Raw genomic sequence first — 1,153,433 nt, 5'->3', positions numbered from 1 at the left:
CTTTTCACAGATCCTAAAAATTAGCACTGAACAAAAAGGCCCATAGCAAAGAGACTTACAAATAAAATTGTAAAGTTTTCATTTTGTGATTCAAGTTCATTATTAAAAATGCACAAAAATATGAATAATATATCAAAATGTAATAATATACAAAAAAAGCAGAGGTAGTGAATTCCTTTTGAGAGAGTTAATTTGGTGTATGAGCTTGTTAAATGGTGCAAGCCTTTTTCATTTTGCCTTCTTTCCTCAGGAGACGGCCATATTGACCCCTAGAAACACATTCATATTGTGATTTTAGCTTTCAACCTAATCAGCAACTTGAAGAATCCAATAGGCAGATCTCAAAATGTAGCAGTAGATTAGTACAAGTTGCACCCCTGCTGTGCCTCATACTAGGATTCAGCATAGTGGAGCGCACCACGACGCTCCCCACAATGCCATATATCTCTGAGAGTTAAAATAATAAGATGCAATAAATTGTTGTTGCCCCTTTACTGCCTTGCACATAAGATAATTGCTTTACGAGTAAGCTGAATTAGTAAATGGCACTCATAGGCATTTTTCTCCTAAAACATTCCATGTGTTTAATGCTCATTAAGAGAATATTTGGGACTTCTGGCAAATTAAGCCAAACAGTTCAAGCTACTGAAATAGATTTTTATCAAAGCTTTTGACATTTGATGTTACAAATCTTTTTTGTGATGAGAATAAGTTGTGTTCATGTAGGAGTTAAATTACTGAGTCCATATTGTATTATTTTATTGCGTTTATGTTTATTGCATTTATTACTTTTATCAATACAAATATCAAAAAAAACTATGGAAAGAGAAGGAGAATTAGGAAACAAGATGAAGAAGAAGAAGAGGGAGAAGAAAGAGAATTTTGAAAGAAGATGAAGACATAGAATTATGAAAAAGAAGAAGAATTATAAGAAAAATAATTCCGAAAGAAAATGAACAAGAACAATGAGAATTAGGAAAGAAGATGAAGAAGAATTGTCAAAGAATAAGAAGATGATTAAAATTAAGAAGAATTGTGAAAGAAAATGATGAAGAAGAAGAAGAGAGAGGAGAATTATGAAACAAGAAGAATAATAATTACGAAAGAAGGAGATGAAGAGGATGAAAGAGAATTATAAAAGAAGGAGAAGAGTAAGTATGAAAGAATGAGAATTATGAAAGAAGATGAAAAATAATTATGAAAGAAAATGAAGAACAAGGAGAATTAGGAAATAATATGAAGAAGAATTGCGAAAGAAGATGATTAAATTAAAGAAGGAGAGTTATGAAAGAAAATGAATTATGAAAGAATGGGATGAAAAAGAAGAAAGAGAATTATGAAAGAAAATGAAGAAGAACAAGGAGAATTATGAAAGAAGGCTTATTTTGGCTATTTTTATGTTTTTGTTATTTCATTGTTGCAATCAATTTATCATTTTTGGGTGAAGATAATATAAGTGGCTTGTTTCTTTTTTTTTTGCAAGACGAGTTGCATTTGTCAGTGCACCATCATGATGTATTTTTAACTTAACTAAACTAACTTTCATAAACTTGCTATCGGGAAAAATTGACAAAAAAATTACAGAAATTCTGACATTATTTTTAATGTTTTTAATTTTTACTCATTCACGTGCTGCACTAAAAAAGTGTTACTCATAGTTTGTGGCTCAGTATGATTACTGTACTGTCATATGTACATAGTTTTATATATGCTTTATTGCATTTACGCAATAAATAAGCATATAAGGTGTGCAGGAACTGGTGTAAGAGGTGAAGAAAACCCTATTAGAAATAGCTGGCGGCATTGGCAGTACATGTGCCGTGTCAGGGATGGAACTCGGCCCTGGCCACCACAATGTTCATCTAGTGAAGTGTTTTCAAAACTCCAGTCCTCACGGACCCCATTGGTAGTATTTTCAGGATTTCCTTAGTATTGCGCAAGTAGTGGAAGTATCATCAAGGCATCAGGAATTGTCTCACCTGTGCAACACTATGGAAATCCAGAAAACATGACCCGTGGGGTCAGTGAGGACTGGAGTTTGGGAAATACTGATCTAGTGTGTGTTTGGGAAATGTAGTCCTTGGCCACAAGTGATTGTCTAAGTATCGGTCGTTAAGTGGACAATCTCAGTTAGGGTGATGTTCCTGGATATACGCTGGTACAAGGACGTGACGCCAGACAAGGAGAAATATTGGCGGCTCGAGACTGACTCTCAAGGAAACAAATTTATACCCCTGTAGCAGGCCAATTTTTGTTTTAATTTCAAACCAATGAAATTTCACACAAACCAAGTTCCACTGTATATATGACAATTATACATTTTTTGAGCAAACAAATATTTACACCTGCAGCAGGCAAATTTAGTTATTTATTTCAAACTAATGAAATTGCACACAAAACACAATCTATAGTATGTATAACAATAGTCAATTTTTGAACAACCAAATTTGTACACCTGTAGCAGAAAAATGTTGTTTTTTATTTCAAACCAATGAAGCTTCACACAAACCAAGATCTATAGTATATATGACAATAGTCAATTTTTGAACAACCAAATATGTACACCTGTAGCAGACAAATTTTTCTTTTTTATTTCAAACCAACAAAATTTCACACAAAGCAGGTTATAAAGCATGTATGACAATAGTGCATTTTTGGAAAAAAAATATTTTGAAAACTGTTCCAGGCCAAGCAGTTTTAAAAAAAAGTTAAACCACCATAATTTTACACAAAGCACATTAAGCTGCAATTGTTTTTCTTTATACCACCATAATGAAACAATAACAGCGTTAAACTGCATGGATGACTAATTGAATCCAACATTTTTTGAACGTTTTCTAACAGTTTTAGATAACACCTTAGTGTAACACAAAGTACATAGCACTTTATGGATGACAAATTCAAATCAGAAAAATTTTTGAGCATAAAATATTTTGAAAATGTATTTGATGTAATAAAACACTCATAAAGGCTTTGCAAAAAGTACAAAGCCAGGAAAAAATTATAAGGATGATCATTCAGTCAGCATAGACCCCTGAAAGGCAACCACTCGCGGGCTTCATTCAAATATTTTGAAAGCGTTGTTGATGTACTTCTACACTCAAAAAGGAAAAAAAAAGTGTTCAGGAATGTAATACAGTAATCCTCTTCAGGTTTTCACTTCTCTTTTCTTGGGAATTTGGGGGGACTGCTGCCACCTGCTTCCTGGAGCTCAATTCCCAGGTGCCTATAAGTGACCCCCAACATATAGTAATGTGAGAAAACGCTAGTAGGGGGCATTGTCAAGAGTTGTATTTAACTGTTAACAGCAAGAGGAGGCAGCGACTGATTGAAGTATTCATCAGCCACCCCCCCAAAAAAGTGATGTGTTTTGCCTGGCTGTATTTTTTATAACCAGCGAGGAATACTGACAGCTGTGGGCTGCAACCCTCAGCTGTCAGCAAGGCTGATTATCAAGAATAGAGGGATCCCCACACATTTTTTAATTATATAAGTAATAATGACAACCAGAAAAGCACACAGCTGGCAGCTGGTATTCCCAGGCTGGTTAGGGGCCATGGATATTGGTCCTCCAGCCTAAAAATAGCTGCCTGCAGCCGCCCCAGAAAAGGCACATTTATTATATGTGCCAAATCTGGCACTCTGCCCATCTCTTCCCACTTGCCCTGTGGTGGTGGCAAGTGGGGTTTATATTTATGGGGTTGATGTCACCTTTGTATTGTCTGGTGACATCAAGCTCACGGTTTGATAATGGAGAGGTGTCTGTAAGACAGCTCACCATTACTAATTCTATAGTTATATTGTAAATAAATACACAGCAAGTATAAAGTCTTGTAATTGAAAGAATAACACAGTCTCCTTTAATGAATCTAAATTAACCCATACTTAGGTCATTGCCCTGGCCACATAAGCCATGCTTTCCAATAACAGAATTAAAATAATAAACCACAATATCCCTCACCTGTCCGCTGAGAAAATAATAATAATAATAATCTTTATTTTTATATAGCGCTAACATATTCTGCAGCGCTTTACAGTTTGCACACATTATCATCACTGTCCCCAATGGGGCTCACAATCTAAATTCCTTATCAGTATGTCTTTGGAATGTGGGAGGAAACCGGAGTACCCAGAAGAAACCCACGCAAACACAGAGAGAACATACAAACTCTTTGCAGATGTTGTCCTTGGTGGGGTTTGAACCCCATTCCATTCTAGGAATTTAGGACCTGAGGGATGACGTCACGGCTTGTGATTGGTCGCGTGGCGGTCACATGAGCGGCACGCGACCAATCAGAAGCCATGACATCATGGAAGGTGCTGAACGTGCTCATTTTAAGCAAAGAAGGCTGCCGGTTACCAGCGGTGATGTCCAGGGGCCTCCGGAGAGGTGAGTATATCAATATTTTTTATTTTAATTCTTTATTTTACACATTAATATGGATCCCAGGGCCTGAAGGAGAGTTTCCTCTCCTTCAGACCCTGGGAACCATCAGGGATACCTTCCGATACTTGAGTCCCATTGACTTGTATTGGTATCGGGTATCGGATCAGATCCGATACTTTGCCGGTATCGGCCGATACTTTCCGATACCGATACTTTCAAGTATCGGACGGTATCGCTCAACACTAATTATAATAAATAGTCTAATTTTCAATTTTTATATCATCTATATATTATATTCTAAAGAAACATCTATTATAATACTATTCAGAAATGCTCTACATTTACTTGATTATACCATAAAAAGACTTTTTGGTAAAACTCACTGATTTTTAGAGTTGGCGGTTTGCGCTAAATAAAATAAATAATAAAGAGCAACTGCCGCCCCGGGGTCCACCGTGCAGAGATGGAAAACTACTGCTAGTGAATAATGGCGGAATACACGGTGAGTGATTACACAGTGGGTTGAACGTGACTCCATGTGAACAGCATGTGAACTGAACTCGCACACAGAAGCGAAACAGATGCTCTGCAACTGAGCTGTGTCACACTCACACAGAAACTAAAGAGATGCTCTACAACTGAGCTGTATCACTCACACAGAGAAACGGAAGAGATGCTCTGCAACTGAGCTGTGTCACTTGCACACAGAAATGGAAGAGATGCTCAGCAACTGAGCTGTGTCACTTGCACACAGAAACTAAAGAGATGCTCTGCAGCTGAGCTGTGTCACTCGCACACAGAAACGGAACAGATGCTCTGAGCTTAATACCCTGACTAGAGTTGTACTTGCTCTGGAACTCTACTGTGCTAACCGCACACATGTAGGAAACAGAGGCTAAGTCAACGGCTAGTTGCCTCCACTGATGCTAGCTGCCTGCCTAAGTGTACAGTCTCAAGCTAGACAGACACTCAACACTTGCAGACAGAGTGGTAGAGACTCCACTCACATATATACTTATATAAAATAATACTAGCACACCGGTGTGCACCTCTGAGAACCTTCTATACATTAGGCTCATGTCCAGTCAGACAGGACCTTGCCTTTGGACCAATCCGGCACTGCCACATCACCAGAGCAGCTGACGTCTGACCACGAATGATAAGATGCCATATCACGGACATGCTCAGTATGATGATCTCCAAACTTAGACTCCAGAGTGCTGGACTGCACCTGAATACTACTAGTTGCTAAGGGCACGGCTTGAGAGCCAGTAGTAACCAAGCATACACCACGAGAGTGAGCAAGATGCTGGGAAAACATCTATGCTCAGCAGCACCCGCAGTGGCTGAACCTGAACGGGGGACTGCCGAGGCAGACAAGGCTTGGGATCTACCCTATGTAGAGGGAGAATCCCAGCACCTAACACTGATCATTTATCTTTCACATAGTCCATTAATATCAAATATGTGGTGATCCGACCCGCTAAATTCACTATTTTTGTATACTAAAGGGACTATGGTTATTCAATAAGTGTCTATCTACATATATATTTATGGATTCTTTTCATTTGGGCAGGTGCAGATGACCGTTTTCTCCTCTTCCAAGAAAATCAGTCCGATTTAGCTAATCACACTTTGACCAGACTGCAATCAGAGTGGGATCCGATTTTCTTGGATATGGGAAAAAAAGACATTTCTTCATCTTCTCTATGTCAGTCCATGAAAATCGGACCACACTTGGATGTCATCCAAGTATGGTCAGATTTTTTTTCCATGGACCCATAGACATGAATGGTTGGGTTCCAAACAATTCTCGAGGCAAATCCTGCATACTACATGAAAAAATTAGACGTATGAGGAGTCCCATAGAATAACATGATTATGAATGTGATCCATCAAAACCACAGATATCAACCGAGATATACTATCATTTGAAGGGGCCCTTTGCCAAAATATGGTACCTTCTTCATAATGTTCTGTAAGGGGTAACTCATGCATTAGATCCCCACAATCACATACCATATTGATGTGTTTTTCTAAAAAATACACATTCCCTTTATGTAAGTTCATTTTTCAAATAAAACTATTGAGCAACATACCTGGCAAACCAATAGACAATGAATGGTGGCATTCCCCCTTCGTTCTAATGAGATATGTCAAAGCCCCAACTTCCTGATCAGTGTCGATCTCAGCGAACATTTAGATAGATGATAACTTGCCGAGTTGCTACAACTGCTTTAAACATTTTCGAATAAAACATCATAAAAAAATAAAGAGAATAAAATGTAATGATCTGGCTTAAATTCCATGTAATAATGAGATAGCAGTGAAGCATTTTTTTTCATTCCTTAAAAAAATAATAAAAAAAGATAATTTGGGCTCTTAGTTGTTTTATGATATCAGCATGTTGTTGATGTACATTTTTTCACATTTTTCTAGAGGTGTGATTCGTAAAACCTAATGAGAATCAATTCATTAAATTAATCCAGGTAATTAACAAATGAAGTGCCTGCTCCACGGATGTCTATCTTGTGACACAATCTTGGCGTCTATTCTGAGATGTGAAACCAGGGACTGTGTCCAAAATCTTCGGTGGAGGAGAAGCAGATTCATCTTCATTAGTATTTCATTTTCTGAATATCTTAGCAAACTGGCAACAGCTACAGTAGTCTTTTAGTTTTCGTTTTGTCTGTTTTTTCCTCTCTTTCTTCTACTGCTTTACCAACACATTTACCAAAATATTAAAAAACAGTATTTGTCAATTAGAGATGAGAGGACCAGGCAATTTTTTTTTAAGGAGTAGTTATTTTCCACAAATTTAATGTCCTTTAATATGCTCTTGAGTCCAAACCCTAAGTTATAATGAACCCTCCGCATACCTCTCCGGTCACACCACCACTCATCCGGTCCAAAAATCCGGCCAAAAGTCTGACACAGTATGGGAGGACCGACGATTCCAACATGAGCAATGGGGGATCAGAAGAGGTGGCGTAGACCAGACCGGTGGAGTTGAGTAAAGGAGGGTCCAGAAAGGCGAGTGGTGAGGAGAGTGTAAGGATTTTTTTTAACCTTTTGATGGGCTATTATAGTTGAGTGACTGTCACTTTGCTGAATCCAGGTGGAAGCGAATTACAAAAAATTTACATTTTTGAAAATTCAAGCAGAATTCACTCTCAATCTAATTTAATTGCTCATTTGTAGTTTGAATACATTGCCCTGTAAACTTTTCAATAATTTCTTAAAAACCACTTCACTGTATTCAGCTGACTTTAGTTTAATGAGTTTTGGGGGGCTTTAGATACACTGCCTTAAAGTTTTTTTCTATGTAATCAGAGAGCCGCTGCCAATCAGTGCTGGAGGGCGGAGTTACACAACTTAACTGGACTGTCTGGCACATGACACCTAGTCCTGCAGTGATAATTTTCTCTGATAAAACACTGATGTGAAATGTGAAAGCCATACCACCTCGTCACGGTGACCCTAATTGGGACAGTCCTAACTCTGAAATTAAAAACCTTACCATTTGTCAAGTGACATGCATGTAGATAAGGACTGAGATGGACTGTGCAGAACTAGTGGACATACAGGCATGGGAGACCACATCAACTAAATGCCCAGCTCAAATGAAAGGAAGGCCCCACCTTTATATGCACATGATGCAAATAGTCAGAAAAAAACCCAAATGTATGAATTTGAACGTAAACTGGTGTGCATGCAGCGTCTAAGCGCACATTCACACTTTGCCACTGAACAGAAAAATGCGCTCGCCATTTTCTTCCAAGAAGAAGACGCCGATGGCCGGGGAACAAGACCAGGGGATGAAGGAGGGTCTAGGGACACTGGAGGTACCGGGGAGGGCTCGGGGAACCCCATTTCCCTCTTCTCTGATGTGCTAGATCATATCAGAAGAGAGAAATTAAATGGGAATTCGGACTTTCTTTTTTTTAGCGGTTGCCGTTATTCCATGAAAAAAGGCGATCGCAACTCCGACGTCGGTAAAAACCAACCCGAATCATGTTTTCTAGGGTCTCAGCTACCCCTGTAGCCGAGACCCCGGAGAATTTCCTATGCTGTGGGGGGCCTTGTAACTTTATTTCTCAGCGCTGTTAAAAATCGGCAACAACAAAAAAACAAGGGCCAACAGGCAACAAAGTGGCATCTTGTAGCAACGTAATAGTAAAAGGCTCACCAGACATTGATGACATGCACCAGTGTTTCAGCCAGAACAACCCCTTTCAACTTTTTTCAGTTGTTATATTTTTTTAAGACTTCTTAGATCTTCTTAAAGTGAAAAAACTTTGATGAGCTGACAGGCAAAGATAGAATGTGTAGCCTTTAAAGAACTTTCGCCCGCTTATGGGCGCTTGTAATATCTCAAGTGGTAATTGAGTCATTATTCTGACATCTTGTTATTTTTTTTGTCTCATTATACATAGCCCACGTGTAGTGTTTTGTTTTCTTTAATCACAGAATTAATGTAATTTAACAACTGCCATTCAACAGCAAAAATGACCTTTTTAGCATTCCCTAAAGAGTTTGTGAGTTGTTTTGAAGGTTGGGTTAAAGAACTTGTATATGTAACTGTCAGATGGGATAATTAGTAAGAGCAATTAGCTTAGAGCATTGCACACACAGTTCACGTATGTGTGCAACGTAATACTTTGTCTTTGTTGATCTGATAAAAAACTAAGTGAAAATTTTAGTACCGTAAGGTGATAACAAGCAACTGTAGGACTAATTACGGCAATGCAAACATAAGAATATTTTTCTCTCAGTTTTTCATCGCCGTGTGTGTGTGTAGGGCAGACCTGTCACTCATGGGCAGCAGTTAGGCTCACTGGGCAAGGTAGTTTCTCGAAGCCCAAGGCCCAAGTGGGCACACTGGTGTCAATGCAGCAGTCAGGTGAGGCACATGATAGACAAGTAGCAGAGGTCCTGGAAACTGCAACTAGGTAGCAGAGGTACTAGAAGATGCAAATAGGAAGCAGAGGTACTGGATGCTGCAGGCAGACCAGAGATGGCCAGGAGACAGCAGACAGAAATCAGGTGTCCTGGAAGTCACAAGCAGAGAGGAGACTTCCTGGAAGCCACTGATGCTCTGTTATTTTTTTTATATATATTTTTTTAACTTATTTTTAAATTTGGGAGGGCTTTGTGAAAAATATTGGAGATATAATTCCATGCAGTTCATTTGTATTTTATTTGGCATGGGATCATAAAACCCCTTCCTTTGTCCAGCACTTACAGGACACTGGGCTCAGAAGGAATCCCAGCCTCAAAGGCTTTGAGTGACAGATCTCACACCTTGAGCAGCTAAGCTCAGGACAAAGACTTGCTTGATATATAGCGATGCTGAACACTGCAAAAACCTTCTAGAACATTCCAGAAACATAAACGCATAAGAAGTTATGGTGATGCTATACCTCCTAGCCGTACATCGTGTATATTTAGAAGATTCCAAGAACATGGCAAATGACCATCTGGGTCTCAACACGTTCTAGCACCCAGGAATATGGCATTACATAGAGCATAGAAACCAGATAGCAAAGCTGTGTTTGGTCTTAATGCGTAGCAGGGGCCCGGCCGGATCAAATGACCACGTCCATAGGACCATCTATTAAGGAATTGTTACCTATCTTATATTTTGGAATTTTTAGATGCAAATTCAAGGGGAGAGGATTTAGGTTCAGGAGAGGAGTGACCCTAAAAGGATAAGGGACATGTGGTGCTTCTCTGTTATACATGCAGTCCTTTTCAACACTGTGGGCCGTGTCAAGTGACATGCTTTGAAGGACCTAGGAGCCAGTAGGTAGCAATTGACCCCTGTGAGAGGAGGAATTTTAGCCCGCTCATCTTTGCAGAATTGTTGTAATTCAGTCACATTGGAGGGTTTCTGAGCATGAACCACCTTTCTAAGGTCATGTCACAGCATCACAATCAGATTAAGGTAAGAACTTTGATTAGGCTATTCCAAAGTCTTAATTTTGTTTTTATTAAGCCATTCAGAGGTGGTCTTGCTTGTGTGTTTTGGATTAATATCCTGCTGCATAACGCAAGTGCGCTTCAGCTTGAGGTCACTAACAGTTGGCTGGACATTCTCCTTCATGATTTTTTGGTAGATAGCAGAATTCATGGTTCCATTTACCACAACAAGTCTTCCAGGTCCTGAAGCAGCAAACCAGTCCCAGACCATTACACTACCACCACCATATTTTATTGTTGGTATGATGTTCCCTTTCTGAAATTCTGTGTTACTTCTATGCCATATGTAATGGATGGGTTTAACTTTCCATAAAAATCAGCTTTTGTTTAGCCAGTCCACAGAGAAGTCTTTCAAAAGTCTTGGGGATCATAAAGATGTTTTCTGTAAAAACTGAGATGAGACTTTTAGGTTTTTATAGCTCAGCATTGGTTTTCATCTTGGAACTCTGCTATTCAGTCCACTTTTTCCCAGTCTATTCCTTATTGTGAAGTCATGAACACTGACCTTATCTGAGGCAAGTGAGGCCTGCATTTCTTTGGATGTTGTTGTTGTGTCTTTTCTGATCTCTTGGATGTGTCATCACTGCGCTCTTGGGGTAATTATGGTAAGCCAGCCATTCCTGGAAAGGTTCACCACTGTTCCATGCTTTTGCCATTTTTGGATAATCTCACTCACTGTGGTTTGCTGGAGTCCCAAAGCATTAGAAATGTCTTTATAACTTTTTTCCAGACTGATAGATCTCAATTTCTTTGTTTCTCATTTGTTCCAGAATTTTTGGGGATCTCGACACGATCTCTAGCTTTTGAGGATCTTTTGGTCTACTTTACTTTGTCAGTCAGGTCATTTTTAAGTGATTTTTTGATTGAGAAAATGTTTGGCAGTAATCAGGCCTGGATATGGCTGGGAAATTTGATGCAATAAACCACAGTTAATTTATGTTTTTAAGGCGGGGAACAATCACTTTTTTCACACAGGATCCTGTAGGTTTGGATTTCTTTTTCCCGTAATAATAAAAACCTCATTTAAAAACTGCATTTTGTATTTACTTGTGTTATCTTTGTCTGTTATTTAAATTTGTGATATGAAGCATTTAAATGTGCCTGACAGGCAAAAGAATAGGAAATCAGGACGGGCAAATACTTTTTCACACCACTGTGTATATACAGTGTATGTATATATATATATATATATATATATATATATATATATATTTCTACATACAGTACACCCACATATATATTTTATTCTCTTACAAACTTTATTGTTTAACATTCAGTTTTATTTTAGTCTCCTTAGGAAACCTGAATCTGTAATCATTATTGCAGAATTTTGCAATAGAAAGATGATCTAATTTGAAGCTCAATGACATGTTTGGCTTCATAAGAGTGAAAAAATGGCTTTCACCACCCCATGATCTCACCATGTTGCATTGTGCAGTGGGGGGAAAGGTAATGGAAACAAAGACAGATGTATGAGCTGATGGCAACAATTTATACAGTATGTTGCTATCACAGATCATCAATGGCACCTAAATGGTTAAAAGGTAGTTAAAGTAAGAGCCGGCTGTAGCATACAGCCCCCACCTGCCATAAGTGGCTCTTTATTAACCCTTACTTAACATAGGACATAACATTTAGTTCTATGCTGTGAAGGGGTTAAAACAGAAAAAAAATATTTAATCCATTGTAAATCTATTCTTGCTTCATAGGCAGACTTTTTCATCACATGCCTTAAAGGGATTGTCTACTACTTTAAAACACATTCCAAATGGGCCCAAGATGGTAGGGAACTTTTTTTTTAATACAAATCAGACTCATTCTGCTCCTACATACTCTACTTTGTGTCCCTCGCTGGTCTCTAAAAGCTTTTCCTACAAGAGGGGACATCATTTAATCACTGACTCTAATAGATTGTAGCCTTCATATTCTTTCTGAGTGGGAAAAAAACAGTCTTTCATCTTGAATGTGAAGACTAGTGTTGAGCGATACCATCCGATACTTGAAAGTATCAGTATCGGTTAGTATCGGCCGATACCCGAAAAGTATCGGATATCGCCGATACCGATACCCGATACCAATACAAGTCAATGGGACACCAAGTATCGGAAGGTATCCTGATGGTTCCCAGGGTGTGAAGGAGAGGAAACTCTCCTTCAGGCCCTGGGATCCATATTACTGTGTAAAATAAAGAATTAAAATAAAAAATATTGCTATACTCACCTCTCCGACGCAGCCTGGACCTTACCGAGGGAACCGGGAGCCTTCTTTGCTTAAAATGCGCGCGTTTACTGCCTTCCGTGACGTCACGGCTTCTGATTGGTCGCGTGCCGCCCATGTGACGGCGACGCGACCAATCACAACAAGCCGTGACGTAATTTCAGGTCCTGAATGCCTAATTCTAGGCATTCAGGATTTGAAAATTACGTCACGGCTTGTGATTGGTCGCGTGCCGCCCATGTGACGGCAACGCGACCAATCACAACAAGCCGTGACGTAATTTCAGGTCCTGAATGCCTAATTCTAGGCATTCAGGATTTGAAAATTACGTCACGGCTTGTGATTGGTCGCGTCGCGGTCACATGGGCGGCACGCGACCAATCACAAGCCGTGACGTAATTTTAAAATCCTGAATGCCTAGAATTAGGCATTCAGGACCTGAAATTACGTCACGGCTTGTTGTGATTGGTCGCGTCGCCGTCACATGGGCGGCACGCGACCAATCACAAGCCGTGACGTAATTTTCAAATCCTGAATGCCTAGAATTAGGCATTCAGGACCTGAAATTACGTCACGGCTTGTTGTGATTGGTCGCGTCGCCGTCACATGGGCGGCACGCAACCAATCAGAAGCCATGACATCACGGAAGGCAGTAAACGCGCGCATTTTAAGCAAAGAAGGCTCCCGGTTCCCTCGGTAAGGTCCAGGCTGCGTCGGAGAGGTGAGTATAGCAATATTTTTTATTTTAATTCTTTATTTTACACATTGATATTAATCCCGATACCGATTCCCGATATCACAAAAGTATCGGATCTCGGTATCGGAATTCCAATACCCGCAAGTATCGGCCGATACCCGATACTTGCGGTATCGGAATGCTCAACACTAGTGAAGACTCTATCAGCTCAGTGGCAGTGGTCACTTGATAGCTTGATCAACTAGCAGTCGAATAGCATTCACTTGATCCACCTCCGGGAGGAGAAGTCATGATATCAGCAAATAACACAATGTGACGTTATTCTAAAGAAAATCACCATGTTTCTCCAGACCATTCTGATTTATATAGGGACACTTGTAGGTTTTAGATGTGATGCTGAGTCACTTCTTATGGACAAACTGAAAGTCAAGGTAGTCTAGGGGTCTGAGGTCAAAAGCCAGGAGTGTACTTAATAAAAAGAGGGAAGAGACAAAAGCATAGTCAAGTAACGGTGCGAGGTCAAAATACCAGGAGGCAAGGAATCAGAGTAAAGGGAGCAGGCAAAATGGATGGTCAGAACGAGATCCATGGTCAGGCAGCAAAAGATCTACAAGCAGAACACAAAGCACAGATAGACAAACCACACAAAGCTGCATGTTCATCTGACAGATATCTTGGACTGACAGCCCAGCTAAGTGGCTGGGCAATCACCTGGGACATGGAACACCTGAAGGCAGCCCAGATCCTCTCGGTCTCAGACTGGTCATCTGAGCTATCAGTTAAAGTGCTGACAGCTTCAGTATGCCCCTGCACCAGATGGGACGGCTGAGCTCTCAGAAGACACATTGAGGGTTGGAATCATGACGGCAAAGTCAAGTTTGTATATATAAACCAATTTAAGTCTGTTTGGTAATCCTTTTTAGACATTTTAATGATATATAAAATTAATCTTGTAGAGGAAAAGTCTTGGTATACCTAACTGTGACGTCCCAACAAGATAAACTCATAGTCCAATAACATAAAAGGTGAAAGTAAAGTAAATACGTTTATGTTGATAGCATGAATATAAGGAGATGCATAAATGACACTGATATATAATTTTCCATTTCCAATATATTTATTGAGCAAAAAAACTCCCTTGTCCCCTTGGGCTCACTAAGCCACCTGCTCCAAAGAAGAGGAATCTAATGGTATAATGAAATTCTGAGAGTATTACAGAGCCGAGACATTTGCTTTATTTGATTTTCGGAGTATTCTGACTTTCAATCTATTATAAAAGCCACATATCTACTAAAAAGCGTATTTACCTGACTTCCTTTATGAATGCCTACATAAGAATAGCTACATGGCAAGCCGTTCATCATGTAATAAGTAACATTGAATGTTTTATAAAGAGAAAAATATTAATGTAGATGAAAGGAGTAATGCACTTGACCTTTAGAATGAGTTAAAATAATAAATGCAAAGGGCAAGGGCGAAAATGTGTGCTATACCTAGGGTTCATATCCATGCAGGTAATATAAAAGTACAAATATGTACATCTACATTTTGTATTCAGGTGGTGAATCCACTAGATAAAGATCCATGATACATAAATGAACAATACTCCACTAATGCATTCTTGTTTTATAATAATTCCAGAAGCAATTTAGAACATAGATGAAAGAAAGATAGATAGATAGATAGATAGATAGATAGATAGATAGATAGATAGATAGATAGATAGATAGATAGATAGATAGATAGATAGATAGATAACACTGGTCAACAGCATTTTTGGTGCCAAAGATATTTCATCGAATTTAGGGTATTTTTGGGGTGCTGATTCTGAATATGTCATCAGTTTTGCCAGATTGGCTCAAGTTTTTGAGATTTTTGGTATCTTATTTATAGCACTTGTTGGTAAATGCGACGCATCATCTCATTAATTTCTTTGGATTAGTACTTGAACTAAGCAGTTCTCAATATAGTTTTGTGTTAATTAGTGTTCTAAAAGTTTGTTCATAGCTTGATTTTTGCACTAACTTTATGTTGTTGTCTGTTTTCCAGTGAAAAGCAAGAACTCATCAAGAAGAAGTTGTCTTAACGATCCAGACTCATTCTGTTACATTTGTGGTGAATACACACTGCCAAAACATAGAAGAAACATAACAGACTTCGTAAAAAAAGTGTATTTTGCCTATTTTGGGGTTATGCTTGGGGACCAAGACAAGTTTTGGGCACCACACATAGTGTGCAAAGCATGTATCGAATTATTACGAAAATGGAGCAAAGGACAAAGAAAAAGCTTCAAATTTGGTGTTCCAATGGTGTGGAGAGAGCCAAAAAATCATCATGATGACTTTTATTTATGGTAAACACAGGTACAGGCACATCTTCACAATGAGGGACAGGCCTTCTTGCAGATTCCATGTTACTCCCATTTTCGTTTCTTATGCTTATTGAATCCTTGCACTTGCACTGCACAGAAATAACAGTCATCAGTTTTTTTCACTGGAAAACAGACAACAACATAAAGTTAGTGCAAAAATCAAGCTATGAACAAACTTTTAGAACACTAATTAACACAAACCTATATTGAGAACTGCTCAGTTCAAGTACTAATCCAAAGAAATTAATGAGATGATGCGTCGCATTTACCAACAAGTGCTATAAATAAGATACCAAAAATCTCAAAAACTTGAGCCAATCTGGCAAAACTGATAGCATATTCAGAATCAGCACCCCAAAAATACCCCAAATTCATTAAAATATTTTGGACACCAGAAAAAAATTTTTTTTTCGTTGACCTGTGTAATAGATGGATAGATAAACTGAGCAATTCTATAGAGGGTGCTGTAATTCCAGGCTTACCAACATATTAGCAGTCCGAGCTCGCACACGAATCAGATCCCCCGAAACAGCTCACCCAAACCAAAACAGACCAAAACTCTAATCACAGCAGCTTGACAAAAGCTGGATCATTGACTGGGGGATTGATATCATGACTTCACAGAAGCTGACCATGTATTGGAGTCTACTGAGAGACGACAGACTAGCTCCATATCTGGAGAAACTTTTGGACCCCAGAGACGGCCAGATCCTGAGACGTTATAGACTCAGTGCCCACAATCTGCCCATCGAGGTCGATCGGCACAGACAGAACTACAAATCTAGGGAGGACAAACTGTGCCCACACTGAGACCTGCGGGCCCCTGACAATGAGACCCCCTTCCTCCTACACTGAACCAAATACTCAGCAGTGAGGGAGTATCTCCAAACTCTTTGCAGATTTAAGCTCCACTAAGGATGAAGAGAAAACATTTATCCTACTCGTGGAAGAAATGAGTTCGGTGGAAATAGCAGCACAGTATGTGAGCACAGGTCATAGGTTGTGAGAAAGAGAACTATGTTATGCCATGGACTTCCATAGGCCCCACCCTGGATGTGCTCCCATCCATCCTTCCTACAGTCCCCATTCCTATTTCCTATTGTACACTTGCTTTGGTAAAACTAATGTTTGTTTGGTCAAGACAATAAAGCTTCTTAGAATTTGATAGAGATAGATAGATAGATAGATAGATAGATAGATAGATAGATAGATAGATAGATGAGTAACAAATTCAATTTGCCTTAAGTTTTCCAAAATATTTGGATTCTCATGATTTAAAAAAACAATAAAATATAATACTGACTATTGCTGGGCAAACCAACATATGTTAACCACATATTGCAGACATAGATTATGGCGTGAGACATCTTCACTTCAAACAGGTGAGGGATATGGTTGTTTATTATTTTTCTTTTTTACAGGAGACAAGGGCTTCAATGAATTGGGCGTAAGATGAATAAAATTGTGTTTATTTTTAAATAAATTTGTAAAACAGTGTGGATTTTGATTTCAAATAATGGACTTTATTGTGTTCTTATTCTTTTTTTTTATTTACAATATGACTATGGAGTCAGTAATAGATAGGCGTCTTACAGACGCCTCTTATAGTAAACTTTTTTACAGCTGGTCACAGCTGCTGGCTCACGCTGCCATCTGACAGCATGGGTACCGCAGCTCTCTGACTGGCAGGAATGATCTTACTGCCGATGAGAGGCAGTATTTGCCACACTGTCATGCAGATGACAACATGGCAAACAATGGATGTTCGGGTCCCCCATCCATCTGAATGGGTTCCGAGCTCGGGTACCCAAACCAAACTTGTTTTTTAAATGTTCGGCCGAAGCCACTGGTTCTGAACATTCAGGGGTTCGCCCATCACTAATTATTACTTGTACAGGGGTGCAGCTCCTCACCCTGGCATATATTGCACACTGCAGCAGTAAGGCTGGTTTCACACTTGCGTTTTGATCTGCAGCGTTTTAGCGCTAAAAAACGCATGCACTTTTTTTCTATACTTAACATTAAAAACGCATGCGTTTTTTAGCATGCGTTTTGACGCGTTTTTGGCAACGCATGCATTTTTTGACGCATGCGTTTAGTTGCAGAAATGCAACCTGTAGTAATTTCTAGCAGCGTTTTTTTGCCCCCAAAAAACGCATGCGTTTATTCGCGGCAAAAAAATGTATTGCTGTCTATGTAAACGCATAGGGTTAGGGGTAGGGTTAGGGTTATGGTTAGGGTTAGGGGTAGGGTTAGGGTTAGGCTTTGGATCCCTAGGGTTAGGGTTAGGGTTAGGGTTTGTATCCCTAGGGTTAGGGTTAGGGTTAGGGGTACGGTTAGGGTTAGGGTTTGGATTTATCACCTTGATGGTGGGGGGTGGCTTATCAGTGACCTGGTGACCAGGACATTCTTCTAATAAAAAGCTACCCCTAACCCTATCCCTAGGGATCCTAACCCTAACCCTAACCCTATGTAATTCTATTAATAGTGGGTTTTCTAGTTGATTTTGATGATTGGCAGCTGTCACACACTTCTCAGCATGCGTTTCAAAAACGCAAACACAGGAAAAAACGCATGTAAATGCGTCAAAACGCCGTGTTTTTTTTCTGCATGCAAAAACGCATGCGTCTAAAAAACGCAGCGTTTGCATGCGTTTACATGCATTTTTTCACCACCTGCGTTTTTTTTAAAAACGCTGCAGATCAAAACGCAAGTGTGAAACCAGCCTAATACAGGTAAGTTGTTAGTCTAGGACAGGTGGGCATAATCTTCCTTGCCCTCAAAACAACCCAGCAAAATTGCGTCTGGTTGACGTCAATTTCCTGGATTCCTGCAAATAAAGTCAAGAATAGTGTTGAGCATTCCGATACCGCAAGTATCGGGTATCGGCCGATATTCGCGGTATCGGAATTCCGATACCGAGTTCCGATTTATCTGCGATATCGGAAATCGGAATCGGAAGTCCCCACAGTGCAAAAATCACTATAATGGAAAGTGGGCGGTGTGTGGGCGGAGACTGCGTGTCTCTGTGCGGGCGGGGTCTGTGCGAGTGTGCGTGCCTGCCTGGGGATCTGTGCAGCCTCTCCGGGGTCTGTACGACCTGCTGGGGGGTCTGTACAACCTGCCGGGGGGTCTGTGCGGCCTCTCCGGGGTCTGTATGACCTGCCGGGGGTCTGTGCATCCTCTCCGGGGTCTGTACGACCTGCCGGGGGGGGTCTGTGTGGCCTCTCCGGGATCTGTACGACTTGCCGGGGGGGCTGTGCGGACTGCCGGGGGTCTTTGTGTCTGTGCAGGCATCGTCCGATGGGACTACAAGTCCCATCGGACGATGCCTGCTACACTGACAGTGATTGAGACATTAGCCAATGATGGGACAGTAGTAGTCCCATCATCCGGCTAATGTGTTGAATGTAAAAAAAAAAAAAAATACTCCATACATGCTACATACATACATACATGCTACATACATACTCCATGCATACATACATGCTACATACATACATACTCCATACATGCTACATACATACATACATACATACATGCTACATACATACATACATGCTACATACATACATACATACATGCTACATACATACTCCATACATACATGCTCCATACATACATACATGCTACATACATACTCCATACATACATACATGCTACATACATACTCCATACATGCTACATACTGTACATACATACATGCTACATACATACATACATGCTAAACACATACTGCATACATACATGCTACATACTACATACATACATGCTACATACATACTACATACACGCTACATACATACAGTCATATGAAAAAGTTTGGGCACCCCTATTAATCTTAAGCTTAATGTTTTATAAAAATTGGTTTTTTTGCAACAGCTATTTCAGTTTCATATATCTAATAACTGTTGGACACAGTAATGTTTCTGCCTTGAAATGAGGTTTATTGTACTAACAGAAAATGTGCAATCTGCATTCAAACAAAAGTTGACAGGTGCATAAGTATGGGCACCCTTATCATTTTCTTGTTTTAAATACTCCTACCTACTTTTTACTGACTTACTAAAGCACTTTTTTTGGTTTTGTAACCTCATTGAGCTTTGAACTTCATAGCTAGGTGTATGCAATCATGAGAAAAGCTACTTAAAGTGGCCACTTGCAAGTTGTTCTCCTGGTTGAATCTCCTCCGAAGAGTGGCATCATGGGCTCCTCAAAACAACTGTCAAATGATCTGAAAACAAAGATTATTCAACATAGTTGTTCAGGGGAAGAATACAAAAAGCTGTCTCGGAGGTTTAACCTGTCAATTTCCACTGTGAGGAACATAGTAAGGAAATGGAAGAACACAGGTACAGTTCTTGTTAAGGCCAGAAGTGGCAGGCCAAGAAAAACATCAGAAAGGCAGAGAAGAAGAATGGTGAGATCAGTCAAGGACAATCCTCAGACCACCTCCAGAGAGCTGCAGCATCAACTTGCTGCAGATGGTGTCACTGTGCATCGGTCAACTATACAACGCACTTTGCACAAGGAGAAGCTGTATGGGAGAGTGATGCGAAAGAAGCCGTTTCTGCAAGCACGCCACAAACAGAGTCGGCTGAGGTATGCAAATATACAAAAAGTAGCCGCACTCAAGTCTTGATTTCAAATGTGAAGAATTTTCTTAGTTTTTATTCTTTTAATTCAAGTGCACAGGCACCACCACATAATTTTACAGAGAAAGCAAGTGATTGCGGACAATACGGTGACGTTTCGACCTGATACGGTCTTTTTCAAAATCTCACTTAAGTAAGAAGTGTAGTTTAGGAAGAAGGGAAATAGGAAGAGAGTCCCCAAGGACAGCTCAAGGTAGAATTCAGGAGTAAGGTGTCCGTCTCATTGGTGGTGCAGTGCAGAGGTATGCAAAAGCACATTTGGAGAAGCCAATTTCTTTTTGGAAGAAGGTCTTGTGGACTCATGAAACCAAGATTGAGTTGTTTGGTAATACAAAAAGGCGTTATGCATGGCGGCAAAAAAACAGTGCGTTGTATAGTTGACCGATGCACAGTGACACCATCTGCAGCAAGTTGATGCTGCAGCTCTCTGGAGATGGTCTGAGGATTGTCCTTGACTGATCTCACCATTCTTCTTCTCTGCCTTTCTGATGTTTTTCTTGGCCTGCCACTTCTGGCCTTAACAAGAACTGTACCTGTGTTCTTCCATTTCCTTACTATGTTCCTCACAGTGGAAATTGACAGATTAAATCTCTGAGACAGCTTTTTGTATCCTTCCCCTGAACAACTATGTTGAATAATCTTTGTTTTCAGATCATTTGACAGTTGTTTTGAGGAGCCCATGATGCCACTCTTCAGAGGAGATTCAAATAGGAGAACAACTTGCAAGTGGCCACTTTAAGTAGCTTTTCTCATGATTGCATACACCTAGCTATGAAGTTCAAAGCTCAATGAGGTTACGAAACCAAAAAAAGTGCTTTAGTAAGTCAGTAAAAAGTAGGTAGGAGTATTTAAAACAAGAAAATGATAAGGGTGCCCATACTTATGCACCTGTCAAATTTTGTTTGAATGCAGATTGCACATTTTCTGTTAGTACAATAAACCTCATTTCAAGGCAGAAACATTACTGTGTCCAACAGTTATTAAATATATGAAACTGAAATAGCTGTTGCAAAAAAAACTATTTTTATAAAACATTAAGCTTAAGATTAATAGGGGTGCCCAAACTTTTTCATATGACTGTACATATATGCTACATATATGCTACATACATACTCCATACATACATACATGCTACATACATACTCCATACATGCTACATACATACATACTGTACATACATGCTACATACATGCTACATACATACATACATACATGCTGCATACATACATGTTGCATACATACATGCTGCATACATTCTACATACATACATACATGCTACATACTACATACATTCTACATACATACATGCTACATACATACTACATACGTGCTACATACATACTATATACATACATAGATGCTACATACATGCTACATACATGCTACATACATACATACCACATACATACTACATACGTACATACTACATACATACATGCTACATACATACATACTACATACATGCTACATACTACATATATACATGCTACATACTACATACATACATGCTATATACATGCTACATACTACATACATACATGCTACATACATACTGCATACATACATCCATACATACATGCTACATACATACTACATACTACATACATGCTACATGCATGCTACATACATACTACATGCATACATACTACATACATACATACATACAATACATACATATAGACATACAGTACATTAAACATAGATTACATACTCATCATTACTTGTCACTTTGTTCCCCGAAGCCACTGTCATCTGTAAAAAATGTGAAAAAAACAAACAACCAATATACTCCCTGTCCGCAGAAATCCACGAGTGTCCCACGACGATCTCCCGTGGAGAGCAGCAGCATCAGATAATGCGACTGCTCTCCAGGGGCTCCAGGAACACAATGACGGGAGGAAGGTATCCTTCCGCCACTGTATTCCTCCGCCGCTGTAAAAAAAAAGTCCCTAGTCTCACTTTATGGCATTGCTGTATGAGACATTTTCCCATGCAGCAATTGCCATAAAGTGACACTTTGAACTCAGGTAACCTCAGTGATGCACTGCAGGAGCCATTGTCTCCTGTCAGTGTGTCACTGAGGGTCCTATAGAGCAGTGACATCACCCGATGTCACTGTTCTATAGGGGAGATTGTCATGGGACACTCGTTATTAATTGGACTACGGCAGACAGGTAATATGCGGGTTATTATTTTACGTTTTTTGCACGCTCTGAAGTATGGTAAGTATGGTGAAATGAAGAAAATTAAAATACTTTTTCCTAATGTGTGTGTGTTTTATTAACCCTTTTCTTACTATTGGATTAATAACGGATAGGCGTCTTATTGACGCCTCTCCGTTATTAACCCGGCTTAATGTCACCTTACGATAGCAAGGTGACATTAACCCCTTATTACCCCATATCCCACCGCTACACGGGAGTGGGAAAAGAGGGTGGCTAAGTGCCGGAATTGGCGCATCTTACAGATGCGCCATTTCTGGGGCGGCTGCGGACTGGTATTTGTACCCGGGGGGTGGCAATATCCATGGCCCCTTTCTAGGCTATGAATATCAGCCCGCAGCTGTCTGCGTAGCCTTTCTGGCTATAAAATATAGGGGGACTCCACGTCATTTTTTGGGGGGGGTCCCCCTATTTTAATAGCCAGTAAAGGCTACGCAGACAGCTGCGGGCTGATATTCATAGCAGGCTACAAATATTGGCCCCCGGCCGTCGGCTTTCCCCCTCTGGCGCAGAAAATTGCGCGGGACCCCACGCCGTTTTTTTTTTTTTTTAAATTCAATGCTCATAAAGGTCTCTTTCACCCTTGCGTCGGTACGGGTCCGTCGCTATGCATCGGGCCGACGTACCGACGCACATTGTGAAATTTGTGCACGACGTGGGCAGCGGATGCAGTTATTCAACGCATCCGCTGCCCATTCTGAAGTGCGGGGAGGAGGGGGCAGAGTTTCTGCTGCGCATGCGCGGTAGAAAATGGCGGATGCGACGGACAAAAAAACATTCACTTGAATGTTTTTTTGTGCCGACGGTCCGCCAAAGCACGACGGATCCGTTGCAGGACGGACGAGACGTGTGGCCATTCGTCGCGATACGTCGCTAATACAAGTCTATGGGAAAAAAACGCATCCTGCGAGCACATTTGCAGGATCAGTTTTTTCCGCCAGATCTGTTTTTTCAGTCGGATCCGTTTTTTTCCGCCAGATCTGTTTTTTTTCCACCGGATCCGTTTTTTTCCACCAGATCTGTTTTTTTCCGCCGGATCCGTTTTTTCCTGCCAGATCCGTTTTTTTCAGCCAGATCCGTTTTTTTCTCATAGAGTTGCATTAGCGCCGGATTGCGCCTGATGGCCACACGTTTCATCCGTTTTTTGCAGGATCCGTCAAAAAAGCTGTTTCCGCCGGACGGAAAACACATAGGAACGGTTTTTGTCTGGTTTTTTCATGCATGTTTCCATTCAAATCATGCACATTTTCCGTTTATTTATTTTCCAAAAACCTCATCAAAACCTGCATCAAAACTGCCCCAAAAACTGCATGAAAAACCGCACCAAAAACCTGCAGCAAAAAAAGCACCAAAAACTGCATCAAGAACAGCATCAAAAAGCTACATCAAAAACAGCACCAAAAACTGCATCAAAAATCGCACCAAAAACTGCACCAAAAACGGCATCAAAAACCTGCACCAATAACTGCACCAAAAACCTGCACCAAAAACTGCATCAAAAACAGCATCAAAAACCGCATCAAAAACCGCATCAAAACTGCACCAGTTTTTATGCAGGTTTTGATGCAGTTTTTGGTGCGGTTTTTGATGCTGTTTTCGATGCAGTTTTTGGTGCAGTTTTTGGTGCAGGTTTTTGGTGTGGTTTTTGAGTCAATTTTTGCTGCAGGTTTGTGGTGCGATTTTTGATGCAGTTTTTGGTGCTGTTTTTGGTGCAGGTTTTTGGTGTGGTTTTTGAGTCAGTTTTTGCTGCAGGTTTTTGATCCTGTTTTTGATGCAGTTTTTGGTGCAGGTTTTTGGTGCAGTTTTTGATGCAGTTTTTGGTGCAGTTTTTGGTGCAGGTTTTTGGTGCGGTTTTTGATGCAGTTTTTGGTGCTGTTTTTGGTGCAGGTTTTTGGTGCGGTTTTTGATGCAGTTTTTGGTACTTTTTTTGCTGCAGGTTTTTGGTGTGGTTTTTGATGCAGTTTTTGGTGCTGTTTTTGATGTAGCTTTTTGATGCGGTTTTTGATGCTGTTTTTGATGCAGTTTTTGGTGCTTTTTTTGCTGCAGGTTTTTGGTGCGGTTTTTGATGCAGTTTTTGGTGGTTTTTGATGTAGCTTTTTGATGCGGTTTTTGATGCTGTTTTTGATGCAGTTTTTGGTGCTTTTTTTTCTGCAGGTTTTTGGTTCGATTTTTGATGCAGTTTTTGGTGCTGTTTTTGGTGCAGGTTTTTGGTGTGGTTTTTGAGTCAGTTTTTGCTGCAGGTTTTTGATCCTGTTTTTGATGCAGTTTTTGGTGCAGGTTTTTGGTGCAGTTTTTGATGCAGTTTTTGGTGCAGTTTTTGGTGCAGGTTTTTGGTGCGGTTTTTGATGCAGTTTTTGGTGCTGTTTTTGGTGCAGGTTTTTGGTGCGGTTTTTGGTGCCGTTTTTGATGCAGTTTTTGGTGCTGTTTTTGGTGCAGGTTTTTGGTGCGGTTTTTGATGCAGTTTTTGGTACTTTTTTTGCTGCAGGTTTTTGGTGTGGTTTTTGATGCAGTTTTTGGTGCTGTTTTTGATGTAGCTTTTTGATGCGGTTTTTGATGCTGTTTTTGATGCAGTTTTTGGTGCTTTTTTTGCTGCAGGTTTTTGGTGCAGTTTTTGGTGGTTTTTGATGTAGCTTTTTGATGCGGTTTTTGATGCTGTTTTTGATGCAGTTTTTGGTGCTTTTTTTTCTGCAGGTTTTTGGTTCGGTTTTTGATGCAGTTTTTGGTGCTGCTTTTGATGTAGCTTTTTGATGAGTTTTTTTATGCTGTTTTTGATGCAGTTTTTGGTGCTTTGTTTGCTGCAGGTTTTTGGTGTGGTTTTTGATGCAGTTTTTGGTGCTGTTTTTGATGTAGCTTTTTGATGCGGTTTTTGATGCAGTTTTTGGTGCTTATTTTGCTGCAGGTTTTTGGTGCGGTTTTTCATGCAGTTTTTGGTGCAGTTTTGATGCAGGTTTTGATGAGGTTTTTGGAAAATAAATAAACGGAAAATGTGCATGATTTGAATGGAAACATGCATGAAAAGAACAGACAAAAACCGTTCCTATGTGTTTTCCGTCCGGCGGAAACAGCTTTTTTGATGGATCCTGCAAAAAATGGACGAAACGTGTGGCCTTCAGGCGCAATCCGGTGCTAATACAACTCTATGAGAAAAAAACGGATCTGGCGGAAAAAAAATGGATCCGGCAGGAAAAAACGGATCCGGCGGAAAAAAACCGGATCTGGTGGAAAAAAAACGGATCCGGTGGAAAAAAACAGATCTGGCGGAAAAAAAACGGATCCAACGGAAAAAAAACGGATCTGGCAGAAAAAAACGGATCCTGCAAATGTGCTCGCAGGATGCGTTTTTTTTCCCATAGACTTGTATTAGCGACAGATCGCGACGAATGGCCACACGTCGCGTCCATCCTGCAACGGATCCGTCGTGCTTTGGCGGACCGTCGGCACAAAAAAACATTCAAGTGAACGTTTTTTTGTCCATCGCATCCGCCATTTTCTACCGCGCATGCGCAGCAGAAACTCTGCCCCCTCCTCCCCGCATTTCAGAATGGGCAGTGGGTGCGTTGAAAAACTGCATCCGCTGCCCACGTCGTGCACAAATTTCACAACGTGCGTCGGTACGTCGGCCCGACGCATAGCGACGGACCCATACCGATGCAAGGGTGAAAGAGGCCTTTATGAGCGTTGAATTAAAAAAAAAACGGAAAAAAATGGCGTGGGCTCCCGCGCAATTTTCTGCACCAGATGGGGAAAGCCGATGGCCGGGGGCCAATATTTGTAGCCTGCTATGAATATCAGCCCGCAGCTGTCTGCGTAGCCTTTACTGGCTATTAAAATAGGTGGGCCCCCCAAAAAAATTACGTGGGGTATGATGTGGGGTCCCCCTATATTTTATAGCCAGAAAGGCTATGCAGACAGCTGCAGGCTGATATTCATAGCCTAGAGAGGGGCCATGGATATTAGCCCCCCCCCCCCGGCTACAAATACTAGTCCGCAGCCACCCCGGAAATGGCGCATCTGTAAGATGCGCCAATTCCGGCACTTAGCCTCTCCCTTCCCACTCCCGTGTAGCGGTGGGATATGGGGTAATAAGGGGTTAATGTCACCTTGCTTTTGTAAGGTGACATTAAGCCGGGTTAATAACGGAGAGGCGTCAATAAGACGCCTATCCGTTATTAATCCAATAGTAAGAAAAGGGTTAATAAAACACGCACACATTAGGAAAAAGTATTTTAATATTCTTCATTTCACCATACTTACCATACTTCAGCACCTGCAAAAAACGTAAAATAATAAACCGCATACTACCTGTCCACTGCAGTCCAAGTAATAACGAGTGTCCCACGACGATCTCCCCTATAGAACAGTGACATCGGGTGATGTCACTGCTCTATAGGACCCTCAATGACACACTGACAGGAGACAATGGCTCCTGCAGTGCATCACTGAGGTTACCTGAGTTCAAAGTGTCACTTTATGCCAATTGCTGCATGGGAAAATGTCTCATACAGCAATGCCATAAAGTGAGACTAGGGACTTTTTTTTACAGCGGCGGAGGAATACAGTGGCGGAAGGATACCTACCACCCGTCATTGTGTTCCTGGAGCCTCTGGAGAGCAGTCACATTATCTGATGCTGCTGCTCTCCACGGGAGATCGTCGTGGGACACTCGTGGATTTCTGCGGACAGGGAGTATATTGGTTGTTTGTTTTTTTCACATTTTTTACAGATGACAGTGGCTTCGGGGAACAAAGTGACAAGTAATGGTGAGTATGAACTCTATGTTATATGTACTGTATGTCTATATGTATGTATGCAGTATGTATGCATGTAGTATGTATGTAGCATGTACTGTATGTATGGATGTATGCATGTATGTAGTATGTATGTATGTATGCATGTAGTATGTATGTAGCATGTATGTAGTATGTATGGATGTAGCATGTATGTAGTATGTATGTAGCCTGTATGTAGTATGTATGTAGCATGTATGTAGTATGTATGTAGCCTGTATGTAGTATGTATGTAGCATGTATGTATGTAGCAGGTAGCATGTATGTATGTATGCATGTATGTAGCATGTGTGTAGCATGTATGTATGTAGTATATAGCATGTACACTCACCGGCCACTTTATTAGGTACACCATGCTAGTAACGGGTTGGACCCCCTTTTGCCTTCAGAACTGCCTCAATTCTTCGTGGCATAGATTCAACAAGGTGCTGGAAGCATTCCTCAGAGATTTTGGTCCATATTGACATGATAGCATCACACAGTTGCCGCAGATTTGTCGGCTGCACATCCCAAAGATGCTCCATACAAGGCAGGATGGATCCATGCTTTCATGTTGTTTACGCCAAATTCTGACCCTACCATCCGAATGTCGCAGCAGAAATCGAGACTCATCAGACCAAGCAACGTTTTTCCAATCTTCTACTGTCCAATTTCGATGAGCTTGTACAAATTGTAGCCTCAGTTTCCTGTTCTTAGCTGAAAGGAGTGGTACCCGGTGTGGTCTTCTGCTGCTGTAGCCCATCTGCCTCAAAGTTCGACGCACTGTGCGTTCAGAGATGCTCTTAGGCCTACCTTGGTTGTAACGGGTGGCGATTTGAGTCACTGTTGCCTTTCTATCAGCTCGAACCAGTCTGCCCATTCTCCTCTGACCTCTGGCATCAACAAGGCATTTCCGCCCACAGAACTGCCGCTCACTGGATTTTTTTTCTTTTTCGGACCATTCTCTGTAAACCCTAGAGATGGTTGTGCGTGAAAATCCCAGTAGATCAGCAGTTTCTGAAATACTCAGACCAGCCCTTCTGGCACCAACAACCATGCCACGTTCAAAGGCACTCAAATCACCTTTCTTCCCCATACTGATGCTCGGTTTGAACTGCAGGAGATTGTCTTGACCATGTCTACATGCCTAAATGCACTGAGTTGCCGCCATGTGATTGGCTGATTAGAAATTAAGTGTTAACAAGAAGTTGGACAGGTGTACCTAATAAAGTGGCCGGTGAGTGTATGTATGTATGTATGTAGAATGTATGTATGTAGCATGTATGTATGTAGCATGTATGTATGTAGTATATAGCATGTATGTATGTAGAATGTATGTATGTAGCATGTATGTAGCATGTATGTATGTAGTATGTAGCATGTATGTATGTAGAATGTATGTATGTAGCAGGTAGCATGTATGTATGTATGTAGCATGTATGTATGTATGTATGTAGCATGTATGTATGTAGTATATAGCATGTATGTAGAATGCATGTATGTAGCATGTATGTAGCATGTATGTATGTAGAATGTATGTATGTATGTAGCATGTATGTATGTAGCATGTATGTATGTATGTAGCATGTATGTATGTATGTATGTATGTAGAATGTATGTATGTAGCATGTATGGAGTATGTATGGAGTATTTTTTTTTCATTCAACACATTAGCCGGATGATGGGACTACTACTGTCCCATCATTGGCTAATGTGTCAATCACTGTCAGTGTAGCAGGCATAGCCCGATGGGACTTGTAGTCCCATCGGACGATGCCCGCACTGAGACCCCCCCGCACGCCGCAGAGACCCCCCCATGCCGCAGAGACCCCCCAGCAAACCGGAGAGACCCCCCCAGCACGCCGGAGAGACCCCCCCAGCACGCCGCAGAGACCCCCCCAGCAAGCCGCAGAGACCCCCCCCAGCATCCCCCCCAGCATCCCCCCCAGCACGCCTCAGAGACCCCCCCAGCATGCCACAGAGACCCCCCAGCACGCCACAGAGACCCACCAGCACGCCGCTGAGACACCCCAGCACGCCGCTGAGACACCCCAGCACGCCGCATCAAGCCCCGGCACGCTGCATAGAGCCTGGGCAGCCCGGATACAGCGCCGGCCGCATAGAATGAGATCCCTGGCAGGCCCGCACAGACCCCGCCCGCACACACAGACACTCACCGCCCACACTCTTCCCCCCTCCAAAACCCCATATAGAAGGACAGAAAGGGCTGATTTACATTCTGATACTTGTGTCCCATTGACTTGTATTGGTATCGGGTATCGGTATCGGCGATATCCGATATTTTTCGGGTATCGGCCGATACTCTCCGATACCGATACTTTCAAGTATCTGAAGGTATCGCTCAACACTAGTCAAGAAGGATTAAAAAACCCAGGACCAAGTTGAGAGTGCATTAAACTTTTTGAGACCCATTTTCTTCCAATAGGTAAAGGTCCCAGTGAGAAGACACAAACCCACCAGACCTTTATGGCATCATATTTTATATCCTGCCCTTTTCTAAATGAGATGAGTTCATCAACTCCTCATATCATGATGCTAAATAGAAATGACAGACTGTAATAAAAAGAATTCATTGCTTTACTAGGAAGAAGCTTGAGCGAAGTGCGTGTCAGGGTGGGGGAGAGACAGCGTGCCACTCGGTATCTGTGTGTTCAGCAGGACAACAGGTAATATGTATGAGGCATAGCCTGATTCAACTGTGCAAAAGATGTTATGATTATGGTCTACTGCATGGGATCTGTGTTGTAGCATAGGGGTATTTATTTTCCCTGGTGGAATCTATCCATATATGTACCGCACTGAACTTTACTTTTACATCTGACTAGTCAAACCCATGTTTGCAGGCACTAAGGATTTTGTGACAAAGATCTACCTATAGATCGAAACACGTCACTAGACCTTCAGCGCTTTAAGTGTACATCCACATAGTTTGAGGACTTTTGCCAAACACTATGTTTTTAATGGTCTAATAAAGATTTTGATTTTAAGGAGCTGGAACGCAATTTTCTCCTCTTTTGAATAAGGATTTTTGCAGCCTTTTTCTGTGTGATTTAATTTAACTCTTTCGAAAGGGATTCCCATCTTGGTGTGATTGCAAATTGGCACCCCCATGCACCAACATGGGTACATGTGTATTCATTATTATTATTATTATTATTATTATTATTATTATTTATTTATATAGCACCATTAATTCCATGGTGCTGTACATGAGAAAGGGGTTACATACAGGGTTATAGCTATCATTTACAGTAAACAGGTTTACAGTGACACACTGGTACAGAGGGGAGAGAACCCTGTCCTTGCGGACTAACATTCTATGGATTCATTCATTAGATATGGAGATGCAATTAGATGTATAATATAGCAAACTAAATCCCCAATTCTACCATTTCTGGCATTATATGGTCATATGGTTTCCAAAAAAGAGACTTGCTTTATGTAAGGTCATATTTTTTCTGCAAAACATACATCTACCAACACTTTGGCTATAACTGCTGTAGCTGTCCTTCCCACTTTGTGTGACATGGTTTTGAGGCATCATTTTATAATATTTATGTTTTTTGTGAAATTTTTAGCTCTTGTTGAAGAAAGTATTTTTATTTTATTACTATTGTGCAAACACTTTCTCATCTTTAATTGCCGCATGATCAATATGGTTCTAATTACTTTAGAGTGTTGCCCATTCCTTGTGTTAGGAAAATGAGTTTGGGTAATATACTTATCGTTTATCATGGAAATATATGTTAGTGCCAACGTTATAGAAAGAGTTAACGCTACCTGCACAGGGTTAAATGCTTCTTTACAAAATGCAGAAGTGAGAATATTTTCACCACAGCAATATTTATCAAAAGAAAACTGGGGCATATGTGAGAAAAAGAGCTTGCTAAGAAAGAATGTCATATTACATACATAGCGTCCCACTGACATATGTGGAGCAGTCACTAGACAGCAGAACTGTTCCAATTTTACCATTAAATATGATTGCATGCTGGCTCAGTTTATAAAATGCATATGCTGGAAATGTGGATTGTATCGTACTGTCATGGCGTATTATATCAATAATACAAATGTTGCAAATGTTCACTTTGCACCATGCTGCTTGTGTATTGAGTGGCTTAACAAACATCCAAAGTGCGATATGTTGGCCCAAAATAACCATGGCACTTGCTATGCATGTATGTATTGTGATACATTGTGACCACAATGTATAATACCATATTTCCAATACTTTCAATAATCCAACTTCAAAGTGTAACATCTGTGTCGGTATCTAATTCGGCTGCTAGGCTAATTGTTATGATCCCAATGGCAGAGGATCTCAGATATTCCGGCAAGATAGCAAAAATATAAATACTGCTCTAGGGAGGTGGAAACTGGGCTAACCGCATACCTGATCCTGACACAAACAACTAAAAGTAGCCGGTGAACGTGCCTACGTTGGTTCTAAACGTCTCGAGCCAGCCGGAGAACTGACTACCCCTAGAGGGAAAAAATAAGACCTCGCTTGCCTCCAGAGAAATTGAACCCCAAAGATATAGAAAGCCCCCAACAAATAATAACGGTGAGGCAAGAGGAAAACACAAACGTAGAGATGAACTAGATTCAGCAAAGTGAGGCCCAATAGTCTAGATAGCAGAAAATAGATAGTGGACTATGCGGTTAGCAGAAAACCCTACAAAACATCCACGCTGAACATTCAAGAACCCCCACACCGACTGACGGTGTGGAGGGAGAATATCAGCCCCCTAGAGCTTCCAGCGAGTCAAAAATCAAATGTAAAGCAAGCTGGACAAAAACACTGAATAATGCAAACGATCCAAATTGTACAAAACAGACTTAGCTTTTCTTGCATGAGGCAGACTGAAAGGAATCCGGAGGAGACCAAATAGGTCTGGATACAACGATGCCAGGCAAGAGACTGAGTCCAGAGGAGACTCAAATAGGAAACACCCGCTGCTTAACGACACAGCTGGAGCTCAGGCCTGCAACAAGACATACCTAACACAATACCGTTAGTGACCACCAGAGGGAGCCCAGAAACACAGTTCACAACAGTACCCCCCCCTTGAGGAGGGGTCACCGAACCCTCACCAAGACCCCCAGGGCGATCAGGATGAGCAGCGTGAAAGGCATGAACCAAATCAGCCGCATGAACATCAGAGGCGACAACCCAGGAATTATCCTCCTGACCATAGCCTTTCCACTTAACTAAATACTGGAGTTTCCGTCTAGAGATACGAGAATCCAGAATCTTCTCCACCACATACTCCAACTCGCCCTCAACCAAAACCGGGGCAGGAGGCTCAACAGCAGGAACCATAGGCACCACGTACCGCCACAACAAGGACCTATGGAACCCATTATGAATAGCAAAAGACGCTGGAAGGTCCAAGCGAAAAGACACCGGGTTAAGGATTTCCAAAATCTTATAAGGACCGATAAAGCGAGGCTTGAACTTAGGAGAGGAGACTTTCAAAGGAACATGCCGAGAAGACAACCAAACCAAATCCCCAACACGAAGTCGGGGACCCACACCGCGGCGGCGGTTGGCAAACCGCTGGGCCTTGTCTTGTGACAATTTCAAATTGTCCACCACATGGTTCCAAATCTGCTGCAACCTATCCACCACAGAATCAACCCCAGGACAGTCAGAAGGTTCAACCTGACCCGAGGAGAAACGAGGATGAAAACCAGAGTTGCAGAAAAAGGGTGAAACCAAGGTGGCAGAACTAGCCCGATTATTAAGGGCAAACTCGGCCAGTGGCAAAAAGGTAACCCAGTCGTCCTGATCAGCAGAAACAAAACATCTCAAATAAGTCTCTAACGTCTGATTAGTTCGCTCGGTCTGGCCATTAGTCTGAGGATGAAAAGCCGACGAAAAAGACAAATCAATACCCATCTTAGCACAAAAGGATCGCCAGAATCTGGACACAAACTGGGATCCTCTGTCAGATACAATATTCTCAGGGATGCCATGCAAACGAACCACATTCTGAAAGAACAAAGGAACCAAATCAGAGAAGGAAGGCAACTTAGGCAAGGGCACCAAATGGACCATTTTAGAAAAACGATCGCACACCACCCAGATGACAGACATCTTCCGAGACACCGGAAGATCCGAAATGAAATCCATGGAAATGTGCGTCCAAGGCCTCTTTGGGATAGGCAAGGGCAAAAGCAACCCGCTGGCACGAGAACAGCAAGGCTTAGCCCGAGCACAAATCCCACAGGACTGCACAAAAGAACGCACATCCCGCAACAAGGAAGGCCACCAAAAGGACCTGGCAACCAAATCTCTGGTACCGAAAATCCCAGGATGTCCCGCCAACACCGAAGAATGAACCTCAGAAATAACTCTGTTGGTCCATCCATCAGGGACAAGCAATCTCTCTGATGGACAACGATCAGGCCTATCAGCCTGAAATTTTTGCAGCCCTCGTCGCAAATCTGGGGAAATGGCAGACAAAATTACTCCCTCTCTGAGAATACCAGCTGGCTCAGAGACTCCCGGAGAATCAGGCACAAAACTCCTAGAAAGTGCATCAGCCTTCACGTTCTTCGAACCAGGCAGGTACGAGACTACAAAGTCAAAACGGAAGAAAAACAATGACCAACGGGCCTGTCTAGGACTCAGGCGCTTGGCAGACTCGAGGTAAATCAGATTTTTATGATCAGTCAGGACCACCACACGATGTCTAGCTCCCTCGAGCCAATGTCGCCACTCCTCAAATGCCCACTTCATGGCCAACAACTCCCGATTACCAACATCGTAGTTCCGCTCAGCAGGCGAAAATTTCCTTGAAAAGAAGGCGCATGGCTTCATCACAGAGCCATCAGAACTTTTTTGCGACAAAACAGCCCCTGCACCAATTTCAGAAGCATCAACTTCAACCTGGAAGGGAAGAGAGAAATCCGGCTGGCACAAGACTGGAACTGAAGTAAACCGACGCTTCAGCTCCCGAAAGGCCTCCACGGCCGCAGGAGACCAATTCGCAACATCAGAACCCTTCTTGGTCATATCCGTCAAAGGTTTAACCACGCTGGAGAAATTAGCGATAAAACGACGGTAAAAATTAGCAAAGCCCAAGAACTTCTGCAGGCTCTTAACAGACGTGGGCTGAGTCCAGTCATGAATGGCACGGTCCTTAACTGGGTCCATCTCCACAGTAGAAGGGGAAAAAATAAAACCCAAAAAAGAAACCTTCTGTACCCCAAAGATACATTTTGAGCCCTTCACAAATAGAGCATTCTCCCGCAAAACCTGAAACACCATCCTGACCTGGTTCACATGGGACTCCCAATCATCAGAAAAAAACAAAATATCATCCAGATAAATAATCATAAATTTATCCAGATATTTCCGGAAGATGTCATGCATGAAGGACTGAAACACAGAAGGAGCATTAGATAATCCGAAAGGCATCACCAGGTACTCAAAATTATCCTCAGGCGTATTAAATGCCGTTTTCCATTCATCTCCCTGCTTTATGCGCACAAGGTTATACGCACCACGAAGATCTATCTTGGTGAACCAACTGGATCCCTTAATCCGAGCAAACAAATCAGACAACAATGGCAAAGGATACTGAAATTTAACAGTGATCTTATTCAGAAGACGATAATCAATACAAGGTCTCAGAGACCCGTCTTTCTTGCCCATAAAAAAGAATCCTGCACCAAGAGGGGACGAGGATGGGCGAATATGTCCTTTCTCCAAAGACTCCTTTATATAACTCCGCATCGCGGCATGCTCTGGCACAGATAAATTAAAGAGTCGTCCCTTAGGAAACTTACTACCAGGAATCAAATCTATAGCACAATCACAGTCCCTATGAGGAGGAAGGGCACTGGACCTGGCCTCATTAAATACATCCTGAAAGTCTGACAAAAACTCAGGGATCTCAGAAGGAGTAGAAGAAGCAATAGACACCAATGGAGAATCGCCATGAATCCCCTGACACCCCCATCTAGACACAGTCATAGCTTTCCAATCTAAAACTGGATTATGGGCCTGTAACCATGGCAGACCCAAAACGACAACATCATGCATTTTATGCAGTACCAAAAAACGAATCACCTCCTGATGTACAGGAGTCATGCACATGGTCACCTGCGTCCAATACTGAGGTTTATTCTCTGCCAATGGCGTAGAATCAATTCCTCTAAGAGGAATAGGATTTTCCAAAGGCTCCAGGACAAAACCGCAGCGCTTGGCAAACGACAAATCCATTAGACTTAAAGCAGCACCAGAATCCACAAAAGCCATAACTGAGTAAGAAGATAATGAACAAATTAAAGTCACAGACAAAATAAACTTAGGCTGAAAAGTACCAATGGCGACAGGATTAACTTTTTTCTTTAAACGTTTAGAGCATGCTGAGTAGTGTTGAGCATTCCGATGCTGCAAGTATCGGGTATCGGCCGATACTTGCTGTATCGGAATTCCGATACCGGGATTCCGATACTCTTGTGGTATCGGGTATCGGGTATCGGAACAACATTAATGTTAAAATGTGTAAAATAGAGAATTAAAATAAAAAATATCGCTATACTCACCTGTCCGACGCAGCCGGGACCTCAGCGCAGGAACCGGCAGCGTTGTTTGTTTAAAATTCCCGCTTTTACATGGTTACGCGAAGTCCCGGCTTGTGATTGGTCAGGGCGGCCATGTTGCCGGGCCGCGGACCAATCACAGCAAGCCGTGACGAAAATACGTCACGGCTTGCTGTGATTGGTCCGCGTCCCGGCAACATGGCCGCCATTAACCAATCACAAGCCGTGACGTCACGGGAGGCTGGAAACGCGCTCATTTTAAAAAGGGCGCGTGTCCAGCCTCCCGTGACGTCACGGCTTGTGATTGGTTGCGTCGCGGTCAACCAATCACAAGCCGGGAGGCTGGACACGCGCCCATTTCAAAATGAGCGCGTCCAGCCTCCCGGCTTGTGATTGGTTGATCGCGGCGCAACCAATCACAAGCCGTGACGTCACGGGAGGCTGGACACGCGCCCATTTCAAAATGAGCGCGTCCAGCCTCCCGTGACGTCACGGCTTGTGATTGGTTGCGCCGCGATCAACCAATCACAAGCCGGGAGGCTGGACGCGCTCATTTTGAAATGGGCGCGTGTCCAGCCTCCCGTGACGTCCCGGCTTGTGATTGGTCAGGGCGGCCATATTGCCGGGACGCGGACCAATCACAGCAAGCCGTGACGTAATTTCGTCACGGCTTGCTGTGATTGGTCCGCGTCCCGGCAACATGGCCGACCTGACCAATCACAAGCCGGGAATTCACGTAACCAAGTAATAGCGCGATTTTTAAACAAACAACGCTGCCGGTTCCCTCGCTGAAGTCCCGGCTGCGTCGGACAGGTGAGTATAGCGATATTTTTTATTTTAATTCTTTCTTTTACACATTTATATGGTTCCCAGGGCCTGAAGGAGAGTTTCCTCTCCTTCAGACCCTGGGAACCATCAGGGATACCGTCCGATACATGAGTCCCATTGACTTGTATTGGTATCGGGTATCGGTATCGGATTGGATTCCGATACTGTGACGGTATCGGCCGATACTTTCCGATACCGATACTTTCAAGTATCGGACGGTATCGCTCAACACTAATGCTGAGATAACATGTGTTGAATCACCACAGTAGAAACACAACCCATTTTGACGTCTATGATTTTGTCGCTTGGCTCTGGTCAGAATTCTGTCACATTGCATAGAATCAGGTGACCGTTCAGACAGCTCCGCCAAAGGATTATCAGATTTGCGCTCCCGCAAACGTCGATCAATTTGAATGGCTAGAGCCATTGAATCATTTAGACCTGTAGGGATAGGAAACCCCACCATCACATCCTTAATGGCTTCAGAAAGATCATTTCTGAAATTTGTGGCCAGTGCACACTCATTCCATTGAGTAAGCACGGACCATTTCCGAAATTTTTGGCAATATACCTCAGCTTCGTCCTGACCCTGAGAGATAACCAGCAACATTTTTTCAGCCTGATTTTCAAGATTAGGCTCCTCATAAAGCAAACCAAGTGCCAGAAAAAACGCATCAACATTCACCAATGCAGGATCTCCTGGCGCCAGAGAGAAGGCCCAATCCTGAGGGTCGCCGCGCAAGAAGGAAATAACAATCTTAACTTGCTGAGCGGAATCACCAGAGGAACGAGGTTCCAAAAAACGGCTCAGGAATAGGTATTTTTGGTTCAGACATAGGGCTATGTATAACAAAATCCTGAATGCTTTGCACCCTAGCAGCAAGCTGATCCACACTAGAAGTCAAAGTCTGGACATTCATATCTGCAGCAGAGTTTCAGCCACTCAGAGAAAAAGGGGATGGAAGAAGCTAGGCAAACTGCAGCAAAAAAAAAAAACTCAGAACTTCTTTTTAATCCCGCTTCTGCGATGCATTAAACATTTTCTTTAGGCCTGGCATTCTGTTATGATCCCAATGGCAGAGGATCTCAGATATTCCAGCAAGATAGCAAAAATATAAATACTGCTCTAGGGAGGTGGAAACTGGGCTAACCGCATACCTGATCCTGACACAAACAACTAAAAGTAGCCGGTGAACGTGCCTACGTTGGTTCTAAATGTCTCGAGCCAGCCGGAGAACTGACTACCCCTAGAGGGAAAAAATAAGACCTCGCTTGCCTCCAGAGAAATTGAACCCCAAAGATATAGAAAGCCCCCAACAAATAATAACGGTGAGGCAAGAGGAAAACACAAACGTAGAGATGAACTAGATTCAGCAAAGTGAGGCCCAATAGTCTAGATAGCAGAAAATAGATAGTGGACTATGCGGTTAGCAGAAAACCCTACAAAACATCCACGCTGAACATTCAAGAACCCCCACACCGACTGACGGTGTGGAGGGAAAATATCAGCCCCCTAGAGCTTCCAGCGAGTCAAAAATCAAATGTAAAGCAAGCTGGACAAAAACACTGAATAATGCAAACGATCCAAATTGTACAAAACAGACTTAGCTTTTCTTGCATGAGGCAGACTGAAAGGAATCCGGAGGAGACCAAATATGTCTGGATACAACGATGCCAGGCAAGAGACTGAGTCCAGAGGAGACTCAAATAGGAAACACCCGCTGCTTAACGACACAGCTGGAGCTCAGGCCTGCAACAAGACATACCTAACACAATACCGTTAGTGACCACCAGAGGGAGCCCAGAAACACAGTTCACAACAGCTAATTTATTCATCGGTCTTGTGGTCACGGCCAGTTCATGAGCTATGGGGTTTATCCTGTTAGTTTGAGTTTCTTCCTACTGTTAGCACTGGATGGGTCTGTTCACTACATAAACCCCTGAGAGTTAGTTCTCTCTGCCAGTCAATGTTTCTGCAACCTGGTTTTACCTATGTTTTGTGCATATGTTGTTTAATCCTGATGTATTCTGTAACTTGACCTTCAGTTTATTGATGTTTCTCCTGATTTTCTACCTCTCGTACCTCCTGGTTCTGACACAGCTACCTGACTATATTTCTTGCCAACTTGTGCCGCTAAACAGCAGATGACTCTGTGCTCCTTGCCCATGGACCCCTGAGCAAGTCAAGATTTTTGTACAGGGGTTAATGGGGAAAGCCAGGGTAACCACAGGGTACTGGGAAACCAAGTACCTAGCACCAAGCCTGTTCGTTGTAGCCTTCTAAGAGCTTTCAGGTGACCATGAACAGTGACCTCATGACACAAGACACAATGGATGCAGAGGTGCATGACCTAGTAGTAGCGGTGGATGTACAAGTAGTGGCCACTGCAACTACTTCACTGTGGAATTTGGCTCCATCAAACATTTATAATCAAGGCCCTATTAACCCAAGGCTGTACCTTTAGATTTTCAGATGTTTTAGTATCCATCAGGTACTACTGGTTCTCCTCTCACAGCAAAATCATTCTTACTTTTCATTTCTTTTTTAAATCCTGATTTGCGCTTGTATATGTTGCCTCATATTTTTTTCTTTTTAAGAATTTATCATTAATAACTGCTTTGTCCAATGGCTCATGGGGACATTCAAGCACAGGTGTTCACAATCACAATTAGACTGTGTTAGGGTTGGCGGAACGCACCGAATATATATTTATTAGAAATAGTAGGTGCGTTCACAACCCGGGATCCACCGTGCAGGAAAGAACCTGCTGCTAGATATGGCAAGACAAAATAGTAGTCTGAACATACTCTGTTACTTCACAGAGTCTGTTAGCAAAGAGAACGCTGTGCCCTGTTTAGCTCACATCGGAACACAGCTACTTAGTAGAGCAGGTAGTGGTCATGTAGTCAAATGCAAACACGCAGCTCCTCTCCGGTAGAGCCAGAATTCTGAAGCTATATGCCAGCCCTGAATCCATTCACATGAAACTCCTCGCCGGAGGTGCCAGCATTCTAGGGGCTTATTTCAGCCTGGTCCCTGACTGCATACAAACACGACCACACTGACGCTGAGCTCATACATAAATTGACCTTGAAAGGACCCAAGTAGCGAGGCGCAAACTTAGTGGACTCAACTCGCAGCCTGATGTTACGGGTGGAGAGCCACACTAAGTCGCCAGGAGCAAAGGTCAGAGCGGGGCACCGGTGTGTATCAGCAGAAACCCTTATTCTATCCTTGGAGGCCCAGATGGCATCCTGTGTGCGGTCCCAAATGTCACGTGCCTCCACCGCCCAGTCTGCCACCCTAGAATCGGTGGATGATACGGACATGGGCACAGGGACACGCGGATGCTGGCCTTAATTAAGGAGAAAAGGAGTCTGCCCAGTGGAATCGGCTACGATGTTGTTTAAGGCAAATTCCGCCCAAGGTAGCAAAGATGCCCAGTCATCCTGCCTAGCAGAGACAAAATGTCGCAAGTATGTCACCAGAGTCTGGTTGGTCCTCTCTACCAATCCATTCATCTCGGGATGATATGCAATGAAGAGATTCAACTCTATGCTGAGTAAACGGCAGAGCTCTCTCCAAAACCGAGACGCGAACTGGGGAACCCCGGTCGCTGACAATTTTATCAGGCATTCCATGTAAACGGAAAATATGCTTTATGAATAACGCCGCCAAGGCCCGTGCAGAAGGTAACCGTGGAAGCGGCACCAAGTGCACCATCTTAGAGAAATGATCGGTGACAACCCAGATAACGGTACAGCTACGAGACTTGGGTAAGCCCGCCACGAAGTCCATCCCGACCATCTCTCAGGGCCTGTCTCTGCCACCAGCAGGGGGTAAAGCAACCCAGCAGGCAGTTGCCGAGGAGACCGATTCTGGGCGCAGGAACCGCAGGCCCGTATATAGTCCCCGACGTCACAGGCCATATGCAGCCACCAGTACGTTCTCGCCAAAAGCTCAGATTTCCTTTTGGTCCCAAAATGCCCACCCACTCTGGACGAATGAGCCCAAGAGAGAACCTCCAGTCGCAAATTTGCTGGCACGAAAGTCTTACCTGGGGGCACAGACTCTAGCGAAACAGGAGCCACAGTTCTCAAGCTCTCAGAAGGGACAATAAGCCAAGGCTCCTCCTCCTCCTCCTAAGATGACACTACTGTGAGAGAGAGCGTCGGCACGAATGTTCCTCTCCCCGGAGAGAAAATTGAGAGTAAAATGAAACCGGGAGAAGAACAGGGACCATCTAGCCTGACGAGAATTCAGCCGCTGGACCTTCTGTAGATATACCAAGTTCTTGTGGTCAGTGAATACCTGGAAGGGAAAGCGAGCTCCCTCCAAGAGGTGTCTCCACTCTGAGAAAGCCATCTTCATGGCTAGCAACTCCCTGTCCCCAATAGAATAATTCCTCTCTGCCGGTGTGAAGGTCTTGGAGAAGAAGCAGCAACGATGCTTCCGACCTTGAGCATCCTTTTGGAAAAGGACTGCTCCATCACCATCGGATGAGGCATCCACCTCCATGATAAATGGCTTATCTACATCAGGGCGATGTAGAATGGGAGCGCTAGCGAAGTGTGATTTGATTGAGAGAAAGGCCTTGGAGACATCCTCCGACCACAACTTGGCATTTGCTCCCTTCTTGGTGAGGGCAACCAAGGGAGCTACCAAAGTTGAGAAGTGTGGAATGAACTGGCGATAGTAATTAATGAACCCCATAAAGCTCTGCACCGCTTTAAGTGAATGGGGTTCCTGCCAGTCCATCACAGCCTGTAGCTTGCAGGATCCATAGCCAAACCCTGGGCAGAGATGATATAACCAAGGAAAGGCAAGGACTCCTGCTCAAACACACACTTCTCCAACTTGGCGTAGAGGGAGTTTGCCCGTAAGAGGTCGATTACTTTGCGAACATCTCTCCGATGGGAGTCAATATCTGGAGAGTAGATGAGAATATCATCCAGATAGACTACGACCGAGGTGGTGAGCATATCCCGGAAGATGTCGTTCACAAAGTCTTGGAAAATGGCTGGGGCATTACAGAGCCCGAAGGGCATCACCAGATATTAATAGTGCCCATCCCTGGTGGTAAAAGCCGTCTTCCATTCGTCCCCCTCACGGATGCGAATCAGGTTGTAAGCACCCTGCAGATCTAATTTAGTAAATGCCCTTGCTCCCCGTAGCCTATCAAAGAACTCAGATATCAGGGGTAGTGGGTACTTGTTCTTAACAGTGATGGCGTTAAGACCTCTGTAGTCTATGCATGGACGTAATTCTCCAATCTTCTTCTGCACGAAGAAGAACCCCGCCCCTGCAGGTGACACTGACTTCCTAATGAATCCTCTTGCCAGATTATCTTGGATGTACTGAGACATTGCCTCCGTCTCCGGGAGAGATAACGGATAGACTCAGCACCAGGCAAGAGGTCGATAGGACAGTCACAGGGGCGGTGAGGCGAAAGGGTCTCCGCAGCCGTTTTGGAGAACACGTCCGCATAGGGCCAATAGTGCTTGGGGAGAGAGGAAAGATCTGCGGGTACCTCTGTTGTAGCAACCTGAACGCACTTCCTCTGACATCTACCCTCACAGGATTTACTCCATCCCAAAATTCTCCCTGAGGACCACTCTATATGAGGAGAATGATAGCGTAGCCATGGTATCCCCAACAGGACCTCATCAACTCCCTCAGGAAGGACTAATAGAGAGATAATCTCCTGATGTGATGGAGACACAGAAAGAGTGAAAGGAATGGTTTGGTGTGTAATCTGTGAGGGTAGTGTCGACCCATTTACCACTCGAACGGTTACTGGTTTGGCGAGCATCACCAGGGGTATTGCGTGTTGCTGGGCAAAAGCAGATGACATAAAATTACCCTCTGCCCCAGAGTCCACGCATAGCTCTATCATAAGAGTGGATGGGCCTATGGTAATTGTCCCCTTGAAGGACAACTTAGAGGCAAACGTCACCATGTGTATTGTACCTCCTCCTACTGCCACTAGATGCTGACGTTTCCCCGACCGCTGAGGACACTTGGAGGCAAGATGTCCTGACTGCCGGCAAACATGACAGACCTTAAGTGCACGAGCAGACCGGGACTTGGACCCCGCTCGTGACCCCTCTATGGCCTCATGTGACTCGGGCACCTGGACTGGAGATTCCAAAGGTCTGGTGAAGGTGGGAGGCAGCCGAAACCTCTGCCTACACTGGGTATGCTCCAACCTTCGCTCGTGAAAACGAATGTCTATGCGATTTGATACAGCTATGTGTTCCAGTGTGGCAGGAATCTCCCTAGTGACCAAAGCATCCTTCACATGGTCAGCCAGCCCCCTCCAAAATACAGGGATGAGGGTTTTATCTGGTTACTCCAACTCAGACGCTAATGTCCGGAAGTGGACGGCAAAATGGCTGACCATGGTTGAACCCTGAGTCAAAGCCAGCAGTTGGAGCGCCGTATCATGGGTGACTTGAGGTCCTACAAAGACCTGTTTCAGAGTGTCCAGAAACCGAGGAACACTCCGCACCACATGATCGTTGCGCTCCCACAGCGGCGTAGCTCACACCAAAGCTCTGTCCGACAGGAGAGAGATTATGAATCCCACCTTTGCCCGCTCTGTGGGAAAACGTGCAGCCAGGAGCTCGAGATCTTTACCACACTGGCTCACAAAACCCCTACAGGACTTTCTGTCCCCAGAGTATTTTTCAGGCAACGGGAGGTGAGATAAGGTCGGAACAGAGGTGGCAGTGAGTAAAGCTGCTGCAGCCGCGCTAGCAGCCTAAACAGCTATTGCGGTAACATCCACCGCCGAGGTTGCAAGCTCTAGAGACCCCAACCGGCCCTCCAGCAGCTGGATGTACCCCTGCAATTGCTGTTCATTTGTCATTACTTAGCCAGATCCTTGTACTAGTATACTGTTAGGTTTGGGGGAACTCACCTAGTATATATTTATTAGAAATAGTAGGTGCGCTCGCAACCCAGGATCCACCGTGCAGGGAAGAACCTGCTGCTAGATATGGTGGTACAAAATAGTAGTCTGAACATAATCTGTTACTTGACAGAGTCTGTTAGCAAATAGAACGCTGTGCTCTGTTTAGCTCACAGAGGAATACAGCTACTTAGTAGAGCAGGTAGTGGTCATGCAGTCAAATGCAAACACGCGGCTCCTTTCCGGTGGAGCCAGAATTCTATGGCTATATGCCAGCCCTGAATCTATTCACACGAAACTCCTCGCCGGAGGTGCCAGCATTCTAGGGGATTATTTCAGCCTGGTACCTGACTGCATACAAACACGACCACACTGGTGCTGAGCTTATACATAAATTGATACTAGAGCATGGCCGTGCGGTCATGAGAACCTTTTATAGCTGCAGCAACTTCAGGACCTTCCCAGAAGGACTAATGGAAGACTGCCACAGAACTTGTTCAGGTACAGGACCTTCCTGGAGGACCAATGGAAGTTGCTGCAGTACCTGAGCATGTGACCCTTGATCTCCATTGAGAGATCTTACCTTGGGCATGCTCAGTGTGTGCAAAGCAGGACTTAGTCCCAGAAAAGCCTGCTCACAGCAGACCAGTGCAGGGTACAATAGCAGAGCCTGGAGAGGCAGCAGTAAGCCTTTGCACAGTATCAGATTTAGTGAGACGCTGGGACCGATGTTTCCGCTGAGCAGGCTCCACTGCAGCTGATGCAGAATGGGAGACTGCAGCAGACATGGTTCGAGATTCCCCCTGTGCAGCGGTGGGAACTTAACTAACAGACTGTTGTTGGAAAAGGTTGGGGCGGCATGAAGTCACAACTCTTAAGTTAATACATTATCGATCTGCTGTGGACCTATAATTTACTAGCATCAGACTTGTAATGCTCACCCACTATATATATAGCTGCAGTGCAGGGTAAAAAGTCCCATCTTCAGGAGTCCATCGTTTTCTTGTCTTCCTGCTTGGTGGGAAGATTGACAGTTCATACCAGTGGCATGTTCATGCTGCTGGCCCAGTCTGTATGTTCTCCAATGCTGCTTTGCTTTTGGAGCATTGGAGGACCACAGGGGTACTAGATCCATCCAGCTACAGAACAGTGCTTGCAGGCCATAAATCAAAGAGTTTATAAAAGCTGTGCTCTTTGCCATGGCAACCAGTCACTGCTGAATGACTGCAGTGGTGGCCTCAAACGTAGGCAATAAGCAGTAAACTATTCTACAGAAAATCTCTATGTTTAGAGATGAGCAGTTCAGGCATAATATGAATTGACGTGTTTTCAAGGAGTTTCCCAGAAAAATCGATTTGAATAAAAGTTATTCACCTGGAATCTTTTGTCACTTTTGATGCTCTGAGGTCTCTCCGGAACCCTAACTATAATAAATGCAATACGTAAAAAAAAAATTCTTATATTAACTTCACCTCTCCGATCCCTCTACTCCTCAATGTCACCAGTTTAGTCCTTGATGCATCTTCTGATGCTCCACTGCTGGCGCTGAAATTCCCAAAACTCTTTTCAAGGCTCACTATGAGAGGTGGATCCTACAAGCCCCAGGGACGGAGCCTCGGAAGTTGATGCAGCAATCTAGAAGGCACGTAGGCAGCAAGGACTTGGCACACTTGGGAATCTCAGGAGCAAATGGAGTGTAACCCAGCAGGGATGAAAGCATGTAAACACAGTATGGACAGAAGGTGGAGCACAGCAAACATAGAGGTCTAGAAACTCAATCCCAAGAAACAGATTTGTGTGTCAATTGGCCTTAAATATGTCTAGAGAGATTACGTCATTGATTTACACTGATCATACTGAACTTGTACTTCCAGCTCTCAAGAGGTCTGAAAGGGTGCTGTGCAAGCATGTGAAAGGTGACATCATAGTGATGTCACAACGTGTGCTGTCAACTTGCTTGCACACGTGCAGAAACTAGATGTCCTGGCTCAATGGGAAATGCCTGAGGATTTCAGTGTTCTTGACAGGAATCAGAAGCTGCACTGGACGAGTGATAATGGGGAGTGGAGGGACCAAAGAGGTGAGTGGTAAGGCGAGTATCAGAATTTTTTTAATCTTTTGATGGTCCTTTATAGATCAAAAAAATGGCAGCCAGTGGTCGCCATTTTGGTGAAACCACGTGGAAGAAATTTCCACAAATAGCCACATTTTGCCGAATGCAGATTTTTGTAAAACTCGAGGAGAATTCATTTCCACTTGAATTTATTTGCTCACCTCTACATCTGTTCTTAAGAGTGAGGAAGATTTTTAATAAGAAGTAGATTGCAAAGTTGCTTGCTATTGCAACCCCTGGCAAAAATTATGGAGTCACCGGCCTTGGAGGATGTTCATTCAGTTATTTAATTTTGTAGAAAAAAAGCAGATCACAGACATGGCACAAAGCTAAAGTCATTTCAAATGGCAACTTTCTGGCTTTAAGAAGCACTAAAAGAAATCAAGAACAAAAAATGTGGTAGTCAGTAAGGGTTGCTTTTTTTTAACCAAGCATAGGGAAAAAATTATGGAATCACTCAATTCTGAGGAAATAATTATGGAATCACCCTGTATATTTTTATACCCAAAAATAACACCTGCATCAAATTAGATCTGCTCATTAGTCTGCATCTAAAAATGAGTGATCACACCTTGGAGAGCTGTTGCACCATGAGGACTGACATGAATCATGGCTCCAACAAGAGAGATGTCAATTGAAACAAAGGAGAGGATTATCAAACTCTTAAAAGAGAGTAAATCATCACACAATGTTGCAAAAGATGTTGGTTGTTCACAGTCAGCTGTGTCTAAAATCTGGACCAAATACAAACAACATGGGAAAGTTGTAAAATGCAAACATGCTGGTAGACCAAGGAAGACAGCAAAGCATCAAGACCGGAAACTTAAAGCAATATGTCTCCAAAACAGGAAATGCACAATAAAACAAATGAGGAACGAATGGGTGGAAACTAGAGTCAACGTCTGTGACCGAACTGTAAGAAACTGCCTAAAGGAAATGGGATTTACATACAGAAAAGCTAAACAAAAGCCATCATTAACACCTAAACAGAAAAAAACAAGGTTACAATGGGCTAAGTAAAAGCAATCATGGACTGTGGATGACTGGATGAAAGTCATATTCAGTGATGAATCGCGAATCTGCATTGGGCAAGGTGATGATGCTGGAACTTTTGTTTGGTGCCATTTCAATGAGATTTATAAAGATGACTGCCTGAAGAGAACGTGCAAATTTCCACAGTCATTGATGATATGGGGCTGCATGTCAGGTAAAGACACTGGGGAGATGGCTGTCATTACATCTTCAATAAATGCACAAGTTTATGTTGATATTTTGAACACTTTTCTTATCCTATCAATTGAAAGGATGTTTGAGGATGATTAAATTACTTTTCAAGTTGATAATGCATCCTGCCATAGAGCAAAAACTGTGAAAACATTCATTGAAAAAAAACACATATGGTCAATGTCATGGCCTGCAAATAGTCCGGATCTCAATCCAATTGAAAATCTTTGGTGGAAGTTGAAGAAAATGGTCCATGACAAGGCGCCAACCTGCAAAGCTGATCTGGGGACAGCAATCAGAGAAAGTTGGAGCCAGATTGATGAAAAGTCCTGTGTGACACTGTTAGGGCTAGCGGAACTCACCGAGTAAATATAGAGGTTATATTATAATTGATGCGTTCGCAGCCCGGGGTCCACCGTGCAGGAGAACCTGCTGCTAGCAAACGGCGAACTATATGGCGGTATGAGCTAACCCTGTTACTTCATAGAGTAGCCGAAACTCAAAGCACTGCGCCCTGTTTGACTTCACAGTGGCACAGGCTAAGTACCCAACTGAGAGCAATCAGTGGTCATGCATGCACACAAACTCCTCGCCGGAGGTGCCAGCATTCTAGGGGCTTATTTCAGCCGGGTCCCTGAACACAAACTCACATGACCACACTGGCGCAAAGCACATAACTTAGAACAATACTAGCGCATGGTCGTGCGGCCATGCGAGCCTTAAATAGTTGCAGCACGTACAGGACCTTCCTAGAAGGACCAATGAGAGGCTGCCACAGCGCGTGAGCTCCTACAGGACCTTCCGGAAGGACCAATGGCCTTAGCTGCAGTATCTGATCATGTGACCCTCGATCTCCACTGAGAGATCTTACTCTGGGCATGCTCAGAACGAGAAAAGCAGGACTTAGTCCCAGAAGCGTCTGCTCGCCGCTGCCCTGCACTGACTTCAATGGCAGAAGCAGGAAAAGCAGCAGTAACTCTTTGTACAGAGTCAGACTGAGCGAGACGCTGGGACCGACGTCTCCGCTGAGCAGGCTCCACTGCGGCAGGAGAAGAATGGGAGACCACAGTGGAGATGGCCCAAGATTACCCCTGTGCAGAGGCGGTAACTCGACCCCTAACAGACACTCATTCAAGTCCATGCCTTAGAGACTGCAAGTTGTTTGTTTTTCATGATTCCATAATTTTTTCCTCAGAATTGAGTGATTCCATAATTTTTCCCCTATGCTTGGTTAAAAAACTAACCATTACTGACTACCACATTTTTTATTCTTGATTTATTTTAGTGTTTCTTAAAGCCAGAAAGTTGCCATTTGAAATGACTTTAGTTTTGTGCCATGTCTGTGATCTGCTTTTTTTTCTACAAAATTAAACAACTGAATGAACATCTTCCAAGGCCGGTGATTTCATAATTTTTGCCAGGGGTTGTATTAGCTTGTTGCAATTTGGCCAATTTAAGGAGATGAGAAAATTCCTTTAAGTAAACACTTGGTCCTTTAGGCTCCTGAACCATTTTTCTAAAATATCTCAAGCAAGGTCTTCTCAGGACAATGATGTGATTTAATATCTCCTCCGGCCAAGTTATCTGATGTGTCTTTGATCCTACCCAATAAAGCCTGGCAACTCTTCTTGAATTTAGCCTCCAATTCCAATGACACCGTAGCCCGCTGGCTCACAGCACTTGCCTATTGACTATAAAATATGCTTATTTAGAAAGAGACAGCTTACTCCACAGTTCCTTGCGTACAACCGGGCAGAAAATAAGCAATCATCCTAATTAACGTGTCATTTATTCATATTCTTCTTCTTGTCTGCCGTTAAAAAGGCTGAAGTTTTATGCAATACTAATGTCAAATGATTGTTTCCCATAGCTGGAGATCGACTGTGAAAACAGGAGCTAATGGTTCCAGTGGATAATTTCCACAGTTTCTTTTTATATAGCTCTATAAAATATCTTCACAGCGGAAAAGGAAAAAAAAGAAAACTGATAGAAAATAGGATCTTCTCGGTGCATCAATCTTGCTTTACCATTTCCCTTATCCTCTCTCGAGTCTCCAATCAACCCACTTGAATTCATCATATTTTGGGCAGATTATGCATTTTGGCTCTAAGTATAAAATGACCCAAATAAAGTGATTTTTTTTCCTCTTTTTTTTTGCTTTTTTTTTTTGTATATTCTCAAGCTTCGATGTTAGAAAAGTAGCTCTCAGGCTGTTTAAAATTCAAGTACTATGCAACTAAGAATCTCAAAATAGAGGTAATGAACCATAGATTATTGCCGTTAGATATTTAATACTCAATCAGTATGTACTCTCTCATGCATATCCCATAGGCACTGCATTTATTCTGACAGTGCAGTACTGGTTCAATTACTTTGCTCATTTACTATAAAAGATTAATGAAAAGAGGTATATTTTAGTTCACAGAGATTAATTGCCTCCCGTACTTTCCCTACATGAGAAATATTCAACACATAATCCTGATAGCTTTTTTTTTTCTTTTCCCCTTCGTCAACAAGTACGTGGAGAATTAATAGACTTTCTTGTACTAGAATTCCCCAAAGGATGGCTGATCCAAATATCCGGGGAATTGCCCACTGAAAGTTGCCTCTCTGATGGAAAGAAATTAATTCACCTTCCTTCCTAATTCGTTGGTTGACACTCGAAATTATGCAGCGTAGGTTAAAAAAAAGAAATAAAGAAGAAAAATGGTCAATGAATGTTCTAGAGGTTGTGAATGCCCAATACTCTAATAATACAGTGAACAGTCATGGTATTATTCACTGATTAATGTATATAATTTTTCATGATTAGAAAATAATAAAGTATTCAGCATTCATTTATTTTAAAAAACAGTGCCACTCTGTGACTACAGTCTGTGCACTGGACTGCAGCTCAGTTTAACCTTTTACCGACATATTAAGTATAGACACATCATATGCCAGCTCCCTGACTTTGAAGCAGACTTGAAAGCGGCAGATGATGGCTGTGTTATTTAGCCATCATCTGTCTCTAACAGCCGTGGGTGGAGCTGAGCTGTTAACTATTAAAAGTCAATGTCATTCTCTGGCATTTACAGAGCACCTGCAGAAGGGTGTATCATTCAGATAATGGCAGATTCAAGTTCCCTAAGGGGACTTACAAATGCAATTAAAAAAAAAATAAATATGAAGAAAACATAAAAGTTCAAATCATCCCCATTTTTTCCCCAATAAATATAATAAAAATAGAAAAAAAATACACATATGTGGTATCACAGGGTTCAGAAAATGACCTATCTAAATAGTAAAATAATTAACCTAATCGATAAACACAGTCAGTAAGCGGAAAAAAATTCAAGAACGCCAAAATTATGTTTTTTGGTCCCTGCAATACCACAAAAAATGCTACAATAAGCAATAAAAATGTCATGTGTATCCCAAAATGGTATCAAGAGAAACAATCTTTCAGTCTGCAAAAAATAAGCCCTCACACTGCTCCATCCACTAAAAAATAAAAACGTTACAGGTCTCTGTAAATGGCGACGCAACCTCAAACATTTTTTTCAAACTTTTGATTTTTTTTACTGCTAAAATGTTTTTTTTAAATGGACATTAGGTTTCACTGTAATCATATAGATGAGCAAAATCATATTGTGAAGTCATTTTTAGAGATGGGCGGACACCTGGATGTTTGGGTTAGGCAGAACAGTTAAAAAAAAGTTTGGGTTTGGGTACCAGAACAGTACCCGGACCAGAACCCGAACCCCATTCACTTGAATGGGGTGCCCGAACATCCAGTGTTTGCCATGCTGTCATGTGCATGACAGCGCAGCAAACACCGCTTCTGATCGGTGCTAGCGGGGATCTCACCGAGGTCACAGCAGTTCAGCCCAGCACGGAATGCAGCCTCAGTGACCTGCAGTAACCTCAATAACATCACTGGCCATCACTGAGGCTGCGCTCGCAGGAGCTCATTTACCAGTGGTTCTCAGCCTGGACGGTTGCATCTTGGCACCATCTAGGTTGAAAACTAATTATCCCCCAGACATGGATTATGGCATGGGACAGAACGACAGATATGTGAGGGATATTGTTGCTTTTTTATTTTAGTTTTATTAAAGGAGAGCAAGAGCTTCAGTGGAATAGGCGTTTGGTGAGTATAACCATGTTGGTTATTTTTAAATAAAAAAGTAAAACTGTGTTAGTACTATTTCTAATAAAGGACTTTATTGTGGTTGTGTCTTTATCTACCATATAACTATATGATTAGTAATGGATAGGTGTCTCATAGACGCCTCTCCATTAGTAATCTGTGGGCTTGATGCCACTTGACAATACAAAGGTGACATCAACCCCACAAATATGAACCCCACTTGCCACCGCTACAGGGCAAATAGGAAGAGCAAGGCAAAGTGCCAGAATTGGCGCATCTAAAAGATGTGCCTTTTCTGGGCAGCTGCAGGCTGATATTTTTAGGCTGCAGGGCCAATATCCATGGCCCCTTACCAGTCTGAGAATACCAGCCCCAGCTGTCTTCTTTAGCAAGGGTAAGTTGTCAAAAATGGGGGGCCCCCACACTTTAAAAAATAAATAAATATTTAAATGATATAAAAAAACAGCTTGGGGACTGTTAGGGTTGGCGGATTGCACTAAATAAATTTAATAGTAAAGTGCAATTGCAACCCGGGATCCAGTGTACAGAGATGATAATCTGCTGCTAGTGTGTACAATGACGGAACACATAGTGAGCGATTACTTGCACACACTGAGTTAAACGCCACTCAGTGTGAACAGTGTTGTGAATTTGGATTCTGGGCTCCCCCGGTGGCTACTGGTGGAATTGAACTTGTGACATCATCTTCCCTGTTCACCTGTTCTGATTAGATCTGGGTGTCGCTATATAACCTGGCTTCTCTGTTAGATGCTTGCCGGTCAACAATGTTATCAGAAGCCTCTCTGTGCTTGTTCCTGCTCCCAGACATCTACTAGATAAGTTGGACATTCGTCCATGTTTTGTTTTTGTATTTTGGTTCCAGTTCACAGCTGCAGTTTCGTTACTGTGTCTGGAAAGCTCTTGTTGATCAGGAATTGCCACTCTGGTATTATGAGTTAATGCCAGAGTCCTAAAGTAATTTCTGGATGTGTTTTGTTAGGGTTTTCTACTGACCATGAAAGTATGCTTTCTGTCTTCTGCTATCTAGAAAGCGGACCTCAAATTTGCTAAAACTATTTTCCTGCTGCGTTTGTTGTTTCATCTCATATCACCGCCAATATATGTGGGGGGCCTCTGTCTCCTTTTTGGGCATTTCTCTAGAGGTGAGTCAGGTCTTATATTTCCCTCTGCTAGCATTATTTAGTTCTCCGGCCGGCGCTGGGCATATAGGGATAAAAAGTAGGACATGCTACCTGGCTACTTCTAGATGATGCGGTAGGTTTAGTTCATGGTCAGTATAGTTACATCTTCCAAGAGCTTGTTCCTATTGAGGCTTATGCTAGTTCTCTGGCCATGGAGATCATGACAGTTTGACCGGCCCACTAAAGGGTTAAAATCCTTGGCTGAGAAAGGAGAGAAATAAGAAGTCTGCTGAAATTTTTTTTTTTTTTTTTTTTTTTTTTTTTCTCTAGTAGTTAGTGTGCTCTTAATTGGATCACTTGCCAGTCTGTCTATGCTGCAGTCTTTCTTTTTTTTCTCTCTCCTTCTAATCTTTGAATGGCTCTATGTTCACCTGTCTATAATGGATCTACAGAGTGTAACTGCAGGTTTGAATAATCTCGCCACGAAAGTACAAAGTTTGCAAGATTTTGTTGTTCATGCTCCGGTATCAGAGCCGAGAATTCCTTTGCCGGAATTCTTCTCAGGGAATAGATCTAGCTTTCAGAATTTTAGAAATAATTGTAAGTTATTTTTGTCCCTGAAATCTCGTTCTGCTGGAGACCCTGCACAGCAGGTTGGGATTGTGATTTCCTTGCTCCGCGGCGACCCTCAAGATTGGGCTTTTGCATTGGCACCAGGGGATCCTGCGTTGCGCAATGTGGATGCGTTTTTTCTGGCCTTGGGCTTGCTGTATGAGGAACCTCATTTGGAACTTCAGGCAGAAAAAACTTTGATGTCCCTATCGCAGGGGCAAGATGAAGCTGAAATTTACTGCCAAAAATTCCGTAAATGGTCTGTGCTTACTCAGTGGAATGAGTGTGCCTTGGCGGCTACTTTCAGAGAGGGTCTTTCTGATGCCATTAAGGATGTTATGGTGGGGTTCCCTGTGCCTGCAAGTCTGAATGAGTCCATGACAATGGCCATTCAGATCGATAGGCGTCTGCGGGAGCGCAAACCAGTGCACCATCTGGCGGTGTCCACTGAGAAGACGCCAGAAAACATGCAGTGTGATAGAATTCTGTCCAGAAGCGAGCGGCAGAATTTTAGACGGAAAAATGGGTTGTGTTTCTATTGTGGGGATTCTACTCATGTTATATCAGCATGCTTTAAGCGTACTAAAAAGCTTGATAAATCCGTTCCCATTGGCACTTTACAGTCTAAATTTATTTTGTCTGTGACCCTGATTTGCTCTTTGTCATCTATTACTACGGACGCCTATATCGACTCTGGCGCCGCTTTGAGTCTTATGGATTGGTCCTTTGCCAATCGTTGTGGGTATGATTTAGAGCCTTTGGAGACTCTTATTCCTCTGAAGGGGATTGACTCCACCCCATTGGCTAATAATAAACCACAATACTGGACACAAGTGACTATGTGTATTAATCCGGATCACCAGGAGACTATTCGTTTTCTGGTGCTGTATAATCTACATGATGATTTGGTGCTGGGATTGCCATGGCTGCAGTCTCACAACCCAGTCCTTGACTGGAGAGCTATGTCTGTGTTGAGCTGGGGATGTAAGGGGACTCATGGGGACGTACCTTTGGTGTCCATTTTATCATCTATTCCCTCTGAAATCCCTGAGTTCCTGTCTGATTATCGTGACGTCTTTGAAGAACCCAAGCTGGGTTCACTACCTCCGCACCGTGAGTGCGATTGTGCTATAGATTTAATTCCGGGTAGTAAATACCCAAAGGGTCGTTTATTTAATTTGTCTGTGCCTGAACATACTGCTATGCGAGAATATATAAAGGAGTCCTTGGAAAAGGGACATATTCGTCCATCGTCATCTCCCTTAGGAGCCGGTTTTTTCTTTGTGTCAAAAAAAGACGGCTCTTTGAGACCATGTATTGATTATCGGCTTTTGAATAAAATCACGGTTAAATATCAATACCCATTGCCGTTGCTGACTGATTTGTTTGCTCGCATAAAGGGGGCTAAGTGGTTCTCTAAGATTGATCTCCGTGGGGCGTATAATTTGGTGCGGATCAGGCAGGGGGATGAGTGGAAAACCGCATTTAATACGCCCGAGGGCCACTTTGAGTATTTGGTGATGCCTTTTGGTCTTTCTAATGCCCCTTCAGTCTTCCAGTCCTTTATGCATGATATTTTCCGCGATTTTTTGGATAAATTTATGATAGTGTATCTGGATGATATTCTGATTTTTTCGGATGATTGGGACTCTCATGTCCGGCAAGTTAAGAGGGTTTTTCAGGTTTTGCGGTCTAATTCTCTGTGTGTCAAGGGTTCTAAGTGCGTTTTTGGGGTTCAGAGAATTTCCTTTTTGGGATATATTTTTTCTCCCTCTTCCATTGAGATGGATCCTGTCAAGGTTCAAGCTATTTGTGATTGGACGCAGCCCTCTTCTCTTAAAAGTCTTCAGAAATTTTTGGGCTTTGCCAACTTTTATCGTCGATTTATTTCTGGTTTTTCGGATGTCGTTAAGCCATTGACCGATTTGACTAGACAGGGTGCTGATGTTGCTAATTGGTCCCCTGATGCTGTGGAGGCCTTTCAGGAGCTTAAGCGCCGTTTTTCTTCTGCCCCTGTGTTGCGTCAGCCTGATGTGACTCTTCCTTTTCAGGTTGAGGTCGACGCTTCTGAGATCGGGGCTGGGGCAGTGTTGTCGCAGAAAAGTTCTGACTACGCCGTGATGAGGCCTTGTGCCTTCTTTTCCCGTAAATTTTCGCCCGCTGAGCGGAATTAGGATGTTGGGAATCGGGAGCTTTTGGCCATGAAGTGGGCGTTTGAGGAGTGGCGCCATTGGCTCGAGGGGGCCAGACATCAGGTGGTGGTATTGACTGACCACAAAAATTTGATCTATCTTGAGACCGCCAGGCGCCTGAATCCTAGACAGGCGCGCTGGTCATTATTTTTCTCTCGGTTTAATTTTGTGGTATCGTACCTACCGGGTTCTAAGAATGTTAAGGCGGATGCCCTTTCTAGGAGTTTTGAGCCTGATTCACCCGGCAACTCTGACCCCACAGGTATTCTTAAGGAGGGAGTTATCTTGTCAGCCGTTTCTCCAGACCTGCGGCGGGCCTTGCAGGAGTTTCAGGCGGATAGACCGGATCGTTGTCCGCCTGATAGGTTGTTTGTTCCTGATGATTGGACCAGTAGAGTCATCTCTGAGGTACATTCTTCTGCATTGGCAGGTCATCCTGGAATTTTTGGTACCAGGGATTTGGTGGCAAGATCCTTCTGGTGGCCTTCCCTGTCACGAGATGTGCGAGGCTTTGTGCAGTCTTGTGACGTTTGTGCTCGGGCCAAGCCTTGTTGTTCTCGGGCTAGTGGATTATTGTTGCCCTTGCCTATTCCTAAGAGGCCTTGGACACACATCTCGATGGATTTTATTTCAGATCTGCCTGTTTCTCAGAAGATGTCTGTCATCTGGGTGGTGTGTGACCGTTTTTCTAAGATGGTCCATTTGGTTCCCCTGCCCAAATTGCCTTCTTCTTCCGAGTTGGTGCCCCTGTTTTTTCAAAATGTTGTTCGTTTGCATGGTATTCCTGAGAATATCGTTTCTGACAGAGGAACCCAATTTGTGTCTAGATTTTGGCGGGCATTCTGTGCTAGGATGGGCATAGATTTGTCTTTTTCGTCTGCTTTTCACCCTCAGACTAATGGCCAGACCGAGCGGACTAATCAGACCCTGGAGACATATCTGAGGTGTTTTGTGTCTGCTGACCAGGATGATTGGGTTGCTTTTTTGCCATTGGCGGAGTTCGCCCTCAATAATCGGGCCAGCTCTGCCACTTTGGTGTCCCCGTTTTTCTGTAATTCGGGGTTCCACCCTCGATTTTCCTCCGGTCAGATGGAATCCTCGGATTGTCCTGGAGTGGATGCGGTGGTGGAGAGATTGCATCATATCTGGGGGCAGGTGATGGACAATTTAAAGTTGTCCCAGGAGAAGACTCAGCTTTTTGCCAACCGTCACCGTCGTGTTGGTCCTCGGCTTTGTGTTGGAGATTTGGTGTGGTTGTCTTCTCGTTTTGTCCCTATGAGGGTCTCATCTCCTAAGTTTAAGCCTCGGTTCATCGGTCCGTATAAAATATTGGAGATTCTTAACCCTGTTTCCTTCCGTTTGGACCTCCCTGCATCCTTTTCTATTCATAACGTTTTTCATCGGTCGTTATTGCGCAGGTATGAGGCACCGGTTGTGCCTTCCGTTGAGCCTCCTGCTCCGGTGTTGGTTGAGGGTGAGTTGGAGTACGTTGTGGAAAAAATCCTAGACTCCCGTGTTTCCAGACGGAGACTCCAGTATCTGGTCAAGTGGAAGGGATACGGCCAGGAGGATAATTCTTGGGTCACTGCATCTGATGTTCATGCCTCTGATCTGGTTCGTGCCTTTCATAGGGCCCATCCTGATCGCCCTGGTGGTTCTGGTGAGGGTTCGGTGCCCCCTCCTTGAGGGGGGGGTACTGTTGTGAATTTGGATTCTGGGCTCCCCCGGTGGCTACTGGTGGAATTGAACTTGTGACATCATCTTCCCTGTTCACCTGTTCTGATTAGATCTGGGTGTCGCTATATAACCTGGCTTCTCTGTTAGATGCTTGCCGGTCAACAATGTTATCAGAAGCCTCTCTGTGCTTGTTCCTGCTCCCAGACATCTACTAGATAAGTTGGACATTCGTCCATGTTTTGTTTTTGTATTTTGGTTCCAGTTCACAGCTGCAGTTTCGTTACTGTGTCTGGAAAGCTCTTGTTGATCAGGAATTGCCACTCTGGTATTATGAGTTAATGCCAGAGTCCTAAAGTAATTTCTGGATGTGTTTTGTTAGGGTTTTCTACTGACCATGAAAGTATGCTTTCTGTCTTCTGCTATCTAGAAAGCGGACCTCAAATTTGCTAAAACTATTTTCCTGCTGCGTTTGTTGTTTCATCTCATATCACCGCCAATATATGTGGGGGGCCTCTGTCTCCTTTTTGGGCATTTCTCTAGAGGTGAGTCAGGTCTTATATTTCCCTCTGCTAGCATTATTTAGTTCTCCGGCCGGCGCTGGGCATATAGGGATAAAAAGTAGGACATGCTACCTGGCTACTTCTAGATGATGCGGTAGGTTTAGTTCATGGTCAGTATAGTTACATCTTCCAAGAGCTTGTTCCTATTGAGGCTTATGCTAGTTCTCTGGCCATGGAGATCATGACAGAACAGCACATGAAATGAACACGCACGCAGAAACAAAACAGATGCTCTGCTACTGAGCTGTGTCACTCGCACACAGAAATGGAGTAGGTATGATGCTAAATACGAGCCCTATTAGCCTCACAGGGGAACGAAGCCCGCTCACGGGGTAAAAAGCAAACAGTGGTCACACAGTCAGCAAAAGCACTCAACCAACTCCTCTCCAGAGGCGCCGGAATTCTAATGACTAAACGCCAGCCCTGAATTCACATAGACAATCTCCTCTCTGGAGAACCAGAATTCTAATGGCTTACCGTCGACCCTGAGCACATGCTGGTAAAGACCACACTGATGCAATGTCCCATATACACACGTAATGAGAATGATACTAGCACACTCGCGTGCACCTCTGAGACCCTTTTATATGTTCAGCTCATGTCCAATCAGACAGGACCTTGCTCGCTGACCAATCCAGAGCTGCCATATCACCAGAGCAGCTGAAGACTGACCACCAATGAGACACCGCCACATCACGAGCATGCTCAGTAGGGTGATTTCTGGACTTAGCCTCCAGAGCATCTGTTCGTTGCTGCCTACCGCTGGTTACCATAGACTTATCTGAAGAGCCAGCAGTAACCAGATGAATAGCACGAGCCTGAGCAAGATGCTGGGACCGACGTCTATACTCCACAGCAGCCAAAGTCTAATGGGAGACCGCAGATGCAGACAAGGCCTGGGATCTAGCCTGTGCAGCGGGAGAATCCCGGCGCCTAACAGGGACCCCTCTTTTCTTGATAGCCAGCCTTGCCAAAGATGACAGATGAGGATTGCAGCCCCCAGCTGTGAGTTTTGCCTGGCTGGTTATAAAGAAAACAGGGGAACCCACGCAATTTTTTTAAAATTACCGTATATACTCGAGTATAAGCCGACCCGAGTATAAGCCGACCCCCCTAATTTTGCCACAAAAAACTGGGAAAACCTATTGACTCGAGTATAAGCCTAGGGTGGAAAATGCAGCAGCTACCGGTGAATTTCAAAAATAAAAAGATGCTCCATACCGTTCATTATGGCCCCATAGCTGTGCCATATAGTGCTCTGCACCGATCATAATTGCCCCATAGCTGTGCCATATAGTGCTCTGCACCATTATTGTCCCATAGCTGTGCCATACAGCGCTCTGCACCATTCATTATTGCCCCATAGCTGTGCCATATAGTGCTCTGCACCATTATTGCCCCATAGCTGTGCCATATAGTGCTCTGCACCATTATTGCCCCATAGCTGTGCCATATAGTGCTCTGCACCATTATTGTCCCATAGCTGTGCCATATAGTGCTCTGCACCGTTCATAATTGCCCCATAGCTGTGCCATATAGTGCTCTGCACCATTATTGCCCCATAGCTATGCCATATAGTGCTCTGCACCATTATTGCCCCATAGCTGTGCCATATAGTGCTCTGCACCGTTGCCATATAGTGCTCTGCACCGTTGCCCCATAGCTGTGCCATACAGTGCTCTGCACCGTTCATAATTGCCCCATAGCTGTGCCATATAGTGCTCTGCACCATTATTGCCCCATAGCTGTGCCATATAGTGCTCTGCACCATTATTGCCCCATAGCTGTGCCATATAGTGCTCTGCACCGTTGCCCCATAGCTGTGCCATATAGTGCTCTGCACCGTTGCCCCATAGCTGTGCCATATAGTGCTCTGCACCGTCCATTATTGCCCCATAGCTGTGCCATATAGTGCTCTGCACCGTCCATTATTGCCCCATAGCTGTGTTGCTGCTGCTGCAATAAAATAATAAAACACATACTCACCTGTCTTGCTTGCAGCTCCTCGGCGCCATCTTCCCGGCGTCTCTCCGCACTGACTGATCAGGCAGAGGGCGGCGCGCACACTATATGCGTCATCGCGCCCTCTGACCTGCACAGTCAGTGTGGAGAGAGAGAGAGACGCCGGGAAGATGGAGACAGCGCCCGGCGTGTGGAACGAGGACAGGTGAATATGCGATACTTACCTGCTCCAGGCGTCCCGCTCCTTCTCCCGGCCTGTCTTCGGTGCCGCAGCCTCTTCCTCTATCAGCGGTCACCGGCACCGCTTCATTAGAGAAATGAATAGGCGGCTCCGCCCCTATGGGAGGTGGAGCTGCCTATTCATTTCTCTAATGAGCGGTCCCACGTGACCGCTCAGGGGAAGAGGCTGCGGCACCCGGAGACCGTGGGACGGGCAGGGGGAGCGACAGGAACGCCGGGACTAGGTAAGTATGCCTCAGCGCCCTCTCCCCCTCACCCGCCGACCCCACCGCCGACCGTGACTCGAGTATAAGCCGAGGGGGCACTTTCAGCCCCAAAATTTGGGCTGAAATTCTCGGCTTATACTCGAGTATATACGGTATTTACAGCACAGGAGATGGCTAATGAATAAACCAGCCGCACCTGCTCTTGCAGTTATTAGCAGCAGCCGGTGTTGGATGATGGGAGATGTGGTCCCATCTGCTGACACCAGTGACCGGAGGTAAACTTTATACCTCTGATCACAACTGAGTGCTGACACTTTCTTTTGACTATGTAGGAAACGTGGGTCTTTCATCTGCAGCGATGATTTCACTGCCGATCAGAAGCATGACAAACACCCAGTGTTTGGGCAGCCGAACCTGAAAAGTAACACGGACATCCTGGTGAAGTCCATGTTCGGTGTCCATTGCCGAACTTTACTGTTTGGGTTCACCCATCTCTAGTCATTTTTACCACAAAATATACGCCATAAAAACAATTCCCCAAAGGCAATGTCAGAATTGCAGGGATTTTGTTTTACATTATGTGGTAAAATGAATGATGTCATTCAAAACAAAGAAAAAAAATATCCCAGAAAGAATAAAATGGTTATGGCTCTGGGAAGAAGGGGAGGAAAAAATGAAAGCGTAAAAACAAATATTGGCAGCGTTGTGAAGAGTTTAACATAGATGATCTACAATTCCCTATCCATCCTTTGGATAAGAGTGGCAGTGTTTTTCTGATTAAATCAATCTATCTGGATATTTCAATTCAAGGAAAACCCCAAATAGTTGTTAGCTTGTGGATAGGTCCCCAACTTTTGCCAAAAACAGAAATGATGCATAAGAATAAAATTCACAAGCATGCAAGACACCGTTTCTACCTATTATCTATGAGACTGTGAGAGATACTATGTCATAAGTGACCTTTATATGAGTAACATCCTGCAAACCAGGCACATGATGAAGGATCCTGATCGGCTCCGAGACACGTAGTGCAATAAAGTGTTAAACGTACCTCAGATCATGGTCTCATTGGCAGCAATCACCCAGTCCGTATTGTTTTCCTCTACATTACATGCCCACAATATCGGTACCAGTGGGACCAGGATTTGGCAGATGCAGCTGCAGCCGACCGACAGAGACTATACACTTGAGCAACAGCGCCATGCCTGGCTTACACAACACAAGCAGGTGAGTGTAACATCTCACAGTTCATCAGCCAATCTCATGGACTATCTGCACTAGGAGCGCTCTTTCTGCCTGTCTTATCTTACCTGGTAGAATTTCCTGGTAAAATCTGCTTGATTTGGCTAATTCTTAAACAAATTCATGATTCATTATAAAATTCTCATCCAATCCGCTCATCTCTAGTCAGCGCCAATAAATCAATATTTCTGAAAGTTCCATCATCTTCACAAGATAGCAAGAATAGGAACATTAATTTTAGTAGAAAATAAAGGAGGAAAGAAGGCTGGGACAAAACTGTGTCATGTCACATTGTGATATTGAATCTAATGATTTCCTTTAGTGATGCATTGCGTCCTGTAACCTACTTCATTTGTGATATAGAGTCGCAAATGTTTGTATTTTTTGTGGCAAGGCTCACGCGATTCACATGCCATTGACTTCAATGCAAGTTCCAAGCGACTGCGACTTGCTTGCAACTTCTCTGTGATTTGGTCACTTTTTAGCAGCAAACTGTAATCTTTAAAATAGCTGTGTGACCTCAAGTTGTACAAATGTTTTTGGTTGCAAAACTTGTCCGAGAATTAATTTAATGAGAAAAAAATAATTAGCTCAATAGTGCACTATATTAAAATCCTAGACCTCCTGTGTGGAAGAACAGTTAAAACGCTGCAACCTGCAGCTTGATCACGCAGCCTAGAAGAAAGTCAGTACCTTAGAAGTAGAGCTGCATCGTTTGTCCATCACTGTGATTCTTCGGAGTTCCTGGATAGTGTAGATGAAATCTTTGCCAGAATATCTGTATCGGAGAGCTGCCCCGGCCGGTAGCAGCTACTCCGTGCACCGAGTTTTAGCCAGGGGCGGGAACACTCCGTCTGAGGCCGGCAGCGCCGCACAGTGCGAGTAGTGTGAGCGGCGCGTCTAGGACCTGTGTGACGCAGTGAAACAGGTGACCGCCCCACGTGACTGCAACGTTCGGTACGGATCGCGGTAAGGACCAACACAGCCTACGCGTTTCGAAAACAACTGTTTTCTTCCTCAGGGCCCTGGCAAAGATTTCATCTACACTATCCAGGAACTCCGAAGAATCACAGTGATGGACAAACGATGCAGCTCTACTTCTAAGGTACTGACTTTCTTCTAGGCTGCGTGATCAAGCTGCATGTTGCAGCGTTTTAACTGTTCTTCCACACAGGAGGTCTAGGATTTTAATATAGTGCACTATTGAGCTAATTGACTATACACTCATCTGAGTGCATGATTACAGGGTATACCAGCGCGAAATATTTATATATTTGGTGTTACTTCTTTGTTTTTGACAGTTTTTTGTGGTGACTGCCTTTATTTCGCTGCAGGTACTGCATACCCCGCACTTATAACCGGCGCCACTTTCACTTTCTATTTTTAGAAAAAAATAATCACATGGAATTTATGGGCTATGAAAACCTTTTTTCACTTGCATGGAATGAAGTTATTGCCCACTTTCACAAACAGTAGTTTTAAGAAAAAAAAATTAGTACCAAAATCAGTATGAAATCTAGTATGTGTGAACGTTATGCTTTCATTTTTGTCCTGGTATATCAGAATGTTTCATTTTTGTTATTTCAAATCTGTTGTCATTTCTGGTGCCAGAAAAGCAAAAAATGAAGACGTGAAATGGAAAAAAATGACTATAAAATTAGATTAAAAAAATATAGATTTTGAATGAGAGGTTTCACGTACATTTTTAAGTCACATCAACAAGGAGGCTTCTGGATCCTGGGTTGATGATGACCAAGGCTGCTTGATAGTGGGAAGAAGATCTTGGGTGGCTTGTTGTCAGGGGAAGAGGCTGCTTGAGAGTAGTGGAAAGGGGACACTGAAGGTGGGACTGTAGCTGGGAGGAATACGGCACACAGTAAAAGAGGATGCTGATGGTGGAGCTGTGGCTGTGTGGAAGAAGGGGAAGGGGTATAGAAGCTGTTTAGGAGGGGAAACAGCAGTCTCATACAGTGGGTTGCAAGAGTAAGGTGAGGAAGCTGAAAGGTAGAAAATAGGTCATAGCTGCCACCAGGGATTTTAGAGCCCCATACTGGCAATATTTTTGAACCTACTTGAGACTTTGCCCAGGCTCCACCCCAGCTCCTCCTCCACCTCTTGAACCTTCCATAGTTCCACCACCCACTCTTGATAGAACTCTACTTCTGCCCCACGTCCTCGCCAATCACACATTAACAGTTCCCTTCGAACACCAGATCACATATATAGCCATTAGCTTTTGCTTTGGTCAAAAGATTTTTTAAGCCTGCCACTACGACAAAATAGACTGTTTTGACAGGGCCCTACTCTACTCTGACCTATTAAAAATTTCTTAAAATATCCAATACCCTTTTCAGGTATATTTATTTTTCTTTAAGGAAAAGTGTCACATACATTTCTAAAAATAACAGATAATACCACATACAAGGTAGAAATACCATTGCACCATGGCCGGATGATATATTGCCACCACATAGTGACTGAATAATACCATATACAAGGAACAAATGCCACCACGCCATGACCATACCACATTACCATTACACAGTGATGAATAATACCACATACAAGGAACAAATATAACTACACCATATATGGACTTTCTATTTTAATTTGTGCCAGAAAGGCTGTTCTGTGTTATTACTTTGCTTTGTAATTTATGAAGAAATAAACCACCCAGAGACTTTAATAGTGTTCCCGTGTCTACCTTGGGGAGCAGCTGAGTGATCTGATGTGCCACTATATATATATATACACTCACCGGCCACTTTATTAGGTACACCTGTCCAACTTCTTGTTAACACTTAATTTCTAATCAGCCAATCACATGGCAGCAACTCAGTGCATTTAGGCATGTAGACATGGTCAAGACAATCTCCTGCAGTTCAAACCGAGCATCAGTATGGGGAAGAAAGGTGATTTGAGTGCCTTTGAACGTGGCATGGTTGTTGGTGCCAGAAGGGCTGGTCTGAGTATTTCAGAAACTGCTGATCTACTGGGATTTTCACGCACAACCATCTCTAGGGTTTACAGAGAATGGTCCGAAAAAGAAAAAAAATCCAGTGAGCGGCAGTTCTGTGGGCGGAAATGCCTTGTTGATGCCAGAGGTCAGAGGAGAATGGGCAGACTGGTTCGAGCTGATAGAAAGGCAACAGTGACTCAAATCGCCACCCGTTACAACCAAGGTAGGCCTAAGAGCATCTCTGAACGCACAGTGCGTCGAACTTTGAGGCAGATGGGCTACAGCAGCAGAAGACCACACCGGGTACCACTCCTTTCAGCTAAGAACAGGAAACTGAGGCTACAATTTGTACAAGCTCATCGAAATTGGACAGTAGAAGATTGGAAAAACGTTGCTTGGTCTGATGAGTCTCGATTTCTGCTGCGACATTCGGATGGTAGGGTCAGAATTTGGCGTAAACAACATGAAAGAATGGATCCATCCTGCCTTGTATGGAGCATCTTTGGGATGTGCAGCTGACAAATCTGCGGCAACTGTGTGATGCCATCATGTCAATATGGACCAAAATCTCTGAGGAATGCTTCCAGCACCTTGTTGAATCTATGCCACGAAGAATTGAGGCAGTTCTGAAGGCAAAAGGGTGTCCAACCCGTTACTAGCATGGTGTACCTAATAAAGTGGCCGGTGACTGCACCATTGATGTAAATATTGAAACTGTCACCAGATTTCTCACAACGAACTGCATATGTTATTGAAGTAGATCTCTTACACCTGAGGAGGGTGATGTACTTCCTTTGAAACTCCATGTTACAGTGGCTGTGCAATCCTTTTTTGAAAGCTTTCCTTACTGATTTTAAAACAAGCTGGCCAATTTTAATCAGAGTTTTATATAGCAATTAAAGTGTGATTTTTCCAAAGTAAGTACACCAGTATCATCAGGTCTAAAATATCTATTTAATAATGCATGTAGCCTGTACTGTGAAATCTGATGCACTTTAGAAAAATGAGCAGCCGTGTGACAAACATTTACAGAACAAATTCACCAGGGCAGCTGACACTTTTCTATGATGTCCATGTGTTCTAATGGAGGTTGTCACAATGGAAAGACCCTATAAACAAATGATACTAACCAGCAGGCTTATGACTGATTTTTCCTGTTAAATTAGTGCACAGTCATGGAGCCCAATTATTTCCAGATTTTTTGTCATGTTGCTTATTTAGATTTGTGTGAAACTGACAGATTTGTTTTACAATACAATTATACTGTTTGGTCTCGGAGAAATGTGCAGACTTTTCACCACTGCTCCTGCCTTCACTTGCAATGAAAATTGATGCCCCGAACAACCTGACGTAAAGCAATAATTCCAAAGTTAAAAAATGACATTTAATAAACATCAGATTAACTTGCAGAAGGTTTTTCTTGCTGGAGGTATACTGAGCATTTTCTGTGATGTCATAATTGATATTTTCTGATGCTGAATGTTTAGCGCTCGACAGAATATGACATAAAAATAGAAAAGGTCTGAAATTCAAATAAAAACAAAGCATTTATAGGATTTTCTAAGGCAGCATAATAGATCATAGCTAGTAGTTTACAGCATTTTATAATTCATTTATGGCATATATTTTCCTTATTTACTTTTGCAATACCCTCTGGATGCCCCAATCAGTCAATGACCCAATATCAAGGGTCCAAGGTGCAAAAATAACACATGAGGGTCCATTATGGGTGATCTTTACTAGAGTTGAGCAAATATGTTCGGAACCAATCACCGAATCTGAAGTTGACATATTTATGCTATATTGGTACCCTATTTATGCAGAATTTATGTTTGACGATCGATTCTGAACATTTTCGTTCATTTCTACTCCCGTTGACTCCAATGATGTTCGGCTGTGTTAGGCGAATATTGCGAACATAACATTTGCCACCGATCGGAATTGGAACCAAATTCATTCAAATCTAATCTTTATTTTAAGGGCTCGTGTAGTTGACAGTATTATCGGCAAAACATCGAATCGCTCTCGGACCAAAGTCATTCTATGGAACCATACACATGTCCTATTTTTCCTCCAGGGATTCCTTGATCCAGTATATGAATGCAGTCGGCCATGCAAGTCATTCAATTAGTGGAAACCATCAGACTACACTCGGAAGTCATCAAAGTGTGATCTGGTTTCCACAGATCGACAGAATGCAGAAGATGGAAAAACATTTTTTCCATCTTCTCCTCATTCAAGAGGACTGGATCACACTATGATCAAACTGAGTGTGGCTTCAATAATTGATCTGATTCTCTCAAATGAGAGAATAGCTGGTCATCTGCACCTAGCCTTACATGTATGCATGTATCTGCTTTTATCTCAAACTTAGCAAATTTTGTTAAGGAATCTGACTTCTCAGAAAAAAATGCGAGACCAAAAATTTTGGACAATGAAATGTTCCACCCACAGGAGCTTTTATGACCTCCCATCCTAAATTCATAAATGTTTTGATGCACAATTTTTAGAAGCAATTGTTCACAAATTGGTGACCTCTGACCATCTTTGCTTTTGAGAGGCTCTGCCTCTTTAACATGCTTTTTCTGCATGCAGTCGTGTAACTTAGTTAGAAAATTGATCCTCCAGCTGTATTTTATTGGTACAGCTTAATGTCCCAGCCCAGTATTAACCCAATCCCAGCTGTTTGGAGATGTGCTGCTTTCATAAATCTCTAAATGAGTTATTTGTTTTCAGACGAAATGGAAAAGTGTCCAACGTTCAACGTTTGATTGTTGTTCTATTGTGATTAGTGTTGAGCATTCCGATACCGCAAGTATCGGGTATCGGCCGATACTTAGCGGTATCGGAATTCCGATACCGAGATCCGATACTTGCCGCGTATCGGATACCAGAATCGGAAGTTCCCAGGATTCAAACTGCACAACTTTGTACGAAATCAGCCAATGAGACTGATTCCAAGTGTGGGCTCATCCTGTTCAGCATGGAGGGCCTGAAACTACTGGCAAGGCTGTGATTGGCTGCTGAAATGATGTCATGATGCAGTTTAAAAGTCGCTGGCGCCATTTTGCGCTCACTCTGCTGTGAATTCAGTTAGTGACAGGAAGCTGTTTGCTGACTGAGGGACAGTTTAGAGATAGCGATTTGCTTCTTTGTGCTTTTCCAAGGCTAATTTAGCAACCGCTGTGTTCACCTACTAATCACCTTGCTGTTGCCTTGTAGCGCTGTTTTCACAGCGATCTGCAAGGTCTGTGTGTGTGTGTGTGTGTGTGAGTGCAGCCCACTCTCTAGTCTGAGTGCAGACACATAGGCCATCCATAGCTGGTTGTATTCAGTTCAGGGAGGGTGGTTCATTGCCTCATACTGTTCTTTTTTTTTTTTTTTCCAAGTAGTGTAGTCTGCTGCTAATTTTTTCAAAAAAATCCTATTAGTGTCTTTCCACCCGTCTCCAGCTAATTTGTGGAAAAACACTACATAGGATAACGTAGAGGAGGGTTTTTGGCCTTGCAGTGCCGTTTCTTAGAAAATTAGTGTTTCTTATACCTGTTAGGAGTTGTTCAGGAATAAGCACACAAAGCCGTTAGTACTTTTCTGCTTATCTTTATCAGTCAACCAAGATGAAGAAGGCAGTGAGTAAGGCACGTGGGCGTGGGCGCGGAGCAGGGAGGGGACGTGGGGATTCTGTGCCTGCTGCGGGCACCGGTGACTCATCAGCACCCACTTTCACCAGGGAACAGTCATTCATGCGCAGCTTTGTCGCAGAGCGCCGTACACCGCTGCTGCGTGAAGACCAAATTGAAGCCGTTGTCGGATGGATGGCATCTAATGCATCAACTTCAATTAGTGCCACATCCTCTCAGACACAGAGCACTGGAGAACAGCCATCTGTCTCTTCACCACCTGTCAAATTGGCCAGGCAGACAGAGAGCCCATGACAGGAGCCGTCTCTACTTCTGTTCTCTGAATCTCTTGGCTTGGAAACAGGGGGCCAGCCAAGCAGCATTGGAGAAATGGAAGAAGAGGCAGGGTGCAGTGATGCCCAACAGCTTTTTCTCTCTTCCTCTGAAGAGGCGGGTGGGCCAGTGCCTCCGGTCACCACATCGCAGGCCGCATCAGCTGATGATGATGACACTCAGGTGCCACTTACTGGTGCGTGCTCTGCTGCTGAGACTACCCAGGAGGAGCAGTTGGGGGCAGAGGGTAGTGTAGATGATGAGGTCCTTGACCCATCTTGGCGTGAGGGACAGGAAGGTGGTGGGAGCAGCTCTGAGGAAGAGATTCCCCGTACGGCCCAAAGAGGGAGAGGGAGGGGGAAGACTGCGGATCCTGCAGCCTCCGCTTTGGCACCCATTAGGAGCATGTCTCTTTCAAAAGCCAAAAAGGGCGCTCCCAAGACTTGCAATGCCTGGTCCTTTTTTGACACAGTTGCAGATGACATTTGCTATGTCAAATGCAAGGTGTGTCATCACAAAGTCAAAAGAGGTCGAAATGTCAGCAACCTCAATACCTCCAACATGTGGAAACATGTGCGCACCAGGCACGCGGCGGAGTTAGAAAAACACACTGAAGAGCTTGGCCAACCAACAGCGGCAGCTACCACTTCTTCAGCTCGTGTTGCCTCTTCCTCCAGCTCACACGCAGCTGGTTCGGCTTCCTCCCAGGATCGCTGTGGAAGAACCTCTGGCCTTGTTGTCCAGAGACCCGCTGTAATTCCACCCGCAGCACCACTTTCCCAGTCATCCACACACTCCCAGCCCAGTCTACAGCCATCGGTAGTACAGGCATGGGAGAAAAGGCGGCCTTTCTCGTCAAACCACCCACGAGCACAGGCTCTGACTGCAGGCATTGCCAAACTTCTGTCACTGGAAATGCTGTCATTCAGGCTGGTGGAGACTGACAGCTTCCGTGACTTGATGTCATTGGCAGTCCCACAGTACAATGTGCCCAGCCGCTTTTACTTCAGCAAGCAAGCCGTCCCTGCCCTGCACAAGCATGTGGAGGGACACATAAAACACGCGCTACTGAATGCCGTCAGTAGCAAGGTCCACCTCACCACTGATGCGTGGACCAGTCAACATGGACAGGGGCGATACCTTTCCCTCACTGCCCATTGGGTTAATGTCGTTGAGCCGGGTACAGACCGTGCGAGTGGCGCAGGACGTGTCCTGCCCACTCCAAGGATTGCAGGAATCCATTCTGTACGCATTGACTCCACCTCTTACACCAGTTGCTCAGAATCATCGCTGCAGGAGCCGTCACAGTCCACCTCCACATGGACCCGTGATGAACGTTTACCTGTTACGACCGACATGAGCACAGCCGTGGCCAAACGTCAACAGGCCGTCTTGAAATTAATTTCTTTGGGGAATTGAAGCCACACAGCGCAGGAGCTCTGGAATGCCATCAAGCAGGAGAGCGATGTGTGGTTTGTGCCAGCGAATCTCCAGCCAGGCATGGTAGTGTGTGATAATGGCCGAAATCTGGTGGCAGCTCTGGGCCTCGGCAACCTCACTCACATCCCATGTCTGGCACATGTGCTCAATTTGGTCGTGCAGAGTTTTTTGAGGGACTATCCGGATCTTGATGCACTGCTGCACAAGGTCCGCCTAGAGTGTGCTCACTTGCGGCGTTCCAGCACAGCAAAAGCGCGCATTGCGGCTCTGCAGCGCCGACACCACCTGCCGGAACATCGCATCATATGTGACCTACCTACCAGGTGGAATTCCACGTTACATATGTTGGAGCAGTTGTGTGAGCAGCAGCAAGCTGTAATGGAGTACCAGCTGCATCAGGCGCAAAGAAGTCGCACTCCGCGCCGTTCAGACTTCACAACCACAGAGTGGGCCACTATGAAGGACGTCTGCCAGGTTTTGCGTCCCTTCGATTATTCCACGCGGATGGCGAGTGCAGATGATGCACTAGTCAGCATGACTGTCCCCCTTATCTGCCTGCTTGAAAAATCACTGCAAGCGCTAAGGGATGATGTTGTGGAAGAGGTGGAGGATGAGGATTCACCATTTCCATCATCTTCTGGACAGTCAGCGCCACGTGGTCCCTCACAAACGCGTAGGCAGGGGACAGTTTGTGAGGAGGATGAGGAGGAGTCAATGGAGGAGGAAGACATCCGTCCAGAGGAGGGAGTTACACAATTGTCCAGTACTCAGTGTGTACAGCGAGGGTGGGGTGATGACGAGCGGGCAGAGATCACGCCTCCAGCAGGGGACAGCGTTTCTTGGGCAGTTGGCAGTCTGCAGCACATGGTGGATTACATGCTGCAGTGCCTGAGAAACGACCGCCGCATCGCCCACATTCTCAACATGTCTGATTATTGGGTGTTCACCCTCCTCGATCCTCGCTACCGGGACAACGTAGAAAGCCTCATCACACCGTTGAACCGGGAGAGAAAAATGCGGGAGTACCAAGACACACTGGTGAATTCCATCATCTTCTCCATTCCAACTGAGAGAAGTGCTGCTAGTGCATTACAAAGCAGCTCAGTGCATCCAGGCAGTGGTGGAGGCTCTGCACAAAGAGGGAGCAGAAGCAGTGCCTCTGCCCAAGGCAAGACCAGTATGGCCGAACTGTGGCACAGTTTTCTGTGCCCGCCACAAAAGTCTACACCATCACAGACGGCTCCAGTCAGCAGGAGGCAACGGTTCCGTCAGATGGTGACAGACTACATGTCTTGCCCTCTTGCTGTACTCCCAGACGGCTCTTCCCCTTTCAAGTTTTGGGTCTCAAAGCTGGATACATGGCCAGAGCTAAGCCAGTATGCATTGGAGGTGCTGGCTTGCCCTGCGGCTAGTGTATTATTGGAACGTGTCTTTAGTGCTGCAGGTGGTGTACTAACTGACCGTCGCATGCGACTATCCTCCGATAACGTTGACCGGCTTACTTTCCTGAAAATGAACAAGGCCTGGATCTCGCAGGAATTTGCCACTCCTCTTCCTGATTAAATAGATAGGTCACTGTCTACGTTATCCAGGTCTCCTGTTGTGCTCATCTTTCTACCACCTGAACTTAAATTCCTGGGCTCCAACACCGCCAGTTGAGGCTCAGAAGTGCCGTCTGCACAGTCAAAACATACGACCCAGTGTTATTGGGTTTCAGTAACGTCAGCTGATCCCCAGCTGTGTAGCCGGCAATGTGTCCTGCGACCGCCACGCTGACACAACAACTGAAATGTAAGGGAACCTGTCCCCCCCCCCAAGGCGTTTGTTACTGAAAGAGCCACCTTGTGCAGCAGTAATTCTGCACAAGGAAAAGGTAGCTATTTTTGTTTAGCTCCTTGCACACGCAGAACTTAACACTTATAAAATGTGTCCACTGATACCGTAAAACCGTCCCGGAGGTGGGACTTTCCTTCGTAATATGACGCAGCACAGCCGTCATTCCTACCCCCTTGTGTTGTGAAATTGGATTCTGGGCTCCCCCGGTGGCCACTTGTGGAATTGAACTTGTGTGCATCATCCCCTCTGTTCACCTGCTCCTATCAGGATGTGGGAGTCGCTATATAACCTTGCTCCTCTGTCAGTTTCTTGCCGGTCAACAATGTAATCAGAAGCCTTCTGTGCTTGTTCCTGCTACTAGACAACTCCCAGCTAAGTTGGACTTTTGTCCTTGTGTGTTTTTGCATTTTGTTCCTGTTCACAGCTGCTGTTTCTTTACTGTGTCTGGAAAGCTCTTGTGATCGGAAATTGCCACTCTGGTGTTATGAGTTAATGCTAGAGTCTTAAAGGAATTTCTGGATGGTGTTTTGATAGGGTTTTCTGCTGACCATGAAAGTGTCCTTTCTGTCTTCCTGCTATCTAGAAAGCGGACCTCGATTTTGCTAAACCTATTTTCATACTACGTTTGTCATTTCATCTAAAATCACCGCCAATATATGTGGGGGCCTCTGTCTGCCTTTTGGGAAAATTTCTCTAGAGGTGAGCCAGGACTGTCTTTTCCTCTGCTAGGATTAGGTAGTTCTCCGGCTGGCGCTGGGCATCTAGGGTTAAAAAACGTAGGCATGCTACCCGGCCACTTCTAGTTGTGCGGCAGGTTTAGTTCATGGTCAGTATAGTTTCCATCTTCCAAGAGCTAGTTCTCATATATGCTGGGCTATGTTCTCTCGCCATTGAGAATCATGACAGTTTGACCGGCCCAAAAAAGTGTTAAATTACTGGCTGAGAAAGGAGAGAAAAAAGAAGTCTGCTACAATTTTTTTTTTTTTTTTTTTCCTCTAGTTCTGAGTGTGCTCTTAATTGAATCACTTGCTAGTCTGCCTATACTGCAGCCTTCCTCTCTTTCTCTCCTTCTAATCCTTGAATGGCTCTGTGTTCACCTGTTTCAAATGGATCTTCAGAGTGTAGCTACAGGTTTGAATAATCTCGCCACAAAGGTACAAAATTTGCAAGATTTTGTTGTTCATGCACCTATGTCTGAGCCTAGAATTCCTTTGCCTGAATTCTTCTCGGGGAATAGATCTCACTTTCAAAATTTTAAAAATAATTGCAAATTGTTTTTGTCCCTGAAGTCTCGCTCTGCCGGAGACCCTGCACAGCAGGTCAGGATTGTAATTTCCTTGCTCCGGGGCGACCCTCAAGACTGGGCTTTTGCATTGGCACCAGGGGATCCTGCGTTGCTCAATGTGGATGCGTTTTTTCTGGCCTTGGGGTTGCTTTATGAGGAACCTCATTTAGAGCTTCAGGCGGAAAAGGCCTTGATGTCCTTGTCTCAGGGGCAAGATGAAGCTGAAATATACTGCCAAAAATTCCGCAAATGGTCTGTGCTTACTCAGTGGAATGAGTGCGCCCTGGCGGCGATTTTCAGAGAAGGTCTCTCTGATGCCATTAAGGATGTTATGGTGGGGTTCCCTGTGCCTGCGAGTCTGAATGAGTCCATGACGATGGCTATTCAGATCGATAGGCGTCTGCGGGAGCGCAAACCTGTGCACCATTTGGCGGTGTCTACTGAGAAAACGCCAGAAAATATGCAATGTGATAGAATTCTGTCCAGAAGCGAGCGGCAGAATTTTAGACGAAAAAATGGGTTGTGCTTCTATTGTGGTGATTCAACTCATGTTATATCAGCATGCTTTAAGCGTACTAAGAAGCCTGACAAGTCTGTTTCAATTAGCACTTTACAGTCTAAGTTTATTCTATCTGTGACCCTGATTTGTTCTTTGTCATCTATTACCGCGGACGCCTATGTCGACTCTGGCGCTGCTTTGAGTCTTATGGATTGGTCCTTTGCCAAACGCTGTGGGTATGATTTGGAGCCACTGGAGGCTCCGATACCTCTGAAAGGGATTGACTCCACCCCATTGGCTAGTAATAAACCACAATACTGGACACAAGTGACTATGCGTGTTAATCCGGATCACCAGGAGGTTATTCGCTTTCTGGTGCTGTATAATCTACATGATGTTTTGGTGCTGGGATTGCCATGGCTGCAATCTCATAACCCAGTCCTCGACTGGAGAGCTATGTCTGTGTTAAGCTGGGGATGTAAAGGAACTCATGGGGACGTACCTTTGGTTTCCATTTCATCATCTATTCCCTCTGAGATTCCTGAATTCTTGTCTGACTTTCGTGACGTTTTTGAAGAACCCAAGGTTGGTTCACTACCTCCGCACCGGGAGTGCGATTGTGCCATAGACTTGATTCCGGGTAGTAAATACCCTAAGGGTCGTTTATTTAATCTGTCTGTGCCTGAACACGCTGCTATGCGAGAATATATAAAGGAGTCCTTGGAAAAGGGACATATTCGTCCTTCGTCATCTCCCTTAGGAGCCGGTTTTTTCTTTGTGTCTAAGAAAGACGGCTCTTTGAGGCCGTGTATTGATTATCGACTTTTGAATAAAATCACGGTTAAATATCAATATCCGTTACCACTGCTTACTGATTTGTTTGCTCGTATAAAGGGGGCCAAGTGGTTCTCTAAGATTGATCTCCGTGGGGCGTATAATTTGGTGCGAATCAAGCAGGGGGATGAGTGGAAAACCGCATTTAATACGCCCGAGGGCCATTTTGAGTATTTGGTGATGCCTTTTGGTCTTTCAAATGCCCCTTCAGTCTTCCAGTCCTTTATGCATGACATTTTCCGCGATTATTTGGATAAATTTATGATTGTTTATCTGGATGATATTCTGATTTTTTCGGATGACTGGGACTCTCATGTCCAGCAGGTCAGGAGGGTTTTTCAGGTTTTGCGGTCTAATTCCTTGTGTGTGAAGGGTTCTAAGTGTGTTTTTGGGGTTCAAAAGATTTCTTTCTTGGGATACATTTTTTCCCCCTCTTCCATCGAGATGGATCCTGTCAAGGTTCAGGCTATTGGTGATTGGACGCAACCCTCTTCTCTTAAGAGTCTTCAGAAATTTTTGGGCTTTGCTAACTTTTATCGTCGATTTATTGCTGGTTTTTCTGATGTTGTAAAACCATTGACTGATTTGACTAAGAAGGGTGCTGATGTTGCTGATTGGTCCCCTGATGCTGTGGAGGCCTTTCGGGAGCTCAAGCGCCGCTTTTCTTCCGCCCCAGTGTTGCGTCAGCCTGATGTTGCTCTTCCTTTTCAGGTTGAGGTCGACGCTTCTGAAATCGGAGCTGGGGCGGTGTTGTCGCAGAGAAGTTCCGACTGCTCCGTGATGAGACCTTGTGCTTTTTTTTCCCGTAAATTTTCGCCCGCCGAGCGGAATTATGATATTGGGAATCGGGAGCTTTTGGCCATGAAGTGGGCTTTTGAGGAGTGGCGTCACTGGCTTGAGGGGGCCAGACATCAGGTGGTGGTATTGACTGACCACAAAAATGTAATTTACCTTGAGTCTGCCAGGCGCCTGAATCCTAGACAGGCGCGCTGGTCGTTGTTTTTCTCTCGGTTTAATTTTGTGGTGTCGTACCTACCGGGTTCTAAGAATGTTAAGGCGGATGCCCTTTCTAGGAGTTTTGAGCCTGACTCCCCTGGTAATTCTGAGCCCACAGGTATCCTTAAAGATGGAGTGATATTGTCTGCCGTTTCTCCAGACCTGCGGCGGGCCTTGCAGGAGTTTCAGGCGGATAGACCTGATCGTTGCCCACCTGGTAGACTGTTTGTTCCTGATGATTGGACCAGTAGAGTCATCTCTGAGGTTCATTCTTCTGCGTTGGCAGGTCATCCTGGAATCTTTGGTACCAGGGATTTGGTGGCAAGGTCCTTCTGGTGGCCTTCCCTGTCACGAGATGTGCGAGGCTTTGTGCAGTCTTGTGACGTTTGTGCTCGGGCCAAGCCTTGTTGTTCTCGGGCTAGTGGATTGTTGTTGCCCTTGCCTATCCCGAAGAGGCCTTGGACGCACATCTCGATGGATTTTATTTCGGATCTGCCTGTTTCTCAGAAGATGTCTGTCATCTGGGTGGTGTGTGACCGTTTCTCTAAGATGGTCCATCTGGTTCCCTTGCCTAAGTTGCCTTCTTCTTCCGAGTTGGTTCCTCTGTTTTTTCAAAATGTTGTTCGTTTGCATGGTATTCCTGAGAATATCGTTTCTGACAGAGGGACCCAATTCGTGTCTAGATTTTGGCGGGCATTCTGTGCTAGGATGGGCATAGATTTGTCTTTTTCGTCTGCTTTCCATCCTCAGACTAATGGCCAGACCGAGCGGACTAATCAGACCTTGGAGACATATTTGAGGTGTTTTGTGTCTGCGGATCAGGATGATTGGGTTGCTTTTTTGCCTTTGGCGGAGTTCGCCCTCAATAATCGGGCCAGCTCTGCCACCTTGGTGTCCCCGTTTTTCTGTAATTTGGGGTTTCATCCTCGATTTTCCTCCGGTCAAGTGGAATCTTCGGATTGTCCTGGAGTGGATGCTGTGGTGGAGAGGTTGCATCAGATTTGGGGGCAGGTGGTGGACAATTTGAAGTTGTCCCAGGAGAAGACTCAGCTTTTTGCCAACCGCCGTTGTCGTGTTGGTCCTCGGCTTTGTGTTGGGGACTTGGTGTGGTTGTCTTCTCGTTTTGTCCCTATGAGGGTTTCTTCTCCTAACTTTAAGCCTCGGTTCATCGGCCCGTACAAGATATTGGAGATTCTTAACCCTGTGTCCTTCCGTTTGGACCTCCCTGCATCCTTTTCGATTCATAATGTTTTTCATCGGTCATTGTTGCGCAGGTATGAGGTACCGGTTGTGCCTTCCGTTGAGCCTCCTGCTCCGGTGTTGGTTGAGGGTGAGTTGGAGTACGTTGTGGAAAAGATCTTAGACTCTCGTGTTTCCAGACGGAGACTCCAGTATCTGGTCAAATGGAAGGGATACGGTCAGGAGGATAATTCTTGGGTCACTGCCTCTGATGTTCATGCCTCCGATCTTGTCCGTGCCTTTCATAGGGCTCATCCTGATCGCCCTGGTGGTTCTGGTGAGGGTTCGGTGCCCCCTCCTTGAGGGGGGGGTACTGTTGTGAAATTGGATTCTGGGCTCCCCCGGTGGCCACTTGTGGAATTGAACTTGTGTGCATCATCCCCTCTGTTCACCTGCTCCTATCAGGATGTGGGAGTCGCTATATAACCTTGCTCCTCTGTCAGTTTCTTGCCGGTCAACAATGTAATCAGAAGCCTTCTGTGCTTGTTCCTGCTACTAGACAACTCCCAGCTAAGTTGGACTTTTGTCCTTGTGTGTTTTTGCATTTTGTTCCTGTTCACAGCTGCTGTTTCGTTACTGTGTCTGGAAAGCTCTTGTGATCGGAAATTGCCACTCTGGTGTTATGAGTTAATGCTAGAGTCTTAAAGGAATTTCTGGATGGTGTTTTGATAGGGTTTTCTGCTGACCATGAAAGTGTCCTTTCTGTCTTCCTGCTATCTAGAAAGCGGACCTCGATTTTGCTAAACCTATTTTCATACTACGTTTGTCATTTCATCTAAAATCACCGCCAATATATGTGGGGGCCTCTGTCTGCCTTTTGGGAAAATTTCTCTAGAGGTGAGCCAGGACTGTCTTTTCCTCTGCTAGGATTAGGTAGTTCTCCGGCTGGCGCTGGGCATCTAGGGTTAAAAAACGTAGGCATGCTACCCGGCCACTTCTAGTTGTGCGGCAGGTTTAGTTCATGGTCAGTATAGTTTCCATCTTCCAAGAGTAGTTCTCATATATGCTGGGCTATGTTCTCTCGCCATTGAGAATCATGACACCCTTGGCACCGTGCCCCGGCTCCTCAGCGTTGTTTAATTCCGTCCCGGAGCCTGCGCTGTTATGTTATCCCTTGGCCAGGCACACTTAGCTCTGCCCGTCTTCTGACATCATTTGGTGTCAGGATGGCTGCGCCTGTGCGGCCGCGCTGGCCGAGAGCCCGCCTCGCAGTGTCTTCTGATTTAATCCCACTGGGGGCCTGAGATCCATGGACATGCGCAGTGCATATCTGAACCTCCACCTCTCACTCATCTCCCTACGGCTTCTTCAGACTGTGCGGTGTCAGCTGGTCCCTAATAGCATGCCACGGCCATGACACCGCACAGTCTTAAGAAGCCGTAGGGAGGGGAGTGAGAGGCGAGGATATGCACTGCGCATGGCCATGGATCCCAGGCCCGCGGTGGGATTACATTAGACGACACTGCGAGGCGGGCTCTCGGCCAGCGCGTCCGCACAGGCGCAGCCAGCCTGACACCAAATGATGTCAGAAGATGGGCAGCGCTAAGTGTGCCTGGCCAAGGGATAACATAACAGCGCAGGCTCCGGGACTGAATCAAACAACGCTGAGGAGCCGTGGCACGGCGCCGGGGAGGTAAGAATGACGGCTGTGCTGAGTCATATTACGAAGGAAAGTCCCACCTCCGGGACGGTCTCACGGTTTCAGGGGACACATTTTATAAGTGTTTAGTTCTGTGTTTGCAAGGAGCATAATGAAAAGAGCCACCTTTTCCTTTTGCATCTTTTGTGCTGCACAAGCTGGCTCTTTCAGCTACAAACGCCTTGGGGGGGGGGGTTAAAGGTTCCCTTTCGACTTTCTCCAATCAGGCTTCGGCCTACATTGTGTTCCTCTGCTTTTCCTGCTGTCCCTGGGCTCCAACACCGCTAGTTGCCGTCCAGAAGTGCTGTCCGCACAGTCCCAACAGTCGCTCCTCTGTTATTGGGGTTCAGTAACGTCAGCTGTTCCCCAGCTGTGTGTGTGGCAATCCCTCCTATCTCCTCCACCTCCTCCTCCTCCTGTCCCTGGGCTCCAAAACTGCTAGTTGCCGTCCAGAAGTGCTGTCCGCACAGTCCCAACAGTCACTCCTCTGTTATTGGGGTTCAGTAACGTCAGCTGTTCCCCAGCTGTGTGTGTGGCAATCCCTCCTATCTCCTCCACCTCCTCCTCCTCCTCCTGTCCCTGGGCTCCAACACCGCTAGTTGCCGTCCAGAAGTGGTGTCCGCACAGTCCCAACAGTCCCTCCTCTGTTATTGGGGTTCAGTAACGTCAGCTGTTCCCCAGCTGTGTGTGTGGCAATCCCTCCTATCTCCTCCACCTCCTCCTCCTACTCCTGTCCCTGGGCTCCAACACCGCTAGTTGCCATCCAGAAGTGCTGTCCGCACAGTCTCAACAGTCCCTCCTCTGTTATTGGGGTTCAGTAACGTCAGCTGTTCCCCAGCTGTGTGTGTGGCAATCCCTCCTATCTCCTCCACCTACTCCTCCTCCTCCTGTCCCTGGGCTCCAACACCGCTAGTTGCCGTCCAGAAGTGCTGTCCGCACAGTCCCAACAGTCCCTCCTCTGTTATTGGGGTTCAGTAACGTCAGCTGTTCCCCAGCTGTGTGTGTGGGAATCCCTCCTATCTCCTCCACCTCCTCCTCCTCCTCCTGTCCCTGGGCTCCAACACCGCTAGTTGCCGTCCAGAAGTGCTGTCCGCACAGTCCCAACAGTCCCTCCTCTGTTATTGGGGTTCAGTAACGTCAGCTGTTCCCCAGCTGTGTGTGTGGCAATCCCTCCTATCTCCTCCACCTCCTCCTCCTCCTCCTGTCCCTGGGCTCCAACACTGCTAGTTGCCGTCCAGAAGTGCTGTCTGCACAGTCCCAACAGTCGCTCATCTGATATTGGGGTTCAGTAACGTCAGCTGTTCCCCAGCTGTGTGTGTGGCAATCCCTCCTATCTCCTCCACCTCCTCCTCCTCCTGTCCCTGGGCTCCAACACCGCTAGTTGCCGTCCAGAAGTGCTGTCCGCACAGTCCCAACAGTCGCTCCTCTGTTATTGGGGTTCAGTAACGTCAGCTGTTCCCCAGCTGTGTGTGTGGCAATCCCTCCTATCTCCTCCACCTCCTCCTCCTCCTCCTCCTGTCCCTGGGCTCCAACACTGCTAGTTGCCATCCAGAAGTGCTGTCCACACAGTCCCAACAGTCCCTCCTCTGTTATTGGGGTTCAGTAACGTCAGCTGTTCCCCAGCTGTGTGTGTGGCAATCCCTCCTATCTTCTCCACCTCCTCCTCCTCCTTTCCCTGGGCACCAACACTGCTAGTTGCCGTCCAGAAGTGCTGTCCGCACAGTCCCAACAGTCCCTCCTCTGTTTTGGGGTTCAGTAACGTCAGCTGTTCCCCAGCTCTGTGTGTGGCAATCCCTCCTATCTCCTCCACCTCCTCCTCCTCCTCCTGTCCCTGGGCTCCAACACTGCTAGTTGCCGTCCAGAAGAGCTGTCCGCACAGTCCCAACAGTCGCTCCTCTGTTACTGGGGTTCAGTAACATCAGCTGTTCCCCAGCTGTGTGTGTGGCAATCCCTCCTATCTCCTCCACCTCCTCCTCCTCCTGTCCCTGGGCTCCAACACCGCTAGTTGCCGTCCAGAAGTGCTGTCCGCACAGTCCCAACAGTCCCTCCTCTGTTATTGGGGTTCAGTAACGTCAGCTGTTCCCCAGCTGTGTGTGTGGCAATCCCTCCTATCTCCTCCACCTCCTCCTCCTCCTCCTGTCCCTGGGCTCCAACACCGCTAGTTGCCGTCCAGAAGTGCTGTCCACACAGTCCCAAAAGTCCCTCCTCTGTTATTGGGGTTCAGTAACGTCAGCTGTTCCCCAGCTGTGTGTGTGGCAATCCCTCCTATCTCCTCCACCTCCTCCTCCTCCTCCTGTCCCTGGGCTCCAACACCGCTAGTTGCTGTCCAGAAGTGCTGTCCGCACAGAGCCAAACACCTCGCCAATGTGTTAGTGGGGTTCAGTAATGCCTGCTGTTCCCCTGCTGTGTATATGGCAACGTGTCCTGCGACCGCCACGCAGGCACAACAAGTTAAATTTAAGGGAACCTGCCCCCCCCCCCAGGCGTTTGTTACTGAAGAAGACACCTTGTGCAGCAGTAATGATGCAAAGGGAAAAAGTGCCTCTTTTCGTCGTGCTCCTTGCACATGTGTCCCCTCACACGGTTAAACCGTCCGGTCGGTGGAACTTTCCTTTGTCATGTGACGCAGCACAGCCGTCATTCTTACCCCCTTGGCGCCGTGCGCCTCCTCCTCAGGATTGTTTGAATCTGTCCCGGAGTCTGCGCTGTTATGTTATCCCTTGGCCAGGCACACTTAGCGCTGCCCGTCTTCTGACATCATTTGGTGTCAGGCTGGCTGCGCCTGTGCAGCCACGCTAGACGAGATCCCGCCTCGTAGTGTCTTCTGATTTAATCCCACTGCGGACCTGTGATCCATGGACATTAGCAGTGCATATCTGAACCTCCGCCTCTCACTCATCTCCCTACGCCTTCTTCAGACTGTGCGCTGTCAGCTGATCCCTAATAGCATGCCACGGCCGTGACACCGCACAGTCTGAAGAAGCCGTAGGGAGTGGAGTGAGAGGCGAGGATATGCACTGCTCATGCCCATGGATCACATGGAGCTGTTCCCCTGCTGTGTAGCCAGCAACGTGTCCTGCAACTGCCACGCAGACACAACAGACCCAAAGCTGCCGCCAGTGCAGGCTTCGGCCTACACTCTGCTCCCTCTCCTCCTCCTGCTGACCCTGGGCTCTAACACCGCCAGTTGGGGCCCAGATGTGCTAGCTGCACAGAGAAAAACACCAGCCAATGTGTCAGTGGGGTTCAGCACCGCCAGCTGTTCCCCTGCTGTGCAGCCGGCAACATGTCCTGCAACAGCCACGCAGACACAAGAACTGAAATTGAAGGGAACCTGTCCCCCCTCCCCCAGGCGTTTGTATGTTTTCCAGCCACCTTGTACAGCAGTAATGCTGCATGTGTGCAAGGTGGCTCATAAACGTATTCTCCTCGCACATGTGGAACTGAAAACACGTCTAAAATGTGTCCTCTGTGTGACCATTTAACCGTCCCGGAGGTGTGTCTTTCCTTTGTAATGACATGCTGCAACCCCCTTGGTAGCGCTGCCCGTCTTCTGGCATCATTGTTTGGCTGCCTGCGCCTCTGCGGCCGCCCTGACCCACGCAACGCCCCTCGGTGTCTTATTTATTTGGACTGCGAGGGTGTGATTGATGGGCATGAGCAGTGCATAAGTTCGCCTGTCCCTCATCTCCTTCCGCCTTCTTCAGACTGTGCGGCTTCATGGCCGTGGCATGCGATAAGGGATCAGCTGACGCCGCACAGTCTGAAGCGGGTGTAAGGACCCGAGTGTGAGAGGCGAACATATGTACTGCGCCAGGCCATGAATCCCAGCCCCGCAGTGTTTTAACAATGTTAAGACACTGCGGGGCTGGGATTCATAGTCATCGCGAACCGCACCGGCCGACATTAAATGATGTCAGAAGATGGGCAGCGCTAACAGCGCTAGGCCAAGGGATAACACGACAGCGCAGACTCCTGTACAGCAAATAACAACGCTCAGGAGGCTGCACCCAGCACCAAGGTGGGATTCTTGACATCTGTGCTGCGTCTCATTACGAAGGGAACTCGCGCCTCCAACACAGTTTGACTGTATAAAGGGCTAAATGTTATACGTGTTTCATTCAGCGTGTGCAAGGAGAAAAATTAAAAGAGCAACCTTTGACTTGTGCAGCACTACTGCTGCATAAGCTGTGGCTCTTCTAGTTTGGAACACCTGAGGGGGGTTTAAGGTTACCTTTGAAATTGGTTCAATTAGGCTTCGGCCTACACTCCGCTCCCTCTCCTCCTCCTGCTGACCCTGGGCTCTAACACCGCCAGTTGGGGCCCAGATGTGCTGGCTGCACAGAGCCAAACACCTCGCCAATGTGTCAGTGGGGTTCAGCACCGCCAGCTGTTCCCCTGCTGTGTAGCCGGCAACGTGTCCTGCAACTGCCACGCAGACACAACAGACCCAAAGCTGCCGCCAGTGCAGGCTTCGGCCTACACTCTGCTCCCTCTCCTCCTCCTGCTGACCCTGGGCTCTAACACCGCCAGTTGGGGCCCAGATGTGCTAGCTGCACAGAGAAAAACACCAGCCAATGTGTCAGTGGGGTTCAGCACCGCCAGCTGTTCCCCTGCTGTGCAGCCGGCAACGTGTCCTGCAACAGCCACGCAGACACAAGAACTGAAATTGAAGGGAACCTGTCCCCCCTCCCCCAGGCGTTTGTATGTTTTCCAGCCACCTTGTACAGCAGTAATGCTGCATGTGTGCAAGGTGGCTCATAAACGTATTCTCCTCGCACATGTGGAAATGAAAACATGTCTAAAATGTGTCCTCTGTGTGACCATTTAACCGTCCCGGAGGTGTGACTTTCCTTTGTAATGACACGCTGCAACCCCCTTGGTAGCGCTGCCCGTCTTCTGGCATCATTGTTTGGCTGCCTGCGCCTCTGCGGCCGCCCTGACCCACACAATGCCCCTCGGTGTCTTATTTATTTGGACTGCGAGGGTGTGATTGATGGGCATGAGCAGTGCATAAGTTCGCCTGTCCCTCATCTCCTTCCGCCTTCTTCAGACTGTGCGGCTTCATGGCCGTGGCATGCGATAAGGGATCAGCTGACGCCGCACAGTCTGAAGCGGGTGTAAGGACCCGAGTGTGAGAGGCGAACATATGTACTGCGCCAGGCCATGAATCCCAGCCCCGCAGTGTTTTAACAATGTTAAGACACTGCGGGGCTGGGATTCATGGTCATCGCGAACCGCACCGGCCGACATTAAATGATGTCAGAAGATGGGCAGCGCTAACAGCGCTAGGCCAAGGGATAACACGACAGCGCAGACTCCTGTACAGCAAATAACAACGCTCAGGAGGCTGCACCCAGCACCAAGGTGGGATTCTTGACATCTGTGCTGCGTCTCATTACGAAGGGAACTCGCGCCTCCAACACAGTTTGACTGTATAAAGGGCTAAATGTTATACGTGTTTCATTCAGCGTGTGCAAGGAGAAAAATTAAAAGAGCAACCTTTGACTTGTGCAGCACTACTGCTGCATAAGCTGTGGCTCTTCTAGTTTGGAACACCTGAGGGGGGTTTAAGGTTACCTTTGAAATTGGTTCAATTAGGCTTCGGCCTACACTCCGCTCCCTCTCCTCCTCCTGCTGACCCTGGGCTCTAACACCGCCAGTTGGGGCCCAGATGTGCTGGCTGCACAGAGCCAAACACCTCGCCAATGTGTCAGTGGGGTTCAGCACCGCCAGCTGTTCCCCTGCTGTGTAGCCGGCAACGTGTCCTGCAACTGCCACGCAGACACAACAGACCCAAAGCTGCCGCCAGTGCAGGCTTCGGCCTACACTCTGCTCCCTCTCCTCCTCCTGCTGACCCTGGGCTCTAACACCACCAGTTGGGGCCCAGATGTGCTAGCTGCACAGAGAAAAACACCAGCCAATGTGTCAGTGGGGTTCAGCACCGCCAGCTGTTCCCCTGCTGTGCAGCCGGCAACGTGTCCTGCAACAGCCACGCAGACACAAGAACTGAAATTGAAGGGAACCTGTCCCCCCTCCCCCAGGCGTTTGTATGTTTTCCAGCCACCTTGTACAGCAGTAATGCTGCATGTGTGCAAGGTGGCTCATAAACGTATTCTCCTCGCACATGTGGAACTGAAAACATGTCTAAAATGTGTCCTCTGTGTGACCATTTAACCGTCCCGGAGGTGTGACTTTCCTTTGTAATGACACGCTGCAACCCCCTTGGTAGCGCTGCCCGTCTTCTGGCATCATTGTTTGGCTGCCTGCGCCTCTGCGGCCGCCCTGACCCACACAATGCCCCTCGGTGTCTTATTTATTTGGACTGCGAGGGTGTGATTGATGGGCATGAGCAGTGCATAAGTTCGCCTGTCCCTCATCTCCTTCCGCCTTCTTCAGACTGTGCGGCTTCATGGCCGTGGCATGCGATAAGGGATCAGCTGATGCCGCACAGTCTGAAGCGGGTGTAAGGACCCGAGTGTGAGAGGCGAACATATGTACTGCGCCAGGCCATGAATCCCAGCCCCGCAGTGTTTTAACAATGTTAAGACACTGCGGGGCTGGGATTCATGGTCATCGCGAACCGCACCGGCCGACATTAAATGATGTCAGAAGATGGGCAGCGCTAACAGCGCTAGGCCAAGGGATAACACGACAGCGCAGACTCCTGTACAGCAAATAACAATGCTCAGGAGGCTGCACCCAGCACCAAGGTGGGATTCTTGACATCTGTGCTGCGTCTCATTACGAAGGGAACTCGCGCCTCCAACACAGTTTGACTGTATAAAGGGCTAAATGTTATACGTGTTTCATTCAGCATGTGCAAGGAGAAAAATTAAAAGAGCAACCTTTGACTTGTGCAGCACTACTGCTGCATAAGCTGTGGCTCTTCTAGTTTGGAACACCTGAGGGGGGTTTAAGGTTACCTTTGAAATTGGTTCAATTAGGCTTCGGCCTACACTCCGCTCCCTCTCCTCCTCCTGCTGACCCTGGGCTCTAACACCGCCAGTTGGGGCCCAGATGTGCTGGCTGCACAGAGCCAAACACCTCGCCAATGTGTCAGTGGGGTTCATCACCGCCAGCTGTTCCCCTGCTGTGTAGCCAGCAACGTGTCCTGCAACTGCCACGCAGACACAACAGACCCAAAGCTGCCGCCAGTGCAGGCTTCGGCCTACACTCTGCTCCCTCTCCTCCTCCTGCTGACCCTGGGCTCTATCACCGCCAGTTGGGGCCCATATGTGCTAGCTGCACATTGAAAAACACCAGCCAATGTGTCAGTGGGGTTCAGCACCGCCAGCTGTTCCCCTGCTGTGCAGCCGGCAACGTGTCCTGCAACAGCCACGCAGACACAAGAACTGAAATTGAAGGGAACCTGTCCCCTCTCCCCCAGGCGTTTGTATGTTTTCCAGCCACCTTGTACAGCAGTAATGCTGCATGTGTGCAAGGTGGCTCATAAACGTATTCTCCTCGCACATGTGGAACTGAAAACACGTCTAAAATGTGTCCTCTGTGTGACCATTTAACCGTCCCGGAGGTGTGACTTTCCTTTGTAATGACACGCTGCAACCCCCTTGGTAGCGCTGCCCGTCTTCTGGCATCATTGTTTGGCTGCCTGCGCCTCTGCGGCCGCCCTGACCCACACAACGCCCCTCGGTGTCTTATTTATTTGGACTGCGAGGGTGTGATTGATGGGCATGAGCAGTGCATAATTTCGCCTGTCCCTCATCTCCTTCCGCCTTCTTCAGACTGTGCGGCTTCATGGCCGTGGCATGCGATAAGGGATCAGCTGACGCCGCACAGTCTGAAGCGGGTGTAAGGACCCGAGTGTGAGAGGCGAACATATGTACTGCGCCAGGCCATGAATCCCAGCCCCGCAGTGTTTTAACAATGTTAAGACACTGCGGGGCTGGGATTCATGGTCATCGCGAACCGCACCGGCCGACATTAAATGATGGCAGAAGATGGGCAGCGCTAACAGCACTAGGCCAAGGGATAACACGACAGCGCAGACTCCTGTACAGCAAATAACAACGCTCAGGAGGCTGCACCCAGCACCAAGGTGGGATTCTTGACATCTGTGCTGCGTCTCATTACGAAGGGAACTCGCGCCTCCAACACAGTTTGACTGTATAAAGGGCTAAATGTTATACGTGTTTCATTCAGCGTGTGCAAGGAGAAAAATTAAAAGAGCAACCTTTGACTTGTGCAGCACTACTGCTGCATAAGCTGTGGCTCTTCTAGTTTGGAACACCTGAGGGGGGGTTTAAGGTTACCTTTGAAATTGGTTCAATTAGGCTTCGGCCTACACTCCGCTCCCTCTCCTCCTCCTGCTGACCCTGGGCTCTAACACCGCCAGTTGGGGCCCAGATGTGCTGGCTGCACAGAGCCAAACACCTCGCCAATGTGTCAGTGGGGTTCAGCACCGCCAGCTGTTCCCCTGCTGTGTAGCCGGCAACGTGTCCTGCAACTGCCACGCAGACACAACAGACCCAAAGCTGCTGCCAGTGCAGGCTTCGGCCTACACTCTGCTCCCTCTCCTCCTCCTGCTGACCCTTTGCTCCAACACTGCTAGTTGGGGCTCTAGGAAGACAAGCTTGAATAGGTCCCCATCCTGGTTCCAGCACCGTCAGCTGGTTCCGGGCAGAGCCTTTGGCTTAGGTGCCTCCCTCTGGGTATCCGAGTTCCACCAACGTCAGGTGGTCCTTGGTAGTGCTTTCAGGCACGGGTACCTCCTGCTTAGTAACCGGGTTCCAGTAACATCAGCTGGTCCTCGGTAGTTCCATTGGCTCTTGGACCTTCGGGTACCCATCCGGGTTCCAGCACCGTCAGCTGGTTCTCGGCAGTGTCTTTTGCTCTTGTACCTTCTGCTCCCCATCCTGGTTCCAGTACCGTCAGCTGGTTCTGGGCAGAGCCTTTGGCTTAGGTGCCTCCCTCTGGGTATCCGAGTTCCACCAACGTCAGGTGGTCCTTGGTAGTGCTTTCAGGCACGGGTACCTCCTGCTTAGTAACTGGGTTCCAGTAACGTCAGCTGGTCCTCGGTAGTTCCATTGGCTCTTGGACCTTCGGGTAGCCATCCGAGTTCCAGTTCCATCAGCTGTTTCTCGGCATTTTCTCAGCCTTCTTGTACCTTCTGCTACATTTCCAAGTTCAAGAGACTAAACACGATGACCCGGAAGACCACCCCTAAGATGACGACGACACCAGAGACGACAACCACCGTGATGACGACGACCCTGGAGACGATGACCCTGAAGACCACCCCGATGACGACGACCCCGGAGACGACGACCCTGGAGACGACGACGACCTGGAAGACCGAGAAGCAGAAGAACAAGAGGCTGCAGAACAAAGAGCAGAAGAACATTAAGCATAACACTAAATATCAGAGCAAAAGATATTATCTAAATTATAAGCAGAAGAAGACTAAGCAGTGTATGGGGGTGAGTCCGTTCCTCCTCGTGGTGCCCCTGGATAAAGCCTGATGCTGCAGGCCAAACTGAACGCGGACAAATGTAACTCTTTTGTGACAGGCAGAACGGAAGGTGTAATCTTCAAACTTTTATAGATAACAACTACGGGAATGCCTGTCACAAATAAGAATATGATGAAGAAGTAGAATATGAAGAAGATAATAGTTAAATAAAAAGAATATGAACAATGTAACAAAAAAAATAATAGGTAGAAGATGAAGAAGAAGATGAATAAGGTTAGTTGATGTCAAAGAAGCTGATGATGAGGATAATGAAGAAGAAAGTGTGGGAGAAGTAAAAAAGAAGGTGAAGGGCGTGGAAGTAGTGAAACATCAATATCTGACAAAATAAATAAAAAATTAGCATAGTCAAAATCTTTCTAACGCCGAACGTCATAAAAAAAAATAAAAATCCTGCTATTCTATTTGATTGGGCTAAACCTCTGTGCCTTTAATGTCTCCGCCACCTCCCCCAATACATCCTACATTATTCTTAGTTGTTTTCCTTCATGTAGAATTAACCTACAAGGAAAGAAAGGGTTTATTTTAATTCCGATATTTTCATCCCATTGACTTGCATTGGGATCGGGTATCGGTATCGGATTAGATCCGATACTTTGACAGTATCGGCCGATACTTTCCGATACCGATACTTTCCGATATCGGAATGTATCGCTCAACACTAATTGTGATAAAAATATGGCTATAATATTTCCAAATCATTAGTGACTTGTTATATTTACATTTTGTCTGATTTTTTTGGAATTGGGGTTGGAATACATAGACATCATTATTCTGACTCCATAACTGAGCTGTGAATGTCGGGCGCTTGTGTCTCTGTTTCTGTGGATGTCTCTATGTACTAGTACTCTCATGAGGAGATTTCATCAGATAGCTAAACTCGACTGTAGAGGTACATATCAACATTCCAGAACAGAGTATGTTTTCAAGCTGAATTCTTGTAGTTATGCACAATTACAGTAGGTAAGAAAGAATATTTTTAACTAGAGATGCAAAATGTAGGCTTCTAAAGAAGGCTAACATACTCAGACTGAGGAAGAAGAAGCGAGGAGGAACTGACATCAGAGCTAGGGAGGCAGATGGAGAGAGGGAAGACATGCTTTTAAAGGGAAAACTTTACTGTATAACAACACAACAACAACAACAACACACCACAGCAATACAATACAGTATGATTCCCAATCTTGGTGTCAACTAAGTGAAAAATAAGGAAAAATAAGTTGAGCTGCAAAAGCTATGAAAAGCCAGTTTGAACACTACAGAGCTGAGATGTTTCTGTTCTTTACACTGTGTACTTCTGTAAGAATAGGTCATCAATATACTGTTATGACCCCAATGGCGAGGGTCTCAGAGGAACGTGGAAGTCTGCAGAATACAAAAATCCAGCTCATAGGGCAGTGGTAACTGGGTTGACCATATATCTACTCCTAACGCCAACACTAGAAGTAGCCGGGGATCATTCCTACGTTGATTCTAGATGACACGCGCCAGCCGGAGAATCTAGCTACCCCTAGTAGAGGAAAACAAAGACCTTTCTTGCCTCCAGAGAAGGGGACCCCAAAGCTGGATAGAAGCCCCCCACAAATAATGACGGTTAGGTAAGAGGAAATGACAAACACAGAAATGAACCAGGTTTAGCACAGAGAGGCCCGCTTACTGATAGCAGAATAAAGAAAGGTAACTTATATGGTCCACAAAAACCCTATCAAAATCCACACTAGAAATTCAAGAACCCCCGAACCGTCTAACGGTCCGGGGGGAGAACACCAGCCCCCCTAGAGCTTCCAGCAAAGGTCAGGATATAGATTTGGAACAAGCTGGACAAAAATACAAAAACAAAACAAATAGCAAAAAGCAAAAGGCAGACTTAGCTGATATAACTGGAACCAGGATCAGTAGACAAGAGCACAGCAGACTAGCTCTGATAACTACGTTGCCAGGCATTGAACTGAAGGTCCAGGGAGCTTATATAGCAACACCTGTAACTAACGACCCAGGTGCGGATAAAAGGAATGACAGAAAAACCAGAGTCAAAAAACTAGTAACCACTAGAGGGAGCAAAAAGCAAATTCACAACAGTACCCCCCCCTTAGTGAGGGGTCACCGAACCCTCACCACGACCACCAGGGCGATCAGGACGAGCGGCATGAAAGGCACGAACTAAATCGGCCGCATGAACATCAGAGGCGACCACCCAGGAATTATCCTCCTGACCATAGCCCTTCCACTTGACCAGGTACTGAAGCCTCCGCCTGGAGAGGCGAGAATCCAAGATCTTCTCCACCACGTACTCCAACTCGCCCTCAACCAACACCGGAGCAGGAGGCTCAGCAGAAGGAACTACAGGCACAATGTACCGCCGCAACAAGGACCTATGAAATACATTGTGAATAGCAAACGACACAGGAAGATCCAGACGAAAAGATACAGGATTAAGGATTTCCAATATCTTGTAAGGCCCAATAAAACGAGGTTTAAATTTGGGAGAGGAGACCTTCATAGGAACAAAGCGGGAAGAAAGCCATACCAAATCCCCAACGCGTAGTCGGGGACCCACACCGCGGCGGCGGTTGGCAAAGCGCTGAGCCTTCTCCTGTGACAACTTCAAGTTGTCCACCACATGATTCCAGATCTGCTGCAACCTATCCACCACAGAATCCACCCCAGGACAGTCAGAAGGCTCCACATGACCCGAAGAAAAGCGAGGATGGAAACCAGAGTTGCAGAAAAAAGGCGAAACCAAGGTGGCGGAACTAGCCCGATTATTAAGGGCAAACTCAGCCAACGGCAAGAATGTCACCCAATCGTCCTGATCAGCAGAGACAAAACACCTCAAATAAGCCTCCAAAGTCTGATTGGTTCGCTCCGTCTGTCCATTAGTCTGAGGATGGAAAGCAGACGAAAACGACAAATCAATGCCCATCCTACTACAAAAGGATCGCCAGAACCTGGAAACGAACTGGGATCCTCTGTCTGACACAATATTCTCAGGGATGCCGTGCAAACGAACCACGTTCTGGAAAAACACAGGAACCAGATCGGAAGAGGAAGGCAGCTTAGGCAAAGGAACCAAATGGACCATCTTGGAGAAGCGATCACATATCACCCAGATAACGGACATGCCCTGAGATAGCGGAAGATCAGAAATGAAATCCATGGAGATATGTGTCCAAGGTCTCTTCGGGACAGGCAAGGGCAAGAGCAAACCGCTGGCACGAGAACAGCAAGGCTTAGCTTGAGCACAAGTCCCACAGGACTGCACAAATGACCGCACATCCCTTGACAAGGAAGGCCACCAAAAGGACCTGGCCACCAGATCTCTGGTGCCAAAAATTCCCGGGTGACCTGCCAACACCGAGGAATGAACCTCGGAAATGACTCTGCTGGTCCACTTATCCGGGACAAACAGTCTGTCAGGTGGACAAGACTCAGGCCTATCAGCCTGAAATCTCTGCAACACACGTCGCAGATCCGGAGAAATAGCTGACAAGATAACTCCATCTTTAAGAATACCAACAGGATCAGCGACTCCAGGAGCATCAGGCACAAAGCTCCTAGAAAGAGCATCGGCCTTCACATTCTTTGAACCTGGTAAATACGAGACAACAAAATCAAAGCGGGAGAAAAACAATGACCAGCGGGCCTGTCTCGGATTAAGGCGTTTAGCAGACTCGAGATACATCAGATTTTTGTGATCAGTCAAGACCACCACACGATGCTTAGCACCCTCGAGCCAATGACGCCACTCCTCAAATGCCCATTTCATGGCCAACAACTCCCGATTGCCCACATCATAATTTCGCTCGGCAGGCGAAAACTTCCTAGAGAAAAAGGCACAAGGTTTCATAACAGAGCAACCAGGGCCTCTCTGCGACAAAACGGCCCCTGCCCCAATCTCCGAAGCATCCACCTCAACCTGAAAGGGAAGTGAGACGTCAGGCTGGCACAAAACCGGCGCCGAAGTAAACCGGCGTTTCAACTCCTGGAAAGCCTCCACAGCAGCAGGAGCCCAGTTAGCTACATCGGAGCCCTTCTTGGTCATATCCGTCAAAGGTTTCACAATGCTAGAAAAATTAGCGATAAAACGACGGTAGAAGTTAGCGAAGCCCAAGAACTTCTGAAGACTCTTAACTGACGAGGGCTGAGTCCAATCAAGAATAGCTCGGACCTTGACTGGGTCCATCTCCACAGCAGAAGGGGAAAAAATGAACCCCAAAAAGGGAACCTTCTGTACACCAAAGAGACACTTTGAGCCCTTGACAAACAAAGAATTTTCACGCAAAATTTTAAAGACCAACCTGACCTGCTCCACATGCGAATCCCAATTATCAGAAAAAACCAAAATATCATCCAGATAAACAATCAAAAATTTATCCAGATACTTCCGGAAAATGTCATGCATAAAGGACTGAAAAACTGAAGGCGCATTGGAGAGCCCAAAAGGCATCACCAAGTACTCAAAATGACCTTCGGGCGTATTGAATGCGGTTTTCCATTCATCACCTTGCTTAATGCGCACAAGGTTGTACGCACCACGAAGGTCTATCTTGGTGAACCACTTGGCACCCTTAATCCGGGCAAACAAGTCAGACAACAGCGGTAAAGGATACTGAAATTTGACAGTGATCTTATTTAAAAGCCGATAATCAATACAAGGTCTCAAAGATCCGCCTTTTTTTGCCACAAAAAAGAATCCCGCACCAAGAGGGGAAGAAGACGGACGAATATGTCCTTTCTCCAGAGACTCCTTGATATATGAACGCATAGCGGTATGTTCAGGTACCGACAGATTAAACAGTCTTCCCTTAGGAAATTTACTGCCTGGGATAAAATCTATAGCACAGTCACAGTCCCTATGAGGAGGCAGTGCACTGGACTCAGACTCACTGAAGACATCCTGATAATCAGACAAATACTCCGGAACTTCCGAAGGCGTAGAAGAAGCAATAGACACAGGCAGGGAATCCCCATGAATACCACGACAGCCCCAACTTGAGACTGACATAGCCTTCCAGTCCAGGACTGGATTATGGGTCTGTAACCATGGCAGCCCTAAAACAACCAAATCATGCATTTTATGTAAAACCAGGAAACGTATCACCTCGCGGTGTTCAGGAGTCATGCACATGGTAACCTGTGTCCAATACTGCGGTTTATTTGCTGCCAATGGTGTAGCATCAATACCCCTAAGAGGAATAGGATTTTCTAATGGTTCAAGAGTAAAACCACAGCGCTTAGCAAATGAGAGATCCATGAGACTCAGGGCAGCACCTGAATCTACAAACGCCATGACAGGATAAGATGACAGTGAGCAAATCAAAGTTACAGACAGAATAAATTTAGGTTGCAAATTACCAACGGTGACAGGACTAACAACCTTAGCTATACGTTTAGAGCATGCTGAGATAACATGTGTAGAATCACCACAGTAGTAGCACAAGCCATTCCGGCGTCTATGAATTTTCCGCTCATTTCTAGTCAGGATTCTATCACATTGCATTAAATCAGGTGTCTGTTCAGACAACACCATGAGGGAATTTGCGGTTTTTCTATCACATTGCACCGAATTAGGTGTCTGTTCAGACAACACCATGAGGGAATTTGCGGTTTTGCGCTCCCGCAACCGCCGGTCAATTTGAATAGCCAGTGCCATAGTATCATTCAGACCTGTGGGAATGGGAAAACCCACCATAACATTCTTAATGGCTTCAGAAAGGCCATTTCTAAAATTAGCGGCCAGTGCACACTCGTTCCAATGTGTCAGCACGGACCATTTCCGAAATTTTTGGCAATACACTTCAGCCTCGTCCTGCCCCTGAGACATAGCCAGCAAGGCCTTTTCTGCCTGAATCTCAAGATTGGGTTCCTCATAAAGTAAACCGAGCGCCAGAAAAAACGCATCAAGATCAGCCAATGCCGGATCTCCTGGCGCCAGCGAAAAAGCCCAATCCTGAGGGTCGCCCCGTAAGAACGAAATAACAATCTTTACTTGCTGAGCAGAATCTCCAGATGAACAGGGTCTCAGGGACAAAAACAATTTACAATTATTCACGAAATTCCTAAACTTAAACCTGTCTCCGGAAAACAGTTCAGGAATCGGTATTTTAGGTTCTGACCTAGGATTTCTGATAACATAGTCTTGTATGCCCTGCACACGAGTAGCCAGCTGGTCCACACTTGTAATCAAGGTCTGGACATTCATGTCTGCAGCAAGCATAGCCACTCTGAGGTAAAGGGGAAGAAGAAAAAAAAAACTCAGAATCTTCTTTCTTATAATCCCTCTTCTGCAATGCATTAAACATTTAATACGGGCCTGGCAAACTGTTATGACCCCAATGGCGAGGGTCTCAGAGGAACGTGGAAGTCTGCAGAATACAAAAATCCAGCTCATAGGGCAGTGGTAACTGGGTTGACCATATATCTACTCCTAACGCCAACACTAGAAGTAGCCGGGGATCATTCCTACGTTGATTCTAGATGACACGCGCCAGCCGGAGAATCTAGCTACCCCTAGTAGAGGAAAACAAAGACCTTTCTTGCCTCCAGAGAAGGGGACCCCAAAGCTGGATAGAAGCCCCCCACAAATAATGACGGTTAGGTAAGAGGAAATGACAAACACAGAAATGAACCAGGTTTAGCACAGAGAGGCCCGCTTACTGATAGCAGAATAAAGAAAGGTAACTTATATGGTCCACAAAAACCCTATCAAAATCCACACTGGAAATTCAAGAACCCCCGAACCGTCTAACGGTCCGGGGGGAGAACACCAGCCCCCCTAGAGCTTCCAGCAAAGGTCAGGATATAGATTTGGAACAAGCTGGACAAAAATACAAAAACAAAACAAATAGCAAAAAGCAAAAGGCAGACTTAGCTGATATAACTGGAACCAGGATCAGTAGACAAGAGCACAGCAGACTAGCTCTGATAACTACGTTGCCAGGCATTGAACTGAAGGTCCAGGGAGCTTATATAGCAACACCCCTAACTAACGACCCAGGTGCGGATAAAAGGAATGACAGAAAAACCAGAGTCAAAAAACTAGTAACCACTAGAGGGAGCAAAAAGCAAATTCACAACATATACTTATTGAGATAATAGATAGATAATAGATAGACGATAGATAGATAGATAGATAGATAGATAGATAGATAGATAGATAGATATGCATGTAGCACGGACAACTCTCTCCAATTCTCGAAGACCAGCTGGTCTCTATGTCTTTGTCATTTCACCCTTACAATCTTTTGTCATGAAGAGTAGGTTAAAGGAGAAAAATTTGCCCATATCGTTGTTCATTTCAAGTTTCCATTTTACAGCACCAAGACAATTATTTTATTGTTTGGGTATAATTGTTTTAAATTATACACTTTTAAAGAAATTGCTTAAATGAGACCTTCAAAAACAGAAGGTTTAAATATAACAGATTGAGGTAGGTGTTTAATTGTACAGGACAGCTTGAGTGCTGCCTCATGGAGACTTCTGTGATAGTGTTTTCTTTACAATACCTTTCCAGTCACTCTTTCCGAAATTAGATGCTCTGCATGTACCGCAAAGGGACTAATGTTAGAAAATGAAAGCCTGGATCCTTAAACTCTTTTATGCCATCCGTTATTATGTTGTTTAGCTCATATGAATTTTTTCTTTATTCTATTTTTCCCCCCTAAATGACTACTTTTCAAACAGCCTAAGTGTATCTGTCAAAAGTTTAATGAAAACCGATTATATAATTACAGACATGTTAATGGTGGTGAATTGTAATATGCAGCTGATTTTTACTGTTCCAAAATTCAGACAGTAGCTAAGTAGATGCGTTACTAAAATTATGTGTTACTGAAACAGTGTCCAACTAGAGTAAAGAGGTATAGCGCTCTCTTGTATTCAGAGAAGAAATATTAGGATAACAGAGTAAATATTTAGACTTTTATTTTCTGTTCAACCCTTCCTGACTTCTGTTATACATCAACAGGGCAAGTTGAAAGTGGGTGTATGGCACAGGCTCATGAGGTGAGCCTGCCCCATAACCAGTAAGTAATGGCTGTGTTTTACCGCAAGGACCTGCCTCTAACAATCGAGGAAGTGCAAATTCCCGACAATGATTGTTAAATTGTGAAATTTCACTGTCAAACTCAACAGCGGGATTAACAACTCACCAGTTGGCGGGTGTATCATTCCATTTGGCATGATTGTGGGTCGCCGATGAGTTGCTATGACAGCCAGGGGTTTGTTGAAGACCTTCATGCTTGTCATTATGAAGCTCCCTTGAAATCAAACCTGTGGCCAGGTTTCAAAGAAGACCGTAATTTTCACTGTATTCAACAATACTGGTATTGATGTACAAACGATCACACGATTGCAGCTTCAAGTCCCCTAAGAGGACTAACAAAAACAGTGAAAAATGATAACAAAAAATGTTTTGAAAAAAATCCAAATCATCCCACTTTTTACCCTTTAAATATAAATTTTAAAAAATACACCTATGTGGTATGGATAGTTCCAGAAAAGTCTGCTATTTCAAAAATATAAAAATAATTTACTCAATCAGTCAACACCATAAATGAAAAAAAAAATTCAAGAACGCCAAAATTACATCTACAATATCTCAAAGTGATATCAATAAAAATGTAATCTCACCTTCCAAACAGCTGCATTGATAGAAAAATGAAAATGTTACAGGTCTCAGAAAGCAGCGACACAACCCCAATTTTTTTTCAAACTTTGGATTTTTTTTCTCCACTAAAACAATTTTTTAAAAATAGAGATGTTGGATATAACTGCAATCGTACTGATGAGAAAAGACAATTTATGAGGTCAATTTTTCCAAACAATGTACACAGTAAAAAGAATTCCCAATAAAACAATGTCAGAATTCCTTTTTTTTTACAATTTCTCCCCACCTGGAATTTTTTTTTTCCTTTTTTCCAGTACATTATGTGGTAAAATGAATAGCATCATTCAAAAGTACAACTTGTCCTGAAAAATCAAGTCTATGTGGTCAGAAAAATGCAAACATTTATGGCTGTGGGATGAACGAGGAGGAAAAAATGAAAATTCAAAAATGGAAATTGGTCAATAAATACACCACTGTTCTGTCGGGCAATTTCTATCTTAGCAAAAAATAGCGTGATTGGTTTCAGGAGAATCTAAATGTTTTGTAAAAGTTGATAAGAATTCCATTCATCTAAAATTAATTTTGCTCTTCTATAGCTAATTTTCATTTTCTTCAATTTTCTAAAGAATAAAAAGTAAAAACACAATTTCTTTCATTAAGCTCTCTTACAGAACAATTTTCTGCATATTTTATATTTTTCAATTCTTTTTTAGTAATTAAGTTTTGATGGGTAAACGATAATAGGTGATCATTTTCTTTTTTGCAGATAGTAGCATAACAAATCCATTACATTTTTAAGGTTCCCCAGATAGAGATGTTTGTGGAAATCCAACTGTTTTTCTCTGAGCTTTCATTTAAATATTGAAATGTTAATGAATCTTTGAAGAAAAAGTACAAAAACACATTTTACACCTGAGTTTTCCAGAAAATAAAGCCCAACACATTTATTACCAAAAACAGCTGTCAAGAAAAGTGTAGTATTGAAAAAAAGTTTCAAAATCCTAAATTTATTCTTTGTCTTCGCGAAAGAGTTATGGTTTATAGCAAATCTTTTATATCAATCAACTAAATAATGGGCACAAATAAAGAATGTCTTGAAGACTAGAGAAAAATCCAACCCAACTGTTATGCTGTCCAAACTAATGAGAAACCACTTGCATAAAATTCTGTTTTCAGATATGTCCTCCATTAACTTTCTACTTAGTTCATTAAGGATTCCAATTTTGTATGATGCAATTCTAACACCATGCACAAGATGGTGGCACAACCAAAAAAAGGCCGTAAGTCCCATCAAGGCCACTTAGCATAAGCATCACCTGACAGAGTATCATGAAATCAAGTATTTTTATTCTAAGTTGGTCATACTGCAGGATACATTTTCAAGAGGAAGAGTCAGAATTTATATACCTATATGTCAACAGTGAGAGATTGTGGTATAGTAACAAGTCTATCCATTCAGCTTTTGGTCACCAAATATATATGGTCATGACCTTGAAGTTATAGGGGTGTCCAAGGTTGAAGCAGGCTCCGGCCCTGAGCCTGCATCTTTCTCGCCACATGACAGCTTATCTGGTATTATTACTATTATTATTATTAGACATTTTTATAGTGCAATTTTTTCCATAGCGCTTCACATGTGAAAAGGGGCAAATATAGACAAGTACAATAAACATGAGCAAAAACAAGGCACACACAAGTACAGAAGGAGAGAGGACCCTGCCCCCGAGGGCTCACAGTCTGCAGGGGATGTGAGGATGCACTAGGAGAGGGTAGAGCTGGTCGTGCGGCAGTTCAGCAGACTGAGGATCACTGCAGGCTGTAGGCTTGTTGGAAGAGGTGGGTCTTCAGGTTCTTTTTGAAGGTTTCCTTGGTATGTGAGAGTCTGATGTGTTGGTGTAGAGAGTTCCAGAGTATGTGGGAAGGACGAGAGAAGAAGTCTTGTATGTAGTTGTGGGAAGAAGAGATGAGAGGGGGGAGGAGGAGATCTTGAGAGGATCAAAGGTTGCGTGTAGGTAAGTACCGGGAGGCCATGTCGCAGATATATGGAGGACACAGTTGTGGGTGGCTTTGTACGTCATAGTTAGGGATTTGAACTGGAGCCTCTGGACAATAGTAAGCCAGTGAAGGGCTTGGCATAGAGGAGAGGCTGAGGAATAATGGGGAGACAGGTAGGCTGCCAACAGATCTATCCACAGCTGTCAACAAGTTAAATGCTGTGTCATTCTCTGACAGAGTCATTTAACAAGTGCGGGGTGGAAGTGCATCATAAGACCCACCCGTAGGCGCCTGTCACCTATTTGCGGGGCGCCAATGGGTCATCATGACAGTGGTAGGGGCGAAGAAGCCCCTTTGGCCTTTCACTGTAAATCTACTATGAATGCCGGCCCGGGACCGGCATTCATAGGAAATCATGATTTCTGCTAAGGGGACTATTGAAACTAGTAAAATGTAAAAAAAATAGTTCTATAAAATATTTAAAAAAAATAAAAAACGTAAAATCTCAAATCATCCCCCTTTTGCCCCGTTCAAAACAAAACAATTTAAAAAAAATGAAAAATACACATATCAAAATATAAACTAAATTATTATGATCGGTAAATGGTGTAAAAAAACTTGAAATGCCAAAATTATTGCAAAAAAAAAAAGGAAGTAACAGGTGATCAAAACATTATATCTGCAGCAAAATGGTATCAATAAAAACATCAACTCAGGGCAAAAAAAATTAAGCCCTCACCCAGACACAGATCCCAAAAAAGGAAGACGCTACGGATATCAGAAAATTACAACTTTTTTTTTCTTACAAATTTTATTTTTATTGCCTAAATAAAAAAAAACTACACATGTTTGGTATTTGCATACTCGTACTGTCATCAAGAATCATAATAGCAGGTCAGTTCAAGCATTTAGTTAATGTGGTAAAAAAAAAAACAATTTTGGAATTGAACTTTTTTTTGCAATTTCACTGCACTTAGAATTTTTTTCCCATTTTCCAGAACACTATATGGTAAAATCAATGATGTCAAAAGTATAACTCATGTTGCAAAAACAAAGCCTTCATATGGCTATATTGACAAAAAAAATAAAAAAGATATGGCACGGGGAAGAAGGGGAGCAAAAAACGAAAGTGCAAGAAATCACGAAGTAGTGGAATGGTTATTGATTGTAGTCCATGTCTGCTTCTACTATACAAAAAAAACAACATACACTGCTCAAAAAAATAAAGGGAACACTTAAAGAACAGAATAAAACTCCAAGTAAATCAAACTTCTATGAAATCAAACTGTCCACTTAGGAAGCAACACTGATTGACAATCAATTTCATATGCTGTTGTGCAAATTGAATAGACAACAGATGGAAATTATTGGCAATTATCAAGACACACTCTTCAAAGGAGTGGTTCTGCAGGTGGGGACCACAGACCACATCTCAGTACCAATGCTTTCTGGCTGATGTTTGGTCACTTTTGAATGTTGGTTGTGCTTTCACACTCGTGGTAGTATGAGACGGACTCTAAAACCCACACAAGTGGCTCAGGTAGTGCAGCTCATCCAGGATGGCACGTCAATGCGAGCTGTGGCAAGAAGGTTTGCTGTGTCTGTCAGCATAGTGTCCAGAGGCTAGAGGCGCTACCAGGAGACAAGCCAGTACACCAAGAGACATGGAGGGGGCCGTAGGAGGGCAAAAACCCAGCAGCAGGACCGCTACCTACGCCTTTGTGCAAGGAGGAAAAGGAGGAGCACTGCCAGAGCCCTGCAAAATGACCTCCAGTAGGCCACAAATGTGCATGTGTCTGCCCAAATGGTTAGAAACCGACTCCATGAGGATGGTCTGAGTATCTGACATCCACAGATGAGGGCTGTGCTCACAGCCCAACACTGTGCAGGACGCTTGGCATTTGCCACAGAACATCAGGATTGGCAAATTCACCACTGGCGCCCTGTGCTCTTCACAGATGAAAGCAGGTTCACACTGAGCACATGTGACAGACGTCACAGAGTCTGGAGATGCTGTGAAGAGCGATCTGCTGCCTGCAACATACTTCAGCATGACCGGTTTGGCAGTGGGTCAGAAAGACCCCTTGTGAGACCATATGCTGTGCGGTTGGCCCTGGGTTCCTCCTAATGCAGGACAATGCCAGACCTCATGTGGCTGAAGAGTGTCAGCAGTTCCTGCAAGATGGAGGCATTGAAGATGTGGACTGGCCCGTCCATTCCCCAGACTTGAATCCAATTGAGTACATCTGGGACATCATGTCTCGTTCCATCCACCAACGTCACGTTGCACCACAGACTGTCCAGGAGTTGGCAGATGCTTTAGTCCAGGTCTGGGAGGAGATCCCTCAGGAGACCATCAACCGCCTCATCAGGAGCATGCCCAAGCGTTGTACAGTAGGGAGGTCATCCAGGCACGTGGAGGCCACATGCAATTCTGAGCATCTTTCCTTGTCATGAAGCATTTCCACTGAAGTTGGATCAGCCTGTAATTTGATTTTCCACTTTGATTTTGAGTATCATTCCAAATCCAGGCCTCCATGGGATATTCATTTTGATTTACATTGATAATTGTTATGTTTTATTGTTCTGAACACATTCCTCTATGCAATGAATAAAAATATTCAACTGGAATATTTCATTCAGAGATATTTAGGATGTGATATTTCAGTGTCCCCTTATTTTTTTTGAGCAGTGTATATATGTTTTAGAATAGCATTCTTAAAGGGAATCTGTCAGCAGGTTTTTGCTATGTAATCTGAGAGCAGCATGAAGTAGAGACACAGGTCCTAATTACTGTGATGTGTCACTTATTGGATGCTTGCTGCAGTTTCAATACAATTTCTGTTTTATAAGCAAGAAATTTTCACTAGAGGACTAGTTGTCTTGTACCATGCAGTCCTTCTGCTCTGTGTAACACCACCCCCACCGCTGACAGTGTATCTAAAAATCTGCCAATCAGTAGTGGGGGTGGGGTTATACAGAAATCAGCAGAGAACAGGTATATGGACAGTAGAGAAAAGAAGGATCTTACCTAAATGACAGCATATAGACCAGTAAGTGACACATCATTGGAATGAGGGTCTGTCAATACATAATGATGTTCTCATATTAAATAGCAAAAACCTGGAGACAGATTCCTTTTAATCTAACCAATTTAGAAAATAATACCCGCTATAGGCCATGGGGCTGTTAACATCTCTGTGTTTTTTTTAGATAATTGGGAATCCAACAACCAGTGTGATGTTGCATAACTAATCATATGGTGTAGATAAGGATGGAACAATGAAGAATGCAACAATCGGTGAGTTAAAGGGGTTGTCCATTACTCAAACAACCCCTTCTCAATTAGCATGCTTGCCCCCAGTAAATTAACACTTTTACTCACTTCTGTTGATGGTGCCTTTCCATTGGTGTCATCACTGGTTCTCCCTGAGATTGCATCACATTATTATGTTATGTGGTCCCTGTGGCTAATCAGCACTGGTTTCACTGTCCTCGCCTCCAGACGAATTTGAGATCAAGAGGAAGTCAGAGCTTCAGCTGGGCACTCACTTTCTCTTTATGTCTAATATATCCAAAGGTGTTGAGATTGAAGCTGGCACTAATTGGCCACAGTGATTGCGTAACATAATATTCTGACACATTCCCTTGGTGATGTAGTACCGACACCACTGAAACGTCGCAGGGACTGAAAGTGAGTATGTGTCAATATTTTATTCGGGGCAAACATGTTGGTTGAGAAGGTTTCTCTCGAGTAGCGGACAACCCCTTTAATGAACATCAGCATTGTGCTTACATTAAATGAGAATAAAAAATTAAACTTTTCTAGTACTGCTCCTTTAAAAATGCAGCAGTACAAGAGGTCCATTCTAATAATATATTTTTTTGCCAGTACAAGCTAACTTTATACTTCAATTTCATAAAAAAAGAAACAATTACTTGCTGTAGACATTTGCGACCTAGAACATAATTTTCTTAACTTAATTTACACCTTCAAATTATTGTTGTGTTCTCTATTTTCTCAAATACAGTGAATTTGCTGTATAAAGCTCAGCAGATTTCAAGGATTTTTCTTCCTTTTCATGCTGATGCCGGAATTAAATAAATATTTTTTGCCACGTTTTACCTATTTAGAGATAATATAAATTTGCAAATTGCAGCTGATAATGCTTTTAGGATAATATGTTTAATGTAATAATGTAAGGTAATGATCAGTTCTCGCAAGTTTGCACCACGGGAAAGGAGATATTATTGAGGGGGAAAGGTGGTAAGTTTCGAAATTCTTTCTCTCTTAAAATCCAAAAAATACAGGTTTTCGAAGTGACTTAATGGGATTTGTTTCCATCCAAACATTTGAAGGGCAGATCTGTTTTTCATGCTTATTAATAGGCAAGAATGCTGTTTGCTGTGCTTTGTGTTACATTTTTATTTATTGTATCCTTTCATTTATTATTAAAGAGCACATAAAAAGAAAGGAAAAATATTTTCTGCTGAGGAAAAGTGATACGTTATTACAGTGGTTGACGAGAGATTTTATGAGGAGTCACAAATTTGGAAAAAGAAACTTTTAGCGTACATCAAAACATAGATATGTTTAAGTCACTTTTCTTTTCTATCGTCTGACGTTTTTTGCTCCAAATTAACCAAAACGCCGCACGTGGCTCATAAATTTTTCAGAATGTAAAGAAAAGTGGTCTTCTGTCCTTTTTAACTGTTTTTGTGACTTTTTAACTCAACAAAAGTCATACGTTTTGCAAAATGTTGCCAAAGCTGCACAAAAATTTTCTGCCGTTCACTGAACACTCCGAGGAGGGACAGGAGTACATTTCATAGAATCATAGAATGTTGTATTGGAAGGGACCTTCAGGGTCATTGTGTCCAACCCCCTGCTCAATGCAGGATTCACTAAACCATCTCAGACATATGTCTGTCCAGCCTCGGTTTAAAGTCTTACATTGAAGGAGAACTCACCACCTCTCTTGGCAGCCTTTTCCACTCAATGATCACCCTCACTGACAAAAAGTTTTTTCTAATATTTAATCTGTCTCTCCTCCCATTCAGTTTCATCCCATAGACAGCTAATAAGTCTCCTCTTTTTTGCAAGCTAAACATTCCCAGATCCTTTAACCGTTCTTCGCAGGACATACTTTGCAGTCCGATCACCATCCTGCTAGCTCTTCTCTGAACTTGCTCCAGTTTTTCAATGTATTTTTTAAAATGTGTTGCCCAGAACTGGATGCAGTATTCCAGATGAGTCCTGACCAAGGAGTAGTAGAGGAGGATAATTACTTCACGTGATCTAGACTCTGTGCTTCTCTTAATACATCCTAGAACTGTGTTTGCCATTTTTGCTGCTGCATCACACTGTTGACTCCTGTGCAGTCTGTGATCTATTAGTATACCCAAGTCTTTTTAACACATGCTGTTGCTGGGTTCTATTCCTTCCATTCTGTAGATGTAATTTTAGTTTTTCTTTCCCAGATGTAGAACCTTGCATTTCTAACTATCTAATATCAGGTTGGCGGTGGTCTGACTCCCAATACTCTTACAGGTCAGCTGTTTGCCAATGCAAACAGCTGACAGGTAAGAGTATTGGGTGTTAGACCGCCACCAACCTGATATTGATGACCTTCAGGAAAGTCAATCATTTCAATGCGGCAGAAAACGACTTTAATTATGATAAGTATGAGACGACATATTAAGTTTAAAGGGGTATCCCACTATTAGAGTTTTTTTTTTCTAACAGCATAGAACCCAATAATATATGTGATAGGGGATCTCCATCACTAGCCTAGATAGTAGCCAAGCATTCTCAATGCAGTCTTCATATAAGTCCATAGGAAGTGCAGAAGTAGCAGAGAGCTGACTTTCTCGCAGATCATATTTGCATTCTCTTGACTCACAGAACATAATGCAGAAAGGTAATTATGTTCTATGAATAGACCCAACATAGAAACATAACTCGTCAAACCAGACGCCTCTTTTTCCAAGAAACTCTAAATAGTTTAAGTCAGGTTAAATTGCACTTTGTATTTCTGTCTGAGACATTATATACATTGTTGAAGTTTGTATACGCCTTAATTTCTCAAGGAACGAGTGTAGGATTTTTCCTTTCTGCCATTCTCTGTAGGACAATGCCGACATTACTATAGCTGGCTTCAATTCAATACCTGCCCAAAATAAGTTCTAAGTGGGAGGAAAGGATAAAGAAATTTTATGGAAAGAGGAAAAATGCAATGAGCACTTCACACAAAGAATAACTGTGCAATAATCACTGGAAACATAATTCCTCACCAGTGTATTCATTAATTACAAGGAAGGGTTTACTAACGAAGTCACACACCTCTAATATTGTACACACCTCTTGAAATCACTGAGCATTCTGCAAAGTCAAGGAGAAAATACCGAAAAGTAATCATTAATTACCTATGTAGGCAAAACTTGTGTGGTGCCAGAAATAGTGATGGTCATATCGGCTGTCACCCAATTTTCCGGTGATAAAGTAAAACTTAGCAGAAGGGTAGAGGAAGAAGAGATGAAACAGAATATTTGCAGCCCATCATCCTCAGTCACTTTACCATATACTTTATATATACATCTTTGTCAGTATCTGTCTTCCCATAACAGATGGCATGCCAGTACATGACGGCTTTGTTTCCCCGCGCCTTCTAGTAAACAAACTAGACCAGATGCACAATTACTCCTTGCAATAGATTCATTATGAACAGATAAGTGTAATCAAATCGTTCACTGTGACGTTTGTGTCATGTACAAAGCACCTAAGGAATCGAGGAAGCGCTCACTCCGCCAATAGCCTCTGTCTACTGGACCTTCCAACTTTTTAATCTACGAGTATTCTGTTACAAGATTCTATACAAAAAATAGTGTTAGAGCTTATAGTGTTTATAGCTGCAGCAGGTACATGACCTTCCAAGAAGGACCAATGAGAGGCTACCACAGAGCCTGAACACCTTCAGGACCTTCCTGGAGGACCAATGGGTTTTGCTGCAGTATCAAAGCATGTGACCCTCGACCTCCAATAAGAGATCTCACCCTGGGCATGCTCAGAAGGTGAAAAGCAGGACTTAGTCCCAAAAGCATCTGCTCACTGCTGCCCAGCACTGGTCTTAATGGCAGAACCTGGAAGAACAGCAGTAACCAGGCGCAGAGTATCTGCCTGAGTCAGATGCTGGGACCGACGTCTCCGCTGAGCAGGCTCCACTGCGGCTGGAGAAGGACACTAGACCGCAGTGGAGATGGCTCGAGATTCCCCCTGTGCAGAGGCGGGAACTCGACACCTAACAAATAGCAGTGGGATTTCTGGCTTTCAAAGAGTGAACATCACTACTATATCCGATCAAGAAGACCTCACAGACATCACCAATATACAGTCTTAATCAGTCAACGGACCTTCCAAAGACTCATGAGTGATTGGGGCCTGGACACACGATGAGCCATCAATAGGCTACTCAATAAATAAAGGGGTTTGACATAATATTTAAGAAAACTGTAGAGCATTAGATAACTTGTCCTTTATGTAGGAGCCATTGTTAGTACATATGCAGAGGAATTTTGTTTATTTTAAAAGCAATGCAAAAAAAGCTATTCTACAGTTTATTTATTGGCGCATCTATCTTGTATGGATGATATTTTATTACTTAAGTTTCTCTAGTTTTCTCAAATCCATAATTGAGCAGGTTTGTGTAGTAGAGTTGCTCAAAAAGATTTTCATTACGCTGGTTTGCTGTCCAGTTCGGTATCACAGGGCATGTGCATCGGGGCAGTGTGAACCTGCTGGACCGATGCTCGAATTCTGCACCCTGAGCTTCGCTTGTGGTTACTAGACCAACCAATGTCGTAGCATTACAGGATCATATTAGTGACAATATGCAACCAAAATGCAGGCATTTGACTGCGCTTTGACCTGGTCTAGCTACCATGGAGTTTCTATTTATTTTTACTTTAATCACTTATATAATGCCTTTAATTGCACAGCGCTTTACAGACATTATCAATGTCCCCATTGGCGCTCACAATCTAAATTCCCTATCAATATGACTTTGGAAAGTAGGAGACAACCGGAGCACACTCACGCAAAAAAGGGAGAACATACAAACTCTTGCAGATGTTGTCCTTGGTGAGATTTGAACTCACAACCCCAGTGATGCAAAGCATCAGTGGTAACCACAGAGCCTCAATGCTGGAGTACCAGGGAGGACATGTCCGGAAAATATTTTTGCTTAAAGGGAACCTGTCACCTGAATTTGGCGGGACCAGTTTTGGGTCATATGGGCGGGGTTTTCGGGTGTTTGATTCACCCTTTCCTTGCCCGCTAGCTGCATGCTGGCCGCAATATTGGATTGAAGTTCATTCTCTGTCCTCCGGAGTACACGCCTGCGCAAGGCAATTGCCTTTTAATAATATTTTTTATAATTTGTTTGTTTATTTTTAGATACTATTTTTTAAACATTTTTAACCATAATGTAATAGTATATATATCAATACAATCACACAAGCAACAAGTAGTATGGTCAGGCAAGCTGTACATTGTACAACTGAAGCAGTGCCGACCTTAGGCTGAATGGCACACTGTCCAAGACTGCCCTTTAATGCCCCCTCAGGATGCTCCGGTGGGCCCCTATGTAAGAGTGGGCCACCATCCTCTTATATGAGCTGAACTTGGCACAATATGCTTTAATCACTATGTACAGACAAAGGGAAAATCTTATTCATATAACAATCTACCCAGTTCATTGTTATATAATTTTGTGATTGAGGATAATGTAACATTTGCATGTAATTGAAAAATGGGGCCCTGAAGTTAGTTACTGGTGGGTAGTGATGGGAGAACCCCTGAATGTTTGGGTCCTGCGGGTTTAGCCAACAATTAAAAAAAGTTTGGTTCAGGTACCAGAACAATACCGGAACCCAGACCTCATTCACATGAATGAGAGGACCCGAACATCCAGCGTATGCAATGCTGTCATGAGCAAAAGATTAGATCTTTACCACTGGTCAAAGAGCCATGGCTCCCACGCTATCAGATGACAGCATGAGTCCATAGCTGTGACCGGAATTAAAAAGTTTACCCCCCAGTCACAGGTGTCAGATGATGGGCATATTACATCCATTAACCTATGCCTGCTGCCGCTAATAACAGCTAGAGCAGGTGGCGAGTGATAGGATTAGTCAACAGCCAGTACCTGAGCTAGATATATATATATTTTTAAAATGGTTTCCCCTTTAGTTTTGATAACCGGCCAGGCAAAACTGACTGCTGTGGTCTGAAACACTCAGTCATCAGCTTTAGCAAGGCTGGTTATCAGAAATGGATTATTTAAACAAACAATTAAAAAACACCCTGAGGTCCCCCAGATTTTTGACAACCAGCCAAGCTAAAGCAGACAGCTGGAGGCAGGTATTCTCAGGTTGGTAAGATACCATGAATATTTGCCCCCCAGCCTTAAAATACCAGCCCGCGGCCACCCCAGAAAAGGTGCATCTATTAGATAACCTCATTTCTGCAGATGAATAGAATTTTCTGTAGGTCCACACACTGGATTCCTATGCATACAAACACCAGGGATTTCAATGAATAAAATATAAGCTATGTGGAATAGTTTCCAAAAAATCCACAGGTCAGACTGCATGTAGAACGTGACAGCTCCCTTTATATACTCCAGACATATTTAGTTGTTCTTAGGTGGTTCTTCCCAGATCACTACCACTTAAAGAACTGTACCTGCTCAGCGTCTTTGGGAGAATAGATAGAGTAATATATTCACATTCTTTTAATGTATTTATATCTATGCAATACGTATATTTTCTCACTTTAAATAATAATAATAGAAAAAAACAGGTTAAAAGTTTAGTTAACCGAATGAGTGAATCAAATAAAAGTGAAATTTCCCAGTCTGGTGGAGAGCAATTTTCATTGCTATTAAATGTCTGATATTCATGAATGTATTACAAATTGGCTAAAGATTCTACATTTCGTTTTTCTGAAAGTGACATCTTTTCCATTTAGAGGGAAAAAAATCTTGCCTAAAAGTTTCTCGAAGATTCAATTTAATTCAATATAGCCCATTAAGCAATATACACAGAGGGAAGAATTTCTATAAAAAAGGTAAACCCACAACTTTATTTCATCCTTGAACTCTCATTCACATGTTGGAAAGATTTTTTTTGTTGTCAAAAGACGCTCAGTAAGGTAATTTTAAAATACACCAAAAATCCTAATGCTTTAACAGAATTTATTAAGTAGTAATGAAATTGTCAGAATGTCTCAGCAAGGTTATAATTATACGACTACTGCCCTAGGAAATTATCCAGAAGTTCTGTTCAAAGAAAGAAAAGCCTTGGGTTGGAGTAAAGAAATAAACTCGTACTGATAAAAAAAGACTGATTAGCTTCATACACTGAACACAATTTTTTCTTAATGATGTGATACGTTGTGGATCTACAAAATAACTATTTTATTTCTGAATGAAAAGGTTAATGATCCCTGTCTCTTATGAAAACTTTATTTTACTTGAGAGCTGCAACTATCTTTATTCACAAATTATGTTGCTTTGCCCGAAAAAAAATTACTCCAAAGATACGACCACCAGAGTCGAGGCCAAAAGTTTCTGAGACAGAGAGCAATTTTGGTTTTCACTAAGTTTGCCAATTTAGTGTTTAAGTTTGAAGTTTTAATGGTTACTGACATACAATTATCAGGTTTTCATAAGTTTTTAAACTTCTTTTGACAAATAAATCAAGTTTATGCAAACACTCAACATTAACAGAGTTGACCCTTATTTTTCAAGACTTTTGCCCTTCTCCCTGGCAGCTGGTTATCAGCTTCTGGGTCAAATCCTGACTGACGGCCATTCATCCTGTCTAATCAGTGCTTGGAGTTTATCAAAACTTCAGTATTTTTGTTTGTCTACCCGCTTTTTGAGGAATGATCACAGGCTCTCAATGGGATTGAGATTGGCAGTCTCCTGGCCATGAGTTTAAAATGTTAAAATTTCTTCACTGAGCCATTTAGTTATCACATTTGCCTTGTGACATGGTTCTCTATCATCATGGAAATAGCATGTTTCATCAACAAATTGTACCTGGTTTGTTAGAAGAAGTTGCTTTGGAGGATGTTTAGATAAAATTTTCCATTCATGGCAGTGTTTTTAGGCAAAAATGTGATTGAACCCCCTCCCTTGGATGAAAATACTCAAACTTGATTGATCTCAGAATGCTTTACTGTGGCCATGACCCTGCTCTGTAGTTTTCACCTTTTCTCATCCAGTCAATCATTTTTCCAGAAATCATAAACGGTCTAAAGGGGGTTTCATCAGAAAAAATAACTTTACTGCAGTGATTTTTAGTCTATTCCATGTACTTCCTACACAGTGTCAGTGTCACGGCTCTGTTGCCATGTTCCCCAGGACCAAGGGCTCCTTCTCTGTCCCTAACTCTAGTGGCACCAAATTTCTTCTGATGGTGAAGATGCCGAGGCCAAGTATCTTGCCTTAGCTCCTGAATCTGCTCTCAGTCTGTACCCTTTCTCCATCCATAGAAGAGGGAAGTAGTAGTATACTGGAAATACACCAACCAGATTAACAATTTAAAACAAACAGGGGTAGCAAAAAATACCAAACATACAAATATACTCACACATGTAAGAGAGGAATGCACCAGGGAGTGGAAGATGGGGTTAAACCAAAGTAGAAGATGAAAAGGAATTATCACTCACTCAAAACCTAGCAACAGTCACAGATAAACCCACCAAAAATATTCTCCTATAATAACCAACAACAACCTCCAGTCTTGTAGCATAAGCTAACTCTGCCAATGAGTGTTAGCCAGGGATTTGTTTACATAGGAGATTGAAGTGGCTAACAGTGCACAGCTGAGAACTTAAACTCTCCAGGAGCTCTCAACACTGTTTAAGAAAAAGGTGAAGTGCTGGAGTAGGAGAAATCAGACGCTGCAGTCTTCTGGCTCCTCTCTGTCATTGTTAACCTGTGACAGTCAGTATTTCCTTGATGTTTTTCTTGGAGAAAAGTTGCTTCTTTGCTGCTCTCCTTGACAGCAGATTACTGTATATAACAAGGATTTTTTTCAACCCTGACAAAAAAGGCTACCCATTCTCTTGAATTCTGCATGGAAAACTGGTGAATTAGGCCAATACAAATTAACCCCAAAGACTGGGGATAACAGTCATGCTGATTTATTCCAAACATCTTATATACAAATCCAAACACGTGTTCACATATGGTTATAAAGAATTGTCTCATGTTAGCTTTCTGGGAGTGTGCCACTTCCCAGCTTCCTATTTGACGAGGAGGGGTGAACTCCTGTTTGATTGAGGCTACGTTCACACAATGAATTTTTGATGCTGCCTATTTTTGATAAAATATAAGTAACCTACAGTTAAGTCCATATATATTTGGACAGAGAGAACATTTTTCTAATTTTGGTTATAGACATTACCACAATGAATTTTAAATAAAACAATTCAGATGCAGTTGAAGTTCAGACTTTCAGCTTTCATTTGAGGGTACTCACATTAAAATTGGATGAAGGGTTTAGGAGTTTCAGCTCCTTAACATGTGCCACCCAGTTTTTAAAGGGACCAAAAGTATTTGGACAATTGACTCCAAGGCTATTTCATGGACAGGTGTGGGCAATCATTATGTCATTCTCAATTAAGCAGATAAAAGGCCTGGAGTTGATTTGAGATGTGGTGCTTGCATTTGGAAGGATTTGCTGTGAAGTAAACATGCGGTCAAAGGAGCTCTCCATGCACTTGAAACAAGCCATCCTTAAGCTGAGAAAACAGAAAAAACCCATCCGATAAATTGCTACAATATTAAGAGTGGCAAAATCTACAGTTTGTTATATGGACTTAACTGTATCTCACTTATTGGGTGCAGAAATAGTGCAGAAAGTCTGGAACATCTAAAACTCACCCAACAGCTCATTGTAGGAACGTAGCCTTACATTGTGGACCATTGCTATTGTAGCTCCTCTGGCCCCAACCATGCACATTCTTTGACCTTCAGGGCACAGAAACTTGCTGGATCCAATGATCTGGCTGGATTCAGAGCAGTTATTACAAGTGTTCTTTGCCTAGTACACCAGCCATCGCTCAAAGACTAGTGGCCAGTAAACTAGGCTGCGATCAATACATAAAAGAATTAAGAATTCCTCCATTCTTGAGAAGACAGAAGATTTTTAATAAGAAGTAAATTACATAGTTACTTTTTTTTACAAGCGCTTTGCAATTTTATCCATCTTAGATGTTGAGAATAACCCTTTAGGGATTTAAGTCACTTCAATAGAGGTGTCCGAAACGCACAGTTATATCAAAACTCACTTTGTTTAGCTGTTATTTTATTTATTGATTTTTTTATTTCATTTTTAGAGTTATATCTTAGCAAAAAATTTGGAACAAATAATTGGAATTGCACTTAAAAATTTGAGATCAGTCTAACTTTCAGCTCCTTGACTTTTGGCTCGTCCTGTGTATCAGGTTGAGTGCTTTGCTGCATTTGTGTGAAAAGAAAAGCTCTGCACTTTTCCAGCTTTGCACTTTCAGAAATGACTTCTTGTAATGTCCAAATTAATTCTGTAATGATTGCCTTACAGAGGTTCAGACTCACATAGTGCGCTCTGTACAATACAGTCGTAAGGTAAAATTCTACTATTTATGACCAGTACTGAAAGTTATACCCTCTGTAAAGTCTTTGAATGTCACCATGGAAATAACTGGAAGATAATTCTAATTTATGGTGCTGAACATATAACCACACTTTCATCAAGCTGAAAGTAAAAAAGCAGAAATTCTCTGGAAAAATGAACACAGCTCCAAATATCACAGCATTGCTTGGAGAAAATGTAGAAGTTGGATAAATAAAGATCTTAAACCATTTCTACTGTGATGTAAGAAATATACAAATAATACATTCCCATATTTATCTACAGGTTCAATACCTTGCCTTGCCCTCCTAACACCATAAATTCCTATGTCAAAGGCATAAAGGTCAGTACTTGATGAATGGACACAACCCAACAAATGTTGCCCTTTATGGGTTTTTCCATAACATATTCCAAAATGTATCCCCAAACAAGACGACACACCTCATCAATGACCCCCATTGATCCTTAAAAAAAATGCACTCAGCAGAAAAGTTTGTCCCTTTGGCTGTGACCAGCTGTTCCTGGTTTAACTAGTATATAGTCTACTAGATGTCCATACTTAGCCTGCCCAAAGAGAGCAGAACCAATTATTGCAAAGGAGACAAAATGGCCTGCTGATCTCTTCTTACTCTTTGTTTAAATAGGAACTATACTTTCAACAAATGTTGTATACATCAATCGCACAGACAAAAATATAGTAACCTTGTAATATATCATATCAGATAAATCTGCTTAGTTTTCCACTTATGAGACACTTCTCAACCCCACACCTGCCTCATAAACTCATAATCACCTTTTAAAAAACAGCTAAAATCCATTTTATTTAGAATGCCAGACTGCCATCTCACTATGGTGTCATGTGGCACAGCCCTTTATACTCTATGGAAAAGGAAGGAAAGAAGAGCAGGGTAAGGAAACAAGCAGTGGGACAAAAAATTCACGCTGAGCTTTCTAACAAGTCTTTTACCTCTATCAGTGCTGGATTCATATATCCAATGATCATTGCTGCTGTGTAATTTCCTCCGTGCTTCTACTGCTTGTCTCTGTACTAAAAAAATGAAGAACAGGAATCCTTCTTTGTGTGGTGTGCTGGCTATGGGAGACATCATAGCAGCTAGTTTCTTTCCACTAGCTTAGAGATAGAGCTTACTGAGGGGAAACTGCGTGAAAATACAGGATACAATTCATACAATGTAATATGTTGTGGATTCTGTTTGTGGGCTCCCTCTGGTGGTTACTGCTGGTACTGGGTGACTTTGGTGGGTTGCGGCCTTTGGTTTCCACCTGTCCATCAGAGGCTGGGTGTTTCCTATTTTACCTGGCCTTTCTGTCATTCCCTTGCCGGCTATCAATGTATTCAGATGTGCTCTGTTTTGTTCCTGCCTACCTGCTCCCAGATCTTTCAGGATAAGCTAAGTGCTGATTTTCAGTTGTTTGGTTTTTTTTGTCCAGCTTGCTTATTATGTCTCTATGCTAGCTGGTAGCTCTAGTGGACTGAGGTTCTCCCCATGTGCCATGAGTTGGCACATGGGTTCTTGTAATCTCAGGATGGTTTTTTTGATTAGGGTTTTTTGCTGACCGCTCAGACCCCTTTTGTATCGTTCTGCTTTCTAGTTTACAGCGGGCCTCTATTTGCTAAACCTATATATATCATCTCTATGTGTGTGCCTTCCCCTCATTTCACCGTCAATACATGTGGGGGGCAACTATACCTTTTGGGGTTCATTCCTCTGGAGGCAAGTGAGGTCTTTATTTTCTCTGCAGTACTAGTTAGCTCTTAGGCTGGTGCGTGGCGTCTAGAACCAACGTAGGCACGCTCCCTGGCTATCTCTAGTTGCGTTTGTCAGGCGTAGGGCAGCGGTCAGCCCAGGTTCCATCACCCTAGAGCTCGTCCGTTATATATTGGTACCTTGCTTGTCTGTGCTATCCCTAGCCATTGGGATTCATGACAGTATAGCCGGCCCACAAAGTGTTAATTGTTTGGGCTGAAGCAGGAGAAAAAGAAATGTTTAAGGGAAATTTTTTTTTTTTTTTGAAATCTCGCTCCTCTGGAGACCCTGCTCAACAGGTCAGGATTGTAATATCTTTCCTGCGGGGTGACCTTCAGAATTGGGCATTTGCATTGGCACCAGGGGATCCTGCATTGCTCAGTGTGGATGCGTTTTTTTCTGGCATTGGGATTGCTCTATGAGGAACCCAACCTGGAGATTCAGGCTGAAAAGGCTTTGTTAGCCCTCTCTCAGGGGCATGATGAAGCGGAAATATATTGTCAAAAATTTCGGAAATGGTCGGTGCTTACTCAGTGGAATGAGTGCGCCCTGGCTGCAAACTTCAGAAATGGTCTTTCTGAGGCCATTAAGGATATTATGGTGGGGTTCCCTACGCCTACAGGTCTGAATGAGTCTATGGCTCATTGATCGGCGTTAACGGGAGCGCAAACCCGTGCACCAGTTGGCGGTGTCTTCTGAACAGGCACCTGAGACTATGCAATGTGATAGAATTCAGTCCAGAAGTGAACGGCAAAATTATAGGCGGAAAAATGGATTGTGTTTTTATTGTGGTGATTCAGCTCATGTTATATCAGCATGCTCTAAACGCACAAAAAAGCTTGATAAATCTTTTGCCATTGGTACTCTGCAGCCTAAGTTCATTTTGTCTGTGACTCTGATTTTTTCACTGTCTTCCATTTCCGTTGATGCCTATGTGGATTCGGGCGCTGCCCTGAGTCTTATGGATTGGTCATTTGCTAAACGCTGCGGTTTTAGTCTGGAGCCTCTGGAAGTTCCTATTCCTCTGAAGGGAATTGACTCTACACCATTGGCTATGAATAAACCGCAGTATTGGACACAAGTGACCATGCGCATGACTCCCGTTCATCAGGAGGTGATTCGCTTCCTTGTACTGTATAATTTACATGATGTACTAGTGCTGGGTCTGCCATGGTTACAAACTCATAATCCTGTCCTGGACTGGAAAACAATGTCTGTGTTAAGCTGGGGATGTCAGGGGGTTCATGATGATGCACCTCCGATTTCAATCGCTTCATCTACTCCTTCTGAGATCCCTGAGTTTTTGTCTGACTATAGGGATGTTTTTGAGGAGCCTAAGCTCAATTCGCTCCCTCCTCATAGAGATTGTGACTGTGCTATAGAATTGATTCCTGGCAGTAAGTTCCCTAAGGGTCGTTTATTTAATCTGTCACTGCCAGAGCATACTGCTATGCGGAATTATATTAAGGAGTCCTTGGAAAAGGGACTTATTCATCCATCTTCGTCCCCTCTGGGAGCAGGTTTTTTTTTCGTGGCAAAAAAAGATGGTTCCCTGAGGCCTTGTATAGATTATCGCCTTCTGAATAAGATTACAGTCAAATATCAGTATCCATTGCCATTATTGACTGACTTGTTTGCTCGCATTAAGGGGGCTAGGTGGTTCACTAAGATAGATCTTCGCGGTGCGTATAATCTGGTGCGGATAAAACAGGGTGATGAGTGGAAAACCGCATTTAATACGCCTGAGGGCCATTTTGAGTATTTGGTAATGCCTTTTGGACTCTCCAATGCTCCGTCAGTCTTTCAGTCCTTTATGCACAATATTTTCCGTGAATATCTGGATAAGTTTATGATTGTGTATTTGGATGATATTTTGGTGTTTTCTGATGACTGGGAGTCTCATGTTCTACAGGTCAGGAAGGTGTTTCAGGTTCTGCGGGCCAATTCTCTGTTTGTGAAGGGCTCAAAGTGTCTCTTCGGAGTCCAGAAGATTTCTTTTTTGGGGTACATTTTTTCTCCTTCTACTATTGAGATGGATCCCATCAAGGTTCAGGCAATTTGTGACTGGACACAACCTACATCTGTTAAGAGCCTACAGAAGTTCTTGGGGTTTGCTAATTTTTATCGTCGGTTCATTGCTAATTTTTCCAGTATTGTTAAACCTTTGACTGATTTGACTAAAAAGGGTGCTGATGTTGCTGATTGGTCTCCTGCGGCCGTGGGGGCCTTTCAGGAACTTAAGCGCCGGTTTTCTTCTGCTCCTGTGTTGTGTCAACCAGATGTTTCACTTCCTTTTCAGGTTGAGGTTGATGCTTCCGAGATTGGAGCGGGGGCGGTTTTGTCACAGAGAAGTTCTAATGGCTCGGTGATGAAGCCATGTGCATTCTTCTCTAGAAAATTCTCGCCCGCCGAGCGCAATTATGATGTGGGTAATCGGGATCTTTTGGCCATGAAGTGGGCATTTGAGGAGTGGCGTCATTGGCTTGAGGGTGCTAAACATCGTGTGGTGGTCTTGACTGATCACAAGAATCTCATTTACCTTGAGTCTGCCAGGCGTTTGAATTCTAGACAGGCTCGTTGGTCGTTGTTTTTTTCTCGTTTCAATTTCGTGGTTTCATACCTGCCAGGTTCAAAGAATGTGAAGGCAGATGCTCTTTCCAGGAGTTTTGTGCCTGACTCTCCTGGAGACTCTGGGCCTACTGGTATCCTTAGGGATGGGGTAATATTGTCCGCCGTATCCCCAGACTTGCGACGGGCATTGCAGGAGTTTCAGGTGGATAAACCGGATCGTTGTCCACCAGAAAGACTGTTTGTTCCGGATGATTGGACCAGTAGAGTCATCTCCGAGGTCCATTCTTCTGTGTTGGCTGGTCATCCTGGAATATTTGGTACTAGAGACTTGGTGGCCAGGTCTTTTTGGTGGCCTTCCTTGTCTAGGGATGTGCGTACCTTTGTGCAGTCTTGTGAAGTGTGTGCTCGAGCTAAGCCTTGCTGTTCTCGGGCCAGTGGGTTGTTGTTGTCCTTGCCCATCCCGAAGAGGCCTTGGACGCACATTTCCATGGATTTTATTTCTGATCTCCCGGTTTCACAGAAAATGTCCATTATCTGGGTTGTGTGTGACCGCTTTTCTAAGATGGTTCATTTGGTGCCCTTGCCTAAGTTGCCTTCCTCCTCTGAGTTGGTCCCTTTATTTTTTCAGAACGTGGTTCGTTTGCATGGGATTCCGGAGAATATCGTTTCTGACAGGGGATCCCAGTTTGTGTCTAGATTTTGGCGGACGTTTTGTGCCAAGATGGGCATTGATTTGTCTTTCTCGTCTGCATTCCATCCTCAGACGAATGGCCAGACGGAGCGAACTAATCAGACCTTGGAAACTTATTTGAGGTGTTTTGTTTCTGCTGATCAGGATGACTGGGTTGCTTTTTTGCCACTGGCCGAGTTTGCTCTTAATAATCGGGCTAGTTCTGCCACGTTGGTCTCTCCTTTTTTTTGTAATTCGGGGTTTCATCCTCGTTTTTCCTCTGGTCAGGTGGAGTCTTCGGATTGTCCTGGAGTGGACATGGTGGTGGACAGGCTACATCAGATTTGGAATCAGGTGGTGGACAATTTGAAGTTATCTCAGGAGAAGACTCAGCAGTTTGCTAATTGCCGTCGCCGCGTGGGTCCCCGACTTCTTGTTGGGGATTTGGTGTGGTTGTCTTCTCGTTTTGTCCCTATGAAGGTCTCTTCTCCTAAGTTCAAGCCTCGGTTCATCGGTCCATCGGTCCTTATAGGATCTCGGAGATTCTTAACCCTGTATCTTTTCGTTTGGATCTCCCAGCATCGTTTGCTATTCATAATGTGTTCCATCGGTCGTTGTTGCGGAGGTATGAGGTGCCCGTTGTTCCTTCGGTTGAGCCTCCTGCTCCGGTGCTGGTGGAGGGAGAATTGGAGTATGTTGTTGAGAAGATCTTGGATTCTCGTGTTTCCAGACGCAAACTCCAGTATTTGGTTAAGTGGAAGGGTTATGGTCAGGAGGATAATTCCTGGGTGGTCGCCTCCGATGTTCATGCGACTGATTTGGTCCGCGCCTTCCATAGAGCTCACCCTGATCGCCCTGGGGGTTCTCGTGAGGGTTCGGTGACCCCTCCTCAAGGGGGGGGTACTGTTGTGGATTCTGTTTGTGGGCTCCCTCTGGTGGTTACTGCTGGTACTGGGTGACTTTGGTGGGTTGCGGCCTTTGGTTTCCACCTGTCCATCAGAGGCTGGGTGTTTCCTATTTTACCTGGCCTTTCTGTCATTCCCTTGCCGGCTATCAATGTATTCAGATGTGCTCTGTTTTGTTCCTGCCTACCTGCTCCCAGATCTTTCAGGATAAGCTAAGTGCTGATTTTCAGTTGTTTGGTTTTTTTTGTCCAGCTTGCTTATTATGTCTCTATGCTAGCTGGTAGCTCTAGTGGACTGAGGTTCTCCCCATGTGCCATGAGTTGGCACATGGGTTCTTGTAATCTCAGGATGGTTTTTTTGATTAGGGTTTTTTGCTGACCGCTCAGACCCCTTTTGTATCGTTCTGCTTTCTAGTTTACAGCGGGCCTCTATTTGCTAAACCTATATATATCATCTCTATGTGTGTGCCTTCCCCTCATTTCACCGTCAATACATGTGGGGGGCAACTATACCTTTTGGGGTTCATTCCTCTGGAGGCAAGTGAGGTCTTTATTTTCTCTGCAGTACTAGTTAGCTCTTAGGCTGGTGCGTGGCGTCTAGAACCAACGTAGGCACGCTCCCTGGCTATCTCTAGTTGCGTTTGTCAGGCGTAGGGCAGCGGTCAGCCCAGGTTCCATCACCCTAGAGCTCGTCCGTTATATATTGGTACCTTGCTTGTCCTGTGGTATCCCTAGCCATTGGGATTCATGACAGTAATAGCCAGAAATACTGTTGTTCATCATGTAAACACATAGAAAAATGTATTCTATAAAATTACTTGAAAGGACGGTACTCAGACCCCAGTCAATATTGTACCGCACAATGTTAAAACTTATATAAAAGATAGGCAGATTTTCTTAAGATAAATTAGGTGGGTTTTACAAAAGCTGACATATGCTAATAGTTAGATAAAGGCATCTTTAGGCTTTAGCAGATGAGGATCTGGTAGAAAAGCTGTAATGTAACCTATAAGAGAAGTCTGCCTCTTTCTTCATATATCAACCCATCCCAACATCTGATGAATATATTAAATACTATGAAAAATAGCCAACATATATCTTGTTCAAGATAAGAAAGACTGCAAGTACCTCCTATTATTTTTTGTAAAAAGAGGGGAAAGAAAGAGGAAGAATGAGGAAAGAGGAGCAGAGAGCGAAAAAATGGAGATCTAGACACAGACGGATTATGCTGAGCTTTGTAACAAGTCTTTTACCTCACCCCAGAGTTTGATTCACATGCAAAGATCAGGATTGTTGTATTATTTCCTTCATGTTGCTGCTGCTTCTCTCTGTGAGTTAACAAAAGAATGAAGAATGGGAATCCCACTCTGTGTGCTGTGTCGTGTATGGAAATATTATAGCAGCTTGTTTCCTCCCACTAGCTCAGAGTGGATTGCAAATTAGAGATAAAGCCTACAGATGGGAAAAATAGATGAAAATGCAAGATTCATGTCATCTAATGGCCAGAAATAGTGTTGTTTCTCATGTGTGCATATAAATGACTGTTAATTGTGAAAAATTACTTGAAAATATTTAAATTGAAATCTAGTTTTGAGGTTGAAGTCATTTCCACTTTAAAATCAAACCAGGATCCATTTATAAGGAGCATACAAATGTGTTCTCCATCCATTATCTTCAAAGTATTCCCAGATGAGAGGCTGAGGATGTTCATCTTTAACAAAAAAACAGGTTTTCATGAAAACTCTGTTGGGAAATGTTTGTGTTTATGTATTTATGTGAATCCACCCAGGGGTTATTGTTGTGAATTCTGTTCTTGGGCTCCCTCCGGTGGTTGTTGGTAGTAGTGCAGTTGACTCTGGGTTGTAATCCAGGGCAGGTGTTTCTGCTGATTGCAGCTCTACTAGGTATTTAGGTGTGCAGGATCCATTAGTCCTTGCCAGTTGTCCATTGTTCTTGGAGGGATTGCATCTCTGTCTTGCTCCTCATGCCCTGCAGTCAGTTCAGCTAAGATAAGTGTCTGTTTTTTTGTCTCTGCAGCACACATGCAGTGTGCTTTACAATTCAGTGCAATTCATTGTGTGTTGTCCAGCTTAGACTTTGTTTGGATTTTTCAGTCATGCTGGATTCTCTGGAGATGCAGATATACATTCTATGTCTTTAGTTAGATGTAGAATATTTGTATTATCTGCTGTGGATATTTTTAGGGTTTTAATACTGACCGCTTAGAATTCTGTCCTATCCTTTTCTATTTAGCTAGAAGTGCCTCTTTTGCTAAATCCTGTTTTCTGCCTGCGTGTGTCTTTCCTCTTATACTCACAGTCAATATTTGTGGGGGGCTGCCTATCCTTTGGGGTTCTGCTCTGAGTCAAGATAGAATTCCCATTTCCATCTATAGGGGTATTTAGTCCTCCGGCTGTGTCGAGGTGTCTAGGACGTGTTAGGTACACCCCACGGCTACTTCTAGTTGCGGTGTCAGTTTAGGGTTTGCGGTCAGTACAGGTACCACCTACTCCAGAGAACGTGTCATGCGGCTCCAAGGTCACCGGATCATAACAGGTTATGATGTGAGTTACCGGCTTTTGAGTGTTTTGCTACTATGTTGTGATTCAGGAGAGAGCACAGACAGAAGAAGGTCCCTGTGAAAAAAAAAATGTATGGTTTATTTGCAGTCCAATAACTCATCATAATGCACAATTTTACCTGCTTTCGGGATGGTATGGACCCTCTTAACTTTTGTTTTCCCAATTTACACCAATGATATATACGTATATGTATAAAACGTAAATCCTTCATGAAATAAGTGGAAAAGTAAAGTTGGACATATCTGAAGGTAATACTTTGAAGTAGCACTTTAAGGTAGCACTTTACTTTTACCGTTCCTAATTTGCTATATGACTAAAGCGCAGTATATTTTTGCCTTAAATTATAATTTCTGAACAGGACAAAGATGAAAAAAAACTTAATTTGCGGTTTAATTTTTCTTTTTTAAAGCCAAGGGGTGCAATAATAATAATTACCTCGACATCTCAATCCTTTTCTTTATCCAACAGTTATAAAAGCAGAGTTATATTCATAACATCCCCAGCCTTTAATAACACTATAATGTAATTGAAACCTAATTCCTTTGTAAATGTCTCACATTTGGGGCTTTACTAATTGTCGCTGTGAGGGAGAATCTTTTCAGCATGAGGTTTCTAATGATTTCTGTAAAATCAATATGCAATTCAAATTAATTGTGATTAGTTAAAGGCACAAAATGTGACACCTGACAAACTGCTAAAGAGTATATTTCAAGCCATCGTGACCGTAATTACTTAGTGTGCAAAAATCTAGAACTGAGACCCACGAGGGAGATACAAAAGAATTAAGCATTCAACTGCATAAACAAACTTGCCTGTTAGGACTGGCGGAACGCACCAAATAATAATATTAAAGAATATGAGGTGCGTTCGCAGTCCAGGGTCCACCGTGCAGAGATGGCACCTGCAGCAGAGTAATGGCGGATGGACACTTGCTCACACGTGGGTTAGACCTCACCCAGTGTGAATGGAAGTGAACTCTGTTGCTTCACAGAGTTGCCGTAATTACGCTGCGCCCTGTTAGTAGTCACAGGGTGCAGCTGAAAGATACTAGTGGGACCCCTATGAATCACAACCACTAAACTGGTGATTGGACTCGCTCTGACCCTCAGTGGCTTGTGAACCTGCGCCTGAGGATGCCCTGAGTCAGATGCTGAGTCCAAGCGGGAATTCCCACCCTACTCTGACCGGCTGTCAGGAAAGCGCACTGATTGCGCACGGTGCCGTAAAGACGGGCACTGCAAAAAGATACTGAAAAGTGTGCTTAGTGTGCAGGTAGCACTGTCGGACGCTAGGTAGCTTCCACAATTCATGAGCAGTCATCAACACAAGGAATGGGAATGATTAAGGAGCTTTCATCCATCAACAGACATTCATCTACCCATACACATATCAAGTCTATACTACAGCGTGGCCGTGTGGCCATGTGAACCTTTTATAGCTGTAGCACTCAAGGACCTTCCTAGTGGTCCAATAGGAGCTACTACAGGACCTGAGCGTGTGACCCCTGACCTCCAATGGGAGGTCGTCCCGTGTGCATGCTCAGTATGGGAAAAGCAGGACTTAGTCCCTGAAACACCTGCTCACTGCTGATCAGTACAGGCTACAAAGACAGAGCCTGGAAGGGCAGCAGTAACCAAGCGCACAGTATCAGCTTGAGCCAGACGCTGGGACCGATGTCTCTGCTGAGCAGGCTCCACTGCAGCTGGAGGAGAAAGGGAGACTGCAGTGGACATGGTTTGAGATTCCCCCTGTGCAGCGGTGGGAACTCGACTCCTAATACTTGCCGACATAAAAATAGTGATGAGACGTCCATTCGGCAAAATCATAGAATGATCATCATTGGAATTTATTCTAGATGGAGAGTAAAACTATCTTACCATTCTCAATAGCTCACAGATTTTCCTTAAATGCCCTTTCCGCAACATCCTATTCTATACAAAGTGATTCATGTGCGTTATTAAAGCAGCGTGAGTGATAATAAAAACATAAAAACAAAGTTTTTAATGAAATCTTACCAAAACAAGCACAAATAAATTTCTGAAAAGTTGTTTCTTTTTTCTTTGAGAGTGTACTAAGTGTATTTGCTAGAGATGATCAAATCTACTTCGATTTGAATTTCATGAAATTCATAAATCCCGTTGAATTTTAACAACTCGAGTTCGATTTGTGTGAATGTTAAAAAAAGTGTGCTTTGACATTATACATATTTAAGAAAACTGCATCACTCACAGAAGGCTTGTATGACCTCAGATGCAACTGCACGGGCTTCCCACTAATGCCTTAGAGTTATTACATCACATGGTATAGCACAGGAAATTAAGAGAGACTATCATAGCCTGTATAAAAGCCGAGTCAGGGAATGCAGCAGCTAACTGTAGTGAGAGAATATTAGAGCTCAAGAACAGAGTCAGGATGACAATCCCTAAAACATTGGACAAGCAAACCATTCAGGAATACGTAGAATAATTGCAAGAAAATCAGAGTAGAAGTCTGAAAAACATTGTTGCAATCAATAGGGAGAGAGAGATATAAGTCAAGTGATAGCAGCAGTGCCAGTGTAATTAATTATGTGTAATTGTGTTTCTGGTATTTATTTGGCTGTGTTTTTGTTAAATGTACACACATTTTCCAATCTTCTTGCATTAAAAAGCAACAATTGTAAAATTAAAAAATAGTAAGTCAGACGATATACTGGTGGGCTTTCTCGTTCGCTCATTCTCTCACTTATTCTCTATCTCTTACTCACTCTCTTTCTATCTCTTAATCTTTCTTATACACAGAAAGGAATAGTACAAAGGAGTACTAAGTGTTATGTCCTGTTGAACATCACAGAACAAACACGTGAACTGAATTTACACACAGAAGGGAAACAGATGCTCTGCACCTGAGCTGTGTCACTCACACACAGAAATGAAAGAGATGTTCTGCAACTGAGCTGTGTCATTCACACACAGAAATGGAACAGATGCTCTGCATAATACCCTGACTAGGGTTGTGCTTGCTCTGGAACTCCACTGTGCTAACCACACATGTAGGAACCAGATGCTAAGCCAACGGCTAATTGCCCCCACTGATGCTAGCTGCCTGCCACGTGTGCAGTCCAAGGCTAGACAGACACACAACACATGCAGACAGAGTGGTAGAGTATCCACTGGCAACAGCCACACACAAATGATACCAGTGCACCGGCGTGCACCTCTAAGAGCCTTTTATACACTAAGTTCATGTCCAGTTGGACAGGACCTTGCCCGTGGACCAATGCAGAGCTGCCATCTCACCAGAGCAGCTGACGTCCAACCACCAATAAGAAGATGCCACATAACGGACATGCTCAGTAAGCTGATTTCTGCCTCCAGAGCATAAGGCTGCACCTGTATTCCACTAGTTACCAAAGGCTTAGCTTGAGAGTCAGCAGGAACCAAACACATGGCATGAACCTGAGCAAGACACCGGTACCGGTGCCTATGCTGAGGAGCAGTCCCAGCAGCTGGACCTGAATGGGAGACAGAAAGGCCAAACAAGGCTTGGGATCTCTTCTGTACAGTGGGAAAATCCAAAGGCCTAACACAGTGAAAGTAAACTTTGTTTTTTAACGCATGCTGCCTGGCACACAAACTCCAAAGATGTTTCACTTTGATGAGTGAGAAAGTCACACATCATATGTCAGAATGAAAATCAAAATTATTTTTACACTCACTGAGAGTTTGCAAAGCAGATTTCATAACCAAAGAAAATCATCATTAGGTATCACTTGAGCTTGTAGTATAACTGTAATGCTGCCGTCTCTAGAGTGGAGCTTTTTCTGGGTTCAAATTGTTAGGGTTTGCGGAACGCACCGAATATATTTATTGATGAGTTTTGTGCGTTCGCAACCCGGGATCCACATTGCAGGAAAGATCCTGCTGCTAAGTGAATGGCGGCACAATATGGCGGTATGAACCAGCTCTGTTAACTTCACAGAGTGGCCGAGAAAGCAAAGCTCTGTGCCCTGTTAACTCTCACAGAGGCACAGGCTAATTACCCAGATGAGAGCAGTCAGTGATCATGCATGCACACAACACTCCTCGCCGGAGGTGCCAGCATTCTAGGGGCTTATTTCAGGCAGGTCCCTGAACACATTCAAGCACATGACCACAGTGGCGCAAAGCACGTAACTTTGGAAGATACTAGCGCATGGCCGTGCGGCCATGCGAGCCTTAAATAGCTGCAGCATGTACAGGACCTTCCTAAAAAGGACCAATGAGAGACTGCTACAGAGCCTGCATACCTACAGGACCTTCCTAGAAGGACCAATAGATTTGGCTGCAGTACCTGAGCATGTGACCCTTGATCTCCACTGAGAGATCTTACCCTGGGCACGCTCAGTGTGAGCAAAGCAGGACTTAGTCCCAGAAAAGCCTGCTCACTGCAGATCAGTGCAGGGTACAATAGCAGATCCTGGAGAGGCAGCAGTAACCCTTTGCACAGAATCAGGCTCAGTGAGACGCTGGGACTGACGTCTCCGCTGAGCAGGCTCCACTGCGGCCGATGGAGAGTGGGAGACCGCAACAGACACGGATCGAGATTCCCCCTGTGCAGCAGAGGAAACTCGACTCCTAATATTACCCCCCCTCCTAGGGCCCCCCTCCTTGAGCCTCGCTACGCTCAAAAGCTGCAATGAGCAGCGGAGCCTGAATGAGCTCCACAGGCTCCCAGGTTCTATCCTCTGGACCGTGACCCTTCCAATCCACCAGATAAAATTTCTTGCCACATACCACCTTGCACCCCACGATAGCATTCACCTCAAACTCATCCGTGGATGAACCCGATGTCCCGGCAGATGACTCAGAAAACCGGGACAAATGAACGGGCTTTAAGAGGGAAACGTGAAAGGTATCGGTGATACCAAGGCGTGGAGGAATAGCCAAACGGTAGACCACAGGGTTGACCTGTTCCAGAACCTTGAATGGGCCAATGTAGTGAGGCGCAAACTTAGTGGACTTAACTCGCAGCCTGATGTTATGGGCGGAGAGCCACACTAAGTTGCCAGGAGCAAAGGTTGGAGCGGGGAGCCGGTGTGTATCGGCCGAAACCCTCATTCTCTCATTGGAGGCCCGGATGGCATCCTGTGTGCTATGCCAGATGTCACGTGCCTCCACCGCCCAGTCTGCCACCCTAGAATCGGTGGATGACACAGGCATGGGCACAGGGACACGCGGATGCTGGCCGTAATTGAGGAGAAAAGGAGTCTGACCAGTGGAATCGGCTACGGCATTGTTCAAGGCAAATTCCGCCCAAGGTAGCAAAGATGCCCAGTCATCCTGCCTAGAAGAGACAAAATTTTGCAAGTATGTCACCAGAGTCTGGTTGATTCTCTCTACCAACCCATTCATCTCGGGATGATATGCAGAGGAGCGATTTAGCTCTATGCTGAGTAAACGGCAGAGCTCTCTCCAAAACCGAGACGCAAACTGGGGACCCCGGTCGCTGACAATTTTATCAGGCATTCCATGTAGGCAGAAAATATGTTTAATGAACAACGCCGCCAAGGCCCGTGCAGAAGGTAACCGTGGAAGCGGCACCAAATGCACCATCTTGGAAAAATGATCGGTGACTACCCAGATAATGGTGCAGCTACGAGACTTGGGTAAGCCCACCACGAAGTCCATCCTGACCATTTCCCAGGGCCTGTCTGCCACCGGCATGGGGTAAAGTAAACCAGCAGGCCGTTGCCAAGGAGACCGATTCTGGGCGCAGGAGACACACGCCAGAATATAGTCCCCGACGTCACGAGCCATATGAGGCCACCAGTAAGTCCTCGCCAAAAGCTCAGATGTCCTCTTGGTCCCAAAATGTCCACCGACTCTGGACGAGTGAGCCCAAGAGAGAACCTCCGGTCGCAAATTCGCTGGTACGAAAGTCTTGCCTGGGGGCACGGACTCAAGCGAAACCGGAGCACAGATATCAGGCTCTCAGAAGGAACAATAAGCCGAGGCTCCTCCTCAGATGACACTACGGAGGGGAAGAGAGCATCAGCACGAGTGTTCTTCTCCCCGGAGAGAAAATGGAGAGTAAAATGGAACCAGGAGAAGAACAGGGACCATCTAGCCTGGCGAGAATTCAGCCGCTGGGCCGTCTGTATATACACCAAGTTCTTGTGGTCAGTGAAAACTTGGAAGGGAAAGCGAGCTCCCTCCAAGAGGTGTCTCCACTCTGAAAAAGCCAACTTCATGGCTGGCAACTCCCTGTCCCCGATGGAATAATTCCTCTCTGCTGGTGAGAAGGTCTTGGAGAAAAAGAAGCAAGGATGCTTCTGACCTTGAGCATCCTTTTGGAAAAGGACTGCTCCAGCACCAATGGATGAGGCATCCACCTCCATGATAAATGGCTTATCTACATCGGGGCGATGTAGGATGGGAGCGCTAGCGAAATGTGACTTAATCGAAAGGCCTTGGAGACCTCCTCTGACCACAACTTGGGATTTGCTACCTTCTTGGTGAGGGCAACCAAGGGAGCTACCAAAGTTGAGAAGTGTGGAATGAACTGGCGATAGTAATTAATGAACCCCATAAAGCGCTGCACCACTTTAAGAGAATGGGGTTCCTGCCAGTCCATCACAGCCTGTAGCTTGGCAGGATCCATAGCCAAACCCTGGGCAGAGATGATATAACCAAGGAAAGGCAAGGACTCCTGCTCAAACACACACTTCTCCAACTTGGCATAGAGGGAGTTTGCCCATAAGAGGTCGAAGACTTTGCGAACATCTCTCCGATGGGAGTCAATATCTGGAGAGTAGATGAGAATATCATCCAGATAGACTACGACCGAGGTGGTGAGCATATCCCGGAAAATGTCATTCACAAAGTCTTGGAAAATGGCTGGCGCATTACAGAGCCCGAAGGGCATCACCATCACTATTCATAATGCCCATCCCTGGTGTTAAAAGCCGTCTTCCATTCGTCCCCCTCATGGATGCGAAACAGGTTATAGGCACCCCGCAGATCTTATTTTGTAAATACCCTTGCTCCCCGTAGCCTATCAAAAAGCTCAGAAATCAGGGGTAATGGGTACTTGTTCTTAAAGGTGATAGCATTAAGACCCCTGTAGTCTATGCATGGACGTAAGTCTCCTGTCTTCTTCTGTACGAAGAAGAACCCTGCCCCTGCTGGTGACACTGACTTCCTAATGAATCCTCTTGCCAGATTCTCTTGGATATACTGAGACATTACCTCTATCTCCGGGAGAGATAACGGATAAACTCGACCCCGGGGAGGCCCAGCACCTGGCAAGAGGTCAATAGGACAGTCATAGGGGTGGTGAGGCGGAAGGGTCTCTGCAGCCCTTTCGGAGAACACGTCTGCATTGGGCCAATAGTGTTTGGGGAGAGAGGAAAGATCTGCGGGTACCTGAGTTGTAGCAACCTGAACGCATTCCCTCTGACATCTACCCTTGAAGGATTTACTCCATCCCAAAATTCTCCCTGAGGACCTCTCTATGTGAGGAGAATGGTAGCGTAGACATGGTATCCCCAACAGGACTTCATCAATTCCCTCAGGAATGACTAATAGGGAGATAATCTCCTGATGTGATGGAGACACAGAAAGCATGGTAGGAATGGTTTGGTGGGTAATCTGAGAGGGTAGTGTCGACCCATTTACCACTCGAACGGTTACTGGTTTGGCGAGCATAACCAGGGGTATTGCGTGACGCTGGGCGAAAGCAGATGACATAAAATTACCCTCCGCCCCAGAGTCCACGCATAGCTCTACCATAAGAGTGGATGGGCCAAAGGTAATTGTCCCCTTGAAGGACAACTTTGAGGCAAACGTCGCCGTGTCTAGTGTACCTCTACCTACTGCCACTAGACGCTGACATTTCCCCGACCGCTGAGGACACTTGGAGGCAAAATGTCCTGAATGCCGGCAAACATGACAGACCTTATGTGCACGAGCGGACTGGAACTTGGGTCCCGTTCGTGTCACCTCTATGGTCTCATGTGACTCGGACGCCTGGACTGGAGATTCCAGAGGTCTGGCGAAGGTGGGAGCCAGCCGAAACCTTTGCCTACACTGGGCTCGCTCCAACCCTCGCTCATGAAAACGAAGGTCTATGCGAGTTGATACAGCTATGAGCTTCTCCAGTGTGGCAGGAATCTCCCTAGTAGCCAAAGCGTCCTTCACATGGTCAGCCAGCCCCCTCCAAAATACGGGAATGAGGGTTTTATCTGGCCATTCCAACTCAGACGCTAATGTCCGGAAGGTAACAGCAAAATGGCTGACCATGTCTGAACCCTGAGTCAAAGCCAGCAGCTGGAGCGCTGTATCATGGGTGACTTGAGGTCCTACAAAGACCTGTTTCAGAGTGTCCAGAAACCGAGGAACACTCCGCACCACATGATCGTTGCGCTCCCACAGCAGCATAGCCCACTCCAACGCCCTGTCCGACAAGAGAGAGATTATGAATCCCACCTTTGCCCGCTCTGTGGGAAAACGTGCAGCCAGGAGCTCGAGGTGTATACCACACTGGCTCACGAAACCCCTACAGAACTTACTGTCCCCAGAGTATCTCTCAGGCAATGGGAGGTGAGATATGGTCGGAACAGAGGTGGCAGTGGGTAAAGCTGCTGCAGCTACGCTAGCAGCCTGAACAGCTATTGCGGTAACATCCACCGCCAAGGTTGCACGCTCAAGAGACGTCAACCGACCCTCCAGCAGCTGGATGTACCCCTGCAACCACTGTTCATCCGCCATTACTTAGCCAGATCCTGGCGCTAGTATACTGTTAGGGTTTGCGGAACGTATATTTATTGATGGGATTGGTGCATTCGCAACCCAGGATCCACCGTGCAGGAAAGATCCTGCTGCTAAGTGAATGGTGGCACAATATGGCGGTATGAGCCAGCTCTGTTAACTTCACAGAGCGGCCGAGAAAGCAAAGCTCTGTGCCCTGTTAGACTCTCACAGAGGCACAGGCTAACTGCCCAGATGAGAGCAGTCAGTGGTCATGCATGCACACAACACTCCTCGCCGGAGGTGTCAGCATTCTAGGGGCTTATTTCAGCCAGGTCCCTGAATACACTCATGCACAATCTCCTTGCCGGAGGTGCCAGCATTTTAGGGGCTTATTTCAGCCGGGTCCCTGAACACATTCAAGTACATGACCACAGTGGCGCAAAGCACGTAACTTTGGAAGATACTAGCGCATGGCCGTGCGGCCATGTGAGCCTTAAATAGCTGCAGCACGTACAAGACCCTCCTAAAAAGGACCAATGAGAGACTGCTACAGAGTCTGGGTACCTACAGGACCTTCCTAGAAAGACTAATAGATTTGGCTGCAGTACCTGAGCATGTGACCCTTGATCTCCACTGAGAGATCTTACCCTGGGCATGCTCAGTGTGAGCAAAGCAGGACTTAGTCCCAGAAAGGCCTGCTCGCCGCAGATCAGTGCAGGGTACAACAGCAGAGCCTGGAGAGGCAGCAGTAACCCTTTGCACAGAATCAGGCTCAGTGAGACGATGGGACCGACGTCTCCGCTGAGCAGGCTCCACTGCGGCCGATGGAGAGTGGGAAACCGCAGCAGACACGGATCGAGATTCCCCCTGTGCAGCAGAGGAAACTCGACTCCTAACACAAATGCCATATTTTTTTTATTATTATGAAGGTTACCACAAAAACTCCAATCATGTTCCACTTTTAATATCTGACATTCTTTTTATCCTCCTGGCCTGTTAGCAAAGAGTTTCAGACATGATGTGTATTTACATCTATAAAGTAATTTGATCATTAAACCCTTTCCTATGACATTAAGTAAATGTACAGTCACTTGGAAATAGATATATAATAAATTAGTGCCTGCCACCCAATTTATTTGGTCATGTGATTTACCATGTAAATACACAGCATGTCTGAAATTCTTTGCAAACATGTCAGGAGTATAATAAGAGTGTGAGATATTAAAAGTGTAACATGATTGGAGTTTGTGTGGTAACCTGCATAATTTAAAAAATTTCAAATATGGGGTTTGAATCTCAATGCTAGGGACGGCAGTCATACCATTGTACTACAAGCTCAAGTGATACCTAGTACTAATTTTCTTTGGCTATGAAATCTGCTTTGCCAACTCTTAGTGAGTGGAAAAATAATTTTGATTTTCATTCTGACATATGATATGTGATTTTCTTCACTCATCAAACTAAGTCAGGTATCGGAATCATGTATCAGAATCAGGCATCAGAGTCAAGTATCAGAGTCAGCTATCAGAGTCACTTATAAGAGTCAGGTGTTATGATCCGGTGACCTTGGAGCCGCATGAGACTTTCTCAGAAGTAGGTGGAACCTGTACTGACCGCAAACCCTAAACTGTCACCTCAACTAGAAGTAGCCGTGGGGTGTACCTAACACATCCTAGACACCTCGACACAGCCAGAGGACTAAATACCCCTATAGATGGAAATGGGAATTCTATCTTGCCTCAGAGCAGAACCCCAAAGGATAGGCAGCCCCCCACAAATATTGACTGTGAGTATTAGAGGAAAGACACACGAAGGTAGAAATCAGGATTTAGCAAAAGAGGCCACGCTAGCTATATAGGAAAGGATAGGACAGAATACTAGGCGGTCAGTATTAAAACCCTAAAAATATCCACAGCAGATAATACAAAAATTCCACCATCTAACTAAAGACATGGAATGTATATCTGCATCTCCTGAGAATCCAACTTGACTGAAATATCCAAACACAGTCTAAGCTGGACAAGAAAAACCATTGAATAGTACTGAATTGTAAAGCACACAGCATGTGTGCTGCAGAAACAAAACCAGACACTTATCTTAGCTGATTTGGCAGCAGGGCAGGAGGAACCAGACAGAGATGCAAAGACACACGCAGGCAGAAATCAGGATTTAGCAAAAGGGGCCCACTGGCAATGTAAGCTAGTTATAATGATCTCTGCCTAATTATACTATATTATTGTATTTCACCAATGTATTGCTGTTTGGGTTTCTTCCGGTTGCGGCGATTTGTTTGTCACCTTGGCAACGATGATATCTGGTCTTTACCGGAAGTCTCTTTTCCTTGCATTCATCAGTAACATATTTGGCATGTTTATTATACGAACTCTCACATCTGGGGATATACCAGCGATATTCGCTTACTGATAAATGTTGTTATCGTCGCCGATCCCTATATTAAGTATGCTTTTTCGTCAGCGCACTGTGGTCATGGTAACAGTCACTTCCGGTGACTGCAGGAAATGACCCTCTGAGTGCAATCATGGAGTTTTATGGCGCTTTCTGGTAAGAAAAAGGGCATCAGTTGGGCAATATATGTCTATGGTGGGATATATCCGCCAATTGCTCACTTTATGAAATGATTTCTAGCGCTCTTTTAGCAGCACTGCATATTACATCTGACCCATTAGACCGGCTATATCGGTCACATGACTCCTATCTAATAGGAGATTGGTTATTTTCAGCCCTATAGCACACTATATAAATGCAAAGCAATGGTTCCCTCCACTCTCTGCAGTCCAGCATAGAGGGTGGCAGCTCTATCTTTAGCACTGAAGCACTTTATCTCCCAGCAAGCTAGTCCCCTGATGATCCTGCTTGCAAAGAAACGCGTTGGGACCTTCTAACAGGGAGAGTGCAGGGCTTGTTATATTGTAGGGGTAGCTGTGGACTGTCCTTGTAAGGGCAGGAGTTCGGGGATTGAGATCAATAATAGCCCCACAGGGATTGACAGGGAATTGTCTCCTGAAGTCGTGCGACAGAACGGACCTGTTCATAGAAGCACCACTGGGGTTCCGGTTCTCTTATCCTCGACAAAAATTGGTGAGATTGTTCCATAATTATTTATTCTCCCAATTATTTGTACCCCTCTTTATCATTTATTTTTTCAGTATATGATTGACTGCTAATATTAATGCAACCTGTTTATTTGTTTGGGTACTTTACAAGTGCCATTGGTTTATGCTTTTTTGTCACTAAACCAGGTTCCTTGGTCTAAACATTGGAACACTGGACTACTGCCAGTGTCTTGACGTTAATCCAATAGTGCTTATCTATGTATGGTACACAATTTTGAATATACCTAGTGGTACTTTTATTGACACGTTTTTGGTGACATTTGTTTCATACATTTCTTATTTATATTTATTAAAAGTTATGTTTTAATTCCTGCTTTAGCTATGTTCCCCAAATTTTGGTAGGATCATGTGATTTATCACATAATATTATTTATTGCTGTTTTCGCAAAAGAGGCCACACTAGCTAGATAGGAAAGGATAGGACAGAATGCTAAGCGGTCAGTATTAAAACCCTAAAAATATCCACAGCAGATAATACAAAAATTCCACCATCTAACTAAAGACATGGAATGTATATCTGCATCTCCTGAGAATCCAACTTGACTGAAATATCCAAACACAGTCTTAGCTGGACAAGAAAAAACATTGAATAGTACTGAATTGTAAAGCACACAGCATGTGTGCTGCAGAAACAAAACCAGACACTTATCTTAGCTGATTTGGCAGCAGGGCAGGAGGAACCAGACAGAGATGCAAAACCTCCAAGAACAATGGGCAACTGGCAAGGGCTAATGAATCCTGCACACCTAAATATCCCAGTCAGAGCTGCAATCAGCAGGGACACCTGCCCAGGATTGCAACCCAGGGACAACTGCATTACTACCAACAACCACCGGAGGGAACCCAAGAGCAGAATTCACAACAGTACCCCCCCCCCCCTGAGGAGGGGTCACCGAACCCACACCAGAGCCCCCAGGCCGATCAGGACGAGCCAGATGAAAGGCATGGACCAAATCAGCAGCTTGGACATCAGAGGCAAAAACCCAAGAATTATCCTCCTGGCCATAACCCTTCCATTTGACAAGGTACTGAAGCCTCCACCTCGAAAAGCGAGAATCCAAAATCTTCTCAACCACATACTCCAACTCCCCATCAACCAACACAGGGGCCGGAGGATCAACAGAGGGAACAACGGGCACCACATATTTCCGCAATAAAGATCTATGGAAGACATTATGGATAGCAAAAGAAGCCGGAAGGGCCAATCGAAAAGACACCGGATTAATAATCTCAGAAATCCTATAAGGACCAATAAAGCAAGGCTTAAATTTAGGGGAAGAAACCTTCATAGGAACATGATGGGAAGACAACCAGACCAGATCCCCAACCTGAAGCCGGGAACCAACACACCGACGACGGTTAGCAAAATGTTGAGCCTCCTCCTGAGACAATACCAAATTGTCCACCACATGAGCCCAAATCTGCTGCAACCTGTCAACCACAGAATCCACACCAGGACAGTCAGAAGGCTCAACCTGCCCCGAATAAAAACGAGGATGAAAACCAAAATTACAAAAGAAGGGCGAAACCAAAGTAGCCGAACTAGCCCGATTATTAAGGACAAACTCGGCCAATGGCAAGAAAGCCACCCAATCATCCTGATCAGCAGACACAAAGCATCTCAGATAAGTTTCTAAAGTCTGATTAGTTCCCTCGGTCTGGCCATTTGTCTGAGGATGAAATGCGGAAGAAAAAGACAAATCAATGCCCAGCTTAGCACAAAAGGCCCGCCAAAACCGAGAAACAAACTGGGAACCTCTGTCGGATACAATATTCTCCGGAATACCATGCAAACGAACCACATGCTGAAAAAACAACGGAACCAAATCAGAAGAGGAAGGCAATTTAGGCAAAGGCACCAAATGGACCATCTTAGAGAACCGGTCACAAACAATCCAGATGACAGACATCTTCTGGGAAACCGGAAGATCAGAAATAAAATCCGTAGAAATATGCGTCCAGGGCCTCTCAGGGACCGGCAAAGGCAAAAGCAACCCACTAGCACGGGAACACCAAAGCTTGGCCTGCACACAAGTCCCACAGGACTGCACAAAAGAATGCACATCACATGACAAAGAAGGCCACCAAAAGGACCTACCAACCAAATCTCTGGTACCAAAAATACCAGGATGGCCAGCCAACACAGAACAATGAACCTCAGAAATCACTCTACTAGTCCATCTATCAGGAACAAACAGTTTCCCCACTGGAACCCGTCGTAAATCAGGGGATATGGCAGAAAGGACCACCCCTTCTTTCAGAATGCCGACCGGTTCAAGGACCTCAGGAGAATCAGGCAAAAAACTCCTAGAGAGCGCATCAGCCTTAATATTCTTAGAACCCGGAAGATACGAGACCACGAAATCAAAACGGGAAAAAAACAAGGACCGTCGAGCCTGTCTAGGATTCAGCTGCCTGGCAGACTCGATGTAAATCAGATTTATATGATTGGTCAAGACCACAATACGGTGCTTAGCTCCCTCGAGCCAATGTCGCCACTCCTCAACTGCCCACTTCATAGCCAACAACTCCCGATTGCCGACATCATAATTGCGTTCAGCGGGCGAAAACTCACGGGAAAAAAAGGCACACAGTTTCATCAAGGAACCAACAGGATTCCTCTGAGACAAAACGGCCCCTGCCCCAATCTCAGAAGCGTCAACCTCAACCTGAAACGGAAGAGAAACATCCAGTTGACGCAACATCGGGGCAGAAGTAAATCGGCTTTAAGCTCCTGAAAGGCAGAGACAGCCGCAGAGGACCAATTCGTCACATCAGCACCTTTCTTCGTCAAATCGGTCAGGGGTTTAACCACACTGGAGAAGTTAGCAATGAAACGGCAATAAAAATTAGCAAAGCCCAAAAATTTCTGAAGGCTCTTCACAGATGTGGGTTGAATCCAATCATGAATGGCCTGAACCTTAACCGGATCCATTTCTATAGATGAGGGAGAAAAAATGAAGCCCAAAAAAGAAACCTTCTGCACTCCAAAGAGACACTTAGACCCCTTCACAAACAAAGCATTATCACGAAGGATCTGAAATACCATCCTGACCTGTTTCACATGAGACTCCCAATCATCGGAAAAAATTAAAATGTCATCCAAATATACAATCATGAATTTATCAAGATAAGTCCGGAAGATATCGTGCATGAAGGACTGAAAAACAGATGGAGCATTAGAGAACCCGAATGGCATCACAAGGTATTCAAAATGGCCTTCGGGTGTATTAAACACAGTTTTCCATTCATCACCCTGCTTAATACGAACAAGATTATATGCCCCCCGAAGGTCAATCTTCGTAAACCAACTAGCCCCCTTAATCCTAGCAAACAAATCGGAAAGCAGAGGTAAAGGGTATTGAAACTTGACCGTGATCTTATTCAAGAGGCGATAATCAATACAGAGTCTCAAGGAGCCATCCTTCTTAGCAACAAAAAAAAATTCCGCTCCCAACGGTGAAGAAGATGGCCGAATATGTCCTTTCTCCAAAGACTCCTTAACATAACTCCGCACAGCGGTATGTTCAGGCACAGACAGGTTGAAAAGTCGGCCCTTAGGAAACTTACAGCCTGGAATCAAGTCAATCGCACAATCACAGTCCCTATGCGGTGGAAGGGAACTGGACTTGGGCTCATCGAATACATCCTGAAAATCAGACAAAAACTCTGGAATTTCAGAAGTGGAAGCAGAGGAGATTGACATCAAAGGAACGTCATTATGAACCCCCTGACATCCCCAACTAGTCACAGACATAGACTTCCAATCCAACACAGGATTATGTGCCTGCAACCACGGAAAACCCAGCACGATAGCATCATGTAAATTATGCAACACCAGAAATCGACAATCTTCCTGATGGGCTGGCGCCATGCCCATGGTCACCTGTGTCCAGAACTGGGGCTTATTTTTAGCCAAAGGTGTAGCATCAATGCCCCTTAAAGGAATAGCGTTCTGCAAAGACTGCAAGGGAAAACCACAACGCCTGGCAAATTCAAAGTCCATTAAGTTCAAGGCGGCGCCTGAATCCACAAACGCCATGACAAAAAATGATGACAATGAGCAGATCAAGGACACAGATAATAAAAATTTAGGTTGTACAGTACTGATGGTAAATGAACTAGCGATCCTCTTTATACGCTTAGGGCAGACTGAAATGACATGAGAAGCATCATAACAATAAAAACACAACCTATTCTGACATCTGAATCCCTGTTGTTCCGTTCTAGACAGAATCCTATCACACTGCATTGACTCAGGAATCTGCTCTGAGGACAACGCCACAGCACGCACAGTTCTGCGCTCCCGCAAACGCCGATCAATCTGAATGGCCAGAGACATAGAATCACTCAGACCGAAAGGCGTGGGAAACCCCACCATAAAATCTTTAACAGATTCAGAAAGACCCTTTCTGAAAATTGCCGCCAAAGCATCATCATTCCATTTAGTCAACACAGACCATTTTCTAAATTTCTGACAATACAATTCTGCTGCTTCTTGACCCTGAGACAGGACCAACAAGGTCTTCTCCGCTTGATCCACAGAATTTGGTTCATCATATAATAATCCTAAAGCCTGAAAAAAGGCATCTACATTAAGCAAGGCTGGATTCCCAGATTCAAGGGAAAATGCCCAATCCTGAGGATCACCATGCAGCAGGGAGATGACAATTTTAACCTGCTGAATGGAATCACCAGAGGATCGAGGTCTCAGAGCAAAAAACAGTTTACAGTTGTTTTTAAAACTCAAAAATTTGGACCTGTCCCCAAAAACCAAATCAGGAGTAGGAATCTTAGGCTTTAAAACTGGAGTCTGAACAATATAATCAGAAATACCCTGTACCCTAGCAGCAAGCTGGTCTACACGAGAAGCTAATCCCTGAACATCCATGCTAGCTCAAGACTCCTCAGCCACCCAGAGAAAAAGAGGGAAGAAAAGACAAAGCAGGCTACAGAAAAAAAAATGGCTCTTTCTTCCCTTCTTCTGAGATGCATTTAACTCACTGTTGGCCAGTTGTACTGTTATGATCCGATGACCTTGGAGCTGCATGAGACTTTCTCAGGAGTAGGTGGAACAATGGGCAACTGGCAAGTGCTAATGAATCCTGCACACCTAAATATCCCAGTCAGAGCTGCAATCAGCTGGGACACCTGCCCAGGATTGCAACCCAGGGACAACTGCATTACTACCAACAACCACCAGAGGGAACCCAATAGCAGAATTCACAACAGTCAGGTATCAGAGTCAGGTATCAGAATCATGCATCAGACTCAGGCATCAGAGCAAGGTATCAGAGTTATGTATCAGAGTAAGGTATCAAAGTCAGGTACCAGAGTCAGGTATCAGAATCAGGTAGCAGAGTCAGGTTTCAGAGTTAGGTATTAGAATCATGTATCAGACTCAGGTATCAGAGTCAGGTATCAGAATCAGGTATCAGAGTCAGGTATCAGAATCATGCTTCAGACTCGGGTATCAGAGTCAGGTATCAAGAGTCAGTTATCAAAATCAGGTATCAAAGTAGGGTATCAGAGTCACATATCAGAATCAGGTATCATACTCAGGTATCAGAATCAGGTATCAAAGTCAGGTATCAGACTCAAGTATCAGACAGAGTATTTCTGATGTTTGACTTTGATATATTATCATGTCCTAAAATTGACACTGTAGGAGGAGCTATAAGTCAATAGCTCAATATAGGGTGTTACCTGGTAGATAATGGATAAACAGTAGATACAGGGATGGGCTCACCTGGCAGGGTTGTGAATCCACAACACCAGAAACGCTAGAAACAATAACTGCTGTAGATCCACAAAATGAATTCAAGGAAGAGGATAAAACAGATGATGGACCTTTTTTCCTCTGCCAAGGAAAACAATTGTGGTTTCTACAGATATGATAGATTAATCTAAGAGGTGAAATACAGAGATTTGCAGTTTTTATTAAATATGCGTTTCAAAGTTCCCTCATGTGGTTGGTCCTGATGAAGAAATCTGTTAACTTTGAAATGTGTAGCCAATAAAAACTGCAAATCTCTGTATTTCGACTCCTGGATTCTTCCATCACACTTGTGTAAACCACAATTGGTCTCCTCAGGAGTGCAAAAAAAGTCCATTCTCCATGTGGCTGGTCCTGAAGACAGTGAACTTTGAATGCATAGACAATCAAAACTGCAAATCTCTGTATTTCGACTCCTGGATTCTTCCATCACATCTGTGAATATCACGATTGGTCTCTTCAGCAGTGCAAAAAAGGTTCATTCTCCATGTGGCAGCCCTGATGAAGATGTCTGTGAACTTTGAAATGCGTAGACAATAAAAACAGCAAATCTCTGTATTTTGTCTACTGGATTCTTCCATCACATTTGTTTAAACCATCATTGATGACCTCGGCAGCGCAAAAAAAGTTTCCATCCTCCATGTGGTTGGTCCTGATGAAGAAGTCTGTGAACTTTGAAATGTATAGACAATACAAAACTTTGCATTTCCCCTCATAGATTCTTCCATCACATGGAAGCGTCCTCAGCAATGCAAAAAAGGTCCATCTACCTTTTTATCTTTTTCCATAAATAATACATAACAAACATATATCAATGTATGCTAGGGGAAATAAAATACATAGTGGTAGTAATTGTCATGGGAATAAATGGGAAAACAGGAGATGAGGAACCTGGACCCCTGAACTGCCCCTCAGACTGGGGTGAGCCCTGTCTTTCCTTAACTCGGGGGTACCCATGATGGTAGGGAGGCTCGAGTCACCGACCTGTCCCTATCTCCTGTCCAGCTCTGAGCTAAACCCCCAACCCCCAATCCAGGAGGTGAACAGTAATGGAAACCACAGATAAAGAATGGCAGAGGATAAAGTAAACTGCACCACAAAGCAAACTATAAGGACGACACAATATGTGTGTGAGGGGAACACAATACCAATAGCAAAATGAACAAACAACAAAGTATACTTCACCAAACTCCTAAATAAAGACTTGAGTATCAAGAGCTTCACCAAAACTGGAACAGTATGCAAGAGGCACGCAAATGCTATAGTCGGCATCCAGGAATGTTCTGAGCCATACTAAAAGGGAGAAGGTGTTTCCAGCAGCCTCAGCCACTAATCAAAAAATTAACTCCTGTCAAGCTGAACATCAGTGAACAAACCACCGCCGATGCCCAAACTCAAGCTGAGCAACAGCAAGGTCAAAGACTGCACAACAGACTCCCCAGTGTGAACAGAGTCCGAAGCCAGCATGACAGTAATAAATGCAAGTGAGAAAAAGTGCAACAGAAATATAAAACAAAAATAATACTGAGACCAGACAATCAAATGAACAGTTTAAATACAATATTAAAGTCCTATATTCACCACCACGCTTGAAACGCGTTTCGCCAATGGTTTAGCATTTTTTTATATTTCTTTCTGGCCTTTATATTATTTTTTTTGCGGTCTTTCACTGATCTAAGACTAGTTTGTGAGTTTGTGCCATCAGACAAATGATACAATATCTTTCATCCCCTTCACGGGGAAAAGATCTTGAGCTCTCTTGCCTGGTAATAAACTTCAGAGACAATGACATTAGAAAGTTGATCAACATTTCGTTCGGTAACCTCATTTGCACAGAGATTGTTTTCAAGAAATGAGCATTCCTTCCACTTAGAAATTGAAGGACATTTCATATCTCGAGCTCTCGGCTTTAGAATATTCCATCATCCTTAATATGTTTACTGTATCTTCTCCGCATCTTGCATCAATATCCCAGTTCAAAACAACTTGTGTAGTGTTCGGTTCCTCATAATTTGATATGAAAGAGCCTGTTCACTTCTTTTATGCTATTGTACAGGATATTGTTTGCCACTGATAAAAGGTTGCAAAGTGGCTCTAAATATAAGCGATAAGCATCTTCTTCATTTTTTCCATAAGCAGGGTACGATAATTTGTTTTAAAGTTGTCACTTACCAAGAAGTGTGAAAATTGAAGCATTCGTATTGTACCCGATAAGATGTTCACTTATGTTTTTCTTCCTTTTTTTAATGAAGAATCAAAAATAATAAAAACGCAAAAATAAAAACTGAAAATTAATACAGAGAATTATGCATCTTTAACATTGTCGAGGTTCTGAGTTGTTCGAAATTCTGGATTAGCAGGAGTATACTTGCAGTTAACAGTCATTTAACAGTTTTCATTCTCTCTGCTTCTGGCGCCAGTTCTTGATTCTTCCTGTCATTGTGTTTTGACTGCAGTGGTGATGTCACATCAAAAACATACATCCTCTCTGCAGGCAGTCACTGAGCTTAGAGGTTCATATCTTCTACATGGGCAGAGCAGATCAGTGATTGGCTGCAGCAGAGATGTACACGTCTGCAGCCAAAGCATAGAGATGGGCATAGCAGTGATGAGCAGTGATGTCAACTTGGCATTGGACCCGGGAAGAGTGAATACTATTTTTTTACTAATATTTTTCATGATCACTTTTCCAAAAGTGGAAAATTTATTTAAGCCCATTCCATTTGCACCTGAACCAGTCTGGGAGTGCCATGACACATCCCTTCAGTTTGCCGTTATCATGTCAGGGGCGTAACGACTGTTGTCGCACAGGACCTGTCTGGGTGAGAGCCCACCAATGTCAGCAGAAGCTTCAATTGGATGTGCATCACCGGACATCCAGTTGAATTGTAACACACACTGCCAGCCAATCAGAGTCCAGCAGCTGACGTTGGCAGGCAATTCACAGAGGACCTATGGCAGTAATGTCATGCGCTTCCGTCGCCTGTACGCTGAACTTTGCTGCCAGCTTCAGAAAAGGACCCCTCACGGTAGGGCAGTGGAGGGAAAGTGAGTATAATTGTTTTTTTTCTATGCATTAAAAAACAGCAGAAGAATGGGGGACATATACCGGGATGAGATATATATATATAACAGGATGGGGCTCAGGATAAGGGACATATTACCAGGATGGGGCCCAGGACATGGGACATATTACAAAGATGGAGGATATATATAATATCAGTGTGGGGTCCAGGATAAAGGTCATAAAGTGATGGCGATCCCAGACTGGTCCATTGTTTTTACACACACTACAGCAACACTGAGTTCTAATAGAGGCATCAGTGAAAATTTAATTTGGGGGGCTGGTACAGCACTTCTAGCCCTTAATAGGTGTAATTTATTTCAACATGTTTATTTTAACTCTTTCAATGCTTATCTTTCTGCAATTGACAGAGCCCACATGTACAGTACCTCTATGTAGATATTGACCTGTTCAGTTTATTTTAATTAGATGCTGTTTTTATTCTTTAATTTAATTTTTTTATGTATTTTCATACAGGTGTAATCATACAATCTGTTTTAGATGTCTGTATGTTTCCTATACCTTAGATGTGTGTGCAAACTTATTACACAACTCCCAATGGCTTTCTCTCAACAAACTCAAAATCCTGACAAGCTGCTAATTAAAACCCATAGCTAACACCTTGAGAATACAGGTGTCAGGCTGCTTTTATTTCTTGTTCTTGGATATGAGCAGTTTGCTTTTATTTTGGTTGGTAGTTTTTATAGCATACTTATAAAAAAAATAAATGCATGTTATCCTCTACTTTTGTATTCTAATTATCTTCTGTTACCTAAAAGAAGCTCCTCTTCACTGACGTTGTCATCTCAGAATTGACAGATCATACCACATCAATAGATCTTCTCCAAACTTAATGTATCAATTATTTTGTTTTTTTCCTAATGGAAACCAAACACTAAACTGATAAATATTTTTATTTTTTTAATCTGTTTTTACATTTCGAATTGTTAATTTTTTATTTCAATTTTGTATATGATTACGAGGGCATCATGTTGCCCTACTTGTTGACAGCATTATTTGGAGACTTGCTTCACAGAAGCAATATGGGCTATGGGAACTAGTAGTCCGGGAATTTTGATGGCACATGGCAGTTGTGGGAGACAAGGTTTAACCCCTTCACCACCAAGGGTGGTTTGCACGTTAATGACCGGGCCAATTTTTACAATTCTGACCACTGTCCCTTTATGAGGTTATAACTCTGGAACGCTTCAACGGATCTTGGCGATTCTGACACTGTTTTCTCGTGACATATAGTACTTCATGATAGTGGTAAAATTTCTTCGATATAACTTGCGTTTATTTGTGAAAAAAACGAATATTTGGCGAAAATTTTGAAAATTTTGCAATTTTCCAACTTTTAATTTTTATGCCCTTAAATCACAGACATATGTCATGCAAAATACTTAATAAGTAACATTTCCCACATGTCTACTTTACATCAGCACAATTTTGGAACCAAAATTTTTTTTTGTGACGGAGTTATAAGGGTTAAAAGTTGACCAGCAATTTCTCATTTTTACAACACCATTTTTTTTTAGGGACCACATCTCATTTGAAGTCATTTTGAGGGGTCTATATGATAGAAAATACCCAAGTGTGACACCATTCTAAAAACTGCACCCCTCAAGGTACTCAAAACCACTTTCAAGAAGTTCATTAACCCTTCAGGTGTTTCACAGGAATTTTTGGAATGTTTAAATAAAAATGAACATTTAACTTTTTTTCACACAAAATTTATTTCAGATCCAATTTGTTTTATTTTACCAAGGGTATCAGGAGAAAATAGACCCCAAAATTTGTTGTACAATTTGTCCTGAGTACGCTGATACCCCATATGTGGGGGTAATCCACTGTTTGGGCGCATGGCAGAGCTCGGAAGGAAAGGAGCGCCATTTGACTTTTCAATGCAAAATTGACTGGAATTGAGATGGGACGCCAAGTTGCATTTGGAGAGCCCCTGATGTGCCTAAACATTGAAACCCCCCACAAGTGACACCATTTTGGAAAGTAGACCCCCTAAGGAACTTATCTAGATGTGTGGTGAGCACTTTGACCCAACAAGTGCTTCACAGAAGTTTATAATGCAGAGCGGTAAAAATAAAAAATTATATTTTTTCACAAAAATGATCTTTTCGCCCCCAATTTTTTATTTTCCCAAGGGTAAGAGAAGAAATTGGACCTCAAAAATTGTTGTGCAATTTGTCCTGAGTACGCTGATACCCCATATGTGGGTGTAAACCATTGTTTGGGCACAGGGCAGAGCTCGGAAGGGAAGGAGCGCTATTTTACTTTTCAATGCAAAATTGACTGGAATTAAGATGGGATGCCATGTTGCGTTTGCAGAGCCCCTGATGTGCCTAAACATTGAAACCCCCCACAAGTGACACCATTTTGGAAAGTAGACCCCCTAAGGAACTTATCTAGATGTGTGGTGAGCACTTTGACCCAACAAGTGCTTCACAGAAGTTTATAATGCAGAGCCGTAAAAATAAAAATTCCTTTTTTTTTCACAAAAATGATTTTTTAGCCCCCAGTTTTGTATTTTTACAAGGGTATCAGGATAAATTGGACCCCAAAAGTTGTTGTCCAATTTGTCCTGAGTATGCTGATACCCCATATGTGGGGGGGAACCACTGTTTGGGCGCATGACACAGCTCGGAAGGGAAGGAGCGCCATTTGGAATGCAGACTTAAATGGATTGGTCTGCAGGCGTCACGTTGCATTTGCAGAGCCCCTGATGTACCCAAACAGTACAAACCCCCCACAAGTGACCCCATATCGGAAACTAGACCCCCCAAGGAACTTATCTAGATGTGTTGTGAGAACTTTGAACCCCCAAGTGTCTCACTACAGTTTACAACGCAGAGCCGTGAAAATAAAAAATCTTTTTTTTCCCACAAAACTTATTTTTTGGCCCCCAGTTTTGTATTTTTCCAAGGGTAGCAGGAGAAATTGGACCCCAAAAGTTGTTGTACAATTTGTCCTGAGTACGCTGATACCCCATATGTGGGGGTAAACCACTGTTTGGGCGCATGGGAGAGCTCGGAAAGGAAGTAGCACCGTTTGACTTTTCAATGCAAAATTGACAGGAATTGAGATGGGACGCCATGTTGCGTTTTGAGAGCCACTGATGTGCCTAAACATTGAAACCCCCCACAAGTGACACCATTTTGGAAAGTAGACCCCCTAAGGAACTTATCTAGATGTGTTTTGAGCGCTTTGACCCACCAAGGGCTTCACAGAAGTTAATAATGCAGAGCCGTAAAAATAAAACAAAAATTTTTTCCCACAAAAATTATTTTTTTAGCCCCCAGTTTTGTATTTTCCCGAGGGTAGCAGGAGAAATTGGACCCCAAAATTTGTTGTCCAAGTTGTCCTGAGTGCGATGATACACCATATGTGGGGAGAACCACTGTTTGGGCGCATGGGAGGGCTCGGAAAGGAAGGAGCGCCATTTGGAATGCAGACTTAGATGGAATGGTCTGCAGGCGTCACATTGCGTTTGCAGAACCCCTAATGTACCTAAACAGTAGAAACCCCCCACAAGTGACACCATGTTGGAAAGTAGACCCCCTAAGGAACTTATCTAGATGTGTGGTGAGCACTTTGACCCACCAAGGGCTTCACAGAAGTTTATAATGCAGAGCCATAAAAATAAAACAAAAATTTTTTCCCACAAAAATTATTTTTTAGCCCCCAGTTTTGTATTTTCCCGAGGGTAACAGGAGAAATTGGACCCCAAATGTTGTTGTCCAATTTGTCCTGAGTGCGCTGATACCCCATATGTGGGGGGGAACCACCGTTTGGACGCATGGAAGGGCTCGGAAGTGAAGGAGCGCCATTTGGAATGCAGACTTAGATGGAATGGTCTGCAGGCGTCACATTGCGTTTGCAGAGCCCCTAATGTATCTAAACAGTAGAAACCCCCCACAAGTGACACCATGTTGGAAAGTAGACCGCCTAAGGAACTTATCTAGATGTGTGGTGAGCGCTTTGACCCACCAAGGGCTTCACAGAAGTTTATAATGCAGAGCCGTAAAAATAAAACTAAAAATTTTTCCCACATAAAATATTTTTCAGCCCCTGGTTTTGTATTTTCCCGAGGGTAACAGGAGAAATTGGACCCCAAAAGTTGTTGTCCAATTTGTCCTGAGTGCGCTGATACCCCATATGTGGGGGGAACCACCGTTTGGATGCATGGGAGGGCTCGGAAGGGAAACAGTGCCGAAACAGTGGAAACCCCCCAATTATAACTGAAACCCTAATCCAAACACACCCCTAACCCTAATCCCAACAGTAACCCTAACCACACCTCTAACCCTGACACACCCCTAACCCTAATCCCAACCCTATTCCCAACCGTAAATGTAATCCAAACCCTAACCCTAACTTTAGCCCCAACCCTAACTGTAGCCTTAACCCTAGCCCCAACCCTAGCCCTAATGGGAAAATGGAAATAAATACTTTTTTTTTATTTTTCCCTAACTAAGGGGGTGATGAAGGGGTGTTTGATTTACTTTTATAGCGGGTTTTTTAGCGGATTTTTATGATTGGCAGCCGTCACACACTGAAAGACGCTTTTTATTGCAAAAAATATTTTTTGCGTTACCACTAGTGTTGAGCGATACCGTCCGATACTTGAAAGTATCGGTATCGGAAAGTATCGGCCGATACCGGCAAAGTATCGGATCCAATCCGATACCGATACCCGATACCAATACAAGTCAATGGGACTCATGTATCGGACGGTATCCCTGATGATTCCCAGGGTCTGAAGGAGAGGAAACTCTCCTTCAGGCCCTGGGAACCATATTAATGTGTAAAAGAAAGAATTAAAATAAAAAATATTGCTATACTCACCTCTCCGACGCAGCCTGCACCTTACCGAGGGAAGCGGCAGCGTTCTTTGTTTAAAATTTGCGCTTTTCTTTCCTTTACGTGAAGTCCCGGCTTGTGATTGGTCGCGTGCCGCCCATGTGGTCGGGACACAACCAATCACAGCAAGCCGTGACGTAATTTCAGGTCCTTCAGGATTTTAAAATTACGTTCCGGCGTTGTGATTGGTTGCGTCGCAGTCACATGGGCGACGCAACCAATCACAGCAAGCCGTGACGTAATTTCAGGTCCTTCAGGATTTTAAAATTACGTCCCGGCTTTGTGATTGGTTGCGTTGCGGTCAACCAATCACAAGCCGGGAGGCTGCACACGCGCGCATTTTAAAATGCGCGCTTGTCCAACCTCCCGTGACGTCCCGGCTTGTGATTGGTTGCGTCGCGATCAACCAATCACAAGCCGGGAGGCTGGACACGCGCGCATTTTAAAATGCGCGCGTGTCCAGCCTCCCGTGACGTCACGGCTTGTGATTGGTTGCGTCGCCCATGTGACTGCGACGCAACCAATCACAAAGCCGGGACGTAATTTTAAAATCCTTAAGGACCTGAAATTACGTCACGGCTTGCTGTGATTGGTTGCGTCGCCCATGTGACTGCGACGCAACCAATCACAAAGCCGGGACTTCACGTAAGGAAAGAAAAGCGCGAATTTTAAACAAAGAACGCTGCCGCTTCCCTCGGTAAGGTGCAGGCTGCGTCGGAGAGGTGAGTATAGCAATATTTTTTATTTTAATTCTCTCTTTTACACATTTTTACATTAATGTTATTTTGATACCGATACCCGATACCACAAAAGTATCGGATCTCGGTATCGGAATTCCGATACAGCAAATATCGGCCGATACCCGATACTTGCGGTATCGGAATGCTCAACACTAGTTACCACATTTTGAGAGCTATAAATTTTCCATATTTTGGTCCACAGTCATGTGAGGTCTTGTTTTTTGCGGGACGAGTTGACGTTTTTATTGGTAACATTTTTGGCCACGTCACATTTTTTGATCGCTTTTTATTCCGATTTTTGTGAGGCAGAATGACCAAAAACCAGCTATTCATGAATTTCTTTTGGGGGAGGCGTTTATACCGTTCCGCGTTTGGTAAAATTGATAAAGCAGTTTTATTCTTCGGGTCAGTACGATTACAGCGATACCTCATTTATCTCATTTTTTTATGTTTTGGCGCTTTTATACGATAAAAACTATTTTATTGAAAAGATAATTATTTTTGCATCGCTTTATTCTCAGGACTATAACTTTTTTATTTTTTTGCTGATCATGCTGTGTGGTGGCTCGTTATTTGCGGGACAAGATGTCGCTTTCAGCGGTACCATGGTTATTTATATCAGTCTTTTTGAGCGCGTGTTATTCCACTTTTTGTTCGGCAGTATGATAATAAAGCGTTGTTTTTTGCCTCGTTTTTTTTTTTTTTTTTCTTACGGTGTTTACTGAAGGGGTTAACTAGTGGGCCAGTTTTATAGGTCGGGTCGTTATGGACGCGGCGATACTAAATATGTGTACTTTTATTGTTTTTTTTATATATATTTAGATAAAGAAATGTATTTATGGGAATAATATTTTTTTTTTTTTTCATTATTTTGGAATATTTTTTTTTATTTTTTTTACACATTTGGAAATTTTTTTTTTTACTTTTTTACTTTGCCCCAGGGGGGGACAATACAGATCGGTGATCTGTCAGTTTGCATAGCACTCTGACAGATCACCGATCTGCGAGAAGTGCAGGCTGCTTCACAGTGCCTGCTCTGAGCAGGCTTCTGTGAAGCCACCTCCCTCCCTGCAGGACCCGGATCCGCGGCCATCTTGGATCCGGGTTTGGAGCAGGCAGGGAGGGTAGTAAGACCCTCGCAGCAACGCGATCACATCGCGTTGCTCCGGGGGTCTCAGGGAAGCCCGCAGGGAGCCCCCTCCCTGAACGATGCTTCCCTGCACCGCCGGCACATCGCGATCATGTTTGATCGCGGTGTGCCGGGGGTTAATGTGCCGGGGGCGGTCCGTGACCGCTCCTGGCACATAGTGCCGGATGTCAGCTGCGATATGCAGCTGACACCCGGCCGCGATCGGCCGCGCTCCCCCCGTGAGCGCGGCCGATCGCGTATGACGTACTATCCCGTCGGCGGTCATACGGGCCCACCCCACCTCGACGGGATAGTACGTCAAATGTCGGGAAGGGGTTAAGAAGACTGGTAACCAATGAAAAAAATGTAAAAAAATTACTTTTACTGTGCAATTAAAAACATGGTGAGAAAAAAACAAAAAACATAAAAAAGATTAAGGATCCATACACTTACCCGTTTCGGGTTAGCAACCCTTATTCACAGCTGTGTTATGTTTTAACATTTTATCATTGACGCTGGAGCCCAGTCCTCTTGGATCTTCTCTCCTATTTCTGACCTGGATACCAGCCTGGTATGTTCCTACACTCCCTGCTCTACATCCTGACTAAACAAGGTCTACCAGGGTTCCTCTGTGAATTCAAGTGGTTTTCACACTGAATTGTCCTCACTGGAAGGTGAGTTGCTTGCAGTTTTTTTTCCTTCCCTATGTCATGACAGTAAGCTGCAGACCTACTCACCGTGGTCACTGCACTGCTTCTCCTCTTGGCAGGCCATCTTACTGAGTTTACCTCTTGCAGAACTCCTCTGTATGGCTGCATATTCCTGCTGTTCCACCTGGCTATAGGGAAGCACAGCCAGTTTCTGAAGCAATATACCCTTGCTGTGTACTGCAGAGATTGGCTACCCTGGCCTATACCGTGTGCGCAGGGTATATTTTATTCAGCTCCTCCCACCACTCCTTGCCTGAACGTTGGCTCCTGGTTTCTAGATAGCTTGCCTGCTAGTGTGATGCGCTTGTTTGTATTGTTACTCTAGTAATCAACTCGGCTTGCCTGTCCATCATGTCTGACACTCCTGACCTTGGCTATGTGTATCGAACCAGTGCTGCCTGCCCTGATCTCGAATTGTCCAACTTTGTCTTTGCCTTTGCCCTCCTGTACCTCATACCCATGTCTCTGACCCTCCGGTCAGTTGCTACAAGCACGGGAACTGCCCTAGAATGGTACCTGATGTCTAATGGCGGCCAAACCTATTTTCACCATCAGAGGCTCTAGTGAATACCCAGCAGTCACTTAGTCATGCCCCTCCAGGGTAAGCCGGGCCCATGAACACCAGCGTTACACATATATGGCAGTTCTACAGGGCACATCACCTGCCAATAGTAAAGGGGTCATCACTGACCCTGATGCTCCAAGCACCAAGAGCTTGCACTTCTGAATGTTGCTTGGCCCTATGGGAATAAGCTTAATTTCTGATCTTAGGAGTCAAGAAGGGTGTCATCTGAATCTGCTACATAGTCCTTCTTCAAGCCCAAGGGTTACCCATGCAATATACAACAAAAACATAGTTTTCACAGACATGCAGACAATGGGAAGCCCCTTAACAAGTCTTTTATGAAGGTTATTTTCTGATTATAAATGTGCATCAATGACACTATAATAAATTTCTACTACATTATCCTCCCCAGCAACTTATATAGTATAAATAAGAAATAGCGATCTTTCCCTTTTCTCTCTTCTCCGTTCTTGTCTGTCATTATATAGTACAGCACATTAGGAAAATTATTAATTCAGAGCGAAGTGGCCAAGATTCAACAGATTTTGGAACCTTACCAGTAAATTATCCACTGAAGTAGTGAAGCAATGTATTTCAGACACATTCGCGGCTGCCAGGAAGTTGTAGGTGGTGGCTCTCGCCAGACTTACTTGTAATGAAGAGTTTCAGCCTTAAATACTACTCACAGAAATGATAGGTTATAAGTCCAAAGCGACACAAGATAATATACAATATCTACTATGATGCAAAGTGAAATCATCAGAAGAAAAGTAACTCAAATATAGAAAGAAAGCAAAAGAGGGTGAATGAATTGAAATCAACAAAAATGCCAAATATTACAACTAAAGGTTGATAATGTTTGCTAAATCACAATTACAAATTTTTTTAACTTTTAAAGATAGGAAAACCTAGAGGTCATTTTTCACCTTGTTCTTTTTTAACAGAGGGGACGTGTCACCAGGTTTAAATTGGGCAGTCTTTACTTATATTTTATACTCCCTTTTTCACTGAGTATTCTGACTTTTGTTTTTTTGTAATTCCATCATACAGTTCCAGAGATATGAGACTTAATATTTTGTGCTAATTTTTATAGTCTTCTTAAAAATAGGCATGTCTCACAGTATTCTATAGGGGCGTGTCTTTAGCAGATTTGCATAATTACACAGTGCGTCACTCTCTCTTGGTAAAGAAATAAATATTAGCACAAATAAAAAGGCTCATATCTCTGGAATCGTATGATGGATTTTAAAAGCAGAGAAGTTAAATGCTTAGGGGAGCAGGAATAAATTGGGATCAAAACAGGCTACTTTTCACCTGGTGATAAATCCTCTATAAAGGAATTGGCCAGGCTTGGGGTAAAAGTCTACAGTCACTTTATGTGACTGTAGACTTGTGAATCCTCACAGCATGCACAGTACGTGTTGTCAGGATTCTCCAGTGTCGGTACCGGGATCAGGCAGTCATGTGACCGCAAGTATGGAATTTGCACACTTCTGGCCAGATTCTAACTACAGTAGATGTGTCCACTCTCACTCAATTCTCAGGCCACTCATGTCTAGTCAGCATGTAGCCGCTCCTGGTGTCAGCACCAGATTATACTGACTGTATGCACACTGCACACCATAAAGATTGACAAGTAAATAACAATGTGGTAATTACATGGTAATTATACATAATGCTTTCAGTTCTAAGTTCTAATTATTAGTTCTAAGTTTTTCCCAACATCCTCTTCTCATGGTTGTGCATGGTTTTATGATGCTCTTGTTCCTCTCAAAACCACTTCATATGCCAAGCACATAATCATGTATTGCACCACCATCAGACTATGATGCCAAGTGTTCTTGACTGGTGATTGCTTATTTCTGTTGTGATTTTATCATTAAAATAAACTCAAATCTCCCACCCACCTTCCAATGAAACCCAATAATAAAATGATAGTGTAAGCCAATGTTAAAGTTTTACCTGGAACAAATGTGCTTCTGATGAGGAAACTAGAACTAATATATGAGAATTGGGAAGAGGATGGTTTTGGTTTTAGTACCTTAGTTCCCTTACTGCCAAGAAAATTGTAACTTAAGCTCAGTTCCAAAATTTGCGATGCACATTCTGATTCCTGATCTGTTGTATCCTTTTTTGCGTTCCTAAAATGCCAATGTCGAATCTCCCAATCGTGGAGTTTTCTTGCCAAAGCCAATCGACTTGCATGGTGCTGGGCTGTAAACACAACACCTACTTTTGGACAATGAGGGCCCTCATTCCACCCTCATGGAGTCTGTCTCTGACAGTTTGAGCAGAGACATAGCTTTTAATGGCCTGCTGGAGGTCATTTTGCAGGGCTCTGGCACTGTTCCTCCTGTTCCTCCTTGCACAAATGAGGAGGTAGTGGTCCTACTGCTGGGTTGTTGCCCTCCTACGACCCCCTCCACATCTCCTGGTGTACTGGCCTGTCTCCTGGTATCTGCCCCATACTCTGAACACTGTGCTGACAGACACAGCTACTCTTCTTTCCACAGCACACATTGATGTGCCATCCTGGATGATCTGCACTACCTGAGCAACTTCTATGGGTTATATACACCACCTCATGCTACTGTACAGTGCCTCTAAGGGTGAGAGCAATGACAAAATGCAAAATGACCAAAACAACAGCCAAAAAGGATGAGAACAGAGAAATGGTCCATGGTCACCCCTTGCAGAACCACTCATTTCTACCTGTTGTCTATTCCATTTGCACAACAGCAGGAGAAATTTATTCACAATCAGTGTTGCGTCATAACTGGACAGGTTGGTTTCAAAGAAGTGTGATTGACTTGGAGTTACCTTGTGTTGTTTAAGTGTTTCCTTTATTTTTGAGCAGTTTATATAATTATAGACAAGGCAGAGCAAAAAGTTGCAAAGTTTTCCTTCCATTCTAACTTTCTATTTTGTTGCTGACTAGGGGTTCTTTCAACATAATTATCTAAGTCAGAAGTTCTCGTAGTGTAGATCACATGTGATATTCTTTTAGACTTAGCATAAAGGTGTATATCCTGCAGGGTAGAAGTGAAATAATGAAATTCTCTAAGGGGATTTACCATTCCATACCTGAAGGAATGTAAATTTAGCACTAGAAAGAATACTAAGCATGACAAATTATTCAACAAACTTCAAGAATTTATAGTAAATATGGAGGGTTGTGGGCTTCAGGCACATGGGAAAAGGGATTGTGGGTTACCAGATTTCACAGCACCCCAATTAGTTATTTAAATAGACAAAAGAAATAATTAGCCAATTAATCTAAATAATTGAAACAGAAAGATTAAGGCATTTCTTAAAGGCCATGTGTCATTAGAAAATCAAAAATTGTTTTAATTGTCTTTAGATTTTTTTCAATATTTCATGTCATTATATCATTTTTTACAGTTGAAAAAAGTTTAGAAATCTTGAAATTTTCACAATGACCACTAAGACTAATAATTAGTGTTGAGCGATACCTTCCGATATTTGAAAGTATCGGTATCGGATTGTATCTGCCGATATCCGAAAAATATCGGATATCGCCGATACCGATACCCGATACCAATACAAGTCAATGGGACACAAATATCGGAAGTGATCCTGGATGGTTCCCAGGGTCTGAAGGAGAGGAAACTCTCCTTCAGGCCCTGGAATCCATATTCATGTGTAAAATAAAGAATAAAAATAAAAAATAGGGATATACTCACCCTCGGACGGGCCCTGGTTGCAACCGCTGCAACCGGCAGCCTCCGTTCCTAAGAATGAGCGAGAAGGACCTTCGATGACGTCGCGGTCACGTGAGCGGTCACGTGAGCGGTTACGCGACCAATCACAAGACCGCGACGTCATCGCAGGTCCTTCACTCGCTCATTCTTAGGAACGGAGGCTGCCGGTTGCAGCGGTTACAACCAGGGCACGTCCGAGGGAGAGTATATCCCTATTTTTTATTTTTATTCTTTATTTTACACATGAATATGCATCCCGATCCCGATTCCCGATATCGCAAAAATATCGGAACTCGGTATCGGAATACCGATACCGCAAATATCGGCCGATACCCGATACTTGCGGTATCAGAATGCTCAACACTACTAATAATAGATTCACACAACCTGTTTTGTACAGAAGACCTTCCAGAAGTCTCATCAGAGACAGGATTACATTAACTAGTAATAACTATATATTCAGTAGATAACATAGGATCCTGGTGCTAATGTCACAATATTCACAATAGATGATGTCACAGCTCTCCTCCTCCTCCTGTACAATGACTGATAACACCTCTATATACAGTAGATAACACAGGATCCACCATTCACAATAGGTGATGTCACTGTTCACCTCTTCCTCTTGTACAATGACTGATAACACCTCTATATACAGTAGATAACACAGGATCCACCATTCACAATAGGTTATATCACAGCTCACCTCCTCCTCTTCCTGTACAAGGACTAATAACACCTCTATATACAGTAGATAACACAGGATCCACCATTCACAATAGGTGATGTCACAGCTCACCTCCTCCTCCTGTACAATGTCTGATAACACCTCCATATACAATAGATAATACAGGATCCACCATTCACAATAGGTGATATCACAGTTTGCATCCTCCTCCTGTACAATGACTGATAACACCTCTATATACAGTAGATAACACAGGATCCACCATCCAAAATAGGTGATGTCACAGCTCACCTCCTCCTCCTGTACAATGACTGATAACACCTCTATATACAGTAGATAACACAGGATCCACCATTCACAATAGGTGTTATCACAGCTCACCTCCTCCTCCTGTACAATGACTGATAACACCACTATATACAGTAGATTACACAGGATCCAACAGTCACAATAGGTGATATCACAGCTCTCCTCCTCATCCTGTACAATGACTGATAACACCTCTATATACAGTAGATAACACAGGATCCACTATTCACAATGGGTGATGTCACAGCTCACCTCCTCCTCCTGTACAATGACTGATAACACCTCTATATACAGTAGATAACACAGGATCCACCATCCACAATAGGTGATGTCACAGCTCACCTCCTCCTCCTGTACAATGACTGATAACACCTCTATATACAGTAGATAACACAGGATCCACCATTCACAATAGGTGTTATCACAGTTCACCTCCTCTTCCTGTACAATGACTGATAACACCTCTATATACAGTAGATAACACAGGATCCACCATCCACAAAAGGTGATGTCACAGCTCACCTCCTCTTCCTGTACAATGACTGATAACACCTCTATATACAGTAGATAAATCAGGATCCACCATTCACAATAGGTGATATCACAGCTCACCTCCTCCTCCTGTACAATGACTGATAACACCTCCCTATACAGTAGATAACACAGGATCCACCATTCACAATAGGTGATGTCACTGCTTACCACCTCCTCTTGTACAGTGACTGATAGCACCTCTATATACAGTAGATAACACAGGATCCACCATTCACAATAAGTTATATCACAGCTCACCTCCTCCTCTTCCTGTACAATGACTGATAACAGCTCTATATACAGTAGATAAACACAGGATCCACTATTCACAATGGGTGATGTCACAGCTCACCTCCTCCTCCTCCTGTACAATGACTGATAACGCCTCTATATACAGTAGATAACACAGGATCCACCATTCACAATATTTTATATCACAGCTCACCTCCTCCTCTTCCTGTACAATGACTGATAACACCTCTATATACAGTAGATAACACAGGATCCACTATTCACAATGGGTGATGTCACAGCTCACCTGCTCCTCCTGTACAATGACTGATAACGCCTCTATATACAGTAGATAACACAGGATCCACCATTCACAATATTTTATATCACAGCTCACCTCCTCCTCTTCCTGTACAATGACTGATAACACCTCTATATACAGTAGATAACACAGGATCCACTATTCACAATGGGTGATGTCACAGCTCACCTCCTCCTCCTGTACAATGACTGATAACACCTCTATATACAGTAGATAACACAGGATCCACCATCCACAATAGGTGATGTCACAGCTCACCTCCTCCTCCTGTACAATGACTGATTACACCTCTATATACAGTAGATAACACAGGATCCACCATTCACAATAGGTGATATCAGAGTTCACATCCTCCTCCTGTACAATGACTGATAACACATCTATATACAGTAGATAACACAGGATCCACCATCCACAATAGGGGATGTCACAGCTCACCTCCTCCTCCTGTACAATGACTGATAACACCTCTATATACAGTAGATAACACAGGATCCACCATTCACAATAGGTGATGTCACAGCTCACATCCTCCTGTACAATGACTGATAACACCGCTATATACAGTAGATAACACAGGATCCACCATCCACAATAGGAGATGTCACAGCTCACCTCCTCCTCCTGTACAATGACTGATAACACCTCTATATACAGTAGATAACACAAGATCCACCATTCACAATAGGTGATGTCACAGCTCACCTCCTCCTCCTGTACAATGACTGATAACACCTCTATATACAGTAGATAACACAGGATCCACCATTCACAATTTTTGATATCACAGCTCTCCTCCTCCTCCTGTACAATGACTGATAACACCTCTATATACAGTAGATAACACAGGATCCACCATCCACAATAGGAGATGTCACAGCTTACCTCCTCCTCCTGTACAATGACTGATAACACCTCTATATACACCACAGAAAAACAGGCAAAGGTGCTTACATGTCTAGGCCTCAAATCAAATGCACTCTCATGGTGCAGTGGGCCCCAAGTAAAGATGGCGACTACACAGGTGTGATAATACCAAATGAGACAGCCAGCCTACAATCAGGGATTGGCCGCTGGGCACACCAGTGCAAATAATAATCTGCAGCAATGTTCACACAGAGTATGCACAGCAACTGGATCCTAGCCTATTAGTAACGCCATGTGGCGGGCTGACCAGTGCTAACTGTAATGCGTCCTGTGTGAACAGAGGCCACAACTTACAAAGCCATCAGGGCCCAACTGCACCTCAAAAAGTAAAAGTAAAAAAAGTGCACAAGAACATATCGAAAAATGTAAGGTATTAGTTAATATTATGGCCACAATACATAAGCTGGCAACCCACGTCACGGGTCCTCACGCTTGCCAGTCCTAGTCTAACAGCAAAAACCACAACAGGAGGATATATATACAGTAGATAACACAGGATCCATCGTTCACAATAGGTGATGTCACAGCTCACATCCTCCTGTACAATGACTGATAACACCTATATATACAGTAGATAACACAGGATCCACCATCCACAATAGGTGATGTCACAGCTCACCTCCTCCTCCTCCTGTACAATGACTGATAACACCTGTATATAAAGTAGATAACACAGGATCCACCATTCACAATAGGTGATGTCACAGCTCACCTCCTCCTGCTGTACAATGACTGATAACTAGTGTTGAGCATTCCGATACCGCAAGTATCGGGTATCGGCCGATACTAGCGGTATCGGAATTCCGATACCGGGATTCCGATACTTGCCGCGTATCGGATACCGGAATCGGAAGTTCCCAGATTCAAAATGCAGAAATTCAGCCAATGAGAATGATTTCAAGTGTGGGCACATCCTGTTCAGCATGGAGGGCATGAAACTACTGGCATGGCTGTGATTGGCTGCTGAAATGATGTCATGATGCAGTTTAAAAGTCGCTGGCGCCATTTTGCGATCACTCTGCTGTGAATTCAGTTAGTGACAGGACGCTGTTTGCTGACTGAGGGACAGTTTAGAGATAGCGATTTGCTTCTTTGTGCTTTCCAAAGGCTAATTTAGCAACCGCTGTGTTCACCTACTATTCACCTTCCTTTTGCCTTGTAGCGCTGTTTTCACAGCGATCTGCAAGGTCTCTCTGTGTGTGTGTGTGTGAGTGCAGCCCACTCTCTAGTCTGAGTGCAGCCACATAGGCCATCCATAGCTGGTTGTATTCAGTTCAGGGAGGGTGGTTCATTGCCTCATACTGTCCTTTTTTTTTTTTTTTTTGAAGTAGTGCAGGCTGCTGCACATTTTTTCCAAAAATTCCTATTAGTGTCTTTCCACCCGTCTCCAGCTAATTTGTGGAAAAACACTACATAGGATAAAGTAGAGGAGGGTTTTTGGGCCTTGCAGCGCCGTTTACGGCTGTCTGCACGGTCTCCGTGTGACTGCAGCTCGCCCTGTAATCTGTGAGCAGCTATAGCCTGGTTGTCTCCAGCTCAGGGTTTTTCACTGCGTCATACCGCCAAATCAATTTTCTTTTTTTTCAAAGTAGTGTAGTCTGCTGCTAATTTATTTTAAAAAATCCTATTAGTGTCTTTCCACCCGTCTCCAGCTAATTTGTGGAAAAACACTACATAGGATAAAGTAGAGGAGGGTTTTTGGGCCTTGCAGCGCCGTTTACGGCTGTCTGCACGGTCTCCGTGTGACTGCAGCTCGCCCTGTAGTCTGTGAGCAGCCGTAGCCTGGTTGTCTGCAGCTCAGGGTTTTTCACTGCGTCATACCGCCAAATCAATTTTCTTTTTTTTCAAAGTAGTGTAGTCTGCTGCTAATTTATTTTAAAAAATCCTATTAGTGTCTTTCCACCCGTCTCCAGCTAATTTGTGGAAAAACACTACATAGGATAAAGTAGAGGAGGGTTTTTGGGCCTTGCAGCGCCGTTTACGGCTGTCTGCACGGTCTCCGTGTGATTGCAGCTCTATCCGTTGTCAGTTCAGCCCCAAAAAAATAAATAAATAATAAAGTTCACCAAACACACCAGTTACACACCACTTTACATTTGTGTAGGCCACATTAGCTCATATTCAAGTCTAGTCCACACTTTAGAAAATTAGTGTGTCTTATACCTGTTAGGAGGAGTTGCTCAGGAATAAGCACACAAAGCCGTTAGTACTTTTCTGCTTATCTTTATCAGTCAACCAAGATGAAGAAGGCAGTGAGTAAGGCACGTGGGCGTGGGCGTGGGCGCGGAGCAGGGAGGGGACGTGGGGATTCTGTGCCTGCTGCGGGCACCGGTGAGTCATCAGCACCCACTTTCACAAGGGAACAGTCGTTCATGCGCAGCTTTGTCGCCGAGCGCCGTACACCGCTGCTGCGTGAAGACCAAATTGAAGCCGTTGTGGGATGGATGGCAGCTAATGCATCAACTTCCATTAGTGCCACATCCTCTCAGACACAGAGCACTGGAGAGCAGCCATCTGTCTCTTCACCACCTGCAAAATTGCCCAGGCAGACAGAGATCCCAGGACAGGAGCAGTCTCTACTTCTGTTCTCTGAATCATCTCTTGGCTTGGAAACAGGGGGCCAGCCAAGCAGCATTGGAGAAATGGAAGAAGAGGCAGGGTGCAGTGATGCCCAACCGCTTTTTCTGTCTTCCTCTGAAGAGGCGGGTGGGCCAGTGGCTCCGGTCACCACCTCGCAGGCCGCATCAGCTGATGATGACACTCAGGTGCCACTTACTGGTGCGTGCTCTGCTGCTGAGACTACCCAGGAGGAGCAGTTGGGGGCAGAGGGTAGTGTAGATGATGAGGTCCTTGACCCATCTTGGCGTCAGGGACAGGAAGGTGGTGGGAGCAGCTCTGAGGAAGAGATTCCCCGTACGGCCCAAAGAGGGAGAGGGAGGGGGAAGACTGCGGATCCTGCAGCCTCCGCTTTGGCACCCGTAAGGAGCATGTCTCTTCCAAAAGTCAAAAGGGGGGCTCCCAAGACTTGCAGTGCCTGGTCCTTTTTTGACACAGTTGCAGATGACATTTGCTATGTCAGATGCAAGGTGTGTCATCAAAAAATCAAAAGAGGTCAAAAAGTCGCCAACCTCAATACCTCCAACATGTGGAAACATGTGCGCAACAGGCACCCGGCGGAGTTAGACAAACACACTGAAGAGCTAGGCCAACCAACAGCGGCAGCTACCACCTCTTCAGCTCGTGTTGCCTCTTCCTCTAGCTCACACGCAGCTGGTTCGGCTTCCTCCCAGGATCGCCGTGGAAGAACCTCTGGCCCTGTTGTCCAGAGACCCGCTGTCATTCCACCCGCAGCACCACTTTCCCAGTCATCCACACACTCCCAGCCCAGTCTACAGCCATCGGTAGTACAGGCATGGGAGAAAAGGCGGCCTTTCTCGTCAAACCACCCACGAGCACAGGCTCTGACTGCAGGCATTGCCAAACTTCTGTCACTGGAAATGCTGTCATTCAGGCTGGTGGAGACTGACAGCTTCCGTGACTTGATGTCATTGGCAGTCCCACAGTACAATGTGCCCAGCCGCTTTTACTTCAGCAGGCAAGCCGTCCCTGCCCTGCACAAGCATGTGGAGGGACACATAAAACACGCGCTACTGAACGCCGTCAGTAGCAAGGTCCACCTCACCACCGATGCGTGGACCAGTCAACATGGACAGGGGCGATACCTTTCCCTCACTGCCCATTGGGTTAATGTAGTTGAGCCGGGTACAGACCGTGCGAGTGGCGCAGGACGTGTCCTGCCCACTCCAAGGATTGCAGGAATCCATTCTGTACGCATTGACTCCTCCTCTTACACCAGTTCCTCAGAATCATCGCTGCAGGAGCCGTCACAGTCCACCTCCACATGGACCCGTGATGAACGTGTACCTGTTACGACCGACATGAGCACAGCCGTGGCCAAACGTCAACAGGCCGTCTTGAAATTAATTTTTTTTGGGAATCGTAGCCACACAGCGCAGGAGCTCTGGAATGCCATCAAGCAGGAGAGCGATGTGTGGTTTGAGCCAGCGAATCTCCAGCCAGGCATGGTAGTGTGTGATAATGGCCGAAATCTGGTGGCAGCCCTGGGCCTCGGCAACCTCACTCACATCCCATGTCTGGCACATGTGCTCAATTTGGTCGTGCAGAGTTTTTTGAGGGACTATCCGGATCTTGATGCACTGCTGCACAAGGTCCGCCTAGAGTGTGCTCACTTGCGGCGTTCCAGCACGGCAAAAGCGCGCATTGCGGCTCTGCAGCGCCGACACCGCCTGCCGGAACATCGCATCATATGTGACCTACCTACCAGGTGGAATTCCACGTTACATATGTTGGAGCGGTTGTGTGAGCAGCAGCAAGCTGTAATGGAGTACCAGCTGTATCAGGCGCAAAAAAGTCGCAGTCAGCGCCGTACAGACTTCACAACCACAGAGTGGGCCACTATGAAGGATGTCTGCCAGGTTTTGCGTCCCTTTGATTATTCCACGCGGATGGCGAGTGCAGATGATGCACTAGTCAGCATGACTGTCCCCCTTATCTGCCTGCTTGAAAAATCACTGCAAGCGCTAAGGGATGATGTTGTGGAAGAGGTGGAGGATGAGGATTCACCACTTCCATCATCTTCTGGACAGTCAGCGCCACGTGGTTCCTCACAAACGCGTAGGCAGGGGACAGTTTGTGAGGAGGATGAGGAGGAGTCAATGGAGGAGGAAGACATCCGTCCAGAGGAGGGAGTTACACAATTGTCCAGTACTCAGTGTGTACAGCGAGGGTGGGGTGATGACAAGCGGGCAGAGATCACGCCTCCAGCTGGGGACAGCGTTTCTTGGGCAGTTGGCAGTCTGCAGCACATGGTGGATTACATGCTGCAGTGCCTGAGAAACGACCGCCGCATCGACCACATTCTCAACATGTCTGATTATTGGGTGTTCACCCTCCTCGATCCTCGCTACCGGGACAACGTAGAAAGCCTCATCACACCGTTGAACCGGGAGCGAAAAATGCGGGAGTACCAAGACACACTGGTCAGTTCAATCATCTTCTCCATTCCAACTGAGAGAAGTGCTGCTACTGCATTCCAAAGCAGCTCAGTGCGTCCAGGCAGTGGTGGAGGCTCTGCACAAAGAGGGAGCAGAAGCAGTGCCTCTGCCCAAGGCAAGACCAGTATGGCCCAACTGTGGCACAGTTTTGTGTGCCCCCCACAAAAGTCTACACCATCACAGACGGCTCCAGTCAGCAGGAGGCAACGGTTCCGTCAGATGGTGACAGACTACATGTCTTGCCCTCTTGCTGTACTCCCAGACGGCTCTTCCCCTTTCAAGTTTTGGGTCTCAAAGCTGGATACATGGCCAGAGCTAAGCCAGTATGCATTGGAGGTGCTGTCTTGCCCTGCGGCCAGTGTATTATCGGAACGTGTCTTTAGTGCTGCAGGTGGTGTACTAACTCACCATCGCATGCGACTATCCTCCGATAACGTTGACCGGCTTACTTTTCTGAAAATGAACAAGGCCTGGATCTCGCAGGAATTTGCCACTCCTCCTCCTGATTAAATAATTAGGTCACTGTATACGTTATCCAGGTCTCCTGTTGTGTTCATCTTTCTACCACCTGAACTTAAATTCCTGGGCTCCAACACCGCCAGTTGAGGCTCAGACGTGCCGTCTGCACAGTCAAAACATACGACCCAGTGTTATTGGGTTTCAGTAACGTCAGCTGATCCCCAGCTGTGTAGCCGGCAATGTGTCATGCGACCGTCACGCTGACACAACAACTGAAATGTAAGGGAATCTGTCCCCCCCCCCCCAAGGCGTTTGTTACTGAAAGAGCCACCTTGTGCAGCAGTAATGCTGCACAAGGAAAAAGGTAGCTATTTTGGTTTTGCTCCTTGCACACGCAAAACTTAACACTTATAAAATGTGTCCACTGATACCGTAAAACCGTCCCGGAGGTGGGACTTTCCTTCGTAATATGACGCAGCACAGCCGTCATTCCTACCCCCCCGGCGCCGCGCCCCGGCTCCTCAGCGTTGTTTGATTCCGTCCCGGAGCCTGCGCTGTTATGTTATCCCGTGGCCAGGCACACTTAGCGCTGCCCGTCTTCTGGCATCATTTGGTGTCAGGCTGGCTGCGCCTGTGCGGCCACGCTGGCCGAGAGCCCGCCTCGCAGTGTCTTCTGATTTAATCCCACTGGGGGCCTGGGATCTATGGACATGCGCAGTGCATATCTGAACCTCCACCTCTCACTCATCTCCCTATGGCTTCTTCAGACTGTTCGGTGTCAGCTGGTCCCTAATAGCATGCCACGGCCGTGACACCGCACAGTCTGAAAAAGAAGCCGTAGGGAGGGGAGTGAGAGGCGAGGATATGCACTGCGCATGGCCATGGATCCCAGGCCCCCAGTGGGATTACATCAGAAGACACTGCGAGGCGGGCTCTCGGCCAGCGCGGCCGCACAGGCGCAGCCAGCCTGACACCAAATGATGTCAGAAGATGGGCAGCGCTAAGTGTGCCTGGCCACGGGATAACATAACAGCGCAGGCTCCGGGACGGAATCAAACAACGCTGAGGAGCCGGGGCACGGCGGCGGGGGGGTAGTAATGATGGCTGTGCTGCGTCATATTACGAAGGAAAGTCCCACCTCCGGGACGGTTTCACGGCTTCAGGGGACACATTTTATAAGTGTTTAGTTCTGTGTTTGCAAGGAGCATGATGAAAAGAGCCACCTTTTCCTTTTGCATCTTTTGTGCTGCACAAGCTGGCTCTTTCAGCTACAAACGCCTTGGGGGGGGGGTTAAAGGTTCCCTTTCGACTTTCTCAGGCTTCGGCCTACATTGTGTTCCTCTGCTTTTCCACCTGCCCCTGGGCTCCAACACCGCTAGTTGCCATCCAGAAGTGCTGTACGCACAGTCAACAGTCGCTCCTCTGTTATTGGGGTTCAGTAACGTCAGCTGTTCCCCTGCTGTGTGTGTGGCAATCCCTCCTACCTCCTCCAACCTCCTCCTCCTCCACCTGTCCCTGGGCTCCAACACCGCCAGTTGCCGTCCAGAAGTGCTGTACGCACAGTCAACAGTCCCTCCTCTGTTATTGGGGTTCAGTAACGTCAGCTGTTCCCCTGCTGTGTGTGTGGCAATCCCTCCTACCTCCTCCAACCTCCTCCAACCTCCTCCTCCTCCACCTGTCCCTGGGCTCCAACACCGCCAGTTGCCGTCCAGAAGTGCTGTACGCACAGTCAACAGTCCCTCCTCTGTTATTGGGGTTCAGTAACGTCAGCTGTTCCCCTGCTGTGTGTGTGGCAATCCCTCCTACCTCCTCCAACCTCCTCCAACCTCCTCCTCCTCCACCTGTCCCTGGGCTCCAACACCGCCAGTTGCCGTCCAGAAGTGCTGTACGCACAGTCAACAGTCCCTCCTCTGTTATTGGGGTTCAGTAACGTCAGCTGTTCCCCTGCTGTGTGTGTGGCAATCCCTCCTACCTCCTCCAACCTCCTCCTCCTCCACCTGTCCCTGGGCTCCAACACCGCCAGTTGCCGTCCAGAAGTGCTGTACGCACAGTCAACAGTCCCTCCTCTGTTATTGGGGTTCAGTAACGTCAGCTGTTCCCCTGCTGTGTGTGTGGCAATCCCTCCTACCTCCTCCAACCTCCTCCTCCTCCACCTGTCCCTGGGCTCCAACACCGCCAGTTGCCGTCCAGAAGTGCTGTACGCACAGTCAACAGTCCCTCCTCTGTTATTGGGGTTCAGTAACGTCAGCTGTTCCCCTGCTGTGTGTGTGGCAATCCCTCCTACCTCCTCCAACCTCCTCCTCCTCCACCTGTCCCTGGGCTCCAACACCGCCAGTTGCCGTCCAGAAGTGCTGTACGCACAGTCAACAGTCCCTCCTCTGTTATTGGGGTTCAGTAACGTCAGCTGTTCCCCTGCTGTGTGTGTGGCAATCCCTCCTACCTCCTCCAACCTCCTCCTCCTCCACCTGTCCCTGGGCTCCAACACCGCCAGTTGCCGTCCAGAAGTGCTGTACGCACAGTCAACAGTCCCTCCTCTGTTATTGGGGTTCAGTAACGTCAGCTGTTCCCCTGCTGTGTGTGTGGCAATCCCTCCTACCTCCTCCAACCTCCTCCTCCTCCACCTGTCCCTGGGCTCCAACACCGCCAGTTGCCGTCCAGAAGTGCTGTACGCACAGTCAACAGTCCCTCCTCTGTTATTGGGGTTCAGTAACGTCAGCTGTTCCCCTGCTGTGTGTGTGGCAATCCCTCCTACCTCCTCCAACCTCCTCCTCCTCCACCTGTCCCTGGGCTCCAACACCGCCAGTTGCCGTCCAGAAGTGCTGTACGCACAGTCAACAGTCCCTCCTCTGTTATTGGGGTTCAGTAACGTCAGCTGTTCCCCTGCTGTGTGTGTGGCAATCCCTCCTACCTCCTCCAACCTCCTCCTCCTCCTCCACCTGTCCCTGGGCTCCAACACCGCCAGTTGCCGTCCAGAAGTGCTGTACGCACAGAGCCAAACACCTCGCCTATGTGTTAGTGGGGTTCAGCACCGCCAGCTGTTCCCCTGCTGTGTATACGGCAACGTGTACTGCGACCACCACGCAGGCACAACAAGTTAAATTTAAGGGAACCTGTCCCCCCCCCCCCATGCGTTTGTTACTGAAGGAGCCACCTTGTGCAGCAGTAATGATGCAAAGGGAAAAAGTGCCTCTTTTCGTGGTGCTCCTTGCATATGCTGAACCTAACACTTATGAAATGTGTCCCCTCACACCTCACAGCGTTCAACCGTCCGGTAGGTGGAACTTTCCTTTGTCATGTGACGCAGCACAGCCGTCATTTTTACCCCCTTGTCGCCGTGCGCCGCCTCCTCAGCGTTGTTTGAATCTGTCCCGGAGCCTGCGCTGTTAGGTTACCCCTTGGCCATGCACACATTTTGCGCTGCCCGTCTTCTGACATCATTTGCTGTCAGGCTGGCTGCGCCTGTGCGGGTGCGCTGTCCGAGATTCAGCCTCGCGGTGTCGTCTAATGTAATCCCACCGCGGGCCTGGGATCCGTGTCCATGCGCAGTGCATATCCTCGCCTCTCACTCCCCTCCCTACGGCTTCTAAAGACTGTTCGGTGTCAGCTGGTCCCTAATAGCATGCCACGGCCGTGACACCGCACAGTCTTAAGAAGCCGTAGGGAGGGGAGTGAGAGGCGAGGATATGCACTGCGCATGGACACGGATCCCAGGCCCGCGGTGGGATTACATTAGACGACACCGCGAGGCTGAATCTCGGACAGCGCACCCGCACAGGCGCAGCCAGCCTGACAGCAAATGATGTCAGAAGACGGGCAGCGCAAAATGTGTGCATGGCCAAGGGGTAACCTAACAGCGCAGGCTCCGGGACAGATTCAAACAACGCTGAGGAGGCGGCGCACGGCGACAAGGGGGTAAAAATGACGGCTGTGCTGCGTCACATGACAAAGGAAAGTTCCACCGACCGGACGGTTGAACGCTGTGAGGGGACACATTTCATAAGTGTTAGGTTCAGCATCTGCAAGGACCATAATTAAAAGAGCTAAGTTTACCTTTTCCAGCATTAGTGCTGTACACGATGGCTCTTCCAGCTACAAACGCCTGGGGGGGGGGTTAAAGGTTTCCTTTCAACTTGCTCCAGTGCAGGCTTCGGCCTACACTCCGCTCCCCCTGCTCCTCCTGCTGACCCTGGGCTCTAACACCGCCAGTTGGGGCCCAGATGTGCTAGCTGCACAGAGAAAAACACCTCGCCAATGTGTCAGTGGGGTCCAGCACCGCCAGCTGTTCCCCTGCTGTGTAGCCGGCAACGTGTCCTGCAAAAGCCACGCAGACACAACAGACCCAAAGCTGCCGCCAGTGCAGGCTTCGGCCTACACTCCCCTCCCCCTGCTCCTCCTCCTCCTGCTCCTCCTCCTGCTGTCCCTGGGCTCTAACACACCGCCAGTTGGGGCCCAGATGTGCTAGCTGCACAGAGAAAAACACCAGCCAATGTGTCAGTGGGGTCCAGCACCGCCAGCTGTTCCCCTGCTGTGCAGCCGGCAACGTGTCCTGCAAAAGCCACGCAGACACAAGAACTGAAATTGAAGGGAACCTGTCCCCCCTCCCCCAGGCGTTTTTACGTTATCCAGCCACCTTGTACAGCGGTAATGCTGCATGTGTGCAAGGTGGCTCAGAAACGTATTCTCCTCGCACATGTGGAACTGAAAACACGTCTGAAATGTGTCCTCTGTGTGACCATTTAACCGTCCCGGTGGTGTGACTTTCCTTTGTAATGACACGCTGCAACCCCCTTGGTAGCGCTGCCCGTCTTCTGGCATCATTGTTTGGCTGGCTGCGCCTCTGCGGCCGCCCTGACCCACACAACGCCCCTCGGTGTCTTATTTATTGGGACTGCGAGGGTGTGATTCATGGGCAGGATCAGTGCATCAGTTCGCCTGTCCCTCCTCTCCTTCCGCCTTCTTCGGACTGTGCGGCTTCATGGCCGTGGCATGCGATAAGGGATCAGATGACGCCGCACAGTCTGAAGCGGGTGTAAGGACCCGAGTGTGAGAGGCCAACATATGTGCTGCGCCAGGCCCTGAATCCCAGCCCCGCAGTGTTTTAACAATGTTAAGACACTGCGGGGCTGGGATTCATGGTCATCGCGAACCGCACCGGCCGACATTACATGATGCCAGAAGATGGGCAGCGCTAACGGCGCTAGGCCAGGGGATAACACGACAGCGCAGACTCCTGTACAGCAAATAACAACGCTCGGGAGGCTGCACCCAGCACCAAGGTGGGATTCTTGACACCTGTGCTGCGTCTCATTACAAAGGGAACTCGCGCCTCCATTACACAGTTTGACTGTATAAAGGGCTGAATGTTATACGTGTTCCATTCAGCGTGTGCAAGGAGAAAAATTACAAGAGCAACCTTTGACTTGCGCAGCACTGCTGCTGCATAAGCTGTGGCTCTTCTACTTTGTAACCCCTGAGGGGGGGTTAAAGGTGACTTTTGAAATCGGTTCAATTAGGCTTCGGCCTACACTCTGCTCCACCTGCAGAGCCCGGGCTCCAACAACGCTAGTTGCTGTCCGGAAGTGCTGGCTGCACAGAGCCAAACACCTCGCCAATGTGTCAGTGGGGTCCAGCACCGCCAGCTGTTCCCCTGCTGTGTAGCCGGCAACGTGTCCTGCAAAAGCCACGCAGACACAACAGACCCAAAGCTGCCGCCAGTGCAGGCTTCGGCCTACACTCCCCTCCCCCTGCTCCTCCTCCTCCTGCTCCTCCTCCTGCTGTCCCTGGGCTCTAACACACCGCCAGTTGGGGCCCAGATGTGCTAGCTGCACAGAGAAAAACACCAGCCAATGTGTCAGTGGGGTCCAGCACCGCCAGCTGTTCCCCTGCTGTGCAGCCGGCAACGTGTCCTGCAAAAGCCACGCAGACACAAGAACTGAAATTGAAGGGAACCTGTCCCCCCTCCCCCAGGCGTTTTTACGTTATCCAGCCACCTTGTACAGCGGTAATGCTGCATGTGTGCAAGGTGGCTCAGAAACGTATTCTCCTCGCACATGTGGAACTGAAAACACGTCTGAAATGTGTCCTCTGTGTGACCATTTAACCGTCCCGGTGGTGTGACTTTCCTTTGTAATGACACGCTGCAACCCCCTTGGTAGCGCTGCCCGTCTTCTGGCATCATTGTTTGGCTGGCTGCGCCTCTGCGGCCGCCCTGACCCACACAACGCCCCTCGGTGTCTTATTTATTGGGACTGCGAGGGTGTGATTCATGGGCAGGATCAGTGCATCAGTTCGCCTGTCCCTCCTCTCCTTCCGCCTTCTTCGGACTGTGCGGCTTCATGGCCGTGGCATGCGATAAGGGATCAGATGACGCCGCACAGTCTGAAGCGGGTGTAAGGACCCGAGTGTGAGAGGCCAACATATGTGCTGCGCCAGGCCCTGAATCCCAGCCCCGCAGTGTTTTAACAATGTTAAGACACTGCGGGGCTGGGATTCATGGTCATCGCGAACCGCACCGGCCGACATTACATGATGCCAGAAGATGGGCAGCGCTAACGGCGCTAGGCCAGGGGATAACACGACAGCGCAGACTCCTGTACAGCAAATAACAACGCTCGGGAGGCTGCACCCAGCACCAAGGTGGGATTCTTGACACCTGTGCTGCGTCTCATTACAAAGGGAACTCGCGCCTCCATTACACAGTTTGACTGTATAAAGGGCTGAATGTTATACGTGTTCCATTCAGCGTGTGCAAGGAGAAAAATTACAAGCGCAACCTTTGACTTGCGCAGCACTGCTGCTGCATAAGCTGTGGCTCTTCTACTTTGTAACCCCTGAGGGGGGGTTAAAGGTGACTTTTGAAATCGGTTCAATTAGGCTTCGGCCTACACTCTGCTCCACCTGCAGAGCCCGGGCTCCAACAACGCTAGTTGCTGTCCGGAAGTGCTGGCTGCACAGAGCCAAACACCTCGCCAATGTGTCAGTGGGGTCCAGCACCGCCAGCTGTTCCCCTGCTGTGTAGCCGGCAACGTGTCCTGCAAAAGCCACGCAGACACAACAGACCCAAAGCTGCCGCCAGTGCAGGCTTCGGCCTACACTCCCCTCCCCCTGCTCCTCCTCCTCCTGCTCCTCCTCCTGCTGTCCCTGGGCTCTAACACACCGCCAGTTGGGGCCCAGATGTGCTAGCTGCACAGAGAAAAACACCAGCCAATGTGTCAGTGGGGTCCAGCACCGCCAGCTGTTCCCCTGCTGTGCAGCCGGCAACGTGTCCTGCAAAAGCCACGCAGACACAAGAACTGAAATTGAAGGGAACCTGTCCCCCCTCCCCCAGGCGTTTTTACGTTATCCAGCCACCTTGTACAGCGGTAATGCTGCATGTGTGCAAGGTGGCTCAGAAACGTATTCTCCTCGCACATGTGGAACTGAAAACACGTCTGAAATGTGTCCTCTGTGTGACCATTTAACCGTCCCGGTGGTGTGACTTTCCTTTGTAATGACACGCTGCAACCCCCTTGGTAGCGCTGCCCGTCTTCTGGCATCATTGTTTGGCTGGCTGCGCCTCTGCGGCCGCCCTGACCCACACAACGCCCCTCGGTGTCTTATTTATTGGGACTGCGAGGGTGTGATTCATGGGCAGGATCAGTGCATCAGTTCGCCTGTCCCTCCTCTCCTTCCGCCTTCTTCGGACTGTGCGGCTTCATGGCCGTGGCATGCGATAAGGGATCAGATGACGCCGCACAGTCTGAAGCGGGTGTAAGGACCCGAGTGTGAGAGGCCAACATATGTGCTGCGCCAGGCCCTGAATCCCAGCCCCGCAGTGTTTTAACAATGTTAAGACACTGCGGGGCTGGGATTCATGGTCATCGCGAACCGCACCGGCTGACATTACATGATGCCAGAAGATGGGCAGCGCTAACGGCGCTAGGCCAGGGGATAACACGACAGCGCAGACTCCTGTACAGCAAATAACAACGCTCGGGAGGCTGCACCCAGCACCAAGGTGGGATTCTTGACATCTGTGCTGCGTCTCATTACAAAGGGAACTCGCGCCTCCAACACAGTTTGACTGTATAAAGGGCTAAATGTTATACGTGTTTCATTCAGCGTGTGCAAGGAGAAAAATTAAAAGAGCAACCTTTGACTTGTGCAGCACTACTGCTGCATAAGCTGTGGCTCTTCTACTTTCTAACCCCTGAGGGGGGGTTAAAGGTGACCTTTGAAATCGGTTCAAGTAGGCTTCGGCCTACACTCTGCTCCCCCTGCAGAGCCCGGGCTCCAACACCGATCGTTGCTGTCCGGAAGTGCTGGCTGCACAGAGCCAAACACCACGCCAATGTGTCAGTGGGGTCCAGCACCGCCAGCTGTTCCCCTGCTGTGTAGCCGGCAACGTGTCCTGCAAAAGCCACGCAGACACAACAGACCCAAAGCTGCCGCCAGTGCAGGCTTCGGCCTACACTCCCCTCCGCCTGCTCCTCCTCCTCCTGCTCCTCCTCCTGCTGACCCTGGGCTCTAACAAACCGCCAGTTGGGGCCCAGATGTGCTAGCTGCACAGAGAAAAACACCTCGCCAATGTGTCAGTGGGGTCCAGCACCGCCAGCTGTTCCCCTGCTGTGCAGCCGGCATCGTGTCCTGCAAAAGCCACGCAGACACTTGCTCTTGTACCTTCTGCTCCCCATCCTGGTTCCAGTACCGTCAGCTGGTTCCGGGCAGAGCCTTTGGCTTAGGTGCCTCCCTTTGGTATCCGAGTTCCACCAACGTCAGGTGGTCCTTGGTAGTGCTTTCAGGCACGGGTACCTCCTGCTTAGTAACCGGGTTCCAGTAACGTCAGCTGGTCCTCGGTAGTTCCATTGGCTCTTGGACCTTCGGCTACCCATCCGGGTTCCAGCACCGTCAGCTGGTTCTCGGCAGTGTCTTTTGCTCTTGTACCTTCTGCTCCCCATCCTGGTTCCAGTACCGTCAGCTGGTTCCGGGCAGAGCCTTTGGCTTAGGTGCCTCCCTCTGGGTATCCGAGTTCCACCAACGTCAGGTGGTCCTTGGTAGTGCTTTCAGCACAGGTACCTCCTGCTTAGTAACCGGGTTCCAGTAACGTCAGCTGGTCCTCGGTAGTTCCATTGGCTCTTGGACCTTCGGGTAGCCATCCGAGTTCCAGTTCCATCAGCTGGTTCTCGGCATTTTCTCAGCCTTCTTGTACCTTCTGCTACATTTCCAAGTTCAAGAGACTAAACACAATGACCCAGAAGACCACCCCTAAGATGACGACGACACCAGAGACGACAACCACCGTGATGACGACGACCCTGGAGACGATGACCCCGAAGACCACCCCGATGACGACGACCCCGGAGACGACGACCCTGAAGACCACCCCGATGACGACGACCCCGGAGACGACGTCCCTGGAGACGACGACGACCTGGAAGACCGAGAAGCAGAAGAACAAGAGGCTGCAGAACAAAGAGCAGAAGAACATTAAGCATAACACTAAATATCAGAGCAAAAAATATTATCTAAATTATAAGCAGAAGAAGACTAAGCAGTGTATGGGGGTGAGTCCGTTCCTCCTCGTGGTGCCCCTGGATAAAGCCTGATGCTGCAGGCCAAACTGAACGCGGACAAATGTAACTGTTTTGTGACAGGCAGAACGGAAGGTGTAATCTTCAAACTTTTATAGATAACAACTACGGGAATGCCTGTCACAAATAAGAATATGATGAAGAAGTTGAATATGATGAAGATAATAGTAAAATAAAAAGAATATGAACAATGTAACCCAAAAAATAATAGGTAGAAGATGAAGAAGAAGATGAATAAGGTGAAGAAGTTGATGTCAAAGAAGCTGATGATGAGGATAATTAAGAAGAAAGCGTGGGAGAAGTAAAAAAGAAGGTGAAGGGCGTGGAAGTAGTGAAACATCAATATCTGACATAAAAAAAAAAAAAAAAACATAGTCAAATTCTTTCTAACGCCGAACTTCATAAAAAAAAATAAAAAATCCTGCTATTCTATTACATTGGGCTAAACCTCTGTCCCTTTAATATCTCCGCCACGTCCCCCAATACATCCTACAATATTCTTAGTTGTTTTCCTTCATGTAGAATGAACCTACAAGTGTATAAAGGGTTTATTTTAATTCCGATATTTTCGTCCCATTGACTTGCATTGGGATCGGGTATCGGTATCGGATTGGATTCCGATACTGTGACGGTATCGGCCGATACTTTCCGATACCGATACTTTCCGATATCGGAAAGTATCGCTCAACACTACTGATAACACCTCTATATACAGTAGATAACACAGGATCCACCATTCACAATAGGTGATATCACTGCTCTCCTCCTCCTCCTGTACAATGACTGATAACACCTCTATATACAGTAGATAACACAGGATCCCACCTCCACAATAGGTGATGTCAAAGCTCACCTCCTCCTGTACAATAACTGATAACACCTCTATATACAGTAGATAACACAGGATCCACCATTCACAATAGGGGATGTCACAGCTCACCTCCTCCTCATGTACAATGACTGATAATACCTCTATGTACAGTAGATAACACAGGATCCATCGTTCACAATAGGTGATGTCACAGCTCACATCCTCCTGTACAATGACTGATAACACCTACATATACAGTAGATAACACAGGATCCACCATCCACAATAGGAGATGTCACAGCTCACATCCTCCTCCTGTACAATGACTGATAACACCTGTATATAAAGTAGATAACACAGGATCCACCATTCACAATAGGCGATGTCACAGCTTACCTCCTCCTCCTGTACAATGACTGATAACACCTCTATATACAGTAGATAACACAGGATCCACCATTCACAATAGGTGATATCACTGCTCTCCTCCTCCTCCTGTACAATGACTGATAACACCTCTATATACAGTAGATAACACAGGATCCCCCATCCACAATAGGTGATGTCACAGCTCACCTCCTCCTCCTGTACAATGACTGATAACACCTCTATATACAGTAGATAACACAGGATCCACCATTCACAATAGGTGATGTCACAGCTCACCTCCTCCTCCTGTACAATGACTGATAACACCTCTATATACAGTAGATAACACAGGATCCACCATTCACAATAGGTGATGTCACAGCTCACCTCCTCCTGTACAATGACTGCTAACACATCTATATACAGTAGATAACACAGGATCCACCATTCACAATAGGTGGTGTCACAGCTCTCCTCCTCCTCCTGTACAATGACTGCTAACACCTCTATATACAGTAGATAACACAGGATCCACCATTCACAATAGGTTATATCACAGCTCACCTCCTCCTCGTCCTGTACAATGACTGATAACACCTTTATATACAGTAGATAACACAGGATCCACTATTCACAATGGGTGATGTCACAGCTCACCTCCTCCTCCACCTGTACAATGACTGATAACACCTCTATATACAGTAGATAACACAGGATCCACTATTCACAATAGGTGATGTCACAGCTCACCTCCTCCTCCTATAAAATGACTGATAACACTTCTGTATACAGTAGATAACACAGGATCCACCATTCACAATAGGTGATGTCACAGATCACCTCCTCCTCTTGTACAATGACTGATAACACTTGTATATACAGTAGATAACATAGGATCCAACATTTACAATAGATTGTTTCACAGCTCACCTCCTCTTCCTATAAAATGACTGATAATACTTCTGTATACAGTAATCTTCAAAAGGAAATGAGGCATTGTTCATTCTAAAAAAATGCAACTTTTATTCCATTTTTAACCCATAGCAACAGACATAAATGCATGAAGCCGGCCCTTTTCAAGCCAATAATTCAGAGATAGAATGCAGCCAACCCCTATGTACAGTAACTAACACAGGATCCACCATTCACTTTGGGTGATACTACTGCCCCTTTCTTTGCCAAGAGCATGTAACCAATTAGGGTCTAAGTTAGTCTACAGCTGTTGAAGTCCATTTGCTGCTGGAAAGAATAAGAAGCAGGGGAGTATTAGTAGGCCTAGTGGTCAGTATGAAAATTGCAAGAAAATATTAATATTTTACAAAATAAATAATGATGAAAAATAAAGAGACACAAAAATAAAAAAATAATAATTTAACATAAAAACTTGATTTAAACAATAACTGATGATACATTTCCTGTAGTTTTGTGGTTATAGCTCTTAGGAAACTAAGATGTCATTGGAGATGTGGTCTTTGCAAGGTAAAGTTAAAGTTAGGATTTGAAAATGAATTGTTTTGTAAGGTACTTTTAAGACCTTTATTTTAATAAATGTTATGGCCACAAAGTAGCAACATTAAAAGTGGACTATTTCCATGTAATACAGACTATTTTTAAATAGTTAACCACTTATACTTTCTAGGATCTCCAACAGGAAACTAGCAAGTGTTCCATTTCTCTACAGCATCTCCACAGGGGAAGTTGAGTATTACATGGCTTGGTCCTCCAGAGGAGAAAAGCTCTAGGGTCTGTCACATTGTCAGAGATACCATCCATAACTGACGATCATTGCTCTATTGTAATTGCTGATGTTATCTCTTTTGAAAAATAGTCCCATTGAGTTTGCAACCTACAAATATTTTCTTATTAGGATCCCAAATTCATACTGTTATAAATCCTTTGAAAACATCGAGCCATCACAATGCCATAAACATTGTCATTATCAAAGGAAACTGTGCAGAATGTGACTATGAAAGGTCAACCAGATTTTATTTATTAGCGATCCATGTAAGACATACCTTTGCCATAAAATTACTTGAATAAATCTTTTCTCTATCCATAAAGTTTCATTTTTTATTGCCATTTTATTGGGTCAGATTTTGTTAACACTAAGAATGTGGCCTAATAATTTTTTGGTGGAAAAATATAGAATTTTAACCCTGAATTTATTGAAAGGGGCACTCTCATGTGTATATTATACTATATTATACTATATATTATACTATAATATACTATTATACTATAATATTATAGTTGTATTCTGAAGTTGAACGTCATCCCTTATCTATGTGATAAGAGATAACTTCCCAATCGCTTGGGTACAACCACTTCTACCCCTACCTATCCTGAGAACCCTGTGTGAATGGAGCTGAGGTTAATCATGCGCACTGCTGTGCCATCCAATCTCAACGGGACCGCCATAGGTAGTCAAATACTATGCTCGACAGGACTTTGATATGACCATAAGAATGAATGGAGCGGCAGTGCCCATGATGAACCTTTGCTTCCTTCCCGCTTGGCTCTTCAGCTCCCTGGTTCTTAAGATTTCTGGTTGGACCCCTAGCAATTGGGAAGCCATGTCCTATGTGGGTAGAAGGTAACATCCAAATTTGAGCGTACTTAGGTAGGCATGTCCTTGCCTAATTTTATCTTTATCACAAAAACATTTTGAAAAGTTTATTTCAATCCAAATATCCATAAGGATACACGTATTCTAATTTTGAGTCAATTAACGTCAGCCTTGTTTGACTCTACGCTCTACTTTGAACCATGCTGTGTTGCCATGTTCCATTCGGACTCTTGTTCCTTGGTCAATGTAAAGGTTCCTAATGAGACTGATTAGATGTTTTGGCACACCCATGTCCTTCATGGTATTCCAAAGTTTTTGGTGATCAACAGATCAACACAGTCGAAGGCTTTGCTCTAGTCGACTAAGCAAAAATAGATCTCCTTGTTGTATTCTTTGACCTTTTCCATTATTCCTCTAATGTTCGCAATTTCATCTCTTGTTTTTCTGCCTTTTCTGAATGTTACTTGTTCCTTTGGCAGCTCTCTGTCATAGTAAGACTGAAGCCATCTTTGCAGGATCTTCAGTAATATTTTGCTGGCATGAGTCCAATATGCCGATGGTTTCCACAGTTGGTAGCATCTCCCTACTTTGGAATAGGAATAAACATGGATCTTGTTCATCCTTTCGGCCATTTACCAGTTGTCCATGTCCATCAACTGCTGCTTCAGAAGTCTTTATTAGCTCGATTGGAATATTGTCACATCCAAGTGCTTTGTATTTTGACAGAAAAGTTTTTTACAGCAACAACTTCTTCTTTCAAGATGTTCGGTTCGCTATCATTTCCAGTCTCAGATTGTTCCTGTATCACTGCCTCGTTCTTGTAGAGGTTCTCAGTGTAATCTTTACATCATTCCTTGATCTGTTCTGGCTCATTTTTCCCTTCAACAGAGGCATCTGACTGGGATACAAGAATTAAAATTTCTTCTTGCGGAAATCCAAGAAGTATCGTTTCTCCTTGCGGTGATTGACATGCAAAGCATGATGAGATGAGGGGACTTAAAGCCACAATGCTCAGCAATTGTTACTTCCAATAGGTGGCACTAGAGTTCTAGTTCTCTTCCTGTATGAAGAGACAATTTGCATATTTTCTTGCAGAGAGTGACATGTCAAGTCTGACATGCCAAGGTGAGGAGACTTTTAAGCCTCAATGCAGAGGTACATCTATTCAAGCATAAAAAAGCATACGGAGGTAGAGTGTCTCCTTTCACTTCTTTAGGAAGCATATAACAACTCGGACATTGAGCTGACCCATAAAAAATGAATGTGCATGAGTTTTGCAGGAGTTATTTACTGGTATGAGCTTTTAGAGGATAAGTATATAGTAGCAGATTTGCTACATTTGATATAATTATTTGGGGGAATTGTCTTTACTTTTTAGTTAGAATGTATCCAGTTCACTAAATAGTTAAAAAATACGGCTTCTCGTCACTCTGTCAGCTATCTACAGCAATATTTGTTTATAGCTTAGTGCTTGTTTTATATTTGCGCATCATACATTTTAATTAGGAGATTTTACAGCCATTGTGCCTTCTCGTACTGCCAAGTGAAAATTAATGTTACTGTGCAATATGCAAGAGAGTAAACCTATCTCAGCAAAAGAGGCAATATCCCAAAAAGTTATCAAAAGAAAGCAAGATTGGGCCAGAGCTACTGATTTGCATGATTCTTTTATATTCCGTTCTGCTCTATATATGCAGAAAGGCTTATTTTTTTTCCCCATGTAGGACACTTGATGTCATTATTATTCAAGAGCACCAAGATGCCTTATGTAGCATCAATACAAAAAAAATGTAAACAAAAGGAACAATGTTACATTAGAGACAGCATAACAAAGTAAAATAAGTAAATAAAAGGAATAAAAAAAAGTTTTGCAAAACACCAAGAGATACAAAAGAAATGTTGGATATCCGGCTGCTGAGTCACCGATGTAAATTATTATTCTAATTATGTTTTATTTGTAAGGTTATATATATTTTAAATCCAAAAATATACGAAGAAAAGAACGTGGCACTCACCCTGTTGTTGCTGTGAATTAGTGTCTTTTATTCAGCATATGTAGACATAAACACGATGTGGAGAGGCGGCTGGTGAGAATAGCGGTGCGAGAGGAGGATGAAGGACGACGGCCGTTTCGCGCTTGTGCGCTTCAACGGGTCCAGGTGCATTAATTAAAAACGTCACATCCTATATAGGGAGCTGGACGATTTGATATAAACAGGTGAAGTGATTAAAAACAACATTTGGCTAGCAGCACCAAATTACATTGATAAGCCTGCTGAAATATTCATATAACAATAAATATATACTCTCTATGGCATTTTACTTATTATTTCTTATAGAAAAATTGACATATCGAGTTTGTCATTAAGTCCGATAGCCCCCTGTGCGTTGGTTTCTATAATCCACCTAGCTTCTCGTCTGAGAAGTAATTTGTTACGATCGCCTCCATTTGGTGGATTTTTAACAATTTCTAAACCGGCGAAGCGCAACACATTTGGATTCGCGTTGTGTATATCGCGTATGTGTTTTATAAAACGCTGACTTCCTTTGCCCGAAGTAATAGAATTATAATGTTCTCTAAACCTATGGAACATCGGGCGAATAGTCTTGCCGATATAAAAGAATTGACAGGGGCAAAAGATGATATATACCACATATTGCGTTCTGCATGTGATTAATTGTCGGACTGTATGAACAATTGGGCCAATACGAATTGGATTATTTAACAATCTAAAGTGGCAAAAACTACAATTTCCACACTTATGGTTACCAATGGGTTGCAGTTTTTTTAGCCAATTAGTTTTTTCCTTTGTCTCCAAACGATTTTTTACTAAAATATCACCTATGTTCTTAGTGCGCTTATAAGCAAAAATGGGATGATGTTTTGTTAGGACTGCTAATTCTCGATCAGATTGTAATATGTGCCAATTCTTACTGATAGCCGCATAAATTTCTTTGTCCATAGGGCTATGTGTAAAGGAAAATATAAATTTTTTATTAGCCTCCTTTCTAGGGGATCCTGCGCCTTTTCTGCGGTTTTTTAGTAGTAGATCGTCTTGTGTTAGTTTCCTAACCCTCTTTTCAGCTGTTGATAAGATTTTTTGGGGATAATCTCTATTTAAGAACTTGGTTTTTAATTCAGTTAATTGCTGCGTGAATATTTCCTCGTTGTTATTAATCTTCCTATATCTGACCATTTGACTATACGGTATGCTGTTTTTTGTATGGAGGGGGTGAGCACTATTATAATGTAATAGGCTATTTGATGCGGTAGGTTTTTTATGTACGCTAGTGTTGATTTTATTCTCCGCTATCTCTATTTTAACATCTAAAAATTCTAGCGTTTTCCCCCCAAAAGAAGCAGTGAATTGCATATTATCCTTATTACCATCATTAAGATAAAGTATAAAGTTATTGAAATCCTCTTCCGAGCCGTCCCACACTATAAAGATGTCGTCAGCAAACCTGTGATAAGTCCGTATAAACCGTAAAAACGGATTTGACATGGAAGTGATGTATTTCTCTTCGAATACTGCCAGAAATAAGTTAGCGAACACACATGCGACGGGCGTACCCATCGCAGTTCCTGAACATTGAAGGAACCACTTATTATTAAATTTGAATGCATTGTGGGATAAGACAAAGTCCAGGCTTTCAGTGATGAAATCAATGAAGTCCTGGTCTCTGTCACAATTCAATAAAATGGTACGGATAGCTTCAATGCCCTTTTCTTGAGGGATACGTGTATACAGGTTTACTATATCGATCGAAACAAGAGAGAATGTGGGTTGCCAATCGAAAGTTCTTAGGGCTAACAAAAAATCTCCAGAGTCTTTCACAAAAGATGGAATTTTTTGAAGCAGCGGTTTAAGGAGCCAGTCAAGGAATTTGGATAAGGGTTCCGTTAATGATCCAATGCCGGATATGATAGGACGTCCAGGCGGTTTCGTTGCATGTTTATGAATTTTGGGTAGGCTATACCAATTAGGTATACAAGGATGTTCTGGAAATAATTTCTCAGCTTTATTTTTTAACAATACACCTTTCGTGACATATTTATTTAAATGTGTCCTCAGTTTTTCTTTAAATTTTAGGATAGGATCATGATCTAAAGAAGTGTATACAGATCTATCATTTAATTGGGACATAGCCTCCTCAATGTAATAATTTTTATCCAAAATAACGATATTGCCACCCTTATCCGCTTTCCTTATGACTGTGTCATTCCACTGTTGTATTTCCCGTATTGCTTTCTCCTCATCTTTCAACAAATTTTTCTGAGGTGATCGATATAATATGGCTTCCACGTCTTTGATTACCAAGTCCTGGAACAAATCTATAACATTCCCTGGAGAAATAGGGGGAATGAATGTTGATTGAATGCCGCCTGTAAACGGTTCGGCATGTGAAACAGGATCTGGATGCGCAACGGAGTCAGAGTCGATGTTTAAATCGCTTGTGGTAGTGGCAGGTTCACTTAAATTGGCCAAAAGCCATGCGTCTTCAATATCCTTTAGATCTGCAGGCGGAAAAGCCATAAAACCCAGATTTCCAATGGTCACTGGGTTTTCGGTAGAAACTTCAGTAGATGGTTTTTTGTCTTTAACATTTGAAAAAAATTTTTTTAAATGCAATTTCCTTGTAGCTTTAAATAAATCGATCTTAAAATCAATTAAATCGAATTTTTCCGGGATGCAAAAATTTAAACCAAGTGATAAAACTTGTCTTTGTTCATTAGTGAGTATTCTTTTTGATAGATTTACTATCTGAAGTTTATTGTCATTAATTATCGTCTCCACGACACTTGTTTGCGTTTTTTCGGTTGATTTCTTTTTCCGTCCACCTCTTCTGATCTTCTTTCTAAAGGGCTGTCATTTTGTGCAGCCATACCTACAATTTCAGTATTATCCGACGGTTCTTCCATACCACTTGAGTCTGAATCTGTTACCCATCCATCTCTATATGTCTTCCGTTTATTGAATTTTTTATAAGACTGGTTTCTTTGAAAATTTCTTTTTTTATTGTTTTTATTCCAGGAAAAAATGTGTCCTGCCACAAAATCATTTTTGTCTCTCAAGAATTTATCTTTTTTCTTCTGTTTTGTTTCAATCTGTATTAAAACCAGTTTTTTATTTAATTTTTTTAAAAACGTGCTATTGTAATTATCCGTTACCCGTACCTTAAGTTCCTGCTTAGCATTTTCCAATTGCTCGCATAATACAGCATATTCTTTCTCATTTTGACTAATAACCAATGTTAATAAATTCCGAGAACATTGTAGATGAATATCTTCCCAAGCTTTTTGGAATGATGGGTCTCCGCTAAATTGGGAAATTTCTTTGTAGACTCGCAAACCTCTAGGAACCCGTCCACATTCTGTGTAAGATTTTAATGATTGTATGGTCCAATATAGTCTAATTTCTCTTTCAGCCAAGGAGTGTATTTTAGTTTCCAAAGTTTTTGTGCTTATCAATGATAATTCATCTTTATGGTTGCAATCCATAAAGAACTCCCCCGCACCTTCTCTTCCAGCCAATAAACCATCCTCCACTGCATTGCCTGGATCTGAATCCATAATCTCTTCACGACTAGCATTCATTATGTGTGGCTTAAAAACCACACTTGTCTTAGTCTGTGCTCAATTCACAAAAGAAAAACAGTTCAGAGCAACAAAGTCCAATGGTAGAGATAGAATGGCACCAGACCAATATTAAGTGGTCATAATATAGTCCAAGTAGAGGATTGTTTCAAGATCCCTTGCGGCATGCAATAGTCAGCAGTTTAGGGAGGTGCTCACAACAGTAATAATCCAAATCCAAAAATATACGAAGAAAAGAACGTGGCACTCACCCTGTTGTTGCTGTGAATTAGTGTCTTTTATTCAACATATGTAGACATAAACACGATGTGGAGAGGCGGCTGGTGAGAATAGCGGTGCGAGAGGAGGATGAAGGACGACGGCCGTTTCGCGCTTGTGCGCTTCAACGGGTCCAGGTGCATTAATTAAAAACGTCACATCCTATATAGGGAGCTAGACGATTTGATATAAACAGGTGAAGTGATTAAAAACAACATTTGGCTAGCAGCACCAAATTACATTGCATGCCGCAAGGGATCTTGAAACAATCCTCTACTTGGACTATATTATGACCACTTAATATTGGTCTGGTGCCATTCTATCTCTACCATTGGACTTTGTTGCTCTGAATTATATATATTTTACTTGTATCATCATAAATGTCAACTATTAAACTAGTTCAAGGCAGAAGGTAAGTGAGTCCAAATCTCCTGCCAAAGAAACGGAGCATTATTAGCGCGAAGGTGAGAGCAGCCAGGTTTACAAGCTTGTAAAACATCATGTATCACCAAAAGGGAAGGAAATCCTAAAAAATGTTGGAAGTGTAAAACCAATAGAAATTAAATGTGTTTGATAAACACTTTAAAGAGAACCTGACGCTTGATTCATGCTGCCAGAACCATGGGCAACATGAATCAAAGCCTGGCCATATGATTGCAGCCATTCCTCTGAAATGCTTAATATGTTTTAACTCCAAACTGACATATGAAGAATTGATACACCGCAAGCTGAGACAGCATTTTTGCTGGCAGATGATGGCTGTGTTATTAAGCCATCATCTGCCTCTAACAGCAAAGCTCCACCCGCCGCTGTAAACCTGTTAAATGTGGCTGTCGGTTTCTCACAGTGGCATTCACAGCGCACCATCATTCTATGCTTCCATTGGCTCACCTGTGATCGTGAGGCTTGCCATGATGGTAAGGTGTCCGCTGAGGGACCTTGGGCCTGTCATGATGGTAGTCCTGTAAAAACCAGCTTGTGGTTGAAGTTCATAGGAGACCATGATTTTTGCTATATACAGCCATGCTGTGGCATTGTGCCAGTGCTGTTTAGGCTGCTAAATGGTAGTCTCTGACAAAGGTATTTACAATGCATCAGTGGGGGGTGCATCATTCTATGTGCACATTGGCCCATCTGTGATATGATCGCTGGGCATCAATGGTTATCAAAAATAGGGGGGTCCCCACACCATTTTAAATTATTTATTTAAATAATTAAAAAAACAGAGTGGGGACCCCTCTATTCTTGATAACCAGCCTTGCTGAAGCTGACAGCTGAGGGATGCAGCTTCCAGCTGTGATCTTTGTCTGGCTGGTTAGCAAAAATACAGGGGAACCCACACCGTTTTTTTTTTAATTATTTATTTACAGCACAGTAGCGGCTGATGAATACTCCCATCTGCCGCTCCTGCTCTCACTGTAATTAGCGGTAGCAGGTGTCGGATGATAGGATCAGTTGTCCCACTGACACCAGTGACCGAAGGTAAATTTTATACCGCCGATCACAGCTGAGCGCTCACGCTGTCTTTTGACAGCATGGGAACCCCGGTTCTTTGACCAACGGGGATGATTTCACTGCCGATCAGAAGCATGTTTGAAGCGCTGACATGCACATGACAGCGTGACAAATACCCGGTGTTCGGGCAGCGAAACCCGAACAGTAATACAGACTTCCTGGTGAAGTCTGTGTTCAGTGTCTGTGCCTGAACAGTAGGTGTTCGGTACGGACGCCGAACTTTACTGTTTGGGTTCACCCATATCCCATAGGCCCATAGGCAGGATTTCCGGGATGCTTACCGGAAGCACGAGTTAAATGCCGCCGCCAGAGATTGACATTTAACAGGTTAACAGCCGTGGAAGGCTCGCTATTCCACCCGCGGCTGTTAGAGGCACATTTGCTGGGAAAGATGTGTGCTCAGTCCCGGAGCCCACATCAAAGGGAGGGATTCCGACATGGGCGCACTATTATGCCCAATGTCGGAAAGGGGTTAAGGTCATTCTTCTGTGACTTCTGTACAAGTGGCTAGAGTCTGGATATTGCTACATACAGATTACCACATGGAAAAGGTGATATATTATAAAGTGGAGAAATTGCACTTTGTACCACTGTAGTTTTATCAATGCTGCTAGGAAAATTAACCACAAAATATGTATTGATGGTTTCCTAAAAAAGGTCATAAATGGTGGTTTCCCCTTTAGACACCAGCACTTATCAAAAAAAAAAAAATATCTTTTAGCCCTTGAAATAAAAGGCAACCACATTTAGAGAGGAATAGATTTAAGAGTTTGTCGTGCGGTTATTGAAATTAAATGGGGCCATGGATACAGTCTTTAGGTACTTCTTATAATTGAGGCTCCTAGAGTTGGTTCAAACATTTATATCCCCAAAATATTGGTCAGTCATGAACTTGTTGTGTGTAGATGAGGAATAACACTATTTTTGGACATTTCTTGACTTATCATGTGTTTTTCTCCAATTTTCCCCTCCACAGACCCTATTTTTTAAAAGGTTTGTCCAGTCTAAAATGACAAGTCTGCAGTCACATGCTGTGGGAGGATTCACAAGTCTCCAGTCAAACAGAGTGACAGACTTGTCATTTTGGAATGGACAACCCTTTTAATTATAATGTCTCTCTGAACTAGTAGGTGGAGACCAGTTCCTATTATGTCATGGAAAAGAGGAACGTTTGCATTTTTCTCTGTGTATAGTTTATTTAGAAACAGGAATAGCAGCATTGAAGATATTGTAAGCCAATACTGAGCCATGTGGCTGTGAATACAGCTACAGGAAAAGCTAAATCATTCACTAACTGTAACATAATCTTTCTGTGTTTCTCTTTGCTTGTTTCCTCCCCCTGCTCCTTTCTCCTTCTCCACTATATAGTGTTTAACAGACTTTGTAATCTGAAAACTTGCTGTGCTGGCAGTCTTACTTTGACCAAGACATAGTTGAACTGTTCAGTCCGAGTGGAAAACACCTTTATAAAAACCAAGCATTGCAATTAACCACTTTCATAACTAAGAATTGTGCTGTTCATCCTAATCCTCCTGTGTAATAAATATAATATCAGAAATATCATTTTAATTGTTGTTCGAGCCCTGAAATGCTCAACTGCTTGGTACTCACATCGAGCACTTTGGACGCGTGGACTTGTGTTGTGAATTCTGTTTGTGGGCTCCCTCTGGTGGCTACTGGTGGTACTGGTTGACTTCTGTCTTCTATATCCAGTGCACCTGTTCCCATCAGGAAATGGGAGTTTCCTATATAGTCTGGCTTCTCACTCATTTAGTTGCCGGCTAACAATGTTACCAGAGCTCCTCTGTTACTTGCTACCTGCTCCAAGTCTGCTGAGTCAGATAAGTTTGATCATTTGTACCTTTTGTCCAGCGTGCATTTATATGAATCTTGCTGCTGGAAGCTCTAGTGAACTGAAATGACCACTCCGGTGTCATGAGTTGATACCGGAGTTTAAAGTCACTTCAGGATGGTATTTTGTAGGGTTTTGAGTTGACCGCGAAGTCCACTTTTGTATTTTCTGCTATCTAGCTAGTGGGCCTCTCTTTGCTGAACCTGTATTCATACTACGTATGTGTTTTCTTCTTAACTAACCGTCATTATATGTTGGGGGCTACTATCACTTTGGGGTTTTCTCTGGAGGCAAGCCAGGTCTGTGTTTCCTCTATTAGGGGTAGCTAGATCTCCGGCTGGTGCGAGATGTCTAGGGATAAAACGCAGGTACATTCCCCGGCCACTGGTAGTTGTGCGTGAGGTTCAGCATCGCGGTCAGCTTAGATTCCATCTTCCTAGAGCTAGTCCTGTTTTTGCCCTTGTCCCTGCCATTGGGAATCATGACAGTATAGCCGGCCCTACTGTGTTAAGTATTGGCTGAAGAAGGAGAGAAAAGAAGTCTCTGACACCTTTTTTTTTTTTTACTCTGAAGTCTGTCTAGCCATAATTTCAGTCTGCTTCTTTCCCCTCCTCTTCATCCCTGAATGGCTCAGATCTCAGCTGCTGAGAAATGGATATCCAGAGTTTAGCTTCAAATCTGAATATTCTTGCTTCTAAGGTGCAAAATATACAAGATTTCGTTATACATGCTCCTATGTCTGAACCTAAAATTCCTATACCAGAGTTTTTTTCTGGAGATAGATCTCGTTTTTTGAATTTTAAGCACAATTGTAAATTGTATCTTTCTCTGAGACCTCACTCCGCTGGAAACCCTGCTCAGCAGGTTAAGATTGTTATTTCCTTGCTGCGGGGTGACCCCCAGAATTGGGCATTTGCATTGGCGCCAGGGGATCCTGCTCTGCTCAATGTGGATGCGTTTTTTCTGGCGCTGGGGTTGCTCTATGAGGAGCCAAATTTGGAGATTCAGGCTGAAAAGGCCTTGATAGCCCTCTCTCAAGGGCATGATGAAGCTGAAATATATTGTCAAAAGTTACGTAAATGGTCTGTGCTTACTCAGTGGAATGAGTGCGCCCTGGCGGCGAATTTCAGAGAGGGTCTCTCTGACGCCGTTAAAGATGTCATGGTGGGGTTTCCTACGCCCACAGGTCTGAATGAGTCCATGACAATGGCTATTCAGATTGACCGGCGTTTACGGGAGCGCAAACCTGTGCACCATTTGGCGGTGTCTTCTGAGCAGGCACCGGAGAATATGCAATGTGATAGAATTCTGTCCAGAAGTGAACGGCAGAATTATAGGCATAAAAATGGGTCGTGTTTCTATTGTGGCGATTCTGCTCATGTTATATCAGCATGCTCTAAACGCACTAAAAGGGTTGATAAGTCTTTTGCGGTTAGCAACTTGCAGTCTAAGTTTCTTTTGTCTGTGACTTTGATTTGTTCGTTATCATCTATTACCGTGAATGCTTATGTGGACTCTGGCGCCGCCCTGAGTCTTATGGATTGGTCCTTTGCCAGGCGCTGTGGGTTTAGTCTAGAGTCCCTGGAAGTCCCTATTCCTTTGAAGGGTATTGACTCCACACCATTGGCTAGGAATAAACCTCAATACTGGACACAAGTGACTATGTGTATGACTCCAAACCATCAGGAGGTGATTCGATTCCTTGTGTTACATAATTTGCATGATGTCTTAGTGCTTGGATTGCCATGGTTACAAACTCACAACCCAGTGCTTGACTGGAAAACAATGTCCGTATTAAGCTGGGGATGTCAGGGGGTTCATGGGGGAGTACCTTTGGTTTCCATTGCTTCATCTACTCACTCTGAGGTTCCGGCATTTTTGTCTGACTATTGTGATGTTTTTGAGGAGCCTAAACTTAGTTCGCTCCCTCCTCACAGGGATTGCGATTGTGCTATAGATTTGATTCCTGGCAGCAAGTTTCCTAAAGGTCGTTTGTTCAATATGTCTGTGCCAGAGCATGCGAGAGTATATTAAGGAGTCCTTGAAAAAGGGACATATTCGTCCATCCTCATCCACTTTAGGAGCAGGTTTTTTTTTCGTGGGTAAAAAAGATGGTTCCCTGAGGCCTTGTATTGATTATCGGCTGTTGAATAAGATTACAGTCAAATATCAGTATCCTTTGCCACTGTTGACTGATTTGTTTGCTCGTATTAAGGGGGCAAGGTGGTTCTCTAAGATTGACCTTCGGGGTGTGTATAATTTGGTGCGGATTAAGCAGGGAGATGAGTGGAAAACTGCATTTAATACGCCCGAGGGCCATTTTGAGTATCTGGTAATGCCTTTTGGTCTTTCTAATGCCCCTTCAGTCTTTCAGTCCTTTATGCACAATATTTTCCGTGAATATCTGGATAAATTTATGATTGTGTATCTGGATGATATTTTGATTTTTTCCGATGACTGGGAGTCGCATGTTCAACAGGTCAGGAAGGTTTTTCAGGTTTTGCGGGCCAATTCTTTGTTCGTAAAGGGTTCAAAGTGTATTTTTGGGGTTCAGAAGATCTCTTTTTTGGGGTACATTTTTTCCCCTTCTTCTATTGAGATGGATCCTGTCAAGGTTCGGGCTATTTGTGATTGGACGCAGCCGACTTCCCTTAGGAGCCTTCAGAAATTCTTGGGCTTTGCTAATTTCTATCGTCGATTTATAACTGGTTTTTCAAGTGTTGTTAAGCCTCTAACGGATTTGACTAAGAAGGGTGCTGATGTTTCCAATTGGTCCTCTGCGGCTGTGGAGGCCTTTCGGGAGCTTAAGCACCGCTTTTCTTCTGCTCCTGTGTTGCGTCAACCTGATGTTTCACTTCCTTTTCAGGTCGAAGTTGATGCTTCAGAGATCGGAGCGGGGGCGGTTTTGTCGCAGAGAAGTTCCGATTGCTCGGTGATGAGACCATGTGCGTTCTTTTCTCGGAAGTTTTCGCCCGCCGAGCGAAATTATGATGTTGGTAATCGGGAACTCTTGGCTATGAAGTGGGCCTTTGAGGAGTGGCGTCATTGGCTTGAGGGTGCTAGGCATCAGGTGGTGGTCTTGACTGATCACAAGAATCTGATTTACCTTGAGTCAGCCAGGCGTCTGAATCCTAGACAGGCGCGCTGGTCGTTGTTTTTCTCCCGGTTTAATTTTGTGGTCTCATATCTACCAGGTTCAAAAAATGTGAAGGCAGATGCCCTTTCTAGGAGTTTTGAGCCTGACTCCCCTGGTGATTCTGAGCCTACGGGTATCCTTAAGGATGGGGTGATATTGTCTGCTGTCTCTCCAGACTTGCGACGTGCTTTGCAGGAGTTTCAAGTGGATAGGCCTGATCGTTGTCCGCCTGGGAGACTGTTTGTTCCAGATGAGTGGACCAGTAGAGTCATCTTGGAGGTTCATTCTTCTGTGTTGGCAGGCCACCCTGGAATCTTTGTTACCAGAGATTTGGTGGCCAGGTCCTTTTGGTGGCCTTCCCTGTCTCGGGATGTGCGTACTTTTGTACAGTCTTGTGATGTTTGTGCTTGGGCCAAGCCTTGTTGTTCTCGGGCTAGTGGATTGTTGTTGCCCTTGCCTATTCCGAAGAGGCCTTGGACACACATCTCTATGGACTTTATTTTGGATCTCCCGGTTTCTCAGAAAATGACCGTCATCTGGGTGGTGTGTGACCGTTTTTCTAAAATGGTTCATTTGGTACCCTTGCCCAAGTTGCCTTCTTCATCGGAGTTGGTTCCTCTATTTTTTCAGAATGTGGTTCGTCTACATGGTATCCCGGAAAACATCGTTTCTGACAGGGGATCCCAATTTGTGTCTAGATTTTGGCGGGCGTTCTGTGCCAGGATGGGCATTGATTTGTCTTTTTCGTCTGCTTTCCATCCTCAGACGAATGGCCAGACAGAGCGAACTAATCAGACCTTGGAGACTTATTTGAGGTGTTTTGTGTCTGCTGATCAAGATGACTGGGTCGCCTTTTTTCCGTTGGCGGAGTTTGCCCTTAATAATCGGGCTAGTTCTGCCACTCTGGTTTCTCCTTTCTTCTGCAATTCGGGGTTTCACCCTCGTTTTTCATCTGGTCAGGTGGAATCTTCGGATTGTCCTGGAGTGGACACTATGGTGGATAGATTGCACCAGATTTGGAGTCATGTGGTGGACAACTTGAAGTTGTCCCAGGAGAAGACTCAGCAGTTTGCTAATCGTCATCGTCGTGCTGGTAATCGTCTTCGCATTGGGGACTTGGTGTGGTTATCTTCTCGTTTTGTCCCTATGAAGGTCTCTTCTCCTAAGTTTAAACCTCGGTTCATAGGTCCTTATAAGATTTTGGAGATTCTTAATCCTGTATTGTTTCGTTTGGACCTACCAGCATCTTTCACTATTCATAATGTCTTCCATCGGTCTTTGTTGCGGAGGTACGAGATACCGGTTGTTCCTTCTGTTGAGCCTCCTGCTCCTGTGCTAGTGCAGGGTGAATTGGAGTATGTTGTGGAGAAGATTTTGGACTCTCGCATTTCCAGACGGAGACTTCAATATTTGGTCAAATGGAAGGGATACGGTCAGGAGGATAATTCTTGGGTCACTGCCTCTGATGTTCATGCCTCTGATTTGGTTCACGCCTTTCATAGGGCTCGTCCAGATCGCCCTGGTGGTTCTCATGAGGGTTCGGTGCCCCCTCCTCAAGGGGGGGGTACTGTTGTGAATTCTGTTTGTGGGCTCCCTCTGGTGGCTACTGGTGGTACTGGTTGACTTCTGTCTTCTATCTCCAGTGTACCTGTTCCCATCAGGAAATGGGAGTTTCCTATATAGTCTGGCTTCTCACTCATTTACTTGCCGGCTAACAATGTTACCAGAGCTCCTCTGTTACTTGCTACCTGCTCCAAGTCTGCTGAGTCAGATAAGTTTGATCAGTTGTACCTTTTGTCCAGCGTGCATTTATATGAATCTTGCTGCTGGAAGCTCTAGTGAACTGAAATGACCACTCCGGTGTCATGAGTTGATACCGGAGTTTAAAGTCACTTCAGGATGGTATTTTGTAGGGTTTTGAGTTGACCGCGAAGTCCACTTTTGTATTTTCTGTTATCTAGCTAGTGGGCCTCTCTTTGCTGAACCTGTATTCATACTACGTATGTGTTTTCTTCTTAACTAACCGTCATTATATGTTGGGGGCTACTATCACTTTGGGGTTTTCTCTGGAGGCAAGCCAGGTCTGTGTTTCCTCTATTAGGGGTAGCTAGATCTCCGGCTGGTGCGAGACGTCTAGGGATAAAACGCAGGTATGTTCCCCGGCCACTGGTAGTTGTGCGTGAGGTTCAGCATCGCGGTCAGCTTAGATTCCATCTTCCTAGAGCTAGTCCTGTTTTTGCCCTTGTCCCTGCCATTGGGAATCATGACAGACTTGCTCAAGTCGAGTAGCGAACATAATGGAAGTGAATGGCAAATGCAAGCATTTTTCTGAAGGATTTTTCTCCTCTGCACATGGCTCAGCTAATTCACTAATGGGGATCTGAACACTTGAGCACCATACGATATCTGACACTGCCCGCTACTCGATTGATCACCCCAATGCTCGATGGATTATCAAGCAATGCCGAGCACGCTCATCCATCACTAATCATTTTCATCACTGTGGAATTATGGTGAAGAAAGTTGCTAATTACCTTGGTATAAAAAATTGATAATTAAGGGACCTTTATCAATCTTTAGCTTTGACTTAATCATCACCATCATCATCTTCATCATCATTTGGGTGAAAATGTAGCTTCTATACACTGATCTCCCATTGCAGGACAGTCGTGATCATATGCAGCATTTTTACAGTGCCAACGAGTCTTGGATGGCTCATTATATTCCAAAACCTGCTATGCAAAATCTTTTTTTCTCCTCCCTATTTTCTATTCATGAGACCTATATAGAATCTTATCAGCCACAGTTTTTCATTGGGCACAGCCCAGTACGCTATAACAATATGTTATCACTTCAGTGGTGCAGTATAAGGAAATCTGCTTTATCGTAAAAAATATATATATTAAATGATAAATATGGCTCTGTTACATCTGCATGTGAATCAATGTGTCCTAGCTGTGACTTAATAGGGCAGGATTACAGTATCGGGAGAGGAATGAGATACTGAGAGGTGCACCGCAAAGCGTGCCATGTAATGTCGGAGCTGATCCAAGTGCGCGCTGCACGCTAGAGGGCGGCTGAGCCAGCAGAGAAGTCATTGTGCTGTAGCTCTCTGTATGCAGCATCATAATCAGTTACTTGCACAAGAACATGTAACAGGCTTTTGACTTGCAAGTAATTACCCAGCTTTATCCTAGGATGATTACAGACAAGCACTGCTTGAACGCCAAAGTGCCGCTTGTGCTGTCGTCTTGTGTCTAACTGTATGGAGCATGCATGTGTACACTTACCAGGGGAACGATCATGATAATGTATTATATCACCATAATGATGCGGAATATATTACAATGCTTCCCCCATCCATGATTACAATTGCAGATTTCCATACATTCCATACTTGGAACCAGGTGTCTTATCATCATTAAGTCAGACTTTAGTGTTATATGCATTTACAAAAAAAAGTGAATTTTTCCTTTTTTCGTATCACAATCTTTACTAAAAAAATACATAACATTTTTGCAATTTTCACAGGACTTTTTTTTATAGATCTCTACTTCTTGTCCATTACAAATGGAAAGATGGATCTGATGCCGCACTGCCAATGTTCCACCAGACGATGAAAGGACAGGGACAACAAAGTATATCAAAAGCGTGTTTCGAAACTTTAAACATTTCTTCAACAGAACAAACCAGTGTTATATGCTTCAAAAGGAATTAACAAAATAAAAAAAAAAGCTTTTAGTATACTTTGTTGTCCTTTAATCATCTGGTGGAACATTGGCAGCGTGGCATCAGATCACAGAATCATAGGATGTTAGAGTTGGAAGGGACCTCCAGGGTCATCGTGTCCAACCCTCTGCTCAGTGCAGCGCAGGATTGAGCAGGGGATTGGGCGTGATGACCCTGTAGATCCATCTTCCCATTTGTCTACATGTTATCTGCTTCAACAGATCTACAGCAGCCTTTTTCCCCCACAAGCTAACAAAAGGAGTTGTGACTGTCACAACCCTACATGTTGAGCACATACTGTATTCTTCTTCTCCCCTTTATACCAGATAAGAACCTATTGCGCTTTATTGTTTCCCCAGCTTACAATGACAGATAACACCTCTAAACATTGCTGATTACACAGGATCTACCAATCGCAATAGGCAATCCAACAGCTGAACCTGTTCCTGTTATGACTTGCCGGGTGTCCCAGGACCAGGGGCTCCTTACCTATCCCTAATGCTAGAGATTCCTTAGCTCACCCTGTTCCCTGGATTACTTCTGAGGGTGAAGACACCGGGGCCAAGTACCTAGCCTTGGCTCCTGAATCTGCCCTCAGTCTGTACCCTTCCCTCACCCAGGAAGAGGGGAGTAGTAGCGTACTGTATTACACCAACCAGACTAGCAAGGTAATACGAACAGGGGTAAGGAAAAATATGAAACATACAAATATACTCTCACATATAACAGAGAAAAACACCGAGAGTGAAGGATGGGGTTAAACCAAAATAGGAAAAGAAAGGGAATTATCACACACTCAAAACTTAGTAAGAGTCACAGATAAACCTTCCAAGAGTCACAGATAAACCCACCAAACATCTTCTCTTATAATAACCAACAACAACCACCAGCCATGTAGCATAGGCTAACTCTGACAATGAGTACTAGCCAGGGCCTAGTTTATATAGAAGATGGGAGTGGCTAACAGTGCACAGCTGTGAGCCCAAAAGCTACAGGAGCTCTCAACAGAGCAGATTAACCCATGTACTGCCTAAATAAATTTACACCATTTAATAAGAAGGTAAAGTGCTTCTAATCAGTGAAGGAGTAGGAGAAATCATACTCTGTGGTCTACTGGCTCTTCTCTGTCACAGTAAACCCATGACAGTTCCCTCTACATTCAAAATGATCTTTGCACAAATTCACTAGATGTTTAGATACAAAAGATAGGGTTTGGAGTCTAGCCATTTTGGCAATGTACATGTGTTGTTTCCTGAAACAAAATCTTTATCTAAAATAAAGGTTAGCACATGAATAGCCACAGTGGCCAGAGTGAATATTAACAAAAAAGAGTGAAAAAAGTGATTTCGTCAGTTGGTCATTCTTCTGATAATGGCAGGAATATATATATATATATATATATATATATATATATATATATATATATATATATATATATATATATATATATATATATATATATATATATATTAAAGCCAAAGCTCAAGATTGGACATACAGTCAAGGCATGGCAGTCAGGCTATTTGATCTTGGCAGCGGCGAACACAGGCAGTCGAAGACCTTTGAGCAGGAACAGTGTATAAGATACTAGCACTTTAATAGATCAGAATAAAACACTCTCCTTTAGGCCTCATGCAGATGTCCATTTTTTAAGATTTCTTTGCGAATGAGAAAAAACTGGCCAGTTTTCTTCAGTGTTCTGGATCCAATTTAGATTCATTTTTGGTCCTTATCTCTGCTTTTAACATCAGTGTAGCATCTGTTTTTCTTGTATGCAGAAAATAAATACATGTGTACATTTCTCAAGCTTCTTCAATCGATTAAATGGTTAAAAATGTATGTTACTCGGATAACAAACATATTGCATTCAAGTGCTACCCATGTTTTTAAGGGACTCATTAAGTTGAATGAATGAGTTTGATCCACCAAAAGACTAAAAAATTGATATGTTTCTGCATTTTTTCTTTTTTTCTGAGGACAAAATCAACATGTCCATAGAGCATAATGGGTTCTTTTTCTACCACTATTAATGCTAGTATAATGGGTATTTGTACTACATGTCCATGAAATACTTACATCTGAATGGGGCTATTATCTATCTTTCTGGTCAATATTTCATCAGTATGCAAAAGATAGGGTTACAAGTCTGAGCATTTTGGCTATGTACATGTGTTGTTTCCTGAAACAGATGGTTTCTAAGTCATGATATCCATTATGTGCAATCAAAGATAGTAAAAAAACTGATTTACAGACTTTGCATTGGAAACTAGGAACTTCAAGTTACAACCGTAGATCGAAAGATGTCATATTTTATATGTGCCCCACTGATGAGCAAATACCTAAAGCTTTCCACAGATGATTACTCACCATAGCCCAATCATCACTTCTGGTATCAAAAGGCAAGTTCATGTCAAGGTGAAGAGTGCACCGAGACATGATCATCTGAGAAGAGACTTGATAAAGACATGCTGTTATTTCTTTGTACTTCATTTGTAGAAGCCGGCTTCATTTAAAAGTAGAAAGTTGTATATTATACAGCAGAGGAAGAGCTTCTCCAGGCTAAATCTTCAAGTTATGCTAAATCTCTAATCTTATTATATTTGAAGATACTATCGGAGGTTTACTGAAGTGTCTTAAATCTAATCTCTATTCTAAAACTTGTTCTGCTTAATTAAAAACTTATTAAAACTTCTGATGCCTTCTATGATCTGATTAGATATCGGAAGCCATTTTATTTTTTTTTTACCTTTCGCTTTTTGTTCATAGAGCGGATATCAAGAACTCACCACAAGGAATCCTATTAACAGGCTCAGTCAACTTCAGAAGACTTGTGTCACAAGGAGACAAGTGAAAGCAGCGCCGGAAGGAGTATGAGGTCAAGTTCTGCTTTACAGAATGAGATTGAATGAAGTAGTGTGAAGCAGGAGAATAACTGAAATGTATATCATTGTAAGGGTATACAGAGAACACTAGGCTTTCAATGGTTAATCATAATATTCACTCACTTGATGTTTCCACAATGAATCATATTTCTCAAGGAAATTGTTGAAACATTTTACTTGCAATCCTACTCCTGACCTCTTGATTTGCTGTTTTGAAGAAACATGTCCATATGCAAGCTGGAAAACAAAACCCTTTTTCTTAAAGTGAAGAGACTGAAGAAAAAAGCAGTGCATACCTGGTGCTGCCAAAAAGAGTAGGAGACCGGATGTGCTTCAATGTGTAGAATTTATTCATACAATGTATTTGACTTCTTCCTCAGGTACCTGATGTGTGTCAAGGTAGAGAACTGGCCGTGTGTAAAAGTGGAGAAAGGTACAAGAGGAAGGAGTCGAATTGGATCTGAAACGTGTTGTATGAATAAGTTCTTCACATTGAAGAACATCCAGTTCTACACATTGAAAAACATCAGGTTCCATTAGGAAAGAGTTGAACCTACTCCAAAATGTGTTGTATGAATAAGTTCTCCACATTGAAGCACATCCATTTCTCCACATTGACAAACATCAGGTTCCATGACAAAGGAGTTGAACCGACTCCAAAACGCGTTGCATGAATGAGTTCTCCACATTGAAGCACATCCATTTCTCCACATTAACAAACATCAGGTTCCATAATTAAGGAGTTGAAAACGCTTTGCGTGAATAAGTTCTGCACATTGACACATGTCAGGATCCATGAGGAAGGATCCTATGAATATTTTCGCTGTACATAGCAGTGCCGAAGTCCTGCTATGTATAGCACAGGCGATCAGGCTATCACAGCTTCACGTCTACTAAGGCGATTATTGAAGTCAGTAAAGACCATGAAAAACAAGTATTTAAAAATCTGAAAAAAAAACTAAAGTTCAAATCACCCCCTTTTGCCGCATTGAAAATAAACAATTAAAACAAATATAAGTACAAATATTTGGTATAGCTGTGGTTAGAGATTTCCAATGTTTAAAAATATAAAGTATCAGTAAACAGCGTAACAAGAGAAAAAATAATAATGGCAACATTTTTAATTTTTTTTTTTTTTGTAGTCACAACATTGCAATAAAATGCAATAACAGGCAATCAAAGTAACGTATCTACTCCAAAATGGTATCAATAAAAACATCAGCTCAGCCCTCACCCAGCCCCCCAAAAATAATTGTGGAATTGCACATTTTGCACATTTTTTCATTTTCTTCACACTTTAAATTTTATTCCCGTTTTCCAGTACACTAAATGGTAAAATAATTGGTATCATTCAATTTGTCCTCTTTTGCATTGAGTGTATGACATCACATGATTAACCCCTTCATGACCTTGGGATTTTCCGCTTTTCCGTGTTCGTTTTTCTCTCCCCTCCTTCCCAGAGCCATAACTTTTTTATTTTTCCGTCAATATGGCCATGTGAGGGCTTATTTTTTGTGAAACAAGTTGTACTTTTGAACAACATCATTGGTTTTAGCATGTTGTGCACTAGAAAATGGAAAAAAAATTCCAAGTGCGGTGAAATTGCAAAAAAAGTGCAGTCCCACACTTGTTTTTTGTTTGGCTTTTTTGCTAGGTTCACTAAATGCTAAAACTGACCTGCCATTATGATTCTCCAGGTCACTACGAGTTCATAGACACCTAACATGACTAGGTTATTTTTTATCTAAGTGGTGAAAAAAAATCCAAACTTTGCTAAAAAAAAAAAAATTGTGCCATTTTCCGATACCCGTAGCGTCTCCATTTTTCATGATCTGGGGTCAGTTGAGGGCTTATTTTTTGCATGCTGAGCTGGCGTTTTTAATGATACCATTTTGGTGCAGATACGTTTTTTTTATCGCCCGTTATTGCATTTTAATCCAATGTCACGGCAACCAAAAAAAGTAATTCTGGAGTTTTGAATTTTTTTCTCGCTACTCTGTTTAGCGATCAGGTTAATGCTTTTTTTTATAGATAGATCAGGTGATCCTGAACATGGCAATACCAAATATGTGTAGGTTTGATTTTTTTTATTGATTTATTTTGAATGGGGCAAAAGGGGGGTGATTTAAACTGTTATATTTTTTTTGTTTTTTTCACATTTTTTTTACTTTTTTTTTATTTTGCCATGCTTTAATAACCTCCATGGGAGGCTAAAAGCTGGCACAACACGATCAGCTCTGCTACATAGCAGCGATCATCAGATCGCTGCTATGCAGCAGAAATGCAGGTGTGCTATGAGTGCCGACCACAGGGTGGCGCTCACAGCTACCGGGGATCAGTAACCATAGAGGTATCAAGGACCTCTTTGGTTACTCTGCAGAAGCATCGCTGACGGGGGTCAGCGATGCGCTCATTTCCGGCCGCCCTGCCGGAAGCGCCAGTTAAATGCCGCTGTCTGTGTTTGACAGCGGCATTTAACTAGTTAATAGCAGCGGGTGAATCGCGATTTCACCCGCCGCTATTGCGGGCACATGTCATCTGTTCAAAACAGCTGACATGTCCCGGCTTTGATGCGGGCTCACCGCCGGAGCCCTGCATCAAAGAGGGGGATCTGACCTCGGACGTAGATCCCGTCCGAGGTCAGAAAGAGGTTAAAAAGAAACTAGCTGTATCTTTCTATGCTCTATGTAGAAACAGTCTATTTTTCATGCATGAGTTAACATTAGAACTACAATTTTACAACAGTGCAAAGTCCCTGGTAGCAGAATGAGTGGATCAGCTGGGTCAGGAGTTGAAAAGGGGATGGATCTGGGCTACCATGATCTTTGCAGTGAGTAGAATTGTTGTTCTAATGATGACTCATCATTCCTAAATAGAGCTTATAAGGAGTCACCTTTATTGTTTTTAATCACATGATGTAGGAGGACTAATGGAAAAGAGAAGCATTAACTAGGTAGAACGGTAAAATTACCAATTGTACATACACAGTACTATATAATATGACTGCAATATATTAAGAGGATAAAAACTTTGAGGGGAGGAGGGCTTCTTTAAATTTATGGAAAGGATAGAGAGGGTCATCATCATCACCAGATACAGCAATCATCCATTAATGGATTTCTTTGGGCTTCCTTTCTTCCCTTGTAAGGAATTTAATCACAGAGCAAAGCTCTAAATCCGTTATTTTCTTTGTAGAGCCGCACTGTACTGTACTTGCCTTCCTGTCACCTCCACTGCTTTTATCAGACTGAACTTCGACGGAGTCTTTTGCATGTCACAACTGAAAATCTCAGCTCTTTAAGACTGGCAGAACACGTTGGGGTAGAAAATGTATTGCGAACCCCTATAATTTGGGGGATACTTTGATAACATTGATTAGATTATTGGGCACTTGATTTTAAAGCTACTGCTGTGTAAGAGATTTTCAGATCGTTTTATGAAGAAGTCAACAGGAAAGTTATGTTACACATTAAATTTTTTACCGTGAAATAATTTATTGGGCGTTCCACCAATTTCCTACTGATATACAGAAGACCATTGTTATGTACATTTTAGATGCCCAAGGAATAGTATGCACATAATACACTTCATAATGCCAAATAATATACATACACCACATTACAAAATGATAAATAATTCACTCAGTATTTATTTACATGGTCAAACAAGACATACAATACATAAAATATGGATTTTATAATCGCCTTTGAAAAATCCTTCAAATATCTACGCAGGATGATGACATTATCAGAGCTCTATGCAATAAAAGGAATTACAACCCTTCATAAATTAGAAGGTAAAATAAGAGAAATGTTAATGTAGACCCACATTTCTTTTTCCCATTCGTTGCTACTGACATAATTAGGTTTCAGGTATTATTTTGCTTAGGTCAGTTATTTGTGTCATAGCAAACATTTGCTGGCTGATCAGATTACAAGGAATTCTGGATACATATACATTTTGTATTCATTACTCAGAGGTAAAAAATGCTGTAGTATAGGAAATATAAAGTGTGATAGGAAGCCCAGGGTGAGTAAGATATGGACTAAATAAAAATAAATAAATAAATAAAATTTACAAAAATATTTATTTTCCTAGTATGGAGCTGTTTGCAGTGCTTCATTGTGAGAAGGGTGTTTTTCGGTCCTCTGAGAGGTTTCCGCGTCCTTATATTGAAGGACCAAGAAAAGAGAAAGCCCATGCATAAAAAATGTGCACACCTGTTCCAAGAATACTGAAAATATACAAATTTATTTGTATGAACACCAAAAAGACACAAGAATATAAAACCAATTAAAACCACAACACTACACCCATCCCCATGTGAAGATGTACAATATAATGCTCTCTAAGTACATGCATGTTAGAGTTGCAATGTGCAGGGAGATAATCCAAATTATACTTTAATATCAATCATGTACACAAAATTCCCCTGGAAAAATATACCAAAACAATCATACCAAAATACATAAATGACCAAATCCCTAATATTTATATAAGAGAGCAAAATAAGGGCGTCCCCAAATTTGCTAAAGGACAATGGTCACAACACATGTATGTATAGGGGGAGGTAGATATAAGTAAAGTCCCTACTGGAGTCGTAGCAAAAGCACAATGCAGAGTTATGTCTAGCAATTACAAGACCTATGGAATACACCAGTGTTAAAATTCAATGGTATCTGCATAATCTTACTGGATTAGATACACAATACTAACCAGCCTGTCCTGAGTACAAAAGCCCTCATAGAGCCCAGAGCTCGCAATAAGATGAGATCTGTTGATATGCAGAGAAAGGCTCTGGATTAGGCATGCAATACTAACCAGCCTGTGCTGAATGCAAGGTCCTCGTAAAGCCTAGAGCCCGCAGTAAGATAAGATCTGCTAATGTGCAGAGTAGGGCTCTGGATAATCCGACCCCAGTATAAGGACTGAAAGGGAGAGAGGGAAGAAAGGGAGGGTGTGGGTGAATCCCACGCGTATCGCCGCTCCTGGGCGGCTTCGTCAGGGAAGGTGAGTACCTGCAAGCAGTGTCTGTCTTATATAGCAAGATAATAGTGGAAATGAAAGCTCACCGGTGTCTGCAATTGCTGACGTCTGACCGGAAGTGAGGGGAAAAAAAAAAAAAGAGTTAGAGACACAGGAGCAGCAGTGTCTATTAGGTAAGGAGAATGGCGCCTGCGTAAAAGGTCCATGATAAGAGAGAACGCTCAGAATGAGCGCTTTAGGCGGCCGCACAGAAGATAGAGGGCAAGGCGCATGCGCCCTCAAGACAAGGGGAACTGCATATATTGAGAGGATAAAGAGAGGCAAAAGAATCCAAAGAGATCCCAAAAGTATATAAGGGAGATCGATATGGGTCCTATATTAAACATATGACATCATAAATGACATATTATATTGAAGGGGTGCATGCTTCAGAAGTCCTATTTTAAATATTGGAATATTCTCAGCTATTAAATGGGGATCCCTGGTTGGACCTTCCTCGATCAACAAAATCAAAGTGCAAATGCTAAAGATATCACTCGCTTTCCGGGACTTACAGGGATTGTCATATGCTTCTCCATCTTAAAACAGGATTTATACAAAGTGTGTGATTTTATTGCATTTTTGTGATTGTTTCGATATGTTAAACTGTACTCGGTGTTAGGACTGGCGGAACTCACCAAATAATAACTAGAAGTGATACAAGGTGCGTTCGCAGTCCCGAATCCACCGTGCAGCTAAGACACCTGCTGCTTGGTAATGACGGACTATATAGCGGTATAATGTAAGTACACACACGGGTTAGCTTCACCTGGTATGAAGGAAACGAACACTGTTGCGTCACAGAGTCGTGGTACCAAGCAAAGAGTCACAGAACTGTGTCACAAGACTCAGGGAAAGAGTTCTTTTAGCGCCGCTACTGGGGTGTCAGAGACTAATCAGAACTTAAGAATTAACAGCACAGGAGTGCGTGTAGTGCCGCTCTGGCGGACGCCACTAACCACCCAAACTTGGGCCAGGAAAGCGCACTATATGCGCACGGCGCCGCACTGGCGGTCGCTGCTAATTAGATACAGTAACTTGTGCTAAATGTGCAGGGTAGCACTGTCAGGGGCTCGGTAGTTCCACCATTCGTGAACAGTCAACAACAATAGGGACAGGAATGATTACGAGCTTTCATCCATCGACAGGCATACATCCATACACCACACACACTAGTTAGCAAGTTTATAGTAGCGCATGGCCGTGCAGCCATGCAAACCTTTTATAGCTGTAGCTCTCCATGACCTTCCTAGTGATCCAATAGGAGCCACTACAGGACCAGAGCATGTGACCCCTGACCTCCAATGAGAGGTCGACCTGTGGGCATGACCAGTAGAGGAAAAGCAGGACATAGTCCCTGGAAAGTCTGCTCGCCACTGATCAGTGCTGGCTACAAGGGCTGAGCCTGGAAAGGCAGCAGTAACCAAGCGCACAGTATCAGCTTGAGCCAGAAGCTGGGATCAACGTCTATGCTGAGCAGGGTCCACTGTGGCTGAAGGAGAATCGGAGACCACAGCAGACATGGTTTGAGATTCCCCCTGTGCAGCGGTGAGAACTCGACACCTAACATTACCCCCCATAGGGCCCCCCTCCTTGGGCCTCGCTATGCTCAAAGGCAGCAATGAGCTGCGGAGCCCGAATGTGCTCAAGAGGCTCCCATGAACTGTTCTCTGGGCAATGACCCTTCCAGTCCACCAAATAGAATTTTTTGCCATGTACCACCTTACACCCCATGATAGCGTGCACCTCATACTTGTCCGTTGATGAACCCGATGTCCCGGCCGATGACTCAGAAATCCGGGACATGTGAACGGGCTTCAGGAGGGAGACATGAAAGGTGTCGTGATACCCAGGCATTGAGGAAGGGCCTGATGATAGACCACAGGGTTAACCTGTTCCAGAACCTTGAAGGGGCCTAAGTAGAGAGGCGCAAACTTAGTGGACTCAACTCGCAGCCTGATGATACGGGCGGAGAGCCTCACTAAATTGTCAGGAGCAAAGGTCGGAGCGGGGTGCCGATGTGCATCAGCAGAGACCCTCATTCTCTCCTTGGAGGCCAGGATGGCATCCTGTGTGCGGTCCCAAATGTCACGTGCCTCCACACCACAGTCTGCCAACCTGGAGTCGGCAGAAGACACTGGCAAGGGCAGCGGAATCCGTGGGTGTTGGCTGTAGTTAAGGAGAAATGGGGTCTGCCCAGTGGAGCCGGCTATGGCATTGTTCAGCGCGAAGTCTGCCCACAGTAGCAAGGATGCCCAGTCATCCTGCTTGGCTGAAACAAAATGTCGCAGGTATGTGACCAGGGTCTGGTTAGTCCTCTCTACAAACCCATTCGTCTCGGGATGGTATGCTGAAGAGAGATTCAGCTCGATGCTGAGTAGACGACAAAGCTCTCTCCAGAACCGAGTCGCAAACTGGGGACCCCGGTCACTGACAATTTTGTCTGGCAAACCGCATAGGTGGAAAATGTGTTTAATAAACTACGCCACCAAGGCCCGTGCAGAAGGTAGCCATCGAAGAGGCACCAAGTGCACCATTTTGGAAAAATGTCGGTGATCACCTAAATAATGGTACAGCTATGAGACTTGGGTAATCCCACCACAAAATCCATCCTGACCATCTCCCAGGGCCTGTCTGCCACCGGCAGGGGGTGAAGCAAACCAGCGACGAGGAGACTTGTTCTTGGCGCAGGAGACACATGCCCGAACATAGTCTGCGATGTCATGGGCCATATGCGGCCACCAATATGTCCTCACCAGTAGCTTAGATGTCCTTTTGGTCCCAAAATGTCCACCCACCCTAGACGAGTGAGCCCAAGAGAGAACCTCCGGATGCAAACTGGATGGTACAAAAGTCTTGCTCGGAGGCACAGACTAGCGAAACCGGGGCCACAGTTCTCAGGCTCTCGGAAGGTACAATAAGCCGAGGCTCCTCTTCCTCCTCCTCAGATGATACAACAGAGTGGGAGAGAGCATCGGCACGAATGTTCTTCTCCCCGGATAGAAAATGGAGGGTGAAATGAAACCGAGAGACAAGGACCATCTGGCCTGGCGAGAATTTAGCCGCTAAGAAGTCTGTAAATAAACCAAATTCTTGTGGTCTGTGAATACTTGGAAGGGAAAGCGAACACCCTCCAAGAGATGTCTCCACTTTCATTGCTAGCAACTCCCTGTCCCCGATGGAATAATTCCTCTCCGCTGGTGTGAAGGTTTTGGAAAGGAAGAAGCAAGGATGCTTCCGACCTTGAGCCTCCTTTTGGAAGAGGACTGCTCCAGCACCAACGAATGAGGCATCCACCTCCATTATAAATGGCTTATCTACATAGGGACGATGTAGGATGGGAGCACTAGCAAAATGAGATTTAATAGAAGTGAAGGCCTTGGAGACCTCCTCAGACCACAATTTGGGATTAGCTCCCTTCTTGGTGAGGGCTACCAAGGGAGCTACCAAAGTTGAGAAATAAGGGATGAACTGGTGATAATAGTTAATAAACCCCATAAATCGCTGCACCGCTTTAAGAGAATGAAATTCTAGCCAGTCCATCACAGTCTGTAGTTTGGCAGGATCCATAGCCAATCCCTGGGCGGAGATGATATAGCCCAGGAAAGGTATGGAATCCTGCTCAAACACACATTTCTCCGACTTGGCGTAGAAGGAGTTAGTTTGTAAGAGGTTGAAGACTCTGCAAACATCTCTCCTGTGGGAGTCAATATCTGGAGAGTAAATGAGAATATCATCCAGATAGACTACGACCAAGGTGGAGAGCATATCCCGAAATATATTGTTTACAAAGTCTTGGAAAATGGCTGGGGCACTACAGAGCCCAAAGGGCATTACTAGATATTCATAGTGCCCAGCCCTGGTGTTAAAAGCTGTCTTCCATTCGTCCCCCTCACGGAGGCGAATCAGGTTGTAAGCACCCCGCAGATCTAGTTTAGTAAACACCCTTGCTCCCCGAAGCCTATCAAAAAGCTCAGATATCAGGGGCAGAGGATATTTATTCTTAATGGTGATGGCGTTAAGACCACTGTAGTCTATGCATGGATGTAGTTCCCTGTTTTTCTTCTGCACGAAGAAGAACCCCGCCCCTGCAGGTGACACTGACTTTCTAATGATTCCTTTTGCCAGATTTTCCTGGATGTACTGAGACATTGCCTCCGTCTCCGGGAGAGATAACGGATAGACTCAACCCCGGGGAGGCTCAGCACCAGGCAAGAGGTCAATAGGACAGTCATAGGGGCGGTGAGACGGAAGAATCTCCGCAGCCCTTTAGGAGAACACGTCCTCATAGGGCCAATATTGCTTGGGCAGAGAGGATAGATCTGCGGGTACCTCAGATGTAGCAACCTGAATGCTGTCCCTCTGAAATCTACCCCCACAAGATTCACTATATCTCAAAATTCTGCCTGTGGACCACTCGATTTGAGGAGAGTGATACCGTAGCCACGGCATCCCTAACAGGACCTCATCAATTCCCTCAGGAATGTGTTATGACCCCAATGGCGAGGGTCTCAGAGGAACGTGGAAGTCTGCAGAATACAAAAATCCAGCTCATAGGGCAGTGGTAACTGGGTTGACCATATATCTACTCCTAACGCCAACACTAGAAGTAGCCGGGGATCATTCCTACGTTGATTCTAGATGACACGCGCCAGCCGGAGAATCTAGCTACCCCTAGTAGAGGAAAACAAAGACCTTTCTTGCCTCCAGAGAAGGGGACCCCAAAGCTGGATAGAAGCCCCCCACAAATAATGACGGTGAGGTAAGAGGAAATGACAAACACAGAAATGAACCAGGTTTAGCACAGAGAGGCCCGCTTACTGATAGCAGAATAAAGAAAGGTAACTTATATGGTCAACAAAAACCCTATCAAAATCCACACTGGAAATTCAAGAACCCCCGAACCGTCTAACGGTCCGGGGGGAGAACACCAGCCCCCTAGAGCTTCCAGCAAAGGTCAGGATACAGATTTGGAACAAGCTGGACAAAAATACAAAACCCAAACAAATAGCAAAAAGCAAAAGGCAGACTTAGCTGATATAACTGGAACCAGGATCAGTAGACAAGAGCACAGCAGACTAGCTCTGATAACTACGTTGCCAGGCATTGAACTGAAGGTCCAGGGAGCTTATATAGCAACACCCCTAACTAACGACCCAGGTGCGGATAAAAGGAATGACAGAAAAACCAGAGTCAAAAAACTAGTAACCACTAGAGGGAGCAAAAAGCAAATTCACAACAGTACCCCCCCCTTAGTGAGGGGTCACCGAACCCTCACCACGACCACCAGGGCGATCAGGATGAGCGGCATGAAAGGCACGAACCAAATCGGCCGCATGAACATCAGAGGCGACCACCCAGGAATTATCCTCCTGACCATAGCCCTTCCACTTGACCAGGTACTGAAGCCTCCGCCTGGAGAGGCGAGAATCCAAGATCTTCTCCACCACGTACTCCAACTCGCCCTCAACCAACACCGGAGCAGGAGGCTCAGCAGAAGGAACTACAGGCACAATGTACCGCTGCAACAAGGACCTATGAAATACATTGTGAATAGCAAACGACACAGGAAGATCCAGACGGAAAGATACAGGATTAAGGATTTCCAATATCTTGTAAGGCCCAATAAAACGAGGTTTAAATTTGGGAGAGGAGACCTTCATAGGAACAAAGCGGGAAGAAAGCCATACCAAATCCCCAACGCGTAGTCGGGGACCCACACCGCGGCGGCGGTTGGCAAAGCGCTGAGCCTTCTCCTGTGACAACTTCAAGTTGTCCACCACATGATTCCAGATCTGCTGCAACCTATCCACCACAGAATCCACCCCAGGACAGTCAGAAGGCTCCACATGACCCGAAGAAAGGCGAGGATGGAAACCAGAGTTGCAGAAAAAAGGCGAAACCAAGGTGGCGGAACTAGCCCGATTATTAAGGGCAAACTCAGCCAACGGCAAGAATGTCACCCAATCGTCCTGATCAGCAGAGACAAAATACCTCAAATAAGCCTCCAAAGTCTGATTGGTTCGCTCCGTCTGTCCATTAGTCTGAGGATGGAAAGCAGACGAAAACGACAAATCAATGCCCATCCTACTACAAAAGGATCGCCAGAACCTGGAAACGAACTGGGATCCTCTGTCTGACACAATATTCTCAGGGATGCCGTGCAAGCGAACCACGTTCTGGAAAAACACAGGAACCAGATCGGAAGAGGAAGGCAGCTTAGGCAAAGGAACCAAATGGACCATCTTGGAGAAGCGATCACATATCACCCAGATAACGGACATGCCCCGAGATAGCGGAAGATCAGAAATGAAATCCATGGAGATATGTGTCCAAGGTCTCTTCGGGACAGGCAAGGGCAAGAGCAAACCGCTGGCACGAGAACAGCAAGGCTTAGCTCGAGCACAAGTCCCACAGGACTGCACAAATGACCGCACATCCCTTGACAAGGAAGGCCACCAAAAGGACCTGGCCACCAGATCTCTGGTGCCAAAAATTCCCGGGTGCCCTGCCAACACTGAGGAATGAACCTCGGAAATGACTCTGCTGGTCCACTTATCCGGGACAAACAGTCTGTCAGGTGGACAAGACTCAGGCCTATCAGCCTGAAATCTCTGCAACACACGTCGCAGATCCGGAGAAATAGCTGACAAGATAACTCCATCTTTAAGAATACCAACAGGATCAGCGACTCCAGGAGCATCAGGCACAAAGCTCCTAGAAAGAGCATCGGCCTTCACATTCTTTGAACCTGGTAAATACGAGACAACAAAATCAAAGCGGGAGAAAAACAATGACCAGCGGGCCTGTCTCGGATTAAGGCGTTTAGCAGACTCGAGATACATCAGATTTTTGTGATCAGTCAAGACCACCACACGATGCTTAGCACCCTCGAGCCAATGACGCCACTCCTCAAATGCCCATTTCATGGCCAACAACTCCCGATTGCCCACATCATAATTTCGCTCGGCAGGCGAAAACTTCCTAGAGAAAAAGGCACAAGGTTTCATAACAGAGCAACCAGGGCCTCTCTGCGACAAAACGGCCCCTGCCCCAATCTCCGAAGCATCCACCTCAACCTGAAAGGGAAGTGAGACGTCAGGCTGGCACAAAACAGGCGCCGAAGTAAACCGGCGTTTCAACTCCTGGAAAGCCTCCACGGCAGCAGGAGCCCAGTTAGCTACATCGGAGCCCTTCTTGGTCATATCCGTCAAAGGTTTCACAATGCTAGAAAAATTAGCGATAAAACGACGGTAGAAGTTAGCGAAGCCCAAGAACTTCTGAAGACTCTTAACTGACGAGGGCTGAGTCCAATCAAGAATAGCTCGGACCTTGACTGGGTCCATCTCCACAGCAGAAGGGGAAAAAATGAACCCCAGAAAGGGAACCTTCTGTACACCAAATAGACACTTTGAGCCCTTGACAAACAAAGAATTTTCACGCAAAATTTTAAAGACCAACCTGACCTGCTCCACATGCGAATCCCAATTATCAGAAAAAACCAAAATATCATCCAGATAAACAATCAAAAATTTATCCAGATACTTCCGGAAAATGTCATGCATAAAGGACTGAAAAACTGAAGGCGCATTGGAGAGCCCAAAAGGCATCACCAAGTACTCAAAATGACCTTCGGGCGTATTGAATGCGGTTTTCCATTCATCACCTTGCTTAATGCGCACAAGGTTGTACGCACCACGAAGGTCTATCTTGGTGAACCACTTGGCACCCTTAATCCGGGCAAACAAGTCAGACAACAGCGGTAAAGGATACTGAAATTTGACAGTGATCTTATTTAAAAGCCGATAATCAATACAAGGTCTCAAAGATCCGTCCTTTTTTGCCACAAAAAAGAATCCCGCACCAAGAGGGGAAGAAGACGGACGAATATGTCCTTTCTCCAGAGACTCCTTGATATATGAACGCATAGCGGTATGTTCAGGTACCGACAGATTAAACAGTCTTCCCTTAGGAAACTTACTGCCCGGGATCAAATCTATAGCACAGTCACAGTCCCTATGAGGAGGCAGTGCACTGGACTCAGACTCACTGAAGACATCCTGATAATCAGACAAATACTCCGGAACTTCCGAAGGCGTATAAGAAGCAATAGACACAGGCAGGGAATCCCCATGAATACCACGACAGCCCCAACTTGAGACTGACATAGCCTTCCAGTCCAGGACTGGATTATGGGTCTGTAACCATGGCAGCCCTAAAACAACCAAATCATGCATTTTATGTAAAACCAGGAAACGTATCACCTCGCGGTGTTCAGGAGTCATGCACATGGTAACCTGTGTCCAATACTGCGGTTTATTTGCTGCCAATGGTGTAGCATCAATACCCCTAAGAGGAATAGGATTTTCTAATGGTTCAAGAGTAAAACCACAGCGCTTAGCAAATGAGAGATCCATGAGACTCAGGGCAGCACCTGAATCTACAAACGCCATGACAGGATAAGATGACAGTGAGCAAATCAAAGTTACAGACAGAATAAATTTAGGTTGCAAATTACCAACGGTGACAGGACTAACAACCTTAGCTATACGTTTAGAGCATGCTGAGATAACATGTGTAGAATCACCACAGTAGTAGCACAAGCCATTCCGGCGTCTATGAATTTTCCGCTCATTTCTAGTCAGGATTCTATCACATTGCATTAAATCAGGTGTCTGTTCAGACAACACCATGAGGGAATTTGCGGTTTTTCTATCACATTGCACCGAATTAGGTGTCTGTTCAGACAACACCATGAGGGAATTTGCGGTTTTGCGCTCCCGCAACCGCCGGTCAATTTGAATAGCCAGTGCCATAGTATCATTCAGACCTGTGGGAATGGGAAAACCCACCATAACATTCTTAATGGCTTCAGAAAGGCCATTTCTAAAATTAGCGGCCAGTGCACACTCGTTCCAATGTGTCAGCACGGACCATTTCCGAAATTTTTGGCAATACACTTCAGCCTCGTCCTGCCCCTGAGACATAGCCAGCAAGGCCTTTTCTGCCTGAATCTCAAGATTGGGTTCCTCATAAAGTAAACCGAGCGCCAGAAAAAACGCATCAAGATCAGCCAATGCCGGATCTCCTGGCGCCAGCGAAAAAGCCCAATCCTGAGGGTCGCCCCGTAAGAACGAAATCACAATTTTTACTTGCTGAGCAGAATCTCCAGATGAACAGGGTCTCAGGGACAAAAACAATTTACAATTATTCACGAAATTCCTAAACTTAAACCTGTCTCCGGAAAACAGTTCAGGAATCGGTATTTTAGGTTCTGACCTAGGATTTCTGATAACATAGTCTTGTATGCCCTGCACACGAGTAGCCAGCTGGTCCACACTTGTAATCAAGGTCTGGACATTCATGTCTGCAGCAAGCATAGCCACTCTGAGGTAAAGGGGAAGAAGAAAAAAAAAAACTCAGAATCTTCTTTCTTATAATCCCTCTTCTGCAATGCATTAAACATTTAATATCGGCCTGGCAAACTGTTATGACCCCAATGGCGAGGGTCTCAGAGGAACGTGGAAGTCTGCAGAATACAAAAATCCAGCTCATAGGGCAGTGGTAACTGGGTTGACCATATATCTACTCCTAACGCCAACACTAGAAGTAGCCGGGGATCATTCCTACGTTGATTCTAGATGACACGCGCCAGCCGGAGAATCTAGCTACCCCTAGTAGAGGAAAACAAAGACCTTTCTTGCCTCCAGAGAAGGGGACCCCAAAGCTGGATAGAAGCCCCCCACAAATAATGACGGTGAGGTAAGAGGAAATGACACACAGAAATGAACCAGGTTTAGCACAGAGAGGCCCGCTTACTGATAGCAGAATAAAGAAAGGTAACTTATATGGTCAACAAAAACCCTATCAAAATCCACACTGGAAATTCAAGAACCCCCGAACCGTCTAACGGTCCGGGGGGAGAACACCAGCCCCCTAGAGCTTCCAGCAAAGGTCAGGATACAGATTTGGAACAAGCTGGACAAAAATACAAAACCCAAACAAATAGCAAAAAGCAAAAGGCAGACTTAGCTGATATAACTGGAACCAGGATCAGTAGACAAGAGCACAGCAGACTAGCTCTGATAACTACGTTGCCAGGCATTGAACTGAAGGTCCAGGGAGCTTATATAGCAACACCCCTAACTAACGACCCAGGTGCGGATAAAAGGAATGACAGAAAAACCAGAGTCAAAAAACTAGTAACCACTAGAGGGAGCAAAAAGCAAATTCACAACAGGAATGACGAGCAGAGATATAATCTCCTGATGAGATGGCGACAAGGACAGAGTGAAAGGGATGGTCTGGTGTGTAATCTGTGAGGGCAGTGTCGACCCATTCACCACTCGTACAGTTACTGGTTGAGGTAGCATTACCAGGGGTCTTGTGTGACCTTGAGCGAAGGCAGAAGACATAAAATTGCCCTCCGCCCCAGAATCCACGCAGAGCTCTACCGAGTGAGTGAATGAGCCTATTGTAATTGTCCCTTTAAAGGACAATTTGGAGGCAAACGTTGCCGTGTTTAGTGTACCTCCACCTACTACCACTAGACGCTGACGTTTTCCTCGACCACTGTGAACATCTGGTGGCAAGATGTCCTGACTGCTGGCAAACATGGCAGACCTTGAGTGCATGAGCGGTCCGGGACTTAGATCCCGCTCGCGACACTTCCATGGCCTCATGTGACTCAGGGACCAGGACCGGAGATTCCAAAGGTTTGGCGAAGGTGGGAGCCAGCCGAAACCTCTGCCTACACTAGGCACGCTCTAACCTCCGCTCGTGAAAACGGAGGTCAATACAGGTAGACACAATTATTACCTCCTCCAGTGTGGCGGGAATCTCCCTTGTGGCCAGAGCGTTCTTCACGTGGTCAGCCAGCCCCCTCCAAAATATAGGGATAAGGGCTTTATCCGACCACTCCAGCTCAGATGCTAGGGTGCGGAAGTGGACGGCAAAATGGCTGACCAAGGACGAGCCCTGAGTCAATGCCAACAATTGGAGTGCCGTATCATGGGTGACTCGAGTCCCTAAAAAGACCTGTTTCAGAGTGCTTAAGAACAGTGGAGCACTCTGCACCACATGATCACCATGCTCCCACAGCGGCGTAGCCCACTCCAACTCCCTGCCCGACAGGAGAGACACAATAAATCCCACCTTTGCCTGCTCTGTGGGGAAACGTGCCACCAGGAGCTCGAGATGTATAGAGCACTGGTTCAGGAAACCCCTACAAGATTTACTATCACCAGAAAAATTTTATGGCAGCAGGAGGCGAGATAGAGTCGGAACAGGGGTGGCCGTGGACAAGGTTGCTGCAGCCACGCTAACAGCCTGAACCGCAACTGCAGTAACATCCACAGCTGAGGTTGTGCACTCGAGAGCCGCCAACCTACCCTCCAGCTGCTGGATGTACCACAAGGATTGCTGTTTATCCGCCATTTACTAGCCAGACCCTGGCGCTAGTATTATGTTAGGGTTGGCGGAACGCACCGAGTATATATATATATGTATTATTAGGTGCGTTCGCAACCCGGGGTCCACCGTGCAGGAGAGGAACCTGCTGCTGGCAAATGGCATGCTATATGGTGGTATAAGCAAACTCTGTTAACTCCAGAGAGTCACTAGGAACAAGATTCTGTGCCCTGTTAACCTCACAGAAGTACACAACTACCAACCAGAGCAAATTGTGGTCATGCAGTCAGAGAAAACAGACAAACAACTCTTCACCGGATGTGACGGTATTCTAGCGGCTTATTTCAGTCAACCCCTAACTGCATCCAGACATGACCACACTGGCGCTGAGCTCATAGACATTGGTTTGATACTAGCGCATGGCCGTGCGGCCATGCAAACCTTTTATAGCTGCAGCAACTTCAGGACCTTCCTAGAGGACCAATGGGAGCTGCTACGGTACCTGAGCAACTTCAGGACCTTCCTAGAGGACCAATGGGAGCTGCTGCAGTATCTGAGCATGTGACCCCCGACCTCCAATGAGAGTTCTTACCCTGGGTATGCTCAGAAGGGGAAAATCAGGACTTAGTCACAGAGACGTCTGCTCGCCGCTGACCAGTACTGGCTACAAAGGCAGAGCCTGGAAGAACAGTAGTAACCAGTCACCCAGTATCAGCCTGAGCCAGATGCTGGGACGGACGTCTCTGCTGAGCAGGCTCCACTGCGGCTGGAGAAGAATAGGAGACCGCAGCGGAGGTGGTTCGAGATTCTCCCTGTGCAGAGGCGGGAACTCGACACCTAACACACTCAAGCATGCTCGGATAAGACGTTATCTGAGCACACCCGCTCATCACTAGTGGGAATAAGGATTTTTGGGGCCTCTTTTGTTCATTGTGCTCTCTATAGACTCCAGAGCATAAGAAAGGACATTCAATTTGCAGAGAATAACTTATCAGCAAATTGAAGAAAAAAACTAGAGAAAACGCAAATTCGAGTTTTGTCCGATCCAATCATCTCTAGCTAAATCCATCAGTGCTACTTAGAGATTTCTGTGACTTCAGCTATTGTATAAAGTAGCATTCGCTTAGATATTGTACCAGACATCAAGCGGTGTAGATCTCTGATTGTGGTCAACAGGGTTTAACCACCCAAAAGTCCTTTCATACTGGTTACACAAGGTCACAGATTTCCCCAAAATGATCAGATCACATGCAGTGCCAAAAGGGGAATGAAAACTGTATCAGCACCTCCATGCAACTGCCTATTGTACGGTACTGTCGCATGACTGGAGTGTTAGTTGTATGTTGGTTCTTGTTTTGTAAATAGAACTCAATAAAAAATATAATGATGGTTTGATGACGGCAATTAAAACGTAATTATCGTCACCCTGTTTCTTGGGACCACTCAGTATTACTCTTGTTTAGGCATGATTTACACAAGATAAGCAGATGAAAATCCATGTACATTCATTAGTGTATGAGATTAGGGTAAATGCAATATTATAATATTATAATATACAGTCTATGAGATCCTTCAAGGACCTCAAGATTTAAATAGTTTTTGCCTATTTCATAGGTTAAAGGGATAGTCCAGCCATAATAGTCCAGAATAGTTACCATCAATAAATATAGTATACTAAAGTATCTATGTGCATAGTGCTACTCTATTTTGCAAAATTATAAGGTGCATGGAGTCACACACTAATACCTGTGTAAAGTGTCAATGCAGCTGTGTCTCACCCCGACGCGCATTTCACCTATTCTTCTTCCAGGTGGTAACTATTATGGATTGATTGTTATTAGGGGTAGACAAGATTTGAACAATGGTTTTTGTGGTTACCATTATTGTTGAGCGATACCGTCCGATACTTGAAAGTATCAGTATCGGATAGTATCGGCCGATACCGATACCCGATACGAATACAAGTCAATGGGACACCAAGTATCGGAAGGTATCCTGATGGTTCCCAGGGTCTGAAGGAGAGGAAACTCCCCTTCAGGCCCTGGGATCCATATTAATGTGTAAAATAAAGAATAAAAATAAAAAATATTGATATACTCACCCTCTGACGCGCCCTGGTTGTAACCGCCAGCCTTCGTTCCTAAGAATGAGCACTTGAAAGACCTTAGATGACGTCACGGCTTGTGATTGGTCACGGAGCGGTCACGTGACCGCTCCGCGACCAATCACAGGCCGCGACGTCATCTAAGGACTTTCAAGCGCTCATTCTTATGAACGGAGGCTGGCGGTTACAACCAGGGCGCGTCAGAGGGTGAGTATATCAATATTTTTTATTTTTATTCTTTATTTTACACATTAATATCGATCCCGGTACCGATTCCCGATACCACAAAAGTATCGGATCTCGGTATCGGAATTCCGATACAGCAAGTATCGGCCGATACCCGATACTTGCGGTATCGGAATGCTCAACACTAGTTACCATATGATTATAATACCAATTATAATACCTATTATGGTATATACCTGTATGTGAATTAGTGTGTCATTCTGCTGTTGGTTGTTAGTCGTTTTGTTGAGGCATCCATTATATACTGTTTACATGATTTTATGGATATGTATTTGAAATAAATTTTATCAATTATTTTATATACACTTCATGGGCCTTTTTTTTGGTTCTAAGGAAGAGTTGTTATGTATGGAGTGTGACCTATGGTGTTTAGGTTATTTGTTTGGACTAATATGTATATGCATTTTAAATGTGTCTATCAATCTATTATCTATCTACTATCTATCTATCTATCTATCTATCTATCTATCTATCTATCTATCTATCATCTGTCTATTATCTATCTATCCATTATCTATCTATTATCTATCTATCTATTTATCTATTTATTATCTATCTATCTATCTATCTATCTATCTATCTATCTATCTATCTATCTATCCATTATCTATCTATTATCTATCATCTCTGATCAGTCTTTTCCTTGTTTGAGATAAACGTTTAGAGGGACGGCCGGGTCTTGGTAGATTTGCAGTGGTATGATACTCCTTCCATTTCAATATGATCGCTTGCACAGTGCTCCTTGGGATGTTTAAAGTTTTGGAAATCATTTTGCATCCAAATCCGGCTTTAAACTTCTCCACAACAGTATCACGGACATGCCTGTTGTGTTCCTTGGTCTTCATGATGATCTCTGTGCTTCAAACAGAACCTGAGACTATCACAGAGCATGTACATTTATACGGAGACTTGATTACACACAGGTGGATTATATTTATCATCATTAGGCATTTAGGACAACATTGGATCATTCAGAGATCCACAATGAACTTCTGGAGTGAGTTTGCTGCACTGAAAGTAAAGGGGCCAAATAATATTGCACGCCCCACTTTTCAGTTTTTGAATTTCCACAAAAATTTAAAATAACCAATAAATTTCGTTCAACTTCACAATTGTGTTCCACTTGTTGTTGACTCTTCACCAAAAATTTACATTTGGTATCTTTATGTTTGAAGCATGATATGTGGGAAAAGGTTGAAAAGTTCCAGGGAGAAGAATACTTTCGCAAGGCACTGTATATCATCTATCTATCTATCTATCTATCTATCTATCTATCTATCTATCTATCTATTATCTATCTATCATCTATCTATCCATCTGTTATCTATCTATTATCTATTGTCTATCATCTATCTATCTATTCATTATCTATCATCTATAATAATTATTATTATTATTATTATTATTATTATTTATTTATATAGCACCATTGATTCCATGGTGCTGTACATGAGAAGGGGTTACATACAGATTGCAGATATCACTTACAGTAGACAGACTAACAATGACAAACTGATACAGAGGGGCGAGGACCCTGCCCTTGCGGGCTTACATTCTACTGGATTATGGGGAAGGAGACAGTAGGTTGGGGGTTGCGGGAGCTCCGGTGTTGGTGAGGCGGTAGCTTCGGTAGTGATGAGGAGGCAGCAAGGTCAGTGCATGCTGTAGGCTTTCCTGAAGAGATGAGTTTTCAGGTTCCGTCTGAAGGATCCGACTGTGGTTGATAGTCGGACGTGTTGGGGCAGAGAGTTCCAGAGGATGGGGGATATTCAGGAGAAGTCTTGGAGGCGATTGGATGAGGAGCGAATAAGTGTGGAGGAGAGAGGGAGGTCTTGGGAGGACCGGAGATTACGTGAGGGAAGATATCGGGAGATTAGTTCAGAGATATATGGAGGAGACAGGTTATGGATGGCTTTGTAGGTCAGTATTAGTAATTTGAACTGGATACGCTGATTGAATGGGAGCCAGTGAAGAGATTTGCAGAGGGGAGTAGCGAGGAGAGAGATGGATTAGTCGGGCAGCAGAGTTAAGGATGGACTGGAGAGGTGCAAGGGTGTTAGCAGGGAGGCCACAGAAAAGGATGTTGCAGTAGTCAAGGCGGGAGATGATGAGGGCATGCACAAGCATTTTAGTAGATTGAGGGTTGAGGAAAGGACGGATTCTGGATATATTTTTGAGTTGGAGGTGACAGGAGGTGGAAAGAGCTTGGATGTGCGGTTTGAAGGACAGGGCAGAGTCGAAGGTTACTCCGAGGCAGCGGACTTCGGGTACAGGGGAAAGCATGATGTCATTGATTGCGATAGATAGGTCAGGTAAGGAAGATTTGTGGGATGGAGGAAAGATGATGAGTTCAGATTTGTCCACATTGAGTTTGAGGAAGCGAGAGGAGAAGAAGGAGGATATGGCTGATAGGCACTCTGGGATTCTGGACAGCAGAGCGGTGACGTCTGGGCCAGAGAAGTAGATTTGAGTGTCATCAGCATAGAGGTGGTACTGGAATCCATGGGACTTTATGAGTTGTCCCAAGCCAAGTGTATAGATTGAGAAGAGTAGGGGTCCTAGAACAGAGCCTTGGGGGACTCCAACAGAGAGAGGGTGGGATGAGGAGGTAGTGTGGGAGTGGAGACACTGAATGTGCGGTTGGAAAGGTACGAGGCGATCCAGGATAGGGCGAGGTCTTTGATGCCAAAGGAGGAGAGGATCTGTAGTAGGAGGCAGTGGTCAACTGTGTCAAAAGCAGAGGACAGGTCTAAAAGGAGGAGTACAGAGTATTGTCCAGTAGCTTTGGTGGTAAGTAGGTCGTTAGTGATTTTGGTCAGGGCAGTCTCAGTTGAGTGATGGGGGCGGAAACCAGATTGTAGATTGTCAAACAACAAGTTAGATGAGAAGTGGGAGGAGAGTTCAGCATGGACGTGCTGCTCCAGGAGTTTGGAAGCGAATGGGAGCAGCGATATTGGGCGATAGCTGGACATAGCAGTTGGATCGAGGGTTGGCTTTTTAAGGATGGGCGTGATTGTGGCATGTTTGAACGCAGAGGGGAAGGTGCCAGAAGTTAGTGATAGGTTGAAGAGGTGGGTTAAGGATGGGATAAGTGTGGTGGTGAGGTTGGGGAGGAGGTGGGATGGGGTCGAGCGCACAGGTGGTGAGGTGTGATTTGGAGAGAAGACAATTAAGCCCCCCTTCAGTGATGTTGGATAGGGAGGTTATGGGGTTTGGGCATTGGTCTGGTATACAAAGGGGTTGTGTGTTATGACCCCAATGGCGAGGGTCTCAGAGATATCAGCAAGTCTGCGAAGTACAAAAATCCAGCTCATAGGGCAGTGGTAACTGGGTTGACCATATATCTACTCCTAACGCCAACACTAGAAGTGGCCGGGGAACATGCCTACGTTGGTCGCTAGATGTCTCGCGCCAGCCGGAGGACTAACTACCCCTAGAAGAGGAAAACAAAGACCTCTCTTGCCTCCAGAGAATAGACCCCAAAAGTTGGATACAAGCCCCCCACAAATAATAACGGTGAGGTAAGAGGAAATGACAAACACAGAGATGAACTAGGTTTAGCAAAGAGAGGCCCACTCACTAATAGCAGAATGTAGTAAGATAACTTATATGGTCAACAAAAACCCTAACAAAAATCCACACTGGAGATTCAAGAACCCCCGAACCGTCTAACGGCCCGGGGGGAGAACTCCAGCCTCCCTAGAGCTTCCAGCAAGGATAGGATACAGATTATGTACAAGCTGGACAAAAATGCAAACAAAAACAAAAGCAAAAAGCAAGAAAGCAGACTTAGCTTAATCAAGCAGGAACCAGGATCAGTAGACAAGAGCACTACAGATTAGCTCTGATATCAACGTTGCCAGGCATTGAACTGAAGGTCCAGGGAGCTAATATAGCAACACCCCTGACCTAACGACCCAGGTGAGGATACAAGGGATGATAGACATACCCAGAGTAAAAACACTAGTAGCCACTAGAGGGAGCCAAAAGGTAAATTCACAACAGTACCCCCCCCCTTAGTGAGGGGTCACCGAACCCTCACCAAGACCACCAGGGCGATCAGGATGAGCGGCGTGAAAGGCGCGAACTAAATCGGCCGCATGCACATCAGAGGCGACCACCCAGGAATTATCCTCCTGACCATAGCCCTTCCACTTGACCAGGTACTGAAGCCTCCGCCTGGAGAGACGAGAATCTAAGATCTTCTCCACCACGTACTCCAACTCGCCCTCAACCAACACCGGAGCAGGAGGCTCAGCAGAAGGAACCACAGGCACAACGTACCGCCGCAACAAGGACCTATGAAATACGTTGTGAATGGCAAACGACACCGGAAGATCCAGGCGAAAGGATACAGGATTAAGGATCTCCAATATCTTGTAAGGACCAATGAATCAAGGCTTAAATTTGGGAGAGGAGACCTTCATAGGAACAAATCGAGAAGACAGCCATACCAAATCCCCAACACGAAGTCGGGGACCCACACCGCGGCGGCGATTGGCAAAACGCTGAGCCTTCTCCTGTGACAACTTCAAGTTGTCCACCACATGATTCCAGATCCGCTGCAACCTATCCACCACAGAATCCACTCCAGGACAGTCAGAAGGCTCCACATGTCCCGAGGAAAAACGAGGATGGAAACCGGAGTTGCAGAAAAATGGCGAAACCAAGGTGGCAGAACTAGCCCGATTATTAAGGGCAAATTCAGCCAACGGCAAGAAGGTCACCCAATCATCCTGATCAGAAGAGACAAAACACCTCAAATACGCCTCCAGAGTCTGATTAGTTCGTTCCGTTTGTCCGTTAGTCTGTGGATGAAAAGCGGACGAAAACGACAAATCAATGCCCATCCTACCACAAAAGGATCGCCAGAACCTGGAAACAAACTGGGATCCTCTGTCCGACACAATATTCTCAGGAATGCCGTGCAAACGAACCACGTTCTGGAAGAACACAGGAACCAGATCAGCAGAGGAAGGCAGCTTAGGCAAAGGAACCAGATGGACCATCTTGGAGAAACGATCACATATCACCCAGATGACAGACATGCCTTTAGACACCGGGAGATCCGAAATGAAATCCATAGAGATGTGTGTCCAAGGTCTCTTCGGGACAGGCAAGGGCAAGAGCAACCCGCTGGCACGAGAACAGCAAGGCTTAGCTCGAGCACAAGTACCGCAGGACTGCACAAATGACCGCACATCCCTTGACAAGGAAGGCCACCAAAAGGACCTGGCCACCAGATCTCTGGTGCCAAAAATTCCCGGGTGCCCTGCCAACACTGAGGAATGAACCTCGGAAATGACTCTGCTGGTCCATTTAGCAGGCACAAACAATCTGTCAGGTGGACAAGAGTCAGGCCTACCAGCCTGAAATCTCTGCAACACACGTCGCAGATCTGGAGAAATCGCTGACAAGATAACTCCTTCCTTAAGAATACCCTCAGGTTCAGCGACTCCAGGAGCATCAGGCACAAAGCTCCTAGACAGAGCATCGGCCTTAACATTCTTAGAACCTGGTAAATACGAGACCACAAAGTCAAAACAGGAGAAAAACAATGACCAGCGGGCCTGTCTAGGATTCAGGCGTTTAGCAGACTCGAGATACATCAAATTTTTGTGATCAGTCAAGACCACCACCCGATGCTTAGCACCCTCGAGCCAATGACGCCACTCCTCAAATGCCCACTTCATGGCCAATAACTCCCGATTGCCCACATCATAATTTCGCTCTGCCGGCGAAAACTTCCTAGAGAAAAAGGCACAAGGTCTCATAGTAGAGCAACCAGGGCCTCTCTGCGACAAAACGGCCCCTGCCCCAATCTCCGAAGCATCCACCTCAACCTGAAAGGGAAGTGAGACGTCAGGCTGGCACAAAACAGGCGCCGAAGTAAACCGGTGTTTCAACTCCTGGAAAGCCTCCATGGCAGCAGGAGCCCAGTTAGCTACATCAGAGCCTTTCTTGGTCATATCCGTCAGCGGTTTAACAACGCTAGAGAAATTTGCGATAAAACGACGGTAGAAGTTAGCAAAACCCAAGAACTTCTGAAGACTCTTAACTGACGAGGGTTGAGTCCAATCATGAATAGCTCGGACCTTGACTGGATCCATCTCCACAGCAGAAGGGGAAAAAATGAACCCCAAAAAGGGAACCTTCTGTACACCAAAGAGACACTTTGAGCCTTTTACAAACAAAGAATTTTCACGCAAAATCTCAAAAACCATCCTGACCTGCTCCACATGCGAGTCCCAATCATCAGAAAAAAACAGAATATCATCCAGATAAACAATCAAAAATTTATCCAGATACTTCCGGAAAATGTCATGCATGAAGGACTGAAAAACTGAAGGTGCATTAGAGAGCCCAAATGGCATCACCAAGTACTCAAAATGACCTTCGGGCGTATTGAATGCGGTTTTCCATTCATCGCCCTGCCTAATGCGCACAAGGTTGTACGCACCACGAAGGTCTATCTTGGTGAACCACTTGGCACCTTTAATCCGGGCAAACAAATCTGACAACAATGGCAAAGGATACTGAAATTTGACAGTGATCTTATTTAAAAGCCGATAGTCAATACAAGGCCTCAAAGATCCGTCCTTTTTGGCCACAAAAAAGAATCCCGCACCAAGAGGGGAAGAAGAAGGACGGATATGCCCCTTCTCAAGAGACTCCTTGATATATGAACGCATCGCGGTATGTTCAGGTACCGACAGATTAAACAGTCTCCCCTTAGGAAACTTACTGCCAGGGATCAAATCTATAGCACAGTCACATTCCCTATGAGGAGGCAGTGCACTGGACTTAGACTCGCTGAAGACATCCTGATAATCAGACAAATACGCCGGAACTTCCGAAGGCGTAGAAGAAGCAATAGACAAGGGCAGGGAATCTCCATGAATTCCATGGCAGCCCCAACTTGACACTGACATAGCCTTCCAGTCCAAGACTGGATTATGGGTCTGTAACCATGGCAAACCCAAAACAACCAAATCATGCATTTTATGCAGAACAAGAAAACGTATTACCTCCCGATGTTCGGGAGTCATGCACATGGTAACCTGTGTCCAAAACTGCGGTTTATTTTTTGCCAATGGCGTAGAATCAATACCCCTAAGAGGGATAGGATTTTCCAATGGCTCAAGAACAAATCCGCAGCGCTTGGCAAATGACAGATCCATAAGGCTCAGGGCCGCACCTGAGTCCACAAACGCCATGACAGGATACGATGACAGTGAGCAAATCAAAGTTACAGATAGAATAAATTTAGGTTGCAAATTACCAATGACGACCGGACTAACAACCTTAGTAAGACGTTTAGAGCATGCTGAGATAACATGTGTAGAATCACCACAGTAGTAACACAAGCCATTCTGGTGTCTATGAATTTTCCGCTCATTTCTAGTCAGGATTCTATCACATTGCATTAATTCAGGTGCCTGTTCAGACAACACCATGAGGGAATTTGCGGTTTTGCGCTCCCGCAACCGCCGGTCGATTTGAATAGCCAGGGCCATAGAATCATTCAGACCTGTGGGAATGGGAAAACCCACCATCACATTCTTAATGGCTTCAGAAAGACCATTTCTAAAATTTGCAGCCAATGCACACTCATTCCACTGGGTCAGCACGGACCATTTCCGAAATTTTTGGCAATACACTTCAGCCTCGTCCTGGCCCTGAGACATAGCCAGCAAGGCTTTTTCTGCCTGAATCTCAAGATTGGGTTCCTCATAAAGCAAACCGAGCGCCAGAAAAAACGCATCAATATCAGCCAATGCCGGATCTCCTGGCGCCAGCGAGAAAGCCCAATCCTGAGGGTCGCCCCGTAAAAAAGAAATAACAATTTTCACTTGCTGAGCGGAGTCTCCAGAGGAACAGGGTCTCAGGGACAAAAACAATTTACAATTATTCCTGAAATTTCTAAACTTAAATCGGTCTCCGGAAAACAGTTCAGGAATCGGTATCTTAGGTTCTGACATAGGATTTCTGGTAACATAATCTTGTATGCCCTGCACACGAGCAGCAAGCTGGTCCACACTTGTAATCAAGGTCTGGACATTCATGTCTGCAGCAATCACAAGCCACTCAGAGGTAAAGGGGAAAAGAAAAAAAAATGAGAGAGAGAAAAAAAAACTCAGAACTTTCTTTCTTATAATCCCGCTTCTGCAATGCATTTAACATTTAATACTGGCCTGGCAAACTGTTATGACCCCAATGGCGAGGGTCTCAGAGATATCAGCAAGTCTGCGAAGTACAAAAATCCAGCTCATAGGGCAGTGGTAACTGGGTTGACCATATATCTACTCCTAACGCCAACACTAGAAGTAGCCGGGGAACATGCCTACGTTGGTCGCTAGATGTCTCGCGCCAGCCGGAGGACTAACTACCCCTAGAAGAGGAAAACAAAGACCTCTCTTGCCTCCAGAGAATAGACCCCAAAAGTTGGATACAAGCCCCCCACAAATAATAACGGTGAGGTAAGAGGAAATGACAAACACAGAGATGAACTAGGTTTAGCAAAGAGAGGCCCACTCACTAATAGCAGAATGTAGTAAGATAACTTATATGGTCAACAAAAACCCTAACAAAAATCCACACTGGAGATTCAAGAACCCCCGAACCGTCTAACGGCCCGGGGGGAGAACTCCAGCCTCCCTAGAGCTTCCAGCAAGGATAGGATACAGATTATGTACAAGCTGGACAAAAATGCAAACAAAAACAAAAGCAAAAAGCAAGAAAGCAGACTTAGCTTAATCAAGCAGGAACCAGGATCAGTAGACAAGAGCACTACAGATTAGCTCTGATATCAACGTTGCCAGGCATTGAACTGAAGGTCCAGGGAGCTAATATAGCAACACCCCTGACCTAACGACCCAGGTGAGGATACAAGGGATGATAGACATACCCAGAGTAAAAACACTAGTTGCCACTAGAGGGAGCCAAAAGGTAAATTCACAACAGTTGTGGTGGTTGAACAATAAAGACTTGCCTTGTCTGGTCGATCTTATATTTAAAGTGTGTGGCAAAGTCCTCAGCAGAGATGAGGGAGGTTGGAGGGGGCAGTGGGGGGGCGGAGGAGGGAGTTAAAGGTTTTGAATAACTGTTTGGGGTTGTAGGATAGGGAAGATACGAGGGTTGTGAAGTAGGCCTGTTTAGCAGAGGTGAGTGCAGATTTAAAAACGAGCGTTGCTTGTTTGAATACAGTGAAGTCATGTTGCGAGTGTGTTTTCTTCCAACGCAGCTCCGTAACCCTCGACACTTGCCAGAGCTTTTTGGTGGTGTTATTGTGCCAAGGTTGTCTATTGATACGTCGCACTCTGCCATGGACGAGAGGGGCAACCGTGTCAATAGCCGATGCGAGAGTGGCATTGTAGAAAGCAGTGGCAGTGTCTGTGTCGTGGAGTGAGGATATGGATGCCAGTGGTAGGATGGAGTCAGAGAGTGTGTGGGTGTCTAGGTGTGCAAGGTTTCTGCATGGGTGCGCATGTTGCTGGACATGGATGACCGGTGAGGAGGACAGGGATGAGAAGGTGAGCAGATGGTGGTCGGATAGAGGGAGAGGGGAGGTGGTGAAGTTACAGTAGATAGAGAGCAGAGACGGGTGAATACCAGGTCTAGTGTATGCCCGTCTGTGTGGGTGGCTGCGGAGGACCATTGAGTAAGTCCAAAGGATGAGGTAAGGGACAGAAGTTTGGAGGCTGTTGACTGAAGGATATCAATGGGGATGTCGAAGTCACCCATGATGATGGTGGGAATGTCAGCAGAGAGAAAGTGAAGAAGCCAGGTGGAGAATTGGTCAATAAAGGCAGTGGCTGGGCCTGGAGGTCGGTATATGACAGCCACTTGGAGGTTGGAGGGAGAGTAGATGCGGACAGAATGGACTTCAAAAGAGGGGAGGATAAGGGAGGGAAGAGGCGGGATTGGGTTAAAGGTGCAGTTAGGAGAAAGGAGAAGACCCACTCCTCCACCATGTTTGTTGCCGGGTCGAGGAGTGCGGGTGAAGTGGAGGCCTCCGTAACACAATGCAGCAGGGGAGGCGGTGTCAGAGGGTGTTAGCCATGTTTCTGTGAGGCCAAGGAAGGCAACATTGTGGGAGAGAAAAAGGTCGTGAATCACATGAAGCTTATTGCAGATTGAACGGGCATTCCAGAGTGCTACAGAGAGAGGGAGCAGGGGGGTGGGCATCAGGGGCACGGGTTTTATGTTGGAAAGATTGCAGTAGTTCATGTTGGATAGGGAGCGGTAGGAGGGAGTAGTAATGGGAGGTATGAGCTGTGTGGGTCCAGGGATGGGAGATATGTATCCAGCAGTGAGGAGAAGCAGATAGAGAGTGAGAGAGAGCAGGTGGGAGAAAGAGAGTGGCCAACTTGTTTTATGTGTTCTTAGGACAGATTTGAGGTTGAGGAGCAGGTTAGCAGAGGAGGACAGGTGGGGAGGTAAGAGGGAAGGGGAGATGATTACTAGGTTAGAGAGTGCTGGGAATTGTGATAGCGAAGGAGAGAGAGGACTAGTGGAGCAAACACTGTAGGGGCATATGTAAACATGGTGAAAGAGTAAGATGGGTTAATAGAAAAGCTAGATCCAAGTAATAAGAAGTAACTGCATGATCAAAGGCACTGAGCCTGGCTGCAAACATATGCTCTAAAGATACCGTCACATTAAGCGACGCTGCAGCGATATCGACAACGATGCCGATAGCTGCAGCATCGCTGTGTGGTCGCTGGAGAGCTGTCACACAGACAGCTCTCTAGCGACCAACGATGCCGAAGTCCCCGGGTAACCAGGGTAAACATCGGGTTACTAAGCGCAGGGCCGCGCTTAGTAACCCGATGTTTACCCTGGTTACCATTGTAAATTTAAAAAAAAAAACCAGTACATACTCACCTTCTGATGTCCATCAGGTCCCTGGCCGTCTGCTTCCCGCACTGACTGTGAGCGCCGGCCGGCCGTAAAGTAAAAGCAGAGCACAGCGGTGACGTCACCGCTGTGCTGTGCTTTACGGCCGGCCGGCGCTCACAGTCAGTGCGGGAAGCAGACGGCCAGGGACCTGACGGACATCAGAAGGTGAGTATGTACTGTTTTTTTTTACATTTACAATGGTAACCAGAGTAAATATCGGGTTACTAAGCGCGGCCCTGCGCTTAGTAACCCGATATTTACCCTGGTTACCATTGTAAAACATCGCTGGCATCGTTGCTTTTGCTGTCAAACACGACGATACACGCCGATCTGACGACCAAATAAAGTTCTGGACTTTCAGCAACGACCAGTGATATCACAGCAGGATCCAGATCGCTGCTGTGTGTCAAACACAACGATATCGCTATCCAGGACGCTGCAACGTCACGGATCGCTATCGTTATCGCTGTAAAGTCGTTTAGTGTGAAGGTACCTTAACACCTTGACCAAGATTATATCTCCTGTGAGCCCAGCATGGATGGACAGCAGTAAGTAATACAATGCAACAAATGAATTTAGCAAACATTCAACAGGCACATTAAAGGGGAAGGTGCAGGATGATAGGCGGCAGATAACAGCGAGTAGTAGAGATGTTTGTACCATTAAAGGGGAAGGTGCAGGATGATAGGCGGCAGATAACAGCGAGTAGTAGAGATGTTTGTACCATTAAAGGGGAAGGTGCAGGATGATAGGCGGCAGATAACAGCGAGTAGTAGAGATGTTTGTACCATTAAAGGGGAAGGTGAAGGATGATAGGCGGCAGATAACAGCGAGTAGTAGAGATGTTTGTACCATTAAAGGGGAAGGTGCAGGATGATAGGCGGCAGATAACAGCGAGTAGTAGAGATGTTTGTACCATTAAAGGGGAAGGTGAAGGATGATAGGTGGCAGATAACAGCGAGTAGTAGAGATGTTTGTACCTGTAAGAAGAGAGGAGATGGATGTTAATTCCTGGCCGTTGAAATAACTGCGGCGTCTGTATGCTTAGCTGCCGTGATGCTTTGCTGCAGGGATGCGTGTGCCTGACCCCACACGCGTGTCCCCCTTAAGATGCTACATCTATAATGTATCTATCTAACTATTATCTATCTATCTATCTATCTATCTATCTATCTATCTATCTATCTATTTATCTATCTATTATCTATTTAACTATCTATCTATCTCTCTATCTATCTATTATACTTATCTGTTGACATTTTATCTACTGGTCTCCATGATGTTATCAATGCTATAGTTGCCAGATGGTGGATGCAATTTTTGGAATTTTTCAAGTTCTTGTACAGAATAGCAGACATGGCGCTGAACTAGGTGAGTTTGTGGATGTCGTTTGCAGCCCACTTGTGTATATCCCATGTCATAGGAAGCAGCAATATCGTTGATGACTGTGATTATCGGTCCAATGTCACAGGTGCCTATACTTGTTACAGTATATTTAAGTGCTTCTGAGAACTTTTCAACCTTCATTCTTTAGATTATTCCCAGAAAATAATTGGCTCATGGTCCTATTGTCATGAAATCATGTGCTTGCTTCTTTAATATGGGCTTGAACAGCTGCACTAATAAAGTGCAAGTAAGAGTATTTCTAAGTGCTTATGTGAAGCACTTTCCTTGTTAGGTATATGAATACCTTGCATTAGGCACATTATGCACAGATTACTCCCATGCTGCACAAAGAATGGTCTGGAGGAGAAGTAATATTCGGGCTCATGTACCGTTCAGTCTAGGAGCTGCGGTAGGGGCTTAACCCTTTAATTCCTGTCCTAAGGAAAATTAAAAAGTAGTGATTGAGTATTGCAGTTTTCTAATGAAAACCTTTCTTACTTCTTCTCTGGTCCTTGAAGCAAAGTTTGTGTTGCTCATGAGTAGTGTTGAGCGATACCGTCCGATACTTGAAAGTATCGGTATCGGAAAGTATCGGCCGATACCGGCAAAGTATCGGATCCAATCCGATACCGATACCCGATACCAATACAAGTCAATGGGACTCAAGTATCGGACGGTATTCCTGATGGTTCCCAGGGTCTGAAGGAGAGGAAACTCTCCTTCAGGCCCTGGGATCCATATAAATGTGTAAAAGAAAGAATTAAAATAAAAAATATCGCTATACTCACCTGTCCGACGCAGCCTGGACCTCAGCGAGGGAACCGGCAGCGTTGTTTGTTTAAAATTCGCGCTTTTACTTGGTTACGTGAAGTCCCGGCTTGTGATTGGTCAGGGCGGCCATGTTGCCGGGACGCGGACCAATCACAGCAAGCCGTGATGAAATTACGTCACGGCTTGCTGTGATTGGTCCGCGTCCCGGCAACATGGCCGCCATTAACCAATCACAAGCCGTGACGTCACGGGAGGCTGGACACGCACGCTTTTTAAAATGGGCGCGTGTCCAGCCTCCCGTGACGTCCCGGCTTGTGATTGGTTGCGCCGCGGTCAACCAATCACAAGCCGGGAGGCTGGACACGCGCGCATTTTAAAAAGCGTGCGTGTCCAGCCTCCCGGCTTGTGATTGGTTGATCGCGGCGCAACCAATCACAAGCCGGGACGTCACGGGAGGCTGGACACACGCCCATTTTAAAATGCGCGCGTGTCCAGCCTCCCGTGACGTCACGGCTTGTGATTGGTTGCGTCTCCCATGTGACTGCGACGCAACCAATCACAAAGCCGGGACGTAATTTTAAAATCCTTAAGGACCTGAAATTACGTCACGGCTTGCTGTGATTGGTTGCGTCGCCCATGTGACTGCGACGCAACCAATCACAACGCCGGAACGTAATTTTAAAATCCTGAAGGACCTGAAATTACGTCACGGCTTGCTGTGATTGGTTGCGTCCCGGTCACATGGGCGGCACGCAACCAATCACAAGCCGGGACTCACGTAAAGGAAAGAAAAGCGCGAATTTTAAACAAAGAACGCTGCCGCTTCCCTCGGTAAGGTGCAGGCTGCGTCGGAGAGGTGAGTATAGCAATATTTTTTATTTTAATTCTCTCTTTTACACATTTTTACATTAATGTTGTTTCGATACCGATACCCGATATCACAAAAATATCGGATCTCGGTATCGGAATTCCGATACAGCAAGTATCGGCCGATACCCGATACTTGCAGTATCGGAATGCTCAACACTACTCATGAGACCTCTTGCCCTGTTCCATTATGGAACGAGAGATACACTTGGCAACACCAAAAAAAGAAAAGTGGCAGAATTATGGAAATCACAGGATGGATAGACTTGTTAATGATATGCAAATGATGAAAAAATGGAAAAAGAAAATTAAAAACATCTCAATTTATGGTCTCCAGTATGGTGTCCACATCTGTGACATCATCGGTAGGCAGGGCCGGACTGGCCATCGGGCAGTTCTGGCAAATACCAGAAGGGCCGGTGCCAGTAGTTGGCCACTGCACACTGTGCCGTTGTCAGCGGCGCCAGCTCCGACTCGCCCCCCTGCCAGCGCTGCCGCATTCAACTATACCGGCGTCTATGACGCCGGTACAGTTCAATGCAATGATGGAGGAGAGTGCGTCTGACGACGCTCCCTCTCCCATCATTCCCCACTCTGCCTCTGACACTGCGGGTGCATGATGACGTCATTGCGCACTCACTGCGTGCCAGGCAGTACAGCAGCAGCCACCGACACAGGAGCAGGGAGCAGCGCGAGACTGAAGAGAGGTGAGGAGTGTTTTTTTTTATTAACTGGACTGTAAGGCCATTCTGGGGGGGGGCGTGCAGTATACTACTACGTGGGCTGTGCTGTACACTATTGTGTGGGCAGTGTGTGTGCTGTATACTAATATGTGGGCTTTGCTGTATATTACTATGTGGGCTGTGCTGTATACTACTCTGTGGGCTGTGCTATATACTACTGTGTGGGCGGCGTGTGCTGTATACTACTCTGTGGGCTGTGCTATATACTACTCTGTGGGCTGTGCTGTATACTACTCTGTGGGCTGTGCTGTATACTACTACGTGGGCTATGCTGTATACTACTACGTGGGCTGTGCTGTATACTACTATGTGAGCTGTGTTATACTCTACGTGTGCTGTGTTATATACTAAGTGGGCTGTGTTATCTACTACATGGGCTGTGCTATATTATGCAGGCTGTGCTATATACTATGCGGGTTGTGCTATATACTATGCAGGTTGTGCTATATATTATGCGGGCTTTGCTATATACTATGGGGGGTAAATTATATACTATGGGGGAGGCCATGTTATATACTATGTGGCTGTGTTATATACTATTGTGGGGGTATATTATATTCTATGGGGGAGGCTGTGTTATATACTATGAGAGGCTACATTATATTCTATGGGGGCTACATTATATATTATGGGGAGGTGGGCTGTATTATATTCTATGGGGGGCTGTATTAGATTTTATGAGGGATGATTGCATCATACTCTTTGATGGGGCTGCATTATGTTCTATGGGGAGGTGGGCTGTATTATATTCTATTCGGGGCTACATTATATTCTATGGGGGGATGTATTATATTTATATTCTATGAGGTGTGATTGCATCATACACTATGAGGGGGCTGCATTAAACTATGAGGGGGGCTGCATTATATTCTATGGGGGTTACATTATACTCTGTGGGGTAGTTGCATTATACTCTGTGGGGTGACTGCATTATACTCGGTAGGGTGGTGGCTGCATTATACTATATGTGGGCTGCATTATACTGTATCAAGGACTGTGGGGAATATGCTGTACTATATGAAGAACTATGGGGTGCATTATAGTATGTGAAGTGAATTGTACTACATGGATGACTATGGCTGTGCATTATACTATATGGAGCACTATGAGGAGTGTATTATGCTATATGGAGGACTATGAGGAGTGTATTATACTATGTGGAGGACTGAGCAGTGTATAGTAATATATGGAGCACTACAGGGAGTGTATTATACTATATTGAGGACTGTGGTGCACATTATAATATATGGAGGACTATGGGGTGTATTATACTAAACAAGTAAAATGCTGCATATTCAGATTGTTTTTGCCGGAACAAAAATCATTGTTCTCAGCAGCACATCACCGGCGTAAACTGTAGATGTGCTGATGATAACATGATACTGTATGGTGATCTGTTAGTGATCTATTAGTAATCGTTCTGTCCCATCATTATTCCTCAGCTGTGGAAACAAGTGTTGAACAACTTCAGTATTGTCGATCAAACTCATTTAGCGGCCTGAACTCAGAGCATGTAAATACAACCAAAATGCTTTTGTGTGATGTGCAATATGTTAGCATTTGGGGCCCCATTATAAACTTTGCCTAGGGCCCCACTTTGCCTAAAACCGGCCCTGCCTACAAGTGTATAAAGATATTATACAGTCACCATGTGACAAGTGGGCCTGTGTAACTTCAAATGCCAGGGCTGAATTTTAGTCCCAGTCCGGCCCTGTCGGTAGGTAATTATATAGGAGCTGCCAGCAGTGGATCTTGATGGTTTTTACAATTGCATTCAGCATGGCAGAATCTTAATGATAAAGGTGGGGGCAGCACGGGTACTAAATACTGATGCAAACAGCCACTCACAAAACTACCACTTTATGGAGGGAGTGATTGCATGGTATTAGAAATGCACTCAGATGAAGATTTAATAGGATGCCAGTCACACAGATACGTGTCTGGCTTACAACCTATTGATGACTCTCATGCTATAAGATCAGGTGGGCTGCCCAGCACTAAATAAGTGCACCCCACAAGACAAACGCCCCAACTCACCCAAACAACCAATTCAATGCTGTATCCTGCCAGTGCATTTGTAATCTGACTTGGTGTTGGCAAAGCTGTTTCTATTCTGTGACAGAGGGCGCCAATGTTGAATCTACCAATCTTAGTGTTCTCTGGCAAATGCCAGTCACTCTGCACAGTGTTGGACTGTAAGCACAACACTCACTTGTGGATGTCGGGCACTCATACCACCCTCATGGAGTCGGTTTATGACAGTTTGAGCAGACACATGGATGTTAGTTGACCGCTGGAGGTCATTTTTCAGAGCTGCGGCTGTTGCGGCTAGCGGAACGCACCGAGTAAATATAGATGTTTATTATAAATGGTGCGTTCGCAGTCCAGGGTCCACCGTGCAGGAGGAACCTGCTGCTAGTGAATGGTGGCACTGTTTGGCAGTATAGACTAGCTCTGTTACTTCACAGAGTAGCCATGAGAGGAAAGCACTGCACCCTGTTAGCCTCACAAAAGCACAAGCTTGCTGTGAACTGATAGCAGTCAGTGGTTATGCACACACACAATCTCCTCACCGGAGGTGCTGGTATTCTAGGGGCTTATTTCAGCCGGGTCCCTGAATACTTTCATACAATCTCCTCACCGGAGGTGCCGGCATTCTAGGGGCTTATTTCAGCCGGGTCCCTGAATACATTCATACATAACCACACTGGTGCAAAGCACATATTTGGATTGATGCGAGCCTTTTATAGCTGCATCAAGTACAAGACCTTCCTAGAAGGACCAATGTGAGGCTGCCACAAGGCCTGAGCACCTCCAGGACCTTCCTGGAGAACCAATGGGCTTTGCTGCAGTATCCAAGCATGTGACCCTTGATCTCCAATGAGAGATCTTACCCTGGGGCATGCTCAGAAGGAGAAAAGCAGGACTTAGTACCAAAAGTGTCTGCTGCTACAGCCCAGCACTGGCTTCAATGGCAGAAGCTGGAAAAGCAGCAGTAACCCTTTGCACAGAGTCAGACTGAGCGAGATGCTGGGACCGACGTCTCCGCTGAGCAGACTCCACTGTAGCAGGAGAAGAATGGGAGACCACAGCGGAGATGGCCCGAAATTCCCCCTGTGCAGAGGCAGGAACTCGACCCCTAACATTACCCCCTCCTAGGTCCCCCCTCCTTGGACCTCGCTACGCTCGAAGGCAGTGAGCTGCGGAGCCTGAATGTGATCAGCAGGCTCCAAGGACCTGTCCTCAGGACCATAACCCTTCCAGTCCACCAAATAAAATTTTTTGCCATGTACCACCTTGCACCCCAAAATAGCGTTCACCTCGTAATCGTCCGTAGACGAACCCGATGTCTCGGCAGATGACTCGGAAAACCGGGACATGTATACGGGTTTCAAGAGGGACACATGAAAGGTGTCGGTGATACCCAGGCGTGGCGGAAGGGCTAAACGGTAGACCACAGGGTTAACCTGTTCGAGGACCTTGAAAGGGCCCAAGTAGCGAGGTGAAAACTTAGTGGACTCAACTCGCAGCCTGATGTTACGGGCGGAGAACCACACCAAGTCGCCAGGAGCAAAGGTCAGAGCGGGACGCCAATGTGCATCGGCGGAGGACCTCATTCTCTCCTTGGAGGCCCGAATGGCATCCTGAGTGTGGTCCCAAATATCCCGTGCCTCCACAGCCCAGTCTGCCACCCTAGAGTCAGCGGAAGACATGGGCATAGGCACAGGTACCAGCGGATACTGACCATAGTTAAGGAGGAATGGGGTTTGTCCAGTGGAATCGGCTACGGTGTTGTTCAGCGCAAACTCCGCCGACGGTAGCAAGGATGACCAGTAGTGTTGAGCGATACCGTCCGATACTTGAAAGTATCGGTATCGGAAAGTATCGGCCGATACCGGCAAAGTATCGGATCTAATCCGATACCGATACCCGATACCAATACAAGTCAATGGGACTCAAGTATCGGACGGTATCCCTGATGGTTCCCAGGGTCTGAAGGAGAGGAAACTCTCCTTCAGGCCCTGGGATCCATATTAATGTGTAAAATAAAGAATTAAAATAAAAAATATTGATATACTCACCCTCGGACGCAGCCTGCACCTTACCGAGGGAACCGGCAGCCTTCTTTGCTTAAAATGCGCGCGTTTACTGCCTTCCGTGACGTCACGGCTTCTGATTGGTCGCGTGCCGCCAATGTGACCGCGATGCGACCAATCACACAAGCCGTGACGTAATTTTCAGGTCCTGAATGCCTAGAATTAGGCATTCAGGACCTGAAAATTACGTCATGGCTTGTGTGATTGGTCGCGTCGCGGTCACATGGGCGGCACGCGACCAATCAGAAGCCGTGACGTAATTTTGAGGTCCTGAATGCCTAGAATTAGGCATTCAGGACCTGAAAATTACGTCACAGCTTGTGTGATTGGTCGCGTCGTGGTCACATGGGCGGCACGCGACCAATCAGAAGCCGTGACGTCACGGAAGGCAGTAAACGCGCGCATTTTAAGCAAACAAGGCTGCCGGTTCCCTCGGTAAAGTGCAGGCTGCGTCGGAGAGGTGAGTATATCAATATTTTTTATTTTAATTCTTTATTTTACACATTATATCGATCCCGATACCGATTCCCGATACAACAAAAGTATTGGATCTCGGTATCGGAATTCCGATACCGCAAATATCGGCCGATACCCGATACTTGCGGTATCGGAATGCTCAACACTAATGACCAGTCATCCTGCCTGGCTGAGACAAAATGTCGCAGATATGTGACCAAGGTCTGGTTGGCCCTCTCTACCAACCCATTCATCTCGGGATGATATGCAGAAGAGAGATTCAACTCAATGCTGAGAAGACGACAAAGCTCTCTCCAGGACCGAGAAGCAAACTGGGGACCCCGGTCACTGACAATTTTGTCCGGCATACCGTGTAGGCGAAAAATGTGTTTTATAAACAACGCTTCCAAGGCCCGTGCAGTAGGTAGAGGTGGAAGCAGCACCAAATGCACCATTTTAGAAAAATGATCGGTGATAACCCAAATGATGGTACAGCCACGAGACTTGGGCAAACCCACCACAAAGTCTATCCCGACCATCTCGCAGGGCCTGTTTGCCACCGGCAAGGGATAGAGTAACCCAGCTGGCTGTTGTCGAGGAGACTTATTTTTGGCGCAGGAGACACGCCCGAACATAATCTCCGACGTCACGGACCATATGTGCCCACCAGTACATCCTCCCCAGCAGTTCAGATGTCCTCTTTGTCCCAAAGTGTCCACCCACCCTGGACGAATGAGCCCAAGAGAGAACTTCTGGTCGCAAATTAATGGGTACAAAAGTCTTGCCCGGAGGCACAGACTAGCGAAACCGGAGCTACGGTTCTCAGGCTCTCAGAAGGGACAATAAGTCGAGGCTCCCCTTCCTCCTCCTCAGATGACACAACAGAGAGAGAGAGGGCATCAGCACGAATGTTCTTCTCCCCAGCGAGATAATGGAGGGTGAAGTGGAACCGGGAGAAGAACAAGGACCATCTGGCCTGATGAGAATTTAGCTGCTGGGCTGTTTGCAAATATACCAGATTTTTGTGGTCTGTGAAGACTTGAAAGGGAAAGCGAGCCCCTTCCAAAAGATTTCTCCACTCCGAGAAAGCCAACTTCATTGCTAGCAACTCCCTGTCCCCGATGGAATAATTCCTCTCTGCTGGTGTGAAGGTCTTGGAGAAGAAGAAGCAAGGATGCTTCCGACCTTGAGCATCCCTTTGGAAGAGGACTGCTCCTGCACCAACGGATGAGGCATCCACCTCCATTATAAACGGCTTATCAACATCGGGATGATGTAGGATGGGAGCGCTAGAAAAATGAGACTTAATAGAAGAGAAGGCCCTGGGGACCTCTTCAGACCACAATTTGGGATTTGCTCCCTTCTTAGTGAGGGCTACCAAGGGAGCTACCAAAGTTGAGAAGTGGGGAATGAACTGGCGATAGTAATTAATAAACCCCATAAAGCGCTGCACCGCTTTAAGAGAATGGGGTTCTTGCCAGTCCATCACAGCCTGTAGTTTGACAGGATCCATAGCCAATCCCTGGGCAGAGATGATATAGCCCAGGAAAGGTAAAGACTCCTGCTCAAACATACACTTCTCCAACTTTTCATAGAGGGAATTTGCCCGTAAGAGGTCGAAGACTCTGTCAACATCTCTCCGGTGGGAGTCAATATCTGGAGAGAAGATGAGAATATCATCCAGATAGACTACGACCGAGGTGGAGAGCATATCCCGGAAGATATTGTTGACAAAGTCTTGGAAAATGGCTGGGGCATTACTGAGCCTGAAGGGCATCACTAGATACTCATAGTGCCCATCTCTGGTGTTAAACGCCGTCTTCCATTCGTCCCCTCACGGATGCAAATCAGGTTATAAGCACCCCGCAGATTGAATTTGGTAAATACCCTTGCTCCCCGTAGCCTATCAAAGAGCTCAGAAATCAGGGGCAGCGGGTACTTATTCTTAACGGTGATGGCGTTAAGACCCCCCTGTAATCTATGCAAGGACGTAATTCTCCGTTCTTCTTCTGCACGAAGAAGAACCCCACCCCTGCAGGTGACACTGACTTCCTAATGAATCCTCTTGCCAAATTCTCCTGGATATATTGAGACATAGCCTCCGTTTCTGGGAGAGAGAGGGGATAGGCGCGTCCCCGAGGAGGTTCTGCTCCAGGCAAGAGATCAATAGGACAGTCATAGGGACGATGAGGCGGAAGGGTCTCCGCAGCCTTTTCGGAGAAGATGTCTGCATAGGACCCATAGCATTTGGGAAGAGAAGAGAGATCTGCGCACATCTGCCCTTACATGATTCACTCCAACCCAATATCCTCCCAGAGGTCCACTCAATATGTGGGGAGTGGAAACGGAGCCAGGGTATTCCCAGCAGAATTTCGTCCATTCCCTCGGGAAGGACAAGAAGGGAAATAATCTCCTGGTGGGAAGGGGACATGGATAACGTGAAGGGGACAGTCTGGTGTGTGATTTGGGTGGGAAGTGTCGACCCATTCACTACTCTAATAGTCACCGGTTTGGCGAGCATCACCTGAGGTATTGCATGGCCCAGAGCAAAAGCAGAGGACATGAAATTCCTCTCCGCTCCAGAGTCCACACAAAGATTGTCCCTTTAAAGGACAACATGGAGGAAAATGCCGCTGTGTCTAGTGAACCTCCCCCAATGGTTACTAGACACAATTGTTCTCCTGACCGCCGTGGACATTTATTGGCATAATGTCCCAGTTGTTGGCAATTTTTACAAACCACAGGTACCCGAGCGGCCTGAGACTTAGGTCCCGCTCGAGAAACCTCCATGGCCTCATGGGAGTCGGACAACTGAACGGAAGATTCTAGAGGTCTGGCGAAGGTGGGAGCCAGCCGAAACCTCTGCCTACACTGGGTCCGCTTTAACCTCCGCTCGTTAAAACGGAGGTCGATGCAGGTAGATATAGAAATGAGCTCCTCCAGTGTGGCGGAATCTCCCTAGTGGCCAAGGCGTCCTTCACATGGTCTGCCAGTCCTTTCCAGAACACCGGAATAAGGACTTTATCCAGCCACTCCAGCTCTGAGACCAGAGTCCGGAATTGGACGGCGAACTGACTGACCATGGACGAACCCTGTGTTATTGCCAACAATTGGAGCGCGGTATCGTGGGTGACACGAGGTCCCAAAAAGACCTGTTTCAGAGCGTCCAGGAAGAGAGGAGCACTCTGCACCACACGATCATTACGCTCCCATAGCGGTGTTGCCCATTCCAACGCCCTGCCCGACAAAAGGGATAAAATAAATCCCACTTTCGCCTGTTCCGTAGGAAAACGTGCAGCCAGGAACTCTAGATGTATGGAGCACTGACTCACGAATCCCCGACATAGCTTACTGTCACCAGCAAACTTGTCTGGAAGTAGGAGATGGGATAAAGTCGGAGCAGGGGTGGCCGAGGACAAATTGGCTGCAGCTACACTTGCAGCCTGAACAGTGACTGTGGTAACATCCACAGCTGAGGTTGTGCACTCAAGAGCTGCCAACCTGCCCTCCAGCTGCTGGATGTACCGCTGTAAACGCTGATCGTCCACCATTTACTAGCCAGACCCTGGCGCTAGTATTCTGTTACGGTTAGCGGAATGCACTGAGTAAATATAGATGTTTATTATAAATGATGCGTTCGCAGCCCGGGGTCCACCGTGCAGGAGGAACCTGCTGCTAGTGAATGGTGGCACTGTTTGGCGGTATAGACTAGCTCTGTTACTTCACAGAGTAGCTGTGAGAGGAAAGCACTGTGCCTTATTAGCCTCACAGGAGCACAAGCTTGCTGCCGAACTGATAGCAGTCAGTGGTTATGCACACACGCAATCTCCTCACCGGACGTGCCGGTATTCTAGGGGCTTATTTCAGCCGGGTCCCTGAATACGTTCATACAATCTCCTCACCGGAGGTGCCGGTATTCTAGGGGCTTATTTCTGCCGGGTCCCTGAATACATTCATACACAACCACACTGGCGCAAAGCACATATTTGGATTGATACTAGCGCATGGCCGTGCGGCCATGCAAGCCTTTTATAGCTGCAGCAAGAATAAGACATTCCTAGAAAGACCAATGAAAGGCAGCCACAATGCCTGAGCACCTTCAGGACCTTCCTGGAGAACCAATGGGCTTTGCTGCAGTATCCAAGCTTGTGACCCTCGATCTCCAATGAGAGATCTTACCCTGGGCATGCTTAGAAGGAGAAAAGCAGGACTTAGTCCCAAAAGCGTCTGCTCGCCGCTGCCCAGCACTGGCTTCAATGGCAGAAGCTGGAAAAGCAGCAGTAATTCTTTGCACAGAGTCAGACTGAGCGAGATGCTGGGACCAATGTCTCCGCTGAGCAGTCTCCACTGTGGCAGGAGAAGAATGGGAGACTGCAGCGGAGATGGCCCGAGATTCCCCCTGTGCAGAGGCGGGAACTCGACCCCTAACAGTGGCACTGCTCTTCCTGTTCCTCCTTGCACAAAGGAGGAGGTAGCGGTCCTGTTGCTGGGTTGTTTCCTTCCTTTGGACTCCTCCTCATCTGCCCCATGCTCTGGACACTGTGCTGACACAGCTACCTTTCTTGCCACAGCTCACATTTTGTATGATGTTTGCCCTCAATCCACCCTCATGGAGTCTGTCTCTGACAGTTTGAGCAGAGACATAGATTTTAATGGCCTGCTGGAGGTCATTTTGCAGGGTTCTGCCACTGTTCCTCCTAGCACAAATGAAGAGGCAGTGGTCCTACTGCTGGGTTGTTGCCCTCCTACGGCCCCCTCCACATCTCCTGGTGTACTGGCCTGTCTCCTGGTATCTTCCCAATGCTCTGAACACTGTGCTGACAAACACAGCTACCCTTCTTTCCACAGCACACATTGATGTGCCATCCTGGATGAGCTGCACTACCTGAGCTACTTCTGTGGGTTGTAGACACCGCCTCCTGCTACTGTACATCTAGGGGTGAGAGCAATGACAAAATACAAAAGTGACCAAAGCAACAGCCAAAAAGGATGAGAACAGAGAAATGGTCTGTGGCCAACTCTGCAGAATGACTCCTGTACAGGGGTAATCTTGCTACTTGCCGATCATTTCTACCTGTTGTCTGTTCCATTTGCTCAACAGCAGGAGAAATTGATTCACAATCAGTGTTGCTTCATAACCGGACAGGTTGATTTCACAGAAGTGTGATTGACTTGGAGTCCAGCACAGGCCCGGTCGTGGTCGTACCCTCTGCGACCATGATCATTACACCTTTGCATCTGAGTAGACTTTAAATCTTTCCCGGAGCTAACAGCTAATTGATAAAGGTTCTAGGAGCCAAACCAAGTCACTGTTATTAAGGCAGGGGTTGAACTATTGAAACAAAGTTTATAGGGACAGACAAGAGTTATTGTCGATTTTTTTTTCTTAAAGGGAACCTGTCACCTGAATTTGTCGGGACCGGTTTTGGGTCATATGTGTCATGAATCCCAATGGCTAGGGATAGCACAGTACAAGCAAAGTACAAATATATTACGGACGAGCTCTAGGGTGATGGAACCTGGGCTGACCGCTGCCCTACGCCTGACAAACGCAACTAGAGATAGCCAGGGAGCGTGCCTACGTTGGTTCTAGACGCCACGCACCAGCCTAAGAGCTAACTAGCACTGCAGAGAAAATAAAGACCTCACTTGCCTCCAGCGGAATGAACCCCAAAAGATAGAGTTGCCCCCCACATGTATTGACGGTGAAATGAGAGGAAGGCACACACATAGAGATGATATATATAGTTTTAGCAAATTGAGGCCCGCTGTAAACTAGAAAGCAGAACGATACAAAAGGGGACTGAGCGGTCAGCAAAAAACCCTAATCAAAAAAAACCATCCTGAGATTACAAGAACCCATGTGCCAACTCATGGCACATGGGGAGAACCTCAGTCCACTAGAGCTACCAGCTAGCATAGAGACATAATAAGCAAGCTGGACAAAAAACCAAACAACTGAAAATCAGCACTTAGCTTATCCTGAAAGATCTGGGAGCAGGTAGGCAGGAACCAAACAGAGCACATCTGAATACATTGATAGCCGGCAAGGGAAATGACAGAAAGGCCAGGTAAAATAGGAAACACCCAGCCACTGATGGACAGGTGGAAACCAAAGGCCGCAACCCACCAAAGTCACCCAGTACCAGCAGTAACCACCAGAGGGAGCCCACAAACAGAATCCACAACAGCACCCCCCCCTTGAGGAGGGGTCACCGAACCCTCACGAGAACCCCCAGGGCGATCAGGGTGAGCTCTATGGAAGGAGCGGACCAAATCAGTCGCATGAACATCGGAGGCGACCACCCAGGAATTATCCTCCTGACCATAACCCTTCCACTTAACCAAATACTGGAGTTTGCGTCTGGAAACACGAGAATCCAAGATCTTCTCAACAACATACTCCAATTCTCCCTCCACCAGCACCGGAGCAGGAGGCTCAACCGAAGGAACAACGGGCACCTCATACCTCCGCAACAACGACCGATGGAACACATTATGAATAGCAAACGATGCTGGGAGATCCAAACAAAAAGATACAGGGTTAAGAATCTCCGAGATCCTATAAGGACCGATGAACCGAGGCTTGAACTTAGGAGAAGAGACCTTCATAGGGACAAAACGAGAAGACAACCACACCAAATCCCCAACAAGAAGTCGGGGACCCACGCGGCGACGGCGACGGCGATTAGCAAACTGCTGAGTCTTCTCCTGAGATAACTTCAAATTGTCCACAACCTGATTCCAAATCTGATGTAGCCTGTCCACCACCACGTCCACTCCAGGACAATCCGAAGGCTCCACCTGACCAGAGGAAAAACGAGGATGAAACCCCGAATTACAATAAAAAGGAGAGACCAACGTGGCCGAAGTAGCCCGATTATTAAGAGCAAATTCGGCCAGTGGCAAAAAAGCAACCCAGTCATCTTGATCAGCAGAAACAAAACACCTCAAATAAGTTTCCAAGGTCTGATTAGTTCGCTCCGTCTGGCCATTCGTCTGAGGATGGAATGCAGACGAGAAAGACAAATCAATGCCCATCTTGGCACAAAACGTCCGCCAAAATCTAGACACAAACTGGGATCCCCTGTCAGAAACGATATTCTCCGGAATCCCATGCAAACGAACCACGTTCTGAAAAAATAAAGGGACCAACTCAGAGGAGGAAGGCAACTTAGGCAAGGGCACCAAATGAACCATCTTAGAAAAGCGGTCACACACAACCCAGATAACGGACATTTTCTGTGAAACCAGGAGATCAGAAATAAAATCCATGGAAATGTGCGTCCAAGGCCTCTTCGGGATGGGCAAGGATAACAACAACCCACTGGCCCGAGAACAGCAAGGCTTAGCTCGAGCACACACTTCACAAGACTGCACAAAGGTACGCACATCCCTAGACAAGGAAGGCCACCAAAAAGACCTGGCCACCAAGTCTCTAGTACCAAATATTCCAGGATGACCAGCCAACACAGAAGAATGGACCTCGGAGATGACTCTACTGGTCCAATCATCCGGAACAAACAGTCTTTCTGGTGGACAACGATCCGGTTTATCCACCTGAAACTCCTGCAATGCACGTCGCAAGTCTGGGGATACGTCGGACAATATTACCCCATCCCTAAGGATACCAGTAGGCCCAGAGTCTCCAGGAGAGTCAGGCACAAAACTCCTGGAAAGAGCATCTGCCTTCACATTCTTTGAACCTGGCAGGTATGAAACCACGAAATTGAAACGAGAAAAAAACAACGACCAACGAGCCTGTCTAGGATTCAAACGCCTGGCAGACTCAAGGTAAATGAGATTCTTGTGATCAGTCAAGACCACCACACGATGTTTAGCACCCTCAAGCCAATGACGCCACTCCTCAAATGCCCACTTCATGGCCAAAAGCTCCCGATTACCCACATCATAATTGCGCTCGGCGGGCGAGAATTTTCTAGAGAAGAATGCACATGGCTTCATCACCGAGCCATTAGAACTTCTCTGTGACAAAACCGCCCCCGCTCCAATCTCAGAAGCATCAACCTCAACCTGAAAAGGAAGTGAAACATCTGGTTGACACAACACAGGAGCAGAAGAAAACCGGCGCTTAAGTTCCTGAAAGGCCTCCACGGCCGCAGGAGACCAATCAGCAACATCAGCACCCTTTTTAGTCAAATCAGTCAAAGGTTTAACAATACTGGAAAAATTAGCAATGAACCGACGATAAAAATTAGCAAACCCCAAGAACTTCTGAAGGCTCTTAACAGATGTAGGTTGTGTCCAGTCACAAATCGCCTGAACCTTGACGGGATCCATCTCAATAGTAGAAGGAGAAAAAATGTACCCCAAAAAAGAAATCTTCTGGACTCCGCAGAGACACTTTGAGCCCTTCACAAACAGAGAATTGGCCCGCAGAACCTGAAACACCTTCCTGACCTGTAGAACATGAGACTCCCAGTCATCAGAAAACACCAAAATATCATCCAAATACACAATCATAAACTTATCCAGATATTCACGGAAAATATTGTGCATAAAGGACTGAAAGACTGACGGAGCATTGGAGAGTCCAAAAGGCATTACCATTACTCAAAATGGCCCTCAGGCGTATTAAATGCGGTTTTCCACTCATCACCCTGTTTTATCCGCACCAGATTATACGCACCGCGAAGATCTATCTTAGTGAACCACCTAGCCCCCTTAATGCGAGCAAACAAATCAGTCAATAATGGCAATGGATACTGATACTTGACTGTAATCTTATTCAGAAGGCGATAATCTATACAAGGCCTCAGGGAACCATCTTTTTTTGCCACAAAAAAAAAACCTGCTCCCAGAGGGGACGAAGATGGACGAATATGTCCCTTTTCCAAGGACTCCTTAATATAATTCCGCATAGCAGTATGCTCTGGCAGTGACAGATTAAATAAACGACCCTTAGGGAACTTACTGCCAGGAATCAATTCTATAGCACAGTCACAATCTCTATGCGGAGGGAGCGAATTGAGCTTAGGCTCCTCAAAAACATCCCTATAGTCAGACAAAAACGCAGGGATCTCAGAAGGAGTAGATGAAGCGATTGAAATCGGAGGTGCATCATCATGAACCCCCTGACATCCCCAGCTTAACACAGACATTGTTTTCCAGTCCAGGACAGGATTATGAGTTTGTAACCATGGCAGACCAAGCACTAGTACATCATGTAAATTATTAAGTACAAGGAAGCGAATCACCTCCTGATGAACGGGAGTCATGCGCATGGTCACTTGTGTCCAATACTGCGGTTTATTCATAGCCAATGGTGTAGAGTCAATTCCCTTCAGAGGAATAGGAACTTCCAGAGGTTCCAGACTAAAACCGCAGCGTTTAGCAAATGACCAATCCATAAGACTCAGGGCAGCGCCCGAATCCACATAGGCATCGACGGAAATGGAAGACAGTGAAAAAATCAGAGTCACAGACAAAATGAACTTAGGCTGCAGAGTACCAATGGCAAAAGATTTATCAACCCTTTTTGTGCGTTTAGAGCATGCTGATATAACATGAGCTGAATCACCACAATAGAAACACAATCCATTTTTCCGCCTATAATTTTGCCGTTCACTTCTGGACTGAATTCTATCACATTGCATAGTCTCAGGTGCCTGTTCAGAAGACACCGCCAACTGGTGCACGGGTTTGCGCTCCCGTAAACGCCGATCAATCTGAATGGCTATAGCCATAGACTCATTCAGACCTGTAGGCGTAGGGAACCCCACCATAATATCCTTAATGGCCTCAGAAAGACCATTTCTGAAGTTTGCAGCCAGGGCGCACTCATTCCACTGAGTAAGCACCGACCATTTCCGAAACTTCTGACAATATATCTCTGCTTCATCATGCCCCTGAGAGAGGGCTAATAAAGCCTTTTCAGCCTGAATCTCCAGGTTAGGTTCTTCATAGAGCAATCCCAATGCCAGAAAAAACGCATCCACACTGAGCAATGCAGGATCCCCTGGTGCCAATGCAAATGCCCAATTCTGAGGGTCGCCCCGCAGGAAAGATATTACAATCTTGACCTGTTGAGCAGGGTCTCCAGAGGAGCGAGATTTTAAAGAAAGAAACAATTTACAATTGTTCCTGAAATTCAGGAAGGTAGATCTATCTCCAGAAAAGAACTCTGGAATAGGAATTCTAGGTTCAGACATGGGAGTGTGAACAACAAAATCCTGTATGTTTTGAACTTTTGCCGCGAGATTACTCAGGCTGGAAGGAAGCCAAACTCTGGACATCCATGTTAAACAGCTAAGATCAGAGCCATTCAAGGGTTAAGAGGAGGTAAGAAGCAGCTAGACAGCAATTAAGGGCTAGGCAGCAAAACTCTGAAGGGAAAAAAAAAAAAAAAATTCCCTTAAACACTTCTCTTTCTCCTGCTTCAGCCCAAACAATTAACACTTTGTGGGCCGGCTATACTGTCATGAATCCCAATGGCTAGGGATAGCACAGGACAAGCAAAGTACAAATATATTACGGACGAGCTCTAGGGTGATGGAACCTGGGCTGACCGCTGCCCTACGCCTGACAAATAGGGTTGAGCGAAACGGGTCGATCATTTTCAAAAGTCGCCGACTTTTGGCTAAGTCAGCGTCTCATGAAACCCGATCCGACCCCTGTGCTTGTCGGCCATGCGGTACGCGACTTTCGCGCCAAAGTCGCGTTTCAATGACGCGAAAAGCGCCATTTCTCAGCCAATGAAGGTGAACGCAGAGTGTGGGCAGCGTGATGACATAGATCCTGGTCCCCACCATCTTAGAGAAGGGCATTGCAGTGATTGGCTTGCTGTCTGCGGCGTCACAGGGGCTATAAAGGGGCGTTCCCGCCGACCGCCATCTTACTGCTGCTGATCTGAGCTTAGGGACAGGTTGCTGCCGCTTCGTCAGAAGCAGGGAGAGCGTTAGGCAGGGTCCACTAACCACCAAACCGCTTGTGCTGCAGCGATTTCCACTGTCCAACACCACCTTCGGTGTGCAGGGACTGTGGAAGCTATTTTTTTTTTTTTTTCCCCTCAGCGCTGTAGCTCATTGGGCTGCCCTAGAAGGCTCCGTGATAGCTGTATTGCTGTGTGTACGCCACTGTGGAAACCAACTGCTTTTTTCAAAGCACATATCCTCTTGTTCCTTCCTTTCTGCACAGCTATCTTTTTTGTTTGTCCACACTTTTTATTTAATTTGTGCATCAGTCCACTCCTATTGCTGCCTGCCATACCTGGCTTACATTACTGCAGGGAGATAGTAATTGTAGGACAGTTTTTTTTTTTTTTTTGTTTTTTTTTGTGGGAGATTAAGATTGGCATTTCTGCTACAGTGCCATCCCTGTGTGTGCCATCTCTCACTGAGTGGGCCATAGAAAGCCTATTTATTTTTTCCGTGATTTGTGTTCTAAAATCTACCTCAACACAAAAACACTACATCAATCAGTGGGAGAAAAATATTGGCCTCAGTCAGGGCTTGTGTGCCACTGCTGTGTGTGCTATCTCTCATTCAGTGGGCTATAGCAAGCCTATTTTTTTTTTTTTTTTTTTAATATTATTTGGTTTCTAAAGTCTCCCTGAAAAAAAAAAAAAAACCTAAAAAAACAGTGGGAGAGTAATATTGCCCTTTCAGCTTGTGTGCCAGTCTTGACTCCTGGGTGTGCCACCTCTCTCCCTCTCATTCAGTGGGCCATAGAAAGCCTATTTATTTTTTTTTTTAAATATTATTGGGTTTCTAAAGTCTCCCTTAAAAAACAAAAAATACATAAAAAAACAGTGGGAGAGTAATATTGCCCTTTCAGCTTGTGTGCCAGTCTTGACTCCTGGGTGTGCCACCTCTCTCCCTTTCATTCAGTGGGCCATAGAAAGCCTATTTATTTTTTCCGTGATTTGTGTTCTAAATTCTACCTCAACACAAAAACACTACATCAATCAGTGGGAGAAAAATATTGGCCTCAGTCAGGGCTTGTGTGCCACTGCTGTGTGTGCTATCTCTCATTCAGTGGGCTATAGCAAGCCTATTTTTTTTTTTTTTTTTTTAATATTATTTGGTTTCTAAAGTCTCCCGGAAAAAACAAAAAAAACCTAAAAAAACAGTGGGAGAGTAATATTGCCCTTTCAGCTTGTGTGCCAGTCTTGACTCCTGGGTGTGCCACCTCTCTCCCTCTCATTCAGTGGGCCATAGAAAGCCTATTTATTTTTTTTTTAAATATTATTGGGTTTCTAAAGTCTCCCTTAAAAAACAAAAAATACATAAAAAAACAGTGGGAGAGTAATATTGCCCTTTCAGCTTGTGTGCCAGTCTTGACTCCTGGGTGTGCCACCTCTCTCTCTCATTCAGTGGGCCATAGAAAGGCTATTTTTTTTTTGGTTTTTTTAATATTATTTGGTTTCTAAAGTCTCCCTGAAAAAAAAAAAAAAACATACAAAAAACAGTGGGAGAGTAATATTGCCCTTTCAGCTTGTGTGCCAGTCTTGACTCCTGGGTGTGCCACCTCTCTCCCTTTCATTCAGTGGGCCATAGAAAGCCTATTTTTTTTTTTTTTAAATATTATTGGGTTTCTAAAGTCTCCCTTAAAAAACAAAAAATACATAAAAAAACAGTGGGAGAGTAATATTGCCCTTTCAGCTTGTGTGCCAGTCTTGACTCCTGGGTGTGCCACCTCTCTCTCTCATTCAGTGGGCCATAGAAAGGCTATTTTTTTTTTTGGTTTTTTTAATATTATTTGGTTTCTAAAGTCTCCCTGAAAAAAAAAAAAAAAACATACAAAAAACAGTGGGAGAGTAATATTGCCCTTTCAGCTTGTGTGCCAGTCTTGACTCCTGGGTGTGCCACCTCTCTCCCTTTCATTCAGTGGGCCATAGAAAGCCTATTTATTTTTTTTTTTTAAATATTATTGGGTTTCTAAAGTCTCCCTTAAAAAACAAAAAATACATAAAAAAACAGTGGGAGAGTAATATTGCCCTTTCAGCTTGTGTGCCAGTCTTGACTCCTGGGTGTGCCACCTCTCTCTCTCATTCAGTGGGCCATAGAAAGGCTATTTTTTTTTTGGTTTTTTTAATATTATTTGGTTTCTAAAGTCTCCCTGAAAAAAAAAAAAAAACATACAAAAAACAGTGGGAGAGTAATATTGCCCTTTCAGCTTGTGTGCCAGTCTTGACTCCTGGGTGTGCCACCTCTCTCCCTTTCATTCAGTGGGCCATAGAAAGCCTATTTATTTTTTTTAAAAAATATTATTGGGTTTCTAAAGTCTCCCTTAAAAAACAAAAAATACATAAAAAAACAGTGGGAGAGTAATATTGCCCTTTCAGCTTGTGTGCCAGTCTTGACTCCTGGGTGTGCCACCTCTCTCCCTTTCATTCAGTGGGCCATAGAAAGCCTATTTATTTATTTTTTTTAAATATTATTGGGTTTCTAAAGTCTCCCTTAAAAAACAAAAAATACATAAAAAAACAGTGGGAGAGTAATATTGCCCTTTCAGCTTGTGTGCCAGTCTTGACTCCTGGGTGTGCCACCTCTCTCTCTCATTCAGTGGGCCATAGAAAGGCTATTTTTTTTTTGGTTTTTTTAATATTATTTGGTTTCTAAAGTCTCCCTGAAAAAAAAAAAAAACATACAAAAAACAGTGGGAGAGTAATATTGCCCTTTCAGCTTGTGTGCCAGTCTTGACTCCTGGGTGTGCCACCTCTCTCCCTTTCATTCAGTGGGCCATAGAAAGCCTATTTATTTTTTTTTTTAAATATTATTGGGTTTCTAAAGTCTCCCTTAAAAAACAAAAAATACATAAAAAAACAGTGGGAGAGTAATATTGCCCTTTCAGCTTGTGTGCCAGTCTTGACTCCTGGGTGTGCCACCTCTCTCTCTCATTCAGTGGGCCATAGAAAGGCTATTTTTTTTTTGGTTTTTTTAATATTATTTGGTTTCTAAAGTCTCCCTGAAAAAAAAAAAAAAACATACAAAAAACAGTGGGAGAGTAATATTGCCCTTTCAGCTTGTGTGCCAGTCTTGACTCCTTGGTGTGCCACCTCTCTCTCTCATTCAGTGGGCCATAGAAAGGCTATTTTTTTTTTGGTTTTTTTAATATTATTTGGTTTCTAAAGTCTCCCTGAAAAAAAAAAAAAAACATACAAAAAACAGTGGGAGAGTAATATTGCCCTTTCAGCTTGTGTGCCAGTCTTGACTCCTGGGTGTGCCACCTCTCTCATTCAGTGGGCCATATAAAGCTTTTTTTTTTTCCTTGATTTGTGTTCTAAAATCTACCTCAACACAAAAACACTACATCAATCAGTGGGAGAAAAATATTGGCCTCAGTCAGGGCTTGTGTGCCACTGCTGTGTGTGCTATCTCTCATTCAGTGGGCTATAGAAAGCCTATTTATTTATTTATTTTTTTTCTTATTATTTGGTTTCTAAAGTCTCCCTGAAAAAAAAAAATACATAAATTAGGTGGGAGATTAATATTGACATTAGTGCTTGAGTGACAGTCCTGCGTGTGTGTCATCTCTGTGATTTTGTGCCACAGAAAACAGAGTGTGTAACATTGTGCCTGATTTTCCTTGTGGTCTCACCAACCTGTTAAGGGATATTGAAATCATACTGAAGTTATAGCTCACCGTGTAAGTTGTTTGACAGCAACAAATAAAGTTACTTTGGTTAAGATTTTAAAACAATGAGGAAGTCTGGTGCAAGAGGTCGTCGTGGGCGTTCATTGTCAGCTGGTAATGATGGTAGTGGTAGTGGAGCATCAGGTGGTCGTGGGGATAAAAATATTCCACCTAAGTCTGGAGCTGTGGAGCCAGTTTCGTCGTCAGGCTACACAAGGCCTCGAACGCTCTCTTTTCTGGGAGTAGGAAAACCGCTTTTAAAGGCGGAGCAGCAACAGCAAGTTTTGGCTTACATTGCAGACTCAGCCTCTAGCTCTTTTGCCTCCTCTTCCGAAACTGGTAAATGTAAAAGCAGCGCGTCGCTTGTGGATGTTCACGGTCAGGGACAAGTCGCTTCCTTGTCCTCCTCAGCAAAAACTACAACAAGAGAGAAGGATGCAGCAGGCGACACAACGGGTCACTCCATGGAGCTCTTTACACATACCGTCCCTGGCTTAGAAAGTGAAACATTTAACAGGCCATGCCCATTACAAGTATATTCTGACATGGAGTGCACTGATGCACAGCCACAGCCAGAGTACTATGCTGCTCCTTTGACTCAGACCACCACATTGCCCTCTCAGGGTACAGATCCACAATCAGACCCTGATGAGACTATGTTGCCCCGCCACGAACGCTATACCACCGACCGACACAGTGACACAGACGAAGTTGCACACGAGCTCGAAGAGGAGGTAATAGATGACCCAGTTATTGACCCCGATTGGCAGCCATTGGGGGAACAGGGTGCAGGCGGCAGTAGTTCAGAAGCGGAGGTGGAGGAGGGGCCGCAGCAGGCATCAACATCGCAACAGGTTCCATCTGCCGGGCCCGTATCTGGCCCAAAACGCGTGTCAAAGCCAAAACCTGTTGGAGCACAGCGTTGCCATCCGGTTAAAGCTCAGTCTGCAATCCCTGAAAAGGGATCCGAGTCTAGGAAGAGTGCAGTCTGGCATTTTTTTAAACAACATCCAACTGATCAGCGCAAAGTCATCTGTCAAAAATGTTCAACTAGCTTAAGCAGAGGTCAGAATCTGAAAAGTCTAAATACTAGTTGCATGCATAGACACTTAACCACCATGCATTTTCAAGCCTGGACTAACTACCAAACGTCCCTCAAGGTTGTAGCACCCTCGGCCAATGAAGCTAGTCAGCAACGCAACATCCCTTCCGTCACTGTAAGGCCACCATTTTCCGCACCACCGGCAGTATCTGTGCAGGTTTCTTTGCCAGCCAAAAGCAGTCAGGGTCAGGGAATCACCAGTTTTGTAGGAGGAAATATTGCATCTAGGGCACCGGCGGAAACAATACCGTCTCCAACCGTCTCTCAGTCTGCCATGTACACCGGCACACCCGAAAGTTCCACGATCTCCAGCTCTCCAGTCCAGCTCACCCTACATGAGACTCTGGTTAGAAAAAGGAAGTACTTATCCTCGCATCCGCGTACACAGGGTTTTAACGCCCACATAGCTAGACTAATCTCGTTAGAGATGATGCCCTACCGGTTAGTTGAAAGCGAAGCTTTCAAAGCCCTGATGGAGTACGCTGAACCACGATACGAGCTACCCAGTCGACACTTTTTTTCCAGAAAAGCCATCCCAGCCCTGCACCAGCATGTTAAACAGCGCATCGTCCATGCACTCAGGCAATCTGTGAGTACAAAGGTGCACCTGACTACAGATGCATGGACCAGTAGGCATGGCCAGGGACGTTATGTGTCCATCACGGCACACTGGGTGAATGTGGTGGATGCAGGGTCCACAGGCGACATCAATTTAGGGACAGTTGTGCCTAGCCCACGGTCTAGGAAACAGTTGGCTGTAGGCGTTCGCACCCCCTCCTCCTCCTCCTCCTCGTCCTCCTGCAGAAGCTACAGCTCTTCCACAGAACGCAGTCTGCCAACCACTCCATCGGCAGATGACACTGTTGCACACCAGTTGTCCCATTATGGGCCAGCTACTGCCAAGCGTCAGCAGGCTGTATTGGCTATGAAGTGCTTGGGCGACAACAGACACACCGCGGAAGTTCTGTCCGAGTTCTTGCAACAAGAAACGCAGTCGTGGCTGGGCACAGTAGATCTTGAGGCAGGCAAGGTAGTGAGTGATAACGGAAGGAATTTCATGGCTGCCATCTCCCTTTCCCAACTGAAACACATTCCTTGCCTGGCTCACACCTTAAACCTGGTGGTGCAGTGCTTATTGAAAACTTATCCTGGGTTCTCCGACCTGCTCCTCAAAGTGCGTGCACTTTGCTCACATATCCGACGTTCGCCTGTACACGCCAGCCGTATGCAGACCTATCAGCGGTCTTTGAACCTTCCCCAGCATCGCCTAATCATAGACGTTGCAACAAGGTGGAACTCAACACTGCACATGCTTCAGAGACTGTGCGAACAGAGGCGTGCTGTTATTTATTTGTGGGAGGATACACGGGCAGGCAGTAGGATGGCAGACATGGAGTTGTCAGGTGTGCAGTGGTCTAAGATACAAGACATGTGTCAAGTCCTTCAGTGTTTTGAGGAATGCACACGGCTGGTTAGTGCAGACAACGCCGTAATAAGCATGAGCATCCCCCTAATGCGTCTGCTGATGCAAAGTTTGACGCACATAAAGGAGCAGGCGTCTGCACCAGAGGAAGAGGAAAGCCTTGATGACAGTCAGCCATTGTCTGGTCAGGGCAGTGTACAGGACGAGGTAGCGGGCGAAGAGGAGGTGGAGGACGAGGAGGATGATGGGGATGAGTATATTTTTAATGCCGAACCTTTCCCGGGGGCACAGGAAATTGGTTGCGTGTCACGGCCGGGTTCTGGTTTTTTGAGGGACACAAGTGACGTAGATTTGCCTGCAACTGCCCCTCGACCAATCACAACCGGAGATTTGACAACTGGAACTTTGGCCCACATGGCGGATTATGCCTTACGTATCCTAAAAAGGGACACACGCATTACGAAAATGATGAACGATGACGATTACTGGTTGGCCTGCCTCCTTGATCCACGCTATAAAGGCAAATTGCAAAATATTATGCCACATGAGAACTTGGAACTAATATTAGCAACCAAACAATCAACTCTTGTTGACCGTTTGCTTCAGGCATTCCCAGCACACAGCGCACGTGATCGTTCTCACACGAGCTCCAGGGGGCAGCAGACTAGGAGTGTTAGGGGTGCACACATCAGAAGTGGCGTTGGACAGAGGGGTTTTCTGACCAGGTTGTGGAGTGATTTTGCTATGACCGCAGACAGGACAGGTACTGCTGCATCAATTGAAAGTGACAGGAGACAACATTTGTCCAGTATGGTTACTAACTATTTTTCATCCCTTATCGATGTTCTCCCTCAACCGTCATTCCCATTTGATTACTGGGCCTCCAAATTAGACACCTGGCCAGAATTGGCAGAATATGCATTGCAGGAGCTTGCTTGCCCGGCAGCAAGTGTCCTATCAGAAAGAGTATTCAGTGCTGCAGGTTCAATATTAACCGAAAAAAGGACTCGTCTGGCTACCCAAAATGTTGACGATCTAACATTCATTAAAATGAACCACAACTGGATTTCGAAATCTTTTGCCCCACCTTGCCCGGCCGACACCTAGCTTTCCTATGAAAAGCTCTTGCCTGTGAATTACTTTTCTAATGTCTAATTTGCTGCAGCTGATTGTACAGCATACGACATGTTTACACCTCCCTAAATGGCAAAACTCCCCACACGGGGCCGTGGTATCGCGACTTGGCGCAAGCACCCGTGAGACTGCTGTTTGTCTGAAGAGGTGGGTGTGCTCGCTTTTGGTTGACGGCATTGCTACTGGGTCCCTCATAGTACAATGTAGTGTCTCTGGCGGTGGTGGTGCGCACCCAACGTCAGACACACCGTTGTAACATGAGGGGCCCTGGGGCGGTCCCGCCGGCCTCAAGAGAGTTCCCCCCTACCCCAGCTCAAAATGTGCTCTACCACGTCCAAAATTATGTCGCACAGCTCCACCAATCTTTAGTCTATTCGCTGACATCATTCAATGTCTGGCACTGACAATACAAATTTGTAGACATCTATGATGCAACTTAAAGTAGTCTGTGTCTGTGTCCTATATTGGCACCATTAAATAGTTACTGCCAAATTACTATGTCAGAAACTCAGTAGATGAGCCCACCCCTGTACCTAAGTATGCCACCTTTTTTTTTGTTGTGGTTGTTTTGCGAGACATTAACATCTATTTATATTTTGGGAGTACTGGGACAGACACTCCTTGCACTACTCCTCCACTCACCACCAAGCTGCCTGTGTATCCATGTAACCGCTGTAAAGCTGCCATGAGCCTATTGTTTGTTATTTTAGGCCTTTGATAGCCTGTCTGCGGTCCCTACTTTAAATACTCCTCCACTCACCACCACCAAGCTGCCTGCCCGTGTATCCATGTAACCGCTGTAAAACTGCCATGAGCCTATTGTTTGTTATTTTAGGCCTTTGATAGCCTGTCTGCGGTCCCTACTTTAAATACTCCTCCACTCACCACCACCAAGTTGCCTGCCCGTGTATCCATGTAACCGCTGTAAAACTGCCATGAGCCTATTGTTTGTTATTTTAGGCCTTTGAAGCCTGTCTGCGGTCCCTCCTTCCACTAGTCCTCCACTGACCAGACCACTGCTGCCCGTGTACCCCTGGAACCAATTATAAAGTGCCTACAGCCAGCCCATTTTCTTATGTTAGGCCTTTGAAGCCTGTCTGCGGTCCCTACTTTAAATACTCCTCCACTGACCACCAAGCTGCCTGCCCGTGTATCCATGTAACCGCTGTAAAACTGCCATGAGCCTATTGTTTGTTATGTTAGGCCTTTGATAGCCTGTCTGCGGTCCCTACTTTAAATACTCCTCCACTCACCACCAAGCTGCCTGCCCGTCTATCCATGTAACCGCTGTAAAACTGCAATGAGCCTATTGTTTGTTATTTTAGGCCTTTGATAGCCTGTCTGCGGCCCCTACTTGCAATACTCCTCCACTGACCACAATGCTGCCTGGAGTGCCTGCCTGTGTATCCATGTAACCGCTGTAAAACTGCCATGAGCCTATTGTTTGTTATTTTAGGCCTTTGAAGCCTGTCTGCGGTCCCTCCTTCCACTAGTCCTCCACTGACCAGACCACTGCTGCCCGTGTACCCCTGGAACCAATTATAAAGTGCCTACAGCCAGCCCATTTTCTTATGTTAGGCCTTTGAAACCTGTCTGCGGTCCCTACTTTAAATACTCCTCCACTGACCACCAAGCTGCCTGCCCGTGTATCCATGTAACCGCTGTAAAACGGCCATGAGCCTATTGTTTGTTATTTTAGGCCTTTGATAGCCTGTCTGCGGTCCCTACTTTAAATACTCCTCCACTCACCACCAAGCTGCCTGCCCGTGTATCCATGTAACCGCTGTAAAACTGCCATGAGCCTATTGTTTGTTATGTTAGGCCTTTGATAGCCTGTCTGCGGTCCCTACTTTAAATACTCCTCCACTGACCACCAAGCTGCCTGCCCGTGTATCCATGTAACCGCTGTAAAACTGCCATGAGCCTATTGTTTGTTATTTTAGGCCTTTGATAGCCTGTCTGCGGTCCCTACTTTAAATACTCCTCCACTCACCACCAAGCTGCCTGCCCGTGTATCCATGTAACCGCTGTAAAACTGCCATGAGCCTATTGTTTGGTATGTTAGGCCTTTGATAGCCTGTCTGCGGTCCCTACTTTAAATACTCCTCCACTCACCACCACCAAGTTGCCTGCCCGTGTATCCATGTAACCGCTGTAAAACTGCCATGAGCCTATTGTTTGTTATTTTAGGCCTTTGAAGCCTGTCTGCGGTCCCTCCTTCCACTAGTCCTCCACTGACCAGACCACTGCTGCCCGTGTACCCCTGGAACCAATTATAAAGTGCCTACAGCCAGCCCATTTTCTTATGTTAGGCCTTTGAAGCCTGTCTGCGGTCCCTACTTTAAATACTCCTCCACTGACCACCAAGCTGCCTGCCCGTGTATCCATGTAACCTGTCATGATCTCAATGGCAAGAGATCATAGCATCAGCATATATAGGAACTAGCTCTTGGAAGATGGAAACTGAGCTGACCATGAACTAAACCTAACGCACAACTAGCAGTGGCCGGGTAGCATGCCTACGTTGATTCTAGATGCCCAGCACCAGCCGGGGGACTAAATAAAGCTAGCAGAGGAAAATATTAGTCCTAGCTCACCTCTAGAGAAATACCCCGAAAGGAGACAGAGGCCCCCCACATGTATTGGCGGTGAATCAAGATGAAATAACAAACGTAGTATGAAAATAGGTTTAGCAAATTTGAGGTCCACTTACTACATAGCAGAAGACAGAAAGGACACTTTCATGGCCAGCTGAAAACCCTATCAAAACACCATCCAGAAATTACTTTAAAACTCTGGCATTAACTCATAACACCAGAGTGGCAATTCCTGTTCACAAGAGCTTTCCAGACACAGTAACGAAACTACAGCTGTGAACTGGAACAAAAATGCAAAAACAAACATGGACAAGAGTCCAACTTATCTAGTAGTTGTCTAGGAGCAGGAACAAGCACAGAGAGGCTTCTGATAACATTGTTGACCGGCAAGCAACTAACAGAGCAGCAAGGTTATATAGCGACTCCCACATCTTGATGGGAACAGGTGAACAGAGAAGATGAAGACACCAGTTCAATTCCACCAGTAGCCACCGGGGGAGCCCAGAATCCAAATTCACAACAGTAACCGCTGTAAAACTGCCATGAGCCTATTGTTTGTTATGTTAGGCCTTTGATAGCCTGTCTGCGGTCCCTACTTTAAATACTCCTCCACTCACCACCAAGCTGCCTGCCCGTCTATCCATGTAACCGCTGTAAAACTGCAATGAGCCTATTGTTTGTTATTTTAGGCCTTTGATAGCCTGTCTGCGGCCCCTACTTGCAATACTCCTCCACTGACCACAATGCTGCCTGGAGTGCCTGCCTGTGTATCCATGTAACCGCTGTAAAACTGCCATGAGCCTATTGTTTGTTATTTTAGGCCTTTGAAGCCTGTCTGCGGTCCCTCCTTCCACTAGTCCTCCACTGACCAGACCACTGCTGCCCGTGTACCCCTGGAACCAATTATAAAGTGCCTACAGCCAGCCCATTTTCTTATGTTAGGCCTTTGAAGCCTGTCTGCGGTCCCTACTTTAAATACTCCTCCACTGACCACCAAGCTGCCTGCCCGTGTATCCATGTAACCGCTGTAAAACTGCCATGAGCCTATTGTTTGTTATTTTAGGCCTTTGATAGCCTGTCTGCGGTCCCTACTTTAAATACTCCTCCACTCACCACCAAGCTGCCTGCCCGTGTATCCATGTAACCGCTGTAAAACTGCCATGAGCCTATTGTTTGTTATGTTAGGCCTTTGATAGCCTGTCTGCGGTCCCTACTTTAAATACTCCTCCACTCACCACCAAGCTGCCTGCCCGTGTATCCATGTAACCGCTGTAAAACTGCCATGAGCCTATTGTTTGTTATTTTAGGCCTTTGATAGCCTGTCTGCGGTCCCTACTTTAAATACTCCTCCACTCACCACCAAGCTGCCTGCCCGTGTATCCATGTAACCGCTGTAAAACTGCCATGAGCCTATTGTTTGGTATGTTAGGCCTTTGATAGCCTGTCTGCGGTCCCTACTTTAAATACTCCTCCACTCACCACCACCAAGTTGCCTGCCCGTGTATCCATGTAACCGCTGTAAAACTGCCATGAGCCTATTGTTTGTTATTTTAGGCCTTTGAAGCCTGTCTGCGGTCCCTCCTTCCACTAGTCCTCCACTGACCAGACCACTGCTGCCCGTGTACCCCTGGAACCAATTATAAAGTGCCTACAGCCAGCCCATTTTCTTATGTTAGGCCTTTGAAGCCTGTCTGCGGTCCCTACTTTAAATACTCCTCCACTGACCACCAAGCTGCCTGCCCGTGTATCCATGTAACCGCTGTAAAACTGCCATGAGCCTATTGTTTGTTATGTTAGGCCTTTGATAGCCTGTCTGCGGTCCCTACTTTAAATACTCCTCCACTCACCACCAAGCTGCCTGCCCGTCTATCCATGTAACCGCTGTAAAACTGCAATGAGCCTATTGTTTGTTATTTTAGGCCTTTGATAGCCTGTCTGCGGCCCCTACTTGCAATACTCCTCCACTGACCACAATGCTGCCTGGAGTGCCTGCCTGTGTATCCATGTAACCGATGTAAAACTGCCATGACTGCCTACTGTTTGTTATTTTAGGCCTTTGATAGCCTGTCTGCAGCCCCTACTTGCAATACTCCTCCACTGACCACACCAATGCTGCCCGTGTACCCCTGGAACCTATTTAAAAGTTCATAGAGCCTAGTTATATATTTTATTTACTATTAATAAGGCCATGATGGACTACGCTGTACCACGCTACAAGCTAACCAGTCGACACTTCTTTTGCGAGAAAAGCCATCCCAACCCTCCACCAGCATGTAGAAGACCGCATTGTCCATGCACTCTGGCAATCTGTGAGTACAAAGGTGCACCTGACAACAGACGCATGGACCTGTAGGCATGGCCACGGAAGATTACGTGTCCATTACGGCGCAATGGGTTAATGTGGTGGATGCATGGTCCACAGGGGACAGCCTACTAAGTCTGTCTGCAGTCCCTAATTCAAATTGTCCTCCACTGTCTAAATCGGAGCTTCCACCTTCTGGCTTTCGGCCTATAGTATCAGAAATTAAACTGCATTTGGCCTTCAACTTTGGTTAGGGCCTACTAACGGCTTCTGCCCCTCCCTGGTGTTGCCCTCAACTAAATAAAGCTGAGCTTCAACCTTCTGCTCCAAATTACCATTTTGAAAAATGCAATAGGCTTTTCCGGCCTACTAAAGGTGTCTGTCTGTGTGCCCCTGCCTGGTGTTGTCCTCAACTAAATAAAGCTGAGCTTCAACCTTCCGGCTCTCATTAAGTGGTTTTAAAAAAAAAAATGGTGGTTAGGGCCTACTAACGGCTTCTGCCCCTCCCTGGTGTTGCCCTCAACTAAATAAAGCTGAGCTTCAACCTTCTGCTCCAAATTACCATTTTGAAAAATGCAATAGGCTTTTCCGGCCTACTAAAGGTGTCTGTCTGTGTGCCCCTGCCTGGTGTTGTCCTCAACTAAATAAAGCTGAGCTTCAACCTTCTGCTCCAAATTACCATTTTAAAAAATGCAATAGGCTTTTCCGGCCTACTAAAGGTGTCTGTCTGTGTGCCCCTGCCTGGTGTTGCCCTCAACTAAATAAAGCTGAGCTTCAACCTTCTGCTCCAAATTACCATTTTGAAAAATGCAATAGGCTTTTCCGGCCTACTAAAGGTGTCTGTCTGTGTGCCCCTGCCTGGTGTTGTCCTCAACTAAATAAAGCTGAGCTTCAACCTTCCGGCTCTCATTAAGTGGTTTTAAAAAAAAAAATGGTGGTTAGGGCCTACTAACGGCTTCTGCCCCTCCCTGGTGTTGCCCTCAACTAAATAAAGCTGAGCTTCAACCTTCTGCTCCAAATTACCATTTTAAAAAATGCAATAGGCTTTTCCGGCCTACTAAAGGTGTCTGCCCCTCCCTGGTGTTGTCCTCAACTGAACAAAGCTGAGCTTCCACATTCTGGCTTTCGCCCTATACTATCAGATATTAAACTGCATTTGGCCTACTAGTGTGGTTAGGCCCTTGAAACAGTGTCTGCTGCTCTTGGGTTTGCTACTCCACTGAACAAAGCAATGCCGCCTGTTTAGTCCTGTTACCAATTTTGAACTGCATGTAGCCTACTTTATTCTTTGGCCCTATATCTGTTTCCTCCTCATCCTGCCCATTGCCCAGCCACTGCTAAATGAGTCTGCTGGTACATTGACCTAGACCACTACATTCCCCTTGTACTCTACACAGCCAGAATCTGTCCCTGCTGAAAGTAAGGTTCCCCTTCCCGCATGTTATACCACCTTACACAGGGACAAAGAGGAAGGTGCAGATGAAAGTGCAGGTTCCTTCATCAGGTGGGGGGGCATACTCGTTGGCGACGTCACTGGCACAGGGCCCCTCAGAGTACGCAAAAGTGTCGCTGCTGGTGGGAGGCGCCCCCGCCATGCAAACACACCGCCGTACTTTGAGGGGCCCTGTGCCAGTGGCAATGCGAACGAGTGGGCCCCCCCCTGCTTGCTCAGGATCACAGCACTTGCAACTTTTAAATACTTACCTTTCCCTGCAACACCGCCGTGACGTAGTCCGCATTTCCTGGGCCCACGAAAAACTTGAGCCAGCCCTACTCCCCCCACAACTTTCCCCCAATTCCCTATGCCCAACTATTATTATACAGTTAATTAAGATTGGCAAGCTTCAGAAACAAGAATGGATGTTTTTGGCATTAAAATGGGCACTGTAGGTGTTTTCCTGGCCTCCACTCACTGCCGACTATGCTTCCCCATTGACTTGCATTGGGTTTCGTGTTTCGGTCGATCCCCGACTTTTAGCGATAATCGGCCGACTGCACTCGACTCGACTCTGGACAAAATCGGGTTTCCCAAAACCCTACTCGATCTTAAAAAAATGAAAGTCGCTCAACCCTACTGACAAACGCAACTAGAGATAGCCAGGGAGCGTGCCTACGTTGGTTCTAGACGCCACGCACCAGCCTAAGAGCTAACTAGCACTGCAGAGAAAATAAAGACCTCACTTGCCTCCAGCGGAATGAACCCCAAAAGATAGAGTTGCCCCCCACATGTATTGACGGTGAAATGAGAGGAAGGCACACACATAGAGATGATATATATAGTTTTAGCAAATTGAGGCCCGCTGTAAACTAGAAAGCAGAACGATACAAAAGGGGACTGAGCGGTCAGCAAAAAACCCTAATCAAATAAAACCATCCTGAGATTACAAGAACCCATGTGCCAACTCATGGCACATGGGGAGAACCTCAGTCCACTAGAGCTTCCAGCTAGCATAGAGACATAATAAGCAAGCTGGACAAAAAACCAAACAACTGAAAATCAGCACTTAGCTTATCCTGAAAGATCTGGGAGCAGGTAGGCAGGAACCAAACAGAGCACATCTGAATACATTGATAGCCGGCAAGGGAAATGACAGAAAGGCCAGGTAAAATAGGAAACACCCAGCCACTGATGGACAGGTGGAAACCAAAGGCCGCAACCCACCAAAGTCACCCAGTACCAGCAGTAACCACCAGAGGGAGCCCACAAACAGAATCCACAACACATATGGGCGGGGTTTTCGGATGTTTGATTCACCCTTTCCTTACCCGCTGGCTGCATGCTGGCCGCAATATTGGATTGAAGTTCATTCTCTGTCCTCTGGAGTACACGCCAGCGCAAGGTAATATTGCCTTGCGCAGGCGTGTACTCCGGAGGACAGAGAATGAACTTCAATCCAATATTGCGGCCAGCATGCAGCCAGCGGGTAAGGAAAGGGTGAATCAAACACCCGAAAACCCCGCCCATATGACCCAAAACCGGTCCCGTCCACTTCAGGTGACAGGTTCCCTTTAAATTTCCAGCCACATTACTATGCACGGAGACACCCTGCTATGTTCATCCTGTTCTACCTGATTCCAAAATAGACTGGAAGGTGAATGACAAATTAACTGATAAATTGCCGAGTAGAATAATACATGGCGGAACAGAATAAGTAGCAAAATTAACCAATAATGATGATTCCTTCCCCCCCCCCCCCCGTGTCTAAAAGTAGCAGAGCAAGAAGACATCACTTATGCAAGTGGCGTATCTGCCAATACATAATGTATTCATGAATGTATTATTATCACCATTACAGCTATACAGAGATCTCCTCTGTATGACAATAATGCCACTTTACACAAGCAAGATTTCTTTAATGGTAGCAGATGTACGCACCGGACAAGTTCATCCTCTGTGTGAGATGATTAATGCCGTCCATATGCAGCAGATTACTTATTTATGCCTTATTTTTAGCGTTTGATGTTCCCTTACCACTGTCTTTGGCATGTTTGCGAGGACTAGCAGTCACCAGAATACTGTACTTCTGCATGGAGACAGATGGCATTGTATCTGCTGCTATGAAGAGAGTGCGTGTCTTGTAGCGCCCCCTAGTGGCTACAGAGCCGCTCATCGCTGGCACAATCCGACTAAGGTCATTTAAGTGGATAACATATTCAGTCATGTGCCAGATTCTTACATTGGCTGCTCTCTTTCTCATGTTTCAGAGCTCAACAGGATATTTCCCCTGTGTCTGTTAATACCTAGAGAAGAGAGGAGGCATAAAATCAATAGATTAACCATATTTCGGCCATATTTTTTTTTTTTTGCAGAGGAGCTTCTTCGAGTAACCGGATAACTATCCTGGCTTTTCATTTCTAATTTTAGTGGGACGTAGATAAATGCATTAAAATAAACAGGTGTCGGGTTTACGGCTTATCCTACGAAATCGTCTTACGGCATGAATTGTATTAGAAATGTTTCGCCGTCGTTATTATGAAGTTTGGGGTTTTAGAGAGGGTTAAATGAGATAATTTGGAAAAGATGGGAGGCAAGGAGAATCATAGACCTAGATGACAGTGGAATGTAGAACATGTAAATATTTATACAAAGTAGATAACCATTGTACAGAAATAATAAAATAATAGTAATAATAATAGTAGTATTAGTAATAATAATAATAAATCTAAATAATAACACAAAATAAAAAAACAACAATATATTATTATTATTTATATTATATATATATATATATATATATATATATATATATATATATATATATATATATATATATATATATATAGTAATATTAATTAGCTACATGAATAATAATAATAATAATAATAATAATGATAATAGCTATACAATAATAATGAATAATACTAAAAATATATTTCTAATAAATACTATAAACAATAATTATATTATTTTAAAAAATAGCAAAACAGTAATAATAATCATAATAATAATATCATATAATATTGATAGTAATTGTTGATACAAACTAGCTGCATGAATAATAATAATAATAATAATAATAATAATAATAATAATAATAATAATGATATCCACACAAATCTCAACACAATAATAATAATAACATAACATAGAAGAATAAATAATAATAATAATAATAATAATAATAATAATAATAATAAATAAGAATTACAGTAGGTACATGAATACCTGCAAAATAAATGAAAAAAATATTTAAAAAATAAGACAAGATGTGTAATATATTAGGTTTAGAGATTTATGACTATTATTGAATGGTCCAAGCAGCCAAACACATGGTGACAGTATAAGTCTCTTGGCAGGCGGGGGTGGGAGGAGATGGTTATGAAGGAAGGCTTGATCTTGATTACAGGTATCAACCCTATGTTGCTCGTGACTTAGTCCAATAAAGGGTTAACAGATAATCGCAGTGAGAATTGACTTTGTATTCTATAGGGAGGTCAATACATTTATAGCTGGATGGATTGATAATGCTATTAATATCTAGATGCTCCGCTCCCTGGTGACACGCATTGATTTATGCCTTTAACTCCTTCTGTGCCAGAGACTGACTACATTCCCTCCCCCTCTGCTCCTGGCACACAGTATAGGGGAGGGGGGTCCTCTGGCCTTTGCGTTCTGCTTGTAGAGTCCTGATTTCTGCCAGCCATGAGAGATTGACTGAGGTTCAGTGGGTTCAGTTGCCCCCCAGGTTGATGGGTTTTTGATGATTCCACTTTTTGCAAGAGGTCAATTCATTCAACCAGAGCTCTGTAAAACTGCTGGCTGCTGCACAACCTCTTGGGAAATCCAGAGTGGTTAATCACATTTCAGTTCCTGTTAACAAATAGACTGTGATGTGAGACTTTAATTCTGATATCCCAAAGAGGTTCTGCAGCAGCTGAGCAGTAAACATTATCACCATTGCATTGTCCAGATAACCTGACAACACAGAGCTGGGTTTGTCATTAATCTATCTTGATATTATATAGTAAATGTAGCAGAGCTTGATTTGTCGTAACAATTTTAATGCTGCATATTGAATGTAGCAGAGCTGTAATTGATATTGTCTAGATAATGTAGCAGAGTTGAGTTTGCCATTCAGATATTTTAATATAGTCTAGCCAATGCAGCAGAGCTGGTTTGGTCGTGAGACTATTTTGATACAATACAGTCAATGTAGCAGAGCTAGGTTTGTCATGCAATTACTTTGATACTGTATAGTCCATGTAGCAGAGCTGAGTTTGTCATTAACCTATTTTGATACCGTATAGTCAATGTAGCAGTGCTGGATATGTCATTGACTACACAGGATCAAAACAGTTTAATGTAGCAGAGCTGAGTTTGTCATTAAACCATTTTGATATTATACAGTCAATGTAGCAGAGCCGGATTTGTCTTGTAACTACTTTGATGCCACAACCCCTATGCAATATAATAAGACTTGAGGGTGCAATGAACGCAGAAGCTTTACCTGCAGTCCAACACTACATAACCAAGTCGACTCTGCTATATCTGCAAACCAGGACTATTAAAATATTGTTTTTTTAGAAAAATTATTCAGACCCCCAAAAAATCAAAACAACATCACTTGGGTTGCAAATGTGTTAATTTAAAGGGCTAGTAGCGTTATTTAAAAAAAAACAAAAAACATGCAAATATCGTATTCATGACGGACGGATAGAAAAAGAGAGAGACGCAACGTGGAAATTCAGGATTGCACTGGATTGGCGGCGAAAGGGTTATAGTGATTGAATCAACAATGGGAAGAAAAGTTGGACACTTCACTTGAAATAATAATAATAATAATAATAATAAAAATAAATAAATAAAACATGCCTCCATGAATTTCCAAGCAGCAGACCAGCCTCCAAGACTCGCAGCCCAATAAGAGCCGTCAGGGGAGGCTCTCTGAGATCACTTTCTCACAACCCTTCACTGTTTTTTGCTCAGCAGCCAGGCACATTGAAACAGCTCACTGATAAAATTCAAGGATTTACTAGGAATATCCCTGCCTCTCTTTCTTTCTCTCTCTTTCTTTTTTTTTTCCCCACTCTCTCGCTTTCTCTTTCTCGCTCTCTGTCTGTCTGGAGATACACTGCTGATGTGTAGTGAAAAAAAAGAGGAGAAGCGAGCTGTAAGAGGAAACTGCATCCTTCTTCCATCAGGACACACTGAGCTTTGAGAGTGTCAATCTCTCCATCAGCATGAAAAGGCACAGGAGCCCCCAGTAAGTAAGGGGGCTGCTCCTCCACCAGGAGGGGGGAGAATCCATCCGGCTTGGTACCACATCCTAATCTTGGAGCTTGCAGATGAAGATGTTGCCTGATGACTGGCACAGTAAGTAGCCACCTTTTTCCATTTCTTAATGCCACCACGGTGTCTACTTTGTAAGGGTCTCGCACCATCTACCCCCCCCCACCCCTTACACCAAGAGAGTTCTTCTTGATAAATGGCCACTGCCTGGGAATAGTCTACCTCCCTGCAGCAAGTGGTGATGAACACATCATTCCCTGCTTGCAGTTGAGTTAGTTGGGTTTATTCTAGCAGAAGGTGTCCCTCTATCGTCTCCTTATCATCTGCATCCATGAAAAAGTCCATCAGCCTTCGTATTTCTTGACCACATACCCGTAAGGCGTCCTTGCCCTGAAAATCCTTTGCACTTGCCGTGATGAGAATAAATATCATTCACCATCCTCTTATGTAAATTGATGTGCATTGGAAGAGCAGGGGTTGAGAATAACATTTTTTTGGGAGGATGGTTCAGGGCAACGACTTGGGTGGGAGACTAGTTGCAGCAAGAGACCTGTAAGATTTACACCTACTGAATGACACCTGGGGATGAGAAAAAGAGACTGAGATGATTTAGATGATCCTATAACATTTTTTAAGAGTACTTTATTTTAGTCCCCCCCCCCCTTTAGACACCAGTTCGAAACTTACTCCTAGAATCCTCCAGCAGGTTAGCAGCATAATTAAATAGTAGAGCGCTTTGCTGGCTAGACGTGGCATTTAAATGCTTTGAGATCTCCATCCCTTGGAGGTGTTCTCACTTGGCTCAAGATCTCCGTCCCTTGGAGGTGTTCTTGCTGTACAGTATCTCACATCTTGGAAAATGGTGCAATAAATCAGAACCATCTGTCCTCCGGTCGGACCTGCGAAGGCAGGTAGGAGATCGGAGGGCGAAGGTGCATCCACACCCTTTGTTGTATCAGAACACAGTGGCGGCTAAGGGATTACACGCGAGCTCCTGCGGCAGCACGCGAAGACGGGAATGCACAAACTGTCTCCGAACCCATGATTTAATTATTGGAACCCAGACAAAAAAGGGCAACAGCCAAAACATTAATAATAAAACACTGTATCATAAGAGCCAAATAAAATGTCAGGTTAACACATGAATGGGGTCTCGGTGCTTCAGTTTCAACAGGTCTTTTTTTTTGTAAATTGTGTTTATGGATCTAGAATGATTATAGATGAGGCAAAAAAAGAGAAAGAAATCATTGCAAATTCATTTTGGTGTAAAGCTTTTGGGGCTGGGTGATGCTGAGAGATGCTTCTGTAATGTGTCTGTGTGCAGTCTTTAGCAGGAGTTACAGACATATTATTGTCAAGGAAATCGATATCCTCATGCACAAGTTGATCTTCGTGGAAGAGGATATGAATCAAAGTTGACTTTGTACAATAGATGGAATTTTATTAGGGGCTAATCGGTTTGTAGAACATTTTCAACGTCCTGTGTAATCCGTTCTCAAAAGCCAGTAACAAGTTAATCATTCTCGAAAGCCAGTAACGAGTCATTTCCAATAATCCAACCTTTAACCCAAAAATGTACTTTTTGGTTTTGATCTTAAAATCCCTTAAAAAAAAATAACCTTTCAAAATCACTTCCTCGAAGAAAAATGTAGATCACACTTCGAAGATGTCTAATCTAATGATACTACAGGAAGTCTATATCCTTAATTATTTTTGACTTGGTACCACACGTAGTGAATCTCAAATATGGGACCTTTGTGGGACTTCTTCATAAGTAGACTTCTCCAATCAATTTTCATTTTGGATGTGCTGCTGCGTTTCGAATACATGCTCAAAATGAGCAGGCTCAAGATGAAGGACTGGGCAAATAGGAAAGAAATGCTGATTTGCTTTTAAAAGTGTAAATATTTTATGATCCCACGTGTGCTGAATGATTTCACCGTGCCGATATGTATTTTTTTTTAACAGTAGATGAAATAAAATTTCATGCAGCAAGGGGACTTATCAGGCAGCAAGGGGACTCATCAGGCACCTATCATGGAGTATGGCTTTTTTTGCCTTGACTTCACTTTTGGCCAAGGTCCGAGCAAAACCTAATCTGGGCTGTCATATGTTAGCAGTAGGGATTCAATAAGGATTAATGAGTGTAAACACAGTAGAAAACAGACACATAGAGATGTACGCACGGTATTACAGGTCAGGTTAGAAGGCGATCAATCCAATGCATTCTCTTTGCAATGCTGTAAATTACATAACCAGCATTTGCCAGTGTCGGTGAGAATAAAGAAATAAAGAAATACAAGCTTTACTTTCCATTACCTTCAATTTTCAAAGTATGATTCGAGTGGCAGCACAGAGAACTTGCTTTGAGTCATGCCTGCGGAAAAAAAAAAACAGAAAAGCATTTACTGTCTGTCATCTGCTACGTAATTATCGATTCTCCGCCGCTGTTCTGCAAAGAAATAAGTACCTTTAAGGACTCCAAAGAAGTTTTTGCATGTTTTAATGAAAACACAAGAAAGTTCCTGGATGAAATTGGTGGAGGCTTGATACTTCTTGGTCTTGTAGATTAGGTCTTTTTCTGGACGCAAACTCATTTCTCCAGCTTGAACATTGAACCTGATGGTCATCCTCATAAACTATTTTTGAATCTCGAATGTCAAAATGTAATTTTTTTTTAATATTTTTATTTTGTGTCATTTTCATTAGAGTCATCATTATCATGCCCATTCATTCCCAAACCCCCAAAAATGATTAATTATATAACATCATAATATCATGAGGATAGAAATTAAAAATAATAGAAAAATGTAAGAACAGAAAAAGAAACAATGGCAAAAAGTAATAATGGAAAATAAATACGTAAACAAAGTTGATGAAGTTCATAAACTGTTCATTCCTACTTACAAATAATTTTAAAAGTGTCTTTGTATGTTTTAATGAAAACACAAAATAAGCTTCCTGAATGTAAATGGAGGAAGTTTGAAGCTTCTTGGTCTTGTAGAAGCTTTTTTTGTGTTGAAGAAGCTTCTTGGTCATGTAGAAGCTTCTTGGTCTTGTAGAAGCTTCTTGGTCTCGAAAAAGCTTCTTGACCTTTAGAAGCTTCTTGGTTTTGTAGAAGCTTGTTGGTTTTTAGAAGCTTCTTGGTCTTGTAGAAGCTTCTTGATGTCGAAGAAGCTTCTTGATCATGTAGAAGCTTCTAGGTCTTGTAGAAGCTTCTTGGTCTCGAAGAAGCTTCTTGGTCTTTAGAAGCTTCTTGGTTTTGCAGAAGCTTCTTGGTCTTTAGAAGCTTCTTGGCCTTGAAGAAGCTTCCTGGTCTTGTAGAAGCTTCTTGGTCTCAAAGAAGCGTCTTGGTTTTTAGAAACGTCTTAGCTTTTTACAAGCTTCTTGGTCTTCAGAAGCTTCTTGGTCTTGTAGAAGCTTCTTGGCCTCAATGAAGCTTCTTGGTCTTGTAGAAGCTTCCCGGTCTTGCAGAAGCTTCTTGGTCTTGTAGAGTAGGTTTTTTCAGGACACTTACTATACATAAAAAACGTATTTTTCTAGCTTGAACCAGATGTTCCTCCTCATGCTAGTTTTGAAGCTTGAAAGTCTTAAAATGTTTTTTTTTTTTATTTATGATGTATCATTTTAATTAGGGTCATCATAAACTATACTCATTCATCACCCCACTTCCAAAAATGATTAATAATATAAATAAAATCATAAGACTAGAAATTAAAAATAATCGAAAAATTTAAGAAGAGAAAAATAAACAGTGGCCAGAAATAATAAAGGAAAATAAATGAATAAACTAAGTTCATGAAGTTCATAAACTATGTTCATTCCTGGTTCTAAAGAAGTTTAATGCAGTCTTTGGCCTTATTATACTTAATAATGGCTTTCTTTGAGTCCCAGATATGTTATATATTCCAAACACGAAAAAAATAGCATTAAAATTCACATGTAAGCTAATGTCCAGGCGGTAAGCCCCACAGCTAAAACAAAACCCCAACTGCATGGCTCCATTTTTGTCCCCACACCTTGTAATGCCATAATTATATCTTCATCCAAACTTTTTCAAAGTTTTGGAAAAAAAATAAAACCCTGTAGAGAGAAAGGCTGAAGTATAATTCTTTTGGAATTAAATGCCTACAGAAAATAGTAAGCTCAATGGGTTTCTGAGTACTATTCTGACAAAGAGCCTCCGATCTGAAGTTTGTAAAGGCAGGCAGGGGGCTACGACTTTGAATGTGTATGTTCAATTTTTGTAACAGCTGGCTCTGAGTATGACAAAGATTATTATTAAGCGGCGTGGTGAAAAATGTAAAAATCTGTTCATTATATTTACTACACTGCTGATGTGATTGAACTTTTAAGCCTGGTTATAGTGGATGAAATTACTTATAGTTTTTCTGTATTCCGGGAGAAAATATTATATATAAATCATGGATGACAATACAGATTAAATGCTTATCTAGAACAAATACATTTCCTGTGCTAAAAGAAAAGCAATAAAATGAAAACTATCTATAATGCTAAATCCCTAATTCGACTGTCAGATAGGTCTTCACCCACTTAGAGTTCATTATTATGGTTGGGCTTGGATGGACCAGAGGTCGAAATGCTGTGGTCTGACCAACAGATGTAGGCTCAAGATAAAATGGTTAATTTTGCAGACATAACAAAAGCAGCGTGTAATAGATGGTGGTTGTGAGACAGTGCTGTGCCCTTCAGCAGGTTTTCCAAATTGTTGCGAAGTCCAACATGGACTAAGTTCAACATGCCATAAGGGCTTTCAATGATAAATAAGAGATTCAATATTTTTCAGAGTAGCAGTTGGCTTGTTCTATCTGTTACTGTCTACAAAGATGGACGTAGATAACTAATCATTGAACCATTGAAGCAGTCGGTAATAATAAACCCCATTGAGTTTGGTCTTCTCATTCTCAAGAGCTGAGAGTCTATTAATACTTATTAGACAGGGTTTCTGGACAACGATGTGTTTTCTGTAGAGTACATTCACCAGAAAATTAAAAATTAGATAGTAAACCATGTGCCTTGTGTATAATTTGATGAATGATTCTGATATGTTGATACAAGGCACAAGTGTACAGTACATAGAAAACTTGTATAATTTTTTATTTTTTTTTATATACATATTCTTCAATTAGCATGATATTTTAAAGTCTCCTTTAAGACATCATAAGGATTATTTTTAAATACTAACTATAAACTGGTTTGCCTATGAATTGTGTTCTCTGACTAATGAACCAACCTACGTATAGTATCTATCATTGTATCATCAGATTTATGACTATTCTTCTAAATACTGTAGATGTAGACCCCTACCATTTGAGGCTTAGAGAGTCATTAAATGTTCATTATAGACTTCACTAGCTCAGTAGATTTCACTTAGGATGCTATTTTTGATACTTTTTTGAAAAATCAGATTCATTATAAATTTAAGCTGTGGAAAATTCTATCAAGAAGATCCTAATATGACCCTATATTGGAAGTGTAGCATCACGTTCATAAGAACTTGGGTCAAGTCCAAACTATTCTCTATTTTTTTCTTTGGCTTTGACTAACATTACTCTTTGGAGCACTTTCATTTACTAAAGTAGAAGGTATTTGTGGTTGATTTGCAACACAAATGATAAGTAATCCTGAAGGCTATATTATTGTGATTGCCCATAGATCAGTTCCAGATAGATTGTATGTTACAGTCATAAACTACAGGCTATGGCAGAAGAATGGATAATTTTTGGACAGTCACCTTTTATCAGTACTCTAAGAAAATATCCTTTTATGTGATTCTGTATGATTTTACCATTATTTTTTGGGCTTAAAGCATTGGGAAGACTTGTTTAGAGAAATCATCAAACACAGTTTACTATAATATGAAAAACATGCAGCAGATTCTGGATAGTATTGTGTCCAAGTAAGTTCTTCAGGTGAAAACTATACACGGGACAACTTGAAAACCATTTTTGTATCTCTCATTGTAGCAGGAAAGAGACATAAATATAATATTTTGCTTTGTTAATACTTGATCCTTTGCATTGAAATGCATCTTAAAGGGCCCTAAATACATTTATGGTCATCTCATAGGAATGTGAAATGTACTTGAGTCATAAGAACTGAATTTTAGCTTTAGAAATAACTGGGGTTTGTCCAAGTTTTCCATTACTGTTTGCACCGTTGTTATTGAAGCAAGGAATGGGGCTGCTTGTTGTCTTCCGAGTCTATGTAATCATGATGGACTATGCTCAGGCTAGTAAAGAGAAGACGGTCATGCTTATCCGAAATTGCCCCCAGAATTTTTTAATTATGATATCAAACCAATAAAAATGATAAATAAACATTTGAATATTTCTTATAGAGTAATAGGATTAGCATTAATGAACGAGGACTACATATCCTGTCTGACTTGATAATTACAAGCAATGTACCATCATGGCAACGTTATTTACGAATGTAAATCGAAAATTGAGATTTTCTGTCAAAAAGCTTTTTTTTGCCTATTAATTAAATCCATGTATTTATGCTACAAGAACGAGACTAGATGAGTTCTGCCACCTCGTAAAGCACAATAATTAAAGAAAACCTTTGCACTAGGTTTACATGTATCGTGTAATGATTATCCAGTTTCATTAGGGCTCGGGGACTTGCAGCAAGCTATTGTGAGTCATATTTGTTGATATACATAATGATTAAAATCATTTGTTGAATTGATTGTTTTCCAGTTGAATATGATACCGCTCTGTTTCCAGAAAGAACAAAGGACAATGAAAAAAATGTCTTTTTCTAAATAATGTAGAGTAGATTTGTAAAAGGATTAAATGAAGTGAGGAAATTGCTCATAATCCGTGTTTTATGGTTCCGCTCTATTGCAGAAAAGAGAGGGGAAATTCTTGAAGTAGACAAAAAAAGTTTATGGATGGGTTTTGCAATGGTGTACGACATTCCTAATAAGTTCTCTTCTTGTGTCTTTCTTGGTACTAAGCTCCATGAAGACTGAATCACGAGAGGTTCTCATGTCAAGTATGGTTTCAATATCTGTTTTGGAGGAACATGGTTAGAATAAGCTAAAATTTGACCAAGAGATTGCTCTATTTTTGATTGTAACAGATTTTGTAAAAAATTTGGGCAGAGAGCGTCATTGGTTGGCTTATAAATTCCAATGATGGCTGCTAAACTGCTTCCCAAAGATACCTCCAAAAATGATAGCTGTAGCACTTTCCCTATAAATAAAATATCCTATTTATGAGGATCTCCTTGGAAACCTTATTTTTACTTTACTGGAGCTGCTATTTGTATACTATGTGGTATGGTTAAAATTTTCGATGGTGATTGTACTCTTCATATACATATGCATTTCGGGATTTATATTGATTTCATATAAGGCATGTAAGACGTAACCTCAAAACCCATCTCTGCTTCATGTGGTCACCTATAAAAAGTATTATTGACACATGTGATACTTCAAAGAGGACTTGTCACTAGGACAAAAGTGATCAGGTTTTGCTTTTATTTTATTTCCACTGATCTCCTGAGAGTGCTGTTCTTTTTTTTTTTTTAATCCGCCAAACGGTTGCAGAGATATAGTCCTTTTTGTGTAGCGCTAGATTGTGGCTCATATGATTCCTCGGGGGCGTGTATGTAGTCTGCTTTGCATAATTATCTTGTGAGTCCCGCTCTCTTGTCAAAGAACATAACAGCACAAAATAAAAAAGCTCTTATCTCTGGGACCAAATTATGGATTCAGAAAAAAAGCCAAAACTGAATGCTCAGGGGAGCAGCGGCAATAAGATAAGAGCAAAAGCTGACTACTTTTGACCCGGTGACACGTTTGATTTTTTAACAGCATTTTACTTACAGGAAAATGTATATGGAATCGATTTTTCTAAAACTTTAAATATCATGACTAGACATTGAAGGACTTCAGAAAAACATGACTGTCGACAGGTCATGTGTGGTATTGTAGCTTTGCATGATGCATGTTAATGGAGTTAATTTTAAATACTAGCCACAGGTTATGAACAGGAATGACCCTATTTTTGGAAGACAACAGCCATGTTTTTCTAATCCTAGACAACAACTTTAAATATAGGGTAGGGGTTTTCATTTGGAATTAGGAAAATTAGTCTCATATTTGTTAAAAGAATTTAAAACCTCCAACAAAGATCTTCAATTTCTAGATAAATCTTGACATTTTCCATATCAAAGGGTTGGGTTATTGGCACTTGTAGAACAAGAATGAAAGATTAGACGAATGTAGTTCTTAAAATGTGGTGCTCACTGTAGTATACAGTATAATTCTTAAATAGAGTATCACATGCTGGAAAATGTTACAAATCCGGATTTGGTGCCATCATAACGCTTAGAATGCTTTTGCGTTTTTTCCCATGTTCATTGGTCCAATCGGGGGTTGCGTTTGGACCCCTTCACAAAACGGAATTCAGCCTTATGTGCCAACGGGGCTATAGACTATATTGATGCTGATAGAGTCAACGTGTGGTCAGAGGTTCATCATTTTTGGACTTATATGCCTACTGGAGACAGACACCCAGACAGAGTCTACTACGACTAGGTGTCCGCCTCCAGTTAGCATATACACCCGAAAATGATTTAAGACAGAGCTTCTGTTGATTTTATCCACATCATTATAGTCTATGGCCCCATTGGCAAATATCTCCGAATCCCATTTTGCAGAGGGGTCCTGACGCTAGCCCCGATTGGACCGCGAGCATGGGAAAAATCTCAGCACCCTTAATGAAAGTTTTCAAAGTATCATGTATCTATTTCTGCACCTTGAAATGAAATGTATCTCAGCTTGAGAAACTTTCTGGCCTTCGTAATAAGATGTTGACCAAATGGAAGTTTCTATGTCATCAAAATAAACTTTTTTCCAAATGAACTGAAATGAATTATTCTTAGAACAAGGGTTGTATTTACTCTTTGTGGGAGTCTGTGCTCAGCCCCAAAAAACTGCTTCACTTGCAGGTTTGTTACTTATTTTTGGCAAATTAATACTTCATAGATCTTAAGATCTGCTTATTTTTGGCTTGGTTATGGGCTCCTTGTGTCATCACAGGCAGACCAATACAATCACGTTCCTTTGTGTGTATCAAAGAGTGATTTTGCTTGAATCTATTTTATTCTTAAGTAACATAGTTTATTCTATCTAGTGGGGTTTATCATCACCTAAGCTTCCTGGCTTATTCTTCAAAGTTAGTCTTCAACAATAATATGAATATAGTGCATTGCAGGCTTGCGAAAACACAAACCCAGATTGCCTAAGCAGAAATGAAGGAACATTTTGACCTCTCCAATGAAAAATAAGTGCACAATTCCAATATTATTGCGTATATTTATATATTATAATCTATTAAGATTTCAATGTCCATGCACCACAGCTCCACTACAGGGACAATTAAACATTGCAGAACTGGGTTTTTTAATTAATGCAGGATGGGTCAAACCATCGAGTGCAAGGAACAGTATTTGTAGCCAATCTCCATTGTGGATATGAAATACAGGGTCTACCTTGCACACCCTGTCTATTAATACAGGATAAATGACAATGAGGTTTTTTTTAACTGAACAGTCCCTTTAATCTATTTTGGGATGAATCTGAATAATGAGATGATGTCACAGCTTAGCCATAGAGATCAGAAGAAAAAGCTATAAAACATTAAACAAAATATGCATATGGTGTATGACTATAGAGCCATGAAAAAGGTTATTATTCGAGGAAAAGAAAATAATCTAGATTTATTTGATGTGAAGAGAGATAGTCATGTAACTGTGTCTATGAGGCAGGAGAGTTACTGTGTATGATGCAGGAGAGTCACTGTGTCTGTGAGGTTGGAGAGTCACTGTGTCTGTCAGGCAGGAAAGTGACTGTGACTGTGAGGCAGGAGAGTCACTGTGTCTGTGAGGCAGGAAAGTCACTGTGTCTGTGAGGCAGGAGAGTCACTGTATCTGTGAGGCAGGAGAGTCACTGCATTTGTGAGGCAGAAGAGTCAGTGTGCTTGTAAGGCAGAAGAGTCACTGTGTCTGTGAAGAAGGAGAGTCACTGTGTCTGTGAGGCAGGAAAGTAACTCTGTCTGTGAGGCAGGATAGTCACTGTATCTGTGAGACAAGAAAGATAGTGTATCTTGTGTATCTGTGATGCAGGAGAGTCACTGCATCTGTGAGGCAGTAGAATAGTGTCTGTGAGCCAGGAGAAACAGTGTGTCTGTGAAGCAGGAGAGTAAGAGTGTATTTGAGGTAGGAGAGTCACTACGTCTGTGAGGCAGGAGAGTTGCTGTGTTTGTGATGCATGAGAGTCATTGTGTCAGATTTATTAGATGTGGTGAGAGATAGTCTTGCATCTTTGTCTGTGAGGCAGGAGAGTCACTCTGTCTCTGAGGCAGAAAATTTGCTGCACTTGTGAGGCAGGAGAGTCACTTTATCTGTAATTCCGGAGAGTCACAGCGTCTTTGAGGCAGGAGAGTTATTTTACACGTAAGGCAGGGGAGTCACTGTGTCTGAGAGGCAGGAGAGTTGCTGTATCTGTGAGGTAGGAGAGTCATTTTGTCTGTGAGCCAGGAGAGACAGTGTGTCTGTGAGGCAGGAGAGTAACTGTGTCTGTGAGGCAGGAGAGTCACTGCATTTGTGAAGCAGAAGAGTCACTGTGTTTGTAAGGCAGAAGAGTCACTGTGCCTATGAGGCAATAGAGTCACTATGTCTGTGAGAAAGGAGAGTCATTTTATCTGTGAGGCAGGGGAGACAATGTGTCTGTGATGCAGGAGAGTTACTGTGTCTGTGAGGCAGAAGAGTCACTGAGTCTGTGAGGCGGAAGAGTTACTATTTCTGTGAGGCAGGAGAGTCACTGTCTGTGAGACAGGAGAGTTACTGCATCTGTAAAACAGGAGAGTCACTAAATCTTTGAGGCAGGAGAGTCACATCTATGAGGCAGGAGAGTCACTGCATCTGTGAGGCTGAAGAGTCACTGTGTCTATCAGGCAGGAGAGTCACTGTATCTGTGAGGCTGAAGAGTCACTGTGTCCATCAGGCAGGGGAGTCACTGTATCTGTGAGGCTGAAGAGTCACTGTGTCTATAAGGCAGGATCAGGGAGGACATATAGCTGGAAGCTGCTGCTAGTCTTATCAGTGTGCTTATAATGCTGCTGCAATTCAATCACATATACACAACATTTCACAGCAATTCGTTTCGCAGCAATTGGAGGCTTCTTCAGTCACTGTGAATCTATTTTCTTGCCAAAAGTAATCGAAGCTGGAGAATTTGAATGCCAAAAGATTTGCCCATCTTTACGCTAGACTTTAATGCGGCTTGCCTATTAATTGCTCCAGACTCGGGATGCCGTCAGGTACCAGTAGGTTTGCTGGGCTTCTATCCAGAAGTCACCAAATTTTGACTCAGCCACTAGACCGCATCCTAGCAACCAGTTCGCACAATCTCTAAGTTTGACCAATAAATTTTAAACCACATACCACTTTATAAAGTTCTTTAACATTATTTCTGCTTTTACCCTAAAGTTACGCTCATACCCATAGTCTGCAGTGTGCATCCCTTTCAATGTGAAATCTTTATCTCTCAGTGTAGAAGCAATAGGTGGAAGGTCTCCTTAAAATCTCAATTTTGTCTCAAAAACTTTTAAAGCTTAATTTTGATCAGTAAAGCAAATGGATGAACCAATGAGTTTTGGGTTAGAAGAGAAAACAGATTAAGGAATTTTCTACCTCATGTCACAATCATTCAAGGAAATTCCCAGTAGATGTATAAGCACAAATATAGAGACACGTCTCTGTCATCCTAAATCTCTGTCACCCACACAGGATGCCGGGACTCTAAAAATAAATATATTCAATGCCTAAAGATATCCTAGCAGACAATGGATCATCTAAATTGTGGGCACCAGTTATAAAATGACAGCACTCAAGACGTAGATGTGGATCTAAAATCATGTTCAGGAGGACATGGAGATATGAATAAAAGTAATGGCAGATTATGACCAGTTGGGTTATGATATCCACAATCCCTACTAATCTAAACACTTTCACACACCATTTTCCATCTGTTTTGGAAGAACTTGCTTCTACCATTCAACAGGAGTCCTCCAATCATAGAGTGATGACATCGTGTTGGGAATACGTCTGTAATGTTCTACTACTCCATTAGAGGTCTCCAGAATATAGGACACGTGGACTTGGGATGTTCCACCTAGCAAAAACATTTAAATGGGTTGTACACTTTTTCTTTTTTTTATATAAATGCATGTATTTCGTGGCTAAAAATTCTTTTTGCAATTGGGTTTCATTAAAAAATGTTGACTGTTTGATTTTTACAGGCTCTTTGTCTCTTTGCTCGGACAACTTTGATGTGGTCTGTAGTCATAAATCAGATGAGTAAAGCGCAGGAAGAGAGATGAATGCATTACCAACGCTCTCGTCAGACTGGCAGAACGAGCTTATTGACAGATTCTCAGTGAACTCATTTTGCAGCCAGCATTATTTAGTGTAAAAGGAAAATTGTGCTACATTTTTAAGGAGACCCAATGGGAAAAATAATTTTTAACCCAAAAAATATGCATTTAAATGAAAAAATAAAATAAAATTAGATCCCAGAGATAGACAAACCCTATAATTTGGCGGAAGTGACAAAAGGGGGATAATTTTTTTTTAAATAGGTTCACCTTATTTGGTAGCAGAGCCTTTGATCAAAGTGTTATCTTTGGGTGTGTGTTAAATTTCACTGCAGCGCCACCACAGGAGAAACAAGGAATTACACATTGTCCATTCAAATCAAGCTTTCAATGTAATACAGGACAGGTCCCCCAAAAGTGAGAGGCATTCTATCTAACTGATCTCCTCTTGAGCTAAGATAGGAAGAGCCTGAATAAAGGACCCCCTCCTTTATTAACCCACAATTTCTTAATGGATTAAATGGGGTAGAAAAATCAGAGGAAAGGCCCTCCAGTGTACCATAAGGAGGGTAAATTGAACAGTTAAAAATGAAAAATAAAATAAAAAATATATATAAAAATATAGACCTTTTAATTAAAAAGACACAACACGTTTCGCGGCATGCAGCCTTCCTCAGGTGTCATATCGGTGTAAATAAAAAAGTCCTCTTTTACCTGTTAGATGGCTCCTTTGACAAGAAACTGATTCCAAATTGTTCCTAATCTGGACCCCTATTAAATTTTTCTACAGTGCCACTACAGGGGAAGTAAAGAACTGCACATCACCCACTTAAGTCAATGAATATTTTGTGTTATGCAAGACAGGACCAGAGATATTCATAAAATTACCATGTAACTATTAGTTTTTCACAGCCTACTGTGCTCCTTAGGACTACAGGCATATTTGCTGTGTTGTACTGACATCATGGGCCACAAAGAGTTACATGAAAAATTCATCTCTGCTGCATTTATCTTATGGAAGCTAAGTAAAAACACAACTTTCCCATTATTTCATGGAATTCTAGTGTCTCTCAGTACGATACATCAGCGTTAGTATTTGGTCTATAAATACTGTTTAGCTGTGAAACACATGGTACGTTCTGCATTGCAAATTTTATTCACTCATTTCAATATTTGTTCTTCCCTCATTTTAAGGAAAACATCAATGAACAATATTCCAGACACATCATGTCCTTCGAATATGAACTATTCGCGCTCACTGAGCAATAAACACACGGATCAGCTGCAAGTAAATATTCCTCTCTGTATGATGAATTGGATGCCTGCAATCTGGATGTGAGCAGAACAATTGCTTAATGTTGCCCGTATTCTCCACCACTTGTGTGATCATGCCAGAAAGACTTGGGGAAACGTTTATGGATGCTTGGACTCCATTCTTCATATTATGGATTGCTGTTCTTCCTCATGTGTACATGGCTCCCAGGAATGAATCCTATGTACTCTCAACTGAGGCCACCATGGAACTTAATGGGATCAGTGATGAACAGAAAGTATTAAACAGATCCAAGAGAGGATGGGTATGGAATCAAATGTTCGTGTTGGAAGAGTTTTCAGGACCTGAACCAATACTAGTAGGAAGGGTAAGTTACAAAGTTTATTCACTTGAATACTGATTTTTTTTCTATCAGTTTATATTTGAGACAAGTTGATAAGTTACCAAAATATGCATTATTATTATAAATATTATTATTATTGCTATATATTTATTATTAATGCTATCATAATGATTAGTATAATGGTAGCAAACACACAAGTAGTAGTAATAGTAGCAGCAATACTAAAAAAATAAATAATAATTATTATTTATTGTTTTAGTATTGCTACTATTACTACTAGTTGTTTGTTGCTACCATTATACTATTATTGTTATACTATTATTATATATTTAATGTAAAATAAAATAATATTTATTATTTTATTATTTTTGTAATTATTTTTTTTAGTATTGCTGCTGCTATTACTACTACTTCTGCGACTGCTACTAGTATACTAATCAGAATGATAATATTACTGATATTTCTGTATATAATAATAATAATAATAATAATAATAATAATAAATGTATTTGCTAAACTATTGTTGAATATGACCTGTCACCTTTACTGGCTGTTTTAGTAAACAATTATAGTCGGCATAAAATAACAATTCTTGAGTAATTCTTGGGAATACAAGCGTTAATACTGGTCATTTTCTTGCTTAAACAGAGTACCACTAAAAAATGGTCATTTTCTGCAAGGTTTTATATAATATGATTTGTATGATTGGCATTGTGATATCTTCATAGTCATAACAAAAAAAAAATAATAAACATATTCTCTAAACTGTTGATAAAGAAGACCTGTCATCCATCCTGACTGTTTCAGTAAAAATTTACAGTCTGCATAAAATAACTAATAAGTAATTAATGGGGAATAGAAGTTTTCTTTCTTTAACATATGTCAGAAGATTCTGGTCCTGAGCGTTTAGTAAATACTTGTAGTCTACATAAAATCACAATTCTTAAGCTCATTTTCAAAGAACTTCAAACTTAGCTGTTCCTCTATTATTCTTCTTGGAAATGAATGAAAAAAATGAGTTCTGCCTTCCTCTTTGTCAGTAGCCGGTGACTCCCAACAGTCTGATGTTGTCAACATTGATTACGAACGATCGTACTGTGTAGCAATCTGATTTTTAAAAAAAAGTAGTGGGAAAACTCAGTTGGCAATTATTCACATATTTCCAGGAGGAACAACATAATAATGGTAGACTGGAGAGTTTAAGGAGAGATGTCCTGGTCTGAAATGGTAATTAATGGGGAATAAAAGTGTTTTGTAAGACACATCAGGAGGTATTGACCCTATATTTGCAGACATATTTTGTAACATCTATATCACATGTTTTGTATATATATATATATATATATATATATATATATATATATATATATATATATATATATATATATATGTATTAGTATATGTGTAAGGGTTGGCGGATTGCACTAAATAAAATTAATAATAAAGTTCAATCTCAAACCCGGGGTCCACCATGCAGAAATGATAAACTGCTGCTAGAGGACAATGACGGAACACACAGCCAGCAATCGCTTGTACACACAGAGTTAACGCCACTCAGTGTGAACAGGAGGCTGAGTTCCAAGCTCTATTACTCCTCAGAGGGGAACAGCACAAATGAGTACTAAGTGCTTTGTCCAGTTAAACGTCACTGAACAAGCACTGACCTCACACTGCAACAGAACCATGTCACTCACGCACAGAAACCAAAGAGAAGCTCTGCAACAGAGCTGTGTCACTTGCACACAAAGAAAGAGCTGCTCCAATTGAGCTGGGTCACTTGCACACAGAAGCCAAAGAGAAGCTCTGCAACTGAGCTGTGTCACTCACACACAGAAATGAAAGATATGCTCTGCAACTGAGCTGTGTCACTCACACACAGAAATGAAAGAGCTGCTCTGCAACTGAGCTGTGTCACTTGCACACAGAAATGAAAGAGAAGCTCTGCAACAGAGCTGCGTCACTTGCACACAGAAACAAAGAGCTGCTCCAATTGAGCTGTGTCACTTGCACGCAGAAGCCAAAGAGAAGCTCTGCAACTGAGCTTTGTCACTCACACACAGAAACGAAAGAGCTGCTCTGCAACTGAGCTGTGTCAATTGCACACAGAAATGAAAGAGAAGCTCTGCAACAGAGCTGTGTCACTCGCACACAGAAATGAAAGAGATGCTCAGTATAATACCCTGACTAGGGTTGAGATTGCTCTGGAACTCTACTGTGCTAACCGCACACATGTAGGTAGCAGATGCTAAGCCAACAGCTAATTTCCCCCACTGATTCTAGCTGCCTGCGTGTACAGTCCCAAGGCTAGACAGACACGCAACGCGTGCATACAGAGTGGTAGAGTATCCACTGGCAACTGTCACACATAAATGATACTTGGGCACTGATGTGCACCTCTGAAAGCCTTTTATACACTAGGCTCATGTCCAGTAGGACAGGACCTTGCCCGTGGACCAATCCAGAGCTTCCACATCACCAGAGCAGCTGACGTCTGTCCACCAATAGGAAGATGCCACATCACAGACATGCTCAGTAAGATGATTTCTGGACATAGACTCCAGAGCGTCAGGTTGTCACTGCCTATCGCTGATTACTATAGACTTGGCTAGAGAGCCAGCAGTAACCAAGCAAACACCATGAGCCTGTGCAAAATGCTTAGACCGATGTCTATGCTAAGCAGCACCCACAGTGGCTGAAACTGAATGGGAGACTGCAGAGGCAGATAAGGCTTGGGATCTATCCTGGTGCCTAACATAAAGCCCGGTGGCGAGCACTTTTAGTGTTACATTTATACAGTGTTTTCAATAAAAATAGCACCAAAGATTGTGGTATGCGCACACGCTGACTTCAGCACCATTTTATTGAAGTAATGTACCTACAAAGTCAAGATAGCAGCAATGCACTGGCCATTGGGATATTGGTGATGGCCAATACGTGTGCACTGCTATGTTGACGTTAGGGTACAATTATTCAATAAAATGGTGCTGAAGTCAGCGCATGCAATATCCGGTGCCATTTTATTGAAGACACTGTGTCTGCAAATTCACTCACGCAGTGTCTTCACTAAAATTGCACCTTAGTGAGGTATGCGCTGACTCTGACGCCACACTGTGCTGGCATGAGATATGCAGCTGCGGCGCTGAACAGCTGATTATTGGAAGTGCTCCAGGTAACCAGGTTCCCGATGCAGCTATTCGGTAAGCACTATAGCTAGTGTTGAGCATTCCGATACTGCAAATATCGGGTATCGGCCGATATTTGCTGTATCGGAATTCCGATACCGAGTTCCGAGATTTTTGTGATATCGGAAAACGGAATCGGAAGTGTGCGGTGCGTATGGTTCCCAGGGTCTGGAGGAGAGGAGACTCTCCTTCAGGCCCTGGGATCCATATTCATGTAAAAAATAAATAATAAAAATAAAAAATATTGATATACTCTCCCCACCGGCAGACCCTGGCGCTTAGCGGTGCCTCCGTTCCTAAGAATGCAGGGAGTGAATGACCTTCGATGACGTCGCGGCTTGTGATTGGTCGCGTGACCGGTCACATGAGTGGTCACGCGACCAATCACAAGCCGCGACGTCATGGAAGGTCCTTCACTCTGCATTCTTAGGAACGGAGGCAGACGCTTGGACCGGTGAGAGCCGGGGCCGTCAGAGGAGTGAGTATATCAATATTTTTTATTCTTTATTTTATACATTTATATGGATCCCAGGGCCTGAAGGAGAGTTTCCTCTCCTTCAGACCCTGGGAACCATTCCGATATTTTGTGTCCCATTGATATGCATTGGTATCGGGTATTGGTATCGGCGATATCCGATATTTTTTGGATATCGGCCAATCCTATCCGATACCGATACCTTTGCATATTGGAAGGTATCGCTCAACACTAACTATAGCTATTCTGGTAAATGCTTAGCTGAAGCTGTTCGATCAATACTAATGCTCATAGTTAGAAGTAATCTTCCATTCATATTCTGATGCGGTATATTATTGATCCAAAATTCATACCCTGACCATGTGTATTGCTATGTACTAAGCGAAAAGGTAAACTCTCCATAGTTATATCTACTCCTGATAGATAAAAGTGTCCAAAAGAGCCAACACTTCATGTCTGTTTCATCACATCTTACGTGCTAGTCATATAACATCTTCTTCTCCAACACTAGAGTCAACATCTATTGTATATAATCAGGGCTGTATAAGAATAGCTTTCAATGATGAGTGAGACAATGTGAGATGTGAGAGGTAGAATGGGAAATTCAGCACCATGGACAGCGACACTTCATGTTACTATTCATATGCCCATATTGTACTGTGTTCAGATAATTACTACTCTCGGTATTTGCAGAAACTATAATTCCCCTTTCATTTATCCCTGAAATACTATAGAAGTAGATACTATTTAGAATGTTTGCAATCAGATTTATTGCTAATTGCGCTTATACATTGAAGGATAATACCCCAGAGCTATACGATTGTCTAACAAAATATCATCTAAAATGAAGTTGCTACTATTCTGTTAATTTTTTTTCTTTTCAAATAGAAGATAATAAAATGAGCTTCTTAGGCTAGGTTCACATTGCATTCTGGCAGTCCGTTACATGGACTGCGTAACACCGCGGCATAATGCGGTGTAACGCAGTCTGTTAACGCTGCCATTGAGCTCTATTTCGGGCGCATCGCTAGCGCACGGCCATAATGGGCGTGCGCTAGCTATGTGCCGTCATTGAGTGGCAGATCCTCGGACGCGGGCTTTGGTGTTTCCGAGTCTGTCACCGCTAGCACAGATAGAGCATCTGCTAGCTTTATCTGTGCTAGCGCGATGGCAAGTCGGCACTTGCGTTAACGCAGTCCGTTTAATGCATGTGTTGAACGGGCTGCATTAACGCAATGTGAACCTAGCCTTATATTGCACCGTTTTGAGGGTTAATGCCTATAAAATAATCAATGTGTCTTCTATTTCTTGACACTACATCTGTTCTGAAAATTCAATGCAAATAATAGTGGATATTCTTTATCGTTGAACTAGAGAGTTGGGCAAGTTGTAAGAGTTGAGCAAATCTCTCAAAATTTTACTTGGAAGGAAGGGGAATCTGCCAAGAAGTGGTTAAAAAATAATAAACTCTTAAATTCACCTCTCCTCAGTCCTCCTCATAACAATTGTGCCATCACTTTCTACTCCTCGTCTTGTCTTATGATTGGCTCCTCTTCCTTCTTCTTCTGGTATGCGCTGCCGTGCCACTGACTAAGCCCCAATATGTCATGTGGGGGTGAAGCACATCAATGATGATCACCAAACTACAGGTTGTCATGATTGATGGAAATCACAAAATTGGCCTGCATTATGCACCCACGTAACAGCATAAACCTAGTCAACTGCATCACCCGCCAGAAGAAGAAGGAAGAGGAAACAATTGGAGGAGCGGGCAGGTAGTGGCGGTGGCAGGCCTGTTATAGGAAGGGCAAAGGAGACATGATTGTAACAATATATTCTATTATTTTTCCCCCACAGAATTCAGAAAAAATGGCCCCCATTTTGATGGTTTCGCACAAAAGGGGACTGCCCAAACTTTGTGCCGGCTTAAAATGACCAATTTTGGGAAATTCTAAACAATTTTAATTAATTTGTAATAAATTCTCTTAGCCCACCCAGTTGTAAATCTTCACACTGCTACACTGCTATATGAGACAAAATCCCTTTACTTCTCATCGATAGCAGTGTTTTGCATTTCCCTAAAAAATTCTTAATGGGATTTTTTGGGATTTTGAAATGTTAGTATTTGAGTTTTAATTGAAACAAACAAAAAAAAGGCTTAAATGTCCATCATTACTCCTGTTAAGGTGACAGCAGTAGCTAACCACTGTCTGTTATGGTGACTTTATGACCTTGGTTGATCAACATTCGCGTCATGTCAAATAAACCAGAGAAATTATGTACATAGGATTAGTAAGTGAAGAGGATCAATCGTCTGTCAGATCAAGGTCACAGAAACTCACCTTATGAGGTTATGCTATGATGTGCACAACTCCAATGAAGGCATCAAACCAAAAAAAAAATGATGCCAATGTCATTGTTCCTCATCTATTAGGCTCTGACAGCAGCTCTAAAAATGCCTACAGTGGATAGGCTTCGTGCTAGCATCAACGTTTTCCAGTACCCAGTAATTGCCCTAGCCATCTCAATTTAACCCCTATACGAGGATCTGGACTTGCACAGGGGAACCTAGGTTTTAGCCATGGACAAGCTACTGACCGGTGGTGCAGGCTGGCAGGAGTGGTAAGGTAGCCAGATCAGAATCAAGAGCGCAGTCAAGACACAAAATATAAACAGCGTAGTTCAGAACAATAAACCTGTAGTCAATACAGGAGCTGAGAAGAGACAAAAAAACAGAGGAAGCGATAACTATATCTGACAGCTACCAGCAGTAAGCTAGGAGTATTAGTAGGGCATGGTGCTGTCCCATTATTCAAAGCAGGGAGCTGCTTACTCCAGCAGTACAGAATACAGACCCATACTTTAAGATTGGACAACACTACAGGTCCCAACCACACTAATCTCAGTGGATAGACAGACACTGAGCTACCTAGAGCTTCTAGTCCCAATGTCTGTACCGTCATTAGTGTTGCCTACTGAATAAATACAGCGGCGTCTCATGACAGAAGCAGACATTGCAAGAGCAGCTCCCATGGGAGAAGTGACACTATTTCTGCCAAGTTAATCCTGGAAATGGTCATTTGTGATTGAAGACACACATTTTAGTTAAATCCCATGGAAACTATAGTGCCTCTGATGAAAATTATCATTTTTCAATAAGTCTCTCGTTAAAATGCGTTTCGGCATTAGAAGCCCCTTTATCATGGAAATGGGACAAATCCATTTACTCCAAGCCCAGGAGTGATTCAACACCCCAAACTGTGTGGTCATAAATATGAGCACAGATGAAGTAAAATGCAGTGGAAATCATAGTGTCATAGCGTTTTTCGATAAGTCTCTAGTTGCAACGCGTTCAGGGTTTGAAAGTCCCTTTATCAAGTAAAGAGGACAGATCTATTAACTGCAAGCCCAAACTAATGTTCTCACATTTTTGGGTGTTCAATCACTCCTTCCCATACTTCCCATCTTAGTGATAACATTGTGGAAGCCAGCTGTTGCCCGTCACTATCACTTGACCTGCCGTCACAATGTAAACTGTGATGTTCGATGAAAGAACCACAATACTGGTGTGGTCGCATACGACTGTAGGCAGCAGCCAAGAGGAGTACCCTCTGTGATATTTGTGCACTGGTTGCTTATCTTTGAAACCTTTTACTGTATATTTCTGTTCTGTTCGATATCTTAATGCGAGTAATGGTTCCATTCCGTTTTTATCTTTAGAATGAACCTATGTTGTCAATGAAACGCATTACCATCACTTTTATAAATGGCGAATAGAGTGTTTGCACTGGATATAATGCATTAGGACAGTGTAATTGCATATTGGCCATATCTGAGGTTATGTGACGTACAAGTATACTATAATGTAACTCAATGACTATTACAAAGAATGCTGTATTTCTCCTTATTCTCTTCCGCTTCCCTCTTCATCTTCTGCTTGTAATGAATGATGCTATTTGTGTAGTATGTTCATTGCTAGGATAGTCATGGTTTCAGTATATACAAAGTACCAGGCTGCAAACCTGTAATTTGCTCCAAAGTACAAGGCATAAGCAGCTGTAATATCCAATGCTGCCACTAGAGGTGTCAGCTACAAAACTATCAGTAAGCCCCAAGCATTCAGGCTACATGTGCCGTCTAAAAGGAATCTATGAAATGTGTTGCGGATTTTACAGCCAATTTCTATGCTGCATTTAGGAATGTAAAGGATGCATATTAACTCTTTTATGATTGATGATATATTTTTTTTTTTACCGGAATAGTTTTCAGTAAAACATGATCAATATATTCCCTAAAGGGTTAATTTAATGCAGAGGGTCCCATTTAGTACCCTTATCCAGAGCAATTAAGAGAGCAGGAGAACCAACATGGATATGAATTACTCAAACAGCACTTGAATGATTTCACTATCTCAATGTCACAAAGTGATTAAATACTTGAAAATTAAATTTTTCCTCAAATTTAAGTCCATTTTTGAGTAAACATATCTACAAGTTGAAAGCTTATACCTTATTGTGGGTATCTTGTTGTCCTTTTAGTATCAATTCAAGTTGATAAAAGAGACACAGAGCACTGAATATACGAGAAAAATGCACAAAATGTATTCCAATGCATTTGTATATTTTCATGATTTGTTTCTATTGAGTGATTACAATCCTCCAAAAGCCCAGACCACCTAATCATGATAGCACTTAGCCATCTCAAGTAAGAGCAGCTCTGGAGACCAGACTGTTACTCCAACACATAAACTATTTGGTAGACAAAGAGACAGTGACTAGTCACAGGCATACTATTACTGATGATGAACTTTAAAGAGCATGAAAAGTCTTAGTGTCCAGTTTTTTCTCTTATTGTACTCCCTTTGCTCTCCTGAGTATTCCACTTTTTGTTTTTTAGAAATCCAGCATACGGTTCCAGAGATATGAACCTTTTTACTTAGTGTAAGTTTATTGTCTATTTTCAAGAGGGTGTGGCATACAGTTTCCTCTGGGGGCGTGTCTTTAGACTACTTTGCAAGCCACTCCCCCTTAGTAAGGACCATAAAAAGAGGTGCTAAATAAAAAAGCTCATATCTCTGCAACCATTTGTTGGAATTAACAAAACAATCAAAAAAGAATACTCAGTGGACCAGTGGGGAAAACATAAGAGCAAAAACAAGCCACTTTTGACACAGGGATAAATTCTCTTTAAAGGAATTTTTCTGAGGATAGAAAAAAAGGGTTTAGATTAAAAATGGCTCCACCCTTGTCTATAAAATTTTTTTGCTAGTGCAACTCAAGTTTATGCAAGTTTATAATGATTGAAATCAGACCTTTCTTTAGTTTTGGCTGCCATTTTAATTGTATTTTTCACACAAAACCGAAAACTGAGCTGAACTATAAGCTGGTATACGTGTAAAGTGTAAGAGCACGTTCACACGGTGGCTATTTAAAAAACGAAACCCAACAAAAAATGAAAATAAAAAATGGGCATATACCCTACTGCAAGTGAATCAGTAAATGGTAATAGTGCATGTACTGTACATGACATAGGGTACTACGTTAATGCTATTTTGATTTTTTTTTAAAAAGCATAAAATCCATCCCACCACGACAAGGTGACCCATCGGAACGGTCCTAACCTGTCTCCAGTATTAAAACCTTACCATTTTTAGAAACTTATATTTTGTTGGAGAATTTATTTTTTAAAGTAAGCCAAATTTATATTGTAATGAATTATCTCATTTACCATATAGTAACATTGAATGGAAATCACATATGAATACAGCAGTCATTTAGTCCATGTAGAAACCTCCAGCTTCCACCCTAATAGGCACATGAATATAATTTGAGCCGGTATTACTATTCAGTTATTTTGGCTTCTGCACTGTAAGGAGGCAAAAAAGCCATAAGAAAAATATTATCATAAATATGAAACACTATGAAAATAAGGATACCGGAAATTAGACTTTCAGTGTGAGTTTTGCCTTATTAAAGACTGGCTCAGCTATCTATAACTGAGAGCTCGTGCTGTAATGTACTGAAGGAGGCCTTAATTCAGAGAAATGTTAATGAAGCCATAGGCTGAATAGAAAAATGAAGACTCCTGGATAAAATGAAATCACTCAATGAATTTATACACGGAACAAGACATAATGATATCCTGTAATAAAACCAGATGTTCAGAAGACATCACAAGAAGATTTTGGTCTTCGGGAAAAAAATACAAAGGCGGTCATCCAACGTGGTGCTCGTTAAACTTGACAATTTTATGAGAGCTGTATTTTGTTCTAGCGAAAGGGATAGCATTTATTAATTACAGCGACCTAGAAGAGCAGGCGGTTTTATACACCTATAACATTATTTTGAGCTTGCGCTGCTGTCGGAAGAAGAACCCAGCAGGTTCCTTGGATATTGTAAATATTTAAAGTGTTTTGATTTTTTTGGTTTGGCAAAATTTCGACAAAGGCTTGTTCCCTCGATGCTGATGCAGGAATATCTTTTTATATCACCAGGCAGGGAAAGAACATGCAGGCAATCTGTTCTGAGAAAAGAAAACACTTGAAATTACATCTCATTGATATCTATAAAAGGTTAAGGTACATAGAACACAACATTGTTCTTTGCTAGCTGCCATCAGCTGATATATTTGATTTATTTTCTCAATGATTCTCCATCTATAGTCAGACTAGATGCAATTTTTGAGTATTAGTAAAAGTAGAATATTTGATAGAATCATATAATGTTAGAGTTGGAAAAAACCTCCAGGCTCATCGTGTTTAACCCCCTGCTCAATGCAGGAGTCACTAAACCACCTCAGACAGATGTCTGTCCAGCATCTGTTTGAAGACTTCCATTGAAGGAGAACTCATCACCTCTCGTGTCCGCCTGTTCCACTCATTGATCACCCTCACTGTCAAAAATTTGTACTCCATATCCATGAACCCAATAAATATATGGAATGGGTCCCAAAGGCTGCACAAAGACCAAAAGTTGGCAAAACCGAAATTAACAATTTTGGCAAAACAATTTGGCCATCTAATTCTTATTTTGTGTTTTGTCAACTTGTGGAGGAAAAAGAAAAATCAGATCAGGCACAGACATTTTAACATGGCCAATACAATCTTCTCAAAAGAGATGAGATGTCCATCAGCAACATAATAACCCATCTCCCCACTGAGAATATGCATTGAGTGCATGTCTATGGGAAGGTTGGAAGGAATAGCTGCTGAATGACAGTTATTGGAAATGTACGCCCACCAACAGTAGATTTATGCTACCTGAAACATTCATCTTGAATTAATTCATCTTACATAGTTACATAGTTACATAGTTATTAAGGTTGAAGGAAGACTTTAAGTCCATCTAGTTCAACCCATAGCCTAACCAAACATGCCCTAACATGTTGATCCAGAGGAAGGCAAAAAAACCCATGTGGCAAAGAGTAAGCTTCACCTTGGGGAAAACAATTCCTTCCCAACTCCACATACGGCAGTCAGACTAGTTCCCTGGATCAACGCCCTATCAAGGAATCTAGTGTATATACCCTTTAACATTATACTTTTCCAGAAAGGTATCCAGTCCTCTCTTAAATTTAAGTAATGAATCACTCATTACAACATCATACGGCAGAGAGTTCCATAGTCTCACTGCTCTTACAGTAAAGAATCCGAGTCTGTTATTATGCTTAAACCTTCTTTCCTCCAGATGTAGAGGATGCCCCCTTGTCACTGTCACCGGTCTATGATTAAAAAGATCATCAGAAAGGTCTTTGTACTGTCCCCTCATATATTTATACATTAACATAAGATCACCCCTTAGCCTTCGTTTTTCCAAACTAAACAGCCCCAAGTGTAATAACCTATCTTGGTATTGCAGACCCCCCAGTCCTCTAATAACCTTGGTCGCTCTTCTCTGCACCCGCTCTAGTTCAGCTATGTCTTTCTTATACACCGGAGACCAGAACTGTGCACAGTATTCTAAGTGTGGCCGAACTAGTGACTTGTATAGAGGTAAAATTATGTTCTCCTCATGAGCATCTATGCCTCTTTTAATGCATCCCGTTATTTTATTTGTCTTTGTAGCAGCTGCCTGACATTGGCCACTGAATATGAGTTTGTCATCCACCCATACACCCAGGTCTTTTTCATTGACGGTTTTGCCCAGAGTTTTAGAATTAAGCACATAGTTATACATCTTATCACTTCTACCCAAGTGCATGACCTTACATTTATCCCCATTAAAGCTCATTTGCCATTTATCAGCCCAAGCTTCTAGTTTACATAAATCATCCTGTAATATAAAATTGTCCTCCCCTGTATTGATTACCCTGCAGAGTTTAGTGTCATCTGCAAATATTGAAATTCTACTCTGAATGCCCCCTACAAGGTCATTAATAAATATGTTAAAAAGAAGAGGGCCCAATACTGACCCCTGTGGTACCCCACTGCTAACCGCGACTCAGTCCGAGTGTGCTCCATTAATAACCAACCTTTGTTTCCTATCCCTGAGCCAGCTCTCAATCCACTTACACATATTTTCCCCTATCCCCATTATTATCATTTTATGTAACAACCTTTTGTGTGACACCGTATCAAAAGCTTTTGAAAATTCCATACACACTGTGTCCACTAGGCTCCCTTGGTCCAGTCCGGAACTTACCTCTTCATAGAAGCTGATCAAATTAGTCTGACATGAACGGTCCCTAGTAAACCCGCGCTGATACTGGGTCATGAGGTTATTCCTCTTCAGCTACTCCAGTATAGCATCCCTTAGAAAGCCCTCCTGGATTTTACCCACAGTAGAGGTTAAGCTTACTGGCCTATAATTACCGAGTTCAGTTTTTGTCCCCTTTTTGAATATTGGCACCACATTTGCTATACGCCAGTCCTGTGGTACAGACCCTGTTATTATGGAGTCTTTAAAGATTAAAAATAATGGTCTATCAATGACTGTACTTAGATCCTGCAGTACTCGGGGTGTATCCCATCCGGGCCTGGAAATTTGTCAATTTTAGTGATTTTTAGACGCTGACGTACTTCCTGCTGGGTTAAGCAGGTGACATTTAATTGGGAATTTATATCACTAGTCATTTTGTCTGCCATGGGATTTTCTTTTGTAAATACTGATGAAAAAAAGTCATTTAGCATATTGGCTTTTTCCTCATCCTCATCCACCATTTCACCCAGACTATTTTTAAGGGGGCCAACACTGTCATTTTTTTATCATCTTGAATTACTAGTCTGAAGTAGGTCCTAAGAATCTTCTTTCCGCCCCACTATTTGAGACTAACAGGTCTATATGTGTGTTTAGACAGAGAAAGTTTAAGAAAGTAGGGTGAGGAGAAACTGACGGGTTGACCTGCCTTGAGATACGCAGTCATCGGCCAACTTACAAGGCTGTATAGATGGCTTAGGAGGCTTGATCCAACTTAAAGTTTAAATTGAATCTGACATGAGATTCATGCTATCCGAGCCACGATTCGCATGAATCATACATTGGCTGTTTTACTGCATCCTTTTAAGTCTTGGAAAGTTGAATAAAATAATACCTTGATATCTGTGATCTGATAGCTTATTTCAGAGAAATCCACGCTTTTCTTAATATGAAAATGAGCTGTTAAGATCTATGGACTGGACATAGATCTCTCTGAGTATCTGCCTTGAGAGCTTATAATAAATAAAATAGGGAGTTATCAGTGTGAGACATGTAAAGATTGACAGTGCTTTCTGGCAACTCCCACTTTCACTTAAAATAAGTTCTGGAAGCTGATTTTCAGGTAGATCCATGTCCAGCCCATAGATCTTAGCAGTTCATTTACGTGTTAAAAAAAGTGGATTCCTCTGGAATAAGACATTGCAAATATCAAGGTATTATTTTATTTAACTTTCTATGATCGGTATGCCTATTTAGACAGTTTCCAAATCCACAAAAGTTGGAAATCCAATACAAGAGTGAGAGTTCTGAGGGCCCAATTATTTCCCCCAAAGTATATAAGGTCTGTCTTTTTAATAGTAGATATAGACTGGGCTTTGGAATCCTCAGGAAGCAACCCGTTTTGGTGTAGAAAGTTGCAATTGGTCATTTAGTTTTGTTGAGTGACAACTAGTGTTGAGCATTCCGATACTGCAAGTATCGGGTATCGGCCGATACTTGCTGTATCGGAATTTCCGATACCGAGATCCGATACTTTTGTGGTATCGGGTATCGGGTATCGCAACAACATTAATGTAATAATGTGTAAAAAAGAGAATTAAAATAAAAAATATCGCTATACTCACCTGTCCGACGCAGCCGGGATCTCAGCGAGGGAACCGGCAGCGTTGTTTGTTTAAATTTCGCGCTTTTACTTGGTTACGTGAAGTCCCGGCTTGTGATTGGTCAGGGCGGCCATGTTGCCGGGACGCGGACCAATCACAGCAAGCCGTGACGAAATTACGTCACGGCTTGCTATGATTGGTCCGCGTCCCGGCAACATGGCCGCCATTAACCAATCACAAGCCGTGACGTCACGGGAGGCTGGACATGCGCGTATTTTGAAAAGCGCGCGTATCCAGCCTCCAGTGACGTCCCGGCAACATGGCCGCCATTAACCAATCACAAGCCGTGACGTCACGGGAGGCTGGACATGCGCGTATTTTGAAAAGCGCGCGTATCCAGCCTCCAGTGACGTCCCGGCAACATGGCCGCCATTAACCAATCACAAGCCGGGACGTCACGGGAGGCTGGACATGCGCGTATTTTGAAAAGCGCGCGTATCCAGCCTCCAGTGACGTCCCGGCAACATGGCCGCCATTAACCAATCACAAGCCGTGACGTCACGGGAGGCTGGACATGCGCGTATTTTGAAAAGCGCGCGTATCCAGCCTCCAGTAACGTCCCGGCAACATGGCCGCCATTAACCAATCACAAGCCGGGACGTCACGGGAGGCTGGACATGCGCGTATTTTGAAAAGCGCGCGTGTCCAGCCTCCCGTGACGTCATGGCTTGTGATTGGTTAATGGCGGCCATGTTGCCGGGACGCGGACCAATCACAGCAAGCCGTGACGTAATTTCGTCACGGCTTGCTGTGATTGGTCCGCGTCCCGGCAACATGGCGCCGTGACCAATCATAAGCCGGGACGTCACTGGAGGCTGGACACGCGCGCTTTTCAAAATACGCGCATGTCCAGCCTCCCGTGACGTCACGGCTTGTGATTGGTTAATGGCGGTCATGTTGCCGGGACGCGGACCAATCACAGCAAGCCGTGACGTAATTTCGTCACGGCTTGCTGTGATTGGTCCGCGTCCCGGCAACATGGCCGCCCTGACCAATCACAAGCCGGGACCTCACGTAACCAAGTAAAAGCGCGAATTTTAAACAAACAACGCTGCCGGTTCCCTCGCTGAGGTCCCGGCTGCGTCGGACAGGTGAGTATAGCGATATTTTTTATTTTAATTCTTTCTTTTACACATAAATATGGTTCCCAGGGCCTGAAGGAGAGTTTCCTCTCCTTCAGACCCTGGGAACCATCAGGAATACCGTCCGATACTTGAGTCCCATTGACTTGTATTGGTATCGGGTATCGGTATCGGATTGGATCCGATACTTTGCCGGTATCGGCCGATACTTTCCGATACCGATACTTTCAAGTATCGGACGGTATCGCTCAACACTAGTGACAACTGAAGGATATGTTTAGCATTATTGTCTTGGGTCCTGTCTATGACATCTATATTCCCTACTAGGTCTTTTGGAAAGGAGAAAAAAAGTGCTGTCCTTTTACTTACAATCTAAATAAATAAATAATCTTTATTTTTATATAGCGCTAACAAATTCCGCAGCGCTTTACAGGTTGCACACATTATCATTGCTGTCCCTGATGGGGCTCACAATCTAAATTCCCTATCAGTATGTCTTTGGAATGTGGGAGGAAACCGGAGAACCCGGAGGAAACCCACGCAAACATGGAGAGAACATACAAAACTCTTTGCAGATGTTGTCCTTGGTATGGTTTGAACCCAGGACTCCAGCGCTGCAAGGCTGCTGTGCTAACCACTGCGCCACCGTGCTGCCCAATCTAAGAATTTAGGGAAAATTGGTGTCAAGAGAATCCTACATATTAAGAGCAATACATAATCCGTCCATTACACTATGATTCCCTATGGTAATAGGTGACAGATTGAACAGAATAAGCACCAATTGAAACAATTTATTGAGTTACAGTCAAAAAACTTTATTTTCACATACAATACCCAAGTGATAATTTAAAATATCTAGTGACCTCCGATGTGAGAGAAACACATGGCTAGGAACTCCATTAAACACCTTTAGCCAGATATATGTATTATTTATGTATTAGTAGATAATACTATATTCTAGGGATGATAAACATCTCATCATGTCAAATAATACTGTGTACAGATCCATGCTATATTAAAGTGCATATGCCAATTGAAAAAGGGATATATCACCACAACTATCATAGACCACTATCAAACCCAAATGGCCAGTGTTAGTCCTGAATTTGAGAGCAATAAACCCTATGCAAACCAATAACTGCTGATAGTGCCTTAAAGATTTCAAGCATGAAGTCTCTGGATAATACTTATAAACTGTGTGGAGTCGATGCCGTGTCCCTCCACACTGACGCACGTTTCATCCACACTTCTTCAGGGGGCGTCAATTGGCATATGCACTTTAATATAGCATGGAGCTGTGCACAGTATTATTTGACATGATGAGATGTTTATCATCCTTGGAATAAAGTATTATATACTAATACATTAATAATACATATCTCTGGCTAAAGGTGTTTAATGGTGTTCCTAGCCATGTGTGTTTCTCACATCGGAGGTCACTAGATATTTTAAATTATTACTTGGGTATTGTATGTGAAAATAAATAAGGTTCTATGACTGTAACTCAATAAATTGTTTCAATAGTGCTTATTCTGTTCACTCTGTCACTTATTACCATAGGTGATCATAGTGTAACGGACGGATTATGTATTGCTTGTATAGCACATAAATAATTATTGGATCATTGATTGAATAAAATAAAAGCAAGAGAAGAATCCCATGTCATTCCATTTTTAACGTGGAATGGGTACTTGTTTATTTTTTTGGTGGGTTGGTGTTTGGGCATTTCAAGCCCTAGCATACAAAAACGATAGATGGGAATGAAAGTTTCGGAAATAGTCAGCCTTATCTAACATGGACCATTATTGTACAAGGATGGAATTTCCCTTCCTTGTGTTCTATACTACTGAAAAGATGTTTTCTTTCCTGTAAACGTGAAGCTTTTAAACTTCAAGTCCTGAAGCTGTGAGCTCACCGTGTTCCAAATTTACCATCTGCCTTATAACTATTATTGGGTTTTTCATATATAAATATATACAGCTACAGGATGTTTGACCTAGTTTTACTTGTTCAGAAATAGCATGTGATTGACCCTAAGGCTGGTCAAAATGTCTGGAGATATTTTTTTTGCTACATCTGTTTGGCCATAAAAAAATAAAAACATTTCATTGTTTCTGAGGATTTCTGTCACTTGCCTGTCGTAGCACTGTGTAGTGTTGGGGGATGTATACATTTTGGAAATGTTTTTATACTTATTAAGACTGTCTTATCTTTATGCCTTTGGATGTTTTTGCTGGTATTTCTGAATGTTGGCAGCACGGCGGTTCAGTTTTTGGCAATGTTTCATTCAAGCACTTGGGTCTTTAGTTGTAATTCCGCCAAGAAAGACATCTGCAAGGAGTTTTCATGTTCTACCTATATTAAGACTTTAGATTGGTTGCCTCAATGGGGACAATAATGGCACTTTTGGTAAAGTGCTGCAGAACATTTAATAAAACAAAATAATAAACACAATGCTACAATGAAGACAAATATAATGGTGGAAAGTTATTTATTCCCGCGTAGTTCTCTTCTGATTACGATGTTGAGTGTCGTTGTGACCTATTGGCTGCGGTGTGCTTTTTGGATGATGTTTTTGCTGCCCGACACACACGAACAGTAACTTCCTTGGTGTTGAAGCCATGCATATTGATAAGGTTGTAGGTAGCCCATGTAAAGATTCTGCCTACTGGCCAATATACTGACTGGTAGGATGGTTAAATCCATTATTTCTCATACCTCTGCTGTTTAACCTCTTGGATACCCGTCTTGATTTGACTATACAATGTTAGTTTATTCTTCTGTCTCCCTTCTTTTCCTGATCATCTACACTTGACCTCCTGAATACATCTCTGGTGTATGGTTTTGTCTCTGTCTCTAACTTCTTGGTTCTGACCCCACTTGTTGAGCGCATTTTCTCAATTTGCTCCAATGTTTAGAACCTACTCTATTGACACAGCCATGGGGCCTCTGCAATGGAATGATATAGGGATTGAAAAGTGAATACTGGATTGTCATTGGGTGCTGAGTGGCTTGGGCCAAGTCTGTACATGGAAGCCCTTTTATGTTGATGGATATCCTACACATATCCTATGACAGTGTTTCCCAACTCCAATCCTTAGGAGCCACCAACAGATCATATTTTCAGAGTTCCATTAGTATTATACTGGTGATATGTCTTCAGGATTTCCTTAGTTTTACAAAAATGATGGAATTATCTTCTGGCCAATACTAGGGAAATCCTGAAAATATGATCTTCTGGTGGCTCTTGCATACTCAAGTTGGGGTACCCAGCTCTAAGATACAGATTGTGAAGAAAGTTGTTCTTGACTGTGGAGGAAACATCTCCAAGAAGATTGGTATATTAAATCAACGACTTCCTAACATGAGTTCCTTAATTTCTTGCTTTCTCCGTAAATAGGTTTTACCATTTTCAATAGTGATATAGATGATAAATCTAACTTTTAATTGTTGGTCCTTGCTAAGACATTAATTGGAAACAGCTGATGTATTCCAGAGCTCGGACTGTAGGTAAATGAGTTAATTTACAATGCTTTTAAAGAACCCATTTTTCCACCTTGTCTTTAAAAGGCTGCATAATTGTAATGAGCCTTCGTGTACATAAAACTAATTGCACACAAATTCGCCCAGCATTTAAAAAATATGATGATCCCTTCAAGGTCATACTAATGGGAATATTGTATTCCAAACTTTGAGAAATAAATGATCAAACAACTTATCTTAATAAATGTTTCTTCTTAAACACTCCAGCTTCTTCTAATGACCTTGTGTAATCATACATTACTTCCGGCTCCGTCTGTTCTTACCTTACTTAATTACTTCATTTGTTTATCTTGTTTTGATTACTCTTATGTTCTATGCACCCTGATATTGATAATGTTGCTATTAAATCTAGCCTTGAAATATTTGGCTGATTATATGATGTTCTAGTACATTATTTTCATCTTTGTAAGCAAAAGAAATGATTATCATGCTGGTTGGAAAGGGTAGACATAGACAATCAAGAGTCATTTATCTCCAGGGTAACTTTCCATTTCAATGAAAGACATCATTGAATGAATGACTTTGATTCTGGTAGCTCATACAGACACATGTTACAGCTTCTTTTTAGGTACCATTACTTAATACTATAAAGGGATAATTACTGTATCTAGTAACAAGAACTCCAGTGCCACCCATTGGAAGTAGCAATCCTAACAGTCAATGTCGACCCTTTAACGAGCCTTGTCACATGACTTAAGATAAATGCCTAACCAGAATCTCAATTTGCAGACACTGTGTTTTGGGGTACTGCCCCTCATCAGTGCAAAGTGGAGATCTGGTTTGGCTGATTGAGAGGTGTCTGACCGGGATCCAAAAGGTATGAATTCTCCTTGCGGAAAGTGACATGCCAAGCATGTTGAGGTGAGGAGACTTAAAGCCACAATGCTTCTATGGGAAATATGCAAATGGTCTCTTCAGAGGTGAAGAGGACTAGAACTCTAGTGCCACCCATTGGAAGTAGCAATCCTAACAGTCAATGTCGACCTTTTAACGAGCCTTGTCACATGACTTAGGATAAACGCCAAACCAGAATCTCAATTTGCAGACACTGTGTTTCGGGGTACTGCCCCTCGTCAGTACAAAGTGCAAAAATTTCCCCCAACAAATAATTTTTTATCCCAAGAAACTGCTGAAAGCCACATAAATATCAAACCATCACCATATAATTCTTGGAAAGACTGGACCTACCAGAATGGGTTCTCATTATATTTTTCCAGCCAGGCTTAATAGAGCATGGTACCACCCTGTATGGCATTTATGTTCCAAATACTTAAGGTAGGGCTTGTCTTTCCATTAAATGGATAGTTCAATTTCAACCTTTCACATGCTGGATACAGGTGGGTGGTACTCTGGAAAACGTAACAGGTTTGCCTCGCGGTTTCTGTAACTTCCATCCACTCCACCGCTGATCCCAGTGTATGGTAGTGTCATGTCAATAGCACTGCAGCCAATTTGTGAGCTCAGCAGCTCTGCCTCAGTTGATGGCACTATTCGCTGAGCTCACAGATTGGCGGCTGCATTGTTGATGCTACATTAGTGCTGTAGACAGTAAAAGACACTTGGAGTAGCAGCTGAGACTCATCATTGAATTCAAGGAAGATGAGTAAAATGTTCCATTTATTAAAAAAAAATTCAGCAAGGCAGGTGTTTTCGCCGGTTTCTGACTGGGGACCTGAGGGTATGTATGAGTTATACATACTCGCGGCCAAGACCCATCTAGTGGGCGTGACGGTGCTCCATACACTAGTATTGAGCAAGGCCACACCCAGGGGTGGATTAAGGGTAGCCAGGGCCCCGGGCTGTTCTGACACTATGGGCCCTCCGGTCATGTGATGGTGTCATGTGACGGGGTCATGCGATGGGGTCAACATATACCTGAACCAGATTATTCCAGAAAAACAGTTAATGTGTGAAGCTATAACCTGTCAAACATCCATTGATCTAGTCAATTTACCCTTCAGTTAGGAAGAAAAAAAACAAAAAACAAAACACAATACTATCACCATAAGTGCCAATATTCACAGGAGATCTGTACTTAGTAAGCAGTGTCTGTGTAGAGGTAATACAGTGTATAGTGTCAATGTATAGGTAACACTTACTCACCAGTGACGTCTCTAGGTGAAGTCCTTCATCTTTCATCCAGCACAGACCACCATCATTTCATCCAGCCAGGACTCATCTCTACAGGAAATAACACAGTTATCTCGAGCTCCACTTGCAGAACACATTACTTAATTTTTCCCATCTTCTACATTACACCACATGAAGAAAAAGAGGCAACATAGTGTCACTCTACACAGTAACAGGACCGCCCCCCATTTAAAACAGTGTCCTCAAAAAATAAAATAAATACATCACTGCAGTAATAATATCCCTTAATTTGCCCCTATGGTAATACTAATATTCCCCATCCTGGCCCAGTGTATCTCATTCCTGGCTCCAGCCATATGTTTTCCATCCTGCCCTCATGAGTATCCATTCTGCCCCATATGATCTCCCCATCCTGCCCCATTAGTCTCCATTCCATCCATCCTGCCCCATGATCCTGCACGATCTGTCTCCAATCCTGCCCCATGTCTTTCATTCTGCCCCGTGTCTCCAATCATGCCCCATATCTACATTCTGCCCATGTCTCCAGTCCTGCCCCTAGTGTGTCCAGCATCTCTGCCCCCAATGTGTCCAGCATCTCTGCCCCCAATGTGTCCAGCATCTCTGCCCCCAGTGTCCAGCATCTCTGCCCCAGTGTCCATCATCTCTGCCCACAGTGTCCAACATCTGTGCCCCCAGTGTCCAGCATCTCTGCCCCAGTGTCTACAGCATCCTGCCCCCAGTGTGTCCAGCATCCTGCCCCCAGTGTGTCCAGCATGCTGCCCACAGTGTGTCCAGCATCCTGCCCCCAGTGTGTCCAGCATCCTGCCCCCAGTGTGTCCAGCATCCTGCCCCAGTGTGTCCAGCATACTGCCCCCAGTGTGTCCAGCATTCAGCCCCCAGTGTGTCAAGCATTCTGCCCCAGTGTGTCCAGCATATTACCACCAGTGTGTCCAGCATATTGCCCCAGTGTGTCCAGCATCCCGCCCCCAGTGTGTCCAGCATCCTGCCCCCAGTGAGTCCAGCATCCTGCCTCCAGTGTGTCCAGCATTCAGCCCCCAGTGTGTCAAGCATTCTGCCCCAGTGTGTCTAGCATATTACCACCAGTGTGTCCAGCATATTGCCCCAGTGTGTCTAGAATCCTGCCCCAGTGTGTCCAGCATCCTGCCCCCAGTGTGTCCAGCATATTACCCTCAGTGTGTCCAGCATATTGCCCCCAGTGTGTCCAGCATATTGCTCCCAGTGTGTCCAGCATATTGCCCCCAGTGTGTCCAGCATTCTGCCCCAGTGTCTCCAGCATATTGCCCCAGTGTGTCCAGCAATCTGCCCCAGTGTCTCCAGGATATTGCCCCCAGTGTGTCCAGCATTCTGCCCCAAGTGTGTCCAGCATCCTGCCCCCAGTGTGTCCAGCATCCTGCCCCCAGTGTGTCCAGCATCTTGCCCCCCAGTGTCTCCAGCATTCTGCCCCCAGTGTGTCCAGCATCCTGCCCACAGTGTGTCCAGCATCCTTCCCCCGTGTGTCCAGCATCCTGCCCCAGTGTGTCCAGCATATTGCCCCCAGTGTGTCCAGCATATTGCCCCCAATGTGTCAAGCAATCTGCCCCAGTGTCTCCAGTATATTGCCCCAAGTGTGTCCAGAAATCTGCCCCAGTGTCTCCAGCATAAAGCCCCCAGTGTGTCCAGCATTCTGCCTCAGTGTGTCCAGCATATTGCCCGCAGTTTGTCCAGCATCCTGCCCCCAGTGTGTCCAGCATCCTGCCCCCAGTGTATCCATCATCCTGCCTGCAGTGTATCCAGCATCCTGCCCCCAGTGTGTCCAGCATTCTGCCCCAGTGTGTCCAGCATATTACCACCAGTGTGTCCAGCATATTGCCCCCAGTGTGTCCAGAATCCTGCCCCAGTGTGTCCAGCATCCTGACCCCAGTGTGTCCTGCATATTGCCCTCAGTGTGTCCAGCATATTGATCTCAGTGTGTCCAGCATATTGCCCCCAGTGTGTCCAGCATTCTGCCCCAGTGTCTCCAGGATATTGCCCCCAGTGTGTCCAGCATTCTGCCCCCAGTGTGTCCAGCATCCTGCCCCAGTGTGTCCAGCATCCTGACCCCAGTGTGTCCAGCATATTGCTCCCAGTGTGTCCAGCATATTGCCCCAGTGTGTCCAGCAATCTGCCCCAGTGTCTCCAGGATATTGCCCCCAGTGTGTCCAGCATCCTGCCCCCAGTGTGTCCAGCATCCCGCCCCCAGTGTGTCCAGCATCCTGCCCTCCAGTGTATCCAGCATCCTGCCCCCAGTGTGTCCAGCATCCTGCCCCCAGTGTGTCCAGCATATTGCCACCAGTGTCTCCAGCATTCTGCCCCCAGTGTGTCCAGCATCCTGTCCACAGTGTGTCCAGCATCCTGCCCCCAGTGTGTTCAGCATCCTGCCCCCAGTGTGTCCAGCATCCTGCCCCCAGTGTGTCCAGCATCCTGCCCCCAGTGTGTCCAGCATATTGGCCCCAGTGTGTCCAGCATATTGCCCCCAATGCATCCAGCAATCTGCCCCAGTGTCTCCAGTATATTGCCCCCAGTGTGTCCAGCAATCTGCCCCAGTGTCTCCAGCATAAAGCCCCCAGTGTGTCTAGCATTCTGCCTCAGTGTGTCCAGCATATTGCCCCCAGTTTGTCCAGCATCCTGCCCCCAGTGTGTCCAGCATCCTGCCCCCAGTGTATCCAGCATCCTGCCCGCAGTGTATCCAGCATCCTGCCCCCAGTGTGTCCAGCATCCTGACCCCAGTGTGTCCAGCATTTTGCCCCAGTGTGTCCAGCATCCTGCTCCCAGTGTGTCCAGCATTCTGCTCCCAGTGTCCAGCATTCTGGCCCGGGCTCCCGGATTGCCGTTCGCAATAAAAAAAAACAAAAACGAGTTCTCCTCACCTATCTGTGCACCTTCGGCGAAGCTCCCTCCAGCAGCGCGCACTCGCCGGCGACGTGCGCGCTGCGGCTGAGGTCAGCTGTAAGCCTCCAATTGGCTGTCGGCTGTTAACTATTGACGTGCGGGTCCATACGCCAGTCAGGGCAGTAATGCCCTGATGGCTGCGGTCAATCTGAGCGGTTGCTCAGGGCCCCCCCACTCCACTGGGCCCTGGGCTACCGCTCAAATTGACCTCATTATATCCGCCACTAGCCACACCCATCTAGTGACATGGCTGTCCAGTGGGTGTGGCCAACTAGAGGGCATGGCTTCTCTCTAAACAACTGGCTGGGAGTATGTATAACGCATAGATACCCTCTGGTACAGGGTCATAAACTGGTAAATCCTTGCAACACACAGTGTGTGTTCTGGGGGGATTCATAAGTCTGCAGTCACACTTTGTGTGACTGCAGACTTATCGATTTGAACCGGACAATACCTTTAATTTGTGGCTTGTTTCTTCATCCAGTTACTACTGTCTCAGCCATAAATAGTTAAATTGGGAATTATCAATAAGACTTTTAATTTAGGGTTTTTGGATAATTCGAAAATAGGAGTGTTTTCATTTCTACTTAGTAGTATTAGAGCAACATATATAATTTAATCATAAATAAAATATGTAGTATTCTGAAAATAACCTAATTTTCCTTTTGCAATGTTGCAATAGAAATATATATATATATATATATATAAATATATATATATATATATATATATACATATATATATATATATACATATATATATATATATATACATATATATATATATATATATATATATATATATATATATATATATATATATATATATATATATATATATATATATATATATATATATTAAAAAATATTTAGAAAAAAAACTCTAAAAAGGACAGTTGACTTGGTGGTCCCCAGACAGATATTGAGTCCCAGAAGAATCTGCTCCAGAGCTTACTGTATTACTGTTGTTGTAAGGCAAAATAAGATAATATGGTAGTAAAGGATGTGATGAGCAATTTGGAACTGGCCCAAGAAATTATCAGCAGGAACTCTAGGTAATTAGATTAAGGGGGTCAAATAAAGGTTTCCTTATTAGCAAATGGACATCTAAGGGTCACTAATGCAGAAAAATATCACAAGCTAAATTAAAAAAGACATCATATAGCAAATAGTGATATATTTTATATCATATATTTTACACAATATGAGCAGCCAGATATATCAGTCATAGCAAAAAGACACTTACCTAATATTTTATAGGTCCCTCTCATGCTACTAAAATAACTCTGACCCTTTGAGGGATGAAGTCTACAATATCTCTGAGAATGCTCAGTGGTATCTCGACCCAAACATTAGCAGCATATCCTTTAAAGGGGACTAGTCACCACGTCAAAAGTGGTCAGTCCTCACTATTATTTTATTTCCACAGTTTCCTTGAGTATTTCACTTTTTTCTTTTTAAAATACACTATATGGGTTCAAAGATATGGGTCTTTTTAGTTAGTGCTAATTTTTGCGGTCTTTACAGAAGGGGTGTAGCTTATAGGGGTTTCAATGGGCGTGTTATTAAGAGCTAAAACTGGACACTTTTGACCTGGTGACATATTCCCTTTAAGTTAGTAAAATGTTAAGAAAAGGGACTGGAGAAGTTGGTGATCAAGTAGACACCTTGAACTCCAACTATTCTTGAACTTCAACCATTTTTGAAATCCAAACATTCGTGAGTTGCAGGAGAACAATCCTGCTGAAAGAGACAATTGGGTAACACTGTAGTCCTAAAGATTTTTCTTGATCTGTACAATGTTTAGAAAGCCTGGTAAGTCTCAAAGTAACAACCTCATGAATTGCAGGAACCAAGGTTTACCAATAGATTATTGCCTGGATCATCATAATGGCTCTTCCTACTCACCTGCTCATATTGCATCCTTGTGCCATATCTTCCCTATTTAATTGACACTTATGACTGTTACCATGATTTTAAAGAAAACATCATTAATCAGGTCAGGGTGCCATACTTTGTTGCTCCATGCTCCAGTTCTGATAGTCACATGCCCATTGTAGAAGCTTTCAGTGGGGTCAGCAAGACCACTAGAACCGGTATGTGGCTATCCAGTACGATTGTAAGCTGCACTGCTATGTGTGGTCTGACAATTTTCTTTTATAGCCTTCGTTATTTTTTCTGCAAATTATGCTGCTGCCAGTCAGACCAGATTGAGTAGTCTTCTTCACTCCCTATGACCACCACCAAGTTTTTTTGCCCCCTTGTCTTAGTGGCAGTTTATTGGCTTTCCTTCCTTGAATCAATTTTGGTTCTCCAGGTAAACACCACACAAGGTGAACCATTTTTAGACATATCCCGATTGAGTCATCTGGTCATCACATTTTTGCCCTTATCAGTGTTGTTCTGGTCTGTACACTTGGCCATTTTTCCAGCTTCCAACACATCAACTTTAAGAACAGATTGTTTACTTGCTGTACACAATTATGAAAGTGTATGATGGCCGGGTCTAAAATATAGTTCCAAAAGATTCTCTTAAACTTATAACATATCTCTTTGTGGTTGTGGTTAAACAATTTGGAATCACTGTGTAGCTAAAAAAGTCAACTGAAATGTGTGAAATCAAGAACTCTACTTTTCGCAGAGATGTCTGTATTTTTGCCTGTGGGGTGTAAAGATTTTTAATTGGCTGATTACATTTATTATAGGTTAGCATTTATCTTTAATGAATGACAGATAAGCCAGGTAAAATTAAGCAGCTATGAAATCTTTAAGCGAGCAACACAATTATGATTTCATCCCACGCCACTCATCTCAGAATGTGTGCAGCCAGTTATGAAGGACACATGGAAGACATATCAATGATTTAACTGGCTGTGGTTTTACAAAAATGTTATATATCTCTCCTTGGACCTTCCGATACCTGTACTGCCATCATCGCTCCTCCAAAAGGCTCTTAAATTATCTGCATTCTATCTTCTTCCATCTGTCTTCCTGTTGGGTTTTCAATTTACAAGATCCAGTGTCATGATGGAGAACAAGGCATGTCATTGACTTGTGCAAATAAAGGCGTCAATGAGGGCACCGCCCCATAAAGCAGTATCAACCTAAAGCATACTAAAAAATCAAGAAGTAATGAGAAAAGAAAAAAATAAAATAGTGGTACACTGGGTATCGGTCAACAAATGAATAGAATACACATCAAATGATGGCTATGCTAGACATGAAAGTCACATGGTCACAAGCAAATATATGCTATAGATAAATGAAAGAAATGAAAATAAAAACATGGTATACTACCACCACATCACAATCATTAATGCACATCACCAAATAGATGTGGTGGAAAGCATAGTGTGATATACAGACCAGAACCTATGTACAAAAGGGGGCAATGGACTGAGGAACGAGACCCAATGTTCATTGCCAATAACCGTGTGACTTCTCCCCTGAGGTAGCCATATGGTCAGCAATGACATGTATGAGGTTTCTTCCCTCATTTAATCGAAATGTGTCATACCCTACAAGATGAGATTTGGCCTAGTGAATGGAATAAGATAGAAGGAACCCAAAAGATGCAAGAATGAAAATGGAAAAACTAATCAGGGGACTAGAAGAAGGATAGAAGGACCAGAAGCAGGAAAGATGTAAGAATGTCGGGACAGAAGCAGATTCCTAACAAGATGTGAGAATAAGATTTATTATTTTAATCCTTTCCCACCCTGTATAATCTAGCAAAATAACCGGCCACCACTTTATTGGTTTTGACTGAAGTGAAACTCAAAAAAATACAGAATCGAGTCAATTACATTTTTTTTGTAAAATTCAAGGCAAACTCGATTAACTTCAAATAATTTAGCTCATCTCTAATAGTGTTGAGCGATACCGTCCGATACTTGAAAGTATCGGTATCGGAAAGTATCGGCCGATACCGGCAAAGTATCGGATCTAATCCGATACCGATACCCGATACCAATACAAGTCAATGGGACTCATGTATCGGACGGTATTCCTGATGGTTCCCAGGGTCTGAAGGAGAGGAAACTCTCCTTCAGGCCCTGGGAACCATATTAATGTGTAAAATAAAGAATTAAAATAAAAAATATTGCTATACTCACCTCTCCGACGCAGCCTGGACTTCAGCGAGGGAACCGGCAGCGTTGTTTGCTTAAAATTCGCGCTTTAACTTCCTTACTTGAAGTCCCGGCTTGTGATTGGTCGCGCGCCGCCCATGTGACCGCGACGCGACCAATCACAGCAAGCCGTGACGTAATTTTAGGTCCTTCAGGATTTTAAAATTACGTTCCGGCGTTGTGATTGGTTGCGTCGCGGTCACATGGGCGACGCGACCAATCACAAGCCGTGACGTCACGGGAGGCAGGAGATGCGCGCATTTTAAAATGCGCGTGTGTCCTGCCTCCCGTGACGTCACGGCTTGTGATTGGTCGCGTCGCCCATGTGACCGCGACGCGACCAATCACAGCAAGCCGTGACGTAATTTTAGGTCCTTCAGGATTTTAAAATTACGTTCCGGCGTTGTGATTGGTTGCGTCGCGGTCACATGGGCGACGCGACCAATCACAAGCCGTGACGTCACGGGAGGCAGGAGACGCGCGCATTTTAAAATGCGCGCATCTCCTGCCTCCCGTGACGTCACGGCTTGTGATTGGTCGCGTCGCCCATGTGACCGCGACGCAACCAATCACAACGCCAGAACGTAATTTTAAAATCCTGAAGGACCTAAAATTACGTCACGGCTTGCTGTGATTGGTCGCGTCGCGGTCATATGGGCGGCGCGCGACCAATCACAAGCCGGGACTTCAAGTAAGGAAGTTAAAGCGCAAATTTTAAGCAAACAACGCTGCCGGTTCCCTCGGTAAGGTGCAGGCTGCGTCGGAGAGGTGAGTATAGCAATATTTTTTATTTTAATTCTTTATTTTACACATTAATGTTGTTTCGATACCGATACCCGATACCACAAAAGTATCGGATCTCGGTATCGGAATTCCGATACAGCAAATATCGGCCGATACCCGATACTTGCGGTATCGGAATGCTCAACACTAATCTCTAATCATAATGAATAGGAAATTTACAGTTTGCCAAAAATTTTCGGGAAATCATATGTATAATAACCTTTCTTAAGTTAATGATGAATTTATGCTGTATGTTTTTGTTCTAGAATTTTTCAAGCAAGATCATGACAAGTATGTTGAATCATTGTTATATAACGCCTGTAGAATTTCATAACAACCTAACTCCAACATGTCAAATTCTAACATGTTCTTTGTGATAACAGATGGGAAATTATCTAGCCTAGTAAATTATAACAATTCAATTGTATATGATTAAGAAAAAAAATCCTCCAAACACGGCCTGCTGGGAAACTCAAGAAAAGTTAACTATTTCTTTGAAGATAGATTGTTATTAAAAGTTTACAGGACAGGTTGTGATACTGACAAGATATAATGTCATTAAAAATAATGGTACGTTCTTTGAATTAAACTATTACATTTTTTTCTAAAGACATAAACTATTAGTGATCATGATGCTAAGATAATAAAGATATCATGAGTGTGTCATGTCACCCTTGGAGATCGGGGGCTAGGAGATCTCTGCGTATTGTAAATTGCAGGTCTTCCATTTAACCTGTGTGTTTGGGTCCCATTTTAAATTAATTTGGTTTCTGTTGGTGCTGAAGAGGTTAACAACCCTTTCTATGCAGGTCAGACTCAGGCCTATCTACCATGAAGAGTACCCCCGGGACAGGGATAGTTAGGCTCCCAGTTCCAGGGACAGTTTGAGACCCCCCTCCTCTACCTATGACCGTCAAACACTGTGTCAATATAACATTTTAGTGTAGGCACAAATTATGTTATTTGTATTTTTGGTATTTTGATAATGTATCAAACTAGCAGGAAATAGTTATATCTAGACTAAGCAATTGTCTCTCAGTATGCTCAATATTTAGAGATGAGCGTATTGATTCATAGAGGGTCAAGTTTGAGTTGAATTTGGATGAAATTCAGTTTCATGCAAATTCAAACATTTTGAGATTCCATATGTGGTACAAAAAAAGTAACTTCCTCTGCATTATTTAATACACTGCTGAAGCATCAGAGAGCAGGCATATGCCATTTTACATTGCCGCATGGGCATCTCCATATTACCTTGCAGCTATGACATCTATCGGATCGTCATACCTTGTACAGAGGTGTCCAGAAGCGGGGGCCATTACAAATCAGCAGTTTCCAGAGGTGCATAGTTTGTAGGGCAGAGTGATTGCCTATCTCCAGAGTCACTGGGTAAGTCTCTCTCTTGTAGAGCATAAGCTTTTATGGTCAGCAGAATCCTTTTTTTCTCTTTTGCCTGTAACCTATAAGCTCTTATAGTGAGCAGCGTTGTCTCTCTGTCTTGTATAAACTAAGCTTTTATGGTCAGTGGGGTCCTCTTTCTCTTTCATCTGTAGATGATCAGCTCTCATGGTCAGAGGAGTCCTTTCTCTCCGGTAGAGTGTAAGCTCTTATGGTCAGCAGCGTCCTTTCTCTCTCTCTCTCCTGTAGAGTTTAAGCTCTTATGGTCAGCAGGGTCCTGTGTCTCTCTTGTAGAGTGTAAGCTCATTTGGTCAGAAAGGTGCTTTCTCTGTCTCACCTGTAAAGTGTAAGCTCTTATGGTCAGTGGTGTCCTCTCTCTCCTGTAGACTATCAGCTCGTATGGTCAGCGTGGTTCTCTTCCTCTCTCCTCTCCCTGTGTTTATTTTATGAGCTATTACAAGCTTTCAGGTATTGAAATAAGTGCAAATTTATTCTCCACAAATCAAATTTTGGTGAAAAATTTGGCAAAGTCGGGGAATATGAATTTTGAAAGATTCTCTCTTCTCTACTATTCATAGTGTGATCCCATTTTCTTGAATGTGGGAGAAAAAGTTTCCCCTTCTTCTACATGCTGCGTGTCCTTGAAAATCGGATATCAAAGTGTAGTCCGACGTATTTCATGGACCAATAGACGTGGTTGGCCGAGCACCAATTAATTTTCGGGAGGAACTCATGCATGCTGTTTATTTGTCTGAGGAAAAAATCGGACATGTGCATGGCTTTATTGAATAACATGGGGACGAGTGCTGCCTGACAAAACGATTGATAGGACTTGTCCAATTATTAGGGTATGTGCAAACGTCAGGATTTCTTGCAGAAATTTTCCCGACAAAAACCGGACAGTTCTGCCAGAAATCCACCTGCATTTTTTTTGTGTTTTTCATGTGTTTTTAGTGCGTTTTTTGTGCGTTTTTTCCAAATGCATAGAATAGCGGGAAAAATGCAGAAAATCCGCAAAATTAATGAACATGCTGCTTTTTTTACCGCGATGCGTTTTTTTCGTGGAAAAAAACGCATCATGTGCACAAAACATGCAGAATGCATTCTAAATGATAGGATGCATAATGTATGCATTTTTAATGAGTTTTTATAGCGTTTTTATCGTGAAAAAACGCTGAAAAAACCTCAACGTGTGCACATACCCTTACAGTCATGTGCATAAGCCCTTATGTACAATAGTATGTATTTGGTGTGGTAGGAAACCACAGTACCTGGAGGAAACGCATGCAAACATGGGGAGAACATAAAAATCCCTTGCAGCTGTTGGCCTTGGTGGGTTTTGAACCCATGAACCAAGCATTGGAAAGCCACCGTGCTGCCAATCTTTTGGCTAAAAGACAGCTCTAAAATAAGTTTAACTACTTCCTATTTCTGCCACATCAAAACACATAGGAATCAAGCTTTAAATTTTCTCTGCAGCTCAGCCACAGCCCTTTGAAAGCAGTAATGGGTCCCCCAGAGAGAGAGAGATGGTGTTAGGGTTGTCGGAACGCACCGAGAATAAATATATGTAATAATAGGTGTGTTCGCAACCCGGGGTCCACCGTGCAGGTGAGGAACCTGCTGCTAGCAATTTGCGGCGCTATATGGCGGTATTAGCAAACTCTGTTACTTCACAGAATCGCTAGGATAGGGAAATGCTGTGCCCTGTTAACCTCACAGAGGAAAACAGCTACCAAACAGAGCAAAACTGTGGTCATGCAGTCAGCAGAGCACACAAACAACTCCTCACCAGAGGTGCCGATATTCTAGGGGCTTATTTCAGCCAAGACCTGAATCCAAACACACAAAACTCCTCACTGGAGGTGCCAGTATTCTAGGGGCTTATTTTAGCCAACCCTGACCTCATTCAAACATGACCACACAGTAGCAAGGCTCAAAACATAGGTTGATACTAGTGCATGGCCATGCGGCCATGCGAACCTTTTATAGCTGTAGCAGACAAGGACCTTCCTGGTGGTCCAATAGGAGCTGCTACAGGACCTGAGCATATGACCCCAGACCTCCAATGGGAGGTCGTCCCGTGGGTATGCTCAGTATGGGAAAAGTGGGAGACCTGCTCGCTGCTGAACATTGCTGGATACAATGACAGAGCCTGGAAGGGCAGTAGTAACCAGTCATCCAGTATCAGCCTGAGCCAGATGCTGGGATGGATGTCTCCGCTGAGCAGGCTCCACTGCGGCTGGAGGAGAATGGGAGACCACAGCAGACATGGTTCAAAATTCCCCCTGTGCAGCGGCGGGAACTCGACACCTAACCGAGGGGTTCTATGCTCCTCAGTAATTTTTCTAGAAGGATGTTGAGATTTGTAATAAAGATGTTCAAATAACCTACTACTGTACTGTATTTTGAGCCATTTATGAGGATAGAGGGACAGTTTAAAATGGGCATGTAACTAGAATCATATTGTTTTTCTCTAAAAAAAAAACAAATCTTAACACATCATATTTATATCTGTGCCACCTCCACCATACTTCAATAAGGTCCGCCTACATCCAACAGTCATTGATGTAGTTTCTTTTATTCTGTGAAGTACAATGTTTTTGTACAACTACATTTTTATTGATGGCCTATCCTCAAGATAGGTGATCAATGTCAGCTCAATTAAGGTCTGATACATGGCACCCCCAGCCAATGAATTCAGAGTTCCTAGCCACTGTTGCTAAACAGTTGATGAAGCCATGCTGTTCTGCACTGCAATAGCCAACACTGAGAACATCTGATCAGTTGGGTTCCTGTGTGCAAGGCTGATCCTATATTGATGACCTATTCCAAGGATTGCTCATCGATATCAATGTATTGGAAAATCTCTCAAACTGCCCTTAAGTCATCTTCTCTTTGCTTGTGGTTCCTTTTGAGTTGCATGGAGATCATTGAACTCCATCAATTGATAAAATTCTCAAAAGTGGAGTTGATGCTAGGGAGCAGCTTTTGGTAATTAATCTCATAGGAGTCATGTTTATGACATATACAGTTGACTAACAGCAGCTTATACATTGGAAAAGTACCATCTGATTTTTGTTATCAGAGAGCACCCATCCCAATGTTGTTCAAGGGGCACTGCTGATAAATCTTTTTTTTTTCAGTTTGAAATCAAATTCCACTGTCACGATCCATTTTTGGATCTGTAGCAGCTATGGTTCCACTTTGTTTAAATGTAGCTTTTTTCCTTTCAGTCCATCGGGGTTAATGTCTGTTTTTCTCCCCACTGGCAATCTGGTGTAACTGCAGTGTTGCTGAGGCAGTTGATATGGAGGTGACCACTCGTACCATCCTTTAAATGGTCACCTGATGAGTCAGCTGACGGTTGGTGATAGAGAAATCTTCAGTGACCAAGCCTGAGTGAGGAGCTCTCTGGTTGTAGTGGTGCTTCTGCTGGGTTCATTATCCTGGTGCCTTTATTCTGCTGTGCGGTGCTTTGCAGCAGAGAAAGCTAAGTGTTTATTTCCTCATCCCTTTCATGTTTGTCACTATCCCCTGTGTGTTAATATCTGCAGTGGTGGGGCTAGCGCTCCTTGCTGGCCAGTGCATTAGGCAGGGCAGTGTGAAGTGACAACTAGGGATGAGGTGGGGGAAGGACCCACTTAGGGCGTTAGGGGAGTGCAGGGACAGGCTCAGGCTTGTGCTCAGGGGTGTCCCTTCCATCATTTCCTTATTGGTTGGGCCTTCCTCCCCCCTTTTCCATCCTGTTGTTGGTGTGTTGTGCTGTCCACTTACTGACCCTCCCTAGGGGGTCACTTTATATACTGTGACAACCACTCACCCATTTGAGTCTATGGGTGCATGGAAAACATTGGACTGCATGTGAATGACATGTGAGTGCAGTCCAATTTTCGCTCACAGGATGGAGAAGATGAGGCAATTTTGTTCTCCATCTCCTCATCGTGTTCTCATCTGAGAGAATCGGAGCACAGTATGATCATGCTCACGGATCAAACACGTATCAGAGTATCATTTTCATAATCTGACCTATTGTCCCGGGTGAGAAAATCTACATTTGTGTGACCCTAGTCTTATTTTGAAGTCTATGACTACCCTACCACTTTTATCTACTAGTATCCATGATACCTGTCTGCGTTGTAGCCAATATACATCTATTTGCACTGGAAAAAGTCAGAATGGACAATCAAGTTAATTTCCCATCCAGTTATCTGTTTTTCATTTGTTTCCACATGTTGATGACTCTGTTACATCTGTTTTTAGTTCCTAACATAGGTTACAAGCCGGTATTCTTGATTTGTTATTCCCGATTCCCCGCACTCTTTGTTTATGTGAGTAGTCATAGCCAGGTCTTAGGAACAGAATGGTTCCCTTTTATCACCATCAAAGATGGAAAAAAAATCTTTAAAAAAACTCACTGTAAGCAAATTATCCAAACTGTTAAGCTTCTGGGTATTCCTTAACTGTCCAGAATTATACTATAAAAACTCCTTATGTTCCTTTAAGCTATCAACAATCTGTTCCTCTCCCGATTTGCGAATTAAAATGTGATAGGGAGAGCATTCTCCGTGCAAAATGGGCACATGCAAGGCCGAGCTGAGCTGGTTTTTTAAATATGCCCCTATCTCCATTTATACACTTCCATCCTGCTGACTGGTGACAATAGCTGTGCCGCAGCCTGGCTCGCTGTGACTGACAATCTCATTCAACTGTGGAATGATATGTCTTATGACACAGCAGAGAGTCCCTATGGACTTGATTAGTTAGACGGAACTCTTACTTGATATATGCTACTGTATGTTCTTTGCCTCCTCTGCATGCATTACAACTTCATGGCAGATGTGCTTAGAAATCTGTGGTGAATAAAATGTCACTGTTCTTCTGCAAGAGACAATAACAGAATTCGAAATGAAATTGACAAAAAAGTCGGGAAATGGTAGACTGCTTTTTTTTGCGATTTAATGAAAAATATGCCTGTCTGACTTTCTTCCTTCCCGCATTGCCTTAAAGTTTATATTGAAGGCTGTAAACAGTAAACATTACCCAGCAGCAAGCGGCCGAGGCGCACTGGGTACCGGAGAGTCATCTCGTCTTGAGGCTTAACTTCTGTGGCACATCAGAAGGGAGTATGAGCTTTCAGAATGGCATGAATTTGGCAAGGATGACCTCCGCACTGTTGGAAATGTATAGAACTATTTCATTCCTCTTCAAATCCATGTGAAATAAATATTTACTGCTGCTTGTCATATCAAAGACTCCTAAAAGCACAAGAACTGTTTATAAAGCAGAGAAGGCTGCATTTCCTTTATCGTAAGCAGGATTCAGTCTTCTTTTTGCATTCCATTGTATGCAGTGGTGTCATAATATGATATGAATCAGTGATAAGGGAGAAAGGATTGGTCACTTATTTATTACGTTTTGTTATAGGGCGCCACCATATTCTGCATCGCTTTAAAGACATCATCAGCAAAGATAATACTATCAGAGACAACCTTCAAACCATAGTCAGATACATAAGTGAATGCAAATGCTCAGTATAAATCACAGTTGCTTATTCATAAGGTGCCAGGACCGCAAACAATCTTCTTGTAGCTCCCGACGCGTGTTTCATATGGCTGCTTTCTCAAAGGCATCTGTATTGGTTTTGCAGTTCACTTACTCCTTTAATAATCATAGTGTCAGGATCATGTTGTCCTTCTGCAGATTGACCACTAGTGGCTGCTATTATTCACATTGATAAATTGTATTGCATTTCCACTCCTTACCACTGGAGGTTGCTGTTGTGTTCTGCAATAGCTGTTTACTAAGATGGTAGTTTCTGAGCATGTGTAGGCCATATTTTTCCTGTTTGGGCCTTCTTAAAGCTACATGGAACAGTCACTCATGGAACAGTCACTCATTGCTTGAGTTTTGTGCCTAGACTTGAGTCTAGTTCCAGTCTCCTGATCCTAAAATCTGTCTTACGCAGACTGTTCCCACTCCTCTCCAGACTGTTTCCTATGCTTCTTTTTGCTACATTCTTTTCCATTAGATCGAAAATTGTACATGTATTCTAAGTATTCACCAAAATGACTTGAATAGTGAAAAAGCTATGTTCTTGTTGTGAGCGTCTCTGCCTCTTTTGATGCATCCCATGTTTTTTTTTGCCTTAGCAGCAGCTGGCTGACACTGGTTGCTGAAGTTTAGTCCACCCATGTGCCCAAGTCTTTATCAGTGACAGTTTTACCCAGTGTTTTACCTTTTAGTACATAATTATACATTTCATTTCCTCTGACCAAGTACTTGACATTATATTTATCTACATTAATCTTCAATTTCCCTTTCTCAGCCAAATCCTTCATATTACACAAATCCCTCAGTCATATTAAATGTTCTCCCTCTGTGTTGATCCCCTTGCACAATTGTGTATTGTTTGCAAATCTAGGAAATCTATTCTGTATATCCTCAACAAGATCAATAATAAATATGTAAAAAAGAAGAGGGCCTAATACTGACCCTCTGCTACCTCACTTTTAACACTGACCAAATCTGAGCATTTTCCATTAATAACCACCCTTTGCTGCCTATCATTGAGCCAGTTGTTACAGATATTTTCTCCTAATTCCATTCCTCTCATTTTATGCACCAACTAGTGTTAAGCGATACCTTCCGATATTTGAAAGTATCAGTATCGGATTGGATCGGCCGATATCCAAAAAATATCGGATATCGCCGATACCGATACCCGATACCAATACAAGTCAATGGGACACAAATATTGGAACATAATAGGGAGCGATCCTGGATGGTTCCCAGGGTCTGAAGGAGAGGAAACTCTCCTTCAGGCCCTGGGATCCATATTCATGTAAAAAATAAAGAATAAAAATAAAAAATATGGATATACTCACCCCTCCGACGAACCCTGGCTGTCACCGCTGCAAGCGTCTACCTCCGTTCCTAAGAATGCAGAGAGTGAAGGACCTTCGATGATGTCGCGGTCACGTGAGCGGTCACATGAGCGGTCAGGCGACCAATCACAAGACCGCGACGTCATCGCAGGTCCTACACGCACTGCATTCTTAGGAACGGAGGCTGCCGGTTGCACCGCTGAGAGCCAGGGGCTGTCGGTGGGTGAATATATCCATATTTTTTTTTTTTTATTCTTTATTTTTTACACGAATATGGATCCCAATTCCGATTTCCGATATCCCAAAAATATCGGAACTCGGTATCGGAATTCCGATACAGCGAATATCGGCCGATACCCGATTTTTGCAGTATCGGAATGCTCAACACTAGCACCAACCTTTTATGCTGCACTATATTAAATGTCTTTGAAAAGTCAAGATAGACAGCATTCACGTGTGTTAGGCTGTTTTACAGCATTCATCATAGTAACATTGGCAAAATTTCACTCTGGACTGAAACAGTTACTTATTTTCTCAGCTACGACTATTCTTACTTTATTATTGCTAATGACAAAATTATTTTATATCCTAAATTACATTGTGAGGTTATTTAACATTAAAGTCTCACCCATACCATGGAAATTATCGTATTATCATATTCAGAATAGACATTGGGATTGGCATGTCTTGGCACAAAATCCAGAGCAGATGTAGTTGAGCCTATAAAGACAGCGGACATATGTATGAGACATCGCTAAGTTGAAAGACACCTTATGCTGCTGATTGGTTTAACATTGCGTAGCATTTTCAGAAAAAAGGACTCATCCAGACATTTGATAAATGTAACTGTCCCAGCTGTTACCATCCATTTCTAAGCTTCTATATTTTAATGATGATTAATGTCGGATTAAAGGTTTATTTAATACGTTGCATGGATGTTTATCTAGATTAGGAATATATATACTGTAAAATATGAAGTTACACATGATATTGTAATTATTTCGTGAAATCTTGAAACCATATTAAAAATTTTGACATTTTTAAAGCAAACTAATTAGAAAGTTTGAACTGGTGTCTTAATTTCAGTGACAGTCTTATAGTCCATGAAGTTTGACTTCCAAATTCATTAAAAGACAAGCAGAACACTTTCTCCTTTCTGAGTCTCTAATATGTATGTCTCTAGATGGATGGCTGGCTTAGATCGTGAGTTAATCCATCACCTCTTCTCCTTCATGGTCGATATGGAGAGGAAGATGGTGGCTGTCTCAGTTAAGGATGGTTATCCTTCTTTGTATACATCACTAACACTTGGAATGAATGTGGAAGTATAGATTCCTGAATAAAAAGTCCGGACAACCATTTTAAGGGCCACTATTGGCTGATTAGAAAGCCAGACAAAGGTGGTGGGGTAAACCATCACTACTGCCATTGGAGTGGGATCTGTGTAAGTCTGACCAGTAAGACCCTGTTAATCATGATAATGGGAGTGGGGTGAGTAGCATTTCTCAAATGTGCATAAATCTATAATTGGATGGCTAAGGAATGCTTTACTTTTGTGGAATAGGAGACAACTAACTTAATGATTGTCCATCCAGTGGCTACTTCCTCAACAAATTTAAAGGGTTCATCCACTACTTGGACAACTTCTAAATCCCTGTTTCCTCCCAGTAAAATACAACACCTATACTCACTGTCAGTGCTGGCACCGTTCCAGCGATGTCAGCACTGGCTCTCCTAGGGATCATGTAACATTGTTATGTCACATAATCCCTGCAGCCAATCAGTGCTGGCTTTGCTCTCCTCCTCTATGAACGTAATTTACATCTGGAGGAAAGGAGAGCCGTGGCTACCCTCTCATTAATTTTGTGTTGTTTTGTTCAAATGAGGGTGAGTGAAGTCAACACTAACTGATCACAGGGATAACAAGATGTAGCAATATCTTATGAACTCTAGTAGAGCCTGTGCCAACACCACTGGAATGGTGCTGGCGCAGGAGGAGAGTTTAAGTTTTATTATTTTATGAGAGGAAAGATAGAGGAGGAAGAAGAGGTTGACCATGTAATGGGCAACACCTTTAAGGACAACTCTTACTTGGGCACCAAAAATTATTCTGGATCTACATTCACCTGAGAACCAGGACCTAAATTCTTCTGCCACCACTCCACCTCTATTAAAGCCTGGATAAAAGCCAAGATAGGGAACGCAGCAGCAATACTGTGGTGAAACTGGAAAGTAAGAGGACATTACAGTTATCAGCTTAGCCATAGGAATGTTGAGAGAAAGCTATAAAGCACCAAATAAACTGTACAGATAGTGTGTGTGTGAGGACAGCAGTGAAGTTGATTAATATCAGAGGAAAAAAGAATAGTGTGGCTCATTGATTAGCACTGTAGCCCTGTAGCACTGGGTTCTGGGTTTCAAATCCCACTGTGGGCAACATCTGCAAGGAGTTTGTATGTTCTCCTCATGTTTGCATGGGTGTCCTTCAACACTCCAAAGACAAACTGATATGGAATTTAGATTGCGAACCCCAATGGGGACAGTGATGAAGATGGTCATAAAACATTGTGGAATTAATGGTGCTACATAAGAGTGTTTTTTTCAGGACAGGTAGAGGCTTTGGATTACATATGATTAGCCACAAATCAAATAAACTGAGAAAATTCAGAGAAGCTAGTGAATTTGAATTCAAAAGATTGGGTCAACTCTTCTTAGTATGCGTGAATCATTGCATGCTTAATATAGTTGTTGATGCTAGACAATTTTTTCTACAAATGGGCTATGTGAACTTGTACAAAGCTACTTCTATCCTTAGTCAAAGAAATCGTAGCGAAGGTGAAACAGCAAGGAGGGCATGGTGTCCTTCTTTCATACAAGTAAGCAGCAATCATCTGTCTTTCCATCTTGAGACAATAAGGAATGGTAGCCATAACAAAACAAGCTAAGAGAACTTAGATCTATCTTGTTATTATCCATTGGGCCTCTTTTTCATCTCTTGTACCAACTTATCCATTCCTTTTGAAAAAAACATTTGCCAAAATAAAAAACATAATTTCATGTTATTCGGTCAGGAGATGTTTAAGCTATACGTCTTTACGTGTGGCCAACTAGTGGTCGCTAATCTATACCCTGATAATTTGGAGCTCTTGAAATTTGCAGAACTGTACATTTATGTATATCCTCTCTTTTCAAAATTCTAAGACATAAAAACATACTATAAAGTATAAAATGGTTCCCTCTCGTAATTCGTTTTTAGAAAATGTTCTTGTTCTTGGTCATACTGACCTGCTATCGTCAACAACAACTTGGCCTTTTTCTCACTTTAATTCTGCTGACAACTGACACTTGTAGTTTGCTTTGCATTTTGCTTCTGAGTTATAAAACTCTGTATGAAGTTATTTTCCTAAGTACCTCACATCTTTCAGATGCTTATGAAGCCTTTTGTATTAGTGGAGAGACCTGTCCACTTTGTATTATTATGTAATCCTCGATTGATGCGCTTGTCAGTTATGCGGAGAATACAATGTCAAAATCTCAAACTTAGCCAAGATATGGAAATATAATTGGATAAAATTGAACATAGTGTACTGTAAGACACGAGGATGTTTCATAAAGTCACAATGGAGCAGAACTGTATTAAAACACAAGGCCATTGTTCCAATTTTTATTCTAGATTCTTCCGACATGTGATTGTTTATAGGGGATAAGTTGACACTAGTCTATAAATCTATTGAAATAAAATGAACTAAGTTCATGGGAGTAAAAAAATAACACCTTAAAGGGAAGCTATCAGCAGGTTTTTGCTACCACATCTGAGACCAGTCTTATGTAGGAAAAAATATACCAATTCCAACGATGTATCACTTAGTTAACTGGATGTAGCAGTTTGGACACCGTTTTTAGATCTAGAATACAGCAGAACTAAGAAAACTAAGCCAGGTCCCTCCAGGCTCTGTATGTACATAGTCTATTGACAGCTGCTTATCACAGAATAGGGAGGAGTCAGACTAGCAAGCACATGCCATGTAGTCCAGTCAATGATAATTACCTTCATTGTAAGTAAACAAAAGCACACAGCTTGATAAGTGGCACATCGTTAAATTCAGTATTTAACCCCTTCCTCATGCAGTCCTCAGAATGCATAGCAAAAACCTGCTGACAGATTCCCTTTAAGGCTCTCAGAGAGATGAGAATGAAATCAGCCAGAGCTGCCAATATCAGTGGGACCGGACAACTGTCTAATGAGTATTGGAGCTTCGCAATGTTCCAATGACAGTTAATGTCGGAGGAGAGAATAATCAGGCTTGTTGAATTTCAATGGCTGATCCCTTTGATCTCCCTGGACATAAATATTTGCCAGAGGAGAACACCGGGACGCTAAGCCAAGCCTCGTATTCCTGTGTTGGCTGAAAAATCATTCAACTGATGACTACCTAATGTGCATGGGGGCTATTACTCCGAAAATAGCATAGTGTACCATGACTAGGGGCATACATACAGTATAGAAGAAATAAAGACGAAAACATCACTCATCCCCAGAGCAAAAAGTCTTGTTTTTCTTCCCTTTCCGCTTTTCCTCTTAATTTTCAAGCCATTTTTTCACTCGTGCTTGCTATAAAGCCCATGAAGATGGAATCCTTCCACAGGTCTATGCTACCAACTCATGTAAGTGATTCAGCCAACCTAGGCCTGGACACTTTCTTACAGGGTCATATTAGCAGACTTACTACACATAAGTTCCCTTCCTTACCTTTCCTCTTGGCACAAGACATAATCTGGCTTGAGATGACTAGCTTTGAAAAAAATAGATTTTTAATTTATATTCGGTCAATAGATGTTTATGCTATATGTGTCTATATGTTGCTACACAATACTTGTGATGGAGTCTAGTCTCTTGTTCCAAATGTAATACTCGTTGAGCCAAGATGAAAGATAAGTAAGGACACATCTGTACAAGAATGCATCAAGTCTTCTAGAGCAGTTGCTATTTGGGAATTCTGAGTAAAAGAAAAATACAAAATTACTTGTCCCAAAAAAGTTCAGATTTTTTTTGTACCCATAAAATCTGGAAAGAAATATCAGTTTGGTATTTCCAAACGCCATAACGCCATAATTTACCGATTGGTTAATGTCGTAAAAAAAATAAATAAAAAATAATGTGAAAAATTGCAATTTTTTTTCAATTTCATCGTATTTAAATATTTTTTTCCCATTATATTGTAAAGAGAATGGTTTTATGCCAAGCCAGAACCAGTCTTGACAAAAATTATCTAATTGAATGGCTCTAGTAAAAAGTTGAGGAAACTTAAAATATTGTAAAAATATATACCGTATATACTCGAGTATAAGCCGACCCGAGTATAAGCCGACCCCCCTAATTTTGCCACAAAAAACTGGGAAAACTTAATGACTTGAGTATAAGCCTAGGGTGGGAAATGCAGCAGCTACCGGTAAATGGCAAAAGTAAAAATAGATACCAATAAAAGTAAAATTAATTGAGACATCAGTAGGTTAAATGTTTTTGAATATCCATATTGAATCAGGAGCCCCATATAATGCTCCATAAAGTTTATGATGGCCCCATAGGATGCTCCATATTAAAATATGCTCCATATAATCCTGCATAAAGGTTAATAATGGCCCCATAAGATGCTCCATGGACACATTTACCCAATATAATGCTGCACAAACCTTGATTATGGCCCCATAAGATGCTCCATACAGACACTTGCCCTTTATAATGCTCCACAAATGTTAATTATGGCCCCATAAGATGCTCCATAAAGATATTTGCCCCATATAGTGCTGCACAAACGTTATGGCCCATAAAATACTCCATACAGACATTTGCCCCATATAATGCTGCACAAATGTTGAATATGGCCCCATAAGATACTCCATACAGACATTTGCCCCATATAATGCTGCACAAACGTTGAGTATGGCCCCATAAGTTCCTCCATAATGATATTTGCCCCATATAGTGCTGCACAAACATTGATTATGGCCCCATAAGATGCTCCATAAAGGTATTTGCCCCATATAGTACTGCACAAACGTTGATTATGGCCCCATACAGACACTTGCCCCATATAGTACTGCACAAACGTTATGGCCCCATAAGATGCCCCATACAGACACTTGCCCCATACAGTGCTGCACAAACGTTAATTATGGCCCCATAAGATGCTCCATGTAGCCACTTGCCCCATATAATGCTGCACAAACGTTATGGCCCCATAAGATGCTCCATACAGACACTTGCCCCATTTGCTGTTGCTGCGATAAAAAAAAATCACATACTCACCTCTCGTCGCTCAGGCCCCCGGCACTTTCAATATTCACCTGACTTCGTTCCGGCACCGCTCCATCTTTAGCATCTTCTGCACTGACATTCAGGCAGAGAGCGCGCACTAACCACATCACCGTGCCCTCTGACCTGAGCGTCACTGCAGAAGACGCTGAAGATAGAGCGGCGCCGGAATGAGGAGCAGGTGAATATTGCGCAGTGCTGCGCTCCCCTCCCTGTTATATTCACCTGCTCCTGGCGCGGTCCAGTCCCAGCTTCCCCGGCGCTGCAGTTTCTTCCTGTACTGAGCGGTCACCGTTACCGCTCATTGCAGTAATGAATATGCGGCTCCACCCCTATGGGAGGTGGAGCCACATATTCTTTACTGTAATGAGCGGTACCATGTGACCACTCAGTACAGGAAGAAGCTGGGGCACCAGGGAGCCAGGGACTGCAGGGACCGCGCCAGGAGCAGGTGAGTATAATTAGACAGCCCCTGCTCCCCCTCCCCTGACGACCCCTGGGTATGACCCGAGTATAAGCAGAGAGGGGCACTTTCAGCCTAAAAAAATGGGCGAAAATCTCGGCTTATACTTGAGTATATACTGTCTTTTAATATTACACTGAATTAACAAAGTATATACTTTTACTTAGTAATAAGGAAAAAAATGGCAAACCCTTATTGCATGTCCATTCCATTACGCTAACTTTTTGTGTGCAAACAACCACGTATAATATAAATGATAACATAAAGTTTTATTTCCAGTGTAAGTAGAAGCAGCAACATCCATCATATGGCAAATTGCCATTAGCTTTCAGTATGAAAACTTTAATACATTAGTTCTAGTCTTCTGCTAAATAGGCTACCAACTATTGTTCAGAACAAAACCAGGGTCACTGATGTATTTTATGGGTAGAAATGAGCCTAGCCATTTTTATTTATTTATTTCTATCTCTACATAGCTTTTTTTCCAATAATTTTAGATACAAAAGGCCTGTCCCTGGAAAAGGCAAGTCCAATATTTATTTCTGCAATCAGTGGCACATAGTCATCATCTATATTCACAGTCTTTTGGTGCACTACATCCAAGGTATTATCTCGTTTATAATACTTTATGGCCAGTACTGTTTTCAAAGTCTTGGAAAGTGCACAATTCTTTGTTCTTCTTTCATTTTTTTTACCTTTACCCAAAAGTACCTACGTGAAAATAAACATCGAAATTGAGATTTTATTAAAACAATGAAATGTGTCTAACATCCAAATGTAGTTTTTTTTTTCTCCGTACTCTCAGATGTTTGGTGTGGAGACATGAGGGTCAGTGGGTGCTCTCGTCCGCTGGCCCGGCTGTCTTTAGAATGACTGCATGGATAAGGGCCCAAAACACTGAATGTCTGTGGCAATAATTTATTGAGCCACCAACACACAATAGCATACAAAACAGTGCCAGCAAATACTCAAGATGATGCAAATTAGAGTCTCACCCTTCCACTGACTCGCTTTCAGTGCCGAATACCCCCACCAGTGGCTCCCCACTTTTGGCAGGCTTATACAGCAAGGAGGTAGTGACAAGCTTAGGAAGCTAACTGAGAGCAGTGAGGTATGTGACCAGGTGACCCAATTGTCCCAACTTGGATTCTGTAAGACATCTATGTGGTTTCAGTGATGGTTAATGAAGCAGTCCTGTGTTCTTCTGACCGGGGCCATAGTCCGCTAAGCTGACATCTTGTTGAGTCATACGGACCAGAAGAAAAAGTCTCTTTATATAGTTCACAACAGGTCTTCAACCAGCATCCAAATTCAGAGAGAGATGTGAAAGAGGCCAACCTGCATTGTTTGATTATGTAATCTTTTTCAATAGTTTTTCCTTCTCTGTTTGGGAATGCCAACAAACTGTCTAGCATGGACAATGTATATAATCAACATATCAGTAAACATCATTGTTCAGTGGTTATACATTACTGTTTTTCAAAGATAACAGAAAATAAACTGTAAGAGTTAATATTAGAGCTAAATATTTGTGCTACAAGAAGAGTCAATACTTCAGACAACAGTTTATGATTCTGGGTCTAAACAATTTACATCTTGCATAATTAAGAAGAAATGCTGTGTTGTCACATTTGCCTTAAAAACTATGCCCATGACCTTTAAAATTGGAAGAATAGGATTCTTGCAACCCTGTTATATCTTCAGACATGCTACTACCTACCTTAGATAAAGTATTTTATGTTGGTCTCATGCTGCATATAAATTGCTCGTTGCGATCTGATGGGTATCTCCACATGGCGATTAATGCTACCCTGGTCCTTTCAAATGCAACCTCAGTTCCTTCAAACATGGACTCTTCTAACTACATGTAAGTGGATGACATCTCTCCATCATCCACATAGTGCCTGAAGTCTTGCACCTGCGCAGTGGAATCGGAGAGCTGCTCAAGAGCGCCTAACTTTGCCCTATTTAACAGCCATTGATTCCACTGGCCAGTTGTGAGACTTCAGGCACTACATGGATGACAGAGAGGCTGGCTGTTTAATAGGACACAGGCGCACTTGCGCAGGGTTCCGATTCCACTGCACAGGCGCGAGACTTTGAGCAATATATAGATAATGGAGAAATGTCATCCACTTACATGTAGCTAGAAGAGGTGATGTTTGAAGGAACCAGGGCAGCATTTGAAGGGGCCGGGGCAGCGCTAATCACAATTTGGAGACACCCATGGGCCCAGACAAAGTAATTTACATCCCTCATTCACAAAAGGGTGCCCCAAATAACTAAACCCATTAACCAAAAGGGCAAATGTACCACTTAGCTAAATAATATATCAATGTAATGGTGACCAAACACGAATAAAGAATGATCTCAGGGGTGGTACTTATAGATAAAATATTACTTTATTGAAAACAATAAAAATAAAACATACAGGATAAGAAAGGTGCTAGATCCAATGAAGGAGGGACTTGAGTGCCATGGGGTATTCCAATGCATTGGCCACAGTGAAGGTAGTTGAAAATCGATATGTAGTAGGAATAGGGTACAAAATCTGATAATAAGTTTTTCTGGAATGTTAGTTTGCTCCCGGCAGTGTGAGAGTCAGTAATCCATCCTCACTAGCGCGTTATATATTTGTTAGCAGAAAAACAGCTAATGGCAATTAATCTAGTTTTTCGGCAGATCTATAGCTGTCCCTATGTATCTATATTAGCTGAATAGTATGGTAATGTTGGTCACAAGTGATTAATGTCAAGAAGGCTTTATGTACCTGATGTCGTGGAAATCCCTCAGTGTCCTTCTGCCCCATTCTGACCCTCTGTCCAAGTAATTTACATTCAGCGTGGGACAAATATAAAACACTGCTTCTGAGGTATGCAGAGGGTATATCTGAGAATATAAAGGAGTTGCAGGAACCCCATTCTTATGATATTAAAGGTCATGGGCATATTTTATAAGTAAAAAAAACTGGTGACAGGTTAAACTCTATGTGTCAAAAGTCTTTAAACGGAACAAAAAGCTAAATTAACGTAACATAAAATACAATTAAAATGCCAGTAATGGATGTAAGCAGAAACGTTGATTCAGGGGAAATTTCTATCCCCATTTGAACTAGACAGTCTGATTTAATGTACATTGTGATTTATTTTATTCTAGAATTATTATTACCCTTTTTTTAATAATTTATTTTGTTTATGTTTGATAAGTTCTCTGTGTCTTTTTTTTTTCTTTTCTACATATTTTTGGGCAGCTCATTTAGGAAAGTGTAAAACTCTTGGTTGCCAAAATTTAATTTATTGTTTATTTTATTTGCAGGGTTGTAAGGGTAAATAAAACACAATGAATGACTATAATAATTCTTGGACTATCTTGAAAGTGTTTAGCATTCCCTCAGCTCCACTGCTGAGCTGAGAAGTCAATTTGTTTAATCCTTTTTAAGAATCCTGGGGACATATTTTACAGCCTCACAAAAGAGGTATGGCAAATATCCAACTCAAAGGCTAATATTAGTTGAAATGTTGTTGATTTGTTATTTGAATCTTTGGGAGGTCGAGATTTTGCAGATTTTTATCACAAAGTCAAATTTACAATTCAATTCTTGTCTGCTTGACTCTTGCTTACCACTATAGTCAAACTGGAATAAATTTTGAACATTTTTTCCCCTTTTTTTATTTGTTTTCATTCATTTCGAGAAGTCATGACAATCTTTTTTCTAATGTGCATAATAATTATTTGCATAAGTTTAAGTCGAAAAGCAGTAGGTGCCTCCTAAAGTACTGCATTATGTTCTCTATTAGGATTGTGAAGAACTTTTTAAAGTTCTTTTTAACAAGCTGGAAAGCAATTTGTCCTTTTATGCATTTTATTGACTTTTTTGAGTTGAGTAACTGTTTTTTATCAAAAAGAATTCTTGGACATTGTACTTTTAGTTTGTGACTTGTACAAAATGGATATTAGTACTTGAACCAGGCTAATTGAGTAATTAATCTTTCGTTGCTACCATGAGAATGAAAATTTTGGCAAATATTTAAACCAGGCCAATTGATTAATTAAACTTTTGTTGCTATCGTGAGAATGAAAATTTTGGCAAATGTTATATTTGACTAAAAGCTATTGGTCAATTAATTTTTTAACTTTTTTTATTCCACAGTAAATAGTTGTATCAATTTTACTATTTGCATGAACAACTTTTAGGTTGTCCAGTGGTATAAATTGTAACAAATTCACAAATCACAGGTATACGGACATTTGCTAAAACCAGAAATAAATTGTCAATATATTAAATGTCAAATTGGCTCTCCGCCTAACTTCAATGCATGTACCAACACAAAAACAACATGTAAGGTCGAAAAGATATTGAAGAACATGCAAGACATTATTAAAATACATATTAGTATGTGACTAGTTAGTTTTTATCCTGTGTTTCTTTTTATACTTTTAACTAAAACTACTTTTATGCGATTTAATAAAGTCTTGTATTTTATTAAATTTTGCATAATGCTTGAATATTATTTTGTTTTGGTATGTCTTTCTGGTTGCATAATGTGATGAGACTTTGATTTGAGGGGTGATGTTTATAGCCAGTTTGTACATCAAGAATAAATGTTAAAAAACATCTGGTTCAAAAATGTTTCATGCACTTAATAAATGTTGCATTTGCAATAAATGAGATGACAATACAAACAATTGTCTATGAGAACTTAAGTCTATGCACTATTCATATTGTCTCGTAATGATTCTCTGCTCCATTTTTTTGCCTACCAATGAGGGTATATATTGAATTTATAAAGTGAGTTTATTTACCTTCTAAGAGCTTGTTTATACAATTGTCAATTAATAGCATGTTTTTATAAAAATGATGTCACAAATTAGTGTACCTTAGAGGTCCAGAAATAGGCAATCCTATTTGGACTTCATAGGAATCAATAAATTACAGTTGTGCCTTCTTTTACTTTTGCTCTTGCTAACCAAATCATATCCAATATGTTGATCTTAAAATTAGAAGATTATTAGTGTTAAAAGATAAATTATATATACATGTATATTCATAGTTAGGCTCACCAGGTGAGGTGGATCTTCAAAGCCCCAGGTCCAGGTGGGCACATGAGCCATGGGTGAGGCATGCAGGAAACAGGTAGCAAAGTTCCTTGAGATTGCAGACAGATAGAAGATTTATTGGAGACCACAGACACTTTGCAGAGGTCCTGGAGACTGCAGGAAGATAGCAGAGGTACTAGAGACCGTAGACATGTAGCAGACGTCCTGGAGACCGCAGACAGGTAGCAGACATGCTGTAGACCACAGACAGGTAGCAGAGGTACTGGAGACCACAGGAAGATAGCAGAGATCCTGTGGACCTCAAACAGGTAGCAGAGGTCCTGGAGACCACATACTGGTAGCAGAGGTCATAGAGGTCACAGACAGATAACAAAGGTCCTGGAACAGGTACTAAGCAGGTCATGGTGCACAGAAAAACTAAGAGTCTTAATACCAAGACACAGGAGTGGCTTGGTGGGCCGTCTATAGGCCTAGATAGATCATCACATGGGAGCACACTGTACTACTTGCAAAGCCCGGTGTGGAGGAAAAGAGTATTAAACAGGGTGGGGTGTAGAAAGTAAAGTCGAGACCCAGGACAGGTGTGTAACAAATATAGCTCTGTAATATGTGTCTATTACAGATGGGCAGATTGATTTGCAGGCAAGAGGTTTGTGAGCATCCTACCTAGTTGCCTGAGACTGTTGTCCTGACCGATGGACTGGAGTCCCATGAATCGTTTTGCCCATCTCTAGTATCTATATGTGAACATTCATTGGTTTTCATATGAGAATTGAATTTTTGGAGTGAAATTGAAGTCCTTAATAAATGTCACCAATATCAAGAAAATGCCATGATAGAAATAACTGTATCAGTAGGGTCTAATGACTCTAAGAAGCATGTCCAAGAAAGACCGTTTTGATACTAGTCAACAATAATTCTTATAGTTTCTAATAGTAAAAAAAGAGCTCAATAAATGGACTGTAAGTTTAAGTTCATTTAATTACTGTAACTAATGAGCAGATACATCACTTTCAGTTTGAGTTATGAACATCTCACATGAAAGATCTCAATCTCGTATCCTGGAGTATAACGATGGCTATATTTGGAATCTACAGTCATCTGCAAGAAAGCCAGGAAACCTTGTGTTTTTGTACCGAAAATTGAATTGGTCACTTGTTTGCTTGCTTTTTATATGGGTTTGAATCAATTGAATAGTAGTCAATTATTTGCTTTTATTCTAATTAACATTTTGTACTTTGGCTTCTTTACTGAATTAATTTTCTCAAACGGATATTAATAACTATCTCCACCCATTAACCCTCCGTCACATACAATATTCGGACTAACGAGTTCACATACAATGTGCCTGTCAGGCGCCTGCTGGAAAAATACCTATAATATCTAATGTTTGCAATTTCAGTGCTCTAAAAGTGATCAGTGACCTTCATAGGGATGTAATAAAAGAGACTACACATAATCAGTTGCAAAAAAAAACATTTACTTAACATAAAACTAATAACTATGAAATACAAACTTTTCAAAACTCCCGCCAAATAGTCCCCAGTTCGACTCTCTCAAAAAAATGTACAAAGAAAATTTTTGAACACAAACTTAATTTTAAGGTACCTTAAGTACTATTAAAAACATATTCAATCAGAAGTAGATGCTGACGTTTCCCCAGAAAAGTCACACTTGCAGAGCAAATAGCAAGAATTACACACCATTTTTGCATGTGTCAGGCAAATTGCTTTATGACATTTGAGACATTCATAATTTGAAAGCCTTCTGGTTCCGCTTTCCGTTTGGCAGGTGGTGCATCTCCTTCTTTTGTGAGGTGGTGCAGATGGTGACTTTTCACCATCATCTTCTGGGCGGAACCTTTTGAGCTGAACTTGAAGGCGAGAGGGGATACCGATTGTTTTCACGCTTCTCCTGCGTAGCTCTCCAAGTACTAGTTCATGGGCCAATTTTTTCAGATACAATCATCTACGGAGTGGTTCAAGCTTGTTTTCAAGATAAATCACTTGTGAATTTATACCACCCAAATTCAACATAGTAAAAAATATGACCATTGGCCAGCGTTTGATGTTTCTGCTGACGTTGAAAGTGGAGCACATCTGATCTGCTGTATCCACACCCCCTTTGGTGGCATTGTAAAATGTAATTATCTCCGGGTTTTTTTCTGCCCCAGTCCCAGGATCGATGGCAGCATCATCATGAAGTATTGATAGAAGAAGTACGATTTTTTTGGCATGTGGTACATAGGAAACTAAAGCCTTTCCATTATGGAATGCAAACATACCGCTGTACTGTTGTCTCTCTTTCACACTTACAAACTGTGGTGGCAATTCCCTTTTGTTTTTTCTTACAGTTCCCACATATGACAGCTTCTGAATTTTCAGATAATCAATCAGATCACAACTTGTAAACCAATTGTCAGCTGTAATATTGCGACCCGATCCAAATAAGGGTTCAGCCAGTCTTTTTACAACATCAATGGGTTTGTTGCTCACACAGTAAGGACCTTCTGGTTGTTTTCCTGCATAAACTTCCAGGTTGTAAGTGTAGGTCTTACTGGCATCAACAAGGGCATACATTTTTATTCCATATTTGTTTGGCTTTGATGGAATATATTGACGAAAGGCACATCTACCACGAAAACCAGGGAGCATTTCGTCAATAGTGAGATTCTCTCCAGGGTAATAACTTTGTTTACAATTTACAACAAATCTTTGAAATATATCACGAATTGGAGCAAGTCGGTCATGTGTTTTGCGTTCGGTTCGGGTAGTTCTGTCGTCAAACCGAAGGCAACGAATTAGAATCTTGAATCTGTTTATGGACATAACAAGGCTAAATTTTTCAACTCCATCCCCATCTTTACCCCAAAGTTCCTCCAAACTTTGTCTATTTGCTCTATAAGCTCCTGCAAGGTACAGTAATCCAAAAAAAGCACGCAGTTCTATTTCATCTGTGGGCTTGATGGTTCTGTTGCAGATGTACTTGTCCTTTATAATGTCTATATATTGGTTGGTATATGTGACAATAGAGTCCAGAATGTCATCTGTAAATATACTGTTCCAGCATTCAACTGCAGTTTTTGCATTACGTGCAGTTCCTATTACTGCAGGAAGGTGAGTAATAATGTTTAAAGGTTCCCTACGTTTTTTCTGGAATGGCTTCTTGTTCCATTTAGTATTTTTATCTTTTCCAATATAATATGATCCAACTTCTTCATCCTCACCACTGTCACCATCTTGCTCTGTTTCAGAATCCAGGACACATTCTTCCACCTCATCATGAGAATCAATCACACTTTCCTCTCCTAAATCCTCATTCAGTGTGAGGTCTCTATCATCTAACAGCATGTTTGTTACTTCCTCAACATCAAGTTGATTGGATAAATTGTACATTTTCCTCTCCATTTCAGCAGATAATCTGAAGCAAGAGAAGGAATATGTTAGGGAACTACTGTATATGCCTGAGCAGCACACTTTCTTTTATAAAATCTCCCTTATTTCTATGAAATATCCTCACATTTTGTGCTATACATTCATAAAACAAGCTAAATAAACTATTGTGATGAATAAAAACATAAAATACCAACCTTACTGAATGTGACGTATTCACATACAATGAGCCTGAGAGATCTGTGCAGCTATATCCTCTCCCCTGAAGCTCTGAAATCTAACTGTGATATCAGGTTTCACAGACCTTCAAGAGACAGGAGACTACCTGGAGGGAGGGGCTTTCCTCACAATCTGGTGAGGAAGGAGAAATGAAAGTAAAAGAGAAGCGCCTGTCAGGTCAGTTGTATGTGACGGAGGGTTAAATTTAATTTGGGCTTACTTTAGAGAAAAGTTAGCAAATTGTTGAGTATGGGCAGGATGGGATTCTGAGATATTGCTATCTCGTCATTGAAAAAATACAGAAGTCCTGTGGGAAACTGTACAATTGTAAGGGGTTTGATTTAACTAAACTTGGCTAGATGTCCCACTAATCAGTAGCATTGGTCAGAGACTAATGGTATGAAAAATCTAGCTTTGTGTTCATATGTTTCTTTTTCTCTGTTTTATAAAGAAAATGTTGATTACATTGGTACAAGATTTGCAACAATCCTTTTCAGCCAAGGATAAGCTCTTCTGACCACCAACACTTGTTAACCCCGTAACTGCTCCCTACATAGCCCAATTATAAGTCCCGTTGATAGATTGAGCAACCTATATTTGGTCAGTTAATCAGCATGCAATTATTTGTCCTAGTAAGAACAATATAGAGGTAATTTACCCTCAACTAGCTTACAAAAAGGGGCTTACAAAATGGCACAACTTCATCTTATTGCTAGAGGCCACGAGTTTAGCTTCCATTTGATATTTGTGGGCTTTCCCATTAATTTGAAGAGCCAAAGTCAAAGTTTGGAAATATTGAGGATTCATAGTCAAAAACTTAAAGAATTTGTCCTCTTTTAGAAAATACCAATATGTGGGTTCAGTACGTACCTCACGCTAAGCCCCATTTTCATGCCCACCGTTGAGTATCCACCACTACTCACTGTATCTGGTATTGAGACTTCAGTGCTGGCATGACGCAAACATTGAATCACTGAGCTCAGAGCACTGACTACACAGAGGCGACTCCCCATTTGGAGCAACTGAGCTCACTGATTGGCAGCCACTGAGCTGTCATTGTGACACCAGTACTGCCATCAATTTCAGATACATCACGCAATGGGGAAGACTCAGTGCTATACCCAGGGAGATAAGTAAAGTGATTTTCTTTTTTTACCAGAAACTGAGCCTGAAGACCAAGATGTTTTGAAAGGGGAAGGCCCCTTTAACTTCTTCTTGAGACATAAATTTAACCTGTTAACCTGTTAAATCCCACTGTCAATCCCTGACTGCGGCATATAACATGAGCTGGCAGGGGCACTTGTCATTCCACGATCCCATTGGTCTGCCTGTGACATGATCACTGGCCTCCATTGGCATATCTTGATAGAAAGGGATCAGCTAAAGAACGGTAAAGTCAGGGGCTGTCATTATTATCCTGTGAAATTCAGCGTTTAGTTGACGTTCATTGGAGATCGCAATTTTCACTATACATAGCAGTGCTGATGCATTACTATGTATAGCAAAAGCAATCAGATGATCGGAGCTTCAAGTCCCCTAAAGTGACTAATTAATATAGTGAAAAGTGAAAAAAGTTTTTAAAAATGTAAAAGAAAACCCCACAAAAGTACCAATCACCCCACTTTTGGCCAATTTAAAATAAAAGAATAAAAAAATGCACATAGTTGGAAAATCGAAACTCCATTATAAAGTTTTTTTGGCTGCCACAACATTGCAATGAAATGAAATGAGAAGCTATCAAAACATTTTATCTACCCCAAAATGGTATCAGAAAAAACATCAGCACAAAAAATAATCCGTCACCGAACCCCAGATCCCAAATATGAAAACATTACGAGTCTCGGAAAACCGCAACTAAAGCAACATTTATTTCTTACAAATTTTTTATTTTTTTTTACCACTTATATAAAAAAAACCTATACATGTTTGGTATCTTCGTACTCATACCGACCTGAAGAATCATTTTGCCAGGTCTGTTTTATCATATATAATATAAAATCACTAAGACAAAACCATAATATATGGAACAGTCCCCAGCCTATGTGTCAGGAGGACCGCGAAAGGCAATAGCCATGGATTACTCCCAACAGAGATGCATGCATGAAAGAATGGAGTATAAGCTCCAAAGTAAAGTGAAAAGATAACAAATTTAAGTCAGTGCATATAAGGCAGTACAGAATAAAGGATTACATCATTGAGAGAACCATTTTAAGTCAGGTGCAAAGAGAGTAGTATGGTATGACACCACCTATTTATGAGTATACATAAAGTGACAGTGCACCGGATTCTTTCAAAGTACTCTGAGAGACTAATGTGGCCACATCAATGAGAGTGAGTTGTAAATACATAAATTACCGTAGCAAACATAATGACAATGAATGCAGCAGTATAAGTTTAACATTGAGTGGATCTTACCCATATCTGACTCTGTGGTATCGCACACGCTGCCCCAACGCACGTTTCGCTTGGGTTTCTTCTGGGGGGCAGGTTTTTTATCATATAGTGCACATGGTAAATAGAAAACCCAAAAAACTATTGCGGAATTGCTCTTTTTTTACAATTTCATTTCACATAGAAATTTGTCCCCGTTTTCCAGTACACTATGGGGTAGAATGAATGATGTCATTCAAAAGTACAACTCGTCCCACAAAAAACAAACCCTCATTATGTATGTTTACATTGATGGAAAAATAAAATAGTTATGGCTCTTGGGAAAACAGGAGGGAAAAACAAAAATGAAAAATGGCCATGGCATGAAGGGGTTAACTTTCCAACTCCACAGTCCTGTGAAGCATTTGGGGACCACCTGCATTAAGTGTCAGAGGCAATTACAGACAAGCAATGTTCAAACATCTGGTATAGGAAACAGACTGCACTTTACATCACAACCCCTGGTTGGCCACGTGTAGACACTTATGGCATAAATTACATATTTTTTTATCTGTTTTTCTATAAATTTTATATGTTGCCATTTATAAAGGTATTCAGATGCCATTCAATGATTTATAATCACAATTTCGTAGCTGATGGTAGGAATTTACGGGATTTTACCATCTCGAAGTCTTTTTATAATCTGTGATTTTCCACCGAGACCCTACAGAGGTTAAACCGGTTTCAACATATTAAAGGAAAAAAAAGATGTAATAGCCATAAAGCATAAAATGATACTTGGGTCATAAATAAAATAATATTCATTGGAGATTTATGAATCAAGGTATTACTGAGTCTTTTATGATACATCAGGGAAAGACAGTTTTACAGTTGCCAAGACTCAAGACCTCTCTTCCCAAGCATATGCACCAATTGTAGGTATTCTCTCTGTTCAAGGACAATTTTGATGACCTTGTACTTGCCTTATCTCTTAACCCAAGAAAAGTATGACCCCCAGAGTGTTTTTTTACCTTGAACTATCTGAGATGATTGACCTATTTTTTCAGAATGACGCTTTTATTTCTCATTACTGTAGTTAGAAGGGAACATTTCTTGAAGTCTCGAAGTTATCGGAATAACTGCCAAGTGCGGTAGACACCATAAATGTTCCTTATTGTGTTAAGGTCAGAGTTTACGATGCTAGCTCTTCGAGAAAATTACAGTTGCATTGTTTTTCCAGTCTAATATTAAGCTGGAGAGGTGAGAAAGGTGCAAATCAATGACATACAATTATAAGGACTGTTCTACTTTTCCTAAATATCTATTCTCTTTACCACTAGCTGTGATTGGCATTCTCTAGTTTAGAATGAAAATGAATTGATTACGCCTGGGAAACGAGTCAATGTTATTGTAATCAAACGCTGGGTATTCATGTAATACATATAAACAGTGTCATCGGCGCTGCAGGAAATAATAGATCCATCTTTAAAATGAATGCAAAGAATGATGCAGATTGGGGAATATTTACTAAGCTAAATATGCCAGTGTTTTATTACATATTTAGCTGAAAAAAAGAGTTGCAAAATATGCTACACTGAGCAAAATCATGTACGATAGTGTGCCAAAATGTCGATGTTCATGTAAACCAATTTTAATTTTGTGTAACCAAAACCAAGAAAATGAGCCAGAGCATAAGTGGGTATACATCTTCACACTGACCATTTAATAGAAAAATAGAAAAATCTAAGATAAAAGCAAAATAAGCATAAACCCTGCTGTAAGTAAGTAAAAATTAACAGTACATATAAATAGCAGACTGTACTTAGTAAACACAGTTTTTAAATTAAAAAAAAGTGTAAAAGCCATCCCACTGCAACAAGGTTTACCCCAATCAGGATGATCCTATCATCTAGTATTAGTACCTCACCTTGTGTCAGATGACCTCCGTGTAGATGGAGACAGAGCATGACCAAGGCATGACTGTTCAGACACCCAGTCATGGGAAACTATATAAATGAAATGCCTATCTTAAGCAAGGGGGCCACACCCCTGTTTGTACAAAATAAAATAAACTACAGCAAAACCAAAAAAATGAGCCGGAGCATAAGTTGATATACATGCAATGTATAGGAGCATACATTGACACCTCTCCTTTATGTATTTGTTATAAAAACTGGAGATTTTTACCATGGGAAATACATTTTATTCAGTGTTATTCAATGTTCTGATTTCCTGACAAAATTCCAGATTCCTTTTTTTTTAATTTAAGCATGGATACTGATCTGTTGCCCACATGAATAGTTAGAAGGAAAAAAAATTAAAATGTAAAATGCAGTGTTTAGGGGCGCTACTGGGTCCAGATGAAACAGGATATCTAGGAGATTAGAAAAAGGGGAATTTAATTGACAACACATTTCAGAGTTGTCCAAATTCCTTCATCAGCTACCTTTCCTTACCAACCTTACCAGGTGAGCATCTCCCTTGCGTCTCTGTATTTCTCAGTTTTATTCCACTGATTTCAAACATGGAGCACCCCTGCTTCTTATTCTTTCATATGAATGGTCATACACTTGTAATCTTCTAAAACTGTCTTGATTTTATCTTTATTTTTTGACAAAACAGTTTCATTTTTTTTTTTGCTCGTTTAGATCGAAAATGAACATCTACCTAATAGTTGATCACAGAAAAAGAGCATTCGCAACATGATAGTAAAAATATGCTGAAGTAAAAAATCTTCATCACCCCTTCCCCAATGCAATGGTCTAGTTCCGCATTGCTAATCTTCTTTATCCTTGCAACTTAATGATGGTTTTCAAAAACATGGGTGACACGGGCCACCACAATTAGATGAAATTTATGGTGACATTACTATGAAGCCTTGCGTTTTGCTTCTGACATCTGATGACTTATCAATATTAAAGAGGTTGTCCACTACAATAAATAATGCCCCCATCGATTTACACTAGGGAAAGAAGTATTTTTTGTAAATATCTCTTGTTGCCATTCTTGCTACGAGTGGCGCTATTGCTGACCGCTCACTGGGAATCACATGAAACCAGATACAGCCTGCTCTGACATCCGCTGATGTCACGTCAAGTTCCAGGAACCCAGAGGTGTGACCCAGTGGCACGCATCCCTCATGATTGACTGGGCTGTGGGTGATGTTTCACCGGATGTCACAGCCCAGCATCCAGTGAGTGCTTGCCGCCAATGAATAACCAACGAAAAAACCTGTAAGGATATACATGTGGTTATGTCCTGAGGAAGCAGTCTCATAATGATAAGAAAAATTGAAATTGAGCATTTCCCTGAAAAATGACCAGGACATTTGATGCACATACATTTTTTTGCTGCATATGATTTTTTTGGTTGCCAAAAGTAGGAGTCAATTTTTTTTTAATATACCGACCTCACCGCACACCTCTTACTGGTCCTTTGGCATTTTTTCCCCCTAACTTCTTTTTCATCTGCCTTTTTGGCAGGAGATATCCTCTTAGCCATCTTCCTTCAAGCAGCACTAGCGCTTCATGGGCTTAGTATGCCTTAGGCACCTCACATCGTGACCCCGTGATGTCTCAATGTCATGATTTGTGTCACTAAAGATGCTGACTAGGCCTTGGGTGATTCACATAGTTATACACTGACAATGTGTGCCACCCAAAGCATAATAAAGTCACTAAACACCAGCATAGAATGAAGTAAGATAAAGAAGAGGACATTGCCTGCCGTGAAGACCAGTAGAGACTGGAGCTAGAAATATACACTCACCGGCCACTTTATTAGGTACACCATGATAGTAATGGGTTGGACCCCCTTTTGCCTTCAGAACTGCAATTCTTCGTGGCATAGATTCAACAAGGTGCTGGAAGCATTCCTCAGAGATTTTGGTCCATATTGACATGATGGCATCACACAGTTGCCGCAGATTTGTCGGCTGCACATCCCAAAGATGCTCCATACAAGGCAGGATGGATCCATGCTTTCATGTTGTTTACGCCAAATTCTGACCCTACCATCCGAATGTCGCAGCAGAAATCGAGACTCATCAGACCAAGCAACGTTTTTCCAATCTTCTACTGTCCAATTTCGATGAGCTTGTACAAATTGTAGCCTCAGTTTCCTGTTCTTAGCTGAAAGGAGTGGTACCCGGTGTGGTCTTCTGCTGCTGTAGCCCATCTGCCTCAAAGTTCGATGCACTGTGCGTTCAGAGATGCTCTTAGGCCTACCTTGGTTGTAACGGGTGGCGATTTGAGTCACTGTTGCCTTTCTATCAGCTCGAACCAGTCTGCCCATTCTCCTCTGACCTCTGGCATCAACAAGGCATTTCCGCCCACAGAACTGCCGCTCACTGGATTTTTTTTCTTTTTCGGACCATTCTCTGTAAACCCTAGAGATGGTTGTGCGTGAAAATCCCAGTAGATCAGCAGTTTCTGAAATACTCAGACCAGCCCTTCTGGCACCAACAACCATGCCACGTTCAAAGGCACTCAAATCACCTTTCTTCCCCATACTGATGCTCGGTTTGAACTGCAGGAGATTGTCTTGACCATGTCTACATGCCTAAATGCACTGAGTTGCCGCCATGTGATTGGCTGATTAGAAATTAAGTGTTAACAAGAAGTTGGACAGGTGTACCTAATAAAGTGGCCGGTGAGTGTATATCAGAGGACTGCCCAGGGAGCTCCGGTGGAAGGATAGGTGAGCAGTGATGTGATTATATAATATATTTGCTCATCTCTAATTGACTTCCAATGCTGCCTTCTTCAAAATAATAAAAAAGCAATCTACTTTAAGAAATAGATATTATATACAGGGTGGGCCATGTATATGGATACACCTGGGTGGGCCATGTATATGGATACACCTAAATAAAATGGGAATGGTTGGTGATATCAACTTCCTGTTTGTGGCACATTAGTATATGGGAGGGGGAAAACTTTTCAAGGTTGTGACCATTTTGGCCATTTTGTAGTTGGCCATTTTGGATCCAACTTTATAAATGGCCCACCCAGGTGTATCCATATAAATGGCCCACCCTGTAGATTTACATTGCACAGTCGTTGAAATATTGTCACAAAATAACATTATCTTAGTATTCTGCTCCATTGTGTCCTAATTGTCACAATTGGCCCATTTTGGCAAATGTTGTAAATACCTAAATTTTCAATTTTCCTTCCCTTCTCTCACTCTCGGGAAGGGGTTTTTGGTGGTACAGTTTCTAAGAGAACCTCGCATCAGTCAAAACTCTTCTGCACAGCTCCAATTGGTTGGATTGTGCAAGCTTTGAGAAATGTATGCTGACTTTTGCAACTGTACCACCCAATGTTTTGGGCATGCCTTCATCATATGTTCAATCCTCAGCAGAGAAACAAAAGTTATTCAAAATATTTTATGCTAGAAATTAGTGATGAGCGAGTATACTCGTTGCTCGGGTTTTCTCGGGTGGTCTCCGAGAATTTGTTAGTGTTCGGAGATTTTGTTTTCATCATCTCAGCTGAATGATTTACAGCTACTAGCCAGCCTAAGTACATGTGGGGGTTGCCTGGTTGCTAGGAAATCCTCACATGTATTCAAGCTGTCTAACAGCCGTAAATCATTCAGCTGAGGTGATGAAAACTAAATCTCTGAACACTAACAAATACTCGGAGGTCACCCGAGCATGCTCGGGCAAACCCGAGCAACGAGTATACTCACTCATCACTACTAGAGATGAACTAATCTTTTGGAATTGAAATTCACCAATTTTTCTGAATTTTGTTTGGAAATTCTATTTGCAGTGAAACTATTCACCTTCAATCAAAAACACTTCAAAGACTGAAATTGCCCTAAAAAGGCATGTAACAATACGAGGTCTCATGGGACTATATAGAACCACTTTCAAGCTTAGTAATGTCCAATTCTACATTAACTCAATGATTGGTAACTAGTGCTAATCGATAGACTCTTCTTCACACACTGATGTTCCGCACTGCTCTGTACAGTTTCTACAGTGTTCTTTGGTTTTATCTCCTTTTCTATTTGGTTTAGCTATGAGCAGTGAAATCCTCTCACTATCCAGATTTACCAGAAAATGGCGGCTGCATTTCCTGTTTGTGCTTTTATGCAGGCTATGATAGTTTCTCCTGATTGACTGTGCTATGTCAAATGCTATGTGAAATTCACCAGACCATGGACAATGGTCACACGGCTCTCTGCTGGCTGAAGCAATCTAACGCAATATATGAAATGGCGGTGGTCATTATAGTTCTGCAGATTGAAATGCAAAGTATTTTGGTTTCTAAAAATTAAACACAAATTCAATTCACATTGAGTTGATTCCCTTATTTTTAATTGAGTCAGTTAATGTTAGGGTTGGCGGAACGCACCGAGTATATATATGTATTATTAGGTGCGTTCACAACCCGGGGTCCACCATGCAGGAGCGGAACCTGCTGCTGGCAAATGGTGGCTCTATATGGTGGTATAAGCAAACTCTGTTAACTCCACAGAGTCACTAGGAACAAGATGCTGTGCCCTGTTAACTAACCTCACAGAGGTACACAGCTACCAACCAGAGCAAACTGTGGTCATGCAGCCAGAGAAAACAGACAAACAACTCCTCATCAGAGGTGCCAGTATTCTAGCGGCTTATTTCAGCCAAGGCCCTGAATACACTCATACAAACTCCCCACCGGAGGTGCCGGTATTCTATGGGCTTATTTCAGCCAAACCCTAACCACATCCAGACATGACCACACTGGCGCTGAGCTCACAGACATTGGTTTGATACTAGTGCATGGCCATGCGGCCATGTGAACCTTTTATAGCTGCAGCAACTTCAGGACCTTCCTAGAGGACCAATGGGAGCTGCTACAGTAACTGAGCAACTTCAGGACCTTCCTAGAGGACCAATGGGAGCTGCTGCAGTATCTGAGCATGTGACCCCGACCTCCAGTGAGAGGTCTTACCCTGGGCATGCTCAGAAGGGGAAAAGCAGGACTTAGTCCCAGAGACATCTGTTCGCCACTGACCAGTACTGGCTACAAAGGCAGAGCCTGGAAGAACAGTAGTAACCAGTATCAGCCTGAGCCAGGTGCTGGAACCGACGTCTACACTGAGCAGGCTCCACTGTGGCTGGAGAAAAATGGGAGACCGCAGCGGAGGTGGTTCGAGATTCCCCCTGTGCAGTGGCGAGAACTTGACACCTAACAGTTAACAGAGGCATATTCGGCCTTGGACTGTCCCACAGGTGAGCGGGGGAATCCACTGGTGGGCCTCACACTCCATCTATATAAGTAATAGTTTCCACAATACACTCATTTCTCTATGTACAGACAAGAGCAACATCTCATCATTCTTTTAATAAGCTACAAGTTTATTATCTTACAAACGAATACATTTGTGAATGAGGGTAATGTACTCTAATATATGCATGTAACTGATTAAGTGAGCTATCAGAGTTGATGTTACCGATGGGCTCTTGGCACCCCAGTCTTAAACTGTATGTGCTCATTGAATTTGGGCCATATATTCAAATAATAATTAAGGTATAATTAAGGTTCCCCCAATTAAGCTTTAAATTGGTCAACTAATTTGTGAACTTTGAATCATAAATTATAGATATTGTCTGCCTATGCTATTTATTTAGTCATTATTTTTTCACATTTTTGATACCCTGCCATGGATAAATTACTTTTTTCAAGATCTATGGAAATGCACCCTAGTTAATTTGTACACTTTTGTGCCAGCCACAAAACAGTTTTGCATTTGACATAAGAGGGATTAATTTTTTGTTACTTCAAACACTGTAATTCTGTAAAAATAATTAAGTCAGATGTATTCAATGAGTGGGAACACTCAGCTTCTTCACAAAGCAAAACATCATAGATTTCATATATTAAATTTTAACTTGAGCTTCAGTGATTTATGCTAAGTTTTATGGCATTTTAATATACGGCTCTTTGTAGATTTCCCGGTTAGACCGCCATTCTAAGAGTTGTGAATTTTTTCGTTCAGTGTGATCCGCTTAATATAGATAGCAGCCATTAGGGTACAGGCATATAATTTAGGGGTGTAGTGGATAAAATTAGTCAGGGTGCCGAACACTTGGAGCGACAGTTCCATGAGTAACACCGCAACTTTAATGATATTAGTTTGAATAAAATCAAGATTTGCCATTTATTTACACATACTAATTAAATAGTAATGCGGTTATAAATTAAATTAATGCCGCTTTCTGTGTCAGGATTAATGGAATATTCTGTTGCTTTATGAATATGTATGTTGATAATGTTCCAAGCGTACTTTTGGTATACATTGTAGATTTTGGAGGGTAATAAATTTCTTTTGTTAGTTTACTTCAAGTGTTTTATGAAATATGTCACATGCAAGAAGATTAGAAGTCAGGCAGGAAAATTCATTGCAAAAGGAATTAAGCTGCACTGGAGAAAAATCATTCTATGCTAGTAGATGATATAAATCTGCTGGAGAACATTGTAGAATTCAGGTGGCATGTATCCTATTGTGTTTTCCACTGAAAAACTAGATTTTTTTGATGTTGTCATTTTCCATTAAAGGGGTTTCACCTTGAGATTTATTTATTACTTGTTATTAACATATTCCAAATCATAATGCATTTACATGAACTTCTCTTGCTATGGGTTTTCAAAGTCATTTTTTAGCACATGCATGTATTCTATAAGGATGGAAAGCAAATTAATATGAACTAGAAATAAGAATCAATGCCTTCAAAATGTGGTGCTGGAGAAGGATGTTCTCAATACTATGGATGGGAAGAAGAGCAAACAGATCAATTTTGAAACAAATAAAGCCAGACATGTCACTCGAAGCCAGGACCACCAAGCTACGACTTGGACTTTGGACACATTATGGGAAGAGAGCAATCACTGCAGAAGGACATCATGGTCAGAAGAATAGAAGCAACAAGGCAAATATGAAGATGAGTTTGATACTATCAAGATAATGGTGGAGAAGACCATGGTGGACCTATCTAGGCTTGAACAAGATCGGTCTTCCTACAGATCGTTCATTTATCAAGTTACCATGGCTTGAGATCATGCTGAAGACTGGTAAAAAAAAATAGAGATGAGTGAATCAATTTTAAATGGATCAAATATGCTTGGAATTTTTCAAAATTCTTGGGTTCAGGACACTCTGAACTTTTGCTTCTCGTGAATCCAACAAAATTGAGTGCGGAGATTATTTTTCTTAGATTATGAGGGATGGGAAGGGGTAAAAAAAACCTAAAACAGTTAGAATTAACAGTCCGTCCAAGGGACATGACCCTTGCTTTTCATGAGCCAAAGTATACCTAGCTCGAGGGCTTGACCCTTGCTCTATACAAGTTAAAATGTACCTAATCCATTTTTTTTCCTGTTCCTGTTTCCTGCTTACGTTATACATTATATTTTATATAACGAACAGTTATTAGACAGTTTGTTCCAAGGGCTGGGTCCCTTGCTTCATTAAGGCTTACTGTAGCCTCTCCGCACTTTATTGTGATTTGTTTGTTTCACTTCCCTTTTTTTTTCCTGTCCACCCTTACCCCCCCTCCCCCCTCCCCTCTTTTTCCTCCCCTGTTCCTTATACTTGTTAAAAATAATAAAGCCTTGGAAAACAAAAATACACACACACATTAAGAATAAAGTACCGTATATACTCGAGTATAAGCCGACCCGAGTATAAGCCGACCCCCCTAATTTTGCCACAAAAACCTGGGAAAACTTATTGACTCGAGTATAAGCCTAGGGTGGAAAATGCAGCAGGTACCGGTGAATATCAAAATTAAAAATAGATACTCCATACCATTCATGATGGCCCCATAGATGCTCCACATAAAGCTGTGCCACATATAATGCTCTGCACCGTTCATTATGGCCCCATAGATGCTCCACATAAAGCTGTGCCATATATACAATGCTCTGCACCGTTGCCCCATAGATACTCCACATAAAGCTGTGCCATATATACAAATAGATCAATGGCCAAACTTATCTGTGCTAAAAAACAAGGAAATGTGAAATATGTGAAATGTGAATAGCATACTGGCTTATGAACTTTATGAACAAACACATGAGATTTTTAGCACAAGATTTGCAAACGTTGTGAGCCCATTCACCAAAACGTCAAGGTAATCTCAGATCGAATGGGTAACTACTAGTGTTGAGCGATACCGTCCGATACTTGAAAGTATCGGTATCGGAAAGTATCGGCCGATACCGGCAAAGTATCGGATCCAATCCGATACCGATACCAATACAAGTCAATGGGACTCAAGTATCGGACGGTATTCCTGATGGTTCCCAGGGTCTGAAGGAGAGGAAACTCTCCTTCAGGCCCTGGGATCCATATAAATGTGTAAAAGAAAGAATTAAAATAAAAAATATCGCTATACTCACCTTTCCGACGCAGCCTGGACCTCAGCGAGGGAACCGGCAGCGTTGTTTGTTTAAAATTCGCGCTTTTACTTGGTTACGTGAAGTCCCGGCTTGTGATTGGTCAGGGCGGCCATGTTGCCGGGACGCGGACCAATCACAGCAAGCCGTGACGAAATTACGTCACGGCTTGCTGTGATTGGTCCGCGTCCCGGCAACATGGCCGCCATTAACCAATCACAAGCCGGGACGTCACGGGAGGCTGGACACGCGCCCATTTTAAAAAGCGCGCATGTCCAGCCTCCAGTGACGTCCCGGCTTATGATTGGTCACGGCGCCATGTTGCCGGGACGCGGACCAATCACAGCAAGCCGTGACGAAATTACGTCACGGCTTGCTGTGATTGGTCCGCGTCCCGGCAACATGGCCGCCATTAACCAATCACAAGCCGTGACGTCACGGGAGGCTGGACACGCGCGCTTTTTAAAATGGGCGCGTGTCCAGCCTCCCGTGACGTCCCGGCTTGTGATTGGTTGCGCCGCGGTCAACCAATCACAAGCCGGGAGGCTGGACACGCGCGCATTTTAAAATTTTAAAATGGGCGCGTGTCCAGCCTCCCGGCTTGTGATTGGTTGATCGCGGCGCAACCAATCACAAGCCGGGACGTCACGGGAGGCTGGACACGCGCCCATTTTAAAATGCGCACGTGTCCAGCCTCCCGTGACGTCACGGCTTGTGATTGGTTGCGTCTCCCATGTGACTGCGACGCAACCAATCACAAAGCCGGGACGTAATTTTAAAATCCTTAAGGACCTGAAATTACGTCACGGCTTGCTGTGATTGGTTGCGTCTCCCATGTGACTGCGACGCAACCAATCACAACGCCGGAACGTAATTTTAAAATCCTGAAGGACCTGAAATTACGTCACGGCTTGCTGTGATTGGTTGCGTCCCGGTCACATGGGCGGCACGCAACCAATCACAAGCCGGGACTCACGTAAAGGAAAGAAAAGCGCGAATTTTAAACAAAGAACGCTGCCGCTTCCCTCGGTAAGGTGCAGGCTGCGTCGGAGAGGTGAGTATAGCAATATTTTTTATTTTAATTCTCTCTTTTACACATTTTTACATTAATGTTGTTTCGATACCGATACCCGATATCACAAAAATATCGGATCTCGGTATCGGAATTCCGATACAGCAAGTATCGGCCGATACCCGATACTTGCAGTATCGGAATGCTCAACACTAGTAACTACACTGACTGTCTGGTGTGAACACTTATCTATGGTATCTGAGCTGAATGCCTAATGTGAACACCAGACAGTCAGTGTAGTTACCCATTCGATCTGAGATTACCTTGACGTTTGTTCATAAAGTTCATAAGCCAGTATGCTATTCACATTTCACATATTTCACATTTCCTTGTTTTTTAGCACAGATAAGTTTGGCCATTGATCTATTTGTATTTGACTTTTTTTGGCTACAAACTATTTATATATATATATACACTCACCGGCCACTTTATTAGGTACACCATGCTAGTAACGGGTTGGACCCCCTTTTGCCTTCAGAACTGCCTCAATTCTTCGTGGCATAGATTCAACAAGGTGCTGGAAGCATTCCTCAGAGATTTTGGTCCATATTGACATGATGGCATAACACAGTTGCCGCAGATTTGTCGGCTGCACATCCCAAAGATGCTCCATACAAGGCAGGATGGATCCATGCTTTCATGTTGTTTACGCCAAATTCTGACCCTACCATCCGAATGTCGCAGCAGAAATCGAGACTCATCAGACCAAGCAACGTTTTTCCAATCTTCTACTGTCCAATTTCGATGAGCTTGTACAAATTGTAGCCTCAGTTTCCTGTTCTTAGCTGAAAGGAGTGGTACCCGGTGTGGTCTTCTGCTGCTGTAGCCCTTCTGCCTCAAAGTTCGACGCACTGTGCGTTCAGAGATGCTCTTAGGCCTACCTTGATTGTAACGGGTGGCGATTTGAGTCACTGTTGCCTTTCTATCAGCTCGAACCAGTCTGCCCATTCTCCTCTGACCTCTGGCATCAACAAGGCATTTCCGCCCACAGAACTGCCACTCACTGGATTTTTTTTCTTTTTCGGACCATTCTCTGTAAACCCTAGAGATGGTTGTGCGTGAAAATCCCAGTAGATCAGCAGTTTCTGAAATACTCAGACCAGCCCTTCTGGCACCAACAACCATGCCACGTTCAAAGGCACTCAAATCACCTTTCTTCCCCATACTGATGCTCGGTTTGAACTGCAGGAGATTGTCTTGACCATGTCTACATGCCTAAATGCACTGAGTTGCCGCCATGTGATTGGCTGATTAGAAATTAAGTGTTAACAAGAAGTTGGACAGGTGTACCTAATAAAGTGGCCAGTGAGTGTATATATATTGTTCGGTCAGTTGATCTATTTTATTATATCCTATTTTCTGACTTGAACGCCATGCCCTTCTCCATGTTTTAATTACATCTCAACACAATTGGTTCTGAGCCTCCTATATAAGTAGGCTTTATCCTGTCATTAGCCATAAGTAAGTGTTCACATTAGGCATTCAGCTCAGATACCATAGGTAAGTGTTCACACCAGACAGTCAGTGTAGTTACCCATTCGATCTGAGATTACCTTGACGTTTTGGTGAATGGGCTCACAACGTTTGCAAATCTTGTGCTAAAAATCTCATGTGTTTGTTCATAAAGTTCATAAGCCAGTATGCTATTCACATTTCACATATTTCACATTTCCTTGTTTTTTAGCACAGATAAGTTTGGCCATTGATCTATTTGTATTTGACTTTTTTTGGCTACAAACTATTTATATATATATATATATATATATTGTTCGGTCAGTTGATCTATTTTATTGTGCCATATATACAATGCTCTGCACCGTTGCCCCATAGCTGTGCCATATATATAGTGCTCTGCACCGTTGCCCCATAGCTGTGCCATATATATAGTGCTCTGCACCGTTGCCCCATAGCTGTGCCATATATATAATGCTCTGCACCGTTGCCCCATAGCTGTGCCATATATACAATGCTCTGCACCGTTGCCCCATAGCTGTGCCATATATATAGTGCTCTGCACCGTTGCCCCATAGCTGTGCCATATATATAGTGCTCTGCACCGTTGCCCCATAGCTGTGCCATATATATAGTGCTCTGCACCGTTGCCCCATAGCTGTGCCATATAGTGCTCTGCACCGTTGCCCCATAGCTGTGCCATATAGTGCTCTGCACCGTTGCCCCATAGCTGTGCCATATAGTGCTCTGCACCGTTATTGCCCCATAGCTGTGCCATATAGTGCTCTGCACCGTTGCCCCATAGCTGTGCCATATAGTGCTCTGCACCGTTGCCCCATAGCTGTGCCATATAGTGCTCTGCACCGTTGCCCCATAGCTGTGCCATATAGTGCTCTGCACCGTTGCCCCATAGCTGTGCCATATAGTGCTCTGCACCGTTGCCCCATAGCTGTGCCATATAGTGCTCTGCACCGTTATTGCCCCATAGCTGTGCCATATAGTGCTCTGCACCGTTGCCCCATAGCTGTGCCATATAGTGCTCTGCACCATTGCCCCATAGCTGTGCCATATAGTGCTCTGCACCATTGCCCCATAGCTGTGCCATATAGTGCGCTGCACCGTTGCCCCATAGCTGTGCCATATAGTGCTCTGCACCATTATTGCCCCATAGCTGTGCCATATAGTGCTCTGCACCGTTGCCCCATAGCTGTGCCATATAGTGCTCTGCACCGTTATTGCCCCATAGCTGTGCCATACAGCGCTCTGCACCGTTGCCCCATAGCTGTGCCATATAGTGCTCTGCACCATTATTGCCCCATAGCTGTGCCATATAGTGCTCTGCACCATTATTGCCCCATAGCTGTACCATATAGTGCTCTGCACCGTCCATTATTGCCCCATAGCTGTGCTGCTGCAATAAAATAATAAAACACATACTCACCTGTCTTGCTTGCAGCTCCTCGGCGCCATCTTCCCGGCGTCTCTCCGCACTGACTGATCAGGCAGAGGGCGGCGCGCACACTATATGCGTCATCGCGCCCTCTGACCTGCACAGTCAGTGAGGAGAGACGCCGGGAAGATGGCGCGACGCCCGGCGTGTGGAACGAGGACAGGTGAATATGCGATACTTACCTGCTCCCGGCGTCCCGCTCCTTCCCCCGGACAGCTGGTCTTCGGTGCCGCAGCCTCCTCCTCTATCAGCGGTCACCGGCACCGCTGATTAGAGAAATGAATTATGCGGCTCCGCCCCTATGGGAGGTGGAGCAGCCTATTCATTTCTCTAATGAGCGGTCCCACGTGACCGCTCAGGGGAAGAGGCTGCGGCACCCGGAGACCGTGGGACGGGCAGGGGGAGCGACAGGATCGCCGGGACTAGGTAAGTATGCCTCAGCGCCCTCTCCCCCTCACCCGCCGACCGTGACTCGAGTATAAGCCGAGGGGGGCACTTTCAGCCCAAAAATTTGGGCTGAAAATCTCGGCTTATACTCGAGTATATACGGTATTTTAATTAAATAATGAAAAAAAAAAAACTAAAACAAACTCTTATACTTTCCTATCTTGGCCCTTTCCATACCTGTCTCATTGTCAATATCTGCTCTCGATTGGCTCATCTTCCTTCTAAATTGACATGACAGCAGCAGCTTCTGCCGGAAGGCCCAAAGTAAAAAAAAAAAAAGTAAAAGTAACCAGTTGAAAGACCATGGAGGGGTGGTAGAAAAGGAATGGAGAGGGCTGAGGAGAGTTGATTTTAACCCCTTTCTGAGCTCGGACAGGATAGTATGTCCAAGGTCAGAAGCCCATCTTTGATGCGTGCTCCGGCGGTGAGCCCGCATCAAAGCCGGGACATGTCAGCTGTTTTGAACAGCTGACATGTGCCTGCAACAAGTAGTAAATAGTTAAATGCCGCTGTCAAACGCAGACAGCGGCATTTAACTACCGCATCCGGCCGGGCGGCCGGAAATGACGGCATCGCCGACCCCATAGAGATCCCCGACAGCTGTGAGCGCCACCCTGTGGTCGGCACTCACAGCACACCTGATTTTCTGCTACATAGCAGCGAACAGCAGATCGCTGCTTTGTAGCAGAGCTGATCATGCTGTGCCTGCTTTTAGCCTCCCATGGAGGCTATTTGAAGCATGGCAAAAGTAAAAAAAAAGTTTAAAAAAACTGTGAAAAAAATAAAAAAAAGTAAAAGTTTAAATCACCCCCCTTTCGCCCCAATCAAAATAAATCAATAAAAAAAAAGCAAACCTACACATATTTGGTATCGCCGCATTCAGAATCGCCCGATCTATCAATAAAAAAATCATTAACCTGATTGCTAAACAGCGTAGCGAGAAAAAAATTCAAAACTCCAGAATTATGTTTTTTTGGTCGCCGCGACATTGCATTAAAATGCAATAACGGGCGATCAAAAGAACGTATCTGCACCAAAAGGCAATCAATAAAAATGCCAGCTCGGCACGCAAAAAATAAGCCCTCAACCGACCCCAGATCATGACAAATGGAGACGCTACGAGTATCGGAAAATAGTGCAATTTTTATTTTTTTTTAGCAAAGTTTAGAATTTTTTTTCACCACTTAAGTAAAAAAGAACCTAGTCATGTTAGGTGTCTATGAACTCGTAGTGACCTGGAGAATCATAATGGCAGGTCAGTTTTAGCATTTAGTGAACCTAGCAAAAAAGCCAACCAAAAAACAAGTGTGGGACTGCACTTTTTTTGCAATTTCACTGCACTTGGAATTTTTTTCCCGTTTTCTAGTACATGACATGCTAAAACCAATGATGTTGTTCAAAAGTACAACTCGTCCTGCAAAAAATAAGCCCTCATATGGCCAAATTTTATTTAAAAATAAAAAAGTTATAGCTCTGGGAAGGAGGGGAGTGAAAAACGAACATGGAAAAACGAAAAATCCCAAGGTCATGAAGGGGTTAATAGTTAATTATTTTTTAACCCTTTTCCAACTGATTCAATTTACACCAAACTAAACTGATGCAACTGTGAAATGAATCTCACAAGTGAAATGAGCAAATCTGCCAAAATCAAATTTCTAGATATATGCTCAATGCTAGAATTATCATGCCTTTGTAGTGTGGAAAAAATGAAAATCCACCAATAATCCAGGTAAACTATATACAGCTGCTTATCTGGGTTAATTTACACTAATGCTCATAATGCTCCAATACTATGCAGAAGGAATCTAAGGGCCACTCCGCTTGCCTTGACACCACTGTGCACACAACTGTTGTGAATTTGCTTTTTGCTCCCTCTAGTGGTTACTAGTTTTTTGACTCTGGTTTTTCTGTCATTCCTTTTATCCGCACCTGGGTCGTTAGTTAGGGGTGTTGCTATATAAGCTCCCTGGACCTTCAGTTCAATGCCTGGCAACGTAGTTATCAGAGCTAGTCTGCTGTGCTCTTGTCTACTGATCCTGGTTCCAGTTATATCAGCTAAGTCTGCCTTTTGCTTTTTGCTATTTGTTTTGGTTTTGTATTTTTGTCCAGCTTGTTCCAAATCTATATCCTGACCTTTGCTGGAAGCTCTAGGGGGCTGGTGTTCTCCCCCCGGACCGTTAGACGGTTCGGGGGTTCTTGAATTTCCAGTGTGGATTTTGATAGGGTTTTTGTTGACCATATAAGTTACCTTTCTTTATTCTGCTATCAGTAAGCGGGCCTCTCTGTGCTAAACCTGGTTCATTTCTGTGTTTGTCATTTCCTCTTACCTCACCGTCATTATTTGTGGGGGGCTTCTATCCAGCTTTGGGGTCCCCTTCTCTGGAGGCAAGAAAGGTCTTTGTTTTCCTCTACTAGGGGTAGCTAGATTCTCCGGCTGGCGCGTGTCATCTAGAATCAACGTAGGAATGATCCCCGGCTACTTCTAGTGTTGGCGTTAGGAGTAGATATATGGTCAACCCAGTTACCACTGCCCTATGAGCTGGATTTTTGTATTCTGCAGACTTCCACGTTCCTCTGAGACCCTCGCCATTGGGGTCATAACAGTTTGCCAGGCCCTTATTAAATGTTTAATGCATTGCAGAAGAGGGATTATAAGAAAGAAGATTCTGAGTTTTTTTTTTTTTTTTCTTCTTCCCCTTTACCTCAGAGTGGCTATGCTTGCTGCAGACATGAATGTCCAGACCTTGATTACAAGTGTGGACCAGCTGGCTACTCGTGTGCAGGGCATACAAGACTATGTTATCAGAAATCCTAGGTCAGAACCTAAAATACCGATTCCTGAACTGTTTTCCGGAGTATTTGTCTGATTATCAGGATGTCTTCAGTGAGTCTGAGTCCAGTGCACTGCCTCCTCATAGGGACTGTGACTGTGCTATAGATTTGATCCCGGGCAGTAAATTTCCTAAGGGAAGACTGTTTAATCTGTCGGTACCTGAACATACCGCTATGCGTTCATATATCAAGGAGTCTCTGGAGAAAGGACATATTCGTCCGTCTTCTTCCCCTCTTGGTGCGGGATTCTTTTTTGTGGCAAAAAAGGACGGATCTTTGAGACCTTGTATTGATTATCGGCTTTTGAATAAGATCACTGTCAAATTTCAGTATCCTTTACCGCTGTTGTCTGACTTGTTTGCCCGGATTAAGGGTGCCAAGTGGTTCACCAAGATAGACCTTCGTGGTGCGTACAACCTTGTGCGCATTAAGCAAGGTGATGAATGGAAAACCGCATTCAATACGCCCGAAGGTCATTTTGAGTACTTAGTGATGCCTTTTGGGCTCTCCAATGCGCCTTCAGTTTTTCAGTCCTTTATGCATGACATTTTCCGGAAGTATCTGGATAAATTTTTGATTGTTTATCTGGATGATATTTTGGTTTTTTCTGATAATTGGGATTCGCATGTGGAGCAGGTCAGGTTGGTCTTTAAAATTTTGCGTGAAAATTCTTTGTTTGTCAAGGGCTCAAAGTGTCTCTTTGGTGTACAGAAGGTTCCCTTTTTGGGGTTCATTTTTTCCCCTTCTGCTGTGGAGATGGACCCAGTCAAGGTCCGAGCTATTCTTGATTGGACTCAGCCCTCGTCAGTTAAGAGTCTTCAGAAGTTCTTGGGCTTCGCTAACTTCTACCGTCGTTTTATCGCTAATTTTTCTAGCATTGTGAAACCTTTGACGGATATGACCAAGAAGGGCTCCGATGTAGCTAACTGGGCTCCTGCTGCCGTGGAGGCTTTCCAGGAGTTGAAACGCCGGTTTACTTCGGCGCCTGTTTTGTGCCAGCCTGACGTCTCACTTCCCTTTCAGGTTGAGGTGGATGCTTCGGAGATTGGGGCAGGGGCCGTTTTGTCGCAGAGAGGCCCTGGTTGCTCTGTTATGAAACCTTGTGCCTTTTTCTCTAGGAAGTTTTCGCCTGCCGAGCGAAATTATGATGTGGGCAATCGGGAGTTGTTGGCCATGAAATGGGCATTTGAGGAGTGGCGTCATTGGCTCGAGGGTGCTAAGCATCGTGTGGTGGTCTTGACTGATCACAAAAATCTGATGTATCTCGAGTCTGCTAAACGCCTTAATCCGAGACAGGCCCGCTGGTCATTGTTTTTCTCCCGCTTTGATTTTGTTGTCTCGTATTTACCAGGTTCAAAGAATGTGAAGGCCGATGCTCTTTCTAGGAGCTTTGTGCCTGATGCTCCTGGAGTCACTGATCCTGTTGGTATTCTTAAAGATGGAGTTATCTTGTCAGCTATTTCTCCGGATCTGCGACGTGTGTTGCAGAGATTTCAGGCTGATAGGCCTGAGTCTTGTCCACCTGACAGACTGTTTGTCCCGGATAAGTGGACCAGCAGAGTCATTTCCGAGGTTCATTCCTCGGTGTTGGCAGGTCACCCGGGAATTTTTGGCACCAGAGATCTGGTGGCCAGGTCCTTTTGGTGGCCTTCCTTGTCAAGGGATGTGCGGTCATTTGTGCAGTCCTGTGGGACTTGTGCTCGAGCTAAGCCTTGCTGTTCTCGTGCCAGCGGTTTGCTCTTGCCCTTGCCTGTCCCGAAGAGACCTTGGACACATATCTCCATGGATTTCATTTCTGATCTTCCGCTATCTCAGGGCATGTCCGTTATCTGGGTGATATGTGATCGCTTCTCCAAGATGGTCCATTTGTTTCCTTTGCCTAAGCTGCCTTCCTCTTCCGATCTGGTTCCTGTGTTTTTCCAGAACGTGGTTCGTTTGCACGGCATCCCTGAGAATATTGTGTCAGACAGAGGATCCCAGTTCGTTTCCAGGTTCTGGCGATCCTTTTGTAGTAGGATGGGCATTGATTTGTCGTTTTCGTCTGCTTTCCATCCTCAGACTAATGGACAGACGGAGCGAACCAATCAGACTTTGGAGGCTTATTTGAGGTGTTTTGTCTCTGCTGATCAGGACGATTGGGTGACATTCTTGCCGTTGGCTGAGTTTGCCCTTAATAATCGGGCTAGTTCCGCCACCTTGGTTTCGCCTTTTTTCTGCAACTCTGGTTTCCATCCTCGCTTTTCTTCGGGTCATGTGGAGCCTTCTGACTGTCCTGGGGTGGATTCTGTGGTGGATAGGTTGCAGCAGATCTGGAATCATGTGGTGGACAACTTGAAGTTGTCACAGGAGAAGGCTCAGCGCTTTGCCAACCGCCGTCGCGGTGTGGGTCCCCGACTACGCGTTGGGGATTTGGTATGGCTTTCTTCCCGCTTTGTTCCTATGAAGGTCTCCTCTCCCAAATTTAAACCTCGTTTTATTGGGCCTTACAAGATATTGGAAATCCTTAATCCTGTATCTTTTCGTCTGGATCTTCCTGTGTCGTTTGCTATTCACAATGTATTTCATAGGTCCTTGTTGCGGCGGTACATTGTGCCTGTAGTTCCTTCTGCTGAGCCTCCTGCTCCGGTGTTGGTTGAGGGCGAGTTGGAGTACGTGGTGGAGAAGATCTTGGATTCTCGCCTCTCCAGGCGGAGGCTTCAGTACCTGGTCAAGTGGAAGGGCTATGGTCAGGAGGATAATTCCTGGGTGGTCGCCTCTGATGTTCATGCGGCCGATTTAGTTCGTGCCTTTCATGCCGCTCATCCTGATCGCCCTGGTGGTCGTGGTGAGGGTTCGGTGACCCCTCACTAAGGGGGGGGTACTGTTGTGAATTTGCTTTTTGCTCCCTCTAGTGGTTACTAGTTTTTTGACTCTGGTTTTTCTGTCATTCCTTTTATCCGCACCTGGGTCGTTAGTTAGGGGTGTTGCTATATAAGCTCCCTGGACCTTCAGTTCAATGCCTGGCAACGTAGTTATCAGAGCTAGTCTGCTGTGCTCTTGTCTACTGATCCTGGTTCCAGTTATATCAGCTAAGTCTGCCTTTTGCTTTTTGCTATTTGTTTTGGTTTTGTATTTTTGTCCAGCTTGTTCCAAATCTATATCCTGACCTTTGCTGGAAGCTCTAGGGGGCTGGTGTTCTCCCCCCGGACCGTTAGACGGTTCGGGGGTTCTTGAATTTCCAGTGTGGATTTTGATAGGGTTTTTGTTGACCATATAAGTTACCTTTCTTTATTCTGCTATCAGTAAGCGGGCCTCTCTGTGCTAAACCTGGTTCATTTCTGTGTTTGTCATTTCCTCTTACCTCACCGTCATTATTTGTGGGGGGCTTCTATCCAGCTTTGGGGTCCCCTTCTCTGGAGGCAAGAAAGGTCTTTGTTTTCCTCTACTAGGGGTAGCTAGATTCTCCGGCTGGCGCGTGTCATCTAGAATCAACGTAGGAATGATCCCCGGCTACTTCTAGTGTTGGCGTTAGGAGTAGATATATGGTCAACCCAGTTACCACTGCCCTATGAGCTGGATTTTTGTATTCTGCAGACTTCCACGTTCCTCTGAGACCCTCGCCATTGGGGTCATAACACACAACCCTGTGAATCACGTAAAGGAGATTCAATGTTATTTTTTTTTTTTGCATATTACAATCTGAAAAGAAACTGAAAAATGAAAAGTTTCCAATATTCACACTGGCCACTAGGGCTTTTCTAGACTTTAACTTCCCGTTGTTTCAGGAAATGCACATGTACATTAACCACAATGAAAAGATCCTAGCTCTATGTTTTGTAATGAAGCTTCCAATGCGCGGGCACAAATGACTTTCGAAGAGAGGGGGAGCATGGAGAGCTATAACATTACCTATTGTGATAAACAAGAACTCTAGCAATATCTATTTGACCACTGTGCCTTTTTTAGACTTTATCTTTTATTTTAGGAAAGCCTTTTGTTTCAGGAAACAACAGATGTACATAGCCAAAATGGTCAAGCTCCAAACCCTATCTTTTGTATGAAAGCATCTTATAGGCTTATGCAAGGATCATTGTGAATGAAAGAGAAGCAAGGTCAGCTGTGGCATTGCTCATTGTGATTGGTTGCTGATGTGTTAACAGCTGTGTAGAAAGGTATTATCTATAGTTGGAGTCCTGCTTGTGATGACTAGGTGACTGATGAAAATTCTTCCTGAAAGAAAAGGAAGTATAAGAAATAAAATACACCATTTAAAAAAAAATTGTATAAAAATCAGATTTAAACAGTACGTCATCTTCTGATGATAGCTTCTCTTTAACGGTGTTTGTGTTTTGACCTCCAGGGATGAATTTTCAACAGATGAATCCTGAAACCCAAAATTGGGTGTAGGCATAGATACAATATGTGATTCATGGGATAATTTTGAAAGAGTATTTTCACCTACAAAATTTTGTTGCAAATTCTTGGGCAATCCACTGTAAAGTCCGCGATGATAACATTTTATTCGATAGATTGATTTTTGGCAAAATTTGCGTGAAATCCATGTTTTGTTTTTCAACAGAAATTATCATGTTGAAGATTTAAAACCCTGCAAGGAAAGCAATCTACACTATGTGTATATATTTCTAAAATTATATATACACTATGTTCCAAATTATTATGCAAATGACATTTTTCTCGGATTTTCCTAAATGGTCAATGGAAATGACAATCAGTCTAATAAAAGTCATCACCCGATAGAGTATACATCAAATTGTATTGAAGAAACCTCCCAATGATAACCGTATAATCTCTAAAATGAATAAAAACTCAAAATGCATTGTTCCAAATTATTAGGCACAGTAGAATTTCTAAACATTTGATATGTTTTAAAGAACTGAAAATGCTCATTTGAAGAATTTGCAGCATTAGGAGGTCACATTCACTGAACAAAAAAGCTATTTAACTCCAAAACCTCCTAACAGGCCAAGTTACATGTTAACATAGGACCCCTTCTTTGATATCATCCTCACAATTCTGGCATCCATTAAACTTGTGAGTTTTTGGAGAGCTTCTGCTTGTATTTCTTTGCATGAAGTCAGAATAGCCTCCCAGAGCTGCTGTTTTGATCTTACCTGCCTCCCACCCTCATAGATCTTTTGCTTGATGATACTCCAAAGGTTCTCTATAGGGTTGAGGTCAGGGGAAGATGGTGGCCCCACCATGAGTTTATCTCCTTTTATGCCCATAGCAGCCAATCACTCATAGGGATTCTTTGCAGCATGAGATGGTGCATTGTCATGCGTGAAGATGCTTCTGCTCCTAAAGGCATGTTTCTGCTTTTTATACCATGGAAGAAAGTTGTCAGTCAGAAACTCTATACACTTTGCAGAGGTCATTTTCACACCTTCAGGAACCTTAAAGGGCCCTACCAGCTGTTCTGGACCAAAACATGACTCCTCAACCTCCTTGCTGACGTCGCAGCCTTGTTGGGACATGGTGGCCATCCACCAACCATCCACTACTCCATCCATCTGGACCATCCAGGGTTGCTCGACACTCATCAGTAAACAAGACTGCTTGAAAAATAGTCTTCATGTATGTCTGGGCCCACTGCAACCATTTCTGCTTGTGATCACTGTTTAGGGGTGGCCGAATAGTAGGTTTATGCACCAAAGCAAGCCTTTGAAGGATCCTACACCTTGAGGTTTGAGGGACTCCAGAGGCACCAGCAACTTCAAATAACTTTTTGCTGCTTTGTAATGGTATTTTGGCAGCTGCTCTCTTAATTCAATGAATTTGTCTGGCAGAAACCTTCCTCAATATGCCTTTATCTGCATGAACTCTGTTTCATTCATAAATCTCTTCATAGTATGATGATCACTCTTAAGTTTTCGTGAAATATCTAATGTTTTCAAACCTTGTCCAAGGTATTGCACTATTTAACACTTTTCAGCAGCAGAGAGATCCTTTTTATTTTCCATATTGCTTGAAACCTGTGGCCTGCTTAATAATGTGGAACATCATTTTTAAGTAGTTTTCCTTTAATTAGAATCACCTGGAAAACTAATTATCACATGTGTTTAAGATTGATTTCAGTGATCCATTGAGCCCTGAGACACAATACCATCCACGAGTTTATTTGAAAAACAAAACTATTAAATCTTTATGACACTTAAATCCAATTTGCATAATAATTTGGAACACAGTGTATATATATACAGTGCGGCAAAAAAGTATTTAGTCAGTCAGCAATAGTGCAAGTTCCACCACTTAAAAAGATGAGAGGCGTCTGTAATTTACATCATAGGTAGACCTCAACTATGGGAGACAAACTGAGAAAAAAAAATCCAGAAAATCACATTGTCTGTTTTTTTATCATTTTATTTGCATTTTATGGTGGAAAATAAGTATTTGGTCAGAAACAAAATTTCATCTCAATACTTTGTAATCTATCCTTTGTTGGCAATGACAGAGGTCAAACGTTTTCTGTAAGTCTTCACAAGGTTGCCACACACTGTTGTTGGTATGTTGGCCCATTCCTCCATGCAGATCTCCTCTAGAGCAGTGATGTTTTTGGCTTTTCGCTTGGCAACACGGACTTTCAACTCCCTCCAAAGGTTTTCTATAGGGTTGAGATCTGGAGACTGGCTAGGCCACTCCAGGACCTTGAAATGCTTCTTACGAAGCCACTCCTTCGCTGCCCTGGCGGTTTGCTTTGGATCATTGTCATGTTGAAAGACCCATCCACGTTTCATCTTCAATGCCCTTGCTGATGGAAGGAGGTTTGCACTCAAAATCTCACGAAACATGGCCCCATTCATTCTTTCATGTACCCGGATCAGTCGTCCTGGCCCCTTTGCAGAGAAACAGCCCCAAAGCATGATGTTTCCACCACCATGCTTTACAGTAGGTATGGTGTTTGATGGATGCAACTCAGTATTCTTTTTCCTCCAAACACGACAAGTTGTGTTTCTACCAAACAGTTCCAGTTTGGTTTCATCAGACCATAGGACATTCTCCCAAAACTCATCTGGATCATCCAAATGCTCTCTAGCAAACTTCAGACGGGCCCGGACATGTACTGGCTTAAGCAGTGGGACACGTCTGGCACTGCAGGATCTGAGTCCATGGTGGCGTAGTGTGTTACTTATGGTAGGCCTTGTTACATTGGTCCCAGCTCTCTGCAGTTCATTCACTAGGTCCCCCCGCGTGGTTCTGGGATTTTTGCTCACCGTTCTTGTGATCATTCTGACCCCACGGGGTGGGATTTTGCGTGGAGCCCCAGATCGAGGGAGATTATCAGTGGTCTTGTATGTCTTCCATTTTCTAATTATTGCTCCCACTGTTGATTTCTTCACTCCAAGCTGGTTGGCTATTGCAGATTCAGTCTTCCCAGCCTGGTGCAGGGCTACAATTTTGTTTCTGGTGTCCTTTGACAGCTCTTTGGTCTTCACCATAGTGGAGTTTGGAGTCAGACTGTTTGAGGGTGTGCACAGGTGTCTTTTTATACTGATAACAAGTTTAAACAGGTGCCATTACTACAGGTAATGAGTGGAGGAAAGAGGAGACTCTTAAAGAAGAAGTTACAGGTCTGTGAGAGCCAGAAATCTTGATTGTTTGTTTCTGACCAAATACTTATTTTCCACCATAAAATGCAAATAAAATGATAAAAAAACAGACAATGTGATTTTCTGGATTTTTTTTTCTCAGTTTGTCTCCCATAGTTGAGGTCTACCTATGATGTAAATTACAGATGCCTCTCATCTTTTTAAGTGGTGGAACTTGCACTATTGCTGACTGACTAAATACTTTTTTGCCCCACTGTATATATATATATATATATATATATATATATATATATATATATATATATGTATATATACTAGCTATTCAACCCCGTTCTACGCCCGGGTGGCAAGCATTTATATTGGTATATGGTCTCCATCCTGGTATGTGCTGCTCCCATCTTGCTCCCTCATCCTGTCATGTGGTACTCCATCCTGTGCCCCCATCCTGTCATGTGGTACTCCATCCTGCATCCCCATCCTGTCATGTGGTACTCCATCCTGCGTCCCCATCCTGTCATGTGGTACTCCATCCTGCGTCCCCATCCTGTCATGTGGTACTCCATCCTGCATCCCGATCCTGTCATGTGCTGCTCCATCCTGCGCCCCCATCCTGTCATGTGCTGCTCCAACCTGCGTCCCCATCCTGTCATGTGCTGCTCCATCCTGTGTCCCCATCCTGTCATGTGCTCCCATCCTGCGCCCCCGTCTTGTCATGTGCTGCTCCCATCCTGCACCCGCATCCTGTCATGTGCTGCTCCCATCCTGCACCCCCATTCTGTCATGTGTGCGCCCCCATTCTGTCATGTGCTGCTCCCATCCTGTGCCCCATCCTGTCATGTGCTGCTCCCATCCTGCACCCCCATTCTGTCATGTGCTGCTCCCATCCTGTGCCCCATCCTGTCATGTGCTGCTCCCATCCTGCACCCCCATTCTGTCATGTGCTGCTCCCATCCAGCCACCATCCTGTCATGTGGTGCTCCCATCGTGAGCAATCATTCTGTCATGTGCTGTTCCCATCAGTGCAGCTATACTGAGCGAGGCTGTACTGCCTGAGTGCGGAAATACTGAGTGCAGTTGAACTGCCTGAGTGCGGCTTTAATGCTTGAGTGCGGCTATACTGAGCGCGCCTTTACTGCCTGAGTGCGGCTATACAGAGCGTGGTTGTACTGCCTGAGTGCAGCTATACTGAACGTGGCTGTACTGCATGAGTGCGGCTATATGGAGGGCGGCTGTACTGCCTGAGTGTGGCTATACTGAGAGTGGTTGCACTGCCTAAATACGGCTATACTGAGTGCAGCTGTACTGCCTGAGTGCAGCTGAGTGTGGCTGTACTGCCTGAGTGCGGCTATACTGAGTGTGGCTGTAATGTGTGAGTGCGGGCGAGTGTGGCTGTACTGTGTGAGTGCGGCTGAGTGTGGCTGTACTGTGTGAGTACGGCTGTACTGTGTGAGTGCGGCTGTACTGTGTGAGTGCGGCTGTACTGCTTGAGTGCGGCTGTACTTACTGCCTGAGTGCGGCGCTGGCTATAATGGATTCCGGAACCCTGCAGCCAGCACAGCGAGGGTTGACTCCGCCCAGTCGCGTCACTGGTCACATGCTGGTGACATCATCGAAGGTCCTGGAGCTCAGCTGGGCACTACATCTACCCTGACCGGAGCTGCAGAGCACGGAGCCCCCATGGCCGCTATATTATGGGGGATACACGGGTGTGTGGAGCCCCCATGGCCGGTATATTGGGGGGATAAGTAAGTTCAGCTGCGTCACTCTGGTCCAGACTGCGCAGGCGCGGTGCTTCGCGCTTGCGCAGTCTATAGAGGCTTCGGACAGAGTGAAGCTCCCACCGTTATATTATAGATATGAGTTGTATTGCGTAGATTGTAATACACAATGTTAGGACTGGCAGAACGCACCAAATAATAATTGGAGATGATATAAGGTGTGTTTGCAGTCTGGGGTCCACCGTGCAGCTAAGACACCTGCTGGTTGGTAATGACGGACTATATGGCAGTATAATGTGAGGACACACACGGGTTAGCTTCACCCTGTATGAAGGAAGCGAACCCTGTTGCGTCACAGGGCCGCGATACTGCACAGAAAGCGCAAGCAAGGAGTCACAGAACTCTGTCGCAAGACTCAGGGAAGAGTCCCTCTTGATCTCTTGCACTCGACACCGCTACTGCAGTGCCAGGGAAACTAAAGTAAATATTTTCCGCACAAGAGTGCGTGCAGCGCCACTCTGGTGGACGCCACTAACCACCCCAACTAGGGCTAGGAAAGGGCTCTATCTGTGCACAGCGCCACTCTGGCGGACACTGCTAACTGGATTCACCAACTTGTGAAATTGTGCAGGATAGCACTGTCGGGCACTAGGTAGCTATACCATTTGCGAGCAAGCAACAACACTAGGGATGGGAATGATTCGGAGCTTTCATCCATCGACAGGCATTCATCCACACACACACACAAGTTAATAAGTTTACACTAACACATGGCCGAGCGGCCATCTGAACCTTTTATAGCAGTAGTGCTCAGGTCCTTCCTGATGGTCCAATAGGAGACGCAACAGGACCTGAGCATGTGACCCCGGACCTCCAATGGGAGGTCGTTCCATGGGCATGCTCAGTGTGGGAAAAACACGACTTAGTCCCTGAAATGCCTGCTTGCTGCTGAGCAGTGCTGGCTTCAAAAGCAGAGCCTGGAAAAGCAGCAGTACCCAAGCACAGAGTATCAGCTTGAGCTAGACGCTGGGATCGACGTCTCTGCTGAGCAGGCTCCACTGTGGCTGGAAGAGAACGGGAGATGGCAGTGGACATGGTTCGAGATTCCTCCTGTGCAGTGGCAGGAACTCAACACCTATCACACATATTGCATAAACATCTCCTGATAATGTTACAAAATTGTGGATTTTATTTTTTGCCAAGTTTGGCTTTCTCGCGCATTTCGTCTTATGAAAACTAGATCCAGTAGGAAAGGACATATCTTCATGTATACTTTACATTTTTAGGAATTATGTCCATATGTCCAAATTGTTTTCTCCACTACTTTGGAGTTTTTTTTTATGAATCTGTAATTTTTTTTAAAAGAACTTCCAAGGTGAAGAACGAAGAGCTTAGGCAATTAAAAAGCTGCTTGCTGCATCAAAGAGTCTATGAAATAGGATTCCTAAGTGTATTTCCACACTTATAAAGGATTTTATCCTGTGCCAAAATATCATGCACTGTTATTGCATATTAACCTACTAAAAAATTTGCATACAGAAAATACGCAGCTGGAATCCATAAAATGACCCTTTCATGGCGCCGATATACCTACTTGTATAAGATACCCTTTTTGTGATCTATTCATGTACGGTAACAATGCAATTAAAGAAACTATTTCTTGATTAGAAAATGAGTAGTTGGCCACTTAATGTGATCTTTTATAGTATGTAAAACAGAATTATTCAAGATTTCTATCTCAGGGCAAATTCAGATGAAATGGAAAAAAAATTCTAATTCTTTTTCTTAGATTATTCATCTAATCTTTACTAACAATGATTGCACTTTCGCATCCCATTAGTATAAATGAATGCAAATATAATAGAAACTCAATGTTGTAGAAAATGACTTTTGTAATGGTTTTGACTATACAGTTATAGAATGGAAGCCAGTAATATTTTGTCAGTCGTAGATATTCCTTTTCATGACTTTTTTAAGATATTAACAATAAGAAAAAAACAAATTAGAGATGCAAATCACTTTTAAAACAATGGTGGATAAAAAAAAGTAGTGAGAAAAATGCTATCTACAAACTAAGCAAAACAAAATCTGAATAGTTAATATTTAGAAATGTATCTGTACAGATGTGACCAATCTTTACACTTTCACAAATGTTATTAAATACGTTGTCTCAAGTTGAATCTTTAGGAGCGCACTGCTCCCAGACTCTGGCTTCCTGTTTGGTCAAGGAAGGTGAGTGACAGTGCACTCTAAAACTATTGACAATTCAGACCATGGTTTCACAGCTGGTCCATTCTGTGCTCTTTCTCAGGTTGCTAATAAAGGGTGCCTTTCCTTTGTAACATGGGAAAAGTGCAGGTGACTAAAGCTGGTCTGCTTCAGAGAAGAGTGAGCAGGCTGTCAGGCATAGAGTTTTCTCAGGCTTCACGCTTCTTTCCTAAACAATAGAATAGGCTAGGGCTTAGGCAACTAGCTTTAAATGAAACAAAAAAACCTCTGTTCTTGAGAATGGAAATATTGAGAATAGAAAGGATTTTTTATAAGGGTTACACAAGCACTTTGCAATTTTAGCAATTTATGAACTTGAGAACACCCCTTCTAGGATTTTTCACAATACAAATTTAATACATTTTACAGCAATTTCTTTTGCAAGCTATTCATCTTGATCTATTTTTCTCCGGATATCTTGAGTCAAAATGAAATGTAATAGTAAGGGGGCGAAAAAGGATCGAAAGTCCAAACAGCAAGAAAAAACATATTGCTTTGCAAGTTTTCAACATGTCAAGTCTTGTTTACTTACCAAAGCATATAAAAATGCTACATAGAATCTAGTTTTGAATAAACTGATGAGCCCTATGGTCCTGGAGAAGACAACCCTATTCAATACTATCTAGAGATGAGCTGAACAATTAACAGAGGTTCAAGTTTGAGCCCAATTTCCTGAAATTTGTGGTTTCAATGTCATTTTAAATTGCCACTTGGGCTTCCTGATAATGCCCTGTAACTATGACATCTTATAGATTATTATGTCTTGTGCAGCAGTGGTCAGTACAGTGGTGACCAGTACCGGGGCTAGCTCAGATTAGTGGTTTCCAGTGAAGCACAAATTGTATGGAAAAGTTGTTTTCCATATTAAGAGTCACTGGGTAAGTCTCTATATTGTAGAGTGTAAGCTTTTAATGTCAGGGGGTTTCTCTCTTCTGTAAAGTGTAAGCTCTTATGGTCAACAAAATTCTATCTCTTTCCTTTTCCCCAAGTGTATTTTGTGAGCAAGGGCCAACTTTCTAATGTTAGATTTTTCAACGCAAATCCAATTTTGAGGAAAAAACAGTCAGCAAATTTGAATTTCAAAAGATTTGCTCATTTTTAAGGCTAATATTAAAGCAAAGTTACTTACTCTTTGAAGCTACATCTTATTAGTTGATTTATCACAAGTATCTTCTTTGATATCATAGAATCATAGAACGTTAGCATTGGAAATAACCTCCGGGGTCATCCTGTCCAACCCCCTTCTCAATGAAGGATTCACTAAACCATCTCAGACAGATGTCTGTCCAGTTTCTGTTTGAAGACTTCCATTGAAGGAGGACTCATCACCTTTCATCGCAGCCTGTTCTACTCATTGTTCACCTTCACTGTCACAATTTGTTTTCTAATATCTAATCTGTATCTTCTCCCATTCAGTTTTATCCTATTGCTTCTAGTCTTTCTTTGTGAAAATGAGAATAAAGCTGATCCCTTTACACAGTGACATCCCATCAGATATTTGTAGACAGCTATTAAATCTCCTCTTAGCCTTTTTTTGCAAGCTTAATACTCCCAGATCATTTAACCGTTCCTCGCAGGACATATTTTGCAGTCCGCTCACCATCCTGGTAGCTCTTCTCTGAATTTGCTCCAGTTTTCCGATGTCTTTTTTAAAATGTGGTGCCAAGAACTGGATACAGTATTGTAGATTACTTCACGTGATTTTGACTTTATGCTTCTCTTAATACATCCTAGAACTGTGTTTGCCTTTTTTGCTGCTGCATTACACTGTGTTGACTCATGTGCAGTCTGTGATCTATTATTATACCCAAGTCTTTTTCACACGTGCTGTTACTTAGTTCTATTCATCCCATTCTGTAGATGTAATTTTCGTTTTTCTTGCCCAGATGTAAAATCTTTCATTTCTCTGTTAAATACCATTCTATTAGTTGCTACCCATTGTTCAAGCTAATTTAAATCCCTCTGAATCCTTTCACTGTCTTCACTAGCATTACCTATCCATCCTACCTTAGCGTCAGCTCTAAATTTGATTAGATTACCTTCAGTTCCCTAATCTAGATCATTTATAATAATGTTGAACAACACTGGGGCCAAGATATCTTAACTACAGTATGTGCTATGGTAATGTCACATATGGAATGGTTCTTTGGCCAACAGCTATCTCTCTTTAGACTCCACCATTCACTGGATCACATGGCTAAGAACTCCTGTGTTCTCTTTGAAAGGGCAGCTACCAGACACCTCTAGCAACAGATTATCTTGGGGTAGAAGAAAAGGATCGGCTGCTGGAAATCCAATATGCTTGATTCTTATTTCTAACATTTTTTGTAGAGAACAAGGAGGCCCCACATTCTCATTAGACTATTGTTGGCCACACAAAATAATATCAGCAGGTTTGCTTAACCTTTGTCTAATGTGTATAGGGCCTGTGCCAACAAAGTTTACTGTATTATGCATATAAATTGGATATGCATACGCTCTACAAAGATAAAGGGTGGCTCTTCAGAATTATTTCCTCTGATGGGTCTTAGAAGCCTCATTCCAATACTAGCTCCTCAATGATTTTATCCAGTTATGGACACCTACATTGACTTAATGTAGTAAGATCATCAAAATTTTTCACTTGTTTTTCATTATGCACATTAACGAGGTTAATCAATGTTTCTAAAGCCAAATAACCCCTACACAAAAAATTACAGTAAAGTTGGCACAAGCAGTGTTCCATAATCATGGCAGAGAAGCAGGGCAGTGCAGGTACACCAAAATACTCTCTAGTGTACATATACAACAGGTTTAGGTTGCTTATATATCTTTACCTTAGGTAGCCATCCACTGACAGCTATTTCTTCTTGACTCTTCTATACACATGCTTAGTTCAGCAGAGCATGTATTGTCAATGAAAGGTGGGAACAAACTCCAGTCAGCCACCTTTCCTGGAAGAATAAAGAATTAGGCATGTTGACATCCAACCTACCATTACTTTTCCCACCTTTTATCTACAATCTGGAGAAGCTTCCACATTCGTTAGGTCAATGACCCGTCCCACCAGTGAAAATTTGAGATGTGTTGATTCATAATTCTTTTTTACAGCTTTAAAAAGTGAATTAGGGTAACACATCTCTTTAGGGCTGTACTAATGTCTTCTTCAGGTACAAACACCAAAATCTTTGTTTTACCAGTCTAAGGGTTTAGTAAAACCTTTAAATATGTTGTCTCTTAAAACTTAAAATTGGAGATGTTACATAAAGCCCGATTTATGAATGATTCATCACTGACAAAGTCATGGCAAATTTTTGACCATTGATACACATTGACAGTTCATTATGACAAGAGAGTAATCTGAAAGTATCATACTAAGCAGGGATTATACAAGAAGCAGAGCTCCTGAATTGTGGACCCATTGAGTCATTAACTTTACAAATTTTTTTAGAGTGCAATTGTTGGGTCACATAATTAAACACCTTAGGGTTTTTTTTGTTCCTTCCTCTATTTTTGACCACCTAATAATAACCTTCAATATTGTGATGCGAAGAACTGGACGTAATGACTCAACAGAGATATGACTAAGGATATCATGTATACAGAAGAATGAAAGAAATGAGTTGAACATTATGTTGTCTTTGGGAAATAAACTCTTAAAAGTAAAGCTTTTCTTTACTTTTAATGACTATGGTTATGTGAAGTGGTCATATTATAAAAATGAGTGCATCTTTTACGTATATGGAAGAGACAGACAGTGGAAAAACTTCTTGGATTGTCAATATAGTTAATCTTATTCGTAGACAACATCACTTTACGAGAGATTACAAATGTTCCGCAAAAATAACGAACAATAAGTGAGAGGAGAACACAGTGACACTGTCTATAGTTCACCTTGAATGACCTCATGCAATCAGTTTTCTTTTCTATATCTACTAAAAAATTGAATTTTTATACTCATTTCCCTTGTGGCAACATCTTCCTCCATTTTTAGAATTGACTGCCACCTGCCCAGCCATGCTCTGCTGCCAGAAGATACACAAGAGAGCTAGCCATGAGAGGCATAAATGCTATGCTTTGAGTTGCTTCTGTTTATCTCTCTCTGGATACATTCAACTTGAAAGGTATCAGAAATGAAAAGAAACCTTTCAAAGAGAATGCTTTTTTTGTCAAGTCTGTGCTCCAATTTCCTTTAGTTTTTCAGAAATGTATTTAATGACGTGTGAACAATAGTCTTTGTACTTGTTTCTAAATGAGAATTGACCCCAAAAGCCATGTATTCAATAAATGGGACACCAACATTTTCCCCTGGCAGTATGAAGAACAGATTTGTTCCATGGACGATCACAAGGTAATATTCTTACCATCCGCACTAACATGAATTAGTGTCAAGTCATAAAAAGGAGACTAAATCAACAATATCTTTGTACTATGGTTCAGAGAAGAACACAATCCAATCTAAAGAGTTGTTGAAAATTGATTTGCAAGACTCAGATCTATTGACCACGTCAGCAATCTGTGGCCACTGGACGGGAGTCGGAGAATTGCCTCTTACTTCTGGGCATCAGCTATTTTTCTCTTAATTAGCCAGCCTGGCGCAATATCATAGTTGTGGTGTGATGCACATGTGACGTCACACCTGCCAACTAGTCAAAAGAAGAGTCACAGTTACGGGTAGGTAGGAAGTAGTTTTTAAGGCATCATCCAGTGATCACAAACCACTGACGTGGCCACTGGACTGGGTCCTATGAATGTTTTTGCAACCTCTCCAAAAATTCTACTGCAAAATATCTACCTTTTAAACCACTAAGTCATCTGTGTTGAAAATGTTTTTTAAACAATGCCCAGTGCAAAGCAGCAAAATGGCACTGGTTACATAATTTTTTTATGTAAATTTTATAGGTTGTCTATCTTTTTCCCAACTTTTTCCTTAATCCACTCCTAAGTGATTCTTGGTGTGAAGAAAAACTTGGCCATTTAATAAGAAGGTGGTACATAGATTTTATCTCCAGGACCTGATTCGCCATTTGCTCTTAGCATGCTCAACTTTCAAGGAATACCAAAATAAGCCTGCCCAATCAGAAACTCGGGGACTGGTCTACTATTATCATTGGAGCATTACACTATCTTGAGCGTCATGTAAGTTGCTGTGGATGTAAAGTGTCATATCATAGATTTGGATGAGATGGATGAAGCATAACTAGAAAGTTTGAGGTCCTCTAACAAACTTTAAAATAACTCACCACTAATAATCCCTTTAAATAAACCAATAATTGACAAATAACATTAATTTTCCATGTAAAAAGGTGAAGTACTATCAATTGCAGGTGGGGACAGAATGACAGTATTGAAGACTATTCTGTACTAGTTTTTGCTGGTTGCCCTGTTCATACAGGCTTATAATCAAGCAGCACCAAATGACTTGAATACAGTTGATTGGAGCTTGTTTCTGGCGTAACATCGACTCATTGTAAATGCTCCATTTACATATTCACTACAGTCTAACAGCGCAGACTTTTTAGCCTAACAAATCCTCAAAATCATCCTTGTTCCCTTTTCTCAGCATGTCCATGGGGCTAGTTGACCTTTATTAAGTTGATCAATCTCCCAATGACAGCTAACCGGGGAGTGTAAGGTCTCCTCTTCATTCAGAGAGGTATGTAATTAATTGGATCCTACTTCCCCTCCAGTTCCCTTGCACCCACCTGGCACCTACAGTAACAACACAGTGACCTCACGGTCTTTGCTCTGCTCGAAGAATCCACGGTAACTGCACAGTTACCTCATGGTCTTTGCTCTGCTTGAAGATTCCACAGTAACCGCACAGTCACCACAAGGTCTTTGCTCGAAGAAGCTTGATGCACCTTCAATATCTGTGCCAGGTTCCTCCAAATCAAAATATAGCCTCGGTAAGCACACCTAGAACCATGTTTTCAAAAGGGAAGATGGTCAAGTGGTGAGTCTCAATGAAATAAGGCTGAGATCACCTTCCCAATCACCATTTGGCTTCCTAGCTGTAATTACAAGGATTGCTTTTTTCAATTTATTTTATGTTTACATATAAATTGCATGTAGTGGGAGAAATGAGGGCCCAATGCCGACCACTGTGGCCTCTAAAGTTTCTCAAATAATGACAGCTTGTACAGGTGAGATTCTTAACAACTAAGGAATGGGATCAAAGGCTTTTTTATATACTAAATCATATGATGATATTCTTCAGCTTGCATAATTATTCATGACGAGACATACCGGTGTTTCTTCTAAAACCAACAGTGACAATAAGGTTAATTTCAGCATTGAGATTTCTATATTGTTTGCCCAGAAGCTTGAGTTTGATCTCTTTCTGTCTCTATTAATACACTTGTTATGGATATTTGTATTGCTACTATTCCTTATCCTTCAGGATATACTCATTGTTCATTTACATCTAATTACATATTAAAACCCCACATATGACATGAACTGATTTTTTTTTTCTTGAGAATAATCTGTAGGGATGTTTCTGAGTTGGAACGTGTGAGATGAAGAAGAACCAGAGTACAACTCTAGAAAATTATTTGTTCTGTATTACATCTTCTCGATGTTGATACTTATCTTAAAATGCGTAGATTGATGTGCGGAATTGCAATTCGAACAATACTCCTCTCCCTTCAAATGCTTTGTATGCTCCACATGTTGCCTATCTTTAGAAGAGAATAAGGTTCCATACTTGCTATTATGTCTCAGCTTGTATTCACTCTGTATTAAACATGTACCATACAAGTAAGGTAGATGACGGGTTTTTTAAGGCTAGTCTCCGCATGAGGCCAGGCAAACACTTTTGTTCTCGTTATTAAATTTTATTTATAAAGCAATGGTCTATTTCTCAGCTCGTTATTACGGTATAACATTTAGAAAATAAGAAAAGAAACTTGTGAATGATATATAAAACACAAAGACTCAGGCTTTTTTTCATATTTTTCATGTCTGATTCCAAAATATTCAATGTTTATGACAGATGGTATAAATTGCATGTTACTCACACAACTGTCATCCAACAGCAGGGTATGACCATCAGGATACAAATCCGTATTAAGCAAGATGTTTTCAGTATTTTTCAGCTATGTACTAACTTAAAGTGATGCACAGCCTTATATTCATGTTTTTTTTTTTAAATATAGACACATCATTGGATTTTAGTTTGTAAGAACAGTGCCCCCTGCAGTTACTATATTAAATTACACAGCTACAGGTATATTGTTGGTCGAAAGTAGTACAGTGCATGTAGTACAAGCATAAGGATGAGCGGACTCATGGAAGTTCGGCTTCATTGGGTTCAACTGAACTTGAGTCCATATTTCAGTTCAGGTACCAGAACTCTACCCAAACTATAACCCGAATCCCATAAAAGTCAAGGGGGACACAAACGTTGTTGGTGTAAAATAGTTATAGCAAGTGCCAGGGGGCTGCCAAAGGATCTCTCTATCTATAGGAGGGAGGGATGGAGGGAAGGAGGGAAGAAGGCAGGGATGGAGGGAAGAAAGGTTGGAGGTAAGGAGGGAGAGACAGGGAGTAAGGGATGCAGGGAGGGAAGGAGGGAGAGATGGAAAGAAAGAGGAAGGGATGGAAGGAGGAAAGGAGGGAGGGATGGAGGAAAGGATGGCTAGAGAGAGGAAGGGATAGAGGGAGGGATGGAGGAAAGGAGGGAGGGATGGAGAGAGGGAGAAAGGGATGGAAGGAGGGAAGGAGGGAGGGAAGGACGGGGGGAGGCATGGAAGAAGGGATGGAGGGAGGGATGGAGGGAAGGACGGATGGAGGGATGGAGGGAGGGATGGAGGAAGGGATGGAGAGCGGGAGGAAAGGATTGAAGGAGGGAGGGAAGGAGAGAGGGAGGAGGGGAGGGATGGAGGGAGGGGAGGGATGGAGGGAGGGAGTGAAGGAGGGATGGAGTGAAGGAGTGAGGGATGGAGTGAGGGAGTGAAGGAGGGAGGGATGAAGGGAAGGAGGGAGAGATAGAGGGAGGAAAAGATGGAGGGAGATTTTTTCCAGCTCAAAAGGTTGGGCCCTCATTGTTTTCAATGGGATTGGGCTCTAGTTCAAGTTCATGTACAATGCTGGTATCCGAACTGAACTTAGGAATAACGTTTTCATCGTGTACCAGAACCCGAACTTCAACTGGTCCACTCATCTCTACTCATCTTTATACAGGTAGAGATAAGTGCAGATAAGTAACAATATAAAATATGGAGAAAAGGTAGAGTATATTTTAATGGGAATTTGTCACCAGATTTTTGCTATGTAATCTGACAGCAGCATAATGTACAGACCGAGACCCTGATTCCAGCGATGTATCACTTGGTTTACTGAGTGCAGCCGTTGTGATGCAATCACAGGTTTCTCTGCTACAGCTCTAGCAGAGCTCAGAATACGAGCTTTGTATAACCCCACCCACACCACTGATTGGCTGCCTTCTATGTGCATTGTATAGTAACAATAATCTGCCAATCAATGATGGAGACGTGGTTGGACAAGGAGGCACGAGACACATAGTCCTGTAGTGATAATCTCCTGCTGATTTTATTAAAATGGCAAAACACAGTCCAATAAGTGACACATCACTAGAATCTGTGCCTATGTCCTCACATCATGCTTCTCTCAGACTACAGAGCTAAATATGCTGACACATTCCCCTTAAGATATGCATGTGTAAATTTAGAACAGTCAAGAGCGGTACAGAATATATAGTACATGAACAGTATATGCAGTAAAGGGAGGGTACAGATTAGTATATGTACATGTATTACACGAAGTATTGACACTAGTGTTGAGCATTCCGATACCGCAAGTATCGGGTATCGGACGATCCTTGCGGTATCGGAATTCCGATACCGAGATCCGATATTTTTGTGGTATCGGGTATCGGAATCGGAAGTCCCCACAGTGCTAAAATCACTACAATGTAAAGTGGGCGGTGCGTGGGCGGAGACTGCGTGTCTCTGTGCGGGCGGGGTCTGTGCGGGCCTGCCAGGGATCTCATTCTATGCGGCCGGCGCTGTATGCCCAGGCTTGATGCGGCGTGCCGGGGCTTGATGCGGCGTGGGAGGGCTCTGCGGCGTGCTGGGGGGGTCTATGCGGCGTGAGGGGGGGTCTATGCGGCGTGAGGGGCTCTCTGCGGCGTTCTGGGGCGTCTATGCGGCGTGCTGGGGGGTCTATGCGGCGTGAGGGGCTCTCTGCGGCGTTCTGGGGCGTCTATGCGGCGTGCGGGGGGGTCTATGCGGCGTGCGGGGGTCTCAGCGGCGTGCGGAGGTCTCTGCGGCGTGCTGGGGGGTCTCTGCGGCGTGGGGGGGGTCTCTGCGGCGTGGGGGGGGTCTCTGCGGTGTGGGGGGGGTCTCTGCGGCGTGCGGGGGTCTCAGTGCGGGCATCGTCCGATGGGACTACAAGTCCCATCGGGCTATGCCTGCTACACTGACAGTGATTGACACATTAGCCAATGATGGGACAGTAGTAGTCCCATCATCCGGCTAATGTGTTGAATGAAAAAAAAAAAAAATACTCCATACATACATTCTACATACATACATACATATAGACATACAGTACATTCATACATTACATACATGACATACATTACATTAAACATAGATTACATACTCACCATTACTTGTCATTTTGATCCCCGAAGCCAGTGTCATCTATAAAAAATGTGAAAAAAACAAACAACCAATATACTCCCTGTCCGCAGAAATCCACGAGTGTCCCACGACGATCTCCCGTGGAGAGCAGCAGCATCAAATAATGCGACCGCTCTCTAGGGGCTCAGAAACACAATGACGGGAGGAAGGTATCCTTCCGCCACTGTATTCCTCCGCCGCTGTAAAAAAAAAAGTCCCTAGTCTCACTTTATGGCATTGCTGTATGAGACATTTTCCCATGCAGCAATTATATAAAGTGACACTTTGAACTCAGGTAACCTCAGTGATGCACTGCAGGAGCCATTGTCTCCTGTCAGTGTGTCACTGAGGGTCCTATAGAGCAGTGACGTCACCCGATGTCACTGTTCTATAGGGGAGATCGTCGTGGGACACTCGTTATTAATTGGACTACGGCGGACAGGTAGTATGCGGTTTATTATTTTACGTTTTTTGCAGGCGCTGAAGTATGGTAAGTATGGTGAAATGAAGAATATTAAAATACTTTTTCCTAATGTGTGCATGTTTTATTAACCCTTTTCTTACTATTGGATTAATAACGGATAGGCGTCTTATTGACGCCTCTCCGTTATTAACCCGGCTTAATGTCACCTTACGATAGCAAGGTGACATTAACCCCTTATTACCCCATATCCCACCGCTACACGGGAGTGGGAAGAGAGGGGCTAAGTGCCGGAATTGGCGCATCTTACGGATGCGCCATTTTCGGGGCGGCTGCGGACTGGTATTTGTAGCCGGGGGGGGGCCAATATCCATGGCCCCTCTCTAGGCTATGAATATCAGCCCGCAGCTGTCTGCGTAGCCTTTCTGGCTATAAAATATAGGGGGACCCCACGTCATTTTTTTGGGGGGTCCCCCTATTTTAATAGCCAGTAAAGGCTACGCAGACAGCTGCGAGCTGATATTCATAGCAGGCTACAAATATTGGCCCCCGGCCGTCGGCTTTCCCCCTCTGGCGCAGAAAATTGCGCGGGAGCCCACGCCGTTTTTTTCCATTTTTTTTTTTTTTTAAATTCAACGCTCATAAAGGCCTCTTTCACCCTTGCGGTCGCATTATTTGATGCTGCTGCTCTCCACGGGAGATCGTCGTGGGACACTCGTGGATTTCTGCGGACAGGGAGTATATTGGTTGTTTTTTTTTTCACATTTTTTATAGATGACACTGGCTTCGGGGATCAAAATGACAAGTAATGGTGAGTATGTAATCTATGTTTAATGTAATGTATGTCATGTATGTAATGTATGAATGTACTGTATGTCTATATGTATTTATGTATGTAGAATGTATGTATGGAGTATTTTTTTTTTTTCATTCAACACATTAGCCGGATGATGGGACTACTACTGTCCCATCATTGGCTAATGTGTCAATCACTGTCAGTGTAGCAGGCATAGCCCGATGGGACTTGACGATGCCCGCACTGAGACCCCCGCACGCCACAGAGACCCCCCCACGCCGCAGAGAACCCCCCCCCCCACGCCGCAGAGACCCCCCCACGCCGCAGAGACCCCCCAGCACGCCGCAGAGACCCCCGCACGCCGCTGAGACCCCCGCACGCCGCATAGACCCCCCAGCACGCCGCATAGACCCCCCAGCACGCCGCATAGACCCCCCAGCACGCCGCATAGACGCCCCAGAACGCCGCAGAAAGCCCCTCACGCCGCATAGATCCCCCAGCACGCCGCATAGACGCCCCAGAACGCCGCAGAGAGCCCCTCACGCCGCATAGACCCCCCAGCACGCCGCTTAGACCCCCTCACGCCGCATAGACCCCCCCAGCATGCCGCAGAGCCCTCCCACGCCGCATCAAGCCCCGGCACGCCGCATCAAGCCTGGGCATACAGCGCCGGCCGCATAGAATGAGATCCCTGGCAGGCCCGCACAGACCCCGCCCGCACAGAGACACGCAGTCTCCGCCCACGCACCGCCCACACTCTCCCCCCCTCCAGAACCCCATATAGAAGGACAGAAAGGGCTGATTTACCGTCCGATACTTGAGTCCCATTCACTTGTATTGGTATCGGGTATCGGTATCGGATTAGATCCGATACTTTGCCGGTATCGGCCGATACTTTCCGATACCGATACTTTCAAGTATCGGACGGTATCGCTCAACCCTAATTGACACCCCTGCAATTCTGTCAGATAATACTCAGTTTCTTCTTGAAAATGAATGCAAACACAAATTCTTTGTATTATTATCTTCATTTAATTTGTCTTAAATGAAAAAACACAAAAGAGAATGAAGCAAAAAGCAAAACATTGATCATTTCACACAAAACTCCAAAAATGGGCCAGACAAAAGTATTGGCACCCTCAGTCTAATACTTGGTTGCACAACCTTTAGCCAAAATAACTGCGACCAACCGCTTCTGGTAACCATCAATGAGTTTCTTACAATGCCCTGCTGGAATTTTAGACCATTCTTCTTTGGCAAACTGCTCCTGGTCCCTGATATTTGAAGGGTGCCTTCTCCAAACTGCCATTTTTAGATCTCTCCACAGGTGTTCTATGGGATTCAGGTCTGGACTCATTGCTGGCCACCTTAGAAGTCTCCAGTGCTTTCTCTCAAACCATTTTCTAGTGCTTTTTGAAGTGTGTTTTGGGTCATTGTCCTGCTGGAAGACCCATGACCTCTGAGGGAGACCCAGCTTTCTCACACTGGGCCCTACATTATGCTGCAAAATTTGTTGGTAGTCTTCAGACTTCATAATGCCATGCACATGGTCAAGCAGTCCAGTGCCAGAGGCAGCAAAGCAACCCCAAAACATCAGGAAACCTCCACCATGTTTGACTGTAGGGACCGTGTTCTTTTCTTTGAATGCCTCTTTTTTTTTCTCCTGTAAACTCTATGTTGATGCCTTGATGCTCTACTTTTGTCTCATCTGACCAGAGAACATTGTTCCAAAACGTTTTAGGCTTTTTCAGGTAAGTTTTGGCAAACTCCAGCCTGGCCTTTTTATGTCTCGGGGTAAGAAGTGGGGTCTTCCCGGGTCTCCTACCATACAGTCCCTTTTCATTCAGATGCCGACGGATAGTACGGGTTGACACTGTTGTAACCTCGGACTGCAGGGCAGCTTGAACTTGTTTGGATGTAAGTCGAGGTTCTTTATCCAACATCCACACAATCTTGCGTTGAAATCTCTTGTCAATTTTTCTTTTCCATCCACATCTAGGGAGGTTAGCCACAGTGCCATGGGCTTTAAACTTCTTGATGACACTGCGCACGGCAGACACAGGAACATTCAGGTCTTTGGAGATGGACTTGTAGCCTTGAGATTGCTCCTGTTTCCTCACAATTTGGTTTCTTAAGTCCTCAGACAGTTCTTTGGTCTTCTTTCTTTTCTCCATGCTCAATGTGGTACACACAAGGACACAGGACAGAGGTTGAGTCAACTTTAATCCATGTCAACTGGCTGCAAGTGTGATTTAGTTATTGCCAACACCTGTTAGGTGCCACAGGTAAGTTACAGGTGCTGTGAATTACACAAATTAGAGAAGCATCACATGATTTTTCGAACAGTGCCAATATTTTTGTCCTTCCCCTTTTTATGTTTGGTGTGGAATTATATCCAATTTGGCTTTAGGACAATTCTTTTTTTGTTTTTTCATTTAAGACAAATTAAATGAAGATAATAATACCAATGAATTTGTGTTTGCAATCATTTTCAGGAATAAACTGAGTATTATCTGACAGAATTGCAGGGGTGTCAATACTTTTGGCCACAACTGTACATGTAACATAGGTATAGAACAGTTTAACATATGCACATGTAGTACAGGTAGAGATTAATACAGTACAGTACATGTAGTTGTGGTAGAGAGCGCTATGTAGTAGAGGTAGAGAGCTGTACCATATGTGTAGTACAGGTAAATATTTGGATAGTGTATGTACTAGAGGTAGAGAACATTTTAATATATGTATATTTAGTAAAGGTAATGAGTAATAAAGCATATGTATTACAGGTAGAGATTAGTGCAGTACAGTACATTTAGTACCGGTAGGGTGCAGAGAGGTCGAAAGCTGCACAGTATTTGCAGCAGAGGTACAGTGTCACATATATATGCATCAATTACAGGTAGTGTAGATAGCACTTCAGAGGGCTATGCCATGCATGTAGCATAGATCGCGGCATAGAATTTACGGTAGATTTAGAAAAAGTGAAAACAGGGGAAAGTCGTTCCCTAGTGTATTATTGCAAGCGATACTGTATGTACATAATAAATGTAGAGGATGTCCTCTCACCTGGTTGTGTGGCACCATGGGCACAATACCAATATAGATTTGTCGCATCTATACACCTTCACGTCCACTCATCGCTCAGGCAGAGGGAATCCCAAACTCTCATCAGGAGGTGATTCTACATCACTGCAAAGTCCTTGCCAGGGTATGTAGCAGAGCAGCTGGTTCAGAAGTTGAAAAAGTAAGTGGAACTGGGCAGCCAGGGACTTTGCGTCAATGTAGAATTGTAGTTCCGATGATGACTCATGCAGAGAAAAATTACTTCCTGTGTCTACATTGAGCTTAAAAGGATTCAGAGAGTCAGTTTTTAATCACGTGATGTTGTAGCATTAATGGAAACTAGAGAATTAACTGGGTAGAAAGGTAAAATGAGCAATTGTAAGTACACGGTGCTATAAAATATGATGACTGCAATATATTAAGGGAATAGAAACTTTGATTGGAGTGCTTCTTTAACTATTTGCTACCTCTATACAAATACAGAAGTGAACTGAAGAGTTAAAAAAATATTTGTACAACTCCCTAGACTGAGCTCCTATAACATTTACAGTGCGAATTGACTATTTGACTTTATTTTAGCTAAAAAAAACATCACGTGTACATGCCAAATTCTCATCAAGGGTGATGTTCAATTTATGGCATCAAGCTCATACATTATGAAATATTATGCACTTAAATTATAAATTCTTTATTCTGTGCCAAGGATTAAAGCACCACACACCTTCTCCTTAGTGAACCAGGGAAAATATATTCACTGCATTAATGAAATGTACTGGAAAAAAAAAGAAAACTTAAAAAAACCCTAAATTAAAATTGTCCAACTCTGTCCCTTCGCTCCTGCTACTTATTGCTAAAATCTTCCTGGAAACCACAAGATTTATGGATTTTAGCAGCAGTAGTTTAGAAACAAATATTTGAAGATGAGTCTTCTAGAAATAAACAAATAAATATCTATTTAGTAGTAAAGAATAAAAGTCTTTAAGTGTAAATGTTATTAGTTTGTGTTGAAATCTAGCCTGGTTGATCGAAGGGAATTTTTTTTGGACTCATGTACAGAATGTTTTAACATTTACTAGCTGGATAGGAAACTAGAAGCGAAATGTGGCTTGTGGGAAATCAGCATGTATTAACAGCAGTGGTTTGCAAAATCTGTTCTTTGCCAGCCTCTACTCATCCAAACGGCAGTGTTTTAAGGATATCCTTGTATGTGCACAGGTGGATATATCACGAGCACAGAAGGCCCCATCAACTGATTGATCCTACTGTGCCTATGTGAGGAGACTGTTAATTAAATCCAGCTCTGTTGGAGGGAGGGGATAAGGAAGAGACTTGGAAAAGACTACATAGGGGATTAGAACAATTTTAATTAGGTAGAAGAAGCAATGGATTGTGGTTCTAGTACCCGGTATCTCCATCTGCTGACAGATCTTACATTCCAAAAATGATCAGTAAACTTCTGCCAAGAACATAACCTTATAAGATAGTGTCATTTTTTTTTAGTTATACTCACTTTTACAGATAAAGAAAAAAATATCTTAAATTAGTTATCCAGGACTAAATTATTTTTTTAACTAACAGACAGGTAGTTGCTTACTAGTTAGCAACTATCCTTCTGTTCTATCTCATAACAGTCACTGACCACTCCTGCCGGCAATTCAGCTGCTCTACATCAACTGAGCAGCTCTTATTTTTCAGAGCTGCTCTGTCGATAGGGAGTGACTGCTGGCATCACGCTGTGAAACATTTGGCTTCCCGCAGTTAGGAGGCGGGGAGCTCTTTGTAAATCAGTATGATGTCAGCAGTGTAGAGTGGAAGAGAAGCTGATGATCTGTTGATGTGATGTCAGCAGAAGTTGCTGGATAGCTGGCAGGAGGGGTCGGTGACCATTCTGTCGGCAGTGATCTACGATGGCCAGAACAGGCCAGTACGTGTCTGTTAGTTCTTAAGCCTACAGTAAAAAATTAGCATAATCCTGGATAACCCCTTTGAATATGCTTATGTAAAACTAATATAGTTTAATTATCAAATCAGAAGATATCCAAAAAATGTCTTGGGTTTCAGAAGGATCACTTTTTGCTTGTGCTTGACACACACACAATGATTCCTGTATTACCAGCTTATAGACGCTGTGTGAGAAGGGGGCTCATCTGAAATAATTAAGTTGATCTATAGAGTAGAGGGCTAGCTTAGCTATGAAAATATCCACTCAGCTAGCCCTCTTCTCAGACTGTATGGGTTGCAATGACACAATTTGTGACACAAATTACACACTCTTGCACTAATCCAATGAAAGTGCAGACATACAGTATGTGCAATCAGTAACACTCGAGCTTAGTAGGTAAAAGAACATTATCCCATGTAATGTAGTTTGCTACCGATGAGTTCATAGAATAAATGGGATGTGTTATGATACTGTAACATCCGTGCCACCACCTGCTTTGGCATTTGGCGCGCCGTTGTTGGCAACCTCATTTCTGTTTCATTCCTACGACTTTTGGTGCAATGAGATCAGGGAACTAATCAATTTATTGTCTTGTCTTGATTGCTCCTCTCTGAGAGCCTTCGGTGAGGCTGCCTACTATTTAAACTCCTGGGTCTCTGACTTCTACTGTCAGTCAATTAGTTTTGCTACCTGTCTTGTGTTCCTGTTCATGCTTGTGGTGGTTTCTTGATTTATCTCATTATGAATTTTGACTATTGTCTTGTTTTAATATACTGTTCTTTATTTGACCTCTTGGCTTTGACTCTACTTGGTGATCCTTCCTGCCTCCAGATCGCTCTTCTAGACAGCTGACTTCCTATGGAAGCAGTCCACTGGACATCGTTATAAGCAGGGCTGTGGATTCGGAAAGCCAAACCTCTGACTCGGATGCCTCAATTTCTATGACACCGACTCTGACTCCAACTCTGACTCCACCAAAATGGGCTCTGACTCTGACTCCACGACTTCGACTCCGACTCCACAGCCCTGTTTATAAGCACAAATCCCTGTATAGGGGTTAAAGGGTGACAGTTGGGGTTTCTCTCTAATCTGTCAGGAGTAGTTGCTTGTACCATGACTGTTTGAGGCAGCCTTTTTGGGCCTCTGGCCTCTGACAGACGTGTCATTTACAGTATTTAGGACTATTTTCCTTAAGGAACCCCAGTATAGTTTTTGTATAGGGTCTTTCTGCTTTCGGTGATTTCCCATGAATCATCCCACTATAAAAATACATATAAATAGGGTATTAGTGATTTTTGCATGGCCACTCACTGTGTGGTGTAGCATTTACCAATCAGTTTTATTGAAGGGACAACATCATACCTACAAATTTGTCTACAATAACATTGATTCCTCCATCACTAAGGACTCCAAGCTCCCAGGATACAAGGTCAATTCAAAATGGAGTCATGTTAACAAAGCCATCAACAGACTGTCACCACTGTGTGGCCATACATAGACACATTTAGAATAAACCTCTTCCAACACAACATACCAAAATGATGTTTTATTAAAGCTGGACATTTTTTAATCCACACATCTCTGAATATGTTGAGCTGAAAGAAAAGGTAAGTAAGGACAAATCTGTAGTAATGCTCAAAAATTGTGATTAAAAATCCTGTACTGTTATATCGGGAAGCGGATTTTAGAGCAATAATTGAACTTCTGTTTTACTGAAAAATAATGATTCTGTCAGGTCACCTGCCCTCATGGACAGAACAATTCTCAGCTCGCCTAATGAAGGTTCTGCTTCAGCAGATCATAAATCAGATTAAAAAATAAGTAAATAATAATGAATGTCGACTTCCAATCCACTTCCCATGAGGTTATACAAGGCTTGATGGATATCTACAGGTTTGGTGGGATTTTCAGGTCTGCAAAGCACGATAAGGATGCAAAGACAAGGGGAAAGTTGGATTTCGTAAAAGTAGCAGGCTTTCAAAAAAAACAACAACTGTTCTCTTCTATCCTTTTGGAAACGATTCTCTAAACAATAATCTCATTTATCGGAAGAGCTGAGAGACATGCAACACTGCATTTTATAATGACTGATAATATCCCACAGACATTTCAACTGCACTGTACATAATGGAGGGCAGTAATTCAGCCTAAAAATAGATCCCCCTATTGACTCGTCTGCCATTAAATAAGAGCGCGCCGTCGCACCTGCAGAGATAATTATTTATTAGATGTATTTGCTTTCTTTTGTTCGTAAAATCTATTTCACACTTAATTCAAATTGACTTTCTTATATTTGATTGATGATTTTTTTTTAGCTATTTCATTTTTTTTTTAGAAATTGCTATGGAAAAGTCTACAAATGTACAACATGACTTCCAAAAAAGCTCTTTATCTAAACTCCAAAAGTATTTGAAAAGTCTACAAACGTACAACATGACTTCCAAAAAAAACGCTTTATCTAAACCCCAAAAGTATTGGAAAAGCCTACAAATGTACAACATGACTTCCAATAAAAGCTATTTATCTAAACCCCAAAATTATTGAAAAAGTCTACAAATGTACAACATGACTTCTGAAAAAAAGCTCTTTATCTAAACCCCAAAAGTATTGGAAAAATCTACAAATGTACAACATGACTTCCAAAAAAAGCTCTTTATCCAAACCTCAAAAGTATTGGAAAAGTTTACAAATGTACAACATAACTTCCCAAAAAGCTCTTTATCTAAACCCCAAAAGTATTGGAAAAGTCTACAAAAGTACAAGACATAAAAAAAGCTCTTTATCTAAACCTCAAAAGTATTGGAAAGTCAACAAATGTACAACATGACTTCCAAAAAAGCTCATTATCTAAACCCCAAAAGTATTGGAAATGTCTACAAATGTACAACATTACTTTCAAACAATCTCTTTATCTAAACCCCAAAAGTATTGGAAAAGTCTACAAATATACTACATGACTTCCAAAAACAGCTCTTTATCTAAACCCCAAAAGTATTGGAAAAGTCTACAAATATACTACATGACTTCCAAAAACAGCTCTTTATCTAAACCCCAAAAGTATTGGTAAATACAACAGAGTTTAAATGGTCTTGAATATTTTTTCAAGAGCCTGAAAAACCACTTCTTCCCAATTTTCAGGTTGCAGACTTGTCTTTTCTTACTTGTAGGTTCAACATATCTTAAGCGTTGCAAAATGAAAAGGTTTAAAATACTAACAAATTGCTTAATGAGTGGGGTCATTTATAGTACATAGAGTCCCTTATGGACACGTTAAATCAAGCCTCTAGGGAACAGTACACAAGAGTCTGATTTTCATGGTCTTACATTTGAACATTAATGACCTATTTTTAGGATAAGTTATCAATGTCTGATTGGTGGAAGTGCACCCCTCTGCCGATCAGTTGTTTCCAGTATCAGCGGGAGCTGAAACTGCTCAGATATGGAGCTGCAAAGCTCTGTCAATGGAATAGTGGCCACTGCACAAACAAAGCCACTATATAGTAGATGGAGCTGAGCAGCTCCGTAACTTATCATTTACGGCTACTGCTGACATCAGTAATAGCTGATTGTCAGGAATGCCAAGTGTCTCACCCTCCCTAATCAGACATCGATGATGTATCGTAAGGATAGGCCATCAATGTTAAAGTCCAAAACAACCTTTCTTAACCCCTTCCCGACCTTAGACGCCACGTAGGCGTCATGAAAGTCGGTGCCAATCCAACCTGTGACGCCTATGTGGCGTCATGGAATGATCGAGTCCCTGCAGATCGGGTGAAAGGGTTAACTCCAATTTCACCTGATCTGCAGGGACAGGGGGAGTGGTACTTCATCCCAGGGGGGGTGGCTTCAACCCCCCATGGCTACGATCGCTCTGATTGGCTGTTGAAAGTGAAACAGCCAATCAGAGCGATTTGTAATATTTCACTATGAAAACTGGTGAAATATTACAATCCAGCCATGGCCGATGCTGCAATATCATCGGCCATGGCTGGAAACAGTGGTCTGCACCCCCCCACCACTGATCTCCTCCCAAGTCCTCCATCCTGTGCTCCGCTCCCCTCCATCGTCCTGTCCGCTCCCCCGTCCTCCTGTCCGCTCCCCCCATGCTCCGATCCCACCCCCCCTGCTCCAATCACCCCCCGTGCTCCGATCCCCCCTCATACTTACCGAGCTTCCCAGTGTCCGTCTGTCTTCTCCACGGGCTCTGCCATCTTCCAAAATGGCGGGCGCATGCGCAGTGCGCCCGCCGAATCTGCCGGCCGGCAGATTCGTTCCAGCTACATTTTGATCACAGTGATCAAAATAAAAAAATAGTAAATGACCCCCCCCTTTATCACCCCCATACGTAGGGACAATAATAAAATAAAGAAAATATATATTTTTTTTACACTAGGGTCAGAACTAGGGTTAGAACTAGGGGTAGGGTTAGGGGTAGGGTTAGGGGCATGGTTAGGGTTAGGATTAGGGGTAGGGTTAGGGTTAAAGTTAGGGGTAGGGTTAGGGTTAGAACTAGGGTTAGCGTTAGAATTAGGCTATGTGCACATGGTGCGGATTTGGGTGTGGATCCCCAGTGGATTGGCCGCTGCGGATTCGTAGCAGTGTTCCATCAGGTTTACAGTACCATCCGCTGTGCCCATGGTGCGGAAAATACCACGCAGAAATGCTGCATTGTATTTTCCGCAGGATGTTAATTCTTTGTGCAGATTCCGTAGCGTTTTGCACCTGTTCCTCAATAGGAATCCGCAGGTGAAATCCGCATAAAAAACACTGAAAATCAGCGGTAAATCCGCAGGTAAAATGCAGTGCCTTTTACCTGCGGATTTTTCAAAAATGGTGTGGAAAAATCTCACACAAATCCGCAACATGGGCACATAGCCTTAGGGTTGGAATTAGAGTTAGGGTTGGAATTAGGGCTAGGGTTGGAAATAGGGTTAAGAATAGGCTTGTTGTTAGGGTTATGGTTAGGGGTGTGTTGGGGTTAGAGTTGTGGTTAGGGTTGGGGTTAGGGTTGGGATTAGGGTTGGGATTAGGGTTAGGATTAGGGTTAGGGTTGGGATTAGGGTTAGGGTTGTGGTTAGGAGTGTGTTGGGGTTAGGGTTGTGATTAGGGTTACGGCTAGAGTTGGGATTAGGGTTAGGGGTGTGTTGGGGTTAGTGTTGGAGTTAGAATTGAGGGGTTTCCTCTGTTTAGGCACAACAGGGGTCTCCAAACGCAACATGGCGCCACCATTGATTCCAGCCAATCTCGCGTTCAAAAAGTCAAATGGTGCTCCCTCCCTTCCGAGCCCTGATGTGCGCCCAAACAGTGGTTTACCCCCACATATGGGGTACCAGCATACTGAGGACAAACTGGGCAACAACTATTGGGGTCCAATTTCTCCTGTTACCCTTGCGAAAATAAAAAATTGCTTGCTAATACATAATTTTTGAGGAAAGAAAAATGTTTTTTTATTTTCACGGCTCTGCATTATAAACTTCTGTGAAGCACTTGGGGGTTCAAAGTGCTCACCACACATCTAGATAAGTTCCTTCGGGGGTCTAGTTTCCAAAATGGGGTCACTTGTTGGGGGTTTCTACTGTTTAGGCACATCAGGGGCTCCGCAAACGCAACGTGACACCCGCAGACCATTCCATCAAAGTCTGCATTTCAAAACGTCACTACTTCCTTTCCGAGCCCCGACGTTTGCCCAAGCAGTGGTTTACCCCCATATATGGGGTATCAGTGTACTCAGGACAAACTGGGAAACAACTATTGGGGTCCAATTTCTCCTGTTACCCTTGTGAAAATAAAAAATTGCTTGCTAAAACATCATTTTTGAGGAAAGAAAAATGATTTTTTATTTTCACGGCTCTGCGTTGTAAACTTCTGTGAAGCACTTGGGTGTTCAAAGTGCTCATTACACATCTAGATAAGTTCCTTGGGGGGTCTAGTTTCCAAAATTGGGTCACTTGTGGGGGAGCTCCAATGTTTAGGCACACAGGGGCTCTCCAAATGTGACATGGTGTCCGCTAACGATTGGAGCTAATTTTCCATTCAAAAAGCCAAATGGCGTGCCTTCCCTTCCGAGCCCTGCCAAGTGCCCAAACAGTGGTTTACCCACACACATGGGGTATCAGCGTACTCAGGACAAACTGGACAACAACACTTGGAGTCCAATTTCTCCTGTTACCCTTGGGAAAATAAAAAATTCTGGGCTAAAAATCATTTTTGAGGAAAGAAAAATTATTTTTTATTTTCACAGCTCTGCGTTATAAACTTCTGTGAAGCACCTGGGGGTTTAAAGTGCTCACTATGCATCTAGATAAGTTCCTTGGGGAGTCTAGTTTCCAAAATGGGGTCACTTGTAGGGGAGCTCCAATGTTTAGGCACACAGGGGCTCTCCAAACGCGACATGGTGTCCGCTAACGATTGGAGCTAATTTTCCATTCAAAAAGCCAAATGGCGTGCCTTCCATTCTGAGCCCTGCCAAGTGCCCAAACAGTGGTTTACCCCCACATATGAGGTATCAGCGTACTCAGGAGAAATTGCCCAACAAATTTTATGATCCATTTGATCCTGTTGCCCATGTGAAAATGAAAAAATTGAGGCTAAAATAATTTTTGTGTGAAAAAAAGTACTTTTTCATTTTTACGGATCAATTTGTGAAGCAACTGAGGGCTTAAAGTGCTCACTATGCTTCTAGATAAGTTCCTTGGGGGGTCTAGTTTCCAAAATGGGGTCACTTGTGGGGGAGCTCCAATGTTTAGGTACACAGGGGCTTTCCAAACGTGACATGGTGTCCGCTAAAGATTGGAGCCAATTTTTCATTCAAAAAGTCAAATGGCGCTCCTTCCCTTCCGAGCCCTGCCGTGCGCCAAAACAGTGGTTTACCCCCACATATGAGATATCAGCGTACTCAGGACAAATTGTACAACAAAGTTCGTGGTCCAGTTTCTACTTTTACCCTTGGGAAAATAAAAAAATTGCTGCTAAAATATTATTTTTGCGACTAAAAAGTTAAATGTTCATTTTTTCCTTCCATGTTGCTTCTGCTGCTGTGAAACACCTGAAGGGTTAATAAACTTCTTGAATGTGGTTTTGAGCACCTTGAGGGGTGCAGTTTTTAGAATGGTGTCACTTTTGGGTATTTTTAGCCATATAGAACCCTCAAACTGACTTCAAATGTGAGGTGGTCCCTAAAAAAAATGGTTTTGTAAATTTTGTTGTAAAAATGAGAAATCACTGGTCAAATTTTAACCCTTGTAACTTCCTAGCAAAAAAAAAAATTGTTTCCAAAATTGTGCAGATGTAAAGTAGACATGTGGGAAATGTTATTTATTAACTATTTTGTGTCACATAACTCTCTGGTTTAACATTAAAAATTCAAAATGTGAAAATTGCAAAATTTTCAAAATTTTTGCCAAATTTCCATTTTTTTCACAAATAAACTCAGAAATTATCGACCTAAATTTACCACTAACATGAAGCCCAATATGTCACGAAAAAACAGTCTCAGAACCACTAGGATCCATTGAAGCCTTCCTGAGTTATTACCTCATAAAGGGACACTGGTCAGAATTGCAAAAAACGGCCAGGTCATTAAGGTCAAAATAGGCTGGGTCATGAAGGGGTTAAGGCAGCTATACACATTAAATGGCTATCGACACATGCAAGTTTAGCCATGTGTGACAGATTTTGAATTGGTGCCAAGGAGCTCAAATTTAACTTAGCCATACACATGAGATAACGGTCATACGAAATTTCATTTCACAGGAAACTATCTTTCCTGAGAACCTCATACACATGGGCAGAGAAGAGAAAGACAGGAAAGCTCAGTCAGCAAACCAGAAGGTCTCAACAAAGTTTAAGATCTTCTGGCTGAAAGATGTTGGGTTTTGCCGACTGGTCTGTACAGTCTATATTTATGTTCCTGAAATAAATTTGAAGATTTTAGTCCAGAGGGTCAAATATCTTTTCAATGTTAAGGTCTGAAAAACTGATGTGCCCGTGCTCTTGCTGGAGGATTATACTGCATGACTGGTGATCTGGAATCCCCATTCACTGCAGAGAAAAGAAAGCAGCTGCCAGACACCTCTCTGCCAGTGCCTTATCCCTCTTGAAATTAAGAGGTTCTGGTATTGAAATTAAAACTTCCAAATTTTTCTCTCCCCAACATGATCTGTCTGAGGAGAGTCAAGACGACCTATAGAAATGAGATGGTCGACTAGTCCTGCAAAAATTGGTGCATTTGGCAAATTTAATCTAATTTATATGAGGCTTCTATGCCTCAAGAATTACACTCAAAATTGAAAGGAAATAGTTATCTACTCCATTGGGTATTGGTTTGGCTATTCTGTACTTCTTTATTTTTCCTTCCTGGAAAATCCAATAGATCTACACAAGACTATAAAACAAAATGGCAGAATAGCAATAAAGATTGGATTTGCATTATATCTGTCTATATTGAATGATTTTACCAAATTTCTTTTGCCCAGTTAATCTATTTTCCGCTTATAAGTTATTTTAATTGCAATTTTTGGGCCATAACCCAATGTAATCTTTGATCATTGGCAGTATTGACTAGAATATGAGAGGAGCCAAGGAACTGGAAGACTAGAAATATCAGATTTCTGCTGTTGTCTTTTATTGTTCTGTGTTTTCAGGATGTATTGTATGGTAATTTTTTATTTTTTCCAATTTCTAAGCTTGACCAATAACTTGACCATTTTCATTAACTTTTGAGCTTTCCTCTAAATTATTCCAACGAGCAGTATGGCCATTTTCAATCCTATTTACAAATGTGTCAGTTAATCTATAAAATCACACGACCCAATTTCCCTTTACATTCTGAAAATGTAACGAGACCCTCAGTACAATTGGCTATTAATGTTAGCACATGCAATTCAATATTTGCTCTTCCTCAAAATATGTCCCTTTATTACAGTTTTGCTGTATTCGGGAATACAATCTGGGCAAACGATGCAAAAATGTGATTAGAAGCACAGACATCCTTATTACATCACATATGGTCTCGCTCCCCTGTTTCCAATAACTTCTCCTTTTAGGATAAAACACAAGGCCATTAATAAAACAATGTAACAGGTTGTGACCTTCAAAGTCTGAAATTCAGAAACTAATTATATTCATATCAGCAGCTGCTATATAGATGATGGCATCAATCCTCAATTAAATGTTTTCGTATTCCAAAGAATTAAATTACTTTAAAAATGAGCAATATTGATGATGATCTTCTGACCCCCCAAAGTGGAACTTTTTTTTAATTATTTCCCATGATACCGATGTGTAAAGCGTTCCCATGGCTTCCTGCTATTGGAAATGGAGGTGATTAAATATAAGAAATTAAATTACCAGAAAGTAAAGACGAATTAGTAAATTCGAGTGGAACTGAATTCCACATAAATTTTATAAAAATCCGCATTCGCCAAAATGTTGATTTTTTTATAATTTGTTTCTGTATATATTCATCAAATTAGAAGCCACTGACTGCCATTTTTCTGAAAAGTAAAAGGCCATCCTAATTTAGAAAATAAAAAAAGTCCTCACCTTTCCTGCCTTTCTGCTTTTTCTGCTGGTCACTGCAACTCACTCAGAAATCTTTGGGTCTATCAAGCCTGGCTGGGGCATTCTGTTGTGATGGGGGTCCAGGAGGGATCCACACAAGCACACGAAAGATCATGGGGTCATGACATTATGACATGCGCCGTGATCATGCATGTAGAGAATCCTCCCAAAACCCCTCAAAGCCGGAACTCTAAGCACAGCATGGGAGGTCCCGGGATTTCGGTGTGTGAAGATGTCGCGAGGACTGGAAGGCTGATGGTGAGGAGTGGAGGGGACAGAGTGGTGAGCGGTGAGGTCAGTATTTTTATTTTATTTTTTTACATCTCTTACGTTTATTATGCTCTGGGGTCTGTAAGACACTAGATCATAATATAGGATATTAAATTTCTGGAGAACAACTTCACCATGAATCTATTTTCCTGGGAAATAAAACACAAAAAGGCAAATTATACAACATTTGTTTGGAGTCTGTGATCATAGATACACATACTATAGCTGTGCACAGGAACTGTATACACAAAATTGTTTTACTCTTTGATGCAATTGAGCAATAAAATAAGTTATAGGAACACTAAACTTAGAAATATATGGCAAAACTCAACAGGAGATACTCTTGCTCCCCATGAGTATCAGTTTACAAGATTTTTTGCATGCTGCCGAACAGGGTACTGTTCTTTGCAGAAGGGTGGGGTCTATTTATCTTTATGTCCTACTACAGACTGTGTCAAGAAGGGGGGAGGCTACTGCTGCAGTTAGTTGTCTTATAGCCAGAAGCTAAAGAGTGAAGAGAAGGGAAAGTGGCTGAACAACTGATATACATATCTATTGTAAGGGGTTCACTCTCTCTGGCAGCGGTTTGAGGTAGGCTTCAACCAAAGCAAAAGGAATAGCCTTTCTCAAACAAAATGGTATAACATAAAATAAACAGTCCCAGAGATGTACCAGCTCACCCATTTACAATCTGCACAGTATCACGAGTCTTTCCACATTCACTCACAGACCCCCTCAGAGACAGCTCAGACACTTTTTAATTGGACTGTCCAGCCTAGATTAGAGATATGGTAGCAGCCAATCCCACACAATTCTTCAAGCTGTTCCTAAAACCTGGACCCACAAATTCAGGTCCATTTAAAAAAAAAAAAAAACTCTTGACAGTATCCATGCTGGACTTTGCTTCTCCATGTCATACATCACCAAGGCTAGACACCTCCCATCCAGGATTTGTACTAATGCAACCTTACAATATACATTATAGACATAATTTTCTCAGATTTAGATGTAGTACAAAATAATTGAAAATAAAATGAGAAGACTAAGAAAAGCATTACTTGCATATTTATTTTATTTTTCATTTTTATGCACATTTTCTATCATTAATACTCCAATATTTTCCTTTGCAATATAATTTTTTTTATCACCGTATTGCGTCTGTTCTCTAAAATTTCCCTTTCACAATAATCATTTCCAACATAATAATCCATTTAAAGCAGCTACTTGTTAAACTGTAAAAGTCAATGACAAATTAAAAGTAAATGAACTAACAGCTTCCCAGACACCAGTCTGAGCTGAGAATATATTTCAACTCTGAAGTGCAAACTTATCCTCCGCCTTAAATACTTCAATTTATTTAGCCAGATTTATAGCTACGTTCATTAACCTTGTTACGTTTAAAGTGTTTTAATGCTTCTTTTAGGCTGTGAACTCATGTCTTACAGATTAGCAAAACTGTGTTTGTTCATCCTGAAAATTAGGAGCCTGAAAGGAAATGAGGTATCTATGGTTTAACAATCTATTCCGGGAGGAGCTAATGATTTACAATGACGCTGGTGATGTCCAGAGTCACAGTTAGTCTTGTTGTTCCATGAGCCCTAAAATATCTTGGCACTATTAGCTCTTTAAGTGGTCAATTTGTTTAATGTTCTGTTAATGCCGATAGGCAGTGTTGTCAAACAGACTTAGATTGGTGGCTTTGTTTGTGCAAAGTACATTTTACGATGCGCGACCTTCACCTAAAGGTATTTTGTATTTGGATATACTTGTATTAAGACATTGAGGTTGCATTTGTACATGCAGCGGCAGTAGTAATTTATTTGTTAACTTGATATGACAAGCGGGATTTATCTAAGAATATGGCTTGTAGTGGCAAGGACCTCTGAACGTTGGTCAAGTAGTTATGCTAAGAGACTATTTAAATGTATGGCTCAGATATATTGAGGATGTAGCTTCTATAATGGGGTCATGGGCTTGAAAATAGCTTAGTATCAAGGCCGGATAGGAGTACTTTCATTTTCCAAGATGGCTGGCAACTAGATATGGATTTTGGAAATCATACTGCTAGAGATAAATAGAAATTTTGAAATTTGAATTTCCCTTTTTTTCAGAATTTTCCCCAAAAGTTAGATTTGCGGTGAATAAATTTGCACATTTCTCAATACTGGAAAAGCTTGAAATTGATTGGCAAAATGCAAATGGAGAAAAGAAAAACAGAAAGTCCTGCTGATTATAAGACCTTATTTTCTATAAGAGAGACAGAGAGATAAAACTATGCTGCTCCTAAGAGCTTACATTCCAAAAGGAGAAACAGAGAGAAAGGACCCTGCTGACCATAAGAGTTTACACTCTACAGGAGAGAGAGAGGACCCCACTGACCATAAGAGCTTACACTCTACAGGAGAGAGAAGACCCCACTGACCATAAGAGCTTACACGCTACAGGAGAGAGAGGACCACCTGACCATAAGAGCCTACACTCTACAGGAGAGAAAAGACCCCACTGACCATAAGAGCTTACACTCTACAGGAGAGAGAGGACCCTACTGAACATAAGAGCTTACACTCTACAGGAGAGAGAGAGGACCCCACTGACCATAAGAGCTTACACTCTACAGGAGAGAGAGGATCCCGCTGACCATAAGAGCTTACACTCTACAGGAGAGAGAGAGGATCCCGCTGACCATAAGAGCTTACACTCTACAGGAGAGAGAGAGGACCCCTCTGACCATAAGAGCTTACACTCTACAGGAGAGAGAAGACCCCACTGACCGTAAGAGCTTACACTCTACAGGAGAGAGAGAGGACCCCGCTGACCATAAGAGCTTACACTCTACAGGAGAGAGAAGACCCCACTGACCATAAGAGCTTACACTCTACAGGAGAGAGAGAGGATCCCGCTGACCATAAGAGCTTACACTCTACAGGAGAGAGAGAGGACCCCTCTGACCATAAGAGCTTACAGTCTACAGGAGAGAGAAGACCCCACTGACCATAAGAGCTTACACTCTACAGGAGAGAGAGAGGACCCCTCTGATCATAAGAGCTTACACTCTACAGGAGAGAGAAGTCTCCGCTGACCATAAGGGTAAGTTCACACAGGGCGTTTTTGCTGTTTTTTTTTCTGCAGCAAAACCTGATCTTGGCAGAAAAGAAGCTGCTGCAAAAATGCAGGTTTAGGTGCATTTTTGGTGCATATTTGTTGCGTTTTTAGTGCGTTCTTTTGTGTCTCTTTGTCCATGCTAATGTCCATTGACTTTCTGCAGTAAAATCGCTGCAAATAATTGTACCTGCATTTTTGCTGCATTTTTTCAACACCCATTCAAGTCAATGGGTGAAAAACGCTGTAAAAAAGCTGAAAGAAGTGACATACTCTATGTCCAAAAAAGGCAGCAAAGCTCCAAATCCTGATGACACAAAAACAATATGTGTGCATGACATTTCTGAAATATCATATTCTTTGCTGTTACTGTAAAAAGCAGCAGAAAATTAGCATAAAAAATGCAGCAAAAACGCCCTGTGTGAACTTACACTCTACAGGAGAGTGAAGACCCTGCTGACCAGAAGAGCTTACACTCTACAGGAGAAAGAGAGAGGACCCCGCTGACCATAAGAGCTTACACTCTAGAGGAGAGAGAAGACCCTACTGACCATAAGAGCTTACCCTCTACAGGAGAGAGAGAGAGGACCCCGCTGACCATAAGAGCTTACACTCTACAGGAGAGAGAGAAACAGGACCCCGCTGACCATAAGAGCTTACACTCTACAGGAGAGAGAAGACCCTACTGACCATAAGAGCTTACACTCTACAGGAGAGAGAGAGGACTCCACTGACCAGAAGAGCTAACACTCTACAGGAGAGAGAGGACTCTGCTGACCATAAGAGCTTACACTCTACAGGAGAGAGATGACCATACTGGCTATAAAAGCTTATACTATACAGGAGAGAGAGAAAGTGCGAGGACCCTGCTGACCATTAGAGCTTATACTCTACAGAAGAGCGATGGGATGCCAATGACTATAAGAGCTTACACTCTACAGTAGAGAGATGGGACCCCGCTCTATTACACTCTATTGGAAAGAGAGAGCGAGACCTCTAATGACCAAAAGAGCTTAAAGTCTACAGGACAGAGGATCCACTTGACCATAAGAGCTTACACTCTACAGAAGAGAGTGTGAGGACCCTGCTGACCATAACAGCTTATACTCTACAGAAGAGAAATGGGACATTGCTGACTATAAGAGCTTACACTCTAGTGGAAAGAGAGAGCGAAAACTCCGCTTACCATAGGATCTTAAAGTCTACAGGACAGGGGACCAACTTGACCATAAGAGCTAGTGCAGCGCCCCAGAGTCCTGGTCGTTGCAGTACTGTTGCTCTGCTACTAAGGGGGGCTATGGTACGTCTGATGGCACTGAAGGAGTTCATCTGACCAGGTATCACATACACCAATACATTTCACAGTCGGGCCTCCAGGGGGAGCTAAGGGTGCTATTTATTAGGCCACTCCTCACCACAGTGGGTAAACTGGGGGTCAGGCAGGAAGTTAGTGAGAAAGCTGACTGGGTAGGAACCAGGCAACACTGTTGTGGATTCTGTTTGTGGGCTCCCTCTGGTGGTTACTGCTGGTACTGGGTGACTTTGGTGGGTTGCGGCCTTTGGTTTCCACCTGTCCATCAGAGGCTGGGTGTTTCCTATTTTACCTGGCCTTTCTGTCATTCCCTTGCCGGCTATCAATGTATTCAGATGTGCTCTGTTTGGTTCCTGCCTACCTGCTCCCAGATCTTTCAGGATAAGCTAAGTGCTGATTTTCAGTTGTTGGTTTTTTTGTCCAGCTTGCTTATTATGTCTCTATGCTAGCTGGTAGCTCTAGTGGACTGAGGTTCTCTCCATGTGCCATGAGTTGGCACATGGGTTCTTGTAATCTCAGGATGGTTTTTTGATTAGGGTTTTTTGCTGACCGCTCAGACCCCTTTTGTATCGTTCTGCTTTCTAGTTTACAGCGGGCCTCAATTTGCTGAACCTATATATATCATCTCTATGTGTGTGCCTTCCTCTCATTTCACCGTCAATACATGTGGGGGGCAACTATACCTTTTGGGGTTCATTCCTCTGGAGGCAAGTGAGGTCTTTATTTTCTCTGCAGTACTAGTTAGCTCTTAGGCTGGTGCGTGGCGTCTAGAACCAACGTAGGCACGCTCCCTGGCTATCTCTAGTTGCGTTTGTCAGGCGTAGGGCAGCGGTCAGCCCAGGTTCCATCACCCTAGAGCTCGTCCGATATTTTGTATTACTTTGCTTGTCCCTTGCTATCCCTAGCCATTGGGATTCATGACAGTATAGCCGGCCCACAAAGTGTTAATTGTTTGGGCTGAAGCAGGAGAAAAAGAAGTGTTTAAGGGAAATTTATTTATTTATTTTTTTCCTTCAGAGTTTTGCTGCCTAGCCCTTAATTGCTGTCTAGCTGCTTCTTACCTCCTCTTAACCCTTGAATGGCTCTGATATTAGCTGTTTAACATGAATGTCCAGAGTTTGGCTTCCAGCCTGAGTAATCTCGCGGCAAAAGTTCAAAACATACAGGATTTTGTTGTTCACACTCCCATGTCTGAACCTAGAATTCCTATTCCAGAGTTCTTTTCTGGAGATAGATCTACCTTCCTGAATTTCAGGAACAATTGTAAATTGTTTCTTTCTTTAAAATCTCGCTCCTCTGGAGACCCTGCTCAACAGGTCAAGATTGTAATATCTTTCCTGCGAGGCGACCCTCAGAATTGGGCATTTGCATTGGCACCAGGGGATCCTGCATTGCTCAATGTGGATGCGTTTTTTCTGGCATTGGGATTGCTCTATGAGGAACCCAACCTGGAGATTCAGGCTGAAAAGGCTTTATTAGCCCTCTCTCAGGGGTATGATGAAGCGGAAATATATTGTCAAAAATTTCGGAAATGGTCGGTGCTTACTCAGTGGAATGAGTGCGCCCTGGCTGCAAACTTCAGAAATGGTCTTTCCGAGGCCATTAAGGATATTATGGTGGGGTTCCCTACGCCTACAGGTCTGAATGAGTCGATGGCTATGGCCATTCAGATTGATCGGCGTTTACGGGAGCGCAAACCCGTGCACCAGTTGGCGGTGTCTTTTGAACAGGCACCTGAGACTATGCAATGTGATAGAATTCAGTCCAGAAGTGAACGGCAAAATTATAGGCGGAAAAATGGATTGTGTTTTTATTGTGGTGATTCAGCTCATGTTATATCAGCATGCTCTAAACGCACAAAAAGGGTTGATAAATCTTTTGCCATTGGTACTCTGCAGCCTAAGTTCATTTTGTCTGTGACTCTGATTTTTTCACTGTCTTCCATTTCCGTCGATGCCTATGTGGATTCGGGCGCTGCTCTGAGTCTTATGGATTGGTCATTTGCTAAACGCTGCGGTTTTAGTCTGGAACCTCTGGAAGTTCCTATTCCTCTGAAGGGAATTGACTCTATACCATTGGCTATGAATAAACCGCAGTATTGGACACAAGTGACCATGCGCATGACTCCCGTTCATCAGGAGGTGATTCGCTTCCTTGTACTGTATAATTTACATGATGTACTAGTGCTTGGTCTGCCATGGTTACAAACTCATAATCCTGTCCTGGACTGGAAAACAATGTCTGTGTTAAGCTGGGGATGTCAGGGGGTTCATGATTATGCACCTCCGATTTCAATCGCTTCATCTACTCCTTCTGAGATCCCTGCGTTTTTGTCTGACTATAGGGATGTTTTTGAGGAGCCTAAGCTCAATTCGCTCCCTCCGCATAGAGATTGTGACTGTGCTATAGAATTGATTCCTGGCAGTAAGTTCCCTAAGGGTCGTTTATTTAATCTGTCACTGCCAGAGCATACTGCTATGCGGAATTATATTAAGGAGTCCTTGGAAAAGGGACATATTCGTCCATCTTCGTCCCCTCTGGGAGCAGGTTTTTTTTTCGTGGCAAAAAAAGATGGTTCCCTGAGGCCTTGTATAGATTATCGCCTTCTGAATAAGATTACAGTCAAGTATCAGTATCCATTGCCATTATTGACTTGATTTGTTTGCTCGTATTAAGGGGGCTAGGTGGTTCACTAAGATAGATCTTCGCGGTGCGTATAATCTGGTGCGGATAAAACAGGGTGATGAGTGGAAAACCGCATTTAATACGCCTGAGGGCCATTTTAAGTATTTGGTAATGCCTTTTGGACTCTCCAATGCTCCGTCAGTCTTTCAGTCCTTTATGCACAATATTTTCCGTGAATATCTGGATAAGTTTATGATTGTGTATTTGGATGATATTTTGGTGTTTTCTGATGACTGGGAGTCTCATGTTCTACAGGTCAGGAAGGTGTTTCAGGTTCTGCGGGCCAATTCTCTGTTTGTGAAGGGCTCAAAGTGTCTCTTCGGAGTCCAGAAGATTTCTTTTTTGGGGTACATTTTTTCTCCTTCTACTATTGAGATGGATCCCGTCAAGGTTCAGGCGATTTGTGACTGGACACAACCTACATCTGTTAAGAGCCTTCAGAAGTTCTTGGGGTTTGCTAATTTTTATCGTCGGTTCATTGCTAATTTTTCCAGTATTGTTAAACCTTTGACTGATTTGACTAAAAAGGGTGCTGATGTTGCTGATTGGTCTCCTGCGGCCGTGGAGGCCTTTCAGGAACTTAAGCGCCGGTTTTCTTCTGCTCCTGTGTTGTGTCAACCAGATGTTTCACTTCCTTTTCAGGTTGAGGTTGATGCTTCCGAGATTGGAGTGGGGGCGGTTTTGTCACAGAGAAGTTCTAATGGCTCGGTGATGAAGCCATGTGCATTCTTCTCTAGAAAATTCTCGCCCGCCGAGCGCAATTATGATGTGGGTAATCGGGAGCTTTTGGCCATGAAGTGGGCATTTGAGGAGTGGCGTCATTGGCTTGAGGGTGCTAAACATCGTGTGGTGGTCTTGACTGATCACAAGAATCTCATTTACCTTGAGTCTGCCAGGCGTTTGAATCCTAGACAGGCTCGTTGGTTGTTGTTTTTTTCTCGTTTCAATTTTGTGGTTTCATACCTGCCAGGTTCAAAGAATGTGAAGGCAGATGCTCTTTCCAGGAGTTTTGTGCCTGACTCTCCTGGAGACTCTGGGCCTACTGGTATCCTTAGGAATGGGGTAATATTGTCCGCCGTATCCCCAGACTTGCGACGTGCATTGCAGGAGTTTCAGGTGGATAAACCGGATCGTTGTCTGTCATGATTCTCAATGGCGAGAGAACATAGCCCAGCATATATGAGAACTAGCTCTTGGAAGATGGAAACTATACTGACCATGAACTAAACCTGCCGCACAACTAGAAGTGGCCGGGTAGCATGCCTACGTTTTTTTATCCCTAGATGCCCAGCGCCAGCCGGAGAACTACCTAATCCTAGCAGAGGAAAAGACAGTCCTGGCTCACCTCTAGAGAAATTTTCCCAAAAGGCAGACAGAGGCCCCCACATATATTGGCGGTGATTTTAGATGAAATGACAAACGTAGTATGAAAATAGGTTTAGCAAAAATCGAGGTCCGCTTACTAGATAGCAAGAAGACAGAAAGGGCACTTTCATGGTCAGCAGAAAACCCTATCAAAACACCATCCAGAAATTACTTTAAGACTCTAGCATTAACTCATAACACCAGAGTGGCAATTTCCGCTCACAAGAGCTTTCCAGACACAGTAACGAAACAGCAGCTGTGAACAGGAACAAAATGCAAAAACACACAAGGACAAAAGTCCAACTTAGCTGGGAGTTGTCTAGTAGCAGGAACATGCACAGAAAGGCTTCTGATTACATTGTTGACCGGCATGAAACTGACAGAGGAGCAAGGTTATATAGCGACTCCCACATCCTGATAGGAGCAGGTGAACAGAGGGGATGATGCACACAAGTACAATTCCACAAGTGGCCACCGGGGGAGCCCAGAATCCAATTTCACAACAGTACCCCCCCCTCAAGGAGGGGGCACCGAACCCTCACCAGAACCACCAGGGCGATCAGGATGAGCCCTATGAAAGGCACGGACAAGATCGGAGGCATGAACATCAGAGGCAGTGACCCAAGAACTATCCTCCTGACCGTATCCCTTCCATTTGACCAGATACTGGAGTTTCCGTCTGGAAACACGAGAGTCCAAGATCTTTTCCACAACGTACTCCAACTCACCCTCAACCAACACCGGAGCAGGAGGCTCAACGGAAGGCACAGCCGGTACCTCATACCTGCGCAACAATGACCGATGAAAAACATTATGAATCGAAAAGGATGCAGGGAGGTCCAAACGGAAGGACACAGGGTTAAGAATCTCCAATATCTTGTACGGGCCGATGAACCGAGGCTTAAACTTAGGAGAAGAAACCCTCATAGGGACAAAACGAGAAGACAACCACACCAAGTCCCCAACACAAAGCCGAGGACCAACACGACGACGGCGGTTGGCAAAAAGCTGAGTCTTCTCCTGGGACAACTTCAAATTGTCCACCACCTGCCCCCAAATCTGATGCAACCTCTCCACCACAGCATCCACTCCAGGACAATCCGAAGATTCCACTTGACCGGAGGAAAATCGAGGATGAAACCCCGAATTACAGAAAAACGGGGACACCAAGGTGGCAGAGCTGGCCCGATTATTGAGGGCGAACTCCGCCAAAGGCAAAAAAGCAACCCAATCATCCTGATCCGCAGACACAAAACACCTCAAATATGTCTCCAAGGTCTGATTAGTCCGCTCGGTCTGGCCATTAGTCTGAGGATGGAAAGCAGACGAAAAAGACAAATCTATGCCCATCCTAGCACAGAATGCCCGCCAAAATCTAGACACGAATTGGGTCCCTCTGTCAGAAACGATATTCTCCGGAATACCATGCAAACGAACAACATTTTGAAAAAACAGAGGAACCAACTCGGAAGAAGAAGGCAACTTAGGCAAGGGAACCAGATGGACCATCTTAGAGAAACGGTCACACACCACCCAGATGACAGACATCTTATGAGAAACAGGCAGATCCGAAATAAAATCCATCGAGATGTGCGTCCAAGGCCTCTTCGGGATAGGCAAGGGTAACAACAATCCACTAGCCCGAGAACAACAAGGCTTGGCCCGAGCACAAACGTCACAAGACTGCACAAAGCCTCGCACATCTCGTGACAGGGAAGGCCACCAGAAGGACCTTGCCACCAAATCCCTGGTACCAAAGATTCCAGGATGACCTGCCAACGCAGAAGAATGAACCTCAGAGATGACTCTACTGGTCCAATCATCAGGAACAAACAGTCTACCAGGTGGGCAACGATCAGGTCTATCCGCCTGAAACTCCTGCAAGGCCCGCCGCAGGTCTGGAGAAACGGCAGACAATATCACTCCATCTTTAAGGATACCTGTGGGCTCAGAATTACCAGGGGAGTCAGGCTCAAAACTCCTAGAAAGGGCATCCGCCTTAACATTCTTAGAACCCGGTAGGTAAGACACCACAAAATTAAACCGAGAGAAAAACAACGACCAGCGCGCCTGTCTAGGATTCAGGCGCCTGGCAGACTCAAGGTAAATTAAATTTTTGTGGTCAGTCAATACCACCACCTGATGTCTGGCCCCCTCAAGCCAGTGACGCCACTCCTCAAAAGCCCACTTCATGGCCAAAAGCTCCCGATTCCCAATATCATAATTCCGCTCGGCGGGCGAAAATTTACGGGAAAAAAAAAGCACAAGGTCTCATCACGGAGCAGTCGGAACTTCTCTGCGACAACACCGCCCCAGCTCCGATTTCAGAAGCGTCGACCTCAACCTGAAAAGGAAGAGCAACATCAGGCTGACGCAACACTGGGGCGGAAGAAAAGCGGCGCTTGAGCTCCCGAAAGGCCTCCACAGCATCAGGGGACCAATCAGCAACATCAGCACCCTTCTTAGTCAAATCAGTCAATGGTTTTACAACATCAGAAAAACCAGCAATAAATCGACGATAAAAGTTAGCAAAGCCCAAAAATTTCTGAAGACTCTTAAGAGAAGAGGGTTGCGTCCAATCACCAATAGCCTGAACCTTGACAGGATCCATCTCGATGGAAGAGGGGGAAAAAATGTATCCCAAGAAGGAAATCTTTTGAACCCCAAAAACGCACTTAGAACCCTTCACACACAAGGAATTAGACCGCAAAACCTGAAAAACCCTCCTGACCTGCTGGACATGAGAGTCCCAGTCATCCGAAAAAATCAGAATATCATCCAGATACACAATCATAAATTTGTCCAAATAATCGCGGAAAATGTCATGCATAAAGGACTGGAAGACTGAAGGGGCATTTGAAAGACCAAAAGGCATCACCAAATACTCAAAATGGCCCTCGGGCGTATTAAATGCGGTTTTCCACTCATCCCCCTGCTTGATTCGCACCAAATTATACGCCCCACGGAGATCAATCTTAGAGAACCACTTGGCCCCCTTTATACGAGCAAACAAATCAGTAAGCAGTGGTAACGGATATTGATATTTAACCGTGATTTTATTCAAAAGTCGATAATCAATACACGGCCTCAAAGAGCCGTCTTTCTTAGACACAAAGAAAAAACCGGCTCCTAAGGGAGATGACGAAGGACGAATATGTCCCTTTTCCAAGGACTCCTTTATATATTCTCGCATAGCCGCGTGTTCAGGCACAGACAGATTAAATAAACGACCCTTAGGGTATTTACTACCCGGGATCAAGTCTATGGCACAATCGCACTCCCGGTGCGGAGGTAGTGAACCAACCTTGGGTTCTTCAAAAACGTCACGAAAGTCAGACAAGAATTCAGAAATCTCAGAGGGAATAGATGATGAAATGGAAACCAAAGGTACGTCCCCATGAGTTCCTTTACATCCCCAGCTTAACACAGACATAGCTCTCCAGTCGAGGACTGGGTTATGAGATTGCAGCCATGGCAATCCCAGCACCAAAACATCATGTAGATTATACAGCACCAGAAAGCGAATAACCTCCTGGTGATCCGGATTAACACGCATAGTCACTTGTGTCCAGTATTGTGGTTTATTACTAGCCAATGGGGTGGAGTCAATCCCTTTCAGAGGTATCGGAGCCTCCAATGGCTCCAAATCATACCCACAGCGTTTGGCAAAGGACCAATCCATAAGACTCAAAGCAGCTCCAGAGTCGACATAGGCGTCCGCGGTAATAGATGACAAAGAACAAATCAGGGTCACAGATAGAATAAACTTAGACTGTAAAGTGCTAATTGAAACAGACTTGTCAGGCTTCTTAGTACGCTTAAAGCATGCTGATATAACATGAGTTGAATCACCACAATAGAAGCACAACCCATTTTTTCGTCTAAAATTCTGCCGCTCGCTTCTGGACAGAATTCTATCACATTGCATATTTTCTGGCGTTTTCTCAGTAGACACCGCCAAATGGTGCACAGGTTTGCGCTCCCGCAGACGCCTATCGATCTGAATAGCCATCGTCATGGACTCATTCAGACTCGCAGGCACAGGGAACCCCACCATAACATCCTTAATGGCATCAGAGAGACCTTCTCTGAAAATCGCCGCCAGGGCGCACTCATTCCACTGAGTAAGCACAGACCATTTGCGGAATTTTTGGCAGTATATTTCAGCTTCATCTTGCCCCTGAGACAAGGACATCAAGGCCTTTTCCGCCTGAAGCTCTAAATGAGGTTCCTCATAAAGCAACCCCAAGGCCAGAAAAAACGCATCCACATTGAGCAACGCAGGATCCCCTGGTGCCAATGCAAAAGCCCAGTCTTGAGGGTCGCCCCGGAGCAAGGAAATTACAATCCTGACCTGCTGTGCAGGGTCTCCGGCAGAGCGAGACTTCAGGGACAAAAACAATTTGCAATTATTTTTAAAATTTTGAAAGTGAGATCTATTCCCCGAGAAGAATTCAGGCAAAGGAATTCTAGGCTCAGACATAGGTGCATGAACAACAAAATCTTGCAAATTTTGTACCTTTGTGGCGAGATTATTCAAACCTGTAGCTACACTCTGAAGATCCATTTGAAACAGGTGAACACAGAGCCATTCAAGGATAAGAAGGAGAGAAAGAGAGGAAGGCTGCAGTATAGGCAGACTAGCAAGTGATTCAATTAAGAGCACACTCAGAACTAGAGGGAAAAAAAAAAAAAAAAAAAAAAATTGTAGCAGACTTCTTTTTTCTCTCCTTTCTCAGCCAGTAATTTAACCCTTTTTTTGGGGCCGGTCAAACTGTCATGATTCTCAATGGCGAGAGAACATAGCCCAGCATATATGAGAACTAGCTCTTGGAAGATGGAAACTATACTGACCATGAACTAAACCTGCCGCACAACTAGAAGTGGCCGGGTAGCATGCCTACGTTTTTTTATCCCTAGATGCCCAGCGCCAGCCGGAGAACTACCTAATCCTAGCAGAGGAAAAGACAGTCCTGGCTCACCTCTAGAGAAATTTTCCCAAAAGGCAGACAGAGGCCCCCACATATATTGGCGGTGATTTTAGATGAAATGACAAACGTAGTATGAAAATAGGTTTAGCAAAAATCGAGGTCCGCTTACTAGATAGCAAGAAGACAGAAAGGGCACTTTCATGGTCAGCAGAAAACCCTATCAAAACACCATCCAGAAATTACTTTAAGACTCTAGCATTAACTCATAACACCAGAGTGGCAATTTCCGCTCACAAGAGCTTTCCAGACACAGTAACGAAACAGCAGCTGTGAACAGGAACAAAATGCAAAAACACACAAGGACAAAAGTCCAACTTAGCTGGGAGTTGTCTAGTAGCAGGAACATGCACAGAAAGGCTTCTGATTACATTGTTGACCGGCATGAAACTGACAGAGGAGCAAGGTTATATAGCGACTCCCACATCCTGATAGGAGCAGGTGAACAGAGGGGATGATGCACACAAGTACAATTCCACAAGTGGCCACCGGGGGAGCCCAGAATCCAATTTCACAACAGTTGTCCACCAGAAAGACTGTTTGTTCCGGATGATTTGACCAGTAGAGTCATCTCCGAGGTCCATTCTTCTGTGTTGGCTGGTCATCCTGGAATATTTGGTACTAGAGACTTGGTGGCCATGTCTTTTTTTTGGCCTTCCTTGTCTAGGGATGTGCGTACCTTTGTGCAGTCTTGTGAAGTGTGTGCTCGAGCTAAGCCTTGCTGTTCTCGGGCCAGTGGGTTGTTGTTATCCTTGCCCATCCCGACGAGGCCTTGGACGCACATTTCCATGGATTTTATTTCTGATCTCCCGGTTTCACAGAAAATGTCCGTTATCTGGGTTGTGTGTGACCGCTTTTCTAAGATGGTTCATTTGGTGCCCTTGCCTAAGTTGCCTTCCTCCTCTGAGTTGGTCCCTTTATTTTTTCAGAACGTGGTTCGTTTGCATGGGATTCCGGAGAATATCGTTTCTGACAGGGGATCCCAGTTTGTGTCTAGATTTTGGCGGACGTTTTGTGCCAAGATGGGCATTGATTTGTCTTTCTCGTTTGCATTCCATCCTCAGACGAATGGCCAGACGGAGCGAACTAATCAGACCTTGGAAACTTATTTGAGGTGTTTTGTTTCTGCTGATCAAGATGACTGGGTTGCTTTTTTGCCACTGGCCGAATTTGCTCTTAATAATCGGGCTAGTTCTGCCACGTTGGTCTCTCCTTTTTTTTGTAATTCGGGGTTTCATCCTCGTTTTTCCTCTGGTCAGGTGGAGTCTTCGGATTGTCCTGGAGTGGACGTGGTGGTGGACAGGCTGCATCAGATTTGGAACCAGGTGGTGGACAATTTGAAGTTATCTCAGGAGAAGACTCAGCAGTTTGCTAATCGCCGTCGCCGCGTGGGTCCCCGACTTCTTGTTGGGGATTTGGTGTGGTTGTCTTCTCGTTTTGTCCCTATGAAGGTCTCTTCTCCTAAGTTCAAGCCTCGGTTCATCGGTCCTTATAGGATCTCGGAGATTCTTAACCCTGTATCTTTTCGTTTGGATCTCCCAGCATCGTTTGCTATTCATAATGTGTTCCATCGGTCGTTGTTGCGGAGGTATGAGGTGCCCGTTGTTCCTTCGGTTGAGCCTCCTGCTCCGGTGCTGGTGGAGGGAGAATTGGAGTATGTTGTTGAGAAGATCTTGGATTCTCGTGTTTCCAGACGCAAACTCCAGTATTTGGTTAAGTGGAAGGGTTATGGTCAGGAGGATAATTCCTGGGTGGTCGCCTCCGATGTTCATGCGACTGATTTGGTCCGCGCCTTCCATAGAGCTCACCCTGATCGCCCTGGGGGTTCTCGTGAGGGTTCGGTGACCCCTCCTCAAGGGGGGGTACTGTTGTGGATTCTGTTTGTGGGCTCCCTCTGGTGGTTACTGCTGGTACTGGGTGACTTTGGTGGGTTGCGGCCTTTGGTTTCCACCTGTCCATCAGAGGCTGGGTGTTTCCTATTTTACCTGGCCTTTCTGTCATTCCCTTGCCGGCTATCAATGTATTCAGATGTGCTCTGTTTGGTTCCTGCCTACCTGCTCCCAGATCTTTCAGGATAAGCTAAGTGCTGATTTTCAGTTGTTGGTTTTTTTGTCCAGCTTGCTTATTATGTCTCTATGCTAGCTGGTAGCTCTAGTGGACTGAGGTTCTCCCCATGTGCCATGAGTTGGCACATGGGTTCTTGTAATCTCAGGATGGTTTTTTGATTAGGGTTTTTTGCTGACCGCTCAGACCCCTTTTGTATCGTTCTGCTTTCTAGTTTACAGCGGGCCTCAATTTGCTGAACCTATATATATCATCTCTATGTGTGTGCCTTCCTCTCATTTCACCGTCAATACATGTGGGGGGCAACTATACCTTTTGGGGTTCATTCCTCTGGAGGCAAGTGAGGTCTTTATTTTCTCTGCAGTACTAGTTAGCTCTTAGGCTGGTGCGTGGCGTCTAGAACCAACGTAGGCACGCTCCCTGGCTATCTCTAGTTGCGTTTGTCAGGCGTAGGGCAGCGGTCAGCCCAGGTTCCATCACCCTAGAGCTCGTCCGATATTTTGTATTACTTTGCTTGTCCCTTGCTATCCCTAGCCATTGGGATTCATGACACAACACCTTGTGGCAGAGGGTGTTGTGGGGGAAGATTTGGTAGGGTCCCTGTCAGGTTTGGGACCCTGACAGAGGCCTGGCAAATAGAGAGAAAGCTACGGGACCGCGCCTGCACTTCATAGCGGCGGTGCCCTAAGAAAGGACAAGAAGCGAGATTTATTGTGCTGAGTGAGAAACGAGATCAAAGCAAGAAGGAGAATACCAGTAGGAGTCGTGCTGTAAGACCGAGGCAACATCCTACTGAGGCGCACAGCCGGCGGCCGGAACGCCGAGGAAGTATTTCTATATATATATAGCTTCAGGCAATACTTCAAACCAATGGCAGGACAGTCAGTCATAGGCGGGCTGTCTCACCTAAATCACCTAAGAAGACATAGGGGGCAACCTGTGGAGAGGGGCGACTCTAGGGTCCCGGAAGAGCTCTGGGCCTACCCATCATACGGGTGCGTCCCAACCGTAACATCAGGGAGGGACAGAGGATTAGCAGAACATCATCTAATCGAGTTGTGAGGGAACATCAGAAACTGACACAACAGTTGTGGGGACTATCCCGTAAGCACAGCAGGGGAGGACCACAACACATAGCGCTAGCAGGAAGGCACAGATTTCCACCTGCAAAGAGAACTCTGGAGGTGCCATTGGACCGGCCGGACTTGCGCAGCCTGGTGAACCGTATTCCGGACTGAGGACCCAGAGACCTTCAGTAAAGAGGTAAAGAGACTGCAACCTGGTGTCCTCGTTATTTACTGCACCGCACCATCACCACTATCCACGTCTACTACTGTACGCCCCCCAAGCAGGGTCACGGGCCGGGTCTAGCCACCGTGACAACCCCAGAGCAGAGACTCAGAGGCCCGGTACCGGGTACCCCTCAGCCCTGCGGCAGTGGGGGCGCTACACTTACACTCTACAGGACAGAGAGAGAGATGACCCCACTAACTATAAAAGCTTATACTCTACATAAGGGAGATACTTACCCAGTAACTAGAGATTAAAAATGACTCTGCCATACAAACTGTGCTCCGCTGGGAACTGCTGATCTGTGATGACCTAGGTACTGACGACCACTGTTCAAGGTATGATAACCCACTAGATGTCATAGCTGCAGGGCATTATGGGGAGACTCACGCTGCAGTGCAAAATTGCATTTGCCCAATCTCTGATGATTCAGCAGTGTGGGAAATGATGTCGGACAAGTTTTCTTTTTAACCACTAAATGAATTGCCAAATGTTTGAATTCGTATAAAACCATAGATTTCAGGAATTTCGAACCAAACTTCATCCTAGTTGATTGATCCGCTCATATGTATTTACAACCTTTCTGAAGTACACTTCTAGGCAATTATGAGTTAAATAACTGCTTTTCAAAAAGATGTTGGCTAAGAGTGTGGTTTCTCGAGTGAGTGGCACAAGCCATTCAAAGAAGAAAAAACTTGCTTGGTTCATCAGAGGCACCTTACAATCTCATAATGAAGGACATCTACAGTATATGTCCTACTAGAGAATATGTACAATATCAATTACATTAATATAATTTACAAGTTTGTTAATTTGGTCTTCGTATTACTTATTGAAATTAACTGTGCATTCTTTAGTCAAAGCTGTTAGAAACAATGGCTGTTGTTTATTTAAACTCATAAACAGCGCCACTTTTATCCATAGGCTGTGCCTGGTATTGCAGCTCAGTTCCAAACAAGTGAATTGAGGTATAATGCAATACCAGACAAAGCCTATGGACAAGAATAGTGCTGTTTCTGAAAATAAAAAAATCTCATAAATGCTTTAGTAGTTTGTATCTTGGCAAATTATGAGCTGTGAAGAAGATGGATGATACTGCCAGAAGAATTCCATGGGGAAAAGTATGCAAACAGATTGTACATCAGAGTTGAATTGAGGAATACATTAATAAAAGACATGGCACATTAGGATAATATAAGGTTTAGTATTATCTAGATTTAGATAAATGCAGATAACTGTAATGTGCATTGAACCTCAACATCCAGTTGCAAAACTTGAATATCCCGTTACCTGAAGCAAAACATACATAGTGCATCTGGCTCAATGAATGCCATCCATACTATCATGGGGGAACCTTCATCTATTATTCATGCTTCAAATAAACTTGGTGACACATTCTTTACATTTTGGACACAATTTGTTGACTGCTTTTCAGAGAATAGCAAGTATTTTGAAAATTGAATTCACCAGCTCCATCAAATTTTCCCCAAAAATTAAATTCAGAGCAAATAGATTTTCTGAAAATTGCAGGTATGTCAAAGTCTCCAATTGCCCTGAAAACAGATTTGTAACATTCTAAGGTCTCCTAGGTCTGTGTAGAACATGTTTAAAGCACTTTAGCTCATTCACAGCTTTAGTAATGTCAAGGTGATCTCAATATTTTTGGCTACAAATAAATGGATTGCAATAAATGGATTGCAGCTTATTTTCACCCTAATTTGTAATGTTTATTCAGTGTTCCCATCCTTTCTATATTTATCACGATTGCTAAGCTGTGAGCTCCAAGATCTCACTATAAAGATTCACTATAAAATAGCTTCTGCAATCTCTGCCTCTGCTTTCACTCAGGCTGTCATGAAGAAAATTAAAATCCTTGCAGAGATGAGAGAAAGAGTTGCACACTACAAGTTATCTGCATATGACACTCTGTGAAGCTGTCCCCCTCCTTTGTAATCAGGTGATTAAGGAAACTCCTAATGGCTAACAGATGTGAGGCTATTGCACCAGGAATGTGGAAAAGCATATTTACGACCGAGGTAAGAACTAGGAGAAACTTAAAGATTAGTTATGGGTGAACCTGTGGATGTTCGGATCCAGCGGATTTGTCCAAAATATTTTTAAAAGGTTTGTTCAAATGTTCAGTACCCAAACGCGAACTCGATCCCTGACCCAATTCAAATGAAAGAGGGCCCTAACATCCAGTTTTTCCCATGCTGTCATCTGTTTGACAGAGCGAGAAACACCAGCTCTGATTTGTGAACGGAGTTCATAGTCGATGAACTCCGGTGACCTCACAGACGTCAGTGTTTGGAAGAAAGTTCTCATGCAGCAGGCGCTGATGTCAGTGAGGTCACAGGAGTTCATTGACTATGAACTCCACTCACCTTATTGACATCACCGCTTGGAGCTGCAGCTGATTTGTCAGGCTCAGCTCAGAGTTCTCCTGAATTTACGCCTGGTCAGTTACATCATGCAACTGTTTAGCCCATTCTAGTAAAGAATGATCTCTGTGGTCTTTTTCTGCCTATTAGAAATTAAGAAGGAAGATTTGTATGAAATTCTTCAAGCTAATTGATAGAAAAGTCATATTTTCAGAAATGTGATGAAGAGGTGAACACAAAGCATGGTTTCATGTCTCTATGCAATGGCCAGAATCCCTCCAATTGAATAACATCCTGATAGATGGGGCTACACATTTGGTCTCTAAGTAAACATAAAATCACAATAGGAAAGATGACGGTAGTAGCCCTCACCTTTGACCCCCAGTGACCTAGATATCCTTGAAATTGTGAATCTCATAATTTTCTGAAACTGAAGCAACATCCCCTGACCTCTCTGTTATGAGTCATCAAGGGGAAATATAAAGAGGTTTAACTCAGGAGCTAACAAAACACAAGGCAAATTCTGATCTGTGTTCAATGCTGCAAAGGTATATCACTACATAGTCTTGATCCACGTTTTCGAATGTTTTTCCTAGGAGTGCTTCCCTCCATAAATCTACACAATTCCACATCCCAGATTTAGTAAGTTTCTTTTGTGAATCCTTCTTAATTTATATAATAGTATATTCTGTATTGGTTTGTTCCCTGTGTAAACTATTTTGTATATTTTTTGTAAACACTGCCAATCTTTCTGGATTAAATATAAAATGTAATAGTTTAGTGCCTTTTGCTCTGTAGACCGCACCCAAAAGCCATACACTATCTGAAACCGGTGTCCAATAGGCCTTTGTAAATGATTGGTGGTGGCAGCTAATAATCTTTCTTAGGTTGTTGTGGAGTTGGCAGTCACCATACTGAGGTATATGAAATATTTGTGGACTATAAGATGCACTTTTTTCTTCAAAAATTTTGGAAGAAAATGGTGGGTGAATCTTATAGTCCAGATTTACCTGTTGTGGCTGTGGAGGGGTAGGTCACAGGAGGCAGAAGCCGGCAGCTGCGGCTAACCCCTGTGCCCACTGTTAAACAGAACATGAGCATCAAGCTAGACCACTGATTGGAATCTCAGTGATAGGGAAGTTATCCCCTATAGTATGGATATGGTTTTTCTTGTAAACTTGGCAGAACCACTTTAATACATCTTCCATTATGTTATTCAGTCTCTATAAATTTGGCTGCCTCTATTCAGTGTCTACAACACTCCCCTGTCATCGTGACTCAGTAGAGAAAATTAGAGAGTCACTTTCTCTGATCATCAACATGACATTTATATATTGTAGAATTTACTACTTACTAAACTAGGAGTCAAGAAGTGTGAAGTGAATACAATTCTTAAAAACACTTTTTATTGATATTAATAAGTAAAATAAGATTAAAACAAAATAAACTCCCCTGGAAGAAAATAGGCGAAACGCACGTCGGGGTGGGTGACGCACCCTGCATCTCGTCTTATGTGCCTTCATTTTGGTTAAGTTTTTTTGCTGTGTATATGGCTATTTAATTGAATTGTATGCACTTTATCATTTATGGCTTACCAATCTTTATCCGTACTCTGAATTAGCACTTTATATGTATATTACAGTGGTCAGTGACTATTATCACGTTACCCACACACCTGAACAACATTTGTCTTTTATAGTAGTGTTGCTTTTGCTTCAGTTATCATATCAATTATCTATGTACTGTGAGATCCATTGATCATTATTGCATATAATTCTTGATTGTGTGTATTAAGACTGTGTCTTATCTCTTGAGGTATCTTATTTCAATCTTTTTTTACATATTAATATCAGTAAAAAGTGTTTTTAAGCGTTGTATTCTTTTCACGCTTCTTGACTCTGAATTTCATTCCATTGTCAGTGTCTAGTCATGTATTATGAAGTGTTACCATGAAGAGTCAAAGGTTTTGGACTAATATGTACACCTACTTACTAATAAGACATAATGTTTTAATTTTTAACCTATGCATTGCACCCTTTCATTTTGTGACTTGACAGATTACAGGCTCTGGTGTGTAATGTATAAGTCTATAACCCCCTCTAATAATCAGTTATACTCTATATGTTCAATCCAATAATACAATGTATAGATGTACAACGCTTCAATGTTATTACTGTATTAATATATTACTATAGATTGCCTACCTAAGAGTCTTGTAATTATGCGAAAAATAGATGAATATACCTAAATAAATGTGTACAATGGCTATAATTAATGACGGCATATTGGACAAAGAGTTTGCTAAAATAAATATAAGATGTGGCATGAAAAAAAAGAAAAAAAAACAATAGGAACATAAAAGACAAGCTTCAAACACGGCTTTCCATGAGGCATTATATACCTGTAGGTAATTACGAGTTCTTAACATCTCCTGCTGTCTCAGATTCTTGAGACATTATATCCCGCTGTTGTGTCTGTGCACTGATAATACAGATATAATGCTGTATTGTGAAATAAAGAATATAAGCAAGACATCAAAATATAGATTTATCATTTTGTAGAATTCTCCAAGTGCACACTTGAAATGCCTTTGAAAGCTAATTGAGGAAGAAGATGAATAAAAAGGGGCATACTTAATCCAAAGAGGCCACCGTATACTTTGGCTATGCTTGTAGTTGTAAAGATGTGGCTTGCCAATTGTCATATAACTATAGCTTCAAGTACTGTATGTAGCAAGTTAAAGTGTTACAACTGGTATTGTTACAAAAGTAATGGAGAATTCACAAGCCAATCAGAATATTCGATTGTGAACTATCAAAGCAGAACGTTGATCTGTACAAAGCTCAGCTACTCAGCTATTGCACCTCCAACAATTTCATAGGTAATCAACGTAGCATGTTGGTACAACCCCCTTAAAAAGTTGTCAGGTGAAAACAGGTCATGGACAATGCACAGGGTAGGTGCTAACTTACTGATTGGTAGGGATTGAACCAATGGGACCCTTGATGGAGAATTTTTTATACCCAATGGGTCACTTTGATTTTGTTAGAAAAAAGAACAGCAGAATGAATGCCCAACTGCCGCTCCATCCTTTTTTATCAGCTTCGGGAAAAAGTCAAGGACTGCATTCAGAAGTCCCATAGGAAAAAAAATAGAGTGGCGGTCAAGCTTACATTTCCAACGGGAATATAAGTGCTCTCATTTTGTCAAATGGTGAAGGTTCTCCTTCGATCAACAAGTTATTATCACCTAACCAACAGAAAATGAGTTAAAGGTGAAGTCCGGTAAAAACTATTTAGTACTTCGTTGAAAGATAGGTGATAACTTGGTGACCAGGGGGTTGTCCTCTCTGATCAGTAGATTGAAAAATGTTTATCCCTGAAGGGAAATTTGTAACTTCTTTGTTAAATGGCAAGTCAGGTGCCCAACTGCCATACCATTACCATACCATACTTACTTTTTGCACACGAGCTGACAATTTTATTTATACCATGGTGTATATACAATCTTTTGATCACTCGTTAATATATTTTACTGCAATATAGCAGCGCCCAAAAAACAAATTCTGGCATTTTGAATTTTTTTCTCCTTACACCATTTACCGATCAGGTTAATTCATTTTTTATATTGATAGATCGGGCGATTCTAATATGGTATCTTAGAAAAAACAAAAGTTATTTTTCGAAACTAAACATCCTTTTTAAAAGCTTTGTTCAAACTTTCCTGGCTTTCTCTGTTCAGCATCCAGCTTAGGACCGTCTGCTGTTTGAGTCACTTTGGCAATTTTACAAGCTAAAACTGAAATTATCTTTACCATTTGTGTATTTTTCTCCGCAGCCCCATTTTTGGGGCAGTGTTCACGTGTTCCCTTTTTCTAAATAAGTGTAGTACTTGCTTTTAGTTATTGTATGTTTTATAACAGTGTTTCACCTTTGTTCCCAGTGTTGTTGTCTATCTGTTATCCATCCTAGGACTGAATGAGTGAGCCGGGACTGATACACTGTTATTAAGGTAGCAAGGTTTTCGTTTGTTTCAACGTCTTGAGTTATTTATTTTTATGTCTTCTTCATATCTTTTTGCTGCAGCTGTATGTTCTCGTTCCCTCCTGCTGGAAAAGGGTAACCGTCAGGTCTTCACTTATATTGAGGCTCTTTCTTTTATTTACACACCAGTTAGGATGTCGGCTTCATCACTCTGCCTGGTGAATAACTGCAGCTCTGATCTATAGGGGATCGAAGTCATTCAGTATTCATGCGAGCGACTAGGTCTTGACTGTGCGGGGACTGACCATATTGTCAAACTGTGTATGGAGGTTTAGAAATGTAGACTGAACAGAGACCATCAAAACTGAATTATAGACCCAGCTGTGAAAGGGCAGAGATGGCTGTCTAATCAGAGAAAGCCAAAGGAATGTTTGATATCGGCTCTAAACTACCAGCACAATGCTGCAAATGTCTTCTCTGCACGAGCATATGTGTGCAATTATATGTGTGTGGTGATATAAAGCTAACTGTCCATCTATCTATTATCTATCTATTGTCTATTTATTATCTATCTGCCTATCTATTATCTATCTATTATCTATCTACATCAATTACTCTACCAACCCATCCATCTACCCATCTATCTATCTAGATAAAAAGTCAGTGCAGCACCAGCAAAAGAGAGAGTTGCAGAGCCTCCCAGCCATAAGCCAATCCTCCAATATGCACAAAAATGTAAGCAGCACACCAAAAATGGAAAATTGTGAACTTTTTAATGGAGCAGAATGATGACAACATTTCGGTCTAATTGAGGACCTTTCTGCTTTCTTATGCAATGACAGAGAGGGGTCAGAAGATCTCGGTATCTTACTGCATGTGCACCTGCATTGGTTGGATTTGCTTTGCCATCCAGCTAGCTGTGCAGATTTCTTGTGTTCTGTTGTTGCAAGGGTTAAACAGCTCTGTTTGTCTCCTACAGCTCTCTGTCCTGAGTTAATTCAGCTGTTCTGATTTATCCACTCTCATGGTATACATACTCACCTCTTAGCTTGACTAGTTGGCAGTGATAGCTTGCTATAACCTGGTTTGGAGCTGGAGGTGTGAGCTGTGTGAAGAGAGGTAGTCTAGGAGTCGTCTCTGGAGATATCTGTTTTAAAGTTTGTTTGAGTGTCTTTATCTTATTTCCTATATAGATTGTATGACCTTTTCCTTTCCTGTTTCCCTTTCTGTAGTCTGGGAGCATGTTGAGTAATTGTTGTTTCTTTTATTATTTTCTGTTTCTTTGTGTTAGAGCAGGACTAGTGTTCCTGCTTCCCTATGCAGAATTAGGGTCCTCTCAGGGTAAGACAGGAATGTGATTGCCACATGGGGTGAAACAACTTATCTAGGGATGCTAGGGAGATTAGGATTGCACAGGGCAAGTGTTAATTTTTCCTTAGTGGCACCATCTTGCTTCTGGCAGAAGCGTGATAACATGTCACATGACGTCAGGATATGCATCGTGATGTCAAAATGCATTTTTGGTCTATTCGCCACAGAGTCTTCTGGCCAGTTGGCTATCATTTTTCTGCATTTGCTTGAAACAAATTCCACCCAAAATTTGGATTCTCTACTGACAGATTCTCTTTGACGTTCTCTTGCTGTATTTGCATGGAAAAGACTTTGTGTTTTCTACCATTTCTAGATTGTTTAGCTTGCAAATGGACCTGTCTGACAAGCAATTCATTTTGGTCAGAAAAGTAATCCTTTTACTTATTCTACGTCAGCAACTTCTGTCAGTGTTGGGATAAAGTGGGAGGATGAAGGGAAGACAGATCACTGCTAAGTATGCAATTAGCATAGTAAATGAATTTTCAATTTGTATATGTGTCAATAAATGGAAAACAAGTAGGAAAAGCTTACGCCACGTGAAAATATTATAGTATATAAGTTATATTGCACTTTCTTGTTGCTTCCTACTGAACAGGGACATAAGATTATGCTTATCGGTTCCATCTGTATAATAAATATGAAAAGAGCATCTATCCTTGGAGTAAAAGGAGGAAACACAAGCAACAGAGTTGTCTACCGGAATCCCAATATTGGAGATAGCTCTGAGTCAAAAACAGTATTCAGCTTTTTAAAGTTGAAGGCTTTTTTCTAGGCTATGTCATTGTTATGCCCAAAGGTGGAACACATGGTGCTTGGACACACTATGCCACAGGGGCTGGGCCTGCCTAGGAAGGTGCTTAACTACACGGCTATCAGGTGTTCACTGGAGCTCCAGATGGTGGAGACAGACTGGGCTGCAGGTAGTCACCAGGTTCCAATCCTAGGCAGAACCTGATACAGCAGCTGATGACCACAGGGTTCAGGTTCACTTACACTGTTTAAGGACTTAGGCTCCATTCAAACTAATACAGTAAGTTCTGGCTCTTCTGCAGAAGGGTTACTGACATGAATTTGGGCAACAGTCACACTGGGTTGATTCAGAGACTGGTTTTAGTAGGCTGGATAGAAATGGACCGGGGGATGAGGTTGGGGTAGCACATGCGCACACACATACGCACAAAGTGTGTTGCCAGGAAGTGCAGCATGCACAATCAGGAGACATGCCAGCAGAAGGAGACCATGCCATGATGCCAAAACAGTGAGTATGCCAGTGTTCCTGCACGGCGGGGAAGAAGAACCATGTAGGGCCCCTGGCAATAGCATTACAGGACCGCCCCTTTATGTCCCTCTTCTTCAAGTCAATGAGGACTCTGCAGAGGCCGAGTCCTTTTCACAGTCTTCCAATACTCCTCTTCAGGATTACAATTTCTTTTGTCCACTAGAAGAAAAGTGACATTTCTCATCATCTTTACGACTTGAATGCTTCTCTCCATCAAGTCATCTTCAGCATAGGATGAAGCGGGCATAGTACCAGAAACTGAGCATTGGGAAGTCTCTCTCTGTTTTTTTTTTTTATCTGTTCCACTCTTACAGAGATATGGGACTCAAGGATATGGTCTTTACAAGTGGCTGTGGCTCACAGGATCCTCGGGGGCATGTCTTTAGGCTACTCTGCATTATTACCCTGTAAGCCACACGCAATTGCTTAAATATCAGGGGAACAACAGAAATAAAATAAGAACAAAAGCTAGACACTTTTGACCTGGTTACTGGTCCTCTTTAAGTCATCTTATGCTGATTTCTCGCTGTTAGGTCTGGCGGAACGCACCGAGTAAATAGAGATGTTATTTGGTGCGTTCGCAGCCCGGGGTTCACCGTGCAGGACAGAACCTGCTGCTGGCAAATGGCGGCCCTATATGGCGGTAGAAGCAAACTCTGTTACTTCACAGAGTCACTTAAAGAAAGCACTGTGTCCTGTTAACCTCACAGGAGTACACAGCGACTGCTGAGCAGATAGCAGTTTGTGGTTACACAATCATACAATCTCCTCACCGGAGGAGCCGGTATTCTAGGGGCTTATTTCAGCCGGGTCCCTGAAAGCATACAACATAACCACACTGGCGCAAAGTACATAACTTAGATTTGATACTAGCGCATGGCCGTGCAGTCATGCGAACCTTTTATAGCTGCAGCAAGTACAAGACCTTCCTAGAAGGACCAATGAGAGGCTGCCACAGAGCCTGAGCACCTTCAGGACCTTCCTGGAGAACCAATTGGCTTTGCTGCAGTATCCAAGCATGTGACCCTCGACCTCCAGTGAGAGATCATACCCTGGGCATGCTCAGAAGGGAAAAAGCAGGACTTAGTCCCAAAAGCGTCTGCTTGCCGCTGCCCAGCACTGGCTTCAATGGCAGAAGCTGGAGAAGCAGCAGTAACTCTTTGCACAGAGTCAGACTGAGTGATACGCTGGGACCGACGTCTCCCCTGAGCAGGCTCCACTGCGGGAGGAGAAGAATGGGAGACCGCAGCGGAGATGGCCCGAGATTCCCCCTGTGCAGAGGTGGGAACTTGACCCCTAACACACGCACCCTCTCATCTTGTTTCTCATTGTATCTTAGGTTAAATATTTGATGACTGTATTCCTACTAGGAGACTAATTAGAGCAAAAGACCAAATGAAGCTGCAGATTTCTGTACAGTATCACAGTGGAATGAAATTTGCTGAGAGACCAGAATGAGTGAAATTATTTTAAGAAATGCCAAATGTCTTAGATTAGTCCAAGGAAGTAGTTAAATAGAAAACTAAAATAAAGCCCATTGTATAAAATGGCACACGCATTTCTCCAATTCATCAATCCACACTAAGGGAACAATTATTAGAAAATCGACATAAAAGGTTACACTAATTGTCAGCATTCATCACTGTGGGCATTAGCAGCTCGGCGGCTTGGCACATTCCTGATGCCGTCTCTTTTGCATTCGTCTATACCTTGTATTAGAGGTTTTGTATTTTTAGCTTTCCACGTAATGGTCAGAGTATGCAAACATTGCCTTTGCATACCACCTCGTGTACTTCTGCAGAGCACATTTTTGCATACATCATTTTAATACTCTCATTATGCAGTAACATCTAAAGCCATTCCATTTCAGGGATAATGAATATACACATGGACATCACTAAATACCTTGGCTTTTATTGGGAGGCTTCAACTGAAATTTCATGTAAGTGATGAAAACTAGGCATTCATATAGAACAAGATATCCTAATTCACCCTGCTAAGTGATTGGCACAAGGAAAGGCGCAAATACAACACTGGTACTAAAAATATATTAAGAAAATAAATGTATGGATGGTATAAATGAATAATGATGAAGAAGAGCTGTGGATACCAATACTGCAGGACCGAGAGGGGACAGGATGTCATAGGAGTCGGGACTTCTGAGTGGGAATAGATAGATAGATAGATAGATAGATGATAGATCTATAATAAAAAGAGATAGATAGATGATAGATAGATAGATAGATAGATGGATAGATAATCTATATATACAATTGTCTAAGGGTTTTTCTGTCTGTCCTGGAAATCCCGCGTCTCTGATCGGTCGAGGCCGCCTGGGCCTCGACCAATCAGCGACGGGCACAGTATCGACGTAGATGTCATAATGGTTGCCATGGCGACGATGATGTCATAAAGGTTGCCTCGACCAATCAGCGACGGGCATAGTCTGCCGCGAATTCTGGAATCATCATTGTCCATATACTATGAGGACATGCATATTCTAGAATACCCGATGCGTTAGAATCGGGCCACAATCTAGTAAATAATATATAGAAACATAGATAATAGATAGATAATAGATATAGATAATAGATAGATAGATAGATAGATAGATAGATAGATAGATAGATAGATAGATAGATAGATAGATAATATAGAAACAGAAAATAGATAGATAGATAGATAGATAGATAGATAGATAGATAGAAAGATAGATAGATAGATAGATAGATAGATAGAAAGATAGATAATAGATACATAGATGAATAGATAATAGATAGATGATGGGTAATATATAGAAAGATAGATAATAGATAGATAATAGATATATATAGATAATAGATAGATGGATGGATAATAGAATGATAGATAATAGATACATCGATAATAGATACATAGATATATAATAGATTGATGGAAAGATAATAGATAGATGGATAGATAATAGATAGATGATAGATAGATAATAGATAAAAAATAGATAATAGATAGTAATAGCTAGATGATAGATAGATAGATAGATAGATAGATAGATAGATAGATAGATAGATAGATGACAGATAGATAGATAGATAATAGAATTCCAATAGCTTAAATGATGCAAAATGTTGGCTTGTCTGCTATCTTTCTACATGATTCTTTTTATGATTTTGAAGGTGTCAAAAACCCATTATACTCATCTTGTCCTCCACGTGTCCCGATACCGCAGTTTCTTACCCCGATCCTCTGCTGGAAGTTTTTCTTCCTCCCACCCTGTTCTTCTCTTCTGTCCTTGCTCTTTGGCACATCTGGTGCTCACCTGAATGCACATAATGACGTCACGTGATATTCAGTGAGGCGCCATGACATTGCCACCACCGTGTTTCACTGTAGGAGTTTGGTTCCTTACATCATTACGTTTTCCAATTGGGCAGTATATATAGTGCTTGCCATCACTACCAAACAGACTAAAGCTATATTCATCCAACCATTACACCTTAGACCAATCTATCTCTTTCTATTGGCTGTGTTCTTTGGCAAACTCAAGTCAAACCTTCCAGTTCTTTGCAGAGATGAAAGCCTTCTTGACTGGAGCTCATGCATTAAACCCTACTGCTCTTAGCCATCACCCCACAGTTTGGCAACTCACTTTGACCCCATATTCTTTGTTCATTTTGTGCAAAATCTTTACAGCACTTTTATGGACATCAGATACTGACTTTTTCTTAGTAATGTGATCAATTTTGGAGACAGTTTTCTGTAGTCACCCACTTTTAAGTTTGCCAGCTGTTCCATAACCTTTTTTTCTCATTTTTATTAATTTGTCATACATGACACTTGACTCTGAGAGCAGAAGAATTCCATAGCTCCTCATTTTGGCTTTTGCTTCACTCTAAGAATAATAAGCTTCCTGACATCTGGTGATAAATTTGTCTTTGTATTTGCCATGTTGTAACCTAAAAACACACACAAAAAAATTGACTATCCAAAAATTCAACTACCCATGAAAAAATATGCAAAAATTTGACCCAACAAATGTTGAAAACTAACATTCCAGTTTACTAAAATCACCAGGAAAATGGCATCACAACAACCAGACAGACGTAATCACACTTTTAAAAAACATGCAAAACTTTTTCTCGCTGCTGTATATACACATATACATATAGACATAAAAATGCACACATATACATACAGTATATATATATATATATATATATATATATATATATATATATATGCACACATATAAGAAGTGTATACAGTATATAGATATGATTTTTCATCTACGCAAAGAGGCAAAGATTTAGCTTATCCGGTTGCCATAAATTCTGTTTAGAAGCCAACATTCTATGAGCCACCTCACCCCATTACCTTATCGCAAATTTCTTTAAGAAGTCAACTTTTCAGAATTCAGAATGAATTAGTTATAACTAGTGTTGAGCGATACCGTCCGATACTTGAAAGTATCGGTATCGGATAGTATCGGCCGATACCCGAAAAGTATCGTATATCGCCGATACCTATACCCGATACCAATACAAGTCAATGGGACACCAAGTATCAGAAGGTATCCTGATGGTTCCCAGGGTATGAAGGAGAGGAAACTCTCCTTCAGGCCCTGGGATCCATATTACTGTGTAAAATAAAGAATTAAAATAAAAAATATTGATATACTCACCTCTCCGGAGGCCCCTGGACATCACCGCTGGTAACCAGCAGCCTTCTTTGCTTAAAATGAGCGCGTTTAGAGCCTTCCATGACGTCACGGCTTCTGATTGGTTGCGTGCGCTCATGTGACCGCCACGCGACCAATCACAAACCATGACGTCATTCTCAGGTCCTAAATTCCGAATTCTAGGAATTTAGGACCTGAGAATTACGTCACGGCTTGTGATTGGTCGCGTGGCGGTCACATGAGCGGCACGCGACCAATCAGAAGCCGTGACATCATGGAAGGTGCTTAACGCGCTCATTTTAAGCAAAGCAGGCTGCCGGTTACCAGCGGTGATGTCCGGGGGCCTCCGGAGAGGTGAGTATATCAATATTTTTTATTTTAATTCTTTATTTTTTACATGGATATGGATCCCAGGGCCTGAAGGAGAGTTTCCTCTCCTTCAGACCCTGGGAACCATACACTGGGAAACTTCTGATTCCGATTCCCGATACCATTAAAGTATCGGATCTCGGTATCGGAATTCTGATACCGCAAGTATCGGCCGATACCCGATACTTGCGGTATCGGAATGCTCAACACTAGTTATAACAGAATGCTGGCAAAATCCTCAACAGGCTAGGATTCACATCACAACCACTTGATGGCCACGAACACTCATATAGCATAGACGTCAAAAGGCAGAATATCACAAAATAATCTAATTCTTTATGAAAGCCAATCATTTCTAATATGTTAAAAGATTGATCCACTACTTTATATTGATGTCCTATCCTAAGGATATCTTATCATGATCAGACCGATGGAGAAGCTCAGTCAACTGGGTATTGCAGATTTACCCCTATGAATAAATTATTTTTTATCTGAATATGTAATTTAAATGATCTCTTCCAGGGAATGGGCAGGACGTTGCTCGGAAGATAATGTTGCCTCCACACTACTGCTGCATACATCTCTTCTCCCATAAACATCACTCTGTCCCTGTGACGTCGGCCCCTTCAGAGTAAATCTTGAGCATGAGCAAAACTGTTTTCTTCTTTACTCCGCAGTCTTTCTATGGGAATAGGCAACAAGTGCCTTTTGTAAAAGTGCCGATCCCAGTGCTTTCCAACATGCGCATCTAAACAGCTTTTTGAACATTGGAAAAGGAACCTGCGTAAAAGGCACTTGAAGTTTAGATTTTGACCAGTTCCATGGAGTTTTGCCAAGGATTTACATGAATGGGATAATTCTAGAGAATTTACCTTGTCTATCTGTATTCCATGCCAGGGCTGACAATGGCTACATAAAAACTATTAATCACTTGCATGAGTCATTTTGTAGGCAGTGTAGGCAACACTACTACTGACATGGTTAAAAGTAAGGAAAGGCTTTTGATATATGATCAGTAGAGGTGCTACACATAATACCCCCCGGCAATCAGCTGTTACCGGCACTGGCGATGGCCAGAAGTTCTTGGATGGTGCCATAAAACATCATCTATATAGTGGCCATAGCTGGATACTGCAGATCCAATCTCAAATAGAAACTGGATCTGTCCGGCTTTAGCAACTAAAATTTTGACAGAGCTGATGCGTTCCGACAGCATCCAAGAGCGTTTGGCCGCGGATAACAATCATAACCGCTCATCGGCAGGGATGCCAGGTATTTCACCCCATATATCAAATATTGATGTGTTATCCATCAATAAAAACGTAGTGGTCATAATCTTTAACAAAAAAAATGTTGCTCTCTGTGGTTCAGGCTTAAATTGAATAGTTTGGCATAAAGAGGCCATGCAATGCTCCTCCTAGGAAATTAACAATGCTAATAGTCCAATGACAGAGAAAGAGAGAATAGACTATTGTGCCATCTGTTGGAAGTAGCAATTCGAAAAGTTAATATTGACTCTTTTGATGCCTTAGAAAAGTTAGGGTATTGACTTTTAGGATTGCTATTTCCAAAAGGTGGCACTACTGTGCTTGTCCTCCTAGAACTAATTTCAATAACTCCTGATAATATTTTAATGAGCACGATTTAATGACCCATTCACAGTTTCACTATACAGTCTGTATGTACACTCCCTGACAGAAGTTATGTCGCTTATCCATGTTATGTAAATAAAAGCTTATAACCTGACGTTAAATTCATCCATTGGTTGTATAAATTATTCTTTTGAAAGCTGAAACCCTCCGAAATGTGGTTTAGGTTAAGAAAATAAATTGGCATCAATGCAGAAATATTGATCAGTTAATGGACACAGAATGGTCAGATTTTGGCAAGACAAAAGTTTTGTCGCCTGGTCATATAATGCACCCAATCCTAGTTTACATCCTCTCCTGTGCTCAGTAAGTGATCGGTTAATTAGTGTGTGTGTATAAAAAGAAACCCAGCACCCCAGACCTTCACTTGAACTGCAACTTGAGCTCTGACAACATGCCAAAGATCCACCCTGCGACCAAAGCCTTGATTATCAAGAGGCTGAAGACCAGATCCACTGCAGAGGTGGCTGGCACCTTTAATGTGTCTCAGAGTCAAGTACAAAGAATTAAAAAAAAGATTTAAAAAGACTGGAGATCTGTTTCACAAGCCCAGGTCCGGCAAACCCAGCAAGACAACTGCTCAGGAGGAATGTTTGTTGGTTAGAAAATCCAAAGCAAACCCCTCTTCCACTGCAGCAGAGCTCCAACAGGCCTGGTCACCTCAAGTCCCTGTGTCAACTAGAACAGTTTGTAGGATTCTGTCTCAAAATGGCCTCCATGGTCAGTGCCCAAAAGCCAGCACTAAACAAAAGGCAAATAAAAAAACGTGTGGTATTTGCAAAGTCCCACAGCCTGCTAAACAGATGGACACTGGAAAAGTGGCAGAAGGTGGATTTCTCTGATGAATCTTAGAATTACACCACAGCAGCTGAAAATACTGCAGGAGACCTCCTGGAGCCCGTATGGATCCAAAATACACCCAGAAAACAGTTAAATTTGGTGGTGGAAAAATCATGGTCTGGGGTTACATTCAGTATGGGGGTGTGCAAAACATTTGCAAGGTGGAAGGCAATATCAATAGCCTAAAATATCAAGAAGTATTAGCTACCTCTTATATTCCAAATCATAATGGGGGTCAAATTTTGCAGCAGGATGGTGCTCCATCTCATACATCCATCTCTACAACAAAGTTCCTCCAGGCATAAAAGATCAAGGTGCTCAAGGACTAGCCAGGCCAGTCACCAGGCATGAACACCATTGACCATGTTTGGGGTAGGATGAAGGAGGAAGCTTGGAAGACAAAATCAAAGAATCTAGATGAACTCTGGGATGCATGTAAGACTGCATTCTGTGCTATTCCTGATGACTTCATTAATAAATTGTATGAATCATTGTTGAACCGCATGGATGCAGTCCTTCAAGCTCATGGAAGTCACACAAAATATTAAATATGACTCTAATAGCACCACAACTTCATTCACCAATGTTATACAACATATATTTGTATTTTAAGTTAATTATTTGTTTGAATATCACATTACTTTCTGTGGGCTACAAAACTTTTTTCTTGCCAAAATCTGACCAATTCTGTGTCTATTAACTGATCAATATTTCGCCAATGATGACAATTTATCTTAACCTAAACCACATTTCGGAGGGTTTCAGCTTTCAAAAGAATAATTTATACAACCAATGGATGAATTTAACATCAGGTTATAAGCTTATATTTACATAACATGGATAAGCGACATAACTTCTATCAGGGAGTGTACTTACCTTACTTAATCTTTGAGATCCATCAGGTAGCACCTAACACAATGGCATGCTCTCTCAGAGATAATTACAATATCTCCTTATAATATTACCTTGAAATACTCTTAGCTGGTTTTGCAATCTACATGTGTGTTACTACCACATTAAATCACAGCTTATCTTCCATCTAGTCCCCCATCAATTATTATGAATGCCAATGGGCTATTCTACCCATTTTAGGGGCTTCACCAATTTATGCCTTGTTCTGAAAGGTTTTTTTAATGACACACAATTCACACCTAAACAATGTACCCCGAGACACCAAACTCATTTTTCATTTGTTAAATAGAATAATTAGCCAATAATGCGTGTAGCTATGTGGTTTTACTATCAATCCAGAAGCTTGGGGTTATTTCATAGGTCATACGAGAGTGAAATTTTAATAAAGCATGCCCTATTTAATAGACTTGTAATTGCAGTCCAGGACAAACACACTGTCTCCTACCCAGGAGCCATGTTTAATCTTACACAAGATACGGTCAACACCCAAAGGTTATTATGTTCATTACTTATCGTAGCCTTCCCGGTAATGCTATGCTCCCATTTTCATGATCTTCACCCACACAATCAGCTAGTGTATAAAGTTAAGATAATCTAAGCACTAAGTCATGATCATGATCCAACAAGAGAAGTCAGCATAGCATTATTGATTGCTGCATGGATACAAATACGAGTAGAGTAGTATGTTCATGAGACATGTATATTTAATTTGCTTTTAAATAATAAGTATGAGTAGGTTCATGCATTATGAAGTATACTCTAGTGGGAGCCTAAGGAAATTTCTCTACTTGTTCTACTTAAATTGAAGATGGATATGATAACACAGTGTGCAGTGAAATAAGGATTTCCTCTGTGTTTTATGAAATGGTACATATGTAGGAGCCATTATTGCAGTGTCCTACATCCCCCCGTTGAATTCGACTTCACTTGCTGCAAAAGATTTCCACTCAAGCAACCACATCCTTTAGTATGGAGCATTCTTTTATAATAGCTATTTTTCTTTTTGCACAAAGCTTGTTTATAAGAAGCCTTCTTGATATCTGAACCAGACCTCTTGAATACCCAGCCTCTCAGCTTGTCCATGAGTATTGACTAGCTTTACACAAAGGTTGCTCCATTGGTGTAAGTAGGGTTGGCTATGTAAAAAAAATGCAATCCCCATTCGGGTGCTGATGCACAAAAATACAGCTATTTATCTCTTTACCAATCTGGCATGTGTTTGCACTCCACTCCCTTACCAAATGTTGTTTGAGGAACACAATTTTGATATATCTAATCAGAATATACACTAAGTGAATTTGACAGGTAGGAGGAGATTCCCATGGCTGTTATCTGGGGCAACCATGGAATCTCAATGTAGTTTGTTGCACCTTTTTGATCAACTCTACTGTTTTCACTGCCAAGAGATAAAACAGTCACAATATCTGCAGTCATCTTACCAGTGTTGGGGCAAGCAGTGGGACCGCTACTGATCTGGTATTGACCTATTGTAATAAATGTCACGGATGTGTCAGAGGCTGCAGACCGTTGCATTGCATTTTGCTGCAGAAGGTCTAGCAGTTTGCTTTACAGACTAGTGGCCACCAAACCCAGCTAATGGTGTCACCTGGATCTGGGTATTTATAACTCGCTAATACCTGTTGGGAGGTGCGGGTGGTATTTCCATTCCTCCCTTGTGAAAGCTTGGAGCTACAGCAGCCATCTGACTTGTGTTGGAAGGATGTCTGGTGTTTCCTCTCTGAATCTTTTCAAAGATAAGTGTTTCCCCATTTGTCTATCCCAGTTGTCTGTAGTGTAGTGGCGATTGACTAGTGCTCATCCTGTCCTTCCCTATGCAGGGCTTACCGCTAGGGTCTGGCAGGGCTTAGGTATCCTGCTCGGTGATAGGTGCGGAACCTATTTAGGGTCTTAGAGTAGACAGGGTGATGTTAGTTCTTCATAGGGGTCTCCACTCCCTTCTTCCCTAACGTTGGGCTCCACTTTCCCTTAACCCTTTGTGTTGCACTTTGTCTGTCTTACACCTTGCTTGACTGTAAGTCCTGGACAACCCCTTTAAATTAATAGATTTAGTAGAACTGTAAAATATTCTCCTTTGTGGATATAAAATGAAATCAACAACTTACTGTTTAATATTAGCAATGGGATTTTAAATCTAGCATAGTACGAAGAAGTAAACTGTTCAGTGGGGAATCGGGGAAAGAATTGTATGTCAATATTAATGTTGTGGCCTTTTTGTTTTGTCTCCTTAAGCTGTTTTGTAAATGTTTTTTTGGGCAAGAACAAATTGACTGTCTTATTAGATATCATCTAATGAAATCAACGACTACAATAACAAATGTTCTCAAGTTCCCATTCTAGCTTTCTTCTACCAATCCAAGCAGACTGTAGAATTCCAGGAAGAAAGACGTGATAACAATATAATACACAATGAAAATTTTACAAACGATGCAAAGAATAAAATGTGACAACAAATTATGTGAAGCTTCCATGAAAGGCTGAAAGGGATCTATTTTTCATTCCCCATATTCCAAAGAAAGACAAATAACAACTGGTATTTTGACTAATCCAATTCTGGTGCACAGTGATGCATTACGGTTTGTTTTCTTGTGATCGTCTCTTATTTGGTTGATATATGACATTCTCTTGCACGTCACTGGTTGTTACACACAATGACTTGACTTTATTCAGCTATCCTTAAACACTAGTGGAATATTCAGCATGTTCTCAACTGGAAATGTCTTTCTTCGTGACTCGGAACAATGGCTTAACTTTTACCTTTGGGATTCAAGACTACATTTTTTTTCTTAAATGGAGTCCTTTTAAAGAGAACATTGAAACTTCCATCCTTAGAAATAGAGTTTTTTTTAATCTTACTAAAGTAGTAAAAAATGGACAACTTCTATTTTTACATGTAGAGATGAGCGAACATATTCTGGCGGAACTGAAGTCAAATTGTATAATCAAATTGTACAAAAATCCACATTCGGCAAAATGTGGATTTTTTAAGAATTCACTCCCGTGTGAATGATTTGATTGGGCCATTTTAGGTATAATTGATGCCATAATCCCCCCCCCCAAAAAAAAACAAAAAAAAAAAAACAATGGCGGAATTGCATTTTTATTTCACCATTTCACCCCACTTGGATTTTTTTTTTACCATTTCCACTTACTCTGTTCGACTAAATAAATAGTGTCTTTCAAAATATAAATTGTCCTGCAAAAAAAACAAAAATTAAAAACAAGCTAAAAACAAGCCCTCCTATGTCTTAATGTTGTGGCTATTTGAGATGGGGAGGAAGAAATGAAAATGAAAAAATGCAATTTGGCAGCATCCTTGATGGGTTAAGGAAGGATCTAATGATGAGCACAAGTTCTTGTTACTCATTACTTGAGTTACCTAGGGTGCTCGGTATACTGTGAGTATCGTGGGTTCTCGAGTGACATGTTCGAGTATACCCTCCTGCATTTTTAGCCGGCTGTTAAAAAGCCACAAGACATGCAGGGATTGGCTGTGTATGGCACACATGTATGGCCGCTAAAAATGCGGGAGAGAAGACTTGAACATGTCACTCGAGCACCAGCGATAATCGATGCATATCTGAGCACCCTAGAACCTTGAGTAACGAGCATCTAGATGGATCTGTTCAAAAATACTCTGGTTTCCATTTTGCATCAGTTTGTTCTCTGTTTGTAACAGATATAGTGTTTTTGTTTTTTTTTTTAATACTTGATCTATTACAAATGGAAAACTGTTGAACATGTAAATAGAGCCTTAAATAAATGAAATGAATAAAAATCTGATGAGACGTTCTAACTTGATCTGTCAATGCCTAAATAAAAAGATGAAACCAGCTACTAGATGTGATGTAGAGATCCCCACTGTCTAAGTGGTCCCGTCTCTTCAATATATATAATTTTACTAATCTGCAGAGAAAAAAATATGTTTTTCCCTGTAAAGAGCATTGTCTAATGGAAGAACGTGATTTATATCAAGCAAACGATGCTCATAGCCTAATGCCACACGTCGTCCATTTGCCCAGTAAGTGGACACTGCTGAAACCTCTCCTTGGAACAAACAATCTCATCTTCTATTAAATGGGGACTGAATTGAAGGCTTGATCGTAGCTGTAAATAACAGCTGGTTATATCAGCAAAGATGGAATAATAAGACCTTAATGAAAGACAGAATGCAAATATCCATCAAAACAGCTTGAGATACATTCACATTTTGATTTATGAATTTCTAGTAAAAAATAGAAATGTGCTATTCAGGAATATACAGTATGTAGGCCATCTTTTCTACAGTATCTGTTCACACATATTGGAATAGAATAATGTAATAATAATAGTTATTATTATTGTTATTTATTAATAATAATATTTGTATTTGTAGTTTTGTTCTTATATTTTCATTAGTTCGTATTATTATTATTAGTAATAGTATTATTATTTGTTGATATTTGCTATTTTTATTAGTAATATTATTATTAGTAGTAGTTGTAGTCTTTTTCTTCTTCTTTTTTTTCTTCTCCTGATCCGTCTTCTACTCCTTCTTCTAAGGCCGGAGACACACTGGTGCGAGATGCGTCCGAATCTCGCTGGTTAAAAGCAAGCTGTGGCACCTGCACTCTGGAGCGGAGCGTGCGGCTCCATGTATTGCTATGCAGCTGCACGCTCCGCTCCGGAGTACAGGTGCCACAGCTTGCTTTTAACCAGCGAGACTCGGCCGTATCTCGCACCAGTGTGTCTCCGGCCTAATTCTTTTTCTCCTGCACCTACTCCTCCTCTTCCTTGCCCTCCTCCTTCTCATTGTCCTATTCCTCCTCTTCCTCTTCTTTTTCTTCATCCCCCTCATCATCCTCATCTTCATCTTCATCCTCCTCCTCGTCCTGCTCCATACATGAAAAGGCCTTAAAGACAAGTCAGTTTTATTTTTTAACTCATTTATTTAACTGTCATAAATGTCTTTTTTCGGCCTTGCTAACTATGTTACTGTTTACAGTTATTAGGTTCTTTACAAGGATGTAGATCTGGGGATTTATTGTGAAGGAATATAGGCTGAACTGGATGGACAAATGTCTTTTTTAAGCCTTGCTTTGCTTTCTATGTGTTATGGTTGGCGGAATGCGCTAAATAAAATAAATATTATAGCGCAATCGCCAACCGGGGTCCACCGTGCAGAGATGGAAAACTGCTGCTAGTGAGTAATGACAGAATACACAGCGAGCGATTACCCGGACACACTGGATTGAATGCCACTCGGTGTGAACAGCACGTGAACTGAACTCGCACACAGAAATGAAACAGATGCTCTGCAACTGATCTGTGTCACTCGCACAAAGAAATGAAACAAAGGCTCTGCAACTGAGCTGTGTCACTCACACACAGAAGCGAAAGAGAGCTCTGCAACAGAGCTGTGTCACTCGCACACAGAAATGAAAGAGATGCTTTGTAACTGAGCTATGTCACTCGCACATAGAAATGGACAAATGCTCTGCAACTGAGCTGTGTCACTTGCACACAGAAACAAAAGAGATGCTCTGCAACTGAGCTGGTCACTAACACACAGAAATGATAGAGATGCTCTGAAACTAAGCTCTGTCACTCGCACACAGAAACGAAAGATGCTCTGTAACTAGGCTGTGTCACTCGCACACAGAAATGAAAAAGATGCTCTGCAACTGAGCTGTGTCACTCGCTCACAGAAACAAAAGAGATGCTCTGCAACTCAACTGTGTCACTTGCACACAGAAACGGAACAGATGTAGTGCAACTGAGCTGGTTACACATACAGAAATGAAACAGATGCTCTGCAACTGAGCTGTGTCACTCACACACAAAAACGAAAGAGATGCTATGCAACAGAGCTGTGTCATTCCCACACAGAAACAAAAGAGATGCTCTGCAACAGAGCTGTATCACTCGCACACAGAAGCAAAAGAGATGCTCTGCAACTGAGCTGTGTCACTCAAACACTGAAATGGACAGATGCTCTGCAACTGAGCTGTGTTACTCATACACAGAAATGAAAGAGATGCTCTGCAACTGAGCTGTGTCACTCGCACACAGAAATGAAAGAGATGCTCCTCAACTGAGCTGTGTCACTCACACACAGAAATGAAAAAGATGTTCTGCAACTGAGCTGTGTCACTCACACTCAGAAATGAAAGAGATGCTCTGCAACTGAGCTATGTCACTTGCACACAGGAACAGAACAGATGCACTGCAACTGAGCTGTGTCATTTCCACACAGAAACAAAAGAGATGCTCTGCAACTGAGCTGTGTCACTCGCAGACAGAAACGAAACAGATGCTCTGCAACAGAGCTGTGTCACTCGCACACAAAAATGAAAGAGATGCTCTGCAACTGAGCTGTGTCACTTGCACACAGAAATGAAAGAGATACTCTGCAACAGAGCTGTGTCACACACACACAGAAATAAAAGAGATGCTCTGCAACTGAGCTATGTCACTTACACACAGGAACAGAACAGATGTACTGCAACTGAGCTGTGTCATTTCCACACAGAAACAAAAGAGATGCTCTGCAACTGAGCTGTGTCACTCACAGACAGAAACGAAACAGATGCTCTGCAACAGAGCTGTGTCACTCACACAGAAACAAAAGAGATGCTCTGCAACAGAGCTGTGTCATTCCCACACAGAAACAAAAGAGATGCTCTGCAACTGAGCTGTGTCACTCGCAGACAGAAACAAAACAGATGCTCTGCAACAGTGCTGTGTCACTCACACACAGAAACAAAAGAGATGCTCTGCAACTGAGCTTTGTCACTCGCACACATAAATGAAAGAGATGCTCTGCAACTGAGCTGTGTCACTCGCGCACAGAAACAGAACAGATGTTTTGTAACTGAGCTGTGTCACTCGCACACAGAAATGAAAGAGATGCTCTGCAACTGAGCTGGTCACTCACACACAGAAATGAAAGAGAAGCTCTGCAACTGAGCTGTCTCACTCATACACAGAAATGAAAAAGATGCTCTGCAACTGAACTGTGTCACTTGCACATGGAAATGGAACAGATGTTTTAAAACTGAGCGGGTCAATCACACACAGAAATGAAGCAGATGCTCAGCAACTGAGCTGTGTCACTCGCACACAGAAACAGAACAGCTGCCTGCCTACTTGTACAGTCCCAAGGCTAGACAGACACACAACATGTGCATACAGAGTGGTAGAGTATCCACTGGCAACAACAACCACACATAAATGATACTAGCACACCGCCATGCACTACTGAGAGCCTTTTATGCACAAAGTTAATGTCCAGTTGAACAGGACCTTGCCTGTGGACCAATCCGGCACAGCCACATCACCAGAGCAGTTGACATCTGACCACCAATGAGAAGATGCCACCTCACGCACATGCTCAGTAAGGTGATCTCTGGGCTTAGTAGCCAGTAATATTCAGGTGCAGTCCACCACTCTGGAGTCTAAGGACTTGGCTGGAGAGCCAGCAGTAACCAAACAAACACCAAGAGCCTGAGCAAGACGCTGGGACCGATGTCTATGCTGAGCAGCATCCACTGCAGCCGAACCTGAATGGGAGAATCCCGACGCCTAACGCTATGTTACTATAACTTTTTTTTTACTAACCTGGTTTTATGGGACTTTGTTTTAAGCCAGATCAATTGTACTACTTTTTACACTGTTTTGTAGCCCATGTCACACATTACTGTGCAATTCATGTTCTTTTTAGATGCAAATATATATGAAAAAAGTTTTTTATATTTTTCATCTGTTCACAATCAAGATCTTAAGGTTAAAACAGTCATGTGTATTTTTTTGTTATAAACTGTATAATATGTAGTAAAATGTGTTTTCTATGAAAAAAAATCACTTTTTTTGCTTCTTCAGGTATTCTTTTATGATCTATAGTTATATATTTTTCATGGTATATATATATATATATATATATATATATATATATATATATATATATATACATACATATACACATATGTATATATATAGCCGAATCACTGATTATTTATAGAAGTCTCTGTAAGGACTTGTTTACGTGACCGATTTTCTCATACGAGCATTGTCTGTGGTTTTCACGTATAGCACTTGTACCTATGATATTCTATGGGGCTGTGCACATAGGATACATGTAGACATATTTCCAGTGAAGATGGTTTAGAGAATTTTATACTTTCCAGCTTATGACATACATACTGGGATATGATATCACTGACCTCTTACACCCTATCATTATGAAGAGGAAAACAAATGGGCCAAGGTTGTTTTGCCATGACTCTCAGAGACAGAGAATGGCAGAGCCGACAATTGTTACTTATCTTATAGGTCTGCTGCACTAGTTGTACTATTGTCAGACAGATACATATGTGTGTGAATGTATATATATATATATATATATATATAGAGAGAGAGAGAGAGAGAGAGAGAGAGAGAGAGAGAGAGAGAGAGAGAGAGAGAGTCCCACGGTAGTGATTATTGCTTAGTTTATATGTGCTGCTTATTAAAAGCATGGATGGGCATTTGCACAAAAGATGTATAAGCCTGTCAATGCTGAAGGGAATACATATGAGTTAATGACATTCATGGAATGAATATTTAACGGAAGCATGACATTTATGTCAATGACATGAAATTTCTTCTAAATGAAAATTTATTGGGGCCTATGGTTTAAATTGCTTCTAATGGAACGATAGATAGATAGATAGATAGATAGATAGATAGATAGATAGATAGATAGATAGATAGATAGATAGGATGGATAATAGATGAATAATAGATAATAGATTGATAATAGATAGATAATAGATAGATAATAGATAGATGCTAGATAATAAATAGATAGATAATAGCTAGATACATGATAGATTATAAATAATAGATAGATAATAGATAGATATATAGATAGATAGATGATATATAGATAATAGATAGATAGTTAAATAGATAATAGATAGATAGATATATAGATAATAAACAGATTGATAGACAGATAGATAATAGATAGATGATAGACAAAAGATAGATAGATAAATTATAAATAGATAATAGATAGATAGATAATAGATAGATATATAATGGATAGATAGATGATACATAATAGATAGATAGTTAAATAGATAATAGATAGATAAATAGATAGATAGATAGATAGATAGATAGATAGATAGATAGATAGATAGATAGATAGATAGATAGATAGATAGATAATACAGGGTGGGACATTTATATGGATACTCCTAAATAAAATGGGAATGGTTGGTGATATCAACTTCTTGTTTGTGGCACATTAGTATATGGGAGGGGGAAACTTTTCAAGATGGGTGGTGACCATGGCGGCCATTTTGAAGTCAGCCATTTGGATCCAACTTTATTTTTTCCAGTGGGAAGAGGGTCATTTGACACATCAAACTTATTGAGAATTTCACAAGAAAAACAATGGTGTGCTTGGTTTTAATGTAAGTTTATTATTTCATGAGTTATTTACAAGTTTATGACCAGTTATAAAATGTGTTCAAAGTGCTGCCCATTGTGTTGGATTGTCAATGCAACCCTCTTCTCCCACTCTTGACACACTGATAGCAGCACCGCAGAAGAAATGCTAGCACAGGCTTCCAGTATCCGTTGTTTCTTGAACCATTGTTGCTTGAAAAAGGTTCGCTACACTGAACTGAAACGTCGCCATCATGGCTAAATAAAATAGCTCCTTTTTCACAGACAGAGGTGTGGTACTTCCTTTTTTGGACTACTAGATAAATGAATAAATATATAGATATTAAATATATAGATAAAAGATATGGAACAGATATTGTAGAAAGACATATGCTTTTATTTTAACATAAAATTTGTAGATTTATATATTTGGCACATAGAGCAGAAAGGGTTAATGCATTAATATGTAAATATAAACATCACATCTCGGATCTGTAATTGTGATGCCGACAAAAGAAAGTATAACGAGCTCAGGAACAAGAGAGGAACAAATAAAAGAGCCCTCCAGCTAGAAACCTCCCCTCACACTTCTTGTTAATGAACGGAATAGAAGACATGGGAAAGTGCTAGAAGATGTGGGAGCCATGTTCTATATATGAGCGTGTCATCCTCCCATGTAAGCATAATTATACCCATACTCCCAGCAGATGCAGCAGGGCTGAGTTTGTAGATCACCAGAGTTAATTTGAGGGTATAATATCTTGGAATTACAAGTGTGACCCTAAGAATGACCTTGATTATTATCGACGCAAGCAAACCCAGATAGTTGACAAATTCAGATCTACTCCATCACTTAGGTGCAATGTCAAGTCTATACCATTTTTTCGCAATAGTAATATCCCACTACTAAGCTAGGTTATATCGAAGTGTCCCTAAAGAAATACAACACCATTGAAAGCATAGCCTGAGCAATGTGAGTACTCCATGGAGACTTGATGCATTAAGAAAACCCAAAGACCAGTAGAGATCACTTGATTGAGGTGGAGTTGCAGTACCAGTTTTGGCCACATGGGTGTCACTATCCTTGTAAAAGAAAACATTCAATGAACTTCTATCCACTGCCAATCATTGAGGTTACTAAAATTAGAACTAACAATTGAAGTGGTCCTCTTACCTCGATAAATGGTTAAAGGGAACCTGTCAGCTCATACATGCTGCCCGATCCACGGCTGTATGTATCAGACACTGCCTGGATGACTTCAAACATATATGTTTATCTCTGAAATGTTGCAGCCTCACGAAGGACAAATTAGACATGTGGGTCCCTGGTGGCTACTCCCCATCTCCTACTCAGTAATGACAGTTCTGTCCCTGCAAGCTTGTATAGGGAGCGAACTGTTACTCACAGAGGATGGGAAGGGAGAAGTCACAACAGATCCGCCAGTATGACTAGATTCCTGTGCGGCTTGGCCCCCGGCGACTATTAAACTATGTTTTTCTCTGAAATGCTGCAGCATTTCAGAGTTAAACTTGTACGGTGGAAATCATGCAGCTAGCATCTGACATATTCTGCCTGCGGATCAGGCAGCATTTATCATCTGTCAGATTCCCTTTAAAAGTGATCGTAAAATCAAGCAATTTTGCTATTTACCTTTCACTACAAAATATCATCCTTTATCAAGAAAGGAGGTATTTTTAATTTGTGAACACCTCCTTGCCTAGATTTACGGCCAACTCAGCAATCTATCAGAGGTGGACGGTTTCCTTGACAAGGAATGCACATATGCATGCTTTATGCTTTAGATCTTGTTAGCACTGCTCTGTGGATGGTCAGTAATGTTGAGCAATACCTTCCGATATTTGAAAGTATTGGAATGGATCGGCCGCTATCCAAAAAATATCGGATATCGCCGATACCGATACCCGATACCAATACAAGTCAATGGGACACAAATATCGGAAGTGATCCTGGATGGTTCCCAGGGTCTGAAGGAGAGGAAACTCTCCTTCAGACCCTGGGATCCATATTCATGTAAAAAATAAAGAATAAAAATAAAAAATATGGATATACTCACCCTCGGACGAGCCCTGGCTGTCACCGCTGCAAGCGTCTGCCTCCGTTCCTAAGAATGCAGAGTGAAGGACCTTCGATGACGTCGCGGCTTGTGATTGGTCGCGTGACCGCTCATGTGACTGCTCAGGCGACCAATCACAAGCCGCGAAGTCATCGCAGGTCCTACACTCACTGCATTCTTAGGAACGGAGGCTGCCGGTTGCACCACTGAGGTCCAGGGTCTGTCGGAGGGGTGAGTATATCCATATTTTTTATTTTTATTCTTTATTTTTTTACATGAATATGGATCCCAGGGCCTGAAGGAGAGTCTCCTCTCCTCCAGACCCTGGGAACCATACGCACCGCACACGCCTGGGAACTTATAGGAACTTCCGATTCCGATTTCCGATATTACAAAAATATCGGAACTCGGTATCAGAATTCCGATACAGTGAATATCGGCCAATACCCGATATTTGCATTATCGGAATGCTCAACACTAATGGTCAGATGTTGCATAGGTAAAGCTGTCTCTGCTTGTGACATGATAGAGCACCTAGTTTGGACCAGGGATTAAACCAAACTGTGAATCTTTGGGAGTGCACCGCCACTCCTAGGCAAACAGGAAGAGGGAAAGGCAGGGTAGCTGTGTGCTCCTGAAGATAGAAGATGATGTAAGCCCATTAATATTTTAATCCTAAAGCATAGAGGAGGGATTTTTAATTTGTGTCCACCTCCTTGCCTAGATTTACTGCCAACTCTGCAATCTATCAGAGGTGGCCGGTTTCCTTGACAAGGAATGCACATATGCATGCTTTATGCTTTAGATCTTCTTAGCACTGCTCTGGGGATGGTTGGATGTTGCATAGGCAAAGCTGTCTCTGTTTGTGACATGATAGAGCACCTAGTTTGGACCAGCGATTAAACAAAACTGTGAATCTTTGGGAGTGCACCGCCACTCCTGGGCAAACAGGAAGAGGGAAAGGCAAGGTAGCTGTGTGCTCCTGAAGATAGAAGATGATGTAAGCTCATTAATATCTTAATCCTAAAGCATAGATCACAGATGTGTGTCATGTAAAAACTCTCTTTAAGTTACTCATGTCACATTTTATGAAAAAAAATAATTCCATGTATCATAACAGGAAAACTGCAGACAGGAAAGAACACAAAGAATCCCGTTACCCAATGACTCTTCTCCTTTCTTTAGAAGAAGAAACAGAACTTTGTCTTCATTAGCGCCTCGTAGCATGGCAGTTCCTTTGCATTTAACAGATGAACTAATGAGAGCACAAGTAAAAATTGCCAAAAAATGTCATCACCAGACAACAGAATAAAGACATCCCGAGAGTTAATAATACACAATGATTCCGTGCTTGAATTTTAAACCGGCTCCGACTTGATGAGAGCTACCAATTCTGCGAAGTAACAATAGAAAAAAAAGGAAAAAGGAACAATAAGATATTAATAGCAAACGTTAAAGAGGCACTATTCTGAGAGCAGGGATGTGAGTACAATTATACTAGCATGTACATCAAAAAACATTGTGTAACTGTAACACCGAGCTGCCAGATGAACAATGCCCCTTGATGTTGGCACCACTTAAAGGAGACACTTAGAGAAACTTAAAGAAACTTTAAAAAAAAAAAAAACTTAAAGAGGCATTCATATCTTAGGAAAGTGTGTAACCCTAGGAAATACCAATATTTTATAATTACAGGGTTTTGATCTTTGTAATTTTTAGAGGTTACATTTTTTTAGATTTCAAGAAAAAAATCTTGTAATGTTATCATAGTTATCTGATACTTCCATTTCTGAACAGATCACCTTTAAGCTCATTGTCACATTATTATCACACATAAGAGTTACTTTAAAAAATACAGCTAAATCAAGCACCAAAAAGTACAGGCACACTCTGCTATTGAAGGGAATCTGTCATCAGGTTTTATCTGTGTAATCTGAGCACAGCATGATGTAGACCCTGATTCCAGATATTTGTCACTTAAATAGGCTGTGCTTTGCTGTTTCAATAAAATTGGTGTTCTATTAGCAGGAGATTATCACAAAAGGACTAGATGCCTTGCGCCTCCTAGTCCCCAACCACACCCCCAACACTGATTGGCAGCTTTCTCTCAATATACTGTGTGCACAGAAAGCAGCCAATCAATGGTGTGGGCGGGGTTTTACAGGGCTCAGCATTCTGAGATCTGCTAGATCTGCAGCATAGAAAACGGTGATTACTGCACCCAGTAAACTAACTGATATGTCACTGAAATCAGGGTTTTGGTCCATAAATTATGTTTCTATCAGATTACATGGCAAGAATCTGCTGAAAAATTCACCTTAACACATACAGTATGAATAATTATATGCATAATACTAGAACAGCATCCTCTGCTTAAAGCATAGTGTGAGGTCTGTGTATCTGACACTAACAATGGATCTGCCATTGGCAAGATGTGAAGTTCACAGCTCACCTCCTCCCTTCTTCACAATGACCTCTGCACACATCATGCCCACAACTCTCCCATTGAAATCAACCTGTGCTGAAGGCAAAGTCACTGTATAGCCCCAAACCTTTATCAAATTAAACACAACTATCATAATTCTAACGAGGGTCAAAACCAATAGGCAACCAGTCAACAAGTTCAACATGGAGACTCATGAAGAGTAGATCCTAAAGGGGTTTTCCAATAAAATTATCTTAACACCTATCCACTGGTTAAGACATACCTATCAGAATTCTAACGAGGGTCAAAACCAATAGGCAACCAGTCAACAAGTCACTGCATTCACATGGAGACACATGGAGAGTATATTCTAAGGTGGTGTTCTAATAAAATAACTTTTACACCTATCCACTGGTTAGGAGATAGTAGATCTGTAGAGGTTTGACTGCTGAGATCCTACCTGATCACTAGAACAAGGAACCTTTGTTCCCTAGGTAAATGTAGCTGTAGTTGAGCATTTGTACTGCTCCTCCAATGCTTCGACACTCTGCTATCTCCAGCAGTTCTAGTGAAAATGCGTAGAGAAGTAGTGTCCATGCTAAATTACTGTCCCATTCAAATAGTGATCAGAAGTCCTACATTTTGGAAATCAATGGGGGTCTAACACCTTTGTCGTTATTTTTTGGGTAGATGAAAAATTAATTCTACTAGCATACCCTTTCTAGGGTGGCTCCAGCCCTGTGATCGAAGAAGATATCAGCCAGTCCATCCTGTAATGGTCTGATGAAAGTATGCTGATATGTCTATCTACTAATTGTCTTAGATCAGAATAAAAGTGTGAATAGAGACAGTCCTCTTTCATATATCTCTGTTAGAACAGTGAAAAATCAGACATTTCTCTTCATTATTTTTGCAGTTGGTATAAACTAGATGTTAGCGGTTTAAGCGTTTGACTCTCCTTGAAAATGAAGAGCGCATTGCAAGGTAGTAATGGATCAAAGACTCAGTAGGAGCAATCTCTTTCCTTTTCCATTTGTATTTTTTGTGCACACTGATCAAAGTCCTTCAACGGGTCCAAATGTATTCACATGTGGGAATGAGGTGTCTGTGGGCATTCCGTACACTTAATTTTTTTCTTATTTTCTCATCACCGAGAGCTCCGCAGCCTGCATGTGCCTGTCATATACCATCAAGTCAGCCACCTCGAGGACTGGAGCTGACATATCACTTGCCATACAGTATTTCTCTAACACTGTATTGATTTATATTGCATCTGGTGGCAAATCTGTAGCTGTTTTCTTCTTACTGTTTCTAGCATTTTATGCAAATCATTTTTAATATACGGAACGTCAAAGACCTGCTTTCATTTACTATCATTGGGAAGGACAAAAACACTGAAATAAATGTTTTTAAGTGTAATCTTTTACATTTCGATTAAACTGGTAATTTCAAGTGTGATCACTTGTCGAAGATCCTGTGCCCCCTCTGTAATAAGATATACAACTAGAGTATTATTTATCACTGATATTACTAGCCACCTGATTTGGCAAATTTGGTGCTTTCAGGCTTCAATGCCTACGTAAAGATGCTATCTTCACAGATGGTGCTATACGGTGTTACAATATTGCGCAGCAGTGCTTGTGCTACATGTTTACTCTTTAGCAAAGTGCATCTGCCTAAACAAATGTCAGTTTACCTAATCTTGCTTACTCTTTTCAGCTTTACTGCATCGGTTCAACCCCAATGTCTGAATCAATTATAGTTGTATAAGATGCTGCTGCCCATGTATTATGTCAACGCAATATTGATCCAGCTAGTCTGATTTAGAGATGAGCAGATCTTTTCAAAGTTGAATTTGCAGACTTTGCAGAATTTTGTTAAAACCAAATCATTTTTCGGACCATGAATTTGCGCTAATATCAATAATGGAAAACTTGAAATTGCTCCAAAAATACGCGAGGGAAAGTGAGGAGATAAATGACTCTGTTAACATAAGAGCTTATACTCTACAGGAGAGAGAGAGAGAGGACCCCTCTGACTATAAGAGCTCATACTCTACAGGAGAGCGAGAGGACCCCGCTGACTTTAAGAGCTTACAGTCTACAGGAGAGAGAGTGGGAGGACCCTGCTGACCATAAGAGCTTATATTCTACAGGAGAGAGATGGGACATCGCTGACTATAAGAGCTTACACTCTAGTGAAAAGAGAGAGGACTCCACTGACCATAAGAGCTAACACTCTACAGGAGCGAGAGAGAGAGGACCTCGCTGACCATAAGAGGTTAGGGCTGGCGGAATGCCCCAAATAATATTAAAGAGGATGTAAGGTGCATTCACAGCCTGGGGTTCACCTTGCAGAGATGACACCTGCTGCTTAGTAATGACGGACAGTATATGGTGGTATAAAATAAACACACGTGGGTTAACTTCACCCAGTATGTAGGAGGCGAACCCTGTTGTGTCACAGGACCACAATACCGCAGAGTAAACACTAGTGTTTTGGTCACAGGACCCTGCCTAAGGACACGGGGTTAGAGTCCCTCTAGACCCACTAGCGCTCAGCACCACAACTGCGGTGCCAGGGAAAAACTAACTTAAGATTTACCACACTATGTGTGTACAGCGCTACTCTGGCGGATGCCACTAACCACCCTAGGCTTAGGTCATGAAAGCACACTATTTGCGCACAGTGCCGCTCTGACGAATGCTGCTGTAGTACTGTCATGCCTTGTGCTGGATGGCACAATATGGAGCTCCAATCACCCACACAGTCAACAACACTAGGGAAGTGGATCAATTAGGAACTTTTATCAGATTGCATACACATCCACACATAAACGATTTTGGATTTATACTAGCGCATGGCCGAGCAGCCATGCAAACCTTTTATAGCAGCGTCCTTCTGGGTCCTTGCCAGTGGTCCAATCAGAGCTGCTTCAGGACCTGAGCATGTGACCTCCATCCTCCAATGAGAGGTCATCCCACGGCATGCTCAGTTGACAAAAAGCAGGACTTAGTCCCTGGAGCGTCTGCTCGCCGCTGATTAATGCTGGTTATAACAGCTGGACCTGGGATGGCAGCAGTAACCAGACGCTCAGCATCAGCTTGAACAAGATGCTGGCACTGATGTCTATAATGAGCAGGCTCATCTGTGACTGGGGAAGAATGGGAGACTGCAAAGGACATGGTTCGAGATTCCCCCTGTGCAGCGGTGGGAACTCGACACCTAACAGACTCTACAAGAGAGAGAGGACCACACTGATTATAAAAGCTTGCACTTTACATGAGGGAGAGAGAGAGGACCCCTCTGACCATTAGAGCTTGAACTTTATAGATAAGAGAAATAGGACCGTGTTGACCATAAGAGCTTATAATTCTGCAAGAGAGAGAGAACCCCTCTGACCCGTAAGAGCTTACACTCTACAGAAGATAGAGACTTACTCAGTGACTCTGGATATGGAAGATGACTCTTCCATACAAACTGTGCTTAGTTGGGACCCACTGATCTGTGTCAACTTCTGTGCATGTTATCAGGCCAAAATCACCAGGGTATGTGAACTTTTGGATGTTTTGGGTTGTCATTATGAGTTAAAAAGAGAAAACACAGTAGTTAGACAATAAATGGCTTCACCCAACCACTAACCAAGAGTGGAGAAAAAGTTTTGGTGTTAACATTCGCCTTCTGCGAAAAAAGGCCAAGAAAGCAAAAAGGGGTATGTAAAGTTTTAAGCACCACTGTATACCCAAAATTAGTGACAAAGAGCAAGATCACTATAGCTGGATTGCGATTTTATAGATTTTTTTTATGAGTAGGTATCTTTTAGTAGATGTTTCTTTTAGGGAGAAAGTTTTGACTTCATCTTTCAATATTATTTTAATAGGAAAATAAATATGAACATCACAGGTCAAAATTAACATGGAAATTCTAATTTGCCTGGACTGAGTACAGTGGCATCCACTTAGTAATATGGAAGAAACGGATGGCTCCTGGGGAAATACTGCATGAGTTTAAGTCAATTACAACCCAAGTTCTTTATCATGGATAAACTGTAAACTTTATTATTTATTTATTCCATTAACTGTATCCATGTATGAGATATGTCATGTTATGATTCATACCTAGATCGTGAAGATTATTCCAGAAACATAGGATGAAATATAAAATATTTAGCTCATTGTGATATATAGTGTCTGTTTGTTTCATTGTTATCGGTTGTAGCCGACCATTAAATTATGTGGCCACATTGTAGAGCTGTTTCCTTTAGCTTCTGTGTTCCGTGCTCTCCTGTTTATAAGGTGTACTAGAAAGAGTCACATTAAAATTGTAATATCTCTTAAATATAAAAAATATATTCTTATAATAATAAGTAAAAACCAAGTCCAAGATGTTCTAGTACAGAAACGTAAAAATAACTTCAAAGAGCTCCAAGTTCCTCTGCACTGAATATATGGGTGGTTGTTACCTAATAATTGTACTTTTCTAACTTGTATCTTGGTTGCTTGATTTTTATAGTTAGCACTTGGTAATATTTTTGGTATATTAGTTGAGGGCACCAGCTTATAAACATAAGCCAATCAGAATAGGAAGATCTACAGATATATCATTAACTCTAATAATGCATTTTAACCCCTTTCTGACCTCGGACGGGATAGTACGTCCGAGGTCAGAAGCCCCACTTTGATGCGGGCTCCGGCGGTGAGCCCGCATCAAAGCCGGGACATGTCAGCTGTTTTGAACAGCTGACATGTGTTATGATCCTTAGTGGCTGAGGATCACGAATAGACCAGCAAGTGAATAAACTAAGGACAAGCTCTAGGGAGATGGTAACTGGACTGATCGCAAATCTGAACCTATCCAAAACAACTAGAGGTAGCCGGTGAACGTGCCTAAAAAATTCCTAGACGTCTCGAGCCAGCCTGAGGAACTAGCTACCTCTAAAGAGAAAAAAAGACCTCGCTTGCCTCCAGAGAAATAATCCCCAAAGATATAGAAGCCCCCAACAAATATTAACGGTGAAGTAAGAAGAAGGCACATACGTAGGGATGAAATCAGATTCAGCAAAAGAGGCCCACTTGTACTAGAAAGCAGAAAATAGAGCAGGGGTCTATGCGATCAATAAAAAACCCTTACATCCATCCTGAGATTTCAAGAACTCACGCACCAACTAATGGTGTGTGGGGAGAAACTCAGTCCACTAGAGCATCCAGCAAGCGAGGGAATCACATTTTAGCAAGCTGGACAAGAAAACATGATAAACACTGCTGATCAAAAAATGAGCAAACAAAACTTAGCTTGTCCTGGATGGACTGGGAGCAAGGTAGTCAGAAGGAATCTGAGTAGCACTGATTACATCGACAGCCGGCAACAAGTGGAAGTAAAATAGAGCTATATAGGAACCTCCCAGAGGATAACGAACCAGCTGATAGCCAGAGACCACCAGGATAACAAACAAAGCCACCAGGGGGAGCCTAAAGCAAAAGTCACACCATACCACCAGTGACCACAAGAGGGAGCCCGAAAACAGAGTTCACAACAGACATGTGCCCGTAATAGGCGTGGGCAGAATCGCGATCTGCCCGCACCTATTAACTAGTTAAATGCCGCTGTCAAACGCAGACAGCGGCATTTAACTACTGCATCCGGCCGGGCGGCCAGAAATGATGGCATCGCCGACCCCCATCACATGATAGGAGGTCGGCGATGCTGCTGATTAGTAACCATAGAGGTCCTTGAGACCTCTATGGTTACTGATCCCCGACAGCTGTGAGCGCCACCCTGTGGTCGGCGCTCACACCACACCTGATGTTCTGCTACATAGAAGCAAACAGCAGATCGCTGCTATGTAGCAGAGGCGATCGTGCTGTGCCTGCTTCTAGCCTCCCATGGAGGCTATTGAAGCATGGCAAAAGTAAAAAAAAAGTAAAAAAAATGTGAAAAAAATAAAAAAATATAAAAGTTTAAATCACCCCCCTTTCGCCCCATTCAAAATAAATCAATTAAAAAAAAATCAAACCTACACATATTTGGTATCGCCGCATTCAGAAGCATCCGATCTATCAATTAAAAAAAACATTAACCTGATCGCTAAACGGTGTAGCGAGAAAAAAATTCGAAACGCCAGAATTACGTTTTTTTGGTCACCGCGACATTGCATTAAAATGCAATAACGGGTGATCAAAATAACTTATGTGCACCAAAATTCTACCATTAAAAATGTCAGCTCGGCGTGCAAAAAATAAGCCCTCAACCGACCCCAGATCATGAAAAATTGAGACGCTACGAGTATCGGAAAATGGCACAATTTTTTTTTTTTTTTGGCAAACTTTGGAATTTTTTTTCACCACTTAAGTAAAAAATAACCTAGTCATGTTAGGTGTCTTTGAACTCGTACTGACCTGGAGAATCATAACGGCAGTCAGTTTTAGCATTTAGTGAACCTAGCAAAAAAGCCAACCAAAAAACAAGTATGGGACTGCACTTTTTTTTCAATTTCACTGCACTTGGAATTTTTTTCCCGTTTTGTAGTAAATGACATGCTAAAACCAATGATGTCCTTCAAAAGTACAACTCGTCCTGCAAAAAATAAGCCCTCACATGGCCAAATTGATGGAAAAATAAAAAAGTTATGGCTCTAAGAACGAGGGGAGTGAAAAACGAACACGGAAAAACGGAAAATCCCAAGGTCATGAAGGGGTTAATAATAGAAAGTGGCAAAAAAAATTTAGATGTTCGAATGCAAAAACATAAAAATAACTTACATTTAGAAGACCTGTCACTTACTAAAAAAAAAAAGAGTTAAATGCCTTGTAAAAAATACCAAAGCTCCCCTGATTCAGTAGTTCTGTCACAGGGGTATTCACATTTGTTAGTTTGGGAGCACATTATGTGAAATCTCTGCTTGTAGATTCTTCAGAGTGTTCTCTTGAGGTGTGTGCTTTCACTCCTCCCTTCCAGACTCTGCCATCACAGCTCGGCAGAATATGAAACTATTAGGCTGGTAGGTCAGCTGCTGGGCTGTGATTGGCAGAATTTGGGAAGGTGGGGTGAAAGTACACCCCCCCAGAGAAGACTCTAAAGAAACACTCTTAAGAACTGGAATCAGGATCTCTGCCCCTTGTGATGCAGCGTTAGCACCGTATGCAGTGAAGAGGCAGTGACCCACAAAGTTCAAACACAAAATGTTCCTTTAATGTGTTACTTCACACAGTCCATTAGAATACATAGTACAAGGCTTTAGATTGCATTCCCTAAACAGGCTGGACTTCCCTTTGTCCAGTTTCCCTCGGTGACCACACGCAGGGACCAAGTCTCTTTACTCACACAGTGCACAGCACGCTGTATCCTCCGGACCACAGCCTGGAAAACAAAGACAAAACAAAAGAAAGTCAAAACCGCACCCTTTTATATATAGATTGAAGGTCTCAGCGGACACAAGGGTGCACATCCAAAACCAGGGAGCCCATCCCAGACAGTACCAAGACCTCAAAAAACAAAGACAGCGCCACAATGGATGGTGAAAAAATAGGAGCTTACATTTATTCTGCCTCCTGTAGCGACGTTTCGGTCAACAGACCTTTATCAAGCTTGATAAGGTCTGTTGACCGAAACGTCGCTACAGGAGGCAGAATAAATGTAAGCTCCTATTTTTTCACCATCCATTGTGGCGCTGTCTTTTTATTTTTTGTGGTCTTGGAAAACAAAGACAGTCCAAGACGTAGGGTGTTATTCCCTTTGGTTCCTCTTGCCCCTTTATTGCCTCACACGGGGAGTGCTCTGCAGACAACTGCTCTGTCTGCTTCCCAGACCAACACTGACACACCTCCCCCTATACTACAGGGCTTTTAATCAGTCACTGCTTCACCGTTCTAATCACAGCTACACCTGTGACCGCAATACGCCCTCATAGCCTCACTACACCTGCTTACGCATTCTGGAGAGCACAAAAAGCACCCCCTAGCTGTAACAGGGGTCACTGTCTCACACCCTATATCATGCAGATCTTAGATTGCATATGCTGACCTATTTCATATTTTTAACAGTGTATTTCCAATCTAATAATAATTAAATGTAACATCTATAAAGACTGTATAATAATGTCTTGACTGTGCAAATGTAGATGACTTTTTATTTGATGGAATGTAATTTGACGGTTAATTGTGCCGGCAATTTTTCTGTCCGACTTGACTTTTCATCCATTTTAGCCTCAGCTTGCCTTCGCCTGGCTGCATTACTGAACATCAGCAACCTTTTAAATCCATTTAATCTTCAATTTTGCCTTTGAAATAATTTTAAGTGCGTCTTTGTTTCCAGTTGGATATTAACACGCAGGGAATAGTTTCATGTGCCCAAGAATTGGCATGAAAACAGAACATCCCACCGAACAGATGTCACATGCGGGATTATGAAATCTATCCAATTACACTCTCATTCCTGTACCGGTCGTAACGAGAGACTCAACAAGCAGCATATTTATTGAGTTTGATGCTATCTGAATTGACAGACACGCACATAGTCCTGTGGTAAACTACTTTCAATTGATTTCCGGCGTTAAAGACAATGCATGGCAGTGTGGGAGCTTTCTTATCAAATTTGAAAAAAAAAACATTTTTGGAGACTGCAGCAATTGCCTTTCAGTGAACCAATGCTAACATAATATATGATATATAGCGATGGCCATCAGTTTTGGCATCCATGGCATCTTCTGTTGGTATCCTCTTTCCAGTAGTTGACGTCTTGGGTCCATCATGGTGCAAGGAAGACGGCCAGTAGAACGTAGTTTGCAGGACTCCTGAACTTCTGATGTGGCTGCTGGACCAAGGTACTGCAAAGTTATTTAATGAAGTTGCCAAGGACTTTAACAGTGATGGCTTGTCCTTAGGATGGGTCATCAATGATATCAATGATGAAGAAGTAGAGGAAAGGGTGGCACTCTGACTATCTGTAAAATTTCTTCTTTAGTGTCACAGTTACAACATGGATGCAGGGGAGCGGGTCACCATCGGAACAATGGTCGTTTCACGTCTAGTTGATGCTTCAACAGATCCAGGTCATCAATGTTTAACTGGTAGGGGTACAACACCCATCACCCCTTCTGATCAGCTGTTCCCGATCAGAGTGAAATCTGATTTTCTCAGAGTTGTAGAGAAAAAAAAAGAAGTTTTCATGTTCTCCATTTTTCACGACCATGAAAATCAAATCACACTCGAATGTCATCCAAGCACAGCCATTAACTCTGATGAGTGGAACAGGCTGCCACGAGAGGTGGTGAGGTCTCCTTCAATGGAAGCCTTCCTCTACTTCCTCAACATTGATGACCTATCCTAAGGATTAGCCATTACTGTTAAAGTCCTGGACATCCCCTTTAAATAAATTTGCACTACCTTATTCCAGCAGCCACATCAGGAGTCCTGCAAACTGCTCCCTTCTGTCCGGCATCCAATGGCTTCCTTGCACCATGATGCACACAGAAAGTCAACTACTGTAAAGGGGATGCCAAAAGAGGATGCATTGGATGCCAAAACTGATGTGGCATCTAGGTCAAGGTCAATTACGGAGCTGCATAGTACAGCTCCATCAACGCAATAGTGGCATCAGCTGGGTACTACACATCCACCTCATACTGATTTGAATAGGAGGTGTCTGTGTGGTACTAAACAGTTGATGGAACTGTGCTGTGAAACTTCATAGCGGAGTAGTTTCGGCCTCTGCCGATGACACCGGGAACATCAAAGCAGTGGGTATGTCGGGTGTCACACCCCCCATCAATCAGACATTGATGACCTATCCTAAGGATATGCAATCATTGTTAAAGGGAACCTGTGACCAGAAAAAAAGCATTTACCTGCAGATATCATGGAATCATAAAATGTTAGAGTTGAAAGGGTCCTCAAGGGTCATAGTGTCCAACCCCCTGCTCAATGCAGGAGTCACTAAACCATCTCAGAAAGATGTCTGTCCAGACTCTGTTTGAAGACTTCCATTGAAGAAGAACTCATTACCATTCATGGCAGCCTGTTCCACTTATTGGGATTAATGTCTGTGCTTGAATGGCATCCGAGTGTGGTTCGATTTTCATGGACTTGAAAAATGGAGAACATGGAAAAACATTTTTTTTCTCTCCACCTCCGAGAAAATCAGATTCCACTCTGTTCAGACTGTGATTAGTATAGTTAAATTATTCAAAAAAAAAAAAATTTAAAAGGTTGTCTGCGCCTGCCCTAACAGTGACTGATAGATCAAGTGGACGTTGAAACAGGATAGAAGGAGGATAATGCTATTCTTACTGTTCATGCTAAGTTTTCGAAATTGCGAATTGAGGATAGAAAATATAGCAAACTCTTCGGGTCACAAAGGTAAATCCGCGTGTCTTCAGTATAAAAACCATACCTACAGCCATAGGATTCCATGACTGGTATATATAGATGAAGAAGAGTATCTTGAATGTTGATCTTTAAAGGGAAGAGTATCAAGAGTATTGATCCTTAAAGGGAACCTCTTTTATTGAAAAATGGTATCTTATCTGCAGTCAGGATGTTATAGAGCAGCAGGAGCTGAGCAGATTGATGATGTACATTTGTGTGCAAAAATATTTAGTATCATTTTTATTTTAGTCATTGAAATTCCTGGTATTTGTTGGCATTTGAGTCCAGTGGGCATTGCTACTCAATGATTGACAGTTTTCCCTGTATGAATGAGCATGTAGAGATAACTGTCAATGACTAGACAGCTCCACCCACTGAACTCATATGGTTACGAAAACCCAGGGACGTGAATGAAGAAAATGTTCTAAATCTTTTCCACCACGCGTATATATCATTCTGCTCAGCTTCTCCTTCTCTTTACCGAGCTGTCCACAAATGGGATTGTATGTGAAATTCTCAGGTTCCCTTTAGGAAGCACCAAAGAAAAATTAAGATGAGGAGGTGCTGTGTCAATGGGAAAGACTAAGGTCTTACTTCATCATTTGCAACTTTTTAAAGACACTTTTTTTGTACTATGGCATTATTTTTCTGTTTTCTTCAAGTTGACGTAATTTTGTGCAAAGTAAAAAATGGTCTTATTTTGTCTTTGTTGCTTCTCAGAACAAACAAGTCACGCATTTCATAAAAGGGCTCAAAAAACTCCCCCAAAATATTTAGTGTACATAAAATCTTTCCAGACAATTGCGTTAAATTTTCCAGTTTTTAAAAAAGTTGCACCTAATTAATCAGGTGGAAACATCTGGAAAATCCCAAACCTCAACCACAACGGTTTAGGGAAAAAAAACAAGAGAATACACAGGCTTTAAAAAAGCACAAACTAGAAGAATTATTCTCTTATGTCATAGCTTTGATCTGATGATGTCAAAATAAGGTGCCGAAACGTTATTTCAATTTGCTTATCGAGAAAAATGCCAAGTTCTTTCACATATAAGATGTATGAGATGTATGAAGAGCAGATAAAAAACAAGCAAAAAAAAGCAAAAACAAGATAAAATACAATAAATCCTAATTATTCAGTAGATCTGGCTATTTTTAGTATCTATCCCTCTCATTATGAGAAAAAAAGAAAGTATTATAGTTTTTCTCAAGATGGGATCTTCTTTGAAAACACTGATGGAGATTCACAAAATTCCAAAATTTGGCAAATGTGAAACACAGCGAGGCAATTTGGGTGCTTGGATAAGGAGTAGGTTTTTGAACCAAAAAAAATTTTAAAAATCCCCATTTTCCCCTTCCACGTAGTTTCAGATTTTGATTCAGAATGTGCAACATTTTTTTAATCTTCATCTTTTCTCCTGACCTATATAATATTATCCACCTTCTCACTTTGACTAGATCAGTAATTGACTTTGCCCAGATATGTTACTAAATTATCAGCGTATTACTACTATAGTCCATAAAAACTGACAAAGACACAAAGGAACACCACTGATTGATGTACACTGAAGTCTAGAGTAGTAATATGTGGCATGAAGCTCTACTAATTAGCTTCTCAGGAAATGTTGATCTTTGGTGTAGATGCTGAACAGAAGGGATACAAGAAGCCACAATATTGTGTTTCAAGGTGTGAATGGAGACCAGCTTAGGTTTCTTGTAGATCATTTGAGTCAACAGATACATAGAAATTCACGTGTAAAGATAAAGTCAACTAAAGATCTCGAAATTTGATGAATAAAAAAATGTCTAACGTATTGATTAATTAATTGCTTAAAGTTTTATTCAGAGACGTTTGTAAAGGATAATTTGTGGAATAAATCCACGGTGCCACAATGATACAAATTCAGATATATTGAAGAATTCTGGTAGCACGGATTTAATCCACAAATTATCCTTTACAAACGTCTCTGAGAAGGTTGCGTGGGCAGCCCGTGGATCTGCAGCAGCCGATACACACATGTTTTTGCTTTATGCCATCAGGTGAGCAGCTCCTTGTTAAAAACTACAATTAATCCGAAGGATAAGACACTATTTGTGCTTTTTTTATCTTCTTAATTTATTAAAGCTTTTTTCGACATTCAAAAAAAATTATTTCCTAGATATGGATCTTAGCAAAGTAACAAATGGACTTATACTCACCTTACGTCACTCCTGTAAATCCAGTATATGCCTCGCTGGAGATCTGCACCGGTTCCGGAAGCAATGTCTGCATCATTTGGATTGCTGAAACTGTCAACTAGAAGAGAAACTAGACATTGGCAAGACATCCAATGACATGATGTTCTAATCACCTGACCACTGCAGACAATAACAGTTTTAGTAGTCTTATGACACCAAAATGATGTAGATGTTGCTTCCATAGTAGCATGTTGCAGACATCCATAGTAATCCTCCTTCTATCACCACCATGGATCCAGCAATGCTCACTCTGGAGATCTGCACCATCTTTGGTACCGATATCAGCATTGTTTGGATGTCACAGGACCACTGAAGCCTACGATTGTCTGCAGGAGTCAACTGCAAGAGGAAATCATTGGTAAAACATCCAAGTATTTGTTCTAATCATCGGACCACTGCAGACAATAACTGATTCAGTGGTCCTGTGATATGCAAATAATGTAAACATTGTTTCAGGAGTTGGCAGAGACCTCCATAGTAATCCACCTTCTATCACCCCAAAGGATCCAGCATCAATCACTCTGTAGTGACGCATTGTCTGCCTTATTTGGATGCCACAGAACTGCCGAAGCTTATGATTGTCGGCAGCAGTGAACTAGAAGAAAACATCATTGGCAAAACATCCAATTACGTGCTGTTCTTGTCAACTGATCACTAGTGATGAGCGAGTGTACTCGTTGCTCGGGTTTTCACGAGCATACTCGGGTGACCTCCGAGTATTTGTTAGTGTTCGGAGATTTAGTTTTCATCACGGCAGCTGAATGATTTACTGCTATTACCCAGGCTGAGTACATGTGGGGGTTGCCTGGTTGCTAGGTAATCCCCACATGTAATCAAGCTGGCTAAGGCTACTTTCACACTGGCGTTTACTGCAATACGTCGCAATGCGTTGTTTTGCCGAAAAAACGCATCCTGCAAAAGTGCTTGCAGGATGTGGTTTTTTTTGCATTGACTTACATTAGCGACGCGTTTGCGACGCATTGCCACACGTCGCAACCGTCGTGCGACGGTTGCGCCGTGTTGTGGCGGACCGTCAGGACCAAAAAACGTTACATGTAACGTTTTTTGCTCCCGATGGTCCGCTTTTTCCGACCGCGCATGCGTGGCCGGAACTCCGCCCCCACCTCCACGCACTTCCCCGCACCTCACAATGGGGCAGCAGATGCGCTGGAAAAATGCATCCGCTGCCCCCGTTGTGCGGCGGAGACAACGCTAGCGTCGGGGACCTCGGCCCGACGCACTGCGACGGACCGAGCCTGACGCTAGTGTGAAGGAAGCTTAATAGCTGTAAATCATGCTGCTGAGGCGATGAAAACTTAATCTCCGAGCAGTCATAAATACTAGGAGACCACCTGAGCGTGCTTGGGAAAACCCGAGCAGCGAGTACACTTACTCATCACTACTGACCATTGAAGACAATGGCACTGACATTCAAATGATGTAGACATTACCTCCAGAGATGGCGTAGACCTCCATAGTAATCCACCTTCTATCACCGCCGGTCACTCTGAGGGTCTACACCAGTTCCGGAAGTGATAACTGCATCATTTAGATATCATAGGACCATGAAGGCTTTTTGGCCAACCTACCAATTGATGTTATCAAGGAGTAAGAGACAGAAAACACAAGATATGACTTTGGTCGTAATTAGAGTTGAGCGACTTTCATTTTTTTAAGATCGAGTCGGGTTTTGTGAAACCCGATTTTGTCCAGAGTCGAGTCGAGTGCAGTCGGCCGATTATCGCTAAAAGTCGGGGATCGACCGAAACACGAAACCCAATGCAAGTCAATGGGGAAGCATAGTCGGCAGTGAGTGGAGGCCAGGAAAACACCTACAGTGCCCATTTTAATGCCAAAAACATCCATTCTTGTTTCTGAAGCTTGTCAATCTTAATTAACTTTATAATAATAGTTGGGCATAGGGAATTGGGGGTCATTTGGCAAAAGTTGTGGGGGGAGTAGGGCCGGCTCAAGTTTTTCGTGGGCCCAGGAAATGCGGACTACGTCACGGCGGTGTTGCAGGGAAAGGTAAGTATTTCAACGTTGCAAGTGCTGTGATCCTGAGCAAGCAGGGGGGGCCCACTCGTTCGCATTGGCACTGGCACAGGGCCCCTCAAAGTACAGCGATGTGTGTTTGCATGGCGGGGGCGCCTCCCACCAGCAGCGACACTTTTGCGTACTCTGAGGGGCCCTGTGCCAGTGACGTCGCCAACGAGTATGCCCCCCCACCTGATGAAGGAACCTGCACTTTCATCTGCACCTTCCTCTCTGTCCCTGTGTAAGGTGGTATAACATGCGGGAAGGGGAACCTTACTTTCAGCAGGGTCAGATTCTGGCTGTGTAGAGTATAAGGGAAATGTAGTGGTCTAGGTCAATGTACCAGCAGACTCATCTAGCAGTGGCTGGGCAATGGGCAGGATGAGGAGGAAACAGATATAGGGCCAAAGAATAAAGTAGGCTAAATGCAGTTCAAAATTGGTAACAGGACTAAACAGGCGGCATTGCTTTGTTCAGTGGAGTAGCAAACCCAAGAGCAGCAGACACTGTTTCAAGGGCATAACCACACTAGTAGGCCAAATGCAGTTTAATATCTGATAGTATAGGGCGAAAGCCAGAATGTGGAAGCTCAGCTTTGTTCAGTTGAGGACAACACCAGGCAGGGGCAGACAGACACCTTTAGTAGGCCGGAACAGCCAATTGCATTTTTAAAAATGGTAATTTGGAACTGAAGGTTGAAGCTCAGCTTTATTCAGTTGAGGACAACACCAGGCAGGGGCAGACAGACACCTTTAGTAGGCCGGAACAGCCAATTGAATTTTTAAAAATGGTAATTTGGAACTGAAGGTTGAAGCTCAGCTTTATTCAGTTGAGGACAACACCAGGCAGGGGCAGACAGACACCTTTAGTAGGCCGGAACAGCCAATTGCATTTTTAAAAATGGTAATTTGGAACAGAAGGTAGAAGCTCAGCTTTATTCAGTTGAGGACAACACCAGGCAGGGGCAGACAGACACCTTTAGTAGGCCGGAACAGCCAATTTTTTAAAAAAACAGCAGTTAGTAAGAGGCAGAAGGTAGAAGCTCAGCTTTATTCAGTTGAGGACAACACCAGGCAGGGGCAGACAGACACCTTTAGTAGGCCGGAACAGCCAATTGCATTTTTAAAAATGGTAATTTGGAACAGAAGGTTGAAGCTCAGCTTTATTCAGTTGAGGACAACACCAGGCAGGGGCAGACAGACACCTTTAGTAGGCCGGAACAGCCAATTGCATTTTTAAAAATGGTAATTTGGAACAGAAGGTAGAAGCTCAGCTTTATTCAGTTGAGGACAACACCAGGCAGGGGCAGACAGACACCTTTAGTAGGCCGGAACAGCCAATTTTTAAAAAAAACAGCAGTTAGTAAGAGGCAGAAGGTAGAAGCTCAGCTTTATTCAGTTGAGGACAACACCAGGCAGGGGCAGACATTCACCTTTAGTAGGCCGGAACAGCCAATTGCATTTTTAAAAATGGTAATTTGGAACAGAAGGTTGAATCTCAGCTTTATTCAGTTGAGGACAACACCAGGCAGGGGCAGACAGACACCTTTAGTAGGCCGGAACAGCCAATTTTATAAAAAAAACAGCAGTTAGTAAGAGGCAGAAGGTAGAAGCTCAGCTTTATTCAGTTGAGGACAACACCAGGCAGGGGCAGACAGACACCTTTAGTAGGCCGGAACAGCCAATTTTTTAAAAAAACAGCAGTTAGTAAGAGGCAGAAGGTAGAAGCTCAGCTTTATTCAGTTGAGGACAACACCAGGCAGGGGCAGACAGACACCTTTAGTAGGCCGGAACAGCCAATTGCATTTTTAAAAATGGTAATTTGGAACAGAAGGTTGAAGCTCAGCTTTATTCAGTTGAGGACAACACCAGGCAGGGGCAGACAGACACCTTTAGTAGGCCGGAACAGCCAATTTTTAAAAAAAACAGCAGTTAGTAAGAGGCAGAAGGTAGAAGCTCAGCTTTATTCAGTTGAGGACAACACCAGGCAGGGGCAGACAGACACCTTTAGTAGGCCGGAACAGCCAATGGCATTTTTAAAAATGGTAATTTGGAACAGAAGGTAGAAGCTCAGCTTTATTCAGTTGAGGACAACACCAGGCAGGGGCAGACATTCACCTTTAGTAGGCCGGAACAGCCAATTGCATTTTTAAAAATGGTAATTTGGAACTGAAGGTTGAAGCTCAGCTTTATTCAGTTGAGGACAACACCAGGCAGGGGCAGACAGACACCTTTAGTAGGCCGGAACAGCCAATGGCATTTTTAGAAATGGTAATTTGGAACAGAAGGTAGAAGCTCAGCTTTATTCAGTTGAGGACAACACCAGGCAGGGGCAGACATTCACCTTTAGTAGGCCGGAACAGCCAATGGCATTTTTAGAAATGGTAATTTGGAACAGAAGGTAGAAGCTCAGCTTTATTCAGTTGAGGACAACACCAGGCAGGGGCAGACATTCACCTTTAGTAGGCCGGAACAGCCAATTGCATTTTTAAAAATGGTAATTTGGAACAGAAGGTTGAAGCTCAGCTTTATTCAGTTGAGGACAACACCAGGCAGGGGCAGACAGACACCTTTAGTAGGCCGGAACAGCCAATTGCATTTTTAAAAATGGTAATTTGGAACTGAAGGTTGAAGCTCAGCTTTATTCAGTTGAGGACAACACCAGGCAGGGGCAGACAGACACCTTTAGTAGGCCGGAACAGCCAATTGCATTTTTAAAAATGGTAATTTGGAACTGAAGGTTGAAGCTCAGCTTTATTCAGTTGAGGACAACACCAGGCAGGGGCAGACAGACACCTTTAGTAGGCCGGAACAGCCAATGGCATTTTTAAAAATGGTAATTTGGAACAGAAGGTAGAAGCTCAGCTTTATTCAGTTGAGGACAACACCAGGCAGGGGCAGACATTCACCTTTAGTAGGCCGGAACAGCCAATTGCATTTTTAAAAATGGTAATTTGGAACAGAAGGTTGAAGCTCAGCTTTATTCAGTTGAGGACAACACCAGGCAGGGGCAGACAGACACCTTTAGTAGGCCGGAACAGCCAATTTTATAAAAAAAACAGCAGTTAGTAAGAGGCAGAAGGTAGAAGCTCAGCTTTATTCAGTTGAGGACAACACCAGGCAGGGGCAGACAGACACCTTTAGTAGGCCGGAACAGCCAATTGCATTATTAAAAATGGTAATTTGGAACTGAAGGTTGAAGCTCAGCTTTATTCAGTTGAGGACAACACCAGGCAGGGGCAGACAGACACCTTTAGTAGGCCGGAACAGCCAATGGCATTTTTAAAAATGGTAATGTGGAACAGAAGGTAGAAGCTCAGCTTTATTCAGTTGAGGACAACACCAGGCAGGGGCAGACATTCACCTTTAGTAGGCCGGAACAGCCAATTGCATTTTTAAAAATGGTAATTTGGAACAGAAGGTTGAAGCTCAGCTTTATTCAGTTGAGGACAACACCAGGCAGGGGCAGACAGACACCTTTAGTAGGCCGGAACAGCCAATTATATAAAAAAACAGCAGTTAGTAAGAGGCAGAAGGTAGAAGCTCAGCTTTATTCAGTTGAGGACAACACCAGGCAGGGGCAGACAGACACCTTTAGTAGGCCGGAACAGCCAATTGCATTTTTAAAAATGGTAATTTGGAACTGAAGGTTGAAGCTCAGCTTTATTCAGTTGAGGACAACACCAGGCAGGGGCAGACAGACACCTTTAGTAGGCCGGAACAGCCAATGGCATTTTTAAAAATGGTAATTTGGAACAGAAGGTAGAAGCTCAGCTTTATTCAGTTGAGGACAACACCAGGCAGGGGCAGACAGACACCTTTAGTAGGCCGGAACAGCCAATGGCATTTTTAAAAATGGTAATTTGGAACAGAAGGTAGAAGCTCAGCTTTATTCAGTTGAGGACAACACCAGGCAGGGGCAGACATTCACCTTTAGTAGGCCGGAACAGCCAATTGCATTTTTAAAAATGGTAATTTGGAACAGAAGGTTGAAGCTCAGCTTTATTCAGTTGAGGACAACACCAGGCAGGGGCAGACAGACACCTTTAGTAGGCCGGAACAGCCAATTGCATTTTTAAAAATGGTAATTTGGAACAGAAGGTAGAAGCTCAGCTTTATTCAGTTGAGGAGAACACCAGGCAGGGGCAGACATTCACCTTTAGTAGGCCGGAACAGCCAATTGCATTTTTAAAAATGGTAATTTGGAACAGAAGGTTGAAGCTCAGCTTTATTCAGTTGAGGACAACACCAGGCAGGGGCAGACAGACACCTTTAGTAGGCCGGAACAGCCAATTTTTTAAAAAAACAGCAGTTAGTAAGAGGCAGAAGGTAGAAGCTCAGCTTTATTCAGTTGAGGACAACACCAGGCAGGGGCAGACATTCACCTTTAGTAGGCCGGAACAGCCAATTGCATTTTTAAAAAAGGTAATTTGGAACAGAAGGTTGAAGCTCAGCTTTATTCAGTTGAGGACAACACCAGGCAGGGGCAGACAGACACCTTTAGTAGGCCGGAACAGCCAATTGCATTTTTAAAAATGGTAATTTGGAACAGAAGGTAGAAGCTCAGCTTTATTCAGTTGAGGACAACACCAGGCAGGGGCAGACAGACACCTTTAGTAGGCCGGAACAGCCAATTTTTTAAAAAAACAGCAGTTAGTAAGAGGCAGAAGGTAGAAGCTCAGCTTTATTCAGTTGAGGACAACACCAGGCAGGGGCAGACATTCACCTTTAGTAGGCCGGAACAGCCAATTGCATTTTTAAAAATGGTAATTTGGAACTGAAGGTTGAAGCTCAGCTTTATTCAGTTGAGGACAACACCAGGCAGGGGCAGACAGACACCTTTAGTAGGCCGGAACAGCCAATGGCATTTTTAGAAATGGTAATTTGGAACAGAAAGTAGAAGCTCAGCTTTATTCAGTTGAGGACAACACCAGGCAGGGGCAGACATTCACCTTTAGTAGGCCGGAACAGCCAATTGCATTTTTAAAAATGGTAATTTGGAACAGAAGGTTGAAGCTCAGCTTTATTCAGTTGAGGACAACACCAGGCAGGGGCAGACAGACACCTTTAGTAGGCCGGAACAGCCAATTGCATTTTTAAAAATGGTAATTTGGAACAGAAGGTAGAAGCTCAGCTTTATTCAGTTGAGGACAACACCAGGCAGGGGCAGACAGACACCTTTAGTAGGCCGGAACAGCCAATTTTTTAAAAAAACAGCAGTTAGTAAGAGGCAGAAGGTAGAAGCTCAGCTTTATTCAGTTGAGGACAACACCAGGCAGGGGCAGACATTCACCTTTAGTAGGCCGGAACAGCCAATTGCATTTTTAAAAATGGTAATTTGGAACTGAAGGTTGAAGCTCAGCTTTATTCAGTTGAGGACAACACCAGGCAGGGGCAGACAGACACCTTTAGTAGGCCGGAACAGCCAATGGCATTTTTAGAAATGGTAATTTGGAATAGAAGGTAGAAGCTCAGCTTTATTCAGTTGAGGACAACACCAGGCAGGGGCAGACATTCACCTTTAGTAGGCCGGAACAGCCAATGGCATTTTTAAAAATGGTAATTTGGAACAGAAGGTAGAAGCTCAGCTTTATTCAGTTGAGGACAACACCAGGCAGGGGCAGACAGACACCTTTAGTAGGCCGGAACAGCCAATTTTATAAAAAAAAAATCAGTTAATAAGAGGCAGAAGGTAGAAGCTCAGCTTTATTCAGTTGCAGCTTCTTGGCAATAATATAAAGAAGACGCGACAGGACAACACTCGGTGGATGCCATATCTGTGTTTTCAATGGAAAAAAACCTTTCAGTTAACTACTTGCAGGAGCAATTTTTTGTAGCTGGTGGCCAATTTTTGTACTGTACCAGTTATTTGTTGTATGTGTTTTTGTTTTTAATGTTAAAATGTCTGCATTTGATATCTCTCCAGTATTTTCTTTTTTATAAGCAAAATACTACAGTTTTACATCGGTTACATGTATACACAGGCAGCTTGGTGGTGAGTGGAGGAGTATTTAAAGTAGGGACCGCAGACAGGCTATCAAAGGCCTAAAATAACAAACAATAGGCTCATGGCAGCTTTACAGCGGTTACATGGATACACAGGCAGCTTGGTGGTGAGTGGAGGAGTATTTAAAGTAGGGACCGCAGACAGGCTATCAAAGGCCTAAAATAACAAACAATAGGCTCATGGCAGCTTTACAGCGGTTACATGGATACACAGGCAGCTTGGTGGTGAGTGGAGGAGTATTTAAAGTAGGGACCGCAGACAGGCTATCAAAGGCCTAAAATAACAAACAATAGGCTTATGGCAGTTTTACAGCGGTTACATGGATACACGGGCAGGCAGCTTGGTGGTCAGTGGAGGAGTATTTAAAGTAGGGACCGCAGACAGGCTATCAAAGGCCTAAAATAACAAACAATAGGCTCATGGCAGCTTTACAGCGGTTACATGGATACACAGGCAGCTTGGTGGTGAGTGGAGGAGTATTTAAAGTAGGGACCGCAGACAGGCTATCAAAGGCCTAAAATAACAAACAATAGGCTTATGGCAGTTTTACAGCGGTTACATGGATACACGGGCAGGCAGCTTGGTGGTCAGTGGAGGAGTATTTAAAGTAGGGACCGCAGACAGGCTATCAAAGGCCTAAAATAACAAACAATAGGCTCATGGCAGCTTTACAGCGGTTACATGGATACACAGGCAGCTTGGTGGTGAGTGGAGGAGTATTTAAAGTAGGGACCGCAGACAGGCTATCAAAGGCCTAAAATAACAAACAATAGGCTTATGGCAGTTTTACAGCGGTTACATGGATACACGGGCAGGCAGCTTGGTGGTCAGTGGAGGAGTATTTAAAGTAGGGACCGCAGACAGGCTATCAAAGGCCTAAAATAACAAACAATATGCTCATGGCAGCTTTACAGCGGTTACATGGATACACAGGCAGCTTGGTGGTGAGTGGAGGAGTATTTAAAGTAGGGACCGCAGACAGGCTATCAAAGGCCTAAAATAACAAACAATAGGCTCATGGCAGCTTTACAGCGGTTACATGGATACACAGGCAGCTTGGTGGTGAGTGGAGGAGTATTTAAAGTAGGGACCGCAGACAGGCTATCAAAGGCCTAAAATAACAAACAATAGGCTTATGGCAGTTTTACAGCGGTTACATGGATACACGGGCAGGCAGCTTGGTGGTCAGTGGAGGAGTATTTAAAGTAGGGACCGCAGACAGGCTATCAAAGGCCTAAAATAACAAACAATAGGCTCATGGCAGCTTTACAGCGGTTACATGGATACACGGGCAGGCAGCTTGGTGGTCAGTGGAGGAGTATTTAAAGTAGGGACCGCAGACAGGCTATCAAAGGCCTAAAATAACAAACAATAGGCTCATGGCAGCTTTACAGCAGTTACATGGATACACAGGCAGCTTGGTGGTGAGTGGAGGAGTATTTAAAGTAGGGACCGCAGACAGGCTATCAAAGGCCTAAAATAACAAACAATAGGCTTATGGCAGTTTTACAGCGGTTACATGGATACACGGGCAGGCAGCTTGGTGGTCAGTGGAGGAGTATTTAAAGTAGGGACCGCAGACAGGCTATCAAAGGCCTAAAATAACAAACAATAGGCTCATGGCAGCTTTACAGCGGTTACATGGATACACAGGCAGCTTGGTCGTGAGTGGAGGAGTATTTAAAGTAGGGACCGCAGACAGGCTATCAAAGGCCTAAAATAACAAACAATAGGCTCATGGCAGCTTTACAGCGGTTACATGGATACACAGGCAGCTTGGTGGTGAGTGGAGGAGTATTTAAAGTAGGGACCGCAGACAGGCTATCAAAGGCCTAAAATAACAAACAATAGGCTTATGGCAGTTTTACAGCGGTTACATGGATACACGGGCAGGCAGCTTGGTGGTCAGTGGAGGAGTATTTAAAGTAGGGACCGCAGACAGGCTATCAAAGGCCTAAAATAACAAACAATAGGCTCATGGCAGCTTTACAGCGGTTACATGGATACACAGGCAGCTTGGTGGTGAGTGGAGGAGTATTTAAAGTAGGGACCGCAGACAGGCTATCAAAGGCCTAAAATAACAAACAATAGGCTTATGGCAGTTTTACAGCGGTTACATGGATACACGGGCAGGCAGCTTGGTGGTCAGTGGAGGAGTATTTAAAGTAGGGACCGCAGACAGGCTATCAAAGGCCTAAAATAACAAACAATAGGCTCATGGCAGCTTTACAGCGGTTACATGGATACACAGGCAGCTTGGTGGTGAGTGGAGGAGTATTTAAAGTAGGGACCGCAGACAGGCTATCAAAGGCCTAAAATAACAAACAATAGGCTCATGGCAGCTTTACAGCGGTTACATGGATACACGGGCAGGCAGCTTGGTGGTGAGTGGAGGAGTATTTAAAGTAGGGACCGCAGACAGGCTATCAAAGGCCTAAAATAACAAACAATAGGCTCATGGCAGCTTTACAGCGGTTACATGGATACACAGGCAGCTTGGTGGTCAGTGGAGGAGTATTTAAAGTAGGGACCGCAGACAGGCTATCAAAGGCCTAAAATAACAAACAATAGGCTCATGGCAGCTTTACAGCGGTTACATGGATACACAGGCAGCTTGGTGGTGAGTGGAGGAGTATTTAAAGTAGGGACCGCAGACAGGCTATCAAAGGCCTAAAATAACAAACAATAGGCTCATGGCAGCTTTACAGCGGTTACATGGATACACAGGCAGCTTGGTGGTCAGTGGAGGAGTATTTAAAGTAGGGACCGCAGACAGGCTATCAAAGGCCTAAAATAACAAACAATAGGCTCATGGCAGCTTTACAGCGGTTACATGGATACACAGGCAGCTTGGTGGTGAGTGGAGGAGTATTTAAAGTAGGGACCGCAGACAGGCTATCAAAGGCCTAAAATAACAAACAATAGGCTCATGGCAGCTTTACAGCGGTTACATGGATACACAGGCAGCTTGGTGGTGAGTGGAGGAGTATTTAAAGTAGGGACCGCAGACAGGCTATCAAAGGCCTAAAATAACAAACAATAGGCTCATGGCAGCTTTACAGCGGTTACATGGATACACAGGCAGCTTGGTGGTGAGTGGAGGAGTATTTAAAGTAGGGACCGCAGACAGGCTATCAAAGGCCTAAAATAACAAACAATAGGCTCATGGCAGCTTTACAGCGGTTACATGGATACACAGGCAGCTTGGTGGTGAGTGGAGGAGTATTTAAAGTAGGGACCGCAGACAGGCTATCAAAGGCCTAAAATAACAAACAATAGGCTTATGGCAGTTTTACAGCGGTTACATGGATACACGGGCAGGCAGCTTGGTGGTCAGTGGAGGAGTATTTAAAGTAGGGACCGCAGACAGGCTATCAAAGGCCTAAAATAACAAACAATAGGCTCATGGCAGCTTTACAGCGGTTACATGGATACACAGGCAGCTTGGTGGTGAGTGGAGGAGTATTTAAAGTAGGGACCGCAGACAGGCTATCAAAGGCCTAAAATAACAAACAATAGGCTTATGGCAGTTTTACAGCGGTTACATGGATACACGGGCAGGCAGCTTGGTGGTCAGTGGAGGAGTATTTAAAGTAGGGACCGCAGACAGGCTATCAAAGGCCTAAAATAACAAACAATAGGCTCATGGCAGCTTTACAGCGGTTACATGGATACACAGGCAGCTTGGTGGTGAGTGGAGGAGTATTTAAAGTAGGGACCGCAGACAGGCTATCAAAGGCCTAAAATAACAAACAATAGGCTCATGGCAGCTTTACAGCGGTTACATGGATACACGGGCAGGCAGCTTGGTGGTGAGTGGAGGAGTATTTAAAGTAGGGACCGCAGACAGGCTATCAAAGGCCTAAAATAACAAACAATAGGCTCATGGCAGCTTTACAGCGGTTACATGGATACACAGGCAGCTTGGTGGTCAGTGGAGGAGTATTTAAAGTAGGGACCGCAGACAGGCTATCAAAGGCCTAAAATAACAAACAATAGGCTCATGGCAGCTTTACAGCGGTTACATGGATACACAGGCAGCTTGGTGGTGAGTGGAGGAGTATTTAAAGTAGGGACCGCAGACAGGCTATCAAAGGCCTAAAATAACAAACAATAGGCTCATGGCAGCTTTACAGCGGTTACATGGATACACAGGCAGCTTGGTGGTGAGTGGAGGAGTATTTAAAGTAGGGACCGCAGACAGGCTATCAAAGGCCTAAAATAACAAACAATAGGCTCATGGCAGCTTTACAGCGGTTACATGGATACACAGGCAGCTTGGTGGTGAGTGGAGGAGTATTTAAAGTAGGGACCGCAGACAGGCTATCAAAGGCCTAAAATAACAAACAATAGGCTCATGGCAGCTTTACAGCGGTTACATGGATACACAGGCAGCTTGGTGGTGAGTGGAGGAGTAGTGCAAGGAGTGTCTGTCCCAGTACTCCCAAAATATAAATAGATGTTAATGTCTCGCAAAACAACCAAAACAAAAAAAAAGGTGGCATACTTAGGTACAGGGGTGGGCTCATCTACTGAGTTTCTGACATAGTAATTTGGCAGTAACTATTTAATGGTGCCAATATAGGACACAGACACAGACTACTTTAAGTTGCATCATAGATGTCTACAAATTTGTATTGTCAGTGCCAGACATTGAATGATGTCAGCGAATAGACTAAAGATTGGTGGAGCTGTGCGACATAATTTTGCACGTGGTAGAGCACATTTTGAGCTGGGGTAGGGGGGAACTCTCTTGAGGCCGGCGGGACCGCCCCAGGGCCCCTCATGTTACAACGGTGTGTCTGACGTTGGGTGCGCACCACCACCGCCAGAGACACTACATTGTACTATGAGGGACCCAGTAGCAATGCCGTCAACCAAAAGCGAGCACACCCACCTCTCCAGACAAACAGCAGTCTCACGGGTGCTTGCGCCAAGTCGCGATACCACGGCCCCGTGTGGGGAGTTTTGCCATTTAGGAAGGTGTAAACATGTCGTATGCTGTACAATCAGCTGCAGCAAATTAGACATTAGAAAAGTAATTCACAGGCAAGAGCTTTTCATAGGAAAGCTAGGTGTCGGCCGGGCAAGGTGGGGCAAAAGATTTCGAAATCCAGTTGTGGTTCATTTTAATGAATGTTAGATCGTCAACATTTTGGGTAGCCAGACGAGTCCTTTTTTCGGTTAATATTGAACCTGCAGCACTGAATACTCTTTCTGATAGGACACTTGCTGCCGGGCAAGCAAGCTCCTGCAATGCATATTCTGCCAATTCTGGCCAGGTGTCTAATTTGGAGGCCCAGTAATCAAATGGGAATGACGGTTGAGGGAGAACATCGATAAGGGATGAAAAATAGTTAGTAACCATACTGGACAAATGTTGTCTCCTGTCACTTTCAATTGATGCAGCAGTACCTGTCCTGTCTGCGGTCATAGCAAAATCACTCCACAACCTGGTCAGAAAACCCCTCTGTCCAACGCCACTTCTGATGTGTGCACCCCTAACACTCCTAGTCTGCTGCCCCCTGGAGCTCGTGTGAGAACGATCACGTGCGCTGTGTGCTGGGAATGCCTGAAGCAAACGGTCAACAAGAGTTGATTGTTTGGTTGCTAATATTAGTTCCAAGTTCTCATGTGGCATAATATTTTGCAATTTGCCTTTATAGCGTGGATCAAGGAGGCAGGCCAACCAGTAATCGTCATCGTTCATCATTTTCGTAATGCGTGTGTCCCTTTTTAGGATACGTAAGGCATAATCCGCCATGTGGGCCAAAGTTCCAGTTGTCAAATCTCCGGTTGTGATTGGTTGAGGGGCAGTTGCAGGCAAATCTACGTCACTTGTGTCCCTCAAAAAAACAGAACCCGGCCGTGACACGCAACCAATTTCCTGTGCCCCCGGGAAAGGTTCGGCATTAAAAATATACTCATCCCCATCATCCTCCTTGTCCTCCACCTCCTCTTCGCCCGCTACCTCGTCCTGTACACTGCCCTGACCAGACAATGGCTGACTGTCATCAAGGCTTTCCTCTTCCTCTGGTGCAGATGCCTGCTCCTTTATGTGCGTCAAACTTTGCATCAGCAGACGCATTAGGGGGATGCTCATGCTTATTACGGCGTTGTCTGCACTAACCAGCCGTGTGCATTCCTCAAAACACTGAAGGACTTGACACATGTCTTGTATCTTAGACCACTGCACACCTGACAACTCCATGTCTGCCATCCTACTGCCTGCCCGTGTATCCTCCCACAAATAAATAACAGCACGCCTCTGTTCGCACAGTCTCTGAAGCATGTGCAGTGTTGAGTTCCACCTTGTTGCAACGTCTATGATTAGGCGATGCTGGGGAAGGTTCAAAGACCGCTGATAGGTCTGCATACGGCTGGCGTGTACAGGCGAACGTCGGATATGTGAGCAAAGTGCACGCACTTTGAGGAGCAGGTCGGAGAACCCAGGATAAGTTTTCAATAAGCACTGCACCACCAGGTTTAAGGTGTGAGCCAGGCAAGGAATGTGTTTCAGTTGGGAAAGGGAGATGGCAGCCATGAAATTCCTTCCGTTATCACTCACTACCTTGCCTGCCTCAAGATCTACTGTGCCCAGCCACGACTGCGTTTCTTGTTGCAAGAACTCGGATAGAACTTCCGCGGTGTGTCTGTTGTCGCCCAAACACTTCATAGCCAATACAGCCTGCTGACGCTTGGCAGTAGCTGGCCCATAATGGGACAACTGGTGTGCAACAGTGTCATCTGCCGATGGAGTGGTTGGCAGACTGCGTTCTGTGGAAGAGCTGTAGCTTCTGCAGGAGGACGAGGAGGAGGAGGAGGAGGGGGTGCGAACGCCTACAGCCAACTGTTTCCTAGACCGTGGGCTAGGCACAACTGTCCCTAAATTGATGTCGCCTGTGGACCCTGCATCCACCACATTCACCCAGTGTGCCGTGATGGACACATAACGTCCCTGGCCATGCCTACTGGTCCACGCATCTGTAGTCAGGTGCACCTTTGTACTCACAGATTGCCTGAGTGCATGGACGATGCGCTGTTTAACATGCTGGTGCAGGGCTGGGATGGCTTTTCTGGAAAAAAAGTGTCGACTGGGTAGCTCGTATCGTGGTTCAGCGTACTCCATCAGGGCTTTGAAAGCTTCGCTTTCAACTAACCGGTAGGGCATCATCTCTAACGAGATTAGTCTAGCTATGTGGGCGTTAAAACCCTGTGTACGCGGATGCGAGGATAAGTACTTCCTTTTTCTAACCAGAGTCTCATGTAGGGTGAGCTGGACTGGAGAGCTGGAGATCGTGGAACTTTCGGGTGTGCCGGTGTACATGGCAGACTGAGAGACGGTTGGAGACGGTATTGTTTCCGCCGGTGCCCTAGATGCAATATTTCCTCCTACAAAACTGGTGGTTCCCTGACCCTGACTGCTTTTGGCTGGCAAAGAAACCTGCACAGATACTGCCGGTGGTGCGGAAAATGGTGGCCTTACAGTGACGGAAGGGATGTTGCGTTGCTGACTAGCTTCATTGGCCGAGGGTGCTACAACCTTAAGGGACGTTTGGTAGTTAGTCCAGGCTTGAAAATGCATGGTGGTTAAGTGTCTATGCATGCAACTAGTATTTAGACTTTTCAGATTCTGACCTCTGCTTAAGCTAGTTGAACATTTTTGACAGATGACTTTGCGCTGATCAGTTGGATGTTGTTTAAAAAAATGCCAGACTGCACTCTTCCTAGACTCGGATCCCTTTTCAGGGATTGCAGACTGAGCTTTAACCGGATGGCCACGCTGTCCTCCAACAGGTTTTGGCTTTGACACGCGTTTTGGGCCAGATACGGGCCCGGCAGATGGAACCTGTTGCGATGTTGATGCCTGCTGCGGCCCCTCCTCCACCTCCGCTTCTGAACTACTGCCGCCTGCACCCTGTTCCCCCAATGGCTGCCAATCGGGGTCAATAACTGGGTCATCTATTACCTCCTCTTCGAGCTCGTGTGCAACTTCGTCTGTGTCACTGTGTCGGTCGGTGGTATAGCGTTCGTGGCGGGGCAACATAGTCTCATCAGGGTCTGATTGTGGATCTGTACCCTGAGAGGGCAATGTGGTGGTCTGAGTCAAAGGAGCAGCATAGTACTCTGGCTGTGGCTGTGCATCAGTGCACTCCATGTCAGAATATACTTGTAATGGGCATGGCCTGTTAAATGTTTCACTTTCTAAGCCAGGGACGGTATGTGTAAAGAGCTCCATGGAGTGACCCGTTGTGTCGCCTGCTGCATCCTTCTCTCTTGTTGTAGTTTTTGCTGAGGAGGACAAGGCAGCGACTTGTCCCTGACCGTGAACATCCACAAGCGACGCGCTGCTTTTACATTTACCAGTTTCGGAAGAGGAGGCAAAAGAGCTAGAGGCTGAGTCTGCAATGTAAGCCAAAACTTGCTGTTGCTGCTCCGCCTTTAAAAGCGGTTTTCCTACTCCCAGAAAAGAGAGCGTTCGAGGCCTTGTGTAGCCTGACGACGAAACTGGCTCCACAGCTCCAGACTTAGGTGGAATATTTTTATCCCCACGACCACCTGATGCTCCACTACCACTACCATCATTACCAGCTGACAATGAACGCCCACGACGACCTCTTGCACCAGACTTCCTCATTGTTTTAAAATCTTAACCAAAGTAACTTTATTTGTTGCTGTCAAACAACTTACACGGTGAGCTATAACTTCAGTATGATTTCAATATCCCTTAACAGGTTGGTGAGACCACAAGGAAAATCAGGCACAATGTTACACACTCTGTTTTCTGTGGCACAAAATCACAGAGATGACACACACGCAGGACTGTCACTCAAGCACTAATGTCAATATTAATCTCCCACCTAATTTATTTATTTTTTTTTTCAGGGAGACTTTAGAAACCAAATAATATTAAAAAAACCAAAAAAATAAATAGCCTTTCTATGGCCCACTGAATGAGAGAGAGAGGTGGCACACCCAGGAGTCAAGACTGGCACACAAGCTGAAAGGGCAATATTACTCTCCCACTGTTTTTTTAAGTTTTTTTTTTTTTATTTTCAGGGAGACTTTAGAAACCAAATAATATTAAAAAAACCAAAAAAATAAATAGGCTTTCTATGGCCCACTGAATGAGAGAGAGGTGGCACACCCAGGAGTCAAGACTGGCACACAAGCTGAAAGGGCAATATTACTCTCCCACTGTTTTTTTTTTTTTTTTTTTTTTTTCAGGGAGACTTTAGAAACCAAATAATAAGAAAAAAAATAAATAAATAAATAGGCTTTCTATAGCCCACTGAATGAGAGATAGCACACACAGCAGTGGCACACAAGCCCTGACTGAGGCCAATATTTTTCTACCACTGATTGATGTAGTGTTTTTGTGTTGAGGTAGATTTTAGAACACAAATCAAGGAAAAAAAAAAATGCTTTCTATGGCCCACTGAATGAGAGAGGTGGCACACCCAGGAGTCAAGACTGGCACACAAGCTGAAAGGGCAATATTACTCTCCCACTGTTTTTTTATGTATTTTTTGTTTTTTAAGGGAGACTTTAGAAACCCAATAATATTTTAAAAAAAAATAAATAGGCTTTCTATGGCCCACTGAATGAGAGAGGTGGCACACCCAGGAGTCAAGACTGGCACACAAGCTGAAAGGGCAATATTACTCTCCCACTGTTTTTTTATGTTTTTTTTTTTTTTCAGGGAGACTTTAGAAACCAAATAATATTAAAAAAACCAAAAAAATAAATAGGCTTTCTATGGCCCACTGAATGAGAGAGAGGTGGCACACCCAGGAGTCAAGACTGGCACACAAGCTGAAAGGGCAATATTACTCTCCCACTGTTTTTTTTTTTTTTTTTTTTTTTTCAGGGAGACTTTAGAAACCAAATAATAAGAAAAATAATAAATAAATAAATAGGCTTTCTATAGCCCACTGAATGAGAGATAGCACACACAGCAGTGGCACACAAGCCCTGACTGAGGCCAATATTTTTCTACCACTGATTGATGTAGTGTTTTTGTGTTGAGGTAGATTTTAGAACACAAATCAAGGAAAAAAAAAATGCTTTCTATGGCCCACTGAATGAGAGAGGTGGCACACCCAGGAGTCAAGACTGGCACACAAGCTGAAAGGGCAATATTACTCTCCCACTGTTTTTTTATGTATTTTTTGTTTTTTAAGGGAGACTTTAGAAACCCAATAATATTTTAAAAAAAAAATAAATAGGCTTTCTATGGCCCACTGAATGAGAGAGGTGGCACACCCAGGAGTCAAGACTGGCACACAAGCTGAAAGGGCAATATTACTCTCCCACTGTTTTTTTATGTTTTTTTTTTTTTCAGGGAGACTTTAGAAACCAAATAATATTAAAAAAACCAAAAAAATAAATAGGCTTTCTATGGCCCACTGAATGAGAGAGAGGTGGCACACCCAGGAGTCAAGACTGGCACACAAGCTGAAAGGGCAATATTACTCTCCCACTGTTTTTTTTTTTTTTTTTTTCAGGGAGACTTTAGAAACCAAATAATAAGAAAAAAAATAAATAAATAAATAGGCTTTCTATAGCCCACTGAATGAGAGATAGCACACACAGCAGTGGCACACAAGCCCTGACTGAGGCCAATATTTTTCTACCACTGATTGATGTAGTGTTTTTGTGTTGAGGTAGATTTTAGAACACAAATCAAGGAAAAAAAAATGCTTTCTATGGCCCACTGAATGAGAGAGGTGGCACACCCAGGAGTCAAGACTGGCACACAAGCTGAAAGGGCAATATTACTCTCCCACTGTTTTTTTATGTTTTTTTTTTTTCAGGGAGACTTTAGAAACCAAATAATATTAAAAAAAACCAAAAAAATAAATAGGCTTTCTATGGCCCACTGAATGAGAGAGAGGTGGCACACCCAGGAGTCAAGACTGGCACACAAGCTGAAAGGGCAATATTACTCTCCCACTGTTTTTTTATTTTTTATTTTTTTTCAGGGAGACTTTAGAAACCAAATAATAAGAAAAAAAATAAATAAATAAATAGGCTTTCTATAGCCCACTGAATGAGAGATAGCACACACAGCAGTGGCACACAAGCCTTGACTGAGGCCAATATTTTTCTACCACTGATTGATGTAGTGTTTTTGTGTTGAGGTAGAATTTAGAACACAAATCACGGAAAAAATAAATAGGCTTTCTATGGCCCACTCAGTGAGAGATGGCACACACAGGGATGGCACTGTAGCAGAAATGCCAATCTTAATCTCCCACAAAAAAAAAACAAAAAAAAACAGGGACTGTCCTACAATTACTATCTCCCTGCAGTAATCTAAGCCAGGTATGGCAGGCAGCAATAGGAGTGGACTGATGCACAAATTAAATAAAAAGTGTGGACAAACAGAAAAGATAGCTGTGCAGAAAGGAACAAGAGGATATGTGCTTTGAAAAAAGCAGTTGGTTTCCACAGTGGCGTACACACAGCAATACAGCTATCACGGAGCCTTCTAGGGCAGCCCAATGAGCTACAGCGCTGAGGAAAAAAAAATAAAAATAGCTTCCACAGTCCCTGCACACCGAAGGTGGTGTTGGACAGTGGAAATCGCTACAGCACAAGCGGTTTGGTGGTTAGTGGACCCTGCCTAACGCTCTCCCTGCTTCTGACGAAGCGGCAGCAACCTCTCCCTAAGCTCAGATCAGCAGCAGTAAGATGGCGGTCGGCGGGAACGCCCCTTTATAGCCCCTGTGACGCCGCAGACAGCAAGCCAATCACTGCAATGCCCTTCTCTAAGATGGTGGGGACCAGGATCTATGTCATCACGCTGCCCACACTCTGCGTTCACCTTCATTGGCTGAGAAATGGCGCTTTTCGCGTCATTGAAACGCGACTTTGGCGCGAAAGTCGCGTACCGCATGGCCGACAAGCACAGGGGTCGGATCGGGTTTCATGAGACGCCGACTTAGCCAAAAGTCGGCGACTTTTGAAAATGATCGACCCGTTTCGCTCAACCCTAGTCGTAATCTATTATCATGAACATGGAGACACATAGATAAGAGAAGGAACTTTATTTTTTACATTTGTTACTTAAGCGTTGCGTCAAAATAGAGAATTGGTTAAAAACATGGACATACTATATACAACGAGGCACTAACAGTTGTCATTTCAAGCTACCAAGCTGACCATATCTGAGAGCAAGGTGTCATTTACACTTGGCAGGCAATGAGTCATTTTAACTTGTCTCATGCAGACCTACATAAATCATTTTAATCCTATACAAAAATCGACACAGACATCACCTAAGTCTGTCCAGGTTAGTTAAATGAAGGGTTCGTCCCAGAAAAGTCAACATTTTATTAATTCATTATTTTGCTCCGTTTATATGGACTGTCAGGTGTTCAGCAGTTAAATGTCAAATATACGCTATTAAAGGAATAGGCTGAGACAATGTTAAGTATCCTTACATAGAACCAGGAAAATGAAAGAAGTAAAAGAAAACTGTAAAAATAGACTGTAGAAGCAGACATAGAGAGAAAATATCTTAAGACATGAAACATTAAAGTACACTCACACCTGACACGTAGCTTCTGCCATGGCTGGAGACAGATGAAGATGCCTTTGGCCATATTCGACCTTGTATACTGGTCAGAGTCACTATCTAGGAAGGGAATTAACAGCAGCCTCTGTAACCCACATCACTGTGAACCACAACAACAAAGGTGACAAAATTCTCATTAATCCAAGATATTGAGTTCTCAGCTTTAACATCAGATCACAGTGAAAGAATTATTGTTCAGATCAAAAGATTAAAATCACTACAAGTTTTAATGACATGATGCAAAAAGTTCACAAAGACTTATAAACGCAGTGCAATATAATATATAGCATATGTAAAAGAGTTGGATCTTCCTAGATAAGCTCCTTGGGGGCATAGCTTTGAATCTCTTCCAGTCAAATTGACATGTTACTTCTTTCTCTGAAAACATCTATTACTTTATGTATTACCACATCACTATATATACATATATGTTAGTCATTAGTGCATTATAAGTGCAAAGACTTATAAATGCAGTGCAATATAATATATAGCATATGTAAAAGTGTTGGATTTTCCTAGATAAGCTCCTCGGGGGCGTAGCTTAAAGCTCTTCCAGGCAGATTTAAATGTTACTTCTATCTCTTAAAACATCCATTACTATATGTATTATTATATCACTATATATACATATATATATATATATATATTAGTCATTTGTGCAATATCGCGATTATATCACTGCAGTGTATTTTAGTCCACAGAGAGTGTTTGTTCTTTAATGTTTCATTATTGGCAGTTTTGAACCCACCCATGATTAAGAGCTGGCTGCTAACCCTGCATTATGCCCAACTTTCTAGCCTAAGGATGATACCATTTTCTATTTTAACCATGAAAATATCATTTAAAAGGCTGGACAACACCCGTTATTCTATACTCCACTTCCCCCACTAATGATAAACTGATCACTTTGGACGCCTTGCCATTAGATGGTTGAAGATGATGGTCAGTTTTTATTTCTACTGCAGAAATGCTATGATAAAAATGAACCCCTAATACAACTGTTTTGTAAAAAACAAATTCCTAAATGGCAACAAATAGTGAAAAAAACATATTTGACAATAAATGCAAATTTAGCAGTTTGCCCGAATTTAGCCCGGAATTTAATTTCACGTTGAATCTACCATAATGCTCTAGGGTCTCTCAAGACTTTGGACTATAATAAATGTAAGGTGAAAAACAAAAAACGAGCAAAAAAAATATTAAAAACTTGACACTCACCTGTTCCGCCTATGTGACGGTTCCGGCATTGTGCAGCTCCTTCCGACCTCCGCTTTTCTTCTTCACCATGCATGACATGCTCCCCTGCATCGACACTTTGGATTGGAGATTCTGACATGGTCAGCCACTAATTTGCCCAATTCACTCAAAGCAAATCATTTGAATTCAGGAGAATCCAATTTTTTTAAAGTTAACTGCAAAATCAATTAATCTTGAACCGATTTGGTCACTTCTAGAAGCCAAAATTTTATGTCATCTGCCTTTGCCCAACGACACGCAATACCTCTGGTGATGCTCGCCCAACCAGTGACCGTACAAGTGGTGAATGGGTCGACAATGCCCCCACAGATTACACACCAGACCATCCCTTTTACTCTATCCATGTTGCCATCTCATCAGGAGATTATATCTCTGCTCGTCATTCCTGAGGGAATTGATAAGGTCCTGTTAGGGATACCTTGGTTACGGTATCACTCTCCTCATATAGAGTGGTCGTCAGGGAGAATTCTGGGATGGAGTAAATCCTGTGAGGGTAAATGTCAGAGGGAGTGCGTTCAGGTTGCTATATCTCAGGTACCCGCAGACCTTTCCTCTCTCCCCAAGCACTATTGGCCCTATGGGGACATGTTTTCCAAAAGGGCTGTGGAGACCCTTCCTCCTCACGGTCAATATGACTGACCTATTGACCATTTGCCTGGTGCAGAGCCTCCCCGGGGTCGAGTCTATCCGTTATCTCTTCCAGAGATGGAGGCAATCTCCCAGTATATCCGAGAGAATCTGGAAAGAGGATTCATTAGGAAGTCAGTGTCAGCCGCAGGGGCTGGGTTCTTCTTCGTACAGAAGAAGAGTGGAGAACTGCGTCCATGCATAGATTACAGGGGTCTTAACGCCATCACCATTAAGAATAAGAACCCACTTCCCCTGATATCTAAGATTTTGATAGGCTATGGGGAGCAAGGGTATTTACTAAATTAGATCTGCAGGGTGCTGACAACCTGATTTGCATCCGTAAGGGGGGCGAATGGAAGACGACTTTCAACACCAGGGATGGGCACTATGAATATCTGGTGATGCCCTTTGGGTTCTGTAATGCCCCAATTGTTTTCCAAGATTTTGTAAATGACATCTTATGGGATATGCTCTCCACCTCGGTCGTAGTTTATCTGGATGATATTCTTATCTACTCTCCAGATATTGATTCCCACCGGAGAGATGTTTGCAAGGTCTTCGACCTCCTACAGGCTAGCTCCCTCTATGCCAAGTTGGAGAAGTGTGTGTTTGAGCAGGAGTCCTTACCTTTCCTTGGCTATAACATATCTGCACAGGGATTAGCTATGGATCCTGCCAACTACAGGCTGTGATGGACTGGCAGGAACCCCATTCTCTCAAAGAGGTGCAGTGCTTTATGGGGTTCACAAATTACTATCGCCAGTTCATTCCCCACTTCTCTAATTTGGTAGCTCCCTTGGTTGCCCTCACCAAGAAGGGAGCAAATCCCAAGTCATGATCTGAGAAGGTCTCCAAGGCCTTTCTCTCGATTAAGTCACACTTCGCTAGTGCTCCCATCCTACATTGCCCAATGTAGATAAGCCATTTATTATAGAGGTGGATGCCTCATCTGTTGGTGCTGGAGCAGTCCTCTTCCAAAAGGATGCTCAAGGTCGGAAGCATCCTTGCTTCTTCTTCTCCAAGACCTTTTCACCAGTGGAGAGGAATTATTCCATCGGGGACAGGAAGTTGCTAGCCATGAAGATGGCTTTCTCAGAGTGAAGACACCTTCTGGACTGAGCTCGCTTTCCCCTCCAAGTGTTGACAGACCACAAGAAATTGGTGTATTTACAGACAGCCCAGCGGCTAAATTCTCGCCAGGCTAGATGGTCCCTGTTATTCTCCTAGTTCCATTTCACTCTCCATTTTCTTTCCGGGGAGAAGAACATTCGTGCCGATACTCTCTCTCGCTCTTTAGTATCATCATCATCAGAGGAGGAGTCTTGCATATTGTCCCTTCAGAGAGCCTGAGAACTGTGGCTCCAGTTTCGCTAGAGTCTGTGCCCGCAGACAAGACTTTTGTTCCATCTAATTTGTGACCGGAGGTTCTCTTTTGGGCTTACTCGTCCAGGGTGGGTGGACATTTTGGTATCAAGAGGACATCTGAGCTTTTGGCGAGGACGTACTGGTGGCCACATATGACCCGTGATGTCGGGTACTATATTCGGGCATGTGTCTCCTGCGCCAAGAATCGGTCTCCTCGGCAATAGCCTGCTGGACTACTTTACCCCCTGCCGGTGGCAGACAGGCCCTGGGAGATGGTCGGGATGAACTTCGTGGTAGGCTTACCCAAGTCTCGTAGCTGTACAGTTATCTGGGTAGTCACCGACCATTTTTCTAAGATGGTGCACTTGGTTCCGCTTCCACGGTTACCTTCTGCACGGGCTTTAGCTGCGTTGCTCGTCAAACATGTTTTCCGTCTACATGGCATGCCTGACAAAATTGTCAGTGACCGGGGTCCCCAGTTTGCATCTCAGTTCTGGAGAGAGCTCTGTCGTTTACTCAGCATTGAGCTGAATCTCTCTTCTGCATACCATCCCAAGACGAATGGGTTGGTAGAGAGGGCCAACCAGACTCTGGTCATATACTTGCGACATTTTGTTCCTGCCAGGCAGGATGACTTTGCTACCTTGGGCGGAATTTGCTTTGAACAATGCCATAGCCGACTCTACCGGGCAGACTCCATTTCTCCTTAATTACGGCCAGCATCCGCATGTTCCTGTGCCCATGCTCGTGTCATCCACCGATTCTAGGGTGGCAGACTGGGCGGTGGAGGCACGTGAAATTTGGTACCGCACACAGGATGCCATCCGGGCCTCCAAGGAGAGAATGAGGGTTTCTTCTGATGCACACCGGCGCCCCCTCTGACCATTGCTCCTGGCATCTTAGTGTGGCTCTCTGCTCGTAACATCAGGCGCGAGTTGAGTCCACTAAGTTTGTGCCACACTACATAGGTCCTTTCAAGGTTCTGGAACAGGTCAACCATGTGGTCTACCGTTTGGCTATTCCTCCGCGTCTTGGTATCACCGACACTTTCCATGTATTCCTCTTAAAGCCCGTCTATATGTCTCGGTTTTCCGAGTCATCTGCCGGGACATCGGGTTCATCCACGGATGAGTACGAGGTGAATCCTGTCTTGGGGTGCAAGATGGTACGTGGCAAAAAATACTATCTGGTGGACTGGAAGGGCCACGGCCCAGAGGACAGAACCTGGGAACCTGTGGAGCACATTTGGGCTCCGCTGCTCATTGCAGCCTTTGAGCACAGCGAGGCCCAAGGAGGGGGGCCCTAGGGGGGGTAATGTTAGGTGTCGAGTTCCCGCCGCTGCACAGGGGGAATCTTGAACCATGTCTGCTGTGGTCTCCCATTCTACATTAGCCGCAGTGGAGCCTGCTCAGCGGAGATGCCGGTCCCAGCATCTCGCTCAGCCTGATACTGTGCAAAGGGTTACTGCTGCCTTTCCAGGCTCTGCTTTTGTAGCCAGCCCTGGTCAGCAGCGAGCAGGCTTTTCTGGGACTAAGTCCTGCTTTGCACACACTGAGCATGCTCATGGGAGGCCTTCTCATTGGAGGTCGGGGGTCACACACTCAGGTCCTGTAGCAGCTTCTATTGGACCACTAGGTAGGTCCTTGTCTGCTGCAGCTATAAAACATTTGCATGGCCGCACAGCCATGTGCTAGTATCAACCTATGTTATGAGCTTTGCTATCTTGTGGTCATGTATGCATGTGGTCAGGGTTGGCTGAAATAAGCCCCTAGAATACCGGCACCTCCGGTGAGGAGTTTTGTGTGTATGGATTCAGGGCGGGCGTATAGCCACTAGAATTCCAGCTCCACCAGAGAGGAGTTGTTCGTGTGCTAGGCTGACTGCATGCCCACTCTTTGCTTTTGCTCAGTTAGGTAGCTGTGATACTCTGTGAGCTTAACAGGGCACAGCGTTTTCATATCTTTGTGATTCTGTGAAGTAACAGAGTTTGCTTATTCCGCCATAGAGCGCCGCCATTTGCTAGCAGTAGGTTTCTCTCCTGCGCGGTGGACCCCGGGTTGTGAACGCACCTATTTAACATATATATATATATACTCGGTGCATTCCGCCAACCTTAACACAAGGTTAGAGGAGGCTGGGTTTTTATAAAGCTGTGAAATTTGCATCACCTGGCCTTTCCAAGCTGCGGTAGTGAACAAGCCATAACCCTAACAGGCTAATTTAGGTCTGAAACCTGGGTCAAAGTAATCTGAGCACACAAATCTCCAAGGGTGCCCAAACTTTTGCATTGGTCCACTTTCCTTTTTGTAATTTAAAAAAATGTAAAAAATGACTATATATATATATATATATATATATATATATATATATATATATATATAATTTGCCTAAAATAATAAGTAAATGTGTCATTTTTAACCGTAGACCTTTTATAGATCATTTCATCTTGAACTTCCTTAACTGTTCACAATAAGAGTAATTTTGACCAGGGGTGCCACTGTAGATAGATAGATAGATAGATAGTGAACAGACTATAGAAATTAGGGTAAAATTCAGTTATTTTTAAATTCTACTACTTACAATAATTCATAATTTGAATTCAGCCTCTTCATCTTTCACGTAAATTAACCAAACAACGCTTATGTGTTAATCTTTGATCTGACTCCCGCCGGACAACGTAATGTAGTTGCAATTGCCACTTATTGATGGTTTCTACACTAACTGAATTCTAATTGTTCTTTCAGCTACACACAGATTTGGATCCTGGGACAAGCAGAATCAAGTATATTCTCTCTGGAGAGGGAGCCGGCACAATCTTTGTCATCAATGACAAAACAGGAGATATTCATGCGATGAAAAGGCTGGATCGGGAGGAAAAAGCTGAATACACACTAACAGCCCAGGCTGTCGATAGGGATACAAATAAACCTTTGGAACCCCCTTCAGAATTCATTATCAAAGTACAGGACATTAATGACAATGCACCGGAATTCTTAAACGGACCATATCACGCCACCGTCCCCGAGATGTCTCTTGTGGGTAGGTATTAATTGCTATATTTTTTATCTTGGTTTTTGGATAAAGTTTTGTAAAACTTTTTTTGCAAAAATATCTAAAATTGAAAAGCCAGGATGATTTATTTTGTAAAATAATCAACTGAACTATATTTTGTCCTTAATGGGTGTCTTCCAAGAGTGAGATATAGATAGCCTATCCTATAGAATAGTTCATCCATAAAGCACACCCATTGTTCTGGGCCTTTCGGATAGGTCACTATTATATTGGGAGGTGTGGGAGCAATACGAAGCACCACTACCAAACAGCCATAATAAGATCCCATGAACTCCAGAAGTTTTGATTGTATGTGTCTGTATCGCCACAGCTCCATACTGTCATGGGTGTGTCAGAGGCTGCAGACAGTCGCACAGCACCTGGCTGCAGAATGTCTGTGGTTGGATTTGCAGATGCCTTCCTAGTCCTTCTTACTTTTGGACCCAGTGGCAATCTTTCTTCGGCTTTAACCCCTTCCTGACGTCGGACGGGATAGTACGTCCGACGTCAGGTCCTCTGCTTTGATGCAGGGCTCCGCGGTGAGCCCGCATCAAAGCCGGGACATGTCAGCTGTTTTGAACAGCTGACATGTGCCCGCAATAGCGGCGGGTGAAATCGCGATTCACCCGCCGCTATTAACTAGTTAAATGCCGCTGTCAAACGCAGACAGCGGCATTTAACTACCGCATCTGGCCAGGCGGCCGGAAATGACGTCATCGCCGACCCCCGTCACATGATCGGGGGTCGGCGATGCTTCAGTATTGTAACCATAGAGGTCCTTGAGACCTCTATGGTTACTGATGCCGGCCTGCTGTGAGCGCCCCCCTGTGGTCGGCGCTCACAGCACACCTGATTTTCTGCTGCATAGCAGCGATCTGATGATCGCTGTTATGTAGCAGAGGCGATCAAGTTGTGCCTGCTTCTAGCCTCCCATGGAGGCTATTGAAGCATGGCAAAAGTAAAAAAAAAAAAGTTAAAAAAAATGTGAAAAAAATTTAAAAAAACATAAAAGTTTAAATCACCCCCCTTTCGCCCCAATCAAAATAAATCAATAAAAAAATCAAACCTACACATATTTGGTATTGCCGTGTTCAGAATAGCCCGATCTATCAATAAAAAAAAGCACTAACCTGATCGCTAAACGGCGTAATGAGAAAAAAATCCGAAACGCCAGAATTAAGTTTTTTTGGTCGCCCTGACATTGCATTAAAATCCAATAACGGGCGATCAAAAGAACATATCTGCACCAAAATGGTATCATTAAAAACGCCAGCTCGGCACGCAAAAAATAAGCCCTCAACTGACCCCAGATCATGAAAAATGGAGACACTACGACTATCGGAAAATGGCACAATTTTTTTTTTTTTTTTTTTAGCAAAGTTTGGAATTTTTTTCACCACTTAGGTAAAAAATAACCTAGTCATGTTAGGTGTCTATGAACTCGTAATGACCTGGAGAATCATAATGGCAGGTCAGTTTTAGCATGTAGTGAACCTAGCAAAAAAGCCAAGCAAAAAACAAGTGTGGGATTGCACTTTTTTTGCAATTTCACCGCACTTGGAATTTTTTTCCCGTTTTCTAGTACATGACATGGTAAAACCAATGATGTCATTCAAAAGTACAACTCGTCCCGCAAAAAATAAGCCTTCACATGGCCAAATTGACGGAAAAATAAAAAAGTTATGGCTCTGGGAAGGAGGGGAGTGAAAAACGAATACGGAAAAATGGAAAATCCCACGGTCATGAAGGGGTTAATTGACACATCTGGAACCCTGTTGATGCTTGGAGCTATAGCAGTCAGTTATCTTCCTCTTTGGTGCTGCTGAAGGACATTTGTGTTTTCTCGCTAAGTCAATTCAAGATAAGTGTTCCCCTCGTTTGTCTATTTCTTCTGTCTTTAGCTGTAGTGGGGATTGACTAGTGGCACCCCGTCCTTCCCTAAGTAGGGCTTGTTGCCAGGGTCAGGCAAGGATTAGGTTCCTACTCGCTGATAGGTGCAGAACCTATATAATGACATTTAGGGCAGACAGGGTAACTTTAGATCTGCCTAGGCATCTCCACTCCCCTTTTCCCTAGTGTTGGGCTCCCTACCTGTCATCTCTTTGTGTTGTAAGGTCTGTGTTCCTGTGTGTATTTGCAAACAATCTGGCTTTCTATGTTTCTTTTGCAGTAATGGCTTCTTCCCAGCAGAGTGGCCTTTCAGCCCATGTTGATACAGTACTTGTTTCACTGTGAATATTGACACAATCTTACCCGCTTCCACCATCATCTTCACAAAGTCTTTTGCTTTTGTCCTTGGGCTGATATGCACATGTCGGACCAAAGCAAGTTCATCTCTGGGACACAGAACCTGTCTCTTTCCTGAGCGGTATGATGGCTGGACATTCCCATCTTGTTTGTACTTGCATGTAATTGTTTGTACAGATGAACGAGGCACCTTCGGGTATCTTGAAATTGTACCCAAGGATGAGCCAGTCTTGTGCAAGTCCACAATTCTCTCCCTGATATCTTGGCTGATTTCTTTAGACTTTCAAATGATGATAACAAAGAAGCAGAGTCTTTCAGGTGTGCATTAAAATCCATCCACAGGTGTGTCTCTAATTAACTCATATGTTGCCAAAAAAACCTTATCAGAAGATTGCAAACCCCTGACATCATCATATGGGCAGTCTAGAATTATATAAAGGCATAGTAATCTTAGCGTATGTAAATTTTGACTTTGCAGTAAGTAATAAAAATGACTTAAAACATTCTCTCTCTCATTATTCTGGCATTTAGCAAATATTAACCCCTTCATGACCCAGCCTATTTTGACCTTAATGACCTGGCCATTTTTTGCAATTCTGACCAGTGTCCCTTTATGAGGTAATAACTCAGGAACGCTTCAACAGATCCTAGCGATTCTGAGATTGTTTTTTTCATGACATATTGGGCTTCATGATAGTGGTAAATTTAGGTAGATAATTTCTGAGTTTATTTGTGAAAAAAACGGAAATTTGACGAAAATTTTGAAAATTTCGCAATTTTCACAATTTGAATTTTTATTCTGTTAAACCAGAGAGTTATGTGACAAAAAATAGTTAATAAATAACATTTCCCACATGTCTACTTTACATCAGCACAATTTTGGAAACAATTTTTTTTTTTTGCTAGGAAGTTATAAGGGTTAAAATTTGACCAGTGATTTCTCATTTTTACAACAAAATTTACAAAACCATTTTTTTTAGGGACCACCTCACATTTGAAGTCAGTTTGAGGGTTCTATATGGCTGAAAATACCCAAAAGTGACACCATTCTAAAAACTGCACCCCTCACGGTGCTCAAAACCACATTCAAGAAATTGATTAACCCTTCAGGTGTTTCACAGCAGCAGAAGCAACATGGAAGGAAAAAATGAACATTTAACTTTTTAGTCACAAAAAAGATCTTTTAGCAACAATTTTTTTATTTTCCCAAGGGTAAAAGGAGAAACTGGACCACGAACGTTGTTGTACAATTTGTCCTGAGTACACTGATACCTCATATGTGGGGGTAAACCACTGTTTGGGTGCACGGCAAGGCTCGGAATGGAAGGCGCGCCATTTGACTTTTTGAATGGAAAATTAGCTCCAATCGTTAGCGGACACCATGTCGCGTTTGGAGAGCCCCTGTGTGCCTAAACATTGGAGCTCCCCTACAAGTGACCCCATTTTGGAAACTAGACCCCCACAAGGAACTTATCTAGATGCATAGTGAGCACTTTAAACCCCCAGGTGCATCTCCACTCCCCTTTTCCCTAGTGTTGGGCTCCCTACCTGTCATCTCTTTGTGTTGCACTTAGTCTTTCCCACATTGTGCATGACACATAAACAGTGAAGTCTACATTGTACTATTGGAATGAATGGGAGCCAAGCTGCAGTACATAAGAATGGCCACTAGTTTATGAAGCTGTGGTTTTCTGGTTCTATGCATTGTGCACGTCTGATTGCCTCATGGGACCTGGTAACAGTTGTTTGGTGGAAGTGTTGAGTGTTGGACCCCACACATGATGATCTATCCCAGATGTCCCTATCTTCTTCAACTCACCCCATATAGAGAAACATTCTGCCATATACCGTACTTTACTAGATGGTGGCCCGATTCTAATGCATTGGGTATTCTAGAATATGTATGTATGTATGTATGTATATAGCAGCCACATAGTATATAGCACAGGCCATGTTGTATATAGGAGCCATGTAGTATATAGCAGACAAATACTATGTGGCTGCTATATACAAACATACATATTGTAGAGGCCACGCAGTATATAACAGTGGCCATGCAATAAATAACACAACCCAAACAGTATATAACACAGCCCACGTACTATATAACACGGCCCACACAGTATATAGCAGCCATGCAGTATATAACAGAAGCACACAGCCCACGTAGTATATAACACAGGCCATGCAGTATATAACGCAGGGCACGTAGTATATAGCACAGCCCACGCAGTATATAACACTACCGCCACGCGACCAATCACAAGCCGCGAGGTCTTCTAAGGTCTTTCAAGCGCTCATTCTTAGGAACGGAAGCTGCCGGTTACAGCGGTAAGGTCCAGGCTGCGTCGGAGAGGTGAGTATAGCAATATTTTTTTTTTATTCTTTATTTTACACATTAATATCGATCCCAGGGCCTGAAGGAGAGTTTCCTCTCCTTCAGACCCTGGGAACCATACAGGATACCTTCCGATACTTGGTGTCCCATTGACTTGTATTGGTATCGGGTATCGGTATCGGCGATATCCGATACTTTTCGGGTATCGGCCGATACTATCCGATACCAATACTTTCAAGTATCGGACGGTATCGCTCAACACTAGTTTCCATACACAATATAAAGAACCATATGCATGTTTTTCTCAATATCTAACATGAAATCAGAATAAACCTTTCCCTTTTTTGGTCAATTAGGATTACCATAATTATTATTATTTGCCAAATGCCTGAATAATGAGAGAGAGAGAATGTTTTAAGGCATTTTTACTACTTACTACAAAGTCAAAAGTGTGCATACATTTCATTAGTATTTGGTACCATTGGCTTTAAACTGAATGTTTTGTGTGAAATATTTGGGATCTCCTTCCACAAGCTTCTCACAATAGTTGGTCAGAATTTGGGCCCATTCCTCCTGACAACTGGTGTAACTGATCCAGGTTTGTAGATTGCCTTGCTCGCATTGATCTTTTCAGCTTTGCCCATACATTTTCAACAGGATTAAGATCAGGGCTTTGTGATGGCCACTTCAAAACATTGACTTTGTTATCCTTAAGCGACTTTGTTACCATTTTGGCAGTGTGCTTCGGGTCATTGTCCATTTGGAAGACCCATTTCAGCCCAAGCTTTAACTTCCTAGCTGATGTCTTGAGATGTTGCTTAAGTATTGCCACATAACCTTCTTTTCTCAAGATGTCATATATTTTTCAAGTGCACCAGACCCTCCTGCAGCAAAACAACCCCACAACATGATGCTGTCTCCACCGTGTTTCACAGTTGGGATGGTGTTCTTAGGCTTCCAAGCTTCTACCTTTTTCCTCCAAACATAACGATGGTCATTATACCCAAAAAATGTAGTTTCATCAGACCTCAGCACATCTCCAAAAATTAAGGTCTGTGTTCCTGTGTGTATTTGCAAACAATCTGGCTTTCTATGTTTCTTTTGCAGTAATGGCTTCTTCCCAGCAGAGTGGCCTTTCAGCCCATGTTGATACAGTACTTGTTTCACTGTGAATATTGACACAATCTTACCCGCTTCCACCATCATCTTCACAAAGTCTTTTGCTTTTGTCCTTGGGCTGATATGCACATGTCGGACCAAAGCAAGTTCATCTCTGGGACACAGAACCTGTCTCTTTCCTGAGCGGTATGATGGCTGGACATTCCCATCTTGTTTGTACTTGCATGTAATTGTTTGTACAGATGAACGAGGCACCTTCGGGTATCTTGAAATTGTACCCAAGGATGAGCCAGTCTTGTGCAAGTCCACAATTCTCTCCCTGATATCTTGGCTGATTTCTTTAGACTTTCAAATGATGATAACAAAGAAGCAGAGTCTTTCAGGTGTGCATTAAAATCCATCCACAGGTGTGTCTCTAATTAACTCATATGTTGCCAAAAAAACCTTATCAGAAGATTGCAAACCCCTGACATCATCATATGGGCAGTCTAGAATTATATAAAGGCATAGTAATCTTAGCGTATGTAAATTTTGACTTTGCAGTAAGTAATAAAAATGACTTAAAACATTCTCTCTCTCATTATTCTGGCATTTAGCAAATATTAACCCCTTCATGACCCAGCCTATTTTGACCTTAATGACCTGGCCATTTTTTGCAATTCTGACCAGTGTCCCTTTATGAGGTAATAACTCAGGAACGCTTCAACAGATCCTAGCGATTCTGAGATTGTTTTTTTCATGACATATTGGGCTTCATGATAGTGGTAAATTTAGGTAGATAATTTCTGAGTTTATTTGTGAAAAAAATGGAAATTTGACGAAAATTTTGAAAATTTCGCAATTTTCACAATTTGAATTTTTATTCTGTTAAACCAGAGAGTTATGTGACAAAAAATAGTTAATAAATAACATTTCCCACATGTCTACTTTACATCAGCACAATTTTGGAAACAATTTTTTTTTTTTGCTAGGAAGTTATAAGGGTTAAAATTTGACCAGTGATTTCTCATTTTTACAACAAAATTTACAAAACCATTTTTTTTAGGGACCACCTCACATTTGAAGTCAGTTTGAGGGTTCTATATGGCTGAAAATACCCAAAAGTGACACCATTCTAAAAACTGCACCCCTCACGGTGCTCAAAACCACATTCAAGAAATTGATTAACCCTTCAGGTGTTTCACAGCAGCAGAAGCAACATGGAAGGAAAAAATGAACATTTAACTTTTTAGTCACAAAAAAGATCTTTTAGCAACAATTTTTTTATTTTCCCAAGGGTAAAAGGAGAAACTGGACCACGAACGTTGTTGTACAATTTGTCCTGAGTACACTGATACCTCATATGTGGGGGTAAACCACTGTTTGGGTGCACGGCAAGGCTCGGAATGGAAGGCGCGCCATTTGACTTTTTGAATGGAAAATTAGCTCCAATCGTTAGCGGACACCATGTCGCGTTTGGAGAGCCCCTGTGTGCCTAAACATTGGAGCTCCCCTACAAGTGACCCCATTTTGGAAACTAGACCCCCACAAGGAACTTATCTAGATGCATAGTGAGCACTTTAAACCCCCAGGTGCTCCACAAATTGATCCGTAAAAATGAAAAAGTACTTTTTTTTCACAAAAAAATTACAAAAAAATTATTTTAGCCTCAATTTTTTCATTTTGACATGGGCAACAGGATAAAATGGATCCTAAAATTTGTTGGGCAATTTCTCCTGAGTACGCCGATACCTCATATGTGGGGGTAAACCACTGTTTGGGTGCACGGCAAGGCTCGGAATGGAAGGCGCGCCATTTGACTTTTTGAATGGGAAAATTAGCTCCAATCGTTAGCGGACACCATGTCGCATTTGGAGAGCCCCTGTGTGCCTAAACATTGGAGCTCCCCTACAAGTGACCCCATTTTGGAAACTAGACCCCCACAAGGAACTTATCTAGATGCATAGTGAGCACTTTAAACCCCCAGGTGCTTCACAGAAGTTTATAACGCAGAGCCGTGAAAATAAAAAAATAATTTTTCTTTCCTCATAAATGATTTTTAGCCCGGAATTTTTTATTTTATCAAGGGTAACAGGAGAAATTGGACCCCAATAGTTGTTGCCCAGTTTGTCCTGAGTACACCGTTACCCCATATGTTGGGGTAAACCACTGTTTGGGCACAAGTCGGGGCTCGGAAGGGAAGTAGTGACGTTTTGAAATGCAGACTTTGATGGAGTGGTCTGCGGGCGTCACATTCCATTTGCAGAGCCCCTGATGTGCCTAAACAGTAGAACCCCCCCACAAGTAACCCCATTTTGGAAACTAGACCCCCCAAGGAACTTATCTAGATGTGTAGTGAGCACTTAGAACCCCAAAGTGCTTCATAGATGTTTACAACGCAGAGCCATGAAAATAAAAATAATTTTTAATTCCTCAAAAATTATGTATTAGCAAGCAATTTTTTATTTTCGCAAGGATAACAGGAGAAATTGGACCCCAATATTTGTTGCCCAGTTTGTCCTCAGTATGCTGGTACCCCATATGTGGGGGTAAACCACTGTTTGGGCGCACGTCAGGGCTCGGAAGGGAGGTAGCACCATTTGACTTTTTGAACGCAAGATTGGCTGGAATCAATGGTGGCGCCATGTTGCGTTTGGAGACCCCTGTTGTGCCTAAACAGTGGAAACCCCTCAATTCTAACTCCAACACTAACCCCAACACACCCCTAACCCTAATCCCAACTCTAGCCATAAACCTAATCACAACCCAGCCGGCAGATTCGGCGGGCGCACTGCGCATGCGCCCGCCATTTTGGAAGATGGTGGCGCCCATGAAGAAGACGGACGGACACCGTGAGGCTCGGTAAGTATGAGGGGGGGGAGATCGGAGCACGGGGGGGGGGATCGGAGCACAGGGGGGTGGATCGAAGTACGGGGGGAGCGGACAGGAGGACGTGGGAGCGGAGCTGCTATTGCAGCATCGGCCATGGCTGGATTGTAATATTTCACCATTTTTATAGGTGAAATATTACAAATCGCTCTGATTGGCTGTTTCACTTTCAACAGCCAATTAGAGTGATCGTAGCCAAGGGGGTGTGAAGCCACCTCCACTGGGCTGAAGTACCACTCCCCCTGTCCCTGCAGATCGGGTGAAATTGGAGTTAACCCTTTCACCCGATCTGCAGGGACGCGATCATTCCATGACGCCACATAGGCGTCACAGGTCGGATTGGCACCGACGTGGCGTCATGGGTTGGGAAGGGGTTAATAATTATAGTAATCCTAGTTGACGTAAAACGGGAAAGGTTTATTCTGATTTCATGTCAGATATTGAGAAAAACATGCAGATGTGTCTTTTTATATAGTGGATGGAAACTGCTGGTTTGAACTGTATCTATCTATCAAAAGTTAAATTTTAATGGCTGCACCATCAAAACATGCTTCTTCAGACTCCCTTTAAATCCTTCACCCCCCACCAATAGTTATTTGTTGAGGATAGTTATTTCAATTATTTACCTCATTTGCATTCTCCATTTTAATTGAACAGTAAGTGAGGAACTGTTGTGATTGAAACATAAGTGCTCGCACTATTTAAATGTTTCAGAGATGCTTCATTAGGCGAGGGTTAGTTCTCAACCATTTCATCTGTAAGTAAGGTGTTGTTGTTCACATTCAGATGGGGCTGAAGTGTTCTGTTTTATAACATTTAATTGACTCCCAGTGTATTCCTGTGCAAACATCTGCTGCAATTTTTGCTTGTTGATTAATGACACATATAATAAGAGGCAGACATGGAAAAACATAAATATCCACCTATATATTTTAATCAGAAAGTTCCACTGTGTGAAAGAAAATTGAAGTGGAAAATATGTGTTTCATGTTGTAAAATGTATTAGAAAAATGAAAGATAGAGAGATAATAGATATATAAAGAGATAGATGATAGATAGATAATAGATATATAGATAATTGATACTTAGATGGATAATAGATAGATAATAGATAGATAGACCGCTGATAGTAAAAACTGTCCCTGAAAGTAAAAATCTATCTATCTATCTATCTATCTATCTATCTATCTATCTATCTATCTATCTATCTATCATACATCTATTATCTATCAATCTAACTAAAAAATCAGTAAAAAACAGACAGCACTCAAAAAATTTATGTGAAAACCGTGACTTTACTGATCCATTAGCAGCAATGTTTCGGCAGATTTCTCTGCCTTTCTCAAGCTTGAGAAAAGCAGAGAAATCTGCTGAAACGTTGGCACTAATGGATCAGTAAAGCCACGATTTTTCACTTTAATTTTTGGAGTGCTACCTGTTTTTTTCTGATTTTCTCTTTTGGAGGTTTGGACATCACCTTTACAGGTTTTATTGCACCCTTTTTTTTAGGTAGTGCTGCCAATTTTTCTTATCTATCTATCTATCTATCTATCTATCTATCTATCTATCTATCTATCATCTATCATACATTGTTCCACAATTCTTGACTACAGAGATTGTTCCACATATATCAACTATCTGCAGAATGGATGACTGTGAGGAACAAGGGAGACTTCATTTTGGATTTATGAATTCAGGCCCCATAGATTCAGGAGATCTCCCACCACTCCAGAAATGTGGCCCCCACCCATGGGAAAAGCACAAAGATTCCCACCAGAGCAGGACATTTACCATTTGGCCAGAGAATTAGAGGCCATGTGTTAATGAAGGCCAGGGAGGAGCAGTGCTAGGACCCCCTGCTGTCTTTTGTGCAAAGCAGCCAACATCAAAGCAGACTCTAGACCGAACATCACTGACACCTAGAGATGAATCATGTACTATGAAAGCCAGACCCAGCGTCTCCAACATCTAGAGATGAATTATGAGCGTACCGTGCATCTCAGGGTTATGTCTGCTATACCGCCAGAATCCTGGGAGCCCCCTGCATGTACCCCTGCATTCCATATCTCTCTAGCAGTCCCGGATTACAAGCTATCAAGACTGGCTCTCCAGAGCCACTTGGCCGACCCAAGTTTGGAGTATCTGTGTTGGTCCAGCCCCAATGAATCCATTGAGACATCAGTCTTCCCGTTTGGACCTCCCCCTGGGAAGTTATAACCCATCCTAGATATTGGCAATTATTTCAGCAAGGAGGTCAAGGGAGTAGAATTCAGTACAACCCAAAGTGGCGATGGCAAATATAGGATGGGGCGCGCTAAGGGTTAAAAGCTGGCTACACACTTTCAGCAGTCTTTGTTCTGCATTGTAAGCCACGTCACGTTACCTGTGGTGATGTACCAGGAACCAAGGAGGTACCTTTGGACACGATAACTCCAACACCTACAGCTAACTGCTATTCCCAATCCATACCCTAATTTTTATCTGTACCTCTGGCTGTATTATCTGTATAATACTCTGTATATATTTGTAGTTTCTAGTGCGCCTTTCGGCAATTAAAATATCAATTCATTTTGGACTGCTCTTTTATCTTGAAACCCGATTTCCCACATCCGTGAGTTCGGCTAGTACTTACTGTATACACTACCTGGGGTTGGTTTCTAACCCAAAATAAGCTTGTAAACGGATCGGGCTTATATATTATATAACGAGGAACTGGTGGCAGCATACCATTCTGGTGTTATAGGGGGATCCTGGCAGTGACAGATCAGACATTTATATATAAATTCCTGGCCTGGGACTGGTGATATATATAATGCCCTCACTTCAGAGTCCCCTGATAACCAGTACATAATAGGGCAGTCTCTCTGGCGACTACTTACCCTAGCTACAGTTCCCTGACTGACCTGAGGGTAAGGGGGGCACCAGAGAGCTGTGACTGTGTAAGCTCCATCACAGATTGATAACGGTGGGGTGATATCCGTATCCCCCCAGTCCACTCGTGTGTGTGTTTTCATTACAATGACTAATGTATGAAGGCTAGGGGAGGGGTCCAGCTGTTAAATCCTTGGCAAACTCGGGTCCTAAAATGTGAAAGGATTGGCAATAAGTATGTGCAACCACCAATCAAATAAACAGCAAATGGAGCTGTGTTTGCACATGCTCACAAGTGTTTCACTAGCACTTTGGATGTATGCTCTCTGGGGTCTTATGAGCGGGACCCCCATCTTTCACAGATTTGACTCAGGAATCCCTTTTATGTGATCAGTGTAAGTATAAGTAGTGGTGGAATCTCATACATTAATGAGCCTGGGAAGATGGATAGTGTTTTTTCCCCCTCTCATTACGTCTTGAATAGTGTTGAGCATTCCGATACTGCAAGTATCGGGTATCGGCCGATACTTGCTGTATCGGAATTCCGATACCAAGATCCGATACTTTTGTGGTATCGGGTATCGGGTATCGAAACAACATTAATGTAATAATGTGTAAAAGAGAGAATTAAAATAAAAAATATTGCTATACTCACCTCTCCGACGCAGCCCGGACCTCAGCGAGGGAACCGGCAGCGTTGTTTGTTTAAAATTCGCGCGTTTACTTGGTTACGTGAAGTCCCGGCTTGTGATTGGTCGCGGCGGCCATGTTGCCGGGACGCGGACCAATCACAGCAAGCCGTGACGTAATTTCAGGTCCTTGCAGGATTTTAAAATTACGTTCCGGCGTTGTGATTGGGCGCGTCGTGGTCACATGGGCGACGTAACCAATCACAAGCCGGGACGTCACGGGAGGCTGGACACGCGCACATTTTAAAATGCGCGCGTGTCCAGCCTCCCGTGACGTCCCGGCTTGTGATTGGTCGCGGCGGCCATGTTGCCGGGACACGGACCAATCACAACGCCGGAACGTAATTTTAAAATCCTGCAGGACCTGAAATTACGTCACGGCTTGCTGTGATTGGTCCGCGTCCCGGCAACATGGCCGCCGCGACCAATCACAAGCCGTGACGTCACGGGAGGCTGGACACGCGCACATTTTAAAATGCGCGCGTCCAGCCTCCCGGCTTGTGATTGGTTGACCGCGATGCAACCAATCACAAGCCGGGACGTCACGGGAGGCTGGACAAGCGCGCATTTTAAAATACGCGCGTGTCCAGCCTCCCGTGACGTCACGGCTTGTGATTAGTTGCGTCGCCCATGTGACTGCGGCGCAACCAATCACAAGGCCGGGACGTAATTTTAAAATCCTGCAGGACCTGAAATTACATCACGGCTTGCTGTGATTGGTCCGCGTCCCGGCAACATGGCCGCCGCGACCAATCACAAGCCGGGACTTCACGTAACCAAGTAAACGCGCAAATTTTAAACAAAGAACGCTGCCGGTTCCCTCGGTAAGGTGCCGGTTCCCTTGGAGAGGTGAGTATAGCAATATTTTTTATTTTAATTCTTTCTTTTACACATTAATATGGTTCCCAGGGCCTGAAGGAGAGTTTCCTCTCCTTCAGACCCTGGGAACCATCAGGAATACCGTCCGATACTTGAGTCCCATTGACTTGTATTGGTATCGGGTATCGGTATCGGATTGGATCCGATACTTTGCCGGTATCGGCCGATACTTTCCGATACCGATACTTTCAAGTATCGGACGGTATCTCTCAACACTAGTCTTGAATAGACATGACCAAGTTTGGAGAAAGGCCACATTGATGATTTGCTTTGACACAATGTAATCACAAGTAACAATCCTTTTAGGAATACTTCCATATTTAAGTATTGCATAGCTACAATGCATTTTCTTAAGTTGATTTCCCTTTTACACAAATGCAAAGTCAAAATGACTTAATTAACGGGCCATATTTCTGAGGTCAGCAGAAAATTAGTCCAGAGGGTAAACTTGTATCAAGAAGAGGATGGGAAGAAAATGGCAGATGTTAGGAAATATGTTTGCAGTGAAGCAGATGTTGCCAATCCACGTTGTGATTTTGCATTGTTTTGTAGATTATTTTATGGCTTAAAAAATCCCTGGTCTGTTAGACATCAAGGATACAGGGATCACCGAGAATTTATTTGCACACAGTGTAATGGACAAGTATTGAATAAGATATTATAAGGCTGAAGCGCAATGTTCTTTAAGAAATGGGTGAATCATCAGTGTATCAAAAATTCATAACGACTCGAACAATAAATCATGGACACATTTAATATTAATGAAGCTTTTAAAATTCTCTGTTAGTTTTTCCTGTATAGAATGTGTATGTACGGCTTTTGGTGTCTTTCGGCTTTATGTAACCAGCAGAGTCAAGGTTAAGTATTTAGGTACGTTATCTGACTTTTCAAATAATAAAATGATCTCAATGGCTTATGGCAAAAACTAATTGATATTCTAATGTTGAAAAGACCCTTTCGCTCCTGGGGTTGAAAAGGGCGTGGGCATAGATGTACATTTGATCATAAGGATATCCAAAAAACATGTATTCATAAATATAGTGGCTAGAGACATGTTAATGTTAGTTTCTCCATCACACATTTCCCTTCAGAAAACAAAACTGTGAACGCGCGTTTGGGGCAGTTGTGGCATTGTGCATGTTCCACTGACTTTACCATGGGTAAGCATTACATTGCATTTGTTTTTGCATGGACTGAGTTACTTCATTAACAGTTGTTTGCTTCACATGTAATTTTTAACTTTATCGGTCACCTTTGATTTAACAAATATATAATTTTTTTTATTGTTATCGCAGTCTGACCTCACTTACCACCTCCTTTTTTCTACACTTGATTTATTTTCTCTCTTTGAATCCTCTGACATGTATCAGTCACTGTATGATCCATGTTTTTTAATATAATTCCTTTTGCAATAAATTTGTAATTAATTTTACATTTCTGTGAGTGGCATTTTTTGATACTTTGTATCCTTATATAGGTTGTATAGATGTACATTCGGCGGTAAAACACCTTCAATAGATATGTGGAGTTATCTATTGATTAGTTTATCAGCCTTAACAATTCTCAAGAGAAGTCTGTCAGATTAATAGAGTAAAAGTGGCTTTCTTTGGTTATTTTTTTAAAAACATCTGCATTTTGGATATTTTTGGCAACTATTTTACTTTGAAGCCTTAAAGTTGTTTCCTTGCTTGGACAAACCCCCATCTGTGTCCTATTAGGACATTTGTAGATGATAGAGGAGGTTCACCAATGAGAGTTCCCCATCTAAGAGCCAGAATGGGAGGTCCACTCTACAGAAGTTGCTCATGATCTGGTGAACTTAAATTGTCCTTGTATTGCAAGACTGGTCATCAATCTAATCTTTATCTAATACTACCTGTTTATTTCTCCTGCTGTGGCTGTTGCAGGGAAGCTGCCGGGTCAGCCTTTGAGCTTCTCCCAAAAAGATCAGCTGCTTGTAGGATTTCTAGATTGTGGAACTAAGACATGATGTTCAAATCTGAATCAATGACTATAATGGGAGTTTCAAGACCAACGTCCCTCCACACTGTGGGCTAACCAAAAAAGTACACCTATTATACCTCCATTTAAACTTCTTGGGTCTCTAATATTTCTAGGGTTGTCACTTATCCTCAAATTTAGGATATCTGAGTATTCTAGATTACTTAATCGTTACTTAATTTTCTGAAGGTCAATTTTGCCTACATATACGTTATAAAATGTATATATTTGGAAACACCCTTTAAAACCTTCCCATTATAAGTCCTTTATAGAGGTACCTGAGTCATTTATATCCATCCTCTACACTTTTACCTAAAGATTATTGCAGTTTTAATTTCATTTGAGGTGACTTTGTCTTTCAGTGCATTGCCAATTTATTCAACGAGAGCACTTATTCAAAAATCTAATCACCAAGTAGTTGGCATTCTTACTCTGAATCAAGATAAATGATTAGTGGTGTTTGACGAATCAACCCTGCATCAAATTTCTTTCATCTCAATCATTCTCTATCCTTAAATGTTTAACAAGGAAGTTACCTTAGAAAAGTTAATGGGTGAAACTTTGAGTCAACTTTAACATATTCATAGGTAGTCTTTTGAATACTTTCCCATATCGATCTCCAATTTGGAATCTTCCACGCTCAATTCTGCCCCATATGTCCACAAAATTGGCAGTATCACCAGGACTTGTAAAATAAATGGCCTATTTTACCAATAAAGGGGTTGTTTGAGACTTTACCAGTGATGGCCTATCCTTAGGATTGGTCATGAATATCTGATCGGTGGGCGATACCTGGCACCCCCACCATTCAGTTGTAGGTCAGAACTCTTTAGTTATTTAGCTGAACAACTCTATCGACTGTATGGTGGCCATGGATGAGTACTGAACATCCGCCCCATTTTCAAATCAATAGGGGATGGATGTACAGTACCAGGTCATGGAAAGTATTTAGTCAATAAAGATATCCTATGCAGCTCAATAACTGAGCGGTACAGGTAGCGCCACCTACACCGGGATGCATAAAGGCCCAGGATGGGGACATTATTACTGGAAGGGGCCCAGGATGTTGACATTATTACTGGAAGAGGCCAAGGATGGGAACATTATTAAAAAAGGGGCCCAGGATGGGGATTTTATTACAGCTGACATAGGAGTCCAGGATGGGGACATAAAATGAAAGGACTCAGGATCTGGGACCTTATTAAAGGGAACCTGTCAGAAGGATTGTGAACAGTAGCCTATAGACAGTGTCAGATCAGTGCCATTATACTGATTACAATTATACCTTGGTTGATGAAATCCATCTTGTGGTTGTTAAATCTTTGCAGTTTTAAGTTAATGAGATTCTTTATGCCTCCCATCCTGGGCACATATGTCATCTTTAATAATGCTCTGTGAATGTCAGGTCCTTGATGTCACAAATTCTGGCAAATTCTAACTTTTTAGTGAAATTGATTTTGTGAATTTCATTTGACACAAAGCGATTAACTAATCTCTAATTCCAAGATGGTATACCTAGAAAAAATCAGTATCTCCAGATGCATCTACTAAGGAGCCACCTTCGTTCTGGAGAAGAACTAATTTGCATAACCCCATCCCGAGAAGTAGCACATTGGCTTCAAGATGTTGGTCTCCACAAAGAGAAACATTATTCCTCCAAACCTCCGTCAAAGACCTCTCATACATCCAACCAGTATCCATCTCTGCACTGATGAAGGGCAAAACCCCTGAAACAGTTGTCTGAAGATGGGTGTAGTTCTCCTCTGGTGTACCTAAACATCTTTAGTGGTTTTCTAAGACTTGTCAAATGGTCGGAGGTTGACTTATAATATAGTGATTAACATAAAGTGTCACTAGAGAGCTCGCTTTCTGCCTCCTTTAGGCAAGCTAATTTACATAATTATTTCCCAGGAAGCTCGCAAGTCTCTGCAGTCATAAAAAATACCACCCCTTGACATGTATATTTTGGGCATTCAGAAACTCTTATAAAAACAAACTGTGCTGAAATAATACAAATTGCAAACGCCTGAACAAAATTACAACCTATTTGTTCATTTTTTTCCATTTCCTATTGTTTTTATTACAGCTTTTTGACATCTATTGAGAAATCCAACTGATAAGTCGAAGTGGACCTTGACCAAGTCTCCTCCAAGTTACTATACAAACATATTATTTTTTCCTTTGTTTACCTGAGTCGGTAGATAACAAAAAAAAATTAAAATTAAAAATGAAAAAAAAAATAATAATTAGAGCTCTTTGTATTTATGTCAGCTCAATCGAGTTCCAGCACTGTGATTATTACATGGACTAAATTCTAATTGACCTGCTGTGATATAGTTCTTGCATATGGAGGATAATAGGAAAAATCATATTTTTCTTAAAATAATAGGTAGACAAAACTTGGTCTTAATATTCATATAAAAAGGCTTCCCGCTGTTGTTGAAGGTAAGAGTATAAAAGCTTTTGCAGGCTGATTTTTGAGAGCTCTTCTAGAGTTTTTTTCTTTTTTTTTTTTTTGCAAAGGATGTAATGTACTGGCACTGAGAAAGAAAAATAGCTCAGAAAATAATTGCCCAGGACTCTCTGTGAGCAGAGAAACTAATATAACAGAATTCATAGTACGAACACTATGGATTCTTGTAATGTTATGATGTCATTGTGACTTTAATGGGCTCATCAGTTCTCCAGAAACTATCAGAGATGATACTCATCTTCTGATACTAGTACTAGATCAATTAGGATGAACCGGACCATGCAAAAGTCATTTTAAATCCAAATACATGATATAGAAGATCCTCAACATGTAACGGAGCTTCAGAATTAGATGTTAAAGAAACATTACTTCTGATCCAAGCTGGACGACAGACCTGTCCTTGGAAAACTGTATATATGGAGTTCCAGTTCATTAAAGGGAATCTTTCAGCCGGTTTTAGCTATGTAATCTGAAAGCAGCATGATGTAGAGGAAGAAACCCTGAATTCGGTGATGCATCACTTTCTAGGCTGTGTCAATAAAATCAACGTTTTATCAGCAGAAGATTATCACTACAGGACTAGTTGTCTTGTGTCTCCTAGTCCTCCTGCTCTGTATGTAGCCACACCCCCACCACTGATTAGCAGCTGTTTGTAAATAAACAGTCTACACAGATATCTGCCAATCAGTGGTGTGGGTGGGGCTTTGCTAGATCTGCAACAGAGAAAACTGTGATTGTATTAAAATGGTAGCAAGCAGCGCAGCAAGTGACACATCGCTGTAATCAGGGTCTTAGCCCCTACATCATACTGCTGTCAGGTTACATAGAAAAACCTGCACATAGATTCCCTTTAACTTATAGCAGTTGTCACCATGTTAATTCCAAGGTTCTACTATTAGAGGTCTGACCATGTTGCTCTCCACCGATCGCAAGAATAATTGTCTCTAAATGTTGTTGAGTGTGTTCAACCTTATGGGCAGTGAGTGGAGATATGGTTGCACATGCTCAGTAAGGCTAAGTTCCCTTGGTGTGAAAGCACAGTAGATTTCACGCTACATAGTGGCTTGTGGAAAATTTGTTGAATTTACAGTGTCAGAAGATAACACTTCAGGCGCTCCCTTGCCGTAGGTCCACAGTGCATAGTTTCCATGGGAAAGTATCTAACACTCATAACATCATTCACATAGGGGACTTTGGGCCCCTTATTCTTGGGATAAGTAAAGATCTCAGCTGCCAAACCTTCAGCCATCATGCATTTATCACCGATCTTTTGGATCGGGGATATGTATAGTCTATAGTACAACCCTTTCAAATAATCATGACCTGCAATACCAGATACAGCCAGGGGTTGCGCTATTTTTGTAAAATAAAATGCTCTTAGAACAGTTTCCTATCCTTCTTAATAAAGGGCAATTTTACTCCTATTTGTGAAAATAACAAATTGCAATGTACTTAACCTTAAATGTTTCATGCAGAATTTGTCTCTTTGCCTCTTGTTATCTCATCATCAGGATGTTATATTGTATAAATATTTATTATAATGCCAGACAATTGCGGAGAGTACCATGCTTTTTAAAGGGAATGTGTCACTAGGTCTGCACCAGTGCATGTATGTGATCTCAGTGGGGAGAGGATAATTAACTAATGAAAGACTTGACTGCAGCCTATCGTGAAATAATGCCAGATCCTTCTATACAATGGATATCAGGGATAGTAAGGATATACATCTAAAATCATCAAGTTCGGAAATAAAATTTTTAATATGTAGGCTATTGACAATAGGTGTAATATAAAATAGTTCTGTTCGTTATGTTTGTTAGAGTCTGGCAAATTTCAATAAGGTTTCCATGAACAGGCTTTGCACAAGCCTCTCTGTCGCTGCAAACCCCCTTTTCAAGATTTCCTTAGCATTGCACAAGGTGCTGTAATCATTATGTGTAGGTGATTAAATTATCACCTGTGCAGTACAAGGAAATCCTGAAAACATGACCTGTTTGCAGCCCTTGAGAAATGCAGTTTGAGACTTCTGGTCTAGTTGGTCATTGAATAGATAACAGCAGGAGGACAAAAAGAGCAAACTGATTATATCTAAAATATATCATATCATTGTATTATATCATAGAAAAGGTAAAATGTCACAACAATATATAGAACAGCAAAAAACAATGCAGACTGTTATGAACCCCACCCACACCTATCCCCACCTCACATATACACTTCAGTCCCTGGAAAAATAAATAAATAAAGGTCCAAAGACCGTAACTCAGGGAAAAGATAGTGTGTCCAAACATGGACGTCAGGGAAGCAGCATGCATGAACCAGATGATCGGGAATAAAGTTACACCCGTCTATCTAACATCTAAGGTGCAATAGTGCATGGCAAGAAATGCAGCGCTTACTAACAGATGAGTGGAAAAAGGAGGGGGTGGATGGAGGGTCACGACGCGCATTTCGCGGCAGCTAGAGGCCACTTTCTCAAGGGAGTGTCTCAGGTCCCTGCAGGACCTTCTAATAACCCCATGAACTTAGTCACATGTCCAGAAACGGCCAATCAGGACAGCTAGAGTCGGCACATGTGCACTGCGGCCGTCAGGTCCTGAACTGCAGATAGGGCGTCACGGGAAGTGCACGCACACCAGGGGAGAGCCCACCAAGCGGTGCACACACCGTAAAGATGCCCACCCGCAGACAGGAAACAATAGGTCGCAGTGCGATGCGCACAGCCATGAGAGCATGTATGAGGACAATTAACTGCATACCTCCCAACCATCCCGGATCCAGCGGGACTGTCCCGATTTTGACAGTCAGCCCCATGATCCCGGGTGGGACATTACTGTCACGCACTGGTTGGGAGGTGTGTATATCACCCGGTCAGCTCCCTGAGCCCCTGCACCCGTCCCGCAGAGAACTGCAGCATATTGGCTGCTCTGTGTGCACAGGCTCAGGACCTGTGATGAAGTCACAGGATGGGAGGAGTCAGGGGGTCACATGATCAGGAGGACCTCCATGTACAGGACTCTGCTGGTTGTCATGACGCTGGAAGGTAAGAATGTGTGTGAGGTCAGGAGGTGTTAACAGTGTGGATGTAGCAGAGCCGTGTGTGTACAAGGTGTATGGATCGGAGTAGTGTGTGAAAGGTGTATGGAGCAGAGTCGTGTGTGTAAGACGTGTACGGAGCCATGTGTACGAGGTGTACGGAGCGTAGCAGCATGTGTACGAGGTGTGCGGAACAGAGCCATGTGTGTACAAGGTATACGGAGTGGAGCAGCATGTGCAATGTGTATGGAGCGGAGCCGTGTGTGTATGAGGTGTATGGAGCAGAACCGTGTGTGTACGAGGTGTACGGAGCGGAGCCATGTGTATAAGGTGTATGGAGCTGAGCCGTGTGTGTACGGAGTGGAGCCGTGTGTGTACGAGATGAATGGAGAGCAGTCGTGTGTGTATGAGGTGTACGGAGCAGAGCCGTGTGTGTATAAGGTGTATGGAGCTGAGCCGTGTGTGTACGGAGTGGAGCCATGTGTGTACGAGATGAATGGAGAGCAGCCGTGTGTGTATGAGGTGTACGGAGCAGAGCCGTGTGTGTATAAGGTGAATGGAGCTGAGCCGTGTGTGTACGAGATGTATGGAGAGCAGCCGTGTGTGTATGAGGTGTACGGAGCAGAGCCGTGTGTGTATAAGGTGTATGGAGCAGAGCCGTGTGTGTACGAAGTGTACGGAGTGGAGCCGTATGTTACGAGGTTTATGGGGAGGAGCCGTGTGTGTATGAGGTGTACGGAGCGGAGCCTTGTGTGTACGAGGTGTACAGAGCGGAGCCGCATGTGCAAGGTGTATGGAGCGGAGTCGTGTGTGTACGAGGTGTACGGAGTGGAGCCGTGTGTGTACGAGGTGTATGGAGTGGTGCCGTGTGTGTACGAGATGTATGGAGAGGAGCCGTATGTGTATGAGGTGTACGGAGCGGAGCCATGTGTGTGCAAGGTATATGGAGTGGAGCAGCGTGTACAATGTGTACGGAGCAGAGCCGTGTGTGTACGAGGTGTACGGAGTGGAGCCGTGTGTGTGCGAGGTGTACGGAGTGGAGCCGTGTGTGTATGACGTGTACGGAGTGGAGTCGTGTGTGTATGAGGTGTTCGGAAAGGAGCCGCATGTGCTAGGTGTATGGAGCGCAGTCGTGTGTTTACGAGGTGTATGGAGCGGAGCCTCATGTGCAAGGTGTATGGAGCGCAGTCGTGTGTGTATGAGGTGTACGGAGTGGAGCCGCATGTGCAAGGTGTATGGAGCGCAGTCGTGTGTGTACGAGGTGTACGGAGTGGAGCCGCATGTGCAAGGTGTATGGAGCGCCGTCGTGTGTGTATGAGGTGTACGGAGCGGAGCTGTGTGTGTACGAGGTGTACGGAGCGGAGCCGCATGTGCAAGGTGTATGGAGCGCAGCCGTGTGTGTACGACGTGTATGGAGCGGAGCCATGTGTGTACGAGGTGTACGGAGTGGAGCCGTGTGTGTACGAGATGTATGGAGAGGAGCCATGTGTGTATGAGGTGTACGGAGCGGAGCCGTGTGTGTATAAGGTGTATGGAGCGGAGCCGTGTGTGTACGAAGTGTATGGAGTGGAGCCGTGTGTGTACAAGGTGTATGGGGAGGAGCCGTGTGTGTATGAGGTGTACGGAGCGGAGCCGCATGTGCAAGGTGTATGGAGCGGAGTCGTGTGTGTACGAGGTGTATGGAGTGGAGCCGTGTGTGTACGAGGTGTACGGAGTGGTGCCGTGTGTGTACGAGATGTATGGAGAGGAGCCGTATGTGTATGAGGTGTACGGAGCGGAGCTGTGTGTGTGCAAGGTATATGGAGTGGAGCAGTGTGTGCAATGTGTACGGAGCGGAGCCGTGTGTTTACGAGGTGTACGGAGTGGAGCTGTGTGTGTGTGAGGTGTACTGAGTGGAGCCGTGTGTGTATGAGGTGTACGGAGTGGAGCCATGTGTGTATGAGGTGTTCGGAAAGGAGCCGCATGTGCTAGGTGTATGGAGCGCAGTCGTGTGTTTACGAGGTGTATGGAGCGGAGCCACATGTGCAAGGTTTATGGAGCGGAGTCATGTGTGTACGAGGTGTACGGAGTGGTGCCGTGTGTGTACGAGGTGTACGGAGTGGTGCCGTGTGTGTACGAGATGTATGGAGAGGAGCCGTATGTGTATGAGGTGTACGGAGCGGAGCTGTGTGTGTGCAAGGTATATGGAGTGGAGCAGTGTGTGCAATGTGTACGGAGCGGAGCCGTGTGTTTACGAGGTGTACGGAGTGGAGCTGTGTGTGTGTGAGGTGTACTGAGTGGAGCCGTGTGTGTATGAGGTGTACGGAGTGGAGCCGTGTGTGTATGAGGTGTTCGGAAAGGAGCCGCATGTGCTAGGTGTATGGAGCGCAGTCGTGTGTTTACGAGGTGTATGGAGCGGAGCCACATGTGCAAGGTTTATGGAGCGGAGTCATGTGTGTACGAGGTGTACGGAGTGGAGCCGTGTGTGTACGAGGTGTACGGAGTGGTGCCGTGTGTGTACGAGATGTATGGAGAGGAGCCGTATGTGTATGAGGTGTACGGAGCGGAGCCGTGTGTGTGCAAGGTATATGGAGTGGAGCAGCGTGTGCAATGTGTACGGAGCGGAGCCGTGTGTGTACGAGGAGTACGGAGTGGAGCCGTGTGTGTGCGAGGTGTACGGAGTGGAGCCGTGTGTGTATGATGTGTACGGAGTGGAGCCGTATGTGTATGAGGTGTTCGGAAAGGAGCCGCATGTGCTAGGTGTATGGAGCGCAGTCGTGTGTTTACGAGGTGTATGGAGCGGAGCCACATGTGCAAGGTGCATGGAGCGCAGTCGTGTGTGTATGAGGTGTACGGAGCGGAGCCGCATGTGCAAGGTGTATGGAGCGCAGTCGTGTGTGTACGAGGTGTACGGAGCGGAGCCACATGTGCAAGGTGTATGGAATGCAGTCGTGTGTGTATGAGGTGTACGGAGCGGAGCTGTGTGTGTACGAGGTGTACGGAGCAGAGCCGCATGTGCAAGGTGTATGGAGCGCAGTCGTGTGTGTACGACGTGTATGGAGCGGAGCCATGTGTGTACGAGGTGTACGGAGTGGAGCCGTGTGTGTACGAGATGTATGGAGAGGAGCCGTATGTGTATGAGGTGTACGGAGCGGAGCCATGTGTGTGCAAGGTATATGGAGTGGAGCAGCGTGTACAATGTGTACGGAGCAGAGCCGTGTGTTATGACCCCAATGGCGAGGGTCTCAGAGGAACGTGGAAGTCTGCAGAATACAAAAATCCAGCTCATAGGGCAGTGGTAACTGGGTTGACCATATATCTACTCCTAACGCCAACACTAGAAGTAGCCGGGGATCATTCCTACGTTGATTCTAGATGACACGCGCCAGCCGGAGAATCTAGCTACCCCTAGTAGAGGAAAACAAAGACCTTTCTTGCCTCCAGAGAAGGGGACCCCAAAGCTGGATAGAAGCCCCCCACAAATAATGACGGTGAGGTAAGAGGAAATGACAAACACAGAAATGAACCAGGTTTAGCACAGAGAGGCCCGCTTACTGATAGCAGAATAAAGAAAGGTAACTTATATGGTCAACAAAAACCCTATCAAAATCCACACTGGAAATTCAAGAACCCCCGAACCGTCTAACGGTCCGGGGGGAGAACACCAGCCCCCTAGAGCTACCAGCAAAGGTCAGGATACAGATTTGGAACAAGCTGGACAAAAATACAAAACCCAAACAAATAGCAAAAAGCAAAAGGCAGACTTAGCTGATATAACTGGAACCAGGATCAGTAGACAAGAGCACAGCAGACTAGCTCTGATAACTACGATGCCAGGCATTGAACTGAAGGTCCAGGGAGCTTATATAGCAACACCCCTAACTAACGACCCAGGTGCGGATAAAAGGAATGACAGAAAAACCAGAGTCAAAAAACTAGTAACCACTAGAGGGAGCAAAAAGCAAATTCACAACAGTACCCCCCCTTAGTGAGGGGTCACCGAACCCTCACCACGACCACCAGGGCGATCAGGATGAGCGGCATGAAAGGCACGAACCAAATCGGCCGCATGAACATCAGAGGCGACCACCCAGGAATTATCCTCCTGACCATAGCCCTTCCACTTGACCAGGTACTGAAGCCTCCGCCTGGAGAGGCGAGAATCCAAGATCTTCTCCACCACGTACTCCAACTCGCCCTCAACCAACACCGGAGCAGGAGGCTCAGCAGAAGGAACTACAGGCACAATGTACCGCCGCAACAAGGGCCTATGAAATACATTGTGAAAAGCAAACGACACAGGAAGATCCAGACGGAAAGATACAGGATTAAGGATTTCCAATATCTTGTAAGGCCCAATAAAACGAGGTTTAAATTTGGGAGAGGAGACCTTCATAGGAACAAAGCGGGAAGAAAGCCATACCAAATCCCCAACGCGTAGTCGGGAACCCACACCGCGGCGGCGGTTGGCAAAGCGCTGAGCCTTCTCCTGTGACAACTTCAAGTTGTCCACCACATGATTCCAGATCTGCTGCAACCTATCCACCACAGAATCCACCCCAGGACAGTCAGAAGGCTCCACATGACCCGAAGAAAAGCGAGGATGGAAACCAGAGTTGCAGAAAAAAGGCGAAACCAAGGTGGCGGAACTAGCCCGATTATTAAGGGCAAACTCAGCCAACGGCAAGAATGTCACCCAATCGTCCTGATCAGCAGAGACAAAACACCTCAAATAAGCCTCCAAAGTCTGATTGGTTCGCTCCGTCTGTCCATTAGTCTGAGGATGGAAAGCAGACGAAAACGACAAATCAATGCCCATCCTACTACAAAAGGATCGCCAGAACCTGGAAACGAACTGGGATCCTCTGTCTGACACAATATTCTCAGGGATGCCGTGCAAGCGAACCACGTTCTGGAAAAACACAGGAACCAGATCGGAAGAGGCAGGCAGCTTAGGCAAAGGAACCAAATGGACCATCTTGGAGAAGCGATCACATATCACCCAGATAACGGACATGCCCCGAGATAGCGGAAGATCAGAAATGAAATCCATGGAGATATGTGTCCAAGGTCTCTTCGGGACAGGCAAGGGCAAGAGCAAACCGCTGGCACGAGAACAGCAAGGCTTAGCTCGAGCACAAGTCCCACAGGACTGCACAAATGACCGCACATCCCTTGACAAGGAAGGCCACCAAAAGGACCTGGCCACCAGATCTCTGGTGCCAAAAATTCCCGGGTGACCTGCCAACACCGAGGAATGAACCTCGGAAATGACTCTGCTGGTCCACTTATCCGGGACAAACAGTCTGTCAGGTGGACAAGACTCAGGCCTATCAGCCTGAAATCTCTGCAACACACGTCGCAGATCCGGAGAAATAGCTGACAAGATAACTCCATCTTTAAGAATACCAACAGGATCAGCGACTCCAGGAGCATCAGGCACAAAGCTCCTAGAAAGAGCATCGGCCTTCACATTCTTTGAACCTGGTAAATACGAGACAACAAAATCAAAGCGGGAGAAAAACAATGACCAGCGGGCCTGTCTCGGATTAAGGCGTTTAGCAGACTCGAGATACATCAGATTTTTGTGATCAGTCAAGACCACCACACGATGCTTAGCACCCTCGACCCAATGACGCCACTCCTCAAATGCCCATTTCATGGCCAACAACTCCCGATTGCCCACATCATAATTTCGCTCGGCAGGCGAAAACTTCCTAGAGAAAAAGGCACAAGGTTTCATAACAGAGCAACCAGGGCCTCTCTGCGACAAAACGGCCCCTGCCCCAATCTCCGAAGCATCCACCTCAACCTGAAAGGGAAGTGAGACGTCAGGCTGGCACAAAACAGGCGCCGAAGTAAACCGGCGTTTCAACTCCTGGAAAGCCTCCACGGCAGCAGGAGCCCAGTTAGCTACATCGGAGCCCTTCTTGGTCATATCCGTCAAAGGTTTCACAATGCTAGAAAAATTAGCGATAAAACGACGGTAGAAGTTAGCGAAGCCCAAGAACTTCTGAAGACTCTTAACTGACGAGGGCTGAGTCCAATCAAGAATAGCTCGGACCTTGACTGGGTCCATCTCCACAGCAGAAGGGGAAAAAATGAACCCCAGAAAGGGAACCTTCTGTACACCAAAGAGACACTTTGAGCCCTTGACAAACAAAGAATTTTCACGCAAAATTTTAAAGACCAACCTGACCTGCTCCACATGCGAATCCCAATTATCAGAAAAAACCAAAATATCATCCAGATAAACAATCAAAAATTTATCCAGATACTTCCGGAAAATGTCATGCATAAAGGACTGAAAAACTGAAGGTGCATTGGAGAGCCCAAAAGGCATCACCAAGTACTCAAAATGACCTTCGGGCGTATTGAATGCGGTTTTCCATTCATCACCTTGCTTAATGCGCACAAGGTTGTACGCACCACGAAGGTCTATCTTGGTGAACCACTTGGCACCCTTAATCCGGGCAAACAAGTCAGACAACAGCGGTAAAGGATACTGAAATTTGACAGTGATCTTATTTAAAAGCCGATAATCAATACAAGGTCTCAAAGATCCGTCCTTTTTTGCCACAAAAAAGAATCCCGCACCAAGAGGGGAAGAAGACGGACGAATATGTCCTTTCTCCAGAGACTCCTTGATATATGAACGCATAGCGGTATGTTCAGGTACCGACAGATTAAACAGTCTTCCCTTAGGAAACTTACTGCCCGGGATCAAATCTATAGCACAGTCACAGTCCCTATGAGGAGGCAGTGCACTGGACTCAGACTCACTGAAGACATCCTGATAATCAGACAAATACTCCGGAACTTCCGAAGGCGTAGAAGAAGCAATAGACACAGGCAGGGAATCCCCATGAATACCACGACAGCCCCAACTTGAGACTGACATAGCCTTCCAGTCCAGGACTGGATTATGGGTCTGTAACCATGGCAGCCCTAAAACAACCAAATCATGCATTTTATGTAAAACCAGGAAACGTATCACCTCGCGGTGTTCAGGAGTCATGCACATGGTAACCTGTGTCCAATACTGCGGTTTATTTGCTGCCAATGGTGTAGCATCAATACCCCTAAGAGGAATAGGATTTTCTAATAGTTCAAGAGTAAAACCACAGCGCTTAGCAAATGAGAGATCCATGAGACTCAGGGCAGCACCTGAATCTACAAACGCCATGACAGGATAAGATGACAGTGAGCAAATCAAAGTTACAGACAGAATAAATTTAGGTTGCAAATTACCAACGGTGACAGGACTAACAACCTTAGCTATACGTTTAGAGCATGCTGAGATAACATGTGTAGAATCACCACAGTAGTAGCACAAGCCATTCCGGCGTCTATGAATTTTCCGCTCATTTCTAGTCAGGATTCTATCACATTGCATTAAATCAGGTGTCTGTTCAGACAACACCATGAGGGAATTTGCGGTTTTTCTATCACATTGCACCGAATTAGGTGTCTGTTCAGACAAAACCATGAGGGAATTTGCGGTTTTGCGCTCCTGCAACCGCCGGTCAATTTGAATAGCCAGTGCCATAGTATCATTCAGACCTGTGGGAATGGGAAAACCCACCATAACATTCTTAATGGCTTCAGAAAGGCCATTTCTAAAATTAGCGGCCAGTGCACACTCGTTCCAATGTGTCAGCACGGACCATTTCCGAAATTTTTGGCAATACACTTCAGCCTCGTCCTGCCCCTGAGACATAGCCAGCAAGGCCTTTTCTGCCTGAATCTCAAGATTGGGTTCCTCATAAAGTAAACCGAGCGCCAGAAAAAACGCATCAAGATCAGCCAATGCCGGATCTCCTGGCGCCAGCGAAAAAGCCCAATCCTGAGGGTCGCCCCGTAAGAACGAAATCACAATTTTTACTTGCTGAGCAGAATCTCCAGATGAACAGGGTCTCAGAGACAAAAACAATTTACAATTATTCACGAAATTCCTAAACTTAAACCTGTCTCCGGAAAACAGTTCAGGAATCGGTATTTTAGGTTCTGACCTAGGATTTCTGATAACATAGTCTTGTATGCCCTGCACACGAGTAGCCAGCTGGTCCACACTTGTAATCAAGGTCTGGACATTCATGTCTGCAGCAAGCATAGCCACTCTGAGGTAAAGGGGAAGAAGAAAAAAAAAACTCAGAATCTTCTGTCTTATAATCCCTCTTCTGCAATGCATTAAACATTTAATATCGGCCTGGCAAACTGTTATGACCCCAATGGCGAGGGTCTCAGAGGAACGTGGAAGTCTGCAGAATACAAAAATCCAGCTCATAGGGCAGTGGTAACTGGGTTGACCATATATCTACTCCTAACGCCAACACTAGAAGTAGCCGGGGATCATTCCTACGTTGATTCTAGATGACACGCGCCAGCCGGGGAATCTAGCTACCCCTAGTAGAGGAAAACAAAGACCTTTCTTGCCTCCAGAGAAGGGGACCCCAAAGCTGGATAGAAGCCCCCCACAAATAATGACGGTGAGGTAAGAGGAAATGACAAACACAGAAATGAACCAGGTTTAGCACAGAGAGGCCCGCTTACTGATAGCAGAATAAAGAAAGGTAACTTATATGGTCAACAAAAACCCTATCAAAATCCACACTGGAAATTCAAGAACCCCCGAACCGTCTAACGGTCCGGGGGGAGAACACCAGCCCCCTAGAGCTACCAGCAAAGGTCAGGATACAGATTTGGAACAAGCTGGACAAAAATACAAAACCCAAACAAATAGCAAAAAGCAAAAGGCAGACTTAGCTGATATAACTGGAACCAGGATCAGTAGACAAGAGCACAGCAGACTAGCTCTGATAACTACGTTGCCAGGCATTGAACTGAAGGTCCAGGGAGCTTATATAGCAACACCCCTAACTAACGACCCAGGTGCGGATAAAAGGAATGACAGAAAAACCAGAGTCAAAAAACTAGTAACCACTAGAGGGAGCAAAAAGCAAATTCACAACAGCCGTGTGTGTACGAGGTGTACGGAGTGGAGCCATGTGTGTACGAGATGTATGGAGAGGAGCCGTATGTGTATGAGGTGTACGGAGCGGAGCCATGTGTGTGCAAGGTATATGGAGTGGAGCAGCGTGTACAATGTGTACGGAGCAGAGCCGTGTGTGTACGAGGTGTACGGAGTGGAGCCGTGTGTGTGCGAGGTGTACGGAGTGGAGCCGTGTGTGTATGAGGTGTACGGAGTGGAGTCGTGTGTGTATGAGGTGTTCGGAAAGGAGCCGCATGTGCTAGGTGTATGGAGCGCAGTCGTGTGTTTACGAGGTGTATGGAGCGGAGCCGCATGTGCAAGGTGTATGGAGCGCAGTCGTGTGTGTATGAGGTGTACGGAGTGGAGCCGCATGTGCAAGGTGCATGGAGCGCAGTCGTGTGTGTATGAGGTGTACGGAGCGGAGCCGCATGTGCAAGGTGTATGGAGCGCAGTCGTGTGTGTACGAGGTGTACGGAGCGGAGCCACATGTGCAAGGTGTATGGAATGCAGTCGTGTGTGTATGAGGTGTACGGAGCGGAGCTGTGTGTGTACGAGGTGTACGGAGCAGAGCCGCATGTGCAAGGTGTATGGAGCGCAGTCGTGTGTGTACGACGTGTATGGAGCGGAGCCATGTGTGTACGAGGTGTACGGAGTGGAGCCGTGTGTGTACGAGATGTATGGAGAGGAGCCGTGTGTGTGCGAGGTGTACGGAGTGGAGCCGTGTGTGTATGATGTGTACGGAGTGGAGCCGTATGTGTATGAGGTGTTCGGAAAGGAGCCGCATGTGCAAGGTGTATGGAGCGCAGTCGTGTGTGTACGAGGTGTACGGAGCAGAGCCACATGTGCAAGGTGTATGGAAAGCAGTCGTGTGTGTATGAGGTGTACGGAGCGGAGCTGTGTGTGTACGAGGTGTACGGAGCAGAGCCGCATGTGCAAGGTGTATGGAGCGCAGTCGTGTGTGTACGACGTGTATGGAGCGGAGCCATGTGTGTACGAGGTGTGCAGAGTGGAGCCGTGTGTGTACGAGATGTATGGAGAGGAGCCATGTGTGTATGAGGTGTACGGAGCAGAGCTGTGTGTGTATAAGGTGTATGGAGCGGAGCCGTGTGTGTACGAAGTGTATGGAGTGGAGCCATGTGTGTACAAGGTGTATGGGGAGGAGCCATGTGTGTATGAGGTGTACGGAGTGGAGCCGTGTGTGTACGGAGCGGAGCCGCATGTGCAAAGTGTTTGGAGCAGAGTCGTGTGTGTACGAGGTGTATGGAGCGGAGTCGCATGTGTACGGAGCGGACGCTGGCTGTGTCGGATCGGAGCAGATATTGCTCCTTCCTCGGACACTGACTGGGACAGGAGACACGGAGGTCTTTATCAGTGGCGTATCACAGCTGCAGCGACGTGAGCAGTCAGCGGCGCAGCTGGATGACACCGTTCAGTGCCATGGGAGTGGAAGCTGCCGGCTGCTGCGAGGGAGCGCGGTGAAAGGTGTCTGTGTGTAGTGATGGAGAAGGCAATGATGGGGGTGGGTGTTGTGAATTTGCTTTTTGCTCCCTCTAGTGGTTACTAGTTTTTTGACTCTGGTTTTTCTGTCATTCCTTTTATCCGCACCTGGGTCGTTAGTTAGGGGTGTTGCTATATAAGCTCCCTGGACCTTCAGTTCAATGCCTGGCAACGTAGTTATCAGAGCTAGTCTGCTGTGCTCTTGTCTACTGATCCTGGTTCCAGTTATATCAGCTAAGTCTGCCTTTTGCTTTTTGCTATTTGTTTTGGTTTTGTATTTTTGTCCAGCTTGTTCCAAATCTATATCCTGACCTTTGCTGGAAGCTCTAGGGGGCTGGTGTTCTCCCCCCGGACCGTTAGACGGTTCGGGGGTTCTTGAATTTCCAGTGTGGATTTTGATAGGGTTTTTGTTGACCATATAAGTTACCTTTCTTTATTCTGCTATCAGTAAGCGGGCCTCTCTGTGCTAAACCTGGTTCATTCATTTCTGTGTTTGTCATTTCCTCTTACCTCACCGTCATTATTTGTGGGGGGCTTCTATCCAGCTTTGGGGTCCCCTTCTCTGGAGGCAAGAAAGGTCTTTGTTTTCCTCTACTAGGGGTAGCTAGATTCTCCGGCTGGCGCGTGTCATCTAGAATCAACGTAGGAATGATCCCCGGCTACTTCTAGTGTTGGCGTTAGGAGTAGATATATGGTCAACCCAGTTACCACTGCCCTATGAGCTGGATTTTTGTATTCTGCAGACTTCCACGTTCCTCTGAGACCCTCGCCATTGGGGTCATAACAGTTTGCCAGGCCAGTATTAAATGTTTAATGCATTGCAGAAGAGGGATTATAAGAAAGAAGATTCTGAGTTTTTTTTTTTCTTCTTCCCCTTTACCTCAGAGTGGCTATGCTTGCTGCAGACATGAATGTCCAGACCTTGATTACAAGTGTGGACCAGCTGGCTACTCGTGTGCAGGGCATACAAGACTATGTTATCAGAAATCCTAGGTCAGAACCTAAAATACCGATTCCTGAACTGTTTTCCGGAGACAGGTTTAAGTTTAGGAATTTCGTGAATAATTGTAAATTGTTTTTGTCCCTGAGACCCTGTTCATCTGGAGATTCTGCTCAGCAAGTAAAAATTGTTATTTCGTTCTTACGGGGCGACCCTCAGGATTGGGCTTTTTCGCTGGCGCCAGGAGATCCGGCATTGGCTGATCTTGATGCGTTTTTTCTGGCGCTCGGTTTACTTTATGAGGAACCCAATCTTGAGATTCAGGCAGAAAAGGCCTTGATGGCTATGTCTCAGGGGCAGGACGAGGCTGAAGTGTATTGCCAAAAATTTCGGAAATGGTCCGTGCTGACACATTGGAACGAGTGTGCACTGGCCGCTAATTTTAGAAATGGCCTTTCTGAAGCCATTAAGAATGTTATGGTGGGTTTTCCCATTCCCACAGGTCTGAATGATACTATGGCACTGGCTATTCAAATTGACCGGCGGTTGCGGGAGCGCAAAACCGCAAGTTCCCTCATGGTGTTGTCTGAACAGACACCTGATTTAATGCAATGTGATAGAATCCTGACTAGAAATGAGCGGAAAATTCATAGACGCCGGAATGGCTTGTGCTACTACTGTGGTGATTCTACACATGTTATCTCAGCATGCTCTAAACGTATAGCTAAGGTTGTTAGTCCTGTCACCGTTGGTAATTTGCAACCTAAATTTATTCTGTCTGTAACTTTGATTTGCTCACTGTCATCTTATCCTGTCATGGCGTTTGTAGATTCAGGTGCTGCCCTGAGTCTCATGGATCTCTCATTTGCTAAGCGCTGTGGTTTTACTCTTGAACCATTAGAAAATCCTATTCCTCTTAGGGGTATTGATGCTACACCATTGGCAGCAAATAAACCGCAGTATTGGACACAGGTTACCATGTGCATGACTCCTGAACACCGCGAGGTGATACGTTTCCTGGTTTTACATAAAATGCATGATTTGGTTGTTTTAGGGCTGCCATGGTTACAGACCCATAATCCAGTCCTGGACTGGAAGGCTATGTCAGTCTCAAGTTGGGGCTGTCGTGGTATTCATGGGGATTCCCTGCCTGTGTCTATTGCTTCTTCTACGCCTTCGGAAGTTCCGGAGTATTTGTCTGATTATCAGGATGTCTTCAGTGAGTCTGAGTCCAGTGCACTGCCTCCTCATAGGGACTGTGACTGTGCTATAGATTTGATCCCAGGCAGTAAATTTCCTAAGGGAAGACTGTTTAATCTGTCGGTACCTGAACATACCGCTATGCGTTCATACATCAAGGAGTCTCTGGAGAAGGGACATATTCGTCCGTCTTCTTCCCCTCTTGGTGCGGGATTCTTTTTTGTGGCAAAAAAAGGACGGATCTTTGAGACCTTGTATTGATTATCGGCTTTTAAATAAGATCACTGTCAAATTTCAGTATCCTTTACCGCTGTTGTCTGACTTGTTTGCCCGGATTAAGGGTGCCAAGTGGTTCACCAAGATAGACCTTCGTGGTGCGTACAACCTTGTGCGCATTAAGCAAGGTGATGAATGGAAAACCGCATTCAATACGCCCGAAGGTCATTTTGAGTACTTGGTGATGCCTTTTGGGCTCTCCAATGCACCTTCAGTTTTTCAGTCCTTTATGCATGACATTTTCCGGAAGTATCTGGATAAATTTTTGATTGTTTATCTGGATGATATTTTGGTTTTTTCTGATAATTGGGATTCGCATGTGGAGCAGGTCAGGTTGGTCTTTAAAATTTTGCGTGAAAATTCTTTGTTTGTCAAGGGCTCAAAGTGTCTCTTTGGTGTGCAGAAGGTTCCCTTTTTGGGGTTCATTTTTTCCCCTTCTGCTGTGGAGATGGACCCAGTCAAGGTCCGAGCTATTCTTGATTGGACTCAGCCCTCGTCAGTTAAGAGTCTTCAGAAGTTCTTGGGCTTCGCTAACTTCTACCGTCGTTTTATCGCTAATTTTTCTAGCATTGTGAAACCTTTGACGGATATGACCAAGAAGGGCTCCGATGTAGCTAACTGGGCTCCTGCTGCCGTGGAGGCTTTCCAGGAGTTGAAACGCCGGTTTACTTCGGCGCCTGTTTTGTGCCAGCCTGACGTCTCACTTCCCTTTCAGGTTGAGGTGGATGCTTCGGAGATTGGGGCAGGGGCCGTTTTGTCGCAGAGAGGCCCTGGTTGCTCTGTTATGAAACCTTGTGCCTTTTTCTCTAGGAAGTTTTCGCCTGCCGAGCGAAATTATGATGTGGGCAATCGGGAGTTGTTGGCCATGAAATGGGCATTTGAGGAGTGGCGTCATTGGCTCGAGGGTGCTAAGCATCATGTGGTGGTCTTGACTGATCACAAAAATCTGATGTATCTCGAGTCTGCTAAACGCCTTAATCCGAGACAGGCCCGCTGGTCATTGTTTTTCTCCCGCTTTGATTTTGTTGTCTCGTATTTACCAGGTTCAAAGAATGTGAAGGCCGATGCTCTTTCTAGGAGCTTTGTGCCTGATGCTCCTGGAGTCGCTGATCCTGTTGGTATTCTTAAAGATGGAGTTATCTTGTCAGCTATTTCTCCGGATCTGCGACGTGTGTTGCAGAGATTTCAGGCTGATAGGCCTGAGTCTTGTCCACCTGACAGACTGTTTGTTCCGGATAAGTGGACCAGCAGAGTCATTTCCGAGGTTCATTCCTCGGTGTTGGCAGGTCACCCGGGAATTTTTGGCACCAGAGATCTGGTGGCCAGGTCCTTTTGGTGGCCTTCCTTGTCAAGGGATGTGCGGTCATTTGTGCAGTCCTGTGGGACTTGTGCTCGAGCTAAGCCTTGCTGTTCTCGTGCCAGCGGTTTGCTCTTGCCCTTGCCTGTCCCGAAGAGACCTTGGACACATATCTCCATGGATTTCATTTCTGATCTTCCGCTATCTCAGGGCATGTCCGTTATCTGGGTGATATGTGATCGCTTCTCCAAGATGGTCCATTTGGTTCCCTTGCCTAAGCTGCCTTCCTCTTCCGATCTGGTTCCTGTGTTTTTCCAGAACGTGGTTCGTTTGCACGGCATCCCTGAGAATATTGTGTCGGACAGAGGATCCCAGTTCGTTTCCAGGTTCTGGCGATCCTTTTGTAGTAGGATGGGCATTGATTTGTCGTTTTCGTCTGCTTTCCATCCTCAGACTAATGGACAGACGGAGCGAACCAATCAGACTTTGGAGGCTTATTTGAGGTGTTTTGTCTCTGCTGATCAGGACGATTGGGTGACATTCTTGCCGTTGGCTGAGTTTGCCCTTAATAATCGGGCTAGTTCCGCCACCTTGGTTTCGCCTTTTTTCTGCAACTCTGGTTTCCATCCTCGCTTTTCTTCGGGTCATGTGGAGCCTTCTGACTGTCCTGGGGTGGATTCTGTGGTGGATAGGTTGCAGCAGATCTGGAATCATGTGGTGGACAACTTGAAGTTGTCACAGGAGAAGGCTCAGCGCTTTGCCAACCGCCGCCGCGGTGTGGGTCCCCGACTACGCGTTGGGGATTTGGTATGGCTTTCTTCCCGCTTTGTTCCTATGAAGGTCTCCTCTCCCAAATTTAAACCTCGTTTTATTGGGCCTTACAAGATATTGGAAATCCTTAATCCTGTATCTTTTCGTCTGGATCTTCCTGTGTCGTTTGCTATTCACAATGTATTTCATAGGTCCTTGTTGCGGCGGTACATTGTGCCTGTAGTTCCTTCTGCTGAGCCTCCTGCTCCGGTGTTGGTTGAGGGCGAGTTGGAGTACGTGGTGGAGAAGATCTTGGATTCTCACCTCTCCAGGCGGAGGCTTCAGTACCTGGTCAAGTGGAAGGGCTATGGTCAGGAGGATAATTCCTGGGTGGTCGCCTCTGATGTTCATGCGGCCGATTTAGTTCGTGCCTTTCATGCCGCTCATCCTGATCGCCCTGGTGGTCGTGGTGAGGGTTCGGTGACCCCTCACTAAGGGGGGGGTACTGTTGTGAATTTGCTTTTTGCTCCCTCTAGTGGTTACTAGTTTTTTGACTCTGGTTTTTCTGTCATTCCTTTTATCCGCACCTGGGTCGTTAGTTAGGGGTGTTGCTATATAAGCTCCCTGGACCTTCAGTTCAATGCCTGGCAACGTAGTTATCAGAGCTAGTCTGCTGTGCTCTTGTCTACTGATCCTGGTTCCAGTTATATCAGCTAAGTCTGCCTTTTGCTTTTTGCTATTTGTTTTGGTTTTGTATTTTTGTCCAGCTTGTTCCAAATCTATATCCTGACCTTTGCTGGAAGCTCTAGGGGGCTGGTGTTCTCCCCCCGGACCGTTAGACGGTTCGGGGGTTCTTGAATTTCCAGTGTGGATTTTGATAGGGTTTTTGTTGACCATATAAGTTACCTTTCTTTATTCTGCTATCAGTAAGCGGGCCTCTCTGTGCTAAACCTGGTTCATTTCTGTGTTTGTCATTTCCTCTTACCTCACCGTCATTATTTGTGGGGGGCTTCTATCCAGCTTTGGGGTCCCCTTCTCTGGAGGCAAGGGCAAGAAAGGTCTTTGTTTTCCTCTACTAGGGGTAGCTAGATTCTCCGGCTGGCGCGTGTCATCTAGAATCAACGTAGGAATGATCCCCGGCTACTTCTAGTGTTGGCGTTAGGAGTAGATATATGGTCAACCCAGTTACCACTGCCCTATGAGCTGGATTTTTGTATTCTGCAGACTTCCACGTTCCTCTGAGACCCTCGCCATTGGGGTCATAACAGGTGGGGTAACCATGTGTGGCCATTATACTGCACCCAGCATGGTGTGGGGCCATTATAATGTATGGAGCATCGTGAGGGGCCATTATACTGTACCCAGCATTGTGTGGGGCCATTATACTGTACAAAGCATCATGTGGTGCCATTATACTGTATGGACCATCACGTGGGGCAAGTATACTGTACGCAGCATCATGTGGGGCCATTATACAGTATGGAGCATAATGTGGCCAATGGCCATTGTACAGTATGGAGCGTCATGTGTGGCCATTATTCAGTATGGAGCGTCATGTGTGGCCATTATACAGTATGGAGCGTCATGTGTGGCCATTATACAGTATGGAGCATCATGTGTGGCCATTATACAGTATGGAGCGCCATATGTGGCCATTATACAGTATGGAGCATCATGTGTGGCCATTGTACAGTATGGAGCATCATGTGTGGCCATTGTACAGTATGGAGCATCATGTGTGGCCATTGTACAGTATGGAGCATCATGTATGGCCATTATACAGTATGGAGCATCATCTGTGGCCATTGTACAGTATGGAGCATCGTGTGTGGCCATTGTACACTATCGAGCGTCTTGTGTGGCCATTGTACAGTATGGAGCGTCGTGTGTGGCCATTGTACAGTATGGAGCGTCGTGTGTGGCCATTGTACAGTGTGGAGCGTCGTGTGTGGCCATTGTACAGTATGGAGCGTCGTGTGTGGCCATTGTACAGTATGGAGCGTCGTGTGTGGCCATTGTACAGTATGGAGCGTTGTGTGTGGCCATTGTACACTATGGAGCGTCGTGTGTGGCCATTGTACAGTATGGAGCATCGTGTGTGGCCATTGTACAGTATGGAGCATCGCGTGTGGCCATATTTTTTTGTTCATAATTATTGTTTACGAAACATTGTGATCAGAAGTGCTAAATGGGTGTGGTTGGGGCGTGGCTAGTTGTGAAATGGGTGTGGTCAGAGGTGTGGCCTAAAATTTGCCGCAGCGTGCTACGCACCCCGCTGACTTTGTCCCTCTTTTCCTTCCTCGAAAGTTGGGAGGTATGTTAACTGGATGAAAAAAAAAAAACAATAACGCTGTGTAACAACATAGCTGCATATAACTATAACATCACAAAATGTATACAAATTACAAATTACAAAAGTTGAAATCATCCAAAGTCACTGAGATGGCTGTAATTTTCCCATATAATGAGATGAAGTCTGGGGTCATTTTCAGTCAGAAAGGGGGGCCAGTAGGAGAAAATATGGAGGCGCAATAAATCAGCAGAGTCACAAATTAAATTAATTTAAAAAATAAAATTAAAAAAGTTAAAAACACATCCACGGGGTTGATAAACATGGGGGCATGTGGGAACAGGAGTCTAGGAAACCAAATATCAGGAGGACTACAAAAAAGGGGCAAAGCTTAAATATTCATTGAGGCCTTTCGGTATCATGGTATCTAATTGGACGATCAACCTTGTCTCGATTTGTGCAAGAAGTTTTTTATTGTCGCCCCCTCTTATACCAAGATGGAGGGCATCAATCCCCCTCACTTTCAAAATACTGGCGTCACAATTGTGATGTAACTTGAAATGACAAGGAATAGTATCCAATTCCAAAGTATCGGACACTGTCTTGGCCGCGCCAATGCCCCACACATGTTCACGTACCCGTATTCTTAATTCTCTTGTGGTAAGGCCCACATATATTTTGGGGCACGAACATATAACATTAGAAGTACCACAAGAGATACGTTGTCTGATTTTAAATTCCCTTAACCCATCTGATGAGGCAAAGGTAGAACAGCATAGGACATTGGCACAGGCAAGACAGTTCCCGCATGAGAAGGATCCAAACTGAGGACCACTAGTGCCAAAGGTATTGCTGGGAGACAGAACATAGTGGCTCCTAACCAGCAAGTCATGAAGATTTTTTGATTTTTTAGGGGTCATCAAAGGAAAGCTGCCAGGGAGGCCCTCAGGGCGGGATCAACTCCCAAAACGGGCCAATGTTTGTTTAGAATGGCACGCATGTTGTGGCATTCGTGATTGTAGGTAGAGATGAACCGAATAGGTCCATCCCTACCTACACTTTTGCATCTCCTCACTGGATGTAGCAAACTAGTACGTGAGGTTTTCCTTGCACGATCATACCCAGTTTTGATATATCTACGGCTAGGTGTGTGTGCACTTCCCGTGACACCCTATCTGCACTTCAGGACCTGACAGCCGCAGTGCGCATGTGCCGACTCTAGCCATCCTGATTGGCCATTTCAGGCCATGTGACTAAGTTCATGGGGTTATTAGAAGGTCCTGCAGGGACCTTAGACACACTCCCTTGAGAAAGTGGCTTCTAGCTGCTGCAAAACGCACGTCGGGACCCTCCATCCACCCCCCTCCTTGTTTCCACTTATCTGTTGGTAAGCGCTGCATTTCTTGCCATGCACTATTGCACCTTAGATGTTAGATAGACGGGTGTAACTTTATTACCGATTATCTGGTTCATGCATGCTGCTTCCCTGATGTTCATGTTTGGACGCACTATCTTTTCCCTGAGTTACGGTCTTTGGACCTTAACTTATTTATTTTTCCAGGGACTGAAGTGTATATGTGGGGTGGGGATAGGTGTGGGTGGGGTTCATAACAGTCTGCATTGTTTTTTGGTGTTCTATATATTGTTGTGACATTTTACCTTTTCTGTGATATGATAAAATGATATGATATCTTTTAGATATAATCAGTTTGCTCTTTTTGTCCTCCTGCTGTTATCTGATACTGTTTGGAGCTGATTTTTGATTTGGGTTTGCAGACAGATATTCTCTGCCACCCTGGTCTCTAAGTATGTACATGGGATTTTGGTTGCTTACACAAGGGCCCCTTGGTTGGGTCCATGGAGTGGCTGCCGACTTGGTGGCAGAGAAGAGTCATGTAAGCCTGGTCAAAATAAGAAAAGTCAGAAAGCAAAGTAAGAATAGTCAGGCAAGGCAAAGGTCAACACAAGCTGAAGTCAACAACTAAATAACACACAGGATTAGGGCATAAAACATATTTGGATAGAACCAGAGTCAAGTATAACCTATAAAAGGCCAAGAAAGCAAAAATTTTGCCGGGGTATGTACACTTTTTAGAACTATTTTTTTTATCACTGAAGCCTAACCTAGCATAACTTATGAACAGTAACATAGCCTTCACACTTAGTGCTTATGAAGGCTCAAAGGCCCTCTGCAACATAAGATGACACCAATGCTTAGTTGGGTTTGTAACTAATAAGACATGTCAGACTAACTTAATTTCCTTCTATGATGGAATCACTGACTGGGCAGATTAGGGAAATGTAGTAGATATAGTATATCTTGAGTTCAGCAAAATATTTGACCAAACATCTTATACCATCCTTACAAACAAAATGACCAACTATGGAATGGACAAGGCAACTGTTAGGTGGAATCATGACTGGCTTAGTGATCGGACCCAAAGAGTTGTCAGAAATGGCTGTACATCCAATGGAAAGAATGTCTCAAGTGGGGTACCACAAGACTTTGTCCTGGTCCCTGTGTTGTTCAACATCTTTATCAATAATTTAGATGAAGGAATTCAGCATTAACAGATTAAATTTGCTTATGACAGAAAGCTAGTAGGGATAGCTAATACTAGATAAGAGTGAGGATTAAAAAAGTTCTAAACAAACTTGAACTCCACTCAGTAAAAAGCAGAACAGTTTTTAACAGGGAGAAATTTAAAGTCCTACATCTGGGCAACCAAAAATGAACAAAGCATATACAGAATGGGAGGAATAGGGCTATGCAACAACACATGTGAAAAAGCCTTAGGTTTACTAATAGATCATGGACTGCACATGAGTCAACAGTGTGATGCAGAAGCAAAAAAGGCAAACACAGTTCTAGGATGTATTAACAGAAGCATAGTGTTTAGATCACGTGAAGTAATTATCCCCCTCTACTCCTCCTTGGTCAGGCCTCATCTGGAATACTGTGTTCAGTTCCCAGCACCACATTTAAAAAAAGACATTGAAAAACTGAACATTGAAATTTTAACTTACCGTTAAAATTATAGACTGTTCATGTCTTTGTCAGTGGGCAAACTTACAAAATCAGCAATGGATGAAATACCGTATTTTTCGGACTATAGGACGCACCGGACTATAAGGCGCACCCAGGTTTTAGAGGTGGAAAATAGGGAAAAAAATATTTGAAGCAAAAAAAATGTGGTAAAATATTTAATAACATAAATAACATACTATTCTATGTGGTGTTATTATATATATTCGTATGTTATTATGTTGGAAGCTGCGGGACCAGTGTGGTGTCTGTGAAGTACGATATGAAGACTCTGGAGGGTGAGTATAAGGGCTCATTTCCACATGCGAGGCACACGTCCGTATCTCGCATGTGGAAACCAAGCTCTGGCACCGGCACTTTGGAGCGGAGCTGTGCAGCTCCATGTGTTCCTATGCGGCCGCACGCTCCGCTCTGGAGTGCCGGCTCCACAGCTTGGTTTCCACATGCGAGATACGGACGTGTGCCTCGCATGTGGAAATGAGCCCTAAGAATGGGGGCACAGGGCTTATAGTGAAAGCACCACTCCAGCACTGCATAATAACACTGGAGTGCTGCTTTAAAATCCCATGGGAGAACTATAACTCCCAGCATGTCCTGCAGATCCTATGACATGCTGGGAGTTATAGTTCACCACAGGAGTGGCAGAGTGCTTTATTGTGTTTTGTAAAGACCTCTTAATTGTGGCAGCCAGCCACACTGTGGTGAGGTAAAAGCTGGAGCATCCCATGGCTGCACACACACAGAGCCCTCTCTTGTTGCCTTTCCACAGCGCAGGACATAAGAGGAAGCTGCAGATTCTAGGTGGGAGTCTGAAGGACCTATGATGATGTCAGAAGAGGGAGGGCTCTGAGCTGCCATGTGATGCTCCAGCCCGCCCACTTCTGACATCACACAGGTCCTCCCTGTGCACCACAGACAGCTCAGCGTCCAGCACAGGCAGGTATGCAGCAATCTCCTGGCCCCTGCTGCTGCTGCCTCCTCCCCCGGACACACAGATTCTCCCCGGAATCAGTGCTGGGGAAACTGTGTGTCGCTGCTTAAGTGCAGTATTCATTTGCTGCTCCCAGCTCACCGCTCAGCTGATTGGTGGGCGGGGAGCCGCTAATGAATATTCACTGCACTTAATCAGCGGGGCCATGTGGTTTCCCCAGCAGCTGATTCCGGGCAGCGGGGACATCCTGAAGTGGGATAACAGTGCGATCCCACTCGCTGCTGCCCCCTCCCCACATGCTATATCCGTACTATAAGACGCACCCACACTTTCCTCCCAAATTTGGAGGAAAAAAAGTGCGTCTTATAGTCGGAAAAATACGGTACTTATTTCCCCCACTGTACATGTGAAAGACTTTTACATGTGGTTTTCCTGAGGAAGGAGTTGGATGTGACTCTGAAACACATTGACAAATATACCTCCTTCAACCAAATTGTTTATGATTCATTCCTAAATCGGCAGCACATTTGATGTCCACTTAGTTTGGCTCTCTATTAAAAATTCAACATGAATTCAATTTGCTTTGAATCCATTCATTCATCTATATTCTAAAATCCTTTCTCCAACTCCTACCTCCCGCTAACATTTCTTTTCCTTTTTACGTGACTACACTTTCAAAAAGTTTTATTAAAAAAAACTAAAACATAAAATATAAAAAATGACAATCTTATAGTTTTCTACATGCATACTTGACAGTCGATAAGCTCACCAACCTTCTTCACAGTTATTTGTTTTGATGTGCTTTCGTATTAATGAAAAGGAACAATGTTAAAAAATGTTCCTTCCGTATAAAAACATCTGCAAAGCCTCAATTTCTCGCTGCGTTCGGTCATCATCAACCAAATCTGTTGTTCTAATTACAAAGGAATAAATGTGGCTTAGCTAATAGGAAGGAGCCAAGACTGTGGACACCCTGCTAGGAAGGCTCTTTGTGCTCAAGAATTTATTCTTTGCTATGTAAAGGAAAAGAGGAAAAAGAAAAGAACCAAGAAGAAACTTAAATTAAACATCTACTTTATTTTAAGAGCGTAAAGTAACCATATGTGACAGCTGCCTCACAGTCGGGATATAATTCAGAAAGAAACTTTTATCGATGATTACAGATATTTGGTATGATGGGCTTTTTGCAGTTCATGGCAATCATTATTTTATAAAGAATCTGTAAGCAAAATATCTATAGATAGAAAGACTGGGCTTCTTTACGTCATACCTATACTTTACTAATATAGGGATGATAGAAAAATAACCTTGTGTTAATGAAAGCCAATCTATGCTTGTTTTTTAAGGCCACCTCTAAATACACAGCAGGTACATAGAACAATACTTACCATTTTCCATAGTTCTTCACATTCTTGAATCTTACACTTTGATGCAAATAGATTTCCTAAGGTGATCTCTCCTGCAGCCATATTTTTCTTAAAAGCATGTAAACACTAAATTGTCTGCAATAAATGCAAACAAAAGATGAGTCGCTCTACAGATTCATAGAATATTAGAGTTGGAAAGGACCTCCAGGGTAATCGTGTCCAACCACCTGCTCAATGCAGAATTCACTAAACCATCTCAGACAGATGTCTGTCCACCCTCTATTTGAAGTTTTCATTAAATAAAAAATTCACCATTAGTGATGGGCAAACCTGAACAGTAAAGTTTGCTGTCTGTACCGAGCACCTACTGTTCGGGCATGGACCACAAGCACAGACTTCTCCAGGAAGTCTGTGTTACTGTTTGGGTTTGGCACTCCAAACAATGGGTGTTTCCCATGCTGTCATCTGCGTGATAGCACGAGAAAACCAGCGACTCTGATGGGCTGTTAGATTATTACGGCCAGTGAGAGAGCTCCCACAGCAGCTGTGACCAACGTTTACCGGCTGTCACAGAAGCATCGGCTGATGTGTTTACTACTCTCATCTGCCTACACCTGCTGTCGCTGACTACAGCAAGAGCATGCACCGCTTAGGAGAGTATTTATCAGCCAGCACCTATGCTATAAATAAAAAGATATGTGGGATCTGTTCTATTTTTGATAACCAGCATGGCAAAACTTACAGCTGTGAGCTGCAAACCTCGTCTGTCAGCTTTATCATTATTATTATTGTTTATTATTATAGCGCCATTTATTCCATGGTGCTTTACATGTGAGGAGTGGTAAACATAATAAAAACAGGTACAATAATCTTAAACAATACTGGTCACAATTGGTACCGGAGGAGAGAGGACCCTGCCCGTGAGGGCTCACAATCTACAAGGGATGGGTGAGGATACAGTAGGTGAGGGTAGAGCTGGTCATGCACGGTTTGGTCAATCGGTGGTTACTGCAGGCTGTAGGCTTGTCGGAAGAGGTGGGTCTTCAGGTTCTTGGCTGGTTATCAAGAATAGAGGAGTCCCCATGCTGCTTTTTTAAATTACTTAAATAAATAATTAAAAAATGGCACGAGATTCCCCCATTTTTGATAACCAGCCAAGCTAAAGCAAAGAGCTGGGTTTGGTATTCTCTGACTAGTAAAGAGCCATGGATATTGCCCCCCCAGCCTAAGCATAGCAGCCCGCAGCTGCCATCTATTAGATTAACAATTTCTGGCACTTTGCCCGGCTATTCCCACTTGTAATGTGGCTGTAGCAAGTATAGTAATATTTTTGGGGTTGATGTAATTTTTGTATTTTCCGCTGACATCAAGTTCACAGGTTAGTAATGGAGAGGCGTCTACAAAACACCTATCCATTACTAAACCCATAGTCATATGGTAAATAAAAACATCAAGAATAATGTATTTTATTTTAAATCAATATCCACACCCTGTTTTACAAATTTATTTAAAAATAACAAAGTTATACTCACCTCACGCCCATTTCATTGAATCCCTTGTCCCCTGTAATAAGCAGGAAATAATAAACAACAAAAATACTCACCTAATGCCCATTCAATTGTAACCCTTTTCCCTTGTAAAAAAAGAAAAATAATAAACAACCATATCCCTCACCTATCCGAAATGACAATTTCCCATGCCACAATTCATCTCTGCGATACATGGTTTACAATCTGGATGGCGCCATGGTGTTATTATTCAGGCTGAAAAACACGGGAGACTGAGGTGCTGCAAGTACTATTGTCACATTGACACCATGGCAGCAAGTGACCCTGAGTGGGACAAGGTGTCTGAGCTCACTGACTGGCTGCTGGGCTGTCAATGTAACATCAGTGCTGCAACCAACAAAAGATACCAGGTGAAGCAACACAGACTTACCCACAGAAGTTGTGAAAATTGTGGTTTGTCTTTTAGAAGGCTTTTCGAAAGCTTGAGGCTTTTCGAAAATTTACAATTCTTTTAATTTCCACTGTCAATCATCTTTACATTCTTTTGTATCTAAGTTTATGCAATTTTTAAAGACAAATGTCAAAAAAGGGCAAATGACAAAACAATAGCAATGTTAGCAATACTGAACATAATAATACTATAAAATAACTGTGAAAACTCTGGCAAATAGACTTAGCCGACAATATACTGGTCAATAAATGTAAAATTTACTTTGCGGAAAAAATGACTGCTAAGTAGAGAGAGCTTATATTTTAATTATGGGTGTCTAATGCATAGGGAAATAAAATTACTTTTCTAAGGTCACAGGGATATGACATAGGAATGTAATTAATCTTCCGAGCTTCAAGCTCAGTGGCCTACATTAATCAAAGGTGAAATTTGAAAATAGGTGTTATATGCGATTTTCAGCAATGCCATTCATCAAGACAAATAGTACAGAAACATTGGCAGAGAGATTCACCCTCTAAAATTCTTCTTTTTCCTCTTAAAAAAGTTGAAAGAGTTGGATTTTAACCCCACCAAAATACAGGTTTATTTGTTGTAAGAATATACATGTAAAACAGGATGGTATTTTTGTGTTTAATTTATGTAAAGTACATTTTTAAGCATAATAGTACTGATATTCTTTCTTTTTAAGTTAGAACCAGCATATATTCCACAGTACTAAATTCATAAAGTGATTGACAGAGATTGCCCAGAGAACATCAAGGTCACCTTGTATAAAAAAAAATTAAAGTGAAAATACCACTCTTACAGATCCCCTTTAAGGGTGTACTATTCTGAATCTCATCTGGACCTACATGTCTGCACTTTCTGGACCTGATCCAAACATAGAACTATTCTAGTTTGGAATTTACTGGAATTATCTGCTCAGCCAATCACAGTTGGAGGTGGGTCTCAACTGCAGCCAATTTCCAAAACGCGTTGTATGACTAAAGATCTAGAAAACATACACGCGTGACAGCACCCAGAAATCACTGCATTTTTCCAGTTTGGCTTGAATATGTTACTTCCCAGCAGCATGTGGGTCGGTGGTCTGAGCAGCAGCCCTTCATTTTTACAAGTACGCAATAGTGCTAGGTTACAACCTTAGACAATCCTTTCTTCACTGTGTCTTATATTGGGGGTAACACACTTGAAGCACGTTTTCTCTTTTTCTGTTTACTACATGTACATTAACCACAATGAACAGACTCCGCCCTATTTTTTTAGTGAAGCATCTAATGAGCAGGTGCAAAAGGCATTAAGAGAAGGGAGGAGGAACAGGAGGAGCTATAGTATCACCTATCATAATTGGTGGATCCTGTTTTATGAACTTTGCATGGAGGCGTTACCTACTTCTCATTGGAACCTTTCCTCTGATGATAAGGAAACAACTGAAAACTCTTCTTGAAAAAAGTCTAAGTGGGCAGTGAAAAATTGCAAGATCGCTAACTTTTTTATTTTTAAATTGGGATATGAAAAAAACCTTGTCAAATAAAAAATTACATGTAACACAAAAAACGGACTTAACACTAGGTTGGCTATAGATGTTTTTCTCTTCTTCTGTAAAGAGGCTATTTGCACATTACAAATTACTACAATGGAAAAATCTTTTTAACTACTGTCTGTATTTAGCATAAGAAACCTTTTATTTTTTTACTAATTTAATTTTTAGCAAATTTAAATTGTCAATCACAATTCCATAAATAGAGATACATGTAGCACATTAATTTTCTACAGAAAGCAAAACGATACCTAATTTTACAACTATAGTTCTCGATCCTATAAGCTCCATTAATTTGCATATTCTGGGTTATTTGAGGTTGTTATTATGATTTTTTTTGTCTTGTTTCCATAACAACTAGAATGTATCCTGCCATGTCTGTCATGATTGTTGAGTGAGCAAGAAATAAATGGCTATTGCATTGTATTTAGAAAAGAAAAATCTTATCGGGTTAGAGATGAAAATTAATCTCATGCTTCACCTAATGCAAAAAAAAAAAATTATTATAAAAGAAGCAATGTGTGATGATAAAGTATGTACTAATTAAGACTGCAAATATTCCCAAAATTGACTTACAATTTGGTCAACAGTTCTTCTTTGTCTTCCTCTTGGACCGACTTATCGAAAAATGAGTTGCAAAAAAATCAAGATAAAAAAAATAAAATTATCAAAACATATGATTTCAACACTTTGTTGGGAGAGATTTATGTTATACTGTATGTGTCTATATGTAGGCATCCAGTGGTTATGATTTGGTTTGCATCTTGTTAATGGTATTTCTACCATGTCTAGAGGTCAGTAAATTGATTCAAGATAATCGAATTTTACAGAAAAATTCTCATTCACCCTAACCCCAATATTTTGAGATTTGATTAGCCTGAGTCAATCAATAATATGACCTGATGGCTACCATTTTGCTTGATTCTTTTTTTTAATCAGAAAGGAGTTTAAAGATAAATAAATAATAATAATAACATATATATATACATACACTCGCTTAGCACTTCATCTGTCCTGGTGCCTCAACTCCTTGTCCGATCCACCATTGGATCACTTCTACCATGACTCCAGTCCTCTTTTCAGTCTTCACTTTTCAGTGCCTCTGGCATTGACTAGGTTTTATATGATGTTACAATTCGTGATGAGCGAATGTGTTTTGATAAGGCGATATCCGAGCATTCTTGGGTGCTAACCGAGTGTCTTTGGTGTGATCGCAAAATGTGTTAGAGTCCCCACCGCTTCTTTACTGGCGGCTGATAGACAGCAGCAACACATACAAGGATTGACTAACAAACAGGCAATCCCTCCATATGTTGCGGCTGTTTAACAGCCATGAGACATGCAGCTGCGGGGACTCAAACATATTTTTTGAGCACTCCAAAGACACGCGGTTAGCACCGGAGCATGCTCGGATAATGCCTTATCTGAGTATGTTAGCTCATCACTAGTTACAATGTTGTGGGATGACACATACTGTGACATTGCATGAGGCTTAATCAGTGCGGCAACACCGTAGTGTCAAGAAGACTGAAGACAGAAGAAAAGACTGGAGCCAGAAGAAAAGGCAAATTATCGAAGGGCCAGATGAAGAGCTAAGGTGCCAGGTCGACAAGTATAATATTTTTTATTAATTGTTTAATATCTCCATTTATTTTCATGTGAACTTTGGAGTGACCTCAGAGTAGAATAAACTGGTGTTTTCAATTCACCACAAATAGATTTGATACAAATTAAATTTCCTGGACAATTTATAGTAGCAAATATTCGCAAATTTGCTGATCTCTAACCATGTCATGATACTTTTCATTTAAAACTACGTTAAATGGATTTTTCTATGGCTTTAATTCTGGATAGGTCAGGAATATAAGTATTTTGGTGGGGTTCCTTCTCCCGTCAACCCCACCGATTGAAAGAGACCTAACACTCCAGTGAAAGTCATGTCTCCTTTATTATTTTAAAGCCACATCTTCTTCAAGCCATAAATGATACTGTATTTCTTTGCCACTCTGTGACATTGAAGGGAATCTGTCAGTAGGATCAATCCTCGAAGCCGTCTATTTAGGCATGCAGGTCATAGAAGGTTGAATAAAATGATACCCTGATATCTGCAATCTGATGTCCTATTACAGAGAAATCCATGTTTTTCTTTATATATAAAGAGCTGTTAAGATCTATAGGCTGGACATAGATCTCCCTGAGTATTTGCCTCCAAAACTTATGTTAAATGAAGCAGAGCATTATTAGTTTCACACATGTAATGACTGACAGTTACTCTCCTGATCTACATGTCTCACACTAGTAATGCTCCCTTTGCTCTGGAGGCAGAGTCTCATGGACAAATATGCCCATTTGGTTGTTTCCTGAAGAAGAAGTGTTTGAAACTTTGAAATGCATAGATTAAACTATGAATATCTTTCATCCATCCATCACTGGACCAACGTCTTTATTCATTCAGCAGCACGAAGTACATCCGCAATTATCCCTTTTCATCCAAATAAGCCCTGGAGGCAGATTCTCATGGATAAATATGCCCAGCTCAGTGATCTTAACAGCTTATTTACATATTAAAATATTATTATTTCTCTGGGATAAGAAATTGCATTGCGGATATCAAGGTATCATTTTACTCAACTTTCTACGGCCTACATTCCCATATACATGGCTTAGGAGAGTTGATCCTACTGACAGATCCCATTTAAAGTAAATAGCAATACCAGAATCTGCCACTACTAAATCGTTTAGTAAACCATGACGAGGACAAAAAACTTGCCGGAGACACTTTAACCCCTTCATGACCCAGCCTATTTTGGCCTTAATGACCTGGCCGTTTTTTGCAATTCTGACCAGTGTCCCTTTATGAGGTAGTAACTCAGGAACGCTTCAACGGATCCTAGCGATTCTGAGACTGTTTTTTCGTGACATATTGGGCTTCATGTTAGAGGTAAATTTAGGTTGATAATTTCTGAGTTTATTTGTGAAAAAAACTGAAATTTGGCGAAAATTTTGAAAATTTCGCAATTTTCACATTTTGAATTTTTATTCTGTTAAACCAGAGAGTTATGTGACACAAAATAGTTAATAAATAACATTTCCCACATGTCTACTTTACATCAGCACAATTTTGGAAACAATTTTTTTTTTTCCTAGGAAGTTATAAGGGTTAAAATTTGACCAGTGATTTCTCATTTTTACAACAAAATTTACAAAACCATTTTTTTAGGGACCACCTCACATTTGAAGTAATTTTGAGGGTTCTATATGGCTGAAAATACCCAAAAGTGACACCATTCTAAAACCTGCACCCCTCAATGTGCTCAAAACCACATTCAAGAAGTTTATTAACCCTTCAGGTGTTTCACAGCAGCAGAAGCAACATGGAAGGAAAAAATGAACATTTAACTTTTTAGTCACAAAAATGATCTTTTAGCAACAATTTTTTTATTTTCCCAAGGGTAAAAGGAGAAACTGGACCACGAACGTTGTTGTCCAATTTGTCCTGAGTATGCTGATACCTCATATGTGGAGGTAAACCACTGTTTGGGTGCACGGCAGGGCTCGGAAGGGAAGGAGCGCCATTTGACTTTTTGAATGAAAAATTGGCTCCAATCTTTAGCGGACACCATGTCGCATTTGGAGAGCCCCCGTGTGCCTAAACATTGAAGCTCCCCCACAAGTGACCCCATTTTGGAAACTAGACCCCCCAAGGAACTTATCTAGATGCATAATGAGCACTTTAAACCCCCAGCTGCTTCACAAATTGATCCGTAAAAATGAAAAAGTACTTTTTTTTCCCCAAAAAATTATTTTAGCCTCAATTTTTTCATTTTCACATGGGCAACAGGATAAAATGGATCCTAAAATTTGTTGGACAATTTCTCCTGAGTATATCGATACCTCACATGTGGGGGTAAACCACTGTTTGGGCACATGGTAAGGCTCGGAAGGGAAGGATCACCATTTGACTTTTTGAATGAAAAATTATCTCCATCGCTAGCGGACACCATGTCACGTTTGGAGAGCCCCTGTGTGCCTAAACATTGGAGCTCCACCACAAGTGACCCCATTTTTGAAACTAGACCCCCCAAGGAACTTATCTAGAGGCATAGTGAGCACTTTAAACCCTCAGGTGCTTCACAAATTTATCCGTAAAAATGAAAAAGTCCTTTTTTTTCACACAAAATTTCCTTTAGCCTCAATTTTTTCATTTTCACATGGGCAACAGGATAAAATGGATCCTGAAATTTGTTGGGCAATTTATCCTGAGTACGCCGATACCTCATATGTGGGGGTAAACCACTGTTTGGGTGCACGGCAAGGCTCGGAAGGGGAGGCGCGCCATTTGGCTTTTTGAATGGAAAATTAGCTCCAATCATTAGCGGACACCATGTCGCGTTTGGAGAGCCCCTGTGTGCCTAAACATTGGAGCTCCCCCACAAGTGACCCCATTTTGGAAACTAGACCTCCCAAGGAACTAATCTAGATGTGTGGTGAGCACTTTGAACCCCCAAGTGCTTCACAGAAGTTTATACTGCAGAGCCATGAAAATAAAAAATAATTTTTCTTTTCTCAAAAATGATTTTTTAGCCCACAATTTTTTATTTTCCCAAGGGTTACAGGAGAAATTAGACCCCAAAAGTTGTTGTCCAGTTACTCCTGAGTACGCTGATACCCCATATGTGGGGGTAAACCACTGTTTTGGCACACGTCGGGGTTCGGAAGTGAAGTAGTGACGTTTTGAAATGCAGACTTTGATGGAATGCTCTGCGGGTGTCAAGTTGCATTTGCAGAGCCCCTGATATGCCTAAACAGTAGGAACTCCCCACAAGTGACCCCATTTTGGAAACTAGACCCCCAAGGGAACTTATCTAGATGTGTCGTGAGCACTCTGAACCCCCAAGTGCTTCACAGAAGTTTATAATGCAGAGCCGTGAAAATAATAAATGTGTTTCCTTTCCTCAAAAATATTTTTTTAGCCCAGAATTTTTTAATTTTCCCAAGGGTAACAGGAGAAATTTGACCCCAAAAGTTGTTGACCAGTTTCTCCTGAGTATGCTGATACCCCATTTGTGGGGGTAAACCACTGTTTGGGCAGATGCCGGGGCTCGGAAGGGAAGTAGGGAATGCAGACTTTGATGGATTGGTCTGCAGGCATCATGTTACGTTTGCAGAGCCCCTGATGTGCCTAAACAGTAGAAACCCCCCACAAGTGACCCAATTTTGGAAACTAGACCCCCCACGGAACTTATCTAGATGTGTGGTAAGCACGTTCAACCCCCAAGTGCTTCACAGAAGTTTACAACGCAGAGCCGTGAAAATAAAAAATAATTTTTCTTTCCTCAAAAAAGATGTTTTTGCAAGCAATTTTTTTATTTTCACAAGAATAACAGGAGAAATTGGACCCCGATGTTTGTTGCTCAGTTTTTTGTGAGTATGCTGGTACCCCATATGTGGGGGTAAACCACTGTTTGGGCGCACGTCAGGGCTCAGAAGAGAAGTAGTGACATTTGAAATGCAGACTTTGATGGAATGGTCTGCGGGCATCACGTTGCATTTGCAGAGCCCCTGATGTGCCTAAACAGTAGAAACACCCCACAAGTGGCCCCATTTTGGAAACTAGACCCCCCAGGGAACTTATCCAGATGTGTGGTGAGCACGTTCAACCCCCAAGTGCTTCACAGAAGTTTACAACGCAGAGCCGTGAAAATAAAAAATCATTTTTCTTTCCTCAAAAAAGATGTTTTAGCAAGCAATTTTTTATTTTCACAAGAATAACAGGAGAAATTGGACCCCAATATTTGTTGCCCAGTTTGTTGTGAGTATGCTGGTACCCCATATGTGGGGGTAAACCACTGTTTGGGCGCACGTCAGGGCTCAGAAGGGAAGTAGTGACATTTGAAATGCAGACTTTGATGGAATGGTCTGCGGGCATCACGTTGCATTTGCAAAGCCCCTGATGTGCCTAAACAGTAGAAACACCCCACAAGTGACCCCATTTTGGAAACTAGACCCCCCAAGGAACTTATCTAGATGTGTGGTGAGCACTTTGAACCCCCAAGTGCTTCACAGAAGTTTATAACGCAGAGCCGTGAAAATAAAAAATAATTGTTCTTTCCTCAAAAATTATGTTTTAGCAAGTATTTTTTTATTTTTGCAAGGGTAACAGGGGAAATTGGACCCCAACAGTTGTTGCCCAGTTTGTCCTGAGTACGCTGGTACCCGATATGTGGGGGTAAACCACTGTTTGGGCGCACATTGGGGCTTGGAAAGGAGGTAGCACCATTTGACTTTTTGAACGCAAGATTGGCTGGAATCAATGGTGGTGCCATGTTGCGTTTGGAGACCCCTGATGTGCCCAAACAGTGGAAACCCCTCAATTCTAACTTCAACACTAACCCCAACACACCCCTAACCCTAATCCCAACTGTAGCCCTAACCCTAATCACAACCTTAACCCCAACACACCCCTAACCACAACCCTAACCCCAACACACCCGTAACCCTAATCCCAACCCTAACCCTAATCCTAACCCTAATCCCAACCCTCACCCTAATCCCAACCGTAACCACAACTGTAACCCCAACACACTCCTAACCCTATCCGTAACCGTAACCACAAGCCTAATCTTAACCCCATTTCCAACCCTAGCCCTAATTCCAACCCTAACTCTAATTCCAACCCTAACCCTAAGGCTATGTGCCCACGTTGCGGATTCGTGTGAGATTTTTCCGCACGATTTTTGAAAAATCTGCAGGTAAAAGGCACTGCGTTTTACCTGCAGATTTACAGCGGATTTCCAGTGTTTTTTTGTGCGGATTTCACCTGCGGATTCCTATTGAGAAACAGGTGTAAAACGCTGCGGAATCCGCACAAAGAATTGACATGCTGCGGAAAATACAACGCAGCATTTCCGCACGGAATTTTCCGCACCATGGGCACAGCGGATTTGGTTTTCCATAGGTGTACATGGTACTGTAAACCTGATGGAAAACTGCTACGAATTCGCAGCGGACAATCCGCTGCGGATCCGCAGCCAAATCCGCACTGTGTGCACATGCCCTAACCCTACCCCTAACCCTACCCTAACCCTAACCCTACCCCTAGTTCTAACCCTTGTTCTAACCCTAACCCTAGTGGAAAAAGAAAAAAAAATATTTTCTTTTTTTTATTATTGTCCCTACCTATGGGGGTGATAAAGGGGGGGTCATTTACAATTTTTTTTATTTTGATCACTGTGATAGGTTTTATCACAGTGACCAAATTATATCTGGAACGAATCTGCCGGCCGTCAGATTCGGCGGGTGCACTGCGCATGCGCCCGCCATTTTGGGAGATGGCGGCACCCATGGAGAAGACGGATGGACACCGGGAGCCTCGGTAAGTATAAGCGGGTGGAGATCGGGGTATGGGGGGGCGTCGGAGCACGGGGGGTGGCATAGGAGCACGGGGGGAGCGGACAGGAGGACGGGGGAGCGGAGCACAAGACGGAGGGGAGCGGACCACAGATCGGTGGCTTGGGGGGGAGATTGGTGGGGTGGGGGGGTCACATCAGTGTTTCCAGCCATGGCCGATGATATTGCAGCATCGGCCATGGCTGGATTGTAATATTTCACCAGTTTTTTAGGTGAAATATTACAAATCGCTCTGATTGGCAGTTTCACTTTCAACAGCCAATCAGAGCGATCGTAGCCACGGGGGGTGAAGCCACCCCCCCTGGGCTGAAGTACCACTCCCCCTGTCCCTGCAGATCGGGTGAAATTGGAGTTAACCCTTTCACCCGATCTGCAGGGACGCGATCATTCCATGACGCCACATAGGCGTCATGGGTCGGATTGGCACGGGTTTTCATGACGCCTACGTGGCGTCAAAGGTCGGGAAGGGGTTAATTAGTTGAGGAGCTATGTATCAGATCCTAAATATTTTGGCCATCATTTAGCACCAGAATACCTATATGGCAAAATTGTAAAAACTTTATGTACTACCCGACCTTACAAATGTTAATTTTGGGAAAATTTTTCATTCTGATTCCTCACGTGTACATTTTTCTATTCTATTTGAGGACCATTTTTTACAAACATTTTCTTTAAATCTGTGCTGAGAAAGCAAATTGACATTATGGATTTAGGGATGGACCACTGAGCTTGACATTTAATTAAGAAAGCTAAATGTTTACTTAACTTCATCGCTGCTAACTTCTAGGGAAATTACAGTGGTAACCTCCGTTCCTTCTTGCTGTAACAGCCAATTGTGATATATTAAAATGCACAAAAATCCCAGTGGTGTAGTATGAAATCATGTGCGCATCTAACGTTGCTCATGGGACCAAATTAATTCAGAACTGTGGTTTGCGAAAAGAAGGGAATATGCATCATTGTGGTGGCAACTTCCAAGTAAAACCCAGCTTAAATATTATATCCTTGCTATCAAAATGATTCTCGAATTTTTAAAGATATTTATTACAGTGGAGAAGATGTTTTTTTACATATGTTGTGAATATTTTTTTTATTGTTTATGTTAAGTGTGAAAATTCAGTTATTACTCCAAATGTCACCTTACCCCCAAAGGAATTTATAATGTACATAGTCTATAGTGAAGATTGTGATGAAGGTCCTGGGAAGAATTAAGCATATCTATATTTTTTTTTAATGTTATTATTTTGATTGATTTTTTAGGCTTTTGTTTTTTATTTTTTTTATACACCCTTTTAAATAGAACAACATGAGCGCTGTGTATTCAGCCTACAGTTTATGGAATTAATGTGAAAGAAAAGTTGATAATTTTAGTGAAAGCCCAATTGGCACAAATCCCTTAATTATTTTCTACCTCTTTTGCCAAAAAGAGAATAGGGCTTAATAAAAGGGATAATATCCAGATGAATATATTATGACATATTCCATAAATTGGTGTAAAATATAGTTCAAATTTGCAACAAGTCACAGCTGTTGTAGATTTGACTTTTAGACGAATGACCATGGTGTGCACCTCCTAGGTGCTAGGTGCAATGTACTCCAGCACTCGTTAAGGCTGACATAGGAAATGCCAATCTTAATAAATTCCCACATAGTTTCTGCAGTTTCCCATTTGGAATCCATTCTCACTCCATATACAACCTCAATACATCATTGTATTAGAAATATTTTTCCTTAAATCAATAGTTCTAGAAGTGACTATCTATAGAACATGGAGTCTGATTGTTTCATCTATGCCATTTTTGTCCATCTTGTTCCTGTGGTACTGCCCCTTTGATGCTAGTGATGTGTGACAGCATTGGTCCCATTTATCACCTTGGACTTTTGGTGCCGCTAGATATAAGAGATATGGGGTTAATTGTCTGGTTTCTGATTACTCCTGAGAGCCCTGGGTAAGTCTGCTTGCTATTTGAACCCCTGAGTCTCTGACTTCCACTGCCAGTCAATAAGTTTTGCTCTGTAACTTGTTCTCTTGCTTTTGATTTAGATGTTTTCCTGATTCCTCCTGTTTTCTGACCTTAGCGTGAATTTTGATTATCCCCTTGTCTTTACGATTCTGTTCCTGAGATGATCTCTTGGCTTTGACCCTTTTTGCCTTTGCTGTCCTCTTCCAGACAGCAGCCATTCTGTGGAAGCAATCCACTGGACTCCATTGTAAGACCAAATTCTTGTACCGTGATTAAAGGGTAAATTATGTGGAACCACTGGAATCTGCCAGGTAGAATGGCTTATCCAAGTCTGTCTAAGACAGCCATTTTGAACCCGCAGTCTCTTACAATTCTTACAGTTGTGACACCGATACATCATGGATTAGTTATACAATTTCTCTTTTATATTCATTATATATCTGACAAAGAAAAATAAAGAAAGATAAACTCCTTTTAGAAAAAGATATCTTCATGGGTTACAACTTCATGGCACAGACTTAAAGGGATCCTGTCACCAGCAAAAATATATTGGAGCTATCTGTCAGTCAGGGCTGGGTGCGCAGTTACAGCCATCGCTCTGTATACTTAGAGCAGTGACTGAACTGGTGCCGCCCCCGTAACTGAAACCAAATGCCGCTGAGGATAATAAAGTTCATTTTCTCCCAGCTGTGCTTGGCTGCGTGCAGGCGCCCGGCAGGTTTTTAATGCAATTTTCCTGCAGATTGACCACATATCAGCAGGTTAATAGTGTTTTTCGCTGGTGACAGTTTCCCTTTAAAGGGGATTTCTGCTTCTTTTTAAGCATTACATAAGGCTCAAGTGTGACAAAAAAACTAAAAGAAATAGCACATAATCACCTTATTAACTCTCACCACTTTTCTATCCCTCTGGTCACATTTATGCTGTTTTTTTTCCTTTTCTCATTTAGCTTGGTCAGCAAGTGACCACTGCAGCCAGTCAGTGCCTTCTGTGATTGGCTGCAGCTATCAAGCAGGAGGGCAGAAGATGGGTATATGCTATTTCGTCTTATTATTTTTTTTTAACCACAGAGGCATATGTTAAGTTAAAGAGAGGGCCGGAAAACCCCTTTAGATTGGTGCAACTGATTTATCCATATATGAACCTAATTTGGCTACACACATGATGACTTGTAATGCTCTCTATTAAAAATGTGCAAAACAATTCTCAACAAATGAAATTTAGATTGAAAAAATTCCCAAAATTTTCAATTTCTAGCTAATCTAACATTTTCAAGATTCAATTTGTACGAATCCATCAAAATGCAGGACAGCTAGCCAAAATGTATTTTGCTGGAATATATTGATGGCTGGGAAGAGTTTAAAATAATAATAAATCATTATTCTCTAATGCCCTGTGCTCTCAACGTAACTCTACGCTAGGGCTGGCGGAATGCACCAAATAATATTAAGGAAGATATAAGAGGTACATTCGCAGCCCAGGGTCCACCATGCAGTAATGACCCCTGCCGCTCGGTAATGGCGGATTGTATATGGCAGTATAATGTGAACACATGGGTTAACTTCACCCGGTATGTAAGAAGGAGAACCCTGTTGCATCACAGGGCCGCAATACCGCAGAGTGAACGCTAGTGTTTGGTCACAGGACTCTGCCCCAAGACACAGGGTTAAAGTCCCTCTAGACCCACTAGCGCTCGCCGCTCGGTGCCGCAACTGCGGTGCCAGGGAAAAACTAAACGCTAAAGATTTAGCGCACTGAGTGCGTGCAGCGCCGCTCTGGTGGACGCCACTAACTGCCCTAGCTAGAGACCGGAAAGCGCACTAGCTGCGCATGACGCTGTAGTATATTGCCTCATGCTGGATGGCACTAACTGGCGCTAGTCAGCTCCAAACATCCAAACCACATACAATAACACTAGGAAAAGGGGTTGATTAGGAGATAACGTACACACATCCATACACACACGATTTTTGTTTATACAAGCGCATAGCCGAATGGCCATGAGAACCATTTATAGCTGTGTCCTTCTGGGACCTTCCCAGTGGTCCAATCAGGGCCGCTTCAGGACCTGAGCATGTGATCCCTGACCTCCAATGAGAGATTGTCCCACGGGCATGCTCAGTTGACAAAAAGCAAGACTTAGTCCCTGGAGTGTCTGCTCGCCGCTGATTAATGCTGGTTATAATAGCTGAACCTGAGACAGTCAGCAGTAACCAGACACTCAACATCAGCTTGAGCCAGACACTGGGGCTGACGTCTTTGCTGAGCAGGCTCCTCTGCAGCTGGGGAAGAATGGGAGACCACAGAGGACATGGTTCGAGATTCCCCCTGTGCAGTGGCGGGAAATCGACACCTAACACTTTAATTCTCTAAATAAAACTCTAAATGCTTCTGCATAATAACTTACACTTTTGATTTGGATCAAATTTATTAAGACCGATTGAAGTCTTCCTGACAATTTGCGTAAATGTGCCCAAAACTATTTTCAGTAAATTTGCTCATATTTACTCCTCCCAAAAAGGTTCTCCACTAAGATTTAAATCAATAGGGGATGTACGTGCAGTATCTCACCGCAGTCACTATCACTAGATGGCGCAACTCCGTAACTGAACACTTCCAGCAGCTGCCAACAAAAAGAACAGCTGGTCGGCGGGGGTTCCAGGTTAACAACCCCACCGATCAAACATTGATGACCTATCCTAAGAATATGTCATCAATGTTAAAGTAGTGGACAACCTCTTTAATAGTTATTACTCTTTTGGAATACAATAATACCAAAGCTCTGATATGCTATGGACACCAACATATTCATAAATGTCTAAGTAAGTTGATTGTAACAATGTTATAAAAAATAGTAAAAATATTAAAATATTTTACAAATATTTAAACTAATGTATATATCTAATTACAGATTATTTAATATTCTAGAGAAATTAACAGTTACAGTATTCCAAACTCAGTGTCAGTCATTCATGATGGGTATTAAAACCACAGCCCTAAAATATTTTTATGGAAAAAATAAATAAGGATACAATTTCTATAAATTGGCACATTTTCATAAATTAGTAAATTTTGTAAATTTTAAAAAATTCAGCATTGTTTAAAAGGGATATAATTGAAATCTCTAGTTTAAAGCTGTTCATTCACACAAGATACTCTATCTAGATGCATTGCACCAATTTCGGCAGGATTGAAATATGAAATGATGAAATATGTATGTGAGACTGTGATGTATCCATGGGTATCCATGCTTGGGGGGCAATTAAAGTGGTCATATGTGATTTTTACGAACAATCTGATTTTTCTCCCCAAAATAATTGGCCACATAGGAAGTTTGCCATCACCATAAAATGAACATATACAGTCATATGAAAAAGTTTGGGCACCCCTATTAATCTTAAGCTTAATGTTTTATAAAAATGGTTTATTTTGCAACAGCTATTTCAGTTTCATATATCTAATAACTGTTGGACACAGTAATGTTTCTGCCTTGAAATGAGGTTTATTGTACTAACAGAAAATGTGCAATCTGCATTCAAACAAAATTTGACAGGTGCATAAGTATGGGCACCCTTATCATTTTCTTGTTTTAAATACTCCTACCTACTTTTTACTGACTTACTAAAGCACTTTTTTTGGTTTTGTAACCTCATTGAGTTTTGAACTTCATAGCTAGGTGTATGCAATCATGATAAAAGCTATTTAAAGTGGCCACTTGCAAGTTGTTCTCCTGTTTGAATCTCCTCTGAAGAGTGGCATCATGGGCTCCTCAAAACAACTGTCAAATGATCTGAAAACAAAGATTATTCAACATAGTTGTTCAGGGGAAGGATACAAAAAGCTGTCTCAGAGATTTAACCTGTCAATTTCCACTGTGAGGAACATAGTAAGGAAATGGAAGAACACAGGTACAGTTCTTGTTAAGGCCAGAAGTGGCAGGCCAAGAAAAACATCAGAAAGGCAGAGAAGAAGAATGGTGAGATCAGTCAAGGACAATCCTCAGGCCACCTCCAGAGAGCTGCAGCATCAACTTGCTGCAATGGTGTCACTGTGCATCAGTCAACTATGCAACACACTGTGTTTTTTTGCCGCCATGCATAACGCCTTTTTGTATTACCAAACAACTCAATCTTGGTTTCATGAGTCCACAGGACCTTCTTCCAAAAAGAAATTGGCTTCTCCAAATGTGCTTTTGCATACCTCAGCCGACTCTGTTTGTGGCGTGCTTGAAGAAACGGCTTCTTTCGCATCACTCTCCCATACAGCTTCTCCTTGTTCAAAGTGCGTTGTATAGTTGACCGATGCACAGTGACACCATCTGCAGCAAGTTGATGCTGCAGATCTCTGGAGGTGTCCTGAGGATTGTCCTTGACTGATCTCACCATTCTTCTTCTCTGCCTTTCTGATGTTTTTCTTGGCCTGCCACTTCTGGCCTTAACAAGAACTGTACCTGTGTTCTTCCATTTCCTTACTATGTTCCTCACAGTGGAAATTGACAGGTTAAATCTCTGAGACAGCTTTTTGTATCCTTCCCCTGAACAACTATGTTGAATAATCTTTGTTTTCAGATCATTTGACAGTTGTTTTAAGGAGCCTATGATGCCACTCTTCGGAGGAGATTCAAACAGGAGAACAACTTGCAAGTGGCCACTTTAAGTAGCTTTTCTCATGATTGCATACACCTAGCTATGAAGTTCAAAGCTCAATGAGGTTACAAAACCAAAAAAAGTGCTTTAGTAAGTCAGTAAAAAGTAGGTAGGAGTATTTAAAACAAGAAAATGATAAGGGTGCCCATACTTATGCACCTGTCAAATTTAGTTTGAATGCAGATTGCACATTTTCTGTTAGTACAATAAACCTCATTTCAAGGCAGAAACATTACTGTGTCCAACAGTTATTAGATATATGAAACTGAAATAGCTGTTGCAAAAAAAACCATTTTTATAAAACACTAAGATTAAGATTAACAGGGGTGCCCAAACTTTTTCATATGACTGTACCATGCAGAAATGTGATCAGAGTTAATATCAACCAATTAAGAATACAATATATGATATATATATATATATATATATATATATATATATATATATATACAGTACAGACCAAAAGTTTGGACACACCTTCTCATTTAAAGATTTTTTCTGTATTTTCAGGACTATGAAAATTGAACATTCACACTGAAGGCATCAAAACTATGAATTAACACATGTGGCCTCTCTGACCTTTCCCGGTGACTACCTCTTAAAGCTCATCAAGAGAATGCCAAGAGTGTGCAAAGCAGTCATCAAAGCAAAAGGTGGCTACTTTGAAGATCCTAATATATAAGACATATTTTCAGTTGTTTCACACTTTTTTGTTAAGTATATAATTCCACATGTGTTAATTCATAGTTTTGATGCCTTCAGTGTGAATGTACAATTTTCATAGAAAAGTGTTTAAATGAGAAGGTGTGTCCAAACTTTTGGTCTGTACTGTATATATATATATATATATATATATATATATAACCATCAGAGCTCTCTTTTTCTGATACTTTGCTGCCGGTCTCTTGAAAAGACAGATAATTAAACATTATGATTCTTGTTGCCTGGAGGCATTACCTAGAGTTAGAAGAGACTTTATGCATACAATTTATATACTGAAATCATAAATATTAACAAAGGTATGTGGAAAACTTTTTAGATCTCCCTAATGGCAGCTGCAGGCAGGGAGAATTATATTATTTAATTCAATAACTATTTGTGGGATTTGGAGCTGTGTATTAGAAAAAATAAAACTCCACCTGCTCAAATTATAATTTAAGAAACTTATACACAACCACGTTACTTAAATTAGAAAAAAATCCAACAGCAGATTTCTGTTTTGCTGATTTTTACACAGTTCAAATGGAAAATGTTGTGGCTTTTTCACAAGGAGTGGTGAATTAACTATCCTTGTTAGCAATTTCACAAGTTGTCCAAAACTTATCCCATTATTTAGGGAGCTGGAACAGGTTAGCTGTTTTGAAAGTGAAAAAGTAATAACTTCTTTATTTTAAGTGAAAAAATTACCTTGTCTTTGGGCTTCTCAACTGATTTGCTATTCTGAAGATGATTAAACAATTGCAATGTCTTTTTTTCAAGCCGTCCAAAAATTATCCCTTTATTTAAAGAGCAGGAACAGGTCAGTTGTTTTGAAAAAGAAGAAGCAATAGCTGCAAGCCATTATGGGGAAGCCCACGCTGCCTTGCCTAATGTCATGTGAGGCCACTCTCTCTTAATCAAGAGTGAAATGGTGGCGGGCATCTTTTCTTGCGTTTTACACAAATAGAATCACAAACTGTTCAAATTCACTTGTTTCTGTGATTTTCAGGAAATTTGATTCTAAGTCAAATTGCAGTAAATGTATTAGATCATATTTACTCGTCATCACTATACATAGTCTTGGACTAGGGTACATTGAAATATATTCTGAGGGCCCAACTTTATTTTATACAAAATCAATTCATTATCATTAAAGGGGTTTTACAGACTTGGTCTAATTTTTGTTAGGCACTGTATCTTCTAATATTGCCATGAGATACACAATGTTAGGATTCAGCTCTGTTTACCTATTTGATCTGTTTTCATATGTTCACTCGTACCTTATTTGCATACTGTACATGTGGTCAGGTGTTCACTAAATAATCTTACTGCTTATTTGATTGGTAATATTAAAGCATTGAGAGAAGAAGAAAGAAAAGTTATTTGGAAAATGACCACTTGTATGCAAATCACATATGAGCGATCACGTGATGACTGTTCAAACCGGCAAGCAGAGTCATATCCTAACATTGTGTATACTACATACATTAGGATTCAGAATGATACAGTGCCTGAAGAAGAATAGCCCTGGCCTTCAAAACTCCTTTAATGATAATGCAAAATAACACACTGGAGAGAGCTAGGCAGTATAATTCCATGAATGTTTTCAGACAGCCGGTGCCGTATACTATTACAGATGATTGTCAGCAGGGCTGGGTGTTGGAACCCCACCAATCTGATATCAATTTCCTATCTGAGTGTTCTGTCATCAATGAAATTTGCCCAGAGAAGCCTCTTAATATTTTCACCTACTACAGTACCTTTTTATGGCTTCCTTTGAGAATTATACAACCCAAAATGCCCCCCACATACAGTATGATACCCCCACAGTGAATTCCCTATACAAGCACAGCATGATTACTCTAGAGTGACCCCAGCAAAGTTTGATGCCCCAAAAACACATTATGATATCCCCACAGTCCCACCATACACAGCATAGAGACCCAAAGCCTCCTATACACAATATGATTTCTCCACAGCTTCTCTATATGCAGTATAATGGTTCTGTATACACAGTATGATGGTTCCCACAGCTAACTATACATGGTATGATGGTCCTCACAGCCATGCTATACACTGTAAGATGGTACTCACAGCCCCCATCTACAGTATCATATTTCCCACAGCTCCTCTATACACAGTATGATGGCGCCGACAGCTCCCTGTGCACGGTATAATGCCCCACAGCTCCCCATACACAGTACGATGGCCTTCACATATCTAAGAACACCGTATGAGTGTTCCCACACCTCCCTATAGTCATTGTAATGATCCGATAGCTCCGTAAAAATAGTAGCATAGCTCTTAAAGCTCACTATATACAGTGTGATGTACCCCACAGCTTTTTAAACACAGTATGATATCGTCACTGTTCTTTTATATATGGCCTTCACAACTACTGCATATTCAGTAAAAGGCCCCTACAGCTTTAATACATAGAATATGGGGCCCTCAAAGCTGCCCTATATATAGAATTGGGATACCACATCTGTACTGCAAGAAACAACTGTAATTTAAAAAAATTACTTACCTAGCCTCCCTGTTGTGCTTCTACAGTCTCGTCAGTGTGTGGTCTGAAGACCAGTGCTGCAGGGACAATCTATTGACATCGGCATCATCCAATCTCAGATGCATAGGCCTAGAGGTCTACTGCTATGTATGCCCTGGAAAAAGAGGAAGGGTCCCACCAGAGAATTCTCTGGTCCTCCGTTAGTCCAGACTATTGCTGTTTCTCTAAGCTGTTTAATGTTTCTGAACAGTTTGTGTAATTTTCACTTCATAGTTAGACATATTTCAAAGGTTTAGTCATTCCCATACACACTTTTTGCTTGGAAAAAATAAAAATAAAGAAACCTGTTGTAAATAAAATCCATAACCTTATTCACCTCGAATTGAATAGATAGCATTGCATCTCAGTTATGAAAAGTCAATCACATTGTGCCTGAATTACCATTCCTGCTGTACATACACTTCCTCTTGCAACCTTGTTTATCAAATTTTATGCAAAAAGAGCATAGTATGACATTTAGTCCAAACATTTACAGAAAAAAATTATTCAGACACAGAGTCGAATTGCAGAGCTCTGACTGAGGATAATCCTATTCAGCACTCATAGCAAAATATTCTATTTTAGAAACACTTAAGACATTTAAATAGAATCCTAGAATGTTAGAGTTTGAAGGGACCTCCAGGGTCATCATGTCCAACCCCCTGCTCAATGAAGGAATTCCCTAAACCATCTCAGATATCTGTCCAGCCTCTGTTTGAAGACTTCCATTGAAGGAGAACTCACCACCTATCGTGCAGCCTGTTCTACTCATTGAACGCCACTCCATCGGATCACGGTCATGGAGACTTTTCCTTATTGACTTTGAGGCTTTTCGTTTGACATGAGATATTATTTTACAGTGCATGGTTTTTCATTAATGCATAGCAAAAATCAAGAAACTCTATACTATGTTACATATTCTAGGCATATCTGGTGAATATTACTTATACAAGCAACAACACTTAGCAAATATATTTTACATATTTAAATAGATAAATGTAGAGAGAATTAGAAAGACTCGAAGGAATCTGGTCTAGATACCATGGCCGCCACACTACCTCCTACGTACCGGAATCCCTGATGCCTCTTCTGATTTGTAGGTGCAGCGCAACGTCATAGTTTAAGAGGCCTTGTGGATTCCAGAAGATCGGAGATGATTGAAGAGGTTCTGATCTGACAGCCACAAACTACCAACGTGTTCCTTGGACCAGGGTCCCGCAAATCTCTTTGATCATCTTTTTGTCTATCACCCCAGTTCCATTATTTTACAGTACATTCTTGAAATGCCTCTTGAAAAAAAATGACAAATTTAATATCAAGATGCTACTCCATAACTGATTGCGTAAAGTGCCTTATTACTTTATTATGGATGTGTCCAACTCCACCTTTTAAGGATGATATTGATACATGAATTAGAGTCGTTCATTTCATGAAATATCTGAGAATCTTATCTGCAGCTGGAAATGTAGGGTCTTCTTCATCCTTAGCACTTTTGAGGCTTCTGAACCTGCTGCTATAGACCATCTACAGCAAATACTTTCATTGAGAACATTGTATGAGACGACCTGCTAACTGTTCCATCCTTTCCTTGGCCTCCTTTTTTACATTTGAGGATACTTTACTGTTATATATTTAAAGGGATATTTCCATGACCAAATGTAATTTTAATCAAGATTTAAAAAAAAATATCTTTGAATAATAATAATTTCCACAATTGGATGTATTTAAAAAAATGTTCCTGTGCTGAGATAATCTTATAAATGTTGCCCCTGCTGTGTACTGTGTAATAGCTGTGTATGACCATGCAGGAACATGGTTTGATCATACCACACTTCCTGGGCAGGGGAAAAAGGCAACTACTATTGCCTTTGGTGGTCTGGTTGCATAGGCCTTGGGTCACCTTTTATAGAATGTGTTCTGTCTTAAAGATTTTGTATTATATTTAACAACTACCAGCCTGTAACTTATTTGTCCCATACGAAGAAAAGTATCCAAAATCACAGATAGCTCCTTTAAGTTCATTGTGTTTGTAGGCATTTGTTTCTTTAGAACATACTTAAGGTTTACCCACAGCATTTATTTGGAATGGGGTGGGAACCATGACTTGGCATTTGCAACAGTTTTATTTTTTTCAACCATTCTCATGTAGATTTGCTGTGGTGCTTGGTATCATTGTCTTGCATGACCGAGGTTTGCCAAGCTTTTGAATAAATTGCCTGATATTTTGCTTGAATATTGTTGGTATACAGAGTAGATTCTGGTTGACTCAGTAACTGCAAGGTGCCTTGTTCCTGTGGCTTCAAAATCATCTTGAATCATCACCCCTCCACCATCATGCGTGACAATTGGCTTGAGATGTTTTTTCTGTCATGTTGTGTTTGGTTACACAGGATATTATGGTCAAAAATGTCAACATTGGTCTCATTCATCGAAAGGAAATTATATCAGAAGTATTGTGGTATCTTGAAATGCAATTTTGGAAACTTTAGCCATGCTGTCATGTATTTTTAGCAAATGCGTGAAGGACAGAAAAGCAGGTAGAGAGCAGTGGATGCAGCCTCAGAAGAAAGGTCATTATAAACTATGCTTTTGTCTTTTAAAAGTTTTGTTGATCCCTATAATTGTTAAGCAAGATGCTGGCCACCATTTTGCCACATTAAGGCGTAGCAAATTACAAAAAAAATCTATATTTTCCATAATGCAGATTTTTGGAAAACTCAAGTCGAATTCAATTCAATTAGAATAAATTTGCCCGAACTCTAGTCCTGAGACATACCCTACAATTCAAAGAGGGTGTTCTTAATTTTTCAGATAATGAAAGACAATACAGATCATTATTCAGCTTCTGTTGCCTTTTAATTAAAAATAGGTCTGTGAAAGGAAATGTATTCATTGGTGAAAAATTGGATGAAACAAATTTTTCTTTTGAAAGTATTTCTTTGCATGAAGAGTAAAATAAATATAAGGACAAAAAATATACCCTGCTGCTTACCCCACCAATGACTTAATGTAAGTGGTCTTGAATCTTTTTTTTTGGTATGGTATCTCGCTAAAGCATTTTTACTTTAGAGATTCCAAGGCTGGAATGTTTCATATTGGATTAATGGTCTATAATTGTCTTTCTCGACACATATCTAACAAATTGGTCTCATGAATTGTGAGCAGTCCATTATGTTGATTTTATAGTCTAAACCTTGAAAGATAATTTTTCAGCGCACGTTTTATGTCAGCTCAAAAGTCTTTGTTTGTCCGTAGTCCCCATGACAGCCTTTGCATTATTCTTTTTGAATAATGTTCAGACACAGAGTCAGTGCTTTCAATGCACATAAAATATACCAAAGCAACACCACCAAGCACCAAAGCCACATTTTTATGGAAGTCCTTAATCTTGTTTTGTCAGCAAGCAGAAACATTACCCTATAGTATACAATATGTGCAATGTGTTCATAATTATTAGCGGCACAATAAGGATTGGGAAATTGCCTTCTGACTAGCCTGCCAATAATAAATTCTTACCTTATTGACTTTGATTGCGACTTTATGAAACTGTTTATTTCCTGTTTATAATCCTGGTCCCGTTGGTTTTACCTGAAGCAACCAATCAGGTTCGTATATTTTAATTTTTCCTCTTCTCTTCGACTGTAAAGTGACATTGAGCTATGACCACGACTATGTGGCTCAAAACGCTTCATCCAAGTATCTGTGGTTTTTAACTCCCTTGGATTTTATTTTCTTATGAATGCTTCTCATTATCTATAGATCTTTGTTCTAGCAGCCAACAGCATGCATTTCCAAATATCAAGATATAGCTACATGGATTTAGTTAGTTTTAGGATTGAGCTACAGTAATTCTTATTTTCCAAAAATTACTTTTTTATCTTGTATGTCTGTTATTTTTTGAGATTTTTAACATTGGAGGCCTGATACAGTAAGGGGTTTATGCCACAATAATAGGTTGTTCACTACTATAACATTGATAGCCTATCCTTAGGATGGGTCATCAAGGTCTGATTAGTCTGGATCCTACACCCAGCACCCCCGCCAATCAGCTGTTCTCAATATCGGCTGCAGATTTGAATAAGAGACTGATGTACTGTACACTGCCACGGCCACTATCAGAAGAAGGAGCAGTTATGCAATTGAGTGGTTCTGGCCAGTCAACAACACTGCCGACACAGAGAGCAGCTGATCGGTGGGGGTGGCGGGTGTCGAACCCTGACCGATCAGACATTGATGAACTATCCTACGGATATGTCATTAATGACAAAGTAGTGGACAACCTCTTTAAACACCTTAATATGTTGCAATGAGTGATGAGTAAAAGTCCTCGGATAACATATTATCCAAGCATGCTCAGGTATTATCTGAGTATATTGGGCTTGCTCATATATTATGTTTGAGTCCCCATGGCTGCATGATTTACGGATGTTAGACAGTATGAACACATGTGGATTCCCTAAAACACAGGCAATCCCCTCATGTTTTCAGGCTGTCTAACAGCCTCAAATCATGCAGCCACGGGGACTCGAATATAATATACGAGCATGCCCAAGATACTTGGATAACACCTGAGCATGCTAGGACAAGACATTCTCCGAACATGTTTGCTCATAACTAGTTGAACAATCTATGCACAATGCCTCCTGATGAATTTGGACAAAACGTGCGTTGGGGCCGCAGGGACGCTACAACTAACCATCCATTTACACATGTAAGTGCCACACTATATTGACAATCTTATAGTTAGACACCCTATCTAATTCATGGGGAAGGACTTTATCCCCACATACCATTAGACATTTAATGTCCTTCTTATTATTATAGTACTGCTTGACTCAGATAGTTCATTCACCTTACATGTCCCCATACTTTATAGCAGCACCTTTTTTTAATTAATCCAGCATTGATTTATTTGTTTGTTATTTTTAAAGAATACAATTATTTTTGGACTGTAATTTACTATCTTTGTGCTTTTTTCTTCATGCTATGTTCTGAGTAGTTATCCATTATGAAGCTAATGCCAGAATTCTGGCATTAAACAGCTTAATAAGTTGCAATATTTTTGCACTACTCTGAAGTCGAGCAAAAATATCACAACATTTGATATTTACATGCCAGTTTTAGCCAGCTATGTCAGTATGGGCATGGTATGGGCATGGAATGGACAGGATTGGATGTGCGTACACCCGACGTCATATTTATGAAAAGTTACAGCCAATGAGAAATAAGTTTATGAGAACTTCATAGTTTTCATAGTAATCGTTCTAAAATATCCACATTTGTGAAATTATGTATTGCACCAAATTAAGGTGGGTGAAAAACATCAGCATAAGGCAGGTCCAGATGACCGTGTTTGAGCAGAGCGTGATTATAGTGTGATCCGATTCTCTTGATTGAGGAGAAGATGGAGATAAAAATTTATTTGTCTTGTACATTCTGTCAGTCCATAGAAATCGGACTACACTTAGATTTCATCGGAGCATAGTCCACTGATTTCCAGGGACTCATTGACTTGCATGGCTTAATGCGATCCGAATATCGGATCAAGCTCGGACATGCAGAGATTTTTTGTTCCAATCGGTTTTGTCAGAGGAAAAAAATCAAGCATGTGCACTGCCCATTGAATAAAATTGGTCACTCTCGGACTGAAAATAAGGCCATGTGAACAAACCCTTAGGACACATTCAGACGTCTGTACAAATTGGTCTGAGATTAAAAGACAATGCACGGAGTGGCCACGGGTCTCCTGACCCAAGGGAGACAGATTCATTTACAGTATTTCTATGAAGTTGTCACTCCTGGGTTTGTAAACCCGTTGCCAGTCCTTGCACTGTGGTCCAATGTTTGACCAGTTTGCATTGACGTCTGAATGCGCCCTTATCGTCAGTGCATACAGGACTAATTAGAAGTGATTCAACAAGGAGGACATACCTGGGAAATGATTGGGTGAAACACACAAGAGCATATCTTATATCAAACTAAAAAAAGAGACCCTTATTCAAAGGGTAAAAGGGATTTTCCCTATGATTTCTCAATAAGGTGATCCACATTGGATCTAGAACTATGGTTGTCTGTAATTTTTATAGCAACCAAGCATTTCATTTTGTGTTTTTAATGTACATCTCGTAATTTCCTAAAATTTGGAGATTAAACTTAAAATTATTCTTCATCACAGCATTTTTTGTGTTGCTCAGTTCTCAGCCACTAGTCCTTCCTTGCATCTATCATTGTCAATTACCGTAACAATTTGTTGGAATTCTGTGAACGGTTTTACTGGCATTGTTTCAAAAACATATCCTCATTCGAGCTTTTCATGCCATTCGCTGTAATTAACCTTTAACTTCATTGCGATGCAGGGGATAAATCAAAATTACGTTTCATAAATGACAACCTCAATCAGGTGAATTTGTAAAGTCCAGAATGGTTTCTAAATATATTTACGCAATATTCTAAAGGCAGACTTTGATGTAAATGCCATTACTCTACATAACATGTAGTTCATTTGCATCTGTATTTAAGTGGTTTTCCAATCTTTAACATTAATGGAATATCAATTGGATTTGCCATAAATGCCTAAAGGTGCATATTTTACGTTAGAGAAATACACCCAAGACCAGATGATCCTTAGTTTCTGTAGACTTTATTAAAGAGGACCATGTGTAAATGTGGCTAGCAGTCCATTAAAGATATGAAGACTGTGCTGCTTGTACGTCTTAACATAGACCCCTTTTTTCACGATGTAGCATTCACCATGATAGGGTTTGCAACTATTATGCTTTCTGAGGTCCTTCCATTTCTGAGGCTCTAATGGCTTCTTCCTACTCAAGATCATTCTTAAAGATGGGATCTACAGTATAAGACCAGGGTCACACTTGCGAGCTCAATGTGAAAAACTCTTGCAAGTCTCTTGCATCAAGTCCCGGCACTGCCGCCAGCACTCAGGATCGGAGCATGCGGCTGCAGAGAAATACATGCAGCAGCTAACTCCAGTCCTGAGTGCTGGCCGCAGTGCCGGGACTTGATGCGAGAGACTTGTGTGAGTTTCTTGCATTGAACTCACAAGTGTGACCCCGGCCTATCAGGCTGTCTGAGATACTTCCATCTTTGCAGCTTTAATTATGACTTCTGTCCCCTCAAGATCCCTTTTTTTAAAGAACCTGGTCTTTAAAAAGGAAAACTGAAAGAAAATTCCATTATGTGAGCCCTCTTAGCCATTAGGGATCACCAAAATGATTATGAGTTTGAACAGAGAGTGATCATAGTGTGATACAATTTTCTCAGATGAGGAGAAGATGGAAAAAACAACTCCTCCATTTTTAGTCATTCTGTCAGTATGTGAATATCAGACTGTACTGAGATGTTCGATTTTTTCCATGGACTCAATGACTTGCATGGCCAAGTGTGATCTGAAAAATGGATGCAAATTGAGCATGCTACAATTTTTTCCTTGGACTAGCTTGGTCCAAGGAAACAATTTGTATGGCTCCATAGATTAACATTGGTCCAAGTGTCATCTCATGTTTTGCCTGATTGCACTCGGTCTGAAAATACAGTCGTCTGCATGAGCCCTCACACAATATTGAGGGACTGTAAAGCAAAAAGAAGCGTAAATAGGGCTTCAACTGGTTAAAAACAGGTAATGAATAGTAGATGCTCCCTCACCTAGAAAAGTTGCAATTACAACAATCTTTAGGCAGATACTAGCTGCTGTAAACCACGGATCAATAGACCGGAGAAATGACTGCGGATTCAAAGCTTTTTTTTTTTTTGCACTGGTGGCAAATTCATGAGGATGAATGAGTTCACGAGATGATGAAATGCAGAAAAGATTTTTATTGAAAGGTTGACGCGTTTCAAAGTTATCAAGCTTCTTCCTCAGGACAGAATCAATATGTCCTTATGTGCTCCTGAGGAAGAAGCTCGATAACTTCGAAACGCGTCGACTGTACATTTAATGAAAATCCTTCCCTGCATTTCTTTATCTCATGAATTCATCCATCCCCATCAGTTTGCCAGTAGAGCAAAAGAAAGCCACTTTGAATCCACACAGCAATTTTTAGCACAAAGTTAGAATATCATCAACACTAAACATCTCTTCACGGGATTTTTACAAAAACAATGGTATTTACCAGTATGAAAAAAATGGATGTGTTTGCAAGATAAAAGGTCTTAGTTAAAGTTACAGATGCAACCGACCCTGAATAAACAAGCTGCCATACAGAATAGACAAGATATTCCATAACATTCAATAATAACGTTTCATTATCTCTCAATCTATCACAATGCGGGAACAGGCGGACTCTTAGGTCACCTCGCAAATTGATGAAATATGCAGTGGACTAACAATTAAAACCCTGTTTACCTCATCCTGTGTAAACTAACTCCTATGTAAGAGGCTCACTTAATATTTCATAAGGAAAATATTTTCTCCACGTGTGCAGCACTTTTCGAAAGGAAAGAGGTGTTAAATGATGTCACTCAAGAACACGGAATATTTCCCATTGCAGCACACTATGTAAACAGACTGCATTTCTTCCATAAAATATTAATAGGCTTTTTTCTAGTCTGGCCATTTCAGAGACTAATAAGCGTTACCTATCTTATTTTTTATTTTTTTTCAAATGTATTTAATCAGAGGGAAAGCATTGTTATTACAGGAACTATACACCGAAGTCTTCAGCTTTGCACTACCCATGGGACCATTTGGCAGTAATGTAGCGTTGGCAAGCCTGCCTGGAGTAGAGGAAGGGATTGTTCTAGTCATTCCCATCAGGTCAAAAAGGAATACAGAATGGAGAGTATAAAGAAGTTATGATTTTTTTGCAATTAATTTTTTTGCGAAGTTTTAATACACAATGTCAATTTTGTCTCGCGAACAATTAAAACCTAAACTCGCGCAACCTTGATGTCCTTTGTTCATTCCGTACATGATGTAGTAAAAGCCTGTTTTCTTCTTCCTCCAATCAGCTCAATGAAAACTGCAAAGTACAGAGTCTTTTATCAATTCAGTGCTGTAAATTGCTAGAGTGGCCTATGTCTGCACAAAGTGTTCTGCTCATAATACATATAAATTGACACTTCTAACAGCAAAGTGTCCCTGAAATGGGAAGCAGGCCAGGACTGTAAAAAAGCTTTGCATGAAGTTATCATACGCATGCTGGAAAGTTGCAAGATTGCAGTGCAGCATTCAGTGTCAAGGGAATTTATTGAGTAAGACAAAGCAAGCTATAATATTCAATACAGCCAATCAAGGATGGCTGCCGATAGATATGATTAATTGAAAATGTAGATAAGTTGGGTTATCAAAAATTAAAACTCATCTATTGTCAATATATGTGTTTACTGCATCAGGTTTAGGAACTCATTAACTTCTGCTCTTTATAAGGGATCTCCAAGAAGATTATGTAAGAGGGTCACTGGTAATGTGCTAGAGTTGTGATATGTTTCACTGAGGTTATTAGCTTCAGTGATATAAACCTGGATGTTTTGCTCAAGTATGTTATGTGCTGAGAGGGGTTAGGCTAAGTTCACATTTGCGTATATGTCTGCAGCGTATCGTGTGCATGTGGAAACGCATGCCAAAATGCATGCAAAAGCATGCTTACACCTGCTCATCATCTTGCACATGACGCAAACCAAAATGCTGCGTGTGCATGTGTTTAAATGCATTTTGGCATGCGTTTACATTTTTTATGCACATGGTGGGGGCGGTGACATCATTTTCTGGAAATGCGCAGTCTAAAGTACGCATGCGTATTGAATGCATGCGTACGCATGTCCTTGCATACCAACGCGTTCCCATAGACAAACCTCAAAGAGTATATACCATGCCTAGATCCATGGCACTTCCAAATATTACATAAATCAAAAAATAAACAGGAAGCTATATGCCATAAAATTACACAAAGATTTTTATTGATACAATATTAAAATATTTAAAGGTAAAATCAGTCAATATGGGGATAACAATATGCAAAAAAAAAGCCAAAAAAAGGTACACAAATTACAGGTGAATCATCACCTTTAAGAATGGAGCTGTTATATAGTTATGTATTTGTAAATTTGTGGAGCAATGAAGCTTCCAAAAAAATTGTTTTTTATATATCATACATAGTAAGGCAGTCAAAAAATGACAAGCCCCATAACAATGCTTGTAACATCTTTATACGTATCCCGTAATTAATCAATATATCAGTAATTGCCTCTACATGATTCAGCCACAAAAAATGAAAAAGTTTTCAATTAATGACTAATAGTGACATACGCAGCAAAAAAGTTCATGAGAAGGGGACATGATGGTGAGGAACAGGGATAAGGAACCATAAAGATGGAAGTGGAGATAAACAAGTACTGTAACTTTAAGTGACCGTGGCACCCCAACGCGCTTTTTGCGTTTAAGCTTTTTCCAAGAGAGTGTTCCTTTCATTGGCTGTTTTTTTGCAAATTGTTGTCCCCGTATGGACTGATTTTGCCTTTAATCTTTTAATATTGTATCAATAAAAATGTTTGTGCAATTTTATGGCATACAGCTTCCCGTTTATTTTTTGATTTGCGTTCCAATAGACAGTACTGCGCAAGAAAAAACCTGTCATTGCATACATAATGTTAAAGATATGTAAGCATGACACATGCTGATCATACGCTGTGCACACAGACTCAAATGTGAACCCAGCCTTAATTGGCCATGACAGGCCCAGGTCTATTATGAACAGCTCAAGAGTTGGGTGGGACAGCTGTTCATCATATCTCCACCCAAGGAAGGGATCCAAGTAAAGGTACCGTCACACTAAGCGACGCTGCAGCGATACAGACAACGATGCCGATCGCTGCAGCGTCGCTGTTTGGTCGCTGGAGAGCTGTCACACAGACCGCTCTCCAGCGACCAACGATGCCGAGGTCCCTGGGTAACCAGGGTAAACATCGGGTTGCTAAGCGCAGGGCCGTGCTTAGTAACCCAATGTTTACCCTGGTTACCAGTGTAAAATGTAAAAAAACAAACACTACATACTCACCTTCACGTCCCCCGGCGTCCGCTTCCTGCACTGACTGAGTGCCGGCCCTAACAGCAGAGCGGTGACATCACCGCTGTGCTGTGCTTTCACTTTACGGCCGGCGCTCAGTCAGTGCAGGAAGCATACGCCGGAGGACGCGAAGGTGAGTATGTACTGTTTGTTTTTTTACATTTTACACTGGTAACCAGGGTAAACATCGGGTTACTAAGCGCGGCCCTGCGCTTAGTAACCCGATATTTACCCTGGTTACCATTGTAAAACATCGCTGGTATCGTTGCTTTTGCTGTCAAACACAACGATACACGGCGATCTGACGACCAAATAAAGTTCTGAACTTTAATCAACGACCAGCGATATCACAGCAGGATCCTGATCGCTGCTGCGTGTCAAACACAACGATATCGCTATCCAGGACGCTGCAACATCACAGATCGCTATCGTTATCGTTTAGTGTGACGGTACCTTAAGTAAAAAGTGAAGCCTTTAGACAAAATGATTGTTCTGTGTACTCTGAAGGAAAGGTGACCTCCAGAGGTGGGCTCTTGATAAACAAAGCTGAATCCTGTTTCCTGTGTGGGTGAATCCCACAATTATAAGGACTATAGTGAGTGATGTTTGTGTTTGTGTTACTGCTGCTGTTAGTGACCTTAATATCAAGAAGACTGAATATGTCAATTTCTTTTGTTTGGATTGGTTTATGAAGCCTTTTTTTAATAAAAGAGTTCAAAATTTAAATGAGATACATTCCTGTGACTATCTCGTTAAGCAGCGGAGTGAGCCGATCTAACCACAGTTATAAAATTGGCGCCTGTGACATACTTCAAACAGCATCCATCCTGGTCGTGTGTCATGGTTGGTTACTTATTATTGTGACAAACTTTTTAGAGTTGAGTGAATCTATTTGAGGCACATTATTTTCTATTGAAGTATTAGGACTTTGACATAGTACAGCACAGGCAATCAGTAGGGAAACTCATTGCCTGTATAAAAGCTGAAGCAGGGAATGCAGCAGTCATTTTGGGGTGAATCTGGATATTGAGAGGACATCAAAATTGCCTAAAATTGTATAAATTTGCACATGATAAAAAAGCATGCATCATCCAAAGCTAGATCAAATGACTTTGACTAGATTTCTTCATAATGCCTGGCAGCTATCACACCACAAATTATATCACAATCAATCAGGAGAGCCTATGATACCTTGTGTAAAAGCAAGGGCAGGGAACAGAGAAGCTGTTTTGAGGTGAATACGAGTAGTAAGAGGACATCAAAATTGTCAAAAATCTCCTAAAATTGCACCATTTTACACACTGAAGAAGATAGCATCAGACAGAGAATGATCAAGTAATTTTGGCTGAACTTCCCCATCACATGATTTATCATAGTCAATCAGGATAGACTATGATAGCCTGTATAAAAGCATAGGCAGGGAATGCAGCAGCAGATTTGTGGAGAATCTGGATAGTTGGAGGACGTGACAGCTCTCAGCTTAACAACAGAGATGGAGAGAAAGTCATAAAAGACTCAATAAACATTACATATAGCTTTTAACAGTAAAGAAATAAAGAATAGTTATCATCCTGTTACCCCTTGATATATTTGTTGAGGTCACTTTGCTATTACTAAAGCTGCATTTGTGTTAAAAAAAATGAAAAGAGTTGAATGCAGTCATAGGAGACCTGTGAGTCTTTCAGACCATTTGAAGTCCATGAAATATCATATAGCTGGCAATATTTTTTTTATAATTATATCAATAGAGTAGGGGTACAACCATGGGACCTCCACCAATCCCCTGTATAAAGCTCTGTAGCATCTTGGCTGAATGAAATTGAGATCAAGCATGCATGATTTCACTCCATTCATTCTCCCTGGGACTTACAAATATAGCCATGTGCAGTGAATTCTCCGGATCTCTGGAGGTCATAGCGGTCAGACCACGAGCAAGGAATAAATGATCTACTATCCTTAAGTAGGTATGGACCCTTTAAGAGGTCACTCAACTTGTTTGAACTAGTGCCCATACAAATGTGCCCAAAATTACTTTTTTCTGCGAATTTCATTAACACTTTAAGGGCCAGGGATTTTTTGTTGTTGTTTTTTTCGCTTTTGCTTTTTCTTTACTTTCTTCCAAAATCCCTAAATTTTATTTATTTTTCAATCAACTTAGATGTAGGAAGGTTTGTTCTTTGTGGGTCAAGCTGTAGTTTTGAAACTACTCATTTTGCCTTGCAATATATTGATAAACAGGAAAAATAAATCCAAGCGGAATGAAAATGTAAAAAAAACCTGCAGTTTCATATTTTTTGGTGTTTTGTTTTTACGGTGTTCATTGCATGGTAAAAATTACCAGGAAACTTAATTGTACATGTAATTACGGTGATTACAGTCTTGCATCATTTTTTTTTTTTAAGTGGTGAAAAAAAAGAAAAAAATTTTGTTAAAAACATTTTTTTCTTGGCGCTGACATTTTCTAAAATATTTTTATTTTTCTGCTTTCTCCTTATGCATGGTGACCTGACATTTTTTATTTATTCCAGTTTGGGGTTACAAACAATATTTTGTTTGTTTTTAACTGTTTTTTATATAGGTGAGGTGGGCAAAATAAAAAAATCTGCCATTTTGATATTTTTCTCTCTTGGGAAGTCTGAAAATGTCAATATTTCAGGAAGTTTATTAAATAAAGACAGTGACGTGGAAACATAAGAAAAATCATTATTATGTGTGCTAGACTTCTTCAAGATTCCTTTTTATGTTCTTTCAAACATAGGATATAAGGTCCCCATGTATGAAGTGGGTGGGCTCAACTCCTGAACCGCACCATTCTCTTCAGTTGCTGGCTTTGTTTCCTCATTGGTACCTGCCTGTAACAGCAGCAACTGGAGTTTTTTGGATGCAAATGGTAGCTGGGGGTCTGATAAATCCCCTTCTTGCCATAATTTTAGTTCTGAAGCCAAGCCACAGATGACATTTTTTAATCTACTGCTGTAAAGGAGAGAATGGCTAATGAAATCAATTATTAACCTTCCATAAGCTAGTAATATATGTGGTGTGGCAAGATGGCGTCTACATCCTGGAACTACGCCCTGGAATCTTTGGAATGTGAGGTGGATACACTGAAGACCATACATGGAACAGGCCTAGCATGGACCTATCACAGACTGACATGATGGCTGCTGAGAAGACATTAATAACGTTCAGTTCTGTGCCAGCTCTTGCCGTGAGAGGAGTGCACATCCTACCCTGCTTCCGATGTCTTTCTTTTATGCATGAACTTGGCTCATATTTATCAGATCAGGGGCAGGCAATCACTAAGATCTCACCTTAAGAGATCACCCCAATACTGCTATACTGTGGTATTTTAGTATACAGAATTGGCGATCAGATGATCCCAGGTTCAAGTGCCCTATGGGAGCCAAGCAATAAAGTATAAAAAGGAAAAAAGGAAAAAAAAACAGAACCACAAAAAATAACTTTTTATAAATTAAAAAAAAATATACAAAACTAAGAAACCATGGCTGATTTGAAATTTTTGCACAATTTAGTTTTCCATTATTTATTACATTCTATAGTAAAATTAATGGTATCACTTAAACCGCAACTCGTTCTGCAGAAGAACATATAGTCTTGTTGACTCAACTAATATAAAAGTTATGGCAAGTTGAAGAAGGGGAGATAAAAACAATAGTGCAAAAATGAAAAATCAGCCTCAGCAGGTATAGGTTTAAGTACCGTAGTTTATATCATCTACAAAAAAAATAGTTAAGCATTTAGGTTTTATTTTTCCAGCATGCATACATGTTCCTTTCAAGCGTCTGTGAAATGCATACATAACCCTTGAGAGCATCTGTACAGTCATTTTCCTATATATTCTAGACCTGCGGAGAAAAAAAAAAGAAAATGCCTATAAATCTAAGTAGCCTTGTCTGAAATCACACGTTCAGCATTTTTTGAAGATGTACATTGAAAATCCATGCATTATAAGTACAGTGTTCATACAAATGTTTTTCCTGGCCTCTACTGATGGATAATTAATACATTCACTGGTTTTCTACGACATGATAGCACCGATATAATTATGCAATAGTCCCTGTGGTTGACACTTCTTCTACCAGATAATTGCTCGTGACATTCTGCTGAAAAGCAATAACAGAGGCCAAGGTTGAAGAAAAGAGTTGAATTCAGATTCCGATGGGGACAGTTCCTATTAAAGTACAATATATTAAACAACTGCGTGGGAAAGCTAAAGCTTGACAATTGAAAAAGAAGAAAAAAGAGACATACCCAACCGGGGAACACCCAAACAATCTGTATCAAATATCACTTAATTTTTAGAATATTAATTTATTTATTAAAGCTAAAAAACACACATAAAACAATAAAAACATTTAAAAGCAATGAAAAACAGACCCCATACAGAGGTAGACCCCCCCTGGACCCAAAGCTACAATATTATTGGTGTTACCATATCAAGAATAACAAGGGCAATATATAATAGAAAACAGACCTCGTATTATGAGCAAGTGCAGGCTACATTTACAGACATGCAATAAATATATATAAATCAGTCTCTAGTAATAATGATCATGCTGAACAAAAGAATATGTATACCTTTATCATGCCAATCAGGATATATATATACCAATACAGAGTCCCCTGATGGTTCAAAGGACAAAAAATGGCAGATATAGCCAAATAAATTAATATTGTCAAGCCAAGACCAAACCTAGTGCAATACTGGATAAAAGAATGACCAGACGGACTCCCCTATGTAGCGTATCCATTGCAACTGCACACCCAAAAGTAGAACTTGATGCTCAAAAAAAATCCTATTCACATGGAAAAATACCCATGATGAAAGGAATGGCCTTTTGGGCCTGCCCCCCAAAATATATATATGAACCAGAATGAGGGACCGGAGAGGGTCAAGGACCCAACGCGTGTCACCACAGCGGTGGCTTCATCAGGGGTGAAGGACCGTTCCTTTCATCATGGGTATTTTTCCATGTGAATAGGATTTTTTTGGAACATCGGGTTCTACTTTTGGGTGTGCAGTTGCAATGGATACGCTACATAGGGGAGTCCGTCTGGTCATTGTTTTATCCAGTATTGCACTAGGTTTGGTCTTGGCTTGACAATATTAATTTATTTGGCTATATCTGCCATTTTTTGTCCTTTGAACCATCAGGGGACTCTGTATTGGTATATATATATCCGGATTGGCATGATAAAGGTATACATATTATTTTGTTAAGCATGATCATTATTACTAGAGACTGATTTATATATATATTTATTGCATGTCTGTAAATGTAGCCTGCACTTGCTCATAATATGAGGTCTGTTTTCTATTATATATTGCCCTTGTTATTCTTGATATGGTAACACCAATAATATTGTAGCTTTGGGTCCAGGGTGGGTCTACCTATGTATAGGGTCTGTTTTTCATTGCTTTTAAATGTTTTTATTGTTTTCTGTGTGTTTTGGACTTTAATAAATACATTAATATTCTAAAAATTAAGTGATATTTGATACGGATTGTTTGGGTGCTCCCCAGTTGGGTATGTCTCTTTTTTCTTCTTGTTCAATTTTCTACATTTTTTGTCATACCCTGGGTTGATCCCCTCTAATATTTAAGATATTGTGCTTGGTGCCCTCCACCTTCTGTTGTTGGAAAGCTAAAGCTTCTTACAGTTTTCTAAAAAAAAATTGCAGATCCTATCGATTTTGCTCATTATATACTTTGTCCCCATTTTAAAAACAACCAAACTACAAATATTCTGTTGAAGGGATTTTGTGTGTGGAAAGACAAGGTTTCATTATGTAATATTTTTCTAAATTGATTTTCTTATAAATTAAGTCCAAACAATAGAGTTAAGCAACATTTAACCCCTTCAAGTTGCGGCCCTTTTTCGTTTTTGCGTTTTCGTTTTTCACTTCCCTCCTTCCCAGAGCCATAACTGTTTTATTTTTCCATCAATATGGTCATGTGAGGGCTTATTTTTTGCGGGACGAGTTGTACTTTTGAACGACACCATTGGTTTTACCATGACTTTTACTAGAAAACAGGAAAAAAATTCCAAGTGTGGTGAAATTGCAAAAAAAGTGCAATCCCACACTTGTTTTTTGTTTGGCTTTTTTGCTAGGTTCACTAAATGCTAAAACTAACCTGCCATTGTTATTCTCTAGGTCATTACGAGTTCATAGACACCTAACATGACTAGGTTATTTTTTATCCAAGTGGAGAAAAAAAATTCAAAACTTTGCTTAAAAAAAAAAAAAAAAAAAAAGTGCCATTTTCCGATACCCGAAGCGTCTCCATTTTTCGTGATCTGGGGTCGGGTGAGGGCTTATTTTTTGCAAGCCGAGCTGGCATTTTTAATAATATCACTTTTGTGCAGATACGTTCTTTTGATCGCCCGTTATTGCATTTTAATGCAATGTCGCGGCGACCAAAAAAACGTAATTCTGGCGTTTCAATTTTTTTTTTCGCTACGCTGTTTAGCGATCAGGTTAATGCTATTTTTTATTGATAGATCGGGTGATTCTGAACGCGGTGATACCAAATACGTGTAGGTTTGATTTTTTTATTGTTTTATTTAGGATGGAGCGAAAGGGGGGTGATTTAAACTTTTATATTTTTATATTTTTTTCATATTTTTAAAAACATTTTTTTTTACTTGTGCCATGCTTCAATAGCCTCCATGGGAGGCTAGAAGATGGCACCACTCGATTGGCTCTGCTACATAGCAGCGATCATGAGATCGCTGCTATGTAGCTGAATTGCAGGTGTGCTGTGAGCGCCGACCACAGGGGGCGCTCACAGCAGGCCGGCATTAGTAACCATAGAGGTCTCAAGGACCTCTATGGTTACCATCCTGATGCATCGCCGACCCCCGATCATGTGACAGGGGTCGGCGATGATGTCAGTTCTGGCCGCCCGGCCGGAAGCGCCGGTTAAATGCCGCTGTCTGCATTTGACAGCGGCATTTAACAGGTTAATAGCGGCGGGTGAATAGCGATTTCACCCGCCCCTATTGCGCGCACATGTCAGCTGTACAAAACAGCTGACATGTCGCGACTTTGATGTGGGCTCACCGCCGGAGCCCACATCAAAGGGGGAGACACGACATGCGCAGTACATGTACGGCGCATGTCGTGAAAGGGTTAAATTAACACATTTTCTCTCTGGAAAATTGATTTGAGGAGATTTTGTTCTCTGTTTATTTAATGTCCTTTATTATGCCCTGAACGTTGGTGTGAGAGGAGACTTCTACCGATTCTATGGACAGTGAGGATCACTAACAGACCAACAGAGACGTCTTGGACTAAGTCAAGCCAAAACTTTCCCTGGAAGCTAAGATGCTCAAACCAAAATTAGCTTATTTTGGCCATATTATGCAGTCAGTCATTGAAGAAAAATGTCATACTTGGATTGGTAAGTGTTAGAAGAAGAAGGTGACGTCCAAGAATATGCAGGATTGACATAATCAAGAGTGATATGGAAATAACCATTGGTGAACTGAAAGAAGCAACACAGGATAGAACTGCCTGGTGAGCAATGATCCTAACAATGACCTAGAGTCATAATTAACTGAGTAGATCAAAGAGATTATCTCTCAAGACCTCACAGTATAATAAACATAGGATGGAAAATAAAAAAACTCTTCTACTCACCTCACCGCTCACCTCTCTGGCCCCTCAACTCCTGACTGTAACCTCTCTGATACTCGCCGCATCTTCACATCGCTGCCTGGGCTTCTCATGCTGATCCAGGACTTTCGGCTTTAATGGGGCACAGGTGGGTTCTGTATATGCATTTAACTACCTAAAGTGTTTAGGGGGCTTTAGAAAAGTGGGCACAGTGTATCATACCACTGCTGCCTCCTCCTCACTCGCTCCCGGCCTCTGCTTCTCGTGCGTGCGCACATACCAGGTTCAGTGCTGCATGTGTGCACTTCTGATCTTCTGTCGGCACTCCTCTTTGTCTCCTCTATGGTTCTGGAGGACTAGTACCCGGGAGTCAGTCCTCCTTATTGTCCTCTCTATGGTTCTGGAGGTCTGTTACCCAGAAGTGCTACCCTGCCTTTAGGTATTTAAACTGCTTCCTGCTGTTTCTCTGTGCCTGGTTATCATTTGTTCCTTCAGGTGTTCCTGGCCGCTCTTAGTCTCTGTGTAGTTCGTTTTCCCTCTGACTTTGGGTTTATCCTGTCTTTCCTGTATCCTGCTAGCCTCTGCGTTCCCTCAGTTCCTCCGCCAGTCCCTGCACTGCTGCAGTTTACCCATCAGTCCTATGTCTCTGCAGTACTCACCTATCCTGTGGTCCTACTATCTCCACCTCTTCTTTGTCTTCTCCCATCCTGGTCCTCCAGCTTCCATGGCGATAGTCCCTCACGGGCCTGCCCCTAACTCTCCCTGTATAGGGGGTGGTTTATCTGGTCAGCTCGTCCGTGAGGGGTTCGTCGTCGCGGTCTAGAGGGTCCACTTCCCGTTTTCCCTCTTTGAATCATCACTCACAATAGGACTGCACTCGGATGACATCTGAGTGCAGCCTGATTCTTAGAGCATAAGACAGTGGAGTTCGAAGTTGAGCAATTGAACTGAATAATAAGACTGTCCTCCAAGGTTCTTTCTACATCTCATTTGCAGAAAAACTGCACAAGCCACTCAACGAATCTCCAATTGTGGTCTCGACGGTTCTGTTTCTTAACAGATAATAGCACAAATTCATAAAAGGATATCAAATTTATATAAAACACATAAAAAATGAAATGTAAATCAAAATGCTTCTATTCAGAATAAGGACCATTCATATGTATATAAAAAAAAGTGTATTTTGTAACAGGAAGAATTGATTAAAGATGTTGTCTGAAACGCGTTTGCTCCCTTTTCGCTGTAACTTATTTTAATGTTTTCTATAATAATTTATATTTTAATGGATGATCTTGGAAGCTGGATGTTTTTCTCTTGTACGAATAAAATGTATATTATTGTATTCCACTCTTTAAGAGATAAGATGTTCAAGTTCATCCAAACAAATATAGATTCAGCCTCAATAAACCACTTACTAGAATAATGAGACCAATCTTGAATATTTGAATGGTCTCTTATCTAAAATGCATTTTATACAAAATTGTAAAAAGAGCATTATTATAAATCCAACCACCTTTATATCAATTGCTGCCAATAAATCTCCAATAATGATTAGGCTCAAGCCATGAATATATTTAGCAAACTTTGTCCCAACACTTAGATAAACCGCATAAAACCTATTTAAATAAAGTTTTGAAAGTTGTCCATCTGGCCGTCTATGTCCGTCAGCAGCACAACAAGTTGACACTTTACCCGGATTATTTCCACCTTAACATCACACACAGTACATTACTCAGAGCTGTCACCCCAATTATCCTTGTTTCCATCAGCGTCACAATTTTCCAACAGCCTAACTGACTGTGGGGAAACACAGATGGACGAGTCTGCAGAGCTGTTCACACATTCTATTCCATGGCATCAGAGGTCTGCTTCAAAGAGGAGGGTGACTCTCAGGGTGAGCAGTGGGAGAACAGAAAGGATGACGATGAGACACACAGCTTAGTAACTCAGTAGAGGAGGAGAAGATGAGGAACATCCTTTGTGTGGTGGCTTCCCACACAGACACGGAGTGAGGCAACCACAACAAGCACTGCATCCTCAGCCACAACTCTGGCTGTGGCCAGCAGCATTCACCAGTCTGCAGTTTGCAGGGGTGACAAGGGTTACCTAGCCTGGGCCTTTTCTGAGACCGAAAAGGATGACCCAACTGATGTTATCTGCCAACTTTGCAAAAAAATGACTCAGCAGAGGCAAAACATTGCAATAATTTGATGACTAAATGCATGAACCGGCACATGCGCGATCAACATGCCTTAGTCTGGGAATCTCACTGCACTAAAATGCGGGCCTCGCCAACCACCGGCCTTCTTATCAACCATATCTGCTGCTTTTTCCTCCTCTGTCACGATTGCAAGTGTTCACACACAGGTCTATGGATGTAGAACCTCAATTTCTTTACCTCCTACAGTTAGGATGAGTGAGAGCACGTCAGCTGTTACAGAAGTGGAAATCCCTGCTGTTTTTGTTTAACTGAGCACACCACATCTTTCTCAAATCATCATACCAAATCCACCTGCACCTCACTCACAGTCCAGCAGTTTGTTGTGTTCACCCTACTCCACCCTCTTTCAGCAAAGCAGCCAGCCCTCGGTCTCACAGTTATAGTCACATTAATGAATATTTTCTCCTACACATGACAAAGCTAAGATGTTGAACGCCACCATCTCCAATCTATTGGCCACGGAAATGCTGACTTTCCTCCTGGTTGATGCAGATGGTTTCTGAAAGCTGATAGTCATTGCAGTCCCTCAGTACCAGGTTCCCAGTTGCCATTACTTCTCTAAGAAAACTGGGTGTGTCTGTGCAAAGATCCAGTTTCAGCTGTTGCATGAGGCATCAGGGCTCAAAGCAAAGCAGACTTACACTGCTTCCTCACCTACCTCAAATTCAATGAAATTTCATATTCATTGAAATTTCAATTCAAAACTCTAAATGCTGCCCCAGACCCTGATACCACTTCCATGGCCCATGCTGACTGCTGCTGTGCCATGATCAAATTTCTACTCCGGGTAAATTGATAATTCAACTACTTGTGTTACTATCCTTACATTTTTCTACCGATAGTAGTCTACAAAACTGATGTTTGTGTTCCTTGAGTGTGACTGAGAAGAAAAGCGATTTGAGCTGTTGCATGAGGTATCAGGGCTCCCAGCACAGCAGTTTGGGACACTGGGATGTTCGCCGAACTGATCCGAACCTTGAAAGATTCGTTCATCTTTAGCTGTATTTTCTACTATTTAGTAGAAAGTTTAAGCCAATATATTATTGGTTTATTCATGCTTTTATATTATTTCTAGAGATGAGTTGATCGTTTGAAGTTTGAAAGTTTCGACACATTTTCCCCAAAAAATTTGACTTGCATCAAATCAATTTGCTGTGAATTGCATACCATAATTTATTTACTTGCTCTAAAAATACATAAATAACACTTTTAGTTTTTGTAGCTCACTCCATGATGTGAATGATGGTGCTGAGAATGTTTTGGTTTTTTTTACTGATTGTCGTGAATCACATCTCAAAGTGATGGAATTTACTGTACATGGAACTGCAAATTTCAGGAAATTGGATTCAAAGTCGATCCTCCAAGAATGGATTAGCCCATTTTTAATTACAATGCAAGTCCCAGCCTGATTGTAAGACAGCCTGTTAGGGATCTAGTTGATGTCTTTTATGGTAATACCCTTTTAATTATGTTGAATGACATTAAGAAAAGCAAATTCCTTTTTGAATCTTATGTAGCAACTTTACGTAAAACATAGATTTTACTGGTGTTGGTTGAAAAAAACAAAGTGATGGATTCTGTAAAATCAGATGTTTCTTAGAAATCACTTTTAATTTAGGCTTTCACATTGACTCCTGGGTATAGGATGAAGCTCTTCAAAATATTTCATCTCCATCTGACATCTGTTGATCTAATCAATGTCAATAATCATTACGAAAGCATGCACCTTTAACTAATCAATAAAGCCTTAATAAAACAACGTCTTTATGTCTAATGGGAAGGTTTATTCATGATCAATATTTCTAATAAAATACTACTTACATCTTGCAAGAAATTGATAGATCTTTACCGATAGTGATTGCTAAGATATTTCTTCCAAGGGCCAATATTGCTAAATTAATATGTATTCTTAAAATAAATCAATACACTTTAAAAGTCATAACGTTATACCTGCACTGTTAAACTCCCAATGTAATACACTACAAAAAGTTTATTATTATCAGTATTATTATTTCCATTGAATTTTTTTTAATGTTATGCTTAAAGATAGAAAAGATTGTAGAAGTAATGAAATACTGGTCCTGGTGGCCAATGTCACTTCTGCTCTACTACTGAGTTTCGATTCTGCTACTTAAGTCATGTGCATACAATTACCTTTGGTTATCTCAAAGAGATAAAACAGACTTTTTCTTTAGCCAGTACTCTGTCTTTCTTGGTTTCTGAAGGGTCACTTCTGCTTCACAAGATGAGCAAAAAAATTCAAGAGGATTTGAATTCTACTCTAATTTAACAAAAAAATGCATCCGCATGGATTCAACAAGATGTTGGTCATTGGTCATCCTTTTTTCCAAGGCTGTAAAAGGCTATGAAAATGTAAAAAAAAAAAAAAAGAAATACATTTCATATTCACCTTACTGGTCACTGCATCTGCAAATCTCCACAGTTCGCGTTGAATTCCCTTGGTGTCTCAATCTGGATCAGAGCTATCATTACACCTGGAAGGGTTCTTCACATGTGCACACAAGGTCTTGGTGTATGCCATGACCTTTGATGAGAGCTTGCGAAGAACCCTCTCTGGCCTCATTGGACCTGGAAGATTGGGCCCAGTGTTAGAGACCCAGAGAATTCAAAGTGAGCCATGGCAAAATGAAGATGTGAGGGGGACCGTACAGTTGATAGTGAGAAGTGGAGAGATCGAAGAGGTGAGAGGAGTATAAGTATTGTTTTTATTTTTTACATGTTATTTTTATTTTGCATTGGGGTCTGGAGAGAGTCTAGCATCTGCACAAATCGAATTACCCTGGAACATCCACATAAATAGGCGAGCATGAATTTTGCTTGATCCATTCATCTGTAGCAGTAAGGTCTCCTTGGTTCACTTACAATCCAAAGATGTTGTTGTCTAACTTATTTGGTTTTAACCAAGCCAGTTGACTATATCACTTTTTTTGCTGCCAATCTTGAGCTTGGATCAATCTCATCAGTTGCCTTGATCTGCCCCCTTCTGATTTAGATTTAGTTCACTTCCTTGGTAGCATAAATTTACGTTTTTGATTTTTCCATCCTAGTGGCTACTAATGTAGATAATTCCAGTGGTGATGACCTTTATAGAGGTAAAAATATTTTTATCTCACTCTCTTATACGGCATTGCACAATCATATTACACAGCATTTTACGAACAATATCATCACTGTCCCCGATGGTGCTCACGATCTAGAATCCCTATCAGTATGTCTTTGGACGTTGGGAGGCAACTGGAGAACCTGGAGGAAACCCACACAAACATGGAGGAAAACATAGAAAGGTTAAGGAGGGATAACTTACAATTTCTTAGATTTAGTTATATGCCTATGTCAAATGTCTCTGTAATTTTGTAGGTTTACTTCAACTCCAGCATCCTTAAGACAGTAGATAGAAAACAGAAAGATAGATACCAAGATCAATTATTATTTTTAGATTAAGGATGCAAATATTTAACATTTGTTTTTCTGTTAAGTTCTAAAAGTATTGCTACATAACTTCAAATAGAACATTAAGCACATATTAATTATAATTTATGTTTTTTGTATTTTTCACAGGTACTTCAGTCACCAAGGTAATAGCAACAGATGCTGATGATCCAGTGTATGGAAACAGTGCAAAACTGGTTTACAGTATATTGGAAGGACAGCCGTATTTTTCTATTGAACCTCATACAGGTATGTCTGAAATCCAAAATAGAAAGAGCACATTGACCAAAAGCAAAATATAGAGAAGTTTATGACGTGTTAGCCTATTATGTAAACTACAAAAACATAATAACACTGTCACTCTGCTGCAATGCAGGTAGGTGCAAGCTCCACTAATGGCTAAGGAGTGTAAGGAGGGCTGCACCTAGACAAAGCAGGCCTGTCATGCAACAGCAAGGCTACCACTAGGTGGCAGCAGGAAAGTCAAATAAGCCAGGTAGATATAGCAAGTAGCACAGTACTAACGATATAGACAAAACACAGAGTCACGGACAAGCCAATAGGTCAGTAACAGTCAGGAGCGGACTAGCCAAAGACAGAAGGCAGAAGCAGGCCAGGATACAAGCCAAGTCAAAACCAAGGAGTCAAGATGGGGATTGGAGAAAAACAGAGACACGGGTTCAGGCAGCTAACGTAGCAGGACAAGTCAGGATATACCGGAGTCAGCTACACACGCCATAGGCAGAACTATAACTGACACTGCCTGCAGGATGCAACAGAGATAAATAGCAAAACCTGAAACCAGACTGAGGCTGAGAAAAGTTAACCCCTGACATGATCAGACCTAGAAAAGGGGAAGACAGGACTCAAAACCCATTTTTATCATGACAAACACAATGTAAACTGTGAAATGTAGAAAAGTCGTAAAAGGTGATAAAAGCTCCAATATCATTCGCCATTCATTTCAGATCTAAATGATACAGTACAATTTGAAGCAAGCACTTGAGGACTGTTATATATACAGTGGATTGAAAAAGTTTGGGCATGTCTGGTCAAAATTACTGTTATTGTGAACAGTTAAGCAAGTTAAAGATGAAATGATCTCTAAAAGCCCTAAAGTTAAAGTTGACACATTTACTTTGTATAATAGGCAAAAATAATATAGACTGTATTGTCATTAGTGTTGAGCATTCCGATGCTGCAAGTATCGGGTATCGGCCGATACTTGCTGTATCGGAATTCCGATACCGGGATTCCGATACTCTTGTGGTATCGGGTATCGGGTATCGCAACAACATTAATGTTAAAATGTGTAAAAGAGAGAATTAAAATAAAAAATATCGCTATACTCACCTCTCCGACGCAGCCGGGACTTCAGCGAGGGAACCGGCAGTGTTGTTTGTTTAAAATTCGCGCTATTACTTGGTTACGTGAATTCCCGGCTTGTGATTGGTCAGGTCGGCCACGTTGCCGGGACGCGGACCAATCACAGCAAGCCGTGACGAAATTACGTCACGGCTTGCTGTGATTGGTCCGCGTCCCGGCAATATGGCCGCCCTGACCAATCACAAGCCGTGACGTCACGGGAGGCTGGACACGCGCCCATTTTAAAATGAGCGCGTCCAGCCTCCCGGCTTGTGATTGGTTGACCGCGGCGCAACCAATCACAAGCCGTGACGTCACGGGAGGCTGGACACGCGCCCATTTGAAAATGAGCGCGTCCAGCCTCCCGGCTTGTGATTGGTTGACCGCGGCGCAACCAATCACAAGCCGTGACGTCACGGGAGGCTGGACACGCGCCCATTTTAAAATGAGCGCGTGTCCAGCCTCCCGTGACGTCACGGCTTGTGATTGGTCAGGGCGGCCATATTGCCGGGACGCGGACCAATCACAGCAAGCCGTGACGTAATTTCGTCACGGCTTGCTGTGATTGGTCCGCGTCCCGGCAACATGGCCGACCTGACCAATCACAAGCCGGGAATTCACGTAACCAAGTAATAGCGAGAATTTTAAACAAACAACGCTGCCGGTTCCCTCGCTGAAGTCCCGGCTGCGTCGGACAGGTGAGTATAGCGATATTTTTTATTTTAATTCTTTCTTTTACACATTTATATGGTTCCCAGGGCCTGAAGGAGAGTTTCCTCTCCTTCAGACCCTGAGAACCATCAGGAATACCGTCCGATACATGAGTCCCATTGACTTGTATTGGTATCGGGTATCGGTATCGGATTGGATCCGATACTTTGCCGGTATCGGCCGATACTTTCCGATACCGATACTTTCAAGTATCGGACGGTATCGCTCAACACTAATTGTCATTTTTTACATTTTAGCAATTACAAAAAGGAAAATGAACAGATGCAAAAGTTTGTTCACCCCAGATATTTGTGTGCTCAGATAACTTTGACCAAGGTTTCAGACCTTAATTAGCATGTTAGGGTTATGGCTTGTTCACTTTCATTGTTAGAAAAGGTGATGCAAATTTCCCAGCTTTATGAAAACCAAGCCTCCTCTAACCTTGTGTAAGAAAACGGCAGCCATCGATTCTTCTAAGCAGCTACCTAGCACTCTGAAAATGGTGGAGGTCCACAAAGCAGGAGAAGGCTATAAGAAGATAGCAAAGCATTTTCAAGTTGCCCTTTCCACAGTTTGAAATGTAATTAAGAAATGGCAGTTAACAGGTTCAGTTTAAGATAAGGCCTGGAAGACCAAGCAAAATTTCACCGAGAGCTGCTCGTCGGATTGCTAGAGAGGCAAATCAGGACACCCGTTTGACTGAAAACGACCTTCAGATAGATTTAGCTGACTCTTTAGTTGTGGTACATTGTTATACTGTTCAGAGACACCGGCACAAATATGGCCTTCATGGAAGAGTCATCAGAAGAAAACCTCTCCTGAATCCTCACGATAAAATTCAGCAACAAGTATGTAAGTGAAGTGTGCAAAAAAATCTAAACAAGCCTGATGCATTTTAGAAGCAAGTCCTATGGACCAATAAGGTTAAAATAGAACTATTTAGAAACAATGATCAAAGGTGTGTATGCAGAAAAAGGGCACAGAATTTCAAGAAAATGACACCTTGCCAACGATTAAGCATGGGGGTGGATTAATCATGCTTTGGGGTTGTGTTGCAGCCTTTGGCACGGGAACATTTCATGTGTAGAGGGAAGAATGGATTCAATGAAGTTTCAACTAATTCTTAATGCAAACATAAGACCATATGTTAAAAAGCTGAAGTTGAAAAGAGGATGGCTTCCAGATATGGACAATGATCCTAAACACACTTTAAATTCACAATAGACTACGTCAAAATATTATTATTATTATTATTATTATTATTGTTATTATTATTATTATTATTATTTATTGTTATAGCGCCATTTATTCCATGGCGCTTTACATGTGAGGAGGGGTATACATAATAAAAACAAGTACAATAATCTTAAACAATACAAGTCATAACTGGTACAGGAGGAAAGAGGACCCTGCTCGCGAAGGCTCACAATCTACAAGGGATGGGTGAGAATACAGTAGGTGAGGATAGAGCTGGTCATGCAGCGGTTTGGTCAATCGGTGGTTATTGCAGGTTGTAGGCTTGTCGGAAGAGGTGGGTCTTCAGGCTCTTTTTGAAGGTTTCAATGGTAGGCGAGAGTCTGATGTGTGGTGGTAGAGGGTTCCAGAGTAGAGGTGATACGCGAGAGAAATCTTGTATACGATTGTGGGAAGAGGAGATAAGAGGGGAGTAGAGAAGGAGATCTTGTGAGGATCGGAGAGTGTGTGTAGGTAAGTACCGGGAGACGAGGTCACAGATGTATGGAGGAGACAGGTTGTGGATGGCTTTGTACATCATGGTTAGGGTTTTGTAGTGGAGTCTCTGGGCAATGGGGAGCCAGTGAAGGGATTGACAGAGGGGAGAGGCCGGGGAATAGCGGGGGGACAGGTGGATTAGTCAGGCAGCAGAGTTTAGAATAGATTGGAGGGGTGCGAGAGTGTTAGAGGGGAGGCCACAGAGCAGGAGGTTGCAGTAGTCAAGGCAAGAGATGATGAGGGCATGGACTAGGGTTTTTGCAGATTCTTGGTTGAGGAATGTACGGATTTGTGAAATATTTTTTAGTTGAAGTCGGCAGGAAGGAGAGATCAGCATCAAGGATTACCCTGAGGCAGCGAGCTTGTTGGACTGGGGAGAGTGGGCAGCCATGTACTGTAATGGATACGTTCGTTGGGGGGGTCGCGTGAGATGGGGGAAAGATGATGAATTCTGTTTTGTCCATGTTAAGTTTCAGAAATCTAACGGAGAAGAAGGATGAAATAGTGGACAGACATTGAGGGATTCTGGTTAGTAGGGAGGTGATATCTGGTCCAGAGATGTAGATCTGTGTGTCATCAGCATAGAGGTGATACTGAAAGCCATTAGATTCTATGAGCTGTTTCAGGCCAAAGGTGTAAATGGAGAAGAGCAGGGGCCCAAGGACTGAACCTTGTGGGACTCCGACAGATAGGGGGCGAGGTGAGGAGGTGGTGTATGAGTGGGAGATGCTGAAGGTCCGGTCTGTTAGGTATGATGAGATCCAGGATAGAGCCAAGTCTGCGATGCCAAGGGATGAGAGGGTCTGTAATAATAGGGAATGGTCCACTGTGTCAAAGGCAGCCGACAGGTCAAGGAGGAGGAGGACAGAGTAGTGTCGCTTGCTCTTGGCAGTTAAGAGGTCATTGGTGACCTTAGTTAGGGCAGTTTCAGTGGAATGATGTGACCGGAAGCCAGATTGTAAGTGGTCAAAGAGGGAGCAAGAAGAGAGATGGGAGGACAGTTCAAGGTAGACGTGTTGTTCCAGTAGTTTGGAGGCATAAGGGAGAAATGATATAGGGTGATAGCTAGATACAGAGGATGGGTCAAGAGAGAGCTTTTTGAGGACAGGTGTGATGGAGGCATGTGTAAAGCTTGAGGGGAAAACACCAGTTGCTAGTGATAGGTTGAAGAGATGGGTTAGGGTTGGGATGAAGACTTTGGTGAGGTTTGGGATGAAGTGGGATGGGAGCGGGTCAAGTGCACAGGTGGTGAGATGCAATCTTGAGAGTAGAGTGGATAGTTGATCTTCTGTAATGGTGGAGAAGTTGGATTTGAAGGTGGAGGGCTGGGAAGTCGGGAGGAAGGGCTCTGGGGGTTGTTGACCAAAACTGTCTCTGATGTTCTCAATCTTCTGCTTGAAAAATGAGGCAAAGTCTTCAGCTGAGATAAGTGGGGAGGGAGGAGGTGCTGGGGGACGGAGGAGAGAATTGAAGGTGTTGAATAACTGTTTAGGGTTGTGAGAGAGGGAAGATATGAGAGATGAAAAGTAGGTTTGTTTAGCTGTGGCGAGTGTGGTCTTGAAAGTAGTGAGGGACTGTTTGAATATGATGAAGTGCTCGTTGGAGTGGGATCTTTTCCATCTGCGCTCAGCAGCCCTGGAAGCTCGCCTCAGTTCTTTGGTCAGGCTGGTGTGCCAGGGCTGTCTGTTGATTTTGCGAGCTTTGGTATGTGTAAGTGGGGCAGCAGATTCCAAAGCTACAGCTATTGTGGTGTTATATAGAGTGGCAGCGTCATCCGCATTGTGTAAGGAACTTATGTCTGTGAGAGGGAGGAGGGATTCAGAGAATGAATGTAGGTCAAGATGTTTAAGATTTCTGCGAGGGTGTGAAAGTTTGTGGGGTGGGGATTGTAGACTTGGAGTGGAGAGGGAGGAGAATGTGAGAAGGTTGTGGTCAGAGAGAGGAAGAGATGAGTTAGAGAGGTTAGATAAGGAGCAGAGGCGGGTGAAGATGAGGTCCAGTGTGTGACCATCTTTGTGAGTGGCTGCAGAAGACCATTGAGTGAGGCCAAAGGAGGAAGTGAGAGATAGAAGTTTAGTGGCAGCTGAGAGGGAGGTGTCAATGGGGATGTTGAAGTCGCCCATGATGATAGTGGGGATATCCGCGGAAAGGAAATGAAGTAGCCAGGTGTTGAAGTGGTCAAAGAAGGTGGTGGCTGACCCTGGGGAGCAGGAAATGACAGCCAGTTGGAGGTTGGAGGGGGAGTAGATGCGCATAGAGTGCATCTCAAAGGAAGGGAGGGTAACAGAGGGTGGCAGTGGGATTGGGGTGAAGGAGCAGTTATCTGACAGGAGAAAACCAACTCATCCAAAATGTTTGCTGCTGGGGCGGGGTGTGTGAGAAAGGTGGAAGCCACCATAAGAGATTGCAGCAGGGGAGGCTGTGTCAGAAGGGGTGAGCCAGGTTTCAGTGATGGCGAGGAAGAAAAGTTTGGTAGTAACAAAAAGATCATGGATGTAGGAAAGCTTGTTGCAGACAGAGCGAGCATTCCACAGAGCTCCTGTTAGTGGGACTGGGGAAGCGGGGGCTGGGTGAATGGGTATAAGGTTAGAGAGGTTACGGAAGTTTGTGATAGAGCATGGATGGGAGGTAGAAATGACTGTGGGAATGAGGTGAGGAGGACCAGGATTTGGAGAGATATCACCAGCAGTGAGAAGGAGCAGAGAAAGTGTTAGCAGGTGGGAGCAGGAGAGGGTGTGAGGGGGCTGTCTTTGTTTGGAGGCAGAGGATTGTAGGTTAAGGAACAGTTCTGAGGAGGTGAGATGGATGGGGAGGACTGAAGCAGAGATAAACAGTTCCTTACTTGGTGTGGGGATTAGGGGAGGTAGCATGAAGTGAAGGATTATAGGGGTGAGAGTGAAAATAAACAGAGACATTGTTTATAGTGACTGGCCAGTTACCTTCAGTTCCCTTCAGGTTCAATTCAGGTCTTAATTCTACTGTAAACTGCACACTTTTATGACACACTTCTAGGAATCACACTGCAGACAATATAAAAATATATATACACATTGTAAAAAAGCAGGAATTAGGGTCGTGAATGATTTTGACTGGATTTTGGTTCCAAGATTTAGAGATTTATGAGAGACCAGAAGATCCTGAGTGCTCCAATACTCCAGTCTGGCTCTTTCCGGCCTAATAAAATGTACTTGGTCTATCTCAGGTAGGAGTATTATGCTGAAACTGGAGAAAAGTTGGGCTGATAATTATTCTGTTTATAGCCTGAGAAGTTCCTGGTCAGTGCCATGGATAGAAGTGCTCAAATTTCCTTACCCACCAGGATCCCAGGCTTGGCTTATGACTAGCCAGGCTGGCAATATGTCACATGTGCTGCAGGCCAGTAAATTAAATTCCATGTTAGGGAACCTGGAAGCTCAAGAAAATTTGTGTAGCTCTTGTCCATGCCTCCAGAGCATTGACAAGGATTATGGGCCTTGGTTTGCTGAAAGCTTTCTGATTATCCCTAATGTATGCGTAGATACAGTAATTTAAATATATATATATCTATTATATAATTGTCTAAGGGTCACTTCCGTCTGTCCTTCTGTCTGTCTGTCTGTCACGGATATTCATTGGTCGTGGCCTCTGTCTGTCATGGAAATCCAAGTCGCTGATTGGTCGCGGCAAAACAGCCACGACCAATCAGCGACGGGCAAAGTCCGGCGGAAAAATGGCTGCTCCTTCCTCCCCGCAGTCAGTGCCCCCTCCATACTCCCCTCCAGTCAGCGCTCACACAGGGTTAATGGCTGTGTTACACCGCATTATGCCGCGGTGTAACGCAGTCCCTTAACGCTGCTATTAACCCTGTGTGACCAACTTTTTACTATTGATGCTGCCTATGCAGCATCAATAGTAAAAAGATCTAATGTTAAAAATAATTTAAAAAAATAAAAAATCATTATATGTTCACGGCTGTCAGCCCCCGCATCCAGAACTGGCCTTTACCGCTCCTCGCGACGCTCCGGTGACCGCTCCATGCATTGCGGTCTCGCGAGACCACTACATCATCATCTCGCAAGACCGCAATACACCGCGCGACCAATCAGCAACATTGCTGCGGGATTTAAATCCTGCTTCCCTGATTGGTTGTGCCCAGCCAACACGACCAATCAGTGACATTGCCGCGGGATTTAAATCCCGCTTCACTGATTGCTCGCGCCCAGCCGGTGAAACCAATCAGCTACATTTGCGTGGGATTTAAATCCCGCTTCACTGATTGGCCGCACCCAGCTAACATTGGCTCGGGATTTAAATCCCGCTTTGATGATTGGTAGCGCCCAGCTGGCGCGACCAATCAGCGACATTGGTGCGGGATTTAAATCCCGCTTTGCAGATTGGTCGCTGTTAGGATTTGAGTTCCCGCTGCTGCACAGGGGGAATCTCGAACCATGTCTCCTGCGGTCTCTCATTCTGCATCAGCCGCAGTGGAGCCTGCTCAGCAGAGACGTTGGTCCCAGCGTCTTGCTCAGTCTCACTCTGTGCAAAGGGTTACTGCTGCTTTTCCAGCTTCTGCCATTGAAGCCAGTGCTGGGCAGCGGCTAGCAGACGCTTTTGGGACTAAGTCCTGCTTTTCCCCTTCTGAGCATGCCCAGGCCAAGATCTCCCATTGGAGATCGAGGGTCACATGCTCAGATACTGCAGCAGATCCCATTGGTCCTTCTGGGAAGGTCCTGTACATGCTGCAGCTATAAAAGGTTTGCATGGCCGCAAGGCCATGCGCTAGTATACTCTTGTTTATGTGTGTGTGTTGTGAGTGAAAGTTGCTCATTAATCATCCCCTCCCTTGTGTTTGAATGCTCGCGTAAGGAGGATGATTGTAATCTAGCGCCCGACTTGTAACCAACACTGGTACACAAACAGCGTCTATCGCTGTGACCGCCAGTGCGGCGCCGTGCGCTATCACCACGCTTTCCAAATCCAAGTCTGGGTGGTTAGTGGCGTCCGCCAGTGCGGCATGGCATGCACTCTCGTGCTATTAAATTATTAGCTTTGTTACGTGCGGTGCTGCGGCCCTGTGACGCAACAGGGTTCGCCTATTTCACACAGGGTGAAGCTAACTCGTGTGTATCCTCATTGTACTGCCATATAGTCCATCATTGCTTAGCAGCAGGTTCCATCTCTGCACGGTGGATCCCGGGCTGCGAACGCACCTTATTCCTTTTCTCTAATTATTTGGAGCGTCCCGCTAGCCCTAACATTATACTAGCGCCAGGGTCTGGCTAAGTAATGACGGACTAACAGCGATTGCAGGGGTACATCCAGCTGCTGGAGGGCAGGTTGGCGGCTCTCGAGCGTGCAACCTCAGCAGTGGATGTTATCGCAATAGCTGTTCAGGCTGCTAGCGTGGCTGCGGCAGCTTTACCCACTGCCATCTCTGTTCCGACCTTATCTCACCTTCCGCTGCCAGAGAAATACTCTGGTGACAGTAAATCCTGTAGGGGTTTCGTGAGCCAGTGTGGTCAAAGTGCGGGCAAAGGTGGGATTCATAATTTATCTGCTGTCGGATAGGGCATTGGAGTGGGCTACACCGCTGTGGGAGCGTGACGATCATGTGGTGCATAGTGCTCCTCGGTTTCTGAGCACTCTGAAACAGGTCTTTTTAAAACCCCAAGTCACCCATGATACGGCGCTCCAGCTGCTGGCATTGACTCAGGGTTCGTCCATGGTCAGCCATTTTGCCGTCCACTTCTGTACATTAGCGTCTGAGCTGGAATGGTCTGATAAGGCCCTTATCCTGGTATTTTGGAGAGGGCTGGCTGACCATGTGAAGGACGCTTTGGCCACTAGGGAGATTCCCACCACACTGGAGGAGCTCATAGAAATATCAACCCGCATCGATCTTCGTTTTCACGAGCGAAGGTTGGAGCAAGCCCAGTGTAGGCAGAGGTTTCGGCTGGCTCCCACCTTCGCCAAACCTCAGGAATCTCCGGTCCAGGCGTCCAAGTCACATGAGGCCATAGAGGCGTTGCGTGCGGGATCTAAGTCCCGGTCCGCTCGTGCACCTATGGTCTGTCATGTTGGCTGGCAGTCAGGACATCTTGCCTCCAAGTGTTCTCAGCGGTCGGGGGAACGTCGGCGTCTAGTGGTAGTTGGAGGAGGTACACTAGACACGGAGACGTTTTCCTCTAAATTGTCCTTCAAGGGGACAATAACCATAGGCCCATCCACTCTTACAGTAGAGCTTTGCCTGGACTCCGGGGTGGAAGGCAATTTCATGTCATCTGCTTTCGCCCAGCGTCATGCAATACCCCTGGTGATGCTCGCCAAACCTTTGACCGTTCTAGTGGTAAATGGGTCGACACTACCTTCACAGATTACACATCAGACTATTCCATTCACTCTTTCTATGTCTCCATCACATCAGGAGATTATCTCCCTATTAGTCATTCCTGAGGGAATTGATAAGGTCCTGTTGGGGATACCATGGCTTCGCTATCATTCTCCTCATATAGAGTGGTCCTCAGGGAAAATTTTGAGATGGAGTAAATCATGTGAGGGTAGATGTCAGAGGGAGTGCGTTCAGATAACTTCTACAGAGGTACACGCAGATCTTTCCTCTCTCCCCAAGCACTATTGGTCCTATGCGGACGTGTTCTCCAAAAGGGCTGCGGAGACCCTTCCTCCTCACCGCCCCTATGACTGTCCTATTGACCTCTTGCCTGGTGCAGAGCCTCCCCGGGGTTGAGTCTATCCGTTATCTCTCCGGGAGATCGAGGCAATGTCCCAGTACATTCAAGAGAATCTGGCAAGAGGATTCATTAGGAAGTCAGTGTCAAATGCAGGGGCTGGGTTCTTCTTTGTGCAGAAGAAGAATGGAGAACTACGTCCATGCATAGACTACAAGGGTCTTAACGCCTTCACCATTAAGAATAAATACCCACTTCCCCTGATATCTGAGCTTTTTGATAGGCTACAGGGAGCAAGGGTATTTACTAAGTTAGATCTGCGGGGTGCTTACAACCTGATTCGCATCCGTGAGGGGGACGAATGGAAGACGGCTTTTAACACCAGGGATGGGCACTATGAATATCTGGTGATGCCCTTCGGGCTCTCATTCTGCATCAGCCACAGTGGAGCCTGCTTAGTGGAGACGTCGGTCCCAGCATCTTGCTCAGTCTCACTCTGTGCAAAGGGTTACTGCTGCTTTTCCAGCTTCTGCCATTGAAGCCAGTGCTGGGCAGTGGCGAGCAGACACTTTTGGGACTAAGTCCTGCTTTTCCCCTTCTGAGCATGCCCAGGCCAAGATCTCCCGTTGGAGATCGAGGGTCACATGCTCAGATACTGCAGCAGATCCCATTGGTCCTCCAAGAAGGTCCTGAAGGTGCTCAACTTCTGTGGCAGCCTCCCATTGGTCCTTCTGGGAAGGTCCTGTACATGCTGCAGCTATAAAAGGTTTGCATGGCCGCACGGCCATGCGCTAGTATACTCTTGTTTATGTGTGTGTGTTGTGAGTGAAAGTTGCTCATTAATCATCCCCTCCCTTGTGTTTGAATGCTCGCGTAAGGAGGATGATTGTAATCTAGCGCCCGACTTGTAACCAACACTGGTACACAAACAGCGTCTATCGCTGTGACCGCCAGTGCGGCGCCGTGCGCTATCACCACGCTCTCCAAACCCAAGTCAGGGTGGTTAGTGGTGTCTGCCAGTGCGGCATCACATGCACTCTCGTGCTATTAAATTATTAGTTTTGTTACGTGCGGTACTGCGGCCCTGTGACGCAACAGGGTTCGCCTATTTCACACAGGGTGAAGCTAACTCGTGTGTATCCTCATTGTACCGCCATATATTCCGTCATTGCTTAGCAGCAGGTTCCATCTCTGCACGGTGGACTCCGGGCTGCGAACGCACCTTATTCTTTTTCTCTCATTATTTGGTGCGTTCCGCTAGCCCTAACACTCGCGCCCAGCCGGCGCACGCGACCAATCAGCGACATTGGCGTGGGATTTAAATCCCGCTTCGCTGATTGGATGCGCCCAGCCAACATTGGCATGGGATTTAAATCCCGCTTTGTTGATTGGTCACGCCCAATCAGTGACATTGCCGTGGGATTTAAATCCCGCTTCCCTGATTGGTCGCGCCCAGCCGGCGCGACCAATCAGCGTCATTGCTGCGGGACTTTATTCTATTGAGGCTGCATCAATAGTAAACAGATGTAATGTTAAAAATAATTAAAAAACAAAAAACCTGCTATTCTCACCTTCGGTAGTCCGACGATGCGCTCGCGCCGGCCGCCATCTGCCGTTCCCAGAGATGCATTGCGAAATTACCGCTAATTACCGCTAAGTCATCTGGGTAATTTCATAATGCATCCTGGGAACGGAAGATGGCAGCAGCCGCGCTTCTCGGCACAGCTTCGCTGGATCTCAGGGGGTGAGTATATAACTATTTGTTATTTTAATTATTTTTTTTAACAGGGATATGGTGCCGACACTGCTAAATACTGCGTGGGCTGTGTTATACACCGTGTGGCTGCTATATACTACATGGGCAGTGTTATATACTCCGTGGGCTGTGTGATATACTGCATGGGCTGTGTTATATACTACGTGCCCTGTGTTTTATACTGCGTGGCCTGTTGTATATACTACGTCGCCTGTGTTATATATTGTGTGGCTGCTATATACTGCGTGGGCTGTGTTATATACTGCATGAGCAGTGCTATATACTGCGTGGGCAGTGTTATATACTGCGTGGGCTGTGTTATATACTGCGTGGCCTGTGCTATATACTATGTGGGCTGTGTTATATACTGCGTGCGCTGTGTTATATACTACGTCGCCTGTGTTATATACTGCGTGGCTGCTATATACTGTGTGGGCTGTGTTATATAGTACGTGGGCTGTGTTATATACTCCATGGGCTGTGTGATATACTGCGTGGCCTGTGTTTTATACTGCGTGGCCTGTGTTATATATTGCGTGGCTGCTATATACTGCGTGGGCTGTGTTATATACTCTGTGGGCTGTGTGATATACTGCGTGGCCTGTGTTATATACTACGTGACCTGTGTTATATACTGTGTGGCTGCTATATACCGCTTGGGCTGTGTTATATACTGTTTGGGCTGTGTTATATACTGCGTGGCCACTGTTATATACTGTGTGGCCTGTATTAACGCATCGGGTATTCTACAATATGTATGTATGTATATAGCAGCCACATAGTATATAGCACAGGCCACGTAATATTTGCTATATACTATGTGGCCTGTGCTTTATACTATGTGGCTGCTATATACATACATACATACATACATACATGTTCTAGAATACCCGATGTGTTAGAATCGGGCCACCATCTAATATATATATATATATATATATATATATATATATATATATATATATATAGTGGGGAAATAAGTATTTGATGCACTGCCAATTTTGCAAGCTTTCCCACCTACAAAGAATGAAGAAGTCTGTAATTTTTATTGTAGGTTCACTTCAACTGTGAGAGGCAGAATATTAAAAAAAATCACATTGTTTGATTTTTTCATAATTAATTTGCATTTTATTGCATGAAATAAGTATTTGATACAATAGAAAAACAGAACTTAATATTTAGTACAGAAACCTTTGTTTGCAATTACAGAGATCAGACGTTTCTGGTAGTTCTTAACCAAGTATGCACACACTGCAGCAGGGATTTTGGCCCCCTCCTCCATACAGATCTTCTCCAGTTGTTTCAGATTTCAGGGCTGTCATTGGTGAACTTCAAATGAGCCTGGACATGTGCTGACGTGAGCAGAGAGACCTTGCGTGCCCTGCAGGATTTTAATCCATGACGTCGTAGTGTGCTGCTAATGGTAATGTTTAAGACTGTGGTCCCAGCTGTCTTCAGGTCATTGACCAGGTCCTCCCTTGTAGTTCTGGGCTGACTCCTGACCATTCTCAGAATCATCCTTACCCCACAAAGCGAGACCTTCTATGGAGCCTTAGACCTAGGAAGATTGACAGTCATCTTTTGTTTCTTCCATTTTCTAATAATTGTGCCAACAGTTTTTGCCTTCTCACCAAGCTGCTTGCCTGTTGTCCTGTAGCCCATCCCAGCCTTGTACAGGTCTACAATTTTGTCCCAGGTGTCCCTAGACAGCTCTTTAGTCTTGGCCATGGTGGAGAGGTTGGAGTGTGATTGAGTGTGTAGACAGGGTTCTTATTTACAGGTAACAAGTTCAAACAGGTAATTAATACAGATAATGAGTGCAGAGTAGGAGGCTTATTAAAAGAAAAACTAAAAGGACTGTGAAAGCTAGAATTCTTGCTGGGTGGTCGGTGATCAAATACTTATTTCATGCAATTTAATTATTTAAAAATCATACAATGTAATTTTCAGTTTTTTAATTTCTAGATTCTGTCTCTCATTGTTGAAATGTACTTACAATAAAAATTACAGACCTCTCCATTCTTTGTAGGTGGGAAAACTTGAAAAAGGGCAGTGTACCAAATTCTTATTTTACCCACTGTATTGTATTCTGACCTCTGTGTTAAAAAATGGAGGTCAGCCAATATACTTAGCTACATGATTCAATGACTTTGTATGACAGTGTTTCGTTAGGGCTTGACACCCTTGGATGAGATCTTCAAAATCTAAATAATTTGTAAGCTAAATTTGAAATATATGATGACATTGGACTATAAACCACACATACTGAAGATAGAGTTTACGTAGAGATTTTCAATTTTGTCCATATTTACATTATAAGTTTTCTTCCTCAAAACTTTCCCAGACATATGAAAAAGTTGAAAAGAGCTATTTTTTTGTCCAAACTAATCAAGCAGATAAACACTTAGGCATGAGAAATCTATTTTAATGGTAATTAGCATTCTGGGTAGAAGACAGATACAATCAGAGAATTAGAAGCAGCAGACAATTATTGAAAGGTCAATGATCTTAAACTGGATAGTGTAATACATTGCTGCATGATTCTTTGCAATGCTTGTTAAAATCTAATAAATGCCTTGTCTAATAGAACAAACTAGATAAGCATCTGATGACATGGAGTAGATGGAATGTGCAGTACACTACGCATTTTTTATAAATTTGACTAAACACAATAGCAAATGGCAAATGTCAACCAAATACTAGTAAAAAATAAGTAGCAAATTATTAACTTTTTCTGGAATATTCTGCCCAGAAATGTTAACGAAAAAATTCAAAAACTCCATTATATAGTGATAGAAACCACTAAGACCCCCACAAATCCCATGATGGTGGTTCTAAATGCCCTGAAAGAATGGAGCTGTGGCTGCATCTGTGCGACACTGCTCTATTTATTGCCTTTGGGACTGCTGGTGAGAGCCTGGTAGAACACGTATGGCCATCACTCCAGGTCCATTCTGAGGACTTGTAAGGATCCCTATGGTCGGACTCCAGTGGTCAGCAAGTTATCCTGTCCTGTTCTAAGCTTTGGAGAAAGGAAAAACAAAAGGCGCTCCCTGTGTAGCATCATGGTCAACAGGCGGAGGTGAGTTGAAGGATTGGTTGCTCAACTCATCGGTTGTGCACGACAACTACGTAATGGGAGATGTGTGATCCAGTTGTGGCAGAAGCTACTGTGGCTGTATGTCATGTGGGACGCTGTTCAGACCAGGTCGTCCGACAGACAGCGGTAATTCCGCTTTTGTCCTCTATGCGCTCATTGATGTCGGCTAGATTTTATCTAGCTGGTCCGAGGTTAATTTACCTGGTGCTCGGATTGGAAGCTGGGCCATGCCCACTGCCTTTAAATAGTTCTCCTGAACATTGGGCGTCGCCGATTATAGCTTCTGTCTTGTGCATGGTTATCTCGGTCTGGAGTGGTGAGCTAAGTAGTTGGAGTATCGTTGCTGGTGGTGTATTTCCCTTTGTCTTATTTTCTCCTTCCCATATTTGTATTTGTTTTGCCCTTTGTATTTATAGTGTATTCCTGAGTGTGGTGAGCGGCGTGGTGCTTATTTTTCCGTTATCCTTGTCTGTGCTAACTGTGGGAATTGGACTGTGGTCTCTTCACTGGTGGGGGTGGTGGTTTCAGCCTAGGGTTGAAACAGGAGATAGGGCGAGGGTGGAGGCCCAGACTTGCACACCATCAGTGTAAACTCTGGGAGAGGGTCAGTCAGGGTTTCCCTAGTCTGAGGGAAATCACAGGGGCCCGGGTTATTAACTCTTTCCTACCTAGGTCTCCCGTGACATTATAATCGGCCAACATTATTTCCATGGATCCCATGATTTCCATAACCCACCAGCTGGAGGCGCTGTCCCTACAGGTCACTGAGTTGAGGGGGGCAGTGCAGCAACAGGGACTAGCAGTATCTAATGTGCAAGCCGGAGTTACAGGTAATATTGCTGAGCCTAAGTTCCCTTTGCCTGAAAAGTTTGCTGGGGAACGCAGTAAATTTGTTTCTTTTCGTGAAGCTTGCAAACTGTATTTCTGTATGCACCTGATCTCCTCCGGTAATGAGGCTCAGCGTGTGGGCCTGGTGTTGTCATTATTAAGCGGGGATCCCCAAGCATTGGGTGTTTTCTTTGCCATCTGATTCTGCTACACTTAACTCAGTGGAGAGTTTTTTTTCTGCTCTAGAACACATTTACGACGATCCGGACAGAAAGGCTCTAGCAGAATCTAAGATACGCATTATTCGCCAGGGGGAGCGTGTTGCAGAGGATTACTGTTCTGAATTTCGCCACTGGGCGGTCGACAAACAGTGGAATGATCCCGCGCTGCGGAGTCACTTTATTCATGAAGTTTCTGATAGGGTTAAAAAAGCCCTCCTGATGTACGAGACTACTGCTTCACTAGATTCCGCTATGAGTCTTGTTGTCCACATTGATCGCCGTTTGCGCCAAGGGGATCATGAGACGCCGCCTGTGGGAGAAGGTTTAGGTTCACGTGAGGTTGCTGCAGATGAGCCCACGGAACCTATGCAAATCGCAGGGGTATCACATGTTAAGCATCGAGCCCCTGTACTCAGGAAGCAGGGAGCCTGTTTTTACTGCGGTAAAACTGGTCATTTTAATAATATCTGTCCTCTGCTGTCAAAGAAAAACGCAACGGCGGAAAACTTCTAAGCTCAGAGGGTGTGGAGGAGTCCAATCTGAGCTTATGTATATCCTCCATGATGGTTTCCCAGTGCATGCTCCCTGCCAAAGTTGTTGTTGCTGGCAGAGAGCTGCCAATCACTGTTTTTGTGGATAGTGGTTCTGCCACAAATCTCATTGATGAGGAGTTTGCGCGCACTGCTGGTTTTAGGATCGAAAAACTGCCTCATCCTATCCGCGTGGTCACCATCAATTCTGCTCCTCTCCCACAGGGGGAGATTACTGAGTTTGTGGTTGAGGTTAAACTCCACATTGGGGTTCTTCATTTCGAGCAGGTTACATGTAAGGTGCTCAAGAGTCTTCCGGCACAATTGGTTCTGGGTTTTCCATGGTTGTCTACACACAACCCGGTTATTGACTGGAAAACTCAGGACTAGTGTTGAGCATTCCGATACCGCAAGTATCGGGTATCGGCCGATATTAGCGGTATCGGAATTCCGATACCGAGATCCGATACTTTTGTTGTATCGGGAATCGGGATCGGGATCGATATAATGTGTAAAATAAAGAATTAAAATAAAAAATATTGCTATACTCACCTCTCCGACGCAGCCTACACCTTACTGAGGAAACCGGCAGTCTTGTTTGCTTAAAATGCGCGCGTTTACTGTCTTCCGTGACGTCACGGCTTCTGATTGGTCGCGTGCCGCCCATGTGACCGCGACGCGACCAATCACAACATGCCGTGACGTAATTTTCAGGTCCTGAATGCCTAATTCTAGGCATTCAGGACCTGAAAATTACGTCACGGCTTGTGATTGGCCGCGTGCCGCCCATGTGACGCGACGCGACCAATCACAAGCCGTGACGTAATTTTCAGGTCCTGAATGCCTAATTCTAGGCATTCAGGACCTGAAAATTACGTCACGGCTTGTTGTGATTGGTCGTGTCGCGGTCACATGGGTGGCACGCGACCAATCAGAAGCCGTGACGTCACGGAAGGCAGTAAACGCGCGCATTTTAAGCAAACAAGGCTGCCGGTTTCCTCGGTAAGGTTCAGGCTGCGTCGGAGAGGTGAGTATAGCAATATTTTTTATTTTAATTCTTTATTTTACACATTAATATGGATCCCAGGGCCTCCACTCCTTCAGACCCTGGGAACCATCAGGGATACCGTCCGATACTTGAGTCCCATTGACTTGTATTGGTATCGGGTATCGGTATCGGATTAGATCCGATACTTTGCCGGTATCGGCCGATACTTTCCGATACCGATACTTTCAAGTATCGGATGGTATCGCTCAACACTACTCAGGACATAATTCAGTGGAGTGATTTCTGTCAGGAGAATTGCTTGGCCACATGTGTTTCTGCTGTGACTTCAAGCGTTCCTGAGTCACTTCTGGATTTTGTGGATGTGTTCTCTGAGAAGGGTTGTTCAGAGTTGCCACCACATCGCTCCTATGACTGTACTATCAGGTTTAAACCAGGGGCCAAATTTCCTAAAGCAAGAATGTTTAACATCTCCGGTCCGGAGAGACAAGCGCTAAAGGATTACATTGCTGAAAGTTTGAGCAAAGGGCACATCAGGCCTTCATCCTCACCAGTGGCAGCAGGGTTCTTCTTTGTTAAGAAGAAAGATGGTGGACTACGGCCATGTCTGGATTTCAGGGAGTTAAACCAGATTACGGTTCGTGATCCATATCCTATGCCATTGATACCGGATTTGTTCAACCAGGTGGCAGGTGCTAAGTGGTTTACCAAGCTTGACCTCAGGGGGGCGTACAACCTTATAAGAGTCCATCAAGGTGATGAGTGGAAGACAGCTTTTAATACCCCTGAGGGTCATTTTGAAAATTTGGTGATGCCATTTGGGTTGACAAACGCACCTGCAGTGTTTCAACATTTCATAAATGATGTGTTCTTGCATGTTTTGGGGAAATTCGTTATTGTGTACCTAGATGACATCCTCATATATTCTTGCGACCGTGATACTCATTTAGATCATGTCAGGCAGGTGTTACAGCTTCTCAGAGAGAATAAGCTATATGCAAAACTGGAGAAATGTGTATTTTCGGTACAGGAGTTGCCTTTCTTGGGCTATATTGTGTCTGCTTCTGGTTTTAAAATGGACGCCGCTAAGGTGCAAGCGGTGTTGCATTGGGAATGGCCTGATAACCTAAAAGCACTTCAGCGGTTCCTTGGGTTTTCTAACTACTATAGGAAGTTTATCAAGGATTTTTCTATCATTGCTAAACCGCTTACTGACATGACTAAAAAGGATACCAATTTCTCCTTTTGGCCTGAGGCTGCTGTGTGCGCATTTGAATCTCTTAAGAACAGGTTTGTTTCGGCTCCTATTCTTGTGCAGCCAGATGTATCGAAACCTTTTGTTGTAGAAGTCGATGCGTCTGAGGTTGGTGTGGGGGCGGTGCTGTCACAAGGCTCATCCTTGAGTGGTTTGCGTCCATGCGCCTATTTTTCCAAGAAACTGTCGCCCGCAGAACGTAACTACGATATCGGCAACAGAAAGTTGTTGGCAATCAAATGGGCCTTTGAGGAATGGCGACACTTATTGGAGGGGTCGGTTCATCAGGTTACTGTTATTACCGACCATAAGAATTTGCTTTATTTGGATTCTGCCAAGCATCTGTCTCCCAGGCAGGCTCGCTGGGCATTGTTTTTTCACGCGGTTCAACTTTGTTGTCACTTACAGACCTGGTTCTAAAAACACTAAGGCGGATGCTTTGTCCAGGTGTTTTCTGGGGGGAGAGCCTCGGGAAGATCCAGTACCCATCCTCCAAAAAGGTGTTGTGGTTTCGGCTCTCACTACCGAGGTTGAGGCTGAGATTGCCGAGGCCCAGGAGGAGGTACCATCTGAGCTTCCCATCAACAAGACGTTTGTACCGCTTCATCTCCGCTTAAAGGTTTTGGCGGAGCATCATGATGCTGTCCTGGCTGGCCATCCAGGGGTTAGGGGTACCTTGGAGTTGGTGTCACGTCGGTTTTGGTGGCCCAAGATCTGACTGGATGTGGTCTCATACGTGTCAGCTTGCACCACGTGCGCTAGGACTAAGATGCCCCGCTCCTGTCCTGTTGGCACTCTACTTCCTCTCGAGGTACCTAGTAAGCCATGGACGGAAATCTCCATGGATTTTATCACTGACTTGCCCTCCTCAGCTAGGAACACGGTCATTTTGGTGATTGTTGATCGGTTCTCAAAAATGTCACACTTTGTGTCTTTGCCTTCGTTGCCTAATGCTAAGACTCTGGCTCAGGTATTTGAGCAGCAGGTGGTCAGACTTCATGGGGTTCCGTCTGACATCGTTTCTGATAGGGGGTCTCAGTTTGTGGCAAAATTTTGGAATGCCTTTTGTTCACGGCTGGGGATCAAGTTGTCTCATTCTTCGGCGTTTCATCCTCAGTCAAATGGTCAGACCGAGCGTATGAACCAAAATTTGGAACAGTACTTACGCTGCTTTGTTTCGGATAACCAGGAGGAGTGGTCGAAGTTCCTTCCTTTGGCTGAGTTTGCCATCAATAATCACTGCCAGGATTCGTCTTCTTTTTTTGTGTTTACGGGCTTCATCCTCAATTTTGTACTTTGAGTCAGGGGGGCTCTTCTGGCGTCCCGGAGGAAGACCAGTTAGGAGCACAATTATCATCAGTCTGGAGGAGAGTTAAACAGCGCCTGTTGAGTGTGGGTGCTAGGTACAAACGTGTGGCTGACAGTAGGTGTGTGCCAGGTCCGGACCTGAGTGTGGATGACTGGGTGTGGTTATCCACAAAAAACTTAAGACTCAAAATACCATCCCTTAAATTGGGTCCACGGTTTATTGGTCCATTTAGGGTCACCGCTGTCATTAAACCCAGTAGCGTACCGGTTGGAGCTTCCTACGGTGTATAAAATACACAACGTGTTCCACAGATCGTTGTTAAAGAAGGTTGTGGGTCTTGTGGACGCGACATTAATGCCTTCTCCAGTCTTGGTGGATGGTAATTTGGAATTTGAAGTCTCCAAGGTGGTTGACTCTTGTGGCATGGTTATGGGCCTGAGGAGAGGTCCTGGGTACCAGCCTCTGATGTTCATGCGGATCGGCTGGTCAGGTTGTTTCACCGCCGCCATCCGGACAAGCCTGGTCCTATAAGCCGTGAGGGCCCTGGGGTCCCTCGTAGAAGGCGGGGTACTGTCATGTCGGACGCTGTTCAGACCAGGTCATCCGACAGACAGCGGTAATTCCGCTTTTGTCCACTATGTGCTCATTGGCGTCGGCTAGATTTTATCTAGCTGGTCCGGGGTTAATTTACCTGGTGCTCGGATTGGAAGCTGGGCCATGCCCACTGCCTTTAAATAGTTCTCCTGAACATTGGACATCGCCGATTATAGCTTCTGTCTTGTGCGTGGTTATCTCGGTCTGGAGTGGTGAGCTAAGTAGTTGGAGTATCGTTGCTGGTGGTGTATTTCCCTTTGTCTTATTTTCTCCTTCCCATATTTGTATTTGTTTTGCCCTTTGTATTTATAGTGTATTCCTGAGTGACTGCGGCGTGGTGCTTATTTTTCCGTTATCCTTGTCTGTGCTAACTGTGGAAATTGGAGTGTGGTCTCTTCACTGGAGGGGGGGTGGTGGTTTCAGCCTAGGGTTGAAACAAGAGATAGGGCGAGGGTGGAGGCCCAGACATGCACACCATCAGTGTAAACTCTGGGAGAGGGTCAGTCAGGGTTTCCCTAGTCTGAGGGAAATCGCAGGGGCCCAGGTTATTAGCTCTTTCCTACCTAGGTCTCCCGTGACACTGTACTCACACCAAATGGAGAGAGGACATAACAAGTAAAGGAGAGAGGAGCGCAGTGGATCCCAGGTGCTTCCAATAGGAAAGGTTAATCAAGGCAGTAAGTATAAAAAAAGTCCAACTTATTGCATTGCTCTGTGGACCAGAACCTACTCCTTCATGAAGCCTGAGGAAGAAGTTGTAACGCTCACGCTGAGACTGATTGGCGCGGGCGCCTGGGGGTGTGGCCCCACTGGACCACAGACCAAACTTCCCTGGAAGGGTCATAACTAAGTAGCTTCCTAGGTGTTCGCTGGAGCCTCTGATGGTGAGGTCACACTTGTGCAATAGGAAGCTACCAGGTACCACTCCAGGGTGGAGTCAGACTGTGGATGCTGATCCCACCGGGGACAAGACACAGGCAGACACGGTTGTGACACTGGCTGACGGGTATGGCAGAGGCCCTGACGGGCAGACTGGCTTCATGGAGATACAGCAGGCAGACGGGCACGGCTGGCACTCAGGCAGACAGGTGGGCACGGCTGGCACTGGCAGACAGGGCTGATACTCTGGTAGGAACTGGTATACAGGCAGATGTATGGAAACAGGTAAGAACCTGTTCAGACTGGTGAACATAAAGAAACAGGTAGTGACCCGTATGGCAAGTTGCTGAATAAAGGTAGAGCAAGAGTGGATGCAAAGCAGAATCACAGGAGGCGGAGTAAGAGCAGGAGGTGGAGCTAAGAGAAGAGAAGAAGGCAGAGCTAAGAGCAGAGAAGGAGAAGGCAGAGCCAAGAGCGGAGCCACAGAGGGTGGAGATTCTGGAGGCGGAGCCAAGAGCGGAGACGCTAGAGGTAGAGCCAAGAGTGGAGAAGCTGGAGGCGGAGCCAAGAGTGGAGATGCTGGAGGCGGAGCCAAGAGCGGAGACGCTGGAGGCAGAGCCAAGAGCCAGAACCACAGAAGGTAACGCCAAGAGCCAGAGAGTGCAGAACCACAGGTTGTGGCGAGGAAAGCTGAGAGGCACAGAACCACAGGTTGTGGCAGAACTGAGCAGAGTAGCGCAGAACCACGGGTAGTGGCGAACAGAGCAGAGAGATGCAGAGCCGCTGATAGTGGCAAGCAGAGCAGAAAGATAAGGCGGAGGTACACACAGCAGAGTGGGAAATGACAAATGACAAAGAAGGAACAGGAACGGACATAGACCAGAGTACAGACAGGAACAGACACGGATACACAAACAGAACACAGATGAATGCCTCCTAATTGCAGCCCTCTGAGACAGGAAACAGACACGACATGGCAGCTCAGTAGCAAGTGCTAACTGAGGGAAATAGTTTGCTCAGGCATCCTCCAATCGGTGAGGATGCCTTAAGTATCAGAGGCCTCTAGGCCATTGGCCAGGGACACAGCCAGGAAGTATACACAGAGCAAGCAGCCATGAAACACATGGCATGGAGCCGGCAGCAGACAGATCTCACAGCATGGCACTGGGTGAGTGAGTTGATGTAACAGGCAGGTGGGGAATGGAAGGCCATGCAGTGATGCCAGCAAGATTGTTACAGAAGTACATTCTGCTCTGAAATGCGTTGCAACAAATTGCACTTTTTTTTTTACTTACCGGCCCGATTAACTTTTGTTAGTGTCAGCGCCTGGGATCCATGGCACTCCTCTCTTCTTTACCTGTTCTAGCCTTTGGAAAAGTTTTACGTGTCCAAGTGGGCAAGATTTTTAATTAGATCTTTAGATTGTGAGCTTCAATAGCGGAGGGATCAATGTAAATGATGTGCTGGTCTGTGGAATATGTTGGTGCTAGAGATGAGAGAATAAATTTGAGTGGAATTGAATTTTACTTTTTAAAAATTTTCATTGGCCCAATTGTTGATTTGTATCTTTGTAGTTCGCTTCTCCACAGATTCAGCAAAACTGCGGCATCTGGCTGTCATTTTTCTGAACTATAAAGGGACATCAAAAGGTTACAAACCCAAAACATTGTACTAACCACACCGCTTAACTATCCCCATCCACTTCTCACCATCACCCATCCGATCTCATTCACAACTTCTGATCTCCACCACTCGAGTTGAAGTCTCCAGGCTTCTCCCACTGAGCTGTGAACTTCAGGCTCTGATAAGACATGGGACAGTTCTGTGCATGCACGAGCAAGGTCACACCACACATTATGATGTCATGCCATAATGACCCTTTGCTTGCTTGCATAGTTCCATAGTTCAAGCAACGGTGATCTCAAGATGTGATGGGAACTTGATGGACTACGATGAAAAATGGTGGGACTGGAGATGTGAGGTGTGAGTATAAGTATTTTTTTATTTTTCACTTCTTACGTTTATTATGTTGTGGGGGTATGCAGAGACCCCAGAGCATAGTAAGGGACATTTAATTTGCAATTAATTACTTCTCTGCTAATTGAAATTTCCTAGAATAAACATGCAAACAGCTGAATTTGAATCTTACTTGATCAGCTCATCTCTAAATTGTGCTATATAAGTAATTAAAATAAGTGTAAGAAGGTATGAATGTTTGTATATGTGTGTATACAGCTAACAATGCAAGTCCTATATCTAATATATAAAGCTGAATGTGTGTGTGTGTGTGTGTGTGTGTGTGTGTGTGTGTGTGTGTGTGTGTATGTATGTGTGTATGTCCGGGATTGGCATCTGCACCGTCGCAGCTACAGCCACAAAATTTTGCACAGTCACACGTCTGGACCCCGAGAGCGTCATAGGCTATGTTGTGAGGTGAAATTTTAACCCTGCGCGTTCCAATTCACCAAACAATTTTGCCCCTATCTACATAATGGGGAAAAAGTGAAAGGAAAAATGTTGGAGGCGAATTAACAGCTGCCAGATGTGAACAAGGGGGACTTAAAGAGAGAGAGCGATGGCGCCAAAGAGTATATACCATACAGTTGCTAAGGTGGGGCCCCGTCATGGGATACTCACCACACACGGGGATATGAACACACACACAAAATGCGCCACACACTACCATGTGCTTGAACACATATACCACCCTCAGCACACATTTCACAACACATACACCAACCTCGCCACATAAAAGTCAAAACAGAAAAGTCACCGCTCAAAACTCACCACGAGCAAAATTTGCCACATGCAAAACTAGGCTCACGCAAAACTCGCCACACGTGCAAAACTCACCTCATGGAAAACTCGCCACACGCAAAACTTGCACACATGGAAACATTGCCACATGCACAAAAGTTGCAACACATGCAAAAGTTGCCTCACACAAACTTGCACATACTCAAAATGCACCACACATAAAACTCGCCACGTGCAAAACTCGCCATGTGCAAAATTTGCCATGTGCAAAACTTGCTGCACACAACTTGCTACACTAACCTGTCACATGCAACTCGACGCACAAAAAGTTGCAACACGCATGTCGCCACACAAAACTCATCTCACAAAAGTCACTACATACATGTCGCCACACGCAACTCAACACACACAACTTGACACATGAAACTTGCCCTAAAACACACACAAGTCTGGTATTATCCTTCAAAAATAAAAATCTGATTAATAAGCAGACAAACTACAAGAGCAACAAATGTACCATATAGGAAGCACGGCAGCTGTCAGTCATATGACCTGTCTATTATGTGTATGTGTGAGCTAATATATACTGCCAGGGGGGAAGGCTTCCTGTTGGCTGGGGATTTATCAGGCTGCCAATTTAGCTTGCAAGTACTGAGGTAAAAATACTGACCAAATAATGTGTGAACGAGGTCTAATACAGGAGGAGATGGCATACAGGTACATACTATATACAGGGGAGATAACACACAGGTATATACTATATACAGGGGAGATGACATACAGGTATATACTATATACAGGAGGAGATGACATACAGGTGTATACTATATACAGGAGGAGATGATATACAGGTATATACTATATAAAAGAGGAGATGACACATAGGTATATACAGGAGGAGATGACATGCAGCAGGTATATACTATATACAGGGGAGATGACATACAGGTATATACTATATACAGGAGGAGATGACATACAGGTGTATACTATATACAGGAGGAGATGATATACAGGTATATACTATATAAAAGAGGAGATGACACATAGGTATATACAGGAGGAGATGACATGCAGCAGGTATATACTATATACAGGGGAGATGACATACAGGTATATACTATATACAGGAGATGACATACAGGTATATACTATAAATAGGAGGATATTATATGCAGGTATATACTATATACTGAAGAGATTACATACAGGTATATACTATGTACAGGAGGAGATGACACATAGGTATATACAGGAGGAGATGACATGCAGCAGGTATATACTATATACAGGGGAGATGACATACAGGTATATACTATATACAGGAGGAGATGACATACAGGTGTATACTATATACAGGAGGAGATGATATACAGGTATATACTATATAAAAGAGGAGATGACACATAGGTATATACAGGAGGAGATGACATGCAGCAGGTATATACTATATACAGGGGAGATGACATACAGGTATATACTATATACAGGAGATGACATACAGGTATATACTATAAATAGGAGGATATTATATGCAGGTATATACTATATACTGAAGAGATTACATACAGGTATATACTATGTACAGGAGGAGATGACACATAGGTATATACAATATACAGGAGGAAAATGAAAGTTTTGAGGGGGAAAATGAGAGGCGTGAAGGGAAAATAAGAGAAGTGAGGTGCTATACCTAACCACAGATATTTACTATGCCCAGGCAACGCTGGGCTCTTCAGCTAGTATAAAACATAGAAGTAATGTACCACTTCAATAGATTTATAACACTATAACTGTCCAGAAATTGAAAAAAACAGGACTTAAATAAAGTGAACAAGTCAACTACTAAAATCATTAAATCTTTATTAAATATGATAAGCATAAAAAAGTTAAAAAAATGCCTCTTGTGAGGGACACCGAAATAGCCAGAATGTAACGTGCTAATTGATAGATGATCTAAGAGGTGACAAGGTAACAGTAGCATGTGCCGAAGAAAAATAACCAAAGGAATCCACCTTAGCACATTTCCAACTTAATACAGCAGTGAAATAGTGCAGTTAGGAAGAATACATCATTAAAACAACACTATGCAAGCACAATATATGGCTCTCTATCCCTCCACCCTGACGCACGTTTACCCCAGATTCTTTTGGGGACATATGAATACAGCTGTAGCAATTCACATGCTATAGTAAAAGCAGAATTCATTGTTCATGAAGTTAATATATATATATATATATATATATATATATATATATATATATATATATATATGTGTGTGTGTGTGTGTGTGTGTGTGTGTACTTTTCTTTCATGCATTTTAATTTTTCAATTTCCCATTGTTAATATTTTGCCGTCAACATTCTTACCTCTATCTAGATATCCAACAAGGAAAACAGCAATAACACTCCAATAATACAAGTAAAATCTTTGCTTCTTTTGATTCACTGACTTTTTAGGCAGCCTGTTACCAATAATGATTATTACAATTTTCAGACAGTTGCTCCATCACTCTGTCTACTATCCTTCAGGCTTAGTCACCTCTTCAATTAAGTTACGAGAGCTGTTATACAACACTTGAAATGTGCATAAATCTAATTCAAGTCAGCTTCAAAATTAATAACTAAGTAAGAAAAAATATATATAGTTGTGACTCGGGTGGTGTGAACAGGATCTACGGTGTTTTCATACATTGACAAATGGCTGGTATAATGAGACAACACATGCATTCGGCATGATTAGAATAAGTCCCTCTTGCTTTTACTCTGACTTACTTGCAATTTATAAAAAATGCATTTTTCTTTTTTTTTTTCTTTCACAGTCAGGCTTTTGAGTGAACAAAAAAAGATACCATTATGGCTGTGTAAGATATGTTATCTTGTGGTATTACTTGTTCTACTTTCCGAGATGCAGTCTTACTTAGATGACATCTGAACTATGATTGCTGATCTCCTTTAGTAATATTTGAAAGAATTTAAGATTATGATATGCTTGGAACAGTCTTGCTCGAGGGCTCGCTTTACTTAATATTTAGGTGAAATAGATTTAACCGTAGTAATGAAAAATGTGTCCTACTATATTATTGGCAGTTACTTGTAAGAAAAGCTCAGTGCAGTGTTTTCTGCTCTGTTTTCTTTCTATGAAAAAGAGAATATATCTAGGTAGGAATGAATGGGAATAGATGATATATAGATGATAGATAGATAGATAGATAGATAGATAGATAGATAGATAGATAGATAGATAGATAGATAGATGATTGATAGATAAATAATAGATAGACAGATAGATAATAGATAGATAGATAGATAGATAGATAGATAGATAGATAGATAGATAGATAGATAGATAGGCAGCACCAGCAAATAAAGGAGGAGGCAGGAGTTCAGAGCCTCCCAGGCATAAACCAATCATCCATCCATTTAATAGCGGAGAGTGACGGCAATATTTTCGGTCCAATTCAGAAAGGTCCTCAGTTGGACCAAAACGTTGCCATCACTATGGGCTATAAAATTTTTCTAATGTACTATTTTGGCAGTACTGCCTTCACTTTTGTATGTAGATAGATAGATGAAAGAAAGAAAAAAAGAAAGAAAGAAAGAAAGAAAGAACGAAAAACTCTGTTGAGTTTTTACCCGTCCCTTACATTTTTGGGTCATGTTGACCGCTCTGTTTAGAAAAGGCTCCTGCCAATCTAAGGAAGGGTCCTTTAGGTTTAGAGACAATTTACATATACCTTCTTAATGTTGGTCCAGCCCATTGTATTCACCCAGGAGGCCATTTATAACTGAAATCGGGCTCTTTTTGCACTACATGTTTTTATACCAATGAACAGGTAATGGCAAGGAGGCATTAAAGCGCACAAGGAAAAGCTGACATGTTGTGCCCCACCCTGTCCACATACACTTTTTGCTATTTGAACTTTAGCCCCGTTTTTAGTTTATGGCCCATAACAACTAAAACATGTTTGCATTCATATTATGCTCTACCAGGAGACATCACATCACAAGCACAGGGTGGCCACATATAGACACATATGGCATAAGAATCTCCTGACTGAGTATCCCAAATGTATGGTTTTTTTTAAAGTTTATCATCTCATGCCAGACATATCTGGATATTTTAGGCCAAAAGAAAATCCAAGGAATTACACCAACTTAGGGCACAAATTTATGAGAACCCACCACCTGAGACAAGGTGACCTTTCTTTGATGGGACCTTAAGCCTAATAATTATCAGACATGCTTCTCCTCAGATAAACACCTACAAATTTGAAGGGCAGGTAGGATCCAGAATTGAGTAAAAACAGCCTTAGGTTGATGGGAAGAAGAGTTGAGTGAAATATGGAGGTAGTCACCATCCCCATAAAAAATAAAACAAACCAGTACTTCTGAACAGAATAATGCAAGTGTGAACAGGGGCAAGCTGCTATAACTTTGCTCTGTTCAGAGGTGCCGGTCAGTTTTTGTTTGTTTGTTTTTTTATTTTTTCGAAATATGTACCTTCAATGTTAAGATGTACATAACTCATATGCTAGTCAGATAAATGCTCTTTATACATATATAAAATGAGTATTTTTCCTGTATATATTACAGGGTTGTCATCTGAAAAATAGTTTTGCAATACAAAGTAGCAAATTATCTCAGTGTGGAGCAGCGCCGCGCGTCAAGATAGGAACAAAGCAAGTTCTATGTTTATCAACACATTTATAATGATGTGTCTAGGTGTCATATTAATGGCGCTCTGTATAGGAGAGGAAATGCAGCCTATATATTATACTTAATAAGCTCATCAGCTTATGGTTAAGTAGGATTTACCTTAAATCATAAATAAAAATCCTGCCCTTATCAAGAGCGTCTGATAAATGAGCGTGAGCGACATCAGGAGCAAATCAAGAGGGATCGATCCCTTTCTGCATAATGAAGTATTTAATGTCAACATACTATGTAACTGTACATAGATTAGGAATAAAAGGTCAGAAGTAATCCAATTCACCATTTCCTTTCCAATATGAAAGTTCACGTTCATTAAAGTCATGCAAAAAGATTCTCAGGACTCTCGTTCAACGGCCAAGCCCGAGGTCCTTGGCTGCAGCACTTACCTCCTACCTGTCGGCGGTGTGATGATGAGCTGCCCACAAACAATATACAGTGCAATGTTTAACGAATATTTGTACCTTTATTGAAGTCTACAAATTGACAGATCACAAACCGGTTTTCGGTTCAGGACAAGACACTTCATCGGGTGATCACCTGATGAAATCTCCTGTCCAGGTGTTATCCTGAAGTCTCTTGTCCTGAGCCAAAAACCGGTTTGTGATCTGTCAGTTTGTGGACTTCAATAAAGGTAATAATATCCGCTGAATATTGTACTGCATATTTTTCCTAGGTAGCGCACTGCCACCTCCCCGATTCCTCTATCTAACAATAACCCCCTCAATCCCTGAGCATGTTCTCTCATGGTGACAGCTCCAACCTTCAAAGTGAATTTGATCCAATAACTACCACATTCCACCATGACACATGACACTCGAGCATCACCTAAATAGTTTTTTTCTATTCTACCTGTTGGCATCACCAGCACCTTTCCTGTTTAGTAGACTTGGCATGACGTCATGCATGCCATGATTACTAGCGCCACAACTAATTATCAGAAGAGGCCCTGAAGATACTTACACGTAAGAGGAGGTTTGCCAGATTTTGGTCGGCAGCCATGGACTCCCAATGTAGCTTTAGGACTTGTGTCCTTTGAATTTTTTTTGCTAAACCTTAATGATAACTTTGTGTTTCCATTAAAAACTTTAAAATAATAGTTTTACCTAAAGGATTGTCTCATCAAAGACACCTACTTTACTATGAAATTTTGGAATGTGAAATTATCAATGCTTAGAACCCTGTCGATATTGACAGAGGAAGTTGTCATCATTTGCCTATTTCCCCGGGAGCCACTGCTATTGTGAAAGTCAAATTGTGGTATTACATGAACAAACATGTCCCCCATAATGAGGGCCCCATATGTTAAGGGCTGACCTCTTTGGCTTAAAGAAATGATGTCTCTCTCTGTCTTAAAAGGCCTAATGGAAAGAGCTTTTGAGATGTCCCATCTACAGATGTCCAGGTTACTCCTAATGTTAATAATCATTAGACAAAATTACTGCTTCCCACAAAACAACAGCCAATGTGAACTGTGAGCATCAGGTGGACGATACCAATGGTGACCTGCTCGAAAAGCCAATGTACTTATACTTTGCCCTTACTGTATGCAGCTGCAATTTTACAGTACTCTAAATACAGACCCTATTCCTATGTCACAGTATTAGGTCTATTGCAATATGCATAGTAAGATTATTTCAAAATAGGTCAAAGAAAATTGGATGGAACCATGCAATGGTTGTCTGTTTTCAGTGATTTGATTGGCACACTCATCAATCTTCCCAGGACAGCTGAGCATTACATAATCCAGAACTTTTCTCTTCTTCCTTGCTAATCAGATTTTCCCCTTTTCTGCTTTCTTCCAGCAAATGAAATATAACAAGCAAGAATTTAATTCACTCTGATTGTTTGTCTGTTTTTTTTCTCGATCTGTTTAATTTATTATAAGTGTTTTGCCAGTACATTGTGATTGCTCAACAAGGGCAAAAGTTGCAAGTTGTGAACAATTTAATGGCTTCAGTGTTACAAAACAATGCGCACATGGCAAAACATGACAAAAGCTGAGATGTGACCTTGCACTTTTCAGAAGAAATCAATGCTTGGCTTTTGAAATGTAAATGGAATAAACATTCAGTAACAGGATGTTTACATTAAAAAATCACAGTGATTAGAAGTAATTAAAGATAATGGCTATGTTTAAAAGGGAGAAGAAAGCAAATGTTATGTGATTTACAGGGTGAAGAGTAGGGGTGTACGTAAAGCAAAGTAAGCAATGACAAGAGCAAAATTACCCCTTCACCCAAGGCTTATGTCAATGTGTCATCCCACATCAATCTGATGCTTGGAGAACATCTTACTTCTCTTTGTAGAGCAAATACACTTGTGGCCAAGGTTCATCTTCCATCTTCCCATATTTGATGATGTACCTGTAAGGCGGTACTTTAGCTAAGGAACATGGGACAAGTTTACTGTATTTGATAGAAACATTGACTACGATTGACTACGATTCACACCGTGACTGTCAAGATCCCTTAGCCGCGGCCAACAGTTTGTCACGAAATCCACAGGGATTCCTGACCACTGCCACCAATATGTCACGGATTGGGGTGACTTTAGACCAACAGATGGCTATCACATGTGCAGGGGGGGCTTATCTTAGTTATCCCTCCACTGCCACAATGTGATGAACAAAATACACACCAGGCTATTGACCTCTTAGTTTACAGCAGGGGCTTATTTTAGGTATCCCACTGCTCTTCAATATACCATGAACTGCAGGGATTTGTGTATATCCCGCTTACAGTTCCACTTAAACCTTGCAGCTCTCTGGCGCCCCCCTTTCTGTCAGGTCAGATTAGGTACTGCACCTAGGGTGATTAGTCGCCAGAAACGCTGCCTGCTATGTACTGGCTATTGGGCGCACTGCAGCAACGCGATATTTACTCCCACTCAGGCAGGAACAATAATTATCAAGCCGCAGTCGCTGAAACAACACCCAAAAGCCTGCACACGGTCGCTACCACCAGCCTCGATTAACGGGTCCGTAGCTAACCCCAAAACAGTAGCGTAATTTCCCTTCAAGAGACTTAGGGTACGTTTTTAGAGCAGGGAGAAAGAACTGGCATGAAATGATATACCCCACAAAATGTAGACAGTGCTTTATCAAAATATTTTACAAAGATGTTACAAATGAGACAATTGCAAATATGTACAAGGTAATTATAAAAATAAAAGGATTAAATGAAGAAAAGGTAACACTCACATTCTCAGATCATTGCATTGCAGGCAACAGGCTAGGAGAACTTTCCATCTATCCCAGTGCATTTGCACTCGCAGTCTGGTCGCTTCAGGTAAAAACTCACAACTCCCCCCTGGAAGCCTGCCAGCAACTTTATAACCTACAGCCTGTGACCTCACAGAAAGGGCTGGCTTTTCCAACCCCTCCTACCTACCGTTACTGTTGTGTATCCGCTTTTTGGGCTCCCCTGGTGGTTGCTGGTGGTACTGGTGACTTGTTTGCACTTTGCTGCTTCTGTTCACCTGCTTCCATCAGTGTTTGGGAGTTTCCTATTTAGCCTTGCTCTCCAGTCATTTCCTTGCCGGTCATCATTGTAACCAGAGCCTTCGGTTGCATGTTCCTGCTACTAGTCTGCTGATCAGCTAAGTGGACTTTGTCCTTTTGTTTTGTACCTTTTGTCCAGTTTGCAGTTTTTGTAATTCTCTGTAGCTGGAAGCTCTTGCGGGCTTTAATTGCCACTCCTGTGTCATGAGTTGACACAGGAGTCTTAAAGTAATTTCAGGATGGTTTTTGAAAGGGTTTTCAGTTGACCGTGAAGTCCTCTTTTGTATCCTTCTGCTATCTAGTAAGTGGACCTCTCTTTGCTAAATCTACTTTCATACTGTGTATGTCTTTTCCTCTTAATTCACCGTTATTACATGTGGGGGGCTGCTATCATCTTTTGGGGTATTTCCCTAGAGGTAAGCCAGGTCTGTTTCTTCCTCTACCAGGCGTAGTTAGTCCTCCGGCTGGCGCGTGGCATATAGGAAGCCGTAGGTATGCTCCCTGGCTACTGTTAGTTGTGTGGTAGATTTAGCTCACGGTCAACTCGAGTTTCCATCACCCGAGAGCTCGTTCGTTACTTATATGTTTCTTACGTTCCCTTGCCATTGGGAACCATGACACGTTACGCCTTTGACCTTGATGAAGAAAGACCTACAGAAAGTAATTTAGGTTCTTCTTATATGTTGTAGCTTGGATAATCTTAGCCATATAGATATTTCAAATCATGAGCATCTTGTTACTATAGATGAGCGAGTTTGATCGGGTAAGGGATTATTCGGCGAGTGATAGCACTTGACGAATAAGCCCTTACCCAATCAAATGTGCTCATCTCTGCTTCTTACTCCCCTTCCTATACTCAAGAACTGGTTGTGGCTGCATTGATCTCTCTATCACCACGGGAGGTCAACAGGTGGTGCTCCATTCTATCCAATCTATCCTCATAGCTACTCTACTAAGGATGTGTTTCAGTATGTGAGTTGACTCATAACTTATCTGTCATACCTGCACTGTAGTGTTCCAGCTTATTTTAAACTTTTTATGCTCTTTATGTTATCTAATTGAAACTCATGATGGCTACTCAAAAAAATCATAAACAATAAATCAGAGATCCGGGTTAATTCCTTAATTTGGCATTGATATGTTTCTGGGATATATAGTAGCAGGAATAGCTTGTTTGTGCTAGCAGGGAAGATAAGAAAGAGGAGAAGAAACGAAGGGAATGTGAAGGAGAAAAAAACAGGAAAGAAAAGGATAGGAAAGGAAAGGAGAAAAAAGTAAAGAAATTGAATGAAAAAAGGGAAGGGAAAGAAAAGATTGAATAAAAGAGGAAAGGAAAGGAAACAAGAAAGGAAAAGAAAGAAGACAAGAGAGAGGAAAGGGAATGGAAAGTAAAGAAAAGAAAAGAGGAAAAGAAAGGAAAAGGTAAAAGAAAGAATCATTAGTGGCTGTTATCCCAACATGCAAAAATAAGCAAATCTTTCAAAATTTGATTTGCGCAGATTTGATTAAATTTGACTGGCGGATTCAATTTGGGTCAAATTAATATAGCAAAAATTGCTATGAGGAAATGGCTAAAATAAAATTAAACATTCAAACTCACCCTTCCTCACCTGCTTTTGTGCTTCCTTGACCACTGCCTTGGTAGCTCAGACTGTCACTCCACATCTTTAAAAAAATTCTAAAACATATATATTGCTAGAATCCTTCTAAAAATAATGTATCCCACACAAAAAAATGATTTTAATATGTTTTAACATAATTTTGAGAAATTAAGAAAACAACACTGACGACTGTAAATGTTAAACTCTCCCACTTTCTGCATTTTTTTCATAGCCATGTTTTACATGCAATTAGAACTTCAATTGCTCAAGGTGTGAATCACAGTTTCTCAACTATACATGCTAAGATGAAGAAAATGTTAGGAGAAAAAGGCATAAGGGACGATATCAGTGCATCTCATAAGGGATGGTACAATACAAAATGATGTATTAATTTAACACCTTTCTTATTTGAGTATGTCACATTTTTGTGTGTGAGTAGTTTTAGTTTTTAGTTCATCACTTTACAATTAACATCAACTGTATAATATTAGTTAGTACGTTTTTGGAAATAGGAGCTTTCAATAATTCTCTTAATTTTATGATTCATTGATCAGACATTTCATAAAATTACAGTATGCTTTAGGCAATTCTAAAAAGCCACAATACAAGTCTACACAAAAGAATACACTGGTATATTCTTTTTATTTTTATAATTGAAGTTAATGGCAGACATATTAAAATGTACAGAAAAAAATTGTATTTTGTCCACGGGCAGCGACTAATAGGATGGAATTTAACAGAGAGAAATGCAAGATTCTACATGTGGGCAGGAAAAATGAAAATTACATCTATAGAATGGGAGGAATAGAACTACTTGGGTACACTAATAGATCGCAGATTGTACATGAGTTAACAGTGTGATGCAGAAGCAAAAAAGGCAAACACAGTTCTACGATGTATTAAGAGAAGCATAGAGTCTAGATCACGTGAAGTAATTATCGCCCTTCAGTTTTCCTTGGTCAAACTTCAACTGGAATACTGTGTCCAGTTCTGGGCACCACATTTTAAAAAAGACATTGAAAAACTGGAGTAAGTTCAGAGAAATGCTACCAGGATGGTGAGCAGACAGCAAAATATGTTCTATGAAAAATAGTTAAAGGATCTGGGAATGTTTAGACTGCAGAAAAGATGGCTACAAGTGTTAGGGGTTGAGTTCCCGCCTCTGCACAGGGGGAATCTCGGGCCATCTCCGCTGCGGTCTCCCATTCTTCTCCTGCTGCAGTGGAGCCTGCTCAGCGGAGACGTCGGTCCCAGCGTCTCGCTCAGTCTGACTCTGTGCAAAGGGTTACTGCTGTCTTTACAGCTTCTGTCATTGTAGCCAGTACTGGGCAGCGGCGAGCAGACATTTTTGGGACTAAGTCCTGCTTTTCCCCTTCTGAGCATGCCCAGGGTAAGATCTCTCGTTGAAGATCAAGGGTCACATGCTTAGATACTGCAGCAAATCCCATTGGTCCTCCAGGAAGGTCCTGAAGGTGCTCAACTTCTGTGGCAGCCTCCCATTGGTCCTTCTGATAAGGTCCTGTACTTGCTGCAGCTATAAAAGGTTTGCATGACCGCACGGCCATGCACTAGTATCAATCTAAGTTATTTGCTTTGCACCAGTGTGGTTATGTGTGTATGTATTCAGGGACCCAGCTGAGATAAGCCCCTAGAATACCGGCACCTCCGGTGAGGAGATTGTGTGTTTGCATGTCCCCAGACTGCTATCAGCTCGGCAGTTGGCTTGTGCGCCTGTGAGTCTAACAGGGCGCAGTGCTTTTCTTTCATGGCTGCTCTGTGAAGTAACAGAGCTAGCTTATACTGCCAACTAGTGCCACCATTCACTAGCAGCAGGTTCCTCCTGCACGGTGGACCCCGGGCTGCAAACGCACCAATAATAATCATCTATATTTACTTGGTACGCTCTGCTAGCCCTAACAACGAGTAGACTTAATAGCTGTCTACAAATATCTGAAGGGATGTCACAGTGTAGAGGGATCATCCATATTCTCATTTGCACATGAAAACACGAGAGGCAATGGAATGAAAGTGAAAGGGAGAAGATACAGATTAGATATTAGAAAAAACTATTTGACAGAGAGGGTGACCAATGAGTGGAACAGGTTGCCACGAGAGTTGGTGAGTTCTCTTTCAATGGAAGTCTTCAACCTGAGGTAGGACAGACATCTGTCTGAGATGGTTTATTGAATCCTGTATTGAGCAGGGGGTTGAACATGATGACACCTGAGGTCCCTTCCAACTCTAACATTCTATGATTCTATTCTATGATTCTAGTTGGCATTTTTACAGCAGTTTCACCCAGCTCCTCAAAAATGAGCAAAGCTGAAGCAGGATGGGGTGGGACAGTGGTGGAACAGTGGCATGATGCAATATCTGAAGTAAATTATGACGAGATACAACATACCTTATGCAAGAAATCATTTTCCAGTCACATATTGGAGTAAGAGTTTTTGGCTTTGAACTCTTAATGAATCACACACCTTTCACTCTATCCCAGCCTTTTATCAAGCCTGCTGGTTTTGATGCTTTGGAGCCTTAAGGTACCTTCACACTAAACGACTTTGCAACGATAACGATAGCGATCCGTGACGTTGCAGCGTCCTGGATAGCGATATCGTTGTGTTTGACACACAGCAGTGATCTGGATCCTGCTGTGATATCGCTGGTCGTTGCTGAAAGTCCAGAACTTTATTTGGTCGTCAGATCAGCGTGTATCGTCGTGTTTGACAGCAAAAGCAACGATGCCAGCAATGTTTTACAATGGTAACCAGGGTAAATATCGGGTTACTAAGCGCAGGGCCGCACTTAGTAACCCGATGTTTACCCTGGTTACCATTGTAAATGTAAAAAAAAACCACTACATACTCACCTTCTGATGTCCGTCAGGTCCCTGGCCGTCTGCTTCCCGCACTGACTGTGAGCGCCGGCCGGCCGTAAAGCACAGCACAGCGGTGACGTCACCGCTGTGCTCTGCTTTTACTTTATGGCCGGCCGGCTGTGTGACAGCTCTCCAGCGACCACACAGCGACGCTGCAGCGATCGGCATTGTTGTCGATATCGCTGCAGCGTCGCTTAGTGTGAAGGTACCTTTAGTTTTAGGTTGAAAGATGAGTAAAAAGGTTGCTAAGATTTATCAAAACAAAGACAAATAAGACACAAAATCAATTCATACATTGTTTCCTGCTTTGGAATTACATTTTTCCAATGTAAAGTTTAAATCTAATAATTGTTAATAAAATACTGTCATGTCTGATTTAGCATTCATGGCCATAACAAGTCACAGGAACAATTTTTTTTCAGTCACGCCAAACAAAATTTTTACGTCTAAGTACTATAGATAAGCAAATCCGATTGATGTAAATCAAATTTTTAGGAGGTCACCGAATCTGGTAATTTAAAACAATTTGACAATCTGCAATTAGCTTTGTGCAAAAAAAACCCATAAAAGCCAACATAATTTTACATAGTTTAGACATTTTCAACAGACAAAAAAGCAGCACTTGACCTTGGGGTATAAAGTTGGCCTTCCCCATAATGACTAGTAGCTATCCCAACATATAATACAGCACAACCAATCAGGAGTGACAAGCATAGCCTGTATAAAAGCAGAAGCAGGGAATGCATCAGCCAATTTGTGATTAATCTGGATATTGAGGGCACATTATATATACAATATATATATATATATATATATATATATATATATATATATATATATATATATATATATATGTGTGTGTGTGTGTTTATTATCACATTTAGTATTCTTCTATATTTCACTGCAGTACATTTTATAGATTGTTGATGCAAAAAAACAAGGAATCTAGGAATGTATCACAAATCTCAGTACAGAATCTGATACAGAAATGCATGAAAAGCGTATTCTCTATCTTAAACTGAACATATTAAGGAATATATGTAATCAAAATGTGTCAAAAATCAGTCTCAAAGTAAGCCAAGACTGACATACATGATGTGCACCATATTTATTAAATGTTTTAAGCACTTTTTATAAGTTATTACATAATTTTGTAAAGTGTCTAAACAAAAGTCATGACTAAGTCAAGTCTTCATATGCAATAGACTTAATAATGGCATATACCATTATTTAGGTGCAAAAAATTTGTGTCAATTAAGCCAGCCAAGCAGTCCCATAGCATATCTAATAAGATGTACCAGATTTATCACACAGTTTGTTCCACTGTAGTTTTTGCTGTCTGAATTTAGACCCGTATTCATAAATCTGCCGTATTCGGTTTTACTTCCTTGCTCGTTGGAAATTTTCATACACGGGAAACTAGGACGAAAGACAAGAAATTGCTATAATATTGCTAAAACTTCCACTTCTTTTCTCCTTCTAGCAATCATAAAGACAGCTCTTTCAAACATGGACAGAGAAGCCAGAGAAGAATACCTTGTTGTCATTCAAGCCAAGGACATGGGTGGTCACATGGGTGGACTTTCTGGAACTACCACTGTAACAGTCACCCTGACTGACGTCAATGATAATCCCCCAAAGTTTGCAATGAGTAAGTGTAACTTATTTTCTAGTGCTGTTTAATTGATGACATTTTTTTGTTTCCTGGTTTATTAAAGTTCTTCAAGGGGTTGTCCATTTTAGACAATCTGGTCAAAGGAGTTACCAATTACAGACATTTTATATTTTCTAATACAGACTGTAATATGAAAAACAAACATTCACAATTTAAAAAAAACCTAATTAAAGCAGGAGGTGTTCTGTCCCCACTTAAGGCAATTGAAGGTGTGTAGTATGGTGATGGTGTGAGAAGTCCTACCTTCGTGTCCTTAAAGCGGGGCAGAAAGGACCAGGTATCCATCCTGGGTGGATGGACTCAAACATAGGCGCAAAGAGATGAATCAGCAGTGGTTTATTTGAACCATATCCCAAAGACATGAGGTGGTATGATGCAGATGGTACAAGTAGCCGTCAATGTGGTTGACTTGTGGGTGTTCACCCCTGGAGCCACTACCGAGGTCAAAAGACTTTGCTTTCTGCAGCCCAAAAAAGATGCGTGCTTCTCACATGGTGACTGGAAGAAAAAGAAAGAAAATGGATGCCAGGAAGTGAGCTCATAAACAAGGCTGCAGGACACTCCCACGTACTAGAAAAAATGTAAAAGGAGGAGCGAGGGAGTGACACAAAGCTTCTGGTGGCAGTAGCAGACAAGCATGAAAACAAGCCAATAATACCACAGTAAATTGAAAGATATGAAAGGGATATGAAGGGGACAGCACAACAGGTTCTGATGATACATTCTCTTTCAAGGAAACCTGTCATGATGAAAATGGTATTTGATCTGCAAGAAGGGTGTTATAGAGCATGAAGAGCCGATTAGATTGATATATATTTTTTTATAAAAGTTTTTATTAAAATTTGCATTTTATTCATTGTAATGTTTGGTGTTTGTATTCATGTGAGTCCAATGGGCGGTCCTACTCAGTGATTCGCAGTTTGCTCTGTATGACTGTGACCGTCCACTGGACTTATATGTATGTAAACATCAATTCATCAACTGCAAGACAGATTTTCAAGATTCCAAAACTGTTGGAGTTTCATTGTAGATTGTAAAGAATCCCCCATGAATGTTTTTATCCTTTTAATATATTGTGGCCATATTATACAGCACTGTGTACTTACAATTGTTCATTTTGCGTTTCTACTCAGCTAATTCTTCTGTTTTCTGTGCTCTGTGTAGAAACAGGAAGTCTCTTTTTCCTACATGAATCATTCCCCTCTTCAACTCTTGACCCAGCTGTTTTCTCCTCCCCTCTGCCAGGGACTTTCTCAGTGATGACTCATGCAGGGGAAAGAGACCACCTGTTTCTACATAGAGCTTAGAAGGACTCATCTAGCCAGATTTTAATCGCATAATGTGATAGACCCAATGAAAAAGAGAAGAAATCTGGGTAGAAAGGCAAAATGAGCAATTGTAAGTACAATGTGCAATATAATATGATGACCGCAATATATTAAGAAGATAAAAACTTTGAAGGGAGCACTTCTTTAAAAAATTTGTTTTTTAGCAGCAGAATCTTACATTTTATTTTTACACTTTTCATATTTGATCTAATTGCATTCTCAGAATATTTGCATTAAAACACACTTAGTTCTGAAAAGCACACGACTTAGCCATCCAATCTTATAGACAAGCAAAGCCAGAATTTCTTGGTCGTATTATTACTTTGATATTTTCACTTCGGTTCCATTATAAATATGCAATATCTTGGAAGACAAAGGATGCAGTCATTTTAAATATTACTTTGGGGTAAGATAAATGCTGCAGGGTCTGTGCAAATAGTCCTTTGTACAACAAATATTAACATTTTCAAGATGGAAAGCATTTCCATATCTAAAGTGTTCAGGCCCTTTACCATGTAATTCAAAGAGGCTGGTTTTATATTGAATGACAAAAACACTGGATATCAAAAATTGCTTTCGAATGATCAGTTCAAGGTGAATTGGCTATGTATTCACTCATGTTAGAAGACTCTCAGTTGAATGAATTTCTTTTTCGTTGGAAACACCAAAAATACAGATACTGTGACATTTCAGTAAGCAACTATAATTTTAGGATAGCATTAAAAAAAGGAAAAAAACACACTAAACTTTAGAGAAGTTTAAAAAGAAAATGTAACTTTCCAATTTATAAAAATTTTTAAAGATTTTTTTGTTCATATATCAAGTTATAACCTTATTGAGGTGATAGCTTGATGATCACTCTAGATTTGTCCATTTGGTCACCAACCGTACTGTCGAAAAAAGCTAAAAATTGCCATAAACATGAGTACACGCCATTGTCTTTGGGGTCTGTTGGAGATTGATGCATAATGTTCTCCGACATGTCATAGACGCTGGAATCAAGCTCCTTTAGACCATGGCAATTCAGAAGCCTATTACCAGCATCAATAGGGATCTCAGCGGTTGGACGGCCAACGATCAGCAGCTTCTCACTTATCCTTTCCACATGTGAATAACTGTAACAAAAAGTATGCTAAATTATACATTTGTTTTGTATCAGTATTTTTTTCCGTAGAATAAAAAGATTACACAGGGTGAGACAAAAATTAGGAGTCAAGTTGAGATTGTATACATATGTTGATAGACCCAAAATACTTTTGGACTCAAATGAGGATTTTTAGAATTTATTCAGCAACACTTCACAATCCTCGGATTGGCCATTGGCACTCCTGACCCAAGCAGGGCATCTGCATAGAAATACACGCTGCCATGCTCTGGTCAGAAAAGCCGACGGACAGTCCAAGCATTGCTATGTGACCATCGTCAGTGATATATGGCCATCTGACTGCGCCCTTACGGTTTGTTCGCATTGACTGATGGCAAATGTTTGCTGATAGATGGTTATTTAATACCTTGCTAAGACCGGCCAACTGCATTTTCAATACACACAGAAAGATTGGTAATAGACCATTATGTGCACATACACTGTCATTGCTTTCTGCAGCACATGTCCTGTGGATGGTGATCTGCCGAGAGTAATTATTTTTCTTTGAGAATTTTCACCCAATGAATAAGCATTTTTTTCATTGGAAGAACGACTGGAAGCTTGTTTTTACTGGCGTTCCTACAAATGCTGGCTTAAAAATAATCAACCAGCGTAAATGCAACATTATACTCATTGATGATTAATCACTAGTGAAAAGTGAGCGAGCTCGAATAAGGTGTCATACGAGCATGCTCGTGTGCTAATAAAGTATCTTCAGTGTGTTCAAATACTATGTTCAAGTCACCATGGCCAGATGTCTCTCGGCTATTCAACAGCTGCAACACATGCCGGGATTAACTAACAAATAGGCAATCCATGCATTTGTTGCGGCTGTTGAACAGCCGTGAGACATGCCGAGGTAGGGACTCTAATATAGTATTCGAGCACTTTGAAGATACTCTATTAGCACAGAAGCATGCTCGGATAACACCTTATCTGAGCATGCTCGCTCATCACTATTTACAAAAACCTATATGTTCAAGCCACCATGGCGGCATGTCTCGTCGCTATTCAACAGCCGCAACACATGCTGGGATTAACTAACAAATAGGCAATCCATGAATGTGTTGCAGCTGTCAAACAGCCGCAAGACACGCCGGCATGGGGACTTGAATATAGTATTCGAGCACACCGAAGATACTCTATTAGCACACAAGCATGCTCGGATAACATCTTATCGCTCATCACTATTTACAAAAGCCTATATCGTTTTTATAGCAGTTCCCATTCTTGGGGTGTAGAGAAACAGTATTGTAATAGTAATCTACTAAAAAAAAATCTTAATTTACTATTTGCCTATTTACCAACCAAAATCATTTTCGAAAAACAAAGAATAGAAAATGTACAATACAAGTAACAAAAACATGTCATTTATAATAATAAACTAATGATCTCTAGCTCAAATTCTTTTCTTCCCACCAGGACTCCAATCTGTATCTTGCTGGGTCGGGTTAAAATGGTTCTGTTTCCAGCATAGATTGTCTTCAATATTTTGTTCACAAAGAAAATAACGAGGATTGATTTTTGGAAGAAGGACATATATTCTACCCTCGCTACATAAATCCATTGCACATAAATATTTCTTCTTGCATTTTGCATCAAAATTTGTGCCCTACAGTGATAGTCTGAAAACAACAGGACACAAGGAAAATACATTACAGTCTGTGGAATTCCACTGAGAAAAACACAAATGCTGGTAAATGTACTTTAATAGTGGTGCATTTATTTTCCTCTAGCATCTGTGGCATCCCTGACAGCCAGTTAGGGTATAATGACAATAGGTATAAAGCTGAGAAGTCTAAAGTGAGTCACTGTATATCCAAAACAACAATTTGTTTCAATATGTAGTGAATAGGATATACTATAGGAAATAGTCTTACTTGAGATAAACTGATCAAGTAAAATCTGAATTTGCTTGTTTGCGTGCTTTTTCCTGGAAAATTCAATTTGCTTTCTCCGCAAATTTAATGCCTCTTATTATGCACAATAAACGTAGATTTAAAAAATTAAAAAACAGATCCTTAAGCTCATCTTATCTTATACCTTTTCGGACCCTCCATTTCTCACCATCACCCCTCCTCTCTTTGCAACATCTTCAGAACGCCAATGCTTGCTCTGAAATCTCAATTTTCTTGTGCGGGTTCCGGACTTCTGGCTTTGATGAGGCCTGGCAGGGATCTGCCCATGTGTTCTCATAAGTCTCGGCACACGCCTTGATGTCATAGTACCATGACTTTTCGCTCACTTGTGTAGAATCCTCCCAGGTATTCAACAAAGCTTGAAGATCCTCTTCTACATGAGAGGCCAGGGATTTTAGCGCAAAAAGAGGAGATCTATAGATGCAGCAAAAACCAGACTTGTAACACAGAGAGGATGGAGAGGTGAGTTTAAGAATTTTTTTAACATTTTCATGGCCTTTTAAACTATCGAAAAATGGTAGCCATTTGCCACAATTTGGCTGAATTATTATTAGACATTGATTACAAAAATTCAGCAGTTTGGCAAAATCAAATTTTTGCAAAATTAAGTAGAATTCAATTCCACTCAAATTTATTCGCTCATCTTTAGGGCGCAGTCAGACGGCCATATAAAATAAAAAAAATAGAAAAAATAGCAGCATCCAATCCAGGTGAAGAAAAAATGAAGAAATACTTTATTCTGCCATCATCCAACGTTTCGACCAAAATTGGTCTTTATCAAGTTTTGATCGAAACGTTGTATGATGGCAGAATAAATTGTTTCTTCATTTTTTCTTCACGTGGATTGGATGCTGCTCTTTTTTTTGTGAGTATTTGTCAGATTAGGTCAGTGGACTTTGAGCTTGCATCCCGAAACCGTCTGATGTGCTGTCGGCAGTTGCTTCTTTTATATTGGCCATATAAAATCAGTCATATATTGGAATGCAGTGAACTGATTGGCCAGCAGCTCTCTTGACCTTAGCCTGACAGCTTCATGTATTTCTATGCTGCTGTCACAGGTCAGGAGAGCCGCCTGCCAATCTGTGCACTGCGTTCCGATCTCAGATCAATTTATACAGTCGTCTGACTGCACCCTTGGTTTTTGCCCTCTCTTATACTTAAAAGTGCATCTAATAAACTAAGGACTCAAAGAAAAGCGTTACACCTTCAAGAGTGACCAGGTGTTACGTTATGATCGTCTGCATTAAGGAATGGGGGCCTCAAGGTGTCCCTGGATCTGGGACCCTAATTATCCCTGTCCCGGGGTATTCTTAAAGGTAGAGAGGTTTGAGTCTCCCACCTTACCATACTCCTGTTAATTTTGTAAGCTGTCCCCTCCCCCAGGAGGCCTAGGACAGATATGTTAGCGTTTATACACGTAAGACAAGCAGGGTATTAGCAACATACATACAAAAACACTCTCGATGGATAGGAAGGTACAAACTGAATGGGAATTGGATAATGGAGAATGTATACACCCCAAAACAGCAGACAACAATCTCCAGCAGCAACTACAAACTCCAACTTCAGCACACCAACTCCAGCAAGCCAGGAAGCAAAACTTTCACAGGCAGGGATGAGAATATCTGGCCAAGATTTATAGAGTGAGATAACGAACAGGTCAGGAGCAGCTGCGAAATGAAGCTGCATGTCTCTAATGAGCATGCAAAAAGTTGTTAATCTTTTCAGCGCCAAAAGAAACAAAGTCCATTTGGTATGATGAACAAATACACAGGCTAAATGGAAGATCTGAGATTCACAGTACGTATAGATCACCTAACCCCAGATCTCCCAGGAGGATGTCATATACTTGTGACATTAGGAGTGTACAGACTGATCAGTAAAATACTGCTGTTAAGATTACATCTATTGCATGTATAATAACAGGCTCACATTGTGTTTTTCTACTATTCCAGACTCTATCAAAAGTTTCTGCCTGAATCCCCCCAAAATTGGGATTCCGACATGCCACCAATGTATCCATGCACTTCACTTAGATAATCAGAGTTCAAAACATGAAACTTTGCACTACAAATGACCTTCTTTTTTACATTGGCCATTTTTTTAGCAGAGCACAATAGCAAAATGCTCCCGGGTCTCCATTAGGGGCGTAGCTATAAGCGTACATTCACTCCCAGGCTACAAAGCCTAAAGATGTCCAAAGGACACTTTGTAGTTTGAGGTCTTGTTATAGGTTTTGAACTAGGATCCTATGTCTCCATTATCTAGGAACCTTCTTAACCCTCCTCAGAATGATTAACTGCATTGTCTCACTATTAATTTCTAAAACATAGTTTGACTGCAGTTCACAGGATTGCCATTGGGTGACTATGCAAAGGAACATATAGCATAAATATCCCCCAACAGAGTGTCACAAAAATCATGTTGGGTTGTTTCATTACTGGTCACTTCATGTTTCTTATATTGGGAACATCAAGCCAAAAGGAAATGGTAAGGAAGGGTAGATCTATAGTGACTAGATTTCTGTTTGTCAATAAAATGATAATATTTATTCCGAATTCTTCAGATTCTGAACAGTTAAGCGATATGTCTAAGAATATAGAACACCAAATGAAATCTGTTTTCTCCCAATTTTCATCTGCTATTTCTAAAAATAAAGATATAATAAAGAAAAAAATTTAATATATTTAATTAAATGAAATAGATCAGGGAAGCAGAGATGGGATTGCTCACACCCCTACAAACATTTCTCCGATTACATGCCATAGAATAGAATTCATCAGCTTGTTGATTCTGCCAGCAATGTGAATTTATGATTAAATTGTGAGTCTACGCTCCCCTCTCGGGTTTTAAAAATCAAAAAAAGATGAACTTGTTCTCTTCTTACAAGCTCTCAAGAAAATCGTTTTATAGCCATTTCACAAGAAATTGTAGTGTTTACCTAAAAACGCATTGAACATTCCTATTAAGTAGCCCTGATCCGCTGGGGCTATTTTAATCCATTAGTTTGCAAGATACATTACCCAGATATTTCTATGGAGTAAATTGCGCACTATCTTCAGAAACTGTGTAAAATCCTTGTATGATTTCAAATTAGTTTATCCCAAAAGAGAATAAACAAAATGTATACAAAGCGAGATGCAGTGAAGTGTAAATTAGTCTCAGAGCTCTGCATGATGTCGTTTCGATTATAGGAGGATAAAACTGGCATTACTGATATCTAGAAGTAATAATAAACAACAATATAAAAATATATATAATATGCATAACAATAATTGTGAAAAAAACAATATAAAAATATGTATAAAATGTAGAATAATAATTGTGAAAAAAAACAACAATATAAAAAATATATAAAATGTATAATAATAATTGTGAAAAAAACAATATAAAAATGATATATACAATGTATAATAATTGTGCAAAAAACAACAATATAAAAAATTATAATAATAGTTGTGAATAAAACAACATGCCCTTGGGCATGCTCAGAAGAAGAAAAGCAGGATTTAGTCCCAGGGATGCCTGCTCGTCGCTGATCAGTGCTGGTTACAATGGCTGAGCCTGGAAGGACAGCAGTAACACTGGGACCGACGTCTCTGCTGAGCAGGCTCCACTGCGGCTGGAGGAGAATAGGAGACCGCAGCAGCGGCAGGAACTCGACACCTAACACTATCAGTGTGTAATATACTCACTTTGAGGATTTGGCTTATTTGAGAGGTTGCATGAACGCAAGTATACAATTAAAGAGAAGCTACTTGGCACGAGACTGCAAATTAGAATTGCCTTGAGATGAGTGTTACAACTGGCAAGAAGAGTCAAATCCTGACAGTGTGAATATTACACACTGTAAAACTGAGTTCACACAACAGTGCGTTCTCTCATCCAAGAAAATTAGTCCGATTATGCTAATCACACTCTGATCAGACTCCATCTAGTCTGAAAAAAATTGGTCCAAACCCATAGTGCCCTGATTTACTTATTTTTGTCTGCCTTTTCCAAACCCAAAAGTGTAATTAATAGAGGGGAGGGGAGGGAAGGAGTGAAAAACAAAATCACATTATTCTTCCCTACCATAGACCCTCACCTGACTCTTTATACTGCTGGCCACTAGGGTTGAGCGACTTTTATTTTTATAGGATCGGGTCGGGTTTCACGAAACCCAACTTTCTCAAAAGTCGGGTCGAGTGAAATCGGCCGATCCTATAAAAAAGTCGGGGTCGGCTGAAACACGAAACCCAATGCAGTGCAATGGGATACTATGGTTCCCAGGGTCTGAAGGAGAGGAAACTCTCCTTCAGGCCCTGGGATCCATATTAATGTGTAAAATAAAGAATCAAAATAAAAAATATTGATATACTCACCCTCGGACGCGCCCTGGTACTAATCGGCAGGCTTCCTTCCTAAGAATGAGCGCGTGAATGACCTGCGGTGACGTCGCGGCTTGTGATTGGTCGCGAGCGGTCACATGGACAAGCCGCGACGTCATCTAAGGTCCTTCACGTGCTCATTCCTAGGAAGGAAGGCTGCCGGAAAGAAGCAGGGCGCGTCCGAGGGTGAGTATATTCCTATTAGGTATATACTCACCCTCGGACGCGCCCTGCTTCTTTCCGGCAGCCTTCCTTCCTAAGAATGAGCGCGTGAAGGACCTTAGATGACGTCGCGGCTTGTCCATGTAACCGCTCGCGACCAATCACAAGCTGCGACGTCACCGCAGGTCATTCACGTGCTCATTCTTAGGAAGGAAGCCTGCCGATTAGTACCAGGGCACGTCCACGGGTGAGTATATCAATATTTTTTATTTTGATTCTTTATTTTACACTTAAATATGGATTCCGATACCGATTCCCGATATCGCAAACATATCGGAACTCGGTATCGGAATTCCGATACCAGATTCAGAAGATCGCCAACCTCATGGCCGACCCCACACAGGGGTCGGGTCGGGTTTCATGAAACCCGACTTTGCCAAAAGTCGGCGACTTCTGAAAATGGCCAACCCATTTCGCTCAACCCTACTGGCCACCACTTTTTCTCAAAAATCTCAAAATTCTTGGTTTCACCATAATCCAAAATTTGGGAGACATTCATAAGGAATTTGATTTGTGCTAAACAGATTTGGTCATTTCTAGCCCCAACCCTGGTGGCTAACCTACAGGCGGTGGGAAAGGGGGCAGAAAAGTGCCAAACTGCACAACCAGACTGCATAGATTTGTGCAAGAGCAAATCGGAACAGGATTAACGGAACAACCAGAAACCTTTTATTTAGCTGAAACAATCAAAATATTTATGAATTTGCATCCAAGATTTCAGCAAGTTTCTTTTATGTTAATCCAAGAATAATAAGATTGGATATGCATAAGTAGCTATTATCTAAGCAAAGGTGAAATAGGTGAAGGCATCTGGCAGCTGCATTCTATATTGATTATCCTTGCCAAGGAAATGAAGAAAAAACAGCAAGCCTGGTGCAGTAAATCTACATCTGGACTGAATAATGGAAGCGTGGAAAACAGATATTTACATTTAGTCTTTCACTTATGATTAGTATATTCCAAGCAAGTGTAAGAACTGTCTTGAAAGCCCTTATAGTGGAAGAGATTGTTTTCAAATTTTTAAATATTTTCTATTGCTAATGAATTTTTACTAGTATGAAATATTATTTTGGAGAACATGAACATTTTTAAGTAAAGAAAACACAAGACAAGTCTTTAAAATGATTACTATTTTATGAAATTAAACAGTTTTTTCTCATCTTCATAAATGGGTAGTGCTTGGAAATAAAATCAATTTTGCAATTTACAGCTTATTAAAATCTTCAACAGTTCTTGAGATAGTAACACTTTTGTTTACAGCTCATTGCCTTGGAGACCGACCATCGATGGTAGCAGTGGCATATCCAGGGGGGGCAGCCGGGGCATGTGCCCCGGGTGCAGCCGACAGGGTGGCGCCAGCGGGCCACCTGATGATGTGGCGGGTCAAGGTGGCTCCTCGTCGAGTCATACCCAGGGGTCGGCAAGGGAGGGGGAGCGGGGGCTGTATAATTATACTCACCTGCTCCTGGCGCGGTCACTGCAGGTCACTGGCTCCCTGGCGCCCCAGTACCAAGGTACCGCTCATTACAGTAATGAATGTGCGGCTCCACCTTCCATAGGGGTGGAGACGCATATTCATTACTGTAATGAGCAGTAACGGTGACCGCTCAGTACAGGAAGAAGCTTCCGGCGCCGGGGAAGCAGGGACTGCCCCCGCGCTTGGAGCAGGTGAGTATACGGGGAGGGGAGCACTGCACGATATTCAACTGCTCCTTGTTCCAGCCGCCGCTCCATCTTCAGCATCTTCTGCAGTGATGCTGAGGTCATAGGGCGCGGTGACATGGTAAGTGCGTGCCCTCTGCCTGAACGTCAGTGCAGAAGACGCTGAAGATGGAGTGGCGCTGGAACGAAGTCAGGTGAATATTGAAAGTGCCGGGGGCCTGAGCGACGGAGAGGTGAGTATGTAATTTTTTTTTTATCGCAGCAACAGCAAATGGGGCAAGTGTCTGTATGGAGCATCTTATGGGGCCATAACATTTGTGCAGCACTATATGGGGCAAGTGTCTGAATGGAGCATCTTATGGGGCCATAATGTTTGTGCAGTGCTATATGGGGCAAGTGTCTGTATAGAGCATCTTATGGGGCCATAACGTTTGTGCAGCACTATATGGGGCAAGTGTCTGTATGGAGTATCTTATGAGGCCATAACGTTTGTGCAGCACTATATGGGGCAAGTGTCTGTATAGAGCATCTTATGGGGTCATAATCAACGTTTCTGAAGCACTATATTGGGCAAATGTGTCTCTGGAGCATCTTATGGGGCCATTATTAACATTTGTGCAGGTTTATATGGGGCTCCTGATTCAATATGGATATTCAAAAACACTTAACCTACTGATGTCTCAATTAATTTTACTTTTATTGGTATCTATTTTAACATTATGGGGATTCAGGAATGTACCTTGGCTTGGTCATACAGTTTCAATAGAGTTAAGGTTCAAATGGGGGAGGTTTGGGGGGGCGCCAAACTGGTCCTTTGCCCCGGGTGCAGGAAAGGCTAGATACACCTCTGGATGGTAGACAACTGAACATGCGTAGTGCTTACAAGCTGTTTTCTATAAAACTTGTAAACACTTTTTTAAGCTAGCCCATATCACTGAATCATGCTGTTGCTTCCTAAACCTGGCCAGTTTTATCACAGTACTTCACTGAAGTGGTGATTGGTCTTGTAGACAACAAGTTGAAAACAAAAGAAATGTGTTAATATCTCAAAAACGGCTGTAAATTTTAACAAGCAGTAAATTACGAAAGTGATTGTTTTTACAAGCACTATCTAAAAATAACCAGCTACAAAGAAGGAAATAATCCTTTAATGGCATATTGTTACTCAAGGATAATTTAGCACTTTTTGGTCTTTCGAAGCCCAATGAATATCAATCCTACTGATTGACAGAATGAATTAGAAGGGCTAATAAAATATTAGTATGGCTGTATGCCTTCTATTGATTTTGCCATGCTTTTTAAGGAAGCAAAACTGTAAAGTGAACAGAGCACACAAGACGAGAGGGTGATGGAGGAGAAAATAAAGGCAAGAGTATGTGCTCACCTCAGTGAGTTGTGTAAGGCAAAACTCCTGAACAAAATATCTGCTGGGGAATACAATACTCCAGAACCTTTGACCAGAATGAACAATGAACAATATTTTGGGCTGCCAAAATAAAGATCTTTTTGCCAAATATTGATTAAGCATTTTTAATTACACAACGCATTTCGACGCCAAACTGGTGCTTTTTTCAAGTGTAAGACCAATTGTACTTGGTTTTTACGCGTGAAAAAGATGCCAATCCGGTGTCGAAATGTGTTGCGGATTAAAAAACACTTAATCAATATTTGGCAAAAGGATCCTCCTTATGGTGGCACACCCCAAAATATTGTGCATTGTCCATTCTGGTCAAGTTTTTGGGAGGCATTGTTAATTATGGATTATAATATGAGAGCACCCCTTGAAAGCATGGCATGCTCAGATACCGCAAGCTTCATCCTAACAGCTAGAAGAGAATAGTCATCCATGCTCTTTTTTTTTAGAATTAGTATTCTGCCCATATATTGCAAACCTGGATTACCTATATCATTTATGGTGGATCTCTTTACACAGCTCAGTGATTTATTTTACTAAATTAATTGATTGTATTGTCCTGTAGCCTACAATCTTGTCTCTGATTACACCAAAAACAGAAACGCATGAGCAGCGTCAAAGGGGGCCAATACTTTCTGTTGAATTCTTTAATTTTAAGAACTAGTGGTGACTACAGATCACAGATTTCTCTACTGTGATCCATTGTGATCAGTAGACCAGTTGTACCAGTAGCTATGATAAGGCTCTGTATATTTAAATCTCCTGGGATACACATACTGCTGCTTAAGATCCTAGTTTGAAAAGCCATTAGACCCACTTAAAACATCTCAAACATTAATGCTACTAAGTTTATTGATTTTAATTGCCCTTATCTTAGATTAAACTCACAGATTAAAAAAAAAAAACAGGAATGTATGACCAGAGGTCCTTTATGATCATTTTAACCATTAGCTATGATATTGTTGAATATAGAACCCTTAGGTAGACATACCACTGGCTGAGGACCTAGGTTTCATAAAGTTTAGACTCATTTATATTATCTCAGGGATTCATGTGATTAAGTTTATTGATTTTAATGTTCCTTATCTTAGAATGAGGTCACAGATTTCCAAATACTGAAACGTATGATCATTGACAAAGGGGGCTAACACTTTCTATAGAAGTCTTTCATTCTAATCTTTAGCAGTGACCAGTGGTCATTTTGTGATCAGTAGACAATTTTGACCAGTAGCTATGATATTGGGTTGACATACCACTGGTTGAGGAACAAGGTTTCGTAGGGTTGAGACCCACTCACAATGTCTCAGAGATTTCTGTGACTAAGTTTAATGATTTTCATGACCCTTATCTTAGATAGAGGTTTGAGATTTCCAAAAATAGAAACATAAGAGCAGTGTCAAAGGGGTTAACACTTTTTATAGAAATCCTTCGTTCTAAGCATTAGTGGTGACCAAAGGTCCTTTTGTGATCAGTAGATCATTTTGACCAGTAGCTAAAAACTTTGTAGAAAAAATCCAGCTCACCACAGTAGAATCCAGTGGCCGTTTTAGCAGCAAACAAGCAGTACCAAAGAGTGAAAGGTATCCAGCATCATTAATATATAACATGGTTAAAATTATAGTGTATAAAACCATTAGTTTAGAAAAAAGGTACCGTATATACTCGAGTATAAGCCGAGATTTTCAGCCCAAATTTTTGGGCTGAAAGTGCCCCTCTCGGCTTATACTCGAGTCACGGTCGGCAGTGGGGTCGGCGGGTGAGGGGGTGAGGGCGCTGAGGCATACTTACCTAGTCCCGGCGATCCTGACGCTCCCCCTGCCTGTCACACTGTCTTCGGGTGCCGCAGCTCTTTCCCTGTTCAGCGGTCACGTGGGACCGCTCATTAGAGAAATGATTATGGACTCCACTCCCATAGGGGTGGAGCCGCATATTCATTTCTCTAATCAGTGGTGCCGGTGACCGCTGACAGAGGAAGAGCTGCGGCATCCGAAGACAGTGTGACAGGCAGGGGGAGCGTCAGGAGCGCCGGGACTAGGTGAGTATTTTATATTCACCTGTCCACGTTCCACCCGCCGGGCGCCGCTCTGTCTTCGCGTCCTCTTGTTCTGACTGTGCAGGTCAGAGGGCGCGATGACGCATATAGTGTGCGTGCTGCCCTCTGCCTGATCAGTCAGTGCGGAGAGACGCCGGGACGGGACGCTGAGGAGCTGCAAGCAAGAGAGGTGAGTATGTGTTGTTTTTTTTTTATTGCAGCAGCAGCGTTATATATGGCACAGATTTATGTGGAGTATGTATGGGGCAACGGTGCAGAGCACTATATATGGCACAGATTTATATGGCACATCTATGGGGCCACGGTGCAGAGCACTATATATGGCACAGATTTATATGGCACATCTATGGGGCAACGGTGCAGAGCATTATATATGGCACAGATTTATATGGCACATTTATGGGGCAACGGTGCAGAGCACTATATATGGCACAGATTTATATGGCACATCTATGGGGCAACAATTAACAGTGCAGAGCATATATGGCACAGCTTTATAAGGAGCATCTATGGGGCCATAATGAACGGTGCAGAGCATTCTATATGGCACAGCTATATATGGAGCATCTATGGGGCAATAATCAACGGTATGGAGCATTATATATGGCACAGCTTTATATGGAACCTCCTTTGGGGCAATAATGAACGGTATGGAGCATCTATTTTTATTTTTGAAATTCACCGGTAGCTGCTGTATTTTCCACCCTAGGCTTATACTCGAGTCAATAAGTTTTCCCAGTTTTTTGTGGCAAAATTAGGGGGGTCGGCTTATACTCGGGTCGGCTTATACTCGAGTATATACGGTAAGTAACCTGGAAAACTCATGGCCTAACGCATTTCAAACCGACTGGTTCTTAATCATAGTTTAGAAGTTTTGACCAGTAGCTATGATATTGCAAGCAATAAAAATATATATATTCCTTGGATAGGCATACCACTGGTTGAAGACCTAGTTTTCATAGAGTTGAGACCCACTTACCACTTACATTATCTCCAGAAATTTCTGTAACTAATTTTCATGATTTTCATGGCCCTTATCGTAGATTGAAGTCTCAGATTTCCAAAAACAGAAACATATGAGCAGGGTCAACGGGGGCTAACACATTCAATTAAACACTTTCATTTTAGAAATGATGACCTCATACTTCATCTGTGTGTTTTTACTAGCAATCAATTATTTTGACTAGTTTTTCTCTTTAAAGACTTGAATTCATTGCAGAATTTTTACATCTTAGTTGCACCAGCAGAAGAATGAATGAATCGGCAAACGTGAAATTATTCTTTACTTTGCGTTGTAACACATCATTGTAAAAACAGAATAGCACATGCAAATAAGCAGCTATACTGTTCATTGTCCAATTTATTAATAGTGTCTAATGGCTCTAAATTAAAGTTCCCACATCTCTAATTATCTCAGAGGTTTTTTAATATTAGGCATCAATGATCTTCACGCTGGGTTTAGTCTTGTAGATACTTTTACCCATAGAATTGAGTTGCTCACAGTTGGGGGTAGCTGCGCATCTCGTCTTGTGTTCTTAGCGGTCTTAAGAAGCTTGTTGTTTGCACTTTATATCCAGATGTTCTATTATTAGATGGCAAAGTCAAGCCGACTCCTAGTCAACTCTGAAATACAAGTTTTAGGAGAACACTTAATCTTTCTTAATTGGACAAGGCAAAATTTCACGTGGAATATACACCCAATCTTTAATTAGGTTCTGCAGAGAGATTTAGGAGAATTGAGGAGGGGGAGTTGATTGTTCATCAGTGCATTAAAGGTTTTAGGAACATAGGCCATTATTCAGTCATGTGAGGAGCGTGCCAGAGGGCATCGGTGCATGTTTGGTAATTGGATTTTGTCAGAAGAGATCGCATGATTGTAAATACAAAGAAAACACAACTCATGAATGCAACATATTGAACAAACAGGAAAATAACCAAAGAAAAAGAAGAGAAGCCTACATAATCAGCGTAAAGAAGACATAGTGCAACAATTATACATAAGGGTTGATAAAAACTGCAATGGTTAAGAATATACTTAACGGCAATTGTGATTTTATGATAAAGAATTCCCGTAAATGTATAGATCTTGTATTTACCAGCTGCGTAATTAACATACTGATGATAAATCTCACATCGGGCTCCTAGGATGACGAGCTGGGTCATAGTACATCTATATCATAGAACGTACTGATGAGATAGAGGTACTAGAAAGGGCAAAAAAGTGCAATAGGTTCTTATCTGAGTGTAAGACAGTATAGACGTGCATAATCATGCTCACTTGGTCAAGTTGTGTGCTAACAACCATTGAAAAAAGCTTAGGCTGTGTTAGGACTGGCGGAACGCACCAAGTAAAAGGTGAGATAATATAGGTGCGTTCGCAGTCTGGGGTCCACCGTGCAGGTGAGAACCTGCTGCTAGTAAATGGCAGCGTTATATGGCGGTGGATGCGAACCCAGTTACGTCACAGGGCCACGGTACCGCACAAAAAGGGTAAGCAAGGAGTCACCGAACTCAGTCCCAAGACATGGGACTAGAGTCCGTACAGACTACTTGCGCTTGACACCGCTACAGGGTGTAAGAGGTAACAAATAATAATAGCTTGAAGCACAAGAGTGCGAGCTGTGCCATATTGGCAGACACCACTAAATACCCAGACGTGGGTTAGGAAGCGCTCTACTGGTGCGTGGCGCCGCACTGGCGGTCACAGCAATGGACGCTGTTTCGTGTGTAACACGTTGTGAGTCTAGTCGGGCGCTAGATAGCAGCCATACACCTTACGCGAGCAGTCATACAATAGGGATGGGATATTTAAAGGACGACTTGCACTCATCAACAAACACATGTATACATTTGTACACTAGCGCATGGCCGTGCGGTCATGCGAAAATTTTATAGCTGCAGCATGTACAGGACCTTCCTAAAAGGACCAATAGGAAGCTGCCACAGAAGTTCAGCACCCACAGGACCTTCCTGGAGGACCAATGGAATCCGCTGCAGTATCTGAGCATGTGACCCTAGATCTCCAACGGGAGATCTCACCCTGGGCATGCGCAGAAGGGTAAAAGCAGGACTTAGTCCCAAAAGCGTCAGCTCGTCGCTGCCCAGCACTGGCTTTAATGGCAGAAGCTGGGAAAGCCGCAGCAACCCTCAGCACAGAGTGAGACCGAGCAAGACGCTGGGACCGACGTCTCCGCTGAGCAGGCTCCACTGCGGCAGAAGAAGAATGGGAGACCGCAGCAGAAACGGCCCGAGATTCCCCCTGTGCACAAGCGGGAACTCGACCCCTAACAGGCTGCTGCAGGAATTATAAAAAATGGAAATAAATGGGTTAACCTGCAATGTCATCAAAGGATGATGAGAAGACTGGAATCCAAGGTATAAACACCTAAACAAAGGTGCCCTCTCGACCAACAGAGGGCATACCTCTAGGTCAAAGCACAAAAAACCTATAGAGAGTCGTGCTGAGTTGTGGAACAGTGACAGATGTCAATGGGTCTAATAATCCATAATTAATAATGAAGTTGGTTATTGACCAAAACCCCACACCAGAGCAGTAGAGGTATCAGAGACAATCAGTACAAATTTATTAAAGTATCAAATATACATAAGCAAAATACATATATGGACAAACAATGGTGAATGGAAAACTACAGCCGAAGAGGCCAGTATTAAAAGATGGAAAAAATAATACTGGTAAGGAACACATGAAAATCCAAACGTCCCTATTACAGCATCAATACGGCATATGCTCTATGGTCATGGTGGGTAAATGTCAAAAAAAGGTCATATTGTATCTGTATATATTAAAGTATGATAAGCCCACAGATGTAATTAATCAAAAGTTACAGGACTCCCTAAGACGAGGTCCTAATGAATATAAGGACCAAGAGCATAGATGAACATAATCAACAATCCAGGTATCTAGAGGATACATGTTAAAGCACTGATAGTGCTGCATAATTACCTTGGGACATGTTGGTAGTGGGATGCCGGAATGCTGCAAAGAGGGAAAGAGAGCCTTTTTTTTTTTTCTTTTTTTGGGGGGGGAATCCAAGGTATGTGGTTTATTAGTCAACGCGTTTCAAAGTTTCAAACTTCTTCATCAAGACACCATGGTTTGCCCTGATGAAGAAGTTTGAAACTGCGAAACGCGTTGACTAATAAACAGTATACTTTGTATTTCTGTCTTGCCATATTCAGGTGAAAAAATAATAATTTTACACCTAAATCGTTTAATAATTTTACTTGAAGGCACAGGTCTTGGCGATTACAATATAGGTACAGACTCTTAGAAGGTTTAGTATAGGTGCAGAATCTTGGTGGTTGTAATTTATTATAGGCGTAAACTCTTAGTGGTTGCAATATAGGTCCAGAATCTTAGATATAGATTCTTGATGGTTGAAATATAGGAGCAGACACTTAATGGTTACAATATAGATAAATACTCCTAGTGGGTGCCATATAGGTACAGCCTCTGATTGTTTGTAATATGGGTGGCGGTTTGTGGTGATTGCAATATAGGTTGATATTAAGTAGGCACTTCCTTTCGCTAAGTGGTTACAATATTAGTACAGACTCTTTGTGGCTACAATATGCATAAAAATAATACAATCTCTAGGTGAAAACAATATAGATACGGACTTTTGATAGTTACAATATAGGTAAAAACTCTTTGTGATTGCAATATACTGATACAATTTAAGTACAGACTTTCGTGGTTTTAACATAGGCAATGAGCCCCATAGCTGCCACATGGTGTGCTGCTCTTAACGGGAAGTGAGGCCCTTGGCAAATGCCTAGTTTGCCTTCCCCTAATCCCGTCCTTGAGGCTCTTGATAGTTATGATGCTCAAACTTTAAACATAAGCAAGCAGTGCAATAGTGGGTCAGCAATATGTACTTGTCAGTCATTTCTTGCTTGCTATGTTCCTCCTGTGGTTATTCTCCATCATGAATAAACTGAAATGATTTCCTACTCAGCAAAACAATCAGCAGTCTTTTCTGGTAATTATGTTTAGTCTCTAAACTTGGCCGCTTGCACTATACATGGCACTGACAATTAGCAGCTCCAGCCCAGCTCGCTTGATCTCAGTACTTTTCGCCCAGCCTGGAATTCCAGCAATATTTAATCTCATCGACTGTCTGCGCTTTCTTCTCCTACTAATACTGTACTGCTATTTTTTCACACTTTCGCCTGGTCCCAGCTCTCCATCTGATTCCATCAGCAGCCTTTTTTCATAGAAAATGTTCCTCTTCTTATCAGAAGTGGTGGAGGGCCATTTAAAGCATTCAATAATTTCACCTCTTATCCAATTTATCTCAATAAGTTAAAACTTATGTTTGAGAAGCTGCATTAATTATAGACAAACCTATTGTGAGGAACTGATTGCATTAACTTTAATTGTAAAGTTTTCTCTCCCTTTTTTGTAAGGTCAGTATCAGTTTGTAATCCCAGAAGACATTGCTATTGGTGATCCAGTTGGAAGAGTGAGGGCAAACGACCGAGACATTGGAGACAATGCTAAATCGTCATTTGACATAATTGATGGTGATGGGAGGGACATGTTTGAAATCACGACAGACTCCCAGACACAGGATGGTGTCCTCCGACTACGAAAGGTAGCGTGTATATTAACATTATTATACGCAGATAAAACATTTATGGTGAATCTCACGAATATATATATATTTTTTTTAATTACTAGTTAAATGTAATAAACTTAATTTACTGTTCAAGGTTTCATGATTTTGGATAATAAAACCCAAAGTTCTAATACATTTAACCTACGTGGGCCAAAATCAGCAACAGGTTCTTTAGGCAGGACAAAAGCAATGGCTCATTAAGCTTGAGGAGTTCATGACGATGTGGATAAGCATGATAGTGATGTGTCCTTTCTTATCGTTCCACTTGGTTTAACATATCCCAAGATCAGTGGTGTAACTAGAGTCTGATGGGCCCTGGTGCAAAACTTGGACTGGGTTCCCCCCCGTGTATTTTGGTAAGATGTATGGGCCCTTGTAGCATTCTAAACGTATGTGTTGATCTCCCCCATCATGTAGTAAAGTCCCTCATCCTAGGTCCCTTCCAGGTACATATGTCCTCCATCCTGGGAACATCACAGTATAAATCCCTCATCTTGGCATAAATGTCCTCCATTCTGAGCCCATTCATGTAAAAATGTCCTCCATCCTGATATATATGTCCCCAATCCTAGGCCCCTTCCTTATATTTAATTCCCCATCTTGGTATATTTGACTTTCATCCTGGGCTCATCCAGTTATATATGTCCCCCACCACAGGCCCCTTTCTGGTATATAAGTTCCCGGTGATGGGCCCATTCTGGTATATATGACCCATATCCTGGTGTATATGTTCCCAATCCTGGGCCCATCCTTCTATATATGTCCCCAGTCCTGGTATATATATCATCCATCCTGTGCCCATTCTGATATATATGTCCCCCATTCTGTTATATATTCCACTCACATTGCTCCATCCCCACAAGAGTGGTGTCCTCTTCTGAAGTTGGCATAGAAGCTGGTAGCTGACTTCAGAGTGCAAGCGACGGGCAGCACATGTCATTACTTCTTATTGCATGCGGATGTCAGCTTCTAGCCTCTGATTGGCTGGCAGCATGTATTGTTATGCAGGACCCAGGAGGTCTCTGCGCCACAGTGCAATTCAGCTGAATATGCGTCCTCCGACACACATCCAGCTGAAATGTGCACTGGCTGCCTTTGGTGGGCCACCTCCGCCTTTGGGCCCAGTGTGCGACTCCCCAAGATGTGAGACACAAAATGAACAGGTTTTCAAAAAACATGATTTTAAGATTTCTCTCTCAATAGATATGTAAACTAGAGGTGGTGCAAGTTGATTTGCAGGATCTGGGCCAGCAACCACGTTGGTAATCTGTGGCCATTGGAAGAGAGCCCTTGAGCTACTTCCTAACTCCATGTCATACGCGACTCTTCTTTTGATGTTGCGCCTGGCTAGCTAATCAAAAGAGTTGTCAGGGATGTTGTCAAGTAAGAATCAGATCCCTTTTGGCAGCAGCAGACTACTAATGTGGCCTCAGGACCAAGTCCTGTGAATCAATTTTCATCATTTCTAATATATAATATATAAATAATAATATTATAATGTATACTGTACTGTATGAAGCCACATAATGGTTGTCGTGTGAGTTGCAGCTTGATATGGGTTTTGCTAGCATATTGTGATAACATAGCGTATTGAATTGAATTGGTATTATTAAAATTTGAGTCTATAAAGATATTTTTGGAAAGGTAAGGGTGAGCACATCTCAACATGTTGTAAAGTCAACAGCAGTGCCATTATGACTTTGTGAACCAGAAACCCACATACATCTAGAGCTGACCCTGATTCTTCTCTTTGTAAAACTCAGTTTTCCTTAGCCGTACTCTATTATGATGGATTCACGTTGCTCCATTTACTGGACTGTTAATGGTGTGAAACAATGGACTTCCGATAATCGTGTACACGGACACTACAGTACTTATGTTGGTACCAGCATAAGACTTAAAGGGTTTCCTACTACATTTATTACACTTATAAATAAAAGACCCCCATGACTTTGTAAAATAAAGGGGTTATGGTGGTTTTCTATGACTCGTGCCTCTCAAGTTTTTCCTGCTTACTGTGATCAATTTCAATCAGGTAACAACTGTCTCTTAAATAATAACAATTAACAAATGCGATGGTAGTGAAAACTTTTTAAAGATATATTCTCATCTTACACATTTATGGCAAATCTACTAGATATGTTTGATAGATGTGGACCTAACTCTAAATGTCTGATTGATGCGGACTTACCTGTAAATGTCTGATAGATGCCGATCTATCTCTAAATGTTTGATACATGCGGACCTACCTCTAAATGTCTAATAAATACAGACCTACCTAAATGTCTGATAGATGTTGACCCACTTCTAAATGTTTGATTGAGAGAGCTACCTCTACATATCTGATAACTGTGGGCCCACCTCTAAATATCTGTACCTACTGTACCTCTTAATGTTTGATACATACGGACCTACTTCTAAATGTCTGACAGATACGGGCGAACGAACCTCTAAGCGTTTGATAGATGTGGACCTACATTTAAATGTCTGATAGATATGGGCCCACCTCTAAATGTCTGGTAGATGCAGACCTACCTCTAAACGTTGGATAGATGAAGGCCCACCTCTAAGTGTCTGATAGATGTGGGCCCAGACACAAATGTCTGATAACTGTGGGTCCACCTCTAAATGTCTGATAGATGCAGGCCTACCTCTAAATGTCTGATAGATGCAGACCTACCTCTAAATGTTTGATACATACAGACCTACCTCTAAATGTCTGACAGATGTGGGCCCACCTCTTAATGTCTGATAGATGTGGACCTACCTCTAAACATCAGATAGATGAAGGTCCACCTCTAAGTGACTGATAGATGTGGATCCAGCCCCAAATTTCTGATAAATGTGGGCCCACCTCTAAATATCTAATACATGCGGGCCCACCTCTAAATGTCTGATTGATACCTCTAGGACCTACATCTGTATCTAGAATGGGGTTCTGTCTGATGAATCATTTGCTGTGAACAGAGAGGTGATTTTTTTCAATTCACTTCCATGTGAGGTCAGAGGACATAGGTGCAGATCACGTCTCTCCGACTTTTATGGCATCTCCTGTGGACATGCCATATATTACTAAGATGGGAATACTCTTTTAATATAAAGTCTTTCACAAAAGTAAAGAACTGCTTTAAAAAATGACTCAATGACTATAATGCGGTATATAAAGTCTTAAATAAATTCATAGAAGGAACTTGAAGAATAAGAATTTTCTTATATTGATCTACATAAATGATCTGCATAATTAATTTTTCCATGAATATTTCATATTGCTCTTATGATTACTGATACACCACTGGACAAAGAAAATTGAAACTGCAGTGATAACCTCTCTTTCCATTGTCCGGTCTTATCATTAGACATACGGTGTGTATACAAACACAATCTTGAGAGTGGTAAAACACTATCAGAGAAAGAGGAGCTGTATACCTGGAGAGATAAAACAAGAACATAAATCTAGCGGTCCAGGAAAGGAGCTGTAGGCTACAGAAGGTTAGTAAGCATACACATTCTCTAAATCACTGCAGAAGGATCATTACACAGTCAAGTTAAAACAAAGGACCTTCCCTGGTTGATATTCAATAGGAATACATGGTAGTCTGCAATCTATCAAGCTCAATAAATAATTCCTTGTGTTTTTGCTACTTTCACAAAGGTTTAACCGAGGCTCTCCTTATAATTAAGTTAATAATTACCTGCTCGGAGACATGTTCATTTTAGCATTCCGTAACACCTTCTCTTTTAATTAATGTCGTACTATAGTTCAATATAAATAAGGCTCAAGTAACAGAATGCATGTAGAGGTCATACTTCCTTGTGTTAAGGCTTGGCCGCTAAGCATCTTGTGGGTACAAAGGGTGCGTATTAAATATTTACTCATCCCCCATCCTTACAGTTTATGTACGCCATTACTTTTTATGCTTAAATACATTCTATATTAAATAATTTTTTATCAGTGAAAAGCAAATTTGTTGAAATTTGGATTTGTTCCTTCGCTCACGTTTAGCCAGGAAATTTGATTTGAGTTGAATTTATTCAATGTAAATGTAATGTGACTTATTATGCTCTGGAGCCTTTTGGGACCCTGACTTAGGGGTTAAAAAATGTATGCTCACCTTGCCACTCACCTGTCTCGCTAGCCCAAACCCCTAGCATAGTCATTTTCTTCCTGTGCTCATTTCTAGCTTTTATGAAAGATGATATCCTCTTCCATGTTTTCCTGTTCTTCTTGGGAGGTGATATCTCCTTCAATGTCTTCCTGGTGTTCCTAGTAGGTGATATACTCTTTCACATCTCCCTGGTCTTCCTAGCAGATGATATCCTCTTCCACATCTTCTTGGTCTTCCCAGCATATAATCTCCACTTCCATGTCTCCCTGGTTTTCCTAATAGATGATATCCTCTTCCAAGTCTGCCTAGTCTTGCTAGCAGATGATATCCTCTTTCAAGTCTTTCTGGTCTTCCTAGCAGATCATATCCTCTTCCACATCTTCTTGGTCTTCCCATCATATGATCTCCACTTCCACGTCTCCCAGGTTTTCCTAGTAGATGATATCCTCTTCTAAAGGTACCTTCACACGAAACGACATCGCTAGCGATCCGTGACATTGCAGCGTCCTGGCTAGCGATATCGTTTCGTTTGACACGCAGCAGCGATCAGGATCCTGCTGTGATGTCGCTGGTCGCTGAATAAAGTCCAGGACTTTATTTGGTCGTCCGATCGCTGTGTATCGTTGTGTTTGAAAGCAAAAGCAACGATACCAGCGATGTTTTACACTGGTAACCAGGGTAAACATCGGGTTACCAAGCGCAGGGCCGCGCTTAGTAACCCGATGTTTACCCTGGTTACCAGCGTAAAAGTAAAAAAACAAACAGTACATGCTCACCTGCGCGTCTCCCAGCGTCTGCTTCCTGACACTTACTGAGCGCCGGCCCTAAAGTGAAAGTGAAAGCACAGCGGTGAGGTCACCGCTGTGCTGTTAGGGCCGGAGCTCAGTCAGTGTCAGGAAGGCAGACGCTGGGGGACGCGCAGGTGAGCATGTACTGTTTGTTTTTTTTTTACTTTTACGCTGGTAACCAGGGTAAACATCCGGGTTACTAAGCGCGGCCCTGCGCTTAGCAACCCGAAGTTTACCCTGGTTACCCGGGGACCTCGGCATCGTTGGTCGCTGGAGAGCGGTCTGTGTGACAGCTCTCCAGCGATCAAACAGCGACGCTGCAGCGATCAGCATCGTTGTCGCTATCGCTGCAGCGTCGCTTCGTGTGAAGGTACCTTAAGTCTGCCTAGTCTTCCAAGCAGATGATATCCTCTTCCACATCTTCTTGGTCTTCCCAGCATGTAATCTCCACTTCCACATCTCCCTGGTTTTCCTAGTAGATTATATCCTCTTCCATATCTTCTTGGTCTTCTCAGCAGATGATCTCCTCTTTCATGTCTCACTGGTTTTCCTAGTAGATGACATCTTCTTCCAAGTCTTCCTAGTCTTGCTAGCAGGTATCCTCTTCCACTTCTCCCTGGTTTTCCTAGCAGATGATATCCTCTTCTAAGTCTGTATAATATTCCTAGCAGATGATATCCTCTTCCACTTCTTCCTGGTTCTCCTAGCAGATACTATCCTCTTCTATGTCTTCCAGAGCTTCTTAGCAGATGATATCCTCTTCCTTCACTCTGATCCAGCTCTACCTGACTGAGTAGGTCTCTGGCGAAACACATCATGATTTCATTTTATCATAATTTCACGACATCATAAAATGTGCTGACTGAGGCCTTGGATGAAGCATGTTATGGTTTCCTGATGTTGTGACACTACAAATTCATGATGTACATAGCCTGAGGCCTACTCAGAACAAAAAAATTGAGATTTGCCTGAATTTAGGCAAATATTAATATTTTGCAAATATCAATGTGACTTCAATTCACCTCAACCAATTTCCTTATCTTTATTGGTTAACAGGGTCCAAGCACTGTTTTATATTTATTGGAGATATCCAAAATTCCATGCTTATTCTGACAAGTCTATGAATATGTTATTGCTATTATTTTAGCTCGCTTCAATAAATTATGGGGCAAGAGCAAGAATTTTGACCAAAAAAACATGATTTTGTGACACTCTGTCAGGAATTTTTTTTTAATCTGTGTCCATACTTAGTAGTTTTAATGTCATTTGCAGAATTTCTGATGGTTTTAATAGCAATCAGCATGTCTTGAAAATGTTAAGAAATTTTATAAAAATATTTCGGAACCAAATTTCATGAAGTTAAAGAGGTTGTCATCTACACTTAAAAAAAAATCTACAACATTGCTGTTGCTCCTCTGAACTGGTGACCACTGCAGCCAATAAGAGGCCACTGATTGACTGCAGCAGTCAAGTCCACTTGTGCCAGAAGAACAGTCTCCTAGATGTTTATTCTGGCTCAGATAGACGTAGCAGTGGACACTACAGCAGACCGAAGAATGACAAGGGTCTAGTAGGTGAGTATGGGTTTTTTTTGGCTTGTTTTTTTGTTTTCAGTTTTGAAGACAATCAAAGACCCATTTTTAAGACTAATTAAATGTAGTTGACTACCCTTTAAAGAGGTTATCCAGGATTTTTTTTTACTATGTGCCAAAAAACTAACATGCATTTTGTTGCTAACAGAGGCAACTACCTGCCTGGTGAACCTGGCTCAGAGGTATCATAGACCATTCCTGCCAGTGATTGAGCTGCTCTATGCCAACAGAGCAGTTCCTCTTCCTCTGACTTCCAATGTCATGGTGATTGGCAGCTTGCTTTCTGCAGTCAGGCAGCGTGGAAACAGCTATCACAGGATGACATTGGCAGTCACGCCCATGTCAAAGGAAGCAGCTGAATTGCCGGCAAGAGTGGTAGACCGCTGTGTGTCGGCAGAGATTGGTGCTTGGCACAACAGGTTGTTAGTGCTTAGGCACATTTTTTATTTAACAATATCCTTTAAGCATGATACTTCTGTACAGAGATAACACTAAAATCTAGTAACAAAATTAAATACAGGGAAGAACCGATGCTTGACTTAGTTCAAGACCTGAGGGGGTGTTTTGTGAAGCAACGATTTTCTCTTGAATATTTTTTAATACTTGTATGACACACCACCACCCCCAGGCTCTGCACTAGATATAACACAGTATCAGTTGTATCTGGACTGTTCCTTTAATATTTTGACAATGAAAGACCAATGTGTGAGCAACAGCCTACGTATCCTATGACAAGCTGTTATCGCTGATTTTACTGCCTCAAAATAGATTTTATAGTAAAGCAGAGAGAACCAATGCCAATAAAACGGAAAGTAGCAGTCGTTTAGAGATCTTGACATCAGGAAATTTGAAGAAATGAACCTCATTAACAATGACCTTCTTCAATTCTTATTATTTTCAAGCTTTCGGAATGCAAAATACAGTTTTAGCGAAACCTTGATTTAAAATCAATTAAGAGTATCATCACATTTACTCCAGCTTTCTAATAAAAGACGTGGAGTTAGAAAATGATGATGGATGGCCATAAATGAAATAGGTTCATGATGAAGTCGCATTTCAGTTATATCTGGAAGTGGAACATTTTTCATACTACTTATCCAAATGTGGCTTCGTGCCAACGTTTCCTAGTATGGATGGATCTTCATCTGTGTTCTTTTTGGCTTCTGAAAAATTAGACTTTGTACATCAGGAATCTAAAATATTTCCCATCAGAAGTCCATACATTGTGACCAGCTCAAGTCAAGATAATTTGTAGATGCTGGGTGTTACAAGCATATAAGGTCCACATTTTGGCATAATATATGGTCCAAAAATTACAGTAAAATACAATTCCCTTGGAACTTGCAGCGTGAAATTAATTATTTGTCTTATGTATTAAATAATTGATTGAAGTGTCACTTGACACCAGATTTCATACTACAAACTGCATACATTCTAAATATATATATTTTTAAATTAAATTAAATGTAAATAAATGTAATTTAAAAATGACATGTTAAAATGACTGAATAGATGTTTTTGAGAGTTTCTCATAGGCAATTTGAATGTTTAATTTCTCAGAGAAGCAATGCATGGCCTATAAATTTCCTTACACTGACATGTCAGGCATGTCTCTCTCCACAAGGAGGAACATTACTCCTTACACCCCCGTCAATGGTCTCTGATACAGCCAAATCAGATCTCTTGATTTGCACTGAGGAGTGGCAACACCGTGAAACATGTGACTGCAAGTTGAAATTTTGGTGTGGCTTTTATACAAAGTCACATGGCAAGGTTTGTTAAAGGGTCATTATTCATTTGTAGAATTGGTACTTCCAATAGGTGGTACTAGAGTTCAAGTAATCCTTCTATCTGAAGAGGCATTTTGCATATTTGATTTCTCAAAGCAGAATTGCATGGATTATATGTCTCCTTACACTGAAATGTCAGTTATGTAAATCTCTATACAAGGAGATTTGTTACCCCTTAGACTCCCATCTCATGTAAAAAAAGGCATTTTATAATCAAGTCAGTGCTTACCTTAAATGAATTATTACCTATACATGGAAAATTATTTATGAGCGAGGGTCCAGCTAATGGGAACCAGAGCAATTGGCAAAATGGAGCACTTTTATCACCATTAGAATGGAGCGGCAGTGCATACACTATATCGACTATCAAGCGATACGATATTTTTTTGTTTCGAGCAACCCCATAGAGAATGAATGAAGCAGCAATATAGCTTCCATTGGTACAAACGATGAGTAGGCTGTTGGAAATATTAACTCTTTTGGACAAATAATGGTTGTCAAGGGAGAAAGAAATATCGCAAAATGATCAGATGAGTTTAAGAAAAATGTAAAAAGCAATTCTTAACAATGAGATTCTAAATACGAGGTCAGTGCAGCTAACGATCGGGGCAGTAGATGGAACTGAAGCATGTAAGTAGGTTATAGAATTAGTCTTTAAAACACGTTTATGTATAGATTGTTAATCTTTCTTAAAGGGTCATCCCCCCCTAAAAAAATTATCCTTTATCTTTTGGCTATAGGACACATTGCTGATTGCTGTGGGGTCAAACTGCTGGGAAACCCAGCAATCCTAAGATCAGGAAACCTAAGTATGGGAACTTGTAGCTCCATTCATTGTCTATGAGACTGCAGGAAATAGTCGAGTATGGTGATTGCTTTTCTCAGAAAGTCTCATTGACAATGACTGGAGAAGAAATCAAGCATGTGCACATCTGTAACATTTAGGAAAGAGTTGTAGAACCTGATTCTTGGGGTTCCAGAACCCAGATTTTGGCATTGCTAGTGATTCCAGCTCCTTATTATGATCATATCCCTTTGCAATAATACTTACTTTCATAAATATTGGTCGTGAGCATTCTATATACCAAAGAGCAAAATTAAGCAAAAAGAGAAACTTGCCGACAAAGCCTTCAGCCTCTGTCTTATTTCCTAAAGTTCAGTATCATTGAGTTACCGTACTCTCTGGAGCTTTCTGTCAGTCACTGAAGCTTCTATGAGGTTGGCCGTCATAGATTAAATAATTGATCTTTGCCAGCTTGGGTAGTAGTTGAATAAATTAACTCTGAAGTGATCTCCTAGTTTGCCTCAAGGGTCCTAACAGACTGATAGTGAAGAAAATGCTACGGGTGGGCTGCCACTGAAGATCCACAAGGCAGTACTAAGGGACAAGACTTGCTTTCTGTCTCGTTTTAGTTGAATACAGGTTTTAAATGGCCTGAAGCAAATTTTATTAAAATGTGTGTTTAATGAAATATAGTGCAACAGCTCGATGACTTTTACAGATGTAGCTAGAGCTAACCTAAGCTATTTGGTTTGGTGTGTTGTCAGGTGTAATTACGGCAAGTAGACTCCAATAAAGTAAAATTGCATTTTTTTATAAATATTTTACAGAAGTAGTTCTAGTTAATGTGACTAAAGTATCAATAATTCTATCATTATTAGTAAATTTCTTTCTTATCAGCAGATTTTAGATATAAAAGAATCCTGGTTTTTAAATTTTTCTTATTTGTTAAACACTGTAGGAGCCATGTATGACTGCCTCAATAGTTTCAGAAACAGCACCTGTTAGGGTTGGTGGAATGCACCAAATAAATATAATTATAACAATAAGCTGTGTTCGCAACCCAGGGTCCATCGTGCAGAGATGTAACTGCTGCTCAGCAATGGCAGACACAAAATGGCGGTATCGCACCGAGCACATGCGGATTAACCGTCACCCAGTGTGCATTGCGGCAAGCTCTGTTACTTCACAGAGCGCTGTACCGTAGTATATGGACTCCGTACCCCGTTAGCTGTCACAGGGCACAGCAGAATCAGCCCAAGTGAGGTCACAAGACTCAGCCCCTAGGACACGGGGGTGAGAGTCTATCTAGACCCACTATGCGTGCAGTGTCGCACTAGCGATGCCTACACAGAACCGCACTGAGTAAATTTAGTGCACAGAGTGCACATGGTGTCGCACTGGCGATTGCCACTAACCAACACTAGTGGATTTAGCACATAAAGTGTGCGTGGCATCGCGCAGGCGAACACCACTAACAGATGCAAATGCACACCACAATTTTTGAATATATTAGTGCATGGCCGTGCGGCTGTGAGATCCTTTCATAGCTGCAATCTTCCGCTACCTTGCTAATGGACCAATCCGAGCTGCTTGAGGAACTGGGCATGTGACCTCTGGCCACCAATGATTGGTCATCTCATGGGCATGCTCAGAAGGCCAAAAGCAAGACTTAGTGCCAGGAGCGTCTGCTCGCCGCTGACTAATGCTGGTTACTATAGCTGGACCTGGGGATTAGCAGCAACCAGATGCACAGCATTAGCCTGAGCAAGACACTGGGACCAACGTCTCTGCTGAGCAAGATCGTCTGCGACTGAGAAAGAATGGGAGACCGCAGAAGACATGGCTTGAGATTCCCCCTGTGCAGCGGCGGAATCTCTACTATAAGTGTCACAAATCTCTTGTTGGGTGTCCCGGGACTAGGGGATCCTTCCCTGTATCTAATGCTAGGTGCGCCTTAGCTTGCCCTGTTCCCTGGATTACTTCTGATGGTGAAGATGTCAGAGCCTCATGCCTTGCCTTAGCTCCTGAATCCACCCTCAGTCTGTAGCCTTCCCCCACCCAGGGAAGAGGGGAGTAGCAGTGTACCGTCATACACCAACCAGACTAATAAGATAATACGAACAGGGATAAAGGAAAATACCACTCATACAAATATACTCACACATATAACAGAGGAATGCACCTAGGAGTGGAGGATAGGGTAAAACCAAATTAGAAGAAGGAAGGGAATTAGCACACAACCAAAACTTAGCAATAGTCTCAGATAAATCCACCAAAATCCTTATCGAACAGCAACCACAAACCACAATTTTCTAACCATGCAGCATAATGTAACTCTGACAATAAGTGCTAGCCAGGACTAAGTTTATATAGGAGATGGGAGTAGCCAACAGTGAACAGCTGAGAGCCTTAATGCAGGGAAGCTTCCAAGAGCTCTCAGCTGAGCAGATTAACCCCTGTATTGCTAAAAGAAACCTGCACCATTTAATATGAAAGTGAAGTGCTTCTAATCTATACAGGAGTATGAGAAATCAGACAATGTGGTCTTCTGGCTCCTCTCAGTCATGATAAACCTGTGACAATAAGTTGCATGTTATTGAGGGTTTTGCTAACCTGTAGCAAAAATGTAACTAATTTCCATCATGTGAAACAGAAATCTAAATTACATTTGTGGAAAGGTACAAGGGAATACATCTATCTAACCAATAAAGTTTTTTAGTGTGTGATGACTGAGTTTTGTTTAGAAGAGTTGTATTGGAAACTGAGAGAAATCTCTCCAAAATACTCATCAACAATTCAAAACTCCATAAAAGTCACACAGAATCTTTTTGTTGAGTGTTTTTAGAGGAAATGAAGCAGTGCCTCCAAGTTTGCGAGGAGCTATGCATTTCTAAGAAGAATTTGAAGAGTTTCTACTCCAAAACCTCTGTGAAAACCTCTGTGTGCACGTAACCAGTTTCAGCTCCAAAAAGACTGTGTGCACATACTCTAGGACTGATTGTCCATTAACCTACAAGAAATAGACCTTAGTTCAAAATGGCTTTGAGGACTTTTTAGGAATCCTACTGCTTTAGAGGTCCATTATTGTGTCAGTGTCCAGGCTCCCAAAAAATCAAATTTGCCAACTTGACAGACCAGTTCTGTATAAAATATTGTTGTGTTCCTTCAAACCCAATATAGTTTCATTTTTACCTGTTCCAAAAAATTGTTGTCAATGCACCTCTGCTACAAAAATGGATGAGTTCATGCAAATTAGCTTTCTTCCAGAAGAAACAAAGCTTTCTGTCTTGCTAGTGCTAACTTGTAAGTCATTTCATGAGCCATATGACTAATATTTTGACATTCAAATTTGCCAGCTTCTGCAAGTTTTCCAAAAAAATTGATTTGTGGCAAATTACAAGAACTCTATTTGTACTGAAATTAAAATTAATTTAACACCCTGAGGTCTTCAAGAACTGTAGTCAACCCTTTCAAGATTTGAGCTGCACCCAAGGTTATATGAGCCTTCTCTGGCTGATGAAATTTTGTCAAATTAATTCAACTGAATTTGCTTATCGCTACTGAAAATTCAAATCAAACAAGAGACTCTGCCAAATGAAAGAGATCCACACCTGTAGACAGAGGGTAGTCAGGAAGTTGGAAGTGCGATAATAGTTGAGCTCATTGTACAGAGAGGCAAGACTAAGGCATGGTCAGGTAACAGTCCTGGGTCAAATATCAGGATGAAGCATCAAGACAAGGGAGTAAGAAAACAGATAGTCAGAGGCCAAGTCTGGGCTCAGGTACCTGCATTCAGAAGGGATAATTCACATGAATGAATGAATGATCATGACAAATCCTAGGTTTGACAACAAGAGAAAGGTACAATTAGACATAGAGCTAAGCACACAACAAACAATTTAAGCTACAGCTGACACTGAACTGCTCACAGGTAGCCAGTTAAATAGCAAATCACTAAAAATGGGAGGCACCTGGGAAAACACCCAAAATATTGGCCAGGTTGAGTAGCAGGGCTGTCAATCAAAATGGTGACAGCCCAACACACCCCAGCAACAGATTGGATGACTGGACTGTCACTTGTAACCCTGATAGTCCAGCAAACAGCAGATCCCATAAGGTGGCTGATCCATCACTCACAGCAAAGAAGAAACCGTGACACTCACCCGTTCACAGGACGATACTAGTTGGTTGGGCAAGAGGTAATTTCAAGAAGGTCAATAGAGCACTTTTTCTTCATAAGGAGACACGGGATGGCTTTGAGAGTCCTTTAGGCCAGGCAATAGTTCCCATGTAGAAAAAATAGCAAATCAACCAAAATTCAAATTTGCCTGTTCGCACGGGTTTTCCCATGAAATTTGATTCATAAGAAGTTATTTTGCACAAATGTAGTGTCCTCAATTATCCTCTGGGCTTTATTTAGAACTCAGAGCGTAATAAATATAATATGGAAAAATACAAAAAATCCTTATACTCACCTCATCAATCACCCCTTCGGCCCTTCTGATCCTCACTGTCACCTGTCTGGTCCTCATTACATCTTACTCGCACTGATGAGGCCCAGGAGGGAAAAGTGTAAGTGTGCAATAGGTCATGAGTAGTACCACCCCAAACCTCATCAGAGCACAGAAATGTCTGCTCTCTGTGAGAGCCCTACAGATTTAATCTCATACCGTAGGGATCCGACGATGCGACAAGTCTCGGACAGGTATCTGTGAGGGGTGAAGGGGCCGGAGAGGTGAGTATAAGAATTTTTTCTTCTTTTAACCTTTTGATGGCTCTATATGGTTCAAAGATATTGTGGCCAGTGGAAGCAAATTACTAAAAATCTGTATTTTGGAGAATGCAGATTTTTGAGAAATTAAAGTAGAATTCAATTCCACTCTAATTTATAAGCTCATTTCTATTCCTGGGTAATAAAGTAATGCAAATTAGCTCTTTTCGATGAGAAATTCAATATGAAATTCAACAATATACTGTTGTTGAAGTTAAGAGACATTGTTTGAGTAGGAAATACTGTATATATGTAAAAAAAATGAATTTTCATCTTAATAATTAATTAATAATAAGCCTTGGATTAAACAAAAACAGAAGTTTTGGGTGGAATTGTTCAGTAATAACACTAGCATACTTAATACATTTTTTCTCCTAATTCCTGGAAGGTATTTACTTATATCCCTTTAAAAAAAATAGCGCTATGTCAGACTCAGCATCATACAATCTCATTACATAACAGGTGTAGACTTGATCAATAAGAACTATGCAAGTCAGTTAATATCTTTATTCTGCAATGTGTTCCATGTAAGCCTGATATTTGCATATTCATTAGTTCTGGCATTTTACAGCTCATTGTCTCTAGTCTGCAATATCCTGAAAATTTGGTGGATTAAAGCACATTAACTTACTCTCTTATGAGAATCCCAGTTGGGATTTGTATTGTTGTACTTAACGTTCCAATTTTCTTTAAACCTTGATACACATCACCCAAGCTTGTGTTCAGGAAAGAAAAAAATCTGCCTTTTATGGTGCTTTCCTTATTAAAAATGATGAAAATTAAGCTATAATATTATCAAATATGAACGACCTTCTAAGTAAAATGTATTTTGAAGGAGTCGGTGGGAATTTGTGTCCATTTATCCAGAAGAGCATTTGTGAGGTCAGACACAGATTTTGGAGGAGAGGACCCGGCTCACAATCTCCATTCTATTTCATCCCAATGGTGTTGGATTGGGTTGAGGTCAGGACTCTATAAGGCCAATCATCTGGTTCCATATCAACTCCCCCAACTATGTCTTCATGGAATTTGCTTTTTGCCCTGGGAACAACAATGCTGGAAGAGAAAAGGTGCATCTGTTCCCTCAAAGTTGGAAGTTATGCCTGTCCAGAATGTCCTGTATACTGAAGTCTGAGGATTTCCCTTTACTAAAACTAAGAGGCCAAACCCATAAAAACAGCCTGACAGAATTATGCCTCTTCTTACTACCCCCAAACCTTAGAGATGTCAGAATTCAGTAAAAAGGTAACATTCTCCTGACATTCAACAAAGCAGACTTGTCCATCAGAAGCCAGATAGAGAAGTAGGATCCATCACTCCACAGAACACATTTGAGCTGCTCCAGAGTCCAGTGGTGGCCACTTTATAGTACCCTATCCAACAATCGGCATTGTGCTTGGTGATTTAGGGCTGCATGCAGCTTCTCGGCTATGAATCTCCTGGCGAGGGCACATTTTGAGATGATGTTAATATAGTTGGTCTGGACTCTGCAGTTATGGAATGTTCAGTGCATTGCTGAATTTTCTTCCCTCTGCTCCTCGACACTCAGCCCCCCACTTTGTAATTTTACGGGGTCTCCATTTTGTTGCTAAGTTGCTACGTTTCTTTCCACTTTTCAATAATGCCAATCACAGGTGATAATGGAATATTTAGGAAGGGAGAAGTGTCCTGACTACAGATGGAGTGAATTTGTTCGTATTCGGTTCTGAATAAGATCGGCATCGAATATTGTTTTTCCAATATTCGTCAAACACAGCCGAACGTCATTAGGGTCAATGGGAGTACATATTACAAAATATGTTCGGAACCGATAATTAATCATACATTCGCCATAAATCGTGTTCGAATATGGCACGAATATGTCAAAATCAAATTTGTGGTCAAAAACCAAACAAATTTGCTCCTATCTAGTCCTGAACAGATTTTTTTACACCGGCAAAGGCTCCTTTGAGCTCCAGTGAGCTCTTTCTATAACATATTAGTAAGGACAGACTGAATGGCAGGGGCCGAAAGAGAAGGGTTCCCATTGGTTTCAATGGGGTTTGGGTTCTGGTTCCAGTTCGGATACAGTTCTGGCACCAAAAACACATTTTGGAATAAAGTCTGGGTTGAGTAACAAAATCGGAATTTCCACAAGTCTGCTCATCCCTAGTCCTGTTACTTTGGTCCATGTAGCCTAGCTTAACACATGTTGATTTATTTTACTTTTTAGTCTACCGGTCACTTATTGTTACATCATTCTGTCATGTTTAATCTATAACAAAGTGAAAAAATTCCTATCAGTTTGTAAAACCCTAATATATAGGTGACTTCCAATGTAGTTGCCCTTTCTGCAAAAATGGAATCACATCAATAGTTTTTTTTTCCATTTTATGGACATTTTACCATGTCGCTCATTTTTCGATGTAGAGTTAAAGGGGTTTTCTCAAGTTCATAAAGGGGTAAAATTGCATGCAATTTGAAAACACAAGAAACTTTGAAATGTACTCCTTATCCTTTCGTTCTCAAGAACAGTTGGATTTTTTATTTTATAGTGTATGGCCAAGGTTACCAGCCAACCTGTAGTCTCAGCATGACTCACGCAACTCTGAAATTGCCAAAGTTTTAGTCCCCTTGAACCTTCTTCCATGCTGTCTGTGCTAGCAGTGTCAGATTGTGCAGAGTCTGGACCAGAAGCACAACTATGCTGCTGATTGGAACTGTCAATCTTCAGGATGCACTGCCCCTAGACAAGGCAGAAAGTAGATGTTCTCCTGAAGAATAAAACGTACCACCAAAACTAACTTTCTCTACAGTTGCCTTGTTTTTCTTAAAGCAGTCAACATTTGTTGATGTTTCATAAGATCTTACCAGTGACCTCAAAATATTCAAAATATCAACATCTCAATTCTAAGAGTTGGGTGAACTCTCCCAGAATTGGAGTCTACCAAACTCATTATTTTGCTATTATTTTTCTCACAATTATTTTAGTTTTTCAAAACTAACCTCATCAACTAAATGTGCCTTTGTGTCTCGCTAAAGACATTTTATTTTATGCCAGTGACCGAAAAACTGACAGGAAAACCCTACATCTCTATAAAGAGTATCATTTCCAATTTACTATATACAATTGATTAAAAAATGTCAAGAGTCGGTGCCTCACTGACTTTCATGTATGGCCCCGGGGCTTATGCTACTCATCTCTGTTTGGGATTATAGAGTGCCCTTTTCATTTGATGGAATTAGAAATGATGTTCTAGAATTCTATAATGTGTGAGCTTCTAAAGGAGGAACCAAATAAGAAGTAGAATCTAACTATAACAAAGTTATAAAAGTCTTATAGGATAAAATAAGTTATATGTAATTTATTAAAGAGTTTTGACTACCATTTCATCATAACTTAAAGGAACACAAAACACAGAAAAAATATATTAATATATATATTCCAGCACTTCTTCTTTTATTCTCTTCTTCTTTAATCTTATTTTATGTAACATTACAATAAGAGCTGAAAAACATTTAAAATAATCTTCTCTGTGTGTCTCAGAAAATAAGTTATGTCTCTTCCTTCTTCTCCTCCTACTACTCCTCCTCCTCCTCACTGTCTATGTTTGACTGTAATACCCTAGGCTGCAGCAGGAGCCTCTCCCCTCTTGTTTGTTTGTAAAAGGACATAGCTAAACCTTACTCCATTGGTTAAGGGTGAGAAAAGCTAAAGTTGGAATTTAGAAGGATACTAACAGATGTGTTTCTTGAAAGATTCCTATATGTAAATTGTCTCTTCATAGAGGAAGGGGAGTAGAACTCTAGCTTCACTTATTGAAAGCAGCGATCCTAAAAGTCAGTACAGACTCTTTAACGAGCCTTGCAAAATGACTTGGAATAAAAGCCAAACCAGAATCTCAATTTGCAGACACGATATATAAGATCTCATTTGGCTAGGTAAGGCTACTTTCACACTTGCGTCGTGTGACGCAAGTCGCAATGCGTCATTTTGGAGAAAAAATGCATCCTGCAAAGTTGCCCGCAGGATGCGTTTTTTCTCCATAGACTTGCATTAGCGACGCATTGCGACGGATTGCCACACGTCGCATCCATCGTGCAATGGATGCGTCGTGTTTTGGCGGACCGTCGGCACAAAAACGTTCCATGTAACTTTTTTTGTGCATTGTGTCCGCCATTTTTGACCGCGCATGCGTGGCCGAAACTCCACCCCCTCCTCCCCGGACTGCAGAATGGGCAGCAGATGCATTGTAAAACTGCATCTGCTGCCCACATCTTGCAGTAAATTTCACAGGTTCCTTCGGTACATCGGCCCGACGCATTGCGACAGGCCCGTACCGACACAAGTGTGAAAGTAGCCTAAGAGGCTCTGAACTGAGTGCTAATGAGTAACATTTCTCCTTGTGGAGAGTGACAAGCCAAGCCCGGTATGTCAGAGTGAGGAGACTTAAAGGCCATGCCTGCTCTTCTGGGAAATTAAATATTCAAATTTCGTCTTCAGTGAGGAAGAGGACTAGAACATTAGTGTCACCTATTGGAAGCAGCAAATTCTAGTCCTCTTCCTTTCTGAATAAACAATTTGCATATTTAATTTCCCAGAGGAACACAGATGGCTTATAAGTCTCCTCAGTCTGACATGGCTTTTCACTCTCCACAGTGAGAAACATTACCTCATTGACCCCTTGCAAGATTATTATAAGAATTGCTGTTTCCTGAAAATATTACTGCTAAAAACATGCACCTCTTAAGAGTGTTAGGGTTGGTGGATTGCACTAAATAAATATAATAATAAAGTGCAATCGCAACCCGGGGTCCACCATGCAGAGATGTTAAACTGCTGCTAGTGTGAACAATGACCGAACACACAGCGAGCGATTTCTTGCACACACTGAGTTAAACGCCCCTCAGTGTGAACGGGAAGCTGAATTCCAAGCTCTGTTAATCCACAGAGAGGAACAGTACTAAAATAATATTTTTTTCCCCAGAATTGAATGATTCCATAATTTTTCCCCTATGCTTGGTTAAAAAAAGGAACCATTACTGACTACCACATTTTTTGTTCTTGATTTCTTTTAGCATTTCTAAAAGCCAGAAAGTTGCCATTTGAAATGACTGTAGTTTTGTGCCATGTCTGTGATCTGCTTTTGTTCTACAAAATTAAACAACTGAATGAACATCCTGCAAGGCCGGTGATTCCATCATTTTTGCCAGGGGTTGTATTGACTTTAAGAGGATGAGGAAGACAGACAATACAATGCAACTGTTGCCCAAGGCTCCACATATACTTGTATCTTGACTTTAACGCATATATTTAAGTACAACAAAAGTAAATAATTGCTGCAAGGGCTAAAGGGTCCATCTTGACCACAATGATGAAAATGCCTTTGCTAATTCCTCTAAGAGAGATTGTCTAGAATGAAGACCATACAATAAACTGTGATCGGCTTCTTACAAAGTAGCACATGTGAAATTTCTTTAAAATGTTATGGTAGGGGAAATAGACCATTATGCAGTCACATTTACAGGGCTGCTTGGTGCAGTTTTGAAACAAAATCTATTTTTTCTCTACTGTACATGTAGCAGTGCTCAGACTGCTGATCCTTGTTTAACCACGCCCACACCCCTGTTTAACAGCTTTCTGTGTACAATGTACATTGTCAGAATTCTGCCAATCAGTGGTGGGGATGGGTTAGCACAGATTAGCTGGACTGCCTGGCACTTGATGACTAGTCCTGCAGTGATAATTCCCTGCTGATAAAACACTGATCGTATTGAAACTACAGCATGCTGCTGAGCAAGTGACTTCCCAGGAATCAGGCTGTCTGCCACTACATTATCCTGCTCTCATATAAAACCTTATAACAGATTATCTTTAATGTAAAGGGGAGGAGTGTAAAGGAAGTTTCTAGAGGCAGAGCTCCACCCTCCTCCTCATCCAATCTATGTAATGTGTTATGAGTAGCGACTATCATCTCCTGTCTCAGTAATGTAAAAATCTGTCTTCACTCCATACAGATTTTACCAGTGACTTGAGAATTTTGAAAATCAAGAATCAGATTCATGACTAGTGTTGAGCATTCCGATGCTGCAAGTATCGGGTATCGGCCGATACTTGCTGTATCGGAATTTCCGATACCGAGATCCGATATTTTTGTGATATCGGGTATCGGTATCGAAACAACATTAATGTAAAAATGTGTAAAAGAAAGAATTAAAATAAAAAATATCGCTATACTCACCTGTCCGACGCAGCCTGGACCTCAGCGAAGGAACCGGCAGCGTTGTTTGTTTAAAATTCGCGCTTTTACTTGGTTACGTGAATTCCCGGCTTGTGATTGGTCAGGGCGGCCATGTTGCCGGGACGCGGACCAATCACAGCAAGCCGTGACGAAATTACGTCACGGCTTGCTGTGATTGGTCCGCGTCCCGGCAACATGGACGCCATTAACCAATCACAAGCCGTGACGTCACGGGAGGCTGGACACGCGCGTTTTTTAAAAAGTGCGCAAGTCCAGCCTCCCGTGACGTCACGGCTTGTGATTGGTTAATGGCGGCCATGTTGCCGGGACGCGGACCAATCACAGCAAGCCGTGACGTAATTTCGTCACGGCTTGCTGTGATTGGTCCGCGTCCCGGCAACATGGCCGCCCTGACCAATCACAAGCCGGGAATTCACGTAACCAAGTAAAAGCGCGAATTTTAAACAAACAACGCTGCCGGTTCCCTCGCTGAGGTCCCGGCTGCGTCGGACAGGTGAGTATAGCGATATTTTTTATTTTAATTCTTTCTTTTACACATTTATATGGTTCCCAGGGCCTGAAGGAGAGTTTCCTCTCCTTCAGACCCTGGGAACCATCAGGAATACCGTCCGATACTTGAGTCCCATTGACTTGTATTGGTATCGGGTATCGGTATCGGATTGGATCCGATACTTTGCCGGTATCGGCCGATACTTTCCGATACCGATACTTTCAAGTATCGGACGGTATCGCTCAACACTATTCATGACATAAAAAAAAATAAATTACTCTGTAAGCTGTTAGTAGAATGCATGGGCAGCATACATTCTCTTTCTACTTTCCAAACTTGCCAATTTAAAGAGAACTTTTCACCTAATTGTTCTCCTTGAACCAGACACATGATGTAATAGTGGCCATAGAAAGGAGTAAACCGTTTTTGCTTGTTTTCAATTCTGCCTCTCTGTTTCAGAGATATTAGCTATCAAAATATTTGGCACCTAATGCATTACCTTTTGTTAAAGGGAGTTGTCCAGACTTGGGGAACAAATCTGCAGTCACTCTGTTTGAGCGAACTTTGCACACTATCCGGATTTCCGATTTGCATACAAATGAACATGTGCTGACTAGATGTGTGCAGCTTCACTCAATGCAACTGAATTGAGCGAGGATGGACACATCTAGTCGGAATGTATGTAAATCGTATATTTGTGGTCACATGGTCGCAACCTCCCGACATCAGTATCGGAGAATCCTGACAGTGTGCAGTGTGCTCGCTGTTAGGATTCACAAGTCTCCAGTCACATATAGTGACTGTACCCAAAGACTGGACAACCTCTTTAAGTCCAAGAAGGTGTCAGATGGCAACTCATACAGGGAGAAGAAGTACATGCCCCCAATGAAAACACCCTCAATCAGACATCCGATATTTTTCCCGCATGAGAAAATCATCCCAATTATTCTGATCAGTCTCTGATCAGCGTTTCATCAGAGTGTTGTATGAGTGTCATCCTAGTTTCTTGTAGGTAGTGAATTGAAAAAAACAAATTCTCAATTTTTTCCATTCTGACGGTCCATGAAAATCCAACCATGCTCGGATGTCATCCCAGTGGAGTCCAATTTTTCATTTATCCATTGTCTTCCATTGCCAGTTTTTATTAGTCCCTCATATCAAAATCGAACATGTCTTTGATAATTTCCAATGATCACTCGGTTCCGGGAAAAAAATTGAACATGTGGATGGCTCCATAAAATATCACAGATATCATAGACAGCATTCAATGCACAAAATTCAGACATCTGAGTAAGGTCTCAGACTAACGTAATAAGGTGCCAAATACTTTGCTAATGTCTCCACAATGGAGAAGCAAAATAGTAAAAAAAAAACATGTTTTTTTCTGCTCTACAGCCATTATGGTTTTGTGTGTCCAGTATGGCATGAAAAAATTTGGTGAAAGGTCAACTTTCAAAAAGTATTCCGACATATTAAAAAATTACAAAATAGGTTTTAAAATCAAATTCTATGAACAGGAGACATTTACATGTTTCGAGCCAATGCTTAACTTTCTGTCGCTCACGCTAGCAAGCCAACTGCCATCCCCGTCACCATATGGAGATGGATGGTGATTGATACGTTGTCCTGTCTACGTCTTTGCGGAATGTCACAAGTATGTTTCTATATTTGAAGCAAACTTTCTTGACAGACAGGGACAACCTCCTAGATTAGAAGATTTGAATCAAATTGCGACAGCTGATGAGAGATTGACATTTCTCATTTAGCCGCGCACATGCCGTTAGCTACTTTTAATTCCACTTGTTTCTGATATCAGCTGTTTTCTGCAGATTAGAGATGAATGCTAAAAAAAACCCAGAAATAAAATGTACGTGTAAAACTGTTTAAAGCGAGAAGAGGATGGTAGAAGGCAAAAGTTGACATTACACTGATATTACACTATCCGGTCAGAACGTTGAGCAACATGTTTTCAGAACTTCCTTGTAAAAATGCCAAAACGATGAAAATCACAAGTAATGCTATTGTTACAATTGATTTTAAGGGAGTAATAAACAAAAAAAAGTACTCAAGTGTTAAAAAATAATGCACGTGCTAGATAATGGTATATTGCCATGCATAATACTACCGCGGCTTCATGTATTCCCTTGTATTTTATGCATTGTCTAAGAAACACTAAAATATTTATAGCACCCCGAGGCTGTATTAGAATTCACCTCGTTTATTTTTTTTACTGGCGAGTCACTGATTAGGAATTTTAGCAATGTGCCGGTAGAGTAATCACTGATAAACTTTTACTGTCTATCTGTTGCAAAATTGTGACTCTCGAACCGCAGACTAAGGACATTCTGCATATTCCAGCTCAAGAAAGAAAGGTAAAGAGGACAGGGAACAAAAAAGATTGACTTCTTTGAAGCAAAGTAAACAGATATCAATAAATGCCCACACGATTTACAGGCTCGGCCCGAGCGAGCACATGACCGATACTGTGGTTGCATTAAAACTCAGTCAATGTGCTTAAATGAACATAGCTTTCATCCATCAGCATTAAATTCATTTGTTCTTGCCTCTGTGGTCATTAGTAAAAGACATTTATCTTTGTCATTCTTAACAGCCTTTGGACTTCGAGAGCAAAAAATCCTATATACTGAAGGTAGAAGCCGTCAATACTCATATCGATCCACATTTCATCAGTGGGGTCCCCTTCAAAGATACCGCAACAGTCAAAGTTACAGTGGAGGATGCAGACGAGCCACCGGTATTTTCATCCCCTACTTATCTTCTGGAAGTACATGAAAATGCTGCAATCAATGGTGTCATTGGCCAAGTGACCGCTCGAGACCCCGACTCGATATCAAGTCCCATAAGGTACTGTGTCTTGAATTATTCTAAAATTGGAGACATCCATTTTGGAGAGTATCACAAAAATGTCTAGCCAATGTTCATAATCTTAAAACAAGAGATATTAGCTTAGTTAGTTATTATTAGTTGTTGGTCTACACCAGTGTTTCCCAAACTCCACTCCACATGGCACCAAACAGATCTTATTTTCTGGTTTCTTCAGTATTGCACAGTTTTTGATGTCATGATGAGGAAATCCTAAAAACCTGATCTGTTCTTGGCCGCAAGGACTGGCATTTGGAAAACACTGGTGGGCACAAACTCAACTGCACTGGTCAATCACTCACCTCTCTGATCTCCAGGATATTCCAGGAATGTCTTGTGTAGAGTATCTGAACTCTATTCAGTCATTGCTCATTAGACTCTATAATATATTGGAGATATCATGGTCTAACCTCATTGACAATAGTTGCAGTTACCCAACTTCCAAGAAAAGTTGGCCAATGTGTCATGGGACTGCCTGACACTTTACTGATAATGTTGTTGAGAAAAAGGTGACTTTCAATGCTATATAGTTGTGTTCTTTTAGCAGATAAACCACCACCAAAGGTGTCTGGCAGCTATTGGCTGAATGAGCGCAAAGTCAACAGGTATTGAAGTACCTTAGGAATGGAATCAATTGCTGAGATGCTTGCCTACAATAATGAGATATGTAGTGAAGTGAGCCAACATTATTAGAGGGACCATATTTTGATTTTAGCCACTGAAACTCCTCTCTTCTATGTCCCATGCTGGTCTCAATTCATTTAAAGAACACTGTGCCTTCAACAAACATTGCATAGCTGTTGTGAACTGTGTTTCTGGGCTCCCTCTGGTGGTCACTAACGGTATTGTGTTAGGCATGTCTTGTTGCAGGCCTGAGCTCCAGCTGTGTCGTTAAGCAGCGGGTGTTCCCTATTTAAGTCTCCTCCGGACTCAGTCTCTTGCCTGGCATCGTTGTATCCAGACCTATATGGTCTCCTCCGGATTCCTTTCAGTCTGTCTCATGCAAGAAAAGCTAAGTCCGTTTTGTATAATTTGGATCGTTTGCATTTTTCAGTGTCTTTGTCCAGCTTGCTTAATATTTGATTTTCTGGCTCGCTGGAAGCTCTAGGGGGCTGATATTCTCCCTCCGCACCGTCAGTCGGTGTGGGGGTTCTTGAATGTTCAGCGTGGATGTTTTTGTAGGGTTTTCTGCTGACCGCATAGTCCACTATCTATTTTCTGTCTAGGGGTAGTCAGTTCTCCGGCTGGCTCAAGACGTCTAGAACCAACGTAGGCACGTTCACCGGCTGCTTCTAGTTGTGTGTGTTAGGATCAGGTATGCGGTTAGCCCAGTTTCCACCTCCCTAGAGCAGTATTTATGTTTTTGCTATCTTGCCGGAATATCAGAGATCCTCTACCACTGGGATCATAACAGTATGCCAGGCCGAAAGAAAATATTTATTGCATCGCAGAAGCGGGATTAAAAAGAAGTTCTGAGTTTTTTTTTGTTTTTTTTGTTGCTGCAGTTTGCCTAGCTTCTTCCATCCCCTTTTTCTCTGAGTGGCTGGAACTCTGCTGCAGATATGAATGACCAGACTCTGACTTCTAGTGTGGATCAGCTTGCTGCTAGGGTGCAAAGCATTCAGGATTTTGTTATCCATAGCCCTATGTCTGAACCAAAAATACCTATTCCTGAGCCGTTTTTTGGAGATAGATCTAAGTTCCTGAATTTTAGGAATAATTGCAAATTGTTTCTGTCTCTGAAACCTCGTTCCTCTGGTGATTCTGCTCAGCAAGTTAAGATTGTTATTTCCTTCTTGCGCGGCGACCCTCAAGATTGGGCCTTCTCTCTGGCGCCAGGAGATCCTGCATTGGTGAATGTTGATGCGTTTTTCCTGGCACTTGGTTTGCTTTATGAGGAGCCTAATCTTGAAAATCAGGCTGAAAAGATGCTGCTGGCTATCTCTCAGGGTCAGGACGAAGCTGAGGTATATTGTCAAAAATTTCGGAAATGGTCCGTGCTTACTCAATGGAATGAGTGTGCACTGGCCGCAAATTTCAGAAATGGTCTTTCTGAAGCCATTAAAGATGTGATGGTGGGGTTTCCTATCCCTACAGGTCTGAATGATTCAATGGCTCTGGCCATTCAAATTGATCGACGTTTGCGGGAGCGCAAATCTGTTAATCCTTCGGCGGTGCTGTCTGAACGGTCACCTGATTCTATGCAATGTGACAGAATTCTGACCAGAGTCGAGCGACAAAATCATAGACGTCAAAATGGGTTGTGTTTCTACTGTGGTGATTCAACACATGTTATCTCAGCATGCTCTAAACGCTTAAAAAAATTGTTAATCCTGTCACCATTGGTACTTTTCAGCCTAAGTTTATTTTGTCTGTGACTTTAATTTGTTCATTATCTTCTTACTCAGTTATGGCTTTTGTGGATTCTGGTGCTGCTCTGAGTCTGATGGATTTGTCGTTTGCCAGGCGCTGTGGGTTTGTCCTGGAGCCTTTGGAAATTCCTATTCCTCTTAGAGGAATTGATGCTACGCCATTGGCTGAGAATAAACCTCAGTATTGGACGCAAGTGACCATGTGCATGACTCCTGTACATCAGGAGGTGATTCGTTTTCTGGTACTGCATAAAATGCATGATGTTGTCGTTTTGGGTCTGCCATGGTTACAGGCCCATAATCCAGTTTTACATTGGAAAGCTATGACTGTGTCTAGTTGGGGGTGTCAGGGGATTCATGGCGATTCTCCATTGGTGTCTATTGCTTCTTCTACTCCTTCTGAGATCCCTGAGTTTTTGTCAGACTTTCAGGATGTATTTAATGAGGCCAGGTCCAGTGCCCTTCCTCCTCATAGGGACTGTGATTGTGCTATAGATTTGATTCCTGGTAGTAAGTTTCCTAAGGGATGACTCTTTAATTTATCTGTGCCAGAGCATGCCGCGATGCAGAGTTATATAAAGGAGTCTTTGGAGAAGGGACATATTCGCCCATCCTCTTCTCCTCTTGGTGCAGCATTCTTATTTGTGGGCAAGAAAGACGGGTCTTTGAGACCTTGTATAGATTATCGTCTTCTGAATAAGATCACAGTTAAATTTCAGTATCCTTTGCCATTGTTGTCTGATTTGTTTGCTCGGATTAAGGGATCCAGTTGGTTCACCAAGATAGATCTTCGTGGTGCGTATAACCTTGTGTGCATAAAGCAGGGAGATGAATGGAAAACGGCATTTAATACGCCCGAGGGTCATTTTGAGTACCTGGTGATGCCTTTTCGATTATCGAATGCCCCTTCTGTGTTTCAGTCCTTCATGCATGACATCTTCCGGAAATATCTGGATAAATTTATGATTATTTATCTGGATGATAATTTGTTTTTTTCTGATGATTGGGAGTCCCATGTGAACCAGGTCAGGATGGTGTTTCAGGTTCTGCGGGAGAATGCTCTATTTGTGAAGGGCTCAAAATGTATCTTTGGGGTACAGAAGGTTTCTTTTTTGGGTTTTATTTTTTCCCCTTCTACTGTGGAGATGGACCCAGTCAAGGTCCGTGCCATTCATGACTGGACTCAGCCCACGTCTGTTAAGAGCCTGCAGAAGTTCTTGGGCTTTGCTAATTTTTACCGTCGTTTTATCGCTAATTTTTCCAGCGTGGTTAAACCTTTGACGGATATGACCAAGAAGGGTTCTGATGTTGCTAATTGGTCTCCTGCGGCCTTGGAGGCCTTTCGGGAGCTGAAGCATCGGTTTACTTCAGCGCCAGTCTTGTGCCAGCCAGATGTCTCTCTTCCCTTCCAGGTTGAAGTTGATGCTTCTGAGATTGGTGCAGGGGCTGTTTTGTCGCAAAAAAGTTCTGATGGCTCCGTGATGAAGCCATGCGCCTTCTTTTCAAGAAAATTTTCGCCTGCTGAGCGGAACTATGATGTTGTTAATCGGGAGTTGTTGGCTATGAAGTGGGCATTTGAGGAGTGGCGATATTGGCTCGAGGGAGCTAGACATCGTGTGGTGGTCTTGACTGATCATAAAAATCTGATTTACCTCGAGTCTGCCAAGCGCCTGAATCCTAGACAGGCTCGTTGGTCGTTGTTTTTCTCCCGTTTTGACTTTGTGGTCTCGTACCTGCCTGGTTCGAAGAACGTGAAGGCTGATGCACTTTCTAGGAGTTTTGTGTCTGACTCTCCGGGAGTCTCAGAGCCGGCTGGTATTCTCAGAGAGGGAGTGATTTTGTCTGCCATTTCCCCAGATTTGCGACGAGTGCTGCAGAAATTTCAGGCTGATAGGCCTGATCGTTGCCCACCAGAGAGACTGTTTGTCCCTGACAGATGGACCAGCAGAGTTATTTCTGAGGTTCATTCTTCAGTGTTGGCGGGACATCCTGGGATTTTCGGTACCAGAGATTTGGTGGCTAGGTCCTTTTGGTGGCCTTCCTTGTCGCGGGATGTGCGTTCTTTTGTGCAGTCCTGTGGGATTTGTGCTCGGGCTAAGCCTTGCTGTTCCCCTGCCAGCGGGTTGCTTTTGCCCTTGCCTATCCCAAAGAGGCCTTGGACGCACATTTCCATGGATTTCATTTCGGATCTTCCGGTATCTCGGAAGATGTCTGTCATCTGGGTGGTGTGCGATCGTTTTTCTAAAATGGTCCATTTGGTGCCCTTGCCTAAGTTGCCTTCCTCCTCTGATTTGGTCCCTTTGTTCTTTCAGAATGTGGTTCGTTTGCACGGCATCCCTGAGAATATTGTGTCTGACAGAGGATCCCAGTTTGTGTCCAGATTCTGGCGATCCTTTTGTGCTAAGATGGGCATTGATTTGTCTTTTTCGTCGGATTTTCATCCTCAGACTAATGGCCAGACCGAGCGAACTAATCAGAAGTTGGAGACTTATTTGAGATGTTTTGTTTCTGCTGATCAGGACGACTGGGTTACCTTTTTGCCACTGGCTGAGTTTGCCCTTAATAATCGGGCTAGTTCTGCCACTTTGGTTTCACCCTTTTTCTGCAACTCTGGTTTTCATCCTCGTTTCTCCTCGGGCCAGGTTGAACCTTCTGACTGTCCTGGGGTTGATTCTGTGGTGGATAGGTTGCAGCGGATTTTGAACCATGTGGTGGACAATTTGAAATTGTCACAAGACAAGGCCCAGCGTTTTGCCAACCGCCGCCGCGGTGTGGGTCCCCGACTTCGTGTTGGGGATTTGGTTTGGTTGTCTTCTCGGCATGTTCCTTTGAAAGTCTCCTCTCCTAAGTTCAAGCCTCGCTTTATCGGTCCTTATAAGATTTTGGAAATCCTTAACCCGGTGTCTTTTCGCTTGGACCTTCCAGCGTCATTTGCTATTCATAATGTGTTCCATAGGTCCTTGTTGCGGCGGTACGTGGTGCCTATGGTTCCTGCTGTTGAGCCTCCTGCCCCGGTTTTGGTTGAGGGCGAGTTGGAGTACGTGGTGGAGAAGATTCTGGATTCTCGTATCTCTAGACGGAAACTCCAGTATTTAGTTAAGTGGAAAGGCTATGGTCAGGAGGATAATTCCTGGGTTGTCGCCTCTGATGTTCATGCGGCTGATTTGGTTCATGCCTTTCACGCTGCTCATCCTGATCACCCTGGGGGTCTTGGTGAGGGTTCGGTGACCCCTCCTCAAGGGGGGGGTACTGTTGTGAACTGTGTTTCTGGGATCCCTCTGGTGGTCACTAACGGTATTGTGTTAGGCATGTCTTGTTGCAGGCCTGAGCTCCAGCTGTGTCGTTAAGCAGCGGGTGTTCCCTATTTAAGTCTCCTCCGGACTCAGTCTCTTGCCTGGCATCGTTGTATCCAGACCTATATGGTCTCCTCCGGATTCCTTTCAGTCTGTCTCATGCAAGAAAAGCTAAGTCCGTTTTGTATAATTTGGATCGTTTGCATTTTTCAGTGTCTTTGTCCAGCTTGCTTAATATTTGATTTTCTGGCTCGCTGGAAGCTCTAGGGGGCTGATATTCTCCCTCCGCACCGTCAGTCGGTGTGGGGGTTCTTGAATGTTCAGCATGGATGTTTTTGTAGGGATTTCTGCTGACCGCATAGTCCACTATCTATTTTCTGTCTATCTAGACTAGTGGGCCTCACTTTGCTGAATCTAGTTCATCTCTACGTTTGTGTTTTCCTCTTGCCTCACCATTATTATTTGTTGGGGGCTTTCTATATCTTTGGGGTTCAATTTCTCTGGAGGCAAGTGAGGTCTTATTTTCCCTCTAGGGGTAGTCAGTTCTCCGGCTGGCTCGAGACGTCTAGAACCAACGTAGGCACGTTCACCGGCTGCTTCTAGTTGTGTGTGTTAGGATCAGGTATGCGGTTAGCCCAGTTTCCACCTCCCTAGAGCAGTATTTATGTTTTTGCTATCTTGCCGGAATATCAGAGATCCTCTACCACTGGGATCATAACACATAGCTCAACAGTCCACTTGATTTTTCCCCTATGAGCAACATATTCTGAAACAGTTCAGATATGTATCGCTCAAGTCAAAACAGACTGTCAGCACAGTGAGGTGTCAAGTTACACAATATATTGAAGTCTATGGAAAGCGAGAGAAGAGCAAAGACAAAAACAATTTGTGTTACATCTTTTTAATATTAACTTTTGCCAGAGCTGGATTCTCAGCTTCACTGCTCAGTAATGCTGTGTAATTTCCTCCATGCTGTTACTGTTTTTTTCTATGTGTTACCTAAGGTGAAGAAAGCAGGAATTTCTCATGTCTATGTTTAATGTGTAAAGGAGTCATCCTAGCAGCTAGTCTCCACCCACTAGCTCAGAATGAATTGAAAATTGGAGATGGAGCCTACAGAGGGGAAACTGGGAAAAAAAATTGAAAAATGCAAAATAAAGTACATATAATGGCCAGAAATGTTTTTATTCCTCATGTACACATACACACGACATCTTTTTCTGAAAAATTACAAGAAAGTATAGTTACCCTCTAAGATTCTGGTATGACAAAAGCATTTTTTTATGTGATAGCTGAGCTGATGGTATTATACTTTTCTCAAAATAGGCCACCTACAGTGTCTTGAGAAGGAAAGTATTAAAATGAAATGGGACACTTATTTGGGATAAAATGTGTTGTGCAAAATTGCCAGCTCTCAAAAAAATTTTGATACTCTGTAGAGAGATGTTTAAGTTACATGTGTTCAAGTGTGATACAACCTGAAGGATGTCTAGGATTTAGCAAAAATGTTTAGAATTGAGAGTCCTCAGTGGTTGATACCTTTTAATGGCTAACTGAAAAGATGGTAACAAATTGCAAGCTTTCAAGACTACACAGGTCTCTTCATCAGGCATAGATTAAGAATCACATATTTATGCACAACGTAGCACAGAAAAACAAAAACAAACATGGATAAGACAGGTGGCATGAAGCAGAATTACCATGAGTGATAAACAGTTATGTCCATAAATATTGGGCCAGTTCTTAGATAAGGAATGTTTTATTGTCCTCTGATTGGGGTCTCTGTTCGATGACCCCCTCATAGTCTGAGGGGAAAGTTCCTTAGTTGATGTAAAAAGACATAAATCCATGCGACACATTCATTCCACCACTAAGACAGTCAAAGGTCGTCATCAGTTTATTGTATGGTGGTGAGAATTCATTCTTGTTCTAAGCTTTTGCCCAGTCTCCCCTACATACAGACCCCCAGTTGGACATTTAGTACAAATAATTAGGTACACCACATTAGATGTGATGCAGCTAAAAGTACCTGGGATCTTGTAGTCCTGATGTGAATTGGGGATCTTTATCTTGTCCGTGGTCATTATAAATGGACAGGTTTTACATTTTTTCTGATTGTAGGATTTAGCAAGCATGTCACCACAATGTATTGAATTAGCATTGTAAGACATAATATTTGGAGAAAGGTAATAGTTTTGTAGAAGGTATGTAGCCAGAAGATGTCAAGATGTATGTAGAGATCAATTGTCCCATCGGATTTTTCTTTTAACTAAGTCCTACTAAGGTGATCGATCTGCCACAAATTGTATACGGACACAAAAGTTTAGACAAGATTATACTTTATTCATTTCTGAAAACAAGAACATATTTCTACGTAGTTATAAACTGAGAACCATGTTGATGTAATTTGCGCTGATGGATAAACATATACTCCTTGAATTAAGGAAACGATATGGTGATATTTTACAGAACAGTGCCAAAGCATATGTTATCTGATAATCCCAGAATGTGAGAAAAATAGCATATGCCTAATGTACTGGTCTTGATTGAATACATGGCATCATAGAGTTTTTTGTAACAAATAGTTGCTCATTTTTTGCTTTGATACTATTTTGACGTGTCGTCTTGTTATTAATCATGAAATCACAGGGACGCCTTAAATAACATAGCACGGCTTCTCCCTTCAAAGTATTTTTGCTCACCTTTCCTTTGTAAGTCCACAGTTTGTTGGGTTGTGTTCTACCTAGTCTATAGTTAGTCCCAGTCTATTGCCTTATTAAAACAACACTTGAGGCTATGGTGTCCTCGGGAGTGCCATGATCAAGGAGAAGTTGAGCACGGACATTGCCCTCAAAAAGGTGTTTGATCTTACTTTGATTTTTTGTTTGTGAGTAAAATTGAAAGACTGGTCGTTGTTAAGGTAGCGTAGCTTCACAAGTAGTGTCCAGACACTGATATGTTTTTGTGTCCTATTATATATTTTCAATTATATCTTGGACATTTTTTATATTTCCCAATAGAGTTGAGTTTGGAAACAGAAATCTTCAAAGAACCATATTTATCTGGACACAATGATCCAAAAATAAATCTAAGACACGAAATATATTAAACACTACTGGTACAATGTCAATTGTTATAAAGCCTGACCATTGTACCACTGGGACCCTTATTGAACCCCTTACTGACATCTGCCATACATGTATGGCACAAGTTAGTAGTGAGTGTATGGAGCAGACTTTTATTTGTCAGTAAAGGTTGTGTGCTACAATCAATACATTCCTTGTCCCGAACGAGATTGTTAAAGGGTTAAATGCCGCTGTAAAATTCTGACATTTGCATTAACAGTGCACTGGCGCATCATTCTATCGGCGCCCCTGTGACATGATCGTGGGTTGCTTCCTTTTAAGACCTTTGAGCTTGTCATTTCGGAGCTTCCTTAAAAACTAGCCTGTGGCCGGGCATTGCTGTATATAGCACAGGCAGTCAGATGATCTCAGCATACAGTCCCCTAGAGGGACTAATAAATTCAATGAAAAGTTAATAATAAAATAAAAAATATACACTGCTCAAAAAATAAAGAGAACACTAAAATCCCACATCTTAGCTACCACTGAATAAAATATTCCAGTTGTAAATCTTTATTCATTACATAGTGGAATGTGTTGAGAACAATAAAACCTAAAAATTAACAATGTAAATCACAAATAGTATCCCACAGAGGTCTGGAGTTGGAATGATGCTCAAAATCAAAGTGGAAAATGAAGTTACAGGCTGATCCAACTTCAGTGGAAATGCCTCAAGACAAAGAAATGATGCTTAGTAGTGTGTGTGTGGCCTCCACGTGCCTGTATGACCTCCATACAATGTCTGGGCATGCTCCCGATGAGGTGACAGATGGTCTCCTGAGGGATCTCCTCCCAGACCTGGACTAAAGCATCCACCAACTCCTGGACAGTCTGTGGTGCAATGTGATGTTGGTGGATGGTGCGAGACATGATGTCCCAGATGTGTTCAATCGGAATCAGGTCTGGGAAACGGGCGGGCCAGTCCATAGCTTCAATGCCTTCATCTTGCAGGAACTGCTGACACACTCCAGCCATATGAGGTCTGGCATTGTCCTGCATTAGGAGGAACCCAGGGCCAACCGCACCAGCATATGATCTCACAAGGGGTCTGAGGATCTCATCTCAGTAACTAATGGCACTCAGGCTACCTCTGGTGAGCACATGGAGGGCTGTGCGCCCTCCAAAGAAATGCCACCCCACACCATTACTGACCCACTGCCAAAACGGTCATGCTGAAGGATGTTGCAGGCAGCAGATCGCTCTCCATGGTGTCTCCAGACTGTCACATTTGTCACATGTGCTCAGTGTGAACCTACCTTCATCTGTGAAGAGCACAGGGCGCCAGTGGCGAATTTGCCAATCCCGGTGTTCTGTGGCAAATGCCAAGCGTCCTGCACGGTGTTGGGCTGTGAGCACAACCCCCATCTGTGGACTTTGGACACTCAGACCATCCTCATGGAGTTGGATTCTAACCGTTTGTGCAGACACATGCACACTTGTGGCCTGCTGGAGGTCATTTTGCAGGGCTCTGGCAGTGCTCCTCCTGTTCATCCTTGCACAAAGGTTGAGGTAGCGGTCCTGCTGCTGGGTTGTTGCCCTCCTACGGCCCCCTCCACATCTCCTGGTGTACTGGCCTGTCTCCTGGTAGCGCCTCCAGCCTCTCGACACTACGCTGACAGACACAGCAAATCTTCTTGCCACAGCTCACATTGATGTGCCATACTGGATGAGCTGCACTACCTGAGCCACTTGTGTGGGTTGTAGAGTCTGTCTCATGCTGCTACTAATGTGAAAGCACAATCAACATTCAAAAGTGACCAAAACATCAGCCAGAAAGCATTGGTACTGAGATGTGGTCTGTGGTCCCCACCTGCAGAACCCCTCCTTTATTGAGTGTGTCTTGATAATTGCCAATAATTTCCATCTGTTTTCTGTTCCATTTGCACAACAGCATGTGAAAATTGATTGTCAATCAGTGTTGCTTCCTAAGTGGACCATTTGATTTCACAGAAGTTTGATTTACTTGGAGTTATATTCTGTTGTTTAAGTGTTCCCTTTATTTTTTTAAGCATAAAAGTTCAAATAATAATAAAAAATAATGAAATTGAAAAATACAAGTGTGGTATTGACATGTTCAGAAAAGTGATATTTATCAAAATATTATAATAATTAACACTGTAAGCAGAAAAAAAATTCAAAAACACCAAAATTACTTTTTATGGTCTCCAGAAACAAAGGAAAGAAGCAGGGGCTCTGGAAAGTGTAGAGCCCTCACTTGTCTTTCTTTACTGTTTGCATTTCTGGATCCACGAACAGGACCCAGAGGGTGGAGCAGCAGCCATTTGAAAATACATTATTGTTTTTCCCAGTTTTGTGACTGGAGCCACACACCTCATCCAGCCACTGAGATTGATGTTGTCCCTTTTGAACTGCGCATGGTGTGCTTTCTGGTTCCCCCCCATTTTGCATTTTTTGGTCTTTGCAAATTTTACCTTTCCAATGGAAGCCTCTACTTGGTCCTGTTGACTAGCACTGCCATTGACCAGCCAGTAGGACTTAATTAAAATAAATTAAAATATACCTGGTGTATTTGTGCTTGGTAGATGAGGAGGACATTTCTCTTGCACCCATAAAAGCTTGATAGAAAATCTGAAGTTTATCGTACCTTTCCACTACTGGTGGTGTGATCAGCAGAAGAGATGCGTATGTAAAAGAAAAATTCATGTGAAATATCTTGTAACGAGAGTTGAGCGAATTTGTTCGGATTTGTTCGCCGAATCTGAATTTGCCATAATCGTGCCATATTGGTACCTTATTCGTGCCAAATGTATGTTTGATGATCAGTTCCGAACATATTCAGTAAATTCTACTCCCATTGACTTTATTGACGTTCGGCTGTGTTTGACAAATATTGCAAAAACAAATTCGATGCCGATCGTATTCGGAACCAAATCCAAACAAATTCGCTCAACTCTACTAGTAACATAAAAGACCCTTTAAAACAGATTCTAGAGCTGTAACCAATCATCCAGGAGAAGTTGGAAATCCTTTTCTTGCTTTATAATATGAATTAACTGAAATAATCTACCAATAAATCACAGCTTTAAATATTATACCACAGAGACACTAGTGTAATTAATTTGCATGGCATGCATCCGGTTTGATATATTGTATCACGATAAATGTCGTAGATTGCATATTTATAGCTTGATTAATAACAGGTTTTAAACGTGTCATCAGCCAAACTTGAATCCGGCTCATAATTTCCTTATTGACGATGCCTATTTATCACGCCACAGTTGATTTACCGAGTGTTTGTGAAACATGTAGCATATGGTGCCACAGAGTAAATAGCTGATGTTACTGTGGACATCTACTAATGCTATTAGATATACAAACTAAATAAACAATGTTCCATTATATATTTTTTTTTCATCATTTATGTGTTTTTTTTATTTCAAGGTTTTCTATCGATCGACATACGGATCTGGATCGTCAATTTAACATCAATGCGGATGATGGCAAAATAACGTTAGCTACGGCACTGGACAGAGAGACGACTATGTGGCACAATATCACAGTGGTGGCTACAGAAACCAGTAAGTTTGCCAATTTTTGAAGGAATATTTTAGAGATCATAGCAATTTTGTCCATTGTCTGACATAGGAAAAAGGTGCAATCAACTCCCTGTCACAGTGAATACTCCTGTCGTGGTGAATACTTGGGTAATAGCAACAGTCCAAACCATAGCCGGCACTCACATTTTCTTACAAGAATTGTGTTATTGATCCAGTAGTGTAAAAGGCAAAATAATAGTTGAACACAATAGCACAAAAATTAAAACGGCAGAAAAGAAATATCTACTGCGCTCACAGTCAACATGTTTCAGCCCTGCATGGTCCTTTGTTAAGCTTCAAAATAACGTTGGCTATGGCACTAGACAGAGAGATGACTATGTGGCACAACAACACAGCGATGGCTACAGAAACCAGTAAGTTTGCCAATTTTTTAAGCAATGTTTTAGAGATCATGTGTCAATATTATCCATTGTCTGACATATGAAAAACGTGCAATCAACTCCCTGTCACGGTGAATACTCTGGTAATAGCAACAGTCCAAACCATAGCCGACACTCATATTTTCTTAAAAGAATTGCTTTATTGATACAGTAATATAAAAGGCAAAAAAATGGTTGAACACAACAGCACAAAAATGAAAAAGGCAGAAAAGGTATATCAGCTGCGCTCACAGGCAACATGTTTCAGACCTACATTGTCCTTTGTTAAACCTCAAAATAACGTTGGTTGCGGCACTAGACAAGGAGACAACTATGTTGCTTACAGTAGATAATTTAGAGATCATGTATCAATATTGTCCATTGTCTGACATGTTTGGTTCACCGTGAAGCTTCCAAATATTTGCCCTTTTCATAAGTTGTTTAATGAGCCATTATCGGTTGGTCACAACTTGATCTGAGTTGGGTTTAGGCTTAAATGGCGAAAAAGTAGAGTTTAGCTACTTAACATAAAGTGCTACATTATGGAAATGTTGGGTTTTCTATAGGATGGCAAACAGTTAAATTAGTGTTTAATATACACTCACATATCTAGTGCATGGTTTGAAGAATGAATTGGTGCATCAACATTAAAAATACTGTAGAACCCTAGGGTGCAGAGGTAGCAGCTGCACCTAAGCCCTGGTGGTGACAAGGTTCCAAGGGTGCCATCAATATTATTAATGACACATGGTAGGTGATGGTTCTGTTATAGATTTTGCATTGGGGCCCAGGAGCTTTGGTGTGCAATCCTGGCTTAAGGGGTACTGAATTGTAATTTGTTTAGGTAGAAGGTACAAGGCTTGAGAACATTGAGAAATATTCTTCTTGTTCAGTGTTTGTCTGCTTGTGCTTTGCTAGTTTAAAAAAAAATCTGAAAAAAATGTATAAATAATATGATAAATATTAAAGAGGCTTATTGCATAAAGATTGAATATTCAAGGAGAAGTAAGGTGAAATAGCTGTTATTCTAAATATTAATAATTTCTGGCATACTATATTGAATGGTATACTTTTTTCAACATTGAAGTCCCTGGACTAGGTCTTCAAATGGAGGACATTTCTCTGATGTTGAAAACACAGCTCATAGATAGTCTGGTTTTTTTTCTGTGGTTACATATGGATGTGAAACCTGGATGTTGAAGAAACAAGACAGAAGAAGAATTGATGCTTTCGAAATGTAGTGCTGGAGAAGGATGTTTTCAATACTATAGATGACAAGAAGAACAAAGAAAGTAATTTTGGCGCAAATCAAGCCAGACAAGTCACTGGAAGCAAGACTCAATAAGCTACGACTTGCCCACTTTGGACAACCTCATACGAAGATAGCAATCACTGGATGGTAGGAAGAAAAGAAGGAACATGGTGAAAAGGTAGACCAGCAACATGATGGCTTGATACTATCAAAATAATGGAGAAGACCCTGGTGGACCTATGTAGGCTTACACAAGATCGATCTTCCTACAGATCGTTCATCAATCAAGTCACCATGGATCGAAATTGAGGCCATTAGAAAATGAATATATATCTTTAATGGAACTGGTTATAGGAAATTTGCCCACTAGGATACCAACACTCTATAGGGCAAAAGATTTAAAAAAAAAAATATATATATATATATATATATATATATATATATATATGTTTAATAGCTTTATATGCAGGGTATATCAAGAGTTTAGTCAAGTTGATCATGTTTTATTTCCAGGCTATATGACTTGAGTAATGTTTTTGAGGACATGGCTCATGATAATGTTTCCTTTTCTTATGGACACCCACCCTTATAGTTGCCTTCAAATGTTGCATTCACTTCAAGATTCTTTTAAAGTCTTGGCAAAAAATGTACTACTTTGCCGACATTTCAAGATCGCGGTAAATAAAGGTCCTGTCGATGTAGCCATAATCATTTGCTTAATTCCTGGAACTGACAGATCCTAAAATCCAGTATATATTTCTATATGTTAATTAATTTATATGTTAATTATATCTTGTTTACAGTGTCTTTATTTTTAGATAAACAGGTCCAATTGTTTTTCGACTTTCCACTTAAAAAATATGCAACATCACTTGTTTTGTTTACCGCGACACATGAGCGTTTCTCTAGAATTGACCTATTGATGCACTCACTGATTATCCAACAATTTCCATTGGCGAACAGCAAAGGATAGAGCGCCTTTTATTACTACAACGATGGTATTGTTGAAGGTGAAAGTGATAGTTAATTAGGTTCCAGGCTGCTTTCTAGGCTATGATTTTAATTGGCACTACAAGAAAGCGTTCTGCATACATACATGATCGTTTTATATAAAAAAAACTACCAGACGGCTTGTTTATTTATTTTATTTTTTTTACTTTTTAATTAGAAGTTGTCCAATTAAAAACTCCAATTATGGAGGATTATGTGGCGGTCCTTTCTTCGAAAGTCCTAAAAAAAAAATCGGTATTTAAAAAAGAAAATGTGAGGTTTATGGACAACTTAGCATTGATGCGCTCTATTTTCATTGGGGGTTTCCATTAGTAATATGGCTATGCGTTTTAATTTACTGTCATGATAACACGTATGATTGCCTTTTCCTGTAATTAGAACAAGATGGTAATTTTTGAGATTCTATAAACCCACTAAGAAAATCAATACAATCCAATTATGTGAAGAAGTAGTCAGATCATTAGAAGAGTCACCTCTAGCAATGTGCTCCTTAGACAAATTAGCCCATGTCTATATTTTCGCGCAGACCAGGCATCCACTTCTACATCGAATTTGTTGTCAAGAAAGGCAGAAAAAAATAATATCAGTAAAACTTTGTCTGGAAGTTGTAATTGGCTTTAGAAATATTTTTTGGGTGTCACTTTGAAGCATAATTAAGAAAAAAATAAAATAAAGTGCAAGTGAAAGCGCCTGTAAAATAATTTATACTGTGTTAGAATTTTCTGTGTTGGAATTGTTGGTTGTTCAAGATAATAATCTTTTAAAAAAAATTGAAGTTAGCTACATAGTTAATAGATTGGAAAATATAGATACAGACCCATCAAGTAATTCTACCATGTTAATCGAAAGGATGATAAAACCAACACTGAGACAGTTGTCAATTTCCCCACGTTAAAGTGAATGTCACCTGGTTTTTGATGCCTCGTCTGAGAGCAGCCACTCTGATTTCAGTGATGTGTCACTTACTGGGCTGCTTGCTGTTGTTTTTTATAAGATGCCTGTTTTCTCTCCTGCAGATCTAGCAGTTCTCTGAATGCTGAGCTCTATATAACCCTGCCCACACCACTGATTGCTGCCTATGCACAGTGTATACAAAAAGCTGCTAATCAGTGGTGTGGCTGAGTTATGTAGAGCTCATGAATATGGAGGACTACCTAGTAGCAGGTTAACTAGTCCTTTAATGGGAGCAGTGGAGGAGAGTAGGTGGACTTCAGCATGACCATCCAGGTAATAATAATATCTGGATGGTTGTGCTGAACTCCACCTCCCCTTACGAATATTGAGGAGTACCTAGCAGCAGGTTAACTAGTCCTCTAATGGGAGGGAAGGTGGAGTTCAGCACGACCATCCAGGTCATATTATTATTACCTGGATGCTGAACTCCACTTCCCCTCCTCCACTACTCCTATTTGGCCGCAATCACCGGCTGGACTAGAACCCTCCAGGATGATACTAACCTGTACTTTTCATCATACGGTGTGGTAAGTTGAACTCACTCTTCATTCTCTTTAGTACTTTAATGATAATCTCCTGCTGATAAAACACTGCAGCCAAGTAAGAGACATCATAGGAATCAGGGTCTTTGTCTCTAAAATATGCTGCTCTTAAAATAGGTCCTTTAAAGGGAACATGTCAGCAGATTTGTGTACCCCAAACTAATGTTGTCTATGTTAAGTCTCTGTAATGTAGAATAATATAAGTAATCAGTGTTTCCCTTTCAAAGAAATCTCTTATCCGATTTTCATGCTTATGAGCTGCAAATACAAGGGGCTTAACCTTGCACATACAGCTCTCGAGTCTCCTCCCTCTTTCCGTCAATGACTGACAAGTCAGACTTTTCTGAGTGACCTGCTGTCCTACGTATGATCTCGTGCGAGTTCCGTCTTTCCCAGGGCTAAGGTTCTGAGACGTTGCGAGGACCAGTCTATCAATCTGCACATGATCGGCCCCCAGGATTAATGGGTTATGTTCAAGATCTCAGATGGGGGAGCAGGTCAATGACTTAATAGTGATCTCTTCACAAGTGTCAAGAGGCCGGAGGTGGATAGGTTTAGAGGAATATGTATATCATAAGCATCTCCCAACAGAGTATCACAAAATCATGTTTCTTTTCAATGTCATGTTGTGACACTCATCTCAGGATATATCGAATCAGAAGGATAGGCAAAAAAGGATATATCCGTACCAATTATTTCTCAGCTCACCATGAGCCCCTTAAGCCAGGAGGAAAAGTAAGGTTGGCCACATTTTAATGTATATATTGCCATAATTTTAATTGCTAGACAGCATATCCTTAGCAGCTAAGCTTTCTCAGATTACTCAAGGTCAAGATGAATGAATGATAAATGAATGAACAATAGATAAAGACGATACTACATTGTTTCTGTCTTGGAATTTCATGAAATGTAGGAACAAAATCACGTTCTTGGAGCTTTGTGAAATGTGTATTGATAAGTCCAAATCAAATTCACATTGCATTTCTGATCATGCTCCTGACTTCTATCTGAATTCTCAGAAAACAGTATTTAGACTTCCCCCCCATTAGTTTCACTTAGGCAAAAAGTGAAAAACATGAAACTTTTGGCCTCTTTTCCCATAGTATCGGTCTTTACCTAGACACAATATAGTGGTAGGCTAAAAAAGATGAACTTCACAAGAAAAAAGTCAATGACTTCAACAAAAGCCAATCTTAGAAAAACAGGATTGAGACAGAACTTAGGAACGGGGAGAGAGACGCAATGTGAATCCAGCCTAAGATATTTCTCTTTAGCACTCTATGTACATATCCAGTATAATAGGGTTCTGTTTACATATATGGATCAAATGTAAGTAACCCCATAGTACTATATTTATTCCCATTTCCATTGGCTATGCTAATGCAAGTAATATGTCAAGGTGGAATCCCCTTACGCTATTGAAATATTGGTACTTGTGTCTCTGTTTTTCTTCTTCTTGCTTCCATCCGATGAGTTTTTGCTCAATAGGACGACCATTGGTTGGAAAACTAGATATAAGTGTAAAGCTTGTCTACGCAGGGAGATCTAGCCTACCTCTAACCTTTACCTTTGGCATCTTTAGCTTTCAGAACTGTATGCACTGGTGGCGTTATGGGTCATGCCATTCCATTTTATATCAGTAAGGAAAACACAGTACTGCTGCAAGAAGATTTTCAAATATGAAGACGTTTTTGAAAATGTTGATACCATGGAATACCAAGCTTTTATTTTTAGCAGAACAACTTGATAGCCAGGGGACATATGCTAGAGTAACAACTTTTCCGATCTGGTTTATTGACATAAAGCTACGGTGAAACTCTAAATCACTCACTAGGTGAACAAGTGTACAGCCTAGCTGCTACAAGGGAGCGCGATCTACCAAAATTCAACTCCAAAATTTTTTAAAAATTCGATTTTATTTATTTTATAGTATCTGCTTGTATAGCGCCATTAATTTCACAATGCTATACAGAAATCAGCAGTGCTGATTGGAGCTCACAATTTAATCTCCCTATCAGTATGTCTTTGGAGTATGGAAGTAATATGGATGAGGAAACCCATGCTAACATTTGGAGAGCATACAAACTCCTCGTAGATGTTGTCCTTGATGGGATTCGAACAGGACCCCCTGTGTTGCAAAGAAATATTAGTAACCACTGAGTCACAGAGCTGCCAATCGAATTAATTTGATATGAATTGAATGAATCCTGGTGGCTATTAAAATAATCTGTCTATTGGGCTCTAAGATCACCGGATTCCAAAGCATAGTAAACAAATGGACTGGGAGGAGGGTTAAAAAAATTTAAGAAATCATACTTACCTAGCCCCTAACCTGTCCATGCCACCATAGCTCCTTTCCGGTTCTCCATTAGCTTCTTCAGCTTTTCTCCACTCTGGCACTGGTCTTCAGTTCACCGGCATTGCTGTTGCCGGCTAAGACTTGTCAGAAGCAGTTATGTGGGTAGATGCTATTCAACAAGTCATGAATTTTAAACTTGCATCTCAGTTTGGCTGGTGCCAGAAAAATTCTCGAAGAGTGAAGGGAAGATAGGCGCCAAAGCAGGGGCTTAGTACTGGTGGGGAGCTGGCCAAGTAAGTGGTTAGGAGAGTATGATTTTTTGGCAGCAAAATGGTGGCAACCAGTTCTGAGAACTTTTAAATTAATTCCTTTAGAATCAACTCATTCATTCATATTAATTACACATCTTTGATAGCTTCCAAAACATGATACAGTTTCCAGACCCAACATCACATTGGTACAAATATCATACAGCTTATCTCTGTACAGTCTATAAATCTAAGACATAAGGTAAATATGTTTTCGTAAAGTGCCCATAGGTCTCCCTTCGGTATACCATACATCGCCACATTTATATGAGCAGTCGAGCACTCCAATCTGTACTGCACAACGCGTTTCGGCTTCCTTGATCTGCCCTGATCTTGTTTTATATATTACAGTTGTGCCTAAGAGGTTAAAATCTTGTCTGTAACATCCAATTTTATATTCTCACTGTGTTCAAATGGGCAACAACCAAGAGGATGCCCGAGGCTAGTTAGCAGTACTTAGAGTATTTTAGGATGTTCTACGAAGTTGGAAAGGAAATACTTTTTTCCATGTCAGAGTGTCAATATGGGTCAGAATTAATTAACTGGCTACATTTTATGCTGCAAAGTTTTATTTAAAAATGACTTTGGTGCTGAATACATTTAGTGTCTCTCTATGTATGAAGCCTCGGCTTAAGATGCAGTAAAGATGAATCATGATTGAGCATGCTTGATTTACAATTCAGTTCACCTTACAATATACCGGAGAACATCTTTGCATGTCAATACAATCGTTCTCAAAAAAAGCTGTTTTATTTAGATGGAGAGGTGGAATGCTTTGAATGTTAATTTAGCCATCACATGTATTTGTACAAGTAATGTTGCTTGAAGGAGATCATGATAGAGATATTTAGTTTTTTAGAAAGCAAAAACCCAAAGCCGGGTTATTAGAAACAGATAGGAAAATCCTCGGTAGAATCTTAATGTGACTTATTTAAAGTTAATTCTGAAGAGAGTGTCATGTCTATATGGTTTCATCTATATGTTCAATTTCTTGGACTGATGCTTCTTGGACCAAAGCTATGTACAGTCTGCTTTGATCCCTTATTGCTTTTGCATTGTGCAGATAAAGTGATCCTGAAGCTGAATATTATCTTCTCTCATTCAGATTCAGTAGCAGCAGGATGGAGGGACAATTGGGAGCTCTAAAAAAAGGTAGATGGGAATAGATTCAGCAGCAGGGAGGAGGACTCTGAAGAGCTGTCAGTCAGGCTAGATGGGTGGAGATTCAGCAGCAAGGAGGAGTACACTGAAGATCTGTCAGTCAGGCTAGAAGGGTGGATATTCAGCAGCAGGGAGGAGGACACTGAGGAGCTGTCAGTCAGGCTAGATGGGTAGAGATTCAGCAGCAGGGAGGAGGACAATGAGGAGCTGTCAGTCAGGCTAGATGGGTGGAGATTCAGCAGCATGGATAAGGACTACTGAGGAGCTGTCAGTCAAGCTAGATGGGTGGAGATTCAGCAGCAGGAATAAGGACTACTGAGGAGCTGTCAGTCAGGCTAGAAGGGTGGAGATTCAGCAGCAGGGAGGAGGACATTGAGGAGCTGTCAGTCAGGCTAGGTGGGTAGAGATTCAGCAGCAGGGAGGAGGACAATGAGGAGCTGTCAGTCAGGCTAGATGGGTGGACATTCAGCAGCATGGATAAGGACTACTGAGGAGCTGTCAGTCAAGCTAGATGGGTGGAGATTCAGCAGCAGCAGGGAGGAAGGGCACCAAGGAGCTCTCAGTCAGGCTAGATGGGTGGAGATTCAGCAGCATGGAAAAGGATTACTGAGGAGCTATCAGTCAGGCTAGATGGGTGGAGATTGAACAGCATGGATAAGGATTACTGATGAGCTGTAAGTCACGCTACATGGGTGAAGATTTAGCATCAGGGAGGAGGACACTGAGGACCTGTCAATCAGGCTAGGTAGGTGGAGATTCAGCAGCAATGAGGAGGAGACTGAGGAGTTGTCAATAAAGCTATGTGGATGGATATTCATCAGCAGGGAAGAGGCACAGTTGGGAGCTGTTAATAAAGCTAGATGGGAATAGGTTCAGCAGCTGGTAGGAGGGACACTGAGGACCTGTCAGTCAGGATAGGTGGAGATTCAGCAGCATGGATAAGGATTACTGAGGAGCTGTCAGTTAGGCTAGATGGGTAGAGATTCAACAGCAGGGAGGAGGACACTGAGGAGTTGTCAGTCAGGCTAGATGGGTGGAGATTCAGCAGCATGGATAAGGATTACTGAGGAGCTGTCAGTCAGGCTAGATGGGTGGACACTCAGCAGCAGCAGGGAGGAAGGACACTGAGGAGCTGTCAGTCAGGCTAGATGGATAGAGATTCAGCAGCAGGGAGGAAGGACAGTGAGGAGCTGTCAGTCAGGCTAGATGTTTGGAGATTCAGCTGCAGGGAGGAATGACACAGAGGAGCTGTCTGTTAAGCTAGATGGTTGAAAATTCAGCAGCATGGATAAGGATTACTGAGAAACTGTCAGACTACATGGGTGGAGATTCAGCAGCAGGGAGGAAGGACATTAAGGGGCTGTCAGTCAGGCTAGATGGGTGGAGATTCAACAGCATAGATAAGGATTACTGATGAGCTGTAAGTCAGTCTACATGGGTGAAGATTTAGCAGCAGGGCGGAGGACACTGAGGACCTGTCAATCAGGCTAGGCAGGTGGAGATTCAGCAGCAGGGAGGAGGAAACTGAGGAGTTTTCAATTAAGCTATGTGGATGGAGATTAAGCAGCTGGTAGGAGGGACACTGAGAAGCTGTCAGTCAGGCTAGATGGGTGGAGATTCAGCAACAGTTAGGAGGACACGGAAGACCTGTCAATCAGGCTAGGTAGGTGGAGATTCAGTAGAAGGAAGCTTGGACAGTTAGGAGTTGTCAATGAACTACGTGGGAAGAGATTCAGCAGCAGGGAGGAGAGACACAGAGGTGCTGTCAAACAGACTAGGTAGGCAAAGATTCAGCAGCAATGAGGATGGAAAATGATGAGCTGAGTTGGGCAGAGATTGAGGTTAAACTTTAAAAAAGTATCATACAGCAATTTACATGTACTTTAATAGTTAGTACATCAGCCCCTTTCATGTCTAAGATCTAGTTCATAATGTATGCCAGTTTGTATTGTAAAATGTCTTGATAGATCCACTTTAATATGAAGATGCCTGCTTTTACGTTAATGATATCATCCAATAAAGGTTGTTGTGATAGCTATGTCACAAATATTATTAAACGTTTCCAAACATGATATATCAATGATAATCCAAGTAGAGAAAACATAGAAACTAAATGTTCCTGTTCTCCCCAAGCCTCATTTCACCTAATCATCTACAGAAAAATGTGTTTCTTTCACCCGTTCTTGGAAAATGTCAGTAAATGCTAGTTCTTCACATCTCTCCCCTAAAATGTCAGTCGGACCTTCTGTTATTTTTCTGAGTGAACGCTTACCATGAAAGTGCTATCTATTTTCTGAAACACAGTGGTAATCTTTAAAATAAATTACACCCTTTAAAGCTATATAATTATTGTCAATTGCCTTGAAAACATATAGCTTTTATATGCCCATACTGTATCAATCAACTTAACATCACGCTGGGCCCTGCTAATTCTTGTTGTCTTCTCGGTTTCCTTAGGACTCGAATATCTGTATTCTGAACCTGTGTTATAGATACCAGCTAACTAGATTGCTTGATTTTTTGTTATTCTCATCTCTTAATGCCTTTAACTACTCCATATCTTTAGTCACCTGCCAAAAGAAAAATACCATATGGATCCATAGAGCATCTGTCACTGTTTTTTAGGAGTTAGAATCAGTTATATGATTCCGTTTATTGAGCCATTTACACCATGGATTAAAAGTATGCTTACATTGGTACCTATAGTGATATTTTATTTGCACCATACACCACCATTAGGTACTCCCTATGTACCACTATTGCATAGGTAGTATGTAGCATTATAAATGAAAGAGAATGAATAAAGAACATAGAGAGCTTAGATATCCTAATAAATATATGGATATATCTACAAGTAAATTTGAGATCTTGTTTTGCCAAAAGGTACAAAATTGTTACACTGCTGCAATGCAGGAAGAAGCAGCTCCACTAGATGGCAATAGAGTGGAGGAAGGACTGCACACATCAGGAGCACACTTGAAGTGCAGCAACGAGGCCACCACTAGGTGGCAGCGGAAATAGTAAAACAAGCCGGGTCGATATTAGTCTGTAGCGCAGTACAAAAGGAATAACCAAGCACAGAGTCAGAAACAAGCCAAATGGGTCAATACCGGTCAGGAGCAGATATGCCAAAGACAAGAAATGAAACAGCAGGTCAGAGTCCAAGCCAAGTCAGGTAGCAAGGGAATCCAAACACAAAAGGGGAACACAGAGTCAAAACAGGAAGAGGGGAACAAACAGACATAGGTACAGTCAGCTTAAGCAGCAGCACGAATCAGCGTATGCAGAGTCAGCTACACATGCCATAGGCAGAAACTATAACTGACATCGCCTGCAGGATACAGTGCAAACCTGAACCCAGAATGAGGCAGAGCAAAGTTAACCCTTGACATGATCAGCCTGGGAAAAGGGCAGGCAGAATTCAAAATCCGGACTGGATCATGACAAAAATTATTTTATTTCTGCAAAAAATCACATAAACAAGACAGTAACAGTGTAAGCAGCTCCATATAGCAGATAACATCATATAAAAACAGACGGCGATAATTGAGTATACAGTATTAATACACTGACCCTACAGTACATACATATCCACAGATTTAGTGGAAAACAAAATTAACAATAGGCCTTTTTTATAGGAAAAAATATATTAAACAACTAAAATAAATAGTAAGTAATAAAATACGTAAAATAATGATAATGCCAATTTACCAATATTTCTTGGAAACTTTACCTAAACTAGAGGTTTGTTGCCTAAAAATGGCAAAATGGTAAAAAGTTCAAGAGGATCACATTATAAGATAACATTTGATATTACCCCAACTAATGCAAAATCTGTTTACTATTGGATCCTAGGATTACATGTGCAGCCGCATAGAAAACCATAATTTTAATGACAACGTGAATTGATAATCGTACCTTCTGTTACACCGTCTTCTCACTGAGCATATCCCCTCTTTGTATAGGCTGTTAGCGCGTTTTGTGTTGTCTGCCGTGGTGTACGTAACAATCTGTCCTGCGCATTTGTTGTTAACTTATGAAGAAGAACAAAATGACATAAGGAATGGCTGAACAGCTTTTTTCTGTCCTTTGTCTTTTTGCACTTGGCTTGTTCTGTTTATGTTTGTTTTCTATTATTTGCATCTCGCTTGGTAGCTCTAAATTTCCCTCTTAATCAATTAGTCAAGGGACAAGGCGCTATGTTCTTTCATTGACAGAGTAGATTTGTATCTATCATCATGCTAAGAATTAGAGTTTCACACCGATAACAGGAAAGGAAAATATTATAATAATAACCTGGAAGCTCAGGTTGAAATTCAGGCAAGGATGAAAAGTAAGGATAGATTACGCTCATTATACTGCATTTCAAGTAGCTAAGAGAAAATTTGTGATTTTGCTCGGAAGTCTTTCCATGAACCTTTAGAGAAATAAAAAAATGTAAATGGAGGGGACTGAGAAATGTAAAAAGCTGAAGAAAAAATAATATAAAAATGCAAAACTTAACTCTAATGAGGTAGAGGCGCGCTAGACTGATGGCTGTACTAGAAGAGTCTGCACTTTCATAGACTTGCTTAATGCAAACTGATAGGTCTTAGGTAAAGACACCACAGGGATTGTTATATTCCAAAAATGGTTTAAGTCATTTCTATTCGTGACTAATAATAACAATTCTGCAATGTTAAAGAATAACAATTAAAAAGTTGGTTATCCTCTAAAGTTATAAGTGTAGTAATTACTTCTTATCATGTTATTCTTTTTTGAATACATTGAGGTCGGGGACAGTTTTAGTAAGATCTGGATTCCTCTTAGCTAGAGATGAGCAAATTTATTGAATTGTTCTCGAAATTGACAAAAATTGGTATTCTCCAGAACTCAGATATTTAGACCAGGCAAACTGGCCTAATATAAAATATATATACAGTATATGCATACATGTTTAATATTTACCTCATCTGACCTGCCGACCCCACAGCCCACCATTCAGTCCTTCACTCCTCATCTTTTTCTCTTCCTTCATTGCACACATCATCTTGTAAGCCAAGCTAGCACTTCCAGCTCGATTAGAGCTCTGAATTCTTGTTGCATCATGTCATCACGTCGCATGGTGCACAGACGTTGGAAGCCTTGTCAAGCCAAAAGTCCTGGCTAAAGAGTGAAGTGGTGAAGAGATTATTATCCAAGAATTTAATGTTTCTTATTGTTTTCGGAGGTCTGGAGAGATTCTAGTGGATTATAAACATGTAAACTGTAGAGAAAAAAGCAAAAAAACAACCAAAACTCGCCACACTGCTCACTCTCACTGTTCCTACAGCCTCTACTTACCGCACTAGAAGTTTCTGCCCAGAGTTAACGTCATAGGGTAACAGCACATGTCCTCTTGTTATGAAATTTCCATGCATATACAGATGTGTCCTGGACTTGGTCATGGCCAGAACTTCCTGCCTAGCTTGATGAAGCTTGAAGTTTCAGTGCTCGGTGGCGGTAAGTGGAGGCTGCATGGAGCATATGGGGGAGAGAGTGCAGCGGAGGTGAGCGATGAGGTAATAGGTTATTTTTACTTTTTTTAACCTTTTGCTGGCCCCATATGACTAATCAACATGGTGCCATCTTGCTAAATTTGTGAGTAATGAATTACAAAAAAATCCAGAGAATGCTGATTTTCACAAAATTTGAGCAGAATTCGAGGTTATAGAATAAATTTACCCAACTCTGGAACCTTTGGTAACATGTAACATCTATACCTTCGGTATCTCTAAAGGAAGGCATGATTGATGCTTCACACATTTTGAATGTCTTGCTAGTAATCCAATGAAACTAGAAGATCTAATCAGGATATTAGTGATGAGCGAACATGCTCAGATATCGAAGCATGCTCGGGTGCTAACCGTGTGTCTTTGGCGTGCTCGAATACTATATTCGAGTCCCAGCGCTTGTATGTCTCGCGGCTGTTAGACAGCCACAACACATGCAGGCATTGCCTAACAAACAGGATGTATGTTTATTGTTAGAAGATTTCTATAGTTTATCTCGGGATTTAGTTGTAAAATGGAAAATTTGCAACAAATATTTGGAAAAACAGGGACCCAAAAGAAGCGGAAGCATAGATGTAAAGTTCATGTTCTAGCTGGTGGAAGTCTCTTTATTGGCTAAATAAAAGAAAAAATGACCTTGAATGTCAAAATTTCATGTACAAAGTCTTTTATTCTTACTCTTTAAAGCGGTGATACATCTATTAGCAAATAATGTATCATATAAGAATTCCTCATATAATGTAACATTCAGCTTTTATCATTCAAGTCTTAAGAGAACTGCAGATTGAATGCTGTTGAACCTTCGGAGTGATATCTTTATTCAATTTAATGAAAATAAAAGACAAGCTGGAGGGTAACAAAAAAGGTTCAACCTCTAAATTTAGTGTAATACCTTTCTGTAAAATGGAGTTTTCAGCCAATCCATTCATATAACCCAAATGTAATTGAAACTTTATTCCACGGATTTTCTATGATAGGTGACACTTTGTTCAGATCCTCACTATCTACTTACCTTTCTGACATTTGAAAAATAGGATTCAGCATGAAAATAGTCCCTGTGAAACCAATTTCAATTTTGCAGTCAGGCTTGTGGAATATAAGAGAGATAGAGAGGTGAGAAAAGACGAGAATCCATTAATTGTTAATTCCCATTTTGGCTAAAACCCATTTACCTTTCCTGATAACATAGAACCACTCCACCACAAGCCAACCTGCTCTTTCTCGGAGGCTAACGCAGAAGCTGAGAGCAAAGGAATTTGCCCATTAATAAAACCATATAGCACTCTGCAGTCTACTGTATGACGGCTCTCGGGGGACGTGGATGGAGTCAGAATTAACCTTTGTGTAGTGTGCAAAAAAGAAACTGTTTTGAAATCTCCTATTGTTTTAATGCTCTGGGCTTTTCGGCAGAAAATAGAATGAAATTTCGATTGACACTTGCTTTCTTCTAGAAAATTAGTCATCTGAAGCCCTACAAAAATATGAATAAAAAGAAACATTCTTAATGTACAGCAGGAATATTATACAAATTGAAAGGGTTGCTTCACGTTTGGAAGTCTTGATCGCTGACCACAGTAGACTCACCGAATCCAAAAATGGAGCTTTGCAGAACCCTGTCTGAATGGAACATCACCTCCATTACATTTATTCTCTGTGATGCTGTTTGGGATCACCAAGCAGAGTCCTAAAGAGAACGAATGAAGGAGTGCATGCTTGGCCTCTGTTACTTTCAGAAGGAGCTGAGTTCTCAAGATATGTGGTGGTTCCCAATGGTTGGTCCATAATAATTTGGAAGTTATGTGTTGTCCTTGGGGAAGGGGATAACTTTCAATCTTTTTCCGGATTTAAAGGGATTGGCTTAGGAAAAATATGTATTGCTTATGCACCATATAAATAATAAATCAGTAGAGCTCAGCAAAAAAGATTTGAACTACCCTGGTCTTGCATTCACTTCGGTTCTCCATGGCAGCTGGAATAAGTCAATGCTATCTTCATCGAATGCCAGCATTCAGCCTCTTGAGATTAGTGGGAACTGGGCAATAAAAATGAAAAAAGCATATACAGAATGGGAGGAATAGGGCTAAGCAACAGCACATGTGAAAAAAACTTGGGTATACTAATAGATCATAAACTGAACATGAGTCAACAGTGTGATGCAGCAGCAAAAAAGGCAAATGCAATTCTGGGATGTATTAACAGAAGCATACAGTCTAGATCACGCAAAGTCATTATTGCCCTCTACTCCTCTTTGGCCAGACCTCATCTGGAATAATGTGTACAGTTTTGGGAACCACATTTTAAAAAAGACATCAACAAACTGGAGCATGTTCAGAGAAGAGCGACCAGAATGGTGACCGGTCTGCAAACCATGTCCTGTGAGGAACGGTTACAGGATTTGGGAATGTTTAGCTTGCAAAAAAGAAGACCGAGAGGAGACTTAATAGCTGTCTAAAAATATCTCAAGGGCTGTCACATTGTAGAAGGATCATCTTTGTTCTCATTTGCACAAGGCAAGACTAGAAGCGATGGGATGAAACTGAATGGGAGGAGACACAGATAAGATATTAGAAAAAAACTTTTTGACATTTAGGGTGATCAATGAGTAGAACAGGCTGCCACGAGAGGTGGCGAGTTCACCTTCCATGGAAGTTTTCAAACAGAGGCTGGACAGACATCTGTCTGGGATGATTTAGTGAATCCAACTTTGAGCAGGGGGTTGGACCAGATGACCCAGGAGGTCCCTTCCAACTCTACCATTCTATAATTCTATGATTCATGTCTGTCACACACATCCACACTGCCTTGGTCCAGCTGACATAAAGTATTGAAGTTCATGTTGGTCCAGAGCAGGGTAAATCTTTTTGCTTATTTTTATAAATCAGATATCCCCCACCATAAGCAATCCCATGTCTACTGTTTGGATGGGATGGGGGTCATGCTTATATAAGGTGCCTGAGGGCAGTAGTCATGGGCAAACTGCTGCCTCATGATGCCCCGGCACTTTACAGAAAAATTGTGTCCCCATCCTGATGTGCTTTTGTGTGTAGGCTGCATTACATTCACTTTTAGGCAGCAGGCCTCTACTGTCTGCAGGCCTCAATTTTTAGGAATCGCCGCACACAAGTCAACGAACACCCAGATCGTTTAAAAATCCACAGATGTTTACTAGACAGTTGTTAGGCATTGGGATTCTCCCGCTGCACTGGGTAGATCCCAAGCCTTGCTGCTTTAGCAGTCTCCCATTCAGCTTCGGCCTCTGCGGGCGCTGCTGAGCAGAGATGTCGGTCTCATCATCTTGCTCAGGCTTGGGCTGTTTATCTGGTTACTGCTGGCTCTTCAGCCAAGTCTGTGCTAATCAGCAGTAGGTAGCAATGATCGAACGCTCTGGAGACTAAGTCCAGAAATCACCCTACTGAGCATGCTTGTGATGTGGCGACGTCTCATTGGTGGTCGGTTGTCAGTTGCTCTGGTGATGTGGCAGTGCCAGATTGGTCCGCTAGCAAGTTCCTGTCCAACTGGACATGAGCTGCACATATAGAAGGGTCTCAGAGGCACACACGGGCATGCTAGTATCATCTTTGTTCATGTGTGTATGGTACTTTGCTCCAGTACGGTCTTTATCAGCATGGGTTCAGGGTCGGTGTAAAGCCATTAGAATTCAGGCACCTCCAGAGAGGGGTTTGTCTGTATGAATTCCGGGCTGGCGTTTAGCCATTAGAATTACGGCACCTCTGGAGAGGAGTCGGTCGAGTGCACTTGCTGATTTTGTGACCACTGTCTGCCTTCACCCCGTTAGCGGGTCACGATCCCTTGTGAAGTTAACAGGGGTCTTGTCTAGCACCATATCAGCTGCCTTGCAGAGCATCTATTTTGTTACTGTGTGAGAGTCACACAGCTCTAATGCAGAGCATCTATTCTATTTCTGTGTGCGAGTGACACAACTCAGCAGCAGAGCATCTGTCTTGCTTCTGCTAGAATGTTCATTTCTTGTGCTGTTCACTGAGTGGCGTTTAAATCTGTGTCTGCAAGCAATCGCTCGCTGTGTGTTCCACCATTGTTCAAACTAGTTGCAGTTTAACATTTCTGCACGGTGGACCCGGGTTGCGATTGCACTTCTCTATTAAATTTATTTAGTGCAATCCACCAACCCTAACAACAGTTCAAGTTCATCAGATTGTAATATGCAGTATCAGGCACAACACTCCCCATTTCTTGTTTCCTTAATACAGTACATTTCCAGCACTTGTATCCACACTACATAGTCTATCCTTATGTTCACTGATCATGTCAGCTCCAGGGATTCCCAGTCAGGTTCTACAGTACACCAATGATCTGTTACCCTTGTATGCCAAGGGATGAAGTGCCCTCCGTAGCATCTGTATCGAGCTTTGAGCTCCAGACATTGCAGGAATGTCCACAGGGAATTTTGTAAGGCCTCTTACTGTCCAGAACAATAGGTACTCGCTTTTGCTATCAGCCTACTGCACCTTGAAATTGGGCTTGCTGCACTACTTAGCTACTTAACAGTCTCTCTATTGCTCTCTCTATCAGGAATAAGTCCCTTTTTACTGGGACATTCCCCTCTCACTATAGGCTAGTCCCAAACTTTAACTATATGTGTCCCTGCATCTGTAGCTAGGCAGATCTCCCTCACAAACACTATACATTTCATTTTTTTTATTTTGCACAAAATGTATCCACCTGCATGCACTATTTTGAGGAATTTAGTGCAAAAACTTTTATGAATACCAAAATATCCCCTAAAAATGCGCACAAATCGGGGTTATAATGCTGAAAAAAAAACTAGTAAAGTTAACTTAAAAGAGCAATGATGAACTGGGACCTAAAAATATACTCCTGTGTATCTTACAGAGTTTCTCTGTCTCTTTTAAGCTGTTACATTATTGTGCACCCTCTAACTCCTCACATCTGAGAACAATTTTATCTAAGTAAAGTGAAAAGACTTGAAATAGTAATGTATCTAAAAATAGAAAGTCTATGAGCTCTTCCCATCTCTCACGTGATTCAAAATGTTATTCAAATGTTATGTGCGTATTTCTTTATAAAAGCGCTGACGGACAACAAGTGACAGCTTCCAAATAGATGGTTACCTAGTACCGTAGTCCAAAATGCAACTCTAGATATTGTAGACAGGTGAAGTGAGATAGATTATAGATAGATAGATAGATAGATAGATAGATAGATAGATAGATAGATTGATAATAGTTAGAAAGATAGATAGATAGATAGATAGATGATTGATAGATAGATAGATAGATAGATAGATAGATAGATAGATAGATAGATAGATAGATAGATAAATAGATAGATATAATAGATGGATGGATGGATGGATAGATAGATGATAGATAGATAGATAGATTGATAATAGTTAGAAAGATAGATAGATAGATAGATGATTGATAGATAGATAGATAGATAGATAGATAGATAGATAGATAGATAGATAAATAGATAGATATAATAGATGGATGGATGGATGGATAGATAGATGATAGATATATATTAGATATATAATATAGATAGATGATAGATAGATAGATAATAGATAGACAATAAATATATAATAGATAGATAGATAATAGATAGATAAGAGATAGATGATAGATAGATAGATAGCAGATAGATGATAGATGATAGATAGATGATAGATAGATAGATAGATAGATAGATAGATAGATAATAATAATAATAATAATAATTTTATTTATATAGCGCCAACATATTCCGCAGCGCTTTACAACTTATAGAGGGGACTTATACAGACAATAGACATTACAGCATAACAGAAATCACAGTTCAAAACAGATACCAGTAGGAATGAGGGCCCTGCTCACAAGCTTACAATCTATGAGGAAAAGGGGAGACACGAGAGGTGGATGGTAACAATTGCTTTAGTTGTTTGGACCAGCCATAGTGTAAGGCTCGGGTGTTCATGTAAAGCTGCATGAACCAGTTAACTGCCTAAGTATGTAACAGTACAGACACAGAGGCTATTAACTGCATAAAGTGTATGAGAACATGATGGAGGAACGTGATTATGTTGTTGTTTTTTTATTAATAGGCCACACAGGGATAGTTAGGTTAATGCGTTGAGGCGGTAGGCCAATCTGAACAAATGAGTTTTTAGGGCACGCTTAAAACTGTGGGGATTGGGGATTAATTGTATTAACCTAGGTAGTGCATTCCAAAGAATCGGCGCCGCACGTGTAAAGTCTTGGAGACGGGAGTGGGAGGTTCTGATTATTGAGGATGCTAACCTGAGGTCATTAGCAGAGCGGAGGGCACGGGTAGGTTGGTAGACTGAGACCAGAGAGGAGATGTAGGGTGGTGCTGAGCCATGGAGTGCTTTGTGGATGAGGGTAGTAGTTTTGTACTGGATTCTGGATTGGATGGGTAGCCAGTGTAATGACTGGCACAAGGTAGAGGCATCGGTGTAACGGTTGGCGAGGAGTATGATTCTGGCAGCAGCATTCAGGACAGATTGGAGTGGGGAGAGTTTGGTAAGAGGGAGGCCAATTAGTAGAGAGTTACAATAGTCCAGACGAGAATGAATAAGTGAGACAGTAAGAGTTTTTGCAGAGTTGAAAGTAAGAAAAGGGCGAATTCTGGAAATGTTTTTGAGATGCAGATAAGAAGAGCGAGCCAGTGATCGGATGTGGGGGGTGAATGAAAGCTCGGAATCAAGGATGACTCCAAGGCAGCGGGCATGTTGCTTTGGAGTAATGGTGGAACCGCACACAGAGATGGCAATGTCAGGCAAAGGTAGGTTTGTAGAGGGAGAGAACACGAGGAGTTCAGTTTTTGACAGGTTCAGTTTCAGATAGAGGGAGGACATGATGTTAGAGACAGCGGTAAGACAATCACTGGTGTTTTCTAAAAAGGTCGGCGTGATAACAGGAGAAGAGGTATATAATTGGGTGTCGTCAGCATAGAGATGGTACTGGAAACCAAATCTACTGATTGTTTGTCCAATAGGGGCAGTATACAAAGAGAAGAGGAGGGGGCCTAGGACTGATCCTTGAGGAACCCCAACAGTAAGGGGAAGGTGAGAGGAGGAGGAACCAGCAAAACAAACAGTGAAGGATCGTCCAGAGAGATAGGAGGAGAACCAAGAGAGAACGGTGTCCTTGAGGCCGATGGAGCGGAGCATAGTGAGGAGGAGCTGATGATCCACAGTGTCGAATGCTGCGGAGAGATCCAAGAGAATTAGCATGGAATAGTGACCATTAGATTTAGCTGTTAGTAGGTCATTAGAGACTTTAGTGAGGGCAGTTTCAGTAGAGTGTAAAGAGCGGAAACCAGATTGAAGAGGGTCGAGAAGAGAATTATCTGAGAGATAGCGGGTAAGACGGGAGTGGACCAGGCGTTCCAGGAGTTTAGAGATGAAGGGAAGATTAGAGACAGGTCTATAATTAGCGGCACAATTTTGATCGAGGGAGGGCTTTTTAAGTAGTGGATGTATGATGGCATGCTTAAATGAGGAGGGAAAAATACCGGAAGTGAGGGAAAGGTTGAATATTTTTGTTAGGTGAGAGGTGACAGCCGGGGAAAGGGACTGGAGGAGATGCGACGGAATGGGGTCGCTGGTGCAAGTGGTCGGGCGAGAAGATGCAAGGAGCCTGCTTACTTCTTCTTCTGTAACTGGTTCAAAGTCAGAGAGTGAACTAGATGCAGTGGGGGAGGGAGGACAGTGCTTGGTATGAAGAGATTGGGAAATGATTTCCTGTCGAATGTGGTCAATTTTTTCTTTGAAGTAATTGGCCAGATCGTCAGCGCGGAGATCTGTGGTTGGGGCCTGCTCTCTTGGGTTGAGTAGGGACTGGAAGGTGTCGAAGAGACGTTTAGGGTTATTGGACAGCGAGGTGATGAGGGTGTTGAAATAGGTTTGTTTGGAGAGGTGAAGGGCAGAGTTGTATGTTTTTAACATGAACTTATAATGGATGAAATCTTCGGGCAGATTAGATTTTCTCCACAGACGTTCGGCGCACCTGGAGCACCGCTGCAGGAAACGTGTTTGCAGCGTGTGCCACGGTTGTCGCTGTCTGTGCCGAGTTGTTCTATGTATAGGAGGTGCAGCTTCTATAGATAGATAGATAGATAGATAGATAGATGATAAAAATGAAAGAGTTAAAGAAAAAGAAAGAAAAAAAAATGAGAAAGAAAGATTGAGTGAAAGAAAAAAAGAAAGAAAAAAGTGAGAAACAGAAAGATTGAGAGAAAGAATTATAAAAAGAAAGAAGAAAGAACGATGAATTGATTTACATCTGTATAATAAATACATGAGATCTACTTTGTATAGAAGACGACACGTAATATCAGCTTTACTAGCAGAAAACACATATTATATAGAGGACTTTTATCATTTCTAAATGAGTACAGTAAAATGGGGAGGAAATTCCTCATGTCACAGAAGCTTTTAAGGCTCATCATCACTATTATCTGAAATCACCGGCCATTAGAGCCTTAGTGAAAGCATAATTAAATGAAATTGGGGTTACCCTGAAAAGATGGTAATGCATGGTTTCCAATCCGCAGAGAATACATATTTACTCTCGCTATCTCCACATCATTTTCATCTATCGTTCATGGAGCAGGATATGTATTAAACTAATCTTGTAGCTAAAATACTTAATTATTTTAGTCACCGCCGTGCTTCTCGTACAGGTTTCAGTGAACTAGAAAAATGGCCCCACTATTCTATTTCCTGGCCTAGGAAGCATATCAATTAACTAGAGTGTTCCAAGGATTATGTATTATTTTTCAGACGATTACCATTCCTAATAATTTTGACAGATATTTGACATGCTTTGAAATTTTTAATGTTTTTACATAATATCTTGGGAAATGAATTGGCAAAAGTGTTAATAATACAGCGCCAGGGGAAGTAATGTATCCATAATGAAGCAAAGGATATTATTGTGTTTTCATTTATTTCATTGCCGTGGAAAATGTAAATGTTTTAAGGAAGGACCTCCGGCTATAAATCCCTATTGGAGCTGTATTAGAATGAGAACTATATACTTGTATTTTTAATTTAAAAAAAAAAAATAAATAAACGTTTACACGTTTACTTTGATAAGGGAATAATTTTAATGGGTTTTCCCATTATGTAATAGGAGATGTAAAAAAGAAAGAAAAGGGAAATGAATGAGTAGTGCACGTACTACGAGTTTCTGTAAAGACAAAGTTACGGTGTGACTAAATGATAGTTACTAGAGGAAAAAAATGGCTAATAAACTTTAATGTAGCGACTTTCAAGTACAAAAGGAAGAATATGTCTAACTAACATGGGAAAAAAATGAAAACTTCACAATTTTTAATATTTTTGAGATAGGAGTGACAACAATTGTTTCCAGCAGATTTCCCGGAATCATTTGGAAATGACTAGCTTTAAAAAAAACTGAGAAAAAATGTTTTTTTTATTGATGTTTATGCTATATGTGCTCTTCTTTGACAACCTTGGAAGAAGTTGGAGGCAAAAAGCGCGTCGGGGTAAGGGGACGCCACGAGCACTATTTCATGTAGGTAATTTCTTTTTCCATGATATATAACTGCTTTGGTATACAGATAGGTCAACCCATTAGGGTACTTTATAGAGACTGTGATTTAGCCTGTTCTCCCCTGTCTTGTCTGCTCCTGTGTTACCAAATTCATGGCCATATTATGGTTACCACTGTGATCTTTGTCCATATTTAATTGATAGCAAACTAGGCTCACATGGAGTTGTAACTTGATTCTGAAAGTATCGGTATCGGAAAGTATCGGCCAATACCGGCAAAGTATCGGATCTAATCCGATACCGACACCCGATACCAATACAAGTCAATGGGACTCAAGTATCGGACGGTATCCCTGATGGTTCCCAGGGTCTGAAGGAGAGGAAACTCTCCTTCAGGCCCTGGGATCCATATTAATGTGTAAAAGAAAGAATTAAAATAAAAAATATTGCTATACTCACCTCTCCGACGCAGCCTGGACCTCACCGAGGAAACCGGCAGCATTCTTTGCTTAAAATGCGCGCGTTTACTTCCTTCCGTGACGTCACGGCTTGTGATTGGTCGCGTGCCGCCCATGTGGCCGCGACGCGACCAATCACAGCAAGCCGTGACGTAATTTTCAGGTCCTGAATGCCTAATTCTAGGCATTCAGGATTTTAAAATTACGTTCCGGCTTGTGATTGGTCGCGTCGCGGTCATATGGGCGACGCGACCAATCACAAGCCGTGACGTCAAGGGAGGCAGGAAACGCGCGCATTTTAAAATTACGTCACGGCTTGTGATTGGTTGCGTGCCGCCCATGTGACCCCGACGCGACCAATCACAGCAAGCCGTGACGTAAATTTCAGGTCCTGAATGCAGAATTAGGCATTCAGGACCTGAAATTATGTCACGGCTTGCTGTGATTGGTCGCGTCGCGGCCACATGGGCGGCACGCGACCAATCTCAAGCAGTGACATCACGGAAGGAAGTAAACGCGCGCATTTTAAGCAAAGAACGCTGCCGGTTCCCTCGGTGAGGTCCAGGCTGCGTCGGAGAGGTGAGTATAGCAATATTTTTTATTTTAATTCTTTCTTTTACACATTAATGTTGTTTCGATACCGATACCCGATACCACAAAAGTATCGGATCTCGGTATCGGAATTCCGATACCCACAAGTATCGGCCGATACCCGATACTTGCGGTATCGGAATGCTCAACACTAATACTGATATGTGTTTATTGGCACTTTGAGTACAGTATGTATCCAGCATATTTTGACACTGTAACAGTAATAATTAGGGTTGAGCGACTTTCATTTTTTTAAGATCGAGTAGGGTTTTGGGAAACCCGATTTTGTCCAGAGTCGAGTCGAGTGCAGTCGGCCGATTATCGCTAAAAGTCGGGGATCGACCGAAACACGAAACCCAATGCAAGTCAATGGGGAAGCATAGTCGGCAGTGAGTGGAGGCCAGGAAAACACCTACAGTGCCCATTTTAATGCCAAAAACATCCATTCTTGTTTCTGAAGCTTGCCAATCTTAATTAACTGTATAATAATAGTTGGGCATAGGGAATTGGGGGAAAGTTGTGGGGGGAGTAGGGCTGGCTCAAGTTTTTCGTGGGCCCAGGAAATGCGGACTACGTCACGGCGGTGTTGCAGGGAAAGGTAAGTATTTAAAAGTTGCAAGTGCTGTGATCCTGAGCAAGCAGGGGGGGCCCACTCGTTCGCATTGCCACTGGCACAGGGCCCCTCAAAGTACGGCGGTGTGTTTGCATGGCGGGGGCGCCTCCCACCAGCAGCGACACTTTTGCGTACTCTGAGGGGCCCTGTGCCAGTGACGTCGCCAACGAGTATGCCCCCCCACCTGATGAAGGAACCTGCACTTTCATCTGCACCTTCCTCTTTGTCCCTGTGTAAGGTGGTATAACATGCGGGAAGGGGAACCTTACTTTCAGCAGGGACAGATTCTGGCTGTGTAGAGTACAAGGGGAATGTAGTGGTCTAGGTCAATGTACCAGCAGACTCATTTAGCAGTGGCTGGGCAATGGGCAGGATGAGGAGGAAACAGATATAGGGCCAAAGAATAAAGTAGGCTACATGCAGTTCAAAATTGGTAACAGGACTAAACAGGCGGCATTGCTTTGTTCAGTGGAGTAGCAAACCCAAGAGCAGCAGACACTGTTTCAAGGGCCTAACCACACTAGTAGGCCAAATGCAGTTTAATATCTGATAGTATAGGGCGAAAGCCAGAATGTGGAAGCTCAGCTTTGTTCAGTTGAGGACAACACCAGGGAGGGGCAGACACCTTTAGTAGGCCGGAAAAGCCTATTGCATTTTTTAAAATGGTAATTTGGAGCAGAAGGTTGAAGCTCAGCTTTATTTACTTGAGGGCAACACCAGGGAGGGGCAGAAGCCGTTAGTAGGCCCTAACCACCATTTTTTTTTTTTAAACCACATAATGAGAGCCGGAAGGTTGAAGCTCAGCTTTATTTAGTTGAGGACAACACCAGGGAGGGGCACACAGACAGACACCTTTAGTAGGCCTGAAAAGCCTATTGCATTTTTTAAAATGGTAATTTGGAGCAGAAGGTTGAAGCTCAGCTTTATTTAGTTGAGGGCAACACCAGGGAGGGGCAGAAGCCGTTAGTAGGCCCTAACCACCATTTTTTTTTTAAAACCACATAATGAGAGCCGGAAGGTTGAAGCTCAGCTTTGTTCAGTTGAGGACAACACCAGGGAGGGGCAGACACCTTTAGTAGGCCGGAAAAGCCTATTGCATTTTTTAAAATGGTAATTTGGAGCAGAAGGTTGAAGCTCAGCTTTATTTAGTTGAGGGCAACACCAGGGAGGGGCAGAAGCCGTTAGTAGGCCCTAACCACCATTTTTTTTTTTTAAACCACATAATGAGAGCCGGAAGGTTGAAGCTCAGCTTTATTTAGTTGAGGACAACACCAGGGAGGGGCACACAGACAGACACCTTTAGTAGGCCTGAAAAGCCTATTGCATTTTTTAAAATGGTAATTTGGAGCAGAAGGTTGAAGCTCAGCTTTATTTAGTTGAGGGCAACACCAGGGAGGGGCAGAAGCCGTTAGTAGGCCCTAACCACCATTTTTTTTTTTAAAACCACATAATGAGAGCCGGAAGGTTGAAGCTCAGCTTTATTTAGTTGAGGACAACACCAGGGAGGGGCACACAGACAGACACCTTTAGTAGGCCTGAAAAGCCTATTGCATTTTTTAAAATGGTAATTTGGAGCAGAAGGTTGAAGCTCAGCTTTATTTACTTGAGGGCAACACCAGGGAGGGGCAGAAGCCGTTAGTAGGCCCTAACCACCATTTTTTTTTTTTAAACCACATAATGAGAGCCGGAAGGTTGAAGCTCAGCTTTATTTAGTTGAGGACAACACCAGGGAGGGGCACACAGACAGACACCTTTAGTAGGCCTGAAAAGCCTATTGCATTTTTCAAAATGGTAATTTGGAGCAGAAGGTTGAAGCTCAGCTTTATTTAGTTGAGGGCAACACCAGGGAGGGGCAGAAGCCGTTAGTAGGCCCTAACCACCATTTTTTTTTTAAAACCACATAATGAGAGCCGGAAGGTTGAAGCTCAGCTTTGTTCAGTTGAGGACAACACCAGGGAGGGGCAGACACCTTTAGTAGGCCGGAAAAGCCTATTGCATTTTTTAAAATGGTAATTTGGAGCAGAAGGTTGAAGCTCAGCTTTATTTAGTTGAGGGCAACACCAGGGAGGGGCAGAAGCCGTTAGTAGGCCCTAACCACCATTTTTTTTTTAAAACCACATAATGAGAGCCGGAAGGTTGAAGCTCAGCTTTATTTAGTTGAGGACAACACCAGGGAGGGGCAGAAGCCGTTAGTAGGCCCTAACCACCATTTTTTTTTTTAAAACCACATAATGAGAGCCGGAAGGTTGAAGCTCAGCTTTATTTAGTTGAGGACAACACCAGGGAGGGGCACACAGACAGACACCTTTAGTAGGCCTGAAAAGCCTATTGCATTTTTTAAAATGGTAATTTGGAGCAGAAGGTTGAAGCTCAGCTTTATTTAGTTGAGGGCAACACCAGGGAGGGGCAGAAGCCGTTAGTAGGCCCTAACCACCATTTTTTTTTTTTAAACCACATAATGAGAGCCGGAAGGTTGAAGCTCAGCTTTATTTAGTTGAGGACAACACCAGGGAGGGGCACACAGACAGACACCTTTAGTAGGCCTGAAAAGCCTATTGCATTTTTTAAAATGGTAATTTGGAGCAGAAGGTTGAAGCTCAGCTTTATTTAGTTGAGGGCAACACCAGGGAGGGGCAGAAGCCGTTAGTAGGCCCTAACCACCATTTTTTTTTTTAAAACCACATAATGAGAGCCGGAAGGTTGAAGCTCAGCTTTATTTAGTTGAGGACAACACCAGGGAGGGGCACACAGACAGACACCTTTAGTAGGCCTGAAAAGCCTATTGCATTTTTTAAAATGGTAATTTGGAGCAGAAGGTTGAAGCTCAGCTTTATTTACTTGAGGGCAACACCAGGGAGGGGCAGAAGCCGTTAGTAGGCCCTAACCACCATTTTTTTTTTTTAAACCACATAATGAGAGCCGGAAGGTTGAAGCTCAGCTTTATTTAGTTGAGGACAACACCAGGGAGGGGCACACAGACAGACACCTTTAGTAGGCCTGAAAAGCCTATTGCATTTTTCAAAATGGTAATTTGGAGCAGAAGGTTGAAGCTCAGCTTTATTTAGTTGAGGGCAACACCAGGGAGGGGCAGAAGCCGTTAGTAGGCCCTAACCACCATTTTTTTTTTAAAACCACATAATGAGAGCCGGAAGGTTGAAGCTCAGCTTTATTTAGTTGAGGACAACACCAGGGAGGGGCAGAAGCCGTTAGTAGGCCCTAACCACCATTTTTTTTTTTAAAACCACATAATGAGAGCCGGAAGGTTGAAGCTCAGCTTTATTTAGTTGAGGACAACACCAGGGAGGGGCACACAGACAGACACCTTTAGTAGGCCTGAAAAGCCTATTGCATTTTTCAAAATGGTAATTTGGAGCAGAAGGTTGAAGCTCAGCTTTATTTAGTTGAGGGCAACACCAGGGAGGGGCAGAAGCCGTTAGTAGGCCCTAACCACCATTTTTTTTTTAAAACCACATAATGAGAGCCGGAAGGTTGAAGCTCAGCTTTATTTAGTTGAGGACAACACCAGGGAGGGGCAGAAGCCGTTAGTAGGCCCTAACCACCATTTTTTTTTTTTAAACCACATAATGAGAGCCGGAAGGTTGAAGCTCAGCTTTATTTAGTTGAGGACAACACCAGGGAGGGGCACACAGACAGACACCTTTAGTAGGCCTGAAAAGCCTATTGCATTTTTTAAAATGGTAATTTGGAGCAGAAGGTTGAAGCTCAGCTTTATTTAGTTGAGGGCAACACCAGGGAGGGGCAGAAGCCGTTAGTAGGCCCTAACCACCATTTTTTTTTTTAAAACCACATAATGAGAGCCGGAAGGTTGAAGCTCAGCTTTATTTAGTTGAGGACAACACCAGGGAGGGGCACACAGACAGACACCTTTAGTAGGCCTGAAAAGCCTATTGCATTTTTTAAAATGGTAATTTGGAGCAGAAGGTTGAAGCTCAGCTTTATTTACTTGAGGGCAACACCAGGGAGGGGCAGAAGCCGTTAGTAGGCCCTAACCACCATTTTTTTTTTTTAAACCACATAATGAGAGCCGGAAGGTTGAAGCTCAGCTTTATTTAGTTGAGGACAACACCAGGGAGGGGCACACAGACAGACACCTTTAGTAGGCCTGAAAAGCCTATTGCATTTTTCAAAATGGTAATTTGGAGCAGAAGGTTGAAGCTCAGCTTTATTTAGTTGAGGGCAACACCAGGGAGGGGCAGAAGCCGTTAGTAGGCCCTAACCACCATTTTTTTTTTAAAACCACATAATGAGAGCCGGAAGGTTGAAGCTCAGCTTTGTTCAGTTGAGGACAACACCAGGGAGGGGCAGACACCTTTAGTAGGCCGGAAAAGCCTATTGCATTTTTTAAAATGGTAATTTGGAGCAGAAGGTTGAAGCTCAGCTTTATTTAGTTGAGGGCAACACCAGGGAGGGGCAGAAGCCGTTAGTAGGCCCTAACCACCATTTTTTTTTTAAAACCACATAATGAGAGCCGGAAGGTTGAAGCTCAGCTTTATTTAGTTGAGGACAACACCAGGGAGGGGCAGAAGCCGTTAGTAGGCCCTAACCACCATTTTTTTTTTTAAAACCACATAATGAGAGCCGGAAGGTTGAAGCTCAGCTTTATTTAGTTGAGGACAACACCAGGGAGGGGCACACAGACAGACACCTTTAGTAGGCCTGAAAAGCCTATTGCATTTTTTAAAATGGTAATTTGGAGCAGAAGGTTGAAGCTCAGCTTTATTTAGTTGAGGGCAACACCAGGGAGGGGCAGAAGCCGTTAGTAGGCCCTAACCACCATTTTTTTTTTTTAAACCACATAATGAGAGCCGGAAGGTTGAAGCTCAGCTTTATTTAGTTGAGGACAACACCAGGGAGGGGCACACAGACAGACACCTTTAGTAGGCCTGAAAAGCCTATTGCATTTTTTAAAATGGTAATTTGGAGCAGAAGGTTGAAGCTCAGCTTTATTTAGTTGAGGGCAACACCAGGGAGGGGCAGAAGCCGTTAGTAGGCCCTAACCACCATTTTTTTTTTTAAAACCACATAATGAGAGCCGGAAGGTTGAAGCTCAGCTTTATTTAGTTGAGGACAACACCAGGGAGGGGCACACAGACAGACACCTTTAGTAGGCCTGAAAAGCCTATTGCATTTTTTAAAATGGTAATTTGGAGCAGAAGGTTGAAGCTCAGCTTTATTTACTTGAGGGCAACACCAGGGAGGGGCAGAAGCCGTTAGTAGGCCCTAACCACCATTTTTTTTTTTTAAACCACATAATGAGAGCCGGAAGGTTGAAGCTCAGCTTTATTTAGTTGAGGACAACACCAGGGAGGGGCACACAGACAGACACCTTTAGTAGGCCTGAAAAGCCTATTGCATTTTTCAAAATGGTAATTTGGAGCAGAAGGTTGAAGCTCAGCTTTATTTAGTTGAGGGCAACACCAGGGAGGGGCAGAAGCCGTTAGTAGGCCCTAACCACCATTTTTTTTTTAAAACCACATAATGAGAGCCGGAAGGTTGAAGCTCAGCTTTATTTAGTTGAGGACAACACCAGGGAGGGGCAGAAGCCGTTAGTAGGCCCTAACCACCATTTTTTTTTTTAAAACCACATAATGAGAGCCGGAAGGTTGAAGCTCAGCTTTATTTAGTTGAGGACAACACCAGGGAGGGGCACACAGACAGACACCTTTAGTAGGCCTGAAAAGCCTATTGCATTTTTCAAAATGGTAATTTGGAGCAGAAGGTTGAAGCTCAGCTTTATTTAGTTGAGGGCAACACCAGGGAGGGGCAGAAGCCGTTAGTAGGCCCTAACCACCATTTTTTTTTTAAAACCACATAATGAGAGCCGGAAGGTTGAAGCTCAGCTTTATTTAGTTGAGGACAACACCAGGGAGGGGCAGAAGCCGTTAGTAGGCCCTAACCACCATTTTTTTTTTAAAACCACATAATGAGAGCCGGAAGGTTGAAGCTCAGCTTTATTTAGTTGAGGACAACACCAGGGAGGGGCAGAAGCCGTTAGTAGGCCCTAACCACCATTTTTTTTTTTAAAACCACATAATGAGAGCCGGAAGGTTGAAGCTCAGCTTTATTTAGTTGAGGACAACACCAGGGAGGGGCACACAGACAGACACCTTTTGTAGGCCTGAAAAGCCTATTGCATTTTTCAAAATGGTAATTTGGAGCAGAAGGTTGAAGCTCAGCTTTATTTAGTTGAGGGCAACACCAGGGAGGGGCAGAAGCCGTTAGTAGGCCCTAACCACCATTTTTTTTTTAAAACCACATAATGAGAGCCGGAAGGTTGAAGCTCAGCTTTATTTAGTTGAGGACAACACCAGGGAGGGGCAGAAGCCGTTAGTAGGCCCTAACCACCATTTTTTTTTTTAAAACCACATAATGAGAGCCGGAAGGTTGAAGCTCAGCTTTATTTAGTTGAGGACAACACCAGGGAGGGGCAGAAGCCGTTAGTAGGCCCTAACCACCATTTTTTTTTTTAAAACCACATAATGAGAGCCGGAAGGTTGAAGCTCAGCTTTATTTAGTTGAGGACAACACCAGGGAGGGGCACACAGACAGACACCTTTAGTAGGCCTGAAAAGCCTATTGCATTTTTCAAAATGGTAATTTGGAGCAGAAGGTTGAAGCTCAGCTTTATTTAGTTGAGGGCAACACCAGGGAGGGGCAGAAGCCGTTAGTAGGCCCTAACCACCATTTTTTTTTTAAAACCACATAATGAGAGCCGGAAGGTTGAAGCTCAGCTTTGTTCAGTTGAGGACAACACCAGGGAGGGGCAGACACCTTTAGTAGGCCGGAAAAGCCTATTGCATTTTTTAAAATGGTAATTTGGAGCAGAAGGTTGAAGCTCAGCTTTATTTAGTTGAGGGCAACACCAGGGAGGGGCAGAAGCCGTTAGTAGGCCCTAACCACCATTTTTTTTTTAAAACCACATAATGAGAGCCGGAAGGTTGAAGCTCAGCTTTATTTAGTTGAGGACAACACCAGGGAGGGGCAGAAGCCGTTAGTAGGCCCTAACCACCATTTTTTTTTTTAAAACCACATAATGAGAGCCGGAAGGTTGAAGCTCAGCTTTATTTAGTTGAGGACAACACCAGGGAGGGGCACACAGACAGACACCTTTAGTAGGCCTGAAAAGCCTATTGCATTTTTTAAAATGGTAATTTGGAGCAGAAGGTTGAAGCTCAGCTTTATTTAGTTGAGGGCAACACCAGGGAGGGGCAGAAGCCGTTAGTAGGCCCTAACCACCATTTTTTTTTTTTAAACCACATAATGAGAGCCGGAAGGTTGAAGCTCAGCTTTATTTAGTTGAGGACAACACCAGGGAGGGGCACACAGACAGACACCTTTAGTAGGCCTGAAAAGCCTATTGCATTTTTTAAAATGGTAATTTGGAGCAGAAGGTTGAAGCTCAGCTTTATTTAGTTGAGGGCAACACCAGGGAGGGGCAGAAGCCGTTAGTAGGCCCTAACCACCATTTTTTTTTTTAAAACCACATAATGAGAGCCGGAAGGTTGAAGCTCAGCTTTATTTAGTTGAGGACAACACCAGGGAGGGGCACACAGACAGACACCTTTAGTAGGCCTGAAAAGCCTATTGCATTTTTTAAAATGGTAATTTGGAGCAGAAGGTTGAAGCTCAGCTTTATTTACTTGAGGGCAACACCAGGGAGGGGCAGAAGCCGTTAGTAGGCCCTAACCACCATTTTTTTTTTTTAAACCACATAATGAGAGCCGGAAGGTTGAAGCTCAGCTTTATTTAGTTGAGGACAACACCAGGGAGGGGCACACAGACAGACACCTTTAGTAGGCCTGAAAAGCCTATTGCATTTTTCAAAATGGTAATTTGGAGCAGAAGGTTGAAGCTCAGCTTTATTTAGTTGAGGGCAACACCAGGGAGGGGCAGAAGCCGTTAGTAGGCCCTAACCACCATTTTTTTTTTAAAACCACATAATGAGAGCCGGAAGGTTGAAGCTCAGCTTTATTTAGTTGAGGACAACACCAGGGAGGGGCAGAAGCCGTTAGTAGGCCCTAACCACCATTTTTTTTTTTAAAACCACATAATGAGAGCCGGAAGGTTGAAGCTCAGCTTTATTTAGTTGAGGACAACACCAGGGAGGGGCACACAGACAGACACCTTTAGTAGGCCTGAAAAGCCTATTGCATTTTTCAAAATGGTAATTTGGAGCAGAAGGTTGAAGCTCAGCTTTATTTAGTTGAGGGCAACACCAGGGAGGGGCAGAAGCCGTTAGTAGGCCCTAACCACCATTTTTTTTTTAAAACCACATAATGAGAGCCGGAAGGTTGAAGCTCAGCTTTATTTAGTTGAGGACAACACCAGGGAGGGGCAGAAGCCGTTAGTAGGCCCTAACCACCATTTTTTTTTTAAAACCACATAATGAGAGCCGGAAGGTTGAAGCTCAGCTTTATTTAGTTGAGGACAACACCAGGGAGGGGCAGAAGCCGTTAGTAGGCCCTAACCACCATTTTTTTTTTTAAAACCACATAATGAGAGCCGGAAGGTTGAAGCTCAGCTTTATTTAGTTGAGGACAACACCAGGGAGGGGCACACAGACAGACACCTTTTGTAGGCCTGAAAAGCCTATTGCATTTTTCAAAATGGTAATTTGGAGCAGAAGGTTGAAGCTCAGCTTTATTTAGTTGAGGGCAACACCAGGGAGGGGCAGAAGCCGTTAGTAGGCCCTAACCACCATTTTTTTTTTAAAACCACATAATGAGAGCCGGAAGGTTGAAGCTCAGCTTTATTTAGTTGAGGACAACACCAGGGAGGGGCAGAAGCCGTTAGTAGGCCCTAACCACCATTTTTTTTTTTAAAACCACATAATGAGAGCCGGAAGGTTGAAGCTCAGCTTTATTTAGTTGAGGACAACACCAGGGAGGGGCAGAAGCCGTTAGTAGGCCCTAACCACCATTTTTTTTTTTAAAACCACATAATGAGAGCCGGAAGGTTGAAGCTCAGCTTTATTTAGTTGAGGACAACACCAGGGAGGGGCACACAGACAGACACCTTTAGTAGGCCTGAAAAGCCTATTGCATTTTTCAAAATGGTAATTTGGAGCAGAAGGTTGAAGCTCAGCTTTATTTAGTTGAGGGCAACACCAGGGAGGGGCAGAAGCCGTTAGTAGGCCCTAACCACCATTTTTTTTTTAAAACCACATAATGAGAGCCGGAAGGTTGAAGCTCAGCTTTATTTAGTTGAGGACAACACCAGGGAGGGGCAGAAGCCGTTAGTAGGCCCTAACCACCATTTTTTTTTTAAAACCACATAATGAGAGCCGGAAGGTTGAAGCTCAGCTTTATTTAGTTGAGGACAACACCAGGGAGGGGCAGAAGCCGTTAGTAGGCCCTAACCACCATTTTTTTTTTTAAAACCACATAATGAGAGCCGGAAGGTTGAAGCTCAGCTTTATTTAGTTGAGGACAACACCAGGGAGGGGCACACAGACAGACACCTTTTGTAGGCCTGAAAAGCCTATTGCATTTTTCAAAATGGTAATTTGGAGCAGAAGGTTGAAGCTCAGCTTTATTTAGTTGAGGGCAACACCAGGGAGGGGCAGAAGCCGTTAGTAGGCCCTAACCAAAGTTGAAGGCCAAATGCAGTTTAATTTCTGATACTATAGGCCGAAAGCCAGAAGGTGGAAGTTCCGATTTAGACAGTGGAGGACAATTTGAATTAGGGACTGCAGACAGACTTAGTAGGCTGTCCCCTGTGGACCATGCATCCACCACATTAACCCATTGCGCCGTAATGGACACGTAATCTTCCGTGGCCATGCCTACAGGTCCATGCGTCTGTTGTCAGGTGCACCTTTGTACTCACAGATTGCCAGAGTGCATGGACAATGCGGTCTTCTACATGCTGGTGGAGGGTTGGGATGGCTTTTCTCGCAAAAGAAGTGTCGACTGGTTAGCTTGTAGCGTGGTACAGCGTAGTCCATCATGGCCTTATTAATAGTAAATAAAATATATAACTAGGCTCTATGAACTTTTAAATAGGTTCCAGGGGTACACGGGCAGCATTGGTGTGGTCAGTGGAGGAGTATTGCAAGTAGGGGCTGCAGACAGGCTATCAAAGGCCTAAAATAACAAACAGTAGGCAGTCATGGCAGTTTTACATCGGTTACATGGATACACAGGCAGGCACTCCAGGCAGCATTGTGGTCAGTGGAGGAGTATTGCAAGTAGGGGCCGCAGACAGGCTATCAAAGGCCTAAAATAACAAACAATAGGCTCATGGCAGTTTTACAGCGGTTACATGGATACACGGGCAGGCAGCTTGGTGGTCAGTGGAGGAGTATTTAAAGTAGGGACCGCAGACAGGCTTCAAAGGCCTAACATAAGAAAATGGGCTGGCTGTAGGCACTTTATAATTGGTTCCAGGGGTACACGGGCAGCAGTGGTCTGGTCAGTGGAGGAGTATTTAAAGTAGGGACCGCAGACAGGCTATCAAAGGCCTAACATAACAAACAATAGGCTCATGGCAGTTTCACAGCGGTTACATGGATACACGGGCAGGCAGCTTGGTGGTCAGTGGAGGAGTATTGCAAGTAGGGGCTGCAGACAGGCTATCAAAGGCCTAAAATAACAAACAGTAGGCAGTCATGGCAGTTTTACATCGGTTACATGGATACACAGGCAGGCACTCCAGGCAGCATTGTGGTCAGTGGAGGAGTATTGCAAGTAGGGGCCGCAGACAGGCTATCAAAGGCCTAAAATAACAAACAATAGGCTCATGGCAGTTTTACAGCGGTTACATGGATACACGGGCAGGCAGCTTGGTGGTCAGTGGAGGAGTATTTAAAGTAGGGACCGCAGACAGGCTTCAAAGGCCTAACATAAGAAAATGGGCTGGCTGTAGGCACTTTATAATTGGTTCCAGGGGTACACGGGCAGCAGTGGTCTGGTCAGTGGAGGAGTATTTAAAGTAGGGACCGCAGACAGGCTATCAAAGGCCTAACATAACAAACAATAGGCTCATGGCAGTTTCACAGCGGTTACATGGATACACGGGCAGGCAGCTTGGTGGTCAGTGGAGGAGTATTGCAAGTAGGGGCCGCAGACAGGCTATCAAAGGCCTAAAATAACAAACAATAGGCTCATGGCAGTTTTACAGCGGTTACATGGATACACAGGCAGCTTGGTGGTGAGTGGAGGAGTAGTGCAAGGAGTGTCTGTCCCAGTACTCCCAAAATATAAATAGATGTTAATGTCTCGCAAAACAACCAAAACAAAAAAAAAAGGTGGCATACTTAGGTACAGGGGTGGGCTCATCTACTGAGTTTCTGACATAGTAATTTGGCAGTAACTATTTAATGGTGCCAATATAGGACACAGACACAGACTACTTTAAGTTGCATCATAGATGTCTACAAATTTGTATTGTCAGTGCCAGACATTGAATGATGTCAGCGAATAGACTAAAGATTGGTGGAGCTGTGCGACATAATTTTGCACGTGGTAGAGCACATTTTGAGCTGGGGTAGGGGGGAACTCTCTTGAGGCCGGCGGGACCGCCCCAGGGCCCCTCATGTTACAACGGTGTGTCTGACGTTGGGTGCGCACCACCACCGCCAGAGACACTACATTGTACTATGAGGGACCCAGTAGCAATGCCGTCAACCAAAAGCGAGCACACCCACCTCTTCAGACAAACAGCAGTCTCACGGGTGCTTGCGCCAAGTCGCGATACCACGGCCCCGTGTGGGGAGTTTTGCCATTTAGGGAGGTGTAAACATGTCGTATGCTGTACAATCAGCTGCAGCAAATTAGACATTAGAAAAGTAATTCACAGGCAAGAGCTTTTCATAGGAAAGCTAGGTGTCGGCCGGGCAAGGTGGGGCAAAAGATTTCGAAATCCAGTTGTGGTTCATTTTAATGAATGTTAGATCGTCAACATTTTGGGTAGCCAGACGAGTCCTTTTTTCGGTTAATATTGAACCTGCAGCACTGAATACTCTTTCTGATAGGACACTTGCTGCCGGGCAAGCAAGCTCCTGCAATGCATATTCTGCCAATTCTGGCCAGGTGTCTAATTTGGAGGCCCAGTAATCAAATGGGAATGACGGTTGAGGGAGAACATCGATAAGGGATGAAAAATAGTTAGTAACCATACTGGACAAATGTTGTCTCCTGTCACTTTCAATTGATGCAGCAGTACCTGTCCTGTCTGCGGTCATAGCAAAATCACTCCACAACCTGGTCAGAAAACCCCTCTGTCCAATGCCACTTCTGATGTGTGCACCCCTAACACTCCTAGTCTGCTGCCCCCTGGAGCTCGTGTGAGAACGATCACGTGCGCTGTGTGCTGGGAATGCCTGAAGCAAACGGTCAACAAGAGTTGATTGTTTGGTTGCTAATATTAGTTCCAAGTTCTCATGTGGCATAATATTTTGCAATTTGCCTTTATAGCGTGGATCAAGGAGGCAGGCCAACCAGTAATCGTCATCGTTCATCATTTTCGTAATGCGTGTGTCCCTTTTTAGGATACGTAAGGCATAATCCGCCATGTGGGCCAAAGTTCCAGTTGTCAAATCTCCGGTTGTGATTGGTTGAGGGGCAGTTGCAGGCAAATCTACGTCACTTGTGTCCCTCAAAAAACCAGAACCCGGCCGTGACACGCAACCAAATTCCTGTGCCCCCGGGAAAGGTTCGGCATTAAAAATATACTCATCCCCATCATCCTCCTCGTCCTCCACCTCCTCTTCGCCCGCTACCTCGTCCTGTACACTGCCCTGACCAGACAATGGCTGACTGTCATCAAGGCTTTCCTCTTCCTCTGGTGCAGACGCCTGCTCCTTTATGTGCGTCAAACTTTGCATCAGCAGACGCATTAGGGGGATGCTCATGCTTATTACGGCGTTGTCTGCACTAACCAGCCGTGTGCATTCCTCAAAGCACTGAAGGACTTGACACATGTCTTGTATCTTAGACCACTGCACACCTGACAACTCCATGTCTGCCATCCTACTGCCTGCCCGTGTATCCTCCCACAAATAAATAACAGCACGCCTCTGTTCGCACAGTCTCTGAAGCATGTGCAGTGTTGAGTTCCACCTTGTTGCAACGTCTATGATTAGGCGATGCTGGGGAAGGTTCAAAGACCGCTGATAGGTCTGCATACGGCTGGCGTGTACAGGCGAACGTCGGATATGTGAGCAAAGTGCACGCACTTTGAGGAGCAGGTCGGAGAACCCAGGATAAGTTTTCAATAAGCACTGCACCACCAGGTTTAAGGTGTGAGCCAGGCAAGGAATGTGTTTCAGTTGGGAAAGGGAGATGGCAGCCATGAAATTCCTTCCGTTATCACTCACTACCTTGCCTGCCTCAAGATCTACTGTGCCCAGCCACGACTGCGTTTCTTGTTGCAAGAACTCGGACAGAACTTCCGCGGTGTGTCTATTGTCGCCCAAGCACTTCATAGCCAATACAGCCTGCTGACGCTTGGCAGTAGCTGGCCCATAATGGGACAACTGGTGTGCAACAGTGTCATCTGCCGATGGAGTGGTTGGCAGACTGCGTTCTGTGGAAGAGCTGTAGCTTCTGCAGGAGGACGAGGAGGAGGAGGAGGAGGGGGTGCGAACGCCTACAGCCAACTGTTTCCTAGACCGTGGGCTAGGCACAACTGTCCCTAAATTGATGTCGCCTGTGGACCCTGCATCCACCACATTCACCCAGTGTGCCGTGATGGACACATAACGTCCCTGGCCATGCCTACTGGTCCATGCATCTGTAGTCAGGTGCACCTTTGTACTCACAGATTGCCTGAGTGCATGGACGATGCGCTGTTTAACATGCTGGTGCAGGGCTGGGATGGCTTTTCTGGAAAAAAAGTGTCGACTGGGTAGCTCGTATCGTGGTTCAGCGTACTCCATCAGGGCTTTGAAAGCTTCGCTTTCAACTAACCGGTAGGGCATCATCTCTAACGAGATTAGTCTAGCTATGTGGGCGTTAAAACCCTGTGTACGCGGATGCGAGGATAAGTACTTCCTTTTTCTAACCAGAGTCTCATGTAGGGTGAGCTGGACTGGAGAGCTGGAGATCGTGGAACTTTCGGGTGTGCCGGTGTACATGGCAGACTGAGAGACGGTTGGAGACGGTATTGTTTCCGCCGGTGCCCTAGATGCAATATTTCCTCCTACAAAACTGGTGATTCCCTGACCCTGACTGCTTTTGGCTGGCAAAGAAACCTGCACAGATACTGCCTGTGGTGCGGAAAATGGTGGCCTTACAGTGACGGAAGGGATGTTGCGTTGCTGACTAGCTTCATTGGCCGAGGGTGCTACAACCTTGAGGGACGTTTGGTAGTTAGTCCAGGCTTGAAAATGCATGGTGGTTAAGTGTCTATGCATGCAACTAGTATTTAGACTTTTCAGATTCTGACCTCTGCTTAAGCTAGTTGAACATTTTTGACAGATGACTTTGCGCTGATCAGTTGGATGTTGTTTAAAAAAATGCCAGACTGCACTCTTCCTAGACTCGGATCCCTTTTCAGGGATTGCAGACTGAGCTTTAACCGGATGGCAACGCTGTGCTCCAACAGGTTTTGGCTTTGACACGCGTTTTGGGCCAGATACGGGCCCGGCAGATGTAACCTGTTGCGATGTTGATGCCTGCTGCGGCCCCTCCTCCACCTCCGCTTCTGAACTACTGCCGCCTGCACCCTGTTCCCCCAATGGCTGCCAATCGGGGTCAATAACTGGGTCATCTATTACCTCCTCTTCGAGCTCGTGTGCAACTTCGTCTGTGTCACTGTGTCGGTCGGTGGTATAGCGTTCGTGGCGGGGCAACATAGTCTCATCAGGGTCTGATTGTGGATCTGTACCCTGAGAGGGCAATGTGGTGGTCTGAGTCAAAGGAGCAGCATAGTACTCTGGCTGTGGCTGTGCATCAGTGCACTCCATGTCAGAATATACTTGTAATGGGCATGGCCTGTTAAATGTTTCACTTTCTAAGCCAGGGACGGTATGTGTAAAGAGCTCCATGGAGTGACCCGTTGTGTCGCCTGCTGCATCCTTCTCTCTTGTTGTAGTTTTTGCTGAGGAGGACAAGGAAGCGACTTGTCCCTGACCGTGAACATCCACAAGCGACGCGCTGCTTTTACATTTACCAGTTTCGGAAGAGGAGGCAAAAGAGCTAGAGGCTGAGTCTGCAATGTAAGCCAAAACTTGCTGTTGCTGCTCCGCCTTTAAAAGCGGTTTTCCTACTCCCAGAAAAGAGAGCGTTCGAGGCCTTGTGTAGCCTGACGACGAAACTGGCTCCACAGCTCCAGACTTAGGTGGAATATTTTTATCCCCACGACCACCTGATGCTCCTCTACCACTACCATCATTACCAGCTGACAATGAACGCCCACGACGACCTCTTGCACCAGACTTCCTCATTGTTTTAAAATCTTAACCAAAGTAACTTTATTTGTTGCTGTCAAACAACTTACACGGTGAGCTATAACTTCAGTATGATTTCAATATCCCTTAACAGGTTGGTGAGACCACAAGGAAAATCAGGCACAATGTTACACACTCTGTTTTCTGTGGCACAAAATCACAGAGATGACACACACGCAGGACTGTCACTCAAGCACTAATGTCAATATTAATCTCCCACCTAATTTATTTTTTTTTTTTTCTCAGGGAGACTTTAGAAACCAAATAATATTAAAAAAAAAAAAAAAAAAGGCTTTCTATGGCCCACAATTAGAGAGAGAGAGGTGGCACACCCAGGAGTCAAGACTGGCACACAAGCTGAGAGGGCAATATTACTCTCCCACTGTTTTTTTATGTATTTTTTGTTTTTTCAGGGAGACTTTAGAAACCCAATAATATTTTAAAAAAAAAATAAATAGGCTTTCTATGGCCCACTGAATGAGAGGGAGAGAGGTGGCACACCCAGGAGTCAAGACTGGCACACAAGCTGAAAGGGCAATATTACTCTCCCACTGTTTTTTTATGTATTTTTTGTTTTTTCAGGGAGACTTTAGAAACCCAATAATATTTTTAAAAAAAAATAAATAGGCTTTCTATGGCCCGCTGAATGAGAGGGAGAGAGGTGGCACACCCAGGAGTCAAGACTGGCACACAAGCTGAAAGGGCAATATTATTCTCCCACTGTTTTTTTAGGTTTTTTTTTTTTTTTCAGGGAGAATTAGAAACCAAATAATATTAAAAAAAAAAAATAAATAGGCTTTCTATGGCCCACTGAATGAGAGGGAGAGAGGTGGCACACCCAGGAGTCAAGACTGGCACACAAGCTGAAAGGGCAATATTACTCTCCCACTGTTTTTTTAGGTTTTTTTTTTTTTTTCAGGGAGACTTTAGAAACCAAATAATATAAAAAAAAAAAAAAAAAATAGGCTTGCTATAGCCCACTGAATGAGAGATAGCACACACAGCAGTGGCACACAAGCCCTGACTGAGGCCAATATTTTTCTCCCACTGATTGATGTAGTGTTTTTGTGTTGAGGTAGAATTTAGAACACAAATCACGGAAAAAATAAATAGGCTTTCTATGGCCCACTGAATGAAAGGGAGAGAGGTGGCACACCCAGGAGTCAAGACTGGCACACAAGCTGAAAGGGCAATATTACTCTCCCACTGTTTTTTTATGTATTTTTTGTTTTTTCAGGGAGACTTTAGAAACCCAATAATATTTAAAAAAAAAAATAAATAGGCTTTCTATGGCCCACTGAATGAGAGGGAGAGAGGTGGCACACCCAGGAGTCAAGACTGGCACACAAGCTGAAAGGGCAATATTACTCTCCCACTGTTTTTTTAGGTTTTTTTTTTTTTTTCAGGGAGACTTTAGAAACCAAATAATATAAAAAAAAAAAAAAAAAATAGGCTTGCTATAGCCCACTGAATGAGAGATAGCACACACAGCAGTGGCACACAAGCCCTGACTGAGGCCAATATTTTTCTCCCACTGATTGATGTAGTGTTTTTGTGTTGAGGTAGAATTTAGAACACAAATCACGGAAAAAATAAATAGGCTTTCTATGGCCCACTGAATGAAAGGGAGAGAGGTGGCACACCCAGGAGTCAAGACTGGCACACAAGCTGAAAGGGCAATATTACTCTCCCACTGTTTTTTTATGTATTTTTTGTTTTTTCAGGGAGACTTTAGAAACCCAATAATATTTAAAAAAAAAAAATAAATAGGCTTTCTATGGCCCACTGAATGAGAGGGAGAGAGGTGGCACACCCAGGAGTCAAGACTGGCACACAAGCTGAAAGGGCAATATTACTCTCCCACTGTTTTTTTAGGTTTTTTTTTTTTTTTTCAGGGAGACTTTAGAAACCCAATAATATTTTAAAAAAAAAATAAATAGGCTTTCTATGGCCCACTGAATGAGAGGGAGAGAGGTGGCACACCCAGGAGTCAAGACTGGCACACAAGCTGAAAGGGCAATATTACTCTCCCACTGTTTTTTTAGGTTTTTTTTTTTTTTTCAGGGAGACTTTAGAAACCCAATAATATTTAAAAAAAAAAATAAATAGGCTTTCTATGGCCCACTGAATGAAAGGGAGAGAGGTGGCACACCCAGGAGTCAAGACTGGCACACAAGCTGAAAGGGCAATATTACTCTCCCACTGTTTTTTTATGTATTTTTTGTTTTTTCAGGGAGACTTTAGAAACCCAATAATATTTTTAAAAAAAAATAAATAGGCTTTCTATGGCCCGCTGAATGAGAGGGAGAGAGGTGGCACACCCAGGAGTCAAGACTGGCACACAAGCTGAAAGGGCAATATTATTCTCCCACTGTTTTTTTAGGTTTTTTTTTTTTTTTCAGGGAGAATTAGAAACCAAATAATATTAAAAAAAAAAAATAAATAGGCTTTCTATGGCCCACTGAATGAGAGGGAGAGAGGTGGCACACCCAGGAGTCAAGACTGGCACACAAGCTGAAAGGGCAATATTACTCTCCCACTGTTTTTTTAGGTTTTTTTTTTTTTTTCAGGGAGACTTTAGAAACCAAATAATATTAAAAAAAAAAAAAAAAAAAAAAAAAATAGGCTTGCTATAGCCCACTGAATGAGAGATAGCACACACAGCAGTGGCACACAAGCCCTGACTGAGGCCAATATTTTTCTCCCACTGATTGATGTAGTGTTTTTGTGTTGAGGTAGAATTTAGAACACAAATCACGGAAAAAATAAATAGGCTTTCTATGGCCCACTGAATGAAAGGGAGAGAGGTGGCACACCCAGGAGTCAAGACTGGCACACAAGCTGAAAGGGCAATATTACTCTCCCACTGTTTTTTTATGTATTTTTTGTTTTTTCAGGGAGACTTTAGAAACCCAATAATATTTTTTAAAAAAAATAAATAGGCTTTCTATGGCCCACTGAATGAGAGGGAGAGAGGTGGCACACCCAGGAGTCAAGACTGGCACACAAGCTGAAAGGGCAATATTACTCTCCCACTGTTTTTTTAGGTTTTTTTTTTTTTTCAGGGAGACTTTAGAAACCAAATAATATTAAAAAAAAAAAAAAAAAATAGGCTTGCTATAGCCCACTGAATGAGAGATAGCACACACAGCAGTGGCACACAAGCCCTGACTGAGGCCAATATTTTTCTCCCACTGATTGATGTAGTGTTTTTGTGTTGAGGTAGATTTTAGAACACAAATCACGGAAAAAATAAATAGGCTTTCTATGGCCCACTCAGTGAGAGATGGCACACACAGGGATGGCACTGTAGCAGAAATGCCAATCTTAATCTCCCACAAAAAAAAAAAAAAAAAAAAAAAAAAACTGTCCTACAATTACTATCTCCCTGCAGTAATGTAAGCCAGGTATGGCAGGCAGCAATAGGAGTGGACTGATGCACAAATTAAATAAAAAGTGTGGACAAACAAAAAAGATAGCTGTGCAGAAAGGAAGGAACAAGAGGATATGTGCTTTGAAAAAAGCAGTTGGTTTCCACAGTGGCGTACACACAGCAATACAGCTATCACGGAGCCTTCTAGGGCAGCCCAATGAGCTACAGCGCTGAGGGGAAAAAAAAAAAAAAATAGCTTCCACAGTCCCTGCACACCGAAGGTGGTGTTGGACAGTGGAAATCGCTGCAGCACAAGCGGTTTGGTGGTTAGTGGACCCTGCCTAACGCTCTCCCTGCTTCTGACGAAGCGGCAGCAACCTCTCCCTAAGCTCAGATCAGCAGCAGTAAGATGGCGGTCGGCGGGAACGCCCCTTTATAGCCCCTGTGACGCCGCAGACAGCAAGCCAATCACTGCAATGCCCTTCTCTAAGATGGTGGGGACCAGGATCTATGTCATCACGCTGCCCACACTCTGCGTTCACCTTCATTGGCTGAGAAATGGCGCTTTTCGCGTCATTGAAACGCGACTTTGGCGCGAAAGTCGCGTACCGCATGGCCGACAAGCACAGGGGTCGGATCGGGTTTCATGAGACGCCGACTTAGCCAAAAGTCGGCGACTTTTGAAAATGATCGACCCGTTTCGCTCAACCCTAGTAATAATATACAGGGTGGGCCATGTATATGGATACACCTAAATAAAATTGGAATGGTTGGTGAAATCAACTTCCTGTTTGTGGCACATTAGTCTATGGGAGGGAGAAAACTTTTCAAGATGGGTGTGACCATTGCGGCCATTTTGAAGTCAGCCATTTTGGATCCAACTTTATAAATGGCCCACCCAGGTGTATCCATATAAATGGCCTACCCTATATATCCCTTTATTTTACAAGTTATAAGTAAGCATTCTAATTATTACTTTGGTATATATTGCATGGATCATTTTTACTGTATTTTCCCCCGTATTGTGCCCAGCGTCCCCTAAAACGGCATTTTGCTCTTTTATATTTCTTTTAATAAATGATTAATAAAAATATTAGTTATAACATATTTGTGGGATCTCTTCTTTGTTCTACGTGTATTATATATGGGATTAGTTGTTGCAATCTTGTGGTTAGTTAGACCTCTATAAATACTGGACAAATTGAATGAAAAATAAATTAGATAAATTAAATATAAAAAAGATGAGTTTATCTATAACTTGTCCATGCAACTCTTTCTCCCCTCTCACAGCTTTTTGTCTCAAACATAGGCTATGGTCACACGACTGTCTTTCTCTCGTCCAAGTAAATCGGCCAGGTTATACTAACCACGCTCTGATCTGAGTTTGATCAGAGTGTGATCCGATTTCCACAAATGTGAAAAATAAAAAAAAAGTTTCTCCTTCTGCTCCATTCAAAGCCCATGAATAACAAACCAAACTCGTTTGTCATCTGGATGTGGTTCCATTTTTCTCATAAACCCATAGACTTGAGTTTGTACAGATTGTCAGAGACATATTGTGCATGCAGCAATTTTTTTCTTGGTCCAACAAGAAAGTTGGACATGCGCACAACTCCATAGAATAATATGGGAATGAGCGGTATCCATCAAAATGACGGATAGTACTTGCCCAATTCTTAAGATCCTCTACACAAGCCCATATCCTGATGCTAAGAGAATGCAGTTGCTTCACTCTGCTCTTACTACTTCATATAAAACAGATTACTTTCCCCGTAATAAGATGTTTCTTTCCACTTTTGATAAGTTGTCTTACATTTTGGATGACTCATAAAATTGGCACAAATTTGTGCCAGATACGTTTCTTATAAGTCTAAGTGCTCCAGAGTCTCCAGGAGTGTGCTGAAAAATTAAATTACGAGAAACCTTGGTAAGCATTGTCCAGTTTCTTCTTCTTCTAGATATGCAGACCAGCAGAAAGTCTTCTGATAATCACATTCTGCAGTGGTTTCTTAGCGGTGCATTTTAAATTTCTCCCAGGATCTTAATGCATCATTTCTGCACCTCGGGAGAGAGGTATCAAACTGAGATGCATCCCTGAAGAACGTTAAATTCCTCTCTCCTGATTACACATAGGTGAATCATATCTACTTAAAAGGAATGGTACAGTCTGTTTCGAGGCCGTCGTCCAAACTCATTTCTGATGGATTTGACATCTGTAAAAGTATTTTTTTTAAGCTACTGCTGAGATGATGAGATGTAGACCTTCCAATTAAACATTAGACCAGGATATGCTGATCAAATAAAAATTCTAGTATTAGAAATGAAGCACCAACGAATGTATCCTACTTTGGAATGTATTACTAGTTTGGGGTTTACCATGCTCTAAGGAAATAAGGACACAAATTTGAATTCTTACCCACATGTCAGTGAAATCTAATTCTACCAATATTGTAAAATAAACATTTTTTTTACCTCTATCGGAAGAATATGAATCTCTACAGCCTATAAAGGTCTCTACGGTTGTAAGATGGACCAATACTTCATGCTTTAATGAACTCCACAGTGTCATGATCCAGTTCGGGGTTTGTTTTCTGTTATTCCCTCTCTGGACTGGTCATGCCTCGTTTTGGAGCTGGCTGGGCTTTTTCAGTCCTCTGCAGTCTGCTGGCCAGCATCAATCATAGTCCATCCTTCCAGGCTAAAGCAGCTGACCCGTATACCCTTGTGATCCTTCTGCCTCTGACTTCCCTTATTTGTGTGAGACCCGTTTCCTATCCCTGATTTAGTGTTCGTCTGGTGGTTTTCCTTACAGTGTATGACTCGGCCTGATCTCTGAACCCCGCCTCTTGCTTTCCATCTCTGATACCTCGTTCCCCGACCGGCTTTGACTTCTGGCTTTTACCCCAACTTCGTCTTAAATCTCACGTGTTGGATACCACGCTCCCATTTGGCTCTGACTTCTGGCTTGTCTCAGACTTCGTGCATGCTGTGACCTCTGGTGCCTCTGCTCCTGACAGTTTCTGACTCTGCTCGTCTGACCACTCTTTCGTTACCTGTGACAGCTGTGCGGCTGCTGAGTTTTGCTATGCTGTTAGTGTGCAACCTCTCTTCCCTCACCAGCACCCCCTGGTGGAGGTTGCACTAAACTGCACTGAAGCTGCATCACACACAGATCTGTGTAAAGCTTTTTGAGCAATTCTTCATGTCAGAGAGAATTTAAGTAGTGATGAGCGAGTGTACTCATTGCTCGGGTTTTCCTGAGCACGCTCAGGTAGTCTCCGATTATTTGTTAGTGCTCGGAGATTACATTTTCATCACCACAGCAGCATGATTTACAGCTCTTAGCCAGCTTGATTACATGTGGGGATTCCCTAGCAACCAGGCAACTCCCACATGTACTCAGGCTGGGTAGTAGCTGTAAATCTGTTAAGTAGCTGCCCTGATGAAAACTAAATCTGCTGCTATAGAGCAATGGTTGAATCAGGCAGATAGGTGGAAGCTTTAATCTAACAGTGTTAAGGTGACACACTGTGTAAACAGAACGCTATACGACCAGCTCTGTTACCGCACAGAGAGGGGCAGCGAAAAATTAAGTGCTGACCCTGTTACATATCACAGGGAAAGCACATGGCCTGAACCAGCATGGCCTGAACCATGGCCTGAACCATGTCACTCGCACAAAGTAGCGAAGCAGGTGATGAATATGGAAGGACTGAACTCGCACTGCAACTGAACCGTGTCACTCGCACACAGTAACGAAGCAGGTGCTGAATATAGAAAGAGTGAATTAGCACTGCAAGTAGATTGTGCTAACCGCACATGTGATGCTAGATGCACGACCCTGTCGCTTTCACAGAGAGATCTCGCCTGAGGGTTGGTACTCGCTCTGTGACTCAGCTGTGCTAACTGCACACATTGAGGAAACAGATGCTAAGCAAAGCCAAGTATGACGAGCTAACCCTCCTTGGCCACATAAGTACTCTCTGGGATAGAGCGACACATGTACATGAGCTAACTGAGTGGTAGAGACTCCACTGGCAACAACCACACATAAATGACACTAGGGCACCAGCGTGCACCTCTGATAACCTTTTATACACTAGGTTCATGTCCAGTCGGACAGGACCTTATCTATGGTCCAATCCGGAGCTGCCACCTCACCAGAGCACCTGACATCCGGGCACCAATGGAGACGCCACATCATGGTAATGCTCAGTACAGGGATTTCTGGACTTAGACTCCCAAGTACCAGAGAGCGCCTGCATATTACTGACTATGAATGAGTTGGCTGGAAAGTCAGCTGAAACCAACCGGACACCATGAGCCTGAGCAAGATGCTGAGACCTACGCCTCTGCTGAGCAGCGGCTGAGCCTGAATGGAAGACTGCAGAGACAGATGAGGCCTGGGATCTATCCTGTGCAGGGAAAGAATTCTGAGGCCTAACACTACAAGTTTTTTTTAAGGAAACCAAATTGTAAAAATGCAGACTTTTATCCCCTTAACGACCAGGGGTATTTCAGTTTTTGCATTTCTGATTTCGTTCCCCTTCTTCCCAGAGCCATCACTTTTTGATTTTTTCCATCACTATGGCCATGTGTGTTAGGGTTGGCGGAACGCACCGAGTATATATATATGTATTATTAGGTGCGTTCCCAACCCGGGGTCCACCGTGCAGGAGAGGAACCTGCTGCTGGCAAATGGCGGTATAAGCGAACTCTGTCAACTCTACAGAGTCGCTAGGAACAAGATGCTTTGCCCTGTTAACCTCACATCGGTACACACCTACCAACCAGAGCAAACTGTGGTCATGCAGTCAGAGAAAACAGACAAACAACTCCTCACCGGAGGTGCCGGTATTCTAGTAGCTTATTTCAGCCAACGCCCTGAATACACTCATACAAACTCCTCACCGGAGGTGCCGGTATTCTAGGGGCTTATTTCAGCCAAACCCTCACCGCATCCAGACATGACCACACTGGTGCTGAGCTCATAGACATTGATTTGATACTAGCGCATGGCCATGCGGCCATGCAAACCTTTTATAGCTGCAGCAACTTCAGGACCTTCCTAAAGGACCAAAGGGAGCTGCTACAGTACCTGAGCAACATCAGGACCTTCCTAGAGGACCAATGGGAGCTGCTGCAGTATCTGAGCATGTGACCTCCGACCTCCAATGAGAGGTCTTACCCTGGGCATGCTCAGAAGGGGAAAAGCAGAACTTTGTCCCAGAGACTTCTGCTCGCCACTGACCAGTACTGGCTACAAAGGCAGAGCCTGGAAGAATAGTAGTAACCAGTCACCCAGTATCAGCCTGAGCCAGATGCTGGGACCGACGTCTCCACCGAGCAGGCTCTACTGCGGCTGGAGAAGAATGGGAGACCGCAGCGGAGGTGGTTCGAGATTCCCCCTGTGCAGAGGCGGGAACTCGACACCTAACATTGTGAGGGCTTGTTTTTTGCAGGACAAGTTGTACTTTTGAATGAGACCATTGTTTTTACTGGAGAAAGGGAAAAAATTCCAAGTGTTTTGAAATTGCAACAAAAAGTGCAATTCCACAGTTGTTTTTTTTTTTTTTACCATGTTCACTAAATGCTAAAACTGACCGGCCATTATGATTCTCCTGGTCATCAAACCAAATAAGTGTTGAACAAATGTTTTAAAAATTTGTAAAAAAAAAAAAAAAGGTGCCATTTTCCGAGACCCCGTAGCGTCTCCATTTTTGGTGATCTGGGGTCATTTGAGGGCTTATTTTTTGCACACAGAGCTATCGTTTTTATTGATACCATTTTGGTGTAGATACAATCTATTATTCTCCTGTTTTTGCATTTTATTGCAATGTAGCGGCCACCTAAAAAACGTAATTCTGGCGTTTTAAATTTTTTTCTCATTACACCGTTTAGCGATCAGGTTAATTATTTTTTATTTTGATAGATGATCAGATCGCCTGTGTGTAGCAGAAATGCTCACTTGCTATGAGCGCTGACCACCAGGCGGCGCTCATAGCAATCTGGCAGCTACCAACAAAGGAAAAAGTATCACTCCAAAGAAGCACACCACGCAAAAAATAGAAACATGGTATATGGAAAAAACACAGGATTTTATTGACACACAAAGATAAAACATACTTAAAAACCATAAGCAAAGAGCCCTGTCCACATCAATGTACATAACAAATATACTAGCTCATACAACCTAAAATACATAAGCTAGAATGCATTTAATAATGAGCAATTAGATAGAACCTGCCATCACTCGAAACCCAATAGAAAACCATATAAGGTAAGTGCAAAAAGCACAGAAATACCCAAAATGGGGTTAGACCACCTATTATGACTGGTGCCTAGACACCTGTATGGCTCATGGGACACTCAAATCAGTCAAAGACCATCCACATGGAAATCAAGCCCCAGGGCATAAGACAAGCACCCTGGACAATAACCGATAAATGCAGGAGGATGCTAAGATGGAACTTTACCAGGCACGAGCAGTCCGTGGAACGGCAGGTGAAGAGATGGGACAGGGGCCAATGCAGCCCAACGCGTGTCGCCCTTCAGGAGAGGGCTTCGTCAGGGGACTTCCTGGGCTGCGCAATATACAACGTGGGCTGCGCAATATACAACGTGGCTGGGCAATATACTACATGGGCTGTGCTATATACTACGTGGCTGGGCAATATACTACATGGCTGGGCAATATACAACATGGGCTGCGCAATATACAATGTGGGCTGGGCAATATACTACATGGGCTGTGCTATATACTACGTGGCTGGGCAATATACTACATGGGCTGGGCAATATACTACATGGGATGTGCTATATACTACGTGGCTGGGCAATATACTACGTGGGCTGCACAATATACTATGTGGGCTGCGCAATATACAACGTGGGCTGCACAATATACAACGTGGGCTGCGCAATATACATAGTTACATAGTTACATAGTTATTAAGGTTGAAGGAAGAGTTTAAGTCTATCTAGTTCAACCCATAGCCTAACATGCCCTAACATGTTGATCCAGGGGAAGGCAAAAAACACTCATGTGGTAAGAGTAAGCTCCACCATGGGGAAAAAAAAATAATTCCCGACCCCACATACGGCAATCAGACTAGTTCCCTGGATCAACGCCCTATCAAGGAATCTAATATATATACCCTGTAACATTATACTTTTCCAGAAAGGCATCCAGTCCCCTCTTAAATTTAAGTAATGAATCACTCATTACAACATCATACGGCAGAGAGTTCCATAGTGTAACTGCTCTTACAGTAAAGAATCCGCTTCTGTTATAATGCTTAAACCTTTTTTCCTCCAGACGTAGAGGATGCCCCCTTGTCCCTGTCACCGGTTTATGATTAAAAAGATCATCAGAAAGGTCTTTGTACTGTCCCCTCATATATTTATACATTAACATAAGATCACCCCTTAGCCTTCGTTTTTCCAAACTAAATAGCCCCAAGTGTAATAACCTATCTTGGTATTGCAGACCCCCCAGTCCTCTAATAACCTTGGTCGCTCTTCTCTGCACCCGCTCCAGTTCAGCTATGTCTTTCTTATACACCGGAGACCAGAACTGTGCACAGTATTCTAAGTGTGGTCGAACTAGTGACTTGTATAGAGGTAAAATTATGTTCTCCTCATGAGCATCTATGCCTCTTTTAATGCATCCCATTATTTTATTTGCCTTTGTAGCAGCTGCCTGACACTGGCCACTGAATATGAGTTTGTCATCCACCCATACAACCAGGTCTTTTTCATTGACTGTTTTGCCCAGAGTTTTAGAATTAAGCACATAGTTATACATCTTATTACTTCTACCCAAGTGCATGACCTTACATTTATCCCCATTCAAGCTCATTTGCCATTTATCCGCCCAAGCTTCTAGTTTATATAAATCATCCTGTAATATAAAATTGTCCTCCCCTGTATTGATTACCCTGCAGAGTTTGGTGTCATCTGCAAATATTGAAATTCTACTCTGAATGCCCCCTACAAGGTCATTAATAAATATGTTAAAAAGAAGAGGGCCCAATACTGACCCCTGTGGTACCCCACTACTAACCGCGACCCAGTCCGAATGTGCTCCATTAATAACCACCCTTTGTTTCCTATCCCTGAGCCAGCTCTCAACCCACTTACACATATTTTCCCCTATCCCCATTATTCTCATTTTATGTAACAACTAGGGTTGAGCGACTTTCATTTTTTTAAGATCGAGTAGGGTTTTGGGAAACCCGATTTTGTCCAGAGTCGAGTCGAGTGCAGTCGGCCGATTATCGCTAAAAGTCGGGGATCGACCGAAACACGAAACCCAATGCAAGTCAATGGGGAAGCATAGTCGGCAGTGAGTGGAGGCCAGGAAAACACCTACAGTGCCCATTTTAATGCCAAAAACATCCATTCTTGTTTCTGAAGCTTGCCAATCTTAATTAACTGTATAATAATAGTTGGGCATAGGGAATTGGGGGAAAGTTGTGGGGGGAGTAGGGCTGGCTCAAGTTTTTCGTGGGCCCAGGAAATGCGGACTACGTCACGGCGGTGTTGCAGGGAAAGGTAAGTATTTAAAAGTTGCAAGTGCTGTGATCCTGAGCAAGCAGGGGGGGGGCCCACTCGTTCGCATTGCCACTGGCACAGGGCCCCTCAAAGTACGGCGGTGTGTTTGCATGGCGGGGGCGCCTCCCACCAGCAGCGACACTTTTGCGTACTCTGAGGGGCCCTGTGCCAGTGACGTCGCCAACGAGTATGCCCCCCCACCTGATGAAGGAACCTGCACTTTCATCTGCACCTTCCTCTTTGTCCCTGTGTAAGGTGGTATAACATGCGGGAAGGGGAACCTTACTTTCAGCAGGGACAGATTCTGGCTGTGTAGAGTACAAGGGGAATGTAGTGGTCTAGGTCAATGTACCAGCAGACTCATTTAGCAGTGGCTGGGCAATGGGCAGGATGAGGAGGAAACAGATATAGGGCCAAAGAATAAAGTAGGCTACATGCAGTTCAAAATTGGTAACAGGACTAAACAGGCGGCATTGCTTTGTTCAGTGGAGTAGCAAACCCAAGAGCAGCAGACACTGTTTCAAGGGCCTAACCACACTAGTAGGCCAAATGCAGTTTAATATCTGATAGTATAGGGCGAAAGCCAGAATGTGGAAGCTCAGCTTTGTTCAGTTGAGGACAACACCAGGGAGGGGCAGACACCTTTAGTAGGCCGGAAAAGCCTATTGCATTTTTTAAAATGGTAATTTGGAGCAGAAGGTTGAAGCTCAGCTTTATTTAGTTGAGGGCAACACCAGGCAGGGGCACACAGACAGACACCTTTAGTAGGCCGGAAAAGCCTATTGCATTTTTCAAAATGGTAATTTGGAGCAGAAGGTTGAAGCTCAGCTTTATTTAGTTGAGGGCAACACCAGGGAGGGGCAGAAGCCGTTAGTAGGCCCTAACCACCATTTTTTTTTTAAAACCACTTAATGAGAGCCGGAAGGTTGAAGCTCAGCTTTATTTAGTTGAGGACAACACCAGGGAGGGGCAGAAGCCGTTAGTAGGCCCTAACCACCATTTTTTTTTTTTTTAAACCACTTAATGAGAGCCGGAAGGTTGAAGCTCAGCTTTATTTAGTTGAGGACAACACCAGGGAGGGGCAGAAGCCGTTAGTAGGCCCTAACCACCATTTTTTTTTTTAAAACCACATAATGAGAGCCGGAAGGTTGAAGCTCAGCTTTATTTAGTTGAGGACAACACCAGGGAGGGGCAGAAGCCGTTAGTAGGCCCTAACCACCATTTTTTTTTTTAAAACCACATAATGAGAGCCGGAAGGTTGAAGCTCAGCTTTATTTAGTTGAGGACAACACCAGGGAGGGGCACACAGACAGACACCTTTTGTAGGCCTGAAAAGCCTATTGCATTTTTCAAAATGGTAATTTGGAGCAGAAGGTTGAAGCTCAGCTTTATTTAGTTGAGGGCAACACCAGGGAGGGGCAGAAGCCGTTAGTAGGCCCTAACCACCATTTTTTTTTTTAAAACCACATAATGAGAGCCGGAAGGTTGAAGCTCAGCTTTATTTAGTTGAGGACAACACCAGGGAGGGGCAGAAGCCGTTAGTAGGCCCTAACCACCATTTTTTTTTTTAAAACCACATAATGAGAGCCGGAAGATTGAAGCTCAGCTTTATTTAGTTGAGGACAACACCAGGGAGGGGCACACAGACAGACACCTTTTGTAGGCCTGAAAAGCCTATTGCATTTTTCAAAATGGTAATTTGGAGCAGAAGGTTGAAGCTCAGCTTTATTTAGTTGAGGGCAACACCAGGGAGGGGCAGAAGCCGTTAGTAGGCCCTAACCACCATTTTTTTTTTTAAAACCACATAATGAGAGCCGGAAGGTTGAAGCTCAGCTTTATTTAGTTGAGGACAACACCAGGGAGGGGCAGAAGCCGTTAGTAGGCCCTAACCACCATTTTTTTTTTAAAACCACTTAATGAGAGCCGGAAGGTTGAAGCTCAGCTTTATTTAGTTGAGGACAACACCAGGGAGGGGCACACAGACAGACACCTTTTGTAGGCCTGAAAAGCCTATTGCATTTTTCAAAATGGTAATTTGGAGCAGAAGGTTGAAGCTCAGCTTTATTTAGTTGAGGGCAACACCAGGGAGGGGCAGAAGCCGTTAGTAGGCCCTAACCACCATTTTTTTTTTTAAAACCACATAATGAGAGCCGGAAGGTTGAAGCTCAGCTTTATTTAGTTGAGGACAACACCAGGGAGGGGCAGAAGCCGTTAGTAGGCCCTAACCACCATTTTTTTTTTTAAAACCACATAATGAGAGCCGGAAGGTTGAAGCTCAGCTTTATTTAGTTGAGGACAACACCAGGGAGGGGCAGAAGCCGTTAGTAGGCCCTAACCACCATTTTTTTTTTTAAAACCACATAATGAGAGCCGGAAGGTTGAAGCTCAGCTTTATTTAGTTGAGGACAACACCAGGGAGGGGCACACAGACAGACACCTTTAGTAGGCCTGAAAAGCCTATTGCATTTTTCAAAATGGTAATTTGGAGCAGAAGGTTGAAGCTCAGCTTTATTTAGTTGAGGGCAACACCAGGGAGGGGCAGAAGCCGTTAGTAGGCCCTAACCACCATTTTTTTTTTTAAAACCACATAATGAGAGCCGGAAGGTTGAAGCTCAGCTTTATTTAGTTGAGGACAACACCAGGGAGGGGCAGAAGCCGTTAGTAGGCCCTAACCACCATTTTTTTTTTTAAAACCACATAATGAGAGCCGGAAGGTTGAAGCTCAGCTTTATTTAGTTGAGGACAACACCAGGGAGGGGCACACAGACAGACACCTTTTGTAGGCCTGAAAAGCCTATTGCATTTTTCAAAATGGTAATTTGGAGCAGAAGGTTGAAGCTCAGCTTTATTTAGTTGAGGGCAACACCAGGGAGGGGCAGAAGCCGTTAGTAGGCCCTAACCACCATTTTTTTTTTAAAACCACATAATGAGAGCCGGAAGGTTGAAGCTCAGCTTTATTTAGTTGAGGACAACACCAGGGAGGGGCAGAAGCCGTTAGTAGGCCCTAACCACCATTTTTTTTTTTAAAACCACATAATGAGAGCCGGAAGGTTGAAGCTCAGCTTTATTTAGTTGAGGACAACACCAGGGAGGGGCAGAAGCCGTTAGTAGGCCCTAACCACCATTTTTTTTTTTAAAACCACATAATGAGAGCCGGAAGGTTGAAGCTCAGCTTTATTTAGTTGAGGACAACACCAGGGAGGGGCACACAGACAGACACCTTTTGTAGGCCTGAAAAGCCTATTGCATTTTTCAAAATGGTAATTTGGAGCAGAAGGTTGAAGCTCAGCTTTATTTAGTTGAGGGCAACACCAGGGAGGGGCAGAAGCCGTTAGTAGGCCCTAACCACCATTTTTTTTTTAAAACCACATAATGAGAGCCGGAAGGTTGAAGCTCAGCTTTATTTAGTTGAGGACAACACCAGGGAGGGGCAGAAGCCGTTAGTAGGCCCCAACCACCATTTTTTTTTTTAAAACCACATAATGAGAGCCGGAAGGTTGAAGCTCAGCTTTATTTAGTTGAGGACAACACCAGGGAGGGGCACACAGACAGACACCTTTTGTAGGCCTGAAAAGCCTATTGCATTTTTCAAAATGGTAATTTGGAGCAGAAGGTTGAAGCTCAGCTTTATTTAGTTGAGGGCAACACCAGGGAGGGGCAGAAGCCGTTAGTAGGCCCTAACCACCATTTTTTTTTTTAAAACCACATAATGAGAGCCGGAAGGTTGAAGCTCAGCTTTATTTAGTTGAGGACAACACCAGGGAGGGGCAGAAGCCGTTAGTAGGCCCTAACCACCATTTTTTTTTTAAAACCACTTAATGAGAGCCGGAAGGTTGAAGCTCAGCTTTATTTAGTTGAGGACAACACCAGGGAGGGGCACACAGACAGACACCTTTTGTAGGCCTGAAAAGCCTATTGCATTTTTCAAAATGGTAATTTGGAGCAGAAGGTTGAAGCTCAGCTTTATTTAGTTGAGGGCAACACCAGGGAGGGGCAGAAGCCGTTAGTAGGCCCTAACCACCATTTTTTTTTTTAAAACCACATAATGAGAGCCGGAAGGTTGAAGCTCAGCTTTATTTAGTTGAGGACAACACCAGGGAGGGGCAGAAGCCGTTAGTAGGCCCTAACCACCATTTTTTTTTTTAAAACCACATAATGAGAGCCGGAAGGTTGAAGCTCAGCTTTATTTAGTTGAGGACAACACCAGGGAGGGGCAGAAGCCGTTAGTAGGCCCTAACCACCATTTTTTTTTTTAAAACCACATAATGAGAGCCGGAAGGTTGAAGCTCAGCTTTATTTAGTTGAGGACAACACCAGGGAGGGGCACACAGACAGACACCTTTAGTAGGCCTGAAAAGCCTATTGCATTTTTCAAAATGGTAATTTGGAGCAGAAGGTTGAAGCTCAGCTTTATTTAGTTGAGGGCAACACCAGGGAGGGGCAGAAGCCGTTAGTAGGCCCTAACCACCATTTTTTTTTTTAAAACCACATAATGAGAGCCGGAAGGTTGAAGCTCAGCTTTATTTAGTTGAGGACAACACCAGGGAGGGGCAGAAGCCGTTAGTAGGCCCTAACCACCATTTTTTTTTTTAAAACCACATAATGAGAGCCGGAAGGTTGAAGCTCAGCTTTATTTAGTTGAGGACAACACCAGGGAGGGGCACACAGACAGACACCTTTTGTAGGCCTGAAAAGCCTATTGCATTTTTCAAAATGGTAATTTGGAGCAGAAGGTTGAAGCTCAGCTTTATTTAGTTGAGGGCAACACCAGGGAGGGGCAGAAGCCGTTAGTAGGCCCTAACCACCATTTTTTTTTTAAAACCACATAATGAGAGCCGGAAGGTTGAAGCTCAGCTTTATTTAGTTGAGGACAACACCAGGGAGGGGCAGAAGCCGTTAGTAGGCCCTAACCACCATTTTTTTTTTTAAAACCACATAATGAGAGCCGGAAGGTTGAAGCTCAGCTTTATTTAGTTGAGGACAACACCAGGGAGGGGCAGAAGCCGTTAGTAGGCCCTAACCACCATTTTTTTTTTTAAAACCACATAATGAGAGCCGGAAGGTTGAAGCTCAGCTTTATTTAGTTGAGGACAACACCAGGGAGGGGCACACAGACAGACACCTTTAGTAGGCCTGAAAAGCCTATTGCATTTTTCAAAATGGTAATTTGGAGCAGAAGGTTGAAGCTCAGCTTTATTTAGTTGAGGGCAACACCAGGGAGGGGCAGAAGCCGTTAGTAGGCCCTAACCACCATTTTTTTTTTTAAAACCACATAATGAGAGCCGGAAGGTTGAAGCTCAGCTTTATTTAGTTGAGGACAACACCAGGGAGGGGCACACAGACAGACACCTTTAGTAGGCCTGAAAAGCCTATTGCATTTTTCAAAATGGTAATTTGGAGCAGAAGGTTGAAGCTCAGCTTTATTTAGTTGAGGGCAACACCAGGGAGGGGCAGAAGCCGTTAGTAGGCCCTAACCAAAGTTGAAGGCCAAATGCAGTTTAATTTCTGATACTATAGGCCGAAAGCCAGAAGGTGGAAGTTCCGATTTAGACAGTGGAGGACAATTTGAATTAGGGACTGCAGACAGACTTAGTAGGCTGTCCCCTGTGGACCATGCATCCACCACATTAACCCATTGCGCCGTAATGGACACGTAATCTTCCGTGGCCATGCCTACAGGTCCATGCGTCTGTTGTCAGGTGCACCTTTGTACTCACAGATTGCCAGAGTGCATGGACAATGCGGTCTTCTACATGCTGGTGGAGGGTTGGGATGGCTTTTCTCGCAAAAGAAGTGTCGACTGGTTAGCTTGTAGCGTGGTACAGCGTAGTCCATCATGGCCTTATTAATAGTAAATAAAATATATAACTAGGCTCTATGAACTTTTAAATAGGTTCCAGGGGTACACGGGCAGCATTGGTGTGGTCAGTGGAGGAGTATTGCAAGTAGGGGCTGCAGACAGGCTATCAAAGGCCTAAAATAACAAACAGTAGGCAGTCATGGCAGTTTTACATCGGTTACATGGATACACAGGCAGGCACTCCAGGCAGCATTGTGGTCAGTGGAGGAGTATTGCAAGTAGGGGCCGCAGACAGGCTATCAAAGGCCTAAAATAACAAACAATAGGCTCATGGCAGTTTTACAGCGGTTACATGGATACACGGGCAGGCAGCTTGGTGGTCAGTGGAGGAGTATTTAAAGTAGGGACCGCAGACAGGCTATCAAAGGCCTAAAATAACAAACAATAGGCTCATGGCAGTTTCACAGCGGTTACATGGATACACGGGCAGGCAGCTTGGTGGTGGTGAGTGGAGGAGTATTTAAAGTAGGGACCGCAGACAGGCTTCAAAGGCCTAACATAAGAAAATGGGCTGGCTGTAGGCACTTTATAATTGGTTCCAGGGGTACACGGGCAGCAGTGGTCTGGTCAGTGGAGGAGTATTTAAAGTAGGGACCGCAGACAGGCTTCAAAGGCCTAAAATAACAAACAATAGGCTCATGGCAGTTTTACAGCGGTTACATGGATACACGGGCAGGCAGCTTGGTGGTCAGTGGAGGAGTATTTAAAGTAGGGACCGCAGACAGGCTTCAAAGGCCTAACATAAGAAAATGGGCTGGCTGTAGGCACTTTATAATTGGTTCCAGGGGTACACGGGCAGCAGTGGTCTGGTCAGTGGAGGAGTATTTAAAGTAGGGACCGCAGACAGGCTATCAAAGGCCTAACATAACAAACAATAGGCTCATGGCAGTTTCACAGCGGTTACATGGATACACGGGCAGACAGCTTGGTGGTGGTGAGTGGAGGAGTATTTAAAGTAGGGACCGCAGACAGGCTTCAAAGGCCTAACATAAGAAAATGGGCTGGCTGTAGGCACTTTATAATTGGTTCCAGGGGTACACGGGCAGCAGTGGTCTGGTCAGTGGAGGAGTATTTAAAGTAGGGACCGCAGACAGGCTTCAAAGGCCTAACATAAGAAAATGGGCTGGCTGTAGGCACTTTATAATTGGTTCCAGGGGTACACGGGCAGCAGTGGTCTGGTCAGTGGAGGAGTATTTAAAGTAGGGACCGCAGACAGGCTATCAAAGGCCTAACATAACAAACAATAGGCTCATGGCAGTTTCACAGCGGTTACATGGATACACGGGCAGGCAGCTTGGTGGTGGTGAGTGGAGGAGTATTTAAAGTAGGGACCGCAGACAGGCTTCAAAGGCCTAACATAAGAAAATGGGCTGGCTGTAGGCACTTTATAATTGGTTCCAGGGGTACACGGGCAGCAGTGGTCTGGTCAGTGGAGGAGTATTTAAAGTAGGGACCGCAGACAGGCTATCAAAGGCCTAACATAACAAACAATAGGCTCATGGCAGTTTCACAGCGGTTACATGGATACACGGGCAGGCAGCTTGGTGGTGGTGAGTGGAGGAGTATTTAAAGTAGGGACCGCAGACAGGCTTCAAAGGCCTAACATAAGAAAATGGGCTGGCTGTAGGCACTTTATAATTGGTTCCAGGGGTACACGGGCAGCAGTGGTCTGGTCAGTGGAGGAGTATTTAAAGTAGGGACCGCAGACAGGCTATCAAAGGCCTAACATAACAAACAATAGGCTCATGGCAGTTTCACAGCGGTTACATGGATACACGGGCAGGCAGCTTGGTGGTGGTGAGTGGAGGAGTATTTAAAGTAGGGACCGCAGACAGGCTTCAAAGGCCTAACATAAGAAAATGGGCTGGCTGTAGGCACTTTATAATTGGTTCCAGGGGTACACGGGCAGCAGTGGTCTGGTCAGTGGAGGAGTATTTAAAGTAGGGACCGCAGACAGGCTATCAAAGGCCTAACATAACAAACAATAGGCTCATGGCAGTTTCACAGCGGTTACATGGATACACGGGCAGGCAGCTTGGTGGTGGTGAGTGGAGGAGTATTTAAAGTAGGGACCGCAGACAGGCTTCAAAGGCCTAACATAAGAAAATGGGCTGGCTGTAGGCACTTTATAATTGGTTCCAGGGGTACACGGGCAGCAGTGGTCTGGTCAGTGGAGGAGTATTTAAAGTAGGGACCGCAGACAGGCTTCAAAGGCCTAACATAAGAATATGGGCTGGCTGTAGGCACTTTATAATTGGTTCCAGGGGTACACGGGCAGCAGTGGTCTGGTCAGTGGAGGAGTATTTAAAGTAGGGACCGCAGACAGGCTATCAAAGGCCTAACATAACAAACAATAGGCTCATGGCAGTTTCACAGCGGTTACATGGATACACGGGCAGGCAGCTTGGTGGTCAGTGGAGGAGTATTTAAAGTAGGGACCGCAGACAGGCTATCAAAGGCCTAAAATAACAAACAATAGGCTCATGGCAGTTTTACAGCGGTTACATGGATACACGGGCAGGCAGCTTGGTGGTCAGTGGAGGAGTATTGCAAGTAGGGGCCGCAGACAGGCTATCAAAGGCCTAAAATAACAAACAATAGGCTCATGGCAGTTTTACAGCGGTTACATGGATACACAGGCAGCTTGGTGGTGAGTGGAGGAGTAGTGCAAGGAGTGTCTGTCCCAGTACTCCCAAAATATAAATAGATGTTAATGTCTCGCAAAACAACCAAAACAAAAAAAAAAGGTGGCATACTTAGGTACAGGGGTGGGCTCATCTACTGAGTTTCTGACATAGTAATTTGGCAGTAACTATTTAATGGTGCCAATATAGGACACAGACACAGACTACTTTAAGTTGCATCATAGATGTCTACAAATTTGTATTGTCAGTGCCAGACATTGAATGATGTCAGCGAATAGACTAAAGATTGGTGGAGCTGTGCGACATAATTTTGCACGTGGTAGAGCACATTTTGAGCTGGGGTAGGGGGGAACTCTCTTGAGGCCGGCGGGACCGCCCCAGGGCCCCTCATGTTACAACGGTGTGTCTGACGTTGGGTGCGCACCACCACCGCCAGAGACACTACATTGTACTATGAGGGACCCAGTAGCAATGCCGTCAACCAAAAGCGAGCACACCCACCTCTTCAGACAAACAGCAGTCTCACGGGTGCTTGCGCCAAGTCGCGATACCACGGCCCCGTGTGGGGAGTTTTGCCATTTAGGGAGGTGTAAACATGTCGTATGCTGTACAATCAGCTGCAGCAAATTAGACATTAGAAAAGTAATTCACAGGCAAGAGCTTTTCATAGGAAAGCTAGGTGTCGGCCGGGCAAGGTGGGGCAAAAGATTTCGAAATCCAGTTGTGGTTCATTTTAATGAATGTTAGATCGTCAACATTTTGGGTAGCCAGACGAGTCCTTTTTTCGGTTAATATTGAACCTGCAGCACTGAATACTCTTTCTGATAGGACACTTGCTGCCGGGCAAGCAAGCTCCTGCAATGCATATTCTGCCAATTCTGGCCAGGTGTCTAATTTGGAGGCCCAGTAATCAAATGGGAATGACGGTTGAGGGAGAACATCGATAAGGGATGAAAAATAGTTAGTAACCATACTGGACAAATGTTGTCTCCTGTCACTTTCAATTGATGCAGCAGTACCTGTCCTGTCTGCGGTCATAGCAAAATCACTCCACAACCTGGTCAGAAAACCCCTCTGTCCAACGCCACTTCTGATGTGTGCACCCCTAACACTCCTAGTCTGCTGCCCCCTGGAGCTCGTGTGAGAACGATCACGTGCGCTGTGTGCTGGGAATGCCTGAAGCAAACGGTCAACAAGAGTTGATTGTTTGGTTGCTAATATTAGTTCCAAGTTCTCATGTGGCATAATATTTTGCAATTTGCCTTTATAGCGTGGATCAAGGAGGCAGGCCAACCAGTAATCGTCATCGTTCATCATTTTCGTAATGCGTGTGTCCCTTTTTAGGATACGTAAGGCATAATCCGCCATGTGGGCCAAAGTTCCAGTTGTCAAATCTCCGGTTGTGATTGGTTGAGGGGCAGTTGCAGGCAAATCTACGTCACTTGTGTCCCTCAAAAAACCAGAACCCGGCCGTGACACGCAACCAAATTCCTGTGCCCCCGGGAAAGGTTCGGCATTAAAAATATACTCATCCCCATCATCCTCCTCGTCCTCCACCTCCTCTTCACCCGCTACCTCGTCCTGTACACTGCCCTGACCAGACAATGGCTGACTGTCATCAAGGCTTTCCTCTTCCTCTGGTGCAGACGCCTGCTCCTTTATGTGCGTCAAACTTTGCATCAGCAGACGCATTAGGGGGATGCTCATGCTTATTACGGCGTTGTCTGCACTAACCAGCCGTGTGCATTCCTCAAAGCACTGAAGGACTTGACACATGTCTTGTATCTTAGACCACTGCACACCTGACAACTCCATGTCTGCCATCCTACTGCCTGCCCGTGTATCCTCCCACAAATAAATAACAGCACGCCTCTGTTCGCACAGTCTCTGAAGCATGTGCAGTGTTGAGTTCCACCTTGTTGCAACGTCTATGATTAGGCGATGCTGGGGAAGGTTCAAAGACCGCTGATAGGTCTGCATACGGCTGGCGTGTACAGGCGAACGTCGGATATGTGAGCAAAGTGCACGCACTTTGAGGAGCAGGTCGGAGAACCCAGGATAAGTTTTCAATAAGCACTGCACCACCAGGTTTAAGGTGTGAGCCAGGCAAGGAATGTGTTTCAGTTGGGAAAGGGAGATGGCAGCCATGAAATTCCTTCCGTTATCACTCACTACCTTGCCTGCCTCAAGATCTACTGTGCCCAGCCACGACTGCGTTTCTTGTTGCAAGAACTCGGACAGAACTTCCGCGGTGTGTCTATTGTCGCCCAAGCACTTCATAGCCAATACAGCCTGCTGACGCTTGGCAGTAGCTGGCCCATAATGGGACAACTGGTGTGCAACAGTGTCATCTGCCGATGGAGTGGTTGGCAGACTGCGTTCTGTGGAAGAGCTGTAGCTTCTGCAGGAGGACGAGGAGGAGGAGGAGGAGGGGGTGCGAACGCCTACAGCCAACTGTTTCCTAGACCGTGGGCTAGGCACAACTGTCCCTAAATTGATGTCGCCTGTGGACCCTGCATCCACCACATTCACCCAGTGTGCCGTGATGGACACATAACGTCCCTGGCCATGCCTACTGGTCCATGCATCTGTAGTCAGGTGCACCTTTGTACTCACAGATTGCCTGAGTGCATGGACGATGCGCTGTTTAACATGCTGGTGCAGGGCTGGGATGGCTTTTCTGGAAAAAAAGTGTCGACTGGGTAGCTCGTATCGTGGTTCAGCGTACTCCATCAGGGCTTTGAAAGCTTCGCTTTCAACTAACCGGTAGGGCATCATCTCTAACGAGATTAGTCTAGCTATGTGGGCGTTAAAACCCTGTGTACGCGGATGCGAGGATAAGTACTTCCTTTTTCTAACCAGAGTCTCATGTAGGGTGAGCTGGACTGGAGAGCTGGAGATCGTGGAACTTTCGGGTGTGCCGGTGTACATGGCAGACTGAGAGACGGTTGGAGACGGTATTGTTTCCGCCGGTGCCCTAGATGCAATATTTCCTCCTACAAAACTGGTGATTCCCTGACCCTGACTGCTTTTGGCTGGCAAAGAAACCTGCACAGATACTGCCGGTGGTGCGGAAAATGGTGGCCTTACAGTGACGGAAGGGATGTTGCGTTGCTGACTAGCTTCATTGGCCGAGGGTGCTACAACCTTGAGGGACGTTTGGTAGTTAGTCCAGGCTTGAAAATGCATGGTGGTTAAGTGTCTATGCATGCAACTAGTATTTAGACTTTTCAGATTCTGACCTCTGCTTAAGCTAGTTGAACATTTTTGACAGATGACTTTGCGCTGATCAGTTGGATGTTGTTTAAAAAAATGCCAGACTGCACTCTTCCTAGACTCGGATCCCTTTTCAGGGATTGCAGACTGAGCTTTAACCGGATGGCAACGCTGTGCTCCAACAGGTTTTGGCTTTGACACGCGTTTTGGTCCAGATACGGGCCCGGCAGATGGAACCTGTTGCGATGTTGATGCCTGCTGCGGCCCCTCCTCCACCTCCGCTTCTGAACTACTGCCGCCTGCACCCTGTTCCCCCAATGGCTGCCAATCGGGGTCAATAACTGGGTCATCTATTACCTCCTCTTCGAGCTCGTGTGCAACTTCGTCTGTGTCACTGTGTCGGTCGGTGGTATAGCGTTCGTGGCGGGGCAACATAGTCTCATCAGGGTCTGATTGTGGATCTGTACCCTGAGAGGGCAATGTGGTGGTCTGAGTCAAAGGAGCAGCATAGTACTCTGGCTGTGGCTGTGCATCAGTGCACTCCATGTCAGAATATACTTGTAATGGGCATGGCCTGTTAAATGTTTCACTTTCTAAGCCAGGGACGGTATGTGTAAAGAGCTCCATGGAGTGACCCGTTGTGTCGCCTGCTGCATCCTTCTCTCTTGTTGTAGTTTTTGCTGAGGAGGACAAGGAAGCGACTTGTCCCTGACCGTGAACATCCACAAGCGACGCGCTGCTTTTACATTTACCAGTTTCGGAAGAGGAGGCAAAAGAGCTAGAGGCTGAGTCTGCAATGTAAGCCAAAACTTGCTGTTGCTGCTCCGCCTTTAAAAGCGGTTTTCCTACTCCCAGAAAAGAGAGCGTTCGAGGCCTTGTGTAGCCTGACGACGAAACTGGCTCCACAGCTCCAGACTTAGGTGGAATATTTTTATCCCCACGACCACCTGATGCTCCACTACCACTACCATCATTACCAGCTGACAATGAACGCCCACGACGACCTCTTGCACCAGACTTCCTCATTGTTTTAAAATCTTAACCAAAGTAACTTTATTTGTTGCTGTCAAACAACTTACACGGTGAGCTATAACTTCAGTATGATTTCAATATCCCTTAACAGGTTGGTGAGACCACAAGGAAAATCAGGCACAATGTTACACACTCTGTTTTCTGTGGCACAAAATCACAGAGATGACACACACGCAGGACTGTCACTCAAGCACTAATGTCAATATTAATCTCCCACCTAATTTATTTATTTTTTTTTCTCAGGGAGACTTTAGAAACCAAATAATATTAAAAAAAAAAAAAAAAAAAGGCTTTCTATGGCCCACAATTAGAGAGAGAGAGGTGGCACAACCAGGAGTCAAGACTGGCGCACAAGCTGAAAGGGCAATATTACTCTCCCACTGTTTTTTATGTTTTTTTTGTTTTTTTCAGGGAGACTTTAGAAACCAAATAATATTAAAAAAACCAAAAAAAAAAAAGGCTTTATATGGCCCACTGAATGAGAGGGAGAGAGGTGGCACACCCAGGAGTCAAGACTGGCACACAAGCTGAAAGGGCAATATTACTCTCCCACTGTTTTTTTAGGTTTTTTTTGTTTTTTCAGGGAGACTTTAGAAACCCAATAATATTTAAAAAAAAAAATAAATAGGCTTTCTATGGCCCACTGAATGAGAGGGAGAGAGGTGGCACACCCAGGAGTCAAGACTGGCACACAAGCTGAAAGGGCAATATTATTCTCCCACTGTTTTTTTAGGTTTTTTTTTTTTTTTTCAGGGAGAATTAGAAACCAAATAATATTAAAAAAAAAAAAATAAATAGGCTTTCTATGGCCCACTGAATGAGAGGGAGAGAGGTGGCACACCCAGGAGTCAAGACTGGCACACAAGCTGAAAGGGCAATATTACTCTCCCACTGTTTTTTTATGTATTTTTTGTTTTTTCAGGGAGACTTTAGAAACCCAATAATATTTAAAAAAAAAAAAAAATAGGCTTTCTATGGCCCACTGAATGAGAGGGAGAGAGGTGGCACACCCAGGAGTCAAGACTGGCACACAAGCTGAAAGGGCAATATTACTCTCCCACTGTTTTTTTAGGTTTTTTTTTTTTTTTCAGGGAGACTTTAGAAACCAAATAATATTTAAAAAAAAAAAAAAAAAAAAAAAATAGGCTTGCTATAGCCCACTGAATGAGAGATAGCACACACAGCAGTGGCACACAAGCCCTGACTGAGGCCAATATTTTTCTCCCACTGATTGATGTAGTGTTTTTGTGTTGAGGTAGAATTTAGAACACAAATCACGGAAAAAATAAATAGGCTTTCTATGGCCCACTGAATGAAAGGGAGAGAGGTGGCACACCCAGGAGTCAAGACTGGCACACAAGCTGAAAGGGCAATATTACTCTCCCACTGTTTTTTAATGTATTTTTTGTTTTTTCAGGGAGACTTTAGAAACCCAATAATATTTAAAAAAAAAAATAAATAGGCTTTCTATGGCCCACTGAATGAGAGGGAGAGAGGTGGCACACCCAGGAGTCAAGACTGGCACACAAGCTGAAAGGGCAATATTACTCTCCCACTGTTTTTTTATGTATTTTTTGTTTTTTCAGGGAGACTTTAGAAACCCAATAATATTTAAAAAAAAAAAAATAGGCTTTCTATGGCCCACTGAATGAGAGGGAGAGAGGTGGCACACCCAGGAGTCAAGACTGGCACACAAGCTGAAAGGGCAATATTACTCTCCCACTGTTTTTTTAGGTTTTTTTTTTTTTTCAGGGAGACTTTAGAAACCAAATAATATTAAAAAAAAAAAAAAAAAAAAATAGGCTTGCTATAGCCCACTGAATGAGAGATAGCACACACAGCAGTGGCACACAAGCCCTGACTGAGGCCAATATTTTTCTCCCACTGATTGATGTAGTGTTTTTGTGTTGAGGTAGAATTTAGAACACAAATCACGGAAAAAATAAATAGGCTTTCTATGGCCCACTGAATGAAAGGGAGAGAGGTGGCACACCCAGGAGTCAAGACTGGCACACAAGCTGAAAGGGCAATATTACTCTCCCACTGTTTTTTTAGGTTTTTTTTTTTTTTTCAGGGAGACTTTAGAAACCAAATAATATTAAAAAAAAAAAAATAGGCTTGCTATAGCCCACTGAATGAGAGATAGCACACACAGCAGTGGCACACAAGCCCTGACTGAGGCCAATATTTTTCTCCCACTGATTGATGTAGTGTTTTTGTGTTGAGGTAGAATTTAGAACACAAATCACGGAAAAAATAAATAGGCTTTCTATGGCCCACTGAATGAAAGGGAGAGAGGTGGCACACCCAGGAGTCAAGACTGGCACACAAGCTGAAAGGGCAATATTACTCTCCCACTGTTTTTTTATGTATTTTTTGTTTTTTCAGGGAGACTTTAGAAACCCAATAATATTTAAAAAAAAAAATAAATAGGCTTTCTATGGCCCACTGAATGAGAGGGAGAGAGGTGGCACACCCAGGAGTCAAGACTGGCACACAAGCTGAAAGGGCAATATTACTATCCCACTGTTTTTTTAGGGTTTTTTTTTTTTCAGGGAGACTTTAGAAACCAAATAATATTAAAAAAAAAAAAAAAAAAAAAAAAAAATAGGCTTGCTATAGCCCACTGAATGAGAGATAGCACACACAGCAGTGGCACACAAGCCCTGACTGAGGCCAATATTTTTCTCCCACTGATTGATGTAGTGTTTTTGTGTTGAGGTAGAATTTAGAACACAAATCACGGAAAAAATAAATAGGCTTTCTATGGCCCACTGAATGAAAGGGAGAGAGGTGGCACACCCAGGAGTCAAGACTGGCACACAAGCTGAAAGGGCAATATTACTCTCCCACTGTTTTTTTATGTATTTTTTGTTTTTTCAGGGAGACTTTAGAAACCCAATAATATTTAAAAAAAAAATAAATAGGCTTTCTATGGCCCACTGAATGAGAGGGAGAGAGGTGGCACACCCAGGAGTCAAGACTGGCACACAAGCTGAAAGGGCAATATTATTCTCCCACTGTTTTTTTAGGTTTTTTTTTTTTTTTTCAGGGAGAATTAGAAACCAAATAATATTAAAAAAAAAAAATAAATAGGCTTTCTATGGCCCACTGAATGAGAGGGAGAGAGGTGGCACACCCAGGAGTCAAGACTGGCACACAAGCTGAAAGGGCAATATTACTATCCCACTGTTTTTTTAGGTTTTTTTTTTTTTTCAGGGAGACTTTAGAAACCAAATAATATTAAAAAAAAAAAAAAAAAAAAAAAAAATAGGCTTGCTATAGCCCACTGAATGAGAGATAGCACACACAGCAGTGGCACACAAGCCCTGACTGAGGCCAATATTTTTCTCCCACTGATTGATGTAGTGTTTTTGTGTTGAGGTAGAATTTAGAACACAAATCACGGAAAAAATAAATAGGCTTTCTATGGCCCACTGAATGAAAGGGAGAGAGGTGGCACACCCAGGAGTCAAGACTGGCACACAAGCTGAAAGGGCAATATTACTCTCCCACTGTTTTTTTATGTATTTTTTGTTTTTTCAGGGAGACTTTAGAAACCCAATAATATTTTAAAAAAAAAATAAATAGGCTTTCTATGGCCCACTGAATGAGAGGGAGAGAGGTGGCACACCCAGGAGTCAAGACTGGCACACAAGCTGAAAGGGCAATATTACTCTCCCACTGTTTTTTTAGGTTTTTTTTTTTTTTCAGGGAGACTTTAGAAACCAAATAATATTAAAAAAAAAAAAAAAAAAAATAGGCTTGCTATAGCCCACTGAATGAGAGATAGCACACACAGCAGTGGCACACAAGCCCTGACTGAGGCCAATATTTTTCTCCCACTGATTGATGTAGTGTTTTTGTGTTGAGGTAGATTTTAGAACACAAATCACGGAAAAAATAAATAGGCTTTCTATGGCCCACTCAGTGAGAGATGGCACACACAGGGATGGCACTGTAGCAGAAATGCCAATCTTAATCTCCCACAAAAAAAAAAAAAAAAAAAAAAAAAAAAACTGTCCTACAATTACTATCTCCCTGCAGTAATGTAAGCCAGGTATGGCAGGCAGCAATAGGAGTGGACTGATGCACAAATTAAATAAAAAGTGTGGACAAACAAAAAAGATAGCTGTGCAGAAAGGAAGGAACAAGAGGATATGTGCTTTGAAAAAAGCAGTTGGTTTCCACAGTGGCGTACACACAGCAATACAGCTATCACGGAGCCTTCTAGGGCAGCCCAATGAGCTACAGCGCTGAGGGGAAAAAAAAAAAAAAATAGCTTCCACAGTCCCTGCACACCGAAGGTGGTGTTGGACAGTGGAAATCGCTGCAGCACAAGCGGTTTGGTGGTTAGTGGACCCTGCCTAACGCTCTCCCTGCTTCTGACGAAGCGGCAGCAACCTGTCCCTAAGCTCAGATCAGCAGCAGTAAGATGGCGGTCGGCGGGAACGCCCCTTTATAGCCCCTGTGACGCCGCAGACAGCAAGCCAATCACTGCAATGCCCTTCTCTAAGATGGTGGGGACCAGGATCTATGTCATCACGCTGCCCACACTCTGCGTTCACCTTCATTGGCTGAGAAATGGCGCTTTTCGCGTCATTGAAACGCGACTTTGGCGCGAAAGTCGCGTACCGCATGGCCGACAAGCACAGGGGTCGGATCGGGTTTCATGAGACGCCGACTTAGCCAAAAGTCGGCGACTTTTGAAAATGATCGACCCGTTTCGCTCAACCCTAGTAACAACCTTTTGTGTGGCACCGTATCAAAAGCTTTTGAAAAGTCCATATACATTACATCCACTGGGCTCCCTTGGTCCAGTCCGGAACTTACCTCTTCATAGAAGCTGATCAAATTAGTCTGACATGAACGGTCCCTAGTAAACCCGTGCTGATACTGGGTCATGAGGTTATTCCTCTTCAGATACTCCAGTATAGCATCCCTTAGAATGCCCTCCAGGATTTTACCCACAGTAGAGGTTAAACTTACTGGCCTATAATTTCCGAGTTCAGTTTTTGTCCCCTTTTTGAATATTGGCACCACATTTGCTATACGCCAGTCCTGTGGTACAGACCCTGTTATTATGGACTCTTTAAAGATTAAAAATAATGGTCTATCAATGACTGTACTTAATTCCTGCAGTACTCGGGGGTGTATCCCATCCGGGCCCGGAGATTTGTCAATTTTAGTGATTTTTAGATGCCGCCATACTTCCTGCTGGGTTAAGCAGGTGACATTTAATTGGGAATTTTTATCACTAGTCATATTGTCTGCCATGGGATTTTCTTTTGTAAATACTGATGAAAAAAAGTCATTTAGCATATTGGCTTTTTCCTCATCCTCATCCACCATTTCACCCAGACTATTTTTAAGGGGGCCAACACTATCATTTTTTAGTTTCTTACTATTTATGTTGTTAAAGAATATTTTGGGATTATTTTTGCTCTCTCTGGCAATGAGTCTCTCTGTACAACGTGGGCTGCGCAATATACTATGTGGGCTGCGCAATATACTACGTGGGCTGCGCAATGTACTACGTGGGCTGCGCAATGTACTACGTGGGCTGCGCAATGTACTACGTGGGCTGCGCAATATACAAAGTAGGCTGCGCAATATACTATGTGGGCTGTGCAATGTACTATGTGGGCTGTGCAATGTACTATGGGGGCTGCGCAATGTACTGCATTGGCTGCGCAAAGTACTGCATTGGCTGCGCAATGTACTGCGTTGGCTGCGCAATGTACTGCGTTGGCTGTGCAATGTACTGCGTGGGCTGCGCAATGTACTGCGTGGGCTGTGCTATACACTACCCATACATATTCTAGAATACCCGATGCGTTAGAATCCGGCCACCATCTAGTTTTGCTATAATCATTAATACTTTCTTTCATACCCCACATGTTTTGATAAACTATGGTTTTAGTAGCAGTAGTGTCCGTTATGTTTAGTGGTCATTAAATAAAGCATATAAAGTAGAGTCAAGTGCATATAAAAACACTTTAAATAATTGAAGGATTATTTGACACAACGTCTAATAAAGCTCATCTTGACTGGGCATAAGACCAGGGCTAATGGGATAAAACAACATCCATTGTTATTTAATGTAAACTATTTAATCATAAATGATCAGCACAGTCTGTAAAAAATAGTTAAAACCTACACATCTGTCATGAAATTCGTCATGTGTGTCAAATAGATCATGGTTAATGCAATTAAATTGTGAAAATAATAGGGGGGGTGAGGAACATAAAGATATGTTTTACGATCAGCCAAGTAGCTGATAATGTATTCTCTCCCATTTCTAGCATGTGTGACATTAACATAATTTAGAATAAGTGCTGGCTTTTGACACTGGAGAGAAAACACTTCACATAAATAATGTTTTTTTTGTTTGTGCACAATCAGCTATATGGTTGAATGCATAAAAAGATATAAGAAACCAGAGATTATTGTTTGTAAATATTTTAGGTTTGTGGGGCGCAGGATGTATTTTCTTACTGGTGAATATGACAATGTTGGGTTGCGTAAATGAGAAATGTAGGGGCCATTTATATGGAGCATGGCAATAACTAAAAATAAAAAGATTTATATTGTGTTCGTAAGATAAGGATATTACGCTTCTGCATCTGAAATCAGATATAGATGACTCTACTATATTCTTTTATCTTTCTACTAATGGTATCCAGAAAATGATGTATATTGGGTAAAGTTAAAATGTATGTACTTTTATGAAACTGAAAAGTATTCAAGCCCCTTCAAGACCCAAGTAGAAGTGATACCTTTTTCAAGAGGTTGTTCAGGTTTAGAGTAAAAGCCGGCAATCACTATACATGGCTACATAAACCTAAAGGTGGAGTAATCATAAACCACCAAAAGACAATAAAAGAATCAAATCACAATACAAAAGAGGTCTTTTATAAAGGGAGGAACAACAAGAAGGGAATGTTCCTGTCCATCTAGAATGTCATCCATGGGAACATGTATCTCCAAGTACTGGGTTCCCTCATCACTACTGATAACACCTATGTACAGCAGATAGCACAGGAACCAGAATCTACAGTAAGTGATGGCAGAGCTCACCTCCTCGAACTGTAGAATAAATGATAAGCATTTTAGTTTAGTAGACAAAACAAGATCCATCATTCATAATAAGTGATGTCACAGCTCACCACCTTCTCTTCCACCTGTACAATGACAAATGACACCTCTATATACAACACAGGATTTGCCATTAACAATAGGTGATGTCACAGCTCACCTCCTCCTGATGTACAATTACTGATAACACCTCTATATAAAGTGATTAATACAGTAACCACAATTCACACTAAGTGATGTCACAGCTCACCTCCTGCTCCTCCTGTACAATAAAAGACAACACCTTTGTATTCAATAGACAAAACAGAATCCACCATTCACAATATAAAATATTACAGCTCACCTCCTCCCGCTCTTGTACAATGATTAATAACACCTCTATATACAGTAGATAGCACAGGAACCACAATTTACAGTAAGTGGTGTCAAAGCTCACCTCCTCCTCCTGTACAATACATGATAACCATTTTATATTAAGTAGACAACACATGATCCACCATTCACTATAGGTGATGTCACAGCTCACCTCCTCCTCCTGTACAATGACTGATAACACCTCTATATACAGTAGATAACACAGCATCCACTGTTATGACCTGGTGGTTAGGAGCACCCGAAGTGACCTGATGGTTAAAACTGAAAACCTGGGACAAGCTCTGAGGAAGTGGTAACTCTACTGACCGCAATCCCTAATCCTATCACACACACTAGAAATAGCCGTGGAGCGTACCTAACTCTCCCTAGACGCCTCTTCACAGCCTAAGAGCTAACTACCCCTAAAGATAGAAATAGCAGCCTACCTTGCCTCAGAGAAATTCCCCAAAGTAAAGGCAGCCCCCCACAAATATTAACTGTGAGTTAAGAGGGAAGTGACAAACACAGGAATGAAACAGATTTTAGCAAAGGAGGCCGAATCTTCTCTAGAAAGACAGAGGATAGGAAAGGGAACTATGCGGTCAGCATAAAAAACTACAAAAACTACGCAGAGTGTGCAAAAAGACCTCCAAACCGACTCACGGTGTGGAGGTGCAGCTCTGCACCCCCAGAGTTTCCAGCTAGCAAGGAAATATCATAATAGCAGGCTGGACTGAAACATAGCATATACTGAAAAATATATTCAAAAAACCAATGAACAGCAAATGACTAGCAAGGACTTAGCTTCTGCTGGAGTAGTCAGGTCATCTGAGAGTTCCAAGAGAGATCTGAACCAGTACTGAAACATTGACAGCTGGCATGAACTAACGACCTGGGCAGAGTTAAATAGGGAAGCCAACAGCAGCAATAAACGAGGGCAGCTCAGAAAGCCAACCTCAAAGATCAGCAGTTCCACTCAAAGCCACCAGAGGGTGTCCAAGGACAGAACTCACCAAAGTACCATTCACAACCACAGGAGGGAGCCCGAGAACGGAATTCACAACAGTAACCCCCCCCTTGAGGAGGGGTCACCAAACCCTCACCAGAGCCCCCAGGCCGATCAGGATGAGCCAAATGAAAGGCACAAACTAAATCGGCAGCATGGACATCGGAAGCAACAACCCAGGAATTATCCTCCTGACCATAGCCCTTCCATTTAACCAGGTACTGAAGCTTTCGTCTCGAAATACGAGAATCTAAAATCTTCTCCACCACATACTCCAACTCCCCCTCAACCAACACCGGAGCAGGAGGATCAACGGAAGGAACCATAGGCGCCACATATCTCCGCAACAACGACCTATGGAACACATTATGGATGGCAAAAGAAGCTGGAAGGGCCAAACGAAATGACACAGGATTGATAATTTCAGAAATCTTATAAGGACCAATGAAACGAGGCTTGAACTTAGGAGAAGAAACCTTCATAGGCACATAACGAGAAGACAACCAAACCAAATCCCCAACACGAAGTCGGGGACCAACACAGCGACGGCGGTTAGCAAAACGTTGCGCCTTCTCCTGAGACAACGTCAAAATTGTCCACCACGTGAGTCCAAATTTGTTGCAACCTGTCCACCACAGAATCCACACCAGGACAGTCAGAAGGCTCAACCTGCCCTGAAGAAAAATGAGGATGAAAACCAGAATTACAAAAAAAAGGCGAAACCAAAGTAGCAGAACTAGCCCGATCATTAAGGGCGAACTCGGTAAATGGCAAGAAGGTCACCCAATCATCCTGATCAGCAGAAACAAAGCATCTCAGATAGGTTTCCAAGGTCTGATTGGTTTGTTCGGTTTGGCCATTTGTCTGAGGATGGAACGCTGAAGAAAAAGACAAATCAATGCCCATCTTAGCACAAAAGGACCGCCAAAACCTAGAAACAAATTGGGAACCTCTATCCGACACAATGTTCTCTGGAATGCCATGCAAACGAACCACATGCTGAAAAAATAATGGAACCAAATCAGAGGAGGAAGGCAATTTAGGAAAGGGTACCAAATGGACCATCTTAGAAAACCGATCACAAACCACCCAGATGACAGACATCCTTTGAGAGACAGGAAGATCAGAAATAAAATCCATGGAAATATGTGTCCAGGGCCTCTTCGGGACAGGCAAAGGCAAAAGCAACCCACTGGCACGAGAACAGCAAGGTTTGGCCCAAGCACAAGTCCCACAGGACTGCACAAAAGAACGCACATCCCGTGACAAGGAAGGCCACCAAAAGGACCTGGCAACCAAATCTCTGGTACCAAAAATCCCAGGATGACCAGCCAACACTGAACAATGAACCTCAGAAATAACCCTACTAGTCCATCTATCAGGGACAAACAGTTTCTCCACTGGGCAGCGGTCAGGTCTATCAGCCTGAAACTCCTGCAGCACCCGCCGCAAATCAGGGGAGATGGCAGACAAAATCACCCCCTCTTTGAGAATACCAGCCGGCTCAGAGACTCCCAGAGAATCAGGCAAAAAACTCCTAGAAAGGGCATCAGCCTTCACATTCTTAGATCCCGGAAGGTATGAGACCACAAAATCGAAACGGGAGAAAAACAGTGACCATCGAGCCTGTCTAGGATTCAAAAGCTTGGCGGACTCGAGGTAAGTCAGATTCTTGTGATCAGTCAGGACCACCACACGATGTTTGGCTCCCTCAAGCCAATGTCGCCACTCCTCGAATGCCCACTTCATAGCCAACAACTCCCGATTGCCGACATCATAATTACGCTCAGCAGGCGAAAACTTTCTAGAAAAGAAAGCACACAGCTTCATCAAAGAGCCATCAGAACTTCTCTGAGACAAAACAGCCCCTGCCCCAATCTCAGAAGCATCAACCTCAACCTGAAAAGGGAGCAAAACATCTGGCTGACGCAACACAGGGGCCGAAGTAAAACGACGTTTAAGCTCCTGAAAAGCCTCAATGGCCGCAGGGGACCAGTTCACCACATCAGCGCCTTTCTTCGTCAAATCAGACAAAGGCTTAACCACACTAGAAAAATTAACGATGAAGCGACGGTAAAAATTAGCAAAGCCCAGGAACTTCTGAAGACTCTTCACAGATGTAGGTTGAGTCCAATCATAAATGGCCTGAACTTTAACAGGGTCCATCTCGATAGCAGAAGGAGAAAAAATGAAGCCCAAAAAGGAAACCTTCTGAACTCCAAAGAGGCATTTAGACCCCTTCACAAACAACGCATTAGCACGAAGGACCTGGAACACCATCCTGACCTGCCTTACATGGGACTCCCAATCATCCGAAAAGACCAAAATATCATCCAAATATACAATCATGAACCTATCCAGATACTTCCGGAAGATGTCGTGCATAAAGGACTGAAACACAGATGGGGCATTAGAAAGCCCGAATGGCATCACCAGGTACTCGAAGTGGCTCTCGGGCGTATTAAATGCTGTTTTCCATTCATCGCCCTGTTTAATACACACAAGATTATACGCCCCTCGAAGGTCAATCTTGGTAAACCAACTAGCCCCCTTAATCCGAGCAAACAAATCAGACAACAGAGGCAAAGGGTACTGAAATTTGACCGTGATTTTATTGAGAAGGCGGTAATCTATACAGGGTCTCAGAGAGCCATCCTTCTTGGCCATAGAAAAGAACCCTGCTCCCAACGGTGACGAAGACGGGCGAATATGTCCTTTCTCCAAGGACTCCTTTACATAACTCCGCATAGCGGCATGTTCTGGCACAGATAAATTAAACAGTCGGCCCTTAGGGAACTTACTACCAGGAATCAAATTAATAGGTCAATCACAGTCCCTATGAGGAGGTAGGGCACTGGACTTGGGCTCATCAAATACATCCTGGTAATCCGACAAAAACTCAGGAACTTCAGAAGGAGTGGAAGAAGAAATTGACATCAAAGGAACATCACTATGTATCCCTTGACAACCCCAACTAGACACAGACATTGATTTCCAATCCAGTACTGGATTATGAACCTGTAACCATGGCAAACCCAACACGACAACATCATGCAAATTATGCAACACCAAAAAGCGAATATTTTCCTGATGTGCAGGAGCCATGCACATGGTCAGCTGAGTCCAGTACTGAGGTTTATTCTTGGCCAATGGCGTAGCATCAATCCCCCTTAAGGGAATAGGAATCTGCAAAGGCTCCAAGAAAAAACCACAGCGCCTGGCAAACTCCAAGTCCATCAAATTCAGAGCAGCGCCCGAATCCACAAATGCCATAACAGAGTAGGACGACAATGAGCAAATCAGAGTAACAGATAAGAGAAATTTAGGCTGCACAGTACTAATGGTGACAGACCTAGCGAACCTCTTAGTGCGCTTAGGACAATAAAAGATAGCATGAGAAGAGTCACCACAGTAAAAACACAGCCCATTCTGACATCTGTGTTCTTGCCGTTCAGCTCTGGTCAAAGTCCTATCACATTGCATAGGCTCAGGCCTCTGCTAAGAGGACACCGCCAAATGGTGCACAACTTTGCGCTCGCGCAAACGCCGATCAATCTGAATGGCCAAAGACATTGATTCATTCAGACCAGCAGGCGTGGGGAACCCCACCATAACATCTTTAAGGGCTTCAGAAAGACCCTTTCTGAAAATTGCTGCCAGGGCACACTCATTCCATTGTGTAAGCACAGACCACTTTCTAAACTTCTGGCAATATACTTCTGCTTCATCCTGACCCTGACATAGAGTCAGCAAGATCTTTTCTGCCTGATCCACAGAATTTGGTTCGTCATAAAGCAATCCAAGCGCTAGAAAAAATGCATCTACATTAAGCAATGCAGGATCTCCTGGCTCAATGGAGAATGCCCAGTCTTGCGGGTCGCCACGCAACAAAGAAATAACAATCTTTACTTGCTGAATGGGGTCATTAGAGCAGCGGGGTTTCAGAGCAAGAAACAGTCTGCAATTATTTTTGAAATTCAAAAATTTAGATCTATCCCCAGAAAACAAATCAGGAATTGGAATTCTAGGCTCTAACATTGGATTCTGAACTACATAATCTTGAATACTCTGTACCCTGACAGCGAGTTGATCCAGACAAGAGGACAAACCCTGAATATCCATATCTACACCTGAGTCCTCAACCACCCAGGGGTTAAGGGGAAAAGAAAGACAAAACAAGCAGCAAAGGAAAAAAAATTGACTCAGAACTTCTCTTTTCCCTCTTTTGAGATGCATTAACACTTTGTGGGCCAGCTGTACTGTTATGACCTGGTGGTTAGGAGCACCCGAAGTGACCTGATGGTTAAAACTGAAAACCTGGGACAAGCTCTGAGGAAGTGGTAACTCTACTGACCGCAATCCCTAATCCTATCACACACACTAGAAATAGCCGTGGAGCGTACCTAACTCTCCCTAGACGCCTCTTCACAGCCTAAGAGCTAACTACCCCTAAAGATAGAAATAGCAGCCTACCTTGCCTCAGAGAAATTCCCCAAAGTAAAGGCAGCCCCCCACAAATATTAACCGTGAGTTAAGAGAGAAGTGACAAACACAGGAATGAAACAGATTTTAGCAAAGGAGGCCGAATCTTCTCTAGAAAGACAGAGGATAGGTAAGGGAACTATGCGGTCAGTATAAAAAACTACAAAAACCACACAGAGTGTGCAAAAAGACCTCCACACCGACTCATGGTGTGGAGGTGCAGCTCTGCACCCCCAGAGCTTCCAGCTAGCAAGGAAATATCATAATAGCAGGCTGGACTGAAACATAGCATACACTGAAAAATATATTCAAAAAACCAATGAACAGCAAATGACTAGCAAGGACTTAGCTTCTGCTGGAGTAGTCAGGTCATCTGAGAGTTCCAAGAGAGATCTGAACCAGTACTGAAACATTGACAGCTGGCATGAACTAACGACCTGGGCAGAGTTAAATAGGGAAGCCAACAGCAGCAATAAACGAGGGCAGCTGAGAAAGCCAACCTCAAAGATCAGCAGTTCCACTCAAAGCCACCAGAGGGTGTCCAAGGACAGAACTCACCAAAGTACCATTCACAACCACAGGAGGGAGCCCGAGAACGGAATTCACAACAATCCACCATTCACAATAGGTGATATCACAGCTCACCTCCTCCTCCTGTACAATGACTGATAACACCTCTATATACAGTAGATAACACAAGATCCACCATTCACTATAGGTGATATAACAGCTCACCTCCTCCTGTACAATGACTGATAACACCTCTATATACAGTAGATAACACAGGATCCACCATTCACAATAGGTGATGTCACAGCTCACCTCCTCCTGTACAATGACCGATAACACCTCTATATACAGTAGATAACACAGGATCCACCATTCACAATAGGTGATGTCACAGCTCACCTCCTCCTCCTGTACAATGACTGATAACACATCTATATACAGTAGATAACACAGGATCCACCATTCACAATAGGTGATGTCACAGCTCACCTCTTCCTCTTCCTCCTATATAATGACTGATATGTTGTGGAATTCAGACAAGAAACTCCAAAGCAATAGACATAAGCAGTTGAAACTTTTCTGAAGACTAAGGTCATATATTTCTTGAGGTCATATAATAGTAATAGTCAATTTTTGCATTGTAGCTGCAATAGGTTTTGGTAGCGAGAGAAATTCCATATCTTGATATATTTATGAATACAAACAGTTACGAATAATTTACTAACGTGCCAGTACCATTTACCATGAAGATCTCATGGTCCAAATACTTAATAAATTCCTGATTGGATTGGAAGGGTCTTACAAATTATAAATTGTAAAATGAATTGGACATATTTACTGTAATATCCAAGGCTCTACATGTTTTCTACTCAGTACTTCTATGTGAATGATAATTTTTGCCTTGAGACATTGATCAAAATTGAAAGGTACTATGAGCTTCCAAACCGCAGCCTCTATGTGTAAGAAAGCCTTGCTAAAGAGGGAATATACTAAGTAACACATCAACTTTCTGTACTTTCAATCTGAAGAGCTATTTACTGCCTGACTGCACTGCTGACACATAAAGTGAATGCATTCAAAACCCGAGGATTGTAGTCATTTATAATAAACCTTCAGACTGATCCTTCTTAGGGACTCATCAACTTGGCCATGGTGGTAAAAGAGTGCTACAGTCTTCCATGCTCCAGTGATTCGTCTATTTCTTGCTGGAGGGTCCAAGAAAATACGATCAACGTTCTGGCAACCGTGGACTTAAACACATTTTATCTTCCTCCAAAACATTTAGAAAGCCCATACTACAGCTACAGGTCTTTGCAAGTCTTCTATTACGTATTATTAGTATTACCTTTGTAAGGTTGTATGTGTAGCTTGCAGCAAAATATAGCACACAAAGAATTATTTTTCTTGCCTAGGTGTAAAAGTAGTAGTTATACTGCAAAAATGTCTTGATATGGATGTATCTACCATAAGTCAGAGCACATTTTATCATCTAAGGTTTTCCCAGCATTGAACGTTATCGCTTTTCCCATAGGATAAGTGATCAAGCCAGTAAGGTCCGACCACTAAGACCTCAAACAAACCCCAAAATAGAGCTCTGAAATACCACAATTGGATGAAGCAGTGGATATGCATGCATGCCAGGACTATATCCAATGTATTCACTGTCTCTGGAACTAACCAAGATAGTCAAGAAAGGGTCTTTACCACCGAACCATTCCCATGGTCCATATCAATGCCCCAGTGTTTGGAATGCAGGAGCTCTCAGTGGGCGAACCCCCAAATAATCAATGTGTACAGAGATATGAAGTAAAAAAATAAACAGTTTGCATCCGCCAAGTTAAATGGTCTTCAAACAAGTGCCAATTGGTTTGGAATATTGCTGATCTAACCAAGCTTGTTATGGGTAGAGCAGAAGTCTAGCTTTGCATGAAGATCTTTACCATCTTCCCTCAGCTACATTATCGGTTCTTGTAATACATTGGATACACATCATATGAAGAGAGCAATCACTGAAGAAGGACATCATGGTCAGAAGAACAGAAGGATCAAGGACAAGAGGAAGACGAGCAAGCAGATGGCTTGATACAATCAAGATAACAGCGGAAAGGACTCTGATGGACCTATTTAGACTTCCACAAGATCGATCTCCCTATAGAAAATTCACCCATCAAGTCGCCATGGCTCGAGACCGAGCTGAAGGCCGTTAAATAAAATAAATAATACATTGGATTTTGAGTTTGGGTGACTTGAAGCATCTAATATATAGATCTTTGTATCATGTTAGCCAGTAGATAGAAAAATACAAAAATTTTAGAGACCCCAGTGTTTGATACTTTTTAATGGCTAACTCAAAAATGGTAACAAATTGCAAGCTTTTGAGACTACTCAGGTCCCTTCTATGCCTGATGAATGGACCTGAGAATTTTTGAAAGCTGGCACTGAAGAAAATACTTTATTTGAATAAAAATTTCTCCACACTATCCCTCATTCACCAATTTATTACTTTATTTTCTTTAGAATTTATTAATGTTCCCAAAAAGCTCCTTTGATGTAGTCCATGTTCCCCAAATGCAGCTCTGGAGACTGTGAATAGCAATAAAAGTACAGCTATTCACAGGCAAAGTGTAGTGATGACAACTCTCATCAGCATCGCCGGGTCCTCCTGAGCACAGTGTTGAGTGGGTGGCTCTGAAGAAAGCTGTTGTCACTACCCAGCGCCTGTAAATAGCTGTACTTTACTTCTGTTCACAGTCCCGGAGCTGCATTAGGGGAACGTGGACTACATCAGAGGAACATTAATAAATAAAAAATAAATAAATAAATAAATTGATAGTGTGGGGGTGTCTTTATTCAAATAAAGTATTTTTTTCTGTGTGTTTTTTTGGATTACTGGGTTGTTAATTGGGGTGTCTGATAGACACCTCTCCATTACTAACCCATTGGCTTAATACCAGTTGATATTACACAACTGAAATCAACAGCAAAAATATGATGCCAATTGGCACAAGGGAAATCGGGAAAAGTTGGGCAAAGGGCCAGAATTGGTGCACCTATTGAAAGCACCAATTCTGGGGCAGCTGCAAGCTGGTATTTTCAGACTGGGAAAGGTAGATAACCCTGGACCCCTTAAGCCTGATAACATCAGCCCCAGCTGTCTGCTTTACCTTGGATGGTTATTAAAAATTGGATCGACCCCATTTAATTTTTTAAAATTATTTAGTTATTTAGCTCCCAGCAGCGACCTTCGAGTTAGAGATGCAACCAGATGACTTCCCCATGTTGTTCCCATTCCATTTGAGTGCTGTTGCCATCAATTTAAGCATTTTTTCTGCCCCCTCCTTCTCCTGTTAGGGTCTTTCAGCAAAATGAGTTTCCCGTTGTCTTCCATTACACTTGGTACTCAAGTCAAGTCCATCCTAGAGTCCGACCTGTTTGGTTCGAGCACCGAGTACTTGAGCAGTATAGTGCTTGATCATCACTAATGGTCACGTCTCGTCTATAGGCGATCAATGATTATTAAACAACACCTTTACAAACAACGGATAAGCATAGGATACACGGTTAAACAGCCACAATACATTTACACTGACTATAAATAATCTTGTCACGCAGAAGTTTCCGTTCCTCCTCTACATTTCGAAGGTTAAACAGGCATTCAGATATTAACAACTTGCCAAAGCTCGCAGCCCATAATGGAGCAGTCAGAATGATTCATATTACATTGCATGTGTCCTGGAGTAGAACTATCAGATAAGACATTTGTTTTTAACATAACATTATTTCAAAAGTCTATTTATTGTAACGCTACGGTAAAATCAGCCTTGTGAAGTCCATCATCTGAAAGCAAAAATCAACAGTGAAATGCTGATGGAGTATATAATGTCAGATTTGAGGAACTGTCAGAGATATTTTCTTTCAGATAAATAATAATTAATAGGGATGAGCGAACATGCTTGGTGATACTCGGATGTGCTCGTTACTCAGCAAGCAATAGCCGGTGTTCGATTTCATACTTGAATCCTTGTCCTGAATCTTTTGGTGCCTGTTACACAGCCAATAAGCATGCGAGGATTGCCTGAGCATTGCTATAATGCTCTAGCCATCTTAGTAGTGGCATTACTGTGATTGGCTGCCCTTGTGATACCATCAGAGGGTAAAAAAGGAAAAAAGGACAAGAGAAGTCAGGCTTGGCACACTGATGCCATTGCACAGCTTTGTGACAGTTGTTGATGGGGGGAACGAATGCCTGTACAGGCCAGTATGAGCAGACGATAATGAATCAGATGCCTGCAGTGTTGATACTGGTGCTGAAGATGAACCAACAACCTTTGCTGTTTGTATCACATACAATCTGCATTTAGCCTAGGGAGGAAAACAGAGATACAGGAGCAGGAAGCATGGCTGAATACAGTCTCTAGGCAGGGATTAGGGCTTTGCAGTCTGTTGCTAATTACAAGTGCTTCTCACAAAATTATATCATCAAAAAGTTCATTTATTTCAGTTCTTCAATACAAAAAGTGAAACTCATATATTATAAAGAGTCATTACAAACATAGTGATCTATTTCAAGTGCTTTTTTTTCTGTTAATGATGATTATGGCTTACAGCCAATGAAAACCCCAAATTCAGTGTGATACCTAGGACACCATGCAGAATACTGACAGGGAGTATATTACAAACTGTCAGCATTCTGCATCCTAGGTACACACACAAATTACACAGAAAGCCTGGACAGTTCATTTAAATAAGTGTAATCCTATGATACACAGTACTGTCCTCTAATGTATTTAGAATATAACTAATGATGATTTAGGAAAATATCTGATGAGACTAAATAAAGTCACAATCGCCTTAACTAGCAAAAACCAATAATACATCAGCAATGAAAACCTATGGCACTACAATATATGAAAAAAAATGTCTTCAGTTTATCCCTATAGATGTGTCGCTGGGTATAACCCAAGTATCTTGTGGTTATAACAGATTGGATTTAATAGAGGTCATCATAGTTGTGCATGATGAACCTAGTTTGGCTTAGTCCAGTCACAGTGTTTTGAGGTTAGTGGCTGTAGAACTCACTCAATCATTCTACCATAGAACATTTCTCTGACCATAATTTGTTGATACAGCCATTTGACCAAGAGTGAATGAATGAGCCATTAGTTGGGATCAATATTGTATTCTTTTTTTTTCAATGGAAAATTAAATTTTTCTAGCTAAAATTTATTGCAAACTTGTAGAACTTCTGATTTTTCATTTGTTTCTGAAGTCGAAGATGCACCTTTGAGGCTCACATTTCCAGTTTGAGTCAACAACATCAAAAACAGGAAGTCTGAAAATGGCTACGTGTGCAGAATAGGTAATTTCGCCTGCAGGGATTTGCTCACTTAGACAAGTGACTGAATAGAGGAAGCTAAGATGTGGAAAACAGACTAGATACATGTATGCATCACATTACGTATTAATTTACCACATTTGGCAATTATATATTATTATATGTGTATATATAAGCAGCTGTGTGGAAAAGTGTTGTCCCCTTTGTAATTTCCTATTCTTCTTCATGTTTGTCACACTTAAATGTTTCAGCTCACCAAGCAAATTTAAATATTAGGCAAAGATAACACAAGTTAACATAAAATTCAGCTTTTAAATGAAGGTCTTTACTATTAAGGGAAAAATAAATCCAAATCTACAGGGTCCTGTGTGAGAAAGTGATTGCCCCCTCCCACTTAAAGGGAAGGTGCCACATTTTATTTTTTGTATTAAAAATGATTGTTTATATAAACAATTATTTTTAATACAAATTTACATTTTGTAACTTTAACTTTTTTTTATTAATAATTTTTTTTTTCAGCCACTGGGTGCCGCCATTTTGCTTTGTAGGAGTGTAAGTGTAGCTGCACGACACTTACACTCTGCAAATACGGCAGCCCTGGGCATAGGACTCAGCAGTTGGAGTCCGACCCCATACCTAGCATTGTGCTTCTCCCTGCTGTTTTCTGGCCATGCCCCCTGAGCCATCCACATCACAGCAGAGGCAGGAGGTCAGCGCCATCTTCCTGGAGCTCCCAGTGCATCTGTGAGCTCCACTTGAGAGCCCTGCTGTTATAGGAGGAGGAGAAGGAGGAGACCAAGGATGGCACTGGAGGGAGAAAGGAGCAGCATCGGCAGCAGTGAAGTAATATCGGTGGGGGAGGGGGAGAGGTAATCTAATCCTATACTTTGTAGTGCTGACTCTGAGCAGTTATCTCCTCTCATGTGTGTTACTGTGCTGAGCTGTGTATCTAATCCTCTCCTGTGTGATACTGTCTGCTGAGCCATGCATCTAATCCTATCCTGTGTGATACTAACTGACCTGTGTATCTAATCATCTCCTGTGTGATACTCTGCTGAGCTGTGTACCTAATCCTATCCTGTGTGATACTATGCTGAGCTGTGTATCTAATCCTCTCCTGTGTGATACAGTCTGCTGAGCAATGCATCTAATCCTATCCTGTGTGATACTGACTGCTGAGCTGTGTATCTAATCCTATCCTGTGTGATACTGTCTGCTGAGCTGTGTATCTAATCCACCCATGTGATATTGTCTGCTGAGCCATGTATCTAATCCTATCCTGTGTGACACTGTCTGCTGAGCCATGTATCTAATCCTATCCTGTGTCATACTGACTGCTGAGCCGTGTATCTAATCCTCTCCTGTGTGATACTGACTGCTGAGCTGTGTATCTAATCCTATCCTGTGTGATACTGTCTGTTGAGCCAGGTATCTAATCCGCTCGTGTGATACTGTCTGCTGAGCCGTGTATCTAATCCTATCCTGTGTGACACTGTCTGCTGAGCCATGTATCTAATCCTATCCTGTGTGATACTGTCTGCTGAGCCATGTATCTAATCCTCTCCTGTGTGATCCTGTCTGCTGAGCCGTGTATCTAATCCTATCCTGTGTGATACTGTCTGCTGAGCCATGTATCTAATCCTATCCTGTGTGATACTGTCTGCTGAGCCGTGTATCTAATCCTATCCTGTGTGATACTGACTGCTGAGCCATGTATCTAATCCTATCCTGTGTGATACTGTCTGCTGAGCCATGTATCTAATCCTATCCTGTGTGATACTGTCTGCTGAGCCATGTATCTAATCCTATCCTGTGTGATACTGTCTGCTGAGCCATGTATCTAATCCTATCCTGTGTGATACTGTCTGCTGAGCCGTGTATCTAATCCTATCCTGTGTGATACTGACTGCTGAGCCGTGTATCTAATCATATCCTGTGTGATACTGTCTGCTGAGCCATGTATTTAATCCTATCCTGTGTGATACTGACTGCTGAGCTGTGTATCTAATTCTCTCTTGTGTGATACTGTCTGCTGAGCCGTGTATCTAATCCAATCCTGTGTGGTACTGTCTGCTGAGCCATGTATCTAATCCTATTCTGTGTTATACTGTGCTGAGATGTGTATCTAATCCTCCCCTGTGTGATATTGACTGCTGAGCTGTGTATCTAATGCTATCCTTTGTGATACTGACGGCTGAGCCATGTATCTAATCCTATCCTGTGTAATACTGACTGAGCTGTGTATCTAATACTGTCCTGTGTGATACTGACTGCTGAGCTGTGTATCTAATCCTATCCTATGCACTCCTCTCCCCCGTTATGTCTGATCTATATGGCGGTATTATGTGAGATCTATATGACGTTGTTATGTGTGAAATATATGGCGGTATTATGTGTGATCTATATAGCGGTATTATGTGAGAACACTATGGCGTCGTTATTTGCGATCTATATGATGGTATTATGTGAGAACTATAGGACAGTATTATGTGTGCTCTATATGGCGGTATTATGTGAAAACACTATGGCATCATTATTTGCGATCTATATGATGGTATTAATATGAGAACGATAGGACAATATTATGTGTGCTCTATATGGCGGTATTGTGTGCTCTATATGGCGGTATTATGAGAGATCTATATGGCGATATTATGTGTGATCTATATGGCGGTATTATGTGAGATCTATATGTCGGTATTATGTGAGAACACTATGGCGTCGTTATTTGCAATCTATATGATGGTATTATGTGTGAACTATAGGACAGTATTTTGTATGATATATATGGCGGTATTATGTGAGAACACTATGGCAGTATTATTTTAATAAAGTGGACCCATTCTAGGGTTGTTCTGATTGAGCACCTGCACGCGGGTCTGGGGTAATAGAGGGGGCAGCATGACCTCCAGTTAGGTGCAGTCAGGGGAAGGCTGGTGATGCAGCTGAAGAGAGGGGTCTCATGTTTATCGTTACTATATGGCTACATTCCCCCCAAGCGTCACCCTGTACTGCGCCTGTCGCCTCGCTTTCACACATTTCCAGGACAGGATGGAAGAAGACAGGATCTGAGAAGGGGAATGGGGTCTTTGCATGCAAAGTCTGGATCAGAACAGGCCATCAATCAGGAGAAATGTTTCCTGGATTTCTGTGGAGCAGACAGTCCATCCATGTGTATAAAAGACAGCGCTCTATGTACAATCCCTGGCTGCTCCGCGCACTGAACAGGGTGCCCCCCCCCCATAGACCAGCACACCGCTCTCCTGAAATACTCTGTGCTGCTGTCACCCTGCTCCCTCCACCACATATCTCCCAGAATCCTTGCTGCCTGCCATCCTCGGTGACTGTCTACTTGTCAGTATAAGGCTGCCATCACCAACAAAATGGCTGCTCACTGGGTTCCTGAAACTTATCGTTTCTTATCCCTTAGCAAACACCCAGAAGGGGAGGAGAGGAGACATCACACATGTCAGCAGACTCCGCCCATAATTACTGCAGTGCAGTAATGTGAGCTAGTTGTACACTAGGTTTTTGTCAAATTTCAGTAGCTGCTCCCCCTAGTGTTTAAAAGTGGAAATGCCAAACCTTTTAAAATTATTTTTCATATTTTACTAAATTATAAACAAATGGTAATATTTTTTAAGAAAATTTAAACATTAATTCTTTACATTTTTTCAATCGCTGGAAAAAAAAATTTTTGATGGCACCTTCCCTTTAAAACATAAATTAACTGTAGTTAAAATTCTATAGCCACACCCAGGCCTTATTACTGTAACACCTGTTCTCAATCAAGAAATCAATTAAACGGGACATGCCCAGTGAAGTAGTCCAAAATATCCTCAAAAGCTAGATATCATGCCGCAATCCAAAGAAATTCTGGAACAAATCAGTAAAATGGTCATTGAGATTTATCAGACTGGAAAATGTTATTAAGCCATTTCTATAACTTTGGGACTCCAGTGAACCACAATAAGAGCCATTATCCACAAATGGCAAAAACATGGGACAGTGATAATCCTTCCCAGGAGTGGCCGGCATACCAAAATTACCCCAAAAGTGCAGCGATGACTCATCCAAGAGATTGCAAAAGACCCTGCAACAACATCCAAAGAACTGCAAGTCTCACTTGTCTCAGTTAAGGTCAGTGTTCATGACTCTGCCCTCTTCCCTTGTTTCTACATTGACAAGTCCTGACGACTCTATGCGCCATGCCATCAGTCGGGCAAAGCACTTTGTAACATCATGTTGTTACACCGTATGTCGTAAAGACATATCACACGGTGACGTGCTTGAACTTGTCCAGCCAGAAGACCTGACCTCGAATGAAGATTCCGAAGAGAATGTGGAAGAGGAAAAGAAATAAGGCATGGAGGACCGGAAGGCAGGCTGTCAGGGTGAAAGGACACGTGTGTGTATTATTTTTTTTTCAACTCTTTTGTCTGGTCCTCTACGATTCAGCAAACTGGTGGCCGCTCAGAGCATATTGAAAAAAATGTGTATTTTGTTGAATATTCAAAAGTAGGAAAATTAAATTCTACTAAATTAAATTCTCTTTTCTCTAAACATGACCCCTCCAATAAAAAGTAAACAAGAGGACATGCTATTCAAGCTGAGCATGGCCTCTTGTTCACTACCTACAACCACCTCTACGTCTTCGAGTTGATTGATTGTTCATACATGAATTGAAAAACCAACAATGATATAGCATGAAGACACATAGCAGGGAAGATGCTACACAACATATCAATAATCCAAAAATGAAATGTACCGTCCAAGCTCGGGGAAAAAGTGATAGTATTATAGACCAAAGAGAGAGTAGACATTAATCAAGCTCCATTTACGCTTCATAAATCAAGGCAGAAATATGTTTCGGCTATTACTATTGACATTTTGTATCTTGTATTATGGAGAGGAAAGTTTCTAACAGATTTTGTTTCTAGGTGCTATTCATTCGGTGAACAGGCCTTGGATCTAATCATTGAATGAATCATGACTAGGATCAAAAATGATCCGAATCACTCCTCTCTATTTTAGCACTGTATGTCACAGGAAATTGCATTTAGGGGATTGATTTGATTGATAAAAGAGCACTTGGGAATTAATCTCAGTTCTGCCATCTTGTTTACTTACATTTTACAGAAAAAGGAAAAAATGTAATCTTGTTTTGTAGTCATGTAGACATAGTGTGAGTTTTATATACTGCTATTGTGTATGTGTGTTTATCCTGGTGGCCTAAGTTCTGGTTGACATCTGTAATTATCCTCAACATAAGAAAAAAATCCTGTCCAACGGTGTTCTTAAGGGAAATTGTACACTTAATTTACTGAAGGGTTATTCCTGGAAAATTGGGAATGTTAATACTTTTTTTTCACCCATTTTAGTTTGTTTAAAAATCTGTTTTTATCATCTAGAAAAACTATTGGAATGCTTTTGAAGTACTGTGCAAAAAAAAAATAGGCAGTTGTGCGGAATATGCTTTAAAGATGGAATACTTTCAAAGTAGAAGTATGAATAGTTTATTTTTATAAATTATCAAGGTGCATAGTGAATGAACAAAAGAGAAATCTAAACCAAATCAGTATTTGGTGTGACCGCCATTTTGCCTTCTAGGTTCTTCTAGGTACACATGTATTTTCACACAGCTTTTGAAAAAACTTGGCATGGAATTTATTCCAAACATCTTGGAGAAATAACCACAAACCTTATGTTAGTATGGATTATCCCATGAAAGAGGGAAAAGGTAGCGCATTCTAAGTGCAGTAAGTTGGGGATAAATGTGGTAAAAAAAGAGAGCAGTCTCCCACATGCCTAGGTTGTGCACATGGTGCTCAACTGTCACGCACAGTGTAGGAAAGACTAAATGCAGCACTAAGGGATAAGGGAAGGGAACCCAACACTAGAGAAGGGGTAAGTGGAGACACCTAGGCAGATCTAACATCACCCTGTTTGTCCTATCATCCCTATATAGGTTCCGCACCTATCGCCGAGCAGAATACCTAACCCCTGCCAAACCCTGGCAATCAGTCCTGCATAGGGAAGGACAGGATGTTCACTAGTCAATCCCCACTACCACTAAAGACAGATGGGATACACAAACAAGGGGAACACTTAGCTTGAGTAGACTCAGAGAGAAATACGGATGTCCTCAAAACACCAAGAGGAAGATAGCCGACTGTTATAGATCCAAGCCTCAACAGGGAAATGGAAATATTATCGGCAACTTCCAGCAGTAACCCTTTCAAAATTATTTACAATTTTGATCACCAGGAAATTATTAATTCATTCACTGAATATGCAAGATACTCCATATTGTAGTTTGTTTTCAGAAAGTTCAATGCTTTTCATGCGGACAGGAATTAGGTAAAAAAAAAAAAAAACTTGAAAACAAACCATTTTGTTAAGTAGCCACCTATTTTGCTAATATGATGGATAATAGTGATGACACATAGGTCAAAATGGCAAATACAATTAGATTTATGTAAAGGACCAAAAATAAATGAAATTCATTCATGGTTCTAAGAAAACTCATAAGTAACAGAAAATAAATATCATCACTGTACATTGCCTTCTTCATTCCTTAAAGGTCTCCGTCTGCTCTTTCCTGACTAAATTCTTCATCAAAGATCTAAGCAGTGGATGTGAAATATTGGCTCGTTTTATTCTTGCACTCTCACTCCTGATGATCAAGTGTTTCATTCCAGTTCATATAATGTCTTTTTAATATTATGAGCTCAATATTTTATTGTTCTTTTTTTTACTTTAGGAAACCACAGTCAAATATCACGAGTGCAAGTTGCAATCAAGGTTCTTGACGTTAATGACAATGCTCCGGAATTTGCAACAGATTATGAAGCTTTTCTGTGCGAGAACGGTAAACCTGGACAGGTAAGGGAATGATATGGTCATGGAAAATGAATATTGCGATCAGTATGTTTCTATCTTACTCATTTATCTTTGAGATGATCTTTTATGCCCTATTGCCTGCTCTACTTTGTGCAAACCTTAAAGCTAATGGACACTTTGACATGGAAAATAGGATTTTACATATGTGGATATTTTTAGTTAATAAAATTGCACTAAGTTTAGGATGCAATTTAGTTTTTTTTCTTCATTCACTCATCCCATGATGTAGTTTGCAGTCTGATTTGAGTTTCTGCTTTTCTCTTGTGGGAATGTCTCTCCAAAGAATATAGGCTGAATGGGAGATCTGTGTGTATCCAGAGAGGGAGTGTCTCTCCCAGTAATATAGGCTGGATGGGAGGTCTGTGTGTATCCAGGATACAGTGCACATATATCATCACTGTTAGGGCTAGCGGAACACACAGAGAAAATATAGTTTTTTATTGTTATTGATGCGTTCGCAGCCCGGGGTCCACCGTGCAGGAAAACCTGCTGCTAGCAAATGGCAGCACTATATTGCGGTATTGGCTAGCTCTGTTAACTCACAAAGCAGCCGTGAAAGCAAAGCACTGCGCCCTGTTAGACTTCACAGGAGCACAGGCTAACTGCCCAACAGAGAGCAGTTAGTGGTCACGCATGCACACAATACTCCTCGCCGGAGGTGCCAGCATTCTAGGGGCTTATTTCAGCCAGGTTCCTGAATACACACAAACACACAAACTCCTCGCCGGAGGTGCCAGCATTCTAGGGGCTTATTTCAGCCGGGTCCCTGAACACAATCTTACATGACCACACTGGCGCAAAGCACATAACTTAGAAAGATACTAGCGCATGGCCATGCAAGCCTTTTATAGCTGCAGCCAGAACAAGACCTTCCTAGAAGGACCAATGAGAAGCTGCTACAAAGCCTAAGCACCTTCAGGACCTTCCTGGAGGACCAATGGGCTTTGCTGCAGTATCCAAGCATGTGACCCTCGATCTCCAATTAGAGATCTTACCCTGGGCATGCTCAGAAGGAGAAAAGCAGGACTTAGTCCCAAAAGCCCAAAAATCGATGAACAGCGCTCCAGCCAGGTGTAATAGTATCAAAAAAGAATATTTATTTCGCCATGAAACAGCAACGTTTCTGGTCGAAACATTGCTGTTTCATGGCGAAATAAATATTATTTTTTGATACTATTACACCTGGCTGGAGCGCTGTTCATCGATTTTTGGACTGTTTGGAGTATCCAGGATGGTTCCCTGGACATGGAACGGGCGCCCCCTTGAGTGAGTGCTGTCAGCCCTTTCTTTTTTTCTACTATATTAGTCCCAAAAGCGTCACTGCTGCCCAGCACTGACTTCAATGGCAGAAGCTGGAAAAGCAGCAGTAATCCTCCTCACAGAGTCAGATTGAGCGAGACGCTAGGACCGACATCTCCGCTGAGCAGCCTCCATTGCGGCAGGAGAAGAATGGGAGACCGCAGCGGAAATGGACCGAGATTCCCCCTGTGCAGAGGCGGGAACTCGACCCCTAATAATCACAGCTCTCTATCCTGCAATTGTTTTTTCTTCATGTGCATTGCTCCTTTTCTATAGCATGTGTTTTCTACCCTCCATAAGACTATACATACTTTATCCTCATTGCACACTATGCAGATCTGTGTATAATTCCCACTCTAATGTTATCATCACAGCTCTCTATCATGCAATTGTTTTTTCTCCATGTGCATTCCTCCTTTTCTACAGCATGTGTTTTCTTCCCTCCAGGAGACTATACATACTTTCTCCTCTCTGCACACTATGCAGATTTGTGTATAACTCTTTCTCTGGTGTTATCATCACAGCTCTCTACCCTGCAATTGCTTTTTCTTCATGTGCATTGCTCCTTTTCTATAGCATGTGTTTTCTACCCTCCATAAGACTATACATACTTTATCCTCATTGCACACTATGCAGATCTGTGTATAATTCCCACTCTAATGTTATCATCACAGCTCTCTATCATGCAATTGTTTTTCTCCATGTGCATTCCTCCTTTTCTATAGCATATGTTTTCTTCCCTGCATGAGGCTTTACATACTTGCTCCTCTCTGCACACTATGCAGATCTGTGTATAACCCCACTCTGATGTTATATCTAACATTAAGAAAATGGGAAAAATGAGCAACAAGACTCATCAAAAAGGAGCAGGAGCTCTGATGGCTTTGTAATATTTTTCTAAAAGCACTCATAAAGAACTGATGGACAGAACATTTTTAAACAAGATTATTTTGAAAATTCCTCATCTTTGCATTTAGAAAGCACATTAAAAATAACAAAATAAAGATATCAAATTTTACCTAGTCTTTAAGGGAGTATCTATAGGACAAACAGTATTTTTGTGCAGATCCCACATTTTGGATGCCCACCTACTAAAAGAGCATGTGATCTGAGATTGTTGGAAGAGGTAAAATGGAGCCACTGTGGAGATGATCTACTCCGCAGTTTCCATAATTCTTAGAAACTAATAGGCAAAAAATCCTAGTGTTTTTGATAGTGGAAATCAAAGACTTCCACCTGTCAATGGGACATGATAAAAGCTAAGGATATGAGTTAAATATCACAGCGATGTGTTACTTAATAGGCTGTGTGTTGTCATTTCAATAAAAAGTATTTTATCAGCAGGAGATTATTACTACAGGACTAGGTGTCTCATGCCTCCTGGTCTAACCACGCCCCCACCACTGTTTGGCAGCTTTCTGTCACTATACAGTAAAGTACACAGAAAGCAGCCAACCAGTGGTGTGGGCGGGGTTACATAGAGCTCAGTAGTCTGAGCACTGCTAGATTTGCAGCAGAGAAAACAGTGATTCTATCACAACTGCTGCACCTAGTAATCTACGTGATACATCACTGGAATCAGAATCTCTATCCATATATCATGTTGCTGTCAGATTACAAGCAAAAATCTTCTGACAGATTCCCTTTAAATTTGTTTTCTCTTTTTAAATTACCACTGTCTACAAGGAGCAGGTTTTTTTTAAGTTGCTCACCCTCCCCGATCCAGTGCACCTGGGGTCTGTTATTGTCTGCTGCACTGAAGCCAATCAGTGGGATCAGCGGCTTTTTCTGACTTGATGGCAAGAGCCGCTCACATCTGCTGAATTCATTGACTGGCTGCAGCTCTGTTGACATGACATCAGCGCTGCAGACACTAAGAAACATTGGACCTCTGGCAGAGACTCAGTGTTGAACCCATGGAGGCTAAGAATAGCATAGCCTACGGAGTGAGGTTGTCCGAAACCAGAAAACACCCGTTCATCTTTAGTCTCCCCAGACTATTCCATATTAGCAGGTATGGACTGAGGCTGAAATTCAGTCCTGGCATTTGAAGCCACACAGGCCTATGTTGTCCTCGTTCCCATGAACCAGATGGGATATATTATTAATATTACCCTGGATGGAGGAAAGGAAGATTTTCTACAAGACCAATATTTCTAATGATACCAGTGACCTGCTGGGGTAAGAGATGGAGTCAGCAACTTTGTGCTCCATCACATCTCTTAACAGTATGGCTGTCTTAAGAACACCGATTCTGTTAACAACGTAGTAGACAAGGCAGCCCATGAGCAGACAGGCCCATCTGGCATTTGCCAGTGCTGCCAGATGGCCAGTCCAACCCTGCATATTAGAATATTCTTAGTGCATTTTTGGGTTACCCACCTCTTAAGATTATTAGCACATCTCCAATCTGTGGATTCAGAGAAACCAAGTTGTTCATGTTAACAGATGTATCAACAGTAGCAGTGTGAAGGAGAGAATGGCTAATGAAATCAATTATTAAACCTTACATAAGCCAGCTCAGATGTGATGTGGCAAGATGGCGATTTTGTCCTGGAACAACGCCCAGGAATTCTTGGAATATGAAGCAGATACTGGACATTGGATTGAATACCATATATGGAGTGGAATCGGCAAGGACCTATCATAGACTGACACTGGTTGTTCAGAGGTTGTGCCACACCCACTTTCTGCCTGGCCTGTTACAAGATTCTTTGTTCTAAGAATAAAGTTCATTTGTGTGCCAGATTTTGCTGGGAGAGGAGCGTATATCTGACTTCTGTGTCTGATATACAGTAATTCTTCTATGAATGCATCTGGCTCATATTTATTAGATCAGGAATAGGCAATCACTAAAGGTCTCACCTTAAGAGATCACCACAACAGCAGTAATTAATAATCAATAAATTCCAGGTTGTATGTGTCAAAAACTCAAATAAAAATCCACAGAGTTATAAAAACCATGAATTTCCTGGAACCTACTAATTCTTACAATGCAGTAAGCAAAGCCAAATGCAATAAAAATATCTCTGAAATCATCTTTGCAGGTGACTCAATTGTGTCCTAATTAGTAGCATTAATTGTGCATTATTATGATTACGGTTGTCATTTTTAGACAGCTGCGCGCCTTGTACAGCAGATGACAGGCTTTCCCTTTTAAGAACCCTACATATAGTTGCTGTAAAGCTGAACTTGACAAATAAGACAAAAATAAGTAATTTGATATAAGGTATCGAACATTCACCCTTTGGTAGTCAACTTCTTGTGCCATCCAATCACTTGAACTTTTCTTTTCCTTATTTCATGTGGCAGTATCGATGGTCTATATCGTTCCATTAAGTTGTTCTATTTATTTTATAAATTTATTTTTATTGTGAAAGTAAATATTCATAAAAGTTATAAAACCTTTCAGAAACATAAAGGTCTATTCTATTTTCTGTGCCGAATGAAGTAACATTATTGATGATATTTTTCCTGTTTGTCGTCTCGACTCTCGGGAACACTAGTTCCTAATTATTCCGCTCAAGTGCTCTTAAGTGGTATATTGCATGGGGTATGGATGTAAACGGAAAGACGCATTGTGACAGTGCAATTATTGATCATTACAGTTGCTAAATGTATAATTAGTGCAACCTCATTGCCCCTAGAAAAGTTTGCCAAAAACTCACATCATAGTATTGGAGTTTTACTAGATTCGAGTGATGCATTGCTTATGTCAACATTTTTGCACTTCCAGCACTTTACTGTCATTTCTTTAATGAATTGATCTGAATGGATATTGGAATAATGACATGACTTGATTGAACTATATTTATTGCACAGCGCTTGCTCTTGTGCTTTATCACCAACTTTTTGTAACTCATGCATTACATATTTGCAGCTACTGTCTCAACATCATGCTTAATGTTTAATTCTAGGCAATTTACCATATTTTTTCGGACTATAAGATGCACCCAGGTTTTAGAGGTAGAAAATAGGGAAAAAAGTATTTGAAGCAAAAAATGTGGTAAAATATTAAAAAACATAAATAACATACTATTATATGTGGTGTTATTATATATAATAGTATGTTATTATGTTGGAAGCTACGGGTAGAAGATGGTGATGCGGTACCAGTGTGGTGTCTGTAAAGTACTATATGAAGACGCTGAAGGGTGAGTACAAGAATGGGGGCACAGGGCTTATATTTAAAGCACCACTCCAGCACTGAAAAATGACACTGGAGTGCTGCTTTAAGATTCCATGGGAGAAATATAACTCTCAACATATACTGCAGATCCCATGGCATGCTGGGAGTTATAGTTTATCACAGGAGTGGCAGAGTGCTTTTTTATGTTGTAATGACTAACCTTTTAATTAATTCTTACTTGCACAGGTAGTGCAGGTCCCGCAGCCAGCCAACCACGCTGTGGTGAGGTTATGAAGGGCTGGAGCGTCACATGATGGCACAGAGCCCTCCCTCTTATTGCCTAACCACAGGTCAAAAGAGGAAGCTTGCATATTCTAGTACAGTGTCTGAAAGACCTGTGATGACATCATGAAAGATGTGGGTTCTGTGCTGTCATGTGATGCCTCAGTCCGCCCTCTTCATGCCCTCACCACAGGTCCTATATGGGAGCAGTCAGCATCAGCACAGCCAGGGCTGTGTTGTCAGGTATGCGTCGATCTCTCCTCTGGCACCCTGCTCCTGCCACCTCCTTCTGCACCGGACACACGATCTCCCCAGCCGATGCAGGAATCCAGCGCTGGGGAAACCATGTGAGTCTGCTCTTTAAGTGAAGAAAAATTCATTTGCTGCTCCATGTTCACTGCTCGGCGCTGACAGGTGGGCAGGGAAGCGGCTAATGAATATTCCTTCACTTTAAGCATCAGGACCACGTGGTTTCCCCAGCATCGGATTCCTACAGCAGCAACATTTTCCTACCTCCTGCAAGTGCAATCCCACTCCCCCATTGCCCCCACCTCACATGTTACATTTGTTTACATTCTCCTCCCAAATTTGGAGGAACAAGGTGTGTCTAATGGTCTGAAAAATATGGTATATCTTGGACACGATTGTAAAGGATACTGGTTGGCAGAGTGAGTTTATTCTTTGGGGTTCTTTTTTATTTTCAGAGATACAGCTGGTGTAGGGAGCTTGAAGTTGCCTATAGACCTTGAATGTCTTTCGACCTCAACGCTCAGTCATTCGTCAACTATTGATTGGGTACTGTACTGCTTGGTTGAATGAGTTACTTTTCTATGGGGTACTTTTCTTATTTTCCGAGATAGAGCTGGTGCAGGGAGCTTGAAGTTGCCTATATACTTTAGATGTCTTTTGGACTTAATTCTCAGTCATTTGTCAACATACATCATAAGGGACATGATTTTTCTGTAGCTGATTATGGCAAGCCAGCCCCCTGACCAAAGCTTATCACAGTCTGTGATCAAGTTTAATGTCCTTTCCTCCCTCACTTTTGTTCTGCTCTAGGTACAGACCTTGAGCTTGTTTTTGACCTGTCACACAGTGTGGTGTCAGAGCTGGAGAAGCAGGGAGAGGGAGATGATGGTACATATGCTGACTTTGATCATTGGTCTGAGAGCTGGCTTGAATAATAAGCTAGACAAAAATCATGTCTGCTGATGACTGATGTGTACCAGAAGGGAAGAGGAGCTAATAGAAGCAGCAGCAGTGCTGTGACATGAGAAGTAGTAAAATCTCAAAGTTACGAAATAGAAGAATATGGAAGTTCGGGTTCGATCAAACTTTAGACCATAGTCCAGTTTGGGTGTCAGATCTCTACTCGAAATTGCACTCGAACTCCAATGAAGTCAATTGAGACCTCAAATTTGAGGCTGTAAAATATTCATTATATGGACTAGGGTTAATCAAAAGTCTCTCTCTTTTTCCGTCTTTCTCTCTCTGTCTCCATGCTTGAAGTTCAGCACCAGACACTAGAAGTCGTGTAAGAACCCCAAACTTTAGAGTTTGGGTTCCCTCATCTCTAGTAGTAACCACTTAATGTCACATTCAGCATATGTAGGTGTAATACAAATCTGAATACTTCTGTAGCACATACTGTATATGATGCATTCAGCTTCACTCCGCTCTGCATATAATTGTAGCAATGTGTATGTACCGTATGTCTATACCGTACACCTACTCACACAATATACATCCCTCTCATTTCTCTTGTACACCCTGAGATATATCACACGCTCCACCGCCACCTCCTTATGGAAGTAGCTCGTATATTACGACAACAGACAGATAAATTACACATTTACCCATAATGCTGTTTGGGTGACCTTTTAAGAGATATAAAATAAATCATTAAGCCTATAAAAAAACATGTTCCTTCAAAACAGGAAGAAAAAAAAGCAAAATAAGACGTTTTTACGGATTTAAATATCTGCCTCCCTCTCACTTGCAGATAGAGCCCTTGTGTCAGGTTCTCCTTTAATTTAAAGATCACATCATGATCATCAATGAATTTCAATGGGGAGAATAAAAAATCATGTCAACTAGAAAAAAAAAACAGAGTTAGTGAAGAGAAAATCATTAGAATTGGTAGAAAAGATGATGCTTTTAAAGGCCATGGTATGTTCCATAAATGAGCTTTTAAGCTGCCTGCACCAACGAGAGAATGCAGAAGTGGTCCTAAAAGCTGACGTCGCCTCCTTTGTGCAAATGGGGTGAGGAAGGTAACTAAAGAATAACAGCAAAGATTTTTTCTGCATCCAAAACACACTGTTATTCTATTTAGTGCACTTATACCATGAATTTCCAACGGATTCTCGTTCTATTATTCCGCATGTACTTTGCTAACATACTTTGGTGGTTAAATTCTTAAAAACAAATAGATGTGCATGGTGCTGATATCCTCCACATCTGATTATCATTTCTTAGAGGATTACACTTTTCATGAACTTAGTAGGTTGCAATGCCTTTTAGTGAACTGACATAATAGGTTTGTATTGTGGACGTACAGAGCTTTCAAAGCATCTCTAAGGCTTCGAGTGTGCGGTCTACCTTCTGGAAGAAGCAAAGAAACCTAGGGGCTTTTAAAAGGGTTTTAAATCACCAATATGGATCTAATGGGCTACTTTGCAAGGTATCTCTTTGATTTTTACAGACAGGATAAAAGGACATTCTGGACAGTAACTGGATAAAAAAAAGGATAGATTGTAACAGGATAGATAGATAGATAGATAGATAGATAGATAGATAGATAGATAGATAGATAGATAGATAGATAGATAGATAATTTTGAACTGGTACAAGGTGCCATGACTGCATTACATGCAATACATACTAAAGTGTGCAGCAGCCACTATAAGCATCAAAATACATGGAAATGTATAAGCAATTATTGCCATATAGACCACATTTATATACCGCATTACTGCATATAGACTATACTTATATTCTACATTACTGCCATATAGACTATACTTATATTCTAAATTATTGACATATAGAATGTGTTTATACAGTATACTGCATTACTGCCATATAGACTACACTTATATACTGCTTCACTGCCATACAAACTATACTTATATACTGCATTACTGCCATATAGACTATACTTATATTCTACATTACTGCCATATAGACTATACGTGAAGAATATTGGAGATATACAGTAATTCCATGTCAATCATCTGTATCCTATGGAATGGAATAAAATCCTTGTCAGCATGTACAGTGGTAACATGACACCTGGTCAGCTTCAAACAAAGGATTCCCCCCCACTAGCTAGCTGGTATGCAACCTTCTACAGGAAGACCCCCTGTGGATCCAAACCATGAGGCCTGAGTCCTTTGTTCAGCCACCTAGAATTTCATAAAGGAGTAATGGAAATACTATACGTCTTAGCTGTACATTGTATATATTTCTGAGATACTCAGAACTGGACATGCGCCTGCCTGGGTCTCGAGTCATTCTAACATGTACGTTAAGGGAGATACATAGAACAGCCACTAGCAGCTAGGTAGCAAAATTCTGTTCAGTCTCTATGACTAGGAAGAGACTGTTTGGCTCCAATGGCGGCAAAACCACTGCCCTAGGACCACCCAGAAATGAGTTAGGATCTTTCATAGGTATTGGGAGATTTATCTCCAAACCTCCAGGGGAGGGGATTTAGGTTCAGCCCAGAGGGAAAGAGGGAAGCGACACAGAGGTTTACATGCCTGTGTGAAGCATATCCTGTTGTTTTTTCTCTGGGAGTTCATGATGACACATCATGTAAGGAAGGACAAGCCGCAAACATAGGGGACCACAAGCCTCCTATGTGGCAGCCCCTCCCCCACAAGCTAGACCTTTCATCTAACTGGTAACTGACTATATGCTCTGCTTATACCTTTTGTTCTATCTCTACATATGCATTTGCATATCTGACCAATGTATGTGTATAACCATTGTGTATATATAGTGTATTGACCTTAAGGTAATTATATAGACTATAATGATTGCAGGAAATTATATTTGCAATTCCAGTTTAAAAGAAAAGAATACATAAAAGCACTGTAAGTGTGAGTGGATAGTCCTGCAGCAGTAATATCTACAGTATATATATATATATATATATATATATATATATATATATATATATATATATATATATATATATATAAAATATTTTTTTTTCATTTAATACAACAACCTTAATTATAGCTTTGCTTTGATTTCAGATCATCCAGACTGTCAGTGCCATTGATAAGGACGACCCAAGAAATGGACACTACTTCTTTTACAGTCTTCTACCAGAAATGGCCAATAATCCAAACTTCACCATCAAAAACAATGAAGGTAAAACTATGAAATGTTATCAATCTAATGACTAAATTAATACAGATAAATATTGAATCAGTTAAGGTCATTCAAATGTGACAAGAAAAAACACTGGACACTTTTTAATATCATGTTAGAGGCTGAGACCTCCAGCGTTTTAGCGGGATTGCATGCACATCTTCTCGTAGTCAGCACCATTGAGAGCAACATAGTCCAGAAAGTGCAATGTGATGTGATCAGAAGATCAGCACTATGGAGATCAACCACATTATTGGTTCAAAAAGATTGAGGTTATGCCTTAAGTAGAGATGAACAAATTTATTCAAGTGGAATTGAATTCTCCTTACAAGAACACAGATTTTTTGCAATTTTCTCTGTGCAGATTTAGCAAACTGGTGACCATTTTTGTTGAACCATTGGGTACCAGTAAAAACACTCACCTTACCACACATGGGTCCCGCCATCTGCATTACCGGCCATCTGGTCCTCCATGACTCTTCCTTTTCTCTTTACCTGTTATGCTTATTTTCTTGAATTTAGGCTCTGGCTTCTGGGTTGACTAAGCCTTGGACATCACTGTGTGTCGTCATAATGTAATGACGTTACCATATGCAAAGTTACAACACATGTCCCCCGAGTGATGGCCTGGTGCATAGTGGTGTCCGAGGCCTAGATGAACCTGAAGCAGTGGCCTACAGTAAAGGTGCATGCAACAGGGAAAAGGGAAAAGAAAAGGCATGGAGGTCTGGATGGGGGCTACAGAGATGGTAAAACAGATGAGTGTTGAAGTGAGCATTAATTTTTCTTTTTGTGCCAACTGGGGAGATCAGGGCATAACAAGGAATATTCAATTGGCAATAAATATCTTTGTTGCAAAACACATTTTTTCTGTAAAATCTGCACAAATTGGTGAATTTGAATCTTAGCTGATCCAATCAGCTCTAGCCATATGAGCAAGGTCTCTCAAACTATTACTAATCTGCAACATCCAACATTCCCTAAGATTCTACATCTGTTAGAACATTGAGTTTTATATTTTCATAATTAGAAGAAAGTCACATATTGGAGAACACAACCAAAAGGTTCTCATGGACTAAACGGGATAGCTAAACAAAAGATCATGCTAAAGCTATACAGTATTTATACTTGGTCTGTACAATGATTATCAGTTACTTCTTGCTATGTCCTCAATATCATAGAAGAACGTTGGCTAGAACATCGTACTGCTTCCACCAGCTTGTCTTCTTTCATAGTGTCTTTTGGTTCCATCTCCTTCTCAGATAAGTGATGGGCACCAACAAGGGCATCAACATCATGTAAAAAAAAGCATAATTCATCAGACCTGGTAGCCTTTGGTTATTCATGGTCCAGTTTCTGATGCTCAAGTATTCATTGTAGCTGTTTCAGACAGTAGAGAAAGGTCAGCATGGACACTGTAACCAATTTTAATGCTAGAGACCTGTTAGGGCCGTCCCAATGGGTATGGTGGGATGACTTTTTTGATTTTTTGATCAATATAGCGTTAACTAAGTACCCTATGTTATTTGCATGTACTATTACAATTTATGGATTTACTTTCTGTAGGGTATGTGATAAATTTTTGCTTTCTTTCTTGGGATTTGACTATGAAATGGCCCCAGTGGGAATGTGCTTACATGTTGCACGTATACCATCTTATAATCCAGTTCAGATTTTAACAAGCTGTGATGCTCTCTTTGTCCTGTCACCTTTCCATCATAGCCAGCAGGAACTTTCTTAGCAAATTATGGCACAGTAGCTCTTCTGTTATATCGGCCAAGGTACGGTTAACAAGCAATTTTTCTACACTATGATGTAAATTTTCTGGATTTCCAATCTTGGACAACTTTTAGTAGATACTAACCACTGCACTCTGGAAACCCCATAAGTTCTACTATTTCTGAAGTGCTGTGATACAGACATAAAACCATCACAAAATGCATGGTGGCTCAGTGGTTAGCACTATTACTTTGCAGCACTGGTGTCTTGGCTTGAAATCCCACCAAGGCCAACATCTGCAATGAGTTTGCATGTTCTCCCCATGTTTGTATAATTTCTATGGAGTTTAAATTGTGAGTCTTAGTGAAAACAGTGATGATAATATCTATAAAGTGCTGAGATAATTAATGGTGCCACATGAGATTAAAGAGAAAATTGTATTACCTACTGGTAATGGCCAGAAATCAGCACCATGGAGAGCATCAACTTTAGTGATCTAAAGTCTAAGCAAGGTCTTACCAAAGAATTTTGGTCTCCAATTTGTAGTCTTTCATCGTTTTAAAAAATTAAATTCCTAGCTTGCCCCACAGGTTAGAGACCAGCATAATAAGTAGATATTGCAGGAAATGTCCAAAAATAAAATAATTCTATCAAATGTCATATTGATGTTATGTAACAATCCAATATTAGAGCTGCAGGGACACCGTGTAACACCAGTCAATGTCTCCTGCACATGGACTTCTACGACATCATGCAAAAAGTATCACAGACCTTATATATGTGACAAGGCTGGTAACTGCTATATACTCAGAAAGGTCACCTTTTAGAGCGTTCAAAGTATTGTCTAAAGTTCTTTTTCTTTTATAGGAATAGGCTGGTAATTATGTAGACAATTATCTAAAGTTCAGATTTTTCAAGACAAAAAGTCAAAGAGCGGCTTTCACCCTAACATTAAGCTTTAAACAATTAGCTTTAATAATGCACCTCGGTGCTAATTACCTTAATAGCAACTTTAGCACAATGCCAACATTTTCTGTGCCACAGAATGAAGGCATCTGAAATAAAAAATCCATCTGTTATTTGTATAACTTACACTGTACATATTAACATTCACATGGGAGTAAGCAGCAAAAGTATTTTACATCTGATTACAGTTTTTTCACAGTTATTCTCGTTAAAATGTAATGACCTTAAAACTATTTTACTGCATTTAATGTGCCTTTCATGATCGAACAGAAATGTTAACGCTTGCAACTTATACTGTATGCAATTCTCAGATCTGTGCATTTAGAAGAGTTGCCAAATATGCAGAACTTGTGGGAAATGAAAGAGCTTAGATATAGATATATACTGTGTATATGTTTATAGATAGATAGATAGATAGATAGATAGATAGATAGATAGATAGATAATAGATAGATGATAGATAGATTGAAAACAATGGGGACCCAAACTTTTGAGCTGGAACATTTTCTCCCTCTCACCTCACTCTCTCTCTCTCTCTGTATTGGACTCCTTTCAGAACTCAGAACATTGCAACGGACTTCCGGGAGAAGTCTTTGTCGGCGTTTAACACTGGACACTAACCGTACAGTACGAACCCCAAACTTTTAAGTTCGGGATTTCTCATCTCTAATCATATTATACAACACTGTGTGCTTACAATTGCTCATTTTGCCTTTCTACCTAGCTATTTCTTTTCTATACGTAGACACTGGAAGTCTCTTTTCCCTATATAATTCATCCCCGTCCTAAACTCCTGACCCAGCTGCTCCCTCTTCTCCTTGCCATCACGTTGCAGTGATGACTGATGCAGACAAAAGAGACTTACTGTTTCAACATAGAGCTTAGAAGGATTCAGCTAGGGCTGTGGAGTCGGTACACTAAATCTCCGACTCCAACTCTGACTCCGATTCATCATTTTCCCTCACTTATGATTCCAACTCCAACTCTGACTCCACAGCACGGCCTCACTACTGAGCATGTACATAAAGTGCAGCACATATTTATTTCACTGTCGGCGATGAGTTTATGTTTAATATGAGGACAGGAGTGTAAAGTGGAAGGTTCAGATACAGTATGGCTGAAAGGTCAATAAGTAATAAAAAAGAGATGTGACCTTTGACAAAAATTATAACATCAAGACGAGAAGCTGAGAAGTAGCTTAAAATTGCCTAATGTTTTTGTATCTATTGGTGATAAAGCTAGTTCAGCATTTTACACATCTGATACAAAATTTCCAATATCATATATTATACATACTTCTTATGTGGTCGAGTAACATACTGTTACTGTAAATTGGTTATGTTAAGTATATGGGCAGCTTAAGAATTTTATGGAATTGGTGATATGAAAAGTTGGCTTGGTAGGCATAGAAATATGTCTCCTGTTTGAAAACAATGCCTTGATTTTGTCTGTTGGTTCACCTGTTGGAGGGTAAACCATGTTACATATAACAGGCTTGCATAGTGAGGTGGATCATCTAAGCACATGGTCCGGGTAGGCACATGGTCCTTGGGCATCGGTGCAGGAACTAGAAAGAGAACATGGAACTCAGACACGTGGAATGCAAACAAGAAGTTTAATAAAATCCTGGAAACCCCAGAAACACATGGGGCAGATAGCAGAGTTGCTGAAGAATGTAGGCAAACAAGAGGCATCATGGAAATACAGACAGGTAGTAGACAATACTCTGTAGTGACGAGAAAGTCAAATACCTTGGAAGTCATAGACAGCCAGGAAGATGTCCTGGAAAATGCAGGCAGGTTTATATTGGAGACTGCAGGCAATTCTATAGCGATACTTGAAACTGAAGGCAAATGGGTTACTGGAACGGGAAGCCGCAGACAGCCAGGGAGACTTCCTGAAAACCATATGCAGGTAGGTAGCAATACTGGAAACTGGAGGCAAGTAGGTAGCAATACTGGTAACCACAGGTAAATAGGTAAGTTCCTTCCAAGACAGAGAGTAAGATTACTGGAAACTGCAGATAAAGTTACTCAGGGACTGGAAACCACAGAGAAGTAGGTGATGTCCTGATGAATGTGAACTAGAGCTGTGCACATCAAAGAGACTTTCTACAAAGTCAAAGAGCAATACCAAGTCCCAGTTGTGTCTCCAGGGAGCCTATATATAGGCCTTGAAAATACAACACGTGGATCTTGCTGGGCTACTTGCAAAGCCCAACTTGGAGCTCCAGAAAATCAAATGGACAGGAGCATGTGCGTAACAAGCCCATTATTGATGAAAAATGGCTAAGATTCTAGCACCCTTTTCATAAAGTACCATATACCAATTCTGGATTTGCAGTAATAGAATACTACAAAATGCATGTGTATCGAAGGTGCAAGCAGTGGAAAAAAAATGGAGCTCAACCAAAAATACAATTTACGAGTGATACATATTCAATACCCTACATTCGTCCCTTCATGGTCTATGAATCAGAGTATCCAGAACTCAGGAGGATCATCCTGAATTGGAAATAGTGTTGACCTTACCAATGAAAAAAAACATCTAGGCAACTTAACCTGATGCAATTACAGGCATTTATTTATCATTTAATTTTTGATCATTTACAAAAAAAAATTATACATACCTGAAAAAAAATGTTTCAATGAACTTGTAAGAATTTTCCCTGAAGAAAAAGGAAATAATAACATGAAAAATATGCAGTATGACCATTTATTTTTATTGAACAAATTATATATTAGAATCAAGCATAAAAATGTGTCCATTACCTTACTTAAAGTGGATGTCTGCTCTAAATTGATAAGACTGCAGTCACTCTGTGTGACTGCAGGCTTATGAATCCCCCCAGCACACGCACTGTGCGGTGCAAGGATTCGCTGGTTTCTTAGCCGGGACTAGCTGGTAAATGTGCATTATGCATACTTCCGGTCAAAGCCCATCTACTGGGTGCAGCCTCGCTCCATACACTTGTATAGAGTGAGGCCATGCACATCTAGTGACGTGGCTGTCTTTTCGGTGCTATCTAGCTCAATACGAGTGTCTCTGCTCTCTCGTTCTATCCATACAATGCAGATTGACAGTGCACTCTCTTGCTGGCTATTTACTTCATATCAGAGCTGGGGATAGAGCACACTGTCACTGTGCACTGATAAAAATATTGTACAGTGACAAGATCTTATTGTCAGACTTAACAACCAACACATGTTCAGTACATCAGGGACTGACCCCTCTCCTGAAACGGACATCATTGATGACGCTTCCTTTCCATGTGGGGTCAGAGGCAAAGATTCCCAAACAAAGCATCATCACACAAGAAGTAGTAAAAAAAAAATAAAAAATTACATTTAGGTTTAAACAAATGTTAGTTTCGGATCACCCCTTTACGTTTCACAATAACAGTTAGGAAGAAGCACAGTGTTCTTTAATTATTTGGTCTAGAGGAAGATAAAGGATTAGATCAAGGTCAATGAAATGCAGTAGCATCTTTAATGTCACCCAGATATTGCCTAATACTCAATGCCAGATTCTACAACATTATTTTCATGGTTGATGTGCCGCTATTTCAACAAAATACATTAACCTTTCATTTAATAACATGGATTATATTATTTTCCTGTTGAAATAATTTTCAATGAGTCTTTTCTTTTCACTAGTAGTTTGGATCACTTTATTCCTAGGGACTTTGAAATATTTTTTTAGACCTTGACCAAATTACGTAAATTCTCTCAATTGTATATTTTTTTATGGATCTGTAAGCCATTCTGGCCATTTCTTTTTTGAGCATTTTGCTAAATTTGACAGAGTTGCAACCACATAATTTTCATCCCATTATCAGAACCATAGTTCATATTCATGACCCGCACTCCATTCATTGTCTATGGGAATGGTGGTCACATGTGCTCCACAGCATCCATACACCCTTAAAATTAAAGTGAACTACTTTGCACATGCATTAACATCAGTCAGATCCCCACAATCATACATTTATGACCCACCCTAGTAGCTGAGATAATTTGTTTATTGTACCTTGATTTAAACAAGATATATGCAATTTTGATATTGTACACTTAGAACAAAGATTGCTAGTTCTTTTATTGTAGCCAATGGAGCTGAACGAATATGTTCGGAATCGGTTGTCCAATCTGAATTTCCAATATTCATGCCATATTGATACCCTGTTCGTGTCAAATTTTTGTTTGGTGAACGGTAACATATTTATTCATTTCTACTCCCATTGACTCCAATGATGTTCAGCTGTGTTCGGCAGATAATGTAAAAACAATATTCGCCACCGATCACAATCGGAACCAAATTTTTACAAATTCACTCAACTCTAGTAGCCAAGACCTTAAAATGCTTCAAAGTCATCAAAGTCCTCAGTCACAGTGGAGAAAAGTCATCTGAATCTGCCGAATTTAGCAAATTTTGTAATCTGTATTGGGGCTTCCCAATATTTCCTTGCTGGATTCTGTTTGAGAAAAAGAAGAACCAGGCATATTGAATTTCAGTGCACACTCATTTTGTTTTCTGGGTAGATAAATCATTGCTAGAGGCCAGAGGTGTCTGGAATCGGGTTGCTTCCCTCCCCTAATATAGACCACTTTCAGGGAAACTGGGCATGCATAAAAATAGGTATTGGTATTAGGGAGAAATGATTTTTCAGAAATTTAAATTTTCCAGTTTTGTATAAATTCGCTAGGGAAATTTGGTTTTCTAAAAGATGTTTATTACCCTCTAAGTTCTCTCCAGACCATTGTAAATGGAGGTGTTACAAAATAATCTATATATATAATTGTCTAAGGGTTTTTCTGTCTGTCTGTCTGTCTGTCTGTCTGTCTGTCCTGGAAATCCCGTGTCTCTGATTGGTCGAGACCGCCAGGCCTCGACCAATCAGCGACGGGCACAGCATGGCGATGATGATGTCATAAAGGTTGCCTCGACCAATCAGCGACGGGCACAGTCTGCCGCAAATTCGCCTCGACCAATCAGCGACGGGCACAGTATCGATGTAGATGTCATAATGGTTGCCATGGTGATGATGATGTCATAAAGGTTGCCTCGACCAATCAGCGATGGGCACAGTCTGCCGCGAATTCTGGAATCATCATTGTCCATATACTACGGGGACATGCATATCCTAGAATACCCGATGCATTAGAATCGGGCCACAGTCTAGTTAAAAATAACTATATTTACATTGTCCTCTATTCTGCCACGGTGCCGCAACTCCTCACCTGGTCATCTGATGGCTCCCGCTCTATAAAAAGATGAGTTAAAAAATAAAAAAATGCTTTATGTTTACCCCTTTACCGGTCCTGCTGCCACATCTCTCCACGAGGTCCACCATTGGATCCTCCTCTATGGTTCCGGTCTTCTTTTCTGTCTTTGGGAACTCTTGCACTGACTAGACCTCAAATGAAATCAAGATGTCAGGACATTGCAGGGAAACATATGTGATGATTTAAATCAGTGCCGGAGTGATTAAAAATTAAGACAAAAAGAAGATCAGGGACGTATGGGGGAAGTGATCCACTGAAGGACCTGCAATTTTGCTTGATTAAATGAAATCGAATGGCAACAAAATTTAGGTTCTAGAAATTCTATTTTTTGTGAAATTCAAAGTGAATTTGCTAATCTCCATTTGGTACATACTGTAGCTGTGCCAGCTACATGAGTATTCTGTCAATAGCTACAACAAATTTTTTTGCCACCACCAGTCTAATGATAGATCAATCCTTGTAAGGCTGGTTTCACATGATCGTATAAAAAAACAACCAATTTCTTTCCAGAAAACTTGGATGATTTTTTTTCTCAGTCATCATTTATACGCAATCTCTGTGCAATTCATTTATTACACAGCAGCAGTTACTAAAATTTTCAAGACAAAACACAACTCTTTATGGTACGGAATTGTAATGTGACCATAAAAAGCAGATGCTATTTGGCGAATCTTTATAAAATCCGATTTTTTTTGTGCACCCATAGACTTGAATGGGCGAATCTCAGCCAACCCATGAAAGAAACTAAAGAATATTACGCGAAGATTCAGCCCATAAGAAAATATGCTCATCTGCACTTCCCCATTGAATAATATTGGTTTGAATTCTGTTTTTGAGTTGTCTGTTTTTTTTATGGGCTGCACTCGGACGTTTGCAGTTGGTGTCTGGCGTAACGCACCAAATAATAATTAGAGATGATATAAGGTGCGTTCGCAGTCCAGGGACAACTGCTGCTTGGTAATGATGGACTATACAGTATGGCGGTATAATGTGAGTACACATATGGGTTAGCTTCACCCGGTATGAAGGAAGCGAACCCTGTTGCTCACAGAGAGGGCAAGCAAGGCGACACAGAACTCTGCCCCAAAGACTCAGGGTAAGAGTCCCTCTAGATCTCTTGCACTCGAGACCACTACTGTGGTGCCAGGGAATCAACTTAAACTAAACATTTACCGCAAAGGAGTGCATGCAGCGCCACTCTGGAGGACGCTGCTTACTAGAATCAGCATCTTGTGCTAATGTGCAGGATAGCACTGTCAGGCGCTAGGTAGCTCTACCATTCGTGAGCAGGCAACAACACTAGTGATGGGAATGATTTAGAGCTTTCATCCATCAACAGGCATACATCCACACATACAAGTTAACAAGTTTACACTAGCGCATAGCCGAGCAGCCATGCGAACCTTTTATAGTAGTATCACTCTGGGACCTTCCTGATGGTCCAATAGGAGATGCAACAGAACCTGAGCATGTGACCTCCGACCTCCAATGGGAGGTCGTCCCATGGGCATGCTCAGTGTGGGAAAAGCAGGACTTAGTCCCTGAAATGTCTGCTTGCTGCTGATCAGTGCAGACTACAAAGGCAGAGCCTGGAAAGGAAGCAGTACCCAAGCACCCAGTATCTGCCTGAGCCAGATGCTGGGATCGACATCTCTGCTGAGCAGGTTCCACTGTGGCTGGAGGAGAATGGGAGACCGCAGTGGACATGGTTCGAAACTCCCCATGTGCAGCGGTGGGAACTCGATACCTAACACTCCTGAGTCAAGTATTGATGCTTGATATTTATTCACATTGATGAAATATCGGGCCGTTGGTTCACCTCACGTGTCTATTGAAGATACAAGCCAAGAACTATCTCACCAGACAGAAAACCCACAACCTTTTATAACAGAAGAAAAATATTGTAAATGGTATCACCAAACAACATTTGCTTTTTTTACCTCATAAATGAAACCTTTTGTTTTCTCAAACACTTGCCCTGATGATTTACTAATAAAATCTGCTTAATTAGAGTTTTAACGACAGCAGAATTAGAAATGAGAGTGAAGTAAAAATACCATCTGGAAACCCTAATATTTTAAGGAGCTGTTTAAACAAGTGAGATTGGTATGTGTCTTACTTTCTCCATTACTTGCCAAAAGAGCAGGAGCAGACAAGAAACAGTGAAAACCGGGTCGATTATTCAAATCACACCACGATCAGAGCTTGAGTAGAATGTGATTAGATTCTCTTAAATGAGAAGATGGAGAACAAAAATGTCACATCTCCTTTCTGTCAGTCTGTGAAAATCAGACTGCACTCAGATGTCACCCACGTGCAAGTCGATGGTTTCCATGGACTCACTGAGTTGCATGGCCGAGTGTGACCCGAGTATCAGATCAAACTCGGGCATGCAGCGATTTTTCTTCAGACTGACTCTGAAAAAAAAATTGGACATGTGTATGACCCTATAAAATAACATTGGTCCAAGTGCGACCTGATGTTTTGTCGGATCTCACTCAGACCGATAATACGGTCATCTGCATGAGCACTTAAAGGGAGCATTTCAGCAGAAAATGCCTCTTTTAACACAGCACAGGCATTCGGTACATGCTTGGCATGGTCAACCAACCAGTACACCTTCCCATCTACTTGTTTTGCACCTCTCTTTCTGCCATCCTCTGACTCCTGTACAGTCAGACCTGTCAATCAAGAAAGAGGCGATTGGCAATAGATGGACAAAAGTAGGCGGAAGGAGCACTAAGTTGTTTGGCTACATCAAGGATGCACAAAGCACCGATTCCTAATTAGAACAGCCATTTTGTGCTGACAAACTCCCTTTAAGGATGGCACTTATGAGCTACTGAAGGGGTAGTGGAGGAAATTTTCTATTCTATTCTTCAGCACGTTCATCCAAACAGTTTGGGAGGCATAATGGTGGGATGGAGTTCAATAAAAGAATTTGTCCATTTGGTGGTGGCCGGAGGATGGTCCAAACTCTGAGATATTGCCCTGAGAGCATTCCACTGAGTACATTTCGGATTTTTGACAGAAACCACCTTAAATATAACTTTATGTATACATGCTGTTTTATTCTTTTATCGTTTTAACCCCACTTACTGTTTCAAAATGCACTCATTTCCTGAACTTAAGTGCTCTTCGAAACACAAGAAAACCAATATGTAGCATTTCAAAAATGCAAATGTCAAACAATAGTTCTCCTACTGTTTTTCGGCATCCTGCTGTAAAACCTTTGTTATACCTACTTATTCTAAGTTTTGTGTGTGTGTGATTGTGTGTGTTTTGCCAGACCTCCTTTTGTCATTCTCACTGTACATTATATTTACTCCTTCATGTGTTTTTCATTCATCATACTCTGACTTGGAAAAAATTGAAAGTGTAGAATTAATAGCAGCACACAATGTCAAATAGGTCTAAAGGGCTTATTTAAAGTGACATTTCAATTCCATTTCAATTTATTTCAGTGTTGAAAAAAATCCAAAATTTGTTACAAAAAAAATGGTGCTATTTTCCGAGACCCGCAGCATCTCCATTTTTTGTGATCTTGGGCTGGGTGAGGGTTTATTTTTTGGACACCAAGCTGACATTTCTATCTATATCACTTTGGGATAGAGATGATATTTTGATCACCAGTTGTTGCATTTTATTACAATGTTGTTGCGACCAAAAAACTTAATTCTGTTGTTTTGAATTTTTTTTCTGTAAGGCGTCTACCAATCTGATTAATTATTTTTAGATTTTGATACATTGGGCATTTCTGAATGTGGTAATAGCAAATATGTGTACATTTGATTCTTTTTATTGTTTTATTTTGAATGGGGCAAAAGGGAGTGATTTGAAATTTTAGATCTATTTTTTATTTTTTTTATTTTTTTTTACTTTTATATGCTTCAATTGTCTTCATAGGAGACTCAAAGCTGTCATCTTTTGATTGCTTTTGCTACACAGAGCCCTTCCCTGTGAGGGAGAATTGCTCATCTGCTATGAACACCAGCCACTAGGCGGCACTCATAGCAGATCGGCTATGACAACCACAGGGATCTACTGTAGACACAAGTTTGTCATGCCGTTCCATTGGTGTCCCGTGATCATGTGACTGGGGTGCTGATGGGTGTCGTTTGTGATACACTTCAGAAATTAATAGCAGCATTTAACATGTTAACAGCCACGGGTGGATCGTGATTCCAACCACGGCTGATAGGGGCACATGTCAGATGATAATATCACTCCTCCCATCAAAGTTTTTATGTCCTAACATTTTGTAATCATCATATTATATAGCACTACATATTTACAATTGCTCATTTTGCTATTCTACCCAGTAAATTCTTCTTTACTCTGCTCTATGTAGAAACAGGAAGTCTCTTGACCCTGCATTTATCATTTCCCTCTTGAACTGCTGATCCAGTGACTTATTACTCATACAGAGAAAATTGACCTACTGTTTCTACATAGAGCTTAGAAGGATTTAGCTAGTCAGCAGTTTTCAATCATGTGATATCAAAGACCTAATGAGGAAAAAAAGAACTAACTGGGTAGAAGGGCAAAATGAGCAATTGTAAGTACAAAGTTCTGTATAATATGATGACTGCAATATATTAAGAGAATAAAAGCATTGAATGGGAGTGCTTCTTTAACATTACAGAGAGGAAATATACACCATTTAGGGATAAGGGGGTCTGTGTAGACCCCATAGGACTTTCCTGTACTGTATCTATGGTCTTGACACATATAATCATAATGGAACCATTTATAACACATTCTTTTGGACAGGTTGGTAATAAAAGACTGTTGAGTCTGGAGACCACAATGCACCCTCATCAATCTGCTGTTTGCAGCTACTGCTGTACGCAGATATATCACCAAAATCTGGGAAAAGAGACAAATCCCCGAAAGAAAAAGAAAGTGTATCAAAGAATCTAAATAATAATTATATATTAAATATACATTCAATACAGAAATAGAGACAAGAATATTAAAACACAAGTACCTCACTGAAAGGGATGCAGTGACTGCCTGTTAAATAGTGTGATGAAACCAGCAATGGAAATGGTGCCTTTCAGCCAATTCAGGATACTCACTTTGTTATAAGGCATGCATAGTAATGTGGAATGGATGTGCAGGAAAATGGCACAGACAATAAATAAATGATAACTATCTTTAATGTAAGGTGTTGTACCAACTGCACTAATAGGCAAAACAACCCTTCACCCCGACGCGCATTTCAGTCTATTCTGGGGGCAACTGTTCATATTTTGTAGTGGCTGATCTGCAGCTAATTGCCTATTTTAAGTGAATTGTGGCTGAGTTGCAGTACCCAAGAATGACTATTACTGGCTTTATATACTCAACATCTGGCCATATTAGGAGCTGAAATCAGCTGAAAAGTGAGGGTGCTGGTTTACTGATGACCTGTTTGTAAGATAAGTCATCAATAGAAAGTCCTGTAAAATCCTCTAAAGAAGAAAGCAGAAATATTGCAATTGTTGTCAATGTCACACCATTAGGATAGATTATAAATAGTCAGAAAATACAAAATGCTTCAGATTCTCCAACATTTAAACGTTGCAAATCCTAATGTCCGGGGGCTTGTGATCTCAGACTACATGTCATGTGAGATTTAAGATGACAATGGACAGTTGAAAAAGTTATGTAACACAGTTCTGGTAGCGTGGTTCACATGCCAGTTGTTCTGTTGGCGGCTCCCAAAGGTAAACGGGATGCTGAAGATAAGGATTTCTCTGCTTTTTCATAGCCTGACATTTTGCACGTTCATTTACCTTCACATAGGAACAAAGCCAAGCTGGCATTAATGCGAGAGGGTCAATCAATTGCACAGTGGGTGAATGTCAACTTAGAGCTTATTCATTTTTTCAGACGTGAGACAAATACCTAACAAGCTCTCTTGCTTCTATGGCCCTTGGTCAATAGAGGTGTTCTAAAATTTGAAGGTAATTGAAGATAACAAAGGCCGCTTTAGTGTTGATATCCTTATGCCAAATGAGTGCTGGATGTCTTCTCCCTTGTCCGCCATTTATTGGTGAGTGGTTCAATTTGATTCTAAAAACAAAGAAAAATACTTCTCAGGGTTTTTTTTACATTTTTAGATTTTTTTTTGTATTGCACGGTACTTTCTTGTATTAAAAATTCAGAAAAGCGAGCAGATTTGATAAATTAAAATCCACCCAAAATGGTCTTTAATTCAATACATATATATTTATTTAGATAGATGGATAGATAGATAGTAGATAGATGATAGATAGATAGATGATAAAATGGCCAAAAGTGATGGCACCCTTGCATTTGTTCCAGAAAATGAAGTATTTTTCCCAGAAAAAATTTGCAACTACGCAAGTTTTGTTACCCACATGTGTATTCCCTTTATGTATTTTGGATCAACACAAAAATACAAGGAAGAAAAACAAATTGAACATAATTTCATGCAAGACTACAAAATTGTTGGCATCTTTCCAAAATTGTGAGTAAACACCTTTGGTTCAAACAAGTGATGCTCATTCAACTCACCTGTGGCAAGTAACAGGTGTGGGAAATATGAAAATCACACCTGAATCCAGATAAAAAAGAAAGAAGTTGACTCAATCTTTGCATTGCGTGTCTGTGTGTGCCACAATGATCATGGAGAGAATAAAGAGGAGAAGAGAAGTGTCTGAGGACTTGAGAATCAAAATTATTGCAAAATATCAACAATCTCATGGTTTACAAGTCCATCTCTAGAGAAATAAAATAAGCAGCTCTCCAATTACACGGCTGATGCCAACCTTTGTAGTTTCTATAAGACAAAGACTATTGCTTTGCAGGATCATGCATCTGTCTTAGAAACATTTACACATGTAGCAAGCTCCAAATTAAAATTGTGTCATGCTAAGGAATGTTTGTGACCTGTTTACACAGTATTGTATCCATTCACTTTGCATGGCAGGCATTAGCCAAGCTACAGCATTGTGCTGAACTGAGCAAAGCAACTATTTGTCTGCACAATGAATGTTCACTTTTTATGCTTGAATAACACTAAACCCCCTCTGCACAAGAGAAGACAGAGAAAGGATTCAAAAGTATAAGCTTGAACAATGGGCAGCGACTAATAGAATGGTATTTAACAGGGAGAAATGCAAGAATCTACATGTGGGCAAGAAAAATGAAAATTGCATCTATAGAATGGGAAGAACAGAACTAAGTAATAGCATGTGTGAAAAAGACTTGGGTTTACTAATAGACAGATTGCACATGAGTCAACAATGTGATGCAGCATTAAAAAAGGTAAACATAAACACAGTTCTAGGATGTATTAAGAGGAGCATAGAGTCTAAATGACATGAAGTAATTATCCCCCTCTACTCCTCCTTGGTCAGGCCTCATCTGGAATACTTTGTCAAGTTCTTGGCACTAGTGTTGAGCGATACCATCCGATACTTGAAAGTATCGGTATCGGAAAGTATCGGCCGATACCGGCAAAGTATCGGATCTAATCCGATACCGATACCCGATACCAATACAAGTCAATGGGACACCAAGTATCGGACGGTATCCTGTATGGTTCCCAGGGTCTGAAGGAGAGGAAACTCTCCTTCAGGCCCTGGGATCCATATCAATGTGTAAAAGAAAGAATTAAAATAAAAAATAGGGATATACTCACCCTCCGACGCAGCCTGGACTTTACCGCCATAACCGGGAGCCGTTGTACCTAAGAATGCGCGCTTGAAGGGCCTTAGATGACGTCACGGCGCTCTGATTGGTCCGTAGCGGTCGCGTGACTGCTACGCGACCAATCACAAAGCAGTGACGTCACCTAAGGTCTTTCAAGCGCTTGAAATACCTTAGAAGACGTCCGCAGCTTCTGATTGGTCGTGTAGCGGTCGCGTGACCGCTACGCGACCAATCACAAAGCAGTGACGTCACCTAAGGTCTTTCAAGCGCTTGAAAGACCTTAGGTGACGTCACTGCTTTGTGATTGGTCGCGTAGCGGTCACGCGACCGCTACGGACCAATCAGAGCGCCGTGACGTCATCTAAGGCCCTTCAAGCGTGCATTTTTAGGTACAACGGCTCCCGGTTACGGCGGTAAAGTCCAGGCTGCGTCGGAGAGGTGAGTATATCCCTATTTTTTATTTTAATTCTTTCTTTTACACATTGATATTAATCCCGATACCGATTCCCGATACCACAAAAGTATCGGATCTCGGTATTGGAATTCCGATACCCGCAAGTATCGGCCGATACCCGATACTTGCGGTATCGGAATGCTCAACACTACTTGGCACTACATTTTAATAAAGACAGTGAAAAACTGGAGCAAGTTCAGAGTTGAGCTACCAAGGTTTTGAGCGGACTGCAAAGTATGTCCTACGAAGAACAGTTAAACAATCTGGGAATGTTTAGCTTGCAAAAAAGAAGACTAAGAGGAGAATTAATAGCTGTCTACAAATATCTGAAGGGCTGTCACAGTATAGAGGGATCATCCTTATTCTTATTTGCAATGAAATGGGTGAAGATACAGATTAGATATTAAAAAAAACTTTTTGATAGTGAGGGTGATCAATGAGTGGAACAGGCTGCCACAAAAGGTGGTGAGTTCTACTTCAATGGAAGTCTTCAGAGGCTGGACAAATATCTGTCTGAGATGGTTCAGTGAATCTTGCATTGAGCAGAGGGTTGGACACGATGACCCTGGAGGTCCCTACCAACTCTAACACTCTTTCATTCTATGATTCTAAGGCATAATCAGGGTCACTTATACCGTAGAACAAGTGTTACTGCTCATGGCCGGATGAGGCATGAGTTAATCCAGTCCAGGCCGTGAAGGTAAGCATTTATACAAGGCACTTAGTGGAAGCAGAGAGTGTGGAAGTGGTTGTTTTTTTCAATTTCCCATAATGTTTTAAAAAGTGGAACCTCTGAAATGTTTGCTTTAAGTTCCAACCCATGTCTTAAAGCATAACTATCGTTTTAAATTGTATTTCATTATTTGAGACAATAGATCACACTGGTGCTCACCACAGGGTGGACAGCTGCCTCCCCTAAGAGAGGATGAGAAGTGCAAACCCCTAGCTGCTGGAATCAAAAACAGGATCTGTGCCTATCCTGTATATATATGAACAATACTAGACACGAGGTGTGATGCCGCACTTAAGGGTTAAGTAACTAGTGGTGCTTAGCTGAGTGACTGTGCACCACAAAAAAATGGATTGGTGGCAGAGGCAAATTAAACAAGTTCCCCTTGTTAGTTGCTGTAATGCATATATAGTTATGAAGATCAGCGCTTACCCTATTTGTGGTGAACGTGCGTCCTATGGATCAGGATACCTCAGGGTAGCGTGGCCGATCGGTGTTGAGTACGCGGGGAGGGGAGGTAGAAGTTTGTGGAGTCTGCTGTCTGCTGCTTGTGAGTATCGAGGGCAGGGAGCGGGGAGGTGCATCATAGCTTGCATAACACCAGGGAGCCTCTGCCGAAGGTGTCCCTGGTTACAGCTAGAGGAAGATGGCTGCCGGTACCTGCTCGCGCGTGCCTACATGTGACGTCACACTGCTATGGAGCGGCATTAGGACCAGAAAGAGGAGGGTAACCTCCCCTCCCTGCGTACTCAACGCCGATCGGCCACGTTACCCTGAGGTATCCTGATCCATAGGATGCACGTTCACAACAAATAGGGTAAGCGCTGATCTTCATAACTATATATGCATTACAGCAACTAACAAGGGGAACTTGTTCAATTTGCCTCTGCCACCAATCCATTTTTTGTGGTGCACAGTCACTCAGCTAAGCACCGCTAGGTACTTAACCACTAAGCGTGGCATCACACCTCGTGTCTAGTATTTCATTATTTGAAACTATATATGAAAATAAGAACATTTATAATATTTATTTATAAATCTGCTTCTTTATCCTCCTGGACTCATCTTTCACTGTTAATTCAGAGATAAAATCTGTATACAGTGAAGACAGATTTTCCCATCACTAAGATAGGTAATAACGGTTGGTGCAGACACAACCATTTTGCTGTACATTCTCCTGAAATCACATCTATTAGTCTCATAGAACTTTATGAGCACCAAGTTTCATCTCCTATCTCAGTAATGGGAAAATCTGTTTTCACTGAATACAGATTTTACCCATAAACTAGGAAGTTTGAGAATTAATTATCAGTCCAGGAGGAGAAAAAAGCAGGTTTTTCTGATAAGATGTATTACAAATTTTCTTATTTTTATTTACATTATGGATTTATGTAAAAACAAAACAAAATGTTAGTTGCTCTTTAAAGTAGTTTTTTCATTATTACTCCGCTACTCTGCCTCCCACTTACCCAGAGTCAGTGTGCTTCTGATGATTGACATTTCTGGCTAGCGGCTTGCCTGTGCATTCTCCAATGTGACCAGTAGGAATCTAAAGAGTTCAGTGACAAAGAAGCTGGCCAGATCCAACATTTGGTCCAGCTTCAAAGCAGTGCTTACAAGCTGTTTAACCAATCGCTTACAAGTGCTTACTCCTTGCCTACGAATCTGGTCCTTTCTGATAGGCTGATAACATCAATGATCTGTAAATTATAGAAATAAAATGTCATCCCATTCTTGAGAAAGGAGGACATTTTTAAAAAGTAAATTGTAAAAGTTCCTTGTTTTACAAGCATCTTACCCATTTGACAAGTTGAGAAAACCCCCTTTAAATGCATACATTTTTTATGAAGAGTCATAAAGACTTATATATCTATGTTTATCTATTTCTGACTTTTCATTCTTATGAATCGTCTTTACCTATTTTGCCCTTCACCTTCGAATACAATCGATTCTTCCATGAAACCTGGAAAACTCAAGAATAAATGCAAAAGAAAAATATATGCTGACATGTGAATCTTCAACTTTCATTACACTATTTATTTAATTTTTTTTATCTTTTTTGCTAGCAAAATTCCCCCCAGGCTCTTTCCACTGCTAGTAATACCAGCCAATAAGTTACTTGAACGGTATTTTGAAAATATGTTATTATTTTGACAGCTTTATGTGGCTTTGAATGTCCTCTTCATCAGAGAAGAGATTTGACAAATGACTAGGTTAAATCAATATAAAAAGCGGTTAAGTAAGCATTTCAACTACAACATAAGCCATTAAGCCAGCACATACAGTATATAGAGAAAGACGAAAAGGAAGCATTTCCATGTAGTAACCGCTTACAGTATTTTACCATCACGTGTCATACCGTTACATATCTCCATCTGAAGGACTTTTCTTGCAATTTTTTATCATCTAAACTGACCCTCCCATGGATTTGTGAACATTCACTTTCCCCAGAGCTTCTTTTTTTAAAAGGAAATCTATCAGTAGGTTTTTGTAATCTGAGAGGAGAGTGATAAAGAGGCCGAGACCCTAAGTCAAGTGATGTGTTACTTGCTGGTCTGCTGTCCTACAGATATGGTGTTAATCTGCAGCTTAATAGCGTTCTGAAGGTGCCTGGCATCTGCACTGAGAGCCCCACTGCCAGGAGGAAAAACCTTTATTGTTCTTGGCAGCTTTGGGCTTTCTGTCATAGGGCTGGGCCAGGGTAGCTTTAATCATCATTCGGTGCATGGTGAGTGGATGCTGTAGCTACACCCCCGGCACTGACTCACAGCTGGCTCAGCTATAGATCCAGCTGTCAGTCAGTGTTGGCGGCACTACTACAGCGACTGCTCACTATGCCCTGAGTGGTGACCAAAGCTGCGCTAGCACCACCAACACAAGGCTTACAGGAGGAATAAAGCTAAGTTCCTCCAGGAAGCAAAGCTCTCAGTGTCGGCGTGAGGCAACTTCATAACATTACTTGCAGATTAATCCCATAACTGCAAGTTAAATAGCATTTTTTTAAATATCAGTTTCCCTTTACAAAAATGAAAAATCCTTATACTCACCTTACCGCTCACCTCCCCAACCTCTCTTTGTCAGTTGTTCGGTCCTCGATTCATCTTCAGACTGTCCATGCTGAAATCCACTCATGATGGGGCTTGGACTTCCAGCTTCGTTGAGACCTTGGAGGATTCTGCTCTGAGGCACAAAATGTCACAAATCATGACATCATGGCATGTTCCGTGATCTTGTACCTGTATGTGCAAAATCCTCCTAGGCTTTATCAAGGATGGAAATCCAGTCCTAGTGTGAGCGATCAATGGATTTTAGCATGAGTGATTCAATCTGAAAATGCAGCAAGGACCGGTTGGGTGATGATGATGAGCGGAGGGTGCAAGGAGGAGCTTTTTAAGGAATTTTTTTTTTACAAGGATCCCACTGTATGGTGGCCAGTGCATAGTAATAGACTTTAAAATTTAATTTTGTGGGAAAATCCGTGCGAACAAGCAAATTCAATCTTTGCCCGATCCACTCATCCTTGGTCATTAATATAGAGGATGTGGCCAACAAGAGTTGAACCCCCTCAGTTTAAGGGCCCCAATAGCCATCCCATGTTTTATCTCTACACCTTCGCTCTACCGCTTATATAAAAACAGCAGATATGACGCCAGGTTGTTGAGATAAAGGTTTGTTATTTTGCAAGTAAAAAAAAATTCCACAGCAAAATGAATCTTTGATAGCTGATACTAAACACAGTGACAGATAATATTGGAGCATTCGGTGCGTAAGCACAGAGGTTACAGTGAAAGGTTTAAAATGTACTTAATATTGGAACCGGACTACCTTATATCTATTTAACGATATCACATTCTCCTTGTGTATTGTTGAGAAGCCAGCTACATAACATTTACTATATTACCATCAACCTTCTCAATTTGAAATTTTATTTGAAATGTTTTTACATTCTCATTAAAGAGCTTCAGCCGGCAGGATAATTCTTGCTGTCTCGGGCTGCTACGATAAGAAAAGGATGATATAACTCGAACAACAAAAAAGTCAAGTGGCTTCAAAAGACTGTTCTCTCCGGGTAAACTCAGAGTCAAATACTCTTTAAGGGCACATTTACTTAGTAGGTGGCACCTCACTTGGGAGTCCTTCTTGATTATTTGATTGAACTGACAAAAATAGCCTTCACGTAGCCACGGAGCAAGGTACAGTTCCATTTCTGAGACAATTGGGTGTTCGCTTTGTTTTTATGTGCTTGTCTCATGTGCCAAGGGCCACATGTACCCACTGATGCCATTATTTTGGTAAATTGGTAATGGGAAAATGCTATATATAAACCTTGATGTCCATGCCATTCAGTGCTTACGTTAAATCATAGAAGCTGGACTTCATTTCAAAATTAAGTTGTATATTGTGCCAAGCACTACTCATACAAGAGGGTGGTGGCCACTTCTGCTCAGGGGCCGACCAGAGGTTTCTCCTCTTCTGTGGGCCAGTCTAAGCCTGGTCAAAGCTAACTGTCAATTACTGTAATCGGTGAATATAACCGCTCTCTGCATCTCCTTAATGACTGCAAGTGAGTGGCTGCAGGATAATAAACTGATTTTTCTCCCTGTGGCCATTTCTACATATCTACAGATTAACTTTATATCTGCAAGAAAATAGCATTTATGCATGTGATAAGTTAACTTTAACAAAATTTGCAGAATGGCACGTCTATACATAACTCAGATAATCTGAAAATTAAAAAAAGTTTTTATAAAAAAAAAGCCACTTATCTATAGGTTGGATATGGTATTTCAGCATGACTAAATGGAAATACTGCACTGTTCTCTCTCGGGGAAAAATACAGAGCTTTTTTTCTAATTAAAGACAAGCCAGTAATTCTTTTGTTTTTCATTTCATGTATATCTGCGCGCAAGCGTGTGTTAAGAACATCTATTTATTATCAGTTGATTGTATTGACTTTTTTCCTTTTTTTTTTTTTAGATAATTCACTTAGCATCCTGGCGAGGCATAATGGATTCAACCGACTGAAGCAAGAAGTGTACCTGTTACCGATTATAATAAGTGACAGTGGCAATCCTCCAATGAGCAGTACCAGCACCCTTACTATACGGGTCTGTGGATGTAGCAGTGATGGAGTGGTGCAATCATGTAATGCTGAAGCCTATGTTCTGCCAATTGGACTCAGCATGGGAGCTTTGATAGCAATTCTTGCATGCATTGTGCTGCTTCTAGGTAAGTAATGCTCAATATTTGCTTCAAATCTTTGATCATGCTGCAGGGAATCTGATATGTTAGCTTCGTAGCAGAAAACAGCAAAGAATTTAATTTCTCTGCCTACTGCGCCACTCTTATCCATAAGTTGTGACTGGTACTGTAGCTCTGACCTACATATATGTAAAGTTTAGGAAATCGGTAAATCAAGAGAAAGAATGAGAAGCTAAAAAAATGGTATGTTGGTGTTAGGTTAAAGAACCTGTCTCCTGGCAATCAGGAATCCTGGAGACAGGGGAACTGTGCGCTCCTTGAAGAATAAAGACGAGAAAAAGCACTTTAAAGGAGTTTAATATTGATGGACTATTCTCAGGATAGATGATCAACGCCTGATCCATGGGCACCCGCACCTCAGTTGATCAGCTGTTTCAAGTGGAGTCGGTACTGTTAAGTTGCAGAACATCATAGCACAGCTCCATCAATGGTATAGCGGCCACTACCAGGTCCTGCACATCTGCCCTTATTCAAGTAAGTAGGCGCAAATGTGCAGTACCCAGCCACAGCCACTACTGCATTAATGGAGCTGTGCAGCTCCACACCTGACAAGTTCTAGATGTAACCGATCGGTGGGGTGCCGAGGGTCTCACCTTCACTAATCAGGCATTGATGATCTATCCTACAAGTAGGCCAACAATGTTAAAATCCAGGACAACCACTTTAAGTTTATTTGCTGCATTGTTTTAAGTGAAACATCTCTTGGTTGGGTTCCACAAAGTAAAAAGCATACTGTATGAGCACATCTCCAATTTTGCATGTGAGTGGAGCAAATTGGCATTATTTCAATAGATAAGCCAACCTCTTCCTCTATCATGGATGAACCATTCAAGAGAAGGTGGCTGGCTTGGCTATCAAAATGAGCCAGTGAGTCAGGCCTCTTCATATACATCACTTAAAGGGTTGTCTGGTGTTAGAGTACAAGTCTGTAGTCAGTCTATGTTAGTGCAGATTTGTGAGTTCTCACAGAGCGTGCACTGCGCACTGTCAGGATTTTCCTGTATCGGCAATGGGAGTGGTCGGTCATGTGACCGCAAGTATACAATAAGTTTACTTCTGGACACATTCAAACTTGACATGTCCAGCCTTTGTCAGTGCACTTGCATTGAGTGAGGTAATGCATGTCTAGTTAGCATGTGACCACATGTATGCAAATCGTATACTTTCGGTCACGCACCCAACTGCTCTCGGTGCGGCACTTCAGAGTCTGCACAACACTCAATATGTGTGCTGTGAGGGATCACAAGTCTGCAGTCACATAGAGTGTCTACAGTCTTGAACCCTAAGGCCAGACAATACCTTTAGGATGAGTCAACACCAGAACGTTTCTTCTGTTTCAAGCCCAACGGGAAAGTGAAGCTGCCATCACCTTGGATTAGCATTATTATATCCTTGAGAGCTAAGAACTTTAAAACTGTTGAAAGAAGGGAGTAACCTAGAAAGAGAGGTAGAAGAAAAGGACTGAGGTTAGGGAATGTTGAAGGCCTGCCAAAAATGTCATTCATACTATTAGCCTTTATGGAGATTGTGTACTGGATTAATAAATAATAATAATAATAATAATAATAATAATATAAACTATTAGGTTATGCAGGGATTCTGCATATGAGTGGGTTCACCAGTTAGCTGCAATTTTGCTCCTCTTTGGTGTAATATTTACTTTGATTTTCCTTTGTATATTTGTTTATTTTCAATGCATTTTATCAATGTGAGCCACATTAAGTAATGTATTGTTCACGGGCCATGAATCACAGTCACAGGCAAGTCATACCTCTTAAATGATATAATTTATATGGCACAACAACCTAAACATTAGAAAAATAATATATTTTATTTCTGCTTTTATCATTTTAAATAATTGAAATGATCTATTTAAGACTCAAGGCTTTACGATCCGCACACAATAGTTGGAAGCTTTGAATGATATTTCCTTGAATTCGGCAATTGTGCAGAAAATTTATTGTAGGTGGACCACATGCCGGGGAAAAAAGTAAGAACGGAAAACTTTTAAGCAGCCGCATACTGTTTAATGGAAACCAATGAATTAAAATAATGGAGACAAAAAAAGGAACTTACTCATTTGATATATTCCCTGCTAATATTATATCAAAGTATGCTCTTCTAAAGGGTACATTTAATGTTATGGTAAAATGATGTCTTTCGGGAACAAATACGAAACATTTCATTGAAAGGTGATTTAAAGGTCAGATCTTATTACATGCAATTGGGATAAATAGAATTCTGTTAAAAAAATGTACAGAATTGTTTGGGATCACAATATTTTATAGAAATAGTGTACTGGTTACTAATATTTTAATAACATGAAAAAACAGATCTTCAAAGGGTGAAGGGATGGAAAAAAGTACTTTTTCTTTCTGCATGATTCCTTTTAGAATCTATGAACTGCATGCAGAGCATATGTAATACAACGGTTTTAGAGTTATTGGCAGGCATCGTTTGATAATCCATTTGACTCCATCAAACCTAGGAGTTCTTTCTTTTCAACCCTCTATATGGCTTTTTTAGGTGGTAAGTGAACACTGTACAGCCATTTTACATCTCTTTTTAATCATCACACTGATGCAATTACAGCATTAACTGCTGAAATGAGGTGAAGGAGTTATGAATTACCATATTAATTGTTTTTCTTTTTGTTGTTTTTTTTACAGTCATTGTTGTGCTATTTGTCACACTTCGAAGACACAAAAATGAACCACTGATTATCAAGGATGATGAAGACGTTCGAGAAAACATAATCCGCTATGATGATGAAGGAGGCGGGGAAGAAGATACAGAGGCTTTTGATATTGCAACATTGCAAAACCCTGATGGAATAAATGGATATTTACCACGCAAGGACATCAAGCCTGATTTTCAGTTTATGCCCCGGCAAGGTCATACATCAACTCCCAACGGTGTTGATGTGGATGAATTTATTAACGTAAGGCTTCACGAAGCTGACAATGACCCCACTGCCCCACCTTACGACTCAATCCAGATTTATGGCTATGAAGGGAGAGGATCAGTGGCTGGTTCTCTAAGCTCGTTGGAGTCGTCAACATCAGACTCAGATCAAAATTTTGACTACCTCAGCGATTGGGGTCCTCGTTTTAAAAGACTTGGAGAACTTTACTCAGTTGGAGAAAGCGACAGAGAAACTTGACAATGAGTCAACATTTTTTGCATTCCGAACTTCACAATTCTGTAAAATTTTAGGGTCATCGTTAGTTAAGACCAAAAGTGGCCGACTTGTTTTAGAGACAATTAGCACCAGTCATCTATAAAAAAAGAACAAAAACAAAATCAACCTACATTGTAATGTTGAACCAAAAATTGTGTACGTTAGGGGGTAAGTCTTGTGGAGTAAAGTTTGTGAAGTATCTAGAAGTCATTGGATGTTCAGTATTCACTTGGGCCACCATGAAGGTTGAAGATTTGGCATCTGGGATGTCTGAGTAAACAGAGCAAATACGTAAAGGTTGGAACTTTTGACAAGCTGATCGCTCTGTTATAAAAGTCTTCTACCAATAAAGTCTACTGCAACATTTTGAAAAGAGGAATTAACCACTTTTTACTAAAGCAATATTTGGTCTTCTGATGAATTTTGATAACATTGATTCCCAAATGGCTTCCACTGTGTGATGACTATACATTGTACTAACTTGGTGGCCTACAAGCCACCAACTGATCATCATTATCTACATATTTTTTGGGCCTTAAATTATTCACATCTTATCACCAATTCAAAGAAGAATACATTAAAAAAAATGTTTTTATGATCATAACCCCTTAAATGGAGGCACGTTTGTACTGAACTTTTCCTCGACAAATTGATATTTGCCCAAATTGAATTAGAATATTAAAAGAGAGATGAGAAAAATATAAATATATATAATAATTTACTTTGTTCCAAATATTATTTATTAATTGATTTCTCAAAGTGCTATTTTATTGACTTTATAATTTTTTTGCATATCTTTATTTATTGAAGAACTATGTTAAAAAACACATAACTCTATATATAATGTATATCCATTAACTAATCTTTTATTTTTTTGTACGCACATAACTAAATGTTAAAAATTCATATACATTTTGAAACTTTATGATGGCTTTTAACGCCGCAAGAGGTAATTTAATAAAGGGGGCAGTGTATATTTGCAGTAGTTGAATTTTAACGGAAGGCTTAAAAGAGAGAAAAAAAACAAAAAAACTTTTTTTCCGAAAGGCTTTGTCAAGTTTTTATATTTTGTTCAGAATTGGGGATATGATATACAATGTGTTTTTTTTATTACAAGCACAAACATCTGGAAGTAAACAGGTTCATGTGAATATTTAAACTTTAGAATTTTAGAGTTTTACACATTACACTGTACAGTGACAGACTCACGCTAGTAGCTATCCAGTGTTCTAGAGCAAAAAAATATATAAAAAATCAGTGTAAATATGATTTTAGTGCTTAAGTCAGCATTTCCTTTCTATGATATTTGCTAGTTATGCACAGGGACAATTGCACACGAAAAATTGGCAGCGCCAACGGCCGCGCTCGTATTAAATTTGCAATTACAAGTAGAAATTGTATATTAACTGAAAGTATCACATGCAGATCATTTTAATTTTCTACTTTGCTCTGAAGCTATATTATCATTTCTTTATTTACTTCATGTATTGGAAAATTCCTGTATTGTTTAATACTTGGTGAAATATATTTTTATAAATATCTTTCTGGTCTCTCGTCCTTCGAATACGTAAATGAGTCCGTAAACACATTTATTATGAAGAGGTTTTGGTAGAAGACAACTTGACTCTTTCATATGATTTATCAACGAATGTGGGAAAATCTGGGGCAGAAAAAAAAGTTTTGAAAGCCTTTAATATCTCGATTCTTGACCCTAACATTTCATACTATTTTCTGTCAACTTGCCCTTCTCAAGGGCACACACATCAATCTATAGGTTGAAGTGCTGAAGTAAGTAATAAATCTTTCTTAGTGTTTAACCCGTAAGTGACAGTCAAGGGAGTTGGATGCTAAGACATATAAGACAGTAACCTTTGGCTTCTTGCAAAATTGTCCATAAATAAAGTGCAATAGTTTTCCTGCCTTCCATGCAAGATTCTCTTTAAATGTTTGGGTGATACTGATAGTAAAGCATAAGTTTATTAGTTTTCTTTTGGGTGTTATGAAACATATAAGTCTTTTTAGGGCTCCGTTACTAAGTGTATGTGACCTGATGATTCCAAGTGGCACATGGATTTTGTACAATTCATAATTAGGATCTTGATGTGCTTCCAATTGGCAAATTTGAAAGTAGTGTCTAGCAATATAAACTATGCAGCTTAGATGTTCAGAAGGTGCACTTGTATTTTGAGTAGATATGAGCTGACCGATCCGTGGAGGTTTGAGTTTGAGTTGAATTTCCAGAAATTGTCAGTTTCATGAGAGCTCTAACACTTTGAGATTCAATATGCGGTTTATAAAAGAAAACTAATTCAGCACCATTACCTGCATTGCTGAAGCTTCAGAGAGCGGATAAATGTATTTTTATATTGTTATAAATGCCCCTTAGCTATGACATCTAGCATCATACCCTGCACAGTGAAGGTCAGTACCTGGGACATCACTGATCAGTGGTTCCCAGTAGAGCATACCTTTTACGTCAGAGTTGCATTCCATCTTTACAGTTGGAAAGAAAGTTTCTCTCTTCTGTAGTGTGTAAGCTCTTATGGTCAGGGGAGTCCTCTCTATTCTGTACAGTTTAAGCTCTTATGATCAGCGGGGTCCTCTCTCTCTCTCCTGTAGAGTGTAAGCTCTTATGGTCAGTGAGGTCCTCTCTCCTGTACAGCTTAAGCTCTTCTGATCAGTGGGGTCCTCTTTCTCCAGAAGAGTGTAAGCTATTATGGTCAAAGGAATCCTCTCTCTCCTGTATAGTTTAAGCTCTTATGGTCAACAGTGTCTTCTGCCTCTTTCCAATAGAAAAACAAAGAAATTAGCCTTAACATAAGTTAATATGCCTGCAATGTGTATGAGCACATTCACGCTGTAGCCATTTCATAGACAATACCGAAAAAAAAATCAAAATGATCATACACCCTGCTGTAAGTAATTGAGTAGTACTAGTACATATAAATAATATAGAGTACTTAGATAACATTATTTTGATAAAAGCCTAAAAGCAATCCCACTATGACAAGGTGTACCCAATCGGGACATTCCTATCTCTAGTATTTAAACATCAACTTGTGCCAATCAACCTCAATGTAGCTAAGGGCAGAGCAGGGCAGGGGCTCTATTGTTCAGACACCTGCCTATGGAAAGCTATATAAATAAAGTGCCTAGCTTAAAAAAGGAGCAATGTGCCGGTTTGTAAAAAGTACAAGAAATTACAGCCAAGCCAAAGAAATGAGTCAGAAAATAAAATAATTTACATGCAATGTGTACAAGATTTGTACAAGATTTCAGTGCAGTGGGACAAACTTTTATCAGTCTCTCACTAGAAAGCCCATAAATAATTACTAAAAGTGTAAAACTTCATAAAAGTTTGAACAAAAGACAGAAAATTGAGCCTACTCTGTTTGGTAGTCAAGTACAGTACAGACCAAAAGTTTGGACACACCTTCTCATTTAAAGATTTGTCTGTATTTTCATGACTATGAAAATTGTAAATTCACACTGAAGGCATTAAAACTATGAATTAACACATGTGGAATTATATACTTAACAAAAAAGTGTCAAACAACTGAAATGATGTCTTATATTCTAGGTTCTTCAACGTAGCCACCTGTTGCTTTGATGACTGCTTTGCACACTCTTGGCATTTTCTTGATGAGCTTCCAGAAGTAGTCACCGGGAATGGTTTTCACTTCACAGGTGTGCCCTGTCAGGTTTAATAAGTGGGATTTCTTGCCTTATAAATGGTGTTGGGATCATCAGTTGTGTTGTGCAGAAGTCTGGTGGATACACAGCTGATAGTCCTACTGAATAGACTGTTAGAATTTGTATTATGGCAAGAAAAAAAACAGCTAAGTAAAGAAAAACGAATGGCCATCATTATTTTAAAAAATGAAGGTCAGTCAGTCCGAAAAATTGGGAAAACTTTAAAAGTGTCCCCAAGTGCAGTGGCAAAAACCATCAAGCGGTACAAAGAAATTGGCTCACATGAGGAACGCCCCAGGAAAGGAAGACCAAGAGTCACTTCTGCTTCTGAGGATAAGTTTATCCGAGCTACCAGCCTCAGAAATCGCAGGTTAACAGCAGCTCAGATTAGAGACCAGGTCAATGCCACACAGAGTTCTAGCAGCAGACACCTCTCTACAACAACTGTTAAGAGGAGACTTTGTGCAGCAGGCCTTCATGGTAAAATAGCTGCTAGGAAACCACTGCTAAGGACAGGCAACAAGCAGAAGAGACTTGTTTGGGCTAAAGAACACAAGGAATGGACATTAGACCAGTGGAAATCTGTGCTTTGGTCTGATGAGTCCAAATTTGAGATCTTTGGTTACAACCACCGTGTCTTTGTGCGCCGCACAAAAGGTGAACGGATGGACTCTACATGCCTGGTTCCCACCGTGAAGCATGAAGGAGGAGTTGTGATGGTGTGGGAGTGCTTTGCTGGTGACACGGTAGGGGATTTATTCAAAATTGATGGCATACTGAACCAGCATGGCTACCACAGCATCTTGCAGAGGCATGCTATTCCATCCGGTTTGCGATTAGTTGGACCATCATTTATATTTCAACAGAATGACCCCAAACACACCTCCAGGTTGTGTAAGGGCTATTTGACCAAGAAGGAGAGTGATGGGGTGCTACGCCAGATGACCTGGCCTCAACAGTCACCAGACCTGAACCCAATCGAGAAGGTTTGGGGTGAGCTGGACCGCAGAGTGAAGGCAAAAGGGCCAACAAGTGCTAAGCATCTCTGGGAACTCCTTCAAGATTCTTGGAAGACCATTCCAGGTGACTACCTCTTGAAGCTTATCAAGAGAATGCCAAGAGTGGGCAAAGCAGTCATCAAGGCAAAAGGTGGCAACTTGGAAGAACCTAGAATATAAGACATAATTTCAGTTGTTTAACACTTTTTTGTTAAGTGTATAATTCCACATGTGTTAATTCATAGTTTTGATGCCTTCAGTGTGAATGTACAATTTTCATAGTCATGAAAATAAAGAAAAATCTTTAAACGAGAAGGTGTGTCCAAACTTTTGGTCTCTACTGTATGTTAAAATTTTTGTGTCAGTCTAACAAAAGTTTCTGTGGTTGCAAAAGTAATCTCCAGATACATAAATGTGGAAATTTTTTGAGCTGTGGATTTTTACTAACCCAGTGTCAACATTCATCAAACCTAATTAAACATGATTGTTTCTCTTGCAAAGGAATTGCAAAGTATGGTCACCTTTAGAGCTATCATCTGTCTCGAGAACCTTGGCAAATGTCAGAAATGGACAGGTTGCCATGCAGGAAAAACAGAAAAGAGGTAAAACAAGGTGAACTTAAATGTTTGGCCATGCCAAAGGTGCACCGATCTCCTGTACTTGGTTGGAACAGACATTTTGTGCTGACACACTCCTATCATAGATGTGACATTTTTTTCAAAATACCACCTCTTTGAGAAATCCACTTTTGGAATGATTTTTATTATTGCCATGACTTATGTATATAGACATGTGCTTCGAAAGGGCCACCCTCTTTAGAAGACCAATTTAAAAAGCAATTTTGGGTGGGTGAGAGGTTTCAGCATGATATAGTCTACAAATTATGTTCAGTCTTATAGAAAGTAGAAAAGCAGCACTCACCATTTCCTTGGTGGTTAAAAAGTCCTGTATTTCAACTCATTTTGACATCCATGAAGTGGTGTAGTAGCGTGGGGAGACATGCGGGGAGAAAAGGTGGACAACGGACCCGTAGAAGCACCACCTGAGTGCAAAAAGGCTATCCTTCACCTTTTCTCTCCCCACACACTGCTACACTGCTTTATGAATGTCCATATGAGTTGAAAAAAAGGACTTTTTAACCACCAAGGAAATGGTGAGTGTTGTCTTTTTACTTTCTCTACGACCACATAATTTGTAGACTATATCATGCTGAAACCTTTCACCCACCAAGGAAACAGTGAGTGCTGCCTTTCTACTTTCTATACGACTGCACATGATTATTGTTGGCTATTGCACCACAAGTAGATGAGTTTTCTTCTCAGCTGTTTCTGGCAAATAATAGAAGCTATCATACTGGTGCCTATCTATTCCCTACCTTTATATTCATAGTCTGCAAATTATTTTTGTCTCTTATTTCTTAATTTTTTACACTTTTTATTAACTAGTGATTATCTATTACACCAATAACTTAACTCTGCAATTATCACGGTCGTTTACATCATCTTGTCATTTATTATTTGCCGATTGATTCGAAGTTGCACGCTGCGTTTCAATCCAGTGGTTGTTATCATGCGTAATTTCGAGCTCCTTGAAGCTGCACAAGGCTTTCAGATTTTATTTTTTTTGCGGTTGAGCTTAGAGATGCATAACCTTCTGATTGCCTTTTTGATTGAAAGTCCCATCTGAGACCACGACAGTGCAACCAATAATAGGATTTCACAAAATCCCATCAGTGGCTCTGTAGGAGAGTTAAAGCATGACAGGAATCCCATCATTGTTAGTCAAAAGGATAAGGTAACCACTACAAGCCAGTGTCATTTTAAATTGTGTATTTATAAAGCTTTTAAACATCAAAAATTCACAATAATAGTAAGGCTGATGGAAAGTGGATTCCCAGTTTTTGATTTTTGATAATAAAAAAAAAAAAAAAATTCACAATGACCTCGACCACCTTTCCATGTCACTGCGCGAAATGGCACATTGCTTTTAGCCACACACAAAGAGATAGATTTGTCTTTAAACAATTCCTTTTCAGGCATTATTTCACCGCCCAACAGTGTGTAGATAAGATAACCTGGCTGTAGGGTAAATGTCATTTCGTCAGTGTAAACTTATGGAGCTTGTTAATAAATTCTGGAGTGGGGTGAAGCACATGATAAAATGAACAGGCTTCCTGGCAGAAAACTTGTTAAAGCAATACTGACCTTTTTTCCATTATGCAGAAAAGAAAAGATTCTCTGTCTGGATTAAGTAAATGAGAAATTCACTCGTCTATGTTAGAAATATTTAAACTAAATATTTGGAGGTTTTTTTGTTCTAATTTTCACTAATTTTCTATAATATTATAGTTTTTGCTGTCTAATAAAAATATCCCAAAATATTGCTTGTTTCACAGGCTAACATTTTCTGTTCTAGAACAATTGTATCTTAACTGGTGTTATGTACATCAAGGACTAAAAATTATCCAATATCACATGTCTGTGAGTAACAATGTATGGTGAATCTTTACTTTTAGGGTATGTGCACACGTCAGGATTTCTTGCAGAAATTTCCTGAAGAAAACCGGAAATTTTCTGCAAGAAATCCGCATGTTTCTTTTTGCGTTTTTTTCCCATTTTTTTCGTGTTTTTTTTAGCATTTTGCAAGCGTAATTAGCTTGCAGAATGTTAAAGTTTTCCAAGCGATCTGTAGCATCGCTTGGAAAACTGATTGACAGGTTGGTCACACTTGTCAAACATAGTGTTTGACAAGTGTGACCAACTTTTTACTATAGATGCAGCCTATGCAGCATCAATAGTAAAAGATAGAATGTTAAAAAAAATTTAAAAAATGGTTATACTCAGCTTCTGCTGACAGCCGATCTCCTCAGCGGCGTCCGTTCCTATAGATGGTGTGTGCAGGACCTTCGATGACGTCGCGGTCACGTGACCGTGACGTCATCGCGGTCATGTGACCGCGACGTTATCGCAGGTCCTTCACACACACCAGCTATAGGAACGGAAGTGGCAGCATGCACCTGAGAGGCGGGAAGACTGCGGGGGCCATCGAAGGTGAGTATATGACAATATTTTTTTTAATTCTTTTTTTTACCAATTATACGGTGCCCAGTCCATGGAGGAGAGTCTCCTCTCCTCCGCCCTGGGTACCAACCGCACATGATCTGCTTACTTCCCGCATGGTGGGCATAGCCACATGCGGAAAGTAAGCAGATCAATGCATTCCTAGTTGTGCGGAATCCCCGCAATTCCGCAAATTTAATGAACATGTTGCTTTTTTTCCCGAGATGCGATTTTTTGGCGGCAAAAAAATGCAACGTTTGCACAAGATATGCGGAATACACTGAAAATAATGGGAGGCATATGTAAGCGTTTTTTCACGTTTTTATAGTGAAAAAAAACGCGAAAAATACTGAACGTGTGCACATGGCCTTAGAATCAGGTGTGACCACCCTGTGCAGTAATAACTGCTTCTAAACGTTTCCAGTAATAGTTGATTAATCCATCACATTGACTTGGAGATGTTTTAGCCTATTCCTCCCTAAAAATCATCTTCCACTTTGTTATATTGGAAGGATTTTTTCTCATGAACTGTTCATTTCAGGTCCCTCCACAACATTTCTGTTGTGAAGATCAGATTTTGATATATCTTTGTTCCTTGAATAAAACAGGTAGCCCATTCACACCTGATTGTCATCCCATTGATTGAAAACACTAGATTCTAAATTAACGGTAAATTACCTGCTAATCTTAAACATTCATATCCTTAGTCTACACACAGACAGGTGATATTGCATCATGTGCCTCAATAAAAGATGTCAAAGTATATTTTTGACTCATTTGTTTAATTTGGTTCTCTTTACTTTTAAGTACATTTAAGTGTGCGCCACCATGTAGTTTGGGACTGAAGTAACATTTCTGGCATAAGCAATACCACCGATTTTCATTAATTTGAAACATGGGTGTAGCCACCTTTCATCTTCTCCCCAGCTTCTTCAATTTTTATACCACAACATGAAACTAGCTTGAAAATGCCAAAGATCGCAACATTTTTCAAAATTTTATGACTATTCAAAGTATTTTACTCCAGTTATCTGGTCTAACCACTTTGATGTATCTTTATCCCCTTAGTGACCAGACCATATTTTTCTTTAAATCTGACCAGCGTCACTTCATGTGCTTCAACATATACCATTGATTTTGGGAATGTTTTTTTCCACATTGTACTTTATAATAATGCTAAATGTATGTTGATATTTTTTGCTTTTATTTATAAAGATATCAGAAATTTTACAAAAATTTCAATAAAATTGCAATTTTCAAACTTTGAATGATTATCCCTTTAATCCAGATAGTTGTACCACAAAAAACATTAATAACTAATATTTCCCTCATGTCTGCTTTACATCAGCACTAGGGTTGAGCGAAACAGATCGGCCAATTTCAAAAGTCGCCGACTTTTGGGAAAGTCCCCACTCACTGTGGGATCGGGTCGGCCGTCGGCAATCTTCGCTCAAAAGTCGGGTTTCGTTTTTTATATATATATATATATATATATATATATATATATATATATATATATATATATATATATATATGTAATTGAGACACATATATATATATATTTATATTTACTTCAGCGCGATATATGTGAAAAGCCGGTAATTCAATTGCCGGCTTTTCATTTCTCCTGCCTAAACCCGACATGATATGAGACATGGTTTACATACAGTAAACCATCTCATATCCCCCTTTTTTTTGCATATTCCACACTACTAATGTTAGTAGTGTGTATGTGCAAAATTTCGGCGCTGTAGCTATTAAATTTAAGGGTTAAATCACGGAAAAAATTGGCGTGGGCTCCCGCGCAATTTTCTCTGCCAGAGTGGTAAAGCCAGTGACTGAGGGCAGATATTAATAGCCTAGAGAGGGTCCATGGTTATTGGCCTCCCCTGGCTACAAACATCTGCCCCCAGCCACCCCAGAAAAGGCACATCTGGAAGATGCGCCTATTCTGGCACTTGGCCACTCTCTTCCCACTCCCATGTAGTGGTGGGATATGGGGTAATGAAGGGTTAATGTCACCTTGCTATTGTAAGGTGACATTAAGCCAGATTAATAATGGAGAGGCGTCAATTATGACACCTATCCATTATTAATCCAATTGTATGAATTGGTTAAAAAAACACACACACAATATTGCAAAGTATTTTAATGAAATAAAGACACAGGTTGTTGTAATATTGTATTATACTGGTAATCCACCTGAAGACCATCGTTCTGTAACAAAGGAAAAATAATAAACCAACAATATACATACCATCCGTAGATCTGTAACGTCCCACGATGTAAATCCATCTCAAGGGGTTAAAATATTTTACAGGCAGAAGCTCTGCTATAATGCAGCTGTGCTCGTGCCTGTAAAACCCCAGGAATGAAGGTAATGTAGGTCAATGACCTGTATTTACCTTCATTCACGGTGAGGCGCCCTCTGCTGGATGTCCTCATGAACTGCAGCCTGGGAACTTTTTCCCACGCTCGACGTCATATGAGGACATCCAGCAGAGGGCGCATCACCGCGACTGAAGGTAACTACAGGTCATTGACCTACATTAGCTTCATTCGCGGTGATGCGCCCCCTGCTGGATGTCCTCGTATGACCTCGAGCGTGGGAAAAAGTTCCCAGGCTCCAGTTCATGAGGACATCCAGCAGAGGGCGCATCACCGCAAATGAAGGTAAATACAGGTCATTGACCTACATTACCTTCATTCCTGTGGTTTTACAGGCACGAGCACAGCTGCATTATAGCAGAGCTCCTGCCTGTAAAATATTTTAACCCCTTGAGATGGATTTACATCGTGGGACGTTACAGATCTACGGATGGTATGTATATTGTTGGTTTATTATTTTTCCTTTGTTACAGAACGATGGTCTTCAGGTGGATTACCAGTATAATAAAATATTACAACAACCTGTGTCTTTATTTCATTAAAATACTTTGCAATATTGTGTGTGTGTGTTTTTTTAACCATTTCATACAATTGGATTAATAATGGATAGGTGTCATAATTGACGCCTCTCCATTATTAATCTGCCTTAATGTCACCTTACAATAGCAATGTGACATTAACCCTTCAGTACCCCATATCCCACCGCTACACGGGAGTGGGAAGAGAGTGGCCAAGTGCCAGAATAGGCGCATCTTCCAGATGTGCCTTTTCTGGGGTGGCTGGGGGCAGATGTTTGTAGCCAGGGGGGCAATAACCATGGACCCTCTCCTGGCTATTAATATCTGCCCTCAGTCACGGGCTTTACCACTCTGGCGGAGAAAATTGCGCGGGAGCCCACGCCAATTTTTTCCGCGATTTAACCCTTAAATTTAATAGCTACAGCGCCGAAATTTTGCACATACACACTACTAACATTAGTAGTGTGGAATATGCAAAAAAAAGGGGGATATGAGATGGTTTACTGTATGTAAACCATGTCTCATATCATGTCGGGTTTAGGCAGGAGAAATGAAAAGCCGGCAATTGAATTACCGGCTTTTCATATATATCGCGCTGAAGTAAATATAAAAATATATAGATTTTCCAGTAACTTACATTGGGTTTCATGTTTCGGCCGATCCCCGACCCCGACTTTTCAAGAAGATCGGCCGATTTCACTCGACTTGACTTTTGAGAAAGTCGGGTTTCATGAAACCCGACTCGACCTCAAAAAAGGAAAAGTCGCTCAACCCTAATCAGCACCATTTGTAAAATGTTGTTTTATTTTGCTAACATTTTAGAAGGTTTAAAAATATAGCAGTAATTTTTCATTTTTTCAAGGAAATTTACAAACTTTTATTTTTTAGGGACCTATTAAGTTTTGCAGTGACTTTAGGGGTCTTATATGTTTTAAACACCCAAAAATGATACCATTTAAAAAATTGCACCCATCAACGTATTCAATGTTGCTGTCATGTAGTTTATTACCCCCTTTCTGACCTCGGACGGGATAGTACGTCCGATGTCAGAATCCCCGCTTTGATGCGGTCTCCGGCGGTGAGCCCGCATCAAAGCCGGGACATGTCAGCTGTTTTGAACTGTCAAACGCAGACAGCGGCATTTAACCGGCACTTCCGGCCGGGCGGCCAGAAATGAGCGCATCACTGACCCCCGTCACATGACCGGAGGTCAGCGATGCTTCTGCAGAGTAACCATAGAGGTCCTTGAGACCTCTATGGTTACTGATCGCCGGTAGCTGTGAGCGCCACCCTGTGGTCGGCGCTCATAGCACACCTGCATTTCTGCTGCATAGCAGCGATCTGATGATCGCTGCTATGTAGCAGAGGCGATCGCGTTGTGCCAGCTTCTAGCCTCCCATGGAGGCTATTGAAGCATGGCAAAAGTAAAAAAAAGTAAAAAAAATGTGAAAAAAATAAAAAAATATAAAAGTTTAAATCACACCCCTTTCGCCCCAATCAAAATAAATCAATAAAAAAAATCAAACCTACACATATTTGGTATCGTCGCGTTCAGAATCGCCCGATCCTTCAATAAAAAAAGTACTAACCTGATCGCTAAACGGCGTAGCGAGAAAAAAATGTGAAATGCCAGAATTATGTTTTTTTGGTCGCTGCGACATTGCATTAAAATGAAATAACGGGCGATCAAAAGAATGTTTCTGCACTGAAATGCTATCATTAAAAACACCAGCTTGACACACAAAAAATAAGCCCTCAACTGACCCCAGATCATGAAAAATGGAGACGCTACGAGTATCGGAAAATGGCGCAATTTTTTTTTCTTTTTTTTTTTTTTTACCAAAGTTTGGAATTTTTTTTCACCACTTAGATAAAAAATAACCTAGTCATGTTAGGTGTTTATGAACTCGTACTGGCCTGGAGAATCATAATGGCAGGTCAGTTTTAGCATTTACCAAACCTAGCAAAGAAGCCAAACAAAAAACAAGTGTGGGACTGCACTTTTTGTGCAATTTCACCGCACTTTGAATTTTTTTCCCGTTTTCTAGTACATGACATGGTAAAACCAATGATGTCTTTCAAAATTACAACTTGTCCCGCAAAAAATAAGCCCTCCCATGGCCATATTGACAGAAAAATAAAAAAGTTATGGCTCTGGGAAGGAGGGGAGCGAAAAACAAACACGGAAAAATGGAAAATCCCAAGGTCATGAAGGGGTTAACCCTTCATATACTTTTCAGGAATTAAAGCAAAGAGGCATAACAGAAATGAAGAAATTTATTTTTACCACCTAAATGTTGATAACTTCTGAACAGAGTGCTATAGCCGACAGAGCTTAAGGCCATTATTTTGCCTTGAAATGCCACCGCAAACATCAGGACCACATAATCAAGGCCTCAGGGTGCCAATAGGGTTAAAGAGGAAGCTCCCCACACACTGTTAGCCATCTGGATGATGTAGTCTTTATTGACAGCAGCATTTAAGAGGTTAAATGATTATAGTCAATACCAACACTGATCGTGGCTGATGCAGCAAGTTGTCAACTAAATAGATTACTGCTGACAGCTGCTGAATTGTCACCAGTCTGGGGATGCAAGTCTCTTATAAGGCAGGTCAGTAAAAAGAAGTATTGGTGGTCACTAAGGGCATAAATCTCATAGTTCAGTGGTGGTAAGACATTTGCTGGAATGCCTTATGCCGCCTTCCCAGTCGCCACAACATTGACCCAGTGGGCAGATGTAACGTCCCTGCCAGTGCTTACTGGACCATGTATCTGTTGTAATATGGACCTTTCCAGTGATCGCACTGTGAATGCCTTGTGGTCTATACCATAAAAGCCTTGTGGTCAGTGTCTGTTGACGGCTGAAGAATGGTTGGTAACTGACAATTTTTGTCCCTACATACAAAGTAGTCCATGTGGAAACAAGTGGATAAAATTAATGATATTTTGTTATTTTAGCAGTCAGAAACGTTAAGTTTTTTTGTTAAAACCTACCTTGCAAACAGATTCGCATATCTCAGCTACAAGGACTTCTGCATGTTGCACATAAGGAATGTGGATTTAAGGGGTTAATTGCTGTCACGACCAATTTTACCTAGTTTTTTAGTCTACAGTGTCTTGTTTGTAATAATAAAATTATAGAGAGTATCCCATCTTTGAATATTTTGGCCAGTTCCATTACTTCCTGATTAGTGGAGAAACAAATATCAGGACTTGTGCTTATTCTTAAAATGAAGAGCCATAGCGCTAATTCTATGTTGTGGCTCTTTAAAATTTTACCTGGATCCAAGAAGTATCGTTTCTCTTTGCAGAGAGTGACATGTTAAGCATGTCGAGGTGAGGAGACTTAAAGCCGCAATGCTCCTCTGCAAAGTGAGATTCTGGTTTGGCTTTTATCCTAAGTCATGTGACAAGGCTCGTTAAAGGGTTGACATTGACTGTTAGGATTGCTACTTCCAATAGGTGGCACTAGAGTTCTAGTCCTATTCCTTTCCGAAGAGACAATCTGCATACAATTACTTGTACACAATTTCTGACTATAACTGACTGAGCAAGAAACTGCATCATACCCGTTTCAATGAATAGAGCTGTTGTACCTTGTGCAGAAGGAGGCCAGGAATACCATGGTGCAGTTGAATTTCTGAAGGGACCTCTGTCTCTTTATCTTCCAGATTTGTTGGGTCCCAGATCTCAGTAGTGTTATAGCTAGAGATGTGCGGATCAGGCAAAATTCGAATTTGCCTGTTTGCACATAATTTTCCTGGAAAATTAGATTTGGTTATTGTTTGCTAAATTTATGTCCCCTATTATGGTTTATGGTTTATACAGACCCAAAAGCATAATAATTGTAATAAGTAACAAAGAAAATCCTTATACTCACCTCTCTGGCCTCTCAGCCACTCAATGTCACCTGTCCAGTCCAAATCACATCTTCTGATTCCTGACACTTCCCTCCCTGATAATTCTGGAATCCTATGGATTCTCACACTGAGACGGGACTTCAAGCTTTCATGGGGTATGCGATGGTGCTGCGCAAGTGTGCAGAAGGTCACAACATCAGGACATCAAGGCATGTGCTTTGACCTTGCACGTGCATACGCAGAACCCTCCCAGCTATCATAAAAGCTGGAAGTCTCAACTCAGCAAAAGAGGCCCTTGTAGTCCAATGCAAGTGATTGGGGGTTAGAAGATGTTGAGATGACCGGACTGGTGGTATTGAGTAGCAGAGGGGCCAAACAGGAAAGAGGTAAGGTGAGTACAAAGATTGTTTTAAATCTTTTGATGGCATTTTACGGCTCAGAAAAATAGTGACCATGACCAGCTGTCTGAATCTGCACTGAACCAATTTAAAAAAATCTGCATTTTGGCAAATGAGTTTTTTGTTAACATTCGAGTACAATTAAATTCCACTCAAATTTATTCAGTCATCTCTAGCTATCGTATATCCTAATGACATGTGATATGTTAAGGAAATTAAATGCTCCCTTAACATGTCTTATTTTTCTATGACATCTAGAATTGTAGGACAATATTTCCTTTTCCAGTCTTCGTCAGATTGTCACCATGCTTGTCCGGAATCCTTAAAGCGTATTTATTTTCGTCAAGATTGGACATGATGTAAAGTACATTTTAATATCTTAGCCGTATGTACTTGATACGGCAAGTTGCCAGGACTCTAAAAATGTAACATTTATAGCATCTAATATATTTCATGTCATCCCTCCCTGTATAACCTAAAAATCCAATAAGCATAGAGGACGGGATTGATCTTATATCACAAATGTTTAGTTGGCTTTCTCTGAGGGCTTTTAACTGTTATTTATGTGGAAGGATCACACACTGTCAGTGGGTGGGAGATTATTGAGAGGGGGCTAGACGGTTGATGCATTTTGTGAAGAACACGAGGCTTGTAGTTGGCTCCTATGATCCAGTCGCAGCTTTAGTCGAGCAAAAATTAATTAACATATTGTGTGGAAGCGTTGTACTTCATCATACCGCATGACATTTTCCTTATGTAGCTTTCAGTAAGCAGCCATGTTATTTTTTCCTCTGCTTCTGTCGTGTTCACCCTGCATAATCACACCAGCGCACCGTTTAGTAATGCAGTACAGAAATCTTGACTGCTGAGAAAAACTGCCAGGAAGAAGAGATTAGAGTGGTACGCTGTGTGTTCAGGTAGGCTGACAGAGCAGTTCAGAGAAGGGCGCTGAGCGAATCTGACAGTGAATTTTAGAAGAGGTGAAGATGATAGAGAGGTAGAAGAGAGGATGAAGAAACTTCACATAAGAAAGAAGAGAGATACGGAGTCGAGCGGCAACGAAAGGAAGCTCTAGACCAGAAAGGTGTAGATCTACTTCTTAAAAACACTTAGGATAGAGGAGAAAAATTGAGATAGATTATTCAGGGATTAGGTTCTGAAGGAAATAAGCTTCCTATACGTTATGTCAGTATTTGACAATATTTGGTAAAAGACCAGAAATAAAATACTTTTTTTTCTATTTTTAATAAGGATATATATATATATATACTGTCACGGGGGAACTGGGTAGACTAAGGTTGGTTACCCGGGCCCCTGCGATATCCCTCAGGCTAGGGAAACCCTGTCTGTCCCTTTCCCAGAAGTTACACTAAAGGTGTGCATGTCTTGGCTGCCAGACCTGACCCTGACTCCTGTTTCAGCCCTAAGCTGAAACCACCACCCGCCACCCAGTGAAGAGACCACACACCAATCCCCACAGAAAGCACAGACAGGGAAAACTGAAAAATGCACCACGCCGCAGACACACAGGAATACACTATAATGTGCTCAGTGCAAAACAAATACAAATAGGAAGGAGGAATATGACAAAGGATTATACATCAACAGATACGATATTCCTACAACAAGACCACCACTCCAGACCAGAATCACTAGGCATAAAGCACAAGCTATAATCGGCGATGCCCAAAGTCCAGTGCGACTATTTAAAGGCCGTGGGCGTGACCCAGCCTCCAACCTGATAACCAGCTAGATTAACCCCGAGCAAGCTGGATAAAATCTAGCCGATGCCACTGAGCATATAGTGGACGTAAGTGGAATTACTGCTGTCTGTCGGACACCCTAGTGTGAACACCATCCGACATGACAGTACCCCGCTTTCTACGAGGGACCCCAGGGCCCTCACGACTTATAGGACCTGGCTTGTCCAGATGGCGGTGGTGAAACATACTGACCAGCCGGTCCGCATGTTTGTCCGAGGATGGTACCCAGGACCTCTCTTCCGGCCCATAACCACGCCAGTGTACCAGGTACTGTAATGTGCGGAGCACTACACAAGAGTCAACCACCTTGGAGACCAAACTCTAAATTGCCATCCACCAAGACTGGAGGTGGCATAGGCGCCGTGTCCACAGAACCCACCACCTTTTTTAATAAAAATCTGTGGAACACATTGTGTATTTTATATACCATAGGGAGCGCCAAATGGTAGGCTACCGGGTTAATGATGGCGGCAACCCTAAATGGACCAATAAACCTTGGACCCAATTTCAAGGATGGAATCTTGAGTTTTATGTTTTTTGTGGACAACCACACCCAGTCACCCACACTCAGGTCCGGACCTGTCACACGTTTACTGTCAGCCACTCGTTTGTACCTTGCACCTACGCTTAGCAAGCGCTGTTTCACTGCCCTCCAAACGGATGACAGTTGTGCTCCTAACTGGTCCTCCTCCAGGACGCCAGTAGAGCCCCCCTGACGCAGAGTACAAAACTGAGGATGGAGCCAGTAAACACAAAAGAACGGGGACTCCCCAGACGATTCCTGACGGTGATTATTTATAGCAAACTCAGCCAAAGGAAGGAATGTCGACCACTCCTCCTGATTGTCAGAAACGAAACAGCGTAAGTACTGCTCCAAATTCTGGTTCATACACTTGGTCTGACCATTTGACTGAGGATGAAATGCAGAAGAATGCGACAACTTAATCCCCAGCTGTGAGCAAAAAGCTTTCCAAAATTTTGCCACAAACTGAGTACCCCTATCAGACACGATGTCAGATGGGACCCTATGAAGTCCAACCACCTCCTGCATAAAAACCTGAGCCAGAGTCTTAGCGTTAGGCAACGAAGGCAAAGACACAAAGTGCGACATCTTTGAGAACCGATCAACAACCACCAGAATGACCGTGTTCCCAGCAGAGGAGGGCAAATCTGTGATAAAATCCATGGAAATCTCCATCCATGGCCTACTGGATACCCCAAGAGGATGTAGTGTGCCAGCAGGACGAGAGCGGGACGTCTTAGCCCTAGCGCACGTGGTACATGCTGATACGTATGAGACCACGTCCTGTTGGATTTTGGGCCACCAAAACCGACGTGACACCAACTCCAAGGTACCCCTAACTCCTGGATGGCCAGCCAGGACAGCATCATGATGCTCAACCAACACCTTTAGGCAAAGATGGAGCGGTACAAACGATTTGTTAATGGGAAGCTCTGGTGGTACCTCCACCTGAGCTTCGGCAATCTCAGCCTCAACCCCGGTCGTGAGAGCCAAGACCACTACACCCTTCTGGAGGATGAGTACCGGATCTTTCCGAGGTTTTTCCCCTGGAAATCACATGGACAAAGCATCCGCCTTAGTGTTCTTAGACCCAGGTCGGTACGTAACAAAAAAGTTGAACCGCGTGAAAAACAATGCCCAGCAAGCCTGCCTGGGGGACAGACCCTTGGCTGACTCCAAATACAGCAGATTTTTATGGTCAGTGATAACTGTAACCTGATGGACCGACCCCTCCAAAAAGTGTCACCATTCCTCAAAAGCCAACTTGATAGCCAACAACTCCCTGTTGCCAATATCGTAATTATGTTCGGCAGACGACAGTTTCTTGGAAAAGTAGGCGCAAGGACACAACTCGCCCAAGGATGAGCCTTGTGACAGCACCGCCCCCACTCCAACCTCAGACGCATTGACTTCCACGGTAAATGGTTTTGATACGTCCGGTTGCACCAGAATGGGGGCCGAAACAAAACTGTTCTTCAGAAATTCAAATGCGGCAAAGCAGCCCGAGGCCAGGCAGAGAAATTGGTACCCTTTTTCGTCATGTCAGTAAGCGGTTTAGCAATGGTAGAAAAATCTTTGATAAACTTTCTATAATAGTTGGAAAACCCAAGGAACCGCTGGAGTGCTTTTAGGTTATCAGGCCGTTCCCAATGCAGCACCGCTTGCATCTTAGCGGCGTCCATTTTAAACCCTGAAGCAGACACAATATAACCCAAGAAAGGCAACTCCTGAACCTAAAATACACATTTCTCAAGTTTTGCATAGAGCTTATTTTCCCTGAGAAGCTGTAACACCTGCCTCACATGCTCTAAATGAGTATCACGGTCGCATGAATAAATGAGAATGTCATCTAGGTACACAATAATGAATTTCCCCAGAACATGTGAGAATACATCATTTATGAAATGTTGAAAAACTGCAGGCGCGTTTGTCAACCCAAATGGCATCACCAAATTTTCAAAATGACCCTCAGGAGTATTAAAAGCCGTCTTCCACTCATCACCTTGACGGACTATTATGAGGTTGTACGCCCTCCTGAGGTCAAGCTTGGAAAACCACTTAGCACCAGCCACCTGGTTGAACAAATCAGGTATCAGTGGCATAGGGTATGGATCACGAACCGTAATCTGGTTTAACTCCCTGAAATCCAGACACGGGCGTAGTCCGCCATCTTTCTTTTTAATGAAGAAGAACCCCGCTGCCACTGGCGAGGACGAAGGCCTGATGTGCCCTTTGCTCAGACTCTCAGCAATGTAATCTTTTAAAGCTTGCCTCTCAGGACCAGATATATTGAACATCCTTGCTTTCGGCAATTTAGCCCCTGGTTTAAACCTAATAGTACAGTCATAGGGGCGATGTGGTGGCAATTCTGAGCAACCCTTCTCTGAGAACACATCCGCGAAATCCAGCAGTGACTCAGGAATGCTTGGAGTCACAGCGGACACACATGTGGCCAGGCAATTCTCCTGGCAAAATCCGCTCCACTGAATTATGTCCTGAGTTTTCCAGTCAATAACCGGGTTGTGCATAGATAACCATGGAAAACCCAGAACCATTTGTGTAGGAAGATTACTGAGCACCCTACATGTAACCTGCTCAGAATGTAGGACCCCAATGTGGAGTTTAACCTCAGCCACAAACTCAGTAATCTCCCCCTGTGGGAGAGGGGTAGCATTGATGGTGATCACCCGGATAGGATGAGGCAATTTTTCGACCGTGAACCCGGCCGTGCGCGCAAACTCCTCATCAATAAGATTAGTGGCCGAACCACTATCCACAAAAACAGTGATTGGCAGCTCTCTGCCAGCGACCATAACTCTGGCAGGGAGCATACATTGAGAGACCACCATGGAGGATATGCATAAGCTCAGATTGGCCTCTTCCACACCCTCTGAGCTTAGTAGTTTTCCGCCGTTGCGCTTTTTTTTAGAAAACAGAGGACAAGCATTTACATAATGCCCCTTTTTACCACAGCAAAAACAGAGTCCCTGCTTCCTGAGCGAGGGGGCTTGATGATGCGACACCCCTGCGATTTGCATAGACTCCGTGGGCTCACCTGCAGCAACCTCACAAGCACCTACAACCTCCCCCATAGGCGGTGTCTCTAGCGCCCCCTGACGCAAACGGCGATCAATGCAGACAACAAGACTCATGGCAGACTCTAGAGAAGCAGGAGTCTCATACATCAGAAGGGCTTGTTTAACCCTACTCGAAACCCCACATACAAACTGACTCCGCAGCGCCGGGTCATTCCATTGTGTGTCCACCGCCCAGGGGCGAAATTCAGAACAGTAATCCTCCACCATTCGCTCCCTATGGCAGAGAGTGCATATTTTAGATTCTGCTAGAGCCAATCTGTCAGGATCATCATATATGAGTCCAAGAGCAGAAAAAACTCTCTACTGAGATAAATGCAGCTGAATCAGAAGGTAATGAAAACACCCATGCTTGGGGGTCTCCTTTCAGTAATGACAAAACCAAGTCCACACGCTGAGCCTCATTACTTGAGGAAAGCGGGCGCATACGAAAATACAATTTGCAAGTTTCACGGAAAACAACAAATTTACTGCGTTTCCCAGCAAACCTTTCAGGTAAAGGGATTTTTGGCTCTGCAACTCTACCTGCAGTTTCCACTTGCACATTAGATACCACAAGACCCTGTTGCTGAACTGCCCCCTTCAATTCAGTGACCTGTAAGAACAGCGCCCTCAACTGGCGGTTTATGGAAGTAATGGGATCCATGACATACAAAAAAAAAATATATATATTTTTTTATTTTGGGCCGATTATAATGTCACGGGGGAACTGGGTAGACTAAGGTTGGTTACCCGGGCTCCTACGATATCCCTCAGGCTAGGGAAACCCTGTCTATCCCTTTCCCAGAAGTTACACTAAAGGTGTGCATGTCTGGGCCGCCAGGCCTGACCCTGACTCCTGTTTCAGCCCTAAGCTGAAACCACCACCCGCCACCCAGTGAAGAGACCACACACCAATCCCCACAGAAAGCACAGACAGGGAAAACTGAAAAACGCACCACGCCGCAGACACACAGGAATACACTATAATGTGCACAGGGCAAAACAAACACAAATAGGAAGGAGGAATATGACAAAGGATTATACATCACCAGATACGATATTCCTACAACAAGACCACCACTCCAGACCAGAATCACTAGGCATAAAGCACAAGCTATAATCGGCGACGCCCAAAGTCCAGTGCGACTATTTAAAGGCTGTGGGCGTGACCCAGCCTCCAACCTGATAACCAGCTAGATTAACCCCGAGCAAGCTGCATAAAATCTAGCTGACGCCACTGAGCGTGTAGTGGATGTAAGTGGAATTACTGCTGTCTGTCGGACGCCCTAGTGTCAACAGCGTCCGACATGACATATACTCATGCAAGTGTAGCAGTACTGACTTCGTATTGGTGCACGTTCATGGTGTTATCTTTGGTTTTAGAGATTGCTGTTGGCAATATTGCGACAATTAATTACCACCTCTTTGGGATGTCCCCAAATACTACTAGGATGTTTCCAACCAAGTCAGTCTTGTGGGCAGGTTTTGGGTAAACCCTTTTGGTGCATGGTCTCCCCAAATTTGCTGAAACTGCTTGTAATAAATTAGATTGTTTGGGCACAAATCTGTTCAGATCAAATCTGGACATCCTCTTTCCCATTCCAAGATCAGAGGACACTGAGCTGCTGATAGTCACATGGTCTCCAGATGCTGAACCCTTAAGTGATTGTGATAGGAACCTTCTTCTTTACATACCACCAGCATGTAGGCTGATTTTTATGAGCGACGATTAGTGATGAGAAAGTTTGCCAAAATTTGAGTTCACCAAAATCTACTAAATTCTAGTTCGCTCAAATTTGACTTAGAAATTTGATTTGGGGAGCATATGTTTGATGTGAACCAAATGTGCCTTATTATGCTCTGTGTTCTCCCTAAACTTCTAAACCCAAAGCATAATATATGTAAAGGTTAAAAAATTAAAAGAAGTAGTGGGTTTCATACAATCTGATCAGAACATTTTTTTTTTAAACTTACAATTTTACTTTTTGTTTAAAGCCAAAAAGGTTAAGTGAACTTTCACATTCTAATATTCTGCTCTACACATTTTATTGCCCTAAACAACAGTATTCCAAGTCAAGATATTTGGAAGCCTATTTCCCATTAATATCAGTCTGGAAATTGTTTTTCTCTTTCTATTTGAAACCAAAATGACTCACCATGAATAGTCTAGGTGATATTGCACCTCTGCCTTTTGTATGAAGGTGGGATGAAATTTCTTTACCATAGCATATAGAAAAGATGAACATGAAAAATATGGTCTCCAAGGACCACACATATTTATATCAGAAAAAATGTAATTTCTGTTTGTCAGGATGAGATATCCACAGCCTAGACAATCCTTGATAATTACAGTTCATCGTAACCAATGGGAACAGAGGTTTGTCAGCAAAGGTCTTCCTCGATTGAAACCCATCAATATGTTTCGGATTGGTAAATGAAAAATTATTTTTTTCATGTGTCACCCATAATTTCAATGCAATATGACAAGTACATTTCTAATGGCAAGGTTGTCAGATTGTATCATTCAATATGAGACAATGTGATTTCATTTGTTGAGCAAACAATAGAATCCGGCAGGCTATGGTCAAGCTGTTAGGTATCTTTTTGCATGGTTGTTCATAGAATCCAATAGAAATCCAAACTAATCTGATCTACAGCTTAAAAATAACTTGCCGAGGGTGGATAAAATATTTGTAATCACTTTACTACTACTACAATCCACTAGATAAAATGTACAAGGAATAAACAGGCACTTTTCAGGGAGATATAGGTTGGTCAAAGAAGCCTTTGAAATAATACTCTCAAATCCATCATCTCCAGCATCTCCACACCCATCATTAGCCAATTTTCTTCATCATCGTAATTTACATAAATGATAGGGGTATACAGGTGACTGGTGCTATTTTAACTGTAGAGTCTTTATAAGAACCCTTTTCAAAAACACTTATGACCAATTTCCCCTTCTTGGGTATAAAGGTGATCAAGTATATTAGATCAATGTTGGCTGAACATACTAATTTCTCGATCGACCATCTAAAGTTTTTTTGGTTCCAAAGTAAAACAGAACCATGACAGAAATGTCTGACTGTAGCTACCTTATCCATATTAAAGCAATTGCCTGCACAGTCAAAACCGAGGATGCAAGAAATAGCTGCTAGTTTAACTTGTAGGCTAACAACTATTAAAGATTATTGACCTCTTCAAGTCTGGACCAAGAAGTTTGGAGGAAGGGGGTAAGCCTATTCCCACCTACATATGAGCTCTTCCTCTCCTTTCTACATATGCTAACATGAGTGCATAGAGATGGTTGGATCAAGACCTTGCAAATCAAATTTGAGACAAATTTCATGAAATTTGCATGTTTTTGAGTATTCGAACAACTTGGGATTCATGCATAGAATATCGTTAAACAAAGTGTCTCTCACTCCTTTAGTTAAGGGTATATTGGTGATAAACTTATACTACAGATTGGATACAGTACGCCCCCGGAAGAAGCTGGTTGCAAAACGTGCATTGGGGTGAGGTGGGACGCTGAACTTGGTGCAGGTAGATATTAGTACTGCTTCTGGTTACACATATATTTGTAATATTGATGCACTTTATGTACGATCAGGCAGCTAGAGTTGTACCTGGCAGTATATGAGGATATATGTATTACTCTGCGGTGCTATTTACTAGTGTTGTTATTCTTACAGTATATATTATCATTCAGCCTCTCACTTTATCTTAGGGTGTTTGTGCACTATTGCACTAATATAGATTTGTCTTAATAAAGCTTTGTTGATCTTATCTAGCTCTGGATCTCTTTGTTTCGGCTATTTTGCATAGGATAGACCGAATAGGGTAATCATTAGAGTTGAGCGAATTTTACTTTTTTCGGATCGAGTCGTTGGCCGACTGAAACACGAAACCCAATGCAAGTCAATGGGGAATCAAAGTCGGCAGTGAGTGGAGGACAGGAAAACACCTACAGTGCCCATTTTAATCCAAAAAACATCAATTCTTATTACTTAAGCTTGTCAATCTTAATTTACTTTATAATAATAGTTAGGCATTGAAAACTGGGTGCCATTTGGCTAAAGTTGTGGGGGGGTAGGGCTGGCTCAAGACTTTCGTGGGCCCAGGAAACGCAGAATACGTCACGGCGGTGGAGCAGTGAGAGGTAAGTATTTCAACTTTGCAAGTGCTGTGATCCTGAGCAAGCAGTGGGGGCCCACTCGTTGGCATTGGCACTGGCACAGGGCCCCTCATAGTACAATGGTGTGTTTGACGGCGGGTGCCTCCCACCGGCAGATACTCTTTTGCATACTATGAGGGGCCCTGTGCCAGTGACGTCGCCAATGAGTATGCCCCCCCACCTGAAGAAGGAACCTGCACTTTCATCTGCACCTTCGCGTTTAGCTTCTTCTAAACAGACCCCATAAGAAGAAGCTAAACGCGAAACGCGCGTCGGGGTAGGCACCGCATATACAGGTTATGTATTCATCTTTTTCTACTATAGTTTACATTTAGGCGCATATTTATGGAGTATTTGCTATGGATTGCACTTCACTCCCTGATAGTCCTTATAGCAGTATGGCTATGGCAGTAATGGTATGATTATAACAACCTGGGATATATAAACTTATTTGCACTACTGCAATTATTTATATGGCACTAAGCACTTTTTGTATTACCCCTATATGGCTATATATGTACTAAGCACTGCACTTTGGCTAAATTACCGAGGACATTTATGCAATGGTTTTACTCTGGCTATATGGATTAGAATTGGGATTTTTTGCGTCTCTTTTTAGACCTTGATGTTAATTTGGTATCAAATTTAATTAAACTGACTATAAGTATGTGGATTGTTGTATATATACCTTGATATTATTCCATATTATCCTGTATATGGCGATACTAATTTTTTGCATTTGTATCTCCGTTTTTGTGGAATTTTTAATCTAATTATTTAACCCCTTCACCCCCAAGGGTGGTTTGCACGTTAATGACCGGGCCAATTTTTACAATTCTGACCACTGTCCCTTTATGAGGTTATAACTCTGGAACGCTTCAACGGATTTTTTTTGTTAGGGAGTTATAAGGGTTAAAAGTTGACCAGCAATTTCTCATTTTTACAACACCATTTTTTTTTAGGGACCACATCTCATTTGAAGTCATTTTGAGGGGTCTATATGATAGAAAATACCCAAGTGTGACACCATTCTAAAAACTGCACCCCTCAAGGTGCTCAAAACCATATTCAAGAAGTTTATTAACCCTTCTGGTGCTTCACAGGAATTTTTGGAATGTTTAAATAAAAATGAACATTTAACTTTTTTTCACAAAAAATTTACTTCAGCTCCAATTTGTTTTATTTTACCAAGGGTAACAGGAGAAAATGGACCCCAAAAGTTGTTGTACAATTTGTCCTGAGTACGCCGATACCCCATATGTGGGGGTAAACCACTGTTTGTGCGCATGACCGAGCTCGGAAGCGAAGGAGCGCCATTTGACTTTTCAATGCAAAATTGACTGGAATTGAGATGGGACGCCATGTTGCGTTTGGGGAGCCCCTGATGTGCCTAAACATTGAAACCCCCCACAAGTGACACCATTTTGGAAAGTAGACCCCCTAAGGAACTTATCTAGAGGTGTGGTGAGCACTTTGACCCACCAAGTGCTTCACAGAAGTTTATAATGCAGAACCGTAAAAATAAAAAATCACATTTTTTCACAAAAAATATTTTTCGCCCCCAATTTTTTATTTTCCCAAGGGTAAGAGAAGAAATTGGACCCCAAAAGTTGTTGTACAATTCGTCCTGAGTACGCTGATACCCCATATGTGGGGATAAACCACTGTTTGGGTGCATGGGAGACCTCGGAAGGGAAGGAGCGCCGTTTGACTTTTCAATGCAAAATTGACAGGAATTGAGATGGGACGTCATGTTGCGTTTGGAGAGCCACTGATGTGCCTAACATTGAAACCCCCCACAAGTGACACCATTTTGGAAAGTAGACCCCTAAGGAACTTATCTAGATGTGATTTGAGCGCTTTGACCCACCAAGGGCTTCACAGAAGTTAATAATGCAGAGCCGTAAAAATAAAACAAAAATTTTTTCCCACAAAAATTATTTTTTTAGCCCCCAGTTTTGTATTTTCCTGAGGGTAGCAGGAGAAATTGGACCCCAAAATTTGTTGTCCAAGTTGTCCTAAGTGCGATGATACACCATATGTGGGGAGAACCACTGTTTGGGCACATGGGAGGGCTCGGAAAGGAAGGAGTGCCATTTGGAATGCAGGCTTAGATGGAATGGTCTGCAGGCGTCACATTGCGTTTGCAGAGCCCCTAATGTACCTAAACAGTAGAAACCCCCCACAAGTGACACCATGTTGGAAAGTAGACCCCCTAAGGAGCTTATCTAGATGTGTGGTGAGCGCTTTGACCCACCAAGGGCTTCACAGAAGTTTATAATGCAGAGCCGTAAAAATAAAACAAAAATTTTTTCCCACAAAAATTATTTTTCAGCCCCCAGCTTTGTATTTTCCCGAGGGTAACAGGAGAAATTGGACCCCAAAAGTTGTTGTCCAATTTGTCCTGAGTGCGCTGATACCCCATATGTGGGGGGAACCACCGTTTGGATGCATGGGAGGGCTCAGAAGGGAAGGAGCGCCATTTGGAATGCAGACTTAGATGGAATGGTCTGCAGGCGTCACATTGCGTTTGCAGAGCCCCTAATGTACCTAAACAGTAGAAGCCCCGCACAAGTGACCCCATTTTGGAAACTAGACCCTCCAAGGAACTTATCTAGATGTGTTGTAAGAACTTTGAACCCCCAAGTGTTTCACTACAGTTTATAACGCAGAGCCGTGAAAATAAAAAATATTCTTTTTTTCCCACATAAATTATTTTTTAGCCCCCAGTTTTGTATTTTCCCAGGGGTAACAGGAGAAATTGGACCCCAAAGGTTGTTGTCCTATTTGTCCCGAGTACGCTGCTACCCCATATGTTGGGGTAAACCCCTGTTTGGGCACACGGGAAAGCTCGGAAGGGAAGGAGCACTGTTTTACTTTTTCAACGCAGAATTGGCTGGAATTGAGATCGGACGCCATGTCGCGTTTGGAGAGCCCCTGATGTGCCGAAACAGTGGAAACCCCCCAATTATAACTGAAACCCTAATCCAAACACACCCCTAACCCTAATCCCAACAGTAACCCTAACCACACCTCTAACCCTGACACACCCCTAACCCTAATCCCAACCCTATTCCCAACCGTAAATGTAATCTAAACCCTAACCGTAACTTTAGCCCCAACCCTAACCCTAACTTTAGCCCCAACCCTAACTGTAGCCTTAACCCTAGCTCCAACCCTAGCCCTAATGGGAAAATGGAAATAAATACATTTTTTTTCCCCTAACTAAGGGGGTGATGAAGGGGGGGTTTGATTTACTTTTATAGCAAGTTTTTTAGCGGATTTTTATGATTGGCAGCCGTCACACACTGAAAGACGCTTTTCATTGCAAAAAATATTTTTTGCGTTACCACATTTTGAGAGCTATAAATTTTCCATATTTTGGTCCACAGAGTCATGTGAGGTCTTGTTTTTTGCGGGACGAGTTGACGTTTTTATTGGTAACATTTTCGGACATGTGACAGTTTTTTGATCGCTTTTTATTCCGATTTTTGTGAGGCAGAATGACCAAAAACCAGCTATTCATGAATTTCTTTTGGGGGAGGCGTTTATACCGTTCCGCGTTTGGTAAAATTAATAAGCAGTTTTATTCTTCGGGTCAGTACGATTACAGTGATACCTCATTTATATTATTTTTTTATGTTTTGGCGCTTTTATATGATAAAAACTATTTTATGGAAAAAAATAATTATTTTTGCATCGCTTTATTCTCAGGACTATAACTTTTTTATTTTTTTGCTGATCATGCTGTATAGCGGCTCGTTATTTGCGGGACAAGATGATGCTTTCAGCGGTACCATGGATATTTATATCTGTCTTTTTGATCGCGTGTTATTCCACTTTTTGTTCGGCGGTATGATAATAAAGCGTTGTTTTTTGCCTCGTTTTTTTTTTTTTCTTACGGTGTTTACTGAAGGGGTTAACTAGTGGGCCAGTTTTATAGGTCGGGTCGTTACGGACGCGGCGATACTAAATACGTGTACTTTTATTGTTTTTTTTATTTTATTTAGATAAAGAAATGTATTTATGGGAATAATATATATTTTTTTTCCATAATTTTTTTTTTTTTTTTTACACATTTGGAAATTTTTTTTTTTACTTTTTTACTTTGCCCCAGGGGGGGACAATACAGATCGGTGATCTGCCAGTTTGCATAGCACTCTGACAGATCACCGATCTGAGAGAAGTGCAGGCTGCTTCACAGTGCCTGCTCTGAGCAGGCTTCTGTGAAGCCACCTCCCTCCCTGCAGGACCCGGATCCGCGGCCATCTTGGATCCGGGTCTGGAGCAGGAAGGGAGGGAGGTAAGACCCTGGCAGCAACGCGATCACATCGCGTTGCTGCGGGGGGCTCAGGGAAGCCCGCAGGGAGCCCCCTCCCTGCGCGATGCTTCCCTGCACCGCCGGCACATCGCGATCATGTTTGATCGCGGTGTGCCGGGGGTTAATGTGCCGGGAGCGGTCCGTGACCGCTCCTGGCACATAGTGCCGGATGTCAGCTGCGATAGGCAGCTGACACCCGGCCGCGATCGGCCGCGCTCCCCCCGTGAGCGCCGCCGATTGCGCTGGACGTACTACCCCATCCGTGGTCATGGGGGCCCACCCCACCTCGACGGGATAGTACGTCCGATGTCAGGAAGGGGTTAATAAAGATATCAGCATAATAATCTAGCTGTGGCTGTGCATCAGTGCACTATATGTCTGATTCATCTTGTAATGGGCAGTTAACGATTTTCCTTTCTAACCCAGGCATGGTTTGTGTAAAGAGCTCCATGGAGTAACCTGTAGTGTCGCCTGACACATCCTCCACTTTTGGTTTCGGTGAAGGACACAAGGAAACGTCTTGTTCCTGACCGGGAGCATCCACTGATGACTCGCTGCTTTTATATTTGGAACTTTCTGAAGAGGAGGCGAAAGAGCTAGAGGCTGAGTCAGCAAGGAAAGCCAAAACTTGTTCCTGCTGCTCCGGCTTTAAAAGCTGTTTTCCTACTTCCAGATAAGGGAGCCTTCGAGGCCTTGTGTAGCCTGACGATGATGCTGGCTCAAAACCTCCAGCCTTAGGTGCTATTGTGCTTTTGCCACTACCACCAGATGCACCACCACCATCAGTACCAGCTGGCAACGACCGCCCACGGGCTCTTCCACCAGACTTCCTCATTTTTTGGAAAATCTAACCAAAATAACAACCATTATATGGTACTGTAAAACAAGGTAGAAGGTGTATATAAACTTGTTGAGAATTTAAATCTCTCTTTTTTTTGGGAGACTGAACCAAAACTCAGGCCCTGTGCATAAAACAACACAATGTATGTGGCAGAAAGTGGCTGGCTGATATACGACAAACTAACAGGACTGTAGTATATCCACTTTGTGAGAATTTGAATCTCCCTTTTTTGGGGGGAGACTGAAACAAAACTCAGGCCCTGTGTATAAAACAACACAATGTAAGTGGCAGAAAGTGGCTGGCTGATATACGACAAACTGACAGGACTGTAGTATATCTACCTTGTGAGAATTTGAATCTCCCATTTTTGGGGGGGAGACTGAACCAAAACTCAGGCCCAGTGTATAAAACAACACAGTGTAAGTGGCAGAAAGTGGCTGGCTGATATATGACAAACTTACAGGACTGTAGTATATCCACTTTGTGAGAATTTGAATCTCCCTTTTTTTGGGGGGAGACTGAACCAAAACTCAGGCCCAGTGTATAAAACAACACAATGTAAGTGGCAGAAAGTGGCTGGCTGATATACGACAAACTAACAGGACTGTAGTATATCCACTTTGTGAGGATTTGAATCTCACTTTTTTTTTGGAGACTGAACCAAAACTCAGGCCCAGTGTATAAAACAACACAATGTAAGTGGCAGAAAGTGGCTGGAAGATATATGAAAAAATACAAGGACTGTAGTACAATTTCAATCTCCCTACAATGATCTCAGGACAAGTATGGCAGCAATAAAAAGGAATGCTGCACACAAAAGTGCACTGTGGACAAATAAACAAGATAACTGTGCTGAAAGTAGCAACAGGATTTTTGCTTTTAAAAAAGCAGTTGGTTTGCACAGCAGCAGGGAGTTTTGGGCATACAGGGTTATGATATCTACCCTTAGGGTCTATTAAGGCTAAACACTCCTACCTCTACTCCATTTGACCAGAGGAGGATCATGTCTGGTGTATGTTTGGGATGAGGAGGAATTTTCTGTCTACCAAATTTCACCATGGAGACCACGGACATATTGCGGTCACATCAAATTGTGCTGATGGGTGCACAGAGGGAGCTCCCTCCCTCTGCGATGCCTCGTGATGTCGCTGTAACATTTGACAGCTAGCATCGATCGTGGGCGTTTCTGCAGGGTGTCAGCTCTCATATAGACCTGATACCTGCATTTGACCGTGGCGGCGCTCAGCGTGAGTCCATGTGATCATGGCATCGTATATATACTTCTCTTTGTGGGAATGCAGCTCCAACAGAGCAGTATATATAAGGCACTTGTCAGGAAGGGGTTAGAAAAATATTAGTAAATTTAAAGGCTCATATCTCTGAGATAAGAGCGAAATCTGGACACTTGTGACCTGGCGGCAAGGTCTTTTTAAAGAGTCACTAAATTACATATTTATTTACAAAATCAATTGTTCCCTATAACCCAGTTCAAATTTTCACTGGTCATCCCTATGAAGAATTTGTACACTTAGAACGTCCCATGATTTGGAAACTAAATATTATCTAGGTATGGTTTATCTATTATCTACTTTTTTCCTCTATCAAGACTTGTTCTTGTACCTTTAAATGGAACAACTCAAGACATTTAAACAATCTCAATCCCCAAGGTCACAACTTCATCTTTAAGCATCTCCGAATTTGAGAACATCATATAAAGATATACCGTACATATACAGTGGGGCAAAAAAGTATTTAGTCAGTCAGCAATAGTGCAAGTTCCACCACTTAAAAAGATGAGGCGTCTGTAATTTACATCATAGGTAGACCTCAACTATGGGAGACAAACTGAGAAAAAAAAATCCAGAAAATCACATTGTCTGTTTTTTTATCATTTTATTTGCATATTCTGGTGGAAAATAAGTATTTGGTCATAAACAAAATGTCATCTCAATACTTTGGAATATATCCTTTGTTGGCAATGACAGAGGTCAAACGTTTTCTGTAAGTCTTCACAAGGTTGCCACACACTGTTGTTGGTATGTTGGCCCATTCCTCCATGCAGATCTCCGCTAGAGCAGTGATGTTTTTGGCTTTTCGCTTGGCAACACGGACTTTCAACTCCCTCCAAAGGTTTTCTATAGGGTTAAGATCTGGAGACTGGCTAGGCCACTCCAGGACCTTGAAATGCTTCTTACAAAGCCACTCCTTCATTGCCCTGGCGGTGTGCTTTGGATCATTGTCATGTTGAAAGACTCAGCCATGTTTCATCTTCAATGCCCTTGCTGATGGAAGGAGGTTTGCACTCAAAATCTCACGATACATGGCCCCATTCATTCTTTCATGTACCTGGATCAGTTGTCCTGGCCCCTTTGCAGAGAAACAGCCCCAAAGCATGATGTTTCCACCACCATGCTTTACAGTAGGTATGGTGTTTGATGGATGCAACTCAGTATTCTTTTTCCTCCAAACACGACAAGTTGTGTTTCTACCAAACAGTTCCAGTTTGGTTTCATCAGACCATAGGACATTCTCCCAAAACTCCTTTGGATCATCCAAATGCTCTCTAGCAAACTTCAGATGGGCCCGGACATGTACTGGCTTAAGCAGTGGGACACGTCTGGCACTGCAGGATCTGAGTCCATGGTGGCGTAGTGTGTTACTTATGGTAGGCCTTGTTACATTGGTCCCAGCTCTCTGCAGTTCATTCACTAGGCCCCCCCGCGTGGTTCTGGGATTTTTGCTCACCGTTCTTGTGATCATTCTGACCCCACGGGGTGGGATTTTGCGTGGAGCCCCAGATAGAGGGAGATTATCAGTGGTCTTGAATGTCTTCCATTTTCTAATTATTGCTCCCACTGTTGATTTATTCACTCCAAGCTGGTTGGCTATTGCAGATTCAGTCTTCCCAGCCTGTTGCAGGGCTACAATTTTGTTTCTGGTGTCCTTTGACAGCTCTTTGGTCGTCACCATAGTGGGGTTTGGAGTCAGACTGTTTGAGGGTGTGCACAGGTGTCTTTTTATACTGATAACAAGTTGAAACAGGTGCCATTACTACAGGTAATGAGTGGAGGAAAGAGGAGACTCTTAAAGAAGAAGTTACAGGTCTGTGAGAGCCAGAAATCTTGATTTTTTGTTTCTGACCAAATACTTATTTTCCACCAGAATATGCAAATAAAATGATAAAAAAACAGACAATGTGATTTTCTGGATTTTTTTTTCTCAGTTTGTCTCCCATAGTTGAGGTCTACCTATGATGTAAATTACAGACGCCTCTCATCTTTTTAAGTGGTGGAACTTGCACTATTGCTGACTGACTAAATACTTTTTTGCCCCACTGTATATGTGTAGACAATAGTGTTGAGCATTCCGATACCGCAAGTATCGGGTATCGGCCGATACTTGCGGTATCAGAATTCCGATACCGAGATCCGATACTTTTGTGGTATCGGGAATCGGAATCGGAAGTTTCCAGTGTATGGTTCCCAGGGTCTGAAGGAGAGGAAACTCTCCTTCAGGCCCTGGGATCCATATGAATGTGTAAAATAAAGAATTAAAATAAAAAATATTGATATACTCACCTGTCCGGAGGCCCCTGGACATCACCGCTGGTAACCGGCAGCCTTCTTTGTTTAAAATGAGCGCGTTCAGCACCTTCCATGACGTCACGGCTTCTGATTGGTCGCGTGCCGCTCATGTGACCGCCACGCAACCAATCACAAGCCGCGACGTCATCCCTCAGGTCCTAAATTCCCTTCTAGGAATTTAGGACCTGAGGGATGACGTCACGGCTTCTGATTGGTTGCGTGGCGGTCACATGAGCGGCACGCGACCAATCAGAAGCCGTGATGTCATGGAAGGTGCTGAACGCACTCATTTTAAGCAAAGAAGGCTGCCGGTTCACAGCGGTAAGGTCCAGGCTGCGTCGGAGAGGTGAGTATATCAATATTTTTTATTTTAATTCTTTATTTTACACATTAATATGGATCCCAGGGCCTGAAGGAGAGTTTCCTCTCCTTCAGACCCTGGGAACCATCAGGAATACCTTCCGATACTTGAGTTCCATTGACTTGTATTGGTATCGGGTATCGGTATCGGATCAGATCCGATACTTTGCCGGTATCGGCCGATACTTTCCGATACCGATACTTTCAAGTATCGGACGGTATCGCTCAACACTAGTAGACAATAATAGTAAGTCCTTTTATTTGTTGCCATCTTCAGGTATTATTGCCCCTTTAATATACTGCACTTACCAAATATGTAGCCCTTAACTCATGGAATAAATGCATTCATTTCAAAGTCACTCTCCAGCTTCTAATCTTATCAATCATCTACTTTCGTTGAATATTGTTGACCTTTCCTTAATTATTTAGCTCCTCTAAGTTAGCAAGCATGAGGCCGGTGGTAATTATTTATGGCTTCTTCTCTTCGGTATCCTCCATGATTACAGCCTGTGTGCATGTTAATCTGTAACTACACATCTACTTTCTAAGTATTGAGAAGTTGCCTTAATTTAATTTGTAAAGACAAAATGTTATTTTGTGCTTCTGTTAATTTACTTAACTGGGGGGAAATACTGTCTTTTACCTTGTTTGACTTCCGCGATGAACAAAAGTACATTGAGGACGAAAATAAGCCCAATGTTTATTAACATGTAAATCACGACAGATATATTGTTTCAATAACAGCCATGAAGAGCTGGCTACTTCGGAAAGATGCCATTTCAATATGCTTCCTGCCGTATGCTTTCAGCCGAACGTTCAGCTGGAAAAGCCGGCACATGCATGAATTTGATGAGATAGGACTTTGCTTTAGGGCTCAGATGCAAAATTACTTGCAAACTTTGTCAAGATATTTTTCTCGACCGCTGTAGGCATGACAAATTAGATTGTAAGTATTACATGACTGGACATCACCGCGCCGGCAAAATTCAATCTAAAAAAAAATTGAGTATGGTGTCATTTTTATATTAAAATAATAAAAATTACTTCTATTGTCTACAGTGAGTCACATCATAGAGAGAGAAAGGCAGGAGACATCTGTGTAATCAGTGAATAGAGAGAAACTCTTCGATACATAGACTTCAGAAATTACTAAATCCAACTGGATGCAGGGAGCTTCCGTGTTTTTTAGGGAATGGCACATATTGGTGAGTATAGAATATGTAGACATACGCTGGAACCTGGGCAACAACAGAGTACAGTACGACAACATGGGGGGTTGGGGGCTCTAGTAAAATATTTTACATTAGGTTTGGTATTGTCTAGTATATCCCAATGAATTGGTATTCTATAATGTCCATTGGGTAAGTCAAGAAGCTCCATCAGTGAAGATGGGACTCCATTACGTCCTGAATGATACCTATACAAAAAGGGTAAAATAAAAAAATATACAGTTTATTGAAATATGTTAAAACAGTGCCTAAAATTATTCAAAAAAGTAAGGCAGAGAACCAAAATGTGGAGGATAACACTAGACCACAGAATAAATATACATAGTGTTAGGGTTTGTGGATCCCACTAAATATAAATTATGATGAAGCGCCATCGCAACCCGGAGTACATCATGCAGTGACCTTAAACTGCAGCTAGAAAACAATGGAAGAGCGATGTTGTGTGCAAGCACCGAAAACACACGGAGTTAAAAGTCACTCCGTGTGGAGAAAGCGCAAAAGTACCTGCTCGGTTGCCCCACAGAGCAGTACAATACAGAGAGCACTTGGAGCTATACCCTGTTAGACATCACAGGAGTACAGCAAGTAATGACGCTAGTTGGGGGTCCCTATAGCTTCCTCTCATGGAAATCTAGGCTGGTGGTTGTGCTCACTCTGACACTCGGCTGTGCTAAGGGCACACGCGACTTAGGATGCCTGAAGTCAGATGCTGAGCCAAGCGGTAGTCCCACCCTACACTACCTGCCTAAACACACAATCGCCGTGCTAAAGGCGTTACATGTGTACAAGTTGTGGTAACATATCCACAAACACATACTTAGCAAAAAGGATCTTATCGCACCGACGTGCGCCCCAAGGTCCCTTTTATATGCTCCGCTTAAGTCCAGTCAGACAGGACCTTGCCTGTGGGCCAGTCCGGAACTGCTGCATCACCAGAGCAGCTGACCACCGACCAACAAATTGAGGTCGATAAATGAGCATACTCAGTAGGGTGATTTCTGGACTTAGCCTCCAGAGCATCTGTTCGCCGCTGCCTATCGCTGGTTACCATAGGCTTAGCTGGAAGACCAGCAGCAACCAAGTGAGCAGCACAAGCCTGAGCAAGACGCTGGGACCGACATCTTTGTTTTTGCTGAGCAGCCTCCACTGCGGCAGAAGCTGAATGGAAGACTGCAGAGGCAGACAAGGCTTGGGATCTATCCCGTACAGTGGGAGAATTCTGGCACCTAACACATAGAAGTACCGAGACCATAGTGTATCTGCCTACACCTCACCACCATAGCTGGATAAGATGGAAAGTGCAAAGTGAAAAAGAAGCGTTTAAGGAGCAGGCATGGTAATTACATCAGGTAATGTCTTAGTAGTAAAATGACAGGTTTGGTGTTTAGTCCCCAGCCCCAACACATGTGTCACTGACATCTATATATCTATGTATTCTATGTGTACCGTATATACTCGAGTATAAGCCGACCCGAGTATAAGCCGACCCCCCCTAATTTTGCCACAAAAAACTGGGAAAACTTATTGACTCGAGTATAAGCCTAGGGTGGAAAATGCAGCAGCTACCGGTGAATTTCAAAAATAAAAATAGATGCTCCATACCATTCATTATTGCCCCATAGATGCTCCATATAAAGCTGTGCCATATATAATGCTCCATACCATTGATTATTGCCCCATATATTATCCATATATAGCTGTGCCATATAGAATGCTCTGCACCATTCATTATGGCCCCATAGATGCTCCATATAAAGCTGTGCCCCATATACAATGCTCTGCACCGTTCATTATGGCCCTATAGATGCTCCATATAAAGCTGTGCCATATATGCTCTGCACTGTTCATTATTGCCCCATAGATGCTCCTGATAAAGCTGTGCCATATATGCTCTGCACTGTTCATTATTGCCCCATAGATGCTGCTTATAAAGCTGTGCCATATATGCTCTGCACCGTTCATTGCCCCATAGATGCTCCTTATAAATCTGTGCCCTATATGCTCTGCACCGTTCAGTTTGGCCCCATAGATGCTCCTTATATAGCTGTGCCCTATATGCTCTGCACCGTTCAGTTTGGCCCCATAGATGCTCATTATAAATCTGTGCCATATATGCTCTGCACCGTTCAGTTTGGCCCCATAGATGCTCATTATTATAAATCTGTGCCCTATATGCTCTGCACTGTTCAGTTTGGCCCCATAGATGCTCATTATAAATCTGTGCCCTATATGCTCTGCACCGTTCATTATGGCCCCATAGATGCTCCATATAAAGCTGTGCCCCATATACAATGCTCTGCACCGTTCATTATGGCCCTATAGATGCTCCATATAAAGTTGTGCCATATATGCTCTGCACTGTTCATTATTGCCCCATAGATGCTCCTTATAAAGCTGTGCCATATATGCTCTGCACCGTTCATTGCCCCATAGATGCTCCTTATAAATCTGTGCTCTATATGCTCTGCACTGTTCAGTTTGGCCCCATAGATGCTCCTTATATAGCTGTGCCCTATATGCTCTGCACTGTTCAGTTTGGCCCCATAGATGCTCCTTATATAGCTGTGCCCTATATGCTCTGCACTGTTCAGTTTGGCCCCATAGATGCTCCTTATATAGCTGTGCCCTATATGCTCTGCACTGTTCAGTTTGGCCCCATAGATGCTCCTTATATAGCTGTGCCCTATATGCTCTGCATAGTTCAGTTTGGCCCCATAGATGCTCATTATAAATCTGTGCCATATATGCTCTGCACCGTTCAGTTTGGCCCCATAGATGCTCATTATAAAGCTGTGCCATATATAACGCTGCTGCTGGTGCTGCAATAAAAATAATAAAACACATACTCACCTTTCTTGCTTGCAGCTCCCCAGCGTCCGGTCCCGGCGTCTCTCTGCACTGACTGATCAGGCAGAGGGCGGCGCGCACACTATATGCGTCATCGCGCCCTCTGACCTGAACAGTCAGAGCGGAGAGACGCCGGGAAGATGGAGCGGCGTGTGGATCGTGGACAGGTGAATATGCGATACTTACCTGCTCCCGGTGTCCCGCTCCTTCCCCCGGACAGCTGGTCTCCGGTGCCGCAGCTCTTCCTCTGTCAGCGGTCACCGGCACCGCTGATTAGAGAAATAAATAGGCGGCTCCGCCCCTATGGGAGTGGAGTCCATATTCTTTTCTCTAATGAGCGGTCCCACGTGACCGCTGTAAAGGGGAAGAGCTGTGGCACCCGGAGACCATGTGACGGGCAGGGGAGCGTCAGGATCGCCGGGACTAGGTAAGTATGCCTCAGCGCCCTCTCCCCCTCACCCGCCGACCCTGCCACAGACCGTGACTCGAGTATAAGCCGAGAGGGGCACTTTCAGCCCAAAAATTTGGGCTGAAAATCTCGGCTTATACTCGAGTATATACGGTATATACCGTACATATTCTATCCATTCTATTCTAACCTGTCAGTGTGATTATACTGTATGTGGCACATGAATTGACGGCTTTTACTCTATTATTTATCTATTAGCTATCTAGTATCTATCTATTATCTAGCTATATATCTACAGTATTATCTATCTGTCTAGTATATATCTATTATTTATCTATTATCTATCTTTCTATCTATTATCTGTCTATTATCTAACTATCTATCTTATCTATCATCTATTATCTATGTATTATATGTGTATTATCTATCTATCTAAAATCTATTATCTATCTATCATCTATTATCTATTATCTATCTATTACACAGGTCAACAAAAAAAATTTTTTTTTCTGGTGTCCAAAATATTTTAATGAATTTGGGGTATTTTTGGGGTGCTGATTCTGAATATGCTATCAGTTTTGCCAGATTGGCTCAAGTTTTTGAGATTTTTGGTATCTTATTTATAGCACTTGTTGGTAAATGCGACGCATCATCTCATTAATTTCTTTGGATTAGTACTTGAACTGAGCAGTTCTCAATATAGTTTTGTGTTAATTAGTGTTCTAAAAGTTTGTTCATAGCTTGATTTTTGCACTAACTTTATGTTGTTGTCTGTTTTCCAGTGAAAAGCATGAACTCATCAAGAAGAAGTTGTCTTAACGATCCAGACTCATTCTGTTACATTTGTGATGAATACATACTGCCAAAACATAGAAGAAACATAACAGACTTCGTAAAAAAAGTGTATTTTGCCTATTTTGGGGTTATGCTTGGGGACCAAGACAAGTTTTGGGCACCACACATAGTGTGCAAAGCATGTATCGAATTATTACGAAAATGGAGCAAAGGACAAAGAAAAAGCTTCAAATTTCGTGTTCCAATGGTGTGGAGAGAGCCAAAAAATCATCATGATGACTGTTATTTCTGTGCAGTGCAAGTGCAAGGATTCAATAAGCATAAGAAACGAAAATGGGAGTAACATGGAATCTGCAAGAAGGCCTGTCCCTCATTGTGAAGATGTGCCTGTACCTGTGTTTACCATAAATAACAGTCATCATGATGATTTTTTGGCTCTCTCCACACCATTGGAACACCAAATTTGAAGCTTTTTCTTTGTCCTTTGCTCCATTTTCGTAATAATTCGATACATGCTTTGCACACTATGTGTGGTGCCCAAAACTTGTCTTGGTCCCCAAGCATAACCCCAAAATAGGCAAAATACACTTTTTTTACGAAGTCTGTTATATTTCTTCTATGTTTTGGCAGTGTGTATTCACCACAAATGTAACAGAATGAGTCTGGATCGTTAAGACAACTTCTTCTTGATGAGTTCATGCTTTTCACTGGAAAACAGACAACAACATAAAGTTAGTGCAAAAATCAAGCTATGAACAAACTTTTAGAACACTAATTAACACAAAACTATATTGAGAACTGCTCAGTTCAAGTACTAATCCAAAGAAATTAATGAGATGATGCGTCGCATTTACCAACAAGTGCTATAAATAAGTTACCAAAAATCTCAAAAACTTGAGCCAATCTGGCTAAACTGATGACATATTCAGAATCAGCACCCCAAAAATACCCTAAATTCGATGAAATATCTTTGGCACCAAAAATGCTGTTGACCAGTGTTATCTATCTACTCTCTATTATCAATCTATCTATTATCTATCTACTATCTATCTAATTATCTATCTATCTATTATCTATCTTTTTATCTAGTATCTATTTATTACTATCTATCTGTCTGTCTGTCTGTCTGTCTATCTATCTATCTATCTATCTATCTATCTATCTATCTATCTATTCTATCTATCAAAAAAAGAGAATTAGAGCAGCACAAAGAAAAAGTCAGGGTGCAGAGCCCCCCAGGCAAATACCAAACCTCAATTATAAAAAAGAAAAATTGGAGGCAACACACCGTTTGTAGTGAAAAAGAGCTTATTTAACCCCTTCATGACCCAGCCTATTTTGGCCTTAATGACCTTGCCGTTTTTTGCAATTCTGACCAGTGTCCCTTTATGAGGTAATAACTCAGGAACGCTTCAACGGATCCTAGCGATTCTGAGACTGTTTTTTCGTGACATATTGGGCTTCATGTTAGTGGTAAATTTAGGTCAATAATTTCTGAGTTTATTTGTGAAAAAAACAGAAATTTGGCAAAAATTTTGAAAATTTTGCAATTTTCACATTTTGAATTATTATTCTGTTAAACCAGAGAGTTATGTGACACAAAATAGTTAATAAATAACATTTCCCACATGTCTACTTTACATCAGCACAATTTTGGAAACAAATTTTTTTTTTGCTAGGAAGTTATAAGGGTTAAAATTTGACCAGTGATTTCTCATTTTTACAACAAAATTTACAAAACCATTTTTTTTAGGGACCACCTCACATTTGAAGTCAGTTTGAGGGTTCTATATGGCTGAAAATACCCAAAAGTGACACCATTCTAAAAACTGCACCCCTCAAGGTGCTCAAAACCACATTCAAGAAGTTTATTAACCCTTCAGGTGTTTCACAGCAGCAGAAGCAACATGGAAGTAAAAAATGAACATTTAACTTTTTAGTCACAAAAATGATCTTTTAGCAACAATTTTTTATTTTCCCAAGGGTAAAAGGAGAAACTGGACAACGGACGTTGTTGTCCAATTTGTCCTGAGTACGCTGATACCTCATATGTGGGGGTAAACTACTGTTTGGGCGCACGGCAGGGCTCGGAAGGGAAGGAGCGCCATTTGACTTTTTCAATGAAAAATTGGCTCCACTCTTTAGCGGACACCATGTCGCGTTTGGAGAGCCCCCGTGTGCCTAAACATTGGAGCTCCCCGACAAGTGACCCCATTTTGGAAACTAGACCCCCCAAGGAACTTATCTAGAAGCATAGTGAGCACTTTAAACCCACAGGTGCTTCACAAATTGATCCGTAAAAATGAAAAAGTACTTTTTTTTTCACAAAAAAATTATTTTAGCCTCAATTTTTTCATTTTCACATGGGCAACAGGATAAAATGGATCCTAAATTTTGTTGGGCAATTTCTCCTGAGTACACCGATACCTCACATGTGGGGGTAAACAACTGTTTGGGCACATGGTAAGGCTCGGAAGGGAAGGAGCGCCATTTGACTTTTTGAATGAAAAATTATCTACATCGTTAGCGGACACCATGTCGGGTTTGGAAAGCTCCTGTGTGCCTAAACATTGGAGCGCCTCCACAAGTGACCCCATTTTGGAAACTAGACCCCCCAAGGAACTTATCTAGAGGCATAGTGAGCACTTTAAACCCTCAGGTGCTTCACAAATTGATCCGCAAAAATGAAAAAGTACTTTTTTTTCACACAAAATTTCTTTTAGCCTCAATTCTTTCATTTTCACATGGGCAACAGGATAAAATGGATCCTAAAATTTGTTGGGCAATTTCTCCTGAGTACGCCGATACCTCATATGTGGGGGTAAACCACTGTTTGGGTGCACGGCAAGGCTCGGAAGGGGAGGCGTGCCATTTGACTTTTTGAAAGGAAAATTAGCTCCAATCGTTAGCGGACACCATGTCGCGTTTGGAGAGCCCCTGTGTGCCTAAACATTGGAGCTCCCGCACAAGTGACCCCATTTTGGAAACTAGACCTCCCAAGGAACTAATCTAGATGTGTGGTGAGCACTTTGAACCCCCAAGTGCTTCACAGACGTTTATAACGCAGAGCCATGAAAATAAAAAATAATTTTTCTTTTCTCAAAAATGATATTTTAGCCCACAATTTTTTATTTTCCCAAGGGTAACAGGAGAAATTGGACCCCAAAAGTTGTTGTCCAGTTTCTCCTGAGTACGCTGATACCCCATATGTGGGGGTAAACCACTGTTTTGGCACACGTCGGGGTTTGGAAGGGAAGTAGTGACGTTTTGAAATGCAGACTTTGATGGAATGCTCTGCGGGCGTCAGGTTGCGTTTGCAGAGCCCCTGATGTGCCTAAACAGTAGGAACTCCCCACAAGTGACTCCATTTTGGAAACTAGACCCCCAATAGAACTTATCTAGATGTGTGGTGAGCACTTTTAACCCCCAACTGCTTCACAGAAGTTTATAACGCAGAGCCGTGAAAATAATAAATGTGTTTCCTTTCCTCAAAAATATTTTTTTAGCCCAGAATTTTTTATTTTTGCAAGGGTAACAGGAGAAATTTGACCCCAAATGTTGTTGTCCAGTTTCTCCTGAGTACGCTGATACCCCATATGTGGGGGTAAACCACTGTTTGGGCACATGCCGGTGCTCGGAAGGGAAGTAGTGACGTTTTGGAATGAAGACTTTGATGGAATGGTCTGCGGGCATCATGTTACGTTTGCAGAGACCCTGATATGCCTAAACAGTAGAAACCCCCCACAAGTGACCCCATTTTGGAAACTAGACCCCCCACGGAACTTATCTAGATGTGTGGTGAGCACGTTCAACCCCCAAGAGCTTCACAGAAGTTTACAACGCAGAGCCGTGAAAATAAAAAATCATTTTTCTTTCCTCCAAAAATATGTTTTAGCAAGCAAATTTTTATTTTCACAAGGGTAACAGGAGAAATTGGACCACAATGTTTGTTGCCCAGTTTGTTGTGAGTACGCTGATACCCCATATGTGGGGGTAAACCACTGTTTGAGCACACGTCAGGGCTCGGAAGGGAAGTAGTGACATTTGAAATGCAGACTTTGATGGAATGGTCTGCGGGCGTCACATTGCATTTGCAGAGCCCCTGATGTGCCTAAACAGTAGAAACACCCCACAAGTGACCCCATTTTGGAAACTAGACCCCCCAAGGAACTTATCTAGATGTGTGATGAGCACGTTCAACCCCCAAGTGCTTCACAGAAGTTTACAACGCAGAGCCGTGAAAATAAAAAAATCATTTTTCTTTCCTCAAAAAAGATGTTTTAGCAAGCAATTTTTTATTTTCACAAGGGTAACAGGAGAAATTGGGCCCCAATATTTGTTGCCCAGTTTGTTGTGAGTACGCTGATACCCCATATGTGGGGGTAAACTACTGTTTGGGCGCACGTCAGGGCTCGGAAGGGAAGTAGTGACATTTGAAATACAGACTTTGATGGAATCATCTGCGGGCATCACGTTGCATTTGCAGAGCCCCTGATGTGCCTAAATAGTAGAAACACCCCACAAGTGACCCCATTTTGGAAACTAGACCCCCGAAGGAACTTATCTAGATGTGTGGTGAGCACTTTCAACCCCCTAGTGCTTCACAGAAGTTAATAACGCAGAGCCGTGAAAATAAAAAATAATTGTTCTTTCCTCAAAAATTATGTTTTAGCAAGTAATTTTTTATTTTTGCAAGGGTAACAGGAGAAATTGGACCCCAATAGTTGTTGCCCAGTTTGTCCTGAGTACGCTGGTACCTCAAATGTGGGGGTACACCACTGTTTGGGCGCACGTCGGGGCTTAGAAGGGAGGGAGCACCATTTGACTTTTTGAACGCAAGATTGGCTGGAATCAATGGTGGCGCCATGTTGCGTTTGGAGACCCCTGATGTGCCTAACAGTGGAAACCCCTCAATTCTAACTTCAACACTAACCCCAACACACCCCTAATCCTAATTCCAACTGTAGCCATAACCCTAATCACAACCCTAACCCCAGCACACCCCTAACCACAACCCTAACCGCAACACACCCGTAACCCTAATTCCAACCCTAACCCTAATCCTAACCCTAATCCCAACCCTAACCACAACTGTAACCCCAACACACCCCTAACCCTATCCGTAACCCTAACCACAAGCCTAATCTTAACCCTATTTCCAACCCTAGCCCTAATTCCAACCCTAACTCTAATTCCAACCCTAACCCTAAGGCTATGTGCCCACGTTGCGGATTCGTGTGAGATTTTTCCGCACGATTTTTGAAAAATCTGCAGGTAAAAGGCACTGCGTTTTACCTGCGGATTTACAGCGGATTTCCAGTGTTTTTTTGTGCGGATTTCACCTGCGGACACTAGTGTTGAGCATTCCGATGCTGCAAGTATCGGGTATCGGCCGATACTTGCTGTATCGGAATTCCGATACCGGGATTCCGATACTCTTGTGGTATCGGGTATCGGGTATCGCAACAACATTAATGTTAAAATGTGTAAAAGAGAGAATTAAAATAAAAAATATCGCTATACTCACCTGTCCGACGCAGCCTGGACTTCAGCGAGGGAACCGGCAGCGTTGTTTGTTTAAAATTCGCGCTATTACTTGGTTACGTGAATTCCCGGCTTGTGATTGGTCAGGTCGGCCATGTTGCCGGGACGCGGACCAATCACAGCAAGCCGTGACGAAATTACGTCACGGCTTGCTGTGATTGGTCCGCGTCCCGGCAATATGGCCGCCCTGACCAATCACAAGCCGTGACGTCACGGGAGGCTGGACACGCGCCCATTTTAAAATGAGCGCGTCCAGCCTCCCGGCTTGTGATTGGTTGACCGCGGCGCAACCAATCACAAGCCGTGACGTCACGGGAGGCTGGACACGCGCCCATTTTAAAATGAGCGCGTCCAGCCTCCCGGCTTGTGATTGGTTGACCGCGGCGCAACCAATCACAAGCCGTGACGTCACGGGAGGCTGGACACGCGCCCATTTTAAAATGAGCGCGTCCAGCCTCCCGGCTTGTGATTGGTTGACCGCGGCGCAACCAATCACAAGCCGTGACGTCACGGGAGGCTGGACACGCGCCCATTTTAAAATGAGCGCGTCCAGCCTCCCGGCTTGTGATTGGTTGACCGCGGCGCAACCAATCACAAGCCGTGACGTCACGGGAGGCTGGACACGCGCCCATTTTAAAATGAGCGCGTGTCCAGCCTCCCGTGACGTCACGGCTTGTGATTGGTCAGGGCGGCCATATTGCCGGGACGCGGACCAATCACAGCAAGCCGTGACGTAATTTCGTCACGGCTTGCTGTGATTGGTCCGCGTCCCGGCAACATGGCCGACCTGACCAATCACAAGCCGGGAATTCACGTAACCAAGTAATAGCGCGAATTTTAAACAAACAACGCTGCCGGTTCCCTCGCTGAAGTCCCGGCTGCGTCGGACAGGTGAGTATAGCGATATTTTTTATTTTAATTCTTTCTTTTACACATTTATATGGTTCCCAGGGCCTGAAGGAGAGTTTCCTCTCCTTCAGACCCTGGGAACCATCAGGAATACCGTCCGATACATGAGTCCCATTGACTTGTATTGGTATCGGGTATCGGTATCGGATTGGATCCGATACTTTGCCGGTATCGGCCGATACTTTCCGATACCGATACTTTCAAGTATCGGACGGTATCGCTCAACACTAGCGGACACCTATTGAGGAACAGGTGTAAAACGCTGCGGAATCCGCACAAAGAATTGACATGCTGCGGAAAATACAACGCAGCGTTTCTGCACGGAATTTTCCGCACCATGGGCACAGCGGATTTGGTTTTCCATAGGTGTACATGGTACTGTAAACCTGATGGAAAACTGCTACGAATCCGCAGCGGCCAATCCGCTGCGGATCCGCTGCGGATCCGCGGCCGATCCGCTGCAGATCCGCGGCCAATCCGCTGCGGATCCGCTGCGGATCCGCGGCCAATCCGCTGTGGATCTGCGGCCGATCCGCTGCGGATCCGCGGACAAATCCGCACTGTGTGCACATGCCATAACCCTAACCCTAACCCTACCCCTAGTTCTAGTTCTAACCCTAGTTCTAACCCTAACCCTAGTGTAAAAAAATATATATATATTTTCTTTATTTTATTATTGTCCCTACCTATGGGGGTGATAAAGGGGGGGGTTATTTATTATTTTTTTATTTTGATCGCTGTGATAGAACCTACCACAGCGATCAAAATGTACTTTGCCGGCCGGCAGATTCGGCGGGCGCACTGCGTATGCGCCCGCCATTTTGGAAGATGGCGGCGCCCAGGGAGAAGACGGACCGACTTTGAGAGGCTCGGTAAGTATGAGGGGGTGGGGGGGGTGGATCGGAGCACAGGGGGGGGATCGGAGGACCGGGGGAGCATCGGAGGACCGGGGGAGCGGACAGGAGCACGGGGGAGCGGACAGGAGCACGGGGGAGCGGACAGGGGGATGGAGGGGGGTACCGGACAGAACGGAGCACTGGGGGGAGATCGGGGGCGGTGGGGGGGGGGCAAAACATGATTTCCAGCCATGGCAGATGCTATTGCAGCATCGGCCATGGCTGGATTGCAATATTTCACCATTTTCATAGGTGAAATATTGCAAATTGCTCTGATTGGCTGTTGCACTTTCAACAGCCAATCAGAGCGATCGTAGCCACGTGGGGGCAAAGCCACCCCCCCTGGGCTGAAGTACAACTCCCCCTCTCCCTGCAGATCGGGTAAAATAGGAGTTAACCCTTTCACCCGATCTGCAGGGATGCGATCATTCCATGACGCCACATAGGCGTCATGGGTCGGATTGGCACCGACTTTCATGACGCCTACGTGGCGTCAAAGGTCGGGAAGGGGTTAATCAGCCCAGAAAGCGACGTTTTGGTCCCAACAGGATCCTTTCTCAAGCAGTGAACATGTGAAAGTGTCAGGTATATAAAGAGTATACATGATTAGAGTTGAGCGTCTTTTAATTTTTTCGGATCGAGTCGGGTTTCGCGAAACCTGACTTTGTCAAAAGTCGGGTGAAATCGGCCGATTATTGTGAAAAGTCGGGGGCAGACTGAAACACGAAATCCAATGCAAGTCAATGAGGAATCAAAGTTGGCAGTGAGTGGAGGAAAGGAAAACACCTACAGTGCCCATTTTAATGCCAAAAACATCAATTCTCATTACTTAAGCTTGTCAATCGTAATTTACTTTATAATAATAGTTAGGCATTGAAAACTGGGGGTCATTTGGCTAAAGTTGTGGGGGGGAAGGGCTGGCTCAAGATTTTCGTGGGCCCAGGAAACGCGGAATACGTCACAGCGGTGGAGCAGGGAGAGGTAAGTATTTCAACTTTGCAAGTGCTGTGATCCTGAGCAAGCAGTGGAGGCCCACTCGTTGGCATTGGCACTGGCACAGGGCCCCTCATAGTATGACGGTGTGTTTGATGGCGGGTGGCGCCTCCCACCGGCAGAGACACTTTTGCGTACTATGAGGGGCCCTGTGCCAGTGACGTTGCCAACGAGTATGCCCCCACCTGATGAAGGAACCTGCACTTTCAACTGCACCTTCCTCTTTGTCCCCGTGTAAGGTGGTATAGTATGCAGGAAGGGGAACCTGACTTTCAGCAGGGTCAGATTCTGGCTGTGTAGAGTGCAAAGGGAATGTAGTGGTCTGGGTCAATGTACCAGCAGACTCATCCAGAAGTGACTGGGCAATGGGCAGGATGAGGAGGAAACACAGATATAGGCTCAAATAATAAAATGGGCTAAATGCAGTTCAAATGTGGTAACAGGACTAAACAGGCGGCATTGCTTTGTTCAGTGGAGGGCAACTGTAATGAGCGGCAGACACAGTTAGTAGGCCCAAATAATAAAGTAGCCTAAATGCAGTTCAAAATTGGTGACAGGACTAAACATGCGGCATTGCTTTGTTCAGTGGAGGACAACTGTAATGAGGGGCAGACACAGTTAGTAGGCCCAAATAATAAAGTAGGCTAAATGCAGTTTACAATTGGTAACAGGACTAAACAGACGGCATTGCTTTGTTCAGTGGAGGACAACTGTAATGAGTGGCAGACACAGTTAGTAGGCCCAAATAATAAAGTGGAGTAAATGCAGTTCAAATTTGGTAACAGGACTAAACAGGCGGCATTGCTTTGTTCAGTGGAGGACAACTGTAATGAGCGGCAGACACAGTTAGTAGGCCCAAATAATAAAGTAGGCTAAATGCAGTTCAAAATTGGTAACAGGACTAAACAGGTGGCATTGCTTTGTTCAGTGGAGGACAACTGTAATGAGTGGCAGGCACAGTTAGTAGGCCCAAATAATAAAGTAGGCTAAATGCAGATCAAAATTGGTAACAGGACTAAACAGGCGGCATTGCTTTGTTTAGTGGAGGACAACTGTAATGAGGGGCAGACACAATTAGTAGGCCCAAATAATAAAGTAGGCTAAATTCAGTTCAAAATTGGTAACAGGACTAAACAGGCAGCATTGCTTTGTTCAGCGGAGGACAACTGTAATGAGTGGCAGACAACAGTTAGTAGCCCTAAATAATAAAGTAGGCTAAATGCAGTTCAAAATTGGTAACAGGACTAAACAGGCGGCATTGCTTTGTTCATTGGAGGACAACTGTAATGAGTGGCAGACACAGTTAGTAGGCCCAAATAATAAAGTGGGCTAAATGCAGTTCAAATGTGGTAACAGGACTAAACAGGCGGCATTGCTTTGTTCAGTGGAGGACAACTGTAATGAGCGGCAGACATAGTTAGTAGGCCCAAATAGTAAGTAGGCTAAATGCAGTTCAAAATTGTAACAGGACTAAACAGGCGGAATTGCTTTGTTCATTGGAGGACAACTGTAGTGAGCGGCAGACACAGTTAGTAGGCCCAAATAGTAAAGTAGGCTAAATGCAGTTCAAAATTGGTAACAGGACTAAACAGGCGGCAATGCTTTGTTCAGTGGAGGACAACTGTAATGAGGGGCAGACACAGTTAGTAGGCCCAAATAATAAAGTAGGCTAAATGCAGTTCAAAATTGGTAACATGACTAAACAAGCGGCATTGCTTTGTTCAGTGGAAGACAACTGTAATGAGTGGCAGACACAGTTAGTAGGCCCAAATAATAAAGTGGGCTAAATGTCTGCCAAAAAATTGTTCATAAATAAACACTTGGCATAGCTAGGTACAGTGGTGAGCTCCTCTGCTGAGTAGCAGACAGTGGTAGGAGGCGCAAAGTATTAACTGGTCTAAATGGAGGCCAGGGCCCCTGTATATTTTAACTATCATCTATCATTTCAACAAATTTGTATTGGCAGTGCCATTGAAGGATTTAACAGCACAGACTACACAGTGGTGGAGCAGGGAGAGGTAACTATTGCAAGTTGTAGAGCACTGGGCGGCGGTACTGGCACAGGGCCCCTCATATTATGACAGTGTGTCTGACGTTGGTTGTGCACCACCACCGTCAGAGACACTCCATTTTACTATGAGGGACCCTGTGCCAGTGCCGTCGCCCAAGAGTGGGCACACCCACCTGTCCAAGCAAACGGCACTCGCACGGGTGCTTGCGCCAGGTGGTGACCACGGTGCTGTGGGGGGAGTCAGCCCATTCAGGGAGGTATAAAAATGAAAAGAATGTCCAGCTTTACCGAATCCGTAAAAAAGAGTTTTCTTTATTCACAAACTTTTAAGCATAGAGGATACAGACAACTTGTCATGATTAAGGGAGCTTAGTCTCCAGAAACGCATTGAGATTCTTACCCATATGGCTTGTGCTGAAGTCTGTATCCTCTATGCTTAAAAGTTTGTGAATAAAGAAAACTCTTTTTTACGGATTCGGTGAAGCTGGACATTCTTTTCTTTTTTGGACTCTATACGCCTGGACACAGCGGGTCCGTGCTCCCGAGGATTGGTTTAGGCATCACGGGTGAGCTGGTTTATATTCCTTCTTTCTAGGTATAAAAATGGCCTATGGTGGACATTCAGCAGCTGCAAATGGAGGAATTGGAGCAGTCAGTAAGAGGAAGCCAAAAGCAAGACATTTTTCAGGCAAGCTATGTGTCAGCAGGGGAAGGTGGGGCCAAATAATTTGAAATTCATGATTGGTTCATTTTAATGAAGGTTAGATCATCAACATTTCGGGTAGCCACACGTGTCCTTTTTTCGGTCAGTATTGAACCAGCAGCACTGAAGACTCTTTCTGATAGCACACTAGCAGCAGGGCAAGCGAGCTCCTGTAATGCATATTCTGCCAATTCAGGCCAGGTGTCTAATTTAGATGCCCAGTAATCAAAGGGGAATGACCTGTGAGGGAGAACATCGATAAGGGAGGAAAAGTAGTTTGTAACCATACTGGAGAAATGCTGTCTACTGTCACTTTGAATCGATGCAGCAGTACCTGTCGTGTCAGCGGTCATTGCAAAATCAGTCCACAACCTGGTCATAAAACCCCTCTGTCCAACTCCACTTCGGATTTGTGCACCTCTAACACCTCTGCCATGTTGCCCACTACGCCTCGTGTTAGAACCATTACCGCCGCTGTGTGCTGGGAATGCCTGAACCAAACGGTTTACAAGAGTTGCTTGTTTGGTAGCCAATATTTGCTCAAGGTTCTCATGTGGCATGATATTTTGTCATTTTCCTTTAAATCGTGGATCCAGGAGGCAGGACAACCAATAATCGTCATCGGTCATCATTTTGATAATGCGGGGGTTCCTTTTTAGGATACGCAAGGCATACTCAGCCAAGTGGGCCAATGTTCCAGGTGTCAATTCACTGCTTGTGCTGGGTTGAGGAGCACTTTCTTGCAAATCAACATCACTTGTGTCCCGCAAAAACCCCGTACCTGACCTTGCAACGCCACCAGTTTCTATTGCCCCCTGAGAAGCATCCTCCCATAAATATTCATCCCCATCATCCTCCTCCTCTTCGTCTGCCACCTCGTCCAGGACAGTTCCCTGAGCAGACAATGGCTGACTGTCATCAAGGCTTCCGTCCTCCTCTGCTGCAGACGCCTGCTCCTTAATGTGCATCAAACTTTGCATCAGCAGACGCATTAGTGGGATGCTCATGCTTATGATGGCGTCTTCTGCACTTACCAGCCGTGTGCATTCCTCAAAACACTGAAGGACTTGACAGAGGTCTTGTAGCTTCGACCACTGCACACCAGACAACTCCATGTCTGCCATCCAAGTGCCTGCCAGTGTATGTGTATCCTCCCACAAATTACAGCATGCCGCTGTTCGCACAGCCTCTGAACCATGTGCAGTGTGGAGTTCCACCTTGTTGCAACGTCAATTATTAGGCGGTTCTGGGGAAGATTCAGCGATCGCTGATGGTTCAGCATACAGCTGGAGTGTATGGACGACCGGCGGATGTGGGAGCAAAGTCTTCACACCTTCAGGAGCAGGGCTGGTAACCCCAGATAATTTTTCAGGAAGCACTGCACCACCAGGTTCAAGGTGTGAGCCAGGCAAGGTATGTGTTTCAGTTCTGAAAGGGCTATGGCAGCCATCAAATTCCTTCCGTTATCACTGACTACCTTGCCTACCTAAAGATGTACACTGTCCAGCCATGACTGAGTTTTTTGTTGCAAGTACTTGGCCAGTACTTCCGCGGTGTGTCTGTTGTCACCCAAACACTTAATTTGTAACACAGCCTGCTGACGCTTACCACTAGCTGTTCGATAATGGGACACCTTGTGTGCAACACTGGCAGCTGCGAATGGAGTGGTCGTGCGACTGCTCTCTGTGGACGAGCTTTCGCTTCAGGAGGAGGAGGAGGAGGGGTAGCGAACGCCTACAGCCAACTGTTTCCTAGACCGTGGGCTAGGCAGAACTGTCCCCTATGGACCCTGCATCCACCACATTAACCCAGTGCGCCGTGATGGACACGTAACGTCCCTGGCCATGCCTACTGGTTTATGCATCTGTTGTGAGGTGCACCTTTCCACTGACTGATTGCCTCAGTGCATGGACAATGCGGTCTTTGACATGCTGGTGGAGTGCTGGGATGGCTTTTCTCGCAAAGAATGACAGACAACCGCCACAATCAAGACATGGAGTGCCAGAAAAGAGTTGACCCACACAGAAGATAGATATAAAATAGCCTTTATTACAGTGAGTGGCAACAACAAGTTATATATACATAAAAAATAATGAAAATATACAATAAAAACAAGTACGCGATTTAATTTCAGGACAATAAAAAAAATATTTTTTTAAAAATATAATAATATATGGTGACCTCCAATCTTGGTGAATACAGATAGAAACCTACTTAAAAAAAATTTTTTTAAAAATATAAAAAAGTAATAATATAAAAAAATATAAACAGTGACCAGCCAATTATCAACTCAAAAGGACATTAAAGTGCATGAGTGCAAAAAATTATACATACTATATAAGAGTTTAAAAATAAAATAGATAACCTAATTCGTGAAATGACAAATATAGTGTTGAATATAAAGAGCCCACCTTGTGCCACATATGTGTTAATGTGTGGGGCCACAAAAATATATAAGAACACACAGTTCAATGCATGCAGAACCACTCATGAAAACAGCACATTGCTGCAAAGTAATCACACAAGAAAAGTGCAAAGTGCAGAAAAAATAATAATAATTAAAGTGTTCTATCTGTAAACTACCTGTGGGGAGAGACGCCAGGTCCTGACACCGCGCACCCCGACGCGCGTTTCGGAAAACACTTTCCTTCGTCAGGGGGTCAGTAAACGCGCAAATTTTAAGCAAACAACGCTGCCGGTTCCCTCGGTGAGGTCCAGGCTGCGTCGGAGAGGTGAGTATAGCAATATTTTTTATTTTAATTCTTTATTTTACACATTAATGTTGTTTCGATACCGATACCCGATACCACAAAAATATCGGATCTCGGTATCGGAATTCCGATACAGCAAATATCGGCCGATACCCGATACTTGCGGTATCGGAATGCTCAACACTAATAGTGACACAAATATTGTTCAATAAGTATAATGCTAATAAGATCAAATCGCACCATACATATAAGACTCATTTTCGATCCTGATATCCAAACTTTTTTTTCACACATATGGGTTTGAGCCCTTAGGAGTGCAGCGTAGCCATTAGTTCTCACTTTCTGCCCCATTGTATTTTAAACTCGTTAGTATGTGGGTAGGGGATAAGATTTGATTGAAAACTACTTCTCTGTTTTTTCCAAGAAAATCAGAATAAGTTAAAAGAAAAATAGGAACATTTCGGGAGAATTCTTCCTTGGTTTTCATATGTGGACTGACATATACACTCACTGGCCACTTTATTAGGTACACCTGTCCAACTTCTTGTTAACACTTAATTTCTAATCAGCCAATCACATGGCAGCAACTCAGTGCATTTAGGCATGTAGACATGGTCAAGACAATCTCCTGCAGTTCAAACCGAGCATCAGTATGGGGAAGAAAGGTGATTTGAGTGCCTTTGAACGTGGCATGGTTGTTGGTGCCAGAAGGGCTGGTCTGAGTATTTCAGAAACTGCTGATCTACTGGGATTTTCACGCAGAACCATCTCTAGGGTTTACAGAGAATGGTCCGAAAAAGAAAAAAAATCCAGTGAGCGGCAGTTCTGTGGGCGGAAATGCCTTGTTGATGCCAGAGGTCAGAGGAGAATGGGCAGACTGGTTCGAGCTGATAGAAAGGCAACAGTGACTCAAATCGCCACCCGTTACAACCAAGGTAGGCCTAAGAGCATCTCTGAACGCACAGTGCGTCGAACTTTGAGGCAGATGGGCTACAGCAGCAGAAGACCACACCGGGTACCACTCCTTTCAGCTAAGAACAGGAAACTGAGGCTACAATTTGTACAAGCTCATCGAAATTGGACAGTAGAAGATTGGAAAAACGTTGCTTGGTCTGATGAGTCTCGATTTCTGCTGCGACATTCGGATGGTAGGGTCAGAATTTGGCGTAAACAACATGAAAGCATGGATCCATCCTGCCTTGTATGGAGCATCTTTGGGATGTGCAGCTGACAAATCTGCGGCAACTGTGTGATGCCATCATGTCAATATGGACCAAAATCTCTGAGGAATGCTTCCAGCACCTTGTTGAATCTATGCCACGAAGAATTGAGGCAGTTCTGAAGGCAAAAGGGGGTCCAACCCGTTACTAGCATGGTGTACCTAATAAAGTGGCCGGTGAGTGTATTTTGTGACCCTATCGTGCATCACATTAAAACAAAATCCTGTTTTTCTCCTATTGGAGGTTGTTTGTTCTATGCATTTTTTTTCTTTTTTTTTTCTTTTTTTCCTGCTAGTTTCTGTTGTTGCCTGTTCTTTAGAAGATAAGAATAACTATGAGTAGAAACTGTTTGGATGATTCCAGAACAGTCTTACAATTATTTGTTCACCAAGGGGTGCGATAAAGCAGATAAACTCCTATTTTCTCACATTTTTGACCCAACGATAAGCGGCGACATGAAACGTGCATGGGCTAATGCTTTCAAAGCAAAAATGTAAATGTCCTCCGTTCTGCTATATACAGACCTCAGGTGTTGAATATGTTATAAATTTCACACTGCAGGTTATTTACCATATTCCTGCTAATAAAACACTCAGACTTGCTTCTAAATTATTTATCAGCATTCTGCATAACACTGTGAAATTGATATAATATTGATCGTCTACAGATAGAAACACATTTAGTCTTGGAAATATTTTGCATATACATAATTCATTTCTAGTCTTTTTCGCTTGACACGGGACTGTCGTTTGTTGCGGGCATCGTTGCATAATTTCTGATTAATTTGGAGACACTTCAGGTGGGCATTGTACCTTAGAGTGCAAATTACACAATGCTTTTTACATTGTTTAGTTATTTTAAGTGCGCAAAGATGTCTTAGCCTGGTGGTTGACCGAGAGAAGAAATAGGAGGAAAGTTATATAAATGTTTAGAGATCACTTTTGTATGCAAATTCATATTCATATGTTAAGCAAGTGAAGGACTTGTTTGAAGGAATGTTGTATATCATGAAGATTTCTGATTTCTCCAGACTACACTAAAGAATTTTTTTTCCCAATTTTGCCAAATTGGAACATATACAAGATAATGGAAGAATAATTTTTTTTATATATATATATATATATTCTACTTACCTCTCACCTCTCCAGCCCCTCTGCTCCTCACCATGACTGGTCCAGTTTTTGTTGCACCTTCTGATGACCGCCATGAGTGGTAAAATCTCTGAACCTCTCATGTTAGGCCAAGACTTCTTGCTGTGTTGAGGTCCGAGACGGTTGTGTGCAAGCATGAATGCGCAAGGTCAAGGAGATGTCATGACATCATGACCTTTTTTTGTTGTTGCAGTGATAAGAAAATGACACAAGGACCGGACAGGTGATTGTGAAGAGCTGAAGTGATGAAGAGGTGAGCGATAAGGTAATATAAGTTTATTATTTTTCAATTTCTACATCATTGGTTTATTGCACTCTGAAGTCTGGAGAGGCCCCAAAGCATAATAAGTGGGTTAATTCAGACATCAGTGCAAATCAATCCGAGATAAGACCACAATGGACGAACTGGCAGCGACTTTCCGGCCCTCATCATGTCATTGTCATAGAAATACATGAAATTGTCATGATGACCCATCGCCAGGACATGCATTAGCAGTCCAATCTCAAACTAATTTGCACAAACGTCTGAATGGGCCCTAAGGGACATCAAGTTTGCAGAGAATGACTTCTCTGCAAATTGAAATTCCTGGAAAAATCCACTTGAACTGGCAAATTCGAATTTTGCCTTATCCACTAATCTCTAATTCTCACTCTTCTGATTATTACCCTCCTTTAACTCCTGTACTGTTGACACTCAGCAGCTTCAGATGAAGTAATTTCAATACAAGGCATAACGTTATTCCGTACATATAATTTTCTAGTTGATTTCCCTACGCTTCTCATAGTCATCTCCAGAATGTCTAGGCCAAGTGCAGGTGATCAAACACATGCTTGTCTTTATTATTTTGCATAGGTCACTGATCTTGTGTTCGTTTTCACTTCCTGGTAACCCGCTTTTGGATGTAGTGACTACCCTTATATCTGACTTGATACTCCTCCAATCAGTCTAAGGCTTTTTTTTCCTTAACTAGTGATGGTTCATTTATGGCCATTAATTTGCAAGTCTTGGACCAAGAGAGAATATTTTAATAGTATAGATCTCATGCACGACAGGCTATACCTTGCCGTTGCAAATGGGCACCTACGAATTAGCCAACTTGTGCGCTTAGGATATTTTTTTCAAAAGTATAGTTTATAAAGCAGTTGTTACACACTCAGGCTTTGCTCATCCCAGGCTTCATTCCCTTCTCCTGAGTCCAATGCCCTCTACTGTGCTCCACATCAAGTTTCACAAACTTGATGAGGAGCACATCTCCCTTGACCTATTTAAGGGCCAGTTAGACACACCTGTGTCTCGAGATTTAGACTCTAGTCCTATGCTTGGTTTGCTCTTTTATGTTTGTGCTTGCATTCCTATCTGCTGAGTTTCACTTCATTGATCCTGCTGCTTCTCAGATTCCTGAACGTACCAAGTCCTTGCTGCCAACATGCCATCCTGCTTGATGCACCAATGTACAGAATCCATGTGCCTACATGGACCAGAGGATTAGAAAATCCACCTCACCAGGTGAACCTAACAGCAGTGATGTAGTACAAAATTAATATATTCAATGTTCCCATATATATGGGCAGACAGTGTACTGCTGCACTCTTTGTTATGTATTTATTACAGTCTTGCACCTGGTCATGTCTTTTGGGTGCTGGCAAAATCATTAATGAGAAGCATCAGTTAGCCAACATATGCAAACAAACATCTTAAGCAGCACATTTTGAAATACCGATCTGCTTTGAAATCTTTGCCAGGGAGAGACCTTGCTGATGCAGTATAACTACCTTGTGTATTGTTGCTGTATTCTGTCTATCCATGGTGTATGACTCATGACATGAAACTGTCGTCCATAACCTCACTGTTTGAGCAGAATTTTCCTAATACTCTCCCAGTTTTATAACTGATATGCTGTTGTTTCTGTTAATGACTAATTAACATATGAAATTCATGATGATTATTACCTGGTATAATTGGTTTCTCTTACAGCTGATTACAATTATGCAAAATCCCTGACATTGCATAATTGTACCTAGAAGAATTGATGCTGCTTTGAAGATAAAGGGTGGTGTTAGGGCTGGCGGAATGCACCGAGTAAATTGAGAGATATTATTTGGTGCGTTCGCAGCCTGGGGTCCATCATGCAGGAGAGGACCTGCTGCTGGCAAATGGCGGCCCTTTATCGCGGTAGAAGAAAACTCTGTTACTTCACAGAGACGCTGTGCCAGATCTCACCCTGACCCTCGGTGGCTATAGTGCACGCGCCTGAGGATGCCCCGAGTCAGCAGCTGAGACCTTGGCAACTAAGGAACACGGAACCCTGTTGACTTCACAGGAGTATCCAGCAACTGCCGAGCTGATGGCAGTATGTGGCAACACAAACATACAATCTCCTCACCGGAGGAGCCGGTATTCTAGGGGCTTATTTCAGCCGAGTCCCTGAACACACACAAATGTGACCACACTGGCGCATGCACATAACTGATTCAATACTAGCGCATGGTCGTGCGGTCATGAGAGCCTTAAATAGCTGCAGCAAGTACAGGACCTTCCTAGAAGGACCAATGAGAGGCTGCTACAGAGCCTGAGCACCTTCAGGACCTTCCTGGAGGACCAATGGGTTTAGCTGCCGTATATGAACATGTGACCCTCGATCTCCACTGAGAGATCTTACTCTGGGCATGCTCAGAACGAGAAAAGCAGGACTTAGTCCCAGAAGCGTTTGCTCGCCACTGCCCAGCACTGGCTTTAATGGCAGAAGCTGGAAAAGCAGCAGTAACCTTTTGTACAGAGTCAGACTGAGTGAGACGCTGGGACTGACGTCTCTGCTGAGCAGGCTCCACTGTGGCAGGAGAAGAATGAGAGACCGCAGCGGAGATGGCCTTAGATTCCCCCTGTGCAGAGGCGGGAACTCGACCCCCAACGTTACCCCCTCCTCCCTGGCTCTCGCTACGCTCGAAGGCAGCAATGAGCTGCAGAGCCTGAATGTGCTCAGCAGGCTCCCAGGAACTGTCCTCAGGACCATAACCCTTCCAGTCCACCAAATAAAATTTTTTGCCACGTACCATCTTGCACCCCAAAATAGCGTTCACCTCGTAATCGTCCATAGACGAACCTGATGTCCCGGCAGATGACTCAGAAAACCGGGACATGTATATGGGCTTAAGGAGGGACACATGAAAGGTGTCGGTGATACCTAGGTGTGGAGGAAGGGCCAGACGGTAGACCACAGGGTTAACCTGTTCAAGGACCTTGAAGGGACCCAAGTAGCGAGGTGCAAACTTAGTGGACCCAACACGCAGCCTGATGTTATGGGCGGAAAGCCACACTAAGTCGCCAGTAGCAAAGGTCAGAGCAAGGCGCCGATGTGCATCGGCGGAAGACCTTATTCTCTCCTTGGAGGCCCAGATGGCATCCTGAGTGCGGTCCCAAATGTCCCGTGCCTCCACTGCCCAGTCTGCCACCCTGGAGTCAGCAGAAGACACATGCATAGGCACAGGAACCCGCGGATGCTGGCCGTAATTAAGGAGGACAGGAGTTTGACCGGTGGAGTTGGCTACAGCATTGTCAAGCGCAAACTCCACCCACAGTAGCAAGGATGCCCAGTCATCCTGCCTGGCAGAGACAAAATGTCGCAGATATGTGACCAGGGTCTGGTTGGCCCTCTCTACCAACCCATTCGTCTCGGGATGATATGCTGAGGAGAGATTCAACTCAATACTGAGTAGCCGACAAAGCTCTCTCCAGGATCGAGATGCAAACTGGGGACTCCGGTCACTGACAATTTTGTCCGGCATACCGTGTAGGTGAAATATGTGTTTGATAAACAACGCCGCCAGAGCCCATGCAGAAGGTAGTCGTGGAAGAGGCACCAAGTGCACCATTTTGGAAAAATGGTCGATGATCACCCAAATAATGGTGCAGCTACGAGTCTTGGGTAAGCCCACCACAAAATCCATCCCAACCATCTCCCAGGGCCTATCTGCCACCGGCAGAGGGTGAATAAACCTAGCTGGCCGTTGATGAGGAGACTTGTTCTTGGTGCAGGAGACACATGCCCGAACATAGTCTGGGATATCACGGACCATATGAGGCCACCAATATGTCCTCACCAGTAACTCAGATGTCCTTTTGGTCCCGAATTGTCCACCCACCCTAGACGAGTGAGCCCAAGAGAGAACCTCCGGAGGCAAACTGAATTGTACAAAAGTCTTGCCCGGAGGCACAGACTCTAGCGAAACTGGGGCCACAGCTCTCAGGCTCTCGGAAGGGACAATAAGCCAAGGCTCCTCTTCCTCCTCCTCAGATGATACCATGGAGCGAGAGAGAGCGCTAGCATGAATTTTCTTTCCCCGGAAAGAAAATGGAGGGTGAAATGAAACCGAAAGAAGAACAAGGACCATCTGGCCTGGCGAGAATTTAGACGCTGGGCGGTCTGTAAATAAACCAAATTCTTGTGGTCTGTGAATACTTGAAAGGGAAAGCGAGCCCCCTCGAAGAGTTGTCTCCACTCAGAGAAAGCCAACTTCATGGCTAGCAACTCCCTGTCCCCGATGGAATAATTCCTCTCCGCCGGTGTGAAGGTCTTGGAGAAGAAGAAGCAAGGATGCTTCCGACCTTGAGCATCCTTTTGGAAAAGGACTGCTCCAGCACCAACGGATGAGGCATCCACCTCCATGATAAATTACTTATCTACATCGGGGCGATGTAGGATGGGAGCGCTAGCAAAATGTGACTTAAAAGAAGAGAAGGCCTTGGAGACCTCTTCAGACCACAATTTGTGATTTGCTCCCTTCTTGGTGAGGGCTACCAAGGGAGCTACCAAAGTGGAGAAGTGGGGAATGAACTGGCGATAGTAATTAATGAACCCCATAAAGCGCTGCATCGCTTTAAGAGAATGGGGTTCCTGCCAGTCCATCACAGCCTGTAGTTTGGCAGGATCCATAGCCAATCCTTGGGCGGGGATGATATAGCTCAGGAAAGGTAAAGACTCCTGCTCAAACATACACTTCTCCAACTTTGCATAGAGGGAATTTGCCCGTAAGAGGTCGAAGACTCTGCCAACATCTCTCCGGTGGGAGTCAAAATCTGGAGAGTAGATGAGAATATCATCCAGAAAGACTATGACCGAGGAGAAGAGCATATCCCAGAAGATATCATTAACAAAGTCTTGGAAAACGGCTGGGGCATTACAGAGCCCGAAGGGCATCACCAGATATTCATAGGGCCCATCCCTGGTGTTAAAAGCCGTCTTCCATTCGTCCCCCTCACAGATGCTAATCAGGTTGTAAGCACCCCGCAGATCTAATTTTGTGAATACCCTTGCTCCCTGAAGCCTATCAAAGAGCTCCGAAATCAGGGGCAGAGGATACTTATTCTTAACGGTGATGGCGTTAAGACCCCTGTAATCTATGCATGGACGTAGTTCCCCGCTCTTCTTCTGTACGAAGAAGAACCCAGCCCCTGCAGGTGACACTGACTTCCTGATGAACCCTCTTGCCAGATTCTCTTGAATGTACTGAGACATTGCCTCCATCTCCGGGAAAGATAACGGATAGACTCGACCCCGGGGAGGCTCAGCACCAGGCAAGAGATCAATAGACAGTCATAGGGGCGATGGGGCGGAAGGGTCTCCACCGCCTTTTTGGAGAACACGTCTGCATATGGCCAATATTGCTTGGGGAGAGAGGATAGATCTGCGGGTACCTCAGTAGTAGCAACCTGAACGCATTCCCTCTGACACCTACCCCCACAAGATTCACCCCATCCCAGAATTCTGCCTGAGGACCACTCGATATGAGGAGAGTGGTATCGTAGCCAAGGAATCCCCAACAGGACCTCATCAATTCCCTCAGGAATGATGAGCAGAGATATAATCTCCTGATGGGATGGCAATATGGACAGAGTAAAAGGGATGGTCTGGTGTGTTATCTGTGAGGGCAGTGTCGACGCATTCAACACTCGTACCGTTACTGGTTGAGTTAGCATTACCAGGGGTATTCTTGATGTTGGGCGAAGGCTGAAGACATAAAATTGCCCTCCGCCCCAGAATCCACTCAGAGCTCTACTGAGTGAGTGGATGAGCCTATAGTAATTGTCCCCTTAAAGGACAATTTGGAGGCAAACGTCGCCGTGTCTAGTGTACCTCCACCTACTACCACTAGATGCTGACGTTTCCTCGACCGCTGTGGACATCTGGTGGCAAGATGTCCTGACTGCTGGCAAACATGACAGACCTTGAGTGCACAAGCACGCTGGGATTTAGATCCCGCTCGTGACACTTCCATGGCCTCATGTGACTCAAGGACCAGGACCGGAGATTCCAGAGGTTTGGCGAAGGTGGGAGCCAGCCAAAACCTCTGCCTACACTGGGCTCGCTCTAACCTCTGCTCGTTAAAATGGAGGTCAATACGAGTGGAGACAGCTATTAACTCCTCCAGTGTGGCGGGAATCTCCCTAGTGGCCAGAGCGTCCTTCACGTGGTCAGCCAGCCCCCTCCAAAACCTGTTTCAGAGTGCTCAGGAACAAAGGAGCACTCTGCACCACATGATCGCCATGCTCCCACAGCGGCGTAGCCCATTCCAGCACCCTGTCCGACAAGAGAGACACAATAAACCCCACCTTTGCCCGCTCTGTGGGAAAACGTGCAGCCAGGAGCTCGAGTTATATAGAGCATTGACTTACACAACACCTACAAGATTTACTATCTCCAGAAAATTTTTCTTTCAGCGGGAGGCGAGATAATGTCGGAACAGGAGTGGAAGTGGACAAGGTTGCTGCAGCCATGCTAGCAGCCTGTTCAGCAACTGCGGTAACATCCACAGCTGAGGTTGTGCTCTCGAGAGCCGCCAACCTACCCTCCAGCTGCTGGATGTACCGCAAGGACTGCTGTATGTCCGCCATTTACTAGCCAGACCCTGGCGCTAGTATTCAGTTAGGGCTGGCGGAATGCACCGAGTAAATTGAGAGATATAATTTGGTGCGTTCGCATCCCGGGGCTCATCATGCAGGAGAGGACCTGCTGCTGGCAAATGGCGGCACTTTATGGCGGTAGAAGTGAACTTTGTTACTTCAGAGACACTGTGGCAGATCTCACTCTGACCCTCGGTGGCTATAGTGCCCGCGCCTATAGTGCCCGCGCCTGAGGAAGCCCCGAGTCAGCAGCTGAGACCTTGGCAACTAAGGAACGCGGAACCCTGTTGACTTCACAGGGGTATCCAGCACCTGCCGAGCTGATGGCAGTGTGTAGCAACACAAACATACAATCTCCTCACCGGAGGAGCCGGTATTCTAGAGGCTTATTTCAGCCGGGGCCCTGAACACATATAAATGTGACCACACTGGCACATGCACATAACTGATTCAATACTAGCGCATGGCCGTGCGGTCATGAGAGCCTTAAATAGCTGCAGCAAGTACAGGACCTTCCTAGAAGGACCAATGAGAGGCTGCTACAGAGCCTGAGCACCTTCAGGACCTTCCTGGAGGACCAATGGATTCAGCTGCAGTATATGAACATGTGACCCTTGATCTCCACTGAGAGATCTTACTCTGGGCATGCTCAGAACGAGAAAAGCAGGACTTAGTCCCAGAAGCGTCTGCTTGCCGCTGCCCAGCACTGGCTTTAATGGCAGAAGCTGGAAAAGCAGCAGTAACCCTTTGTACAGAGTCAGACTGAGTGAGATGCTGGGACAGATGCCTCGGCTGAGCAGGCTCCACTGTGGCAGGAGAAGAATGGGAGACCGCAGCGGAGATGGCCTGAGATTCCCCCTGTGCAGAGGTGGGAACTCGACCCCTAACAGGTAGTCACACCAAGTATTGATGTGCTTTCAATTTCTCTTTTGTTCTTTGATTTAAAATTTTATAAATGAACACAAATAAACTATTAACAATTCTATTTTTTTAAGCATTTTTTCAACATATACAGTATGTCCCCAAATTTTCATAGGGATTACCGAAATTTGTCCTTGGACAACCTCATTTGGAGGTAAGTGACACCATACATCCCTATCACTGCTCAACTATTTGGGAAACACAGAATCTCAATTATTACATCCAAACCGTTTAGATATAAGACTATCAATGGATCCACTGTAGAATCTAATGTTTATGACCTACATATTCTTAGTTGTCATTTTAATAAGGACAGTACTAGTTTTATCAATGAGAAAGAGCTCTTCGAACTCTCCGTATCAGTTCATCATTAAGTCAGTCTGTGTAGACCTTGGGGCCTGAGAAAATGCACAAATCAGAAAACTTAAGAGCTTGATACATTGTTTCTATTAGTAGCGAGTCACGATCCTTTGTGGGTCAGTTTTGTTCCCTTTTCAAACCATTAATCTTGCGCATATAAACTTTTATAGACATCATCTTACCTCAGGCTACACAGATCGTATGGAGTAAATGACTTTACATGTTGGAAATATACTTAACACATCATGGTTGAGTCTCATGCTACATATGTGACTCAATATAGTATAAATTATTATTTTTTTCCCGTGTAAACCGTCACCTGGCATTCATTACCAATGCAGATTATTATAGCCTCAGGCAATAAACTAAAGTATATACCAATGTAACCTCATGGGTCAGCATTCTAATTAGCAGACAATGCATTCTTCCTAACGAGAAAGACGTTACATGATAATAAAGGAAAGGGGAAAAACACTAAATGTAATTATCTATAACGCTTTGTCAAAATAAAGTGCATAATAGTTGAAGTAGCTGCAAGGCATCATGTCACTGTCACTTTCTTTAAAGGGGACGTTCAGTTATTGGCCTAAAACATGATGAAAATGTCCACTTGCTGACATTAGGGAGCATACTTGGCTATTTCTGCCACAGCCATCCATTTCTATGGAGAACCACAGAGCATGCTCGTTCTGTAATAGTAGAAAAAACAAATTTGCTAACTTTGTTGTAAGTGAAGGTAATGTTCGTCTAAATGTTAGTCGTCCAACTAACATCTTTTATGACCTGTCTCATTTATAAGTCATAAAAGTAGAAATAAATTGTCCAGACTACTTCCAATAAGTTGATATATTAGGGATAAAATAAAAGAGGATCTGTCAACAATTATTATGCATGACCTCATGAGGCTGTTGTACTTACTTTGACACTACATGTAATTTTTGTATAATCCTTTTTATTATTATTATTATTATTATTATTATTATTATTATTATTTTTATTTATAAAGCACCATTGATTCCATGGTGCTGTACATGAGAAGGGGTTACATACAAGTTACAGATATCACTTACAGTAAACAAACTTACAATGACAGACTGATAGAGGGGCGAGGACCCTGCCCTTGCGGGCTTACATTCTGCAGGATTATGGGGAAGGAGACAGTAGGTTGGGGGTTGCAGGAGTTCCAGTGTTGGTGAGACGGTAGCTTCGGTGGTGATGAGGAGGCAGCGGGGTCAGTGCAGGCTGTAGGCTTTCCTGAAGAGATGAGTTTTCAGGTTCCGTCTGAAGGATCCGAATGTGGTGAATAACCGGACGTGTTGGGGCAGAGAATTCCAGAGGATGGGGGATATTCGGGAGAAGTCTTGGAGGCGATTGGATGAGGAGCGAATAAGTGTGGAGGAGAGAAGGAGGTCTTGGGAGGACTGGAGATTACGTGAGGGAAGATATATGGAGATTAGTTCAGAGATATATGTAGGAGACAGGTTATGGATGGCTTTGTAGGTCAGTATTAGTAATTTGAACTGGATACGCTGAGGGAATGGGAGCCAGTGAAGAGATTTGCAGAGGGGGGAAGCGGAGGAGTAGCGAGGAGAGAGATGGATTAGTCGGGCAAACTTTTGAAAGTTTAATCTCGAAGCTCAACCCACTTAGCCTGATTGACAGATCCTCAGTGTGCCTTCTCCCTACGTCTGCTAAGATCTTGCACTACTCAGTACAAGCTGCAGCTGTCTGTCAGGTTGGATGGGCAGAGCTTCAATACAGTTGGACTCATGAGTGGAGATGGGCAGACCCCTGGATGTTCATGTCCATCGGATTTGGGTACCGGAACAGTATCTGGACCTGAACCCTATTCACTTGAATGGGGGGCCTGAACATCCAGTGTTTGCCACGCTGTCATGTGCATGGCAGCACAGCAAATGCTGCCTCTGATCGGCGGTAAAGACAATACCGCCTGTCAGACAGCCGTGGCTCCCACGCTGTGAAATGACGGGGTGAGCTGCAGCTGTTATCGGATGTAAAAAGTTTACTTCCGGTCACTGGCGTCGGCTGATGGGACTACTGCTCCCATCAGCCTACGCCTGCTGCCACTAATAACAGCGAGAGCAGGTGGCGGCTGAGGGGAGTATTCATCAGCCGGCATCTTTTCTGGGCAGCTTCAGGCAGCTATTTTTAGGCTGGGGGGTCATATGCATGGCCCATTACCAGCTTGAGAATACCAGCCCCCAGTTGTCTGCTTTAGCTTGTCTGGTTGTCAGAAAACAGGGTTGGGACCCCTTTGTTCTTGGTAACCAACCTCGCCAAAGCTGACAGCTGAGGGTTGCAGCCTACAGCTGACAGTTTTGCCTGTCCAGTTATCAAAAAAACAGAGGAACCCATGCCGGGTTTCTGTTTTACATAATTTATTTAGAGCACAAGCACTGGCTCATGAATACTCCCATCAGCCTCTGTCTGCACTCGCTGTTATTAGCGGCAGCAGGCATAGACTGATGGGAGCAATAGTCCCATCAGACGACGCCAGTGACCGGAGGTAAACTTTTTACCTCCAATCACAGCTGCTGGCTCAAGCTGTCATTTGTCAGGACTAAGTACCGAAACGTGCATCAGGGTGTACGCCGCATTTGAACCAGGGACCACCATCAAACCACCATCAGGTAATACCTATTGTTGCTATTTACGCCCATGCCCCTTTTCTTATATAGATTGTGCAATGTATATGCCCTAAAGATTCCTCTATATGACTGCTTCTTATTACATGTGGGTGACTGATTCACTGCATTATGCCATTTGATTAATAAATGTGCTATTTGCATATGCTTTATATATATATATATATATATATATAACTGCGGTGAATCATTTAATTTTGGTGTTTTGAAAATACAATTCTAAATTGTTTGCAACTTAAAGGAACCCTGAGTGCGACTGTTTACCCTTGGGATTATGCTTTATATATAGGCACATCCTCTATGGGAATAGTACCATCTTGCACTACAACCAACAAAGCACTTTAACCCCTTTACCCCCAAGGGTGGTTTGCACGTTAGTGACCGGGCCAATTTTTACAATTCTGACCACTGTCCCTTTATGAGGTTATAACTTTGGAACGCTTCGACGGATCCTGGTGATCCTGACATTGTTTTCTCATGACATGTTGTACTTCATGATAGTGATAAAATTTCTTTGATATTACCTGCGTTTATTTGTGAAAAAAATTGAAATTTGGTGAAAATTTTTAAAATTTTGCAATTTTCCAAATTTGAATTTTTATGCAATAAAATCACAGAGATATGTCACACAAAATACTTAATAAGTAACATTTCCCACATGTCTACTTTACATCAGCACAATTTTGGAACCCAAATTTTTTTTTGTTAGGGAGTTATAAGGGTTAAAAGTTGACCAGCAATTTCTAATTTTTACAACACCATTTTTTTTTAGGGACCACATCTCATTTGAAGTCATATTGAGGGATCTATATGATAGAAAATAACTAAGTGTGACACCATTCTAAAAACTGCACCCCTCAAGGTGCTCAAAACCATATTCAAGAAGTTTGTTAACCCTTCAGGTGTTTCACAGGAATTTTTGGAATGTTTAAATAAAAATGAACATTTAACTTTTTTTCACAAAAAATTTACTTCAGCTCCAATTTGTTTTATTTTACCAAAGGTAACAGGAGAAAATGGACCACAAAAGTTGTTGTACAGTTTATCCTGAGTACGCTGACACCCCATATGTGGGGGTAAACCACTATTTGGGCGCATGGGAGAGCTTGGAAGGGAAGGAGCGCCATTTGACTTTTCAATGCAAAATTTACAGGAATTGAAATGGGACGCCATGTTGCATTTGGAGAGCCACTGATGTGCCTAAACATTGAAACCCCCCACAAGTGACACCATTTTGGAAAGTAGAACCCCTAAGGATCTCATCTAGATGTGTTATGAGAACTTTGAACCCCAAGTGTTTCACTACAGTTCATAACGCAGAGCCATGAAAATAAAAATTATTTTTTTTCCACAAAAATTATTTTTTAGCCCCCAGTTTTGTATTTTTCCAAGGGTAACAGTTGAAATTAGACGCCAAAAGTTTTTGTCCAATTTGTCCTGAGTATGCTGATACCCCATATGTGGGGGGAACCACCGTTTGAGCAGATGGCAGAGCTCGGAAGGGAAGGAGCGTCATTTGGAATGTAGACTAAGATGGATTGGTCTGCAGGCGTCACATTGCGTTTGCAGAGCCCCTTATGTACCTAAACAGTAGAAACCCCCAACACGTGACCCAATATTGGAAACTAGATCCCCCAAGGAACATATCTAGATGTGTGGTGAGAACTTTGAACCCCCAAGTGTTTCACTACAGTTTATAACGCAGAGCCGTGAAAATAAAAAATCTTTTTTTTCCACAAGAATTATGTTTTAACCCCCAGTTTTGTATTTTCCCAAGGGTAACAGGAGAAATTGGACCCCAAAAGTTGTTGTACAATGTGTCGTGAGTACGCTGATACCCCATATGTTGGGGTAAACCCCTGTTTGGGCGCACGGGAGAGCTCGGAAGGGAAGGAGCACTGTTTTACTTTTTCAACGCAGAATTGGCTGGAATTGAGATCGGACACCATGTCGCATTTGGAGAGCCCCTGATGTGCCTAAACAGTGAAAAAACCCCAATTATAACGGAAACCCTAATCCAAACACATCCCTAACCCAAATCCCAATGGTAACCTTAACCACACCCCTAACCCTGACACACCCCTAACTCTAATCCCAACCCTATTCCCAACTGTAAATGTAATCCAAACTCTAACTCTAACTTTAGCCCCAACCCTAACCCTAACTTTAGCCCAACCCTAACTGTACCTTAACCCTAGCCCCAACCCTAACCCTAGCCCTAACCCTAGCCCTAGCACTAGACCTAACCCTAACCCTAGCCCTAACCCTAGCCCTAACCCTAACCCTAGCCATAACCCTTGCCCTAGCCCTAACCCTAGCCCTAACCCTAGCCCTTACCCTAGCCCTAACCCTAGCCCTAACGGGAAAATGGAAATAAATACATTTTTTAATTTTTCGCTAACTAAGGGGGTGATGAAGGGGGGTTTGATTTACTTTTATAGCGGGATTTTTAGCAGATTTTTATGATTGGCAGCCGTCACACACTGAAAGACGCTTTTTATTGCAAAAAATATTTTTTGCGTTACCACATTTTGAGAGCTATAATTTTTCCATATTTTGGTCCACAGAGTCATGTGAGGTCTTGTTTTTTGCGGGACGAGTTGATGTTTTTATTGGTAACATTTTCGGGCACGTGACATTTTTTGATCGCATTTATTCTGATTTTTGTGAGGCAGAATGACCAAAAACCAGCTATTCATGAATTGTTTTGGGGGGAGGCGTTTATACCGTTCCGCGTTTGGTAAAATGTTTAAAGCAGTTTATTCTTCGGGTCAGTACGATTACAGTGATACCTCATTTATAGAATTTTTTTATGTTTTGGCTCTTTTATACGATAAAAACTATTTTATAGAAAAAATAATTATTTTTGCATCACTTTATTCTGAGGACTATAACTTTTTATTTTTTATTTGATGATGCTGTATGGCATCTTGTTTTTTGTGGGACAAGATGATGTTTTCAGCGGTACCATGGATATTTATATCTGTCTTTTTGATCGCGTGTTATTCCACTTTTTATTTGGTGGTATAAATAAAGCGTTGTTTTTTGCCTCTTTTTTTTTTTTTTTTTTTTAACGTTGTTAACTGAAGGGGTAACTAGTGGGACAGTTTTATAGGTCGGGTCGCTACGGACGTGTTGATACTAAATATGTGTACTTTTATTGCTTTTTTTTATTTAGATAAAGAAATGTATTTATAGGAACAATATAGATATTTTTTGCATTTTTTTTGAATTTTTTTTTTTTTTTTTTACACATGTGAACTTTTTTTTTTTACACTATAACATTGCCCCAGGGGGGGCTTGATGTTATAGTGTAAGATTACAGATCTGACACTTTGCTGTGCACTGTGTCAGATCGGCGATCTGAAGTGCACAGATCCTGGAGGCTTCCCGGAGCCTGCTCTGAGCAGGCGCTGTGAAGCCACCTCCCTGCAGGACCATGCCGTGGCCATCTTGGATCCGGGCCTGCCACAGGGAGGAAGAGGTAAGAGACCCTAGGAGCAATGCGATCACATCGCGTTGCTACAGGGGTCTCAGGGAAGCGCGCAGGGAGCCCCCTCCCTGCGCGATGCTTCCCTATACTGCCGGGGGTTAATGTGCCGGGGGTGGTCCGTGCCGGATGTCAGCTGCGATAGTAAGCTGACACGCGGCCGCGATCGACTGCGCTCCCCCTGTGAGCACGGCCGATCGCGCTGGACGTACTATCCCGTCGGTGGTCATTCGGGCCCACCCCACCTCGACGGGGTAGTACGTCCAATGTCAGAAAGGGGTTAAGATCCAATTACCATCTTTTTCCCTGCAGTCCCCGCTTTCTTCTGTATTAATTGTTTCTTGTGCACAGTTCTTTTTAAATGTTCTTTTTAATTATATTATTGTATTTGTGCTGACACTCTTTTGCACAAAGTGCCAACTTTTGCCACCCACTGTTTAATAAAGGTATGTTATTTTATCACCATTGTCTCATCACTATTCTTCTTAGGTCCATGCCTAGTGATTTCTTTGGTTCTTCTTATTTCTGAATGGTCTGCCATTCGTCTTTTAGGACATATATACCACCATTACTTATAGTATACGTTTATATACGGATTTCTTTACCATTTAAGTTGCTACGTCCGTTTTTCTTGTTTGTTCTCATATAAGCAATGGCCTATTTCTCTTGACCCACAGAAGAAAAATACTTTTGACCTAATTGGGAATAAATGCTGTGTCATCACAGATGTGTTTAAGCTAGCAATGAGCAAATTTGCCTTGAACATAATATAACAAAATATTCGAGTTTACCAGAATTTATTTTGTTTGCATTCCACTTCACATCAGCCCTCTATTTGGCTATATTCAAAATAGCTTGGTTTAATAAACATAAAAAAAATATATACTCACGTCTCACTGTTCCTTATTTACTCTAAGATTCTCCCTGCCCGGTCCTCACAGTTGCGGTCCAGTTTCCCTTTACAGGACTCCATCTTCGCAGTCACAGTCCTTTCTTTAGGCATCTATGGCATGAACTAGACTTTGTGATGTTGTGGGGGTGATCTCCTAAAGTGAAACCTTTTGTGATTGCCTGTTCCTGGCCAAAATATGAGCCAAGTGCACGCATAAAAGAGAGAACACCAGACCGAGTCGGATGTCTCTTTGCTCGGTGAAGGCTGGCACACAACTGAACTTTATTCTTACAACAAAGAATTGTGTAACAGGCAGAAAGTGGGTGTTGTACAACTTCTGAATAGTAATGGTATCAGTCTATGATAGGTCAAGGTCAACTCCACTCCATATATGGTATTCCGTCTTCAGTGTCCAGTGTCTGCTTCACATTCCAAAAATTCCTTCTAGGGTGTTGCTCCAGGAAATAGATGCCATCTGTGTCACATCATATCTAAGCTGGCTTATGTAAAGTTTAATAAATGATTTCATTAGCCATTCTCTCCTTCACATTGTCATGGAGTGGCAGCCTGATGCACATCATTGCATTGCAAAGTCATGTCAGACGTGCCAAAGATTGGAATAGAACTATAAAAAGTAAGACCAATAACCTATGATGAGGTTTTGAGCAGCCAGCAGGGAGTTGCAAAGAGCAGGTGTAGGCTGTGAAGGTATGGGCCCGTGCTCGATGCAACTCCCCAACAATTCCTCAAAGTTTTAGTTCAGACTTCTATTCACAGATTTTTTCTATTCACAGTTCCATTCCAACCTTTGACGCCTCTGACTATGCCTATTGTTCTTTCTTACATTTTGAAAACTTTAGGCATTGATATTTGGAGAAACTGTGCATTAATGAAAAGCACTTTTGATTCTCATCAAGTACAATCTCCAAGCCGAATTTAAGTGAATTTGCCAAATTTGATTTTGGCAGATTTATTCCAAACTTTGCAACTAGATCACGTCCACAAATCCAACAGTACCCATGATCGCCCCTCCTAAACGGCTCACTAAAGCTGGGATGTCAGCCATATTAAGAGTCAGTCTTCTATTTCTAAAAAAAAATTAAGAATCTGCTAAATATTAATATATTTTTTAAGTGGGAAACGCTCTTTAAATGATGTAAAATTGCATCAGTCTGCTTGAAATGTCTCTAATATTTTGATATCTTCACATCATCATTTATGGGAATACTGTAGATTTCGTAGACAGTTGCAATCCCTATGCTGCAATTTCCTAGTCGCTAGAACAGATTTAATGATTGCTTTTAAGCCTAATTATTTTTACTCACATTATGAATACCATAAATAGAAATGCAGCTTTTATTTATTTGTTCCTACCATGCAAAAATAGAGGAAAAAAAAACATTATTCAAAATGCTGCCTAAATTGCTTCTTTACAGTAAATGGGCATGGAGGCGGCACATAATTGACATATAGGTTTGATTATAGAATTTATTTACAATTTCTGATGCCATCAACAATGTTACTTATATGAGCAACCAACCCTTCGTTGTATATATTTATAGGCATTGCCACAGTTGTATCTGAATCAAAGTCGGACTGTCACTTTTATCTTCTCACTACAGTGGCCTCGGAAATACAAGAGGTTTATTTTTCTCAAAGAAGTGAAGAAAATGCCCTTAGCATTATTTCTCCCACTCTCTCTTTTAATTCTTATCTTTTGCTCTCCTTGTCTTTCCAGCCAGGAAAAAAGTAACATTTGATGTCTCATTTTTGCAGTCATTATGTTAAAGTCTGATAAGTTCTTATCTGTCTATTGGTTATTTTTCCAATTTGTTTGTAATAGTATTTAAAGAGGCTCTCTGAACAGATTCGGTAAATGCAACCTAGGCAATAGAGCAATATATATATATACAGTATATACACTCCTACTGTTGGGAAAGACAGCTATGAGAGTTGAGTGAATGTTTTGAGATTTGACTTTGCTGAATTTTCCCAGGAAATTTAGTTTAATTAATCAGTTTATCACTATTTGATTCAGGAAGCATCAGCTTCTAGCTATGCGTCTCTCTTGTGTCCTGCTTCAAAGACACAGTGACTATTCCGACTCACAGACACAGTGACTATCCTTCTTCACAGAGTGACTCTCCTGCCCCACAGACACAGTGACTGTCCTGCCTCACAGACACAGTGACTCTCCTGCCCCACAGACACAGTGACTCTCCTGCCTCACAGACACAATGACTCTCCTGCCTCACAGACACAGTGACTTTTCTGCTTGACAGACAGTGTGACTATCCTGCTGCTCAGACATATTGACTCTCCTTCCTCACATATTGACTCTCCCTCCTCACAGACACAGTGACTCTGCTGCCTAACAGACACAGTGACTCTTCTGCTTAACAGACACAGTGACTATTCTGCTGCTCAGACATATTGACTCTCCTGCCTCACACAATGACTCTCCTTCCTCACAGACACAGTGACTCTGCTGCCTCACAGACACAGTGACTCTCCTGCCTAACAGATGCAGTGACTCTGTTGTCTCACAGACACAGTGACTCTCCTTCCTCACAGACACAGTGACTCTGCTGCCTCACAGACACAGTGACTCCCCTGCCTCACAGATGCAGTGACTCTGCTGTCTCACAGACACAGTGACTCTCCTTCCTCACAGACACAGTGACTCACCTTCCTCACAGACACAGTGACTCACCTTCCTCACAGACACAGTGACTTTGCTGCCTCACCGACACAGTGACTCTCTTGCCTCACAGGCACAGTGACTCTCCTTACTCACGGACACAGTAACTCTCCTGCCTCACACAGTGACTCTCCTTACTCACAGACACAGTGACTTTCCATCCTCATTGACACAGTGACTATCCTGCTGCTCAGACATATTGACTATCCTGTCTCACAGACTCAGTGACTCTGCTGCCTCACAGACACAGTGACTCTGCTGCTTCACAGACATAGTGACTCTCCTGCCTCAAAGACACAGTGACTCTACTTGCTCGCAGACACAGTGACTCTCCTTGCTCGCAGACACAGTGACTCTCCTTCCTCACAGACACAGTGACTCTCCTGCATCAGAGACACAGTGACTCTCCTTCCTCACAGACACAATGATTCTCCTGCCTCACAGACACAGTGACTCTTGAAATTAATTAAAGTCTCCGGGTCCAGATGAATTACACCCCAAAGTACTGAAGGACATAGCAGAAAAAAATTTTGAACCACTCTCCATAATCTTTGAAAATTCTTGGAGAACAGGAGAAGTACCAGGAGACTGGAGAAGAGCAAATGTTGTTCCTATCTTCAAAAAGGGGAAGAAGGTGGACCCAGGGAACTATAGGCCAGTGACATCTATACCAGGAAAGATCTTTGAACAAATTATTAAACAACATGTATGTAAGTACCTGGATAAGAATGAAGTGATTAAACAGAGTCAGCATGGGTTTGTAACTAATAAGTCTTGTCAGACTAACTTTATTTCCTTCTATGACAAAATCACTGACTGGGTGGATCAGGGAAATGGTGTAGATATAGGATATCTTGACTTCATCAAAGCATTTCTCAAAGTATCTTACACCCTCCTTATTGAAAAAAATGTCTAAGTATGGAATGGACAAGACAACTGTTAGGTGGATTCATAACTGGCTTAGTGATCAGACCCAAAGAGTGGTCGTGCACATCCAGTTGGAAGAATGTCTCAAGTGGGGTACCACAGGGTTCTGTCCTGGGCCCTGTATTGTTCAACATCTTTATCAATGATTTAGATGAAGGAATTGAGGGTAAATTGATTAACTTTGCTGATAACACAAAGCTAGGAGGGATAGCTAATACTAGAGAAGAGAGAGATAGAGGATTCAAAAATATATAAATAAACTGGAGCAGTAGGCAGCAACTAACAGAATCATTTTTAACAGGGAAAAATGCAAAGTACTACATCTGGGCAATAAAAATGTAAAAAGCATATACAGAATGGGAGGAATAGGGCTAAGCAACAGAACATGTGAAAAAGACTTGGGTATACTATTAGATCATAAACTGAACATGAGTCAACAGTGTGATGCAGCAGCAAAAAGGGCAAATACAATTCTGGGATGTATTAACAGAAGCACACAGTCTAGTTCATGTGAAGTCATTATTGCCCTCTACTTCTCTTTGGTCAGACCTCATCTGGAATACTGTGTCCAGTTTTGGGCACCACATTTTAAAAAAGACATCAATAAACTGGAGCAAGTTCAGAGAGGAGCAACCAGAATGGTGACTGGTCTGGAAACCATGTCCCATGAGGAACATTTACAGGATTTGGGAATGTTTAGCTTGCAAAAAAGAAGACTGAGAGGAGACTTAATAGCTGTCTACAAATATCTCAAGGGCTGTCACATTGTAGAAGGATCATCTTTATTCTCATTTTCACAAGGAAAGACTAGAAGCAATGGGATGAAACTGAATGGGTGGAGACACAGATTAGATACTAGAAAAAACTTTTTGACAGTTAGGGTGATCAATGAGTGGAACAGGTTGCCACGAGAGGTGGTGAGTGTCATGTCGGACGCTGTTCAGACCAGGTCATCCGACAGACAGCGGTAGTTCCGCTTTTGACCACTATTTGCTCATTGGCGTCGGCTAGATTTTGTCTAGCTGTTCCGGGGTTAATTTACCTGATCCTCGGATTGGAGGCTGGGCCATGCCCATTGCCTTTAAATAGTTCTCCTGATCATTGGGTGTCGCCGATTATAGCTTCTGTCTTGCGCATTTGTTATCTCGGTCTGGAGTGGAGAGCTGGTCGTTGGAGTATCGTTGCTGGTGGTGTATTTTCCCTTGTCTTATTTACTCCATCCTATATTTGTGTTTATTTTGCCCTGCAATTTATAGTGTATTCCTGAGTGACTGCAGCGTGATGTATATTTTCCTTTATCCTTGTCTGTGCTAACTGTGGGTACTGGTGTATTGCATTCACTGGGTGGAGGGCGAAAGTTTCCAGCTCAGGGTTGTATCAGGAGGCAGGGTGAGGTTCGAGGCCTGAACATGCACACCATCAGTAGGTAGAGGGCCAGTCGGTATTTCCCTAGTCTTAGGGAAATTGCAGGGGCCCGGGTTATAAGCTCTCGCCCACCTAGTCTCTCCGTGACATTATAATCGGCCAACATTATTTCCATGGATCCCATGATTTCCATAAACCGCCAGTTGAGGGCGCTGTTCCTACAGGTCACTGAGTTGAGGGGGGCAGTGCAGCAACAGGGAGTAGCAGTATCTAATGTGCAAGCCGTTGTTACAGATAAAGTTGCTGAACCTAAGTATCCGTTGCCTGAAAAATTTGCTGGGGAACGCAGTAAATTTGTTACTTTTCGTGAGGCTTGCAAACTATATTTTCGGATGCGTCCGACTTCCTCCGGTAATGAGGCTCAGCGTGTGGGCCTGGTGTTGTCATTATTAAGCAGGGATCCCCAAGCATGGGCGTTTTCTTTGCCATCTGATTCTGCTGCTTTTGACTCTGTGGAGAGTTTTTTTTCTGCACTTGGAAACATCTACGACGAGCCTGACAGAATGGCTCTAGCAGAATCTAAGATACGCACTATTTCCCAGGGGAAGCGAGTAGCAGAGGATTACTGTTCTGAATTCCGCCGCTGGGTGGTCCACACTCAGTGGAATGATTCCCCGCTGCAGAGTCATTTTATTCATGGAGTTTCTGACGGGGTTAAAAAAGCCCTCCTGATGTACGAGACTCCTACTTCACTAGATTCCGCTATGAGTCTTGTTGTCCGTATTGATCGCTGTTTGCATCTGGGAGAGCATGTGACGTCATCTGTGGGAGGAGGTTTGGGTTTACGTGAGGTTTCTGCAGGTGAGCCCACGAAACCTATGCAAATCGCAGGGGTATCACATGTTAAGCATCAGGCTTCTGTACATGGGAGGCAGGGAGCCTGCTTTTTCTGTGGTAAAACTGGTCATTTTATTAATATCTGTCCTCTGCTGTCAAAGAAAAATGCAACGGCGGAAAGACTTCTAAACTCAGAGGGTGTGGAGGAGTCCAATCTGAGCTTGTGTATGTCCTCCATGATGGTATTTCAGTGCATGCTCCCTGCCAAGGTTGTTGTGGCTGGCAGAGAGCTGCCAATCACTGTTTTTGTGGATAGTGGTTCTGCCACAAATCTCATTGATGAGGAGTTTGCGCGCACTGCTGGTTTTAGGATCGAAAAACTGCCTCATCCTATCTGCATGGTCGCTATCAATTCTGCTCCTCTCCCACAGGGGGAGATTACTGAGTTTGTGTCTGAGATTAAACTCCACATTGGGGTTCTTCATTCTGAGCAGGTTACATGTAAGGTGCTCAAGAGTCTTCCGGCACCATTGGTTCTGGGTTTTCCATGGTTGTTTACACACAACCCGGTGATAGACTGGAAAACTCAGGACATAATTCAGTGGAGTGATTTCTGCCAGGAGAATTGCTTGGCCACATGTGTTGCTGCTGTGACTTCAAGTGTCCCTGAGTCACTTCTGGATTTTGTGGATGTGTTCTCTGAGAAGGGTTGTTCAGAGTTGCCACCACATCATCCCTATGACTGTACTATCAGGTTTAAACCAGGGGCTAAATTGCCCAAAGCAAGGATGTTTAACATCTCCGGTCCGGAGAGACAAGCGCTAAAGGATTACATTGCTGAAAGTTTGAGCAAAGGGCACATCAGGCCTTCATTCTCTCCGGTGGCAGCAGGGTTCTTCTTCGTTAAGAAGAAAGATGGTGGACTACGGCCATGTCTGGATTTCCGGGAGTTAAACCAGATTACGGTTCGTGATCCATACCCTATGCCATTGATACCTGATTTGTTCAACCAGATGGCAGGTGCTAAGTGGTTTACCAAGCTTGACCTCAGGGGGGCGTACAACCTAATAAGAGTCCGTCAAGGTGATGAGTGGAAGACAGCTTTTAATACCCCTGATGGTCATTTTGAAAATTTGGTGATGCCATTTGGGTTGACAAACGCACCTGCAGTGTTTCAGCATTTCATAAATGATGTGTTCTCGCATGTTTTGGGGAAATTCGTTATTGTGTACCTTGATGACATCCTCATATATTCTTGCGACCGTGACACTCATTTAGATCATGTCAGGCAGGTGTTACAGCTTCTCAGAGAGAATAAGCTGTATGCAAAACTGGAGAAATGTGTGTTTTCGGTACAGGAGTTGCCTTTCTTGGGCTATATCGTGTGTTATGACCTGGTGGTTAGGAGCACCTGGAATGACCTGATGGTTAAACTAGAAAACAGGACAAGCTCTGGGGAGTGGGATCTCTGCTGACCGCAAACTCTAATCCTATCGCACACACTAGAAATAGCCGTGGAGCGTACCTAACTCTCCCTAGACACCTCTTCACAGCCTAAGAGCTAACTACCCCTAAAGAAAGAAAATAAAGCCTTACCTTGCCTCAGAGAAATTCCCCAAAGGAAAAGGCAGCCCCCCACAAATATTGACTGTGAGTTAAGAGGAAAGTCACAAACACAGGAATGAAACAGGTTTTCAGCAAAGGAGGCCAGACTTACTAAATAGACTGAGGATAGGAAAGGAATCTATACGGTCAGCACAAAAAACTACAAAAAGCCACGCAGAGTGTGCAAAAAGACCCCCGCACCGATTCACAGTGCGGAGGTGCCACTCTGCACCCCAGAGCTTCCAGCTAGCAAGGCAATATCATGTTAGCAAGCTGGACTAGAACTTAGCAAGTACTAATAAATATATTCAGTACACAATGAACAACAAATGAACTAGCAGGGACTTAGCTTCTGCTGGAGTAGACAGGTCATCAGAAAGATCCGAGAGAGATCTGAACCAGTACCGATACATTGACAGCTGGCATGAAGTAACGATCTGAGTGGAGTAAAATAGAAAAGCCAGCCTAGCCGCAAACGAGGGCAGCTGAGGAAACAACCTCAGAACCAGCAGTTCCACTCACAGCCACCAGAGGGAGTCCACGGACAGAACTCGCCGAAGTACCATTCATAACCACAGGAGGGAGTTCAAGAATGGAATTCACAACAGTACCCCCCCCTTGAGGAGGGGTCACTGAACCCTCACCAGGGCCCCCAGGCCGATCAGGACGAGCCAAATGAAAGGCACAAACTAAATTGGCAGCATGGACATCGGAGGCAACAACCCAGGAATTATCCTCCTGACCATAGCCCTTCCACTTAACCAGGTACTGGAGCTTCCGTCTTGAAATACGAGAATCCAAAATTTTTTCCACCACATACTCCAACTCCCCCTCAACCAACACCGGAGCAGGAGGATCAACGGAGGGAACCATAGGCGCCACATACCTCCGCAGCAACGACCTATGGAACACATTATGGATGGCAAAGGAAGCTGGAAGGACCAAACGAAATGACACAGGGTTGAGAATTTCAGAAACCTTATAAGGACCAATGAAACGAGGCTTAAACTTAGGAGAAGAAACCTTCATAGGAACATAACGAGAAGATAACCAAACCAAATCCCCAACACGAAGTCGAGGACCAACACGGCGACGGCGGTTGGCGAAACGTTGAGCCTTCTCCTAGGACAATGTCAAATTGTCCACTACATGAGTCCAAATTTGCTGCAACCTGTCCACCACAGAATCTACACCAGGACAGTCCGAAGGCTCAACCTGCCCTGAAGAAAAACGAGGATGAAAACCAGAATTACAAAAAAAAGGCGAAACCAAAGTAGCCGAACTGGCCCGATTATTAAGGGCGAGCTCAGCCAATGGCAAGAAGGTCACCCAATCATCCTGATCAGCAGAAACAAAGCATCTCAGATAGGTCTCCAAAGTCTGATTAGTTCGTTCGGTTTGGCCATTTGTCTGAGGATGGAAAGCCGAAGAAAAAGACAAATCAATGCCCATCTTAGCACAAAAGGACCGCCAAAACCTTGAAACAAACTGGGAACCTCTGTCCGACACGATGTTCTCCGGAATGCCATGCAAACGAACCACATGCTGGAAAAATAATGGAACCAAATCAGAGGAGGAGGGTAATTTAGGCAAGGGTACCAAATGGACCATCTTAGAGAAGCGATCACAAACCACCCAGATGACCGACATCCTTTGAGAGACAGGGAGATCTGAAATAAAATCCATGGAAACATGCGTCCAAGGCCTCTTCGGGACTGGCAAGGGCAAAAGTAACCCACTGGCACGAGAACAGCAGGGCTTGGCCCGAGCACAAGTCCCACAGGACTGCACAAAAGAACGCACATTCCGTGACAAGGAAGGCCACCAAAAGGACCTAGCCACCAAATCTCTGGTAACAAAAATCTCAGGATGACCAGCCAACACCGAACAATGAACCTCAGAGATAACTCTACCAGTCCATCTATCAGGGACAAACAGTTTCTCCGCTGGACAACGGTCAGGTCTATCAGCCTGAAACTCCTGCAGCGCCCTCCGCAAATCAGGTGAGATGGCAGACAGAATTACCCCCTCTTTGAGAATACCAGCCGGCTCAGAAACTCCCAGAGAATCAGGCACAAAACTCCTTGAAAGGGCATCGGCCTTCACATTTTTAGAACCCAGAAGGTATGAAACCACAAAATTAAAACGGGAGAAAAACAGCGACCATCGAGCCTGTCTAGGATTCAACCGTTTGGCAGACTCGAGATAAGTCAGATTCTTGTGATCCGTTAAAACCACCACGCGATGCTTGGCTCCCTCAAGCCAATGTCGCCACTCCTCGAACGCCCAGTTCATAGCCAACAACTCCCGATTGCCAACATCATAATTACGCTCAGCAGGCGAAAACTTTCTAGAAAAGAAAGCACATGGCTTCATCACAGAGCCATCAGAACTCCTTTGAGACAAAACAGCCCCTGCTCCAATCTCGGAAGCATCAACCTCGACCTGAAAAGGGAGCGAAACATCTGGCTGACTGTTGTGAATTCCGTTCTCGAACTCCCTCCTGTGGTCATGAATGGTACTTCGGTGAGTTCTGTCCGTGGACTCCCTCTGGTGGCTGTGAGTGGAGCTGCTGGTTCTGAGATTCCTTCCCCACCTGCCCTCGTTTAGGGCTAGGCTGGATTCTCTATTTAACTCCACTCAGATCGTTACTCCATGCCAGCTGTCAATGTTCTAGTACTGGTTCAGATCTCTCCTGGATCTTTCTGAGGACCTGTCTACTCCAGCGAAGCTAAGTTCCTGCTTGTTCATTTGTTACATATGGTTTTTCTTGCTAAGTTCTAGTCCAGCTTGCTATCATGAAACTGCCTGGCTAGCTGGAAGCTCTGGGGGTGCAGAGTGGCACCACCGCACCGTGAGTCGGTGCGGGGGTATTTTTTGCACACTCTGCGTGGTTTTGTAGTTTTTGGTGTTGACCGCAAAGATCCCTTTTCTATCCTCAATCTGTTTAGTTAGACTGGCCTCCCTTTGCTAAAGCCTATTTCATCCTGTGTTTGTGATTTCCTCTTAACTCACAGTCAATACTTGTGGGGGGCTGCTTTTACCTTTGGGGAAATTTCTCTGAGGTAAGTGAGGCTTTGTTTCCTTTCTTTAGGGGTAGTTAGCTCTTAGGCTGTGAAGAGGCGTCTAGGCAGAGTCAGGCACGCTCCACGGCTATTTCTAGTTGTGTTGATAGGAGTAGGGTTTGCGGCCAGCAGAGTTCCCATTTCCCCAGAGCTCGTCCCGATTCCGTGTTTAACTATCAGGTCATTCCTGGTGCACCTAACCACCAGGTCCATAACAGCTGACACAACACAGGGGCTGAAGAAAAACGACGTTTCAACTCCCGAAAAGCCTCAACGGCCACAGAGGACCAATTCACCACATCAGCACCTTTCTTAGTCAAATCAGTCAACGGTTTAACAACACTAGAAAAATTAGCGATGAAGCGACGGTAAAAATTAGCAAAGCCCAGGAATTTCTGAAGGCTCTTGACAGATGTAGGCTGAGTCCAATCAAAAATGGCCTGAACTTTAACAGGATCCATCTCGATAGTAGAAGGGGAAAAAATGAAGCCCAAAAAGGAAACCTTCTGAACTCCGAAGAGACATTTAGACCCCTTCACAAACAAAGAATTAGCATGAAGGACCTGGAACACCATTCTGACCTGCTTTACATGAGACTCCCAATCATCCGAAAAGACCAAAATATCATCCAAATATACAATCATGAATCTATCCAAATACTTTCGAAAGATGTCATGCATAAAGGACTGAAACAGAGATGGAGCATTAGAAAGCCCGAATGGCATCACCAGGTACTCAAAATGGCCCTCGGGCGTATTAAATGCTGTTTTCCATTCATCGCCCTGTTTAATATGCACAAGATTATACGCCCCTCGAAGATCTATCTTGGTGAACCAACTAGCCCCCTTAATCCGAGCAAACAAATCAGACAGTAGAGGCAAAGGGTACTGAAATTTGACCGTGATTTTATTAAGAAGGCAGTAATCTATACAAGGTCTCAGAGAACCATCCTTCTTGGCCACAAAAAAGAACCCTGCACCCAATGGTGACGACGATGGGCGAATATGCCCTTTCTCCAAGGACTCCTTTATATAACTCCGCATAGCGGCGTGTTCCGGCACAGATAAATTGAAAAGTCGTCCCTTAGGAAATTTACTACCAGGGATCAAATTAATAGCACAATCACAATCCCTATGAGGAGGTAGGGCACTGGATTTGGGCTCATCAAATACATCTCGGTAATCCGACAAAAACTAAGGGACTTCAGAAGGAGTAGAGGAAGAAATTGACAACAATGGAACATCACCATGTACTCCTTGACAACCCCAACTGGACACTGACATTGATTTCCAATCCAATACTGGATTATGGACCTGTAGCCATGGCAAACCCAACACGACCACATCATGCAAATTATGCAACACCAAAAAGCGAATATCTTCCTGATGTGCAGGAGCCATGCACATGGTCAACTGAGTCCAATACTGAGGTTTATTCTTGGCCAAAGGCGTAGCATCAATTCTCCTTAATGGAATAGGATACTGCAAGGGCTCCAAGAAAAAACCACAGCGCCTGGCAAACTCCAAGTCCATCAAATTCAGGGCAGCGCCTGAATCCACAAATGCCATAACAGAGTAGGACGACAAAGAGCAAATCAGAGTAACGGACAAAAGAAATTTAGGCTGTACAATACCAATGGTGACAGACCTAGCGAACCGCTTAGTGCGCTTAGGACAATCAGAGATAGCATGAGTGGAGTCACCACAGTAAAAACACAGCCCATTCTGACGTCTGTCTTCTTGCCGTTCAGCTCTGGTCAAAGTCCTATCACATTGCATAGGCTCAGGCCTTTACTCAGAGGATACCGCCAAATGGTGCACAACTTTGCGCTCACGTAAGCGCCGATCGATCTGAATGGCCAAGGACATTGATTCATTAAGACCAGCAGGCATGGGGAACCCCACCATAACATCCTTAAGGGCTTCAGACAGACCCTTTCTGAAAATTGCCGCAAGGGCACACTCATTCCATTGAGTAAGCACAGACCACTTTCTAAACTTCTGGCAATATACCTCCGCTTCATCCTGACCCTGACACAAAGCCAGCAAGATTTTCTCTGCCTGATCTACAGAGCGGCCCTGCGCTTAGCAACCCGATGTTTACCCTGGTTACCCGGGGACCTCGGCATCGCTGGTCGCTGGAGAGCGGTCTGTGTGACAGCTCTCCAGCGACCACACAGCGACGCTGCAGCGATCGGCATTGCTGTCGCTATCGCTGCAGCGTCGCTTAGTGTGACGGTACCTTTAGGTTCATCATAAAGCAATCCAAGCGCCAGAAAAAAAGCATCTATATTAAGCAATGCAGGATCTCCTGGCGCAAGGGAAAATGCCCAGTCTTGAGGGTCGCCAAGTAACAAAGAAATAATGATTTTCACTTGCTGAATGGGGTAACCAGAGGAGCGAGGTTTCAAAGCAAGAAACAGTCTACAATTATTTTTGAAATTCAGAAATTTAGATCTATCCCCAGAAAACAAATCAGGAATTGGAATTCTAGGCTCTAACATCGGATTCTGAACTACATAATCTTGAATGCTTTGTACCCTTGCAGTGAGTTGATCAACACAAGAGGACAGACCTTGAATGTCCATCTCTACACCTGAGTCCTGAACCACCCAGAGGTTAAGGGGAAAAGAAAGACAAAACACACTGCAGAGAAAAAAAATGGTCTCAGAACTTCTCTTATCCCTCTATTGAGATGCATTAACACTTTGTGGGCCAGCTGTACTGTTATGACCTGGTGGTTAGGAGCACCTGGAATGACCTGATGGTTAAACTAGAAAACATGACAAGCTCTGGGGAGTGGGATCTCTGCTGACCGCAAACTCTAATCCTATCGCACACACTAGAAATAGCCGTGGAGCGTACCTAACTCTCCCTAGACGTCTCTTCACAGCCTAAGAGCTAACTACCCCTAAAGAAAGAAAATAAAGCCTTACCTTGCCTCAGAGAAATTCCCCAAAGGAAAAGGCAGCCCTCCACAAATATTGACTGTGAGTTAAGAGGAAAGTCACAAACACAGGAATGAAACAGGCTTTCAGCAAAGGAGGCCAGACTTACTAAATAGACTGAGGATAGGAAAGGAATCTATACGGTCAGCACAAAAAACTACAAAAAGCCACGCAGAGTGTGCAAAAAGACCCCCGCACCGACTCACGGTGCGGAGGTGCCACTCTGCACCCCAGAGCTTCCAGCTAGCAAGTCAATATCATGTTAGCAAGCTGGACTAGAACTTAGCAAGTACTAATAAATATATTCAGTACACAATGAACAACAAATGAACTAGCAGGGACTTAGCTTCTGCTGGAGTAGACAGGTCATCAGAAAGATCCGAGAGAGATCTGAACCAGTACCGATACATTGACAGCTGGCATGAAGTAACAATCTGAGTGGAGTTAAATAGAAAAGCCAGCCTAGCCGCAAACGAGGGCAGCTGAGGAAACAACCTCAGAACCAGCAGTTCCACTCACAGCCACCAGAGGGAGTCCACGGACAGAACTCGCCGAAGTACCATTCATGACCACAGGAGGGAGTTCGAGAACGGAATTCACAACAATCGTGTCTGCCTCTGGTTTTAAAATGCACGCCGCTAAGGTGCAAGCGGTGTTGCATTGGGAACGGCCTGATAACCTGAAAGCACTTCAGCGGTTCCTTGGGTTTTCTAACTACTATAGGAAATTTATCAAGGATTTTTCCACCATTGCTAAACCGCTAACTGACATGACTAAAAAGGGTACCAATTTCTCCGTTTGGCCTGAGGCTGCTGTGTGTGCATTCGAATCTCTTAAAACAGGTTTGTTTCGGCCCCCATTCTGGTGCAGCCAGATGTATCGAAACCTTTTGTGGTGGAAGTCGATGCATCTGAGGTTGGTGTGGGGGCGGTGCTGTCACAAGGCTCATCCTTGAGCAGTTTGCGTCCGTGCGCCTATTTTTCCAAGAAATTGTCGGCCGCCGAACGTAACTACGATATCGGCAACAGAGAGTTGTTGGCAATCAAATTGGCCTTTGAGGAATGGCGACACTTCTTGGAGGGGTCGATTCATCAGGTCACTGTTGTTACCGACCATAAGAATTTGCTTTATTTGGAGTCTGCCAAGCGTCTGTCTCCCAGGCAGGCTCGCTGGGCATTGTTTTTCACGTGGTTCAATTTTGTTGTCACCTACAGACCGGGGTCTAAAAACACTAAGGCAGATGCTCTGTCCAGGTGTTTTCCGGGGGGAGAACCTCGGGAGGATCCAGTACCTATCCTCCAAAAGGGTGTTGTGGTTTCGGCTCTCACTACCGAGGTGGAGGCAGAGATTGCCGAGGCTCAGGAGGAGGTACCATCTGAGCTTCCTATCAACAAATCTTTTGTACTGCTTCATCTACGCTTAAAGGTTTTGGCGGAGCATCATGATGCTGTCCTGGCTGGCCACCCAGGGGTTAGAGGTACCTTGGAGTTGGTGTCATGTCGGTTTTGGTGGCCCAAGATCTGACAGGATGTGGTCTCATACGTGTCAGCTTGTACCACGTGCGCTAGGGCTAAGACGCCTCGCTTCCGTCCTGTTGGCACACTACTTCCTCTTGATGTACCTAGTAAGCCATGGACGGAAATCTCCATGGATTTCATCACTGATTTGCCCTCATCAGCTGGGAACACGGTCATCTTGGTGATTGTTGATCGGCTCTCAAAAATGTCGCACTTTGTGTCTTTGCCTTCGTTGCCTAACGCTAAGACTCTGGCGCAGGTATTTGTGCAGGAGGTGGTCAGGCTTCATGGGGTTCCGTCTGACATCGTGTCCGATAGGGGGTCTCAGTTTGTGGCAAAATTTTGGAAAGCATTTTGCTCACGGCTGGGGATCAAGTTGTCTCATTCTTCGGCGTTTCATCCTCAGTCAATTGGTCAGACTGAGCGTATGAACCAAAATTTGGAACAGTACTTACGCTGCTTTGTCTCTGATAATCAGGAGGAGTGGTCTACCTTTCTTCCTTTGGCTGAGTTTGCCATCAATAATCATCGCTAGGAGTCAACTGGGGAGTCTCCGTTTTTTTGTGTTTACAGGCTACATCCTTAATTTTGTACTTTGAGTCAAAGGGGTTCTTCTGGCGTTCCGGAGGAGGACCTCTTAGGAGCACAATTGTCGTCAGTCTGGAGGAGAGTTAAACAGCGCCTGTTGAGTGTGGGTGCTAGGTACAAACGTGTGGCTGACAGTAGGCGTGTGCCAGGTCCGGACCTGAGTGTGGATGACTGGGTGTGGTTATCCACAAAAAGCATAAGACTCAAAATTCAGTCCCTTAAATTGGGTCCACGGTTTATTGGTCGATTTAGGGTCACCACCGTCATTAACCCAGTAGCGTACCGACTGGAGCTCCCTACGGTGTATAAGATACACAACATGTTCCACAGGTCTCTTCTGAAGAGGGTGGGGGGTTCTGTGGATGCGGCGCCTATGCCCTCTCCAGTTTTGGTGGATGGTAACCTGGAATTTGAAGTCTCCAAGGTGGTTGACTCTCGTGTAGTGTGCCGCACTTTACAGTACTTGGCACACTGGCGTGGTTATGGGCCTGAGGAGAGGTCCTGGGTACCAGCCTCAGACATTCATGCGGATCGGCTGATCAGGTTTTTTCATCGTCGTCATCCAGACAAGCCGGGTCCTATAAGCCGTGAGGGCCCTGGGGTCCCTCGTAGAAGGCGGGGTACTGTCATGTCGGATGCTGTTCAGACCAGGTCATCCGACAGACAGCGGTAGTTCCGCTTTTGACCACTATTTGCTCATTGGCGTCGGCTAGATTTTGTCTAGCTGTTCCGGGGTTAATTTACCTGATCCTCGGATTGGAGGCTGGGCCATGCCCATTGCCTTTAAATAGTTCTCCTGAACATTGGGTGTCGCCGATTATAGCTTCTGTCTTGCGCATTTGTTATCTCGGTCTGGAGTGGAGAGCTGGTCCTTGGAGTATCGTTGCTGGTGGTGTATTTTCCCTTGTCTTATTTACTCCAGCCTATATTTGTGTTTATTTTGCTTTGCACATTTATAGTGTATTCCTGAGTGACTGCAGCGTGATGTATATTTTCCTTTATCCTTGTCTGTGCTAACTGTGGGTACTGGTGTATTGCATTCACTGGGTGGAGGGCGAAGGTTTCCAGCTCAGGGTTGTATCAGGAGGCAGGGTGAGGTTCGAGGCCTGAACATGCACACCATCAGTGTAAACTTCAGGTAGAGGGTCAGTCAGTATTTCCCTAGTCTTAGGGAAATTGCAGGGGTCCGGGTTATAAGCTCTCGCCCACCTAGTCTCTCCGTGACAGTGAGTTCTCCTTCAATGGAAGTCTTCAAACAGAAGCTGGACGGACACCTGTCTGGGATGATTTAGTGAATCCTGCTTTGAGGTCCCTTCCAACTTTAACATTCTATCATTCTATGCTTCTACTCTCCTGCCTCACTGACACAGTGACTCTCCTATCTCTCCCTACTTATCAACTAAACCTGTATTATTCTCATTTCCCCACACAGCAATTTTCTTCACTGCTGTGCTGTTACACACTATCTCTACAGTATATTGAGTTTTTATGGCTCTCTCTACTTATCTCTGTGGCTATGTGAATGAGGTCCTGGGAAAGAGAGAATGAGGGGAAAAAGAGGGAGAGAGCTATCTAAGCGTGGTAGATGAGTGAATCTCACTTGGTGAGATAAGTACAACTTAAATCTTGCTCACATGGTATGGTTGTGCAAGGAGGCACAACACTGGAAAAAGTTTGCAAACAAGAGTGATTCTTCCACTGGCATGTTGCCCGTCAGTAATAACATGGAGATGATTTTCATAATTCTAGTGGAAGTTGTCATCAGAGATTGCTGCCTAGATTATATTGAGGGGAAGTTAGCATGTATATTAGGGGTCCTGTTACCTTAGTCTCTGAGCCATTCCTTGCTTTAGTGTTGGTGCCCTTGGCTTCATCTGCCTAGGGCATTAAAATACTTTATGCCGATCCTGCCAAGAGGTCAGACTCCCACACAAAACTAAGTGATAGTATATCCAAACATTTGTGATTGTGAAGCAGCAAGTTTTGAGCTCTGTGGGTCATCCCTGTCCACTTGAATCAGACTGCTTGTTGCAGTTTCTTGCACAAGATGAAGAGTCCTCGGCTCTAAGCCACTGTCATACCACTTTAGTTCTTACAATTTTTCTAGTGTTTTGAGACCATACTTTCACAGGTCACAAGAGAAAGTGTTGGCATATTCTAGTGATAAACTATTGCCATATGAGATTGAAGTGACCCCTTTAACATTACTGCTGGTGTATGTTTGCCTTTGTCATAATTGTTGGAAAGTCATTATGTAGTTGGCTGATGTTGACTTGCTTTGTCTGACTTGCCTGTTTGTGGACCTGCAAGTTTAGAGCTCAGTGGGTGGTGTCCTTTCTTTATTTTATTGGGGCGGTGCATACATTTTCTGCACTGGAAAAAGGGGATTTAAACCAGTGATGTGTTTGATGATGTAGGGTCTCAGATGTCTGTCTACCACAAATCATGAAATGATTGTGTAATCTAGTGATACAGAGAATTTTTTTATGTTGAACTGGACACATGATATAATAGTGGCTGCAGAGTGGAATAAATAATTTCTTCCCTCGAAATGTGGGCAAACACTCAGATTGAGAAGGGGTTGTTCTAGTAGTGGATAACCCTGTTACCTTGGTCTCTTGCACAGAAAGCACAGTTGTGTTAGTGCCTAAAAAGATAGCCACCAAGCTTGCCTTAGATCGTAAGAGGTATATAAAAGGGCATTATTAAATTATTTTGATGCAGGTAACACTTTCTTACAATGTGTTAGTTCCTGTAGGAGATAATAGTCTTAAGTCAAGGACAGGAGAGACATTTGTGGCACCGATGTGTTCTCTGTTGCGATGGATATAATCAGCTGTTCCAACAGCTATGAACATGACAGGGTCAATGTCCTTTTTCACAGGTATGTTTCCATTCACTGTCGGCAAAAGAGATCTTTAAATATTTAATTAAATCTTAAAGTCTATTAGAAAGTTTCATTGGTTTTCATTACACACTGATTGGCTTTTATTTACATGAAGCCGGACCCTTTCAGATCCTCCGCTACACTTTATATTCACGAAACGCACATCCCGTTCTAATGATTTTGGAGATGAGACGGTGATAATTGTTCATTAGTCGAGACGTTGATGGGAGATGACAGCGGAATATAATTGGACTCTGAAGAAGACTTTTGATTGTATATAAAAACTCTTCTTCGAGTGTGATCGTACATAAGAGGTGCGGAGAACAAGGACAAGCAATTTACTCACGCTCTTCTAAACCAGAGGACTTTTTTTTGATATTACGAATTACTAAGGGATGATTCTGAGAAGATTTTTTTCTAGAACAATGGACGGACTCACTGCCGATCAAAAGGTCACTGACAAAGCTGTTTTTTAGGGCAAATGCACTGAACTCTAGTCTCCAAAGCAGCCCCCGAGGATGAGACCCAAACTAAACTTTCACTGTCAAGTATTATTTGGCAGTCTTTGCAGTATTATATGAGAGCGGTATGATGGTATTACTTATTCATATCATCTGGGCACTGTATGATATTTTACATGCTGTATGTAGCAGTATTATCGTGGCACTATTTGGAAGTATCACATATGTATATTATCTGGGCACTGTATTGTGATATTTTGCAAGCTGTATGTAGCAGTATTATCTTGGCACTATATGAAAGTATCAATTGTGAATATTATCTGGGCACTGTATGATGATATTTTACATGCTGTATGTAGCAGTATTATCTTGGCACTACATGGAAATATCACTTGTGCATATTATCTGGGCACTGTATGGTGACATTATAATTGCTGCATTTGGTAGTATTTTCTTGGCAATATTTGGTTGCATTACATGTAAAAATTATTAGGGAATTGTTTAGCGATATTGTCACAGTGTTACCACAATGGAGCGAAGCCAGAAGACCGCAGCATCAGGTTGCTCCTACTCTGCCACTGAGAAGAAGCACTTCTCTGGTTTATTAAACGTGTTTATTTCTTCCAGCAGAACAGGGGTTAATCGGCCATGTTAGAAATCCCTATGTTCAGCTGTGCTCTGTTAACCACTACTTTTCCCTATAAAATCTGGGCTCTGTTACCAAGTCCTTGTCAGAGTTAGCTCTTGCTTCATGACAAAAGAAAGGAGAGAAGTTGGAATGAGAAGGAGTGCTAAAGGAGTTAGAAGCAGCTTGTTAGGCTTGTACACTTGATAATCCCTTATCCTTCCGTTTTGCTTTCTTCTCCTTCCTGCACATCCTGATGGATTCCTCTGTTTTATGTGAGTGAATATTTTGTGTGTGTGGAGTTTTCAGTTTTGCCTTGTCTTTATTGTCCTGTTTACGGGGTTGGTTTACTGTGGTGCACAGTAGCGCCCCCTCTTCCCTGGGTAGGGGAAGGGGACAGACAAAGGGCAATTTTAACAATTTTAAGCCATGATGATGTAGTGTGTTACTAACAGTAATGTTTGAGACTGTAGTCCCAGTTCTATTCAGGTCATTGACCAGGTCCATCCATGTAGTTCTGAAAATTGATAGGCATCTTGTGTTTCTTCCATTTTACAATAATTACGCCAACTGTTGTTGCTATCTTACCAAGCTGCTTTCCTATTAACCTGTAGCTCATCCTAGTCTTGAGCAGGTCAACAATTTGGCCCCTGGTGTTTTAGACAGCTCTTTGGCCTTGGCCATGGTGGAGAGGTTGGAGTGTGATTGATTGAGTGCGTGGACAAGTGTCTTTTATATAGGCAATGAGTTCAAACAGGAGAAATTAATACAGGTAATGAGTGCAGAGTAGGAGGGCTTCTTAAAAAAAAGCTAACAGGTCTGTGAGAGCCAGAATTTTGCTGGTTGGTAGCTGATCAAATACTTATTTTATGAGTTGAAATGCAAATTAATTATGTAAAAATCATAAAATGTGATTTTCTGTTATTTATTTTTAGATTCTGTCTCTCACAGTTGAAGTGTACCTATGACAAAAATTACTACCAATGACAAAAATTACAGACCTCTGTATATATATATATATATATATATATATATATATATATATATATATATATATACACACAGTTGAGTGTATGTATGTGTGTGTGTATATGTATCGAGTCACACCCACTCCACACCACATTGTGCTGCATTGGTCGCATAATTTACATCCCTCAGGTTGTAATCCTTATTAAGGTAAATCTGCATTGGTGGCATGACATGAGCTTTTGTCCTACACCACGCCACTAATGCAGACACATTCCCACATGTATTACCAATTCTCTTAAGGAGCTCATGTCATGCTACCAAGGCAGATTTACCTTAATAAGGATTACAACCTTTACTGAGGGATATAAATTACGCCGCCAATGCAGCCCAAGGGGCACCCATGATAAGGGTCTCTGCCTTGTTTCCACTTATTCTAGACTATAGATCTCATACAACCAAGTAACCCCATGAGTAAGACCCGGGAGGTTCGAAACGTTGGGTACTACAGTGTTATTACGTTATCTTGAACCTTATATCTTGTGTGGCACCATTTTTTCTGCTTGGATTTTTGCTAAATAAACCACGTTGTATTTTGCATACTATCTATTTGAGAATGCGGTGAATTTTTTTGATCCTTATGAACTCGTAATGACCTGGAGAATCCTAATGGCAGGTCAGTTTTATCATTTAATGAACAGAGTGAAAAAGCCAAACAAAAAAAACCAAGTGTGGGATTGCTCTTTTTTTGCAATTTCACTGCACTTGGAATTTATTTTCCATTTTTTAGTACAAGGCATGGTAAAACCATTGGTGTCGTTCAAAAGTACAACTCGTCCCACAAAAAATAAGCCCTCACATGGCCATATTGATGGAAAAATAAAAAAGTTATGGCTCTGGGAAGAAGGGGACCAAAAAACGAAAATGCAAAACCGAGAAAAGCTCCGGTCATGGAGGGATTCATAATAATGGTGACATTTATACATTCATGATGCTGAAAGCTGACTAGCATCATCTATATAATCTGAGGAGCATGGCTCCTTAGCTACAGGGGAACTACAAGCCCCAGCAGTCACTCATATCATGCCCTCCACCCTCCTCTCATGTAAGAGAGCTCTCCTCATCAGTAACCTCTATTTCCAGTCCACCACCTGACAGCACCATTGGAGGACGTCCTTCTTATCCGTAGTGGGACAGGAACCACAAGCAGTTAAAAGGACCCTCCCCACTCCACCCAACAGTGTTTTTCCTGTCCCACTGTGGATAGGAACTGCAAGACGTTGCCTCCGACGGTGCTGTGCAGATGGTGGGGATCGGGGGGCCCAGCCTTTCCCTTCCCCGCCGCAAGATATCTGCGGCTGATACCTGCGATGGGGGGTCCCTCAGCCTCCCCAGTGTAGCGCTGCTCCTGGGGCCAAAGTCCGTTTCTCCTTGCTGGGGCTCTCGGTCCGGACGCTGTCTGCTGGGCGGCGGCTGTTCCCGCATGCGGCCGCGGCCATTTTCGGCGAGGGCTCTCTGTGCGGCGGCCGCTGCCGGCTCCAGGACACGCGGCCACATCACTTCCGGTCGACGGCCGCGTCACTTCCGGTCACGGCGAGCATCGGACCGGGGGACGCCAGCGGCGGCGCCGGCCTTCAGGAAGGCCCTTTTCAGCACGGTCGACCGCGCGGGGCGCGGTAAGGAGGCAGGATCAACCAGGTAAACCTATATAAACATGCTATGGGGGTCATTGTTCCGCCGGCTATCCTGACAAGGGTGCACACGGCTGTATTGTGATATTATCCTCATCATGGAGGAGACTACCAGATCTGAGGGGACTGACCAGCTTCAGGGGCACGTGAGTAGGCTATGTAAAAGCCATACCACAAAGCCCACCCCTCCCCCCTGCTTTCCCACTTACGGTGCCACGTATGTCTATTTACCCTAGGCTGAGCCTCCCATCCCCACAACTGAAAGGAAAAAATCGGGGAAGAATAAATGCCCGATTTGTGCCACTAAGTTTCCAGAAAATTGGCGGAAACCATTATGCAGATCGTGCACATCCAAAATTGTGGGTGATGAGCAGACGGCACTGCTATCCAGCATGAGGACCATGATTCGACAGGAGGTCCAGGCTTCTATCTCAAGCTTGAATCTTTCCCAGGCTCAGTCAGAACCGCAGACTTCACGGAAGAGGCCAAGGGAGTCTAGCCCCTTTTCCAAGGGTGAGGTTTCGGAGGATTCTGACCAGGAAGAAAGAGACGGATCTGTGGGCAAGGGGAAGAGACATCTCTTCTCCGCAGCAGACACAGATGAACTTCTTTATGCTGTACGTAACACCATGCATCTACAAGATACACCAGAGGAAACCTCGATCCAGGACGAGATGTTTGGCGGATTACATGCCCAGGTGACAAAAGTCTTCCCCGTCAACAACCACATCCGTTCCATGATCCTGGAAGAGTAGCAGGAAGCGGAGAAGAAGCTAGTGATTCCCAGGGACTTTAGACTTCGTGTGCCCTACAACACTGAGGACATTAAAGTGTGGGATGAAGTTCCCAAGATCAATGTCCCACTAGCAAAAGTGGCGAAAAAGACCTCAATTCCATTTGAGGACTCTTCCGCATTAAAAGATCCTATGGATCATAAAGCGGACGGTTTGCTAAGGAGAACTTGGGAGTCCTCCGCGGCAATAATACGGGCCAATATAGCGGCAACTTCCGTAGCCCGGTCAATGCACTTATGGATTGACGATTTAGAGGATCACCTCAAAGCCAAGACTTCCAGAGAGGTTATCCTTAAATCATTGCCATTGCTCAAACTCGCAACAGGCTTTGTGGCAGACGCTTCGGCCGAATCTGTACGGTTTGCGGCTAGAAGCGAATCCCTGTCTAATGCGGCCAGAAGAGCCATATGGCTGAAGACCTGGTCGGGGGATCTCCAGTCAAAAAATAAATTGTGTGGAATCCCATTCTCAGGAAATAAAGTATTTGGGCCGATTCTAGACGATATTCTAGAAAAGGCCTCAGATAAAAAGAAGGGTTTCCCTGAGGAGAATACCAAAAAATATCAGCCCTTTCGTAGGTCACGACCTGGTCAGAGGACAGACTACAAGGGGAAAGGGAAGACTGGGAGGTGGTCTTATCCCAAGGGTGGAAATGGTAGAGACTCCATCTTCCCTAGTGCAGCCACACCAAAGTCAAATAAATGACATAAAGGTGGGAGGTCGATTACAGAAATTTCTAGGGGGTTGGCAGAAGGTGTCCCAGAATCCTTGGATTCTACAAGTAATTGCACAGGGATACAAATTAGAATTCTCCAGCAGTCCCCCAGAAAGATTTGTAGTAACCCGACCTTGCCCGCTCTCCGACTCCTCCATGTGGACAAACATCCAGGAGCTGTTGGAATTAGAACGATTGTGCCAGTTCCCATCTCAGAAAGAGGCGAAGGGCATTATTCACATTTATTTTCAATAAAGAAGCCATACACGGACTCCCGGACGATTATAAATTTAAAACCATTGAACAAATGGGTCCGGTACAAAAGATTCCGGATGGAATCTATAAGATCCACGACACCTCTAGAAGACAAAGACATGGTAATGTGTACCCTAGACCTGAGCAACGCATACTATCATGTCCCGATACACCTCTCCTACCAAAAATTCCTAAGGTTTGCCATAATGAACAGGGGGATTGTACATCACTTTCAGTTCAGATGTCTCCCCTTCGGGCTTGCTTCAGCGCCCAGGATCTTTACCAAGCTGATGTCGGAAGTTGTGGCCTATCTGAGGAATCAGAAGGTGACCATAGTCCCATACCTGGACGACTTCCTGATAATGGCGAAATCACAGAAACTCCTCAAGATAGACTGCACTTTCACCCTTTCCATCCTACAGGAGCTGGGGTGGATTGTGAACTGGAAGAAGTCCTGCCTGGTCCCAAACTCCAGAATAAAATTTTTGGGGGTGATCTTAGATTCCAATCTAAGAACATCTTTTTTACCAGAAGACAGACAAGAGGCCTTGATCAGGCACATCCATCAATTCAGAAGAAGTACCCCCTCCATAAGAGAGGCAATGAGGATACTCGGCTTCATGACAGCATGCATACCCTGTGTGAGATGGAGCCAATTCCACTCGCGGGAGTTGCAAAGAGAAGTCCTAGGATCCTGGAACAGGAAACAGAGTTCCCTAGACAGGAAGATGCTTGTGTCTCCGTCGGTAAAGAGATCCCTAACCTGGTGGACCACACCAAGGAACCTGAGAGAGGGAGTACCGTGGGTACTCGATCCCTGTGTTACGGTTACCAGAGACGCCAGTCAATACGGATGGGGCGGTCATATAGGAAGAACATACTACCAGGGTGAATGGACTCCTCAGATTGCGGCAAGATCATCGAATTTCAGGGAGCTGTATGCGATCTGGAAAGTGTTGGGCCAGGCCCAGTCATTGGTCCGAGACAGACACGTGAGAATACTGTCCGACAATGTCACAGCAGTGGCATTTCTGAGACACCAGGGAGGTCCGAGACATCCACCACTGCAACACTTAGCAGACCAGATTTTCAGGTGGGCAGAAAGATCTGTCAAATCCATCTCGGCAGTTCACCTGGAAGGTGCCAAGAATCAGCTAGCAGATTTCTTGAGCCGAAAGTCGGTACATCCCGGAGAGTGGGAACTGAACCCGGAAGTATTCAGCGGTCTATGCCACAAATGGGGCACACCTCAGGTGGACCTCTTTGCCACCAGGTCAAACGCAAAGGTCAGAGCATTTTTTTCTCTGAATCCTCTAGATGGAGCCACAGGAGTAGACGCCTTGTCTCAGTATTGGGGAGAAGGCCTCCTGTACGCATTTCCGCCTCTTCCTCTGATATCGAAGACACTCAGGAAGATATGAGACGAGAAAGCAACTGTAATCCTGGTGGTTCCTTTTTGGCCGAAAAGAAGCTGGTTTTCTCTACTGTCCAGGATGTCAACAGAAGAACCAGTCTTTCTACCGAAGAGGCAGGACCTTCTACTTCAGGGTCTGGTGTTCCACAAGAATCCAGACTCTCTGCACCTATCTGCTTGGATCCTGAACGGCAAACCCTAAGATCCAGAGGCCTGTCAGAAGATGTCATTACCACACTCCAGGCAAGCAGAAAGCCGGTGACTTCGGCGATTTACAACAAGATCTGGAAGCGGTATTGTTCCTTTCTGGGAGAAGGTCATGTGGATACTTCAAAGCCAGATATCCCCAAAATCCTCGATTTCCTGCAACTCGGGTTTGACAAGGGCCTTCGGCCTAGTACTCTAAAAGTACAGATTGCAGCACTTAGTGTATTTTTTGATACATCACTAGCCTCCCATCCTTGGATAGCGAGATTTTCCAGGGCCACACAGAGAATGAGGCCACTTGTGAGGAAATCAACTCCTCCTTGGGACCTAAACTTGGTCCTTAACACTTTGTGTAAAAGTCCTTACTTGCGGTCGGAAGATATGGACATAGCCAATCTCTCCTTTAAGACTGCCATCCTAATTGCCATCACATCGGCTAAAAGGCTGGGGGAGATGCAAGCTCTTTCTATCCAGAACCCATATCTTCAAATCTTTGACGACAGAATAGTCTTCAAACCTAACCCAGCTTTTCTTCCCAAAGTAGTATCCTCTACCAATATAAATCAGGAAATAATACTTCCTTCTTTCTGCCAACACCCTAAAAATGCCAAAGAGGGGGTCTACCATAACCTTGACGTTAGGGAGACTGTTCTAAAATACCTGGGGGCGACAGAAAGCTGGAGACAGGACACTAACTTATTTATTCAATACGGTGGTCCAAATAGGGGTTGTAAAGCAGCAAAATCAACCATTGCTAGGTGGATTAAAAACATGATTAGCCTAGCATATATAGACCAAGGGAAAGATCCCCCGGACACTCTTAAGGCCCACTCAACACGAGCCATCTCTACATCATGGGCAGAGAAGGGGGGTGCCTCAGCGGAGCAAATCTGTAGGGCGGCGACTTGGACTAGTCTTTCTACCTTTGCTAGACACTATAAATTAGATGTCGTATCAGACCAACTAGCCTTTGGTAGAAAAGTCTTACATGCAGTAGTCCCACCCTAGTTAACATCCTTTGGTATTTCTCCAATGGTGCTGTCAGGTGGTGGACTGGAAAACGGTAATTAGTTCTTACCGGTAATTGTATTTCCAGGAATCCACCTGACAGCACTACTAGTTCCCTCCCACTGCAAACTTTTACTACTGACTAATGTGATGTAACATTGGTGTGTAATTGTAAATAAACTCTTTTTTTTTTTGCATCCATCCAGATGTGGTACTTAGAAAATCACTGGTGGGTGGAGTGGGGAGGGTCCTTTTAACTGCTTGTGGTTCCTGTCCCACTACGGATAAGAAGGACGTCCTCCAATGGTGCTGTCAGGTGGATTCCTGGAAATACAATTACCGGTAAGAACTAATTACCGTTTTCACACCTAGTATTGATCAGGCAATGATTTCTGGGATTTGTAGTGTAACTGTCCCCGTCTAGCATTTGCTACTGTATTCTCTGGACAACAGTTCCCACAAACCATTTGTGGCGCATGGATTTCTGGGAACTGTAGTTCACGTCTGCTGTTATCTAATGCGCAGGAGGGATTATTAAACTACGACTCCCAGCAATCATTGTGAACACTGTCGGCTTTCCTCAGATTCTGTATTATTTTTAGGCGGGAAATGCTCCTGAGGTAAATGATGACACAGGTAGTTCTCTCCTTGTGGTGAATGGTGCTGATATTAATGGTTTCTGAGGTAAATGTCACCATTATTGCTCTTGTGTCATCTGCCTTGAAGTGTGAAAACACAACTGATACCATATGTTATACCTTGTGTGGTGAAGTGTCTGTTTCCCTGTCTGTTTCCCTGTCTGGTGAGTGTCATCTTGTGTTAAAAGCCCCCCATAAATGCATCCCACAGCCCCAAACGCTGGAGCGCTCCCATTAGCCCCTTCCCAATGCAGCCATTTTTAATTTTTGTTCATTTTAAAATAAAATCTGAAAAAATATGGAAAAATAATTCACAGTACAGTGAAATGATAAAAAAAAAACACATTTGCTTTTTTTTTTTCCTATTTATGACGTTCATTCTGTGGTAAAAATGACCTGATGACACGATTCTCTGGGTAGGTACAATTATGGCAATACCAATTTTTTTGTTTTTTTGTGGTAAAAAAAAAAGTTGCCATTTTCTGAGATGTGAAACATTTTCTATCTATCTATCTATCTATCTATCTATCTATCTATCTATCTATCTATCTATCTATCTATCTATCTATCTATCTCTATTATCTATCTATCTATGCTCTGTCTATTATCTATCTATCTATTATCTATCATCTATCTATCTATCTATCTATCTATGATCTGTCTATTATCTATCTATCTGTCTAGCTATCTATTATCTAGCTATCTAGCTATCTTTTATTTATCATCTATCTATCTATCTGTCTATTATCTATCATCTATCTATCTATGATCTGTCTATTATCTATCTATCTATTATCTATCTATTATCTATCATCTATCTATCTATGATCTGTCTATTATCTATCTATCTATCTATCTATCTATCTATCTATCTATCTATCTATCTATCTATCTATCTATCTATCTATCTTTCTATCTATTATCTATCATCTATCTAGCTATGATCTGTCTATTATCTATCTATCTATCTATCTATCTATCTATCTATCTATCTATGATCTGTCTATTATCTATCTATCTATCTATCTATTATCGTTCTATCTATTATCTATCATCTATTTATCTATGATCTGTCTATTATCTATCATCTATCTATCTATCTATGATCTGTCTATTATCTATCTATATGAATTGTGTGCGTGTGTGTAGAGCCACGCCCACTCCGCATAGCAGGCACAGGCCACATCCAGCTCCGTTGTCTCTAGAATGGAGTTGCTCCTGTGAGGTATGACCTCAAGGGAAAGGAAGGAGCCTCATGGATAGAGAGGCTGTGTAAGGCCACATTCACACGGTCAGTATTTGGTCAGTATTTTACCTCAGCATTTATAAGCCAAAACCAGGAGTAGGAAAAAAATACAGACGCGTTGACGTGTTTCTAATAAACGTTTCCTCTGATTGTTTTACTCCCAAGATTTAGCTTACAAATACTGAGGTAAAAATACTGACCAAAAAACGTGTGAACGAGGTCTAATAAAGGATACAGACAGGTATATACTATATACAGGAGGAGATGACACAAAGGTGTATACTATATACATGAGGAGATGACATACAGGTATAAACTATATACAGGAGGAGATGACAGACAGGTATATACTATATACAGGGGAGATGACACACAGGAATATACTATATACAGGTGGAGATGACATACAGGAATATACTATATACAGGGGAGATGACAGACAGGTATATACTATATACAGGGGAGATGACACACAGGTATATACTATATACAGGTGGAGATGACATACAGGAATATACTATATACAGGGGAGATGACAGACAGGTATATACTATATACAGGAGATGACATACAGGTATATACTATATACAGGAGTAGATGACATACAGGTATATACTATATGCAGGTGGAGATGACATACAGGTATATACTATATACAGGAGGAGATGACAGACAGGTATATACTATATACAGGGGAGATGACACACAGGTATATACTATATACAGGAGGAGATGACATACAGGTATATACTATATACAGGAGTAGATGACATACAGGTATGTACTATATACAGGAGGAGATGACAGACAGGTATATACTATATACAGGGGAGATGACACACAGGTATATACTATATACAGGAGGAGATGACACACAGGTATACACTATATACAGGAGGAGATGACACACAGGTATATACTATATACAGAAGGAGATCACACACAGGTATATACTATATACAGGGGAGATTACATACAGATATATACTATATACAGGGGAGATGACACACAGGTATAAACTATATACAGGAGGAGATGACACACAGGTATATACTATATACAGGAGGAGATCACACAAAGGTATATACTAAATATAGGAGGAGATGACATACAGGTATATACTAAATACAGGAGGAGATGACACACAGGTATATACTACATACAGGAGGAGATGACACACAGGTATACACTATATACAGGAGGAGATAACATACAGGTATATACTATATACAGGGGAGATGACACACAGGGATAAACTATATACAGGAGGAGATGACACACAGGTATATACTATATACAGGAGGAGATCACACACAGGTATATACTATATACAGGAGGAGATCACACACAGGTATATACTATATATAGGAGGAGATGACATACAAGTATATACTATGTACAGGAGGAGATGACACACAGGTATAAACTATATACAGGAGGAGATGACACACAGGTATATACTATATATAGGAGGAGATGATATACAGGTATATACTATATACAGGAGCATATGACACACAGGTATATACTATATACAGGAGGACATGACACACAGGTATATACTATATATAGGAGGAGATGACATACAGGTATATACTATATACAGGATGAGATGACATACACGTATATACTATATACAGGGGAGATGACACAGCTATATAGTATATACAGGGGAGATGACACACAGGTATGCACTACATACAGGAAGAGATGACAAAGGTATATACTTTATACAGGAGAGATGACACACAGGTATATACTATGTACAAGAGAGATGACACACATGTTTGTACTATATACAGGAGGAGATGACACACAGCTATATACGATATACAGGAGGAGATGACATGCAAGTATATACTATATACAGGAGGAGATGACATGCAGATATATACTTTATACAGGGAGGATGATACACAGGTATATACTATATACAGGGGAGATGATACACAGGTATGTACTATATACAGGATAAGATGACACACAAGTATATACTATACACAGGAGGAGATGACACACAGGTATATACTATTTACAGGAGGAAATGACATACAGGTACATACTATATACAAAGGAGATGACATGCAGATATATACTATATACAGGAGTAGATGACACACAGATATATACTACATGTATACAGGAGGAGATGACATGCATTTATATACTATATACAGGAGGAGATGACATACAGGTATACACTATATACAGGAGGAGATGACATACAGGTATATACTATATACAGGTGGAGATGGCATACAGGTATATACTATATACAGGAGGAGATGACACAGGTATATACTTTATACAGGAGGAGATGACACACAGGTATACACTATATACAGGAGGAGACGACACAGGTATATACTATATACAGAAGGAGATCACACAAAGGTATATACTATATACAGGGGAGATGACATACAGGTATATACTATATACAGGAGGAGATGACAGACAGGTATATACTTTATACATGGGAGCTGACACACAGGTATAAACTATATACAGGAGGAGATGACACACAGGTATATACTATATACAGGAGGAGATCACACACAGGTATATACTAAATATAGGAGGAGATGACATACAGGTATATACAATATACAGGAGGAGTTGACACACAGGAATATACTATATACAGGAGGAGATCACACACAGGTATAAACTATATACAGTTGAGATGACACACAGATACTGTATATACTACATACAGGAGGAGATCACACACAGGTATATACTATATACAGGAGGAGATCACACACAGGTATATACTATATATAGGAGGAGATGACATACAGGTATATACTATGTACAGGAGGAGATGACACACAGGTATATACTATATACAGGAGGAGATGACACACAGGTATATACTATATATAGGAGGAGATGATATACAGGTATATACTATATACAGGAGCAGATGACACACAGGTATATATTATATACAGGAGGACATGACACACAGGTATATACTATATATAGGAGGAGATTACATACAGGTATATACTATATACAGGAGCAGAAGACACACAGGTATATACTGTTGTGAATTCTGCTTTTGGGCTCCCTCCGGTGGTTGTAGGTGGTAATGCAGTTGTCCCTGAGTTGCAGTCCTAGTCAGGTGTATCTGCTGATTGCAGTTCTGACTGGGGTATTTAGGCGTGCAGGATTCATTAGTCCTTGCCAGTTGTCCATGGTTGTTAGGAGGTTTTGGTCCTGGTTTGGTTTCTTCTGCCTTCTGCCAAATCAGCAAAGATAAGTGTCTGATTTTGTTTCTGTGGCACACATGCTGTGTGCTTAATAATTCTGTGCTATTCAGTGTTTTTTTGTCCAGCTTAGATTGTGTCAGTATTTTCTCAGTCTTGTTGGATTCTCTGGAGTGGCAGATATACATTCCATGTCTTTAGATAGATTGTGGAACTTTTTGTATTATCTGCTGTGGATATTTTTGGAAGGGTTTTAATTAGTGTTGAGCGATACAGTCCGATACTTGAAAGTATCGGTATCGGAAAGTATCGGCCGATACCGGCAAAGTATCGGATCTAATCCGATACCGATACCCGATACCAATACAAGTCAATGGGACTCAAGTATCGGACGGTATTCCTGATGGTTCCCAGGGTCTGAAGGAGAGGAAACTCTCCTTCAGGCCCTGGGATCCATATTAATGTGTAAAATAAAGAATTAAAATAAAAAATATTGCTATACTCACCTCTCCGACGCAGCCTGGACCTCACCGAGAGAACCGGCAGCGTTCTTTGCTTAAAATGCGCGCTTTTACTTCCTTCTGTGACGTCACGGCTTGTGATTGGTCGCGTGCCGCCCATGTGGCCGCGATGCGACCAATCACAGCAAGCCGTGACGTAATTTTCAGGTCCTCAATGCCTAATTCTAGGCATTCAGGAATTTAAAATTACGTTCCGGCTTGTGATTGGTCGCGTCGCGGTCACATGGGCGACGCGACCAATCACAAGCCGTGACGTCACGGGAGGCAGGAGACATTTTTAAAATTACGTCACGGCTTGTGATTGGTTGCGTGCCGCCCATGTGACCGCGACGCGACCAATCACAGCAAGCCGTGACGTAATTTCAGGTCCTGATGCCTATTTCTGCATTGAGGACCTGAAATTATGTCACGGCTTGCTGTGATTGGTCGCGTCGCGGTGAGGTCCAGGCTGCGTCGGAGAGGTGAGTATAGCAATATTTTTTATTTTAATTCTTAATTTTACACATTAATGTTGTTTCGATACCGATACCCGATACCACAAAAGTATCGGATCTCGGTATCGGAATTCCGATACCCGCAAGTATCGGCCGATACCCGATACTTGCGGTATCGGAATGCTCAACACTAGTTTTAATACTGACCGCTTAGTATTCTGTCCTATCTTTCCCTATTTAGCTAGAGTGGCCTCTTTTGCTGAATCCTGTTTTCTGCCTGCGTGTGTCTTTCCTCTCCTACTCACAGTCAATATTCGTGGGAGGCTGCCTATCTTTTGGGGTTCTGCTCTGAGGCAAGGTAGTATTCCTATTTCCATCTATAGGGGTATTTAGTCCTCCGGCTGTGTCGAGGTGTCTAGGGTTTGTTAGGCACACCCCACGGCTACTTCTAGTTGTGGTGTTAGTTCAGGTTTTGCGGTCAGTACAGTTTCCTCCTACTCCAGAGAAAGTTCATGCGGCTCCAAAGTCACCGGATCATAACAGTACAACTGGCCCTACTCTCTGGAGTAGGTGGAAACTGTACTGACCGCAAAACCTGAACTAACACCGCAACGAGAAGTAGCCGTGGGGTGTGCCTAACAAACCCTAGACACCTCGACATTGCCGGAGGACTAAATACTCCTATAGATGGAAATAGGAATACTACCTTGCCTCAGAGCAGAACCCCAAAGGATAGGCAGCCCCCCATGAATATTGACTGTGAGTAGGAGAGGAAAGACACACGCAGGCAGAAAACAGGATTCAGCAAAAGAGGCCACTCTAGCTAAATAGGGAAAGATAGGACAGAATACTAAGCGGTCAGTATTAAAACCCTTCCAAAAATATCCATTTAGTCAACACATTAAGTCAACACAGACCATTTTCTAAATTTCTGACAAAACAATTCTGCCGCCTCTTGACCCTGAGATAGGGCCAACAAGGTCTTCTCCGCTTGATCCACAGAATTAGGTTCATCATATAATAGTCCTAAAGCCTGAAAAAAGGAATCTACATTAAGCAAAGCCGGATTCCCAGATTCCAGGGAAAATGCCCAATCCTGTGGATCACCACGCAGCAGGGAAATGACGATTTTAACCTGCTGAATAGAATCCCCAGAGGATCGAGGTCTCAAAGCAAAAAACAGTTTACAGTTGTTTTTAAAACTCAAACATTTGGACCTGTCACCAAACAACAAATCAGGAGTAGGAATCTTCGGCTCTAAAATGATGATGATGCTTTGGCTGCAATTTTCAGAAAGGGTCTTTCTGAATCCGTTAAAGATGTTATGGTGGGGTTTCCCATGCCTGTCGGTCTGAATGATTCTATGTCTTTGGCTATTCAGATTGATCGGCGCATGCGGGAGCGAAGAACTGTGCGCGCTGTGGCATTGTCCTCAGAGCAGAGTCCTGAGCCAATGCAGTGTGATAGGATTCTGTCTAGGACAGAACGACAAGGACTCAGACGTCAGAATAGGTTGTGTTATTATTGTGGCGACGCTTCTCATGTCATTTCAGTCTGCCCTAAACGGACAAAGAGGATCGCTAGTTCATTTACCATCAGTACTGTATAACCTAAATTTCTGTTATCGGTGTCCTTGATCTGCTCATTGTCATCATTTTCTGTCTTGGCGTTTGTGGATTCATGCGCCGCTTTGAACTTAATGGACCTTGAGTTTGCCAGGCGTTGTGGTTTCCACTTGCAGCCCTTGCAGAACCTTATTCCTTTAAGGGGCATTGATGCTACACCTTTGGCTAAAAATAAGCCCCAGTTTTGGACACAGGTGACCATGCGCATGGCGCCAGCCCATCAGGAAGATTGTCGATTTCTGGTATTGCATAATTTACATGATCGTGTTGGGTTTTCCGTGGTTGCAGGTACATAATCCTGTGTTGGATTGGAAGTCTATGTCTGTGACTAGTTGGGGTTGTCAGGGGGTTCATAATGATGTTCCTTTAATGTCCATCTCCTCTTCTTCCTCTTCCGAAATTCCAGAGTTTTTGTCTGATTTTCAGGATGTATTCGATGAGCCCAAGTCCAGTTCTCTTCCACCGCACAGGGACTGTGATTGTGCTATTGATTTGATTCCAGGCTGTAAGTTTCATAAGGGCCGACTCTTCAATCTGTCTGTGCCTGAACATACCGCTATGCGGAGTTATGTTAAGGAATCTTTGGAGAAAGGGCATATTCGGCCATCTTCTTCACCGATGGGAGCGGGATTTTTTTTTGTTGCTAAGAAGGATGGCTCCTTGAGACCCTGTATTGATTATCGCCTCTTGAATAAGATCACGGTCAAGTTTCAATACCCTTTACCTTTGCTTTCTGATTTGTTTGCTAGGATTAACGGGGCTAGTTGGTTTACGAAGATTGACCTTTGGGGGGGTGTATAATCTTGTTCGTATTAAGCAGGGTGATGAATGGAAAACTGCGTTCAATACACCGAGGGCCATTTTGAATACCTTGTGATTAGGGTTGAGCGACTTTTATTTTTATAGGATCAGGTCGGGTTTCACGAAACCCGACTTTCTCAAAAGACGGGTCGAGTGAAATCGGCCAATCCTATAAAAAAGTCGGGGTCGGGGTCGGCCGAAACACGAAACCCAATGCAGTGCAATGGGATACTATGGTTCCCAGGGTCTGAAGGAGAGGAAACTCTCCTTCAGGCCCTGGGATCCATATTAATGTGTAAAATAAAGAATTAAAATAAAAAATATTGATATACTCACCTCTCCGACGCAGCCTGGACCTTACCGCTGGTAACCGGCAGCCTTCTTTGCTTAAAATGAGCGCATTCAGGGCCTTCCATGACGTCACGCCTTCTGATTGGTCGCGTGCCGCTCATGTGACCGCCACGCGACCAATCACAAGCCGTGACATAATTCTCAGGTCCTAAATTCCTAATTCTAGGAATTTAGGACCTGAGAATTACGTCACGGCTTGTGATTGGTCGCGTGGCGGTCACATGGGCGGCCGCGACCAATCACAAGCCGTGACGTCATCTAAGGCCCTGAACGCGCTCATTCTTAGGAAGGAAGGCTGCCGGAAAGAAGCCGAGGGTGAGTATATTCCTATTAGGTATATACTCACCCTCGGACGCGCCCTGCTTCTTTCCGGCAGCCTTCTTTCTTAAGAATGAGCGCGTGAAGGGCCTTAGATGATGTCACGGCTTGTGATTGGTCGCGGCCGCCCATGTGACTGCTCACGCGACCAATCACAAGCCGTGACGTAATTCTCAGGTTCTAAATTCCTCATTCTAGGAATTTAGGACCTGAGAATTACATCACGGCTTGTGATTGGTCGCGTGGCGGTCACATGAGCGGCACGCGACCAATCAGAAGCCGTGACGTCATGGAAGGCCGTAAATGCGCTTATTTTAAGCAAAGAAGTCTGCCGGTTACCAGCGGCGATGTCCAGGGGCCTCCGGAGAGGTGAGTATATCAATATTTTTTATTTTAATTCTTTATTTTACACTTAAATGTGGATTCCGATACCGATTTCCGATATCGCAAACATATCGGAACTCGGTATCGGAATTCCGATACCAGATTCAGAAGATCGCCGACCTCATGGCCGACCCCACACAGGGGTCGGGTTTCATGAAACCCGACTTTGCCAAAAGTCGGCGACTTCTGAAAATGGCTGACCCGTTTTGCTCAACCCTACTTGTGATGTCGTTCGGGCTCACTAATGCTCCATCTGTTTTTCAATCTTTCATGCATGATATCTTCCGGACATACAGTATATTGATAAATTCTTGATTGTATATTTTGACGATATTTTGATTTTTTTCTGATGATTGGAAGTCTCATGTGGAACAGGTCAGGATGGTATTTCAGATCCTTCGTGACAATGCTTTGTTTGTGAAGGGGTCAAAGTGTCTCTTTGGGGTGCAGAAGGTTTCTTTTTTGGGTTTTATTTTCTCTCCTTCATCTATTGAGATGGATCCGGTTAAGGTTCAGGCCATTCATGATTGGATTCAACCCACGTCCGTAAAGAGCCTTCAGAAATTTTTGGGTTTTGCAAATTTTTATTGCCATTTCATTGCTAACTTTTCCAGCGTTTTTAAACCCATGACCGGTTTGACAAAAAAAGGCGCTGATGTGGCGAATTGGTCCTCTGCGGCTGTTTCTGCCTTTCAGGAGCTTAAAAGTCGATTTACTTCTGCTCCGGTGTTGCGCCAACCGGATGTTTCCCTTCCGTTTCAGGTTGAGATTGACGCTTCTGAGATTGGCGCAGGGGCCGTTTTGTCCCAGAGGGATCATGTTGGTTCCTTGATGAAACCGTGTGCATTCTTTTCCCGTAAATTTTCACCTGCTGAACGCAATTATGATGACGGCAATCGGGAGTAGTTGGCTATGAAGTGGGCATTTGAGGAGTGGCTGGAGGGAGCTAAGCACCATATTGTGGTCTTGACCGATCATAAGAATTTGATTTACCTCGAGTCTGCCAAGCGGCTGAATCCTAGACAGGCTCGATGGTCCTTGTTTTTTTCCCGTTTTGATTTTGTGGTCTCGTATCTTCCGGGTTCTAAGAATATTAAGGCTGATGCCCTTTCTAGGAGTTTTGTGCCTGATTCTCCTGAGGTCCTTGAACCAGTCGGCATTCTGAAAGAAGGGGTGGTTCTTTCTGCTATTTCCCCTGATTTACGATGGGTTCTTCAGGAATTTCAGGCTGACAGACCTGATCGTTGTCCAGTGGGGAAACTGTTTGTTCCTGACAGATGGACTAGTAGAGTGATTTCTGAGGTTCACTGTTCTGTGTTGGCTGGTCATCCTGGTATTTTTGGTACCAGAGACTTGGTTGGTAGGTCCTTTTGGTGGCCTTCTTTATGACGTGATGTGCGTTCTTTTGTGCAGTCCTGTGGGACTTGTGCGCGGGCCAAGCCTTGTTGTTCCCGTGCTAGTGGGTTGCTTTTGCCATTGCCGATCCCTGAGAGGCCCTGGACGCATATTTCTATGGATTTTATTTCTGATCTTCCGGTTTCCCAGAGGATGTCGGTTATCTGTGTTGTTTGTGACCGGTTTTCTAAGATGGTTCATTTGGTGCCTTTGCCTAAATTGCCTTCCTCTTCAGATTTAGTTTCGTTGTTTTTTCAGCATGTGGTTCGTTTGCATGGTATTCCGGAGAATATTGTGTCTGACAGAGGTTCCCAGTTTGTTTCTAGGTTTTGGCGGGCCTTTTGTGCTAGGCTGGGCAATGATTTATCTTTTTCCTCTGCATGTCATCCTCAGACAAATGGCCAAACCGAGCAAACTAATCAGACCTTGGAGACTTATTTGAGATGCATTGTGTCTGCAGATCAGGATGATTGGGTGGCCTTTTTGCCATTGGCCGAGTTTGCCCTTAATAATTGGGCTAGTTTGGCTACTTTGGTTTTGCCTTTTTTTTGTAATTTTGGTTTTCATCCTCATTTTTCTTCTGGGCAGGTTGAGCCTTTTGATTGTCCTGGTGTGGATTCGGTGGTTGACAGGTTACAGCAGATTTGGGCTCATAAGGTGGAAAATTTGGTGTTGTCTCAGGAGGAGGCTCAACGTTTTGCTAACCGTCGTCGGTGTGCTGGTTCCCGGCTTCAAGTTGGGGATCTGGTCTGGTTGTCTTCCCGTCATGTTCCTATGAAGGTTTCTTCTCCTAAGTTTAAGCCTCGGTTTATTGGTCCTTATAGGATTTCTGGGATTATTAATCCGGTGTCTTTTCGATTGGCGCTTCCTGCCTCTTTTGCTATCCATAATGTCTTCCATAGATCTTTATTGTGGAAATATGTGGTACCCGTTGTTCCCTCTGTTGATCCTCCCGCCCCTGTGTTGGTTGATGGGGAGTTGGAGTATGTGGTTGAGAAGATTTTGGATTCTCGTTTTTCGAGGCGGAGGCTTCAGTATCTTGTCAAATGGAAGGGTTATGGCCAGGAGGATAATTCTTGGGTTTTTGCCTCTGATGTCCGTGCTGCTGATTTGGTTCATGCTTTTCATCTGGCTCGTCCTGATCGGCCTGGGGGCTCTGGTGAGGGTTTGGTGACCCCTCCTCAAGGGAGGTACTGTTGTGAATTCTGCTTTTGGGCTCCCTCCGGTGATTGTAGGTGGTAATGCAGTTGTCCCTGAGTTGCAGTCCTGGTCAGGTGTATCTGCTGATTGCAGTTCTGACTGGGGTATTTAGGCGTGCTGGATTCATTAGTCCTTGCCAGTTGTCCATGGTTGTTGGGAGGTTTTGGTCCTGGTTTGGTTTCTTCTGCCTTCTGCCAAATCAGCAAAGATAAGTGTCTGGTTTTGTTTCTGTGGCACACATGCTGTGTGCTTAATAATTCTGTGCTATTCAGTGTTTTTTTGTCCAGCTTAGATTGTGTCAGTATTTTCTCAGTCTTGTTGGATTCTCTGGAGTGGCAGATATACATTCCATGTCTTTAGTTAGATTGTGGAACTTTTTGTATTATCTGCTGTGGATATTTTTGGAAGGGTTTTAATACTGACCGCTTAGTATTCTGTCCTATCTTTCCCTATTTAGCTAGAGTGGCCTCTTTTGCTGAATCCTGTTTTCTGCCTGCGTGTGTCTTTCCTCTCCTACTCACAGTCAATATTCGTGGGGGGCTGCCTATCTTTTGGGGTTCTGCTCTGAGGCAAGGTAGTATTCCTATTTCCATCTATAGGAGTATTTAGTCCTCCGGCTGTGTCGAGGTGTCTAGGGTTTGTTAGGCACACCCCACGGCTACTTCTAGTTGCGGTGCTAGTTCAGGTTTTGCGGTTAGTACAGTTTCCACCTACTCCAGAGAAAGTTCATGCGGCTCCAAAGTCACCGGATCATAGCAATATACTATATACAGGAGCAGATGACACACAGGTATATACTATATACAGGAGGAGATGACACACAGGTATATACTATATACAGGAGGAGATGACACACAGGTACATACTATATACAGGAGAAGATGACAAACAGGTATATACTATATACAGGAGGAGATGTCACAGTTATATACTATATACAGGATGAGATAACATACACGTATATGCTATATACAGGGGAGATGACACAGCTATATACTATATACAGGGGAGATGACACACAGGTATACACTACATACAGGAAGAGATGACACAGGTATATACTATATACAGGGAAGATGACACACAGGTATATACTATGTACAAGAGAGATGACACACAGGTTTGTACTATATGCAGGAGGAGATGACACACAGCTATATACGATATACAGGAGGAGATGACATGCAAGTATATACTTTATACAGGAGGAGATGACATGTAGATATATACTTTATACAGGAGGAGATGATACACAGGTATATATTATATACAGGGGAGATGATACACAGGTATGTACTATATACAGGATGAGATGAGATACAGGTATATAATATATACAGGATAAGATGACACACAGGTATATACTATACACAGGGGGAGATGACACACAGGTATATACTGTTTACAGGAGGAAATGACATACAGGTACATATTATATACAAAGGAGATGACATGCAGATATATACTATATACAGGAGTAGATGACACAGATATATACTACATATATACAGGAGGAGATGACATGCATTTATATACTATATACAGGAGGAGATGACACACAGATATATAGTATATACAGGAGGAGATGCCATGCAAGTATATACTATATACAGGAGGAGATGACATGCAGATACATACTTTATACAGGAGGAGATGAGACACAGGTATATACTATATACAGGGGAGATGATACACAGTTATATACTATATACAGGAGGAGATGACATACAGGTATATACTATATACAGGAGGAGATGACACACAGGTGTATACTATATACAGGAGGAGTTGACACACATATATACTATATACAGGAGGAGATGACATACAGCTATATACTATATACAGGAGGAGATTACATACAGGTATATACTATATACAGGAGACAACATACAGATATATACTATATACAGAGGAAATGACATACAGGTATATACTATATACAGGAGATGACATACAGGTATATACTATATATAGGAGGAGATTACATACAGGTGTATACTATATACAGGAAATGACATACAGGTATATACTATATACAGAGGAGATGACATTCAGGTATATACTGAGGGGAAAATGAGAGGTGTGAGGGGAAAGATGAGAGGAATGATGGGAAGATGAGAGATTTGAGGGGGAAAATGAGAGGCGTGATGGCAAAATGAGAGAAGTGAGGTGCTATAACTAACCACAGTTAGTTACTATGCCCGCACAATGCTGGGCTCTTCAGATAGTATACACAGCATACTGTATAGCAAATACTTATTTGAGTCAATAAAATGCAAATAATTATGCAAAAATCATACAATATGATTTGCTGGGCCATTTTTTAGATTCTGTCTCTAACAGTTGAAGTGTGCCTACGATAAAAATTACAGATATCTCCATTCTTTGTAGGTGGGAAAACTTGCAAAATCGGCAGCACTTTTGCAGTATATATATATATATATATATATATATATATATATATATATATATACTGTATATATACTGTATATATATATATATATATATATATATTTCACCGACTTTCATGTTGAAATCCCCCGGCCTCTCATATTAATCAGAAACTTGATCTGCTGAGGCCAGGGAGGTCACAACATCCTGAAATGCCCCATGACCTTGGCAGGCATGTGCAAAACAGTCCCAGGTCTTCTGGCTCTGATGAGGCTTAGGAATTTCATTGCGAGCAGTGAAAATCAGAAGATGTGACATGGACTGGATAAGCGACAGTGAAGAGCGTAGGGGCTGCAAAGGTGAGTGATTACACAAATACAATTTTTTTTAACCTTTTGATGGTCCTTTATAGCTCAATAATATGGTGGCCAGTGAAGGTGAATGACAAAAAAACAGCATTTTGGCAAATATGGAATTTTGGAAAAATTTGGGGAGAATTCAAATCCATTCGAAAATACAGTATTCATTAATCCTTAGTCTCCCAATGTGGCTAACAATCTTTATGCACCAAGATCTGGCTACATTTGAGCATTCTGCTCCCTAGCTATGTAATATAAAAAACATTTCTTTGCTTGCCTATTGGGGGTGTTTGGCTTTTTTATAATGAGGGGTGGGCACTTGATTACTTCTATCAGGAAAGCGGAATATAAAGATATCATTTATACTCACTTAGCAGTTAGATCTTAAGTCAGTTTGGTAAAAGACATTGGTTTATACATAAATCTAATATAAAACTGAAATGTACGATGAAAAAGACACCGGGAACAGATTTGAAAGAAGTCAGCAGCAATAAGGGAGAGGAATAAATGTGAATTCCCATCTGCATCAGCGCAAAGCAGTCTGAGCAGAAAAACAACATATTTGGTGTGGGATTTGCTGTTCTCTAGATCCAAAGGACTATGCAATCTGTTTTCATTGTGTGGAAAACCATCACTGGAGACAAATGGTAGTCAGAATGGAAATATCTTGCTCTGAAATGGCATTTGTGAAACTAACTCCAAATAACATATTTAATTCCTCACATGAGTTTTCGGATTTCGCACTTAGAGTAAGAAATGTGTTCTGAGTCTGACTTCAGATACTCATTCAAGGAAGGTGTGGAAGACTAAAAGATGGCGCTGTATAGAGAGAATGGGCTTAATGGTAGGACTGCGGAGACCCGTGTGTTGTAAACAGTGCCTTCCCCCCCTACCACCAATCCCGAAAAGACAACACGAACAGGCTTAGATGGGTTGAACTAGTCAGTCACAGTTTATTAATTTGATAAGCAGGGAGGGGCAAATTACATTTCGCAACGGGCTCACAGCCATGGGCCCAGTCTGCGACCGACAGGCGGCCAACCAATGAGCGGCTACAAAGCTTTGCCCCTCCCTCCACTTAAAAATAACAGTATTATCATCGTCAGCTTTAAAGTTCAAGTATTAAAAACATTTTCAAACGTCACAAAAACATTAGCAAATATGTAGGGGAGGGAGGGTGGGACAATTGCTTCCAGATCAGCCGGGGAGAAAGAGGAAGGAACTGACCCCGGCACCTGTATTTAACCCTTGTGGGTGTGGCCGGACGCCCATTCCTCTCTCTTCCTGTTGGTCAGCTGGGCGTCCCAATTAGTGCATCACCTGGGCGAGTAGTGTGAGGGGGGAATAGGCACTGCATGGTGTTTCCTATTAGCTTTTTCCATAAGGGGCTCCGCAGTCCGAGGCACATTCCCTATGCGGTACCGTGCCTGCCAGGATTAGAGTTGAGCGAATATGTTTGTAATCGGTTGCTGAATCTGAATTTGCATATTAGTACCCTATTGGTGCCGAATTTATGTTTCACAATTGGTTCTGAGCATATTCAGTAATTTCTACTTCTATTGACTCCAATGAAGTTCAACTGTGTTCAGCGAATAATGCAAAAACAATATTTGACGACGATCGTAATCGTACCCGAATTTTAAAAAATTCGATCAACTCTAGTAGGGATAACCAAAGCATGGTTAAAACTGACAAGGGCAGGGTCATCTTACTATAGCATTTGCATATGGCTGATTACGGGGTGATCGTTTTTGGATTATTATTGCCAATCTTTTGGAGTTTTTTGTATTTCAACTGTTTTTGCATGTTTGTCTTTGTTGTGGTGTAGTTTTCTTTAATAATTTATTTGTTTTGAACAATGGTTGTCCGCTATTTCTTCTGTGCAACTTTTTCTCCTCCTTCATGTAATATTTTCAAAAGAGGTCTCATAACACTTAAGATTTTGTGCTTTCACAGTGACGAAGGAAGCAGAGTGTTGTTTGATCCTGCTCTGCATAAGGAGGAGCACAGTCAGAGCCCTGCAAAATGACCTCGAGCAGGCCACAAATGTGCATGTGTCTGCACAAACGGTTAGAAACTGACTCCATGAGGATCTTATGAGTGCCTGATGTCCACAGATGGGGTGGTGCTAACAACCCAACACCATGCAGGACAATTGGCATTTGCTACAGAACACCAGGATTGGCAAATTTGTCACTGGCGCCCTGTGCTCTTCACAGATGAAAGCAGGTTCACACTGAGCACATGTGACAGATGTGACAGAGTCTGGAGACTCTGTGGAGAGCAATCTGCTGCCTGCAACATCCTTCAGCATGACCGGTTTGGCAGTTGGTCAGTAATGGTGTGAGGTGGCATTTCTTTAGAGGGCCACACAGCCGTCCATGTGCTCGCCAGAGGTAGCCTGACTGTCATTATGTACCGAGATGAGATCCTCAGACCCCTTGTCAGACCATATGCTGGTGTAGTTGGCCCTGGGTTCCTCCTAATGCAGAACAATGCCAGACCTCATGTGGCTGGAGTGTGTCAGAAGTTCCTGCAAGATGAAGGCATTGAAGCTATGGACTGGACCCGCCAGTTCCCCAGACCTGAATCCGATTGAACACATCTGGGACATCATGTCCCGCACCATCCATCAATGACACGTTGCACCACAGACTGTCCAGGAGTTGGCGGATGCTTTAGTCCATGTCTGGGAGGAGATCCCTCAGGAGACCATCCGCTGCCTCATCAGGAGCATGGCCAGGCACTGTAGAGAGGTCATACAGGCACGTGGAGGCCACACTCAATACTGAGCATCATTTCCTTGTCTTGAGGCATTTCCACTGAAGTTGGATCAGCCTGTAATTTGATTTTCCAGTTTGATTTAGAGCAACATTCCAAATTCAGACCTCCGTGGGATATTCATTTTGATTTACATTGATCATTTTTATGGTTTATTGTTCCCAACACACTCCACTATGTAAGGAATAAAGATTTACAACTGAAATACTTCATTCAGTGATATCTAGGATGTGGGATTTTAGTGTTCCCTTTATTTTTTTGGTATGTATGTATATACATATATATATATATATTTGTCTAAGGGTACTTCCTGTTATGGATCTGGTGGTTAGGAGCACCCGGAATGACCTGATGAGTAAACTAGTAATCGGAACAAGCTCTGGGAAAGTGGGAACTCTGCTGACCGCAAACCCTACTCCTATCACACACACTAGAAATAGCCGTGGAGCGTACCTAACTCTCCCTAGACGCCTCTTCACAGCCTAAGAGCTAACTACCCCTAAAGATAGAAATAGAAGCCTAACCTTGCCTCAGAGAAATTCCCCAAAGGTAAAGGCAGCCCCCCACATATATTGACTGTGAGTTAAGAGGAAAGTCACAAACACAGGAATGAAACAGGTTTTAGCAAAGGAGGCCAGACTTCACTAAATAGTCAGAGGAAAGAAAAGGAAACTATGCGGTCAGCACAAAAACTACAAAAACCACGCAGAGTATGCAAAAAGACCCCCACACCGACTCACGGTGTGGAGGTGCAACACTGCACCCCCAGAGGTTCCAGCTAGCAAGGAAATATCATGATAGCAAGCTGGACTAAAATTTAGCAGTACTAAGAAATATATTCAGGCAGCAGTAACAACAAATGAACTAGCAGGGACTTAGCTTCTGCTGGCGTAGACAGGTCCTCAGAGAAGTCCAAGAGAGATCTGAACCAATACTGAGACATTGACAGCTGGCATGAAGTAACAATCTGAATAGAGTTAAATAGGGAAGCCAGCATAACAGTAAACGAGAGCAGCTGAGAAAGCAAACCTCAGAGACCAGCAGTTCTGCTCAAAGCAACCAGAGGGAGTCCAAGAGCAGAACTAACCAAAGTACCATTCATGACCACAGGAGGGAGTCCGAGAAATGGAATTCACAATAACTTCCGTCTTTCTGTCCTTCTGTCACCGTTATTCATTCGCTGATTGGTCTCAGCAGCTGCCTGTCATGGCTGCCGCGACCAATCAGCGACGCGCACAGTCCGGAAGAAAATGGCCGCTCCTCACTCCCCACACTCACTGCCCAGCGCTCGCATACACCCCTCCGCTCACCGCTCACACAGGATTAATGCCGGCGGTAACGGACCGCGTAATGCCGCGGGTAACGCACTCCGTTACCGCCGCTATTAACCCTGTGTGACCAAGATTTTTACTATTGAGGCTGCCTATGCAGCGCCAATAGTAAAGACATCTAATGTTAAAAATAATAATTTTAAAAAAAAATGATTATATACTCACCTACGTCGCCTTTCCCGCTCCTTGCGATGCAACCGCCACGCTCCGGTGCCATGGATGGTCTGGCAGAAGGACCTGCGATGACATCACGGTCATGTGACCGCGACATCATCAGAAGGCCTGCGTGCCTGCGCGGAAAGGACCTGCCGTGATGTCATGGTCACGTGATCGCTACACGGTCATGTGACCGCGACGTCATGACAGGTCCTGCGCTACAAGGACCTGCCAGTCGACAGAGCTACAACGCGCCGGCGGAAGGTGAGTATATTTTTATTTTTTATTTTTTTACCTGTGTCATACGTGGCTGGGCAATATACTACATAGCTGGGCAATATACTACATAGCTGGGCAATATACTACATGGCCTGTGCAATATATTATGTGGCTCTGTGCTGTATACTACGTCACTGGACAATATACTATGTGGCTCTGCTCTATACTACGTCACTGGGCAATATACAATGTAACTGGGCAATATCCTACATAGCTGGGCAATATCCTACATAACTGGGCAATATCCTACATAGCTGGGCAATATACTACATAGCTGGGCAATATACTACATGGGCTGTGCAATATACTACGTGGCTCTGTGCTGTATACTATGTCACTGGGCAATATACTATGTGGCTCTGTGCTGTACACTATGTCACTGGGCAATATACTACGTGGCTCTGTGCTGTACACTACGTCACTGGGCAATATACTATGTGGCTCTGTGCTGTACACTACGTCACTGGACAATATACTGTGTGGCTGTGCTGTATACTACGTCACTGGCCAATATACAATGTAACTGGCCAATATACTACGTGGCTGGGCAATATACTACGTGGACATACATATTCTAGAATACCGATACGTTAGAATCGGGCCACCATCTAGTGTATATATATATATATATATATATATATATATATATATATATATATATATATATATGTGTGTGTGTGTGTGTGTGAAGCTCCAGACTCCTGTTGGGTGCTATTTTAGACATTGATGACCAAACCAAAAGATATGTCATGAATATCTTAAATTGTTGGGGATGCTCGGTGTCTGAACCCTAAGGCTACTTTCACACTAGCGTCAGTACGGGCCCGTCGCGCTGCGTCGGCCCGACGTACCGACGCATACTGTGCAAGCGCCGCACAACGGGGGCAGCGGATGCTGTTTTTCCACGCATCTGCTGCCCCATTGTGAGGTGCGGGGAGGTGGGGGTGGAGTTCCGGCCGCGCATGCGCGGTCGGAAATGGCAGACCGTCGGCACCAAAAAACATTACATGTAACGTTTTTTGCTGCCGGCGGTCCGCCACAACACGACGCAACCGTCGCACGACGGTTGCGACATGTGTCAATACGTCGCAATGCGTCACTAATGTTAGTCTATGGGGAAAAAACGCATCCTGCAGACGACTTTGCAGGATGCGTTTTTTCTCCAAAACGACGCATTGCGACGTATGCAGGAAAACGCTAGTGTGAAAGTAGCCTAACAGATAGATTTACATCTGGCTGTTACCATAGGTTAACAGTGAACAGGATAAGGACATCAAAGCTCTATTCACTGTGGTGTGACGGCTGAAGGGCAGCAGAGCTCAGCTCCTATTAACTTCATTAGAAACTGAGATATAGCACCGGAGACAGGTACTAGACAGTGAATTGTACTGTACTGTTTTGGTTCTATCCATTGTTTAAATCTGGCTGCAGATAGAGAGAACAGCTGGTCAGTGGGGGATGCCAAGAGTAGGGTCTCCACCAATTAGATATTGATGATCAATCCTAAGATTATGGCATCAATATCTTAAGGCCTGAAAATCCAAAGCTTAATCTTTACATTCTGTCTCTCATTGCCATGGACATAAGCTACACTCCTCTGATGTCCTACTGAGATTGAACAGAACTTGTGATTCTACACAGTAGTCAATCTTAACTAACAGAGCTGTCAAGAATAGGCAGAATATAGATGTGGCAACTAAGATTTTGTTACATGATGCAAAGTTATACAGTGTCCTACAAATTCAATGCACTACCTGTGTCTTAGGTAAATTATTCCAGGACAATTAACCTCCCCCAGCTGTTACATTTGTATGTGTATTTTTTCATGAACATGTCTTGTATAGTTGACCTGTGTTCATGCTTCTGTGGTGGAAGCAAAGCTGAACTTTGAGATCCTAAAAAAGGCACCAAAAATGTACAAAAACAAGCATTTTTGACCCTGCTTCTCTTCTGTCAAAAGTGCAGGTTTTGCTGCAGAAAAAAACGCTGCAAAAACGCCTAGTGTGAACTCAGCCTTAGAGTCTTCTGTAGTTTTACTTCAATCTGCACGTAACTATTTTTTTTTAATAAAAAAAAAAATCCTTTAGTTAATTATCCGAAAACAGCCACTTTGAAAAAAATAATCTCTGCTACATCGATACTCAGGTGCAGAGACAATACACAAATACATCATCTGTATATCCGAACAATCACATTTTATAGGCTTTTCAAGCTAAAACAATTGGCTATAGCAGGCATTTTAGAGAGATAAAAATGAATTAAGATCAAACGGCCTCATTTCCTTCTGACAACATCATTATCTGTTCTTATTTGCAAATGAAAAGCTAAAGCACATTTTTCATGAGCACCTCTTTATGGGGGGCTCGGGTTAACTTCACATGCTTTTGTAAGGATGACGTTCCCATCTTTCAAATATCACTATTTCATTTGCTATAAAACATGCAAAGCCGAACTTCACATCATAAAAGGCTTAGCAGTTCTTTTTAAGATACACTCCGCCATTTAGCAATACTCTACATCACTGATTTAAAAGACTTAAGTGATTTAATTTAATAGCTTGCATGCACCATTGATTTGTTAATCTAAAGATTGGTTTTTGTGAACTGGTTCAGATGAACTCTTGTCGGAGAATATATTTAAAAGAACACAGAGCCCTTTGTACATAGTCATCCTTAGTTGTCCATTATGGGGGTGAAAATGCTACAAAATCACAAATGTGGCCCCTTTTGAATGAATTGTGTTAAAGTTGGAAAATGGAGACCTTCCAACAAAACGGACTTGGATGGAAACTGGTTACATTTCCAATAGAAATGAATGAATAGATTTAATACAAATTTTTAGGAAATTGTTGACCTTGCCGCATTCAATCTATTTGGGATTTACTTTGAGCAAATTCTCTAAAATAGTTGATGCCATTTTACACAGTTTAGAAGATTGAACCAACCACAGAAGGACTGTCAAATAATATTGATTAGATGTAGATTTCTCTTTTGTTCATTCACTTTGCATTTTGTAAATTGATAAAATTATACCATTAATACTTCTATTTTTAAAACCATTCTTAATTTACAGCATTTTTTCCATACCAGCTAAAAAAGTTTGCATAGTACTTTAAAAAGCTGTCCTGGGACAATGCTTCTCAAGTGAATGGTTCGAATGCCAGTTCCCATTGGATTTTCTTCACTCCCCTTGAGTGACAGTGTCAGATTCCCTTTGTCTACTTTACTTTGGGCAAAACTTTTGTGTTCCATTTTTTTCTAAAAACTAGCCCTGGCAAAAGATGACCACAAGACACCTCACTTTTTATATCCCAAACCAATTTTCACAGTGAAAGAACTTGAACCTTAAACCTCCTCTCTACATCATCTCAGAATGTTGTACAATCCTTTTTGAAATGTTAAGATTAATTTTCTCCCACCTAACCTAACTCAGAGTCCCGTCTCCCTGCTGTTGCTTAATTTCTGACAACTCTTCACTGTCCTTCCTCCCTGCTACTGCATCTCTGTCCACCTTTGCTGACACCTCAGTGCTCCTCCTACCTGCTGCTACTGAATCTCCATCCACCTGATCTGATTGACAGCTCCTCAATGTCTCTCCTCACTGATGCTACTTAATCTCTACCCACCTAGTCTGATTGACAGCTCCTCAAGGTCTCTCCTCCCTGCTGCTACTGAATCTCTACCAACCTAGTCTGATTGACAGCTCCTCAGTGTTCCTTCTACCTGCTGTTACTGAATCTCCACCTACTTAGCCTGATAGCTAGGTTCCCAGTGCTCCTCCCCACTGCTTCTGAATTTTCACCTACCTAGATTGATTAACACTTCCTAAGTGTCTTTCCTCCCTGCTGCTACGGAATCTCCACCCATCTATCCTGATTGATATCTCCTAAGTGTCTCTCCTCCCTGCTGCTAAGATCTCTCAATGCTGAATACCAGCTCAGTAAGGGTACTGTCACACAGTGCCATTTTGATCGCTACGACGGCACGATCCGTGACGTCGCAGCGTCGTATGATTATCGCTCCAGCGTCGTAGACTGCGGTCACACGTTGCAATCACGGCGCTGGAGCGATGCCGAAGTCCCCGGGTAACCAGGGTAAACATCGGGTTACTAAGCGCAGGGCCGCGCTTAGTAACCCGATGTTTACCCTGGTTACCAGCGTAAACGTAAAAAAAACAAACAGTACATACTCACATTCCGGTGTCTGTCCTCTGGCGTCTCAGCTTCTCTGCACTGTGTAAGCACAGCGGCCGGAAAGCAGAGCGGTGACGTCAGACGTCACCGCTGTGCTCGCTTTCTGGCTGGCCAGCGCTCACAGTGCAGAGAAGCTGAGACGCCGGAGGACAGACACCGGAATGTGAGTATGTACGGTTTGTTTTTTTTACGTTTACGCTGGTAACCACGGTAAACTTCGGGTTAGTAAGCGCAGCCCTGCGCTTAGTTACCCCATGTTTACCCTGGTTACAAGCGAACACATCGCTGGATCGCTGTCACACACAACGATCCAGCAATGTCAGCGGGTGATCAAGCGACGAAAGAAAGTTCCAAACGATCTGCTACGACGTACGATTCTCAGCAGGGTCCCTGATCGCTGCTGCGTGTCAGACACTGCGATATCGTAATGATATCGCTAGAACGTCACGAATCGTACCGTCGTAGCGATCAAAATGGCACTGTGTGACAGTACCCTAAGGCTGAGTGGGCAAAGATTGAATTCACACTAAAGCGATGCTGCAGCGATACAGACAACGATGCCGGACACTGTTTGGTCGCTGGAGAGCTGTCACACAGACAGCTCTCCAGCGACCAACGATGCCGAGGTCCCCGGGTAACCAGGGTAAACATCGGGTTGCTAAGCGCAGGGCCGCGCTTAGTAACCCGATGTTTACCCTGGTTACCAGTGTAAAATGTAAAAAAACAAACAGTACATACTCACCTTCGCGTCCCCCGGTGTCCGCTTCCCTGCACTGACTGAGTGCCGGCCCTAACAGCAGAGCGGTGACGTTACCGCTGTGCTGTACTTTTACTTTACGGCCGGCACTCAGTCAGTGCAGGAAGCGGACGGCGAGGGATGTGTGACAGACAGCAGAAGGTGAGTATGTACTGTTTGTTTTTTTTACTTTTACGATGGTAACCAGGGTAAACATCGGGTTACTAAGTGCGGCCCTGCGCTTAGTAACCTGATATTTACCCTGGTTACCATTGTAAAACATCGCTGGCATCGTTGCTTTTGCTGTCAAACCCAACAATACACGGCGATCTGACGACCAAATAAAGTTCTGAACTTTAACCAACGACCAGCGATATCACAGCAGGATCCTGATCGCTGCTGCGTGTCAAACTCAACGATATCGCTATCCAGGACGCTGCAACGTCACGGATCGCTAGCGATATCGTTTAGTGTGAAGGTACCTTAACCCCTTCATGACCGTGGGATTTTCCGTTTTTCCGTATTCGTTTTTCACTCCCCTCCTTCCCAGAGCCATAACTTTTTTATTTTTCCGTCAATTTGGCCATGTGAGGGCTTATTTTTTGCGGGACGAGTTGTACTTTTGAACGACATCATTGGTTTTACCATGTCGTGTACTAGAAAAAGGGAAAAAAATTCCAAGTGCGGTGAAATTGCAAAAAAAGTGCAATCCCACACTTGTTTTTTGTTTGGCTTTTTTGCTAGGTTCACTAAATGCTAAAACTGACCTGCCATTGTGATTCTCCAGGTCATTACGAGTTCATAGACACCTAACATGACTAGGTTGTTTTTTACCTAAGTGGTGAAAAAAAATTCCAAACTTTGCAAAAAAATAAATAAATAAAATTGCGCCATTTTCCGATACCCGTAGCGTCTCCATTTTTCGTGATCTTGGGTCGGGTGAGGGCTTATTTTTTGCGTGCCGAGCTGGCATTTTTAATGATAGCATTTTGGTGCAGATACGTTCTTTTGATCGCCCGTTATTGCATTTTAATGCAATGTTGTGGCGACCAAAAAAACGTAAATCTGGCGTTTCGATTTTTTTTTTCATTACGCCGTTTAGCGATCAGGTTAATGCTTTTTTTTTATTGATAGATCGGGCGATTCTGAACGCGGCGATACCAAATATGTGTAGGTTGTTTTTTTTTTTTATTGATTTATTTTGATTGGGGCGAAAGGGGGGTGATTTAAACTTTTATATTTTTTTTATTTTTTTCACATTTTTTTTAACTTTTTTTTTTAACTTTTACCATGCTTCTATAGCCTCCATGGGAGGCTAGAAGCAGGCACAGCCCGATCGGCTCTGCTACATAACAGCGATCATCAGATCGCTGTTATGAAGCTAAAATGCAGGTGTGCTGTGAGCGCCGACCACAGGGGGGCGCTCACAGCCACCGGCGATCAGTAACCATAGAGGTCTCCAGGACCTCTATGGTTACCTTCCTGACGCATCGCCGACCCCCAATCATGTGACGGGGGTCGGCGATGCGCTCATATCCGGCCGCACGGCCGGATGCGGTAGTTAAATGCCGCTGTCTGAGTTTGACAGCGGCATTTAACTAGTTAATAGCGGCGGGTGATCGCGATTTCACCCGCCGCTATTGCGCGCACATGTCAGCTGTAAAAAACAGCTGACATGTCGCGACTTTGATGTGCGCTCACCGCCGGAGCGCACATCAAAGCGGGGGTCCCGACATTTGACGTACTATCCCGTCACATGTCGGGAAGGGGTTAAGAGTTCAATTAAATAATGTATGTGGTTTGTATTGCATAATCTGATGACATACTTGCTTTATGGAAGAGTATAAATCAGATGAGGATTGCAACCCAAAACTCGGACAAGCCGGCATCTCCCACAACCCAAGTGTGACAGCTGCATACAAAAACATGCTGTCATGCTCGGGTCAGAAGAGCCAATGGCCAGTCTGAGCATTGTGTTGCAATCCTCGAGTGAGTCATACGGCCATCTATCTCTTCCCTTGCTGATACAGTTTAGTGGTTCAATAATGGATACAATGCGCTTCTTTAGTCAATGGAATCAACCTGAAAATTAATTTTTGGAATTTGGAAAAACAATAAACATTTGACAAACCAAAAAAATAAAATAAATACAAGCAATAAACTAAGTAAAATGATGTCTGTATTTAATCAGACTTACACATTTCAATCTATAGACTTGGATGATACCGAAGACCATATTTCTTTGAACAGTAAAAATCTCAGTTTTTCTTAAAATAGATCTATTGGCTCCAAATATCAAATCATTGCAAACCCACAGGAGCCACGCTTAGTTCTATTGAGAATTCTAAAATATTCATGTAAAAACGAAGAAAGGTTTCACTTAAAGGGTATCTGTCTCTTTTCAGTCTAACAGTTTGACACTGCCTAATATACCTCCACTTCACAAAATATCTGGCTGCTTGTTAGATGGAGACATTTCCTGATGCATAATAATAGGCAACATCTAACATAAGGGAACTTTATGGTGACGATATATAATACCGCGGTATACAATTTTCTTTAGTCTTTAATCAGATGTTTGTGTGAGATCTACTGCAATCTCCCGTGGGATAATGGATAAAAATTGTCAGTGCTGGCTATTTCATGTATAGCGGTTCTGTTAAATGGACCCATAAGAGGTAGTTGTAAAAGAAACAAAACTGTAAAGCAATACATAGAAATGATAACAAAAATCCAGCCATAAAATTGAATAAATACATGCAGAAAGATTGGTAAAAGTCTGGGATACTGAACCAAAAGTACAAATAATAATGAAAGAGTTTGAGAGATTAATTTTGTCCCCATAATCGTAAAGTTCAAGACATTATTTCAGATGTAGCAAAAATGTGTTCACTGCTGGATTCCTAGAATCTGGCTATGACTGCTTTTTGGCACCTACCTAGGCACCCAGGACATATGCTTCATTATTCATCCTAGATGCATTCCTGTATTTTATGATTGCTGTGCAGGGTTAGAAGCCTGTATACAGTATACAGCAATATAATGCTTCCTCGTGGCACCAAATTTTCTCAGAAAAAGAATATTAAGACTAAAAATTCTGCTGTTCTCACCAGTCCTGGATCCAGCATGAGGTCCTGCGTCCTCCTACAGCTAACAGATTTTTCTGTTATTCATCATGCTGGGTTGCAATGGCTCCAAATTCTTTTAGGCTGTCTCAGGTAGTGACTTGATGCCTGAGTATTTAGGTAGTTGGTGTCCATGGCACTACTGCAGACTGCTTCATTGTTCCTGGATTCCTAGAGCTACTGAAAAATGCAATTCTGCTATATTGCTGGTTAGCGTGGTATACTGTTGGCCAGTTCTGTATTGGGTTTGTGACATACCTAGTATAGTTGAGCAAGCAGCACACTTGTAGTCCATGATTGATCGACTAAAGATATTCTATCTACAGCATCCTAGGATCAAGTTCTGGTTAATAGGTTCATGGTGCATTTGCGGTGTCAAGCGCATAAGAGTCACACTGGGCTTCCTAATCAAAAGAGGCAGTGAAGATACTGGCAGACAGGATGAGATTTGAAGACTCTGGTCTATCAGCCAAGGACTACCAAGATAGCTCCTGGACCAGGGCCCTGTGAATCATTTTTCTAAACTCTTTAGCCCATCTCTACTAAATTACTAAGCACTGATTGTTAATTTAGTGACAGGTGACTGACAGGTCTGGTACTAGGGTTTTGAAACTGCTGGATAAAAGAGAGGAAGGGTATATCCAACATGATTGGGAAAAGGCAAGGCTGTGGTGGAATGAGGAATAAGCTTGGTGTATGTGGGGTAGGTGGTATTGTTACTGAAAGCTCTACTGAACAAACACCATCTCATCCTATTCTATGACAGCTGACATCATCTTTTAATGGACATGCTACTTGACTCCCTTTCTTTGGCAGCCGTACAGTGGTACGCCTTGCAGATGAGGGCCAGAAAATGCATGTGCTCCGGTGGATGTCTAGTGCTCCATCAAGTGGCCTCTCCTCATCAACATCACACACAGTACACTTATCAGGGGTCGCACCCCAATCACCCTATTTCCCCCCCTCATCTGAGTAGAATCCAGACCCTCATCACCAGACGTTAACCCCGGGGGTGGAGGTGATTCTGATGAGACTCAAATACCTGAGGCGCATATGGACTGTTCAAAGCTGTCAGGGCAGGAAGAGGAGGAGGGTGCTTCTCAGGGAGAGGAAAAGGAGAACAGAGAGGATGATGATGAGGTTGTAAATTCCACTTGGTGTGAACCAAAAGCACTCAGCTGAGTAGTTCATCAGAGGAGGAGGAAGACGAGGAGGTTACTTTGTGGTTTGTTGCACAGACACGGAATAATGCAACCCTGAAAAGCACTTCATCCTCAGCCACATCCAGCACTGGTCGCGAGTCTACAGTTTGCATTGGGGCAAGGGTTTAGATGACCCAACTCATGTTATCTGCTACCTTTGCAAAAAATGACTCAGTAGAGGCAAAAATTGCAATAATTTGACTACTACATACATGAACCAGCACAAGCGCATTCAACATAGCTTAGTTGGGGAATCACACTGCGTTAAAATAAGGACTAGTGGGCGTTGCAGCCACCGGCCATCCCATAAACCATATCTGCTGCTTCTTCCTCCTCCATCACTGTGGCAAGTGTTCTCAAACAGGTCTATGGCCACAGAACCTCCAATTGTTCAACCCTACAGTCAGAGTGAGTGAGAGCCCGTCACTTGTCACTCAAGTGGAGATGCCTACTGTTTATGTTTCACCAAGCACACCACATCTTTCTCAATCCACCATAACATCCTGCACTTGTGGTCACATAAAAGAATGTTTCCTCATACAAATGCCAAAGCTTGAACACCACCATCTGCAATCTGTTGGATACAGTACATGCCTGGTACATGCAGATGGTTTCCTAAATCTGATGGCTGCCACAATCCCCCAGTACAATTTTCCTGGCTGCCACAATCCCCCAGTACAATTTTCCCGGTCTCCATTACTTCGCTAAGAAAGCTGAGCCACTTTTGTGGTGTGACAATAATTTTTTGAAATGTGGAGAATCCAAGTTGTGTGTCCATGTGGTGGGTTGTCTGTAGTGAAAGGAGTGTCAGAGGGCCATTCTACTATTTCTACACTGTAGAAACTGATGTCTTTTTAGTGGTGTGTGACACAAGTTTTTTAAATGTGGAGATTCCAAGTTGGGTCTCCATCTGGTGGTTTGCCTGTAGTGCAAGGCAGAAGACGTGTCAGAGGCCTATTTTACTGTCTCTACTCTGTGGAGATTGATGCCACTTGAGTGGTATGTGGCAATAATGTTTTGAAATGTCAAGACTTCAAGTTGGGTCTCCATCTGGTGGGTTGCCTGTGTAAGTAGGGCTCCCACTTACTTTCAGTCAACTACCAGTGTTACTTTCCTTACATTTTTCTACCCATAGTACTGCATAAAACTAGTGTTTGTGCCATCTGTGTGTGGCTGGAAAAAATAAATTGGAGGTGTTGCATGAGTTGTTAGTGCTCCCAGCTAAGAAGGCTTACATAGATCTCTTAACCACCAGGTCCATTTGAAAATTTCTAATGTGGGTCAATTGATGCCACATTTCATGGTTTCTGCCCCATATTTTAGCTGTTTGGGAAGCTTTTTGTCACCCCTTAAGGTGTTATGTGTTAGGTTGGTCCTCCCATTGTATTTAATGGAGTACTGGTACGTTCATCTAACGGTTCAGCGAACATGTTTTTTGAAATGTGGAGACTCCAAGTTGTGTCTCCCTCATGTGTGTTGCCTGTAGCAGTAGGGCTCCCAGACCAACAGGCCTACACCCACTTTCAGTCAACAACCTGTGTTACTGTGAGGGAGCACCAGGGCTGTAGTCGTGGCTGAGACTGATGGCTCTTGGCACCCTGGTCTCCCACCACATACAAACAATGTCCCTTTGTCAATGCACTTGCCTCTCTGCTCTCTGCACCTTCAGGGTCTCCTCTGAGTTGCTGAAGACCCCTCCATACGATTGCGCACATACAGAGACACAGTCCAATTTCAACTGTAAGACTACACAGTGTTTTGTTTGAAGTCTGTAACCATAGGGATACATTGCTCTGCAGGGAATCTGTGCACAAAATTATATGTGTCTCTAATAAAAAATAACTGATATATTTTGTTTGAAATTTTAGATGCATTAGATCAATTCCACTGTGTCCTAAAGGTGAACATACCCTTTAAAGATTTGAAACTAAAAAATCAGTTTTAATATAACTAGAAGAAAAATCTGTGTCAGCATGTGTATTTCTATAATACACGTAGATAAAATAGCAGCAATCATTCTTTTTTTGTTCATGTCCAGTGATTATTTATCTTCTCATTGACTACTAGTCTTCTCAGAGGAACTCAGATCGATATTCCTTTAAGTCTCATCCCATTATACGATCATCAATAGGCCGATAAATGGCAATACAATATTTTTTGGCTCAGTCGTTATCGAGAACAGTAGAATTGCATTTGATGCAATGAGTCTCTCGCCCCATGTCTAGTGACTTTCAAATTTCCATCTCTTTGACTTATATTCACTTCACTCATTCATCAAACCCTAAGTAAATAGAATATTTCCAGTAATAAAACCTCACCACTCATGTTCCTTCAAGGGGCTGATTTATGTCACAGAAATAATCCTGGACAATGATAAATCAGAAGAATTGAACAGATTTATATTGTACATCTGATCTATAGAGCAAAGGCTACTGTCAGATCATATTACAGCTTAAAGTGAAAAGTTACTATTGCAATCCAGTTGTAAACTTTCCCCTAATAATATCATTGTGTTGATGAAAAATTTGATTTTAGAATGGTCACATCTGTTCATTGAAAGAACAAAATGTTTGGTTCCAAAATTGCTGCAAATGAACTTTCTGTAGAATTATTATTATTATTTATCTATATAGCACCATTAATTCCATGATGCTATACATGAGAAAAGGGGTTACATACAAGGTTATAGATAGCGTTTACAGTAAACAAATTTACAATGACAGACTGGTACAGAGGGGAGAGGACCCTGTCCTTACGGACTTACATTCTATGGGGAATCATAGAATGTTAGAGTCGAAAGGGACCTCCAGGGTCATCGTGTCCAACCAATGCAGGATTCATTAAACCATCTCATACAGAAGTTTGTCCAGCCTCTGTTTGAAGTCTTCCATTGAAGGAGAACTCCCCACTTCTCATGACAGCCTGATCCACTTATTGATCACCCTCACTGTCAATTTCTTTTTCTAATATCTAATCTGTATCTTCTCCCTTTCGGTTTCATTCCATTTCTTCTAGTCTTTCCTTGTGCAAATGAGAATAAAGCTGATCCCTATACACTGTGACATCCCTTCAAATATTTGTGGATAGCTATTAAGTCTCCTCTCTGTCTTCTCTTTTGCAAGCTAACCATTCCCAAAACCTCAAACTATTCCTCATAAGACATTGTTTGCAGACCGGTCACCTTTCTGGTCGGTCTTCTCTAAACTTGCTCCAGTTTTGTAGCTTCCAAAACTCCCAAAATATATATATTTTTTAATTTTTACTGGTTTTCTTTTTCCTCTAAATTGAAAAGCTAGGCAAATTTATAACATACATTACATTTAAGTGATCAAATTTCAATATCTATTTTTTAGTAAAACTTTGTGCTTTTTCTTCCTGATGCCCCTCTACTTTTGTGTATCTCTTCCTCGCATTAAATTTGGAAATCTATTCTACTTGATTCACCAAGTACCCATGCTATACTGATGCTTCATAAAGGGGGTGTCCAGGCATTGAGCTCAAGTCCTTAGTCATTCTGTGACTGGAGACTTGTGAATCCTCACAGCGCGCACATTGTGTGCTGTCAGGATTCTTCTGTCCCTGTGCTGGGAGCACGCAGTCATGTGACTACAAGTACTTAATTTTTATACATATGTCTAGTCGGAATGTAGACTGGCCTTGAACAATTTACTTGTATTGCTTGAGGCCTTAGATGTCTAGTTGAACTGTGACTTCATGCATGCAAATACTTGAGATCATGTTCCTGGCGTCGGCATCAAAGAATCTTGACACTGTACACTGTGCTCACTGCGAGGATTCACAAATTTATAGTCACATAGAAAGACAGATAACTTGACCCCCAAGACTGGAAAAGCCCTTTAAATACCTCGCTAATATCTATTTATTTTAATTAGGTTTTTTTTTATACATATTCAGGTTTGGTGTGGGAAGCAAAATTGAGATACATGTGCACTTTTGTTTCTGGAAAATTTTCCTAAAAATATAAAATAAGAAAATTATTAGACTTTGCCAGTTTAGATAAATCACTTTAACCCCTTTCTGACCTCGGACGGGATAGTACATCCGAGGTCAGAAGCCCCGCTTTGATGCGGGCTCCGACGGTGAGCCCGCATCAAAGCCGGGACATGTCAGCTGTTTTGAACAGCTGACATGTGCCCGTAATAGGCGCGGGCAGAATCGCAATCTGCCCGCGCCTATTAACTAGTTAAATGCCGCTGTCAAACGCAAACAGCGGCTGTTGTGAATTCCGTTCTCGGGCTCCCTCCTGTGGTCATGAGTGGTATTGTGTGAGTTCTGTTCTTGGGCTCCCTCTGGTGGCCTTTAGTGCTTACTGCGGGTTTGTAGCTGGAATCCAGCTGCCTCGTTTTCTGCTAGTCTGGCCTCTATTTAACTCCACCTGGACCTTCACTTTTTGCCTGCTGTCGTTGTATTCAGTACTGGTTCTGATCTCTCTGGACTTTCCTTGTGACCTGTCTCCTCCTGAGAAGCTAAGTCTTGCTAGTTCATGTTTGCTCATTATTTCCTTGAAAATGTTTCTCTGTATATGATGAGTTCTGTCCAGCTTGCTTATATGTAATATTCTCGCTTGCTGGAAGTTCTGGGGTGCAGAGTTGCGCCCCTCACATCGTGAGTCGGTGTGGGGGTTCTTGTAATCTCTGCGTGGATTATTTTTGATAGCATTTTATACTGACCGCACAGATCCCTTGCTGTCTTCTGTCTATTGTTGTAGTGTTAGCGGGCCTCATTTGCTAAAAAACCTGTTTTCATTTCTACGTTTGTATTTTCCCCTTAACTCACCGTTATTATTTGTGGGGGGCTGTCTAAAACTTTGGGGTGATTTCTCTGAGGCAAGTGAGGCTTGCTTTCTCTCTAGGGGTAGCTAGTTTCTCAGGCTGTGATGAGGCATCTAGGATTTTAAATAACGCTCCACGGCTGCCTATAGTGTGTATTGATAGAATCAGGGTTGCGGTCAGTATAGCTCCCACATCCCCTGAGCTTGTCCTAAGGATTTCTGTTACTTAGCAGGTCAGTTTGCAAACCTTGCCACCAGGATCATAACAGTACAGCAGGCCTTAAAAGAGTTAATGCATTGCAAAAGAGGGATAAGAGAGATCCTGAGTTCATTTTTTTTTTCCTCTGCAGTGTGGCTAGCCTCTCTCCTCCCCTTAATCTCTCGGTGGTTCAGAATTCAGCTGCAGACATAGACATTCAGAGTTTGTCTTCTAGTCTGGATCATCTCACTGCAAGGGTACAAGGTATCCAGGATTATGTAGTTCACAGTCCTATGTCAGAGCCTAAAATACCAATTCCTGAGTTATTCTCTGGAGATAGATCTAGGTTTTTTAATTTCAAAAATAATTGTAAATTATTCCTTTCTCTGAGACCTCGTTCCTCTGGTGACCCTGTTCAGCAAGATAAAATTATTATTTCTTTGTTGCGTGGTGACCCTCAGGATTGGGCATTCTCTCTGCCGCCAGGAGATCCTGCATTACTAAATGTGGATGCGTTTTTTCTGGCGCTTGGATTGCTTTATGAGGAACCTAATCTATTAGACCAGGCAGAAAAGGTTTTGCTGGCTCTCTCTCAGGGTCTGGATGAAGCAGAGGTTTACTGTCAGAAGTTTAGGAAATGGTCTGTGCTCACTCAGTGGAATGAGTGTGCCCTGGCAGCAATTTTCAGAAAAGGTCTTTCTGAAGCCGTTAAGAATGTTATGGTGGGGTTCCCCACGCCTGCGAGTCTGAATGAGTCTATGTCGTTGGCCATTCAGATTGATCGGCGTTTGCGGGAGTGCAAACCTGTGCACCATCTGGCGGTATTTTCTGAGCAGAAGCCTGAGTCTATGCAATGTGACAGGATTCTGACCAGAATTGAACGGCAGAATCACAGACGTCAGAATGGGTTGTGCTTTTACTGTGGTGATTCTACTCATGTTATCTCTGATTGTTCTAAGTGCACAAATAGGTTCACTAAATCTGTCACCATTGGTACTGTACAGCCCAAATTCATTTTGTCTGCAACTTTGAATTGATCCCTGTCATCCTACTCAGTTATGGCTTTTTTGGATTCAGGTGCTGCCCTGAACTTGATGGATTTGTCATTGGCCAGGCGCTGTGGTTTTATCTTGGAGCCTTTGCAATTTCCTATTCCACTAAAGGGAATTGATGCTACGCCATTGGCCAAGAATAAGCCTCAGTACTGGACTCAAGTGACCATGTGCATGACTCCTGCACATCAGGAGGTGATTCGTTTTCTTGTGTTACATAATTTGCATGACGTTGTTGTGTTGGGTCTGCCATGGCTGCAGGCTCATAATCCAGTCCTGGATTGGAAAGCAATGTCTGTGTCAAGTTGGGGCTGCCAGGGGATTCACGGCGATGCTCCTTTGGTGTCAATTGCTGCTTCTACTCCTTCTGAAGTCCCTGAATTTCTGTCGGACTACCAGGATGTATTTGATGAGCCCAAATCCAGTGCCCTACCTCCTCATAGGGATTGTGATTGTGCTATAAATTTGATTCCTGGTAGTAAGTTCCCTAAGGGACGACTTTTCAATTTATCTGTACCAGAACATACCGCTATGCGGAGTTATATAAAGGAGTCTCTGGAGAAAGGGCATATTCGCCCGTCCTCGTCCCCTTTGGGTGCGGGGTTCTTTTTTGTGGCCAAGAAGGATGGTTCTCTGAGACCTTGTATAGATTATCGCCTTCTAAATAACATCACGGTCAAATTTCAGTATCCTTTGCCATTGCTGTCTGATCTGTTTGCTCGGATTAAGGGGGCTAGTTGGTTCACCAAGATAGATCTTGGAGTAGCGTATAATCTTGTGCGTATAAAACAGGGCGATGAATGGAAAATGGGATTTAATACGCCCGAAGGCCATTTTGAGTACTTGGTGATGCCTTTTGGGCTCTCTAATGCACCTTCCGTGTTTCAGTCCTTCATGCACGACATCTTCCGAGAGTATCTGGATAGATTTATGATTGTGTACCTGGATGATATTTTGGTATTTTCTGACGATTGGGAATCCCATGTGAAGCAGGTCAGGATGGTATTTCAGGTCCTGCGTGCCAATGCCTTATTTGTGAAGGGCTCTAAATGTCTCTTTGGAGTCCAGAAGGTTTCCTTTTTGGGCTTTATTTTTTTCTCCTTCCACTATTGAGATGGATCCAGTTAAGGTCCAGGCTATTTATGACTGGACTCAACCTACATCAGTGAAGAGTCTTCAGAAGTTCTTGGGTTTTGCTAATTTTTACCGTCGCTTCATCACTAATTTCTCTAGTGTGGTTAAGCCTTTGACGGATTTGACCAAGAAGGGTTCTGATGTGACCAATTGGTCTCCTGCGGCCGTGGAGGCCTTTCAGGAGCTGAAACATCGGTTTTCTTTGGCTCCCGTCTTGCGTCAGCCGGATGTCTCTCTCCCTTTCCAGGTCGAGGTTGATGCCTCTGAGATAGGAGCAGGGGCTGTCTTGTCGCAGAAAAACTCTGATGGCTCTATGATGAGGCCATGTGCTTTCTTTTCAAGAAAGTTTTCGCCTGCCGAGCGGAATTATGATGTTGGTAATCGGGAGTTGTTGGCAATGAAGTGGGCATTTGAGGAGTGGCGACATTGGCTTGAGGGAGCCAAGCATCGTTTGGTGGTCTTGACGGATAACAAGAATTTGACTTATCTCGAGTCTGCCAAACGGTTAAATCCTAGACAGGCTCGATGGTCGCTGTTTTTCTCCTGTTTCAATTTCGTGGTTTCATACCTTCCGGGTTCAAAGAACGTGAAGGCTGATGCCCTTTCTAGGAGTTTTGTGCCTGACTCTCCGGGAGTTTCTGAACCGGCTGGTATCCTCAGAGAGGGGGTGATTCTGTCTGCCATCTCCCCTGATTTGCGGCGGGTGCTGCAGGAATTTCAGGCCAATAAACCTGACTGTTGTCCACCGGAGAGACTGTTTGTCCCGGATAGATGGACCAGTAGAGTTATTTCCGAGGCTCATTCTTCGGTGTTGGCGGGTCACCCTGGAATTTTTGGTACCAGGGATTTGGTGGCTAGGTCCTTTTGGTGGCCGTCCTTGTCGCGGGATGTGCGTTCCTTTGTGCAGTCCTGTGGGATTTGTGCTCGGGCCAAGCCTTGCTGTTCTCATGCCAAGCCTTGCTGTTCTCGTGCCAGTGGTTTGCTTTTCCCTTTGCCTGTCCCAAAGAGGCCTTGGACGCATATTTCCATGGATTTTATTTCGGATCTTCCAGTCTCTCAGAGGATGTCTGTCATCTGGGTGGTTTGTGATCGTTTTTCTAAAATGGTCCATTTGGTGCCCTTGCCTAAGCTGCCTTCCTCCTCCGATTTGGTGCCGCTGTTTTTTCAGAATGTGGTTCATTTGCATGGGGTTCCGGAGAACATTGTGTCTGACAGAGGATCCCAGTTTGTGTCCAGATTTTGGCGGTCCTTTTGTGCTAAGATTGGCATTGATTTGTAGTTTTCGTCGGCCTTCCATCCTCAGACGAATGGCCAAACTGAACGAACTAATCAGACCTTGGAAACTTATCTGAGATGTTTTGTTTCGGCTGATCAGGATGATTGGGTGTCCTTTTTGCCATTGGCTGAGTTCGCCCTCAATAATCGGGCTAGTTCTGCTACTTTGGTTTCACCTTTTTTTTGCAATTCTGGTTTTCATCCTCGTTTTTCCTCAGGTCAGGTTGAGCCTTCGGACTGTCCTGGGGTGGATTCTGTGGTGGATAGGTTGCAACAGATTTGGAACCACGTAGTGGACAATTTGACGTTGTCACAAGAGAAGGCTCAGCGCTTTGCTAACCGCCGTCGCTGTGTGGGTCCCCGACTTCGTGTGGGGGATTTGGTATGGCTGTCGTCTCGTTTTGTTCCTATGAAGGTTTCCTCTCCTAAGTTCAAGCCTCGTTTCATCGGTCTTTATAAGATTTTAGAAATCCTTAACCCTGTGTCATTTTGTTTGGACCTCCCAGCATCGTTTGCCATTCATAATGTGTTCCATAGGTCATTATTGCGGAGGTATGTGGTGCCTGTGGTTCCTTCTGTTGATCCTCCTGCTCCGGTGTTGGTTGAGGGAGAATTGGCGTATGTGGTGGAGAGGATCTTGGATTCTCGTATTTTGAGACGGAAGCTTCAGTACTTGGTTAAGTGGAAGGGCTATGGTCAGGAGGATAATTCCTGGGTTGTCGCCTCTGATGTCCATGCGGCTGATTTGGTTCGTGCCTTTCATCTGGCTCGTCCGGATCGGCCTGGGGGCTCTGGTGAGGGTTCGGTGACCCCTCCTCAAGGGGGGGTTACTGTTGTGAATTCCGTTCTCGGGCTCCCTCCTGTGGTCATGAGTGGTATTGTGTGAGTTCTGTTCTTGGGGTCCCTCTGGTGGCCTTTAGTGCTTACTGCGGGTTTGTAGCTGGAATCCAGCTGCCTCGTTTTCTGCTAGTCTGGCCTCTATTTAACTCCACCTGGACCTTCAATTTTTGCCTGCTGTTGTTGTATTCAGTACTGGTTCTGATCTCTCTGGACTTTCCTTGTGACCTGTCTCCTCCTGAGAAGCTAAGTCTTGCTAGTTCATGTTTGCTCATTATTTCCTTGAAAATGTTTCTCTGTATATGATGAGTTCTGTCCAGCTATATGTAATATTCTCGCTTGCTGGAAGTTCTGGGGTGCAGAGTTGCGCCCCTCACATCGTGAGTCGGTGTGGGGGTTCTTGTAATCTCTGCGTGGATTATTTTTGATAGCATTTTATACTGACCGCACAGATCCCTTGCTGTCTTCTGTCTATTGTTGTAGTGTTAGCGGGCCTCATTTGCTAAAAAACCTGTTTTCATTTCTACGTTTGTGTTTTCCCCTTAACTCACCGTTATTATTTGTGGGGGGCTGTCTAAAACTTTGGGGTGATTTCTCTGAGGCAAGTGAGGCTTGCTTTCTCTCTAGGGGTAGCTAGTTTCTCAGGCTGTGATGAGGCGTCTAGGATTTTAGGTAACGCTCCACGGCTGCCTATAGTGTGTATTGATAGAATCAGGGTTGCGGTCAGTATAGCTCCCACATCCCCAGAGCTTGTCCTAAGGATTTCTGTTACTTAGCAGGTCAGTTTGCGATCCTTGCCACCAGGATCATAACAAGCGGCATTTAAATACCGATTCTGGCCGGGCGGCCGGAAATGATCACATCGCCGACCCCCGTCACATGATCGGGGGTCAGCGACGCTTTTGTATAGTAACCATAGAGGTCCTTGAGACCACCCTGTGGTCGGCACTCACAGCACACCTGCAATTCTGCTACATAGCAGCGAACATCAGATTGCTGCTATGTAGCAGAGCCAATTGAGTGGTGCCTGCTTCTAGCCTCCTACGGAGGCTATAGAGGCATGGCAAAAGTTAAAAAAAAAGTAAAAAAAATGTGAAAAAAATAAAAAAAATATAAAAGTTTAAATCACCCCCCTTTCTCCCCAATCAAAATAAATCAATTAAAAAAATATCAAATCTACATATATTTGGTATCGCCGCGTTTAGAATCACCCGATCTATCAATAAAAAAAAGCATTAACCTGATCGCTAAATGACGTAGCGAGAAAAAAATTTGAAACACCAGAATTACGTTTTTTTTGTCGCCGCGACATTGCATTAAAATGCAATAACAGGCGATCAAAAGAACATATCTGCACTGAAATGGTATCATTAATAACGCCAGCTCGGCACGCAAAAAATAAGCCCTCACCCGACCCCAGATCATGAAAAATGGAGACGCTACGAGTATCGGAAAATGGCCCAATTCTTTTTTTTTTTAGCAAAGTTTGGAATTTTTTTTCACCACTTAGATACAAAATAACCTAGTCATGTTAGGCGTCTATGAACTCATAATGACCTGGAGAATCTTAATGGTAGGTCAATTTTAGCATTTAGTGAACCAAGCAAAAAAGCCAAACAAAAAACAAGGGTGGGATTGCACTTTTTTTGCAATTTCACCGCACTTGGAATTTTTTTCCCGTTTTCTAGTACACAACACGCTAAAACCAATTATGTTGTTCAAAAGTACAACTTCTCCCGCAAAAAAATAAGCCCTCACATGGTCATATGGACGGAGAAATAAAAAAGTTATGGCTCTGGGAATGAGGGGAGCGAAAAACAAACACGGAAAAACGGAAAATCCCAAGGTGATGAAGGGGTTAATGTCAGAGTTCAGATGCCAAGATTAGTAGTAGTTCAAAGGAGAAATTAAAAATGGACCATATAATGATTGTCGTGGTAAATAAGACGGAAAAAAAAGACTATGCAGCTACTAGTCCATATTAGGCCGGTTTCACACGTCAGTGGCTCCGGTACGTGAGGTGACAGTTTCCTCACGTACCGGAGACACTGACACACGTAGACCCATAAAAATCAATGCATCTGTTCAGATGTCATTGATTTTTTGCGGACCGTGTCTCCGTGTGCCAAACACGGAGACATGTCAGTGTTCGTGGGAGCGCACGTTTTACACGGACCCAATAGAGTCAATGGGTCCGCGTAAAACACGGACCTCACACGGACATTCTCCGTCTGGGGTCCGTGTGCGTGCAGGAGACAGAGCTACAGTAAGCGCTGTCCCCCCCACATGGTGCTGAAGCCGGTATTCATATCTTCCCTGTAGCAGCGTTTGCTATAGAGAAAATATGAAGAATAGTGTTAAAAATAAAGATCCATGTGTCCGCCGCCCCCCCACCCCCTGTGCGCCCCCCCGCTGGTCAGAAAATACTTACCCGCTCCCTCGCGCCTTCCTGGTCTGGCCGCGGCTTACTGTATGCGGTCCTGTGGGGCCGATCATTTACAATCATGAATAGTCGGCTCCGCCCCTATGGGAGGTGGAGCCACATATTCATGCCTGTAAATGATCGGCCCCATGTGACCGCATGCAGGAGAAGCCGCGGCCAGACCAGGAAGGAGCGAGGGAGCGGGTAAGTATTTTCTGACCAGCGGGGGGGCGCACAGGGGGTGGGGGGCGGCGGACACCTAAATCTTTATTTTTAACACTATTCTTCATATTTTCTCTGCAGCAAACGCTACTGCAGAGAGGATATGAATCGCAGCTTCAGCAGCTTCAGCACCATGCAGAGTGGGTACCACACGCTCCGTGTGGTACCCACTCGCCATACGGGTGGCACACGTGTGCCGCACGTATGGCCTCCGTGAGTTCCCAGGCACACGGACACGGATAACTCCGGTACCGATTTATTCCGGTACCGGAATTATCTGGACGTGTGGGACAGCCCTTAAACTCATGACTTCTTTGTGTGTCATTATAAGCCAAGAAATATATGGAAATAGAGGAATAAGTGAATTCTAGCAGACAACTACGAAGGAGGTATGGGGGACTGACCCAGCCTATAAAGAGATGTTGCTGACTGAGGATGAAGTGTGGTGATGCCGATACACTGGGTCACCAAATCAACAAGTAGAGATAGTGAAGAGCCAAAAAGTAAAAGTTTGGCACTAATCTTAATAGTATGGGTAATCTAAATAAGATATGCTAGACCGAAGAACTTTTGGTCAGTCCATGAGATACAGATATGTCCCAATTTACCAATATATTCTGTGGTCATCAGAGTAAAATGACCAGTTTAAAAAAACCTTGATTTTGAGATATTCTGTAGGAAGATGTTTATTCTGTAAGTTTCTATATGTGTCAAGCAAGCAGTGTTGATGTGGATAGCTTCATGATAATGTACCATGAGATGAGTGGATCAATTTGCAGAGGATCGAGTTTGAATCGGATTTCCTAAAATTGAGTGTCACTCAAAATGAAATATTTTGAGATTGGATTTGTGGTTTGCAAAACAAAATCTTGCCCGCTACCATTTCCAACACTGCTGAAGCATCAGTGTGCAAGTTTATGTAATTTTGCTTTGCCGTGCAATTTTTCCCATAATGTCCTACGGCTATGACATTTAGCAGATTATTATTCCTTGTACAGTGGTGTTTGGTACCTGGGAAATCACAGATCATCAGTTCCCAGAGGAGCACAATTTTTATGGTACAATCATTGTTCATCTCCAGAGTCACTGGGTAAGTTTTTCTTTGCTGTAGCGTGTAAGCTCTTATGGGCAATGGGATCCTATCTGTCTTTGGCTCTTTCTCCTGCAAAGAGATCTTGTGATCAGAGAGGTTTTTCCTTCTATCATTCTCACTTCTCTAGATTGTAAGCTCTTATGGTCTCTCTCGTTCCTGTAGAGTGTAAGCTCTTATGGTCAGCAGTGGCCTCGCTCCATCTCTCCTGTAGAGTGCAAGCCTTTATGGTCAGTGGGGTCCTCTCTCTCCTCTAGAGTGTAAGCTCTTATGGTCAGCAAAGTCCTGTCTCTTTCTCCTGTAGAGAGAAAGCTCTTATGATCAACAGGGTCCTCTCCCTTTACTGTAGAGTGTAAGCTCTTATGGTCAGCAGGGTCCTCTCCCTTTCCTGTAGAGTGTAGTCTCCTATGGTTAGCGGGGTACTCTCTGCTGTAGAGTGTAAGCTCTTATGTTCAGCAGGGTCCTCTCTGCTCTTGAGTGTAAGCTCTTATGGTCAATGGTGTCCTCTCTCTCCTGTAGAGTGTAAGTTCTTATGGTCAGAGGGGTCCTCTCTCCTGCAGAGTGTAAGCTCTTATAGTCAGTGGGGTCCTCTCTCTCCTGTAGAGTGTAAGCTCTTCTGGTTAGTGTGGTCCTCTCTCTCTCCTGTATAGTGTAAGTTCTTATGGTCAGCGAGGTCCTCTCTCTCTTTCCTCTCCCCTTGTGAAGTTTACACACAATGACAAGCTTTAACAGGTGACCAGAAAAATGCACACAGGAAAATTGCACACAGGAAAATTGCCCACATGAAAAATGCACACAGGAAAAATGCACACAGGAAAATTCCCCACACGGAAAATTCCCCACATGGAAAATTTCCCACACGGAAAATTCCCCACATGGAAAATTTCCCACACGGAAAATTCCCCACACGGAAAATTCCCCACATGGAAAATTCCCCACATGGAAAATTCCCCACATGGAAAATTCCCCACACGGAAAATTCCCCTCACGGAAAATTCCCCACACGGAAAATTCCCCACATGGAAAATTGGCAATTACAGCATCACAAAAGTTTCAGATCTATGATATTTCAGATGCAAGGTGAGGATGTTCACATAATATGTGATCAACTTGTGATTTACAGTTGACCTAGTGCAAAACTGCAAAAATGATGATCTGTGGTTTGCAGCAGTCTGTCATTCTCAGCAATAGATAGATCTAGTCTGCTCTCTTCTCTCACTGATTCTGCCTTACTCCTCCCACCAGCCCAGAGCAGCAGCACATGCAGAACCAGCAGCAGTGTGATCCAGAGGAGCCATAACTGCTATCAGTGCTCACAAAAGAATCACTGCTGCTGGCAGAGATATTTGGTCCTGGAAGCCCAGAAGGCACCACAGAAAGGTGAGATTCTGTCACTTGTACCACTTTGTGTTCTTGCTGAGAATGTATGATGTGCTTTTGCAGTGGAGTCCGATGGGCCCCAGTGCGAAATTTGGCCCTTCCCCCCCCCCACACACACACACGTTGGTCAGATGTATGGGCCCCTGTAGTGTTCTAAATTCTATAAAGACTTATGAATTGCCCCCCCCCCTTTATTATGTAGTAATGTCCCCCATACTGGTATATATGCCTATCATCCTGGTGAATATGTCTGCATCCTGGTATATATGTCCTAATGCTGGTATATATGGTCCCCATCCTAGTATGTATGGTCCACATGATCTCCATCCTGGTATTTATGCCCCCTTTCTGGTATATATGTCCCTATCCTGGTTTACGTGGTCCCCAATCCTAGGCTATGTGCACACGTAGGAAATGTGGTGCAGAATTTTCTGCACTAAATCTGCATCTCCTGGCAGAATCCACAGGTGCGTTTTTTATGCTTTTTTAGTGCGTTTTTTATGCGTTTTTTGTGCAGTTTTTGTGCAGTTTTTACCATTGCAGATTTCTATTAATGGAGGGGTGCAGAAACGCTGCAGAAACGCACAAAAGAAGTGACATGCACTTCTTTGAAATCAGCAGCATTTCTGCGCAGATTTTTCTGCACCATACCAGGATGGAGATCATGTGGACCATACATACTAGGATGGGGACCATATATACCAGCATTAGGACATATATACCAGGATGCAGACATATTCACCAGGATGATGGGCATATGTACCAGTATGGGGGACATTACTACATAATGAAGGGGGAGGGGGGCAATTCATACATGTTTATAGAATTTAGAACACTACAGGGGCCCATACATCTGACCAACGTGTGTGTGTGTGGGGGGGGAAGGGCCAAATTTCGCACTGGGGCCCATCGGACTCCACTGCAAAAGCACATCATACATTCTCAGCAAGAACACAAAGGGGTACAAGTGACAGAATCTCACCTTTCTGCGGTGCCTTCTGGGCTTCCAGGACCAAATATCTCTGCCAGCAGCAGTGATTCTTTTGTGTGTACTGATAGCAGTTATGGCTCCTCTGGATCACACTGCTGCTGGTTCTGCATGTGCTGCTGCTCTGGGCTGGTGGGAGGAGTAAGGCAGAATCAGTGAGAGAAGAGAGCAGACTAGATCTATCTAGTGCTGAGAATGACAGACTGCTGCAAATCACAGATCATCATTTTTGCAGTTTTGCACTAGGTCAACTGTAAATCACAAGTTGATCACATATTATGTGAACATCCTCACCTTGCATCTGAAATATCATAGATCTGAAACTTTTGTGATGCTGTAATTGACAATTTTCCATGTGGGGAATTTTCCGTGTGGGGAATTTTCCATGTGGGGAATTTTCCGTGTGGGGAATTTTCCGTGTGGGGAATTTCCCGTGTGGGGAATATTCCGTGTGGGGAATTTTCCGTGTGGGGAGTTTTCCTGTGGGCATTTTTCCTGTGTGCATTTTTCATGTGGGCAATTTTCCTGTGTGCAATTTTCCTGTGTGCATTTTTCAGGGAACCGCTTTAACAGTACTGAATCCGCACAAATTTATTCTCTGCAAATCAACTTTTTGGGGAAAAATCGACAATTTTGAATTTTAAAAGATCCAATCATCTCAAACAATGATAATGCTTTAAATATGTACTAATAATAGGGAAACTTAATGAAATACTTTGAAATGTAATGGAGAACCAGGGTCCTGAAATTGTTTTTTAGCTCTACCAAGATCAGAACTTTCACACAATTTGGATCTTTAAAATAAGGAACCCTGACTTCTATCTATGCTATATTACAGATTTCTACTGCATCTTTTTATAATATGAACCAATGCACAAGGTCTTATTTTATTGTGTTTGTTTATTTGTTTGCTCACACCTAATTTTGGCAACATAAACATGCAAAAATTAAACTGTGTGAACATGGCGTAGGAGATTTAGGTAAACCATGCCACACCTAGTATACTGATACTAAAACAAAAATTTCCTGTGTTAATTTGACATTTAGCTGCTGGACAGGTAAGTCAAAGATAAAAAAAAATTCCCTAAAGTTTTCTGATCAGTATGCAGAAACAAAATATTTTTATCAGTATCAATTAGCTGCAGCAAAAATTCTTTCTGAAAACTCTTTATTCGCCCATGTTTTCACAATTGATTGAGCATAGGATGAAACCTATGGGTCTCATTTCAAATTTATGAGGGCTCACAGTTACTACTTTCAATCACCTACTTTTCTTCTGCCAATGTAATTTATAGCAGGTTAAGCTAAGACCAAAGTACCCTCAGCCAAAAAAGAGAGAGAAAAATCAATTGCTTGCAAATTCTGCAAAACACCCAGCGTCTTGTCAAAATAGTGACAAACTTTTCAAAAAGCACTAAAACATAACAGGGAGAAACATTCCCTTTGTGATTAATATTTTACATTATGCACATCAGTGTGTTTCTTACTTTTCTGTAAAGTTGAAAGATGAAAATAAGCTTGACAAGTGTGCAGCCTGCTCGCTTTCCAGTAACAACAATGAGCACATTCATAGTGCATGAGCTGACAGAGGAATTGGGTAAGGAGTCGTTGAAGACTTATTGTATAATGCAAAGCATACATAGCACTAGTCGATGACACTACCAAATCTAAAAATCAAGAAACAATAAAGTTTTTAAGTCTATCTTTAATTTTAGTCAACTTTTTGACTTATTTTTTGATACCGAAGAGTATATGTAGGTCTTTGGTCAAGTTATGGTCATCGGGATAACCAACTTTCACTTTGCAAAAAAAGAGAACGTTTATACAGCTCACTAGAATTTGCACAAATCTGTTGTAAATAGTATACTTTTTTGTGGCTTTCATTAATATTAATTTTAATAATTGTGCATTGTGTACAATATTTGTATATTATGTTCATTTAAAGAAAATTGAGTAGAAATGAGTGGATAATTTGAAATTTGAATTTGCCGACTTAGTCAAATTTAATTTGATAAATTTTCACAAATTTCAATACTGGAAAGATTGTAATTTCTCAGAAAAAACACATGGAGAAGAGGAGAGAGAGGACCCCACTGACCATAAGAGCTTACGCTCTATTGGTGAGAGAGAAGACTAGACTAACCATAAGAGCCTACACTTTACAGATGAGAGAAACCTGCTAACCATAAGAGCTTATACTCTACAGGAGAGAGAGAAAGGACTCTGCACTCTACAGGAGAGAGAGACTACCCTGCTTACCATAAGAGCTCACTCTCTACAGGATAGTGAGAGGTCTGTGTTGTCTATACGAGCCTACACTCTACAGGAGAGAGAAAGAGAGAGAGGACCCTGCTGAACACAAAAACTTACGCTCTACAGGAGAGAGAGAGAGAGGACCACGCTTACTATAAGAGCCTAAACTCTACAGTCGAGAGAGAGAGAACCCCGCTGACCATAAGAGCTCTCCTTTTACAGTTGACCATAAAAGCTTACAGTTTACAGATGAGAGATATAGAACACAACCAATCATAAGAGCTTATACTAAATGAGGGAGAGCGAGAGGACCTCATTGAACCATAAGAGCTTACACTCTACAGGAGTTAGACTAACTCCATGACTCTAGAGATGGGAAACTCTGCCATAAAACTCTGATTTGCAGGAAAGTGCTGATTTGAGATGGCCCAGATGCTGACTATCTCTGTTCAAGGTATTGTAATCCATTAGATGCCATAGGTGCAGGGCACTATAGGAAACCTCACGTGGCAACAGAATAACATTAGCCTGCTCTCTGATGCTTCAAATGTGTAGGAAATAGTGCCAGACAAGACAAGTTATTTTAGCAAACTTCGAATCGAATCTCAAATTATGAATTCATATGAAACTGCAAATTTCATGAAATTTGATGCTACCTCGATCCTCCTTAGATAGATTCACTCACCTCTATAATCTCATTTATGAAGATTATTTCAAATGTAACATGTACAATAATCTTCTATACACCTAACTCTCAACATTTCCTATCATTTTATCTGAGGACCAATCCAAAGAAGTCGAACAAATGGTGAGTTTTGTTATGCAAATATTATTTAATATATTAAAGAGAATCTGTCAGTGGGATTCCCCCTCTCTAGTGCTAAATATAACATCTTTACATGGCCAGTCCTTTCCTTGGTTACTGAGAAATCAGCAGTTTAATAGAATACGAATGAGGTTGAAGAGCTATTTGTAGACCTGATGCCTCTGTCACTCCAGCTCTATTCCTCACCTAGGGCTGCCTCCTTTTGCTTGACTAATGACCCCTTTGCTGAAGTCACACAGTAAAAAGGCTGGAGCAATAGGAGTTGGCACTGGGTGGAGAATAGAGCTGGAATGGCAGAGGCTTCAGGTCTGCAATCAGTTCTTCAGCATTATTTGCATAACAATAAAAATGCTGATTTCTCAGTGACGGAGGAATGGTATAACTGGACTTGGTTTGAAACTGCTACATGTACATTTCAATAGTTTTGGTGGTGTAATAATTCTGACAAAATTCCCTTTAATAAATGACATATTTGAGTTACCAAAATCAAATGTGTTGGACTTCATTGGATTGTTTTTCAGAGAAAATTATAGGAAATTTTGAAGGTCAGGAGTATGAAACATTTTGATACATGTTACATTTGAGGGATTCTTCATAAACTGAAAAGAGTAATAGGTTTTTCTGAAATTGCTCTAAAATGTGATAAATCTTGTTAGGAAGTTATTAGCTCCATGGTTACAGAAGCTACAGACTCTGTAGACCTATGTTGAACCTTAAGGGTTGTTGTATTGTAGTAGGACCGTATTAAAGTGGAGCGGTGGCGGCTCCCTGGAGGGAACATCAGGCTTTTTATTAGAACGGAATTACAGGTTGCATATTAGCAATACACAAAATAACTTCTTTAAAAATATAATATCCTCCATCCCTCTTCACCACACAAATGTAGTAAAAAGGAACAACCATGAGTCATTCAATGTATATAGACAGAAATAGCCAAGATGTAGACTTTGAATGGAGAAGTACCACGCATAGGCAGGTATTCAAACTTCTCCTCATTGTGGCCATGTTATGAGAAGGAATAAGATTTCTGTATCCCCATTTTATAGAAATGGAGTACCCAGCGATCAAACATGGTTTGTTGATAAATGTTCAGAAAAACCTCTTTAGATATCTCTAAACATGTGTTAAGGTACTGTCACACTCAGCAACTTTGCAAAGAGAATGACAACAATATGTGACGTTGCAGTGTCCTGGATAGCGATCTCGTTGTGTTTGACACGCAGCAGCGATCTGGATCCCGCTGTGCCATCGCTGGTCGGAGCTAGAAGTCCAGAACTTTATTTCGTCGCCAGGTCGGCTTGTATCGTCATGTTTGACATCAAAAGCAACGACGCCAGCAACGAGCATAGGGGGCGTCGCAGCGTCTCCTTCTAGCCAGTCGGTATACTCCGGCTTTTTGACATGGAGCTAACAACCAGCGAGAATGAGAAGTGAGTCGCCGTTACGTCACTGGATCGCTCCTGCATCGTTCTGGAGTTGCTGTGTTTGACGTCTCTACAGCGACCTAAACAGCGACGCTCCAGCGATCTAGTTTAGGTCGGCTCGTTGTCTATATCGCCGCAGCGTCGCTGAGTGTGACGGTACCTTTAGACAAAAAGACAACTCAATGCATAAGTTGTATATATCATATCAGGATAAGATTGGCCAAAATCCATCACAGAATGCATTACAGTTATACTATAGAACAGTGCAATACAGTACTTAGATTGTGGTGTCACATGAATATAGGACAATGCCAGCATGTTTCCACCATTTATCAACTTTATACCTTGGTGGATACTTCTCTTTTATCTTTGTACATCTTTTTTTTAGAAATGGCTCAGAGACAAAGTGGAAAAGAAATAGGTGTGTTACATCCACTTCTATTTCAATTCCCTATTTTTCTGCTTCTGTGGCTGATTCACACAGTGCCTTTGTTTGTTGTGTTATTGTGAGTGCAACACTTTAGGTTCTTATTCTAGGACTGGTGGTGTTGCATGGGAGTTTAGGGATTATCTCCACTGTGTTAACTAATTGACCCCATTTTGTGAGCCACAGGAAGGGGCTCACAGTATTTAATCAGTGGTTGTCAGTTATATAGTCTTCTTGACCTAGTTTACTCCTTTGATATCAGCTACTGTATTAATAGTACTTTTTCCTGCTACAGACCTCTATTTGTTTTCCTTTCTGCCTGATGTTTTTACCTCTGTTTAAAATCTCATTGTTTTGAAGTAGATTTTTGCCGTCTCCAGACAGCTCGCTCCACTGGCCACCAGCTACTGTAGGGACCCAACCAGTGGCTTTTATTTAATCCACTTACTTTCTACCATTAGTTTCCAGTTACATATTCTACTTGACTTGGTTGACACTCTTGATCTGTGCTTGTGTTTTTCCAGTGCTTTTTCTTGTTTATTTTTCATCATGCCTGATGTCTTTGCCCTTGTTCCAGACTTCCTGTTGTTGACCCTTATTCCTGACCATCTTCTGATAGCTCACTCCACTGGCCAGCAGGTACTGTTGGGACCCAACCCAGGGGGATCCTATGTAAAATAAGATCCCTGTACAGGGAGTTAAACGATTAAGACCAGGGCACTTGGGACTCTTGGGGTTTCGTAGATTGATTAGCCAGAGCTAAGCCAGTTTGTGGAAACCCTATAAGGAGCTGCCAGGCTACCACACACAAACCCCTATTGATAGTGAGTTGGCAGACAAAGACTTCTTGCTATTGCTTTCCATGTAGATTCACTACATCCTTGAGAGTGCTTGGCGTATTTTGGCTTTTACATTTCGTTTTGCGGTGAGGTCTTTCTCTTTATATTTTATTATAGCACTAACTCCACTATACCCATTGTGGCATTGGTGAGAACTCGATACTTACATCTGATTCTGTTGATAGGATCAATTTTAATTTTCTTTTATCGAGAGTTATCTGCATTCTTGGAAATTCTCTCAGCCCTTTTGCTGTACAATAATCCCTCATCTAGGTCAATTGATTATTGACACTGAATATCCTTGTTTCTCAAATACCAAGCAATGAAAGCTCTGCCTAGTGAGAAAAAGAGGTTGTACATTATATTAGATTATTATACTTTCAAACCTAATTAACCCCATAGGGACTCATTGGTAGCTTAATGCAGCTCAATGTTGCGGACTAGATCTTCCTTTCAACATTTTACAACCGTCAGCTGCAGACAGGCCTAGTGTTATGGATGATTAGGTCTTTATAAAACCATGAGATTTTATTTTCCTCTAGATCTTCAGCTTGTTGGAATTAAGAAGCTTTTTATGTTTTTTTTCTTTCAATGCAAATAGAAACAAGTCAAAATTAATCATATTAGCTGTATTCGAGTTTTTACATGAAGAACCTGAGGTAATTGATGTGCTGGTAGAATATGCAGCTTCATCTTGATTTATATACGAAACACATGCACATCACTAGTCTTTAGGTTTAAGGGGTTCTCCAGGTTTTTTATATTCCAAAATAACATCTAGATCTTTAAATGTATTAATTAGGCAGGATTCACATATCCAACTTCCACAGCATGAGTCTGGACCTCAATGCCTCGATCGGCCATGGTTCTCTTAACCGAAACTCAACAGTCTCATTGGTATATTGAGTGACATGTAAAAGTTTGTGTTAAGGATATGGAATCATATTTAGCTATGAAGATATACAAAACACCTGAATCATGAACACTCATATCCAATATGGACGCTTCCAATATATATGTACAGTACAGATCAAAAGTTTGGACACACCCTCTCATTTAAAGATTTTTCTGTATTTTCATGACTATGAAAATTGTACATTCACACTGAAGGCATAAAAACTATGAATTTACACATGTAGAATTATATACATAACAAAAAAGTGTGAAACAACTGAAATTATGTCTTATATTCTAGGTTCTTCAAAGTAGCTACCTTTTGCTTTGATGACTGCTTTGCACACTCTTGGCATTCTTTTGATGAGCTTCAAGAGGTATTCATCGGGAATGGTTTTCACTTCACAGGTGTGCGCTGTCAGGCTTAATAAGTGGGATTTCTTGCCTTATAAATGGTGTTGGGATCATCAGTTGTGTTGTGCAGAAGTCTGGTGGATACATAGCTGATAGTCCTACTGAATAGACTGTTAGAATTTGTATTAAGGCAAGAAAAAAGCAGCTAAGTAAAGAAAAACGAGTGGCCATCATTACTTTAAGAAGTGAAGGTCAGTCAGTCTGAAAAATTGTGAAAACTTTGAAAGTGTCCCCAAGTGCAGTGGCAAAAACCATCAAGCGCTACAAAGAAACTGGCTCACATGAAGACCGCCCCAGGAAAGGAAGACCAAGCATCACCTCTGCTTCTGAGGATAAGTTTATCCGAGTCACCAGCCTCAAAAATCGCAGGTTAACAGCAGCTCAGATTAGAGACCAAGTCAATGCCACACAGAGTTCGAGCAGCAGACACATCTCTACAACAGCTGTTAAGAAGAGACTTTGTGCAGCAGGCCTTCATGGTAAAATAGCTGCTAGGAAACCAGTGAAAAGGACAGGCAACAAGCAGAAGAGACTTGTTTGGGCTAAAGAACACAAGGAATGGACATTAGACCAGTAGAAATCTGTGCTTTGGTCTGATGAGTCCAAATTTGAGATCTTTGGTTCCATCCACAGTTCTTTGTGCAACACAAAAAAAGTGAACGGATGGACTCTACATGCCTGGTTCCCACCGTGAAGCATGGAGCAGGAGGTGTGATGGTGTGGGGGTGCTTTGCTGGTGACACTGTTGGGGATTTATTCAAAATTGAAGGCATACTGAACCAGCATGGCTACACATCATCTTGCAGCGGTATGCTATTCCATCCGGTTTGCATTTAGTTGGACTATCATTTATTTTTCAACAGGACAATGACCCCAAACACACCTCCAGGCTGTGTAAGGGCTATTTGAATAAGAAGGAGAGTGATGGGGTGCTATGCCAGATGACCTGGCCTCCACAGTCACCAGACCTGAACCCAATTGAGATGGTTTGGGGTGAGCTGGACTGCAGAGTGAAGGCAAAAGAGCCAACAAGTGCTAAGCATCTCTGTGAACTCCTTCAAGATTGTTGGAAGACCATTTCCGGTGATTACCTCTTGAAGCTCATCAAGAGAATGCCAAGAGTGTGCAAAGCAGTCATCAAAGCAAAAGGTGGCTACTTTGAAGAACCTAGAATATAAGACATATTTTCAGTTGTTTCACACTTTTTTGTTAAGTATATCATTCCACATGTGTTAATTCAAAGTTTTGATGCCTTCAGTGGGAATGTACAATTTTCGTAGTCATGAAAGTACCGAAAAATCTTTAAACTTTTGGTCTGTACTGTATTTACGGAATTTGGGAACTTAAGTTTGCTAACACATTATGGCTTGCTATTTAGTTAGCCATGCTTGACCTAGAGTAGGTATTAATGTAATCAACCTGAGGAACACATTATGGCTTGCTATTTAGTTAGCTATGCTTGACCTATAGGAAGGATAGAGAAGAAATGTTCCTGAAACCAAGAGTCATTGTTCTTAACAATAAGACGATGAGATAACATTTTGGCAAGCACCTTGTTTTTTCTCAATAAAAACCCCCTGTATTTCCTGGAATAAACAGGAATCATCTGAGACACGAAGCACTGTGTACTGTGATTTCTCCCGCTGTAAGCTTCACATACAATTTGGCAGCGAACAATTAAGATGAGAACACACGCATCCAGTGTGCCCTAATATTGAGTACCCTCATAAAATTAGAGTTATGGTGAACAGTTAAACAATTTGAAGATGAAATGATATATAAAATGGCTAAAGTTAAAGATGACACATATCATTTGCAGTTTAGGCAAAAATAAATTGCAATTTGTTACATTTTTAAAGGTACAAGAAGAAAAATGGGCCAATGGAAAAGTTTGGGCACCTTTGGAGATTTGTGTGCACAGATAACTTTAACCAAAGTTTGAGACCTTAATTAGCCTGTTAGGGTTATAGCTTGTTCACTATAATCGTTAGAAAAGGCCGGGTGATGCAAATTTCCCATAAACCCAGCCTCCTCTAACCTTGTGCCCAAGAACAGCAGCCATGGGATCTTCTAAGCAGCTGCCTATCACTCTGAAAATGAAAATGATGGAGGCCCACAAAGCAGGAGAAGGCTATAAGAAGGTAGCAAAGCATTGCCCTTTCCTCAGTTCGAAATGTAATTAAGAAATGGAAGTTAACAGGAACAGTGATGGTAAAGATAAGGTCTGGAAGACCAAGCTAAATTTCAGAGACACAATAAAAAAGAGCAAAGAATCCGCACCACTGCAGCAAAGGTTCACTGCGCCTCACACCCAAACCAGCCACGTGCCATAAACCCTCCAAGAGGATCGGGTGCTCAATCTGAAAAAGTATGCCAAAAAATTCCAATGAAATAAGGAAACTGAGAGCACTCACCATCCTAAAAATTAGTCCTTTATTGAAATGGAAGAATCTTCAGCAGGGGAGAATGTGAATAGTGACAGACATCGGTGAGTGCTCTCAGTTAAATTTCAGAGACAGCTGCTCATAGGATTGCTAAAATTGCAAATCAATACCCCCGCTTGATTGCAAAAGACCTTCAGAAAGATTTAGCATACTTTGGATTTGTGGCACATTGTTCTACTGTTCAGAGACACCTGCACAAATGTGGCCTTCATGGAAGAGTTAGCCGAAGAAAACCTCACCTGAGTCCAGACCATAAAATTCAGAGTCAGAAGTATGCAAAAGAACATCTAAACAAGCCTGATGCATTTTAGAAACAAGTCCTGTGGACTAACGAGGTACAATAGAACTCCTTGGCTACAATGATCAAAGGTATGTGTGAAGGAAAAAGGGCACATAAATTCAGGAAAAGAACATCTTGCCAGCCATTAAGCATGGTTGGTGAATCAATCATGCTTTGGGGTGGTGTTGCAGCCAATGGCACAGGGAACATTTTGCGGGTAGAGGGAAGAAATGGATTCAATGAAATTTCAACAAATTCTTGATGCAAACATTACACCATCTGTAAAAAAAAGTTGAAGTAGAAAAGTGGATGGCTTCTACATAGGGATAATGATCCTAAACACATGTCAAAATCCATAGTAGACGACCTCAAAAGGTACAAGCTGAAGGTTTTACAATGGCCCTCACAGTCCCCTCAGCTGAACAGCATTGAAAATCTGTGGCTAGAACTCAAAATAGCAGTGCATGCAAGACGACACAGGATCACAGAACTGGAAGAATTTTCCAAGGAAGAACAGATGAAAATCCCTCAAACAATAATTATAATTGAAAGACTCTTGGCTGGCTACAAAAAATTTACAAGCTGTGACATTTCAAAAGGGAGTGCTAATAAGTACCCACCCAATCATTTGCATTTTCACATTTTCCTTTTTTCTAGCTTTTAAAAAGTAAAAAATTATATATATATATATCTATAATATAACGGTGGGAGCGTCACTCTGTCCGAAGCCTTTATAGACTGCGCAAGCGCAACGCACCGTGCATGCGCAGTCTGGACCAGAGTGACGCAGCCGAACTTACTTATTCCCCCCGCCCCCCAATATACGGACCATGGGGGCTCCACACACCAGCGTATCCCCCATAATATAGCGGCCATTGGGGCTCCACACACACACCTGTATCCCCCCTAATATACCTGCCATGGGGGCTCCGTGCTCTACAGCTCCAGTCACGTTAGCTGTAGAGCCCAGCGGAGCTCCAGGACCTTCGATGATGTCACCACCAGCATGTGACCAGTGACACGAGTGGGCGGAGTCAGCCCTCGCTGTGCTGGCTGCAGGGGTGCTGTATCCATTATAGCCAGTGCCGCACTCAGGCAGTAAGTACTGCCGCCCGCACTCAGCACAGCCACGCACAGCTGCCCGCACTCAGCACAGCCTTGCACAGCTGCCCGCACTCAGCAGAGCCACGCACAGCCGCCCGCACTCAGCACAGCCACCCGCACTCAGCACAGCCACGTACAGCTGCCCGCACTCAGCACAGCCACGTACAGCTGCCCGCACTCAGCACAGTCGCCCGCACTCAGCACTGCCACGCACAGCTGCCCACACTCAGCACAGCCAACCGCACTCAGCACAGCCACCCACACTCAGCACAGCCGCCCGCACTCAGCACAGCCGCCCGCACTCAGCACAGCCACGCACAGCTGCCCACACTCAGCACAGCCAACCGCACTCAGCACAGCCGCCCACACTCAGCACAGCCATGCACAGCCGCCCGCACTCAGCACAGGCATGCACAGCCACCCGCACTCAGCACAGGCATGCACAGCCACCCGCACTCAGCACAGCCGCCCGCACTCAGCACAGCCACGCACAGCCGCCCGCACTGAGCACAGCCACGCACAGCCGCCCGCACTCAGCACACCCGACCGCACTCAGCACAGCCGCCCGCACTCAGCACAGCCACGCACAGCTGCCCACACTCCACATAGCCGACCGCACTCAGCACAGCCGCCCGCACTCAGCACAGCCACACACAGCCGCCCGCACTCAGCACAGGCACGCACAGCCGCCCGCAGTCAGCACAGCTGCGCACAGCCGCCCGCACTGAGCACAGCCACGCACAGCCACGCACAGCCACCCGCACTCAGCACAGCCGACCGCACTCAGCACAGCCGCCTGCACTCAGCACAGCCACGCACAGCCGCCCGCACTCAGCATAGCCATGCACAGCCGCCCGCACTCAGCACAGCCGCGCACAGCCGCCCACTCTCAGCACCACCACGCACAGCTGCCCGCACTCAGCACAGCCACACACAGCCACCCGCACTCGGCACAGCCGCGCACAGCCTCCCGCACTCAGCACAGCCGCCCGCACTCAGCACAGCCGCCCACACTCAGCACAGCCACGCAAATCTTTTCATGCTCAATATGACTTTGACCTCTGGAACCATCACAAATTTTGAAAATAATGGAACCATAATGCTTTTTTCCAGCAAAGCTGTACTCCCAACTACTTTGAGGTACAGAGTGTTAGGAGTCGAGTTCCCGCCTCTGCACAGGGGGAATCTCAAACCATGTCTGCTGCGGTCTACCATTCTTCTCCAGCCGCAGTGGAGATGTCGGTCCCAGCGTCTGGCTCAGCCTGATACGGTGCGGATGGTTACTGCTGCTTTTCCAGGCTCAGCCATTGTAGCTGGTACTGGTCAGCGGCAAGCAGACATCTCTGGGACTAAGTCCTGCTTTTTCCCTTCTGAGCATGCCCAGGGTAGGTCCTCTCATTGGAGGTCGGGGGTCACATGCTCAGGTACTACAGCATCTCCCATTGGTCCTCTAGGAAGGTCCTAAAGTGGCTCAGGTACTGTAGCAGCTCCCATTGGTCCTCTAGGAAGGTCCTGTAGTTGCTGCAGCTGTAAAAGGTTGCGGACATGCACTAGTATTAACTAAGTTATGTGTTCTGCGCCAGTGTGGTCATATGTATGTGGTTTCAGGGCCGGCTGAAATAAGCCCCTAGAATACTGGCACCTCCGTTGAGGAGCTTTGCGTGTGCTATTCTGACTGATGACCACTGTTCGCTCTATTTGGTAGCTGTGTTCCTTTGTGAGGTTAACATGTCACAGCATTCTCTTGCCTTAAGTGACTCTGTGAAGTAACAGAGTTCACTTATACCGCCATATAGTACCGTCAGTTACTAGCAGTGGGTGTTACTCCTGCACGGTGGAACTGGTTTACGAACACACCTATTATTCTATAAATTTATATTTGGTGCGTTCCACCAAACCCTAACATAATACTAGCGCCAGGGTCTGGCTAGTAAATGGCGGATAAACAGCAATCTTTTCGGTGCATCCAGCAGCAGGAGGGTAGGTTGGCGGCTCTCGAGCACTCAACCTCAGCAGTGGATGTTACCGCAGTTGCTGTTCAGGCTGCTAGCGTGGCTGCAGCAGCCTTGTCCACTGCCACCACTGTTTTGAATCTACCTCGCCTCCCGCTGCCAGAGAAATTTTCTGGAGATTGTAAATCTTGTAGGGTTTTCATGAGCCAGTGCTCTATATATCTCGAGCTTCTGGCCGCAAATTTCCCCACAGAGCGGGCAAAGGTAAGATTTATAGTGTCTCTCCTGTCGGACAGGGTGTTGGAGTGGACTACGCCGCTATGGGAGCGTGGCGAGCATGTGGTGCAGCATGCTCCGCTGTTCCTGAGCACTCTGAGACAGGTCTTTTTAGGACCTCAAGTCACCCATGATACGGCGCTCCAACTGTTGGCATTGACTCAGTGCTCGTCCTTGGTCAGCCATTTTGCTGTCCACTTCTGTACCTTAGCATCTGAGCTGGAGTGGTTGGATAAAGCCCTTATCCATATATTTTGGAGGGGGCTGGCTCACCACATGAAGGACGCTCTGGCCACTAGGGAGATTCCTGCCACACTGGAGGAGTTAATAACTGTGTCCACTCATATTGACCTCCGTTTTCACAAGTGGAGGTTAGCGCGAACCCAGTGTAGGCAGAGGTTTGGGCTGGCTCCCACCTTCGCCAAACCTTTGGAATCTCCCGTCTTGGTCCTTGAATCACATGTGGCCATGGAAGTGTCACGAGCGAAATCTAAGTCCCGGACCGCTCCATAACTCACGGTCTGTCATGTTTGCCAGCAGTCAGGACATCTTGCCACCAGATGTCCCCAGCAGTCGAGGAAACGTCAGCGTCTAGTGGTAGTAGGTGGAGGTACACTAGACATGGCGACGTTTGCCTCCAAATTGTTCATTAAGGGGACAATTACTATAGGCTCATTCTCCCACTCTGAAGAGCTCTGTTTGGATTCTGGGGCGGAGGGCAATTTTATGTCTTCTGCCTTTGCCCAGCGTCATGCAATTCCCCTGGTAATGCTAGCTCAACCAGTTACCATACGAGTGGTGAATGGGTCGACTCTGCCCTCTCAGATAACAAACCAGACCATCCCTTTCACTCTGTCCATGTTGCCATCTCATCAGGAGATTATATCCCAGCTCATCATTTCTGAGGGAATTGATGAGGTCCTGTTAGGGACACCTTGGCTACAGTACCAGTCTCCCCATATTGAGTGGTCCACAGCAGAATTTTGGGATGGGGTGAATCTTGTGGGGGTAGATGTCAGAGGGAATGCGTTCAGGTTGCTACTACTGAGGTACCTGCAGATCTATCCTCTCTCCCCAAGCAATATTGGCCCTATGCTGACGTGTTCTCCAAAAGGGCTGCGGAGACCCTTCCGCCTCACCGCCCCTATGACTGTCATATAGACCTCTTGCCTGGTGCCGAGCCTCCCCGGGGTTGAGTCTATCTGTTATCTCTCCTGGAGATGGAGGCAATGTCACAGTACATCCAGGAAAATTTGACAAGGGGATTCATTAGGAATTCAGTGTCACCTGCAGGGGCTGGGTTCTTCTTTGTGCAGAAGAAGAATGGGGAACTACGTCCATGTATAGACTACAGGGGTCTTAACGCCATCACCATTAAGAATAAATATCCCCTGCCCCTGATATCTGATCTCTTTGATAGGCTTCGGGGAGCAAGGGTATTTACTAAAGTAGATCTGCGGGGTGCTTACAACCTGATTCGCATCCATAAGGGGGACGAATGGAAGACAGCTTTTAACACCAGGGATGGGCACTATGAATATCTAGTGATGCCCTTTGGGCTCTGTAATGCCCCAGCCATTTTCCAAGACTTTGTAAACTATATATTCTGGGATATGCTTTCCACCTCAGTCGTAGTCTATCTGGATGATATCCTCACCTACTCTCCAGATATTGACTCCCACCGGAGAGATGTTTGCAAAGTCTTTGACCTCTTAAGAGCTAATTCCCTCTACACCAAGTTGGAGAAATGTGTGTTTGAGCAGGAGTCCTTACCTTTCCTGGGCTATATTATCTCTGTCTAGGGATTGGTGATGGATCCTGCCAAACTACAAGCTGTGATGGACTGGCAAGAACCCCATTCTCTTAAAGCGGTGCAGCGCTTTATGGGGTTCATAAACTATTATGGCAAGTTCATCCCTCATTTCTCAACTTTGGTAGCTCCCTTGGTAGCACTCACCAAGAAGGGAGCACATCCCAAATTGTGGTCTGAGGAGGTCTCCAAGGCCTTCACTTCTTTTAAATCTCATTTTGCTAGCGCTCTCATCCTACATCGCCCTGATGTAAATAAGCCATTTATAATGAAGGTGGATGCCTTATCCGTTGGTGCTGGAGCAGTCCTCTTTCAAAAGAATGCTCAAGGTCGGAAGAATCCTTGCTTCTTCTTTTCCAAGACCTTCATGCCAGTGGAGTGGAATTATTCCATCGGGGACAGGGAGTTGCTAGCAATGAAGTTGGCCTTCTCTGAGTGGAGACATCTTTTTGGGTCCAAAAGGACATCTGAGCTACTGGCGAGAACATACTGGTGGCCGCATATGGCCTGTGACATTGCACACTTCACTCACCGGCCACTTTATTAGGTACACCATGCTAGTAACGGGTTGGACCCCCTTTTGCCTTCAGAACTGCCTCAATTCTTCGTGGCATAGATTCAACAAGGTGCTGGAAGCATTCCTCAGAGATTTTGGTCCATATTGAAATGATGGCATCACACAGTTGCCGCAGATTTGTCGGCTGCACATCCCAAAGATGCTCCATACAAGGCAGGATGGATCCATGCTTTCATGTTGTTTACGCCAAATTCTGACCCTACCATCCGAATGTCGCAGCAGAAATCGAGACTCATCAGACCAAGCAACGTTTTTCCAATCTTCTACTGTCCAATTTCGATGAGCTTGTACAAATTGTAGCCTCAGTTTCCTGTTCTTAGCTGAAAGGAGTGGTACCTGGTGTGGTCTTCTGCTGCTGTAGCCCATCTGCCTCAAAGTTCGACGCACTGTGCATTCAGAGATGCTCTTAGGCCTACCTTGGTTGTAACGGGTGGCGATTTGAGTCACTGTTGCCTTTCTATCAGCTCGAACCAGTCTGCCCATTCTCCTCTGACCTCTGGCATCAACAAGGCATTTCCGCCCACAGAACTGCCGCTCACTGGATTTTTTTTCTTTTTCGGACCATTCTCTGTAAACCCTAGAGATGGTTGTGCGTGAAAATCCCAGTAGATCAGCAGTTTCTGAAATACTCAGACCAGCCCTTCTGGCACCAACAACCATGCCACGTTCAAAGGCACTCAAATCACCTTTCTTCCCCATACTGATGCTCGGTTTGAACTGCAGGAGATTGTCTTGACCATGTCTACATGCCTAAATGCACTGAGTTGCCGCCATGTGATTGGCTGATTAGAAATTAAGTGTTAACAAGAAGTTGGACAGGTGTACCTAATAAAGTGGCCGGTGAGTGTATGTTCAGACATGTGTCTCCTGCGCCAAGAAGAAGTCTCCATGTCAATGGCCAGCTGGGTTGCTTTACCCCCTGCCGGTGGCGGACAGGCCCTGGGAGATGGTCGGGATGGATTTTGTGATGGACTTACCCAAGTCTCGTATCTGCACCATTATTTGGGTGATCACCGACCATTTTTCCAAAATGGTGCACTTGGTGCCTCTTCCACGGCTACTTTCTACACGGGCGCTGGCAGCATTGTTTATCAAGCATATCTTTTGCCTACATGGTATGCCGGTCAAAATTGTCAGTGACTGGGGTCCCCAGTTTGCGTCTCGATTCTGGAGAGAGCTTTGTCGTCTACTCAGCATTGAGTTGAATCTCTCCTCGGCATATTATCCCGAGACGAATAGGTTGGTAGAGAAGGCCAACCAGGCTCTAGTCACATATCTACATCACTTTGGTTCTGCCAGGCAGGATGACTGGGCATTCTTGCTACTGTGGGCGGTGTTAGAACTTAATAATGCCATAGTCGACTCCACCGGTCAGACTCCATTCCTCCTTAATTATGGCCAGCATCCGCGTGTCCCTGTGCCCATGCACGTGTCTTCTGCCGACTCCAGGGTGGCAGACTGGGCTGTGGAGGCACGGGACATTTGGTACCGCACTCAGGATGCCATTCAGGCCTCCAAGGAGAGAATGAGGTCCTCCGCCGATGCTCATTGACACCATGCTCCGACCTTTGCTCCTGGCAATTTAGTGTGGCTCTCTGCCCGTAACATCAGGCTGCATGTTGAGTCCACTAAGTTTGCACCTCACTACTTGGGTCCCTTCAAGGTCCTTGAACAGGTCAACCCTGTGGTCTACCGTTTGGCACTTCCTCCACGCTTAGGTATCACCAACACCTTTCATGTGTCCCTCTTGAAGCCCGTATACATGTCCCGGTTTTCCGAGTCATCTGGCGGGATATCGGGTTCATCTACGGATGATTATGAGGTGAATGCTATTTTTTGGGGTGCAAGGTGGTACGTGGCAAGAAATTTTATTTGGTGGACTGGAAGGGTTATGGCCCAGAGGACAGGTCTTGAGAACCTGCTGAGCACATTTGAACTCCGCAGCTCATTGCGGCTTTGGAGCGTAGCAAGGTCCAATGAGGGGGGCCCTAGGAGGGGGGTAATGTTAGGGGTCAAGTTCCCTCCTCTGCACAGGGGGAATCTCGAACCATTTCCGCTGCGGTCTCCCCTTCTTCTCCAGCCGCAGTGGAGCCTGCTCAGCAGAGATGTCGGTCCCAGCGTCTGGCTCAGCCTGATACGGTGCGGATGGTTAAGGCTGCTTTTCCAGGCTCAGCCATTGTAGCCAGAACTGGTCAGCGGCGAGCAGACGTTTCTGGGACTAAGTCCTGCTTTTTCCCTTCTGAGCATGCCCAGGGTAAGTCCTCTCATTAGAGGTCGGGGGTCACATGCTCAGGTACTACAGCAGCTCCCATTGGTCCTCTAGGAAGGTCCTGAAGTGGCTCAGGTACTGTAGCAGCTCCCATTGGTCCTCTAGGAAGGTCCTGTAGTTGCTGCATCTATAAGTTATGTGTTCTGCGCCAGTGTGGTCATATGTATGTGGTTTCAGGGTTCGGCTGAAATAAACCCCTAGAATACCGGCACCTCTGTTGAGGAGTTTTGCGTGTGCTTTTCGGACTGCATGACCACTGTTTGCTCTATTTGGTGGCTGCGTTCCTCTGTGAGGTTAACAGGGCAGAGCGTTATCTTGTCTTAAGTGACTCTGTACCATATAGTACCATCAGTTACTAGCTGGGGGTTTTATTCCTGCACTGTGGACCCCAGGTTGCGAACGCACCTATTACTCTTTAAATATATATTTGGTGCATTCTGCCAAACCCTAACACAGAGAACACTACAGTTGGTCCTTTTCTCTTAAAATGGGACAATGCTACACTTTACAGGCAGTTTTAGGAAAATCAGTGTTCATAAATAAAACAGTAAAAGTGATGAAGTGTTGATGAAGTATTAAACTTAAAAGTTGGGTTCCCACCATTCTAAAATTCTCTTTTGTAAAATGAAAATGTTTCACTCTTATTAAGTTCTTCACTAGCCTTTGTAAGGATGCTTTAAAGTCACGCATCAACAGCTGAATGCTTTTTTTATTTTCCACCCACATGAGAGCTTGTTTTTTGAAGGATAAGTTGTAATTTTGAATAAAACCATTCCTTTTGTCATATGATGCACTAGAAAGAGGGAAAAAAATTCTAAGTGCATTGAAATTACAAAAAAAGTTGGTTTTTGATTTATTTTATTTATAATGTTCGTTATACTATATACTATATGACCTTGCAACATGATTCTCAAGGTCAGTATATTTAAGAAGATACCAAAGATGTATATATATTTTTTCATTTAGGTGGTAAAAAGTAATAATTTGTAAAAATAATGTTGATGTGTTGCCATTTTCCAAGACCCATAATGTTTTCAATTTATTGGATTTGGGGCTGGGTGGGGACGTATTTTTGTGCCCTGAGCTGTTTTTTTTTTAATGATACAATTTTGATCACCTCTTATTGCATTTTATTACAATGTTGCAGTAGCAAAAAAAAAGCCCCACAAAATTCACGAGTTTAGGTTTTTTATTGTTATACCATTTACCGATCGCTTAATTTATTTTACACGCTGATAGCTCACACTTTTACGAATGCAGCAATATCAAATATGTGTATTTTTATTATTAATTTATTTTAAAAAGGGAAAGAGGGGGGTGTTAGGGTTGGCAGATTGCACTAAATAAATGTAATAGAGAAGTGCAATCGCAACCCAGGGTCCACCATGCAGAGATGTTAAACTGCAGCTAGTGTGAACAATGACGGAACACACAGTGAGCGATTGCCTGCACACACTGAGTTGAACGTCATTCAGAGAACTTCACACAAAGCTGTGTCACTCGCGCACAGAAATGGAATAGATGTTCTGCAATAGATCTGTGTCACTCGCTCACAGTAATGGAATAGAAATGACACTAGATACCTCACAGGGGATCGAAACCCGCACATGGGGTAAATAGTAATCAGTGGTCACACAGCCAGCAAAAACACTCAGCCAATTCCTCTCCGGAGGTGCCGGAATTCTAATGGCTAAATGCCAGCCCTGAATTCACTCAGATAAACTCTTCTCCAGAGGTGCCAGAATCCTAATGGTATACCACCGACCATGAGCATATGCTGACATAGAACACACTGTAGCAATGTCTCATACCCACATGTAAAATGGTTGATACTAGCGCACCGGCGTGCGCCTCTGAGAGTCTTTTATATATAAAGAGCAAGTCCAGTCGGATAGGTCCTTGCCTGTGGACCAATCCTAAGCTGCCACATCACCAGAGCAGCTGACAACCGACCACCAATGGGACGTCACCACATCACAATAATAAGGTGATTTCTGGACTTAGTCTCTAGAGCTGAAGAGCCATCAGTAACCAGATGAATAGCATGAACCTGGGCAAGACACTGGGACCGACGTCTATGCTCAGCAGCACCTGCAGCAGCCAAAGCTGGATGGGAGACCGCAGCTGCAGGCAAGGCTTGGGATCCACACTGTGCAGCAGGAGAATCCTGGCACCTAACAGGGGTTATTTGAACTTTTGTTGTTATCATATTTTTTAAAACATTTTTTTTCACTTTATATAGTATTTGTTAGTCTCCTTAGGGGACTTGATGCTGCAATCATCAGATCACTTGTGCTATGCATGGCAGTGCTGATGCACTGCAATGTATAACATAAATCACAATCTTTTATGAATGCCAGCTACATGTTAGCTTTCGGAGGAAAACCGGCATGACAGACATAGATCTCTTCAGCAAACCCCAGTTGTTATGGCTACCTATCGGTGCCCCATGATCACTTCACGGGAGCCCAAGATCGGCTTGTGAAATGATGCACTTTCTGACTGGCACATGTTATCAGTGGCATTTAACATGTTAACAGGCTCAGGCAAAGCTTAGCTCAACACTACATTGTTAGAGAGCCCACATCCAATTCAGGGACATAACATATGATGTAACTGTTCATCATATGTCTGGAAGGGGTTAACAAAAATTCTGCACAGAAATTAAAAAATGTCATCTCCATCCAAATTTACTTACCTAAATAATGCCAATGTAATGTTAGGCCATGTGCACACGTTAAGTATTTTTCGCGTTTTTTTCGCATTTTTTCGCTATAAAAACGTGATAAAAACGCGAAAAAAACGCTTACATATGCCTCCCATTATTTTAAGTGTATTCCGCATTTTTTGTGCAAATGTAGCCTTTTTTTCCGCGAAAAAATCGCATCGCTGAAAAAAAAGCAACATGTTCATTAAAATGCGGAATTGCAGGGGATTCCGCACACCTAGGGGTCCATTGATCTGCTTACTTCCCGCACGGGGCTGTGCACACCATGCGGGAAGTAAGCAGATTATGTGCGGTTGGTACCCAGGGTGGAGGAGAGGAGACTCTCCTCCACGCACTGGGCACCATATAAGTGGTCAAAAAATAAGAATTAAAATAAAAAATAGCGATATACTCACCCTCGATGTCTTCCCGCCTCCACTGCATGCTGCCGTTTCGGTTCCTGTAGCTGATGTGCGGCGAAGGACCTTGCCGATGACGTCACTGTCCTGTGATTGGTCGTGAGCGGTCATGTGACCGCTCACGTGACCGTGACGTCACGGAGGGTCCTGTGCGCACAGACCAGCTATAGGAAGAGGAGCCGGACGCCGCTGATGAGATGTCTGGGTGAGTATAAGCATTTTTTTATTTTTTTTATTATTTTTAAACATTCTATCTTTTACTATAGATGCTGCATAAGCTGCATCTATAGTAAAAAGTTGGTCACACTTGTCAAACAGTATGTTTGACAAGTGTGACCAACTTGTCAGTCAGTTTTCCAAGCGATGCTACAGATCGCTTGGAAAACTTTAGCATTCTGCAAGCTAATTACGCTTGCAGAATGCTAAAAAAACGCGAAAAAAACGGAAAAAAAACGCAAAAAAAAAAATGCGGATTTCTTGCAGAAAATTTCCGGTTTTCTTCAGGAAATTTCTGCAAGAAATCCGCAACGTGTGCACATACCCTTAGCTACTGCCGCCTACTAAGTCAGGCTTTGCTATGCCAACCTGGCAAGAATATGAGCCACCTGACTGTCAACATATACCAACAAAAAATTATCTGCAAGACCAAAAATACTTAAAAAGTATAAAAAATATGTCAATTTGAAAATTTGAGTAGCCTAATAACAATATCAAAAAGTACATTCCTAAAGATAAAGCTATCGCTACATGTGTAAAGGACCAGTTCTAGGACTTAGGATGTTTGTATGTAAAACCCAAGTAAATCTTCAGCAAGTTAGCTTGTAAGACTTTTTTTTCTAAATTTATTTTTACTGAAATGTACCATAATGTCTTCTATTTTGGTGAAAAATGTTCTTCTCTATCCACATCTACAATGACAGACTAGGAAATACAGAGGCCTCCATATAACCTGTCAGTTTGAGTTAAGCATTCACATTCATTTTGTGAACTCCTTGATTATTTCAACCTTTTTTCTCTACAGACTCAAAAAAAACTGACATCAAGGGCTTTAAAAACTAATATTTTCCCACCAGTAGTAATGATCTGCCCTGTTGTCATAATCGATCCAAGGAAAGGTCTCTGCCTTCTAACTCTTACTTTTTTTATACATGTGATCTCTCCTTTTAGAGGTGACCCTACAAAATATATTTCTCAGAATGTAATCCATAAATGCTCAAAGCAAAATCCAAGTCTATCAACTGACATCTTTAAGATTCACCCTTACCTAGATGAAACAAATTATTCCAAGTAAGATTACATGTATCAAATTTGCTGCTGAAAATTTATGCAACAAATTTTGGAAACCCGAAATACCAATTCCCAAATCTGCACCAAATCATGCAAATTTGTTCCTGTGGACTAATCAGTAAATCTATTAAAGAAAATAGAAAGACAAATCAATGCAAATCGGCATTTCTGGATCTTGCTGCAACACCACAGTCCATTCACTTGGGACATTTTGGCCCATAGAGTGGATGAGATTTGAAACTTATCTATGTATGTAGTTTTCTGCTCGTTGATTATGTTGTCGGCCACTTCGAAAATGTATCAGAGGTGGCCAGTTTCCTAGTCAAATTGAGCAAGCTTACATGCACAGTTCTAAAGCTGGTTGGATCATTGGATCCAGTCAGCTTCTGAGCCTCTAAGCCAAGGCGAAGTTGCCTCTTGAAACATGGAAGAGCGCACAGATTGGACAAGTGGCAAAATCATGCTGCTGGTCAGCACTATTAATCTTCAGGAGCGCACTTTCTACCCCCGTTAAAAAAGATGAGTACAACCCTTCAGAAGCAACATTTTTCTCTATTATGTCTTATGCACTTAATCATGTTAAGCATTCTTGCTGTACAAATCCCCAATTTAACACTAATATTCTGCTATCGTCACTTACTGTACATGTACATAATGCCAGAGGTGTGATAGTCATCTCATTTGCCTCAACGTAAAATCTGTAACAAGTTCTCAGACCTACCATTTACAATTTATACTATTGGTGATTTTTATTTATTTATTGATTTCAACTGAAATTTTGCAAAAATCCGCATTTGCCTAATTGAAGTATTTTTGTAATTTTCTTCCACGTGGATTTAGCAAAACAGCGGCTGCTGGTGGCCCATTTCCTAAACTGTGAAAGGCCATCAATTTGTTAAAAAAAATAAATGTACTCATCTCTTTGGTCCATCTATGTTACCTGACCGATCCTTTCCGCAACTCCAAATCGCCTCCGCTCATGCTGAAATGCCCGGGATGGTGCTTCACAAGCATGAAGTCACATGCAAAATCTTCTAGGGCCTCACTTAAACCAGAAGTCCAGGCCCAGCATAAGAGGTCTTGGGTATAAGGATTTCTTTCAAATTTTTTTACTTATTTTGTTTCTTAATTTTACATATTTTGTTTAAGGGGCACTACATTTGACTAGAATAATTTCTCCACACATGAATTTCCCTGGAAAAGCCTCGCAAATAGGCAAATTGGAATTTTGCCTGATTTACCGATTTGTAGTCATTAGAGTCATTAGGCAGTATTGTATGGGTGCAACTGGAACCAGCGCACTCACCGACTATAGAAAAGCCCCTGTAGCATGTATATCGATGTTATATATTGGAGAAAACAGTGACTCCCTGTTAGGGTTCGCGGAACGCACCGAATATATATTTATTAGTAGTAGTTGGCGAGTTCGCAATCCGGGATATATACACACACACACACACACACACACACACAAATCTTACCCTGGGCATGCTCAGTGTGTGCAAAGCAGGACTTAGTCCTAGAAAAGCCTGCTCGCCGCAGACCAGTGCAGGGTACAATAGCAGACCCTGGAGAGGCAGCAGTAACCCTTTGCACAGTACCAGATTCAGTGAGATGCTGGGACCGACATCTCCACTGAGCAGGCTCCACTGTGGCTGATGCAGAATGGGAGACTGCCGCAGACATGGCTTGAGATTCCCCCTGTGCAGTGGCGGGAGCTCGACTCCTAACACTCCCAGTTCCAACTGGGTCTGTATTCCTATCTTAAAACACAGCACAAAAATAATAAAATGGTTTAAATTTTGCTCCAATTGCATCTTTTTTATAAATACATTTTTTAAATCTAATATATAAAGCTGAATGTGTGTGTGTATGTATATGTGTGTGTATGTCCGGGATTGGCATCTGCACCGTCACAGCTACAGCCACAAAATTTTGCACAGTCACACGTCTGGACCCTGAGAGCGTCATAGGCTATGTTGAGGCGAAATTTTAACCCCGCGTGTTCCAATTCACCAAACAATTTTGCCCCTATCTACATGATGGGGAAAAAGTGAAAGGAAAAGTGTTGGAGGCAAATTGACAGCTGCCAGATGTGAACAAGGCGGACTTAAAGAATGAGAGTGATGGCGCCAAAGAGTATATACCGTACATGGGATACTCACCACACACGGGGATATGAACACACACACAAAATGCGCCACACACTACCACGTGCTTGAACACAATATCACCCTCAGCACACATTTCACCACACATACACGAACCTTGCCACATAAAAGTCGAAACACAAAAGTCGCCGCTCAAAACTCACCACATGCAAAACTCGCTGTTAGGGGTCGAGTCTCCCCCTCTGCACAGGGGAATTTTGGGCCATCTCCGCTGCCGTCTCCCATTCTTCTCCTGCCACAGTGGAGCCTGCTCAGCGGAGACGTCAGTCCCAGCGTCTCTCTCAGGTTGACTCTGTACAAAGAGTTACTGCTACTTCTCCTGCTTCTGCCATTGAAGCCAGTGTTGGGCACCGACGAGCAGACGCTTCTGGGACTAAGTCCTGCTTTTCCCGTTCTGAGCATGCCCTGGGTAAGATCTCTCAGTGGAGATCGAGGGTCACATGTTCAGATACTGCAGTCTAATCTATTGGTCCTTCTAGGAAGGTCCTGTAGGTGCGCAGACTCTGTAGCAGCCTCTCATTGGTCTTCCTAGGAAGGTCCTGTACGTGCTGCAACTATTTAAGGCATGGCCATGCGCTAGTGTCTTTCTAAAGTTATGTGCTTTGCGCCAGTGTGGTCATGTGAGTGTGTGTTCAGGGACCCGGCTGAAATAAGCCCCTAGAATGCTGGCACCTCCGGTGAGGAGTTATGTGTGCATGCATGACCACTGACTGCTCTCTTTTGGGTAGTTAGCCTGTGCCTCTGTGAAGTCAAACAGGACACAGAGCTTTGCTTTCTTGGCTACTCTGTGAAACTAGCAGAGCTAGTTCATACCGCCATATAGTGCCGCCATTTACTAGTAGCAGGTTCTCCTGCACGGTGGACCCCGGGCTGCGAACACATCTACTTCAATAAAACATTTATATTTACTCGGTGCGTTCCGCTAGCCCTAACAGTACACTAGCGCCAGGGTCTGGCTAGTAAATGGTGGATGATCAGCGTCTACAGCGGTATGTCCAGCAGCTGGAGGGTTGGTTGGCGGCTCTAGAGCGTACAACCTCAGCTGTGGACGTCACTGCGGTCGCTGTTCAGGCTGCGAGTGTAGCTGCAGCCAGTTTGTCCACTGACACTCCTGCTCCATCTCTATCCCATCTCCCGCTTCCAGACAAGTTTGCTGGTGATAGTAAGCTATGTCGGGGATTCATGAGCCAGTGCTCCATACATCTCGAGCTTCTGGCTGCACGTTTTTCTACGGAATGGGCGAAGGTGGGCTTCATTATATCTCTTTTGTTGGGCAGGGTGTTGGAGTGGGCAATGCCGCTTTGGGAGCTTGATTATCGTGTGGTACAGAGTGCTCCTCTTTTCTTGGACGCTCTGAGGCAGGTCTTTTTGGGACCACGTGTCACCCACGATACCGCGCTCCAATTGTTGGCAAATACTCAGGGTTCGTCCATGGTCAGCCAGTTTGCCATCCAATTCTGGACTCTAGCCTCTGAGCTAGAATGGCCAGATAAAGTCCTTATTCCGGTGTTTTGGAAAGGTCTGGCAGATCATGTAAAGTACGCCTTAGCCACCAGGGAGATTCCTGACACACTGGAGGAGCTCATTTCCATCTCTACCCGCATCGATCTCCGTTTTAACGAGCGGAGGTTGGAGCGGATCCAGTGTAGGCAGAGGTTTCGGCTGGCTCCCACCATTGCCAAACCTCTAGAATCTCCTTCGATTCTGGCATCCGACTCCCATGAGGCCATGGAGGTTTCTCGAGCAGGACCTAGGTCTCAGACCGCTCCAGTACCGGTGGTGTGTAAAAATTGCCAACAACTGGGAGATTATGCTAATCAATGTCCACGGCTGTCGGGAAAACGATCACATCTAGTGACCTTAGGAGGGGGTTCACTAGACTCAGCGGCATTTTCCTCCAAGTTGTCCTTTAAAGGGACAATCGTCTTAGGCTCATCCACTCATACAGTTGACCTTTGTGTGGATTCTGGAGCAGAGGGAAATTTCATGTCCTCTGCTTTCGCTTTGCGCCACACAATACCTCTGGTAATGCTTGCTAAACCAGTAACAGTTAGAGTGGTAAATGGGTCAACACTTCCTTTACAAATCACACATCAGACTGTCCCTTTCATGTTAGCCATGTCTCCGTCCCACCAGGAGATAATTTCCCTTCTTGTCCTTCCCGAGGGAATGGATGAGATTCTGTTGGGGATACCCTGGCTCCGTTTCCACTCCCCACATATTGAGTGAACCTCAGGGAGGATATTGGGTTGGAGTGAAGCTTGTAAGGGCAGATGTGTGAAAGAGTGCGTTCAGGTTTCCACCACTGAGATACCCGCAGATCTCTCTTCTCTTCCCAAATGCTATTGGTCCTATGCAGAAGTCTTCTCCAAAAAGGCTGTGGAGACCCTTCCACCTCACCGTCCCTATGACTGTCCTATTGATCTCTTGCCTGGAGCAGAACCTCCTCGGGGATGTGTCTATTCCCTCTCTCTCCCGTAAACGGAGGCTATGTCCCAATACATCCAGGAGAATTTGGCAAGAGGGTTCATTAGGAAGTCAGTGTCACCTGCAGGGGTGGGGTTCTTCTTCGTGCAGAAGAAGAATGGAGAGTTACGTCCTTGCATAGATCATAGGGGTCTTAACGCCATCACCATATAAAATAAGTACCCGCTGCCCCTCATTTCTGAGCTTTTTGATAGGTTTCGGGGAGCAAGGGTATTTACCAAATTAGATCTGCGGGGTGCATATAACCTGATTCGCATCCGTAAGAGGAACAAATGGAAGACAGCGTTTAACACCAGAGATGGGCACTATGAGTATCTGGTGATGTCCTTCGGGCTCTGTAATGTCCCAGCTGTCTTCCAAGACTTTGTCAACAACATCTTCTGGGATATGTTCTCCACCTCGGTCGTAGTCTATCTGGATGATATTCTCATCTTTTCTCCAGATATTCACTCCCACCGGAGAGATGTTGGCAGAGTCTTCGACCTCTTACGGGCAAATTCTCTTTATGCAAAGTTGGAGAAGTGTATGTTTGAGCAGGAGTCTCTACCTTTCCTGGGTTATATCATCTCAGCCCAGGGATTGGCTATGGATCCTGCTAAACTACAGGCTGTGATGGACTGGCAAGAACCCCATTCTATTAAAGCGGTGCAGCGCTTTATGGGGTTCATTAATTATTATCGCCAGTTCATTCCGCACTTCTCAACTTTGGTAGCTCCCTTGGTAGCCCTCACCAAGAAGGGAGCAAATCCCAAATTGTGGTCTGAAGAGGTCTCCAGGTCCTTTTCTTCTATTTAATCTCATTTTGCTAGCGCTCCCATCCTACATCGTCCCAATGTTGATAAGCCGTTCATAATGGAGGTGGATGCCACTTCCGTTGGTGCAGGAGCAGTCCTCTTCCAAAAGGATGCTCAAGGTCGGAAGCATCCGTGCTTCTTCTTCTCCAAGACCTTCACACCAGCGGAGAGGAATTATTCCATCAGGGACAGGGAGTTGCTAGCGATGAAGTTAGCTTTCTCTGAGTGGAGACATCTCTTGGAGGGGGCTCGTTTTCCCTTTCAAGTCTTCACGGACCACAAAATCTTGTTATATTTGCAAACAGCCCAGCGGCTAAATTCTTGCCAGGCCAGATGGTCCTTGTTCTTCTCCTGGTTCCACTTCACCCTCCATTATCTCGCTGGGGAGAGGAACATTCGTGCTGATGCCCTCTCTCGCTCTGTTGTGTCATCTGAGGAGGAGGAAGGAGAGTCTCGGCTTATTGTCCCTTCGGAGAGCCTGAGAACCGTAGCTCCATTTTCGCTAGAGTCTGTGCCTCCGGGCAAGACTTTTGTGCCCATTAATTTGTGATCAGAGGTTCTCTTTTGGGCTCATTCGTCCAGGGTGGGTTGACCCTTTGGGACAAAGAGGACATCTGAGCTGCTGGCGAGGATGTACTGGTGGCCACATATGGTCTGAGATGTCAGAGAGTATATTCTGGCGTGTGTCTCCTGCGCCAAAAATAAGTCTCCTCGACAATGGCCAGCTGGGCTACTCTATCCCTTGCCGGTGCCAGACAGGTCCTGGGAGATGGCCGGGATGGACTTTGTAGTGGGTTTGCCCAAGTCTCGTGGCTGTACCATCATTTGGGTCATCACCGATCATTTCTCGAAAATGGTGCATTTGGTGCCGCTACCACCGTTACCTTCTGCACGGGCTTTGGCAGCGTTGTTCATAAAACACATCTTCTGCCTACACGGTATGCCGGACAAAATTGTCAGTGACTGGGGTCCACCGTTTGCATCTCGGTTCTGGAGAGATCTTTGTCATCTTCTCAGCATTGAGTTAAATCTCTCCTCCGCATATCATCCCGAGACGAATGGGTTGGTAGAGAGGGCCAATCAGACCCTGGTCACATATCTGCGACATTTTGTCTCTGCCAGGCAGGATGACTGGGCATCCTTGCTATCATGGGCGGAGTTTGCACTTAACAATGCCGTAGCCGAATCCACTGGACAAACCACATTCCTCCTCAACTATGGTCAGCATCCGCAGGTACCTGTGCCTATGCCCGTATCTTCCCCCGACTCCAGGGTGGCAGACTGGGCTGTGGAGGCACGGGATATTTGGGACCGCACTCAGGATGCCATTCGGGCTTCCAAGGAGAGAATGAGGTCCTCCGCCGATGCACATCGGCATCCCGCTCCAACCTTTGCTCCTGGCGACTTGATGTGGCTCTCCGCCCGTAACATCAGGCTGCGAGTTGAGTCCACTAAGTTTGCACCTCGCTACGTGGGTCCTTTCAAAGTCCTTGAGCAGGTTAACCCTGTGGTCTATCGTTTAGCCCTTCCGCCACGCCTGGGTATCACCGACACCTTTCATGTGTCCCTCTTGAAACCCGTATACATGTCCCGGTTTTCCGAGTCATCTGCTGGGACATTGGGATTGTCTACGGACGATTATGAGGTGAATGCTATTTTGGGGTGCAAGGTGGTACGTGGTAAAAAAATTTATTGGGTGGACTGAAAGGGATATAGCCCTGAGGACAGGTCGTGGGAGCCTGCTGAGCACATTCGGGCTCCGAATCTCATTGCTGCCTTCTAGCGTAGCGAGGTCCAAGGAGGGGGGCCATGTTAGGGGTCGAGTTTCCCCCTCTGCACAGGGGAATTTCGGGGCATCTCCGCTGTGGTCTCCCATTCTTCTCCTGCCGCAGTGGAGCCGTCGGTCCCAGCGTCTCTCTCAGGCTGACTCTGTACAAAGAGTTACTGCTGCTTCTCCTGCTTCTGCCATTGAAGCCAGTGTTGGGCAGCGGCGAGCAGACGCTTCTGGGACTAAGTCCTGCTTTTCCCGTTCTGAGCATGCTCTGGGTAAGATCTCTCAGTGTAGATCGAGGGTCACATGTTCAGATACTGCAGTCTAATCTATTGGTCCTTCTAGGAAGGTCCTGTAGGTGCGCAGGCTCTGTAGCATCCTCTCATTGGTCTTCCTAGGAAGGTCCTGTACGTGCTGCAACTTTTTAAGGCTCGCATGGCCGCACGGCCATGCGCTAGTGTCTTTCTAAAGTTATGTGCTTTGCGCCAGTGTGGTCATGTGAGTGTGTGTTCAGTGACCCGGCTGAAATAAGCCCCTAGAATGCTGGCACCTCCGGCGAGGAGATTGTGTGTGTATGTATTCAGGGACCTGGCCGAAATAAGCCCTTAGAATGCTGGCACCTCCGGCGAGGAGTTATGTGTGCATGCATGACCATTGACTGCTCTCTTTTGGGTAGTTAGCCAGTGCCTCTGTGAAGTCAAACAGGACACAGAGCTTTGCTTTCTCAGCTACTCTGTGAAACTAATAGAGCTAGTTCATACCACCATATAGTGCCGCCGTTTACTAGCAGCAGGTTCTCCTGCACGGTGGACCCCGGGCTGCGAACGCATCTAGTTCAATAAAACATTTATATTTACTCGGTGCGTTCCGCTAGCCCTAACAGTACACTAGCGCCAGGGTCTGGCTAGTAAATGGTGGACGATCAGCGTCTACAGCAGTACGTCCAGCAGCTGGAGGGTAGGTTGGCGGCTCTAGAGCGTACAACCTCAGCTGTGGACGTCACGGCTGTCGCTGTTCAGGCTGCGAGTGTAGCTGCAGCCAGTTTGTCCACTGCCACTCCTGCTCCATCTATATCCCATCTCCCGCTTCCAGACAAGTTTGCTGGTGATTGTAAGCTATGTCGGGGATTCATGAGCCAGTGCTCCATACATCTCGAGCTGCAGGTTTCCCTATGGAATGGGCGAAAGTGGGCTTCATTATATATATAGTGCCGCCGTTTACTAGCAGCATGTTCTCCTGCACGGTGGACCCCGGGCTGCGAACGCATCTACTTCAATAAAACATTTATATTTACTCGGTGCGTTCTGCTAGCCCTAACACTCGCCACATGCAAAACTCGCCACACGTGCAAAACTCACCTCATGGAAAACTCGCCACATGCAAAACTTGCCACGTGCAAAACTCACCACGCGCAAAACTCGCCACATGCAAAACTATGCTCACCCAAAACTCACCTCATGGAAAACTCGCCACACACAAAAACTTGCACAAGCGGAAAAATTGACAATTGCACAAAAATTGCAACACATGCAAAAGTTGCCTCACACAAAACTTGCACATACTCAAAACGCACCACACATAAAACTCGCCACGTGCAAAACTCGCCATGTGCAAAACTTGCTGCACACAACTTGCTACACTAACCTGTCCCATGCAACTCGACACACAAAAAGTCGCTACACGCATGTTGCCACACAAAACTCATCTCACAAAAGTCGTTACATGCATGTTGCCACACGCAACTCAACACACACAACTTGACACATGAAACTCGCCCTAAAACACACACAAGTCTGGTATTATCCTTCAAAAATAAAAATCTGATTAATAAGCAGACAAACTACAAGAGCAACAAATGTACCATATAGGAAAAACGGCAGATGTCAGTCACATGACCTGTCTATTATGTGTATGTGTGAGCTAATATATACTGCCAGGGGGAGGGCTTCCTGTTGGCTGGGGATTTATCAGGCTGCCAATTTAGCTTACAAATACTGAGGTAAAAATACTGAGCAAATAACGTGTGAACGAGGTCTAATACAGTAGGAGATGACAAACGGATATATACTATATACAGGAGGGGATGACACACAGGTATATACTATATACAGGGGAGATGACACAAACATATATACTATATACAGGGGAGATGACACACAGGTTTATACTATATATAGGAGGAGATGACATACAGGTATATACTATATACAGGAGGAGATGACACACAGATATATACTATATACAGGGGAGATGACACACAGGTATATACTATATACAGGAGGAGATGACTTACAGGTATATACTATATACAGGAGCAGATGACACACAGATATATACTATATACAGGGGAGATGACACACTGGTATATACTACATACAGGAGGATATGACTTACAGCTATATACTATATATAGGAGGAGATGACATACAGGTATATACTATATACAGGAGGAGATTACACAAAGATATATACTATATACAGGAGCAGATGACACACAGGTATATACTGTACAATATACAGGAGGAGATGACACACAGGTATATATTATTTACAGGAGGAGATGACATACAGGTACATATTATATACAGGAGGAGATGACACATAGGTATATACTATATACAGGAGGAGATGACACACAGGTATATACTATATACAGGAGGAGATGACTTACAGGTATATACTATATACAGGAGGAGATGACACATGTATATACTAAATACAGGAGAAGATGACATACAGGTATATACTATATAAAAGAGGAGATGACACATAGGTATATAGAGGAGGAGATGACATACAGCAGGCATATTGTTATGATATGGTGGCCTAGGAGCAGCATGAGACGTATTCTGGAGAAGGTGGTACCTGTACTGACCGCAGACCCTGAACCTAACACCGCAACTAGAAGTAGCCATGGAATGTACCTAGCGCTCCCTAGACATCTCGACACAGCCGGAGGACTAATTACCCCTAGAGATAGAAAAGGGAAAACTATCTTGCCTCAGAGAAAATTCCCAAAGGATAGGCAGCCCCCCACAAATATTGACTGTGAGAGGAGAGGGAAAAAACATACACAGACTGAAATGAGAATTTAGCAAAGGAGGCCACTTCTAGCTAAATAGAAAGGATAGGACAGAGTACTATGCGGTCAGTATTAAAACACTAGAAAATATCCACCACAGAAAATACAAAATCTCCACAGCTAACTAAAGATATGGAGGGTATATCTGCATCTCCAGAGATACCAGCTTAGCTAAAAAAATCCTTATACAGACCAAGCTGGACAAGACAAAACATAGAAAAGAACTGAACAATAAGACCACAGCATGTGGACAGCAAAATCAAGGCCAGAACTTATCTTTGAAGAAATGAACTGCAAAGCAGAAGAGACCAGGCAGGGATGTGAATCCTCCAGGAACAATGGACAACTGGCACTGACTAAAGGGTGAAGCAAGACTAAATAGCCCAGTCAAAATTGCACAAAGTGAACACACCAGATAAATGCTGTGATTCAGAGACAGCAGCGCTACCACTTACAACCACCGGAGGGAGCCCAAGAGCAGAATTCACAACAGTACCCCCCCCCTTGAGGAGGGGTCACCGAACCCTCACCAGAGCCCCCAGGCCGATCCGGACGAGCCAAATGAAAGGCACAAACCAAATCATCAGAATGAACATCGGAGGCAACAACCCAAGAATTATCCTCCTGGCCATAACCCTTCCATTTGACAAGATACTGAAGCCTCCGCCTCGAAAAAAGAGAATCCAAAATCTTCTCAACCACATACTCCAACTCCCCATCAATCAACACCGGGGCAGGAGGATCAACAGAGGGAACAACGGGCACCACATATTTCCGCAACAAAGATCTATGAAAAAAATTATGGATGGAAAAAGAGGCTGGAAGGGCCAAACGAAAAGACACTGGATTGATAATCTCAGAAATCCTATAAGGGCCAATAAACCGAGGCTTAAACTTAGGGGAAGAAACCTTCATAGGGACATGACAGGAAGACAACCAGACCAAATCCCCAACCCGAAGCCGGGAACCAACACACCGACGACGGTTAGCAAAACGCTGAACCTCCTCCTGAGACAACACCAAATTGTCAACAACATGAGCCCAAATTTGCTGCAACCTGTCAACAACAGAGTCCACCCCAGCACAATCAGAAGGCTCAACCTGCCCTGAAGAAAAACGAGGATGAAAACCAGAGTTACGAAAGAAGGGTGAAACCAAGGTAGCAAAACTAGCCCGATTATTAAGGGCAAACTCGGCCAATGGGAAGAAAGCCACCCAATCATCCTGATCAGCAGACACAAAGCAACTCAAATAAGTTTCCAAAGTCTGATTAGTTCGCTCGGTCTGGACATTTGTCTGAGGATGAAATGCGGAAGAAAAAGACAAATCAATGCCCAGCCTAGCACAAAAGGCCCGCCAAAACCTAGAAACAAACTGGGAACCTCTATCAGACACAATGTTCTCCGGAATGCCATGCAAATGAACCATATGCTGAAAAAACAATGGAACCAAATCGGAAGAGGAAGGCAACTTAGGGTAAGGTACCAAATGAACCATCTTAGAAAACCGGTCACAAACCACCCAGATAACTGACATCCTCTGGGAAACCGGAAGATCCAAAATAAAATCCATAGAAATATGCGTCCAAGGCCTCTCAGGGACTGGCAAAGGCAAAAGCAACCCACTAGCGCGGGAACAGCAAGGCTTGGCCCGTGCACAAGTCCCATATGACTGCACAAAAGAACGCACATCCCATGACAAAGAAGGCCACCAAAAGGACCTACCAACCAAATCTCTGGTACCAAAAATCCCAGGATGACCGGCTAACACAGAACAATAAACCTCCTAAATCGCTTTACTGGTCCATCTGTCAGGAACAAACAATTTCCCCACTGGACAGTGGTCAGGTTTATCAGCCTGAAATTTCTGAAGAACCCGTCGTAAATCAGGGGAGATGGCAGAAAGAATCACCCCTTCCATCAGAATACCGACCGGCTCAAGAACCCCAGGAGAATCAGGCAAAAAGCTCCTAGAGAGGGCATCAGCCTTAACATTCTTAGAACCCGGAAGATACGAGACCACAAAATCAAAACGGGAGTAAAACAGGGACCATCGGGCCTGTCTCGGATTCAGCCGTTTGGCAGACTCGAGATAAATCAGATTCTTATGATCGGTCAAGACCACAATACGGTGCTTGGCCCCCTCAAGCCAATGTCGCCACTCCTCAAATGCCCACTTCATAGCCAACAACTCACGATTACCGACATCATAATTGTGTTCCGCAGGCGTAAACTTTCAAGAAAAGAAGGCACACGGTTTCATCAAGGAACCATCAGAATTCCTCTGAGACAAAACGGCCCCTGCCCCAATCTCAGAAGCGTCAACCTCAACCTGAAAAGGAAGAGAAACATCCGGCTGACGCAACACAGGGGCAGAAGTAAATCAGCGTTTAAGCTCCTGAAAGGCAGAAACAGCCGCAGAGGACCAATTCGTCACATCAGCGCCTTTCTTCGTCAAATCGGTCAGGGGTTTAACCACACTGGAGAAGTTGGCAATGAAGCGGCGATAAAAATTAGCAAAGGCCAAAAATTTCTGAAGGCTCTTCACGGATGTGGGCTGGATCCAATCGTGAATGGCCTGAACCTTAACCGGATCCATTTCTATAGATGAGGGAGAAAAAATGAAGCCCAAAAAAGAAATCTTCTGTACTCCAAAGAGGCACTTAGACCCCTTCACAAACAAGGCATTATCACGAAGGATCTGAAATACCATCCTGACTTGTTTCACATGAGGCTCCCAATCATCTGAAAAACTCAAAATATCATCCAAATATACAATCATGAATTTATCAAGATAATTCCGAAATATATCATGCATGAAGGACTGAAACACAGATGGAGCATTAGAGAGTCCGAATGGCATCACAAGGTATTCAAAATGGCCTTCGGGCGTATTAAACGCAGTTTTCCATTCGTCACCCTGCTTAATACGAACAAGATTATATGCTCTCGAAGGTCAATCTTAGTAAACCAACAAGCCCCCTTAATCCTAGCAAACAACTCAGAAAGCAAAGGCAAAGGGTATTGGAATTTGACCGTGATCTTATTCAAGAGGTGTTAATCAATACAGGGTCTCAAGGAGCCATCTTTTTTGGCAACAAAAAAAAACCTGCTCCCAATGGTGAAGAAGATGGACGAATATGCCCCTTCTCCAAGGACTCCTTAACATAGCTCCACATGGCGGTATGTTCTGGCACAGACAGGTTGAAAAGTCGGCCCTTAGGGAACTTACAGCCTGGAATCAAGTCAATAGCACAATCACAGTCCCTATGCGGTGGAAGGCAACTGGACTTGGGCTCATAGAATACATCCTGGAAATCTGACAAAAACTCAGGAATTTCAGAAGAGGGGGAGGAGACAATTGACATCACAGGAACGTCACCATGAACCCCCTGACAACCCCAACTAGTCACATAGACATAGGTTTCCAATCTAATACCGGATTATGCACATGTAACCATGGGAAACCCAGCACAATAGCATCATGCAAATTATGCAACATCAGAAAACGACAATCTTCCTGATGGGCTGGCGCCATGCACATGGTCAACTGTGTCCAAAACTGAGGTTTATTTTAAGCCAACGGTGTAGCATCAATGCCCCTCAAAGGAATAGGACTCTGCAAAGGCTGCAAGGGGAAACCACAACGTCTGGCAAATTCTAACTCCATTAAGTTTAGAGCGGCGCCTGAATCCACAAATGCCATGACAGAAAATGACGATAATGAGAAGATCAGGGTCACAGATAACAGAAATTTAGGTTGTACAGTACTGATGGTAACAGAACTAGCGATTCTCTTGGTACGCTTAGGGCAATCAGAAATAACATGAGCAGAATCGCCGCAGTAAAAACACAACCTATTCTGACGTCTGAATCCTTGTCGTTCAGCTCTAGACACAATCCTATCACACTGCATAGGCTAAGGACTCCGCTCGGAAGACAATGCCATAGTGTGCACAAGACCCTTTCTGAAGATTGCCGCCAAGGCATCCTCATTCCATTTAGTCAGTACAGACCATTTTCTAAACTTCTGGCAATATGATTCTGCCGCTTCTTGACCCTGAGACAGGGCCAACAAGGTCTTCTCAGCATGATCCACTGAATTATGTTCATCATACAATAACCCAAGCACCTGAAAAAAGGTGTCTACATTAAACAACGCTGGATTCCCAGGTTCCAGGGCAAATGCCCAATCCTGGGGGTCACCACGCAGCAGAGATATAATAATTTTAACCTGCTGGATGGGATCACCAGAGGAACGGGGTTTCAGAGCAAAAAATAGTTTACAGTTATTTTTAAAGCTCAGAAATTTGGACCTATCCCCAAAAAACAAATCAGGAGTTGGAATTCTAGGCTCTAAAACTGGAGTTTGAACGATATAATCAGAAATACCCTGTACTCTAGCAGCAAGTTGATCCACACGAGAAGCCAATCCCTGAACATCCATACCAGCGCCGAACTCCTGAGCCACCCAGAGGTAAAGAGGGAAGAGAAAAAAAAACCACAACAGACTACAGAAAAAAAATGGCTCAGCACTTTCCTTCCCTTCTTCTGAGATGCGGTTAACTCATTGTTGGCCAGTTGTACTGTTATTATCTGGTGGCCTAGGAGCAGCATGAGACGTACTCTGGAGAAGGTGGTACCTGTACTGACCGCAGACCCTGAACCTAACACCGCAACTAAAAGTAGCCGTGGAATGTACCTAGCGCTCCCTAGACATCTCGACACAGCCGGAACACTAATTACCCCTAGAGATAGAAAAGGGAAAACTATCTTGCCTCAGAGAAAATTCCCAAAGGATAGGCAGCCCCCCACAAATATTGACTGTGAGAGGAGAGGGAAAAAACATACACAGACTGAAATGAGAATTTAGCAAAGGAGGCCACTTCTAGCTAAATAGAAAGGATAGGACAGAGTACTATGCGGTCAGTATTAAAACACTAGAAAATATCCACCACAGAAAATACAAAATCTCCACAGCTAACTAAAGATATGGAGGGTATATCTGCATCTCCAGAGATACCAGCTTGGTTAAAAAAATCCTTATACAGACCAAGCTGGACAAGACAAAACATAGAAAAGAACTGAACAATAAAACCACAGCATGTGGACAGCAAAATCAAGGCCAGAACTTATCTTTGAAGAAATGAACTGCAAAGCAGAAGAGACCAGGCAGGGATGTGAATCCTCCAGGAACAATGGACAACTGGCACTGACTAAAGGGTGAAGCAAGACTAAATAGCCCAGTCAAAATTGCACAAAGTGAACACACCTGGTAAATGCTGCGACTCAGAGACAGCAGCACTACCACTTACAACCACTGGAGGGAGCCCAAGAGTAGAATTCACAACAGTATATACTATATACAGGGGAGATGACATACAGGTATTTACTGTATACAGGAGATGACATACAGGTATATACTATATATAGGAGGAGATGACATACAGGTATATAGTATATGCAGAAGAGATGACATACAGGTATATACTATATACAGGAGGAGATGACACAGGTATATACAATATACAGGAGGAGATGACATACAGCAGGTGCATAGTTTAAATAAGGGAGATGACAAACATGTATATACTGAGGGGAAAATGAGAGGTGTGAGGTGAAAATGAGGGGTGTGAGGTGAAAATGAAAAGGTGTGAGTGCAAAAAGGGGGGAGTGAGGGAAAATAGTGGAGTGATCGGAAAATGACAGATGTGAGGTCGAAATGACAAGTGTTAGGGGGGAATGAGAGGAGTGAGGGGGAAAATAAGAGGAGTGAGGGGGAAAATGAGAGGTGTAAGGGAGAAAATGAGAGACGTGATGGGAAAATAAGAGAAGTGAGGTGCTATAACTAACCACAGATATTTCCTATGCCCAGGCAACGCCGGGCTCTTCAGCTAGTACTTTTTATAAATTGCAAGTTCAGTTCAAATATAATGAAAAAAATATACTACATTAAAAAAAGGAAGAGTTACGTAAACCACTGGCATAGCTTGCTGATGGTTCATGGTTGATCACCCAGGGTGGCTCAATTCTTTGGGGGCCCAAAATTCATCTCTTAGGTCTAAAATTAGGACTAAGGTTGAAGCTAGAATTAGTGTTAGAGTTAGGGCTAAATAATAAAAAAGCTTCATAAAAAAACACAAAAATTTATTAAAATATTACATTGTATATCTTTTAATTTTTAAAATGTAATGTCGGATTTCATCAATAAGTAGAAAAAGAAAAGGACAAAGGGCAAACTATAATTTCATCACTATTTTTTTAAAATAAAGTACATGTTTTGGGGGAATAAGTGAATGTGATGGTAATCCATACTACGTCATTGCCCCAATTTTCTATTTTTTTCAACACAATCAATTTATCATTGACTCTCCCCACTTTTTAGACTTTTCCTCATTTTATTAAAATAATTGTATGCCAAATATTGAAATTGCATTCCTTGGTTGAAATTTCCCTGTAAAATACAACCCATAGGTAATTTACACTCTTCTAAGTGGACTATCTATTTAATAATAAATAATATCTGGGGAAAAAAAGAAGAACAATTCAGTTCTATTTTAAGTTTTTTTATTCTTGAAAAAGATCACGTGTCATAATCATAAAATATAATAACTTTATTAAATAAATCTATTCATACTGAAGAGCCATCATTTGGATCTTCTATCACTTTCTGTTTTGCATAGACATATATATTTAATGTATATAAAATTAATATTAAAGGATTGGGAGAAATAATTGATGCTTTGTTCCTATCCTGTTCCTACTATATAAAATGTTAAGTACGATGCAAATATCCATAAGTAGGTAAATTGGGAATAGCAGGTAATATTAAATGGTATAAATACTCTTGAATCTAAGCTGCATGAGAAAATAACAAAAGATAAAAAAAGGGAAAAACTTCCGAGCTCGCGTTGCTAATTTAAGGCTGGTTAATTTATCAAGTTACCGCTCATTATAATAAGTAATAACAGGCCAGAAAATAAATGCCTTCTCCGCTATTCAATCACGTATAAAATCAAGCCCAGAGCAGTTTTGTTCTAGAATGCAGATTTCGAAAATGTCAAGCCAGTGGGAACTTTCTCACACACAATGACTTAAGAACACTAAGTGATAAATTGAGATAACAAACGCAGGTATGTTGTCACATTTCCATTAATCTGAAACCAGATGGAAGATTGAAAAAAATTAAAGTGTGTTTATATTCTTTTCATAAAATGTGTATTTTTTGAACTTAGTTAAAAGACTAAAGACTATTTTTTCAAAATATTTTTTTACGATTTTTTTAATATATATTTGGTCTACAGTGCATGGGTAAGTGTGAAATTTAAACTTAAAGGGTTGTATAAATAAATGTAGAATGTCTGGAGTCTGACTGCTGAGACCCCACTGATCCTGAGACAGGGCTTTCCATAGTCCACTGTGTAATAAAGCAGTAGTATAAACATGTGTAGATCGTTTCAAATGTGAATTCACCAAATTGTCCCACAAAATTTGATTTGCAGTGAATTCTCACGAATCACAATACTTTACTACATGAAATCTTGTAACTGCTTGGAAAATAAAAATGAGCAAGAGAAAGAGAGATAAATTCAGGGAGCCCCACGGTCCATAAAAGCTTACACTTTACAGGAGAGAGAGGACCTCGCTGACCACAATTGCTTACACTCTACATCAAAGAGAAAGGACCCCACAGACCATAAGGGCTTATACCCTACAGAAGAAAGGGCACCCCACTGACCATAAGAGTTTACAGTTTACAGAAGATAGAAAGGACCCCACTGACTATAAGAGCCTACATTCTACAGGAGACAAAGAGAGGACCCCTCTGACCATATGCATTTATACACTACATGAGATAAAGGGCTGACTCCGCTGACCTTAAGAACTTACACCCTACAGGAGAAAGAGGACCCCACTGGCCATAAGAGTTTACAATCTACAGAAGAGAGAGAAAGGACCCCACTGACCATAAGAGCTTACACTCTACAGGAGAGAGAGAACCACCTGACCATAAGAGCTTACACTCTACAGGAGAGAGAGAGGACCACAGTGACCATAAGAGCTTACACTCTACAGGAGAAAGAGGACTCCGCTGACCATAAGAGTTTACAATCTACAGAAGAGAGAGGACTCCACTGACCATAAGAGCTTACAATCTACAGATGAGAAAGGACCACATTGACCATAAGAACTTACACTTTACAGGAGAGAGAGAGAGAGGACCCCACTAACCATAAGAGCTTACACTCTACAGGAGAGACAGGACACTGCTGACCATAAGAGCTTACACTCTACAGGAGAAAGAGACACTTACCCAGTCACTCTGGAGATGAAAAACCACTTACATACAAACTGTGCTCTATTGAGAACCACTGACCTGTGATTGCCCCGATACTGACCACCACTGCAAAAGGGATGATATTCTGCCAGATATCATAGCTGCAGGGAATTATAGGGTGATTGTCTTTCAAAACCAGAAGACTTAAACTCTATCCTCTTTAGAACGAGGATAGAGTTTGGCTTATTGTGAAATTTCCATCTATTATGCTGGTTTTATTCACAAATATTATGCATTTGGGCTTCTCTTTGTTAAAATGACCTGATTATATACGGTAAATACTTTAGAGCAATCTTGCATGCTGCATTAATAGAGAAGAGCACCAGTATTTAATTTGGTGCTTGTAATATTTGTGCAAGAAAAAAAGATTGTAGTTTTGACTTTTTTCGTGAGAATACAATTCTGATTAAGATACGTTCCTTTTTACTATGTTCTTTTGATGGGAAAAATGGGAAAAAGAACAAACAATTTTTATTTTCATGTAAATGGTGTGACCTCTTTTTGGCATATCAGCTCATTAAAATAAAACACTATCTCATGTTTCTTCTAAATATTAATCATCAAAACCAATTAATGATTAGAGACACAAACAAATAATTTGCGTCTCAGAATAAGAAGATCTTACTGGTCAGAAAAAAAGACATGTTTAAATAGATTGTAATAAGATGGAAACATGGCTAATCATCCGTAATCATCAGTGATTGAAAGATCAGAGGTTATTAACATTATTATATTGCATACATGAAGTGGAGCATACAATTACATTTGTTTCATCTTACATAAATAAGATTTAATTCTTGTTTTCTTTATAACAATCCTCAATAATCTTTTCTTAGAAAGCTACATTCTGTCATTCTTTTTAGTTCTTTCCTTTGAAAATGTATTACTACATTAACTATTGAGCATTATTATTCTCATGGCCATTAAGATGGCAAAGCGTATCCAGGGAAATGGCTTTTTCATAGGAGGAAATGGTAAAAAATGGGAGTAGCAAAGCGATGTGCTCCAAATGCAGATATTTTAATAAAACTAAATTGGCAATAAATGAATAGACACAATGCGTTTCGGCTATGAACAGCCTTCATCAGGTGTCCTCCATCAGGAGATACCTGATGAAGGCTGTACAAAGTCGAATCTCTTGTTTTTATACTTTTTATTGCCAATTTGATTTTATTAAAGGATTTGCATTCAGATCACATCGCTTCACTTCTCCCATTTACTACCACTTCCTGTGATGGAAGTGCCATTTCTCTGGATTCCCTTTGCTGCTCTCTGTTGTTTGAACTCTATCAGAGGAATCTTCCATGGTCCACCAAATTGGCTGCAAAAAGTCTGCACTCACTATATGTGACCGAAGACTTCTGAATCCTTCATTACAACATATGCACCAAACGCTGTAAGGATTCACAGATACTGCTGCCGACTCCGGGCAGTTACGTGACTGCAAGTGTGGAATTTACATACTTCCAGCCACAATTGGACTAGACATGCTTGCACACACTCAATACAAGTGAATGCTCTTTATTTAATCCATATTTTTGTCTTTTTCCAGTTTTTTTAATTTATTTAATCTAATTTTTTTCCTAAAATGTCATAAAATTTCCCTAAAATTTTTGACATGCATAAAGTATCTAAAGGGTGGACAGGAGTAAATTTTGTAAAATTTTTTGCAACTTTTAAAAAAAATGGCAATTGATGTATAAGCCAAAAATATTTGTAAACCCCAAAAGTTACTCACAATAACGAACGTAAAAATAAAAAAAAAGATGAACACATATAAAGTAGACTATAAAAATAGATGCAATTTAAAAAAAATTAAGTGCAAATAGAAACAGGCGAAAAATAGACTGCAACAAGCAATGGAGCATAGCCAATTTTCCATGAGAACAAGGACCCTTATATGTGTGCAAAACATTTCTATGTTGTCTATAACTGTGGTTTTATCTATAATCTTTACTATGCTTGAAATTCAGAGCTGAATCTGTTGATTTTCTCCATTATATACAGCAAAGTTTTTTTTACAGCTGTTTTCATACTGAATAGTGATGATCAAACAGTGAAATATTCTGATTCGGGAAAATAGGCACAAATAATATCTAATATCCGTGTATTCGCATGTCCAGGTGCCTTTCCCAAGACCCTCGTGTGAAACACATTTTGTCCAACATGAAATACTGGCTGTGCACCTTTCTTGACCCCCTTACAATGAGAAATTTGCTTCTCTCATGTTGTAGGCAGATTTGCCATTTTCAGTGCATGCATGCCAGAGGGCTGTTGTGGAAGACTTGCTAAAAGGATTACCCTCAGACAATGCTGTTGACAGAGGTACCGGCTCTTTTCACCCACAAGGATTACAGAGGAGGGCCACACACACCAGGTGCAACTCAGTTGGTGGGGGGAGTCCAAAAATTGGGCCATTTTCATGAGACCGTCACATCAGCAAGGGATATCTGTAGGTGTGTTAGGTGTCAGGTTCCTGCCGCTGCAAAGGGGAAACTCAAACCATGTCCTCTGCGGTCCCCCATTCTTCCTCAGCCACAGAGGATTCTGCTCAGCAGAGACGTCGGTCCCAGCATCTTGCTCAAGCTGATGCTGTGTATCTGGTTACTTCTGCTGTCCCAGGTCCAGCTATTGTAACCAGCATTAGGCAGCAGCGAGAAGACGCTCCTCGGACTAAGTCCTGCTTTTTGCCTGCTGGGCATGTCCATGAGACGACCTCTCATTGGAGGTCGGAGGCCATATGCCCAGTACCTCAAGCAGCTCTGATTGGACCATTGGCAAGGTCCCGGAAGGCTGAGACTATAAAAGGTTCACATGGCCACTTGGCCATGCGCTAGTATAACCTGATATTGTGATGTGTGTGGATATGTGTATGATACTGGTGAAAGCTTCTAATGATCCTCTTCCCTAGTGTTGTTGCGTGAGTCTGAGTGTTTGGAGCTGAAATAGCACCAGCTAAGTGCATACCAGCACTGAGCACGATTCCCCAGCATCTACCAGAGGCTTTTGCCACTGCGACGCCATACGCAGTTAGTGTGCGTATATATACTCCCTAGTTAGGGTGGTTACTGGCATTCGCCAGAGCGATGCTGTGTGCACTCAGTGCACTAAATTTATTATTTAGTTTGTCCTGGCACTGCAGGTGCGGCGCCATGCGCTAGTGGGTCTAGAGGGACTCTAACCCTGTGTCCTTGGGGCAGAGTCCTGTTACAAACACTAGCGCTCATTCTGCGGTATTGTGGCTCTGTGAGGCAACAGAGTCTGTCTTTATACACACCGGGTGATGTTAACCCATGTGTGTTCATTATTATACCGCCATATAGTGTCCGCCATTACCGGGCAGCAGGTATCATCTCTGCACGGAGGACCCCAGGCTGCGAATGCACCTTATTACTACCCTTTTATTATTTGGTGTGTTACACCAGCCCTAACAGTGTAACTATGAGGAGGAGGGTGAAGTTGACCAAGATGGTGAAGGACCACTTAAGTGACCATACTAGCGTCCTTCCTTATTCTTCAGTGCCCTTTAAATATTGGCTGTCCAAGCTCCACATTTGGCCCGACATCTCTTTGTATGCGTTGGAGGTACTGCCATGCCCTCTGCAGTTAATGTGCTGTCTGAGCGGGTTTTTAGTTCAGCTGGTGCAATCATAATGCCTGTCAACGAAAAATGCAGACAGGCTGACTCTTCTAAACTTGAACAAGGGCTGGATTTCCTCTGACTTTGTAAGCCCTATGGATGACAGCAGCATAATGTAAAAGCAGCCCCAATTTTTTGGGGGGAAGTTGTCTTAACATCCATCCCTTACCATCCAAACCCATTTTGTTCAGGAAATGACCTTCTCCTCCCTCTGCTTCTAAACAAGTACTTAGTGGTCATGTATGTATACCCCACATGGCTAATGCTTTTTTTATGAAAGCTTTGCACATTGTGCAAAGGTGAAACTTGTACTCCCTATCGATTGCCTTGCTGACACACTTCAACAGCAGAGTAATGAAAATCATTGTCACTGCTCAATTGTGACATTTGAGCAACAGTCGCACAACTGCTAGTTAAAAATACACTATTTATTAAACCAATAGAAAATTAGAATTGTTTTTAGATCGCCTTGCTGACACACTCCAAATGTGGAGTAATGAAGATTATTGTCACTGCTAAATTGACACTTAACATTATCTGAACCCAAATTGTGCCAGTCACACAAATGCTAGGTAAAGATACGCTATTTATTAAACCAATAGAAAATTAAAACTGTTGCTGACACACTCCAACAGCAAAGTAATGAAAATTATTTCCACTGCTAAATTGTCACTTAAGATATTATGTCTACCCGGATTGTGCCACTCGCACAACTACTAGATAAAGATACGCTATTAATTAAACCAATGGAAAATTATGATTTTTTTTTTTATCGCCTTACTGACACTCCAAATGCAGAGTAATGAAGATTATTGCCGCTGCTAAATTGTCACATAACATTATCTCTACCCAGATTGCGCCAGTCACACATTAGATACAAATATTTTTTTTAGGGGATTTTTTTAAATGGCCTATATGAGACATGCCAACAGCAGACTCAGGGAAATTAATGGTAAATAGTGACGTTTCCATAGCTCAAGAGGTTTTGCGCTAGTCGCACAAATGCTAGACAAAGATAAGGTATTTAAGCAATAGACAAGGAATATTATTAAGCAATTAGATTTTAAAATGGATGTTTCTATATACCGGCACTGAGGAATATTATTTTGCACTAAAAAAATTTATAGGCTGCTACACAGGAATATTACGTAGCTCCCAAAAAATGGTTTTGTATATGCTGTTACTACCTAATATTATTTCCCTCTACAAATAGCTGATTTCTTTTTTTGATAGTGGATGAAACCCTCCCAATTTTACCCTAATCCCACAGTCTGTTCCTAATACTGCTATACAACACAGTAGAAAATAGAGATCTACAGCATGTACTTGCTACGATGAGAACACCCAGGTGCATACCTTTCACTCTTCCTCCTATTAAATCTCTCCATACTAAATCCCCACCTAACAAACAACTAATCTTCAGCTCTTAAAAGAGCTTTTTGGATTGAATAATTCTCACTATAAGCTCCTATCTCTCTCCCTACGCTCCTTTCACTTTCCCGTGTTCAAACTACGCTCTCCCTATGCTGTTTCCAGCTGCATTGTAAGCCTTTAAATATCCCCTATAATGCTGGAAGGCCAGCCAATCACAATAATGCCACACCAAAGATGGCTCCGGCAGTACTGTGATTGGCAAACCAGCCCAGCTTGTTCATTGGTTTCAAATAAAGCACCAAACATGGTGGACGGTCACTCGAATATACTGAGGCAAATACCTAATTACTCACCGAGTATCGAATAGCCCGAACAGCGTACCATTTGTGCGAGTAATGAATAGTGCCAAATGTATTCGCTCATCACTAATATTAAATAAAAATAAGCAAACAAAAACACAAAAGCAGAAAATTTGAAAATGTTAAGCATTGTGTGTGCTCTTGAAAGTAGTGTTAAAACCAATATATGGACAAAAGAAGTGCAAATCGAATCCTGCAGTCTCCAAGAAGCCATGAAGTACAATGACTTCTCCTAGAAACAAGGGAAAATTAGATCTGCTGCATATAGAGCTTTTTATGTGTGCTTAATTTTTCTACTCTGTTCCTACCAATATGCTTTGCATTTTGAGACTACTCTGCTAATGTTGTCAAAGTCTTTGCAGTAAAGCCTAACAGTGATCTGTCGGCTGTTTTACATTTATTTGCTTGAAATTTTCAGTGTTTCAAGATTTTTTTCACACATGAATTTCCTAAAGGAAAAGAAAGAGAAAAAAATGTCACCAACATTTTTAAACATTTTAAAGTAAAATCCAGATTTGGATGATATTTCATTTTTCTGAAGATACATTCAATTTAACTATGTGATATGTCATAAACCAGAGCAACCAACCATGCACTATTCTTCATTCTGTGGCAGACTGAAGACATATTGAGTGTTGCGGGTCAGAGTCCGTTGAATCTAGTTTTCCAATGTTATTTAACAAAGCTTAAGCTAATGTAACAACGTACATTTTATGGCTGTTTATGTAAATTGACAAACTTTGCAAAATGGATTACCTGACATCAGAGGAAAAAATTAGTCATTTCACTGTGCAAAATAATTCTAGACGTCATGACATGATATCTTTATGGATTTCAAATGTATTGAATATTTCCATACCATCCCCAATTAGGTTAGTAATTATGTGGAAACATAATGGATTCATGTAGTATTAATGCACTAATGGAAATGCCATATTTTTAATGTCATTCAGGAAGAGTAATGGCGTAATATTATTTCAGTGCTGTGCTAGAAATAGATTTTGCAATTACCACCAACAATGCACAGTGGTACGACATTTAATATCTATTCTTCCCCTTTTTTTCAAGCAACCATCTATAGAATATCAGCATAATTAATCCCCGGAGACACCACTCAGGAACAAATATTACAAAATGGTTTTCTAATAACTTTCAAAATAGAAATGTCCGACACTCGCTAGTAATAGATTTGTCATTGCGCTACATATAGTTTTTCATGTTTATTATTGACCCACTTACTCTCTCTTGTTCTGCATGAGCCCTAGATGCAAACAATGTTTTATGCTTATTTAATCCCCCTGAGGACCAGTTCCTAAAGAGTTCTTTCCGTCTACACGTTAACAACTATCGAAAGAGTAGGGAACAACTTACTGATAGCTGTGGGTCCAACCACTAGAAACCAAGAACAACTATTAGAATGATGTGGTGGCCCCTATGCTTGGCTATCTTGAGCTGTCCCATTGGCAAAGAGTGGGTGGCCACGGCCTCATTCCAATGGGGTATTTCAGAGTCCTATCCTTACTATCGCTTAGGATTCTTTGAATATAGTCATTAAGAAAGTTTCCATCTGCTTGGGATCCAACTGTTTTTACCTCCAGTGATCATAAAGATAGGGGCTCTGTTCTAAGGAATTTTAGGAACTTCTGTGGCTAGGTGGCAATGTTTGTGTCATGTAGTGACTAGGGACTGTAAGCACCTACCTGATCTCTCAAACTAGGGGCTATCTTTGTCCCCAAGATGGTTGAAATGCCGGGGTCTCATACCTTGCTATGTTCCTATCTTAATATTATCTTTTCCCACCACCACCAAGGAAAGTGTATAGGCAAACATTAACCAGACAGACAGGGATAAACAGACAGGTATAAATGAAAACTGCAATCATACAAATAAACTCACAAGGCAATGGAGTGAGAAACAGGGGAGAATACTAAAGAAGAAACAAAATGGGAGAGGATAAGGATAAACATGCAAACCAGCTCCACGCAGCAATCTCCTGAAAAACTCTTCAACTGCCAATTACAAATACTGATTTCTATCCTTTGACTTCAAAGCAGGAAGGGGTAACTATCACTGGCAAAGTTAAAAGCAAGGAGGAGGCTTCTTATATCTGCTGGGAGTAACTCAAAACAATTGATAGAATCCAAGACATAGAACTCCAGGAATCCTTATAAGAAGTTTAACCTTTACAGCACAAGAGCAAAGAAAGTCAGAACTGGTAACAGGACAGTGAGGCCGTTCTATCTACCACAGGTGTATGTGTCACCCGAAGCTACAAGCGCCTAACCCCACTCTATTGCGGTATCCTTGTGACATTTTTAAGGCACAGATACATCAAAGCAATTACATCAGAATTATGTTAGAATTGCTTTGCAACGTTTCACAGCGATTTGCAATGAATCTGGAGCTGCAACTTGTTTCATACTATTAGAGTTATTCACATCTTCAAAATGTAATAGCATGAATCAACTTATAGGCCCAGATTCATCAAATCAATTATGCTAGAATAGCGGAGTAAATCATTTTTTAAAAAATGTAAAATTTTTTCACAGTGTTGAGTTGATCATAAATTTTGCAATTTTTGATATTTTTAAGCAAGTTTCCCTCAGCTTTGCCAAAATTGCCAGTGCTAGTTTAGAATACAGGCACAATGTGGGCATGCTTTAAATTAGACAAGCTGTGCTGTTCTTTATGCCACAAATCTTACTCCTATCCCTGACTGGAGTCAAATTTGCTGCGAGGTACACAGAGTTGTACGCAACTTGTCAGATAATCCTGATTCATTAAGAGGGGTGCACCACTTAATGAAGTAGGAGTTTCTAACTCCAATACGTCACCTCATCAATTGCTAACAATGTCAGTCTTGATTAATCGGGGCCATATTCTTTGGGATACCTGTACAGCAATATTGCAATGCAGCACTACTGTGCTCACATAAAATTTTTCAGTATCCTAATCCTGAGTAAAAATAATTAAATCAGCTTGACATTTCCATTTTTACAAGAATTTTGCAGACAGCATAGAATAATAGGCACAAAAGTCCTTGTGGGAATTAAAATTGAGTATTAAGAATCAACTGATGTTAAATAAAGCAATTTAATATTGGGCACTTGGGGGGAATAGTTTTATTATGGGCATTAAGGAGGCATTGAGTATTATAGTATAAGGCACTTTGGATGGTTCTATACAGTATACATACTTTATATTGGGCACTAAGGTGGACTCAATCTAATATATTATTCTATAGAACACTTTCAGTGATACTGTATTGCAGTACTGTTTACTATGAATGATTTTTGGGGTTACTATCTGTATGAATCAATATACTATGAGTCACTTTGTGATTGGTGCATGAAGGTAATTAGAGTTGGTATAATGGTGTTATTCATTGACTATATTTGGATTCTATCCAGTCTGGTCCAGGAACATCTGTGTTAGTCACCAAGTGCCACCTCATTGACTCTGCAAGTTGTGCTGGTGCTAAATGACATGATGTAGCCAGTGTCTTTCTGTATAGTGCATTCACTGTCCAGCCAGGGAATAGTCCAGCTGAGTTCTGTAGTTTCACTCAATCTGACTAATGCGTATGTGTGCTGTACAGCAGCCAAGCAGGTGTACTCATGTTCCTGCTGTGACTTATTGGCCAGTACCTTACCCTATATAAACTTCCATCTTCCCCTTTTGTTGCAAGATATTGTGCCTAGAAGCTCCTTGGACTTTGGTGCTTTTTTATTGATATCCAGTTACTAACCCAGCAAAATCCTGACCTTGTCTGATCTCTCCTGAACCTCTTGACTTTGACCTCACACCACCTGGCTTTGTTTTCTACTATGGTTTTATTTTATGATGTCCCAGTTTAGTCTCCTCTTATTTTGACGCAGCTTTGTTTCACTTCTCTTGTCTCATGCTTGCTCCACCGGCCAGCAGCCCAACCATTCAAACAATCCAGCGGACCAGATTGTAAAATCAGATCACTGTACTTGGGTTAAAGAGTGGAAGCTCTAGTTCCTCCAGGATCTGTCAGAGTGGCTTGCAACAAATATGACTGAGAAAGGCTTTTTGAACCATCAGCCATTGAAATACTTCACACAAGATAGTGGTTTTATCCAGGTGTGGTTTCAGGGTGTTATCCAGTTGCAGCATGGCTGTACTATTTACTTCCTGTATTTAATATTTTTGAATGGGGATGAACTATGCATGAAGATTCCAGATTCTAGTGCAACATAGTATGCCCGATAATTCTCAATAAAGCAATTAAGACTTCTTGAACCCTTGGAGAATGTCAGTTGTAAGTGCGTGGCATTTAGATTCATCATCTTTGCCAATAATTATTTTTACAGCATCTCAATTGATGATCAATAATAAACAAGAGCTTTCTTAACTCTCAATTGACCAATTATCATCTGTTTAAAAATGAATGATTCATAATAATTAACAAGTCTAAATTCAACTTTCATGGTAGGAAGTATTCACACCTACGATGGAGTGAGATAAAGAAATGGCCTTGGGTGCTAATAGAAAAAAAAAATAGAAATACGTTAAAAAGAAAAATTTATGGGTAAACCAAGAAATATATCAAAGTGTCAGGATAGAAAACTCAAAGCAATATGCTTTAAAAATAGAAAATGCACATCAAAACTTATGAAAAAAATATGGGCGGAAACAAGCGTCAATATTTGTGACAGAACTTTAAGAAATCAGCTGAATGAAAAAGGATTTACAGAAAAAAAGTAAAAAGAAAAACTAAGCACTAACATCTAAACAGAAGAAAGCAAAGAGACGAAAAAATAAGCAATCATGGAGGGTGGGTGTTAGGATGAAAGTGATATGAGCCAGTGATGGATCTGCACTGGGCAAGGAGAAAATGCTGGAATATTTGCCGGTGTTTAATGCAACATAAAAAATAACTAAGGAATATAACACATTTCCCTGTTCATCTATGATTCAGTATGTGGTTTCATGTCAAGTAAAGAGCCTCTTGATTTGACACTCAATATCTGATCATCAGTGCACAATTGTACATACAATATAGGACACTTTTCTCATTCCACCTTTAAAATGTAGGTTACTTCTCAATGAATTCTTTTTTTCAGGCTGATTATGCACCAAGCAACAAAGCAAAATATGTTGATAGGGCTTTTTTCCAGAATTTTTCAAGATTTGCAATCATTATAAATTAAGAAATATAAATTCAGAATAATTGCTAATCTAAACCTCTGAATGTCCATAACCCCCCTTTGATGGTTTCCACCAAATCTTATTAAGTCCCGTTCATGAGTTAATTGCTGCTGACAACCACTGGCCTCAGTCATGTAGAGGTGTGTCTAGGGGAACAGGCGGGGCATCTGTCCCAGGGCAGCCGGTAGTGGGGCACCATTGGGTCACCAAAAACGATAGTCCGAGATGTCTTCCCCAGCTGCGGAATTTTGCTGACCCCCAGACTAGGAGTCTGCCATTCTCTGAGTCGACTGAAGGTGCAACTCCCTGGCTCCTAGTGAACAATTGTACTCACATCTGAAGCTTTGACAGCCAGGATAGGGCAACTTCAGCACCGTTATCACGCTGCTGACGCTGATGTCACTCACAGAAGCGCGAAGAACATTGGTGGTAAGTAGTGTTGAGCGATACCTTCCGATATCAAGAAGTATCGGTATCGTATTGGATCGGCCGATATCCAAAAAATATCGGATATCACCGATACCCAATACCAATGCAAGTCAATGGGACACAAATATCGGAATGTAAATAAGCCCTTTCTGTTCTTCTACATCCTGTTCCGGAGGGGGGAAGAGTGTGGGCGGTGCGTGGGCGGACACTGTGCGTGTCTGTGTGTGCAGGCGGGGTCCGTGTGGGCCTGCCGGGGATCTGCACGGGCATCTTGGAAGTCTGTGCGTGCCTGCCAGGGCTCTGTGCGGCCTGCTGGGACTCTGTGCATGCCTGCCAGGGCTCTGTGCGTGCCTGCCGGGGCTCTATGTGGGCTGCCGGAGCTCTGTGCGGCATGCCGGGGCTCTGTGCGGCGTGGCGGGGCTCTGTGTGGCATGCCGAGGCTCTGTACGGAGTTCCGGGGCTCTGTGTGGGGCTCTGTGCGGCGTGCCGGGGCTCTGTGTGGCATGCCGGGGCTCTGTGCAGGGCTCTGTGCGGCATGCCGGGGCTCTATGCGGCGTGCCGGGGCTCTATGTGGCGTGCTGGGGCTCTGTGCGGCATGCCAGGGCTCTGTGCAGCATGCCAAAGCTCTGTGCGGGGCTCTGTGTGGCATGCCGGGGCTCTGTGCAGCATGCTGGGGCTCTGTGCGGGGCTCTGTGTGGCATGCCGGGGCTCTGTGCAGTGTACCGTGGCTCTGTGCGGCGTGCCGGGGCTCTGTGCGGGGCTCTGTGCAGCGTGCCGGGGCTCTGTACGGCATGCCGGGGCTCTGTGCGGGCTGCCGGAGCTCTGTGCATGTCTGCAGGCATTGTCCGATGATCGGACGATGCCTGCAACAGTGACAATGATTGACACATTAGCCAATGATGGGACAGTAGTAGTCCCATCATCCGGCTAATGTGTTGAATGTAAAAAAAAAAAAAACATACATACTACATACATACTACATACATAATACATACAATACATTCATACATTACATACATACAGACATACAGTACATTAAACATAGATTTCATACTCACCATTACTTGTCACTTTGTACCCCGAAGCCAGTGTCATCTGTAAAAAAGAGTAAAATAACAAACAGCCAATATACTCCCTGATCCGCAGAAATCCACGAGTGTCCCACGACGATCACCCATGGAGAACGGCAGCATCAGCTGATGCGACCGCTCTCTAGGGGCTTCAGGAATACAATGACTGAAGGAAGGTATCCTTCCACACTGTATTCCTCCGCTGCTGAAAACAAGTAGTCCTTAGTCTCACTTTTAGCATTGCTGTGTGAGAAATTTTTCCAGGCAGCAATTGCCATAAAGTGAGACTTTGTCCTAAGGTAACCTCTCAGTGATGAACTGCAGGAACCATTGTCTCCTGTTAGTGTGTCACTGAGGGTCCTATAGAGCAGTGACATCACCCAATGTCACTGCTCTACAGGGGAGATTGTCGTGGGACACTCGTTATTAATCGGACTATGGTGGACAGGTAGTATACGGTTTATTATTTTATGTTTTTTGCAGGCGCTGAAGTAAGGTAATTATGGTTAAATGAAGAATATTAAAATACTTTTTTCCTAGTGTGTGTTCTATTAACCCTTTAATACTATTGGATTAATAATGGATAGGCATCTTATTGACGCCTCTCCATTATTAACCCGGCTTAATGTCACCTTACAATAGCAAGATGACATCAACCCTTTATTACCCCATTCCCCACCGCTACACGGGAGTGGGATGAGAGGGACTAAGCGCCGGAATTGGCGCATCTTACAGATGCGCCATTTCTGGGGTGGCTGTGGACTGGTATTTGTAGCCGGGGGGGGCAATATCTATGGCCCCTCTCTAGGCTATGAACATCAGCTGTCTGCGTAGCCTTTCTGGCTATAAAATATAGGGGGACCCCACATCATTTTTTATAGGGCTCCCCCTATTTTAATAGCCAGTAAAGGCTACGCAGACAGCTGCGGGCTGACATTCATAGCAGGCTACAAATCTTAGCCCCAGGCCGTTGTCTTTCCCCCTCTGGCGCAAAAAATTGCACGGGAGCCCACGCCATTTTTTTTTAAAATTCAACGCTCATTAAGGAATCTTTCACACTTGCGTCGGTACGAGTCCATCTCTATGCGTCGGGCCGATGTACCGACGCACGTTGTGAAATTTGTGCACGACGTGGGCAGCAGATGCAGTTTTTCAACGCATCTGCTGCCTATTCTGAAGTCCGGGGAGGAGGGAGTGGAGTTTTGGCCGTGCATGCGCGGTAGAAAATGGCGGATGTGACGGACAAAAAACATTTCGTGCCGACAGTCCGCCAAAACACGACGGATCCATTGCATGACAGACGCGACGTGTGGCCATCCATCACGATCCATTGCTAATACAAGACTATGGGTAAAAAACGCATCCTGTGAGCACATTTGCAGGATCCGTTTTTTTCCCAAAACGATGGATTGCGATGGATTGCTAAAAATGCAAGTGTGAAAGTAGCCTTAGAAACATTGGCCTTTCTATTATATATCTATGGATATATATATATATATATATATATATATATATATATATATATATATATATATCTATAGATATATTTATAGATAGATATATCTATAGATACATAGATGTATCTATCCATATATCTGGCTGCTTTCACACATCAGGTTTTTGCCGTCAGGCACAATTCGGCGAGTTTTGAAAAAACAGATCTGGCGGAAAAAAATGGAACCGGCAGAAAAAACGGATTTGGTGGATAAAAACGGATCTGTCGGGAAAAAAAACGATCCGGCAGAAAATAATGGATCCGGCGGAAAAAAACAGATCCTGTGGAAAAAACGGATCCAGCAGAAAAAAAATCCTGCAGAAAAAAACGGATCCGGTGGAAAAAAAACAGATCTGGCAGAAAAAACAGATCCGATGGAAAAAAGGATCCTGCTGAAAAAACGGGTCCTGCAAATGTGCTCGCAGGATGCATTTTTTTCCCATAGACTTGTATGGCCACGCGTCGCGTCTGTCTTGCAACGGATCCGACGTTCAAGTGAACATTTTTTGGCCGTCGTGTCTGCCATTTTCTACCGCGCGTGCTTGGCCAAAACTCCGCCCTCTCCTCCCCGGACTTCAGAATCATGCACAAATTTCACAACGTGCGTCGGTACATCGGCCCGACGCATAGCGACGGACCCGTACTGATGCAAGTATGAAACAGGACTTAATGAGCGTTTATTTTAAAAAAACATAAAAAAACTGCTTGTTCTCCCGCGCAATTTTTTGCACCAGAGGGGGAAAGCTGACGGCCGGGGGCCAAGATTTGTAGCCTGCTATGAATGTCAGCCCGCAGCTGTCTACGTAGCCTTTATTGGCTATTAAAATAGGGGGACCCCCAAAAAAATGACGTGGGGTCCCCCTATATTTTATAGACAGAAAGGCTATGCAGACAGCTGCGGGCTGATATTCATAGCCTAGAGAGGGGCCTGGATATTGCCCCCCTCGGCTACAAATACCAGTCCGCAGCCGCCCCACAAATGGTGCATCTGTAAGATGTGCCAATTCCGGAACTTAGCCCCTCTCTTCCCACTCCTGATTAGCGGTGGGATATGGGGTAATAAGGGGTTAATTTCACCTTGCTATTGTAAGGTGACATTAAGCCGGGTTAATAACGGAGAGGCGTCAATAAGACGCCTATCCATTATTAATCCAATAGTAATAAAGGGTTAATAAAACACACACACACTAGGAAAAAAGTATTTGAATATTCTTCATTTTACCTTACTTGCCATACTTCAGCGCCTGCAAAAAACATAAAATAATAAACCATATACTACCTGTCCGCCGTAGTCCGATTAATAATGAGTGTCCCACGATGATCTCCCCTATAGAACAGTGACATCGGGTGATGTCACTGCTCTATAGGTCCCTCAGTGACACACTGACAGGAGCCAATGACTCCTGCAGTTCATCACTGAGAGGTTACCTTAGGACAAAGTCTCACTTTATGGCAATTGCTACCTGGGAAAATTTCTCACACAGCAATGCCAAAAGTGAGACTAGGGACTATTTGTTTTATAGTAGTGGAGGAATACAGTGCGGAAGGATACCTTCCTCCCATCATTGTATTCCTGAAGCCCCAAGAGAGCGGTCGCATCAGCTGATGCTGCCGTTCTCCATGGGAGATCGTCGTGGGACACTCGTGGATTTCTGTGGACAGGGAGTATATTGGTTGTTTGTTATGTTAATCTTTTTTACAGATGACACTGGCTTCGGGGAACAAAGTGACAAGTGATGGTTAATATGAAATCTATGTTTAATGTACCTGTATGTCTATATGTATGTATTGTATGTTATGTAGGATTGTATGTAATATGTATGTAGTATGTATTTAGTATGCAGTATGTAGTATGTATGTAGTATGTATGTAGTACAGCAGCAGGGGCCAGAGCTGAGAGGAGATCGCTGTATACCTGCCTGCCATGCCTGGATGCCAAGTGCTGTGCACAAACAGGACCTGTGTGATGTCAGGAGTGGGCGGGCTGGAGCATCACATGGCAGCACAGAGCCCTCCCTCTTCTTGACATCATCACAGGTCCTTCAGGCTCTCCACTAGAATCTGCAGGCTTCCTCAAAACCTGTGCTGTGGAGAGGCAACAAGAGGGAGGGCTCTGTGTGCAGTCATGGGATGCTTTTACCTCACCACAGTGGCTGGCAGGCTGCCACAATTAAGAGGTTAGTCTTTACAATACACAATAAAGCACTCTGCCACTACTGTGGTGAACTATAACTCCCAGCATGTCATAGGGTCTGCAGGACACGCTGGGAGTTATAGTTCTCCCATGGGATTTTAAAGCAGCACTCCAGTGCTATTTTGCAGTGCTGGAGTGGTGCTTTCAATATTAGCCCTCTGCACCCATTCTTATACTCACCCTCCAGGGTCTTCATATAGTACTGTTTTTCGAGACATATTGTTCTTCTTACAGTGATAAAATTTATTTGATATTACCTGCGTTTATTTGTGAAAAAAACGGAAATTTGGCAAAAATTTTTAAAATTTCGCAATTTTCCAACTTTCAATTTTTATGCAATAAAATCACAGAGATATGTCACACAAAATACTTAATAAGTAACATTTCCCACATGGCTACTTTACATCAGCACAATTTTGGAACCAACATTTTTTTGGTTAGAGAGTTATAAGGGTTATAAGTTGACCAGCAATTTCTAATTTTTACAACACCATTTTTTTTAGGGACCACATCTCATTTGAAGTCATTTTGAGGGGTCTATATGATAGAAAATAACCAAGTGTGACACCATTCTAAAAACTGCACCCCTCAAGGTGCTCAAAACCACATTCAAGAAGTTTATTAACCCTTCAGGTGTTTCACAGGAATTCTTGGAATGTTTAAATAAAAATGAACATTTACTGTATTTTTCCGACCATAAGATGCACTTTTTTTCCTCCAAATTTGGGAGGAAAGTGTGGGTGCGTCTTATGGTAGGGATGTAGCATGTGGGGAGGGGGGCAGCAGTGAGTGGGATCGCACTGTTATCCCACTTCAGGATGTCCCTGCTGCCGGAATCAGCGCTGGGAAAACCACCTGGTCCCGATTATTAAGTGCAGTGAATATTCATTAGCGGCTCCCCGCCCACCTATCAGCTGAGCAGTGAGCCGGGAGCAGCAAATGAATACTGCACTTAAGCAGGGACACGCATGGCTTCTTCAGCGCTGATTGCTGCAGCAGCTAGGGAGATATGTGTGTCCTGGGGAGGAGGCAGCAGCAGCAGGGGCCAGAGCGGAGAGAGGATCGCTGTATACCTGCCTGCCATGCCTGGATGCCGAGTGCTGTTTACAAACAGGACCTGTGTGATGTCAGGAGTGGGCAGGCTGGAGCATCACATGGCAGCACAGAGCCCTCCCTCTTCTTGACATCATCACAGGTTCTTCAGGCTCTCCACTAGAATCTGCAGGCTTCCTCAAAACCTGTGCTGTGGAGAGGCAACAAGAGGGAGGGCTCTGTGTGCAGTCATGGGATGCTTTTACCTCACCACAGTGGCTGGCAGGCTGCCACAATTAAGAGGTTAGTCTTTACAATACACAATAAAGCACTCTGCCACTACTGTGGTGAACTATAACTCCCAGCATGTCATAGGGTCTGCAGGACACGCTGGGAGTTATAGTTCTCCCATGGGATTTTAAAGCAGCACTCCAGTGCTATTTTGCAGTGCTGGAGTGGTGCTTTCAATATTAGCCCTCTGCACCCATTCTTATACTCACCCTCCAGGGTCTTCATATAGTACTGTACAGACACCACACTGGTCCTGCATCTTCCAACATAATAACATACTATTATATGTAATAACACCACATATAATAGTACGTTATATATGTTATTAAATATTTTACCAAATTTTTTTGCGTCAAATATTTTTTTTACCTATTTTCCACCTCTAAAACCTGGGTGCGCCTTATAGTCTGGTGCGTCTTATAGTCTGAAAAATACGGCATTTAGTATGTATGTAGTATGTATGTAGTATGTATGTTATATGTATGTAGTATTTTTTTTTTACATTCAACACATTAGCCAGATGATGGGACTACTACTGTCCCATCATTGGCTAATGTGTCAGTCACTGTCACTGTTGCAGGCATCGTCCGATGGGACTTGTAGTCCAATCGGACGATGCCTGCACACAAGCACAGACCCCCGGCAGCCCACACAGAGCCCCGGCACGCTGCACAGAGCCCCAGCACGCCACACAGAGCCCCGCACAGAGCCCCGGCACGCCACACAGAGCCCCGCACAGAGCCCCACACGCCGCACAGAGCCCCGCACAGAGCCCAAGCAGGCCGCACAGAGCCCCAGCAGGCCACACAGAGCCCCGGCAGGCACGCACACACCCCACCCGCACACACACATGCAGTCTCCACCCATGCACTGCCCACATTCCATTATAGTGCATAATTGCACTATGGGAACTTTTGATTCCGTATCCGATATCGTAAAAATATCGGAACTCAGTATCGGAATTCCGATACAGCGAATATCGGCCGATACCCGATATTTGCGGTATCGGAATGCTCAACATTAGTGGTAAGTGCTCAAGACCAGTGAAGCTGAAGACACAAAAGATTTAGTGTAACAGAGGGAGATTTAGTGTGTGGGGGAGATTTAGTGTGGTGAGATTTAGTGTGTAAGGGAGATCTAGTGCGGGAGTGTGGGGGAGATTTTATGTGGGGAGATCTAGTGTGGAGAGGGAGGAAGATTAACTGTAACATTGGTGTGGGGAAGTTTTGAGGACACAAGTTTGGGGATCAAGAAAGGGACATGTAGTCCCTGCCAGTCAGAGAGCCGTGGTTCCCATGCTGTCAGATGACAGCGTGAGGGCTCAGCTGTGATTGGAGGTATAAAGTTTACCTCCGCTTACTTTGTGTCAGCTGAAGGGACAACTGCTCCCATCATCCGACACTTGCTGCAGCTAATAACAGCGAGAGCAGGAGTGGCGGACGGGAGTATTCATCAGATGCTCCTGCGCTGTAAATAAATAAATAAAAATCCGGCATGGAATCCCCTGTATTTTTGTTAACCAGCCAGGCAAAACTCACAGCTGGGGGCTTCAGAAAAGCTAGTTATCAAGAATAGAGGAGTCCCCACACATTATTTTTTAACTGTTTAAATAAATAATTTTAAAAAAAGCATGGAGTCTCCCTCATTTTTGACAACCAACCTTGCTAAGCGGACAGCTGGGGGCTGGTATTCTCAGGCTGGTAAGGGGCCATGGATATTGCCCCAGCCTAAAAGTAGCAGCCCGCAGCGGCCCAGAAAAGGTACATCTAATTCTGGCACTTTGCCCCCTTCTTCCCACTTGCCCTGTAGCAGTGGCAAGTGGGGTGATAGTTGGGGGTTAATGTCTCCTTTGTATTGTCCGGTGGCATCAAGCCCCAAGGTAAGTAATAGAGAGGCATTAGTAAGACGCCCCCATTACTAACCCTGTAGTCACATTGTATGAAAATACAGACACCAAGAATAAAGTCCTTTAATTTAAAAAAATGACACAGACTCCTTTAATATTCTCAATTAAACCATACCTACGACCTCACCTAATTCCACTGAAGCCCTTGTTCTCCTGTAATAAATCAAAAATAATAAAAAAATATATACCTACCTGTCTGTCGTTCTGTCCCACGCCGTAATCCATGTCTGTGGGAAAAACAGTTTTCAACCTGGACAGTGCAAAGATGTGACCGTCCAGGCTGAGAACGACTGGTGACTGAACTGCTGCGAGCGCAGCGTCAGTGACTACCAGTGACATCACTGAGGCTGCATTACCAGCCGGGCTGAACTGCGGTGACCTCAATGAGATCTTCGCTAGCACCGTGAGAAAAACTCTCACTAGAAAAAGGCTCACACACAGAGCCAAAACGTCGTGCACAAATAGGCTATTAAAATTGCTTTTTCTGCACTAAATGATGGTGTGCTGCTTCTCTAATTTTTCTAATTTAAAGACTGGTATGTGCCTGGGAAGCCCTGCACCCAACTATTGCTGTTGTTCAGGTGTTGCTCTCTGCTCTATTTTTTTCTAGATCATAGATAATAGATAGAAAATAGAAAGATAGAGATATAATAGATACATAGATAGTATGTAGATAATGATATGAGAGAAAAACAAATAATGGTATGAGATTGGTTCTCTATTTTCTATATAGTTCCCAAACATTTCTATCTATTCTCCAGCACAACCATTATTTTGACTCTCCATAAACATAAAATAGACGTTACATATATATATTGGTCTGTGCCATTTCTGTGCTCAGCTTCCTGTTAAAATTTAAAGCCAGAACCAAGCAGACTACAGAGACAAAGAAGAGTAATTACTCTCACTTATCTCACACACAGACAATGGCTGAGCTGTCACTTCCACAACAGCAAAGTGACTCAGCCCACACACCTGTGATCATGTCAGCCAGCAATATGTTTACACCGCACCATGGGAATTGACAGCAGAGATTCACCAGTGATATCAGGATAAAGCAGCAGAAATATCTGAAAACATTTCAACCAGTCTCACTGCTAAGTCACAAAAACTTTCTACTGCAGACACTGTTATATTCTGAATCAATACATATGACAATATCTCCTCTCCCTAATCCAGAGCACCATATTCTTGTCTAAAGAAGCAGTATTAGGGCTTGTTCACACTCCTCGTCTTATACATATTTTTTCCATTTTTTGCAGCATTTTTCAGAAATCACATGCATAAACTGTTTATTTTTTCTTGATTTTTTTTCCACCCATGTCAACCTGATCAAAATGCACAAAAAGGGAGTATTTTAAACATCATTTTCCTACCAACACTCAGGTTTTTGCTCCAGAAAAATTAGCTGCAAATGCTCAATGTGTGTACAGTCTCTTATTATCGTTAATTTTAGGATATGTTCCTACGATGAACTTTTGGTCAGTTTTTGATGTTGTATATTTTCTGTACCATTTGTACACCTATTAATTAAAATAGGTTACCTGCACTTTTTTAAAAATATGCAGAGTAAAAAAATCACCAAAAACTAATTGCAGGAACATAGCCTAATAAAGGGAACTTGTCAGCACATTTTTTCATATGGAGGTAGCAGTATGGTTGTGTAGAATCTTGTCAACTAATAAAAATAATACCTTTTCTTCAGAGATCCATTGAGCCAACCATGAGAAAACTAGAGTAGAAGCCATATAGCGGGACTCTTAAAAGATCTGCAGACAATGCAAAGTCTGTCAAAAATTACAAGCAGAGTTATCCATGCAACTTTGAAGGCACCAACTGTTGTATTTAATAAAAATAATGTGACCAAGTGTAGTTATGCCACTTCCACCCTCATGAAAGCTCTGCAGACAGTTTAAATCCTGACAAAAATTGCAGGGTCATCCATACACTCATCGAGGCAAAAACTGGAGGCCCTCATTCAAACATGGAATTTTGATAAACACTTTATGTGCTGCTGTCATCTGGGGTGGTAGTGTGGTGTGCATGTCTGTTGTGACCCCCACCCCAGCGGCACTAAAAACCCAATCAGATAAGATGATAGCGGAAGGGCAGTACAACACCTCCAAGTTAGACAGCTAGTGCAAGGTGTCCAGCTTTGAGACCAATAGTTGAAAGTCACAGAGGAATTATTGAGTACACCTGCTTTCTTTCAGGAATTGCTTGACCATCTTTTAAAACTTTTCCCTCCTTGTCAAGTATACCCGGTCATCAGGACTTGGATGCTGGGAGGGTTTCATGAAATTAGTCCAGGCCCTTGACTGTACCAATGCCTCTGCTGTACTTGGTGTCTGTATCCATTACCTTTCCTCCTCGATTGGGCAACAAAGCTTCACCCTGCTGCTAGCATTGTCCGATGGGAATTTATTCAACATATTTTCCACAATGGCCTTCTGGTATAGCACAATTTTAGCTGACTTCTCCTCAGGTAAGAGAGATACAACGTCTTCCTTCTAGGGTGGGTCTAGAAGGGTGAACAACCAGTACCCTTTTTTGCCAAGATGAATACACCGTGATGGTCACGGGAAATGCAGTGGTACATAAAGTTAGCCATATGTTCCAAGATCCCTACAGCCAACCCTTTCCTGTCTCCACACCATGATGATGACTCTCCATCTCCTCCTCCTCCCTCTCTTCCTCCTTATTCTCCTCCTCAGCCCATCCATGTAGGCTAGACATGACAAAGCTTTTGTGGGTACCAACTTCTGTTGTGCTAACAGCAATCTCCTGTTCCTCCTTCTCAGCCTCCACCTACTCATTTTTACCCAATCTGCACTGAAAAAATGAGATGAGGATGGGCTGGTTTGTGTCTCCCTGTCTCATGTATTCCTGCAACTCCACCTAGTCCACATGCAAAGCTTCATGTTTCATTGTCAGCAGCGACTGTTTAAGTAGGCACAGAAACGGTATCACCTAGCTGGTTATCGCTTCCCGTTACCGCTTTCCTGAGGCAGTGCTGCAGAAATTCCATCTTCTGGCTTATGTGGACTATTCAGGAACCCTGGAACCCTGATAAAAGTAGGGCCAGCAATCCTCAACGTCAGTAGTACATGTGACATTCCAGGGTGGGACTCAGCCCCAGTTTCAACAATGTTCCCCAGAGTGCCATCAAGGAAATGAAGTATCCTTGACTACAAGTGCTGGTACGTGTGTCGGTCGCTAGGTGGGCAATCCTGGTAAGTGTGTTGGTAAGGGCACCGGTGATGTTCCTGGGCATCTGATGGTACAAGGAAGGGATGCCACACTGTGAGAAGTAGTGGCCACTTGGAACTGAGTACTGAGGGATGGCTACCACCATGAGTCAGCAGAAATCCTCCTTGTCTACAAGCCGAAACGGCAACATTGCAAACTCATGTTTCAGAGTGTTTGTTCCTCATCAGTGCAAAACAAGAGATCTGATTTGGCTATCCGTGAGACCTATAACTGGGGTCTAAGGGGGTAATGTCTCTCCTTGTGAAGAATTACATGTCAATGTAAGGTGAATTATAGGAATGCTCTTCCAGGAAATTAAATATGCAAATTTCTTCATTAGTGAGAAAGCAATCTCTTGCTTTGCACTGATGAGGAACAAACACAATGAAACACAAGTCTGAAAGTTGAGATTCTGGTTTGGTTTTTATCCTAAAACATTTTGCAAGCCTCGTTAAAGGGTTGATATTGACTTTTAGAATTGCTACTTATTGTAGTTGGCAGTAAAGTTCTAGCTCTTTTTCCATCTGAAGAGGCAATTGGAATGTCTTATCATAAAAATTATTATTATTTTTTTTTTTAAATATGTCCATTGATCAAATTTTTTCTAAAGGGTAATTTAGAATTCAGCTTTATTAAACAAAATAAATGTCAAATTTGATTTTATGCAATTTTCCATAAAAACACATGCTCCATCTATTCGTTTTGCAAACCTGAAAGTAATTTAACTTTGAGCAGACAAAATTAAATTAATAAAAAAAAGTGAAATTATAAAATGTAGAATTGATACATGAAACTTTTGTACGAATGAAGCTCTTAATGCAGTTCATTACTTCTGGCAATAAGCCATATATTTAAATCAGATGCACGTTCTCCCACATTTACTAATTTTGAGGTCTCCAAGTTGTTTCAACTTTGATCCTTAAATGAGCTTTTTTATATAGGTCAGAAATGTCTTAAGGTTTTAAGGTGGGAAATTTTAGTATTATGCTTTTTTGATATTTTTGGTAAAACATATGTAACATAAAACCCTGAAACAGGGAATTTCAGCAGTTTAAATATTAGTAAAATCAAAAGTACTAAATTCTTTGTGAGAGCTTTTCTGAGCTACACTTGACATTGGCATAATTTTGCAATACATTTACTTACTTTACTTTCATTACTGTTTTTTGACATTTAAGTGTATGCTATTTATATGATACTCAAATAAAGTGTAACATGTATTGGCAATGCAAGATTTATGTAGTTTTATTTAAGGTTTTTTACATTTGCACAATAAATACTGTGAAAAACAGTAATTTCTTCTTGTGTCGCTACATTCATGAGTTTACTATATTCCCATCAAATGCGTTATTTGAAAACTTATTTTTCGGATAACAAGTTTTTTTTTGTGCCGTGTCTTGTTACAATCAAGAATATGCTAACTTTTTGTTATACTTTTGTTTTTTAACCCCTTAATCCCATTGGACGTACTATTCTGTCAAGGTGACCTGGGACTTAATTCCCAGTGACGGGATAGTACATCCAGCGTGATCAGCCGTGCTCACTGGGGGAGCGCGGCCAATGGCGGCCGGGTGTCAGCTGACTGTCGCAGCTGACATCCAGCACTATGCGCCAGGAGCGGTCACGGATCGCCCCCGGCACATTAACCCCCGCCACACTGCCATCAAACATGATCGCAGTGTTCCAGCGGTATAGGGAAGCATTGCGCAGGGAGGGGGCTCCCTGCGTGCTTCCCTGAGACCCTCGGAGCAACGCGATGTGATCGTGTGGCACTGAGGGTCTCCTACCTTCTTCTCCCTACAGACCCCAGATCCAAAATGGCCACGGGGCAGCATCCGGGTCCTGCAGGGAGGTGGCTTACCAGTGCCTGCTCAGAGCAGGCGCTTGTAAGCCTGGAGCCCTGCATATTTCAGAAACTGCTGATCTACTGGGATTTTCACGCACAACCATCTCTAGGGTTTACAGAGAATGGTCCGAAAAAGAAAAAAAATCCAGTGAGCGGCAGTTCTGTGGGCGGAAATGCCTTGTTGATGCCAGAGGTCAGAGGAGAATGGGCAGACTGGTTCGAGCTGATAGAAAGGCAACAGTGACTCAAATCGCCACCCGTTACAACCAAGGTAGGCCTAAGAGCATCTCTGAACGCACAGTGCGTCGAACTTTGAGGCAGATGGGCTACAGCAGCAGAAGACCACACCGGGTACCACTCCTTTCAGCTAAGAACAGGAAACTGAGGCTACAATTTGTACAAGCTCATCGAAATTGGACAGTAGAAGATTGGAAAAACGTTGCTTGGTCTGATGAGTCTCGATTTCTGCTGCGACATTCGGATGGTAGGGTCAGAATTTGGCGTAAACAACATGAAAGCATGGATCCATCCTGCCTTGTATGGAGCATCTTTGGGATGTGCAGCCGACAAATCTGCGGCAACTGTGTGATGCCATCATGTCAATATGGACCAAAATCTCTGAGGAATGCTTCCAGCACCTTGTTGAATCTATGCCACGAAGAATTGAGGCAGTTCTGAAGGCAAAAGGGGGTCCAACCCGTTACTAGCATGGGGTACCTAATAAAGTGGCCGGTGAGTGTAAATAAAAAAAAACAATAAAAGTACACATATTTAGTATTGCCGCATCGGAAATTACCCGACCTATAAATCTGTCTCACTAGTTAACCCCTTCAGTGAACACGTAAGAAAAAAAAAAAACAAGGCAAAAAACAAAGCTTTATTATCATACCGCCGAACAAAAAGTGGAATAGCACGTGATCAAAAAGATGGATATAAATAACCATGGTACCGCTGAAAACGTCATCTTGTCCCGCAAAAAACAAGCTGCAATACAGTGTCATCAGCGAAAAAATAAAAAAGTTATAGTCCTCAGAATAAAGCGATGCAAAAATAATTATTTTTTCTATAAAATAGTTTTTATCGTATAAAAGCGCCAAAACATAAAAAAGATGTAAATGAGGTATCACTGTAATCGTACTGACCCGACAAATAAAACTGCTTTATCCATTTTACCAAACGCGGAACGGTATAAATGCCCCCCCCAAAAGAAATTCATGAATAGCTTTTTTTTGTTCATACAGCCTCACAAAAATCGGAATAAAAAGCGATCAAAAAATGTCACGTGCCCGAAAATGTTACCAATAAAAACGTCAACTCGTCCTGCAAAAAGAAGACCTCACATGACTCTGTGCACCAAAATGTGGAAAAATTATAGCTCTCAAAATGTGGAGACGCAAAAACTATTTTTTTGAATAAAAAGAGTCTTTTAGTGTGTGACGGCTGCCAGTCATAAAAATCCACTAAAAAACACACTATTAAAGTAAATCAAATCCCTCTTCATCACCCCCTTAGTTAGGGAAAAATAAAAAAATTAAAAAAATGCATTTATTTCCATTTTCCCATTAGGGTTAAGGTTACGGCTAGGGTTAGGGCTAGGGTTAGGGTTAGGGCTAGGGTTAGGGTTAGGGCTAGAGTTAGGGCAAGGGTTAGGGCTAGAGTTAGGGTTAGGGCAAGGGTTAGGGTTATGTATAGGGCTAGGGTTAGGGTTAGGGTTGGGGCTAGGGTTACGGTTAGGGTTTGGATTACATTTTTGGTTGGGATAAGAGTTAGGGGTGTGTCAGAATTAGGGGTGTGGTTAGGGTTATGGTTGGGATTAGGGTTACGGGTGTGTTGGAGATGGGGTTAGGGGTGTGGTTGGGATTAGGGTTAGGGATGTGGTTGGGTTAGGTTTTCAGTTAGAATTGGGGGTTTCCACTGTTTAGGCATATCAGGGCTCTCCAAACGTGACATGGCGTCCGATCTCAAATCCAGCCAATTCTGCACTGAAAAAGTAAAACAGTGCTCAGCGTACTCAGGACAAATTGGACAACAACTTCTGGGGTCCAATTTCTCTGGTTACCCTTGGGAAAATAAAAATTTTGGGGGCTAAAAAAACATTTTTGCAGGAAAAACATGATTTTTTATTTTCACGGCTCTGCGTTATTAACTGTAGTGAAACAATTGGGGGTTCAAAGTTCTCACAACACATCTAGATAAGTTGCTTGGGGGGCTAGTTTCCAATATGGCATCTGTCATGAATCCCCAATGGCTAGGGATAGCACAGGACAAGCAAAGTACAAATAAATAACGGACGAGCTCTAGGGTGATGGAACCTGGGCTGACCGCTGCCCTACACCTGACAAACGCAACTAGAGATAGCCAGGGAGCGTGCCTACGTTGGTTCTAGATGCCACGCACCAGCCTAAGAGCTAACTAGTACTGCAGAGAAAATAAAGACCTCACTTGCCTCCAGAGGAATGAACCCCAAAAGATATAGTTGCCCCCTCACATGTATTGATGGTGAAATGAGAGGAAGGCACACACATAGAGATGATATATATAGATTTAGCAAATTGAGGCCCGCTGTAAACTAGAAAGCAGAACGATACAAAAGGGGACTGAGCGGTCAGCAAAAAACCCTAATCAAAAAACCATCCTGAGATTACAAGAACCCATGTGCCAACTCATGGCACATGGGGAGAACCTCAGTCCACTAGAGCTACCAGCTAGCATAGAGACATAATAAGCAAGCTGGACAAAAAACCAAACAACTGAAAATCAGCACTTAGCTTATCCTGAAAGATCTGGGAGCAGGTAGGCAGGAACCAAACAGAGCACATCTGAATACATTGATAGCCGGCAAGGGAATGACAGAAAGGCCAGGTAAAATAGGAAACACCCAGCCTCTGATGGACAGGTGGAAACCAAAGGCCGCAACCCACCAAAGTCACCCAGTACCAGCAGTAACCACCAGAGGGAGCCCACAAACAGAATCGACAACAGTACCCCCCCCTTGAGGAGGGGTCACCGAACCCTCACGAGAACCCCCAGGGCGATCAGGGTGAGCTCTATGGAAGGCGCGGACCAAATCAGTCGCATGAACTTCGGAGGCGACCACCCAGGAATTATCCTCCTGACCATAACCCTTCCACTTAACCAAATACTGGAGTTTGCGTCTGGAAACACGAGAATCCAAGATCTTCTCAACAACATACTCCAATTCTCCCTCCACCAGCACCGGAGCAGGAGGCTCAACCGAAGGAACAACGGGCACCTCATACCTCCGCAACAACGACCGATGGAACACATTATGAATAGCAAACGATGCTGGGAGATCCAAACGAAAAGATACAGGGTTAAGAATCTCCGAGATCCTATAAGGACCGATGAACCGAGGCTTGAACTTAGGAGAAGAGACCTTCATAGGGACAAAACGAGAAGACAACCACACCAAATCCCCAACAAGAAGTCGGGGACCCACGCGGCGACGGCGATTAGCAAACTGCTGAGTCTTCTCCTGAGATAACTTCAAATTGTCCACCACCTGATTCCAAATCTGATGTAGCCTGTCCACCACCATGTCCACTCCAGGACAATCCGAAGACTCCACCTGACCAGAGGAAAAACGAGGATGAAACCCCGAATTACAAAAAAAAGGAGAGACCAACGTGGCAGAACTAGCCCGATTATTAAGAGCAAATTCGGCCAGTGGCAAAAAAGCAACCCAGTCATCTTGGTCAGCAGAAACAAAACACCTCAAATAAGTTTCCAAGGTCTGATTAGTTCGCTCCGTCTGGCCATTCGTCTGAGGATGGAATGCAGACGAGAAAGACAAATCAATGCGCATCTTGGCACAAAACGTCCGCCAAAATCTAGACACAAACTGGGATCCCCTGTCAGAAACGATATTCTCCGGAATCCCATGCAAACGAACCACGTTCTGAAAAAATAAAGGGACCAACTCAGAGGAGGAAGGCAACTTAGGCAAGGGCACCAAATGAACCATCTTAGAAAAGCGGTCACACACAACCCAGATAACGGACATTTTCTGTGAAACCGGGAGATCAGAAATAAAATCCATGGAAATGTGCGTCCAAGGCCTCTTCGGGATGGGCAAGGATAACAACAACCCACTGGCCCGAGAACAGCAAGGCTTAGCTCGAGCACACACTTCACAAGACTGCACAAAGGTACGCACATCCCTAGACAAGGAAGGCCACCAAAAAGACCTGACCACCAAGTCTCTAGTACCAAATATTCCAGGATGACCAGCCAACACAGAAGAATGGACCTCGGAGATGACTCTACTGGTCCAATCATCCGGAACAAACAGTCTTTCTGGTGGACAACGATCCGGTTTATCCACCTGAAACTCCTGCAATGCACGTCGCAAGTCTGGGGATACGGCGGACAATATTACCCCATCCCTAAGGATACCAGTAGGCCCAGAGTCTCCAGGAGAGTCAGGCACAAAACTCCTGGAAAGGGCATCTGCCTTCACATTCTTTGAACCTGGCAGGTATGAAACCACGAAATTGAAACGAGAAAAAAACAACGACCAACGAGCCTGTCTAGGATTCAAACGCCTGGCAGACTCAAGGTAAATGAGATTCTTGTGATCAGTCAAGACCACCACACGATGTTTAGCACCCTCAAGCCAATGACGCCACTCCTCAAATGCCCACTTCATGGCCAAAAGCTCCCGATTACCCACATCATAATAGCGCTCGGCGGGCGAGAATTTTCTAGAGAAGAATGCACATGGCTTCATCACCGAGCCATCAGAACTTCTCTGTGACAAAACCGCCCCCGCTCCAATCTCGGAAGCATCAACCTCAACCTGAAAAGGAAGTGAAACATCTGGTTGACACAACACAGGAGCAGAAGAAAACCGGCGCTTAAGTTCCTGAAAGGCCCCCACAGCCGCAGGAGACCAATTAGCAACATCAGCACCCTTTTTAGTTAAATCAGTCAAAGGTTTAACAATACTGGAAAAATTTGCAATGAACCGACGATAAAAATTAGCAAACCCCAAGAACTTCTGTAGGCTCTTAACAGATGTAGGTTGTGTCCAGTCACAAATTGCCTGAACCTTAACGGGATCCATCTCAATAGTAGAAGGAGAAAAAATGTACCCCAAAAAAGAAATCTTCTGGACTCCGAAGAGACACTTTGAGCCCTTCACAAACAGAGAATTGGCCCGCAGAACCTGAAACACCTTCCTGACCTGTAGAACATGAGACTCCCAGTCATCAGAAAACACCAAAATATCATCCAAATACACAATCATAAACTTATCCAGATATTCACGGAAAATATTGTGCATAAAGGACTGAAAGACTGACGGAGCATTGGAGAGTCCAAAAGGCATTACCAAATACTCAAAATGGCCCTCAGGCGTATTAAATGCGGTTTTCCACTCATCACCTTGTTTTATCCGCACCAGATTATACGCACCGCGAAGATCTATCTTAGTGAACCACCTAGCCCCCTTAATGCGAGCAAACAAGTCAGTCAATAATGGCAATGGATACTGATATTTGACTGTAATCTTATTCAGAAGGCGATAATCTATACAAGGCCTCAGGGAACCATCTTTTTTTGCCACGAAAAAAAAACCTGCTCCCAGAGGGGACGAAGATGGACGAATATGTCCCTTTTCCAAGGACTCCTTAATATAATTCCGCATAGCAGTATGCTCTGGCAGTGACAGATTAAATAAACGACCCTTAGGGAACTTACTGCCAGGAATCAATTCTATAGCACAGTCACAATCTCTATGAGGAGGGAGCGAATTGAGCTTAGGCTCCTCAAAAACATCCCTATAGTCAGACAAAAACTCAGGGATCTCAGAAGGAGTAGATGAAGCGATAGAAATCGGAGGTGCATCATCATGAACCCCCTGACATCCCCAGCTTAACACAGACATTGTTTTCCAGTCCAGGACAGGATTATGAGTTTGTAACCATGGCAGACCCAGCACTAGTACATCATGTAAATTATACAGTACAAGGAAGCGAATCACCTCCTGATGAACAGGAGTCATGCGCATGGTCACTTGTGTCCAATACTGCGGTTTATTCATAGCCAATGGTGTAGAGTCAATTCCCTTCAGAGGAATAGGGACTTCCAGAGGCTCCAGACTAAAACCGCAGCGTTTAGCAAATGACCAATCCATAAGACTCAGGGCAGCGCCCAAATCCACATAGGCATCAACGGAAATGGAAGACAGTGAAAAAATCAGAGTCACAGACAAAATGAACTTAGGCTGCAGAGTACCAATGGCAAAAGATTTATCAAGCTTTTTTGTGCGTTCAGAGCATGCTGATATAACATGAGCTGAATCACCACAATAAAAACACAATCCATTTTTCCGCCTATAATTTTGCCGTTCACTTCTGGACTGAATTCTATCACATTGCATAGTCTCAGGTGCCTGTTCAGAAGACACCACCAACTGGTGCACGGGTTTGCGCTCCCGCAAACGTCGATCAATCTGAATGGCCATAGCCATAGACTCATTCAGACCTGTAGGCGTAGGGAACCCCACCATAATATCCTTAATGGCCTCAGAAAGACCATTTCTGAAGTTTGCAGCCAGGGCGCACTCATTCCACTGAGTAAGCACCGACCATTTCCGAAATTTTTGACAATATATTTCCGCTTCATCATGCCCCTGAGAGAGGGCTAATAAAGCCTTTTCAGCCTGAATCTCCAGGTTGGGTTCCTCATAGAGCAATCCCAATGCCAGCAAAAACGCATCCACACTGAGCAATGCAGGATCCCCTGGTGCCAATGCAAATGCCCAATTCTGAGGGTCGCCCCGCAGGAAAGATATTACAATCCTGACCTGTTGAGCAGGGTCTCCAGAGGAGCGAGATTTTAAAGAAAGAAACAATTTACAATTGTTCCTGAAATTCAGGAAGGTAGATCTATCTCCAGAGAAGAACTCTGGAATAGGAATTCTAGGTTCAGACATGGGAGTGTGAACAACAAAATCCTGTATGTTTTGAACTTTTGCCGCGAGATTACTCAGGCTGGAAGCCAAACTCTGGACATCCATGTTAAACAGCTAAGATCAGAGCCATTCAAGGGTTAAGAGGAGGTAAGAAGCAGCTAGACAGCAATTAAGGGCTAGGCAGCAAAACTCTGAAGGGAAAAAAAAAAAATTCCCTTAAACACTTCTTTTTCTCCTGCTTCAGCCCAAACAATTAACACTTTGTGGGCCGGCTATACTATCATGAATCCCCAATGGCTAGGGATAGCACAGGACAAGCAAAGTACAAATAAATAACGGACGAGCTCTAGGGTGATGGAACCTGGGCTGACCGCTGCCCTACGCCTGACAAACGCAACTAGAGATAGCCAGGGAGCGTGCCTACATTGGTTCTAGACGCCACGCACCAGCCTAAGAGCTAACTAGTACTGCAGAGAAAATAAAGACCTCACTTGCCTCCAGAGGAATGAACCCCAAAAGATATAGTTGCCCCCTCACATGTATGGACGGTGAAATGAGAGGAAGGCACACACATAGAGATGATATATATAGATTTAGCAAATTGAGGCCCGCTGTAAACTAGAAAGCAGAACGATACAAAAGGGGACTGAGCGGTCAGCAAAAAACCCTAATCAAAAAACCATCCTGAGATTACAAGAACCCATGTGCCAACTCATGGCACATGGGGAGAACCTCAGTCCACTAGAGCTACCAGCTAGCATAGAGACATAATAAGCAAGCTGGACAAAAAAACAAACAACTGAAAATCAGCACTTAGCTTATCCTGAAAGATCTGGGAGCAGGTAGGCAGGAACCAAACAGAGCACATCTGAATACATTGATAGCCGGCAAGGGAATGACAGAAAGGCCAGGTAAAATAGGAAACACCCAGCCTCTGATGGACAGGTGGAAACCAAAGGCCGCAACCCACCAAAGTCACCCAGTACCAGCAGTAACCACCAGAGGGAGCCCACAAACAGAATCCACAACAGGCATCACTTGTGGGGGGTTTCTACTGTTTAGGTACATTAGGGGCTCCTTCCCTTCCGAGCTCTGCCATGCTCCCAAACAGTGGTTCCCCCCACATATGGGGTATCATCGTACTCAGGACAAATTGCACAACAACTTTTGGGGTACAATTTCTTCTGGTACCCTTGGGAAAAGAAAAAATTGGGGGCGAAAATTCATTCTTGTGAAAAAATATTTTTTATTTTTAGGGCTCTACATTATAAACTTCTGTGAAGCACTTGGAGGATCAAAGTGCTCACCACACATCTAGATAAGTTCCTTAGGGGTCTACTTTCCAAAATGGTGTCAATTGTGGGGGGTTTTAATGTTTAGGCACATCAGGGGCTCCCCAAACGCAACATGGCGTCCCATCTCAATTCCAGCCAATTTTGCATTGAAAAGTCAAATGGCGCTCCTTCCCTTCCAAGCTCTGCCATGCGCCCAAACAGTGGTTTACCCCCACATATGGGGTATCAGGGTACTCAGGACAAATTGTACAACAACTTTTGGGGTCAATTTTGTCCTGTTACCCTTGGTAAAATAAAACAAATTGGAGCTGAATTAAATTTTTTTTGAAAAAAAATTAAATGTTCATTTTTTTAAACATTCCAAAAATTCCTGTGAAACACCTGAAGGGTTAAAAAGCTTCTTGACTGTGGTTTTGAGCACCTTGAGGGGTGAAGCTTTTAGAATGGTGCCACACTTGGCTATTTTCTATCATATAGACACCTCAAAATAATTTCAAATGTGATGTGGTCCCTAAAAAAAAAAACAGAAATTGCTGGTCAAATTTTAACCCTTATAACTCCCTAACAAAAAAAAAAATGTTGTTTCCAAAATTGTGCTGATGTAATTTAGACATTTGGTAAATGTTACTTATTAAGTATTTTGTGTGACATATCTCTGTGATTTAAGGGCATAAAAATTCAAAGTTGGAAAATTGCAACATTTTCAAAATTTTTGCCAAATTTCCATTTTTTTCACAAATAAATGCAGGTAATATTAAAGAAATTTTACCAATATCATGAAGTACAATGTTTCTCGAGAAAACATTGTCAGAATCACCAGGATCCGTTGAAGCGTTCCAGAGTTATAACCTCATAAAGGGACAGTGGTCAGAATTGTAAAAATTGACCCTGTCATTAACAAGCAAACCACCCTCGGGGCTTAAGGGGTTAAACACCGCTTAGAAAAATTGACATGATAACTTTATTCTGTGGGCCAATTCAATACTATCAAATTTATATAGTTCTTTTATGTTTCACTACTTTTGAAATTAAATTTTTATTGGCACCATTTTGGAAAACATTTTACTTTTTCTTCCAGCGTCTCTCTCTCCGCACTGACTGTGCAGGTCAGAGGGCGCGATGACGCATATAGTGTGCGCGCCGCCCTCTGCCTGATCAGTCAGTGCGGAGAGACGCCGGGACGGGATGCTGAGGAGCTGCAAGCAAGAGAGGTGAGTATGTGTTTTATTATTTTTATTGCAGCAGCAGCACAGCTTTCTATGGCACAGCTTTCTATGGCACATCTATGGGGCAATTCTGAACGGTGCAGAGCATTATATGGCACAGCTATGGGGGCAATAATGAACGGTGCAGAGCACTATATGGCACATCTATGGGGCAATAAGGAGCGGTGCAGAGCACTATATGGCACAGCTATGGGGCAATAATGAACGGTGCAGAGCATTATATGGCACAGCTATGGGGCAATAATGAACGGTGCAGAGCACTATATGGCACAGCTTTCTATTGTACAGCTATGGGGCAATAATGAACAGTGCAGAGCACTATATGGCACAGCTATGGGGCAATAATGAACGGTGCAGAGCATTATATGGCACAGCTATGGGGCAATAATGAACGGTGCAGAGTACTATATGGCACAGCTTTCTATTGTACAGCTATGGGGCAATAATGAACAGTGCAGAGCACTATATGGCACAGCTATGGGGCAATAAGGAGCGGTGCAGAGCACTATATGGCACAGCTATGGGGCAATAATGAACGGTGCAGAGCATTATATGGCACAGCTATGGGGCAATAATGAACGGTGCAGAGCACTATATGGCACAGCTTTCTATTGTACAGCTATGGGGCAATAATGAACAGTGCAGAGCACTATATGGCACAGCTATGGGGCAATAAGGAGCGGTGCAGAGCACTATATGGCACAGCTATGGGGCAATAAGGAACGGTGCAGAGCACTATATGGCACAGCTATGGGGCAATAAGGAGCGGTGCAGAGCACTATATGGCACAGCTATGGGGCAATAAGGAACGGTGCAGAGCACTGTATGGCACAGCTATGGGGCAATAAGGAACGGTGCAGAGCACTATATGGCACAGCTATGGGGCAATTATGAATGGTGCAGAGCACTATATGGCACAGCTATGGGGCAATTATGAACGGTGCAGAGCACTATATGGCACAGCTATGGGGCAATAATGAACGGTGCAGAGCACTATATGGCACAGCTTTCTATTGTACAGCTATGGGGCAATAATGAACGGTGCAGAGCACTATATGGCACAGCTTTCTATGGTACAGCTATGGGGCAATAATGAATGGTGCAGAGCACTATATGGCACAGCTATGGGGCCATAATGAACGGTATGGTGCATCTATTTTTATTTTTGAAATTCACCGGTAGTTGCTGCATTTTCCACCCTAGGCTTATACTCAAGTCAATAAGTTTTCCCAGTTTTTTGTGGCAAAATTAGGGGGGTCGGCTTATACTCGGGTCGGCTTATACTCGAGCATATACGGTATGTTAGTAACATTCGGACTAAACTCAGATCTGAGTTTGATCCAATTTGCTGAATGAGAAAATCATAGTACATCTGAGAAGATGGAGAGCGTAATTTCTCCATCTTCTCCATTGTGTGAGTCTGCAGAAATCATACTGCACTCAAATTGTCATCCATAGATTTGAATGGGTGAGTTTGATACGATTTGAACAGCATTTTGCATTATGTCACTATTTTTTCTCTTGACGAAATGGCATGGTTTCATAGAATAACATTGGTCCGGTGTATACACCTGTGTGAGTGAGCCCTTAGGCAAGGGAAAGATATGACTTGAGGCTGGGTGTTGACTTCTCAAGTAGCATTAAAATAATACAGCCACATGGAGCCAATATAATAACTCCATGTAGTGTTTAAATGAAACATAGGATAGCATGGTGGAGGATGCTCAATACCGAGTCCTTTAGACAACTGCCTCTTTTGCTTGTGCTATTATAGAGCCTTGCTAATGCTGCTGTGAGTATTTAGCTGAAACATTAAGGACTGTAGAGTATGAGTAATGGAGGTACAAAACAACAAGCCAAGTGAAGAAGACGTTGACCAAGAGGATTAGAAGAAAAATCTTTATTGTGAACACATGCTACATGTTTCAGAGTTGGTCTAACTCTTTCCTTGGGCTTGAATGAGGAAGGAGTTGGACCAACTCTGAAACGCGTAGCATGTGTTCATAATAAAAATTTATACCCAACAATCCTCCTGGGTAACATCTCCTTCATCCTGCTTGCTCCTTTGCACCCCATTTACTTCTACGAATTAGATCAGTCTATTTGGCAGCCCAAAAATAACCTGTTCTCTAAGGCTTTGTGCCTCTACCTTTGCACAACCAATTCCGGTAAGCGGCTCTCAATTAGCCTTCTCTATCTGCATTCGTAGAGCATTTTATTCACAGTTAATAAAGTACAAAGTGCCGAATAATGTAAAACGTCACTAAATGAATTTGGCGCATTAAAAAGTGGCGCTGGAAGCATTTCTACCAAATAAAAAATTGCCATTTTTAATGAATTGGTGAGGCTCTTGTCCTGCCATACCGTCTCTTGTCCTCAGCAGATCTGCCCATTTTGGTGGAGCTGATTCAAAATGGCCTGAAATCTCCAAAAATTGCAACATTTAGTGCAATTCCACATTTAGCCAAAATGATGTGAATTTTCAAACATTTTAAGCTTCTTTTCTGGCATAAAAGCTTTGCCTAATCGGCCCCATAGTTTTTAAGAGAATTGTGATAGTAAAAATTTCATTGCATATATCATGTCTTCCTGCCACAGTAAAGTAACCTCATGAATCCTGTCAAACACTCTTAATAAAAGACGGATCTACATTAATTATACTTAAAGGCAGCAAACAAGAAGGTAATTAAAAGCCACAAAAGACTACAAAATGTCACCGAAATTAGCTGCCACGTATTTCATTAATTTAAACCTTCCCATCTGATTTTTGCACGTTGCTAATGATATGGGTTACTTTCTTCACTCTTAAGGGAATGTATTTATTATGTGAAGGAGAGGAATATTTCAGATTCGTCTGAGTCACAATTAGTGAAGCTGTAATTCACTGTCTTGGAAAAAGACTTAAGAGATTAAACTAATTATAAGATACATAGACAGGAGCAGAACAAAATATTCCAATGGGTCACATACGCCCCACGCAGTTTGCCAAAAAGGGCTTCCACCCTGATAATAATACATTCGTTAGGGAACGGCAATGAACCAATTTGTATAGTTTGTATCAGCCATAAGGAAAAAATAAATTTACAAGTGCAAAAAGTTAGAGTTAGAAGTTGACGGTGGATTCATGCTTTTGAAAAGACTGGAAAATGGAACTAGTTAGCAAACATCTCAGCTGTTTGATGTTTGTTAACTTGTCACAGTCTTTTTCACAAACATCTCCAGATTACGATTTATACCGGTCAATTACTTTCCCAACTTTATGCTGACATTAACCCCTTCATGACCCTGGGTATTTTCACTTTTTCGTTTTCGGTTTTCGTTCCCCTCCTTCCCAGAGCCATAACTTTTAAATTTTTCCGTCAATATGGCCATGTGATTTTTTTATTGTTTTATTTTGAATTGGGCAAAAGGGGGTGATTTAAACTTTTATATTTTTTTATTTTTTTCATATTTTTTTAAACTTTTTTTTTAGTTTTGCCATGCTTCAATAGCCTCCAAGGGAGGCTAGAAGCTGGCAAAACTCGATCGCCTCTGCTACATAGAGGTGATGCACAGATCACTTCCATGCAGCAGAATTACAGCAGTGCTATGAGCGCCGACCGCAGGGTGGTGCTCATAGCAATCTGACATCAACAACCATAGAGGTCTCAAGGAGACCTCTGGTTGTCATGCCGATGCATCGCTGACCCCCGATCATGTGACGAGGGTCAATGATGAGCGCATTTCCATCCGGATGGCCTGAAGTGGTAGTTAAATGCCGCTGTCAGCATTTGACAGCGGCATTTAACTAGTTAACAGCGGCAGGTGGATCACGATTCCACCCGTTGCTATTGTGGGCACATGTCAGCTGTTCAAAATAGCTGACATGTCCCAGCTTTGATGTGGGCTCACCGCCAGAGCCCACTTCAAAGCTGGGAATCTGACCTCGGAAGTACTATCCTGTCAGAGGTCAGAAAGTGGTTATGCTTTCATGAAGTTGCTAAAAATCGACCTTTTAGATGGCTCTTTGAGAACCTTGAATCTTAGGGTCTCCTTGAAATCGAGTTGTCCATATGGATATCTGGACTCATATTGAGTAGATAATCTCTTCTATCATTCCAATTTGTTTTGGTTTTAATTATTCTGGCTTGGATATTACCAATCTACATTCTATGAAAGTTTAAGCCAAACTCAATCTTATTTCTCACTCCCAAACATAGGAAATTTAGATGGCTAAATGTGTTCATCATGCAATTCCAAGGAGGCGTCTGATTGGCTCTAAATTTATTCAGAAGCAGGACAATGACCTAAAAAATCCAGCAATTGTCATTAAAAATGTCTTTGGGGTAAAGAACAGATATGTAGGTGCAACCAACACAAACAGATATGGTGCTTGTCAGGAGGATTAAACCATGATGAGCAAAGTGAGTATATAGAACTTGGTGTTTTGTTAGGATAAAACTGCAACATATTTCGGTCTTATATATAAAAAATTGATGTAGCAAAGGGTTTAGAGTTAAAAACAGGTTCTAGGTCACTTGTTGTTACTAGTGATGAGCGAGTGTACTCATTGCTCGGATTTTCCCGAGTACGCTCTTGTGACCTCCGAATAATTGTTAGTGTCAGAGATTTAGTTTTCATCGAGGAAGCTGAATGATTTACAGCAATTAGCCATCCTAAGTACATGTGGGGGTTGCCTAGTTGCTAGGGAATCCCCACATGTAATCAAGCTCGCTAGTAGCTGTAAATCATTCAGCTGCCTCGATGAAAACTACATCTCCGAACACTAACAAATACTCGGAGACCACCCGAGCGTGCTCTGGAAAACCCGAACAACGAGTATACTCGCTCATCACTAGTTGTAACTAGTGTTGAGCATTCCGATACCGCAAGTATCGGGTATCGGCCGATACTTGCGGGTATCGGAATTCCGATACCGAGATCCGATACTTTTGTGGTATCGGGTATCGGTATCGAAACAACATTAATGTAATAATGTGTAAAAGAAAGAACTAAAATAAAAAATATTGCTATACTCACCTCTCCGACGCAGCCTGGACCTCACCGATGGAACCGGCAGCGTTCTTTGCTTAAAATTCGCGCGTTTACTTCCTTCCGTGACGTCACGGCTTGTGATTGGTCACGTGCCGCCCATGTGGCCGCGACGCGACCAATCACAAGCCGTGACGTCACGGGAGGCAGGAAACGCGCGCATTTTAAAATTACGTCCCGGCTTGTGATTGGTTGCGTCGCGGCCCATGTGGCCGCGACGCGACCAATCACAGCAAGCCGTGACGTAATTTCAGGTCCTTCAGAATTTTAAAATTACGTTCCGGCTTGTGATTGGTCGCGTCGCGGTCACATGGGCGACGCGACCAATCACAAGCCGTGACGTCACGGGAGGCAGGAAACGCGCTCATTTTAAAATGCGCGCGTTTCCTGCCTCCCGTGACGTCACGGCTTGTGATTGGTCACGTCGCCCATGTGGCCGCGACGCAACCAATCACAGCAAGCCGTGACGTAATTTCAAGTCCTTCAGGATTTTAAAATTACGTTCCGGCTTGTGATTGGTCGCGTCGCGGTCACATGGGCGACGCGACCAATCACAAGCCGTGATGTCACGGGAGGCAGGAAACGCGCTCATTTTAAAATGCGCGCAGGTCCTGCCTCCCGTGACGTCACGGCTTGTGATTGGTCGCGTCGCCCATGTGGCCACGACGCAACCAATCACAGCAAGCCGTGACGTAATTTCAGGTCCTTCAGGATTTTAAAATTATGTTCCGGCTTGTGATTGGTCGCGTCGCGGTCACATGGGCGACGCGACCAATCACAAGCCGTGACATCACGGGAGGCAGGACACGCGCGCATTTTAAAATTACGTCACGGCTTGTGATTGGTTGCGTGCCGCCCATGTGACCGCGACGCGACCAATCACAAGCCGGAACGTAATTTTAAAATCCTGAAGGACCTGAAATTATGTCACGGCTTGCTGTGATTGGTTGCGTCGCGGCCACATGGGCGACGCGACCAATCACAAGCCGTGACGTCACGGGAGGCAGGAAACGCGCGCATTTTAAAATGCGCGCGTGTCCTGCCTCCCGTGACGTCACGGCTTGTGATTGGTCGCGTCGCCCATGTGACCGCGACGCGACCAATCACAAGCCGGAACATAATTTTAAAATCCTGAAGGACCTGAAATTACGTCACGGCTTGCTGTGATTGGTCGCGTCGCGGCCACATGGGCGGCACGCGACCAATCACAAGCCGGGACTTCACGGAAGGAAGTAAACGCGCGAATTTTAAGCAAAGAACGCTGCCGGTTCCCTCGGTGAGGTCCAGGCTGCGTCGGAGAGGTGAGTATAGCAATATTTTTTATTTTAATTCTTTCTTTTACACATTAATATGGATCCCAGGGCCTGAAGGAGAGTTTCCTCTCCTTCAGACCCTGGGAACCATCAGGAATACCGTCCGATACTTGAGTCCCATTGACTTGTATTGGTATCGGGTATCGGTATCGGATTGGATCCGATACTTTGCCGGTATCGGCCGATACTTTCCGATACCAATACTTTCAAGTATCGGACGGTATCGCTCAACACTAGTTGTAACCCAAAAGGACTAAAAATATAAAATAAAGAAAGCACTCAAAAATGGAAAACTACAAAAAGTCCAGTGAAACTTTTAACAAGCCATATGTGCAGAAGTCAATGTTTCGGCACCACAGAGCGTTTCCCAAGGTTGAGAACGGCTCTGCAGAGCCGAAACGTTGCCTTTTGCATGTATAGCTTATTAAAAGTTTCATTGGACCTTTTAAAGTTTTCCATTTTTGACTGCCGCCTGCTTTCTTTATTAAGTAATCTATGTATTATTTCTCATTATAATATATTCATTTATCTTGTAAATTATATAAAGTAAAGGAAAATTCCACAATGATGCTTGTATTTATTTTCTTATTTAATTTATACCTATTCTTAAGCTTTCTTTATAGCAATAGAAAAAAACAAAATCAAGCAGGCAAGTGTTTCCTTTTGATCCAGTTCCAAGCTATTTTCACTTTAAACCAACAAGCTAAAAATTTTTTTCGAATGTGTTAAATCACATAAGACAAATCTGGGCACTGACATAAATTATATAGGTATTTTTTTTGACAAAATAATTCACGTGGAGCCATACTGTGGTCTTAAAAGTCAGCAGTAGGCAATTACATCTATGGAATGCTACAGGATATATCGGTTCTTTATGAATAAATAATAACAACCACAGTTGGCGTACTGTTTGCAAACAGGAAATGCAGTGCATTAACATAATCTTACACTGTAACAAACACTTTCGCTCTGCTCATTCATTCAATTATAACATGCTTTAATGTATCTGCATGCTAAGAGCAATGTGCACAGTATTCAGAGCCCGTTGTATTAACAACCCAATGAATTAATGCATAATTAAAGCTTTTGAGGAGACAAAAAAACACAGCGGGTGCCATGAAGAGAGGATTTTTTCTAGTAAACAATAGCGCAGTAGGGGACATAGGAGAATTGCTCTGTCTATAGAGATACCGTAGCCTAAGATTTAGCATAAAATACTCATAGGTTTGTTTTTCTAGTAAGGTAATGGAGATTATTAATGAGACATTTTCCATCCTTCATGGGAAAGCTTGTTGTCAACGTTCTGTCTTACGTCTCAGAACGCAAATGCTATAGAAATGTAAACTGGTTCATTCAACCAATATTTAATTAAAAGGTTATTTGTTTCCAGGTTTTTGCTTCCCAATCTGAGAAAAGCATAAAATAAGAACAAAGACCCAGCAGTGTTCCCTTTACCGAGCTCTCTGCTGTAGTTTTGATAAAATCACTGATTTATTTGCTGCAACTCTGTTGGTCTTCTCAATGAAGTTCTCTGTTTAACTCTATCCATGCCATAGATTGGCAGTCTAGACGGGATATAGGCACAGAGCTATCAAATAAAGATAAGGGAGGCGGTGAAAGGCAGAGCTGATGAATATCGAAGACTTCATAACAGGAGTGTATCATTGTTGAGAAGACTAGCAGAGATGAAGCAGATATTGCAGAGTTTTTTCAAACTAACAAAAAAGCCCAGCGTGATTCAACACTAAAATCAGAGTTTCTGACTGTTGGAATGGGAAAGCATAAAAATGGTGACAGATTATCTTTATAAAGGGCTTAAAATGGTATAAAAAGTAGTATTAAGCTCACCTATCCACAGCTGCTCCCATTCCAAAATTTCGTAGGTCAACACAGGTTTCTTGGTTATTGCCCTCTCAAAGCACAAGATATGATTGCTCAGCCAATCATTGGACACACATTATTTGTATGTCAAGAGTGACCAGAAAATTGAGACCCGGTGAGGACCCAGTAAAGGATGGAGTGGCAGAAGATCAGTGAAGTAAGTAACACTTGTTTTATTCTTTTATGCTATTCTGAACGCGTAAAATAAATCGGTTGAAAAAATTGACTTCTTGGTTTCGTCTTGGCAACATAGCACTCCATCTTGGATAATGGATCTTTTTTGCAAGAAGACATTCTTCTTTAATCATTGCCTTTCAGCTAGATCCAAGTCTATAATGAATAGGAGGGGCAGTTTTTCTCATAGGAAACATGTTAAAGATTTTATTATATATCTCACAATTTTGATTGCAGTATGTAACAGGATGAGGGTAACAGTAAGAAAGGAATAGTTTGGGAATTTTTTTGTTGAACATTCAGTGTTCCTTTAACTACTTCATAATATAATTTTTCTTTCTCGAGAATAGGGTAAAAATGTGAAAGGCTATAGACATAGACATAGTTTAATTTTTTTTTTGCATATTTTGCAACTAAATTAGTGTTTTGGACAGGAAAGAGGATTACAAGAATGAGTCAATCAGGGAGCTAGCTGTTGAACTGAGAACAAAAAGTAATCAAGCAGCTTGCAGTGTAATGTAATACATGCAAGCTGTAGAACACAAATGGTACAAACTTTTTTATATTTTTTATGATAATGATAACATACTTATAAAATACAAAAAAATATCCATAGCTTACAAAACTAAAACAAGAATTATCAGATTGTATTCTTACTAAAATAAAAAGTTCTTGGAATAAACATCAAATATATTAAAACATTTTTCCAATACATCTTTTTTGTGTTACCCAATATTTAAAATTGGTCCTTTTATACTTCATTTTTACATTTGAAAAATTGAAAAACTCTTTAGTTGTGAGAGATGATGTAACATCCATCAGGTATATTAGCATAGGTATTCTATTGTGAGACAAACAATGGCGCTCACACCAGGTTGCCTTACAGAAAGTCTCGTTTATTATGGCAAAGACCCATCTTTTTATAGAGTTTTTGGTTACATAACAAGTCGCAAATGAGATTGCATAATGGTGGCATTACTATTGGTAAAGAACGATAGTTTGGCAGAAATATACATCCATGATATAATGGACAGACATTATGATGCCTGAAGAGCATCCAAAAACCATTGTAAACAGTTTTTTCTTGGTAATAATTAAGGTCTGGACATTCCCAACCAAAAATTGAATTTTATCTCCACTTGAGCAATCAAACTCCCGCTCCACCAAGGCCAAATATTTAAAAATAAGGATGTTATGAAGACAGATGATAACCACTAAAACAAATTCAGAAGAAAGGAAATCTGTCAGCAAGTATTTGCGATGTAATCTAAGGGCAGCATGAGGTAGCAGCTGAGACACAGATTTTGGTGATGTGTATTTTATTAGTCTGTGTATTGTTGATTCCATACAATGAAGGTTTTATTACCAGGAGATTATCACTGCTTGGACCACAGTGCATGTGAGCCCTGGTCTGATCACGCCTCCTCTACTGATAAGCAGCTCATTGTCTAAAGATAATGTACACAGAAAGCTGTGGTGTTGAGCGGGGTCAGCTTTCTGAGCTGTTATATCTAAAACTCTGATTGTGTCACTAATGCTGCACCCAGCAAACTAGGTGACACATCTCTTTTTCTACATTATGCTGCTCTCAGATGACAGATTCCCTTTAACTCTTTCTTTTACATAGTGTATGTACAAATAAGCAGATGTACGTTAACGTTAAAGAGGTTGTCCAGTCACAAGATATTGATGACATATCTTTTGCATAGGTCATTAATATTACCTGGAACCTGGAGCCCCGTTGATCAAATAGTAGCTGCTCTAGTGGTGTCCTGATTAAAAAATTGAGCAGAAATGCATTGGATGACGTATAGCAGCCATAGACATCTTCTGTTGTCTTGAATAGGTTCTGTTCTGCAGTACCCAGCTGTGGCCACTACACATTGAAAGGAGCTGAACTTTTTCATTGTTCAGATCCAGCCCCTATTGCAGCTACCAGAAACCGATTGATGATTTTCTCAGTGTGAGACCCTCACCAAATTAATACTGATATCCTATCTTAAAGTTTAGGTCATCAACACCTTATAACTGGACAACCCCTTTAGTCCTGGAATCTGTTGATCATATTTTAGTTACTTATACCTGTTCATGGGGTTTGGTACACCCCAAAGACTGTTTCTTCTACATAGCCACGTAACTCAAGTATTAGCCTTAGTATTGCTTAGAATGGTATAATTTGGCTTAATGTACTGCCTAACGTTCATATTTTTTTAGAAAATGACGCATTTTAAGACGTCTTCACAAAAAATACAAAATTAATACAATATAATGATCTTATTAAAATCAAAGAAATAATAACTGCAGCACTTTATAAATATCACATAATGAAAAGGAATACAAAATAAATAAACTGCCTACATTACTTTTAGTTATATTAAATTACACAAGTTTTCATCTGCAAGACAATAGCCCTGTAAAATCATTATCTGTAAAATAATTTGCTTTACTGCCAAAAAATAATGTTTCATATTACCTTACCTAAAACCAGTTATTGGGATCTCATAAACCCCATTATTACATTTTGGTAAAACTATATGACCCAAAATGATGACATTCTTCAAGGATAAAGTTTCAAACAATGTCACAAGGAGCAAGCCCCATGCTATGCAGCATGCACATGTGCAACGGATATGAAGGCAGAGTTGGGTTTCCCAGACCCCATTAAAAGGTTCTACGGTTAAGTAAATTTGTGTAGTTTTTCTCTGAGCCCTATTTTAGAAACACAGGGACAAAATAATTCACCTAATTGTCCCATCAGATTTAAGGTAAGGCTTTATTACTGTAACGGTAACAATTTATGATACCTACCAGTAATTTATAAGTCTCTGTTTCAATCAGCACTGAGTTCCATTACACTATTGAGCCTTGTTTAATGACAAGAATACCGTAGTCTGCAGCAATATTCTTACAATCAAAAACCAATCAATATCATCCACCAGGATTAGTACTGTCAATTGAAAATTGATCTGCTGCATCTAGACTTAAGTTGTCCAAATCAACCAAATGAAGTGGGACGGGATGACTGTCAGGTATGGTATGAAGGTGTCCTGGTCTTCCTTGATGGCAGACATTGGAGGAAAGAAGGATTGGGTATGTTAAAATAAAATATGCCTAAGCCTTTGTTTCCTTAAAGGGACTGTATTATAAAGATGAAACCTCTTAAGAACTTATTTTAATGCTTAGCATCTGTATGTAAAATGATCCTCTGGCTGCATGTGGGCCATCAGTCTCCATTCATGTAAGTATGGACCTATGCGGATCTCCACTGTCCTTGCTTCTGTGCAATGTTCTGCTTTTCTATTGTAAACAGATACGCAGACGCAAAGGCATAGAAGATGAAGAGTCAGTGGTAACTTGAACCAGGTGATTATTTTTTTAAGAATTTATATGAACAGAAATGAATTGTCTAAAGGTTTAGTAATTAACTCGAAAAGTTAAACTAATTCGCAATACTAGGAATTATTATTTTAGGTATATCAACAGTGTCTTTGTTTCACAACCGAATTTTGAATAACAAACTTAACTAATAAAGCAAATGATATTCCTACAGGTACCTTAGTCTGTGGTAGTCATCACTGTCGTCGCCTAAATACTAAGTCTGTCATGGTAGTTAATATAACAGACCTCAATGGGAGTCAGCTTAATTTCTCCATTAGGTCACAAGTCTATTGCGGTAGTATATTGATGTATAACTTCACTGTGTCACTCCAGCCGCCTCCATCTCCTAGAGCGCAGTCCATGTCCTCTCCGTATTGTCAGCTAGGTCTCACTGATTTGTACGTATTCCTTTAACCTCTCACTGGATTATTTGATTCCCTTTAAGAAAGCTTCCTGCACTTCCCGCTTACATGACCGTCCATTTAAGAAGGCTTCCTGCACTTCCTACTCACACAAATCTAACTTTAGGAAGGCTTCCTGGACTTTCTCCTCACATGACCATCTGTACATTTAAGAAGACATTCTTACTTTAGCCAGTCACAAGATCGTCCGCTCCTTTAAGTAGGTTTTCTGCCTTTAAATGGCTTCTTGTTAGTCCAATTGTGCTGTTCTCAACTCTCTTGAATGTGGCTGTAAACTAGCACTGCACATCTCACCCGACATTGGTCAAGGCAATGACTCATTCTCTTCCCTGGCCTGAAGGGTTTTTACTTTTTTTAACTGTGACAAAGATTATCACATGATCTTGTCCCCCTTGTTTCTTCGTCCTACCTCCAACACACATTCACTTCCAAGTTCCTGCTTGCTTTCTTTTCATTTCTCTTCTTATAATTTCTGGACATTACATGGTGATGCTAATTTACTTCAACTTCAAATTCCGCTACAGAAGTCTCCAACTCACTTACATTCCTCCCCTCTTTAAACTCACCAGTACTCAGGCAAGAAAGGTCACTTAGTGTCTAGCTGTTTCTCGAGGGTGGCCCCGGCGTTGATATTATCTGATCACACTCTTGTGTCTCCTGTATAACATACTGCCAGATGAAGTGATCTTCTGCATTCTTTGAGAGTATTACCACATGAGGCCCTTCTTGACTCATTTCTCCTTTAACTTTTGGCCACCAGATGGTTGAGTTTGTGTATTTCAGCTTCACTGTACATTTTGTTACTGAAGTCTCCAAATTACTTATGCTATAGCTATTAGATTCAAGTTACTCTGGCATAGCTGGGTGGCTCCTCTATGGAAAAAAGGTTAAAGCCAATGCCCATTAAAGGGCCAGACACTGCGCAGAAGCTAGGACAGTCTGCACATGTCTGAGCATTCGTGAATGGACCTTTACGTCAGACATGCAGGACCTGATCAATCAATGTTGTTGCTATGCACTAAAATAAAATCTGAAGGCAAACTCTTAGCGAGGCTTAGGATCTCTGCCCCACCCAGAGATCATAAAACTTTATTTACATATAAAGAAAACTGAAGATTTCTCTGCAATAAGTCATTAGATCGCACATATCATGTTATCAGTTTATTCAACTTTCTATGATCTGTATGCCTATATAAACGGCATAAGAGGGATGATACTTGTCATAGTTTACCCCTTGGGAATGAACTATTAAATTCTTTTTATTTCTCTATTGAAAACAAAAGCTTGGCGAATATTTGGTCATCATGAGAAAAAAACAGTATTGTGATCCTAAGATTTCTTCTTTGACATTTTATTGGCTTTTCAAGTTGGCAACTAACACGTAGACGGCTCTCGAAGTGTATGTATTACTTGTCTCTTTGCGGACATAAGTTAGAATGTGACACAAAGAGTGTCTAATTGACATCTGACAGGCAGGTATACATTACTATATTTCAAAACATGGAATAGTGTAGTTGACTTTATAATTCTACTGACCTGTGAAAAAAAAAGTGCACAGTTTATGGATGACCAATGCCTTTGTCTGGTATATCTTATATGCAGAAGTCACTGATAAGTAGAGCTGAGCAAATCGATTTGATGCTAATCAAATTTGTGTCAAAATTGAGGACATTTACGGGACATGGCAAATTGAAACAATTTACATTTTGCTTTGCACTAATCGCCAAAAATAGCTGCCCCCATTTTACACCATTTCATCCAGATAAGGCTCACATGAGTGAGACCAGGTGGGTTTTCCCATAATGCCTTGCTCTTATCACATTAGATGTGATAGCACAGCCCATCATGAGAGACTATCGCAGTCTATGTAAAAGCTGAGGTAGGGAATGCAGCAACCGTTTTGGGAAGAATCTGGATAGTGAGAAGACATAATAGCTAACAAATAAAAATAGAGAAAGAAAGCCGTAAAGAAGTAAAGATATTCTATACGAAGTGAAGAATGGTTACCATCTGTTTTCCACAGCCATATATGTTAGAGGTCACAACGGTGAAGCTGTTGAATTAGAATGTTGAAGTTTCGCTGATCTCTACTCAGTAGGCCATTATGATGTCTATCACAGCCCCAAGGAACTTTTCCTTGGAGGAGATGAAAAGTGAACAGTGCCTAAAATTTTCACTGTACTAATATTTACTTATTAAACTTGTATCTCTTATAAAGATTATGGCTTAACATAAAATACGTATATAATCAATCTTATCATTTCACGTATGCAACGTTGCTTAAAACAGCCTTTAAATGACCTTATTATCTACTATATTGTGTTCCAGTCACAATACTTCTCTACCCACCTTCTCACATATTAGCGCAATATATAACTTGAAATTGAGATGGTGTTTTCCCAGTAGAGAACATATATATTGTCCATCAGTGAACTCTCTTCTCATTGAAGTCATTACATTTCCTAATGGCTGACGTTGCCATTGCCCTAATGGTTCAGGAAAGCCGTTACTCTATATACTACCGATGCAAGGTTAGTAAATAATTTATTTGCATCTTCTGCATCTAAACGTCGTAAGTAATGGTTTGCAGCTGGATTGTACTTATTGTATCAGAAGAAGGTGCTCAAATCATGTCTTCTCCTGAAGGAAAGAAGGCTTACCTATTGATTGACATTACGAGGCAGTCAGAGTGACTACAACAGGTAGCATATATCTTCTTGTACTTTGATAGCTGCCAAGGTCTAAGAGAGAAAGTGATATACTTTTCCAGGGAGATCTTATACTTGGGTAAAGTAATGGATTTGAAAAAAATACTGCAAGCCTTAATGGTGTGAGATCAATATTATTACTATCACAGGTAAAATAGCATCACATGTATTATTAAGACTCGCTGAAATAGGAAATTTCACAAAGCTCAAATATTATATGGATCATTATAGCAAAAGAACAGTTAAGCCACTGCTTTATGGAAAGGACCCTGTATAGATTAAGTTAAATCTTTCTCTTATGATTCGTAATGTCTATGACTTGATATAGACGTATTTGTGCCCTTTTTACCGATTCTTTTAAATTATTAATCCCTGAGATTAATGTCAGGAAATGGCCACTTATAAGTTAAAAAAAAATCTGAATTTGTGATACTCTTCTGGAATATGTTTATGTTATATGTGCTTATTGGTGGCTAGCGTTGAGCGAATTTTTCAAAATTTGGTTCCGATTATGATCGGCGGCGAATATTTTTGCAATTTTTGCTGAAGAGTCAATAGGAGTAGAAATGAACGAATATGCTTGGAACCAATCATCAAACATAAATTCAGCACAAATAGGGTAGCAATATGACACAAATATGGCAAATCCACCTTTGAAAACCGATTCTGAACATATTTGGGAGTCTTTTTTTTTAAATGTTGAAAAATTGTATTGATTTTTTTTCCCCATGGGAAATAGGAGTCTCTTAACAATTTCAAGCAAATAAAATGATTGATATCTGCATAGTACTGCAGTGCGCAGGCGCCAGGCCTCTCTGACCTGTCCCGGCGCCTGTGCACTGCAGTACTTTGCTCTGCCCTCAACAAACAAGACAAAGTACATCTGCGCCGCAGCCACGGCATTGAGAGCAGAAGAGGATGTCATGGAATGAAGATGGGAGGCTCCGTACCAGACCTGAGACACCCATCGGACCCGGACCGCAGCGGGAACGCCCCTGGGTGAGTATAATCTAACGTCTTTTTCTCCTCTTTCAGGTAACATCGGGGACTTATCTACAGCATTACAGAATGCTGTAGATAAGCCCCTGATGACGGTGAGCATACCTCACCACCGATTTTGGGGTGACAGGTTCCCTTTAAGATAAAATAAAAAATAAAAAATCAAAGTAATCCTCACTTGTCTGCTATTAATCCGGAATGATGAAGTCCCACAATGATCCTCAACTCTGCTACACTTGGATGCTGTGGAGTGTGGTGACATTAGAAATGTGACAGCTCATCATGGCATCTGGAACACAGTGAACATAGCATGAGAACCTCCAGCTACAGTGATGAACGGTGACATGATTAAGGTTGCTGCAGGTCACAGGTGGCATTCCTCATGGTAACCTCTGTGTGAGCCTGCCAGTGACCTGCAGTAACCTTACTGTTATGTCACCTGAGTTCATAGTAGCTGCTTCTTATGCTACAGAGCTCCGGTGCCGGACTGATGAATGAGCGCAAGTCCAGCACTCGGCACTCCGGCACTTGAGCTACCATGTGACCCAATGGCTATGGAAACCTTAAAGGGAATCTGTCACCACATTTGACCTATCTAAACTATTAATATGGGCATATAGGTTATCAAATGCTGAAAATAGGCATAACTGTGTGTTTCATATCAGACATGTTGTTGCTGAGAAATATACTTGATATAAATTACCTCTTCCAGGCTCTGTGGAGGATGGTGCCTGATATTAATAGCTTGGGAAGCTCCATGTTTTTTCCCCCTTCCCAGAATAACAACACCAGTCCCTAGCTGTCTGCTTTCATTCAGTTGGTTATTAAAAATACAGGGAACCCCATGCCATTTGTTTCTTTAATTTATTAGCTAAATACATGTACAGTAAGCTTCACATGCACTGCACTAATTATATATCACACTGCATCTTTTTGCTATGTCCAGGTTCTAGCTGGTGAATACTCTATTCAGCGTCACCTGCTCTCTGCTATCAGTGAGAACAGACGTATGCTGAGGAGAGTAGTTGTCATCAGTCAGTATCTGTCTGGCGGTAACACTATCACTGCCAGTCACAGCTGCTGGCTCACACGCTGTCCTCTCATTGACCTCATTGGAAATGTAGCGCTATGACCGGCGGTAACCTTGGTAAGACAACCGACGATTAGAGCCATGTGGGAACCGCTGGATATAAAGGCCCTTCATTTACTTAAATGTGGTCCAGGTTCAGGATCAAGTTTAGGTACTGTTTTGGTACCTGAACCAACTATTTTATAAAGTTCGTCCCAACTCGACACACCCGACCATCCACAGGTCCGATCATCCCTAATATTCATAAATCAAAGTGTTTGAATTTGAATGGAACATCAAAGTTCACGAAACTTGACCGAAAATAGATCTTCTGTGGATTGATCCACTTATTTCTAAACTTTGTGGTTCTCGGTCCATTGATTTCAATGAGTGTCCTACCATGATTTTTTTTTTCCTCAGTGTTTACTCCTAAAGTTCTTCCATAGAACATGCTATGGTTCAAGTGTGGGTTAAAACTTCAAGATCCCTATAATTTACATTACCCGTTTCATTGGCAATCTGTAATCTTTGGCCAAATGTAGAAAGCACAAAACGTTTAAATGTCCCATAAACTGTTGCCATGTGACAGACAATAGAAGAGTAAAGTATTGATTTATTTTTGTCACCTATTTCAGAAGTTTGAGATATAGGATATATGTGAAGAGAATGTGTAATATATTTGGTGGAAATGACAGGCATTCAAGAAAAAGCCACATCATTTCAAGGACTTATATGATAAATTGAATATTTTGACTTCAATTCAGATAGAAATTAGAAGCTACTGAAGGGATTTGCCTAGTGGAACTGTATGCTAGAAATCTTTATATTTATTTCCACCTCTGGAACAGGAAATGAATGGTCTTTGTAATGTGCAGCTTGTTGAATGCAGAGGTTCACCAGAAAAAAAACTCCATATTATCTGCTAAGCTAAATATCAATTTGCAGTCCTACAATAAAAGGTTAAAGAATTTCCTGAGGATAAAAACTTAGGAATGGATATTGCGACCTCGGTTTCTGTTGACTATATTGTTCTACATTTTTTTTTTTGCAATTATTAAGCAAGATTAGATTTAGCTGAAAAAAAAATAATAGTGTTTTTTCACTTTTTAATACATATATTGTGTACCCATAACTGGCTGTGAAGTCAGTTTATATTAGAAAAGTTCCCAAAATATAAAAAGATCAGAGAGTGTCCCACTGTGATGACCCACAGTTATAAGATGTGATGGAGCAATTCTGTAGGGCCCCCAAAGTACATATGAAAGATTGCACAATTTCCAATTGCAATATCTCTAAGATGCCCATGTAATGCATGCACAAAAATTAAAAAATTACATGGAACAACAGTAAACAATAAATAGATTTTAAATGGAAGGTGTAATCAGAAAACCACAAGTTGTTTAAAGCAAGTTTTTCTATTAAATGTATTTTTTTAAATGTATTGACAATGTTTTATTTTCCTAAGTATCACAATCTGCATTAAAAATACATTTTAGAATTGTTGCAATTTTCACACCGGCCACTAGGGTCACTTTAGACTCTGACTTCCTGTTTTAGGAAATCTACATGTAGATTAGCAGCAATAAGCTATTTTAGAAATGTTGTAATTTTTCCTACAGGCCACTGTTTTTTTTTTAGACTCTAGCTTCCTGTTTCAGGAAATGTACATGCAGATTAGCAGCAATACACTGACTCAGACACTGCACATGCTCATGAATTATCTCAATTGAAAAGACAAATGTCATTCTGATGGGAAGGGGTCAGCTGTGACATCACCTTATTGGGATTGTTGGACAATGTATTATCAGCTATGTATAAAGGCGTTATCATTGTAATCCTGTCTTTGATGATAATGAGACTTTTCCTGAAAGGACAGGAAGTATGAGGCTAAAAAAGCCCCAGTGCCTTAGGTAAAAGCAAGATTTCTAATTTTGTTTGTTTTTTCTAGTTTTTTTTTTTATTAAAGATTGTGATGTGAAAAAATACCAACATTTTTAGAAAGATATACATGTAATATAAAAACTTGATTTAAACAACAAGTCATTTTCTGATGACACGTACCAACTGGACCTGTCAAATGCAAGTTTTTGGTTTTTTTAGTAACCCATTAATCCTTCTGTGAATGACTTGTCCTTTCTGGCCCCTCTGCTTCTCACCACCACCCATCCGGTCCTTGCCACATCTTCAGATAGCCACCACTCATGCTGAAATCCCCAATATTCTCACGCTTGGTCGTCCTTCAGGCTCTGATTGAGCCTAGGTGGCTTCTGCGCATGTTCATGCAAGGTCAAGGCCTTCATTAAAGCCAGAAGTACTTGCCCAATGTAAGAGGATTGGAGATTTCAGCAAGAGCAGAGGTGAGGACCGAATGGATGACGTGGAGGGGCCGGAAAGGTGAGTATGAGGATTATTTTTTTATCATTTTGATTTCCTATAATGTTCAGAAATTCCCCAATTTGCTGGAAATGTGTGGATGAGAATTACAAAACAATCTGCATTTTGGCGAGTGAGGATGTTTGTATTTTAAAGTAGAATTTTATTTCCCTCAAATGTAGTTGTTCATCTCTATTCATATGTCATTGCCATGTCACAGTTTCTGAAGTTGTTAATTTTTAAGATCTAACATAAAGTAGTTTGGATTTTGTTTCTCAGCTTGAGCTTAAAATGAATACAAATGTAATTTATGGAAAAAGAATAAAATGTATATTTAAAAGCATTTATTTTACACAACAGGTTGCTTTATAGTAGAAAACTCAAACAAAACCATATAATGTTCTAGCAAATATTCATTGTGGTTTCATAAATGCAGCTGAAGTAATTGACACCTGGAATAGAGTTCTTTACGTTCCTAATTTCCATCCATTTTTTAATTGCCAATATACTCTGCATATAATTTCCCCAGCATTATTTAGCTTTCCTAGGCATTGTCTGGAAAATACATAAGAGGTAATGGTTTTTCAGAATCACTGAGCAGGAACCTTCCTTCTGCTCGTCCATCAGTATTCTAGACTTTTCACATTTGTAAAAAGTCAGAGAGGTTAGAAAATATTAGCGAACAGCTTGAAGAAGAAATAGCCATTAGATTTAAAATTAATATCTGCAGGCCTAACCAACAATCAGCATAGCAATTGTAAAGACCAAGATAAAGCTGGGAAGCACAAGTCAACGCTAATTAAAGGCTTAGCCATCTGGTGGCAATGTCTCCTAGCAGTTCTTTGAATGGAACAAAGGAGTTTAAAGCAAAAATGAAACAAAGTTTTTGTCTAAGATCTACCATCAAAATTTAGAAGAATAGCTACAACTGAAAATTCCCCCAAATACCTCTTTGTAGGACCTTTTTGAGATGGCCAATCAAAATAACAAAATGGTCTACTTGGGGTGGCCTAAGTTTGCAGACCTTAGTGTACAAGCATTAAAAATTGTGATAATTAATTTTCTTTTACTTTTTCCCTTTTTCATACACACAAGGACAAATATAAAATTGGGGTAAACTATTCAGCAGCTGTGTGGTGTCAAGAGAAAGGATGTCCATATCTCAGTAGTTGGAATGTGAGATTCACTCAAAGTTCATAAAAGGGAGATGGGTTGTGAATAGTGATGAGTGAATATACTCGTTATTCGAGATTTCTCGAGCATGCTCGGGGGTCCTCCGAGTATTTTTTAGTGCTCGGAGATTTAGTTTTTCTTGCCACAGCTGAATGATTTACATCTGTTAGCCAGCATAAGTACATGTGGGGCTTGCCTGGTTGCTAGGGAATCCCCACATTTACTTATGCTGGCTAACAGATGTAAATCATTCAGCTGCGGCAAGAAAAACTAAATCTCCGAGCACTAAAAAATACTCGGAGGACCCCCGAGCATGATCGAGAAATCTCGAATAACGAGTATATTCACTCATCACTAGATGTGGAGCATAGCCATGGGGTGTAAAGTTAGTATTATAAACTGAGCATTAGAGTCTGACTGGGGTCCAAAGGCCAAATATACCTATCTTTAGTAGAATAGAGAGCCATAAACAAAAAGTAGTCATCAAAAATGGTAGCCATCTACTACAAAGTCATTAATTTTGTTGACCACTATGTGAAATTATATTTTGGCCTAGTATGTTAGAAACTGGATGCCAAGCTGGCTTGAATTTAGAAAAGGTCATCTATATGAGACAACACCTTTAAGAGTTGTAACTAGTGATGAGGGAACCCCTGGATGTTCGGGTCCAGCTAGTTCAACCGTACAGTTAAAAAAAAGTTTGCTTTGGGTACCAGAACAGTACGCAAACCCATACCTGGACACCATTCACTAGAATGGGGGGCCCAAACATCCAGTTTTGTCATGCTGTCATGGGCATTACAGCTCAGCAAACTCTGCCTCTGATCGGCTGTAATATCATTAAATTTACTACTGGTAAGAGTTCTGCAGTTCCCACACTGTCAAAAGGCAGCATGAGCCAGCAGTTGTAATCAGAGGTAAAAAGTTTACCTCCGGTTACTGGCATTGGCTGATGGGACTACTATTCCCATCAGACTACACCTGCTGCCGCTTATAACAGCGGTGAACTGCGATGAACTCTTTGAGCTCAGCGGTGCCTCATGAGAATTTTTGTCACTGTGTGAGTAGTGATCTCATTGAAGTCACCGCAGTTCAGGAGCTTGGCTGTGAACGCAGCCACAGTGACCTGCGGTAACCTCAATGATGGCACTACTAGTCACTGATGCTGCACTCACAGCAGCTAATTCTCCAGTGGTTTTAAGCCTAGACGGTCGCCTCTTGACACTATCCAGGTTGAAAACTGTTTATCCCAGACATAGATTACAGCGTGGAGCAAAACATTGATGAGGAATATGTTTTTTTGTGTGTTTTTTTTACAGGAGACCATGGCTTCAGTGGAATGGGCGTTATGTAAATATAACTGTGTTTGTTATTTTTAAATAAAAAAGTAAAAGTATGATTTTTTTTTTCAAATAAAGGACTTTATTCTGGATGTATGTTTATTTACAATATAATTATAGGATTAGTAATGGATAGGCGTCTTATAGACGCCTCTACATTACTAAGCTGTGGACTTGATGTCACCGAACAATTCAAAGGTGACATCAACCCCACAAATATGAACCCAACTTTCCAATGTCACAGGGCAAGGAGGAAGAGCAGGGCAAAGTGGCAAAATTAGCTCATGTAATAGATGTGCCTTTTCTGGGGTGGCTATGGGCTTCTATTTTAAGCTGAGGGGGCCAATATCCATAACGCCTTACCAGACTAAGAATACCAGCCCTCAGCTGTCTGATTTAGCTTGGTTTGTTGCCAAAAATGGGGTGACCCCACGCTGTTTTTTTAAATTATTTATTTAAATAATTTAAACAATGGCATGGGGTTCCCTCTGTTCTTGATAACCAGCCTAGGTAACGCTGACAGCAGATGTTAAAAAAGATCCAGGGAAACCACACTTTTTATTTTTATTTATAGCTTATAATTTTTTAACTCTGGTCACAACTGAACAGGGCTGCCAGTGTTTCTGCATGACAGCACGAGAAACATTTGGTGTCCAGGGTGTCAAACCCGAAAAGTAACATGGACTTCCTGGTGAACTCTACTGTGCGGGTTCACCCATCTCTAGTTGTAACCTGATAAGTACAAGAGATCAGATCAAGGATAATAATTTTGTCAGATTCATAAAATGCACATTCTCTTAATGAGGAGGCTACATTTAATAAAAGGATTATGCTACACTAATTCTGGTAGATGGTAAATGTAGATGATAGGGAGAGAGGGGAAAGGTAATAAAGAGAGGCAAAAAGAGAAAGGAAAAGTAAATGAAATGTGATATAATTAAGACAATGGTAGAAAGAATGGAAGAGTAAAAACTGAAAAAAAATAGAATGATGAAATAATCGCTAAGAAAAATACGATGAGAATAAACAATGAGGTCACAAATATGCCCAAGGGAAGAGGGGTACAATTCACCAGCATTAATTGTACGATAGCATATCATTGGTTGCATCACATTGTCTTAAATTTTGATTATTTTATCTTTTCGCATAGTATGTGTACATATCTATTATGGAGTTATTAAACGTGTGCATGTATAAGCAGACATAGAGGGCAAGATGAACAATTTAGTCCTACATTGCCCTTGCATTGCCTTGTGTTACCCTTAGTATTTGCCAATGTGTCTTCTTCATTCTGCAGCCTCTGCTTCTAGCTTTATGAAGTCGTTGAATATTTCACAGGTATAAATGAGCGTTCTCTGTATCTCGCTTATTGAGAACAAGCATAAAACACATCAATAGACACCTCATATGTGTAATTATTTTATAAGACTGACAGTAGGGTTTTCATTGTCATGCACCAGCGAACGTAATTTACTGTAAAGCAAAGCGGGCAGCCGCCTCTGGCTTCCTATATACATGTAGACGAGCATGCTCACAATTTTTTTGACATCTCATTGTGTCATAAATAAGAATAGACAATAATAAGGGAAATCACATTGCTACCGCTGATTGCTTCAGTTTGAAATTTGTGGCTATTGCTTCGAGGGGAAGATTTCTAGTAATCACCAATCCAATATGGCTTCTGCAATGTATGATTCCCTTTGATAAATTGAGGCATTTTCAAAGTCAATGAGATTTCAAAAAAATGTCTTGATTAAGGACGACTATTTATTGCAGCTACAGTAATTGCCATCGACCTTATTTTCTTTGTCTCTCCTTCATTATCGAGTGTAGAAAGGTGACTCCTTTCGCTGCACAGGCCTCGGGGCTTCTATTAATTTATTATTGTTTGATTCTACAATTGCCACTATGACCTGTCTATTTTTTAAAATAAAATTTACGTGAGGACGTTCACTTCCTTAAAGAATACTTGAAATCTGTTTGTTGGGTAAAATTCTAGAGATCGTGGTATTTATAGTAAATATAATAAACCTACAAATATATATATATATATATATATATATATATATATATATATATATAAAAACTGTACATTTATAATTACAGAAACCATAAAAAATATATATTTATATATATTTTATGGTTCCTTTATTTAACAAGTATACAGAATATATACTGCTTTTTAAGAAATAGCCCTAAAAACATGTTTTGATCTAGTGACCTTTACCATGCGTGTAATCGCAGGCACATGCTGAATTGCATGTTGCTGATGAGCAAAGAACGACTCAAACAATGTATAGAAAAAAGGAGGAAAAAGAGTCTAATGCTCGAAAGTAAACAATTAGAAACAAACTTTATTGGATATCAGAAATATGAATACATACAGATAAAAACAGTGTGTAATACACATATATAAAAGAAGCAGAGCAATCAGAAAGATAAGGGTACGTGACAAACTCCAACCAATTGGTGAGAACCAATAAATACACTGCTCCACCAGATGAGCACGTTAGTAAAATAGCAGATGCCTACTGTGGAACAATAAATAATTATATCCATGTAAATATAACTGACTCATAGGGTAACAGAACTTAAAGCCCCTTGGCAGTACGGCTCCCAAATAGACGCATGCCTGCTGCCAAATACAGCTTAATAGTAACCGTACCCAGAAAGAGACAGAAGACTAAGTCTGGCAAGTCCAGACTAACTAATTTGGTAAGTAGCAGGCGTCCTGGATCTCACTCCCCAACGCACGTTTCGGTGCTAATCCACCTTCTTCAAGGGGGCCCCCTTGAAGAAGGTGGATTAGCACCGAAACGTGCGTTGGGGAGTGAGATCCAGGACGCCTGCTACTTACCAAATGGGTAACTATTACTAGCTGCTATGACTTTGCTAGATACTGTGGCTCATCTTGCCTTTACTATTTGACTGTTAGTCTGGACTTGCCAGACTTAGTCTTCTGTCTCTTTCTGGGTACGGTTACTATTAAGCTGTATTTGGCAGCAGGCATGCGTCTATTTGGGAGCCGTACTGCCAAGGGGCTTTAAGTTCTGTTACCCTATGAGTCAGTTATATTTACATGGATATAATTATTTATTGTTCCACAGTAGGCATCTGCTATTTTACTAACGTGCTCATCTGGTGGAGCAGTGTATTTATTGGTTCTCACCAATTGGTTGGAGTTTGTCACGTACCCTTATCTTTCTGATTGCTCTGCTTCTTTTATATATGTGTATTACACACTGTTTTTATCTGTATGTATTCATATTTCTGATATCCAATAAAGTTTGTTTCTAATTGTTTACTTTCGAGCATTAGACTCTTTTTCCTCCTTTTTTCTATAGAATATATACTGCATATGCGTGTGTGTGTGTATATATATACTTAATATAATAATAATAATAATTTTTATTTATATAGCGCCAACATATTCCGCAGCACTTTACAATTAAGCGGGGACATGTACAGACAAATTCAATACAAGTTAAGACAATTTAAACAGTGACATTAGGAGTGAGGTCCCTGCTCGCAAGCTTACAATCTACAAGGAAATGGGGGGACACAATAGGTGAAAAGTGCTTGTTATTTCAGGTCTGGCAATTATAATAAATAGGGATTTTCATATAAAACTGCATGATCCGGTCATCGTGTGTTTAAGTGCAATAGTCAAGTATCAAGTGCAGTTATCATGTGCATGGAGGGTGTGGAGACAGATGAATAGTAGGGTGCAGATTCAGAGTAATATTTGGAAGGAGGGGACAGGGCAAAGTTAGTTTACTGAGAAGTTGATTTGATAGGCTTGTTTGAAGAGATGGGTTTTTAAAGCACGCTTGAACAGGTCAGGGCTAGGTATCAGCCTGATCATCTGGGGAAGTGCATTCCAGAGAGCTGGCGCAGCACGAGAGAAGTCTTGGAGCTTGAGTTGTGAGGTTCGGATTACGGGGGATGTTAGTCTTAGGTCATTTGTAGAACAGAGGGCACGTGCAGGGCGATAAACAGAGATGAGAGAGGAGATATAAGGCGGTGCAGAACTGTGGAGGGCTTTGTGGGTGAGAGAGATGAGTTTATACTGTACCCTATAGCGAATGGGTAGCCAGTGTAATGACTGGCAAAAGATGGAGGCATCGGAAATCAGAAATATGACCCTGGCTGCCGCATTCAAGATAGAGAAAGTTTGGTAAGAGGGAGACCGATCAGAAGAGAGTAGTCCAGACGAGAATGAATAAGAGCGACAGTAAGAGTCTTAGCAGTTTCAAAGGTAAGAAAAGGTCGGATTCTGGAGATGTTTTTAAGATGCAGGTGACATGAGTGAGTGAGTAATCGGATACAGGGAGTAAAGGAAAGTTCGGTGTCGAATGTGACCCCAAGACAGCGGGCATGCTGCTTGGGAGTTATGGTTGAACACTCCAGGGTAATTTCGATGTTGGGTAGAGTGAGGTTAGTAGAAGGGAGAAACACAAGAAGTTCCGTTTTGGAGAGATTTAGTTTCAGATAGAGGGAGGACATGATGTAGAGACAGCAGATAGACAATCCTTGGTATTTTTAATTAGTGTAGGGGTGATGTCAGGGGAAGAAGTGTATAATTGGGTGTCATCAGCATAGAGATGATACTGGAACCCAAATCTGCTGATTGTTTGTCCAATAGGTGCCGTGTATAGAGAGAAGAGGAGGGGGCCTAGGACAGAGCCCTGCGGAACCCCAATAGTAAGGGGACACGGAGAGGAAGAGGAGCTGGCAAAGGATACAGTGAAGGAGCGGTCAGAGAGGTAGGAGGAGAACCAGGAGAGGGCTGTGTCCCTGAGGCCTATGGAGCAGAGCATAGTGAGGAGTTGGTGATCCACAGTGTCAAATGCAGCAGAGAGATTCAGGAGTATCAGCAGAGAGCAATGACCTTTGGATTTAGCTGTTATTAGATCATTAGAGACATTAGTGAGGGCAGTTTCAGTGGAGTGTAAAGAGCGGAAACCAGATTGTAAGGGGTCAAGAAGAGAGTTATCCAAGAGATAGCAGACTAGACGGGAATGGACCAAACATTCAAGGAGTTTAGAGATGAAGGAAAGGTTAGAGACAGGTCTGTAGTTAGCAATGCAGTTCAGGTCCAGGGATGGCTTTTTAAGTAAAGGGGTTATGATGACATGTTTAAATGAGGAGGGAAAGATACCTGAAGAAAGAGAGAGGTTAAATATTTTAGTCAGGTGAGTGGTGACCACTGATGAGAGAGACTGTAGGAGATGTGAAGGAATGGGGTCACTGTTGCAGGTTGTAGGCCGAGCAGAAGCGAGGAGCTTGGAAACTTCTTCTTCTGAAACAGGCTCAAAGATGTCTAGTGAGCTTGAGGTGCAGCAGGGAAGGGGATCCAGGCACTGAGGAGATTGGGCTGAGATATTCCGATGGATGTGGTTGATTTTTTCTAGGAAGTAAGTGGCCAGATTCTCACCACTGAGGTTGGTGAAGGGGGCCTGTACTTTAGGTTTCAGGAGGGAGTTTAAGGTTTCAAAAAGTCGTTTTGGGTTGTCGGATAGTGAGGTGATGAGGGTGGTGAAGTAGGATTGTTTGGCCAGATAAAGCGCAGAGTTATAGGTTTTGAGCATGAACTTATAGTGGATGAAGTCTTCTGCTAAGAGAGATTTTCTCCACAGCCGCTCTGCACACCTTGAGCAACGATGAAGAAAGCGTGTTTTCATAGTGTTTGCATAGGGCTGCCGTTGTCTGTGTCGGGTCTTTCTGCGTGTAGAAGGTGCTGCTTCATCTAGGGCATTTTTCAGTGTATTATTGAAGTGTGACAATGCTAAGTCTGGACAGGAGAGGGAGGAGATGGGGGCTAAAGATGTGTGGAGATTGTCCATAAGCTGCTGGGTGTTAATGGTACATGTATTCCGATAAGTGTGGTAAGTGGGGTTGTCCCGAGTGAGGAGACAATTCTTGACAGAGAAGGAAAGAAGGTTGTGGTCCGAAAGCGGGAGAGGGGAGTTAGTAAAGTCGTGCAGCGATCCGGGATGGGAGAAAACCAGGTCCAGAGTATTCCCGTCCTCATGCGTATGAGAATTAGTAAACTGTGAGAGGCCGAATGAAGAAGTTAGAGAAAGAAGATGAGAGGCAGATTGGAAGAGGGGTTGATTGATGGGGATGTTGAAGTCTCCCATGATGAGGGTAGGGATGTCACAGGATAGAAAGTGAGTAAGCCAGGTGGCAAAGTGGTCTATACATGTATGTATATTCTGCATACTTGTTAAATACAGGAACCATAATATACAGTATCTATATATACTTTTTTATGGTTCCTGCATTTAATAAGTATACAGTATGTGTGTGTATATATATATATATATATATATATATATATATATATATATATATATATATATATATACGTGTATTATATATACTCCAGGATCTGTGAGTGCTGCCGCATTTTTTCTATGAAAGGATTGTATTATATATATATATATTAGGCGTCGGGATTCTTCCGCTGCACAGAATGGATCCCAAGCCTCATTATTGTTTGTACAAGTCCCCTTAAAATGTGAAGAGCTGTGGAATATATTGGCACTATAGTAATAAAATTGTTACCATTATTAAAGCCTTATCTGTCCCTGCGGTCTCCCATTCACCTTCAGCCGCTGCAGGTGCTGCTCAACATAGATGTCAGTCCCAGCATTTTGCTCAGGCTCGTGGTGTTTACTTGGTTACTGCTGGCTCTCCAGCCAAGTTTATAGCAATCAGTAATAGGCAGCAGTGACCAAACGCTCTGGAGTCTATGTCCAGAAATCACCTTACTGAGCATGTCCGTGATGTGGCGTCTTCCAATTGGTGGACGGGCGTCAGCTGCTCTGGTGATGTGGCAGCTCTGGATTGGTCCACAGGCAAGATCCTGTCCATCTGGACATGAGTCTAGTGTATAAAAGGCTCTCAGAGGCGCACGGCGGTGCCCTAGTTTCATTTATGTGTGGTTATTGCCAGTGGATACTCTACCACTCAGTCTGCAAGTGTTGTGTGTCTGTCTAGTCTTGGCACTGTACATGTAGGCAGGCAGCTAGAGTCAGTGGGGGCAATTAGCCATTGGCTTAGCATCTGGTTCCTACATGTGTGCAGTTAGCACAGTGGAGTCTCAGAGCGAGCACAACCCTAGTCAGGGTGTTATACTGAGCATCTCTTCTGTTTCTGTGTGCGAGTGACACAGCTCAGCTGAAGAGCTGCCTTTTTGTTTTTGTGTGTGAGTGAAATGGTTCTGTTGCAGTGCGAGGTCTGTCCATGTGCTTGTTCAGTGAAGTTTAACTGGACACAGCACTGAGTACTCGTTAGTACTGTTCCCCTCCATGGAGTAACACAGCTTGGAACTGAATCTCCTGTTCACACTGAGTGGCGTTAACTCTGTGTGTACAAGCAATCGCTCGCCGTGTGTTCCGTCATTGTCCTCTAGCAGAAGTTATTCATCTATGCATGGAGAACCCCGGGTTGCAATTTTACTTTATTATTAATTTTATTTAGTGCAATCCGCTAACCTTAATATATATATATATATATATATATATATATATATATATATATATATATATATATATATATATATATACAGTTAGGTCCATATATATTTGGACAGAGACAACATTATTCTAATTTTGGTTCTAGACATTACCACAATAAATTTTAAACAAAACGATTCAGATGCAGTTGAAGTTCAGACTTTCAGCTTTCATTTGAGGGTATCCACATTAAAATTGAATGAAGGGTTTAGGAGTTTCAGCTCCTTAATATGTGCCACCCTGTTTTTAAAGGGACCAAAAGTAATTGGACAGATTAAATAATTGTAAATAAAATGTTCATTTCTAGTACTTGGTTGAAAATCCTTTGTTGGCAATGACTGCCTGAAGTCTTGAACTCATGGACATCACCAGACGCTGTGTTTCCTCCTTTTTGATGCTCTGCCAGGCCTTCACTGCAGTGGTTTTCAGTTGCTGTTTGTTTATGGGCCTTTCTGTCTGAAGTTTAGTCTATAACAAGTGAAATGCATGCTCAATTGGGTTCAGATCAGGTGACTGACTTGGCCATTCAAGAATATTCCACTTGTTTGCTTTAATAAACTCCTGGGTTGCTTTGGCTTTATGTTTTGGGTCATTGACCATCTGTAGTATGAAACGACGACCAATCAGTTTTGCTGCATTTGGCTGGATCTGAGCACACAGTATGGCTCTGAATACCTCAGAATTCATTCGGCTGCTTCTGTCCTGTGTCACATCATCAATAAACACTAGTGACCCAGTGTCACTGGCAGCCATGCATGCCCAAGCCATCACACTGCCTCCGCCGTGTCTTACAGATGATGCGGTATGCTTTGGATCATGAGCCGTACCACACCTTCGCCATACTTTTCTCTTTCCATCATTCTGGTAGAGGATGATCTTGGTTTCATCTGTCCAAAGAATGTTCTTCCAGAACTGTGCTGGCTTTTTTAGTTGTTTTTTTTAGCAAAGTCCAGTCTAGCCTTTTTATTCTTGATGCTTATGAGTGGCTTGCACCTTGCAGTGAACCCTCTGTATTTACTTTCATGCAGTCTTCTCTTTATGGTAGATTTGGATATTGATACGCCGACCTCCTGGAGAGTGTTGGTCACTTGGTTGGCTGTTGTGAAGAGGTTTCTCTTCACCATGGAGATTATTCTGCGATCATCCACCACTGTTGTCTTCCGTGGACGCCCAGGTCTTTTTGCATTGATGAGTTCCCCAGTGCTTTCTTTCTTTCTCAGGATGTACCAAACTGTAGATTTTGCCACTCCTAATATTGTAGCAATTTTTCAAATGGGTTTTTTTCTGTTTTCGCAGCTTAAGGATGGCTTGTTTCACCTGCATGGAGAGCTCCTTTGACCGCATGTTTACTTCACAGCAAAACCTTCCAAATGCAAGCACCACACCTCACATAAACTCCAGGCCTTTTATCTGCTTAATTCAGAATGACATAATGAAGGGATTGCCCACAACTGTCCATGAAATAGCCTTGGAGTCAATTGTCCAATTACTTTTGGTCCCTTTAAAAACAGGGTGGCACATGTTAAGGAGCGGAAGCTCCTAAACGCTTCATCCAATTTTAATGTGGATACCCTCAAATGAAAGCTGAAAGTCTGAACTTCAACTGCATCTGAATGGTTTTGTTTAAAATTCATTGTGGTAATGTCTATAACCAAAATTAGAAAAATGTTGTCTCTGTCCAAATATATATGGACTTAACTGTATATATATATATATATATATATATATATATATATATATATATATACATACATATATATATACTATTTTATATTAATAAAATATATGCCAGTATGCATAAATACTCAACAGTGAATGATGATTACAATAAAGTGCCCATGAGGACACCCATGCAGATAAAAAGAAATGGGAAGATCTCACCGTATCCTTCATAGATGTAGTCCATAGAAGAGAGCACTGGAGGAAGGGGAAAAGGTAGTTGTGATAAATTACAATCCCCTGTTGTGTCCCAAGCACAGACTCATGCCCTGACAAGGGCAGTACCCAAATGTGGACCTAATATTGGTAGCCCTCAAGGTCTCTCCCTACAAGAACCTTATAGCCTCTGTGCTGTGTGTCAAGAGGCTATGTTGATGGCGGCCCATGTATAAATATCTGCGGGTGACATCAGCGCTGAAGGGCCAAGATGGGAGAGCGTCTCACAAGGACCAATAGTTAATGTCGGGAGTATAATAACGAGTTTCACATTGTCAGGAGGCGTGCCAAGAGGTGAGGTTGTTGCTGATGTCAGTGACGACACCCGCCCACTGCTGCAGCCAGGCGATTAATGACCCTGCACACAATGTCAGAATGGGGGAACATGTGCAAGGTGTGGTTATTGAATATGGAATATACCTGTAAAGAAAAGAAATGGAAACTCTGCCTTCTCTTAAATTTGCTTTTGGCTTTTGACCTGTGAACGTGTGAGCATAGCCCAAAATGTTTTTTTCTAGGCATGTTTTTTCGGTAATAAGTTATGACCTATCCATGTGATGCATGATAACTTCAATATCATTGGGGCCCAACCAGTAAAATCCCATTGATTGCCAGTGGGGGGTTCTTTATAACTCATTTTAATGAAGCCTTGGTGAATATTCTCAGCAACCTTTCCAAAAAAGAGAACAAAAGTGTCCTGGCTATCGTTGATATCTCAGATGTTCCCTACGGAACCTGGAAATAGCTGATAATTTGCTGTTACTAAAATAACATGGTGCTACTAGAATAGCCATGGGGCAACTATGGCTCCTATTGTCCATGTCCATGTCTGCTATTGCCACTGTCCATTGTCCAGCAATTTTGAAAAAAAAAGAGCTAAAATGGACAACAGCCTTGGAATAGTAAAAGAACACTTACTCATATATATTATCCCATGAACTACCACTGCTCGGTAAAAATTACATGCATGACTATTTGCCGCTCTCCTCTGAATATGTCAAACCAATGGGAATTTTTCTATAAAGTGATGTAAAGTGTAACGTTTCTCCTTGTGGATAGTGACATGTCTAGCCTGGCATGGCAGTTTGAGGAGACTTATGAGCCAACCAATGGTTGATCAGGTGGGAAGTTAAATATTCAGAAAGAAAGAAAAATTTAACTCTAGTGCCACCTATTGGAAGCAGCAATTGCTATCGATCCTTGCTATATGACTGCATTGCATGGCTTATAATCCTTACATTGGCATGTCATGCATGTTACTTGCCTCAAGGAGAAAATGTAACCCTTAGATAAGAATCCTCTCAAACAGTTAAATCAGATCTCACACTTTGCATTGACGAGGGGCAACACCCTCTGCAAATTGAGATTCTGGTTTGGCTTTAATACTAAGTCATGTGACAAGGGTTCATAGTGACTGTTAGGATTGCTAAGTCCAATAGGTGGCACTGGAGTTCCAGTCCTCTTCTTCTATGAAGAGTCAATTCGCCCTATAGAGTAAAACATGGACAAGGGAAGCATGATCCCTTTAAGTGTGAATATTGCCTTAAAGGATTTCCCCTTGTAATCCCCTAATTAGGAGCCCTTAATAATGTTGTCTATTATTGGAGACATTCTTTAGTACAGACCTCCGAAAACAGACAGATCTGCAAATCTGCTACTAATTTAATCATCAGCGCTCGCAAACAGCTTTCTCTTTTCACACATCGCTATTTAAAATGCATGCAGCAGTGCAGAGGGCAGCTGGTAACCACAAGGGGGCACATATATCCATCCTGTCTCTTAGATAATGCAGCGATAATGCTACGTGCAATTAATGCTTGTTGGCCTTCCTGACATACTTGGCTACGTGCATCTGCTACATTCTGTCATCATTTTTCACTTCATTTATGCCCTGCACGGATTATATGAAACATTTACTTTGCTTGGGATGTAATCACATCTGCAAATGGATGATTTAATCATTTTGAAGGTAAAGCATGCAGAATTCCTAATATGAAACTCACATAATCTGCCTTATCCTGGACAACTAATGACTGGAACCAAATTATCATTTATGTTTGTCATATCAGAGGTGAAGAATTGGGGACAGAACTGTGGATTTCATGGGTTGCAATTCACAACGCAAACACTAGGTGGCCACATATAGTACAAATAATTCATATCAAAAACACTAGGTGGTCACATATAGTATAAATAATTCACAACACAAACACTAGGTGGCCACATAGAGTATAAATATCTCCCAGCAGAGTATCACAAACACTATGTGGCCATATATAGTATAAATAATTCACATACCAAACACTAGGTGGCCACATAAAGTATAAATAATTCACAACACAAACACTAGGAGGCCACATATAGTAAACATAATTCACATCACAAACACTACGTGGACACATATAGTATAAACATCCCCCAGTAGAGTATCGCAAAACCGTTTTTTCTTTCCAGAAGCTGATATTGTTGGGACAGATGTGTCCACCCTTACCTTTTCATAAATGCTATGACATATCATTGAGAAGCTAAATTCAACTTATTAGCCACATAAAGATACATATAGCATAGACATAACGTGGCAGAGTTTCATAAAGTCACACTATGTTTATAACCTGGTAATCTCATGTCTTTTATCTTGGGATAAGTCCAAAGCAAATGTTCTTTTCGAGGATGGCTGGCCACTTTTAACGGGATATTTTGAACCAAGAAGAATGGTAAGAAAGGATGCATTTGTAATATTGAGATTAGGGTATGCTAGGCCTTGGGATTCTTCCCCTGCACAGGACAGATCCCAGGTCTCATCTGTTCCTGTGGTTTCCCATTCAGGTTTGGCTGCTGTTGAGCATAGATGTTGGTCTCAGCGTCTTGCTCAGGCTCGTGCTGTTTGTTTGGTTACTGCTGGTTCTCCAGCCAAGCCCTTAGTAACCAGTAATAGTCAGGTGCAGTCAAGCACTCTGGAGTCTAAGTCCAAAGATCACCATACTGAGCATGTCCGTGAGGAGGCAACTTATCATTGGCGGTCAGACGTCTGTTGCTCTGGTAATGTGGCAGTGCCGGATTGGTCCACGGACAAGGTCCTGTCCTACTGGACATGAGCCTAGCATATAAAAGGCTCTCAGAGGTGCACACCAGTGTGCTAGCATCACTTTATGTATGACTATGTGAGTGTAGTCACTACCACTCTGTCTGCAAGTGTTGAGTGTCTGTCCAGCCTTTGGACTATACACGTAGGCAGGCAGCTAGCATCAGTGGGGGCAATCAGCCTTTGGCTTAGTATCTGGTTCCTACAGTTCCAGAGCAAGCTCAAACCTAGTCAGGGTATTATACAGAGCATCTGTTCCGTTTCTATGTGCGAGTGACACAGCTCAGTTGCAGAGCTTCTCTTTCGTTTCTGTGTGCGAGTGACACAGCTCAGTTGCTGAGAATCTGTTTTGTTTGTGTGAGAGTGACACAGCTTAGTTGCAGAGTATCTGTTTCATTTCTGTGTGTGAGTGACACAGCTCAGTTGCAGAGCATCTGTTTCATTTCTGTGTGTGAGTTCAGTTCACATGCTGTTCACACTGAGTGGCATTCAACCCAGTGTGTAGGGGTAATCGCTCGCCGTATATTCTGTCATTATTCACTAGCAGCAGTTTACCATCTCTGCACAGTCGACCCTGGGTGGTGATTGCGCTTTATTATTTATTTTATTTAGCGCAATCTGCCAACCCTAACAGGGTATGTACTAAGATAATCAGCATGACTTCTTTAAGGAGTGAAAGTCTGTAAGCAGAAGTCCCTATGTTGTTCACAGTTGGGATCTACCACTTGAACCCAATCAAGTGCTATGTAGGCTCTCTCTCGGGGGGTGTTATCATCAATGGGATAGAAACCCCAACAGAGCCAACAGGAAATTAATTGTGAGTAGTGATGAGCGAGGGTGCTGGGATAAGGTGTTATATGTGCATGCTCGGGTGTTTACCAAGTGTCGTCAGCATGCTTGAATAATATGCTCAAGTCCACGTGGCTGTATGTCTCGTGGCTGTTCGGCAGCCGCAACACATGCAGGGATTGTCTAACAAATAGGCAATCCCTGCAGGTGTTGGAGCTGTCGAAAATCCACGAGATATGCAGCTGCAGGGACTCAAACATATTTTTCGAGCACCCCGAAGACACCCGGTTAGCACCCAAGCATGGCCGATAACACCTTATCCAAGCATTTTCGTTCATCACTAATTGTGACCTAACACATGCTTGATTTCTAAAGGTGATGACGACCATTAATACAATTTAAAACAAGACTGTCACCATGACAAAGATTTCCAAATTTACTTGTTTGCTTTTTGCAAACAATATCATGACATTAGATGAAAAATGGGGAAAGATTCCGGCACAACCATCTAGGGATAAAATGGATTCTTTATTCAAATGTAGTTAAAACATTAAAAGGCGAGGCCTTGTACCTGACTCGTTTAAAGGTGTATACACACCCTTAGTCATGACATTCTAGTAAAATCCCTCATCAGACTGCAAATCACATCACTACCACTGGGTGACTACATACAGTATAGACATATACGAGTATCATCGTCTCCCAACAGTGTATCATTTCACAATGTTTTTTCACTTTTTTATCTCAGCTGGTCAACTTTTACAAGCCATCTTAGAACACAGAGAGCAAAGTCAAAGGGTAAAGAAAAACAAATTGGCTTCTCTCAACATACTTCTATTGAGAGTTTCCAACTACATCTGATTTCTTGAGACTCCAGGGCAGAAAGGATACTTAGAAGTTTTGCCAAACTATTCTTTACTAGAGTAAGTGTTGTATTCACACAAGGTTCTAGGGGGTAATGTTTCTTTTTGTGGAGAGTGACATGCCATGCCTGGCATGCCAGTGTAAGGAGACTTATAGGCCATGCAATGCTCCTTTCAGAAATTTAATATGCAAACTGCCTCTTCAGAGAGAAAGAGGACTAGAATTTTAGTGCCACGTGTTGGAAGTAGCAATCATAAAAGGGTCAATATTAACTTTTATGTCTGTTACAATAGTTGGCACAAGAGTTCTAGTCCTCTTCCTCTTTGAAAAGGCTATTAGCGTATTCATAAAATGCACACGTAGATATTTTTTGGAACAAAACTTGAATTGAATAAAACAGTATAGAGTCTCATTTACTATTCATTTAGTACCATTAACACCATTTTTGGTTTTATAAAGATGTTCATTAATTGAAGTTTGTAAACATATTTATTGGAGTCACAAAGTATTCCAAGTCTTTTTTTTACAGATCAGCCTGAAAGAGATATGGTTCCTTCCAAGCCGGGCAGTTCTGCAGTGCATACATCGAAACAGTAAATCTGCTTTGAAGTAAATGTTCATCCTTGAACACCACTTTGTGACTAAATAATTAAAAACCCTCTACTTTAATTCCTAACATGCCTTTATTGAGGTCAGAAGTTTGTTGTTATTATACAGGGCACCAATAATAACGTGGTAGAAACCTGAAGGTCCCACTCAAGGTGACATACACTGTACTCTACAATAAGACAGTATTCAGTAGGCTCCCAAGCTCCCTCTAGCTGTGACCACTAGTAGTAAAGATGCTAGTTTTTGACTCTATGTATGCAGAGGTTATAGAACAGTGCATTAGACCATTGAAGTTCTAACTGCTGTAATAATAGATTAAGAAATGAACTAAACTATTACAGCTAAAGGTGGAGATTTCCTTTAAAGAGAACCTGTCACCAGGATTTTATAACCCAAACTATGAATGTATGTAAAGGTGCTTTAATGCCTGAGTAAATCTTTAATTTTACTGAAGAAATCAGTTTTATTGTTTTATAGAACCCCTTAATAGGAATTCCATGCTAACAAACTGTAAATACAGGGGGAAAACACTGCACTTGCACCTCATCTGTCTCCTTCCCTATTCCCCTCCCACTACTTATCTCCTGTCACTAACTGACAGGTCACTGAAACATGAGTGCATGCAGCCATCATCTGATACATGCTTCCCATGAGTAGGGCTGCATGTATCATATCAGATATAAGTTATCAAAATATCTTTAATGGCTGCATATATTTTATTCTTCAAACCACAAACAAGGACAATTTAAACCCCTTCATGACCTTGCGATTTTACGTTTTTGTTTTTGGCTCCCCTCCATCCCAGAGCCATAACGTTTTAGTTTTTTGTAATCAATATGGCCATGTGAGAGCTTGTTTTTTGCTGTACAAGTTGTACTTTTGAACGACATAATTGATTTTACCATAAAGTGTACTGGAAACTGTAAAAAAAATTCCAAGTGCGATGACATTGCAAAAAAAGCGCCAATTCCACAATTCTTTTTTGGGGTTTATATTTACCATGTTCACTAAATGATATAACTGATCTGGCAATATGAATTTTCAGGTCATTATGACTTTGCAGATACCAAACATATATAGGTACTTTTTTAATTTGGTGAAAGACTCTTGCATCTTTCATCCAGCCACTGAAGTTTCTGGATTGTGAATTATTGGGAAAGCAAAAGAATTGTCAACGTATCTACAGGAAAAGGTAGTTGAACTGTATAAAACAAGAAAGGGATACAAAAAGATTTCCAATTAATTGACTGCCAGTCAGCAGTGTTCAAACTGTGATTAACAAATGGAAAATCAGGGGCTCTGTAAAAACACAACCACGGTCAGGTAGACCAACAAAAATGTAATTCACAACTGCCAGGAAAATTGTTCAGGATGCAAAGAAAAACCCACAAATAACATCAGCTGAAATACAGGACTCTCCAAAAACTAGTGGGTTGGCTGTTTCAAGGTGCACAATAAGGAGGCATTTGATGAAAAATCTGCTGCATGGTCGAGTCACCAGAAGAAAGCCTTTACTGCACAAATGCTACAAAGTATCTCACCTACAATATGCAAAACAGCACAGAGACAAGCCTCAAAACTTCTGGAACAAGGTAATTTGGAGTGATGAGACCAAAATTCAACTTTTTGGCCACAACCATAAACGTTACATTTGGAGAGAGTTCAACAAGGCCTATGATGAAAGGAACACAATTCCTACTGTAAAGCACGGAGGTGGATCGCTGATGTTTTGGGGATGTGTGAGCTACAAACGCACAGGAAACTTGGTCAAAGTTGAAGGAAAGATGAATGCAGCACGTTCTCAGCAAATACTTGAGGCAAATTTGCACTCATCAGCCCAGAAGCTGCGCATGGGACGTACTTGGACGTTCCAACATGGCACCGATCGAAAACACAAAGCCAAGTCGACCTGTCATTGGCTACATCAGAAAAAAGTGAAGGTTGTGGAGTGGCCAACTCAATCTCCTGACCTCAATAACATTGAATCACTCTGGGGAGATCTCAAGCGCCCAGTTCATGCTAGACAGCACAGAAATTAGCAGGAACTGGAGGCTTTTTGCCAAGAAGAGTGGCCAGCTTTATCATCTGAGAAAATAAAGAACCTCATCCACAACTACCACAAAAGACTTTAAGCTGTCATTGATGTTAGAGGAGGCAATACATGGTATAAAGAAATGGGGTATGTGAACTTTTGATCAGGGTCATTTGAGTGTTTTGGGTTGTCATTATGATTTAAAAATAGAAACAGAGTAGTTTGACAATAAATGGCTTCACCAAACCACTAACCATGAGTGGAGAAAAAGTTTTGGTGCTATCACACATATTTTCTGAAAAAAGGCCAAGAAAACAAAAATTCTGCCGGGGTATGTAAATGTCTGAGCACAACTGTATGCAATGTTGAGTGACAACACATGGTGACATCGCACACCAGTTGGTATCCTGGAAGTTGAAACCGCTGCTGGCAACACTGTCAGGGCATTGGCAGCTGTAGCTGACTTGCAGAAATGAGCGTACTTTCACAAGTAGCTAAGGCAGATCTGGGTAGGTTTTGAGAAACCGTTGAATCACTAAGTTAAGCACATGGGCCAGTCATGATACATGTGCGAAGTTTCCAAGTTTCGGAGCAGCCACCAGGTTATGGCCATTATCACACATGACAATGCTTCTTTGTATGTTCATGAGTGAGAGCCACAGATCAGTTTGGCTGTTAGACCTTTCAAATACTCTGTGGCGGTGTGTGGTTTGTCAAGTAAGCAGATTAGTTTCAGCAGAGCCTGTTGCAACTTGTCTGAGGCAGTGCTGCATTGCTTCCAGCATGCAATTGATGTTGACATTCTGGAGATAGAGGGTGAGGAGAAGTAAGAGGTGCAGGAACTGCTGTATTAGGTGAGGCCAACCCTGATTGAACCAGGGCCCACTATCCTCTGTGTCGGTAACATGTGCTCTGTCCCAGGGTCTGACTGGATCCCTGTTTCCAAAATGAACAGCCAGTGTGCCGTCAGAGAAATGTAGTGTCCCTGGCCGCAAGAGCTTGTCCAGGTGTTCGTGGTTAAGTGGATCTTCCCAAGAACAGTGTTGATCAGTTCATGGCTGATGTTATGAGACAGGTGCTTGTGTAAGGTGGAGAAAGCACACAGGTTAAAATAGTGGTAGCAGGGAACCGAGTATCGAGGAACGACCACCACCATAATGTTGCGGAAAGCTTCCATCTTCACAAGCCTAAACGGCAACATATCCAGGGCAATGTGGCTGGTTAGTACTGTGAACTGTGGGTGGCTGCGTATTTATGCTTACATTCCAAGGACTGGGGTAAGTACAACTGAACACTGTGCTGGGTCAAGGACTTGGCAGCTGATGGTGGTTGCAAGTGTGCAATGACAAGTGCCGGGTGGGAGGCATCTTCACCTGAGTCATGGACAGGGGATTAGTGTGGATATAGAACAGGGGAAGAGGCAGTTGTGTCACCAGAAGACACTGTTTCTGTACCCTGGCATTCAGCTCATCTAGTTGGATGCTTTTCTGTCATGTACCTGAGCATGCTGATGGTAGTCAGGCTGGCAGTTGTGCTGTGCTAAACCTTGGCCTGGTAACTTCACCTGTGTTGGTACTCTGAAGAACATTTTCACGCCTTGTGTCTCTGGCCAAGTCACTACTTCTTCCTGACTGTTGTGGTACTTCGAATCACTCCACCTGTGCACTTCTGTCCTCACTTTGCATGTCACCTTCCCAAGTTGGGTCAGTGACTTCATTGTCCACCACCTCATCTTCCACTTCCGCACTCTGGTCCTCCTCCTGATTTGCTGGGGTAACAACACCACTTGTTGGCAATTGTGTCTCATCATCATCCACCTCTTGCAACAGTAATTGCATTTTCCCACCATCGCCTTTTTGTAAGCGCGGCTGCTCAAATATTTGGATATCGCTACATTTAACCCCTTCATGACCTTGGGATTTTCCGTTTTTCCGTGTTCATTTTTCGCTCCCCTCCTTCCCAGAGCCATAACTTTTTTATTTTTCTATCAATATGGCCATGTGGGGGCTTATTTTTTGCAGAACGAGTTGTACTTTTGAACAACATCATTGGTTTTTGCATGTCGTGTACTAGAAAACGGGAAAAAAATTCCAAGTGTGGTGAAATTGCAAAAAAAGTGCAGTCCCACACTTGTTTTTTGTTTCGCTTTTTTGCTAGGTTCTCTAAATGCTAAAACTGACCTGCCATTATGATTATCCAGGTCATTATGAGTTCATAGACACCTAACATGACTAGGCTTTTTTTATCTAAGTGGTGAAAAAAAATCCAAACTTTGCCAAGAAAAAAAAAAAAGCGCCATTTTCCGATACCCGTAACGTCTCCATTTTTCATGATCTGGGGTCAGTTGAGGGCTTATTTTTTGCATGCCAAGCTGGCGTTTTTAATGATACCATTTTAGTGTAGATACGTTCTTTTGATCGCCCGTTATTGCATTTTAATCCGATGTCGTGGCGACCAAAAAACGTAATTCTGGCGTTTCTAATTTTTTTCTCGCTACGCTGTTTAGCGATCAGGTTAATGCTTTTTTATTGATAGATCAGGCAATTCTGAACGCGACGATACCAAATATGTGTAGGTTTGATTTTTTTTATTGATTTATTTTGAATGGGGCCAAAGGGGGGTGATTTAAACTTTTATATTTTTTTATTTTTTTTCACATTTTTTTGTACTTTTTTTTTAAACTTTTGCCATGCTTCAATAGCCTCCATAGGAGGCTAGAAGCTGGCACAACGTGATCGGCTCTGCTACATAGCAGCGATCATCAGATCACTGCTATGCAGCAGAATTGCTACCGGCGATCAGTAACCATAGAGGTCTCAAGGACCTCTATGGTTACTATTCAGAAGCATCGCTGACCCCCGATCATGTGACGGGGGTCAGCGATGCGCTCATTTCCGGCCGCCTGGCCGGAAGCGTCAGTTAAATGCCGCTGTCTGCGTTTGACAGCGGCATTTAACTAGTTAATAGCAGCGGGTGAATCGTAATTTCACCCTCCGCTATTGCGGGCACATGTCAGCTGTTCAAAACAGCTGACATGTCCCGGCTTTGATGTGGGCTCACCGCCGGAGCCCTGCATCAAAGCGGGGTATCTGACCTCGAACGTACTATCCCGTCCGAGGTCAGAAAGGGGTTAATCTCCTCATGTACCACTTGAAATGGGCAGTGCAAGAGGCCATAATCTATAAATGGAAATGTGAATAGCTCTTCGTAATGTCCAAGTGTGGGATCACTTGATTCTGGGCACTCAGTATGGTGGGAGGAAGGAGGATCAGGGTGAGGATTATGTGGTCCAGAATTACAGCGAATGAGACTGGATCATGTGGAAGACAGGGTGGTGCAGGCAAAATAACGTATATCATTATGTGCTATCCATCCTACAATGTTTTCCCATTGGTCTGGCTTAAAGAGTGGTGTTCCGCACCTCCCCTACAAAGTGGGACAGGAAGCCAGATCAACATGATGTGTGTGTTTTTTGTGCTCCTGCAGCAGGCACAATTTTACCTTGCCCATTGCCTTTGCCTCTGCGCTCACCGTTAGCAACACGTCCACTTCCCTGTCCCTTATCACGTGCCTTGCCCATTTTACATATGATATATCCCTGTTGAGAAAACATTGCAATATTACCATTGCAGGAAAATGTGCCCGTTTCAGATGGACTTATTAAACTGCGACATCAATATAGCGATCCTATTTGTAACTAAACAAGGTTTTTTTGTATTTTGAGGCACAACTGCAGCACGCTTAATGTCATATAAAATTACATTGCTGAAAAAAATAGCAGTATTACTATTGCAGGAAAATTTGCTCACCTCAGATGGACTGGTTACACTATAGGAGCAATATAGCAATGCTATTGAAATGCAACCAAGCTTGGCTGTATATTTTTGATGCACAACTGCTGCAGTAAAAATTGTGTATAATATTCTCCTGCTCAAAACAATTTTTAGGATTAATAGAAAAAATAATTTTATTAGCACTAAGAAGGGGTTTTGGTATAAGTTGCAGGCTGCAGCATAAAGGACGTCCAATTCACCCTATCATGTCATACACGATCCCTTCAGCACAATCTCTCTCTCTGGCGGGCATGACATGCAGGGCATTCTCCCTAAAATGATGAAGACCCATTGCGAACGGGAGTGGATGCATCATGCTGAAATGTGTGGTGGTGGGCGACGGGGCGGTGGGCAAAACTTGTCTGCTCATGAGCTACGAAAATTACGCCTTCCCGGAGGAGTACGTGCCCACCGTGTTCAACCACTATGCAGTCAGCGTGACTGTCGGTGGCAGACAATACCTTCTTGGACTATATGACACAGCAAGACAAATTTCTCTCGCGCATCACACCTACTCTGGAACTCTCTATCACAACACATCAGACTCTCGCCTACCATCGAAACCTTCAAAAGAACCTGAAGACCCACCTCTTCCAACAAGCCTACAACCTGCAGTAACCACCGATCGACCAAACCGCTGCATGACCAGCTCTACCCTCACCTACTGTATTCTCACCCATCCCTTGTAGATTGTGAGCCCTCGCAGACAGGGTCCTCTCTCCTCCTGTACCAGTTGTGACTTCTATTGTTCAAGATTATTGTACTTGTTTTTACTATGTATACCCCTCCACACATGTAAAGCGCAATGGAATAAATGGCGCTATAATAATAATAATAATAATAATCTCTCCCTTACTGCTGTTACAGCAGTATTACTATTGAATATAATAAGCCTTAAGAAGAACTTTTGTACTTGAAAGAAATGTAAATGTGGTTGAATCACTGGCTAATACGCAGCTACAATTCTGTCTCTCTCTCTCACCAGCACCTCTCCCTACTCTGCCTCTTTCCGGGGTACAGTGTGACAAACATGGCATCACAGGTCTTATCGAGACCTGATACCACTATTCGGCCAGTCAATCACAGTAATGCCACAACCAAGATGGCTATGGCATTACAGTGCCTGTCAGGCAATCCCTGCATGTTCATTGGCTGTCTAAAAAGCACCAAACATGGGAATTGGGAAATCAAGCTCCTGTTTGAGCATTCAAAAAATACTCGCCATGCAACAAGCATCTAGAGCACACTGATGCTGGAGCAAGTAATGAATAGTGACGAGCACACTCGCTCATCACTAGTAACATGGTGCAGCTGCGTTTTTCCGCATGATCCAGCCACTGCAGCTGAAAACAAGAGACTTTTTCAACAAAGAATGATTAGCATTTTGATCTTGACAAGCACTTTGCCGTCTGAATAGCAATTCCTAAGTGACTGTTGTCACCATGGAAAGTTGAAGCTTTTATTGTTTATGTTGTATCGGAAGGTTTCATTTCTGCTTTTCCTGGAACCACTCGATCTGATGCTTAGCCTCTTCACGTATAAATGCGCTGTGAGGGCCATCTTTGCTAATTTACCTACATTACCAAAATGCACATCCTGACTTCTGGTGTTTTGATACACTTAATAATGCTTTATTTTATTGACTACTTTGGAAGCTCATAAACATGCAGATCATGGAACAGTTTCTGTGTGAGTGTAAACCTGTCCCTTTTCCATTTCAGCAGAATAATAAACGGCAAGGTTTGGAGAGCCATGACAGCCTGAAGCTTTTATTTCACACAGAATTTACCATTAAGTCAAGATTAAAGTGGATCTGCCACCAGATTTTGCACTACAAACTGCTTACATTAATATTTAGATGTTGCAAACCTGATGAGGCTGGTGTACTTATTTTGAATATTAATATCAGAATGGCTGCCTAATCTTGATATTAAAATAAAGGTTTTATTAATCCAGTTATAGAATGAGAAAGCTCATGAGTCCAAGAATATTCAGTTTACACCCACTCAGCCTGACTGATAGCTGCAGCTTGCATTAAGCAGTGTAAGATCTCAGCAGAAGGGGAGACACCGAAGAGCAGACCATCAATTATATGGAGACTGAGTTAAATTTTTCAATAACGATTAAATAATCATTCTGTATTTTCAAAATTGGCAAACGAGTCTTATCAGGTGCAAGAGAACAATTTAATAATGTATTCAGTATGTATTGTGGCCATGAGCATCCACAAAGGACTTCACATCGCAAAAATATGGTTGCATTGTGCTACCGTTTACATTTTGAAACCTTGCACCTATTTATGCAATTCTCTATGGAGTGATGTTTATCTTATATGTGTCTATATATTACCACTCAATTGCTGTGTGGTAAATTGTAGCCTGTTAGGGGCTTTCCGAGCATGTAGCGAACATGCATTAAATACAGTTGTGTGAAAGTGTTTGCCCACTTACTGATGTCCTATTCTTTTGCATGTTTGCCACACTTAAATGCTTCAGCTCACCAAACAAATTTAAATATTAGACAAAGATAACACAAGTAATCACAAAATGTAGTTTTTAAATTAATGTCTTTATTATTAAGGGAAAAAGAAATCATTGTTACCATGTGACAGTAGGAGGGACCCTATACTGTCCCTTAATCAACAAAGACCCTAGTCTAACCCTAACCCCAGGGTTAGCCCTGAAGGTAGAGATGTCCAAGTCTCGTACCTCTTTGTGCGCGTACAACAGGGGTGGGGAAACTTTTTCAGTCGGGGGCCATTTGGAAATTTCTACAATCATTCGGGGGCCCCACATATTCATCAACGGGGAGGCTGGGGGGAATAGACAACACTGAGCGCTATATACATTACTAGGAAGCACAGACAGCACTTGGGGGATATACATCACTGGTGGGGTCACATACATCACTGGGGGCTATATACATCACAGATGGGAGGATATACAGTACTCGGGGGATATACAGCACTTCTGGGGTAAATGCAGCACTGGGGAATATACTTGGGGAATATCACTTGGGGCACATCCAATCCAGGGGAATATACAGCACTGGGGGATGATACAGTACTGGGGGGACAGGCATCACCGGGCAGGCACATAGATCACCGGGTTCGACTCATAGATCACCGGGGGTGGCATGGAGATACAGGGGGCACAGATCATGGAGGGGCACATAGCTGGAGGGAACAGAGATCACAGGGGGCACAGAGAATACATGGCAGCACAAATATCACAGGGGGTACATAGCAGGGGGGCACAAAGCTGGGAGTCATAGAGATCACGGGGGCATATAGCTGGAGGTCACAGAAATCACAGGTGGGCATGTAGCTGGGGGAGTAGAGAGATCACAGGGGGAACAGATCACCGGGGGGTGGCACAAAGATCACAGGAAGGGGGGCACAGATCACAAGGGGTACATAGCTAGGGGTCGCAGAAATCACAGAGGCACATAGCTTTGGCATAGGGATTACAGGGGGATATATAGCTATAGGGCCGGGGGGCACAGATCACATGGGGGCACATAGCTGGGAAACACAGATCACAGGGGGCCATATAGTTGGGGGCACAGAGATCATATTGGGGCACATAACTGGGGGCATAGAGATCATATTGGGGCACATAACTGGGGGGCACAGAGATCACAGGGGAGGACATAGCTGAGGGGCAGAGATCACCAGCAGAAAAGTACAGAGCTCTGCAGACACAGAAATCACCACTCACCAGCAGACAGGAACAGAGCTGCCGGCACAGAGATCTAACCCTGATGATATCATCATTCATGTGCAGGGCAGGCAGTGTTCTGTAATGAATGCTACGTGCCCTGCATTTAGGGGTTAAAGAGCCGGCAGCCGGCAGGATACGGCTGCCGCCCGAGCATTGGGGACTCCAGGAACCTGCCCGTGGGCCGCATGAAAAGTCACCAGGCCGGAAGTTCCCCTCTCCTGGCCTATGAAATCCTATCAACTCCCACCCTCCCCCAAGGAGGAAAGGGGCAGGAGTAAAAGGGTATCACTGTCTGGACATAGAGAGGGAAACCAAGTCACAATTAAATAACAGACACACAGGTTAAAATACAAATATTAAATGGGTACACAGTAAAGAGGCAGAAAAGCAACATGAAAGAATGCCAGAAGGGGAAGGTAGAGGTATTCACAACAAACCGCATGCAGCAATTTTAAGACAAGGGATGGGCGGACTCATGGATGTTCAGGAGACCTGAACATCCAGCTGTTCCCCCGCTGTAATCTGTGTGACAGCGCAGAAACACCGGCTCTGATCAGAGGTAACCTTACTGACATTATTAACGGTCACATCTGTCACCGCACTGTTGCAGAATATCCCGGGGTAAGAGGCTTCTTTTCTGTTCCTAAAACTAGGTGCTGCCTAGTTTTGCATGCTCCCCAGATTACTTCTGATAGTGAAGCTGCCACGTGCCTTGCTGAGCTCCTAATTCAGCCCTGATCTGTCACCTCCATCACCTACTGATGAGCTGAGTTGTAGTGTATATGAATACACAAACCAAACTAACAAGAACAAGGGAAGATGTACAGAGATAAATAAAAATACCAATCATACAAATATGTACACACAAATAACAGAGTGGAACATCGGGAAATAAAAGGAAGGAAAAAACAAATAGGAGAGGATTAGGATATGAACACAGACAAATTACCAAGCAACGGTCTTTTGAACAAAACACTCCAAATGTCTCCTCAAACAGCAAACTCCTCCAACTTCAGAACCAGGCAGTATGAAACTAAAACTGGCAATCCCTAATTGCCAGAGCTGAGTATATTTTGCAAAGGGAAGTGGCCAACACTGAGCTGCTAAGAATATCTAAGCAAGAAAGATCCAGGAGCTCTCAACAGAACAGATTAACCCCTGAATTGCTTGCAGAAATCTGCTCTATTTATTATGATGGTGAAGTGCTTCTAATTAGCGCAGGAGTATGTGAAATCAGACACCAAGGTCTTTTTGGCCTCTCTCTGTCATGGTAAACCCATGACAGTAGCCCCCCTTTTAAGAGGGACCTTTGAAATTTCAGGGCCAGGTCTATCAGGGTGTGCAACGTGAAAAGACCAGATTAACCTTACCACATGGATGTTATATGCTGGTACCCACATCCTCTCTGCAGGATTGTAAACTTTCCAGTGTACCAGATACAGAAGAGACCAATTAACCAAGCGAGAATCAACGATTCTTAGCAATCTGAAATTCCAAATTCCAATCAACAATGACCGTGGATGGAGGTGGTGATGACAGTTCAGAGGAAGAATCATATCTTTTGAGTAGAAACACATTATGAATGCTAAAAGTGGGTGGCAAAGCAAGGCAGAATGCTGCAGAATTGACGATGACCAGAATTCTAAAAGGACCAATGAACTTGTGTCTCAGTTTCCAAGAATGAACTTTCAACTTAATGTTCCTCGAAGCTAATCACACCAAATCACACACACATAGGTCTGGAATCTCCAAACATCGCCGATCCACCACACTTTTATATTTGGACCCCATCTTCTTCAAATTATTCAGAACCCCTTTCTACACAGATATAATAGATGATGAAATCCATTCCTCTTCAGATATTCCTGAAGAGCAATTCCTATTAAAAGAGCAGAGCTGAGGATGAAACCCATTTGCCCTGAAGAACGAGGACTTACCAGTAGCAAGTAAGGAGATCTATGGTGGCTTTACTACCAGGATGTCCAGCCAAGACTGTCATGATGTTCACGTAAATTTTATGATGGAGATTCACAGGTACAAACAGTTTACCGAATGGTCAGACAGCAGGGGTGTCCCCCTGAGCCTCTACCATCTCCTTCTCGAAGTCAGAACATATAGATGCAACAACCACCTTCTATAGTATAGAAACCAGCTTACAAATATTTCCACCTCTAGGAAAACAATGAGATAAGGCATCCACCTTAATGGTCTTGTTTTCCAGCCTACATGTCACAAAAAGCTTAATCTAGTGAACAACAATGACCATCTTGCCAGTTTAGGTGTCAGATGCTTAGCAGATTCTAAATATAAAAGATTTTTATGATCAGTGATTACCATTAACGGATGAACTGCCCCCTCTAAAAATGTTGCCACTCTTCAAAAGCCCAATTAATTGCCAAGCGTTCCCTATTACCAATGTCATAGTTTTTCTCAGTATATGCACATGAATGCCCTATACTAGGAGATGCACCCTATGACAATACAGCTCCACATCAGACGCTTCATCTTTTACAATAAATGGCTGAGTGACCTCAGACTGTATAAGGATTGGCACAGTTGCAAAACATTTTTTCAAGGTATCAAATGCCTCCCTGGCAAGACTGGACAATTTGGAAAAGTCCATCCTTTTTCTGGTCATATCCTTCAGAGGTGCGGCCACTACTGAAAAGTTTTTGATGAACTTATGGTAGTAGTTAGTGAAACCCAAAAGCCTTTTTAAAGCCTTTAAGCCCTCAGAATGATCACAATCCAATACTGCCCAAACTTTCTCTGGATCCATGCAAAAGCCAGTGGATGATAAGACATAACCCGGGAAAGGGATCTCCTGAACCGAGAACATATATACCTCCGGTGTGACAAATAATTTATTATATCTGAGTATCTGTAAGACCTGCCTGACATGTACCTGATGTAACTCAAGGTCAAGTGAATCAATTAATATGTCATCAAGATGTGTTAGGTTGAACAACATTTTCACAATGGGTTTGGTCAAGTTTATTCTTTAGTTACAAAGTTTTAAGACTGGATTTGTAAGTTTTGTAGTTTTGTAATTGTAAAATCATGAAACGTTAGATTAGAGGAATCCTAGCATAGCCTTAGAAAAGCCAATCTTTCATGATCTTAGGCAGTAATTTATTCTTGTCCTAAGCACAAAGAAAAATGGACACCTACTGCTTGTTTAGGTCATGAAGCGCCAACCTGAACTGTTTTCCTGCTGTGCCTGTGTGGCTCATGACAAATCTTATCTTTATCCTTATGTAGAATGATAGAGGAAATAAGCCACATGCAAAGGTCAGGCTGTATCCTATTATTGCCTTTAATTTACACACTTCACTATTATTACATTCCAAGGATCAGATTCTCCTACGTAAGCAAGCACATGAATGAAAATAACTAATGCTGCTCAGAAATATGATTGATGCTGATTTCCTAAGTAATCTGCAAGGCTTTTGAAGGCTTCTGATAGAAAACACAATTACCAATGTATTGCCTCTTAACAGTACCAAGACATGGAGCATAATAGATGAGCTGGAGATGACACAGAAATAAATCTAATGACTTTCTCAGCCGACACTTGCTTTATGTTATTACCAAAGTCCTATAATGTATTTTTCTAAATAACAATAAATCATTCATCCCCGATCATCTCATGTATGGTAAACACATAAAATGACAAATGTCCGGAAGTACTCCACCGAAAACTTCAGTACCCAGAGATAAGACCTTCTAGAATCTCTCTGCTTTTCTGAATTGTTTGCCACTGTTTTACAGTCAGTCACAGGAAGTTGTAATATTTCCCTGTAAATGCCAATTTTTCAAAGTTTGCATTAGAGCATATGAGAAATGATAAAGCCAAAGCTGAGTGTATAAAATTAGGTCCATGGAGCATCAAAGTGAATTGCAATGATCACAGGCGCAGGTTCATATTCTATAGAGTGGCATATCCCATTATATAGGTGAGGGCAATGGGGATATGTGCCCTGGTTGTTTGATGCCTAGGAATGCAAAAAAAGCTACATAGTCTTGGACTTGTGTGAAGATATGGGACTAGTACTGTGAATTAAAATTGTTCTCTGGATAAAGGAAAGCCTAATTGCAGTAATGGAGGTAATTATTTTTCATTATCACAAAGACACGCAAAACAGATTAAATGTGTATGAATGTGCAGAACTAGTTGGAGCTAGTACTATATTTTGTACTTGACATGTACCACCTACTGAAACAGACAAGTACATCTGCTCTGGACAGTGTTATTTCCTTACAGGAGTGCCCTCTTTCAGAAGGTTAATGCCCAAGTCACATTGTAATATTTGCTAAAAACCATTGTGAGGAACACAACAAAGAGTTTGAAGTGTTGATTAAGGTCTGGATCACATTGCGCAATTGCGACTGCTACATGATCCCCAATCGGCAACATGCAGGATGATGGGCGGTCTTTTAATGGCCAGCTTAAATTCTTTGCAGACAGAAAGATCATTAATATGATTGTTCTGTGTGCAAGGTGCCCAGGACAGTGGCCATGGGTGAGCTGCTGCTCCATATCGCTCTGGCAGTTTACAAACAAATCGTGTCCCAGTTCATAATTGCAGTGCTGTGAGCATTACATTGTACTAACTTGTTGGCCAGAAGCCTTTGCCGTTTCCATATCCTTAATTTCAGGACCAGCCACACACACATCAGGGGACATCAGGTTTGGTTTACCAAGTTCAACTTTACTGGACAGTTCAAGTGCATAAATCTTTAACATGAAGTTTTGGGCACAACACCCTCCAGTTCTTGTTCCATCAACACAATACATTTCAATCCTTTTCTTAAATTCAGCTTGGACTATCCCTACTTTAACAGGTCCTGTTAGCCCTAGGGATTCCCTGTCTGGCACCGCAGTATTCCTGAGATTCACTATGATTCCCTAACGAGGTTCCATGTCCATCTTCCACTGTACGGAAGGATTGTCGGTGCTCTCCATAGCCTCCAACTTCAGCTTTGAGCTCTGGATGTTGCAGGAATGTCCGCTGGAAGTTTTATATGACCCCATATGGCAAGAACTATTTGCCACTACTGTGCTTTTAGCCGACTGCCACTTTAACTTGACCTTGCCTCCAACAAACACCATCACTAACTCACACAAACTCCCTCTAACCAGATAGTAGTTCAATTTTCTAATTGCCTTAGCCCCTCCCAATATGGGCTACTCCCACAATATTAACTGTATCTTGCCCTACTGTACCTATTGTATCTAAATTCTAAGCTTAACAAGATCAGCTTTTTCAACCTCTCATCATATGAGAGGCCTTCCATCCCTTGTAATAATCTATTTGCCTGCCTTTGAGCTTACTCTCATGGGACAGTATGGATTATCTTCATATAGGACAGGTGATCATATGGTTGTTTATTATTTTCTGTTTTTTTTCAGGTGACATTGGCTTCAATGGATTAGGTATAAAGGTGAATATAACTGTTCATTTTTACTTTTATTAAAAAAAAAGGAGTCTGGGTCATTATTTCAATTAAGGAATTTTATTCTCTGTGTCTTTTTTACAATCTAATTATGGTGTTAGTAATGGGGTTGTCTTATGAATGCCTCTCCATTACTAACCAATGGGTTTGATGTTAGTGGGCAAAAAACAGCTGACATCAACCCCAAAAATATTACCCCACTTGCCACTGCACCAGGGCAAGTGGAAAAAGCAGGGAAAAGTGCCAGAATTGGTGCATCTAGTAGACACACCTTTTTTGGGGCTGCCAATATCCATGGCCCTTATCAGTCTGAGAATATCTGTCCCCAGCTGCCTGCTTTAGCTTTTCTGGTTGTCAAAATTGGAGGGACTCCACATCGTTTTTTAAATTAGTTATTTAAATAATTTTAAAATTCAACGTGGTACCCCTCTATTCTTGATAACCAGCCATGACAATGCTGTCATCTGAGGGTTGCAACCAGCAGCTGTCGCTTTTTCTTGTGCTGGTTATACAAAATAGAAGAGAATCCATGTATTTTTTTAAATGTATTTATAGCACAAACACTGGCTGTTGAATACTCCCATCAGTGGTGCCTACACTTGCTGTTGTCAGCGACAGCAGGCATAGGCTGATGGCAGTAGTACTCTCTAATCAGCTGACATCTGTGACAGGAAGTAACCTTTTTACCACCCAACACAGCTGCTGGCTAACGCTGTCATCTGACAGCGTGAGAACCCTAGCTCTTTAACCGGCAGTAATTATCTTACCGCCAATCAGAGGTCGTGCTTGTCGTGCTGTCACGCAGATGACAGCGTGGCAAACAATGGATGAAAGGGCTCTCCATCCATCTGAATGGGGTCCAGGTTGGGGTCCTAATAACGTTTTGCTACCCGAACCAAACTTTTTTTTAGATGTTTGGCCTAACCCACTGTACCCAAATATCCACGGGTTCTCCCTTCATTAATAAAGACTAATTCATTAAGACTGTCGCAGCACAAACTCCCACAAAGCCAGTGTTGCTGGGGTGCAACATTTATTAACAGTATTAATAGGGTCACTCTGATTAACCCCTTAACCCCAGGAGCTTTTTTTGGTTTTGCGGTTTTGTTTTTCACTCCCCTCCTTCTAAGAGTCATAACTTTTTTACATTTCTGTCAATATGGCCATATGAGGGCTTATTTTTTGTGGGACGAGTTGTCCTTTTGAAAGAGACCATTGGTTTTACCATATCATGTACTAGAAAACAGGAAAAAAAAATCCAAGTGTGCTAAAATTGCAAAAAAAAGTGCAATCCCACACTTGTTTTTTGTTTGGCTTTTTTGCTAGGTTCACTAAATGCTAAAACTGACCTGCCACTATGATTCTCCAGGTCATTACAAGTTCATAGACACTAAACATGTCTAGGTTTTTTTTAATCTAAGTGGTGAAATAAATTTCCAAACTTAGCTAAAAAAAAAAAATTGCGCAATTTTCCGATACATGTAGCATCTTTATTTTTCGTGATCTGGGGTCAGGTGAGTGCTTATTTTTTGTGCACTGAGCTGACATTTTTAATAATATCATTTTGGTTCAGATACGTTCTTTTTATCGCCTGTTATTGCATTTTTATGCAATGTCATGGTGACCAAAAAAACGTAATTCTGGCGTTTTAACTTTTTTTTCTCGCTACGCCGATTAGCGATCAGGTTAATCCTTTTTTTAGTGATAGATCAGGCAATTCTGAATGCGGAGATACCAAATATGTCCATGTTTGATTTTTTGTTGTTGTTTTATTTAGAATGGGGTGAAAGGGGGGTAATTTTAACTTTTAAATTTTTAAACATTTTTCACATTTTTTAAAACATTTTTTTTTACTTTTGGCATGCTACAATAGCCTCCATAGACTAGAAGCTGCCACAACTCGATCGGCTCTACTACATAGAGGCAATGCTCAGATCGCCCCTATGTAGCAGAATTACAGCCTTGCTATGAGCGTCGACCACAGGGCGGTGCGAGGGTACTGCCATCATTGCCATATTCCATCCGATGGCAGAAAGGGGTTAATTAATTTGCTTCATCTTCTCTGTGTTCCATACTAAAAATGCTATTCAAGCTACAGACTGAGAAACATTTTTGGAGTACAGAACATTAGCAATTTTAATGAACTGGGCAGGAGTGAGTGACCACATCCCACCTCCTCCTCAGCTTTTTCCATTTTGGTGGAGCTAATTAAAAGTTACAAAATTTTAGTGCAAATCCATGGTACGTAAAAAAAAGAGGCTTTTCAAATCTTTTACGCCAGTTTTCTGGTGGAAAAGTTTGATGATTCTGAACATTCTTGTTATCTTGCATTTTAAAAGAAGGTTGTGAAATGTGAATTTTAATGGAATCACAAAAGATATTGCTTGCATTTTTGACAATGCTTCATCTAAACCTATTTTTATTATTACTCTCAAGGCAAAAATAATTGCTATACAACCACGGTAAGAGAAAATCTCCTAAGCACACAACAGTTTCTTATTAACATGTACGTTCTCTTTGTGAGCTCTGTAATTGTTTTTTGCAGCTCTGCTGTGCATGGCTCTAGTTTGGTACTTGCCCGCAAAGGACCTGTGTCAAACATTCCTATAGATTTCCCTATAGCCTCTGCACTTTTTTGACAGTTCTGTCTTATATTGCATAGTATCAAGGAAATTTCCCAAACACTTAAAGGCCCTGAAGCAGTCAGGACTCAATCCTGAATTATAATGTGCTAAGCTGCCAGGGGTGACATAGAGCTTCTGAGCTAAGAGGCAAACTTAAGCATAATAGTTTAAAATGGCATAAGTATATTTTCCAGGCACAGTGGAATACATTTCTATATAATTAAAATAGCAAAGTAGGAAAATTGTTACAATACCTGCATTATTAAAAAAAAATAGGTTATCCCCGCAGCAGTGTTTACACAGAGACAATATACATATCTTCAATATGCACTAAGTTTATCAGCAACCAAAGTGGGTAAAATACAGGTTATTATTCTCATAAACTCTTTTCTTAAGAGATTTATGCCTCAGAGCCTATGCTAGGTATCATGCCCATGACATTAGCAACTACATCTTCAAATTGTGCTTTGTTCAGACGAAATCTAATTTATTTAACCCCTTCACCCCCAAGGGTGGTTTGCACGTTAATGACCGGGCCAATTTTTACAATTCTGACCACTGTCCATTTATGAGGTTATAACTCTGGAACGCTTCAACGGATCTTGGCGATTCTGACACTGTTTTCTCGTGACATATTGTACTTCATGATAGTGGTAAAATTTCTTTGATATTACCTGCGTTTATTTGCAAAAAAAATGGAAATTTGGCGAAAATTTTGAAAATTTTGCAATTTTCCAACTTTGAATTTTTATGCCCTTAAATCACAGAGATATGTCACACAAAATACTTAATAAGTAACATTTCCCACATGTCTACTTTACATCAGCACAATTTTGGAACCAAAATTTTTTTTTGTTAGGGAGTTATAAGGGTTAAAAGTTGACCAGCAATTTCTCATTTTTACAACACCATTTTTTTTTAGGGACCACATCTCATTTGAAGTCATTTTGAGGGGTCTATATGATAGAAAATACCCAAGTGTGACACCATTCTAAAAACTGCACCCCTCAAGGTGCTCAAAACCATATTCAAGAAGTTTATTAACCCTTCTGGTGCTTCACAGGAATTTTTGGAATGTTTAAATAAAAATGAACATTTAACTTTTTTTCACACAAAATTTACTTCAGCTCCAATTTGTTTTATTTTACCAAGGGTAACAGGAGAAAATGGACCCCAAAAGTTGTTGTACAATTTGTCCTGAGTACGCCGATTCCCCATATGTGGGGGTAAACCACTGTTTGGGCGCATGACAGAGCTCGGAAGCGAAGGAGCGCCATTTGACTTTTCAATGCAAAATTGACTGGAATTGAGATGGGACGCCATGTTGCGTTTGGGGAGCCCCTGATGTGCCTAATCATTGAAACCCCCCACAAGTGACACCATTTTGGAAAGTAGACCCCCTAAGGAACTTATCTAGAGGTGTGGTGAGCACTTTGACCCACCAAGTGCTTCACAGAAGTTTATAATGCAGAACCGTAAGAATAAAAAATCATATTTTTTCACAAAAATTATTTTTTGCCCCCAATTTTTTATTTTCCCAAGAGTAAGAGAAGAAATTGGACCCCAAAAGTTGTTGTACAATTTGTCCTGAGTACGCTGATACCCCATATGTGGGGATAAACCACTGTTTGGGCGCATGGGAGACCTCGGAAGGGAAGGAGCGCCGTTTGACTCTTCAATGCAAAATTGACAGGAATTGAGATGGGACGTCATGTTGCGTTTGGAGAGCCCCTGATGTGCGTAAACATTGAAACCCCCCACAAGTGACACCATTTTGGAAAGTAGACCCCCTAAGGAACTTATCTAGATGTGTTTTGAGCGCTTTGACCCACCAAGGGCTTCACAGAAGTCAATAATGCAGAGCCGTAAAAATAAAACAAAAATTTTTTCCCACAAAAATTATTTTTTTAGCCCCCAGTTTTGTATTTTTCCGAGGGTAGCAGGAGAAATTGGACCCCAAAATTTGTTGTCCAATTTGTCCTGAGTGCGCTGATACCCCATATGTGGGGGGGAACCACCGTTTGGATGCATGGAAGGGCTCGGAAGTGAAGGAGCGCCATTTGGAATGCAGACTTAGATGGAATGGTCTGCAGGTGTCACATTGCGTTTGCAGAGACCCTAATGTACCTAAACAGTAGAAACCCCCCACAAGTGACACCAAGTTGGAAAGTAGACCCCCTAAGGAACTTATCTAGATGTGTGGTGAGTGCTTTGACCCACCAAGGGCTTCACAGAAGTTTATAATGCAGAGCCGTAAAAATAAAACAAAAATTTTTTCCCACAAAAATTATTTTTCAGCCCCCAGTTTTGTATTTTCCCGAGGGTAACAGGAGAAATTGGACCCCAAAAGTTGTTGTCCAATTTGTCCTGAGTGCGCTGATACCCCATATGTGGGGAGAACCACCGTTTGGACGCATGGGAGGGCTCGGAAGGGAAGGAGCGCCATTTGGAATGCAGACTTAGATGGAATGGTCTGCAGGCGTCACATTGCGTTTGCAGAGCCCCTAATGTACCTAAACAGTAGAAGCCCCGCACAAGTGACCCCATTTTGGAAACTAGACCCCCCAAGGAACTTATCTAGATGTGTTGTAAGAACTTTGAACCCCCAAGTGTTTCACTACAGTTTATAACGCAGAGCCGTGAAAATAAAAAATCCTTTTTTTTCCCACAAAAATTATTTTTTAGCCCCAGTTTTGTATTTTCCCAGGGGTAACAGGAGAAATTGGACCCCAAAGGTTGTTGTCCTATTTGTCCTGAGTACGCTGATACCCCATATGTTGGGGTAAACCCCTGTTTGGGCACACGGGAGAGCTCGGAAGGGAAGGAGCACTGTTTTACTTTTTCAACGCAGAATTGGCTGGAATTGAGATCGGACGCCATGTCGCGTTTGGAGAGCCCCTGATGTGCCGAAACAGTGGAAACCCCCCAATTATAACTGAAACCCTAATCCAAACACACCCCTAACCCTAATCCCAACAGTAACCCTAACCACACCTCTAACCCTGACACACCCCTAACCCTAATCCCAACCCTATTCCCAACCGTAAATGTAATCTAAACCCTAACCGTAACTTTAGCCCCAACCCTAACCCTAACTTTAGCCCCAACCCTAACTGTAGCCTTAACCCTAGCCCCAACCCTAGCCCTAACCTTAACCCTAATGGGAAAATGGAAATAAATACATTTTTTTTATTTTTCCCTAACTAAGGGGGTGATGAAGGGGGGTTTGATTTAATTTTATAGCGAGTTTTTTAGCGGATTTTTATGATTGGCAGCCGTCACACACTGAAAGACGCTTTTTATTGCAAAAAATATTTTTTGCGTTACCACATTTTGAGAGCTATAAATTTTCCATATTTTGGTCCACAGAGTCATGTGAGGTCTTGTTTTTTGCGGGACGAGTTGACGTTTTTATTGGTAACATTTTTGGGCACGTCACATTTTTTGATCGCTTTTTATTCCGATTTTTGTGAGGCAGAATGACCAAAAACCAGCTATTCATGAATTTCTTTTGGGAGAGGCGTTTATACTGTTCTGCGTTTGGTAAAATTGATAAAGCAGTTTTATTCTTCGGGTCAGTACGATTACAGCGATACCTCATTTATATTATTTTTTTATGTTTTGGCGCTTTTATACGATTAAAACTATTTTATGGAAAAAATAATTATTTTTGCATCGCTTTATTCTCAGGACTGTAACTTTTTTATTTTTTTGCTGATCATGCTGTATGGCAGCTCGTTATTTGCGGGACAAGATGATGCTTTCAGCGGTACCATGGTTATTTATATCTGTCTTTTTGATCGCGTGTTATTCCACTTTTTGTTCGGCGGTATGATAATAAAGCGTTGTTTTTTGCCTCATTTTTTTTTTTTTTCTTATGGTGTTTACTGAAGGGGTTAACTAGTGGGCCAGTTTTATAGGTCGGGTCGTTACGGACGCGGCGATACTAAATATATGTACTTTTATTGTTTTTTTTATTTATTTAGATAAAGAAATGTATTTATGGGAATAATATTTTTATTTTTTTTTCATTATTTTGGAATATTTTTTTTTTTTTTTTTTACACATTTGGAAATTTTTTTTTTTACTTTTTTACTTTGCCCCAGGGGGGGACAATACAGATCGGTGATCTGTCAGTTTGCATAGCACTCTGACAGATCACCGATCTGCGAGAAGTGCAGGCTGCTTCACAGTGCCTGCTCTGAGCAGGCTTCTGTGAAGCCACCTCCCTCCCTGCAGGACCCGGATCCATGGCCATCTTGGATCCGGGTCTGGAGCAGGCAGGGAGGGAGGTAAGACCCTCGCAGCAACGCGATCACATCGCGTTGCTGCGGGGGGCTCAGGGAAGCCCGCAGGGAGCCCCCTCCCTGCACGATGCTTCCCTGCACCGCCGGCACATCGCGATCATGTTTGATCGCGGTGTGCCGGGGGTTAATGTGCCGGGAGCGGTCCGTGACCGCTCCTGGCACATAGTGCCGGATGTCAGCTGCGATAGGCAGCTGACACCCGGCCGCGATCGGCCGCGCCCCCCCCCCCGTGAGCGCCGCCGATCGCGCTGGACGTACTATCCCGTCGGTGGTCATACGGGCCCACCCCACCTCGATGGGATAGTACGTCCGATGTCAGGAAGGGGTTAAAAACTTAAAGTGAACCTGTCATCAGGATTTTGCTCGGTAAACTAGAGGCATTGTCAGGTTTGTGCCATTACACTGATTAAAATGATACATTGGTTGATGAAATCCATCTTCTCATTGTTGTTTAATCTTTTGTTTGCTGTTTTCATTTAATGAGATTCTCATGCTTCGGGGTGGCCTGTGGGGAGGTCTTTATTTGGTGCTCTGGCCTCATCGTCATCCTTGTGGGCTTAAATGAAAGGTCACTGAACCTTCAGACTGCCTTCTATTTTAAATACTGCGCTTACCCAGTTAATATTGTGGTTTTTAAAAAATGTAACTACAGCAAAATGGCGAAGACGGGCTCCACCTGTGCAGTATCATCTGTCACTTGCCGATAGATGCTTATGCACATGCGGAGCCGCCTTCACCATTTTTCTGAAGCCAATATTTTTTTTCTCCAACAAAATGGCACCGGAGCAGTATTTAAAATAGGAGGCAGGTCACTGAAGGTTCAGTGACCTGTCCTTTAAGCCCACAAGGTTGACAATGAGCCCAGAGCACCAAAAAAAGATCCACCCACAGGCCCATCCCAAATCACGAGAATCTCATTGAATGAAAACAGCAAACAAAGATTAAACAACAAGCACAAGATAGATTTCATCAACCCAGGTATTATTTTAATTAGTGCAACAGCGCCAACCTGACAGTGCCTGTAGTTTACTTAGCAAAATCCCAATGACAGGTTTGCTTTAAAGAAGCACTTCCATTAAAGTTTTTATCCTTTTATTACATTGCAATCATTATATTATATAGCAGTGTATACTTACAATTATTCATTTTGTCCTTCTACCCAGCTAATACTTCTCTTTGCTCTGCTTTATGTAGAAGCAGGAAGTCTCTTTTCCCTGCATGAGTCATCCCTCTCTTCAACTCCTGACCCAGCTGCTCCCTCCTTCCCCTGCCAGGGATTTTTGCAGTGATGACCCATGCAGGTAAAAGAGAATTCCAGTTTCTACGGAGAGCTTAAAAGGATTCAGCTAATCAGTTTTTAATCTCATGAGCCCATACATCTGATTGAAAAGAGAAGAATTATCTGGATAGAAAGGCAAAATGAGTAATTGTAAGTGCATAGTGTTATAAAATATGATGACTGCAATATATTAATAGGAAAAATTTTTGGATTGGAGTAGTGCTTCTTTAATAGGTACTGTAGCTCAACTTTTATTCAAGTCAGCTGCAGTTCTCTGCATTGGCCACTAAGCAGTGTATGGAGCTGATAACAGCTGATTGGTCTAGATGCCTGGCATCAAACCAGCACTGATCTGATAATCATGACTTTTCCTAAATATATAATAAAAGGGTGAGTTAGGACAAAACGTTTCTGGAGCAATCTGTATTCACAAGGGTCGTTTCTTTTCATATGTTTTGCTTTTTTTATTTTTGCCTGATATTTTATATGATAATAAACATTCAGTTGAGTGCCGAAGTTCTCTGGTATTTTTCCTAAATACATTATATGTGTTAGGCTCATCTGGTGAAGTGGATGAACTAAGCCTAAGGTCCGGGTGGGCTCACATACCAGAGGTATTAATGCAGCAGGCAGGAAGGCATGTGTGGAGTGAAGACTTGGCATGATGGAGACTCCAGGAGGACAAGTATAGAAGAAGCAGGCAAGTCTGAAGCAGCAGTCAAATGAGGCAGAGACACATTGCAGGAATGAAAGCTCACAGAGAATAGAGTCCAAAACAGCACAGTAGTAAAATACTACTAGGGAGTAAAACCAGAAGGTGGATCATAGAGGGTTGAGCAACAAGGCTGAAGTGATGCAGGGCCACAAAGGTCCAGAAAGGTGAATACAGTAAGAACTGAAGGGAGAGCACAACATAAAACTGAAGATTCAGGTCTTATATAGGCAAAAACAGATAACGTCATCGAGCCATACAACTTGCAAAACCTGATGTGGAGTACAACAGAGGCCAGAGGACCAAGGGGAAGGAAGTGGAGCTCCAGATTCCAAGGACAGGTGCATAGCAATAGGTCATCAATTTGATACCAATGAGAAATTCCTTACAATTGGATTTCCAGTTTCAGGAAAATCCTTTTCTACTTGCTACACTTTGCTTAAAAAAATACAAGTGTTTCATTTTTTCCCCCATTCCCAGGTCTAGCACTAAGCCTCCATTGCTGTTCCCGCTATCTATTATTGCCTACGGTGATTACATGTTGTCAATGCTGCAGACAATCACTGAGCTCAGCGATTTTGTAGCTCTGCCCTAGTTGCTGGCAGATTTACTTACTTTATTGATTGACTGCAGCAGTATTGATGTGATGTCAGCGCTGCAGACAATAACAGATGCCTAGAACAGAGTGCTTTACCTGGGAATTTAAAAAAAAAACACTTGTATTTTTTTAAGCAAACTGTAGCAAGGAGCAAGGAATTTCCCACTGCTATAAAATTGATGACATATTGTTATGCACCTGTCCCTGGTATCCCGGGCTCCACTTTCTTCCCCTTGGTCCATTGGCCTCTGTTGTGCTCCACATCAGGCTTTGCTCAAGGTGAGTAAAGCACAGTTTCCTTTTTTAAAACAAACTTCAAACAGGGGACAGTTATTTCCAAAACTGAAATAAAAACCCTTTAATGCAAAGTATTCCTATTAGGCAGGTTAATTTTGGGGTACCATCAATTATTATCTACATATGTATTCATATTTTTTTATAACTTTCCAAGAAAGCCTTCAATATATTCCTACATCCATCTTTAAAATGCACATTTTCATTTGGACTTTACTATTGCAAATATAAAGGAATATTTCAACACTTATTTGCATGGGAATATTCTGAAACCTATAAATAATACACTTTTTATTGCAAGGAAGGAATTACAAAGCCAGAGATATATTTATTTATAAATGGCCAGCATAGACACGATGTGGACACATTCTTCTAATTTCTAAGGACTCAGCAAGTTTCTAGTGGTAAGTATTTGACTTTCAAATGATAAGTATAAGTGTACTACAAGTCCAGGATACATAAAAACTGATTAAAGATTGCACCGGCGGAATATTTAATAACTGCCTTCTTTATAATTTGATTTATACAACACAATTTATTACACAAACCTGATTTATATTGTATTATATCATGCAAAAATCAAGTTGCTGTATATATTTGAGTGGCAGGAAGAAAATTATTTTCTTTATGTAATTTCTTTTAAATAGATTTAAAAATGCAGTAAAAGGTCTAAAGAATGTAGAATTACTGCAGCATCATTACCATATGCATGATAGACACTTTATTTTTGCAAGTATTGGATATTTTTGGAAAGCCTTGGAAACTTTACTGCATATATCAGAACGCCAGATCTATTTTTCGTTTTTCTAATCTAATAAATAAGCGGTCCAACTGTGCAGACCAGGTTGAGTACAACGGCAAAACGGCACTGTTCTGTACATGGTGTGCTGGCTCATTCTCAGTTATTGCAGATCAGCAGCATGATGTAGGGCCTGGGACCCCGATTCTAGAGATGTATCACTTAGTTTACTGTGTGGAGCAGTTTTGATAAAAGCCCTGTTTTATTTACTACAGGTTTAGCAGAGCTCGGAAGGCTGAGCTGTGCATAACCCCGCCCATAATACTGATTGGCAGCTTTCTGTGTACACTGGATATTCACAGAGTGCTGCTAATCAGTGGTGAGGGTGTGATTTCACAAAGCAGCAGGACTAGGTGGCACAAGGCAGCTAGTCCTCTACTTGAAATCTCCTGTTGATATAACCCTGATTGACAAAATGGGGTGCAGGCTGGTAATGCTCAAAAGCAGCACAATAAGCTCTACAGAGCAAATTGAGGGGGTCAACTGTTAGGGCTAGCGGAACGCACCGAGTAAATAGAGATGTTTTTATTGATATTGGTGCGTTCGCAGCCCGGGGTCCACCGTGCAGGAGTACCTGCTGCTAGCAAACGGCGGCACTATATGGCGGTATGGACTAACTCAGTTAATTCACCGAGTAGCCGTGAAAGCAAAGCACTGTGCCCTGTTAGACTTCACAGAGGCACAGGCTAACTACCCAAATGAGAGCAGTCAGTGGTCATGCATGCACACAAACTCCTCTCCGGAGGTGCCAGCATTCTAGGGGCTTATTTCAGCCAGGTCCCTGAATACATACAAACACAAACTCCTTGCCGGAGGTGCCAGCATTCTAGGGGCTTATTTCAGCCGGGTCCCTGAACACACTCTCACGTGACCACACTGGCGCAAAGCACATAACAAAGAACAATACTAGCGCTTAGCCGTGCGGCCATGCGAACCTTAAATAGTTGCAGCACGTACAGGACCTTCCTAGAAGGACCAATGAGAGGCTGCCACAGTGCGTGAGCACCTACAGGACCTTCCTGAAGGACCAATGGCCTTAGCTGCAGTATCTGATCATGTGACCCTCGATCTCCACTGAGAGATCCTACTCTGTGCATGCTCAGAATGAGAAAAGCAGGACTTAGTCCCAGAAATGTCTGCTGCCCAGCACTGACTTCAATGGCAGAAGCAGGAAAGGCAGCAGTAACTCTTTGTACAGAGTCAGACTGAGCGAGATGCTGGGACCAACGTCTCTGCTGAGCAGGCTCCACTGCAGCAGGAGAAGAACGGGGGACCGCAGCGGAGATGGCCTGAGATTCCCCCTGTGCAGAGGCGGGAACTCGACCCCTAACATCAACTCTCAGCTTTTCGATAGGGGCTGCAGAAGAGCATTGTCCTCTTTTTTTTTTTTTTTTGGACATCAACTTAACTTTATTAGTCATCATACTTGGTATTGTAGCTTTTGTTTGTTTTTGAAAGGTAGGCTATTTGCTTTAAAATCTAGATGATCCCTTGAAGAGAAATATGGTTTTCCCTTAGATTTATCCATGGGAGTTTTTACTTCAAACTATGACATTTCTCAGCAAAGTCTCTGATAGATTGTAGCCAGGATATTGCATATTTCTTGTACCATAGAATTGCAATAGTGAGGACGGCAATGACAACCATCAAAACAGTACAACCAAGACTGATGGCAAAGGCCCAAAGAAAAAGATATAAAAAGGAGTTTATTCACAGAGACCATTAGAGTCTGTCAAACAGTTGCAGGTGGACACTTATGATTCTACCATTTTAAAAGGGTTAAGCCATATTATCTCTTCCATTCTGAAATCTCATTCTGACAATGTGCAAGAAGGCAAAACATTTCATATTAGCACAAATCTCATTTTATAGTTCAGAAGCTTGGTGTTAGGCGCGGGGATGGATCCCAAGCCTTGTCTACCTCTGCGGTCTCCCATTCAGCTTCGACCACTGAGTGCTGCAATGATGTCAGTCCCAGCGCCTTGCCCAGGCTCCTGCTGTATGTGTAGATACTGCTGGTTCTCTAGCTAAGCCTATGGTGACTACTGGTATACACATGTAGAGTTATGCTCTGGAGCCTAAGTCCAGATTCCACCCTACTGAGCATGTCCATGATGTGGCGCCTTCTCATTGGTGCTCGGATGTCAGCTGCTCTGGTCATGTGGCAGCTTCAGATTGGTCCACAGGCAAGGTCCTGTCTGTCTGGACTTGAGTTTAAGGTATAAAATGTTTTCAGAGGTGCACGCTGCTGCGCTAGTATCAACTTATGCTCATGGGTGTATGAACTTTGCTACTGTGTGGTCTGTGTCAGCATGTGCTCAGGGTCGGCTGTAAGCCATTAGAATTTTGACACCTCTGGAGAGGAGTTTGTATGAATTCAGGGTTGGTGTATAGCCACTAGAATTCCGGCACCTCCGGAGAGGAGTTGTTTTGTGTGCAGTTGCTGACTGAATGACCACTGTATGCTACGTGCTCCGTTAGTGGGCTTTGATCCTCTGTGAGGTTAACAGGGATCGTGTCTAGCATCATATCTTGCTATGTGTGAGTGACACTGTTCTATTGCAGAGCATCTGCTTTGTTATTGTGTGCTAGTGACACTACTGCATGTGCTGTTCACTGAATGACGTCTAACTCAGTGCGAGCTAGTAATCGCTCACTGCATTCTCCGCCATTGATCACATTAACTGTAGTGGCAAACACACTTTATTATTATATTTTATTTAGTGTGTTCTGCCAACCCTAACACTTGGTCACCTATTATTCAAATACATTCAGATCCCACTGGCAAGTGAATCAGAGGTATTAAAGAAAGACAACTCACATTTAGTAGTCAATGTTGGAGCCATGTCCTCTCCTTACTCAACAACATGTATTCATCCTTATTAGTGATGAGCAAATAGTGAAATATTCGGATTCAGGAAAATTCAGGCACAAATAATTTTTAATATCTGTTTATTTGTTCCGAATAATGGGACCAAAGCAAGTCAATGGAAAAGCAGAATATTTGTCTGCTGGACCCAACAAACAGGTCTGGGGGCATGAGAAAAAAGCTGAAATGGATGGGAAAGAGCTAAAACTAAATGGGAACTGCATGCCTTTCTGACTCACATATGGTATTTGGGAATAATGTTGTCAGACTATTGTGCTGGTTTTATGGATTTTTACCTACCCAACCCAGGCCTGTGAAGCCTGAAACCCATGTCAGGAACATGTACAAGCCTCATTTTACTTGGAAGTAGCTTCCTCAAGGTAAGGAGCCAGGAGTGCCATTGACCAATTTGCAAAAGCCTATACACTTCTTCTGAAAACTACCCAACTAGGCACAATGTATCTTTTCCATTGTTTTGAGCAACAATGGAGTAATTACAGGACATTTCCTAGAGAGTGTCTCGGTCTGTGGAGTGTATTACTCAGGTGACAGGCAGCGCTACAGTGCTCAGGTAAAGGTCTTACCATGGCAATGACCATATTCCAACATGTGTAAGGCTGCGGTCTGTATAGGTCCATGAAGCATATTAACCCAGTCTCTTAGACGTCCTTAAAATGTACAGAAACTGGCCAATACCCCACCACCATTTTGATGTAAGGACCCAAATTTAGAAAATGAAAAGGAGGCGACAGTTTAACAAAGATACGGAAGTCTTATTTAGGAGCCTAGAAAAATCAGCAATGGTCTTTGTCCAGCAATGTACAATGTAAATTGCGAACAAATATGTATGCTCTATCTAACTAACAATTTGTGAACAGACATATATGCTGACAAAGGACAACTGAACAACTGCGCTGGGACAACAAACTGGACGTGGTTGCTGACTGTTGTGTCTGTGCAACTGCAGGTTGTGGACAGGAGGCCTCAGCGATACCATCCAGGACAGCAGTTTGGGAGGGATGTAATATAGGGGAAGGGCCAGCAGTTTCACCATCAGACACAGATTTTGAACCCAAGCGTTCCGACCACCTACTGGGGTGCTGTGTATATGAGTAGTACATGGTGTATGCTAACAGAGGTAATATGTCTAATTTCCCTTTATAAATGTTGTGAATTCCATTCTCGGACTCCCTCCTGTGGTCATGAATGGTACTTTGGTTAGTTCTGCTCTTGGGCTCCCTTTGGTGGCTTCGAGCGGAACTGCTGCTCACTGAGGTGGGCTTTATCAGCTGCTCTCGTTATGTTGCTATGTTGGCTTCCCTATTTAACTCCACTCAGATCGTTACCTCATGCCAGCTGTCAATGTATCAGAATTGGTTCAGATCTCTCTTGGACTTCTCTGAGGACCTGTCTACTCCAGCAGAAGCTAAGTCCCTGCTAGTTCATTTGTTGTTACTGCTGCCTGAATATATTTCTTAGTACTGCTAAGTTCTAGTCCAGCTTGCTATCATGATATTTCCTTGCTAGCTGGAAGCTCTGGGGGTGCAGTGTTGCACCTCCACACTGTGAGTCGGTGCGGGGGTCTTTTTGCATACTCTGCGTGGTTTTGTAGTTTTTTTATGCTGACCGCATAGTATTCTTTTCTATCCTCTGACTATTTAGTGAAGTCTGGCCTCCTTTGCTTAAACCTGTTTCATTCCTGTGTTTGTGACTTTCCTCTTAACTCAGTCAATATATGTGGGGGGCTGCCTTTACCTTTGGGGAATTTCTCTGAGGCAAGGTTAGGCTTCTATTTCTATCTTTAGGGGTAGTTAGCTCTTAGGCTGTGAAGAGGCGTCAAGGGAGAGTTAGGTACGCTCCACGGCTATTTCTAGTGTGTGCGATAGGAGTAGAGTTTGCGGTCAGCAGAGTTCCCACTTCCCAAGAGCTAGTTCCGTTTTTGAGTTTACTCATCAGGTCATTCCAGGTGCTCCTAACCACCAGGTCCATAACAATAAATTGATGTGAGGGTAAGATTTTCGAACTAGCAGCATAAATATAGAGCATGTTTCATTACTCATATTATTATTCTGTGTAAGGCTGAAACCTGAAGAAGTGTGTGGAGAATATTAATGCATTCATGTACCAAAATGTTCAAGTGCAGACCCCAAAATCAACATCAGCCTCCCAGATACACACTTGCACAGACCATGACAAGGTCAACACAATAAACAAATTATAATAATAGAATATATAGAGGTTGAGAGTTGAAATTTGACCTTTTCACAATGTACAAAGGTTTCCAAAAATTAACCCAAGGGGTCTGTATCATACACAATGAAAGACACCATGATGGGGACATCACAATATACTTTGCAGTTATTACAAGTGGTATATAAAATAAATCATAATTTTCTATTGGATTAAAAAAAACAGGCCAAGGGTGCGTTGTTTCCCTGTATGGCAGTTTTTTCTGAAATTGCTTCAGGCAAAACAACTGTAATTTGCATCATCTGCCAAACCAAGCTAAGAGGAGGCAAGATCACTGCCAACCTGTGCAACACCAGCATGAAGAAAGCACACGGCAGCCAAGCACCCCAGTAGGTAGACGTAACGCCTGGGTACAAAATCTTTGTCTGATGGTGAAACCACTGTCCCTTCCCCTGTTTTATTGCCTTCCCAATTTATATAATTTATGCAATGTGATTTTCTGGATTTTATTTCTGATATTCCATCTCTCAATGTTAAAATTAACCTACCCTTAAAATTATAAACTGTTCATGTCTTTGTCAGTGGGCAAACTTACAAAATCAGCAAGGGATCAAATAATTATTTCCTCCACTGTATATGATTACAGTATATACAGTATATATGCATCCACACATACACAGTATATATGCTGTATACACACACGCACACACAGATATATACAAATACATATGCTCACATATACAGTCATATGAAAAAGTTTGGGCACCCCTATTAATCTTAAGCTTAATGTTTTATAAAAATGTTTTTTTTTGCAACAGCTATTTCCATTTCATATATCTAATAAATGTTGGACACAGTAATGTTTCTGCCTTGAAATGAGGTTTATTGTACTAACAGAAAATGTGCAATCTGCATTCAAACAAAATTTGACAGGTGCATAAGTATGGGCACCCTTATCATTTTCTTGTTTTAAATACTCCTACCTACTTTTTACTGACTTACTAAAGCACTTTTTTTGGTTTTGTAACCTCATTGAGTTTTGAACTTCATAGCTAGGTGTATGCAATCATGAGAAAAGCTACTTAAAGTGGCCACTTGCAAGTTGTTCTCCTGTTTGAATCTCCTCTGAAGAGTGTCATCTGTTGTGAATTCTGTTCTCGGACTCCCTCCTGTGGTTGTGAATGGTACTTCGGCGAGTTCTGTCCATGGACTCCCTCTGGTGGCTGTGAGTGGAGCTGCTGCTTCTGAGGTTCCTTCTCCAGCTGACCTCGTTTAGGCCTTGGCTGGCTGCTCTATTTAACTCCAGTCAGATCGTTACCTGATGCCAACTGTCAATGTCCTAGTACTGGTTCAGTTCTCTTGGATCTTTCAGATGACCTGTCTATTTCAGCAAAAGCTAAGTCCCTGCTAGCTTATTTGTTACCACTGTGTTTTTGTCCAGCTTGCTATTATGATTTTGTCTTGTTAGCTGGAAGCTCTGGGATGCAGAGTGGCACCACCGCACCGTGAGTCGGTGCGGTGCTCTCTTTTGCACACTCTGCGTGGTTTTTTGTTAGTTTTTTATGCTGATCGCAAAGATACCTTTTCTATCCTCAGTCTGTTTAGTAAGGTCTGGCCTCCCTTTGCTGAAACCTATTTCATTCCTGTGTTTGTGACTTCCATCTTAACTCACAGTCAATATGTGTGGGGGGCTGCCTATTTCTTTGGGGAATTTCTCTGAGGCAAGGTAGGCTGTATTTTCTATCTTTAGGGGTAGTTAGCTCTTAGGCTGTGAAGAGGCGTCTAGGCAGAGTCAGGAACGCTCCACGGCTATTTCTAGTTGTTGTGATAGGATTAGGGGTTGCGGTCAGCAGAGCTCCCACTTCCCAGAGCTCGTCCTGTATTACTAGTTTGCTCATCTGGTCATTTCTAGTGCTCCTAACCACCAGTTCAATCATAACAGTACAGCTGGCCAGTAAAGTGTTAATGCATCTCAATAGAGGGATAAGAGAAGTTCTGAGACCATTTTTTTTTTCCTCTGCAGCGTGTTTTGTTTCTCTTTTCCCCTAAATCTCTGGGTGGTTCAGGACACAGGTGTAGATATGGACATTCAAGGTCTGTCCTCTTGTGTGGATCAACTCACTGCAAGGGTACAAGGCATTCAAGATTATGTAGTTCAGAACCCGATGTTAGAACCCAGAATTCCAATTCCTGATTTGTTTTCTGGGGATAGATCTAAGTTCCTGAATTTCAAAAATAATTGTAGACTGTTTTTTGCTTTGAAACCCCGCTTCTCTGGTGACCCCATTCAGCAAGTAAAAATCATTATTTCTTTGCTGCGTGGTGACCCTCAAGACTGGGCATTTTCCCTTGCGCCAGGAGATCCTGCATTGCGTAATGTAGATGCGTTTTTTCTGGCACTTGGATTGCTTTATGATGAACCAGATTCAGTGGATCAGGCAGAGAACATTTTGCTGGCTTTGTGTCAGGGTCAGGATGAAGCGGAGGTATATTGTCAGAAGTTTAGAAAGTGGTCTGTGCTTACTCAGTGGAATGAATGTGCCCTGGCGGCAATTTTCAGAAAGGGTCTTTCTGAAGCCCTTAAGGATGTTATGGTGGGATTCCCCACGCCTGCTGGTCTGAATGAGTCTATGTCCTTGGCCATTCAGATCGATCGACGCTTACGTGAGCGCAAAAATGTGCACCATTTGGAGGTGTTTTCTGAGCAGAGGCCTGAGCCTATGCAATGTGACAGGACCTTGACCAGAGCTGAACGGCAAGAGTACAGACGTCAGAATGGGCTGTTTTTTTACTGTGGTGACTCCACTCATGCTATCTCTGATTGTCCTAAGCGCACTAAACGGTTCGCTAGGTCTGCCACCATTGGTACGGTACAGCCAAAATGTCTTTTGTCCGTTACTCTGATTTGCTCTTTGTCGTCCTATTCTGTTATGGCATTTGTGGATTCAGGCGCTGCCCTGAATTTGATGGACTTGGAGTTTGCCAGGCGCTGTGGTTTTTTCTTGGAGCCCTTACAGCATCCTATTCCATTGATAGGAATTGATGCTACACCTTTGGCCTAGAATAAGCCTCAGTACTGGACTCAATTGACCATGTGCATGGCTCCTGCACATCAGGAGGATATTCGCTTTTTGGTGTTGCATAATCTGCATGATGTGGTCGTTTTGGGTTTGCCATGGCTACAGGTCCATAATCCAGTATTGGATTGGAAATTAATGTCTGTATCCAGTTGGGGTTGTCAAGGGGTACATGGGGATGTCCCATTGTTGTCTATTTCGTCTTCCCACCCTTCTGAAGTCCCTGAGTTCTTGTCAGATTACCGGGATGTATTTGATGAGCCCAAGTCCAGTGCCCTACCTCCTCATAGGGATTGCGATTGTGCTATTAATTTGATTCCTGGTAGTAAGTTTCCGAAGGGCCGACTGTTCAATTTATCTGTGCCAGAACACGCTGCAATGCGGAGTTATATAAAGGAGTCCTTGGAGAAAGGGCATTTTCGCCCGTCGTCGTCACCATTGGGGTCAGGGTTCTTTTTTGTGGCCAAGAAGGATGGTTCTCTGAGACCTTGTATAGATTACCGCCTTCTCAATAAAATCACTGTCAAATTTCAGTACCCTTTGCCGCTACTGTCTGATTTGTTTGCTCGGATTAAGGGGGCTAGCTGGTTCACCAAGATAGATCTTCGAGGGGCGTATAATCTTGTGCGTATTAAATGGGGCGACGAATGGAAAACAGCATTTAATACGCCCGAGGGCCATTTTGAGTACTTGGTGATGCCATTCGGGCTTTCTAATGCTCCATCTGTGTTTCAGTCCTTTATGCATGACATCTTCCGAAAGTACCTGGATAGATTCATGATTGTATATTTGGATGATATTTTGGTCTTTTCGGACGATTGGGAGTCTCATATGAAGCAGGTCAGAATGGTATTCCAGGTCCTTCGTGCTAATTCCTTGTTTGTGAAGGGGTCTAAATGTCTCTTTGGAGTTCAGAAGGTTTCATTTTTGGGCTTCATTTTTTCCCCTTCTACTATCGAGATGGACCCTGTTAAAGTTCAGGCCATTTATGATTGGACTCAGCCTACTTCTGTGAAGAGCCTTCAGAAATTCCTGGGCTTTGCTAATTTTTACCGTCGCTTCATCGCTAATTTTTCTAGTGTTGTTAAACCATTGACTGATTTAACCAAGAAAGGTGCGGATGTGGTGAATTGGTCCTCTGCGGCCATTGAGGCTTTTCAGGAGCTGAAGCGTCGTTTTTCTTTTGCCCCTGTGTTGTGTCAGCCAGATGTTTCGCTCCTGTTTCACGTCGAGGTGGATGCTTCTGAGATTGGAGCAGGGGCTGTTTTGTCTCAAAGACACACTCTCCTCCTCATAGACGCCGGTACAGTTCAATGCAATGATGGAGGAGAGTGTGTCTGACGACGCTCCCTCTCCCATCATTCCCCGCTCTGCCTCTGACACTGCGGGTGCGTGATGACATCATCGCGCACTCACTGCGTGCCAGGCAGTACAGCGGCAGCCACCGATACAGGAGCAGGGAGCAGCGCGAGACTGAAGAGAGGTGAGGAGTGTGTTTTTTTTATTAACTGGACTGTAAGGCCATTCTCGGGGGGGCTGTGCAGTATACTACTATGTGGGCTGTGCTGTACACTACTGTGTGGGAAGTGTGTGCTGTATACTACTATGTGGGCTTTGCTGTATACTAATCTGTGGGCTGTGCTGTATACTACTCTGTGGGCTGTGCTATTTACTACTCTGTGGGCTGTGCTGTATACTACTCTGTGGGCTGTGCTGTATACTACTCTGTGGGCTGTGCTGTACACTACTACGTGGGCTATGCTGCATACTACTATGTGGGCTGTGTTATATACTACGTGTGCTGTGTTATATACTAAGTGGGCTGTGTTAACTACTACGTGGGCTGTGCTAAATTATGCAGGCTGTGCTATATACTATGCGGGTTGTGCTATATACTATGCGGGTTGTGCTATATACTATGCGGGTTGTGCTATATACTATGCGGGCTTTGCTATATACTATGGGGGTATATTATATTCTATGGGGGAGGCCATGTTATATACTATGTGGCTGTGTTATATACTATTGTGGGGGTATATTATATTCTATGGGGGAGGCTGTGTTATATACTATGGGGGTATATTATATTATATGGGGGAGGCTGTGTTATATACTATGGGGAGATGGGCTGTATTATATTCTATGGAGGGCTGTACTAGATTTTATGAGGGATGATTGCATCATACTCTTTGATGGGGCTGCATTATGTTCTATGGGGAGGTGGGCTGTATTATATTCTATTCGGGGCTACATTATATTCTATATGGTGATGTATTATATTTATATTCTATGAGGTGTGACTGCATCATACTCTATGAGGGGGCTGCATTAAACTATGAGGGGGCTGCATTATATTCTATGGGGAGTTACACTATACTCTGTGGGGTGGTTGCATTATACTCTGTGGGGTGGCTGCATTATACTCTGTAGGGTGGTGGCTGCATTATACTATATGTGGGCTGCATTATACTGTATCAAGGACTGTGGGGAATACGTTGTACTATATGAAGAACTATGGGGTGCATTATACTATGTGAAGTGAATTGTACTACATGGATGACTATGGCGGTGCATTATACTATATGAAGCACTATGAGGAGTGTATTATGCTATATGGAGGACTATGAGGAGTGTATTATACTATGTGGAGGACTGAGCAGTGTATTGTAATATATGGAGGACTACAGGGAGTGTATTATACTATATTGAGGACTGTGGTGCACATCATAATATATGGAGGACTATGGGGTGTATTATACTAAACAAGTAAAATGCTGCATATTCAGATTGTTTTTACCGGAACAAAAATCATTGTTCTCAGCAGCACATCGCCGGCGTAAACTGTAGATGTGCTGCTGATAACATGATACTGTATGGTGATCTGTTAGTGATCTATTCGTGATCGTTCTGTCCCATCATTATTCCTCAGCTGTGGAAACAAGTGTTGAACAACTTCAGTATTGTCGATCAAACTCATTTAGCGGCCTGAACTCAGCGCATGTAAATACAACCAAAATGCTTTTGTGTGATGTGCAATATGTTAGCATTTGGGACCCCATTATAAACTTTGCCTAGGGCCCCACTTTGCCTAAAACCGGCCCTGCCTACAAGTGTATAAAGATATTATACAGTCACCATGTGACAAGTGGGCCTGTGTAACTTCAAATGCCAGGGCTGAATTTTAGTCCCAGTCCGGCCCTGCGTGGTGGTCTTGACGGATCACAAGAATCTGACTTATCTCGAGTCTGCCAAGCGGTTGAATCCTAGACAGGCTCGATGGTCGCTGTTTTTCTCCCGCTTCAATTTTATGGTTTCGTACCTTCCGGGGTCTAAGAATGTGAAGGCTGATGCCCTTTCAAGGAGTTTTGTGCCTGATTCTCCAGGAGTTCATGAGCCGGCTGGTATTCTCAAAGAGGGGGTAATTTTGTCTGCCATCTCCCCTGATTTGCGGCGGGTGCTGCAGGAGTTTCAGGCTGATAGACCTGACCATTGCCCAGCGGAGAAGCTGTTTGTCCCTGATAGATGGACTAGTAGAGTTATCTCTGAGTTTCATTGTTCGGTGTTGGCTAGTCATCCTGGAATCTTTGGTACCAGAGATTTGGTGGCTAGATCCTTTTGGTGGCCTTCCTTGTCACGAGATGTGCGTTCTTTTGTGCAGTCCTGTGGGACTTGTGCTCGGGCTAAGCCCTGCTGTTCTCGTGCCAGTGGGTTGCTTTTGCCCTTGCCGGTCCCGAAGAGGCCCTGGACGCATATTTCCATGGATTTTATTTCGGATCTCCCTGTCTCTCAGAGGATGTCAGTTATCTGGGTGGTTTGTGATCGCTTCTCTAAGATGGTCCATTTGGTACCTTTGCCTAAATTGCCTTCCTCCTCTGATTTGGTTCCATTGTTTTTCCAGCATGTGGTTTGTTTGCATGGCATTCCGGAGAACATCGTGTCGGACAGAGGTTCCCAGTTTGTTTCAAGATTTTGGCGGTCCTTTTGTGCTAAGATGGGCATTGATTTGTCTTTTTCTTCAGCTTTCCATCCTCAGACAAATAGCCAAACCGAACAAACCAATCAGACTTTGGAAACATATCTGAGATGCTTTGTTTCTGCTGATCAGGATGATTGGGTGTCCTTCTTGCCTTTGGCTGAGTTAGCCCTTAATAATCGGGCCAGATTGGCCACTTTGGTTTCGCCTTTTTTCTGTAATTCTGGTTTCAACCCTCGTTTTTCTTCAGGGCAGGTTGAGCTTTCGGACTGTCCTGGTGTGGATTCTGTGGTGGACAGGTTGCAGCAAATTTGGACTCACGTAGTGGACAATTTGACATTGTCCCAGGAGAAGGCTCAACGTTTCACTAACCGCCGTCGCTGTGTTGGTCCCCGACTTCGTGTTGGGGATTTGGTTTGGTTGTCGTCTCGTTATGTTCCTATGAAGGTTTCGTCTCCTAACTTTAAGCCTCGATTCATTGGTCCTTATAAGATTTCTGAAATTCTTAATCCTGTGTCATTTCGTTTGGACCTTCCAGCTTCTTTCGCCATCCATAATGTGTTCCATAGGTCGTTATTGCGGAGATATGTGGCTCCTATGGTTCCCTCCGTTGATCCTCCTGCCCCGGTGTTGGTTGAGGGGGAGTTGGAGTATGTGGTGGAGAAGATTTTGGATTCTCGTGTTTCGAGACGGAAACTTCAGTACCTAGTCAAGGTTATGGTCAGGAGGATAATGACCGATGCACAGTGACACCATCTGCAGCAAGTTGATGCTGCAGATCTCTGGAGGTGGCCTGAGGATTGTCCTTGACTGATCTCACCATTCTTCTTCTCTGCATTTCTGATGTTTTTCTTGGCCTGCCACTTCTGGCCTTAACAAGAACTGTACCTGTGTTCTTCCATTTCCTTACTATGTTCCTCACAGTGGAAATTGACAGGTTAAATCTCTGAGACAGCTTTTTGTATCCTTCCCCTGAACAACTATGTTGAATAATCTTTGTTTTCAGATCATTTGACAGTTGTTTTGAGGAACCCATGATGCCACTCTTCGGAGGAGATTCAAACAGGAGAACAACTTGCAAGTGGCCACTTTAAGTAGCTGTTCTCATGATTGCATACACCTAGCTATGAAGTTCAAAGCTCAATGAGGTTACAAAACAAAAAAAAAGTGCTTTAGTAAGTCAGTAAAAAGTAGGTAGGAGTATTTAAAACAAGAAAATGATAAGGGTGCCCATACTTATGCACGTGTCAAATTTTGTTTGAATGCAGATTGCACATTTTCTGTTAGTACAATAAACCTCATTTCAAGGCAGAAACATTACTGTGTCCAACAGTTATTAGATATATGAAATGGAAATAGCTGTTGCAAAAAAAAACATTTTTATAAAACATTAAGCTTAAGATTAATAGGGGTGCCCAAACTTTTTCATATGACTGTACATACAAACACACATATATATGTGTATATATACACATACATACTGTATTTATACCTCCTTAATGTGTGCCTTTCCTGTGATGTCCGTACCTTGATTCCCTGTGGTTCTGACACCTGATGTCACATGACAATTACAGTCAATCAGTTGCTGAATAGTTGGGTTAGAGTGAACATCCCCTTTAATTCATTCACTGTACACGGATTTGTCCAGTGGTTTTAGGCTCTAATATATTCCAGTATGTCGACTAGTTTGAGGAACATCACTATCTATGAATACTTGATTATACTAAAGTAATAAAACGCAATGAAAAATAATAGAATAAGCGAAGCATAACATAAAAATAGATATAAAATAGCACTAATGAAATAGCATCCACAACGACACTCTTCTTTTTCATGACATTCTTTTTTTTTTTTCCAAATGCAAATGGTATATTACCCTTAAATATTACAGATGCTAAAGCTGAAGCAAGGAAATAGTCTTATGTTCAAGTATGTACATTATTTATTTGCAGTCATAGAAATATTTTATGAAGGTCTTTGCGAGGAGCGAAGCAGCGTTAACTCTGTTACAGCATGTACTGTATATGTCCTTTATGTATCTTAACTGGGACTATACATACATAATACAATAATAAAATGCTGTTCATTTGGGGGATAATTGTAAGAAAGTATATTTATAGATACATTCTCCTAGCTTTCTTGTCCTGCTTTGTTTAATTATGGATGTCGGGAAGAGCCAGTAGAAGTCATGCAGTTTAATTGTTTCTCAGAAGCTTAACTAGAGATGAGCAAGGGCAGAGACTCTTTAGTATGAAAGTATAATGGGAGGTCAAGAGAATCCATAGATGATCACAATAGAAGTGCATCAATGAGGGGGTCTTTTAAATATTACATATATATTTTATACTTCTTTTTCTTGCTTCCTTCAGAAAACCCATTGGCTTAGAATTCAAATCAATTTGATATTTTGTTAAATCTGGTAAAGAGAAAAGAGCGAATTTGCCGAAATTAATATTCAGCAGATTCGCTCTAATTTTTATATTTGCATCAAATTTATTCAATTTGATTCAAATGAGTCCCGATTGCCGTTAAAAAAAAGATATTTATTCTTCTCAGAGTTCTCCAGACCCAAAAGCATAATAAATGGATACATCCCTCTCTGTTCCAGAGCAGGTCTAATCTCCAATCTTCTCTGATGCTTCTGGCATCGATGAAGGTTCATGGCATATTCCGACATCAGTAGGTAAGCTGCTCCATGAGACACAGCGGCAAAGAGTGTAAATGTCAGGACTCTGAACATTTTTTACCTTTTGTGCATTACTGCCCTTTTCCAAGATGGCGTCTTTGGTGTCAAGTGCACTGTGTCTTCCTGCTATAAAACTCCACCCCAGCCTTCAGTCTGTGCTAGAGTATTCTGCCTTGCATCCAGCTCCTGACCTCTGATTACTCCCTGGATGTATACCTGCTCCTGTGAACCTGTGTGGTGATCCTGCTACTCTGCTCTGAGTTCCGGCTGCATACACCAGTTTCCAGTAATCCTGCTTCATCTGCTGCTCATGTTTACTTCCATCTCATTTGCTGGACATGTAAGCTGTTTCTGCTCTGCAAAAACCTGAGACTATTAACCAGGCCTCCCTGGTTGAGCTAAGATATGATTTGAACTGCCTTATAAGCCTATCTATCTGTGTTTGGACTAAGACAAGGATTTATTTGTGTGAAGTATCCTCAAGAATAACTGTGCTTCATAGACTTTCTGCTTAATTGCATTTTCCTCTGAAGTTTCCTAAAGACTGCTAAGCTGCGTTTAATAAATAACACCAAGTGTTGTGGACTTGAGTTTCTCTCTGCATCTGTTTGAATCACCGTGTGTTAATATAGACTTTACCACTTATAAAACTGTGTCCTGTAGTTGTCTTGTTCCACGCAAAGAGTCTCCTGAGTTATCCCCTATAATTATTACAGGATACTCTAGCCATAAAAAAAGGAGACTGCTGGAACAATGACTGCAGAGAGCAGAATAGAGCAGGTGTTTTCCATAATTAGATCACTGCATAAAGATGTGGAAGGTCTGCAAAAGAAGTTTGGAAGCTTTGAACTCAATCAACAAGTGTTTGGACAGACTTTGCAGGACTTGAGCAACCACATGGCAGCCCAGGAAAACAAACTTGCTGGCATAGAGTCCCAGTATGGACGGGCTTTTCAGGACATAAGCACGCAAATAGCTGCACAAGTGACTTTACCCTCTGGGCAACCGCCACCAGCTAGCCCACCTAAGTTGCCCCATTCAGATTTAATGGTGATCACGACAAATTGTGTGGCTTTGTGAATCAATGTATGCTATATTTTGATGTGCATGCTGACCGTTTTCCTACTGATAGATCCAAAGTATTGTGTGTAATAATGCTACTGACCTCACGAGCGCTCGCCTGGGCGAATCCGATGATTGAGTCTCGTGACCCACGGTTAAATAACTTGGATGATTTCTTGGCCGCTATGGCATTAATGTTTGATGACCCTAATCGCCGTGCAACTGCTGAATCTGCTTTGTTGTCTTTATGCCAGGCTAAACGTTCTGTTATTGAGTATGCCACTGAATTCAGGAGATTAGCGGTAGATACCAATTGGGACAGTTATGCACAATTGCCTATTTTTAAAAGGGGTCTGTCTAGTATTGTAAAAGATAAACTAGCTCGCTCTGAGTCACCACAAGAGCTAGAGACATTTATACAGCATTGTGTGCGCATAGACATTCGCCTTACTGAGCGTAGGCAGGAGAAATTTGCTGCATATAACCGTATTTCTAACTTTTCCCTTCCTTCCAAAGAGCCTGCAGGAAAAACCTCTCGGGAGGTGGAGGAGGTGCCCATGCAAATTGATTCCATTCAGAGGCGTGAGATCAATGAGCGCAGGGAGCATCGCCTTCGTGAAAGTCTATGTTTCTACTGCGGCCAGTCTGACCACTTTTTGATCAATTGTCCTAAGTGTCCTAGATGGCCTAACAAGGTGCTAGCAGCAGTAGAGGAGTATGACAACTGTGATGATGAATCTGACATCTCTGAATGTAGCCTGCCTTTAAACGCTATATTCCATTCACTTTCTATGACTTCACCCCCCAAGGAGCTGAAAGAGAAGAACTCTCACTGTTCTCTCCCTATTAAGATCCTGTGTTCAGGACAGTGGATTTCCAGTGCAGCTATGATTGACTCAGGTGCAGGTGGCAATTTCATGGATATCGTATTTGCCAAGGAACATGGTATTGAAATTCAGCAAATAGCCTCTCCAATTTCCATGGAAACAGTGGATGGGTCACCTTTAATCTCTGGGCCTGTGGATCAGGAGACCGTACCCCTTGAAATTTTGTTGGAGCCTAATCATCAGGAGCAACTTTCTTTCTTGCTAATTTCTTCTCCTCATTTTCCTGTATTTTAGGCATTCCTTGGTTGCGTTCTCAGAACCCAATTATCAACTGGGGAACCAAGGAGATTATCTTTCCAACAAGGAGCAACTCAGCGTTAACAGAAGCTGTCCCTGAGTTCACGGCTACGGAACCACATGTACAGGTATTTTCTTTACCTCCAGCATATAAAGAGTTCTCTGACATCTGTGACAAGAAGAATGCAAATCAGCTTCCTCCACACAGGCATTATGACTGTCCCATTGAGCTGCTTCCTGGGGCAGCTATTCCTTTTGGTAACGTATACCCTTCGGCGGCACCTGAGCTTCAAGCCTTAAAGGAGTATATTGATGAAAATCTGGCCAAAGGCTTCATACGTCCTTCTTCCTCACCAGCAGGGGCACCTATATTTTTTGTAAAAAAGAAGGATGGGACCCTGAGACCCTGTGTTGACTATTGGGAACTCAATAAGTTAACCGTACAAAACCGTTACCCTTTGCCTCTGATTCCCGAATTACTGGAAAGAGTCCGCCATGCTAAGGTGTTCTCTAAACTGGATCTTCGTGGGGCTTATAATTTGGTGCGTATACGTCCAGGGGATGAGTGGAAGACAGCATTCCGATGCTGGTATGGACACTTTGAATATCTCGTGATGCACTTCGGGCTTTGTAATGCCCCTGCAACGTTTCAACACCTTGCTAATGACATTTTCATAGATTTGTTGGACCAGTTTGTGGTGATCTGTTTGGACGATATTCTAATCTTTTCTGACTCTCTACAGGAACATGAAGAACATGTCAAAGCTGTTTTAAGACGTCTGAAAGAGAACCATCTGTATATCAAGCCGAAAAAATGCGAGTTCCATCGTTGTGAGATACAGTTCTTAGGTTATATCATCTTTCCCCAGGGGCTGAACATGGAATCTGGTAAGATTCAGGCTATCCTGGGCTGGCTGGTTCCCAAGAATGTTAAGGAGGTCCAACGTTTTATTGGTTTTGCAAATTTCTACAGACGCTTCATTCAAAATTTTTCTGATATTGTCCGTCCCATTACTTCCTTGACAAAGAAGGAAAAGCCCTTTAAGTGGTCATCACAGGCTCAAGAAGCTTTTGATCGGCTTAAGATCTGTTTCACATCAGCACCGCTTTTGACACACCCAGATCCAACACTTTCATTCATTGTGGAGGTGGACACTTCTGATAATGCTTTGGGGGCTATTCTCTCCCAAAGAACTGGAGAGAAGGGTCTGCTACATCCTTGTGCTTTCTTTTCCCGTAGACTAACCTCAGCAGAGAAGAATTATGACGTGGGAGACAAGGAATTGCTGGCTATTATTGCGGCTTTCAAAGAATGGAGGCATCATCTGCAAGGAGCTGCACAACAGATCATAGTGCTAACTGACCATCGCAATTTAGAGTTCCTTAGATCCGCTAGATGTCTTTCTCTTCGTCAGGCTCATTGGAACTTATTTTTAAATCAATTTAACTTTGTTATCTCGTACCATCCAGGTTCTCATAATGGGAAGGCTGATGCTTTATCCCGACTCCATGCTGTGGATTCCGTACCTGGAGCCCTGTCCAAGACCATTCTATTTGATGCCAATTTCATCTGAGTTATCCACGATCAGGACTTGTGGAAGGAGTGCAGGGAGGCCTATGACAGTGATGTATTTCTGGCCAACCCACCTGTGAATATTAATCTTGTCTTTAAGGGTGGCATGTGGTTCAGAGATCGAAGTATCTACATCCCCGAGGTCATCCGTCTGCAGATCCTCAAGTTGGTACATGACTCCAAGTTGGCTGGTCACAGGGGGGTACCGAAGACACAAGAGTTCCTGAGCCGATTCTTCTGGTGGCCAACTTGCCTGAAGGATACCAAGGACTATGTTCTCTCTTGCGAGACATGTGCCCATTACAAGACTTCTCATGTGGCACCTACGGGTCTTCTACAACCACTACCTGTTCCGTCCCGCCCTTGGGGGTCTATATCAATGGACTTTATTGTGGAGCTGCCTACATCGGGGGCATGAATACAATCATGGTGGTAGTTGATCGCCTGACTAAAGCTGCTCATTTTGTTCCATGCACCGGCCTCCCCTCAGCTAAAAATACAGTGAACTTGGTTATACAGAATGTCTTTCAGTTGCATGGGGTTCCGGATGAGATCATCTCTAACAGTGGAGTACAGTTCACTTCAAGATTCTGGAAGGAGTTTTGCTCTGCACTCAATATTAATGTCTGTCTCTCTTCTGCTTACCATCCCCAGACAATTGGTCAGACTGAGCGTACCAACCAGACACTGGAACAATATCTAAGATGCTATGTCAGCCATCTCCAGGATGATTGGTTGGAGTTGCTGCCGTTAGCCGAATTTTCATATAATAATTCTCAGAGCGCCTCCACTAAATTTACACCTTTCTTTACCAATCTGGGTTATCATCCGTGTCTTTTACCTAGGTCTCCAATTAATTCTCCGGTTCCGGCAGTGGAGGAAAGGCTGACTGCGATGAGACAAAATCTGGAGGTTCTGAAGGAATCCCTGACCACAGCTGAAGAACGTTATAAGAGATTGGCTGATAGATTCCGTAAACCTGCACCCATGTTCAAGGTAGGAGATTCCGTGTGGTTAGCAACTAAGAATCTGAAGTTAAACATTCCTTCACAAAAACTTGGACAGAAATTCATTGGCCCTTTCAAGATCAACGGTATTGTGAGCTCTGTGGCCTGCCGGCTGAAGCTGCCTAGGACTATGAAGGTACACCCAGTTTTTCATGTATCTTTACTAAAGCCTGTATCTCCTAATACCTTCCAGGGACATGTTGTGCCACCTCCGCAGCCTGTGGTGATTGATGGGCAAGAACAATTTGTGGTGGAGGAAATTATTGATTCCAGGATTAGCAGGAATCGGCTCCAATATCTGATAAGATGGCAGGGATATTCCCCTGAGTTTCTCTCTGCATCTGTTTGAATCACCGTGTGTTAATATAGATTTTACCACTTATAAAACTGTGTCCTGTAGTTGTCTTGTTCCACGCAAAGAGTCTCCTGAGTTATCCCCTATAATTATTACAGTAAAGGAACTAAAAAAGCTATTTGACACAATCAGAGCTCCTCAATTAAAACTTGTAGGACACACCACATGACTACATGGATCTCGTGGTGCACAACTTCATGAAAAGCAATCATATTAACTGTTTTAAAAGAGGTTTAAAAAGTGGCACTCACTCCAATAAAAAGTTCCCTTTATTTAGCAAATCACTAAAAGCTTGTTCAAATGAGGAACCTGTTAGAGTTTGAATCCTGAAGAAGCATTGTTACAAGCAAAACGGCAGTCAAGCTCTTAGCTACCTGCTTCCTCCTTTGAACATGTCTACAGGGTGGGCCATTTATATGGATACACCTAAATAAAATGGGAATGGTTAGTGATATCAACTTCTTGTTTGTGACACATTAGTGTATGGGAGGGGGAAAACTTTTCAAGATGGGTAGTGACCATGCCGGCCATTTTGAAGTTGGCCATTTTGGATTCAACTTTATTTTTTCCAAAGGGAAGAGGGTTATGTAATACATCAAACTTATTGAGAATTTCACAAGAAAAACAATGGTGTAATTGGTTTTAATGTAACTTTATTCTTTCATTAATTATTTACAAGTTTATGACCACTTATAAAATCTGTTCAAAGTGCTGCACATTGTGTTGGATTGTCAATGCAACCCTATTCTCCCACTCTTGACACCCTGATAGCAGCACCGCAGAAAAAATGCTAGCACAGGCTTCCCGTATCTGTTGCTTCTCACAGCATAGGCAATTGCCTTCAGAGGACCTAAAAGATAAAAGTCTAAGGGGGTCAGATTGGAAGACCTTGGTGGCCATTTAAATGGACCATGATGACCAATCCACTTTCCAGGAAATTGTTCATGTAGGAATGCTCAGACCAGACACCCATAATGTGGTGGTGCACCATCTTGCTGGTAAAACTCAGGGAACATACCATCTTCAGGGCATAAAGAGGGCAACACATTATCATGATGGTCGTCGTTGGCCAGTTGAATGGCCACCATGGTCTCCCAATCTGACCCCCTTAGACTTTTATCTTTGGGATCATCTGAAGGCAATTGTCTATGCTGTGATGATATGAGATGTGCAGCATTTGAAGCAACGGATACTGGAAGCCTGTGCTAGCATTTCCTCTGCGGTGCTGCTATCAGTGTGTCAAGAGTGGGAGAAGAGGGTTACATTGACAATCCAACACAATGGGCAGCACTTTGAACACATTTTATAAACTTCATAAAACTTGTAAATAACTCATGAAAAAAAAGTTACGTTAAAAACAAGCACACCATTGTTTTTCCTGTGAAATTCTCAATAACTTTGATGTGTCACATAACCCTCTTCCCAATGGAAAAAATAAAGTTGGATCCAAAATGGCCAACTTCAAAATGGCCGCCATGTTCACCACCCATCTTGAAAAGTTTTCCCCCTCCCATATACTAATGTGCCACAAACAGGAAATTGTTATCACCAACCACTCCCATTTTATTTAGGTGTATCCATATAAATGAACCACCCTGTATATTGATTTTCAAAATGAAGGGAATTTTTTAAAGGCTGATCAATGCCAGTTTTTCAACCTTTTGAAACATTTACAGGAGTGTAGAGGCGAAAGGCGTCAGAGCAGAGCTATTGCCTCAGAAAGTCAGCAGAGGACCGGAACGACAAGGACAGGTGAGGGGCCTAGATGACTATGATAATTTATTGTTTATTATGAAGCTCTTCCTAACATATATGAATTCAGCAATATGACCTGACTACTGCCATTCTCCTTGATTTGCGTCAATTGAATTCTCACAAATTCAGATTCCTTAGAATTTTTCGAAGAATTCTAAACAAATCTGTGTTTGAAATGGCATGCAAAGAAGACCTTAAAATCAGTTTTATGGCTCATTCAGTTGTCTGAATTTTTCACCTATGAAAAATTGGACCTATTATTCTGATCCGAATCTGATCAGAGTGTGGTCATAGTGTAGTCAGAATATGAAGAGACTGTCATCTGATTTTCTTGTATGAGGAAAATTTTTTTTAATTCTCCACCGTCTCTATTTTGACTGTCCATGAAAATCGTACCGCATTCAGATGTCATCCAAGTGTGGTCTGAATTTTTCACTGACCCATTGCTTTGTATTCTCAACTCTGGTCATTTTTATTGACACATTCATAAATTAGAAGCTGAAGACCTATCGCACCCTTGAATTTGTCTAGCAATATCTAATTAATCCTTCCAATGATATTAACTATGGCTAACCCTCTAATAAGGAAATATGGTAGTTTTCAGTCAAACTGTCAAGGAAAAGTGCTATTAGATGACATGAAGTTTGTAGACAAACATGAAACAATGTTGTATTCTTTTGAACGGATGCCATAGATCACCGCAGCATCATTGTGACAGACTTTTCTATAGTACATGCCACAGTTCAATGAAGCAACCAGCCACACCGATTGAAAATGACAACACCACAAAGTACACCACTTATCTGAAGACAGTATCTCATAACTGCTGGCAAAAGCGCAATGAAAAAATAATATACAGTAAACTGCTGTAGACATCACTAGTTACAAATGATCGCGATAAGTGCTGAGCATACGTTACAACTGCCAGTGCTGTATGGTTACGTAAAATCCTTCTCTATGCCTCTACTAGGTCAATAAAAGCTATAACATCATTCAACTGTTAATTCGGTTGGATGCACTAAACTGATAAAATGCATTGTGCCTGTCTTTAATAAACTAGAACATGGAGCAATAACATGGGATAGGACTTCAAGGTCAGCACTAGTACCAGGAATACCTAAGCAGATACTAGTGAATGCTTGATACACTTTCAATAACAAGGACATGGGTCCTGTATTCCAACTAAGAATTAAGCACGCTTTAGCTCCCATCATTGTCTGTGAGACTGGCAATGTGTTATTTTTCAAATGATGAGGTGGATCATCAAAGCTTCTAGTCCAGAAGAGCAGATCTGACCACAATGAACAGGTAGCACTGGAGCAACGGGACAGGGAAGTGGGCTGAAGAGGAGATGCAGTGAAGATGTAGTTCAGCTGGAACAGTAATGACTGGTATAGAAGCGTTGGATGAGCGATGGTTGACAATGCAACTAGTTCAGAAAAGCAGATCTAAAGCAGAATGGATGGCACTGGAGCAACAAGGACAGAGAAGTGAGCTGAAGAGGAGATGAGTTGAATATGTAGTACAGCTGGAACAGTAATGCAGCAATATACTATTGCAGCATTTGATAAGCATTGGTACATGATGCCTATAGCCCAGAATAGCATATCTAGAGCAGAATGAACAGGTAGCACTCGAGAAGCAGGATGGAGGAGTGGAATGAAGAGGAGATGCAGTGAAGATGTCATAAAGCTGGAACAGTAATGAGTAGAATAGCAGAGTTGGCTAGGCGATTGTTGATGACACATCTAGTCCAGAAAAGCAGATCTAGAGCAGAATGAACAGGTAGCACTGGAGCAGCAGGATGGAGTAGTGGGCTAAAAAGGAGATGCAGAGAAGATATAGTACAACTGGAATAGTAGTGACTTGTATAGAAAAGTAGGATAAATGATGGTTGATAACTCATAGCTGCAGCAGTGATGACTGATAAAGCAGAACTATTATATATTACAGTGGAGGAAAAAAATATTTAGTAAGCCACCAATTGTGCAAGTTCTCGCACTTAAAAAGATGAGAGAGGCCTGTAATTGACATCATAGGTAGACCACTACTGAGAGTCAAAATGAGGAAACAAATCCAGAAAATCACCTTGTCTGATTTGGCAAGATTTATTTTGCAAATTATGGTGAAAAATAAGAATTTGATAATCTAAAACCATTCAAGATTTCTGGCTCTCACAGACCTGTAACTTCTTCTTTAAGAGGCTCCTCTGTCCTCCTCTCATTACCTGTAGTAATGGCACCTGTTTGAACTTGTTATCAGTATAAAAGACACCTGTGCACACCCTCAAACAGTCTGACTCCAAACTCCATTAGGGTGAAGACCAAAGAGCTGTCGAAGGACACCAGAAAGAAAATTGTAGCCCTGCACCAGGCCAGTATTCAAGTGACATAGTTGGCTATTGTGGTCTAGGTGATAAATTGTAATTGTGGACAATCTCACAATTGTGGGTGAACCCAGCAACTTACTTAAGCCATGCACACCAACTACACAAGCGGTACTGATGAGGTTGTCATTTTTCTTTCTGTTTTGGGTACTAAGAGAAATCTCACACGTATTTCCTGCATCCCTATTTAACCACACAGATGATATTGTATGAAATCCTTTGGAAAACTTGACACAAAAGCGTTTACACGTTCAAACTCCACATGCAGAAGGACCATTATATGCAAATACTAATGACCTTTCTGGAGAAAGAGATGTAGAACATACTTAAAGTTGGCATTTTACATCGAACTTGAAAAAGTCAACCATGATATTATATCAAGGTAGCAAGCAATGCAAAAGAAAGTATAAAGGTAAATTAAAAACAAATTAAACCTGACAGTTGAAATAATGACATTTGCAAAGGCAAGAATACTAATCACTCAACAATCTCCGAAACAGAATCTACAAACTCAAAGGAAGGCAAATAAAAAGCTGAAAGAAGCACAACTGATGTTCCAAAAGAGTCAAATGGTGCCCATTGTAAGTCACTCAAGGCCAAGTTAAGCTGTAGGCGGCAGCAAGGCGGATCTATGAACGTCAAGAAGGCAATGATGGGAATATAGAGAGAAGCACAAAAACACAGTGGGCTTCATTCAACAAAAACTTCTCTGAAACAGCTCTGACTTCTACCCTGTTCAATAAACATTAAGATGCACAACAAAGAGGAGACGTATGTTTAGCTTCCTGGGTAATAATTAAAATAAATTAATTCTTTGACGAAAAAAACAGCTTTATTTCAGGTTTTGATTCAAGAAAGAAAATGTCTGCAGTAGTCATAGAACTTTTCAAAACACAGTTTCTTCAGGGGCAGGATGAAGAAGGCAGAGTAGAGTATCCTAAGATGCCATTGAAAAGAACAATCTAACTTGGGTGCAAGAAGCTAGAACTTGTGCCTATGTAAGGTCCCTTATGAGGGGGATGTAAATTTTTTGAAAATTTGGTTGAATCCAGTTTTTCAGCGAGTAAGACAATTTGCTCCTTAAAGAAGCCCTCCTCCCATCAAGGTTTTTACCCTCTTAGTATATTGCAACCTTCATATTATATAGCTCTGTGTACTTACAATTGCTACTTCTTCTCTTTTCTTTACTTTGCAGAAATGTGAAGCGGTGAGTACTAATACTCAGCAAAAATAATTGTGCGGCATCAGGCACAACACTGTTGAATGCAAGGAAAACCTCTCCAATGGCTGCAGCTTTGCCCTCTGGATTTTGGAGGATAAGAGTCCAGATTCAAACAAATAGATCAAGTGAAAAAATGTATTCTAAATGCTCCAATACAGCGAGATGGAATGTATCTAGATAAAACTTCCATATTTAAGCTACGCATTTCGGAGCTGCTCCAGCTCCTTCTTCAGGCTTTTTTTTCGGAACTTTTTATGCTAAGCAGTTTTTTTTAACAGGAATGAAAGCAAATCCTTAGGAAGTAATTTGCAAAGTTTCAGAACTTTTTATGCTGATCACTTTTTTAAAAACAAAATAAATGTTTAGTTGCAATTTAAAAACTGAACTTTGTTTTGATACCTTTCAGATTACATATTCCTATATCATGGCTCCAAAAATACCTAAGTACTTGGACAGCGATGATTAATATCATATGTGAACGATTGTATGGAGACAGCACTTAACTTTCTGATAGAACCAAACAAATGAGAACTTAAAATAAATTTTTGACCTGAATACTATATCTTGCTATTACATACTCCACTGTGAGGATGGTTAATTGGTTGTGAAGCTGTTCTGTATGAATCATACTGTATTAAGATTCAGAGCAGAGGATAGAGTTGTCACCTAGCCAGTATTTTACAGACAGGGAATGAAAAGTGGATCTGAAATGTATTGAATAGCTGCTGCACTATTAAGTCTGAGTTTTCCCAAAAAGATAGATAAATTGTGTATATAATAAAGAAAATGACTGAAGAGGAAAGGTGACATCTACCATACTCGCACATGGAGTAAGTGTGTATAATTCAAGTCTGAAAAGTGCAGATAAAGCAGAATGTGAAATTCTGAAATAATGTAGAAGTCCAACATAAATTCCAACTACAGTCAGGTCCCAGTATCAGAAGCCAGGCTCACTTGGCATTAGGGTTGCAATACTAAGAAGAGGAGCACATACCTTGTGTACAACTAGAAATAACTTTATAAATTGCAGTGTAATGATGAAAATTAAATTTTTTTGTAATTTAATCCCCTATGGATTCAGCAAAATGGTGGCAGCTGGACACCATTTTTTAAGTATAAAAGGTCAACAAAATGTAAAAAAACCCCACTATTGTACTCACCTGTCCGACTTCTCCGCTACTCACCCCCACCGGTCCAGTCCCTATCACATCTTCGCATCGGCATTAGCAGCTCTGAAATCCCCAAAGTTTCGGTTGCTAGGCCCGAAGCTTCAGGGTCTGCTAGGGTGTGAAAGATTCTGCACATGAGGTCCTTGATATCATGGCATGTGCTGAAACCTTTTTGGGTGCATAGGCAGAAGTTTCCTGGAACTAGCAAGCAAGGAAGCTTAGGCCTAGCGACCAATGCCCTGGAGAATTTATCACCAGTGATGCCAATGCCAAGATGAGAACATCACTGGACTGGTGGTGGTGAGCATTTAAATATTCAAGTCACTATTTTCTGGGGTCTGGAGAGACCCCAGAGTATAATAAGGAACCTTTAACTCACATGGACTAACTGCTCCATAAATCAAATGTCAGTGAGAACAGACAAATTCAAATTTTGCCAGATTTGCCCATCTCTAGGTGCAACTGCTTCAGCCATATATGATCCCATGGAGGAGAAGACCCCCAGGAGATGATCTGTGTGGAAACTTCTAATGTTGGTTTCTCTTTACCCTGACTCATGGTAATCACAGTATACGTCCTATGTTTTGTCACCTTCCCAGATAGATTCTCCTCCCAGAATATTGGTTAGGAGGAGATTTTGCCATCTATCTCTACTCAGTTGATAAGTTTACATATTAAAATATGTTCCATTTTCTTGGAGCTTGTCTTTACTGGAACTTAGACACTACATCTCTAGCACGGAGGGAAGAAACTCTAAAAGTGAGCCATAGGATTCACTGATCTATGAAATAATATATTCTGCCTAAAAATCTAAATAAAATATTTTTTCTTTAGAGGTAATATGTATAAGATGTACCACACTAGTGCGCAAAAGTTTTAGGAAGTTGCTGCAAGGTAGAAATGCTTTCAAAGAAAGAAGAAGTGTAAATAGTTTATTTTTATTAATTAAATGAAACCTGTCACCCCCAAAATCCCAAAATCTCAAAATGAGCTAAGCCCACCAGCATCAGGGGCTTATCTACAGCATTCTCTAATGCTGTAGATAAGCCCCCGATGTATCCTGAAAGATGAGAAAAAGAGGTTAGATTATACTCACCCAGAGGCGGTCCTGGTCCGGTTCTGGTCCGATGGGCATCGCGGTCTGGTCCGGGGCCTCCCATCTTCTTACGATGACATCCTCTTCTTGTATTCACACCAGGAAAGGTCAGAGAGGCCCGGCACCTGCACACTGCAGTTCTTTGCTCTGCCCTCAACAGGGCAGACAAAGTACGCCTGTGCCGAAGCCGCAGCATGAATACAAGTTTTATGGAGTTTTATTGAGAATTTTTGAGTGCCATCTGTTTTTTGGAGGTAAACTTCTGGCCAGACCTCTCCAAACAGTAGATGGCAGAGATGTGTCCTGAGGTCCTAGAGAAATCTAGGGCTGCCCATGTTCAGGATACTGATGATGGTCCTATAAAAGCAATCCAATCATTCCAAAAAATAACTGAACGTTTCAGTATTTTGCAGTAACATAACGGTTAATAGGAGGACAGCGTTTGGCTGGAGATTAGTTATGAGCCTAAATCTGTAAGTCCATGAAACACCAGGATTATCCGTACATGAGCAGCTTTTATTGTCGGTTATTGTTATTTGTGTCCTTATTATCATTAAACTATAAATATGTTGGGACTATAATACAAACCCGAAAAGGTCCATGTTGCAACCCAACATAACAGAAACTTCAGCTGCCGCGGAACATCAGAATGCACTCAACATGTGTTATTTCTAATTCATTAAATTCAGAGCATTGCTACAATACTTCAGAAAAATGTTATAATATACTTACTAGTCTTTTTTCTGCTTGTTTTGATTTTTCTAAAGGTCTTCAGTTGCATCCAGGATAAACAAGACAGGGTGATTTACTTGATAATTTAACTGGAAAAATTTCCGTTACTTCTAACAGAGTTGATCTATCATCCCACAATTTGAACTGTACATACCTTGGTTCATGAGAAACTGACGTTTTAAAGCAAGTGTTGAAAATGTCCGCCATTCGCATCCAAGCGCAACTCCGTTCCATATTGTCGAATGTATACCGAAGAATGTTTGGGTCATAGCCTCAATTTTTTGCTGTATATTCTCTCGGAGTATCTGTAATGTTACTGAGTTGTTACTGTATAAATGGCCCTAAAAGGAAAAAATTAAGAGGACATTTTCGTTCATCCTCCATCATGACAATCCAGTAATGGTCCTGTACTTTCCATCTCATTCATCAATGACAGAATACACGGTTTGTATGACAAATTTTGACCTGCAAAACTTCTTTAGAAACTCACATTAGCACCTCTTTAAGGACCCAGTTTTTTAATAAGTTTTACAATGACAACACGCTCATCCAAACTGTATCTGTACATTGACAACAAATGTAGAAGGAATTTGCAGGAGTGAAAAGCAATCACCACACGCAAACTACCGACACCCAGAAAGGCGATTAGCAAGTCAACCTCATAGTGGAGACAACTAGTGATGAGCGAATATACTCATTACTCGAGATTTCTCGAACATGCTCGGGGGTCCTCCGAGTATATTTAAGTGCTTGGAGATTTAGTTTTTCTTACCGCAGCTGAATGATTTACATTTGTTAGCCAGCATATGTACATGTGGGGGTTGCCTGGTTGCTAGGGAATCCCCACATGTACTTATGCTGGATAACAGATGTAAATCATTCAGCTGCGGCAAGAAAAACTAAATCTCCGAGCACTAAAAAATACTCGGAGGACCCCCGAGCATGCTCGAGAAATCTTGAGTAACGAGTATATTCGCTCATCACTAGAGACAACCAGTGGGGTGACAAGTCAATGAGACCACTCGGAGTGAGGATGTTTCTCTTTGCTGTCGCTGAGGTTCATTGCGCTCTCACTTCTCACGAACCAAAGGATGCACAGTCCAAATTTCAGAACGGTCGACCATACTTAATAGTAAGTACATTAGAGAACACCTCTAAGGTTGGGCAAAATCAGATAATACCCTTAAAACAACATCAAGACTTGATTATCATGAATTTGAAAAGTGGTATAGAATTAATATAAAGCATGCTGTAGAGTGAGGAGGACATCTTGAAAAATGTGTACTACAATTTCACGTGATTTTTCATTCTCAGAATATGCTAGTGTATGTGTATATAAGAAATAAAATAATCTCTGGCCATTATGTGACTTGTACCTGCATTTTGCAGTTTTCCTCTTTGTAGGCTCTATCTGTAATTTTCAGTTATCGCTGAGCTAGTGGTGATGATGATTCCCATACAAAGCACATGAGGAAATCTAGCTCTCTTTCCTCCCTGTAGCTCATGCTCAGAAGCACCAGCAGAATTGAGGATATATCATATGATATTACTGTGCTGCTGTGAAAAAGAAGTAGATTCACATGTGATAATGCTGCAAGTAGCTTTTATTGACGCGTTTCAGGTTCGTACTGAACCATTTCTCAAAACTGAACCAATATGTAAGACAACACGGTGTTTCAGTGGTTAGCACTGTTGCTTTGCAACGCTGAGATCCTGAGTTCAAATCTCACCAAAGATAACATCTGCAAAGAGGTTTTATTTTCTCCTCGTGTTTGCGTGGGTTTTCAATGGGTTCTCCGCTTTAATTACACACTCCAAAGACATACTGATAGGGAAATTAGATTGTGAACACTGATGGGGACAGTCTACCAGAGTGTCTATCTCCTGCTTTTTGTCAGTCTTCTTGCATATTAATATCCTCTTTTATCTGCAAATGTGACTGAATAATCTTTTTGCGTTTATTAGAGTTGTGACATGCACAACTTAATCAGGTGAGCAATCCCGTTATTCCCCAATTTACAAATTGCCCTATGTATGCATTTTTCATTTATAAAATAGTAGTGAGCAGTGTAGCTGTAGGTCCAGGACTGGAGTTATGTAATACTTACTAAGAAGCAGCAGCATCTGGCTCCCTCTAAGTCTTTTCCGCCCTCCTCTCCTTCCCCTCCATTTTTAATACGCAGCTGTAATCTGATCTCTCATTGTTTTGACCAATTACTGTTTATTGTTTTGACGAAGCTCGATTTTAGCTGTTTTTTTTCTAAGTGATTGAGAAGTTCAAGAGGCAGAGGGTAGGAATAGAAGTGGCTCATAAGTTGAAAAATATGTTTACAAAGTTTCCTTAAACTCACTTGTATTTTGCAGAGTTTGTGAAACTGACAGTGATCACTTAAGTGAATTGATTTGAAAAATAGGACTTAGTATAAATAATATAATATTATGTGATTTAAAACACTCTATATAAATCCCAATAACCTGTAAAAGTCATTTTACGAGATTACTACAACGTCAAATGAAGACGTTCTTCATTTCAACTGCACTTTAGTCAAAAAATGTCTTGAAATGTTTAACTGCAAAAGAAATAATATTTAAAAATAAAGCCGCCCAAACTCCCCTCCACATACAGGAAATGTCACGGTAATTACAGGGAATTTCACTATTAAAACCTGAAGCAATAATTGCCGGGTACATTATTTCAGCAGTTACAGTTGTTAGGTGAATGACTGACATAAGACATCAAATATGAGATTTTTGAAAGAATGGGATTTTTTAAATACAAAATGATTTGATGGTAATTTTCTTCCATAAAGGATTTATTTATTTGTGGTCTAGACAATTGCTTCTGACAGCTGGAAACTGATAAGACAATGATATTACAGAAATTCTCAAGTCTGTTAAAATCTGATACTGATTCATTCTTTCCTGACACAAAATATTAAAAAAGTTATCTAGGTTAGATTATTAAAGTCATATTTTTGATATATTCATTTCTAACTTTTTCCCTGTGCAGCCTAGTTCATAATGGAGCAGTAACGGTGCCATACCGCCTAACCAGCCCTTATTTTTGGATAGTACCCCACAAAATGGAACACATATGTGTCCCAAAGTGTATGTTCCCAGAAGTTTAGAAGCAGTTGCCCATAGCATTGTGGAAGTAAATATTCAATAAATGGAGGCTAAAATATCAGGAGAATCAACAACCAGTGCTAATTGTTGGAGATAACCCTTAGATGCTATAACCGATATGCGCCATTTACAACACTGGTGTCTCCTCATGCGATAAAGGTGTCATTGGGCCCTGGAGGCTTCAGGGAACTATTCATAATACCAGAGTCTTCTAACATGACAAAATAGCCTTTGGCTCTTTTAATGTCACTCTGGTCTAGGTGCTTCTCCTAAATCTTCTTCTACTTACCAAAACTCATAGAAAACAAGAGGGAACCTCTAGAACTCCTTGAAGAGTTTGCAAATTTTCCAGGTCCCTCAAAATCCTATTGGATCTTACAGTAAAGCAATACTCACAGAGATTTTATGAACAGTGAGTAGAGAAGAGGCATCTAGAGGGCTTTAGATAGATGGTTAGGGGCACAAACTAAAGAGATTTGGTTGTGCATGGAAGAGTCACAAAGTTACCATGGCTTGAAGAACAAGAAAAGCTGTTGGGGAGCAAAGTTTTTGAGCATGAAATATACCACCATCTCTTCCAGGATTGGATTGATTTATTGTTGGCAAGTCTGCTTTAGCTAAACCCCTACTTGGGTAAAGCTAAGGATATAGACAAAAGAGGTGGATGTACCAGACATTTCAGAAGTAGCCCCAGTGACCTCATTTCAAGGAGACAGTCGATGGCTATAGCAGCTTGTAGGACTAACAAGGACCCTCAGGGCTACCATTAGTTCAAATGTAGTAATTTTCTAAGCAGCCCCTATAAGGTAAAAAATAGATATAGCACTTACATTATTGTGGAGTAGTATCCTATTCGTCCACCCATCAACAGAGGAGTGTCGCGCAGCCCTCTCTTTAATAAAGAAGCCACTAGTAACCAAGTTATGCTATTGCAGTAGGATGCCATGAGGCAACTAGAGGCAACGAGAGAAGAAACACGCTCCTGAAGACCTTATACTACTGGTATGTGTTATATTGCTACATTTTCCAGATGTTGATGATTGATACAATTGTTTAAGGTGTGATTAATGTCCCTCTGTGCACTTGTGTTGAGAAAGTTAAAGTAACAGTGTTGATGTAGGGCATAGAAAGTTAATAGTTAGCCAGAACTGCAGATGAGAGGAATTTTGGGGTGTAAGAAGAGAGATGCTTCTTGGTTAGAAGAGTCAACAGTTAGTAGTGAATTGAAGAGAGAGAATCATTCACATGGAGTTGGACAGACTAGGCCACATATTGAGTGTGCACGCATGGAAGATATTTTCAGAGTTAGAAAGCCCGGTAACTATACTGGATAAAATAGAAGCCTGGATCTTAATATGCACAGAACATTCTGGATCCTGGGAGAAGAACTGGAACAGACAAGGAAGGAGACTCTAGATATAAGAAGTGCTGTTTAAATCCAGAAGTAGAACTGTAGACTGTGAGACCCAAGGCAGCTAGAGAGGAGTGGGGCAGAAGAGGTACTATGCAAGCCAGACGTGGAATAATAGAAATAAAATGCTAGGCTGACCAGATTGGGCCATGGGTATTACTTCAGGTCAGGGCTATAGAAAAGAAAATAATATAGAAATGGAGCATTCAATGCCGTATTGCTGGAATGTTATTGCTAACGTGATGTGCCACCACGTGTGACCGTTATGCCTGTGTCTCTGTGTAAACCAGAAAATGTGACAACCAAGCTTTATACCCAGTATCTAATGTACATATGCATCACCAGTTCCACCAGTTAAGGTCACTATTTTCATTATAAACTGGACTGATTCCTTCTTTGGCAATGAACAACATGTGGGGTTCCTGTGTCATCTGTGGGTGTATGGCCTGAGTGGGAAACATCTACAGCAAACAGCATCACACAAAGTAACCCACCCACAAAGTTTCGAGACAGAACACTTTGGCTCGTGCAACCCTTACATGGTCTGGTCTGCCATATTAATAAACACTAAGGACACATTTATGAGTGATGCGAAAAAAAAAAAGCTACAGATTTTGTTGTAAATCTGCAGCAATTGCAATGTACTACACACATTTCACTGCAGATTTGTGGTGAAATTTATTTCAAATTTGACTCCTGTACATTGAAAAGGCAAAATTCCGCAGTAAGAAAAAAAAAAGAAATATCAATAGTTGAAAACCAGAAAAAAGTGCGGATTTAAAAATGAATGCCGACAAATTCTTTATAGAAAGTTTTGCCCACATGTGAATGCAATTTTCAGATCTCACCCACTTGGTTGGTATAATGGTCAGCCGCAGATTTTCTTTTGTGGATCTCCATACACTTAGTGATCGCTAAAAGTTTAATAGTAGTATAAAACATTTAATTCAATTAAGTCTTTAAAAAAAACAAAGTTGTGTAAAATAATAATAATAGCGCAATAAGAAAATAAGAAAAAATAAATAATAATAAAAATCAAAAATACGAGTATATAAATAATATTCAAATGTAAATGTAATAAAAATATATAAATTTGGTGTTGCCATAAGCATGACACCAAAAAATGCTTTCTTTGACACTCAAAAGGAAGTCAAATTTGAAGGCTTAATCTTATACAAGCAATTGCATAAAATATGCGGAATATATCGAGCAGACACCGATGTCTTCATATTGTGCTGTCTGATTATTACAAAACACTAATATATTCCATAACATTTTCTGCTCTTGGCATCTATCCAGCTCTCTAAAGTGATGAACCTTCTATTCTGACAGGATGAAAAATGCAATAGACTAAACTTTACCAGCATGAATTCTAGCACAGATTAAGTCGGAGGTGCAGTGAGGCGGCAGAGTATAAAAACGAGTGTTAGTTCTGCTGCAGTCACTCGCCTTGTCAGAGAACGATATGATTAAATGTGTCAGTCTGCTACCATGTCTGGTTTTGGAATTACCTAGGTACTTCGTGTAATCCTCAAAATGTGCATTAGAGCGGAGATACTGTACTGTGAAATTTAGGGCTCAATTTATAGAACTGGGTGAAGAATAAAGACATCTCTCTTATCTACTATAGCTCGTAGTTACAAAAAGTACTAGCAGGATAATGTTTGGTTCGACCAAGAGGGAGCAGATACTTTTGTATCACAAGGGGCCAGGACCAGCTCCAGGTTTTCATGGGCCTTGGGCAAATGAATCTCAGTGGGCCCCTTTAACGCATACCACTATACATGATGCACAGATATGGCAGTAAAATATAGGTAAATATAGGTAAAATATAAGTAAAGACTTCACTTACTTCTTACATTACATGAGTGATATCTATTGAAAATTGTACAATAGCTTAGAAAATGGCAAATCTTCACAGCACAGTATGTGGCATGCTGTAGTGACGTCGTCGCACCTTCTGCCCTGAGACATCACAGAGTTATAAGACGCAGAAGAGACAGGACCTGCGGCCAGTGAGGAAAGAGGAGATGTAAGTATTTCAAACAATTTAAAGCATGGGGGGCCAGGTGGGACAGCTTGGACAGGCACCGGGCTCCCCCCAACTCATGAGCTCCATAGCGTGCCAGTGTGCCTGATGGTGAGTGGGTCACTCCACTTGCTCAGGACCGGCACTTGCCCAGGTGTGGCGAGTGAAAAACTGCTAGTAGTTGGTGTTAGGACTGGCAAAATGCACCAAATAATAATATTAGAGAATATGAGGTGCGTTCGCAGTCCGGGGTCCACTGTGCAGAGATGGCACCTGCTGCTGAGTAATGGCAGATGGACGCTTGCTCACACGTGGGTTAGACCTCACCCAGTGGGAATAGAAGCGAACTCTTGCTTCACAGAGTTGCCAAATAAACGCTGCGCCCTGTTAGCAGTCACAGGGTGCAGCTGAAAGACACTAGTGGGATCCCTATAAATCACCCCCACTAAACTGGTGATTGGACTTGCTCTGACCCTCGGTGGCTTTTGAGTCCGTGCCTGAGGACGCCCCGAGTCAGATGCAGAGTCAAAGTGGGAATTCCCCCCCTACACTGACAGGCTGTCAGGAAAGCGCACTGATTGCGCACGGTGCCGTAAAGGCGAGCACTGCGAATAGACACAGAAATGTGTGCTAAGTGTGCAGGTAGCACTGTCGGGCGCTAGGTAGCTTCCACCATTCGCGAGCAGTCATCAACAAAAGGAATGGGAATGATTAAGGAGCTTTCATCCATCAACAGACATTCATCTACACACCACACATTCATCTACACACACATGTTATCAAGTTTATACTAGCGCATGGCTGTACGGCCATGCAAACCTTTTATAGCTGTAGCTCTCAAGGACCTTCCTAATGGTCCAATAGGAGCTGCTACAGGACCTGAGCGTGTGACTCCTGACCTCAAATGGGAGGTCGTCCCGTGGGCATGCTCAGGATGGGAAAAGCAGGACTTAGTCCCTGAAATGCCTGCTTGCTGCTGATCAGTACAGGATACAAAGGCAGAGCCTGGAAGGGCAGCAGTAACCAAGCGCACAGTATCAGCTTGAGCCAGGCGCTGGGACCGACGTTTCTGCTGAGCAGGCTCTGCTGAGCAGGCTCCACTGCAGCTGGAGGAGAATGGGAGACCGCAGCGGACATGTTTCGAGATTCCCCCTGTGCAGCGGCGGGAACTCGACTCATAACTGTTGGTTTCACATTTCTTGAATAAAGTTGAAAAAAACAAATATATAAAACGTCCGTATAAAAATGCTGGAAAAACTATCTAAAACCACACTGGCAAACAAGAATGTTAAAAAAGCACTAAGGAAATAATAAAAAAAAATTAAAGAGGCCTTTTCAGGAACTGCCGCCAATTTTCCTGATGTATCTATTTTAGCTGCATTTTTTTCTCAGGTTCTCCTGCCTGAAGAAGATGTGTGCCCATACTCTAACATGGAGAAGAATCATACCATCATTTGTGTTTTAGTGCTAATGCTATTCCTATCACAGAAATATTGGACCATGGTGAGAGGTGCATGACACAAAACATTTTGTGAACTGTTTGATTGTGAAAAGGGTGCATTGAATACCTGTGATTGGTTTAGCCAGTCACTTTAGCCTGACAGAATCCCTTCAAGACACATTGGGAAGCAATACCCCTTGGAAAATATACAATAGAAAGTTTGAAGCCAGCATGGGAGAATTCTTACTTTCCTCTAATGCATGACATTAATATAAAGGCATCAATTGTGACTAGCAAATATGTGTGTTACACATCTGTCCTAGGTATCCCAGGCTCCGCTTCCTTCCCCTTGGTCCATTGCCATCTGTTGTTCTCCACGTCGGGTTTTGCAAGTTGCCCTGCGTGAATCAATTACCTCATCTACCTAGAATTATTTCAGGCCCATGAAGATATACACCTTGTCTTGAGATTGAGTCTGTAGATCTCTAGGTTTTGTGTGCTCCATCTTCTATACATACTGATCTTCATTTGTTTCCATCCCTGCTGGATTCCACTTTATCCATCCTGCTGCTCCTGAGATTCCTTAATGTGCCAGTCCTCGCAGGCCACTTACCACACTGCATCAACAGCTGGATTCCCTGTGCCCACCAAGAACTAGGCTTAGAGGATCCACCTCACCTGGTGAACCAGAGTTTTCCATAACTCATGTTTATATGAACTTACTCAAATTTTGATACAATATTTGATATTTCCACGCTAGATTACTTCCCCAAGTTAAAAATTCTATGCAACCTAAAATGAAATTATCTCAAATGAATAAAACCCAACAGAAGATACAGTACATGCAAAGTCTCATATTTCAAGAAGTCAACTTTTTGCTATCATCCTAGACTATTCTTGTTACTTCAAGCAACAATACTTACAGAAAGTTCAACACAGATGGTCATCTTCAACTAGCGATAAACAGTACAAAGAGTATGGTGTAGGAAAAAAAAAACATTAATGGTCATAAATGTAGTTTACGCCGAACAATGGCTGATAATAAGCATAATACACTCACCATCTGGCTGCATAGAAGAACATTTATTTTATATGCAGATGGTAGAAAAATGCGCTTTTGAGTAGACTCTTGCATCTCCCTAGTGCTTAGGTTTGAGTAACTGCACAGGAATATTCCACATTTTCTATATATTACATCAAATCTTTACAGCCATAAAGTTATTGTTTTACTGGAGAAAAAAAATATTGTGGATAGAAATTCAGTAACTATTCTTAAAAAGGTATATACCAGCAAATGAGCTGTGGTTTCTTAGCACAGCAAATGTAATGAGGAAATAAAGTATAATAACAGGAATTAGAAATATAATACACTTTTTTTTAGCACTGTAGTTACAGTATCACTGGCCCTGTGGCCCATTTTGCAGAAAATATTTAATATGTCAAGTGAGGGGGCTCAGAGAAAAAAAGCAAATGGGGGGCACTCCTGTTTTTTTACTTTTTTTTTTGTTATTTTGATTACATTTTATATATATTACACCTCATCCACACTCCAATCAGGTAATTGTTTTAATAGAAAATAAGAAATACTATTAATGATACAGATGAAAGGGGTTGTCCGGCCTTAGGCTACAAGTCTGTAATCATTCTGTGTGACTGTAGACTTGTTAATCCTCACAGTGCACTGTGAGGGTTCTCCAGCGGCTGGAGCGGCGGACACGTGACCATAAGTATAATAATCTATAATCTAATATAACCTTTATTTTTTATATAGCGCAAACATATTCCGCAGCGCTTTACAGGTTGCACACATTATCATCGCTGTCCCCGTTGGGGCTCACAATCTAAATTCCCTATCAGTATGTCTTTGGAATGTGGGAGGAAACCGGAGTACCCGGAGGAAACCCACGCAAACACGGAGAGAACATACAAACTCTTTGTAGATGTTGTCCTTAGTGGGGTTTGAATCCAGGACTCCAGCTCTGCAAGGCTGCTGTGCTATCCATTGCGCCACCGTGCTGCCAATAGGTATGTGTGTGATTTGCATACAAGTGGCCACATGCCCACTAGATGGGCAAGACCACACTCAATGCAAATGTATTCAGAGAGAACGGACACGTCTAGTCGGAATGTGGACGAAAGTATGCATATCACATACTTTCGGTCACATTACTTTTCCTGGAATTGGCACTGGAGAATCATCACAGAGCATGCAATCTGAGGATTTACAAGTCTGCAGTCGCTTAGATTGACTGCACACTTGTAACCCAAGACCAGACAACCGCTTTAAATTTAAAAGGTACATAAATACAATAATACCGTTGTACAATGCCCACATATTACCTAAATACTAGATCCAAAAATTACTACTATAAATTAGACTGTCATTTCCTAAATATGCTCTGGGGTCTGGAGGAGAGCAGAAGGAGCACATTGTAGGATTGAAGTTATCCTGATATGCCGTAAGCTGTAACTTGCCAGCCTACAGGATTTTCAAGAAAAAAATCAAGTAACGTGCACAGGGTGCAAAAGTAGATGGAAAATCTAAACAGGAATTTGCAAGTAAAACCTTTTAATTCCAGTAAGACTGGGTTCACATGAGTGCATGCACTCCCTGCTTCATCAGAGGGCAGAGCTCACTCTGGATTAGCCCATAGCCAATAGCTGGGAGGCATATAGTACTTAAAGGGAAGGTGCCATCAAAAATTTTTTTTAACAGAAATTGTAAAAATGTAAAGAATTAATGTTTACATTTTCTTAAAAATTATTATCATTTGTTTATAATTTAGTAAAATATGAAAAATAATTTGAAAAGTTTTGGAATTTCCACTTTTAAACACTAGGGGGAGCAGCTGCTGAAATTTCAGAAAAACCTCGTGTACAACAAGCTCACATTACAGCACTGCAGTAATTATGGGCGGAGTCTGCTGACGTGTTTGATGTCACTCCTCTCCTTCCCTTCTGGGTGTCTGCTAAGGGATGAGAGGATGATATTCAGGAACCCAGTGAGCAGCCATTTTGTTGGTGACTGCAGAGTAAGGCTGCTGTCACACTAGTAGTATTTGGTCAGTATTTTACCTCAGTATTTGTAAGCCAAAACCAGGAGTGGAACAATTAGAGGAGAAGTATAATAGAAACATATGCACCACTTCTGCATTTATCACCCACTCCTGGTCTTGGCTTACAAATACTGAGGTAAAATACTGACCAAATACTGAATGTGTGACGGCAGCCTTAGGCTACTTGCACACTAGCGTTGTTGGCTGTACGTCGCAATGCGTCGTTCAGGAGATAAAACACATCCTGCAAAACACATCCTGCAAAGTTGTCTGCAGGATGTGTTTTTCCCCCATAGACTAACATTACCGACGCATTGCGATGTATTGCCACACGTCGCAACCACCGTGCGACGGTTGCGTCGTGTTTTGGCGGACCACCGCCACAAAAAAAATTACATGTAACGTTTTTTTTGTGCGTCGAGTCCGCCATTTTCGACCGTGCATGCGCAGCCGAAACTCCGCCCCCTCCTCCCCGGACCTTACAATGGGGCAGCGGAAGCGTCGTAAGACTACATCCGCTACCACGTCGGGCATTTCTTTCACAGCATGCGTCGGTACGTCGGCCCGACGCACTGCGACGGGCCCGTACTGACGCTAGTGTGAAAGCAGCCTTACACTGACAAGTAGACAGTCACCGAGGATGGCAGCCAGCAAGGATTCTGGGAGATATGTGGTGGAGGGAGCAGGGTGACCGCAGCGCAGAGTATTTCAGGAGAGCAGTGTGCTGGTCTATGGGGGCCCCCTGTTTGGTGCGCGGAGCAGCCAGGGATTGTACATAGAGCACTGTCTTTTATACACATGGATGGACCGTCTGCTCCACAGAAATCCAGGAAACATTTCTGCGGATTGATGGCCTGTTCTGATCCAGACTTTGCATGCAAAGACCCCATTCCCCTCCTCAGATCCTGTCTTCTCCATCCTGTCCTGGTGATGTGTGAAAGTGAGACGACAGGCGCAGTCCGGGGTGACGCTGGGAAGGAAATTTAGCCATATAGTAACAATAAAAATGAGACCCCTCTCTTCAGCAGCCTGACCAGCCCTGACTGCACCTAACTGGAGGTCATGCTGCCCCCTCTATTACCCCAGACGCGCGAGCAGGTGCTCAGCCAGAACCACCATAGAATGGGTCTGCTTTCTGAAGATAATACTGCCATAGTGTTCTCACATAATACTGCCATATAGATCACACACAATACCACCGTATAATTCTCACAATACCGATCAAGCATAATCACCACCATACAGATCACATAATACCGTCATATAGATCTCACATAATGCCATAATACAGCATGACCCCTGCAGCTCCTGTTATCGCATGCATTGAGTTGTGTGTGTAATGGGGAAAGATATGCAGGGGGGAGAGGAGTGCCTGAGAGGATTAGATACACGGTTCACCAGACAGTATCACACAGGATAGGATTAGATACATGGCTCAGCAGTCAGTATCACACAGGAGAGGATTAGATACACGGCTCAGCAGTCAGTATCACACAGGAGAGGATTAGATACACGGCTCAGCAGTCAGTATCACACAGGAGAGGATTAGATACACGGCTCAGCAGTCAGTATCACACAGGAGAGGATTAGATACACGGCTCAGCAGTCAGTATCACACAGGAGAGGATTAGATACACGGCTCAGCAGTCAGTATCACACAGGAGAGGATTAGATACACGGCTCAGCAGTCAGTATCACACAGGAGAGGATTAGATGCACGGCTCAGCAGTCAGTATCACACAGGAGAGGATTAGATGCACGGCTCAGCACAGTATCACACAGGAGAGAATTAGATACATGGCTCAGCAGTCAGTATCACACAGGATAGGATTAGATACACGGCTCAGCAGACAGTATCACAGGATAGGATTAGATACACGGCTCAGCAGTCAGTATCACACAGGATAAGATTAGATACACAGCTCAGCAGACAGTATCACAGGATAGGATTAGATACACGGCTCAGTAGTCAGTATCACACAGGATAAGATTAGATACACAGCTCAGAAGACAGTATCACACAGGAGAGGATTAGATACACGGCTCAGCAGTCAGTATCACACAGGAGAGGATTAGATACACGGCTCAGCAGTCAGTATCACACAGGAGAGGATTAGATGCACGGCTCAGCAGTCAGTATCACACAGGAGAGGATTAGATGCACGGCTCAGCACAGTATCACACAGGAGAGAATTAGATACACGGCTCAGCAGTCAGTATCACACAGGATAGGATTAGATACACGGCTCAGCAGACAGTATCACAGGATAGGATTAGATACATGGCTCAGCAGTCAGTATCACACAGGATAAGATTAGATACACAGCTCAGCAGACAGTATCACAGGATAGGATTAGATACACGGCTCAGTAGTCAGTATCACACAGGATAAGATTAGATACACAGCTCAGAAGACAGTATCACACAGGAGAGGATTAGATACACGGCTCAGCAGTCAGTATCACACAGGAGAGGATTAGATACACGGCTCAGCAGTCAGTATCACACAGGATAGAATTAGATGCATGGCTCAGCATAGTATCACAGTATAGGATTAGATGCGTGGCTCAGCAGACAGTATCACACAGTATAGGATTAGATACACGGCTCAGCATAGTATCACACAGGAGAGGATTAGATACACGGCTCAGCAGTCAGTATCACACATGATAGAATTAGATGCATGGCTCAGCATAGTATCACAGTATAAAATTAGATGCATGGCTCAGCAGACAGTATCACACAGTATAGGATTAGATACATGGCTCAGCATAGTATCACAGTATAGGATTAGATGCATGGCTCAGCAGACAGTATCACACAGTATAGGATTAGATACACGGCTCAGCATAGTATCACACAGGAGAGGATTAGGTACAGGGCACAGCAGACAGTATCATACAGGAGAGGATTAGGTACATGGCACAGCAGACTATCATACAGGAGAGGATTAGATACATGGCTCAGCACAGTGTAGTGATAGATACACGGTCTGATGTCCTTGATCAGTGGCTGCAGTGAGAGGCAGGGTCGGGTCGGAGCAGCACAGAGATTCTCCCCCTCCCCCCCTGTTACCTCTCTGCAGCTCCTGATAGAGGACATCAGACCCCAGCACTTCACCCTCTCTAGCGATTTAGTCCATGAGCCAAGAACCAAATTTGACGATATCGGTACCAAGCGGAGTGACTAATTCTCTTTGGTATTTTTAGGTAGATGCATGTCTGTAGTTTATTTTTTGATATGATAGCCCTTACATATACGTAGCTTATTAACCCCTTCAGCCCTAGGCCTATTTGTACCCAAGTGCCTAAGCCAATCTGACCTGTGCCACTTCATGGGCTAATAACTTTGGAACGCTTTCACCTATCCAAGCCATTCTGAGATTGTTTTCTCGTGACATATTGTACTTCACGTCAGTGCTAAATGGGAGTCAATATATTTTACCTTTCTATATAAAAAAATGCTAAATATTCGGAAATTTTGGAAAAATCGGCAATTTTTTAACTTTGAAATTCTCTGCTTTTTACAAAAATACTGATACCCCCCATAATAGTTATTAATTTACACTCCCCACATGTTTACTTCATATTGGCATCATTTTGAAAATGAAACCTTATTGTTTTACGACGTAATAGGGCTTATAGTTTTATGCGCAATTTTTCACATTTACAGCAAAACCCACTTTTCAAAGGACCAAGTCACTTCTGAAGTCACTTTAAGGGGCTTACATAACAGAAACCACCCATAAATTACCCCATTTTGCAAACTACACCCCTCAAGGTGTTCAAAACTCATTTTTAAAAACTGTTAACCCTTTAGGTGTTCCACAGGAATTTTAGCATGAGCCAAGAACCAAATATGACGATATCGGTACCACCCGGAGTGACTAGATGTAGTATTTGTAACAAAATTTAATCCAAGTTATGTAAATACACACTGAACATGTCATGTGCATATATATATATATATATATATATATATATATATATATATATATATATATATATATATATATATATATATATATATATATATATATGTTACTCCATAATATCTTCAACATCGGACTCTGAATCTGACTGTTGTTCTACTGGCTCGTCTTCAGTACCCTTGTTCTGGCATGTCTGTAATCTGCACATGTCTGTGCACTTCAGGCCATTGCTGAGGCAAGTACACTGAGGAAGTTCACATGACCGCACACACTTGCAGGACAGTAGCTGTATAATAGCTTCTGGTGCTGGTGCCCCTTGCATCCACTTGACAACAAGCTTTCCGTCGTTATCTATCATCCAACCGCAGTCTGTTGGGTTTGCAACCCATGGCTGGCTCTGCAGACTTCTCCTCCAGATCGCAGCCTGGTAGTTTGCACGCAGTGCATGCATGAAAAGGCAGTCCTGGCAAGGAGGGAGTTGACTTGACTCTACCACTCCACGTCTGGCACAGAACAGCTGATAACGGAGCCTGTTTACCTCAGTTGTTTGGGTAGTTGGCAGGTACATGTGGCAGGTGATTTCCTGTAACTTCTCAAAAAGTTCGGTAGACACTTCCCATGAACGACCAACTTCCTGAAAGGCATCCTGGTATGTCTTGTTCATCTTCAACTGCTTGAGTGTCGTCATCTTCCCACGGCCAGCGAATGCACTGACGGTGTCACAGCCTGTAAATGCATGCATACCAATCAATGAATCACATACGCTGCCTCCCAATGTTCGGCTCAGAGTGGTGATATCCAGGAATCTTGTCCGGTTCTGTGTACCGCATTTCTGGAACAGGTGGGATGGGATTTTGTGGCACATGCCCAGACACAGGACCATGACATCAGTATCCTCCGAAGTGATGATGACCGACTTGTAACCAGATTCTGCTGCATGAAGAGCATGGAGAAGGAGGCGTGTGTCTGCTTCTTCTTGATTTGACTTAAGGTCAGCAGCCTCTTCCCACTGTTCTTTGGTGATCTTAAAGCAGAGCTGCTCACATGTGACATACAGCTCCTTCTCCTCAAGCTTCTCCCTGTGGTGTTTCGCCTTCCATTCTTCTACCAGAAACTTTATGAGACTTGCCTTGTTGGAGGAACTACTTAGAAGCTTTTTCCACTGCTGGATGTTGTGCCCATGTTGAATGTTCTTGAAATGGATCCCTGTGCCTTCATATCTGTTGACTCTTTCTGTATCTTTGATGGATGTCTCCTTGTAGACGTCAAAGACAATATCAATGCGCTTGCTCTTAGCACCCTCATGGATAGCGCGACTCATTGCTGTGCCTGCTAGCTGGCCAAATGTTGCATTGTTTCCCTTCAGTTTCTGAACCAGGCTCATCCCATCAATGATGGTTGCAGAGGGCTCGGGGATCACTTCTGCAGGACGAGCATTCCTCTCCAACTCCCTTGCGAGGGCAGCCTTGTTGGTCTTGCGGATAGACCCATCACCATTGGCAAGTGCCCATGGCAATGGACCCAGGGGATGAGTCAAGACATCACTCATTTGTAGCTTTCTGTTCTCAGCTACAAGTATCATCTGGCCAAATAGGTTTCTGTCAGCCTTCAAAATTACCTCCTTGCCAAGACCTTGTCTGCGTGTCTTCATTTGGATGTTAGAGAACGTTTTAAGTTTGTTCTTCGTCATCTTGTCATGAAACAATGTAGTTGGCTTATCGGTACCCAAACGCTCATCCTTGAATGTTTGATATGCATCCTCTCCTATACTGTATGCCCCTTGAAGGTCTTTGGCTACATCTGGTGGTGCTACAGTCGCTGTTGACAAACTGATAAGTTCACCATTATGCTCTTTGTTGAAGGGGTTCACCCAACCTGTCTCCAGCAGTTGAACGAAAGATTGGACATCGGCTTCATCTCTTCTAATCCTAGACACCTGTAGGTCTGAATGGCTGAAGTCAGTATATTGTTGGCCTACCAGGGCCCTCAGCTGCCTCAAGTACATACTGCGGTACTCTGATGTCAGGTAGAACCTGGAAACAGCTCCAACTTTGAGGCTGAAGCCTTTTGTGCCCCCTGGTGTCTGGGTGTCTTTGTTGATTGTCTCTTCAATGGTCTGGTCCACAGGAATTCGTCCAAAAGGATTCTTGCTACCGATCTGGACCGAAAAGCCACCTTGCATGAAGTATTCATGGACCTCTGGGTGTTCTATGGGCAGCCGAGACATTGTGGCATAGTAATAGGTTAGGTATCGGGCATAGTTGACCTTGTCATAGGCAAAACACCATGGTATCATCTGTCGGATTGCTCCTAGGTGAAGCATCCAGTTGCCTTCTCTTGAAGCTCGAACCAGGGCCAGCATGGTCTCGACCATGTCCAAGTATGACATCCAGAATGCTGAGAGTTGTTCATTTCTGAGGGTCTCAAGATAAACTTGAAAGAGCTTCAGGGTAAGTGTGCAAGATTCATTATCCAAGAGCTTTTCGAAGGATCCCTGCGACACACTGATGCGAAAGTTTGTGATGTTCTTCAGTGTTTCATCCAGATGGTGAAGGTCCCTTGCATGGTTTTCTTCTAGCCATGGAAGGAAGTTTTTCCATGCAAGCCTCATAAGTGCTTCATAGACCAGCTTGTGTAGTCTCACTGCTCTGTTGTACCTCCGGCCGTCCATCACTCCAGACACTGATCCTTCAGCGATTACACCGGATTCAACACACAGATCTCTAAGGCCTGCATCCTGAAATCTGTTCCCTATGATAGAGAGGAGATTACAGATTGTGTGGAAGCCTAAAATGACACCTTCATGTAAAAAATGCACTTTTTCCATTTTCTCAACCAAGTGTTTCCAACTACTGTGAAACACTGGTTGGGTCAAAGTGGTCACTATACCCCCTAAAAGATTCCTTGGGGGTGTAGTTTCCAAAATAGGGTCACTTTTTGGGGTTTCCACTGTGGGGGTACCTCAGGCAGCCTTCAAATGTGACATGGCCCCCTAGATTTCTTCCAGTGAATCCGCCACCCAAAAACCACATAGCGCTCCTTCCGTGTTGAGCTGTGCTGTGTGCCCATACTTTAGTTTACGAGTACATGTGGGGTGTTTCTATAAACTGCAGAATTAGGGTAACCAAGTTTGGGTTTGCCGTTAACCCTTGCTAGGTTGCAGGTAAAATTGGATTACAATGTAATATCTGGAAAAAAAATGAAATTTTGAAATTTCGCCTTCATTCTGCTAAAATTCCTGTGGAACACCTAAAGGGTTAACAGTTTTTAAAAATGAGTTTTGAACAGCTTGAGGGGTGTAGTTTGCAAAATGGGGTAATTTATGGGTGGTTTCTGTTATGTAAGCCCCTTAAAGTGACTTCAGAAGTGACTTGGTCCTTTGAAAAGTGGGTTTTGCTGTAAATGTGAAAAATTGCGCATAAAACTATAAGCCCTATTACGTCGTAAAACAATAAGGTTTCATTTTCAAAATGATGCCAATATGAAGTAAACATGTGGGGAGTGTAAATTAATAACTATTATGGGGGGTATCAGTATTTTTGTAAAAAGCAGAGAATTTCAAAGTTAAAAAATTGCCGATTTTTCCAAAATTTCCGAATATTTAGCATTTTTTTATATAGAAAGGTAAAATATATTGACTCCCATTTAGCACTGACGTGAAGTACAATATGTCACGAGAAAACAATCTCAGAATGGCTTGGATAGGTGAAAGCGTTCCAAAGTTATTAGCCCATGAAGTGGCACAGGTCAGATTGGCTTAGGCACTTGGGTACAAATAGGCCTAGGGCTGAAGGGGTTAATAAGCTACGTATATGTAAGGGCTATCATATCAAAAAATAAACTACAGACATGCATCTACCTAAAAATACCAAAGAAAATTAGTCACTCCGGGTGGTACCGATATCTGGCCCGGCTCATGGACTAATTCTAGAGATTGAGCCAGGGCACCAGGCAGCAGAGGACAGGGAACGGCCGACTGCTGACAGTGTGAGAGGAGAGGCAGCTGGAGCTGCCCCTCCAACAGCACAGCTCTCAGTCACAGTGGAGCTCACACACTGTGGGCTGAAGAAACATGGCGCCGACCTCCTGCCTCTGCTGTGATGTGGAGACAGCCCAGGGGGCGTGGCCAGATCAGAGCAGGAGATAACGCGGTCGGCTCCCGACTGCTGAGTCCTATGCACAGGGCTGCCGTAAATGCAGAGTGTAAATGTCGTGCTGGGACTCTTACACTCCTGCAAAGCAAAATGGCGGCGCCCAGTGGCTGCAAAAATTATTAATAATAAAAAAGATATTAAGGTTAAAAAAAAATAATTTTAAAAAATAATTTTGTATTAAAGATAATTGTTTATATAAACAATCATTTTTAATACAAAAACAAAATTGCGGCACCTTTCCTTTAAGGCATTCTTGCCTTTAGAGAGGTACCTGTACAACATCATCTTTAGTGTTTAGTTTGAGTTTGTACCCGTTAGTTTGTTATCGGGTCCCTGAAACTATTCCTGTACCTGTCCCAGTCTGAACTTGAAACCGCTTCAGTGTCACCTGAACCAAAAACTGCATTAACTGAGCCTGAAGCTACTCCGGTGTTATCTGAACCTGAAACTGCTTTGACGATACCTGATCCTAAAACTTCTCCAGCAAAACATGAACCTAAAACTGCTCCAGCTGTACCTGAGCATAAAACTGCTCTGGAGGTACCTGAACCTGAAACCATTCCAGCTGTACCAGAATCTGAAACCACAACGGAAGTACCTTAAATTGCTCTGGCAGTATCCAAACTAAAAACTGCTCCAGTGGTACCTTAACCTGAAAATGCTGAGACGGTACCTTAACTTGTAACGACTTCAGCGGTACCGGAACCAGCACCAGTGTCCGTCCTGTCTAGTGTTCCAGCATCAGCCCTGTCTGAACCAATGCCAGTGTTCATCATGTCTTGTGTTACAGAATCCGCACTGTCTTAACCAGTACCAGTGCCAGTGCTGCCTAGGTTTTCAAGACCATGCCTGTGACTGTGATCCTGTCCTTGGGGTCAGCTGCCGCAATACTAGGTACGGGCTTTGGAGTGATACCTGGTGTGGTGCTAACTGCAGCTCAAGCTTAACTCCACCATCAAGAGTTCAAGTGAAAACCATGTAGCCGTTTAGCCATGCCTCTCCAGGATAAGCCCGGCCCATGGCCAAGCGGATTCTGATCTACGAAGGTGCCAAAAATTCAGGAATGTAGCTGGATCGATCCCAACTTTGTTTATTTTTCTTCCCACCTGAGCAATGGGGTTGATCAGAGCTTTGTAGAACTACAGTCTGCTGTGGTGAGCTGTCTACTCCCTTTTTCAAGAGAAAGCAGTCCCCTTAAAACACACCAGAGTCCCAACTATCAATGGAATAATTTTGCAACATTAGTTGTATTCAGATAAATGAGATAGCTAAAATTGTCTGCCTATCGGTAGATATAGTTAAAGGCGTTTCCCCCTTAGTACGTTTTGTGCATTTGTAATAGTCCAAAAGGAATGATCATCCATAGATTTCTAAAAAAAACTAATGCACCATTCCATTGATAAGAATGGCAAAAACTTGCCAAATTTTAGCATATCCTCGAGTTGCTCCAAAATTGTTCAACTTTCCAAAGCTTTTAATTATTGTGTGTAAATAAAAACATCAAGAAAATGGGTCCTATTTCTCCAATGGAAATTTGCAAGCCAGTGAGAAAAGTCATACATTTTTCTGCTAAAGTATTTTGCTGCTAAATGTCTCACAAAAAAACCTTAAAAAATTACCATAAATTAAAAGCACGCAATAAGTCTCTCTCTCTCTCTCTCTCTCTCTATATATATATATATATATACAGTATATACACTGCTCAAAAATAAAGGGAAATCTAAAATCCCACATCTTAGATATCACTTAATGAAATATTCCAGTTGTAAATCTTTATTCTTTACATAGTGGAATGTGTTGAGAACTAAAAAAACTAAAAATTATCAACGTAAATTACAACTAATATCCCACGGAGTTCTGATGTTAGAATGATGATGAAAATCAAAGAGGAAAGGGAAGTTACAGGCTGATCCAACTTCAGTGGAAATGCCTCAAGACAAAGAAATGATGCTCAGTAGTGTGTGTGACCTCCACGTACCTGTGTGACCTCCCTAAAATGCCTGGGCATGCTCCTGATGAGACGGCAGATGGTCTCCTGAGGGATCTCCTCCCAGACCTGGACTAAAGCATCCGCCAACTCCTGGACAGTCTGTGGTGCAATGTGACATTGGTGAATGGTGCAAGACATGATGTCTCAGATGTGTTCAAACGAATTCAGGTCTGGGGAACGAGCGGGTCCAGTCCATAGCTTCAATGCCTTCATCTTGCAGGATCTGCAGACACACTCCAGCCACATGAGGTCTGGCATTGTCCTGCATTAAGAGGAACACAGGGCCAATCGCACCAGCATATGGTTTCACAAGGGGTCTGAGGATCTCATCTCAGTCCCTAATGGCAGTCAGGCTACCTCTGGCGAGCACATGGAGGGCTGTGCGGCCCTCCAAAGAAATGCCACCCCATACCATTACTGACCCACTGCCAAACCAGTCATGCTGAAGGATGTTGCGGGCAGCAGATCGCTCTCCATGGTGTCTCCAGACTCTGTCACGTCTGTCACATGTGCTCAGTGTGAACCTGCTTTCATCTGTAAAGAGCACAGGGTGCCAGTGGCAAATTTGCAAATCCTGGTGTTCTGTGGCAAATGCCAAGCATCCTGCTCGGTGTTGGGCTGTGAGCACAATCCCCATCTATGGACGTCGGGCACTCAGACCATCATCATGGAATCGGTTTCTAACCATTTGTGCATACACATGCACATTTGTGAACTGCTGGAAGTCATTTTGCAAGGCTCTGGCAGTGCTCCTCCTATTTCTTCTTGCACAAAGGCCGAGGTAGCGGTCCTGCTGCTGGGTTGTTGCCCTCCTACGGCCCCTTCCACGTCTCCTGGTGTACTGGCCTGTCTCCTGGTAGCACCTCCAGCCTCTGGACACTACGCTGACAGACTCAGCAAACCTTCTTGCCACAGCTCGCATTGATGTCCATCCTGGATAAGCTGCACTACCTGAGCCACTTGTGTGGGTTGTAGAGTCCGACTCATGCTACGATGAGTGTGAAAGCACAACCAACATTCAAAAACGACAAAAACATCACCCAGAAAGCATTGGTACTGAGATGTGGTCTGTGGTCCCCACCTGCAGAACCACTCCTTTACTGAGTGTGTCTTGATAATTGCTAATAATTTCCATCTGGTGTCTATTACATTTGCACAACAGCATGTGAAAATGATTGTCAAACAGTGTTGCTTCCTAAGTGGACAGTTTGATTTCACAGAAGTGTGATTTACTTGAAGTTATATTCTGTTGTTTGAGTGTTCCCTTTATTTTTTTTGAGCAGTGCATATATATATATATATATATATATATATATATATATATATATATATATATATATATATACAGTGGGGCAAAAAAGTATTTAGTCAGTCAGCAATAGTGCAAGTTCCACCACTTAAAAAGATGAGAGGCGTCTGTAATTTACATCATAGGTAGACCTCAACTATGGGAGACAAACTGAGACAAAAAAATCCAGAAAATCACATTATCTGTTTTTTTATCATTTTATTTGCATATTATGGTGGAAAATAAGTATTTGGTCAGAAACAAACAGTCAAGATTTCTGGCTCTCACAGACCTGTAACTTCTTCTTTAAGAGTCTCCTCTTTCCTCCATTCATTACCTGTAGTAATGGCACCTGTTTAAACTTGTTATCAGTATAAAAAGACACCTGTGCACACCCTCAAACAGTCTGACTCCAAACTCCACTATGGTGAAGACCAAAGAGCTGTCAAAGGACACCAGAAACAAAATTGTAGCCCTGCACCAGGCTGGGAAGACTGAATCTGCAATAGCCAACCAGCTTGGAGTGAAGAAATCAACAGTGGGAGCAATAATTAGAAAATGGAAGACATTCAAGAGCACTGATAATCTCCCTCGATCTGGGGCTCCACGCAAAATCCCACCCCGTGGGGTCAGAATGATCACAAGAACGGTGAGCAAAAATCCCAGAACCACGCGGGGGGGGACCTAGTGAATGAACTGCAGAGAGCTGGGACCAATGTAACAAGGCCTACCATAAGTAACACACTACACCAGCATGGACTCAGATCCTGCAGTGCCAGACGTGTCCCACTACTTAAGCCAGTACATGTCCGGGCCCGTATGAAGTTTGCTAGAGAGCATTTGGATGATCCAGAGGAGTTTTGGGAGAATGTCCTATGGTCTGATGAAACCAAACTGGAACTGTTTGGTAGAAACACAACTTGTCGTGTTTGGAGGAAAAAGAATACTGAGTTGCATCCATCCAACACCATACCTACTGTAAAGCATGGTGGTGGAAACATCATGCTTTGGGGCTGTTTCTCTGCAAAGGGGCCAGGACGACTCATCCGGGTACATGAAAGAATGAATGGGGCCATGTATCGTGAGATTTTGAGTGCAAACCTCCTTCCATCAGCAAGGGCATTGAAGATGAAACGTGGCTGGGTCTTTCAACATGACAATGATCCAAAGCACACCGCCAGGGCAACGAAGGAGTGGCTTCGTAAGAAGCATTTCAAGGTCCTGGAGTGGCCTAGCCAGTCTCCAGATCTCAACCCTATAGAAAACCTTTGGAGGGAGTTGAAAGTCCGTGTTGTCAAGCGAAAAGCCAAAAACATCACTGCTCTAGAGGAGATCTGCATGGAGGAATGGGCCAACATACCAACAACAGTGTGTGGCAACCTTGTGAAGACTTACAGAAAACGTTTGACCTCTGTCATTGCCAACAAAGGATATATTACAAAGTATTGAGATGAAATTTTGTTTCTGACCAAATACTTATTTTCCACCATAATATGCAAATAAAATGATAAAAAAACAGACAATGTGATTTTCTGGATTTTTTTTTCTCAGTTTGTCTCCCATAGTTGAGGTCTACCTATGATGTAAATTACAGACGCCTCTCATCTTTTTAACCCCTTCATGACCCAGCCTATTTTGGCCTTAATGACCTTGCCGTTTTTTGCAATTCTGACCAGTGTCCCTTTATCAGGTAATAACTCAGGAACGCTTCAACGGATCCTAGCGATTCTGAGATTGTTTTTTCGTGACATATTGTGCTTCATGTTAGTGGTAAATTTAGGTCGATAATTTCTGAGTTTATTTGTGAAAAAAACGGAAATTTGGCAAAAATTTTGAAAATTTCGCAATTTTAACATTTTGAATTTTTATTCTGTTAAACCAGAGAGTTATGTGACACAATATAGTTAATAAATAACATTTCCCACATGTCTACTTTACATCAGCACAATTTTGGAAACAAATTTTTTTTTTGCTAGGAAGTTATAAGGGTTAAAATTTGACCAGTGATTTCTCATTTTTACAACAAAATTTACAAAACCATTTTTTTTAGGGACCACCTCACATTTGAAGTCAGTTTGAGGGTTCTATATGGCTGAAAATACCCAAAAGTGACACCATTCTAAAAACTGCACCCCTCAAGGTGCTCAAAACCACATTCAAGAAGTTTATTAACCCTTCAGGTGTTTCACAGCAGCAGAAGCAACATGGAAGTAAAAAATGAACATTTAACTTTTTAGTCACAAAAATGATATTTTAGCGAAATTTTTTTTATTTTCCCAAGGGTAGAAGGAGAAACTGGACCACGGACGTTGTTGTCCAATTTGTCCTGAGTACGCTGATACCTCATATGTGGGGGTAAACCACTGTTTGGGCGCACGGCAGGGCTCGGAAGGGAAGGAGCGCCATTTGACTTTTTCAATGAAAAATTGGCTCCAATCTTTAGCGGACACCATGTCGCGTTTGGAGAGCCCCCGTGTGCCTAAACATTGGAGCTCCCCCACAAGTGACCCCATTTTGGAAACTAGACCCCCCAAGGAACTTATCTAGAAGCATAGTGAGCACTTTAAACCCCCAGGTGCTTCACAAATTGATCCGTAAAAATGAAAAAGTACTTTTTTTTCACAAAAAATTATTTTAGCCTCAATTTTTTCATTTTCACATGGGCAACAGGATAAAATGGATCCTAAATTTTGTTGAGCAATTTCTCCTGAGTACACCAATACCTCACATGTGGGGGTAAACCACTGTTTGGGCACATGGTAAGGCTCGGAAGGGAAGGAGCGCCATTTGACTTTTTGAATGAAAAATTATCTCCATCGTTAGCGGACACCATGTCGCGTTTGGAAAGCCCCTGTGTGCCTAAACATTGGAGCTCCTCCACAAGTGACCCCATTTTGGAAACTAGACCCCCCAAGGAACTCATCTAGAGGCATAGTGAGCACTTTAAACCCCCAGGTGCTTCACAAATTGATCCGCAAAAATGAAAAAGTACTTTTTTTTCACACAAAATTTCTTTTAGCCTCAATTCTTTCATTTTCACATGAGCAACAGGATAAAATGGATCCTAAAATTTGTTGGGCAATTTCTCCTGAGTATGCCGATACCTCATATGTGGGGGTAAACCACTGTTTGGGTGCACGGCAAGGCTCGGAAGGGGAGGCGTGCCATTTGACTTTTTGAATGGAAAATTAGCTCCAATCGTTAGCGGACACCATGTCGCGTTTGGAGAGCCCCTGTGTGCCTAAACATTGGAGCTCCCCTACAAGTGACCCCATTTTGGAAACTAGACCCCCCAAGGAACTTATCTAGATGCATAGTGAGCACTTATAACCCCCAGGTGCTTCACAGAAGTTTATAACGCAGAGCCGTGAAAATAAAAAAATAATTTTTCTTTCCTCAAAAATGATTTTTAGCCCAGAATTTTTTATTTTCCCAAGGGTAATAGGAGAAATTGGACCCCAAATGTTGTTGTCCAGTTTGTCCTGAGTACGATGATACCCCATATGTGGGGGTAAACCACTGTTTGGGCGCACGGCAGGGCTCGGAAGGGAAGGCACGCCCATTTGGCTTTTTGAATGGAAAATTAGCTCCAATCATTAGCGGACACCATGTCGCGTTTGGAGAGCCCCTGTGTGCCTAAACATTGGAGCTCCCGCACAAGTGACCCCATTTTGGAAACTAGACCTCCCAAGGAACTAATCTAGATGTGTGGTGAGCACTCTGAACCCCCAAGTGCTTCACAGAAGTTTATAACGCAGAGCCATGAAAATAAAAAATAATTTTTCTTTTCTCAAAAATGATTTTTTAGCCCACAATTTTTTATTTTCCCAAGGGTAATAGGAGAAATTGGACCCCAAAAGTTGTTTTCCAGTTTCTCCTGAGTACGATGATACCCCATATGTGGGGGTAAACCACTGTTTTGGCACACGTCGGGGTTCGGAAGGGAAGTAGTGACGTTTTGAAATGCAGACTTTGATGGAATGCTCTGCGGGCATCAGGTTGCGTTTGCAGAGCCCCTGATGTGCCTAAACAGTAGGAACTCCCCACAAGTGACTCCATTTTGGAAACTAGACCCCCAAGGGAACTTATCTAGATGTGTGGTGAGCACTTTGAACCCCCAAGTGCTTCACAGAAGTTATAACGCAGAGCCGTGAAAATAATAAATGTGTTTCCTTTCCTCAAAAATATTTTTTTAGCCCAGAATTTTTTATTTTTACAAGAGTAACAGGAGAAATTGGACCCCAAAAGTTGTTGTCCAGTTTCTCCTGAGTACGCTGATACCCCATATGTGGGGGTAAACCACTGTTTGGGCACACGTCAGGGCTCGGAAGGGAAGTAGTGACATTTGAAATGCAGACTTTGATGGAATGGTCTGCGGGCGTCACATTGCATTTGCAGAGCCCCTGATGTGCCTAAACAGTAGAAACACCCCACAAGTGACCCCATTTTGGAAACTAGACCCCCCAAGGAACTTATCTAGATGTGTGGTGAGCACTTTCAGCCCCCAAGTGCTTCACAGAAGTTTGTAACGCAGAGCCGTGAAAATAAAAAATAATTGTTCTTTCCTCAAAAATTATGTTTTAGCAAGTAATTTTTTATTTTTGCAAGGGTAACAGGAGAAATTGGACCCCAACAGTTGTTGCCCAGTTTGTCCTGAGTACGCTGGTACCCCAAATGTGGGGGTAAACCACTGTTTGGGCGCACGTCGGGGCTTGGAAGGGCGGGAGCACCATTTGACTTTTTGAACGCAAGATTGGCTGGAATCAATGGTGGCGCCATGTTGCGTTTGGAGACCCCTGATGTGCCTAAACAGTGGAAACCCCTCAATTCTAACTTCAACACTAACGCCAACACACCCCTAATCCTAATCCCAACTGTAGCCATAACCCTAACCACAACCCTAACCGCAACACAACCGTAACCCTAATTCCAACCCTAATCCTAACCCTAATCCCAACCGTAACCCTAATCCCAACCCTAACCACAACTGTAACCCCAACACACCCCTAACCCTATCCGTAACCCTAACCACAAGCCTAATCTTAACCCTATTTCAAACCCTAGCCCTAATTCCAACCCTAACTCTAATTCCAACCCTAACCCTAAGGCTATGTGCCCACGTTGTGGATTCGTGTGAGATTTTTCCGCACGATTTTTGAAAAATCTGCAGGTAAAAGGCACTGCGTTTTGCCTGCGGATTTACAGCAGATTTCCAGTGTTTTTTTGTGCGGATTTCACCTGCGGATTCCTATTGAGGAACAGGTGTAAAACGCTGCGGAATCCGCACAAAGAATTGACATGCTGCGGAAAATACAATGCAGCGTTTCTGCACGGAATTTTCCGCACCATGGGCACAGCGGATTTGGTTTTCCTTAGGTGTACATGGTACTGTAAACCTGATGGAAAACTGCTTCGAATTCGCAGCAGCCAATCCGCTGCGGATCCGCGGCCAATCCGCTGCCAATCCGCTGCGGATCCGCGGCCAATCCGCTGCGGATCCGCGGCAAATCCGCTGCAGATCCGCGGCCAATCCGCTGCCAATCCGCTGCGGATCCGCGGCCAATCCGCTGCGGAACCGCGACAAATCCGCTGCGGATCCGCTGCCCATCCGCTGCGGATCCGCGGCCGATCCGCTGCCCATCCGCTGCGGATCCGCGGCCGATCCGCTGCGGATCCGCGGCCGATCCGCTGCGGATCCGCGGCCGATCCGCTGCCGATCCGCTGCCGATCCGCGGCCGATCCGCTGCCGATCCGCGGCCGATCCGCTGCGGATCCGCGGCCGATCCGCTCTGTGTGCACATGCCATAACCCTACCCCTAACCCTAACCCTACCCGTAACCCTAACCCTACCCCTAACCCTAACCCTAGTGGAAAAAAAAAAATATATATTTTCTTTATTTTATTATTGTTCCTACCTATGGGGGTGATAAAGGGGGGGGGGTTATTTATTATTTTTTTATTTTGATCGCTGTGGTAGAACCTACCACAGCGATCAAAATGTACCTGTAACGAATCTGCCAGCCTGCAGATTCGGCGGGCGTACTGAGCATGCGCCCGCCATTTTCCAAGATGGCGGCGCCCAGCGAGGAGACGGCCGGACACCGGGAGGATCGGTAAGTATGAGGGGGTGGTGGGGGGGGGGATCGGAGCACAGGGGGGGGGGATCGGAGGACGGGGGGAGCGGACAGGAGCACGGGGGAGCGAACAGGGGGACGGAGGGGGGTACCTGACATAACGGAGGACTGGGGAGGAGATCGGGGGCGGTGGGGGGGGCCAGTACATGATTTCCAGCCATGGCAAATGCTATTGCAGCATCGGCCATGGCTGGATTGCAATATTTCACCATTTTCATAGGTGAAATATTGCAAATTGCTCTGATTGGCTGTTGCACTTTCAACAGCCAATCAGAGCGATCGTAGCCACGTGGGGGCAAAGCCACCCCCCCTAGGCTGAAGTACAACTCCCCCTCTCCCTGCAGATCGGGTAAAATAGGAATTAACCCTTTCACCCGATCTGCAGGGACGCGATCCCTCCATGACGCATACGCTGCGTCATAGGTCGGGAAGGCACAGACTTTCATGACGCAGCGTATGCGTCAAAGGTCGGGAAGGGGTTAAGTGGTGGAAATTGCACTATTGCTGACTGACTAAATACTTTTTTGCCCCACTGTATATATATATATACAGTTATATGAAAAAGTTTGGGCACCCCTATTAATCTTAAGCTTAATGTTTTATAAAAATTGTTTTTTTTGCAAAAGCTATTTCAGTTTCATATATCTAATAACTGTTGGACACAGTAATGTTTCTGCCTTGAAATGAGGTTTATTGTACTAACAGAAAATGTGCAATCTGCATTCAAATAAAACTTGACAGGTGCATAAGTATGGGCACCTGTTGTGAACTCTGTGTTCAGGCTCCCTCTTGTGGTCACTGGTGGTATGGTGTGACTTTAGCTTTGGGTTCCCCCTGGTGGCTTTCTGTTATCCTGCTGGTCTCTGGCTATCAGCTGGTTCGTTATCCTCTGGGAGGTTCCTATATAGCTCTGTTTTACTTCCACTTGTTGCCGGCTGTCGATGTAATCAGTGCTACCCTGATTCCTTCTGACTACCTTGCTCCCAGTCCATCCAGGACAAGCTAAGTTTTGTTTGCTCATTTTTTGATCAGCAGTGTTTATCATGTTTTCTGTTCCAGCTTGCTAAAATGTAATTCCCTCGCTTGCTGGTTGCTCTAGTGGGCTGAGTTTCTCCCCACACACCGTTAGTTGGTGTGTGGGTTCTTGAAATCTCAGGATGGATATTTTGTAAGGGTTTTTTATTGATCGCATAGACCCCTGCTCTATTTTCTGCTTTCTAGTACTAGTGGGCCTCTTTTGCTGAATCTGATTTCATCCCTATGTATGTGCCTTATTCTTACTTCACCGTTAATATGTGTTGGGGGCTTCTATATCTTTGGGGATTATTTCTCTGGAGGCAAGCGAGGTCCTTCTTTCTCTTTAGGGGTAGCTAGTTCCTCAGGCTGGCTCGAGACGTCTAGGAATTATTTAGGCACGTTCACCGGCTACCTCTAGTTGTGTTGGATAGGTTCAGATTTGCGATCAGTCCAGTTACCATCTCCCTAGAGCTCGTCCTTAGTTTAATCACTTGCTGGTCTATTTGTGATCCTCAGCCACTAGGGATCATAACAGTACAGCCGGCCAACAAAGTGTTAATTGCATGGCAGAAGCAGGAGAAAAGAAGCCTTGAGAATTTTTTTTAATTTTTTTTCTTGTTGTTGCCGTGTGTCTAGCTGCTGTGCTAGCTTCTCTCCTCCTCTTAATCTTGGTGTGGCTCTGAGTTCAGCTGCTGACATGGATGTCCAGAGCTTGGCTTCCAGTCTGGATCATCTTGCTGCTAGAGTTCAAAGTATTCAGGATTTTGTTGTTCACAGTCCTATGTCTGAGCCTAGGATACCTATTCCGGAGTTGTTTTCTGGAGATAGATCTAGGTTCCTGAATTTTAAGAACAATTGTAAGTTGTTTCTTTCTTTGAAACCTCGTTCCTCTGGTGATGCCGTTCAGCAAGTTAAGATTATCATTTCCTTTTTGCGTGGGGACCCTCAAGATTGGGCCTTCGCATTGGCGCCAGGGGATCCTGCATTGCTCAGTGTGGATGCGTTTTTTCTGGCCCTTGGATTGCTCTATGAGGAACCTAATATTGAGAACCAGGCTAAAAAAGCATTATTGGCCCTCTCGCAGGGGCAAGATGAAGCAGAGGTGTACTGCCAGAAATTTTGGAAATGGTCGGTGCTTACTCAGTGGAATGAGTGTGCCCTGGCTGCAAATTTCAGAGAAGGTCTTTCTGAAGCCATTAAGAATGTCATGGTGGGGTTCCCTACGCCTGCAGGTCTGAATGAGTCAATGACTCTGGCCATTCAGATTGATCGGCGGTTGCGGGAGCGCAAACCTGTGCACCATTTGGCGGTGTCTTCTGAACAGACACCTGAATCTATACAATGTGACAGAATTCTGACCAGAAGGGAACGGCAAAATTATAGACGGCAAAATGGGTTGTGCTTTTACTGTGGTGACTCAGCTCATGTTATCTCAGCATGCTCTAAGCGCAAAAAAAAGGTTGATAAATCTGTCACCATTGGTACTTTACAGCCTAAGTTCATTTTGTCTGTTACCCTGATTTGTTCCCTGTCATCTTACCCGGTTAATGCCTTTGTAGATTCAGGTGCTGCCCTGAGTCTGATGGATTGGTCATTTGCCAGGCGCTGTGGTTTTGATTTGGAGCCTTTAAAATTCCCTATTCCACTAAGGGGAATTGACTCTACGCCATTGGCTACGAATAGACCTCAGTACTGGACACAAGTGACCATGTGCATGACTCCTGTTCATCAGCAGGTGATTCGCTTTCTTGTATTGCATAATTTGCATGATGTTGTCGTGTTGGGTCTACCATGGTTGCAGACTCATAATCCAGTCCTGGATTGGAAAGCTATGTCTGTGTCAAGTTGGGGTTGTCAGGGAATTCATGGTGACGCTCCTGTGGTGTCAATTGCTTCGTCCACTCCTTCTGAAGTCCCTACATTTTTGTCAGACTACCAGGATGTATTTGAGGAGCCCAAACTCAATTCTCTACCTCCTCATAGGGACTGTGATTGTGCTATAAATTTGATTCCTGGTAGTAAGTTTCCTAAGGGACGATTTTTCAATTTATCTGTGCCGGAGCATGCTGCCATGCGGAGTTATATAAAGGAGTCTTTGGAGAAGGGACATATTCGCCCGTCCTCTTCCCCTCTTGGTGCGGGATTCTTTTTTGTGGCTAAGAAGGATGGTTACCTGAGACCTTGTATTGATTATCGCCTTTTGAATAAAATCACGGTCAAATTTCAGTATCCTTTGCCATTGTTAACTGATTTGTTTGCTCGCATTAGGGGGTCTAGTTGGTTCACCAAGATAGATCTTCGTGGTGCGTATAACCTTGTGCGTATAAAACAGGGTGATGAATGGAAAACTGCATTTAATACGCCTGAAGGCCATTTTGAGTACCTGGTGATGCCTTTTGGACTTTCTAATGCTCCTTCAGTCTTTCAGTCCTTTATGCACGACATCTTCCGTGAATATCTGGATAAGTGTATGATTGTGTATCTGGATGATATTCTGTTTTTTTCGGAAGATTGGGAGTCTCATGTTAGGCAGGTCAGTATGGTCTTTCAGGTCCTGCGTGACAATGCTTTATTTGTGAAGGGCTCAAAATGTCTTTTTGGAGTCCAGAAGATTTCTTTTTTGGGTTTCATTTTTTCTCCTTCTACTATTGAGATGGACCCAGTCAAGGTTCAGGCTATTCATGACTGGACGCAGCCTACATCTGTTAAGAGTCTTCAGAAGTTTTGGGTTTTGCTAATTTTTACCGTCGCTTCATAGCTAATTTTTCTGGTGTTGTTAAGCCTTTGACGGATTTGACCAAGAAAGGTTCTAATGTGACTAATTGGTCCTCTGCGGCTGTGGAGGCCTTTCGGGAGCTGAAGCGCCGGTTTTCTTCGGCTCCGGTCTTATGTCAGCCAGATGTCTCACTTCCCTTCCGGGTGGAGGTTGATGCTTCCGAGATTGGAGCGGAGGCTCCAGTATTTGGTTAAATGGAAGGGCTATGGTCAGGAGGATAATTCTTGGGTTGTCGCCTCTGATGCTCATGCAGCCGATTTGGTTCGTGCCTTCCATGTGGCTCATCCTGATCGCCCTGGTGGTTTTCATGAGGGTTCGGTGACCCCTCCTCAAGGGGGGGGTACTGTTGTGAACTCTGTGTTCAGGCTCCCTCTTGTGGTCACTGGTGGTATGGTGTGACTTTTGCTTTGAGCTCCCCCTGGTGGCTTTCTGTTATCCTTCTGGTCTCTGGCTATCAGCTGGTTCGTTATCCTCTGGGAGGTTCCTATATAGCTCTGTTTTACTTCCACTTGTTGCCGGCTGTCGATGTAATCAGTGCTACTCAGATTCCTTCTGACTACCTTGCTCCCAGTCCATCCAGGACAAGCTAAGTTTTGTTTGCTCATTTTTTGATCAGCAGTGTTTATCATGTTTTCTGTTCCAGCTAGCTAAAATGTAATTCCCTCGCTTGCTGGTTGCTCTAGTGGGCTGAGTTTCTCCCCACACACCGTTAGTTGGTGTGTGGGTTCTTGAAATCTCAGGATGGATATTTTGTAAGGGTTTTTTATTGATCGCATAGACCCCTGCTCTATTTTCTGCTTTCTAGTACTAGTGGGCCTCTTTTGCTGAATCTGATTTCATCCCTATGTATGTGCCTTCTTCTTACTTCACCGTTAATATTTGTTGGGGGCTTCTATATCTTTGGGGATTATTTCTCTGGAGGCAAGCGAGGTCCTTCTTTCTCTTTAGGGGTAGCTAGTTCCTCAGGCTGGCTCGAGACGTCTAGGAATTATTTAGGCACGTTCACCGGCTACCTCTAGTTGTGTTGGATAGGTTCAGATTTGCGATCAGTCCAGTTACCATCTCCCTAGAGCTCGTCCTTAGTTTAATCACTTGCTGGTCTATTTGTGATCCTCAGCCACTAGGGATCATAACAGGCACCTCAGCAGAAAAGTGACATTAATATTTAGTAGATCCTCCTTTTGCAAAAATAACAGCCTCTAGTCGCTTTCTGTAGCTTTTTATGAGTTCCTGAATCCTGGATGAAGGTATTTTTGACCATTCTTTACAAAACAATTCCAGTTCAGTTAAATTTGATGGTTGCCGAGCATGGACAGCCCTCTTCAAATGATCCCACAGATGTTCAATGATATCCAGGTCTGGGGACTGGGATGGCCATTCCAGAACAGTGTAATTGTTCCTCTGCATGAATGGCTGAGTAGATTTGGAGCGGTGTTTTGGATCATTGTCTTGCTGAAAGATCCATCCCCTGCGTAACTTCAACTTTGTCACTGATTCATGAACATTATTGTCAAGAATCTGCTGATACTGAGAGGAATCCATGCGTCCCTCAACTTTAACAAGATTCCCGGTGCCGGCATTGGCCACACAGCCCCAAAGCATGATGGAACCTCCACCAAATTTTACTGTGGGTAGCAAGTGTTTTTCTTGGAATGCTGTGTTTTTTTGCCGCCATGCATAACGCCTTTTTGTATGACCAAACAATTCAATCTTGGTTTCATCAGTCCACAGGACCTTCTTCCAAAAAGAAATTGGCTTCTCCAAATGTGCTTTTGCATACCTCAGCCGACTCTGTTTGTGGCGTGCTTGCAGAAATGGCTTCTTTTGCATCACTCTCCCATACAGCTTCTCCTTGTGCAAAGTGCATTGTATAGTTGACCGATGCACAGTGACACCATCTGCAGCAAGTTGATGCTGCAGCTCTCTGGAGGTGGTCTGAGGATTGTCCTTGACTGATCTCACCATTCTTCTTCTCTGTCTTTCTGATGTTTTTATCGGCCTGCCACTTCTGGCCTTAACAAGAACTGTACCTGTGTTCTTCCATTTCCTTACTATGTTCCTCACAGTGGAAATTGACAGGTTAAATCTCTTAGACAGCTTTTTGCATCCTTCCCCTGAACAACTATGTTGAATAATCTTTGTTTTCAGATCATTTGACAGTTGTTTTGAGGAGCCCATGATGCCACTCTTCAGAGGAGATTCAAACAGGAGAACAACTTGCAAGTGGCCACTTTAAGTAGTTTTTCTCATGATTGCATACACCTGGCTATGAAGTTCAAAGCTCAATGAGGTTACAAAACCAAAAAAGTGATTTAGTAAGTCAGTAAAAAGTAGGTAGGAGTATTTAAAACAAGAAAATGATAAGGGTGCCCATACTTATGCACCTGTCAAATTGAATTTGAATGCAGATTGCACATTTTCTGTTAGTACAATAAACCTCATTTCAAGGCAGAAACATTACTGTGTCCAACAGTTATTAGATATATGAAACTGAAATAGCTGTTGCAAAATTTTTTTTTTTTATAAAACATTAAGCTTAAGATTAATAGGGGTGCCCAAACTTTTTCATATAACTGTATATATATATTTGTATATATATATATATATATATATATATATATATATATATATATATATATATATTGTAAGGCTGCAGTAGCATCGTACGCAGTGAAGAGGCATAGACCCACAAATTCAAACACAAAAGTCTCTTTTAATGTGTTTCTTCACAGCATTAAAGTCCAATTCACATAAATGCATATAACTTCAGTGGATATTATCAGTGACCAGTTTACACCAGTTCAAAGCAATACATATGACATGGCTTTAGATTTGCGGTCCCTAAACAGGCCAGACTTCCCTTGTCCAGTTTCCTTGGGCGACCGCACGGCATCTCACAGTCTCTATATGTCTCCATACACACAGCCTCATATGTTGCAAACACTACTCATGCCAGCCCTCCTCTGACTAGTTCTTGTGGGTGTCCTGCATCGCTGTATCACAGTCTCTTTACAGACTCTTTACTCACACAGTCGTACACAGTTCAGGATATCCTCCGGATAGCAGCCGGGCATCATATCCACCTGTTTGCAATCGTTGCACATGCTAGTCCTCTTTCGGGCACAGGACATCCACCTCCGGGCACAGGACTGTCCACATCTGACTCCTTCGGGCACAGGACATCCACCTCCAGGCACAGGACTGTCCACATCCGAGACCAGTACCATGGATGACTTGTATCTCTGCGTACGCTGCTGGTGCCAGGCTATTCAGCTGCCCTGGGTGCTGGCTCTGCTGGCCTGTGCCTCCATGCACTCTGCAGACCAGCACACACCAGACTGACACTGACTTGCACCTCGCACACCTGACCTGACACACCCATACCCCTTACTGCAGGGTTTTCAAACACACACAAACCTGTGGCCTTCAGCCACCTGGAAAACCCGGACCGGAAATCCGTGACTCTCATGCACACCTATGGACTTCATCCGTCTGCGTGCACATTCTGGGGAGAACAAACAGCGCCACCTAGCTGTATCAGAGGCCACAGCCTCACAATATATACATACATAAAGTTGTATTACTCTTATTACTAAAATGTAATATTAAGCTGTAAACTAAATTGCAGGTAATGTATTGTAACATTTAGATTGCAATATTAAGTTATAAAATGCCTTGCAGATTTATTGCCGAACAATTCACATGGCTCTCTATAGGCTCCGATCCGTCAGAACTGGCTTATCTATTCATTGTATTAAATAACTAAAACAGTTTAGTCAGTTATATATAGTTGTCATCTGATGTAAATTGATTTAAATACATTCTGAAATAACCTGAAGCGGCTATTCTGTTTGACAGTAAGACAAGATCATCAGTGTATCACTAAAGATTCACATAGTCCTGAAAAATGGGTATTAGGCAAAACGATAATAATGCAGACGTTGGATTACAATGCTGAATTTAAGCTAAATCTGGGGAACAGACTTAAAAATATCCATCTTATTACTTTTTATTAAACATAAAATCAATTATGTTAGGGGTCATACATATGGAAGAGTAAAATAAGAAAAAAAGCCTTTTCATTTTCAAAAAAATACACATCTGATAAGTAGTGTTGAGCGATACCGTCCGATACTTGAAAGTATCGGTATCGGAAAGTATCGGCTGATACCGGCAAAGTATCGGATCCAATCCGATACCGATACCCGATACAAATACAAGTCAATGGGACTCAAGTATCGGACGGTATTCCTGATGGTTCCCAGGGTCTGAAGGAGAGGAAACTCTCCTTCAGGCCCTGGGAACCATATTAATGTGTAAAATAAAGAATTAAAATAAAAAATATTGCTATACTCACCTCACCGGCAGCGTTGTTTGCTTAAAATGCGCGCTTTTCCTTCCTTCCGTGACGTCACGGCTTCTGATTGGTCGCTTGCCGCCCATGTGGCCGCGACGCGACCAATCACAGCAAGCCGTGACGTAATTTTCAGGTCCTTCTAGGCATTCAGTATTTTAAAATTACGTTCCGGCTTTGTGATTGGTCGCGTCGCGGTCACATGGGCGACGCGACCAATCACAAGCCGTGACGTCACGGGAGGCAGGATACGCGCGCATTTTAAAATGCGCGCGTGTCCAGCCTCCCGTGACGTCATGGCTTGTGATTGGTCACGTCGCCCATGTGGCCGCGACGCAACCAATCACAGCAAGCCGTGACGTAGTTTCAGGTCCTTCAGGATTTTAAAATTACGTTCCGGCTTGTGATTGGTCGCGTCGCGGTCACATGGGCGACGCGACCAATCACAAGCTGTGACGTCACGGGAGGCTGGACACGCGCGCATTTTAAAATGCGCGCGTCTCCTGCCTCCCGTGACATCACGGCTTGTGATTGGTCGCGTCGCCCATGTGACCGCGACGCGACCAATCACAAAGCCGGAACGTAATTTTAAAATACTGAATGCCTAGAAGGACCTGAAAATTACGTCACGGCTTGCTGTGATTGGTCGCGTCGCGGCCACATGGGCGGCAAGCGACCAATCAGAAGCCGTGACGTCACGGAAGGAAGGAAAAGCGCGCATTTTAAGCAAACAACGCTGCCGGTTCCCTCGGTGAGGTCCAGGCTGCGTCGGAGAGGTGAGTATAGCAATATTTTTTATTTTAATTCTTTATTTTACACATTAATGTTGTTTCGATACCGATACCCGATACCACAAAAGTATCGGATCTCGGTATCGGAATTCCGATACCCGCAAGTATCGGCCGATACCCGATACTTGCGGTATCGGAATGCTCAACACTACTGATAAGATATATCAGCGTCTATTAAATGTGACAATGAAGTCAAAGAACCAGTTCAAGGTTGGACTATAAAGATGACAACTGGGGCAAAACCCAAAAACCGCTCATATGACTCGTAGGAGTTAAATATTGGGAAATAAAATGTATAATGACAATATAAAAATGAATCATAAAATAAAAAAAATATACATTTTACTAATATTGGTAACAGAAAAAATATCAAATTATATATATTTTCCCTGATAAGATTATTATATATTAAAGAAGTTTCTGTTTTCTTTTAGATTGTTTTACTGGTTCAAAGTTCCATTAAAAATTGTTATGTTTTATTCTCTTTTCCCTATGGTCACTAGTATATATGAAATATAAAGTTTTGGTTCTTCATGGGACGGACTAAAAGCAGAATTTTAAAAGTAGTGTTTTATTTTTTCCCTTTATATTATATTTTTTATTTAGGTTTTTATTTATTTATTTTACATATTGTAAGAGTATAGGGTCATAAGAGACCCAAAGAAGCCATTGTGGGGGCTGACATATTAGTCTGCTTAGGTCCTGAAGCTTCTATATCTACCCCACTAAAGGCAACCACAAGATTGCCAAAAATTGGAATTGAAAGCTCTATTGGTACAGGTAAATTTGTATATTCGGTGCTTATTCAGTTTTGTGTATTTATATCAGAAATTATATTAACCATCACCGTTCTAGGGAGTCTGGATATTTTTCAGAAATTTCTCTCTTTAGTTACATTAGGACCAGCAGTGGTTTAAAATCAGGCATAAAAATCTGGTTCTGTGTATGACATCAATCTCAAGCCATGGCGACTTGATAGATGAACAATCTGTGGGAAGATCGATCTTGTGCAAGCCTAACAGGGACTTCTCTGATGTTATCTTGATAGTATCAAGCCATCGGGTTGCTGTTCTTCCTCTTCGCCATGTTCCTTCTATTCTTCCAATCTCGATGTCTTACTCCACTGATTGCTCTCTTTGTATGATGTGTCCAAAGTAGGCAAGTCGTACCTTGGTGATCTTTGCTTCGAGTGACATGTCTGGCTTGATTTGTTCGAAGATTAATTTTTTTTATTCTTCTTGCCATCCATGGTATTGATAACATCCTTCTCCAGCACCACATTTTGAAGGCGTCAATTATTCTTCTGTCTTGTTTCTTTATTGTTCAGGTTTCGCTTCCATAGGTTATTATAGAAAAAATAGACTATGTACGAGCCCTGTCTTCCTCGGAAAGTAAAATGTTCCTCAATTCCTCTGCCACCTTTACAAAGATCAAATGCCACCCAGCTACTTAAAAATGTGGTAACATTTAGGCATTCTACATCACCTTGAGTTTAAAGAAGTCCTAGTACCTTCAAGAAAATTTAATAAAGCAAAAGAAAATCAAACTATAAAACCTTGTATGCAAATGTTTATAATTAGGAACATTAAAAAATAAACCTCTAATTTAGAAATAAAACCTCTCACTTTTTAAGAACTGAAGGCTGAAGTCAACTGAAGTTGAGCTCTCCTTTGTCTCACTATATTGGAGGCTTTGTGAGAATTCCTGCTTCTAAACAGAGATACCAATGTGTCGGGGGAGTCATCACTATATGGGGGAGACAAAGTGTACAACATGTAAGCACAGGGTAAATATCTGCTGCTGCCCTACTTCAAAGTAGAATTCTTGAGTATTATGGAGTATCATGGGCAGGGGTGTTGATAGGGTCAGAAAAGATCAGGGGCATTGAAACTTCTTTCCACTTATTTGTGCATCTTGTTGGAAAAAAAACAAGAATGTAAGTATTAATTAATGACGTTGCCTGCACAACATGCATGACCTTACTAATGGTCTATGTTACTGATTTGAGTCCATTCCATTGGGATGAAATAAGACTATCTGGAACGTAGCTAAAAACAAAATGATGAAGGTGAAATGATAGAATACAGAGTACAGATAAGAGGTTAAACTGCGAGGGGAAAAAAAATTGTTGTAAAATATACACATCCATTTAAAGTTGTTTGCAGTGAAAGGATAAAACGTAAAGGTTTTCTATCTGTCTGACACAGAACTTCACTTATGGAAGATCAAAGTGTCTTTCTGATCTGGGGCATGTATAATCCTCTATGAAATGGATTTTGCTATGTGCGATACTTTTCAATCTTTATTAGAAGACTTTGATTATAAATGCTGTAATATTGTGTCTACACAATGTTTTAAGCAAGATAAAATACCAATTAACCCTTTGCCATCAATGCATTATTATTTTTATTTTTTTAAGATTTTAGCGAAGATGTTTAAAACATGTCAATCTAAAGCAGAAAGCATTCCGTTATCCAAATGGAATGCTCCCATGTTAGTGAAAGTTGTGTAGACTTTGGAAAACATGGATTAAGTTTTAATTTTTTTTTCCTTTCCTTTTTTATGGCATTAACTCATGAATTGAATTCACTGTATTGCATTCTCCTGTGTACACCGACCTTAGGGCAGGTGCAGATGGACGTATTATCGGTCCGAGTGCGATCCAACAAAACATTAGATCACGCCCAGATCAATGATAGTCTATGGGGCTGTGCATATATCCGATTTTTTACTTGGACAGAGACTGTATGAGGAAAAAAATGGCTGCATGTTTGAATTTGATCCTATATTTGGATTGCACTCAGCCATGCAAGTCAATGAGTGCATGGAAATCATCAGACTGGATTTGGATGATATCCAAGTACGGTCTGATTTCTGCACACTGACACAATGGAGGTGATGGAGAAATTTTGTTCTCCATCTTCTCCTCTAAGTTTGCTCCGATTCTCACATCCAAGAGAATCAGATCACACTAGGCTGACACTCTTATTAAGCTCTGATCACTAAAAGAGGTTGTCCACTAGTGTAGCACTGATGACCTAATGTTAGGATAGGTGATCAATATCTGATCAGCCAGGGTCCGATACCCAGCACCCATGCCAATCAGCTGCTATTGGTGTCGGCGGCGGAGGCCGCCTGTCGGAAGTGCTCACTTGCAAAGTTGGTCTTCCTCTGATAGTGGCTACTGCAGGGTACAACACATCCACCTTTTATTGATTTGAATAAGAGGCATATGTATGGTACGAAGCCTTGACAGCTACTAGAAAAATGTCCAGCTCCAGCAGCCGTCCCAACACCAATAACAGCTGATCCACGGTGGTGTCGGGTATCAGACCCTGGCCGATCAGGCACTGATGACCTATCCTAAGGATAATGGACAGCCTCTTTAAATATTAAAGTTGTCCATAAAAGGGACCTATATCTTCAATCCAGGGTTCTTTGGAATACCTGAAAGAGACAACATCCTGTTCTTCAGTCACCTGATTGCTAAGGTCAATGATTGGCTGCCAAAATGAATTGACTAGAATGGGAAATCAAATGCAGCAAACCACTAGTCCAGCTAATAAAATTTACACAATAGACCAAAAAATCAAAAAGTGAAAACAAAGAGTGTATGAGTGCTCATCCATATACAAAATTCATTAAAACATAAAAACAAGGATCTTCGCTCCAAAATCTAAGCCTTTTGGCTATTCACGTGAAAAAATACTGAATACTGAACCATTTTAAAAATAAAGAAAAACACTTACCCCTTCCAAAAATGTAAATTTAGGTACTGTAAGTATAAAACATATCAAAAGCTTATTAATATTTACTGCATCCATAGTCTATTGATGAGGACCTTGAAAACCAACCATGAACTGAAGAAACATTCTGAGTTATTTATTCATGATAATGGAAAAGATCAAAATCTTAAAATAGATGAAATTAATATTCAGTGAAGCATATGATGGAGATCGTACATTCTCAACTGTTCGTTAAGTATTGTAGTATTTTGTAACAATTAATAAAAGGAATTGAACAACTAATAGCTGGAAATCATGGTCTGCATGAAAACACACTGAAAATTGTAATAAAAGCAAGCACAAAACAAAGCAGTTAAAAAAAAACAAGTACTTTTAGGTAATTTTTTGAAAAAAAAAATGATGTACATACCGTAGAAGTTGATCATGAGTTTGCTATAGGAACTTTGGAGAAACAAGGTATAACCTTTGTCTTTGGTAAGTCATTCATGACAATTTTCATAGATTTTGCTGCAACATGACAGCAAACAAATGTTGTCTAAACCCTTTTCTCGGAGTAAAATTTCGCCATAAGTTCACAAATTCCAGCACAATGTTCCCAATAAAATAGGATCTTTAATTTCTTGACCAACGATTTAAAACAATGGAATAACTAAGATGGAGTTGGAAAAGACACAGGGACTGATGTGTTTCTGTCTATGCAATCCTTACACATAGTCCACAGTGGACTACAACTAAGGACCACATGATAAAAAATGTTAGGTTCAGTTTTTGGGGTCCTATTGGTCAAAAATGTGATAAAAATAAAAAATTGCCCTCTAAATTTCTTGCCACCGTAATGGTTCCTAACTACACTTTCCCTTGTTTAATAATCTAGCAGTGATTATATCACGTTCAGCCACATTGTCGCTGCAGGCAATCAATATCCTCAATGTACAAGTGAAGTGAATCACTGCTAAGTCCAGTAATTGCCTGTCTAAGCCATTTGTATGTATGGCTTCTCATTGCTACAGCTTAGTGAATAAATACAGAAAGGGTTTATCACTTACATTTTTGGAGTAAGGTAACTATTTTGAAAAATTCCCTGAACTTCCCTGATCCTGCCACTTTTTTTATATTTTGCACTGTGTTAGGTGTCGAGTTCCCACTTTTTTATAGGGGGAATCTCAAGCCATCTCCTCTGCGGTCTCCCATTCTGCTCCAGCCACAGTGGAGTCTGCTCAGCAGAGACGTCGGTCCCAGCATCTAGCTCAGGCTGATACTGGACGACTGGTTACTACTGCCCTTCCAGGCTCTGTTCTTGTAGCCAGCATTGTTCAGCAGTGAGCAGGTCATTCTGGGACTAAGTCCTGCTTTTCCCATACTGAGCATGCCCATGGGACAACCTCCCATTGGTGGTCGGGGGTCACATGCTCAGGTCCTGTTGCGGCTCCTATTGGTCCATCTGGAAGGTCTTGTACCACTTCCGCTATAAAAGGTTTGCATGGCCTCTCGGCCATGCGCTAGTGTACATTTGAAAACGTGTGTGTTGATGAGTGCAAGTCGTTCTTTAAACATCCCCTCCCTTGTGTATGACTGCTTGCGTAAGGTGGATGTCTGCTATCTAGCGCCGGCTGAGCAATCAGCATTAAACACACAAAACAGTGTCTAATTGCTGTGACCGCCAGTGCGGCGTAGTGCTATTAGAGCTCTTTCCTATCCCAAGTCTGGTGGTTAGTGGCGTCCGCCAGAGCGGCACAGCACGCACTCTTTTGCATTTACGTTATATTTTCAGTTACTCTGACACCACAGTTGCAGTGTCGAGCAAAAGTGGTCTGAACGTGCTCTAATCCTGTGTCTTGGGATAGAGTCCTGAGACTCCTTGCTTGCGCTCTTGGTGCGGTACCGCGGCCCTGTGACGCAACAGGGTTTGCTTCCTTCACACTGGGTGAAGTTAACCCGTGTGAGTATCCACATTGTACCGCCATATAGTCCGTCATTACTAAGCAGCAGGTTCCATCTCTGCAGGGTGGACCCTGGGCTGCGAACACACCTTATACCATCTCTCTTATAATTTGGTGCGTTCCGCCAGCCCTAACACACTGCATCATTCAATTGCAGACATATTCACATTTCATCATTTGGAGTGCAGCATTTGAAGTCTCTGCTTGCAGTCCAACTGGGCATTTCTCTGGAGGAGTGCACTTTCAACCCTCCCTTCCAGATGTTGCCAATCACAGTTTAGCAGCATGAGAATGGGGGGAGTCTAAAAGAAGCAACAATAGAGGTAAACCATGTCATAGCCTTCTCTTCAGAATGACTGCTGCTAGCTCTGATTGTAAAAGATTAGTAAGGGTTTTTCAGTTTTTATGTTTTTTTTATATTCTCTAGATACAATTTTTATGACCTATCCATCAGGGGATGAAGAAAGGGGCGAAACGTGCGTTGGGGTGAATTGGAAGTCCTCTTCTCAGAATTTACTTGTAAGTACCTGTTTGCCCTACACCTAATTAACTCTACATTTTTGCACAACTGTTATCAGATGTTGCCTGCATAACATGCATGGTATTACTAATGGTCTATATTACTGATTTGAGTCCATTGCATTGGGATGAATTAAGACTATCTGGAACGTAGCTAGAAACAACATGATGAAGATGAAATGATAGAATACAGAGTACAGATAAGAGGTTAAACTGCGAGGGGAAAAAATTGTCAGCATGAGAATGCTAGTCTACAAGATCAGCTTCTGAGCTTTGACTCGAAGCATTTAAGAGGGAGGGGTGAACGCACATGTCCCACGAACAGACTCTCAGAAAACGCTCAATTAGAGTGCAATCAGAGATTTCACATTCTATCCTCCAAAAGCAATGAATGAGATTAGCTCAGCAGTAGAGTGATTCAGCTCAAACAGAAAGAATGGCAGAATCTAGAATTTGTACGGCTTAATTCAATTTTTTAAGCAATTGACCGGTCCTCTTTAAGCATTGACAGTGGAGCAGGGAGGGGGTTTAGAAGAGGAAATATGTTGTTTTTTAACACATTTTGAGACTGTTAGAATACTTTTCAGATTCATTTGCAACCTCCACAATATGTTTACAATGGATGTTGGTGGTGCTCAACTATAGACCGGATTCAATACCTGAGCCTGCACATACAAGACTTATGTTGACTATTGACACAGCGAAAGACATACCACTAAATTATGCTGTCGAAGTGAGCTATAAGGATCAGTTTAACCCCTTAGCTGTAATTGTGCATAGCAGCAGCACAACCAATGGGTCAAACAGTGTGGAGGAGCCCCTCTGCCATGCTTCTATATGACAAGATCACTGGGTACTGATGAGTTGGTGTGGCATCAGTTTGATTATGACCAAGTCTTTCGGCAGGGCCAGTTGGACAAATCGGCAGCACACTACGGGATAAGCATTTTTTTTTATTTTATTATTTTTGGTAGAATGGTGATAAAAGTGATGGGAATACTATTTTTTTTAGATATATTTGGTATGGCAGATTTTGAGAGCAATGCTTCTATTTAAGCCCTTAAGCCCCGAGGGTGGTTTGCACGTTAATGACCAGGCCAATTTTTACAATTCTGACCACTGTCCCTTTATGAGGTTATAACTCTGGAACGCTTCAACGGATCTTGGCGATTCTGACATTGTTTTCTCGTGACATATTGTACTTCATGTTAGTGGTAAAATTTCTTCGATATAACTTGCGTTTATTTGTGAAAAAAACGAATATTTGGCGAAAATTTGGAAAATTTCGCAATTTTCCAACTTTGAATTTTTATGCCCTTAAATCACAGACATATGTCACACAAAATACTTAATAAATAACATTTCCCACATGTCTACTTTACATCAGCACAATTTTGGAACCAAAATTTTTTTTTGTGACGGAGTTATAAGGGTTAAAAGTTGACCAGCAATTTCTCATTTTTACAACACCATTTTTTTTTAGGGACCACATCTCATTTGAAGTCATTTTGACGGGTCTATATGATAGAAAATACCCAAGTGTGACACCATTCTAAAAACTGCACCCCTCAAGGTACTCAAAACCACTTTCAAGAAGTTTATTAACCCTTCAGGTGTTTCACAGGAATTTTTGGAATGTTTAAATAAAAATGAACATTTAACTTTTTTTCACACAAAATTTATTTCAGCTCCAATTTGTTTTATTTTACCAAGGGTAACAGGAGAAAATAGACCCCAAAAGTTGTTATACAATTTGTCCTGAGTACGCTGATACCCCATATGTGGGGGTAAACCACAGTTTGGGCGCATGGCAGAGCTTGGAAGCAAAGGAGCGCCATTTGACTTTTCAATGCAAAATTGACTGGAATTGAGATGGGACGCCATGTTGCATTTGGAGAGCCCCTGATGTGCCTAAACATTGAAACCCCTAACAAGTGACACCATTTTGGAAAGTAGACCCCCTAAGGAACTTATCTAGATGTGTGGTGAGCACTTTGACCCAACAAGTGCTTTACAGAAGTTTATAATGCAGAGCCGTAAAAATAAAAAATCATATTTTTTCACAAAAATGATCTTTTCACCCCCAATCTTTTATTTTCCCAAGGGTAAGAGAAGAAATTGGACCCCAAAAATTGTTGTGCAATTTGTCCTGAGTACACTGATATCCCATATGTGGGTGTAAACCATTGTTTGGGCACAGGGCAGAGCTCAGAAGGGAAGGAGCGCCATTTGACTTTTCAATGCAAAATTGACTGGAATTGAGATGGGACGCCATGTTGCGTTTGGAGAGCCCCTAATGTGCCTAAACATTGAAACCCCCCACGAGTGACACCATTTTGGAAAGTAGACCCCTTAAGGAACTTATCTAGATGTGTGTTGAGCACTTTGACCCAACAAGTGCTTCACAGAAGTTTATAATGCAGAGCCGTAAAAATAAAAAATCATATTTTTTCACAAAAATGATCTTTTCACCCCCATTTTTTTATTTCCCCAAGGGTAAGAGAAGAAATTAGACCACAAAAGTTGTTGTGCAATTTGTCCTGAGTACGACGATACCCCATATGTGGGTGTAAACCATTGTTTGGGCGCATAGCAGAGCTCAGAAGGGAAGAAGCGCTATTTTACTTTTCAATGCAAAATTGACTGGAATTAAGATGGGATGCCATGTTGCGTTTGGAGAGCCCCTGATGTGCCTAAACATTAAACCCCCCCACAAGTGACACCATTTTGGAAAGTAGACCCCCTAAGGAACTTATCTAGATGTGTTTTGAGAGCTTTGAACCCCCAAGTGTTTCACTACAGTTTATAACGCAGAGCCGTGAAAATAAAAATTATTTTTTTTTTCACAAAAATGATTTTTTAGCCCCCAGTTTTGTATTTTCACAAGGGTATCAGGATAAATTGGACCCCAAAAGTTGTTGTCCAATTTGTCTGGAGTACGCTGATACCCCATTTGTGGGGAGGGACCACTGTTTGGGCGCATGACAGAGCTCGGAAGGGAAGGAGCGCCATTTGAAATGCAGACTTAAATGGATTGGTCTGCAGGCGTCACGTTGCATTTGCAGAGCCCCTGATGTACCCAAACAGTACAAACCCCCCACAAGTGACCACATATTGGAAACTAGACCCCCCAAGGAACTTATCTAGATGTGTTGTGAGAACTTTGAACCCCCAAGTGTTTCACTACAGTTTATAACGCAGAGCCGTGAAAATATATATTTTTTTTTTCACAAAAATGAAATTTAGCCCCCAGTTTTGTATTTTCACAAGGGTATCAGGATAAATTGGACCCTAAAAGTTGTTGTCCAATTTGTCCTGAGTACGCTGATACCCCCTATGTGGGGGGGAACCACTGTTTGGGCGCATGACAGAGCTCGGAAGGGAAGGAGCGCCATTTGGAATGCAGACTTAAATGGATTGGTCTGCAGGCGTCACGTTGCATTTGCAGAGCCCCTGATGTACCCAAACAGTACAAACCCCCACAAGTGACCCCATATTGGAAACTAGACCTCCCAAGGAACTTATCTAGATGTGTTGTGAGAACTTTGAACCCCCAAGTGTTTCACTACAGTTTACAACGCAGAGCCGTGAAAATAAAACATATTTTTTTTCCCACAAAAATGATTTTTAGCCCCCCAAATTTTTATTTTCCCAAGGATAACAAGAGAACTTGGACCCCAGAAGTTGTTGTTCAATTTGTCCCTAGTACGCTGATACCCCATATGTTGGGGTAAACCCCTTTTTGGACGCACGGGAGAGCTCGGAAGGGAAGGAGCACTGTTTTACTTTTTCAACGCAGAATTGGCTGGAATTGAGATTGGACGCCATGTCGCGTTTGGAGAGCCCCTGATGTGCCTGAACAGTGGAAACTCCCCAATTCTACCTGAAACCCTACCCCTAACCTCACCCCTAACCGTTTACTGAACATTTTCTGACAGTCATAAGTGCCACGTATATAAGTGCCACGTATTTAAGAGCCACGTATTTAAGTGCCACGTATTTAAGTGCCACGTATTTCAGTGCCACGTATTTCAGTGCCACGATATTTCAGTGACACGTATTTCAGTGCCACGTATTTCAGTGCCACGTATTTCAGTGCCACGTATTTCAGGCACTGAAAAATACGTGGCACGTAAATACTTCAGTGCCACGATATTTCAGTGCCACGATATTTCAGTGCCACGTATTTCAGTGCCACGTATTTCAGGCACTGAAAAATACGTGGCACGTAAATACGTGGCACGTAAATACGTGGCACGTAAATACGTGGCACTGAAATACGTGGCACTTAAATACGTGGCACTTAAATACGTGGCACTTAAATACGTGGCACTTAAATACGTGGCACTTAAATACGTGGCACTTATATACATGGCCACTGAAATATCGTGGCACTTATATACGTATATACGTATATAAACGTATATTTCAGTGCCACGTATTTCAGTGCCACGTATTTCAGGTTAGGGGTAGGGTTAGGGGTAGGGTTAGGGTTTTTTGTTTTTTTCTTGTTTTCTTGTGTTTTTCTATAAAAACGCATGCGTTTTACCGCGTTTACATGCATTTTTTCACACATGCGTTTTTTTTAAAAAACGCATGCAGATAAAAACGCAAGTGTGAAACCAGACTAAAAGATGCTTTTTATAGCAAAAAAGTTTTTGCGTCTCCAAATTTTGAGACCTATAATTTTTCCACATTTTGGTCCACAGAGTCATGTGAGGTCTTGTTTTTTGCGGGACGAGTTGACATTTTTATTGGTAACATTTTCGGACACGTGACCATTTTTTATCACTTTTTATTCCGATTTTTGTGAGGCAGAATGACCAAAAACCAGCTATTCATGAATTTCTTTTGGGAGAGGCGTTTATACCGTTCTGCGCTTGGTAAAATTGATAAAGCAGTTTTATTCTTCGGGTCAGTACGATTACAGCGATACCTCATTTATATCATTTTTTTATGTTTTGACGCTTTTATACGATAAAAACTATTTTATAGAAAAAATAATTATTTTGGCATCGCTTTATTCTGAGGACTATAACTTTTTTATTTTTTTGCTGATGATGCTGTATGGCGGCTCGTTTTTTGCGGGACAAGATGACGTTTTCAGCGGTAACATGGTTATTTATATCCGTCTTTTTGATCGCGTGTTATTCCACTTTTTGTTCGGCGGTATGGTAATAAAGCTTTGTTTTTTGCCTCGTTTTTTTTTTTTTTTCTTACGGTGTTTACTGAAGGGGTTAACTAGTGGGCCAGTTTTATAGGTTGGGTCGTTACGGACGCGGCGATACTAAATATGTGTACTTTTATTGTTTTTGTTTGTTTTTTTTAGATAAAGAAATGTATTTATGGGAATAATATTTTTTTTTTTATTATTATTTATTTAGGAATTTTTTTATTTTTTTTTTACACATGTGGAAATTTTTTTTTTTACTTTTTTACTTTGTCCCAGGGGGGGACATCACAGATCGCAGATCTGATAGTGTGCACAGCACTCTATCAGATCCGCGATCATACTTTCATCGGAGCAGGCTGCAGCTTTCATCTGCAGCCTGCTCCGACCCGGAAGTGCTCCCTGCAGGACCCGGATACAGCCCCTCGGCCATTTTGGATCCGGGGCCTGCAGGGAGAAGACGTTCGGTACGAGGTGAGTACATCACCTTGTACCGATCGTCTCAGGGAAGCACGCAGGGAGCCCCCTCCCTGCGCGATGCTTCCCTGTACCGCCGGTACACCACGATCATGTTTGATCGCGGTGTGCCGGGGGTTAATGTGCCGGGGGCGGTCCGTGACCGCTCCTGGCACATAGTGCCGGATGTCAGCTGCGATATGCAGCCGACACCCAGGCCGCGATCGGCCGCGCTCCCCCCGTGAGCGCGGCCGATCGCGTATGACGTACTATCCCGTCACCGGGAATTAAGGCCCACCCCACCTCGACGGGATAGTACGTCATACGGGCTTAAGGGGTTAAGTCTGGTTTCACACTTCTGTAAAAAAAAGACTTGGTTCGGAAGACCTAGCCTAAGGCCGGTGTCACACTTGTGAGTGCAATGTGAGAAACTTGTGCATCAATACCCGGCACTGCCACCGGCACCCGGGACCAGATTGTGTGGCTGCATGTATTTCTATGCAGCTGAATGCTCCAGTCCAAGGGCTGGCGGCAGTGCTGGGTATTGTTGCGAGAGACTCGCATTGCACTTGCAAGTGTGACCCCGGTTTAACCGCCGGTTCCCCAACATGAGCTAACTGCTTTATACACAGCTGCAGAAGAAAGTCACTAATGGTCCTTTTGTCCTTTCTGTTTGGACTACAATATTCAATATTTTTTATAAATTGTAAAAAAAAATTAAAAAAAATTGTGGTAAATTTTTGCTTATCCTACAAATGTTTTAAATCACTCAGCTCAAAAACCTGAAAAGTAATTATTTAATAACTTTAATTTATAATAATTAAATGTTGGCATTACAAATAACAAATTCCACCATAAATAAGTCCTCATACAAGTATGAAAAAGATCAAATTAAAAATATATACACCATGTTCCAAATGTTTTCCTAAATGGTCAGTGCAAATGACAGTCAGTCTAATAAACGTCATCACCCGTTAGAGTATACATCAAATTTTATTGAAGAAACCTCCCAATGATAACAGTATAATCTCCAAAATGAATAAAAACTCAAAATGCACTGTTCCAAATTATTAGGCACAGTAGAATTTCTAAACATTTGATCTGTTTTAATAAAGAACTGAAAATGCTCATTTGTGGAATTTGCAGCATTAGGAGGTCACATTCACTGAACAAAAAAGCTATTTAACTCCAAAACATCCTAACAGGCCAAGTTACATGTTAACATAGGAGCCCTTCTTTGATATCACCTTCACAATTCTTGCATCCATTGAACTTGTCAGTTTTTGTAGAGTTTCTGCTTGTATTTCTTTGCATGAAGTCAGAATAGCCTTCCAGAGCTGCTGTTTTGATGTGAACTGCCTCCCACCCTCATAGATCTTTTGTTGATGATACTCCAAAGGTTCTCTATAGGGTTGATGTCAGGGGAAGATGGAGGCCACACCATGAGTTTATCTCCTTTTATGCCCATAGCAGCCAATGACTCAGAGGTATTCTTTGCAGCATGACATGGTGCATTGTCATGCATGAAGATGATTTTGCTCCTGAAGGCACGTTTCTGCTTTTTATACCATGGAAGAAAGTTGTCAGTCAGAAACTCTATATACTTTCCAGAGGTCATTTTCACACCCTCAGGAACCTTAAAGTGCCCTACCAGCTGTTTCCCCATGATTCCGGCCCAAAACATGACTCCTCTATCTCCTTGCTGACATAGCAGCCTTGTTGGGACATGGTGGCCATCCACCAACCATCCACTACTTCATCCATCTGGATCATCCAGGGTTGCTCGACACTCAACAGTAAACAAGACTGTATGAAAATTAGTTTTCATGTATGTCTGGGCACACTGCAACCGTTTATGCACCACAGCAAGCCTTTGAAGGATCCTACACCTTGAGGTTCGAGGGACTCCAGAGGCACCAGCAGCTTCAAATAACTGTTTGCTGCTTTGAAATGGTATTTTGGCAGCTGATCTCTTAATCCAATGAATTTGTCTAACAGAAATCTTCCTCATTATGCCTTTATATGCATGAACTCTGTCTGTGCTCTGTTTCAGTCACAAATCTCTTCACAGTATGATGATCACTCTTAAGGTTTTGTGAAATATCTAATGTTTTCATACATTATCCAAGGCATTGCACTATTTAACGCTTTTCAGCAGCAGAGAGATACTTTTTATTTCCCATATTGCTTGAAACCTGTGGCCAGCTTAGTAAGGTGGAATATCATTTTTAAGTAGTTTTCCTTTAATTAGAATCACCTGGAAAACTAATTATCACATGTGTTTAAGATTGATTTCAGTGATCAATTGAGCCATGAGACACAATACCACCCATGAGTTTATTTTAAAAACAAAACAATTAAATCTTTATGACACTTAAATACATTTTGCATAATAATTTGGAACATGGTGTAGATCTTGGAAAATAGAGAGGAAAAATGAAAAAAATAAAAACAATTGCAAAATGAAGGGGTTAAAATATTGGATCACTCATATAACTATAAAATAACCTGTATAAAATATGGCCATCTGCGCCCAACTGTATTGTGATGCCACCATAGAAATGTTGCAAACCCCCCAAAATGTAACAGCCAGTAGCAGCTTTTAGTCCACTAACCAGACCAAACTCAGACATGTTAGTTTGCAGACAAAATGAGCATGTGGAAAAGTCCAAAGATCACAATGTGCTTGTGTGCAATCCACGATGGGCATATTAGCAGTAAATACAGTGTATAGGTTAAAATAAATGTAATATGTTTGGGACAAGCTCAGCCTGGGAGTGGTTGGTCAGGTGAAAAAAGGAAGCATTTCCTGATTTAAATTACATAGTGATAGACAGAGAAGAAGCTGAAGTCCAAAGACAGTGGGCAGGAAGCACAATAAGTACCTATTGCTCTGACAGTAGGGGATCATTGGAAATTCCTTGCAGACATTCTTGTAAAATTTGAAGTCTTGGGTTTGAGTCAGTGACTATGGAGAGTGCTGATAACTCTTCCATAATGTGGAAGCTGGACGTGGACCCATGTGAGAGGAACAAAACAAATCTGTGAGTACTAGGGTTGAGCGAAACGGGTCGATCATTTTCAAAAGTCGCCGACTTTTGGCTAAGTCGGCGTCTCATGAAACCCGATCCGACCCCTGTGCTTGTCGGCCATGCGGTACGCGACTTTCGCGCCAAAGTCGCGTTTCAATGACGCGAAAAGCGCCATTTCTCAGCCAATGAAGGTGAACGCAGAGTGTGGGCAGCGTGATGACATAGATCCTGGTCCCCACCATCTTAGAGAAGGGCATTGCAGTGATTGGCTTGCTGTCTGCGGCGTCACAGGGGCTATAAAGGGGCGTTCCCGCCGACCGCCATCTTACTGCTGCTGATCTGAGCTTAGGGACAGGTTGCTGCCGCTTCATCAGAAGCAGGGAGAGCGTTAGGCAGGGTCCACTAACCACCAAACCGCTTGTGCTGCAGCGATTTCCACTGTCCAACACCACCTTCGGTGTGCAGGGACTGTGGAAGCTATTTTTTTTTTTTTTTTCCCTCAGCGCTGTAGCTCATTGGGCTGCCCTAGAAGGCTCCGTGATAGCTGTATTGCTGTGTGTACGCCACTGTGGAAACCAACTGCTTTTTTCAAAGCACATATCCTCTTGTTCCTTCCTTTCTGCACAGCTATCTTTTTTGTTTGTCCACACTTTTTATTTAATTTGTGCATCAGTCCACTCCTATTGCTGCCTGCCATACCTGGCTTACATTACTGCAGGGAGATAGTAATTGTAGGACAGTTTTTTTTTTTTTTTTTTTTTTTTTTTTTGTGGGAGATTAAGATTGGCATTTCTGCTACAGTGCCATCCCTGTGTGTGCCATCTCTCACTGAGTGGGCCATAGAAAGCCTATTTATTTTTTCCGTGATTTGTGTTCTAAAATCTACCTCAACACAAAAACAGTACATCAATCAGTGGGAGAAAAATATTGGCCTCAGTCAGGGCTTGTGTGCCACTGCTGTGTGTGCTATCTCTCATTCAGTGGGCTATAGCAAGCCTATTTTTTTTTTTTTTTTTTAATATTATTTGGTTTCTAATTCTCCCTGAAAAAAAAAAAAAAAACCTAAAAAAACAGTGGGAGAATAATATTGCCCTTTCAGCTTGTGTGCCAGTCTTGACTCCTGGGTGTGCCACCTCTCTCCCTCTCATTCAGTGGGCCATAGAAAGCCTATTTATTTTTTTTTTTAAATATTATTGGGTTTCTAAAGTCTCCCTGAAAAAACAAAAAATACATAAAAAAACAGTGGGAGAGTAATATTGCCCTTTCAGCTTGTGTGCCAGTCTTGACTCCTGGGTGTGCCACCTCTCTCCCTTTCATTCAGTGGGCCATAGAAAGCCTATTTATTTTTTCCGTGATTTGTGTTCTAAAATCTACCTCAACACAAAAACACTACATCAATCAGTGGGAGAAAAATATTGGCCTCAGTCAGGGCTTGTGTGCCACTGCTGTGTGTGCTATCTCTCATTCAGTGGGCTATAGCAAGCCTATTTTTTTTTTTTTTTTTTTTTTTTTAATATTATTTGGTTTCTAAAGTCTCCCTGAAAAAAAAAAAAAAACATAAAAAAACAGTGGGAGAGTAATATTGCCCTTTCAGCTTGTGTGCCAGTCTTGACTCCTGGGTGTGCCACCTCTCTCCCTTTCATTCAGTGGGCCATAGAAAGCCTATTTATTTTTTGGTTTTTTTAATATTATTTGGTTTCTAAAGTCTCCCTGAAAATAAAAAAAAAAAATACATAAAAAAACAGTGGGAGAGTAATATTGCCATTTCAGCTTGTGTGCCAGTCTTGACTCCTGGGTGTGCCACCTCTCTCCCTCTCATTCAGTGGGCCATAGAAAGCCTTGTTTTTTTGTTTTTTTTTTAATATTATTTGGTTTCTAAAGTCTCCCTGAAAATAAAAAAAAAAAACATAAAAAAACAGTGGGAGAGTAATATTGCCATTTCAGCTTGTGTGCCAGTCTTGACTCCTGGGTGTGCCACCTCTCTCTCTAATTGTGGGCCATAGAAAGCCTATTTATTTTTTGGTTTTTTTAATATTATTTGGTTTCTAAAGTCTCCCTGAAAATAAAAAAAAAAAATACATAAAAAAACAGTGGGAGAGTAATATTGCCCTTTCAGCTTGTGTGCCAGTCTTGACTCCTGGGTGTGCCACCTCTCTCCCTTTCATTCAGTGGGCCATAGAAAGCCTATTTATTTTTTGGTTTTTTTAATATTATTTGGTTTCTAAAGTCTCCCTGAAAATAAAAAAAAAAAATACATAAAAAAACAGTGGGAGAGTAATATTGCCATTTCAGCTTGTGTGCCAGTCTTGACTCCTGGGTGTGCCACCTCTCTCCCTCTCATTCAGTGGGCCATAGAAAGCCTTGTTTTTTTGTTTTTTTTTTAATATTATTTGGTTTCTAAAGTCTCCCTGAAAATAAAAAAAAAAAACATAAAAAAACAGTGGGAGAGTAATATTGCCATTTCAGCTTGTGTGCCAGTCTTGACTCCTGGGTGTGCCACCTCTCTCTCTAATTGTGGGCCATAGAAAGCCTATTTATTTTTTGGTTTTTTTAATATTATTTGGTTTCTAAAGTCTCCCTGAAAATAAAAAAAAAAAATACATAAAAAAACAGTGGGAGAGTAATATTGCCCTTTCAGCTTGTGTGCCAGTCTTGACTCCTGGGTGTGCCACCTCTCTCCCTTTCATTCAGTGGGCCATAGAAAGCCTATTTATTTTTTGGTTTTTTTAATATTATTTGGTTTCTAAAGTCTCCCTGAAAATAAAAAAAAAAAATACATAAAAAAACAGTGGGAGAGTAATATTGCCATTTCAGCTTGTGTGCCAGTCTTGACTCCTGGGTGTGCCACCTCTCTCCCTCTCATTCAGTGGGCCATAGAAAGCCTTGTTTTTTTGTTTTTTTTTTAATATTATTTGGTTTCTAAAGTCTCCCTGAAAATAAAAAAAAAAAACATAAAAAAACAGTGGGAGAGTAATATTGCCATTTCAGCTTGTGTGCCAGTCTTGACTCCTGGGTGTGCCACCTCTCTCTCTAATTGTGGGCCATAGAAAGCCTATTTATTTTTTGGTTTTTTTAATATTATTTGGTTTCTAAAGTCTCCCTGAAAATAAAAAAAAAAAATACATAAAAAAACAGTGGGAGAGTAATATTGCCCTTTCAGCTTGTGTGCCAGTCTTGACTCCTGGGTGTGCCACCTCTCTCCCTTTCATTCAGTGGGCCATAGAAAGCCTATTTATTTTTTGGTTTTTTTAATATTATTTGGTTTCTAAAGTCTCCCTGAAAATAAAAAAAAAAAATACATAAAAAAACAGTGGGAGAGTAATATTGCCATTTCAGCTTGTGTGCCAGTCTTGACTCCTGGGTGTGCCACCTCTCTCCCTCTCATTCAGTGGGCCATAGAAAGCCTTGTTTTTTTGTTTTTTTTTTAATATTATTTGGTTTCTAAAGTCTCCCTGAAAATAAAAAAAAAAAACATAAAAAAACAGTGGGAGAGTAATATTGCCATTTCAGCTTGTGTGCCAGTCTTGACTCCTGGGTGTGCCACCTCTCTCTCTAATTGTGGGCCATAGAAAGCCTATTTATTTTTTGGTTTTTTTAATATTATTTGGTTTCTAAAGTCTCCCTGAAAATAAAAAAAAAAAATACATAAAAAAACAGTGGGAGAGTAATATTGCCCTTTCAGCTTGTGTGCCAGTCTTGACTCCTGGGTGTGCCACCTCTCTCCCTTTCATTCAGTGGGCCATAGAAAGCCTATTTATTTTTTGGTTTTTTTAATATTATTTGGTTTCTAAAGTCTCCCTGAAAATAAAAAAAAAAAATACATAAAAAAACAGTGGGAGAGTAATATTGCCATTTCAGCTTGTGTGCCAGTCTTGACTCCTGGGTGTGCCACCTCTCTCCCTCTCATTCAGTGGGCCATAGAAAGCCTTGTTTTTTTGTTTTTTTTTTAATATTATTTGGTTTCTAAAGTCTCCCTGAAAATAAAAAAAAAAAACATAAAAAAACAGTGGGAGAGTAATATTGCCATTTCAGCTTGTGTGCCAGTCTTGACTCCTGGGTGTGCCACCTCTCTCTCTAATTGTGGGCCATAGAAAGCCTATTTATTTTTTGGTTTTTTTAATATTATTTGGTTTCTAAAGTCTCCCTGAAAATAAAAAAAAAAAATACATAAAAAAACAGTGGGAGAGTAATATTGCCCTTTCAGCTTGTGTGCCAGTCTTGACTCCTGGGTGTGCCACCTCTCTCCCTTTCATTCAGTGGGCCATAGAAAGCCTATTTATTTTTTGGTTTTTTTAATATTATTTGGTTTCTAAAGTCTCCCTGAAAATAAAAAAAAAAAATACATAAAAAAACAGTGGGAGAGTAATATTGCCATTTCAGCTTGTGTGCCAGTCTTGACTCCTGGGTGTGCCACCTCTGTCCCTCTCATTCAGTGGGCCATAGAAAGCCTTGTTTTTTTTTTTTTTTTTAAATATTATTTGGTTTCTAAAGTCTCCCTGAAAATAAAAAAAAAATACATAAAAAAACAGTGGGAGAGTAATATTGCCATTTCAGCTTGTGTGCCAGTCTTGACTCCTGGGTGTGCCACCTCTCTCTCTAATTGTGGGCCATAGAAAGCCTTTTTATTTTTTTCCTTCATTTGTGTTTTAAAATCAACCTCAACACAAAAACACTACATCAATCAGTGGGAGAAAAATATTGGCCTCAGTCAGGGCTTGTGTGCCACTCCTGTGCGTGCCATCTCTCATTCAGTGGGCCATAGAAAGCCTTGTTTTTTTGTTTTTTTTTTAAATATTATTTGGTTTCTAAAGTCTCACAGAGAAAAAAAAAAAAATAAATTAGGTGGGAGATTAATATTGACATTAGTGCTTGAGTGACAGTCCTGCGTGTGTGTCATCTCTGTGATTTGGTGTCACAGAAAACAGAGTGTGTAACATTGTGCCTGATTTTCCTTGTGGTCTCACCAACCTGTTAAGGGATATTGAAATCATACTGAAGTTATAGCTCACCGTGTAAGTTGTTTGACAGCAACAAATAAAGTTAGTTTGGTTACGATTTTTAAACAATGAGGAAGTCTGGTGCAAGAGGTCGTCGTGGGCGTTCATTGTCAGCTGGTAATGATGGTAGTGGTAGTGGAGCATCAGGTGGTCGTGGGGATAAAAATATTCCACCTAAGTCTGGAGCTGTGGAGCCAGTTTCGTCGTCAGGCTACACAAGGCCTCGAACGCTCTCTTTTCTGGGAGTAGGAAAACCGCTTTTAAAGGCTGAGCAGCAACAGCAAGTTTTGGCTTACATTGCAGACTCAGCCTCTAGCTCTTTTGCCTCCTCTTCCGAAACTGGTAAATGTAAAAGCAGCGCGTCGCTTGTGGATGTTCACGGTCAGGGACAAGTCGCTTCCTTGTCCTCCTCAGCAAAAACTACAACAAGAGAGAAGGATGCAGCAGGCGACACAACGGGTCACTCCATGGAGCTCTTTACACATACCGTCCCTGGCTTAGAAAGTGAAACATTTAACAGGCCATGCCCATTACAAGTAGATTCTGACATGGAGTGCACTGATGCACAGCCACAGCCAGAGTACTATGCTGCTCCTTTGACTCAGACCACCACATTGCCCTCTCAGGGTACAGATCCACAATCAGACCCTGATGAGACTATGTTGCCCCGCCACGAACGCTATACCACCGACCGACACAGTGACACAGACGAAGTTGCACACGAGCTCGAAGAGGAGGTAATAGATGACCCAGTTATTGACCCCGATTGGCAGCCATTGGGGGAACAGGGTGCAGGCGGCAGTAGTTCAGAAGCGGAGGTGGAGGAGGGGCCGCAGCAGGCATCAACATCGCAACAGGTTCCATCTGCCGGGCCCGTATCTGGCCCAAAACGCGTGTCAAAGCCAAAACCTGTTGGAGGACAGCGTGGCCATCCGGTTAAAGCTCAGTCTGCAATCCCTGAAAAGGGATCCGAGTCTAGGAAGAGTGCAGTCTGGCATTTTTTTAAACAACATCCAACTGATCAGCGCAAAGTCATCTGTCAAAAATGTTCAACTAGCTTAAGCAGAGGTCAGAATCTGAAAAGTCTAAATACTAGTTGCATGCATAGACACTTAACCACCATGCATTTTCAAGCCTGGACTAACTACCAAACGTCCCTTAAGGTTGTAGCACCCTCGGCCAATGAAGCTAGTCAGCAACGCAACATCCCTTCCGTCACTGTAAGGCCACCATTTTCCGCACCACCGGCAGTATCTGTGCAGGTTTCTTTGCCAGCCAAAAGCAGTCAGGGTCAGGGAATCACCAGTTTAGTAGGAGGAAATATTGCATCTAGGGCACCGGCGGAAACAATACCGTCTCCAACCGTCTCTCAGTCTGCCATGTACACCGGCACACCCGAAAGTTCCACGATCTCCTGCTCTCCAGTCCAGCTCACCCTACATGAGACTCTGGTTAGAAAAAGGAAGTACTTATCCTCGCATCCGCGTACACAGGGTTTTAACGCCCACATAGCTAGACTAATCTCGTTAGAGATGATGCCCTACCGTTTAGTTGAAAGCGAAGCTTTTAAAGCCCTGATGGAGTACGCTGAACCACGATACGAGCTACCTAGTCGACACTTTTTTTCCAGAAAAGCCATCCCAGCCCTGCACCAGCATGTTAAACAGCGCATCGTCCATGCACTTAGGCAATCTGTGAGTACAAAGGTGCACCTGACTACAGATGCATGGACCAGTAGGCATGGCCAGGGACGTTATGTGTCCATCACGGCACACTGGGTGAATGTGGTGGATGCAGGGTCCACAGGCGACATCAATTTAGGGACAGTTGTGCCTAGCCCACGGTCTAGGAAACAGTTGGCTGTAGGCGTTCGCACCCCCTCCTCCTCCTCCTCGTCCTCCTGCAGAAGCTACAGCTCTTCCACAGAACGCAGTCGGCCAACCACTCCATCGGCAGATGACACTGTTGCACACCAGTTGTCCCTTTATGGGCCAGCTACTGCCAAGCGTCAGCAGGCTGTATTGGCTATGAAGTGTTTGGGCGACAACAGACACACCGCGGAAGTTCTGTCCGAGTTCTTGCAACAAGAAACGCAGTCGTGGCTGGGCACAGTAGATCTTGAGGCAGGCAAGGTAGTGAGTGATAACGGAAGGAATTTCATGGCTGCCATCTCCCTTTCCCAACTGAAACACATTCCTTGCCTGGCTCACACCTTAAACCTGGTGGTGCAGTGCTTATTGAAAACTTATCCTGGGTTCTCCGACCTGCTCCTCAAAGTGCGTGCACTTTGCTCACATATCCGACGTTCGCCTGTACACGCCAGCCGTATGCAGACCTATCAGCGGTCTTTGAACCTTCCCCAGCATCGCCTAATCATAGACGTTGCAACAAGGTGGAACTCAACACTGCACATGCTTCAGAGACTGTGCGAACAGAGGCGTGCTGTTATTTATTTGTGGGAGGATACACGGGCAGGCAGTAGGATGGCAGACATGGAGTTGTCAGGTGTGCAGTGGTCGAAGATACAAGACATGTGTCAAGTCCTTCAGTGTTTTGAGGAATGCACACGGCTGGTTAGTGCAGACAACGCCGTAATAAGCATGAGCATCCCCCTAATGCGTCTGCTGATGCAAAGTTTGACGCACATAAAGGAGCAGGCGTCTGCACCAGAGGAAGAGGGAAGCCTTGATGACAGTCAGCCATTGTCTGGTCAGGGCAGTGTACAGGACGAGGTAGCGGGCGAAGAGGAGGTGGAGGACGAGGAGGATGATGGGGATGAGTATATTTTTAATGCGGAAACTTTCACGGGGGCACAGGAAATTGGTTGCGTGTCACGGCCGGGTTCTGGTTTTTTGAGGGACACAAGTGACGTAGATTTGCCTGCAACTGCCCCTCAACCAATCACAACCGGAGATTTGACAACTGGAACTTTGGCCCACATGGCGGATTATGCCTTACGTATCCTAAAAAGGGACACACGCATTACGAAAATGATGAACGATGACGATTACTGGTTGGCCTGCCTCCTTGATCCACGCTATAAAGGCAAATTGCAAAATATTATGCCACATGAGAACTTGGAACTAATATTAGCAACCAAACAATCAACTCTTGTTGACCGTTTGCTTCAGGCATTCCCAGCACACAGCGCACGTGATCGTTCTCACACAAGCTCCAGGGGGCAGCAGACTAGGAGTGTTAGGGGTGCACACATCAGAAGTGGCGTTGGACAGAGGGGTTTTCTGACCAGGTTGTGGAGTGATTTTGCTATGACCGCAGACAGGACAGGTACTGCTGCATCAATTGAAAGTGACAGGAGACAACATTTGTCCAGTATGGTTACTAACTATTTTTCATCCCTTATCGATGTTCTCCCTCAACCGTCATTCCCATTTGATTACTGGGCCTCCAAATTAGACACCTGGCCAGAATTGGCAGAATATGCATTGCAGGAGCTTGCTTGCCCGGCAGCAAGTGTCCTATCAGAAAGAGTATTCAGTGCTGCAGGTTCAATATTAACCGAAAAAAGGACTCGTCTGGCTACCCAAAATGTTGACGATCTAACATTCATTAAAATGAACCACAACTGGATTTCGAAATCTTTTGCCCCACCTTGCCCGGCCGACACCTAGCTTTCCTATGAAAAGCTCTTGCCTGTGAATTACTTTTCTAATGTCTAATTTGCTGCAGCTGATTGTACAGCATACGACATGTTTACACCTCCCTAAATGGCAAAACTCCCCACACGGGGCCGTGGTATCGCGACTTGGCGCAAGCACCCGTGAGACTGCTGTTTGTCTGAAGAGGTGGGTGTGCTCGCTTTTGGTTGACGGCATTGCTACTGGGTCCCTCATAGTACAATGTAGTGTCTCTGGCGGTGGTGGTGCGCACCCAACGTCAGACACACCGTTGTAACATGAGGGGCCCTGGGGCGGTCCCGCCGGCCTCAAGAGAGTTCCCCCCTACCCCAGCTCAAAATGTGCTCTACCACGTGCAAAATTATGTCGCACAGCTCCACCAATCTTTAGTCTATTCGCTGACATCATTCAATGTCTGGCACTGACAATACAAATTTGTAGACATCTATGATGCAACTTAAAGTAGTCTGTGTCTGTGTCCTATATTGGCACCATTAAATAGTTACTGCCAAATTACAATGTCAGAAACTCAGTAGATGAGCCCACCCCTGTACCTAAGTATGCCACCTTTTTTTTTTGTTTTGGTTGTTTTGCGAGACATTAACATCTATTTATATTTTGGGAGTACTGGGACAGACACTCCTTGCACTACTCCTCCACTCACCACCAAGCTGCCTGTGTATCCATGTAACCGCTGTAAAACTGCCATGAGCCTATTGTTTGTTATTTTAGGCCTTTGATAGCCTGTCTGCGGTCCCTACTTTAAATACTCCTCCACTGACCACCAAGCTGCCTGCCCGTGTATCCATGTAACCGCTGTGAAACTGCCATGAGCCTATTGTTTGTTATGTTAGGCCTTTGATAGCCTGTCTGCGGTCCCTACTTTAAATACTCCTCCACTGACCAGACCACTGCTGCCCGTGTACCCCTGGAACCAATTATAAAGTGCCTACAGCCAGCCCATTTTCTTATGTTAGGCCTTTGAAGCCTGTCTGCGGTCCCTACTTTAAATACTCCTCCACTGACCAGACCACTGCTGCCCGTGTACCCCTGGAACCAATTATAAAGTGCCTACAGCCAGCCCATTTTCTTATGTTAGGCCTTTGAAGCCTTTCTGCGGTCCCTACTTTAAATACTCCTCCACTCACCACCACCAAGCTGCCTGCCCGTGTATCCATGTAACCGCTGTGAAACTGCCATGAGCCTATTGTTTGTTATTTTAGGCCTTTGATAGCCTGTCTGCGGTCCCTACTTTAAATACTCCTCCACTCACCACCAAGCTGCCTGTGTATCCATGTAACCGCTGTAAAACTGCCATGAGCCTATTGTTTGTTATTTTAGGCCTTTGATAGCCTGTCTGCGGTCCCTACTTTAAATACTCCTCCACTGACCAGACCACTGCTGCCCGTGTACCCCTGGAACCAATTATAAAGTGCCTACAGCCAGCCCATTTTCTTATGTTAGGCCTTTGAAGCCTGTCTGCGGTCCCTACTTTAAATACTCCTCCACTGACCAGACCACTGCTGCCCGTGTACCCCTGGAACCAATTATAAAGTGCCTACAGCCAGCCCATTTTCTTATGTTAGGCCTTTGAAGCCTGTCTGCGGTCCCTACTTTAAATACTCCTCCACTCACCACCACCAAGCTGCCTGCCCGTGTATCCATGTAACCGCTGTGAAACTGCCATGAGCCTATTGTTTGTTATTTTAGGCCTTTGATAGCCTGTCTGCGGTCCCTACTTTAAATACTCCTCCACTCACCACCAAGCTGCCTGCCCGTGTATCCATGTAACCGCTGTGAAACTGCCATCATGAGCCTATTGTTTGTTATGTTAGGCCTTTGATAGCCTGTCTGCGGTCCCTACTTTAAATACTCCTCCACTGACCAGACCACTGCTGCCCGTGTACCCCTGGAACCAATTATAAAGTGCCTACAGCCAGCCCATTTTCTTATGTTAGGCCTTTGATAGCCTGTCTGCGGTCCCTACTTTAAATACTCCTCCACTCACCACCAAGCTGCCTGCCCGTGTATCCATGTAACCGCTGTGAAACTGCCATCATGAGCCTATTGTTTGTTATGTTAGGCCTTTGATAGCCTGTCTGCGGTCCCTACTTTAAATACTCCTCCACTGACCAGACCACTGCTGCCCGTGTACCCCTGGAACCAATTATAAAGTGCCTACAGCCAGCCCATTTTCTTATGTTAGGCCTTTGAAGCCTGTCTGCGGTCCCTACTTTAAATACTCCTCCACTCACCACCACCAAGCTGCCTGCCCGTGTATCCATGTAACCGCTGTGAAACTGCCATGAGCCTATTGTTTGTTATTTTAGGCCTTTGATAGCCTGTGTGCGGTCCCTACTTTAAATACTCCTCCACTCACCACCAAGCTGCCTGCCCGTGTATCCATGTAACCGCTGTGAAACTGCCATGAGCCTATTGTTTGTTATTTTAGGCCTTTGATAGCCTGTGTGCGGTCCCTACTTTAAATACTCCTCCACTCACCACCAAGCTGCCTGCCCGTGTATCCATGTAACCGCTGTGAAACTGCCATGAGCCTATTGTTTGTTATTTTAGGCCTTTGATAGCCTGTGTGCGGTCCCTACTTTAAATACTCCTCCACTCACCACCAAGCTGCCTGCCCGTGTATCCATGTAACCGCTGTGAAACTGCCATGAGCCTATTGTTTGTTATGTTAGGCCTTTGATAGCCTGTCTGCGGTCCCTACTTTAAATACTCCTCCACTGACCAGACCACTGCTGCCCGTGTACCCCTGGAACCAATTATAAAGTGCCTACAGCCAGCCCATTTTCTTATGTTAGGCCTTTGAAGCCTGTCTGCGGTCCCTACTTTAAATACTCCTCCACTGACCAGACCACTGCTGCCCGTGTACCCCTGGAACCAATTATAAAGTGCCTACAGCCAGCCCATTTTCTTATGTTAGGCCTTTGAAGCCTGTCTGCGGTCCCTACTTTAAATACTCCTCCACTCACCACCACCAAGCTGCCTGCCCGTGTATCCATGTAACCGCTGTGAAACTGCCATGAGCCTATTGTTTGTTATTTTAGGCCTTTGATAGCCTGTGTGCGGTCCCTACTTTAAATACTCCTCCACTCACCACCAAGCTGCCTGCCCGTGTATCCATGTAACCGCTGTGAAACTGCCATGAGCCTATTGTTTGTTATTTTAGGCCTTTGATAGCCTGTGTGCGGTCCCTACTTTAAATACTCCTCCACTCACCACCAAGCTGCCTGCCCGTGTATCCATGTAACCGCTGTGAAACTGCCATGAGCCTATTGTTTGTTATGTTAGGCCTTTGATAGCCTGTCTGCGGTCCCTACTTTAAATACTCCTCCACTGACCAGACCACTGCTGCCCGTGTACCCCTGGAACCAATTATAAAGTGCCTACAGCCAGCCCATTTTCTTATGTTAGGCCTTTGAAGCCTGTCTGCGGTCCCTACTTTAAATACTCCTCCACTGACCAGACCACTGCTGCCCGTGTACCCCTGGAACCAATTATAAAGTGCCTACAGCCAGCCCATTTTCTTATGTTAGGCCTTTGAAGCCTGTCTGCGGTCCCTACTTTAAATACTCCTCCACTCACCACCACCAAGCTGCCTGCCCGTGTATCCATGTAACCGCTGTGAAACTGCCATGAGCCTATTGTTTGTTATTTTAGGCCTTTGATAGCCTGTCTGCGGTCCCTACTTTAAATACTCCTCCACTCACCACCAAGCTGCCTGCCCGTGTATCCATGTAACCGCTGTGAAACTGCCATCATGAGCCTATTGTTTGTTATGTTAGGCCTTTGATAGCCTGTCTGCGGTCCCTACTTTAAATACTCCTCCACTGACCAGACCACTGCTGCCCGTGTACCCCTGGAACCAATTATAAAGTGCCTACAGCCAGCCCATTTTCTTATGTTAGGCCTTTGAAGCCTGTCTGCGGTCCCTACTTTAAATACTCCTCCACTCACCACCACCAAGCTGCCTGCCCGTGTATCCATGTAACCGCTGTGAAACTGCCATGAGCCTATTGTTTGTTATTTTAGGCCTTTGATAGCCTGTCTGCGGTCCCTACTTTAAATACTCCTCCACTCACCACCAAGCTGCCTGCCCGTGTATCCATGTAACCGCTGTGAAACTGCCATCATGAGCCTATTGTTTGTTATGTTAGGCCTTTGATAGCCTGTCTGCGGTCCCTACTTTAAATACTCCTCCACTGACCAGACCACTGCTGCCCGTGTACCCCTGGAACCAATTATAAAGTGCCTACAGCCAGCCCATTTTCTTATGTTAGGCCTTTGAAGCCTGTCTGCGGTCCCTACTTTAAATACTCCTCCACTGACCAGACCACTGCTGCCCGTGTACCCCTGGAACCAATTATAAAGTGCCTACAGCCAGCCCATTTTCTTATGTTAGGCCTTTGAAGCCTGTCTGCGGTCCCTACTTTAAATACTCCTCCACTCACCACCACCAAGCTGCCTGCCCGTCTATCCATGTAACCGCTGTAAAACTGCAATGAGCCTATTGTTTGTTATTTTAGGCCTTTGATAGCCTGTCTGCGGCCCCTACTTGCAATACTCCTCCACTGACCACAATGCTGCCTGGAGTGCCTGCCTGTGTATCCATGTAACCGATGTAAAACTGCCATGACTGCCTACTGTTTGTTATTTTAGGCCTTTGATAGCCTGTCTGCAGCCCCTACTTGCAATACTCCTCCACTGACCACACCAATGCTGCCCGTGTACCCCTGGAACCTATTTAAAAGTTCATAGAGCCTAGTTATATATTTTATTTACTATTAATAAGGCCATGATGGACTACGCTGTACCACGCTACAAGCTAACCAGTCGACACTTCTTTTGCGAGAAAAGCCATCCCAACCCTCCACCAGCATGTAGAAGACCGCATTGTCCATGCACTCTGGCAATCTGTGAGTACAAAGGTGCACCTGACAACAGACGCATGGACCTGTAGGCATGGCCACGGAAGATTACGTGTCCATTACGGCGCAATGGGTTAATGTGGTGGATGCATGGTCCACAGGGGACAGCCTACTAAGTCTGTCTGCAGTCCCTAATTCAAATTGTGCTCCACTGTCTAAATCGGAACTTCCACCTTCTGGCTTTCGGCCTATAGTATCAGAAATTAAACTGCATTTGGCCTTCAACTTTGGTTAGGGCCTACTAACGGCTTCTGCCCCTCCCTGGTGTTGCCCTCAACTAAATAAAGCTGAGCTTCAACCTTCTGCTCCAAATTACCATTTTGAAAAATGCAATAGGCTTTTCAGGCCTACTAAAGGAGTCTGTCTGTGTGCCCCTCCCTGGTGTTGTCCTCAACTAAATAAAGCTGAGCTTCAACCTTCCGGCTCTCATTATGTGGTTTTAAAAAAAAAAATGGTGGTTAGGGCCTACTAACGGCTTCTGCCCCTCCCTGGTGTTGTCCTCAACTAAATAAAGCTGAGCTTCAACCTTCCGGCTCTCATTATGTGGTTTTAAAAAAAAAAAAGGTGGTTAGGGCCTACTAACGGCTTCTGCCCCTCCCTGGTGTTGTCCTCAACTAAATAAAGCTGAGCTTCAACCTTCCGGCTCTCATTATGTGGTTTTAAAAAAAAAAAGGTGGTTAGGGCCTACTAACGGCTTCTGCCCCTCCCTGGTGTTGTCCTCAACTAAATAAAGCTGAGCTTCAACCTTCCGGCTCTCATTATGTGGTTTTAAAAAAAAAAAATGGTGGTTAGGGCCTACTAACGGCTTCTGCCCCTCCCTGGTGTTGTCCTCAACTAAATAAAGCTGAGCTTCAACCTTCCGGCTCTCATTAAGTGGTTTTAAAAAAAAAATG

General features: G+C 42.8%; 2 protein-coding genes across 2 annotated transcripts; one reads left to right on the top strand and one right to left on the bottom strand.

Annotated features, from left to right (window-relative positions):
- The first annotated feature begins 260,700 nt into the window (after window positions 1-260,700).
- Window positions 260,701-782,326, top strand: CDH8 (cadherin 8). Its single transcript, XM_077288387.1, has 12 exons — window positions 260,701-261,103; window positions 274,627-275,072; window positions 471,918-472,212; window positions 560,536-560,655; window positions 599,290-599,457; window positions 619,024-619,211; window positions 642,410-642,663; window positions 654,874-655,010; window positions 745,294-745,415; window positions 755,409-755,526; window positions 777,320-777,571; window positions 780,274-782,326. The coding sequence occupies exons 2-12, from the start codon at window positions 274,788-274,790 to the stop codon at window positions 780,765-780,767; spliced, it is 2,433 nt and encodes an 810-aa protein (XP_077144502.1). The 5' UTR covers window positions 260,701-261,103; window positions 274,627-274,787; the 3' UTR covers window positions 780,768-782,326.
- LOC143809745 (uncharacterized) lies at window positions 366,940-373,526 on the bottom strand. Its single transcript, XM_077292768.1, has 2 exons — window positions 370,590-373,526; window positions 366,940-367,661 (listed from the first exon to the last, which is right to left on the bottom strand). Exon 1 carries the CDS (start codon window positions 371,856-371,858, stop codon window positions 371,235-371,237), a length of 624 nt encoding a protein of 207 aa, XP_077148883.1. The 5' UTR covers window positions 371,859-373,526; the 3' UTR covers window positions 366,940-367,661; window positions 370,590-371,234.
- Window positions 782,327-1,153,433: the final 371,107 nt, after the last annotated feature.

The sequence above is a fragment of the Ranitomeya variabilis genome, chromosome 2, assembly GCF_051348905.1.
Source record: "Ranitomeya variabilis isolate aRanVar5 chromosome 2, aRanVar5.hap1, whole genome shotgun sequence".
Lineage (NCBI taxonomy): Eukaryota > Metazoa > Chordata > Amphibia > Anura > Dendrobatidae > Ranitomeya > Ranitomeya variabilis.
This window is presented reverse-complemented; position numbering and strand designations above follow the sequence as displayed.

Bases quoted from the DNA above. Each gene is read 5' to 3' on its own strand.
- CDH8 (XM_077288387.1), top strand. From the start codon at position 274,788: ATGTTGCCCGTATTCTCCACCACTTGTGTGATCATGCCAGAAAGACTT. The intron at 275,073-471,917 runs GTAAGTTACAAA...TTGTTCTTTCAG, and splicing joins AACCAATACTAGTAGGAAGG to CTACACACAGATTTGGATCC. The intron at 642,664-654,873 runs GTACTGTGTCTT...TTTTATTTCAAG, and splicing joins TCGATATCAAGTCCCATAAG to GTTTTCTATCGATCGACATA.
- LOC143809745 (XM_077292768.1), bottom strand. From the start codon at position 371,858: ATGGAGAAAAGAAAGAAGACCAAAGAACTGTCTGAGGACTTAAGAAAC.